The sequence below is a fragment of the Bos indicus x Bos taurus genome, chromosome 4 (assembly GCF_003369695.1).
Source record: "Bos indicus x Bos taurus breed Angus x Brahman F1 hybrid chromosome 4, Bos_hybrid_MaternalHap_v2.0, whole genome shotgun sequence".
Taxonomy (NCBI): Eukaryota; Metazoa; Chordata; class Mammalia; order Artiodactyla; family Bovidae; genus Bos; species Bos indicus x Bos taurus.
This window is the reverse complement of record NC_040079.1, coordinates 63096574-64250006: the sequence shown is the minus strand read 5'-3', so window position 1 is coordinate 64250006 and position 1153433 is coordinate 63096574. Positions and strand designations below refer to the sequence as shown.

The 1153433-nt window shown below is 39.7% G+C and overlaps 6 protein-coding genes, 3 long non-coding RNA genes and 2 pseudogenes across 16 annotated transcripts; 6 read left to right on the top strand and 5 right to left on the bottom strand.

Moving 5' to 3' along the window:
- Window positions 1-19565: 19565 nt before the first annotated feature.
- On the top strand, window positions 19566-97593 carry BMT2 (base methyltransferase of 25S rRNA 2 homolog). Its single transcript, XM_027539568.1, has 5 exons — window positions 19566-19829; window positions 37379-37520; window positions 52364-52534; window positions 83542-83656; window positions 94357-97593. Exons 1-5 carry the CDS (start codon window positions 19670-19672, stop codon window positions 94984-94986), a joined length of 1218 nt encoding a protein of 405 aa, XP_027395369.1. The 5' UTR covers window positions 19566-19669; the 3' UTR covers window positions 94987-97593.
- A 14637-nt stretch (window positions 97594-112230) lies between these two features.
- Window positions 112231-173906, top strand: TMEM168 (transmembrane protein 168). 4 transcript variants are annotated; one of them, XM_027539565.1, is made up of 6 exons: window positions 112512-112842; window positions 114526-114571; window positions 117109-118362; window positions 160273-160415; window positions 162451-162725; window positions 168962-173906. In XM_027539565.1, the coding sequence occupies exons 3-6, from the start codon at window positions 117235-117237 to the stop codon at window positions 169507-169509; spliced, it is 2094 nt and encodes a 697-aa protein (XP_027395366.1). In that variant the 5' UTR covers window positions 112512-112842; window positions 114526-114571; window positions 117109-117234; the 3' UTR covers window positions 169510-173906. The 4 variants fall into 4 exon arrangements, with proteins under 4 accessions (XP_027395367.1, XP_027395368.1, XP_027395365.1 ...); XM_027539566.1 differs by lacking the exons at window positions 112512-112842; window positions 114526-114571 and adding an exon at window positions 112231-112314; XM_027539567.1 differs by lacking the exon at window positions 114526-114571 and having other exon boundaries at window positions 112487-112842; window positions 162688-162725.
- Window positions 173907-199675: 25769 nt separating this feature from the next.
- LOC113891884 lies at window positions 199676-202386 on the top strand (annotated as a pseudogene).
- A 101232-nt stretch (window positions 202387-303618) lies between these two features.
- Window positions 303619-304633, top strand: LOC113891883 (annotated as a pseudogene).
- A 28864-nt stretch (window positions 304634-333497) lies between these two features.
- LOC113891482 lies at window positions 333498-398461 on the bottom strand. The gene is made up of 3 exons (XR_003510772.1): window positions 397687-398461; window positions 334352-334553; window positions 333498-334022 (listed from the first exon to the last, which is right to left on the bottom strand). It is a non-coding gene; the product is annotated as an uncharacterized LOC113891482 (long non-coding RNA).
- A 3729-nt stretch (window positions 398462-402190) lies between these two features.
- LSMEM1 (leucine rich single-pass membrane protein 1) lies at window positions 402191-413234 on the bottom strand. Of its 2 annotated transcripts, none has more exons than XM_027539563.1 (4): window positions 412577-413234; window positions 408818-408949; window positions 406898-407026; window positions 402191-402778 (listed from the first exon to the last, which is right to left on the bottom strand). In XM_027539563.1, the coding sequence occupies exons 2-4, from the start codon at window positions 408942-408944 to the stop codon at window positions 402648-402650; spliced, it is 387 nt and encodes a 128-aa protein (XP_027395364.1). In that variant the 5' UTR covers window positions 408945-408949; window positions 412577-413234; the 3' UTR covers window positions 402191-402647. The 2 variants fall into 2 exon arrangements, with proteins under 2 accessions (XP_027395364.1, XP_027395363.1); XM_027539562.1 differs by having other exon boundaries at window positions 412303-413233.
- On the top strand, window positions 411714-431603 carry LOC113891481. Its single transcript, XR_003510771.1, has 3 exons — window positions 411714-411852; window positions 431131-431312; window positions 431386-431603. It is a non-coding gene; the product is annotated as an uncharacterized LOC113891481 (long non-coding RNA).
- On the bottom strand, window positions 417081-440904 carry IFRD1 (interferon related developmental regulator 1). 2 transcript variants are annotated; one of them, XM_027539559.1, is made up of 12 exons: window positions 440421-440904; window positions 435640-435744; window positions 435413-435497; window positions 434563-434687; window positions 432517-432674; window positions 429719-429769; window positions 429457-429635; window positions 429260-429368; window positions 424701-424835; window positions 420625-420753; window positions 420079-420174; window positions 417081-417839 (listed from the first exon to the last, which is right to left on the bottom strand). In XM_027539559.1, exons 1-12 carry the CDS (start codon window positions 440509-440511, stop codon window positions 417750-417752), a joined length of 1353 nt encoding a protein of 450 aa, XP_027395360.1. In that variant the 5' UTR covers window positions 440512-440904; the 3' UTR covers window positions 417081-417749. The 2 variants fall into 2 exon arrangements, with proteins under 2 accessions (XP_027395360.1, XP_027395362.1); XM_027539561.1 differs by lacking the exon at window positions 440421-440904 and adding an exon at window positions 439442-439556.
- Window positions 440905-538867: 97963 nt separating this feature from the next.
- On the bottom strand, window positions 538868-673342 carry ZNF277 (zinc finger protein 277). The gene is made up of 12 exons (XM_027539558.1): window positions 673178-673342; window positions 600169-600370; window positions 592072-592160; window positions 591744-591826; window positions 564050-564141; window positions 557687-557797; window positions 554803-554935; window positions 546290-546357; window positions 543851-543947; window positions 542246-542288; window positions 540682-540856; window positions 538868-539242 (listed from the first exon to the last, which is right to left on the bottom strand). The coding sequence occupies exons 1-12, from the start codon at window positions 673263-673265 to the stop codon at window positions 539056-539058; spliced, it is 1368 nt and encodes a 455-aa protein (XP_027395359.1). The 5' UTR covers window positions 673266-673342; the 3' UTR covers window positions 538868-539055.
- Window positions 673343-673530: 188 nt separating this feature from the next.
- DOCK4 (dedicator of cytokinesis 4) lies at window positions 673531-1151265 on the top strand. 3 transcript variants are annotated; one of them, XM_027539557.1, is made up of 53 exons: window positions 673531-673903; window positions 871681-871764; window positions 874139-874179; window positions 876138-876193; window positions 880926-881022; window positions 887403-887551; window positions 891481-891565; window positions 898325-898476; window positions 923645-923726; window positions 924474-924534; window positions 928540-928672; window positions 933020-933108; window positions 956412-956537; window positions 965945-966069; window positions 967042-967204; window positions 971507-971613; window positions 992711-992867; window positions 998741-998838; window positions 998946-999029; window positions 999248-999348; window positions 1001594-1001675; window positions 1003118-1003288; window positions 1008409-1008601; window positions 1019013-1019140; window positions 1022169-1022303; window positions 1032617-1032715; window positions 1052349-1052443; window positions 1063960-1064035; window positions 1066175-1066275; window positions 1066983-1067041; window positions 1079303-1079451; window positions 1081169-1081254; window positions 1086317-1086343; window positions 1086486-1086581; window positions 1087443-1087503; window positions 1091639-1091732; window positions 1100869-1101017; window positions 1103241-1103327; window positions 1105189-1105293; window positions 1113964-1114105; window positions 1115702-1115868; window positions 1119339-1119425; window positions 1129624-1129800; window positions 1130752-1130835; window positions 1136096-1136215; window positions 1136564-1136685; window positions 1137015-1137081; window positions 1138142-1138223; window positions 1138356-1138465; window positions 1140999-1141071; window positions 1142797-1142910; window positions 1145572-1145633; window positions 1148644-1151265. In XM_027539557.1, the coding sequence occupies exons 1-53, from the start codon at window positions 673867-673869 to the stop codon at window positions 1149082-1149084; spliced, it is 5868 nt and encodes a 1955-aa protein (XP_027395358.1). In that variant the 5' UTR covers window positions 673531-673866; the 3' UTR covers window positions 1149085-1151265. The 3 variants fall into 3 exon arrangements, with proteins under 3 accessions (XP_027395358.1, XP_027395356.1, XP_027395357.1); XM_027539555.1 differs by having other exon boundaries at window positions 673533-673903; window positions 1137015-1137135; XM_027539556.1 differs by lacking the exon at window positions 1086317-1086343 and having other exon boundaries at window positions 673534-673903; window positions 1137015-1137135.
- Window positions 810930-816715, bottom strand: LOC113891478. The gene is made up of 4 exons (XR_003510770.1): window positions 813677-816715; window positions 812827-813167; window positions 811394-811440; window positions 810930-811108 (listed from the first exon to the last, which is right to left on the bottom strand). It is a non-coding gene; the product is annotated as an uncharacterized LOC113891478 (long non-coding RNA).
- Window positions 1151266-1153433: the final 2168 nt, after the last annotated feature.

Here is a 1153433-nt window from a genome sequence, read left to right as displayed (position 1 = left end):
CACAGGAAGTTTATTCTCAGCTGGAAGAAACCTCTCAGTATTCTCATATTGTGACTTTTATCCTTTACCCCCAGAAGAATAATACAGAGGCATTACAACACAATCTAGAGGAAATACACTTTGATACATTTTTCCTATTGCTTAGTAGTATTCCGTTGTATAAACAGATCATAATTAGTTTATTAAACTCTTGTTGGCCATTTGAATTGTTTCTGCTATTAATATATGTGTTTGTAAGCATTTGTATGGATATGTTTCCATTCACTTGGTTAATTATATTTCCATTCTCTTGATTAATTACTTAGAAATAGAAATACTAAGTCACAGGATGTGTATATTTTACTTTATAAGAAGCTGCCAAAACTTTTTTCAAAGTGGCTCTATCATTTAACACTCCCACCAGTAATATTCCAAAAGGATGGTCTATATTCTTGTTGACATTTGGTTGTCATCTTTTAAATTTTAGCAATTTGGGGATATGAATGTTATTTCATTGTGTTTTTAATTTGCATTTTCCTGATGACTAATGAAATTGATCACTTTTCATATGCTTCTGGTACTTTTTAGTTATAGAATTTCCATTTGGTTCTTTTATATCATTTCACTTCTCTGCTGAGATTTGCTTATCCATTCACTCATTTTGATTATCTGTTTCCTAAACCACGAGCATCTTCATAATTATTTCTTTAAAGTACTTGAAAGCTAATTTTAATGTCCAGATCAACTTGGGATCTCTTTCTATTGATTCTTTTTTCATTTGACTAGGGATTATACCCTTTGTTTCTTGGTGTGTCTATTCCTTTTTGATTGCACACTGGATATTGTGGGTGATACATTGTAAAGACTCTAGATTTCACTGTATTTCTCTGAGAACTGTTAATTTTTGTGTAACTAGACAGTTAAGTAACTGGCTTATATGCATGAATTTGTAGAGGCTTGATTTGAAAGAAGCCAGACACAAAGGTACATTTACAGTATGATTCCTTTTATAAGAAGCTGAAGGAACAGGAAAAATATTCCTAAAATGACACATCAAAGGAATGTGAGTACATTCAGACATCAGTTGTATATGGGAAGTGAAGACTGACTGGAAGGGGCACAATGTAATTTCTTAGAATGATGAAAACATTCTGTACTTTATTTGAATTGATGTTTACATGGCTGCATCCATCTACTGTAACTCACCAAAGTGTATGTATATTTTTCTCAATAAAAATGGGTGTCAGAAAGTATCTGGAGACTACATGTTCACTTGCAAAATTTAAAGTCCTCAACACCAATAGAGAACATGGACCTGTTGCATCTAATTATCGTCTATGAATAATTATCACTGAATATAGTTTTCCATGCAATAAATAGAAATAGTAAATATAGAAAGCAATGAGGGGAAAAAAAGGAACAAGAAATTTTCCAGTCTTACAAAACGATGCTTACTTAGGAAAAGGAAACTCCAGATATTTTCTGTTCCTTGTTCAGATTCTTTTTGCCTTCATGATTCAAATTTACATTCTAAGTGGGAGAGATTCAAATCATTCCACTCCTCTAGAGTGGATTCTGTGTCTAGCTAAGGAGAATAATTCATTAAAATATGGTGCTTTATCTTGCATATTTGTTTTATCCTGAAATACTTTAAGTTAAAAAGCAAGTAGTAAAAAAAAAAGCAAATATTGACACATTGAAAGTAATGTGTCAATTTTTTCTGATAGAAAAAAATGCCACTAGAGGTATATGGTCAGTGGGGGGAAAAAAGCGATAAGGAGTATTCATCCTAAAGCAATGGTTCTTAACTCCTGCTGTACATTAGAATACTAATTTAAAATACTAAATACCAAGGCTTAAGACTCACTAATTGAAGCAGAATCCTTGAGTTATTATTCTCATTGAAATAAAAACTTCATGAGGGAAAAGTTGTTTTTTGTTTTTTTCTTTCTTTTTTTTTTTTATTCTTATATCCCCAGATCTTAGAACAGTGCCTGGCACTATTATGCTCTCAATATTTGATGTACGGATGAAGGATACACTAGTTATTATAAACCAAGGACAATCGGTATTTTTCTTAATGGCAGGATTCTTCTAGATGATATAGAGCACAGAAATGGAAAGCAGTTATTTTATTAAAAATTATCTGGTGATTTGTACTCATTTTAGCTAAAAATTACTAAGCATTTACTGAGCATTTCCTATGTGTCAGGAATTATGCTCAGAGTACAGTATACAAATGTGAATAAGGCACGGTCCTGCATTTGAGAAATTCCCAGCCTTTTGGGATTAGTGGTAAAGAGAAAGTCTAGCACAATAATGTTCATCCATTTATTCATTAATTCAATATACTGGTTAAGCACTTACTATGTGCCATGAATATATGTGCCAGGATATGCTGTGGCAAACAAGCAAATATGATAATTCTCTTCCCATTTACTGGAAGAGAAAGATAATAAACAGGGGGAAATATATACTTGGTGATAAATATCATGAAGAAAATGATAATGATGCTGCAATAGGGAATTTGGTCAGGTAAAAGGCACTGTTTTATACTTGATGGTCAGGAAATACTTTTCTAGGGAGAAGCTTTAATGATGAGAAGAAGCCAAAAATTCAAAATGCATAGAGAATTTCTAGCAGAGGAAATATGTTCAAAATACTTGAGGTTGGAAAGAGTTTGACATGTTCGAGGGCCTGAAAGAATCCAATGGCTAGAGCATAAATGGAAAGTAGAACAAGTTAAAAGTGAAATAATAGATGTTGTTATTAAATTCACAGCCTGGTAGGTCATGGTAGAAAGTTTGAATTTTATTCTAAGGGCAATATGAATCTATAAAATGGTTTTAAACAATAAATGGCATGATATAACTTATATGTTTAAAAGATGAAAAGAATTTCTTTTTCCAAATGTAAAATAGATTGGAAGGTGGACAAAAATAGAGGCTTCTTGAAGATTAGTTAGGAAGTTTTTACATAAGTCCAGGTGAGAAATTATAAGGGCAGTGAATTAGAGAGGTTTCAGGGCAGATGGATAAAAGTGAGCTGCTATGAATATATCTGAAGAGAGGTTTGACAGGAGTTGGTGATAAATTAAAAAGTGAGCAAGCAAAAGGAAGAATCAGTAATGACCAAAGGTTTCAGATTTACAAGAATGGGAGGATTGAGGAAATAACTATATAGATAGGGAAGAATAGATCAACTCCAACATTTAAAGCTTAGGTAGAAAAGGAACCCAGGGGGAATAAGGAATAACTAGAGAGGGAACAGAGAGTTCTACAGCATGAGGGATCTCAGAATCTAAAATTCTACCTAAAAGAGGGGAGTATTTCAAGAAGGAAGAAGTGATTAAAAATGTTCAATGGGGCTAAGGGCAGAGAACTATCCACTGGATATTATAAAACAAAAGTTGTTGGTGATCTTGACTAAAGCAATTTCAGTAGAACTTTTGAAACAAAATTCAGATGAAAGAGGTGTTGTGCTCAGTTGTGTGTGACCACATGGACTGTTGCCCACTAGGCTCCTCTCTGTCCACTGAATTTTCCAGGCAAGAATACTGGAATGGGTTGCCATTTCCTACTCCAGGGGATCTTCCCAACCCAGGGATCAAACCTGCATCTCTGTGTCTCCTGCCTTGGCAGGTGGATTCCTTATCACTGTGCCACCAGGGAAGCCCTGAAGAGTAAATAGGAAGTGAGGTAATGAAGGGGCTTCCCTGGTAGCCTAGCTAGGGAAGGGGCTTCCCCTGGCTCAGATGGTAAAGAATCTGCCTGCAATGCAGGAGACCCGGGTTCAATATCTGCGTTGGGAAGATCCCCAGGAGAAGGGAATGGCTGCGCATTCTGGTATTCTTGCCTGGGAAATCCCATGGAGAGGGGAGCCCAGTGGGCTACAGTCCACAGGGTCCCAAGGAGTTAGATATGACTAAGTGACTAACACTAACTAGCTAAGGCAATAAAAGAAACAGGAGTAGATAACATTTTCAAGAAGTTTAGTTTTGAAGGGAAGCATAAAAATGGAATGAAAGTTGGAAGAAAATATTGAATCAAGAGGAGATATGAGAGCATATTTGTATGGTGATGGGGATGTCCTAGTTCAGACAAAGAGATTGATGGTTCAGAGAAAGAGGGAGTATTAAAGGGGAAGTCTGAGAAGGGAACATGGTAATTGAGGAAATCCTTGAGAGAATTATGGCCTGTGGAATCTAAGTTGGACAAGGAAGGGAGTGAGGAGAGTAGAGATTGCAGTATGGTAAAGCGAAACAAATCAACAACAAAAAAGAAAACTAGAAAGAGCAATGAATATCTGTCCCTCTGAGAAGGAAGTATACTTGGAAAAGGAAGAGGACAATCCCATGGAGACATAAGATTGAACCAATGTTGTATTATCTTCTGAGGCTATAATGGAGAGTGGAGGCAGTGAAAAGAGATGAAACTTGAAAGCTAGTTTTTGGAGAGTACTGCATGCCTGCCAAAGAATTAGAACTTAATTTGTTGACAATCATAATTATTAAGACTCTTTGAGTTGCAAATAACAGATATACACTTGGGTGATGTCTATAATGAAAGGGGTTGTAAAAATAAAGATACAAATATCTTACAGAATTCAAGAGTGGAAAAGCAGTAACAGCCCGGGAAGGGCTGAAATTTAGCATGTATATCATCACTCATTTCTCCTTTTCTTTCCTAGTTTCTTTCTTCTCCATTTTACATATTAGAGCATGGTGACTCCATTGCTCATAAGTACAACCTTTTTACAGGAGGGAGAGAGATTGAGCCAGTGCAGGTATCTACTCCTCCTGTTTCAGTCAACTATGGCTAAAGTATGGGGTGTCATTCAATAAATATAGTTTCTCACAGCCCATTCTTGTGGATCAATAGCTGAGCTCATATAAGATAATGTTTTTAGAAGTTAAGTAGGCAGCCCTCAAGTCATCAAGATATGTGAAGATTTTTTTAATATTGAAGTAATATGATCAAACCCATCATTTAAAAAGATAACTCTGGCAGCAATATAAAGAATATATAGAAACAGAGACAAGTTAGATTCAGAGGTAAGTCCAGTTAAGAAAATACCAAGAAAAATGCCAAGCAAAAAAATAAAATGAATCTGACTTGGGATAGCAATAGTAGCAATGGAAAGGCATGTATGGAACCTTAAGAGGCAGAATGGATCAAACTTTAATATAAGTAGTGAGGAAAGGTGAAAAATAAAAGATTACTCCAAGATTTCTAGCTTGAACAATAGGGTAAATATGATTGCTGATAACTGAGACAAAAAAACAAACAAACAAACAAAAGTCAAACAATAACAACAACAAAAAACAGGTTTTGAAAGGGTGATATGAAACCTGAAGAGTTATAGTTAATCCAATGATACATCCAAAATTCAAGAAAGGGTTGAAAAATCAGTATTTGAGAGATACAAAGACAATATTTGAAACACCAGAACTGCATGATATCACTCAGGAAGATCATGTAAAGTGAGAAAAGATAGCGGTTCCTTTGGAAAACTCCAGCAGAAGAGATGAAACTAGGAGAAAAAGAAAGAGGAGGCAGAAACATAACGGAAAAAAATAAGACATAACTGTGTCTGAGACGTCAAGAAAGAGCTTTACAGGAAAGAAAAATGATCAACAACGTCAAATTCTGCTGGAAGGAGAAATAGGCTGCGAGCTGAAAAGAGGCTAATGTATTTGGCGATCACATGACTGCTAACCTCTCTCAGAGCAATTTCAGTAGACTGGTGGGGGTGGAATCCAGATTGCAGTGGGTTGAGAAGTGACTGAGAGAAGAGGAAGTGGAAGCAGTGCTTATGACCTGCTCTTTCCAAAAGTCATCTATAAACTAGAATATATATCAGTATAGAATGATTTATTCTATTAATACTTATTTTATCACTATACTGGGTTGAATGAAAACTAAATAATTGACAAAGGTACAATTGAACCATGAACTCCTTTCTCCCAAATTTCTAGAGATCACTTTATCTTTAAATAAATTAATTCTGTGGCCTTTTAGAGAGGTAGATCCAATGATATTATATCTCATCTTTATTTTTACTGGTTTTCATGCCATCCTCTTTAATGATTTCTCCCATCATCATTCTTTTTTACTCCATCTCAGCTCTCAGACACATGACCTTTTTGTCGATCTCATTAAAGCTTGTGCTCATTTTCTCAAGTTTCCTATCAATCGGGGTAATTGCTTCCTACACAAAACCCAGTCTCCTATTAACTGGCTCATTACTTTGAGTTAAAGGTTCAGAAACTTCTTCAAACTGAAATCACTGCAGTGTCCTGTAAAGAAACTACTTTTGAAGATGCTGACACATCTATAAGCCAAGACATTTTTTGGATTGAATTCATTGTTTTATAGATCCAACTTATTCTTTGTCAAGTTCTTATATTCACTGGTTTTCCTTCCTTATCGTAACAGTACATTTTTTACTCTCCAAGTCATAACAGTTACAAACATATGGAGTAGTAGAGGACAGACGGTTAAGTGTCTGCCTACAATGAGGGAGACCGGGGTTCGCTCCCTGGGTCGGGAAGATTTCCTGGAGAAGGAAGTATTTTTGCCACTCCAGTATTCTTGCCTGGAAAATCCCATCGATGGAGAAGCCTGATTACAGTCTACAGGCTACAGTCCATGGGGTCGCAGAGTTGGACACGACTGAGCGACTTCACTACTACTGCTGCTGCTGCTGCTGCGGCTAAGTCGCGTCAGTTGTGTCCGACTCTGTGCGACCCCATAGACAGCAGCCCAACAGGCTCCTCTGTCCCTGGGATTCTCCAGGCAAGAATACTGTGGGTTGCCATTTCCTTCTCCAGTGCATGAAAGTGAAAAGTGAAACTGAAGTCGCTCAGTCGTGTCCGACTCTTAGTGACCCCATGGACTACAGCCTACCAGGCTCCTCCGTCCATGGGATTCTCCAGGCAAGAGTACTGGAGTGGGGTGCCATTGCCTTCTCCTACTAGAGGACAAAACCAGTACAGCTCTGCCTGATGGTACCTTTGCCTGTGGTTCAGAAAAGGTATCCTATTAATATTCCTCTGTCTAGTTGAAGACAATTGGGTTAGTAAACATTTCTCCTCATTATTTGCAGGCTAACTAGTTTTATATTTGCATTTTCTAGGCTTATTTCACTGATGCTGAACATCCTAATAACCGTTGGTTCTTTGGATCAGTGAGAAAGACCAAGAGACATGAAGTGAAAAAAGAAAGATAGAAAAAAAATGTAATAAAATAAATGATCCAAGCCCATTATATCTAATAATTAAAAATATTCTTTAGTAGTACAAGTAAACATCTCATCAAATAGAATTTTTTACACAGCATCTATGTAAGTTCATCTATGTATACTACATCACTTTGAGCAGTATAATCTCTCCTAGAAAGAACTAAGAACTAAGATGCCCCAGGATTCAGCTGCCCTTGCTATCAAATCATTATTTAGTATATATTATATGGTGGGCACTGTGATATAGAGATACAGACCTTGGTTTGTTTTCAAGAACTATCCAGTGTGTTGAGGAGAAAGAATATGTTATCCATAGGAAAGAAAATAATAATATAAGACAGTATATTTTCAATGACAAATGAATATTACAGATTATAAGAGCTACCAGGTTTCAAAAGGAAAGGTTTACCATACCAATATGAAATAATTAGAAAAGGTTTCATAAAGGAGAGTGCTTCTTGTGTAAGATATGGGAGGCAGTATAAGACATAGGTTAGCAAAAAGGCATGGGGAAGGCCTTATAGGCAGAGAAGTTAGCTTAAACAATGATCCAGAGGAGATGTAGAACTACTCAAGATTATGTTAGACCAATCAACCCTGAAGAAGGCCTGGAAGTGTCTTTTATGCTCTAGAGGAAGTAGCAACCAAGAAATAAGTCTAACTACCCTGAGTCTGGGGCTTCCCAGTGGGGCTAGTGGTAAAGAACCCGCCTGCCAATGCAGGAGACATAAGAGTCGTGGGTCTATCCCTAAGTTAGAAAGATCCCTTGGAGGAGGGAATGGCAACCCACTCCAGTATTCTTGCCTGGAAAATCCCATAGACAGAGGAGCCTGGCAAGCTATAGTCCATAGGATCACAAACATGACTGAAGTGACTTAGCACACACGTTTGCACCCTGAACCTATGATGCTGTGAGAAGCCCCAGGTGAAACAGCACCAATTTGCCAGGAACATGTGTGAGGTCATCTTGGAAGTAGGTTTTCTCCCAGTAGTTGAGCTATCTGCTTGATACCATCCCTCAGCCCTGCCTAAATTTTGGAATTTTGAGCAAAAATTTATTAATACTCAATACTCAATCATTAAATTTTAGAATGAACCACCACCTCTTTTCTTGTTATGAGTTAAAATTATAACAAGCAAAATGGCTTTACTATTATTCACTTTCCCATCTTTGTCTTCTCCATCACATAGCATTTAGTCTTTATCCTCAAAATCCATATCATATGATGACTGGTTAATTTGTTTTTTAAAAAGGTCAAAATGTTCCTTCTAATGGTATTTATCTTTTAATAAAGGAAGATAGGAATTAGGAATATCTTTAAGATGCAAAGGCTGGAAAGGATGTAGAGTGGAAACGTAATAAGAAAGAAAAGGAGAAGTATAAAATCACCATATAAAAGCCCCAAGCGTCCAATTTAAACTATATTGCTTTAGATTATCTAGGTCACAATTTTTCTTTGCTTAATTTCTCTACTTCAAAGTGCTATGTCACTGACTATAGGTTTTTTTTTCAATTGAGCGAAGTTAATTACTATGACTGTTTTATAAACCTCAAATGACAATTTTTTATAGGCTAAAATCAACTTAGATAAATATTTTAAAATAATTAACAAACAAAAGATTTACCCCATCAATGCTTTTCCTAAAACATGTAAAGTGAACGAAAGGGTAAAACAAAAATGTATCATACTTCTCTTCAACTAGTCTGCCACTAGTTATCTTTAACTAGACTGATACTTTAATGGGAATTTTTTTTTTTTCCATTTAGGAAAACATATTCTAAAATTAACTAGCGCATATTTTAATTCAACAGAAAAATCCAGTCTCTATCACCATTGACTTCTAGGAATTAATCCAAATCATGAATTTAAAATGCTGCCTGTCATTTTCTATCTTAAAGTCATGGGCACTGTTAAGAGACATATTCAAGAATTATTTGATATCTCTTTCAATTTTATATATCTTCTCATTTAATGGATATGCCAAGCCCTTTCTATTTTTACACTAAATTTATCTAGGCAGCAACATAACTAGTTTGTATCAAATTTACACTTGCTTTATTTTATAAATAGCACATAAATAAGAATTCCACTGGTTTGCATCCTCTAACTAGTAACTGCAAACTTTATGAAAATACAATCTCTCTTTTTTTGCAACTGAAGACACAATATCTAGCAGAATGTCTGGCATATAATAGGTGCCACGTATAGGTGGCTCAGACGATAAAGCATCTGTCTACAATGCGGGAGACGTGGGTTCGATCCCTGGGTCGGGAAGATTCTCCGGAGAAGGAAATGGCAACCCACTCCAGTGCTCTTGCCCAGAAAATCCCATGGACGGAGGAGCCTGGTGTCCATGGGGTCGCAAAGAGTCGGACACGACTGAGCGACTTCACTTTCACTTTCATATTATTTTTAACAGAATATACAATAGAGAACATACATTTAAAGTGTATAGTGTGATAAATGTTTACATCTGTATAGACTCATAAAACTATCACCAAAATCAGGATAATAAACATATCCATTATCCTCAAAAGTTTCTTTATGCTCCCTTTTAATCCCTCCTATCATGACTACTGATCCACTTTCTGTCACTATGGATTAGTTTGCATTTTCTAGATTCCTATGTAAGTGAAACCATAAAGTATGTTTTGTTTTCTCTCTAGCTTCTTTCACTCAGCTTAATTATTTTGAGATTAATTTGTGCTGTGTGAATCAATAGTTATTTCTTGTTACTGCTGACTAGTATTCTATTGTATGGCTAAATCATAGCTTGTTTATCCATTCATCTGTTGAGAGACATTTGTTTCATTTGGGACTCTTGCACATTAACCTTCTGTGAACATTCATGTATGTCTTTATAAAGATATATGCTTTCATTTCTCTTGGGTAAATACTTAGGAGTGGTATGGCTGGATCATATGGTAGGTGTATGTATAGTTTTTTAAAGTGAAGTTGCTCAGTCATGTCCGACTCTTTGCGACCCCATGGACGGTAGCCTACCAGGCTCCACGGTCCATCAGATTTTCCAGGCAAGATTACTAGAGTGGGATGCCATTTCCTTCTCCAGGGGATCTTCCCAACCCAGGGATCAAACCTGGGTCTCCTGAATTGCAGACAGATGCTTTACTGTCTGAGCCACTAGGGAAGCCCCAAGTTATATCGCTCAGTTGTGCCCTACTCTTTGCAACCCCGTGGACTGTAGCCTACCAGGATCCTCTGTCTACAGGATTTTCCAAGCAAGTGTACTGGAGGGGGTTACTATTTCCTTCTCCAGGGGATCCTCCCGACTCAGGAATCGAACCCGGGTTTCCTGTACTGTAAGCAGACGTTTTACTGTCTGAGTCACAGAGAGTGTCAAACCATTTCCAAAAGTAATCACATCATTTAACATTTGCACCTGCATTGTGTGAGAATTCTCCTTCCTCTATGTTCAAGCCAAAAATTGGCATGGGCAAACTTATAAAATTTAGTCATTAGCATTGATGTGTAGTGGTAGCTCTCTGATTTTAATTTGCTTTCCCCTGATGACCAATCAAGATTGCTGGGAGAAATATCAATAACCTCAGATATGCAGATGACACCACCCTTATGGCAGAAAGTGAAGAAGAACTAAACATCATCTTGAGGAAAAAGAAAGAGGAGAGTGAAAAAGTTGGCTTAAAGCTCAACATTCAGAAAACTAAGATCACGGCATCTGGTCCCATCACTTCATGGCAAATAGATGGGGAAACAGTGGAAACAGGGGCTGACTTTATTTTGGGGGGCTGCATAATCACTGCAGATGGTGACTGCAGCCATGAAATTAAAAGACACTTACTCTTTAGAAGGAAAATTATAACCAACCTAGATAGCATATTAAAAAGCAGAGACATTACTTTGCCAACAAAGGTCCGTCTAGTCAAGGCTATGGTTTTTCCAGTGGTCATGTATAGATGTGAGAGTTGGACTATAAAGAAGCTGAGTGCCAAAGAATTGATGCTTTTGAACTGTGGTGTTGGAGAAGACTCTTGAGACTCCCCTGGACTGCAAGGAGGTCCAACCAGTCCATTCTAGAGGAGATCAGTCCTGGGTGTTCATTGGAAGGACTGATGTTAAAGCTGAACTCCAATATTTTGGCCACCTCATTCAAAGAGCTGACTCATTTGAAAAGATGCTGACACTGAGAAAGATTGAAGGCAGGTGGAGAAGGGGACGACAGAGGATGAGATGGTTGGATGGCGTCACCGACTCAATGGACATGAGTTTGGGTAGACTCTGGGAGTTGGTGATGGACAGGGAGGCCTGGCGTGCAGCAGTCCACAGGGTCGCAAAGAGCTGGACACGACTGAGCGACTAAACTGAACTGAATGACCAATGATATTGAGTACTTTTCCATGAACTTTTTGCCAATTATTAGCCCAATTCAAGGTCATAAAGATTTTTATCTAAAAGTTTTGGTGTTAGGTTTTATATTTAGGTCTGTTTTCTATTTTGAGTTAATTTTTATAAATGGTATGAGGTAGGGATTGAAGGACATTGTTTTGCACATGGATGTCCAATTTTTCTAGTAACATTTGTCAAAAACACTATCCTTTCTCCACCAAGTGAGCTTTGCAACTTTGTGGAAAAATCAGTTATCTGTACATGTATGTGTCTATTTCTGAATGTTCTTTCCTGTTTCATTGATCTGTTTGTTTCTCTTTAAGCCAATACAGACTCTTGATTATTTTGGCCATATACTAAGTCTTGAGATCTCCAACTTTGTTCTCCATTTTCAAAGTTGTTTTGAACCTTCTGGTTTTTGCTGGGGTTTTTCCCCCCATATGAACTTTAGAATCACTTGTCAGTTTCTACCAAAAGAATGACTTGGATTTTGATTGGGGTTTCCTTGAATCTTTACATCAATTTAGGGAAAATTGACATCCTAACAATACTGAGACTTTTGACCTATGGCTGAATACATCTTTACTGAATAAAAGAAGAATTTTTGAAGTTCAGTTTTAGAATAAAGAATTTTCAGAACTCTAGGTAAATTAGAAATATCATTTTTATTAAAATTTTATGGCTGGAACTTTTGATTTGGCTTTCAAAAAAAATTCTAATTGTATTTTTAAAATTATGGGGAAATACAGTTGACTTTGGGAAATGTATTGTGGTTGCTTCCTTCTTTGACATATAACATCTTGTAATTTCAAATCTAGTATGAGATCTGTGTATGAGATCTATGTATGAGATCTGTGTTTTCTAAAGACCTTTCCTTTAGGACAAGAAAAATGAAAGATGATTCAGTGACAAGCTATTAAAATCTAGAGGGAGACTGATGCACATTCAATAAAGGAAAGTCTAAATCTAGTTTCCAGCATCCAGGAAAATTTTATCAAGTCCCTTAAAAACAAATGATACCTATCACATTTATTTGCTTTTGTAATTCTTTAACCATTCAAAACATTTTCAGTTTATGATTTTCTTTTATTCAGACAACTGTGAAGTAAGAACAAGTCACCGTCATTGGCAGTAGAGGAAGGTAAGGAACCCAATAGAGAACAGATCACCAAAAGTCACAGTGACGGCTAGTGAAAACTGCCTTCAGGTCAACTAATTCTCTTCTGAGATGTTTCCTCACTAGACATTTCTATACAAAAAACAGGGCTCACTCCAGCTGTTCAAATAGACAAGGCACTTCTTTAAGGATGTCAGTTGTCCCCTCAATCTCCAGAAGGACCAGTGAGGAAGACTTACAGACCACCCAGCCTGGATCTACACCTAAGTCAGACCCAGCAACTAATGTCCTAGGTCAGATCTCACTGTCAGCTACTAATGTGTTAGCTCTCACCTCACTGTTTTTTGGCTTAAAGAGCAAATGTTGGACAGTAGAAGATAGGACTTCAGTTGCTATTATCCTAAAAGACCCACACCAGCACAGTCTCCCTAAAGAAATCAAAAGTTTCCCTGTAGCTTCTGCTTCATTGTTCTGCTCTTTTCTGAACAGACAGCTCATTCCAGAGAATATGATTAGCAGAGTCTGGTCATTGCTTTAGGCCTGCATTCATAATAGTGGAAATTCCCCAGACATAAAAATGATGTTTAAAAGGCACTGAGTAGCCTCAACATGGCAAGGTACATCTCACAAAGCATTCTTAAAATCAATGTGAGTCATAGAATTACAGTGGTTTGGGGTTGAAAGAGATCTTTTAAATTGCCAGTGTTTTCTAAATTTTAAGCCATGACTCATTAAAACACCATAAAAATCAATGGAGTGTGCTCCAAAGTTTTTTTTTTTTTAAACTTTGGAGCAACTAAATAGACATTTCTCCAAAGAAGACATACAGATGGCTAACAAACACATGAAAAGATGCTCAACATCACTCATTATCAGAGAAATGCAAATCAAAACCACTATGAGGTACCATTTCATGCCAGTCAGAATGGCTGCGATCCAAAAGTCTACAAGCAATAAATGCTGGAGAGGGTGTAGAGAAAAGGGAACCCTCTTACACTGTTGGTGGGAATGCAAACTAGTACAGCCACTATGGAGAACAGTGTGGAGATTCCTTAAAAAACTGGAAGTAGAACTGCCTTATGATCCAGCAATCCCACTGCTGGACATACACACTGAGGAAACCAGAATTGAAAGAGACACGTGTACCCCAATGTTCATCACAGCACTGTTTATAATAGCCAGGACATGGAAGCAACCTAGATGCCCATCAGCAGATGAATGGATAAGAAAGCTGTGGTACATATACACAATGGAGTATTACTCAGCCATTAAAAAGAATACATTTGAATCAGTTCTAATGAGGTGGATGCAATTGGAACCTATTATACAGAGTGAAGTAAGCCAGAAAGAAAAACACCAATACAGTATACTAACACATATATATGGAATTTAGAAAGATGGTAACAATAACCCTGTGTACGAGACAGCAAAAGAGTCACTGATGTATAGATCAGTCTTATGGACTCTGTGGGAGAGGGAGAGGGAGAGGGTGGGGAGATTTGGGAGAATGGCATTGAAACATGTATAATATCATGTATGAAACGAGTCGCCAGTCCAGGTTCGATGCACGGTACTGGATGCTTGGGGCTGGTGCACTGGGACAACCCAGAGGGAGGGTATGGGGAGGGAGGAGGGAGGAGGGAGGAGGGTTCAGGATGGGGAGCACGGGTATACCTGTGGTGGATTCATTTTGATGTTTGGCAAAACTAATACAATATTGTAAAGTTTAAAAATAAAATAAAATTAAAAAAAGAAAAAAAAATAGAATTGTAAATATCACCATGGATTGCACTTAGGGAAGGTAAGTATTGTCTGGTGATAAAACATTTGTCCTAATTATATATGTGTGTCTCTATATATGTATATGTACAATATAGATATACATATGTGTAATATATATTTGTATATACAATATATATTTATATATGCACATTTTACATCAGGACTTGGGATGTGTGTGTGTGTGTGTGTGTGTATATATATATATGGGATATATGTACATACATATACATATATCCCAAGCCCCGATGTAAGATGCATTTTTTACTATGAGTCATGGTGAACACAAAAACTTGAAAAACACTAGTCTAATCCAACCTCTTCATTTACATTAAAAGGAGAAAAAATAAGGCTCAGAAAATCAAGCACCTTGCTCTGGTAGTTAACGTAAAGGCGGAATCAAGATTCAGAAAATCTCTCAGTCCTACTCTTATTATAAGGACAACATCCATCACCTGGAAGAATACTTCCCATTTCCTAGGTGAATCTCCTCCTACATTAGCCTTGCTGTGGTAATGAAATGAACTTTATAATTAGTATCTCACAAAAATATTGTAAACTTCATAGTTGCATTTGTGAGGCAATAGTTAATGGTTACCACTTGCTGTAATTCGGAGAAGGCAATGGCACCCCACTCCGGTACTCTTGCCTGGAAAATCCCATGGATGGAGGAGCCCGGTAGGCTGCAGTTCATGGGGTCGCTAAGAGTCGGACATGACTGAGCGACTTCACTTTCATTTTCACTTTCATGCGTTGGAGAAGGAAATGGCAACTCACTCCAGTGTTCTTGCCTGGAGAATCCCAGAGACGGGGGAGCCTGTTGGGCTGCCGTCTATGGGGTCGCAGAGAGTCGGACACGACTGAAGTGACTTAGCATGCATGCACTTGCTGTAATTAATTCTAGTCAACACATTCTACATATTAACTATGGAAAGACAGTTAATCTGTGTTATTTTAAAGATTTTTATGTTGGCAGATATGTTAATTATAGGGAAGACATTGTACCAGTAACTATAAACAAATATTTAAAGAAAATAATTTTATTTTCAATAAATAGAAAGAAATCTAAAGTAATGATCTGTCATGCTGAAGGGAAATACACCACTGAAATTTTTTTCTTGCCAGTTCAGTTCTCAGCTATGTTTGTTTCTATCAAAAACATTAAATACATTTTCCAAAAAAAAAGTTTCTATAATTTGAAATGAAATATGAAAAGCAAAAGCTTTTCAACGGTTTCTCTAAATGTGCCAAATTAATGATACATCTACATTTTGAAAGCTTGAATTACTAGAAGAAAAGTACTTAAACTTCATGGATATTTTTATATTAATAGGTAAAAGCTATAAAAATAATATGTAAATATTTTTAATAATATAGCTTTTTATTTTTCTTGTCTTTATTTTAACTGAATTGCTAAAAATTCTATTTCTAAATAGCCATGAGCTGAATATTTGCCCAGCTTGGAATATCTCTTTCTTCAATAATAACAAGTCTTTTGCACTATTGTACACCATTGTGTATTTTGTAACTATAAATTTAATACTAATACTTCTATTATACATTAAAACCTAAATGCTTTTAAGATTTTAATGATAAAGAGGGTCAAAGAGGAATAAAAAATACCAATGATTAATGCTTTCGATAAAGAACCCTAATTTCTATTGTGCAACCTTCTCCCTCCTACAGGAAAACTCAATAAATGCAGCAATGAAAAGTACACTTTTGCAAAGTATGCCCAGAATCTTTATATTTGCTAGCTCAGTGCCACCACCCAGATTTTGATGTGGTTTTTTCAAGTTTACTTTTCATCATCATTAATACGTTTTGAATTCATTCTGAAAATAGAATGCACTTTATTTTTACATGTTGACTCTTCTCATTGTCTATGGGAATTTAGTTTCCTTACAAAGAAGACATACTGTTCATTGGGTTCTCAAGGCAAGAGAACCCCCTTTATTTTGGGGGGCTCCAAAATCACTGCAGATGGTGACTGCAGCCATGAAATTAAAAGACACTTACTCCTTGGAAGGAAAGTTATGACCAACCTAGATAGCATATTCAAAAGCAGAGACATTACTTTGCCAACAAAGGTCCGTCTAGTCAAGGCTATGGTTTTTCCAGTAGTCATGTATGGATGTGACAGTTGGATTGTAAAGAAAGCTGAGTGCCGAAGAATTCATGCTTTTGAACTGTGACGTTGGAGAAGACTCTTGAGAGTCCCTTGGACTGCAAGGAGATCCAACCAGTCCATCCTAAAGGAGATCAGTCCTGGGTGTTCATTGGAAGGGCTGACGTTTAAGCTGAACCTCCAATACTTTAGCCACCTAATGTGAAGAACTGACTCATTGGAAAAGACCCTGATGCTGGGAAAGATTGAAGGCAGGAGGAGAAGGGGATGACAGAGGATGAGATGGTTGAATGGCATCACCAATTCAATGTACATGAGTTTGAGTAAACTCCAGGAATTAGTGATGGACAGGGAGGCCTGGCATGCCACAGTCCATGGGGTCACAAAGAGTCCGACATGACTGAGCAACTGAACTGAACTGAACAAAGAAAACAAGTTATTTTTCTTGCCAAGGATATTTTCCTATACTCAGTTCAATTCAGTCACTCAGTCGTGTCTGACTCTCTACAGTCCGTGAGGTCGAAAAGAGTCAGACACAACTGAGTGCACATACACACACAAAAATTCATGTGCTAGTAGTAGCATGGAGGGAAAAATTCTTTTAACTACAATTCAGTACAAATGAAATTTAATACTCTCTTTATGACTGTGTGTGTGTTAGTCACTCACTCATGTCCGACTCTTGACAACCCCATGAATTGTAGCCCGCCAAGCTCCTCTGTCCATGGAATTTTCCAGGCAAGAATATTGGAGTGGGTTGCCATTCCCTTCTCCAGGGGAGAAGGGATTGAACCAACCCAGGGATTGAACCTGGGTCTCCTGCATTGCAGGAAGATTCTTTGTGGTCTGATCCACCAGGGAAGCCAATTCAGTACAAATGAAATTTGATGCTGTCTTTACTATGATTATAACTTTCCAATATTTGCACCTCTTTCTGCCTTCAATAAATATTAAAATATGGAAAGAGCGAAACGATGCTGTCTTCTCAAGTTCCTCTTTTTCCCAAATGAAATCTCCTCCCACTCCAAATAAGATCCCATGCTGCTGCTGCTAAGTCGCTTCAGTCGTGTCTGACTCTTAGCGATCCCATGGACTGCAGCCTACCAGGCTCCTCTGTCCATGGGATTTTCCAGGCAAGAGTACTGGAGTGGGTTGCCACTGCCTTCTCCATAAGATCCTATATTCTCATTTTATTTGGAGAAGGGCATGACAACCCACTTCACTATTCTTGCCTGGAGAATCCCATGGACAGAGAAGCCTGGTGGGCTATGGTCCCCAGGTTCTCAAATCAAAGACTCTGACACAACTGAATCAACTTAGTACGCACGCATTCTCATTTTATTAGGCATGTCTGTGTAATTTCTCCTCATAACTACAATTAGTTCTTATGAAGTTTATCTGTGTTTGATGTGCTTCTTCACTGAGGGTAGGGACATATCTTTCATCTTAAATTTCACCAATCTTCTGCCTTCACTTCCACACTCTCCCTCCTCCTATGTTCTGGAGACTGTATAATGCTACCTTTTTCAAGATCTCATTATTCAGAAGGTGGCATACAAAATGGTTACACAATGCAGGCCTCATTTATATTTATAAAATTACTGATCAGATTGTTATTGCAACAATTTCCAAACATCATGTAACCAACTGCAGTGCGGTGGGTGGGGTGGGAACACTATAGCCTAACACAATTCATTAAGGGACCTCAGCTGGTTGAATCTCTGAAACTCCAGCAGCCTCAGTACCACTTGAAAGCTAATGTGTTCCTCCTTTCTAGGACAGAACTCAATAACCATATTCCCCATAAGCTTCTCATGAGAAGAGAGAAGAGGAAGGAGGTAGAACAGGTTGCCAAATCCACTTTGGCACTCTGCCTAGATTAACCCAACCATTTAAAAGGCAGCAAGTTACCCATGCCAACATTAAAAGTGCTCAGAGTTCTGATGCGAATTCTGATGCGAATTAGACCAAAGCAGGCTTTCTCTGACACCCAGGCCACCACAGACGTTCTCAAGGGCATCTGTTATGGATTCTCTAGCTTTCCTTTCCCCTCTTTCATCTTATATTGCTTTTTATTGCCCCTCTCCTTTCCCCAGTTCCCATGTTTTTCTGCCCAACCCTAGCACTAGAGGCATCACTCACTGCTGGCTCTTGAATTAAACAGTGCTTGGGCTTCCCAGGTGGCACAGTGGTAAAAAATACGCCTGCCAATACCAAAGACTTAGGTTCGATCCCTGGGTCGGGAAGATCCCCTGAGGTAGGAAATGCAACCCACTTCAGCATTCTTGCCTGGAAAATTCCATGGACAGAGGAGCCTGACGGGCTACAGCCCATAGCGTTGCAAGGAGCCGGGCACAACTCAGGACGCACACACTTGGTAGCCAGACCTCTTTCTGTGCCTACCAAAGCATCCATGCCTGGGTTCCTTAAAATGTAAAATTCTCGTGCTCCCAAGTCATCTCCTAAGCGCTTCTCAGGGCCACGCAGATAAAGGGAACCTACAACTGACAAGGTGAGGCTGAGGCTCAGATACAGGACCCTGACTGCATCACACCAGAATGTAACTCTCAAGAGGGGAAATGGCTAGAAGACATGAGAAAGCTGGGCGGTAGAAAGATGCCCAACCTAAGCAAACTCAGTCGCGCAAGCGCATGGCTTGCAGCGCGTCTCCCGTGGCCTCATCACAGCGCCTGCGCACAGGATCCCTGGAGCGGCGGGGAAGGGAGAGAAGCTGTCGGGCCTAGAGCTCCCACTGCCTCAGCAACCTCAGCCTGCAAACCCCGCCTCCTTCAGCTGCTCGCCTTCCCAAACAAGCGGGTGTGGCCTAGCGCTCTCCGTCTATTGGCCTTTGGCCTTTTCCGTTTCCGCCCAGCCCTCCAGAGTCCACCAATCAGCTTGTGCATTTGAGTAAGTGGCCACCTCCTAGGCAGCCGCTCTGATTCCTCTGCCTCCTCCCGCTGCTGCCTCCGCTGCTGCCTCCTCCTTCCCCACCTCCTCCGTCAGGCGGGCGTCTGCGGGGGCCCGAGGGGCGGCGGCGGCGGCGGCGGCAGCAGCGATATGGAGCCGGGGCCCGGCGGCCGAAGCGCTGCTCGCGGGCACGGGGCCGGACCCGCGAGCACTCCGCCGCCTAGGGAGCAGGAGCGGAAGCTGGAGCAGGAGAAGCTCTCCGGGGTGGTAAAAAGCGTCCACCGGCGGCTCCGCAAGAAGTACCGGGAAGGTAAACAGCGAACGGAGCGGGGGGAAGGGGAGGCCTCGTCGCCCCCGGCCCCTTGTCAACCTCTCCCCTCCCCCAAGGGGCCACCATTACAACCTGAAGGAGCTGCACGTCAGCCCCTGCCAGGGCCGCTCTCCCAGGCCAGGACGCCCCCTTCTCGGTCGAGTCCTCGGTTCGGCTTCAGGCGCCCTCCTCCCGCCCCCTTTTCTTCGAGGGCCCTTCAGGAGAGTTCCAGGCCTGTGAAGGAGCCGAGTCCCCACCTCCCCCATTCCCTGTCCCCAGCCTGGGTGCTGAGATTGTTGTCACCACACACAAGCACCCAGACCCTCAACACAGGAGGTGGAGGTCGATCGTTACGAGAGACTAGAAGCTAAAACACGAAGTCAGGTAGAAATCCATTCGAGAAAGATGGACTGGAAGAAGCGCAAGTTGACCACCCTGCGCTTTGATCAGCCTGTTTGATTTGTTGCCGCGTTTGACCCCCTTACTACCTCATTCCTGCGGGTTTAGCCCGGGCCGGAGCTTCCTCGCATTGGCTTCCAGGGCTGCGAAGTCAGCAGGCCTTTTAGCTGACTGGATTTCACCTAAGGGGGAGGGGCTCCATCCTTGCCACCCCCCGCCCCCCCATCCCGTTCTTTAAATGCTGGATCTTAGTGTTTATTTAGGCGGGAGAGAAAGAGATCTGGGGCAGATTCTTAAAATATTCTTTAGATATGAATAGTATGTAACGACTAAGCCTCCAAAGGGTACCCCGCGAAACAGGCCATCGCTGGGAACCCCTCTTACGGAAGATCTTGAGCAAAGGAGAAGCCATAGTAGCTTTTGCTTGGGCCTGAGAAGTGTTTATAGTTGGGATCTACAGTTATATTTGGTGTTTTAAAATACAAGCTTTTTTACAGAACTATTTTATAAGAAACTGACAGTGAAAATTCCCAGTTTTTTCATATGCTCAGGAGACATTTCTTCTAAAGATCAAAACGAGGGATAATTTTCTTGGTTTCTTCTGGCTTTAGCTTAATTGCACATTGAGAAGTCAGCAGTCTTCTAGTGGTTGTCTTATACTTGGTTAAGCTTGGATTAGAAGCAAACTTATGACAGTGGGAAGGAACAGATAGCTAAGATAATGTTACTTTTGAGTTACAAACACTTTTCAATTACTCTGGAAGAGTAAAACTAAGTATCTTTTGTTCTTTTGAATGTAGGTGATGTGTTTCATTTTTCAAACTTTAAAGTTTTTTTCCCCTTGACAACTCAAGGCTCGATTTTTTAATAGCTGCTTAAATAGTAATCCTAAAAAATAGCCTATAGTTATTGTTTAATAGTTAGCAATAGAGACTTATCAGGCATATTGAGACATTGAAATTTGTTTTTTTAAAGAATGCTTTAACCCCAACCCACAATTTATTCAATAATAAGTAGTTACTATAGCAACGATTGCATCATTCTTGATATTCAGAGAATGCACTTACATAATGGCATTCAATAGGTTCTTGTGTTGTTTGGAAAAATGAGGAAATAAATGGACACACTTTATTGTGTATTTTGTGCAAACTTAAGTACCTCTTTTTAAAGAAAAAAATGGATAGCATATAATTCCATTTCCATTTTTACCTTTTTAAAATAATTTGATTATTCGTTATTAATTCATTCAAAAATTAGGTGTCATCGTGTCTTCAAGTGCTGTTTGTTCTCTCTTAGTTCCCGCATGTTGAAGCATGTGTTTAAGCCTGAATATTAACCAAGAGAACACTTGTTTATAATGAGAATTAGTATTTGGAAGTTACCAGAGCTAGGATAGATACATGTAGTTCATAAGTGAATGATACAGTTTGCTTTAGGGCAGGTAAAGTCCTGGCAGTCTGTAAGCATATGACTGAGACTGTTTTTTAGGTGTTTTTTTTTTAAATTTTATTTTATTTTTAAACTTTACATAATTGTATTAGTTTTGCCAAATATCAAAATGAATCCGCCACAGGTATACATGTGTTCCCCATCCTGAACCCTCCTCCCTCCTCCCTCCCCATACCATCCCTCTGGGTCGTCCCAGTGCACTAGCCCCAAGCATCCAGTATCCTGCATCGAACCTGGACCTGGACTGGCATCTCGTTGAATTCCACCAATGATCTAGACTTTTCTGGGTTTTAATGATATACAAAGCCCCATCAGTGAACTAGCAAAGTAAAAGGTCCTAAAAAGCATGCCCTTTCTATCTTTATTTCTGACATGTAGGTCAAGACTTGTGATTTGACAAAAATCTGTGAAAATGCCACCTGAAAAAGTCTGATTTTTCACATAATAATACCAAAGAAGTAGTGCTTTATTAATTTAGTGCTTTACTTTGAGGTCTTACTGTCATTATAGTGTCATTTGCAGGTCTTCTCTGGTTATAAAATAATAATACAAATGGTGCTGTGTCAGGTTACAAAGGCCTATTTAATCAGTAACATGCCTGTACTGTAATACCAATAATTATGGAAACTGTACTCCTTTTATAACAATATTCCTATCAGAAAATACAGTGAAAATTCCAGCATAGAATCTTTGAATGTTAAACTAGAAGGAACTTTAGTGATTCCCAAACATGAATAAACAGTAAACTCATATGGGTACCTTTTAGAAAATTACTCCATTCCACCTCAGATGTACAATTTCAGAACCCCTGTCAATGGTGCTTGGAAATTTGTCAGCCAGATTTTCAAGTGATAATCTAAATGACTTCCTTTGTTTTTACACATGAGTGAGCTGAGTCCTAAAAAATAGTAAAATAACTTGCTTGAAATTTGGATAGTTCATCATTAGCACCAAACATATTTTATGAGATTTTAACAGATTTTATGAGATTAATGTTCCCCCCCGTCCCCCGCCCAGTTCAAAGCCTAATGGTGTCTCCAAATGTTCTTAAAGTGGGAGGGAAAATGAGAAGCGTGAAGTAGCCCTAAAATTTGTGTTGGGTAAAAGGATGTAAATTGATGAGAATGGGGCAGTCCCTGGAGTAATAGGTATGATTTGCTGAGTTAGAGCTATGTGAAGCGTGGGTTTCTTCTGGAGTGACGACATCAGAGAAGAAAATAAATTGGGGTAGAATGAAAGAAGAGGCAAAACATTCACTAGATAGTAAAAGACAGGAGTGGGACCTGGATAATGAGTGTAGTGTTGGATAATACAGTTTTCCCTTTCCTTATCTTTGATAGTGGAATTGAAAATCAAGCAGGAATAATACTGAAAATAAGGTTGGTAGAAAAAAGTTTCTCTCCACCTTTCCTAGTGCATTTCTGCAAACTGATGCTTGTTGTGGCAATGAGCAGGCTTGTGGTCGGGGGTCCTGGATAAGATTGTGAAGACTAGCACTTAAGTTTAACGCACTCTTTTCTTTTAACACTTTTCCTCTCTCTGCTCCATTTTACTGCCTGTCCTCTGTCAGCACTTAGAGATCCTTTGCCTATTTGTATAAGAGTAAAGTGAGAATTGGAGATAAAGGTCAGTGTTGCAGGCAGTGCTGATATCTGAAGTAGTTACCGAAAGGAAATGGTGAGGAAATGTTTAGCAATGGAGATGAGAAGGAGTGTTTCTAGTGTCAGTCATTTATAGATAAAGGATTGAGTTTATATAAATGGAAACCTTTATTTTTTTAACCTATTTTGTGAATGTCTTTAGCAGTTTTCATCAATTTAATTGTCTCTGAATTTACTTTTTCTGCATGCCAAAGCGGGTTAAAACAGTTTGTCACATAGATCCGGGCAGGTTATCAGTCAGAAAAATATTAAAATGCATGTTAACCTGTTAACAATGATCTTCTCAAGACATAGGATAATGGGTGATCTTTATTATACTTTTCTACATTTAAAAAAATCAGTGTTACTAGTAGCAGTGATAATATTTTAAAAGTAGTTAGAATAAATTGGATAGGTTACTGATACTGAAACAGAAAAGAAGAACACAGAATAGGTTGATTTTGTAGACTAAGTCAGGAAAATGTGTTACAAAGGTTAACAGCTGTGAGCAGCATTTTAAGAGTCAGCTACTAAATAGCCTAGTATAGATGTTCAATTCTTATTGATTATTCAAATTATTCTCCTTGTTTAAGACAAAGGATACTGCAACAGCAGTTTAGGATAAGCTGCTCATTTGTGATTGATTTTTCCTTAGCATACAGCTAAAACAAGAGAATTGTAGGGGGAAGGGAAAAACCTTTGATTTAGAAATAATTTTAAACTAAAATCAAAAGGTCTAAAAGTGAAAGAATAAATGTATTATTAGCATTTTTTCATGAAACAAAGTTTTGAAATTACTTTTAAAATTAGAATAACAGACTGTGTTTTTAGTTGCACTTTCCTAATTTTTTTCTCCTTTGGGGGCTTTCAATACTGCTTTAAGTTACTGACCAACTCTTTGACCCCAAGACACTTTAACAGATTCCCTTTGTTTTACTTTTTTTTTTTTTTAATCAAGTGATGTTTAACTCTTTTTTTCTTTACATGTTCTTTTCTGATTCTGATACAGAATCTGAAAGCACTGTTTTTTATCGATGGAATCTTTGCTCAATCACCAAATGAGTAAGTTGAAAACTGTCCACAGAAAGGAGAGTCTCCTAGTTGCGTTAGGAGAGTTTGAACTGCATTTCTAGCAGGGAAAGAAAAATGAAAAAAATATAATAATCAGTCACTTCATGGGAAATAGATGGGGAGACAGTGAAAACAGTGTCAGACTTTATTTTTGGGGCTCCAAAATCACTGCAGATGGTGATTGCAGCCATGAAATTAAAAGACGCTTACTCCTTGGAAGGAAAGTTATGACCAACCTAGATAGCATATTCAAAAGCAGAGACATTACTTTGCCAACAAAGGTCCGTCTAGTCAAGGCTATGGTTTTTCCCGTGGTCATGTATGGATGTGAGAGTTGGACTGGGAAGAAAGCTGAGTGCAGAAGAATTGATGCTTTTGAACTGTGGTGTTGGAGAAGACTCTTGAGAGTCCCTTGGACTGCAAGGAGATCCAACCAGTCCATCCTAAAGGAGATCAGCCCTGGGATTTCTTTGGAAGGAATGATGCTAAAGCTGAAACTCCAGTACTTTGGCCACCTCATGTGAAGAGTTGACTCATTGGAAAAGACTCTGATGCTGGGAGGGATTGGGGGCAGGAGGAGAAGGGGACGACAGAGGATGAGATGGCTGGATGGCATCACTGACTCGATGAATGTTAGTCTCAGTAAACTCCGGGAGTGGTGATGGACAGTGAGGCCTGGAGTGCTGCGCTTCATGAGGTCGAAAAGATTCGGACACGACTGAGCGACTGAACTGAATTGAACTGAACACTGGAAGATAAAGGGAACTTAGATAAACTCAGTGAGGGACACATAGTAACTATTGATTTTGTTATTTTTAGTCACCTTGTAGTAAGGTATCTTTTTAGGAAATTTTTACATTTTAAAATGTAAAAACCAACAGTATTGGTATAGATCCTTTGATTTTGGGGGAAAAAAATGTAACAACAAATCACTGCAGATGGTGATTGCAGCCATGAAATTAAAAGACGCTTACTCCTTGGAAGGAAAGTTATGACCAACCTAGATAGCATATTCAAAAGCATATGGGTATCAACCTTGATTCCACATTAGTATTGCCTGTGGAACTTTATGGAGCACAGGCATCTGTATTATTCTAAAACTCTGTAGATTATACAGTGGGCAAAGGAGTTGAACACCTAGCTAAAGTACAATAGATTGAAGTAGGAAGGAATCTAGATGAAAGTAAATCAGCTAGGAGACTTACACCAATCTATTTTTTAAAGGTTAATAATAGTATAAGTAAAAGTAGTGTTCATGAGAATAGAGAAGGATAAGTCAAATACTTTTTGAAAGTCAGAGTGAACAGTTTTAGTGAAAGTAAAGAGTCGATGATGCCAAGATTTCTTGCCTGGAAAGATATAAGTAGCCATTTCCAGCCAGTTTGTTGAGATGGGGGCATGGAGGAAAGAGTAGTTAGGCACGTTGGCTTGTCATATGGTAATGGTAATGATTTAATTCAGATGTATCTCTTGGTAGTAAAGGATTGGAAGCCCTCTTTTAAAGTTTTGAGGGCAGATGAACAGCCCAATGGAGTGATGATAATGTATAACGGAGGATAGACTCTTGGAAGATACCAGTAGTATCTTACTGGTTTTACATAAGTAAGTAAGTATGCTCCTTTATGCTCCCAAGATACCATTACCTTTCCTTTATTGTAGTTACCACTTGTGTGCGTGCTCAGTTGTGTCCAACTCTTTTGCGACCCCATGGACTGTAGCCTACCAGGCTCCTCTGTCCATGGGATTTCCTGGGCAAGAATACTGGAGCAGGTTGCCATTTCCTCCTCCAGGGGAATCTTCCCGACCCAGGGATCAAACCCACGTCTCCTGCATCTCCTTGCATTGGCAGGTGGATTGTTTACCACTGAACCACTTGGGAAGCCGGTAGTTATCACTTACCAGGTCAGTTATCTGTCTTTCCCACTAAATTTAGTTCCTTGAGTAGGAGTCTGCCTTTTTATCTTTATGTCCCTAGTATCTAGCACCTTGCCTTGTAGATAAGGCACACACACAAAAGAAGGAAGCTGATATAGAATATGTCCATGTGGTTTGAATCTAATCTTTTATATTCATAATTTTTAAATTTTAATTTTCAGTACAAATTTTTTGTAATGAATTTATGGTCATATCTTAAGTGAGTATATTAGATTAATTTAGCCTTTTGAAATGGTCCATATTATCATTATTAACATCAGTCCACTTTTTAAATTAAAATTGTCAGTAGGGAGTATAGGTAAAAAAATTTTTTTCTCAAAAAATGTGAACTAATAAGGACATTGTGTGTGGTGTAAGTGTCTGTGTGTGTGTTGGTATGATAATAATTTTGTATATGTCTTTGTATTTATTTATATACTCTAACTTTACACACAAAATTTTTCAACCCCAATACTCATTTCCTAAATTTTTGAGGTGAAGTTTGTGCTGGTTTTAAAATCTAAACATCTGAGAACCACTGATGTCAACTGTACTAATTTATTGTGCTTTATGTGTAGAATCACTGATGCTCATTGCACAGGTTATTTTAGAACCCCATGCCTTTACAGGGACATCTGAGTATTACTTATTCTCATTTATACAGAGATTTCTCTATTTATATGGAAGTTCCTATTCCCAGTTACATAAAAATTAAGTCCCAGAAGATTCTCCATAAGTCCTTTGTTTACACTAAACGGGATCTGTGTGGTGATATGCATTTAGGTAAAGTTGTTTCACAAGGGAATAACAGGTACTGATTCTAACTTTTCTTGATTCTTTCCATCTCTTGTATAGGGTGTATTCAGTGTTTACAGTTTGAATTAACTTTTCATCATAAATATGTTTGTAATAAGAAACAGAAAATGCACCATGGGTCAAATTATATTTATAAATGTGAATTTTTATCCATGCAGTTTTTTGTTTTTGAATTAGATTTGGCTCTTCAGTTTGCCCCAAGCCTCAGTTGCTCTATATATTATTTCACCAGGCTTTTGAGTTTACAGTCTTTCCATAAACCCTTGGTTTTAAGCCATGACTGCACAGTGGATTCATCTGGGGAGCAGTAAAATAAATGACCAGTTCCCACTTCAGACCAATTAAATGAAACGTCTAGGTGAAACCATTGTGTAGCCAGAGTTGAAATCGCTGCCAGGAATCTAACAAATAATGCAGTTGCAGAGGCTAAATCACTACCACCCAGAGACTAAGTAATTGCATTTGACTGACAAAAGACCATTTGTTTGTGGCTAGTAGAGTCAGTGTACTTTGCTTTAGTGCAAAGCTTTGTTCATATCCATGAAAGTTCATAAATTAGAAACTCATTATGAGAAGCAAGGTGGTACAGTGGTGAGGAGCATGGACTTTGGCACTTGACTGCCAGGTTTGATGTGTACCTTTGAGAGGGTTACTTAATCTTTCTGTACTTCAGTTTCCTTGTCTGTAAAGTAAAATACCTGTCAAAATGGGTTGGTATTAGAATTAAATGAGCTAATATTTGTAAGGTACTTAAACAGTATCTGGCATATAGAAAGCATTATTTGTGTTAAATACATACTTTTAAAGATAAAAGGTATAATTGTAACTACCACCTGGATGCATTTAAGGGTACTGAAGATTGAATGGTTCCTGGAATTTCTATCTAGACTGTTCTATAGTGTCTTTCTTCTTCAGTAATAGGATTGCTGAAGCTTTTGTTCTTTATCTTTTTTTTTATTTTTGCCCCCTTTGCTTCCTATATTTCTGTTAATAACATTGTATATGAAAGATCCAACCTTTTGAGCACATTAGAATATTGGATTTTTTCCCTCATCAGAGAAATGACTAGTAGCAGCACGTTAAGTGTAATATGCAAGTTTTTCAGGTGGTTCCTTTGTTTGATTCTCAGGAACGCGTCAACATCAAACATCTTAGATGTTTTTGTGCCATCTTTAGGTTTGATCCAACATCCGCTGGATCATAGAAAAAGCAAGAGAGTTCCAGAAAAACATCTATTTCTGCTTTATTGACTATGCCAAAGCCTTTGACTATGTGGATCACAATAAACTGTGGAAAATTCTTCAAGAGATGGGAATACCAGACCACCTGATGTGCCTCTTGAGAAATTTGTATGCAGGTCAGGAAGCAACAGTTAGAACTGGACATGGAACAACAGACTGGTTCCAAATAGGAAAAGGAGTTCGTCAAGGCTGTATATTGTCACCCTGTTTATTTAACTTATATGCAGAGTACATCATGAGAAACGCTGGACTGGAAGAAACACAAACTGGAATCAAGATTTCTGGGAGAAATATCAATAACCTCAGATATGCAGATGACACCACCCTTATGGCAGAAAGTGAAGAGGAACTCAGAAGCCTCTTGATGAAAGTGAAAGTGGAGAGTGGAAAAGTTGGCTTAAAGCTCAACATTCAGAAAACGAAGATCCTGGCATCTGGTCCCACCACTTCATGGGAAATAGATGGGGAAACAGTGGAAACAGTGTCAGACTTTATTTTTCTGGGCTCCAAAATCACTACAGATGGTGACTACAGCCATGAAATTAAAAGACGCTTACTCCTTGGAAGGAAAGTTATGACCAACCTAGATAGCATATTCAAAAGCAGACATTACTTTGCCAACAAAGGTTCATCTAGTCAAGGCTATGGTTTTTCCTGTGGTCATGTATGGATGTGAGAGTTGGACTGTGAAGAAGGTTGAGCGCCGAAGAATTGATGCTTTTGAACTGTGGTGTTGGAGAAGACTCTTGAGAATCCCTTGGACTGCAAGGAGATCCAACCAGTCCATTCTGAAGGAGATCAGCCCTGGGATTACTTTGGAAGGAATGATGCTAAAGCTGAAACTCCAGTACTTTGGCCACCTCATGGGAAGAGTTGACTCGTTGGAAAAGACTCTGATGCTTGGAGGGATTGGGGACAAGAGGAGAAGGAGACGACAGAGGATGAGATGGCTGGATGGCATCACTGACTTGATGGACGTGAGTCAGAGTGAACTCCGGGAGTTGTTGATGGACAGGGAGGCCTGGCGTGCTGCGATTCATGGGGTTGCAAAGAGTCGGACACGACTGAGCGACTGAACTAACTGAACTGATGACATATTTAATAACTGAAAGGTTGCACCTTTTGACCTTTTTCACCTATTTTGCCTACTCCCCAACCCCCTGCCCTTAGGAACTACCAGTCAGTTCTCTGCATCTATGAGCTTGATTTTTTTTTTTTTTCCCTTCTTATATTCCATGGAACTCTGTCTTTTAATCCATTAATGAATGTACTGTTTTTTCCTAGTTACTATCTTTTCATTGGAAGTAACTTATATTGAATATTCTTTAGTTGTGGCATAGGCTTATGAAGGTGAATTTAGTCAATAATTACAGTTTAATCCTGAGAGTAGGACCAAGTTTCAGAATAATTTGATTCATTGATTTTCATGCTGAATTTGGTTTCACAACTTTAAGTTGCCATCACTTGTGTTTTGAATTATCAGTTTTTTAACTAGGGTTTTTAAAAGTCTAAATGTAAAGAAAGAATATAATAAATAGTCCTGTTAATGCAAACTTTATTTTAGAATTTTATGACAATCACGGGACTTTAAAGATTTGGCAGAGCTTTAACTTGATCTTAAAATGATGTATTTGAACAAATGAATACTGATGTCTTCTCTACATTTATTATTTTAGTCTGACTAGAAAATGTTTATTAACAATTAATGTCAGGTTAGGCTGCAGAACATCTAAATATAATTTTTGAATTGCCCAGATTTCTCTGTGCAATTCTTCCCTTTTCTTCCCTTCCCTTCCCTCCCACCTTCTCTCTCTCTCTCTCTTTTTAACTAAGATTTTTATAGATGCCTGTAAGAAATAAGTAAGAAAATAGGTTATTAATCACAATGATTTTGAGTTGTCACAAGTGCCAGTATATAAAAATCATTATTAGGCTAATTATTAATTAATCGAAAGCACTGATTGATTGAACTTAAATACTTAAGCATTTCTTGTTGAGTAGATCTTTGATGCAGAACTCAGGAAGTTCTTCATTCTTCATTTACCTTTTGATAAAGAAATATTATCATTTTAAATAAGATCATCTTTTAAGTCCAGTTGACATATTAACTAAAAGGTAGCAATAATAACAAAAAATCCTCAGAACTGAGTTTCAGCATACTTTTCTGCATATGTAGCTCACTGGTCAACCTTAACTTTTTTTGACTTTTAGAACACAAATCATAAATTATTTTGAAAATATAGTGCTTAAAAGGTAAATAGCATCATTTTGAATGGTGTAAAAACAAACAATGGGCTGTTGTGAAAAACATGGGATTGTCCCATTCTGTTTTTAATAAATTAATTTATTTTAAAAATAAGTTTCAAACAACTAATCTCAAAAATATACAAGCAACTCCTGCAGCTCAATTCCAGATAAATAAACGACCCAATCAATAAATGGGCCAAAGAACTAAATAGACATTTCTCCAAAGAAGACATACAGATGGCTAACAAACACATGAAAAGATGCTCAACATCACTCATTATCAGAGAAATGCAAATCAAAACCACAATGAGGTACCATTTCATGCCAGTCAGAATGGCTGCTATCCAAAAGTCTACAAGCAATAAATGCTGGAGAGGATGTGGAGAAAAGGGAACCTTCTTACACTGTTGGTGGGAATGCAAACCAGGACAGCCACTATGGAGAACAGTGTGGAGAGTCCTTAAAAAACTGGAAATAGAACTGTCATATGACCCAGCAATCCCACTGCTGGGCATACACACTGAGGAAACCAGAATTGAAAGAGACACGTATACCCCAATGTTTATCACAGCACTGTTTATAATAGCCAGGACATGGAAGCAACCTAGATGTCCATCAGCAGATGAATGGATAAGAAAGCTGTGGTACATATACACAATGGAGTATTACTCAGCCATTAAAAAGAATACATTTGAATCAGTTCTAATGAGGTGGATGAAACTGGAGCCTATTATACAGAGTGAAGTAAGCCAGAGAGAAAAACACCAATACAGTATACTAACGCATATATATGGAATTTAGAAAGATGGTAACAACAACCCTGTATGCAAGACAGCAAAAGAGACATAGATGTATAGAATAGCCTTTTGGACTCTGTGGGGGGAGGGGGGATGATTTGGGAGAATGGCATTAAAACATGTACAACATCATATAAGAAACGAATCGCCAGTCCAGGTTCGATGCAGGATACAGGAAGTTTGGGGCTGGTGCACTGGGATGACCCGGAGGGATGGTATGGGGAGGGAGGTGGGAGGGAGGTTCAGGATGGGGAACACGTGTACACCCGTGGCAGATGCATGTTTTTGTATGGTAAAACTGATACAATATTGTAAAGTAAAATAATAATAATAAATAAATAAATAAAAATAAGTTTTCATGGGTATTCTGGAAAGTGGAATTTTCTAGTAACTGAAGGCTAACTATGTTTTTTGTTCAACTTTGTAGCCTCCAGACATGCAACATAGTGTTATAACTGGTAGTTTGGGTTTGGTAACTTGAATAAATACATGATTTAAAACTTCTGGGTCCGGAATGGCTTATGTGAACCATAGGGAATATGTCAGGTTTATATCTCTATGAGAACAGATACCACATTTTATTACATGTCTTCTCCCTTTTGTTTGATGCCAGTGCTTGCTCATTAACTTTATTATTCTCTGTAGTATTTAACATAGAGTACTTTTTCAGCAAATCTGTTAAAGAAAATGAAAAGTATGTATAATTGCATTTAGTCTTGGTTATATATTAAATGTACTAACTATTAATCATGTTATTCTCAGTATCAGCATACTTGGAGAATCTGGAGACTCTTAAATGTTAGTGAAAACATTAAATTGAAGTTTGCAAACAGTTTGAGTTTATAGGCTTAACAGACAAATTTGAATCCTTCCTCAAAATTTTAGTAGAGCAAATGTTAATTGTAAGCCTTAAAACTTCATAAAAAATTGTCAGCATTTAAAGAGAATTTTGAATATAGTTTCACAGTATACAATGACATAGTAAGGACTCAGAGAATTTATAGTAGATGCCTTTGGTGGCTCATGCGTGTAACATAACATTGGTCTCGGGTGTGATGGTCAGATACTGTGAGCTCAGAGGGACTAGCCGCGACAGAATCCCTATTTAAATGCTGCTTTCTTTTCTGCTTTTCGGCTTTTTCCAAAACTGCTGGAGCCCACTGAGGGCATGCCCTTTTTCAGTGCCTTAGTGTAGAGTAGAAGTACAGATTGTTAGCAACTCTTAATTAATGGGGGATAGTAACTGTAAAATAAATGCTCTAGCCTCCCATCCTTTGGGTGCACAATTCCTGAGGCACACTCTATGCTTCTGTGTTGTCCACAGCAGCAGCCTCAACAGTGCATCCTTGTATTAGCATTTTCTCCTCTCTCAACTTGTTTTCCGCAACTCCCTCACTCCTGTCTCCTAGGGCTCCCTTAGTTGTACCTTTTGTAAAATCTAAACTAAGTCTTGAAAAAAGGAAATCTTTTTAAGTTAAAAATCAGTTCAGTTCAGTCCAGTCGCTCAGTCGTGTCCGACTCTTTGCGACCGCATGAATCGCAGCACGCCAGGCCTCCCTGTCCATCACCAACTCCTGGAGTTCACTCAGACTCACGTGCATCCAGTCAGTGATGGCATCCAGCCATCTCATCCTCTGTCGTCCCCTTCTCCTCCTGCCCCCAATCCCTCCCAGCATCAGAGTCTTTTCCAATGAGTCAACTCTTCCCATGAGGTGGCCAAAGTACTGGAGTTTCAGCTTTAGCATCATTCCTTCTAAAGAAATCCCAGGGCTGATCTCCTTCAGAATGGACTGGTTGGATCTCCTTGCAGTCCAAGGGACTCTCAAGAGTCTTCTCCAACACCACAGTTCAAAAGCATCAATTCTTCTGCACTCAGCCTTCTTCACAGTCCAACTCTCACATCCATACATGACCACAGGAAAAACCATAGCCTTGACTAGACGGACCTTTGTTGGCAAAGTAATGTCTCAGCTTTTAAATATGCTATCTAGGTTAAACAGGTTTTCCCAAACATATATGATCATAGAACCTTTGTTCGAATGGACTTCTGTTACCAGAAAATATAGTAAGTTTACGTATTTACTTGTAATATGTACATTACATAGGACAGTGAAGCTTACATGTTCAAACAAAGGGTCTTTTAGAATTGATAATTGTTGTTTAGTTGATAAGTCAAGTCTGACTCTTTGGAACCCATGGCAGCATGCCAGGCTTCCCTATTCTTCACCATCTCCCGAGTTTGCTCAAACTTATGTCCATTGAGTCAGTGATGCTATCTAACCATCTCATCCTCTGCTGCTCCCTTCTCCTTTTGCCTTCAATCTTTCCCAGCATCAGAGGCTTTTCCAACGAATTGGCTCATCGTATCAGGTGGCCAAAGTATTGGAGCTTCAGCTTTAGCATCAGTCTTTTCAATGAGTATTCAGGGTTGATTTCCTTTAGGACTGACTGGTTGGATCTCCTTGCAGTCCAAGGGACTCTCAAGAGTCTTCTCCAACACCACAGTTCAAAACCATCAATTCTTCAGTGCTCAGCCTTCTTTATGGTCCAGCTCTCACATCCATACATAACTACTGGAAAAACCATAGCTTTGACTATATGGACCTTTGTCGGCAAAGCGACATCTTTACTTTTAAATATGCTATCTGGCGTTGTCATAGCTTTCCTTCCAAGAAACAAGCATTTTCTAATTTCATGGCTACAGTCACTACCTGCAGTGATTTTGGAGCCCAAGAAGAGAATTTCTGTCACTGCTTCCACTTTTTCCCCTTCTATTTGCTGTGAAGTGATGGGACCAGATGCCATGATCTTACTTTTTGAATGTTGAGTTTTAAGTTCTTTTTTACTCTCTTCTTTCACCCTCATCAAGAGGCTCTTTAGTTCCTCTTCATTTTCTGCCATTAGAGTGGTATCATCTGCATATCTGAGGTGGTTGACATTTCTCCCAGGAATCTTGATTCCAGCTTATAACTTGTCCAGCCCAGCATTTCGCATGATGTACTCTGCCTGTGAGTTAAATAAACGGTGAGAATATACAGCCTTGCTGTACTCCTTTCCCAGTTTTGAAACAGTCAGTTGTTCCATGTCCAGTTCTAAGTGTTGCTTCTTGATCCACATACAGATTTCTCAGGAGACAGGTAAAATGGTCTGGTATTCCCATCTCTTGAAGAATTTTCCACAGTTTGTTGTAATCCACACAATCAAAGGCTTTCATGCAGTCCATGAAGCAAAAGTAGATGTTTTTCTGGAATTCCCTTGCTTTATGATCCAGTGAATGTTGGCAATTTGACCTCTGGTACCTCTGCCTTTTCTAAATCTGGCTTTTACATCTGAAAGTTCTCAGTTCAAGTACTGTGAGAGCCTAACTTGAAGGATTTTGAACATAACCTTACTAGCATGGGAAGTGAACATAATTGTCCAGTGGGTTGTACATTCTTTAGCACTACCCTTCTTTGGGATTGGGGTGAAAACTGACCTTTTCCAGTCCTGTGGCCACTGCTGGGTTTTCCAAATTTGCTGACATTGAGTGCAATACTCTTAACAGCATCATCTTTTAGGATTTGAAATAGCTCAGCTGGAATTTCATCACCTCCACTAGCTTTGTTCATAGTAATGTTTCGTAAGGTCTGCTTGACTCTACACTCCAGGATGTCTGGCTCTAGGTGAGTTGACCACACCATCTTGATTATTCAGGTCACTAAGACCTTTTTTGTACAGTTCTGTGTATTCTTGCCACCTCTTCTTAATCTCTCCTGGATCTGTTAAGTCCTTACTGTTTCTGTCTTTTATCGTGCCCATCCTTGCATGAACTGTTCCTTTGATACCTCCAGTTTTCTTGAAAAGATCTCTAGTCTTTCCCATTCTGTTGTTTTCCTCTGTTTCTTTGCATTTTTCATTGAAGAGGGCTTTATTATCTCTTCTTGCTGTTCTGTGGAACTCTGCATTCAGTTGGATATATCTTTCTCTTCTCCCTTGCTTTTTGCTTCTCTTTCTCTTCAGCTATTTGTAAGGCTGCCTCAGACAACCACTTTGCCCTTTAGCATTTCTTTTTCTTTGGTATGGTTTTGGTCACTGTCTCCTATACAGTGTTATGAACCTCTGTCCATAGTTCTTCAGGCACTCTGTCTATCAGATCTAATCCCTTGAATCTATTTGTCACCTCCACTGTATAATCATAAGGGATTTGATTTAGGCCATATCTGAATGGCCTAATGGTTTTCCCCACTTTCTTTAGTTTAAGCCTGAATTCTACTATAAGGAGCTAATTATCTGAGCCACAGTCAGCTCCAGGTCTTTTTTTGCTGACTATACAGAGCTTCTCCAGCTTCGGCTGCAAAGAATGTAATCAGTCTGGTTTCAGTATTGTCCATTTGGTGATGTCCACATGTCGAGTCGTCTCTTGTATTATTGAAAAAGAATTGACAATATCCATTTCAAGTAACGATGAAGCATCTTGAAAATGATTCTGTACCTTAATGAACCATTTGGCATTAAATCTGATGAGTAAAGTCAGGAATAGTTTTATGAACATAATAGATAAATTGAAGAATCATTAATCAGTGTATTTGTTTCAAAGACTTTACTTCCTGTAGTCCTACTTAGAGACTTAATAAATAAGTACATCTGAAAGATGTTACTAAAACTGGAGAGTTTTTCTTGGAGAATCTAGAAAAATTTGTTTGCCTGCTTGTTTCTAATGGCCAGTTTTTGCCAGTTTGCTATATAACAAATTGAGGGCCCTGTTACTACACAAGTATTGTTTCTAATAGCCATTTATTGCCAGTCTGCTATATAACAAATGAGAGCCCTATTACTATACAAGTATTAGTGATTAATGAAAATATTACTGTATAAGAACATAATCACACACAGAAAAGAGACAGCTTTTCATCCTTTGTGGGTTTAAAAGGAGTATTCAGACCAAGTTTGAGACTGATACACATTCATCTTAACTGAGCAGTGTGTGTGTGAGGGTATGTTTGTACCCTTAATTGCTTTTTCTTGTATTGGTCAAACTAGAAGGATAATAGTTTGGTTTTCAACTCTGTACATGCTGAGCTGGGTGCTTAAAGTAACCAATAAAGGTTTGCAAATTTTTAATAGATAAGTACTGTTAAATTTGAGTTGTTATAATTCCTTTTCTATTTAAAAAAACCCCAAGTCTTACTGAAACTGATTGTCTCACCTGGGAAAAGAACGTAATATAATTATCACCCCCCAAATTTGGTTGTCATATTTATGTTTCTAAGTTTATTGTGTCACTAAACAATTGCCTGTACTTGAGCACATGGCGAGAGAACCTAAATTATGTCTAAGAGCATTGATTGAAGCCACATTGATAATTTTTGTTTACTTTTTTACCATTGTCATTGTTTTAATGTTATTTATTTGGCTGTGGCATTTTCATACCTTTGTTAGAACTCACATTGATTTTTCAAATTTCATGTTAAATGTGATCACTAATTTAATTAAAAAGAAAAAAGGTAGTAGATGGAAGTAATGCTGTGGCCAGATAATGTAGTCACCTTACAATTTTTATTCATCTTATATAGACTCAAAACTTTGGAGAGGTTTCCAGGGTAATTTCTCTAGCAACATTTTGCCCTAGGATTATAATTTTTTAAAGTGTAGTATTCCTAGAGCAAATCTAAGTATATCAATGCAAACATTTAACTTGCATGCTAATATATGTTGCCATCTCACCTATCAACCTTTTTTAATACAGGACACTGATAAATATGTAGAGATCTAGCGTCACAAATCTGTTTAAAATGGTAAATTTTATTTGCTTATCAAACCATCATGGTTAAAATGTTGAATCTATTTGCATAAAAGAGCTTCAAAATTTATAAAGTTTAAACTTCATGAAATTTTGCTTCATAACTTTGTTTACACATCTTTAATAATTTTACATTATGCTGAAACTTAAGAGCTTGACATATTTTAAGTAAACTTTTTTTTTTCCTTGTTTTTAGTGGGAGATTTTGATAAGATCTGGAGAGAACATTGTGAGGATGAGGAAACTCTTTGTGAATATGCTGTTGCAATGAAAAATTTGGCAGATAATCATTGGGCAAAAACTTGTGAGGGCGAAGGTCGTATTGAATGGTGTTGTAGGTGAGTGTTTCTATGAACTAACATTTTTGGTTTCTGATGTCTCATTTAAATTCTTAAGTCTAAGTAATGCTGTATATGATTCATTGTACCAAAATAGAAATTTTTAGAACAGATGATGTCTTAGTTTCTCCCCCTTGCCTTACTTTATCTAGGTTTATTTCATTCATCTTTTTTAATCAAATTGTTTTTCTTTGATAAAACTTAAAATTTTTTGTTTCAACTTTTTAGAAGTATACCTTTAAGTACATTTAATATATTTAAGCATTGGTAGATTTAAAATATGAGATTTAATTAGCACTTGGGTCATTCATAAGTTATAGCATAGAAATTTCTTTAGATAATTATATTTGAATTCAAGTAAAAATTAATATTTTCCATTCTTTAAAGCTGAAAACATCTGTAAAAGTTTCCAATTTCTGAATTTTTATATGTGATTCAGGATATTCCAACTTTTATATTGACTTTGGATAATGTTTATTTTCTCATAGCAAAGCTTCTAATGTTACAAACATCAGAAAATGGAACACTGCTGATCATTTCTCTCAAGGGGTAAAATTATGAGAACATATTTGTATGTTGACTGAATTATGAATTCTCAAAAGCAAAACATTATCTGTCTGCTTGGACAATAAGTTTATGGTAACTTTAGGTTTATATTTCAATCCAATTATTTTTTATTCAAAGTTTTTGTTTTAATATCATTTAAAAATTACATAATTCCTATTTCATCCATTCAACAGATAGCCCAGATAAAAATATGTATTTTACTTAGTTCTTTTATTTATTCATTTAATAAATAATTTAAATGTTTGTCCATGTGTATCAGTCACATCAGAGGCACTGTAAGTACATCAACTAAACAGATAACATGCTTGCTGTCATGGAACTTAAATGCTAGTGGGAGTTAGAAGCAAGAAACAATTCATAAACTAAATATATACAGGTCAGAGAGTGGTAAGTGCTATGAGAAAAGTAAAGCAAAAAAAAAAAAGTAAATAAAATAAAGTAAATAGAAAAGAAGGCCTCACTGAAGTGATGTGTAAAAGACATGAAGGAAGTGAGAGAGCAAGCCTGAACAAGTCCAGAGGCCTTGAGACAGGAGCTCGCTGGCATGTTTCAGAAATAGCAAGGAGACCAGGGTGGCTACAGCAAAATGAAAAGGGGAGAGTGGTAGAACATAAGATAACAAATAGCTAGATTTTGTAGGATCTTGTGGACCATTATAAAGTCAGTGACCTTTATGCTGCATGAGATCAAAAGTCATTAAATGTTTTAAGAAGAAGTAACTGAACTGAACAGATTCTTATTAACATTTAGAAATGTGTCAAGAATTTTTTAAGAATTAATTGTAGTGTTAAGACAGACTATAGAAAAGGCAAGGATGATGGTAAGGAAACCAGTTAGGAAGCTACTACAATAATCAAGGCACAAAGTCACAGTGAAACAGTTTTCTTGGAGAGGGAGAGTGAGGACAGATGGTGTAGTAGGATCAATGTTCACACAAGTGTAATGACTTCAGAGAGGAGCAGGGGCGATGCTGATATATACATTGTGGTGATCATGATGATGTGTAAGAAAGGAGCTGGAAATATGAGGTAGGTGAGGAACAGTGAAAAGATTGGTATTATCAATAGATTGTGGAGCCAAAGAATTATGGAGTTGGGGAACTAAAGGAAGGAGCCAGAATCATAAGAAATGAGATGCTTGGAATTAGAATGTTTGGGGTTTTTTTTTTTTTTTTTTTTTTTTGCCTCTTCTAGAGCAGAAATTGGTTATAAATCTGACTGTTCTACGGACTATACATTTTCTCCTTCAAGCTAAGAAGCGCAATTTGAGACATGTCATTTCCCTTGTGACACAAAGTAATAATGTAATCCAATCAGGAAATCAGTACTATTGCTACTGAAGACCATCAACTCTTTGCTCTTAGCAGCACTGTTTTTAAATTAGTATTCCAGTACTTCAGGCCAGCTTTTAGACTTTATTTCAAATACCACTTTGATATGTGGTATTCTCACAGGAGCATTTACTTGTACCTTCCACTTGAATAATGAATCTGCCTCACACTTCACTCTTCCTTCTTTTTCCTCAGATTTCTGTTTTTATCAATAGTTACTGTATCTCCATGTGTTCTGAAAGAGGTCATTTTTAGGTCAAACTGCTAAAAGCAAACATTAATAAGAATTTAGATCAAACTGCCAAAAAAGAACAGTGGCAAAATATACTAAAAAGATTTTACTATGGGAAGTAAACACAAGAGAGGTTATAGTGGCTTTACCTTAAACTTAAAACTTGGGAGTGAAAAAAGACTTCAAACAATAAAGAATTTTGAAATGAGTTATCCATAATTCTAACTAGGGTTATATGTATTTTCTTTCCCTACTGACGATTCTAAGAGGGGAGTGTCAGTCTGAAAGCTAAGATGAACTTTAAGAGGGATTTGATAAAAGTTTGCTTCCAGTATTTATACTTAAAACTTAAGAGGAATTTGATATGTGAAATAAGACTTACTAACATTACCCTGCTGAGATTTTTGTTGACTGTTTAGCTTGAAGAAATTTATACATAAGATTTCCTTCTAAAAATGAGTAAAATTTTATTTGTAATATGAAGTATTTAAGTTGGAAACAAAGTATGATATAAAGCTATAATTGTATGTTTAATAAAAGAATTTCCCTTTTCTAACTCTCCATACAGAGGAAACTATAAACACACCATTTCCTGAACCATTTGAAAGTAAATTGCAGATAACATGCTATTTCATCTCCATTTTCTACATAACCATAATACTGTAAATACATTAAGACAATCATCAGTGATTTCCTAATTTCCTAAAATATCTAGTTCATAAATACAGATTTTTTGTATTATCCCCAAAACATTCTTTATAATATTTTCCCTAAATCAAGGCTCATGTATTGGTGGTTAGATTTTTTTTAGGTTCTTGTTTTTGTTTTCCCTAGCATTGAATTTTTAAAGAAATGTCAGTTGATTTGTAAAATATACCACATTCTGTATTTTTTTATTGTTGGTTCAAAATGATTACTGGCATTTTTCAAATATTCTACATATCCTTACCAATTTTTCTTTTTGGCTTTTTATTCTATTTTATTATTACCAAGAGAGATATTTTCAAGACTTCTTTTGATTCTTCTATAATAATTTGGCTATTCTTTAAAGATCTCATTTTTCTGTTAAAGTTCTCCATGTTTTCATCTCATCAGTTAATATTTTCCTCCATATAATTTAATTTATAATAGTTATTTTAAGTCCTTGTCTGCTTATTCCAACATAAAGTTAATTTGTGGGTCTGTTTCTTTTGGCCATTTTTTCTTTCGGTCAGGAATCATTTTTTCTTGCTTCGTTGTATGTCTTGTATATAAAAATATATACACTAGCCTAGTATTTAGAAGAGACTAGGGTAAATATTTAAATATTATTTACCCAGAGAAGGCATGCTTTTTTCTGATAGGCAGCTGAGATGAGAGATTGAACACTTTGAACTCATCAGGAGTTAAGCTGAGTTGAAACTGGATTACCTCATTAGATAGTTTCCGTTCACTTCTGGCTTTAAATGCCACGAGAGTGAGTCCTGTCATGTGTATATTCCAGGTGCCATCGTCTAGCAGGACTCTGGGACGCACACCCATGGAAGTGGAGTGAAGTGAAAGTTGCTCAGTCATGTCTGACTCTTTGCAACCCCATAGACTATATAGTCCATGGAATTCTCCAGGCCAGAATACTGGAGTGGGTAGCCTTTGCCTTCTCCAGGTGATCTTCCCAACCCAGGGATCGAACCCAGGTCTCCCTCATTACAGGCGGATTCTTTTTTTTTTTTTTTTAATTTTATTTTTTAACTTTACAATATGGTATTGGTTTTGCCATATATTGAATCCGCCACAGTTATACATGTGTTCCCCATCCTGAACCCTCCTCCCTCCTCCCTCCCCATACCATCCCTCTGGGTCATCCCATTGCACCAGCCCCAAGCATCCAGTATCGTGCATCAAACCTGGACTGGCGACTCGTTTCATATTATTCTTTACCAGCTGAGCCACAAGGGAAGCCCAAGAATACTGGAGTGGGTAGCCTCTCTCTTCTCCAGGGGATCTTCCTGACCCAGGAATCGAACCAGGGTCTCCTATATTGCAGATGGATTCTTTACCGACTGAGCTATCAGGGAAGACGCCCATGGAAGAGTGCAGAGAATTGTGCCTTTTTAGTCCCACTCCAAATCTCCAGTGAGTCCCCTCTCTCCCCCACCTTTTTCTTACTTGCAAAAAGACCTAAGGGGGAAAGCAGGAGAATGGGGAGAACAATCTCTGCATTTGAGTTTCTTAAAGTTTCCAGTCTGTCACATCATTCTAAGCTGCCATTGAAAGCTTGGCTGCTTTTCCTTTAAGCAAACAAAATTCCTCTACTTTGGAAGGCTTGATCCTTTACCACTCACCCACCCTTTCTGCAGATGCTCTAAGTGCCTCTGATCCCTTCACCTAGGAGGGCTTGTCACCTTTTGACATTTAGTTCCATTAGATCTCTTTGCATCCTCAGTTCTCTTGGTTTCTTTTTAATACATTATTTTTTAGATTGTATAGGTTCCCCCCACCCCTGCTTAGTTATAGTACAACCAGGGGCCTCTTGCGACTGTCTGTATCCTAATCCAAAACTAGCTTTGTGTCTTTGTTATGAATTTATTTGATTATTTTCTCATGGTTCCATTAAAATATTTCCTCAATCTCCTTTATTTCTTTTAAAGTGAAAGTTGAGTCTAAAATGTTGATTCAGGTCTCAGATTATTGTCAAAATATTTATTAGGTGGACTGCATACTTCATATTGCATCATGATAGCAAGTTCTTATTCAGGTTATTCCACAGTTAGAGATGCTAAATTTTGCCATTGGGTTAAGGTGGTAACTACTAGATCCTTCCATTGTAAACTTATGTTTTCCTGTTGTAATTAGCAAGTAATGTGTAGATTGGCATTTTTGGCCTGTGGATCAATCCTGTCTCTCAACAGTCTTTCAAGTAACCGGTTTATTTTGTTTATTAAATAAATTACTCCATTTGGGTTGCAAAATGATTTTTTTTTAATCATATCATTCCTTGCATTTATTACCGGTCATTCTTCTGTAAATAAAAAAACCTTCCTTTATGAAGAGGGAATGATTATAGAAAGGCTAGGTAAAAATAAACATATACTTGTAATTCTTTCTGTTTAATTACCAGTTTTCAATAATAGTTGATTGCAATTGTAACAAGTGAGTTTTTTGTGACTTTGTTTGGTTTGGTTTTTGGTAGATTTTGTTTGTTTTTGGAATATTATTGTAGCCTCTTGGATTGTTATTTATTTGCTTTTTCCATCAGTCTTTGATTTGTCTGTGAATGTGTATGTTTAAATTATTCCATATTTAGCTACTGGGAGCCTCTTCAAAGCTGGCTTCTGTGTATTGACATTACCTTTGAGCAGTATCTTGGTAGCTATGACAAGATAAATCTTTACTTTCCCAGTCAAGACCTAGAATCAAGGAGCCTTAATTTCTTGTAGGGGAAAACAGTAATTAGAAATTAAGATCTGGGCACGCGATGTACTACTGGTGTGTCCTTTCTTCTAGAATTTTTCAGTGAACATAGTTAAAATATATATAGTCTTAAATTCATAACTGATATTTTCTATTCAAATGTAACATTATAGGTTTTTTGCCTAACTTCTTTGTTTTATGTTTTATCTTATTTCTTCTGTTACACTGAAGGACTTAGTTCTGAATAATATTAATATGTTTGCTTTGTTCTATAGTTCACATAAAATGGTATCAAAATTACAGTACCAGTTTTACTTCTAACAATAAGCTGAGTGAAGTTTAAGATTTCTTTGCAGTTAGTTCTTTTGTCTTTAGAACATAGCTCACTAAAAGAATACTGTGTTTGAAAGTTACTTTAAAGAGTTCTTTTGTTTATGGTTATATTACCAATTTACTATGCAGTTAGTTTCCCTTTGTTTTATGGGGTTTTTTCTTATTTTCTTTTAACTTGGGGAAATATAAGACATGTACATGGTCCAAAAGTCAAAACTTAACAAAAAAAGGTATACTCAGAAGAAGCTCCCTTCCATTTTCTTTGTTTCTTTTTTCTCCGTTTTGCAGAAATTAGCAAATTCATACAATGTGTATACATGGATCCACCCTATCTTATTTCTGCAAATGGTACATGTCATGCACTCTCTTTTGTACCTTTCATTTTTACTTAATAGCATGTCATGGAGATCACTCTATTTGATATTGTATTCAGGATTCTCCAGAGAATCGGCTCGTGTTTGTGAAGGCTGACAAGTCCCAAGATCTGCAGGATGAGTTGACATGCCAGAGACCTAGGAGAACCAAACCAATGATATAATTCCAATTCTAAGGCCACCAGGCTCAAGATCCAGGAAGAGCTGCTGTTTCAGTTTGAGTCTGAAGGCAAGAAAAATTCAGTGTTCCAGCCCAAAGGCAGTTTGGCAAGAAGAATCTCATACTCTGGGGAGGGTCAATGCTTTTTCTTTATATAGACCTTTTAGTGATTGGATACAGCTAACCTCATTAAGAAGAACAAATCTGCTTTACTCAGTCTACCCATTTAATCTTAGTCTTATCTAGAAACATCCTTGCAGAAACACCCAGAATGTTTGACAGATATTTAGGCACCTGGTAGTCCAGTCAAGTTGACACATAAATTGACTATCACCAGTATATAGATATCTTACTCATCTTATGTTACAAGCTTTTTCTGTTACAAATAGTAACAGCTATAATGAATAACCTTGTGTATATTCATTTTGCATTTTTGACATTGTATCTTTGTAGATGTGGAATTGCAGAGTAAAAGAGTAAATACATATGTGATTTTGTTGGATATTGCCACATCACCCTCCACAGAAGTTATATCATTTAATTCCACCAGCAAAGATGAGAATACCTCAGTGATGTGTTTAAAGTTCCCTGTTTTAGTTGTGTCTGTTTCTCCATGCATTTCATGGAGTTTCTGCTTTGTAAAGATGGCTGCTATGATACATAGCACATTGCTTCATTGGGAATTGTGACCTTCAGCATTATAAACTATCTTTTAAAATTCATTTAATGCTTTTTTGCCTCCAGCCTTTTCACCAACATCTTGGAAGTCATAGATGAAGCTCATGCTTTCAAAATATCTTATAATTATGATATTATATGAGTTATTACATTCCAAAAGCTTTTTTTTTTGTAGTTTTGTTACAAGATGCATAGTTTGGCTAAATATAAAACCTTTGATTCACTTTGTTTCCTTCTGTTTTGAAGAAAATGTTGGGCTATTTAGTCTCCTTTTGTATCTTTTTTCTCTCTTTCTCCCCACCTCCACTATCCCCCGTCCTTTCCCCTTCACTGTATTGAACCATTTGCAAGTCAGTTGCAGAAATCACAATACTTTCGTTCCTGAATACTTCAGTGGATATTATTGCACTTACTTGTTACCCATGTGGTCTTCTTTAGGAAAAATACTCTAGGGTTTGGGTTGTTCGGGATTTTTTCTTTTTTGGTGTTTTATGACATCTTGTAAAGTCATTATAGACTGGCCCTCAGTTTGGATTTGTATGGTTGTTTCTTTGTAATTAGGTTCAAATTAAGCTTATTAGTAGTAAGAATATCACATAGGTGACATTGTATCCTTCTCAAGGTACTGTCAGGCAAATGATATCTTTTCTGTGTTCATTTTTTTTTTCCCTTTCAAATAGTCTTGATTTTGTTTTCTAGCAGTTTAGGTTCACAGCAAAATTGAACAGAAAGTTCAGGTAGTTCCCATGTATACCCTGCCCCACATATGGGCAGGCACACCGCTATCAACAGTCCACATGTAGTGCTACCTTTGTTACAGTTGATGAGCCCACACTGACACATCATTATAATCCAAAGTTCATAGTTTATATTAGGGTTCACTTTTGGTGTTATATATTTATGGGTTTTGACAAAAATGTGATCAGTATCTACCATTACAGTATCATACAGAATAATTTCATTGCCCTAAAAATCCTCTGTGCTTCAGCTCTTAATTCATTCTACTCCCATTCTCCTCCTCCCCAAACAACTACTTAGTTTTTTGTTTTTTTTTTTTTTACCGTCTCCATAGTTCTGCCTTCTCTACAATGTATATATTTGGAATTACAGTATTTAACCTTTTCATATTGACATCTTTCATTTAATAATATGCATTTACGGTTCCACTGTGTCTTTGTTGGCTTGATAGCTTATTTTTTTTTAGTGGTGAATAGTATTTCCATTGTCTAGGTGAACCACAGCTTATTTATCCATTCAGCTACTGAAGGATATTGAAGAGACAGAGGAACTAGAGGACAATTGCCAACATTCGGTGATCATGGAGAAAGCAAGGGAGTTCCAGAAAAACATCTACTTCTACTTCATTGACTACACTAAAAGCCCTTGTATGGATCACAGCAAACTATGGAAAATTCTTAAAGCGGTGGGAATACCAGGCCACCTTACCTGTCTCCTGAGAAACCTGTTTGCAGGTCAAGGAGCAACAGTGAGAACCGGACATGAAACAACAGACTGGTTCAAAATTGGAAAAGGAGCACCACAAGGCTGTAGTTGCCATTCTGCTTATTTAACTCCTGTGCAGAGTACGTCATGTGATGTACTGATGTGTGGGCTGAATCAACAAGCTGAAATCAAGATTGCTAGGAGAAGTATCAGCAACCTCAGATATACAGATGGTACCACGTTAATGGCAGAAAGTGAAGAGGAACTAAAGAATCTCTTAATGAGAGTAAAGAAGGAGAGTGAAAAAGCTGGCTTGAAACTCCGTATTCAAAAAACTAAGATCACTATAGACAGGGACTGCAGCCATGAAATTAAAAGATGCTTATTCCTTGGAAGAAAAGCTATGACAAACCTAGACAGTGTATTAAAAAGCAGAGACATCACTTTGCTGACACAGGTTGGGATAGAAAAAGCTGTGGTTTTTCTGGTAGTCATACATGGATACGAGAGTTGGTCCATAAAGAAGGCTGAGCACTAAAGAATTGTTGCTTTCAAATTGTGGTGTTGGAGAAGATTCTTGAATACCTTGTATTTCAGGGCAATCAAACCAGGGAATCCTAAAGAAAATCAATCCTTAATATTCATTGGAAGGACTGTTGCCAAAGCTCCAATACTTTGACCACCTGATGCAAGGAGCCAACTCATTGAAAAAGACCCTGATACTGGGAAAAATTGAAGGCAAAGGGAGAAGGGGCTGATAGAAGATGAGATGGTAGCATCACTGACTTAATGGACGTGAATTTGAACAAACTCTGCGAGATAGTGGAGGACAGAGGAGCCTGGCATGCCATAGTCCATGGGGTTGCGGTCATACAAGACTTAGGAACTGAACCTCAACAACTGAAGGGTATCTTGTTTGCTTGCCTATGTTGGCAGTTATGAATAAATGCTATAAACACCCATGTGCAGGGTGATGTGTGGAAATAAGTGTTCCTTTTTTGGTAAATACCACAAAACTTGATTGTTTGATTATATAGGAAGAATATATTTAGTTTTGTAAGAAGCTACCAACTATCTTCCAAAGTAACTGTACCATTTTGCATTCCCACTAGCAATGAATGAGAGTTTTGTTCCACATCTTCACCAGTGTTCAGTGTTGTTAGTGTTCTGGATTTTGGTCATTATAATAATGTATTGTAGTATCTCATTGCTATTTTAATTTGCATTTATTTCTCCAATGATATATGACATTGAGCATCTTAAGCTTATTTGAAATTTATATACCTTCTTTACTGTGGTGTCCATTTAGGTGTTTTGCCCATTTTTTAATCAGGTTGTTTATGTTCTTAATGTTGAGTTTCAAGAATTCTTTATATATTTTGGATAATAGTCCTTTATTAGATATATCTTTTGTAGATATTTTCTTCTAATCTATGACTTGTCTTCTCAGTCTCTTGACATTGTCTTCTGCAGAGCAGAAGTTTTTTTTATTTTAGTTAAGTCTAGCTTCTCAGTTTTTCCTTTTATAGATTGTGACTTGCATTTGACTTTTTAGATACAACATCCAAAGTCATCTAGATTTTCTTCTGGAAACTTTTGAAACTCTAAAGAGTTTTATGGTTTTGTGTTTTACATTAAAGTATGTAATCCATATAGAGTTGATTTTGTGAAGGTTGTATTGTCTGTGTCTAGGTTCATTTTTGGTATTCAGTATCCAGTTAAAGCCTCTCGATGAAGGTGAAAGAGGAGAGTGAAAAAGTTGGCTTAAAACTCAGCATTCAGAAAACGAAGATCATGGCATCTGGTCCCATCACTTCATGGGAAATAGATGGGGAAACAGTGTCAGACTTTATTTTTGGGGGCTCCAAAATCACTACAGATGGTGACTGCAGCCATGAAATTAAAAGACACTCCTTGAAAGAAAAGTTATGACCAACCTAGATAGCATACTGAAAAGTAGAGACATTACTTTGCCAACAAAGGTCCGTCTAGTCAAGGCTATGGTTTTTCCAGTGGTCACGTATGGATGTGAGAGTTGGACTGTGAAGAAAGCTGAGTGCCGAAGAATTGATGTTTTTGAACTGTGGTGTTGGAGAAGACTCTTGAGAGTCCCTTGGACTGCAAGGAGATCCAACCAGTCCATTCTGAAGGAGATCAGCCCTGGGATTTCTTTAGAAGGAATGATGCTAAAGCTGAAACTTCAGTACTTTGGCCACCTCATGGGAAGAGTTGACTCACTGGAAAAGACTCTGATGCTGGGAGGGATTGGGGGCAGGAGAAGAAGGGGATGACAGAGGATGAGATGGCTGGATGGCATCACTGACTCGATGGACGTGAGTCTGAGTGAACTCCGGGAGTTGGTGATGGACAGGGAGGCCTGGCGTGCTTCGATTCATCGGGTTGCAAAGAGTCGGACATGACTGAGCGACTGAACTGAACTGATCGAGTTTCAGCATTATTTGTTTAAAAGACTATCTTTACTTCACTGTATTGCCTTTGCTCCTCTGTCAGAGATCAGTTAAATGCATTTACATATACCTATATCTGGGCTCTCTATTCTGTCCACATTGATCTATTGTCTATTGTTTTGCCAACAGTATACTGTCCCTGATCACTACTAATAGTATGGTAATAGCTTTATATTATGTCTTGAAATCAGAATGTGTCAGTCCTCCAGCTTTACTCTCCCTCATCACCGTGTTGGCTGTCCTGGATCTTCTGCCCATCTGTGTAAACTCTAGAAACCATTTCTTTTGTCAATACGGTATTTTGCTCTGTTTCTGATTGGGATTGTGTTGAATGTATAAATTTGAGAAGAACTAACATAGTGATAGTATTGAGTCTTCCTATTCATATTCATGGAATGTCTGGCTATTTATTTAGTTCTTCTTTATCCTCAGCTTTTTAGTTAATCTCCAATTTGAAATGTTTTTCATATCTGCAATTGTTTGATTATATATAATTAATATTGAAGTATTATGTTACAATTTTCTTCTCTTTTATAGCTGTTTTTATTTTTATGTTTTTAAGAATTTTCATCTACTGAAAAGTTTCGATTTGTCTTTCCTTCTAATAGAAACTTGTATGGTTGCTGGGTTTATTGGACATTTTTTTATGTGTTTTGACTATTATGTTGGAGTGTCTCTAGACATATAGGTAGGGGTTTGGGTGACTTACTTGGTTTCTTAATTCCATAGAACCTTGTTTGATTGCTTTTGGCTGATACATGAATTTTTTAATGGGTATAACTTATGTCGGTATGCTCTTTATTCTTCATTGCTTCATTCCTTCCATTTATCAGCACACCTCCAGATACCCCCTTTTTTCATGGTGCTTCCTTTCTCCCTCAGAAATAATACCTTCTCAAGGCTTTCACCTTTGGCGACAGCCCTTCTCATATACCTTTCAAACTGTTTCTTTTTGGCCTTCCTGTGGCTAATGCTTTATTTCACTGCATTCTGCATTCTTAAGGTTTCTCCACTCAGAGTTGGACTGTCTTGGTAGTAAACCTTAGCTGGTTTTATCTGTTTTTTTTTTTTTTTTTTGCCACCTTAGAGACCCCACCATACCTTCCTCTTTTACAAGGTCCTCATCTGACTCTGTACTTGGATAATTTCAAAGCCAACTCAGTTGGCCTCAGATTTTTGTCTCCAAATTACATGTATAATTAGGTACTATTCCTGTTTCCTAGTTATGCCATAGGTATGAGCTGTGTGTGCTCTTATCCTAATGATTTGTGTATTTTTTGGAACTTGTGCCTGGAGATGTGTACTCACATAGGATTGCTGTGAGTATCTGGAATCCTAGCCCTTTAAGTATTCTGCAGTCCAGCTTCTAGGTAATTATGAGATTGAGCCATATAAATTTGGTTCAGTTTTGCACTATTGAATACCAGCAATTCTGTATGGTTCCACCTAATAGAAGGGTAAGCGATCTTTTTACTCTTGTGTATATGATAAAGGTATTATTTTTAGTATTAATTCCAAGGTTTTAAGGCTGTATTTAATTAACCCTACAGAGGTTTAATTAACATACAATAAAATACATCCATTTTAGTGTACAGTTCAGTGAGTACTGATAGTTGTTTACACTTATGTACCACCACCATGTCAAGACATAAAACTTTCCATCACTCTAAAAAGCTCTAATGTATACCGTTGTAGTCAGCCTTACCCCCCACTCCAAGAAACCAGTAAACCACTTCTGTCATTAGGTTAGATTTCTAAAGGCCACATTCCTACATTGGCCTGTCAGTCTTTCATGATCTCAGGTTTGCTTCTCTCCAAGTGTCACCTGGCTATCATTCCTCTCTTTGGCCTCAGGGCCTTTTCATTTATGAGTCCATCAATGTGTTTTCTGCCTGGGACTTTAAATTTCACATGCCTTGAAGTTATGTCTGTCTCTGCAGGATCCATGATGCTTTTCTCTTCCTTGACTTTGCTCATGCTGTTCTCTACCAGGAAAGGACTTTCCTCCTTAACTAATGTTCTCCCTAGCCTGATTTATTCCTACTCATCTTTCTAAAATCAGATTTTATACTACTGATTTTAGACTGGATGATATTTATAAATTGTATTTTCTTTATTATATAAATGTCTCCTTCACTAGTTTGAGCACCTTGAAAGCAGCAATGTCCTCTTCAATTTGCTTTCCCATCACCTGTGTACCTGGCACATGATAGGTAGTTAATAAATGTTTGATTAATGATAAATGAGTTTCAACTCTTGTATATAATTTGAGTTAAAATTAAATCTCCATAGGATCAGTTAAAGACATCTTTAATAGATATTTAGGCAAACTGAAATTGAGCTAATAGTATTTTTTAAGTGTGAGGAGAAATGGGCATTGTTTGCTTACACACCATAGTTGTACTTGCAAAAATTAGTTTTAAAGTACTTTTTCAGTTCTTCTCTAGCCATGTGTTTATGGAACTGTATCAGTCAGTGTCTGTGGAGAAAAATAGTCCATCTTTGTTCAAAGAATGAGCTATATGGAATAATAATGATTTGAAGTGAAGTGAAATGAAGTCTCTCAGTCATGTCCAACTCTTTGCAACCCCATGGACTGTAGCCTACCAGGCTTCTCCGTCCATAGGATTTTCCAGGCAAGAATACTGGAGTGGGTTGCCATTTCCTTCTCCAGGAGATCTTCCCAACCCAGGGATTGATCCTGGGTCTCCAGCATTGTAGGCAGACGCTTTACCGTCTGAGCCACCTTTAAGATCTGTAAAGAAAGATTTGTTTAGCTTCCATTCACATTCACTTTAAACTTTGATAAGTATATCAGTTAATTGTTTACTTGTGTGTCTCCTGTCATATAATAAGCTCAAGGGCCAGAGGTAGATCACAGCAGTCTTTTTTCTTATAAGTTAAGCTAGTGAATATCTTGAGTTGATTCTGTGCTTCATATTTATTGCCCTGTTACATACCCAGGCATGGTACCCTACTATATTCATCCTAAAATTGTATTGTGTATTAGTCACTCAGTTGTGTCCAACTCTTTACAACCCCTTGGATAGTAGCCCACCCTGCTCCTCTGTCCATGGGATTCTCCAAGCAAGAATACTGGAGTGGGTTGCCATTTCCTTCTATAAAATTGTAATAGGTATGAAGAAAATCGTTTAATATTTAATGTTAATACCAGTCATTAGTGTCTGATTCTAGATGACAACCTGATGTGGTTTTATATTTTCCAACATATCTTGAAAAATCTGCATTTTAATATTCATTTATATTATAAAAATTGGGACAAACAGTAATGGTCTCTTGATGGGTAGGAATAATTTCCAGGTATTATAAAAATCACTATTATATTCAAACCTTTGTTCTTTCTGAATGTATACCTTTATAATATGATACTGTTTTTACCTGAACTAGATTTTTATGCTCTTCTTTCTATGTTGGCAACCTGATTTTGTGCCTTTGTTTTTATAAACTAGGAGGGATCTGAAAAACAGCTGTGCTACCAGCAGAGCTGGCTCAGAATTAAACAGTGACTACTGTTCTTCTTGAATGTGTCACTGAATAGCAGAGTTATCTAAGCTTTTCTGGAGGAACTTATGTTTTAGCTAAGAATAAAGTTCAGCAAAACATATAGGTATTGTGCTTCTGAAAAAAAACTTCTAATTTATTAAACATAATCCATGATCTTGCTTTGTTGTATGGTAAAAAATTTGAAAGTGCTACAGGTACTCAAACTTACCCTCTATGTGACATTTAAAAAATATGAAACTATAATTTGAAAATTTCCCATTTTTATTAATAAAGGGTAATATTTGTCCATTTTTATTTTATATCCATACTGTTGTTTAAAATATAACTTTATTTTGCATTGTAGTGTGTGCAGAGAATATTTCCAAAATGGTGGGAAGAGAAAAGCACTTGAAAAAGATGAGAAAAGAGCTATACTCGGCACTAAGACCACTCCAGCCTTAAATACGCATGAATCTTCTAAACTTGAAGGTCATTTAACCAACCTCAGCTTTACAAACCCTGAATTTATAACTGAGTAAGTATATCTGTGTTAATAATGTAAAATAATGGTTTACAACAGGTAGTGGGCAGTTTGCTTCTCTGGTAGTGTTAGTTTGAGAAATGTAAATTTGTAATACTATTACATAGGAAAGTAGCATAAACTTTTAAGGGACATCTGGGAAACTAATAGTTCCATAGCATAGATTGGTCTTACTAAAAATGAGAAAGAATCATTCATTAAATGTTATAATAATTATATTTATGGTAATACAAAATATGAAAACAGCAAAATCCAATTAAATTAAATTTAAAGTGGCTGTCCACTAACAAAGAAAGCACAAATAAAGAATTGATAGAAGATGATGATGATGATGATGATGATGATCAGGCTTCTGTGGTGGTTCAGCTGGTAAAGAATCTGCCTGCAATGCAGGAGACCCAGGTTCGATTCCTGGGTTGGGAAGATGCCCTGGAGAAGGGAATGTCTACCCACTCCAGTATTCTTGCCTGGAGAAGTCCATGGACAGAAGAGCTTGGCAGTCCATGGAGTTACAAAGAGTTGGACATGATTGAGTGACTAACACGTAGATTACTAATAGAATTAATTGCCATTATTTTATTGTCAATATAAAAACCTGCCTGCTGGTAATACATATGCATATAGGCACAAATTTTATTTAATAAATACATGAGTATTTTCCCAGTTTTATTGAGATATAATCGACATATAGGGGCTTCCGTGGTGGCTCAATGGTAAAGAATCCACCTGCAACGCAGGAGAAATGTGGGTTCAACCCCTGGGTCTGGGAGATCCCATGGAAAAGGAAAAAGCAACCAACTCCAGTATTTTTGCCTGGGAAATCTCACAGACAAAGGAGCCTGGCAGGCTATAGTCCATGATGTTGCAAGAGTCAGACATGACTTAGCGACTAAACCACCACCACCAGTCGACATACAACATTGTTTAAGACATACAACAAAATGATTTAATATGTATATAATGTAAAAAGATTACCACAGTGAGTTTAGTTAACCATACCTCACCTAATTACCCTTTTTTCCTTATGAGAACTTTTATTAATATCAGTTATCAAATATTCAATATAGTATTGTTAACTATAGTCACCACACTGGACATTATATCTCCAGAACTTAATTGAAAATACCTTTCACCCAATCTCCTATCTTCAAATCCTTAGCTCTGACAATCACAAATCCGATTTCTGTTCCTATCAGTTTGATTTTCTTTGATTCTACATAGAAGATCATATAGTATTTGTCTTTTCATGTCTGACTTCAGTTAGTGTAATGACCAAGGTCCATCTGTATTCTCGAAAATGGCAAGATTTCCCCCTTTCTTATGACTAAATAGTATTTCACTGTGTGTTCAGTGCAATTAATTACTAATAGTATTAAAATTATTTTTATATTGTAGTATCAGAATAAGTTGGTGGAATCAAGTAATATTTTATTACTCCCTTAAAATAATTCTAGAAACATTCCTGACAGACAGTGAAGGCTAACCATGGAAATTAAACTAAACTCTTAAAACAGTTACACACCTGTGATTATCAACATAACATTTCCTTTGGTTATTTTGATTTTGTACCATGTTGAAATATCTAGTTGGGTATTTTTTTTTTTTGCTTAGTCACTCTGTCTTGTCTGATTATTTGTGATCCCATGGACTGTAGCCCACCAGGCTCCTCTGTCCGTGGGGATTCTCCAGACAAGAATACTGGAGTGGGTTGCCATGCCCTCCTCCAGGGGATCTTCTCAACTCAGGGATTGGACCCAGGTCTCCCACACTGCAGGTGGATTCTTTACTATCTGAGCCACCAGGAAAGCCCAGTTAGGTATAAACAATTTCACTAAAAAATTAAAATATGTTTGATTAATTCTGTAGGAAAAGATCTTTACCTTTATTCAAAGGTTACTACAAAGCTTATAAAGCATAATGAGTTGCTAAACAGCTTATACCTCAAGTATTCATTCTTAAGTATTTTAAAAATATTGACCAGTGTAAGAAATTATAGGGACTTCATTCATGGTCCAGTGGTTAAGTCTTTGCGCTTCCAACACAAGGGACATGGGTTCAATCCCTGGTTGGGGAACTAAGATCCCACATTCCACATGATGTGGCGAAAAAAAAAGAGAAATGATATAGTTACACAACTACCAAAAAACCAGGTACATATGGAAAATATGAATCTTAGCATTTTTATATGGTTCTTTATTACAGGCTCTGTTTCATTGTTGAGATAACCCTGTTTGTTACATCATTGTCATATTTTCCTTTAATTCTTTAAACATGGTTTCTTTGAATTTTTTGAGCATTTCTATAATAGCTGATTTGAGGTCTTGGCTAAATACAACATTTGGACTCACTCAGAATCTTTCTATTTACTGCCGTTATTCTAGAATTTGGATTACACTTTCCTGTTTTTCCTGCATGTCTCATCACTTTTTGTTGAAAACTGTCCAGTGTATTTTTGGTCATTTGTTTTGGAACTCTTGTTTGGATTTTTCCCTCAAGGAAGATGGGTAGTGATGGTTTTTTTAGTAGTCTGCCTGTACTTAGTTTGTGGGATCTGTTTCCCTGGTAGTTTGTACATTATTATTTTTAATTTTTTAGGCTGGTTTGCTAGGGTTGCAACTGTGTCTAGACAGATTAGGGGTCAATGATAAGTCAGAAGTTGTGCTCAAATACCTCTCTAAACCTGTGAGGCCTCCACCCTTTGCCAGTGGATGTGTGTTGATTTGGGAGTACATTTAAAATTAAGGCAGTGTTCAAGTCTGCCTCACCTTCTGCTTTCTGTCAGGCCCTCATGGGTCTCCAGTACATGTTCATTTAGCCTCCCAATCAGCCAAGGCTATGTGAAGAGTTTCTGTAGCCCTTCTGTGTCTCTCTCATTTCCGGAATCTTTGCGGAATTTCTAAATTTCTGACCAGCCTTCCAGTCTACAGTTCAGGCCAACCAAAACTGCAACCTGAAGCTAGCATAGCTGCTTACATTCCCTGTTTGTTCCTTACCGAGTTTGCTACTTAATTTTGTGTGTGTTTTTCACTGTTTACTCAAAATCCCTTTAACCCTTTCCAGAAGTGAAGTTGCTTTTTTTCACAGCCAGCCCTATCCTCAAAGAATTTCCATACCAGCTGAGAAAAGGGTGAAGGTAATGAGGGTGGCTTCAGGCAAAGGCACCACAAATCCCCACTGTTGTTAACCAAGATTCAGCTAGTTTTCATGAATTAACACTTAGCAACATGCTTGTGTATGTTCGAGCCCTCAAATGGTTGTTTTTTAAGATTGTGTTCTTTGTTATAGTTGTTTCTTGAAGAGTGTATTTGCCAGCCTCTCCCTTGCTATAGTCAAATTTCAGTCTCTGGTTTAATTTTAAAGGAAAAAGAGTAGTTTTAAGTACTTAAAAGAAATATGATTGTTTATATGTTATTGTTTAACTATTAATGTCATTGTTTAACTATCAGTGGTTTAAATATTGAAGTTAAGCATTGAAACATCTTAGCCTAAGATGGCTAGGTTTAGATTTTCTTCATTCTAGAAACTATTTCATACAGCATCTGGCCCCAGTATGTTCAAGTATACTTATTCTTCCTATTCCTCTTACTCTTACTGCAGCTTGTATTCTAGTACTATGGAACTATGTAAATTTCCTTAGTGGTATATGCTTGGTCTCACTGGCAGTTGCAAGTGCAGTATATCCTTTTTCTGATCAACTATTGGTATATTACATTAGGATATATTTGAAATATCTTCCCTTTCAGAATTTAACTTGAACATCTCAAAAGAATTGATACTCTGGTACCAATAGCAAACCTTTTTATAGCTCTATTACAGTACTTCTCAAGTTGTATTAAAGTAATTATTGTATATTTTTCTGACTACAAATTAAATAAGATAACAGTGTGAAAATGTGGAAAAATTATTACCTAATTCTGGTTACATTTAGGTATATTTCTTTCCAGTCCTTTTAATAGGCCTCATTTCTTACACAATAGAGACCATATAATATAAAAATTTTTATGTAAACTGCTCTTGCTATGCTATTGAAACAATCATTCTGCATTATACTTTATCATAAATAATCTACCACTGTATGCATCTAAATATAAAGTGATCCCCAGTACAAAATAATGCTCAGTTTTCCCAAAGAGAATCTCTGCTCTCTTGTACATAACACTTGCAGAGAGGTAAATGAAATAGTCAAAGGTCAGATGTTTACTCTATTTATAGATATTATATAGGTGATATGTGTTTATTGCTATCTGAATCTGTTTAACTTGTGATTTTGCATAGCAAGCGTAGATGTGCTCAGTCATGTCTAATTCTTTGTGACTCCATGGATTATAGCCAGGCTCCTCTGTCCATGGAATTTTCATGGCAAGAATACTGGAATGGGTTGGGATTTCCTCCTCCAAGGAGGAAATTTCCCCACCTAGGGATTGAACCCGAATCCCTTGAATCTCCTGCATTAGTAGGTGGATTCTTTATCACTGTGCTACTTGCAAATGTAGATAGCAAAGATTATCTTTTTCCTGGTCTTATCCCAAAATAAAGTCATTTTGATTTCTGGGTTCAGATAAGTTCTCACAGCAAAAATACCTTTGGTCTTTTTTCACTTACATTTTATGAAGACCAAAAATTTTTTATTGCTGCTGCTGCTAAGTTGCGTCAGTCGTGTCCTACTCTGTGCCACCCTGTAGACGGCAGCCCAACAGGCTCCTCTGTCCCTGGGATTATCCAGGCAAGAATACTGGAGTGGGTTGCCATTTCCTTCTCCAGTGCATGAAAGTGAAAAGTGAAAATGAGGAGTCACTTTTAAAATAGCATCTATAGCTCAGAATTGAGATGTTACTTTTTGAGTTTTATCCCAAGCCCCAATTACTGCCATTCTTTCTAATAGTAAAATAGCTGTGTCCCAACCCTCCTTCATCTTGTACATATATACTTGTAAATGATATGAAATAAGTACTTTGATGCCTTTTAAAAAGTTTGATTTTTTTTTTCAAAACATTTACCAAATAAACCATATTCTGGGCTGTAAAACACACCTTAACAAATTTAGAAAGATTTGAGTTATAGAAGATATTCTCTCAAACCACAATAGAATTAAACTATAAATCAATAACAATGAGAGCTCAGTTCAGTTCAGTCACTCAGTCGTGTCTGACTCTTTGCGACCCCATAAATCACAGCACTCCAGGCCTCCCTGTCTGTCACCAACTCCCGGAGTTCACTCAGACTCAAGTCCATCGAGTCAGTGATGCCATCCAGCCATCTCATCCTCTGTTGTCCCCTTCTCCTCCTGCCCCCAATCCCTCCCAGCATCAGAGTCTTTTCCAATGAGTCAACTCTTGCGCATGAGGTGGCCAAAGTACTGGAGTTTCAGCTTTAGCATCATTCCTTCCAAAGAAATCCCAGGGCTGATCTCCTTTAGAATGGACTGGTTGGATCTCCTTGCAGTCCAAGGGACTCTCAAGAGTCTTCTCCAACACCACAGTTCAAAAGCATCAATTCTTCTGCGCTCAGCTTTCTTCCCAGTCCAACTCTCACATCCATACATGACCACGGGAAAAACCATAGCCTTGACTAGATGGACCTTTGTTGGCAAAGTAATGTCTCTGCTTTTCAGTATGCTATCTAGGTTGGTCATAACTGTTCTTCCAAGGAGTAAGTGTCTTTTAATTTCATGGCTGCAGTCACCATCTGCAGTGATTTTGGAGCCCAAAACAATAAAGTCTGACACTGTTTCCACTGTTTCCCCATCTATTTGCCATAAAGTGATGGGACCAGATGCCATGATCTTCGTTTTCTGAATGCTGAGTTTTAAGCCAACTTTTTCACTCTCCTCTTTCACCTTCATCAAGAGGCTTTTTAGTTCCTCTTCACTTTCTGCCATAAGGGTGGTGTCATCTGCATACCTGAAGTTATTGATATTTCTCCTGGCAATCTTGATTCCAGCTTGTGCTTCTTCCAGTCCAGCGTTCCTCATGATGTACTCTGCATATAAGTTAAATAAGCAGGGTGACAATATACAGCCTTGATGAACTCCTTTTCCTATTTGAAACCAATCTGTTTTTCCATGTCTAGTTCTAACTGTTGCTTCCTGACCTGCATACAAATTTCTCAAGAGGCAGGTCAGATGGTCTGGTATTCCAGACAATGAGAGCTAAAGGGCCCAAAATGTTTGTAGACTCTCTAATTAGCATATGTGTCACATAAAAAGTCACAGTAGAAATTTTTAAATATTGATACTTTGGACTAAATGAAAATGCATCTTATCACAATTGAAGAGCTATAGTGAAAGCAAGCTTAGAGGGAAATTTTTAACATTGAATGCATATATTAGAAAAGAAGAACGATGTAAAATCAGTAATATAAGCTTCTACCGTAGGAAACTAGGAAAACAAAACCAAATTAGATCTAAAGTAAAAGGAAAAGAAATATTGAAAATTAGAATAGAAATTAATGAAATCTGAAAACAGGGAAACCACAGAGAAAATCAGTGGAACCAAAAGCTGGTTCTTTGAAGGGCAGTAAAACTGATAAACCTCTGGTCAAACTACCAAGAAAAAAAAGATAAATTACTAATATTAAAAATGAAAGAAAACAATGACTATTGATACCATGGACAGTAAAAGGATAATATAGGAATATTATAAATAACTATGCCCACAAATTTGATAACTTAGATGAAATGGATATGACTGTGTGTATAAAAATGATGACCAAAATTCTTTTTGGAGGGCTTCTTAAACTAAATGTGCTTCCTTGGTAAGATATAAAGCATTCCCCCCAGATTCTGTTAAACTCAGTTTATAAGATTTTTATTATAGTTTGTATATTATGCCCTCAATAGAAAGTAAATTAAAGATTTACTATCTAAAACAGTTTATTATCTTAGTAATTAGAATTGAATCTAATTTGATCTAATAAAAATATAAAGCTAGTTAGACTTATGTAGAATTACAGAAAAGTAATTTAGAAAATAGGGTCTTTGGTGTTTTAACTAACAATTTACCATTCTCTAATGAGTTATTGCTGCAGCTGCTGCTAAGTTGCTTCAGTCGTGTCCAACTCTGTGCGACCCCATAGACAGCAGCCCACCAGGCTCCCCCGTCCCTGGGATTCTCCAGGCAAGAACACCGGAGTGGATTGCCATGTCCTTCTCCAGTGCATGAAAGTGAAAAGTGAAAGGGAAGTTGCTCATTCGTGTCTGACCCTCAGCGATCCCATGGACTGCAGCCTTCCAGGCTCCTCCATCCATGGGATTTTCCACTGGAGTGGGGTGCCATTGCCTTCTCTGAATGAGTTACCTAAAGCCTAGTAAAACTCATCCTAAAATATCAGTGAATGTTATTCACTTTATGGGGGTGACAGAGACATGTCCTATTAACCTGTTTTATGGTTCTTAATGATAATTTAGTGGTTATTAACAACCTCTTCCATTTCTCCTTTTCATCTTTTTAAAAAAAAGTCTTCATCTTAATACATGTACTATATAAGGACATGTCCTTGTATCAGTCCATTTCTTGTCCATTCTTAATATTAGATTGGTGTAAAAGTAATTGTGGTTTTGCATTGTTGAACTTTGCTGTGTGATACTGGAATACATTCTTAAATAAATGTGGTTATATGTCATTTTAATTCACATTTCTCACTTTATGTTTTTTTGCTAATGATTTATTACTTGCTGTTTATTTTACATTTATTTTAGACTAGGGAAATGATGTTAGACAAAAAGCAAATTCCAGTGATTTTCTTATTAGAGTTCAAAATGGGTTGTAAAGCAGTGGAGACAACTCACAACATCAACAGCACATTTGGCCCAGGAACTGCTAACGAACAAACGTACAGTGCAGTGGTGGTTCAAGAAGTTTTGCAAAGGAGATGACAGCCTTGAAGATGAGACGCGAAGTGGTCATCTACTGGAAATTGACAACAACCAATTGAGAGAATCATCGAAGCAACTACATGAGAAGTTGCCGAAGAACTCAGCGTCAACCTTTCTACAGTCATTCCTCATTTGAAGCAAATTGGAAATGTGAAAAAGCTTGATAAGTGACTGCAATCCAAAAAAGTTGTCATTTTGAAGTGTCATCTTCTCTTATTTTGTGCAGCAACAATGATTGGATTGTGACATGCAATGAAAAGTGGATTTTATACAACAACCCGGCAACAACCAGCTCAGTCGTCAGACCGAGAAGCTGCTCCAAATCCCTTCCTAAAGCTAAACTTGCACCAAAAAAAAAATCAGCGTCACTGTGTAGTGGTCTCCTGCCCATGTGACTCACTACAGTTTTCTGAATCCCAGTGAAGCAATTACATCTGAGAAGTGTGTTCAGCAAATGAATGAGATGCATCAAAAACTGCAAAGCTTGCAGCCAACTTTGGTCAACAAAAAGGGCCCCATTCTTCTCCATGACCATGCCCAACCACCTGACAACAACCAGCGCTTCAAAAGTTGAACAAATCGGGCTATGAAGTTTTGCCTCATCCTCCATATTCACCTGACTTCTCGTCAGCTGACTATCACTTCTTCAAACATCTCAACAACTTTTTGCAGGGAACATGCTTCCAGAACCAGCAGAATGCTTTCCAAGAGTTCATTGAATCCCAGAGTACAGATTTTTATGTTGTAGGAATAAACTTATTTCTCATTGGCAAAAATTAGTTGACTGTAATTGTTCCTATTTTGATTAGTAAAGATGTGTTTGAGTCTAGTTATAATGATCTAAAATTCACAGTCCAAAAGCACAATTACTTTTTCATCCAAAAGCACAGTTACTTTTTCACAACCTAATAGCAGCGCATAGCCTTTTTTCCCTTTTAAATGTGGTTCCTGTGTTCTCTACTCTTCATTTTCATATCATCCCCTGGCAGCTTAATTTACTTCCATGATTTTGGTTACCCATGTATATGCTGATGATACCAAATCTGTATTTCCAGTTCAGAGCTCTGATCTGATCTTCACATATCTAGGTGCCTGCTAAACTTCTCTGGTTGTATTTTTGCCTGTGAGATACCTTTATATCGTGAGCAAGCTAACATTCTCCCCTTTTCTACTGAATCACCCAAATTTGTTCCTCTTCCAGTATTCCCTGGTTCATTAAATGTGTTTGTATGCCTAAACTAGAAACTTGAAGATTTTTTACTTGACTCCTTCTCTATCTCAAGACTTCCCTCATAGCTCAGCTGGTAAAGATTCTGCCTGCAATGCAGAAGACCCTGGTTCGATTCCTGGGTAGGGAAAATCCCCTGGAGGAGGGCAGGGCAAGCCACTCTGGCATTCTTGCCTGGAGAATCTGCATGGACAGAGGAGCCTGGTGGGCTGCATTCCATGGGGTCCCAAAGAGTTGTACATGACTGAGTGACTAAGCACAGCACAGTGCAAGTTTAACAGTTCTCTGTATCAATGAGTTACTTCAATGCAGTTATTTACCTATTGTTGACAAAGCCTGTGAGATACCTTTGTATCATGAGCAAGCTAATATTTTCCCCTTTACTACTGAATTTGTTCCTCTTCCAGTGTTCCCTTTTTCATTAAATGCGTCTGTATGCCAAAGCTCGAAACTTAAAGATTTATTCTTGACTCCTTCCCTATCTCACTTCGCACATCTAGTTTATCACCAAGTCCTATTATTGTTTCCAAGTTATCAATATCATTTCAGTCTGTCTAGCCCTCTGTGTCCTCTTCTCCCACCAGGGCAATTACAATAGACTCCTATTTCCAGTTTTACTGAAGTTCATTATCCACAGTTCAACCTGAGAATTTTATCTGAAACATAAACCTGATGCTCACTTGGCAAACTCTCCTAACCATTCAGGGATTTTCTTTTGCTCTGAGATAGAATGCAGGTTCCTTGGCATAACATAAAAAATCCTTCATTATCCTTCATTATTGACCTTTGCATCCCTCATTTCCTTGGTACCTTTTCTTTTTAACTATATGACTCAATAATACTGATCTTCCTTTTATTCATAATAAATTCTAGCTTCTGCCTGGTGTTTTTCCTTCTGCCTAGAATATCCCTCTCACAAGCCAGCATTTAACCCCTTCAACCTGCATAATTTCCTTTTAATCCTTATATAGTCTTAAACATTCAACACTCTGAGGAAGAACTTCCTTTACTCCTAGGTTCGGTATCATCAACAAAGCTACATACTTCTCTAACTAACAGCAGATCTCAAAGTATGATCCATGGATCTCTAGGAGTCTCTGAAGCCCTTTTGGGGAGGTCTGTGAGTTCAAAGTATTTCATGTTAATATTAAAATAGTATTTGCCTTTTTTACTATGTTGCTGTTTGTACTGATAGTTCAGAAGAAGTGGTAGATAAAATTACTGGCATCTAAGCACGATCAAGGCAGTGAAACCAAGTTATATTAATAGTCATTGTATTCTTCATCATGAACCCACTTTTTTTTTTTTTAAAAAGGCCAGTTTCAATTTAAGATTGTTGGTGATGAGACAATAAAAATTATAAATCATATTCAACGTAACTCTTGAGTAATTATCTATTATGTCATATGGGAAGTACACAAAAGGCAAACCGAAACATCATGGCATGATTAGCTATTATCTGTTTAGCCAGATTTGCAACAACAACAACAAAAAATGTTAAACAATGTCACTTTTCTCATTAACATTTTTATTTTGGAAAGTAGAATTTTTTTTCAAAAATACTATGTATGTTAACCTATGATGATTTTTATTTTGCTGTTTTTTAAATAAAAAATTTTTTTCTCAGCTTGTTTTATGCAGTAAACATCAATTTATATAACCTGTATGAACAAAAGTTCTTTGAGATCTTTTTTTTAAGAGTGGAAAGGGATTCTGAGACCAAAAAGTTAGAAAACCCCTGCTCCAACACGTTGTATTTTTCTTATTCTGTTTATGGTTTATCTTTCCTCTTAGACCACTTTGTAAACCCTGTGAAGGTAAGGTCCACATCTGCCTTGCACCTCAGCTCCTAGCATAGTGCCAACACATACAAGGTCCTCAATAGATACTTGTTAAGTTAAATAAGTTCAACAGGATATATTTATTATTATTATCTTGCATATCATTGAAAATGTGAGTCTCAGGCTAAGAAAAAATTTTAAAAATCAAAAAATATATATAGAAATATAATCTGCATCTGGGATTATTTTGATTGTTGGAAGTATGTGATAGCATCTGGATATACAGAATATCACCTGAATTAGTCTGGAGAAAAACTGTATAGTAGAAGGAGAGAAGGAAAGAGAGAAACCTCAGTTATGGAACTTTAGGTAGTGCTTATGTATAATAGGAATGAAAAGGAAACTATAATGAACATAATAGTTCAGTATGGATTATCCAATTAAAGATAATCATTAATTGGACACAGATTGAGAAGATGTTCTTAAGAGAACCATGGTAGCAAGTGAAAAGATTAAGATAGGATAATGTCTTTTGGGAAATTCAGGAGTTTCCCCAAATGACTACAACACATGTATTATTTTGTATTTGTTAAGTCTATAATTTTTTTATTATCTTGAATCACCTAAGTAGAATATAACTGAATTTATTTTTAATGCTAATACAACAGCATTCACTAAATTAGAGAATGGAGAGATGCTGGCAATTGGCTAAAGTTAAGGAACAGAAGGCATATGTATATATATAGAATTGAGTGGGTTGAAGAGTAAATTGTGTTGTTTTTGCTGCAGTTTTAAATCATCACCCCCTTCTTATCTCCAGGAAAATCACTTTCTTAATAAAAATCCCCTCTATAGTACTTCTCCAGAAGACATGCTTTACTTGAAAGCTTTGTTCTTATCCCTCTTCCTTTTGTAGATAAGTCTTTCTGGTCCAAAATTTTAAAAATCACTCATTACACTCAGAGAATGGATTTTTCGTTAGTTAATGCCATTTTTTCTAGTTAACTAGAATAACTTGCTCTTTTGGTATTGAATCTTAGAAAACATTTACCAACTTTTTTTCATTTAATAATTTTATATGGAGTGTTGGAGGGTGATGGTACTTATGTTTTCTTTGACATTTTTAAATCACTTGCATTTTGATAAGTGTAACTCATTCTTTGTCGTAGCATTTTGATATGAAAGTGTCAAAATATTGCTGTGGTAAGTCATGGTTAAGGATAGTACTCTGCAGATTTTAACTTTTAAACATATAATAGTGATTTTCAGAGATTTCGGATAAAGTAAAGTACATTTCATGATACGGTATATTGAACATAGTTGGAGTCTTCATTGTCGTATTTAGAAGCATCATAGCCAGTTATCAAGAGGGAAAGTCGGTTGAGACAAATTTTAACTGGTGGAATGTTTAACCTTCAATTTGCACTGTAATTTTTATTTTGTTACACACAGTCCCAAAGTCTGTATTTGAAAGGCAAAACTAGTGACCACTAGGGTGAAGTATAAAGTAGCCCCAGCAACCAGAACATTTAAGCAGGTATATTTTCAGTCATTCAAAAAAGTAATATTTACTAAATGCTACTGTATTTCTAACTCTATGCTAGATACATGGAAAAGTAAGGTTTTAAAAAACATAGCATAATACCAAGGGAGGTAAATGTATGTAAAAGTAGTAGGTGGCTTAGTTTACTTCTTCAGCTTCATATTTCTATATTTATTACTCTTGGTTGTTTACTTGGTAGTTAAAAAGTATAGGGTGTTCCCAGAGCAAAGCCATTGTTTTTCATGTCTTATTTTTAAATATTAACAGTATTAAGTCACCAAAGTAGTTGGCTTATTTGCATTTTAATTTAAATTCAGTTCTTTTTTGCTGAGTATAAGAAAAACAGATATTGTGCTTTTCAGAATCAGTATACCCTGTTTTATGATTTATCCGAGGAGGAGTGTTAATTTTTTTTTTCAAAGTTTTGGTACATCAAAATACACAAGAGCAAGGGAAAAGAGGTGGGACAGATTTAATTTCACTTAGATTGTCAGTGTGCTCAATGGCATTGGACCTGTAGACACTTATAAACTCTTTGAGGGCAGGTAATTGCTTTTCAAAAGAGTCGAGTGAATTCATATGAGAAAGTTGGAAAGTTGTAAGAGATCTTTCATTCCCATTCCCTTAAAAAATAATATTATTATACCTCATGTTTTAATCAGCATTGGTGATAATATATTTCCAGTATGTTTTACATGTTCTTTAATAATTTAAAATTGAGTACACAGTTTAAATTTAGCTTTTCTGTTTTTTGCATACCCAGTAAGTATGAAACTGGGAGGTTGAAAATTCATGGCTTTAAGCAGGTTTAATGAATTTTATCTTTGTCCCCATTGTACTAAGATGGATAACTAAGCTCCTTATCACAGTATTATTTTAATTTTTCAGTTATTTTCATGAAGACAATAGTGCAATAAGTGGTATAACTGATAATGGCATGTGCAGGGGAAAACATGAATCCCAGTTTTTAAATACCTTCGTATGTGTTATTTAACAGTTTCCCTACTTTGTTTATACTCTCATTCTTTTGAGAAAGTATAGCTGTAATATTGTTTGAAAGCATATTTAAGAGGGGGAAACAAAAGTATGGGTAAATTGGAAGACTGCTGTTAATTAAGTGAAACAAAGGAAATATAAAATTTTTCTGAGATCTAGTACTTAGGCCTAGATAGGATTTATGGTGAAGAAGAGGGTTAGTGTCTTTGACTTTCTAAACCTTCTACCATGAAGCTTATGGGGAAGCTGCTGTTTAAAAGAGATAAAATAGCTGAAACCCTGTAATCAATAAACAACTGCCTTGAGTTTCAGCCCACTCCTGCCTGACCACTTCTGTTTCACCAGGCAATAGATATTGTAGTCACAGGCTGCTGGTCACTGGAGGGCATGGCTTTTCCCTGATTCTCACCCATTTCCTTGCTTCACTTGGCCCATGGAAACTGCCTACCCATGGATCTGCCATAGACAGAGCTGGAATCTTTAGATTAGTCCCAGTATTACACGGAGTTCTGAATATTTTCTTGCACCAAATTTAATAACACATTGTTACTATGCTTATTCTTACTATACTGATAATAGCCAAATTAGTCATATTGAGAACAGTATATGGAGGAGTGAACAGATAACCTCAGTTCCCAAATCATATATTATTTATGATGTTTTTTGAAGTGGTAGTCAAGAGTTGGACACGACTGAGCAACTGAACTGAATTGAATTCTCATGTAGTACTATATATTTATTATATTGTGTGTATTTCCCATTCTCAGTTCAGCTGTACTTATAGAAAGGCATGTAAAAATAATTCATGATATTTTATTAATAGAGCAGTTACCTAAATTATATTCCTTCTGTGTAAATTTAAGGTTAGTAACTTTGCCTTATAACTATATCATCAGATCAGATCAGATCAGTCGCTCAGTTGTGTCTGACTCTTTGCGACCCCGTGAATCGCAGCACGCCAGGCCTCCCTGTCCATCACCCACTCCCGGGGTTCACTCAGACTCACATCCATCGAGTCAGTGATGCCATCCAGCCATCTCATCCTCTGTCGTCCCCTTCTCCTCCTGCCCCCGATCTCTCCCAGCATCAGAATCTTTTCCAATGAGTCAACTCTTCGCATGAGGTGGCCAAAGTACTGGAGTTTCAGCCTCAGCATCATTCCCTCCAAAGAAATCCCAGGGCTGATCTCCTTCAGAATGGACTGGTTGGATCTCCTTGCAGTCCAAGGGACTCTCAAGAGTCTTCTCCAACACCACAGTTCAAAAGCATCAATTCTTCGGCACTCAGCCTTCTTCACAGTCCAACTCTCACATCCATACATGACCACAGGAAAAACCATAGCCTTGACTAGACGAACCTTTGTTGCCAAGTAATGTCTCTGCTTTTGAATATGCTATCTAGGTTGGTCATAACTTTCCTTCCAAGGAGTAAGCGTCTTTTAATTTCATGGCTGCAGTCACCATCTGTAGTGATTTTGGAGCCCAGAAAAATAAAGTCTGGCACTGTTTCCACTGTTTCTCCATCTATTTCCCATGAAGTGATGGGGCCAGATGCCATGATCTTCATTTTCTGAATGTTGAGCTTAAAGCCACCTTTTCCACTCTCCACTTTCACTTTCATCAAGAGGCTTTTGAGTTCCTCTTCACTTTCTGCCATAAGGGTGGTGTCATCTGCATATCTGAGGTTATTGATATTTCTCCCGGCAATCTTAATTCCAGCTTGTGCTTCTTCCAGCCCAGCGTTTCTCATGATGTACTCTGCATATAAGTTAAATAAGCAGGGTGACAATATACAGCCTTGATGTACCCCTTTTCCTATTTGGAACCAGTCTGTTGTTCCATGTCCAGTTCTAACTGTTGCTTCCTGACCTACATATAGGTTTCTCAAGAGGCAGGTCAGGTGGTCTGGTATTCCCATCTCTTTCAGAATTTTCCTCAGTTGATTGTGATCCACACAGTCAAAGGCTTTGGCATAGTCAATAAAGCAGAAATAGATGTTTTTCTGGAACTCTTGCTTTTTCGATGATCCAGCAGATGTTGGCAATTTGATCTGTGGTTCCTCTGCCTTTTCTAAAACCAGCTTGAACATCTGGAAGTTCATGGTTCACGTAGTGCTGAAGCCTGGCTTGGAGAATTTTGAAATACCTGGCATACAGTAATTAGTATATATTTGAATAAGTGAAAGAAAAATATGGAAACAATTGAGTAATATGATATAGAAAGTATGAGAGTAATTGCTTTACATCTGGAGAATATTTTAAAATTAAGAGTGTGGTCTTAACATGACCATAGATGTAATATGAACCTCCGATGGAAGCCTTCTTTGAAATATATAAGTTGTTGAAGAACCTTAGCCAGCTGGATTCTTTTCTACCTCAGTTTGCCAATGCAGTGGTTTTTAGCCTTCAAAGAAACATTGTTACCTATGTTAACTTTAATCTAAACCAGTAGCAGTAGAGGTCATAGCATAGAGCTTTTAAACTATAAATGTGAGTGTAGAGTAGTAAGGTATTTCAGAATGACATTGTCTTCCTCACACAATCTCTAAGCCTTTAGGCAATGTTTATTTGCATTAAGGACTGCTAAGAGGGGAAACCTGTTCTTCCCAGAATCTGGGTATTTTTATGCATTAGCTCTAGATTGAATACATATTCCCAAAGGTAGAAATAGTTTTGAAAACCCAAGAAAGTCTGTATATTTTACAGAATTCACAGTAAATTAATCTACTCTATCGTAAAATCAGAAGAGAACTTGTGTCTGTGTCTAAAAACCAGGTTTTCTTTAGGCTTTAATAATAGTTGAGAACTTTAAGAAAGGATTAGAGAATTGCAAAAGAATTAAGTTAATCACTTTAGTAACTTGCCCGAGGGTCATTATAACAATCTTCCTAACCATTACAATTTTCTAAACCGTGTACTAGTGAGTACTTCAGGAGGACAGATGTTCAAATTCTGTTATTCTCTGCTTTAACTCAGGGGCTTAACACAGTAACCTTGCACATAAATTGAAAAGAAAGTGCTAGTCACTCAGTCATGTCCGACTGTTTGCAATCCCAGGGACTGTCATCTGCCAGGCTGCTTTGTCCACAGGATTTCCCAGGCAAGAATACTGGAGTGAGTTGCCATTTCTTTTTCCAGGGCATCTTCCCAACTCACATAAAGTGAAAGTGAAAAGTGAAGTTGCTCAGCCATGTCTGACTCTTTGCAACCCCATGGACTACAGCCTACCAGGCTCCTCTGTCCATGGGATTTTCCAGGCAAGAGTACTGCAATGAGTTGCAAACACAGTAAATCAATGAATGAATGAATTCTCTTAAAAGAGACTATAAAATGAATTTTAACCAAAGCCCCAGATAATGCCAATCTCCTGATTAAGTTAACTGTGACTTTAGAACAAAGAAAACTTAATTGAGCTTAGAAATGGGAAATTAGTAGTACTTTGTTTCCTTTATTTTCTTTTTATCCCTACAATATCTTTTCAGTTCTGTGTACTATTGAGTACTTTGATGTTGGCCCACAGTATCTAGAGTAGGATAAATACAACATTATGGGTGATCCCGATGAGAAAAAGGATTAAAATGTTAGAAGCAGACTAAGAAAAGGCTTTAAAAGGGTGGGGCTCAGGTGGTGGAGGGGTTGTGTGTGATACTTTTATCTTGAGAAAACAGTGAGAATCTGATATCTCTATCTACTCTTTGGCTTCTTACCCTGGTTAATAAAAGACAATGTATCTAGTTTTAACCCACTTGAGTTTAACCACTCTGAACAAAGATGAGATCAGTTCAAGTAATTGCCATGGAAGGAGGCCTTCATACACAAAAATGAAAAAGAGGAAATAAAGGGGAGAATTTTTCAAAGCATAGTAGATAAGAAACATTAAGAAAACAGAAGAGTCTGTTACATAATAACAAAATGTGACACAGAGAAAAGACAACTATCTTAGAGAAAAACAAATAATTCTAGAAACAGGCAATTTTTTTTGTAGGAATAGAGTCCTATATATCTATAAAAATGATGAACAGTCATGATGAATATCTCTCATGTCAAGAAAAGGTATTAAGTTATTTTTAAGAAGACAGGTAAGAGTATAGTAACTCTTAAAAAATTCCCATTACATATAAAATGTATTCTTACTCAAGCACTAGACCCTTGCCTTTAAAGAATCATTACCTGTCATAAAATTTTGAGTTGTTAAAAAATGCTGAAATGTAGGTTAATCACTTAGGACAAGGTCATGAGTGAATATAAATCTGCATTTCAGTTAACTTTATTTATAATTTTGAATTTTTCTAATCTTGCCCAATCTGATTTAGTAATTTTTTTTGCTTCAATCTAGCTGAAAATGTTTTTACTAGAAATAGAAGCGTCAGATCTGTTATGTTGTGTTGTTTCTAACTCCCTTGTATTCGCATTTTTAGAGTATCTTAAACCTTTAAGTTTCTTTGCCAGGAATCTTGATAGGCTTCTCTTTCATGAGGTTTAGTTTGATTAAGACCAATAATTCAGTCTATCTATTGACTTACGTGGGAGCAAGGAAACTCAATATGTTGTGGTATGCTGCTAGGGAACAGTTAGTAGGGATATGCCACTGGTGTTCCTCTGTGTTTTGAAACTCCTTCTCATCTCTTGGGTAGCCCTACATGAAAATAGGAATCTTGACCACCAGATGCATGGGATTCTGTTGGGAAGTGTGTATTAGTGTTCTCCAGAGGAATAGAACTAATATAGTGTGTGGGAATGTATACAGAGAGACAGACAGATGTATTTTAAGGAATTGGCTCACATGATTGTAGGGGTTGGCAGGTCTAAAATCTGCAAGATGTTGCATCTTGAGTCTAAAAGTAGTCTGAAGGAGGCAAAAATCCCTCTCCCTCCAGCGATCTCAGTCTTTTTCTGGTAATGTTACTGATCAGTTGACCAAGACAGGAGGATTATCTGGGTGGGTTTAATCTAATTACATGAGCCCTTAAAAACAAATAACTTTTTCCAAATGCAACAGAAGATAAGGGGGACGGAGGGTCTCAGGAGGATTTGAAGCATAAGAAGAATAAACGTGCTACTGTTGGCATTGAAAATGGGGTTGGCCATGAGCCATGGTATACAGGTAGCCTCTAGAAGTTGAGCAGTCAGCAAAAAAACAGTCCTGCATCCACATGGAACTGGTTTCTGCCAACAACCTGAATAAGCCTAGAAGTGGATTCTCCCCTCACAAAACTCTTAAATAAGAGCCTAGTTCTGCTGAAACCTTGATTTCAGCTTTATCACACCCAGAGCAGAGTACCAGCCAAGCATGCCTGAACTTCTACAAAATTAGGTTGTATTTTAAATTAACTTTGTGGTAGTTTATTACATAATAATAGAAAACTAATACATGTGATTAGCTTGTTTTTAGAATGCGGACCTACATTTATAGTAAATATTCCATAGCATGTTTATTTTATGCATGGACAACTATTAAGTTGTATCCACACTGGTACTTCCTTCTGTGGGAGACAGCATAATTGTTAAAAGCTCAGACTACGAGTCAGATTTTACTTCCATCTGAAATCACTTAACTAGCAAATGACCTTCAATATGTATTTAACTTCTCTAAGCCTCATTCCCCTCATCTGTAAAATGAGAGTAATAGTACCTACTCATAAAAATTTTACGTTGCTGATATAGTGGCCATTGTTATATGATGACAGTGATCACCATGATGGCAACACAAAAAATGTTGTCAATAAGGGCAGCAATCTGGGCATTCATGTGAAGCCATGGCTGAGATCTTTTCACTTATTTCTTCATAAGCCTGCTGTGATCTCTGTATATGGATTTTCTGGGTTATCCTTTCAGTTTTTTCCATATGTTTTGCTTAAAAACTAGATATCCATGCCTTTCTCATGAATTCTTTATCTCCAGTCTCAAAATTTTGTTTTTCCCAAGAAATTCTGTAAAATGAGTAAAGTGAAAGTGAAGTCGCTCAGTCATGTCTGGACTCTTTGCGACCCCGTGGACTGTGGCCTACCAGGCTCTTCCATCCATGGGATTTTCCAGGCAAGAATACTGGAGTGGGTTGCCATTTCCTTCTCCAGGAGATCTTCCCAACCTAGGGCTTGAACCCGGGTCTCCCGCATTGTAGGCAGACGCTTTACCAATCTGAGCCACCAGGGAAGTCAAAAATGAGTAAGATATAATTTTAAAACGGGTTTGTCAACAAAACAGATTTGGACATTAAAGTTGAGTTTTTTTAATTAGAGAGCTATTATATGGTTACATGCCTGTAGCTCTTCAAAAAAAAAGAGACTATATTTTCATTTGCCCTATCGACAAAGAAGCATCTTCTAAGACTATTTTGTGAAATGCACTTTGGGAAAAACTATCCCTTCAGATATAAATCATTAACTCCCTGAGCTAACACTTTTCTTTATTAAAGCCTGACTTCATCTACATAGTTCAGATTGTTTAGCCTATAAACAACCTTTACTCACACACTTAATCTCCTTCTAGTATATTTTTTTTGTTACTATCTAAATGTGAAGGAGAAGCTATTGTCTGGTTTTACATATTGCCATCAAAATCAGTAATGGTTGAGAATCATTTCAAGGATTTATGATATATATAGAAATGAAACAGACTATATGAAATGCTAAGAACAAGTTGCTAAATGCTGGACTTCCCTGGTAGCTTAGATTGTAAAGAATCTGCCTGCAATGTGGGAGACCCAGGTTCAATCCTGGCTTTGGGTATTCTCTAAATGTTAATAAATGATAATAAACCACACCATCAATCAGAATCAGAAGTTTTCTGTTTTAACAATTTTTTCTGCTTTTCCTTGAAGAAATGATTAAGACAGGAAGATGGGTGGAACTAAATGATTTTTAATGTGATCCAGGGTATCTAGTAATAAATTTTACACACTTATTTGTTATCTATCACCCCTAAAAGTTGGATTGTAAAAAAATTTCTCATATATATGACTGTCATGAATTCAGAGTGACAGTGGTATTTTATATACTAACTCTCAATAGTGCATTTTCTTCTTTTCTTTCTCCTGAAGAAGATACTATATGGAAATCCAATTTCCCATTCCTCTATATCAAACCAGTAGGGTAATAAGTAAGGCCTGGATTATTGATTTCAACATTTTAGCCATAGAATATTTTCTTCAGAGGAAACATTTTGTGGTACAGGCAAAAGGTATAGAAGTTGTCACCACCCAATATCTCCCACGTCTGCCTTTGTTGGCCCTTGAATGGACTCTGGAAAATACCGATGGCTTTGAAGACAGCACTTTGAAAACCTGCTTAAAACTGTATACTTGGGTAAATATTGCCAGGTTTTCTTATGTAACAAGCAAAACATTTTACTTAGAGTTTATAGCTCCCTCTTAAAATGTCTTGAGGTGTTCAAGATTCTGTTGTTGACACTGGCAACATGCCAGACAGAAAATTTTGTCGGAAATAAAATCCAGTATTTTCCTTATTAAGCTCCTTAACCAACAAGATGGGAATTGAGGGGGAGGGAATAAAGAAATATGATCTTTTACTATAATTGTTTTGAAAAAGAGAACAAAGGCAATATTAAGTAAAACCCAACATAGAAAATTTAAATAGAAAGTTATCATTTGAACACCTAGGCAGACAGGAGTAAAGAAATACAGATGGGAATTGAGGGGGAGGGAATAAAGAAATATGATCTTTTACTATAACTGGTTTAGAAAAGAGAACAAAGGCAGTATTGAGTAAAAATCAACATAGGAAAGAAATTTAAATAGAAAGTTATTGTATGAATAGCCTATACATTTTTACATGCAAGATTTTTACTTAACATTTTTGAGAAACTGTAAGTGAACTTGAAGACTGAATTCTTAAATTTTAAAATGTTTCTAAATAATACAGTTTTAAGGTTCTCTGCATAAATCTATCTAAAGCAAAGTGAAAATTCACTGAGGAATGTAAATGAACATTTGAAAGAGGCGATAAAATGTAGAGAAACCATAACAAGCTTTCTAACCAAACTTTGTCTTTTAATAAGTATGTTTTATCACTTTACAGAATGTAAATGTAGAGGATTCCGATATATTGAAATTAGGAACCAGTCTAACTGTATTTCAATTAGCTGTCCTGTAGAAAACCAGTTGTTTCCTGACTGATCAGACTGTTAATCTGTTCTATAGATTTTCCTGGTAAGAAAATCTAATATCTTCTAAATATTTACCTTACCAACATTAATAAATTCAGCCATTTCTTTTTTTTTTTTAATTTTATTTTATTTTTAAACTTTACAATATTGTATTAGTTTTGCCAAATATCGAAATGAATCCGCCACAGGTATACCTGTGTTCCCCATCCTGAACCCTCCTCCCTCCTCCCTCCCCATTGTTTCTCATAAGGCATAATGACTTTGTTTTTCCTCAGTCTCTTTGGAATCACATTTGGCATGTCTAAAAAAGGCTTGCTTTCTTACAGCCTAGTGCACATTTAGAAAAATGTGTTCAAATGCCTCAGAGTAGTCTCCAGAGAACACTAACACGTTCCAGCAGTATTGCCGTAGACCACAAAATTGATTACAACTGTTTAATGAAGTTACAGAGCCTATATCACATTTCTTTTCAACATTCTTAATGGTGGCAAATTGTATATTGTGGTTGAATTTGATGTTTATTTTCAGAGGGATGTTTCAGTAGAAAGTGATATAGCTTTAATAAGTCCTAGGTTTCAATGGAAAGAGAGAAAGCATGAAAAGTATAATCTGAGAAAGGCTATCTGAAAGTCATAGGTGTCTTGGGAGGGAATTTAAAGAGCACATCCTAACAAAGAATGCTAAACTCAGAGAGGCGTTCACAGATGCTATTTATTAATCTAACCCATATCCTGACTGTGTATATAAATACTGAGTACTCAAAACTGAAATTAAAAATCAGATTAGATCAGATCAGATCAGTCGCTCAGTCATGTCTGACTCTTTGTGACCCCATGAATCGAAGCACACCAGGCCTCCCTGTCCATCACCAACTCCTGGAGTTCACCCAGACTCACGTCCATCGAGTCAGTGATGCCATCCAGCCATCTCATCCTCTGTCGTCCCCTTCTCCTCCTGCCCCCAATCCCTCCCAGCATCAGAGTCTTTTCCAATGAGTCAACTCTTCGCATGAGGTGGCCAGAGTATTGGAGTTTCAGCTTTAGCATTCCTTCCAAAGAAATCCCAGGGCTGATCTCCTTCAGAATGGACTGGTTGGATCTCCTTGCAGTCCAAGGGACTCTCAAGAGTCTTCTCCAACACCACAGTTCAAAAGCATCAATTCTTCTGCACTCAGCCTTCTTCACAGTCCAACTCTCACATCCATACATGACCACAGGAAAAACCATAGCCTTGACTAGACGAACCTTTGTTGGCAAAGTAATGTCTCTGCTTTTGAATATGCTATCTAGGTTGGTCATAACTTTCCTTCCAAGGAGTAAGCGTCTTTTAATTTCATGGCTGCAGTCACCATCTGTAGTGATTTTGGAGCCCAGAAAAATAAAGTCTGGCACTGTTTCCACTGTTTCCCCATCTATTTCCAATGAAGTGATGGGATCGGATGCCATGATCTTCGTTTTCTGAATGTTGAGCTTTAAGCCAACTTTTTCACTCTCCACTTTCACTTTCATCAAGAGGCTTTTGAGTTCCTCTTCACTTTCTGCCATAAGGGTGCTGTCATCTGCATATCTGAGGTTATTGATATTTCTCCCGGCAATCTTGATTCCAGCTTGTGTTTCTTCCAGCCCAGCGTTTCTCATGATGTACTCTGCATATAAGTTAAATAAGCAGGGTGACAATATACAGACTTGACATACTCCTTTTCCTATTTGGAACCAGTCTGTTGTTCCATGTCCAGTTCTAACTGTTGCTTCCTGACCTGCATACAGATTTCTCAAGAGGCAGATCAGGTGGTCTGGTATTCCCATCTCTTTCAGAATTTTCCACAGTTTATTGTGATCCACACAGTCAAAGGCTTTGGCATTATCAATAAAGCAGAAATAGATGTTTTTCTGGAACTCTCTTGCTTTTTCCATGATCCAGCAGATGTTGGCAATTTGATCTGTGGTTCCTCTGCCTTTTCTAAAACCAGCTTGAACATCAGGAAGTTCACGGTTCACGTATTGCTGAAGCCTGGCTTGGAGAATTTTGAGCATTACTTTACTAGCATGTGAGATGAGTGCAATTGTGTGGTAGTTTGAGCATTTTTTGGCATTGCCTTTCTTTGGGATCGGAATGAAAACTGACCTTTTCCAGTCCTGTGGCCACTGCTGAGTTTTCCAAATTTGCTGGCATAATGAGTGAACATAGCTGCAAATATGTATGTGTGTGGGGGTGGGTGTACACGCTGTTTATCTTCATTACTCAAAAATTCCGTATCTTCAAATTCACCTAATCAATAAAATTTAATTCCAAAATCAGTACACCCTTGGTATTTTCAGTCTCATTTGTGGACATGCTCAGTGTGGCGAAAAATTTAAGTCATCTGACATACACCTCCTAGCTGAAGTTGAGCAAGGCAAGCTCTTCCTTATTGTTCAATTCTCAAGTATAAAAATGTCCCATTTTCAGTCTATTTAGAGTACATTTTTTGCACTTTTTATTGATTTTACTTTTTAAGTGACCCCTAAGCATAAACAAAGTGTATCTAAAAACAAGAAGGCTGTATTACACCTTACAGAGAAAGTACTGTATTAGATATGCCTCCCTTCCTGCTACTGCTGCTAAGTCGCTTCAGTTGTGTCCGACTCTGTGCGACCCCATAGACGGCAGCCCACCAGGCTCCCCCGTCCCTGGGATTCTCCAGGCAAGAACACTGGAGTGGGTTGCCATTTCCTTCTCCAATGCAGAAAAGTGAAAAGTTAAAGTGAAATCGCTCAGTCATGTCCGACTCTTAGTGACCCCGTGGACTGCAGCCTACCAGGGTCCTCCATCCATGGGATTTTCCAGGCAAGAGTACTGGAGTGGGGTGCCATTGCCTTCTCCATGCCTCCCTTAGGCATGAGTTATAATGGTGTTGGTTGTGAGTTCAGTGTTGATGCATTGTAATATATATTAAATAAGTTACTTTTAAACAGAAATACACATAAATCCAAGTTATATGTTGATCTGATAATTAAAGTATTGTAATCAGAGGCATAATTTTCTGTTTCCCTTAGGAGCATGGTTCAGTGATTGTGATGACTTTATAGACCAGAACCACCACAGATAGAACCAGTTATATATACATATATAAAACAAATAATGTATAAAAAGGATAGTTTATCAAAACCAAATCAGATTATTCCCAATAATGCAGGCTTGATTTAACACTACAGAATTGAGTGTACTGTATCACGTAAACAAATTAAAGTCATATCTCAGTAGCTGAGTAGAGTGCATTTCATAAAATCCAACAGAATTCTGTGAAATTTTTTTTTACAAAAGGAAGTAGCAAAGTATAAGAAGAGCTTCTTCAGCTTTATCAAGGTTTCTATATAAAACCTGCCACAGTCATTGTGTTTAATAGTGAATTATATATTAATTGTGAACTTACACTTAATGTCTCTCCTGAGACTGAAAACAAAATAGTAACTGCTTGTATTAGTCCTGTTTAGTACTGTATTAAGAGGCCTGAAGTTTGAGCAAACACTGGGAGATAGTGAAGGACAGGGAAGCCTGGTGTGCTCTAGTCCGTGGGGTCACAAAGAGTCAGACACGACTTAGCAGCTGAACAGCAGAAGTCCTGGGAAAAGCAGTGAGGCAAAAAATAGACGGATGGGTGGGTGGGTGGATGGATAGACAAGAAAAGAAATAAGAAATGTTGTTTTTCACAGATTTCATATAACTATGTACTTAGACTAGAATACTCAAAATAATATACAGATTAGCAATTGAAATAACAGAAACTTAGTCAAGCTGCTGGATACAAATCATTATACAAAATGAGTTGCATTTCTGTAACCAACAATGAAAAACTAAATTTTTTTAAAAAATAAAGAGGGTTTATCCATAGGGAAAAAAGTGATGCTAACAAGAAATTTCTTAAGCTAACAAGAAATATAAATCCAATAAAATACACATGGAACCTTTAAGAGAAATCGTTAAAGCTATTTGGAGACAATGAAAGAAACCTAAGTAGATGGAGAATAATAGCATGTCCATGCATTGGAAGACTTGATATTGTAAAGATGTTAATTCTTCCCAAATGATCTTTAGACTCAGTGCCATTCTCATCAAAATCACAATGGGATGTGTTGTGTAAAAGGTACTACCACACAGCAATGAATCTGAATTAAATTATAGAAACACAGATGACCTTCACAAATTTATATTAAGTGAAAGAATAAAGTCACAAAAGCAAATGTGTAGTGTGAAACTTTATTACTCAGAAAACATTCATGGTGGGAAAACTATAAAAGGAAACCAAGGGAATGTTTATCACTAAAATCAGGACAGTGGCTGCCTTTACAGAATGGGTAGGGGATGTTGTCAGGGAGGATTGTGTTTCTAGGATGCAGAGTGTTATTTCTTGACCTGGGTAGTATTTATTTGGATGTTCTGTTCACTGTGTGATTAGTATTTAAACTGTAAATATATGTTTGATGTAACAAAAAAAAAAATTGCAGAGCTAAACCAAAGAAATTTGAAATGGATTAAGTGTATTACTGAGAGCAACAACCTTAGATATGCAGTTGATACCATGCTAATGTCAGGAAGTGAAGAGCAACTAAAGAGCCTCTAGATGACGGTGAAAGAGGAGAGTGAAAAAGCTGGCTTAAAACTCAACATTCAAAAAACTTAAGAACATGACATCTACTCCCATCACTTCATGGCAAATAGAAGGGGAAAAAATAGAAGCAGTGACGGTTTTTTTTTCCCTTGGGTTCCAAAATCACTGCAAAAGATGACTGTAGCCATGAAATTAAAACACACTTGCTGTATGGAAGGAAAGCTTTGACAAACCTAGACAGCATATTAAAAAGCAAAGACATCATTTTGCCAGCAAAGATCTGTACAATCAAAGCTATGGTTTTTCCAGTAGTCAGGTACAGATTTGAGAGTTGGACCATAAAGAAGGCTGAGCACTGAAGAATTGATGTTTTCAAATTGTGGTGTTGGAGAAGACTCTTGAGAGTCCCTTGGACAGCAAGGAGATCAAACTAGTCAGTGCTAAAGGAAATCATCCCTGAATATTCATTGGAAGGACTGAAGCTAAAGCTGAAGCTCCAATTCTTGGGCCACCTAATGCGAAGAGACAACTCATTGGAAAAGACCCTGATGCTGGGAAAGATTGAAAGCGAAAGGAGAAAAGGGCAGCAAAGGATGAGATGGTTATATAGCATCACCAACTCAATGGACATGAATTGGAGCAAACTCTAGGAGATAGTGAAGGACAGGGAAGCCTGGCGTGCTGCAGTCCATGGGGTTGCAAAGAGTCAGACATGACTTAACGACTGAACAACAATGTTATTAAGTTATTCCATTATATTGCTGCTGCTAAGTCACTTCAGTCGTGTCCGACTCTGTGCGACCCCAGAGATGGTAGCCCACCAGGCTCCCCTGTCCCTGGGATTCTCCAGGCAAGAACACTGGAGTGGGTTGCCATTTCCTTCTCCAGTGCATGAAAGTAAAAAATGAAAGTGAAGTGGCTTAGTCATGTCGGACTCCTAGCGACCCCATGGGCTGTAGCCCACCAGGCTCCTCCAGCCATGGGATTTTCCAGGCAAGAGTACTGGAGTGGGATGCCATTGCCTTCTCCGATTCCATTATATTAAATTATATTAAAAAGTGTCTCTTTGCAGCTACATGAACTGTAGCCTACCAGGCTACTCTGTCTATGGAATTTTTCAAACAAGAATTCTGGATTGGATTGCCATTTCCTTCTCCTGGGGATCTAGGGATTGAACCCACATCTCCTGTGTCGGCAGGCAGGTCCTTTACCACTAGCACCATCCACTATCTGGGAAGAGCCGCTGGGTGGGCAAGAGACAAACTGGAGAACAATTATACCAAAGAAGTTCTCACATTGCTTCAAAAGTTCTAGGCTCCACAGCAGACTTCCCAACCTGGGGATTTGGCAAAAAAGACTGAGAATCCCCAAGGAATTTGACTTTGAAGGCCAGTGGGATTTGATTACAGAACTTCTACAGGACTGGGGAAACAGAGACTCTTGGAGGGCACAAACAAAACCTTGTGTGCACCAGGACCCAGGAGAAAGGAGCAGTAACCCCACAAGAGACCGATCCAGACTTGCCTGTGCGTGTCCAGGAGTCTCTGGCAGAGACGTGGGTTGACCATGGCCTATTGCAGTGTCAGGGGCACTGACCACAACTGGGAGCCACCAGGGAAACCCTTCTTGTGGCTCAGCTGGTAAAGAAACTGCCTGCAATGCATGAGACCTGGATTCAATCCCTGGTTGGGAAGATCCCCTGGAGAAGGGAAAGTCTACCCACTCCAGTATTCTGGCCTGGAGAATTCCATGGACTGTATAGTCCATGGGGTCACAAAGAGTAGGATACAACTGAGTGACTTTCATTTTCATATTGAATGTTGAATCAACTTAAATGATTCAGAATACTCTATTCAGGTAGAAAGTTTATAAGAAGCACCTTTTAAAAGACTATTACAAATTTTGTTCTACCCAGTTTACTAGATCTATCGGAATAGTGTGAGGCAAATTCTGCTTTTACTACATTTAGGAAGGTCATTAGTGGACAAACCACATAGGATTTTATAATATAACAGGATGTTAATAGCTAACAATATCTACCACTTTTTTGAGCATTTACCAAGTACCACATACTAGGTCAAACATTATAAATGCATTATCTCATTTAATCCTGGAAACAACTCTTAAGTGCGGCTATCATTGTTGTCTCCATATCACACAGGTAAAGGACTGTGTGATATGGAGACATGAATCACATTTTAAGTCTCTCTGATTCCAGAACTCCTGTTCTTAACCATAGCCCCATGTAAGGATTAGAATGGCAATCTAGTGATGTATTTAACATTACATATTGTTACAGGTTCTCATTTAGTATAACTGGTTATGATTTGAGTATTCATATTTGTTAATTTAGTAAATGTCAACTATATGCAAAGCATTTCCATGGTTTCAATCTACTCAGTCTTTTGCCCCATTTGAAAGCTTGCAACCTATACCACAGAAGTTCGCTTGTCGCCTTCTTCCTTGGAGCTAGGGTATTGTGATATTTAAAGTTACACTAAATTTAATTCAGCTTTACAGATGATTGGTATATGTGTCACTTGGACTACACAATAATCGACTTCTTGATTTTGCTGCAGTACAGAAAATTACCGCTTGAGCCCAAGGAGCAACTCTTTTTGCTGAGAGTGCTAATTCTTTTATTTCTTTATACCCTCATAACCCCCTCTTTAGATGAATTTTTAAATAAAATTTTATTGACAAAAATATTTTAATTTGTTCATATTGTTTTTACAGTACTATAACCTGCCGTGTCCTGTACAGGACTGATTCTATGTATAGTTCATTTATGATCAGGTGGTGATTCTGGTCATTTCTATAAAATGTTAGGACATCAGGCTATTGGTTAAAAACATACCCCTATTTATTGCATTCCTTTATGAAAAAAAATCTGTATATTATTTTGACTTACAGTGCCTTTTCTAGGAGCTTAACTTAGTATAGTTTAACACTTCTCTAATGGATCGTATGGCAGAATACTAGCCAAGGTATAAGGAACAGAAGCTGGGCAGATTTTTTTGTGCCCTATAGACTTTAAAGAACCCAGGATTCCATTTATTTACTCAGTTATTTCACTATATTTCTTTCCTTTATGTTTCCAGTATCTACTCATAATTTATTCAGAAAAAATTTCTAAATATCAGTGAAAATGCCTGTCTGAAGTTGATTTTTATTATTGCTTTACCATCTGAAAACTAGACCAACAAAATTCCACTGTTTTCCTTCATCCTTATTTGCTGCTTGTAGAAGGCTGTATACTGTCACCCTGCTTGTTGGGTGGGAAATAGATGGGGAAACAGTGAAAACAGTGTCAGACTTTATTTTTCTGGGCTCCAAAATCACTGCAGATGGTGACTGCAGCCATGAAATTAAAAGACACTTACTCCTTGGAAGGAGAGTTATGACCAACCTAGATAGCATATTCAAAAGCAGAGACATTACCTTTGCCAACAAAGGTCCATCTAGTCAAGGCTATGGTTTTTCCTGTGGTCATGTATGGATGTGAGAATTGGACTGTGAAGAAGGCTGAGCGCCGAAGAATTGATGCTTTTGAACTGTGGTGTTGGAGAAGACCCTTGAGAGTCCCTTGGACTGCAAGGGGATCCAACCAGTCCATTCTGAAGGAGATCAGCCCTGGGTGTTCTTTGGAAGGAATGATGCTAAAGCTGAAACTCCAGTACTTTGGCCACCTCATGGGAAGAGTTGACTCATTGGAAAAGACTCTGATGCTAGGAGGGATTGGGGGCAGGAGGAGAAGGGGACGACAGAGGATGAGATGGCTGGATGGCATCACTGACTCGATGGATGTGAGTTTGAATGAACTCCGGGAGTTGGTGATGGACAGGGAGGCTTGGCGTGCTGCAACTTATGGGGTCTCAAAGAGTCAGACACTACTGAGCGACTGAACTGAACTGAGATCCATATTGGGCTTCCCTTGTGGCTCAGCTGGTAAAGAAGCACCTGCAATGTGGGAGACCTGGGTTTGATCCCTGGGTTGGGAAGATTCCCTGGAGAAGGGAAAGGCTATCCACTCCAGTATTCTGGCCTAGAGAATTCCATGGACTGCCCATGGGGTCACAAAGAGTTGGACACAACTGAGCGACTTTAACTTCACTTCACTTCTTCAGATCCATATTAGCTGCATTTTACTAACTTTAATGATCATGTATAGTTTGGTTACCTTCTTTTTTCCTACTACTTTTGTAAATAAGACATGCTCCTACACAAAATAAAATTTTTTCATTACTTAAAAAATACTATTCTATAACAGCTTTTCTCTTTGGTCCTTAAGTCATTGACATCACTATATTGGCAACTGAGAATTAATTCGTGAATGGATTCTTTCATCTATAGTTTTCAAAATGCCATCTAGGAATCTGAGAGCCTTCCAGGGTCTCTTTGGGGAGGAAATTATTTTCATAATACTAAAATGTCATTTGCCTTTTCTACTTTCAGTCTCTCTTGAATCTAGTGTTGAGTTTTTAGAAATTTCATGGCATGTGATATTACAACAGCTTGAATGAAAAGCAGATAAAGAGAATCCATTCGTCTTCTATTAAGCCAGACATTAAAGAGACTTGAAAAAATGTAAAACAATAACTCACTTTTACTACCTTTCTAATTTAAATTTTCATTATGAATTAATGTTTTTAAACCACTGAGTTTTAGTTTCAAACATGGTATTATTGGTAGATATAACTTGCATAAACGAAAGAGTTCTTCAAGGCTGTCAGTAACTTTTAAACATGTAAAGGGATCCTGAGACCAAAAAGCCAATAGTCTATATATCTTTTTTATTCTCAAACGTTTGAATTTTTCTTATATTTTATTTCATATTATAAAAAGCATACTGAAAATAATCTATTTTTAGGTTGCTACAAACCTCAGGAAAGATCAGATTACTTGACGTTGGCAGCTGCTTTAACCCATTTCTGAAGTTTGAAGAATTTCTAACTGTTGGCATAGACATTGTACCTGCTGTAGAGGTATGCATAGTTCTGTTTGTTTTGTTCTGAGACTTGAACATTTTACATGTATATATACAAAGGAAGCACTATCTTTACATTCCTGAAATAGAAAATATATTTCCTGTGTACAAGTTGATAAGAGGCTCTTTCTAGTCAAAAATAAATGTATAGTCTATGAAAATTTGAGCATTTCTTTAATATTAATTTGACCAATACCATATTTGTCATTTTGTTTCTTGTTTATCATCTGTCATTGGAGTCAAGAAATTGTAGTAGGTTGCAAAGTTCCCAGATAGTTGTAATGTTTCAGCTTTTTATTTACTTTGATTTTTTTAATGCATCTCTTTCTGAAATGTACTGTGATGTAGAGCTAATATGGAATAGTAAAGAGCAGGGTCTTGGAGACTGCCAAATTTGTACTTAGTAGATAAAACTACTTTAACTTTACAAAGAATGTTTCCTCTGCTTTTAAAATTATATTTATTTCCCTCAGTGACATAAATTCATCACTTTTGCAGTTTTAACTTTTGATATGGCACCAGGCACAAAAAATTTACTAATTTTTATTGCTATGAAGAGATTATGTGTAAACAGTATAAACTCTTAGGGTCAGAGATTTTTTTTATCCCCACTGTTATGCTCCCAGGATCTAGAAGAGTGCCTGGCTTATTAAGTACTCAATAAGTACTTTAATAAGAGAAAGAAATCTTACTTTCAACCTCACTTTGACTGTCTGAGCCTCAGTTTTCTCATCCGTTCAGTGAGGTTTGTAATGGACCATACCTATAAGATTGTCATGTTTACTTGAGAAAAAGTACTTAAAGCACCTAAGAAAGGGCCTGTTTATATAGTAAGTGCTACAGAAACGTTTGCTGTTATAATTGAAAAATTCCTGCCTGAAGTGTCAACTTTTAAATAAATTTATTCTTTAATTTTAATGAGCTTGACAATCTTTATGACTAACACTGACAAGAAAATGCTAAAAACCTTTACTATTGTCTCTGCTTTATAAAGGTAGACAAATACTTTGCAGAGAATTCCTGTGCCATCAGAAGCTATAGTCTTATTTTATTTTCTTTTAAATATTTACTTATATATTTGGCTATGCCAGGTCTTAGTTGTGGCACACAGGATCTAGTTCCCTGGGCCCCCTGTATTGGAAGCACAGAATCTTGGCCACTGGACCACAGAGGAAGTCTCAGAGCTATAGTTTAAAGTGCAGGTGGATTTGCACATGGATTCTCTCCCCTTCTTTCCTTAAGATACACATTAGAGATATCCGTCAGCGACTGCTAAGACATGATGACCATTTAATTTAAACTTCAAGCTTAAATTTTATTCTTAAAATATTAAATTGTTTATAGATAGGGCTATAAATTTTCAACTGTAAAGCCATTAAGGAAGGCAGAAGAACATAAGTTTAGTAGTAGAATCAGACTTTTATAGTTCCCAGAACCCTATAACTAATTTTAAAACAAAAGGAAGAGACTTATACTTCCAAGCAAGATGCAGTGACAGGGACCAGTCTGATCCTCTTTCCTCCTACCTGCAGCAACTAAAATGTTGACAAAATATTCAGAAAAATATACAAGAGACATATATCAGGTAATGAAGGACAGTGATCCCCAAGAGATGGAAAAACAAATGAGGCATACAGTTTTACCAGCACGTAGCCTTCAGAGAGTTTCCAGTATGTGGCACAAATGGGATCCCAAGCAGAGCACAGCTGATAACCCTGAATTATGGAGGCAGAGGTGAAAGGCCTGGGATAGCAAGACAGCTAGGGTTCATGGACAAAGTACCAAAGATGTGAGAGCTGCACAAAGAGAAAATTCCAGAGGTCTGCAAAGATTTCTTCTTGTGTACTCAACTGAGTACTTACCAGTACATTTCTGTGAGAAAACTATATGAACCTGGTGGGAGTACCACTTCAAAGGTCTAAGGGTTATATTGTCTGGTGCACTCACACAGGCTGGAAAGTAGTACCTGTTCCCCCTAGCCACACTGAAAACCTCAAGAATCAGAGTGCCTTGGGTAGAGTACACAAAACTGCCTTACCTGAGTGGTGGTGGTGGTTTAGTCGTTAGGTTGTGTCCGACTCTTGCGACCCCATGGACTGTAGCCTGTCCATTGGATTCTCAAGGCAAGAATACTGGAGTGGGTTGCCATTTCCTTCTCCAGGGGGTCTTCCTGACCCAGGAATCGAACCCAGGTCTCCTGCATTGCAGGCAGATTCTTTACCAACTGAGCTACAAGGGAAGCCCAGTAGTGGAAAATAATTAATAATTGCCTCTGTAGTGAAGAATAATTAACCTTCGACTGAAGGCTGCTCTAGTCCCATGAAACAAATCTGGAAACAAGAGCCAAAAAAATCAAACTGTTTCCAGATAATTTAACTATTAATACATCCCAGAACAAAGTTAGAATATTTATAGCAGTACAGAGTAATCCAGTACACAGCAAAGTAAAATTCACCATACCTGACATCCAATAAAAAAGTAATCAGCCAAGTAAAGAAGCAAGAAAATAGGACCCACAATGAGATCAGTCTTCCAACAGAAAGCAACTGTGAACTGCCACAGGTGTTAAAATTAGGAAATAAGGACATTAAGATGGGAATGTTATAACTATATTCTATATGTATAAAAAGTAGAGCCATGAAAGATAATTAAAAATAGCCAAATATAACTTCCAAAGATGGATACTATGGTGTATGATATGAAACGTGTACTAATGGGATTAATAGTACATTAGATATTACAGAAGTTAAACTGAGGACATAACAATTGAAACTACCCAAAATTAAACAGACTTTTTTTTTTTAATGGAAGAGCATCAGCAAACAGTGAGTCAATTTCAAGTGGCCAAATATAAGCACAATTGGAGTTCCTTCAAAAAGGGGGAGAAGAGAATAAAAGAAATAAAATAATGGTCAGAATTCTTCCAAATTTGATAGAAGCTAATAGTAGAGCTGGCCTTGCGCATCCCAGGGGAATAGTTCTAGGACACCCCACCACCACCACAGATGTCAAAATCTGGGTGCTCAAGCCCTTAGACTCAGGTCTTCCCTGGGTTCTATGTCCACAGATACAGAGAACTGACTGTATATTTCTTAAAAATCAACCCATGTCTAATTGGACCTGTGCAATGAAAACTCATGGTGTGTGTTCAAGAGTCAACTGTAGGAGTTTATAATCTGTATAAAAATGTGTGATAACACTAGCACAAGAGGGGAAAAAGGGAAATATACTATATGTATAGTAATAGGTTTTTCTTCTACATATTAAGTGATAAGATATTATGTGAAGGTAAAGATGTAAGATATTATGATAGGTAAAAGATGTAGACTATAAATTCTAAAGCAACTAATAAAATAAAGAGTTACAGCTAATAAATTAGCAAAGGAGATAAAATAGGATCATAAAGAAATTTATTTAATCCAAAAGATGGCATATAGAGAAGAAAGGAAACAATGAACAGATGGGGAACATAGAAAATAAATAGCAAGATTATACCTTTAAACTTAAGTTTCCCAATAATCACATTAAATAGACATGGTTTAAATACCCAATTAAAAGGTAGAAATTGTCAGACTAGATAAAAAAAAACAGGACTCAAATACATGTTGCCTGTAGGAAATGCACTTCAATTACACACAAGTAGGATGGCCAAAAGACTTAGAATGGCACTATTAAAATCAGACAAAGTAGACGTTAGAGTAAAATATATCACTAGTAATAAAGATGCTTATTTCATCATCATAAAAAGATCAGTTCATCAGGAGTACAAAACAGTCTTCAACATTTATGCATCTAATAAAAGCTTCAAAATACATAAGCCAAAAGCTGATAAAGTAGCAATTACAGACATTTATAAAATTATAGTTGAAGATTTAATCAACTTTCTCTCAATAACTGATGGAATAATTAGAACATCAGTGAAAGAAGAACTCACCAAGAAAATTAGATATTTGGAATGAAGATAAATGAAAACATAAGCTATCAAAAACATAGGTATGCATAGGATGCCTCTAAAATCACTAAAGTGTGCTTAGAGAGACTCCCCTGGCAGTCCAGCAGTTAAGACTCCATGATTCCAATCCAGGGAGCATGGGTTCAATCCCTGGTCAGACAACTGACCCCACATGCCATGTGGTGCAGCCAAAACAATAATTTAAAAATAAAGTAATACTGTACTTAAAGGAAATTATACAATACTAAACACCTTTATTATAAAATAAGAAAGGTCTCAAAACAATGACATCAATTTTCAACTAGCAAAAACCAAAAAAGCCCATACTAAATCCAAAATACAAGAAAGAAAATAGTAAGATTATACCAGAAATCAATGAAATAAAAAACTTTCAGAAATATAGTAGGGAAAAAATTGAAAGCAAATGCTACTTGAGAAGAACAATAAAACTGATTAAGTCACTAAGCATACCAATTAGGAAATAAAGAGAAACGTGACATCTTACATATTTTACTGGTATTAAAAGAAAGGATAATAAATATTGCAAAAACATTTGTGCCAATAAATTCCACAAGTTAAATGGACAAATTCATTGGAAGATACATACTACCAGAGCTCACTCATAAAGAAATAGATAACCTTAATAGCTCAAAATGTATTAAATAAATTTTAATTGGCAGTTAAAAACTTCCACATAAAGAAGATTCCAGGCTCAAATGACTTCACTTCTCAACGTATTCCAAGAGGCCATTACCCCAGTACCAAAACCAGAGACATTACAGAACAACAAAAACCTATAGTTCATATCCATCATGAACATAAACACAAAAGTTCTCCACAAAATTTTAGCATATTGAAGCCAACGATATTTCAAAAAAGATAATACATTATGGCAAAGTTTGATATATTCCAGGAGGGTAAGATTGGTTTAATGTTCAAAAAAAATGCTCAATCTCTAACATCTATACAAAATCTACTCAAAATGGATTCAGTTCAGTTCAGTTTAGTCGCTCAGTTGTGTCTGACTCTTTGCCCCATTAATCACAGCATGCCAGGCCTCCTTGTCTATCACCAACTCCCGGAGTTCACTCAAACTTACATCCATTGAGTCAGTGATGCCATCCAGCCATCTCATCCTCTGTCGTCCCCTTTTCCTCTTGCCCCAATCCCTCCCAGCATCAGAGTCTTTTCCAGTGAGTCAACTCTTCGCATGAGGTGGCCAAAGTACTGGAGTTTCAGCTTTAGCATCATTCCTTCCAAAGAACACCCAGGGCTGATCTCCTTTAGAATGAATTGACTGGTTGGATCTCCTTGCAGTCAAAGGGACTCTCAAGAGTCTTCTCCAACACCACAGTTCAAAAGCATCAATTCTTCGGCGCTCAGCTTTCTTCACAGTCCAACTCTCACATCCAGACCTAAATATAAGACCAGATATTATAAAACTCCTAGAGAAAAACATAGGCAGAACACTCTCTGACATATATCACAACAATATTTTTTAATCCATCTCCTAGAATAATGGAAATAGAAACAAAAGTAAACAAAAGGGAGCTAATTAAGCTTAAAAGCTTCTGCACAGCAAAGGAAACCATAAGTGAAACAAAAGAGAACCTACTGACTTGGAGAAAATGGAAACAATTCTACTGATAAGGGATTAATTTCCAAAATACACAAATAGTTCATGCAACTTTATATATATTTTTAAAAACCCAATCAGAAAATGAGCGGAAGACCTAAATAGACATTGTTCCAAAGAAGACATACTGATGGCCAACAAGCACATGAGAAGATGCTCAGTACCACTAATTATTAGAGAAATGCAAATCAAAACTACAATGAGGTATCACCTCCCACCAGTCAGAATGGCCATTATTAAAAAGTCTACAAGGAATAAATGCTGGAGAGGGTGTGAAAAAAAGGGAACCCACCTACTCTGTTGGAGGTTCCTTAAGAAACTAAGACTAGAGTTACTATATGATCCTGCAGTCCCACTCATGGGCATGTATTTGGAAAAAACTCCAATTAGAAAACATACATGCACCCCAATGTTCATAACAGTATTATTTACAATTGCAAAGATATAGAAGCAACCTAAGTGTCCATCAACAAGATGAATGCATAAAGAAGATGTGATATATATGCACAATGGGAATATTTCTTAGCCATAACAAAGAATGAAATAATGCCATTTGTAGCAACATGGATGGACCTAGAGATATCAGATTAAGTGAAGCAGTGAGACAGAGAAAGACAAATATTATATGTTATCACTTCTATATAGAATCTAAAAGATAAATGAATGTATATAGTAAAACACAGACAAACTCACAGATACAGAAAACAAACTTGTGGTTACCAGTGGGGAAGAGGGAAAGGAACAAGGGCAAGATAGGAGTATATGATGAAGAAATATAAACTACTATATATAAAATTGATAAGCAACAAGACTATATTGTACAACACTCTGGAATATAACTATTATTTTGTAATAACTTTTAATGGGATATAGTCTATAAAAATACTGAATCACTATGCTAAACACCTGAAACTATTAATAATAAAATATTGTAAATCAACAATACTACAATAAAAAAAAAGACATCATTAAGAGAATGAAAAGACATAACCTGAGAGAAAAATTTTCAAGCAATATATCTGATTAAGACCTTGGATCTATATTAAAGAACTCTCAAATTTCAATAAGAAAATAGGTTTTTAACAACCCAGTTATTTTTCAGCATACAAAAAGTTGAACAGATACTTCACCAAAAGAAAATACCCAGGTAAACATCACTACTTATTCAGTTCAGTTCAGTTCAGTCGCTCACTCGTGTCCGACTCTTTGTGACCCCGTGAATCACAGCACGCCAGGCTTCCCTGTCCATCACCAACTCCCGGAGTTCACTCAGACTCACATCCATCGAGTCAGTGATGCCATCCAGCCATCTCATCCTCTGTCGTCCCTTTCTCCTCCTGCCCCCAATCCCTCCCAGCATCAGAGTCTTTTCCAATGAGTCAACTCTTCGCATGAGGTGGCCAAAGTATTGGAGTTTCAGCTTTAGCATCATTCCTTCCAAAGAAATCCCAGGGCTGATCTCCTTCAGAATGGACTGGTTGGATCTCCTTGCAGTCCAAGGAACTCTCAAGAGTCTTCTCCAACACCACAGTTCAAAAGCATCAATTCTTTGGCGCTCAGCCTTCTTCACAGTCCAACTCTCACATCCATACATGACCACTGGAAAAACCATAGTCTTGACTAGACGGACCTTTGTTGGCAAAGTAATGTCTCTGCTTTTCAATATGCTATCTAGATTGGTCATAACTTTCCTTCCAAGGAGTAAGCGTCTTTTAATTTCATGGCTGCAATCACCATCGGCAGTGGTTTTGGAGCCCCAAAAAATAAAGTCTGACACTGTTTCCACTGTTTCCCCATCTATTTCCCATGAAGTGATGGGTCCGGATGCCATGATCTTCATTTTCTGAATGTTGAGCTTTAAGCCAACTTTTCCACTCTCCACTTTCACTTTCATCAAGAGGCTTTTGAGTTCCTCTTCACTTTCTGCCATAAGGGTGGTGTCATCTGCATATCTGAGGTTATTGATATTTCTCCCGGCAATCTTGATTCCAGCTTGTGTTTCTTCCAGTCCAGAGTTTCTCATGATGTACTCTGCATATAAGTTAAATAAGCAGGGTGACAATATACAGCCTTGACGTACTCCTTTTCCTATTTGGAACCAGTCTGTCGTTCCATGTCCAGTTCTAACTGTTGCTTCCTGACCTGCATACAGATTTCTCAAGAGGCAGGTCAGGTGGTCTGGCATTCCCATCTCTTGAAGAATTTTCCACAGTTTATTGTGATCCACACAGTCAAAGGCTTTGGCATAGTCAATAAAGCAGAAATAGATGTTTTTCTGGAACTCTCTTGCTTTTTACATGATCCAGCGGATGTTGGCAATTTGATCTGTAGTTCCTCTGCCTTTTCTAAAACCAGCTTGAACATCTGGAAGTTCATGGTTCACATATTGCTGAAGCCTGGCTTGGAGAATTTTGAGCATTATTTTACTAGCCTGTGAGATGAGTGCAATTGTGTGGTAGTTTGAGCATTCTTTGGCATTGCCTTTCTTTGGGATTGGAATGAAAACTGACCTTTTCCAGTCCTGTGGCCACTGCTGAGTTTTCCAAATTCGCTGGCATATTGAGTGCAGCACTTTTCACAGCATCATCTTTCGGGATTTGAAAGAGCTCAACTGGAATTCCATCACCTCCACTAGCTTTGTTCATAGTGATGCTTTCTAAGGCCCACTTGACTTCACATTTCAGGATGTCTAGCTCTAGGTCAGTGATCACACCATTGTGATTATCTGAGTTGTGAAGATCTTTTTTGTACAGTTCTTCTGTGTTTTCTTGCCACCTGTTCTTAATCACTTCTGCTTCTGTTAGGTCCATACCATTTCCGTCCTTTATTGAGCCCATCTTTGCATGAAATGTTCCTTTGGTATCTCTAATTTTCTTGAAGAGATCTCTAGTCTTTCCCATTCTGTTGTTTTCCTCTATTTCTTTGCATTGATGGCTGAGAAAGCCTTTCTTATCTCTTCTTGCTATTCTTTGGAACTCTGCATTCAGATCCTTATGTCTTTCCTTTTCTCCTTTGCTTTTCGCTTCTCTTTTTTCTTTTGTAAGGCCTCCCCAGACAGCCATTTTGCTTTTTTGCATTTCTTTTCCATGGGGACGGTCTTGATCCCTGTCTTCCTGTACAATGTCACAAACCTCATTCCATAGTTCATCAGGCACTCTTATCTATCAGATCTAGTTCCTTAAATCTATTTCTCACTTCCACTGTATAATCATAAGGGATTTGATTTAGGTCATACCTGAATGGTCTAGTGGTTTTCCCTACTTTCTTCAATTTAAGTCGGAATTTGGTAATAAGGAGTTCATGATCTGTCAGCTCTTCACTACTTATTGGGAAGAGCCAAATTCAAACCTCAGTATACTACTACACACCTATGACTATGATAAAATTTAAAAGTGTATGAGGAGTGTTGAGGAGTAGGTGGAGAAACTGGAACTCCCATAAACTCCTGGTAGAAATGTAAAATTCAGTGTAAGCACTTTTGAAAATAGTTCTGGAGTTTCTTTAAAAGTTAAACATGCACATGCTATATGATCCAGCCACTACTTTCTTCGATATTTGCCAGGACAATTGAAACATGTCCATTCAAAGACAAAACATGTCTGTTCAAAGACAGGCATGCTCATAGCAGGTCTAGTTGTTACTTCCAAAAATTAGAAACAACCAAGTTATCTATGAAAGGTATATTGAAAAACAAACCATGGTATATCTTTTATATAGTATCATACCTCAGCTATTTAAAAGCAGTAAACTGTCAATACATGCAAAAAAAAAAAAAAAAAAGAATGAATCCCAAAATAATTGTGCTGTATGAAGGAAGCCAGGCAAAATAAGAGTACATTATTCTATACTATTCCACTTATGTTAAATTCTAGAAAATACACACTTGATCTATAGTGATAGAAATCACATCAGTGATTGCCTAGCGATGGGAAAGAACAGGGAGTATAAAAGGAAGGGCTATGTAAGGGGCACAAGAAAACTTTAGGGAGTGTTGGATCTGTTCTTAATTTGATTACAGTAGTGGTTTCGTAAGTGTATAAACATTAAAACTTATTAAAAACGTACACTTTAAATGTGTTGGATATTACTTTAGGTTGTACGTCAATTATACTTCAATAAAGCTATCCCTGTCTCCCCTCCAAAGGAACAAAAGAAGAAAAACAATAGTTTTCCATATAATAGAACTTTATGTATTGCTTTTCTTGATACATAGTCCAGATACTAATGTGACCAGCTTGTCTATACACTAACGAGGGACTAAGGTATTAGCTCATGTATTTGATAATTAACTAACTATTGTTTTATATAAGGATAGCTACTTTTATCTAATTTTAAAACTGCATTCTTATTCTTGATTATTTTCATACAATTTTAATATTCAGCAAATGATGCAGTGCTGTTTCTTGTAGTGTACTTCACGGTCACTTGACTCAGTTAATTAAATTTAATTTGTAGTTTATTTCAATAGATATATTATTAAAACTACTTTTGAGATGGTTAAAGTTAAGGATTGAAAAGATGCTTTACATGACTTTAAAAAGATTTGGTATTTTGCTTTTGTACAAATTTATAAATCCACTTTCATTGTCCTCTGACTTCTTTGGTTCATCTTCATTTCATAGTATTTCTTGTTTAAAATTATTTTTATACTAGCCTGTTTTAGGTAACTATAAATATAAATATGTATAAGTAGGTATGTATAAGTATGTATAGTATGTATGTATAAGTATGTATAAGTAGGTAACTATAAATATAAGTATGACTAACTGTAGAAATAAATCGTCCCTGTAAGTTCTTACCCAAGTTAAATTTCAAACAAAGCCTTAATATTTTAAAAAATATGTATTTAAAAAGTATTTTTTAATTGTTTCTCAGAAATACATTTTTTTAAATGATGACTAGAAATTCTCTAGGCTTTATTACTCTGAGATTTTTCTGAGTAAAATTTTGGTTGAATAACTCTGTGTAAGTGGAATAATTTAGAAGTGAAAGGTACATACTTAAAGCTTGAATTAAATAGAAATGCTGTGAAACAGTTTGGTTTAAAATTTGTGTAGTTCGATGCAAGTAATCTTAAAATTCTCAGTCTGCCTTGTTTTCCCTTTTGCAGAGTGTATATAAATGTGACTTCTTGAACTTGCAGCTTCAGCAACCACTCCAGCTTGCACAAGATGCTATAGATGCCTTTTTGAAGCAGCTGAAAAACCCTATTGATTCTCTTCCTGGAGAACTTTTCCACGTGGTTGTTTTCTCTCTTCTTCTTTCTTATTTTCCATCACCTTACCAGCGATGGATTTGCTGCAAGAAAGCCCATGAACTGTTAGTGTTAAATGGTTTATTGCTTATCATCACACCTGATTCCTCCCATCAGAACCGTCATGCTATGATGATGAAAAGCTGGAAGATTGCTATAGAGTCCCTGGGCTTTAAACGTTTCAAGTATTCAAAATTTTCACATATGCATCTGATGGCATTTAGAAAAACCTCCCTAAAAACCACAAGTGACTTGGTTAGTAGGAACTACCCAGGGATGTTATATATTCCTCAAGATTTCAACAGTATAGAAGATGAGGAATATTCTAACCCTTCCTGCTACGTTCGATCAGATATAGAAGATGAACAACTAGCATATGGTTTCACAGAGCTCCCTGATGCTCCATATGACTCAGATTCTGGAGAAAGTCAAGCCAGCTCTATTCCTTTCTATGAGCTAGAAGACCCTATATTACTTTTAAGTTAATATAAAAGCAAAAGACCCTTTCAATCCAGATTCCTAAACTTAATTGCTTACACTAATCAGAAATACTAACATGAACTCAGTACTTAAAACCTGGTTTGCATAGAAGAAATGCAAAGGTTTACAGAGTTTGCTATTTTTTTCTACTTCTGGATTTTAAAATTTATTCTTATAGAGAAAGCTTAATGTTTCATGCAGAGTGACTCCTGTCCTAGCAGAAACCACTGTTACTTAGCATTTAGCACTAAGATATTATAGAAAGGTACCTTTTTCTCTTTAGTGCTATTGTGAAAAATGAAGCATAATTTGCTATGTATTTTTATTTTCATCTTCTCAGTGTTGACTTAAACCATTGCAATGAGAAACTAAAATCTGTATGTAGAAAGCTGTAGATTGCACTTTGATGACTCACAAGTTAAATGTGACAGAGATAGATTGGTTTAGTAGTTTTGTGATGCACTTATCTTATTCTTTTTTTTCTAACTAAATTGTTACCTGTTATAGAAAGCCATTTTGGCTTTGTCTGATGATTCAACATTCCCTAGACCTTTTGGAATTGATGATGATTCTTTTTCTTTCTTGCTCATTTGGCAACATCAGACATTGGGGATCTATTTCCCCCAACGTACATATTCTAATTTGATTAGCACAGTACAGTAAACACCATTGCCAAAATAGAGTTTCCATGTCCTTCTTGTTGATTTGGGCATTGGTGGTGAGTATATTTAACTGTGAGAATTCACTTTTACTTTTTTTAAATTTAGGTTTCATTACAAAATTTTCTATTTAAGCAAGGAACAATATAATACTCGATACTGACCTAACACACCTTTGTGAAAGGGTTTGCACTTGTAAGAGAGCTTATGTTCTACCTAGACCAACCTTAATAGGGTCTTCACCTTTCCATTAAGGAGGTGCTGCACTACAAGTCTGGAAACTATATAGAAAATTTTTAAATTAACCCTCTGCTGGTAATCTCATAAAATGGTTTTGACCTTTCGGTATTCTAGTTTCTATCTAAAGCCCTAGCAGAAATTTGTCTTTGAATATATAAACATTAGTTGGCTGTGGGAATTTTCCCTTTCCACATTGATAAATGCCTTTCTGTGTTTCTGAATCAGAAGCAAATGATTAAGGAGAAATATATGTCCAACAAGACAAGATCAGTTTAAATGTTTAAATGGCTAAGAACATTTAGTCCACATTGTCTTGTCAGCCAGCAATTGTCATGTAAACTATCATTTTTAAGAGTGCCACTGTGTGGATTTTTTTTTTCAAGTGGTTATTACATTAAAATTACCTCATACTGAGGTTTTTGCACTGAAATATCACAGTTTCAGATTTCATGGTTAATGTTGTGTGTGTGTGTTTTTAAAGGAAACTTGCATTTTCAATAGTTGATCCTAAATTCATAAACTGCACTTCTTTACTCTGGTAAAAGTGTTTTTGTGCTTATTGTGAATTGCTGTAGTTAACTTTGAATGTCAAACTTTATTTAGAAATACAAAATTTACCCTGTAAGATATAAATGGCTGAGTGTGTGTACCCAATATTACAAATTAAATTTCAAATTCTAAATTAATGAAAGTAACAAGATTGTAATTAACCTAAAAGTCAGTTGAGTAAATGCAATAAATATTGGTTGCTCAAATGTGCCAGAAGTAACTTGAAGTTTTGCATTTACTTTCAATAACTAAGATTACTTAATTATAAAGAAAAATTAAGACTTTCTTTCCAGTTAAGCACTACAGGTCAAATCTTGTAGCTCACCCAAAAGAAGGAGGGGGAAAAAAAAAAATTACTGTGTTCAGGGTAACATAGAAATGTGTGTTGGTAGTACCCCCTTTAGCATACAGTCATTTTCTGTGATTGGGCTAAATGCCATCCTAAGGGCAAAGGAAACAACATACAAAACAAAAGTCCTTTGAAAGTAAATGAAAACCGTACTTTTGAGAGGCTGGTATAAGTATTTGACCTTGGATTTAGCCTTTGTGTTACAGCTAAAATGTTGGTGCTATAAAATCTTCTGATTGTTTACAGATGTTGATTCTGCTTATGCTCCAAAGTGTGCATGGTGTATTTTAAATAGTACTTTAAAGAAATATCTCTTTATAAAAACCTATACTCTGATTTAGTATAAGTTTGTTTGGATATATAAATCTCATTTGTTATTGTAAATTCATCTTCAAAATTAGGTTGGCGCAGGATTTAAACTAATATGTATTAATATCCACCAAAGCCAATTTAACATATAAATGTTAAAATGTAAGCATTCCTGTGGCTCGGAGCCAGATTCTCTACATAAGGACAAGAGAAGTCCATAGAGCCTTCTAATACCGTATGGGTACTCTTGAAAATGATTTCATTTGGATATAAAGTTAAGGGGCCTCCTGTCACATTCACAACAGTATTCTCCAAAACAATTTGATGTTTCAAAAACAAATGATCATTTGCTTGGTTTCTTCAGGATTATGACTAGATCAAGTGGTTTATACGGTAGTTGCCAAGTGGTGGGAGGTGGCTTACCTGAAAATGTATGTTTGTGTTTGTTGTATTTTTTCACATTTTGTGAACAAAGCACATTTATTAAAAATTTTAAATTTTCTAATATTCATTGTCTATTATTTACAAATTGAAAGTTTTGTGGTCTTGACCTAATCTCACTAAGTGATTTTAGAATTAGGGAGCAATTTAAAACTTAAATGACTTCGAATTTTCTAGCTGGTTTCATCTAGTCCAGTCCCTTAATTTCATAAATTCATTCACTGAGATTCAGAGAGCTCAAGTGACCTCCCTATTGTCATACTATTTACCAACGAGCGAGGACAACCACCAACATAAATTCTTGTTCATTATTTGTCAACTATATCATATCCTACTTTCCTTGAAAATTACATCCAAGATAAATTACCTAAGTATGAGTTATTTTAGGGCAGCAGATGGGTTTCTCACGATGTGAAGGAATTCTTTATTCTCGGAAGAAACATTTGAATTCTACCATGTACAATATGCTGGGGAAATAGCAGGGTGTGGTATGTTCACAGCCCCCTGCTTTCATGGAACGTGATCTAATGAAGATGACAAGCATTCTACATGGAGTTAATATCAGTATCTAGGAATGATTGCCTACTGCTCCTATACCTTTGCCCCTGCTTAACTCCATTAATTTGTTTCATAAAAATTGAAAAGTTTAAAAAAAAAAGTTGTAAGACAAAAACTGTTTAGCAAATCACAAACATATTGTAGATAAAAGGGATATATTGTTCATCCCTCTAGAAGAGTGCAAACTAAAATTCTGATTGTAAAAGGCAAGAAAAAAATAGAACTGAGCTTTTGCTCCATTTTCCCACACTTTTCTGAGCACAGGGCTGCAATGGTGTTCCTCTTCAAGAGTTTACATACTAGGTAAGAGAAATGTAGACAAGATTTGGGTCCTTCTTAGTGTTGGAAATTATTAGCAAATGACTCAGATGGTAAAGACTCTGCCTGCAGTGCAGCAGATCTGGTTTGATCCCTGGGTTGGGAAGACCCCCTGGAGAGGGGAATGGCAACACATTCTAGTATTCTTGCCTGGAGAATGCTATGGACAAAGGAGCCTGGTGGCTACAGTCCAAGGGTCGCAAAGAGTTGGACACGACTGAGCAAATAACTTTACTTAAAGGTGAAAAACATTCTTCTAAATTACTGGTCCAAAAAAGCATAGTACAAACGTTTATTACAAAGAATGTTGGTATCATGATAATTTTATTCTTCCTCAAAACCAGAATGTCCATAACAGTTTAAAAATTCAAATCCATGATCCACTAAACACAAAGCTCCCAAGATTGTTAGTGGTGGCCCATGTGGTTGCAAAGAGTCAGATGAGACTGAGCACTCACACACATAACACAAATTACATAATACCCAACAAACTACCATGCTACAATAGCTAATATTTTAGTTAAGGACCTCTAGATGTTACCAAAGGAGAAAAGTAATTAGGTTTTCTAAACCCTATTTTGTCTTCAGTTCAGTCACTCAAGTCATGTCCGACTCTTCGCAGCCCTATGGACTGCAGCACGCCAGGCCTCCCTGTCTATCACCAACTCCTGGAGTTTACTCAAACTCATGTCCATTAAGTCGGTGATGCCAGTGAGCAATCTCATCCTCTGTTGTCCCCTTCTCCTCCCTCCTTCAATCTTATCAGGGTCTTTTCAAATGAGTCAGTTATTTGCATCAGGTGGCCACAGTATTGGAGTTTCAGCTTCAGCATCAGTCCTTCCAATGAATATTCAGGACTGATTTCCTTTAGGATGGACTGTTTCCCCATCTATATGCCATGAGGTGATAGGACCAGATGTCATGATCTTAGTTTTCTGAATGTTGAGTTTTAAGCCAACTTTTTTCACTCTCCTCTTTCATCAAGAGGCTCTTTAGTTCTTCACTTTCTGCCATAAGGGTGGTGTCATCTGCATATCTGAGGTTACTGATATTTCTCCCAGCAATCTTGATTCCAGTTTGTGCTTCATCCAGCCCAGCGTTTCTCATGATGTAATCTGCATGAAAGTTAAATAAGCAGGGTGACAATATACAGCCTTGAAGTACTCCTTTACCAATTGGGAACCAGTCTGTTGTTCCATGTCCAGTTCTAACTGTTGCTTCCTGACCTGCATACAAATTTCTCAAGAGGCAGGTCAGGTGGTCTAGTATTCCCATCTCTTGATGGACTTTCCAGTTTGTTGTGATCTACACAGTAAAAGGCTTTGACACAGTCAATAAAGCAGATGTTTTTCTGGAACTCTCTTGCTTTTTACATGATCCAGCGGATGTTGGCAATCTGATCTCTGGTTCCTCTGCCAATTCTAAACCCAATTTTCTAAACCCAATTTCTAAACCCAATGAACTGAACCTTGTTCAAGTTCACGATTCACATACTGTTGAAGCCTGGCTTAGACAATTTTGAGCATTACTAGTGTGTGAGATGAGTGCAATTGTGCAATAGTTTGAGCATTCTTTGGTATTGCCTTTCTTTGGGATTGGGATGAAAACTGACCTTTTCCAGTCCTGTGGCCACTGCTGAGTTTTCCAAATTTGCTGGCATATTGAGTGCAGCACTTTCACAGCATCATCTTAGGATTTACAATAGCTCAACTGGAATTCCATCACCTCCACTAGCTTTGTTCGTAGTGATGTTTCCTAAGGCCCACTTGACTTCGCATTCTAGGATGTCTGGCTCTAGATGAGGGATCACAACATTCTGATTATCTGGGTCATGAAGATCTTTTTTGCATAGTTCTGTGTATTCTTGCCATCTGTTCTTAATATCTTCTGCTTCTGTTAGGTCCATACTATTTCTGTCCTTTATTGTGCCCATCTTTTCATGAAGTGTTCCCTTTGTATCTCTAATTTTCTTGAAGAGATCTGTAGTCTTTCCCATTCTATTGTTTTCCTCTGTTTCTTTGCATTGATCATGGAGGAAGGCTTTCTTATCTCTCCTTGCTATTCTTTGGAACTCTGCATTCAGATGGGTATATCTTGCCTTTTCTCCTTTGCCTTTCACTCCTCTTCTTTTCACAGCTATTCGTAAGGCCTCCTCAGACAACCATTTTGCCTTTCTGCATTTCTTTTTCTTGGGGATGGTCTTGATCCCTGCCTTCTGTACAACGTCACAAACCTCTGTCCATAGTTCTTCAGGCACTCTGTCTACCAGATCTAATTCCTTGAATTATTTTGTCTTAGAGAAATTCAAACCATTAACACTTGGATTCAATTTATTTTAAAGTCAGATTTAAATGTGTGTTTCATCCCAGATTTGTTTCAGAATGAGCTTGGTAGTTTAGTATGTATTTTTCAAATAAGAATTTTGTTACAGGTGGAACTACTGAGTAGTAATTTTGAGTCTATATAAGCAGTGTTCAACTGTGAATTTTATTTTTAAACATAACACCTTTGGTCAATTAATAGAAAGCTATTCCACTTTTTGCAATAATATAAAACATTTATTATTAATGTCACTGATTGTCTTTAATTGAATATATTGGTAACTGTTTTCCATAGTGTGTGTGTGTGTGTGTGTGTGTGTGTGTGTGTGTGTGTGTGAAAGAGAATCACTCAGCAGTGTCTGACTATATGTAACCCTAGGGTCTGTAGCCCACCAGGCTCCTCTGTCCATGGAATTCTCCAGACAAGAATACTGGAGTGGGTTGCCATTCCATTCTCCAGGAAATTTTCCCAACCCAGGGACTGAACCTGGGTCTCCTGCATTGCAGGCAGACTCTTTACTATCTGAACTACCAGGGAAGCATTATATTTTAACAATTTCTAAGATTGGGCCTATCAGCAGTACCAAAAATGAAACCTGTTTTTGATATTAAAATAAAATATGAAGAATTAGGCTATAAGCTTATATGCAGAGTACATCATGCGAGCCGGGCTGGATGAAGCACAAGCTAGAATCAGGATTGCAGGGAGAAATATCAATTACCTCAGATATGCAGATGACACCACCCTTATAGCAGAAAGTGAAGTGGAATATAAGAGCCTCTGGATAAAGGTGAAAGAGAAGAGTGAAAAAGCTGGCTTAAAACCCAACATTCAAAAAAACTTAAGATCATGGCAAATAGATGGAGAAACAATGGAAACAGTGATACTTTATTTTCTTGGGCTCCAAAATCACTGCAGATTGTGACTGAAGCCATGAAATTAAAAGATGCTTGCTCCTTGGAAGAAAAGCAATGACAAACCTAGACAGCATATTAAAAAGCAGAGATGTTACTCTGCCTACAAAGGTCCATAGTCAAAGGTATGGTTTTTCCAGTAGTCATGTACGAATGTGAGAGATGGACAATAAAAAAGGCTGAGAACCAAAGAATTGATGCCTTCAAACTGCAGTGCTGGAGAAGACTCTTAAAATTCCCTTGGACTGCATGCAGAACAAACCAGTCAATCCTAAAGGAAATCTACCCTGAATATTCATTGGAAAGACTGATGCTCCAGTACTTTGGCCACCTGATGCAAAGAGCCAACTTATTGGAAAGACCCTGATGCTGGGAAAGATTGAAGGCAGGAAGAGAAGGAGATGACAAAAGATGAGATGGTTGGATAGCATCCCTGACTCAAGGGACTTAAGTTTGAGCAAACGCTGGGAAATGGCGAAAGACAGGGAAGCCTGGTGTGCTACAGTCCACGGGATCGCAAAGAGTCGGACACGACTGAGCCACTGAACAGTAACAGGTGACTTGCAGAACCATCTCTTGAATTTGTCGTTAATAATTAGAAGACTGTAAAACATAAATTTGTTTTTATTGTTGGATTCTAATGCCCATGTAAACCATAATAGTAGTAGGAAACATTACTCAAAAGACAAAACAATGCCTGAATGTGTTTCTTGGCTCTGGGCCTATTTACAACTCTTCACAAAGAGCCAGGATAATACACATACATCTTTGAATTGCATGTATATCTAACCTGTTGAAGGGGCAGTCACAACCAAGTAAATCAGTATAGTCTACTTACGACATTTTTTCCATATACCTTTGAGCTGGTGTGGGGAGAATCAGATATTGAGGCGAATGACTTGTCACAGAGATATATTCCACTTGAGGCTATTATAGATCTCCATAAGTTATTTACATTTATACCCTAGACCTACAAATCTTTCTTACAGTTAACTAATGCCACTTTAGCTATTCCCATTCTCTTCTTCCAAGGAAAAAGAATACAAACATGGCCATGGCCATTATTAATTTAGTTCTCCTTCAAACTCCTGTCCCCTGTTTGGATGTGAGTTTGCCCACACATGCTAAAACATGTAGGAAAGATGAAGTAATTCAGAAATAATAATAGTTTTTAAATCACCCCAGGCCTTTTCACTAGGAATCTAGGAGATAACATGTTTCCCAAAGCAGGCCTAGAAGTAAAAATTCATGATTGCTGGAAAGAAGAGAAGTAAGCAGGCTAAATCCCTGGAGCCTGCCTATAAGTATAAGCCTGCTTAGGAAACAGACTTGAGCCAGAGGGTCTAATGGCTTGACTGTAAAAAGGAACTTACATGTTTTTTTAGTTTCATTGAAATATGAGTATAGATCAAAGTACCAGAGTGCAGGTTACTTGGAAAGTAGGAAGTCAGGAATTTGAAAGTTAAGAAGATAAAACCTTGATCGCAAAAGATCAGGAGCTTGTGTAAGCAGAAATATCAAGGTAGGAGGGACCCCAGTGACCTGGAGAATGATGCCAACTGGAATGAGCTACAGAATAGGAGCTAGACTGTCAAACCATCTCCTTAGCCTTGCTTGATTCATCAATTGAAGCTTCATTACTACACTATTACACTAGACTAGGTACTGTAAGGAATAAATATCTGTGCTCTTTAGGACTGAAAATATAACTGAAGAAAAGAAATTCATTAGCACTAATATAAAGCAAGAAAAACTTTAAAGAAAAATTTTACAATTGAAGAATAGCATATCCTGGCCCTGTTGCATCTAGTGGTACATAGCAATGAAATCTGTTCATGAAATTGTGGCACACGGTTCATAACCAGTTTAGATGCAATTTATCTAAATATGGGTATCTCTCATCATGGAAGTACCAAATGTAAGTGATGCCCGTCCCTGCATTATTTCCAAAATATCAAAGAAGCGGCTTCCTTTGTGGCTCAATGGTAAAGAATTTATCTGCCAATGCAAGAGACAAAGTTTTGATCCCCGATCCGGGAAGATCCCACATGTCGCAGAGCAACTAAGACTGTGCGCCACAACTACTGAAGCCCGCAATCCCTACAGCCTGTGCTCTGCAACGAGAAGCCACCGAGGAGAAGCTCACACGCGGGAACTAGAGAGTAGCCCCCGCTTGTCGAAACTAGAGAGAAAGACCATGCAGCAATGATGACCCAGCACAGCCAAAAATAAAATAACTTTTCTTAAATGTCAAAGGAAAATTAGCAAAACAAACAAACAAAAAAAATATTTCAAAGACAATACATTCTGCAGCTGAAAATGTAGTTCATTGGCAGCGGTAGCACAGAATGATTCCTTTCTGGCAAGAAAATCAGCAGTATTAGTTAAGAGTCCTAAAAACATTCATATTCTTTAACCCATCTAGGAATCTATCAAAATAATAATCAGAAATGTAATAATATCACAAATGCAATGAGCTTAAGTGCTCACCACTATAGTATTTTCAATAGTAAAAAGCAAATGCATCCTCAACTTTTAAATTAAGGAAAATTTTCACTAAATCATGGTTCAGCACATGATCAAAAATCTATCATCATTGATACAGTAGACAGGGCTTCCCTGGTGGCTCAGTGGTAAAAAATTTGCCTGCAATGCAGGAGAGGCAGGAGATGCAAAGTTAGTTAAGTTAGCTAAGCTCTGGAAAAGACTGCTTCTTGTCATCTATTATTTTTCCTCCCTTATTTCTCAGAAAGACAACTCTGGTTTTTGGATGGGGTTGTGGCCACTCAAAAACATGGCACATTTCCCAGACTCTATAAATGCTAAATACTGGTCAGTGTGACGTAAGCGGAAGTGTCTTATACAGCTTCTAAGAAGTGTCATTAAAGTAGGGGTGAGGGGGAATACTCTTGCCTCTTGTACTTCCTTCTTCCTGTTGATGAGAATTCAGAAGTGACAGATGGAAATTAAGCAGCCATCTGCCCTGAACAGAAGGGCAACAAGGGGGAAGGGATCAGGAACTTTAACACTGAGGAGCACCACATCTGCTCTGGAACACCTACTTCTAGAAATAAACTTCCATGAAGTCATTTATGAGCTTTCTGATACATACATCTGAACATAATCTGAAAATCTGGGGTCTATGCTTTGGGTTTCTGATTCAGTTGACCTGGGGGGGTAGGTCCTGATAATCTGCATTTCTAACACTTGGAGAATCACTACACTAACGGAACTAATAACTCAGTGGTGCTCAACCCTTGCTTCATGTTAGAATCACTGGGGAGGTGAAAGGGAGGGTTTTTTAAAACACACACAGTCTACCTGGGACTCAGTGCAGAGGAGACTCTAATTGATCTGGACTGTATGGGTGTGTAGGCTAAAGATCTTCCAGATGATTATAGTAAGTGTACTAGGACTAAACACTGTAATCCTTTCCCTGCTTACTCTGAACAGCAACAATGAGACTGTGTTTCCTGTAGAGAAGAATGGTAGAAAGTTGTACTTGATGGCCTAGGACTTGAAGCCCAAAGACTGAGGTTTAAGTCCCTGCCCTGGGACAGTGTAGTTTCTCTGGACCTTGGATACTTTATCTATAAAATGGTGATGAAAATCTTTACATCATTGTGTTTTTGTAAAGATTTGATTATATGTTTGAGGTGAAATAATTGTGATCTCAAAGTATTACATAGAAATAAAAAGGAATCAGGCTGAGAAGATTGCTTATGGAGAACCTAAGTTGATTTAGCCCTAGAACAGGATTGAAGAATTGAAAGTAGGAGAAAAATGAGAGAAAACTTACATATAATAGGATAATTATTATCCTAAATAATAGGAGCCATCTGTGACCCCCTTTCTACACAGGACTGAAATGGTAAGATCATCCATTCCCCCTGCCATGGGTGCTGCCCCCTCCTCTTTTTTTTTTAAATTATGCTTCTATTTTCAACAGGTGTTCTTAATCTGAAGTAACTCCTCTGGTGAAATTCCTGGCCTGGAGCACACAGATCTTGCCTGCAGAGAAGCAAGTGTTGGAAGAATGGATGTCCCAGTTAGGATCATTACACTGTCATCAGCAACTGCAGCTTGAATTCTGTCACTGAAATAGTTCCCAGGTGGCTGTTTCATATCCAGGTGTTTGGCTATCCATGTGGCTGATGGCCAAGAACTCACCCTAATACTTCTAGTTCTCAGATAAATGGCACCAGGCAAGGGGTTGGGGCTTAGAACATACCCCTCAAGGCCTCCAGTGCCATATTAGGAAGTTTGGACTTAATTTTTCTAGTTTGTATAACTCACTGATTTTAATACAAGAAGTGACACAGAGTGTCTGCAGAGTATATCTGTCAGGGGCCTCGTGTGGTGGGTTAGGCTATGGTAAGGCTGACAAGGAAGTGACCAGCATAGAAGTTACTAAAGTAATTCAGGGTCAATGCCTCACCTCAGATAGTGGCAGTGCAAGTTGCTCAGATCAGATCAGTCACTTAGTCGTGTCCAACTCTTTGCAACCCCATGAATCGCAGCACGCCAGGCCTGCCTGTCCATCACCAACTCCCAGAGTTCACTCAGACTCACATCCATCGAGTCAGTGATGCCATCCAGCCATCTCATCCTCTGTCGTCCCCTTCTCCTCCTGCCCCCAATCCCTCCCAGCATCAGAGTCTTTTCCAATGAGTCAACTTTTCCCATGAGGTGGCCAAAGTACTGGAGTTTCAGCTTTAGCATCATTCCTTCCAAAGAAATCCCAGGGCTGATCTCCTTCAGAATGGACTGGTTGGATCTCCTTGCAGTCCAAGGGATTCTCAAGAGTCTTCTCCAACACCACAGTTCAAAAGCATCAATTCTTCGGCGCTCAGCCTTCTTCACAGTCCAACTCTCACATCCATACATGACCACTGGAAAAACCATAGCCTTGACTAGACGGACCTTTGTTGGCAAAGTAATGTCTCTGCTTTTGAATATGCGATCTAGGTTGGTCATAACTTTCCTTCCAAGGAGTAAGCGTCTTTTAATTTCATGGCTGCAGTCACCATCTGTAGTGATTTTGGAGCCCAGAAAAATAAAGTCTGACACTGTTTCCACTGTTTCCCCATCTATTTCCCATGAAGTGATGGGACCGGATGCCATGATCTTCATTTTCTGAATGTTGAGCTTTAAGCCAACTTTTTCACTCTCCACTTTCACTTTCATCAAGAGGCTTTTGAGTTCCTCTTCACTTTCTGCCACAAGGGTGCTGTATCTGCATATCTGAGGTTATTGATATTTCTCCCGGCAATCTTGATTCCAGCTTGTGTTTCTTCCAGTCCAGTTTCTCATGATGTACTCTGCATATAAGTTAAATAAGCAGGGTGACAATATACAGCCTTGATGAATTCCTTTTCCTATTTGGAACCAGTCTGTTGTTCCATGTCCAGTTCTAACTGTTGCTTCCTGACCTGCATACAAATTTCTCAAGAGGCAGATCAGGTGTTCTGGTATTCCCATCTCTTTCAGAATTTTCCACAGTTTTTTGTGATCCACATAGTCAAAGGCTTTGGCATAGTCAATAAAGCAGAAATAGGTGTTTTTCTGGAACTCTCTTGCTTTTTCCATGATCCAGCACATGTTGGCAATTTGATCTGTGGTTCCTCTGCCTTTTCTAAAACCAGCTTGAACATCAGGAAGTTCACGGTTCACATATTGCTGAAGCCTGGCTTGGAGAATTTTCAGCATTACTTTACTAGCGTGTGAGATGAGTGCAATTGTGTGGTAGTTTGAGCATTCTTTGGCATTGCCTTTCTTTGGGATTGGAATGAAAACTGACCTTTTCCAGTCCTGTGGCCACTGCTGAGTTTTCCAAATTTGCTGGCATATTGAGTGCAGCACTTTCACAGCATCATCTTTCGGGATTCGAAAGAGCTCAACTGGAATTCCATCACCTCCACTAGCTTTGTTCGTAGTGATGCTTTCTAAGGCCTACTTGACTTCACATTCCAGGATGTCTGGCTCTAGGTCAGTGATCATACCATCGTGATTATCTGGGTCGTGAAGATCTTTTTTGTACAGTTCTTCTGTGTATTCTTGCCATCTGTTCTTAATATCTTCTGCTTCTCTTAGGTTCATCCATTTCTGTCCTTTATTGAGCCCATCTTTGCATGAAATGTTCCTTTGTTATCTCTGATTTTCTTGAAGAGATCCCTAGTCTTTCCCATTTGTTGTTTTCCTCTATTTCTTTGCATTGATGGCTGAAGAAGGCTTTCTTATCTCTTCTTGCTATTCTTTGGAACTCTGCATTCAGATGCTTATGTCTTTCCTTTTCTCCTTTGCTTTTCACTTCTCTTCTTTTCACAGCTATTTGTAAGGCCTCCCCAGACAGCCATTTTGCTTTTTTGCATTTCTTTTCTATGGGAATGGTCTTGATCCGTGTCTCCTGTACAATGTCACGAACCTCATTCCATAGTTCATCAGGCACTCTATCTATCAGATCTAGGCCCTTAAATCTATTTCTCACTTCCACTGTATAATCATAAGGGATTTGATTTAGGTCATACCTGAATGGTCTAGTGGTTTTCCCTACTTTCTTCAGTTTAAGTCTGAATTTGGCAATAAGGAGTTCATGATCTGAGCCATAGTCAGCTTACGGTCTTGTTTTTGCTGACTGTATAGAGCTTCTCCATCTTTGGCCGCAAAGAATATAATCAATCTGATTTCGGTGTTGACCATCTGGTAATGTCCATGTATAGAGTCTTCTCTTGTGTTGTTGGAAGAGGGTGTTTGTTATGACCAGTGCATTTTCTTGGCAAAACTCTATTAGTCTTTGCCCTGCTTCATTCTGTATTCCAAGGCCAAATTTGCCTGTTACTCCAGGTGTTTCTTGACTTTCCACTTTTGCATTCCAGTCCCCTATAATGAAAAGGACATCTTTTTTGGGTGTTAGTTCTAAAAGGTCTTGTAGGTCTTCATAGAACCTTTCAACTTCAGTGTTACTGGTTGGGGCATAGACTTGGATTACTGTGATATTGAATGGTTTGCCTTGGAAACGAACAGAGATCATTCTGTCGTTTTTGAGATTGCATCCAAGTACTGCATTCGGACTCTTTTGTTGACCATGATGGCTACTCCATTTCTTCTGAGGGATTCCTGCCCACAGTAGTAGATATAATGGTCATCTGAGTTAAATTCACCCATTCCAGTCCATTTCAGTTCTCTGATTCCTAGAATGTCGACATTCACTCTTGCCATCTCTTGTTTGACCACTTCCAATTTGCCTTGATTCATGGACCTGACATTCCAGGTTCCTATGCAATATTGCTCTTTACAGCATCGGACCTTGCTTCTATCACCAGTCACATTCACAGCTGGGTATTGTTTTTGCTTTGGCTCCATCCCTTCATTCTTTCTGGAGTTATTTCTCCACTGATCTCCAGTAGCATATTGGGCACCTACTGACCTGGGTAGTTTCTCTTTCAGTATCCTATTGTTTTGCCTTTTCATACTGTTCATGGGGTTCTCAAGGCAAGAATACTGAAGTGGTTTGCCATTCCCTTCTCCAGTGGACCACATTCTGTCAGATCTCTCCACCATGACCCGCCCATCTTGGGTTGCCCCATGGGCATGGCTTAGTTTCATTGAGTTAGACAAGGCTGTGGTCCTAGTGTGATTAGATTGACTAGTTTTCTGTGAGTATGGTTTCATTGTGTTTGCCCTTGGATGCCCTCTTGCAACACCTACCATCTTACTTGGGTTTCTCTTACCTTGGGCGTGGGGTATCTCTTCACGGCTGCTCCAGCAAAGCACAGCCATTGCTCCTTACCTTGGATGAGGGGTATCTCCTCACCACCGCCCTTCCTGACCTTCAACGTGGGATAGGAAATGATAAATGCAAGAAATATGGTGAATGAATATAAGCAGCACTTGGCCTTCACAATGATCAGGTCCTTTTAGTAAATGCTGGCAGATTTCAAAAACTGAAGATGAGTGAGACGTACTTATCTCCTCCCTCAGCCCTACATAGGGTTCTACAATGAAAGCAAGTCTCAGACAGAATGCTGCTGCTGCTACTGCTGCTAAGTCACTTCAGTCGCATCTGACTCTGTGCGACCCCATAGACAGCAGCCCGCCAGGCTCCCCCGTCCCTGGGATTCTCCAGGCAAGAACACTGAAGTGGGTTGCCATTTCCTTCTCCAATGCAAGAAAGTGAAAAGTGAGAGTGAAGTTGCTCAGTCGTGTCCGATTCTTCGCTACCCCATGGACTGCAGCCTACCAGGCTCCTCCGTCCATGGGATTTTCCAGGTAAGAGTTCTGGAGTGGTGTGCCATTGCCTTCTCTGCTCAGACAGAATAGTACTACACAAATATTTAGCAACAAGCAGCCACACAAAATAACAGCACACAGACAATATTTTGTGACAAAGTACAAAACAGAAGTCTAGACTCCAAAGGAGCCACTCTGATGGATGTCCCTCTGCTAGACTCAACAGACATACCACATTTATGCAAAGACAGAAGTGCCTGTATAAAAGTCACATATCCTGACTACCAGTTATTTCCACAATGAAAAATTCTAATCTTTTATTCTAATTAACATACCTCTAGTGAAGATCTCTGGTTCCAAACAGGAAAAGGAGTTCATCAAGGCTGTGTATTGTCACTCTGTTTATTTAACTTATATGCATGAGAAACGCTGGACTGGAAGAAACACAAGCTGGAATCAAGACTGCCGGGAGAAATATCAATCACCTCAGATATGCAGATGACACCACCCTTATGGCAGAAAGTGAAGAGGAACTCAAAAACCTCTTGATCAAAGTGAAAGGGGAGAGTGAAAAAGTTGGCTTAAAGCTCAACATTCAGAAAATGAAGATCATGGCATCCGGTCCCATCACTTCATGGGAAATAGATGGGGAAACAGTGTCAGACTTTATTTTTTGGGGCTCCAAAATCACTGCAGATGGTGACTGCAGCCATGAAATTAAAAGACTCTCACTCCTTGGAAGGAAAGTTATGACCAACCTAGATAGCATATTCAAAAGCAGAGACATTACTTTGCCAACAAAGGTCCGTCTAGTCAAGGCTATGGTTTTTCCAGTGGTCATGTATGGATGTGAGAGTTGGACTGTGAAGAAGGCTGAGCGCTGAAGAATTGATGTTTTTGAACTGTGGTGTTGGAGAAGACTCTTGAGAATCCCTTGGACTGCAAGGAGATCCAACCAGTCCATTCTGAAGGAGATCAGCCCTGGGGTTTCTTTGGAAGGAATGATGCTAAAGCTGAAATTCCAGTACTTTGGCCACCTCATGCGAAGAGGTAACTCATTGGAAAAGACTCTGATGCTGGGAGGGATTGGGGGCAGGAGGAGAAGGGGACGACAGAGGATGAGATGGCTGGATGGCATCACTGACTCGATGGATGTGAGTCTCAGTGAACTCTCGGAGTTGGTGGTGGACAGGGAGGCCTGGCGTGCTTCGATTCATGGGGTCGCAAAGAGTCGGACACGACTGAGTGACTGATCTGATCTGATCTGAGTGAAGATCTACTTACTGATATTGTAGGCACTCGGGGAAGGCAGTGGCAACCCAATCCAGTACTCTTGCCTGGAAAATCCCATGGACGGACGAGCCTGGTAGGCTGCAGTCCATGGGGTCGCTAAGAGTCGGACACGACTGAGCGACTTCACTTTCACTTTTCACTTGCATGCATTGGAGAAGGAAATGGCAACCCACTCCAGCGTTCTTTCCTGGAGAATCCCAGGGACGGCGGAGCCTGGTGGGCTGCCAGGGGGTCGCACAGTGTCAGACACGACTGACGCGACTTAGCAGCAGCAGCAGCAGCAGCATTGTAGGCACTTGTGCATCCAACTTTGAAGTTCTGATTAATCTTTCAAATGCTAATTACCCACCCTGGAGTGTGCTGATTAAAGTTAAATAGGTACCCACTCCCTGGAGAAGCCTTTGAACAGAGGAGCCTGGCAGGCTACAGTCCGTGGTGTCGCAAGAGTCGGACACGAATTTAGCGACTAAACCGCCACCACCAAGAGCTATAAAACAGTAGAAAATAATGGTAGAGACAGAAGACTGGCAAACAGGAAGTGCTTCTTGGAGAGGGAGGCTGGAATTCCTACTTTTTGAGTACCTTATGATTCCAAGGGGGGGAAAAAAGTTTCCCTGAATATTCACAATATTTTTTAGATGAGAAACCGAGGTCGCACATACGAATAGGAGAAACCAGAGTGCAAATCATCAGCTCCACAACTGTTGTGAAACGCTCCCTCTGAGTACTATCCCCTTACGTTTATTTAGCGAGTTCAGTTACAAAAGAGAATCAGCCGTGCACTCAGGACCCTCGGGCTGTGGGGCGGGTGAACGTGTAAGAGACTGGGGGAGAAAGGGAATGGAGCAGGCTAGGACTGGGGAGCTCAGCGTTGCTGGCGGAATAAAGACCTAGGCGGTGGACTAAAGGGAGGCTTTAATTAGAAAATGAAGCCACAAGGGCTTTGAAGGCGAGACTAAGGAGCCTGGGCTTTTAGCTGGTCAGTGGACACAAATTCATATATTATGCGATATATACTAAAGAGCAGCAACGCCTCCTACAGTAGTTACTGTCCTTGGGTAGCCAGTCTGCCGGTCCTGCCCCAGTTTCGGTCTAACCCGAGGCGGCGGCCTAGATGCTTGATGGACACGGCCGATCCTTCGTGCTCTTCCAGGTACCAGTTCCCCGCCCATTCTATGTCTGAGAAGGCAACGGCTTGTGCCCCAGGTGAAGCCGTTTGCGTTCGCGCAGTGCGGAGAGCACCTGGGTCCGCGGCGGTGCGGCGGCTTTGGGCGGGGCCAGGGGCCGGCTGCCGGGTCTCGCGGAGGAAGCGCGTAGCGCGGCTTGACCCCGGCGGCGTTCCGTACCGTCGCGAATCCGGCGGCGGGAATATGGCGGCCGCAGCCGGGCCAGTAACGGAGAAAGTTTCCGACGAGACTGGCCTGTGTTAGTGCGTGTGGCGTGGGGCCCTCGACTCCCCCGGAGTGCCGTGTCCCCTCTCCGAATCGCAAGCTCAGCCGCAAGGGCCCTTCCTTTCCCCTGCTGGCCCAACGGCCGACTCCGAGGGCTGAGAGAGCATTGGTAGTAGCGGCCGAGTCCGGGACAAGGGGTCACCGGCGGGGTGGCGAGACCTGAGTACAGCGTGCAGAGCTCGGCGTGTTGCGGGCCCCGAGCTCCGCTCAGCCGGCCTCACGGGAAGGAGGTAGGAATACCTGCCTGGGGAGAAGTTGATGGTGTGGGGTGGAGGATGGAAGGCAGGGCGCCTCTCCGTATCCCCCAGCGGTTCCCCCACTCAGCTGGGTGCCCACTTGTGGTTCCCAACAGCCGGGCTGCTGCTTAGGCCTCCTCCTAGGAGAAGGCAGAATGGAACAAGAATTGCTATTGCTGCCGTATTGCTGAAGGGTTTAATATTCGAGGTACCTTTCTCCTCATGTGGGATGGGTCCGAAGAAGAGTTCTCATGAATTCATAGAACCGAAGCACTGGAATTCCCCGACCCTGGCTGCTCTGTAGATTCTTTCAGCTTTTGACACTTCCCCTAGACTGGACGTAAGTAGTGTCTGAGTCAGAAGATGATGCACGTGATAGTGTTTCTTAAGGTCGGTGAACCATTCCCTAGCAGAACGTAAAAGAGAACTTGCCGGTTTGGAGGAATTTGGATGAGTTGAGTGAAGGCTGGAGTAAGGCTGAGCGAGAAACAAGCCAAACATTCATGGTATCTCCCTTAGCTCTATGACTTCGTAGTTGTGGGTTATTAGACAACTTGTTTATTCTCTTTGTATATTAATATGCTTCCTATAACTGATTGACATTGTTATTAAATGCAGTTACTTCTGTATCAGTCTTCATTTCTTCAGGTATTTGTTGAATATCTGTTTGGAGTCAAACTTTCTGTTAAACCCTGGGTGTACAGTTTTGAAGACAAACTTTGAGAGACCTTGTGATCTAGTGGGGAATGCAGATACTAAACAGTTGATGATCAATATTTTTCCTATTATACAGAAAGTACGTGGATCATACAAATGAGTCAAGGTGATTGCCCAAAGAAATGATTTAAGCTGAGACCTGAAGAGTAGGAATAAGCCAGGTGTGAGGACCTGTGGTGGGGTCTGGAGGAGAGAAAGGAGTACACCTGGGTTGGGAATAGCATCAGTGTAGTTCCGAATTGAAAGATCCCTGTGGCTAGAATACAAAGAATGGTCAGAGATGTGGCGGGAGAGTTATTCACATCCAACGAGGAAAGCCTCCTAAGGCATTTTAAGAAGTTCAGACTTTATTGCTTAGAGTGATGGGAAGCCTTTGGAGGCTTTTACATAACAGAATGATGTGACAAGTTTTGGCTTTAAAAAGGATACTTCTTGGAGAAGGGCAGGAGTGGATACAAGGAGACATTCAACCATGAGATGATGGTGGCCAAAATTGGGGTTGTGATCTTGAGGATGGAAAGAAGTAGAAACATTTAAGAAGTGTCTAAGAAGAAGAGTGGGCAGGACTTGGTGACCATTAAATATATGTGGTGAAAGGAGGGTTAGAATAGTATATAGGATGCTATAAAACAGACCTGACAATTATTAACTTTTCCTGTATTCAGTGGACTCTTCTGTGCTCCTTTTTTATCTGCCTCTCAAGTAATTCCCACTGAATCATGTGTGCTGGCAGACCCAATGAAAAGGATTGCACTGCTCTGTTGTTTTACTCACTTGATTGACGATGTTTGTCTTTTGAAGAAGGTCAAAATGGGGAAAGACTTTCGTGAATTAGCCATTAAAAAAAATAATATTCGGCCATGTTGATTTTGGCCCATAACAGGGTAACTGCATATATTCCATGCTATGAATGTACTATACTTTATTAATTACATGTTTTCCTTTACTTTTTTTTCTAAGCTTTCACCTCAGTGCAGGACAGAGCTAGTGCTTTCATTTCTGTCAGGTAGGTTAATACATATTAATACACATTTACGTGTATAGTGAGAGAAGGGCCTAGGCTTGGGTTTGAACATCCAAAGGATAGATTCAGAATGAAGAACCTGCAAGGTGACAGGAGAGATCAGTGAATTAGGAAGAAATTCTGAAGACTGGTCTTTGGAAGCTAAAGGAAGGGCAGGTTTCAGAAGGTGAAAGTGAAAGTGAAGTCGCTCAGTCCTGTCCTACTCTTTGCGACCCCATGGACTGTAGCCTACCAGGCTTTTCAGTCCATGGGATTTTCCAGGCAGCAGTACTGGAGTGGGTTGCCATTTCCTTCTCCAGGGGATCTTCCCGACCAAGGGATCGAACCCAGATCTCCCACATTGTAGGAAGACACTTTACCCTCTGAGCCACCAGGGAAGCCCTGGGAGTCAAAAATGTCAAAGCTTTGATGAATGTGCAAGATAATGAGTGTAAAGTACTTATGGGATTTAGGAATTTAGGTTATTTTAAGAACTTGGCAGAGCAGTTTGTTGTTGTGTGGTGGAAACCGTGGCTTAGTTCGTGTGAGAAGTAAAGCAATCAAATATTGGGTGTCAAGGGGACAGATGACTGAACTTGTAGGAGGAGATGGGGATTACTGAGTTTTAGTTTCGTTTCTGTATGTGTATATATATATATATTTTTTTTGGTATCATTTTTTAAAAGAGCTTTGCAAATGTTTAAGCACCAGTGGATAAGAGAAGAGTAGTAGGAGTTGGAAGAGAGGAGAGGGTGTGAAGTTCTGGAAGAGACCGTGAGAAAGAGTCACATGCATGGCTAAAAGATGTAGCCTTCGATCGGGCAGAGGGCCTTCTTTTCTTAAATCAGGAGATGGTAGATATAGGTGAGTTTGTGGTGCTGGAAACTCAGGTAAGCTCCCTTTTGATGACTTCATTGGAGACAAAGTCATCTGGTAAGAATTTGGTCAGAAGTGGATGTCAGAGATTTGAGAATCAGGAAGAGAGGCTTGCCTAGCCCCAGAGAATGAGAGTGTTGACTAAAGAAACACATGTCTGTCTCATGAGTTGAGTTGCAACCATTTAGTCTAGTGTGTGATTTTTTTTTTATCTCCAACACTGTTCAGTCATTTGAACCCAGACTGTACCATCAACCCTTAGAGGACATGTATTCCAGCATATTTGTTGAATGATTATATAGCACGTATAAGTGATGTTTTTTAAAATGCAGTGCATTCTAGATAGTGTCAGTTTCTCATACTTAAATAAAAAGATAAAACCTAAATATACCAAAGGAAGATATTTTCTTTAGTGGTATGTGGCATCTTAAGGAATGATTGAAAATATAATTGAGGAAAATCATAATTCTTAGTTAATTAAATAAACTTAGCTGTAAAAAATATACTTGTTGAACTTGTAAGTTGGTAATAGTACTTTGAACCTCCCAGAGACCCTAAAGTTGTCATCCAGTGTCATTCTTCTGCAGCCATATGGGTAATTCAGGGTTAATTCAGGTTATCTCATATTTCTCTTGGCTCTTTTAGTGTCCTGCGAAAGCAGAAATAAGCTGATTGCAAAGTAGTTGCTTTTTGAGTTTTTAATCTTGTTGAGTTCTCAGTGGATATTCAGTGTGACCATAAACCTTTGCATGTATCATATCTTCTGAAATAGCATACTAGAAAATTACCTAGTAGATAGTTAAATCATTTTGTTTGATGGTGTCATGTTTGAAGTGCAACCTGAAGGGATCCTTAAGATTGAAATAATTATCTGAGTCCTTTAACAAATAATTGTTGTGGTAAGTTTCCAAAAATAAAATCATAGTTTTTAAAATTTACAATAAATATAGGTCAACATTTCAGTTTTACAGTTTTGACTAGAAAGGTCCAGAGTTGGTTTACTACAGAGATTGTATGTTTGATCATCAAAGTAACTTAATAGAGGTAAAAGTACAGGGAGAATGATGGATCAACTTTAGTGACTGAGTAACTTTAATACAGTTAAACTTCTAATAAGTTTATTAGTGAAACAGTGTTGAGACTAAGGTTTTATAGCATTTTAGAAGTAACTGGTAAAAAGATGTAGAGGATTTTAGGCAGGTGGTAATGGTTGCTATTATTGGATACTGGTGCTTTTCAAGTTAGAGGTAATAATGACGTCCCTCATTTTATTTGAGTTGACTAGCTTTCCACTATTCCAGACCCATCTGCTACATTTAAGCCGAATTGAATATCTCATCATTGCACATTGTTGAAAAACTGGATATTGGAATAAAAATGGGTTAGGTGAATTCCTTACCATCTCTGGAAAAATTTTTGTTGATGGCAACCTAGTCATACAATCCTAGAATAGGATAAGTAGAACAAATCTCCATTTTTGTTTGGATAAACTGAAGAGTTTTTAAGCCAGAGACAGTTACCATTTAGATACACGCAAGTCAGATTTTAAACTGGGTATCCAAACAGTTTATTGCTCACTTAGTCTTTATTTTTTAATAAGAAAGATATATGTGAAGGGTAAATTACATAAAACTAACAGTGAAATATTTTTTCTTCTGTTTTAGATCACTGTAAACAGAGTCCACCAGAGAAAGTGCTGAAATAGGAGTTACAGATACATTGGATTTACTGGATGAAATACAAGCAGTTAATTTTCATAACGTGGGGAGAAAGCCCAGACTGACAGATTAATGTGTAAATCACTGCGTTACTGCTTTAGTCATTGTCTCTATTTAGCAATGACAAGACTGGAAGAAGTAAACAGAGAAGTGAACATGCATTCTTCAGTCCGTTACCTTGGCTATTTAGCCAGAATCAATTTGTTGGTTGCTATATGCTTAGGTCTTTATGTAAGGTGGGAAAAAACAGCAAATTCCTTAATTTTGGTCATTTTTATTCTTGGTCTTTTTGTTCTCGGAATTGCCAGCATACTCTATTATTATTTTTCAATGGAAACAGCAAGTTTAAGTCTCTCCAATCTTTGGTTTGGATTCTTGCTTGGCTTCCTGTGTTTTCTTGATAATTCATCCTTTAAAAATGATGTCAAAGAAGAATCAACCAAATATTTGCTTCTAACTTCCATAGTGTTAAGGATATTATGCTCTTTGGTGGAGAGAATGTCTGGTTATGTCCGCCATCGGCCCACCTTACTAACCACAGTTGAATTTCTGGAACTTGTTGGATTTGCCATCGCCAGCACAACTATGTTGGTGGAAAAGTCTCTGAGTGTCATTTTACTTGTTGTAGCTTTGGCCATGCTGATTATCGACCTGAGAATGAAGTCTTTTCTAGCTCTTCCAAACTTAGTTATTTTTGCAGTCTTGCTGTTTTTCTCCTCATTGGAAACTCCCAAAAATCCAGTTGCCTTTGCATGTTTTTTTATTTGCCTGATAACTGATCCTTTCCTTGACATTTATTTTAGTGGACTTTCAGTGACTGAAAGATGGAAACCCTTTTTGTACCGCGGAAGAATTTGCAGAAGACTTTCAGTTGTTTTCACTGGGATGATTGAGCTGACATTTTTCATTCTTTCAGCATTTAAACTTAGAGACACTCATCTCTGGTATTTTGTAATACCAGGCTTTTCCATTTTTGGAATTTTCTGGATGATTTGCCATATTATTTTTCTTTTAACTCTTTGGGGATTCCATACCAAATTAAATGACTGCCATAAAGTATGTTTTACCCACAGAGTAGATAACAATAGCCTTGACAGAATCATGGCATCCAAAGGAATGCGTCATTTTTGCTTAATTTCAGAGCAGTTAGTTTTTTTCAGCCTTCTTGCAACAGCAATTTTGGGAGCAGTTTCCTGGCAGGTAAGTTTTCAGTTTGTTTATTATGTCACTGCCTGTGATATGTGAGTAAATGTTTGCTTCAGGAGTTGAATTATTAGAACTGAAAGGTCAATCTCATAATTTCAGAAGTAGATGTCGAGGGCGGGGCACTTATTTCGTTTTGTTTCTGGAATTGAGTACTGAATGAATATTGACAGGATAATTTCATTTGCTTTCTAGCAAGAGGTACGAAAATATTAGGAATACTCAGCACGTGACATGCCTCCTATCTTCTGACTGTTGATTAATGAAACACTTCATGGGTTAAAGATTCTTAGAATATTAACATTTGAAGGGTGTTTAGAGATTGTTCTTTAATTTTTTCACTTTACACATGAGGAAACCAAAAGTCAGAAAACATATCCAGAGCCACTGGTACTAGCCAGAACGAGGTTGCCTAGCTTCTGTCTAGTCCTTCGGTCTCCTCATTTTCCTAAAGGTTTTATATAGAAGTTGATTAGATATGTAATAACATTGTTTTTTTAAAAGGATTTATTTATTTATCTGGCTGCGCCAGGTCTTAGTTGTGGCATGTTGGAACTTCCGTCTTCGTTGAGACATGCAGAATCTTTAGTTGTGGCATTTGAACTCTTAGTTGCGGCATGTGGGATCTAGTTTTCTGACCAGGGATCGAACCCAGGCCACCTGCTTTGGGAGGGAACACAGAGCCTTAGCCCCTGAACCTCCAGGGAAGTCCTCATATCAAATTCTTAATTTCAGATTAGAGCCTCCTAAGAAAGGAAAAATTAGTTTTACAATACATTTGCCTACAATATGTTTTTAAAATATATTTTGTAGACAAAGACATTCAAACTAAATGTTTGGAGTTTATATCTGTAGTTTATATCAGCCTTCCGTTCCCTGAACATTTATTGACTGTACTATATAACGGGTCATTGGAGGAGGAAATGGCAACCCACTCCAGTATTCTTGCCTGGAAAATCCCATAGCATACTGAGGCTGAAGATCTCAAGATGATTGAAAAATTCCTCTGTCATTAAAGAAGGCACAGTCTCTAATGGGAGGCAGAAGAGGCAGGCATGTAAACCAGTAATTATTATTACACTTTGAAAAGTACTATAATTTGAGTATATCAGGTTGGGATGTAGGGCAAAAATGAAGGTGAATTTTGCTTGGTGCAGTTCTCTGCTTTGCACTAGTTAGTTGCAACAGAGTGATTTCTAGATACGAGCGTTTGAAGAAAAGATGTGGAGACTTGCCTGGCTGGGCAGGTGCATTATATTAGTCATTGTGGGCTAGGGCACAGAACCCGTGTGGGAGTCAATCAGAGGATTTTAAAAACAAACAAACAAACTATTTGCCAGTGCTCAGGACTATCAGAATGATGCTGATGGGTGAGAACTCACCAAGAGTTCTCCTTCCGCTTCCCCTTCTCTGTCCTTCCTGCTTGCTCCTTTCCCACCCCTACTTTTTTTTCATTTCCAAATCAGCCTCATTCGTTTTTGACACCTTTCCAGATCATCAAATCATGTTAACCAAATATTTTGTAAGTCACTAAATTTTTCTTTTCTTATACAAGTTGTCTTAAGCATGGTTTGTGTACTGCAGGAGGCATATAGAAGCTTTCCATTGAGTATGTCAGCAAAGATAATTTTAAGACAGTCAGTTTCCAGATTCTTACCTTCCATTCTCCTTTCTTAAAGTTGATCTACTTGAGAATGCCCCTAAATGTAGATGTGGAGTGGTGATGTATTGTGGTTTTAATTTGCATTTAATCAAATTTAAATGCATTTAAACCATCTCTAATGACTGATGATGTGAGTATCTTTTAATGTGTGTGTTAGTCATTCATTTACCTTTGCTGATGTATCTGTTTGAATCTTTTTTTGATCTAAATTGGGTTTTGTGTCTTATGACTGAATTTTAAGGGTTTGTTTTATATTCTTACTAGAAGCCTTTTATCAGGTATATGATTTGGAAGTGGGTCAGGAAGATCCCTGGAGAAGGCGATGGCACCCCACTTCAGTACTCTTGCCTGGAAAATCTCATGGACAGAGGAGCCTGGTAGGCTACAGTCCATGGGGTCGCAAAGAGTCGGACATGACTGAGTGACTTCACTTTCACTTTTCTCCTGCTGTGTGGCTTCTCTCTTTTAAAAAAATTTTTTATTAATTTATTTCTTTTCTATTTGGCTGCAGTGGGTCTTTGTTACTTTGCATTTATTGCTTTGCATGGACTTTCTCAGTTGTGGTGAGTGGGGGCCACCCTTTGTTGCAGTGCTTGGGCCTTTCATTGCGGTGGCCTCTCTTACTGCAGAGCACAGGCCCTAGGCACACAGGCTCAGTAGTTGGGGCTCGTGGGCTCCAGAGCACAGGCTCAGCAACTGTGGTGCGTGGGCTTAGCTGCTCCATGCCATGTGGGACCTTCCTGATCAGTGATTGAGCCTGTGTCCTCTGAGTGATTCTCAGGTGGATTCTTATCCAGTGTGCCACCAGGGAAGTCTTTTTTTCTTTTTTTAAATGATATCTTTTGAAGAATGCAAACTTTTAACTTTACGAATCCAATTTGTCAACTTTTTCTTTTATGTACTGCAGTTTTTAGGATCATAGCCAAGGAAGTGTTGCTCAGGCCTGGGTCACAAAGATTTTTCTCCTATTGTTTTCTTTAGTTTTATCATTTTAGCTTTTAGGTTTAGGTTGTGTGATCCATTTTGAGTTAAGTTTTGTTATTGTATGAGGTGAGGAATTTTTTTTTCTTAACATGGCTTTCTAATTGTTCCAGCACCATTTGCTGAAAAGACTAGGCTTTCTCTTGTTGAATTGCCGTGGCATCTTTGTCCAAAAACAGTTTCTCAGCTCTCTTTTTTGTTCCATTGTTCTATGTATCTTATCCTTAAAGCAGTACTATGCTGTTTCACAAGACATTTTCTAATTTTCCTTGAAATTTCTTCTTTGATCTATGTTAAAGTTAAAAGTTTGTTGTGTGATATTGTAATCTTTGGGGGATTTCCCACATTTTTTCTATTCAGTTCAGTTCAGTCACTCAGTCGTGTCCGACTCTTTGCAACCCCACGAACCGCAGCACTCCAGGCCTCCCTGTCCATCACCAACTCCCGAAGTCCACCCAAACCCACGTCCATTGAGTCAGAGATGCCATCCAACCATCTCATCTTCTGTGGTCCCCTTCTCCTCCTGCCCCCAATTTTTCCCAGCATCAGGGTCTGTTTAGATGAGTCAGTTCTTCACATCAGGTGGCCAAAGTATTGGAGTTTCAGCTTCAACATCAGTCCTTCCAATGAACACCAGGACTGATTTTTTTCTATTATTGATTTTTCACATAAGTCCAGGTGACTGGAGAACACAGTTTCTATGATTTTAGTGTTTTGCTAAAACTTGTTTTGTAGTCTGTCATGTGTTATATTCTGAAGAATGTGTGTGTGTGCTTAGTCGCTAGGTTGGGTCTGACTCTTGCAACCCCATGGACTGTAGCCCGCCCTGCTCCTGTGTCCATGGGAATTTCCCAGGCAAGAATACTTGAGTGGGGTTGCCATTTCCTTCTCCAGGGGATCTTCCCAGCCCAGAGATCAAACCCGCATGTCCTTTGTCTCCTGCATTGCAGGCAGATTCTTTACCCGCTAAGCCATCAGGGAAGCTCCCTTCTGGAGAGTACATCATGTTTAATTAAAAAGAATAAGTGGCTGCTGTTGTTGATTGAAGCATTCTATAAATATCAGCTAGGTTAAGTTGGTTGGTGGTGGTGTTCATGTATTTCTGACTTTGCTGATTTTCTCTTTAATTCTGAGAGAGTGATACTGAAAACACTGAAAATTCTGAGAGAGTGATACTGAAAATCTCTGTTAAATTACTAGATTGTGTATTTCTCAATTTTGTCATTTTCTTGCCTTAAGTATTTTGGGGCTCTGTTTTTTCTAGGTGTATATACATCTTTAATTATACTTTCTTATGTATTGACCTTTTTATCTTCATGGTAAGCAGCATAGTTGAATAGTTAAAAAAGAGAGCTAATAGCTTGCAAAATGTAACATTATCTAACTTTTTACAGAATTTGCCAACTCTTGTTTTAGGCCAGTGCTTCTCAAACTTTGATACACATAGGAATCATATGGAGATCTTGTTAAAGTTCTAAAGACTAGAATTAAGTAATTTGGGAGGAGAGCCTAAAACTCTGTAGACCTTCTAAAAATCTTAAAAATGATGCAGATAGAAGTAAACCCATTGAGTAGCAAGGTATTAATTTAGCTATTCAAGACTAATGTGTATCTATCAAAATTGGTATTTATTCCTTTTGGCTGCGCTGGGTCTTACTTGCTAAGCATGGCCTTTCTCTAGTTGCTGCAAGCGGGGGCTGCTCTCTAGTGCCATGCACTGGCTTCTCATTGTGGTGGCTTCTCTTGTTGCAGAGAATGGGTTCTAGGGCATGTGGGTTTCAGTAGTTATGGTACGCTGGCTTAGTTGCCCTCTGGCATGTGGAATCCTCCCAGACGAGGGATCGAAGTGTGTCCCCTGCATTGATGGGCGGACTGTCCACTACTGGACCACCAGGGAAGGCCTCCATCAGAGTTTGGTATGCATTAGTTGCTATTTGAAAACTTCTGGCCGTGATGCAGGCATTGTGTTTTTGATGCAGTTAATTTTTTAAAAATTGAAGTATAGTTGATTTACAGTGTTGTTAGTTTCAGGTGTACAGCAAAGATATTCAGTTTATACACACACACACAATCTTTTTCAGATTCGTTTCCCGTAAAGGTTATTACAGAATGCTGACTAGAGTTCTCTATGCTATATAGTAGATCCTTGTTGTTTAACTATTTTTTCTGTAGTGGTTTATGTATGTTACTCCCATATATAATTTATCCCTCCCTCCCTACCTTTCCCCTTTGGTAACCATAAGTTTGTTTCCTAGGTCTGTGAGTCTGTTTCTGTATTGTAAATAAGTTCATTCCATAATTTTTTAATATTCCACATATAAGTGATACCATATTTGTCTTTCTCGGATTTACTTCCCTTAATGTGATAATCTCTGTGTCCATCCATGTTGCTGCAAGCGGCATTATTCAGTTTCTTTTTATGGCTGAGTAGTATTCCATTGTGTATATATGTGCCATATTTTCTTTATCCATTCATCTGTCGATGGACATTTAGGTTGGTTCCATGTCATGGTTACTGTAAATAGTGCTGCAGTGAACGTTGGGGTACATATATCTTATCAAGTTATAATTTTCTCTGGATTTATCTCCAGGAGTGGAGTTTCTGAATCATATGGTAGTTCTCTTTTCGGTTTTTTTAGACCATCATCAGTAAGTCTACAATAATAAATACTGGAGAGGGTGTGGGAAAAGTGAACCCTCTTACACTATTGGGTAAATTGTACAGCCACTATGGAGAACAGTATGATACAATTAATGTTTTAAATTTAATTTTAATTTAATCTTTTGTGCTCTACCCAGTGGTCTATGAGATTATCTTAAGTTCTTTGAATTCAGTTCAGTTCAGTTGCTCAGTAATGTCCGACTCTTTGTGACCCCGTGGACTGCAACACACCAGGCCTCCCTGTACATCACCAACTCCTGGAGTTTACACAAACTCAGGTCCATTGAGTCGGTGATGCCATCCAGCCATCTCATCCTCTGTCATCCCCTTCTCTTCCTGCCTTCAATCTTTCCCAGCATCGGGGTCTTTTCCAATGAGTCAGCTCTTCGCATCAGGTGGCCAATGTATTGGAGTTTCAGCTTCAACATCAGTCCTTCCAATGAACACCCAGGACTGATCTCCTTTAGGATGTACTGGCTGGATCTCCTTGCTGTCCAAGGGACTCTTAAGAGTCATGTCCAACACCACACTTCAAAAACATCAGTTCTTCGGCTCTCAGATTTCTTTATAGTCCAGCTCTCACATCCATACATGACTACTGGAAAAACCATAGACTTGACTAGACAGACCTTTGTTGGCAAAGTCATGTCTCTGCATATTAAAAAAATATGCTGTCTAGGTTGGTCATAACTTTGCTTCCAAGAAGTAAGCATCTTTTAATTTCATGGCTGCAATCACCATCTGCAGTGATTCTGGAGTCCCCCCCAAAAAAGTCAGCCACTGTTTCCCCTTCTATTTGCCATGAAGTGATGGGGCCAGATGCCATGATCTTAGTTTTCTGAATGTTGAGCTTTAAGCCAACTTTTTCACTCTCCTCTCTCACTTTCATCAAGAGTCTCTTTAGTTCTTCTTTACTTTCTGCCATAAGAGTGGTGTCATCTGCCTATCTGAGGTGATTGATATTTCTTCTAGCAATCTTGATTCCAGCTTGTGCTTCATCCAGCCCAGCATTCTTCATGATATACTCTGCATATAAGTTAAATAAGCAGAGTGACAATATACAGCCTTGACGTACTCCTTTTCCTATTTGGAACCAGTCTGTTGTTCCATGTCCAGTTCTGACTGTTGCTTCCTGACCTGCGTATAGATTTCTCAAGAGGCAGGTCAGGTGGTCTGGTATTCCCATCTCTTGAAGGACTTTTAACAGTCTATTGTGATCCACACAGTCAAAGGCTTTGGCATAGTCAATAAAGCAGAAATAGATGTTTTTCTGGAACTCTCTTGCTTTTTCCATGATCCAGCGGATGTTGGCAATTTGATCTCTGGTTCCTCTGCCTTTTCTAAAACCAGCTTGAACATCTAGAAGTTCACAGTTCACATACTGCTGAAGCTTGGTGTGGAGTATTTTGAGCATTACTGTGCTAGTGTGTGAGATGAGTGCAATTGTGCGGTAGTTTGAGCATTTTTTGGCATTGCCTTTCTTTGGGATTGGAATGAAAACTGACCTTTTCCAGTCCTGTGGCCACTGCTGAGTTTTCCAAATTTGCTGGCATATTGAGTGCAGCACGTTCACAGCATCATCTTTCAGGATTTGAAATAGCTCAACTGGAATTCCATCACCTCCACTAGCTTTGGTCCTAGTGATGCTTCTTAAGGCCTACTTGACTTCACATTCCAGGATGTTTGGCTCTAGGTGAGTGATCACATCATCCTGGTTATCTGGATCATAAAGATCTTTTTTGTAGAGTTCTGTGTATTCTTGACACCTCATCTTAATATCTTCTGCTTCTCTTAGGCCCATACCATTTCGTCCTTTATGGTGTCTGTCTTTGCATGAAATGTTCCCATGGTATCTCTAATTTTCTTCAAGAGATCTCTAGACTTTCCCATTCTATTGTTTCCTCTATTTCTTTGCACTGATCACTGAGGAAGGCTTTCTTATCTCTCCTTGCTATTCTTTGGAACTCTTCGTTCAAATGAGTATATCTTTCCTTTTCTCCTTTGCTTTTCACTTCTCTTCTTTTCTCAGCTATTTGTAAGGCCTCCCCAGACAGCCATTTTGCTTTTTTGTATTTCTTTTTCTTGGGGATGGTCTTTCTCCCTGTCTCCTGTACAGTGTCACAAACCTCCATCCATAGTTCATCAGGCACTCTGTCTATCAGGTCTAGTCCCTTAAATCTATTTCTCACTTCCACTGTATATTCATACGGGATTTGATTTAGGTCATACCTGAATGGTCTAGTGGTTTTCCCCACTTTGTTCAATTTAAGTCTGAATTTGGCAATAAGGAGTTCATGATCTGAGCCACAGTCAGCTCCTGGTCTTGTTTTTGTTGACTGTATAGAGCTTCTCCATCTTTGGCTGCAAAGAATATAATCAATCTGATTTTGGTGTTGACCGTCTGGTGATGTCCATGTATAGAGTCTTCTCTTGTGTTGTTGAAAGAGGGTGTTTGTTATGACCAGTGCATTTTCTTGGCAAAACTCTATTAGTCTTTGCCCTGCTTCATTCCGTATTCCAAGGCCAAATTTGCCTGTTACTCCAGGTATTTCTTGACTTCCTACTTTTGCATTCCAGTCCCCTATAATGAAAAGGGCATCTTTTTGGGTGTTAGTTCTAAAAGGTCTTGTAGGTCTTCATAGAACCATTCAACTTCAGCTTCTTCAGCATTACTGGTCGGGGCATAGACTTGGATTACTGTGATATTGAATGGTTTGCCTTGGAAACAAACCGAGATCATTCTGTCATTTTTGAGATTGCATCCAAGTACTGCATTTTGGACTCTTTTGTAGACTATGATGGCTACTCCATTTCTTCTAAAGGATTCTTGCCCACAGTAGTAGGTACAGTGATCGTCTGAGTTAAATTCACCCATTCCAGTCCATTTTAGTTTGCTGATTCCTAAAATGTCAATGTTCACTGTTGTCTACTCCTGTTGACCACTTTCAATTTGCCTTGATTCATGGACCTAACATTCCAAGTTCCTATGCAATATTGCTCTTTACATCATGGGACCTTGCTTCCATCACCAGTCACGTCCACAACTAGGTGTTGTTTTTGCTTTGGCTCTGTCTCTTCATTCTTTCTGGAGTTATTTCTCCACTGATCTCCAGTAGCATATTGGGCCCCTACTGACCTGGGGAGTTCATCTTTCAGTGTCCTATCTTTTTGCCTTTTCATACTGTTCATGGGGTTCTCAAGGCAAGAATACTAAAGTGGTTTGCCATTCCCTTCTCCAGTGGACCACGTTCTGTCAGACCTCTCCACCATGACCGGCCATCTTGGGTGGCCCCACACGGCACGGCTTAGTTTCATTGAGTTAGACAAGGCTGTGGTCCGTGTGATTGGATTGGCTAGTTTTCTGTGATCCTGGTTTCAGTCTGTCTGCCCTCTGATGCCCTCTCTCAGCGCCTACTGTCTTACTGGGGTTTCTCTTACCTTGGACGTGGGGTATCTCTTCACGGCTGCTCCAGCAAAGGGTAGCCGCTGCTCCTTACTTTGGCGGTGGGGTATCTCCTCACAGCTTCCTCTCCTGACCTTGGACGTGGGGTATCTCCTCTCAGCTGCTCGCTGCTCTTCTTTCAATTAGATTTTTCTCAAACTGCTTTTGCTTAACATTCCTAAATGATATAGATACAAATTAACTTAAAAGTTACTCCGTCATGTCCGACTCTGTGACCCCATAAACTGTAGTATGCCAGGCTCCTCTGTCCATGGAATTCTCCAGGCTAGAATCCTGGAGTGGGTATGTCTTTCGCTTCTCCAGGGTATCTTCCCAACGCAGGGATCTAACCCAGGTCTCCCGCATTACAGGCAAATTCTTTACCATCTGAGCCACCAGGGAAGCTTTTTAATAATATAATCTAAACCCATTTTTTTCATATTTCTGTGAGAGTAATACTAAAGTGTCTAATTTTCCCCTCTGTCCCATTAAAATATCCTTCAGTGGATAGATTTCCACTGAAAAACAGTTCCACTGATTGAGTGGCGGCAGTCCAGGTAAAAATGAGAAACTAAAGTCTTTAGATCAGTCAGCCAGCCACAGGTAGGATGAATGAAAGCAGAGATAACACTAAAATCTGGAAGACTACCTAGGATCAAGAGATAAGGACCTGGACTAAGGTGACAGAGAAAAATTGCTGTGGTAAGGATATGACTGATAGAAGTATCAAGGGAAAAACAGATCTTGTTTAAAAGTGAAACTTAAAGAGAATTTGAAATAAGCTGATGAAATGTAGAGATGAGTGTTCTGACGGTGGGTAGTCAATGTTTAAAAAATGTTGACAGAATGAAGGGAGCAGATTGGAATGTAGAGTAATCAGTTTTATTGAGTTGATGCCCTAGTGGGCATTTGTTATTAACAAAACATTTTAGAGTAGGTGGTTTTTTTTTAAGTGTATTTTTAGACAGTCAAATCTATCTCATTTTACTACCAGAATAGTAAAACCAAACAGACATAAACATGAGACTAATCTCGTGGAACACAATTGTGACTTAATTCCCCAAATGGACTTAGCCATTTTTTTCTCATTTTAAGGTTTTTTGCATGTTAGTAGTTTGGGGTTATTTTATTTTTATCCAACTTAATAGCAAAAATTTTTTAATAAGGAAAATTTGCATAGAGTAATATTTACCCTTTTTCGTGTACAATTCTGTGATTTTGACAAGTGCACATAGTTTTATGACCAGTACAATCAAATATGGAGCAGTTCCATCACCCCAAAATTCCCTCCTGCCCCTCTCTAGTTAGTCCCTCTCCACCCATCAGTGCTTGGCAACGGAACTGTTTTATGTCTAGAGTGCCATATACACGAAATCATATAGTGCATATCTGTTTGAGTCTGGCTTCTTTCACTTAACATAATTCATATGAGATTTAGCTATATTGTTTTATATCAGTTCATCCCTTATTATGGCTGAGCAGTATTCCATTATGTGGAAGTCTCACACTCAATTGAGGGACACTGAAATTAGTTTTTGGTATTTTCAAGTAGAGCTGCTGTAAACATTCAGACAGGGTTTTGTGTTAACATGGGTTTTTATTTTACCTGTGTGGGTTGTATGATAAACATATGAGTCATGTTTAACTTTATAAGAAAATGTCAAACTGTTTTCCAAAGTTGCTGTACCATTTTGTGTTCTCACTTGCAGTATATGGGATTTCTCTCTTTGCTTTTGTTTTTGAACCATTGTGATAGGTATGTAATGGTAACTCATTGTGGTTTTCTTTTCTATTTCCCTAGTAGTTAATGATGTTGAGTATCTTTTCATGCTATTGCTTGTCATGAAAATTTCAGATCTCTTGGCTACTTTTAAAATTGGGTTATTTGTTTTCTTAATGTGTTGAGATCTAAGTCCCTTATTAGATATTTGACTTGCAAATATTTGCTCCCAGTGTTTGACCTTTTTTCTTGTTTTTTGAAGAGCAGAAGTTCTTAATTTTGCTACAGTCTTAATTTATCATTTTTTTCTTTTATGGATTATCTTTTGATGTCATATGTGAGAAATCTTTGACCTCGTTTGAGTAGAATCTCTGACTGATCCCACGTGGATAGCTTTATTTTTTGTTAGCTTTACTGAATTTAATGAAACATTTTCAGAATGAAGACAGTAATATCATTCCAAGTCATTTACATTTAAAAGCTGGAATTTTACCATTAACCTCTGTTGTGTTTTTTCATAATCTCATTGCACTTTTAAAATGCAACATTACAGCTGTTGTTTCCTGCAGTTCATCTTATGTTCATTGAATGTGCTATTTGCATTCCACTTTTGTACTTTTTTCCTTAAATAAGTCATTAAGAAGTATTCATACTTAACAAAAGCAAAATGGCTGTCTGGGGAGGCCTTACAAATAGCTGTGAAAAGAAGAGAAGCGAAAAGCAAAGGAGAAAAGGAAAGACATAAGCATCTGAATGCAGAGTTCCAAAGAATAGCAAGAAGAGATAAGAAAGCCTTCTTCAGCCATCAATGCAAAGAAATAGAGGAAAACAACAAATGGGAAAGACTAGGGATCTCTTCAAGAAAATCAGAGATACCAAAGGAACATTTCATGCAAAGATGAGCTCGATAAAGGACAGAAATGGTATGGACCTAACAGAAGCAGAAGTTATTAAGAAGAGGTGGCAAGAATACACAGAAGAACTGTACAAAAAAGATCTTTACGACCCAGATAATCACAATGGTGTGATCACTGACCTAGAGCCAGACATCCTGGAATGTGAAGTCAAGTAGGCCTTAGAAAGCATCACTACGAACAAAGCTAGTGGAGGTGATGGAATTCCAGTTGAGCTATTCCAAATCCTGAAAGATGATGCTGTGAACGTGCTGCACTCAATATGCCAGCAAATTTGGAAAACTCAGCAGTGGCCACAGGACTGGAAAAGGTCAGTTTTCATTCCAGTCCCAAAGAAAGGCAATGCCAAAGAATGCTCAAACTACCACACAATTGCACTCATCTCACACGCTAGTAAAGTAATGCTCAAAATTCTCCAAGCCAGGCTTCAGCAATATGTGAACTGTGAAATTCCAGATGTTCAAGCTGGTCTTAGAAAAGGCAGAGGAACCACAGATCAAATTGCCAACATCCTCTGGATCATGGAAAAAGCAAGAGAGTTCCAGAAAAACATCTATTTCTTCTGTATTGACTATGCCAAAGCCTTTGACTATGTGGATCACAAGAAACTGTGGAAAATTCTGAAAGAGATGGGAATACCAGAACACCTGATCTGCCTCTTGAGAAATTTGTATGCAGGTCAGGAAGCAACAGTTAGAACTGGACATGGAACAACAGACTGGTTCCAAATAGGAAAAGGAGTTCATCAAGGCTGTATATTGTCATCCTGTTTATTTAACTTATATGCAGAGTACATCATGAGAAACGCTGGACTGGAAGAAGCACAAGCTGGAATCAAGATTTCTGGGAGAAATCTCAATAAACTCAGATATGCAGATGACACCACCCTTATGGCAGAAAGTGAAGAGGAACTCAAAAGCCTCTTGATGAAAGTGAAAGTGGAGAGTGAAAAAGTTGGCTTAAAGCTCAACATTCAGAAAACGAAGATCATGGCATCCGGTCCCACCACTTCATGGGAAATAGATGGGGAAACAGTGGAAACAGTGGAAATAAAAAAACTTTATTTTTCTGGGCTCCAAAATCACTACAGATGGTGACTGCAGCCATGAAATTAAAAGACGCTTACTCTTTGGAAGGAAAGTCATAACCAACCTAGATAGCATGTTCAAAAGCAGAGACATTACTTTGCCAACAGAGGTTAGTCTAGTCAAGGCTGTGGTTTTTCCTGTGGTCATGTATGGATGTGAGAATTGGACTGTGAAGAAGGCTGAGCGCCAAAGAATTGATGCTTTTGAACTGTGGTGTTGGAGAAGACTCTTGAGAGTCCCTTGGACTGCAAGGAGATCCAACTAGTCCATTCTGAAGATCAGCCCTGGGATTTCTTTGGAAGGAATGATGCTAAAGCCGAAACTCCAGTACTTTGGCCACCTCATGTGAATAGTTGACTCATTGGAAAAGACTCTGATGCTGGGAGGGATTGGGGGCAGGAGGAGAAGGGGACGACAGAGGATGAGATGGCTGGATGGCATCACTGACTCGATGGACGTGAGTCTGAGTGAACTCCAGGAGTTGGTGATGGACAGGGAGGCCTGGCACGCTGCGATTCATGGGGTCGCAGAGTTGGACACAACTGAGCGACTGATCTGATCTGATCTGATCTGATATTTAACACAATACCATAGCCTTTTGATGATAGTTTTATTGCTCAGCCATAGCTTTTCTAAAATCAATACTTGACAGTTCACATAAGGAAAAAAGGGAGGAAAGTGTCCAGATTCCCAAGGAAGCATATTCCCCACAGCCTACTGTTTTGTTGAGCGATTTTCTCTGAAATCTTTCACATGAGATTTTATATGCCTTTCCTTGCCACCCACTGTCATTTGCAGAGTCCATGGGTTTTGAGGCAACTTTTTGGGGGAGCCCTTTGACCCAAACCAGAAAAACCATAATCACAGTTAATTTCTCTGCAGGGGAAGCTCTAGCAATCACTGGGTTTGACAGATGTAACAAGATCAGTTTCACACTCTAGAAAGGGAGGGATTCCACGGATGCAGCACAGTTTCAATTCTAGCAAGATGGCTAGACAGCCGTATCATTTCACTTGGCACCGGGAGCAGAGAGTTTTCAAATTTGTTGCCAAAACTAGAAGTTTACATTTCACAATTTTTTGTTTGTCTCATTTCTCTTCCTAAAGTTTTGAGATATTTAGGTCTCAATTAGAGGCTCACTAACTCTTTTTTTTAGCTTAAACTTATACTTTTATTTTGATGTTTTATCTTTTCTGCAGAACACTATGAAAGAGGAATAGATGCTTTTGTATCCTAAAACAATAGCAATAATCTGAGTATAATTTTATTCATGGAATAAGAACATGAATTTGTCCTTTACTGTGATTTTTCCAGCTTTTAAAAATTAAAATAATGACTAGAGATATTTTCATTTTAATAATAAGACTTATTTATTAGCTGTTTATTTTTTCTCATGTGCTATCCACTGTTCTCTGTACTTTGAATATATTTAATCCTCATGTTGCTTTAAGATAGTTGTTGTTCAGTTGCTAAGTCGGTTGTGACACTTTGGGACCCCATGAACTTCAGCATGCCAGGCTCCCCTGTTCTGCACTATCTATCAGAGTTGGCTCAAATTCCTGTTCATTGAGTCAGTAATGCTATCTAAATACTTTTTCCTTTGGCCTTCAGTCTTTCCCAGCATCAGTTTTTTCCGATAATTTGGATCTTCACATCAAGTGGCCAAAGTATTGAAGCTTCAGCTTCAGCATTAGTCCTTCCATTGAATTTTCAGGGTTGGTTTCTTTTAGAATTGACTGGTTTGATATCCTTGGCAGTACAAGGGACTCTCAAGAGTCTTGTGCAGCACCACAAGCATCAATTCTTCACTGAAAAAGCATCAGTTCTTCAGCACTCAGCCTTTTTTCATGTATCCTGCTGCTAAGTCGCTTCAGTCGTGTCTGATTCTGTGCGACCCCATAGACGGCAGCCCACCAGGCTCCCCTGTCCCTGGGATTCTCCAGGCAAGAACACTGGAGTGGGTTGCCATTTCCTTCTCCAATGCATGAAAGTGAAAAGTGAAAGTGAAGTCGCTCAGTTGTGTCCGACTCTTCGTGACCCCATGGACTGCAGCCCACCAGGGTCCTCCATCCATGGGATTTTCCAGGCAAGCGTACTGGAGTGGGATGCCATTGCCTTCTCATGTATAGATGTGTCCAACTCTCAATCTGTACATGACTGCTGGAAAAACTATAGCTTTGAATGTATGGATTTTGATGGCAAAGTGATATTTCTGCTTTTTATTATTGCCTATGTTTGTCATAGCGTACCATCCAAGGAGCAAGCATCAAAAATTTCATGGCTGCAGTCACCATCCACAGTGATTTTGGAGCCCAAGAAAATATAGTCTGTTACTGCTTCCACTTTTTCCCTGTCTGTTAATATTTGCCATGCAGTGATGGGATTGAATGTCACAATCTTAGTTTTTTGTATGTTGAGTTTTAAGCCAACTTTTTCACTCTCCTCTTTAACTTTTATCAATAAGCTCTTTAGTTTCTCTTCACTTTCTGCCATTAAAGTGGTATCATCTACATATGTGAGGTTGTTGATTTCTCTCCCAGCAGTCTTGATTCCCAGAGAAGGCAATGGCAACCCACTCTAGTACTCTTACCTGGAAAATCCCATGGATGGAGGAGCCTGATAGGCTGCAGTCCATGGGGTCACGAAGAGTCGGACACAACTGAGCGACTTCACTTTCACTTTTCACTTTCATGCATTGGAGAAGGAAATGGCAACCCACTCCAGTGTTCTTGCCTGGAGAATCCCAGGGACCGCAGAGCCTGGTGGGCTGCCATCTATGGGGTCGCACAGAGCTGGACATGACTGAAGCGATTTAGCATCAGCAGCAGTCTTGATTCCAGCTTGTGATTCACCCAGCCCTGCATTGTGCATGATGTATTCTGCATAGAAGTTAAATAAGCAGGGTGACAATTCACACCCTTGTACTCCTTTCCCAATTTTGAACCAGTCTGTTGTTCTATGTCTGGTTCTAACTGTTCTTCCTGACCTGCATACAGGTTTCTCAGGAGGCAAGTAAAGTGCTCTGGTATTCCCATCTCTTTAAGAATATTCCAGTTTGTTTTGATCCACACAGTCAAAAGCTTTAGCGTAGTCTGTGAAGCAGAAGTAGATGTTTTTCTGGAATTCTCTTGCTTTTTCTGTGTTCCAATGGATGTTGGCAGTTTGATCTCAGATTCCTCTGCCTTTACTAAATCCAGCTTGTACATCTGAAAGTTCTTGGTTCATGTCCTGCTAAAGTCTAGCTTACAGAATATTGAGCATAACCTTACTGGCGTGGAGATGCGCACAATTGTGCAGTAGTTTGAACATTCATTGGCATTGCCCTTATTTGGGATTGGAATGAAAACTGACCTTTTCCAGTCCTGTGGCCACTGCTGAGTTTTCTAAATTTGCTGGCATATTGAGTGCACCACTTTAACAGGATTTGAAATAGCTCAGCTGCAATTCCATCACCTCCACTAACTTTTTAAAAAATATTTATTTTTAATTGATGATTGTTTTACAATATTGGTTTGATTTCTGTCATACATCAACATGAGTAAACCATAGGTGTACATATATCCCCTCCCTTTTGAATATCCCTCCCACCTCCCGCCCATTCCGACCCATCTGGGTTATTAGAGAGCTCCAGTTTGAGTTCTCTGAGTCATACAGCAAATTCCCATTAGCTCTGTATTTACATAAGTTAGTGTATATGCATCCATGCTACTCTCTCCATCTATTTCACCCTCTCCCTCTTCTCCCCCATGCTTGTGCATAAGTATGTTCTCTATGTCTGTGTCTCCATTGCTATTGCTATTGCTAAGTCACTTCAGTCGTGTCCAACTCTGTGCGACCCCATAGACGGCAGCCCACCAGGCTTCCCCATCCCTGGGATTCTCCAGGCAAGAACACTGGAGTGGGTTGCCGTTTCCTTCTCCAATGCATGAAAGTGAAAAGTGAAAGTGAAGTTGCTCAGTCATGTTCGACCCTCAGCGACCCCATGGACTGCAGCCTTCCAGGCTCCTCCATCCATGGGATTTTCCAGGCAAGAGTACTGGAGTGAGGTGCCATTGCCTTCTCCGATTGCTGCTCTGCAAACATTGGTCAGTACCATTATTCTAGATTCCATATATATGTCTTAATACACGATATTTTCTTTCTGACTTCACTCTGTATAATAGGCTCTAGGTTAATCCACTTCATTAGAACTGACTCAAATGTGTTCATTTTTATGGCTGAGTAGTATTCCATTTGTGTGTGTGTGTGTGTGTGTGTGTGTGTGTGTGTGTGTGTGTGTGTGTGTGTGTGTGTATACCATAGCTTCTTTATCCATTCATCTGTTGATGAACATCTAGGTTGCCTCCATGCCATGGCTATTGTAAATAGTTCTACAGTGAACACTGGGGTACATGTGTCTTTTTCAGTTTTGGTTTCTTCAGGGTATATGCCTAGAAATGGTATTGCTGGGTCATATGGTGGTTTTATTCCTAGTTGTTTTTTTTTTTAAGGAATCTCCATACTGTCTTCCATAGTGGATGTATCATTTTGTATTCCCACCAGCGGTGTAGGAGGATCCCTTTTCTCCAAACCCTCTCCAGACTGTTGTTTGTGGATTTTTTGATTACAGCCATTCTGTCTGGTGTGAGGTGATACCTTATTGTAGTTTTGATTTGCATTTCTCTAATAAGCAGTGATGTTGAGCATCTCTTCATGTGCTTATTAGCCATCTGTATGTCTTCCTTGGAGAAATGTCTGTCTAGGTCTTTTGCATACTTTTGGGTTGGGTTGTTTGTTTTTCTAGTATTGAGTTGTATGAGCTGCTTGTGTATTTTGGAAATTAATCCTTTGTCAGTTGTTTCATTTGCTATTATTTTCTCCCATTCTGAGGGTTGTCTTTTCACCTCATTTATAGTTTCCTTTCCTATGCAAAAGCATTTAAGTTTAATTAAGCCCCATGTATTTATTTTTGTTTTTATTTCCATTCTAGGAGGTGAATCATAAAGTATCTTACTATGATTTATGTCATACAGTATTCTGCCTGTGTTTTCTTCTAAGAGTTTTGTAGTTTCTGGTCTTACATTTTAGGTCTTTAGTCTATTTCGAGCTTATCTTTGTGTATTGTATTAGGCAGTATTCTGATTTCATTCTTTTGCACATAGTTGTCCTGTTCTTCCAGCACCACTTATTGAAGAGATTTTTTCCCAGTGTGTATTCTTCCCTCCTTTCTCAAAGATCAGGTGCCCATATGTGCATGGGTTTATCTCTGGGCTTTTATCTCATTCCATTGGTCTATACTTCTGTTTTTGTTCCAGTACCATACTGTCTTGATGACTCTAGCTTTGTAGTATAGTTTGAAATCAGGTAAGTTGATTCCTTCAGCTCTGTTCTTTCTCCAGATTGCTTTGGCTACTTGGAGTCTTTTGCATTTCCATACAAATTGTGAAATTTTTTGTTCTAGTTCTGTGAAAAATGCCATTGGTAATTTGGTAGGGATTGCAGTCATTTTCACAATATTGGTTCTTCCAACCCAGGAGCGTGGTATATCTCTCCATCTGTTTATGTCATCTTTGACTTCTTTCATCAGTGTCCTGTAGTTTTCTATATACAGCTGTTTTGTCTCCTTAGGTAGGGTTTATGCTCAGGTATTTTATTCTTTTAGTTGCAGTGGTAAATGGGATTGATTCCTTAATTTCTCTTTCTGATTCTTCATTGTTAGTATATAGGAATGCAAGTGATTTCTGTGAGTTGATTTTGTATCCTGCCACTTTACTAGATTCACAGATTAGTTCAAGTAATTTTCTGATAGTGTCTTTAGGGTTTTCTGTGTACAGTGTTCCACTAGCTTTTGTTAGTAGTAATGCTTCTTAAGGCCCTCTTTACACTCCAGGATGTGTGTCTCTAGGTGAGTGACCAAACCATCATGGTTATATGGGTCATTAAGACCTTTTTTGTATAGTTCTTTTGTGAAATTGTGCACCTTCTTAATCTCTTCTGCTTCTGTTAGGTCCATACCATTTCTGTCCTTTATTGTGCCGGTCTTTGCATGAAATGTTCCCTCTTGGTATCTCTTAATTTTCTTGAAGCAATCTCTAGTCTTTCCCACTCTATTGTTTTCCTTTATTTCTTTGCATTGTTCACTTAAGAAGGCTTTCTTATCTCTCCTTGCTATTCTTTGGAACTGTGTATTCAGTTTGGTATATCTTTCCTTTTCTCCTTTTTCTTTCTCTTCTCTTTCTCTTTCTTCTCAGCTATTTGTAAGGCCTCAGACAACCATTTTACCTTGTTACCAGTCTTTTTCTTGGGAGTGGTTTTGGTCACCACCTCCTGTGCAACTTTACTAACCTCTGTCCATACATAGTTCTTCAGGCACTCTATCAGATCTAATCCCTTGAATCTGTTACTTCCACTGTATAATCATAAGGGATTTGATTTAGGTCATACCTGAATGGCCTAATGGTTTTCCCTACTTTCTTCAATTTAAGTCTGAATTTTGGAATAAGCAGCTCATGATCTGAGCCACAGTCAGCTCCGGGTCTTGATTTTGTTGGCTGTATAGAACTTTTCAATATTCAATTGCAAAGAATGTAATCAGTCTGATTCCTATATTGACCATCTGGTGATGTCCATGTGTAGAGTCATCTCTTGCGTTGTTGGAAGTTTGCTATGACCAGTGGGTTCTCTTGGCAATACTCTTAACCTTTCCCCTGCTTCATTTTGTATTCAAACAAACTTTCCTGTTACTCCAGGTTCTCTTGACATTCCACTTTTGCATTACAATCCCCAGTGATGAAAAGAATATCTTTCTTTGGTGTTAGTTCTAGAAGGTCTTGAAGTCTTCATAGAACTGTTCAACTTGGGCTTCTTTGGCATTAGTGGTTGGGGATAGATTTGGATTTCTGTAATGTTGAATGGTTTGCCTTGAAAACAAACTGAGATTATTCTATCATTTTTGAGATCGCACTCAAATACTGCATTTTCGACTCTTCTGTTGACTATGAGGGCAATTCCATTTCTTCTCATCTGAATTAAATTCCCCCATTCCCATCCACTTTAGTTCACTGATTCCTAAGACAGGAATCTGGAATGTTTAGGTCCGTGAATCAGGGTAAGTTGGACATGGTCAAGCAGAAGATGGCAAGAGAGAACATCTGAGATAGATATCATTATTATTCCCATTTTGTAGAAAAGAAACATGCTTAGAGATTAGGATATCCAGGCAATCTGCCTTCACAGCTTTCAGTGTCAACCACTTTACTTAGTTCCATGTATCTTTAGAATTAAAAATGAGCAGATAATTTAATGTAACTTCTGTTTTACCCATTGGGAGAAGTAAGATTCAGCACACTGTCCAAGTTTGATTCCCATACCAGTGTTTTGCCTTTCTCAAGATTGTGGTCTACAAAAATTTCTGTTTTTGACATCTCTTGCGGCTACTCAAAAAAAAATTTTTTTGCTAATGTATCTACTAGGGCCTTAACTCAGTCTGCTAAATAGTAAATTTAGTTGAAAAGGTTATTGTCATTTAAATTTCTGTTTTGCTCATAAAGATCTCATTGCAATTAAAAAAATTTTTAATTACAGGTACCATTTTACTGTGCTAGATGTATTTCACCTATTTCTGATCTGTGGAATAAGCTCATAAAATATCCCTCTTTTATATATTCAGACTGAAAACCTTAATTAATTTGTTCATGTACACACAGATGGTGAGTAAGTTAGGAATGAACCAAAGTCTTAACTCCAAACCTTGAGTCCTTTCCAGTATACCCTATTGCCTCTACGTAAAGAAATCCCTGCTTTAAAACTGTTAAGTAGCTTTCTAATGTTGCTGAGGTTTCTAAACTAAGCAGAGTTTGGAGGTTGCCTGCTGTGCTGCCATGCTCAGTTGCTTCAGTCATGTGACCCCTTTATGACCCCATGGACTGCAGCCTGCCAGGCTCCTCTGTCCATGGGATTTTCCTGGCAGGAATACTGAAAGTTGCCTATTATTTCTTAAATATGGCTATCTTAAATTGAAGAACATTATCTCTGTTTACATACTGTTTTGTAGCATACATTTATATATTTTGTTTCTTAATTAGACTTGTATATATAACATTTCCCAAACCTGGCTTACTTGATGTGACTTGTAAACAAATATTTATACCAAACAACAGTCATATGTCTTATGTAAATGCCATGTTTTTAAAAATGAAATTCCAACATTGAATAAATAGATTTTGTTCCTATTAGCTGAGAAATTTTTAGGATATAAAGATATTGTATCTTTTGACCATGACTTGAAAGCCCAGATGAATAGAGAATAATTAGTAACTACTTGTACTGAAAGGATATTACTTAAAGTTGTTTACTGGTTTGCTGTTTTTCTCAGCTTGTATCTGCTTTGAAATTTGGACCATGTCTTCATATTTGATAGTGAGCTTAGGGTGGTTTGTGGAAGCAAAGGAAGATGAATAGCCATACTTACTAGTTTTGGTCAAGTAATTTGTTACAGGGAGTTGTTTAAAATATAAGGTGTACTCCAAAGTCACAAATGACTCTCAGGTTGAGGCTATAGTATAAAGGGTTGCAAGCCAGTGAAATTGAAACTTTCTGAATGTGGCAAGTGGATAAAACATCCTAAATTTATTTTGGCCCTTCAGACGTATTTGAAATCTGTTGCTAACTTTTATCTGTAAATGTTATCTTTTTAAAAAATTAATTTTGTTTAATTGAAGTATAGTTGATTTATAGTGTCATGATTTTTAGCAGAGTGACTCAGTTATACATGTACAGACATTCTTTTTAAAATATTCTTTTCCATTATCGTTTATCACAGGATATTGAATACAGTTCCTGTGCTATACAGTAGGATGTTGTTGTTTATACTTTTCCTATGTATAAGAGTTTACATCTGCTAATCCCAAACTTCCTGTCCTTCTCTCCTCTCCCACCCACCTCTCCCTTGGCAACTACAAATCTGTTCTGTATGTCTGTGAGTCTCTTTCTGTTTTGTAGATAGGTTCGTTTGTGCCATATTTTAGATTCCACATGTAAGTGATATCATATGGTATTTGTCTTTCTCTTTCTGACTTGTGTCACTCATTGTGATATCTCTACTTGCACCAATGTTACTGCAAATGGCATTATTTCATTCTTTTTTATAGCTGAGTAGTACCTCATTATGTGTAAGTATGTACTACATCTTTGTCAGTTCATCCGTCAGTGACATTTAGATTGTTTCCATGTTTTGGCTATTATGAATAGTGCTGCTATGAACATAAGGGGTGCATGTATCTTTTTGAATTATATTTTTGTCTGGGTATATGCCCAGGTGTGAGATGGCTGGATCATATGGTAATATTACTTTTGTGAGGAACCTCTACACTATTTTCCATAGTAGGTGCACTAGTTTACATTCTCACTCACAGAGTAGGAGGGTTCCCTTTTTCCACATCCTCTCACATTTGTTATTGGTAGACTTTCTAATAATGCTAGTCACTCTGACTGGTATGAGGTGGTACCAGGACCTCATTCTAGTTTTAATTTTTTATTTCTCTAATAATTAGTGATGTTGAGCATCTTTTAATGTGCCTACTGGTCATCTGTATGTCTTCTCTGGAGAAATGTCTGTTGAGTTCTGCCCATTTTTTGATTGGTTTGCGATTTTTATTGTTGAGTTGTATATTTTAGAGATTAAGCCCTTGTCTGGCGCATCATTTGCAAATATTTTCTCCCGTTCTATAGGTTGTCTTTTTTTTTTTTTTATGGTTTCCTTTGCTGTGCAAAAGCTTGGGGGTTAGGTCCCATGTGTTTATTTTTGTTTTTATTTCTATTGCCTTGGGAGGCTGACCTAAGAAAATACTGGCACATTTTATGTCAGGGAATGTTTTGCCTATGCTTTTTTTCTAAGGAATTTTATGGTGTCATGTGTTACGTTTAAGTCTTTAAGCCATTTTGAGATTACTTTTGTGCATGGTATGATGATGTGTTCTAATTGCATTGATTTACATGCAGCTGTCCAACTTTCCCAGTGCCATTTGCTGAAGAGACTTTTTCCTGTTTTATATTCTTGCATCCTTTGTCAAAGAATAATTGACCATAGGTGTACGAGTTATTTCTGGACTCTCTGATCTGTTCCATTGATCCGCATGACTGGTTTTGTACCAATACTACACTGTTTTAATTACTGTGCTTTTGTAGTATTGTCTGAAATCTGGGAGAGTTATACCTCCTGCTTCCCCACCTCTGCCCCACCAAAGATTGCTCTAGTATTTCTGGGTCTTCCGTGTTTCCATGTAAATTTTCAGATTCTTTGTTCTCGTTGTATGAAAAAAATGTCATGGGTAATTTGATGAGGATTGCCTTAAATCTATAGATTGCTTTGGGTAGTATTGTCATTTTAACAATATTAATTCTTCCAATCCAAGAGCATGTTTATTTTGGAAATTAATTCCCTGTTGGTCACGTTGTTGTTCAATCACTAAGTCATGTCTGACTCTTTGCAACCCCATGGACCGCAGCATGCCAGGCTCCCCTGTCTTGCACTGTCTCCAAGAGTTTGCTCAAATTCATGTCCATTGAGTCAGTGATGCTGTCTAACCACCTCATCTTCTATTGTCCCCTTCTTTCTCTGCCCTCAGTCTTTCCCAGCATCAGGGTCTTTTCCAGTGAGTCAGCTTGTCACATCAGGTGACCAAGATATTGGAGCTTCAGCTTCAGCATCAGTCCTTCCAGTGAATATTCAGGGTTGATTTCCTTTAGGATTGACTAGTTGATCTCTTTGTAGTCCAAGGGACTCTCTCAAGAGTTTTCTCTAGCACCACAGTTGAAAGCATCAGTTCTTCAGCACTCAGCCTTCTTTATGGTCCAACTTTCACATCTGTACATGACTACTGGAAAAACTACGTTGGTCACGTAGTTTGCAGATATTTTCTCCTAGGTTGTCATTTTGTTTTGTTTATGGTTTCCCTCGCTGTGCAAAACTTTTAAGTCTAATTGGATACCATTTGTTTATCTATGTTTTTCTTTTCATTACTCTTAAGAAGTGTATCTAAAAAATATTGCTGTGATTTATATCAAAGAGAGTTCTGCCTACATTTTCCTATAGGAGTTTTATAGTTTCCAGACTAACATTTAAATCTTTAATCCATTTGGGGCACCCTTGTTCCAGATTTTAGCAAGAAGCCTTGATTTTTTTCTATTTAAAAAAATCTTTTACATTATTTCCTCCTCCTTGCTGACTTTAGGTTTTGTTTCTTCTTGTTTTTCTAATTCTTTTTGGTCATAGGTTAGGTTGTTCATTTGAGGTTTTTCTTGTTTTTTGATGAAGGTTTGTATTCCTATGAACTTCCCTCTAAGAACTGCTCTTGCTGTGTCCCATAGTTTTTTTTTTTTTTTTTTTTTTAATGGTTGTGTTTTCATTGTTTTGTCTCAAGGTATTTTTTAATTTCCATTTTGATTTCCTTGTTGACTTATTGTTTTTTTAGTAACTTTTTATTTAGTCTCCATGTAATTGCTTTTTCCTCATTTTTTCCCCTATGATTGATTTCTAGTTTTGTATCATTGTGGTCAGAGAAAATGCTTGAAGTAGTTTCTTTGCTCTTAAATTTATCAAGGTTAGTTTTGTGCCCTAGTATGTGGTCAGTCCTAGAGAAAGTTCCATGTGCGCTTAAAAAGAACATATATTCTATTTCCTTTGGATGAATGTCAGTCTAACGGTTCTATTTTATCATTTAGGATCTCTGTTGCCTTATTAATTCTTTGACTAGAAGATGTGAGTGGGGTGTTAAGTCTTCTGCTATCATTGTGTTCCCCTCAATTTCTCCCTTTATGTCCAGTATTGTTGTTGTTGTTTAGTCGCTAAGCTGTGTCCAGCTCTTCTGAGACCCCTGCCAGGGCGTATCCTGCCAAGCGTCTCTGTCCATGGGATGTCCCAGGCAATAATACTATAGTGGGTTCCTATTTCCTTCTCCAGGGGATCTTCTCCACCCAACCTGTGTCTCCTGCTTGGCAGGCAGATTCTTTACCACTGAGCCACCTGGGAAGCCTTAAAAAAATGTATTTGTTTTATGTCTTTGGGTGCTCCTGTATTAGTGCATAACAATTGGTGAGTGTAATATCTGCTCTTGTATTGATCCTTTTATCATTATATAGTGTCCTCCTTTATCTTCCTTTATCGTCTTTGCTTTAAAATCTATTTTGTCTGATATGAGTTTTGTAATTCCCATTTTCTTGTCATTTCTGTTTGCATGAAATATTTTTTTCCATCCCCTCACTTTCAATCTTTGTGTGTCCTTTACACTAAAGAGGGTCTCTTGTAGGCAGCAATATTGTTGGCTTTTGTTTTATTTTTTTTACCCAGTCTGCCACTTTGTGTCTTTTCATTGCAGCATTCAGTCCATTGACATTTAAGGTAATTATTGATACATATGCTTCCCTGGTGGCTCAGCTGGTAAAGAATCTGCCTGCCTTGCAGGAGACCTGGGTTTGATCCCTGGGTTGGGATGATCCCTTGGAGAAGGGAACAGCTGCCCACTCCAGTATTCTGGCCTGGAGAATTCCATGGACTGGATAGTCCATGGGGTCGCAAAGAGGTGGACACAACTGAGCGACTTACACTTTCATAGTGACTTTCTTTCATTGATACATATGTATTTATTGCCATCTCAAACCTTGTTTCCCAGGTGATTCTTTTTGTTTCTTTTCCTTTTTGTTTTTCTTCTTGTGGTTTGATGATTTGCTTTCATCTTATGATTGTGTTCCTCTTCTTTTAGGTTTTTGTGAAACTGTTGTTATGTTTTTGATTTGTGGTTGCCCTCATTTTCAAGTATGTTAACGCTTTCCTATATTTTCTTGCTTTATAATGCTAGTGAGTATATAGCATTATGTTGAGGTAAATCCCTCTATACCCACTTTCTGGAGAGTTTTTATCATAAATCGGTGTTGAATATTGTCAAATGCTTTTTCTGCATCTGTTGTGAAGATCATATGGTTTTTATTTGTCAGTTTGTTGATGTGGTGTATCACTGAATCCTTGCATTCCTGGGATAAATCCCACTTGATCATGATGTATAGCCCTGTTAATGTACTGTTGCATTTGGTTTGCTAGAATTTGCCTCTGTGTTCATCAGTGATGCCGACTGTAATTTTCTTTTTTTGTGGTATCTTTGTCTGGTTTTTCTGTCACGGTGATGGTCACCTTGTAGAATGAGCTTGGGAATGTTCCTTCCTCTGCAGTTTTTTGAGAAGTCTTTCAGAAGAATAGGTGTTAACTCTTCTCTAATTGTTTGATAGTTTTCATTTGTGAAGCCATCTGATCCTGTACTTTTGTTAGTTTGAAGTTTTTTAATCATTGTTTCAGTTTCAGTACTAATGATTTTTCTGTTGTTATTGTTGTAGTTCAATCATTTAGTCATGTCGGACTCTTTGCAACCCCATGGGCTGCAGCATGCCAGGCTCTCCTGTCCTGCTCTGTCTCCCAAAGTTTGCTCAAATTCATGTACAATGAGTCAATGATGTCATCCAACCATCTAATCCATTGTTGCCCCTTTTCCTCTTGCCCCCAGTCTTTACCAGCATCAGGGTCTTTTCCAGTGAGTTGGCTCTTTGCATCACGTGACCAGAGTATTGGAGGTCCAGCTTTAGTATCAGTCTTTCCAATGAATAGTTAGGGTTGATTTCCTTTAGGATCGACTGGTTTGATCTCCTTGCAATCCAAGGGACTCTCAGCAGTATTCTCCAACACCACAGCTTGAGCATCAATTCTTCAGCGCTCAGCCTTCTTTATGGTCCAGCTCTCACATCCATATATGACTACTGGAAAAAAAAGTACCTTTGACTATACAGACCTTTTGTTGGCAAAGTGACATCTCTGCTTTTTAACATTGTCTAGTTTTGTCATAGCTTTTCTTCCAAGGAGCAAGCCTCCTTTAATTTCATGGCTGCAGTCACCATCTGCAGTGGTTTTGGGGCCCAAGAAAATAAAGTCTTGTCATTGTTTCCATTGTTTCCCTATCTATTTGTCATGAAGTGGCAGGTGCCTTGCTCTTCATTTTTTTAATGTTGAGTTTTAAGCCAGCTTTTTCACTCCCTTATTTCACCCTCATCAAGAGACTCTTTAGTTCTTCTTTGCTTTCTGGCATTAGGATGGTGTCATCTGCACATGTGAGGTTATTGATATTTCTCCCAGCAATCTTGATTCCAGCTTGTGCTTCATCTAGCCCTGCATTTTGCCTGATATAATATCAGATCAGATCAGATCAGATCAGTTGCTCAGTCGTGTCCAACTCTCTGTGACCCCATGAATCGCAGCATGCTAGGCCTCTCTGTCCATCACCAACTCCCGGAGTTCACTGAGACTCACGTCCATCGAGTCAGTGATGCCATCCAGCCATCTCATCCTCTGTCGTCCCCTTCTCCTCTTGCCCCTAATCCCTCCCAGCACCAGAGTCTTTTCCAATGAGTCAACTCTTCGCATGAGGTGGCCAAAGGACTGGAGTTTCAGCTTTAGCATCATTCCTTCCAAAGAAATCCCAGGGCTGATCTCCTTCAGAATAGACCGGCTGGATCTCCTTGCAGTCCAAGGGACTCTCAAGAGTCTTCTCCAACACCACAGTTCAAAAGCATCAATTCTTCAGCACTCAGCCTTCTCACATCCTCAATCCAAGTCTCACATCCATACATGACCACAGGAAAAACCATAGCCTTGACTAGACGATCCTTTGTTGGCAAAGTAATGTCTCTGCTTTTGAATATGCTATCTAGGTTGGTCATAACTTTCCTTCCAAGGAGTAAGCGTCTTTTAATTTCATGGCTGCAGTCACCATCTGCAGTGATATTGGAGTCCAGAAAAATAAAGTCTGACACTGTTTCCACTGTTTCCCCATCTATTTCCCATGAAGTGATGGGACTGGATGCCATGATCTTCATTTTCTGAATGTTGAGCTTTAAGCCAACTTTTTCACTCTCCTCTTTCACTTTCATCAAGAGGCTTTTGAGTTCCTCTTCACTTTCTGCCATAAGGGTGGTGTCATCTGCATATCTGAGGTGATTGATATTTCTCCCTGCAATCTTGATTCCAGCTTGTGTTTCTTCCAGTCCAGCATTTCTCATAGAAGTTAAATAAGCAGGGTGACAATACACAGCCTTGATGTACTCCTTTTCCTATTTGGAACTAGTCTGTTGCTCCATGTCCAGTTCTAACTGTTGCTTCCTGACCTGCATACAAATTTCTCAAGAGGCAGATCACATATAAGTTAAATAAGCAGGGGGACAGTACACAGCCTTGACGTACTCCTTTCCCAATTTTGAACCAGTCCGTTGTTCCATGTTCATTTCTAACTGTTGCTTCTTGACCTGTATACTGGTTTCTCAGGAGGCAGGTGAAATGGTCTGGTATTCCCATCTCTTTAAGAGTTTTCCACAAACAGTCAAAGGCTTTAGCATACTCAATGAAGCAGAAGTAGATGTTTTTCTAGAATTCCCTTTCTTTTTCTATGATCCAACGGATGTTTGCAATTTGATCTCTGGTTCCTGTGCCTTTTGCAAACCCAGCTTGTATATCTGGAAGCTCTCCATTCACATACTGGTGAAGCTGAACCTGAAGGATTTTGAGCATTACCTTTCTAGCATGTGAAATGAGTACAGTTGTGCAGTAGTTTAAACATCCTTTTGCACTGCCCTTCTTTGGGATTGGAATGAAAACTGAAAAGTGGCCTCTTCGACTCCTGTGGCCACTGCTGAGTTCTCCAAATTTGCTGGCATATTGAGTGCAGCACTTTTAACAGCATCGTCTTTTAGGATTTTAGCTCAGCTGGAATTCCTTCACCTCCACTAGCTTTGTTTGTAGTAATGGTTCCTGAGGCCCGCTTGACTTCACAGTCCAGGATGTCTGGCTCTAGGTGAGGGATGGCACTGTCTTACTTATCTAGGTTCTTAAGATCTTTTTTGTATAGTTCTCCTGTGTATTCTTGCCACCTCTTCTTAATCTCTTCTGCTTCTGTTAGGTCCTTATTGTTCTCTCCTTTATTGTACCCATCTTTGCATGAAATGTTCTCTTGATATCTCGGATTTTCTTGAAGTGATCTCTAGTCCTTTGCATTCTATTGTTTTCCTCTATTTCTTTGTGTTGTTTACTTAGGAAGGCTTCCTTATCTCTCCTTGCTATTCTTTGGAACTCTAAATTCAGATGGATATGTCTTTCCTTTTCTCCTTTGCCTTTAGCTTCTCTTCTTTTCTCAGCTATTTGTAAGGCCGCCTCAGTTCAGTCGCTCAGTTGTGTCCAACTCTGTGACCCCGTGGACTGCAGCACACCAGGCTTCCCTGTCCATCACCCAACTCCCAGAGCTTGCTCAAACTCATGTCCATCCAGTGGGTGATGCCATCCAACCATCTCATCCTCTGTCATCCCCTTCTCTTCCTGCCTTCAATCTTTCCTAGCATCAGGGTCTTTTCCAGTGAGTCAGCTCTTTGCATCAGGTGGCCAAAGTATTGGAGCTTAAGCATCAATCCTTCCAGTGAATATTCAGGACTAATTTCCTTTAGGACTGACTGGTTTGATCTCCTTGCAGTCTAAGGGACTCTCAAGAGTTTTCTCCAACACCACAGTTCAAAAACATAAGTTCTTTGGCATTCAGCTTTTTTATGGCCCAACTCTCACACCCACACATGACTACTGGAAAAATATAGCTTTGACTAGATGGACCTTTGTTGGCAAATGTCTCTGCTTTTTAATATGCTGTCTAGGTTTGTCATAGCTTTTCATCCAAGGAGCAAGCTTCTTAATTTCATGGCCTCAGTCACCATCTACAGTGGTTTCCTTGCATTTCTTTTTCTTGGGAATGCTTTTGGCCACTGCCTCCTGTACAACAGTTCTTCAGGCACTCTTATCTTTCAGATCTAATCCCTTGAATCTATTTGTCACTTCCACTGTATAATTGTAAGGGATTTGATTCAGGTCATACCTGAATAGCCTAGTGGTTTTCCCTATTTTCTTCAATTTAGTCTGAATTTTTTAGTAAGGATTTCATGATGTGAGCTGCAGTCAGTTGCTGGTCTTGTTTTTGGTGACTAGAGCTTCTCCATCTTCAGCTGCAAAGAATGTAATCAGTCTGATTTCTGTATTGACCTTCTGTTGATGTCCATGTGTAGAGTCGTCTTTGATTCAGTCCTTGGCAATTGTACCTTTCTATGAATTTGTCTACTTCCAGATTGTCCATTTTATTGGCATGTGTTGTTTGCATTGTTTTTAGTAATCTCTTATGATCGTTTGTATTTCTTTAGTGTCAGTTGTTACTTTCCCATTTCTAATTTTACTGATTTGAGCCTTTTCCCCTTTTTTTGTCATGAGCCTGGCTAAAAGTTTATCATTTTTTTCCTTCTGTTTCAGAGAACCAGGTTTTAGTCATTGTTTCATTTATTTCTGCTCTGATATTTAGGTTTTCTTCAACTAACTTCGGGTTTTGTCTGTTCTTGCTTTAGTTGCCTTAGATGTAAAATTAGCTTGTTTATTTGAGAATTTTCTTGATTCCTGTGGTCAGATTGTATCACTGTAAACTTCATTCTGAGAATTGCTTTTGCTATATTCCCTAGGTTCTGGGTGGTCATGCTTTCATTGTCATTTGTCCCTGGGCATTTTTTGATATTGTCTTCTTTCTTCAGTGATCTGTTGGTTGTTTAGTAGCATATTGTTTAGCCTCCACATGTTTGTGTTTTTTTACCTCTTCATCTTGTCTAATCTCATAGCATTGTGTTTGGAAAAGATGCTTGGTATGATTTCAGTGTTCTTAAATTTACCTATGCTTGCTTTGTGACAGGCTCAGCATGTGATCAATTCTGGAGAGAAAGTTCCATGTGCATTTGAGAAGAATGTGTGCTCTGTTATTTTTGGATGAAATGATCTGTAAATATCAATTAAATCATTTGGTGTGATGTGTCATTTAAAGCCTGTATTCCCTTTGTGGATGATCTGCCCACTGATGAAAGTGGGATGTTTAAGTCCTCCACTATTACTGTGTTACTGTCAATTTCTCTTTTAATGACCATTAGCATTTGCTTTATATGTTGAGCTGCTCGTTTGTTGGGTACACTTATATTTGCAATTGTTGTATCTTCTTGAATTGGTCCTTGGATCATTATGTAATGTCCTTCTTTGTCTCTTGTAACAGTCTTTATTTTAAAGTCTATAACGATGTTACTACTCCAACTTTGATTTCCATTTACGTGGAATACCTTTGTCCATCTCATGAATTTCAGTCTGTATGTGTTCCTTGTAGCATGTCTCTTGTATGTAGCATGTCTCTTGTATGTAGCATGTATCTTGTGTTCCATGACTCTTGTAGCATATATTTGGGTCTTGTTTTGTATCCATTAGTGGGATTGTGTCAAGGGGTGTGTTTAGAGGTGACTGTGAGCTTAGTACAGCTCTTGGCAGCCTGTCTGTCAATCCATGGGGCTGTGTTACTATCCTGCTGGTTGTTTGGCTGGAGGCATTCCAGCACTGGAGCCTGTAGACTGTTGGGTTCAGACCAGGTTTTGATGCTAAACTGGCAGCCTCTGGGAGAGCCTATGCTGATCAGTATTCTATGGGGCCTCTGCCACCAGTGTTCTTGCCCCCTGCCTCTTTGAACAACAGCTGGCCCCCACATCCCTAGTAGATCCTCCAAGACTTGCACGTAGGTCCAGCCCATGCTCCTGTGGAGTTACTGCTTTGTACTCGGTCCCAGTATACATGGATTCTTATTGAACCTTCTAAGAATGGAATCTCTGTTTCCCCACTCCTGTGGAGCTCCTGCATTGAAGCCCCACTGGCCTTCAAGGCCAAATGCTCTGGGTGTTCCTCATCCCAGTGTCAGACCCTTAGACTGGGGAGCCTGACATGGGGCTCAGGATTTTCAGTCTTGTGGGAGAACTTCTGCAATATAATTATTCCAGTTTGTGGATTGTCTACTCACTGGGTATGGGATTTAATTATGTCACAAAAGCACCCCTCATATCTTATTTGTGGGTTTTTCTTTGACTGTGATTGTTGTTGTTGTTCAGTCATTCAGTTATATCTGACTCTTTGCTACCCCATGGACTACAGCACGCCAGGCTTCCCTGTCCTTCACTGTTTCCCTGAGTTTGCTCAAATTCTTGTCCGTTGAGTCGATAATACCATCCAACCACCTCATCTTCTGTCATTCCCTTCTCCTCCTGCCTTCGGTCTTTCCCAACATCCCCACATCAGGGTGTTTTGCAGTGAGTCAGCTCTTTACATCAGGTGCCAAAGTATTGGAGCTTCAGCATCAGTCCTTCCAGTGAATATTCAGGGTTGATTTCCTTTAGAATTAACTGATTTGATCTCCTTGCAGTCCAAGGAATTCTCAAGAGTCTTCTCCAGCACCACAGTTCACAAGAATCAATTCTTTGGTGCTCAGCCTTCCTTATGGTCCAAGTCTCACATCTTTACATGACTACTGGAAAAACCATAGCTTTGACTATACAGACCTTTGTTCGCAAAGTGATGTCTCTGCTTTTTAATATGCCGTCTAGGAGAAGGCAATGGCACCCCACTCCAGTACTCTTGCCTGGAAAATCCCATGGACGGAGGAGCCTGGTAGGCTGCAGTCCATGGGGTCGCTAAGAGTTGGATACGACTGAGCGACTTCACTTTCACTTTTCACTTTCACTTTTCACTTTAATGCATTGGAGAAGGAAATGCCAACCCACTCCAGTGTTCTTGCCTGGAGAATCCCAGGGACAGGGAGGCCTGGTGGGCTGCCATCTGTGGGGTCGCACAGAGTCAGACATGACTGAAGTGACTTAGCAGCAGCAGCAGGAAAAGGTCAATTTTCATTCCAATCCCAAAGAAAGGCAGTGCCAAAGAATATTCAGACTACTAAACAATTGCACTCATTTCACATGCTAGCAAAATAATGCTCAAAATTCTCCAAACTAGGCTTCAACAGTACTGAAGTATATGTACTGAAAACTGCCAGATGTTCAAGTTGGATTTAGAAAAGGCAGATGATCCAGAGATCAAATTGCCAAAGTCCACTGGGTCGTAGAAAAAGCAAGAGAATTCCAGAAATACATCTACTTCTGCTGCATTGACTAAGCTAAAGCCTTTGACTGTGTGGATCACAACATGGACTACAGCATGCCAGGCTTTCTTGTCCTTCACAATCTCTGAGTTGTCTCTGCTTTTTAATATGCTGTCTAGGTTTGTCAGAGCTTTTCTTCCAAGGAGCAAGAATCTGGCTGCAGTCACCATCTGCAGTGGTTTTGGAGACCTAGAAAATAAAGTTTGTCACTGTTTCCCCATCTATTTGCCATGAAGTGATGGGACCAGATGCCATGATCTGAGTTTTTTGAATGTTGAGTTTTAAGTTAGTTTTTTTGCTCTCCTCTTTCACCTTCATCAAGAGGCTCTTTAGTTCCTCTTTGCTTTCTGCCATTAGGATGGTGTCATCTGCATATCTGAGGTTATTGATATTTTTCCCAGCAGTCTTGATTCCAGCTTGTGATTCATCCAGCCCAGTATTTTGCATGATGAACTCTACATAGAAGTTAGATAAGCAGGGTGACAATATACAGCCTTCTTGTACTCCTTTCCCAATTTTGAACCAGTCTGTTGCTCCGTGTCCATTTCTGTTGCTTCTTGACCTACATGCAGGTTTCTCAGGAGACAGGTACAGTGGTCTGGTATTCCCATCTCTTTAAGAATTTCCCACAGTTTGTTGTGATCCAAACAAAGGCTTTAGCATAGTCAATGAAGCAGAAGTAGATATTTTTCTGGAATTCTCTTGCTTTTTCTTTGATCCAACAGATGTTGGCATTTTGACCCTGATTCCTCTGCCTTTTCTAAACCCAGCTTGTACATCTGGACGTTCTCCGTTAACATACTGTTGAAGCCTAGCTTGGAGGATTTTGAACATTACCTTGCTAGCATGTGAAATGAGTATGGTTATGCAGTAGTTTGAATATTCTTTGGGATTTTCCTTCTTTGGGATTGGAATGAAAACCTTTTGTACTCCTGTGGCCACTGCTGAGTTTTCCAAATTTGCTGGCATATTGAGTGCAGCACTTTCACAGCATCATCTTTTAGGATTTGAAATAGCTCAGCTGGAATTCCGTCACCTCCACTAGCTTTGTTCATAGTAATGCTTCCTAAGACCCACTTGAGTTCACACTCCAGAATATTTGGCTCTAGATGTGTGATCACACCTTTGTGTTTATCTGAGTCATTAAGATCTTTTTTTGTATAGTTGTCCTGTGTATTCTCGGAGAAGGCAATGGCACCCCACTCCAGCACTCTTGCCTGGAAAATCCCATGGACGGAGGAGCCTGGTAGGCCGCAGTCCATGGGGTCGCTAAGAGTCGGACACAACTGAAGCGACTTAGCAGTAGCAGCCTGTGTATTCTTGCCACTTATTGTTAATATCTTCTGCTTCTGTTAGGTCCCATACTCTTTCTGTCCTTTATTGTGCCCATCTTTGCATTAAATATTCTCTTGGTATCTCTAATTTTCTTGAATCGATTTCTAGTCCTTCCCATTCTATTGTTTTCCTGTTTCTTTGCATTCTTCACTTAAGATGGTTTTCTTAGCTTTCCTTGCTATTCTTTGTAACTCTGCATTCATATGGGTTTATCTTTCCTTTTCTCCTTTGCCTTTGTTTCTCTTCTTTTCTTAGCTATTTGTAAGGCCTCGTCAGACAATGGTTTTGCCTTGTTGCATTTTTTCTTGGGGGTGATTTCAGTCACTGCCTCATTTATGCTGTTGCAAACCTCTATCCATAGGTCTTCTGGCACTCATATATCAGATCTAATCCCTTGCATCTATTTGTCACTTCTACTATATAATCATAAGGGATCTGATTTAGCTTATAACTGAATGGCCTAGTGGTTTTCCCTATTTTCTTCAGTTTAAGCCTGAATTTTGCAATATGGATCTGAGCCATGATCTGAGCCACAGTAAGCTCCTGATCTTGTTTTTGCTAACTGTATAGAGCTCCTCCACCTAGGCTGCAAAGAATATAATCAGTCTAATTTCAGTATTGACCATCTGGTGATGTCCATGTGTAGAGTCTTCTGTTGTGTTGTTGGAAGAGGGTGTTTGCTATGACCCATGCATTCTCTTGGCAGAGCTCTGTTAGCCTGTGCCCTGCTTCATTTTGTACTCCAAGACTAAACTTGCCTGTTATTCCACGTATCTCTTGACTTCCGGCTTTTGCATTCCAGTCTTCTATGATGAAAAGGACATCTTTTGTGTGTGTGTATGTGTGTTCTAGCAAGTCTTGTAGGTCATCATAGAACCGTTCAACTTCAGCTTCTTCAGCATTAGTGGTTGGGGCATAAACTTGGATTACTGTAATATTGATTGGTTTGCCTTGGAAACGAACTGAGATTTTCCTGTCATTTTTGAGAGTGCACGCAGTACTGCATTATGAACTCATTTGTTGACTGTGCAGGCTACTCCATTTCTTCTAATGGATTTTTGCCCACAGTAGTAGATATAATAGTCATCTGAATGAAATTCACCCATTTCCATCCATTTTAGTACAATGATTGCTAAATTGTCGATGTTCACTCTTGCCATCTCCTGTTGGCAAGTTGACTACTTCCAATTCACCTTGATTCATGGACCTAACATTCCAGGTTCCTATGCACTATTGTTCTTTACTTTCACCACCAGACATATCCACCACTGGGCTTCGTTTCTGGTTTGGCTCAGCCTCTTCATTCCTTCTGGAGCTATTCTTCTACTCTTCTCTGGTAGCATATTGGACACCTACTGACCTGGGGGGTTTATCTTTCAGTGCCATATCTTTTTGCCTTTTCATACTGTTCTTGGGGTTCTCAAGATAAGAATGCTGAAGTGATTTGCCATTCCCTCCTCCAGTGGACCACGTTTTGTCAGACCTCTCCATCAGTCTTGGGTGGTCCTACACTGTATGGCTCATAGTTTGATTAAGTTAACAAAGCTGTGATCCATGTGATCATTTTGTTTGGTTTTCTGGGATTTTGGTTTTCATTCTGTCTGCCCTCTGATAGATGTGGGTAAAAGGCCTGTGCAAACTTCCTGATGGGAGGGACTTGCTGTGGAGAAAACTGGATCTTCCTCTGGTGGGCAAGGCCCTGCTCAGTAAGTCTTTAATCCAGTTTTCTGCTCATAGGTGGGGCTGTGCTCCCTGCCTGTAAGTGAAAGTGAAGTCGCTCAGTTGTGTCCGATTCTTTGCGACCCGTGGACTGTAGCCCACCAAGCTCCTCCGTCCATGGGATTCTTCAGGCAAGAATACTGGAGTGGATTGCCATTTCCTTCTCCAGGGGATCTTCCCGACCCAGGGATCGAACCCAGGTCTCCCACATTGTAGGCAGACGCTTTAACCTCTGCACCACCAGAGAAGCCCTTAAATACAAGAATACAGTCTCTCAGAAAACCTCCTATAGAGACAGAGAACTTCAGATCCAAGTACTAACATCAAAGATTTCAAAGGAGGAAAGGAAGCCAGGTTGAAAGAAGGGGGAGGAGGCGGGAGAGCGGGGGTGAAAGGGGTGGCCTTATAGACGTCTCCTGCCACCTACAGATATCCAGGCACTTTTCCCTGCCTGTAGTTTGGCCTTAATCTGTGGTAGGGGTAATGGTGGTAATGGCGACCTCCTTTAGAAGGCTTAGGCCACACGGTGCGCCTCCCAGGACTGCTGCCATCAGTGTCCCTGACCCCGCGGCAGGCCTCAGTCAACCCACATCTCCAGCAGAGACTCCTGGACACGCACAGGCAAGTCTGGATTGGTCTCTTGTGGGGTTACTGCTCCTTTCTCCTGGGTCCTGGTGCACACAAGGTTTTGTTTGTGCCCTCCAAGAGTCTGTGTTTCCCCAGTCCTGTGGAAGTTCTGTAATCAAATCCCACTGGCCTTCAAAGTCAAATTCCTTGAGGATTCTCAGTCCCTTTGCTGAACCCCAGGTTGGGAAGTCTGTTGTGGAACCTAGAACTTTTATAGCAGCACAAGAACTTCTTTGGTATAATTGTTCTCTAGTTTGTGTATTGCCTACCTGGCAGCTCTTCCCAGGTGGGGGATTAAGGTTAAGTGGTTAAGGATCTGCCTGCCAATGCAAGAGACTTAAGAGATGTGGATTCAGTCCCTGGGTTGGGAATTTTCCCTGGAGGAGGAAATGGCAACCCACTCCAGTATTCTTGCCTGAAGAATCCCATGAACAGAGAAGTCTGGAGGGCTACAGTCCATAGGGTAACAAAGAGTTGGATATGACAGAAGTGACTTAGCATGCAGTGGCAGCCTCCTCCAAAGGATTTATGCCACACACCACACCTCCTAGGACTGCTGCTGTCAGTGTCCCTGACCCCACAGCAGGCCACTGCTGACCCATGCCTCCACAGGAGACCCTCAGACACAGGCAGGTCTGGCTCAGTCTCTTGTGGGGATTGCTGTTCCTTTCCCTGCACCTTGATGCACACAAGGTTTGCTTTTTGCCCTCCAGGCCTCTCTGACGGGTATGAAGGTTGATTTTAAACATGATTGCACCCCTCCTGCTGTCTTGCTGCAACTTCTCCTTTGCCCTTGGATGTGGAGTATCTTTTTTTGGTGGGTTCTAACATTCTCCTGTCGATGATTGTTCAGCAGCTAGTTGTGATTTTGGTGTTCTTGGAGGAGAAGATGAGTGCACGTCCTTCTACTCCACCATCTTTTTGACTTGATTTTAAAATACCTTTTATGGTAGGTTCCAGTGTTTTTGTCGGAGAAGGCAATGGCACCCCACTCCAGTACTCTTGCCTGGAAAATCCCATGGATGGAGGAGCCTGGTGGGCTGCCATCTATGGGGTCGCTAAGAGTCGGACACGACTGAGTGACTTCACTTTCCCTTTTCACTTTCATGCATTGGAGAAGGAAATGACAACCCACTCCAGTGTTCTTGCCTGGAGAATCCCAGAGATGGGGGAGCCTGGTGGGCTGCCATCTATGGGGTCGCACAGAGTCAGACATGACTGAAGCAACTTAGCAGTGTTTTTGTAGATGATTGTTCAGCAGTTGTGATTTTGGTGTTTTCATGAGACGTGAAAGTGAAAGTGTTAGTCGCTCAGTCGTGCCCAACTCTTTGCAACCCTGTGGTCTGTTGCTTGCTAGACTTCTCTGTCCGTGATGTTCTCCAGGCATGAATACTGGAGTGGATAGCCATTCCCTTCTCCAGGGGATCTTTCCAACCCAGGAATCAGGCCCTGGCCTTGTACATTGCAGGCAGGATCTTTATCATCTGAGACACCAAGGAAGCCCCTTCATGAGAAGAGGTGAGCTCATGTCTTTCTACTCTGCCATCTTTTCCAGAGTCAAGGGGCTGCTTTAGTTTGGATGCTGTCTGTCTCTTTCCTCAGTGCATGCTGGCAGTTATCCCTTGATATGTGGTGTGGGGGTTCAGAGGTCCTTGTGCACACATGAGGGGGCAGTCTTCGACACCTGCTCTTGGGTCTCTTGGGGGTGGCAGCTGTCTGCACACTCCTGGGACAGCAGGGGCAGGGCTTGGCACTGCTCTGGGTCTCCTGTGGGCAGATGCTGTCCACACTCCCAGAAGAGTGGTGGCAGTCCTTGGCACCTGCTGTTAGGTCTTGGAGTGGCAGTTCATAGCCACTTCTGGGGCCTAGGATGGCCGCAATGACTTGCGCCTGCCCCCAGAACTCCTGTGGGCATTGTCCTGTTGCTGAATGGTCACAGGGAAAGGAGCTCTTACGGTGCTCTCAGCCCTCTTCCCATGCACCCCCTCAACAATGGCACTTGGTATCTCTCATCAGCCCCAGCTTCTTCTGAGTACCTGCTCTGTTGCTACCGTGCAGCCTCTTCAGGCTGTCTCCATGCAGCCAACCCTGGTCCTCTCCCTGGGTCTGACCTCTGAAGCCTGTACTTTAGTGCGTAGCCCCCAGGTTCACTAACATATGAGCATCTTAGGCGGGGGAGTGCAGGGTGGCAGTGCCAACCTTCTGTTCACGTTACTCTGTTTTGCCCTACTCAAACGCTGTGCTCTATGCCTAGCCTCTGAAGCTCCGCTCCATATAGGCTGATCTCCCTGCCAGTGGGGGACTGCCCAGGGTGTGGGAAACTTGCCTCCATGGCTCCTCCCTGGGTGCAGGCTTCGTCTGTTTCTTTTTTCCTTTTGTCCTACCCAGTTACATGGAGGTTTTTTTGCCCTTTGAGAATGAGGTCTTCTGCTGGCTTTCGGTAGATGTTCTGTGTCGGTCATTCCACTCATAGATGTGTTTTTAGTGTTTTTGTTGGGGAAGGTGAGCTTCCTGTCCTACTCCTCCACCATTTTTACCCCCCCGCCAACCGGTAATTATTTTAAGTAAATGGCTGACATAATTTGAACGTACAGTGATCCTTAGGTATCTACAATGGATTGATTCCAGTACCTCCTCTGAATACCAAAATTTGCAGTTGCTGGAGTCCCTTACATTTATGGTGTAGTACAGTTAGCCGTCTGTATCTAAAAGTTCCCCATCCACTTTTATGTGGATAAGGGTTTAATTGATCAAAGTATTTCCCATTATAATGGAACAATATATGCAATAGAAGGTATAGAAATTGAAAAGAAAATGATGAAATCATCAATATTTGTAGATACCTATTAAACCTAAGAGTTAAACAAGTAATGTTTAAAAACAGCCATTGAAATTGCTATAGTAATAGTTGTGAGAATTGTTGCATCCAAATTGTAAGCTATGTCATAAAAGAGTGATTTTCTCACTGATATAGTTAGTAACCTAAGTATAAAAAGTATGTAAATTCTCTTGGACGTAAGTTGTATAAGAAGAAGTTGGTGTTTATAGTAGAAATGTATTTTTTAATAAATACATTACATCCTCTAATGAATTTGCATCCTGATACTGTATCCTGTTAGTGATACAACCTGGATTAAGATATATAAACTGTTAATGCCCACAGCTCCCTAGAAGAAACAGAAATCCTCTTGGAGAAGGTATAATTATCCTAGGTCTGAAATTAGTCATATAGTATTTTTTTTTGCATACAGTGTTCAACTCATAAATATAACCAGATTCTCTCTCTCTCCCCCTCTCTCTCTCACTCACTCACATGGCATCAAGAGCAAGGAGCAACAGAACCAGCAGACAATAAGCAGACCAAAATGTCTTGGTTTATTGGAATTATCAAACACAGAAAGCCATCATACATATTTAGCAAGTTGAAAAACAAAAGCAAAGATAGTAAATAATAGTGGGAAGCTAGAAGCTATTAATATAAAAAAGCGACAAGGCAGATTTGAAAAATAACTGGACAGGCTTTTTTTTTTTTCTTTTTAGACATGTTTTTGAATCAGAAAATAAAATACCTGAAATTCACTCAGTGTACAAGTTTAACAGATTAGACAAATGAGAAGTGAGATTAGTGAGCTGGAAAATATAGTTCAGAGAAGGCTATGAAAGTAGAAGCTTGAAGAGGAAAAAGAGGAAATACTGTACAGAAGGATAAGACTCATAGAAGATACAGAGAAATCTCATTTGTGTTTTACTGGAGTCCCAGAAAGAAAGGAGGAAATGTGGGCAAAAGTAGATAGGCCAATGGAACATAAGAGTGAAAAAGCAGGTATCAGAATGCCTGATTTATGACAAAAATAGTACAGAAATGTGGAATGGTTGAGATTTTCAGTAATTGGTAAATAGTTGAGTGCTCATATAAAAAACTTGAACTGTTCTTATAACAATCAACTATATTTGGATTATGGACCTAAAAGCAAAGTGCAAAAAAAACAAAACCTTTAGAGGATAATGTAAAATACCTTCTTGACCTTTAGGTAGATGGAGAAGATTTAGCAAGACACAACATTAGTACATTACACTTATATTGATAGCAAAACAAAACTGTGAATCATTAATAGACAGCCCCATGGCAAAATATTTCACCAAAGTTGAACTCAAATGATCAAAGATATTTAATATAATCATCAGAGAACTCAGTACTTACTCTGGTTTTGTTTATCACAGAGGAAAAATATAAGGAATCTAAATACACAAATAGGAAATCATCTAATTAAAATTTCATAAATATAATAGTAATGCCATTTGGTATTTACAAATGATTTAGAATTACATTAATAAGCTTATAGTATATTGGACAGTTTGCAGAACATTATATATCATCCCACTTTGGTAAAAGACTAAATATTTGTGATTACATATATTGCATGAAGTTTGAACATATTTTAAATAGTTAGCTGTGTATGGTAATGGTACTCAGAATGAATCTAATCATATCTTTTTCTATTGTTTCTAAATTGAGCATGTACTGTATTATTTATGTAATTGATAACACAGAATATACCAAAAGTGGGCTTCCCTGGTAGCAGTAAAGAATCCACTTGCAATGCAGGAGACTGCCTGCAATGCAGGAGACATGGGTTCAATCCTTGGGTGGGGAAGATCCCCTGCAGAAGGAAATGGCAACCCACTCCAGTATTCTTACCTGGGAAATCCCATGGACAGAGGAGCCTGGGCGAGCTCCAGTCCATGGGGTCTTGAGAGTCAGACATGACTTAGCGACACCACCACCACCAGTGTACCAAAAATAGGGCATTATATCCATTTTTCCATTATGGGATTCAACTTTTTTTTTTACTAAAATTCTGACCAAATGAACCACTTGTTAGTGTTGGAAAATGTGTATTCATTCATGCACATACACGCCTAACTGTGCAATACGTGCAGTAGCAGCACAGAGAATGTGAAATACCATCCTTATTGTAAGAATGCAGGTTGGTATTGAGTGACTCATCCTTTCATTTTCTTTTCATTTAAATGTGTCCTTTTTTATTTTAATTGCAAATACTACCTAAATCTGCCTTCTCTTAATACTTTGCCTGCCTCCCTTTTTCCATTGTTTTTAGGCTGCTTAAATGTCCTTAATGTACAGATAAATATATTTTAGTTTTGATTTAGTTACAAAGAGTCTAGATATTTTCAAAGGAAAGCTGTATTATAAGTTTAAGAATGGAATTCATTTTTATAGTTTTAAGGAGTTTACATTTTAAATTTTTCTAAAAGACCCTTTCTACACTCTGATAAATGAGTGTGTTATTTGAAAAATGATTTAAAGCATGTGGTAGTAACAGGAAAGGATTTGTTTTCTGGCTTTTTTCTCTGTCATATTAAAGATGTTACATATATGTATATTATATATGTTTTTAGTTTGGGATATTATTTGACAAACTTTAAAAATACAATATGCATATTATGTTTGTTTTACCATGGTGTCCAGGAGCTTATAGATAAATTTAGGCTCTATTGTTTATCCATGTGTTCTTACTTGTGTCTTTCAGCTTATAATGGATTTTAGATCTTTAATTATCCTTTTAATTCTTTTTGGAAGTAGGGGCAAAAAATGAATAAATATGGATTTATAAATATATATGAATACACATATACATAAGTTTAATCCCACATGGTATGGTAAACATACTGTTTTAAATTTTTTTTAGCCAACAAATGGGATCTTCTTGAGCATGTTTCTGATTGTTTTGCCTTTGGAATCTATGGCTCATGGCCTCTTCCATGAACTGGGTAGCTGTTTAGGAGGAACATCTGTTGGATATGCTATTGTGATTCCCACCAACTTTTGCAGGTACAGTAACCTAGTGTAATTAGTCATAGCACCTTGACTCTTAACATTCTTCTAGTATTTGTATGAATATAAGATGATAGCTCATTTTTTCAAAGCTATAACAGTCTCAAAATATAATACTCTTGCATTTTTTTCATTTATCCCAAATGTTTAAAAACCTTTACTTTGAGTAGTAATCTTAAGGGTTCATTAAAGTTTTGTTTTTGGTAAACGTGATTAGAGTATGTTCTAGCTAAAAATCATAAAAATATAAGTAGATTTTCTTTGTAAAGTTATTCCATTTTCTTAGGAATATCTTGTTTAAGGAAATGTGAAACCACATGGTGAAGTGTAATAGAATGTACACGGGACCTGAGCATCCTAAATTCTAGTTCTGTGTTCCTTTAGGCAAATCATAACGTCTCTGAACCTCAGTGTCTTAATTTAAATTGCAGAGAGAGGAATGTCATGAAGAGGTAGTGAGAATATGAATGTAAAAATACTATCTATTTGAAAATGTAGTAAAAATACCAGGAATTCAGAGACATTCGCAATAAAATCAAATATCTCATGGCAGTTTTATTAAAATAATTTTGACTCCAATATGTGGCTAATCTGTTTCAATTTATAATCATTACTAAATTTTAGTTTTTCTTTTATAGTTTAAGTACCTTTGAAGTAGGAAAAAAAAAATACTTCCTTGCCAGTAATGAATTATGCTGACAAAGTAGGCATCATATTTTCCTTGGCAGAGGTAGGAGAAAACTGAACATAAAGTTTTTATTGGATTTTAAATATTTGACATAAAACCACAAAGTTGACTATTTGTAGTAAATATTTTCCTCCATATTAAAGATTTGATAAATAAGGTGAAGATTCTTATGAGAAGTAAAAGAAATATATTTCAAAAGATACCATAAAGTAAGATGTGACAACTCTCTAGGAAGAATATGTGAAAGTAGTAATTTGCATAGATTTTTATTGTAATTTTTGATTATGCATTGTTTACTCTTTTACCGTTTTGTGGCTGTTAAATGATAAAATATGGGACAAAATGTTTTGTTTTTTAATGAAGCTTTTGTAGAATTATTAGAATAGTATGGATAAATACACGGAGCAAATGTAGTTTTCAAAATTCCTATTTAGAAATCCAGTTTCTGGGTAGGAGTGATGATTTTTTTTCTCCCTGAATATTCATTTGATCCTGCTAGTTTTAAGAACTGGTTTATCATCTTTACCAACGTACCATTTTACATGTATTCCAGGATCAAGCCTGTCTTCAGTTAGTGTTCAGTAGTATAAGGCAATGACCTAAATTATAATCATTGTTTTAAAATGTCATTTATTAAAAGGTAAGTTGTTCTGTCATTTGTGTACCTCAAGTTAGTAAAACTTGAACACTTTATAATGACTATTTTTCAATATGGAAATTAATTTAAAATACTGTTTCCATACTGTGTTTTTTCTCAAGAAAAAAAGTGCTTTCATTATTGTCCCCAATCCAGTGTTCTTGAAACATTTTGGGGATAAAGTTAGTTAGTACAGTCTTGCTTTTTAAAGTCTTGTTTAATATCTCATTTGGTAAGAAGATGCCAAATTCTTGGTAAAAAAATGAAGAGTAGTACAATCCACATTTGGAGATATCCTCCCAGCTTTCAGTTTTATTTATTTTTTACATGGAGGATAATTGGTTTACAATGTTGTGTTGGTATCTGCTGTACAACACCGTGAGTCAATCATCAGTATACATATATTTCTTTCCTCTAGAACCTCCCTCTGTGACAGCCTCCCATCCCACCCCTCTAGGTTGTCACAGAGCACCAGATCTTAATGATAAGAGGTATAATTTTTAGAAACTAGGCTTTAATTTTCCAAGCATAATTCTTAGCACTGTGGAAAATTTAGAAAAGGTGGGTTTTTTAAAAAAAGATTATGCCATTTAGTTATTAATAACTTAGGAGTCTTAGATAAATTATTATAAATGAAAAATAGGAATGTGACATAGAATGAACACTTCATGAACACCAAAATGATGGGTTTTTTCCTCCTTTTTCAGTCCTGATGGTCAGCCAACACTTCTTCCACCAGAACATGTACAGGAGTTAAATTTGAGGTCTACTGGCATGCTCAATGCTATCCAAAGATTTTTTGCATATCATATGATTGAGACCTATGGGTGTGACTATTCTACAAGTGGACTGTCTTTTGATACTCTACATTCCAAACTGAAAGCTTTCCTTGAACTTCGGACTGTGGATGGGCCTAGGCATGATACATATGTTTTATATTACAGTGGGCACACCCATGGTACAGGAGAGTGGGCTCTTGCAGGTAAGTCCACCTCTGGCAATTTCACTATTGTGAAGATACACCTATTTGTGGAAATCTGTCCTTTACACTGAAACAATGTTTCCAAATTCTCAATTTTCCACTTTATAGTTTACCAAGTATACATATGACTGTTTTGTTTACCTTTTCTCTGGCATACTTCTTTAGCATAATTTTAGTGACCTCTAAAGGTTTCGAAAATTACGTTTTGTGTTGATTGGAAGAAAAAAAAAATCTGACTGCTTGATGTGAGACTTATAGTTTCTCTTTAAACTATTTTCAGAATTATTAAATAGTTACATTTTTCAGAAGCCGATTAACTTATTTGACTACTACTTCTAAGTCTTTAAGATTATAGATGCTGATTTCAATAGTTCTGCACATGTTCAATTGTATTTGTTAGAAAGCATACCATAATTTTAAGCAGCAGGTGATGTGATGTGGTTGGAGTAGTGTTTAGGTCAGGAGACCTTAGCTCTGTCCTAATTTGCCCCAGCAATGCTGCTGTTTGAGGCAGATAACGCTCTCCATTTCAGTTCTCTCATCTGAAAATAGAAGGGGTAATGTTTAACCTCCTTGCCAAGGGAGAAATGAGATTTAGATGTAAATTTGTTTGTTGGTCTTCCCAACTAGAGAGGAGACTCTGTAAATTGAAGGCTTTGTTTTATGAGATAACTTGCTTACTGCTGGAAGAGAGTCTGGCAAATAGTAGGAGATCCTTAAGTAGTAGATGGATAAAATCATTGAATGAATCATGACAAAATGGGTAATTTTCTTATTTTAGATTAGGAATAATTCATTTAGACTTAATGATACCCTTTTTTTTCTAAAAATTTTTTAGATGTTTTATACCATGAGCCCAATAAAATAGTCATAAAATATAAGTAGAAAAAGGTATTCACAGAAAAATATAAAGAGAAGTATTATGGAAGGACAGAGATAGAGTGCCAATATAAGAATTCCAGAAGAAAGCAAATAAACTCAAGGTTAAAGTACACATGATTTCAAACCATCATGGTCTCACTAATTTAGTGCCAGATTGGTTTACAGGGTTTTATTATAAATAGACTTTTGTAATTTTGTGGTCTAACAAATACTGAATAAGTCAATGGCTATCTAGAAGGAGTAAAGTCAAACTAATAAGGGATTGAACCCAGGTCTCCTGCATTGCAGGTAGATTGTTTACCATCTGAACCACTAGGGAAGCCCCAATACTGAGCATGTTTGAAGCATAGCTACTGTGCTTGGTACTTTATACATATTATTAAATTTAATCTTCACTTGAAATTCTTTGAGATACTGTCACCTGTATTTTTCAAAGGATGAAATGAAAGCTAAAAGTGGTTACATAACTTACCTATGGTCATACTATTCCTAAGTGCTGGAACCACGATTCAAGTCCGAATTTGTCTGACACCTAAAATCACCCCACCCCGCCACTGTACTATGTTGTTGCCAAAGGTAAAAACCACAAAGGCACAGAAATGGCATGTTCTAGTTCAGAAGGTAACTTTTGTTAGCATGGTTCACCCATTTTTGAAATACTGTAATATGAAAGAAACTAGTCAACTTAAAACTACTTCAGCATAAGGTTATAAAATCATTTACTCAACTTGTGACTTTTTGATAACACAACATATAAAATAACTTTTAAACATTTACAGCATGCTATTTCAAATTCAGGTAAAGGATAGCATTCTGTGTACTTCAGAGCCCAAGAGAAAAAGTTTTAATCAATTCAAACATTTTTACAGAAATATATTTCAAACCTAAAAGCAGGGATTGATTATTTGAAAACTGCTACTGAAATGCTTATAATACCTCAAATGCAAGGGGATGGGCATAATTTTGGTGGCCATGCATATATCCTTCATTATTTTTTATAAGAAAGTAACTTCATTTTTTAAAATTTCTATTTCATTCAATTACTGCATGAATTATAGTTTTTTCCTAAGCATATGATTGTAGTAAAGAGAAATAATGAATTCTACCCAGTGACTTGACTTTTGAATAGTTAGTAAAGCATACTGTCTCTACATAAATAACAAACATGTTTCATTGGAACAATAAGAAAAATGATTGATATTAGATCAGCAGTGGTGGCTATTATCTTAGACTTAACCTGGAAAATTTTTCATTATTGGTGATACTAGATGTGTGGGTTGGAGTGTCAGGTTGAAATAAGAAGGCTGAGAGGCAGTGGGGAGAACATGCTAACTGACAAGCTTATCCCAAACAAGTCCAAACAAACCATATCTGGGTATGGGCTTTGAGATCATTGCTATATCTAGACTTTTTAAAATACTGTTTCTTTTTATATGCTAAATATTAAACATACAAAGCTTAGAGAATGCTTTAGTGAAGAATAAAGCAGCCAGGGACAAATTATAGCTTCACAGTGAAATGCAGCTTTTCCATTACAAGACAAATACTTCATTTCCAAAGGTTAAATTGGTTAATACTTAAAGAATTCCACTGAAGAAAAAGAATCTAATCCATACTCTTCTCTGACACTGTGCTTTCATTTGATTATCTGTGTGTATATTTTCTTTTCTCTTTTTATTGGAGTATAATTGCCTTACCGTGTTGTTAGTTTCTACTGTACAGCAAAGCAGATCAGTTCTAAGTATACCTCTATCCCTTCTCTTTTGGATTTCCTTTCCATTTAGGTTGGGCTTCCCTAGTGGCTCAGCTGGTAAAGAATCCGCCTGCAATGTAGGAGACCCGGGTTTGATCCCTGGGTTGGGAAGATCTGGAGAAGGGATACCCTTTCCAGTATTCTGACCTGGAGAATTCCATGGACTGTATAGTCTATGGGGTCACAAAGAGTCAGACACGACTGTGTGACTTTCACTTCACTTCCCATTTAGGTCACCACAGAGCACTGAGTAGAGTTTCCTCAGCATACAGCTGGTTCTCATTAGTTATCTGCTTTATGCACAGTAGTTTTGATATGTCAATCCCAGTCTCCCAGTCCATCCCACTCACCCCTATGTCCCCCCTTGGTATCCATACATTTTTTTCCTCTTTGTTTGTGTCTCTATTTCTGCTTTGCAAATAAATTTATCCTTACCATTTTCCTGGATTCCACATACATGCATTAATACATAGTTTTGTTTTTCTGACTTAATTCACTTTGTATGACAGTCTCTAGGTCTAATAACTTTAAATGCAAGCTTATGTTTACATGAAGTATTTATTACTTAATATAAACATTTTCCCCAAAGTTTGTATTTTTCTTAACTCTTAAAAATTTATCTCAAATATTTTTTAAAAGATGGCTTTGGAAATAAACTCTAGATGTTCAGTTTACTGATATTTATAGTCATTTTTTCTTAGAAAATGTAATAGACACCAAGATGAATAGCAGTAGCATAAATGTCAGTGTTCTTATGTTTTCCTTCACTGTGAATTGAGAATAATTTATGAAGATACTTTAAAGTAGGGTTATAGTTTAGGTAAATAAATGTCTAGTAGTTACCTTCTACAATATTATGCATTAAAAAATATTATAAAGATGGCATAAGTAGACCATTACAGAATTCTGCTATCAGCCAAGAAGATTTGTTCCTGTATGTGTAATTTTCTCTGTGAGACACTGTATTGTAAAAGTAAAACAGTGGAGAAAGCATATGTTTACAGGACTTACCTTCCCCAAGAGGGGCAGGCTTTGCCCCATAACTCAGCAACCATGTCCTCCCCACTGGCCTGAGGCGCCTGGCCCATTTGCAGGTTAAACCGGGCCCAGAGAATGGATCCTGTTTCCAACCAGTTCCTTCCCTTGGCCTGCCTGAAACGGCCCCAGATGTTGATTCTTTCTCAGAAATGTTATTGAACACCCCTGCTCTGAAGAAAATGCTTTCTATTCCAGTCTAAGTGACAAAGAACTCTAAGCTCTGCGTGCATGCTAAGTCTGAGAATTTATTAATAAATAGTTTTCTTTAAAAAAATTTTTTTCTTAAAACCTTTAGATAGGAAGCATCAGGATTAGATTTTACTTGAGGTTAAGAGTAGGTCCAGAACTCACTGTGAGAAAAAATCTGTGTGTGCTCCTTAACCCATATCTTTACTCACAGTACTTCTTAGAATATGTAGTCTTTTTACACTTACAGGACTTCATAATGTGGAACCTAGTATCTTTGCCTCTTTGCTTGAGGGTAAAAAACAACTTGGTAATGACAAGAGAGACAAATTAAACAATCTATTTAACCTATAAAGCAGTTTATCACAGATAAAGTCTTTAAAAACAGTCTCAATTACTTAAACAGCATCAGATAAATGTTACTGAGATAAATGTAAGTACTTTACATCTGGGCCAAAAGCCAAATTTGACATAGAACCTTTTCATAGGAGAAAGCAGAGCAAAACAAGACAAGAGAATTAGTATAAAGGGCTTTAATGCTGCTTTAAATTTCTTGCCAATATCTAAAGAGCATGTGTATAAGAATTAGTGTAGCATGTGCTACAGAATCTTTATTGAAATAGTTGTAGAAGGCAAGTTAGACAATGTTTTATGGCAGATGGAATTTGTATAATAACCCTTATATCTATGTTGTCCTCTCCAGAGAAGTTTAATAAAAGTGGAAATAATGAAAAGTGAGCTTGATCCTTTTAAAAAGGTACCTTAGAGAGGTCTCTGTGAAGCAATACATTAGTAATACGTGAAAAACAGATTTTACATTGTCACAGTCTGGTGAATAAAAGAATATTTATCATTCATAAAGGATGTGATATATACTCTGTTTTTATGGATCATATCACTGATAGAATCCAAATTCTAAAAGATTTTCTGTCTCTCTAGTATTGTCATTTTGATAGTTTAGCAAAGAAGATGGTTGCTCTTGGTAGAATACCTATTCTGGGGCTAGGTTGTTGGAGCTTGTATTAGTAAATTGTAACATATTACAACTTTCTTCTAATTATAAAAATAACTGTAAAAATTTTGGAAGATACAAAAAAGTATAACAAAACCCACCTGAAATACCAATACCCAGAAGATAACTATTGCTCTTATTTTTGTAGATACACTTGTATGTCATGCTTTTTCTCCTAATATCATAGATATTTTGTCATTAAAATTTCTTTATAAATATGATTTATGATAAAACTCTCTCATAAGGTTATAATTATTTCCATTCCCTCAGTTTCATATTGTACACTATCTGAGGTAGCAGTGGGAAGATGATCTTTATATGTAATTTTTGTCCACATCCCTGCCCTTTCTTAGGATAAATTCCTGGAATTGGAAGGATTGGATTAGTGTACCATTTGAGACAGAGGCAGAACTAGAGTGAGGTGAGAATGGCAGATGCCTAGGGCACAAAATTTAATGGAGTACTAAAAATTAAATGATCAAATTTTAATACAGTGTTATTTAAAATTTTAATGCAAAAAAAAAAAAAAACCATACAATATGAACAAAATGTATAATGAGTAGCTGTAAGACAGCTTTCTTGGTCAGAAATATTTTTACCTTAGACATTTCTGGTATATGTTTTTTTTAATCCTTTGTTGTTTTGGGGTATAAAACGGATTTAAAAATAAACCAGTTCCAAACTCTTGTTACTAGGAGGGAGAGTCTTTTTTATGTAGTAGGTACCATATATGAGGATAAGTTAACAGTTTATCAGAGATGTAAAACAGGGGTAAGCAAACTTTTTCTGTAAGGATCAGGTATTTTTGACTTGGTAGGCCATAAAATCCCTCTTGCAACTATACTTAGCTTTTTGTAGAATAAACGCAGTCATAGACATTTATAGAAACATGAAATTTAAATTTCCTGTAATTTTTACATTACAAACTTCTCAAAAAATTTTTTTACACCATTTAAAAATGTAAAATCAGTTCTTATCTCTCAGGCCATGCAAAACTTGTGGCAGGCTAGATATGACAAGTCATAATTTGCTGCCCAATGTAGAATATTAGCTTTGCTGTATAATTTCTTTTTACCAAATTTACCTTTATTAAATAATTTTCTTATTTTATCATAGCATATCTCTTTAATGTAAAAAACAGGATGATTGGATTTTTTAGTTTTTTTGGTTTGGTTTTTACTTGAAGTTGAAAGTCTATTTTCTGTTTCTGAAAATTCTTCTGAAAAGATACTTTGAAAAGAAGGCACCCTCTTTTTTTCTTACATATTTAACTTTAAAAACTTAAAGACAGTACACTCAAGACAAGAGAGTATTGTTAGTAAGACACTTAAATTCTTGCTCTACTGAACTTTCTTTTGTTCACAGGTGGCGACATACTACGCCTTGACACACTTTTAGAATGGTGGCGAGAAAAGAATGGTTCCTTCTGTTCCCGACTTATTATCATATTAGACAGTGAGAATTCCACTCCTTGGGTGAAAGAAGTAAGAAAAATCAACGACCAGTATATTGCAGTGCAAGGAGCAGAGATGACAAAGACGATAGATATCGAAGAAGCTGACCCACCTCAGCTGGGTGACTTCACAAAAGACTGGGTAGAGTATAACTGCAACACCACTAATAACATCTGCTGGACTGAAAAGGGACGCACAGTGAAAGCAATATATGGCGTGTCAAAACGGTGGAGTGACTACACACTACACCTGCCAACAGGAAGCGATGTGGCCAAGCACTGGATGCTCTACTTTCCTCGTATTACATACCCACTAGTGCATCTGGCAAACTGGTTGTGTGGTCTGAACCTTTTTTGGATCTGCAAGACTTGTTTTAGATGCTTGAAAAGATTAAAAATGAGTTGGTTTCTTCCTGCTGTGCTGGATACAGGACAAGGCTTCAAACTCGTCAAATCTTAATTTGGAACCCAAAGTGGAATATTATTGAGAGTTTATTCTACCACTTATCACTAACTTGCCATTTTTTGTATATTGTATTTTTATTTGTAAAAAATATCTTGCTACTTCTGTAGCTGATCTTATTTTGTCTTTTCTCAAGTAATTATGGTATGTGTAAGGAGTTGGGAGTAAGCATTTTATACTAAAAGTAGTCAAAATGTTGACTTTGTCAATGCATAAGAGATGTTAAAAAATAATAACAATGCACTTTGAGGAATGTTTGCGTATGCCTCTGATTAGAAAGAAGACTTGTCCCAGCCCTGCAGTGGCCAATGAAGAATTATCAATGCCTTATTTTCTAGGCATAGAGAATGTAAACCAGACAATTTGTTTACTGTTATAAGAAAACTACCAGTTTGCTTACAGAAGATTATTTTTGTGAATAATAGGTTTGAGTTCAAAACCATTTGAAGAATTTCAGACTCACACTCAGAAAAGGGAAAAGGAAGAAGTCTGCTTAAAATGAGTATGTAAAATTTGCTTATCGTACATCACATTTAGACACTTGGCTGTGACCTGTTACCAGTATCGCAGAGAAGCCCAAAGCACTGTTTAGGTACAAACATTCTTCATATAGGTAACTGTAAGAAGCTAGAGCCTACAACTTGCTCCTCCATGCCTTGCTGGGAGCCTCTGAAAGCACTGGCAATTTTAAGAGTCTTTCTCAGGGTAACAATGTTTTCTTAATAAAAATGTTTTCAGCTACAAATTCCTCCCAAATAAATTGTCTTCCCTTTCAAAATGTAATTTTATGAAAGAAATGTAGCCATTTGTCATTGATTTAGGCTATTTTCAGTATTGAGAAATAATTTTGATCTCTGTAGAGTTAATGCTCTGTCATGAAAACAATTTTTCAGATCTCCATTAGTGGTAACACTTTTTTCTATTTGAGGTCAAAGGATTGGAAACGGTCATTTTTTTTTTTCTTGTATACCTGTAATGTATTATGTAAAAAAGTATTCATACTGGTAATTTCAGTTAAGCATAATGGTGTGGTTATAATTTTTAAAACTTCAGTGTTTTATCTAATTAAAGCAGGCATAGATCAGGCTATCTCCTAAAAGGTAATTTACCTCCTATTCCTTTCTAATAATCCTAACATTCTAAGTTTTCATCTCTGAGAAATAACATGAAAGGAATAGATTTAAATTGGAGGATACTCTAATCTTTGCTGTTTAAACGGTGTAATCTCTCACCATAAAAGCCATTTTTTCCAGCCTCAGAGAGAAGAAATAATGCCTCTACCATTTTCTACCTGTGACTTGAAAGTAGCAATTCTAGTTAGGAAGAAGTCACTTAGCGTCAGGGAACTTGTATACCACTATCTATGCAGCGTTGTTATATAGTCTGATTATTTCTGTGTTTTGAGTATGATTTTCCTAATGCTATGAATAAAATTTTGTCAAAAATTAATTTTTCACATAATTTGCAAACAATAGTTATTGAATATTTTACTATATTAAAAGGGATAGTCAAAAATATGCAAGTATTATTAGAGTTTATGGTTAGTAGGTCAGTTTGAAATTTTCTAATATTTGGTTACATATATATATCAACATCATCCAAATGAAATAGTGTAGTGTTTCACTCCTACTCAGAAATAGCGTAGCAGACAAGCCAACTGTTAAAACTATGAGCTTACAGCTACAAAAGTTTAATCAACATCAAGTAAAAACATCTTTTAAATTCCAAGCCAGTGTTGAGCAAATGAGCTTTAACTAAAGCGTATCCCTTTACTCTGAGAAAGCCAAATATAAAAGTATATCCTGTGTTGTTTATAAAGTGAAACTAAGATTTTACTAAAAATCACATTCAAAAGGTAGCAGACATTTTTACGTCACAAAGCTAATGCTTTGATATATATTTTCTATAAAGTACAACTGAAAAAGGTCTGGGCTAAAAATGGGATTTGAGCCTACTTACTCACTTTGATGAAACAAAGTAACAGTTTGGAGAAGGAATATTACAGGAAAGATAATTGCTTACTTTTACCTAAGGATTCAAAAACAGATGTGACAGTGAGACTAATTTTCTTGTGGCCTCTGTTTAGGAAGGAGTTATTTAAAGTGATAGAAATTATGAAAGGGCAAAATTTTACCATGCCACTAAAAGAAATAGATAACGTGGAGATGTTTTTCAGCATACTGTTGACTTGTTTCCTTGTGTGGTACCTTGTTAAAAACCACAAAAAAAAGGTCTAAAAACATCTTTAAAAAAAAAGCTATTATTTCATTCAAAATTTTGTTTAATTTGCTGTGACTAAACTCTTCTGGGACATTTGGATTTATCTTTTTTTGTATAGCTTTCTATCTCCCTCTTCTTAATATGAAATTCTAGAGAGAAGACCTTTTTCAGGAAACAATTTTTATGAAGTGTTTTCATAAGTTATACACTTTTTAAAAGCTATGTTGCTAATTAAAATGCATTTATATTTAAGGCATTGGTGGGTAGAATTTTTTTGAATTAGAATCTTCATTAAAGCCTATTTGTAGCTGTACATTTTGTTTGTAACTTTTGGCTTAAATATGTTTACTGTTTGGGGTACTGAATTTTTTATAGGTATTCTTTCACATTTAGAGCCTAATCTCTTTCAAGGCAATGTTCTACATTACCTTTCCACAGGTGATGTGTTAATATTATATATGTCATAAGAAAATGACTTAATTTTAAGCATGTGAATAAGTATATTTGATAGCAAATGCTCAAAGGAGTTAAATCTGTGAGCACTTTTTAACATCTATATTGGAAGATACTAGACTGTCATCTCTTTTCAAGCAAAGGCTTACACATCTTGATATTTCTCATACAGTTTACCCAGAAGAGTGCCTTGCTTATTATAGGAGGTATTTTAAAAATATGTTTAACTGAGTGAATGAATTTAGATTCCTAAGGAGAAATTGGAATAATCTGATTGTAAATTATTACATTTCCTTAACAGTTTTACTTTAAGTGGGTATTATTTCAAGATCCTCATTGTTAACAATTACCAAAGACAATTACAGCATCGGTGAAAGGAAAACAAATGTCACATTTGTAGTTAAAGAGCAATAAGGATCAAGATTAGCGAAGGAAAAACTTTAAGATAGGTTTGATTGAAAACATACCTGATTATCACCAAAAAGTAGCTCTTTCAAGGTTGAGTCCCTTTTCATTATGTCCTCCAGTACGATTGAATCTTCCATTGATATCCCATTAGAAACATAGATAGATTGGAGATTTATCACAAATGGAAATTATTAGAAGTCTGATGAACAAAGAAAGCATTTGCCTGTGCCTATCAGTAACTACTAGATTGTAAAATCAGGAAAAAAAAAAAAAAGGGGCCTCTGAACATAAGCAGTTTCATGACAAGCTAAGAAAACTAAAATCATCTCATCTTTGGCATATCCGCAATAGTTGGAACACATAGTTATAAAGTATGAAAGAATGAAATTTAACCAGCAATTATTTTGAGCAGCTATTTTTGTTGATAAACATTTACATTTATGTTTTTTAGGAACTATTACTTAGACCAAAGCTGATTCAAAACTGAACACTGTAGGCTGATTGCAAAGCTTTTTTAATAATATGTAAAAACCCTTTTGATTGATTTAAAAATTGAATTGGCCAGTCATCTTGTGTGATGACCTCACAATATTTTTTTTTTTAACTATGAGCTTAATTTAGAGCAAGTGGACAAGTTTAGTAAACTTTTGTTGTTGCTGTTTGGTCTGGACCTAGAACTCTTGATCAATTTTAAATCGGTGTGGCAGGGTAAGTGAGGAACATGGCATATCTCCTTATGCAATGTTTACTCCATGTGAATTAAAAATATTTTTATATTAAAACATACCAACATACTGAGCAATATTTGGTTAATTCTTAGTGTAAATCACAAGACTTGAAAGCAGTTTTAATCTTGCACTAGGTTCTTTGGGCGCAACTTTCAATGTTAATGGTATTCCATACAGAATATTAAAAAAAAAAATCCTTTGTCATATCTTGGAAACGCAAACAACACAGTGGATTTTCTTTAAATAAATAATTTTGTTTGAATACTGATGGAATTTCAGGTGGGTACCATCTTAATGCAACTTTAAAATAGGTATTTCTAGGTTCTTTGGAATCCTAATGCATATTGATTTCTTGTTCTACACAATTAGGTATTGTGGGGTGGGGATTTTGATTTATAGTCTATTATACATCCACATGCATTCATGCCCATTCTCACCTATTTCTCTCCTTCCTAATCAGAAGAGACACTGCTATGTTTTTTTCCAAAACCTAACCTCTGGCTTCTTTTCCCCCTTTCCACGTAAAATTCATCAGTAACAATAAAACTAATTCATCAGTAACAATAAAAATGTCAATGCCTATCATCTATTGAATGTTTATTATGTTCTGGTCACTGTGCTAAGCACTTCCATATACATGATTTTATCAAATTCTCACAACCACTTTTTATGATGGGTATACTTTTATGAATAAAAGGAAGCTGAGGAAATGAACTTAAGTAACTCTCCCCAAATGACACAGCTATGGCTGGCTAAGAAACTGCGTCTCAAACTGAGCTTTAAGCCAGATTTTATACTGTGGGACTCCCACATACCAAAACAAGGTTTTACGCAGGTATAAATACCTACATGCCCTTGGAGAACTATTTGCATATTTTGTCAAGGGGGTAAACACCTGACTATAAGCACATAGGGCTTTCCTGGTGGTTCAGCAGTAAAGAACCTGCCTGCAAAGCAGGAGACATGGATTCGATCCCTGGGTCAAGAAGATCCCCTGAAGAAGGAAATGGTAACTCAAATCCAGTATTCTTGCCTAGGAAATCCCATGGACAGAGGAGGCTGGCAGGCTCCAGTCCATGGGATCACAGGAATTGGACACAACTTAGCGACTACACCATCACCACTGTAAGAATGTAAGTATAGGGAAGATAGGCAATTAGTCGATACAAAGACCTTCAGTTATTAACTATGCTAATTAATACCAACTCCATTTCTCGGCTTCTTAATTTTCCAGCAGTCTCTGATGCTGAAGCCTTTTTGGAGTTGTACTGGGCTGCTCAGACACACCTCCCCAGGGGCATCTTCTGCCAGGCTGCTAAGCTACTACTTGCTTTTCTCTGCCACCCAGTTCATACTCTTATATCCATTCTGTCTTCTGGAGGTGTGCTGAAATCTCTGGTCTGGCAATCAGTTCAGTTCAGTTGCTCAGTCGTGTCCAACTCTTTGCGTGTCCAACCCCATGAATCGCAGCACGCCAGGCCTCCCTGTCCATCACCAACTCCCGGAGTTCACCCAGACTCACGTCCATCGAGTCAGTGATGCCATCCAGCCATCTCATCCTCTGTCGTCCCCTTTTCCTCCTGCCCCCAATCCCTCCCAGCATCAGGGTTTTTTTTCCAGTGAGTCAACTCTTCACATGAGGTGGCCAAAGTATTGGAGTTTGAGCTTTAGCATCAGTCCTTCCAATGAACACCCAGGACTGATCTCCTTTAGGATGGACTGGTTGGATCTCCTTGCAGTCCAAGGGACTCTCAAGAGTCTTCTCCAACACCACAGTTCAAAAGCATCGATTCTTTGGCGGCGCTCATCTTTAGATCCCCCCTATTCCCCACATCTTGATGGTATGTGTTAGAATTGGAGCTGCCATGGACTGGGAGATTTTGCCGTTGGAGATTTTGCAGGAAAGAGGAAACCAGCCAAACTTTTGACAACACTATGGGCTTGTGAGATGGGTTTGCAAGGGCAGTAACTGCTTGCATAATCCTTCCCCCTTTCCCTGGAATTTTGTCAAGGAAGTGGCAGTGGAGGAGGGCCTTGTAAGCGAAGAGAATTCATGCAGCTTTGCCCATCACACTTAATTGCCATGGTTGGAATCGAATTTGAATGCAAACTATGTAAAATAGACATTTTCAAACACTTTTTAGTTCAAACACTAAAAAGATGAAATCACTGGCTATCTCAGCAGATGAGGCTTGGGAGTTTACGAACTGAGCTAACTGAAGGTGAACTCAATCTAATTAAACCTTTGGCTCAGCTCTGACTCAGTTCAACTTGTGGGAGATTCTGAAGGGTAAGTCCTTCACACTAACCACCTAGAATCTTTGTGACCCTATAGACTATACAGTCCATGGAATTCTCCAGGCCAGAATACTGGAGTAGGTAGCTGTTCTCTTCTCCAGGGGATCTTCCCAACCCAGGTCTCCCACATTGCAGGCAGATTCTTTACCAGCTGAGCCATAAGGGAAGCCCAAGAATACTGGAGTGGGTAGCCTATCCCTTCTCTTCAGCGAATATCTTCCTGACCTAGGAATCGAACCAGGGTCTCCTGCATTGCAGGCGGAACCTAGAATGAAAGGCATGCTATGTCTGCACAGACACCAATTACACTTTACACTGTTCTTATATACATAATACAGACCAAAAAAGGGAAGGAACTGAATCCTTTATCAAGAGTAAGCAGTCAAGACAGACTTGTAGATTACTCACACACATGAATTTTCAAGCCAAATAGATGATACTAGGACTACTAATAAATATACCAGAAAATTTTAAATCACTGGATGGTACTTGGGGGGGGTGGGGGTCAGTCCCTAGCAGGAGGTGTCAGAATGTATAGCAGGAACCACAAAGAGGACCAATGTGGCATAGGCTAAGGAGGGCATCCACACCAGGGACTGAGAGAGATGATGGGAGATTGGTTACATAAGGATTTATCAAATATGAAAATATTTTTAAGATGATGGGAGGAGATTCTCCTGTTAAAGGAAATTGCAAACATGGAGAGAACTAGAATTGTCAAAGTTGTTGGAGAGAGGAAGTATTAGATATAGAAATTAATGTAGAGGTAATATGTGTAAGGAAATTTGTGTTTTTATATGTATAGGCCCTAGCTTTGTTTACTATGAAGGTGTGCAATTACTAGTGCCCGCATAGCAATGCACACACATAGATCCCAAATCTGAATGTTATTCTGAGTATTATTCTCCACTGAAAAGGATCCAAGGCTCTCTGGAGAAATAACTAATTACTTCTGCTGGAGCAGAAAAAGAACATGATGAGCCTGGAATATATTAGTTCCAGAGGGCTTGGACGACTTGAGCATTAGGGATTTAAGTGCTCATACTGATATATATATATATATATAACATAGTATATGAAGTCACTCAGTTGCATCCGACTCTTTGCGACCCCATGGACTGTAGTCTACCAGGCTCCTCCGTCCGTCCATGGGATTTACATATACATATATATGAATATCGGAGAAGGCAATGGCACCCCACTCCAGTACTCTTGCCTGGAAAATCCCATGGACAGAGGAGCCTGGTAGGCTGCAGTCCATGGGGTCGCTAAGAGTCAGACACGACTGAATGACTTCACTTTCACTTTTCACTTTCATGCATGGGAGAAGGAAATGGCAACCCACTCCAGTGTTCTTGCCTGGAGAATCCCAGGGACAGGGGAGCCTGGTAGGCTGCCGTCTATGGGGTCACACAGAGTCGGACACGACTGAAGTGACTTAGCATAGCATAGCATATATGAATATCTATGTGTGTGTGTATATATATATACACACACACATACATATGTATTTCATGACTAGTGAAGAGGATAATACAGTTCTATGAAAGACCTACAAAACCTTCTAGAACTAACACCCAAAAAAGATGTCCTTTTCATTATAGGGGACTGGAATGCAAAAGTAGGAAATCGAAACACCTGGAGTAACAGGCAAATTTGACCTTGGAGTACAGAATGAAGCAGGGCAATGGCTAAAAGAGTTCTGCCAAGAGAATGGTCATAGCAAACACCCTCTTCCAACAACACAATGGTCATAGCAAACACCCTCTTCCAACAACACAAGAGAAGACTCTACACATGGACATCACCAGATGGTCAACACCGAAATCAGACTGATTATATTCTTTGCAGCCAAAGATGGAGAAGCTCTATACAGTCAGCAAAAACAAGACCAGGAGTTGACTGTGGCTCAGATCATGAGCTCCTTATTGCCAAATTCAGACTTAAATTGAAGAAAGTAGGGAAAACCACTAGACCATTCAGGTATGACCTAAATCAAATACTTTATGACTATACAGTGGAAGTGAGAAATAGATTTAAGGGACTAGATCTGATAGACAGAGTGCCTGATGAACTATAGATGGAGGTTCGTGACATTGTACAGGAGACAGGAATCAAGACCATCCCCAAGAAAAAGAAATGCAAAAAAGCAAAATGGCTGTCTGAGGAGGTCTTACAAATAGCTGTGAAAAGACGGGAAGCAAAAGAGAAAAGGAAAGATATAGCCATTTGAATGCAGAGTTCCAAAGAATAGCAAGGAGAGATAAGAAAGTCTTCTTCAGCCATCAATGCAAAGAAATAGAGGAAAACAACAGAATAGGAAAGACTAGAGATCTCTTCAAGAAAATCAGAGATACCAAGGGAACATTTCATGCAAAGATAGGCTCGATAAAGGACAGAAATGGTATGGACCTAACAGAAGCAGAAGATATTAAGAAGAAGTGGCAAGAATACACAGAAGAACTGTACAAAAAAGATCTTCACGACCCAGATAATCATGATGGTGTGATCACTTACCTAGAGCCAGACATCCTGGAATATGAAGTCAAGTGGGCCTTAGGAAGCATCCCTACGAACAAAGCTAATGGAGGTGATGAAATTCCAGTTGAGCTGTTTCAAATCCTGAAAGATGACGCTGTGAAAGTGCTGCACTCAATATGCCAGCAAATTTGGAAAACTCAGCAGTGGCCACAGGACTGGAAAAGGTCAGTTTTCATTCTAATCCCAAAGAAAGGCAATGCCAAAGAATGCTCAAACTACCACACAATTGCACTCATCTCACACGCTAGTAAAGTAATGCTTAAAATTCTCCAAGCCAGGCTTCAGCAATACATGAACTGTGAACTTCCTAATGTTCAAGCTGGTTTTAGAAAAGGCAGAGGAACCAGAGATCAAATTGCCAACATCCGCTGGATCATTGAAAAAGCAAGAGAGTTCCAGAAAAACATCTATTTCTTCTGTATTGACTATGCCAAAGCCTTTGACTGTGTGGATCACAATAAACTGTGGAAAATTCTGAAAGAGATGGGAATACCAGAACACCTGACCTGCCTCTTGAGAAACCCATATGCAGGTCAGAAAGCAACAGTTAGAACTGGAGATGGAATAACAGACTGGTTCCAAATAGGAAAAGGAGTACGTCAAGGCTGTATATTGTCACCCTGCTTATTTAACTTATATGCAGAGTACATCATGAGAAATGCTGGGCTGGAAGAAGCACAGGCTGGCATCAAGATTGCTGGGAGAAATATCAATAACCTCAGATATGCAGATGACACCACCCTTATGGCAGAAAGTGAATAAGAACTAAAGAGCCTCTTGATAAAAGTGAAAGAGGAGAATGAAAAAGTTGGCTTAAAGCTCAACATTCAGAAAACTAAGATCATGGCATCCATCCTATCACTTCATGGCAGATAAGTGGGGAAACAGTGGAAACAGTGGCTGACTTTATTTTTCTGGGATCCAAAATCACTGCAGATGGTGATTGCAGCAATGAAATTAAAAGACGCTTACCCCTTGGAAGGAAAGTTATGACCAACCTAGGTAGCATATTAAAAAGCAGAGACAGTACTTTGCCAACAAAGGTCCGTCTAGTCAAGGCTATGGTTTTGCCAGTGGTCATGTATAGATGTGAGAGTTGGACTGTGAAGAAAGCTGAGCACCAAAGAATTGATGCTTTTGAACTGTGGTGTTGGAGAAGACTCTTGAGAGTCCCTTGGACTGCAAGGAGATCCAACTAGTCCATTCTAAAGGAGATCAGTCCTGGGTGTTCATTGGAAGGAATGGTGCTAAAGCTGATTTCCAATACTTTGGCCACTTGATGTGAAGAGCTGACTCATTGGAAAAGAACCTGATGCTGGGAAAGATTGAGGGCAGGAAGAGAAGGGGATGACAGAGGATGAGATTGTTGGATGGCATCATCGACTCGATGGACATGGGTTGGGTAGACTCCAGGAGTTGGTGATGTACAGGGAGGCCTGGCGTGCTGCGGTTCATGGGGTCGCAAAGAGTCGGACATGACTGAGCGACTGAACTGAACTGAACTGAACCGAACCGATGAGGATATTGTATTAAAATAAGGTATATATTAAAAAGCCAATAGAGGAGATAAAATAGAATACTAAATATATGTATGTGCACGCATGCACACACACACACACACACACATATTTGATTCTAAAGAAAGTAGGAAAGAAAGAACAGAGAACCATTAGGAAAAATAGAAAACAAATAGATAGCAAATTTAAAATGAACCTTATTGATAAGTATTGTTGTTTAGCTGCTAAATTTTATCTGACTCTGGGACTCCATGGACTAGAGCCCTAGCCCACCAGGCTCCTCTGTCTGTGGGATTTTCCAGGCAACAATACTGGAGTGGGATGCCATTTCCTTCTCTAGGGGATCTTCCCAACCCAGGGATGGAACCTGCATTGATAGGTGGATTCTTTATCCCTAAGCCACCAGGGCTTTCCCATTGATAAGTATATTGAATGTAAATAAACTAATGGCTTCAATTAAAAGAGATTTGGGTTTCCCTGTGGTCCAGTGCTTGAGTCCATCTTGCAATGCAGGGGACACTGTTCAATTCCTGTGCCACAACTACTGAGCCTGTGTTCTAGAGCTCACATGCCACAACTACTAAAACCCTCTGGGCAAGAGTCAGTGCTCTGCAACAAGAGAAGCCACTGCAATGAGAAGCCATGATAAAGAGTAGCCCCAGCTCACTGCAACTAGAGAAAGCTCAGCACAGTTAACATTTTGGCTTAACATAACAAAAACTTAAGTTTTTGTTGCAGTAGGCTCACTGCAGGATATTTAACAGCATCTGTGACCTCTACTCACTAGATACCAGAAACACCATTCCTTTCCCTTCAGTTGTGACAACAAAAATTTTCTCCAGGTATTTCCAAATGTGCCCTGAGGGACAAAATCACCCCTGATTGACAATGTTAACCACCCCAACACTCGAATCATAGGTGTCCCAGAAGAAGAAAGGGCATGAGAAAATACTTGAGGAGATAATAGCTGAAAACTTCCCTAAAATGGGGAAGGAAATAGCCACCCAAGTTCAAGAAACCCAGAGAGCCCCAAAGCAGGATAAACCCAAGGCAAAACGCCCCAAAACACATATTAATAAAACTAATGAAGATCAAACACAAAGAGCAAATATTAAAAGCAGCAAGGGAAATGCAACAAATAACACACAAGGGGCTCCCCATAAGGATAACAGCTGATCTTTCAATAGAAACTCTTCAGGCCAGAAGGGAATGGCAGGACATACTTAAAGGGAAAAACCTACAACCCAGATTACTGTACCCAGCAAGGATCTCATTCAGATATGAAGGAGAAATCCAAACCTTTACAGACAAGCAAAAGCTGAGAGAATACAGCACCACCAAACCAGTTTTTCAACAAACACTGAAGGATTGTCTCTAGACACAAAACACAGAAAGGTTTACAAAATCGAACCCAAAACACCAAAGTAAATGGCAATTGGATCATACTTATCAATATTTACCTTAAATGTAAATGCGTTGAATGCCTCAACCAAAAGACAAAGACTGGCTGAATGGATACAAAAACACGACCCCCGTATATGCTGTTTACAACAGACCCATCTCAAACCGAGGGACACATACAGACTGAAAGTGAAGGGCTGCTACTGCTAAGTCACTTCAGTCGTGTCCGACTCTGTGTGACCCCATAGACGGCAGCCCACCAGGCTCCCCCGTCCCTGGGATTCTCCAGGCAAGAACACTGGAGTGGGTTTCCATTTCCTTCTCCAATGCATGAAAGTGAAAAGTGAAAGTGAAGTTGCTCAGTTGTGTCCTAGCGACCCCATGGACTACAGCCTACCAGGCTCCTCCATCCATGGGGTTTTCCAGGCAAGAGTACTGGAGTGGGGTGCCATTGCTTCTCCAAAGTGAAGGGCTAGAAAAAGATATTTCATGCAAATGGAGACCAAAGGAAAGCAGGAGTAGCAATACTCATATCAGATAAAATAGACTTTGAAATAAAGACCATGAAAAGAGACAAAGAAGGACACTACATAATGATCAAAGGATCAATCCAAGAAGAAGATATAACAATTCTAAATATATATGTACCCAAATATATAGGAGCACCTCAATGCATAAGGCAAATGCTAACAAGTATGAAAGGAGAAATAAACAGTATCTTCAATAATAGCAGGAGACTTTAATACCCCACTCACGCCTATGGATAGATCAACCAAACAGAAAATTAGCAAGGAAACACAAGAGATAAATGATACAATGGACCAGTTAGACCTAATTGATATCTATAGGACATTTCACCACAGAACAATGAATTTCATCTTTTTCTCAAGTGCACATGTAACATTCTCCAGGATAGATCACATCCTGGGTCATAAATCTAGCTTTGGTAAATTCAAAAAAATTGAAATCATTTCAAGCATCTTTTCTGATCACAGTGTGGTAAGATTAGATGTCAACTACAGGAAAAAAGCTATTAAAAATACAAACATATGGAGGCTAAACAACACACTTTTGAATAACCAACAAATTGTGTAAGAAACCACAAAGGAAATCAAAATATGCATAGAAACAAATGAAAATGAAAATACAACCCAAAACCTATGGGATATAGTAAAAGCAGTGCTGAGGAAGGTTCATAGAAATACAAGCTTACCTAAAGAAACAAGAGAAAAATCAAATAAATAACCTAACTTTACACCTAAAGCAACTAGGAAAAGAAGAAATGAACCCCAGGGTTAGTTCCCTGGTGGCTCAGACAGTAAAGTATCTGTCTGCAATGCAGGAGACCCAGGTTCAATCCCTCAGTCAGGAAGATACCCTGGAGAAGGAAATGGCAACCCACTCCAGTATTCTTACCTGGAAAATTCCATGGATGGAGGAGCCTGGTGGGCTATAGTCCATGGGGTCACAAAGAGTTGGACATGACTGAGCGACTTCACTTTCACTTTCAGGGTTAGTAAAAGGAAAGAAATCATAAAAATTAGGGCAGAAATAAATGAAAAAGAAACAAAGAAGACTATAGCAAAAATCAACAAAACTAAAAGCTGGTTCTTTAAGAAGATAGATAAAATAGATAAACCATTAGCCAGACTCATCAAGAAAAAAAGGGAGAAGAATCAAATCAATAAAATTAGAAATGAAAATGAAGAAATCACAACACAGAAATACAGACACAGAAATACTAAGGATCATAAGAGACTACTATCAGCAACTATATGCCAATAAAATGGACAACTTGGAATAACTGGATGAATTCTTAGAAAAGTATAACCTTCCAAAACTGAACCAGAAAGAAATAGAAAATCTTAACTGACCCATCACAAGCACAGAAATTAAACTGTAATAAAAAAAATCTCCCAAGAAACAAAAGCCCAGGACCAGATGGCTTCATAGGTGAATGCTACCAAAAATATAGAGAAGAGCTAACACCTATCCTACTCATACTCTTCCAGAAAATTTCAGAGGAAGGTAAACTGCCAAACTCATTCTATGAGGCCACCATCACCCTAATACCAAAACCAGACAAAGATACCACAAAAAAGAAAACTACAGGCCAATGTCACTGATGAACATAGATGCAAAAATCCTCAACAAAATTCTAGCAAACAGAATCCAACAACATATTAAAAAGATCATACATCATGACCAAGTGGGCTTTATCCCAGGGATGGAAATCTTCAATCTTTGCAAATCAATCAATGCAATACACACTAACAAATTGAAAAATAAAAACTGTATGATTATCTCAATGGATGCAGAGAAAGCCTTTGACAAAATTCAACACCCATTTATGATAAAAAGTTCCAGAAAGCAGGCATAGAAGGAACATACCTCAACATAATCAAAGCCATCTATGTTAAATCCACAGCAAACATTATCCTCAATGGCAAAAAACTGAAAGCATTTCCCCTAAAGTCAGGAACAAAACAAGGGTGCCCACTCTCACCATTACTATTCAACATAGTTTTGGAAGTTTTAGCCACAGCAGTCAGAGAAAAAAAAGAAATAAAAGGAATCCAGATTGGAAAAGAAGAAGTAAAACTCTCACTGTTTGCAGATGACATGATCCTCTACACAGAAAACCTTGAAGACACCACCAGAAAATTACTAGAGCTCATCAATGAATACAGTAAAGTTGCAGGATATAAAATTAATACACAGAAATTCCTTGCATTCCTATGCACTAACAATGAGAAAACAGAAAGAAAAATTAAGGAAACAATTCCATTCACCGATTCACCATTGCAATAAAAATAATAAAATACTTAGGAATAAATTTACCTAAAGAAACAAAAGACCTATATATAGAAAACTATAAAACACTGATGAAAGAAATCAAAGAGGACACAAACAGATGGAGAAATATACCATGCTCATGGATTGGAAGAATCAATATAGTGAAAATGAGTATACTACTCAACTACTACTACTACTACCAAGTCGCTTCAGTCATGTCCGACTCTGTGCGACCCCATAGATGGCAGCCCACCAGGCTCCTCCAATCCCTGGGATTCTCCAGGCAAGAACACTGGAGTGGGTTGCCATTTCCTTCTCCAATGCATGAAAGTGAAAAGTGAAAGTGAAGTCGCTCGGTCATGTCCGACTCTTCGTGACCCCATGGACTGCAGCCCACCAGGCTCCTCCATCCATGGGATTTTCCAGGCAAGAGTACTGGAGTGGGGTGCCATTGCCTTCTATAAATTCAATGCAATCTCTATCCTGCTACCAATGGTATTTTTCACAGAACTAGAACAAATAATTTCACAATTTGTATGGAAACATAAAAAACCTCAAATAGTCAAAGCAATCTTGAGAAAGAAGAATGGAATTGGAGGAATCAACCTGCCTGACTTCAGACTATACTACAAAACTACAGTCATCAAGACAGTATGGTACTGGCACAAAGACAGACATATAGATCAATGGAACAAAATAAAAAGCCCAGAGATAAATCCACACATCTATGGACACCTTATTTTTGACAAAGGAGGCAAAAATACACAATGGAGAAAAGACAATCTCTTTAACAAGCGTGCTGGGAAAACTGGTCAACCACCACCAAGAATGAAACTAGAACACACTTTCTAACACCATACACAAAAATAAACTAAAAATGGATTAAAGATCTAAATGTAAGACCAGAAACTAAAAAACTCCTAGAGGAAGACCTATGCAAAACACTATCTGACATAAATCACAGCAACATCCTCTATGACCCCACCTCCCAGAAATTAATGGAAGTAAAAGCAAAAATAAACAAATGGGACCTAATTAAACTTAAAAGCTTTTGCACAATGAAGGAAACTATAAGCAAGGAAAAAATACAGCATTCAGAATGGGAGAAAATAATAGCAAATGAAGCAACTGAAAAAGAATCTCAAAAATATGCAAGCAACTCCTGCAGCTCAATACCAGAAAAATAAACAACCCAATCAAAAAATGGGCCAAAGAACTAAACAGACATTTCTCCAAAGAAGACATACAAATGGCTAACAAACACATGAAAAGATGCTCAATATCACTCATTATCAAAGAAATGCAAATCAAAACTACAATGAGGTACCATCTCACACCGTTCAGAATGGCTGCTATCAAAAGTCTACACACAATAAATGCTGGAGAGTGTGCGGAGAAAAGGGAACCCTCTTACATTGTTAGTAGGAATGCAAACTAGTACAGTCACTATGGAGAACAGTGTGGAGATTCCTTAAAAAACTGAAAACAGAACTGCCATATGACCCAGCAAGCCCACTGCTAGGCATACACACCAAGGAAACCAGAACTGAAAGAGATACATGTACCCCAATGTTCATCACAGCACTGTTTACAATAGCTAGGACATGGAAGCAACCTAAATGTCCATCAGCAGATGAATGGATAAGAAAGATGTGGTACAAAAATACAATGGAATATTACTCAGCTATCAAAAAGAATGCATTTGAGTCAGTTCTAATGAGGTGGATGAAAATGGAGCCTTTATACAGAGTACAGTAAGTCAGAATGAAAAACACCAATACAGTATATTAACACATATATATGGAATTTAGAAAGATGGTAACAACAACCCTATATATGAGACAGCAAAGAGACACAGATATAAAGAAAAGACTTTTGGACTCTGTGGGAGAAGGTGAAAGTGGGATGATTTGAGAGAACAGCATTGAAACATGTATATTACCATATGTGAAATACATGACCAGTCCAAGTTCGATGCATAAAACAGGGCACTCAAAGCTGGTGCACTGGGACAACCCAATGGGATGTCCCAGAGGGATGTGGGAGGGGGGTTTGGGACCGGGGGACATGTACACCTGTGGCTGATTCATGTCAATATATGGCAAAAACTACCACAATATTGTAAAGTAATTAGCCTCCAATTAAAATTAATTCATTAATTAAAAAAAATCACCCCTGATTGAGAACTACCTGACTAGATGAAAACCAAGATCCAACAATATGCTGCACATTCTTAAAGGGAAAGGATGCAAATACTAATTATAAGAAAACTGGTATGATTATATTAATACCAGATAATGCAGATTTGAAGATGAAGGGCATTTGCAGAAGTAGAAATAGTTCATAATGATAAAGAGAATCTACCTATTAAAAGGACATAAATGTTCATGCACCTAATAACAGAGCCTCAAAATACATGAAGTATAGATGGACAGACTATAAGAAAATCTATAGTCATATTTGGAGACTGAAACACTGCTCTTTAATTAATTGGTAGCGTAACTAGATGAAGATCAGGAAGGTTATATAAGATTTGAACAATGCATTTAACTAACTTGACCTAAATGATACTTCTAGTATTCTAGAACTGTTCTTAGTATTCTAGAGTATATTCAATAACTGCAGAGTATACATTCTTTTCAAGTGTACTTGGAATGTTTACCAAGATAGACCATATGCTGGGCCAAAATGTAGGTCTCATTAAATTACAAATGATTGCAATCAAACAAAATATTTTCTATGACAACATAAATAAATAATGAAAAGGCATCTACAGAAGTCTTCAAAGTTTTAGAAAAATACCATATTTCTAAGTAACTGCTGGGTCAAAACCAAATCACAGGATAATTTTAAAGTATTTAAAATTAAACTTCAAAGTTCTTCAAAACAGTTTGTTTTCATACCCCTCTTTCTCAGGACCAACTGGTTTTAGATAGTCCCCCCCAAAAAAGCTTCATTACAATCATTCAATTGCTTTTGAATCCTTGGGCAGTCACCCTTTGTTTTTAATCTCACACCTGTAGGAATGGAAAACCTAAAAAAAAGTAGTAAATGTTAAACTCACAGTTTATTATTCAGAGATAGGTGTAAAATAAATACAGATTTCCATCTTCCCTTATTTTATAAGCCCAGAAATCATTTTTAGTGTAGAGGATATTAGGGTTGCATAAAATTATGGTTATAATTAGCTTTTTGCAAGTCATGTTTTTGCAACTAGGAATGATGTAATAATGTTAACTATGTTGTGAAAAGGAATTATTTTAGTGTTAGATTTTGATCAAGCTAAAATTTAAAAAAAATATCTAGACATGTGAGTGAAATTGCAGGAGAAAAAAAGAAAAATCTAAAGCAACCAGTATTTTTTAAAGGATAGGTTATCTTCAAAGAAGCAAAATGTATACTAATAACATTATTGGAGAAGGCAATGGCAACCCACTCCGGTACTCTTGCCTGGGAAATCCCATGGACGGAGGAGCCTGGTGGGCTACAGTCCATGGGGTCTCCAAGAGTCAGACACGACTGAATGACTTCACTTTCACTTTTCACTTTCATGCATTGGAGAAGGAAATGGCAGCCTACTCCAGTATTCTTGCCTGGAGAATCCCAAGGACGGAGGAGCCTGGTGGGCTGCCATCTATGGGGTTGCACAGAATCGGACACAACTGATGTGACTTAGCAGTAGCAGCAGCAATAACATTATTTAAGCAACAGCAACAAGAATAATCAACGGGCAATAGAATTACACAATCAATATGCAGAAAGAAAATAATGACCAACATAGGAAGTCTACACCCAGGACTTCCTATGACAGAGTGGATAAGAATCCACGCAGCAATGCAGGGAACATGGGTTTGATCCCTGGTCCAGGAAGAGTCCACCTGGAGCTACTAAGCCTATGTATCATAATTAATGAGCCTGTGCTGCAGAGTTGAGGAACCACTGTTACTGAGCCTGAATGCTGCAACTATTGAAGCATGTTCACCTACAGCCTGTCCTCCTCAACAGAAGAAGCCACTATGGTGAGAAACCTGTGCACTGCAATGAAAACCCAGCAGAACCAAAACTAAATAGAATTTTTTTTTTAAAGTCTACACCCAGCACAAATATCCTTCAGAAACGAACATGAAATAAAGACATTGTTAGGCAGCAACCCAATGGACATGAATTTGAGCAGACTCCAGGAGATAGAGGAGGACAGAGAAGCCTGGTGTGCTGTAGTCCATGGGGTCGCAAAGAGTTGGACACTGAACAAGGTAAAAATTTAGAGAATTTGCTACCAGTAGACCTTCAGTTAGGAATTAAGTATATTCTTTGGGCAGAAGCAAATGATACTGGTTAGAAGGTTAGCTATGCAGGAAGCAAAGAATTCCCAAGAGAACCATAAATACATGGTAAATCTAAATGAATATTGACTATGTAAAGTAATAATAACCTGTGGTTTAAAGTATCATGACAGTCGCTCAGTCATGTTCGACTCTTTGCGACCCCGTGGACCGTAGCCTGCCAGGCTCCTCTGTCCATGGGATTCTCCAGGCAAGAATACTGGAGTGGGTTGCCATTCCCTCTCCAAGGGTTTAAAGTATAGAGAGTATTAAAAGCATAGGTAAATAACAGCATAATGATTGTATTTTCCTGTTGGAGTGTTAAAAGTACTAATTAACTTATAATTTCTAGGATTAAAAAATACCTAACTTTCAGACTAACAGAGTAAAAACTAGAATTAAAACTTGTGACTTTCATAAAAAAAGGAAAAAAGAGGTGAAAAAAGAACACAGAAAGGGCAGGATAAATAGAAGTCATGTAAGATGATAGATTTAAATCCACATTTACTGTTTTAAGACTTAGAGCACAGTACATGGGAGTCTGACAGAAAAGAGTAACTGACTTAATCACTTTGTCCTAGTGAAAATGAAAGTCATTCAGCCATGTCGAACTCTTTGGAATTCTCCAGGCCAGAATACTGGGAGTTGGTAGCCTTTTCCTTCTTCAGGGGATCTTCCCAACCCAGGGATTGAACCCAGGTACCCCACCTCGCAGACAGATTCTTTACCAGCTGAGTCACCAGGGAAGCCCAAGAATACTAGAGTGGGTAGCCTATCCCTCCTCCAGTGGATCTTCCTGACCCAGGAATTAAACGGGGGTCTCTGGCATTGCAGGTGGATTCTTTACCAACTGAGCTACTAGGGAAGCTAAGAAGTCCTCTTTAGTAAGTTCCCAAAAATGGCAGTTTAAAAATGCTACTTCATGAACACTTTAGGTATCAGAGCAGCAACAAGGCACTCTGCATCCATTCTATCTTTTTATCCTCACAATGAACTCCCTACTTGGAGGTGAGGATTGCCAGAGGGTGCTCAGTCAGAAAGCGACCAAACAGGATTCAAAACAGCTCAAACTCATCCCAACCTGAGCATACATCCCACCATGACACAATTCCTACCATTTTATAAGTCTAGTTTGGTCATGTTGTTTAAATATATCTTAAGCTTTTAACTGCTCAGAAGAAACAGATGGACAAACGTTTTGCAACAAACCCAACTTTTAAAAATTAAAATTCCTAAGATTCCTCTAAGTTAAATAAACAGATTTTTAAGACAAACATACCAAACTTAGCCTATAGTCATGTGCACAGCTACTCATATTCAAAGCAAGCATTTACAGAGATGCTATGCATCCTATATTTTTCCATTTTGTGGCCCACACTGCATATGCATTTCAGTTTCTACTTGGATATCCATTTAATTCTGCCAAGAATATGCATTCATTTCTTGTTAAAAGTAGAGTTTTCATTTCTGAAATGATTTATACGGGAGGACAATGTAATTACATTAGAAGACATTTTAATTTGCAAATTCATTTCCAGTCAAGATTTGTGCAAAATAAAATCTAATTTATGCCAAAGAATATCAAACATGCTAATCAATTTTTTTAATGACTTCCCAAGAAGAAACTGGTGTTGGTTATGATTTTTTACACAGCACTGTTATCTTCCAACCATATTGCTTTTTAAAAGTATTCAATTTATTTTTATGCTCTTTCAGTAATGAGGATTGTGTTATCTATTTACCACAAAATGAGAACTTTGTTGCTCAAATGATAAAAAAAGGAAGATTTTGATTGTTTTCTTTCAAGTCACTTGTTTCCAGGTACATTCACTTTTATTTCTGTCACTTTTTTTTTTTCCTACTGCTTAATCCCTAGTGCCTTCTATACTAATCTGTTAATTTTATATTATTCATACTGTTCATGGAAGAATTGATGCTTTTGAACTTAGTGTTGGAGAAGATTCCTGAGAGTCCCTTGGACTCCAGGGAGATCAAACCAGTCAATCCTAAAGGAAATCAGTCCTGAATATTCATTGGAAGGACTATGCTAAAGATGAAACTCTAATACTTTGGCCACCTGATGTGAAGAACTGACTCACTGGAAAAGACCCTGATGCTGGGAAAGATTGAAGGCAGGAGGAGAAAGGGAAGACAGAGGATGAGATGGTTGGATGGCATCACCGACTCGATGGACATGAGTTTGAGCAAGCTCCGGGAGTTGATGATGTATAGGGAAGCCTGGCGTGCTGCAGTCCATGGGGTTGTGAAGAGTCGGACATGATTGAGCGACTGAACTGAACTGACATATTATTCAATATAATGCTGAAGTGACTATAGCTTGTCCCAAGACCATTACAAGAGAACAAGTTGGAGAAAGAAAAATTGTCACTAGAAAAGATAAATGGATGACACACTGGACCTTAGCTCTGTTTCTAATGGAAATTCTCACGCAGCAGATGAAAAGTTACCAGGAAACATGAACTGCCTCATTAACTTTACGTCCTAGTTCTATCAGCAATTGATTTTTAATGCCTATGTTCATCATTTATGAGCTCTTGCCAGTGTTTATACACACTTACAATTAAGCTTTATAAGGTGAACTAGTCACATGGTGATGCTCACTGCATCATCAGTGAGAATAATTAAAGAATAATTCACAAAGAGGAAACAGAGCTGCTGGGCCAGTACTATTTTGTGATGCAAATTACTAATGATTAAATGCCGAATGTGGAAGCTATAATTGCCACTGTATTTGAATTGACCTTAAAAATCACCAACATATCATGAAGATACTTTTGGAAAATCAAGGTAACATTGCTTTCTTTTTTTTCATATTTCCACAGCATCTTTCAGCCAACATTTCTGACAATACTGCAGTGAGGCCATCTGCATCACCAACGTATTTGTCACGGACCGAAAGATAACAGATTTGGAAATTGTTGCACATCAAAACAAAGCAGATTAGAATGAGCCAAAAACATTAGTTTTCCAAATGGTTTTAAAATGTCAATTCCATAGTCTCAGTAAATAATCCATTGAGCTTTTTAGAGTTGTTTGGAATAGCTCTTTTTTGCTTTTAATAGAGAGCCATATTTTTTAAAAGTAGAAAACTAGGTTTCAAACATGCTTTTGATAGTTTGTTTATAGTTGGAAGTGTGACAAAACTGTTAAGGCTAGCTTTGCCATTACTGCAACTGAGTTAAAAATAAATGTCCAGAAACCAGATTGATTTGGGAGATATTTTTTACTTTACCCCTAGAGGATAGCTAACATAGCCAACCTCTGTTGTAAGCCTTGGTATATGTTAACTCATTGATTTCTTTCAACAATCATGTGAAGGAGGTACTGTTGTTACCAATATTTCAGGAAAGAGAAAATGAGGCAGAGGGCTATGATAAATCACTAGGATCCTTCAGTAGGAAACAGAAGGATCCCATCTAGGTGGTCTGGCTGAGAAATCTAATTTCTAACCAATGTGCTGTCTCTCTTCAATTGTTCAAATTGAGGGCAAAAAGTTTTCTATCATCAAAGGCACAGAAGCACATTTGGAGGAATTCTAGTATATGCAGGAAGTCTTGAAGAATCTTTACAATGGAACCAATCATTAATTCAATTAGTGGATCCCGTCAGTGGGTTCTTCCCTAATAGAAGACTGAACTGCAGACTTTCAGCCTCTGACATTTAAAGTCTTGCTCAGTGCTCTACTATATGTCATTTAATCCTCACAACTTTATAGACTGCAGTGCATTTATTATCTTAATTTAAACCCATATGATGTGGATTTTGTGAAAATGAATGCAGAGAATACCACAAATATTCTGAAAATGCCAAGGGTTTAATATAGTTCTACACCCCTTTTATATATTTGTAAAAAGTTTTGCTATAAAAATTTGAGACCAAAAATATCAAAGTTATTCTGATAGTCTGTTCTATAATGAGTTTTCCTAACTAATGTATAGTGGATTTACAATATTGAGTTAGTCTCAGATGTACCGCAAAGTGAATAGGGGTGTGTGTGTGTGTGTGTATTTAGATTCTTTTCCAGTATAGGATATTATATCAAATATCAAATATAGTTCCCTATTTTATACAATAAATCCTTGTTTATCTATTTCATATATAGTGGTATGTATCTGTTAATCCCATACTCCTAATTTGTCCCTTCTCCATCCCTTTACCCTTTGGTAAGTTTGTGTCCTTATGCCTATGAGACTATTTCTGCTTTGTGATATCACGTGTATTATTTTTTAGATTCCACACATAAGTGATATCATGCAATATTTGTCTTTCTCTGTCTGGCTTTCTTCAGTATGATAATCTCTAGTTTTTCTAACATAAATAAGTTAATACTGGAGACGTATGAGGCAATGATGTTAAAATAATGTGGAAATAATATTGGCTGTTTCATAGACTGTTTTTCTAAGTCCAAGGGATTCAAAACTGCAGAAACAGGAAAAGAAAAGGAAAAGCCCTCAGATGGGCTGGTGACCTGGCAACATGAGCCTTTGGGCTGTATTTTAGAAAAACCAACAATGAAAGCCTGTTCACAGGGCTCTCTCTCCCCAGAGAGGCGCCCCAGCCTGGGGCAGTTCTTGGCTGCTTGGTAGGCCCACTACCTCCTGTGAGTACTAAGAGTGCAGCCCCATAAGCTCTGATTTCCATGTCCTTTGGCTCTATCTCAGCTAACATTAGCCCTCACCTGATAAAATTTTGTCCTCATTCCTATTCTATTGTTTTGGGCAATCTAATATTCTTTGTCACATATTCCAGCTACTCTGTGGAGAAGGAAATGGCAACCCACTCCAGTATTATTGCCTGGAGAAGCCCATGGACAGAGGAGTCTGGCGGGTTACAGTCCATGGGGTTGCAAAGACTCAAACACGACCGAAGCGACTGAGCAGGCACCAGCTACTCTGAGCTGCTTGCCTTGATGGGCCATTTTAATCCCCAGCTATGAATGAGGATATGTGAGGAGCGGGGAGGCGGGGGGTGGCGGTGGTGGCTGTTAGTGCTCTGGTTATCATTATGCATTATAATGCAAAACAATAATCATAAACAATCAGATGAAAATATTTTAAAAATATTTTCAGATATTACAATTCTTTACCTTCATGTTTGCATTTTCCCACCAGGTTCTAAACCTGCTGTGTGAGAGGGGGAGAATATCAAAGTCACCAAGGAAAAATTTTATATAACCCGTATCTTTCTACCCTTCCCTTTTTCAAGACTGTTATGTTGAAAACTACCATTCTTAACAGGGGAGTGGAGGGGATGAGGTATAACCTACATTTCCCTAATGCCTCAAAACTTTTAAACTCAAGAGTTTCAGGATCCTTAGGAATTTATAGACTTTTTTTTTGATGGCAGGGAGGACAGTTCTATGTTTAAATGTACTTATGTAACAAGCTTTCCAAAGGGTAAAAGCGTTCTGTTTTATGTTAAGTACTATCATGTAAGATGTATCAGTATATATTTTTTGCAGCAATTTTAATGATTCTTTCATATCTAGACTGATAAAGATTCTGTTAGTTTTAGAAATATCAGTTAAAGGGAAAAACACTAAAAACTCCTCCTAATTCTCTGAAGATTTCAGAGTAAAATTATTTCTATCTGGCTTTTAATTTAAAGAAATCTTGGTCTTTTACTTTAAATATGTATGTACTTTGTCATTTTCTGTATCTCCCAAGAGACTTTTCTGTCCTGAAATCAGAAGGCATCCCTTTAGGTTGGTGGCCCTCAGGTGAATGAGAAATGCAATTGAGATTGAAGAAATGATGAATCTGCTCAAACTATCTCCTCTTCCTTCCATCATGTCCAGCTGTCTAGCTTGAAATATTCACTGTTAAAACTGCACAGCCCCATACCCAGGTTAGACAATTTGGAATTGTTGAGAATCTCTTTCATTAGTTGGCACTACTGATTTTATTAAATAAATTTAATACATTTTGCTTATGTACAATTTATACTCCACAAATCTTCAACATATTTGAGATGATCAACAGTAAAACTATATCCATTATGGAAATAAAAAGTAATTCTTCCCCTCTTTCCTACTTATCCTTCCCAACAATAAAAAAGTGAAAGTCAACTTTGAATTCAACATTTGTTAAAATTATAGGAAAAACAATAAGCCAAAATAATATTTGATTATTTCCTATCAGAATATTCTGATAACCTTAGGCAAAGGGGAAACTGGATAGGTAGGGAAAAGGTTTTGTTTAGGATTAAGAAAATGTGCCAGTTAGTAGGTTTTTGTCTCCCCTTCTAACTGTGTTATGTGATGCTGGAGTGGGGACTTTGCAAACCTCTTTGCCAACTGGCTCCCTATTAAGCTCTGCCAATTATGGGTGTGTGTGTGTGTGTGAGAGAGAGAGAGAGGTTTTAAGTACATCTAACATCTTTTCCTTGTTTTTCCAGTTCTAAGGGAGGCAGCTGCTACCTCATTTTTCTCTTTTTTTGCCTTTTCAGTCACCAAATTAACTTTACACCTAATTGATAATTACTTACACTCTATTTTCTGTTAAATAAATAGTCTGACTTAGTCTCATGACTAGATCTTAATGGATACAATGATGGACACCAGGTCATATCTCATGTCTCCTAATATGTTTACTTACATGGAGCAGCATGCCTCCTAAGATAGTCACACACTCCTCCTGAGCTCTTAATTCAAGTCTTCCCATGAGATCAAGCTTTGTTAAATATAATGTTTCTTTTAACAAAGAAGCATGTAAAGCATTGTTTTATTCCATTTTTAATTTTTGGTAAAATTCTTATCATTCAGATTGTCATTTGCTTCCTTTGGATGTGTAAATGGACTATGTTAGTCAGACCCATGACTGCATGAATTACACATGAGTAGAAAAGCTCCATTAGCTCCTCCCAAGGGCTAATTTTTCTATTTGAAAATGGTAAATAAAGTGAGGATGGTGGTCCTAGAAGGTTAAAAACTAAACCCAGTTAGAAGTCTGGTTTATTTAATGCTATCAGAATATTTAAAAAAAAATTAAAGTTGGTAGAAAGACTGCTAGTTCTATACAGAAAGATATTATATTGAAAGTCAGCAATTATTTTCTGCACAAAGTTTAATTTTCAACTTTCTGACAATCCACCATTGCCTTCTCAACATCACCGTTGTCATGGGAAAGTAAAGTTCACTTTTTCTTTCACAGATTAGTCCATTCATAATGCACAATAACCAAGGCTCAGGGGTTTTCAGGACTATAAGGAAACATATGGCCAAGACAGTTAAAAAAAAAACAGACAATATAAAAACCAAGATCACGAAGCAGGAAGGACCTGAATTTTGAGTTTAATAAGAAAGTAGGAGTCAAATTTACTTAGGATTACCTTAACAGTGAAGCACAGAAGACAGAGGAATAGCATATTTAAAGTACAGGAAGAAAAAACTATCAACCAAGAAATCTAAACGCAGCAAACTTTGAAAGAACTTAGATCCGCCTAACAAGAAATACTAAATAAAGTCCTTCAGACTAATAAGAAATGACTCAGGATGGTAACTTGAATCCACAGGAAGAAATAAAGAGCACCAGAAATGATAAATATGTGAATAATTATAAACAGTATAAATATTCTTATTTTTCTTATAATTACTCTAAGAGATAAAACATTGTATAAAACAATAATTATATTGTTGGGTTTACTATATAAATGGATAATATATAGCACAAAAAAGAGGGAGGCTACCTTAGAGTAAAGCTGCTATTTTACCAGAATTAGGTCTGTTTTAACCTGATGTACATTGTGATAAATTTTGATGTAAAAATAATACCTAGCATAATCACTAACAAAATAACTAAAAAAATATACTTAAAAATTTGGCAGAGGAATTAAAATAATACAGTTTGACACAAAAGAAGGCTGTAGAGAAGGAACAGATAAACACAAAATGTGACTCATACAACTTAATAGAAAGAAAATTAAACCATCTGATTTAAAAATGGGCAGAGAATCTGAATTTAAATTTTTCCAAAGACATACAAATGGCCAACATGTACATGAAAAGATGCTCAACATCACTAATCAGGGAAATTCAAATTGAAACCCACAATGAGATAGTACCTCATACCTGTTAGAATGGCTATCATCAGAATGACAAGAAACAACAAGTGTTGGTGAAAAAAAGGGAATACTCGTGCACTGTTGGTGTGACATATATTGGTGCAGCCTTATGGAAAACAGTCAGGAAGATTCTCAAAATGTTAAAAATAGAACTACCATATATGATCCAGCAATTTCACTTCTGGATATTTATCTAAAGGAAACAAAAACACTAACTTGAAAAGATACACGCAGCACTATGTTCACTGCAGTATTACTTACAACAGCCAAGATACGGAAGCAACCTACGTATCCATCACAGATGAATGAACACAGGCGATGTGCTACACACACATATGGAATATTATTTGACCATAAAAAGAAGGAAATCTTGCTATTCATAACAACCGGGATGAACCTTAAGAGCCTTTTACTAAGTGCAGTAGGTCAAAGACAACTACTATATGGTTTTACTTACATGTGGAACACTAGAAACAAAACCAAACACGAAGCTCACAGCTAGAGAGAATAGGTTGATGTTGCCAGAGGTGGGATTAGAGGTAGACAAAATAGGCGAAGGGGGTCAAAAGATAAAAACTTCCAGTTATAAAATAAATAAGTCATGCTGATGTAGTGTACAACAAGGTGACTAGAATTAATAATACTCTTGCATATCTCAAAGTTGCTAAGAGAGTAGATCTTTAAATTTCTCATTACACATACACAAAAAATTTGTAACAATGGTGACAAATGTTAACTATTAACTTACTGTGATCATTTTGCAATATAATTATCAAATCATTGCACTGTACACCTGAAATTAATAAAGTGTTAAGTCAATTACATCTCAACTTTCTAACAATATAAGACATCTAGAAGATAATAGCAAAATGCAGACATTTTCAGTGAAATAAATACTTGCATTAATGTGATTATACTCTAATTGAAAGGTGGATATGGTCAGACTGGATTAAAAAAGCAATTATCCAATTATATGCTGTCTATGGAGACACAATACAGAGTCCAAGGCACAACTGGTCAAAAATAAAAGGATATTAATATACTTGGAGTGGCTACATTAAGATTAATGGACTTTAAGTCAAGAAATATTACTAAAGACAGAGGGACATTTCATAATGATGAATCAAATATCATGAAAATAAATCAGTTTTAGTCTACACTTAGCGAACAAAGGATAGACAATTAAATAACTATAACTAGAGATTTTAATGCCCCACTTTCAATATTGGATAGAACCAGACATAAAATCAAAATGGACATAGATAAATTGAACACAATTCATTTAATCTAATGTGTAGATTGTGGTAAGTTAAGATGCATATAGCCACCCACATTCTATCCAAAAGAGAATATATTGGGTTAGCCAAAAAGTTCATTTGAGTTTCTCCATACAACAAACCCACACAAAACTCAAAAAACCATATAGCTAATATAATTCTTTCTGGTGAAAACTAGTGCTTTCTCCCTGATTCAGGAAGTTAAGGATATCTATACTCTCATTACTTCTACTTCAGTGTTGTACTGGTGGTTTAGCCAACTTAATAATAAGAGAAATCAAGGTAATGTAGATTAGAAAGAAAGATATAAAACTTTAATATTTGAACATGGCATGATGTTATGTGCACAAAACCCTATAGAATCAAAAAAAACTACTTAAACTAATAAATCAGTTTAGCAAGTTTTCAGGATATAAAATACACAAAATTACATTATATATCTATGAAAACAATGAACAATCTGAAAATGAAATTAACAATTTCATTCACAATAGCTTCAAAAAGAATAAAATAGTTATGAACAAACAGCAGAAGAGACACACACTTTATCTCATGAACTTTGCTGAAAGTAAAGACCTAACTGAAAGGAGAGATATAACACATTCATGGATTGGAAGACTCAATATTGTTAGGATGGCAATTCTCCCCAAATTGATCTATAGAAGCAAGGTCAGCCTTATCAAAAACTCAGCAAGTTTTTTGGTAGAAATGGGTGAGTCAATACTGAACTTTATATGGAAATACAAAGAACCCAGAACAGTCAAAATTTTTAAAGAACAAAAGTTAGAGACCTTACACTTTTTTTTTCAAAACTCCCAACTAAAGCTATAATCAAGACATTGCAGTGTTGACTTAAGAATAGACATGTAGATAAATGTAACAGGAGAGTCTAGAAAGAAACCTTTATACTTATGGTCAATCAGTTTTCAACAGAATGCCAAGGAATTCAATAGGAAGAAGAAAGTCTTTTCAGAAAATGGTACTAAAATAACTGAATATCCATATGAAAATAAAAACCTCAGATCTTAACATTATAACATTCAGAAAAATAAACTCAAAATGGATCACAGATCTAGATATATGAGCTAAAAACATGAAACTTCTAGAAGAAAACAGGAGAAAATCTTCGTGATACTGGGCTAGATTTCTTAGGAATCCTTTTTGTTCCAAAATCATGATCAATAAAATAGAAAATTAATAAATTGGAAAGACCTCATAAAATTAAAAACTTTTGCTCTTCAAAAAGCACCATTAATAAAAAGTCACAAACTAGTAGAATACATTTTCAAGTTATATGCCTGATATCCATAATAGATTAAAAAAAAAAAACACTTAAAACTCCATCATAAGAATTCAAGTAACCCAATTTAAAAATGAGCAACAGATTTGAAAAGCATTTCACTAAGAAAAATATATGAATGGCTAATAAGCCCATGAAAGGGTGCTTGATATCATTAATCATTAGTAGTGTAAGTTGTTCAGTCGTATCCAACTCTTTGCGACCCCACGGACTGTAGCCCGCCAGTCTCCTCTGTCCATGGGATTTTCCAGGCAAGAATACTGGAGTGGATTGCCATTCCTTTCTCCAGAGGATCTTCTTGACCCAGGGATCGAACCTTGGTCTCCTGCACTGCAGGAGAACTCTTTACCATTTGAGCTACAGGGAAGACCTCACTAATCATTAGAGAAATGCAAATTAAAATCATAGCGAAATACCATTTCAAACTCATCAGAGTGGTGTAATGTAAAAGACTGTCAATATGAAATGTTAGCAAGTATGAGAAGAATCTGGAACCCTCATACATTGCTGGTAAGAATGTAAAATGGTAAACATTTTGGCAGTCACTTCAAAAGTTAAATATTAGCTTACTATGATTATAGTTAACTTACAACTCTCTGGGGCTTTCCTGGTGGCTCAGTCAGTAAAGAATCTGCCTGCAATGCAGGAAACTTGGGTTTAATCCCTGGATCAGGAAGATCCCCTGGAGAAGGGAATGGCGACCCACTCCAATATTTTTGCCTGCAAAATCCCATGGACAGAGGAGGTGGGCAGGCTACAGTCTATGACGTTGCAAGAGTTGGACACAATTTAGTGACTAATCCACCACCACCACCACCACCACAACTATCTAGCAATTTCACACTTTGACAACTACCCAAGAAAATGAAAATGTATGTCCATATAAAGACTTGTACATGAATATTCACAGCAGCATTAGTCATCATAGCCAAGGACTGGAAATAATCCAAATGTCCACTGGCAAGTGGAGGGATAAACAAAGACACAGAATATTTTCAACATGACAAGGATTACTAGGTTGCCCTTCTTTAATAACACTCAATTCCCTTCCTCACTGTACCTCCCACTCTACTCCCTGTCCTGCCCATGATCCCTGACAACTACTAAGTTCTCCTCAATTTGTATAATTCTGTCATTTCAAGAACGTTATATAATGAAATCATACAGATGGTAGCTAACCTTTTGGATTGACTCTTTTCACTCATCACAATACCCTGGAGATTCATTCCAATTGTTGCATGTATCAATAATCCATTTCTTTCTTATTACTGAGTAGTAGTCAAGGATATGAATTCCAGTTTCTTTAGTCATTCACCCATTGAGGAAAGTCTGATCTGTTTTTAGTTGTTGGCTATTTCAAATAAAGCTGTCATAGACATTCATTTACATGTTTTTACATGAGGACAAGTCTTTATTTTTTCTGGGATGAACACCCAAGAGTATAACAGCTGGGTGTTATAGCAGTTGCATGTTTAGTTTAAGAAACTGCCAAACTGTTTTCCCGAGTATCTAGGAACTATCTTTTTCAAAGTTCTAGGCTGAGAACGAGAGCAGATCAAACCTACTGAATGGGTTTGGCGAGGCCAGGCTATGGAGAAGATAAATGAGTTAAAGCCAAAGGTGACGAGGCCCTGAGTGCTGGCAACAAGGATGATGCACCACAGTGCTGCCCTCAAACAGTGAGTTGGGTCCCCAGACCGTGTGCTCTCCAGCAATCGCTCTGTGTCCTTCACCAAGAAAGGTGATCATCAGAAGGCTACAAGGATGGTGACAAAACTGTTGACTTAAAACCTGACTGGGGCAAGGGCTCTATTCCCCAAAAGCCGTAGCTCTTGAGTTTTTAAACTCATTCAAAAACCACCACTCAAACCTATGACAAGAGTTTAAACATGAAGCAAGTAATCCTCAATCCTCAGCTCAAAGATGGTTTACAGAATATGGAGCCCTGGTCAGCAGAGAGGAAAGTCAAGAATCCTTTCATCATGTCTGATCTATACCAGAAGTTGGATAGTGATTCCAGGACAAGGACACTGCTCATGGATCCTACCTACCAGGAACTGATAGGGCAACACACAACAGGCCATCTGACCCGGGCTAAAACTGCAAGATCCGTAGGTCATGACTATCCTTAGTGTCTCCTCCAAGGTGATCTGGGCAGTATGGATGAGGAGAAAGAACCTGAGACACCTCCACCACCACCATCTTCTCCCAAAAAGGAGACCAAGCCAGAGCCAATGGAAGAAAATCTTCCAGAGAATAAGAAGCAGGCACTGGAGGAAAAAGAGTTGGGGAAGCATGCCTGTAAGAGAAAGAAAAAAAAAAAAAAACAACAACTTTGACTCAGCCTTAAATATTAGGACAGAGCCAACACCAAGACCCCACCAACATGACTCACACGACCAATCAAGGAGCAAGGTACTCCACAAAGGATGACCAGAGTGAAAGTCAGGAGATTTGTGAGAAGGCCTTTGAAGAGCAGCTAAACAAGCGAGAAAAGTATCACCAACAGATCGCCAAACCTTACACTCAAATTGGAAGAGCCTACTCCAAGGAAGGAAAGTACACGGATGCCATCCATTTCTACAAGTCTCTGGCAGAGCACCAAACCCCGGACTGCATAAACCCAGAACAAAGGTAATGAATATATGCAGAAAGGGGACTATCCCCAGGCCAGAAACCATCAAATAGGAATCTGAGAGACACCAAATTGTACAGCAAGTGAACTGCCTGCTCCATCGAACTCCTGGAGTTTCAGCTGCACACAAGGACTGTGAGAAATATATCCAGTTAGAAATGACTCTCACCAAGGGTTATCCATGGAAAGCAGCTGCCCTAAGAATCAACAAAGGACTATACAAAAGCCATGGATGTCCACTATAAGGCACTAGGCCTGGACTCCAACTGTAAGCAGGTAGCTGACAGTCACCATGGCTACACGGTGTTACAGAACCACCAACACAACAGCCTTGAAGACGTGAAGAGATAGGCCATGGCCAAGGTGCAGTAGATGAGTGACCTGGCCATGTGGCTTAACTTGGAACAGATGCTGAAGAACCCTGGCACTCAGCAGACACTTAAAGAATCCTGCAATAATGTGGAAGCTCCAGAAGCTGATGGAGGTGGGTCTGATTGCAATCGGGTGATGACTCACTCATCTCCTTCCCTTCACCCTCACATAGAAAAAGGAGCCAGAACTGTGGCAAGCAGCATGGAGCAGAAGGGACAGAAGGGACAGACAGGGAAAGGAGAACAACTTATCTCTCTATGTTTATAGAGACCAATGTGGAAGACAGAGATTTGTACTCCAGTTATTCATGTAGCCTCTCAGCCCTTCTTGCACTAACACTGTCTCTCTTGCTGCCCCCAGATTTCATGTCTCCCACCCATGCTCCTCAGTCACTGTCCAAGCTGCTCTGCCATAGTTGGTGATTGATGGGGTTGGGGTGTGGCGGTGGGCAGGGAGTGAAAGCGTTAGCCGCTTACTTGTGTCCTTGACTCTTTGTGACCCCATGGACTATAGCCCACCAGGCTCCTCTGTCCAAGGAGTTCTTCAGGCAAGAATACTGGAGTGGGTAGCCATTCCCTTCTCTAAGGGATCTTCCCAACCCAGGGATCAAACCTGGGTCTCCTGCATTGCAGGCAGATTCTTTTACCATCAAAGCCACCCACCAGGCAAAGGGGGAGGCTGTTCTTTCCAACCTCAGGTCCCAACTGTCTTCACACTATAAACTCTATGACCCCTTTACCAACAGAACCAGCCAGTCAGGCCTGGTTACACATTTTTTAAAAAAAAGCAGGAAAGAAAAAGTCGTTCTGTTTATTGTTAATACCAGACAAGAGAAAGACAAAATATATCTTTGTTCAAGCTTAGGTCTTTTACAGGAAATAGGAAACCAGAAGTCTATTCAGATCTTATCATAGCTTAATTAATGAAAGAAGGTGCATTATGATCAAGGTTGTCTTTGGGGGAAAAAAAAAAAGCAACTGATTAACAAAAGCAACTTAAAACTTCACAACTGTTTTTAATGTTGACCTAGGAGCTCCATGTTAGTAGAGCTTTCATGGTCTACTGATGTAATTTTTGGCAACGAGCAGACTCTGAATGTTTTACTCAACATTTTGGGATTAAAACACAGGAAACATTCTTACCATGTTCCCAAATGTATAACCTATTTATTTTGATTTATTTTCATAAAAGAACAAGCTCTCAGAATTATAGACACATGTTCTCATCCCCAAAACAAAATAAACCACGTCTTTGAGGCTGAAAAAGAAAACTTTCAGAAGATTTTTGAATAATTTAAAAGATTCTGAGCCTTGAGACATAATATTCTGATCATGAAATCATTACTGCACAGCAAGTAATGATTCTCTTGAAATCTGAAGTCAACAGGAGATCTGTGCAAGAGTCAATCACGTTCTACAGTATAGGACCACTCTCAAACTTAAAGCTTTTCAGTTTATGAAATATTTATGCACTCTAAACTGGATTGAAAAATCTTCACGGGCATCTACCCGTGGGCAAACTATTCAGTGTTTTCTGCCTTTTCCACATACCAGCTGCCTAAAGTCCTACCCTCCCCAGTCAAGTATTTTATATTACTCTCTGCTGCTGCTGCTGCTGCTAAGTCGCTTCAGTCGTGTCCAACTCTGTGCAACCCCATAGATGGCAGCCCACCAGGCTCCGCCATCCCTGGGATTCTCCTAAACAACTGTATTCCACCACATCTGAATATCTGAATGCAGATCATAGTTTCCAAAATACCTGGTGCAGGAAGGTCCCTATAAGTCCTATTTATAATCACTATGCGGTCTGCAGTTCCTTTCATAAATACAAAAGTCACTTCTCATCCTTCATGACATTTCCCTTCTCATTCTATCCAGGCTGGGGCTGCTACAATGTATGTCGTGTTCCTATCGGTTATGCACTATCAACACTCATTTTCCCCTGCAGCATTTTGTATTTATTCACTATTCTTATCTGGAAAATAAAATTTTTATTTAAATTAGTTTTTATAATTACTCTAGTACAATTCCTTCCTTTCCCATAATAACCTCTTATTAGTGTTGTAATACTGGCTTATAGAAGCCTTTCCTTACATTGAATAAATATAACACATATTCAATGAGTGCCTACTATCCCACTGTGACTGTCACTGGAAAATCTGTGGCGGAAAAGATGGATAAAGTTCCTACCTTAATGGAGCTACAGCCTAATGGTAAAGATAGACATTAAACAGATCATCGCATAAGTAATTACAATGCTGGCAAGCATATGAAAAAAAATGCTACAAATGTACATATAAAGGGACAAGTAGTTGGCAGGAATTGTAGACTAGCAAAAAATGATGCTTAACCTGAGATCTGATAATAATTTGGAGTTAACAGAGACAAAGGGAAGAAGTGTGTCACTAGAGTACAAAGGATTTTGGCATAATTAGGAACTCATAGAATGTCACTGTGTCTGGAACTTAGAGCATAAAGGGGAGAAAGCTACAGAGGAAGCTGGGGCCAGGTCATGCTGAGTCTGGTAGGCTCTGAATTTTATTCAAATTGTATTTGAAATATTTTTAAGTAAGGGACTGCTATGATCAGCCTGCACTTTTAAAGGACCACTCTTGGAAAATAAAGTAACCATTTGGCTTAGTGATGGGGAGAACAAAAGTGGATGGAGGAGGACTATTAGGAATCTTTTATAGGTGCCTAGAAGAGAAATGATGGCTTTCTTGGATAATTGCGTTGGCACTGAAGAGGAAAAACACCTTAAATGTAGAACTAATGAGATGTGATTTTTAGCCAGTGCAACTGAATGACTTAGACATGTTTAAAGTATATGATTTCTGTCTAGAAAGTTTTTTCTTATTTTTTTAATTTACTTTTTTAATTGAAGGATAATTGCTTTACAGAATTTTGTGTTTTTCTGTCATACGTCAATAAGAATCAGCCATAGGTACACCCATATCCCCTCTGTTTGGGGGGATAAATAAAAGTTCTAGTATGATAGATTCTTTTTTGCTTTTTTGTTCACTGCTGCAACCCATGCCTCCAGAGATATTCATGTTGGAGGTGTTGAACAGGCAGTGAGATCCAATTGCAGTTCAGAAGAGAGATTTGGGTTGGTATTAAAAATGTGACAATCAGCAGGATGTAGCATGGATCCTATCAGAAGCCAGGACAATATGGAGCTCCTCTAGAGGAAGGCTGAAGGGTGGGAAAGTCAAGATGAAGGACTGTGCCCAGCTCACTTGCCAAAGCATTTAATCTTTCTCATCATATTCTCTGTGAGGCCCAGTCCCCTAGTATCTCCCATTACTGTCTTCAGTTTGGACCAGCCCCACAGGAACACTAAGCCCTTCATCTCCCTCTCTTCACTCCTCCTTTCAAGAGCAGTGGATGGAAGGAAATGTAGGAAAATGGGTTATAGTATAAAATGGAACATGATGCCGAATTATTGATGGAAGATACAGATTTAATGCTTGACCCTTTCCAGCTATCAGCTGGGCCCAAGTCAGACTGGTAGGGTACATTTTTTAGCCAAGAAGTCATTTCTATGCTCTTTATAACTCAGCATACATTTCATACTTAATTTGTCCTTAATAAAATAATAGTTAATAAAATGAGATCTTTTCATAGTATGACAGTTGCTAAAGCGGCAAATTTTATAAATACCAAACTGGTTAGAACCAGTTTCATTTTTAGAATTACTCGACTTATAGAACAATTAATTCAAAAGTGTAATTTGTTTATTCTATCTTCTGTGCTTAACAGAATGTAAATTGCATTAGGTAACCAGCGCAAATTGTCACCAAAATGGAGAAGCCAGAAGTCACTGAGAGTTATGTTAAAAAACAAAAACAACACCTGAACACTCTGCTCTGTGTCCAGAATAATTAAACATTACTTCTTTCATAAGCAAGTTGAAATGACTTCTTTTCAAAAGAGGAGATTAAATGTACATTCTGCTTAAGATACTTTTCTCAATGCATGACCCTCCAAACATCTCTAGTTAATGAAGTTCATTGAAAAAATAGGGCTATCATCATAACTGATTTTATATCATTAGATGAAAAGAGTTCAAATTTTTAAATCCCTGGTCCAGGAAGATCAAAGCCATGGAGCAGCTAAGCCCCTGTGCACCACAACTATTGAGCCCGTGTGCCACACCTACTGAAGCCTGTACACACCTAAAGCCCGTGCTCCACAGTAAGAGAATCCACACAATGAGAGGCCTGTGCACTGCAATGAAGAGTCCACATTCCCCATAACTAGAGAAAGCACTGGAGACCCACCACAGCCAAAATTAAAAAACAAATAAGTAAAAAATTTAAAAAAAAAACCTGTTAGTCTAATGAAAGTGTGGTTAGTCCAGTGACGCGCAAACAGGTCATTCTATAAAATGGGAATAATGATGCCTGCCTCAAAAGACTGCTGTGAGAAATAAATTAACATTTGGAAAGCATTCAGAACAGCCTCTGTGATACACAGAAGCCAAATTATTTTTGGCTGCTATTGCTGCTGTGACTACTTACAGATATAGCTCCTGTTTATCTGCATTAAAAAGATCCTCAGGGTGGGGGCTATAGTAATGTTGAAATTACAGTGATTATTACAGCAGGCCCCCTAATCCTTGGGGGTAAATTCTAAGACCCCCAGAAGATATCTGAAACTGCAGACAGTACTGAACTCTCTCTATATTTTTTCCTATACACATATATCTATGATAAAGTTTAACTTATAAATCAGGCACAGTAAGAGATTAATAATAATAGCTAATAGAATAATTACTACACTGTAATAATGGTTAATAGAACAACTATTATACACTGTAATAAAAGTTACATGAATGTGATCACTCTTTCTTTCAAAACATCTTGTACACATTTAATACCTGTTCCATCTTAACAAAGCATGTAACATGCATTATGACTGTAATACGTGGTTTGAGGTACACCAACAAAACTAGCATGAATTCCTTTTTCCTTTTTCACAAAATCACAGATAAAAGGTCTTTGAAACCTTGGTATACATTTTTTTTTCTTTAGTTGAAGACTTGTATCTTTTCAATTAAAGGAAGAACTTTTTGGCTTCTCTTTGGCACATTCAAGTTGCCAGCATCACTACTCTTGGACACTGGGGCCATTATTAAGTAAAATAAAGGTTACTTGAACACAAGCACTGAAATACCGTGACTCAATCTGATAACCAAGATTGTGCTAAATGACTACTGGGCAGGATATGCTAGACAAAAGGGTGATTCACGTCCCATGTGGGATGGGGCAGGTTGATGAGAGAGAATTGCATGCATCTTAAAATTTATGAATTGTTTATTTCTGGAATTTCCCATGTAATATTTTTTCACTGATCTCACACGCTATAGCACTCATCTCACACATTAGCAAAGTAATGCTCAAAATTCTCCAAGCCAGGCTTCAACAGTATGTGAAACTTGAACTTCCAGATGTTCAAGCTGCATTTAGAAAAAGCAGAGGAACCAGAGATCAAAATGCTAACATCCTCTGGATCATCGAAAAGCAAGAGAGTTCCAGAAAAACATCTATTTCTGCTTTATTGACTGTTCCAAAACCTTTGAAAACTGTGTGGATCACAAAAAAACTATGGAAAAGAGATGGGAATATCAGACCACCTGACATTCCTTCTGAGAAATCTTTATGCAGGTTAAGAAGCAATAGTCAGAACCAGACATGCAACAACAGACTGGTTCCAAATTGGGAAAGGAGTATGTCAAGGCTATATATTGTCACCCTGATTATTTAACTTATATGCAGAGTACATCATGCAAAATGCCAGGCTGGATAAAGCACAAGCTGGAATCAAGATTGCCAGGAGAAATATCAATAACCTCAGATACGCTGATGACACCACCTTATGGCAGAAAGTGAAGAGGAACTAAAGAGCCTCTTGGTGAAAATCAAAGAGGAGAGTAAAAAAGTTGGCTTAAAGCTCAACATTCAGAAAACGAAGATCATGGCATCTGGTCCCACCACTTCATGGCAAATAGATGGGGAAACAATGGAAATAGTGAGAGACTTGATTTTGGGGGGCTCCAAAATCACCGCAGATGTTGACTGCAGCCATGAAATTAAAAGACGCTTGCTCCTTGGAAGGAAAGTATGACCAACCTAGACAGCATATTAAAAAGCAGAGACATTCCTTTTGCCTACAAAGGTCTGTCTAGTCAAAGCTATGGTTTTTCCAGTAGTCATGTATGGATATGAGAGTTGGACTAAAAAGAAAGCTGAGCACTAAAGAATTGATGCTTTTGAACTGTGGTGTTGGAGAAGACTCTTGACAGTCCCTTGGACTGCAAGGAGATCCAACCAGTCCATTCTGAAGGAAATCAGTCCTGAATATCCATTGGAAAGACTGATGCTGAAACTTCAATACTTTGGCCACCTGATGTGAAGAACTGACTGACTGGAGAAGACCCTGATGCTGGGAAAGATTGAAGGTGGGAAGAGAAGGGGTTGACAGAGGATGAGATGGTTGGATGGCATCACCAACTGAATGAACATGAATTTGAGCAAGCTCTGGGACTTGGTGATGGACAGGGAAGCCTGGCATGCTGCAGTCCGTGGCGTCTGCATGATTGAGTGACTGAACTGAACTGAATACTTTTGGACCATGATTGACCATGGGTAACTGAAATCATACAAAGCAAAACTGTGGCTAAACAAGGACTACTGTACTTTCAAAAATAGGTTACATTGGTTCCTAAGCAGGGATTCTATATATAAATAAAATAATTTTTAAGACACTAGAAGAGCCACCATTCAAAAAACTTCTTTAAAAAAACTTCTTTAAGCACGTAATTGCTTTTTGGGGAAGATCACTAAGAAAGTAAATTTTCCTTCCACTACCACATTCCCCTAGCAGCCATGCCAGTTTGCCTGAGACAGCCTAACTGAGAACTATTTCCAGGAACCAGTGCTGGAAGGGAGTTCGTTGCAAGAGCTGACAAGGCAGATGACCTTGGCTAATACACATCTCAATTCTGAAAATCGTTGATTTACTTTTTCCATTATCAGTCATTCTTACTTTTCCTAACAGTCAGATGCTAGTTCCCTGTCTCCTGTTCTACACTTTGTAATTCCCTACACCTACTCAGAGTCTGTCCTGACCCTCAGTTTGTCTTGGCTCTTCTCAATGCTTCCTGGAATATCAGAACAGGCCGATCACTGGATTCACCTCTGCATGGTTCTGACTCCCTCTCTCAAATCTACAGTCTTTACGGAGGCCCTGTGGCAGTTTCTCTGGTCCTGCCTTCCTGTAGGCCTGTTTGGGACTGTCTGCACCTTAGTATTGGGTTGACCAAAAAGTTCCATCAAGTTTTTTTTCATGTTTGCAAAGTTCAAATGAACTTTTTGGCTGACTCAATATAAAAGATGATTGAGGAAATTGCTGCATACCTACAGGCTCCTTTATCTTTGAAGAGTTGTGAGTTCTCCTGAACTCTTTTCTTGCTTTCTGTTCTGTATCCTCCTCCCCCGAATGAACATTTTATAAGAAATAGAAGGAAGGATAAGCATGCTAGTGGGTAGATGGGTACCAATCATTGTGACCCATTTCAAAACTCTTTTCTCTCCTTCCTCCTACCCTATAACACAATCTGCAGCAAAAAAGCTGGGTTACTTTCCTTCTGAGTTCCCATGATGAAGTTGGGAGGGGATCTGTCCAGAGTTGACTGACCAAGCTTTTTCATTTTGGCTCTTCAGAAGGAATCAAGAAGAAAATCCAGCTGATGTGGCAAAATCCCCCAACATGCCCACCAGTGGAAACACCGAGAAGCACAGCTCTTCCTGGCTTACTGCAAACACAGACCAGAACAAGTTAGAGCCACAGACCACTTCCCATACGAGCTCTACTCACTCCAAGGAGATGATCCAAACTTAAGGGTTATTGGTGCTTCTGAATTCACACAGACTGTTGAGCCACGTCTCAAGAAGCAAGTGGAGGGCTTTCTTGCTCTTCCATTGCCTGTGAGCCTGCAGCAGGTAAAACCCACTCCACTAGAGAGGACCTACCACTAATTTTCTAAAGTGAACCAATCCCTGGAACAACATTCGGAAATAAATAGGAATGAATCACTGACACACACATGAATGTGTGATAATCATGCTGATAATCATGCTGAGTGGAAGCCAGGAAACTTAAGAGCACTCACTGTGTTTATACTTAAATCAAGTTCCACACAATGTAAACTAAGCTACAGTGACAGGAAATACATCAGTGGTTACACAAGGACTACTTGAGGTTACTTGAGGGAGGGAACCCACAAGCAGGAAGGGAGAAAAGGATAACAACATGGCAGAAGGAAACTTTCGTGGGTGATGGATATCTTCATTATCCTGACTTTGGTACTGATTTCATGAGTGTATACACATGTCAAAACTTACTAAATTGTAAACTTAAAATATGTACTACTTATTGCAGGTTAATTATATCTTGATAAAACTTTAAAAAGTGTGCCTCCACCTCCAACTATTAATATGGTAAATCTATTACTAAATATAAAAAGCTAAATCAACTCTGCATTCATGGAAATAAATCTCATGTGGTTATGACACATGAGTTTCATAATGTAGTATTGCATTCTGTTTGCCAATATTCTTTTTTGCATTCTCCCTCTTTTTATTATATCTTTTATTTCTTTAGGTAGCTATTTTATTGTCAATATTGGAAAGTACCATTATCTGAATTTCATGTGCTCTAAACTACTGTTTGTTGTGTTTGCAGACTTGCACTCAAACAAACATGAATTTGCTTTCTTGGACTTCCCTTGAGATCCAGTGGTTAAGAACCTGGCTGCCAATGCAGGGGACATGGGTTACGTCCGAGGACCAGGAAGATCCCACATGCCAAGGAGCAACTAAGCCCAAATGCCACAACCACTGAAGCCCATATGCTCTGGAGCCCACGAGCGGCAGCTACTGAGCCCACACACTGCTCCAGGACGGGCTGGCTTTTATTTACTTACAGCCTTGATTTCAGCTCACAGTTTTTTCTTTTGCTCTTCAGAATTTACTTCCTTGCAAACTCAGTCATTTTTAAACTATATATTCATTGTTCGGGATCTATGTGCATTTCAGCAGGGTAGCTTTTCAGAATATCTGACCCATAATACTGCCAAAAATGGACCCCCACTATGAGACTCTCTTTTTTTATTAAATTGGAGCTCTGTGTTACATAGAATTTGGTCAGAAAGCAATCAGTATGTGAGTAGAAGTTTCATTCACCTTTCGTAGGCTATGCCTTTGGACTTTTTAACTTTAGGGTTTTGTGGGTAATCTTTCCACAGTTTTCTAAACTGTCGATTGTGGCCACTGGGGACAGGAGACACAAATAACAAATGCTGAGAGCTGGACTGTGAAGAAGGCTGAGCGCCGAAGAATTGATGCTTTTGAACTGTGGTGTTGGAGAAGACTCTTGAGAGTCCCTTGGACTGCAAGGAGATCCAACCAGTCCATTCTGAAGGAGATCAGCCCTGAGATGTCTTTGGAAGGAATGATGCTAAAGCTGAAACTCCAGTACTTTGGCCACCTCATGCAAAGAGTTGACTCATTGGAAAAGACTCTGATGCTGGGAGGGATTGGGGGCAGGAAGAGAAGGGGATGACAGAGGATGAGATGGCTGGATGGCATCGCTGACTCGATGGACGTGAGTTTGGGTAAACTCCGGGAGTTGGTGATGGACAGGGAGGCCTGGCGTGCTGCGATTCATGGAGTCGCAAAGAGTCGGACACAACTGAGCAACTGATCTGATCTGATGGTGCTCTATAGCATGTTATCAAGAATGAGAGTTGTGAATTTCTCAGTTCTATGATTCTCTTCTCTTAGCTTAGACAGCCAGAGATCATTAGGCTTTGCATGTTTTATTAATCACACACTCACTGTATCACAACCAGTGACCGCAATCATTACAGCACAGAAACAAAGAACCATCTCAGAAGACCACGCAGTCTGGCTGGCTTTCTCACAATACAACATAACCTTTTCTTTAGCATCGGTATGAGCTCAAGGAAATGTGGAATATTCCTATGAAGTTGAACCACATGAACCAAGTCAACGTGTCACAATGATTGCAGATCAGGTGTGAGAAGCAACCTAAAGGATTCACACATCAATCAAAGTTTGCATTTCCCACCTGTGGTGGACAACCCACACCAGAAAGAGGGCGAAGACCAGCCCTGGTGCTTGGGATATTGGGCTGTTACTAGGTACCAATATTAAGAGCCATACCTGTCCTAATTTTTTTTTTAGCCATTCTCAGTTTACATTTTATGGGAATCAAGTGGAAATTCCCACATTATTACTTTCTCTGACTGTTGTTTTCAGGCTAGATCTCACCAAAGATGGAAAATTCCCACCTGAAAAAGAAGGGATTAAAACTACAGAGTGGGCATGGCGCTCAGTCAGTCCTGAGTTGGTGCTCAAAGGCCCTGCCATCGCCCAGTCTCTCTGGTTGTTTCTGGCACACTATCTCACTCCTTCCTCACCTCTTCAGCTAGTGGGTCTCAAATTGTTGTCTGCAACAAGATCACAGGGGAACTTCCTAAAAACATTTTGTTTTAAAAAGTCCTGATTTCACTTAAAAACTAGTAAGTGAATCCTGAGCATATATCCAGAGAAAACCAATATTTGAAGATACATGTACACCAATGTTCATTGCAGCACTATTTATAATAGTCAAGACATGAAAGCAACCTAAATGTCCATCAACAGATAAATGGATAAAGAAGATGTGGTGTATATATACAATGAAATATTGTTTAGTCATTAAATCATGTCCAACTCCTTTGTGACCCCATGGACTGTAGCCTACCAGGCTCCTCTGTCTATGGGATTTCCCAGGCAAGAATACAGGAGTTTGTTGCCATTTCCTTCTCCAGAGGATCTTCCTGGGATCAAACCTATGTCTCCTGCATTTCAGGCACATTCATTACCACTGAGCCACCTGGGAAGCCCAATGAAATATTACTCAGCCATTAAAAAGAACAAAATAATGCCATTTACAACAACATGGATGAAGACAAATATCATATGATACGGCTTATATGTGGAATCTAGAAAAATGATAAAAGTGAACTTATTTATAGAACAGAAAGAGACTTGTAGACATATAAAACTTATGGTTGCTAAAAGGGAAATGTAGGAGGTGGGGTGAGGGAAGAATTAGTAGGTGGGGTTAATATGTGTGCGTGCATGCTCAGTCGTGTCTGACTCTTTTCAAACCCATGGACTGTAGCCTGCCAGACTCATCTGTCCATGGATTTTTCCAGGCAGAAATACTGGAGTGGGTTGTCATTTCCTTCTCCAAGGGCTCCTCCTGACCAAGGATCAAACTCATACCTCCAGTATCTCCTGCACTGGTAGGCAGATTCCTTACAATTCCCATTGTGTCACCTGGGAAGCCTGGATTAACATATACACACACTACTACATATAGATAACCAACAAGGATGTACTGTATAGCACAGGGAGCTCAGTTAATACTTTGTAATAACTATAAGGGAAAAGAATCTGAAGAAGAGTGTGTGTGTGTGTGTGTGTGTGTAGGAGGAGATGGTTAGATAAGCATCACTGACTCAGTGGACATGAGTTTGAGCAAACTCCAGGAGAAAGTGGAGGACAGAGGAACCTGGCGGGCTACAGTCCATGGGGTTGCAGTCAGTCAGACAAGACTGAGTGAATAACACTTGCACTTTTCACTTTCAGGCACCATCTGAGCAAACTGCCACAACTACTCTAAGGTGGGCTCTTTTATTATCTCTGCTTTATAAGTGAGGAGATTGAGGCCCTAGGTATTCAATAACTTGCCCCAGATTACACAAATAGAAAATGAAATCATGATTCAAACCCTTGATCCTACCACTAGAAGAAAACAAAGCCCAGAGAAATGATGCTATTTGTGTAAAACCATGCAGTTGGCTAGTCCTGGAGGCAAAACCAAGACTTCAGTCTTCTGACTCCCCATGCAGGAGTCTGGGATCACCAGGGGTTGTGAACAGACTTAGAAAACATTTGTAGCTGTCAGCTGGACAGAGAGACTTGCTCAGAGGGCTAGGGGTAGGAAGTGTACTCAGACGGCAAAGTCAAGTACCTATGTCTTCACCTGTAGCTGGAACAATAATCTGACTGCACGTAGAATCCTTGCCTTCTGATAAAGTGGATTAAGGCTTCTCCTCACTTCCCATCAATACCAGACCAAAACTACTTCCACATGACCAGAAAGATAGTGAAGAATAAAGTACACACCAAAAAAAGACACAGTTGGGATTGTTCAAGGACATTGTTGCCATGGAAAGATGTATCCCAGGGGTGGATAGTGCAACTGCAGAGGAATAGGAGGATTTTAAGGGGATGATTTTCTGGAATTAAGAGTTCACTAATTTAGACTTACTAAATTGGAATTCATGATAATTCTGGGAAGCACTGAGCTAAAGATGATATATCAGGATATACACATTGTGATATAATAAGATGTATTTATGTTTTTATAGGATACTATTGGGAAAGGAATGCCTAAACTATTTGTGAGAATAAATTCTTCAAACTTCCAAATTGTTTGGAGCAGATGAAATGTTATGAGTAATAAACTTGACAGGGCTCTAAGGAGAGATGTCTTTAGTTCTCTGGGGACTTTGGAGAACCTTCAGATTTCTAGGCTTTCTTTCAGATACTGATTCCTTAGGCTGTCTGCAAGCCTGGGAGTTTCTCAAAGCACCAGTAGGTGTTTCAAATGCAATTGACTCAAGCACAGTTTTAGGGAATCTCTGCTAATTATACAACCATGCACCTTACCCACTTATTATTATCTATTATTATCCATTTACTTATTATTATCTATCATTTATTAACAGATACCTGAAGGACTTCCAGTCCTATAATAATTGAAATCTAGGAAGCCTTTCAAAAATGCCTTGTGAAATTTGCCATTACTAGTTTTTCAGAAACTGGACCTTTATCCTTCAACGATTTATCACGACTGCAGTTATACCAGATTAGTGAAATTTCATTTGCAACTGGCAGTCCCACACCCCACAGAAGTTATAATTATGACAATGTACCTGGAACCTGAAGACTCAGCCCCACTCCAGGCTCTCCCAACAGTCCTTAATCAGTAGAATTTAAGAAACAAATGACCGCCACTGTACCTTAGGTCTGGACATCCTAAAAATGGTCCTGGTACCATGTTCCAGCCTGATCTCCAACTCCAGTAACAGCATCTTTGTACCCAAGTCCCAGTATAGGGGTCTTTCCAGATTCTTTTTCAATTTCATCAGTGATTTGTGTGTGTGTGTTCTGACCCCAAGGGCCAAAACCCCACCAATAAGCCAGCAATGGGCCTTTTTTTAGCTTTCTGACTTGACCTCTGACCATGTACTCACATGAGATTTCCCCTGCTGGTCCAGCTGCCTTCATGGATTACCTTCCATTATCCTTTGAGGGAACTTCCTTCATCATCTCCCACCTTCTGCTGGGTCTATTTGCTATGGCCCTTCTCCAACACAGTTCAAGTTCTGATTTTGATTGTGTTTCTTAAAGCCTTGGTGCTCCCCCAAATACAGTGTTTTCTGGAATAATACTGCTGGCATACCTAAGAGACATTAAATTTCTGGTTATAATCACTTAAACAATAAACCTCTGAATCAATTTAAGAAATAAAATCCTCACATTTTTGACTACAACAAAAAAGAAGCAGACTCACAGACAGCAAACTAGTGGTTACCAATGGGGAGAAGGAAGTGGAGAGGGGCAATATAAGAGTAGGGGACTAAGTTTGTATAAATATATAAACTACTATGTATAAAATAGATAAATTATAAGGATGTATTGTAAACACAGAAAATAGAGCCAGTATAATAACTATAAATGGAGTATAACCTTTGAAAATAGTGGATCATATTTCATACATGTAAAAAATAATATTGTATATAAACTATATTTCAATAAGAAAAACCCTCATATATTTTTAACAGAATTTAAATTTTCTGTTTTTTCAGGATAGTTCTTTGTATTTTCTTCAAGTTCATGAATAATGGATCACATTTCTTGTAAGATGTCACATTACATTTGCAGCATACAAATACAGTTTCTTAAAATGGCCTCCTGTCAAATACATATGATTTCTATTTGTCTGCTGTTAATGTAATTGACTAAACACTGGATTCTACTGATTATGCTTTCCCTTGTAAGCCACTTACTTTATAGGCATAAGCAGCTGTGTTTATGCTTCTGTGATTTGGGTTTTATTATCAAGTTTTCAGCACTCAATTCAAGAGCAATAGTCAGTCTAAGCACTCAGGCACCAGCTGGCAGTTCTTTACTGATAAAGGCAGTTTTCCATCAACACTTGTGTATGTCATGTAGAAGGAGATACAAAACCACTGCAAGCACAATGATTGTGCATGGGAACAGGAAGAAGAAAACACTGTTACCTTTTCAGGAAAGAACTCATCAACAGTCAAAGACCTGAATTTAACCAAGAATGAAAATACTTCCTCTCCTGACCCTCCCTCAACAAAGAACGATGAAGAGTTTTGCTTTTTAACTCAGGAATGTGGTTATAAGTATTCAGAAAGGAGGAATTAAGAGAGGCAGGCAGCCAGAGGGGGGAGGGAGAAAGACTGACATAAAGTAGCTACCAGGAGGATGAGGCGAAAAAAAAATCCATGCAGAGAAACTGCAGGAAAAGGAGCCAAGGGAAGGACTGCGGGAACAGACTAACACACAGGAGAAATATTGTGGCAAGAAGTTGCATAGTCCTCCAGTTGGTGTTTGCTTTCCAAGCCTCTGTGACACAGGACTACAGTTAGTTATTTCGACAATGTCATGAAGAAGAATATTGGATGAAGGACTGGTTTAAAACCTGGTTGACATTTATTTTTGCCTTGTGTATTGTTGATTAGATGGTTCTCCAGGGTTTCAACTTTTTTTTGGAAAATGTTTTTTAATTGCACAAGAAATCTTCTTTTGGTAGAAGAAAAAAAAAATGATGACTAAAATCTAAGTTCAAGCTCTATCCCCGGTCCTTCCCACCCCAACCATTTTATAGATTTTGGTGAAAATTCTTTCATACCTTATATTTTACCTACATGTATGAACTTAATGTATGTGTTTTATTCAGGTTTCCATCAGATAAACAGAACTTTTTAATGTCCATGGGATTAATAGTAATAGTCATGGCCTCTCTTTCATTTTGGATAGTAATAATTTGTGTCTTGTTTCTTTTTTTCTTGGCTATCTGGCTAGAGGTTTATCAGTGTTATCTTTTCAAAGAACCAGCTTTGATTTTGTTAATTTTCTATGTTAAGTTCCTATTTTCAATTTCATTGATTTATGCTCTAATTTTTTATCATTTATTTTCTTCTTCTTGCTTTAGGTTTATATTACTATTCTTTGTCTAGTTTCTCAAGGTGGAAGCTTAGATTACTGATTATAGATCTTTCTTATCTAATATATGCATTCAAAGCTATGAAATTCCCTTTAAGCACTGCTTTTGCTGCATTTCACAATTTTGACAACTTGTGTTTTCATTTTTTATTCTGCTAAAAGAACATTTATATTTCTCTAGAGCCTTCTATAACCCACAGTATTTTTCAGAAGTCTGTTGTTTAATCTCCAAATAGTGGGGATTTCCCAGCTTTCTTTCTGTAATTAATTTTTAGTTTAATTTCATTGTGGTCTAAAAACATACTTTGCATGATTTCTATACATTCATATTTGTTGAGTTATGTTTTATCTGTATTAATTACTAGAATGTAGTCTATCTTTGAGAATGTTCCATGTGAGCTTGAGAAGAATGCATATCCTGCTGTTGTTAAATCTGATTGACAGTTGATTGACAGAAATGTTCAGTTTAACTAAAACATCTTTACTGATATTCTGCCCACTAGAACAGTCAATTATTATTGTACCCACAGTATTTAAACTGCTTTAATTCTAAATTTTGAAGTATAATAAAGAGTCAAATGGACATGTGTATGTGTATATTTAACAATAAAGAGCTTGCTACTTCTTACATTCTAGAGTGGTTACCAGCTAAAACTTTCAGCATGGAGCAAGTATAGAAAAACCAGCTGCAAAGTAATATGGAACATCTAACTAGAGTAGACGGGAAAATGTAAGAATATTTATGTAAGCACCTGTTTGGTAAACTTAATACAATGCTAGTCCCTCTGTTTTATAAATAAACTTTCCCTCTGCCTTAACATGAAAGAATTTTAATTCCATATAAACAGGGAAGCCTCTTTATAATAATACAATATGAAAATAATCTCATAATTTTAGTAACTGTGATCTTTACAACCTTGGTATAAATGCTTTCCTAGAAAATCATTTTCTAAAATATTTGTTTAAGTCATTTAAATATCCAGCACTCATGGGTAAGATGATACTTATCACCTAGTGTAAATAGCTGGATTTTTCCTGTAAACTCTAATTTCCTCTCAAAAATAAATTTGCATCTTTCGTTGGATCAAGATGGCAAACTTCCCTATGCCTTCCAACCTCCAGGAAAGAGGAAAAAAAATGTATTTCTGAAAAGAATAAATTATTAACAGCACTAGACAATAATAAAGGGATCAAAAATTCTGAAGAATACTTGAAAAACAAAAAGTAGACAAGATCAGATCTCTGGGGAAAATCAGAAACAAGAGCCCAAAACAAGACTCAAAGAGAAGGCTGCTATTGCAAGGGATTACTTTCAAGGAAGCTGCAAGTTCAAAGGACCTAGGAAGTAAAAGGAGGTCACTGGGCACATTTTAGGGTGGCCAAGTGGTAAGCTCGAGTTGGAACCCTGCCCCCTCCCTCACTTGCACTTGCTGAGTAGAGTGTGTCTTCTGGCTATGAGACTCTATTTTGAGCTTTTTGCTTTGTGTTTTTATTTTATCTTTTGGATGGAGGCTTGCATGGGAACTAGCTGATGAGTAATAGCTTGCTACAGGCTAAAATGGGAACTATCCCCTCTGGTCTCAGCAAGGCAGGGCAGTGCCCCAGTTTTACTGTTTTACTACTAGCTTTATGGCTTACCATCCCTCTGGGAAATAGACACCCAGAAGATAAACTATGGCACACCCTTTATAAAGCATTAGGTCTTGCCTTTCTCCTACAATTTACAGAAGCTGGCTAACAGAACACCAGACTAAAAGATGCGAGGACGGAGCACTTCTTCACATTTCTCATGATTCTATGTGAAGTTGCTTTGGCTAAACTAATATGTCTGGCCTCCTCAATGCCAAATCACCCACACACTTTTCCCATGACTTAAGTCTGTTGATGTCACATCTGTCCAAGAATTCAGTTCAGTTTAGTTCAGCTGCTCAGACGTGTCCAATTCTTTGCAACCCCATGGACTGCACCACGCCAGGCTTCCCTGTCCATCGCCAACTCCCGGAGTTTACTCAAACTCATGTCCATTGAGATGGTGATGCCATCCAACTATCTCATCCTCTATCGTCCCCTTCTCCTCCCACTTTCAATCTTTCCCAGCATCAGGGTCTTTTCTAATGAGTCAGCTCTTTGCATCAGGTGGCCAAAGTATTGGAATTTCAGCTTCAACATCAGTCCTTCCAATGAACATTCAGGATTGATTTCCTTTAGGATGGACTCACTGGATCTCTTTGTTGTCCAAGGGACTCTCAAGAGTCTTCTCCAACACCACAGTTCATAAGCATCAATTTGTTTCTTGTTAATACTATCCCTACGAAGCTTTTAAAACAGCACCAAAGGAGATCAATATCAGCATAAACTGAAGACAGTGCAGCAAAAAGATGTTAAGAATAGTGCTGCTTTAAATAATAGAGAGTTAACAATAGTTGGTTTTTGTCTCCTTTTAAACAAGCTTGCTCAGAGGACATACCGATCTAGACTGTCCCCAGTCTCTATAACTGAATCCCAAGGGGCCTATCAGCTCTATTACCTTCTCTATATACATGAAGGACAGTGTTATGTTTCTCTACAGAAGAAAACTAATCCGAGTGAGGCATTTCACTAGGTTTAGGACTCACCAGTCAAGAAAATGCTTAAACATCCCTGGGGGCACAGGGCTTCACTAGAGCCTTGTGTGACCTTCTACTCTCATCTAGGATACTTGGCAACCACCAAAGTGAATTAGTCATGCATGTCAGACAATTGATAGCATACCCAGTGCTATCATACCCTAAAGATCCTACTGCAATCTTATCAATCTCAAGTAGAATGAGTCCACTGATCAGAGGACAAAGTCTATTTAAGGCAAACAACAGAAGATACCAGACCAAGATTCATTTCTTTTCAGTTTAATTAATCCTAATTCTTGCCCTTGCCATTTGGCAAATTCCTTTTTCTGATTCAAGAGCCCCTATTAAGATAATCACATAATCTCCCACCTCCTCCACCACAGCAATGTATTCAGTTCAGTTCAGTTCAGTTCAGTTCAGTCGAGGAGTCGTGTCTGACTCTTTGCGACCCCATGAATCACAGCACACCAGGCCTCCCTGTCCATCACCAACTCCCGGTGTTCATTCAAACTCATGTCCATCGAGTCAGTGATGCCATCCAGCCATCTCATACTCTGTTGTCCCCTTCTCCTCCTGCCCCCAATCCCTCCCAGCATCAGAGTCTTTTCCAATGAGTCAACTCTTCACATGAGGTGGCCAAAGTATTGGAGTGTCAGCTTCAGCATCAGTCCTTCCAATGAACACCCAGGACTGATCTCCTTTACGATGGACTGGTTGGAGAGTCTTCTCCAACACCACAGTTCAAAAGCATCAATTCTTTGGTGTTTAGCTTTCTTCACAGTCCAACTCTCACATCCATACATGACTACTGGAAAAACCATAGCCTTGACTAGATGGACTTTGTGGGAAAGTAATATCTCTGTTTTTCAATATACTATCTAGGTTGGTCATAACTTTCCTTCCAAGGAGTAAGCATCTTTTAATTTCATGGCTGCAATCACCATTTGCAGTGATTTTGGAGCCCCCAAAAATAAAGTCTGACACTGTTTCCACTATTTTTATCCATCTATTTCCCATGAAGTGATGGGACCAGATGCCATGATCTTCATTTTCTGAATGTTGAGCTTTAAGCCAACTTTTTCACTCTCCACTTTCACTTTCATCAAGAGGCTTTTGAGTTCCTCTTCACTTTCTGCCATAAGGGTGCTGTCATCTGCATATCTGAGGTTATTGAGATTTCTCCCGGCAATCTTGATTTCAGCTTGTGCTTCTTCCAGTCCAGCATTTCTCATGATGTCTCTGCATATAAGTTAAACAAGCAGGGTGATAATATACAGCCTTGATGTACCCCTTTTCCTATTTGGAACCAGTCTGTTGTTCCATATCCAGTTCTAACTGTTGCTTCCTGACCTGCATATAGGTTTCTCAAGAGGCAGGTCAGGTGGTCTGATATTCCCATCTCTTTCAGAATTTTCCACAGTTTCTTGTGATCCACACAGTCAAAGGCTTTGGCATAGTCAATAGAGCAGAAATAGATGTTTTTCTGGAACTCTCTTCCTTTTTCCAATGATCCAGCGGATGTTGGCAATTTGATCTCTGGTTCCTCTGCCTTTTCTAAAACCAGCTTGAACATCTGGAAGTTCACGGTTCACATATTGCTGAAGCCTGGCTTGGAGAATTTTGAACATTACTCTACTAGCATGTGAGATGAGTGCAATTGTGCGGTAGTTTGAGCATTCTTTGGAATTGTCTTTCTTTGGGATTGGAATGAACACTGACCTTTTCTAGTCCTGTGGCCACTGCTGAGTTTCCCAATTTGGTCCACTGCAATTCTCCACATGCTTTCCCTATCTTGTTTCCATTCCTTATCAATTATCTCTTGTGGGAAAAAATGTAGTCTGAAGAGAATAAGGAGACTAATTGGGGGAAACTATAAAACTCAACATTCAGAAAACGAAGATCATGGCATCTGGTCCCATCACTTCATGGGAAATAGATGGGGAAACAGTGGAAACAGTGCCAGACTTTATTTTTGGGGGCTCCAAAATCACTGCAGATGGTGACTGCAGCCATGAAGTTAAAAGATGCTTACTCCTTGGAAGGAAAGTTATGACCAACCTAGATAGCATATTGAAAAGCAGAGACATTACTTTGCCAACAAAGGTCCATCTAGTCAAGGCTATGGTTTTTCCAGTGGTCATGTATGGATGTGAGAGTTGGACTGTGAAGAAAGCCGAGTGCCGAAGAACTGATGCTTTTGAACTGTGGTGTTGGAGAAGACTCTAGAGAGTCCCTTGGAGTGCAAGGAGATCCAACCAGTCCATTCTGAAGGAGATCAGCCCTGGGATTTCTTTGGAGGGAATGATGCTAAAGCTGAAACTCCAGTACTTTGGCCACCTCATGCGAAGAGTTGACTCATTGGAAAAGACTCTGATGCTGGGAGGGATTGGGGCAGGAGAAGGAGACGACAGAGGATAAGATGGCTGGGATGGCATCACTGACTCGATGGATGTGAGTTTGAGTGAACTCCAGGAGTTGGTGATGGACAGGGAGGCCTGGCGTGCTGCTATTCATGGGGTCGCAAAGAGTCGGACACGACTGATCGACTGAACTGAACCGAACTGATAAACCTTAGGAATTAGCAGTACAAAGGAGGAAAACAAGGTCTTATGACTAGATTTTGCACATGTTAAAGAAAAGCAATGCTCTGCAGGCTTGATAATCATCTGGTAAATTTGAAAGATTTTAATGATTATTTGTTAAGTTAAAAAAAAACCCAAAATGCTGCATTAAATAGCTTTTTACTTATTGGCTGTCCAAAATCCAAGTTCATTTCTCAAAATACATCAATTTCCTTTTAGTTCTTTTTCACATCGAATCAGCCTTTATTAAATACACCCTCTTTGCTCTGATGAGTTCTCCAGAGAAAACTGTGCTGACTTCAGAAAGGGCATTTATTCAGCCTGTAGGGACGATTCTGTGCTCTCCACTGGAGTGCTGCCTGAGGCCATGATTGTTTATGCTCTGCAGCTGTGGCTGTTACTATAGGGAGCCATATTCCAATGTCTGCAGGGTGCAAATGACTTTCACAGGAGGGTACTTGCATTAGTTTGCCAGGGCTGCCATAACAAAGTACCACAGACTGGATGGCTTGAACAATAGAAATTTATTCCTCAAAATTCTGCTGACTAGAAGTCCAAAGTCAAGGTATCTCAGGGCTGGTTTCCTCCAAGGGCTTCGCTCCTTGGCTTGTAAATGACTGTCTTCTCCATGTGCCCTCACATGCTCTTCCCTCTGTGTTTCTGCATCCCCAGTCTTCTCTTCTTATAAGGACACCAGTCATATTGGATTAGGACCTACCTATATGATCTCATTTTACTTGAATCACCTCTTAAAGATTCTAACTCCAGGACTTTCCTGCTGGTCCACTGGTTAAGTATCTGCCTGCCAATGTAGGGGAAAAGGGTTCAATCCCTGTTCCAGGAAGATTCCACATTGCCACAAGGCAACTAAGCCTGAATGCAACAACTACTGAAGCCCATGCGCCCTAGAGCTGGCGCTCCACAAGAGAAGCTACTGCAATGGGGAGCCCGGGTACAGCAACTGGAGAAAGACTGCACAGCAACAGACTCAGTGCGGCCATAAATAAATAGATGGATAAAACAAGATTCTATCTCCAAATACAGTCACATTCTGAGTTACTGGGGTCACAAATTTCAGGGGATAAGAGACACAATTCAGCTCATAACAATAGTCTTCTCCTCTTTAGTGAGTGTTCAGATAGTGAGATACGCTTCATGTTTCAAAATTTACCAGAGTCAAGCAGATCATGTATCAAAGAGTGGAAAGTTTTAGAAGAGCAATGGAGTTTGCACAAGCTGAATTCCCTTCAACATGAGCACCAAAGTGAGATAGGTTGAATACACAGCTATGAGGTAGTTTTTTAAGTTAAATATTTGGACACATACTAACTCCATACTTCTTTGTCCTTTGTGTTGGTATTAATTATAAGGTTAGCAATAGAGAACAGGTTAGCAAGAAAACGCACTATTTATTGTTCTTTGCCCCCCAACTTTTCTCATCTCTTGGGACATGAAGGCCACTCCATATGGGCTCCTTCAGCTTCCCTTCCTCTCTATTCCCAGGCATTTTGTTTCTTCATCCAGCCTGTCTCACTTCCCTCCACACTCAGAGAGCACAGACCCTTCCACCTTCCCAAGGTCAACTTCACTACATGTGTCTTTGCTTCCATGGCAAGCAGAACCTCCAAAGCCTTTTTCCTTTGATGACTCTTACCCATCTCCACTGTTTCTCCCACTCCAGGGAGAGGCCATAAGTCTCTCCTTCTCAACTGGCTATTTCTTCCACTATTCTAAAAGCAAAACAAATCTAAGTTCCCTCCAGTTGTGTGCTATCCCTCCTCCTGACTGCTGGAGGTCTCAGGGTAAGCACTCACTTGAATTCACTGGTCACTCATCTCCCTTAGTCCTGGCTCATGGACGGGCACTGTTGACAACATCTCTTGGAGAAGTTTCCTCTGTTGGTTTGTTCTGGCCCTGCTGTCCTTGTTCTTCCCATGCCCAGCTCTTGATCCGGTCCTCTTCTTGCCCTGTGGCCTCTCAGGAGGTGACTCATCTGTTCCTATGACTCTACTATAAACCAATGCTCAAATATGTACCAAATCAATATAATTCATCTTGACCCCAGCTCCTGACCCACCATGTCAACTTTTTTCACAGTAGTTCTACCTGGATGGTCAACGGGCACCTCTGACACAGTATCTGCTGCTGCTGCTAAGTCGCTTCAGTCGTGTCCAACTCTGTGCGACCCCATAGACGGCAACCCACCAGGCTCCCCCATCCCTGGGATTCTCCAGGCAAGAACACTGGAGTGGGTAGCCATTTCCTTCCCCAATGCATGAAAGTGAAAAGTGAAAATGAAGTCACTCAGTCATATCCAACTCTTAGTGACCCCATGGACTGAAGCCCACCAGGCTCCTCCATCCATGGGATTTTCCAGGCAGGAATACTGGAGTGGGGTGCCATTGCCTTCTCCTTGACACAGTATGCTGCTGCTGCTGCTAAGTCGCTTCTGTCGTGTCCGACTCTGTGCGACCCCATAGACAGCAGCCCACCAGGCTCCTCTGTCCCTGGGATTCTCCAGGCAAAATACTGGAGTAGGTTGCCGTTTCCTTCTCCAATGCATGAAAGTGAAAAGTGAAAATGAAGTCGCTCAGTCGTGCCCGACTCTTAGTGACCCCATGGACTGCAGCCTACCAGCCTAATCCTCTATCCATGGGATTCTCCAGGCAAGAGTACTGGAGTGGGTTGCCATTGCCTTCTCCCTGACACAGTATAAGCAATACCAAATCATCATTTTACCCTAATACTCACTCACTTTTTAAAATAGATAAACTGCTTTTTTTTTTTTTTAAAGAGAGAAATGTATGGGACATTTATAGTTTAAGAGACTTAAGAGATATATCAACTGTGTGGAAAATATGTTGAATCTTATTCAAAAAAGCTGGGAAACATTATAGTATAATCAGGGAAACTTGAATGCTGAGTGATAATATTATGAACTTGATGCTAAATTTTATGTGCAATTAACAGTATTGAAGACATCTCAAAACATCATTTTGAGATGCACACTAAAATATTTATGTATGAAATTATGTGACATGTAAGATTTTTCCTTTAAATCCTCTGACAGGAAAGGTACTGGGGGTTATAGATGAAACAAAATGAGGCATGAGTTGAAGCTGGTGATGTTTATGCAAGGAGTCATGCACATAATTATCTTTACTTTGGCATCCATTTAAAATTTCTCATCATAAAAAGGTTTTTAAAAAATCAAGTAAAGGTTAAAAAATGAAATTGAGTTTTAAAAATATACATCTCCTCCTCACATCCCTAGTTTTGCTAACAAATCCTCTGTCCTTCATCTTTATCATTTTGCCATCCTTCTCCTTCCCATGACCTCAAACATATAGGACCTGTATTGAGTCCATTTGCTTTCCCTCCAAAGCATACTTTGTTTCCTTCTTGTCCTCTTTTTTCTAATCACCAGCAGATGACACCACCCTTATGGCAGAAAGTGAAGAGGAACTCAAAAGCCTCTTGATGAAAGTGCAAGTGGAGAGTGAAAAAGTTGGCTTAAAGCTCAACATTCAGAAAACGAAGATCATGGCATCCTGTCCCATCACTTCATGGGAAATAGATGCGGAAACAGTGGAAACAGTGTCAGACTTTATTTTTCTGGGCTCCAAAATCACTACAGATGGTGACTGCAGCCATGAAATTAAAAGACGCTTACTCCTTGGAAGGAAAGTTATGACCAACCAGCATATTCAAAAGCAGAGACATTACTTTGCCAACAAAGGTCCATCTAGTCAAGGCTATGGTTTTTCCTGTGGTCATGTATGGACGTGAGAGTTGGACTGTGAAGAAGGCTGAGCACCAAAGAATTGATGTTTTTGAACTGTGGTGTTGGAGAAGACTCTTGAGAATCCCTTGGACTTCGAGGAGATCCAACCAGTCCATTCTGAAGGAGATCAGCCCTGGGATTTCTTTGGAAGGAATGATGTTAAAGCTGAAACTCCAGTACTTTGGCCACCTCATGCAAAGAATTGACTCATTGGAAAAGACTCTGATGCTGGGAGGAATTGGGAGCAGAAGGAGAAGGGGACGACAGAGGATGAGATGGCTGGATGGCATCACTGACTCGATGGACGTGAGTCTGAGTGAACTCTGGGAGTTGGTGATGGACAGGGAGGCCTGGCGTGCTGCGATTCATGGGGTCACAAAGAGTCAGACACGACTGAGTGAATGAACTGAACTGTCCTCTTTCTTCTAATCACCAGGTTCTAATAACCTGGGAGCACAGGTTCTCTTTTTTCTTTAATTTCTAATAACTTCCTGTCTCCCTATCCCTGATTTTCCTAAGAGCAGAGTTTATCCTAACCAGAATAAATATTATTTTAATCAGAATAAAACAATATTCTAATTCCACTTGTATTCCCAGAACATCCCCTAGGGCAGACTTATTTTGAGCAAATAGAGTGATCTCTGAGAGGGCTTGCTACCTAGAATAAAGTACAAAAGGAATTCTGACCTTGGATTTGGTAGAAGTGAGATCAAGAAGGAGGTTTGGGACTTGATTTTCCATTGGTCTTCGTAACTGAAGTTACACTTTCCTAATAATTGTTCAATAAGCAGAGATAGCTGAGTGTACTAGTTAAGAGTACCCCAGCTCCAGGACTTCAGTCCCTACTAAAAAAATAATTGTGCTTATGCCATAGGATAATTATGAGGATTAAATGAGATAATATGTATAAAATGCTTAAAATAGTACCTGGCACATAGTAAGTGGTATTTTAAAGTTGGTAAGATACAATTCCTTTGGTGAGTTAGCAAATCCTTCTGTGATTAGAAACTGCCACACCTTGTAGTTTCCAGATTATATTCTCTAATTTTGATGAAACTAACCTTCACAAAATGAATAAAGACCTTTAAATATCTGTCTGCAAAGGAAACAAGGAATAAAGATATCCAAAGTTTAAAAATAAAATAAAATTAAAAAAAAAGATATCCCTAATAATATAAATACAGGTAAACAGTAAGAAAATGCAGACCTGATTCTTCTATTCCTAATATAAGCCCTTCGTAGCCATGCTGCAATGAAGAAGCAACAATGATGAAATTAAATCTGACAGGAAGTCAGCCAAAAATAAAAAGAAGCAAAAAACAACCAAGAATACTATTTGAAATATGAAATATGAGTATATACATCCATAATTGTTATGAATGAGCCTCTACAATCTGAAACACAGAGCTGCTGTTTTGTGAGTCAACAAATGGAAGATGCATCAGAGAAGATAGTCTCAACAGTAAACAGTGTCTTAGGCTGAAAAATGTTTTGTGGGAAAACTATGTTAGTTGGAGGTGAAACTTTAACTGGAACAATTTTCAATAGATTATTCTAGGTCACTATAAACGATAGAAATGGTATGGACCTAATAGAAGCAGAAGATATTAAGAAGAGATGGCAAGAATACACAGAACTGTACAAAAAATATCTTCACGACCCAGATAATCACGATGGTGTGATCACTGACCTAGAGCCAGACATCCTGGAATGTGAAGTCAAGTGGGCCTTAGAAAGCATCACTACGAACAAAGCTGGTGGAGGTGATGGAATTCCAGTTGAGCTATTCCAAATCCTGAAAAACGATGCTGTGAAAGTGCTGCACTCAATATGCCAGCAAATTTGGAAAACTCAGCAGTGGCCACAGGACTGGAGAAGGTCAGTTTTCATTCCAATCCCAAAGAAAGGCAATGCCAAAGAATGCTCAAACTACCGCACAATTGCACTCATCTCACGTGCTAGTAAAGTAATGCTCAAAATTCTCCAAGCTAGGCTTCAGCAATACGTGAACCATGAACTTCCTGATGTTCAAGCTGGTTTTAGAAAAGGCAGAGGAACCAGAGATCAAATTGCCAACATCTGCTGGATCATGGAAAAAGCAAGAGAGTTCCAGAAAAACATCTATTTCTGCTTTATTGACTATGCCAAAGCCTTTGACTGTGTGGATCACAATCAACTGTGGAAAATTCTTCAAGAGATGGGAATACCAGACCACCTGATCTGCCTCTTGAGAAATTTGTATGCAGGTCAGGGAGCAACAGTTAGAACTGGACATGGAACAACAGACTGGTTCCAAATAGGAAAAGGAGTTCGTCAAGGCTGTATATTGTCACCCTGTTTATTTAACTTATATGAAGAGTACATCATGAGAAACGCTGGACTGGAAGAAGCAGAAGCTGGAATCAAGATTGCCGGGAGAAATCTCAATAATCTCAGATATGCAGATGACACCACCCTTATGGCAGAAAGTGAAGAGGAACTCAAAAGCCTATTGATGAAAGTGAAAGTGGAGAGTGAAAAAGTTGGCTTAAAGCTCAACATTCAGAAAACGAAGATCATGGCATCTGGTCCCACCACTTCATGGGAAATAGATAGGGAAACAGTGTCAGACTTTATTTTTCTGGGCTCCAAAGTCACTGCAGATGGTGACTGCAGCCATGAAATTAAAAGACGCTTACTCCTTAGAAGGAAAGTTATGACCAACCAGCATATTCAAAAGCAGAGACATTACTTTGCCAACAAAGGTCCGTCTAGTCAAGGCTATGGTTTTTCCTGTGGTCATGTATGGATGTGAGAGTTGGACTGTGAAGAAGGCTGAGCGCCAAAGAATTGATGCTTTTGAACTGTGGTGTTGGAGAACACTCTTGAGAGTCCCTTGGACTGCAAGGAGATCCAACCAGTCCATTCTGAAGGAGATCAGCCCTGGGATTTCTTTCTTTTTTTTTTTATTTATTTTTTAATTTTATTTTATTTTTAAACTTTACAATATTGTATTGGTTTTGCCAAATATAGAAATGAATCTGCCACAGGTATGCATGTGTTCCCCATCCTGAACCCTCCTCCCTCTTCCCTTCCCATACCATCCCTCTGGGTCATCCCACTACACCAGCCCCAAGCATCCAGTATCTTGCATCGAACCTGGACTGGCAACTCATTCCATATATGATATTATACGGATTTCTTTGGAAGGAATGATGCTAAAGCTGAAACTCCAGTACTTTGGCCACCTCATGCGAAGAGTTGACTCATTGGAAAAGACTCTGATGCTGGGAGGGATTGGGGGCAAGAGGAGAAGGGGACAACAGAGGATGAGATGGCTGGATGGCATCACTGACTCGATGGACGTGAGTCTCAGTGAACTCCAGGAGTTGGTGATGGACAGGGAGGTCTGGCGTGCTGTGATTCATGGGGTCACAAAGAGTCGGAGACGACTGAGTGACTGATCTGATCTGATCTGGTTACAGACAAAGTATTAAAGTTGGGTGTGAACAAAATGCTGAAGCATATAGCAATGCAATTAATTATATAAAGACAGAATGTTGAAATATAGTACATTCCTAATATTATAAAAAGATGAGCAGCTGATAGTAAATTTTTAAATTTCAAGCAGAGATTCACTGGTTATCTCATCCTTAAGAGAACTACCAGATTTAAAGATGCTGAATATTTCTCTTTCCCTGAGAAAAATGTGATGACTGGTGGCAGTAAGTAATATGCTATCCATCAAAAGTGTTAAAACAAATGAACACACCTAATCTGTCCTTTAAAGGTAAAAAAGAGAGAGAAAGCACCAGATTTTTGAAGGAAAGTCTTTCAAAAATAAATTGTACTATATAAACAGTACTTTGAAAACACATATTTGAAAATATTTCCATTACTATGCAATCTCTGGGGCAAAACCAATGAAATATATCACGGAGATACATTTTTATGTCTGAACACTTTAAAAGCTTTGAAACATTATCATTTGTTTTAAAATCTTTCAAGTGAAGAGTTTCATTGGGTTTGAACCCCTTTTCAAAAAAAAATATTAAAATGCAAAACATCCAACTTCATTTGCAAAAACAAGTGATAGGCATAGGGAAGGTGGCATAGTGATAGGGAACATGGAAATTTACTAGACACATTCCAGTAAGTCTACTTCATTGCTAAATAGGATTAACAGTGATTTAGTAAGTATATCCAATGAAGTACTTCTTCCATTCAGATCTAGAGCTCATTTTAGCTATTTTCCCAGCTAATTCACCATTAAAACAAGTATCAAAACAAACTAAATCAGAACCAGAAATGCTTCTTAAAAACAAAGAAGCATTTCAATCAAACTACTCTCACTAAAAATATTAGTATCATTATAATCACTTATAATACTTCTGAAAAGAACAGTGAGATACTTTGTACCACAAATAAATACAAAGTACCTTTTAAAAAGTTCATTTGAAATAATTTTATCATTCAAAAACGTATATAGTAACCTATTTATAACATGCATAATATACTAGTAAAGCATCTGTGTATGTATACACATGTGTGCATGAGTGTGATTTCCAATTAACTAAAATTAAAATCTATTTCCAGCAAGGTATTGTAAGGAGTTCCATAGACCAACTTCTATTTCACTAGTGAAACTGGTAAAAATTATTTAAAACAAACAAACAACCATTTAAAGTCATGGGAAATGGTCTGAAGGATACATAGCAAATAGAGAATTCAAAGTCCACTGAAACTTAGTAACAACAGCTGCTGCTGCTACTTCTAAGTCGCTTCAGTCCTGTCGGACTCTGTGCATCCCCATAGACGGCAGCCCACCAGGCTCCCCCGTCCCTGGGATTCTCCAGGCAAGAGTACTGGAGTGGGTTGCCATTTCCTTCTCCAATGCATGAAAGTGAAAAGTGAAAGTGAAGTCGCTCAGTCATGCCCGACTCTTAGTGACCCCATGGACTGCAGCCTACCAGGCCCCTCCATCCATGGGATTTTCCAGGCAAGAGTACTGGAGTGGGGTGCCATTGCCTTCTCCTAGTAACAACAGAGACTGTGATATTTCAACCAATGTTTACTTCTCTACTATTCTCTCCCAGCTCAGTGACACAAAAACTCCTCTGCAGACTGGTGTAGACACACAGGGCTCCCTCTCCCCTCAGGGCCCAGCTAGAGGCCATCAGCCAAGGGACGCCCAATGTCAACATTTCTCATCCTGCCCCCATACCTGTTACCAAGGCTAAGTTCTGAGTGAATGCAGCTGAGAAATAGGGCCTCTCTTCCATCCATCACCCACCAGTGGGATGCAGGCTCTGCCTTAGTTATAGCATGTTAAGAATGCTGAGGCCCACATCCCCTTTGCCATGATTCGTGGTAGCTTATATATCAGAGGTTCCAAGCCAGGACAGGCAGGCTGAAGACCTGAGGCTACTTCCATTCCCTCCACTAAGCACTCAGCTCATAGAATGAAGTATCACTCAGAGGGAAAAGCAAACTTGTCCCCACTTCCAGTTTAAGTCCTGGCTCACTTAGTGTACACCCAAGAGAAATGATAGCAAACGTCCATATAAAACCTTGATTACAAATGTTTACAGTGGCTCTACTTCCAATAACTTTTGAAAGTTATTTTTAAAAAAGAATGAGAACCATGTTCCATAAATTTGTTGCCAATGGCACACAATCAAAAGAAGTTAGAGATCACTTATTAGCTTTTTTTTTTCCATTCCAAAGCCAGGGAAAACTTAATTTTTTTTAAGTTTTAATTTTTGTCAGGACTATACTTGCACACAGTTTAAGACTCAACTAGTGTTACAAGATCAAAATACAGCCCCTAGTCACTCCATTTTCCCCTCCAGATAGGCAGCCATGTTAATCTTTTCTAGATGTCTTTTGGTCATTATCAACTTATATCCAACAATATATTAGTATTGTTATTTCTTGATTTGGGGGAAGGGTTTGTTTTAGGCATCATCTATTTTTCTGGGTTCCAAAATCACTACAGATGGTGACCTCAGCCATGAAATTAAAAGACGCTTACTCCTTGGAAGGAAAGTTATGACCAACCTAGATAGCATATTCAAAAGCAGAGACATTCCTTTGCCAACAAAGGTTCGTCTAGTCAAGGCTATGGTTTTTCCTGTGGTCGTGTATGGATGTGAGAGTTGGACTGTGAAGAAGGCTGAGCGCAGAAGAATTGATGCTTTTGAACTGTGGTGTTGGAGAAGACTCTTGAAAGTCCTTTGGACTGCAAGGAGATCCAACCAGTCCGTTCTGAAGGAGATCAGCTCTGGGATTTCTTTGGAAGGAATGATGCTAAAGCTGAAACTCCAGTACTTTGGCCACCTCATGCAAAGAGTTGACTCATTGGAAAAGACTCTGATGCTGGGAGGGATTGGGGGCAGGAGGAGAAGGGGATGACAGAGGATGAGATGGCTGGATGGCATCACTGACTCGATGGACGTGAGTCTGAGTGAACTCCGGGAGTTGATGATGGACAGGGAGGCCTGGCGTGCTGTGATTCATGGGGTCGCAAAGAGTCGGACACGACTGAGCGACTGATCTGATCTGATCTGATTGATTTCCCATTATTAAAAAAAAATGCAAATTTAGCTCCATTTCTTTCTCTTGTCCCACCAAACACATATGCCCTTTCGCCTTCCTATCCTCCCAATCTCTCCAGGGAGTGTTCACATTTACTTATTAGCTGTTTTTGGTGGATGGATATATTTAAACTATATCCTAATTCTTGACATTTATATCACTGTCTATAAGGCAGCCTCACCTACATAACTGTGGCTGTTTATGAACCAGCACAAGTTCTAGTGAAGAAGGGTGAAATCCCACAGATGGAACTGAAACCAGTGCCAATCCCATTATATATACAAAATAAACTTTCAGTTCAGTTCAGTTCGGTTGCTCAGTTGTGTCTGACTCTTTGCGACCCCAGGAACTGCAGCACGCCAGGCCTCCCTGTCCATCACCAACTCCTGGAGATTGCTCAAACTCATGTCCACTGAGTCGGTGATGCCTCCAACCATCTCATCCTCTGTCGACCTCTTCTCCTCCTGCCTTCAGTCTTTCCCAGCATCAGGGTCTTTTCCAATGAGTCAGTTTTTCACATCAGGTGGCCAAAGTATTGGAGTTTCAACTTTAGCATCAGTCCTTCCAATCAATCTTCAGGACTAATTTCCTTTAGGATGGACTGGTTGGATCTCCTTGTAGTCCAAGGGACTCTCAAGAGTCTTTTCCAGCACCACAGTTCAAGAGCATCAATTTTTCAGTGTTCAGGTTTCTTTATAGTCCAACTCTCACATCCATGCATGACCACTGGAAAAACCATAGCTTTGACTAGACAGACATTTGATGGCAAAGGAATGTCTCTGCTTTTTAATATGCTGTCTAAGTTGGTCATAGCTTTTCTTCCAAGGAGCAAGCGTCTTTTAATTTCATGGCTGCAGTCACCATCTGCATGATTTTGGAGCCCCCAAAAATAAAGTCTCTCACTGTTTCCACTGTTTCCCCATCATTTGCCATGAAGTGATGGGACCAGATGCCATGATCTTAGTTTTCTGAATGTTGAGCTTTAAGCCAACTTTTTCACTTTCCTCTTTCACTTTCATCAAGAGGCTCTTTAGTTCTTCGCTTTCTGCCATAAATGTGGTGTCATCTGCAAATCTGAGGTTATTGCTATTTGTCCCGGCAATCTTGATTCCAGCTTGTGCTTCATCCAGCCCAGCATTTCTCATGATGTACTCTGCATATAAGTTAAAAAAGCAGGATGACAATATACAGCCTGGATATACTCCTTTCCCTACATGGAACCAGTCTGTTGTTCCATGTCCAGTTCTAACTGTTGCTTCCTGACCTGCATATAGATTTCTCAAGAGGCAGGTCTGGTATTCCCATCTCTTTCAGAATTTTCCACAGTTTATTGTGATCCACACAGTCAAAGGCTTTGGCATAGTCAGTAAAGCAGAAGTAGATGTTTTTCTGCAACTCTCTTGCTTTTTTGATGATCCAGTAGATGTTGGCAGTTTGATCTCTGGTTCCTCTGCCTTTTCTAAAACCATCTTGAACATCTAGAAGTTCAAGGTTCACATACTGTTGAAGTCTGGCTTGGAGAATTTTGAGCATTACTTTGCTAGCATGTGAGATGAGTGCAATCGTGCAGTAGTTTGAGCATTCTTTGGCATTGCCTTTCTTTGGGATTGGAATGAAAACTGACCTTTTCCAGTCCTGTGGCTACTACTGAGTTTTCCAAATGTGCTGGCATATTGACTGCAGCACTTTCACAGCATCAGCTTTCAGGATTTGAAATAGCTCAACTAGAATTCCATCACCTCCACTAGCTTTGTTCATAGTGATGCTTCCTAAGGCCCACTTGACTTTGCATTCCAGGATATCTGGCTCTAGGTGAGTGATCACACCATCATGATTATCTGGGTCATGAAGATCTTTTTTGTATAGTTCTGTGTATTCTTGCTACCTCTTCTTAATATTTTCTGCTTCTGTTAGGTCCATACCATTTCTGTCCTTTATTGAGCCCATCTTTGCATGAAATGTTCCCTTGGTATCGCTAATGTTCTTGAAGAGATCTCTAGTCTTTTGCATTTTATACAAATGAACTCTAGATCTAGTCTAAACACTATGATACTTATCGTCTTCCACTCTAATTCCCTCCATTAATATCCAATCTCTTGGCCAGGCAACTATAGACCAGAGATACCGACTTGCCTAAGATCAATTTACATTTGTTGTATCATTCAATAACTGGGCTTTTTTTCCCTCTTCATCTTTTCCTTAACTTACATGCATGGTTTGTGGACATGATTAGTCTAGAGTAAAGATTGGCAAAGTTTTCCTATAAAGAGTCAGAAGTAAATAATATTTTAGGCTCTGTGATCATAAGGTCTCTGTCTCAACTAGTCAACTGCTGTTGCAGTGTGAAAGCAGCCATAGACAGCCTATTAACAAATGATGAATAGACATTGGAACACAGATTTTCAAACCAAAGTTCCAGTATATTTTAGGGTGAACACTGAAATTGGAATTTCATATTATTTTCATGTAAAAACTATTTGTGGTAATATTCTTTCAATTTTGTTCAACCATCTAAAAATATAAAAAGCTATCTTAACTCATTGACCTTATAAAAGCAGATAGTTGGCTAGGTTTGACCTATAATTTGGTGATGTCTATCTTTTACTATGATTGACTAAGATTTAACTAGGGAAATTTTCTGAAATAATTATTAAACTTTAGAAACATATTTATTTTCCCCAAATATCCTACTTAGGGATCACGGTGGGAGTAGGCAGAAACTATCAAAAGCATTGCACTTGTGGTTTTAACACTTAACACCCCTCAAATCTAACTATGTACAATTAAAATTAATTCTAGCATTGTCTGAAAACACAAACAACAAACAAACAATCCCCCAAGCTGTTTAGTAATCTGCTTGGCAAGCTTGTAAACTGAAAATTGAATTCACTCTTCAACTGAGTGAATTTTATAGTAACTGTAATCTTGAAACCTAGACAGTAGGGGAAGGAAAGATCATCCAGTCATTCTCAGAAGCCCAGCTAAGGGATTTTCTTCCTTTTCTCAAGGTCTGTCTTTTTTTCTCTCCCTGTCTGTCTCCCTCTTCCTTTCTTTGATTTATTATCATTCATAACCTTTCACTTCTCATCACTGTATTATTTTCTAATACACAGATTATAACTAAGGAATAGAAAACTGGTTTAAAAAAAGATAAAAAAGTCAACCTACCAAATCATAATTTTACTTAATTACAAGTTAATTTGATTGGATTTTCAAAACTGAACTGACACTAAATGTCATCACAGCTAGGAGCCAAACCTATCTTTTGTTTCTGTGGAGACTTCTGGCAGCTTTGCTTCTAGTTGGAAACCTTACACATTCCCATCTTTATTCAATAATCATTGGCTTTAATTGCTTGAGAATCAACATTTATCCAGTTAACATTTACACGCCCCCCCCCCCACTTTAAGTGTACATACCTAGATCTGAATACATCTTGTTAGAAGAGGAAGTATGTCTTTCTGATAGTTTTGCCACAGTGATAGTGTGAGGGACATACAGAGACCACAAAAATCTAGAAGAAAGACAATTCTAATAAGCCAAATGTAACGATTTTCTTTCCTTGCCTCAATTTTCTTTCAGTTCAGTTCAGTCGCTCAGGCGTGTCCGACTCTGTGCGACCCCATGAATCGCAGCACGCCAGGCCTCCCTGTCCATCACCATCTCCTGGAGTTCACCCAAACTCATGTCCATTGAGTCGGTGATTCCATCCAGCCATCTCATCCTCTGTCATCCCCTTCTCCTCCTGCCCCCAATCCCTCCCAGCATCAGGGTCTTTTGCAATGAGTCAACTCTTCCCATTTTCTTTACTGTTTGGCTATTTTAAACGTGATATGAACTCCACACATTTTTAACACAAAAAGAGTAAATGCTACTCATAATAGGAAAAAAAGAAAAATATTTAAACTGGAAGAAATTGTTACCTTCTCTAAACATAATCCATTATAGCAATAAGAAGGCAAATCACATTGATATACACTGGGGTGGGGCGGGAATCGGGTTATGATTCATGTTATATTTGGTCCTAAGACATGCACATTTATTTGGCATGAGCTTATCTATGCCTCTTTTCCATGGGTTTATGGAAGTGTATTCGCTTTTCTGGTACCATGATCATTTTCTATCTTTTTTCTTTTTTTCCTCTAGCTCTTTGGCACAAATTCAGAACAGAATGTACTGTAAGCACAGTGAGTCAAGGGTATAATCAATGTAACATGAGTTAGAATGATTTTTTAAAAATGTTTAATCTCTTCTGTATATTGTGATCCTTTTATGAAAATGATTAATGAGATTTTATAGTTAAATGACTCCTGGGGGAGAAAATGCAAAAAAAAAAAAAAAATAGTTTGATAGTATATGAGTTAGACTCAAGCTTCTCTAGGTTTCCAAAAAGCTAACAGGAATTTCTGAATTATGAATTTCTTCCTGAGGCAAGTCAAACTCTAACTTTAGGAATTTCTGTAAGAAAACTACAATCGTGCATTATTTCCAGTCTGAAGCCAAAATATTCTTTTGAATTTTGGCTTAAAAACTTACATAATATTTCTAAAGTCACCAAATATCAAGCTCAGGGATGTTGCACAAATTTAATGTAGACATATTTTAAGTTCTCCAAGACTGGCAAAGACACAAATGGACATACGGTTAATTGAAACTGTCTCCAACTGCTCTAGAGATTTGGGGGAAAAACCCAGTGTATGAAATGTGACCATCTAATATACAAATGCCTAGGTAATCATGCCCCACATGTGTTCTCTCTCATCCCACGTTCTGAGTCATTTATATTTTCTTGCTCTGATGCACACAGTTCACAGTTCTAATAGTGACTCATGGGAAATAAAACCATTTGATAATGGTCTAAGTTATTACTAAGAGTTCTCATATCTTTTTTTTTCTTAAGCAGGAAAACTTTTCAAACAAAATTATGCATGGAATCCCCAGAGTGGAGTGTTGATTTTTAAAAAATAAGAGCTTTGAGTGTAGATTTTTTAAAATAAGATCTTACTTTATAAAACACATGAGCAAACAAGATAGATTCTCTAAATTGGGGGTTACCCACCAAGGTCTCAGGGACAAATCTGGCTTGTCACCTATTTTTATACAGCCCACAAGAATGGTTTTTGCATTTTTAAGCTGGTGAAAGGGAAAGTGACTCAGTTGTGTCTGACTTTTTGTAATCCTGTGGACTGTAGCCTGCCACGCTCCTCTGTCCATGGAATTCTCCAGGCCAGAATACTGGAGTAGGTAGCTATTCCCTTCTCCAGGGGATCTTCCCAACCCAAGGATTGAACCCAGGTCTCCTGCATTGCAGGCAGATTCTTTACTATCTCAGCCACTAGGGAAGCCCTTTTTAAGCTGTTGAAAAGTATCAGAAGAAGAATAATCTTTTATGAGACATGAAAATATATGAGATTCAGATTACAGTGTCCGTAAATAGGGTTTTATTGAAATACAGACATGCTTATTTGTTTACTTACTGTGTATGGCTGCTTTCACATTACAACACAGATTTGAGTTCTTGTGACAAAGACATTATTATCACTCACAAAGACAAAAATATTTACCATCTGGCCCTTAACAGAAAATGTTTGCTCACCTCTTCTGTAAATGAGAACAATGTAGCTCACTTCCTAAAAACATGATTTATAGTTTACTTTCCTCTTAACATGTGGGTATGTTATCTACTCTGCCAGTTGTAAATATCCCTGGGAATTGTTCATCACATCTACCTGAGGGCAAGTTTTGTAACTAGTAAATTGGGTAGGTAATTTCTCAGCTCTCTGCTTCACCTTGTCAAGAACCTCAAAGAAATTAATGTGTCATTTCTGCCATCGAGGAGCTTTAAATCTAGTTCAAAAGAAAACAGTCTTCTGTTCTACTCTGAGTCAAGTGAGAAACAGCTCATTTCTGTGATTTTTATCAGGAAACCCTCCTACTAGGCCTGTGCTTAGAGAGCAAGTCTGGAGAAAACCAGGAGGGTATTTCCATCACAGCAAAGAATTTCAAATTCAATACTGAACTCTGCTGTTCTTAAGACCTTCACCTTCTGCTTAGCCTGCCCCTTTACCCTCTTCTGTTCCTTCCCGTTCTTAGTTCTGCTCATCTCTAGTGCAGAGCCATCAGGTACTCCTTTTCTGCCTTACCTGCTTCTCACCTAAGCCTTCAATGTTCTATCTTTCACTCCAAGCAACTTATTAAAGTTTAGCTTTTATGTTTCCTAAACAAAGATGATTCTTTTCCTAAGAGAAACTCTGAAGCCACTTGTTAAAATAATACTACTTAAAAACAAAAAAAAAGGCATTACAGCTGACAAGGGGAGGGTGGGGAGGAAAGCATCCTTGGTGAGAAAGGTTTGGAGATAGGTACAGGGTGGTAGGGAACAAGTTAAACAAGAAGAGAGTTTGGATAACAGAAGTTAAAAGGAAATAAGAGACAAGCAAGCAAGATATGGCCAAGGGTCTTGGCAAAGGTAAAACTTAGCAAACAAATGCAGAATCATTGTAAGTTTTTAAACGTATGAGTAGCATGATGAAATTAGCACTTACTGAACATGGATATTGAGGCTAGATTCAGGGGACAGGTACACTTAAGACCAAGCAGTCAGATAGAAGGATGTTGTAATAACCCAGTGGAATATGGTAAGAACCTGGACTTCAGCAGGAGCAATGGGGATGGAGAGGGGGAAAATGACTATAAAGATTTTCTAGAGAAAAAAGAAATTGATATGACATATCTTTAGGGGAAGAGAGGAGGATAAAATTTGAGCCTGGATGACTTTAAAAATGGAAGACATTATCAAATATATTATCACTTTAAAAATAAATACAGAATTTATATCTTTCCTACTTTCATAAAAAGAATCCAGTCTTCTTATAGAAAAGGCATGTACACATATACACAGGTAAATAAAATTAAGACAGAGTCTAAATTAATAGAAATAAAGGAAATTGAGGATGATGTCATCCTCTGCCTAAGTACTAAATTTAGCTCTGAACTTCCTTGCAGCTGAGGCAGGTGGCTTTGCAGCTGTAACTATCTATACTATTTTCTCCAGAAACCATTACTTGTCTGGCAGTAAATTCTGGGAAAATAATCACACTGATCTTTCCTGAGTAATGCAATAGATACAGTATTAGTAGTGGTTCCTTAAAAAGACACACACACACACACATACACAAAGCTCTTCATATGGCCAAAGCATTGATCACCAAAGGGAGAAAATCACCAAGGGAGGGCATGGTGCTGAGTCAGTTCTGTGAAGGCTTTTCTAAATGAAATGAGGCATGCATGGATCAAGTAAGGTGATACGTGAGCCTGTTCAGGACTAGGGCACGGAGCTGAGCTAGAGTGCAGATGCAAGTCTTTCTTGTACTAGAGATACACAACCTGCACTCTGGAGCAAAAAGGAGACGCTAAGACTTGACTCAGGAGTGAAGGAACGAGAGGACAAGGTCAACAGTGAAACTAGTTGGCCACAATTCTTCAAGAACCTCAGGCCATTTCTCCATCTTCTCTGGAATCTCATTAACAGAGAACAACTAGTCCATTACTTTCACAGGATCCTCACAAAGTTAACCAAAACCACCTTTCATGGCCACAGGAAATTGTCACAGATGCCTCCTTCCCAACCTGTCCCTTGGCATAGGGTGGGAAGTGAAGGAATGCTGAGGGGGCAAGCTTGGTGGGGACTCCTGGGGAAGTCACATGCTCCACCTGGAGTCTGCAGGAAAGGAGCATGGCCCATGTGAAATCTTAAGAAAGAGATATTTGGACTTTCCTGGTGATGCAATAAGGGATACGAATCTGCCTGCCAACACAGGGGACGTGGGTTCAATCCCTGGTGTGAGCAGATTCCACATGCCACTGAGCAACTAAGCCTGTACCCACAATTACTGAAGCCCGAATGCCTGGAGCCTGTTCTCTGCAACAAGAGAAGCCACCACAATGGGAAGCCCACATACCAAGGAAAACAGCCTCCACTTGCTTCAACTAGAGAATGCCAACACACAGCCGGAAGACCCAATGCAACCAAGAATAAATAAATAAAGAATTTTAAAAGAATAGGGTATTTAATAGCAACAACTTTCTCCCTTACAGTTGTTACCGTCAAAAATTTCAGAACATTTTCCTTCAACATTTTCAGAAAAACAATAAATCCTAGGCTGAACACAAAATGCATGCTCTCTAATCACCCTGTCCTTAACACACTGTAATTGCTTGCTCTCTTTTCTGTTTTTTTCACTGAACAATAAATAAGTTTCAGAGGACAAGACATGGTCATCTTACTCATCACGGCATTGCCGGCACCTATCACTGTGTTCAGTACATACTATGTTGAGTAATGTCGAATGAAAGCCTTCCCACATTTTTCTCCTTTAGCTATTTGGACTATTCTTGATCCTGACTCAAGTTCTTCCTAAAGCAAAGGGACTGTCTCTCATGCTGACTCAAGAGGCCTGAAGCTGTGTATTGGTAGTCATAATTATTAACCGCATAGAATTTTGTCCTATTATTTTTAGTAGAGTTGTTGTAACAATAAGGATATATAGCAAATTATTCTTTTCTCTTCAAAAGAGAAAAGAATTATTCTCCCCTCTACTTCCTTCTCTGTAGCTCTTCCCAAATTCACCAAAATATCCCTACCACCTCTTTGCCTCAGTAGTAAAGAAAATTAATGACAACATGGCATTTATTGGATGTTGACCATAAGACAGCCTTTGTTCTAAACACTTCATTTACAAAGAAGGAAAAAGAGACACAAAATAATTTTTAAAGTTACACTCCCCCCTCAGTTCTGATAACCAAAAATGGGGGTGGGGGTGGGTGGGCGGGGAAGTGACCCAAGCTGAAAACCATTGAAATAGACAAATGCTCAGAAATGGATAGAGACCAGAGTTGAATGTTCCCAGCCAGTGGTTCTTAAATGCATGGCCCTTAGACTTGCAGAACCAACATCACCTGGGAGCTTGTTAGAAATGCAACATTCCTTCTCCAGACACTTGAATCAGAATCTGTACTTTAACACCATCTCCAGGTGATCCATGGGCATACTGAAAGGCACTGCTCTAGTCTATGCAAGGAAATGTAGGCACTTCTGAAAACCTTTAGGTACTAAGAAGTTCTAGATAGCTGAGAGAAAGGAAGACTGATAAAGGTCTGGAGAAACAGTGAGGAGAAGAACAACATGGTGTCAGGCAAAAATTGCCTAAGGCAGATCATTAAAAACCTCCAAAAAAAATAATGTTCCATTTTTTGTTCAATTGTTTGCTGTGCTGTGAAACAATATCTGGTGGCTCAGACAGTAAAGAATCTGCCTACAGTGCAGGAGAGCAAGGTTCAATCCTGTGTCAGGAAGATCCCCTGGAGAAGGGAATGGCAACCCACTCCAGTATTCTTGCTTGGAAAATTCCATGGACAGGGGAGCCTGGCAGGGTACAGTCCATGGGGTTGCACAGAGTTGGACATGACTGAGCGACTAACATTTCCTCCTATGTCCTCTGTGTCCCCAAAGCTGCAATACTACTCTGCAATAGACAGGAGCCCTGTGTCTGTATTGAAGAAAAGCCAGCAGCTTCATGTCTATGTTGATGTGGGGAAGATGGAAGAAACCAGTTGCAGAAGGCAAGACACAGGAGACAGAGCAAGAGCTCAGAGGAAGCAGAAGTTTAAAACAAGAGGAACAGAGGCCCCCAAATCTCCAGCAACGTGTAAAGGGGCGGGGTTGCTGGTTCCAGGCATCACACTCATACTCAGTTGTGTCCAACTCTTTGTGACCCATAGACTGTAGCCCACCAGGCTCCTCTGTCCATGGGATTTCCCAGGCAAGAATACTGGGGTGATATTTCCTACTTCAGGGGGTCTTCCACACCCAGGGATCCAACCAGTGTGTCCTGCATCTCCTGCATTGCAGGCAGATTCTTTCCCACTGAGCCACTTGGGAAGTTGGTTTCATGTACGGAATGGGGATAATATCCATTTTCATGTTAAGGGAAGTAAGCCCCAAAGAGTAGGAAAGCAGGGCTGGGGACAAGCATCTGTAAATTTGCAAACTCTCTATATGTTCTATGGCTTTTGTGTCAAAATTGGTCACTTCTTGTTTCTAAGGAGATGTGTATTTCCAGAAATGAATCTCTGAGACCCCCCCAGTTTCATTTAATCTGTATTTATAACTAAAATTTCCATAGAATGAAAATCCTAAAAAATTCTGTTAACCTCAAAATAAGCAAGGGAAGAAGTAGTAGAGCAAATGACTGACAAATTTGTGCGACATCCCATGCAATGAAATGGATGCTGCAAATGGATAATGAGACCATATTCAGCATATTAGCTCTCAATAGATCAAAACAAATCTATTGGAGCAAACGTTAGTATGTCAATCAAAAATTTTAAAACATCAACTCAATTAAGACTAATTGTATTAATTAGTTTGAACAATACACACCAACATACCAGGAATCAACTGTTTCAAACAGTCGCAAGTTAAAATTTATGTTGAAGAAATGTTTGTTTTGAAATAATCTGCTTGATTTCCATTTTAGAAAACAGTTTGGTAGTTTCTTAAAAAGTTAAACATACACTTACTATATGATCCAGCTATCCTACTCCTAAGATAACTGAAAGACTACAGCCATACCAAGACTTGTACGTAAATGTTCATAGCAGCTTTATTTGTAAGAACTCAAATTAGAAAAAACCAGAAGTCCATCAACTGGAGAATGATAACCAAATTATAGATTATCTACCTAATGTAATACGATTCAGCAATAAAGAAGAAAAGAACTCTATACACTCTAACAACATGGACAAATTATTTATGCTAAGTGAAAGAACACGACCAAAAGTGTGCTTCTTGTATTATTCTAGTCATATAAAACTCTAGAAAATACAAACTCCTATGTGGTGACAGAAAGCAGACCTGTGGTTTTCTAGGGAGGAGGCCGTGGGAAGGGAATTACAAAGGGGCACTGAGGAAATTTTCAGAGTGATGGATATGTTCATTATCTTGGTTGTGCTAATGGTTTCACAAGAACACATGTATGTCAAAACTCATCAAAGTGTACATTGTAAATATATGCTGCTGCTGCTACTGCTGCTGCTAAGTTGCTTCAGTCGTGTCCGACTCTGTGTGACCCCATAGATGGCAGCCCACCAGGCTCCTCTGTCCCTGGGATTCTCCAGGCAAGAACACTTAAGTGGATTGCCATTTCCTTCTCCGATGCATGAAAGTGAAAAGTGAAAGTGAAGTCATTCAGTCGTGTCCGACTCTTAGTGACCCCACGGACTGTAGCCTACCAGGCTCCTCCGTCCATGGGATTTCCCAGGCAAGAGCGCTGGAGTGGGGTGCCATTATGTCAATTAACCCTCACTAGAGTGGTGAGAGTTTGACCATAAAGAAGGCTGAGTACCAAAGAATTGATGTTCTTGAACTGTGGTGCTGGAGAAGACTCAAGAGACCCTTGGGACAGCAAGGAGGTCAGACCAGTCAATCCTAAAGGAAATAAACCCTGAATATTCATTGGAAGGACTGATGCTAAAGCTGAAGCTCCAATACTTTAGTCACCTGATGTGAAGAGCCAACTCAGAGGAAAAGATCCTGATGCTGGGAAAGACTGAAGGTAAAAGGAGAAGGGGGTGACAGAGGAGGAAATGGTTAGACAGATATCACCGACTCAATAAACGTGAATTTGAGCAAATTCTGGGAGAGAGCGGAGGACGAAGGAGCCTGGTGTGCTGTAGTCCATGGGGTCACCAAGAGTCCAACATGACTTAGTGACTGAACAACAGCAAACTTGTGAGAAAACATCACGCCAAAAACTGTTTTTAAATGATAATCAGCCATAAATTAATCACAAAAGGAAAGAGTGCTAAACACACTTAACATTTTTCAAGCATCACTGGAATCATTCCATTTCTTCTTCAGCAGCACTGAAGCCGGGTGTACTTCTCTGTGAACAGTCCAGGGCTCAGCAGGCAGGCTACTGTAGTTCTGGATGTTAAACTGCTCTCATCGTGTCTCTATTATTAATTAAATCATGGTACTTGTGATTGTGATTTGGTCCATGTAATAAAAAGTTGGCAAAAACTCAACATTCAGAAAACTAAGATCATGGCATCTGGTCCCATCACTTCATGGCAAATAGATGGGGTAACAGTGGAAACAGTGGCAGACTTTATTTTTTTAGGCTCCAATATTACTGCAGATGGTGACTGCAGCCATGAAATTAAAAGGCGCTTGTTCCTTGGAAGAAAAGCTATGACCAACCTAGACAGCATATTAAAAAGCAGGACATTACTTTGTCAACAAAGTTCCGTCTAGTCAAGGCTATGGTTTTTCCAGTAGTCATAGATGAATGTGAAAGTTGGACCATAACAAAGGCTGTGTGCTAAAGAAGTGATGCTTTTGAACTGTGGTGTTGGAGAAGACTCTTGAGAGTCCCTTGGACTGCAAGTAGATCCAACCAATTAATCTTAAAGGAAATCAGTCCTGAATATTCGTTGGAAGGACTGATGTTGAAGCTGAAACTCCAATACTTTGGCCACCTGATGCAAAGAACTGATTCATTGGAGAAGACCCTGATGCTGGGAAAGATTGAAGGCAGGAGAAGGGTCAACAGAGGATGAGATGGTTGGATGGCATCACTGACTCAGTGGACATGAGTTTGAGTAAACTCCAGGAGTTGGTGATGGACAGGGAAGCCTGGCGTGCTTCCCAGTCCATCGGGTTGCAGAGAGTTAGACATGACTGGGCGACTGAACTGAACTGAAGCTTTTTATTCAAATAGGCTTTGGAACAGAGTTGAGCTCTGTGGTTGTGAAAAAAGCATGGATGTATCATTTTCTTTACATAAAGAGCCAGTTGAAGGCATGCTGCACTCACTGCAGGCTCATTTATCAAACAAGATAAATCTGTGAGAGTGCTTTGTCAATTATAAAATAGTAGAGAGCTGGAAATAGTTTCTGCTACTGCTTCTGCTGCTGTTGATTAATTAGGATGGTGACTGTGATTATTAATTCATTTGGTCAATACAATTAGCTAATTTATATAGAAGCCTTAAATTCCAAAGTGAACTGATGCATTAATCACAAAGTTCACATGAAACTGGTAACTTAGTAAATGAGCTAAGTGTTCCACAGGCACACCCCCAAAATGAGTGTGATCAGCGCTGTTTTCGTCTTCTCTAAAAGAGGTATTATATTTATACATATATACACAGTGTGTGGAGAGGGCCGGGGTGAACTGTGTGTATGTGGCAGCCCTGGGGATTATTAAGACTGTAAAGAAATGAGGAAGATTAAGTACAAGCTAGGCATTTTGTGTGTCAAATAATACTCTAGTCAATGAGTGTCATAAAGAGTTAACATGAGGGCATCTGTTAACTGTTTGAAATAAACATCTCAAATAGTAACTCCTCTTTTACTTCTCTGCATGTTAGAGAATATCGACTTAAAGCAAAGATACCTCACAATCTCCCATTTTACAAGTGTTTGCAGCTTCTTTTTCTGCCCCCTACATTTGACTTTCCCTGTTTCGTTCCCAACCTCCTTTCTTTAATTCCCTCTGGTCTGCCAGGCCCTTATAAGACAAAGCACAAGTTCAGTTTCTCTGCCTCATTCTCTTCCTAGACTTTTTTTTTTAATATAAATTTACTTATTTTCAATTGGAGGCTAATTACTTTACAATATTGTATTGTTTTTGCCATACATCAACATGAATCTGCCACGGGTGTACACATGTTCCCCATCCTGAACCCCACTCCCATCTCCCTCCCTGTACCATCCCTCTGGGTCATCCCACAGTGCACCAGCCCTGAGCATCCTGTATCCTGCATCAAACCTGGACTGGCCATTCGTTTCTTATATGATATTGTACATGTTTCGATGCTAGGCTTTTTCTTTTTGGTAAGGATAATATATGTCAATCAGGGCCTTACACAACTTCTTTCACATACATTTTTTTTTTTCAGAGTAGTGTCACAATGGTAAGTTTTGCTGAAGTCTAGTTTTTTGTGCTCATTTTGAGCACATCATATACACAAAGATCTTCACATGCTTATTTGCACATTTCGAAGGGTTTGAAATGAAGACAGCTTCCTACTTCTCACCCGAAGCCCACTTCTGACCTGAAGCCACTTCTTTGACTTAGGCCTCTCTCTCATTTCTGAGCCTGGAGATGGACTGGGATTATCACTCTTGGGCCTAATTTCCCTTCTCAATGCACCATATAATGGATTTTTAAAAACACAACCTCAAGAGTGCTGATTTAATTAGTAGAAGCCCATAGACCCAAATTTGTGAATCATGTAATATAATGATATAAATGTTGGTTTGCATTTTGAATAATGTGAATGTTGATGTGGAGCAAAGAGCAAATGTCTGGGAGGTCTGGTAGCAACTGGCGAGAGCCACGACACCCCCATGAGCCTCATAAAAACAAGATTCCTTTCCCATCAACTTGCTTGGATTTGCATTCTTTCTTTGGCCAACCATAGATACTACCTTGTCTGCTGGGACCTGACAACAGAAGGAACCATAACCCAGGTCCCAGGGGACCGGCAGGAGGCTAAAGCCTGATTCTATTAAAATAGACTGAATACTACCCAGCTGGAGAGACTGCAGGATGCACCTCTTACTGGGAAACCCTCCCACCCATAGGAGAAAATATGGAAACCTGTATTTTTAATGCAACGTACGTGGATATGACTGCTCTTTGCTGTAAAGCACAGACAAAAGATAAAACATGTGTCAATCTACATCCACCACGAATACAATCCACAAACCAATCCAAGTCTATCTGATTTTCCTTCAAAATATTTCATTAATTCCCATAACTGGTGTCCAGTCCAGGCCTTCCTTGGTTTTTTCATGTGCAGATTGCATAGCCGACGTTTCTTAAAGGCCTGAGATGGGACAGGCACTTTACATGCACAACTGTTAATTCTAAAAGTTACATTATACAGTAAAGCTTTTACAAATGAGGGGTGGAGGAGAGCTATTGTTTCTGCCTGCCTGGCACCCCTTTCCTTCCTCTTATAGTCCTTTGGGGCATTATTCCTACTCCACCCCACTCCCAACAATAGAACATTGATTAACCCTCCCCCCAGGCAAGTCTAGGTCAACCATGGAACTGTAATGATGGGCTGGGGATGAGCCAATGACAACGACACAACAACTAAGATAGCTTTGTGCTGGCTATAATATTCCAATATTCCAAATGGTTTCAATATTTTAAGGTATTTAATCCTCATAACAGCACTATGCCATCAGATCAGATCAGATCAATCGCTCAGTCGTGTCCGACTCTTTGCGACCCCATGAATCGCAGCACGCCAGGCCTCCCTGTCCATCACCAACTCCCAGAGTTCACTGAGACTCACGTCCATCGAGCCAGTGATGCCATCCAGCCATCTCATCCTCTGTCGTCCCCTTTTCCTCCTGCCCCCAATCCCTCCCAGCATCAGAGTCTTTTCCAATGAGTCAACTCTTCACATGAGGTGGCCAAAGTACTGGAGTTTCAGCTTTAGCATCATTCCTTCCAAAGAAATCCCAGGGCCTAGTATTTTCACGCTTTATCAAATAAGGAGACAGAAGCACACAAAGGTTAAGGAACCTGCCTAAAGTCATAAGCTCGGTTTTTTTTCTCAAAACTTAGAACTGTGGCTCTAGAAAGAGTCCTCTTCTCTTGGTGAAGAAACCAGGAAGAGCAACGGTTACCAGTTATCACATCCCCTACTTCAGAGTGAAATCTGCTTACACTTCTTCCCCAAAGAGGAAGAGAGAATCCTGGTGATTTTAAATCTCTAGTTTTATTTCTTGAGTTCCCACAGTTGCCTTAGCTTGACTGTTCAGCTTTCCTTCAGCTTTGGGAGTTAATCCAGCTTACTATACAATACCTTTTGTTTTAATACAGATTGAAGTGAGATTCAATCACTTGCCAGCAAAAGATTACTGGTTAACACCAGGAAAAGGAGGCTTAGAGAGGCTAGATGGCAGAGTTGGGAACACAGCCAGGCTTTTCTGATTTGAAAGCCCCTGTGCAGTCCGCATGATCAATCCTCAGCTGGTCTGCCCTTCGCAGAATCTCACCATGGCTGTTCCTTCCACTCACAACTGCACAGTAAGCCTTTCTTAAACAATGCTTTCATCACTCTTCAATTTCTCTAACAGTTTTCCCCATTTCCTGATGTGTCTAGTCCATACCCCTCTCCCTAGTTTCTGATGCCCTCCAAATCAGGCCTCACTTAAATTTGAATGTTCCCACCATCCCCCATCCATCAAGAACCCAGCCTAGTAATTCACACTGCTATCATTTCTTTACTCAAGTCCTTTCAAATGACTAAAATTAAACCTACTCAAGATTCAGTTCAAGTCTTGCCCTTTTCCAGGAATCGTGACCATTCTAACCATTATCAATAACCTCAGATACGCAGATGACACCAGCCTTACAGCAGAAATGAAGAGGAACTAAAAGGGCTCTTGATGAAAGTGAAAGAGGAGATGAAAAAGTTGGCTTAAAGCTCAACATTCAGAAAACGAAGATCATGGCATCTGGTCCCATCACTTCATGGGAAATAGATGGGGAAACAGTGAAAACAGTGTCAGACTTTATTTTGGGGGGCTTGAAAATCACTGCAGATGGTGATTGCAGCCATGAAATTAAAAGACGCTTACTCCTTGGAAGGAAAGTTATGACCAGCCTAGATAACATATTAAAAAGTAGAGACATTACTTTGCCAACAAAGTTCCGTCTAGTCAAGGCTATGGTTTTTCCAGTGGTCATGTATGGATGTGAGAGTTGGACTGTGAAGAAAGCTGAGTGCCAAAGAATTGATGCTTTTGAACTGTGGTGTTGGAGAAGACTCTGGAGAGTCCCTTGGACTGCAAGGAGATCCAACCAGTCCATTCTAAAGGAGATCAGTCCTGGGTGTTCATTGGAAGGACTGATGCTAAAGCTGAAACTCCAATACTTTGGCCACCTCATGCGAAGAGTTGACTCATTGGAAAAGACTTTGATGCTGGGAGGGATTGGGGACAGGAGGAGAAGGGGACAACAGAGGATGAGATGGCTGGATGGCATCACCTACTTGATGGACATGAGTTTGAGTGAACTCTGGGAGTTGGTGATGGACAGGGAGGCCTGGTGTGCTGCGATTCATGGGGTCACAAAGAGTCAGACACGACTGAGCGACTGAACTGAACTGAACCATTATTAATTTCTTTAACTGAGAGCACTGGACTATTTTGTCTGACAGAAAGTTAGTTTAACGAGGCAAGTGGGACCATTATATCCATCTTCATAACATATATACTTTTATTTCATCTGTTAGCTATTACATGAAAGTATTACTAACTGAAAGTGTAAAACAGGAGTTGTAAAAAAAGAAAAGAAACCAAATTGTAGAACTGATTCCACTTTAAATAATAGTAAAAATGATTTCCTTTAATACTTTTATCTCTCAAGTAAATGACTCAAGTTTTATTTTCTGTTAAGTGTCAAACACGCCAGGATTCAGATAAAACTCCAACTGAATGGAAAAGAACAAGGACTATGATTTTCTCCAACCATATATTTCTTAGTTGAGATGATTGTCTTTTTTGCAAGTTCAAAGCCCTTCTTCTTCTGTGTGAGGTGTTTGGCCCCCCACTGATGGTTTTGGTGAAGCTGGACTGACATTTCTGACATGTCCAAGCAACTCATTCTTGACTACACTCAGGAATATTTCAATCCAATTAAGTGGAAAATCACAAAGCTCACAGCTGCCAGGATGAACTACCATTGTTTCTAAAAATGTTATTTATATCTTCCTTCTTCTGAACCTTAGAGTATATAACTTTCTGTTTAAGTAAAAACTGCTTGAGCCCTTGACTCATCAAACTTAAGATATTCCACTTTTACTAAATAATGTCCCTACAAGCCTTGTTTGGTTTCTACTTGTAGTCCCACAACATTCAGAAATGATTTTTAAAGGTAAATCAATAAAATATTTAGACAGTATAGGAAATATTCTTATACCTTCAGGATAAGAGGCTGATTTCTTTAATAGAACACACAAAGTGCTAATAATAAAAGAAAATTGACAAATATGACTTTATTGAAAGTAAAAATATATATTCACCAAAAGACACAGTTAAGACAAAAAAAAAGGCAACCCACAGACTAGAAGGAGATATGGGTACACATATAATCACAGATCAATAAGAAACAAGCAACCCATTTTTAAAAAATGAGCGTGAGCCCTGAACCATCTCTGCAGATAAGAGGAAATCCCAGTAAACAACATACTTGGGGAAAGTGACACATTTCACTAGTAATTAAGGAAATGCAAGTTAAAATGCAATTAGATATAACTAGTTACCTACCAAAATAGTTAAAATTTAAGACTCAAAATAACATGTTTATAGGACTAGAACTCACACACAGCTCTGGTAGAGGCATAAACTGTAACCACCATTTTAAGAAACTTTCTGGCATTATCAACAACAGTTGAGACTATTCACTCTATGACACAGCGATCCACTCCTAAATATATAACTCAATAGAAATACGAGCATGAAAATTCATGGAAGCATTATTCACAACAGCCAAAACCTGGTCAAAGGCCAAATGTCCATCAGCAGTAAGATGGATAAATTATATTCTATAATGAAATACTCCATAGAAAGATAAATAAATAGATATACTTAGTAACATAGAAGAATTTCAAAAATGCCATGTGAAGCAAAAGCAATGGGGGAGGGAGTTGTGTGGTTATATTTATATAAAGTTAAAAAATCAAGCAAAACTAAAACATAAAGTTAAGGATAGTGGTTACCTTTAGAAGAGAGAATTCACTGAGATGTACAGTTATAATTGCATTTTTCAAAGTATAATGTTAAACATTTAAAAATATGTTAAGAATTATTAACAATGGCAATTAGGAAATCACTGGATTTCTCAGAACATTTTCAATAGAGTAATTTGGTTAAAAGAAAGATTTTAAGTTTTTATAAAAGGTGAAAGTGAGAAAGAAGCAGAGGCAGTTGGTAGGTAAAGGTTCAAAAGATGGAAGCTACTTAGATAGGCTGGGACCGAACCCTTTTCTGGAGTGCCTGTACCTGGACAAAGGTCTCCTGGAGCAACAGAATACAGGAAACTATAAGGGACTAAAAATAACTACATGCACGTGCAATTAGTCACAAAAGGGCCAAAACCCACTCCCACTTGTGAGATGCCAGGCACAAAAGCAGGACACATGACGCTTACACACAGCACCATCAATGAGGTGGGCAAACCACCAAAGTCTCCCTTCCAGCTTGGGCCAACTGTCTATCCCTACCCTCATAGCCCATTTAAGAACCTCCAGCCTGCCCTCCTTGGGAAGCCTGCAAGGATACCTGTCACTTGTTTTTAAGTACCTATAGCAATTGATACCTCTTACTGATTGCTATTGATTAGAGTCCAAGGACCTGAGTCAGTAATCCATTCACTAATAAGTGATTCCAATGTATGGATGTGAGAGTTGGACTGTGAAGAAAGCTGAGTGCCAAAGAATTGATGCTTTTGAACTGTGGTGTTGGAGAAGACTCTGGAGAGTCCCTTGGACTGCAAGGAGATCCAACCAGTCCATTCTAAAGGAGATCAGTCCTGGGTGTTCTTTGGAAGGACTGATGCTGAAGCTGAAACTCCAATACTTTGGCCACCTCATGCGAAGAGTTGACTCATTGGAAAAGACTCTGATGCTGGGAGGGATTGGGGGCAGGAGGAGAAGGGGACGACAGAGGATGAGATGGCCGGATGGCATCACCGACTCAACTCACATGAGTTTGAGTGAACTCCGGGAGTTGGTGATGGACAGGGAGGCCTGGCGTGCTTCGATTCATGCAAAGAGTCCGACACGACTGAGTGACTGAACTGAACTGAACTAAACTGAATGTAAACAATGGTAACCATATCTGTTTATGTGCACGTTAAATATGCTGATTATTCCATTGTTAATTTCACTTGAGTACAAATTTTCACAACATCATTCTGGTTCTTATTGTTTAACCATAGTAACCATAAACTCAATAATGAACATCCATAATTCTATTCACAGAAATAAACAATTTCAGTTTTGACAATATAAATGGGTAATTTTGAAGGAAAAATAATTTTAACTTCAAATAATATATCTGGCTTAAAAATTTGGTTTTGAAAAAGAATATTGAAATAGAATATTGAGTTTTAATCAATGTACTTAAAGTTCATCTCAAGTTGCAACAACAATCTATCTTCAGTATTCCTATTCTATTTTTCACATTCTGAGTGAGATGACTCAGCAACACCTATTGTAACTAAAACCATAATATAAATAGAGGATAAAAATACACTCACTTATAAAAGTTAATGCCGAGGTAAATGGAACAAAACAAATTTTCATTAAAGAAAGCAATTAATAAGAACTTTGCTGTGTTCATAAGTCTGATTTCCTCACTAGAATTAGCTATTCAGGCTTCCATTTTGGAACTTGCTTACTTTCTTTTTATACAACACAAAAGCCATTATCATTTAATTAAAACTATTCTATTAAATAGCTGACCTTTCACTTCAGAAGACTTTTGGTGCTAAATTTGATCCAAATTCCAAGTGAAAAGCACCCTCAGCTGAAGGCAGTGGTATGTTTGTGAGTTTCAGAAAATCAGCGAGCTGGCTCTAAACCAGCACTCTGTGCAAAAAGTTTCTCTGCCTGAGTCCACACATCTTAGGGAATGGTACCCTCTGGGAGTGATTACTGCAACACTAATACAGCATCTGCCCGCAATGCGGGAGACCCAGGTTCAATCCCCAGGTCTGGAAGATCCCCTGGAGAAGGAAATGTCAACCCACTCCAGTACTCTTGCCTAGAAAATTCCATGGGTGGAGGAGCCTGGTGGGCTACAATCCATGGGGTTGCAAAGAGTCAGGCACGACTGAGTGACTTCACTTTTGACTTTTTTTTTGAAGTCACAAACTGGACAGTGTTAAATTCCATGGTCGCAAAGCTATTCAAGAAATATTTGGAAATACTGATTAAATTTTGAATTTCGCAGAATCATAATTTATGAAGTTGTTCTCCAAATGAAAGTCTATATTATATTCATTTTGAAAATTTACCAAAAATATAAACCTAATACAAGAACAAACCTTTTTGATTGCTATAAGATTGTTAAGATTATGTCAGAGGGCTTGATCATTTTCCTAGCTATTGATACACATTGCCAGGTTTCTTCCCAAAGCAAGAGTATTGGGTTCTTTTCTGTGTGCTAGATTCTGTTTTACTTGGATATTTTTATGGAAGAGCATTTTACAGTATATTTATAATGTTAAGATGAGGCCATTGCCATAATACATTAATGTATTCATCTCTCAAATACATGAAGCCAAATGCTCTACTTCATTTTTTATCCGTCTGTTGCTTGCAACCAACAACCACTAAGTGATATACCACCCCACATGTAGAACACTTCACTTCCAGGTAGTGTACGTGCCTTTCTATCTGGACCTGAAGCCACAAAGAAATAAAGGTGAAGTAAGGTAAGACCCAGATGGAGAAGGGTGAGCAAGTAAGTATTTGGCTATGGGATTCTACTTTTCTTGTTCTACTTGCACATTTTCCCTGATACCCAGATAGGGGACTGGAAGAAACCTGTGCGGGGCAGCCTTCTACCGGCTTGCATTTCTGCAAAGATTAACAGGGCCTGATAAAGGTAGAGGCAGTATTTCACGCACTCCCTCTGCTCACAGGACTGTAGGTCAGCCCAGAATGCCTGTCCTGGTAACGTGTGGATGACCTTGGATCACACTCTTCTTCCTCTCTCAAGGAAAGCACTGAGGGCTGCCACATGCAAACAAAACAAGCTGTGAATCTCTCTCTAGTGTTACCAGAAGAAGAAAGATGATGAGAAAGTCATGCTTCCACATGTTTCTGTTTTCTAATTCCATTAGATCCCAGATCAAATATCTAAAAACCTGCACAGAGCATGGTTCCCAGCAGGCTCCTGAGGACAAATAAAGACCACCAGTGTAAAAGCGAAGCAGTACTTTGTTTCTCAAAGAAAGTGAGATTAGTAGCTTGCCAGAAAATGGAGTGAAATGGAAATGGAATGGAAAAATACTTATTTTTAAAACAATAATGCAGAATTTAAATTTCCTATTGCAAAAATCTTGATGAGGCATTGGAAATACCAACTTGAAAAGATGATGATTTAAAATGAACACAGCAAGTTTTCCTGGTGTAGTAAATAGAATGTCATTGTTAACTTTCTTCCATGGAACAGCTGTATAGGTGAAATGCATTTTAACAATTCCAGACTGTACCATGTGTGCCTACACCAAGCATACCTAGAAATTTGCATACAGCATTCATTTTCAAAGAATTAGGGAAAAATAAACTAGTAACTAAGCAGAAGACACAGCTGCTAAATTCAATGAACTAAATAGCTGGTGTGAATCTTTAAGTGCATACAAAAGGGCATTAAAAGATTCCTAACACACAAAGATACTCAGGATGTCAAATATTTGTGTTTTTTTTCCCTCACCAAAGCCCCAAAATTTTATGCAAAACTTTTATTTGAATTTCAGGCAAAATTTTAAAAGCATTTCGTTTTTAAAAAACAATCACCAATCTGTTCCTACAATCTGTAAGGGAAAAAAACACAAAAATTTGTCTGAACTTTCATCTGTGTTGTCAATAATCCCTGAATCCTGCAGGATATACTGAATTCGAAAATTTTCTACCCAATCCATCAAAACAGGTTGCAGATAATAATTTATATTTACTTTTTTTCTCACACCTGAGCATAAACCCTATGAGGGCAGAGATTATTTGTCATGATTGTACTCAAGGCCAGACACAGCAGGCAGGCATAGTACACCTCTTTAGTCAATACACACATAACTGTTCACATTGAGAAAAAAAATTACATGATGGAGGAAAAGCCTTTTTTGCAGGCCTTAGGAAGCATCACTACAAACAAAGCTATTGGAAGTGATGGAATTCCAATTGAGCTATTTCATATCCTAAAAGATGATGCTGTGAAAGTGCTGCACTCAATATGAAGGAGTCTTTGGGCCTAGAAAAGAAAACAGTGGTCTCAAAGGCCCTTGCTGAATCATCTAACTGCAGAGAAAACAAAACCGAACTTAAGGTCCCGCCGTGATGCTCCAGGCCAGTTGTATCTACCTGGACATATTTCCCCTGCCCAGAAACCTTCCATCCCCTACATCAGCCAGGGACTTATCACCCCCTGCCCAGGGGACTTATCACTCCTTGCCCAAAACCTCCCACCCCCTGTTCAACTACAAATGCCATCTCAACTAAAGAATACCCAAAACATCCCACCTAACATTTCCCTTAACATCTCCACAAACCTCCCTTTAAATATGAAGCCTCCTTGATCCCTCTCAGCCTGGTCATTAGGCTGACTGTCACCCCTCCTTGCCTGACTAAAGGTAACCTACCTCCATTGAGGTCGTCTCTCCTTTTCAGCCTCGGCTGGAACTACACCTTACATTTTCGGTGCCAAAACCCGGGAGATGGCAAGGCACTTGTGTGTGTGTCTCTCTCTCACTCTCCCTCCCTCTCATTGTTTTCCCTTTTCCCAGAGTCTGGGAGCGTGAACACCTGCCAAGCTCACTTTCTGCCAGGGCTCATAAGTGCCTTTGTAAGCGGTACAAACCTCGTCCTAAGGTTTTCTTGGTGCTTTGCCTACCCCCAGGCCTCCAGCTCTATCCCCTTTCTCTCTCTCTCTCTCTGACGACCTCAGGAACAAGGAACTCTTGCCATTCGACCACTCTACATGCAACACTCCACTCAAGCCGGCCCCTAGATTAAGGTAAGATCCAGACGGTGTTTTAGAGACACCCTAGAACTCAGTCCTCTCTGGGCCCCGGGGACCCCCGGCCTAAGGCCAATATGTAGGCGATGGTGGGGATGCTCCACCTCGACAGAGAGCTCTCTTCTTATAACTCCTATTGAGACCACGGGTGATGACTTGAACTCCCATAGGAACCTCTGCTTGCCTTTCAATTATGGGGTCTAGCCAGTCTGTCCCAAAAGAATTCCTTCTGGCCTGTGTTCTCAAAAATCTCAAACCACTCTTATTGAACTCAAAGCTAACCGCTTAAAACCACTCTGTATACAGATCTGGCCTCAATACCAATTAGACAATCAAGACTGCTGGCCTGAATTCGGCACATTTGACTTTAACATTCTTCAAAATCTCACTGACTTCCTTAAACGGAATGGCAAGTGGTCGGAGGTCCCATATGCCCAAGCCTTTTGGGCCCTTCGGAGCAGGCCCTCCCTATGCAAGGGCTGCTCCACCCAGGAGGTCCTTCTATGCACCTTGCCTCCCAAGCAAAGGGGCTCCTCTTCAACTAACCGCCAATAGCGACCTTCTGCACCCCCAGAGTTCAACCCTATGGAGGAGCCCCCTCGCTACCGCCACCCTGCCAACTCTCTCCTTCCCCCTCATCCAACTCACCTACTGACTCTGAAACCTCTCCTGACTCTCCCTCAACCCCGCTACCCCATCTCTCCGACTCCCCCTCCCCCCTTCCCTCCCCTCCCTGCCACAGAGAGGTGGCAGGACCAGAGGGCCCCACCCGAGTCCATGTGCCATTTTCATTGTCAGACATGAGCCAGATAGAAGAAAAATTAGGATCATTTTCTGAAAATCCTACCAGATACAGAAAAGAATTCCTGAGACTCTCCCAGGCCTATAACCTCACGTGGAGTGACATATGCTGCTGCTGCTGCTAAGTCACTTCAGTCGTGTCCAACTCTGTGTGACCCCATAGACGGCAGCCCACCAGGCTCTGCCATCCCTGGGATTCTCCAGGCAAGAACACTGGAGTGGGTTGCCATTTCCTTCTCCAATGAGAGAAAGTGAAAAGTGAAAGTGAAGTTGCTCAGTCGTGCCCGACTCTTTGCAACCCCATGGACTGCAGCCTACCAGGCTCCTCCATCCATGGGATTTTCCTGGCAAGAATACTGGAGTGGGGTGCCATTGCCTTCTCCAGGAGTGACGTATATTATATCCTAAATGCCACTCTCACCCCAGATGAAATGGACCGTATCTGGCAAGCAGCAAAAGCCCATGCCGATCACTTACATAACCAAGACTGGGATAGCCCAGTTGCTGATGAGGCGGTGCCTCAGTTAGATCCCCACTGGACTTACCAGCCCAGTGACACAGGTATCAGGAGATTCAATCATATGATTACCTGCCTTCTAGAAGGAATGCAGACAAATACTCATATCCATGTCAATTATGATAAAGTCAGGGAAATCACCCAAGGGGCAGACAAAAATCCAGCCTTATTCTTGGCACACCTCACAGAAGCAGTCCAGAAGTATACCAACCTAGATATCACTACTCCTGCTGGGTTACTCTACCTTCATGTTCAGTTCATCAGCCAGTCTGCCCCTGATATTAGACGTGAGCTTCGACAACTAGAAAAGGGCCCTGAGACCCTCCAAAGAGACCTTCTAGAAGTAGCCTTAAAGGTGTTCAATAATAGAGAAGAGGAGGCTAAGAGAGAAAAAGACCATGAGAGAAAAGCTAAATATGCCTTTTTGGTGGCAGCAATTAACGGAAGAGATCAGCCTGGCCCAAGTCATCCCAGACCAGGACTTAAGACCACTCCCCACTGCTCTGAACCCTGCTTCTGATGCAGCCAGTCAGGACACTGGGCAAAGGATGCCTGAACCCATGGCCCCCCACAAAAGCGTGCCCAACCTGTGGTCAATGGGGAGACTGGAAGATGGACTGTCCCCAGGGATGCCCTGGCACCCCTGGGGAGGTCCCCATCTCCCAGACCTGGAGAGTGGAATGTCCACAGGGATGCCCTAGTGCCTCTGGGGAAATCACCACTTCTCCCCAGAACCCCAGCCCAACCCTACAAAAGTTGTTCCAATAACGGGGCCTGGGTTCCAGCCCCCCAGCCTGTGTCCCGGACATGAGCTCAGAACTTAGGGTAGATGGGGTAGTGGCTGGGAAAAGGACCTCCTTTATAGCAGACTGCTGGAGCTGCTTTCTCTCTCTTAACTTCCTACTCTGGCCCAACTCAAAACTCAGAACTCACAATCAAGGGGGTCTCTGGAGTTCCCATAAGGCCAAAAATCAGCCCTCCATTACTCTGTTAATTTGGAAAATCGACCCTTATACACTCATTCCTCATAATGCCTCATAATGTCCCAATGGCACTCCTAGGGAGAGATTTGTTATCCAAATTTGTTATCCAAATTTGTTATCCAAATTTGTTATCCAAGGGTCTTTATTACCATACCCCTCTCAATGCAGTCTCTATATTCTGCATGCAGATAACACCTGGACTGTCCCTATCCCTCACCCCTGACCTTCCCTTGGATCTACCCGCCTGAGACCCCCAAGTCTGGGACATTGACCACCCATCCATAGCCAAACATCATCCCCCAGTCCACATTACCCTAAAGGACCCCTGGACTATAATCACCCAACAACAGTACTATCTCACCCTGGAGGCCCACAAGGGACTTAAGCCTATCATAGACCGTCTTCTTCAAGCCTCTATCTTAATTCCTACACATTCACCACACAACACCCCTATTCTGGCAGTAAGGAAGGGACCAAACTCTTGGAGACTGGTCCAGGATCTTCAAAAAATCAATGAGGCCATCACGCCAAGATTCCCAGTAGTCCCTAATCCTTACACCCTCCTGTATGCCATACCTCCAACTGCAACCCACTTCACGGTATTAGATCTCAAAGACGCCTTTTTCACCATCCCCCTCCACCCCCTCTCCCAACTCCTTTTCACCTTCACCTGGCAAGACCCCGAGACTCAAGTTTCCCAACAACTAACATGGACAGTTCTCCACCAGGGGTTCAGAGACAGCCCCTACTTTTTTGGACAGGCTTTACAAAAGGACCTACAGACACTTGACCTAGCCCCAAGTCATCTCCTCCAATATGTAGATGACCTCCTCCTTTGTAGCCCAACCTGAAAACTCTGCTTCCAACATACTGCCAAACTCCTTGGGGCCCTGGGATCCTGGGGTTATTGGGTGTCCCGATCCAAGGCCCAAGTAGTACAGACAAATGACACCTACCTGGGGCTCTCCACATCCCACCAACAAATAACTATTCCCCCAGATAGAATCCAGGCCTTGATTAACTGTCCACTTCCAAAAACAAAAAGGAAACTCCTGTCTATCCTCAGCCTCCTAAACTTTTTCCGTATCTGGATCCCTAACTTCTCCCTCATTGCAAAGCCGCTCTATAAGGCAACTAAAGGATGTCTGGATAAGCTTCTCTTTAACCTCTCCTTGCTGGCCAATCCTCTTCGCTAGCTCACCCAGAGCCTCCTCCAAGTGCCAACTCTCCACCTGCCAGATCACACCAGACCATTCTTTCTTTTTGCCCATTCCAACCAAGGACAGGCCCTGGGACTTCTATGTCAGCGGGCCAGAGACATCTGGGCTCCCATAGCCTATCTGTCAAGCAGCTTGACATGGTAACCAAGGGGTGGTCTCCCTGTATACAGGCCATGGCTGCTATTGTAGCCTTCGTACCCAAAGCAAATAAACTCTCTAGGCATGCCCCTTTAACAGTCTGTTCTCCACACACCTTCCGAGACTTACTATCACATCGGGCTTTCCTCTCCTTTCCCCCTTCCAGGGTACAGGTCCTACATGACTTTCTCCTCAACCCTCATCTCTCATTCTCCCCCTGCTCTCCCCTTAACCCTGCCAGCTTATTACCCATGTCCTCTACAACAGACCCTCTCCTACATAGCTGCAACCTAACAGTAGATCTTACCCAAAACCCCTTCCAACATTTAACAGATCAGCCCATCCTAGACCCAGACACCCCACACTGGTTCATTGATGGGAGCTCTCAAAAATCCCCACCCTCTGCAGCAGGATATGCCATAATCCAGGGGGTCCTTTGTCACAGTCATGAAACCCAGACAACTGAAGCTTCACCTCTGCCACATCACACCACCTCCCAACAGGCAGAACTGATAGCTCTCACCATAGCATTGACTCTGGCTAAAAATCTAAGGGTCAACATCCACACAGACTCCAAATATGCCTATAACATACTTCACTCAAACATCCTAATATGGAGAGAAAGAGGTTTCCTAACCCAAAAGGGATCCCCCATTATTAATTCAAACCTGATCCACAAGCTTCTAGAGGCAGCACTCTTACCAAACAAAGCCGCCATCCTCCACTGTAGGGGACATCAAAAGGGAAGTCTCATTTCAGCCTACAACAATGCTGCAGACCAGAAGGCAAAGGAGATAGCCGTGTCCCATCCCTCCGTCCAGTCCCCTGTCATCTTAGCCCTGACTCCATCTGACCCTCCAACTACCAGAGAAATCCTCTATCTACACTCATTTTTTCATCCCTCATCCAAGACACTCCAGCAGTTCCTCTGTAACCACTTCCCCATATCCACTGCTGACCAATAATATTTAGATAACCTTACCCGCTCCTGTCAGACATGTCAACGTACTAATCCCAATTCCAACCTTAAACCTACATCCTTTCCAACCCATCAAATGCGAGGCAGCCTCCCAGCACAGGCTTGGTAGATGGACTTTATTCATACGTCCCCGGTTCAGAGAGTCAGATACCTCCTGGTCCTTGTGGACAATTTTCCGGGATGGGTAGAAGCATTTCCCACTACAAACAAAAGAGGCCCAAATCCTCCTCACAGAAATTATCCCCAGGTTTGGCCTGACTTCATCCCTACAATCTGATAATGGCCCATAATTTACATCCTAGGTCACCCAACAACTTGTCCAATTCTTACAGGTACCCTGGAAATTTCACATTCCATATCATCCCCCGTCCTCAGGAAAGGTAGAAAGGATGAATGGAATAATCAAAGAAACTCTTACCAAACTAACCCTCAAGGTACATCTGGATTGAATTAAACTTTTGCTGATTGTTCTCCTCAAAGTGCGGGCTTTGACCAGAAAGCCCCTGGGCTCAAAGGCTGAGCCCCTTTGAGGTGATGTACGAAGGCTCATGCTCCCTCCTGGACTCCCCGCTGAACCTCCTCCCATACCAAGCTTCTTACACTCCCGTCTGCTGGCAGAACTCTGCAATGCCCTCTGGAAATACATCAACCACAACTTGCCCGCCCCTGACCCCAAAGCCTCCCTGCCCCCTTTACAAACTGGGGACATGGTCTACCTGTCTGATAATCCCCAGGGTGACCTAACCCCAAAGTGGCAGGGACCGTTCAAAATCATCCTCCTTACCCCAACTGCAGCTAAACTCGAGAAGGTCACCTCCTGGGTACACCTCTCTCGCCTAAAATGGGTCACCTCCGATCCTGTGCTGCCTTCCTTAACTGACCCCATCAGGTCTCACTCACAGGACCCACCTCCTTAAAAATCACCTGGCGACAACCTCCGTCGACCATTCAAGAAGACATGAATGACCTGGACCCTCTTCAACCTACAGCTGTTCCTGACCCAACTACTACAAGACCTCTGGACCAGTGCCCCAACAGGAAACTCCTTTGAAGACCTGACCACACTGGTGTCTCAACTGTGCTTCAGGGAACCTTCTACAACCTGACTCCAGACTAAATTGATTTCTTTACTTTCATTCTACATCCTAATGAACGCTGTTCCTCCTCAGATTCAAGCAACCACCAACTTGGGGCCTTCTGCCCCTCGTCCTGACTGGCTTCTCCCCATCTCTCTAACCATAACTGCACTCTTAATCTCAGTCCTTGCTATAGGCCTAGTAACTGTCTCCCCTCAGGACTGGTTACCTATCCTTCGTCTCTTCATCGGTATCACCTACGTTGTTAGCTGTGTTCTATTCCTAGGGTGCTATTTCCTCCGCATTATCTAATAGACTCATGATTCCCCTGTTCCTTATCCTTGCTGCACTCCCCAGCCTTCTGGCTAGTCCCTGCCCCTGCTCAGACATTTATTCCTATGTTCATTCCTCATGTTATAATATGGCTCCAAGACCATGCACCATGAACCTCAGGGTGGGGTGGGGGGCAGTCCAAATCCCTACTCACTGTTAAAGTACAAAAGAGTGTGAGTTTCATGAGCACCAGCCCTAAGCCAAATGGAAGAAACATGTTTCTATCCCATTACCCACTGGGGGTACTCAGACGGGGGCAGGGTACTAGGCAAAAATCAGGAAAAGAAATAAGAATAAGTCATAAAGAACATAATTTCCTGGTAACAGGCAACCCCTGAGTCTTATAAACACCTAGACCTCCTTTCCCAATTACGGCCTCTCCTAAAACCTGCCTCTGGCAACCAACACCTTACCCGCCTTCTCAACTCTTCTTTCCAGTTCTTCCAGTACACACAACACACATCCCAGTGTTGGATAAGCATGTCACTGTCTCCCTCACCACACATAGCAATTCCTTTATCTTCAACCTGACTGTTACAGGACAACTATACCTCCCCTTCCCAACAAAAAACCACACAACTCATTGCACCAGTCTCTGACAATGTCCTACTCTCAGCCTCTTCAAACCTAACCTGTATCAACTACACTGGTCTTATAAACTCTGCTCCCTCCTTCTGTTCCACTTGGGTTCTCTGGAACAGCACAAATAATTGCACCAATCCAGGAATCTTCATTCTCTGCGACACCTATGCATATTCATATCTCCCCCTTGACCCCCCTAGACCTTGCATCTTGGTCTTCCTGACCCCGGGCCTAACATTCCTCAAAGAAGAAGAGATAGAACAAATAGTCTACCCCCAAGAGGAACTTTCCCACAGGAAAAAACGAGCTGTCATAGCCCCGTTCCTGATTGTGACTGGCATAGCAGCAGCCCTAGGCACGGGGATTGGGGGGATCTCAACCTTGGCCCATTTTTACAAGCTGTCCCAAGAACTTAATGAGGATATGGAGTAGGTAGTGGAGTCCTTTGTTTTGGTCCAAAGACAAATTAACTAATTAGCTTCTGTGGCCCTAAAAAATAGATGAGCCCTGGATCTTCTCACCACGGAAAAGGGAGGGACCTGCCTTTTTCTAGGAGAGGACTGCTGCTATTTTGTAAATGAAACGGGCAGAGTCAAAGAACTTAGAGACAGAATTGAACACTGCAGAAAAGAGTTACAAAACCTTTACACTTCCCAAAACCTGTTCCAACTGGCCCTCCCTTGGTTGCTTTCTTTCTTGGGACCATTGGTATTTATCATTTTATTCCTCTTATTTGGACCCTGTCTCTTCAATCTCTTTCAAAGGTTTCTCCAAGAACGGATTCGGGCCATCTCTCGAGACCAGGTCAAGACCCTTGTTCTTCTCGAAAGTTTCAGCCCAACCTCAGGAAAAAGAGACCCTGGGCCCTAGGACGATCCTCCGTTCCAGACCCAGAACCATCATCTCATCCAACAGGAAGCAGCCAGAGAGATATGGTGCCCTTTTCCCCATTTTTTATGATTTCAGGGTCTGGAATGAAGGAGTCTTTGGGCCTAGAAAAGAAAACAATGGTCTCAAAGGCCCTTGCTGAATCATCTAACTGCAGAGAAAACAAAACCCAACTTTAGGTCCCGCCCTGATGCTCCAGGCCAGTTGTATCTACCTGGGACTTGTTTCCCCTGCCCAGAAACCTTCCACCTCCTACATCAGCCAGGGACTTATCACCCCCTGTTCAACTACAAATGCCATCTAAAGATTACCCAAAATGTCCCACCTGACTAATGTTTCCCTTAACGTTTCCACAAACCTCCCTTTAAATATGAAGCCTCCCTGACCACTGTTGCACTCAGCCTGGTCGTTAGGCTGACTGTCGCCCCTCCTTGCCTGAATAAAGATAACCTACCTCCGTTGAGGTCGTCTCTCCTTTTCTGCCTCGGCCCGAACTGTACATTACACAATATGCCAGCAAATTTGGAAAACCCAGCAGTGACCACAGGACTGGAAAAGGTCAGTTTTTATTTCAGTCCACAATAAAGGCAATGCCAAAGAATGCTCAAACTACCGCACAATTGAACTCATCTCACACGCTAGCAAAGTAATACTCAAAATTCTCCAAGCCAGGCTTCAACAATACATGAACTGTGAACTTCCAGATGTTCAAGCTGGTTTTAGAAAAAGCAGAGGAACCAGAGATCAAATTGCCAACATCCGCTGAATCATTGAAAAAGCAAGAGAGTTCCAGAAAAACATCTATTTCTGCTTTATTGACTATGCCAAAGCCTTTGACTGTGTGGATCACAATAAACTGTGGAAAACTCTGAAAGAGATAGGCATACCAGACCACCTGACCTGCCTCTTGAGAAATCTGTATGCAGGTCAAGAAGCAACAGATAGAACTGGACATGGAACAACAGACTGGTTCCAAATAGGAAAAGGAGTACATCAAGGCTGTATATTGTCACCCTGCATATTTAACTTATATGCAGAGTACATTATGAGAAACGCTGGGCTGGAGGAAGCACAAGTTGGAATCAAGATTGCCAGGAGAAATATCAATAATCTCAGATATGCAGATGACACCACCCTTATGGTAAAAGCAAAGAACTAAAAAGCCTCTTGATGAAAGTGAAAGAGGGGAGTGAAAAAGTTGGCTTAAAGCATAACATTCAGAAAACCATGGAGAAGGCAATGGCACCCCACTCCAGTACTCTTGCCTGGAAAATCCCATGGGCGGAGGAGCCTGGTAGGCTGAAGTCTATGGGGTCACTGAGAGTCGGACACGACTGAACGACTTCACTTTCACTTTTCACTTTCATGCATTGGAGAAGGAAATGGCAATCCACTCCAGTGTTCTTGCCTGGAGAATCCCAGGGACGGGGGAACCTGGTGGGCTGCCGTCTATGGGATCGCGCAGAGTCGGACACAACTGAAGTGACTTAGCAGACAGCATATTAAAAAGCAGAGACATTACTTTGCCAACAAAGATCCATCTAGTCAAAGCTATGGTTTTTCCAGTGGTCATGTATGGATGTGAGAGTTGGACTGTGAAGAAAGCTGAGAGTTGGACTGTGAAGAAAGCTGAGCGCTGAAGAATTGATGCTTTTGAATTGTGGTGTTGGAGAAGACTCTTGGACTGCAAGGAGATCCAACCAGTCCATTCTAAAGGAGATCAGTTCTGAGTGTTCATTAGAGGGACTGATGTTGAAGCTGAAACTCCAATACTTTGACCACCTGATGCGAAAAGCTGACTCATTTGAAAAGATCCTGATGCTGGGAAAGATTCAAAGTGGGAGAAGGGGACGACAGAGGATGAGATGGTTGGATGGCATCACCGACTCAATGGACATGGGTTTGGGTGGGCTCCAGGAGTTGGTGATGGACAGGGAGGCCTGGCATTCTGCAGTCCATGGGGTGCAGAGTTGGACATGACTGAGCAACTGAACTGATATCTCGTGGAGAGGAACTATACATAAGTATTTAACATTTAGCATACAGGGTTCATTTGAGTCAGGCCAAGTACCTAAACTGGATTTATCCCTTGTAATTCTCAGCACTTGGGTAAGATTTGAGGGGGTCCAGAGGCAGCCTTTGGTGAGAAGCTGGGTGGGCAGGAGAGACCATGGATTGGAAAGAGGACTGTTCACAGGGATGAGAAGCTGCGAGTTGTAATAGACACATCCCTACCCTGATACTTTTAGTCTAGTAGGTCCACACCACTCACTGAATATAGCTTCTAGAGACTTAAAGGATAACTGACACATCCCATCACATTCAATACACCCCTAAAACTATTGTGTAAGACCCATTCATTATTCAAAATTAGTCTGGTACTGGGCAGAGAGTGGCATATAAAGCAAGATCCTCACTCTTGGGGAACTTGTATTCTGATCATTGGTAGTTTAGTGCAGAATTGAAGAGGCCTATCCCCAAACCTGATGAAAAAAACAAACAAAAACAAAACAAAACAAAAAATAGCAAATAACAATCAGTACTGACAATTGGAAAGAATCCAAAACTCAAAACTTACCCTTGGAGAAATGTTATCTAAAACCAGATCAATTTGGAACTAAGGCGGAAAAAAATGCCAGAAATCAACATGCCTCTTGGGAAAACAGTACAGTGGGCTAAAGAAGGAAGACAACATTTTGAAGGAAAAAAAAACCCAAAACATTAATGCTACTTTGAGGGACAAGACTGGGTACATGGCAATCTGTGATAAAAACAAAGTATGCCCCAGGAGGAATTCTTCTTCGGTACAGTCAGCGGACAGAGACTTGACCTGGGCTGAGAGAATCACACAGATCCTGTTCTTTACACATTTCTACCAGGAGAAGAAAAGCAAAGATTGTATAAGCAAAAACATTTTAAGGATAATGTTCTTGATAGCACACACAAGCTTGACCAGAGGGAGGGGAGAATGGTGAGAGGAAGGCAAAGCCTGAAGCCATCGGAAGCCTGTGCATCAGATCAGAATGAGAGCCCTTCGGGGAAGACATGGGACTCAAGTCATGGGGGCGGAGGGCAATGTGTGGATGTGGAACATAATTTCAGGATAAAGGGACACGGCGGACCTGATTTAGCTGTTTAGGACTGAGTCCCCTTCCTTCCCCAGGCTCTCAGGCTTTGGTGTTGATGTATGTTTATACCAACAGAGCCCCCAAATTAAGTTGATTTAATGATAACAATGAATTTTTAAAAAGTAACTAAAATTCTTCTCATTACTGCATTTACTTGTCATAAAAATTAACCATTTTAGGACTGTTGAAGTCTGTAAAATCTAAGAAATGCATCTTAGTCGGGCATATTTTACGAACCTATTAAAGAAAAAAATGACATCTCAACTGCATTCATGTGAATTGCTAATGCTTCATTAATGATGCTCAAATGCAATGATCACTGGGTGAACAAAACTGTGGGGAATTTTTAATCTCAACAGTCATTATTGTTTTAAGTCATTTGTTTGTTTATGGTGACTAACTGTATACTTAGTATTATATAAAAGTCTATTTCTGTGGTGCAAAAAGCTGTTTTCCAATTATAAGCAATCTAATAAATGAATCTGAATAGTTTGATAATAAAGTAAGCAACCAGTAATTCATTTTTTATGCAACTCATTGCTTCACTGCAGTAATAAACACCACTGTTCAGAAATACTTGTAGAAGAAGTTTTTTAGACCCAGGATTATTAATTTTTTCAGAAAACAGCAGGTTGACTCTACTTATAACTCAATAAAACCAAAATAAGCTGCTTTATTTACTTAATTGGAACAAAGATCCCCGAAGCCAGGGTTTGTGATTAGATGATTAAAATAACTCTCCATTCCACTGCATTGTCAGAGGGTATTCATTTAATTCTGTTACTTTTGAGTACATGAAACCTGCACAAGAGAACACTGTCCCTTGTTTTTCCACATTTTCTCTTCTGGAGATTGAGAAAAACTGTTGCTGGCTTTCTATAGCCCTCAGTTATTAAATCTTTAAGCTAAGGTCAGAGCTAATGCCCCAAGTACTCATTAATTCAAACTGGAATGCTTCATGTTTGGGTAGCTTCTTATTCAGTATATTATTATCATGAGTGTGTTTGGAGGTATGTGTGTGTAAATAGAGTATTTTTAAAAAAGACTCATAATTGGAGGGTTGCTTAGATTCTGAAGATAAGTTTCAAGTATTGTGAAGTCATAGAAGAGGTCAACATTTACATATTAATGTGGAAAGATGTACTGTTAAGAAAGCAAATTGCAGAATAATATTATGGTATCTTCTATTTGGATTTGAGTATCATTAAAGACTATGACTCCTCTAGGAAAAAACCACCTGCTTACATTTTCTGGAAGGATACCCTGCAAAGTGCTACTGACAAGAGAACTGGAAATCAGGAATAGAAAGAAGGTTCACCTCTCACTGTACATCCCAGACTCCCAGTCTCTGTTTCTTCCTGCCCCTCAGTCTACGCGTTGTCAGTTCCCTTGACTTGTCCCTCCTACAGTACTCACAGCCGAAATGCTGGCAACCCGCAGAACCTCTCCTACACTCCCTTCTCTTTTCCATTCTCCAATAACGACCTCATTTAGGATGATGGCTTTCAATATCATCAAAAACTGATGAATCTCCAGTCAAAATTCCTATGCCTTACCTCTTTCTGGAAATCTTGAACCATACAGCACATTGGTCCCTTAATATAGGCACAGAGTTGATGAATGGCATCTCAAATTTAATTTGACAAAAAAAATTCTTGTTTTTATCTCTGAATCTTTTTCAGTTAAATAAAGTAAAACATTATTCCTCCATGATTAAGTCACAATCCAGGAATTCCTCTTTTCCCTATCCTTCCTATTCCTCTATCCTTCATTCCTCTTTTTCCTTTACACTGAATATTCAGTTTATCAAGGAGTCTTCTAGTGTTCTCTCTGAAACATCCCTTACCCATCCATTTCCTTCTATCTCTTTGACTACAGTCCACATATAAGCAACTCTCACATCCCACATGAACTTCTTATAGGACTACTGCTTCTTTTCTAGTTTCCCTATAATCCATTTCCCCCATGGTAGCCAGAATGATCCAAGTTGTTTTCGTTTTCCCCTTCTCTACTTAATATATGCCAATGGCTTCCCATTGCTCCTAGAACAAGTTACACTGGGTAGAAAGATCTACTGTTTGGGCTTTGCCTACCTCTGTGACCTCATCTCAGGTTGCTCCACCCCTTTCCCACTAAGTTCATTACACGGCTTTCCTTTGGTTCCTCAACGAGACCCAGTGTGCACCCACTTTCGCACTTTTTCACTAACTGTTCCTTCTGTCCAAATCTTCTTCCCCTAAATTCTCAAATGGCTTATTTTTTCCTGTAACAGAGACTGATACTCAGAAGTGGAGTGCTGCCATTATAAAAGCCTAAAATATGGTACTGGCTTAGCAGTGTGATAGCAGGAATAAAGGACACAGACACTGCAAGCGAAAAAATCTGGTGACTCTTGTTCTGCTGCTGCAAAACTTTTGGTTGCAGTATCTCCCAGGATAGGGCCTCCCAGGTAACTCAGTGGTAAAGAATCCACCTGCCAATGCAGGAGACACAGGGGATGCATGCAGGTTTGACCCCTGGGTTAGGAAGATCCTCTAGAGAAGGAAATGGCACCCCACTCCAGTGCTCTTGCCTGGAAAATCCCATGGATAGAGGAGCCTGGTGGGCTACAGTCCATGGGGTCCCAAAGAATCAGACATGACTGAGTGACTGAACATGTGTATCTGCATGCACACACACGCACACACACACACACACACTCACACACTCACACATATCTCCTGCAATAATTCGGAAGGCAAATCATATGCCTACACGTCTACATTCCAGGAAAAGAGGCTAAACAGAAAGCCAGAATATCACCATGTAGCTGCAGCTCCTTGCCACTTTCTGACAAGTTATTACAAAAGAGAAATGATATCAGGCAAGAACTGTCCAGTTTATAAGAGGTCTGGAGCTTGACAAGGTTGGAAAAACTTAACTTACGTATGCACTCTCAAATATCAGGAGCTAAGACTGTTTTCACTCATATTCTTTTTCAAAAACCTTACATAAATCCAAACAGAGGAATAAAGCAGTGATGCTCACCCGGGGACATTTTGCTTCCCCAGGGAACACTTAGCAATGTCTAGTGACACTTTTGGCTAGGACAACTGAGACAGTGATACTGGCATCTCCTAGATAGAGACCAGGGATGCTGCTAACATCTTTGAAACCACAGGACAGCCCTACACAATAAAGACTTTACTAAGGCTTCCATAAGCCTCCTGGAAGAAATCACAGGAAGTGAAGTCTTTGACATTGGTTTTGTCAATGATTTTATAAATACAATACCTAAAACACAAGTGGCAAAGCTAAAATAAATAAATGGGACCACATCAAACTAAAAAGTTTCTGCACAGCAAAAGAAACAACAAAATGAGGTTATCTCAGAGTGGGGTAAAATATTTGCAAACCACATATCTGATAAGGGCTTACTATCCAAAATATATAAAGAACTCATATAACCCAACAGCAGAAAAAACAACAAAACAGAAAAAAAAAAAAAAAAACAATTTAATTTGAAAAATGAGCAAAGGATCTGAATAGACATTTTTCCAAAGAAGACATTTAAATAACTAACAGGTCTATGAAAAGGTACTCAGTATCACTAATCTTCAGGGAAATGTGAATCAAAACTACAATGAGGTGTCACCTCACACCTGTCAGAATGGCTATTATCAAAAAGATAAGAAGCGACAAGTGTTGATGAGGCTGTGGAAAAAAGGGAAAAGTTGTGCCCTGCTGGTGGGAATGTAGATTGGCACAGCCAGAATGGAAACCAGTATGGAGGGTCCGCATTAATTAAAAACAGAACTACCGTATGATTCAGCAGTCTTGCATCTGGGTATTTATCTGAAGAAAACAGATCACTAACTCAAAAAGGTAACCACACCCCCTTGTTCACTGCAGCATTATTTACGAGTGGTAAAGAACCCGCCTGCCAATGTAGGAGACGTAAGGGATGTGGATTTGATCCCTGGGTCAGAAAGATCCCCTGGAGGAAGGCACAGCAATTCACTCCAGGATTCTTGCTGGGAGAATCCCATGGACAGAGGAGCCTGGCAGGCTACAGTCCATAGTGTCACAAAGAGTCGACACAACTGAAACAAAGAGTCGACACAACTGAAGCAACTTAGCACACACACAAGACATGGAAATAATCTAAGTGTTCACGGATGGATGAATGGATAAATAAAATGGTATATACACACACATTATATAATGGAATATTACTCAGCCATAAAGAAGAAAATTTTGCCATTTGAAACAACATAAATAAAACTTGAAGTTTTTTATGCTAAGTGAAGTAAACCACACAGAAAAAGATAAATACTATATGATACTATGTGATCTCACATAAATATGAAACCTACTTAAACAAAAGGACTAAATCTTATAATTCTTTTTTTCAGCTGAACTCCAAGTATTCCACAAGATTACTTCAGGTCATCCCAAGAGTGCCTCTCCTATAGCACCAAAAGGTAGCTTCAGATTCTGCAAAGCAGGCTTGAGGCAAAAGTAAAAGGACTATTTGCAACTTATCTCATGCTTAATTAATGGATAGATGCCAGAAATATGACAATGAAATAACAAGTGTAAAAATAAACATTTCTTTCATGCATTTCTTTCCAAGACACTTAAAAGTGTAAAGATTTAAATATCTTCTTTCACAGAGAATTAATATATTAAAAGTGTATGTTAGTATATTCTACTTTGAGAGTTGATATAATATACCTTTACATCACTTCTGTATACAGGGCCTTATTTTGTTTTATAATGTGGCTTGGGCAGTGCTATCATGATGCAATAATTTCTAAATTTCTCCCACCAAATTATAACCACTAATACAGTGCTTTTCACATCACATTTCTCATTTGAGTTAAAACGTCAGGCATCAGAAGGAATATGTATTCATTTCAAATTTGTGAGGTCAGAAGCTTTTGAAAATTATGTTTACCTTTTCATGATCTTTACACTTAAACTAATAATTTTCATCTCCAATGGACTTAGTGATAGCCCCTCTTAATATTAAGGTACAAATGTGAGAAGATTTAGCTGGAGGCCATAGTTTAAATCATAAATAGCTCTTAGTTTCTTTGCATGAATTGCACAGAAGAGCTCTAACACAATACACTTCCTGGAAAACATAAAACTCAATTTTTTTTAATGTGGTTAATCTTTAGGCTTAAAAGAAATCCAGAATCAAAACAAGTAAAAAAGACACAAGTCAGGCTAAAGTCGCACAGTTTTAAGAGCCCCAGCCCAGGAGTTCAGACATCTGGATTTTTGTTCCATGAGTTCCATTAACTGACAGGGTTGTACTAATTGTGCAGCCAAGTAGACTGTGCTCTGGAAACTCAGGAGCACCATTCATGTGGTCCAAACTTGATCATGTGAACCGTGCCCCTTAGTTTTCTCACCTGCAAAGCAAGACAACTGCAACAGGTATCTTTTAGGCTTCTGAAGTTATAGATTTGCAACCATCTTCTCCATGCATTTTCATTGATTACATATATTAGCTCTGCCCATATTTTCAGAAAAATGCATATACGATTTGGTGATAAATTATTAATAATGTCAACACAACATTTCATCAATCTATTTCACAGAAAGTGAAGCTTGTAAAGGCACATTTTATGAAGACAGTATATGGTAACAAATAAGTTATAGTTTACTGTTATTGATATAATAGTTTTTAACTTAAGGATTCCTATATTTCATTCTTCTATCCCAAGGTGCACAATTTTTACTAACTTAAAAACTAGTCAAGGAAATATATAGTGGTACATACATAAAAATGAAAGTAAAAGTGAAAGTCAGTCATGTCCGAGTCTTTGTGACCCCATGGACTATACAGTCCATGGAATTCTCCAGGCCAGAATACTGGAGTGGGTAGCCTTTCCTTTCTCCAGGGGATCTTCCCAACCTAGGGATTGAACCCAGATCCCCTGCATTGTTCATTGGGGCAGATGCTTTACCAGCTGAGCCACAAGGGAAGCCCATACATAAAAATCGGGAGAAGTAATTACAATATCTAAATAATAGCAAGCAGAGATGATAAAGGAAAGAATTTTAGGAATAGCACACTATTACTAGTCATTTATTTACTTTAAAATTGATCAGGTTAAGAATGTTCAAAGAAATAGCTTTATTAGCATCTTGTATTGCTTCTCTCTTATATCCTAAGTCAATGTAAAGAAGGTGGAAAGCAAGTGTATTTTTCCATAGTCGGTCTCTTCACATTTTATTGCCAAGGATAAACTTGAAATTAAATGCTTTTAATATTCTGATAAATATTCATTTATATGATGTTTATAGGTGGTTTCAATTTACTGAAAAGGTACTACAGGACATGCTGAAATTCTTACAGATTTATAAAGTAAGAAAAAGGGTTTTTTAAATAAAAATGAGCCAGTGAAATCTAAATGCTATTGAAGGACCTACTACCCTCATATCAGATTAGGAGGGTTGGCTTTGGACATGGCTTGAATTGGAAGTGAAGATAAGCAGATGTAAAAGAGTTAGAGAAGAAAATAGAAGATCAATCTGAAAATAAAACTGGCTTTAATAATTCTTTACTTCTTTGAATAGAAGCCTATTAAAACACTTTAGAAAGATTTGACAAATCTTGACAAGATGAAATGTAATTGTTTCCTGCTTAAAACCTAATATTTTAACTATTTTTATAGACTGGGGATGAAAATGGAGATTATTAGGGGCTTCTGCCTCCTTTGCTAATGCATTAGTTATCTATTGCTGAGTAAAAAAAATTACAATACAAAGACACTGGCCAAGGCTGGGTTCTGGCCTGGTGATTCAACTGGGGAAGGATCCATCACTCATGTGGTTGTTGGAAGTATTCACTTCCTTGCAAGTTATAGGATTTATGGAAGCTGACTTGTTTAAAAACCACAGGTGAAGAGAGAAAAAGTCAGCTAGCCAGACAGATTCTAACATAACATAACGTAACATAATCATTAGACTGACATTCCTACACACATTTGCTATACTCTATTGGTTAGAACCAAGTAAGTCACGGGTCCAGGAAAAGGAGGTAATTACACCTGGAAACAGAGGTCATGGGGGCCACCTTAGAGTCTTCTTGCCACAGTCCACCCTCTGGAATCAATAATTCACATCTCTTTCCTTAAAAAACTAGGAACAAAACCATCATATGACCCAGCAATACCACTTCTAGGCAGATACCTTGAGAAAACCAAAACTGAAAAAGACACATATACCCCAGTGTTCATTGCAGCACTATTTACAATAGCTAGGACATGGAAGCAATTTAGATGTCCATCAACAGATGAATGGATAAAGAAGCCGTGGTACATATTTATACAAAGGAATACTACTCAGCCATAAACAGGAATGCATTTGAGTCAGTTCTAATGAGGTAGATGAACCTAGAGCCTATTACACAGATTGATGTAAGTCAGAAAGAGAAAAACAAATACTGTATCTTAACATATATATGGAATCTAGAAAGATGGTACTGATGAACCTCTTTGCAGAGCAGCATTGGAGACACAGAGAACAGACTTACAGACAAGGGCAAAGGGGAGGAAGGAGAGGGTGAGACGAATGGGAAGAGCAGCATGGAAGCATATACACTAACATATGTAAAAGAGACAAATGGAAATTTGCTGTATGAACTCAAACTGGGGCTCTGTAACAACCTAGAGGGGTAGGAAAGGGTGAGAAATGAGAGGGAGGTTCAAGTAGGAGGGGAGATATGTATATCTATGGCTACTTCATGTTGATGTATGGAAGAAATCAAACCAATATATTGTTTCAATTAAAAAATAAATTTTAAAAATTCACATCTTTTCCACATGCAAAATGCATTTGTCTCTTCTCAAGATTCTCAAGAGTCTCATTGCATTATAGCATCAGCTCAAAGTCTAAAATCTCATCATCTATATTAAGAATTAGGTCCAGGTGCAGATTAGGCTCTTCGGTGTAATCTGTTAAGTATAGCTCCTATGAAACAATTACTCTCCATATTCAGACTTGGTCCTTTGTATATTCTATCAGTATTTATTCTAACTGGAATATTTGGTCCATTTCCAGCCAGCAGTGCATACATGTGTTGGTTAAGTTCCTTAATATTCAGGCATGAAAGTGACCTCTGTCAAAGTTGTCTGTCAAAATACTGGATTTTACTCTACCTACACAGGTTCTTTCTACCTCAATTTCTTAGCAGAAGAAATAGCTGGGTCCCATTTATTAGAAGACAGTATCCATGGGAGACTATAGGAAAGATACTAGGTCAGCCAAAACCTTCATCCAAGTTCTTCTGTAAGATGTTACAGAAAAATCCAAACCAAATTTTTGGCCAGCCCAATAATGCAGGATCTATGGACCTCTAACTATATTCAACTTTATTCTTGACTAAATCCATCTCTTTGGTTCCTGACCTCAAGTGCAGCACCCACCACATTCCCAATTGGGTTTCCTCATCCAGTCAATCCTAGAGGAAATCAACCCTGAATATTCTTTGGAAGGACTGTTGCTAAACAGGCTGAAGCTTCAATACTTTAGCCACCTGATGCAAAGAGCCGACTCATTGGAAAAGACCTGGATGCTGGGAAAGATTGAAGGCAAAAAGAGAAGGGAGTGGCAGAGGATCAGATGGTTAGATAGCATCACCAACTCAATGGACATGAATTTGAGCAAACTCCAGGAGATAGTAGAGGACAGAGGGGCCTGGCGTGCTACAGTTGATGGGGTCACAAAGAGTCAGACACAACTTAGTGACTGAATAACAACAGCTTTAGAATCCTTGTCAGAGATCTGCTTCCAGCTCTAGTCTGGGCCAGGTCTATGAACACTCCCCCCTCCCAGGTTTTTCCCCTCCTAAAGAGTCCAACCTATGAAAAACAGCTGCATCCTACACTGTAGGATTTATTAAATCATTTATTCACTCAACTAATGTAACTTCTGTTGCAACCTTCTCTCCTCAACCCACAGAAGTGGATTTCTCTCCAAATTAGGTTTTGGGAAATCTAGGAGGTGAAGGATAAAAACAAAGGCATCTTCATTCATCTTCCAAGGGATGAAAACCTTGGATTTCAAAGTACATCTCTCCTGACACACTAAGCATGATTTTTCTAAGTGGTACCTTCCTCAAAAATAGGAGTTCTATATTTGAATCTCTGGGATTAAGTTCTGTATTTGAACATCTGGGTTTTTCCTGAGAATATGAAGATGTTGTCTCAATGCACTTTGAAGATGCAGTGCTTTAATCAAGCTGATTGTAAATTATGAAAGTATAAAAACATTTTAGTATAGGAAACACTTGACATTTCAAAATAATGGCTTTTTGTTAATTACTGCTTCTATAGAACGAGTGTAAGGTCTCCAGTGGAAACTTAGTATCATAGAGGAAACAGGTTTACTAGCTTGAAAATTAGTATCAGCCCAATTCAGACAGAAACAATGCATCTTACCACATATTGCATTGAGAATATGCCATTCTTGAAAATCTTGGTGTGTGGAAGAAATTTCATATTTACAGCCAACATTACTGTAAAATAAGTGAAAAATATTAATATATTATGAATTAACATTTTTATTATTAAAACATTATAACAATAGTATTTAACTTATATGCAGAGTACATCATGAGAAACGATGGGCTGGAAGAAGCACAAGCTGGCATCAAGATTGGGAGGAGAAATATCAATAACCTCAGATATGCAGATAACACCACCCTTATGGCAAAAAGTGAAGAAGAACTAAAGAGCCTCGATCAAAGTGAAAGAGGAGAGTTAAAAAGTTGGCTCTATATTCTTTAAACTAAGATCATAGCATCTGGTCCCATCACTTCATGGGAAATAGATGGGGAAACAGTGGAAACAGTGGCTGACTTTATTTTTCTGGGCTCCAAAATCACTGCAGATGGTGACTGCAGCCATGAAATTAAAAGATGCATACTCCTTGGAAGGAAAGTTATGACCAACCTAGACCGCATATTAAAAAGCAGAGACATCTAGAGATGTCTAGTCAAGGCTATGGTTTTTCCAGTGGTCATGTATGGATGTGAGAGTTGGACTGTGAAGAAAGCTGAGTGCCAAAGAATTGATGCTTTTGAACTGTGGTGTTGGAGAAGACTCTTGAGAGTCCCTTGGACTGCAAGGAGATCCAACAAGTCCATCCTAAAGGAGATCAGTCCTGGGTGTTCATTGGAAGGACTGGTGTTGAAGCTGAAACTCCAATACTTTGGCCACCTGATGTGAAGAGCTAACTCATTTGAAAAGACCCTGATGCTGGGAAAGATTGAGGGCAGGAGGAAAAGGGGATGACAGAGGATGAGATGGTTGGATGGCATCACTGACTCAATGGACATGGGTTTGGGTGGACTCCAGGAGTTAGTAATGGACAGGGAGGCCTGGCATGCTGCAGTTAACAAGTTCACAAAGAGTTGGACACGATTGAGCGACTGAACCGAACTGAACTGAACAATAGTACAGAATATTCAAAAATAGATAGGGAAATAGGTAAGCCTACCATCTTAAAAAAATCACAAATTATTTAATATGTTTCCTTTCAGTCTTCTCTACATAATTGTATATAGCTATAACAATGGCCTGCATTCTATTTCATGTACTTATTTTTCACTTATTAAGGCGTTTCTATGTTGCTATGTTCATGATCATTTCTTCTAATTGCATAGTCTAACAAGTAGGTCCATTCAATTTACCTATTAAGATATTATTGTGGGTTATTTTTTCTTCCATTTTGTCTTCCTGTTATCAATAATACTATAAAGAACATCTTCCTCAACAAGTTTTTCCTTTAGCTTAATTTGGTAGAATACATTCAATAAATTGACTTGCTTGTTAAAGCATTACAAATCTGTTCATGGCTCTTGATTTCCGTTACCACGCTGCCTTCCCTGAGGGCTGTATCACTTATCTTCCCACTTGCAAGGTATAAAAAATATCATTTTCATTGTTTGTTCTCAATCATTTCCTTTGAGTAGAAAAATAACTTGTTCTGCCTTTTAATTTCATTCTATGATTACTAGCAACCACAAACCCATTTTTACAGTTTCCTTAATATTTCTACTTCATTTTGGAAAGAAATTTTATTTGTATTTGCCAATTATCCTGGGGTAAAACTTTTTTGCTTATAACTGAATGTTCTTTTCATATGTCATCATTAGCTCTGATTACAGACAATAAAATACTTTTCTCTATCATTTCTTTGGTGGTACAGTTTTTAAGAGCAATTGAATCATCAGCTAGAACTGCCAAATATAAAAATCCCTCACAACATATCTAACAATATTTTTAAACTGTAATAGATGAGCACAATCAGTTCTTTATTTTAAATCACCACCTTTATTAATCTTAACAGACTCTACAGGACTCCTCCAGAATTCCTGTTATTCCTTCAGGGCTAACTTATGCCATTATTCCATAAATGTTTCTTATAATAACACTCAGTTTTTAAAAACAATGTGAAAACCTAAGAGGTTATTAAAAAAACTTCAACATCAGTGACACATTAATATAAATCAGTTCACATCCTTAGAGATTATAATTTTTAAAAATACATTTAACAAACATAAAAATTACAGTTAACAGTAAATATGGCTCAGACAGTAAAGAATCTGCCTGCAATGCAGGAGCTCTGGGTTTGATCCCTGGGTCAGGAAGATTCCCTGGAGAAGGGAATGGCAACCCCCTCTAGTATTCTTGCCTGGAGAACCCTATGGACAGAGGAGCCTAGCAGGCTACAGTCCATGGGGTTGCAAAGAGTTGGACATGATTGAGCGACTAGTACCTTTTTTTTTTTTTTCCATACTTTCAAACACAAATGCATCACATAGAAAAATTTATGAAAATGAAAAATAAGCATTTATGTTAGGTTCATTTGCAAGCAAGTATTATCTTCATTGTCTGCCCAAGGGTGATCAATACCCATAGGAAATAGCATCACGGCAAGGTAGGAAGATGAAAAACTGAGTTCAAATTCAGCTCTGCCAGTTAGCAGGACCTGAGGGAATGCAACCTTGTCAATCCACATCTGTTTCTCATCTACAAAATAGAATAATATTCCTCTCCACTCAGCACAGGGAGCTTTGTATACCTTTTTTATCCCACATTTTTACAAGATTGCTTTCAGGCAGAAATTTTAGGTTCCACTTTACATGGAGATCTCTGACTTTTCTATTTAAACAAGGACCTCCTCTTACATTCCAGATTTCCTTTCTCCCGTTATCCATTGTTCTCCATAGCACAGCTCACCCTCTGATACACCATTTATGTTTATGATCTGCACTCTGCCACTAGAAAGTAATCTGGAGAGCCAGGATTTTGTTTTTTTAACTTCTGTATCTTCAGCCCTAGAAAAGTATACTCATAGATATTTGTTGAATAAATATACTATGATACCACTCTTGAGCCAGGTTTCTTATAGCATTTTTCTCTTTTATAATTTCTTCAAAAAATTATTTTATAGGAAAAACATATTCTAAATTATGATAAATCTATTTTTCACTTGTTATCTAATCAGTAATGAGAGAACATTTTTGACTGGGAAAACTTTAGCATTGTGCTTGAATCCCTCCTACACATATTTAAAGTGCTATTTCTTTTAAACTAGAGTGTCAAATCTATTTTTTCCAATTTATTTTAAATTGAGATTCAACATGAAATTATCAAGACATTAGATTGTGCGTTCAATAAAATCTCTGGGCATCATGTTGAGCCCTTGGTGGAATTCTCCAAGCTGGACCTCAAAGTCTAACTCAGCTTGAATCTACAGAGCTGAGAGTCTTCACATCCAATTGTACATATTATCCTGTACAAAGTTCTAAAAAAAGGCAACACGTTTTGGTCTTATAATTCTATGTGGAAAAAGAGATGCAAGAAGTTTTCTCATGTGGTTGACTAGGAATGACCTCTTTGAAAATAGCTAAATCTGTCTCCTAGCTCTGCGACGTTATTAGCTGTGTGACTTTATTTAATAAAGTATTTAATTCCCCCAAAGCCTCACTTTCCACATTTGTATGTGCCCTCCAAGAATGGAACCTCCAAGAATGGAAACCCCTAGGCCTGTAATCAAATTCTGCTGACCTTCAAAGTCAGATTCCCTGGGGATTCCCAGTTCCTTTGCCAGATCCCCAGGCTGGAATGCCTGACATGTCATTCAGAACCTTCACAATGTGGGAGAATTTTTTTTGGTAAGTTTGTTGGTTGCCCACCCGGTGGGTATGGGGTTTGATTTTATCATGATTGTGCCCCTCCTACCTTCTCATTGCGGCTTCTTCATCTTTGGACATGGGGTATCTTTTTGTGGTGGGTTCCAGCGTCCTCCTGTCGATGGTTGTCCCATAGCTAGTCGGAATTTTGTTGCTCTCACAAGAGGAGATGAGCACATGTCCTTCTACTCCACCATCTTGAACCGGAAGTCAGTTTCCTCGTTCGTAAAACAGCAAATGTAAATGACAAGCTTTACCTAGTGAGGCTGTGAGGATGCAAAAGAATCAGCAAGGAAGTAACTAGCACAGTGCCCTACACAGAGGAGAAGCTCCAAAAACCACGCCCTTTGCTCTGTTCCTTTCAGACACAAGCAGTGGGATGACTGCAGGGAACTTTCCCTCATTACCAGCTTCTTGACTTTAGGCTCATTACATTCAATACAATCACTCTGGGCTTCCACTGACCCACCTGTATTAAGTTACTGGGATTCCTGCCAGTCTCCTAGGTTTCTTGTGAGAACTGAGTGAGATTATTTACATGCAGTGCTTAGCATTTGGCCCCAAACATGCCTAGTGCTCAGGGAAAAAGTTTAGTTTTAGAAGTAATAATAATACAAATAAAATGCAAGTATAATAAAATGATGTTGAAGAACAGTCAGAAGGGCTAATTTCTCCCTAAGCTTATAATTTTCCCCTAAACTTACTTCGTGTGTCCATGCATGCTAAGTTACTTCAGTAGTGTCTGACTCTTTGTGACCCCATGCACTGGAGCCCACCAGGCTCCTCTGTCCATGGGATTTTCCAGTCAAGAATACTGGAGTGGGTTGCTATGTCCTCCTCCAGGGGATCTTCCTTACCCAGGGATCAAACCCACATCTCTTATGTCTCCTGCATTGGCAGGGGGGTTCTTTACCTCTAGCCCAACTGGGAAGCCCAAACTTACTTTATTAGACACAAATTTAATGGAAAAGAAAAATTCGGTTCTTAACAAGTCTCTCATTTAATTATTTGAGAGTGATATCTCTGTTTTAGGAATATATGTTTCAAATTCTCAACATAGAATATATATGACCATAGAATATACATGACCTCTACAAAGAACATACAGCAGCAACAAAGCAAGAAGTAGCATAAAATATTCAGAAAAATGGTTTATGGTGATGCCTGATAGGAACCAAGCAATGAGCAATGTGTTATGTTTTCTAGGCTGGAGTAGTTCATGGATTTTACATGATGCCATGGAAACTGCTGCTGGAAGTTCATGACTGTCATAAAAAGGTGCATGATACTCCTACAACTTTCACCTTATTGAAAATTCTAAGCAATAGCCCCCAGGTTCACCTTTGGTATGGAGGCTATCCTTGAGGCATTTGTTAATTGCTAGATGACTTTCTTGTGGAGATTCAGGTTCTGGAGAGCAACTGCTAAATCAAAATGGCCCTCATAGAACTGGAAGAAAAAAATGGTGTCAAAATACTTAAGGTTTTTGTGGTTTTGTTTTTGCTTTGTTGTTGTTGTTTTAAGTAGTAAGATTTTGGCTAAGTTTAAAATATAAAAGAGAAGTTCTTTCTGCCCTTTTACTGGTATCATCCATGTCAGGGAAGCAGCCTTAGGCTCCCTAGTGCCACTGAGAGAGAGAGACAGAGTGAGTATGTGTGTGTGTTAGTCACTCAGTCATGTCTGACTCTTTGTGATCCTATGGACTGTAGCCCGCCAGGCTCCTCTGTCCATGGGATTTCCCCAGGCAAGAAATCAAGAATACTAGAGTGGGTAGCCATTCCCTTCTCCAGGGAATCTTCCTGACCCAGGGATCAAACTCACATCTCTTAGGTCTCCTGCATTGGCAGGGAGGTTCTTTACCATCTGAGCCACCAGGGAAGCGCCATGCCACTGACACCAGTCCAAAGACACATAACTCAAAGCAAGCTCATGAATCTATGATGACACATTTTATATATAGATCCCTACACAGTATAGCTCCAAACTCTCACTAGTCTAGGAGTTTAGTGGTTTGAAATGGCAGACACATCCTTTTATAGTATGCACTAGCTTACAGTTCGGGAGAAGGCAATGGCAACCCACTCCAGTACTCTTGCCTGGAAAATCCCATGGATGGAGGAGCTTGGTGGGCTGCAGTCCATGGGGTCACGAAGAGTTGGCACAACTGAGCAGCTTCACTTTCACGCACTGGAGAAGGAAATGGCAATCCACTCCAGTGTTCTTGCCTAGAGCACCCCAGGGACAGGGGAGCCTGGTGAGCTGCCGTCTACGGGGTCGCAGAGTCGGACGCGACTAAAGTGATTTAGCAGCAGCAGCAGCAGCTTAAAGTTCTGTTCAGTTGCTCAGTCGTGTCCAACTCTTTGCAATCCCATGGACTGCAGCACACCAGGCCTCCCTGTCCGTCACCAACTCCCGGAGTTTACTCAAACTCATGTACATCACATCGGTGATGCCATCCAGCCATCTCATCCTCTGTTGTCCCCTTCTTCTGCCTTCAGTCTTTCCCAGCATCAGAGTCTTTTCCAATGAGTCAGTTCTTCACATCAGGTGGCCAAAGTATTGGAGTTTCAACTTCAACATCAGTCCTTCCAATGAATATTCAGGACTGATTTCCTTTAGGATGAACTGGTTGGATCTCCTTGCAGTCCAAGGGACTCTCAAGAGTCTTCTCCAACATCACAGTGCAAAAGCATCAATTCTTTGGCACTCAGCTTTCTTTATAGTCCAACTCTCACATCCATACATGACCACTGGAAAAACCATAGCTTTGACTAGATGGACCTTTGTTAGCAAAGTAATGTCTTTGCTATTTAATATGCTGTCTAGGTTGGTCATAGCTTTTCTTCCAAGGAACAAGTGTCTTTTAATTTCATGGCTGCAGTCACCATCTGCAGTGATTTTGGAGCCCAAAAAAATAAAGTCTCTCACTGTTTCCATTGCTTCCCCATCATTTGCCATGAAGTGATGAGACTGGATGCCATGATCTTAGTTTTCTGAATGTTGAGTTTTAAGCCAGCTTTTTCACTCTCATCTTTCACTTTCATCAAGAGGCTCTTGAGTTCCTCTTCACTTTCTGCCATAAGGGTGGTGTCATCTGCATTTCTGAGGTTATTGCTATTTCTCCCGGCAATCTTGATTCCAGCTTGTGCTTCATCCAGCCCAGCATTTCTCATGATGTACTCTGCATAGAAGTTAAATAAGCAGGGTGACAATATACAGCCTTGACATACTCCTCTCCTGATTTGGAACCAGACTGCTGTTCCATGTCCAGTTCTAACTGCTGCTTCTTGACATGCATACAGATTTCTTAGGAGGCAGGTAAGGTGGTCTGGTATTCCCACCTCTTTCAGAATTTTCTTCAGTGTGTTGTGATCCACACAGTCAAAGGCTTTGGCGTAGTCAATAAAGCAGAAGTAGATGTTTTTCTGGTATTCTCTTACTTTTTCAATGATCCAACGGATGATGGCAATTAGATCTCTGGTTCCTCTGGCTTTTCTAAATCCAGCTTGAACATCTGGAAGTTCACAGTTCATAAACTGTTGAAGCCTGGCTTGGAGGATTTTGAGCATTACTTTGCTAGTGTGTGAGATGAGTGCAGTTGTGTGGTAGTTTGAGCGTTCTTTGGCATCGCTTTTCTTTGAAATTAAGACACACATTTCCTCTACGTTCCTGGATACTGTGGAAGATTTTGTCAGTCAGTTACCTCCACCTGCCAATCAGGAGACGTGGGTTTGGTCCCAGCTCAAAATAATGAAAGATGTTCTTTAAAAATCTCTTCCTTTGGTCTAGGGTCTCCCTCTGTTCTGTGACACTGGCACAAGTCAAGGTACAGTCCGCTCTCTGAAACTGCAGTTTCCATGCCCACAGAGCTACACTGTGTTTACAACTATGTACACAGCATTTACATTGTATTATGTAATATAAATAATCTGCATTTATGCAGATCTGAAATATATGGGAGGTTGTTCATAGATTATAAGCAAACACTATGTCATTTTATATAAGGGATTTGAGCAGTCGAGCATATTGGTATTGGGTGGGGGACCAGTCCCCTGTGGAAATCAAGGAAGGGCTGAATAAGTTAGTCAGCAGAGAGCCTAAGGCTTTAAACTGACTCTCCCTATTGTTCCAAAGCCACTTGGAGACACATTAGAAAGAGGAGGGACCTGGATCTGGCTCAGACCTCCAGGTCCATTTCAGAAAGCATCTCAGGTGGGAGACACTCAACCACCCTGTACCTCGACTTTCCCACCAATTAGATGAAATGAACCAGGATGCACTGCTCAGGGCCTTCTCACAGCTAACTTCATACGGTTCTCTGACTTTGCTGACGCTTAAGTTCTGGGCAAGATTTGTAAGGCTTGACTCAGAAACACTTAGAGAAGCAATCCTTCACTCTTCCTGTCAAAAACGAACAATAAGATTTTAAATATCTTATTACCTTAATAAGATATCTTTTTAAATCAGATACCAGCAATGAAACAAAATAAAATTTAAAAACAAGACAAAATAAACTGTAGCAATATCCACTGCCACTGATACTTAGTATTTATAATAGTTTGTGGAAGTCACCAAATCTGTATTTCTTCATTCTCCTCCCTTTCTCTGAAAGACTTATATCCCATGCTCATCTTTTGGGAAAGTCTCTCGTGGGTGGGGTCTTAGTCCTATCCTCATTCTCCATCCCCTTTTATGATTGCTTCTGACTTCTCTTCAACTTGCCCCGTTTTAACTCTGCATTTACCATAAAATTCAACTCCTTCTCCTCTGCTCTTCTTTCTGTATATTCACTTTTCGGGGAAAAAAATTCACACTTTCTCATCTATTAACCTAAATTTTCTGTTGTAAAGATTTTTCCAATCCACATCCCTGTGCAGGTTCTGCCCTAATCACATGCATCTGTCTCTAGGACAGATATTTATATATTCTGACATCATGTCATTCTAACATGATCAAAATTAAATCAATTGTTTCCTCCTCCCTTTGCCAAGAAAAATCCAGGCTAGATCATCTCTCTAGTTCTTTCATTTTCATTAATAATACTGCTCTTCTCTCAAGTTATTAGACTCAAAAGCTTTGGCTTTTTTTTTTTTTTTTTGTATTCTGTTGTGGTTAAGGGGGAGTCAAACTACCTATGTTTAAATCTCAGCGTGGCCACTTGCTGGCTTTATGACCTCAGAAAGCTATTGAACATTTCTGTGCCTTAGTTTCCTCATTTGTAAAATGGGAATGGACAACAAATGAGAAGTGCAAGAAGTAAATTCTAAACATGCTAACATATTTAGCACATGCCTTACACCCAATGCATAAAAAAGGTAGAGATGTCTAAGTGACAGCTTAACTTTTTGAGGTATCATGAAAGGCAACCATGATCTCTGAATAATGTCCCTTATCACTGTGAGGAATAGAAAGCCAGGTTGCAAGGAATTCTAAATCTGACCAACAATCCAACAATTCAACAAGCAGGGTTTTTTCAAGTATGAATATGTATTCAAATGGTGGTCAGGCCCAAGATGGTTTGGGTAATATGTTTTAAAATAATTTTGGCTAATAACTTTTTATTTAAGCATGACAATTTCCATTTTTATTGTTTTAAAATATTTCCTTCAGATATCACTGCCAATATATACTTAGAATAACATTTGTGGAAACCAATTATTTGCAAACAGGTTGAATTTCACTGTCTGAAACTACAGCTTTAGTACAGATAAAAAAAATTCCTCTAAATATGTGCTACCTGATAAATTTAGATGGGCTTGTTATTCTTTCTTAAAACACAAGACCAACAAAATTTATGGTATTTAATAAAAGTGAGGCATTCAAAATCTCCAACTAATAATTTTTAGTTAACTAATGGCTTAGACAATGATTTGTTAAAGTTTTCTAAACCCAATTTGGTGGTAGGAGGACTGGAAGAGACTTATTGGGGAAAATGCCTTGGGGCTAATTTCTGCTTTGTTATAGCTTGTTTCACAGAGCTTTTGAAAACCAATCTTGGCTCTTAAGTACAAAAACTCCATCTCTGCTATTGAGCTCAGAATAAGTGGGTGGCTTTCTAAGGAGGAGGAGTACCACTCAGATGCTAAGAGAAGTGTGGGTTGGCAAAATTAAGGGCATCATCACAGAAGATCCCCCGATAAAGCTCTCAAAGTACACATTCAAGCACTTGGCAGAGCTTTAGTTCTACCTCTTCAATATCTTTAAGAAAAAGAAAATAAGCTAATCAGAAGAGTTATTTAAGTTTGAATATGTGAATAAATGAAAATCATCTAGAGCCAAAAAAAAAAACCACACACACACACAAAAACCAAAACCAGTGAGTGCTTGTAAAATCAGCCATCTTAGTGTCTCCGCAAGAAAGACAACAGGGTTTGATGAGACTTCTTTTCACATTCAGGTTTCAAGTCATAGTGATGAGCATGCCATGTTCAGACACTGCCATGAATCAAGTTTTTCTCAGAAGTTTTCCTTCCCCTGATCTAAGGCATTGGGTTTCAAAGTATCACAATGAATTAAGAATCTTTTTACACATTGCTTTCTTGCCTGCAAGTCACACCATCTTAGTTCCTAGTTATTCCCTCTTGTAGTCAGAAAAACAGTATTAAAAAAACCCCACACCTGCTTCTGTGATCCCCATATTAAAATTTACCTGTGTTTTAAATTCAGGCTCATGTTTAAAAGGCTTTTCTCAAGTTTTAAAAGAATGAAATTCAATAACAAGGTGCTACAGTTGGCAGCTCAGGCAGTAAAGACTCTGCCTGCAATGTGGGAGACCCAGGTTCGATCTCTGGGTCGTGAAGATCTCCTGGTGAAGGGAATGGCTGCCCATTCCAGTATTGAGAATTGCATGGACAGAGCAGCCTATGGGCTTCCCCTTCCATGGGATTGCAAAGAGTTGGACACAACTGAGTGGCTAACACTTTCATAGATATGCTAACTGCTCCAACTTCACTGCCCATTGAAATTGCACAACCTGGGTAACATCTCCAGAGATTCTAATGTACGCCAGGGCATCTGAACTTTTTATAAGCTTTTTTAATAAGTTCCCCAGATGGGTCTAATGTGCAGACCCTGTTGATAAGCACTGCTCTGGAAAATCGGTGATCTCAACACTACAAAGTTTGTATATTTATCAGCCTCATTAGGTTGTACACTCTTTGAGCAGAGTGGATAGATTAGGCTTTTCTATCTACTACTTTAGTTTTTGCTTTTTATATTCTTTGCAAAGGCAAATCCAACAGAATGAGGCTGCATAAATATTTATTTAACAAAGGCCTAATGATGACACTGATCCAGTCTCACTAGTTGTTCTGAATCACAAACAAACCCTACTTTGTATTCACAGCCAAGTACTTCTTAGAATAATAATAATAATAAACAAAACTCAGTGATGAAAATCATAATACACAGTTTACACTTTTCATTGCAGAAATTCAACTCTATTTTCAAGAATCATCTTATCACCACCCAAAATAAGACTCTTTGGTAAGAAAGTTAAAAATTACCAGTTGGGCCAAAGGAATATCAGAGTTGGGTATCTGGTATATTTCTACTTGGTTTAGAATGTCCAGCAGTTCACTGTAATATTCAAAAACCTAAAACTTGAAGGAAAAAATTTAATACATTATCTAGCTTAGTCATATTAAATTCTAGCATTTGATGGTCACCCTTATAATGACCATGGCAGAGCCTTATTTTAAGAGCAATAAGAACTTTTGGCTTCACTGTCTAGTCTTAATGTGACTAGATCAGGGTTTATTCCAAATGATATCTTTCTGATATTAATATACATAATTACTTTTCTTAAAAGAGATTGCAGCCCTCGTATTACATTTCAAGATATTATAAAGTAATTTTTCTGGTTTAAAATTGGTTTCTTCCCTGTTTAATACCTGCAGATTCTTTTGCTGTCTCCAGCTCCGTACTGCTGCATTTAAAAGGTTAACACATCCCCTAGTACAGAAATTAAAGGACCCACAACTTTTAACTCACTCAAGCTAGTCAGCTTTGCCTCCAATGAACTTCTTCCAGGAGTTATCATGATACATTGCTTCCAGTTGCTTTGTCTGGAGAATGAGTTAAAGTTCTTGCTTGGATTTGAATCCTGGCCTCACACCTTGGAAACTGCAGGTTCTTTAAGCTCTCAGCTGCCTCAGTTTCTTCATCTGTACACTAGTGACAAATACTACCTACCTCACATAGGTAATTGAAGAAGTACTATCAGTGCTAATTATCATCATTGTGCCTGGCTGTCTCTGCCATTGCTTTTCATTTTTACTTGTTTGATTGCTTGTTTAGAGGGAGTGGAGGTGAGGAACCCTACCATTTGCAACTCCATCCAGCTTACAACATGGCCACATAGGAGTAGCAGTCCATCCTTTCTAATTTGTTGGCCCCTCTGACTCAAGGACTGTAATTTTGGTGTGGCCTGGTTTGCCAAAGCAAAAGTAAGGCGCAGGGGAATTTCTGGCACTCATTTCCCAGAGACTATAAGTCACACAAACGCACATGCACACAAACTCACATGCACACATGCACACCCCTTTTTGGTGGACAATGAGGAATAAATGTAAAAGCAAGCCTGAGGCTGGGAGGCCACCTGGAAAACTAGAGCAACCATCTCTTTACATTTAGGGAGGTGGGGATGCAGCTGCAGAGACTAGTATGCTGCTGCTAAGTCACTTCAGTCGTGTCTGACTCTGTGCAACCCCACAGACGGCAGCCGACCAGGCTCCCCCGTCCCTGGGATTCTCCAGGCAAGAATACTGGATGGGGTGCCATTTCCTTCTCCAATGCAAGAAAGTGAAAAGTGAGTGAACTCACTCAGTTGTGTCTGACTCTTAGCGACCCCATGGACTGCAGCCTACCAGGCTCCTCTGCCCATGGGATTCTCCAGGCAAGAGTACTGGAGTGGGGTGCCATTGCCTTCTCCAGAGACTAGTCTAGAAACCAGAAAATGATGCACTTATAGCAGCCAAAATCTGAACAGTACATTTTACATGTTTTTGATACATCCATGTTTCTCAGGATACTGGGAACTGGGCTATAATCTCAATGATCCACAGGGCAAGGAGGGCTTTGTGGGAACTGGGACAGAAGAGCCCGGCTCAGCCTTGGCCCCTGACAGCATCTGGGACCTGGCCTTCCCACCGCAGCCCCACTAGCCCAGTGCAGTTACCTTCATCCAGGAGCACTTGCAGTCACTGATCAGAGCCCTATAGAGCCGGGAGGGCCGTGTTCTACAGCTGGGAAGGCCTCGCCCACTGCTCCGTGCTGAGGACCAGCTAGACCAGGACTTCTGACCCCCTGGGGCTGAGCCTGAGGGCAGCCAGAGCAGAGAAGACTGAGAATGCGAATGGAAGGGAGTCATTGTCACATCTCCCTCCTGGGCACCTTTATCAGCATCACAGAGGGACTCTGAGGACAACTCACTTGGGGAGAAGGGGAGGGGCAGACCCTGAGAAAGGACGGTACCCCTCTAGGAGGCCACCTAGACCCAAAAGGCAGAGCCTGCGGGGGCTACCCTAAATTCTTTGAACAAAAACTCTTTCCTTGAAGCACATCCGGACTAATATTTCCAATTATTGGCCTACTGCTGCCCCCCTTTCTATTAATAATGAGACAAATTACTGTTGTTTCCTTGTTAATTTTTACCTGTGCTTCTCACTTATATTCCTGTGCTTGGGTCCAAGAACGGCTTCTCCCTTTCTCCCTGTGAGCCTCTAGATGCAGAGCACCAGGGAAAGGCTTCTGCCCACGTTGCTAAGCCACTCCCCTTCCCCACCCCCAACACCACAGGGCGCTGGTGGAGGACGGTAGCCCCGCCCAGACCTTTGGGAACCTCTTTAATCACACTAGGATCACAACCTTGTCTAATTCAATGAAACTAAGCCATGCCCATGGGGCAACCCAAGATGGGCGGGTCATGGTGGAGAGATCTGACAGAATGTGGTCCACTGGAGAAGGGAATGGCAAACCACTTCAGTATTCTTGCCTTGAGAACCCCATGAACAGTATGAAAAGGCAAAATGATAGGATACTGAAAGAGAAACTACCCAGGTCAGTAGGTGCCCAATATGCTACTGGAGATCAGTGGAGAAATAACTCCAGAAAGAATGAAGGGATGGAGCCAAAGCAAAAACAATACCCAGCTGTGGATGTGACTGGTGATAGAAGCAAGGTCCGATGCTGTAAAGAGCAATATTGCATAGGAACCTGGAATGTCAGGTCCATGAATCAAGGCAAATTGGAAGTGGTCAAACAAGAGATGGCAAGAGTGAATGTCGACATTCTAGGAATCAGCGAACTGAAATGGACTGGAATGGGTGAATTTAACTCAGATGACCATTATATCTACTACTGTGGGCAGGAATCCCTCAGAAGAAATGGAGTGGCCATCATGGTCAACAGAAGAGTCCGAAATGCAGTACTTGGATGCAATCTCAAAAACGACAGAATGATCTTTGTTCGTTTCCAAGGCAACCCATTCAATATCACAGTAATCCAAGTCTATGCCCCAACCAGTAACACTGAAGAAGCTGAAGTTGAACAGTTCTATGAAGACCTACAAGACCTTTTAGAACTAACACCCAAAAAAGATGTCCTTTTCATTATAGGGGACAGGAATGCAAAAGTAGGAAGTCAAGAAACACCTGGAGTAACAGGCAAATTTGGCCTTGGAATACGGAATGAAGCAGGGCAAAGACTAATAGAGTTTTGCCAAGAAAATGCACTGGTCATAACAAACACCCTCTTCCAACAACACAAGAGAAGACTCTACACATGGACATCACCAGATGGTCAACACCGAAATCAGATTGATTATATTCTTTGCAGCCAAAGATGGAGAAGCTCTATACAGTCAGCAAAAACAAGACCAGGAGCTGACTGTGGCTCAGATCATGAACTCCTTATTGCCAAATTCAGACTTAAATTGAAGAAAGTGGGGAAAACCACTAGACCATTCAGGTATGACCTAAGTCAAATCCCTTATGATTATACAGTGGAAGTGAGAAATAGATTTAAGGGCCTACATCTGATAGATAGAGTGCCTGATGAACTATGGAATGAGGTTTGTGACATTGTACAGGAGACAGGGATCAAGACCATTCCCATGTAAAAGAAATGCAAAAAAACAAAATGGCTGTCTGGGGAGGCCTTACAAATAGCTGTGAAAGAAGAGAAGCGAAAAGCAAAGGAGAAAAGGAAAGATATAAACATCTGAATGCAGAGGTCCAAAGAATAGCAAGAAGAGATAAGAAAGCCTTCCTCAGCGATCAATGCAAAGAAAGAGAGGAAAACAACAGAATGGGAAAGACTAGGGATCTCTTCAAGAAAATCAGAAATACCAAGGGAACATTTCATGCAAAGATGGGCTCCATAAAGGACAGAAATGGTATGGACCTAACAGAAGCAGAAGATATTAAGAAGAGATGGCAAGAATACACAGAAGAACTGTACAAAAAAGATCTTCACGACCCAGATAATCATGATGGTGTGATCACTGACCTAGAGCCAGACATCCTGGAATGTGAAGTCAAGTGGGCCTTAGAAAGTATCACTATGAACAAAGCTAGTGGAGGTGATGGAATTCCAGTTGAGCTATTCCAAATCCAGAAAGATGATGCTGTGAAAGTGTTGCACTCAATATGCCAGCAAATTTGGAAAACTCAGCAGTGGCCACAGGACTGGAAAAGGTCAGTTTTCATTCTAATCCCAAAGAAAGGCAATGCCAAAGAATGCTCAAACTACTGCACAATCAAACTCATCTGACACGCTAGTAAAGTAATGCTCAAAATTCTCCAAGCCAGGCTTCAGCAATACATGAACTGTGAACTTCCTGATGTTCAAGCTGGCTTTAGAAAAGGCAGAGGAACCAGGGATCAAATTGCCAACATCCGCTGGATCATGGAAAAAGCAAAAGAGTTCCAGAAAAGCATCTATTTCTGCTTTATTGACTATGCCAAAGCCTTTGACTGTGTGGATCACAATCAACTGTGGAAAATTCTGAAAGAGATGGGAATACCAGACCACCTGATCTGCCTCTTGAGAAATTTGTATGCAGGTCAGGAAGCAACAGTTAGAACTGGACATGGAACAACAGACTGGTTCCAAATAGGAAAAGGAGTTCATCAAGGCTGTATATTGTCACCCTGTTTATTTAACTTATATGCAGAGTACATCATGAGAAACGATGGACTGGAAGAAACACAAGCCGGAATCAAGATTGCTGGGAGAAATATCAATAACCTCTCTGCCCCTCTTCCCGGATGGATCCCTCTTGGAAGGGTTCTCCAGGATCACCCACCCCACCCCCACCCCTTTCCTCCTCAGCCCCTAACCTGGAGCCTGTCCCGCCCCACCCTCTTTTTTTAAGTCATCTCCTATCTTCAGACCATTTGAATCATCTTGAGGACCTAATCATGTACATTGACACATGTAAATTAGGATTTTTGGTTTTGTTTCCTGTTGTTTTTTAAGGATCTCTGCAAAGCACATCTATTTAATTCAAGTTTGGTGAAGATAGCAGCAGGGGTTTTTGTGTGTTTTTTTTTTCCCCTCTTTTTTCCCCTCAATATGTTGATTTGTTTCATCTGGATTTTTTTTTTTTTTAATTCTTTATTGTCTTTCCCTCCCCACCTCCCCTCCCCATTCCAGTCTTGAGATTTTCTGGCATGTTTCTGGAGGTTTCAAAGGAAATAAATGTTTCATAGAAAAAAAAAAGGGAAGTGGAACTCAAAAGCCTCCTGATGAAAGTGAAAGTGGAGAGTGAAAAAGTTGGTTTAAAGCTCAACATTCAGAAAACAAAGATCATGGCATCCGGTCCCATCACTTCATGGGAAATAGATGGGGAAACAGTGGAAACAGTGCCAGACTTTATTTTTCTGGGCTCCAAAATCACTGCAGATGGTGACTGCAGCCATGAAATTAAAAGACACTTACTCCTTGGAAGGAAAGTTATGACCAACCTAGATAGCATATTAAAAAGCAGAGACATTACTTTGCCAACAAAGTTTCGTCTAGTCAAGGCTATGGTTTTTCCTGTGGTCATGTATGGATGTGAGAGTTGGACTGTGAAGAAGGCTGAGCGCCAAAGAATTCATGCTTTTGAACTGTGGTGTTGGAGAAGACTCTTGAGAGTCCCTTGGACTGCAAGGAGATCCAGCCAGTCCATTCTGAAGGAGATCAGCCCTGGGATTTCTTTGGAAGGAATGATGCTGAAGCTGAAACTCCAGTACTTTGGCCACCTCATGTGAAGAGTTGACTCATTGGAAAAGACTCTGACGCTGGGAGGGATTGGGGGCAGGAGGAGAAGGGACGACAGAGGATGAGATGGCTGGATGGCATCACTGACTCGATGGACGTGAGTCTGAGTGAACTCCGGGAGGTGGTGATGGACAGGGAGGCCTGGTGTGCTGCAATTCATGGGGTCACAAAGAGTCGGACACGACTGAGCAACTGAACTGAACCGAACTTGAATGGTGAGTTTGTTTCCAGCCAGAACTGTGACTGATAGACTCGTGTTTGCCTGAAATTCTTCACTGTAGTTATACAGTCTTAAAATTCACCTACAAGTGCCAAGCTTTCTATTTAAGATGCAGTTGGTCTTTTTTACCCAAATTGGATGTGTTCAGTCACATTTTTTTCTTAAAGGCTAAGACAGCCAGTTCAGAGAGAAGCTGGTGTACTGGAATCAGAGAACTTGGGTGGATAAGGGACTTGGGGAGGACAGCTCTGTCTAACACGCCAAGCAGGAATTATATTTGCTACAGATACAATGGGCAACATAGGCACCATAGGCCTGAAGGAACAGGGTTCAAAGAATCACTTTCCTACTTTACCAGGCCCTGGTGGTGTTTGGGTAATTGGCATAAAAAGCCAGGGAAAGGAATCACAGGTTATGATATAAACATTAACATGTTAATTACAGTTAAAGAGTTTCAGCCAAAAATAATCATTAAGCAAGTTAAGGACTTCCATGGTGGCACAGTGGATAAGAATTGGCTTGCCAGTGCAGGGGACACAGCTTCCATCCCTGGTCTGGGAAGATTCCACTTGCCACCGACCAACTAAGCCCAAGCACTACAACTACTGAGCCTACACTCTAGAGCTAGGGAGCCACAACCACTGAGCCCACTCGCTGCACCTACAGGAAGCCTGTGGGCTTAGCGACTGCTCGGCAACAAGAGAAGCCACTGCAAGAATAAGCCCGCACAAAGCAACAAAGACCCAATGCAGCCAAATATAAATAAATAATTTTTTTTTAAAGCAACTTAAGACTTGACCGAAATCTGCAAAGCAGGTAGGGAAGACTTCACAATCTACAGTAAAATTTAATGACCTGTCCCCACGTACCCTTTCTGTATCTCATACACACAGTATAAATGCCTCTTCAGGTCCTTTAAGCTTTTCACCCCAACTCAGACAGAACCAGACTTCTTTTGTTTTCATAATGTATATTCTTTGATCTGTTGGAACTAAAGAGAAAATGTCCTCTCTCATTATTCCTTGATAAACTTTTGTCTAAACTTTCAGTAAATGTGTCACAAAAAGAGAAAGGAAGACTGACTTTATTTTTTAATGAGACAAGGGAGTTGATTGATTTGTCTTCCTAATTTTCTATTTCTTCATGACTATTTGCTTTCCATGCTTTCTAAGGCGCAAGACACATATTCCAACCTCCTTGTTAGCGTAAGAGCAGTTTTCTTTTTCATCTGAAGAATCACACAGTGTCTGATTTTTACACTCCAGAAAACTAGAGAGGACATGATCATCTTCAGTTCCTGAAATTAAGCAGATTTATAAACATATAAGCTAAAACAGGAGACCACACTGATTTGCAGATACTTCACAAAGTTCTAGCAGAGACTGCAAATATAAAGACTTGTGGAATTACCAGTTACAGTGGCCCATGGGAACAAAATAATTTTTAATTAGATTTTAAAAATACAGTTCAGAAGGAACAGACTGACACTACATGTCTCCTGACTAGGTATAGAAGACTGATCACCCTCCCTTTGGACTGAATAAGCTCAGCAACAGGATGATCCCAGGAGAATGGCCAATAGAAGACATGCCATGCTGGATGTCCTGCCATTCCAGGCAAGTGAGAACAACAGGAAGAGAAGAGGTGAGGGGTCTCAGGAGGAACCACTCCATTCCTAATTGAAATGCACATCAACTTCCTCTCTCCTCCACTTTCAGCTGCCTCCCCCAGGGATCATTTTGGAACACAATATCATCACTGCTCCAAATCACTTTTTACTAAGCTCGTTTTCCTCTGCCAGAATCTTCTTCCTAAATACTTAGCTTTAGAACACTTACTGTATGCAACTTACAAACTTCCTTATAGTACAAGACCAGGAAAAATAGAGAAAAGCAAAGTGAACGCAAGAAAAGTAGACAGGAGAAGGAGAGGGAGAGGAGGATAAAGAAAAAGAGAATGCTGGTTTCTGGCATTGCCTTTGTCCTCCGCTAATACACAGTGCTTGTCATCTCACCATGCCCAGAATACAACATGCCTGCCAGAAAGAGGAGAGAGGAGAAGTACTCTTGAAGTAGTGGCCTATTCATGTAACCGCGACTGTCATACCCTCTGGTAGGTCCCACAATGTTTATCTTCAGCCACAAGCTTTCTCCTTGTTTCGTATCTCCACTTGTCTGTCTAGTAGATTATTTCCACTTGGATGTCTTATTGTCACTTCAAAGTAACCATTTCTGAAATCATTTTAACTGGCCTCCTTCCTAACCAGCTCCCTGTCCCTGCATTTTCATTGCTATTAATGGCACCAAAACTTTCTAAATCACTCAGTCCAATCCCCAGTGCCAACACTGATGTTCCTCCCACTTCTTACCTTTGTACCATCTATGTTTCCATTTTCCTGATACTATTTCTCTCCTCCACCCCTTGCTTTCCATTCTTAATCCTATCAACCCCTTATCATCTTGTGGGCACTTGAAGTTCTAAAGATGAACAATAAAGTCACATATTTTTCTGAGCTCATCCTGACTGAGGATATTCTGAACTGAAAGGAAAAATTACTAAAGGGAATCAACTAAAGAAGAGGTAAAAACTGTAGTAATGATAATAGTTAACATTTCTTAAGTGCTGTCAAGTACTTCTTAAAGGTCCTTTACATGGATTAACACATTTTAGACACACAATAGAAGTCTGTGAAATGGACGCCGTTTGTACCTTCCTTAAGATAGGCAGAAAAATGCAGCAGTGTTAGTGAAATGTGTATGGTGTACTGGGAGTCAGAAGACCCTGGACTGAAGGTCTCAAAGTCATTCTTTTTAAGATTTCCCCTTGAAAATAAGATTCTACCTCATAGCTGAAATAAGTAATTTGGTATCAAAAAGAAAGGGAATCTTAGAATTCTCCAAATTCTATTCTATTCTCAAGGGGTTATCTGTAAAGAAACAATGATTCAATCATTCAAAACATTCACTGAGCATCTACTGACTACCATTGGCGATGGATGGTTTTTGTGTCATTTCACAGACTTTTCATCTCTGTTGGCTCCTCCCGTATTATGTGTGAAGCTCTTCCCTTATTATGGCTAAAGCCTTACCTGCAGCAGATAAGAGGCCAGAGAAAAGAAGAGCCAAGAAAAGGTAATGAATCTTCATGGCAGCTTGGAAACAACTGCCTTAGAAAGATAAACCAATATAATGGAGATGATTCTAGAATCAGTATTCCTGTACTGAGAGATCTTTACACAAGAGCAGGACCTTACATGTCTAGGTCTCAGATTTATGGGGGCAACCCCTGTGTACTTCCTATTTCTTTAGATTATATTATGACATGCGCAAGCCCTTATTACATCTTTAGAACACTTCTTGGTCATCAGCATCCCTCCACACTGTCTCAGTGACCCACCATTAGGACCTAACTGTGGGGCCTCTTATCACTTAGCAGATCTCTAATTTGATGGTCCCCAGCAAGGCAGCACCATCTTTCTGGACACCTATTCCACTCCCTCCACACAGGAACAGTGTTTTCCCTTAGTCTATACATCTTTCCTAGTCTAATGGCCTGTTCACAAAGATCGTTATTGCCTGGAACACTCATATCATAAGGTCAGTAAGTAAACCTGAAACTTCAAGACTTTAACTCAACTTCCTCTCCTCCTAAATCCAACAAACATTGTTGAAGACTGCCATGGGCTTATGCTAATGTTTCACTTTCACTTGCTTCCAGCTAGGCCCTGGTGGTAGCCTTTGTGTTAAGCATGACACCCACAGAAAAGGGACTGTATCTTCTCTGACCCTGTGCCTATAGAGCATCTTATCACGGTAATGTTCACAGAAGTTTGCTGAACTGTTGAACTGACAGCCTAACTTTTTTCTTTTGTTACTCTTTTATTGAGTCTTCTCATCTCAATAGGGTGTATATATATATATATATATATATATATATATATATATATCAGAACTAAACCCAGTTCCTTTTTTAATTTTTTACACATACTTAAAATCTTCCCCTTCTTTTTTTCCTGAAAATATTGAGCCATCACTTGTGTATTCCTTCATCTCACCTTCTGTCCATGTTAGAATCTCTCTTTATCTCCATCCCTTCTTTTCAGAAGTGGTATCACTCCTTCCTTCAACTGTAACCTGTGTGTGTGTAAGTGGCTCAGTCGTGTCTGACTCTCTGTGACTCCATGGACTATAGAGTCCTTGAAATTCTCCTGGCCAGAATACTGGAGTGGGTAGCCTATCCCTTCTCCAGTGTATCTTCCCGACCCAGGAATGGAACCAGGGTCTCCTGCATTGCAGGCGGATTCTTTACCAACTGAGCTATCAGGGAAGCCCTTCCTTCAAAATCTATGTCATCTTCCTAGGCTCTTTCTCTCCCATCTTTTTCTACCATTTTCCTCAGGTAGAACACAGTTGCTAATAGATTGATATCATCTTGGATCACAATCACTTTAAACATTCCCAAAAATGAATGGAGAAGTTATATTTCGGCATAGATGGTTAATGTAAACCATAGCACCACATTAGAGTATGTTTGACAAAAAGAATTAATGATGAATCCTTCAAATAAGTTATGATTTTATATTTTTATCATATACCTTTCTAAAAATAATTTAAGGCAGTTTACTTAATATACACATAATAGATTAAAAATGAGCAGATTTTAAAATTAGGTTGGTTTCATAGCTAGAAATTCCTCTGAGAATTTAATAAAATACAGGCTCTCTCCATCTTGAAAAAAAAGAAATACCTCCAGACACATATCCATAAAAGTCTGTATACAATTTAAGAATTTCACAGGCTTCCCCATCTCTAGCCAATGCGTTAAGGATACACGATCCCAGGTTGAGGATCTCTGCTGTAGAAGAAACCATATAAAGAAAGAAATAAAAAGTCTAAGAGACCAAAATTTGGGACAATGCTGGGGAGTCCGAACCCAGGCCAACAAGCTAAACAGCCAGGAATCGTGAACCACAACACTGAAAAAGACTGAAGGTCAAGGAATGCCCATTATTTTGCCCTCGGGATATCAGTTCACATAACCCATTGTCAAAGTAGAAAAGTAACCCTAAAGGCAAAGGAGCAGCAAAGTTCTCTCTCCTCCTCACCACTCTGCCCCCGCTTCTCCAAATAAAGTGTACAGTAGCCCAGGGCAACAATCACAAACCTTCTAGCTAGAGATACATACTGTTCTATTTAAAATCCCCTTGTAGAGTCAAAGGGATTCCCTGGTGGCTCAGAGGTTAAAGTGTCTGCCTGCAATGCGGGAGACCTGGGTTTGATCCCTGGGTCAGGAAGACCCCTGGGGAAGGAAATGGTAACCCACTCCAGTATTCTTGCCTGGAGAATCCCATGGACGGAAAAGCCTGGTAGGCAACAGTCCACAGGGTCGCAAAGAGTCAGACACGACTGAGTGACTTCACTTTCACTTTTCTTTCACTTTTCATTCAAAGGTATGGCGAATTCCAAGGCAGGACAATTCTGAGGTCTTAAGGCAGGACAAGTCAAGTGGGATGAAACGAGTATTGGAAATTTAATAGCAAGCAGTTACCGGGGTTGGGGAGGGAGTAGTGCAGTGGTTAAGAACACAGATTCTAAAGCGGTACTACCTGGATTTGAACCATGAATTCTCCAACCATGTGACCTTGGGCAAGTCACTAACTTCTGCATGCTTCAGTTTCTTCATCCCTAAAATGGAATTCATTAAGAGGGTGTGTGCTTAGTTGCTCAGTCGTGTTCGATTCTTTGCGACCCAATGGACTGTACCCTGCCAGGCTCATCTGTCCATGGAGATTCTCCAGGCAAGAATGGCTGCTGTGCCCTCCTCCAAGGGATTGTCCCAATCCAGAGATCGAATGTTCCCGACCCAGGTCTCCCACATTGCATCTGGATTCTTTACCATCTGAGTCACCAGGCAAGCCCAATTAAGAGGTTACCCCATGTTATTTGAATCTGTTTGATTCCTGAATTAAGACAGAAAGGCAGACTCTAGCATCTACCTCGTGGGGCTATGATGTGGAGTAAACATCATTTATGCTTGGGACATACTAAATGCTATGCAAGTGTTTGTTATTCTTAGGCACTATGTTTTACCTACTGGATGAGATCTCAGCCGGCACATATCTGTCCTCCAGTGTCTGTCCAGTGCCCGGGTGCAGGAAGAGCCTACACCATGCACCTTCCCAGCTGCCTCTGTCTTACTGTTATTAATTGGGTCATGCTCACTGAGTCCGTCTCTGAAAGGCCACTAAATAAGACAAAAAACACATTCATCCTTTAAGCAGAAGACAAATGACAGCTTCTGAGGCAGAAGGCAGATGGGACCCCCAGGGTTAAGCAATTGGAGAGTCATTCTCTATTGACTGAAACTCCAAAGACAAGAATAGCAGGGCAATTAAGGGAGGAGGTTGGAGACTGCACAGACCACATATTTCTCATTCTGAAGTCTGGAGACCTCCCTGATCACACATGTGCAGAAAAGGCTCCTTGGAAGTGAAAGGAGAGTCATGTCAAGGGATAGTCTACTCAGCTGCTCTTTCAGTAGGATCCATCTTGGCTAAGAGATGCACGCACACACATGGGAGGATCCTGAGGTATACCAAATATGGACTGTGAACCAGGCAAATCAAAATACTTGACCAAACGAAACCTGGAAGAAATACTCCATAAAAGTAATCTAAACTGCTACAAGGGTGTGACTCAGGGACTCTCTCCTTGAATCTGCCCATGTGTCTATCCACACATACTGTACTCTTTGTCCTCCTAATAAATACTTCACTTGTTTCACTACTTTTTGTCTTTGTGGGAATTCTTTTCTGTAAAGCCAGAGGACTGAGGCCCTTGTCACTGACCACTGGTCTAGAGGCTAGAATCTGGTGCTTTCACCACTGTGACCCAGCCCAATCTCTCGGTCCAATCCAAGCCCTGCTCCAAGCCATTGCAGGCTGAGGCCACCTGAGATCATTTCCAGATTTTTAATAGAGGGACAAAGCAGTAAAAAACTCTCTAGTCTAGAAAGAATAGGTTAAAAAAAAAAAATTCCCTCTGTACTCAAACAAATGAATGGCTCAGACAGGAAGTCCCTTTACGGGCAGGATCTATGTCTATTCAGTTCACCAATGTATAGAATGTTGCACAGGGGCTGCCGGACACAGAGGAAACACTCAACGCAGGAGCAACCTAAGTCTCAGCAGTTTACTTCAATGCTACGATTTACATCACAGAGAAGTGAGTGGGAACTCCAGGCTGTCTTCCTCACTTTCCCAAGTCAGCTGACAAGAAAAGACAGTAAAGAGAAATCCATCTCTCTGCTCTCCTCACCCACTGACATCTCCTCTGAGGAACATTTATGAATGGCAAGATTCGCTTCAAACTCTTTGACCCTATCTTTTGGAAACTAACTCTGCCTTTTAAGTTTTGCTTTCAAATTTAAAATACATTTTGATAATACATTTCAAAATGCTATAGTTCATTCTTATTCTCTGCATGTCAACCATTTTTTCTTAGTCTTCCAGCTTTAGCAACATCATTTGCACTTTTTTTTCCTAGCTCTACAATAACATGCCTAAAGTTAAAGAAATCTATTTTTAATAATCCATATATATTTCTTGAGTTCAAAAGGTTTAGAACCAAAGAGTTGTTTTGAAATCTTAAAGTATATATAGATACATATGTGTGTATACATATACATATCTATATAGAGAGATATATATGTGTAATTTTGATGTGGAGACACTGAATAACGCTTTGAATGAAAGATTTGATGCCATGATGCAGATGAACCAAGCAGCTTAGTCAGCCCTATAGAACAGGGCTTCTGTGAAACAATACATAAAGCTACCATTTTCAGGGGATTTATTTTACTTTCAAATCCTTAAATCAGTTAAGGAAGACCCACATACATATATTTTAAAATTGAGGTTTCTGACCTAAGTAAAAATCCATCAAAAACCAATTTCTATACTGAAGAGGAAATAGAAATATTCCGTATTAAAATTTAGAACAGGGAACATCAAGTCATTCTATATTTTAGGTCTGTACTATATTCAGTTAAGGTAGAATGTAACAGATGAGAGAAAAAGGAAAAAAAAAATACAAGGAAAATATAAGAAAGTAGGTAGACAAAAAATCAGTATTCCTTACATTCTATAAAAGAACAAAAGTTGAGGGCATTCACAAGAACTACTTGAAGTCATCCCTACCTAACCTCAGAAAAATCCAACTTTTTAAAAATTATTTTTATTTTTCTAAATTTAGACTGAAAATAAACAGGCTTTACAAAATTTATAACCACTAAGTGAAAAATAAACTTTAATTAAAACATCAATTACATTATCTAGGTGGTTTTCATTTGGGTCCCACAAAAAAAAATTTCTGAATCTTTTGACAAAGAAACAGCAAAAGAAGTAGTCAATTTTCAAGAATGATGTCAATTGAAGTTCTGCCTGCTTCCCAGGTGGCTTAGCAGTAAAGAATCTGCCTGCCAATGCAGGAGTTGGAGGTTCAATCCCTGGGTCAGGAAGATCCCCTGGAGTAGGAAATGGCAACCCTCTCCAGTATTCTTGCCTGGAGAATCCCATGGATAGAGGAGCCTGGCAGTCCATAGGGTTACAGTCCATGGGGTTGCGAAGAGTCGGACATGACTGAACAACTAACACATTCACTATTACACTTTCACTGTACTCTTATAGCAATGTCTGAACTCTAATATCTCTTTCTACAGTCATTCTTCTGCTTATTTTAGTGTTATTATAGATAAAGCATTTCTTCCCTCAGATTTATCAACATGATACTGTAAATAAATTGTGACCCATTCATCAAAGGAAACCATGGAGTAGCTCAAATTTATAAATTGGAGCTACATTTATTTTGATAGGTAAAATTAAACATTATGTGTTTAGAAAAAGCAATTTGCAAAAGGATACATACAGTATTATCCAATTATATAAAGCTTAAAAACTTTATGTAAACTCTAGGTTGCTTGTGGGCACGTGTAAATGTAGCAAATAGCAAAGCATGATGAATGCGTAGCTTAGGGTAGTAGTTTTCTCTTGTGAAAGATATATGGGATTTACTAGTTGAAATATTTTGTTTCTTAAAAAGGTCTCTGAAGCAAATATTGCAAAATATTAAGATTTATCTAAGTTGTATGAGGGAATATAGACATATCCTTCTCTAAAGTCTCATTTGCTTGATGTAATTTGTAATTTTAAGGAAAAAACAAAGTAAATAAGTTAATTTCTCAAATAACTAGAAAAACAATAATAAAATATCTTCAGAGGAAAAAGGAATTCATAAAAATTAAATTTAAAAGAATGCAATAGAAAACATAAAGGAGTTAAACTGATCAATAAAATCAAACATAGCACTTTGAAAAGCTCCATAAAATAGATAATAGCTTTGAATCTTTTGTTTAGAATAAATGAAAAAAAACAAATAAATACCATTAGTAATGAGAAAAGAGATATTTCTTAGGCTGGTACAAAACTAATTGTGGTTTTACATTATTGAAATTTACTGTTTGATATTGGAATACATTCTTAAATAAATGTGGTTATATTATACATCATTTTAATGCACATTTCTCACTTTGCTTTTTTGCTAAGGACTTACTACTTGCTATTTATTTTATATTTATTTTAGACTATAGAAACCACAGTAGACAAAAAGCAAATTCGAGTGATTCTTTTATTCAAGTTCAAAATGGGTCATAAAGCAGAGCAGACAACTCACAACATCAACAACACATTTGACCCAGAAACTGCTAATGAACGTACAGTGCAGTGGTGGTTCAAGAAGTTTTGCAAAGGAAATGAGAGCCTTGAAAAAGAGCACAGCGGCCAGCAATGACGAATTGAGAGGAGAGCAATCATCAAAGCTGATCCTCTTACAACTACACAAGAAGGTGCCAAAGAACTCAATATTGACCATTCAAGGTCATTCAGCATTTGGGGCAAATTGGAGAAGGTGAAAAAGTTCGGTAAGGGAGTGCCTCATGAGCTGACTGAAAATTTTAAAAAATCACCATTTTGAAGTGCCTATTGTCTTTTCTCATTCTATGCAATAACAATGAATCATTTCTCTATCAGACTGTGACATGCAAAGAAAAGTGGATTTTATACAACAACCATTGATGACCAGCTCAGTGGTTGGACCAAGAAGAAGCTCCAAAGCACTTTCCAAAGCCAAATTTGCACCCAAAAAAGGTCATGGTCACTCTTTGGTGGTCTACTGCCCATCAGACCCATTATAACTTTCTGAATCCTGGCAAAATCATTATATCTGAGAAGCATGCTCAGCAAATCAATGAGATACACAGAAAACATCAACAGTTGCAGCTGGCATTGGTCAACAGAAAGGGCCCAATTCTCCTTCACAACAACGCCCAACCGCATGTCACACAACTGCTTCAAAAGCTGAACAAATTGAGCTATTTAGTTTTACCTCATCTGCCATATTCACCTGACCTCTCACCAACCGCCACTTCTTCAAGCATCTCGACAGCTTTTTGCAGGGAAGACACTGCCACAGCTAGCAAGAGGCAGAAAATGCTTTCCAAGAGTTGGTTGAATCCTGAAGCATGGATCTTTATGCCACAGGAATAAAGAAACTTACTTCTTGTTGGCAAAAATGTGTTGATTGTAATGGTTCCTATTTTGATTAATAAAGATGTATTTGAGCCCAGTTATAATGATTTAAAATTCACAGTCCAAAACTGTAATTACTTTTGTACCAATCTAATATAAATACAGAGGAGATTGTCTATATTACAAAAAAATACTAAATTTTCTAATATCAACTAATTTAAAAATATAGATGACATTATTTTCTAAAAATATAGATTATAAAATTGAAACAGAGAGAAGAGAAAAGTGTGACTATAGCAATAACTGCAAAAATAATTGCAACAATTTTCAAAGTTCTGTCCTAAAAATAGGCTCCAATCCCAGATGGTTTTACAAGCTTTACTAAACCTATAAAAGGCAGGTAATTACTATGTTATATAAACCCTTCCAGAGCATAGAAAGCATGAAAATCTTCCCGTATCATTCTATAACAACAGCCTAACTTTATATCAAAAATAAGGATGGCTCAAAAATAGAATGCAATAAATTATCTCATTTAAAAACACTGATGTAACAATCCTAAATAAAATGTTATCTAACAGAACCCAGCAGTTTGTTTTTAAAGTAACACATCAGAACTATCAGAGACATTAGTCATTCCTCTGAGTTGCTTGGTGTCTGACAACTAGTCCTTTATTTAGGGAATTCCCAATCTCCTATCAAAAAGGCTCCCCATGCTACATATGATATTTCCCAAATTCTCCCAAAGCTAGAGCAAGAGGTACATGACCCAGGCTTTGCTCATCTGGTACCACAACTCCAGACTTTGAGTTGGAAGCAACTGGTATGAAGAAGCAGGGACTGTTCAGAATCCATTTGTTGGGCAATAGAGGCTACATCCAAGCACAAAGATGATGGAGCCAAAGGAAGTATCAGCTGACCAGCGTAAGTGATAAAAATTGCAGCATTGTGCTCTGCAGTGTATCTTCACTGGACCAGTTCTTTGAAATAATGTAAGGCTTTCTTCTGGATCATGCAGCCCAATTCTTCTGACTTCCCAGATATTCCTTCTCTGATTGCTTTCTACAAACTGCTCTCCTGCTTAACTTAGCATGAGTTGGTTTTGTTGCTTGTAACTAAAAACATGGACTAATTTGCTGACAAAGTAGAGTTTATACCAGTAATGCAAAGATAATTTAGCATTAATAAATCTATCTATGTGATTCAAAGACAAATAGACTAAAAAAGAACGATCAATTTCACGGCCCAAGACTGTTTGATGACATTCAACATCTCTTACTAAAAATAACACAAAATAAAATGTTATCAAGCCAGAAATAGTAAGAACTTTTCCTAATTCATAAAGGATATCTACCAGAAACAAAGAACAAATATCATACCCAATGTGAACACACTGGAAGTAATTCCACTTGATGTCATGAACAGGACAAAGATGTCAACTCTTACTAGAACTATTCAACCATGTACCAGAGATCCTGCCCAATGCAATTAGGTAATTAAATAAATGAGATAAATAATAGAAAAGTGATCAAACTATCATTAGTTATAAGGAAATATGTTTGCTTACCTAGAAGATCAAGAGAAACCAAATGAAAAACTGTGAGTTTTTTAGAGGGGTTAGTAACATGTTGTTGTAGTAACACAGGCAGATGTAAAAACATCTATAAACTTGTGATATACTAGTAATAATCAATTATTTGAATATAGTAGAAAAGCTACCATTTATTTATAATAGCAAAAGAAATATAAAATATATAGAAAGACACCTATAAGACTGTTTAAAAAGTATATGAAGTATACAAAACTCAACTGAAGGACATAAAATTATATTTGAATAAATACGGTGGCCCACCTTGTTCTTGAATGGTTTTCTCCCAGGGAGTTATTATTAACTTAATTAATATAATTTTATTCAAAATCCCAACAGGATTTTTGCTGTGTATGTAACTTAAAAAGCTTATTCTAAAGTTCACTTGGAAGGAAAAAAATACTCAATCATATCCAGAAATGTTTGAAAATAAAAAGAATAAGAGAGGAACTGCCCTAACATTTATTTAAATATACTTCAGAGCCTTAATAATAAAGAATATTGAATTGGCACTGAGATATACAAACACAGATCAGTGAAACAAACTAAAGAGTCCAGAAATTGCCCTTTGGATGCTCCTTGGTACTCCATTTCCACAGTGGAATACTTGATGAAGCTGATGTTTAATATCTGTGTGGAAATGAAGAACTTTTCTGAACATAATATGACATCTGGCTATATGAGTGGGGAGAATTTCAATCTCTTCTCCCTATCAAACATAAAATTAAATATCTAAGCACAAAAGGATTTTTTTTTAATGAGAAAATTTCAAAATCTTGGTAAGACAGACACAAATGTGTCTAAATCTTTCTAAGACAGACACAAAATGCAGAAACTATCAAGAAAAAAAATCTAATAAGTTGGACAACACCAAAACAAACCTCTATATGGTATAATGTACAAAGTTTTTAAAAGGGGAGAGTGAAGACAGAGTATCAGAAAATATTCAATAACAGAGAAGGATCTGTGCTCATAACACATAAAGAGAACATACTCATAAAAAGAAAATTCCAGTTTTTCACTTGTTTCTCCATATACTTTTATATTGTTTGACTGTTTAACAAGAATTTTCTCACACATGTTTTTTAAGATTAAAAAGCTAAAAAGAAATTTTAACATAGAAAATAGCATCACTATCTATCAAGATTGTCTATTTCAGCTTTTCTACCTAAAAATATCTCAGGTTCAAGACTTCAAAGTCTATGAAAAATACTGCTCCATCTACTCAGTCGTTTAAGTTTAAAATAATATTACTTAAAAGGGGGAAATCATGCATTATATGTCTGTTCCCTGTTGCAGCATTAACAAAGACAAATAACATTGCCATAACGTCAGTCAAGATGAATTTGCAACTTGGCTGCTTTAATATTCTTAAACTAGAATTTTAAAATGCTTGATAAATGATTTGCAAATAGTAGTGCTATATCATCAAAATAATTAAGGACACCAGAAATAAATTAGCGGCCTTATCCCTTCTTAATATGACAGTTTAACTACCACAGTGACAATCTTGGTAACAAAGTCCCATAAACTTGGTGGCTCAAAATGACAGAAATTTATTCTCTTACAGTTCTGGAGGCCAGAGTCTGAAATAAAGGGGATGGGAGGATGGGTTCGTTCCGGAGTTTCTGAGGGAGAATCTGGTCCATGACTCTCCTCTAGTTCTAGTGGCTGTTGGCAATCCTTAGTATTTTTTGTCTTGACTCGTGACTACTGTCCAGTATCTGCCTTCTTCCTCATACGACCTTTTCCTCTATGTCTCTCTTCTGTTTGTGTGCCTCTGGGTCAGCTCCTTTTCTGAGGATGAATTGCACATAAAGCCCTTGGAGAGAACTTTTAACACCTATTAAGTGTTGTTGCAGGGACTAGATCTGATAGACAGAGTGCCTGATGAACTATGGACGGAGGTTCGTGACACTGTACAGGAGACAGGGATGAAGACCATCCCCAAGAAAAAGAAATGCAAAAAGGCAAAATGGCTATCTGAGGAGGCCCTACAAATAGCTGTGAAAAGAAGAGAAGCAACAGGCAAAGGAGAAAAGGAAAGATATAAGCATCTGAATGCAGAGTTCTAAAGAATATCAAGGAGAGATAAGAAAGCCTTCCTCAGTGATCAATGCAAAGAAATAGAAGAAAACAGTAGAATGGGGAAGACTAGAGATCTCTTCAAGAAAATTAGAGATACCAAGGGAACATTTCATGCAAAGATGGGCTCAATAAAGGACAGAAATGGTATGGACCTAACAGAAGCAGAAGATATTAAGAAGAGGTGGCAAGAACACACAGAAGAACTGTACAAAAAAGATCTTCACGACCCAGATAATCACAATGGTGTGATCACTCACCTAAGAGTGAGACATTCTGGAATGTGAAGTCAAGTGGGCCTTAGGAAGCACCACTAAGAACAAAGCTAGTGGAGGTGATGGAATTCTAGTTGAGATATTTCAAATCCTAAATGAAGATGCTGTGGAAGTGCTGCACTCAATATGCCAGCAAATTTGGAAAACTCAGCAGTGGCCACAGGACTGGAAAAGGTCAGTTTTCATTCCAATCCCAAAGAAAGGCAATGCCAAAGAATGCTCAAACTACCACACAATTGCACTCATCTCACATGCTAGTAAAGTAATGCTCAAAATTCTCCAAGCCAGGCTTCAGCAATACGTGAACTGTGAACTTCCAGATGTTCAAGTTGGTTTTAGAAAAGGCAGAGGAACCAGAGATCAAATTGCCAACATCTGCTGGATCATGGAAAAAGCAAGAGAGTTCCAGAAAAACATCTATTTCTGCCAAAGCCTTTGACTGTGTGGATCACAATAAACTGTGGAAAATTCTGAAATAGATGGGAATACCAGACCACCTGACCTGCCTCTTGAGAAATCTGTATGAAGGTTAAGAAGCACCAGTTAGAATTGGACATGGAACAACAGACTGGTTCCCAATCAGGAAAGGAGTACATCAAGGCTGTATATTGTCACCCTACTTATTTAACTTATATGCAGAGTACATCATGAGAAATGCTGGGCAGGAAGAAGCACAAACTGGAATCAAGATTGCCGGGAGAAATATCAATAACCTCAGATATGCAGATGACACCATCCTTAAAGTGAAGAAGAACATAAAAAAGTTGGCTTAAAGCTCAACATTCAGAAAACGAAGATCATGGCATCTGGTCCCATCACTTCATAGATGGGGAAACAGTGGAAACAGTAACTGACTTTATTTTGGGGGGCTCCAAAGTCACTGCAGACGGTGACTGCAGCCATGAAATTAAAAGACGCTTACTCCTTGGAAGGAAAGTTATAGCCAACCTAGACAGCCTATTAAAAAGTAGAGACATTCCTTTGCCAACTAAGGTCTTTTTTGTCGAGGCTATGTTTTTTCCAGTAGTCATGTTGGGCTTCCCTGGTGGCTCAGATGGTAAAGCGTCTGCCGGCATGCAGGAGACCTGGGTTCAATTCCTGGGTCAGGAAGATCCCCTGGAGAAGGAAATAGCAATCCACTCCAGCACTCTTGCCTGGAAAACTCCATGGATGGAGGCGCCTGATAGGCTACAGTCTATGGGGTCGCAAAGCACTGGACACGACTGAGCGACTTCACTTTCACTTTGTATGGGTGTGAGAGTTGAACTATAAAGAAGGCTGATTGCTGAAGAATTGATGCTTTTGCACTATGATGTTGGAGAAGACTCTTGAGAGTCACTTGGACTGCAAAGAGATCCAACCAGTCCATCCTAAAGGAGATCAGTCCTGAGTGTTCATTGGAAGGACTGATGTTGAAGCTGAAACTCCAATACTTTGGCCACCTGATGAAAAGAACTGACTCATTGGAAAAGACCCTGATGCTGGGAAAGATTGAAGACAGGAGGAGAAGGGGATTACAGACGATGAGATGGTTGGATGGCATTGCCAACTCAAAGGACATGAGTTTGAGTAAACTCCAGGAGTTAGTGATGGATAGGGAGGCCTGGTGTGCTGCAGTCCATGGGGTTGCAAAGAGCAACTGAACTGAAGGGAAGTGAACTGAAGCGTTGTTATCCTGGAAGCTCAGGTATGTTTGGATGAGCAGACCTGAGTTTTCTGAGTGCAATCTGAAAAGCCTAACAATGATAACAACAATAACAGCAACAACTATGAAAACAGCCTCCCTAGATTTTATATCATTTAGGGAACTTCTCGGGGTGCCCCACCTCTACTCCATCCACTCCTGTCTGTCCTTGAAGGAAAGCATTTTTCTTTTTCCTTCCCAAGAGAGTAGCTTGGGCTTTGGGTTGGACAATTTGGGGCTTCCCCCACTGTGGAGAAGAATGTAAAGCCTTTGACTTGAAATCTGAGACCCATCTCCACTGCCCCCCACCCCTGAGAGCTGGACCGTCTGAGGGAGAAGAGCTCCTAGCATTAAAACAGGTGGAAACAACCTACCCAAGGGAGACAAAAGCACTGAGGGAGCCGAAGGTGACACTTGTCCCCATTCCCATCAACGTGTCAATGCTTACAATTAAAAAGAACAAACTATTGGGAGAGAACATTTCTATAATGATTTAAAACTGCTACCTATCACCATTTAGAACAGGTTGAAGAACTGGATTGGGGTTGATGCCAAGGATGAAGAAACAAGAACCATCTGCAGAACCAAGGCTGCCTAGAGTCCAAGTTCAAGTTGGGGTGGATTAAGTCTATAAGTTGGAAGATGACACTAGGATCAAGGTCATGTAGAACTGGGTAACAGATCATCATCCAGAAACAACAGGAGGTACTTGATCAACTCTAGGTGCACCTGGCCTGCTGGTTCCCCCAACAGTGGAGCCAATAAAAGACCAGTCCTATGAGAAGGGTCCATCTCATGACATAGGGCTTGTATGTGTGCGTCCGTACTATGTCACTCCAGTTGTGTCCGACTCTGTGCGACTCTATGGACTATAGTCTGCAAGGCTCCTCTGTCCATGGGATTCTCTAGGCAAGAATACTGGAATGGGCTGCCATGCCCTCCTCCAGGGGATCTTACCGACCCGGGGGTGAAACCTGCATCTCTAGCATCCCCTGCAATGACAGGAGAGTTCTTTGCCACTAGAGCCATCTGGGAATCTTGCCCTAAAAAGTTTAGAAGAGGAATGGAGCTTGTAGGAGGTCACTTTTAAAAGATTAGAGAAATAAGTTTCTTCAATTATTAGTTTAGAGGTTGATTAGAGTCTTTTCCAATATTATGCACTGATATAATGGAAACAGTGAGAGACTTTATATTTTGGGGCTCCAAAATCATGCAGATGGTGACTGCAGCCATGAAATTAAAAGACACTTGCTCCTTAGAAGGAAAGCTATGACAAACCTAGAGAGCAGAGACATCACTTTGCTGACAAAGGTCTGTCTAGTCAAAGCTATGGTTTTCCCAGGAGTCATGTATGGATGTGAGAGTCGGACTATAAAGAAAGCTGAGTGCTGAAGAATTGATGCTTTTGAACTGTGGTATTGGAGAAGACTCTTGAGAGTCCCTTGGACTGTAAGGAGATCCAACCAGTCAATCCTAAAAGAAATCAGTCCTGAATATCCATTGGAAGGACTGATGCTGAAGCTGAAACTCCAATACTTTGGCCACCTGATGCGAAAAACTGACTCATTAGAAAAGACCCTGATGCTGGAAAAGATTGAAGGCAGAAGGGGACGACAGAGAATGAGATTGTTGTATGGCATCACCAACTCAATGGACATGAGTCTGAGCTAGCTCCGGGAGTTGGTGATGGGCAGGGAAGCCTGGTGTGCTGCAGTCCATGGGGTTGCCGAGAGTTGGACATGACTGAGTGCCTGAACTGAAATGAATAAAAAATAATGCTAATTATAGCCAAAGTCACTACTTTGAATTGGTTAATAAAAATGATATAAGTTCTCAAAATTAATAAGTGAACTAGAAACACATGCATATTTTTATCAAGAGTTAAGTATGCAGTTTGGGGTGAGAATGTGGGGCCATAAGATACACAATCACAGAAACATCTTTGTATGAAAGGATTCACTTTTGTTTTTGAAATGTAAAAACTGACATCTTTATTATTTCTAGTCTAATCTGCATCCTTATGTGATAATGAGCTTTCACGTAAAAGTAGTTACCATTGTGGCCAGAAACCTCCTTCTCTCTAGATGAAACATTAGTATTAATATTTTAGACTCGTTATTTTCAACTCTGTTCCTTCTGTGTGTGTCTTCCCCATTAATATTACAGCATTAAAATGATCCACAATACACTTAAACTCTTCACTCTGACTATCAAGATGACTCAGCCACCCTGTCCTGTAAATAATAAGGTTCCGACATTTACAGATTACTCCTGTCAACTAAAAAGTGGTTAAAGTGAAAATTACCCAGTCCTGGCAGACGTTCATGTGACCCAAGGTTTAGGTTTTTTCTTGGGATTTATAACCTTGACAGTTAATTTTGCAGGCCTCTTTTAGAGCCTGTCATTTAGCACAAATTGACATTTAAGCAGCTTTTTAAAGCTCTGGTATCAAAATGTTACAACAGCCTGAGTTTTTTTTTTTTCCTATTAACATCGCCTATTATTTATTATTGTAGTCAGAGAAGTGAATCATCAATTTTCCCCTTTCAACATTTTCCTAGGACTTGGAGGCAGTAGAGAAGACAGAACACCCTCAGTCAGTTTTATTTCCTTCTTCAAAGAGGAAAAATAAACCACCTAGATTAACATTAAAAACTGTACAACAGACACTACAAAGTGAAGACAAACCACCAACTGAGAGTTACAGGGCATTGACCATAAAGGCCTGCTGCTGCTGCTGCTGCTGCTGCTGCTATGTCGCTTCAGTCCTGTCTGACTCTGTGCGACCCCGGAGACAGCAGCCCACCAGGCTCCCCCATCCCTGGGATTCTCCAGGCAAGAACACTGGAGTGGGTTGCCATTTCCTTCTCCAAGGCATGAAAGTGAAAAGTGAAAGTGAAGTCGCTCAGTTGTGCCCGACTCTTAGCGACCCCATGGACTGCAGCCTACCAGGCTCCTCCGTCCATGGGATTTTCCAGGCAAGAGTACTGGAGTGGGGTGCCACTACCATTAAAAAGACAATCAATAATAAATGTTGACAAGGATGGGGAGAAAAGGAATCTTGTGCACTGTTGGTGAGAACATAAATTGGTACAGCCACTGTGGAAAACAGTATGCTCAAAAATTTTTTTAAATAACTCATATGATCTAGCAATCCCGCTCTGGGGATTTACCTGAAGGAATCAAAATACTAATTCAAAAAGATATTTTTACCTTGTGTTCATAACAGCATTGTTTACAATAGCTAAAACATGACAACAACATTAAGTGTTCATTGATGGATGAATGGGTAAAGAAAATATGATACATATGTGATATTTACACATATATACACAACAGAATACTATTCAGCCATATAAAAGAAGGAGCTCTTGTCACCTGTGACAACACGAGTGGACCTTGAGGCCATTAACTAAATGAGATAAGTCAAACAGAGAAAGACAAAAACTGTATGACCATATTTATAGTGGAATCTAAAAAATTAACAAAAAAACTCAAAAAAAAAGAAAAAAAAAAGATCACTGGTATATTTAAATGGATAGCCAAAAAGGATCAACTGTATAGCACATGGAACTCTGCTCTATGTCATGTGGCAACCTGGGTAGGAGGGAAGTTTGAGGGAGAATGGGCAGGTGTATATGTGTGGCTGAGTTCCTTCATTGTTCCCCTGTAATTATCACAATGTTGTGAAGCAGCTATACCCAAACACAAAATGAAATGTCTTAAAAAACAATAAAATATAACAATAAAAATATCCTTGTTGGAAGGGTACACATGTACATATTTATGGGTTATATGCTGCTGCTGCTGCTAAGTCGCTTCAGTCATGTCCGACTCTGTGCGACCCCAGAGACAGCAGCCCACCTGGCTCCCCTGTCCCTGGGATTCTCCAGGCAAGAACACTGGAGTGGGTTGCCATTTCCTTCTCCATAGGTTATATATAAGTACATAATTTATATATATTTTTAAAATCAGAATTGCGCTTACCAGAGGCAGGGGAAGGGAGATGAGGGAACTGGATGAAAGGTGGTTGGGAAATGGAAAATTCCAGTTATGAAATAAATAAGTACTGGATGTAATGTACACCATGACTGTAGTTAATAATACTATAAGGTATATATGAAAGTTACCAAGAGAATAAATCCAAAAGTTCTCAACACAGGAAAAATAATTTTTTTCTTTCTTTTTTTGTGTCTTTACGAGGTGATGGATGTTAACTAAATTTATATGGCAATCATTTCACAATGTGTGTAAGTCTTTATGCTATACACCTTAAACTCATATATGAATATATCAATTATATCAATAAAACAGATAAAAGGGCTACTCCAGAATATATATGCTATAGAACAACTACAAATACTTTGAAAAAAATAAACAACAGGAAAATGGGAACAGAAAGTAACAATTTAAAAAGAGAAAGAGAAGGGCTATTTAAAAGATGCCCAATCCTAATAGTCATTGAAGAAAGTCAAATTAACATAAGGAAATGCCATTCTGTGCTTGTTGAGACTGACAAAAATTTGGCAGTCTGAGAGAGGAAGGTGAACTGGTCTCTGTTCTCTTATATTCAGTCTGTCACACCACTTTCCAGCCAGTGGCTCCTGGGCTTAGAGAGTGGGGGCAGGCTGCAACTCTGGCCAGTCCTGATGGGGAGAGATGAACCACAGAACAGCTGGGGACCAACAGCAAAAGTGCTTAGAAGGAAGGGGAGACCAGACTGAGGATTCTAGACAAAGCTTGGCTTGTGGAGATCCTTGATCCCCTGGGTGAAGGCTACTGCTCTTTCTGTCCCCTGAGGAACTACAGAGGAGCCAGGCAGGTGTATGAATCTTCCTCATCCTCAAATATGGGAGAAAGACACCCTTTGCTAGCATTTTGCTTCTTTTAGGGAGATTGTATTTTATTTTATTTTTTTTTGAACTCTGGAAACAGAGTTTAGTTAACTTGAAGGGATGTGTATTTATTACAAAAGGCCACACAGCAACACCACAGAAGGACTTCAATCGCATCAGCATAGAACTCAGTCTCTTTGAAAAGAAAAGGACAAGGTCTGGTTGACGAAAAGTGAGGGAGTAGAAAGGAACTCACCACTCTCTGTCATTATATACAAAACATCATCAAAGCTGCCGCTTTGGCCTGTTACTGCAAGGTGAGGTCCCTGTATGTTTACTTTCTCATCAAGATCCTTCTTCAGAAAAATGGATCTCTTCTTGGAATCTGAAATTGCTTGAATGAAAAATATATCCACAAGGATGGGATAAGGCCATGTCATTACTTGTTCAATATCTCAAGCTGAGGAAGGTGAGTTAATTCTTGAATGAAACAACTGTAAACTTGTATCGAATTCCACTGCTTCAGTTTTAAAAAGGCAAGCTAGTTAAAAACAAGGGTATTGGAAAGATTGTGGATGGTATCTGTCTCTGATAAGGGAATAGTTAAGTGGGCAGATGAAAAACATGCGGGAGCTGCCCAACTATAGAAACTATGAAATGTCCAAGGACATTCACTACCTATTTGTGATGTTTAAAGAGCACAATTGAAATCATCTGATGAAAAACAGGTATGAGAATAAAATAAAGGCATTTGAGATATTTAAAATCATTTCTAAGTAATTCTTACATTAAAGGAGAAGTCACTAAAAATACTGGTAAAGTCAACATCAGTGAGGGTATGGTACTTTTCCTGTATGGCCGGTAGCCAAAGCAGAAATCAGCAGAAATATACGTTCTTAAGTACATTTATTAGCAAGAAAGACAGAAAATAAATGCAGTAAGGTTTCAACTCTAGCTGAAAGAAAGAGAACCAAACAAAACAAAAAATTTATGAGGGAATTTAAAAAGATATAAGCAGAAATAAATAGAAAATAACCCACAAAGGTAAGCTTAGATTAATTAAAGTTAGTCCCTTGAAAAGCCCAATAAAATTCATAAGCCTCTGATAATTCTGATGATAGAGAAATAACACCAGAAATAAGAATGGAAACATCAGATCAGATTATATCAGTCGCTCAGTCGTGTCCGACTCTTTGCGACCCCGTGAATCGCAGCACTCCAGGCCTCCCTGTCCATCACCAACTCCTGGAGTTCACTGAGACTCACGTCTATGGAGTCAGTAATGCCATCCAGCCATCTCATCCTCTGTCGTCCCCTTCTCCTCTTGCCCCCAGTCCCTCCCAGCATCAGAGTCTTTTCCAATGAGTCAAGTCTTCGCACGAGGTGGCCAAAGTACTGGAGTTTCAGCTTTACCATCATTCCTTCCAAAGAAATCCCAGGGCTGATCTCCTTCAGAATGGACTGGTTGGATCTCCTTGCAGTCCAAGGGACTCTCAAGAGTCTTCTCCAACACCACAGTTCAAAAGCGTATTATTGTGATCCACACAGTCAAAGGCTTTGGCATAGTCAATAAAGCAGAAATAGATGTTTTTCTGGAACTCTCTTGCTTTTTCCACGATCCAGCAGATGTTGGCAATTTGATCTCTGGTTCCTCTGCCTTTTCTAAAACCAGCTTGAACATCAGGAAGTTCACGGTTCACATATTGCTGAAGCCTGGCTTGGAGAATTTTGAGCATTACTTTACTAGCGTGTGAGATGAGTGCAATTGTGCAGTAGTTTGAGCATTCTTTGGCATTGCCTTTCTTTGGGATTGGAATGAAAACTGATCTTCTCCAGTCCTGTGGCCACTGCTGAGTTTTCCAAATTTGCTGGCATATTGAGTGCAGCACTTCCACAACATCATCTTTCAGGATTTGAAAGAGCTCAACTAGAATTCCATCACCTCCACTAGCTTTGTTCCTAGTGATGCTTTCTAAGGCCCACTTGACTTCACATTCCAGGATGTCTGGCTCTAGGTCAGTGATCACACCATTGTGATTATCTGGGTGGTGAAGATCTTTTTTGTACAGTTCATCTGTGTATTCTTGCCATCTCTTCTTAATATCTTCTGCTTCCGTTATGAATGAAAACATAGCCAAAGATAATACATGCAGAATTAACAAATTAAAAATTCAAGAGGAAAGAACTGTTTGGGACATAAAGATTATCAAGACCGTGTCAGAGAAGATATAAAACTGAAGAAAGAGCCATGGAAAAAATTGAAAATGTAATTTTTAAAAATCTGCCTTTTAAAAAGGCAGAGGTCCCAGACCATATTTTATGGATGATTTCTGCAAAGCCTTGAAAGAGCAGATTGCTTTTTTGTTTTATTTGAATTGTTTCAGAGCATAGAAAAAATATAAAACTTCCTTCCTTGTTCTATAGGGTTAGCATAACACCAAATTGAGAAAAAATGCCAAAAATAGCCTTTTCTAAATCTTACATAAAAGTAAAAAAAAATTTTTTTTAATTACAAAGCAAAATTAGCAGCATATAACAAGAAGAATATGTCATGACCAAGCAGGATGTTTCAGAGAATAAAAGTGTGGTTAAACTGTTAAACAATGAATGGTATGTGTATTAACTTCTGGTATAAATATCAATAGAAATACAGAGCAATTTTTTATGATCTTGCAATAGATGCTGACAAAGGAGTTTTAAAAATCCCAAACCTACTCCTGAAACAAATGTACTAATTCAGGAATAGGATGAGAATAGGATACTCTGTAAGAAATTAATAAGAATTTTGCTCCCACTCTTTTAGTCTGGTTAATTAGGAATAAAAGAACGTGTTACCCCTTCTCAAGAGGACAACCGAGCTACAGTCTAGGTTCTCCCTACCTGTAGCAAGGATGGAGCTTTTATGTTTCCAGGCTAGTAAAGGAGACATTAGCTAAACTCAAGCACTGGCTGCCCTGGAGGTATTAAGGCTGTGTGATTAGAAGATCTGGTCCCACCCTCGCACCCCGCGGTATTGAAACTAGACTATCTAAGAGATGGCAGAGAAAAGGGAGCTTTGACTTGGTGGAATTTGAAATAACAGCTTGACTGAGAACTCAAATGAGGAATACACTAGTTTTCACAGAGGTGGTGACTTGAAGGGTGCAGGATGACCTGAGCCAACTGGTATGTTGCTGTGGCTCTGAGTTGGCTGGGATCCTGTTGCTGGAGAGACAAATATCAAGGCCTTGGAGACACTGAGCCTGCAGGGCTGAGATTCCAAGTGCCTGTTGAGATCCTGTGCGCTCTGCAGCATACCGTGCATGCTCATGTGTGCTTGTGTATGCATGTGTGTGTACACACGTTTGTGTGTGTGTACACATCTGTATGTGGTGCTCTGGATTTGGCTTATCAGTTATCACAGTGAATATGCAATACTTACAACCCATTTTAAAACTATGAGAACAAACAGGAAAATTTTGTCAGATGACCAAATGTAAGATCAACATGTGAATGTGGCTTGTTTTTCTGCATGCCAGCATTAACAAATTGAAGAGTAATGGGGAAAATATTCACTCACACTAATGACAAATCCCATAAAACAACTGGGAATAAACATTACAAGACATGTGTCAACACTATGAGAAAAAAATTGCAAAACTTTATTGAAGGAAATATTTAAATGCTTGATTAAATGAAATGACATACTATGTTTCTGGATATACTGTTTTTCTAGTTGTATAAGAAGTATAAATTATTTAACCTTTCTCTGCTATTGGTAAGATGGAAATGAAAATAATATTTACTTCATTGGGTTGTTATCAGAATTAAATGAATTAATTTATGTAAAGTATAAAATAATCATTATTATTAATATAAATATGTCCATTCTCATATTCATCTAAAAGTTCAAGGCACTTCTAAATAAAATCCCAAAGAGACTTTCATGAAGCATGAAAAGATAACCCTTATTCCTCTCCATGTATATAAATGTTAAAATCATCTATGGACATTAAGAAAACTTATGATTATGATAGGCAACTTGCCATGATGGATTTCAAAGCACACTTTGAAGAACTTCAGTAATCAAAACCCTGTAGTATTTCTTAATAGAGAACTCTTTTGAGAATAAATAGTAGAATAAAATAAAGGACCTAAATGTACTCCTGTATCTATGTATGTGGGATATGATATAAGATAAATGTAACATTTGAGATCTATGGAAAATAATTGATTATTCAAAGAATTTTGTTGGAACTAATAACTATCCATTATACTTTTATCCAACATCAAACACAAAAATAATTCCAGACATAGTCCCAATTTGAATGAAAAACCACAACTACAAAAGTTTTAAAAGAAAATATAAGAGAATGAGTATCCAGCTTCAAGGAGGTATTGCCAAAAATGTTAATCAGGATTCAGTTCAACATAACAGAAATTCTTCTATCTGGCTTAAGCAGAAACAATTAAATATAGAGAACCTGAGACTTTGAAATGGGCTTCCCTGGTGGCTCCAATGGTAGATAACCTGCCTGCAATGCAGGAGACCCTGGTTGATCCCCAGGTTGAGAAGATACCCTGGAGAAGGGAGTGGCAACCCTTACAACCCAATACACACTGCTGTATTTTAAATGGGTAAAGGAGACTGGTGGACTACAGTCCATGGGGTCACAAAGAGTCAGACACAACTGAATGACTAGGCATGCACAAAGCTTTGAAATTTATCAGAAAGGATTTGTGGAACAAGATCTGATCAGAATTTTCAAAAAGATTTCCAGAACTTTACTGCAGATGTGGCCCACCACAAAATAATCAAAAACAAACTCTGCTGTGGTCAGAAAACTCATGATCAGAAGTGGGGGAATCAGCTAACTTTTAGAACACTCCATGGATAAAGAAAATATAGTACATGTATATAATGGAAAAGTACTCAGCCATTAAAAAGAATAAAATGATGCCATTTGCAGCAACATGGATGGACCTAGAGATTGTCCTACTAAGGGAAGGAAGTCCAGAGAAAGTGAAATATTGTATTAAATGCAGAATTTTTAAAGTGATAAAAATGAACTTATTTACAAAAGAGTAATAGACTCATACACTTAGAGAACAAACTAATAGTTACCTGGGGGAAAGGTAAGGGAGAAGGGAAAGTTACAGAGTTTTGGACTGACACATACACACTGCTGCTGCTGCTGCTGCTAAGTCACTTCAGTTGTGTCCGACTCTGTGCGACCCCATAGACGGCAGCCTACCAGGCTCCCCCATCCCTGAGATTCTCCAGGCAAGAACACTGGAGTGGGTTGCCATTTCCTTCTCCAATGTGTGAAAGTGAAGTCGCTCAGTCGTGTCCAACTCTTTGCGACCCCATGGACTGTAGCCCACCAGGCTCCTCTGTCCATGGGATTTCCCAGGCAAGAGTACTGGAGTGGGTTGCCATTGCCTTCTCCAACACATACACACTGCTGTATTTTAAATGGGTAACCAACAAGGACCTATTATACAGCACAGGGAACTTGGTTCAATATTATGTAACAACCTAAATGGGAAAGAATTAGAAAAAAGAATAGATACATGTATATGTATAACTGAATCACTTTGCTGTATACCTGAAACTAACACAACATTGTTAATCAACTATGCTATGCTATGCTATGCTAAGTCACTTCAGTCATATCCAACTCTGTGTGACCCCATAGATGGCAGCCCACCAGGCTCCCCTGTCCCTGGGATTCTCCAGGCAAGAACACTGGAGTGGGTTGCCATTTCCTTCTCCAATGCATGAAAGTGAAAAGGGAAGGTGAAGTTGCTCAGTCCTATCTGACTCTTCCTGACCCCATGAACTATAATCTACCAGGCTCCTCCATCCATGGGATTTTCCAGGCAAGAGTACTGGAGTGAGGTGCCATTGCCTTCTCCAAGTACTCTAAGACATGTTTATATTAGATAGGTCAACAAACAAGCATTAATATTAGGTATTTAATGCTGAATATTTACTAGTTCACATGTAGAACCCAAGTTTTGATGGATTTTATAAAATGTAGTCTTTTACATTCTACCCTTCTACTTTCTGGTCTTTAGCATGAAAAGTGTTAGTCACTCAGTTGTGCCCGACTCTTTGCCACCCCACAGATGACAGCCTGCCAGGCTCCTCTGTCCATGGGATTTTCCAGGCAAGGATACTAGAGTGGTTTGCCATTTCCTTCTCCAGGGGATCCTCCTGACCCAGGGATTGAATCCATGTCTCCTGTATTGTAGGCGGGTTCTTTACGTACCAAGCTATCAGGGAAGGCATGCTACAAAAGGGCTGGAATCTCACCAAGGGGGTTTATTTACATTTCCCAATAAGATAGACAGAAAAGTCAGAAACCATAAAGGAAAAGGTTGAGAGACAAACTACATAAAATTTTTATATAGCAGTAGAAGCCATGAACAAAGTACAATAAACAACAAAAAGCAAAATACAGGGGAGAATACTTGCAGTATAGAAAGCAGATGAATATAAATGTTCATAATGTATAATGATCTCTGCATCACTAAGAAAACAATGCAGTAGAAAATGAACAAAGCATCAGAACAAGCAATGAACAGAGAAGGAAATATACAAGAAAAATAGACAAAGAAAATATTCTTAACCCAACTAGGAAAGAGTAGAATGCATATTGGAACAAAGTAATGTGATTTTTATCAATTAGATTAGAAAAAAATTAATTGGTAATATACACAGTTGATAGAAGTATAAATTGCCTTTTTGGAGGGCTATTTTTTTTTAATAATATCTGCAAAAATTTAAATGTACATGCCATTTAACTGAACATTTTCACTTCTAAGAATCAGATTTACAGAAATCTGTTTAATGAAGCATCATTTGTGTTTGTGAAAAATGTAGATAACTTAAATGCTTTCAAAAGCATTTAAGAAAACATCTTAAATGACTTAAGTCTGGCCATTATATGAAATAACAAGTGATTGGTTTTTAATATCTTTATTTATTCATAGTATCCTGAAAATAGGCACAGGATTTCTGGAGCATGGACTGCTAATTACAATAACCACACTGTTCCTCTTTGTCCAAATTCCTCCTCTTCTTGGGATGATAGAATGAGAGCCTGACAATTGTCATCCAACATATACAAGGGACTGTACTGTAGGCGAGAAGCCCCATAAATATGGGGACACCTGCTTCCCCTACTTCTCTCTTGAGAAGGAAAGAAATTTTCTTCCCTGAAATAAGCAAACTCTCCTTGGGAACAAAAGGAAAGGGGTGATGGGCTCTTTTCCTTTGGAATATAAATACAATAAATGTCTCCAGGAGGAAGACAGGACAAATATCTCTAAGTTTACAAACTTAGAGTATTTCCATAGTTTGGAGAAGATAAGTTTATTACTCTTTGGATGGGAGCAGATGGCTCTAGGTCTAAAATTGTGGAATGTGAGAAATAAATGGATCGGGAAATGAAGACATTCTGTAGCTTGTCAATTTCCTTTGCTAAGGAAGTCAAGGCAATAAAGCAGAAATAGATGTTTTTCTGGAATTCTCTTGCTTTTTTGATGATCCATCGGATGTTGGCAATTTGATCTCTGGTTCTTCTGCCTTTTCTAAATCCAGCTTGAACATCTGGAAGTTCACGGTTCACATACTGTTGAAGCCTGGCTTGGAGAATTTTGAGCAATATTTTGCTAGCATGTGAGATGAGTGCAGTTGTGTGGTAGTTTGAGCATTCTTTGGCATTGCCTTTTTTTGGGATTGGAATGAAAACTGACCTTTTCTAGTCCTGTGGCCACTGTTGAGTTTTCCAAATTTGCTGGCATATTGAGTGCAGCACTTTTAAAGCATCATCTTTTAGGATTTGAAATAGCTCCACTGGAATTCCATCACCTCAACTAGCTTTGTTCATAGTGATACTTCCTAAGGCCCACTTGACTTCACATTCCAGGATGTCTGGCTCTAGGCGAGTGATCACACCATCATGGTTATCTGGGTCATGAAGATCTTTTTTGTATAGTTCTTCTGTGTATTCTTGCCACCTCTTCTTAATATCTTCTGCTTCTGTTAGGTCCATACTATTTCTGTCCTTTATTGTGTCCATCTCTGCTTTACTGACTACACCAAAGTCTTTGACTGTGTGGATCAAACAAACTGTGGAAAATGCTGAAAGAAATGGGAATACCAGACCACCTGACCTGCCTCCTGAGAAATCTGTATGCAGGTCAAGAAGCAACAGTTAGAACTGGACATGGAACAATGGACTGGTTCCAAATCAGGAGAGGAGTATGTCAAGGCTGTATATTGTCACCCTGCTTATTTAACTTATATGCAGAATTCATCGTGCAAAATGCTGTGCTGGATGAAGCACAAGCTAGAATCAAGACTGCTGGGAGAAATATCAATCCTCAAATATGCAGATGACACCACCCTTATGGCAGAAAGCAAAGAAAAACTAAAGAGCCTCTTGATGAAAGTGAAAGGGAAGAGGGAAAAAGTTGGCTTAAAACTCAACATTCAGAAAACTAAGATCATGGCATCCGGTCCCATCACTTCATGGCAAATAGATGGGGAAGCAATGGAAACAGTAACAGACTTTATTTGGGGGGGCTCCAAAATCACTGCAGGTGTTGACTGCAGCCATGAAATTAAAAAACATTTTTTCCTTGGAAGAAAAGCTATGACCAAACTAGACAGCATATTAAAAAGCAGAGACATTCCTTTGCCAACAAAGGTCCGTCTTGTCAAACCTATGGTTTTTCCAGTAGCCATGTATAGATGTGAGAGTTGGACTACAAGGAAAGCTGATTGCTGAAGAATTGATGCTTTTGCACTGTGGTGTTGGAGAGTATTCTTGAGAGTCCCTTGGACTGCAAGGAGATCCAACCAGTCCATCCTAAAGGAGATCAGTCCTGAGTGTTCATTGGAAGGACTTATGTTGAAGCTGAAACTCAAATACTTTGGCCACCTGATGTGAAGAACCGAGTCATTGGTAAAGACCCTGATGCTAGCAAAGATTGAAGGTGGAAGGAGAAGGGAACGACAGAGAATGTGATGGTTGGATGGCATAACTGACTCAATGGACATGAGTCTGAGTAAGCTCCAGGAGTTGTTGATGGACAGGGAAGCCTGGCATGTTGCAGTCCACGGGGTTGCAAAGAGTTGGACTTCATTGAGCAACTGAACTGAACTAGGAGGTCAAACGACACAGAAACATAAAAATATTCTTATCCTGATAATAAACAGATTAATAAAATGTAAACTAATGATATTTGTACCCAGAGTAATCAAAATATAGAATATTAAATGAAAAGTCAAGTACAAGGACAATGTATTAAGTAGGATCTCCATGTTCTTGCCTGGAGAATCCCAGGGGTGGGGGAGCCTGGTGGGCTGCTGTCTATGGGGTTGCACAGAGTCGGACACGACTGAAGCAACTTAGCAGCAGCAGCAGCAGCAGCAGCATCTATGTGAAATTGGTAAATCAAATCATTAACATGGTATATTTGGGGGGAAAGAAGACAAAAAAGGGACTTTAGCCCTAACCATATTTATTTGTTGTTGAATTTGAGTGTAGAATCAGGGGTGATTTTTAAAGTATCTTCTCTTCTATATTTTCCAGATTTCCTACAATAGCCATATATTAGTTTTATAATAAATGACATCTTTTTAACAGTCAAAAGCAGTTGTTTATTCATCACCAGTTCATTCATCTTTAAACTTCAAAAAAGCCACAAGATTAATAAATTGAATGTTATCGAGTTAGTCCAAAAGGGAAATGGTGTACTATTATTGATAGAATGTGGTTCTTCTCTTCAGCTGTTTATGGATGTTTGTCTCACGGTAACTTTTTAAAAATCACATTTGTTTAACAATGTTTATTACATATCTATTACATACTTGGCATTTTAACTGGCCCTGATGCTATGAAAAATTACAGCTCGTCCTTCCTTGAACAGCTCACAATCTATGGGTAATAGATCTGTGGTAGAATATATTGTGGTTTCCTGTGATAAACAACAATGTGTGAATTAAATGTGGTATGGACCTTGCAAGGGAGCTTCCCTCCTGCCTGAGAGATATGGGAAAGGGTTCATGGAAAGGTGATATTTGAAATAGCTCCTGAAGAAATAGCACAATGCTGCTGAAGGTAATTGCAACACCAGGTCATTAGATCTTTATCAATCCACTAAAGAGTATTAAGACTCAGCACAAGATCAATTTGCAATTTGATTTTTGAACCAAACAAAAACACAAATTTCTAACATATCAGAGATGCTTAGTCCATGACAGAGGTACTCTTAAGAGTCCCTTGGACTGCAAGGAGATCAAACCAGTCAATCCTAAAGGAAATCAACCCTGAATATTCATGGTAAGGACTGATGCTGAAGCTGAAGCTCCAATACTTTGGCCACCTGATGCAGAAAGATGACATTGGGAAAGATTCTGATGCTAGGAAAGATGGAAGGCAAAAGGAGAAGAGAGCAGCAGAGGATGAAACAGATAGCATCACTGACTCAATGGACATGAATTTGAGCAAACTCCAGGAGAAAGTGAGGGACAGGAAAGCCTGGTGCACTGCAGTCCATGGGGTTGCAAAGAGTCAGACATGACTTAGTGACTGAACAACAACAATAAGACAGAGGTCCGTTTGACTGAGCTGAGCGGGGTCTCTAGAACTGGTATTATTACAAGTTGGGGGAGTTGTCTAGGTGGATACAATTCTTAACTCTTAAAAAGTGAGTCATGTGATATAAATGTTCTGGACGATATTAAAGTAGGAAATAATTTAGGGATTAAGTTTTGAGTCTTTAGGTCCTTTGGCTCAAAGTGGAAGTTCTGGTTCCTGCAACATCCACTCTCTGTTATCCCAACAGAGACTCAAGTGAGAGGGAGTCAGATGAGCATGAAGGTTAAGTCAGTAGATCTCACAATATGGTCCTCAGATGAGAAGCATCAGCATCACCTCCAGATATGGTAAGAAAGGGAAATTCTCAATCCCCACTCCAGACTTACTGAATCAGAAACTCCAGAGATGGAGTCCAGCAACCTGTGTGTTAACAGGGTCTCTAGGTGATTCTGATGCATACTGCACACTCAATTTTGAGATCCACTATGCTAAGGTAAGCTCTCAGTCATTAGTGTACAACCAGGTATTAGATTTAATTTAACCAGCTATCTTTATTTATGGACCACTGGTGAGGAGGAAGTGTGGCAGGAAGGAGGATTTAAGAGAGATATTTTGCCATTTTTCTCAAATACATGTATAAACATAATATTTAACAGAGTGTGTTTGACTAAAAATATTCTTTTTTTTTACAGAAAGCCCTTCAAGTGGCAGAATGGGTCTTTCAGTCTCTGTTGCTCTTGGACTTCAGAGGATCAATGGAGGCTCATTCTCCCAGGATGAGTCTTTACAATGACAAAGCAGATGATCTTTGATTTGTTATGACTTGGGGAAGCCAGGAAGATGATCCTTGCCTCAAACACATGTCCAACCAGAGGCCATGTGACTAAAAGTCTACTGTCTAAGACTCATTTTTCCCCCTTAATCTAAGCATTTCCCTGAGTATCTACTCAAAATTCAAATCCCATCTGGAGCAATAATATTTCAAACTCTGACCAGTCTGATTCAATCATGAATTCACTAATGACAACATTTTCTTTTAAAATGAGAGGTTCAGGAAGTGTACACAGTAAAGTCCTGGCCCGCTGGGGAGGGTTATGATTCTGATAAGGGAAGAGGGGCACTAGTCATTGGAAATAAATTTCTACTTTTTTACCCACAATAGATGTAGATTCTTCAGAGTGTAATTCCAGCCTAAATTTAGATAAGCCCTCCACCCCTTCAATGCCTTAAATTCTCAGCTGTCAAAAGTCTAACAGGTTTAGGGTTTTAAAAATGTTTGGAATTGAGCTTCATGAGTTGCTTGTATATTTTTGAGATTAGTTGTTTATCAGTTGCTTCATTTGCTATTATTTTCTCCCATTCCGAAGGCTGGGAATCCGAAGGCATCTTTTCACCTTGCTTATAGTTTCCTTTGTTGTGCATAAGCTTTTAAGTTTAATTAGGTCCCATTTGTTTATTTTTGCTTTTATTTCCAGTATTCTGAGAGGTGGGTCATAGAGGATCCTGCTGTGATGTATGTCGGAGAGTGTTTTGCCTATGTTCTCCTCTAGGAGTTTTATAGTTTCTGGTCTTACATTTAGATCTTTAATCCATTTTGAGTTTATTTTTGTGAATGGTGTTAGAAAGTGTTCTAGTTTCAGTCTTTTACAAGTGGTTGACCAGTTTTCCCAGCACCACCTGTTAAAGAGATTGTCTTTAATCCATTGTATATTCTTGCCTCCTCTGTCAAAGATAAGGTGTCCATAGGTGCATGGATTTATCTCTGGGCTTTCTATTTTGTTCCATTAATCTATATTTCTGTCTTTGTGCCAGTACCATACTGTCTTGATGACTGTGGCTTCGTAGTAGAGCCTGAAGTCAGGCAGGTTGATTCCTCCAGGTCCATTCTTCTTTCTCAAGATTGCTTTGGCTATTCGAGGTTTTTTGTATTTCCATACAAATTGTGAAATTATTTGTTCTAGCTCTGTGAAGAATACTGTTGGTAGCTTGATAGGGATTGCATTGAATCTATAGATTGCTTTGAGTAGTATACTCGTTTTCACTATATTGATTCTTCCGATCCATGAACATGGTATATTTGTCCATCTAATAGTGTCCTCTTTGATTTCTTTCACCAGTGTTTTATAGTTTTCTATATATAGGGAGAGGGTGGGATGATTTGGGAGAAAGGCATTGAAGCATTTATAATATCATATAAGAAACTGATCACCAGTCCAGGTTCGATGCAGGATACAGGATGCTTGGGGCTGGTACACTGGGATGACCCAGAGGGATGGTACGGGGAGGGAGGTGGGAGGGGGGTTCAGGATGGGGAACATGTGTACACCCATGGCAGATTCATGTTGATGTATGTCAAAACCAATACAATATTGTAAAGTAATTAGCCTCCAATTAAAATAAATAAATTTAAATTAAAAATAAATAAATAAAATGCAGTATGCAAGTTTGGGCTAGAGAGAAAAATTCTTCATGGAGAAACTACCCTTAATAACTGGTAATATTTTATAGCTTTATAATAATAAAAATAGAAAATAATTTTTAAAAATGTTTGATGGTCTTTGAGCATTAAATGTGTTGAAGAGGAAAAAAAAAATCCACAACAGTGTATGAGAGAGAATCATTCTGGCTAACTTCACTCATTACTCCTATTATTAGTGTCAATCTAAGACCATCTAGAGTCCTTGATGAAACTAGGGAAGTCATTTATCTGGCGCCCAAATACTATTTCCTGGTAACAGCTTGTTTCACCCCAGTGAATGAAAGGTTGATTAAATTATAACCAAACATTAACAGATGCTCAAAGCCTTGACTTAACTTTTGTGAAGACGAAACTGCAGTGGGAAGACAAGTACTGTTTTTCATTAAGGTACTCACTTATACTGCTTATTTCATATATTTTGCTTTCTTCAATATTCCTACAAGATGAGGAGAAAGGATTCCCTATATTTTAGTATACAACCAATCTAAGTGGTTAATTAATAACTTAGACAGGGACTATAAACCACTTCCCCTGATGCCTAATGAAGAATAAGATGTCTCAGGATTTTCTTTCCATTCCTGGCAGCAGAGGTGCTGAAGAGATAAACAGCTAGAGCCGCTAACATAAATCATTCTCGAGGAGATACACTGTGTGACCTTTGTGGGAATCATTCACACTTGTATAACACTGAAACCCAAGGAGCTCAGAACTCTTGGGGAAAGTTGTGCATATGCATCTTATATATTTAATTTTGCCACCCCTTAAGAAAGGAAACAGACACAAAGAGTTAAAAATATATTTCCTGGATCTACATTCCCCAGCAGGGAGAAACCAAAGAAAGCCCTAATCTTGACAGTAAAGAATCTTCCTGCAATGCAGATACCCAGGTTCAATCCCTGCAGAAGGGAACGGCAACCTACTCCAGGATTCTTGCCTGGAGAATTCCATAGACAGAGGAGCCTGGAGGGCTACAGTCCACAGAGTCACAAAGAGTCAGACACGACAGAATGACTAACACTTTCACTTTTTCACTGTGACATCCTAGTTCGGTCTGTTCTTCAGCTTTTCCCTTTACCACAAAATTTTCTTAATGGCAAAGATACTCTTGGGCAATAATTCTTGATTCTCCATCCCCACTTCCACACCCAAAAATCCTGAGCCTCAAAATAAGACACTAGCACCCTCCTTGTGCTCAAAACTAAACCCTAGGAAACATCCCAGATTCATCTCTCCCTGTGCTCCACTCCTAGTCTATGAAACCAACCAAGTCCTACTTCCAATTTACACACATTGACCCAACCATTTCTCACCATCTCCACTGACACTCTCTGCCTTGCCACCAGCATCCCTCACTTGAATCCACTTCCCTTGCCCCCCACAGTCCACTCATTACATAAGAGTTTGAATCATCTAAAAATACAAATCAGATTTATGACAGTCCACTCATTACAGAAGAGTTTGAATCATCTAAAATACAAAGCAGATTTATGACTACCTTACTTCAAACTCCCCTGTAACTTCTGAGTATAATTTGATTTCAAATTCCTATCATGATCTATAAAACCCTGACTAGCTCTTTATCCTTCCTGTGTTCTCTTTGTCTTCTCAGTTAGGACACTTCAACGTCACTGATCCTCTGGGTTTCTTGGTTCCTGAAACACACTCAGCTTCTTAACTTCTAAGAATCTTTCCTGGAAAGCCCATCACCCAGATCTTTGCACAGCAGGCACCATCTCATCATTCAAGTCTCAGCACATATGTTACCACCTCAGAAGAGAATTTTCTGAAATGCTCACCCAGCCCCTGACCCAGCCATTTTATCACCTGATTTGTATATATTTTCTTTGGATCACTGACATGTATGACATGTTCCTACTTCCTAAATATCTGTCCCTCTGCACTAGACCATAAACTCCATGAAAACAGGAATCTTTGTTTCACCATGGAATTCCTAGAGCCCAGAGCAGTGCCAAGCACAGAACAAGCCTTGATATTTGTTGAATTAATGAATAGACTCTTCAGATGAAACCCACTCTATAAAGGTTTCAAGTTTATATGTAACACTAAGAACAATGAATTCAGCAAATATATTTATGTGTCTATGAAGTGTCATGCACTGTTCTAGGCATTTCATTGGAGATGACTTGCATTCATCTACTAAAGTTGAATAGAACATGATTTTGACTGTAACAATATGCTGGTTAACATCCCTTTAAAGAAAAGCCCCAGTTGGAAGATTAGGATTGACATATTCACACCACTGTATATAAATTAAATAACTAAAAGGATCTACTGCACAGCACAGAGAACTCTACTCAATACTCTGTTATGGCCTATATGGGAAAATAATCATAAAAAAAAAGAGTGCGTGTATGTATATGTATAACTAATTCACTTTGCTGTATACCTGAAACTAACACACCATTGTAAATCAACTATACTACAATAAAAATTAAAAACCAGAAAAGCCCCACCTGAGTGCATAGGCTGTACCACTCACTCGTGACATGGGTGTTGCTACCATGCATCACTAAAATGCATGGTCTTGCTATCACTTCTGGAAAAATGAATCATAGAACACCTTTCCTGAGGATGGTGGAGGAAAAGTGCCTCTGCAAGTATGCAAGAATAAGGAGACAGGGTGCAAGTCCTAGGTCTGCTATTTACAACATATGTAACTTTGGACGAGTTACTTTATCCCTCTGAAGCCCAGATATACAATTTTTAAAGATGACAGCCTTAATAACTTCCCTACCTACTTCAAAGACTTATAAACATCAGTGAAATATTGCAGCTAAGAACACTTTGCATCCTGAATACATTTGTGGCTTAGGATTATAGACATGCACCTGCTCACCTACACAAAAAGGATAACAATCAAGTATTAAATGATTTATGAATTATAGTTGCCACATCATCAATTAGCTCACATTCAATGCAAATGACTCTTCACTAGGAGAGTAGCTGAATCTTTCCAAACACATTTGTTTGTAATAGATTTCCCCAACACAGCCTCATTTCTGAAGTCTCTTCCTTGACCCGTCCTTGTACTTGAGTCTGCTACCTAAGAAGGAATCCGAAGCATTCAGTATGGTCATCATCAGTAGTAATGTCTCCTTCCTAAAAAGAAACAGCTCAGAACACAGACCAACCTGTAATGACTGCAATGACATGCTTAGTAAACTAAAACTCCCCAAACCATTTCTTCCTGAAGCTAAATTTTAGCCACCGATGATACCAGTTGAGAATAACCGACGTACTGAACCCCAAGTGTGAGAGTAACAGGCAGACAGGCCAGGATCATCCACTCTGATGGAAGAGTCTATGTGGATAATTCCTAGGCCTCTCTGGACACAGAGTAGATAATCATAATCAACGACTTTCTCTACTGGTATACATTTTCCAGCTACAGATTTGATAAAAGGGAGAGGAGAAAGTGCCACTTAAAATTCTAGTGATTTCTTGACAATTGGCCCTAGACAAACCTACATGATATTTTTAATAGTTTCTCTTGAATACCTTGCCTTGGAGGCTGTCTGCTGTTTCTCTGTCTCTCTAGTTCAAAGTCATTTGTATTTCATCAATTATTAGGTACCTATTTCATTTGATGATTTCTTGAGGCTCCTTCTTAATTATTTAAATACTCAAGAATATAAACTAAATAAGCTTGTGTGAACGTCCAGCTTAAAAAGACTTTCCACAATTTTCTCAGATGGGCAGGTTTAAGAATTTGACCATAAAAGAGCCAGAAACATTTAAGGAGGATATGACTTTGTAAAGGAAAAAATGAGAGGTAGTTCCAGTTGAGGTATCCGTCAGATCTGCTTGAGACTATAACCTAAACGTTAGGACTCATCCTTTTTTCTGTCTTACATGCCCAAGTCCACCCTCTGTAACCTCAATCCTTCTGAACCTTGCAAGGGTTAAACTGTAAGACTGACTTGTAAGTGACCAGAATGTATAAGGAGATTCCTGGTGAGAGAAGAGGGTAACTTCAGAATCAAAGATCTTGGTGCCTGCTGCTGATTGCTGTCCCATTATAGTTCTGTAGGTGGTCTCAGGGCTTGTTGGGTCTGCATCCAATCCAGAGTCTGTGTTGGGTGGCTGTTGATCTAAACATTTGTAGAGATTCCTGATTGCTATGGAGCTCAGAATTAGACATAAGCTATATGTGTGGGGTTTTGTAAGAAGGAGGCCAACAAGTTTAATTAAAATTGAAGAACCACTGACCTCCATTGTCTGTTTTCTCCTCGTTTCTGCATTCTTTCTAGTTTGACTCATTGATTGCTGCAAACTCAAGCTCAGAATATGCCCAGCTATGAAACACAACCCTCCTCTGGCCAATGTGGACTACTTTTCTCATCCCAGCCCTAAGCTCTCTTTAGCCATCTTCCCCTGGGCACTTTCCTGGTCCCATCCTTCTCCTGAGTCTCCCCCTCTTCTCTGCACATCTTGCTATAGTTTTTTATCTTAGTTCAAAGTTCAGTATGCAAATTCATAGTTCCACTATACATGATAATCTTTGACCCAGTTCTTAGGAGCCTACTCAATGTAAAAACTATTTTCTCTCACTGATTTTAAGTACATTATCCTAACAGACCCCCTTTACTTGCTCTTCTACGCTATTGAAGAGATATATATATATATATATGCACACACACATTTAACAAGAACTTAATGATACAGTGTGCTAGCTGACCTATGGAGTTATTCAGGAAAAGGACTTTTCACTAAGCATCTGTGGTTTTAAATATAAGCCAATCAAAACAGGGGTTTTGTATTAGCCATCTGTGTAGCTGTCTATAAATGAATTCTTGATACTGGGCAACAGACTTAGGAAAGAATGAGTCCTCAGGCCTGGCAGGTAACTATCAGGAAATTTCTAGGCGATTTTGGCATTAAAGTGAACCTTAAGATGACCTGAAAATCCGGTCTCTAGAGATGAGCTATTTCATTCAAAATTCAAGAGGAAGTATATCTTTAAATTTGGTAAAAGATTTTATATCCTGTACCCTAATTTCTGGCTTACATATAAGGTACAAATGATATCGTATACTGTCACAACTGATGTTTTTCCCAAAGGTACCAGCCATATTATCAGCTAATAAAAACTGAATAATATAGATTGCAGGTATAATATAGATTATATATATTTATAAATGATAATGATTGTCTTATTCAAATACTGTTCTTGTCTGTTTTAGCCAGAATTTCAAGATGGATTTTCTATCCTCTAGTTATTCAATTGAACAATAATCTTGGTACTGCTGTAATAGAATTTTTAAGTTGTAAATCCTCAAATCAATTGACCTTAACGTATAGAGGCTATATGAGTAGACCTGACCTAATCATATCAGCTGTTTTAAAGGCAGAGTTTTTTCTGGATGGTAGCATTGAGGCAAGAAAAACTTTCTGATACACAATTGCTAGCCTTGAAAATGGAGAGGCATGGTGCAAGGACCAGAGAGCAGCCTGCAAGAGCTGAGAACCCCCCAGCCAACAGCCAGCAGAGTAGTGGCAACCTCAGTCTCACAGCTGGGAGGAAGTGAATTCTGCCAACAACCTGACTGAGTGTATTCCTCCCTGAGCCTCCAGACAAGAACTGTTCCTCTGTTACTAAACCAATGTCTTGATTTTCACCTTGCGAGACCCTAAGCAGAGAACTCAGCCAAGTTCCTGCCAGACTTTTGGTTTACCTAATAAATGAGTGGTAGGCCACTCACTTCATGGTAAATTGTTCGATAGAAATAGATAGCTAATCCACTATTCTGTAAACTTACATGTCAGGCTTCTTTTATATCTTTTTCAAGTGGCTTTGTACAATATTCAATATCACATTCACGTGGAGAAACAGCAAGGCCACTAGGTGACCATCAGGAAAGGTCTGTTGACTTTTCTGAAGATCATGTGTTGAGCTAAAAAGGGCTATAACAAGAAAATGACTCACTTGGCTTTAATAACAAGCCTAAATAGAAGAATCACCAGAACCATCTAACCAAAATGATTCGAGCAATTGTTTTTAATATTTGAGTGCATATTAGGAAGTTTTAGCAGAGATCTCCACCGAAGTTAAATGCTTAATTTTACAACAACCAATTTTCCAATAAAAGTAAGTGATTGTGAAAACAAAGAGGCAGAACTATATTGGGTGATTTGATGGAAACACACAAGTAGACTCATACTTACAGACATGCAAAAGCAGGTTTTAACATTCCACTACCCAGCATATCTCAACAGTGCTCAGCAGTGCTTACCTTTCTCCAACTTTCTGCCTCCCTCTCCACAGAATAAATATGTATAGTTGGGGGATGAGGAAGTTGGTGATCCCCAGGGACCACAGAGATGGTGCATTAATCAGAACTCCACTGGGAAGGCAGTACCATGTTCCCTCCACTCAGAGTCTGGAAATAGCTCAGTATGATTCTTCGATTAAATATTAATGAAGTGAATAAGACCCTGCAATACAAAGCAGAAAAAGAAATTAAACATTTCCCCATGGGAAAGTCTACAAGTCATAAAAAATTAAAACATAAAACTAAATATTTACAAATATTATTTACAAACTTAGGGTTGTTGATGGCTCACGCCCATGGCAAGCTCACAAGTCCTTGGGGAGCTTCTAGACCTTTCAGGGATCAAGCAAACCTTGTCCTGCTTGAATGTGCACCGGAACCACCACGTGGGGGTTGGTAGGGACAGATGATAAAACATAGACTCTCAGAACCACCCCCCGCCCCGCTAAGATGCTGACTCAGAAGGTCTGGGAGGTCGGAGACCTGGCTTCGGTAAATGTAATAAGTAACCTGAAGGGATTCTGGTGGGCATCTAATCTAGGCAGCCCTGGTAGAGCCTGTTTATTCACAGTTGTTTCACAGATCTGGAGCCCTCACAGTGCAACATGCTGGCCATTGTTCTGCAGCTTATGCAAGACCTACACTGTATTTGTGAATTATTCAGGCACTTGGCAATTTTCTTTCACAGTTACAAAGGAGATCATCCTAAGCAGAACTAACTTGAGAATAAACATCAGTGAATAAAACTTTTTCCATTGCTATTTCTTTCATCCACTTATTAATTCAACAGATAATGAGAAACTATTTTATGCCAAGCACTGGAAAAGGTCCTGGAGATTTAATGATGAATAAGTAAGAAATTGGTGACACAGGCAGTAAAGAGTCTGCCTATAATTCAGGAGACCTGAGTTTGATCCCTGAGTTGGGAAGAGCCGCTGGAGAAGGGAATGGCAACCCACTCAGTATTCTTGGCTGGAGAATTCCATAGACAGAGGAGCTTGGCGGGCTATAGGCCACAGGGTTGCATAGAGCTGGACACAACTCAGTGATTAACCCTTTCACTTTCAAGTAAGAAATAGCCTCTATTCTCAGGGTGTTCACAGCATAATATCATTAGTAAGCAACATAATATATTATGGTGAATGGCAGAAGAGGAAAAATACAAGGAGTAGAAAGAGTATCCCTGGTAGTAGGAACAGTGTGTGTAAAACTTAAGAGCTAAGAAGGAGGCTTAATATGGTGGGGTGGAGTATGTTTGAGAGATTGTGTCTAGTGTGTGCGTGTGCACTGCAGGTATTAAAAGGAATAATGACAGATGAGATCAAAGAGAAAGTGGGGGCCAGTTTACTCCTCCTTAAAGGTAATCTCATCTTGGCAAAGTATATTGATAAACTCAACAAAAGCCATAATCCATGAACTCTATTCACATGAAGACAAAGCTAATAAGGTTAGATACTTTTATAAGGTGTGTTTTTAAGAGTCAAAATCGTCTAACAGCTTAACATTTCCTGATTCAGCAGTTCCTGTATAAATTCAGGAAGATGTGACTTTTTTCTATTTCCCATTTGCCTGATGGTTTTCAAGAAAGGTTGGTACAGCAGAAAGTGATCTATAAAGACAAGTACTGTACACTTCGACATACTACCAATATTGTCATTCTTGTAACTCACAATATTCATAGACTCTGGAGATTATAGTCCAGCTGTTCACCTAAGGCAAAAATCTCTTCCAAGTTTTACACATTCTTTTGGGAGGGAAGCATAATATAAAACCTCAATTCCCTTTGAGTGGATTGTTGCAAATTTAGGAAGCCAAACTCAAATAGTTCAAAATATAGCTTTTCTAGATTGGAATGGAAATTTGAGCTATAGTTCTAGAAACAAATGACTTGGGGTGGGAAAAAAGGTAGCAGATATCATCCAGTATACACAACAGAAAGAAGAGAAAATGTGAGAGTAAAAGAAGCATTTGTCAAGAAGGAAGTAATTGTAGCATTCAAAGGAAGGAACAATGCTATCTGGGCCAATAAAAGTTAAATGATCCAAATAAGTTAAGGTAGGCCATAGCTAAGTCTAGCCTGTGAGCTGGATGTATTTGACTTGCTCTTCCAGAGCAATTTCACTCTTGATGCTTCTCTTCCCTGCTTTGTGTTCCAGAGGCTGATGTGTATGAAATGTATCTATGGGCTGTGTTGCTTCCTGGCCTCCGATTGGGTCCAACCAATGGGAGACACTAGCAGATCAAAGTGAGAGAGAGAAGAGTGAGACTAGCTACATGTCCCCTTGACCATGGTGAGACTCTGTCCCTCTACCAAAGACAACACCTCTCAGACAGACTCCTACAGCTGCTTTCTCTCCCTGGGCTCCAGTAACTTCTCCTTTTCTTGCTCCTGCAGGCCTAGAGAGATGACATTTCTCTACTATTTTTAGTTCTATTGTGCTTCACCATTTCCTGCTAGTTTACTTTGACCTTGCCCTCTTTCCATACACCTTTGTAAGCAGTCCTTTTACTAAGTTCTCCTCCATTACTTGGTTTAAGTGAACCATTTATTTTTTGTCTGCATCCTGACCGATAAGCTACCATGGACTGCATGCTTCTTACATTGACAATGCAGAGTTAGCCTGACTGTTAAAACAGTAACTGTTATTGTTAACAGTTACATAGAAATTACTAAGTGTGTTTACATATATTATCTCTTTTTTTATTCTTTATTCATGACTAATAAAACTCAGACTTTACCTGCTCTGGAGTGGTAATTATACATAATGAATGTAAATGTGGATATTTACTACTGAGTCCAAGTCTAAACTATATTCTTAAGAATTTCATAGCCCAAATGTTGTATAGTCTTTTAAAGCTGAATAAATTGGAACTTCATTATATAAATTGGCTCTGTATCCTTCATTTGGGTTCCAAGTTTCTCAAATTAGCTAATACTCATTATTCAAGATTTCATTTCTACTGGAAAATTTCTAAGGGCAAATTGTCAGAAGAGGCAGCATGGTGAATCAGCATTTAATCATGAGCTGGTAGATATCTAAACCATATTTTACAATGATAATTGAATCAATTAAGAATAGAAGTCTTACAAACCAGTTGTTTGTCATACTTGGAATGGAAAGTCTGAGACTGTTAGACTTGTTGCCATATAAACTTGTTCCACTGTTGCCACATAGATACATTGAAAGTGCTAGTTGTTCAGTTGTGTCCGACTCTTTGCTGCCCCATGGACTGTAGCCTGCCAGGCTCCTCTGTCCATGGAATTCTTGTAAGAAGTATTGGAGTGAGTTGCCATTTCCTTCTCTGGGGATCTTCCCAACCCAGGATCTAACCTGGACCTTCTGCACTGCAGGCAGATTCTTTACCATCTGAACCACCAGGGAAGCCCCTATAATAGATTAATGACCATATTAACTGTTTTCCCTCTTTTCAACCACTTATTTCTTCTGTATATGGACACAACCCAAATCTCCTTACTGTATCAGTAAGCAAAATCTACAGAATCATTTAAAAAATTTAAAATTCTAAAGAGAGAAATGCAAAGAGGGACTATATCTACTGATATAATAAATCTGATAACCAACTTCATGGGATACTCAATTCCCAAAATAAGTAACTCCACAATGATTGTACACAAAATGGAGTTAAGAGATATGCAAACTGTAACCTTATATTTGAGCAGACAGTCTGTGCCTTCCTAGTGAGGATACTGTTGTTGAAGCTCTTATGGTAAATCGAGGGAGTTTGCTAGTCTTCTTTCTAAGATAAGAGAAAGTGGATGGGACAAAGTTAGAACTTAGATTACTTTTAGAAAAGTTGGACTTTCCCCAGACCCCCAACCCCTATACCCAAAAAGCCTAAATCGTTGAATGTCAAAAAATGAGATTTCTAATTTATAATAATCAAGACATATAATAATCACAACAATCTAAATGTCCATTGATAGATGAATGGATAAAAAATATGTGGTATATGTATGGGCTTCCCTGGTGGCTCAGATGGTAAAGAATCCACCAGCAATACATGAGACCTGGCTCCGATCCCTGGGTTGGGAAGACCCTCTAGAAGAGGGCATGACAACCCACCATAGTATTCTTGTCTGGAGAATCCCTACGGACAGAGGAGCCTGGCAGTCCATGGGGTCACAAAGAGTTGGACACAACTGAGCAACTAAGCACATATATATATATTGTACACATACACACACATATATATAGTAAAATACTACTCAGCCATAAAAAGGAATGAAATAATGGCATCTGCAGCAATGTGGATGGACCTGGAGATTATCACACTAAGTGAAGTAAGTCAGAAAGAGAAAGACAAATAACATACGATATCATATATACGTGGAATCTAAAATATGACATAAATGAATTTATTTATAAAACAGAAACAGACTCACAGACATAGAGAACAGACCTGTTCCAATGGGGAATAAGGGGGTGGATAAGGGATGAAGTGGGAGTTTGGGATTAGTACATGCAAATTATTATATATAGAATGGATAAATAACAAGGTCCTACTATATAACACAAGGAACTATAATCAATATCCTGTGAAAAAACATAATGGAAAAGAATATGAAAAAGAATGTATGCACATGTATAATTAATCACCTCACTATACACTAGAAATAAATATTGTGAGTCAACCATACTTCAGTAAAATAACTTTTAAATGAGATTTCTAAAATCCATGCTTACTTCTGATATATGTGTGTCAAATATAAAATAATCCCCCTGAAAAATTGCACATAAGACCCCATCTCCTTTCAGGAAAGAAACCATCATCATTAGAGGGTATATTCCAGATGTAAAAGAATGTAATCTAGGACTTGAATATATGACTTATAATACTCAGAACCTCAATTTGAATAGCTTTTCCCAAATTTAGCAAGCTGCACTTATTAAACTTTGCCCAAGATAAAGCTTTTCTAACCAAGCTCCTCCAGTTTGAGATAAAGCTTTCCTAAACAAGGATGATTTGAGCTAATAGTTCTAGAAAGAAATAATTTGAGGGTGTGGAGAAGAGGTGGAGTATCATATAATAAATACACATAATATGTACGATGGAAGAGAAAGTATGAGAGTAAAAGAAATATTTGATTTTTTAATAAGGAAGTAATTGGTGACATTCAAGGCACAACTTAGTAGGGGGTTATGTATCATACTGTCACAATGAGCAGACAGAAAGAAAACGAAGATAGTAATCACAGTCAACAAAAAGAAGAAATAAGTTTTAAAAAGGGAAAGAAATTTCTATGGTGGTTGATCTATCTACCTAACACTATAATCTGTTTCAGCAGATTTTTTCTTAATGGATTTATCATTATAAAGTATGGTCTTACAGACACGTACCTGCCCATGATTAAATTCCAATGACTTGGAAATTTTGCTTATGAAAAGGAAAGTATCTATTCTTGTACTACTCTGTACTCCTAGAACCTAGCAGTTAATGCCTGGTACACGGATACCCAGAGCTTGTATCTCAAGTCATTCACTAATTCAACCAGGGTTGGAAAGGGCTCAAGACCAAGGGAAGGTGTCTTCATGTTTGAAGGGAACTGTGTATTTTTTTAAGGCAAAGTAGATGAAGCCAAAGGAGGGAAGAAATTGATGATGTTAAAGAAAGACCTTGACTAAAGAGAGGCATGGAAAAAAAATTCTCAGTAGTGATGGTCAAAGAGGGTACATGAGCCTTCCTCACTGTTACTAGGAATTGTTTCCATGCTTCCCTTCCATACTCCCTTCAGTCTTCCTTTCCCCTCAACTTCCTAGTCCTTCCATTTCGTTTCTTCTTTTCATCTTCTCTTTGCTTCACCTCACTTCTCTCTCTCTCCCATCTAGCTGAAATATAGAAGTAAAATAAAATAATAATATTCAGTTTTATAAAATTACATTGTGTTATTATTGTTCTTAAGCTAAAAGTAGGTGAATAGAATGTTTAATATTTATCTCTCTTTTTTTTGTATGTAGCTCTAGAACAAATAGTTTTTCTATAGATAAAAGACAACATTTAAAAGAGCCTCACCATAACCTAGACTCTTGGAAAAAGAACTTGATTTTTGGTAGAGAGTGGGTGGTTTGTGACAGGAAGCATTATGATATAGTTTAAAACATGGTACCCAGGGTTAAGCAAACCGAAGTTGAAAACATACATCTACCACTTGCTAACTGTGGGATCTGAGCAAATTTCATCACCTGTGAAGTGGTGCTATTCTCTTCCTCTATAAGAGTGGCTCCAAGTTGTAAATGCAGGAATGGTTTTAGCCTAGTACCCAGCACAGAGTAAATAATAATGGTAGCCATTGACATTATTAGCTGCTTTACATTTCCTAATCTCTCTGAACAGATTAATTAAGCCAAGGAAATATTCTTCTAGACATTCATCTCTTTATGGCCCCAGTTTGCACTGGTGAATTTACCAATACCATCATTCTCATTATCCTTATCTAAGATCACAAAGAAAAGAAAAGGAAAACAAAATCAACCTAGTCTCTTGCTAAAATACACAGAATTAACTACTGATTGCAGCCAACTGCCCCAAGATGCAGCAATTTTGAAAGTAAAAGGTGCATGTGTCGATTCGACAGTTCAAGAGACAGATAAGCACATCAATTTTAATTTAACTTCCCAACTCACAAGCTGTTAGTCAAGATCATTGTTATGCCAATCATCTGGCATTAAATATTGTTATTATTTCTGATATCAAATCCACAGTAAAACACTTAGAGTGACAGTTCAGTGGAAAATTCCCAGTACTTTCCCTCTGTAGTCTAGGCTGGTAAAGTTTAATTAAAACAACCAAATTACAAACTACCTCAGAAGATTTTGTAACAAAATTGCTGGCTAGCCTTTAGGTAATAATGGTGCTTGCTACAGACGACTGCTTACTGTCACATGGGCTTTCTTAGATAGGAAAGGATTGGTCATTGATTCAGTAATAGAAGCTAAGACTTTTTATTGCCCTCATTTTTGCTTCTTTTACTGACAACGAAAGTAGGAGATTTAAAGTTTCAGTTAAGGCCAATCATGGAAAAGCAAAGGGAAGGACAGATACTTTAAAGGTCAGGTATCTGAAAATCTACTGAAGGCTAAATAATGTAAAATCTTAAAGACTTTGAATTCTATTTCAAACACTAGCAGAAAAATACAGTTTGGTCTGGGCTCAGGCAAGTCACTGAACCCTCTTGCTCCTGCAGCTTACTCCCAAGGGTTTAGAATTGGAGGAATAAGCCAGCTGGTGTTCAGGCCTGTTGAGTGAGTATGAAACAGAGCACCAAGCTTCTTACTTCAGCAACAGTGTTTTCCTGTGAGCACTCTGGAACTTTAGAGCCAGAGAAGCCTGTTAAGGCTTCAGTGTTTCCTCATTTTTTATGGCTTAGTAATATTCCATTGTATAATCCATGTGTACATATGTCTATATACATACATACACACACACCATAACTTCTTTAAACATTTATCTGTTGATGGACACTGAAGTTGTTTCCATGACTTGGCTATTGTAAATAACGCTGCTATGAACACAGAGTCACAGATGTCTTTTATGAGTTAGTGTTTTTCATTCCTTTGGATATACTCACCTAAGTGGAACTGCTGGATCACACAATAGTTTTGTTTTTAATTTTTTGAAGAACCTTCATATTATTTTCCCTAGTGTCTGTGCTAACTTGCAATCCCACCAACAGCACACAAGGGTTCCCTTTTCTCCATATCCATGCCGGCATTTGCTATGTCTTATCTTTTTGATAATAGACATTCTAATAGATACAAAATTATATCTTATTGTGGTTTTAATTTGCATTTCCCTAATGACTAGCAACTTTTGAGCATCTTTTCATGTATCAGTTGTACATCTTATTTAAAGAAATGTCTATTCATGTCCTTTGTCCATTTTTAAATTTAGTTATTTGTCTTTTTGCTGTTGAATCATATCACAAGATTTTTTAGACATAAAATCTAGCTGGGGGCTTCCCTGGTGGTTCAGTGGTAAAGAATCTACCTGCCAAAGCAGCAGATGCAGGTTCAGTCCCTGGTCCGGGTAGATCCCACATGCCACAGAGCAGCTAAGCCTGTGCACCACAATTACTGAACCTGTGCTTTAGGCACTAGGAGCCACAACTACTGAGGCCACGTGCCACGGCTATTGAAGCCCAGATGCCCCAGAGCCTGTGCTCAGCAATAAAAGAAGCCACTGCAATGAGAAGGCTGCTGCTGCTGCGTCGCTTCAGTCGTGTCCGACTCTGTGTGACCCCATAGACGGCAGCCCACCAGGCTCTGCCGTCCCTGGGATTCTCCAGGCAAGAACACTGGAGTGAATTGCCATTTCCTTCTCCAATGCATGAAAGTGAAAAGTGCAAGTGAAGTCCCTCAGTCGTGTCCGACTCCTAGCGACCCCATGGACTGCAGCCCACCAGGCCCCTCCGTCCATGGGATTCTCCAGGCAAGAGTACTGGAGTGGGGTGCCATTGCCTTCTCCTAATGAGAAGGCAGTGCACCACACCTAGAGAGTAGCCCCTGCTTGCCACAGTTAGAGAAAAGCCCACACAGTAACAAAGACCCAGCACAGCCGAAAACAAATAAATAAAATTATTTTTGAAAAGAATCTGGTTGGTTCACCATGATTTACTTGACTATTAGGTATTCCTGCATCCATATGTAAATAAGTAAATAATTGTTTTAGTACTTGCTGATCATGTACAGTTGGCTTAGAAAATACACACTAGTCAGAAAGTCCTTAATTATATATACCAAGTTAATTTAAATGTGAATTTTTAATTATATATAGTTTGAGCCACAAAAAGACTTGTAATACAATGTCTCTCCAAACTGCCAATGTTTCTAGCCATCAAAAATGTATGAAAAACTGTTTATATTTTGTTCACTCATTATTGAAAATATTCTGTGAGCATTCACAATAAGCCAGGCCCTCTGTTACATATTGGGAATTAAAGATGATCCAGTTCATATTATAGAGATAGTTTTATTCTTGTATTCCAAATTTTATTATTTTAGCTTATAATATTATATAATTTGATTTACCTTCTATTGTCCTAGGAGCAGTAAAATAAAACCTTAACTTAAAGCTTCCATTTATCTAACCTATTTTGAATCATATCAAGTCATTTGAAAATATAAGACAAAGGAAACTATTAGTTTCAGTAACTCACAAGACTCAATATCTATGTCAAAAGATTCTCTTACAATAGAATTATCATCTATTTTTATATTTATGGATTAGAGAGAGAAGAAAAACCTAGAATTGATTAACTGTAAAAAATTTACTCTAAGTGGAGGGCGCACTGGGCTTATAGCATACATTGTGGACTGGCAGGGGAGTGAAGTAGGGCTATGGTTCTTAGACAATGTTTATGAGTTCTTTAGTAAATAAATAACCAGTTGTCGTTAACATATTCATTCCTACTATTCAGATACCCCAAGTATGATTTTCCAAATGCTTTTCAAAATAGCTTACTGGACTAAGAGACTTCATTGAAGTAAGCTGTTCATTTCCTTTGCTTTCATGGTTAATGTTCATATTCAACACATTTTTCTTAATGCAAAGATAAAAATTCTGACTACAGGTCAGAATTATCATCAATTCCAATGAAATCTGTTAATGAAGTGTTTGTTTTTGTGCAGAGTACTATTCAAACCATTAATGTACATTCCAATAGTTCATGGTGACTTTTTTGTTATGCAATCAAGTGTACTCACAGGGATAACATGCCCTTGTCTATTTTACTCTGTCCCTGTGTTTATTTGCTCATTGATTTATGAAGTGCAGCACACCAAAAACGCTCTCTTAGTCATTATGGGAAATTACTAAGGTTTCTCTATAGAGTATTTTTCGTTATGCTGTAACAAGATTTCACAGAGAACTCAAATATGTAAACCAAAGATTAATTGTTTGTGTCCAAGTGATAACAAAAACTTAGTAAATCCAGTGTGAATTTCAATTAATTCAGAGAAAAAGAAACTCACTTAATGTTTGATGTTTGATTGATCATGTAGATCAGTGGTTGGTAATCTTTTGGAGGTTCAAAGACCACTTTGAGAATTTAAAGAGAGAATTCTCCCTCTCAAAAATCTAAACCAGGTAAAGAACTTACAGTGGGGAGGAAAAAAAGTGATTTTTTTCATTTATCAATCAATCAATTATTGTATGTTATTAGATAGTATCCTACAGTAGCCAATGCCTTATCACTTTCTGAGCTCCAAGGGTTTCTACCAGTACATTTCTGAAACAAGTTCCACCTGAACCACAAGTTCATAATTATAACTTGAAAATAAGTTATTGCCAAAAAGGGTTGCTTTACTCCTACTTTTACCTAAAAGTCCCCACAATTCAATATCAGTTCAGTTCAGTTCAGTCACTCAGTCGTGTCCGACTCTTCCCGACCCCATGAATCGCAGCACTCCAGGCCTCCCTGTCCATCACCAACTCCCGGAGTTCCCCCAGACTCACGTCCATCGAGTCAGTGATGCCATCCAGCCATCTCATCCTCTGTCGTCCCCTTCTCCTCCTGCCCCCAATCCCTCCCAGCATCAGAGTCTTTTCCAATGAGTCAACTCTTCGCATGAGGTGGCCAAAGTACTGGAGTTTCAGCTTCAGCATCATTCCTTCCAAAGAAATCCCAGGGCTGATCTCCTTCAGAATTGATTGGTTGGATCTCCTTGCAGTCCAAGGGACTCTCAAGAGTCTTCTCCAACACCACAGTTCAAAAGCATCAATTCTTCGGCGCTCAGCCTTCTTCACAGTCTAACTCTTACATCCAAACATGACCACTGGAAAAACCATAGCCTTGACTAGATGAACCTTTGTTGGCAAAGGAATGTCTCTGCTTTTGAATAAGCTATCTAGGTTGGTCATAACTTTCCTTCCAAGGAGTAAGCGTCTTTTAATTTCACGGCTGAGGTCACCATCTGCAGTGATTTTGGAGCCCAGAAAAATAAAGTCTGACACTGTTTCCACTGTTTTCCCATCTATTTCCCATGGAGTGATGGGACCAGATGCCATGATCTTCGTTTTCTGAATGTTGAGCTTTAAGCCAACTTTTTCACTCTCCACTTTCACTTTCATCAAGAGGCTTTTGAGTTCCTCTTCACTTTCTGCCATAAGGGTGGTGTCATCTGCATATCTGAGGTTATTGATATTTCTCCCAGCAATCTTGATTCCAGCTTGTGCTTCTTCCAGTCCAGCGTTTCTCATGATGTACTCTGCATATAAGTTAAATAAACAGGGTGACAATATACAGACTTGACGTACTCCTTTTCCTATTTGGAACCAGTCTGTTGTTCCATGTCCAGTTCTAACTGTTGCTTCCTGACCTGCATACAGATTTCTCAAGAGGCAGATCAGGTGGTCTGGTATTTCCATCTCTTTCAGAATTTTCCACAGTTTATTGTGATCCACACAGTCAAAGGCTTTGGCATAGTCAATAAAGCAGAAATAGATGTTTTTCTGGAACTCTCTTGCTTTTTCCACGATCCAGCGGATGTTGGCAATTTGATCTCTGGCTCCTCTGCCTTTTCTAAAACCAGCTTGAACATCAGGAAGTTTACGGTTCACATATTGCTGAAGCCTGGCTTGGAAAATTTTGAGCATTACTTTACTGGCGTGTGAGATGAGTGCAATTGTGCGGTAGTTTGAGCATTCTTTGGCATTGTCTTTCTTTGGGAAATTCAATATAGAAAGTACATAAAGGTAAGGTTCCCAAGATATCTTGTCACTGAGATGATAAGTATTAAGACCCTTGGGCCCTCTCAGGGTAGAGACTTCTCATCTATGATTCTATCTCTGCTCTTTTAGAACTCTTTTAGTACTCCTTTTAGTACTGCCCTTTCTGTACTCTTACACCATCATCAACTTTTCCCTCTCTCAATACATCCCTGAATATGATCCACCACACCACCCCATCTTCCCTTCCAAATGCTGCTCTTGAATTCTTCAAAATTCCTCATCGGTAAACACTGTATCTTCAATGTCTTTTCTGAACATTCCTTCTCTTTGCCTTAAATGAAACCATGTCACCTCCTAACATCATTGCTTTCTCTTCTCAAGTAGAGGCTATTTTTTCCCCTTTCACATTGCACATACAAAAGGGTTGAAAGGTAGATCATACTCCATGCTTTCCAATATAACCTCAAATCATTCCCCCTTTCTTTTTGGCTTTGAAGCTCATCCCAGCCAGCAATAATAACTGTTCTACCTTCTCAGTGCTACCATCGTCTTATCTCCAGTTACTTCTCTCCTTTTTTGACAGGATTACAACAGAGATCTTAGACTGGGATCTTCCTTATCATCACAACTTCCGTCATCATTCTTAAAGTGATGACATCATCCACACAGATCACCCATCATACATCTCAGTGTCTCAGTTTCTCAACCACCTCAATTCCAGGGATGCTGTTTTCTTCCACAGCATCTCAGTCAGCCATTCTTATGACCATATCGTGAGTCCTTCCATAATGTTTCAACATCCCACTTCTAGCTCCCACCTCCTATTTCTCTGAGCTCACTAATTCTATTAACAATCTCCTCCACTGCTACAATTTTCAGTCTTGACCTTCTGTCTGTTACTAACCTACCCATCTTCTATCTTCAACTATCTCTTTTGGTAATCATCAAGACTATCAGTCCCTGTATGCTCTTGCCTTTGACTGTACTGCCCTAACAAAACCATGGTTGAACCTGAATATCCACTTTTCCTGTATCTTGATGATGCAAAAGCACATCATTTAAATTCATGAACACTCATCTCACTTGGGCAGGCAACACATACTGGAATGTCTACAGTGTTTCCTTAGTAAGCTCACTTTTCCACTCTCTAACACAATTATTTCATATGCCCTTCCCTCTCACCTCCTACCCCACCTTCCCTTTTCATTCTTGCTTGATGACCTTGACTTACACTTCATGAGAAAACCTACATTATTAGATGGGAATGCCCTCATATCTTCACCTCCATATGTGAAACCTGCCTGTTTCAAAACCTGTTTCTCCATTCTTCTTCATGTTACAATAGAAGGTATGTCTCTCTGCCCTCAAAGATGCATCTTTCACTTGGACTCCAGTTCCCATCACATCAATCTTTCAAGTTAGACAGACTGCCCTCTCACACACCTCACAGCCTGGTGAGGATGCCTGCAGATGCATAAATCCTAAACTCCAATCCAAACACTACTATACTCCCTGAAGGATCTTCTCTGGCTCTAATTATGGAGCCACTCCAAGACACAATCCATGAGTACCAGTCATGTGGCAAATCAGGGATCCTTCCAGTGATTACCTTGTTTTCCCAACCCCAGGCTAGGTATCCATTTTTTTTAGAAATGGACAGGGAGCCCAGTGTCTCCTGTGACTCATGGGCTAAGGCACCAGTCTTTTCACCTTGGAAGGATATGTAAAGATTTTGACTAAACTTTACAATTGTTTATTCTCATTTTGTAGGGAAGCAATCTGTCCATGTACTTTCTAAAGTCTTATCAACACTTGTTACACTCAAGAATTTTAGAGTGAGTGAAGAGATTAGAGACTATTCACTTAACTCCCATTTTAAAGCCTCAGCAAAGCAAAGTGACTAGGATAAAACCACACATTAAATAGTAAAGAACACAGTATTAGCGTCACGTTCTCTTAGAAGCTATTTCTACTGTGCTATTTGTGATTGTGAGCTCCTTGAAGTAATCATACCCTAGAAGTATTATTACATGAGCATCTGACCAAAAGAATATGAAGTAGATTTACGAATTCACATAATGGATTCTATATGGACACCCAAAAGATACCCATAATTATAGTCTGGAAATCACTCACCAGTATGTAAAAGTAATAACATGCCTGGAGTGAACCAACTCATTAACTATGTTGTTTACTACTTCTCCTGAATAGCAATCTCTTTCAGGGCCTTATTGTGAAAGAAAATCCAATTCTAAAGAACTTTGGCCTTAGAAGCTGCCTTTAAACAGCTGGACATAAAGACAGCTATACCCTTAGTCTCCTTTTTGTTTTTAAGAAAACCTATGGAATTATTTAAAAATTAATTTTACTTTATAATTCATCAACCAATGACAAATTAAACAGCTATGCACTGGACATCTGCTGTTGTCCCAAAGTGTGCTAGGGGCTGTGTTTTCAGAGACACCTGTGATGTAGCTTCAGCTCTCAGTTACCCATGGTCCTACCCAGAGGCACCCATGGCACACTGGAATAGTGCAGCCATCTCAGAAGGCTAACAAATGATTTTCTATTAATAACAAAGTACTAACGTTTGTGAAATATTTACTTTAAAAGATGAGAAGGGATTCAGTTATCCCTATAATAATTTTGTATTCATTTACTGGCATCATGATATACATTCCTGTATATCATAATAGAAGGGGTGGAGTTACAATTTATCTGAATAAATCCATGGTGGGTATGCCAGTAAACGAAATGTGTCAAAATAGAAAAAATTGTTGACAAGCTCTAGACTATATTTAGTGGGAGAGGGAGACAGGCGACAGACAATGATCACAGTACAGTCTATTTGGTGCAATCATATGCACCTGGTGTAAATACAGGACACTTTGGTAAGGCAGAGAAAGAGGAAGTGTCACAGAATTGTCAAATCTATCCTGAGGAAAAAGAACAAAGCAGGAGGCACAACTTTCCCAGACTTCAGACAACACTACAAAGCTACAGTAATCAAAAGAGTGTGATATTGATGCAAAAACAGACATATGAATCAATGGAACAGAATGAAGAGCCCAGAAATAAACCCACACATCTACAGCTAATTAATCTTTTACAAAAGAAGCAAAAATATACAGTGAGGAAAAAGTCTCTTCAGCAAGGATGGTTGGGAAAGTTGGACAGCTGCATGTAAATCAATGAAGTTAGAACACACCCTCACACTGTACACAAAAATAAACTCAAAATAGCTTAAAGACTTAAATATAAGACATGACACATAAGACTTCTAAATAAGAACATAGGGAAAACTCTCTGACATAAATCATACTAATGTTTTCTTAGGTCCATGTCCCAAGGCAATAGAAATAAAATCAAAAATAAACAAATGGGACCTAATCAAACTTACAAACTTTTGCACAGTAAGGTTAACTATAACAAAATGAAAAGACAACCTACAGACTAGGAGAAAATATCTGCAAATGATGCAACAGACAAGGGCTTAATCTCCAAAACATACAAACAGCTCATATAACTCAATAACGAAAACAAACAAACAAACAATTCAACCAAGAAATGGGCAGAACTAAATAGAAATTTCTCCAAAGAAGACATACAGATGGCCAAAAGGCGCATGAAAAGATGCTCAGCATTACTAAATTAGAGAAATGCAAATCAAAACTACAATGAGGTATTACCTCACACGGGTCAGAATGGCCATCATTTAAAAGTTCACAAATAACAAATGCTGAAGAAGGTGTGGATAAAAAGGAATCCTCCTACACTGTTGGTGGGAATGTAAGTTGATACAGCCAATATGGAAAACATTATGGAGGTTCCCCCAAAAAATAAAAATAGAGTTGCCACTCGATCCAACAATCCCACTCCTGGGCATATATCTGGACAAAACTATAATTCAAAAAGATACACGCACCCCTACCTTCATAGCAGCACCATTCACAATAGCCGAGACACAGAAACAACCTAACTGTCCATTGATAGATGAATGAATAAAGAAGATGAAGTACATATAGACAAAGGAATACTACTCAGTCACAAAAAAGAACAAAATAATGTTATTTACAGCAACATGGATGGAATTAGAGATCATCATTCTAAGTGAAGTAAGTCATAAAGAGACAAATCCCATATGATATCACTTATATGTAGAATCTAAAATATGGCACAAATGAACCTATCTATGAAACAGACTCACAGACATAAAAAATAGACTGCGGTTACCAAGGGGGAAAGGGCTGGGAGAGGGATGAAGCTGGAATTTGGGCTTAGTTGGAGGGTTGGGTTTGTTTCTACAGAATGGATAAATAACAAGGTCCTACTGTATAGCACAGGGAACTATGTGATAAACCACAATGGAGAAGAACATAAAAAACATACATATGTATGCCAACAAAGGTCAGTCTGGTCAAGGCTATGGTTTTCCCAGTGGTCGTGTATGGATGTGAGCGTTGAACTGTGAAGAAAGCTGAGTGCCGAAGAATTGATGCTTTTGAACTGTGCTGTTGGAGAAGACTCTTGAGAGTCCCTTGGACTGCAAGGAGATCCAACCAGTCCATTCTAAAGATCAGCCCTGGGATTTCTTTGGAAGGAATGATGCTAAAGCTGAAACTCCAGTACCTTGGCCACCTCATGCAAAGAGTTGACTCATTGGAAAAGACTCTGATGCTGGGAGGGATTGGGAGCAGGAGGAAGAGGGGACGACAGAGGATGAGATGGCTGGATGGCATCACCAACTCGATGGACACGAGTTTGAGTGAACTCCGGGAGTTGGTGATGGACAGGGAGGCCTGGTGTGCTGCAATTCATGGGGTAGCAAAGAGTTGGACATGACTGAGTGAATGAACTGAACTGAACTGATGTATGTGCTGTGCTTAGTTGCACAGTCGTGTTCAACTCTTGCAACCCCATAGATTGTAGCCTGCCAGGCTCCTCTGTCCATGGGTTCTCCAGCCAATAGTATGGAATGGGTTGCCATTTCCTTCTCCAGGGGATCTTCCTGACCCAGGAATCGAACCCAGGTCTCCTGCATTGCAGGCAGATTCTTGACCAACTGAGCTACGAGTAAACCCTTGTATTGCTAAATCACTTTGCTATGTAACAGGAATCAGTACAATATTCTAAATCAACTATACTTCAATTTTCTAAAAAATACTTAGAATATTATTTTTTAAAAAAGAAAGAGAAAGGATCAGAGAAAACTGTGCCAGTAGAAGTTGCAGTTAGGATTAGAGGAAAATGTGCCAAGACATAACTAACATAAGATAAGGCTGATTAGGAACGCAGAACCAGGAGCTGGGTTGGGATAGCTTCGGCAGTGCCCACAGGTCTTGGTCCCATCAGTTTAAAATCAAAACACAGTCGGTAGTGCCGGCTATCTAGTTGAACTGCAGAAACCCAGCAAGGTTCACAGTCCAGTACACAGTTCTGCAGTCAACTTCCAGAGGTGCAAGTCCAAAGGGACCAGACAGGGTGCATGCACAGCATAGCCAAAAGCTTGTTGGTAGGGGCCAGAGCTCAGAGTCAGATTCATCATTTGGACAGATAATCTGGAAGGAGGCTATCTGCAGCTTCCAGAATACACAGAACCACAGAGCAGCAGGGGAAGGGTGTGAAATAAACCAAGATAGAACTCTGATCTTTCCTCTTAAGCTTCAGTCTTAGTATGTGGCAGAGATGAGCCAGCAGATGTCAAATAGAGTCAAGCAGCAAGAAGTTGTGGAGGGAAAACAAAATGGCAATATCTTTGCCAATGAAAAGCTCACAGTCTAAACAGGGAGAAAGAAACACATGAGAAACAAGCTCCAGAGATGCTGGGAGACACTTCTGTACAAGGTGCAGAGTGGAGCACAAAAGACAGAGACATCAATTCAGCCTAGGAAGGTTGGGTAGAGGTATTGAAACGGAGGTGACCAGTGAATAGACTTGGAAGAAAAATAGGCGTTTGTTTGGCAGGACTCAGAAATAAAGGGCAATTAGGAAAGACATTCCGAGCAAAGGACACAGCATAAATGAGTTAATTGAACCCTGGGAGAGGTCTGGAACATCCAGGGACTGTATGTGGATGAAGCAGAGTCAGTCAGGACTGATCACATGGTGGTGGAGCCCAGTGATGGAATATTTCTGAGGATTTCTGAGCATAAAGCCAGCCCTGCACAGAATGCAGAATTGATCAGTTTGTGCTTTACTATGTAGAACACAAAAGATTTTTAAATGTGTTTATTCTAGTAGCTTTATTGAGATACAATTCATATACCATATGATTCGTCTATTTAAAATGTACAGCTCATTGATTTTTAGCATACTCACAAATGCATGCAACTCAAAATTTTAGAATATTTTCATTATCTCAAAAAAAAAAAAAAAACCCACCCACAACTTATAGCTGTCAATCATCATACTCTATGCTCTCCACTAGTCCTGTGGTGGTTTAGTCTCTCCATCGTGTCCGACTTTTGCAACCCCATGGACTGTAGCCTGCCAAGCTCCTCCGTCCATGGGATTCTCCAGGCAAGAATAGTGGAGTGGGTTGCCATTTCCTTCTCCATCCACTAGTCCTAAGCAGCCACTAATCTTCTTTTTGTCTCTATAGATTTGCCTATTCTGGACATCTAATAAGAATGGAATCATGTAATATGTGGTCTTTTGTAATTGGCTTTTTTCACTTAGCATAATATTTTCAGGGTTCATCCTTGTTGTAACATGTATCATGTAGTTCATACTTTTTATAACTAAATAATATTTGTTATATGGATATACTATATTTTTATCATCCATTCATCCTTTGATGGATATTTGGGTTGTTCCTACCTTTTGGCTATTACGAGTAATTCAACTATAGGCATTTGTGTACAAGTTTCTTTGTGGACATAGGTTTTCATTTCTCTTGAGTATATACCCTAGTGTGGGATTGCTGGGTTATATGGTAACTCACATTTAATGATTCAAGGGAGCCAGATTAGTCCCAAAGTGATGTACCATTTTATAATCCTACCAGTGGTGTATTATTTCCCACACCCTTGTCAACACTTGCTATTATTGGTCTTTTTGATTCTAGCCATCCTACTGGTTATCAAAGAGTACCATTAAAGGTTTGTAAGTAGGGAAGAATTAAAATTTTTGATATTATGAGGATGACACTGATATCAAGATGTGAAAAGAACTAAAATAGAAGTGGGACTAGAGACAAAGGATTAACAAAGAATGAATCTGTCTCTGTCATTGGCTGCTTAGAAAAGATAACAAGTGAAAATGTTAACCATTGCTCCAACTACTTTCTCCATATTAGAGTCTTCCATTCACATTGTTTCTTCTAAGCAATTTTCATTATAATTTTAACAACTACTGCAGGAAAATGGGGGCCACTTTCTGAGAATGCACCCTATGAGAGCCTCCACTTCTCAGTTACCATAAATTCCAACTTTCCAGTCTGTTCTTCCAGTCTTTATCCACCCCCAGTGATGCTTCTGGACACAACTAGAGACATTCCAGTTTACAATGGATTAGCAAGTGCTGGCAACTGATTGGCTCTAGAAGGTGGGGAAGAGAGATCTTCCTCTAGAGACTCCCTGGTTTCTATCAGTGGTGTCTGAGGAAAGGAGCAGTTATTATCACTCAGATACAAAAATAAGACCAGGAGAGAGTGGATTGAAGTACATTGACTTCATCTCTGGGGGATAGCAAAGGAAGGCCTAGGCAGATAGCTGGATAGAAGTCCCTGAGGTAGGAGTTCAATTGCCTGTTTTAAATGTTTAAAGTATATAGACACACAGAAGCTGGTATTTGCTATTTTAAATGCCTAAAATGTGCCATCCAGCTTGCCCTTTGCTTTAGGAAATGGATTTGAAATCAGGAAATTTGCCCAGGTACTCAGTCAAAAGAAATTTGGGGGAGGTGTTCAGTTAAAAAATAATAGCTATGCATTTCTCCAGTTCTCTTCTGTTCTTTGATTGTGATGTATACCATGTCTTAAAGTCTATAACTAATTACAGATTTCCCCCAGTACCTGAATTCATTCATCCACCCAAATCAATCATTCACCAGAAACTTACTGAGTGCCAGGTTCTGTTCAGGTGCTCAAGATACAATTTGTTGAACAAAACATATCTCAGCCCCTCCATCGAGTTATTTCCACGGTTTTTGTCACTCAAAAGCTATTCATTTTTCTGGAAAAGGCAATCATCTAACATCTGGGAATCGAGCTAGATAAGAATATTTTATTTCATGCATCAAATAATTTTTTAATAATTGCTTAAACCATCTTAGAAAAAGATTTAAATTGTTGGCAGTTCTCATCGGACATCAAACTTTATGAATAGCATTGAAAAAATGGTTATGAAATTGTTTGACTCTCCAAAGGATATGCTTTTAATTTTCTAAAGTAAGATAAGAATTGAAAATCTGGTTTAAAAATGGAAATGCAGAATAAATGTTAACTGAAGACTGTAGCATTGCTTGCTCCTGGCTCAAAAAAAAGCAAAACAAAAACAAAAAAAGAGGGGTGGGTGGCAACATTGATGTTTGTAAGACTTTTATTTAATAGTACAATTTCACTGATAAAAATGACTAAAACCCTAGACTAACACATTAACACCTTTTTATTCAAACAGTAATTTTTGTTGAAGTGTCATTTACATAAAACTAACTCTGAGTGTACAGTTTGATGCATTTTGATTAATGTGATTAATACAGTGGTGTACCATTCAACACAATGAAGATATAGAGCAGCGCTATCAAACAATTTTTTGTGATGATGAAAATGTTCTGTACCTGTTCAATATGGCAGTCATTGACCACACTGGCTCTTGGGCACTTGAAATGGCTTTGGGACTGAGGAAGTGAATTAGTAACTTTCATTTTAATTAGTTTAAATCTTAAACAGCTGCATGGGATGCTGGACAACCATATTAGCGCCCACCATTTCCATCACCCCAAAAAGTTCATGTTGCTATCATCTTGCAATGTTACTTTAGTGCCCTCTACTGACAAAGTCTGGCATTACACTAACTGGCAAAAAAATGTTTAGTTTGCAGCTTCATTATTACAAAACCGGGACTGGAGGAGCAGGTTGGGAGCTGAGAGAAGAGATGACTTGTTCAATACATGCATGTTTAAATGTAATGGATTTCAATTTGTCGATTTTTTCTTCATGTTTTTTTGTGTCCTGCCTTAGAAATCTTTGGACTTCCCTTGTGGCTCAGCTGGTAAAGAATCCACCTGCAATGTGAGAGACCTGGGTTCGATCCCTGGGTTGGAAAGATTCCCTGGAGAAGGGAAAGGCTATCCACTCCAGTATTCTGGCCTGGAGAATTCCATGGACTGTATATTCCATGGGGTTGCAAAGACTCAGACACGACTGAGCAACCTTCACTTTTACAAATCTTTGACTAATGTATGGTCATAAATATTTCCTTCTATGTTTTCCTTTGGAAGCTTATAGTTTTAGCTCTTACGTTTAGGACTATCATCAACCTGTGTCAGAAATTTTATATGTATACAAGCAGCTCATGCAGTTCAATATCAGCAAAACAAGCAACCCAATAAAAAAAACTGGTCAGAAGGGGACTTGCCTGGTGGTCCAGTGGCTAAGACTCTGCACTCCCAATGCAGCAGGCCCAGGTTGATCCCTGGTCAGGGAACTAAATCCCGCGTGCCACGACTAAGTCCTGGTGCAACCAAATAAATATTTTTTTAATGGACAGAAGACCTAAATGGATATTTCTCCAAAAAAGGCATACAGAAGGCCAACAAACATGAAAAAAATGTTCAACAGCGCTCATTATTGGAGAAATGCAAATCAAAACCACAAAAAGGAATCACCTCACACTGGTCAGAATGGCCACCATCAAAAAATCTACAAACAGTAAATGCTGGAGAGGATGTAGAGAAAATGGAACCCTCTCACACAGTTGGTGGGAAGGTAAATTGATACATCCACTATGGAGAACTATGTGGAGATTTCTTTAAAAAGCTAGGAATAAGACTACCATATGATTCAGCAATCCCACTACTGGGTGTATACCCTGAGAAAACCATAACTGAAAAAGACACATGTACCCCAATGTTATTGAAACACTATTTCCAATAGCTAGCACATGGAAGCAACCTAGATGCCCATCAACAGATGAGTGGATAAAGAAGTCGTGGTACATACATACAATGGAATATTACTCAGCCATAAAAAGGAATGAATTTGAGTCAGTTCTAGTGAGGTGGATGAGCCTAGAGCCTATCATACAGAGTGAAGTCAGTCAGAAAGAGAGAAACAAGTATTGTATAATAATAACACATGGATAGGGAATCCAGAAAATGGTACTGATGAACCCATTTGCAGGGGAGGAATAGAGACTCAGACACGGAGAACAGACTGGCCACAGTGGGGGAAGGAGAGGATGAGACAAACTGAGAGGATAGCACTGAAACATACACATTAGCACATGTGAGATAGATAGCTGGTGGGAAGTTGCCATATAACCAAGGAGCTCAGCTCAGTGCTCTGCAACAACCTAGAGGGGTGGGATGGGGTCGTGGGTGGGAAGGAGCTTCAAGAGGGAGGGGACATATGTATCCTATGGCTGATTCACACTGGTGTATAGCGTAAACCAACACAACATTGTAAAGCAATTATCTTCCAATTGTAAATGAAAATTTAATAAAATGTTATGTGGTTTGAGATTAGGATGGACTCTACTATTTTTCCACATGGATATTCAATAGCTGTAGCATTTGTTGAAAGACATCTTTTCTTTCCAACACTGAATTACATTAGCATGCTTGTCAAAAGTCACTTGAATGTATACATGTATTTCTATTTATATACTATTAGAATTAAGACAGTTACTACAATGAGGTATCACCTTACACTGGTCAGAATGGCCATCATCAAAAAATCTACAAACAATAAATGCCAGAGGGGATATGAAAAAAAGGGAGCCCTCTCACGCAGTTGGTGGGAATGTATATTAATACATCCACTATGGAGAACTATGTGGAGATTTCTGTAAAAAGCTAGGAATAAAACTACCGTATGATCAAGCAATCCCAGAGAAATCTAAGAGTATACTAACAGAACTAAGAGAGTTCTATTTCTGAACTCTCTTAATTATTTCATTTTATTAGAAAACATTTGACTAGGTAATACATATACATGTAGTACAACATCCATAAAGTGCAAAAAAATCTATGGTGTAAAAAGCCTCCTTCACTCCCTAGTCCCCAGGAAGTTCTCTCTCATGTTTTCTTCTGTGACTTCCATTGTTTTATTTTTTACATTAAAGTCTTTGACTCCTCTGAAAGGTATTTGTTTCAGCCTTACTGAGATATTATTGACATATAACACACATAAATTTAAGGTGTACAATGTGATGACTGGATACAGACACATGTTGTTAAATGATCCCCAAATAAGATCAGTTAACACACCTATCACCTCAAATAATTGTGTGTGTGTGGTGATAATATTTAATGTCTAAGTCTTAACAACTTCCAAGTATATGACAGAGTATCGCTAATTATAGTCACCATGCTATTCATTAGCTCCCCCAAATCTACTCATTTTATAGCTGGAAGTTTGTACCTTTTGGCCAAGATTCCCCTTTCTCCCACTCGTCTGAACCCAACCCTGGCAACCACCATTCTACTTTTTATTTCTATAAGTTTGTCTTTTTAGAGTCCACTATGATGCTGCTGCTAAGTCGCATCAGTCGTGTCCGACTCTGTGTGACCCCATAGACGGCAGCCCACCAGGCCCCCCCGTCCCTGGGATTCTCCAGGCAAGAACACTGGAGTGGGTTGCCATTTCCTTCTCCAATTCATGACAGTGAAAAGTGAAAGTGAAGTCACTCAGTCGTGTCCGACTCTTAGAGACCACATGGACTGCAGCCCACCAGGCCCCTCAGTCCATGGGATTTTCCAGGCAAGAGTACTGGAGTGGGTTGCCATTTCCCACTCGTCTGAACCCAACTCTGGCAACCACCATTCTACTTTTTATTTCTATAAGTTTGTCTTTTTAGAGTCCACTATAAGTAATATCAATTAGTATTTGTCTTTCTCTGATTTATTTCACTTAATAAAATGTCCATAAAAACTACCCATAGTCACAAAAAAGGAGGGTTTTCTTCTTTTTTGTGGCTATTATTCCATAGTGTATGGGTGTGTGTGGGTGCATGCACAGATTGCATTTTCTTTACCCATTCATTCATCATTAGACACTTAGGTTGCTTTTATGTCTTGCCTATTTTAAGTAATGCTGCAATGAACATAGGAGTGGAGATATCTATTCAAGAGAGTAGTTTCACTTCCTTCAAATATATACCCAGAAGTGGGATTGCTGAATCATAACAGCAGCTCTATTTTTAATTTTTTGAGGAACCTCCATATTGTTTTCCACAGTAGCCACATCAACTTACATTCCCACCAACAGTGTACAAGGGTTCTCTTTTCTCCACATCCTCACCAACACCTGTTATCTCTTGTCTTGTTTATGACAGCCATTCTAACAGGTGTGAAGTAATACCTCATTGTGGTTTTGTTTGCATTTCCCTGATAATCAGTGATGTTGAACATCTTTTTGTGTGCCTGCTGGCCATTTGGAAAAATGTGTGCTGCAGCTACTGAAGCCCGCGTGCCTAGAGCCTGTGCTCCGCTAAAGAAGCCAGCCCATGCACCGCAACTAGAGAAACTCCACATAGCAACAAAGACTCAGTGCAATCAAAAATAACAATAACAAAAAGGATTATATCATCTGCAAAGAGAGACAATTTTACTTTTTCCTTTTTGATTTGGATGACTTTGAAACCTTTTTTATTTTTTAACCTCATTGTTCTGGCTAGGAGTTCCATTACTGTGTTGAATTAGAGTGGTGAGGGTGGGCCTCTTTGTCTTGTTCCTGCTATTAGTGAGAAATCTCAAACCTTTCATTGTTGAATATGATGTTAGCTTTTGGTTTGTAATAAAGCAATTCAGATTGTACACATCTCTTTTTCACTTTGTCATATCATTGCTTAATTTTGTGTTGTTTTTGTTATGTGATGACCAAAGGGAAATTTTAACTTGAAAAAAAAATACTTTCATAAAATTTACTAAACCATTACTCAGAAACAATTTCCTTTAATCAGCATTTATAGAATACCTTTTAAAAACCAGGCAACCCATTAGGTATTAGAGAAATGGATATGCTTGCTTTAATTAAAAAAATCTTTCAAATTTATCCTATGATAGACTATCTCTGAAAACACAAGAAACTGTTAACAGGTTTACCTCTGGGGAAGAGATAATTTTTATAATATACTTTTTTTTTTTTACTTTTTGAATTTTGTAGTCTATATCTGTTAATTACTCAAATAGTCCGGTTTCTAAGATCCTAAACATTCCATAAATCCTCTAGAAAATAATTGGTAACATGTAATGGGTTTATTATCGAAGAAGGTTATGGCACCCCACTCCGTACTCTTGCCTGGAAAATCCCATGGACGGAGAAGCCTGGTGGGCAGTCCATGGGGTCACTAAGAGTCAGACACGACTGAGCGACTTCACTTTCACTTTTCACTTTCATGCATTGGAGAAGGAAATGGCGACCCACGTCAGTGTTCTTGCCTGGAGAATCCCAGGGACGGCAGAGCCTGGTGGGCTGCCGTCTATGGGGTCGCACAGAGTCGGACACGACTGAAGCGTCTTAGCAGCAGCAGCAGCAGCAATGGGTTTTTATAGCTCATTAAAAGTCACTCCACATTGTAGCAAATTAACAAATTCTGACAAACTTTTGTTCATCTCAATTTTTTTCTAAAGAAAGGAGTCTGCTTACCTCAGTTTGCCAAACAGCATAGCTTATTATTGGTTATCGAGGATCTTATGACCCTGCTCTTAATTAACCATGATAGCTCCGTGGGGAAGATTCACATATACAGCACACATTTCTACTTGAAAATCAGCCTATCTGTACTTAGCACCAGCTCTTCCAAAGCTCTCAACTGAGTCCTCCTTCCCATGGTAATGTAGCATGTCAATCCCTGTGTCGATAGAGATTATGAGACTATTTTTCACCTATTCTCTGACACCACAGCACTTATCTCTGTCAATGAGAGCTGCAGCCGGGAGGAACTCAGCAAGATACTGAGGAAAGCTGAAATGAACCCTCTGTGAATACTAAATATGGTGAGACTGAGCTCTGGAAGAACAGCTGATGAACTACTGTGTCAATTGCTTAAAATTGACAGCCATCTCCAGCTCTTTATGACCCCACAGACTGAAGCTTGCCAGGCTCCTCTGTCGATGGGATTTTCCAGACCAGAATACTGGAGTGGGTTGCCATTTCCTTCTCTAGGGGATCTTTCCAACACAGGGATCAGAACCCTAGTTTCCTGCATTACAGGCAGATTCTTTACCATCTGAACCATATAAAACAATGAATTAAAATGTTCATCATACTGGGATTGTAGAATGAAAGAGAAGACGAGTAAAGTATTGCATGAGACACTGATTTGAGAGTGTATAAAGGAGTAGTCTAATTCAGGAGGGTAAATGCCAAAGGCTTACTTGGTTTGCAGTCAGTCTCAGAAAGGGGTTCAGATCTTGCTACAATGTGGAGAGGGTTGAAAGAAGACAAGACAGAGCAAAGAGACCATTTAGAGGACTGGATTAAGGCATTAAGAGTGGGATAGAAAGGACAGGCCAAATGTGTCAGACATTAAGAAGAAGGATCTAAAATATAGTTATCCAGGTAAAGTCAGTAAGACCTGAGAACTGGCTGGCAGTTAAAGAAAAGAAAAGAAAAGCAGGACTCTGGATCCAGGAAATTATGGCTCTGTATTATTAATAATTCTGGTTTAGTAATACTAGCAGAAATATCAGCTACTAGTATTATTCATTACATTGGATGGAAACAGGGAGAGGAATGACTTTCCAGGTTTCTGGGTTACATGACCAGTAAATAGACATGCCTTTCACTGTACTGGAAATACAGGTTTGGGTGAGAGGAAGCAAAGATGAAAAAGATGCTGAGTTAGAGGTGCTTGGGAGACAGCCAGTGGGAAGCATACAAATGTTGCATATGTGAAAACTAGTCAAGAGAGGGGTTGAGGTCTAGAAACATAGATTTGTGAGTGGTCACACATAATTGGTAGTTGACGCCATCAGTGTAAATGAGTAGGAGAGAACCAAGAGAAACATACAGCATGCAGGAAAGGAGGTGGGGTGGTGAGAAGGAAGTCCAGAGAGCTTGCAAGGAAACCAGAAGGAGACAATGGACAGGAGAAAAGGGAGAGTTTGAGAAAGACCTGATCAGATCAACCCAAGTGAGGTTTTGTCTAGAAATGAACAAGTATCCAAGAGCAGCCCCTGGTGTGCAGCTTCATGGAAGCCTCCATCATAGCAATGGCTCAGGATACAGATGTCCTTCTCTGCACTCATATCTTGGGTCAGCCAGAAGGCTCATGGATTCCCTGAAGCAGAGAAGAGTTGATCCCACTATTCAGCAGCTGGCCCAAAGCAGCTTCAGGTCAGTGGGCAAACTTTTAGAAAGCATGGAAGGTTGACAAACAGTCTGCCTGTTAACAAATAAGTTAGAGACTACATTTTGTTGGAAGTATAAATTTGACACCCCCAAATTCCTTTATGTTATAGTAGTAGAGCAATGTCTTATTTGTATAAGGGAAATTTCTAGATAAAGTTTACTACTTTAGGAACTAAACCTTTAATCTGAGCCATCTTTTTGTCAACCTCATGAAAATTTGCCTACCTTCTCAATACATGGTACACTAGATGTAATACAACCTTGCTTATAAACATATCATCATCATTATGATCATTATTTATTATGGGAAAAGATGGAAACAGTGAGTGGTAACAAATATTGTGCACTTACTGTATGCCTGATGCGTAATACTGAACTTCCTCAATGATCCTATACACTAGGCACCATCTCCATTCTACATAAAGAGAAACTTGAGATTCGGAAAGATTAATTTATTTAACATCAAGCATATATCTTTAGTAAGAATTGACATCTACTGTCTGATTCCAAAGCTTTCCTATTATCCTTCCCATGCTTTCCCCTCCAAGTTTTGAAAGTTGCTTTTTATAGCTATTTCTTTCTGGGGCTTTCCTCAAGGACTGTTTACCCCTTAGCTAAACAGGAAAAGTTGCTGAACTTTTACAAGATAACTTACCTTTCTCCTCCCTTGGTATCACTTTCAGCATATTAGCTTCAGCAATAATCCTTCTCTCCTCCTAGTATCTTTTTACTGAAGCTTAGGCAACTTACCAGGGAAAACCAAATTATCAATTTTATTAAATGAGTAACATAATTTAACACAATATTTAAGAATGCCTTCACATCTCTCTTGTGACTCTTAGAGACTTGTTCTTACTATCAGATTTATGAATATATCCAAGAAAGTTAAAGTTAACCAAAGTCTAAATTACTCTCTGTCCAACAAGCCCTCCTCCCAATCACCTGCCCATATGTGGGCCACAAAGATTGGTCCAGAGAAGGGCAGGTACCCAAGTCAAGCAAACAGGGCCTTTCTTGGAGATTTCCCCTGCTGGAGCTATCAGGAAAAAGACACTCTCATCACTGGAAGCTATTACAAGATGAGCTCAGAGCTTCCCACGAGTCTCTGGAGAGAGCTCACTGCTGTGGTAGAGAATGACTGCAATTATTCCTAGCTCTGCAACTGCCATGATCTTATAAACTTGTAAATCTTTCTCCTCTTTTTTCTGGGGGTGGTGGATGTGTCATGCAGGGACCTTAGTTTCCCAATCGAGTATCAAACCCACATACCCTGCAGTGGAAGCTCAGAGTCTTAAGCACTGGACCACAGGGAGGTCTTCCTCTTTATTTTTCCTAAGCTACTTAAACTTGTATTCTGTCACCCATCACTAATAGAGACTTTTGGCCAATAAATATAGGCATTAATCACGAATAGTAGTTCTCAATTTTGACTGTACATTAGAAGCATCAGGGGAGCTTTTAAGAGTCCCAGTGCCCAGGCTACATCCCAGACCAATTAAACCAGAATTTCCAGGGGTTGGAACCAGGCATCAGTATTTTTATAAAACTTCCCCTAGGGTATCCAGGGTGCAGCCTGGATAAGAATCACTGCTCTGAAACAGCTTTAATTCTAAAGTAGTCTATCAGAAACCAACAGCAAAGAATGAATCTTTGTATGGTTCTAGTACTAGGATATACTTATAGATTGGTGGAATAGAATTCAAAGTTCAGAAATATAAATTAAAAAAAATATTGGGCCAACTGATTTTTGACAAGGGTGCCAAGATCATTCAATAGGAAAATAATAGTCTTCTCAGCAAAGGATGCTGAGACAACTGGATAACCACATACACAAGAATGAAGTTGGACCCTTACCTCACACAAAATACAAAAATTAATTCAAAGTGGATCAAAACCAAAAATATGAGACCATAAACTCTTAGAAGAAAATGCAGAGGTAAATCTTCGCAACCTTGAATTATGCAGTAGATTCTTAGATATGACACCAAAAGCATAAGAAAAAGAAATGGCAACCCACTCCAGTATTCTTGCCTGGAGAATCCCATGGATGGAGGAGCCTGGGGGGCTACAGTCCATGGGGTCGCAAAGAGTTGGACATGACTGAGCAACTTCACTCATCAAGAATGTTCTTCAAAGGATACCATGAAGAAAGTGAGAAGACCCAGAAATTCCACTCCTAGGTATATACCCAAGAGAAAGAAAACATATGTCCACACCAAAAACTGTTCATAAATGTTTATAGCAGCATTATTTACAACAGCCTAAAGGCAGAAACAATTCAAACGTCTATCAAGGATGAAGGGACAAACAAAATGTGATTTATCCACAGAAACTAATATTCAGTTCAGTTCAGTTCAGTTGCTCAGTTGTGTCTGACTCTTTGCGACCCCATGAATCGCAACACGCCAGGCCTCCCTGTCCATCACCAACTCCCGGAGTTCACTCAGACTCACGTCCATCGAGTCAGTGATGCCATCCAGCCATCTCATCCTCTGTCGTCCCCTTCTCCTCTTGCCCCCAGTCCCTCCCAGCATCAGAGTCTTTTCCAATGAGTCAACTCTTCGCATGAGGTGGCCAGAGTACTGGAGTTTCAGCTTCAGCATCATTCCTTCCAAAAGAAATCCCAGGGCTGATCTCCTTCAGAATGGACTGGTTGGATCTCCTTGCAGTCCAAGGGACTCTCAAGAGTCTTCTCCAACACCACAGTTCAAAAACATCAATTCTTTGGCACTCAGCCTTCTTCACAGTCCAACTCTCACATCCATACATGACCACAGGAAAAATCATAGCCTTCACTAGACAGACCTTTGTTGGCAAAGTAATGTCTCTGCTTTTCAATATGCTATCTAGGTTGGTCATAGCTTTCCTTCCAAGGAGTAAGCGTCTTTTAATTTCATGGCTGCAGTCACCATCTGCAATGATTTTGGAGGCCAGAAAAATAAAGTCTGACACTGTTTCCACTGTTTCCCCATCTATTTCCCATGAAGTGATGGGACTGAATGCCATGATCTTCATTTTCTGAATGTTGAGCTTTAAGCCAACTTTTCACTCTCCACTTTCACTTTCATCAAGAGGCTTTTGAGTTCCTCTTCACTTTCTGCCATAAGGGTGGTGTCATCTGCATATCTGAGGTTATTGAGATTTCTCCCGGCAATCTTGATTCCAGCTTGTGCTTCTTCCAGTCCAGCATTTCTCATGATGTACTCTGCAATAAGTTAAATAAGCAGGGTGACAAAACACAGCCTTGACGTACTCCTTTTCCTATTTGGAATCAGTCTGTTGTTCCATGTCCAGTTCTAACTGTTGCTTCCTGACCTATTAGTTGTCTATAAAAAAGGATCTAAGTACTGATATATGCTACAATATGATGTATCTTGGAAACATTATGCTAAGTGAAAGAAACCAATCACAAAAGACCAAATATTATATGAATTCATTCCCATAAAATGTCCATAATGGGGAAATCTAAGAGACATAAAACATGTGAGTGATTGCTTAGGATTCCGAGAAGGACAGAAGAGAGGAAAACGGGGTGGCAATAGCTAATGGGCACAAGTTTTCTTTTTTTCAGATGATGAAAATATTCATGTCCTAAAAATCATGGCGATGGGTCCATATATCTTTGAATATACTAGAAACCATTACATTGATTATGCCATTGGGTGAATATTGCATGGCATGTGAATTGTATCTCAATAACTGCTGCTGCTGCTGCTGCTAAGTCACTTCAGTCGTGTCCGACTCTGTGCGACCCCATAGACGGCAGCCCACCAGGCTCCCCCGTCCCTGGGATTCTCCAGGCAAGAACACTGGAGTGGGTTGCTATTTCCTTCTCCAATGCATGAAAGTGAAAAGTGAAAGTGAAAGTCATTCAGTCGTGTCCGACCCTCAGCGACCCCATGGATTGCAGCCTACCAGGCTCCTCCGTCCATGGGATTTTCCAGGCAAGAGTACTGGAGTGAGCTACTAACAAAAATCTGCTATTGAGTTAAATAAAGTGTAGGACATGATTTTACACTATATCATTTATTTCAAGTTTACAAACAAAATAATTGTAATGTTTATAGATACAAATACAGTATATGTTTTTACAGTAGTTCGGGCAGAAAAACACACACATTTCAAGATAATGGCTTAGCTTTGGGAAAGAAAAAGGAGTAAAATTGCAAAGGGTGCAAAGAGGGCTTCAAATACATCTGTAATATTACATTAAGCCAAAAGCAGAATAATTATGTAAAAGCATGGTGGTTTTCTTTAAAATATTTCAATAACTCTTTCTTGTTGACTCTAGTAAAGGCCAAATTGACACAAGCAGCAATTATTCTAATTGCTAAGTCGATATTGCCAAAATCCATCTTAATAGAAAAATAAAATCTGTAAGATACCTCTGCGTGCATGTGTGCTTAGCTGCTTTTTCATGTCCGACTTTTTGCGACCCCACGCACTATAGCCCACCAGGCTCCTCTGTCCATGGGATTCTCCAGGCAAGAATACTGGAGTGAGTTGCCATGCCCTTCTCCAGGGGATCTTCCTGACCCAGGTATCGAACCCATGTCTCTTATGTCTCCTGCACTGACAGGCAGGTTCTTTACCACTAGCACCTCCTGGGAAGCCCGTAAGATATATATATACCTCTACTTGGTAAATTTTGAACAGAAATAAGGATCTGGGTTGAGGGTTAATGAGGACTCTCTGTACTTTCTATCTCTTGATCATCATAGTCTCTTCAAAACTCTTTGCTTTCTACCCTATTTTACTAAAGAGCTCTGACCAAAAATAGATGAAATATAATCTAGCAAGTGTCTGACTAATGGAGGGATTTTGCATATGATCTCATTTTCATTCAGTCTAGAATCTGACACTTTTCCTCCACAAATGACCTGGGCTACAGGCTCAGTCTGCAGGCCCTCCTCTGGGCTGGTGCTGAGCCACAGAAGCATGGCAACCAGCATGTAAAATATCCTGGCCTGGCAGCTCTAAGACCAAGAGCTAGATTGCTTTGCTAGATTCCTTGTCGCCACAATATGGGTATGATAACCCTTCCACAGTGTTTGAAATGCCTCTTGTGAACAGATCTCCTGTTATCTTAGTTCAGTAATTTCAGTGCATGGATCTGCAAGACTTCTTTCTCTCTGTCTCTGCATTTCCCAACCCCTACCCCACATTGTTTATCATGGTTTTCAGACAGATGCCACAGTGCCTTGGCAAAGGAGACTCTAAATATATTATAGATAATGCTTCAAATGTGTTTCCAATAAATAGTCCTGATTTCAGACCAAAAAAGGGGGAACAAAAGAACAATTTTCTTCTTTTTCACCTTGCTTGTTTCCCAGACAGAAACCACAAATTTACTAAATGACAAATACTTAGAAAATAATATTAGCGTTTAATGAACATGATTTAAGACTCTCCTTTAGAATGACACTGAAGTATTTTTAAGTGCTTTTTTTTTTTCATGGCCAGTTTGCATTCTGCATGCTTGAGTCCTTGCTTCTTTCAGTGATGAGGGATGTGTTGCCTGGGTCCAACCGGAAACACAGAGAAGACAGTCATGTGGGGTGATCTGATGTCATCACAAATGCAATAGAAATGAAATGCCTCCCAACCCTCCAAAAGCAATATTTCAAAATAGATCTGATTCAAGCCCACCCCTCCTCCTCCTTACTCAACAAGACTGAAAACAAATTAGGTATTTGTGGATTTTGAAGGATACCATCTCCTAGATCATACAGGAATCCCAGACCTTACAAAATCTAGAAAAATGAGGAGGGAGGTCTGATTCTCAGTCCTTGTGGGTAGTGCCTGCAGCCACTGGTTTCCATGGCAACTCCACTCCCACCATCCCAAGTTCCGCCAAGGAAACTTTCTCTACAGTCCATGGCCAAGTACTTCCTGGTAAGCCCTCTCCAGGACCTTTTTAAGGCCTTGCAGCCTCACCAGGTGACAATAGTCCTCCCACAGTCCCAGATGTTTTCCTCCAACAGAACTAGAAATGCCTCCATTTCCCTTCTCCATCAGGAAGGCAGGTAGATGGTAGACCACTGCCCACTTCAACTCTTCAACCTCTAGGATCTCGACCTTCCCACACAAAAATCTGTCTTGATTTGTCTCCAAGGTAAGTTCTCCTGCTTCACCACCCTTTGAAAAGTCTCCTCTTTCTAAGGCGCTCTGTTCCTTGGGGATTCTCCAGGCAGGAATACAGGAGTGGGTTGCCATTCCTTTCCCCAGGGGATCTTCTGGACCCAGGGATTGAACCCAGATCTCCTGCATTGGCAGGCAAGTTCCTTACCATCTAAGCCACCAAGGAAGCCCCTTTTAAGACACACATACACACACACACACAAAGATAGTTCAGTCGCCCTCTCCCTTACCACCTCAACCTCTGAGGAGCTCTCCTTATTGGGAAAATAGAAAATGGGGCAACAGGGGAATTTTCCTCTCTGCTGAGTCTACAATATGAGGCAGAGAGAGATATTTTTAAATAAATCACAGTTTCGTTTATAAGATACAGACTACCCTACATCACCTAACAGCCTGAATTTTACCTAACACTTTCACCATTAGATCCAGTTCTGATTACAGCACTGTGCACAGAAAGCCATAATTCAATCATTTACTCACTCAAAGGAGCAAGTTTGAGGATAAAGATGAAGAGTCCAATTAGGGATATGTTAAAGTTGAGGTGCTGAATGGTGATCTGAAAGTAGGCAATGAAATACAGAACATGGACATAGACATCTTATTCCAGTGTTCAGTGCTATAGGCATGGATGACAGGCTATGGATTAAAGAGAGAATGGCCTCAGACCAAGGCCTGAGACACCCACTAGCAGAGGAGACTGAGGAGGAGAAGCCTGAGAGGCATAAAGGAAAGCAGCTGTGTGGCCACAGAGGGCCAGGAAGACAGAGTTTCAAGAAGCAAAGTATAGACAGCTCTTTGAAATACAGCTAGCCAAACATTCCCTTGGGTGATTGGAGAGAGGCCTCAGGATCTATTTCTTTCCCATTAAGAGTTTAGCCACCACTATCATTCAAACCAGTTACTTTAGATTAGAGCTGAAACTTTGGAGAGCAAATGGGCCCTGAGGGAACTGAATGAGATGGATATAAAAACATTCTGGGGGACTTCCCTGGCAGTCCAGTGGTTAAGACTCTACTCTACCAATACACAGGGCATGGGTTCGACCCTGGTAGGCGAACTAAAATCCCACAGTGCAGTCAAGTTTAAAAAAAAAAGAACACTGGAGCAAGCCTGAGTGCAGTCAGTCAGTCCTGGGTGGACTTGAGTGTAATCCTCATCCACTCCACGCTGATCTTTTATCTCCCTATGTGGTAAAATGACTGGTTGTAAGAAGCTCTGCCCTTCTCTCTTCCATCTATAGACAGTTCCCTCGTTGCTTTTCCATTTTCAAAGTCAATCCTAAAGGAAATCAACCCTGAATATTCATTGGAAGGACTGATGATGAAGCTGAAGCTCCAATACTTTGGCCACCTGATGTGAAAGGCTGACATTAGAAAAGACCCAGATGCTGGGAAAGACTGAAGGCAGGAGGAGAAGGGGACAACAGATGGTTGGATGGCATCACCGATTCAATGGACACGAGTCTGAGAAAGCTCTGGGAGTTGGTGATGGACAGGAAAGCCTGGCGTGCTACAATCCATGGGGTTGCAAGGAATCAGACCCATTTGAGTGACTGAACTGAACTATGTATATTGTGTTCTGTATTCACAGTTGCGTGTGGCACACTTTTTAAATGTACATTTCTCAACTGAAGTGGTTTCAAAACTAAAATGTGCAATAGGCTTCTCAAAGCCTCACCCCACCCTTGGGCCTAAGAGGATAGGATGGAGTGAGAGTGTTTATGACACGTATTGCTTGATTTTAGGACAAATGCTTAGGATCTGCTTCTTAGGCCACCTCAAAATGCCATATACCTTCTGTCTTCCCTATACTCATTTTATGAAGACCTATATGTAGAGGAAAATATTGGAAAACTCAATTACCTCCTGAATTTGGGATGGGCTAGGCAGCCAACCTAAAGAAGAAGAAATAGCAAAACCTCACAAGAGAATACATCTAGCCATGTAAATAGTCCTATGGGGAAATGTAGTAAAATTACAAAGAAAAATGCTTCTAAAAATGACATCTTGTCTGAAAAAGCCAGTGTTATATCTCTTCAATAAAATATAAACTTCTAAAATAAAACATTATAATCACTAGTTCATCTCTGGTCTTTCAAGAAGACTATAAAAAAGTCATTTTTCTCTCTTTACACATACTAGCCCACCATCAATTTAAGTGACTTCCCCAAAATCACAATGAGGGTGCTAGAGGGTTACCACTAGAACCCAGTCCCATAAGGCTTGAAAACTGGTATAAAACAAAATTCAGTCTTGGATCCGGTACCACAGATTGTAATCTCAAAAAAAAAAAAAAAATCACTTCACTATATTTTAATGAATCCATAGTTCTTTGATACACCTCCCAAAGTCTGTTTTATGGTAAAGCTTGAGTATTTGACAATTCATTAATTCTATAATGTTTAATACTGTATTCAATAAAAATTTAGTTTCTCTTCAGACATGAAAGAGAGTAGACACTCCCTTGTGAAGATACCCATCCACATATGAGTTGCTAGGGTACATTCAAAAGAGAGCAGAAAAGAAAAAATGATATAAAAGAAAAAGTGTAGTAGTTCTAAAAGAAAAAATTTTTTTTGCTTCAATCGGTATTGATTCTAGGTGAACATTTGAGGCTGAAATTTTGCTTAAGACCTCTCAAACAGAGGCTGTTGCCACTTATGATTAATCTTAAAAAAAAATTTCTTCAACAACAACAAAAAACCAAACAACTTGATTTTAAAATAAGCAGAGGATCTAAATAGACATTTTTTAAAAGACATACAGATGGCCAACACAAAAAAACGCCCAACATCACTAATTATTAAGGAAATGCAAATCAAAACCACAATGAGATATCACCTCATACCTGTTAGAATGGCTATTATCAAAAAGACAAGAAATAACAAATGTTGGAGTGGCTGTGGAGAAAAGAAAACCTTCATACACTGTTGGTGGAACTGTAAATTGGTGCAACCACTATGGAAAATCACACAGAGATTCCTCAAAAAGTTAAAAATAGAACTCCCATATGATGCAGCTATTCCACTTCTTAGTATTTATCCTAAGAATACAAAAACACTAATTCAATAAGGTATATGCACCCATATGTTCACTGCAGCATTATTTACAATTGCCAAGTTAGGGAAGCAACCTAAGTGTCCATCAACAGAAGAACAGATAAAGATGTGATATATTTTTAGATATATATCTGTATTATACATATATACTATACATATATATAAAATGTATAATACATATGTATAATGGAATACTGCTACTGCTGCTAATTCACTTCAGTCGTGTCCAACTCTGTGCGACCCCACAGATGGCAGCCCACCAGGCTCCACTGTCCCTGGGATTCTCCAGGCAAGAACACTGGAGTGGGTTGCCATTTCCTTCTCCAATGCATGAAAGTGAAAAGTGAAAGTGAAGTCGCTCAGTCGTGTCCGACTCTTCGCAACCCCATGGACTACAGCCTACCAGGCTCCTCTGTCCATGGGATTCTCCAGGCAAGAGTACTGGAGTGGGGTGCCATTGCCCTCTCCAATGGACTACTACTCAGGCATAAAAAAGAACAAAATTTTGCCATATGCAGTAACATGAACGGACTTGGAGGGCATTATATTAAGTGAAGTAAGTCAGACAAAGACAAATACTGTATGATATCACTTATATTTGGAATCTAAAAGATACAACAAACTAGTGAATATAACAAAAAAGAAGCAGGTTCACAGATATAGAGAACAAACTAGAAGCTACTAGTGGGAAGGAGTCGGGGAGGGACAATATAGGGCTGGAGGATCAAAAGGTACAATTAATCATGTATAAAATAAGCTGCTGCAGCTACTGCTAAGTCGATTCAGTGGTGTCCGACTCTTAGCGACCCCATGGACTGCAGCCTACCAGGCTCCTCCATCCATGGGATTTTCCAGGCAAGAGTACTGGAGTGGGTGCCATTGCCTTCTCCATAAAATAAGCTATAAGGATATAAATACTATACAACATGAGGGAATACAGCAAATATTTTATAATAACTATAAATAGAGTATAACTTTCAAAATTGCAAGTCACTGTATTGCAAACCTGTAACAATAGTATATTATACAGCAACTGTTCTTCAATTAAAAAAAAAAAAATGACCTGGAATAGGTAACAGGGAAGTCATCAGAGCTCTCTATCCCTTCTTTCTGATTCTTTGTATCTGCTTTGTCCTTCCTCCCAGGGCAAATGCATTCTATCTATTTTCTAGCCCACATAAGGGTGCATGGGTCACCCAACAGATAAACCCGAAGTTCATGTATGCAATAGATTACATCATTGGCTTTGATCCTTCTCCTTACCCACCACTTATCCCTCAGGCCTCATGTCCATGCAACGCGCCTTATGACTTATAGTTCTACCAAGGGGCAGAGTATATTCATCTACATCTAAATGTTGGATTCAACCCTTGACTTACTAGGAAAGCAAAATGAAGCTGATGTTAAAGTGTGCCAGTTCCAAACCCAGGCTCTAAAAGGCCTTCCTCATTTCCTCAGGTACCTCTGAGCTCTGCTGTTGCCCTGTGTCCTGGTCCATTCGGGCTGCTCTAACAAAACACCATAAAACTAGGTGGCCACAGATTTATTTCTCACAGTTCTAGAGGCTGGAAAGTCACTCACAGAGATGAAATTCTGCTCATTCACAGAGATGAATCCCACTCTCACTTTCTGAGGAGAGCGACCACAGTAGACTCAGGTTGGGTCAAGTGCTAACCCCTATGCTAGAGGAGGTAGTCAAGACTTGGTATCAGCCTGGCTCCTGGGGGCCACCCCTGTGGACTGGGAGACAGTTCCCACATGAAGGTGAGGTGGGTGGTTATTGTGAGCAGGTACCCCAAAGGAGTCTACTTCTATTTGATGTACAAAGTGCTCCCTGCAGGTGAAAATTGTTTCCTGTGAGAAAAACTGTCTCCTGCAAGAAAGCTTTGAATTTCAGAGGCAACTTAACTTAGGAGAAAGAAAAGAAGAAAACAGCCATGTTCTTTAAAGGGGGAAGCTAGATAGCAAGAAGACTTGTTTAAATGCTGTGAATCACAGGATTGGGGTAGAATGTGATCAACAGTTCACAGGGAAATCAAGTGTGGAAGAGAAGAGACAGAAGGCAATTTCAGCGCTCAGTCTTCTGTGAATTCAGAAGTATCACTGCTCCCGACCACTCATGCAGTTGAATATCAGGCACAGATCTGTGCCCCACAGGGGAGGAAGAGCTATCTCCTAAGGAAGAAAATGGTCCAGGAGAGAAAAAAGAAGCTGACATAATCACAACCATTTCAACTTTAATGAGTACACAGGTGATGTCAGTCCCTCAGTTGAATGGGAGATTTAGATCAGTTAATAAACTGTTTAAAAAAATTATTCAAATTAGCTTCATGATAACAGGAAAAATTGATAAGTTTCTAAGTTGTTTTTGTCCTAAACACTGGATTCTTTTTCCTCTAATCATTATTTTTGAAGAGATTTGATGAGAATTTTTGAACATTTAAGTGGAGAGAAATGTTTTAAACATTTAAATGGAGAAATGTTCATAAAAATGCACATTTGCATCTAATATTTAAATAACTCTGATTTCCAAACCATTTCCCAAAATACTAACATGAGGAGAGAGATTACATTTTTCCTCTATGTCACTTCTAGAGAAGAAAAGACTGATTATGCTTTTACCTACTTATATAAAGAGAAGCAAACATCCATATATCCATATTTTTGAAATACCATGATTATTACACTCTGCTGAAATTTAAATTGAATAAATAACATTATATAATAAATCATAGCCAAATGGACTATAAATGGTTCTTAAAATAACTGATATAATTCTGAAAGCAATGTATAGTACTTGCCAAGAAGCAAAGCTTTCTGAAGGATTCTTTTTGGAAACAATTAATTAATAACAGTCACTAATGATAATGAGGGTATTAGGGAGGTACATGGTGTCCCACCAATTATATGCCAGGCAAGCAAGAAATTTTTGAACAAAGAATCTAATTTAAAGAGAGAGTTGCAAGAAAATTGAGAAGAAATAGAAAGCTGTTTCAAATATTTCACAAGAAGTCATGCTGGGACCAGAGTCAGCTACCAGACCAGCTCTTCAGTGAGTTTAGGTTTTAACAAAAATGGAAAGAAAGAGCTGGTCTTGGGTTGTGTTTTCTCCTAGGCAAAAATCTCAGAGGGAAGGAAATTCAAATGGCTTCTACCTACCATGAAGACAGCGTAGATCCTTACACTTAACCCAGACCTACTGAATCTGACCTATTTCACTGAATTTCCAATTAGATGGAGAATATGGAGGAGTTCAGTATTCTTTCCTATCCCACTTCAGAGGAATGTAGATGGAGCTCGATAGAGCAGAGAAGGAGAGCAGGCTGGGCACAGTGTGGGACTCCCCTCTCCCTGGGATGGAGAAGTAGGAGAATGACCTGCATCTGGGCTCCTCTCTGATTGATGGGCGACCCCGCCACACCAGCAGGAGGAAGAGTGGGCAGGCTGACAGAGAGGACCAGTTCCCGAGCACACGCAAAACATTTCATTATCTTCCTGAACCAGCTGGAAAGATCTAAGAACAATTTGAGTTTCCACAATTACAGACGGGAGCAAAGTTAAAGAAATACTTTTCTATCCTCTCTTATATTTTAACCCCACTTTAACCTCCAGGATGGCATGGCCCAGAAAATCATATTTTTTTAAAAAAGAATGTGATGATGTAATTGAAGATGGCTCCCATCTTGAACTAGCATGTAGCATTATCGACAGATAAAAGGAGATACAAATATACATATATACGAGTGTGTACATTTATATACACATATGTATTATGGCAGTGTTCATGTATATGCAAGTGCATATGCATACACTCTTACATACACCTTTTTATTTTTGCAGAAATGATAGATCTTGCTGATGAATTTGATGATAGTACATGTGGTAGATGGTGATGCCATTTACTGAGAAGGGGAAACCAGGAGAAGAGTCAGATTGGATCAGTGGGGAGCTATAAACATGAGCTCAGCTCATTTTCAGATGAAAATGCCAGGTAGGCAGCAGATACAGTCTGTAGAGTTCAGAGGAGAGACTGGGTGGAGATGTCAAATTGGGTGTCCCTCTGCCATTAAAGCCATAGCCCTAGATGAGCCCTCCTGTGAGGAGAGGACAGATAGAAAAGAAAAGCCATCTCAGATTTGAGCCCCAGGGAATAACGTTTCTGTGACTGCATAGACAAAGCAGAAGAATGGGAAACTAAGCTTTTTGTTTAACTCAACAGAATTCCACAGAATTGTGTTTTTCCAACTCCAGCCCATGGGATACTGAGAAAAGGGTTTTATGAACAAATCAGCGTGTGATGTGCTGCATACATAGTTCCCCTAGGAGCTTCAGAGTAGCAGAGTAACATGTGTAGATCAAAGATTCAGAAATGCCCTACAATGCAAAACTTGGTTTAATTTTATTGAACAGAGAGTTTCCTAAGTCAGAGGTCCTTGAAGTGTTGCCCCAGCCCAGCAGCAGAAGCATCACCTGAGAACTTGCTAGAAGCATCAATTCTTGTCCCACCTGAGACCCACAGAATCTCAGGCTTTGGGGTACAACCCTGCAGTCTGTGTTATCACAAGTCCACCAAAGTGGCTCTTATATATGGCCTGAGTCCTAAATATCAACCCTTTTTCTAGTTTTGGTAAATAATAGCGCTTTCCAAAGTGATTTACTAGGAAAATACTGTTATTGCCAACTCTAGCTTTTAGATTCTTAGTTTAACAAAGCTTCAAGTAAGGAATCACTGCTGATGATTAAATCTAGTATTTTACTATTTGTTTGTTGCTAAATCAACATGCTACGGAACACTTTTATCAATAAAGGTTTTACTTGCCAAGAAGTAGCAATTGTTATGAAAATACTTTTTCCATATTAAAAAAAGTAAAACCTCTTGCCTTCCTAAACAGGTCAAATTATCTAGATGCGCATTATCCGACAAGGTCGCCATTAGCCACCTGTGTCTATTTACGTTTAAAGAAATTGATTAACATAAAAATTCAGTTCCTATGTCACATTAGCCACCTTTCAAGTGCTATCCATGTGTGGCTGGTGGACAACGCAGATACAGAACATTTGTTGAACAGCAGTGACTTAGACAAGAAATAATTCCTTCTTTTTTTTTTCTTTTGCTACCAATGAATGACTCACAGTTAACAATTCAGAGAGAAGAGCAGCTGTGATGCATGAACATGATACTCACTCCTCCAGACATCAGTCTTGATGGCAAGCAGACAGTGATGAACACAGGTGAGAAAAGCCAGGATCTAGAACTTTCAGCTCAAATGTCTTCCTCATTTTCCCCACAGAGTCTTGGGAGTTTCCCACTCGAAGTCTATGAAAATTCTCCTTCTGCTGCCCAGGAAACCTCCTTACTCACGACCTAGTTCACCCACCACTCCTCCACCACTGGTGTAAATTCTGGCTGTCAATGCCATTCTTTCTACATGAGACATTCTGTCCCCTCAGCATCTTCCAAACCCCTTTCTGTGGTGGTCATACCCAGGAAATGAACCCAGGCTTTCTCAAATTAGATGTCTTCCCCTTGCCAGCCTCACTCCACCCATCAAGTGCATCCATGGAGATTTCAACTTGGAAGAAAGCAACACAATTAGAAGTCAACACCTGGGTTCTCCATGACTACCTGCTGGTGAGGATCAGGGAGGGGGGCAGGAGAGGCCATCAACTTACAGAGGCAGCAGTGGGGATGAGCTAGAGGCAGTGTGCATGCTCAGTGTCAGGACCAGCATGGCAAGAAGACGTACCCCAGAACAATGAACTGACATAGCTTACATCTTGTTCCTGGCTTAAAAAATCCCAGTCCCAGTCTCTGGCTTCTTGGAAATCCTGTGAGCTACCTTGTATCTTTTAATAAATTCCTTTTCAGTTCAAATTAGTAAGAGTGGGTTTCAGTACTTGTAAATAGCATCCAAAGCAGAAATCCCTACCAAGTGGAAAAGAATTATCTCCGTAGCATTTACCCACACACATTGATTACGTGACTTGTGTTAGACTCTGCCAGGGACTGGGGATGTATTTATAGAACTTGTTCTCAAGGTCCTTAAAATTCAGAAAAAGACAAATCAGCACACCAAGAACTTTAAAACATTGTAGGTGGCCATGAAATACAAATGTAGCCACAGGGAGGCCCAAAGGATAGGGAGGAGGAGGGCGAGTTCAGAAAATCTCCAAGGGGATGTCCCTTGAGCTGAGTCGGTAAAATATAAACAGATGGTTGACGTGATGGTTGACGTGCCAATGAGCAATAGGACAAAGGAAAAAACATTAGTGAAAACAAGGAGGTAGCCATGGTCTTCCATGTTCTGGGGGAAGAATCAAGACATGGAGTTGGTGGGAGAGGAAGAAGGCAGCAAGAGAAAAGGGTCAAGAGATCAAATCAACACATCGTACATCTTAAACTTTCACATTGTTATGTGTCAGTCATATCTCTATAAAGCCAGGTAATATTTTTTAAAGGCTGGGGAAACAGTAATAATAACAGCTAAGATCACCTGGGTGCTTATTGTGTATACTAAATAGTTTACATTGCTTTTCATTCACTCCTCACACAGCCTCAGGTGGTAGATGACTCCATTACCATTATTTTACGGACAAAAAAAATTGAGGCAAAGGATAAGCGACGTGCCCAAAGTCACTCACACCTAGGCAGCAGCAAAGGAGGCTTTCACCTTCCAATCCAGCTCAAGTCCGCACTCTTAAGCACCACTGCTACCGTCAGGCGAGTGCCAGTTCAGAGAGGATTTTACATCCCACTCTAAGGTGTTTGAACTGGGTTTTCCAGCAGCACTGAAAGATTTTAGGCAGATGAGTAATATTATCAGACTTCCATTTTAGGATAAACATAAAGTGTTTCTGGAGTGGAGAGTGAACCAATGTGAGTAATGAAGGGAGACGACTTGACTCCAGTCCCCACCATACTCACAGACATACAGACACACACACACACACCCCTCTTCCTGGGGCCTACCCACAAAACCAGGGTAACAAAAAGGAGAGATTCAGGGGACATGATTCAAAACCAAGCAGAAACAGCAGTTTTTAGCAGAACAGCTCGAAACAGACTTATGTTGGAACCATAGCTCTCAATGGAGGCGCTCTGGGACCCCAGACAAATTACTTCACCTCTCTGAGCTTTAGTTTTTCTATAGAAGTGGAGAATGGAATGTAAATCCCTTCTTCCAAACTCAGAGTGGAGTCAGATGTGTTTCCAGAAGTTAGATTTTCTGGATTACAGGACAGTAACACATTGCCTTTATCATATTTTATCCAACACAAACAGCAAGGTCTGATGCAGGCCCCTGTAATCAAATCCATGAATATTTCTGCAGCAAAACATATGAATATTCACACTGATTGGGATAAGTCAAAACTATAAATAGCTTCACATAAATTCAAGTCAGGTTTTCCTATCAAAAGATTTCAGGTCAGTTTCACATTCAAATGTGTTACTAAAAAAACTTTCAAAGATTTTGGGGTTTCAGAATTACAGATAAAAGATTATGCTCCCCTTATAATATGCTCCTCTTATTTGCTTCAGAGCTGTTTTAAGACTTAAATGGGGAAATGCATACAAAGCCCTTGGAATCTGATATTCTCCTGCCTGACAACAAGCGTGACCCAGTATCCCAGTTACAGAGCCCTAGCTTCAACTCTGCTGTCTTCAAGAGCTCCCAAAGCTGGGTACATCTTCAATCACAGCTTTAATCATGCATTCTAACCTTTACAGTCTCTGAGCCCTACCACCAGTCATAATTCTCACTTCACGTTTTTCTTGGGAGCCCTAGCAAGTCTGTGCAAGCAATCTCCAAGTTCCTAAGGTGGGTCTTAGTGACCAGCCCACCCTCATCACCCCCACACATAGACCTGTCTTTGGGGCCATTCTGGGAGGTGTGAAGCTAGGGTGAATCACACCACGGGGGACCTTCCCCTGTATGCACAATATTTTTGAAGGCAAAATATTGTTAAACTCAGCAAAGATGACCATGAAGTATAAAAGATGGGGGAAATTATCAAAAAACCACATAAATCCTCAGCAAGACGATGATTGCAAGGAAACACTTACTTACGGACTGTATACCATGGCCCAGGCATGCCGCCGCTGGTCCCCTTGATGTACCCTAAGACAGCACAGTGTCTGCCTCCTCTCTTGTCCAGCCTCCATTCTGCTCCCTTGCCTCAGAGTTTGACAAAATCATCATCACCAGCTTCCAGTTTTTAAAATCTACTTAGGACTCTCATATACATCAACTAGTTTCTCCCTCACAGTCACATGGGGTTGCTATTATTAAATCTATTTCACAGGTGAGGAAACTGACGCTGTGGGAAGGCTGGTGGTTGGAAACTATGTCTTATCCTTCTTCTCTATGGTCGTGATCTCAGTCAATCAGCCTTCTCACAGCAGATAATTTCCATAAAATTCTGGTTGTTTTGGTGGGCAGAAGCCATAGAAGGAAAAAAAAAAGGTCAAGTGATGCAAACGAAGACCTATAACACCCACAGACCAAGCCACTTTGCATGTTTGCCCGGGGATCAAGGGGCCTTCCTAGACTGGAGATCAGCCCTGACCAGAAGAATGTCAGCAGAGAACAGGAGAGATGCTGTTTTGTCATTTACATGATTATTACAAAGAACAGTGGTTCCTAAACTTTGACTGAGAATCAGCCTCACCCTGCGAGATATTTTTTTTAAAGCCCTTGAACTGTATACACTTTATTCATTTATTTTTGGCCATGCCATGCGGCAGGTGGGATCTTAGCCCCCTGACTAGGTATTGAACTCGGGCTCTTTGTGGTAGAAGCTCAGACTCCTAACCACTGGACTGCCAAGCAAGTCCCACTCTGAGAGACTTTTTTAAATCCAGATTTCCAGGCCCTGTCCACAGAGACTGTGAGACAATGAACATGAGTCAAAGGCTGGGAAACTGCCCTTTATTATGCTCCCCAGATGATTCTCATGCAGAGCCAGTCTTGGGAACCAATGACCTAGAAAATCAGAAAACACAAATGACAGGAAAAAAATCACTTTGCACATACCAAATTCTAATTTCTGGCAACTATGAACTCTGTGGCTACACTGGGAACAGAAAGAAAATGACCTTGGAATATTAATACATGCAGTTGTAATAACTCTTCACACTGGAGAATAACCTTTGGAGAAATGATACAGAGCCTTCGTGAGGGAAGCACAAATTTATAAGATGCAAAGCCTAAAATTGGGCAGAACGACATGTGAATAGCGGGCATCTAGAAGATGCTCTCCAGCAGCCTTGTGTGAAGACTTGCTGCCTGTTCCTCACCCCCTGTCTCTCCTCCAGCTCCCCACAGCCCTCCTGCTTCACTCCCCAGGTGGAAGCTGCCTTAGATTGCAGGGAAGATGCTTCAGAAATCACATGAAAAACAAAAAATTACTTCTCTGGTTAACATCCATGTGGCAATATGTTTACTGCCTCTGTTCAGCCCTGAGCAATTGCCAATGAAGCCAGAAAAGAGGGCAAGAGCTCTATTCGTCTAATTACTTCAGCAGAAGAAAAATGTGTTAATTAACCGACCTTAATAATTCATACATATCCAAACCAAGGGATCACTACATTGCATGCAAGGGCCGGCGTCTGAAGAAAGAATCATCAACAGGGTCTCAGAGACAGCCTCATTTTGGAGAGGTGATCTATTTTTTTTTCTCAAGAACAAATTTACCACCTTCAGAATGATTGAAGAACCTCTCTGCAAATTATGAGTTTGCTATAATACCTTGATTCCTCCAATTTCCACAGCTCCTCCTGGGGATGTGAAATATTTTTAGAATCACAACAGCCTAACACATTAATTGGATTTCATTATGCTGACTGCTGATTGGAACATTCTACAGGAAAGGGGAATGTGACTGTATGTGTCCTCTGCAGACTTCCAAATTCAAAAGATGAGGGAAAACAATGAGGCTGGCTTTTCTGGGGAGTTAATAGAGTCATTCAAATCACAGTTTTCTATCCAATATGCTGCTGCATAGAAACCAGCCAGGAAATTAGATCAACAGGCCTCCACTCTTAAAGTCAGTCAAAGACAGAGAAAGAATGCTGATAATTTCATTCTTAAAGACTGTGGGACCCCCCCAAGCAGGTATGCTGTTTACATGTCCCTCCATGGAGTTGTAGCAGGTAGGGGGGAGACCAATTTTTAAGGCCACAGGCAGAAAGGGGGAGATGGATCACAGGGCACCTGCAACTGGGATGAAGTCATTTTCGAAAAGCACCTATTAAACAATTACACGGACATTGCAGACATACAAGCATACATTTGGAGGCTTGGAGTCTATTTTGCAGACAATGGACAGAAACAGAGAACAAAGATGAGCAGGAGGTTTGCCAGCAGGTCAGCAAGACACAGTGGTGATGACAAAGATGCAGCTGGCAGGGGAAGAACAAATGTGCCCCTGGCAACGACTCCAGCCTATCCAGCCAAGCCCATGGCTACAGCGTACGTGCCACAGCTGAGCCCCAGAGCCAGCAGCAGAGCCAGAGGGATGCCCCTTCGGCACAGGCGACCTTGCCAGAGGCCCAGGCAGAAGCAGGAATAGGCCGAGAGGACTGCCTGGAGGCAGGACCCCTGTCCGTGGCTCCCTGGATGTTGCTAAGGGTTGAATTGTGTCCCCTTCCTCCCCCAAATCCATATGTTGACATCCTAACCCCCCAGTGCCTCAGGATATGATCTGATTTGGAACTAGGATTGTTACAAGTGCAACTAGTCCAGATGAAGTCATCCTGGTGGAGGGTGGGTCCCTGATCCCGTAGGACTGATGTCCTCATAAAAGTACACCGTGTGAAGAAACAGGCTCTGGAAGGATGCCTTGTGAAGATGTGAGTTACACTACTAGAAACGAGGAGAGAGGCCCGAACTGATCCTTCCTGAGCACCTTCAGAAAGAGCACAGGCCTGCTGACAACTTCACCCCGGAGTTCTGTTCTCTAAACTGTGAAACAGTAAGCTTCTGCTCTTCTAAGTCACCCAGGATGTGTCCTTTATGATGGCAGCCTGAGGAAACATACACTGGGCCAAGGAGGCAAGTGGGAATGGGTGAAAGGGTTCCATCCCCTGGCCCTGGAATCCTGCCACTGCGCTCCAAAACCCAGTCCTGTGATTTCACACAATTGGCCAGCTCCTTAAGCCTGTTCCTCCAACTATAAACTGTTTAAGGGTTCCCTGGTGGCTCAGTGGTAAAGAATCTGCCTACCAATGCAGGAAACACAGGTTCGATCCCCGGTTCAGGAAGATCCCACGTGCCATGGAGCACCTAAGCCTGTGCACTAACTACTGAGCCTGTGCTCTGGAGCCCACATGCTGCAACTACGGGGGCCCGCACGCCCTAGAGCCCACGTTCTGCAACAAGAGAAGCCGCAACAGTGAGAAGCCTGTGCATAACACCTAGAGAGTCGCCCCCACTCAAGAGAAAAGCTCAAGCAGCAATGACGATCCAGCACAGTCCAAAATAAACAAATAAATAAAATTATTTTTTAAACTTTGCTTAGATAGCGCCTGTCCATAGGTTTTTTATGAGGATTAAATGAGATAATCCTAGTCACATGGTTAGCCTCATGCCTGGCCCATAGTAAACATAGAATAAATGTAAGTTAGCTTCTGTTAAGGGGCTACAGAATCAGATTATCAAAGTACAGGTGACAAGGGACATCCATCTCTAATCTTTGCATCCTAGATTTTACTTTGTACACCCCATAAACTAATGCATATTTTCTACCATGACAGCTAAAATTATTTATCTGAATGGCTGATTCACAAATATCACAATTCTCTTCAAATCCCTTTTTCTATATGGCTGTTTTATTAAATCACTCTTGACTTGCAAATCCTCCATTGAACCTTCTTTCCTTTACGCATCTCCACCCACGGCCTTTCCTTCTGGGAAGATGTCTTTTCCTCCTTGCCCTGTCTGTTGACTTCGTGCACCTACGACTATCAATCTTCCCTGCTCTCTAGGTGTTCTGCCTGGAGCCAACTCCCATTGCGGGCCCTCCCCTCCTTTCTGTGAGCCTGCTCTCATCCTACCTTCTCCCCAAAAACCCATCCACATTCGATCATCATGAATGGAAATAGGAGACTGGTTACCACTCAAACCTAAACCACATCAACTACCTTCTGACTCCATCTCACCCACAACTGATAAAAATAAGCCTTTAAAAATGGAATGGGTCAGATTAACCCAGTGTCTCCTCATTGCCCCAAGGAGGAACTCCTTCTCCCCGCCCTGGATAGAAGCAGCATGTACAAGATGAGGGAGGTCTATGTGGGTGACAGTTCACAGGAGAAAGTTGCTGGGCTCCGCTGCTGCCCTGCCCTACACCAGTGTTTCTAGACACTCGCAGGGAAAGGCAGAACAGAGGACCCAATAATTCATCTGCCAACCCACAGAAGGAAGCCAAGTCACCCTCCCTTCACCATTTCATCACCAGTTCAGCCTTTGGGGGTCTCCCCCAACCCATTTCAGAAGCAGCATCCAAGATACGGGTTGGATCAAGCACCACAGTGCACAGAATTATAGTGAGGGAAGCTCTTCCACTCTACCCAGCATCTTGCTATCAATCAACAGCAGTAGATGGTTCCCATTTTTGCCTGCCAGCAACTCTCTATTTGGAGGAAGCAGTCCCTTTCTGTTCTGTATGAATCTCATGACAATCAGGCAGTGAAGCCACTCCACTGACTCTTCAGTGAAAGATCTAGCCCCAGGTGATGCCACTCACTAAGAACACAGCTGTCAGTTTCTCTCAAATAAACAAGGCTCAAAGACAGCATCCTATGGGGCTTCTTGTTGCACAAGTGGAGGCAAATAGATGCATGAAGGGAAGGTTTCAACCCATATGCCAGATAAGGCTGCACCTCTCTTCTAGGCTTTGTGATACAGATACAGTTACCAATCTGGTCTCTGCCTCACTGAGACCTATTGATTAGATTTGCATACAGGTAATTCTGGGAGAAGAGTTGAGGGGACATGGGAAGGTGGTACCCTTGGCAGAGAACTGTGAGGATATTAGTAGTGGCTGGTCAGCTGGATAGTGTGTCAGAAAGACTGGCCTCTGGAAGGGACCCCAATAGGTCTCTTCCTCCCAACTTTAGACTCTGTTAAGAGTGTGGGAAATTCTGAGAAACAGCATATACCGGGGGCTCATCTCCTTTCCACAATCGGAGAGACACATAGACAGCCCAGCCCTGCAAGGATGGAAGACAGTCAACAGCAGGGAGCTTTGCGATCTTTCAGGAGAATGAGGGACTCGATGCTTCGTTCCCTCCATCTCCCTACCCCCTTACCCAACACCCACCTCCCCAACCCCATAAGGGAAGGAGAGGAAAAGTCCCTGGGCTCCTGCAGCAGCCCAGCCTGTTACCTCTCTGAGAACTTGTATGTGTTTTCCAAGCTCCAGGAACATCTGCACAGAGCTTTGCAGAGCCCCACTAAAATTCCTGGCTTTGGCTCTTCCTTAATTTACAGCTTTGCTGCCATCATCAGGAAGGCTCCAGGCAAAAGCAATGGCAATTCAAAGACTCTGTAGTCAAGAGGGCCCAGGGGTCTTGGGAATTTTTCTCTTGGTTGAAAGCAGAAGCATACCCAGGGAAAGCTTTTTGGCTCTGTTCATCCCCAAAACATCTTTACAAAGAAAAATCAAAGGCAAATTTGGACTCGAATAAAGTAAGGGTTGTTGTGAACAGGAAGTGTTATGGGTCTGCTAGGAAAATGAACATTTATTTGGAAGTTATTGAGAGAAGCCAGTTTGAGATCTGTATACCCTGTGTTCTGCATAAAGATTAGGTTTGTTACTGGAGACATTTATGAAGAGCAATTGCCCCCAAAGTGCCTGGTAGGAGGACTATTCAGAGGTCATTTTCCTAATCTGAGACTTGCTGGGCAGGGTAAGATGTGGATACAGGTGCCCCAGAAACTCCATCACTGTCTGTCTTTGGGGCCTTGAAACCATCTGCACTTCCCACCTTAGCCACTGACCACCTCCCTTGCTGCCGGGACAGAGTTGCCAGCTCCACCACCATGGCCATTCTGAAGTCAATTAATGTTCTTGGATGTGGGACTGTGCCAGACACAAAAGCGCAATTCAGGAACATGCTCCTCTGTTCCTGTTCTCATCTCCCAACCTTATCCACTTCCTAGTTCTGTTTCTTACAAGAGCACCTCTGTTTTCTCAATCACCAGACATACTTTCCCTCCATGAACGCTATGCATAAACCCAATGCATAGTGAAGAATTAACCTCACCCAAAATAGAGGTCTGGCCTTTGTCACTGGCTCCTGGGAGCTGATCTCTAGGCCCTTGAAATGTCCTTCCTGATTTGTTGATCTGGGGCCCTCAGATAATATAATGTGCCATATGAAGGTGTTCCAGTTGATACCCTCTGCTCAGGTGCCAACATGTGAGTGAAAACACCAATGATTCCAGCCCTCAGCCATCAAGTTACCCCCAGCCATTTGAGTCTTCTTGGCTGAGGTCTCAGATATTGTAAAACAGAGAATTGATTCCACTGTGCTCTTCCCAAATTCCTGAACACCGAATTCTATGAGTGTAACAAAATGGTGGCATTGTGCCTCTAAGTTTTCATCCAGTTTGTTACCCAGCAAGTAGCTGATACACTTTCCTGGCCATCCAAGTACGGATTAGACTCCCATTCTCTGGACTCCTGTGACATCTTGCACCTTTCCAATTCTAACTTTTTGTACTCTGTTATCATTGTCAACTCACTCCTCTGTACCCCATGCTAGATATTATCTGTGAAGTCAGAGACTACCTTAGGTATCTATATCTCCTCAGCACTCTATGCAGTGTCTAACAAAAAAAAAAAGGCAATCGATAATAATTTTTCGACAAATAACCCATGAAAGAGTGCCACAAGAGCACAAGAAGACCTTCCGAAAACAGCATACAACAGGACAAAACTCCAGAACACGCACTCAGTGAGTCAGATGTATCATTTTACTGTATGAAGCGAAGTACCTCAAATCAATGAGAGGATTAACAAGAGACCAAGCCCAATTCCACTACAAAAATAACTTTCAATTTGTGAATTTTTCATGAAAGGAAAGCAAGTTCTACCCTGGAAGAAAGATCCAGATAGCAGAAAGGCCAAAAGGTCAGGAGTATGTTCTGGATGGTAAATTACACTGTGAGTTTAGACCACAAAAGGATTCAAAGAAACAATATCTAGCCAAACTTTATCTAAGGCCTAAAATTAATTATTAATCATAGAGCCTGACCAAAACTACTGAGGTGAGAACTGAATCCTGTTTTCAAGAGAGTCTTCTATGCTTCTCAAAAGATCCAAGGAGAAGGGCCAGGGTGTCACACAGGGCAATGATGATAGGATCAGGAAGATTCACTTACTGGATATGGAAAATTAAAGATTAATTATTAATTACGGAAATATAAACACTAACTCCTTGGCCAAGTAAAAACTTTAAAAACATGGAATATTATCTAACCTTATTTAATCTAATCTATGCAGTCCATGGAGAAGGCAATGGCACCCCACTCCAGTACTCTTGCCTGGAAAATCCCATGAACGGAGGAGCCTGGTAGGCTGCAGTCCATGGGGTCACTAAGAGTTGGACATGACTGAGCAACTTCACTTTCACTTTTCACTTGCATGCATTGGAGAAGGACATGGCAACCCACTCCAGTGTTCTTGCCTGGAAAATCCCAGGGACAGGGGAGTCTGGTGGGCTGCCGTCTATGGGGTCGCACAGAGTTGGACATGACTGAAGCAACTTAGCAGCAGCAGCAGCATGCAGTCCATGAAATTCTCCAGGCCAAAATATTGGAGTGGGTAGCCCTTCCCTTCTTCAGAGGATCTTCCCAACCCAAGGATCGAACCCAGGTCTCCCACATTGCAGGCAGATTCTTTACCACCTGAGCCACTAGGGAAAGCCTCATTTACTGGATATAGAAAATTAAGAGAGTTTTCTTAAGGAGACAGATGGTGACTGCAGCCATGAAATTAAAAGACACTTACTCCTTGGAAGGAAAGTTATGACCAACCTAGATAGCATATTCAAAAGCAGAGACATTACTTTGCCAACAAAGGTCCATCTAGTCAAGGCTATGGTTTTTCCTGTGGTCATGTATGGATGTGAGAGTTGGACTGTGAAGAAAGCTGAGCGCTGAAGAATTGATGCTTTTGAACTGTGGTGTTGGAGAAGACTCTTGCGAGTCCCTTGGACTGCAAGGAGATCCAACCAGTCCATTCTAAAGGAGATCATTCCTGGGTGTTCTTTGGAAGGAATGATGGTAAAGCTGAAACTCCAGTACTTTGGCCACCTCATGTGAAGAGTTGACTCATTGGAAAAGACTCTGATGCTGGGAGGGATTGGGGGCAGGAGGAGAAGGGGACGACAGAGGATGAGATGGCTGGATGGCATCACTGACTCGATGGACGTGAGTCTGAGTGAACTCTGGGAGTTGGTGATGGACAGGGAGGCCTGGCATGCTGCGATTCATGGGGTTGCAAAGAGTTGGACATGACTGAGCGACTGAACTTAACTGAAGGAGACAAGATTTTATTCAGAGAAACCGGATGGAAATATAAACCCTTAAAGTCCTTGGCCAAGCAAAAACTTTAAAAACATGGAATATTATCTAATCTTACTTCCTAATTAGTACTAGGAGTGATAGTTTAGAAGCATATTTTGTGGGATGCACAATAATTATTGTTATCAATATAATAGCATTTAAATAATCAGACAAATGATTTCCTTAGAAAGAAACTAGATAATCAATGAAAACTGTTTTGATGTAAGTAATTTTATCTTTTGAGATTTTTCTCTCTCCAGTCTTCTGAGTTTTCATTCTCAGAAGCACTAATATAAAAAAGACATTGTTAATAAAACAACCAATTCTGGCAAATGCTGGAGGGACATACTTGCTAAAAGACACTCAACCACTGGAGAGGACTGAAGTCCTGAAAACATTAAAGATGGTTAAAAAATTAAAAGACTCAAATTTTTACTGATTTTTTTAATATGTAAAACATACACATGATATAAAGTTCAACAAGTGTAATAAACCATAATGGAAAAGAATATGAAAAATATATTTATATAATATAGTTATATATATAACCCTTTATATATTACATATATTTTTATGTATATATATTTTTATGTATATATATTATGAAATATATATATAGTTTTATATATATAATGCTTCATATATTACATATATTTATATGTGCTCAGTAGTTTCAGTCATGTCCAACTCTGTGATCTTATGGCAAGGATCCTCTGTCCATGGGATTTTCCAGGCAAGAGTACTAGAGTGGGTTGCCATGCCCTCCAGGGGATCTTCCCAGCCAAGGGATCAAACCCTCATCTCCTTCGTCTAATGCACTGAAGGCAGATTCTTTACCCACTGAGCCGTTGAGGAAGCCCAGTATATTTATATATGTATATAAACGCATACATAATCTTATATATATAACTGAATCACTTTGCTGTATACCAGAGGCCAGCACAACATTATGAATCAACTATACTTCAATTTTAAAAAAAAAAAGGAAAACAATTCAATGGGTATTAAAGAGTATAAACTACAAACTAAGACACCCTAAGAGTGAACTTTAAAGTCCCAGTTTTATTCTGAAATTTTAGAATCATTTAATTGTGTTATTTTTGCTTAATTCAAGAATAGCATTAGGAGTAATTTTCTCTGTTTGTGCCAAGAAAAAAAAAATCTATTCAATCTGTGTGTAGTGTCATTATTACTGTCACTTTCTATCTTGACTCAACTCTTCTTAATTTCAAGTTACTTTCCCTCCTCTCCACATTGAGACTTAGGACCATGGCAAAATCCTACCACCTAGTGGAAAAATTCTCCATCCTTCACTCTAGATCCTTTTTAGAATTCAGAATGCATGAGCTGTTTGCCTTTGGTTACATATGTAGGTTTTAAGGGAATGAGCTGCTAAAACACCACCTTTCAGCACTGAAAGATTGTGTAAATTTTGGCCTCAGAGATTTCAGCCGTGTTACCACCTCTTAGATGGGAAGCAGTCACTGGGAAATGCGGAGATCTCCATCCACTGTGAGGGCTTTTTTCCATTTTTGTGTTTAGCATTGATGACATCACGATATAGGCACAAGCAGGTGACAGGAGGCACAAGTTTAATCTCCTGCACATGTTGAACAAGATAAACTCTCATCCACATCTGTCTCTGGGAGTCAATCAAACTCAGAAAAAATGTAACCTTCACCTTGAAGTCTGTGAAGCAGGATCCCCTTCTTTCAATAGATTTTGAGGTTGCCCGTTTACAATGAACACACAGCAGTTCTGCTTATTCATAGGTATGAATTTCCTGATGCTTCATTTAGCTTGACTACTCTATCACAGGAAATCGTGTTGAAGGCAGAAAATTTGCCACAGAAATTATAGACCGAAGATCTGGCTAAGGCAATGGAGCAGAGAGAGAGAGAAGAGGAAGGAAAAAAATGAAATTTTCCTGGGAGACCTCAGTCTGTTCCAACACGAGATCAACATGAATTGACCTTGAAAGAAAAATAAGATCTTTACACTTTTCCACAATTGCTTTCATCTTCCAGATGTTATCTTAGTTTTAGTTCATGCCATCACTGGCCCCAGCCCAAGATGACTACAGACAGGGTAGAAGAAAAAAAACTTCTGTCAATAGGGACACAAGAATAATACTGCTGGTATTCCAGCATCCTGCCTGGTATGTATTATGCTTTGTCTGCTTATCTGCTAGAATATTCTAGTGCTTGCATATCACCCAGCATTTGATTGGTTCACCTTGGGATTCCTGCACCATGAAATAGAGTGTCCTGTTTCCTCATTCATCTTGCAGTTTTATATTTCACACTCTAGAATCCATTCCCAGTTACTCAGTCTTGATCAGAAGCAGAAGTTCCATCTCTCATTTCTGAAGGCTTGTTGCCAATTTTTTCTCGGATTTCTTCACATTAACCAATGTCTTTCAAAGAAATTCCCTTTTGCCTAAGCAGAAGCATCTGACACATTGAACTAGTAAAATTCATGTGCTTTTTAAATGAATATTTTAAATAAAAATACACACAACTATATTTTTGTCTTCTGTACCTTTAAATCCCTTCATGGAAAAGCAAAATTCTTCTCCTGATCTTGCGGGGGAAATGCAAGGCAGACAGTTCGATGCGAGTACTCAACTTTAGCATCTTTTCATGTATACCTAACTTCCTAAAAAGGAGGCAAAAGAGAGCAAATTGCAGGGGACAGATTATATCTCTGATATAGGTAATAGCTTTGCAGGGGATGTCAGGAAGTCCAAAATAAAAATAAAATAGAATATATAAACCAGTAACTAAAGAGAATAGCATAAGTAATACCATAGGCTATAGATCCATAATGTCTCATTTCTAATCTCTCAGATGAGCTTTGGAGAACCACTCTAAATGTTCAGTGGTGTCTCACTCTTTGCAGCCCAATGGACTGTGGCCCACCAGGCTCCTCTGTCCATAGAATTTTACAGGCAAGAATACTGGAGCAAATGCAAGGCACCCTATGCATTTGCACAGAACCCTGGGCTTGGTTTAATGCCCTACTGTTGCCTTCTTGAAATTCTTAGTAATTTACAGACAAGGGGCCTGCCTTTCCATTTTGCACCAGACACCCACAAATTTGTTGATCCTGCAATAAATTCAGAGTGTAAAGAACTTCACCACTATTGGCAAAGTGTCTTTTTTCCCTCACGTCTGAAATAACAGACAAATCTGCAGAGAGACTAAAGTAATAACAAAGGCAATCCACTCACCTCCTTTCTCTGCAAGATTCCCTTCCTGTCTTCCCTGACAACTGAGCTTCCCATAGTTATCCCGCCTCAGGACAGCAGGCACATGTTTAAAGACAACATGACTTGACAGCCTCTGACTCAGCCTGGTCAGAGTCCACCAAGCAGTGGATTAGAGGCTGACGTTAACACTCCATGTTAATAAAGTCTTTCTTTGCTCAACTGACAACTCAAATCTTTCCATATTACACCACCTTTCTTCTTGCAGAATTCACAATCTGCCTTTGATGAGTAAAGAGCTACCACTACTAAACAGGAGAGTGGGCTTTCAAGGCCTAGGAGAACGATAGACTTATTATCCCAAAATATTATGAACAAGCAGAAAATTGTAGGAAAGACACATGTACATAAATACATCCCTAATAGCTGAGGTTTCTTTATTCATTTATTCAGAAAGTCTCCTTCTGTTGCCAGACACTGTCAGGCACTAAAGATTCATGGATGAATAAGAAAGACATTCACATTAAACCGGAAGTTGCTGGTGCCATGGTTCTTGTATCTGGAAGGATAAATCTGTAGGCAAATAAAAAAAATTAAAAAGAATAAAGCCAACACACAGAAGACAGAGGATCGAGAGAGGAGTAGGATGGCCCTGATGGTTTATGAATTCCTAGGTGCAATTGTCCCTGAGACCCAGGTTCTGTGAGTCAATAAATTTCCTTTTTGCCTTAATTGTTTTTTTTTTTTTAAGACATGGTTTCTATTGCCATGGTGATTAGAATCCTGGTAAAACTGACTATGAGCCAAGGGTTATGCTAAGTGCTTCACAAGCATGTTATTTCTCTTCAAACATACCATTAGGTTGATGATTATCATTCTCACTTTTTTTTTTTCATTCTCACTTTTATAAAGAGAACTAAGGTGGAGAGAGGTTAAGCTCCCTTCCCAAAGCCATACAGCTATCAGGAAGCAGACCTAAGATAATAATCTAGTGTGCCCAACTCCAAGTCTTTCTGGTGCCTGAAAATTTTAGGGTAAGTCTCCCTGAGGTAATAAATCCAAAAATGTTTTAGAGACTCTGTCTGAGAAGAGTCTGAATATCTGAAGAAGAGGTGTTGAGAGGGAAGGATTAGAAAATGTCCCCCCAAACAGAAGGGACACCATGAATGAAGACATTGCAGTGGAAATGACATGCTATGAGTAAGGACCCACTGCAGGATTTGGGAACTACTATAGATTTTTTACCAGGGAGAATATAGACTTACATTTTTAGAAAGATTATTCTAATGACTTTGCAGAATGAGAACTTGAAACAAACCAACCTTGAGTCTGAGAAACCAGTTAGGAAGGTGATCATTCAGACAAACAGTAATGAGCCTAAGTAGGGCACAGCTGGGGGCGGGGGTAGGGGGAGGAAAGAATGGATGTGAGAAATGATTTATTAATAGAAGGTAAAATAAAAAACCTTGATGACTAAATTGTGTATGGTAAGTAAGGAAAAGGGAGCAGAGGTGGCCCTCAAGTTCTGGTTTGCAGATGGTGATGCTCCCAGCTAAGCCAGGGGATACAAGAAGAGTAAATTTCATGGGGAAAGACGATTAGTTTTATATGGGACATGTTATCTAAGTCTGGATACTGAACAGGTAATTAGCTCTATACCTGAAGCACAGTAGAAAGATCTAGATTGAAGAAATAGATGAATACGTTCATCTATAAATTAAAAAAAAGGCATTCGATAACATAAAATGAAGTAATCCAGAAGAGCAGGAACAGCAACAGTGAAGAGGCAGGTAGAGCAAGAGGGGCACTAGGAAGAAATAGAAGAGAAATCCTAGAAGCACAGAATGAACCCAGGACAGTGCTGACCCAGAGGTCAAGGGGGTGAGGAGTTTCGCGAAGTGAATGATGAACAATGTCAAACGCAACAAAAAGATTTGTGAAGAAGTCTAAGGACTTCCCTGGTGGTCCACTGGTTAAGAATCCACCTGCTGATGCAGGAGACATGGGTTTGATCAGTGGTCTGAGAAGATTCCACATGCTGCAGGGCAGCTAAGCCCAGTACTACAACTACTGAGCCTGCGCACCCTGGAGCCTATGCTGCATGACAAGAGAACCCCCCACAATGAGAAGCCCATGAACCACAACTAGAGAGTAACTCCTGTTTGCTGCAACTAGAAAAAGTCCATGTGCAGCAACAAAGATCCAGTGCAGCCAAAAATAAATAAATTTATTGGGGAAAAAAGAACAAGTTTGAGAAATGGTCATGGGATCTAGCAATGAGGCCATCCGTTATAACCTTAACAAGGACAGTTTCAGTAGACAGGTGCAAGTGTCAGATTGCATCATGATTTGAGGAATGGATGGGAGGTTAAGAGACAGTGAGTGTAGGCTGTGTATTGAGAAGTCTAGACAAGGAGAGTAAGAACAAAAGATAGTGGCCAGGAGGGGTAAAGGGAGAAAGATCTCTGTGAATGGGTCTCAAACAGGTATCTACAGGAAAAGAATGAGCTAGTGGAAGGGGACAGATTGACTAATCAGAGCATGGTCCCAGGTTAGGAAAAGAGATTGGGATCAAAGATAGAAGTTCAGTTCACCTTGAACTGAGTCTTGAGAAGAAGCCATAGTTGGGGTGAGGTCGTATGTAGGTCTATAGAGAGAAAAGGTGGCCATCTGGAGCAATCTTCCAAATGGTATCAACCTTCTCTCTGAAGGTAGAATGACCAACCATCCCAGCCTTCCAGGGAATGGAGACTTTCCCAGGAATGATGGCCAGCCTATTGTCTGCTCAGGAGGATGCCTTCCTTCCTCTGAATTTTTCCAGCTCTTAGTCTCTGGGCCACAAAATTGGAAACTTAACCATGCCTTCTCTCTTGTTTTGCCTCTGTGTGGTAATCTTGTCTCCCCTCTTAGGGATAATTTCCAGGAGGGCAGCATGTCTGCATGGTGAAAAGACACTGGAACTTAATAAATTCTTGTTGTTTCATAGAAGATACTTCCCAACAGAGGCCTGACAATCACTTACCTTGTGTGGACCTTCCTAAAAGCGGGGTCAGAGAGGCTCCTTCCAGGGAATTTCTCCAAATCCAAAAGAACTACAAGCCCCTCACTAGAGTCAGCAGAAAATTTCTCCCTCACCTCAAACCCTACTCACCTTCTTTATGTGAATAAGAAAAGGAATGGCCACTCTCATTAACCACGTTCTTAACAAGTGCTAGGTGTCACTCTGTCCAATCTTCACGGCAACACTGTGAGGTGGGTATTTTTCTCATTTTATAGATGATGAGGCCAAGGCTCAGAAAAGGTAAGTAACTCAGCCAGTGTCACACAGCTCGTGAGCAACAGGTCCAGATTCAAAGGCAAGTCCTTCCATTCCAAAGCCTACCATCTTCCCACCATGAAGGTGGCCCCCTAGCTGGGTGGCTGTTTCTCCCAGGTGTGGCCCCCAGCTGTCCTATGTCTGATGCAACCATTCACTCTCCCTTCAGCATCACACTGTATTTTAACTCTTGCCTTCTTTCTTCCTTCAAATTGTCCTCCTTCCTCCGAAATAACCAACTGCCACCAGATGTCCCTCCTCTCCTATTAGTCCGCACCACTTGGTTCTGTTGCAAGTCGAGGCAATGCAGGCAGCCTGGAAACCCATCCTAGCTTAATCCAGTTACACAAATTCCCATTATTGAGCCATCAGTTATAGCCTGGGGATGCCCAGATGCGAACATCATGCAAAGGGTAAAGCACAAATACACAATGACAAGGCAAAATCTGAGAGGGTCACATGAAGTTCTAGGCTCAGAGGAGGTACAGCTTTCACTGAGGGCATGAGGAAACAATTATGAATGATTCCTTTGTGACTACCACAAGTATTCTGGAAAGAACCTGGGTTTTCTGTCATCTGTTCTAAATGAAGTTTAAAAATAGGTCCTGGAATGTACCTCAAAGGCTAATGTCTTTTCCATCATTATTTTTTGAGTCTGTAAGAAACTGTTTTCGAGTCCCTAAATGGATTTACAGTAATTCAGAAGTTGACCCCATCTCATCGCTATTAAAGAAGTTTGCTAAGTTGGGTGGAATCAGTGAGGAGGATGTGGAATAGAATTCTAACTTAGCCTTTTGGTGGCAATATTTGAAACCACTTTGGGGCATGGAACATTAGACATTTTTAGCATTCAAGAAACCATAATTCAATTATTAACTTGTGTTTTGATTGTTTGACCTGCCCTGTTCGTTCATCAGACAATAAATGTTCTGTAGCAGCAGTATTCCACATTCAGGAAGGATATTCCTCATGGAATAAGCTTGTTACAATCCATTTCTTTGAGGATTCATGCATGAAGAATGAATCATGTTTCACAACTCAAAAGAGGATGTGAGAGTCAGAGGAGGCCAAGAAACAAAGAGAAATTAGGATCATGACTTCTGTTTCCACAGCCCATTTATTCTTTATGTGTGGAGAAGACACAGGCAGCATTTGCCAGCTTCCATCTGGGAAAAGATGTCACAGCCTGACAGGTGGGATATGTACATCACTCCAAAGGGGCCTTTTCTACCCTTATTAACATTTACATCCTACTCCTCACGAGGCAAGTGCATGCTCAGTCATATCCAACTCTTTGCGACCCCATGGACTGTAGTCCCTCAGCCCCCTCTATCCATGGAATTTTCCACGCAAGAATACTGGAGTAGGTTGCCATTTCCTACTCCAGGGAATCTTCTTGACCCAGGGATTGAATGTGCATCTTTGTGTCTCCTGTATTAGCAGGCAGATTCTTTACCACTGTGCCACTTGGGAAGCCCCACATTCCTGGCCTAAAAGCAATTGTCTACAGAAAAATCCCTACATACTTTATTGGCAAGACCAACCTTGAAGTAAAGAAGAGAAAGAACAAAATTTAAAATTTCTCTGTTTTTGATCACTAATGTCACCTTCCTCTACGTGCAGTTTAATTTCTCTTGGATGGTGAGAAATTCAGAGGTAACACCAGTTGTATCCAAATGAACTCTTAAAAAAACAGAAAATGCAACTAAATTGGATAGGTTTTTAATCCTTGCAGTTTAAAGAGTTGCACCTCACCACCTAATAGCTGATCGAGCCCCTGTTGCAACAATTTTGCTCCTTGGGTGCTGAAGACTGAACTAATCACTGGACTCACTTCACGGCCCATCACTCATTGGTTCCAGGTGACTACTGACTATTTGGTATTGATTGTTTTTAATCCCACCAACTCCGAGTCACTTAAAGCTGTTATACCAAACAGGAGGGTGACCATTTCTAGATGTGATTCTCAGTACCCAGGAAATGTTAGTATTCTGTCCAAGAACCCATAAAACGTCTTCAGATGAAAATACACAAGATAGGAAGGTCCCATTCCAAACGGCCACGAGGCATATTCTGATGTAACTGGGGTTCAGGGCAGGGGGATTCTAAGGACCCTGAGCAGCATCACTTTTCCTAAAAACAAAACTGAAATCTGTGTCTTGAGATCAAGATTGATCACAATTTTTTCAACCTGTGAAAAAGACAAACTGCGGGAAAGTTGACCAGCCTGGCCAGACCTGTGTGTCTCATGTTCCAAGGAAGCCCCCAGGTCATGATACTTACTGCAAAGCTTCTACTGCAAAAATAATTATTATCTGCTCTCCTGGAACAGAAAGTGGAGCAGACCCCTTGTCTGGCTTCCTCCGACAGACTCCTCGCCCTTCAGCATTCCCAGGTTCTCATTCACATCTTCTGCTATTAGAATAGCCATCCATTGGCCCCCTAGACAAGTGAACAGCCCCTTAAAGTGGAGCCTCAGCCAAGCACGTTGAGAAAGGAGAGAGGAAGGGAGAGGAAAGAGAAAAGCTATGTGCAGAAAGAAATGGAGGGTTCTTCTGAAGACTTTTACAGGTCCTTGACAAGAGACTAATAGTGTTCCCTGGGGATTAAAACTAATAACCACAGATGATCAGATGTCCCCCTATTTATATACAATTTATTAGTGACTTATAAACAACAGAGCCTGAAAGACTTTATCAACTTCCTGGTTCTCACCAGCAGCAAAACACTCCCACTTTACAGACAAAATTCTCTAAAGTCAGGAATAGAGTCAAGAGAGGTGAGGACCTCACTGTAACTCATGCATAGATACAGAATCCAAACACAAGCTTATACTGAATCCATCATTTGTCCAGCCACTCTACCAAACTGCTCATCAGACTCATCACAGCAGCTTTGTAAAACCATGAATCCCCAATTCCAACCCCTGCCTGCTAAGTCAGAATCATGGAGAGTAGGATCCAAGCACCTGGGTCTAAGTCTCCCAGGTGATTGTTGGACAGCCACGGACCTGCTTTTTCCTGTCATGGTAACAGATCATGACTGGTTTCTTACACATTTTATTTGCACAACCAGATCAGAAACCCATTTGGAGGCAGGATGACACCCTAGACCTTTAAATCCTCTGCAGTGTCAGCCCACACAGGTGGGCACCATGTATACGCCCAATGCTTGTTCATTAGAGGGAATTAAGTTTGTTCTGAGTTGCTTTTCACTGTTTTTTTTTTAATCCTTTCATCATCCTGCAAAGCAAAATTATATTTCAGTAAGGTTTCCCCTATAAAAAAAATTTACTGAGAAGTTTTTATCTTCACCAAATGAGAGTAAGTAGACATATGGATTCCAATAAGAATATTTTAAATTTCCTCTTTAAAAGAAAATATATTTCCTGACTCTGTTGAAAGATAGTTCATAGTCCTAGAATTCTTTCTCCTTTTCACAGCTTCTTCCGGGCAAATTCATTTACAGAGGGGATAGATTACCAATCTTTTCTGATGATCTGTTTCTTTTGCTCATCCTCTACTGAATTTAAATGGGGTCATTATTTTAAGCGGGAATGAAATTATTTTATACACCATAACTCAGAGAGATCTTGTTTCCATTAAAATTCTCATTCTAAGACATAAAAATGGGTTATAATACAATGGTTTGTGCAGTTTAACTCCCCAAGATGCCTCAGTCCAAATGTCACACACACCAAAATTGTTCTTTTCCATCACAGACTGCTGTTAGAAAAAAAAAAGAAAAGCTATTATTTTGTGTTATTCTAACCCTCCTGGTTTTCTTGTTCTTACCCAAGAGCCTTGCTTTGGAGACTGGAGTTCACTGGTGGAGTTCTGGCCAGATGACCCTGGTCTTTCCAGGAGAGAGAAGGGCCTGTGTTCCCTAAATTGCGGCCGGCATCCACACTGTGAAGCTGGAACCTCCTCCTTCCAGGCTGTTCTACACCGCAATGGTCTCCAGGTGTCACAGCAAGGTGTGGTGTGTGGGGCTGGGCCCGGCTCACCCACAGGTGGTTGCCAATCAGAACCATCTGAGGAGCTACAGCAAGGCTCTCCCAGGGGCCTCACGATGGATGAGGCAGTGCATTGGCCCTGGGGTCAAAAGACATGGTAATCCCAGGAAGGGCATGCAGACAGAGCCCACTGCCAAAAAAAAAAAAAAAAAGTCTCTTTCTGAGCCTCTTGTGAACATATACAAAGTCCAAAAAAACATACAAAACTTTCCTTCTCTTTCCCTATCAGGACATGAGTCAGTTAAACAGTCCCTTCTATTTCTTTTTCTACTCCTTTGCCTTCCTTTCCTGTCCTGGCTCCCTCCTGCCACTGCACCTCATGGGCAAGGCATTAATCCAGGACAGACAGACAACTCCTGGCTCCACTCAGGGAGGCAAATGCAGATCCTTTTGTTCTTCAGACTAGATCATTTAGGAAACAACCAATCCTCTGTCTTATATTGACCCCCTCTTATAAACTGAAGGCTTGGAAAAAGAAGGCTGAGTGCCAAAGAATTGAGGATTTGGAACTGTGGAGCTGCAGAAGAAGTGTCCCTGTGACTGCAAGGAGATGAAACCAGTCAATCCTAAAGGAAATCAACCCTGAATATTCATTGGAAGGACTGATGCTGAAGCTCCAATACTATGACGACCTGATGCAAAGAGCCTACTCATTGGCAAAGACCCTGATGCTGGGAGAGATTGAGGGCAGGAGGAGAAGGGGATGAGATGGTTGGCTGGCATCACTGACTGAACAGACACGAATCTGAGTAAACTCCTGGACACAGTGAAGGATAGGGGAGGCTGGCATGCTGCAGTCCATTGGATCACAAAAAGCTGGACACGACTTAACACTGAACAAGAACTTGTAAATTAGCTTAAGTTGTTTTGCCAAAAAGCTCTTACTCCACTACCCCTGGTCAGATTAGATCAGGATGCGTAGCAGAAAAACATTTAGCCCTAAGTCCCCATCAGGAGATGTTAAATTTAGTTATTTCTCTTATACATCTACTACTTTTAACATTAACAATAATAATGACAATAAAAACTAGCATTTATTGAGTACTTTGTTTTTGACACTGTTGTAAGCCATTTATCATTTCAGACTCACAATAGTAACAGATTTTATAATTATCCAACTTTATTGATAAAAGAGGAAAGAGGTTAGTTTCCCCAAAGCCACAGTAAATGGTAGCACCAGGACAAATCAGACAGTTGGCTTCCCCAGCCCGTGTCTCAACCACCAAATCTGACTGCCAAGAGACTACTTGTAACCAGAAGGTATGAAGGTTGTTTTGCAAGATGAACAAGTTCTCAAGACCTAATGTCCGTTATAGTGACAACAACTTAGCAGTACTGTGTTGTATACTTGAAATTTTCTAGGAGTATAGATCTTAGATCTTTCCATACACAGCACACATTCATACAAATAGCAACTATGTAGAGGTGATGAATATGTCAATTAGCTTAATTATGTGACCATTTAACAATGTATACATAGCTCAAAACATCACTATAGACCTTAGATATATAAAAATTTATGTCAATTATACATCAAAGCTATTTTTTTAAAGGAAAAAATGTATGATTTTTTAAAATCTTCGGTTGGAGGATAATTGCTTTACAATGTTGTGTTGGTTTCTGCCATACATGAACATGAATTGGCCATAGGTATACATATGTTCCGGAGAAGGCAATGGCACCCCACTCCAGTACTCTTGCCTGGAAAATCCCATGGACAGAGGAGCCTGGTAGGCTGCAGTCCATGGGGTCGCTAAGAGTCGGACACAACTGAGTGACTTCACGTTCACTTTTCACTTTCACGCATTGGAGAAGGAAATGGCAACCCACTGCAGTGTTCTTGCCTGGAGAATCCCAGGGATGGGGGAGCCTGGTGGGCTACCGTCTATGGGGTCGAACAGAGTTGAACACAACTGACGTGATTTAGTAGTAGTATACGTATGTTCCCTCCCTCTTGACTCTCCCTCCCACCTCCCACCCCCCATCCCATCCTACCCCTCTAGGTTGTCACAGAGCACCGGGTTGAGCTCCCTGTGTCATACAGCAAATTCTCACTGGCTACCTATTTTACATATGGTAAGGTATATGTTTCGGTGCTACGCTCTCAATTTATCCCACCTGCTCCTTCCCCCACTGTGCCCACAAGTCTGTTCTCTATGTTTGTGTCTCTATTGGAAGTGTTAGTCACTCAGTCACATCTGACTCTGCAACCCCTTGGACTACAACCTGCAAGGCTCCTCTGTCCATGGAATTCTCTAGGAAAGAATACTGGAGTGGGTTGCCATCCCCTTCTCCAGGGGGTCTTCCCGACCCAGAGATTGAACCTCGATGTCCTGCATTGCAGGCAGATTCTTTACCATCTGAGCCACCAGGAAGCCCTTGTGTCTCTATTGCTGACCTACAAATAGGTTAATCATACTATTTTTTCTATATTCCATATATATGCATTATTATATGATATCTGTTTTTCTCCTTCTGACTTACTTCACTCTGTATAACAAGCTCTAGTTTTATCCACTTCACTGGAACTGATGAAAATTAATTCCTTTTTATGGCTAAGTAATATTCCATTATATATGTGACCTCTTTATCTGTTCATCTGTCAATGGACATCTAGGTTGCTGCATGATTTTATTAAATAAAAATTTTCCAAATGTTAACATTTACAATAGTGCCTTTATACATACACACACACACACTTTTATTTTCTTTTTTTTTTTCACACTTTTATTTTCTGAACCATTTTGGAATTGAAGACATAATGTCACTTTATCCTAAAATGCATCCATGTGTGTTTTCTAAAAACAAAGACTCTCATATAACTATGATATGATTATTAAATCAAGGAATTAACACTGATATAATACCATTATCTAGCCTATAGACCCTATTCAGATTATTCCAGTTGCTCCAATAATAGCTTTAATAGCAAATTTAAATCCTTGTGTTGCAAAAAAGAAGACTACATGTAGCCAGCAGTATTTTAAAACATAAAACACCATCGATAGAAGCTGTGAGTCTGTGAATCCAAATACCTGGAGCGGGGTGCCTGGAGTGCCCCAGGCTGTGTGGATGACTATGGCTCCATAGACACCATACAGGCAGGACAGTGCAGATCCAACAGGGTGGATCCAAAAAGATGGATGAAATGATTCATCAGACACTATACTACTTCACATTATAAAAATCATAAATTTCTTACCATAAAGATCATTTATTACTGAGCACAAAATATCCACCGTGTAGGTAGAAAGGGAGGAAAAAAGCATTACAAGAACAAATGAGTTCAAAGAAAAATGGCTAATTTTAGAGTTGTTGCATCAGCTCATCTGTCGTCCCTGACACAATGTTACAGCAAATCTTGACAAATAATTCTGCCACACCACATCAACAGGCCAGTAATAATTTTCCAATAAACACAAATTTCAGTTTTAAAATATCCTGCATGACATCCATTAAAAAAAAAATAACTATGCAGTACAAATGTTTTTGAGTGGGAGACAGATTCAAGAGGGAGGGGACGTACATATACCTATGGCTAATTCATGTTGATGTATGGGAGAAACCAATACAATATTGTAAAGTAATTATCCTTCAAAAAATAATTAATTAAATAAATACATTAAAAAGTTAACTTTAAAAAAAGTTGAGTGTAAAAATGAATAGGTGAAACATCTTGTGTTTTTTTCATTAATTATTTACTGTCATAAAATGTGTTTTTATGTATGTATATAACTTTAGAGTAAACTCAAATGTTTTTAATGAACCCAAAATGATAGAACAATAATACATTTCACACAACAGACTCACACAATATATAGTAAACATTTTCTAAGATTTGTGCTTTCAAACTCATATTGAAGCATGTCTAATTTCACAAACTCTGTGCCTTACCTTTTGTGCTGAAACAAGTCAGGTTCCAAATATTCCAAATATACAATTTCTCACTGCAATTTAATAAACCTATAACCTATAAACCCAGCAGATTTCTGCACAATTAATCAGCGGGTTACTGAAGGATTTTTTTTCCTGTCGGAAAGTCAAAAAGCTTATATATCTCTATATAACTACGTATCTCCTTTGTTCCCCACTTGAATGTAAACTTCTGTAGAATACAGTGGTTTGCAAAAAGCAACAGCTCAATAAACATTATTTGAACAACTCAGGCTCTCTCTTGTGGTCCCCACCCTACCATATGCACTTAACTACTATCAACAAATACCTGTAGGCAGATAGCTCTGAGTCGATCCATCCCCCATCCCTGAAGAAGTAAGAGTCAAGTATAATCACCTGAGCAGAATCTCTTTTATTGAAAAGAATCATCACCTGATCCCCTTGAATACAAACAATTCAATGAATCCCTTAGGCTTTCCCCGGAGTTCATAAAGATACACGAGGGGCCATGAACTTTACTGGCCACTGTGACCTTATTTTGGTGACAAATCTCCTTTGGTAAAAGAAGCTGCACATGCAGAGCCAAATGCCCTTTCTCGCTTACTGTTGTTTCTGCCCCATGCCTGCCACCCTTGAGCCCATGAAAGCTAAAGGGCACTCCCACAAAACGAGCCCCTTTCTGGCAGCTGCCCCTAGCCCCCCTTGCCTTGGGGTTGCTCCCATCCCTGTAATTGAAACTCAGCCTTTCAAGACCCACAAATACCCTTGGTGGTTCTTAATCCCTACACCCGCCCTGGACCGTGAGAAGCTCAGGTGTTAGCAGTTGCTCTTGGACGATTCATTTCTTTAGCTCTGTTCTGAGTCCAGCTGGTTGAGTCGCTTTACGATGATGCTGTTGATTTTCTTAAGATCATCGATGTCCTTTCCTTCAGCTGCTAGTCGTCTTGACACATCTTCCATCTTGTTTTCGGTTTGAACTTAAAAGTGAAAAACAGACAGTGTTATGCTGGTTTCCAGTGTGTTCCATCGCGACTCATCAGAGCCCATGGGGGTGTTCAGCTGCGAGCTGAGATGCCGTCTTGGCAAATCCTCTGCTCCAATAGCCCATGCAGCCCAGAGGCCCAGGAGAGAAACTGCTGAAGTCTTCTATGAAGTGAATTATTTTTATAACCCTTTTGTGCCAGACTCAACTACCTTTGGCAGCTCTGCTCAGATTTTGGCTGAGAAAGACATTGCATGAACAACCACAGGAAAACTGCCAGTGTCTGATTATCCCCGGAGAAGAGATTGTTATGTTGTCTCATTCTGAGACCCGTTCTCAGCAAAGGTTTTTCCCTCATCATTTGGGAGGTGAGATATTTTGGGTTCCAACCCATAGGTCTCCTGGTTCTAAATTACCAGTCCACAATGAATTATAATAATAATTCTCCCCAGCTACTCTGAGAGCAGAGAGACCATATTTCCAAAATAAATAGAACCCCTGGGTATTGAGTAAGCTGGGGAGTGGAGCACTCTGAGGCCTACCTGGCAGTTAAAATTTCCAAGAAAGGCAGCACAAAATCAGTATTTAATACGTGGACTCCGTATCATTTCCATTTCAGGCAAGTGTTTTCCAGGATAGCTTTCAGGAACTAACGCAGGTGGTGACACAGCACCGAGTTTACCCAGCAACTACTGCGGGGAGGCATCTGAGCTTCAGCCTCCAGCCTTGGGACAAGCTGCTGCCCAGAAGCTGCCTCCGCTCTGTGTCTGAAAATTACGTTTGGATGAACTGTGCTCTAGAACATGGGTGTGTTGGTGCAGAGCCAGACAGAAGCAATACCACTCGCTCCTGGAGAAAAGTGTGAAACAAGTAAATCCACAGCACGTGACATCCTTTCCCCTCTCTGGAATCTTCTACATGAGTCAAACGCAAAAGGGAGTAGCAGGCATGTTGGATTAAGTCTGTTCCACAATATATTAGCTCCAAATTAAATTCCAAAAGAGAAAAAGGATTCTATATGCAAAAATATTAGAGAAAAATCATATACTGACTTGCATTTTGGAAATTAACAAAAAGTAAAATAAAATACCTTGAGTATTACTAACCTAGCAATTCTCAAACTTACTAGACCATAGAACCCTTTTTTAAATGAAGGCAATACTTAATCACATCCCACAGACCTAGTATCTAACATTGCTTGGCCCCTGTAAACCTACAGAGGCAGGTAGGCATCCTGAGTAATCTACCCTTGCTGTCCAGTATTCCTCTTTAGAACAGAGATTGTGACAAAAACACAAGGTCCAATAGTTTAATCAATGTAATCAGTGTAAAATAGCCTATTTCTCTTGCATAAAAATGCCAGATATAAGTTCTCACACTTCAGTTAAAATGATACAAATCTGTACCAAATCCCAGTGAGAGCAGAAAGGTTTCCTCTTCAAAGATGACCACAGGCCAAGTTCATTTACAGGGGCCTGTGCCAACAGGATTGGAGAAGGAAATGGCAACCCACTCCAGTGTTCTTGCCTGGAGAATCCCAGGGACGGGGGAGCCTGGTGGGCTGCCGTCTATGGGGTCGCACAGAGTCGGACACGACTGAAGCGACTTAGCAGCAGCAGCAGTGCCAACAGGACTTCCCTGTTGCTTCAGATGGTAAAGAATCCACCTGCAATGCGGGAGACCTGGGTTTGATCTCTGGGTTGGGAAGATCCCCTGGAGGAGGGCATGGCAACCCACTCCAATGTTCTTGCCTAGAGAATCCCCATGGACAGAGGAGCCTGGCAGGCTATAGTTCATGGGGTCGCAAAGAATCAGACACAACTGAGTAACTAAGCATGCAAGCACGTGCCAACTCTCGTCTTAGGTTGGGCTAAAGTTTATCTGCAAACCACCAGAAGCCTCTTATTATTACTACAAAAGGCAGTGGAGCACCAGGAGTTCTGGAGGCAGATGGGCCAGAGTATGAATCCCAGTCCTGCCTCGGATTAGCTGAATAAACAGGGAGGGTTAAACTCTGGGCTTTCACCTTTCACCAGCAAAATAGAAATATTAGACACTACCTTGAAGGGTAAAGATTTAAGATAATGAATTTAATGCATCTGGCACAGAGTAATTGTCCAATAAAAAGGCATTCTTTATTCACATCTTCTTTCTGTTTCTTGATATGACTTTGCCCTCAATATAAAACCCTAGAAGCAAACATAAAATAAATCCTATTCATAGAAGAGGGTATAAGATGGTAATAAAGAACATGGTAGTTGATGTCAGGCAGGGGTGTCTCTGAGCCCTGATTAGGCACCCTTGTCTGTGGACCTTCAGCACAGTAATTAATCTCTCTAAGCTTTAGTTTCAGCATTGATAAAACCAGAAAAACAACAGGTCCCACACAATAGAAGTGTTATGAGGTAGTGAGCAGACATGAATGTTTACCACCGTGCCTGGGAGACAGTGAGAACCCAATACATCACATTTTAAATTATTATTACCCTTAGTCTTTTCCCACAAAAGAGAGCAGTCCCTCTGGGCTGCTTCCCTGTATAGCTGCTGCTGCTAAGTCACTTCAGTCGTGTCCGACTCTGTGTGACCCCATAGACGGCAGCCCACCAGGCTCCCCCGTCCCTGGGATTCTCCAGGCAAGAACACTGGAGTGGGTTGCCATTTCCTTCTCCAACGCATGAAAGTAGAAAGTGAAAGTTAAGTCGCTCAGTCGTGTCCAACCCTCAGTGACCCCATGGACTGCAGCCTTCCAGGCTCCTCCATCCACGGGATTTTCCAGGCAAGAGTACTGGAGCCCTGTATAGCAGACATACCTAAAATTTCCCACTAGTTTAACTCAGTCATTTCCCCAGACAGTGAGGCGGGATGATATTTGCAGCATCCACTTTTGAGGTATAACATTTCTGAAGAGTAATCCACACCCTCTTTCCAGCCCAGCAGGTTCAGGGCCAACCCTCCTCCATAGAATAATCAGATCCAAGGGCAGCATTATTGTCAGGATAGTTCACACTGTAGCTTCTAAGTGCAAAAGGGCATTAGCAAGGTGACAGAGAAGCAATTAAATTACATCACCACTTCATGCCAGCTCTGAAACCTAGAACAGAGATAGAGCTTTAAGCTGGATGGGAGATGAAGTTTTGGGGAGGAAAAGGGGTTAGAAGCTGTGAGAGTCATGCCCTCTGCCCACCTCCCATCACCACCACTGCTACCTCCACTAATCCTGAGTGAACTTGAATTAGAGGCATTTCAAACACATGGAATCCACTTCTCATTTAGGCTTTGTGAAGGCTACAAGGCCTGCAGGGCAGAAGAAACGAGTGTGGTGGATGCAGGCAAAAGGGTATCAAGGATGACTCCCTCCTCTCAGGCTCTTCCACTCTTAGTGGGTGTGGGAGAGAACTGAAGTAACTCCAGATGGTGGTCTACAGGGGACTGCTCAGAGAGAACACTGGGGGCTCCCCTGACGGGGCAACACGCATAAGAAGAGGGCAGCACTGAGTGGACAGCACCCCTCCCCAACCCGAGGCAGAGAAGAGAGTGGCACTGAGACTTCGGGGGATCTCTTGGCTGAGGAGCCGTGTGGGGAAGCGTGTGCCACCACTCGAAGGTGGATGTGCAGGGCCCAGGACAAGGGCAGGCGAGACACCAGCCCAGACAGTGTCATGCAGTAGACAAGCAATCACCTCACAGCCCAGCCCTGCCTCTGGGCCCTTGCACAAGCCCAGCTGATGCTTCTCACCGATTTCAGAGAAGTGAGGAAAACTGGGAGGGTGACTCAAAGTTACAGGCCAAATTCATGCAGAAACTGTGTCTTGGAATAAGAAAACCCAGAATTAACTAGGATAAGCTGCCTACCATTAGCAGCTAGGGACTCTGTGTGAGAAATTAAAGTGGTACAGAAACAATATCCAAGTCTGTGAACTTCTGCCATGGAGGGTTTCTGTGTGCCCCAGTGACCCACTCAGAGCAGCAGGGTGCCCTGGGCATCCATGCCCTCTCATCCTCCAGCAGCAGTACTGGGTGCCAGGAAGCACTGCCTGCTTATGGAGGCAAAGCTAAACAACCAGCTGTCAAGTAAGGGCAAAGCAGTGGTGAAAAGAGTGTCAATGGTACCTACCTATCAGAAATATCACAAAGGAAACCAGTGCCAGGCTGATAATCAGCACGATGATCAGCCCCACCAAAAACAGACTGTGGCTTCCATTTCCTGAATCAGTGCTGATGTCCTGGAGTTTCTCCTCTAGAGCTGATGTGAAACAAATAACAACAACAACAAAAACAGGACTCCTCAGCATACAGGCTATCAGTGAACTTCACAGTCCCCCAGTGTTAGAGATGTAAGATGATACAACATTGTAAATCAACTATATTCCAATAAAATTAAAGAGAAAAAAAAAAAGGTGTGAGTAAGGGATACACCCATTTTCACTCTGATCACTCTGAAAAGAGACTTATGCTTTAGAAATGTCTTTGAACGAGTGCTCTTTGAGAATTTTTCACCTTCTTTTATATTAGTATATTCAAAGAACAAGCCTGGTCAAGCTGTCTCTATAACCCTGGTTTGGAAAATTCTTTGACGATCATGTTAACACTGATGTAGCCGGACATGGATTTTCCTTTTGCATGGGGTGGGGGCGGGGTGGTGTAAAGAAGGATTCGGAGTGACAGAGGCTCTATTGCCCTTTTCCCTAAAGCGACCCAAGAATACAACACAGCTGGCAGCGGGTCACTAACTCTGAGTGAGTCTAAGCATTCTGAGGTATCTCCCAGAAAACTTTATTTCCTATAAAAATAACCAGCTATTCCTACATCTATTACACAACAACATCAAAATGAGCCTGATGTACTTGGTTTCTTAAAGTTGTTTTCAGGATGGACATGCTCTGAAAGCAAGATTCTCTTCAATGCTTTGCGGTTGAACTGAGAATGCAACTAAGCTTGGCTCACCCAAACCATGAACTGCCTGCATTTGGTCACTGCTTTGTAAGGCCTATTTGCTTAATAACACCCAAATTAAATTGAAAAATAAATATAGAAACTCGGGATCTTGAAGACCCTTGAACTACCTTCTGTATTTTCTCCTACTATGTATCAGCCCCACACCCTCTGCTACTTGATTACGGAGGAGATGGGGGCAGAGGTCCCATACTTTTTTATAAAGACATCCTGCCTCACACCCTCCACAGCTTTTCCTTCCTAATCACAGCCAAGGCATAAGCTGGCACTCAAACACCAACCTTTATTAAGACCAACTGTAGTAAAAAATCGGTGAAATTCTGAATGAATGAGAGAAACAAGCATTCAAAAAGGATACAGAAGAGAAATAATAGACAAAATTGGGACAGTACGAGTTTCGAGTACATGTGAAACATCAACAAGTAGATGTTTATCCCCTGAGTTGGAAGGTCAGCATTTAAACTAGAAAAGATGGGGCTCAAATAACTTGATAGAACTCATTTATAATATTTAGGGGACAAGATACACATGTAGCATTTAGTATTTAGCATATTTTTATTTCATTTTCCCCCTCTTCTTTCTAATGTGTTCATTGAGGAGATCTGTAAATTTAAAAAGATGAAGATGACTTTTCTGCCCAACAGAACATGAATGATCTTTGTTATACTAGATAAAAGTGTGGAACATTTTCTCAGCAATCTGCTATGAAGTCAGACCTGTCCGGAGAGTGGGCACACTCAGTGACCTGGCTGTGGTCACCAGAGGGCACAGAAGCAGCCAAGTGGCATGAATTAGCCTCTGGGAGGCCATCTCACAGCCTCCACTCCTTCCCAGGGAGAGAAACTCCAGAGGAAACTTCTCAGAACTTTTGAAGATTAGAGTTCGAATCCTGCTTAAGAGCCAGGAAAGCCCATAAGCCTGGCAAGTATTCAGAGAGCAAAAGCAAACATTGCCTAATACTAAATAGCAAGTCTAATGCCCACCCCACCCCCACCACACCCACAGGCCCAGCTCAGCGCTGGCTATTTTTAGGTGACCTAGAAGCCAGGACTGGCCGCCAAGCCTGGGAGGGCACACATACGGAATAGCTGCTGTGATCCGGCAGGACAGAGGTTTAGTTTGTTCAGATCATTTATGGAATCCACAACATAAAGCTTTCTATCTTCAGGAATGCTGCGAGAGCCACTGTCCTGGGAAGAACGTTTCATTGTCCCTGGAAGAAAACACTGCCGTTAAACCAGAGAGGCTGGGCGGGGAGCTGGCCTTCATATCACAGCTCACAGGAAGCTGGGTCAGCACATGAAGACTCACCCATATATATGACTGCCAGATGAAGAAGGGCTAGAAAAGTTAGCTTTTCCTTTGGGGGATGACACTGTAACTCTTCTTTTTGCTTTGCTTACCAGGGAGCTCAGAGTCAAGTGTGTGCCACAATTTTAACGCTATAATACCCTGCTTATCAGAACATGCTCCTTCCTCCTGCTCAGATTTCTCAATTTTGTCTATATTTTACCTGGTTTTTTTTTTTTTTTAATTTTGTAATTTATTTTTAAATATTTCATATTCTGGTGAGACTTCTCAAATCCTTTGTGCAAGAAGACTATGTTTAAACACATAAAAAGACAAAATTATGCCAAGCAAGCCTGTGGCCATAAAGATTCTAAAAGAAGAAAATATTGTGAGCTATTCTAATAGAATAGGCTTTTAATACAAAACTATACTTTTTATATTCTCCCTCAATATGCTAGAAGTTCATATCTTAAATGTATTCTTTAGTCATTATACACTGGCTCTGAGACCTCAAGACAAAATCTTAGCAAACTGAGATGATACAGAGAGAAATCCTGAAGCTGTTGGAGGCTAAACTTCAGGACCTCTGAGGTCTCCTCCCCCGAGCTCTCTTAGATTTTGGCCACTTACATAGTAATTCTGAAATTGTGGTTTACATTTAAGGTAATATTCTCTAATGACAGCATAAGTTAGAGCTACACTGAAAAAATCTGAACAGATCGAAAAGTTCTCATTTTAAGTTGTCTCTCTAGCACAACACAGAACTTGTGGCATTTTAATTACATGAAAAGAAGGTTTTAGGAAGACAAATTCCAATTGCTATCAAAGCTTTCTCTTTCACAGTTATCTCTTTTCATAAAATGAGTCTAATAACGATGTGTGATTTTTTGATTGAGAGAGGATTTTAGACATGCTCTCATTTAGCTCCCTGTCTTTCCACAAATGAGGAAACTGAAGTTCAGAAGGTAAATGCCCAAGATCACACGTTAGCTAGGTGCCGAGCTGGAAGCAGGCCTCTGGCTTCTGAGATCACTGCCCCTTCCCTGTGTGACCTTTCTTCTCCACCACCTTCCCTAATCCTTTGCGAAGACTCAGCTCAAACATCACCTCCAACCTGTCTTTCCTTTGTCCCCTTGCTGGATGCTGTACATTCTTCCATCATAACATCTGTACTACTTCATCATATTTATTTGCTTACTTCTTTGATTTCCTCAACTGAGCACTCTGTAGGCTAAGTACCCATTCTATTCTTCAAATGTCCAGTGCCAAGTTTAGAAGCCAATACCTAAAATATTTTATCTAGGATTTAAATCTCACTATTTCCAAAAGAATTTGAAGCTGTTAATAATAAGAACACTAACATAAAACTGAGGTTAAAATCCTCATATCCATCCGAACTTTAGTAAAAGCAATGCAATAAGCTTCATGTCTGCCTATATATGGCAACACACTATTGACTTCCTCTTAACATTTTAAAAATTTCGTTTAATACCCAGCTACCGAATAAAGAGAAATATGATTAGAGTTAGGAGAAACAAAACTCAGAAATGGTAAATGGTAATCAGTCATTTAATAAACAGATTCTAAAAATATTAAAACTCATCAATTTCCTAGCAATACCTAAAAACCTATTAGTACTTGTAAAAAAACATGCCACCAGAACCCTAGCTAAGAAAAGCAGTGAGCTTGTAAAGTTATGGACTAGTTAATTTTTACAGTCTAAAACTAAAAGGGCATTTCAGTTACTCTGAAATTTTAATTAATAAGAACAACTAACTCCCTGAATATTTTAGATAAGATACTACTGAAGCACTTTAGATATACTGAATTCCAAATATACTTTATGGAGCATTCTGAAGGGAATGACTCTGAGTGACCAGAAATTTTAAAAAAGACAGCAAGACAGCATATAGAGCAGAAGGGCCTAAGAGATCAATCAAATCTTATTCTTTCATAGATAAAACCAAAAGTGTTGACTGATGCATGGTTACAAATTTCTAAACTACTCTTTTAAAAAGGTTTTATATTTTATCATCACTTTACACTTTGCTATCCCAAACACTAATATTGAATGAAGCATAAAGGTTGTGTCACATCACAGGATCATCATTTAAACACGGCTTCTATTTTAGGCTTGGTAGCTGACACGTGCTTCATTTTTGGATCTGACTTGCCATCCTTGAGCCTTAGCTTCCCCTTTAGGAATGTAACTGCCATGCTTAAATCTCATACTGAGGCTTAATCAGCATTTACAAAGTAGAAGACTAGCTAGAAAATCATAGCCACAAAAACTGACTTAAGAGCCATGCAGCTAATAAAATCTTCAAATTACTAGCCTTGCTGTCAACTTAAGTAATTCAATGCAACATCAAATCCAAAATCACTAAGATAACAAACAACTTAGAATGAAAAGTGCTCTGAAAGGAATAATCATTTGGGTCAAGTCACAATGTAAATACTATAGATGCTATTTCAGTGCATTTTTAAATTAAGTGCAACATTCAAATGGCAAATAAAGAGCCAGTGAGAAAACCAAGTTGGGGGGTGGTTCGTGGCCGGTAAGAGTCAGCAAATGACCCTATGAGTAAATGGATACAAGATCACATGGCCCTCAGACCAGGACCCACAGCTGTTTGACACCCAGTTGTTGCTATCTTTGGCATTCCCGATGAGGGTCATCTGAGAACAACCAGCAGGGCTGGAAAAGCCAGAGTGTTACTAAATTCTGCCCTTCTCTAACTTAACCCTCCTTCTTGACTGTGCTGTGCAAATCTGCAAAGCTGTACCCGTTTCCCAGAACCTTATTAATACCTTGAGCACAAACATGTAAGTAATTTCATTTTTCTCCAATTTAGATCAATGCTAACAGCTGGTTCTTTTTGTCTTTTAAGAATTCTTTAACTGCCTACTAATAAACATTCTGACCAATGTAATTGTTTATGAAAGTCTGCTTTGCTCTTTACTTTTTTCCAAAGGTGCTTGGTATCATACCACAGAAATAACTCACATGGGTATTGCTTGCTACAAAATCAGAATTGTTAGAATAGAGCTTAATTCAAAGCTAATAGAAGCTTTATTGAGTGAGTCATGGTAATTTGTTCTTTAATTCCATTTCAGAGTCAGTGCCTCTTCACATTCAGCAAGTAATTTTTAAAATCAAGTCTAACTCATTTCTATCACAAGTTAAAAAAGCACACAGCACATGCAACAAAAGACATCTCAACCTCAAGAATCAGAATTCAGTCTCTTGAGAGTAACAGCATGCAAATTACTTACAAAAACCTTGAGCTTTGACTGCTGGGTTGCCAGGGGGGAAAAATATTCAGAAGCAACTATACGACTTTCTAGAAATTCTGTAGTTCTTTGCCTTCTTCAGCACAGGGGTGCTTCTAGAAGGCCCATAAACCCCAGCGTGAAACTGTTGGTCTATATCCAGTGTTAATTTAGCCAAGCAGTTAAGATTCCAAACATTGATTTTTTCCGATAATGTCTAAGGTTTAAATAAATATATTACTGAAACTATCCTTTAAAAAGAAAAAAAAAACCCTACCATGCCTTGATTTAATTGGTAACTGATGAGGTTCTTACTGGACCGAGATTTATGTCCTTATTTGGCTGATATGGAACCTGACACAGCTCCTGCATTCTGTCATGGGGAGTTCCGATGTATAAATATGGGGAAGCAGGCTGGAGCTGCCACTGACAGCTAACCACGCAAGACTCCAGACCAATCAGAGGACGACAGTCAACAGGAAGAGAATAAGGTTGTGACAAGTCTAACCAGGATGAGAGCAGGTCAGAGGATTCCAGGGCTTCCAGCAGCTACAAAAGGGGATGGTGCATGGGAGATTACATGGCTACTGACCCACTGTCCCCACTGCCGGTGGTAGAAGCACTTCATCTCATCAACTTTTCTGTTTTCAAAGGCTTTATTCTGTGAATTTTTAACACATCCTCCTTTCTCAGGAATGTCAGCCTCTGATGTGGTTCCCTCTCACATGTCAAGAAGCATGTGCCCTCTGGTACAGAAAAGCAGCTGTGGTGAGACAATCCCACAGGCCCACCACCCCAGACTGACTAGCCTGGCAGGATATTAATGATTAAGTGGTAAACAGATATGTAACCCTTTATAATCCTACTCTCTATTGCCATGACTAGGCAGACATTACTTTGCCAACAAAGGTCTGTCTAATCAAAGCTATGGTTTTTCCGGCAGTCCTGTATGGATGCAAGAGATGAACCATAAAGAACGCTGAGCACCAAGGAATTGATGCTTTTGAACTGTGGTGTTGGAGGAGACTCTTGAGAGTCCCTTGGACTGCAAGATCAAGCCACTCAATCCTAAAGGAAATCAGTCCTGAATATTCATTGGAAGGACTGATGCTGAAGCCGAAGCTCCAATACTTTGGCCACTTGATGTGAAGAACTGACTCACTGGAAAAGACCATGATGCTGGGAAAGTTTGAAGGCAGGAGGAGAAGGGGACAACAGAGGATGAGATGGTTGAATGGCATCACTGACTCAATGTACATTAGTTTGAGCAAGCTCCAGGAGTTGGCGATGGACAGGGAAGCCTCCCGTGCTGCAGTTCACGGGGTCACAAAGAGCTGGACACAACTGAGCAACTGAACTAACTGAACTGAGACAGACATTAATTCAGCCTTGAGCACATCAATTAGAAAATGTTTGCTCTACAAAATTATAGACCTCACTCTCCTTTTAAAAGGAATGTCACCTTTTAAAGTTTCGTCTATAACTGAGGACCAATTCATAAAGAAAGACTATAACTAGTAACTTTTTTCTCCAAAGCACATAATGCATTAAAACTTATGCAAAATTTCTTCAAAAAATAAGAATGTTTGCTATTTTAATCATCATGTTCAGCTTTAATCTCCCAACTACGCGATCTGTTTTAAACTATCTATTCTTTAAAGAAAAAAAAAAAAGCCTCATTTTGAACACTGCTGCTGCTGCTAAGTCACTTCAGTTGTGTCTGACTCTGTGCGAGCCATAGACGGCAGCCCACTAGGCTCCTCTGTCCCTGGGATTCTCCAGGCAAGCACACTGGAGTGGGTTGTCATTTCCTTCTCCAATGCACGAAAGTGAAAAGTGAAGGGGAAGTTGCTCAGTCGTGCCGGACTCTTAGTGACCCCATGGACTGCAGCCTACCAGGCTCCTCTGTCCATGGCATTTTCCAGGCAAGAGTACTGGAGTGGGGTGCCATTGCCTTCTCCGTATGAACACTGACTATGTGTTTTTCTCTCTCCTGTAAACCTAACCCTTGAAGTATGAGCCACCCCCTTTTGCCCTCAAGGATGAGGAAAATGGAAATTAATAGTTCCTCACACCAAAGTCTGGATTCAACCATATTTTACACCAGAGAGGGGGATGAGGTTTTTTTATGCTGTGTGACCAGGTAGACTTCTGGAGAACCACTTAAGAGCAAAGCAAGACAATCTACTTCATTTTATCGGCTACATATCTAAAAGGTCACATCCTGAAGAGTTTTGAGTCACAAGAAGAAAACAGGTATTTTCACAAGAACTGATCAATTGGGGGGTATTTTCAACTATTTCTGGGTTTTTCTTTCAAATATTATATCTCATTCCCAGGAAATTAAAGCATATGCTATCAAAGACTTGTCAAAGATGCCAACTAATTCAAAATGAATGACTAAACCTCAAAGAACTTACTAGGCAGGGACCATTTTAAATTCCTGAAAGCCAGCAAGGTTAACCAGTATCAAGGAATAAATTGGTCTATCATACACCATTCTTACTGCTCTGAAGAAAACTCAAGCACTTTCACATTGAATCCCCTGTTATCCTGCCTAGCAACTACCCATCAATTTCATGAAAAGGCACCCATCTATAAATTTAATACCTGCTTACCTCTTCTTCCTCCCAAAACTCCAGTAAAAAAGGCAGAATAAAAGTTATAGAGCCATAATAATAAACATAGGAGGTAACAATACTGAGCAAGATTTCAGCAAATGTATTGAATATAGGAAGGAGAGAGTAATTGGTACGTACCTTAGCAGACAGTCACAGGACCATCACTGATGAGTAAGTGATGGATCCTACAGAATTCAAGCAGGCTCAGGAACTGAAGGCAACAGTGAAGCACACAGCTAAATACAGGCAGGTAGTTTCATGTTAGCTAAAAATATAATGCAACAGCAAGATTTGAAAACTGTTATAATCTCTCCCAGAAAGAAAAGGAAGTAAGGCCAGAGGCTCCATCCAGCAACTCTAACATTTCATGGGAGTTCCAGATCATGGACAATGTACATGCGTCTATGTGGAGGATGGGAGGGTAGTGTCAAAACTTAGTATTTCCCAGATCGCCAGTCTACCAAAACACAGTACCAAACATTTTTACAGCAGAGACAGAGATTCAAAGAACAAAACAAAACAAAATAAATCAGAAAGTGAAACTGCATCAGACATTGTGGCAACACTTTTAATTAGAGTAGAGCAATGCCTTCAAAATCCCAAGTTTGGTTTTCTACCTAGAATTTTATATACCAAGCCAAAGTACCTGTTAGACACACAAAGTTTCAACATAATCAACTTCCCATACACTCATTCCCAGAAGTTTCACTCATTCCACTTTAACAGGGAAATAATCTAATAGCGAAGACATGGGGTCCAGGAGATGTGGAATCCAACTTGAGTGGAAAACAGATCCCAGGATGGAGTCTCAAGCAACAGCTGTACACTCAGATGAGAGAAAGTAGTCTAGACTGAAACAACAAAGAATTCAATATCCTTTTGGGCTTTGACCATGTGACAAAGCGATTAAAGAGTTTTACAGACTTATTGGAACTGTTCTGGAGAGTTAAATGATGTGTGTATAAAACCAAGACAAGATGTCCTATGAGAACGGTAACGTAAGCACAGGAAACCATCCAGTTCAGAAATGAATAGAAAATAAGGTGACTATAATGTAAACAATGATGATGATTTAGCAAAAAAGAAAAAAGGGGTTGGGGGGGAGAAGTAAAAAGGCAGAAATCCTTACCTATCAAATAAAGAAATAGCTGTATAAGCATTTTACTTAGAAATTTGAAACCAAAGTGCTAGGAAAAAACTAAAGGCTGAAATGAAATCCTGAGAAATGAGAAAGGAAGGAGCAGGGAACTAACTTGCTTATAAGCACTGAAGTACTACTAAAACTATATATATACACCCCTGGTGCCTCAGTGCTATCAAGAATCTGCCTGCAATGCAGGAGACCAGGGTTCATTTCCTGGGTTGGGATGATCTCCTGAGAAGGAAATGAATGGCATCTCACTCCAGTATTCTTGCCCGGGAAATCCCATGGACAGAGGAGCCTGGCAGGCTACAGTCCACTGGGTCGCCAAGAGTCAGACACAACTAGTGACTACACCACCCCCATACATTGCTTTAATAAAAATTCATTAATATTCTAAAATATGTATATAGTAAATTGAAAATTTAGAAAAAATACTACTTACAATCTCTTCTCTATGGTCCTAAACTACTTGGAATATAAAGAGGAGACAACATGCAACCCCAGGTTTGAGATTTCAAGTTTGTTTTCCATTGCATTATATCTGAGGGCTGGAACTCACCCTCCCAGCAGCAGTAACAGCTCCATGAGGCAGCGAATAGGGGACGTATCAGACCTTCCAGGAGGGGTTGAGGATGTGGCAGAGGAAGACTAGTTTAGAAAAAATACCTGTGGATTTTGATCCTTATTTTCATGCTTCTTCCACCCCTTTTATTACTGTGTACCCCATGTGCAATGTCATTTTAACATAAAGTTTCATAATAAAAAATCCTAGTGCATTGTCAAAATGCCTACCACTTTCCCATAAAGTCAAAAAAAAAGCACCTCATGGGGCAACCAAGAAACAATGGTCTTAAAAGTAGCTGGAATGTCAACGATATACGGCTACATTTTTTTCATTTACTTTCATGTTTCCAAATATACAAGAGGAAGTTCTGTTTTACTCTCCCTACCCCACTTTATCATTTTGAACTCTATACATTAATTCATAAATGTTTCTTCTATTAGAAAAGAAGCACTTTTAGTGTGAAAAGATCTTTATTTCAAAATAAAGAGCACAAGGTCTTACACAGCAGATAAAATTAGTGTTACTGCCCTCAGTGGTCAAGGTTAGCAACTTTTCTGGCTTATATTAATTCATCATGAACAACGGATGGACTGACTGGCCTGTAAGTGCAGCTGTATGGTCGCATGGTATAATTCCTTTTGTTGATCCTAGTGACAAAATTATTAGGTTCCACTTAAAATTGAAAATAACAGCAGCTTTTCCAGATCTAGCTCCCAAAATTGTATCCTGAACTCATCTGTGTAAGATCTTAAGTTAAAAACTTTGTGTATCTATATCATTATAATCAGTATTTCTGACAATCACAGCATAAGAAATTTAACTTTGGCTAACAGTTTTTCTCATCATGAAATCAAGTGAAATACCTTATGTTTGCTTTTTTCATAAATAGAAAATGACCAAACATTACAAACACTTTATGTTTAGTGATTATATATACAAAGAATATTTAATAAACAGGACTTACCATCTGCAATACTATATACATTAAATTATAATATAACCCCTACTACAAAAGCTATCTGTTGACCAAGATAAAAACTGTCTCTAGAGATTAAATACATTAGAAATTACAAAAAAAAAAAAGAGAGAAATTAGAAAGTGGTCTTCAAATGCTAAAAATCTAGAAGAATTCTCCAACATCTGCTCTCTTATCACGACATTTGCTTCGAGCTTTTGTTCGAGCTTTGAAGGCTGCAGAATTATATAAATGCTGAAATGGAAAAGAGGAAAATATGTGTGAGCCAATAAAGTTTTAGATATTCTTATAAAGTAAGAAAAAAGATTATAATGTGACTCTAATGTAAACAATGATGCTGATTTAGCAAAAAAAAAAAAAAAGGTGGGGGGAGAAGTAAAAAGGCAGAAATCCTTACCTATCAAATAAAGAAATAGCTGTATAAGCATTTTACTTAGAAATTTGAAACCAAAGTGCTAGGAAAAAACTAAAGGCTGAAATGAAATCCTGAGAAATGAGAAAGAAAGGAGCAGGGAACTAACTTGCTTATAAGCACTGAAGTACTACTAAAACTATATATATACATCCCTGGTGCCTCAGTGCTATCAAGAATCTGCCTGCAATGCAGGAGACCAGGGTTCATTTCCTGGGTTGGGATGATCTCCTGAGAAGGAAATGAATGGCATCTCACTCCAGTATTCTTGCCCGGGAAATCCCATGGACAGAGGAGCCTGGCAGGCTACAGTCCGTGGGGTTGCCACGGACTGAAAGGAAAGAAATGAACTAATTTGACTTTAGATATACTTTATATGTTTAAAAGACACAAAGAATGAGGGAGACGATTAACACATGACGGTTCTGTATGAAAAAAATAACCAAACGTAAAATGTCAAGAAAATTTTTTAGATAATAAAACCAATGTTGTCAAATATGTGTTTAATAGCTACAGGCATTCATTCAACACTGAAAATAATTAAAAATAATAGAATAATTTTGGAAGGTAATTTGGCAATACATCTCAAAAATCATAATCAAGCTCTATCGTTCCATGCAAGGACTTTATCCAAGAAATAATCCAAAAGAGAAATAAATGTAAAAATATTAGTATTTATTAGAAAGTTTTAAAATGCCCAACAATCAATTATATGTCCATCAAAGTGATTAAATATAAAGATTTTATAAACATACAATAAAACAATTCACATCCACTAGGATGGCTATAACTTAAAAGGAAAATTAAAAACAAAAAAAGGTAACAGTAAGGATGTCAAAATTTGAACTCTCATATTGCTAGTGGGAAGGTAAAATGCACTGCAGTCATTGTAGAAAACAGTTTGGTGGTTCCTTAAAAAGTTAACAGAATTACACATGACTGAGCAACTCTGCTCCTAGAAGAACTGAAAACAGGTGCACTAATAAAAACTTCTAAGTTTATGTTCAAAAAAAGCACGATTTAAAAGGATCAAAAGTGGAAACAAGCCAAATGTCCACAAACTAACAAAGAGATAAACATGTGGGGTATCCATACAATGGAGGATTATTCGGCCACAAAAAGGACTGAAGTACTGACCACCCTACAACATGGATGAACCTTGGCAACAACATGCTAAGTGGAAAAAAAAGTCACAAAAGGTCACGTTATATGGCTCTCTGTCTGTGAAATACCCACAACAGGTAAATCCATAGAGAAAGAATGCACATTAGTGATTGCTTATCAGCAGCTGAGGGGAAAGAAGAGGTGAACAGACAGTGAATATTTAATAAACCTCAGTTTCCTTTTTGAGGTGACGAAAATGTTTGGAACCTCGATAGTGGTGATGGTTGTGCAACACTGTAAGTGTATTCAATACCACTGAACTGTACACTATATTTTATGTTATGTGAATTTTACCTTAGTAAAAATAATAATAAGGATTTTTGAAATGTTATGAAATTCTCCAGGCAAGAATACTGGAGTGGGTAGCCATTCCCTTCTCCAAGGGATCTTCCCCTCCCAAGGACTGAATGCAAGTCTCCTGCATTGCAGAGAGATTCTTTATTGCTGAGCCATTGGGGAAGCCAAATAATATTAATCACTATTTAATGTTATAAACTCTCTAAGCACATTTGTTCTCCTCATCTGTAAAATGAATCTGGTACTAAGTTTAGGCTCAGTCATCAGATATGAAAGAAGTGAAAGACATCAGATATGAAAGACAAAAATACTTTTGTCAATATTTATCCTTAAATATATAAACTTCACAGAACAAAGGGAAATAAAAAATGAAAATAGTTTCTATGTTAACAGGATTATGGATAAAAATTTCTCTTCTTAACCCTCCATACTCTAAATGGACTAAAGTTTCTTCTATACTTACTAGTCCAGCTTTGTCTGAAACACCATGGAGAACTAAATAGTTTACAAACATAGCTAAATGCCTATCACCGGGCAGAATCAAAGCTTTGTCTCCACTTCTGTGCATTCAGTTCTCTTGAAAACAAAAACCAAACCTACCCTTTCAAATCGAGAAATCTTCATTGTCTTCAATGCAGCAGCATCAAGCATCACTGGGGGTCCAAGTTCAAATACATTGCGAAGGAATTCATTTGACTGAAATAAAAGAGGCAATAAGGCTCAGTATTAAACATCAGTTTTCTTTTTTTTACTACATAAACTGAATTCTGGTTAACAGAAGTTATGTGGAGTTTATAAATATGAATGTACATCACTTATTTTCTTTCTGTTTCTCATAAGACCAAACTGTTTTCCAATGCCCTGAATTCAAGAAAGCTATGTCAAACTAGTTGCTTTCCTACAAAGATGTCAATAGTGCTCCAACAGTCAAGGAGATGCCCCACCAAGCTTACACTATACAAAAACAAAAAGGACAGTTTCATATGTATTCACCTCAACTTTCAAAAATAAATTTGCTATTGTGCATAACATATACTGAAAACAGTCTGTATATTCAAACTAATTTCAAAAGCAGTGAAGTGAGGTAGATTCAAAACTACTCTCTAATTTAAAAGCAAACACACAGAAAGGATGTCACCCACTCACCTGTAAGTGGTACTGCATTCCTGATCCAAGAATCTCCTTAAAGGTGTCATATGTATGTTTTTTGACCCAGCAATCAATATACATCCTTTCAGGACCAAATTTAACAGTTTCTGTTGGAAAATCCCGTTCCTGGTCAATAGAAGAATAAAAATTTTAAGAGGAACCAAAATGATCTAAAGAGATCCTACATAAACACAATTTCTAAATACACATATACATGTTGGAATGAATAGTATGGTTTAAACCAATACCTCCATCCTTGAAATATGAATAGACTAGAAAGTGGAAGTACTATCCTACATAAAGAGTGCAGAACTTGTCTAGCTGCTGTAGACATGGCAAAACTACCTTGTTGTGAATGTTTTTTCATTTCAAAAGCACTCAACAAACTTGCTGGAAAAGTCAGATGCGTGTACTGGTTTAGGATTGGGGTAGGGAGGGTTATAGGACAAGTCAGAAAGACAAGATGCCCCCATAAGACAGTGCTGAAATTAGGGAAGCAGAAATCTAGGAAAGGAAGTGTTAACTAACAGACCAACCAAAAAGGAGGAGAAGCAACTAGAGGGTTCAGAGGGCCTTTGAAGATTCTTATTTAGAAAATGAGATAACATTTATGATTTCAGAAATGGAAGAAATGGAATAATTTTGCCAGAAGACAATTTCTAAAGTATAACCATGGGGCAAGAAGAGGTAGTGGTGGAAGTGAAATGGAAACAGGAACAAATACAGAATAGGGTTTTCCAAATGAGCAGAGAAGAAATCCAGAATACTGACAGAACTTGAGACAAAAACAAACTAGCTGCTCTATATTTTAATAAATCATGAGTAAGGAAGAGTAACCCACGTGGTGCAGTGGTAGAGAACCCACCTGCCAATGCAGGAGACTCAAGAGACATGGTTTCCACCCCTGCTGCGAAGAGCCCCTGGAAGAAATGGCAACCCACTCCAGTATCCTTGCCTGGGAAATTCTACGGACAGAATCTAGAGGGCTACAGTCCATGGGTCAGACATGACTGAGTGACTTGAGTACACAACACACCCAGGAAGGGAGGAAGTGATTTCCACAGAGACAGGAGAAACAAAGCGATGGGATCTGACTGGGCAGGACCTATCCAATTGCCTTCCCCATGTCCATTTAGTCCCCACCTCTCTCAGCAGACACAGGATCTTATGTAATAAAAAAAAATGTGAATGCTAGATTCACATGGATATGCCACTCCCTGGCTTGTGACTTTGGCAAGTAATTTAACCTGTTTGGGTCTGTTCCCTTGCCTGTAAAAGCTATCTATACGTCTACCACATAGAATTATTAGAGGTATAAGCATGTTTTGTGAAGCATATACAGTGCTTGGGCTGTTACAACAGCTCAAAACAACAACAAAACAGTATGATTCTATTATTTCAGCATTTCTTATTTCAGAAAACAGAGACACCAGGAAAGAACTCCCTATAAACTCATGTGTATCCTTACCTATTCGTCTCTCTTAAATCAGACAGGCCCTCCTCCCCAGTTCAAGACTAATCATTATTCTTTCAACGCCTCATACCACAAATCTTTCATTTTATTTTCAAAGGCTCCTTTCTCCATTGATTCCTTTTCCCATAAACTGTCTCTAGCATTTAAAACAGCAAACCCTCCTACAATCCAGTAATCAGCTCTCTTCTTCCCATCACAGCCATGTTTTTTAAGTCAAGACACACTATCTCCACTTTTTCACCTCCCATTCACTTTTCAATCCACTTCAGTCTGGTTTTTCTCCCATCATTCTACTGAAGCTGGTCTTATAAAGGTCACTGTGGTGGTGGGAGAAGACTCTTGAGAGTCCCTTGGACTGCAAGGAGATCCAACCAGTCCATCCTAAAGGAGATCAGTCCTGGGTGTTCATTGGAAGGACTGATGCTGAAGCTGAGACTCCAATACTTTGGCCATCTGATGCAAAGAGCTGACTCATTGGAAAAGACCCTGATGCTGGGAAATATTGAGGACAGAAGAAGGGGACAACAGAGGATGAGATGGTTGGATGGCATCACCGACTCAATGGACATGAGTTTGAGTGAACTTCAGGAGATGGTGATGGACAGGGAGGCCTTGTGTGCTGCGGTTCATGGGGTCGCAAAGAGTCAGACACGACTGAGTGACTGAACTGAACTGAATGACCTCCTAAGTGATAAATCTCATTGACACTTTCCATTCCCTCTCTGGACCTACCCGCAGTGTTTGGCCCTCAAAGACAGCACAGTGCAGTGCGTCCAGACTCCAGCTTTGCTACTTCCTGTTTTTTAACTATTCCTCTGGTCCCCATTTTTCCTTAAAAAGATAATTGTACTGTTTAAGACCTATACTGGGACCAAAACAACAAAACTGTATGTCAAAGTACCAACATATCAAATGTTTACCAATTTAATACACGAACTTCAAAATGGGTTTTGGATGAAAAGAAATGGCGTGGCAAAACAACCACACCCCAAATGGACCATTCTCTATAGCAACTGAACAAGATCCAACAAGGAAGCAGAGTCCCTCAAAGAAAGCTGGGTTTCAATATAAGAAAAGAGACAAGATCACTGAGCAAGGCTCTGAGATATGCAGGTAGACTGAAGCTGAGCTGCAGGAATAGGGAACCAATCAAAGGGCAAAGAAGGAACAGAAATTCTGAGATGAAGAAGAGAGGGTGGGAAAGGCCTGGGAGGGAGATCACCAGAGGACAGAATATGAGTCAAATGCAGGGCTTTCCTTTCCATTGATAGAAGAGGGGGTTGGGGGGCAGAGGGAGGAGACAAGAGGCCTGTTAAAACTGGTTCACATTGAGATTTCACATGTATCTTTCTCAGGAGAGTCAGTACTTTCTACCATGACCAGCCTGGGATGAGGGACCTGTCAACAGGGTCTGTGGGATCCTACCGGCCTTAAAATCTGTTACCCAGAGAGGACCCAAAAAGACAGAAAATCTGAAATCAGTTATAATCCAGAAAATCTACGACATGCCATTATTTTATCTTTTGGAGGCTACAGGATCTAAATACAGGAATAGTTTATTTCTAAATTCCACTCAAGAAAATCACTTATTTGGGGATTTTTACCACACTGATTGTAAGACCAACAAGATGCTTAGTATGTATGTATGTCTGTTCGAGTCAGGGTTTTTTTTTTTTCCCCTCATTTTGTTTTTTAAATAACATCCTGAGTAAACATAAAGTATTATCTGAGTTAACATAAATTATTATTATAAAGCAATTAGTATTAACATTAACCAAAAATTTAGATCACAGAGGACCTGTATACTAATTTATACCCTAGGTTTTACTTTTTTTAATGTAAATTAAAATGAAGAGAGTAGTTCTTAAGCAGACTACATAAGAATCACTGGAACACTTGAAAATTGGATCTGAGTGGGGCTTTAGTATTTTAAGTTCCCATTCTAAAATTTCATACACGTTACACTGAATGACTCTTTACTAATATTCTTGAAAGAAATTCCCTATTAACATTTATCGAAGAAACTTATCCTTAACCATGCACTATAAGCCCTAAAGGTTTCTAAATCAATTTATTTGCCAGGTAGGCTAAAGCAGGTTAGAGGTCTACAGAAAGGATTCAAGCATCAGAAAATGATATGCTGGGTTTTGTTATTTCGGCTTTCAGCACCTAGCTTTCCCAAGAAGCTCACAAAGGTCTCTGCTTAAAGGTACTAAAGGATAGGCAATAATTTACTATTTACAAAAATAATTCATTATTCATACAATACTAAGTATCTATGTGCTAATGATAAGCACCAGGTCTTGAATGATGGCAAGTACGCCAAAGTGAAGTACATTTCTATCACTATGAATCTTTTTTATCTTTTTCAACATCAACAAAAGGAAAAAAAAAACCTTTATAACATCAGAATTAATTTTTCTTTTGTTTAAAAAGAAAATTTTTTCATTTTTGTTGTTAAAAACCTGCTCAGTCTTAAAATGAATAAATGATTTAGCTCAAAGGTGAAGTTCAATCAGCAAAATCACCCAACTGACAAGTCTGGCTTAAAACAATCTAATTTCAAAAGAATTAATTATTAAAGCATTAAGAAGCCTACCTCCACCGCCCTCAGGATGTCTCTGAACACTGACCGCTGCTTTCTCTTGTCTACCTTGGCCCGGTGCTTATTTCCATCTGTAGCCAAAGTCCTAAGCATCTGAGTTAAAGACTCCATGTCTTCATAAAAAAAGTCCTGGTCAGAAAAATACTTTATTAACAGGCAAAAATTTAATCCAGAAATACTGTCTACAAGATGATACACTACTACCAAATAATGAACATTCCTCTTCTAAGTATATCCAGATACACTCAACCAACACTTACTGTGTTCCAACTGTATTCAAGACGTTACTGGGACTTCCAAGTTCAGTGACAGTCAGATACACATAAATCAATATAGTTTCTACCCTCTGGTTCCCCAGACCCCAAGGCATGTATTCCCAGAACTCCAAATTTCTTTATACCAAAAGAGCAAAGCTATTAGTAATGCTTTTTAAAGCTCCTAATTTCTAATTTACTGGCCACATTTCAAATAAGCAACCAAGTATTTATATCAGGTGCACAACTCAAGTGATTAAATTATTTCAGAAAGAAAAATATTTTAATCCCTTTTGGAGGGAAGCCACAAAATATATTACTATTTGCTATGATCTTAAGTTGACTATAGGCTTCTTTATTACAGTTTAAATGGCTATACTTTTAAGAAGTCTATTTTGGGTGTTTTTCATCTCTAATTAAATTTTACAACCACATTAAAAACTAAGCAATGATTCAGAATTATTTAGTTGACCAAAACTAAAGCAGACAGAAGGTGAGACATCTCCAGCTCTAGTTAGTAACCTTCTTTGCATTAGTGGTAACAATCATTTAACTTATTCTATTAAAACAAGAAAACTCTTATTTCGGGCATTCTTCACATAGTACTGTATATATTTATTAATTGTTCCATGTCAAAAGGTACAGATGTAATTTCTGTTAATGCCTAAAATGAAAAATATTATTACACTCATGGAAAATAAGCTTGAAATCAACATAGATATTCTTTTAAGTACACAAGTATTTTCTTATTATCAGTATTTTAGAGATTGTATATTCTTAACTGTTCTAATGAATGTTTTCTTTCATCTTCTAATTCAACTTCCTATGGCTGAATTAGCTGGAAATGACACCTGTTAACAAAACTTTCATCTAGAAAAATGGTTACCAAAACTGAAAAGTTATTATTAAAACAGTTCAATGTTATGTTGATGTCTGTATTTATATTTCACTAAATTTGATTCCATCATAACAAAATAAGAATTGTTTTACTTGTAGAAATAAGTACATTTTAGGGACTAACAGTTTCCTACTTATTTCACTGGCTATTAGTTCTTTTGTACTATTCTCAAAAAAAAAAAAAAAAAAAAAAAGTATGGAAGATTTAAACATATATATGGGAGAATACACCAAAAATTAACCAGACTATGCATTACTGTAATTTGTTCTAAGAACTGGGAATCACTGCCAGTGTTTCTCAAGAATCTTATCTCCCAGCAGACATTTTTTTAATCAGAGGAATCTGATATAAAAAGGGGATAGTTAATACCATCCACATCTCATAAGTTTATGGAAAGGCCTAAGTAACATATATTTATATATTCTAAAAATACATAAAACACAGTACATAAATATCCATTATGCTATAGTTCTTTTATGATACAGCCTGTTTCAGTATAACAATTTAAATGCTTCAAACAGGTCTAAAGATAATTATTTCATTCCAAAATAACAGCTGTGATAAGTTAAATGGTTTCAAAAGTTGAGTGGAATTAAAATGAAATGAAACCACAGAAAACTTTGAGTTCAAGTACACAAGATGAGATGCTGATGGTCACAAAAATCATGCCCTACACTAGTATTTTCTATATAGTAGTCCCCGGAGCACTGATTGTAAACCAAATGAAATAAGCTGTACTAAGTGTTAAGAAATAAACATAGGGAAGCCTAACATTAAAACAGAGTTTGATCCCGCCCCACTTCACTGCAAAGCGCTGATTACTATTTCCAGAATGGTTTTATCTGACTACTCAACTACAAAGACTTTTATTCTTTCACTCCCGCTAATTGAGGCAGAATGTCTTTGTCAGGGTATGGAGACATTTTTACATGAGCCGGTTATCCTATAAAAATCAAGAAGTGAAAAGCATGTGATTTAAGGTCTGGGAAATGTGTTTTGAGTCCCCAGATTTTATTTCCACTGTGTCTCTGTCCTGAAGCACTGCCCCTGTCAGCTTAGGTGGAAGATGGAATAGGGAGAATTAGGGACGGTCTGAGAATACTGTATTTTGGTACAATTTCCTGAATTAGTTTATCACGTGGCCCTAAGACCTATAATTTAACCCACTAAATAGTCCTTCTCTTAGTTTAAGTTGCACTAGAGAGCGCCAAAAAGGCTACTACTAGAGTCGGACACGACTGAAGCGACTTAGCAGCAGCAGCAGACTACTAGCAAGGGGGAGGTGATATGCAATTCAGCTAACAGTGCAGGAATAGCTACCACTTACACTGTACTTGGCACATGTTCCAACAACTCATGGAATGGCTACCCACTCCAGGATTTTTGCCAGGAAAATCCCAAGAACAGAGGAGCCTGGCGGGCTCCATGCAGTCCCATGCATACAGTCCAAGCTGTGGGACGTGACTGAGTGACACTTCCATGCACACTGTACTTGGCACCTGTTCCAACAACTTGTGAGGTATTAACTATTACCACCTCCACTTTAAAGGTAAGAATAGGACTTCCAAGGTGGTCCCGTGGGTAAGAATTCGCCTGCCAATGTAGGGGGGTGGCTTCAATCTCTTGTCAGTGAAGAGCCCACATGCTGCAGGGCAACTAGCTGGTGCACCACAACTGAGCCTGCGCCCCCTGCAGCCCACCTGCCACAACTAGAGAAGCCTGCCCACTGCAACGACGAGCCTACCAACCAAAACTAAGACCCAAGACAGCCAAATAAATAAATGAATATTTTTTAAAAGAAACAAACACAAAACTTACTTAACAAAAATAGCAAACAAAACACTTAAGTTCTGTTTTATAACACAGTTCATTTTTGTCTTTGACAAGGATTTGGTCAAATTAAACATGTTTGAGTGACTGCTCTTGACTATCACATATAATTTATTAAGTCAGAGAAGGTAAGATATGCAGGTGGCAATACTATTTACATTTATGCAAATTTAAACAAATTCAACATATATAATTTAAACTGCATCATTAGTTCACTTTTAGGATGCATTTCAAAGGAAAAAGAAAAGAAATGACCATTTCTAGTCAGTAGAGGAATACAAGGTTAAAAACTAGGACATCTGGCTTCTGTGCCTTGAGATTAAGAAGTTATTAACTAGTTCAATAAAATTAAATTGATTGCTAAACTTGAGTCCAATTTCTCACATATGGAGACTCATTCGCTACTGACAGTGTGAATAACTTACTTTTCATTCATACCAGCTATCTTTCAAAATAAGGAGAGTGGGTGGGGGGCAGCCAAACACAGGCCAAGAATGGAATGTGAAAAACCAAGGCAACTCAAAACATGTATTAATCTTATTTAGAATTATCCACTGTTAACTAACTTCTTTAATTGCAGAAAAGCATCATTCCAGAAAATTATCTTTCTCCTTAAATTGAAAAGCAGCTAGGAAGTAACCCAAGATTCACAATAGAGGTCACAAACCAGGGTGACCAACTGTTCCATATAGCTAGCCTAAGATAAAGGGCTTCAGGACATAGGACTTTTCAGTGCTAAACTTGGAATACCACCAGGATGGTGGATCATCTCTCGGTCACCTACCACAAACTCAAATACCTCCAAAAGCAAAATTATGGTATTTAAAAAAAAAGAAAAGAAAAAAAGCAACCATGAGTGGCCAGCGGTAGAGAACTACAAAGCACATGTCCCAGGCTAAAGGGACATGTTTATTTTCATCTTTGGCTTAGAAAGGACCTCCCTGGTGGCTCAGACAGTAAAGAATCTGCCTGCAATGTGGGAGACCAAGATTCCATCCCTGGGTAAGGAAGGTCCCCTGGAGAAGGAAATGGCAACCCTTGCCTGGAGAATCCCATGGACAGAGGAGCCTGGCAAGCTACATTCCATAGGATCACAAAGAGTCGAATAGGACTGAACAAATAACACACTTGGCTTAGAAAAGTTAAACATGATGGTAACTAAACTCATCTGACTTAATCCCAAATCTACATTGACATCGTATTTCATCCATTTGTCTGACATTTATTATAAGTGCCTGAATTACCTTAATGTGTCTCAGGTCTGAGAAATCCAAGCAGATCCAAAAGATTAAACAGGACGACTCTCCATGAGTAATAAGAGTGTACTTAAACTTCAGTTCTGTAGGCAGCAATGATTAAGTATAATGAACTACACTCAAATACTGCTCTACCAACCAACCACTATTGGTTTATGCTCTTATTAAGTATTACATCATCACTGCCAAGAAGCGGGACAACCAATCATTAGGTTCTCAAGTGGGCCATGCTCTTGAGTTACCATCCAATTCTTAATTGTGAGGGTAATGACAGAATAATGGTTCTTGTGGCATTTTCACCCATCAGATACTTACACTCTCCATTCCTCTGGCCAATTCAAACAGAAGTGCCAAAGATTCACCAGCAGCTATTCTCATGTTTACATCATCAGAAGAAAGGAGACTTGGAAGTTTATGGAAATGCCTGGAGAACAGCCAGTCATTACTATGTGAACACAACCAATTATATCAATAACTCTTGTTTTTATAAAATAAGAACAAAAAATACATACACCTCAAGCTTTTTCTTCACTTCATTGATTGGGCATATGGTCAGTAACAATGTCCACGCGAGAAGCGAGCTGATATGAAGTGCTGTATTAGGGGTGCTACAGATAACATTAGTGTCTTTCTCTTTGAGATAGGACTTGGTGAAGATATTTTCCAAACACTGCAGAGTTGAATACAGCTCCTAATGCATAAGAGCAGGAAATAAGAGTACCATCTTAAATGAGAAATGTGCAAATAACTGGATTCAAAAGGCTCTCTACTTACAGTAATGTCATCTGTGGCAATAAAACAGCAAACACCAAAGCAAGTTGCACACTAAAAAAAGCAAAAAATAAATCAGACATTAATTTTTGCCATTTTCTTATTAATTTTACATATTCCTGCTTTTATAAATTCAACGTGAAAAACTTATCAGCTACATGACTATGTTAGGTCCCAAGTATAGTATAAAAAGAAGGAAAAAACAGGGTTAAGAGTTAAGGGAAGTGGGCTTCAGCTAAAACCCAGTAAGGTCTGCTAGTAAACTTAAGAGTTCAACTTTAGCAAAGTTACTCCATTTCTCTTGGGTCTTCCTTCATTAATCCAGCAGATCATTTCAAGCCAACTCCAAAGATGCTTACTCTTTAGAAGAAAAGTTAAGATAAACCTAGACAGCATATTAAAAAGCAGAGGCATCACTTTGCCGACAAAAGTCCGTATTGTCAAAGCTATGGTTTTTCCAGCAGTTATACACAGATTTGAGAGCACAGAAGAACTGATGCCTTCAAACTGGAGAAGACTCTTGAGAGTCCCTTGGACTGCAAGGAGATCAAATCAGTGAATCCTAAAGGAAATCAACCCTGAGTATTCATTGGAAGGACTGACGCTGAAGTTGAAGCTCCAATACTTTGGCCACCTGATGCAAAGAGCCAACTCATTGGAAAAGACCCTGATACTAGGAAGGATTGAAGGCAAAAGGAGAAGAGGGTGGTAGAGGATGAAATGGTTAGATAAGATCACTGACTCAATGGACATCAATCTAAGCAAACTCTGGGAGATGGTGAAGGGAAACCTGGCGTGCTGCGGTCCATGGGGTCACAAAGAGCTGGAAACAACTGAGCGAGTGATGTCTTGTTCACAACAAGACATCCAAGATTTCCAAGGTAAAATCTACCTAATAAAACAGACTCAGTATATTTATATATAATCTACTTCTAACATTATAGGAGCCATTAATTCTCAGAACACTTGTGCTAATTATTTAAAAGCAGAATTTGAAATTTATAAGGCTTTATTACTCTTCAATTCCCTTTTCTCCATACGTTATCACTAAAATGCCCTCATGTTGTTCCAAGTACCACTAAGGTGTAAGTCTTTAAAGGCATCATTCATATGCCTCCAATTTCAGCGAGTTCTGTTTCAGTACTACGAGGACACTTGTAATATTAATCTGTTTGTTGCCACTCTTTTATTCTCATTAAGTTATTGTAAAAATTAGACACTGTTAAAATTCGAAAGTAGCTGAAGCATTATTTTCAGTAAAAGAAAATTTCAATACGTAATCCTCTCCTAAGTAAGCAGCAGAAGCCAGGACACATCTCCTAAGAGAAAAAAAGTAGGACTGCCTTCATTTAATCAAGATTCCTTCTACTAATATGCAGAAGAATGCCAGAATTTTGCTTTTTTTATATTCACAGCAAGAGTGAGAAGGATGAAGACAGTGCCTTGGATGACCACAACAATTCACACACAACCAAAACTAAGTGATCGCCCCAAATACCTAATCAACAGTGTTTTCTGTCAAACATTTCAAATGCCCCTAATACTCCTGAGCAGTTTTAAAGCTGCAAGAAACTAGCCGAAAAGGAACAACAGAAAGGTAAAGAGATTACTAACTACTGGGGGGCAGAGATTCCTATAAAGTTACCAAACTCCGACTCCTTTTCCTCTAGACTCCTCCTAGCATCTATACATACAGTTGGTAAAGCAAGGAACTCTCAGCAGAAGTGACCTGCCTCTGTCCTCCAGCTTTCCTTGTCTCACTACCACGGCTGCCACTTGAGAAGAACCTAAACGCAGGGCAGAGCTGCAAGATGGACATGCCGAGGGACCTTGCTGACCTGACTGGGCACTGATATGTACAAAAAATAAACTTTTATTAAGCCACTAAGACGTCAGGGTTTACCTGATAGAAACAGTAATGTCATTTACCTTGCGTGCATGGGTGCTAAGTTGCTTCAGTTGTGTCTGACTCTTTTCGATCCTGTGGGGTGTAGCCCACCAGGCTCCTCTGTCCATGGGAGTCTCTAGGCAAGGATACTGGAGTGGGTTGCCATGCCCTCCTCCAGGGGTTCTTCCCAACCCAGGAAAGTACCCAAGTCTCCTGCAGCTCCTGCATTGCAGGTGCATTCTTTACCACTGAGCCACCAGGAGAGCCCATCATTTACCTTAAGTAACATTAAAGAGGAGGCTAATAATTAGTATTAAAAAGTTTTAAACAAACTGGTTCTCTTGCTAGAAAAACAGCTTAAGACTCAAATTCACTAACAATAAATTCTTATGACCTATTAAGGCCCGTAAGATTCTTAACATCCAATAAGATTCAAATCCACTTCCTAAATCCACTAAGACTGCCTCATATTTTTGTAATAAAGCAAAAGATGTTTTGTGTGATCATTTAAATTGCTTATTTAGCATAACAGAAACGAACAACCAACTCCTCCACCAAAATTCACAATCTTACGTATGTAAGTGGTAAATATCAATTAGAAAATGAAAGCTTTTCCAAACCCCCCAAATCAGATGAATATTTCAAAAGTCAGCTTTCCCTACATCAACCATATCCAACCATGTAACTACAGCACTCAGCTCTTTCATAAGGACTGCTCTTTAAGTGATGTTCTATTGAGCAACAGAAAATTTAAGAAAAGAACTGTCATATTGAGTCTGCTCACTAAAAAACAAATGAGAATAAAATGATAATAAAAACCTTCTATATTTTTGAAGATGCTATTTTCCTAGATTATCACAAGGTCTGAGTATCATGCCTAGATAGATCTATAGTTTAAAAATTCTGTACTTACAGTTTGCCTGGCCTGGATACTAGCTGTTCCATCACAAATTATTTTCTTCAGGATTGGTCCAAGAGTCTTTAAAACCTCTTCACTTTCAATTCCAGGGCCCAACTGAATACAAAGAACAGATGCTAATGCTGCAGCTGCACGCTGCTCATCACCTTTACCTATAAAAGAAGTCATCAGCAATTATGACATTTTCAGTAGACTTCTTAAGGCAGCAATTTCCCAAATTTGTTCTATTTCAAAATAGCATCTACCAATTATGAAACTCAAAGTATGCTCAAGGCTTTGGCATGACCTATAAATCTAGTGAGGTTAAAGAGCTCAAGCTCTGGAAGCAGGCCACACTTGAATCCTAGATCTATCACATACTAGCCAAATGACCTTCAACCATTACTCTTATTCTCAAAACAGTTCCTCATCTGTAAAATGGAAATTAACACCTATTTTAAAGAAGAGTACTGTAACAGGTCAGCAACATAATGCATTTCAAGCTAATCTGACTTTCTAAGTCCTTCATGAACTCACAGAATAGTGCACAAATAGCCCTTGAAATAACTTGTCAAGCATTTCAGATGTACACAGCCCATGAGGTAAACTAAATCTTCAGGACTTTCCTCCACCAATATTGTTTTAAATAAGCAAGGGCTTAAAAACAGGTATTCTTGGGAATTCCCTGGTGGTACAGTGGTTAGGACTCCACATTCTCAGTGTAGAGGGCTTTTTTCGTTCGATCTTTCGTCAGGGAACTAAAGTCCCACAAGGTGCATGGCACAGCCAACTATAAATAACAAAGTCTTTAAAACTATACAAATACATTAATATAAGTGATTGAGTGAGTGAATGAAGTCACTCATTTGTGTCTGACTCTTTGCAACCCAAAAGAGTGTACTTGCCAGGCTCCTCCATCCATAGGATTTCCTAGGCAAGAACACTGAAGTGGGTTGCCATTTCCTTCTCCAGGGGATCTTCCTGACCAGGGATCAAACCTGGGTCTCCTGCACGGCAGGCAGATTCTTTACTGTCTGAGCCACCAGGGAAGCATGTTAATATAAAGGTAAGTGTAAATTAACTCTCTTGAGAACTGTATACACCAAAGGGTTTGCATAAATTTTGAATTTAAATTATTTGATAAATGTCTATGCAGGTTGTAAAGAAATTTTAATAGGTCTAGTCCAACTACCTTATAGGATACAGTTTCAATATAAATACTTTTAACAAAGCCATTGTAGTATCTCGAAGAAGTTGGCTCTGCTATCGACTATACCAATAACAAGTTATATAACTTTAGACCAGTCTCGCTTTTCCTAGGCCTTTCATTTCTCTGCACAGTGAGTGGTAGATTAGACCAAAGGTTTCCAAACACCCATTCTTGACAAAGCTTTCACCTGAGGGAAAATGAGAATAAAGACAAATGTTCTTACTTGGCAAAATAATTAAGCTGGTATCCCCAAACCTTTTGAATTCTGGCATTTTCTAAAATTGAAAGTCTCTGATAATACTAGACTTAATCTTTAAGGTCTCTCTTTATTCTCAAAAGTTCTTTCATCATAGAGATCCTAATATGAATTCTAGAATCTCTATGACAAAGTTCAAGAATTCAAATATTCCAAGGGATATTCTGAAATGATGTAACTGAAAGTATGATCAATGTTTTAAATAAGAAAATGAGGTAGATAATTATGATACTGTTTTAATTTTAGAAAAATGAAGTAGGATGGCTTTTTAAATAATACTTTTTGTTGACATTTGACACAGTTTTCAAGCCTTTGTTATGTACAAGAGAATGGCAAACACCTCTTTTAATACAACTGAAGTTGACAACCCACCCCAATCTTTCCTAATTTCAAATGCTTACTACATTTTTACATTTTGAAACTAGTTTCAAAAGCTAACAAGTTTGATTGTGATTACTAACAAGACTGATATATTCCCTGTCAGGTACAAGGTTACAAGAGGGAGCCAGACTTTTAGTGCTATTAACAAATGTTACTGCACAGAAGGCAGCAAATTCCTTTTAGGTTCTGTGACTGTGTAAAGTAAGGACATTACCTTTTTTCAGGCAGCGCTCAATGCTATCAGTTAAAGTCATTCTTCTTTCCAGAATAAATTCATAGAGCATCTTTGAAGCCAGTGCATTTTTAATACCTTCAAGGGCTGCCTGCCTTGTTTTCGCACTATTTAAAAGAAAATATAAGAGAAAGAAGATACAGCTGGAGTGTACCATCAGTCAATGAGACTTGTAAAAGCCTAATTTCCTCTAAATTTTTTCTATTTATAGACTTTTTAACATATAATTTTCATGTTCACACCACTTTTCAAATAATAATTTAATTTTCATCTACAACTCACCCTACTACATATCATAGCATTTTTCTGCTTATTCATTTAATAACCACAACATTAAATGGCCACATAGAACTTCATAGTTTCAGTGTATAAGGCATGTTCTTCTACATTACATATTCAAGTAAACACGTATTTTTTTTTTTAACAGTACAAAAGTCCAGAGATCCTGTTTGCATCTTCTGGGGTTTTTAATTCCATTTGTTTCAATTTCCTTCCAGAGTTACTGTTAAGTAAGAAAACAATCTGGCTTTAGTATTTCTCAATAGATATCCCTTCTAGTTGAAGATTAACTTTTAATTCAACAAATACACTTCAATTATCAAACACAGATATGTGCTCTTATTCTAGAACAACAACTAATCTATTAATCTAAATTCTAGTGGCATGTTCCTATCTACATTAAAAGCCCAAAAGCCCAAAAAACAAAATACCCAAAGTAAACAAATCAAGTTTTAGGAAAACATAATGCTCAAAGAAATAACTGCACATATTTTATATAAAAGGTGGCTGATCAAAATCACCCAGAATAAAAACAGCTTCCAGTAATTCCCACCTCTTATCCAGGGTCAGGTCAATGAATCCCTTCAACTTATACTCTAAGTCTTCTTGAGTTCCTTCCTCATCAAGGACTTCTGGCCCTAAGGAATAATAAAACCAACCACTGTACTTTAAACAGAAAAAAGCAGATAGGGAAAAGTAATAGAACATTTAGCTACAAGAATTCCTCGACCTAAAACATCCTTTTATCTAACGTCGCAAATCTAAACTGAAAACTCATACCATCTTCAGCAAAACTGGAAGGATCGCTGTAACCACTGCAATGGCTCATTGTTTCAATCGATGCATCCTCATCACTAAAAGGTTGAACATTTCGATGCTGGCCACCTAGTAGGTAAAAGAGAGTGGAGGTAAATGATTTTGTTGTCATATATGCAAATACTTAACTTGGGAATTTTAAAACTTACTTAAAAACAAGCCAGCAATAAAAACCCAAACTTACTAAGAGATAATTTTTTTTTAACAAAAGAACACACTTAAATATTCCTAATATAAGTCAATTCACCTACTATGTATTATTTCAGAGCACCAACTATTTACAATATACATCAACTGCAGAAATATATCAATCATCTAGTATGTGACCATTTTTGGTAAAAAAAGAAAACAAAAAACAGTATTACGGATAAAAAAACTACTTCCCAATTACTTCAAATCATGAAGACGATAAAAATAGATCAACATAAAAATAAGACAAATGTATTTTCCAATGAGAATAACATTAACTGGTGAATGGGTTAGTTTTTAGGTTACACATGTCTTAATACAAAGTGAAATTTGAGTTGTGGGATGGTAGTTTTAAGTAAGACAATTTGAATTGAGAGGATCAAAAAAGTTTAAGATAGAAGTTTTAGATGCTGACAAGTGGATCCAACATGGCACAGAAAATAATGACAGCAACTGGATGAAGTGACTGATAGATAAAGAACTACAGTGTTGGTAAGATGTGTAAGAAAATACTAAGAGCTCTGATGGACTATCTACATGATATCCAGTGCAGTGAACTACAGGATTTTTGTTCCCAAGTCATGGAGGACAGAAGAGCTGAGAAGTCTTGCGAACTAGCATACAAATAACTTAAGAGGCAGGACTATGAAATGGTCCTCAAGCACTGCACAGAGGCCCTCCATACCAGCACTCTATGGTGGACTTCACAGGGCCAAGTCCACTGGAGAAAGCATCTGTTCAAGAGTCCTCTTAACAGAGTTGTCTCATGTTTGCAAGTAAAGAATTATAGGCAAGATGCAAGCTGATAAATTGTAAGCATGGTGTGCTTAAAATTGGGAATCTGCTTTGAAGACTTTGAGCAATGTTCAAGACTTGACTTTTTTCACATGCCAATTTCAGAAATGACTACAGTATTTTAAAAACCTACTTTACTGTAGTGACTAGTGACTAAGCTGGATGATGACTTTCCTACTATGATGGATGCCCACGTTAACATTTGTTCCTAGTCACTCCCTTGGGAAGATTGATAGTGCTCTTTCAAAGTTTGTGTATTTTTGGTCAATTAAGAGTCGAATTTTAAGACCTTAAAAAGACGTTTCGGTATTTGATATAGCATAAAAAGCCTGTTAGACAAATCACGTTCAAAAGAAATGTTCTAATATACCCAAAAGTTTTAAAATATCAGTGCTATTATTAAAAAATTAAAATCTTTTTTTAAACCAGAATCTTCCTCTCAATTTCATTAATCTAAGGAATAAATCTATATTCCTAGTCACTGTCATTTCTAATTATTTTTGTTTTGTGGGAATTTCATATTAATAGAAAGATTATTCAGTTCAATTACACTGAGCACTGAGTTAAAAGAAGTCCCCAATTCCACCCTAAAAGTGACCATGAGTCACCTGATTTAACTCTGAGTTCCAATCAAAGATTGCATTAAATATCTCTTAGGTCTCTATGTTCAAGAAATCTGTATCATTTAATACACCTTAAGAAAGGCTTCGGAGAAGGCAATGGCACCCCACTCCAGTACTCTTGCCTGAAAAATCCATGGACGGAGGAGCCTAGTAGGCTGCAGTCCATGGGGTCGCTAAGAGTAGGATAGGACTGAGCTACTTCACTTTCACTTTTTACTTTCATGCATTGGAGAAGGAAATGGCAACCCACTCCAGTGTTCTTGCCTAGAGAATCCCAGGGACGGGGGAGCCTGGTGGGCCGCTGTCTATGGGGTCGCACAGAGTCGGACATGACTGAAGCGACTTGGCAGCAGCAGCAGCAGCAGCAAGAAAGGCTTCTCAAAAATTCTGAGTATAATTAAGCCTGTTGCTGTCTTTTTTATAGCTTTAAAAAATCAAAACAGAGATGAGGCTTTAGCAGATTTTTAAATCAACACAGGAAGCAAGTAGCCTTCAAATCTGCTTGCTTTCCAAAAGAGAATAAAGTGTGCCAATCAAAGAAGTGAAGTATAAAGAATAAGCAATGAACCCAAGACACCAAAACTTCCTAATCATAGTGCTTAGGAAAAAATAAACAAATAAACAAAGACCTATGACATCATATTCTATTTTTGGATCTGTCTTCATGTGTTTTCATGATCTGAAGTCATGGCAATAGTTGAGTCATCTGCTTAACTTCCACTAATATTTATCCACAAATCATCTTTTATTTTTCACATTCAGTCTATTTTTAAACTGTCAAAAAGAGTTTCCTATCCAGGTGTTATTCAGCTCCCTTCTCTAAGTTTCAATGATTTCCCAAAGTTCAAGGGGAAAGAGATTATTAAAAAAAAAAAAAAAAAACCAAGGGGAAAAAACCCTGTATGAGTATCTAATATATAGGTCACACTCACCCACCTTGTGTTCCTAATTACCATTAATGAGGTGGCCTTTTAGACACATTAAGTCCTTACTTCTTAAAGGGCTTTCTTACTAACAAGGTTTTGTTCTTTCCTAAAAATGCTCTCTTCAAAATAAGTGCTATGAAAAACACACACACTTGAACAACAGGTCAATTTTATTAGCTTCCTGGACCCCCTCCACTAACTTAAAAAGTATTTAAATGGGAAACCCAAGACGATAGACAGAAGTTGGTTATTTCTTGGTTGTACCTGTGAAGATTTCATATGAATCCCATTTCTTCTACAGATGATATTTAAAAATACCAGTAAGGTAAGAGACTTTTAAGTACAAGTTTGTGAAAATTTTCCATCTCTTCTACTCAACTATTATTTGAGTAAGTAATATTCAGGTGGAACCAACTTAACCTTTTCAAAAAGTAAATCTCACCCCCAAGCCCCAATCAGAGGCAAGCACAGCTAACAAGTTCTAGTGTAAATGTCCAAAGATAGTCCAACCATGTATAGTTTTATAAACTATCAAAGAATTGTTTTCCTGCTGCTGAAAAGTCACAAATGAGAATTTCGAAGTAAAATTTGAAAGGCAACCCCCCACTGCCTTCTGAGATTATTCTCTAAGTACCAGGAAGGAAGGAGGCTGGACAGGAAGCTTCAGAAGGCAATACATGTTCCTTAGCGAATCAAGGAGGCCATTACCATTTTCAAAATGACTTTAGCTTGCTCCATCTCTGTGTTTGTTTCAACAAAAGGTAAACTTGAAGAATTAAAATTAATACGGACTTTCTAGACAGAATTTAAATGTTTACTTCTGACGAGAAAACGAAGCAGAAAGGTAAAGAGGTATCAATTCACACAGCAACTAGATGTATTTTATATTTTGATCAAGAATGAACTTCATGAGCACCGAAAGCAAGCATTCAATCAAAATAAAGATATAAAAAGGGGGGGCTGCATCTATAATAATTCATTTCTACTGTCAATGATTAAATATTTAATACATGATAGCAAGCTTTCGTCTTGCTTTTTAAATTATCAGTTGCCAATTCTTTAAAAAAAGACTGGCCTATTTATTTGCTAAAGAACAAAGGCATATCATTCTGAGGGTTAAAGTAGCAACAGTATTCACAAATATATATGGCTAATAGATTCGATGTGATAACATCTGAGGTAATTTTAATTTCAAAGTTTCAATAAAGCAATTATTAAGTGAGATGATTTTACCGGGTTTAACACTAGCTTTCAGTATGGTGTGTCTCGTTGGAGTTTTTGCTTGAAGTCATTTTTTCTTAGCCGTATAGTTAGGACTAAAAAATCATTAATTCAGTTAAGCACCTACCCATCCAGGAAAAGTTTCGACTTTGCAAAGAGGAATCAAAAAAAAAAAAAAACTAACTAAACTTTTGGCTAACTGCAATCTGAGCTCCTCACCACTCCCGCCTATTCCGGGCTCCCAGCGGAGAACCTACAAAATACTGCACAAAGGAGCACGCAGTTTCTGCCCCCGGGAGTAGGAGCTGGCTTCGACGGGTCGCCCGAGAGCTGGGGGCTCGGGATTTGTGCGGGTGCCAGATAGAGGTAGGAGCAGAGTCTACGCTGGGACAGTGGATCCCAGCCTCTGGCGCCTCGGCCGGGCCAGGTGCACACGTGGGATGCACAGAAAGGCAGCCGAATGGGATGCCACATGGGCTCCTCTGCGTCACCCCGGCTCCACCGCGCAAGGCCCAGGCCGCGTGACGCAAGAGCCGGTCCAAACCCGCCGGACGTTTGGCATTCCCGAGAACTCCATGTTGGAGCCGAGTGGTCAAAGGTGACCAGTGACAGCATGGACACAACTCCAAGCTCGGCACCACCCTCTGTCAAAGAGAGCTCTAGAGAGCCAGTACCAGTCTCTGAAAACACTTCCTCTCCCGCCCAGCTCCCAGTCACCCCCAACCCCGACCCATTCTCAGGCGCAAGAACCCATCTGCCCCTCTCCCTGCCCCGCGGCCGGTGCCCAAGAGTTCGGTTCGCACGCCAGATCCAAATCGCGCGAGGTTCGGCTCCCAGGGCACGCTGGGAAGCGTAGTCCGCCGGCCACGCCAGGCGCCCCGCCAACGCATACGTCTAGAGGCATAGAACTACAACTCCCAGGTGCCCAAGGCAAAGCGACTCGCCAACCCGGCCGGTATCTGGGATGCCGGCGGCGGGGATACTTTCTTACCTGCTGTCGCCGCCGTCGCTGCAGCTGCCCCTGAGCCGCCGCCACCACTGCCACCGCGGTGGGAAGTGTTCCGCTTCTTATTCTTCGGCATCGTGGGACGCCCGGTGCCGCCTAAACTCTAGCTTAGCGAGGATCAGCCGATGGAGCTGCACTTTTTACTCGTGCGTCTGTGCGACGGGCGGCTGAGAGGCGAGTCCTCGGCTAACAACAGAGGCGAGAAGCGGCGCGGGTAAGAGTGGGCGATGGCGGCAGCAGAAATCCCCGTGAAGAGCTGTGATCGGAAACGATACATGTTTCTCTCTAGCGCGGGAGCTAAGGCGGGGCGGGCGAGGCCACGACGCCTTAAGTAGTAGGACCGCCGCCTGTCGTCACCATCAGTGGGCGGGACTCGAACTCTCACTAGCCAATCCCCATATGTCTCCCCACCAAAGGCCGACTTCGGGCAGGCGAACGATGCTCACCACAGATCCCATGCCGCAAGTCTTCCAGCGGCGCCCGAGGAGCCGGTCTTCGTTGTGTGCTGAATTATGGGATATGTAGTCGGCCCTGTGGAGCCGCTTCCCAGCTCCTCCCAACTGGCTTTTCTGCGCACATGCTTCCTTTCTCGTGACCCTTCCTCTGCCTGCTGGCGGCCCAGCGTTGGAATTGACGGAGGTGGCCGCCGGCGGTGAGCAATGCTGCGGGTATGCCACATGACGACAGCCAGCTTCCAAGTGGGAGCTACGCAATCCGCGTCACTGGTCTGACTCGAGACTCGCATTCTTCTCTAACATTTCCCTTGCTTGCGGCCTCTGCCCTGGCACAGAATCCCCTCTTTGGGAACATTTCCGTGGTTTTAGTAGTTGAATTAGTTTAGCGATCATCAGTATCTATAACTGAATTGTGGTTCAGGGCTATGTGCCTCTCCTCACCTTCAAAAAGATGTGCTTTAATCTACTGGGGCTTCCCAGATGGCTCAGCGGGTAAGGAATCCGCCTGCAACGCAGAAGACAGAGACTTGGGTTTGATCCCTAGGTGGGGAAGATCCCCTGGAGAAAGAAATGGTGACCAACTCCAGTATTCTTGCCTGGAAAATCCGATCGAGAGAGGACCCTGGCAGGTTACAGGCCATGGGATCACAAAGAGTGGACACCACCGAGCACAAGGCACATTGACAATCTTAGTCGTGTAGTTCTTGTATTTCTCCTATTCTAGACTAGAAAGATCTGGCGACTCAGATTTCTATGGAAGACTGTGTCCTTTGACAATTCTTCCTGCCAGTTAGGAGGTCAGTCTGGGATAAGTATTGGGTTTGGGGAATTTAACAGCTGGTAAAACAAACATGAGCTATAAATACCAATAATCTCAGCGTTTTTTTGTTTTATTTTCCAAGGTGAGTCTAAGATCTGTCTTCCTTGTTACATTTGTTACATATTTAGAACCTGTTATTGAGTTCATATAATATACTTATGACAGACTGAACTCACTGACTCACTTCAATGTAGGTGATTCATCCCCCACTCCACCTCTCTCCTGAGCTGCTTCTCTTATTTTCTTTTCAATGGCATGTAGCGCATTTGCACCTGAATGTTCCATATGCACTCAATCCAGTTTCTCGAATACTGCATTTCCCTCTCCCTGTCTTCCTTTCATGTGTTCACAGTTAATGCTCTCCTCCAATATGCCCAAATTGAAACCTGGTTTCCCTAAAACAATCAGTTTTTCCATAAAACTCCTGAATTCGTAAGCTCTTCTCCAATCACACATGACCTCAGTTGGTGCCTGGGTATTTTAAAGGATCTGATGGCATTAGGGGGAGCCTGGTGGGGAGCTGTCTGTGGGGTCGCACAGAGTCGGACACGACTGAAGCGACTTAGCAGCAGCAGCAGCATGGCATTATGCTATCTCATGCATGATAATGTTGCCAAATTTATTGATATCTCCCCTATTTTACTAATTCACATGATTTAGTAGTTGCTCAAAAACGTTTTTGGTTCCCATAACCAATATATTAAATGCCAGTCCTCTTCCCCTGGTCTGGACTCCCTCTGCAGCCCATATTTCACTGCTTCCTGGTACATGCCCTGTACTTCAACCACACTGCCCTGCTCCTCATTTCCAGTACACAGCTCTATTCTCCTACCTCCATTTGATCATTCATTGTCCAGTGTTCTTGTAATGCTCTTCCTCCCACCTTCACCTTAGAATGTTATTCATCTTTCAAGATTTAGTTCAAATTCTATTTCCTTCTGTTAGAGAAAGACAAATACATGATACCACTTCTATGTGAAATCTAAAATACAATACAAATGAACCTATTTACAAACCAGAAACAGACTCACAGACTTAGAAAACAAATTTACGGTTAGCAAAGGGGAAAGGAAGACGGATAAATTAGGAGTTTGGGATTAACATATAGACACTATTAGATATAAAATAGTCAACAAGGACTGATTGTATAGCACAGGGAACTCTACTCAATATTCTATAATAACTCTATTCAGTACTCTGAAAAAGAATAGATATATGCATATATATAACTGAATCACTTCACTATACACCTTAAACTAACAACATTGTAAATCAACTATACTCCAATACAAAATAAAATTTTTCACCTTGCTTATAATTTCCTTGTTGTGCAGAAGCTTTTAAGTTTAATTAGGTCCCATTTGTTTATTTTTGCTTTTATTTCCAGTATTCTGGGAGGTGGGTCATAGAGGATCCTGCTGTGATGTATGTCGGAGAGTGTTTTGCCTGTGTTCTCCTCTAGGAGTTTTATAGTTTCTGGTCTTACATTGAAATCTTTAATCCATTTTGAGTTTATTTTTGTGTATGGTGTTAGAAAGTGTTCTAGTTTCATTCTTTTACAAGTGGTTGACCAGTTTTCCCAGCACCACTTGTTAAAGAGATTCTCTTTAATCCATTGTATATTCTTGCCTCCTTTGTCAAAGATAAGGTGTCCATAGGTGCATGGATTTATCTCTGGGCTTTCTATTTTGTTCCATTTATCTATATTTCTGTCTTTGTGCCAGTACCATACTGTCTTGATAACTGTGGCTTTGTAGTAGAGCCTGAAGTCAGGCAGGTTGATTCCTCCAGTTCCATTCTTTCTCAAGATAGCTTTGGCTCTTCGAGGTTTTTTGTATTTCCATACAAATTGTGAAATTATTTGTTCTAGCTCTGTGAAGAATACCGTTGGTAGCTTGATAGGGATTGCATTGAATCTATAAATTGCTTTGGGTAGTATACTCATTTTCACTATATTGATTCTTCCAATCCATGAACATGGTATATTTCTCCATCTATTAGTATCCTCTTTAATTTCTTTCACCAGTGTTTTATAGTTTTCTATATATAGGTCTTTAGTTTCTTTAGGTAGATACATTCCTAAGTATTTTATTCTTTTCATTGCAATGGTGAATGGAATTGTTTCCTTAATTTCTCTTTCTATTTTCTCATTATTAGTGTATAGGAATGCAAGGGATTTCTGTGTTGATTTTATATCCTGCAACTTTACTATATTCATTGATTAGTTCTAGTAATTTTCTGGTGGAGTCTTGAGGGTTTTCTATGTAGAGGATCATGTCATCTGCAAACAGTGAGAGTTTTATTTCTTCTTTTCCAATTTGGATTCCTTTTATTTCTTTTTCTGCTCTGATTGCTGTGGCCAAAACTTCCAAAACTATGTTGAATAGTAATGGTGAAAGTGGGCACCCTTGTCTTGTTCCTGACTTTAGGGGAAATGCTTTCAATTTTTCACCATTGAGGGTAATGTTTGCTGTGGGTTTGTCATATATAGCTTTTATTATGTTGAGGTATGTTCCTTCTATTCCTGCTTTCTGGAGAGTTTTTATCATAAATGGGTGTTGAATTTTGTCAAAGGCTTTCTCTGTATCTTTTGAGATAATCATATGGTTTTTATTTTTCAATTTATTAATGTGTATTACATTGATTGATTTGCAGATATTGAAGAATCCTTGCATCCCTGGGATAAAGCCCACTTGGTCATGGTGTATGATCTTTTTAATGTGTTGTTGGATTCTGATTGCTAGAATTTTGTTAAGGATTTTTGCATCTATGTTCATCAGTGATATTGGCCTGTAGTTTTCTTTTTTTGTGGGATCTTTGTCAGGTTTTGGTATTAGGGTGATGGTGGCCTCATAGAATGAGTTTGGAAGTTTACCTTCCTCTGCAATTTTCTGGAAGAGTTTGAGCAGGATAGGTGTTAGCTCTTCTCTAAATTTTTGGTAGAATTCAGCTGTGAAGCCGTCTGGACCTGAGCTTTTGTTTGCTGGAAGATTTCTGATTATAAGCAAGGTGAAAAGACAGCCTTCAGAATGGGAGAAAATAATAGCAAATGAAGCAACTGACAAACAACTAATCTCAAAAATATACAAGCAACTCCTACAGCTCAACTCCAGAAAAATAAATGACCCAATCAAAAAATGGGCCAAAGAACTAAATAGACATTTCTCCAAAGAAGACATACAGATGGCTAACAAACACATGAAAAGATGCTCAACATCACTCATTATCAGAGAAATGCAGATCAAAACCACTATGAGGTACCATTTCACGCCAGTCAGAATGGCTGCGATCCAAAAGTCTACAAGCAATAAATGCTGGAGAGGGTGTAGAGAAAAGGGAACCCTCTTACACTGTTGGTGGGAATGCAAACTAGTACAGCCACTATGGAGAAGAGTGTGGAGATTCCTTAAAAAACTGGAAATAGAACTGCCATATGACCCAGCAATCCCACTGCTGGGCATACACACTGAGGAAACCAGAATTGAAAGAGACACGTGTACCACAATGTTCATCGCAGCACTGTTTATAATAGCCAGGACATGGAAGCAACCTAGATGTCCATCAGCAGATGAATGGATAAGAAAGCTGTGGTACATATACACAATGGAGTATTACTCAGCCATTAAAAAGAATACATTTGAATCAGTTCTAATGAGGTGGATGAAACTGGAGCCTATTATACAGAGTGAAGTAAGCCAGAAATAAAAACACCAATACACTATACTAAGGCAATGGCAACCCACTCCAGTACTCTTGCCTGGAAAATCCCATGGACAGAGAAGACTGGTAGGCTGAAGTCCATGGGGTCGCTAAGAGTCAGGCACGACTAAGTGACTTCATTTTCACTTTTCACTTTCATGCATTGGAGAAGGAAATGACAACCCACTCCAGTATTCTTGCCTGGAGAATCCCAGGGACAGAGGAGCCTAGTGGGCTGCCATCTATGGGGTCGCACAGAGTCGGACACGACTGAAGCGACTTAGCAGCAGCAGCAGCAATGCATATATATGGAATTTAGAAAAATGGTAACAATAACCCTGTGTACGAGACAGCAAAAGAGACACTGATGTATAGATCAGTCTTATGGACTCTGTGGGAGAAGGAGAGGGTGGGGAGATTTGGAAGAATGGCACTGAAACATGTATAATATCATGTATGAAACGAGTCGCCAGTCCAGGTTTGATGCATGATACTGGATGCTTGGGGCTGGTGCACTAGGATGACCCAGAGGGAGGGTATGGGGAGGGAGGAGGGAGGAGGGTTCAGGATGGGGAACACAGGTATACCTGTGGTGGATTCATTTCGATATTTGGCAAAACTAATACAATATTGTAACGTTTAAAAATAAAATAAAATTTAAAAAAAAAAAAAGAAAGAAAGATGGTAAAAATAACCCTGTATACAAGATAGCAAAAGAGACACTGGTGTGTAGAACAGTCTTTTGGACTCTATGGGAGAGGGAGAGGGTGGGATGATTTGGAAGAATGGCATTGAAACATGTATAATATCATATATGAAACGAGTCGCCAGTCCAGGTTCGATGCACGATACTGGATGCTTGGGGCTGGTGCACTGGGATGACCCAGAGGGATGGTATGGGGAGGGAGAAGGGAGGAGGGTTCAGGATGGGGAACACATGTATACCTGTGGCGGATTCATTTTGATATATGGCAAAACCAATACAATATTATAAAGTTAAAAAATAAAATTTAAAAAGAACCTAAAAAAATAAATAAAAAATAATTTTTTTTTTTTTTAAAGAATGGATAACAAGATCTGGCTGTATAGCACAGGGAACTATATTCAATATCCTGTGATAAATCATAATGGAAAAGAATATGAAAAAGTATATATATGTAAAACTGAATCACTTTGCTCTACAGCAGACATTAATGCAATATTATAAATCAACTATACTTCAATAATATTTAAAAAAGAAAAAAATTCTACTTCCTTCATGAAGCCTCCAACCAGAAATGTTTCTTTTTCCTCACAACTCTTAAAACTCTTTAAAACTGTAATGCACCTATGGCACTTATTACATCCCCACAGGCCACACATCCTATTCAAAGGGCAACATTTCAGGGTTGCTTTTACCTTGTTTAATCCTAAAGCAGCAAGTAAACCTGATAAGGATGCAAGTTGGCGGACACAGCTCCTACTGATGACTGTGCATCTGAAGCCCAGTGGCGCTGGCCCACATTGAGTGAGATGACCCCAGACTGGAGGATCATAGAACTATACCTTCCATAACCCCAGGCTCTTCATCCTTCAGAAACAACTCATTCTATTCATAAAGCAATGATTTTGCTACTCTTTGAGCCAGATCACCCAGGTTTCATGTCCCAGTTCCAAGCCTTGAAGCTTGCGCTTTGCCTGCATTTGGGGCACACCCCTTTCATCTGCATCCATTCACATCCACTTAGAGGCTTTTCTTGGGCAAGCCTAGTCATGGCCTACCACATCATATACATACTTGTTTTACATTTATTTGTAAACACATCTGTCATCTCATGAAATTAACTCCCTAAAAATGAGAACCTTTTTTTCATCATCTCTGTCTCTCATGCCATCTTTGTAATTACAGATAGTATGTGTTAAATGAATGTTTGAGAAATACCTGTTGACTAGATTTTTCTGGGTCAAGAAACGGCAGAAACATTACATACATGGAACGTCACTTTCAGTATAATGAACCCTATGAGGTATTTTTGATAAAATGATCTTACTATCTTTTTACATCCACAGTTAGTTCCAAATCAGTACAAGTACCTGAAAAATGTACCCATAGACCTTATAGAACTGTGGTCCTTAACTCTATGTATTGGTTTTGCAACATATTTGAAGAAATTATAAGACTCCAAACCATATCAAGTAAGTCGCAAAATAAATACAAATACCAGGAAGAAAGGGGAACAGAACAAAAAGGCTTTCTCCCAGCCAGACTCTGCCTCTGCAGGGACTTCAGCCTGTATCTTGACAATTACACTTTAGTAAAATATGACTCCAAGTCACACGGGAGTCTAGAAGACAAGATTTTTAGTTAAGCTCATTGATAATCAAATCTGAGGTTTTGTTGATGAGAATGAAGATCACGGATATAAGAGGAAATATCCTAATAAATAAATATTACCTATTTGTTACCAACTTGACCTTATGTATTTCTTCTTGAAATCAGAGGAAGATGAATCTTCCTAAAAAACACAATCTACCCAGTTTAACATTTCTCCTAACAGTTGTCACCATCATATTGCAAAAATAAATTTTACATTAATCTGAAAGTGTGGTCACACTTGAGATGGCTTCTAACTTCTCATATTGGGCTTCCCTGGTGGCTCAGAGGGTAAAGCATCTGTCCGCAATGCGGGAGACCCGGGTTCGAGAAGGCAATGGCAATCCACTCCAGCACTCTTGCCTGGAAAATCCCATGGACGGAGGAGCCTGATAGGCTACAGTCCATGGGGTCACAAAGAGTCGGAGACGACTGAGCGACTTTACTTTACTTACTAACTTCTCATGGGGTCTATACATTGAGGATTTGGAAGGAACATAAATAAGACTTGGTATTCAAGTCTTGGTAGGAAAGACAAACATGGAAGGATTTCTTTGACTGACTAGTCCTGGCTTTCTTGGAATTCTTTGCATAGCTTTAAGCAGAAAAAAATGCCTCCCAGATTCTCCAGCTAAGACTTGTCATCATCTGGTTCCTGCCTGTTTCTCCCAACCCACCTGTCCTCCCCTAATAACACAGACCTTTCCCTCCTGCCATATGGAACGCCTCATAGGTCTGTGAGGTCACCATGCTAACACAGGTCTGGTACTGGCCTACCTCTCTGTCTCGTCTCCTGAGCCTCTTCTCTCCCATGCCACTTCGGACACACCTCAAGTGTCTTCTTTGCCAACTGAAAACAGAGTTCACCGCCCCCCACCCCTTAAGACTTGTAACAGGCTTCCCTGGTGGCTCACACAGTAAAGAATCTGCCTGCAATGCAGGAGACCCAGTTTGATCCCTGGGCTGGGAAGATCCCCTAGAGAAGGGAATGGCTACCTGCTCCAGTATTCCTGCCTAGAGAATTCCATGGACAGAGGAGCCTGGTGAGCTATAGTCCATGGGGTCGCAAAGAGTCAGACACAACTGAGCAACTAACTTTAAGACTTGTAGCAGCTTCTCCCTCTGCCTGATATGATTATCTCATATATAATCTCATAGCTTCCTACAGTTGCCATTTAAACCTCAGCTTAAATTGATGCCTCCCTGACTATGCCTGCCTCTCTCCACATGAGAATGGAGAGGGACCCAAACCAACCCAACCCACCACCACCAACACCGCCCCCTGCCTGGCCTGCATTCTTCTCCTAAAGCACATCTCCACTACCTATTATTTTTCTAGTTCAATTACCATCATCCTTCTGCTCTACCAGAATGTTAGGATTTTGAGGAAGGAGTTTTTCTTTTATTTACTGTTTTTTTCTTCAAGTTCAGTACTGGAACTTGGTAGCTATACAATTTGTATTTACTGAATTAATAAATGGATAAATAATTCAATGTCACTGCTCTGCCTGGAACATTCTCCACAATCTGTGCTCCCTGCCACCATCCTTTAAGTCACAGATTCTGAATACCCCACACTTCATGCCATCTTATTTAAATGTCTCTCTTCTGTGTTCTATAGTACCTTCCCTATAGTAGCATTATAATTATAGGTATCGTAACCCTTGATTACTTGTCCATTTCCCATCAGTCACAAAGTCGGCATAGTTCAAATTCATTCTCTCTGAATCGGATGCTGGGGCTTTACAAACACATGTAGCACCTTTTTGCAAATTAGAAAGAGAGGCCCCGGCACCCAGCTTGATGAGTGCTAATGGACTGGAATTCACCCTCCTCACCTTAGCAGGGAACAACCTGTATACCTGTACACAGTATGCCTGGTAGACACTAATTGTTTAATTCAATGAGAGAGTCAATTTCCTCTACATCTTAGTTTCTTAAAGGCAAAGAAATTAAGGTGGGGGAAAGGATGAGACCGAACAATTACCAAAAGTCGGTTCTGTCGCTAGTACTATTTAGGGTTATTATTTTTTCTTTAAACCACTATTGAGGTATAATTGACATATAAAAAGCTGTATATGTTACACATTGCTATATTAAAAATGGATAACCAACAAGGACCTATTGTATAGCACATGGAACTCTGCTCAATGTTATGTAGCAGCCTGGATGGGAGGGGGGTTCGGGGGAAAATAGATACATGTGTATGTATGGCTGAGTTCCTTCCCTGTTCACCTGAAACGATCACAACATTGTTAACTGCCTATGCTAAGTCACTTCAGTCGTGTCTGACGCTTTGTGACCCTGTGGACAGTAGCCCACCAGGCTCCCCCGTCCCTGGGATTCTCCAGGCAAGAACACTGGAGTGGGTTGCCATTTCCTTCTCCAATGCATGAAAGTGAAAAGTAAAAGTCAAGTCGCTCAGTCGTGTCCGACTCTTAGCAACCCCATGGACTGCAGCCTACCAGGCTCCTCCGTCCATGGGATTTTCCAGGCACGAGTACTGGAGTGGGGTGCCATTGTCTTCTCCGTAACTGCTTATACTCCAATACAAATAAAAAGTCTTTTTTTTTTTTTAAGCTGTACATGTTTAATGTATACAATTTTATGAATTTGGATATAAGTATGTACCTGTGAAACCATCAGCTAATCAATGCCATAAAACATATCTATCATATCACCTCCAAAAGTTTCCTCTCACCCTTGTGTGTGTGTGTTAAGAACACTTCATTCTAGGTTCTTTTCACACATGTCATGTCATGTACTTCTTACAACACCCCCTGGAAGGAAAGATGAGTCTTTCTATTTTGTGGATGAAGAAATGGGCTTAGACAAGTTTTGAAACTTCCCCAAGGGCGTACTATTAATAAACAGTGAGTCTGTGATTGAAACCCAGGCCCACGTGACTCCAAGGCTTCCCCTGGCTGGCCTTGGTTACACAGGAACCTGACTGCACATTCCTAGGAGTCTCGGGCTGTGTGTGCAGTCCTGCTAGCACAGGTCCATCTGGACAAAAGCTTGCCTTCTTACTTTTTTATAGTGTCTCTCAGTCTCTAGAGTTTCTGACTGCCTGATGATTATTCAGTAGATTTAGATTTTTCTGATATTTCTAAGGCTGTGGCAGAATTATATTGTCAAAGAGCAATATTTTTCAATCAAGTAATTTTTAAATTTTTATTTATTTTTTAATTGAAGGATAATTGCTTTACAGAATTTTGTTGTTTTCTGTCAAACCTCAACATGAGTCAGCCATAGGTATATATATATATATCCCTTCCCTTTTGAACCTCCCTCCCCTCTCCCTTCCCATCCCACCCCTCCAGGTTGAATTTTCATTGTTATGTTTCAGGTTACATTACTTTCTTAAATGTTTGTAAGTTTTGTTTTGTTGCTAGGAATGGTGATAATGCAACATGCTAAATTTGAAGTCCCTGTTTGTTTTAAGAAAGAAAGAAAGGATACCGTGGCAAATTTAGCTAGGACTCTGAAGCCTTAAAATATATTTTATTTGCCTTTTTTCTTATTCTGGAGACATTTCTTTGTGGCTTTCAGTTCTGAAATTGCATTTCAATTTAATGAAATGTCTGGCAAATAAAGGACAGTAAGAGTAAGTTCAGTTGTCTTTTTCTAAAAAGATAATGTTGCTTATCTCTCAAAGCTATGGTATTATCCATAATACAGTGTAAGGCTGTGTTAGAGGAGTACTGTGAGCTATAAGTAACATCATATGTACAACAAGGCAGTAATTTTTATGATATCTTGTACTGGAAGAACTTTTCATGGCAACAGCACACGTATGAATTATCTTTTCTTTCAAGATAAAGATTCTGTTGGACTTTTTCATTTGGATATCCTCTGAAATTCATACCAAAAAAATCAAAATCAGCTTGCCCTCTACCAATCCCTCTATCCTTATACAACCAGTTCTCCTTCTCTGCTTTCCCTGTATGTGGTAGCACCAACCTCCTGGCCAAAATATCAGAGAATCTCCAGGTTGAAAAAGACTTGAGAGGTGATCTACTTCAAAGTCCTGTCTCATCTAGAAACACTTGGACAACATGACTAAGAATCAGATCTCTAACTCAGTCTTCCAGGGTTTCAAACCCTGGCCACACAACTTGCAATGGATTCCTGAGCAAATCATTTCACTTCACTATGCCTTCGTTTAATAATAGAAACTGTTTCAGGGGAATGGAGTGAGGAATACATGAAATGATACATGTAGAACACTTAACCCAGTGCCCAGCACATAATAAATGCTCAATAAATGTTAGCCTTTAAAATTAGCAGTATACAGCCTTGACATACTCCTTTTCCTATTTGGAACCCGGCTGTTGTTCCATGTCCAGTTCTAACTGTTGCTTCCTGAGCTGGATATAGGTTTCTCAAGAGGCAGTTCAGGTGGTCTGGTATTCCCATCTCTTTCAGAATTTTCCACAGTTTATTGTGATCCACACAGTCAAAGGCTTTGGCATAATCAATAAAGCAGAAATAGATGTTTTTCTGGAACTCTTTTGCTTTTTTGATGATCCAGCGGATGTTGGCAATTTGATCTCTGGTTCCTCTGCCTTTTCTAAAACCAGCTTGAACATCTGGAAGTTCATGCTTCATGTACTGCTGAAGCCTGGCTTGGAGAATTTTGAGCATTACTTTACTAGTGTGTGAGATGAGTGCAGTTGTGCGGTAGTTGGAGCATTCTTTGGCATTGCCTTTCTTTGGGATTGGAATGAAAACTGACCTTTTCCAGTCCTGTGGCCACTGCTGAGTTTTCCAAATTTGCTGGCATATTGAGTGCAGCACTTTCACAGCATCATCTTTTAGGATTTGAAATAGCTCAACTGGAATTCCATCACATCCACTATCTTTGTTCATAGTGATGCCTTCTAAGGCCCACTTGACTTCACATTCCAGGATGTCTGGCTCTAGGTCAGGATCACACCATCGTGATCATCTGGGTCATGAAGATCTTTTTTTGTACAGTTCTGTGTATTCTTGCCACCTCTTCTTAATGTCTTCTGCTTCTATTAGGTCCATACCATTTCTATCCTTTATCGAGCCCATCTTTGCATGAAATGTTCCCTTGGTATCTCTAATTTTCTTGAAGAGATCTCTAGTCTTTCCCATTCTGTTGTTTTCCTCTATTTCTTTGCACTGATCGCTAAGGAAGGCTTTCTTATCTCTCCTTGCTATTCTTTGGAACTCTGCATTCAGATACTTATATGTTTCCTTTTCTCCTGCTTATTTAACTTATATGCAGAGTACAACATGAGAAATGCTGGGCTGGAAGAAGCACAAGCTGGAATCAAGTTTGCCGGGAGAAATATCAATAACCTCAGATATGCAGATGACACCACCCTTATGGCAGAAAGTGAAGAGGAACTCAAAAGCCTCTTGATAAAAGTGAAAGAGGAGACTGAAAAAGTTGGCTTAAAGCTCAACATTCAGAAAATGAAGATCATGGCATCTGGTCCCATCACTTTATGGGAAATAGATGGGGAAATAGTGTCAGACTTTATTTTTTGGGGCTCCAGAATCACTGCAGATGGTGATTGCAGCCATGAAATTAAAAGATGCTTACTCCTTGGAAGGAAAGTTATGATCAACCTAGATGGCATACTGAAAAGCAGAGATATTACTTTGCCAACAAAGGTCCGTCTAGTCAAGGCTATGGTTTTTCCAGTAGTCATGTATGGATATGAGAGTTGGACTGTGAAGAAAGCTGAGTGCTGAAGAATTGATGCTTTTGAACTGTGGTGTCGGATAAGACTCTTGAGAGTCCCTTGGACTGCAAGGAGATCCAACCAGTCCATCCTAAAGGAGATTAGTCCTGAGTGTTCATTGGAAGGACTGATGCTGAAGCTGAAACTCCAATACTTTGGCCACCTCATGCGAAGAGTTGACTCATTGGAAAAGACCCTGATGCTGGGAGGGATTGGGGGCAGGAGGAGAAGGGGACGATGGAGGATGAGATGGCTGGATGGCATCACCAACTCGACGCACATGAGTTTGGGTAAACTCCGGGAGTTGTTGATGGACAGGGAGTCTTGGAGTGCTGTGATTCATGGGGTTGCAAAGAGTCGGACACGACTGAGCGACTGAACTGAACTGAAATGAAAATTAGCAAACAGACCACTATGAGAACAGTATAGAAGTTCCTTAGAAAACTAAAAATAGAGCCACTGTATGATCCTATGATCCCACTCCAGGACATATATCTGGAGAAAAACATGATCCAAAAAGATACATGCACCCCAGTATTCATTGCAACACTGTTTACAACAGCCAAGACATGGAAGCAATCTAAATATCTACTGACAGAGAATGGATGAAGAAGATGTGGTACATTTATACAATGGAATATTGCTTAGAGAATCCCAGGGATGGGGGAGACTGGTGGGCTGCCGTCTATGGGGTTGCACAGAGTCGGACACGACTAAAGAGACTTAGCAGCAGCAGCAGCATATTGCTTAGACATTGAAAAGAATGAATTAATGACATCTGTAGCAAAATTAATGGACCTAGTAATTGTCATACTGAGTGAAGTAAGTCACACAGAGAAAGAGAAATAGTGCATTACATCCCTTCCATGTGGAATCTAAAAAGAAATGATACAAATAAACTTATTTGCAAAAGAGAAACAGACTCACAGACTTAGAAAATGAACTTACGGCTGCCAGGAGGAAGGACAGAGGGGAAGGGATAGTTAGGGAGTTGGGATGAACGTGTACACAATGCGATATTTAAAGTGGATAACCAACAGGGACCTACTGTACAGCACATGGAACTCTGCTCAGTGTTATGTGGCAGCCTGAGTGGGAGGGGCATTTGGGGGAGACTGGATACATGGATATGTATGGCTGAATCCCTTTGCTGTTCACCTTAAACTATCATAACACTGTTAATCAGCTATACCCCAACACAAAAAAGTTTTTAAAACTTAGCAAGCAAATATTTATCCATCTTAAACTCTGCCAGTGCTAGGAATCACCGAACTTTTCAAGGCAGTTCATTCAAATATTGAATAGTTATCATTTTTAGAAAAGTCTCATATTCCTTCAACAAACACTCATCAAGAATCTGCTGCTACTGCTACTGCTAAGTCACTTCAGTCGTGTCTGACTCTGTGCCACCCCATAGACGGCAGCCCACCAGGCTCCCCGGTCCCTGGGATTCTCCAGGCAAGAACACTGGAGTGGGTTGCCATTTCCTTCTCCAATGCGTGAAAGTGAAAAGTGAACGTGAAGTCGCTCAGTCGTGTCCGACCCTTAGCAACCCCATGGACTGCAGCCTACCAGGCTCCTCCATCCATGGGATTTTCCAGGCAAGAGTACTGGAGTGGGGTGCCATTGCCTTCTCCACATCAAGAATCTGCTATGTACCAAATACTGTGCTAGAACCTGAGAACTAAGAGGTGAGTGAGAACAAAGTATCTGGCCTCATGGGTCCCCAATCCAGCAAGAGAGCTCAGCACCAGGTGACCGGTGGCTGTCCTGCCCTCTCTGCCCACTTGGGTCCCCCAGAGACATGATCAAGGAGCTCCGTCTTCTAAGCAACTAGTCCAACTCCCCAGGGAATTCAGTCTCTCTACTAGAGCAAATCATCTTGCCTCTGTGAGCCTCCATTTCCTTATCTGTAAGTGGGAGTAAATAATTCCAGAATACTACATCACTGGACTGTTGTAAAATAAAAGGAGATTATTATGTGGTCTTTGGAAACTGTCAGCTACTCTGTAATGATGAGATACTCTTTTGTGTTAAGTCAAAGAAAGAAGTGACTCCTCTAATGATGGGAAGGGAAGCTCTTTTGGCTTGGAGTTGACAGAGGCAGTGAGAAGAGCAACTGTACCAAGCCCCCAAATCAGGTTCATCTCTAAACACAAATGGACGGAGTCAACAAGCTATCAAGCACTGTTCCCCAAAATCTCACTAGTGCTCGCATATTTTATTGTAAGGTCACCAAGTTTTAGATCCAAACAGACCTACAGTCAAAATGCCTTTTCTACTGCTTCCTAGTTGGGTGACCTTGAATGAGATGCTTCATCTAAGCCACAGTTGAATCAGAACTGAGAGACACTGAAGGTCTGAACTAGTCTTTTAAGCAGAGGTGAAGTCATATCAAGCAGTAAAAAGTGACTCTCATCTGTGCACTACAGACATGAAAAAACATTAAAGCATTTGCAGAAAGAAAAGAATGAAGTAGGATGATAACAAGAAGTAGAGACGAGATCGAGCAGCCCAGCTCCCAGTGGTCCTCCACCTCTAGACAGCAGAACTTCCAAAGACTCAACTGAATTCCTGCTCTGGGTTCCAAGATACAACCCTGAACTGTTAAAATATAAACTCTTTCTTTTTGCTTAAGTTAGGTCTAGTCAGTTACAAGCCAGAGTAACTGAAAATTCTTCTTGGCACTCCTCCTGTTTTCTTGAGTCTAGTGTCTCTGGGAAACCCGGGAAACTGTCCAGGTAGTGGCAAGTGGGATTTGCAAAGCCTATCTTTTAGTCTCAGATGAAAAGCAGTAGGAAGTAGGAACAGATTCTCCAACACTTTGGAGGCATCTTAGCATTTTTCTAAATTATGGAGAATGAGTGAACTGCCAAATTTCATTCATCATCAGTGATATTTACTGTGAACCAATCCAGCCAAAAGAATTCTGAAAAGCTATTTTAAAAAACTTAAGCGAAACTAAACTGACCATACTAGGTTTATCACACTGAAATAATATTAAATAGTTCTAAAATTATCATTTTAATTATTTTACCAAAAATAAGAGAAAACTGGCCACTGAACACAAACTGAAAGACCAAACTTTATTAATAAGAAACACTTAATATTTTTTCATTCCATTCAAGAAAGGCTTTTGCAATTACTTTGTACGAGACATCATTGATTGCCTATCCCAAAACTAGGTGACCCTCCCGCATTCACAAAAGTCCAGTTTTGTCCAGACTGCCCACCTGCTGTGAGTAGCCAGGTGCTTCAGGAAAGGCTGAACCCGGCCTCAGCCCCAGGAGTTGGGTCATCGTTGATCCCGTGATTGATTCCTCTTACAAATGGTTGGTTTAGTCTTAGACACTTAAACATAATTCTAGTCAGTGAGGTCTAAGTGGTGAGGAGTTTTACAGAAGGATTTTCCAAGAGAAATGCAAATGCAAAGATGGTTTTCTCTTTCTTTGAATGCTGTCATTTGTGACCATGAGGGCATAGAAAGTTAACATTCCAGGAATGGCAAAAGTGAAAGTGAAAGTCGCTCAGTTGTGTCGGACTCTTTGTGACTGTACAGTCCATGGAGTTCTACAGGCCACAGTACTGGAGTGGGTAGCGTTTCCCTTCTCCAGGGGATCTTCCCAACCCAGGGATCGAACCCAGGTCTCCCCCACTGCAGGCAGATTCTTTACCAGCTGAGCCACCAGAGAAGCCCAAAAATACTGGAGTGGATAGCCTATCCCTTCTCCAGCGGATCTTCCTGACCCAGGAATCAAACCAGGGTCTCCTGCATTGCAGGCAGATTCTTTACCAACTGAGCTACCAGGGAAGCCCCAAGGAATGGCCAAAGGAAAGGATTAAAGAACCTGTGAGACTTTTTAAAAATAAGTTTATTTATTTTTAACTGAAGGATGACTGCTTCACAGTATTGTGTTGGTTTCTGCCAAACACCAACATGAATCAGCCATAGGTATACCTGTGTCCCCTCCCTCTTAAACTTCCCTCCTGTCTCCATCACTATCCCACCACTCTAGTTACAAAGCCCCCGTCTGAGTTCCCTGAGAGAACCTGTATGAGATTGTTGAATCACTCACCAAATCACTCAGCAACTGGCACCACCTACCACCCCTAGACCACCCATTATGCGAGATAATAAAGTCCCTAAATATTTCAGTCAATTTTAATAGGAGATTTCTGTGACTTGGGGCTGAAAGTATCCCAACTGATATGTTATATCTAATCATCCCCTTAAAAAGATGGTAGCATTTGGCAATTTCTAACATTCTTATATGTGTTTAAAAGTGAGTTGAATAAAAATAACCCCCCAACTCTTCCCCTACAACCCTTAAAACTCCCATATGCTTTAAGAGAGAAAATGTCTTTGAAATCCTCACTCCTGTCATCTGCTGTTTTGTTCAGAGAATGTACCAACACAGTGCCACTGCCCACTTCATGCCGCCTCCACAGAATTCTGTCCAAGAACACCCTGTTAAAACTCTTTCTTTGGAGAATTTCCTTTCCTCCACTCCCACCATTATTATGTACAAGTGTTTTATGGGCTTTTCCCCCCAGTATCCTTTTCTTTCTCCATCTTTGGCATTCCTCATTAAGAGTTTGTATTTCCCTTAATGTTCTTAATAGGGTCATTTGTTGCTATTGCTAATTGGCATCAGAATTTTTGTAACTGAAACATCTTTCAATGGGAGGAATCAATTTTTCTGTCACTGGTATCTCAGGTAGCTAACTTTCATTATGCTTAGGTTGATGATTCCTGAATCGTAGTCTTCCTTCTAAACAAGGACTGCCATGATGGGTGGGCAATGATGCCCTCTCTATATTCTAAAGAGCAAAGGACTAAAATGTACTCTACCCACATGATAATAGGGTTAATTTAATTCTAAACATATAGGTTATAACTGTAATTTCTTTCAAGATTTTTTTTTTTTTTGGCCTGATTTCAATAGCCCAGATTTTTTATATAGGGGGTATCTTCTAGTCTCAAATTATTTCCATTCATGCATCCATGCAAATTTGCCTTTTGTCTCCTAGTTCTGGTTTTCAGCATGCATTTTAAGAAGCCTCAGGCTGATCAATGAACTCTCAAAATAGGAAGCAAACCAACATCTTTTATACTTTTGTGCTCTCCATCTGCTTAAGGCAACATTCAGTAATGTTCTTTCCCTACTCTTGTTCTCTGAAGTTCTACCTCTTATATCTTAATCCACCTTCTCCCCATCCCTGGTCTTCCTCACCCAAAAGTGTGCACAGTGCTACAATACCATTTTTTTTCGCATTAGAAGCTAGAAGACCTGCCTACATGTTTTCTTTAAAATGGGGTGGCACATTTTGCCAGCTTTACTGTTTACTTTTTAGTGATATTACCCATTTGTTATATTTGCCCCAATTTTTTAGATAGAATCAATAGCTCTGATTTGACACTGCTGCTGCTGCTGCTAAGTCGCTTCAGTCGTGTCCGACTCTGTGCGACCCCATAGATGGCAGCCTACCAGGCTCCCCCATCCCTGGGATTCATTAGATACCATCAATTAACAAATTTGTTAGTTTTTAAATCTTCAAAGATGACACCCAATGTAATATCTAGCTTTGATATTTCTTCTAAATTCTAATACTGTGTATCCAGTCACTGATTTTTACTGACATTTACCGCCCCCACAAACTCCACATATTCAACAAATTAAAAATGTACACACCTACTCTGCCCCTACCTGACACCTGTTTCTCCTTTGGCATTATGAATCATGGTTAAGGGCTCCACTATCCACCTTGATATCCAAGTGAGAAGCCTACCCTCATTCTCACTGATAACTGCCAACTGTTAACCCACCTCCTAAATCACCTTCTTGCTTCTGGTCTTGCTCAGCTCCAAGTGGACAGAGTGATCTTCCATAAGAGAAATGCCATCACTATCTTCATGAAGATTTTCCAGATCCTACTTCTGTTTCTGCAGAATGGCTCATGTGGCCCCTAGTACTCTTAGAAAGCAGAGAGGTTTCTGTCATGGGGAGGCAGCGTAGCCCTTAGTGGTAAAAAGGGTATTTTCTGGAGTCAGACCATTAGGATTTGAACCCTGGCTCCACCACTTATCTGAGGCAAGTTACCAAATTTCTGTGCTTCAGTTTCTATAAAATAGCACTAAGCCTTAGTGTTTTGGGGGTTATTGGGAAAATTAAATCAGACAATACATTTTAGCACTCAGTACAAGCCTGAAACATAGTAAGTGAAAGTGAAAGTGAAAGTCCAGGCCAGAATACTTGAGTGGGTAGTCTCTCCCTTCACCAGGGTATCTTCACAACCCAGGGATTGAACCCAGGTCTCCCGCATTGCAGGCAGATTCTTTACCAGCTGAGCCACAAGGGAAACCCCAATAAATATAATAATAATGATATCATTTCAGTAAATCCATGACTTCCCTTGCACTAACTTGCTTATAGTTTTCTTTAATATATTTTGAGTTTCTTGCATCTAATTCATCCTTGTAGCACAGCACCTGGCACTGGTCTAAAAAGTAGTGGACATGCCATAAATACTTTTTGATTGAACAACCATGTTACTGCCTGGCTTGTCACCCTTCACTGGCTCCTGGCTGCCTGTAGTATAAAATCCATACTCTTTAGAATGGTTTCCAAAACCTATGAAATCTGCCTCCTACCCATGTATTCTGTCTCATCTTCTACACTCCAGCAAAACAAGATCACTCACAGTTCCCCCAATACACTTTTCCTTCAACCATGAATGTCTTCCCAATCCCTTTCCCCAAACCCAGTGAACTTTTGATATTCAAGACCCTAGTCAACTATCTTTTCTTTAAAGTCTTTCCTGACCTTCTTACAGATAGCCGGCATGTCTGAAAACACAGGCAAATACATAATAAATGGTCTGTTTATATCATAGAACCTTGTGCACCAGGACCCAGGAGAAAGGAGCAGTGACTCCACAAGAGACTGTCCCAGACTTGCCTGTGGGTGTCCGGGAGTCTCTGGCAGAGGCATGGGTCAGTGGTGGCCTGCTGCAGGGTTGGGGGCACTGAGTGTGGCAGTACATGCATGGGATCTTTTCAGGGAGGTCACCATTATCTTCATTATCTTCATCCACCATAGTTCGGCCCCAGGTAGATAGCAGGGAGGGAAAACAGCTCCACCCATCAACAGAAAATTGGATTAAAGATTTAATGAGCAGGCCCCTGGGTCTTGTCAGAACAAGACCCAGTTTCCCCCTCAGTCAGTCTCTCCCATCAGGAAGCTTCCATAAGCCTCTTATCTTTCTCCATCAGAGGGCAGACAGACTGAAAACCACAATCACAGGAAACTAACCAATCTAATCACATGGACCACAGCCTTGTCTAACTCAATGAAACTATGAGCCATGCCGTGTAGGGCCACCCAAGACAGATGGGTCATGGTGGAGAGTTCTAACAAAATGTGGTCCACTGGAGAAGGGAATGGAAAACCACTTCAGTATTCTTGCTTTGAGAACCCCATGAACAGTATGAAAAGGCAAAAAGATAGGACACTGAAAGATGAACTCCCCAGGTTGGTAGGTGCCCAATATGCTACTGGAGATCAGTGGGGAAACAACTCCAGAAAGAATGAAGAGACAGAGCCAAAGCAAAAACAACACCCAGTTGTGGATGTGACTGGTGATGGAAGCAAGTTCCAAAGATATAAAGAGTAATATTGCATAGGAACCTGGATTGTTAGGTCCATGAATCAAGGCAAATTGGAAGTGGTCAAACAGGAGATGGCAAGAGTGAACATCAACATTTTAGGAATCAGAGAACTAAAATGGACTGGAATGGGTGAATTTAACTCAGATGACCATTATATCTACTACTGTGGGCAAAATTCCCTTAGAAGAAATGGAGTAGCCATCATAGTCAACAAAAGAGTTCAAAATGCAGTACTTGGATGCAATCTCAAACACGACAGAATGATCTCTGTTCATTTCCAAGGCAAACCATTCAATATCACAGTAATCCAAGTCTATGCCCTGACCAGTAATGCTGAAGAAGCTGAAGTTGAACAGTTCTATGAAGTCCTACAAGACCTTCTAGAACTAACACATAAAAAAAGATGTCCTTTTCATTATAGGGGACTGGAATGCAAAAGCAGGAAGTCAAGAAACACCTAGAGTAACGGGCAAATTTGGCCTTGGAGTACAGAATGAAGCAGGGCAAAGGCTAATAGAGTTTTGCCAAGAGAATGCACTGGTCATAGCAAACACCCTCTTCCAACAACACAAGAGAAGACTCTACACATGGACATCACCAGATGGTCAACACTGATTTCAGATTGATTATATTCTTTGCAGCCAAAGATGGAGAAGCTCTATACAGTCAGCAAAAATAAGACTGGGAGCCGACTGTGGCTCATATCATGAACTCCTTATTGCCAAATTCAGACTTAAATTGAAGAAAGTAGGGAAAACCATAGGAGAAGGCAATAGCAACCCACTCCAGTACTCTTGCCTGGAAAATCCCATGGACGGAGGAACCTAGTAGACTGCAGTCCATGGGGTCTCGAAGAGTCAGACATGACTGATCGACTTCACTTTCACTTTTCACTTTTCACCTTCATGAATTAGAGAAGGAAATGGCAACCCACTTCAGTGTTCTTGCCTGGAGAATCCCAGGGACGGGGGAGCCTGGTGGGCTGCCGTCTATGGGGTCACACAGAGAGAGACACGACTGAAGTGACTTAGCAGCAGCAGCAGCAGCAGGAAAAACCACTAGACCATTCAGGTATGACGTAATCAAATCCCCTATGATTATAGAGTGGAAGTGAGAAAGAGATTTAAGAGACTAGATCCGATAGACAGAGTGCCTGATGAACTATGGATGGAGGTTCGTGACATTGTACAGGAGTCAGGGAGCAAGACCATCCCAAGAAAAAGAAATACAAAAAAAGAAAAATGGTTGTCTGGGGAGGCCTTACAAATAGCTTTGAAAAGAAAAGTAGCAAAAAGCAAAGGAGAAAAAGAAAGATATACCCATCTGAATGCAGAGTTCCAAAGAATAGCAAGGAGAGATAAGAAAGCCATCCTCAGCGATCAGTGCAAAGAAATAGAGGAAAACAATGGAATGGGAAACACTAGAGATCTCTTCAAGAAAATTCGAGATACCAGAGGAACATTGCATGCAGAGGTGGGCTCGAGAAAGGACAGAAATGGTATGGACCTAACAGATGCAGAAGATATTAAGAAGAGGTGGCAAGAATACACAGAAGTACTGTACAAAAAAGATCTTCATAACCCAGATAATCATGATGGTGTGATCACTCACCTAGAGCCAGACATCCTGGAATGTGAAGTCAAGTGGGCCTTAGAAAGCATCACTACGAACAAAGCTAGTGGAGGTGATGGAATTCCAGTTGAGCTATTTCAAATCCTGAAAGATGATGCTGTGAAAATGCTGCCCTCAATATGCCAGCAAATTTGGAAAACTCAGCAGTGGCCACAGGACTGGAAAAGGTCAGTTTTCATTCCAATCCCAAAGAAGGGCAATGCCAAAGAATGCTCAAACTACCACACAATTGCACTCATCTCACATGCTAGTAAAGTAATGCTCAAAATTCTCCAAGTCAGGCTTCAACAGTACATGAACCATGAACTTTCAGATGTTCAAGCTGGCTTTAGAAAAGGCAGAGGAACCAGAGATCAAATTGCCAACATCCTCTGAATCATCAAAAAAGCAAGAGAGTTGCAGAAAAAAACATCTATTTCTGCTGTATTGACTATGCCAAAGCCTTTAACTGTGTGGATCACAATAAACTGGAAAATTCTGAAAGAGATGGGAATACCAGACCACCTGATCTGCCTCTTGAGAAATCCGCATTCAGGTCAGGAAGCAACAGTTAGAACTGGACATGGAACAACAGCCAGGTTCCAAATAGGAAAAGGAGTATGTCAAGGTTGTATATTGTCACCCTGCTTATTTAACTTTTATGCAGAGTACATCATGAGAAATGCTGGACTGGAAGAAGCACAAGCTGGAATCAAGATTGCCAGGAGAAATATCAATAATCTCAGAAATGCAGATGATACCACCCTTATGGCAGAAAGTGAAGAACTAAAGAGCCTCTTTACAAAAGTGAAAGAAGAATGAAAAAATTGGATGAGATGGTCATGAGTTAAGCAAACTCCAGGAGTTGGTGATGGACAGGGAGGCCTGGCATGCTGCAGTCCAGGGGGTTGCAAAGAGTCAGACCCGACTGAGCAACTGAACTGAATTGAACTTATATTACCATTCAGGATGAAATAATATATCTTTTTTTTTTTTTAATAATATATCTTCATTTTCAGACTTCACAGCCACCCTGTAGCTAAAACTGATTCTTCCCTTCTTCGTGTTCTCACATCAACCTTTGCCTGTACTGGAAGCATGGATGACCTAGGACTCAGCACACAGAGGCTCCTATTTATCTTCGTATCCCAACCACCCAATTCTATGACTGACACAGACGACACACTCACTGAATACTTTTTGAATGAGTAAAATTTCAACAAACATATTTGGATCCTCAATGTATAAGGTAAGGAAAATAGCCACCCGCTGATTCATCGATAGTGAATATCTCCAACATAAAAATCCCCTCCTGCAGTCACGTTATCCCTGCTGTTCCAGGCAGGGAAGCACAATGCTTGCCATGTGCCCTGCTCATCTCATACTGCATTTCCTGCACCTAGCAGTCATGTCTTCTTTGAATAAATATTCCCATTTTTGACAAAGGAAAAATTTAAGAAAATGGGTCTAATCAGTCATCGTTATTTGATACCTTCAGAAAGAAAAATATTGATAGAGAGTAAAATAAATAAAGGGATTCCCAGAAGGCTCGGTATTAAAGAAATCACCTGCCAATGCAGGAGATTGAGCCCTGGCTTGGGAAGATCCCCTGGAGAAGGGGATGGCAACCCACTCCAGTATTCTTGCGTGGGAAATCACATGGACCAAGGAACCAGGTGGGCTACAGTCCGTGGGGTCGCAAAGAGTTGGACACAACAGACCACGCACGCACAAAATATATAAACATTTCAAAATCAGTGGCACATTTAAATATGAATGTTCATATTAATAAAAGCCAATTGAAACTTTATAAAAAGCTAGTTTCTAAACTGGGCTTCTTTGCTAGCTCAGTGGTAAAGTATCTGCCTGCCAATGCAGGAGGCGCAGGTTTGATCCCTGGGTTGGGAAGATCCCCTAAAGGAAGGCATGCAACCCACTTCAGTTTTCTTGCCTGAAGAATCCCATGGACAGAGGAGCCTGGCAGGCTATGGTCCATAGGGTCTTAAAGAGTTGGATGCGACTGAAGTGACTTAACACACATGTACCCCATCCACCCACAGCAGATTTCATCTGGCTTATGATAAAAATCCCAAGTCAGTCTCCTTTCAGCAAACTCTTTAATGAAATAGTTCTTAAAAATGATGTTTGGCCAGGAAAATAAACACTTAACATGACAGTTTCATGACATAGTCTGTGATGTGGAAGCCAGCCTCTGGCTAGTGATGATAACCACACTGCCAGATGGATGTTCTACAGTCTCACACTGACTGGTCTAATAAGGGAGCCATTTAGAGGCATTCTCGGCTTCAATAATGACTCATTGTCCTGGGAAACTTCCCTTTCTATGAGAATGAGCCCTGGAGTTGCTCGTAATTTCATGGTCACTATGACAACTCTGAACCTTTCAGAGACACTCTGGATCTGTGGATCTGATTTTTAGGGAGTGCTGGAGTGGGGAGGTAATACCACCATCACTTATTGAAATCTAAAGTAAAATTATTGTCATCCAATAAATTCAAATTACCCTGTTCACCATTAATCCAGCCTATAAAAGGCACCTTGCAAAGTGAGCCACAATAAGTATGTATTCATGGCACAATAGCACCCAAATCTAGGCACTTTCTCAGAGGAAGTTGTTAAATGAGAAGAGTGATTCAAAAAGAATTAAACACTTCCAAAATGGATGACTCAGTAACCAGTAAATATACATACTGTGGTGACTTCTTGAGTGTTTAGCCATAGGGAAAGTATTAGGTTTCAACTACATGTTTATATTTGCTATAATCAAATACCATAAACACATTATATTGTCAATTCTTTTTTAATCATTCAGTACCATAATATAGGTATGCTAATCTGTGGTCCAAAATGGGCTTTAGATGGTCTGTGAAATCTCTGAAATTACATGCAAAAATATTATGTAGTTGAGAATTAAAGTTGTTTCATTTTATCCCACATTACAATTTGGTTTTATGTAATAACATGGAATCAATAAAATTTTTCATTAACAGATTTTACAATGTTTTTGGTTATTACTTAATTACTAAGTTAATCTTAAATTTAATTTAGAATGTAATAAACTCCTATGGTATTTTAAAGTCTACAGTAGAAAGATAAAAAACCATCATATTAAGCACCTTCAACCCTGGGTGCTACTTTACCATTATTATTGCTCTTGCTGTGGGACCCAGGGTCACTGCAAACCCATAAACAATCTTTTCTTACTCGTACAAAATTTTAAAAGGCACCAAGATGTCCTTCCTTTTGGGAGAGAGGCAGTCTTGTGTTGGGGAGCATTGCTGGGCATGGGAAATGCAGACTAGATTTCAGTACCCTCTTTACCCAGCTGGGTACCTTTGTGTAGTACACAAATCATACAACTGTACACAGCCCTGCTGGGACCCCAGTGAAAGTGAAAATATGTTATGACCCTTCTCTACTTTCTCTACTTAAAACATCTGAACACAGACCAAGACATACTCTTACTAAAAAAAATAAATAAAATGAATTGATTTTAAGATCCACATTATTTTAGCAATTTAACATCTCTGAAAATGAATTGTTCTTACAGTACTATACCCAGTCAGCCACTCAATAAATTTTATATAATGAATACACTTACTAGGCAAAAAAGAGAAGTAAAATAATTCTAACTCCTATTTACTATGTTTTTACTTAGAATACTATGTTATTTCCTGCTTGAAATATGATACCTTGTAAATTATAAACAGAGCGCTTTTCCTTGTCCTCTGTTTTCAAGTACTCCTTAGACTAAAATAACCCCTGCTCAATCTCACAGCCCTTTGTTTATACTCTTCTTGTGGCCTTATTCCATTCTGCTTAGTGTTGTAATGCTCTTCTGTCCTGCAAACTCCTGCTGGGCAGGGCCTGTGAACCTTCTCTGCTACACAGGCAGCAGAGAGGATAGATAGAAGCAGCATGGCCCAGGAACTGTCGGTCTGCAAGATCATGAGTAAGTTATTCAGCATCTCCAAGTCCTATTTCCTCACCTGTGAAGTGGAGATAATGACACTGAACATATGAGATTGGTCTGAAGGCTTGAAAACAAATGAAGCTGTGAATGACTGGCTCTTGGGTTCTTTGTAACCGACTAACACTATTTTTTGGAGGCAGCATGAGTTTTGGGACTGCACAGATTCAAATCCCAGCTTGTCATTCGGTGTGTCCCCTAACTACAAGCCACTTCTCTAAGTTTCAGTTTCTAAGCATTGTGAATGTTAGATTTTTTTTTTTTTTTTTCTGTCTCATTGACTGATGTCTTTACCTTCTAACACAGAACCTAGCATTTGCTGAATGGACCAACGAATGAATGAAAAAATGAAGGTCATTCCTTACAACACTACTGTAAAAGTTACAAAGAATGTATATATAAAGTGCTAGTCATGGTTACAGTGCCTGGTAAAAAGTAGGCCACAATAACTGACTTTTGATTCTCAAATGGATATGAAAAAATTGGATTAAAAATGCTATGAGCAGGCTTTCCAGGTATCTCAGTGGTAAAGAATCTGCCTGCCAATGCAGGAGACACCAGTTTGATCCCTGATCCAGGAAGATCCCACATGCCTCAGAGCAGCTAAGCCTGTGTGCCACAACTGTTGAGCCTGTCCTCCAGAGCCCAGGAACCGCAAGTACGAAAGCCCTCATGCTCTAAAGCGCATGCTCCACACACCAGAAGCCACAGCAACGAGTAGCCCCACTTATCACTACTAGAGAAAAGCCCGCACACCAACGAAGACCCAGAACAGCCCAAGATAAATAAATAAAATCATTTTTTAAAATGCTATGAGCAAAAAACAATGCTATGAACATCCACACCCATGTATTTATCATGTAATTACAGGAAGAGGCAATAAGAGGACATTGTAAGAGGAGGTTGTACGACCGGCCAATGACTAATACCTTCTACTGTTAAACTAATATCTCCAAAGCAACACTGATACTGGCAGCAAGAATCATGTGTTTAATAACCATTTATGGAGCACTAAGGATGTGGAAAACACCAAACTGGATACAATATTTAGGAACAAATGCACCTATGTCAGCGACAGAACATGGCCATGCTTGCTTTCTGAGAATCTGAGATCACAGATGATGGGCATTTCCATGTCAAAAAGAGGTTCCAGGGAATTCCCTGGCAGTCCAGTGGTTGAGACTCCGCACTTCCACTGCAGAGGGAACAGGTTCCATCACTGGTTGGTGAAATAAGATTCCACATGCTGTGCCGCGCAGGTTCCCTACCACCACCACCACCCCCGCCCCACCCGCCACCTCTGCTAAAAAAGAGAGATTCCAAAAAGAGCATAATGAACAGAATCAGTCTTTTTTCCCAAATATTGCTTTCATAACTGTGACCTTTCTGCTCCTACCTATTAATATTTAGGCAAAAAGAGGTAGCCTCAATGACTTTTGTCAAAATTACAGATAGTATAGAAACACAAAATGTGGATGTCAGGACAAGGGCATTTCCTACTGCCCTGGATACTACAGTCCCATTAGTGCAAGATGAGGAATGGGTGGAGGACAGATAAATCAAAGCCTGGAGTCTAAAGATAAATCATTACACGTCATCTGTAACTTGGCTCCCGGGTGATCTCACCTAAGCATTCCAAATCAACACACATCATCCTTGTTCTCCAAGGTAGGAAAGCAGACTCCATAAACCATATCAGAGTACTACTGATCAAAGAGGAGGGGAAAGTCCAAGGCTGTTATGCTGAGTTATCAACATGAATTTCACATATCTATATATTGAGATTTTTGATTCAAAATAAATAGTAGGACATAGAGTTAAAACGTTTTATGTCTTCATATAATCGTTTCTAGGCAAAAAGATCTAAGCAGTAACCTTGAGGCCTAGACTTGAGCTTCCTTGACTCCTTGTATGCTTCTTAAGTCTTTAATGGTGGGAGCAGGTTTCTGGCCACTGCAGGGTACACAGGGCACTGGGAGGAGCAGCAACACTGCTTGAAAGATACTGAGCAGAAAACTTCCTAGGACCAAGGATGCAGGAAGGAAAGAAGGGAGGGCAGAGAGAAGGTGGGAGGAAGAGGAGAAGAAAGAACGACGAAAGAAAGAAATGAACCTAACAAGTTCCATCCATCTCAGGGAGTAATGATGTAAAACACTGAGTTGAAGGAGCTCTGAGAAATAGCCCTTCCACTCATACTGGCCTCTGGGTGATGGCGGGGGTAGGGGGCGGGGGTGGGCGGGGCAGTGGTGTCTGTATCAATTAGCTGAGAAACATGGTGCTGACCTGTATGAAACAGGATGCTGCGAGAACACTCGATTTCAGACATCAGGCTTCCAGTGCCCAGGGCCACTTCTGGGGGTACCAAGCTGCAAACAGATGAGTCTTCGACATGAGTCTTTGACTCTCTCCTTGCTCCCTTTATATAAAATACCTTCTAATTTTCTCCTCTCACTTGGGCAGTCCCCATCGGAAGAGACATAAGTGGCATGAAAGGCAGCTAGGAGTGAGTGGGTGTGTGGAAGGGAGGTGGGAAATGGCCCCATTCCTGGACATGGGTTCAGCAGGGTTTATTCTGGGCAAGCCAGAGCTCACAGACCTTGCTAGTCTTCCAAGGCCAATAAGGTCAGAGCTCATGCCACGTTTAACAAAAAGGAAGTTTATCTTTTACCAGGTTCTTCTTCCAGGTACCTCTGAGAATCCTTGAGGACTACTTGCCTGCTCCCACCTCTGCACTGGCCACTGTCTGTTCTCAGGGAGCAGCGGGAAGCCAGGCTCAGCTCTCAGCAGGTCACCTCTCCCGTCTCATAACTACCTTCCTAGGCTGCTACCAGACTTCACTTCCTGCTTAATTTACTCCAACCATCCATACACAAAGCCTCAAAGATAAGAAGGCTAGGGCTACAGAAGAGAATCACAATATAACAAACAGTATTTTCCCAAAAAAGAATTCAGCTCCCAAGTCCTGCAGCCCTAGGTTGCATCCATTCTATGTCACATAGAATCAGAATTTTTTGTTTCCTTTGGTTCAAAATTTCTATTGTGGAATTACGATGGGCAGACCCAAATCTCTTTATCTAAGAGAAGGCCCTCGACCTCTGCAGGTGCTGTCAGCTGCATCACACCTTCTATTTGTATCTGCCAAGATGAGACAGAGAGACAGAGAGAAGTAGTATGAAGATGCTGAGAAGGAGGAGATGAGAAAAATTCAGTATGTGACATCAGCACTGTGCTTCCAAGTTCAGAACTGTCTCCTAATATTAACATTCTAGCTTTATTTTATTTATGTAACATCATTTCTCCATAATAAGTTATCTCCTTACAAGAAAAACTGAAGGACTATCAGTGGGAATTTGAACCAAGCTACAATTTTTGTAACATGAGGCCATACAGTATGTTCTTTTAAGGAAGATGCTAGGCCTGCCTTATCTCTGAAGAAAAAAAAACAATGAGACTGCCCTGTTTACTGAGATTGCTAAGATAATAAATCGATATTATGAGTCCCATTTTAATGTGTTTGAGTGGAATCTGTTGAAGCAGAAGGGACATTATGGGGAAAAGGCTTAGGGAGTGAAATTAGATTTTTCATACCTGGAGTAGGAGCTGCTCAGATAGCAGAACAATCCTGCAAAGCCATTCATCAGGCAGCAATGCAGCAAAAAAAGACAACTCTTCTCTTAGATGAGAGGATGGTCCGGGACAGCTCTGTGACTGCAGTTGACAGAATGTCATATTCCAGATATTGGGACGACTGAATAACTAACGTGCAAGCCTTTATAGCCCAGAATAAGCATTCTAAAATACAAACTGTCTTTGACTTAATATTATCAAAAATCAGAATTTTAAAGTGTCATCACATATTGGCTGTACACCAGGGCCATAATATACAGTGATGTCTGCTTATACCAGAGGCTTTCTGTGGGTATGAGATAGTCCCAACACCAGTCACCACTGAAGCGCCAAGTCAGAGATCACACACATATTTAAGATAGAAAAGCCACAACTGGTATAAAAATAAAGCAAGGAGATTGCTAGTAAACAAAGTTCAACAGAATACAGTTGGCCCTTGAACACTGGGACTGAACTGTGTGGGTCCACTTATACAGGATATTTTTCAGTAGTAAACACTGCAGTACCACCCTGTCAGTGGTTGGTTGAATATGCAGATGCTGAGAAGTTGAGGATATGGAGAACTGACCATAAGTTATATATGGATTAACCCCCATGTTGTTCAAGGGCCAACTGTAATTGCAACGAAAGCAGCTCTACACTAGGTAGGTCATAAGGGGCCAAAGCCCCCTTTGGCAGACAGGGATGTTTGAAACTATAAACATTTGGAGAGCATTTCCGAGAGAGGAGGTAAAAGGTAGCCTCAAGGTAAAAATGTTAATTTGGCAAAAGGCTGTTGACAAGATGACAAAAGCTTTTGAGGAGAAGAATGATATGATGTCAATGGTTTTCTTAGGGTGATGACTTAGAAAGAACTACAGAGTGAAACCAGGTTTCATCTTTGTTTTGTTTTTCTTGAAGGAGGAATATCTATGCTCATAAAAATGCTGGAGAAGAATTAAAACTAATGATTTAAGCTTTGGTAAATCAAGACTCTGTTCCTGAAAATGAAGGAAAGGGGAGAGGACAGTACAGAGGCCTTGATATTGAAGTGGAGAGGAGGTGGGTTGGGGACGTGACACTTCCCACCAGCTCTCCAATGTCTCCTGCCCTAGGGCCCCAAGATCCAGTTTCCCATCCCTAACCCTACCCCACCACACCTCCCCTTAACATGTTCCCTGCAATCCATTCCTCCCCATTTTCTACTTTGCGAAGTAAATGGATCAGCAAAGGCTTTTGGGGACACTCTGCCTCCTGTACATGTCTTTCATTCATTTATTTATACATTCTTAATTCCATTTATAAAGATCATTTTCTACGTTCCTAGGGATGTAAGGCAAGCAAGACAAAATCCTTGCCTTCACGGAGCTTGACTTTGAAGGAAAAATGCACATTTCAACAATAACCTTCTGAAGACAATGCCCAGCCTCTTCAGCTGACCCAGTTACTTGAAGAGTGAAATTTCCAGGGAGGGTAGGAGATGGAGTGACAGTATGAGAGATGCCTCTCCAGTCACACTGAATACACATTGGTCCCTTGGTGGCTGGAAGAATAGTGATCGTCTAGGTAATAAGTCCATGGAACGCATACATGAAAAGCGAAGATAACAGAACCTGTCCATCTTGAAGACATGTTAGCAAGCTAAACAAACCTCTAGGGAGGACTTTATGTGCCCACAAAGGGGCAGTGGTTTTCCCACCCTGATTTTCCACCAGTAGCAAGTGCTTCCCTCCCTCTATCCTTCTCTTCTTGTCACATTCCTGGTCTGCTGTGTGCTTTTCATTTTCTCCACGCTCTCCTGCCCAGGATCACCCTCTGATTTGTGTTTAAGCTCAGTAAACCATTTCTAATCTCTGCCAGGCGGTAGAGGGTACAGGTGAAGAGCACAGACTTAAGTGAAAAGGCTCAAGTTGGTCTCTGAGTCCTTGAGCAATGACCATCTCTAAGTCTCAGCTTTCTTGTCTGCAAATGCAGATAATAACACCTACCTTGTGGCCTGCTTCTGAGAATTAAAAAGCGATGTTTCTGTCAAGTCTTCACAAAATGTCAGCACCTGGCAATCACAAATAAAGGTTACTTATTAGGTGACAATGTGACCAGATAAAGCAGCTGATGTCAGCCCACGCAAACCCTGACCAGTTTGGGCTATTGAGTGAAGTTTAAAAAAAAAAAGAATAAAAGAGCATTAAACATCAGGATAAATTACACAGCCCTTCTGGATCAGCCTTCTATTACGTTTGCCTAGAATGAACCAGAGGCCAGAAGGAGAATAGTCCAGTTTTAACAGCAGTCAGCCTTGCTAGGGCCTCTGAGGTTGGCCTTAATAATAGTAATTATAGGAAATGCTGAGTCATCCAGCCCCCAGGGTGAGGCGGGAACTGAAATTCTCTATGGCAGTCCTCCCTTCCAGAGCCTACTCATCCACTCTGATCTCCTGACCCACTTACAGCTGACCTTTTCTTTGTCTCAGGCCTACTTATGTTCTCATCTCTTGCCCACTGATCCAACTGGTTATTTTCCTTCCATGGGCATGAACTTCCCAACCTCAGTTCTTGAGCCACAGCCAAATGGGCAGGTGCTCTTACCTGGGATTTTCCACCTGCTAATCAGGGGAGGCTCTGGGCAGAGAAAGGTGCTTTCTTCCTGGGAACATTGCTCAGGTTCTTTTTTTTAAAAGAGCTGAATGGGGAAAGGGGGAAACAAATTTAAAAACTTGCTCATAGTGGAAATGGATGAAAATGAAGGAAAGGGAAAAAATTAGATGTGTTTTGCAGAAGACAGATGAGTGCAACTACTCATCTGTTTCTATGATGAATTTCCTAATCTGATCTGTGCAGTCTGAGGGTGCTGCCAGAGTTATGGAGGTGGCTTGTCATTTCTTCTCTGTATAAATTCTCCTATAATAAATATCAGTGTTGGTAACTAATTGACCCTTGTTTTATGCAGTAGGACTGTGAGATGAACGGTTGGTTCTGATTTTCAGGCTGCAAACCTCTGAATCAGGCTGCAAATGTCCAGAGTTAGTGAGCTGGTCAACACCCTATGAAAATAGAGCCACACAGGAAATGCATTTCAGCATCTTCACTAACCGGAGAACCTGTGTTGACAAAAATACCTGCCCTTTGAAGTTCTGAGTGTACAGCTGCCAGCCCCACACTCCCTTCTAAGCCTTCACTTCCTATTTCCTCAGTTGTGAAATGTGGAGTGGTTAGAAGTCTCATGAACAAGGTCTGAGTGGTCACAAAGGCCCCCTCTGTCCTCACTGCTCCTCTTGCAACCCTGACCACAGCCCCTGCAAGTGACAGGAGGTGGGAGTGGCCAGCAGTCCAAAGAGCAGCAGCCACCAATTCAGCCACTTCCTTCCCTCTTGGGTTCCAGTCTCTGATAAATGGCCTCAGCCACCTCCCCCCACCCAGTGATGCAAACACAGCCATCTGGTTGTGGGGATATGCACAACCTGGCCGTGACATCTTTCTCCAAACTGACCACCAAGGGTGGCTGTAGCAAGGGGGAGGGCTTCCAGCCTGGCTGCTCCATGCATGACCCTACAGAAGGGCCACTGAAGAGGATCCCTTCCCAGCAAAGAGAGAGGGTGCAGCTCTCCACAAGAGACACGCACCCCCTACTCTCCTCTCTGGCTCATGGAGGCCATGCTGTTAGCCAGCACTTGAAAAAACTTACAGGCTTCCCTGGTGGCTCACTGGTAAAGAATCTGCCTGCCAATGCAGGGGACATGGGTTTGATCCCTGGTCCGGAAAGATCCCACATGCCATGGGTCATGTACACCCACGAGCCACAACTACTGAACCTGTGCTCTAAAGCTCGGAAGCTGCAACTACTGAGCCCGTGCTGCACTACTGGAGTCCCTGCTCCCTAGAGGCCATGCTCCACAAGAGAAGCCACTGCAATGAGAAGCCTGCACATCGCAACTAGAGGATTGCCCCCATTTGCCTCAACTAGAGAAAAGCCTGCACAGCAATGAAGACCCAGCACAGCCATAAATAAAGAAATATTATTTTGGTGCAAAAGTAATCATGGTTTTGCATTGTTGAACTTTGCCATTTGCTATGAGAATACATTCTTAAATAAATGTGGTTATGTTATACATCATCATTTTAATGCACATTTTTTACTTTATGGTTTTTTGTTTTTTTTCTTTTGCTGATGACTTATTACTTCCTGTTTATTTTATATTTATTTAGACTAGGGAAATCAGTTCAGTTCAGTCGCTCAGTCATGTCTGACTCTTTGCGACCCCATGGACTGCAGCATGCCAGGCTTCCCTGTCCATCACCAACCCCCAGAGCTTACTCCAGCTCATGTCCATTGAGTCAGTGATGCCATCCAATCATCTCATTCTTTGTCATCCCCTTCTCCTCCCGCCTTCAATCTTTCCCAGCATCAGGGTCTTTTCCAGTGAGTCAGTTCTTTGCATATTGGAGTTTCAGCTTCAGCATCAGTCCTTCCAATGAATAGGAAATGATGTTAGACAAAAAGCAAATTTGAGTGATTTTCTTATTCAAGCTCAAAATGAATCATAAAGCAGCAGAGACAACTTGCAACCTCAACGCATTTGGCCCAGGAACTGTGAACAAACGTGTAGTGCAGTGGTTGTTCAAGAAGTTTTGCGAAGGAGACAAGAGCCCTGAAAATGAGGAGCGCAGTGGCTTGCCATTGGAAGTTGACAATTGAGAGGATCACTGAAGCTGATTCTGTTTAAAAATATATTATTCTGTTAAAACTATATGAAAAGTTGCTGAAGAACTCCATGTTGACCATTCTATGGTCATTTGGCATTTGGAGCAAGTTGGAAAGGTGAAAAAGCTTGATAAGTGGGTGCCTCAGGAGCTGACTGAAAATCAAAAAAAATCATCTTTTTGAAGTGTCATCTTCTTTTACAACAACAAACCATTTCTCAATCAGATTGTGACTTGTGGCAAAAAGCAATAACCAGCTAAGTGGTTGGACCAACAAGAAGCTCCAAAGCACTTCCCAAGGCCAAACTTGTACCAAAAAAAAGGTCATGGTCCCTGTTTGGTGGTCTGCTGCCTGTCTGATCCACTACAGCTTTCTGAATCCCAGCAAAACCATTGCATCTGAGAAGCATGCTCAACAGAAGGCACCAAAAACTGCAAGACCTGCAGCTGGCGTTGGTCAACAGAAAGGGCCCAATTCTTCTCCACGACGTGCCTGACTACACGTCACATAACCAATGCCTCAAAAGTTGGACGAATTGGGCTACAAAGTTTTGCCTCATCTACTGTATTCACCCAAGCTCTTGCCAACCAACTACCACTTCTTCAAACATCTTGACAACTTTTTGCAGGGAAAATGCTTCCACAATCAGCAGGAGGAAAAAAATGCTTTCCAAGAGTTCGTCGAATCCCTAAGCATAGATTTTTACACTACAGGAATAAACAAACTTATTTCTTGTTGGCAAAAATGTGTTGACTGCATTGGTTCCTAATTTGATTAATAAAGATGTGTTTGAGCCTAGTTATAATGATTTAAAATTCACAGTCCAAAACTGCAATTACATTTGCACCAACCTAGTAAAGACCTGTCATCTGCTCACTAGGTCCTAAAAGTTCTGATTTACTCCAACACTTGTGCCAAAGAGCAAGTCCTCAGTTTTCATTCTTATTCACATTTGTTTGCAGGCTGATTTTTCTTCGGGTCCTGGTCGGTGTGTTCATATCAATTCTTTTGGTTGTTAATGAAATGAACCAACATGAATTCATTTAGTTCGTTGGATTTTTTGTTGTGGATTATTGAGAAATGGGACAGAATCATGGAAAGAGAAAAAAATTTTAACTGTTAAAGGTTATAAAAATGATCATTTTATTAACATTTTCTGATTATAAAACAACGACATAATCATTTTACAAGATATGACAAGCCCAGGAAAGTTTAAAATGCCAAGATAAAAAGCACAATAATCTCAACACCCCACAGTAATAACTGTCCACATTTTGATATACTGATAGTTCCTTCCAATCCCTTTTTCCTACAATCTTTAGTGGGAATAGGAGGCCTGTTTTTATTAACAACACTCTTCAGCCAAAACAGGCACTGTGCTAGAAGACTGACATAAATATTTGCTTGCGTTTCCAGCAACTTGGAAACATAGGTGTTGCTGAAATTGTGGAAACTGAGCCCCAAGAAGATAAATTAATTCAAATCCAAGTTAGTTCAAATCACTCCCAAAGCAAAATTTTCTAAGAAGTGGACTCCAAAATGAAGCCTGCTAGTGAATTTTACAGAGAGAATGAAATGATGAGAGGAATGTAGGAAGGTTGATGCTATTCTTAGTGAGAGTTTGATCTATCGGGTTTATTATGGAATTTGACCTACTAAAAGAAATGTCTTCATTTGTATAATGCCATTTGAAAAAGAGAGACATTTCTAAATCCCAAACATTCACTGCTGGTCATTATAAGCTGACTAGAAAGAATTGGAGACATACTTCTGAAATATCTGCAAAGCAGCTCAGCTGGAAGCTTGTACACAAAAGGAGAAAGAGTAAATCGTTAGAGTTTGGGCCACAGTCACACAGCACGAAGCTGGGCAATGTCTTGGCTGCTGGGGACTGCCAGCTGCAGATAAAGCCCCAGTGATGGGGTCCTGGGCTATTGGCCAGACATGAATAGCAACAATGAGGACAGAAATATAGTTGGAGACAGAAATATGCTAAAATCATCTGGGCTCAGACAAAAATATTTATTTAGCAATTCCTGTACTAGTCTACTACTAGCTTTGGAGCATTAAAGAAAGAACATCCAAGAAACAGCTTCTTTCATTTGCAGCAGCATGGATGGACCTAGAGATTATCTTATTAAGTGAAGTCATACAGAGAAAGACGAATATCATATGATATCACTAATATGTGCAATATTACAAAATGATTTAAATGAACTTACTTACAAAACAGAAACAGACTTACAGACATAGAAAACAAACTTGTGGTTACCAAAGGGGATAGCTGGGGGGTGGGGAATAAATTAGGAGTTTTGGATTAATATATACATACTACTATATACTGTTCATGGGGTTCTCAAGGCAAGAATACTGAAGTGGTTTGCCATTCCCTTCTCCTGTGGACCACATTCTGTCAGACCTCTCCACCATGACCCGCTCATCTGGGGTTGCCCCACGGGCATGGCTTTAGTTTCATTGAGTTAGACAAGGCTGTGGTCCGTGTGATCAGATTGGCTAGTTTTCTGTGATTATGGTTTCAGTATGTCTGCCCTCTGATGCCCTCTTGCAACACCCACCATCTTACTTGGGTTTCTCTTACCTTGGACGTGGGGTATCTCTTCAGGGCTGTTCCAGCAAAGCGCAGCTGCTGCTCCTTACCTTGGAGGAGGGCCATCTCCTCACAGCCACCCCTCCTGACATTGAACGTGGAGTAGCTCCTCTCGGCCCTCCTGTGCCCCCGCAGCCACCGCTCCTTGGACGTGGGGTTGCTCCTCTTGGCTGCCACCCCTGACCTCGGGCGTGGGGTAGCTCATCTCGGCTGCCGCCCCTGACCTCGGACATGGGGTAGCTAGTCTCAGCTGCCGCCCCTGACCTGAGATGTGGGGTAGCTCCTCTAGGCCACTCCTGTGCCATCGCAGCCTGGCATTCTCAATCGCCGCCCCTGACCTTGGGTGAGGGGTAGCTCCTCTCGGCCATGCTTCTGCGCAGTCCGTCGCAGCCGGCGTGGGAATCCCTTAGAAGAAATGGAGTAGCCATCATGGTCAACCAAAGAGTCCAAAATGCAGTACTCAGATCCAATCTCAAACACGACAGAATGATCTCTGTTCATTTCCAAGGCAAATCATTCAATATCATGGTAATCCAAGCCTATGCCCCAACCAGTAACACTGAAGAAGCTGAAGTTGAACGCTTCTGTGAAGACCTACAAGACCTATTAGAACTAACACCCAAAAAAGATGTCTTTTTCATTATAGGGGACTGGAATGCAAAAATAGGAAGTGAAGAAACGCCCGGAGTAACAGGCAAATTTGGCCTTGGAGTACAGAATGAAGCATGGCAAAGGCTAATAGAGTTTTGCCAACAGAATTCACTGGTCATAGCAAACACCCTCTTCCAACAACACAAGAGAAGACTCTACACATGGACATCACCAGATGGTCAACACCGAAATCAGATTGATTATATTCTTTGCAGCCAAAGATGGAGAAGCTCTATACAGTCAGCAAAACCAAGACCAGGAGCTGACTATGGCTCAGATCATGAACTCCTTATTGCCAAATTCAGACTTAAATTGAAGAAAGTAGGGAAAACCACTAGACCATTCAGGTATGACGTAATCAAATCCCTTATGATTATACGGTGGAAGTGAGAAATAGATTTAAGGGACTAGATCTAATAGACACAGTACCTGATGAACTATGGACAGAGGCTCGTGGCATTGTACAGGAGACAGGGAGCAAGACCATCCTCATGGAAAAGAAATGCAAAAAAGCAAAATGGCTGTCTGAGGAGGCCTTATATATAGCAGTGAAAGAAGAGAAGTGAAAAGCAAAGTAGAAAAGGAAAGATATAACCATCTGAATGCAGGGTTCCAAAGAATAGCAAGAAGATATAAGAAAGCCTTCCTTAGTGATCAATGCAAAGAAATAGAGGAAAACAATAGAATGGGAAAGACTAGAGATCTCTTCAAGAAAATTAGAGATACCAAGGGAACATTTCATGCAAAGATGGGCTCGATAAAGAACAGAAATGGTATGGACCTAACAGAAGCAGAAGATATTAAGAAGAGATGGCAAGAATACACAGAAGAACTGTACAAAAAAGATCTTCACGACCCAGATAATCATGATGGTGTGATCACTGACCTAGAGCCAGACATCCTGGAATGTGACGTCAAGTGGGCCTTAGAAAGCATCACTATGAACAAAGCTAGTGGAGGTGATGGAATTCCAGTTGAGCTATTTCAAATCCTGAGAGATGATGCTGGGAAAGTGCTGCACTCAATATGGCAGCAAATTTGGAATACTCAGCAGTGGCCACGGGGCTGGTAAAGGTCAGTTTTCATTCCAATCCCAAAGAAAAGCAATGCTAAAGAATGCTCCAACTGCACTCATTGCACAATTGCAGTCGTCTGACATGCCAGTAAAGTAATGCTCAAAATTCTCCAAGTCAGGCTTCAGCAATATGTGAACCGTGAACTTCCTGATGTTCAAGCTGGTTTTAGAAAAGGTAGAGGAAGCAGAGATCAAATTGCCAGCATCCACTGGATCACTGAAAAAGCAAGAGAGTTCCAGAAAAACATCTTTTTCTGCTTTATTGATTATGCAAAGCCTTTGACTGTGTGGATCACAATAAACTGGAAAATTCTAAAACAGATGGGAATACCAGACCACCTGACCTGCCTCTTGAGAAACCTGTATGCAGGTTAAGAAGCAACAGTTAGAGTTGGACCTGGAACAACAGACTGGTTCCCAATCGGGAAAGGAGTATGTCAAGGCTGTATATTGTCACCCTGCTTATTTAACTTATATGCAGAGTACATCATGAGAAATGCTGGGCTGGAAGAAGCACAAGCTGGAATCAAGATTGCCGGGAGAAATATCAATAACCTCAGATATGCAGATGACACCACCCTTATGGCAGAAAGTGAAGAGGAACTAAAAGGCTTCTTGATGAAAGTGAAAGAGAAGAGTGAGAAGGTTGGCTTAAAGCTCAACATTCAGAAAACTAAGATCATGGCATCTAGTCCCATCACTTCATGGCAAATAGATGGGGAAACAGTGGAAACAGTGTCAGACTTTATTTTTCTGGGCTCCAAAATCACTGCAGATGGTGACTGCAGCCATGAAATTAAAAGACGCTTACTCCTTGGAAGGAAAGTTATGACCAACCTAGACAGCATATTAAAAAGCAGAGACATTTCTTTGCCAACAAAGGTCCGTCTAGTCAAGGCTATGGTTTTTCCAGTGGTCATGTATGGATGTGAGAGTTGGACTGTGAAGAAAGCTGAGCGCCAAAGAATTGATGCTTTTGAACTGTGGTGTTGGAGAAGACTCTTGAGAATCCCTTGAACTGCAAGGAGATCCGCCCAGTCCATCCTAAAAGAGATCAGTCCTGGGTGTTCATTGGAAGGACTGATGCTAAAGCTGAAACTCCAATAATTTGGCTACCTTGTGTGAAGAGTTGACTCATTGGAAAAGACTCTGATGCTGGGAGGGATTGGGGGCAGGAGGAGAAGGGGACGACAGAGGATGAGATGGCTGGATGGCATCACCGACTTGATGGACATGAGTTTGAGTGCACTCCTGGAGTTGGTGATGGACAGGGAGGCCTGGTGTGCTGCGATTCATGGGGTCGCAAAGAGTTGGACACGACTGAGTGACTGAACTGACTACTATATATAAAACAGAGGGGAAATAAGGAACTACTCTAAAACACAAGAAATTATATTCGATATCTTATCCTATAATGGAAAAGAATCCGAAAAAATACATATATATAAAGAATACATATATATATACACACACACAAACTGAATCACTTTGCTGTATACCTGAAACTAACACAACACTGTAAATTATCTATACTTCAATTTTCTATGCTTTTACTGAAAAATTTTTTAAATTCTTTGTCTTTAAAAAGTTGGAATATAGTTGATTTACAATGTTATCTTAGTTTCAGGTGTAAAGCAAAGTGAGTCAGTGATACATATAAATATATCCACTCTTTTTTAGATTCTTTTCCCATATAGGCCATTTCACAGTACTCCTAGAGTTCCCTGTGCTATACACTAGGTCTTTATTAAACTTCAAATTTTTTAAAAAAGAGAGAGAGAGAGAGAAAGAAATGGCTTCATTGCCCACAAAGTGCTTAATTCATTCAACAAATATTTATTGAGTTCTTACCATATGCCAAACAGTGTGAGCTGTTTGGATCATCAGTGAACAAAACAAATACCAACCCCCACCCAATGGAGCTGACTATTCAGTTGGAAAAGATAGAAAACAGAAAGCAACCAGTAAATTGAGGCAAGCTGTACAAATTCCACAGCTTTCCATGGTTATAGTATGAAGAGGAAGCCTTACCAGAAAAGCTCACAAGTGGACGCTCAACAAGGAAACATACATGGTGCTTCAATCAGTTATTCACATGAAATTTATTTATTTTCAATGTTAGGGTTTGCTTTTATTTTCCTCTTTCATTTTATTTTATTATTAATTTTAACATTTGTAAGCTGTTTCCACTGTTCACTATATTTAGAGAAGTGTAACCTCCTCCTCTGGAGAAGGCAATGGCACCCCACTCCGGTACTCTTGCCTGGAAAATCCCATGGACAGAGGAGCCTGGTAGGCTGCAGTCCATGGGGTCGCTAACAGTCGGACACTACTGAGCGACTTCACTTTCACTTTTCACTTTCATGCATTGGAGAAGGAAATGGCAACCCACTCCAGTGTTCTTGCCTGGAGAATCCCAGGGACGGGGGACCCTGGTGGGCTGCCGTCTATGGGGTCGCACAGAGTCAGACACGACTGAAGCGACTTAGCAGCAGCAGCAGCAACCTCCTCCTCTGTCTTATTGGTCCCTTTCTCCTGCTCCTTCTAGGAGATCATATTTACTAACTCTTTGAGAGCCAGCTACTGTTTTAATTTCTCTCTTATCTACTAATTTTGTATTTATTCCATGACCTTTGTTTTGGGCAAAAATAAGCAAACATTTTTATTTCCTTATACAAAAGGTAGGGCTCTATACCTGTTATTTACTTATCTAATCTTGGTTCTGAATCTTGCAAAAGCAAGCTCCTAAAAAGAGAGCCATTTTTTTTTAACGGCTTTTCTATTTTTTACGTAACAAGTTCTCTATTGATGGATATTTGGATTGTTTATAGTCTTTTGCAATTATAAACAAGGGCAGAATGAATAAGTCTCTGCACATAGTCATGAATTTATAGAGACTCTTAAAAATAGAACTGCTAAGTCAACAGGCAAATGCATGTGCAGCTGTATCAGTTAATTCCAAATTACTTTCCATAGAGGGTGGACCATTTTGAACTCCCAGCAATTATGAGAATGCTTGTTTCTCCACAGCCTCACCCACAGAGGGTACTATCAAACGTTTTGAGTTTTGCCAGTCAGATAGGTGAGCATTTGTATTTTAAAACAGTTATAATTTAATTTTCTGTTAATATAAGCAAGATTGAGCAGCTGTTTAGATACATAAGGGACATTTTCTGTTTGTTTGTTTTTTTTTTTTTCCTTTTTGAACAAATTGTTCATATCTTCTGTTCAGTGTGCTTTTTTTTTTTTCCAGAGTTTTCCTGAGTATTCTTATTTGGAATCAGCTTTTCTGATTCCAGTTTGGGGGAAAAGGTCACTTTTAACACAGTCATCATAAATGTTCATATTAGCTTGAGGAGAACTGGCATCTGGCACTGTGCTGCTTGATCCAAGAACGTGGTGTGTCTCCCTGTTTGTTCAACTCTACTTTTGTCCTTCACAGGAGAGCTTTGAAGTTTTCCTCCTATCTGCGCATTTCTTTGTACTCATTTGGCAAAACCACAACAGGATGCAGCTGAACTGAACGTCGTTGGAGAAAAGCCCATGATCATACTGACTGGTCTTACTTTACATTTATTACCACAAACCTCAAGCAGTACCTTTGTGCTCATGGGCAGTCACACTCCTGCCTTTCAGCCTCCTGCTCCTCTAGACAGCTATTCACACTCTGTCTTTCTCTCCTCCCCTATTCTCACTCAGCTCACCGAGAAAACCACACACAACAATAAAGAAGAAATCAAAAGAGAACTTCTGCAGCTTTCCCACAGGAAAATAATGCCAGCCACCCAAATTCAAACCTACTCATATACCCTCCTGCTGGGGAAAAAAAAGATACAGATTAATACAGAGAGAGAGAAAAGCTTGTACCTTCAGAATAACTAGGAGACAGAATAATGCAAATTTTAATTTAGATGTAAATAGGAAAGTAGAAATCCAGAGCAGCAGTCACTCAGAGTCTACCCCGGAACATCAGACTTGTGAGAACTGGATAGAAGAGAAGAGAGAGCAGCGGGGTAGCAGAACCTAAGAACCTAAATAACATCAGCTGGGGTTCACCACCAGCAGGAGAGAGGGGGGAATCAGGTCTAAGATGGTGAGCTGATTCACGCTCCTCCACTGATCTCTCCAGGGAAGGGCTGATCTTATCCAAGTGTGTGTGGTCCATCTTGACCAGTGCAAGGAGACTGGGGGATGCCCAGGAAGGCAGGTCACAGCCAGAATGAGGGTTCCTGCATCACTCCAGGCAAGTCTAGAGTATGTGTGAAGGCTTGATTTCCATGACTGAGGCCTCTTCTAAATTCAGTTGATGGGGATGAAGGCCTAGAGAATTGACAGTCACACTCGGAAAACAAGACAAACACCAAGCAATTAATAACCAAGACAGAATGATACAGCTTATATTTACACACTGATGTATCTGTTAAATTATGCAGTAGAGACGAGTCAGGAATAGTCCAGTATACAATAAGGTGCTAATCAAAGGATGCAGAGGTAAATAAGAAAGATGGCTGAGAATGCACATGTGTCCTGAGCTGGAACCATCAGGTCATGGGTATCTTGATGAGAAATGGAGCCTCAAGGTAGATTCTTACCTCTGGCATAAAAATTAAGGAGACTTTTACCAAAAGGACCTAAAAATGAAGGTCAGAGGGTGTACATTGGTGATCATAAGGTATCTGATGGACGTGTTTCCAAAAAAGGTCTCAATTTAGCCAGCAGAGGGCAAGAGAACACAGAAATTGTTCCAGAATTTATGGTTTTATAAATGTTTGGAATTGAAGGACTGTAGATAGGTATGTCTTTGCAAAAGCAAACAACAAAAATAATCACAAATGTAGCCATTTTGAAAAATAATATATTTAAAAACTGCATGTCTAAAGCAGAGATTGATTACTGTTGATGTTTCAACAAATTCTTGCTGTTTTAAAATTGAAAGTCACACTTTCTTTAAATGGTACATGCATTTCTTTATAGATCCTTAAATGCTTGACAAAAATATAAGAATATGTCTGAATAATATGACCTAACATTTTGAGAAACACTCTTGTCTGAAGATCCCATAAAGGCTCTAAAACTTCAATAAACATACATAGCAGTGATTAATATGATAAGTCTCAGAAACAGATATCTCAGAAGAACTTAATGCTATTGTCAATACAACATGTTTGGTAAAATGGGCTAACAAATGTCAAAATGTTAAATGGGTTGTTTATTAAAAACAAACCTGTTTAATCTACCAGCTAAGTAAAAATGGAGGCAGAACTAGTGAGAACTGCCCTTTCTAGTAGATAGAGAGCAAGAGCAGGCTTGGACCTCAGCAAACTCTTGAGGCCACCGGCTACATGTCTGCTCCCTCCAGGGTCCATCAGCTCTTCTCATGCTGCAAAAACAATCTTTCCTATTCAAATGAAGTTTTAAACCCACAGACTCCAGACCCACATATAGAAATTGCAGCAAAGTTCCTCCAGGTGTTTAATATGTGCCAGTGTGCCATTCACACAGTTAATTTGAGGATGGCAGGAGAGTATAAAGTCCCCCAGACTGGAAGCTTAGAAACCAGGGTTCTGGCTCTAAGGTGGAGATTAACTGGGTAAACCACCGAACCTCTCTGGTCCACATAATTTTTCATCTATGAAAGGAAAGTATGAAAGCAGGTGATCTCAAAGATCCTAACCAACTCATAGATCCTAAAATACTGTTCATTTTGTTCCTGCCTTCTGTTTCCCCATCTCAGTTAACATGTGAGCTAATAAGAGTGTAAGATACTAGTCTCTGTACAGGAAAATGTGTAATTTAAGGAAAGACTCATGAAGGCAACGGAGTAGGCAATGGCAACCCACTCCAGTACTCTTGCCTGGAAAATCCCATGGATGGAGGAGCCTGGTAGGCTGCAGTCCATGGGGTCACAAAGAGTTGGACACAACTGAGCAACTTCACTTTCACTTTTCACTTTCATGCATTGGAGAAGGAAATGGCAACCCACTCCAGTGTTCTTGCCTGGAGAATCCCAGGGACGGTGGAGCCTGGTGGGCTACTGTCTATGGGGTCACACAGAGTTGGACATGACTAAAGCGACTTAGCAGCAGCAGCAGCAGCATGAAGACAAGATCCTAAGAAAATAAATCTCTACCAATAGACTTTCAAACCTGAAAGCAAGATATAAGGACATTCATTTTATTTTATTTTATATGCTGAGTGGAGGATTTTGGTGCTGTTCAAACCACATTTCAGAAGTCAGCTTCAGCTTGGAGATACAGCCTGCTTTTACATATCCGTGAGTCTTACTGAGCCGTGATCCTTGGGGCTCTTAGGTCATTGAACAATCAATGTAGCAACGAAGACAATTAACAGAAGGTAGGTCAGCTAGTTCCAATACTCCTGTAGGCTGTGTAGTAAGGAAGCATTATCTCCTGCCCATACTTTAGACCATCTGTACTGGCTGAAACATACTCAGTGCTAATGAACAGAAGAGTCAACCAAAGGGAGCTTAAACCATAAGGAACAAGAAGTTTAGAGCTGCTTTTCCAGGGTGGTTGGCAGCTCAGTGGTTTCATCCAGAGAATTAAAACCTGCTTGTCTCCAGATGTCTGCCAGGTCCCAGGCAGCCCAGCCTCACAAACCAGCTCTATAAGCAGGGAGGGATGAAAAGGCAAATGTAGCTTTCTTCTCCTGCATCTCTTGTTCTTCTCATGGAGGAAAAATACTTCCCCCATCCCTTGACTTGCTCTTATATTTCATTGGCCAGGACCAGATCACGTTTATTTCTAACAGTTCTAGAGGCTGGGAAGTCTAAGATCACAGTACCAACTGAATGAGAAATCCTCAACAAAATACTTACAAACCTAATTCAACAGCATTATAAAAGGATCATATACCATGATCAAGTGTGGCTTATCACTAGGATGCAATGATGAATCAACAATTACAAATCAATAAATGTGCTACACCACATTAACAGAATAAAGCAGAAAAATCTTGTGATCATTTAAATCAATGCAAAAAGAACATGTAAAAAGAATTTTTATTTTATATTGGAATATAGTTGATTTGGGGATTCCCGCGTGGCTCAGTGGTAAAGAACCTGCAGGCCAATGCAGGAGACCTGGGTTTGATCCCTTCATCGGGAAAATCACCTGGAGAACAGAATGGCTACCCACTCCAGTATTCTTGCCAGGAAAATCCCATGGACAGGGGCCTGGAGGGCTATACAGTCCAGGGAGTTGCAAAGAGTCAGACACGACTGAGCATACACGCATGAAACAAACAGCCGATTTACAATATAGGTGAGAACAGTTGTTTCATAAAGGCACTAATCCCATTCACGAAGGCTGTGCCTTCATAAGCTAATTATTTGCCAGTGACTCCATTCCATATACCATCACACTGGGGATTAGGGCTTCAACATATGAATTTGGGGAGATAGAAGCATTCAGTTCCCAGCAGAGGAGTTTTAACATATTTTGTTTTCTGCTCTATTACTTAGCTTACTGGGTTTCTCTTGCCCTTTGGCTGAAAGAAAAGTCTCTGTGTTGAATAATCAGCCAAACTATTCCCAGGCAAGTGACTGGAGACACTTCCTCGGGAAGACTTTCTTGGCAGACAAAGTGCATCCTGTGTATTTCCGCAGTGGCCCAACAGAGAGCAGCATTGCACTGCTTACTCCCTCCTGGGGATGGAACCGCACCAGTTGTCAGATTAATTTCTTTCTTCTTTCTGAAACGCATAACACAGTTCATTCTGGCTCCTATCTATTCAAGAGTTTAGAGCCAGAACCTTAGACAAAGGGATTTTAATTGCATGCTGATAAAATGTCAAAACTATTGTGCATAAAGTAACTGTACAGTTTTAAAAAATAATGCATTCAGGATTACAAGAGAGATTTGCCCCTGTGAGTGAAATCCCATTTATAACCCATCAAAAAATCTGTAACCTTCAAGCAAATTCTTTGCTGTAAGCCATGAGACTGTGTCTACCTTTCAAATTGCACAGTAATACAGTACACTAAAATGAGCAGTTGGCAAATTTGGTTAACCTATTTTTAACTTGAAAGGGTGCTTTTACCTCCCTGTGAAAGCCTTAATGATGAGTAAGGGTCATTGTTTGGGAAAGTTGCTTATTTCACAGAAAACAGCTAGGGTGCCTCATGTTAAACCATGAGTAGTGTATCAGAAGGTCACCTTCTCTAACCATCTTTCTTTAAAAGGAAACACCCAAAGACAGCAAGGACATGGCGTGACCTTCATGGTCATCCAAATGAGATAAAGAAGTATTCTAGGTTAAGGCAGAGATATTCAATCAAAGCATGGTACTGCCACTGGTACCCAGAATAGTCAAGATGGGCTAAAGGATTTATAGGACAGTTGATGAGACCATTGCTAATACCTAGAAACATAGAATCATCTTCCCAAAGGGAAGTTTTTGTTTCTGTTTGAGTAAGACATTTTCTACCAGGGAGTGATTAATGAGAGGCAAGATATAAATGGTCTTACCTATTTGTCAGGCAAACATGAGTATATATACACAAAAGTACCCTATTTCTATTTGAGGTGAGGAAGTGCCCTTCAGTCACCTAGCTTACTTTTCAGTCCAACTGACTCTTTTTGATTTCAGCAAAAGAGTTCATATACATCTTGGCTCTAAAAATCCTAACGAGTCTGAAGTTACAAAACAAACAAACAAAAACCCTACAAATACCTTGCATTCTCATTTTCAAATCACAAGCCTTTTAGCAGCTGGAATTCTTTCACTTGCAGCCCTTGAAAACCTCTAACTCTTCTGTTAGACCCTCCAGGGTATGCAGACGTTGCCTCATTATTTTGGTTAATGGTGATTGCAAATGAACCCCTAGGTCACATAAGTACACTCACCACGGCTTTACAGAAACCATGTGGCATGTCCTCGTGTGGCTAATGACACTCCCCACATGCGTGTGTGTATTCCTAAGCTTGTCAGAGGTTGTAGCTGAGCAACAACTCCACTGAAGTTGTAACTGTCAATGCAAGATAAATGTTCAAATAGACTTGTCTACTGAAGTTTGGCATACTTGCAGAAAATTAGAAAAATATTAAGAGTGTAGGTCGATGACAGATTACTATGAGGAGGAGGAATACATTAGTAGGAGTTTGGGATTAAGATATCACACTACTATATATAAAATAGATAAACAACAAGAACCTGGTGTATAGCATAGGGAACTCTACTCTGTATTCTGTAATAACCTTTACAGGAAAAGAATCTGAAAAGGAATGGATATATAAATATGTATGTTATAAATGAATCACTTTGTCATACACCTGAAACTTATACAGCATCGTAAATCAACTATACTCCAATAACAAGGGGGGAGGTTGGTATAAATGTGATTTTGGTGAAGAAGGTATGTGCAACCAAGCATGTATCTCAGCAGAATGTTGTTACTAGTCATGAGAAACAGATTTCTTTTGAATGCTTTAGTGCTTTTCTAAGTATAGGAAGATGCAAGAATCCAAGTTCATAAAAAATTTCTCCTGAAAATATCTTATTACCTGGGGGCCAGTTCTGTCAGTTTTCCTATAGCACAAAGCGTTTGGATTCTTACGCAGGATTTGGGGGAGATGGGGAAATTTTTTAATAAGAGAGGCTAGTGTTTCCAATGCAGGGGGCCCGGGCTCAATCTCTGGTCAGAGAACTAGGCCCTGCATGCCGCAACTAAGAGCCCACATGTGGCAACTAAGAGCCCGTAACTTAGCACCACAGCTATGACCCAGCGCAGCCAGGATAGAGAAAAAGAAATGTGAGAGGCTTATAGTAGGTGAGTCAAGTTCTTCCTGGAACTTCAAAGCAGGAAAATGAAAATGGTTGCCTGGACACCTTAACCATCCTAAGAACAGACAAAAGTACTTACTGAATATAGTCTATAGTATAGGATTTCTCTGCAAGCTTCCTGAGCTGAAATAATCTGCCTCACTGGTTATCATTTATCTACCTGGCTCTGTCACAACACACCTGGAGTCAAGGATTTCATTCCAGAGGCCTCACTTTTAGAGGCAAGTGGCCCCAAAGCAATTTAAGAATTGTGAGAGAAGAGGGAGAAAATTCCAAACCTTGATAAATGAGCAAGTGGATGGAACCCAGGATGTTGAGCCTGGAAGAGACTGAAGAGATGCATTTTCAGAGCTGAGGCCTGTCTCATGGTGGCAGTGCTTCCAAATGGCACACTACCCTCTGTGAGGGCTGGAGGCGGTGAAATTTGTCTTAGGAACCTTTGTGCTCCCCCAAGCTGTCTTCTCAGATAGAGGGTTATCCTCAGACATAATGGATGAGGCCATTCCCTGGTGGCGAGCTCCCTCTCCCTTGAAATGTCCAGTGTTGAGGAGAGAATAATTCTTCAGACATGGAACTCAAAGGTGGGCTGAGAAGCTAGCAAGGATGGACTTGCATATCTTAAGTCTAGTCCTCCAAGGTCTGCATCTCAAGAAGGAAAAATATTCAGAATTGAATCCTGGGGGAAAATGGGAGAGATTATGGTTTCTAATCCATAGTGAGGTCGGCCAGAATGGAAGAAAGAAATCTCAGCAAATCTAACCGGGTCAAATAGAATTCGATTTAATGATTTCAAGCTACTTTCAAGGCCTGCAAATTCCCATATTCCCTGTTGCTATTACCAATTGGGAATTCCAAAGGAATATATAGATTTCTGGTCCCGTGGCTCCTTGGTTTTTGGGGGTGAATGGTGGATAGTAGCAGAGCAGAGGCCCTAGAGTGTCAGAGAGAACCATGTGTTTTTCTCATCAGCCACTCAGTCGACTTCAAGATGTCGCTATGGAGACCTGTGGAACACAATTTTGAAATACAAGAAATCCAGACCAAAACTCTTTGGCAAGTAATATCTTAAATCTCATCTAAGAACTCTTACCTCCCACTTCTTGTCCTTGTTTTTCATAGCATCTGTAGCATATGTCAAGAACAGGCATGAAAAAGAAACTCTTTTTTTTTATGCCCTTTAGAAGAATCATTTCAAAACTTCTGTGGTGGATTGATGGCAGTGATTTAAATGGACGATGCACCCTTGTTCACCTCATCTTTTGCTGCAAGGGTGATCTACTGCTATTATCACAGGATCCTCGAGCTGTTTTATTTTAGTAATTTGTAGAGGTGATAAGTTTGAACTGATCCACTCAACACTTTTCTAATGAACACATATTGCAAGGCAGCCAGCTTAGCTTAGAAGTATAATTAATCCATGGAAGGGAGCAAATACGATGGATAAAGAAACAATCATTATAAACAATACTTATTGAAAGGTTGGTAGGTGCCAGGGCCCATTCTAGTGTTTCATTCACATGTATAATTTCATTTCATCATCACCGTAGTCTAAAGGAGATAAGAGCTATCATTATCCCTCTGCTATGGATGAGGAATCCAAGGCACAGAGAGGTCAAGTGACTATTCCAAAGGCAAACAGTTTGTAAGGGCTGCCATCTGGATGCTGCACCCATTATTTTATATTCATTCGCACAGTAACATAGTAATTCAGTGCTCCCAATAAGAGCCACTTTCTGGAGACAACCAGTTTGCTCTAATATATGCAATTCTAAAATTTCCGCAAATACCTAGACTGTCTGCCAAGCATTTAGCCTTTTGAAAACAGTAACAGAGCCAGGTGGGTCTGATTTGATGCAAATCTTGAGAATGAGCTCAAGGTTTCTTATTAATATTTTTTAGCATGCACTGATTTGTTTGACACCTTAAAACAACACTTGCAAATGTGTCTTAAGAGTGGATCCGTTACACTGCTGCTAAGTGCTGCTAAGTCACTTCAGTCGTGTCTGACTCTGTGTGACCCCCAAAGACGTCAGCCCACCAGGCTCCCCCGTTCCTGGGATTCTCCAGGCAAGAACACTGGAGTGGGTTGCCATTTCCTTCTCCGTTACACTACTTTTCTCTTTAAGATAAAAAGTTCACTATATCAGTTGTGGGCTGTCATTAAGTTCAGTGTTCAATTTCTCTGAAGACAATATGTTTTTCCTGCCTTACAACATTCACTCTTCCTTCCTAGTTTCAATCTTGGCAAAATTTACACCAAATACTACCAGTCTTTTCATTCTGCCCGCCACCCCCGCCCCCACTGCCATGAGATTTGATTCCTCCCATTTTGCCCCTCCTTCTATCCATCTGACACAGCCTGGGCCAGGATAAGGGGCGCTGGCACATTTTAAATGAATTGGGACAAGTTAAAGTTAAGAATCAGATTTCTGAAACAACAAAGTGGGCATAAAAAAACAGGCCAGGCAAAGAGGTTTAGCTCTGAGAGAAATGTAAACTCCGCAGATCTTAATGTTTGTAGGAACAAAAGAAAGAAAGTCGCTCAGTCCTATCCGACTCTTAGTGACCCCATGGACTGTAGCCTACCAGGCTCTTCTGTCCATGGGATTTTCCAGGCAAGAATACTGGAGTGGGTTGCCATTTCCTTTTCCAGGGGATCTTCCTGACCCAGGGATTGAATCCAGGTCTCCCACATTGTAGGCAGATGCTTTACCATCTGAGCCACCAGGGAAGTCCACTAGGAACAAGGGCTCAGGTAAAACTAAAATTTACTTTTTATTGGGCTGGTCAAGATTTTCTCTGAGCTGTACTGGAGTCTGAGACTCTTTCTACCCAAATTTCCTTATTTTCCTCTCTCCTTTCACAGGTGTTAGATCTACTTGGTGGTCCAAAGGCTTTTCCTGCCCACTCCTGCTCCCTCTTCCCTGTGCCTTTCACAGGCATCTCCCCAAATAAATCTCTTGCACTCCCGACTCTGAATTGGCATTTGCTTCCTGCAAGACTCAAATGGGCACAATGTTCTAGTATTTAGTAACCATTTAGTCAACAGTGTAAAGAACTGGTATTGCATTTTACTCATGTTACATTTAGGCCTACATATAAACAAATTTTAAAAAATATGAATAAATACTGCAAACTATTTCTCGGCTACCGTATGCAATTGCTGTGAACTATGCTCTGGAACCACAGATTGGAACATGAGGAAAAGCAAGGACATGAGCACTCAGCACAACTGGAAAATGATATTTCCCTGTGCGAGAACCTATTACATTCAAGTTATCTGACAGGAGGTACTCAACAGTTAATCTGTTTTCTCTTTACTACACATCTCTGCTACTCGAATCCTCATGCCAAAGCAGCACTGATCTCTAACATCTACTATAATCAAACACAGACTTTCAGGACACCCAGATGCCATCACCTGTTGCCTAAAAGCACTTTGGGCACAAGTTGTGGATAAGTGTTTACCTGGGTCCTGAACAGCATGAGAGTAGATGTATGATGTTATACACAGTACTACATCAGAGCTGAGCTCTGGATCCCAGTGACAGGATATTGTGTTTTTAATAAACTTATTTTTCTGTATCTGTGAAATACAGGTGTTGAAAGCACAGGGCTCAGGACACAAAACCATCTCGCCTGGATCTAAGGATGGTGCTGACCTTTAACAATGGCATCCAAAGGACGAAAAGAGGGAGGCAGTCACAGCTGTTCCTGAGCACATAGAGAGGAAGCACCCAGGAGTCCAAAGGTCCTAGCCATACGGGGCTGCACTTGATCTTTGGCTTGCTCCAGCCGGTGGGAAAGCCAGGATAAGAGGGACTACACAAAAATGTTTGTTCAGGGAATACTTGCTGAATCAAAGAACCCAGCCAATCCAACAGTTTCCTTGACACTGTATCTTCTTCCATGTTCTTCTTAACATTCTCCTACTCTTTCAAAAACCTCCTGAATACCTTCTTCCTATGTGAACTCACTATTCAAGACACAGAGAAGCAACTACATCTTAATAATTAGTACAGGCTTTATATGTGAAAGGCAGACTAATTACAGTTCAATTAGACCTAAAATGAAGATCATGCTATACTCTAAAAGTTCTTAAAAGTAAAATTCTATATTTATTTTGGTTTCATCATAAATATTCCACTATGAGCCAAGATGGAATAACAGGGACCATATTTATTCTCTCATCTTAAATAGGTAGAAAAAATGGAAAAAATATATAAAACAACTATTTTCACACATTGGAGAACAGGCAGAGCAGATCCATGACCTCTGAAAGAAAGGAAATAAACAAGGTCAGCCCTACAATTGTACCATACTACCTGGAGGTAATTTCCAGGCTGCAGTACAGAAAAAAGTAAAAACAGGAACCCAAACAGACCACAGAAGTCTTGTTGAGCTGAAAAGCAGATATTGGCCAAGGCAAGTAGAATTTTCAAGACAAATTACCAGAAAGAAGGGAGTTGCTGAGAAAGAGAGAGCTCTGGAACTCTACAAATACCCTCAAGTATTTGGGTGAGTTCTACTGTTCTCTTGTGTGAAAGGAAATTACCCAAGGCAAGGAAAAGACCCACTGGAAATGAGAAGGCATAACAATTCCCTGTGCTTTCACAGGGCTAGGAATGGTTTTTGCTGTACAAGCCTGAGTGGAAAAGTTTTTCATACATAGGGCATTAAGAAGAATCATCAAGAGTGTACCTCCTTAGCAGGAAGGCTAAGTTATTTCCTGACTGAAAGCAAATCTGGATTTGCCCTGACAAAGCTTAAAGGCAAAAAGTTGAAAGAATCCAACTGACTCCAAGTAACTTAATTGTGTGCCAAAACAAAATCCAACACAATTTAAAATATACAGTATAACCAAACATTCAAAAATGTAAAATTCACAATGTCCAATTTCTAACCATAAATCACCATGCTTGCAAAGAAGCATGCAATATTATCTATAACCAAGAGAAATTTGTATTAAAAAACTATAGAGCCAGAAATGAAGAAAATGGTGGAATTAGCAAAGATGTTGAAACAGTTTTTATAAATGTGGTCTCCAATCAAGAAGGTAGAGGAAAACATGACCATTACAAGGAAAGAAATGGAAGATTTTAAAATGACCTAAGTGATGCTTTTAGAAATAAAAAATACAATGTCTGATTGGAACATATACTAAATGAGATTGATAACAAAAATGATGCTGCAGAAGAAAAGATAAATAAAGTTGAAGAAACAGCAGTAAAACTATCTGTGCTAGGCAGAATTCTAAAATGCTCCCAAAGATTTTGTGTCTTGTGTATGTGCATATAATATAATCCACAAGACAAGGAATATAATGGATTCCACTCTGATGATTGTTATATTCTAGGATACAGATGGGGCTTCCCAGGAGGCTCAGCGGTAAAGAATCTGCCTGCCAGTGCAGGAGATGCAGGTTCAATCCCTGGATTGGGAAGAACCCCTGGAGTAGAAAATGGCAACCCACTCCAGTATTCTCGCCTGGGGAATCCCATGCAAAGAGCAGCCTGGTGAGCTATGGGCCCTGGGGTCATAAAGAGTTACACACAGCTGAGTGACTAAGCATGAGGATACAGATTATGTTAAAAAAAAAGAGAGATCATCCAGGTGGGTCTGACCTGAGGATGAGAGGCCTTTGAAAGCATAGAGCTTCTCTGGATAGTCACAAAGAGGAAGTAAGGGATCAAAAGCAGGAGAAATATCCAAAGTACTACTGCTGACTTGACAATGGAGAAGCCTATGTGGTAAGGAGTGTGGGCAGCCTCCACTTGCAAAGACCAGCAATGAGCTGAGAAGCAGCAAGGAAATGGGGACCTCAATTCTACAGCCCCAAGAAAATGAATTTTGTCAACAACTGGTGAGCTTGGAAGAGGATGCTAGCCTCAGATGAGAACCTCATCCCCAGTTAACACCTTGATTTCAACCATGTGAGATCTTGAGCAAAGAATCCAGACATATACTATGCCAGACTTCTGACCTGCAGAACCGTGAGTTAATAAGTCAGTGTTATTTTAGGCCTCAAAGCTGGTGGTTGTTTGTTACACAGCAATAGAAAACTTATCCATGAATCGGAGATAAAAAAGATAAACATACTTGGGCACACACATAGTATCAGTGACTGTAAGCAGCATCAAGGAGTCCAATGAACGTGTAGTTGGAGTTTCAGAAGGAAGGGGGAGGAGAGATATTTGAAGATATAATGACCAAAATTTTTCCAAATTCAATGAAAACTATAATCCACAGAAGAGAAGTGAAAAGCAAAGGAGAAAAGGAAAGATATAAACATCTGAATGCAGAATTCCAAAGAATAGCAAGAAGAGATAAGAAAGCCTTCTTCAGCGATCAATGCAAAGAAATAGAGGAAAACAACAGAATGGGAAAGACTAGGGATCTCTTCAAGAAAATCAGAGATACCAAAGGAACATTTCATGCAAAGATGGGCTCGATAAAGAACAGAAATTGTATGGACCCAACAGAAGCAGAAGATATTAAGAAGAGATGGCAAGAATACACAGAAGAACTGTACAAAAAAGATCTTCACGACCCAGATAATCATGATGGTGTGATCACTGACCTAGAGCCAGACATCCTGGAATGTGACGTCAAGTGGGCCTTGGAAAGCATCACTATGAACAAAGCTAGTGGAGGTGATGGAATTCCAGTTGAGCTATTCCAAATCCTGAAAGATGACGCTGGGAAAGTGCTGCCCTCAATATGCCAGCAAATTTGGAAAACTCAGCAGTGGCCACAGGACTGGAAAAGGTCAGTTTTCATTCCAATCCCAAAGAAAGGCAATGCCAAAGAATGCTCAAACTACCGCACAATTGCATTCATCTCACACGCTAGTAAAGTAATGCTCAAAATTCTCCAAGCCAGGCTTCAGCAATATGTGGACCGTGAACTTCCTGATGTTCAAGCTGGTTTTAGAAAAGGCAGAGGAACCAGAGATTAAATTGCCAACATCCGCTGGATCATAGAAAAAGCAAGAGAGTTCCAGAAAAGCATCTATTTCTGCTTTATTGACTACGCCAAAGCCTTTGACTGTGTGGATCACAACAAACTGTGGAAAATTCTGAAAGAGATGGGAATACCAGACCACCTGATCTGCCTCTTGAGAAATTTGTATGCAGGTCAGGAAGCAACAGTTAGAACTGGACATGGAACAACAGACTGGTTCCAAATAGGAAAAGGAGTTCGTCAAGGCTGTATATTGTCACCCTGTTTATTTAACTTACATGCAGAGTACATCATGAGAAACGCTGGACTGGAAGAAACACAAGTTGGAATCAAGATTGCCAGGAGAAATATCAATAACCTCAGATATGCAGATGACACCACCCTTATGGCAGAAAGTGAAGAGGAACTCAAAAGCCTCTTGATGAAAGTGAAAGTGGAGAGTGAAAAAGTTGGCTTAAAGCTCAACATTCAGAAAACGAAGATCATGGCATCCGGTCCCATCACTTCATGGGAAATAGATGGGGAAACAGTGGAAACAGTGTCAGACTTTATTTTTCTGGGCTCCAAAATCACTACAGATGGTGACTGCAGCCATGAAATTAAAAGACGCTTACTCCTTGGAAGGAAAGTTATGACCAACCTAGATAGCATATTCAAAAGCAGAGACATTACTTTGCCAATAAAGGTTCGTCTAGTCAAGGCTATGGTTTTTCCTGTGGTCATGTATGGATGTGAGAGTTGGACTGTGAAGAAGGCTGAGTACTGAAGAATTGATGCTTTTGAACTGTGGTGTTGGAGAAGACTCTTGAGAGTCCCTTGGACTGCAAGGAGATCCAACTAGTCCATTCTGAAGGAGATCTGCCCTGGGGTTTCTTTGGAAGGAATGATGCTAAAGCTGAAACTCCAGTACTTTGGCCACCTCATGTGAAGAGTTGACTCATTGGAAAAGACTCTGATGCTGGGAGGGACTGGGGGCAAGAGGAGAAGGGGACAACAGAGGATGAGATGGCTGGATGGCATCACTGACTTGTTGGACGTGAGTTTGAGTGAACTCCGGGAGTTGGTGATGGACAGGGAGGCCTGGCGTGTTGCAATTCATGGGGTCGCAAAGAGTTGGACACAACTGAGCGACTGATCTGATCTGATCTGATAATCCACAGATCTGAACATCTCAACAAACTCCAAGCATAATATACATTTAAAAAAATGCCGGAAAAATTTCAAATACTATGTACAGAAAACAAAGATAAGAATGACAGCAAACTTTTCATCAGAAACCATGCAGGTCAGAACAGTCTGGGACAATATCTTTAAAATACTGAAAGAAAATTGTCATGCTAGAATGCTTTACTCAAAGAAAACATTAGATAAATAAAAACTGAGAAAATTCATTGCTAGAGGACCTGTATTAAAAGAAATATTAAATAAAGTCCTTCAGGCAAAAAGAAAATGATATTGGTTGATTTTATCATAATGTATCTGCTGCTAATTGATATAAGCACCTAGAGATTCAAGTCATGAATGTGTGTGCGCGCACACACACACACACGTTTTACGTTTAGAAATCTTGAGTAACATTTAGCCCAGTCATGCCAAATATACAATAACCCAAATTCTCACCATGTAAAATATACTTTCTGCTCATTAGTTTTTAAAAAATGGGAGGCATACAATAGGAATTTGCTATATGACTCAGGGAACTCAAACCTGGGCTCTGTAACAACATAGAGGGCAGGATGGGGAGGCAGGTGGGAGGGAGGTTCAAGAGGGAGGGGACATATGTATACCTAAGGCTGATTCATGTTAATGTTTGCCAGAAACCACACAATTCTGTAAAGCAATTATCCTTCAATTAAAAAAATAAATATTAAAAAATGGGAGGCATAGAAATTAGTTTACTAATTAATTTACTGAAAGAGAATTTACTAGATGAACTGTAATGAACCTATAAAAACTACTATGTAGATTTTACAGGCTCAGTGCCTCCAAGTAGATCATAAAACTTGAGCTGACATTAAGCACATTCTAGGAAATTATCAGCAGATATCTAACCTCACTTTATTAACAAATATTCAACATTAGCTACTATGTAAAAACAAAATAATTTATTAAACTGAAGACCATCTGCCAAATAATTATTTCAAAATTACAAAACTCCAATGCCATTGTTGTAAGAAGCCTCTATGATAATCCCTAATGATTCCCACTAGCTAATATTCATGCCCTTGTTTACTCCCTCCCAGTCCTATGGACTGGATTTATTGGCTCACTTCTAATGAACGAAATATGGCAGAAGGGATAACATGCTACTCTGGGGATTGAATTATAAAAGACTAGCTTCTGGTTCTCTCTCTCTCTCATTGGCCCCATGAAAAGCCAGCTTCCATGTCATGACGCAGCCCCATGGAAAGGCCCTAATGACAGGTGACTCAGGCCTGCCGATGACCACATGAGTGAGCTTTATGGTGGGCCCCAGCACTACCCCCAGCTGAGCTATTAGATGAGATCACAACCCCAGCTGACAGTTGATTGTAAACTCCTGACAGACCTGGAGGCAAGCAACCATGCTATGCTCGGATTCCTGACCCACAAGAATACTTTAAAGTCTCTTAGGATTGGGGTGACTTATTATACAACAGAAGATAACTAAGACAGTTATCAGCAGTTTCACTGTTTTATTCATAAAAAAATTCTGAAGATCCTTTCTATGTAACATATGGGGAAATCATTCTACTTGTTACTCTGTGTACAATGGTATTATCATGGATTGGTTAGCAAGTCAGCATGTGGCAAGCTATTACATGGAGATACAAAGTCAATAATAATTAGGCATCATAACCTATTCAACTATTGTCACCAGTGAGCAATGTTGTAAGAAGACAGAACTTAGCAGGAACCAAAGTAACACTGGTATTATCCAAATTTTGTTACTGTTTTATAATCTTAGAGAATTATTAGGTTCTTTTAAAAATGTTCCAGAGATATCTGTAATTGCTGATGCTAGGTTCAAATTAAACAACTTTCTACCCACACAAACGGGTAGAATTACATGATGACTCACTAATTCTCCCACTGAACAGAGCTGCACACAACCTTTTGGCCATCTGGTTAAGATAGCACCTTTGGGACTAATAACCTAGAACTCTCTGGGACCTAATAATTATATCAGACTAATACATGTTAACTCCTGCTGGCTAAATAATAACATTGGGGCTGGAGCCATGACACAAGAAGATGATTAAAATAATACTGGTGGAGCAGTCTAAAGTTGATAATGGTATTTGTCATTCATAGTTTCATTTGCTTCTTACCAAAATTCTTATGTACTAAATACTGTTTTTGTTACAAGCCTCTTTCACCATGCTACATTCTTTGCCATGTTGGCACCCCACTCCAGTACTCTTGCCTGGAAAATCCCATGGATAGAGGAGCCTGGTAGGCTGTAGTCCATGGGGTTGCTCGAGTCCGACACGCCTGAGCGACTTCACTTTCACTTTTCACTTTCATGCATTGGAGAAGGAAATGGCAACCCACTCCAGTGTTCTTGCCTGGAGAATCCCAAGGACAGGGGAGCCTGGTGGGCTGCCGTCTCTGGGGTCGCACAGAGTCGGACACGACTGAAGCGACTTAGCAGCAGCCGCAGCAGCAAGACAGGGTTTGATAACTTTAGAATTTGAAGACAATTTGCCACAGATTGTTGTTGATCCCTTAAGCCATGAAATGCCTACATAAGAAGTAAATAGACCCACTGTAATGAGAAAAATCTTGCTACCTTATTACCTTCCCAATCTACACTTGGCTGGACTTTGAAACTGTTTCTATTCCACATTGCATAAGAAAATTGTTGTTTGCTTTACTCTGACTTAAAGAGCCAAATTCTTTGAGCCAATGACTACCTTCCCTACCGTCCCCATAAACAAAATTGACCATATTTGTTATGGGAAAAGGCAGTCCAAAGACATGGTGATGAGTGCCTACTGTGGGATTTCCATCTCCTGCAGAAATTTATGGCCCCATTCACCACAGCGTCATATGCCTCCTAGAAATAGAAGCAATGGGTAGTTTATTCCTGTCTAGAAATTGATGTGTAGCCAGGGGTAACATGTGTATGCTCACATCTGCCTAAAGCGGGGTGTAAAAAGTGCCCATGAATTTAAAAATTCTACAGTCAGAACTGGCTTCAGGAGGCATGCTTTTGCAGCCAGGCTGCACTTAGCTGAAAGATGTTCACTACTATAGCTAATGTAGTAAGATATGTGGACAAGCCAAATTCATTTAAAAAATCTTCCTAAGCTGCACTAGCCATGTATTGGATCCTTGATATTATCTAATGTTTTTCATGGGTGTTTTGGATTAGAAGACATAGTACATACATGGAAGAATATTATACAATAACTATGGCTGGCAAGAGTCATCAAAAGTGGGACAATTTTTGAATGAAAATGAAAATACATTGTATAATAACATGTTTGGCAGAGACCACTAGTGGTGTCCCAATTTCCAGTCTCCATTTCCTTTTTTTAAAAAATAATTTATTTATTTATTATTTTATTTTTGGTTTCACTGGGTCTTTGTTGCTCTGCGTGGGCTCTCTCTACTTGTGGCCAGCAGGGCCACTTCTCCTTGCAGTCGCTGGCTTCTCACCATGGTGGCTTCCCCTCTTGTGGAGTACAGGCTCTAGGTGCACAGGTTTCAGTAGCGGCAGCACGCAGGCTCAGCGGGCGTGATGCGTGCTCCCTGGCATGTGGAATCTTCCCAGACCAGGGGTGGAACCTGTGTCCCCAGGGTTGGCAGGCAGATTCGTATCCACTGTACTACCAGGGAAGTCCCAGCCTACTTGATTTATATTAGAACTCTTGGTTTTAAGCTAGGCACATGGTCATTTGAAGCAAAGCTATTTCTCAGTAGCTCACCAGTAGATATGGTCATATATCCAAGTTCTGGCCAATGAGACATGTGTTGTGTGCAATATCTGAAAACCGTCCTGCTGACTAGAACGCAGACAAGACCACTGAACCACAAGTAGCCATCCTGAACCATGAGGTAGAACTTGTACTAGGAGGATGGTGGAATCACAAGATAAAGGAACCTTGATCCCTACACCATGCGTACTATCTAAAACAGCCCTGAGTTACCTCCAAACTTCGTTTACATAATAGAGTAATAAATTATCTTGTTTATATTATTACCATTTTGGATTTTCTGCCACTCACACAAGAGAATTAATCTTGTTGACAGAGCAAAAATATGTGTATTCCATTTCAATAAACTTATGTAGGTATATTTGCATAATGGTTGTATAGGTGTATATGCGTGTGTTGCATCCAGCCTCCAAGCATTCATTCTACCATTTTAATGTCATTCTGACTTCCCTTTAGTGAATTTCTTCTCTTTTGCTGTGTGATGCCACAGTGGATGGTCAAGACTTGGTGCCTCCCTCCCAGGGTGGTCCCTGGAGTCTCTGTTCATCAGGTTCTTCTTTCCACTGCCCTGTTTCAGTGAGAGGCAAGACAGAATTTCTTAAAGCTCAGTCCTAAACACTCTCCACTTCTTGACTGCACTTCCCCACAAAGGAATTTAATGTAATCCACATCAGTTTCTGTTATTTTGAAAAACAGGTGATTCACAAAGTACATCTCCAGCCTTACACCTGTGCTGTGAATTCTGTACACATCTATTTCCCTTCATGGATCACAGCCTTGTTTGTTATGGTGAAGGGATGTGTGTAACTCAATGAAGCTATGAGCCATCATGCAGGGCCATCCAAGACAGACGGGTCATAGTGAAGAGTTCTGACAAAACGTGGTCAACTGGAGGAGAAAATGGCAAACCACTCCAGTATTCTTGCCTGGAGAACCCCGTGAACTGTATGAAAAGGCAAAAAGGTATGACACTAGAAGATGAGCCCCCCAGGTTGGAAGGTGTCCAAGATGCTTCTGGGGAAGAGCAGAGGGCATTTACTAACAGCTCCAGAAAGAATGAAGCAGCTGGGCAAAAGCAGAAACAACACTCAGTTGTGGACGTGTCTGGTGGTGAAATCAAGTCTGATGCTATAAAGAACAATATTGCATAGGAACCTGGAATGTTAGATCCATGAATCAAGGTAAATTGGACGAAGTCAAGCAGGAGATGACAAGACTGAATATTGACATCTTAGGAATCAATGAACTAAAATGGATGGGAATGGGCAAATTTAACTCAGAAAGCCATTATATCCACTACTGTGGGCAATAATCCTTTAGAAGAAATGGAGTAGCCCTCACAGTCAACAAAAGAATCTGAAATGCAGTACTTGGGTGCAACCTCAGAAATGACGAAGATCTCAGTTTGTTTCCAAGGCAAACCATTCAACATCACAGTGATCCAAGTCTATGCCCCAACCACCGATCCCGAAGAAGCTGAAGTTGACTGGTTCTGTGAAGACCTGCAATATGAACTGTAGCCTGCCAGGCTCCTCGGTCCATAGGATTTTCCAGGCAAGAATACTGGAGTGGGTTACCATTTCCTTCTCTGGGGGATCTTCCCAACCCAGGGATTGAACCTGTGTCTCCTGCATTGCAGGTGGATTCTTTACGGCTGAGCCACTGGGGAAACACCACATGCTAGCAAGGTTATGCTCAAAAGTCTTCAAGCTAGGCTTCAGCAGTACAACCCAGATGTACAACCTGGGTTTAGAAAAGACAGAGGGACCAGAGATCAAATTGCTAACATTAGTTGTATCATGGAGAAAGCAAGGGAATATCAGAAAAACATCTACTTCTGCTTCATTGACTACGCTAAAGCCTTTGACTATGTGGACCACAACAAATTGTGGAAAGTTCTTAAAGAAATGGGTGTACCAGACCACCTTACCTGTCTCCTAAGAAACCTGTATGCAGGTTAAGAAGCAACAGTTAGAACCAGACATGGAACAACTGACTGGTTCCAAATTGGGAAAGGAGTGCAACAAGGCTGTACACTGTCACTCTGTTTATTTAACTTATGTGCAGAGTACATCATGTGAAATGCCAGGCTGGATGATTCACAAGCTGAAATCAAGACTGCTGGGAGAAATATCAACAACCTCTGATATGCAGATGATACCACCCTAATGGCAGAAAGTAAAGAGGAACTAAAGAGCCTCTTGATGAAGGTGCAAGAGGAGAATGAAAAAGCTGGCTTAAATCTCAACATTCAAAAAACCAAGATCATGGCATCTGGTGCCATCACTTCATGGGAAACAGATGGGGGAAAAGTGGAACCAGTAACAGATTTTATTTTATTGGTCTCCAAAATCGCTGCAGATGGTGACCAAAGCCATGAAATTAAAAACTGCTTGATCCTTGGAAGGAAAACTATGACAAACCTAGAGAATGTATTAAAAAGCAGAGACATCGTTTTGCCAACAAAAGTCCATATAATCAAAGCTATGGTTTTTCCAGTAGTCATGTACGAATATGAGAATTGAACCATAAAGAAGGCTGAGTGCCAAAGAACAGATGCTTTTGAACTGTGGTGCTAGAGAAGATGTATCAGAGTCCTTTGAACTAGAAGGAGATCAAAGCAGTCAATCCTAAAGGAAATCAACCCTGAATATTCATTGGAAGGACTGATGCTAAAGCTGAAGCCCCAATACTTTGGCCACCTGATGCGAAGACCTGACTCATTGGAAAAGACCTGGATGCTGGGAAAGATTGAAGGCAAAAGGAGAGGGGGCATAAGAGGATGAGTTGGTTAGATGGCATCACTGACTCAATGGACATGAATTTGAGCAAACACCAGCAGATCATAAAGGACAGGGAAGCCTGGTATGCTGCAGTCCACAGGATCACAAAGAGTTGAACACAACTTAGTGAATAAATAACAACATATGTATTAGCCAGGACCCTGGAAATGAGAGTATCACTCAAATTGCACCCTCAGATTGGTGCAATTTGAGTAGGTGGACAGAATATAGGAAAATTACTGGAAGTAGCACAGTATTCTGAAACAAGCAAGAGCACTACTGGACCCTAGAGAGAAAGGGCTTGGTGGCTGAGGCTGTCTGAGAAGAGCAATGACATTTGGTTCAGGGTTGCAGTCAGCCGGAAACTCTGCAGGGAAGAACCAGGAAAATAAAGACCTGCCTCACTCCTTTTCCTCCTTTGATCCTCTGCAATTTCTCCCCATTGAACCAACCCAACCTAAAGCCAAAAGCAAAGGGACTGGTTTGCTGCAGGTGAGCCTCCCAGGGCTGCAGGCAGCGTGGAGAGGAGGCTGGAGATGCAGATAGAAAAGCGGTGGCACAACCCAGGTATCCAGTTGCCTACTTCACATCTTTTGATGTCTCCAGGCACTTCAAATTCAGCATGTCCCCAACCAAGCCATGCATCTAACCCCTCTTAAGATACAGCCAGCCTGGTCTTCTTTCATCCTCCATTAGCAATATATTTATGGAAGCCAGAAACCTGGAGGTCATTCCTGACTCCTTTCCATCTCCACCCATAGTCAGTCTATCACCAAGGCCAGCTAGTTTTGAGGTTTTATTTTTTCCTTTTCTTTTCTTTTGGCTGTACCACAGGGCTTGAGGGATCTTAGTTCCCCAGTCAGGGAATAAACCCAGGGCCTGGCAGCAAAAGCTACAAGACTCACCACTGGACCTCGGGAATTCTCCTAACTAGTTTTATATGACTTAAATTTAGTGAAAGAAAAAAACCCTTTCTCATGGTACTTTGATTTTTGAGGAAAGATGGGCAAACAAGTAAGGAAGGCCAGGCCAGGACTGCCAAATCCCTGTTTTTTACAAGCCCTGTTGGGGACTTCCCTGGCCGTCCAGTGGTTAAAACTGCACTTCTACAGCAGGGGGTGTGGGTTCCATATCTGGTCAGGGAACAAAGATCCTGCATGCCACACAGTCTGGCTAAAAAAAAGTCTTGTTCTTCAGTTTCTCTTCAATCTCATGAGACTGCTATATTCTTCTGGTAGAACATCTTTTGCTTAATTTAGCAAGAGTTAGTTTTCTGCTGCTTGAACAAGGGCCTTAATGAAGAAAGCAAAATGTTTAATTAGGAAACTAACTGAAAAAGTACTTACTCCTCAAACATGTTATCACTCTTCAGAACTTTCAAGGTGTCTGAAACTTTTCTCTATTTTTAAATGTATTTTCCAAAGAGAAGCAGTAAAAGAGCATTATGTTAATTAAAAAATGTCAAGTACAGCTATGTATAATTCAATCACAGCACATGTTCCTATGTGAACAACAGGCATCTCTTGGAGGAAGGAGTAGAGGTGATTTGTATTTTCCTCTTTGAGTCTTTGGTCCCCATGTTTTTTATTCTGAGTACCTTTTATTTTTATAATTGGGTTTTACAAAGCAAATAAGTATTATCTTAAACATAAACTAAATAAATTATAGTGTATTGGTGCTGGGGAAAAGGTAAGAAAGCTCAATACTGTATACCAAGGCAAATAGCAAGAAATAGCTATTATAGAACTGTGCTAAACAACCCACTCCAGTGTTCTTGCCTGGAGAATCCCATGGACGGAGAAGCCTGGTAGGCTGCAGTCCATGGGGTCGCACAGAGTTGGACACGACTGAAGCAACTTAGCAGCAGCAGCAGCAAACACAAAACTAAGGGCTGGGTCTGAGGCAAAAGACAAGAGAGGGGTTTCTTGAATGAGAGAGAGCTACCATCAAAAGGGATTTTTTCACCAGGTTTCAAACTACTCAAGAAAGTGGTTATACTTCTGTATATTTAAGAGTTGTTTCTGAGGTTATCAACAAGAAAAAAAGTGTTTTCTTTTTCCAAATTAGGCTATGGAAATTCATTTTCAACCAGTCTAAAAGACATTAATCACACCTGAGATGCTTTCTTAGAGCATAGTATAGCAACATCCCCAAGGTGAGCCCCCAGAGGGAACTGCTGGGTTCCTCCTACAGCTAAGGAGACAAACCATCCAATGCAGACAGCGATCCATGGCAGTCTCAGCAGAAGACTCCTCTGCAGTGAGCTAATTGAGCAATAACAATCTTGTAGTAACAGTTACACAACAACAGCCATACAGCTTTCTAGAAACTACTTATTAAACCTCATGTACTTCATGTTTTCCTACCAAAATGAACAGTTTCACTAACAGGTTGATAAAGTAGAACATTTGCCTCATACAAGGAGGAAATCCTTAAAAATATGTGTGTGTGCACATATATGTGTCTGTACATACATATATATATATATACATATATATATATATATATATATATTACTATAGAATTTGGCATAATTTTATCATCCACACTAAAATGTTTAGGCATAGAGCCAAAAACCTCAGAGGATGCTTTCTTCTGGCCCAAATAAATAGCATGTGTTAGTTGCTTAGTAGTGTCCGACTCTCTGCAACCCGATAGACCGCAGCCCCAGCAGGCCCCTCTGTCCATGGGAGTCTATAGGCAAGAACACTAGAGTGGGTTGCCATTTCGTTCTCCAAAAGGAACTATAGAAAGAAAGAAAGTGAAGTTGTTCAGTCGTGTCCAACTCTCTGCGACCCCATAGACTGTAGCCTACCAGGCTCCTCCATCCATGGAATTTTCCAGGCAAGAGTACTGGAGTGTGTTGCCATTTCCTTCTCCCCAAATAAATAGTAATAATGGATAATTTAAAAGAGCTCACTATACTGGATTATAATCAGTAATATCTAAGTATGAGATCATGATGTTACGTATTTCATGCACTGTTCAATCAACTACTGTAACTATAGTTTTGGTTACATCTGTGAAATGTAACAACACTGTCTATCTCATAGGAGTGTTAGGAAGATCAAAGGCATATTAAATTTAAAGTACTCAGAACAGGGCCTAGCATACAAGAAGGTTTAATAGGACAAATGATATTTTATTAAAAGGATATATCATAACTCAATTCCCTATAAATGTTCCATGGACACATTTGGCAGACAGCTGCTCAGAGAAAGTCAGACAGGTGAGAAGGCACACACCAGCTAACCTCTGAGATGAGAGGGTGCTGCTGGCATTTAGTAGAGAAAGAACAGCAATGGTGACCATGCTACCAGAAGAAGGACACTCTTGAACAATGAAGAACTCACTCACCTCTAAGGTTACTATAGAGAAACATTGCCGTTCCTCTTAACGCTGCGATCCCACTTCCTGTCATTCTTTTCCCACAGATTTACTTGCAGACAAACAAGCAAAAATGATAAGTGTAGAAGTTTACTCAATGTAGTTTTGTTTATCATAGTAACAGTTATGAAATAAATCAAATGTCCTTATTAACATGGGACTAAATAGTAATATGCAGTACATTCAACTAATGGATGCTATACAGCTGTTTACAGAGATTGAGAAACTTCCCTGTATGCTAATATGGAAAGATTTCCAACATGTCTTCAATATTAAGTAGGAAAAGAGTGATGTACATAGCATGCGAACACTTGGGGAGCAGATAAGAAGCCATATTTACATATGATTTTATTTGTGTACAAAATACAAGAAATTAAAAAACATGGTTATGCAGGAAAGGGTTTGCAGGCAGAGGTAGGAATGAGGTGGATGGGAGAGGTAGATTTTTTCAATGTTTGCGCTTTTCTTTTTTTTTCCACTTTTAAAATTTTTTGGCTGTGCCCCACAGTAAGTGGGGTCTTAGTGTCCCATCCAGAGATGGAACACCAAGACCCCTGCATTGGAAGTGTGAAGTCTTAACCACTGGACTGCCAGGGAAGTCCCTACCCTTTACTAAAAAAAAAAAAAAAAGTTACAGTCATGAACATTGTGTTTTTTTTTTTTTTCTAAGAAATAGGGGGTGGGGTAGGTTTCCCTCAAGCATTTGTGGAATCTCGGCCAAGAGCAGAAATGGAGGCCCACAGACTCTTAAGTCAAAACACGTAGAAGTTACACAAAGAGATCAGGCTTGTTCAGGGTGGGGCCATACACCATATAGAAGCCATAAATCAAACTAACAAACTGTTAAATAAAATATGTTCTCTTCTCCTACCTTGAAAAATAAGTTTCTTAATGACAATAAAAGATAAATAAGGGTGGTCCATTGATGGTTTCGTGATGTTTGAAGAGTAATACGATAATGATGTACATAATACACAATGTGTTTTGTATTTACGTCACACTTTTTTGGCCTTCATTTCAATAAAACCACTAATGTAGTTGTAATCAAGATTTTTCATATTTTTAGTTCTATAGACAGTGTGTTAAATTAGGAAATCATTATTGAGTAATTAAAGTTTTTTCCTTAATTAGTTTCAGTTTGAGGAAACTGCCCTGCTGAGGCTGAAACACTGGAACTATCGATAATTTTTAAAGCAATACTTAGATTGGAAACACACTGAAATTTGGATATCATATTCAAGCATTATAACAGCATCTTTATTGTAAAAATTATTATGAAATATTTACATTTGTCCTATTAATGCAGAGTACATCATGTGAAATGCCAGGCTGGGTAAAGCACAACCTGGAATCAAGATTGCAGGGAGAAATATCAATAACCTCAGATACTCAGATGACACCACCTTTATGGCAGAAAGCAAAGAAGAACTAAAGAGCCTCTTGATAAAAGTGAAAGAGGAGAGTAGTTGGCTTAAAGCTCAACATTCAAAAAACTAAGATCATGGCATCTGGTCCCATCACTTTACAGCAAACAGATGGGGAAACAATGGAAACAGTGAGGGACTTTATTTTGGGGGGCTCCAAAGTCACTGCAGATGGTGACTGCAGCTGTGAAATTAAAAGATGTTTGCCCCTTAGAAGAAAAGCTATGACCAACCTAGACAGCATATTAAAAAGCAGAGACATTACTTTACCAACAAAGGTCCATCTAGTCAAAGCAATGGTTTTTCCAGTAGTCATGTGTTGGACTATAAAGGAAGCTGAGTGCTGAAAAATTGATGCTTTTGAACTGTGGTGCTGGAGAAGACTCTTGAGAGTCTCTTGGACTGCAAGGAGATCCAACCAGTCCATCCTAAAGGAAATCAGTCCTGAATATTCATTGGAAGGACTGATGTTAACGCTAAAACTCCAATACTTTTGCCACCTGACGTGAAGAACTGACTCATTTGGAAAAGACCCTGTTGCTGGGAAAGATTGAGGGTGGGAGGAGAAGAGGATGACAGAGGATGAGATGGTTGCATGGCATCACTGACTCAATGGACATGAGTTTGAGTAGGCTCCGGGAGTTGGTGATTGCCGGGAGCCGGCATATTGCATATTGAGTGCATATTGCATATTGCATATTGAGTGCAGCACTTTCCACAGCATCATCTTTCAGGACCTGGAATAGCTCAACTAGAATTCTATCACTGCTGGGAGCCAGCATGAGGAACTCCGCCCATGGCAAAGGTCATGAGAAAGGAGGCTTGGCATACGCAAAGGCGGGATCGAGCCTCAGGAGTCCCCCTGGAAATTCTCGACCATCTACTCCCAAAACCAGAGTCTGCCTACTTTCTGCTTTGTGCTCTCACCTACACCTCTGACTTTACAGGGGGCTGTCCCCCACTACCTCTCTCTGAAAAAAAGAGTTAACTTACAGCTCCAGTTAATAATTCCTGGGTGTGACAGTGTTTCAACCTACAAACTCCTTTGGAAGTCCTCTAGCCTGCCTGAATAGGTTTTTCCAGCCACATGTGATTGCTCAGAGCCTCCCAACTGTGAGAGGCATGAGATGTTCTAAACTGTCTAAACACAGATTCCTTTGAGTAGTTAAAAGATTGATTAGAAATTGTATTGGTGAAGGGTTTTTCACTTGTTGGGCCAATGTTTGCTGCTAAGTTTCCATATCCCTTACCTGCTGTGTCCCTGGCAGTGTATTGATTAATATGATTGGTGTAAGTAGTAGTTTTAATGTTTGTAACCTTGGACCTTGAGTTAATTCTTTTTCTTGTTGTAGCCCACCACACCTTTGCCCTATAGGAATGCAACTTTAATGCTTTTGGAGGGTGGTGCCTGACTAGTCACCTTTAGAGAAAAATAAGTTTTCTGAAGAAAGGGTCTTAAAATGTTAACAGGCCTCTGGGCCAGAAGATGATGCATATCACCTAAACTTTTGCATATAATAAGTTTGCAGGAAGAAAGCCTGGCTTATGGCATGACTCTACCCCTTCTCCCATTATCCTCTATGCATAACTTAAGGTATAAAAACTATGGAAAATAAAGTGCGGGCCTTGTTCACCGAAACTTGGTCTCCCCATGTCGTTCTTTCTCTCACCTTCTGGCTGAATTATTCAGCCTCTTTTCTCCACTGAATTTCCTCACTGAGCTATGCTTATTTCAGCCTCTTTTCTTCACTGAATTTTCCTACTGAGCTATCCTTATTCTATTACTCTTTATATCCTTAATTAACGTTTAATTAAGCAGTTATTTCCTGATCCTCGCCGACGCCGTCCCCACTTCGAATTCCCTGGATCCACTGGGGCTGGACCCCGGCAGGTGATGGACAGGGAAGGCTGGTGTGCTGCAGTCCATGGGATCACAAAGAGTCGGACGTGACTGAGCGACTGAACTAACTGACAGACTGATAAATCAATAGCACTCAGTTGCCCTTTTAATCATCTCTCAAAGTGATATTTATATCTATATGCGAGCTGAGTCACTTCAGTCATGCCCGACTCTTTGTGACCCTATGGACTGTAGCCTGCCAGGCTCCTCTGTCCACGGGGATTCTCCAGGCAGGAGTACTAGAGTGGGTTTCCATGCCCTCCTCCAGGGGAATCTTTGTGACCCAGGGATCAAACCCATATCTCCTGTGGTTCTTGCATTGCAGGTGGATTCTTCAATGCTGAGCCACTGGGGAAGCCCCATTTATATCTATATAGTATTTTTTAAATTCTTTTCATTTTTGGATTTTTAATGCTGAGATATTACAAAGAAAACTAGAAATAGCACACCTCCTTGGGTGCCCTACTTCAAAGGACTCAAAATCTCAGAATTTGCCCAGATCTTTCTGAAGTATGACTACCACTGGTTTCTTCTAAGTTGGGAAACTAAAGGACTTCCCTGGTGGTCTAGTGGTTAAGAATTCACCTGTCATAAAAAACTGGAAATAGAACTGCCTTATGATCCAGCAACCCCACTGCTGGGCATACACACTGAGGAAACCAGAAGGGAAAGAGACACGTGTACCCCAATGTTCATCGCAGCACTGTTTATAATAGCCAAGACGTGGAAGCAACCTAGATGTCCATCAGCAGATGAATGGATAAGAAAGCTGTGGTACATATACACAATGGAGTATTACTCAGCCATTAAAAAGAATACATTTGAATCAGTTCTAATGAGGTGGATGAAACTGGAGCCTATTATACAGAGTGAAGTAAGCCAGAAGGAAAAACATAAATACAGTATACTAACGCATATATATGGAATTTAGAAAGATGGTAACAATAACCCGGTGTAGGAGACAGCAAAAGAGACACTGATGTATAGAACAGTCTTATAGACTCTGTGGGAGAGGGAGAGGGTGGGAAGATGTGGGAGAATGGCAATGAAACATGTAAAATATCATGTAGGAAACGAGTTGCCAGTCCAGGTTCGATGCATGACGCTGGATGCTTGGGGCTGGTGCACTGGGACGGCCCAGGGGGATGGTATGGGGAGGGAGGAGGGAGGAGGGTTCGGGATGGGGAACACATGTATACCTGTGGCGGAAAAAAAAAAAAAAAAAAAAGAAACTTAAAAAAAAAAAAAAAAAAAAGAATTCACCTGTCAGTGCAGGGGACCCAGGGTTTGATCCCTAGTTGGGCAAGATTCCACATGCCTTGGGGCAACTAAGCCCGTGTACCACAGCTACCAAGCCTGAGGGCCCTAGAGCCTATGCTCTGCAGCAGGAGATGTTGCAGCAATGAGAAGCCTGCTCACTATGAGTAGAGAGAGCCCGCCTGCGGCAACAAAAACCCAGTGCAGCCAAAAATAAATAAATGATAAATAATTTTTTTTTAAAATTGGGAGACTATATACATCAAAATAAATTATGGAAAAGTGTCCATAAAACTTAAAATCTCAAGACTGATAAGATGGTAAAAAAGGAACTCTGAAGTAAATTGACACAAGTGAGGATGTGGTCAACAAAATGCAGTCAGCAATGAACCACTCTTCTTTCAAAGTATCTCAAACCACAACAGAGCTGAGGATGTAATGGCAAACAATTTCACAGAACCACCAGAAACATGTAGGAAAACCCATACCAGCCATCTAAGACAGATAGAGACAGATGCAGAATGCTAGGTGATAAAACTTTCTCTAAAGAGAGCTGTTAGGGGGAGAAAAACCCCAAGCCACAGAAGGGAAGGCAATTAATCCAATTATTTCAATAAACTTGGACTTCTTGCTACAATATTTCCAGAACATCCATGTGACTGTGATCTTGACACTACAGTCATCTATTTATAAGATATCAGCAAGGATTTGATACAAAATTATAACATCCCAAGAGTACTTTATTAATATATACAGTTAAAATTTGATACTCTGATTACTCACTAACAGGATATATCTTAAAGTAAGGGGAAATGGTTATTAAGGAGTAAGTGGAAAAGGGAAAATTAAAGGAGTTCATCTATATAGGAAGATGATTGTAAAAGGTGAGCACTGAGAGGGCTGATTATCAAGGTGGACCTATTTTTATTCATAACTCCTATGTTCACCTCTTCCAGCATGTGAAGTAGACTGTGTTGCAATGATCTGTTTATCTGCTTTCCTTACCACTATACTCTAAGCTTAAGGATAAAGTTGGTGACTACAGTATTCTTCACTGTGTTTCCAATAATTACACACAGTCTAACACACAGCAGGTACTAGTAACTGAATGGATGAATGGGTGGATGGATGGATGAATGGATGGATTGGTGGGCAGATGGATGGGTAGGTGGGTAGGTGGGTGTATAAATGGATGGGTGGATGGGTAGGGGAATGGATTAGCTCAGGTGTCTCTGGTGTTAGGGAGCTGCACAATCCTTGGCTACAGTAAATAGGAAAGTTTCTCCTCATGCCCATGGGAAACTTGGCTGCAAATGCCACAATCACAAACATCTGTCAGATACCACTAACCTCTGCAACCGTTTGCTCAAATTCCTGATGCTTACCTTCAAAAAATGTCAAATGTTGGAAGAATAATCTTAGAAATCCAAACCTAAAAACTGATATAAAATATACCACATTCTCACAACCAGCAACACCTTTCAGAGACAGCTCTGGCCAGTCAATGCAAAGCTATCTTTTTTTGACTGAAATCTTTCCTTATTTTAAAGCTTTATTGAGAAATAATTCACATACCATATGATTTACCCATTTAAAGCACACAACTCAATGGTTTTTAGTATTTTCTCAGAATTGTGCAACTGCCAAAATGAATTTTAGAACATTTTCATCACCCCAAAAGAAACCTTGTACCCGATAGCAGCCTCTTCTTATTTCTCTTTCCCTCATCTCCTGGAAACCACTTATCTCCTCTCTGTTTCCATAGATTTCCTCTTCTGGACATTTCATATAAACACAATCATGGAATATGTGGTCTTTTGTGGCTGGCTTCTTTCACTTTGCATGGTCTTCAAGGTTCATCCACACTGTAGCATGTATCCGTACTTAACTCCTTTTGATCACTGAAAAGTGTTCTAATGCATATCACATTCTGTTTATCCATTCAGCAACTGATTGACATCTGGGTTGTTTCCATTTTTTGACTATTATTAACAATGCTGCTATAAACAGTCATGTGCAATTTTTTGTGTGGACATAACATTTTCATTTCCCTTGGGTTTGACACAGAGGGGAATTTTTGGGTCATTCATTATTTCTATATTTAACCTTTTGAAGAAATGCACACTCTTTCCCAAAGCAACTATACCATTTTACATCCCATCAGCAATATATGAGGGTTCCCATTGCTCCTCACCCTCATTCACCCTTGTTTTTATCTTTTTTTTTTTTAACACAAGACACTCTTGTAAGATAGGCAGATTCTGACTCCTGGACCTTCCTATTCCCTTTTATTCCCTCTCCTTCCTAACTGGGTCTTCTGTCAAGAACCCAGTGCCTTTCCCAGGGAGTGTCTCTTTTCATTCCTACAAACTGCTGTTGCCCAAACTCTAGAGCACTGATTCCTTCGTAATTCCTCAGCCATTATGCTTTATCCTTGAAGTCTCTGAGGGGTGCCACACTCAAGAAGTGCAGATTAACAACCCCAAACATCATTTTACAATAACTCAAGTTCTGTCCTTGATTTCTCAACACCAAGAAAGGAGTTGGGGTAGACACACGGACACATGGTCCAAACCCCTCTGAAGGAAGGAAGGACTTTCTTCCCAGCTGGGAGTAGAAGGAGGAACATGTGGTGCAGTCAGCTGCAAGGAGCTGCTTCTCCTGAGTTCTCTCCCTTTCCAAGGCAGCCCACATTCTCTGACTGAGCAAATTGGAGATTTAAAGGCACATTCATTCTGGTCTGGCAGAGAACACTCGCTCCACAGTTCCTTGCCAAATTGGCCAAAGCTCTGTTGAGCCTGCATTATAGTTCAGCTTCAATCTCTGCCCAATACTGTTTCCTTCATCCTCCCTTCACAGGTGTTGATTCCTAATAAACACCTTACACCCATCTCAGCATCTGGTTCCAGAGAACCCAAGCTATGTGAATTTGTACCAGGAGTAGTCCAACAAAGTAGGCAATAAGATGCGGTTCTGGAGCAGTTATCAGCTACCTCGGGCAGGTGGTGAGGACACCAGTTACTGGTAGGAGGAACACAGCTCTGGGGTAAGGTGGTGGCCCAACTGTTAAAACTTTCACCTGTGGTGAATTGGGAGCATGTACTGGTAGAAGGGAAGGTACCAGCTAGAATGATTTATTAGGCATTTTAGATGTATGGAGAAAAGAGCAGGTACATGGATAAGAGTATTGGTGTGATTGCTAGTGATAGCTAGGAGTCAGTGATGCACTACAGAAAGATAATGAACATTGAAGTACTCAGTAAGAGGCCACTGAAAGCTAGGAATGGAAGCCAGAGGGCTTCTTGAAGTGTATATGAAGAAGCTCTCATCTCCTCTAGGAGGGTGGAGAAAGCCAAGAGCCAAATTCAAGAGGCTTTAATATCCAATCAAGGTCCCTGAGATTTTGACTTTCAGACTCCTCTGAACTTGCTGAGCCTGCAGACTTAGAGAAGCTGTTCACCTACACTATTAGTAACTATTACCCCTCCAGCTCCCCACCTCAGAAGACAATGCAGAAACCTTTCCCCCTTCAAGGCATCATGTGGCATTTGCTCAGATAACTGCAAAGGGGAATTCCTGGACATTTAAAGGACTGTTGGAACAAGATCTTCAGAGATGCTGATACCCAGAGACTTGAAGCATCACCACAGGCCCCTGGTTCAGAGAAATGATATGAAGCCTAGATAACAGATGAAATCCTAGCCAAGTCCTGGCTTGGTGGCCTACTGTGTCCATGAACCCACCCTGTGCCCTGTTCCCCTCTCACCAAATGTACAATTAGATTGACATACTTGGCAATTGGTGTAACTCCCACATCAAGTCCTTGGCCTGCAGGGTTAAGAGCTGTCATGGGAAAGGCCATGTGGAAGGCTCTTGAACCCCTTCTCCCTTCAAGACAGTGATTCTGCATCCTGGGAGAAAAAGTAGAGATTAGTGTCACTCTTAAAGATAAAAAAGATGCAGGGGTGGTGGTTCCCAAAATATCTCCATCTAATTTGCTAATCCAGGCACTGAAGAAACCAGATGGAGCCTGGAAGATACTGTAGACCAGGGGTCAATGAACTTTCTCCATAAAGATAAGGATAATAAATATTTAGATTTTGCTGGTCATAGAATTCCTGTTTGAATTACTCAATTCTACTGTTGTAGCATGAAAGCCGGAGAAGGCAATGGCACCCCACTCCAGTACTCTTGCCTGGAAAATCCCATGGATGGAAGAGCCTGGTAGGCTGCTGTCCACGGGGTTGCTAAGAGTGGGACACGACTGAGCGACTTCACTTTCACTTTTTACTTTCATGCATTGGAGAAGGAAATGGCAACCCACTCCAGTGTTCTTGCCTGGAGAATCCCAGGGATGGGGGAGCCTGGTGGGCTGGCATCTATGGGGTCGCACAGAGTCGGACATGACTGAAGCGACTTAGCAGCAGCAGCAGCAGCAGAATGAAAGCAACTATAGACAATTTGTAAATGTGGCTGGATTCCCAAAAAACACAGTAATATATTTTTTAAATAAAATAAATTTAATATACAAAACAGGCAGATGTGACTCTCAGGCTCAGGTTTGCTGACTCCTGCTAGACCACAACAAGCACGACCACATAGGAGCCTAAATTACAGCCACTATCTTTGCTCGAGAAAGTAACATGGCCTCAGGAATGACTTTTCTATCACAGCCAAGAAAGGTGATCAGCTCCCACTTGGGAAAGCCACAGGTTTTAGACCCCCCTCATTCACAAATTAATGTGCAGAGTGAGGGATGTCCTCCGCTCCTCACCCCCTTTTTTCTCTCTCCTTTCCTCTCTCCCCAGATGTGAATGCTCAGAGTTGCCGCTGCCTCCTTTCTCCTCTCTGCATCCGAACAGCTCCTTGCCCTTCTCTATCCGCCCTGCCCTTGCTCTCTCCCATTTACCTTTTCCTTATGCTCTGGGGCCCTTAGCCCCGGCATTTCAGCTGCCTCCTTTCCTCCTCTCTTGGTACTGGAATCTTGCCGTGGCTCAATCCTGCCACATAGCTTCTCCTGGAGACCCCTTCCTCCACTTTCAGAGCCTTACCCCATAGCACTTCCCAAAGTGGTGTCCTGTGGACTATCCCACAAAGTATGCAGAAGTTTCCATGAGCCACTAGGTTTGGGAAATACCAGGCTAAATAAAGTTAGGGATTTTTTGTTGTTGTTAAAAAAGGGGGGCGGGGCGTGTCAAAAACAGTTCACATTCACATCAAATGGACAATATACATTTTTAGTTTTACCCTAGAGCTATGTAAACTTCTGCCCTCTTTTGTATATATTACATAGATATATTATAGGAGATCTCTGTACTATCCTGGTATTCCTCAGAACATGACAATTACCAATTACATTACGGGCATTATGTTGATTAGGCCAGACAACCAAGAGGTGACCAACAGGCTTGGTAATACCTTCACAGATGTTCCAGGAGATGGGAGATAAAACTCTGAATATATAGGGGCCTGCTACATTTATAGCTCAGTGGTCAGGGGTATGCTGAAATCCCCTTCTAGGGGAAAGACAAATTATACATCTTTTACCATCTACCATGAAGATGGATACACAATGCCTGGTAGGCCTGTCTGGATTCTGAAGCTGTTGTTTTCTACAGCTAGTGATAGTTTCATGGCCCATGTACCGAGTGAGATGATTGGCTGCTGGATTTTGAGGACTGCAAAATGGGAAAGGGTTCTAGAGCAGGTTCAGGCTGTGATGTGAGTAGCCCTTCTGGCCACAGAGGCAAAGATGGCGGTGATTCATGGGCCAGAAGTATGGATTCTCACTTAGCAAGATAAATCTTTGTACTGGTCACCCCTTTTGAGTGGAAAGAGAAGGGCCTAAGGCTAATAATTACCATTGTTGAACAGAGACCAGCAATGAGCCAGCCCCCAATATGACACCATTCCTTGAAGAGACCAAGTGGTCAACTTACAAGGAATTGACTATACTGGGCCCCCTCAAACCTAGACAAACCAGCACTTCAAGAATATACACATATTTTGGATACAGATTTGCCTTTTCCATCTGTAGGCCTCAGCCATGACCACTATCTTAAGACCTTACAGAGTGTTTGATCCACTGGTATGAGATCCCATACAACATCACATCAGACTGTGGGACCAGGTCCCAGCAGAAGAGCAAGACTGGGCCCAGGACCATGGGCTCCTCGGGCTGCAGCACATTCCACATCTCTCAGAAGCTGCCCATACAAGAAAGCCTTGAAACGGTCGGCTGAGGGCATAGCTGAAGTATGGTCATCGGCATTACTCTGACAGGATGGGGTCCCAATCTCTAGGGTGCAAAATAATCATCAAATGAAAGACCTTTTTACGCTTTTCCCAGATGTACTGACTGGGTAATCTTCACAGTGCAGACTCCATCGTAGTCCTGCTCCTGGAGCACCTGACCTGGAATACGAATTATGTCGACCACAGCAGTGGTACATCACAGTCCCCATCCCCCTTCTCCCACCAACTTTCTTCTAAACTTTAACTGCCTCAAGTTTTCTCTTTTTAGTGCTTCCCCAAAGCACCTTCTTCCTCCTCAGGCTGCACAGTGGAAAGTGGGCCTCAGATTCAGGCCTACCTGGCAGGAACCCCTGGGGATCCAGGACTATGGACCTGCCCCTCCCCCTCATCCTCTCTCTCTTTGAAAGCATATTTCACCTCATTCACTGCCAGTCTCCAGAGGAGGGGAAGCTATGGACAATCACAGGTTATATTTTTGTCCCAATCACACATATCCTTTCAGTGACAGTGACAGCTAATTGCTTAATGAAGTAAACCCTAGAGCTATTTGCATTTTAAAAAAGTTATTAACCTCAAGAATGCCTCTATAATGAAGAATTTCAGTCAACAATGATATAATAAAGTTGAGCCCTTCCTCTACCCTTCCAAACAGACTGTTGGCTGCATGCAACCCCTTGGTTCAGTCCAAGATAACAAAAATAACAAATGACTGAGTTCTTATTATATGCTAGTCATGGGCTGGGCCTTTTACATTCCTTTAAACCCCACACCGACTTTGGGTTAGATACATAGCTGAGGCTTGGAAACCCGAGTGGTTCCCCAGGGGCACGCGGCTTGGAAACGACAGAGAGAAAATCCACTCAGCTATTTTGACTTTGAGTGCCCAGCCCACTGGAGCAGCCGGAAAGCCACTCCCAGCTGACACCCAAGCCAGGCTGCCTTAGCAACAGCTCAGCAGCACACCACAGAGATCCCCACATCCAAAAGGCATCATTCGCCATTTAGAGTCTGAAATAATATACCAGCCTGCGAACAAAATGTTTGAATGGGACATTCTTGGATCAGTAGAGAAATTTCCAAAGTTTTTTGTTAATTTCCTTACTTTAAAGCAATAATGAAGCTATCTACCTACCTATGTGAGAGCTGTGAGTTAGGAAAAGGCCCTTATTTTGGTGTGTGAGGTGTCATATAGGTGGTGGTCAGGTGCTTGTGCTCAACTGTGTCTGGCTTTTTGCAACACCATGGACCGCAGTCTGCCAGGCTCCTCTGTCCATGGAATTCTCCAGGCGCCAAGAATACTGGAGTGGGTTGCCATTTCCTACTTCAGGGATCTTCCCAACCAGGGATCAAACCCATGTCTCTTGCCTCTCCTGCATTGGCAGACGAATCCGTTACCACTGCGCCACCTGGGAAGCCCCATAGGTGATGATGGAGAGCTGCTATTTAGCCATTTTCACTTAGAAATCTGAGTCTAGATCTTAGTGAAGGTCAGCTGTAGATATGTGCTCAGAGCCAAGGAGAACGGGGGGGCCTCAGTCCTCCAAGGACCACACAGGGCTTGAGCCCCAGTTCAGGGTTTAGTTCAGTGAATGACAGCTGACAGGGTAGAGGCAGAGCACCTGTGAGCTGCCTCCCCTACAAGCTGCCTCCCCTTCAGTGCAACATTGTTATTGTCTGACTCTTTGCAACCTCATGGACTGCAGCACACCAGGCTCCCCCGTCCTTCACTATCTCCTGGAATTTGCTCAAATTCATTTCCATTGAGTCAGTGATGCTATCTAACCATCTCATCCTCTGCTGCCTCCTTCTCCCTTTGCCTTCAATCTTTCCCTGCGTCAGGGTCTTTTCCAGTGCAACACTGTCATTCTTGTGAATTTCACTGGGTTCATCCAGTGGTAGCATTTTTAGAAAAATATAGAGAAGTGGGACCTTGGGGCCCTTCACACAACATGTCAGCAAGTACAAATTCATGATATCTCCCTTGTGAAAGTGGCAGAGATGTAGGGGCAGGAGAGTGTGACTGTGACTAGGAGGATAGTCAAAATACTTCAACACTATGGGCCCAAAGAGGCCATGCAAAAGGCAAGGCAAGCAGGACACTGCAGCCTTGGGGTGGTCAGGTGGGTACTGGGCTTGTTTCCCTGCAAGATGACAGTCCCTCTTTCAGGAGGGTTGGGTCTGATAGCTCTGGCAGCAATGGTGGGAGGTGGATGGGGTGGGGGGAAATGCAGGACGACCTCAGGCAGCGGAAGACTTAGCTGGTTCAAAGGCTGTTCCGCTTTAGTGCTCACCAGGGATTCCTGCAGCCAGGGTGTCTGGAGAGGTGGAAGGGCACTCAGAGAGCTCAGATCAGTGCCTATTCACTAACCAGTTAAGGAGCATTTAATATTTTCCTGATGCTCACTGATGTACTGGGAACAACAGCCCTGGTTATGACTCATGGAGACAGGATGGCCTTCTGAAGAACACTGGAAGATCTCTGCACAGCGCTGTGACCAGAAGTCCTTGGGCTACTGATCATTTCTTCCAGGGGCCAGTCTTCTTCCAGAGTTTTCTGGACACCTGGAGACACACTGCAAATAAAATTAAATACAGAGGAAACCACATATGTTAAATGTAGTCATAAAAATACTAATGAAAGTTAAGATACAGTAATATATGTGCATCTTTATTAATGCATTCAACAACAAGATCCAGTGGTGGGTAAAGTAACTATTGAATTAGTAATGAATGTAAATGGCATTTTGAGATGTCTGTGACAGCTGGATGTTATATGAATGTACCTGTGGTTTCTATTCTCAAAAGCACTGCTAATTCTACTGTGATTTGTTGCCTATATTCACAGTGGAAGGAAGTACTAAATTTGACTTTATGACTTTAAGGTTAATGGCAATAAAGATATCATTTTTCCCATTCATATTCAGAGAGCCATTGGGGAAAGTTCAGGGACCCCAGGTTCCTAATCTCCAATTGAGACTGTAGCACAGACCCAGTCCCTGATGTTTCATGTTCTCTAAGACATCCTGAATTTGTGTGCACTAAAGTCCCGAGGTGTGCACGCCTGCGGCTGGTGCCTAAATGCTTATCAACCCACGATTCCATGGAAGGTATGAGGGGGGTACACTAGTGTCCTGATTTTCATTATGACTCAATTTCTGGGAAAACAGAAAACTCTCCCTTTATTATGTAAATTCCTTGGAAAGCTCCGGTTGCCCTGGGGTCTCCAGTATACAGCTGCAAATACCAAGGATCCAGGTACCCAGTGAGGTGACAGCTCCCTGCTGTAGTGTGTGAGTGTGAGAGCAGTCACCAACTGCCTTGGTGGTGCTTGAGACACAAGAGAAGGGAAACTCTGATAGAATCCACCTGTGATGGCATGCACAGCATGTGATGGAGAAGAATGCCTGACATTCCTTCCTTGACTGTGTTTGTAAGAGTCATACCTGTGTATAGATTGATGAATATATAATTATCTCCTGGTAAAAAATAGGGTTGAAGAAAAACCATCTCCCACACAAAGACCTTTAAATAAAAGTCAGCAGTAGTAGATTTACAATGGCATGAGTAGAGTAAGCTGGGACTAACAAATTTTGCAACATAAAATGAAACTCAAATTTGATCATTACCGTTGATGATATTTAAATTGTAGCTATTATTTCAGGGAAGAAAAAAGAAAACAGCTTCCACCCAGGACACCAAATAATGTTGCTCTCTGTGCTGTACACCTGAAACTGACACAATATTGTAAACCAACTATCCCGTAATTAAAAAATTAAAAAAAAATGTTGCTCTAAGAGAATGTCAACTCACAATTCTGGCAGCTGCTGATAAACACTCAGAAATAGTCCTGATTCTTGTTAAGCCTTTCTGAACACCAGGAGTAGTTGTAGCTGGAGGCAGTGAAAAACACATACCCAGATCTTGACCTCTGAGCTATCTGGCCAACATTTTATTTCTTGACCTCAAGGATGCTCTGAAATTACCTACACAATGAAATTCTCCTTTAGATTGTTTGTTTTAGACTCTGTGCTGTCAGATATTGAGAATGTACCCAGCAGCGTGGCATTCAAGAATACAAATACCATTTGGCCATACATACACTGAAGATTCTGTGTAAGTTATTAACAGGGCCCAAGGTTCCATAGTTGGCTTTGTGTGAGCTATGGCTTTGCCTTTAGACTTGCTGACCAGCATCCAGTAACTGCCAGTGGTGGGACAAAGACAGCTCCTTCATTTCTACTCAGAACCCTTTTGTTGTTGTTCAGTTGCTTATTTGTATTAAAAAGCAGACCCCTTACTTTGCCAACAAAGGTCTGTTTAGTCAAAGCTTTGGTTTTTCCAGTAGTCAGGTATGGATGTGAGAGTTGGACCATAAAGAAAGCTGAGTGCTGAAGAATTCATGTTTTTGAACTGTGGTGTTGGAGAAAACTCTTGAGAGTCCCTTGGACTGCAAGGAGATCCAACCAGTCAATCCTAAAGGAAATCAGTCCTGAATATTCATTGGAAGGACTGATGCTGAAGCTGAAGCTCTAATACTTGTCTGACCCACAAAGAGTCAGACACAACTGAGTGACTGAACTGGCTGACTGGCTGTCTGACTCTTTGTGACCCCATGGGCTGCAGTATGCCAGGCTTCCCATCTTTCACTATCTCCCGGAGTTTGCTCAAACTCCTGTCCATTGTGTTGATGATGTCATCCAATCATCCAACCATCTTATCCTCTGATGCCCCCTTTTCTTCTCTTGCCCTCAATCTTTCCCAGCATCCAGGTCTTTTCCAATAAGGCAGGTCTTCGGATCAGGTGGCCAAAGTATTGGAGCTTCAGCTTCAGCATCAGAGCTTCCAATGAATATTCAGGGTTGATTTCCTTTAGGATTGGCTGGTTTGATCTCCTTGTAGTTCAAAAGACTCTCAAGCATATTCTCCAGCACCACAGTTTGAAAGCATCAATTGTTTGGTGCTCAGCCTTCTTTATAGTTCAACTCTCACATCCATACACGACTACTGGAAAAACTATAGTTTTGACTATACAGACTTTTGTTGGCCAAGTGATGTCTCTGCTTTTTAATGCATTCTTTAGGTTTGTCATAGCTTTCCTTCCAAGGAGCAAGCAACTTTTAATTTCATGGCTACAGTCATCATCTGCAGTGAATCTGGAGCCCAAGAAAATAAAGTTTGTCACTGCTTCCATTTTCTTCCCCATCCTTTCGCCATGAAGGGGTGGGACTGGATGCAATTATCTTAGCTTTTTGAATGTTGAGTTTTAAGTCAGCTTTTTCACTCCTCTTTCACCTCCATCAAAACCCTGGAAGGTAGAGAAGATTCTGTCAGATTGACTCCTTGTGGCGTAATGAGACTGGAACCTGTTCTTCCTCATTTAATCCCTACCTAAGTCACATTTCTCCTTATACTTAGTCAAAACTTGGCAAACTCAGTCTAAAGAAGTAAAGGAAGGAATCTGAATTAAATGACTGACATCAATATTCAGAATATGGAGGAGGAGGCTGGGAGAAAAATGGGTAATTATAATTAGGATTCATGTTGATGAAGATGATGATAGCATATTTATTAAATGCCTCCTACATGGTAGAATCTCTATGATTTATGAGCTAACACCTGTGTGTCTTTATGCTACAACCACACTGCTTTGATTACCATAATTTTGTGATATGGTCTGAAATCAGGAAGTGTGAGATTTCCAATCTTGTTCTTTTCCAAGATTACTTTGGCTATTTGGGTTGCTTGAGATTCCATACACATTTTATGATAGAGTTTTTCCATTTATGCAAAAAATGCCATTGACATTTTGTGGGAATTAGGGGATGCACTTTAAAAATACAACCTTATTTATTTCTTGTGATACCCTTATGAGATAGGTTCTATTATTTCTGAAATGCACATAAGAAAGTGGAGGCAGTGATCTTATACCTTTTTATAAAATGTTGATACTGAGCTGTGGAAATTCAGGCAGTGCTTTAAATTTCTTTCCCACTACTAATAATGAATATTATTATCATTATCATCTATCTCCATTCTTTTACCTTATTCCTATAATCTAGTTTTGTCTGTGGGGAATCTTGATGGGAGTTAGAGATTTGGCTCCAGAGCCCCAGGTCCCCAGATAGGGCTTTGACAACTGGATTATCCCAGCAGTGAGATCACAGTCTGCCTGGAAAATCCAACTCCCACAGCTCTGACAAATTAGCATTGTATGTACTGGGATGGTTGATGCTCTTCACAGAGGACCATGCTAGGGCCATGGCTAAGCCTTACACCTAAACGTGTTGCTGTGGTAGCAGCTCTCCAGTGATTCACATGTGGTAGGAGTTCCAGAGATGGTGCCTGAAATTTATTGCCCAGGTGTACATTTCATGTGATATTAGTCAGAACCATCCTTAGGGAAGGTGTGTGTGGAGCAGCCCAAATGAATAATGATTTTTAAAACATTTTTTCTTAGGGAAGAGTTCTAACATATTCATAAGTACAGAGAGTAGTATCATGAGTGCCCATGTCTGTGAGTATTTTTATATTGATGAAATCAAGTTAGAAAGAACATCAAGGACAGCTTTGAAGAGGAAAAGAATTTGAGAAAGACAACACAAAGGAGGGAGTGATAAATGGGAGGGGCTGTGCTCAGACAAAGGCTCTTTGTAAGAAGGATGACAAAGGCCCCAGGGTGATGGTCACCACACCCTTAGGAACTTTCCTGGTGCCTCCCACAGGATTTAGGAATAAATCCATCATAACAAAAGTTAATATTTATTAAACCTTTCCTATGTGCTAAGCATGATCTTACAAACTTATGAGGCAGCCATTATTATCATGGTGCTAAGCACCAGCTTACAAACTTACAAGATAGCCATTGTTATTTGTAAGATGCCCATCTCACAAAGGAGAAAATGGCAGCTGTGAGAAGTTAAAGTTCACTTTTTAAAAGTTCTGTGGCTGATCAATGTCAGAGGCAAGATTTGAACCCAGGATCTTCTGACTCAAGAGCCTCTACTAATAATATGCTGTTTACAAAGCCTGGTTCATAGGCTTTTGGACTCAAAACCGCTAGGGCACTTGTTAAAAGTAAGTCTGCTTATTATATGTACCATGGTGAGAGCTTGCTTTTATAATTTAACCCAGGTTACTTCAATGGCTGGGGTAATAACATGCTACTGAAAGAATTTCACTAACCAAGGCATTTAAAAAACATGATTAATATTGTCATTGGTTTCAAGGGAGATTTAAATAACTATATTGTCACTTTCTGAGGGAAAGAAGAATGTACAAAGATGAAAGCTATCTTTTAAATTAATAAGCCAGATTCTCGCCAGGGCTTAAATCATTCATTGATTGTAAGGCAGGGGCATGGAGAGTTAAAAGAACTCTTTAATTAGTGCCTTGGAATTTCATTGATAACAGGAAATATTAAGTATCACACTGAAATTTCTTTTATCCCTTTGTAACAGGACTACCATGAGGCTTTCTTGGGTCCAGGTTTTGCCTGGTACATTCAAAAAGAAAACAGATCAACTCCAGAAGCCTTGACAACAAATTTTCATCAAGGAATATTCTTTTCCTAGTCTTAATGAGTTTTATTAGAGAGAATAATCTCAAAATAGAACTGATGATGGTTAAAATGTCACATTGTACAATTTGTTAGAGATTTTCAAAAAGACCAAATTGCCTTGATAAAATTTAGATCTGCAAATATTTGTTAAGGGTAATTAGATTTGATAAAAACAATGGTCACAAAAGAAAATTTACAGTGGCAGAAGCTATAATGGATGCAATTTGATAGATGTATTAAATACTTCCTGAGGTGGTACAGTGGTAAAGAATTTGCCTGCCAATGCAGGAGACATAAGAGATGGAGGTTCGATCCCTGGGTTGGGAAGACCCCCTGGAGTAGGAAATGGCAACCCACTCCAGTATTCTTACCTGAAAAATTCCAGAGAAGCCTGGCAGGCTACAGTCCATGGTGTCATAGGAGTCAGATGCAACTGAGGATGCACACACACACAACACACAACAGAAATAAACTCTTTCACTTCAGAAAATGTATTATGCCTGCATTCATAAACATAGTCCAAGGGACTGTAGTCAAAACATTCATCTGGCATGAATGGTCAGGGTCACGCTAGGGAGAGAATGCCCAGTGCCCACCAGAGGACAGTTTCTGGAACTCAGGCATATGTGTGGAGACAGCCTGGTTAATTCTGCTAAAACCCCATAGCCATATCTGGGTATTACCCACCTCTCTAGCCAGGGGCCTGCCTTCCCCTGACTTCCTCCAGTTCACCTGAGTGATTCCCCGGCCTAGGTTCCCTGGCTCACACTGTTTTCTTGCCTGGCAGGTCTTTCCCTGCCCCTAATTCCTACCCTTCCTTCCAGATGCAGGCCCAGCTCATCCTTGCTGCCTCCCACGTGGCCTCCGTCCTGCTGTGATCCAGACCTTGTCCTTCCGCACAAACTCCTCCTTCCAAACTCACCACGGACTTCCATGCTGCCAAATCCAAAGGAGACTCTCAGATTGCCTTCTTTGTCCACCACTCCCTCCTTCTGGTAGAAACCATTTCCTCCAAAGTTTCCACTACCCCTTGTATAATACAACACCATTTGGCCAATGACAATGCCCAGAAGAGCTGCAGCTGTGGGCTCTTATCAACCTGCACTCAGGGCAGCCCTCAGTCCTGAAGGAGGGAGTTGGGCAGTATCCACCACACACCCCCAAAACTCAGCAGGGTCCAAAACCAGACGCATTTGATCCTGACCATTCCGTTTTCAACCTTTCCCTCTGACTTTCACTATCCTAATTGAAGTTCTCGTCACCTTCTGATCAGATTAATTTGCTAGGCTCCTTCGTAAGCCGGACCTACTCCTGTTCATCTTTTACACAATTAGCTAGTTTTTCTTTTTTTTTTTTTAATTTATTCTTTTTTGGTATTTTTTTTTTGGAAAACTGGTAAAATATGCCTAACATGCAATTGACCATTTTGACATTTTAAATGGTATTAATTAAATTCACATGTTGTGCAACACCACCACAGTCTATTTCTAGAACTTTTCCCTTACACTGAACAGAAACTCTATAATCATCAAACAGTAACTCCCATTCCCCCTTTGCAACCCCTGGTGACCTCTAAGCTATTTTCTGTTTCCCAAGGAATGTATTTAAGGAAGACAGCTTGCATTGTTCATCAAAATATCTTCAGAGTCCTCTTCAACTCTCTCTGCACTGGACGGTCTGCCCTCTCTGACCCCTGCAGCCTCCCTCATCTTTACTGTCTTGCTGCTGTCTCTCCCCTCACCTTCTCTTTGTGCCCCACCTCCACCAGCTGTCAGCCTGAGACCTTCTCCACCCACATAGCCAGCAGCAAAGTGCAGTCCGGCTTTAGTCTCCTGGGGAGCAGCCTCTTGTATTCCATTTTAAATCCAGAAAAACTTGTTTAGTCACTCAGTCATATCTGACTCTTTGCTACCCTATGGACTGTAGCCCACCAGGCTCCTCTGTCCATGGGATTCTCCAGGCAAGAATACTGGAGTAGGTTTCCATTCTCTTTTCCAAGGGAATCCGTGTCTCCTGCGTTGGCAGGAGGATTCTTTACTGCTGAGCCACCAGGGAAGTCTAGAAAAACTTGATATCCCCACAAATCTACTGTATAATTTCCTCCAAGAGGTGACAGTGGAAGGAGACCAAATACAATATTTGCCTGTTGCACCCAAGACTATTTCCAACTCAACAGCGTGACTGTCCCCCTCTGCTTCTCTTATGGGGTCGCTGAAACTGCACTGGTCTCAGACAAGTTAGTGCAGGAATAGAAAGTGGGCTGGGCCAGGAGGTGCAGCGGGTCAAAGTGAGGGTGGAATGCTGAGGAGACACTAATGTTAAAGAGCTGGGGCAACAGCATACAGATGGAGAGAATACGAGCTGACAACACCAAAGTAGGAAAAGTGATGTCGGTTCAGTGAACAGGAGGCCCGGTTGCCTGGAGAGTAGTGGGCACAGGAGAGTGACATGAAAGGAGGGTGGAGGTGAAACTCTTGAGGGCTTTGGAGATTGTGTAAGAAGTTGAGTTGCCTCCATGTTTGATGGGAAGCTCTCTCTGTATGAAATAGAAAATCCACTTTGAGGGTTTAAATAACAAAGCGGATTTATTGACCCAAGGAACTGAAAAGTCCAGGGGATCTTGAGGTGAGGGGTCTGGTTTCATTTCTCAGGAATTCTCTTCTTCGCCCTTCTCTTGAGTCTTTGGGCTAGTTTCTCTCAAGGTTGAAAGGTGGTTTTGGCAGCAACCAAAGGAAAGGGATGGTCTAGCTTCCCTAAGCAGCATAATAGAACTCCTCACCTTCACTCTGTGTCAACCTGCACCAGTCATGGCGGGCAGGCCTTTGCTATGCCCCTCTCTGCACAACCCAATCTCTGCAGTGACGTTCTTACCCCACGCAGGAATCCCTTGAAGCTAGGGCTGGGGTCAATCCCGATGGCATGGCTGCTGGTTTGGATTTCATCTTTGTAGTCAGCAACAGAGGCATTGAAGTGAGTTGCCTTTTGTGAGAGTAAGCAATTAATGATTTTTATTTTTTGATTTGTCTTTCACTTTCTCTCCTTTTTTTTTTTTTTACTGTTTACAATTTACCACAGCATATTCTTTTGTTCTTCTAATGTTTTCAAAAATCATAATCTACATGGTTTTACTAGTTTGATTTAGTAAAACTGTGTGCTCACTGTGTATCCAAGTCAAGTGACTGAAAATATCCTCAAAAATGTTTTTTGTAGTCTAATTTTACAAGCCCAAAGGACATAGCTTCACTTGAATATTAGAACACTGTGAAATTAATATGAATTTAGCTGAATGTTTTCAGTTTGAATTAACAGGCTTGCAGTGCCATTCAATCTTGCAAATTGCTATCCTCAGGAATTGAATGTGCTTTAGCTTTTCAAAGTATCAATTATAAGGCATAAAAGTTCAACTACAGCTCCTGGTTTAATCCTTTAGCTATCCATCTTCTAAAGCTTACAGAAATAGTTGAATTAAACTTTAAGGATGTAGGGTGGCTATTTTTGCAGACTAAGCAAACAATAGCTGCAATTTTATGCCCTTGATAGAAGTGGACTGGTATGTTAATTCTACATATAAATTCATCAAAGTATTTACTCTTGTTCTCATTCAAGTCCGACTCCATCCTCTCAAAACAATTCCTACTCCTTCATTCATTAAAGAAGTTCGGGACTTGGCTTTGTCTCATTTTGAATTTCCATATATTATTTTGTCATGGATTTCTTTGTTGTGCTTTGCTCCATCTCTCTGATCTTCAGTTATCTTGACCTCTTTTTACTCCTGTTTAGGATCCAAGTTCCTGACTAGATACCTCACAACACTGTTTTGAAGGTCAATATGGAGAAGCTGTGAGGACTGCTAAGGTCTACATAAAACATTTACTTTTGTGATAATACAGCATCTGTAGTTGTAGCAGTTACTGTTCAGGCCCTTTTGTATTACAGCTTCTTCAGACTTTGGGTGAGGGTTTTCTCCAGTCTCCTGAGGGCACCAGACCTATGTGCAAGGCTCAACCTATGACCAGTGGAGCTGGTGGACAAATATCTCCAGCTTTTTGCCCCTTGGTGGTGCTGGTAGGTGGGAGGCAACTCTAACAAGTGTTCTATGCAATCTCTCAGAGGTACTCAGTAAGGCTAAGCCCTGTTCCCATAGCAGAAACTTCATTAATGCACTGTTTTGTGTTCCTTCCATTTTATCTTTCACTTCCTGAACTGGTATTTCCTGGGTTTACCTCTCAAATTGATCACCTGTCCTCAAATTCTTAAGGTCTGTTTCTGGTGGGACTTAGCCTAAGACTTTAGTTCCAAAGGCTTTTCAAAAAGTATACATGCAGCCAGCATTCTAGGGCTTTAACGCTCAGCCTTAGTCCTGAATGGAACTAAGTCTACTTTGTCACCTGATTACTGGGACTTAGTGTATTTAGTGCTAATTCTCTGAGAGGTAGTTTTCTAGTAATCCTGGCCACACCTACCATTTGCTGAGAGACTGTACCTTACAGAAGAGCCAGCTGAAACATGAGTTAAGCAGGTGGAGATGAAATATCACCATTATTGCTAATAAAGATGATATTCAAAAACATGGCTTACAGCTGTGGGCAAGTGAGTTTTTCAACATTGAACCCCAAAGCTGGGCAGTCTTATGCACAAGGTCATAGTGTTGGACAGCTGAAGGACTCCAACTGCCCTGGCAGAGCCTGCTACTCTGAAGTTTGCAGAAAGGAGGAGCAGAACAGGATGTGTTTTCTCTGCAGAGACAGATCCCAAAGAGAAAAGGAGGAGGAAGGCACTGCGTCACACATGCCGAGCTCCTATTCTCCAAATTTCCCGTTAGAAAATTCATTCCTCCCTTATAGGAATGAATGGGGCCAGAAAGAAACCCAGAATGTTATTGTAATGGATTCCTTTCCTCATAGAAACAAGATGCTAGGGGAAAGGAGTTCCCTCCTTCCAACATTCCTCAAGTTTTTATCCTCTTAGCTCCCTGGGTTTAACCATTACACTCTGGGCCGACTGAGAATGTGACTGGCTCCCCTGCAGGAGATCATCTTTTAATATGATGACAGTGTAGCCCCCCCATAAACATACCCCCCACCCTTTCCACCCAAATGGCCACTACACTTTCTTTGTGTGTTCTCCTGGTCCTGGTGGTGAAAAGTGTAGCTATTGCCCCAAAAAGGCAATTTAGTGACTGAAGTAATCATAGGCCATGCTGAGCCCAGTTGAAAGTTCCCCATTTCACTTCTCATTCTGAATTATATCTAACAGTTTGAGTGAACTTCAGGAGTCGGTGATGGACAGGGAGACCTGGTGTGCTGTGATTCATGGGGTCGTAAAGAGTCGGACACGACTGAGTGGCTGAACTGAACTGATGTTGTTTAGGACAGTCTATCAGAGGTTCTGCCAGGAGATTATATAACATTGTAAAGATGTTTTAGGAGAAAATACTCCAGTAACATGGAGAAGGCAATGGCAACACACTCCAGTACTCTTGCCTGGAAAATCCCATGGACGGAGGAGCCTGATAGGCTACGCTCCATGGGGTCTCGAAAAGTCAGGCATGACTGAGTGACTTCACTTTCACTTTTCACTTTCATGCATTGGAGAAGGCAATGGCAACCCACTCCAGTGTTCTTGCCTGGAGAATCCCAGGGACGGGGGAGCCTGGTGGGCTGCCATCTATGGGGTCGCACAGAGTCGGATACAACTGAAGTGACTTAGCATGCATGCATGCATTCCAGTAAAATACTGATGTTCCCAATTTAAATACAACCCTTCTATCATTGTGAATTTCCCAGGGAGAAATCAGAGTTCTAAGATTAGATTCTCTTTTCTGCTTGAGTTAAAGCTAAAAGGCATTAGCCTAAAATTCATCCTTCCCAGTTTCTAATTCTTCTCTGCCACCCCTCCTCCCTGCCCCCGGTTGTGCCAGGCAGCATGTAGGATCTTAGTTCCCCAATCAGGGTTCAAACCTGTGCCCTCCACAGTGGAATTGAAGTCTTAACCACTGGACTGCCAGAGAAGTCCCTAATTCTGCTCATTGTGAACCAGAGGGTTTCTTCATATATGTGGTTCTTTCAGCAGTTTGGACAGGGTCTCATTAGAACCACTAGTCTGGCTTTTTTCAGAGTCTCAGAAGTTAAACACCACATTTACATTATACCTCACTTTTTAAGGAGTATCATCAAAGCACTCAACACCAACAAAATGAAACAATAGGAAAAAAAAAATCAATACCAAGACCTTCAAGTAGTTGTCAAGACAAAGTGATGCTTCCAGAACTTTGCACTTTTCATAAATGAGATTCAGTGTCATCTTGATTTGGGCTTCACAGGATGCTAGTCCATCTGTGTAAGTATCTGAAATCCTTGATCTGTAAACAAACTGAACTGGGAGGAAGCTCCCTCAAGAAGTTAAAGCTGGCAACATATTTTGCCATTCCCATGGGAAGAATCAACAGATATTTCCCTCAGGGTGACAAATGAGACTGTAGGAGGTCAGAATACACCATCCCAATATATGTCCTCTGGCATAAGGATTATTTTGAGCTGAAGGCAACTGAGTAAAAGCAGGCACAATATGAGCTCTTTGCTGTCTCCCATCTTGTGAAAAACGGTATCACAAATTTCTATGTGAAGGTTTCCCCATCCCAGTGCCAGCCCCTCACTGTCCATACCAGAAAAAGAATGACAACTTCCAGTAATACAGGAGACAGGCTGGCCCCGTGAGTCTACACAGCCAAACCTTACTAACTAGGTTAGTTAGCTACCATTGGTTTCCCATATATTTGCCTTCCTACAGTTTGCTGCCCCTAGAAGCTCCCAAGTCCTTTCCATTTGTCTTCGCATTTCTAAGAGTATCATGCCCTACTGACTGAGCTAGCCATGCACCCTTGACACTTTTTAAATGTAACCTTTTGTTCAAATGATATAAAACCTCCAAGTTTAAGCTGTTTCTTTGTGAGTTTTCTCTTTCTGGGAAACTCCCTCATCATGTAAAACCTGTAACATCAAAGAAACTTGTAGGTCTTTTCTCATTTTAATATGTCTGTTATCAGACTATTGTGCAGACCCAGCCAGAGAACCTAAGAGGGTGAAGAAGATTTTATTTTATTCCCCATAATTTTTGCATTCTTGCAAAGTTTAGAAATAGCAGTGATGGGAAGGCCACTCATGAGTCTGTTTTGAGATCTTTCTTTCCCACCTTGACTCTTAACACCCCTTAACTTCCATTTCCCCTTTCAACACTTTGTCTCCAACATTCCCTGATCCATGGAATCTGGGCTTTAAATAATGACACAGTGGCTCCTACCATTGCCTTTTGCTGTGGAATCACTTGGGCGTGTGAAGACTGCCATGTAAGGGGAGCTTTTCCTTCATCCCCGCAGTTTGTTTCGGCTGGAAAATGTCCTCAGCAGGCTCCTGAACTAAAGCTATTGTTGACATTTCTGCAGCTTGAATTTCTAGGTGTATTAGGATTAGTTTCAGATATTTAAAAATACTGCTAAAAAATGCTAACCATCATCTGTGAGTCATAATCTTTTTGCTGGTGGAAGGTCTTACCTTGATATTGACTGCACTGACTGATTAGGGTGATGGCTGTTTAAAGTTGGGCTGGCTTGAAATAGGACAATGAAGTTTGACTCATGACTGACTCCTCCTTTCACGAATGCTTTCTCTGCAGCATAAAATGCTGTTTGCTGCTGCTAAGTCGCTTCATTTGTGTCCGACTCTGTGCGACTCCATAGATAGCATTTTATCCACAGAATTAACCTATTATATAGAATTTCCTTCAAAATTGGAGTCAATCCACTTGAGCCCTGCTGCTGCTTTATGAACTAAGTTTCTGTAATATTCTAAATCCTCTGTTGTCATTTCAACAATCTTCACAGCATTTGCACCAGGAACAGACTCCATCTCAAGACACAACTTTCACTGCTCATCCTTAAGGAGCATCTTCGCTTCCATTCATGTTTTATATGAGGTTGTGGCAGTTCAGTCACATCTTCAGGCTCCACTTCCAATTCTAGTTATCTTGCTATTTCTACCACATATGCAGTTATCTCCTCCACTGAAGTCCTGAACCCCTTAGTCATCCATGAGGATTGGAATCTTCTCTCAATCTCCTGTTAATGTTGATATTTTGACCTCTTTCCAGAAATCACAAATACTCTTAGTGGTATCTAGAATGTTGAATCCCTTCCAGAAGGATTCAACTGGCTTTGCCCAGATCCATTAGAAGAATCACTATCTTTAGCAGCTAGAGTCTTAGAAAATGCATTTATTAATAATTAGACTTGAAATGACTCTGATCTATGGGCTGCAGAATGCATACCAGGTTAGCAGACATCAAAACAACACTGATCCGGCTGCACATCTCCATCAGAGCTCTCGGGTGACCAGGTGTATTGTCAATAAACACTAATATTTTGAAAGGAATCTTTTTTTCTAGGCAGATCTAAAGAGTGGGCTCAAAATACTCAGTCAAACATGTTGTAAAACAGTTGCGCTGTCACACAGGCTTTTTGTTCCATTTACAGAGCACAGGTAGAGTAGACTTTGCATAATTCTTAACAACCCCACAATTTTCAGAATGGTAAATGTGCATCGGCTTCAACTTAAAGTCACCTGATGCATTAGCCCAAACAGGAGAGTCAGTTTGTTCTTTGAAGGCTTGAAGCCAGGCATTGACATCTGTCCTCCAGCTATGAAAGTCCTGGATGCCATCTTCTTCCAATAGAAGGCTGCTCTGCCTACACTCAAATCTGTTGTTTGGAATAGTCACCTTGGTAAATTATCTTAGCTAGATCTTCTGGATACCTTGCAGCAGCTTCTACATCAGCACTCGCTGCTTCACCTTGCACCTTGCACCTTGCACCTTGATGTGATGAAGATGGCTTCTTTCTTTAAACTTCATCAACCACCCTCTGGCAGTTTCAAACTTCTCATCTGCACGTTCCTCTCTTCTCTCAAGTTTTCAGAGAACTGAAGAGAGTTAGGGCCTTGATGTGGATCAGGCTTTAGCTTCACGGAATATTGTGGCTTGTTTGATCTTCTATCCAGACCATTAAAATTTTCTGTGTATCAGCAGTAGGGCTGTTTTGCCTTATCATGTGTTCACTGGAGTAGCACTTTTCATCTCCTTCGAGAACTTTTCCTTTGTGGTCACGATTTGGCTGTTTGGCAGGCCTAGCTTTTCTATTTCACCTTCCAAAGTGCCTTCCTCACTAAGCTTAATAATTTCTAGTTTTTGATTTAAAGTGAGAGACATGTGACTCTTACTTGAACACTTAGAGGCCACTAGAGGGCTACTCATTGGCCTATGTTCAACACTGTGTAAAAGGGAATAGGGAGGCCTGAAGAGAGAGAGAGATGGGCTGTTTTGGTGTGCTCATGGCATCCCCAAACAATGACAACAGAAACATCAAAGATCAATGATCACAGATCACCATAACAAGTACAATAATAATGAAAAAGTTTGAAATACTGTGAGCATTACCAAAATGGGAGAGACATGAAGTGAGCAAATGCTGTTGGACAAATGGAGCTGATAAACTTGATTGATGCAGGACTGCCATGAACATCAATTTGTAAAAAATGCAGTATTTGATAAATGCAATAAATGAAGTCAGTCAGTCGTGTCCGACTCTTTGCAACCCCATGGACTGTAGCCCACCAGGCTCCTCCATCCATAGGATTCTCCAGGCAAGAGTACTGGAGTGGGTTGCCATTTCCTTCTCCAGGGGATCTTCCCAACCCAGGGATCGAACCCAGGTCTTCTGCATCATAGGCAGACACTTTACTGTCTGACCCATCAGAGAAGTCTAATATAGCAAAATACAATAGAACAAGGACGCTTATACTCTGTATTGCAAGAGAGGCTGAGAAATGCAGTCTTTATTCCAGGTAGCCATGTACCCAACCAAACATTACTATTATTGTGAAGTGAAAAGGAAAGTGAAAGTCACTTAGTTGTGTCTGACTCTGTGTCCCTGCAGCTTGCCAGGCTCCTTTGTCCACGTAGCTTAGTTGTGTCCAACTCTTTCCAACTCTGTAGCTCACCAGGCTCCTCTGTGCACAGAATTCTCCAGGCAAGCAAGCATACTGGAGTGGGTTGCCATTCACTTTTCCAGGAGATCTTACTTGGATCTAACCGGGATCAAACCCAGGTCTCCCTCATTGCAGATAAGGTTGTTTACCATCTGAGCTACCAGGGAAGTATTATGACTATAAATAAATAAATACTAGAGGGAACTGGAATACCAGACTAAGAGCGGTGGTAAGGACACATACCTCTGGCAAGCCTCCTCAGCACACCAGAACTTCTCCTGCTTTTGACTGGTCCAGGCCTCCAGCAGTATTCCTCTCTGCTCTGCCTTTTCCAGCAATAGTGGATATGTCCTAGCGCTTGATTTCCTCACTACAGCTTTCTAGGAGGAACAGCTGAGTTTGTCACAGTATAACTTATTTCTTAAATTGATCCCTTTCCTTCCTTAATACATATAGGCTAATAGTATTTGTTGGATCTGATGCTTCCCTTTTATTTTTTAGAAAACTTAAGTCTCCTTTCTGGCCCAGACAGTGTTACCTTTCTCACCTAGATTTTGTCTAATGGAGTCTTCTGTTCTGAGAGATAAGTTACTAGATTCTGGTCTGCTCAAAGGCAATCATTGTTCAAAAAAACCTTGGGCACTCTCACTTTTCCAAGTTAGATATTCAGCATGGATTTTTTGACTGGGCTAATGCCAATTCAGGGTTGTATTTCATTTATCATTGTCCTGGTCACTCTCTCCTACTATGTTTCACCTTTCTTGTTGCCTTCATTTAGAGTCTTCATTTAGAGTCTTAATTCTCAAAATTTCTCAGGTGTGCTCCCTCTGGGCACAGGCAGCACTAACGCCATGTATAATTATAGTGACATCTGGAAACTCCTTTAATAATCCCATGAATAGTTTACTTGCATTGGCCTGCTGTTCTCCTCTCAAATGGTCCAGATGTTCAGGCACATTTGGCACCACTGTCCAGTCTTGAAGGCACAGTTCCCTAGGGGTTCTTTCCAAGGATGCTCTACGTAGCTCTAAGAGAGCACTCTGCCCAGTAGTGGCCTATATCTGTGCTCCGTGCTCCCTCTGGGACAGTTGGTACAGTTCACTGAGACTTTGCTTATATTCTTATTCAATTTCCTTGGAACTAAGTTAATTATTTCTGTCCTTATGTTCCAGATGGTCCCACCAAATATCTACCAATTTAAGAAATAACCTCTTAAATGAATGAAACTTCAAGTACAGTATAGTGTCCCTTCAAGTACAGGACAGACATTGAAGGTCTGTCCTTCAATTTCACTTTTCTGTTAATATCTATTGAATCTGTTCTGTAAGATCTCAACTTTATCTCCAAAAAAGGTTTCTCCTTCTAAAGCCAAATTATCCTTCATTTATTTGTTCTCATCCTGTCATTGTTCCTGTCCTGAGACTGAAGCACATTCTAGGAACACTCCAGACATTCCTTGATTTCCCAAACAAATCTGGTTTCTAGAGACCCAAGTTTCCAGGCACAGGATAATTACCTTCTTGACCTTTTTTCTTTTCTAAAAGATTTATTTATGAATTCTGTGGCTGTGCTGGGTCTTTGCTGCTGCGTGTGGGCTTTCTCTAGTTGTGGCGAGTCGGGGCTCTTCTTTATCGTGGTGCACGGGCTTCTCACTGCAGTGGCTTCTCTTGTTTCCGAGCACAGGTTCTAGGCGCTCTTGCTTAAGTAGCTGCAGGACGTGGGCTCAGTGGATGCAATTTGCAGGCTCTAGAGTGCAGGCTCAGTAGTTGCGGCCCATGGGCTTAGTTGTTCCACTGCATGTGGGACCTTCCGGGACCAGGGATTGAACTGGTGTCCCTTGCATTACATGGAGAATTCTTAACCACTGGACCACCAGAGAACCCTGACTTTTGTTTTATTTAAAACAACCTGTGTCTTTAACTTAGATAGTTTTTTCATTCAATAAGGGCTCCTATTTATTGTTTGCTGATTTTCAATGAAAAGCCTTGTTATGGGTGCCTGCACGGGGCCTTGGCCAGAGTTCATATAATTTACAATTCTAGTCAACTTTGGATCACATGGTGGGAGATTAGTCTTGAGATTCTGCACAGGTCATACCATACAACTTCAAGATTAGTCTTGGGGGAATGCCTACATAAGTTGGCATTAATAACTGAAAACTAGAACTTCAGCATGGAGACACAGATGTAGAGAATGGACTCGTAGACACAGTGGGGGAAGGAGAGGGTGGGAAAACGGAAAAAGTAGCACTGACATATTATACACGATCATGTGTAAAATGGATAGCTGGTAGGAAGCTGCTATCAGTTTGGCGCTCTGTGATGGACTAGAGGGGTGGGGGAAGGGGAGGAGGCTCATGAGAGAGGGGATATATGTATAATTATGGCTGATTTGAGTTGCTGTATGGTAGAAACCAACACAATATTGTAAAGCAATTTTCCTCCAATTAAAAAATAAATTAAAAAAGAAAACTAGAACTTCAGACTCCAGTGCTCTCGAGCACCCATGCTGTAAAGAACCCACTGGTAAAGAAATGATAGAATTAGAAAACCACCATTTTGCAAGCATTAAAAAAATATTCTAGATAATATATACCAATGGACACTAAAATGGTTTGATGGTGAACTTTATAATGGTGCATCAGACTGACGGCACTAGATGCAGGAGACTAAACACACTTTTCAACTAGGGACAATGGAAAACATACGATATTAGGAAGTCATTGTTAACTTTATTTAAATGTTATAATGGTATTGTGGTCATATACCACATATGTGGTTTATAAAAAAAATGATACTTATCTGTTAGGGAAAGTGAAGTTGTCTTGAAGTCCATTTTTAAGGAGTTTCAGTTTAGTAACTCTAAGTGGAAAGCAATAATAATAATATAGTCAGATCTTGATTATTCCAAAATAGTGTCCAGCGTGTGCATTATCCAGGACTTTGCCCACTGTTCCTCCCTTCTGTGGCTCCTCTGCTGGTCACTACATTTACAGCTGACCCAGTGTAGTACGGAAAGTACACATCTGTCAAATTTTGTGACTTGTTGGATGAAGAAAGTCTGTGGGGAAGAGACTGAAACTACTGGTTGAAATCAGGTGTATAAATAATTGGAACATGTCATTTCTTTTTGATTTATATGTCTTCCTTGTTATAGATAAATATGAGTTACAATGATTACATAATAAAACTTTAGAGCCCAAATACAAAAAGCCTTCATTTTATTTAGTTTCTACTTTACTTGTGGAAAAAAATCATGTTTTAAAAGTTTTATTTTACCAAGGACTAATCCTTTGCTGACATTCAACTTTAAAGTATCTTTCGTGTCTGTCTCACAGGAGAAAACATGAAACATTGCTTCTGTGGCAGCTTCTTCTAGTTTTTCAAGGACTCATGTAGTAGCAACTGGTTCAAAATACTGCTTTGTTTCAAAGCATGCAGTTTAGATGTATCTTCACTAATGATGGCAATATTTCCATTTTGTTCCTGAGCTGTCAGGTCACTTTCACTGTCAGACAGTGTACACAGCAGAGTGTCATTTTCATAAGTTGGAAAGTAATACCTGAAAACAACCACAAATAGACTGAATAACCAAAACTATAGATTATCTAGAAAATTTCTCAGCAGTTGAATGTACACATTACTATAATTTTGCTAAGTTTCTTTGCCAACAGTTTCAACTACATTTTGCAAAGGCTGTAAACGAGAGAACTTCTGAATTAATTTTACTTTGACCTTTATTGGCTGACATCAGTCTTACTAGTATCTTTGTTAGCTGGCATTTCAGCCTTTGCTTGATATTTAACATAACAAGATACTATCTTAAAAGGCAGCCTACTCTACTATCAGGCAGCTCTAGCTATCAATTTAATACCTCCTTGTATAAAGCTAAAAACGACATTCCTCTCATTTCTATTCAAAGGTTTCAGTTCTGCCCTAGGGATAGCAAAGTTCAAATACAGTTACTCTTTCACACACTACTCCTTCAAATATCCAATAAAAACAACTGTTTCCATGTGTGGAGTCCCTCCTCTTCCCCCAATCTAATCATCACTATTTTCTTCATTATAAATTAAAAAAATTAAAAACATCTATAGAATTTTAAGTCTATTACTCTGGTTCCTTCTCTGGACACACTCTGGAGTTAGTTCTGAAATATAAAGGTTTTGACTTGTATAAGAAGAATTATAGGAACTGGGTCTCAGGTTAGTCCAGGGCTGACTCTGCCTCTCATAAATCTGGAATTTTCTAAAGAGGAAAAACTAGAGCTTTTTGCCTAGACTCCTGGGGGGCTCTGATTTAACATTCCCTGAGAATAGAGGAATCTCTCTGGAGCTGGAACCCCACAACCTCCCAGAGGTTCCCTCAACTGAGATTATCCAGAGTGATTAGAGAACTGTCTCAGAAGGTGAGACTGGCAAAGGATACCTGGGAGTCTGAGACCATCTCAACAGGTACATACTAGAAGAACAAATGCTTGATGTTTTTAAAAGCACCAGGATGCAAAACATGCATCAAAAGCCCTAGTAGTGGTATACTGTATGACACAGTACTTTTATGTTTAGGAGTTTATCTAAATGAAATAATTATGTAAGTGTGCAAAAATGTAGGCATATGCATCTATTTAGAAGAGCAAAACATAAAAATCCTAAACATCTAGCAAATATCCATACAATGGAATATTTGGCAACCATTAAAAATGATGCAATAGATGTGTAGTGGATATAGAAGATGCTTTTAAATACTTTATTAACAAAATATAACTTAAAAATCTATATTTCTATATCTATCTATTGCTATCCATATCACTACACCATAAAATTTGAAGTAGTTGATTATATCTGTAACAGGGAGATTATTTTAAAACCAAGGTTTTTGAAGATTTTTACTTTTTACAATAGACTTGCACTTATCTTTTATTTAAGTTTAAAGGAATTAAATAAATGGATGAGATAATGGAGAAGGAGCAAAGAAATGTATGTCTGGTTGAGCAGAACTCACTGTGGTTGATCCCATATCTGTTTTTCAGGAAGCAGCGCAGTATGTTTCGCTTCTTCCATATGAGTCCTTAAGTCTGCTTTGGACCTGAACTTCTCCTGGCAGCCATAGCATCTACACTGGTGAATCTGCCTCCGAATGAAATTGACCAATTTCACTTGCTGATAGAAATTTAATCCTGAAAATGATAGTATACAGAATCATCAGACAACTGGTCAGACCCATTTTTACACTGTTGCAATTTTTTTTTTTTAAAGAACCAGTTCTCTTTATTAACCAACCTGAAGAGGCAGTGCAGATTTAAAGCATAGACAGAAAATAATAACAGCCAGTACTTATATACTGCTTATGTACCAGGCACTGCTCTAATCACTTTTCATGCATTAATACATTTAATCTCCACAACACCCTACCACATAGGTGTTACCGTATCCACATTATACATCAGGAAGCTGTCCAAGGCTGCATAGCCAGTAAGTGGTAGAGCCAGGATGTGACACCAGGCTGTTCGCTCCACAGCCCATGTTCTTGACTATTAACCTATTACATACACATATACATGTGTATAAGAGCAATAAAGTAAAGTAACACTTTCAAGAGTCTAGGAAAGTAGCTGGTGAGTTGAGGGGTGGGCATTGAGCTTTTTCGGAGAAGGCAATGGCACCCCACTCCAGTACTCTTGCCTGGAAAATCTCATGGATGGAAGAGCCTGGTAGGCTGCAGTCCATGGGGTCACTGAAGGTCAGACATGACAGAGCGACTTCACTTTCACTTTTCACTTTCCTGCATTGGAGAAGGAAATGGCAACCCACTCCAGTGTTCTTGCCTGGAGAATCCCAGGGACCAGGGAGCCTGGTGGGCTGCCATCTCTGGGGTTGTACAGAATCAGACACGACTGAAGCGACTTAGCAGCAGCAGCATTGAGCTTTTTATGGTCTTGGATATATTAGCAAGTCAGTACTTTACGTCTTCATGACACTAATTTTTCTATCATGGTGATCTACTTGGGTACATCTATAATAAACACTCGAGCTACACTACCAAGCAAGGCAGTAGGTGTCTTTCATACACTATACATTCTCTATAACATTCTGCTGAGCCAAGGCCCAATGTCACACAGCTAGTAAGTGCTGGAGCTGGACTGTGAACTCCAGTCTGACTTCAAAATCCATGCTTTTTTCCACTAGCCCCCTACACTTTACAATAGAAATTAATCATTAACTTGTAAGCCCTCCTCCAGGGGATTTTCTGGACCCAGGGATCGAAGTCACGTCTCTTATGTCTCCTGCACTGATAAGCAGGTTCTTACCACTAGTGCCACCTGGGATGCCCTGTTTTATTTGACATCATATACGTAGGGAAAAAACCTATAAATCAAAACCATATTTGAATATTATAGTTAAGACTGTGAATCACTGTTTCAGGCAGTCCCATTGAGACCATCTGTGGAGAGACACATTTTGGCTTGTACACTCTCCAATCACAACTGCAGAACACAGGCATCGTTCACGGGATAGTGTATGAAAAAAAGCAACATCATGGAAAACAATTTCCGAATCAAACTTACCAAGTTCTGACTTTATTTTGAGGAGATCAAATTCATGTGCATCCTAAAAAAAGGAATGAATGTATCTGTGAGCATATAAATTATTTAATCTTTCAGGATGGAAGTACAAACAGACGGCTTATTCACAGGAGTCTGAACACTGCAGAATTCAGTCTCAGTTCATCATCTGTTTTCAAAGTCTTCAAAATCTACATCTAATTGCTTTATAAAGCACAGTCCAAACAAGTCATGTCAATCAGTTAAAACATTTTAGTTGTTCACAGCTTGTATCTCCAGTTTTTATCATTTACTCTGTATGCACTCTGCAGTCTGACAAAAGAGTCCTCAGTCTCTAGGTAAATGTAGCCCTACTATACTCTGTGTCTGGAGTAGAATTATGACTATAGGTCCTTTGCTTCACAAGTAGATAGGTAATTTTAAATATTCTGCTTTTCCTTTTATACTGTCAAATATGGTGTTTAAACCTGCAAGTTTCTCCTCACTTATATCTTCCCACAAATTATATGTCTTTTGACTTTTACGATGCACAGGCTTATTTTTATTCTGTTCCATTTCTACAATCGCCCATCTGGGTAAATGCTTCAACTTACAAGCTTACAGAGAATAAAGACCATCTAACTCTCTATGAAGGCATTCTGTGTAGCACCACAGGCAGGATAATTAAGAATTCCATGATATGTTATCACTGAAAGTGACTCAGCAGAGGTTGAGGATCCTGCAAAGGGAATTCTTACACAGGATAGAGGGACTAAGGCACCTTTCAATTCAAAGAGACTAGGATATTATGAGATTAGGATATTTAAGACTGGAAAGTATACATACGTACTAGTGACAACCTGCTTCAGACAAAATGATTCTCCTTCCTCTTGAGTAAATGCCCATAGCCTTTTGAACACCTTCCAGGTCCTAGTTTTACTGAACTAAGAACAGTTTTTATGAATGAGAATGAAGGTGGGTCAAACAGGAGAGTCTGCTCCACTGCTTTAGAGCTGAGTGGGGGGGATGGGAGAGAGGGCATATCAGAATAATCCAGTAATATTTTTCTATTATACTCAACTCCCAATATAATAGAAGAATAGCATGCAGAAGAGAAAACACAAACTGGTAATGTCCTCAAATTTCTTCTCTTCAAATCCTGGTAACTGAGGGAGTTGTAAAACCACACCCTGTGCCCTCTCCACCTCCATCCCTCCCAAGGGCTCTGTAAAAGGCAACTTTCTCTTTTCCTGCTCTCCTTGTTCACCAGCACGGAAAGCACTGGGAAAAAGACTCAGAACCTGTCCACATCCCAGGTATTGTTAATTGTGGTTGCAGATCCAACAGGTTAAGGCAGAACTATCTCGTAAACATATCAGAGGTGGGATGGCATCAGTGGTCTGTGAAATACCAAACTAACAGTTCACCCAGGTTCAGTGAACTCCGCTTAACTGCCCCTAGTTCTGCTTCTGTTTGATGGACCCTCCCTGACTTCCATTTTGCTTACAGAACTTTAAGGAAGGGGAAAATAATCAAGAGACAAAGGTATAAGATGATGAGGTTGCAGTAACCATCAACTTCTCCCTGTCAGAACAACAAAACAATGTCAAATGAATCAAAGTATCTCACCTCCATGTGGACACATAATTTCTCAATTGTTTCTGCTTGCTTTTCACAAAATAGGCAGACAGCAGACACAGGGTGTTCTTCCCAATCAGACCAGTCACTGTGTTAAAAATAAAATGGCAAACATGGAGCTTCAAGGATATACAGAACAATGACCTGGTATTACTTTCTGCTCCCTAAGAAACCCTGCCAGTCTCTTTCAAATCTGGTATTTCTGTAAAGACTGTCATATTATATTATGACTTTTTGATACAATTTTTGAAATTCAAAGTAGCACCATGAAATTAATATAAATAGCAAACAGGTGCTGCTCTATTTTCTTATATTTGCCTCTCTTTCTGAGCAGCTATTTCACTACAAAATCAGCACCATGTCTTTCTGAGACAGCCAGTTTTAATTTGCAGAGAAGACGTATCAGGAGACGGGATGCTCTCTCGTTAACTACAGCCACTAAGTGTGCATGCTGTGAGGTGCAGTCAGTGCCCAGAGTGTGTTTCTGCATGAAAAATGGTGTATTTTAAAAAGGCAACCTTGTATCTTTCATGTGGGAAATACAGATCATTTCAAATGGGGCAAGTGTTAAATTTGATGGCAGATATCAAAAAGAATACAGGGCCTTTTTACCACTTTCTCCCTTCCTTGCATTTATTTTTTGAGATACTGTCAACTTCTTGTCACTGCTAAACCAGGAGAAGCAAAATCCCAGGAGAGACAAAAGGCTGAACAGCTTTGAGTGAGAGGAAGATGAATAACGGGGAATCCTTTTAGGTTGAAAAGAATACTTCTCGAGCTTATAATTTCAAGCAAAGAAGCTGTGAATGTTTTAAGTTAGTCATCAATGGGATGAACACAGAACAAAGTTAACCTCAATTTAGTTGTTATGTTCTCTGTTCCAACAGTAAGAAGCATGGAGAGTTCAAATATCATATCAGTTTAAGGTCTAGGGATCAATGGACTAATGAGTAAAGAATTCTGGAGTATATTTTCTCTGAATTATATATTACCTGTGTGCTCAATGATCAGCTGTAGTAGCAAAACACTATTTAGTTGGAATAACAGTTGTTTTAATTATGTCAAACTTATTTTGATATTATCATTAATTTTATTGAAGTATAGTCAATGGCACCCCACTCCAGTACTCTTGCCTGGAAAATCCCATGGATGGAGGAGCCTGGTAGGCTGCAGTCCATGGGGTCGCTGAGGGTCGGACACGACTGAGTGACTTCACTTTCACTTTTCACTTTCCTGCATTGGAGAAGGAAATGGCAACCCACTCCAGTGTTCTTGCCTGGAGAATCCCAGGGATGGTGGGGCCTGGTGGGCTGCCGTCTACGGGGTCACACAGAGTCGGACACGACTGAAGTGACAGCAGCAGCAGCATAGTTGATTTACAATGTTGTGTTAGTTTCAGGTATGTAGCAAAGTGATTCAGTTATATGTATATATTCAGTTATATATGTATATATTTGTGTATATATATATATAAAATCATTTTATAAGCATATATGTTTTTAATAAAATATTTGATAAAAAATCTGTTTTTTTTAATCAGATTCTTTTCCATTAAAGGCTATTACAAGATATTGTCTACAATCTCCCATGTTATACAGTAGAACCTTGTTGTTTATCTATTTTGTATATGGAAGTGTATATCTATTAATAGCAAACTCCTAAATTTATCACCCCCTTTCCCTTTTAGTAAAGATAAATTTGTTTTCTATGTCTGTTAGTTTATTTTTATTTTGTAAATAAATTCATTTGTGTCATAGCTTTAGATTCCACATATAAGTGATATCAAGTGATATCTGTGTTTCTCTGACTTACTTTATTTAGTATAATAATCTCTCAGTCCATCTATGTTGTTGCAAATGGCATATCATTATATCGTTCTTTTTTTATGATTGAGTAATATTCCACTGTTTGTATACTATATCTTCTCTATCCATTAATCTGTCCACGGACATTTTGGTTGCCTCCATCTTTTGGTTACTGTAAATAGTGCCGCTATGAACATTGGGGTACATGTATATTTTCAAATTAGAGTTTTCATCTTTTCCGGACATATGTGCATGAGGGGGATTGCTGGATCATATGCTAGCTCTACTTTTAGTTTTTTAAGGAACCTACATAATGTTCTCCATAGTAGCTGTACCAATTTACATTCTCATCAAAAGTGTAGTAGGGTACCCTTTTGTCCACACTTTCTTCAGAGTTTATTATTTGCAGACTTTTTGATGATGGCCATTCTGACTGGTACGAAGTATCAAAAGTTATTTTTATTTCAAGTTTTGGCTATATTACATGAAAGGACGCATGGCTTACAGAAAGGGTTCTCTTTCTTTTTATTCTATCTTTTCAGAATGGTAACTTAAAATCAAAATAAATAACTATTTTCCTTCTCTTAAAATACTGTGATTAAGTACCATCAATAATAAGTCTTACTCTTCCTGATGCTCTAGCAACTCCCGATCATCTTCTAGTTGAACTTCTTCCCACGATTTTCCAAGTTCCTTTGAAGGAAGAACAGAGGGATTAGAGATAAAGAGGGGAGGTGAAGGGGGAAGAGGGGAGAGGAAAGAGAAAGTAGACACTGAACTCAAAACAAAACAAGACAGTACCTAAATGCAAATGGTTTTAAAACAATACAAGCAGAATACAGTAAAGCTGTTATTTCAGGGTAAGAAATGATACATTCTAACTCGAAGTTTAGGATTTAGGATATATCCTAAATGGTTAGGATTTCAGATATATCCTAAATCAAACATTTGAAAAGCATGTAATAATGTTTAATAACATTTTAATATGCTTTTCTTTTTTAGAGAAGCAGAGATAACCTTTCAGTCAGATTCTTTTCTGTTAAATGTAAATTAGCATTTCTCAGCCCTGGATGTACACAGGAATCTCTTAGGGATCTTTTAGAAAAACCACTAATATCTTTTGAGAAAGACTCTCCTAGCTGGACTCTGTTTCTATTTGAGGTTCTCAAAAGTCTATTTCCCAGACAGCAGCCACAGTGAACTTTCTACAGGGTACCTCGCTGTTTGTCTGACCCCTCCCAGGGCTTCTCATACTCAAAACAAAATGCAGAGGTCTTCCCATGGCTTATAAGGCCTCTATGGTCTGCCAGGCTCCCTCTCTATCACTGTGTTCCAGCACTTTTTCTCATGCTTAGCTGGCTCTGGTCAGACCACTCTTTGGTTCCTGCTTGAACACAGCAAGCTGACTTCCACCTGGTTACTTCTACACTTGTTGGCATCGTTCACCTCACATATCCTGATGTGGTTCCATCATCCTGAACGTTACCACTGCTTTTTCTGAACACTGTCTAAAACACCCCTCTTTCAAGTTACTTTTTATTCTGCTAGGACGCTTTATTTTTCTTCAAAGCATTGATCATACCCTGAAATCATTTTGTGGATCTGTTTTCTTATTTTCTGTCTTCTGCACTAGAATGTCTATGAAGACATGGGTTTTGTTCACTGTTATATTTCCAGAGTCGGGCACACAGTGGGTACTAGAAATTATCTTTTTATTTTATTTTATTTATTTTATTTTTTAAATTTTATTTTATTTTTAAACTTTACATAATTGTATTAGTTTTGCCAAATATCCGCAGTAGGCAGTGCGTCGGTCTTATAATCTGAAATTATCTTTTTGAGTTGAACTGTAACTGAAAACATCTAAAAAATGTGATGCCAATTTAGATCTTACTTCAAAAGTTTTGTGCATGTTGAGTAAATAGTTAATGTATAAAAATCACATGGTACCAGGTAATAGTTGGTACTCAAATATATACTCAAATCCCTTTTATCTCTTACAGTTCATGGAGGAGTTCCACTTTGCAGGGCTATGTCAGACAAATTTAGTCATAGTTTCAGCAAAACTTAATGCAGTGATGAGCAGGAATGCTTTCTTTTGGCCCAACCATGTCTCTTTTCTCCCTTGAGTCATTTCTTTCTTTCTCTTGGCCTTTCTTCTCTCTCTACTCAATCTTCCCACTGTGCCGTGCAAAAGCAGACACTGCATTAAAGAGGGATACAGAGAAATTACTGGGCACTTTTCCAAGCAGTTAAACCATGGTAACTGTCAAGTCCAGCCTCACCTGATATAATACAGATATCCCTGTTTTATATCCTTTATTTAGAAAAACATTACCAGAATTTACTCTCAGTTAGAAACATTTTCTTAAGGAAGGTAATCATTTAACTAAACACAAAGGACAAGAGCCATTATGATTTAGAGAAAAAGAACATCTATCATTCATCAACTTAATGAGAGGTTTTGCAGCTGTCATTATCTATCAGCTAAATGATGCATAAACTCAGACACACAGAGATTTACCATAACGTCATTAGAGACAGTTAATTTGGACTCCATAATGGACTTCCCAGAGTCGTCATGAAGTGTCTAAGCATCATTATGAACAATAAGAATGGCCTCACCATTGCCAACAGGATTCTTATTAGATGGAATTTTTGGTGATGAATTAAATCTTTTATGCATTGGTTGGTCTCTGTGGACACAGACTGAAGGCCACTGCTGCAAGATATTACTCAAGGATGGGTCATTTGGGGTATTACCATTCAACAATACAAGCAAATGTTACTTATCAATAAATGTTTTGAGCCCAAAATGATGAAAAATATCTTTCACTGTCAAACTTCCAAAGTCAAAGCATTGCTTTACAGCTTTCTCAGTATTAAGCACAACACAGGGATTTATCTAGGCAATACAGCACTAACCATTTACCGCTTGAGAACAAAATGGAACTCTGTGTTCATTAGTATAATAGGAAACAAGTGATTTGAATGTGACTTTCCTAGAGTGCTCCGCCTTGGTACAGTTAAATGTATGATTTATTATAAGAACAAGACACAAAGAGAAAAAAAAATTTAGTCTCTGATTAAGACACTATGCCTACTAATGAATCATATCAGGAAAGAGAAGAACGCAAAAAAAAAAAACAAACCAAAGTTGGGAAGGCATGTCAGTAAAGATGTTCAGAACACCTCCTCAAACCTCTGCATCAGATGGCTTATGATCAATGAGAGGGTGGGGAAAAAGGTCCCTTTCACCCAGCACCCTTTCATCCCTAAAACTCACAGACTTACATATGCTTACACACAAAAAAATCCATCAGAAACACATACAGTGTTTTAAATGTAAATAATTACAGTAGAGAGAATCATAACAAAACTGAAAAATAGGTTAACAGCGTTCTTTTGTTGGGGCTTCCCTGATGGCTCAACAGTAAAGAATCTGTCTGCCAATGCAGGAGACGTGAGTTTGATCCCTGGGTTGGGAAGATCCCCTGGAGAAGGAAATGGCAATCCATCCCAGTATTCTTGCCTGGGAAATCCCATGGACAGAGAAGCCTGGTGGGCTACAGTCCATGCGGTCACAAAGAGTTGGACATGACTCAGCGACTAAACAACAACAATGTTTTGTTACAGATGGGTTTGTATATTTTAAAACTAAAAAAATTTAAATCAAAAAAATGATAATACCACTGCAAAAATACTTCCCTTTAGTAAAGCTCAGGCCTTGAGCCATGAGCACCTACAGAACATGTAGCTGAAGCCTTGAAGATGATGTCAAGCAGTCTGCTGCCCTCTGAGGCAAGAGTACTTGAACGTGAAACTGCCTGGGACCTTGTCCCTTCAGCTGTTCCCCCCCCAACCCCCAATCCATTGAACCTTTCTGTTTGTGAGAAAACAAAGCACAAACTCTAAGCAGATAATTTAGATTATGCAAAAGACCTTTAATATATTTTATTTGCAAGTCTATCAGTATTAAAAAACTGATATGAGTTATTAAACAGGCAAATTATTTCTCCCAAGAAAGAAGATGGAATCTATCAATTTGCTGAGCCCAAAAGGGACCCTTAACAGACTCTTTGTCCTGACCAGGGATCAGGACATCGTTTATTGATCTCCCACCTTTTATGACTCTCAGAGTGTATCTTGCCAGGAATACCCTGGATGCTTCCATTACTGCTGGTCTGAAAATTCTGTTCCGAAGTGGGACACTGTGGGTGCATGACTCAATTACCGCATAGATCTACTACAGGAGAGGTCAAAACATTAATTCTGTATACACCATTACAAAGTGTTGAAATTAATGTGCTTACACATCTGGTTCTCACACCAATCTCTAAGTTCCTTGAAAGTAGTAGCTGTTCTGCCATATTTTTCTTTCTGTTCCACCAGCATCTGGTACCTAGAAAGCACTCAAATGTTTATAGAATGTATGAAGTCAATGAAATTCCTTCTGAAAGAAAGAGGATGTGAGAAATGGATGTGCAGACACTAGCTACTAAACCAACAATTCAATCTTTTGCCCACATCCACGCACTCATATCAGCTTTTTCCCTCAGAGAAATAAATGATGAATGTCTCTCATTTCTGTTTTTCTTTTTTTCTTCCTTTTAATCCTTAAAAAAAAATAAAGCAGGAACTCTCTGGTGGTCTAGTGTTTAGGACTATGAGCTTCCACTGCTGAGGGCCTGGGTTTGATCCCTGGTTGGGGAACTAAGATTTTGCAAGCTGGGTAGCACAGCCAAAAATTTATAAAATAACAATAAAAAATTGTCCTGCTCTTTAAAGTCCTTAAGAAAAAACAATGTATTTACTGTTTAATTAAACTTTTAGAATAGTTTAGTCTTAATAATAAGTATTTTCATTAATGAAGTCTAAAAGAAAACTAAAATGAAAAACCATTGGCCCTCATTTTTCTCTAACTATACACTATTAATATTTGGAACAGTTTTAAAAAATCTATTTAGCCTATATATTTTTTATACCTTGATTTATAATATTCCAAGAACACTGTTAAGATTGATACTTCTGATAAGCACTCCTCTAACTTAAGGCACTGGTACATCTTTAGAGATGTTATTAGCTTTTTCAATTCTTTCCAAAGCTAAGTTTATATCATTTCCAAGCTATGACAAATCTAGACAGTGTATTAGAAAGCAGAGACATCACTTTGCTGACAAAGGTCCATATAGTCAAAGCTATGGATTTTCCAGTGGTCATGAGAGTTGGACCACAAAGAAGGCTGAGTGTTGAAGAATTAATAATGATTTCAAACTGTGGTGCTGGAGAAGACTTTTTAGAGTCCCTTGGACAGCAAAGAGATCAAACCAGTCAATCCTAAAGGAAATCAACCCTGAATATTCATTGGAAGGACTGATGCTGAAGCTGAAACTCCAATACTTTGGCCACCTGATGCGAAGAGCTGACTCACTGGGAAAGACTCTGATGCTGGGAAAGATTGGGGGAAGGAGGATATGGGGATGACAAAGGATGAGATGGTTGGATGGCATCACTGACTAAATGGACATGAGTTTGAGCAAATTCTGGGAGATAGTGAAGGACCGGGAAGCCTGGCATGCTGCAGTCCATGGGGTCGCAAAGAGTCGGACACAACTGAGTGACTGAGCAACAACAACAAGGCATCATAACACTTTTTAAGTTTTTTAAAACAAATCTTTCCTATGGCTTCCCTGGAAGCTCAGTGGTTAGGACTCCAAGCTTTCATTGCCGAGGGTATGGGTTCAATCCTTGGTTGGGGAACTAAGATCCCATAAGCTGTGTAGTGTGGTCAAAGAAGGAAAAAAACAAACAAAACCAAAAACTCCAGAAACAAAACACTTTATTGTTGTTGGCCTCAATGGGAAAGCATAGAGAGCTAAGATGGCTAGGGTTGTGGGTTAGAGCCCTTAAGGAACTGATTAAAGTCAGCTTTACCTTGACCATGCGTCATCTTCTACTTTGGTATAAAAGATAATAGGCAAAGGGTGTGTATGTGTGTAGATCATTAAGAATTTATCACCATTAACTGACCAAATCCCCAAACCAACCCAAAGTATAAGAGGTGGATACTGGTACTATTTCAATTGTAAAAACTGAGGAAAAATGGAAGGAAACTGATGCAGAAAGCTTTAGCTATGTGACCCTGGGAAAATCATGCAACTTCTCTATGCTCTAGTTACCTAATCTATAAAAGAGGATAATGACAAAACCTGTGTCACAGGGGTGTGGTTAAGAGTAAATGACTTAATACAAATATCTAAGACAGTACCTGGCACATCCATGCATGAGTGCTAAGTTGCTTCAGTCACATCCTACTCTTTGTGACCCTATGGGACTCAGCCCCCCAAGGCTCCTCTGTCAGTAGAATTCTCCAAGCAAGAATACTGGAGTGGGTTGCCAAGCCCTCCTCTAGGGGATTTTCCTGACCCCAGGACTGAACCTGGATCTCTTATATCTCTTGCATTTGCAAGAGAGTTCTTTACCTGTTTACTAGCACCCCTGGGAAGCCTGTACCTGGCACATAGTAGGTACTAAAAAGCTGCTAATTAAAACCAAACCAGGGAGAATGGATATGTGTACATGACGTACGGCTGAGTCTCTTTGCTGTCCACCTGAAACTATGACAACATTGTTAACCAGTTATTCCCTAATACAAAATAAAAAGTTGAACCCCCCCCACCACCAAAAGCCTTAAAAAAAAATCTATCAATATTACCCTGAAGTGATTTAATTTTCATTTTTTATGTTATTAAAGCCTTTACATTCTCTTGAAGTACTTCTTTCAAGCCACGATTCATCCCACATGAAATCTGGGCTCTCCGTGGGCAGTACAATCCGGCACACTCATCTAGAGCCAGCTGGTCCTCACGGATAATTCCAGTTTTCACAGTTGCACTATTTGATGCCCGTATTGAACTTTTCTAAAAGTGCCAGCAGAATCCGAGTGAGCAGTTTCTCTGAAGTCTCCTCTAAAAGATAAACACCTCCAGCTATATACAATGTTCTGCTAATCCTAAGCTCTTGACTATTAGCTTAAAAGAGCCCCAGAAGAAAGTACATTAAATTGCTTCCACGGCTTCCTGCAGTAGCTGAATATTTCTTAGAGCTAACACTGAAGCCCATTCCGTATTGGATTGGGCTGGGCCCTGAAGTAGCGTTTGCTCTAGGAATTAATGACTGAGTGATTTCACGAGAAGACTGAAAGACTCAAAGGGTGCCTTTACCTTTAGTTAGTTGTAAAACATTTGTAGCAAACCACGGCAACCTTTCAGAGACAATCTTTAAACACATGCTAAACTTATTTCTCAAGGGGAATTTTAATATGCTAAGGATTAGTTAGAACAGGCAAAAATTTTATCCTAAAGCCGAGACTTCCAACATAATTCAGAATATGCTTTCTGTCCAATAGATAAAATGGCTCATTATTATCAATTACACCTTTTGTGGCCAATGGACTTGGATTAAAATTCTTTCAAATTAAGAGCAAAAAACACTTTCTTTTGCTTTAGAAAGCTGTCAGAACTGGAACTCCTCATCTTTCTTTCAATTCCAAGGCAGAATTACTTAACTCCTTCTCTTGTCATGAGTAGTTTTGTTAGAGAACCACTGACTGAAACTGCCAATCCTAGACAGGCACTGTAACAACCACTTTGCATGAGTTATCATACAACAAGAGGTCCTGGGAAGTAATGCGGAACTAACAAGTTACCACCAACTGGGAGAATTCAGGAAAGGTCAAAAGGAGAGAGGAGACGCCAGTCCATATGTCCTACTAACTTCCCAGAATCCTTCCTGCTGAAATCCATTTGAGCTGAGAGATATGCGCGCCACCAGGAATAACCATGAGTCAAAATGATTGGCCACAGACAACCAGGAAACTAAACCACTTACCATAAAACCTGAAACTGTGAGCCATGTGGCACAGCAGTTCTCCTGGGTTCTCTTTGCTGCTCTCCCCCTGGTGCCCCTTCTTAATAAAGTCTCTTGCTTTGCCAGCACGAGAATCTCCTTGGACAGTTCATTTCCAAGTGTTAGACAAGAGCCCACTCTTGGGCCCCTGGAAAGGGTCTCTCTTCCCACAAGAGTTTCCTTCCTTTGCTATGTATACGTAAAATAAAGATCAGCAGACTGGGGCAGGACCGGTAGCACTCTCCAGTCAGTGTGTCAATCAAAAATCTCTTTTTAAATTTCCAAATGCACCTAAAGAGAAGGAAATTCGCCTCCAACTGAATACCTCTCCTTACACAAAAAGGACTGTAATCTCCAGAGGCCAGTAAATGGTACAGAGGTTTCTGGGCAAGGAGAGTTTACAAAGTATTTAAAATCCTTGACATGATAACCCCATCAATCCATCCTACTAGTTTTATATATATATATATATATATATATTCTTTTTTTTTGTGGGAAAGAAAGGCGAAGATATTTTAATGGGAGAAAAGGGCATGAATGAAGAGACTATAAACGATTATCTAGCACAGCACCCAGCACACCCAGACAACAATGTTTTTAGAAAAGAATATAGAAGTCCCTGCATTAATATATACAGAAGTATATAGTATACTGGAGAAGGAAATGCCAACCCACTCCAGTACTCTTGCCTGGTAAATTCCATGGATGGGGGAGCATGGTAGGGTATAGTCCATGGGGTCGCAAAGAGCTGGACACGACTGAGCGACTTCACTTTCTTTCTTTCTATAGTTCCTTTTGGAGAAGGAAATGGCAACCCACTCCAGTGTTCTTGTCTGGAGAATCCCATGGACGGAGGGGCCTGGTGGGCTACAGTCTATGGGGTTGCAAAGAGTCGGACACGACTAAGCAACTAACATACGTACATACATATAGTATACAGAATACAACAGTATATAGAATATAGAAGTCCCTGTGCTCAAGGTAACAGACAGTAAATGGGGGGCAATGTGTGGCTATCCAGATGTTTTACATTTATTTATTTGAGCAAGATCCCTATGACTTCTAGAGACACAACCTTTTTACATTATAAACACCTGGCAAATCAGAGACAAATCAAATCACATTACCTTTTGTAAACTAACCATTGCTTGAAAGTATCCCTCAACCACATTTTGATGTTTGTAGACATGCAATCAAATTTTAAATTATGAACAGAAAAGAAAGCCTTACCAAATAATTGATGACATAAAATCGGTCATATTCTCTGTTCTTAGGATTGATCCGACGATGCTGTTTTTTCCTCATATGATCTTTAAGTGTATTTTTGTCCCTGAAGGTCTTCTCACAATACAAGCACTGCAAGCTACAAGAAAGACAAAAACACCAAGATTAAATAAGACCCTTGAATAGCTGTTGCAGTAGACCTTTATTATTATTATTGGGTCTTAAAATTTACTCATTTTTTAGGTCTCATAGAGTTTTCAAATGGGATGTAATATCCTTTTTGGAATCCCTCTCACTTTATTCATTTGGCTTTAGAGGATGTATGTTGTGGTTTATTTTGTAGTTGGCTATACTGGCCAACTTGGCTATTTAGTTAAAACTATGATAAAGATATCAATTACCCAAATTGATTTTGGTGCTTTACTAATTGAATTATCTATTCTAAAAATGAAAATATGTTCTTCAAATAATTATAATGATAACTAGCACTGGTTGCTTCCACTGAGTGTAATGATTAGTCTGTGGTTTGGCATATCCTATGACCTGGTTTGCAGGGTCTAACTCCTAACTCCAGCTGTGGGACTTGGTCAAGTTACTTATTATCTCTGTTACCACTCATATTCTGATCTCTAACCTGAAGATAACACCTACATTTTAGAGAATACTTATGACAATGTATACATATAAATTCATAACCATGAGAATAATTTACACAAAATATGAACAATATATGAACACATTTAAACCATGCCTTAATTATATATATATGAATAAAATGCCTAGCATATTCATGGCACATAGTAAGCACTACTTTTACTATCTTATCATTCACATGTTCCTTCTGCTAGAGTATTTCCCCTAACTGGGAATCATTACCTAATGAGGCAGTAATGACCAATTTCAAACAGATTACTAGCAAAATGTCTTTTCTCATACTAAGCTGGACAGTTGATATTGCCTGGAACTTCTACCCAACAGTCATAAGAGTTCTACTTTCTAGTCACAAAGAATTCATGAAAACACTAAAATTATAACCGAGCAGGACACTATGGGGCATTCCCAGGACACAACCATTCCACCATGTCCTCTGCCTGCCTCTTGCCTGCAGAAAAGTTGCAGTCTTCCAGGCCTTCCCTGAGTCACAAAAGTCCATCTCAAGAATTAATGACTGACAAGATAGGAACATGTAGTGACAAAAACAGCAGTTGGGTCAGGAGAACTTGCATAAATTTGAATAGTAAATCAGCCATATGGCAGTCATGCAATTTTTAGTTCCTTCTTGAAGTTCCTGATGACCATGGGCATGTGGGCTCCAGATCTACTGGAACCTGAGGATTGATAATGTTAACCTTTGTGATACCGCCCTGTTAACTCAACATCAATCAATCTGAGAATTGTACATAAGCTGATCAAACATAGAGAACAGATTTATGGACATGGGGTGGTGGGAGGGAGAAGGAAGGAGAAGGTGAAATGTATGGAGAGAGTCACATGGAAACTTATATTATCATATGTGAAATAGAGAGCCAGGGGGAATTTTCAGTATGACTCAGGGAACTCAAACAGGGGCTCTGTGACTATCTAGAGGGGTGGGCTGGGGAAGGAGATAGGAGGGGGGTTCAAGAGGGAGGGGACATACATATACCTATGACTGATGTTTGGCAGAAACCAACAAAATTCTGTAAAGCAATTATCCTTCAATTAAAAACTAAATAAATAAAAGAATTGCTTCCCTGAAACCCATTAGGGAGTTCTGGTCTTCTGAGCATGAGCCACCTGTTTTCCTTGTGTGGCCCTTGCAATAAACCTTTCTGTGTTAAACTGATGTTTTGGTTTGCTTGGTCTCACTGTGTGTTGGGCACATGAACTTGGGTTTGACAACAAAATGACTGAAATAAGTTTTTGTTGCTATTTTTGAATTCTTTTCCATCTTTACCAAACAACATCTCAATTATTTTTTATGCCACAGAAGTAACTATATTCCTTTATAGTAAACAATTTATGGGAAATAAGTTAAGGATATTGATTACTGCTAGTCTTGCTAGAGAACACACCTGGTATTATTTTATAAATGAAGGATCATTCATTAAAAGAGTGAAGAGACTTGTTTTAATGTACTGTTGATACCAGAATTTGAATTTAGAATTTTATAATGGGTATTTCTTGCTCAATGTTATTGCTCCAAATGTTGTGGGCTGAGACACCACATTCATTAGTACTATATTTAAGTGAATAAAACTAGGGTTTGAGAGTAAAATCTTGAGCCCTTTCTTAGAAAGAAGAGTGAACAGATTTTTGAAAGACATTTTGGTGATGTACAGAATTTTATTCCCTATTTCTACAAGTTAAACAGCCAGAATATAACCTCAAGAAAAGTGGAGTGTTATGATATATAAATGTAAATTAACACTAAAGTTAAAAAAATACAAGCAGGATGCTATATTTCACCTAAAGTTGAATAATATCTAGGGATTTGACTTTACTAAATGTGTAGAATAATTATAGAGAGAAGCATAGAAATTAGGAATCCAAAGTGAAGAATAGTAGTTACTCAGGGAGATACTAATGAGGAAGGGAACAAAGGGAGACTCAAGGGACATAATCACATTCTCTTTCTTATGCTGGTAAGTATATTTTTCATACCCTATATAACATACCTTACAGTGGTATATACATTGTTTGCTACATATGACATTTATATTTAAAGGCGACTAAAAGGCAATATGATCTACACAAAATAAAGACTGTCATACAAAATGTGAACTCCTCCAACATGAGAAATGAGAAAATTCTATTTCTTTAATTACTTGTGACTATTAATTTTTAAAAATTCACAGTGGAGTCCAAGATTAAGATAGCTTTAGGTTGTGTTTCATAAAAATGTACTTACTTGTCAAGCTTTTTCTGTAATGTACACAGAAATTCATTGCAGTTTACAATGTTGTCTGGCAATCCAATGTTGAAAGCATGTTCTCTGGCCATGTGGTTCAAAAGAATAGATCTAGGAAGAAATTTGAGCAATCTGCATTATTTATAACTCATCTAGGAACAAATCAGGTCAGGAGTATCATTTATATAATGATAACAATATATATATATATATATATATATACACATATATATATATATAATGATAACCTTTGCTTAAGGTTAAACATGCGACGCACATTTGGGCTACGAAAGAGTTAATGCCTTATGAAGTTTGGTCGCTAAGTCACGTCTGACTCTTTGCTATTCCCATGGACTGTAGCCCACCAGGATCCTCTGTCCATGGGATTTTCCAGACAAGACTACCAGAGTGGGTTGCCATTTCCTTCTCCAGGGAATCTTCCCAACTCAGGGATGGAACCTGTGTCTCCTGCATTGGGAGGTGTATTTTTTACCACTGAGCCACCAGGGAAGTCTGTGTTATAGTATGCATGTAAGCATATCAGTTCTTTAAAGGGAGTCCAAATGTGTTCCACAATCTGCCACTGAGCAGGATTACACTCTACTGGTGAATTGAGTATCTGTCCTTTAAACTATTAAATAAATGTGCTTTGCCTACTCTTCCAATAAATGAGGAAGAGATAACTGCTCAAGAGAAATATATAAACAAATATAACCTAGGATCACAGACATTTAGTTAGCTTATCATTGGATGCAAAACTGGAATCCACAGTTCACATATCTAATTTCATGTAAGGGTTATGATAACTTGCATACACAATGACCATCTTTTTGGTCAGTTCATGTATAGAAGGAAAATTTTAATTTATGTAATATAATGCAACTTTTACACAGAAAAAATCTTATGTGTAAAACATATACTTTGGGCGTTTGCCACAAATTTAGTTCATAAAACAAAGGTGACAGTTTTGGGGGACTTATTAGTACACATACCAATGACAGACTATGTTCAGTGACATTACACAGTTTATTTTTTCTAACTTGTTTAGACCCATGCTGCTGCTGCTGCTAAGGCGCTTCAGTCGAGTCCGACTCTGTGCGACCCCATGGACGGCAGCCCACCAGGCTCCCCTGTCCCCAGGATTCTCCAGGCAAGAACACTGGAGTGGGTTGCCATTTGCTTCTCCAATGCGTGAAAGTGAAAAGTGAAAGTGAAGTTGCTCAGTTGTGTCCGACTCTCCGTGACCTCATGGACTGCAGCCTACTAGGCTCCTCCATCCATGGGATTTTCCAGGCAAGAGTACTGGAGCTGGCCCCAAATTGCTTTTTTTTTTTTTTTTTCTTCAGAAAGTGAAATATAGCATCCACCTTCATGAAAATATTTGACTTTTTTCTTTAGTATATAATAGACACATTTATGAATCTCATAGTTCATATGTCCATTTGTCCAACCACTTAAGTATTATAGACAAATTTGAATAAAACTAGCATGTGCTGGACTACTCCACAGTACCTTTTGGGCCTGTAAGGGGATCCCCCAGGGACAGCCCAGACAGAGCTGGACTTTTCCAGGGGTTCCAGGCATGAGGCCCAGGCTGTGGAAGGGTCCAGGCAGAAGCAGAGTTGGGGTCCTCTTGCAGGGATTGGGATGGGTGAGTGGCAGGCTGTGAGGCAGATGGTTGGAGAGCTTCCCCTAACCTCAAGCCTGTGCTGGGGCAGAGTTCAGTGCCTCTAGATCCAGACCCTATATTGTACCTGGAAGGATTCAGCAATCATTAACAGCTGGTTCAAGGCCTATGACTGGATTAGGAGGATTAAGGATTACTTCACCCTAGTCCATGTGGCATTAGGATCTTTCACTTTTAAGAGTTGTACTGAATGTACTTATGGGAGATTACTGCTCTCAATTTCTCTGGGACCTAAAGGCTTGATATCTAGGGTCCATAAGTTAGGAGATGGGAGCTAAGCCAATGCATTCTTCCTTTCTCAAATATTTCTCCCTTGTTTCACTGTAGGAATAAAGGTTTCCCTACATAGTTAAACAATGCAGTTTGCCTGAAGCAGTATCAATTGGGATAAATGAAAGGTTGGTCACAAAACTTAAATGGAAAATCTGGGGAATGAGATGATTATAGGGGATTGACTTCTAAGGATCTAGAAACACACATGTGCAGGACTGTGTGCATCCCAAAGAAATCCCTGAGAAGACCCTAATCTCTCACCGGTGGCTGACTCTGAGACTCTATACAAGCAGGAAGTGAAAGTTAAGGCAGAGCTGTAAACTGATGGAGCACTGAAGATAGGTCCCAAGCCAAACACAGAACTCCTTGGCAAAGGAAAGAAGATATGTTTTCTCAAGGCTCGCTGACATATCATTATTGAACACTGAGCTGAGTAGATATGTTCAGCAGCCATACTTGACAAACAATACATGCTTTAGAGAATTAGTTCAGGAAACTCACTAAATACACAAATAGCAACAACAAAAACTCTGTTTGCGTAGGGGACAAATTTAATTTCTGTAGTTATCACATTATTTAAAATGTTGAGTTTTCAACAAACAAATTACAAGACATGCAAAGAAAAGAAACTATGGCCTACCATATGAAAAGAAAGTAGTCAGTAGAAACTGTCACTATTTCTGAGTAAGCCCAAATGTTGGACATAACAGACAAAGATCATAAGATAAATTAGATTATAAAAATATGTGCAAAGAACTAAAGAAAACCATGACTAAATAATCAAAAAAAGGTATAAGAAGGATACCCTTACGAAAATGGGAATACTAATAAAAAGATAGAAATTCAACAAAACATACAAATTCTGGAGATGAAATGTATAGTAACTGAAATGAAAAATTCACTAGAAGGGCCCAAAAGAAAATTTGAATTGGAGAACAAAGAATCAATGAACTTGAAGATCAATTGAGATTTTTCAGTCTGCAGAACAGAAGAAGAAACAACGCCGAAAATTAAATTGAGCCTCAGAGATTATTACATCTACCAATCTATGTATAATAGGATTCCCCAAAAGCAAAAAGGATAGGGGCAGAAATAATATTTGAAGAAATAACAGCTAAAAACTCCCCAAATTTGATGGAAAACATTAACTGAAACATTGAAGAAGCCTGATAAACTTCATGTAGAATAAATTAGAGAGACCCATACCAAGAGAAAAAATGAAGATGAAATCAAGACATTGCCAGATAATAAAACCTGAGCAAATTCATTGTTAAAGGACTTGCCCAATATGAAACTAAAACAAATCCTTTGGGATAAAATAAAATAATGCTAGATAGTAATTCAAATATACATTAAAAAAATATGCACCGGTAAAGGTAGTCACATAGTCAAATATAAAAGGCAGTGTAAATGAATTTCTGTTTATAAATCTTTTCTTCCCATATCTGATGTAAAAATAACTGCATGAAACAAAAATTTTAAAGACATGTTAATGAGCTTATTATGTATAAAGATGTAATTTATGTGACAATAATAGCACAAAGGAGTGGGGGAGGAGCAAGCCATTTTGGAGCAAATTTTTCTGTGTTTTGTTGAAATTACACTGGTATTAATCTGAGTTCAACTGTTTTAAGTTAAAATGTCAGTTGTAATCTCCAGTGAATTATAGTGGATCGTGAGTAGACCACTAGAAAATAACTCAAAAAATGAGGTAAAAGTAACAAGGGAATTGAAATGGTGCCCTAGAAAATGTCTACTCACCAAAAAAGAAGGCAGTAATGGAGGAAAGAAATTTTTAAAAACTTTATTAATAAACAGAAAAATGGTATAAGTAAATCCCATCTCATCAGTAATGACACTACAATAAACATTAACACAGGATAGCAAGAATGTCCTCATTTTTCTATCCTTGACCATTATCCACGCCATATGTTTTTCTATTGTTTTTATGCCCAGGCTGGAAGAACACAAATATAATCCCCAAACATTGCTAATATCATGCATAGCTGGAATCAGGTTATATTGTTGATCTTTCATTATAAACAGACTTTTCATAAACAAGAGCAGCAGAAGGATAGGGGACATTTTATAAAAATAAGACATTGCTTTTCTTTATCATTGGTTAAAGCTGTGGCAAGTGGTGCAGTGATAAAGAATCTGCCTACCAATGGAGAAGACGCAGGAGACGCAGGTTTGATCCCTGGGTTGGGAAGATCCCCTGGAGTAGGAAATGGCAGCCCACGCCAGTATTTTTGCCTGGTAAATTCCATGGACAGAGGAGCCTGGCAGGCTACAGTCCATGGGTTTGCAAAGAGTCGGAGAAGAGTGAGCACCCACGCATGCACATGCACTCGGTTGTATGGTGCAAGATAAAGCAAACTTCTGTCTCTGCAACAGGCTGACTGCCTTTCTCTATCAAACTTTCACTCATTATATCCTGATACCCATGTATCCCTGAGTTTAATATAAGGATATATATTTCAAATCATGTCAGTATCTACATTTATCAAAAAAACTTAAGCTATAGAAAATAAAAATATTTGTAGATTTTTAATACTAGAGATTCCTAATAATAGTCACATGGCTCCTTACTGGGTTAATCATAGTCTTAATGTTAAATCAGAAATAACATGTTAAAAGGAAGTAGCAGCGCTTGGTAAACTTTTTGATAGATAGCTGGTCCTCACTGCCATCCCCATAAATCTCTTTGAAACAGACAGTGTTAAAAGCATAATGACTAGCCTTGGCATAGGTTTTCCTCTATGCTAACTGATCTATATGAGTATCAAATCTTCATAACTGGTGTTTTCAACATTGATGCTTCATCCAAACCCTTTTCTAAATTCAAACAAATAGTTACCCTCTCCTTTTCAATGTTTTTCAGACAACAATGTTGGATACTGTGCTTAGCCATTTTTTTAAACTAAAGACTGCTTTCCTTCAAGTGGGCAGCAGAATGATTGTCCACTCTATGTTGTCATTAAAACTATTCCCATTTCCTAGAGTTACAACCTCATGACTTGTATTTAATGTACACTTGTAAATATTACTGTTGTATAAAAAGAAATTTGTCTGGTCTTTGTCTTTGGTTCCAGGCACTGAACTTCAAAAACCCTTGGAATTTGTTATGCCAATAAAGTAACTTGTGGTAGGCTTCTAGAATGTTTCAGAACAGGGGTTAATTGCCATAAAGACTAAATAACTAAGTGATCAAAGTTTAGGGACCCAGAGCCACCCTGACCTCCAGAGAGGAGAGAGGGTCTGGAGACTAAGTTCCATAATTAAATTAAGTAAGTATGCTCACATAATGAAGCATGTAAAAATTCTGGATACCAAAACTCAGTGAAGATTCTTGGTTGACGTGCCAGGAGGTGATAGATTCTGATTCTTTGAGAAGGCACAGAAGTTCTGTGTTTAGGACCTATCCAGATCCAGCTCTATGTGCCTCTTAATCTGACTGTTCCTGATCTGTATCTTTTATGGCTAACACTTTTCTGAGTTTTGTGAGTCATTCTAGTGAATTAATGAACCTAAGCAAATTATTGGTGGAAATCTCTGAATTTGTAGCCAGTTGGTCAAAAGTGCAGCTGTCCAAGGGAATTTCTGAATTTGTGTGGTATCTAAAGAGAGGGCAGTCTTGTAGGGGATGATGCCCTTAAACCCACAGTGAAGTGAAGTGAAGTGAAAGTCGCTCAGTTGTGTCCAACTCTTTGCAACCCCATGGACTATATAGTCCATGGAATTCTCCAGGCGAGAATACTGGAGTGGGTAGCCTTTTCCTTCTCCAGGGGATCTTCCCAACCCAGGGATCAAACCCAGGTCTCATGCATTGCAGGCAGATTCTTTACCAGCTGAGCCACAAGGGAAGCCCAAGAATACTGCAGTGGGTAGCCTATCCCTTCTCCAGTGGAATCTGATGCTAACTCTATGTGATTAGTTTTAGAACTGAATCAGAGTATATCAGTTGGTTTTAGGCCATTTGGGGCTGGTGACAGAATTACCAATTCCCCATTTATTTTCCCCCTTAGATCTTTATCATTTTTAATGTTTAAAAATAAAACACCAAAAGCTGCTGAAGGTTTAGAGTTTACAAGTTAATACAGAAGGGCACATCTGTTGCACATGGTCTTGGCCTGTCAACGGATTTTAAAAAGCCCTACAACATTAAACAGAAATCTATTTCTGGCTTTTAAAAAAATTTATTCCCCTACTTTGCTTAGAGCAACTACATTCCATCTTTGATGTTTGGTATATTAAAAAAAAAAAATTACTGTGGATATATGAAAGGGGACTGAGCCAATGCATGTAACTTAATCTATATAAGATTAAAACACCCACTGTCAGCATTTTGATAAGTTTTCAGATGAAAAACAGTAACATTTAAATACATACACAACAGCTACCTGTTTCCGAGGAACTCCTCATTGCAAAACATACAAATGCCATGAAAGCTGTTATCATTTCGTTCTTGTTGCTGTTGCTCCAGAATTTCTTTCTGTAAAGGAAAAACAGATACATTATGTTATCTGTAATAAATGCATAGCTAGCTAGTGAAAAATGTCATGGTCTGGTTGGGAGGAAACTGGAGAGAGGCACAAAGGAAGTAAATGAACACTGATGATATTTCAAATTTCTGCATTCCTGTTCTTGTACCTAAATTCCAAGTCCATACAGTTAAATGCCGGACAACACAGTATTTGGATAGCTATGCAGGAAACAAAGTCAACAGGGTCTTACCATCCTTTCCCGACTTTGTCCTTTCTCCTATCTTTATCAGTAATTTCCCAATCTCATTCTCTTCCAAAAGTAAAAATGTGCTCCTTTCTGAAATTCTCAGTTTAGTTTGTAATCAAGTTCTGATCAATGTTTTTTACTTGATCTGTCTTTCATATTACTTCTCTCCACCAATCCCATTGCCATCACCCTGAATCCAGTCTTTAGTCAGTCATTATGAGATTACTATGAGTAAGTCTCCTAGAAGGTCTGCCTGATTTTAATCCTTTTTTCTACCATATTCACCCTCTCTTTGGCAGGTAGAAAAAACTCTTAGAATTATTTTCATGTATAATTATCTTGTTACTCTCCAATTCATATAATTTAAAATATGCACCAGTAACATCCTATTCTAGTCAAGGTGGTTCTATACATTGCTTTTCCTTGAGGTGATTTTATTTCTCTTTGCTTTTTCATTCTTATAAATATTAACTGTTCTTTAAGATCCAAGCTGATTCCTATTTCTGCCATGTAGTCAGCTCTGAATTACAGTACAATAGTTAAAGAGTTCAGACTCTGAAACATTGAATAGAACTAGATTTGAAGCCTGATGTGCTGTACCCCATGGGGTTGTTGCAAGGAGTTGGATACCACTTAGCGACTGAACAACAATTACAACTCACTTATACTTGATATTTTATTTAACCTCTATAATACTTAGTTTTCTCAATTTAAGATGAAAATACTACCTCACAGCATTGTTTACAGGATAAGATCAGAAATTTGTGTAAAGAATTCAGATTGCACACATGTATGGTCAGGCCACTCAAGATGGCTGTTCTCCTGCTCTCTGTACATCCCCTGCCTAACCAGTCCCTGCTTCACCTCTATCTTACGTACAAGACTGACCATAAAGAAGGCTGAGTGCCAAAGAATTGATGCTTTTGAACTGCGGTGTTGGAGAAGACTCTTGAGAGTCTCTTGGACTAAAAGGAGATCAAACAAGTCAAATCCTAAAGGAAATCAACACTGAATATTCATTGGAAGGACTGATGCTGAAGCTCCAACACTTTGGCCACCTGATGTGAAGAGCCCATTCATTGGAAAAGACCCTGATGTTGGGAAAGATTGAAGGCAGGAGAAGTGGGTGACAGAGGATGAGATGGTTGGATGGTATCACCGACTCAATGCACATGAGTTTGAGCAAGCTCTGGGAGGTGGTGAAGGACAGGGAAGCCTAGCGTGCTGCAGTCCATGGGGGTCGCAAAGTATGGGATATGACTGAGTGACTGAATAATAACAACACATGACACATTCCTACACACAAGCCTCAGGCCCCAGCTAGTGATTGTTCTTATCAAAGGGGCAGTGAGGGGCGTGCCCCTTTACTGGTCTCCTGGTAACTAAGGAGCTCATCTGACCTCACTTCCCCTATGATTGGTAAATTGCTTTACCATCATCTCTTTTGCTTGCTTTATTTTCTGAATGGATATGAAAACTCTGAAATTAAAAGAGAGTGTTTTATGCTGTTCTTATTTTACATCTGCATACTACTCTCCAGCTACTCTTATAACATGAAGCTCAAAATAGGAACTTCATAAAGTCCATTACTGATTCTATAAATATTTGTAGGACAGCCTAAAAAGGAGCTAGTATCTAGAAGCTTAATAAATTCCACTGGTACTTCTGGAAATCTATCATCAAACATTTAGAAATATTAATCCACTGAAGAAAAAAAAAATCAATTCAATCAACTTCTGCTTTCAGTCATGATGAAAATAATGGATACTGGACTTCCCCTTCCCCTGTAAACTATTATAAAACAAGTTGCTTCATATATTGTATCTGTTTTCAGAAAATGGATAATAGCACTGTGATGGATGAGTAAAAATAAATAATACATTGCCAGTTTTCTGTTGGGTAGTATTTTCCAAATCACAACACAGGGAAGTTAAACCCAAATGAAGGATATGTATCTACCTCAGTTGGTGGAGAAGAAAAAAGAAAAGAAGAAAAAAAAGACTGGCATTTAGCATACTTTAAAAGCAAGAGAAATTTGTGGGACAAGGTACTAGAGAGAAGAAGCTTTAGAGGAGGAGCTCAAGAAACCTAGACTGGGATTCTTTGTATCTTTGCCCAAATACTGAGCTCTGTACATATAGGGGTAATCCCTGGTGGCTCAGTGGTCAAGGATCTGCTGCAATGCAGGAGACATGGGTTTGATCCTGGGGTTGGGAAGAGCCCCTGGAGAAGGAAACAGTAACCCACTCCAGTATCCTGCCTGGGAAATTCATGAGCAGAGAAACCTGGTGGGCTACAGTCCATGGGATAGAAAGGGTTGGACACAAGTGAGCGACTAAACCACCACCACAACCCATGTATAGGACAGGACTCTGTGAGGCCTGATAGGGGAGTTCCAGGGGCTGTGAAGCTTAATGGGGATTCTAGAAGTCACAGCATTGGACTCGGTACGTTGGAACTCTTGACACACAGAATGGAGAGACCTTGCTCAACACTACAGGCACACAGCAAATATAAAAGAACACTTTTCACTTCATGAAGCTTAGGGCTTTCTGTTGGTGGCAGGTGGATAGATAAAAGCAAAAGAAACAAAGGGAGTAAAGTTGATGTATCAGAAAATTTTAATTATTGCTTTTTAAGTGAATCTTACATAAAAACTGAAAGTGACAGTAAAAGTCAAATTAAAGGAAAAGCGAACCTTGATAAACATGTATAGCTTAACTAAAAGAGAGAAAACACATCTCAGAGCCCTATATTTACAACTATGTTAGCAGCAAAACAAAAAACCAACAGATAATGCTCTTGATAAAGATCACTTTAAATACCATGCAGTAAGGCTGAGCAATACTTTCTTGGCCTGCTCGTGTTTTTGGACTATAAGACCAGTAAACATTTATTAAAATCATCATTCTGGCTTATATTTCTCAGGCTGGTGATAATATAACCTAAAGTTGGCTAAAGAAATGTCTTACTGAAAAAAAAAAAAAAGAAAAAAGAAAAGAAATGTCTTACTGAACATTTCCCTGGTTTTGATTAGCACAAACATAACACATTTCTGAGTTTAAACCACAGTGATACTAAGCCATCTACAGTTTACTCTGGCCAAATTTAAGTTTTATCAGTTGACCCTAATTGATACAACCTAAGGGTAGACACCTGAAGCTGTGTAACTTCTTCTTGCTGCTGCTGCTGCTAAGTCGCTTCAGTCGTGTTCGACTCTGTGCGACCCCATAGACGGTAGCCCACCAGGCTCCCCCGTCCCTGGGATTCTCAAGGCAAGAACACTGGAGTGGGTTGCCATTTCCTTCTCCAATGCATGAAAGTGAAGAGTGAAAGTCAAGTTGCTCAGTCGTGTCCGACTCTTAGCGACCCCATGGACTGCAGCCTACCAGGCTCCTGTGTCCATGGGATTTTCCAGGCAAGACTCCTCTTAGGAGAGCCTAATTTGCATTTTGGTGAATTAGAAGGAGCATGGAATAGACAGGGCAGTAAAGCAAGAAGCCACTTTTTAATGGCAAGTAGCTAAAACTGCTCTGTTCTATTTGCATCCTTGAGCTTCCAACCATCTCTACTAACAGAACATGAGCTCCTTTATGCACAACTTATTACAATAGAGTCTTAAAAACACAAGATAACTAAGTTTATACCCCTGGTGCAACAACAAACACACTACAAATCTGAATACTCTCTTGAAAATCAAAATAAAATTCTCAAAGGAGAGGAGTTTATAAAACATTGATTATCTCTTACTCATAAAAGACTGGAACTTCTTATGCTAATTCTTATTAGCATTTCATATAGGCTATAAAAAGGTGGCAAGAACACAGAAAAACTGTACAAAAAAGATCTTCACGACCCAGATAATTATGATGGTGTGATCACTCATCCAGAGCCAGACATTCTGGAATGTGAAGTCAAGTGAGCCTTAGGAAGCATCACTATGAACAAACCTAGTGGATGTAATGGAATTCCAGTTGAGCTACTTCAAATCCTAAAAGATGATGCTTTGAAAGTGCTGCACTCAAAATGCCAGCAAATTTGGAAAACTCACTAGTGGCCACAAGACTGGAAAACGTCAGTTTTCATTCCAATCCCAAAGAAGGGCAATGCCAAAGAATGCTCAAACTACTGCACAATTGCACTCATCTCACACGCTAGTAAAGCAATGCTCAAAATTCTCCAAGCCAAGCTTCAGCAATACATGAACCGTGAACTTCCAGATGTTCAAGCTGGTTTTAGAAAAGGCAGAGGAACCAGAGATCAAATTGCCAACATCCGCTGGATCACTGAAAAAGCAAGAGAGTTCCAGAAAAACATCTGCTGCTGCTTTATTGACTAAGCCAAAGCCTTTGACTGCGTAGATCACAATAAACTGTGGAAAACTCTGAAAGAGATGGGAATACCAACCCCCCTGACCTGCCTCCTGAGAAATCTCTATGCAGGTCAGAAAGCAATAGTTAGAACTGGACATGGAACAACAGACTGATTCCAAATAGGAAAAGGAGTACGTCAAAGCTGTATATTGTCACTGAGCTTATTTAACTTATATGCAGAGTACATCACGAGAAACGGTGGGCTGGAAGAAACACAAGCTGGAATCAAGATTGCTGGGAGAAATATCAATAACCTCAGAAATGCAGATGAAACCACACTTATGGCAGAAAGTGAAGAAGAACTAAAGAACCTCTTGATGAAAGTGAAAGAAAAGAGTGAAAAAGTTGGCTTAAAGCTCAACATTCAGAAAACAAAGATCATGGCATTCGGTCCCATCACTTCATGGCAAATAGATGGGGAAACAGTGGAAACAGTGTCAGACTTTATTTTTGGGGGCTCAAAAATCACTGCAGATGGTGAATGCAACCATGAAATAAAAGACGCTTACTCCTTGGAAGGAAAGTTATGACCAACCTAGATAGCATATTAAAAAGCAGAGACATTCCTTTGCCAACAAAGGTCCGTCTAGTCAAGGCTATGGTTTTTCCAGTGGTCATGTATGGATGTGACAGTTGGACTATAAAGAAAGCTGAGCACTGAAGAATTGATGCTTTTGAACTGTGGTGCTGGAGAAGACTCTTGAGAGTCCCTTGGACTCCAAGGAGATCCACCCAGTCCATCCTAAAGGAGATCAGTCCTGGGTTTTCATTGGAAGGACTCATGTTGAAGCTGAAACTCCAATACTTTGGCCACCTGATGCGAAGAGCTGATTCATTTGAAAAGACCCTGATGCTGGGAAATATTGAGGGCAGGAGGAGAAGGGGATGACAGAGAATGAGATAGTTGGATGGCATCACTGACTCAATGGACATGAAGTTTGGGTAAACTGTGGGAGTTGGTGATGGACAGAGGCCTGGCGTGCTGCGGTTCATGGGGTCGCCAAGAGTCAGACACAGCTGAGAGACTGAACTGAACTGAATAGGCTATAAAATGGAGAACTTTCCACAGCAATAATAAGCTGGTAAGATATTTAAGATCAGTCCAGGGTGTTCATTGGAAGGACTTATGCTAAAGCTGAAACTCCAATACTTTGGCCACCTCATGCAAAGAGTTGACTCATTGGAAAAGACCCTGATGCTGGGAGGGTTGGGGGCAGCAGGAGAAGGGGATGACAGAAGATGAGATGGCTGGATGGCATCACCGACTCAATGGACATGAGTTTGAGTGAACTCTGGGAGTTGGTGATGGACAGGGAGGCCTGGCGTGCTGTGATTCATGGGGTCGCAAACAGTTGGAGACGACTGAGCGACTGAACTGAAGATATTTATGTAAACAAATATAACAGCGTACTGTATATGTAAGTTATCCTAAAAATTGGAATTTATTATTGGTTATTAATTAAAAAATTCTAAAGTACTTTTTTAAGAATTCACAACTGATAATTTTTAGAAATAGAGTTACATAGAGAATTTTATATTGTTGTGGGAAAAGAAATTGGAGGATGAGTTTTACTTTTTTTCAATTAATTGCTTTCACTTGATACAGCATATATATTTTAATAAGTACATATTTCAAAACTTATTTTCAAATTTTTATTTATTTATTTATTTATTTTTGGCCATGCTGGGTCTTTGCTGCTGCAAGGGCTTTCCTTTAGTTGTGGTGAGTGGGCGCTACTCTTTAGTTGCAATGCGTGGGCTTCTCATTGCGGTGGCTTCTCTTGTTGAGGAGTATGGACTCTGCGGCATGTGGGCTTCAGTAGTTGTAGCATGTGGGCTCAGTGGTGCTGCTTCGGGGCTCTAGAGCACAGGCTAATAGTTGTGGCACACAGGCTTTGTTGCCCAGCAGCACGTGGGATCTTCCCAGACCAGGGATCGAAACGGTATCTCTTGCACTGGTAGGCGGATTCTCTACCACTGAGCCACCAGGATGTTCAGGTCAGTTCAGTCGCTCAGTCGTGTCTGACTCTTTGCGACCCTATGGACTGCAGCATGTCAGCCTTTCCAGTCCATCACCAACTCCTGGAGCTTGCTCAAACTCACTGTCCATCACGTTGGTGATGCCATCCAACCGTCTCATCCTCTGTTGTTCTCTTCTCTTCCTGCCTTCAATCTTTGCCAGCATCAGGGTCTTTTCCAATGAGTCAGTTCTTTGCATTAGGTGGCCAAAGTATTGGAGTTTCAGCTTCAACATCAGTCCTTCCAATGAATATTCAGAACTGATTTCCTTTAGGATGGACTAGTTTGATCTCCTTGCAGTCCAAGAGACTCTCAAATCTGCTCCAACACCAGTTCAAAAGCATCAATTTTTAGCTTTCTTTATAGTCCAACTCTCACATCCATACATGACTATCAGAAAAATCATAGCTTTGACCAGATGGACCTTTGTTAGCAAAGTAATGTTTCTGCTTTTTAATATGCTGTCTAGGTTGGTCATAGCTTTTCTTCCAAGGAGTAAGCGTCTTTTAATTTCATGGTGGCAGTCAACATCTGCAGTGATTTTGGAGCCACCCCCCAAAAAAAGTCTGACACTGTTTCCACTGTTTCTCCATCTATTTGCCATGAAGCGATGGGACCAGATGCCATGATTTTAGTTTTCTGAATGTTGAGCTTTAAGCCAACTTTTTCACTCTCCTCTTTCACTTTCAAGAGGCTCTTTAGTTCTTTACTTTCTGCCATAAGGCTGGTGTCATCTGCATATCTGAGGTTATTGATATTTCTCCCGGCAATCTTGATTCCAGCTTGTGCTTCCTCCAGCCCAGCATTTCTCATGATGTACTCTGCATATAAATTAAGTAAGCAGGGTGACAATATACAGCCTTGACGTCCTCCTTTTCCTATTTGGAACCAGTCTGTTGTTCCATGTACAGTTCTAATTGTTGCTTCCTGACCTGCATACAGATTTCTCAGGAGGCAGGTTAGGTGGTCTGGTATTTCCATCTCTTTCAGAATTTTCTGTAGTTAATTGTGATCCACACAGTCAAAGGCTTTGGCTTAGTCAATAAAGCAGAAGTAGATGTTTTTCCTGGAACTCTCGTGCTTTTTTGATGATCCAATGGATGTTGGATCTCTGGTTCCAGCAATTTGATCTCCGGTTCCTCTGTCTTTTCTAAAACCGGCTTCAACATCTGGAAGTTCACGGTTCACGTGCTGTTGAAGCCTGGCTTGGAGAATTTTGAGCATTACTTTACTACTGTGTGAGATGAGTGCAATTGTGCAGTAGTTTGAGCATTCTTTGGCACTGCCCTTCTTTGGAACTGGAATGAAAACTGACCTTTTCCAGTCCTGTGGCCACCGGTGAGTTTTCCAAATTTGCTGGCATATTGAGTGCAGTAGTTTCATAGCATCATCTTTTAGGATTGGAATGACTCAACTGGAATTCCATCACCTCCACTAGTTTTGTTCGTAGTGAGACTTCCTAAGGCCCACTTGACTTCATATTCCAGCATGTCTGGCTCTAGATGTGTGATCAGACTGTCATGGTTATTTTGGTCTTGAAGATCTTTTTTGTATAGTTTTTCTGTGTGTTCTTGTCACCTCTTCTTAATATCTTCTGCTTCTGTTAGGTCCATAATATTTCTGTCCTTTATTTTGCCCATCTTTGAATGAAATGTTCCCTTGGTATCTCTAATTTTCTTGAAGAGATCGCTAGTCTTTCCCATTGTATTGTTTTCCTCTATTTCTTTGCATTGATCACTGATCTTTACAGTGATCACCAGGATGTTGGGGACATTAAATAAATAAGTCTTTTTTAGTCTTAAGAGACAAAGCACAGCAGGCCTCTGACCTTGCTTCTAAGCTGCCTGGACACTGCCCTGATGTGAGTGTAAGCCTTGCGACACCATAGATAAGATATGGCACAAATCTCGGGACTGTTGAGCCCCTGGAGGGGGTTTGGCCAACCAAGCCCTAGGCTTACCACTCAAGTTTTACAGGATAGAGCAAATAGCATTATAATGAAACAAGAGCTGCAATTTGCTCACAGATTGATGATATTATCAGTTTGCATCCTGAGATTACAACCGGGAACCCCAAACTTTCTGAAGTCTCACCCACAGAGTGGACGCACTGCTTGGGACCCTTTCCCAACTGGGACTCCAGGTGTGCTGTAGCACAGGATTTCTGTGCTGCATCCACTTAAGTCTGGATGTTGGTCAACACCCAATTCGGTGATATATATCCTCTGTTGTTTCTATTCCCTTTTTTCTTTTAATGTTAGTATATTGAAAGTAAGCTAGATAATTCTCTAATAAATATTGGTATTATTTATTTGTATATAATGAGTGACTTATTTTGTTAAGAAATCCTTTGAACCTACGATGAAAGTGAAAACTCTCAGCAAAACACAGGGAAGCCCTTTAATAAGTATATATCTAAAAAGCATAATTACATGTTTGTCACTAAGATAACTTTTTGAGAAAAACAGGAGATGCAAGTCAAGATATGGAAATGAACTAGAATGATAAATCCAACAATTACAGAATCTAAGTATACTGAAGTAGAATGTAATTGCTTTTGTTTTATTCTTTAAATATATTAAGAAATAAAATAATGGCAACATGCTTTCCCTCTTATCCACTCTAATAAAGCCTACTCTATGAATTGTCTGTCTGTACATTATAAAACAAATAGGAAATTATTATTTCTTAATATAGGAACACCAAATATATACTGATATACTTTTAATCAAATTTTGCTGCTGCTGCTGCTGCTAAGTCGCTTCAATCGTGTCTGACTCTGTGCGACCCCATAGATGGGAGCCCACCAGGCTCCCTCATCCCTGGGATTCTCCAGGCAAGAACACTGGAGTGGGTTGCCATTTCCTTCTCCAATGCATGAAAGTGAAAAGTGAAAGTGAAGTCGCTCATTCATGTCCGACTCTTATTTTCCAGGCAAGAGTACTGGAGTGGGGTGCCATTGCCTTCTCTGTAATCAAATTTTTACTTATACATAAATCATGTGAAGATGAAAAAGAAATTATTTTAATTCCATAACTATTATGTCTATAATAGCTTTCCTCATCTTGTAATCAATTCAGCAAATTAAGGAGACAGTTATTTATTTGTTGAAATTGGCTCTGCTGACAGTTATGTCAAGAACACCAAATAGTAAACCTGGAAGCTACTCAAGTCAGGTAACTCAGTCACTGTCTCTTTTATTTATTTTTTTAATTGTGAAAAATTTCATAAGCAGGAAAGTTGAAAGACTAGTACAATGCACATCTGTATACCAAATCAGTTCAGTTCAGTTGCTCAGTTGTGTCCGAGTCTTTGCAACCCCATGAACTGCAGCATGTCAGGCCCCTCTGTCCATCACCAGTATCTATACTCAATAACTGTTCACATTTTGCCACAGCTTCTCTCTCTCTCCTCCCCTCCCACACACCATACACACATATATATTTAGCACTAAACACCTCTTGCTTTGCTGAACCATTTGAAAGCAAGAAAGCTGCAGACTTCACAACACTTCACTCCTAAATGCTTCAGCATTCTTCTAGTGAAAATAAGGGCATTCTCCTATATACAAGCACAGTGCCACTATCATTGTATCTAAGAAAATCAATAATTCCAAAGTGCCTAACACCTGGGTAATACTTAGATTTCTTCAATTGCCTCAAGTATGTCTCTTACTGTTCATCTCTTCCCCAGCTCCCACCAAGACCTTCCTAGGTTCACACATTTCACTTGTTTGTTAGGTGCTCTGCCTCCAAATCCCCCTCTCCCCACCCAGTTCCCCCACCCTATGAATCATAAACCACAAAATAACTAAACAGCCTGGTACTTCGACTCTGCTGTCTGGAAAAGGGAAGTTTTTCCCAACTCAATAATGGTCTTCTAAAGTATATGGACAATACTGTTGAATGGAAGGGCTCTGCTTCCAATGAGCTCTACTTACACAGACCTCTTGAATGGTTAGCAAAAATCTAGGTGAAAGACAGCCACGTCACCACTATGCCCCTCCACCCTTATTTCAATTGCTGCTAACTTGGTATGATGAGATAAAACAATACAGAGCTTTAAGGATTCTGTATTTCTTTCTTCTGTAGCATACATGTTGAGCACTGCTGATGAAGTATTAGTGAGGAAGAAACTGAGTGGAAGATACTTGTGACAAATAAGAACAACTTTTTTTCTTATTTTTCCCTTTTCTCCTGCCCTTCCTTCCTTTTTTCCTTTCTTCCTTTGGTAAGATTGGTATTGGTTAGGATTAATGATAGCTATGTTTGAAGTCATTTACAAACAAAAATATAATTTTTGGAGACAATCCATAGAAAGCATCACAAAGATGCTTTCTATGACATCTTTGATGGCACATCCAAGCCACCATTTTTGTGCTTTTATTTTTTCTAAAAAAGTCCCATACTAGGTAGATATACTAGATTTTATTCATGGATTTATAGAATAGAGGGATGAAGAGAATGTCACAGATGTTATCTGTTTGAACTGCTCAAAGTGGCTGATGAAATCAGATAAAATTTTCATTACATAATAGGCTTGGATAAAAATCATAGTTGTAAGAATACAACATCAACTGATGTATTAAGCAAAGAGTCATAATAACAAGCTGTATGATTGTGTAATTGGTTTTAAATGTCAAGAATGGTAGCAAAGGGGTCAGCACATAGTGTTGCATCTTTATTCATAACCTGAATAAGAGGAAACATTAATGAAACGGCAGACATAGCAGATGGCATGCAACACAGTCATAGGGGACTGACATGTAGGTAGAAAATGAAATTTGTGAGTTAGTTTGGAAATTATAAAAATCAGCCAATTTGGGAAAAAGCAATTTAGAAAATGTCCATTTAGGTTAAGTATTTGTATAAAGGAAAGAAAAAACTGATGCTTAAATGACAGATCCAATGGAAACAGCTTGTATTAACATAAGGAAGTAAAACTAAGGTTAATGTTATTCATACGATATCAAAAACATTTCATAGATACTGATATATTAGATTCGTAATAGTTTCCTGGCTGAATGGCTACACAAGTGACTATGAGAGAAAAGAGCACACTTCTAAAGTTCCCTCCCAACCAGCTCAGAGGCAGCAGCATGTCAGAACCTGCTAGCAATTCTCAGTCCAGGGGCCTAGCTGCGCTCCTCCCATACAGAACACCACAAATCTCCCTACCAAAGTTAGAACAGCGGTCCAAAGGCTCCACAGAAAGGCAGCAGAACTCCTTATTCCTCCTGCTTTCCATTTCTAGAACCATGGATTATCTCTGAGGGTATCTGGGATTATTTAATTTACACCTCCATCTTGTTTTCTTAAGTATTTCAAGTGGTTATAAAGCAACATAGCAGAAAATTAGTAAAGGAAGAAAGAAAAAATTAGGGTGGGATGGACACAAATCGAAGATAAAAAATAAAAAGAAGAAATATAAATGTATATCCACACATTCAAACCTCTAGGGGCTTCAAATTTGGCTATTGGCTTTCTTAGAAAAGGGCAACAGTTGGACAGGAGTTCATGTAACAAAGAATTTTGCTGGCTTTGTCCCCTGTTCCTAGGAGACAACCTATAAAGCCCTGGAATTCCTTGAATGTTTGGAGTGTCTTTGTTACTCCTGGTGGGCCTTTTGACGTCACCTGATAGTTCACGCTAATGAGATAGCTCCAGGATGGGGACTGCCATGTTCAAAGACCAACATGTTGTCAGTTGGCTAGGGTTTGAACCACAGGACATCAGCCTGACTTCAGGAAGGGGAGGGGAATGGGAGTTTGAGTTCAATCATGTGGTCAGTGAGTCAATCAATCAAACTTAATGGAGTTTCAGCAAAAACTCTAGACACCAAAGCTCAGGTAAGGTTTCCTGAGTGTGTATTGTTATAATATAATACTGTGTGCATTGCTATACACTGATGTATCAGAAGAGCAATACATCCCTGGGGACGATGAAAGCTTTGTGTTTGGGGTTCTCCCAGAGCTCATCCTATATATCTCTCTGGCTGGTTCTGATTTGGACTTATTTCTACAATAAAATCTGTAATCATAAATGTAGGCTTTGTGAGTTATTATAGCAAACTAAAGGCAATGGCACCCCACTCTAGTATTCTTGCCTGGAAAATCCCATGGACGGAGGAGCCTGGTAGGCTGCAGTCCATGGGGTCGCTAAGAGTCGGACATGACTGAGCGACTTCACTTTCACTTTTCACTTTCATGCATTGGAGAAGGAAATGGCAATCCACTCCAGTGTTCTTGCCTGGAGAATCCCAGGGACGGGGGAGCCTGGTGGGCTGCCGTCTCTGGGGTCACACAGAGTCGGACACGACTGAAGTGACTTAGCAGAAGCAGCAGCAATGAACCTGAGGGGGCATGGTGGGAACCTCTTGAATTTGCAGTCAGCTGGTTAGAAGTGAAGGCAGCCTACGGAGCCCGAAATTGTGGCTGCTGTTTGAAGAGAGGATAGTCTTGTGAAGTCTGGCTTAACTCTGGGAAGTCAGAAGCCATTAATAAGTATATTATGTGATAGAATGGGCAATATACTTAGAATGTGTATGTGTGTTAGTCGCTCAGTCGTGTCTGACTCTTTGTGACCCCACGGACTGTAGCCCACCAGCCTTCTCTGTCCATGGAAATCCCCAGGGAAGAATACTGGAATGGATTGCCGTTCCCTTCTCCAGAAGAACTTCCCAACCCAGAGACTGAACCCTGGTCCCCTACATCACAGGCAGGTTCTTTTACCTTTTGAGCTACAGTGAAGTCCATATACTTAGAACAAATAGACCAAACAAGATAGACTGTGTCTCATATTGATTCTCCAAAGCCAGCTCTCATGCCAAAGCATATCCCAAAACTTAGTGAGAGCAATGCTGAGGGGCAGCAATGCAGAGGGGTACAATAGATAGCTGTTTCCTTCTGACTGGAGGTTGACAGTTTAAGACTTCCTAGAAAAACTGTGACCTTCCTCAAAAAAATTTTCCCTGAACATGGCTTTTATAAATATTGGTTGATAATATTCTCAACTTTGTCCTTCCAATCAAGTAGCTTGACTGTTGTTTTTCTAAGCTCTGACTTGGATGCGCAGCCACTGGCCTTAGAAGGCAACTGGGAGACATCTGAGTTGACTCTGTCTTATAAAAGCTGCAGAGTCCTAAACATGAACAGGAGTTGACATGGGAAGTCATTTAATTCTTTGTCAAAAATGACTCAAGGAGACAGCCACACACTAGATAAGAGAGTCCCCTAAAAAATCATTTTTATTCCTCATCTCAGCCCCCAACACCAACTACTAGCCTCCAAAGTTGTACCTCATTTATCATGGTCACAATTTTTAACACAGATTAAAGTTTAAAGAAGGTGTCACCAGTTGCCCAGCCCTGATTTTGGTGGGGGGGTAAGTTGGGGGCTTGTCAGGAATGTACCCAAAGAACACCTGCCAAGGAGTGACATAATTTGTTGGCACATCCTCCAATGACAAACTTCCAGCAAAATGTATACCAAGGTACATTAAACATAGTAATTTACTAATATAATATTCACTGATAACTATGTCAAAAGGCCAAGATTAGATATTAAACAATAATAGGTTTTGGAATTTATTCATGACAACTAGTTAGTAAGGCCAATTGTCTCTTTTAGTAGACAAATACATATGTGTGCATATCTTTCCGAATTCTATGAAAAGAGGAGAAGCATCTACTTTAACCACAAGTGGCATTTAATCACTTAGAATTGATATTTTTGCACTGTGGTGTTGCAGAAGACTGTGGAGAGTCCCTTGCTGCAAGAAGATCAAACCAGTCAATCCTAAAGGAAATCAGTCCTGAACATTCATTGGAAGGACTGATGCTGAAGCTGAAACTCCAATACTTTGACCACCTGATGCAAAGAACCGACTCACTGGAAAAGACCATGATGCTGAAAAAGATTGAAGGCGGGAGGAGAAGGGGATGATAGAGGATGAGATGGTTGGATGGCACCACCGATGTGATGGACATGAGTTTGAGTAGGTTCTGGGAGTTAGTGATGGACAGGGAAGGCTGGTGTACTGCAGTCCATGGGGTCGCAAAGAGTCGACACGACTGAGCAACTGAAGTGAATTGAACTGAATCACTTAGATATTAATTAAAATAAAGCAGCAGCTGCTGTTGCTGCTAAGTCACTTCAGTCATGTCCGACTCTGTGCGACCCCATAGACGGCAGCCCACCAGGCTTCCCCGTCCCTGGGATGCTCCAGGCAAGAATACTGCAGAGGGAGGAAGAATTTCACTCTGCTTAGGGTGAAGAAAGCCACAAGAGAACATTCTTACAATGAAAGAAAGTTGGATTAAAAAAAAAAAAAAAAAAAAAAGACAAACCCCAAACAAAAACCCTGCACAACTTATTTTGACTCCAAGAAAGCTGAAGTCAAAAGGCAACCAGACAAACTGAATTCCAAAAGGTGACAAACTCTCTGACGAGAGGCAGGGATACAGGAACTATTTCACCTTTGGCAGAGCAAGAGATGAAAAGGGCAAGAAAGAAGAAAAGAGCTGAAATTTTAAAGAGCCCTGGGAGTCCTGGACATAAGGGGATCCAGCTCTTTTCCACAGGCTTCCATCAAGATCTCGGGAAAAACACTGGCAGTAGGGCAAAGACACATGAACAATGGCCCTTCCGTGGTGTGACAGTCACTCAGTCATGTTTGACTCTTTGTGCCCCCATGGATTATAGCCTGCCAGGCTCCTCTCTCCATGGAATTCTCCAGGCAAGAATACTGGAGTGGCTTGCCATTTCCTTCTCCAGGGGATCTTCCCAACCCAGGGATCAAACATGTGTCTTCTGCATTGCAGGCAGATTCTTTACCATCTGAATCACCAGGGAAGCCTACTAGTAACAGACATTTCTAAGTATAAAGACAAGTCAACTTAAAAAGTATCTGCAGATAACATGCTTGATTTTACCTTATAATCTGCAGACAATATATTAGAATATTTAATGAATCCATACACCTTTTTCAAAGGAATACCTGAAACAGAAGTAGCGATAAAGTTCTAAATGACAATCATCAATCAGATGAAATAATTTAGATGAAGCTTGTCTCTCTTGAAGAGATGAGGACTGGGCAAGTAGTCAGGAAGAAAATACAATGTGCTTTTAACTTTGTATGAAAAATAATGTTTAGTTCCCTGTTGCTTAACAGTTCTGTTTTTGTCACATACATGCTCTATTCAAATTACTGTCTGAATACTTTATTAAAACTCCGCTTCTGGCCTTTGTTTTCAAATCTGCTTGCTTCCTGGGACCTTGCTAGTTTCAGTCAGTTCTTTAGCTGCTGGCTGGGGGAGGGACCGCTGTACCACACTGATACAAAGCAGAGGTCTGCACTGCTGATGGATAGGGGCAGGGATACTAAGAAGTAAAACTAGAGTATTACTGAGTTCTTTCTGAGTGTACAAGAGTGTTTTGTGGTATAAGAGCTGGATATAAAGTCAGACCTGGAAGATCCTAACTTGGAAGTTTTTAAGCAAGTCTGACAGTGCATTTTTCTTAGAACGTTCAAGAAAGTTATAGGCATGTATTTTGGTATAAAAGGATTTAAATATAAAATAAAAAAAAACTTACAATGCTTAAAATTTACAGAGATGAAGGTATGTCTTTTTAAACTTGGGGCAGGTGTAGCCAGAAGCTGATGGAACAGCAGGGAAAGAAGGCAGATGGAGGAGATCCGCAGCACCAGCCTCAGCCCATTGTGCACATCTGGCTAAATCCAGGGCCCAGTAAAGGTCCACAGTATATTCACTTTTTGCTTACATGATGGGATTATGAAAGATCCTCACAAGAAAAATGGATAAAACATTTGGATAAAATGTTTATCCATAAAAATGGATAAAACATGAGTGTTTGGGAATCTTTGAGGAGGAGATACCTTGAAGAAGAATAAATCCTGGAACAGTTTAGAATTTGTTTATGCTTTCAGCTACTGATTAAAGTTCAGGGTAAAAAACGAAGCAGTAGATGGTCAACAAAATGGAGGCTTAAAAGAAAACTAATAAAAATTCTTTTTAGGCAGATGCAGATAAAGGTCTGTACTGTTAATACAAATGAGTCACTAGCTTTCTTCTGAAGTAACTTGTTTTCAATACCAAAACCCAGACGGCATACCAAATGAGAAAGCCCCTGATACACATATGGAACCCTGAGAAGCCTTTGCTCTTAAAGAGTGGGAACATTTGCTACTTCCAAGCACCGCACTGGGGATTCTGGATTGGCACTCCTTTGGGGAACAGACATCAAGGTATGAAGAATGGTATGTCAGCCATTGCTGGTAATAAAGAAAGCAATCAAAGAAGTCTGCTGCCTACTTCTTATTCTTCATCCCCCATACCAACCAGAGTAAATGATTTGAAAATAACATGGATAGATCTATTTTTTGGTGAAAACAGGTGACATGGACACTTCAACTGGCTAAAACACACGCCATTTATTCAGCCAAGATTTCTTAAAAGTTAACTAAACATTTGGTTTTACACTGGGCATTGCAACCTATGACTTCTTCTTGTTCATAATTTCAAATTCAGAATAGGTTTAAATTTTTCCTACCCACTGAAAAAAGACTTCAGTAAATTAACCAGTCAACATAAGTTTTTAGTATCCACACTGTAACTGGTAGCTAAATCAATGCTCCACAGAAGGCAATTTTTCTTAAATCACTCCAGTCACCCATTTGAATTACTCTAAATATCTTTATGTTCCAGAAGCATTCCAAAGGCATTCATTAACCTATAGATCCATTTTAAAAGCTTATCTCGGATACAACCATCTCCAAAATCTCTTCCTTTCCCTTCAGAAAAGCCATGAGATTTTAGAGAAGAGCAATCCAAGTAGAATAAATAGTAAGTGGTGCTGGCTGGAGCTTCCTGTATCTGAGGAACAGAGACATGGCCAGTGAGATGGGCCACAGTGAGCAAAGAGAGTGGGCGAGGGAAACAGGTACCACCCTTTGAGATCTTGGTAAGGAGGCTGGATTTTTATTTTAAATAAATTTGAAAGTATCAGCAAGTTTTAATACTAGAGTTGTGAACTGGACACGTGAGTACTCAAAGAGTTATAGTAAAAGCATATTTTTTTTTCTATCATACCCTTTATTTTATCTAACTCTCAAAATGAGAAAATTGAAGTATAAAAAGCTCAGTAACATTAATAATATAAGGATTAGGGGACAAGTACGTAACAAAGTAAAATGGAAACATGGACAAAATTTTATATATGATATTGATGTCCTGTTTCAACCACTTTCAGGACAGAATCTGCCTGTAACTTAAATATTTTAGAAACTCTCTGACCTGGGGTAAAGTAAAAAGCTACTTTTTACCAAAGAATTGCTCTCTTAAGTGTCAAAAATTGCTAGATAACCCTGGGAAAGACTAACCTGCCTGCCAGAATCTGATAATATAAGCATTAGAATTTATGTTAGCAATGTAACTCATGCAATATACTTAAAAACACATCTCTGCAGGTAAAGGCAGGAATAACTGCATTAAAACAAGGATTATCAAAGATACAATACAGTTCCTTAAATGTAAAAATCCAGTGTTCTCTGCATTTTGAGATGGTGAAAAGTTAAGTTTATGGCAACATCAAGATGTCTGAAATGATTAAGAAAATGCACGTCAATGACTAAATGAAGACAGTAAAACAAAAAAGCCAGGGAGAAATTTCTTAACTGGATGATGATACACACTCCTCCAAATCCATGAGATCTGATCTGACTAATATCTCACCTTTTTGAAAGATATCAGTACCTCCCACCCTTTTTGAAACTGCAAAGATGAAGGCAATAACCATCTGTTTGGTACACAGGACACACTGTCAGTATTTTTCTCCTACTTTGAATCTCCATGAGGTGGCTTTTGAAGAGTAGGGAAGAGACAGGATAGTGAGAACATCTTTAAAACACTAACTAGAAGAGAAAAAAAATTATACAGCTTTAACCATTTACATGGAACAGATCATCACAATGAAAAAAAAGAGAAGTTGAACTACAGAACAAAAAATTGCAAGAGTTAAACACATGAGACATAGAAAAGCCCAATTTTTTTTTCTTAATTAATTAAATCGCTTAAAAATTCAAGACTTTATTTCTTATTGTATATACTACTTGGATTAACTACATTTCTTAATGAAAATTTTGTTTAAAAGATTTTTAATTAATTTGTTACAATATTGTTTCTGTTTTCTGTTTTGGATTTTTGGCCATGAGGTATATGGGATCTTAGCTGCCTAACTAGGGAATGAACCCAGACCCTCTGCATTGGAAGGTGAAGTCATAGCCACTGGACTGCCAGGGAAGTTTCTTAATTTCTATTTGCATTAAAGATATAAGGGACTCTACCCTACCTAGGCAAGAAAAGACAGACTTTAAAAAATTGAAAGGTGCTATGGGAAACTGTGAAATATGTACTTGCCTTTACACTAAAGAAGAGAGAGGCTATCAGCATGAATCAGTATAGTATTATCTACCTAAGAAAGTATTTTACTGGCTAAACTCAGGGTCAGGTATACCCTAAGATAGAAGAAATTTAAAAAACACATTATCTTCGAGTTTTAAAAGAAAATATAAGCAGCTTTTTGCTCGTGCTAAGTCACTTCAGTCATGTCTGACTCTTCGACCTTGTGGACTGTAGCCCGCCAGGCTCCTCTGTCCATGGGATTCTCCAGGTAAGAATACAAGAGTGGGTTGCCATGCCTTCCTCCAGGGATCTTCCTGACCCAGGGACTGAACTTGAGTCTCCTGCATTGCAGGCACACTCTTTAATGCTGGGCCACTGGGGAAGGCCATAAGTAGCTAGAAATTAGAATTTCTATTTACCACTGACCTAAGATAACAAGAAATTAGATGAAAAAAAATCTTAGCAATGGAAACAGAATACTACTATTTATTTCCCTGTTCATCCATTTTTATTAATTCTAAAAACTGTCTATTTTTAAAATGTTACATTTGCTTATAGAAGGAAGTTCCAATTTGATAAAGGATCCTGGTAAAGAATGGTGCTTGGGGTTGGAAAACAGGAGCTTGAGCTCTTTCATTCCTACTTAATACAGAACAGAACTGAGGCCTTGAGCACATCTCCTCGTATCTTCAAACTTGTTTTTCCATCTAAACAGAGATTATGGTATTACTTTAGTGATCTCATAGAGCCAATGTATGTACAAATTGCCATGTAAATTTTAAGTTCTTATTGAAATTCAAAGTGGTAAACTTTAGGATTCAGTTTAGTATTGTTTCAGACTGTGCTTATATTTGTTTCCTAAATGAAAACATTAACTAAAATGAAGGTTAATATCACTCAAAGGGCACTCAAGCTAACTTCATCTCTGTTGCATTGTTAATAATAATGTTATAATCAATGGGAAACATCTTATATTTGGGAAAGTTACTCTAGATGCAATTATAAAATTTATGCTACAAAGCTAGGAATTATGCAAGAAAGGTATAAATATATTTTACTTTAAAGTCACTGATATAATTTGATCCTTTATTAAAAATCTCTGAAAGCTATAATGAAAAGTGGCACAAGGGAGAAAAATTTTAGTGGGGATATATAATTTCATTTTGCTGTTTTACTGTGGGGTGGGGGAGGTGGGATATATGAAGTAGCATTAAAAATAACCACAACAAAAAAACCGTTTCTCTCCAGAGGAACAAATTGTTATATAGATTAAATTTTTCATAAAATATTTATAGTTGTCATGAATGACCTCTCAGGCTGACATTTATAATAGCGACAAAAAAAAAAAAAAAATCCACTTTGATGCAGCTAAATGGATGTTTCCCCTCATCCCAATTTAATTAAAAGTTATATCTTGCCCTGAGAACTTATGAGTGTCATTTATCTTCTACTGTTGGCAAATGTAAAAATACTAGCATTATTTTTTTTTATGCTTAAGTGAAAAGTGTATGCCATGATTAAGTATGTCTGCCTCAGCTATTTTATCTCTCTTCCTTTAATCTAGGAGATCTGAATATATGGCACTATAGAAATACCACACCAATACTTCAGGATCAAACTTAAGTTAATACTTTATGAACAAGGCTCAGAGAAAATACAAAACTGAACCTGACAGTCTCAACCATTAAAGAGGCATCTAATCCAGTAGGGAAGAAAGGTTTTTAAATAACTATAATTGAAAAGCCAAGTAAAATACTGTTATTAATAGAGTTTAGAAAAGGATATTAATTCTGACTGGCAGCATCAGGAAGTTTTTGTGGAAAGTGTGGTATTTGAGCAATGTCTTGAGGGGTATGTTATTTACACAGGTGGGGCTGGCATTCCTGATTGATGAAGCATATTCCTGAAAGCACCTAACATACAAGTAACTGTGAGATACGAGTGTTTTCACTAGAGTGCAGTCTCTAAAAGAGTAGGGGCTGTGGCTTATCTCACCCACTGCTGTATCAACAGCATTTGGAACAGGGTCTGGTGCAAGATAAATATTAAATAAATGAATGAATAAACTGGACCCTGGGTAAATGAAACAAACAAAAAAAAAAATTGGAGAAAGATACTGGAAATGTAGTTTGAGCCCAGAAAAGCTTAAGAATATGTAGGTGAAAAAGACCACTGCAAGTTTTAGGAGGATAAAGTGATCTACTATGTGTTTTAATATTAAACTTTTAAAGGCAATGCCAATTGATTAGAGAGGTGATTCCATTTACAAGGTAACATAAAAGGTACCAGGAGCACAAAGAAAAGTATGGATACAGGACTCAGAGTTGGAACTGACAGGACTTGACAAATGACTGAGGTGTGCAAATGAGTTAAAGATAATTTCAGAAGTCTCCAAACTGAGTGACCAGGGAAATGGTGGTACCATTATGTAAGAAGAGGAAAACAAGCAAACTGCAAATTCTGGTTCAGAAAAAAACAAAGTCAGTTTTAGGCACATTAAAATTAAGGTGCCATTGATTCATATGGAAAAGTTCAACAAATTGGAAGTTAGAATTGGCATCTAGAGGTAAGCCAGCAAGAAAGCTGGAGATGAACTCAATCAATGGATATTGACTCTGACTGCCTATTTCTGTGGCAGCACCAAAATTTAAGCCATCAACATAGCAGTGGTATTTATAAGTGTGCATACAGGGACCTTGGAAAATTTACCCATTTAAAACAAAAGAGGGGAAAGGATTACTGGAAGAGATTAAGATAGAATGATGAGATCAAGGGAATATTTTTAAAGAAGGAAGCTAAAGGGAAGCAGGGGTACAAGCTATTCAAACCTTTAAGAATCTTTCCTAGTTCTGTCATTTTCCCTTCAGAGTATACATGAAAAAGTTCAAATAAATGTAAAGTAGGAGTCAAGCTCTTAAAAAAAAAACAAACAAACCTAGGAACACAGACAAATCTTATACATGTCACAAGGAACCAGTGAGGTCTAGAAGCAAATGGAAAAAGGTGGATCATTTAGACTCTATATACCTCTGTTACTTGTTCAGAAACAATTTTTTAAAAAAATGAAGTTTGTAAAAAATACTAACATGAACTTAGCAGTATAGTGAGTATTACTGAAGGATATTTAAATACAAGACATAATTCCTGCCTCAAAGAAATTACAAAGCCATTTTGAACTAAGAGCAAATCATACAAAGGTATTTACACTAAATCCTTTCTTTAGAGTTCCAAATGAGAGAGCACAGATGAACGATACCAATGCAAGTCATCACTAATGCAAATCAGGAGGGCAAATGCCGCTCTGGTTTGAGGGTCCTCTCTCACAGATTTGAGACCCTACTGACAGTGAGTTGAGATCATTCAAATATAGAATGGATTATATACCCATTACCATAAAGCAGGTTAATGGGTTTAAACTACATTTAAGTGCCTTTCAGGTATAGTATACCAATGCACACTATTTAAAGTGGTTAAAAAAGTGCTTGTCTTTTAACATCCTTACCATCATTTACTGTTACTCTTCTCAAATCTTGTTAACTTGATAGAAGTAAAAAGGTGTATTATTGCTTTGGTTGAAAGTTTTCATTTGATCATTTGGGTTTCTTTCTGCAAATGTCTGTTACTGATTTGTAGAGCTTGTTATACCTAAAAGACATCCTGTTGTCACTGCCAATTTCCAAAGTGACAGACTTTATTTTCTTGGACTCCAAAATCACTGCAGACAGTAACTGCAGCCATAGAATTAAAAGACACTTGCTCCTTGGAAGAAAAGTTATGACAAACCTAGAAAGAGTATTAAAAAGCAGAGACATCACTTTGCCAACAAAAGTCTATATAGTCAAGCTTTGGTTTTTCCAGTAGTCATGTATGGATGTGAGAGCTAGACCACAGAAAAGGTTGAATGCCAAAGAACTGATGCTTTCAAACTGTGGTGCTAGAGAGTACTCTTGAGAATCCCTTGGTCAGCAAGGGGATCAAACCAGTCAATCCTAAAGGAAATCAACACTGAATATTTATTGGAAGGATTGATGCTGAAACTGAAGTTCCAATACTTTGGCCACCTGATGCAAAGAGTCAACTCACTGAAAAGACCCTGATGCTGGGAAAGACTGACAGTAGAAGGAAAAGGGGCCAACAGTATGAGATGGTTGGATGGCATCACTGACTCAGTGGACATGAGTCTGAGTAAACTCCAGGAGACAGTGAAGGACAGGGAAGCCCGGTGTGTTGCGGTCCACGGGGTTGCAAAGAGTCAGACATGATGGAGCGACTGAACAACAACAGTATAGATCCACATGCATTTTCCTTCTTTTTCTACAACTCTTCAAATACCCAAATCAATCTCACTGTTAAGACACAATATTATTGTATTTTTTTTTTTTTTTTTTGGTCACACTGACGCTGTGAGGCATGTGGGGCCTTAGCTCCCCCACCAGGGATCAAACCCGTGCCCCCTGCATTGGGAGCATGAAGTCTTAACCACTGGAGCTCCAGGGAAGTTCCAATATTATTGTTATTTGTACTATAGGCAACATTTACGAGTGCTTTCTACCTAACAGGTACTGTGGTAAATATATTACATGCATTATCTCACTTAATCTTCACAAGCCCTATGTTCTGTCATTATCTCCATTCCTGAGATATTTGCCTTTATTTCTCTAGATTCTACACTCTCTAATGACATGAATTACACCTTGTATAAACATCTAGTTAAGTTGGAATTCAGTGAATATGCAAGTATGTATGAACTGACTTCATAATTTTTTTCCTTTTAAGCTGCCATAATGTTCACTTTCATCAAATTTACTACTTTGTCAGAGTATAAAGTTGCTAAAAAGAAGGGATATTGTGATTTGTCATCAGATCAGATCAGATCAGTTGCTCAGTAGTGTCTGACTCTTTGCGGCCCCATGAATCGCAGCACAACATGCCTCCCTGTCCATCACCAACTCCCAGAGTTTACTAAGACTCAAGTCCATCGAGTCAGTGATGCCATCCAGCTATTTCATCCTCTGTCGTCCCCTTCTCCTCCTGCCCCCAGTGTATTTGGCTTTAGTCCCCATTTCTGGTACTTAGCTCCTAAAATGCTGAGAGCCATAGAGTTTCTTGTTATGTTAATGAACTGACTTTTGGAGAACACATAGGCAATTTAAGGATGAAGGTCTACCATGTGATTTTGAAGGTTGAAACTTCATTGCCCTCAATGGCCAATGATTGATTAAATACGCCTAGTATTTAATGAGGTTTTTATAAAAACCCAAGCACTACCTGGGAAGTCTACCATAAAGGCCCAAAAGGACATGGTTCAGAGAGCCTCCAGGCTGATGAATCAGAACATGTCTACATGCTGCCTTGCACGTGTGCACGCTCAGTCGCTCAGTCATGTCCAGCATTTTGCCACCACAAGGACTCTAGCCCATTAGGCTCCTGTGTCCATGAGATTTTCCTGGCAAGAATGCAGGCATGAGTTGCCATTTTCTCCAGGGGATCTTCCTGACCCAGGGATTGAACCTACATCTCCTGAACTGCAGGCAGATTCTTCACTGAGCCACCTCGACATGCTGCCTTGGTGGGCCTCAGATTTCATGGGGACAGAGCTTCTTTGGTATCTCACCCTAAGTATCTTTTCATCTGGATGTCAGTCCACACTCATTAGCATGCTTTGTATCATTACCAGTAATCTAGTGAGTAAACTAGCTTCCTGAGTTCTGTGAATCAAAACCAAGGAAGGTGGGTGGTCGTGAGAGCCATTTTATAGAGGTTTGTAGCCAGTTGGTCAGAAGTACAGGGAACAACCTTGATTTGTGAATGGTATATGAAGTAGATATATAAAGAATGTTCAAACCACCATATAATTACAGTCATTTCACATGTCAGCAAAGTAATGCTCAAAATTCTCCAAGCTAGGCTTTAACAGTATGTGAACCAAGAACTCCCAGATGTTCAAGCTGGATTGAGAAAAGGCAGAGAGAGGAACCAGAGATCAAATTTCCAGCATCTGTTGTATCATAGAAAAAGCAAGAGAATTCCAGAAAAACAACTACTTCTGCTTCACTGACTATGCTAAAGCCTTTGACTGTATGGATCACAACAAACTGTGGAAAATTCTTCAAGAGATGGGAATACCAGACCACCTGACCTGCCTCCTGAGAAACCTGTATGCAGGTCAAGGAGCAACAGTTAGAACCAAACATGGAACAACAGACTGGTCCCAAATAGGAAAAGGAGTACGTCAAGGCCGTATATTGTCACCTTGCTTATTTAACTTAAATGCAGAGTACATCATGAGAAATGTTGGGCTGGATGAAACACAAGCTGGAATCAAGACTGCCAGGAGAAATATCAGAAAACCTCAGCTATGCAGATGACATAACCCTTATGGCAGAAAGCAAAGAAGAACTAAAGAGCCTGTTGATGAAAGTGAAAGAGGAGAGTGAAAAAGCTGGCTTAAAACTCAACATTCAAAAAATGAAGATCATGGCATCTGGTCCCATCACTTCACAGCAAATAGATGGGGAAACAATGGAAACAGTGACAGATTTTATTTTCTTGGACTCCAAAATCACTGCAGATAGTGACTGCAGCCATGAAATTAAAAGACACTTGCTTCCTGGAAGAAAAGCTATGACAAACCTAGAGAACATATTAATAAGCAGAGACATTCCTTTGCCAACAAAGATCCATCTAATCAAGGCTACGGTTTTTCCAGCAGTCATGTATGGATATGAGAGTTGGATCATAAAGAAAGCTGAGCACTGAAGAACTGATACTTTTAAACTGTGGTGTTGGAGAAGACTATAGAGTCCTTTGGACAGCAAGGAGATCAAACCAGTCAATCCTGAAGGAAATCAACCCTAAATATTCATTGGAAGGACTGATGCTGCAGCTGAAGCTCCAATACTTTGGTCACCTGATGTGAAGAGCTGATTCTTTGGAAAAGACCCTGATGCTGGGAAAGACAGAAGGCAGAAGGAGAAGAGGGCACCAGAGGAGATGGTTGGATGGCATCACTGATTCAATGGATATGAGTTTGAGCAAGATGGTGAAGGACAGGGAAGCCTGGTATGCTGCGGCCCACGGGGTCGCAAGGCGTCAACTGAGGGACTGAACAACATATGAAGTGGGTGTCAGTCTTTCAGGTCTGAGCCCTTAACCTGTGGCATCTGATGCTATCTTTGGATAGACAATGTCAGGATTGAGTTGTATTGTATCAACAGAATATCCAGCTGATGTCAGAGAATTGCTTGGTGGTGTGAGGAAAGAGCCCATATGCTGAAGCTGGTGTCAGAGTCTTAAAAGGTTATCTCAGTTTTATAGATGCACAGATTTCTGGAAACTTGAATCTATCTACAGGCATACTGTAGTAACTCAGTACTGTGTACTGAGTAACAGTAAGTGCCGAAGTAGTAGTTTAAGTTCTTATAAAAAAACCTATACATGTACTAAGATTATGACAGCTGATTATTCTTAAGACCACTGTAAGAGTGAAAAAATTCATGGAAATAAAAAATTGTGAATAAGTACTACCAAACAAAATTCATAAAATGATAGCAAATTTATCCTGATTCTGCAGGTTTCTTATATATTACAATACAGAAAGAACAGAAGTCCTCTTTCTTCATTGGGTTTGTTGCTACAGGAAAAGCATAATTTTTCTTATATATAAATCAATATCCAACAATAACATCTCTGCTTATGGGAGAAATAAACAGCTGGGATGTTTACAAAATATAATGTGCTTCAGGGGACTTTCTCAAATCATATGACTTTAGTAGACAGAAATTATTTTCCTCTTAGATCTCTTGAGGATTTAGCAGAAATACTGAAATCATAACTTTCTCTTACAACATATCTAGCCAAGTCCAAAGATACAGGGAACACTTCAGTAAATACTAAAAAAAGAAAAAAGAGCCAGTCATTTTCAAGTAATAGTTGAGATTTACTAACAAATAATGGAAAATTGGATACTTTTAAATAAAATTAGTAACTTCAAAAAATTAATCAATTTCTATTTAACTTCTGAAAATGAAAATTTTCACAATTGTATATGCTGTTATCTTTTGAAAAGATACTGAGATTTTCAAATTAGTGTACTTATTGTTAAGGCTGAAAATGAGAAAGGGTATTACCATCAAACTATATGCTTAATTCATAAAGAGGAATAAAAGAAGTGCTCTTGCATAGCACATTCCAGTGGGAGAGAAAAAGTTAATCAATTCAACTCAATTTTAGCTGAGGGCATTTTTCCATGACTGCTGAACCCTAGCATGTGTCAGGCAACTAAAATTACACTAAAATGTGTAAGCTCTGTTGTTATTTTAGAGATAATCCAGGAAGCAAAACAAAGCCAAAAATTCTCTCTGCATTTTTAACATGAAATGCTTTAATCTTCAATCAAGTGTATACTTTTTCTGTTTTAAGATCTTTATGCATTATCTCCTTTTTTGTGTATGTTTGAAAGTTTCCAAAATAAAAACAAAAAGAACAATAACAAAAATGATTCTGTATTTCCAACATACTGTTCATTGTTTAAAATAATTCTTACTACTTACCAGTCTCTGCTTTTGAAGTTCTTCTCTAAGAATTCTATCTTCTGGTAAAACATCACATAACAAAAAATAATTGTCTTGTTCTTCTGTTGAGATATGAGAAAAATAAATGAGAAATGTTATTTTTTACTTAAAAAAAAATTTTATTTCTTAAAAAAAAAAAAATCTCTTCTGGTATATAGTTCTGTTTTAGCTTCATCGAAGTTATTAGAAAATATAAACAGAAAAATTTAATTTTAGCTACTATTTTAGAGAATTACAACTAAAGAAAGATTATTCATTTGAATTTTTGGATTGCAGGGGAAAGATGGTAGTCAAGATGTACACTTACCAGATGGAGCTGTACAATTGATTCTTATCACACTACAAAAATCTGTAATGGGCTGTTCAGTGAACCTTTTCCTCCAATATAAAATGTACCTTAGAACAATCATAAAGAAAGAACAGTGAGAAGAGGCAATGAACTACTTACTTGAGAAAGAGGATTTTATAAGAACATTTAATTATCTTAAAGCAACAAATCAAATGTTGACTGAAAACTGCTAGAAAATGTGCAAATAGAAAGGCAGAAGAGCACTGTAGAACCATGAAATATTTAATGAAATAACATTACCCTGTAAGGGCATGAAAAGGATTACATTTTACCATCCGCAAATTCAATAAACAGATATACGGGAAAACTAAAATGAATTACTTTTATGTAATAATGAAGTTTTTTTTGAAAATCACATCTATGTTTATGTGAATTTAAAATGCAACAATGATTAAAAAGGCTTCATCACACATTTTCCAATAAATTGAAAGTTAGGTGTTTATCTTATACATCAAGAGATCATGATGACAATGCAACAAAAGGTCTGTCTAAATTCAATATCTATATAACAAGATAGAACAATTCCATATTGCCCATGCTGTATCTGAAAGGAGGGAAATTTAGCTTTTAGAAAAATAGCCAAGCTTACAATTCCTGTATCTAATGAGCTGAGTTAGAAGAAGGATACTGGCTAAATTTAAAAGCATTTGATGAAAGAGGGAGAAAGATAACAGGATTCAACAAACTGTTCATCTTTCCATTTACCTAAAAAGATTTACACTGACAATTGCAATCCCATTTATCAAATTACACAAAGAAGAGAATGTGATCTCCTTCATGGAGGAGAAAGGAGATGGAAAGGTTGACTATATAATTGACTATTTATCAGAATACATGGTCGATGGATAAAAAAAAGAACCTTACAACAAAGAGCCAAAATCTGTGAAAGAGATGGAACTTAGTGAAACAGATAAAGTACACAGAAAGAATACATTTAAATGGCCTGATACAGCACCAAGCGGTGTTCTGCATACAGTAGGTCCCCACTAAATGTTTTAAAGAGATAGAAGAGTATCTAAAGATTCCTCTAAGTTCTCTAAGTAGTCTCCAACCCCCAGTATTTCAGCTCTTTTTTATCCTTTCCTTAATTTCCCAAACCTACAGTCTCCTATAGAAAGGACATACATTATATATTAGAAAAAAAATGTGCTGGGAGAGAGGTCTGAGAGAAAGAGAACCATGACATGAGCTTATATAAAATATAAATGGATGACAACACCATGAATAGAATATACAAGTAAAAGAAGTAAAAGAATAACGTGTAACAACGGAACCACATGCTTTAGTTCATTCTTCTCATGTATAACCATGCTGTCAACCTGGATGGGTAAGAAGGGGGAGAACCCTTTCCTTATAAAACAGTGCTAGACCTTATTTTAAGAGATCTGAAAATGATGTATCTTAGGCTCCAGCTCACCCTCAAACCATAAATAGTATAAATAATGAATTACGACACTATGGCTAGCTTACTGGCTTCCATATAGAAGTATCAGAGCAGAAAGCCTTTCAGATCCATCAAAGTACACAAAAAGAGGAAAAGCACCTATAAAAGGCAGACATGTTGTTTCCTTTGCCATTCTGGCCAGCTTCAGCAACCTTCCACTTCCCAGTTATCCTACACAGTTACTCTCATTCTCCTCCTTTCCATTTCCCACTAGTTGCTTTTTTTCCCTCTCCAGGGGAAAGAGAAATAAAAGGGAAGAGAAGACTTAAGAGAATAAAAAGAACATTCCCAGACACTTTTCTTACTCTTCCCTTAGTATATTTTCTATTGCAGAATGGTGACATGGATGAAGGACCACAAGAGAACGTCCATTAGAGATGTCAGGAACAGAAGATAGATCGTTCTTCCAAACTGAAATACACAGTCATCTATTTTCATGATTAATCAAATTCATACAGCAGGACCAGGTGCTGAGAAAACTGACTTAAAAAAATAGAAGAGTCATGGTTTATCTGGAGCTCCCTCATAGCTACCACTAGAATACATCAAGGAGAGGTTCATCACTCTTGATTACTATTCCACTGAAGTGGGTGATATCCTCTGGGGAAAACAGAATAGTCACCAGCCCATTAGTGTACAGTTTGTTAAAAGGCAATGATAACTGCATGAAGCAGATGACTAGATAAGAGCAGATACTAGTGATGAGACTGTCCCGTGAACTGTCATTGACCAATTCTGTAACAGAGTCAACACAGTAAGAGTCTCTTACCTGCACAAATCGTAAGCTAGAAGTAGTTTAGCTTTTCAGATTAAACCTATGGTCAAACCCTCACAGTTGATGTTTTATTAACTGATTACACCAGCCCCGCAGGCAGCAGTGAATAGAGAAGCAGGGCCTTTGCCTTTAGAGATATGAGTCTGAATTGAAAGGTTTTTTAAAACCTCTGAAACTTGGCTTACTCATTTGCAAAATGGATTGCTGATAATTAAATAGGATGATACATGTAAAGCAGCACCCACCATTCTGGGTGTTTAATAAATGGCAGCTATTATTGTAAGGAAAAATAACATATTTAGATAAAACTGGAGTAATAAAGAATTTGTTTATTCCAAAGAAATCCTGGCATCCAAAACAACAACAAAAACAATGATAAGGTTTCACCAAACATGTAATGAGCAAGTTACAACAGTTGTATTAGTAGGGTCAGAAGGCACACACAGGTGCCTGAGGCGGGGGAAGAGGAGAGTGATCAAAGGATGAGAACTATGAGCAGCTACTGTTACTGAGACCCTACCTGCCCAAGGTCACACAACCGTGACCTTTCCAATTGGGATCTGTTGTCTCCAAATCTTAAGTCTTCTACAACATCATGACTCTCTTGTCACTTGAGGGCCAATCTACATAACAACCTCAGAACAAGAAAGAAGCAGGAGAAAGCCTCTAGGATTATATTAATAGTTGTAATGGATAGTTGAAGAATTTCCTCAGAGACCATGGAGAGACTCAACTTCCTTAGAGCCCATGGAAAAAGTTTTTGACAGGGCAAAACCAAAGTACAGAAATGAAGTCTGAAGGGAGGGGGAAGGTCTTCCCTTTCTGAAAAGTGTACTACCTAAAAGCAGCTCTTGATCTGAACTGCTCCTAACCTCTTGTGTAGGTACTGAAAGCTGACACCAGCTGTTTGGGGCTGTGGAATTGGAACTGCTTGACTAGGCAAGAGAGACTCTGAAATGAAGTGAAAGTCACTCAGCTGTGTCTGACTCCTTGCGACCCCATGGACTGTAGCCCGCCAGGCTCTTCTTTCCAAGACATTCTCCAGGCAAGAATACTGGAGTGAGCTGCCATTTCCTTCTCCAGGGGATCTTCTGAACCCAGGGACTGAACCCTGGTCTCCTGCACTGCAGGCAGATTCTTTACCCACTGAGCCACCAGGGAAGATCTCAAGAGAGACCCTACAGTGGCACTAATTCTTCTGAAGTCCTGATTCCAAAAGTCAATGGCTCTGAGTCTCCAAGGACTTCCATGTTCACTCCTATTCTCCACAGTCTTTTAAGAGAAGGCTCACGTCACACATTTGTTTTGTATCACTGTTTACCTCAATGTGGTAGGCACAAGGGACATGATAACTAACAGCAGCTGACTTAAAATCATGGAGAGAGCCTGTCTGACAGAACCTCAGTTATGCTCCTCAAATTGTTAAGGCTTCCCATGGGGTGAAGGGAGAGAAAATGTTGTTATATGCTCACAGTCTAGAGGCCTTTCCATTCATTAAAAGCTATTTTATTGCTCCATGAACAAGTAGTTATGAATTCTGGAAAGGATGTTTTTTAGACACCATCTTTAGAAACATCTCTGAGGTTTTGTTAGGCAGTTTTGAGGAAAAGAGAATAATGCAGGTAAGAGGTCAGTCCAATAGACACAAAGTTGTCATTTGAGTGGTCTCCTCCTGACCAAAGGTTGGGTGACACCAACATCAAATGAAAAAAGCCATGCTACAAAAGTGAAATATTATCATAAACTACCATGTAAATTAAATACATTATCATACCTTATGGTATACTAAATGAACAGCTCTGAACTACAACAAATTTTTGACCTAAGTCTAGATTTAAGATGAATCACAGTTATCACATAATAGTACTTTTAGTTTACCATAGAATTAAGAAGTGTCAGTATATCCATTTTCCTGTGGTTGGTAAAAACATTCAGATAAATTGTATTCAACCGAGACATGTCTTAAAGATAGCAGATGTTCAACACATGCATTTGTGGCATTTTTTCCTACCCACTAAGACTTATTGTTCCATGTTAAGAAATCATTTAGTACTTCATTTTTTTCCTACTTTTTTAGTTAAGCTACAGTTGCAGCCACCCAATACATAAAGGAAGCCAAGAAATAATATGTGGTATGAACCCTTTATTTGGAGGATAGTTGTCACAGCATTTCATATTTTATTAAAAAGCCATAAAAGTAATTATTTGGTCACCAGCAAATACTTTCTTTCAAAGAATTTTAATCATGTCTAACCAGAAATCTTTGTAGTAATATCATCTTCCCCGTCCAACTCCCCATTGTAACTGGTGTGATACTGACAGAAGCATAAAGATTTGAGATATAGCTGTTAATTAAGTAGCATGGAATGAGTGGAATCTAATATAGAAAGGAGCAAAGAATTAGGAGTTAACATTTTTCTTCTGGAAAAATTTTATCTACTGCATAAAGCTAGCAAATAGCTTATATAAATAGCTATGTTAATAAATGGATCAAAGGAGAGATTTTGTTTGTTTGCTCTTGGAAAGTTTTACTGTTACTTTGTTCCAATAAAGAAAATGTTAAATATATTCCACATGAAACTTTAGAGCTTATTTCTTACAAAGGATGAGGTAAATTCATCTCTTATCTATTATTTATCATCTTTATTACTTATTGTACTCAGAAGCAGCAACTCTTCTCTGAGAAGCATATATAATAATTATTACATATAATAATTATTCAACCTATAAAGCAGTTCTGAGTGAATTAATTCATGCCAATTGAACTTCTCACTGTCCCTTCCTCCCCTCAATAACTGTTAAGAAAAAGTCATATAATGCTGAAAAGATTCCAGTTTAATTCTGATCATAGTAGTCAATGCTTGTACCGTTTTGGAGAGGAATTTTTAGTTTACTTAAACAGTAGGCAGGTAATACCTAAAGGAGACTGAATATTTTAAAAGGTATTAAAGTTTATTCATATACATTCCTGGTCAGTTTGAATTAATCATGTTTTTACTTCCTGAGAATGCAACTAATTTAATTAGGACAATTGACAAGGAAAATCTAGATTTCCAAATTTAAAGTACACGCTAACTACACATTTTATTTAGAAAGCACTTCTATCAGACAAGCATCTTTTTCTTTTTAATTAAAGCATCCATTTTATTACATAGTTGCATTTAGAATGTGATTGATCTTAACATTTGATTATCAACTCTTAAGCCCTGAGACCTAGCAAATAATTTGATTTTCCTGTCCACATACAGATAAGATTGACAACAATGATAAAAAGAGAGATTGATTAGAACAAATATAGCCACTCAGCTATCTTACATTAAGTACAAAGGATAAAATACAACCTCTGATTCAGACATTCCTTGCAGATTTTAGAAAAGAAAGAAAAATTCAGCATTACTCAATTATCACTGGTTGATCATCACATTTTTCTGCAATTTCTGAGGGAGAATTTGCATTTATATCACAAAAAAGAGTAAAGAAATATAGTTTTACATCAAAGAAAAGCCAAGTGATACAAAATTTAGAAAAGCATTACTTAGCTGATACTCCTATCAATGGTTATTTGAATAAGTAAACAATTCAAAGCTCTCTAGCTTAAGAAGTGTCTAAAACAAAATCAACAGATCTGACTACATGTGGGCTGTAGTCCATGGGGTCGCTAGAGTCGGACACAACTGAGCGACTTCACTTTCACTTTTCACTTTTATGCACTGGAGAAGGAAATGGCAACCCACTCCAGTGTTCCTGCCTGGAGAATCCCAGGGACGGGGAAGCCTGGTGGGCTGCCGTCTCTGGGGTCGCACAGAGTCGGACACGACTGAAGCGACTTAGCAGCAGCAGCAACTTTGTATCATGTAAGAGAAAACTCCCAAAACACACACACACACACATACACACACACACACACACACACGTATATACATACATACATACACATACAAATATTTTAATTGAAAGCAAAGAACAATGGAGGAGAATGAGAAGCTCTGTTTTTCCACTGTAAAAGCTTGTAAAAATCAGCTTATTCTAGGAAATTCCTTGCTGGTTTAGTGGTTAGGACTGTATGCTCCCACTGCAGGGGGCCCAGGTTTGACCTCTAGTCAGGGAACTAAGATTCCCACAAGTATTTCATGGTGTGGCCAAAAAAAAAAAAAAAAAAGCTCATTCTAGGAGTTGGTGACATATATTGTTCATATAACTTTCTATGCCCCCTAAGCATACAGCCCCAAGTCTACTCAAATGCTGAGTGGCAATGCTAAGCGGATAAAAGCAGCCACCACACAGGAGGCACACAGCAGACATTCTGAATAGGTGCTATGCAGTTGAGAAGGACAAAAGGGCTACAGAATAGCTAATATTACCCCTGTGGGCACTGTGGTTATTTGTCCTTAAAAAACAAACTGCTACTCTAGAAGTTTAGAGTACTTACAATCTGAAATGAAAATTTCTCAAAACAAATTTTACAAACCATAATTAGATCTTCAGGTCAGCAACAAATGCCTATTGAAAACTTAAGCTCTAGTTGCAGAAAACTAAGACTTCAAATATATCTTTTGTAATCAAAATACACTTAAAAAGTTGGCTACTATTTATTGGGTATGAAGGATATCAGATGCTAGTTGGTGCTACACGTATCTTGTTTTTATACAAAGCTCAACAATCTTATGAGGGCTGGTGTTACCCCCATTTTATAGATAAGAAAACTGATGCTTAGAGAAGTAAGAAGCTTGCTGGGAGTTATATGGTAAGAAAGTCACTGAGTCTGCATTCAATCCTAGGCCTGCTGGGTTTCACAGTCCACTCTTAATAATACAGCTTGCTGTTTGCAAAACCCATCCTAAGAAAGAAGTCGCTTGCTAAGAATAATGTGGTCTGGCAGATACAGAATTTAGATGCAAGGATATTACAATATCTGGGTTACTCTAATGCTCTGTAGCCTAATTCTAATAGAATTAGGCTATTCTAATGTTTGAGATGCAGAACATCTCAAAATGGGACTTTACCAGATACACCAAAATGTGTGCTTTCAGTAACTATACTAAGCTAGTTAACTACCACCATATTGTTTGCAAGGTGTTTTCAACTAATAATGACCTACACATAACTACTCCATTATACCTGCTTCAGAGAAGGCATGTCTCTTAGACAGTCACTTCTGAGAATCGGTCTAGAATTAGCGAGTCTAGCTCACTTCAGGATCCAGCTATACAGGTTAGGTTCCTACATTTCTCACCATGTCCAGTGTTGGCAGTTACTCAACCACTTACACCTATCTTCTCTTCATCTTCCTCACCCTCTTCCTCTAAGCACCTCAGTCACTGATCTTAGCTGCTATCTCCTTTTATACCCCTTATATCCCTCTGGGTTGTTGAAAGACTCAGTCTTTTTCTGATTTTCAACTTTATCATAACACTTAAGATTCAAGATCCCCTTTCCCCCAAACCTCCCTTTGGGTGGCTTAAAAAAAAATTTTTTTTTTTTTTTTTTTAACCAAGTTTATTCTGGGCTGTCGGGAAGAACTCACTTAGCTGGAGAATGTGTGTATCCTGAAATATAAAAAGGACATCAATCTGATAGAGACCAACAATGCAAAAAATTTCATGAGATGTGGTAAAGGGAGTATTATCAACTCTTTAGAAAGTTGATCTGCTTCCAGAATTTGTAGAAATACAACAGTATGTAACATTTTCAAATACAACTTGCTCAAGAATGCAAATAAGCTCAAAGTTGAAAAAAGGCTAAGTTGAAACCTGAAAAAGAGTATGAATTTTCATATTTCTACAGAAATAATTAAGTTAGTAAACCTAATTCTTCTATGGATGAAAACAAAATTTACCTTTGGAAATCAGCAACCAACTTGACATCAGCTATGACAATCTTATGTTCAATAATCATGTGTTTCAGAAGTTTGTCTTGTTCAACCACAGGAAAATGTTCTTCACAGAAAATACAAGGCACAGATGGAGAACCTTCTAAGCTGGTGGTGCCACCTGGACTTTCTGGCAGAGAAAGCGGCTCCAGGATATAATCCTTAGTGTCTGGGAGAGACAAAAAGAAAGAAGAAAAAAGCTGAAATCAACTCCCTTTAGATGGATGATTTCTCGCCTCCTGCATTAAAAGGATCCTAAAGATGTTTACATAATATCTAAAAGAAAATACACAAAAACAGAGAGCAAGATACTTTATTACATGTTAAATAGCTTCTGCAACCCAGAGGCAAGGAGTATTACAAAGCAGCTCAAACTCCCCATTTGCTGGCTTGAATGGGGGAAACTCATTTGTCAGGACAGCTGTGCAACCTCATTCTTGGACACTGGCCAATGGCAGCAACTCTAGGGGGACTTGAGAGGGAGGCTGCAGCACGCTGGGTTAAGGTTCTAAGTCTCAAATGTGACCTATGGCCGAGAGTCATGACACTGGAAGGTAAATGGTATATACTGAGGCTTCAGGTGATGCCAGGACAATCTCTTTAGCTGCTTCCTGTTGCACCTGCAAACTTTTTCCTGTCTCTGATTATCTGTCATGTGAGAAGAAGGTAAGTCTCACATTGGGTTGACACAGCATGTGCTGGGTGGCCCAGGTGGCAATTTGTGATTTGATTTATGTCTATCATTTGCTTACTACACAGTTGTATATCATAACTCAAGTTCTTGTGAACAAAGAGATGAATGTCAGTCACTAGACATACATGATGAACCTTTTTCATGTCTACATTATTCCTTTCCCTAACATCACCTACAGAATCTTTAAGAGTTGAGGTGTTTAAGATCTACAGCTCTGAATTAAGGGCCTTGAATTAGAGACAGTTTTATCACGATTTCTCTTCAGTCTTCTAGACTGAACCTGTCACTGTAGGCACACTACTGAGTAGTTAGCAACCAGGTAACTAGTGGAAGGCATTTGGCATCTGAAGAAGGGCTTTAGAAAGACAGCTTTAGACTTTAGAAAGACAGCTGTTTCACAGATGGCAGTCTCTGGAATTAGGTTACTATTTAATTCTATGTTAAATTTTATTTATTTTTTATTTTACTTTACCTTATTCCTAAATGCCTTTTTAAATGAATAACTAACTGATCAGTTACTGGTACACTGCTGACCCCGGTCTCAGAACTGGATAAATGATGCAAGAGGGCAGCATTCATTCACTCACTCAGCAAAACCTAGCTGAATATCTACTGAGTGCTGGCCGTTTCCTGTTTGATGCTGCATGATATTATTCTTACCATCAAGGCTAAAGGGCAGAAAAGTTAAAAGGATAGAGAGAGAGAGGGATAGAGAGAGAAGGGGGGAAAGAGAGAGATGGGGAGATAGGGAGGGAGAGAGAAGAGGAGGCAGGGAGGGAGGGAAGTAGGGAATGTACAGCGCTTATGGGAGCATGGGACAGAGGAGTTTAAGTGAGCTTCAGGAAAGTGCCCCGTAAGGAATGTCCTCTAACACATCACTCATAATAGAGGATGCTAAATCAAACTGTTTATTTTAGTTACATAAAATTATTAAATATCAAGAAAGAGAAAACAGGGTACATATGACAATAGGGAGAATATGAAAAATGTTTCAGCACTTTAAAAGCATTATTAGTAAAACTGGCATGTTACCAATTATTACATTCATAAATTAGGTAATGAAATCAAGGATTTCTGGAATTCTATAGCTCTTTAGTTGTAGGATATATTTTTCAGTTACATGTTAAATTCTGTAGGAACTTAAACCTGCACGTGAAAAATAGGTGAGGAAAGAGACAGGGATATGCTTATGAAACTCTACATTTTACGTTCCCTAGAATAAGATAACAAAAGGCAGCATATTCTAAGTAGACAATAACCTGCCATCTAGGAAGATGCTCTTCTCCTAAATTTGACTGAAATATCTGTAAATTCACTTATCTTAACAGAAGCAAAGAAACAATATATTAATAATCACCATCAACAGCAAGAACTAACCTTACTAGATGTTTGCTATTTGTAAATTACCAGCAAAGTGTTTAGAGAACTTTCACAATCCTAACTTCCTTGTTGGATTAGTACTATCACAACCCCCATCTCTCAGATGAGAACTGAGACTTAAAAAATTAAATAATTTCCCCAAATCACAGTGTTAGTAAATGGCCTAAGCCTTACAAATAGCTACGAAAAGAAGACAAGTGAAAAGCAAAGGAGAAAAGGAAAGATATACCCATTTGAATGCAGAGTTCCAAAGAATAGCAAGGAGAGATAAGAAAGCCTTCCTCAGTGATCAGTGCAAAGAAATAGAGAAAAACAATAGAATGGGAAAGACTAGAGATCTCTTCAAGAAAACTAGAGATACCAGGGAACATTTCATGCAAACATGGGCACAATCAAGGACAGAAATAGTATGGACCCAACAGAAGCACAAGATATTAAGAAGAGGTGGCAAGAATACACAGAAGAACAGTACATGCATTCTTTACATGTATTCATAGAACTGTAACTGGTACCCCTATTCATACAGCCTTTTCAGACAGAAACCTGAGAGGCTTCCTCATGTCCTTCTCCTTTACTCCCTGTGGCCAACATTACTCAGAACTCTCAGTTTAATCTTCAGAGCCTCCTCTCTGTTCCTCCCTTCTGAGCACTGCCAACACTGCTGCCTCAGACAAGCTCTTAAACTTGAACATCTGCAATAGTCTTCCCACTGGTTAGTCTCTCCCATCTTCAGACATGACCTCTTTCCAATCCATTCTCCCCATATCAGTTTAAAACAGGAGTGGCCCTTCTTCCTGCAGGAAAAGGCCTAAATGCCTTAAGGAGTTAGGTGTAGGTTGAGAGATCAAAAAAAGATCTTAATGACCCAGATAACCACAGTGGTGTGATCACTCACCTAGAGCCAGACATCCTGGAGTGTGAAATCAAATGGGCCTTAAGAAGCATCACTATGAACAAAGCTAGTGGAGGTGATGGAATTCCAGCTGGGCTATTTCAAATCCTAAAAGATGATGCTGTGCAAGTGCTGCCCTCAATATGCCAGCAAATTTGGAAAACTCACCAGTGGCCACAGGACTGGGAAAGGTCAGTTTTCATTCCAATTCCAAAGAAAGGCAATGCCAAAGAATGCTCAAACTACCTCACAATTGCACTCATCTCAGATGCTAGTAAAGTAATGCTCAAAATTCTCCAAGTCAGGCTTCAGCAATATGTGAACCATGAACTTTCAGATGTTCAAGCTGGTTTTAAAAAAGCAGAGGAACCAGAAATCAAATTGCCATCATCTGCTGCATCAGCAAAAAAGCAAGAGAGTTCCAGAAAAAACATCTACTTCCGTTTTATTGATTGTGCCAAAACCTTTAACTGTGTGGATCACAATAAACTGTGGAAAATTCTTGAAGAGATGGGAATACCAGACCATCTGACCTGCGTCTTGAGAAATCTGTATGCAGGTCAGGAAGCACAGTTAGAACTGGACATGGAACAACAGACTGGTTCCAAATAGGAAAAGGAGTACGTCAAGGTTGTATATGGTCACTGTGCTTATTTAACTTATACGCAGAGTACATCATGAGAAACACTGGGCTGGATGAAGCACAAGCTGGAATCAAGATTGCTGGAGAAATACCAATAACCTCAGATACGCTGATGACACCATCCTTATGGGAGAAGGCAAAGAACTGAAGAACCTCTTGATGAAAGTGAAAGAGGAGAGTGAAAAAGTTGGCTTAAAGCTCAAAATTCAGAAAACTAAGATCATGGCATCCAGTCCCATCACTTCATGGCAAATAGATGGGGAAACAATGGAAACAGTGGCAGACTTTATTTTGGGGGGCTCCAAAAACACTGCAGATGGTGACTGCAGCCATGAAATTAAAAGACGCTTGTTTTTTGGAAGGAAAGCTATGACCAACCTAGACAGCATATTAAAAAGCAGAGACATTACTTTGCCAACAAAGGTCCATCTAGTCAAAGCTATGGTTTTTCCAGTAGTTACGTATGGATGTGAGAGTTGGACTATAAAGAAAGCTGAGTGCCGAAGAATTGGTGCTTTTGAACCGTGGTGTTGAAGAAGACTCTTGAGAGTCCGTTGGACTGCAAGGAGATCCCACCAATACATCCTAAAGATCAGTCCTGAGTGTTCACTGGAAGGACTGATATTGAAGCTGAAACTCCAATACTTTGGCCGCCTGATGTGAAGAGCTGACTCACTGGAAAAGACCCTGATCCTGGGAAAGATTGAAGGCAGGAGGAGAAGGGGACGACAGAGGATTAGATGGTTGGATGGCATCACCGACTCAATGGACATGAGTTTGAGTAAACTCCAGGAGTTTGTGAGGGACAGGGATGCCTGGCGTGCTGCAGTCCATGTGGTCGCAAAGAGTAAGACACGACTGAGCGACTGAACTGAACTAGTAATTTGAACCCAAATTCAAACAGTATATTCTTCTGCCTCCAACATCAAAAGGCAATTCCTCAATCTGTATTTCTTCTTTAAACTCTGTGTTCAGTTTTGAATTCATATGTATTTATAAGACATACTGAATTTACATATATTCTGCCAGTGTCCTGCAATCTCCCTCATATCACCTCCACCAGCAACTCTCAAACCTCAGCAGCCCACATACTTCAAAAACCAGTGGGTACAGTTATCACTCAGTTCAGTTCGGTTGCTCAGTCCAGTCCGACTCTTCACGGCCCCATGGCTGCAGCATGCCAGGTTTCCCTGTCCATCACCAACTCCCAGAGCTTGCTCAAACTCATGTCCCTCGAGTAGGTGATGCTACCCGACCATCTCATCCTCTGTCGTTCCCTTCTCCTTCTGCCTTCAGGCTTTCCCAGCATCAGGGTCTTTTTCAACCAGTCATCTCTACAGTTAACTACAGATAACTACAGTGGTAGTTACCTCTACCACTGTTATTATTTCCTGAGGCTTTACTGCAAACTCTCTACTATTCGTCTGTGGATCATGTGTCTTCCCTTTTGCATATGCATTCAATGCCAGTTTCTCTTTTTTTCAAACTATTGGACCTAAATGTTCACACGTACTAGAACCAATTGCTTATTGTCACTGTAAGTGTATACAGGAACAAAATCATGAGTCTTCAAATTTTATGTATGAGGAACGTGTGGTTTGAGAGACACTCCATTCTAAAGAAGATCAGTCCTGGGTGTTCTTTGGAAGGAATGATGCTAAAGCTGAAACTCCAGTACTTTGGCCACCTCATGTGAAGAGTTGACTCATTGGAAAAGACTCTGATCCTGGGAGGGACTGGGGGCAGGAGGAGAAGGGGACGACAGAGGATGAGATGGCTGGATGGCATCACTGGCTCTATGGACATGAGTTTGAGTGAACTCCGGGAGTTGGTGATGAATAGGGAGGCTGCGATTCACAGGGTCGCAAAGAGTTGGACACGACTGAGCGACTGAATTGAACTGAACTGAAGTTGTATTTGGGAAGTTGACTTACTATGTATCCAGAAAACAAAAAAATTTTAACAGAACAATTTTAGATTACAAGAGTTAATAAATTTCTTATTCTCTGATCATTTAGCATTGTGCTCTAATTCTGACAGCATTGATCATAAGGCCTAATTTGTTTGCCTTCAGATTGTTAGTCTCTGGAAGACAAGGGGAGTACTGGTCATCTTTATTTACCTGGCACATACTCTGTGTACTATTACCCTACCATGAGTACCCACCATCAAGCAGTGTATTGACTTTGTGCCAGGCACTGTTAAGCACTTTACAGGTACAGTATTGAGTCAATTAACCCCCTCAATAATCCTATGACAGAGAGTCAGTTTCTACATCTATACTACAGTTGAGGAAACTTAGTCACTGAGAGGCTAAGTGACTTGCCCTAGACAGCTAGTAAGTGGTAGAGCCAGGATTTGAATCCAAGCAGTTTGGCTCTCAAGCATTAGTAGCACTCTCAACCCATGTTGTTCTGTTGCATCTGACTCTGCGACCCCATGGACTGCAGCATGTCTAGGTTTCCCTGTCCTTCACCATCTCCTGGAGCTTGCTGAAACTCATGTCCATTGAGTCGGTGATGCCACCCAATCATCTCATCCTCTCTCATCCCCTTCTGCTCCTGCCTTCTATCTTTCCCAGCATCAGGGTCTTTTCTAATGTGTTGGCTTTTTCTATGATCCAATGGATGTTGGCAATTTGATCTCTGGTTCCCCTGCCTTTTCTAAATCCAGCTTGAACATCTGGAAGTTCTTGGTTCACATACTGTTGAAGAGTAGCTTGAAGAATTTTGAGCATGACCTTGCTAGCATGTGAAATAAGTGCAATTGTGCAACAGTTTGAACATTCCTTGGCATTGCCCTTCTTTGGGATTGGAATGAAAACTGACCTTCCCGAGTCCTGTGGCCACTGGTGAGTTTTCCAAATTTGCTGGCATATTGAGGGCAGCACTTGCACAGCATCATCTTTTAGGATTTGAAATAGCCCAGCTGGAATTCCATCACCTCCACTAGCTTTGTTCATAGTGATGCTTCTTAAGGCCCATTTGATTTCACACTCCAGGATGTCTGGCTCTAGGTGAGTGATCACACCACTGTGGTTATCTGGGTCATTAAGATCTTTTTTTGATCTCTCAACCTACACCTAACTCCTTAAGGCATTTAGGCCTTTTCCTGCAGGAAGAAGGGCCACTCCTGTTTTAAACTGATATGGGGAGAATGGATTGGAAAGAGGTCATGTCTGAAGATGGGAGAGACTAACCAGTGGGAAGACTATTGCAGATGTTCAAGTTTAAGAGCTTGTCTGAGGCAGCAGTGTTGGCAGTGCTCAGAAGGGAGGAACAGAGAGGAGGCTCTGAAGATTAAACTGAGAGTTCTGAGTAATGTTGGCCACAGGGAGTAAAGGAGAAGGACATGAGGAAGCCTCTCAGGTTTCTGTCTGAAAAGGCTGTATGAATAGGGGTACCAGTCACAATTCTATGAATACATGTAAAGAAGCAGGATTTTTATTTACTGAAAAGTGAAAGTCGCTCAGTCGTGTCCGACTCTTTGTGACCCCATGGACTATACAGTCCATGGAATTCTCCAGGCCAGAATACTGGAGTGGGTAGCCTTTCCCTTCTCTAGGGGATCTTCCCAACCCAGGGATGGAACCCAGGTCTCCCGCATTGCAGGTGGATTCTTCACCAGTTGAGCCACCAGGGAAGCCCTATTTTGTGAGAGGGATGGTAATAAGTTAAGTTTTGGATGGCTCAGGTGATCTGCTCAGAATTTTAGATACTCCCGACAGGCCTGGTGCACAAAGACAGTGCTAGTGTCTCATGTGATGCATTTGTACCATTCTTTGTGCCTGCCAGCTCCCCAGCTGCTTGACCTACTCCATCTCTCCATGCTCAACAACAGCAAATATCTCTGCTGTAATTAATTGTTTTCAGGTATATTTCTGCCACTAGGGTACTCTGTGAATTCTTCAAGGTCGATGACTAAGTCTTACTGATTTCCAGGTCTCTGTTGTAATTATACAGTGCCTGAAACATACATTACATCTGACAAGTGTTTGCTGATAGTGGACCAGAGCTTCTTACACCTTTAACTCAGTTTCTAGGTAAATTCTATTTTAGGGAACACCTGTGGCTGTCTGTCTTTAGAGGAACTTTCTCTGCCCAAGATTGAGAGTAGTCCAACTTTATTTATAGCTAGATCTTCAGTGCTGTGGCCCTTGGGGCAACAGCCCACTACTAATTAATAAATAATGATATAAAAATTACATTGAATACCAAGATCACCAAAAATACTATTGAGTGTAGTAAAAGTATTTTATCTTTAATTAGGGATTTAAAAAGTACTCTTAATTTTTCATGTAAATTAGTAATGCAAATTGTTAAAAAAAAGTAAATAGTTTATGTAAATTAGTATGATTGAAGCGAGCCCCTGAAATACTAAGCCCTGTATCAGCAGAGGCAACTCAATAAGATTTTCCAAACAGTTTATTTCCAGCAGTCACCATAAGAATCATATTTATATCTTACCAAGTGGTAAAAAGACAACAGAAGCAGAAATATATAATTCTTTGTTACAAGAACCTTAAACTCTAAAAGGCCAAAGGAAGTAAATTGTATCTAGCTCCCTTCAGCAAGCAGGCAAAGCATCTTGGAAATTCTGCTTTGGCCCCAAATTGGCTTCACACATTTGTTACAAATTAACAACAAATTATCTGCTCTAGTTCTCACTTTGAACAGCAACTCTGTTCAAATGAACTGTGAAAAATACTATCCCCAAAGAACTGCATTTTTGAGGAGATGCTATGCCGATCATAAACAATTTTATTGACTTTGGGTTAACATCCTCAAAGTGTCAAATTATTATTCTAGAATAGTGCTTCTCAAAGTTTAATGTGCACATAATCACCTGGAGATTTTGTTGATGCACCTGATTCAGAAGGTGTCATGGCCAGGGAAACGTGCCAATGAGATCTCTGGCTGCTATGACCATAATTGAAAGAAGGCCTCAGTGCTGTGCTCTGAAATCCCACTTCCACTTCCACTGAAGCAGAGCTTTCCATACAGTGCTCTCAGTAAATGACTGGAGGCAGCACAAATAGTAAGGCAGACTCATTCCTGTGAGAGATGGAACTTCTGCCTTACTAGTTCTAACACTGGCTGGAGGACTCTCCCTTGGCTTGCCAGAAAATTGCTTAGTACTGTGCTAAACTCTTAGATCCTACACAATCCTCCCTTAGCTCTTTCCTTCACACAGGTCAGACCTACTTCTCCTTTTTCCCTCTGGCGTCTTCCCTAACACATCTCTTAAGATGTCAAATCCCATCTTGGTGTGTGCTTCTTGGAGGACATGAATTAACAAAGTAGAACCAGGAGGCAGATAGGCTTAAAATCCTGCATGTCTCAGTTCCCAGATGATGTCAGCCCACTCATCCATCCATAAACCACACTTTGAGTGGCAAGGTTCTATCCAGGGAATAAAGCAGTCACGAATTTACAACATACCTAAGTGCTAGGAGGGGTAGTCCTAGACTTTACAATATATCATTACTGCCAAACAAACAGTTGGCTGCTGGTACTTTGAAGAAAAAATAAGATGACTGAAGTTTCTGTCGGCCTTAAGTCTAATGAGAGAATAAAAGCCCAAGTCAAAAAATAATTGATTACTTTTCCAGCATTCCTTTGTAAGGACCTGCAGTATATCCCACATATCATTTCCCCTTTAAGAAATCCCCGCAACCTGCTTTTGCAAACTCTAAGTAGTCATGCCCTTCGCCAGGGGATTTTCCTGACCCAGAGATTGAACCCAGGTCTCCTGCATTGCAGGCAGCTTCTTTACTATCTCAGCCACCAGGGAAGCTCCAGTATCACCACACTATTAGTGAAACTGAAAACAAAACAAGAAAAGCAGTAATTTGGTGATATACTCAATCCAGATAAAATTAGTTTAGTTCCTACTCTCATATGATCATCTAATTAATTGATCAGTTCAGTTCAGTTGAGTCGCTCAGTTGTGTCTGACTCTTTGCAACCCTACAGAATGTGGACGCCAGGCATCCCTGTCCATCACAAACTCCCGGAGTTTACTCAAACTCATGTCCATTGAGTCGGTGACGCCATCCAACCATCTCATCCTCTGTCTTCCCCTTCTCCTCCCACCTTCAATCTTTCCCAGCATCAGGGTCCTTTCCAATGAATCAGTTCTTCACATCAGGTGGTAAAAGTATTGGCGCTTCAGCATCAGTCCTTCCAATGAATATTCAGGACTGATTTCATTTAGGATGGATGGGCTGGATCTCCTTGCAGTTGAAGGGACTCTCAATAGTCTTCTCTAACATCACAGTTTAAAAGCATCAATTCTTTGGCGCTCAGCTTTCTTTATAGTTCAACTCTTACATCCACTTTGATGGACCTTTGTTGGCAAAGTAATGTCTCTGCTTTTTAATATGCTATCTAGGTTGGTTGTAACTTTTCTTTCAAGGAGTAAGCATCTTTTAATTTTATGGCTGCAGTCACCATCTGCAGTGATTTTGGAGCCCCCCCAAAATAAAGTCTGTCACTGTTTCCATTGTTTCCCCATCTATCTGCCATGAAGTGATGGGACTGGATGATATGATCTTAGTTTTCTGAATGTTGAGCTTTAAGCCAACTTTTTCACTCTCCTCTTTCACTTTCATCAAGAGGCTTTTTAGTTCTACTTCACTTTCTGCCATAAGGGTGGTGTCATCTGCATATCTGAGCTTATTGATATTTCTCCCGGCAACCTTGATTCCAGCTTGTGCTTCTTCCAGCCCAGTGTTTCTCATGATGTACTCTGTATATAAGTTAAATAAGCAGGGTGACAATATACAGCCTTGACGTCCTCCTTTTCCTATTTGGAACTAGTCTGTTGTTCCATGTCCAGTTCTAACTGTTGCTTCCTCACCTGCATATAGGTTTCTCTAGAGGCACGTCAGGTGATCTGGTATTCCCATCTCTTTCAGAATTTTCCACAGTTTATTGTAATCCACACACTCAAAGGCTTTGGCATAGTCAATAAAGCAGAAATAGATATTTATCTGGAACTCTCTTGTTTTTTCGATGATCCAGCAGATGTTGGCAATTTGATCTCTGGTTCCTCTGCTTTTTTCTAAAACCAGCTGGAACCTCTGGAAGTTCAGGGTTCACGTACTGTTGAAGCCTGGCTTGGAGAATTTTGAGCATTACTTTATTAGTGTGTGAGATGAGTGCAATTGTGTGGTAGTTTGGGCACTCTTTGGCATTGCCTTTCTTTGGGATTGGAATGAAAACTGACCTTTCCCGGTCCTGTGGCCACTGGTGAGTTCTCCAAATTTGCTGGCATATTGAGTGCAGCACTTTCACAGCATCATCTTTTAGGATTTGAAATAGCTCAACTGGAATTCCATCACCTCTACTAGCTTTGTTCATAGTGATGCTTCCTAAGGCCCACTTGATTTCGCATTCCAGGATGTCTGGTTCTAGGTGAGTGATCACACCATTGTGATTATCTGGATCATGAAGATCTTTTTTGTATAGTTCTGTGTATTCTAGCCACCTCTTCTTAATGTCTTCTGCTTCTATTAGGTCCATACCATTTCTGTCCTTTATTGTACCCATCTTTGCATGAAATGTTCCCTTGGTATCTCTAATTTTCTTGAAGAGATCTCTAGTCTTTCCCTTTCTATTGTTTTCCTATATTTCTTTGCATTGGTCACTGAGGAAGGCCTTCTTATCTGTCCTTGCTATTCTTTGGAACTCTGCATGCAAATGGGTATATCTTTCCTTTTCACCTTTGCCTTTCGCTTCTCTTCTTTTCGCAGCTATTTATAAGGCCTCCTCAGACAACCATTTTGCCTTTTTGCAGTTCTTTTTCTTGGGGATGGTCTGTCTTGATTGCTGCCTCCTGTACAATGTCATGAACCTCCGTCCATAGTTCTTCAGGCACTGTCTATCAGATCTAATCCCTTAAATCTATTTCTCACTTCCACTGTATAATCAGAACGGATTTGATAGGTCATACCTGCATGGTCTAGTGGTTTTCCCCTCTTTCTTCAATTTAAGTCTGAATTTGGCAATAAGGCATTCATGATCTGAGCCACAGTCAGCTCCTGGTCTTGTTTTTGCTGACTGTAGAGAGCTTCTCCATCTTTGGCTGCAAAGAATATAATCAATCTGATTTCAGTATTGACCATCTGGTGATGTCCCTGTGTAGAGTCTTCTCTTGTGTTGTTGGAAGAGGGTGTTTACTATTACCAGTGCATTCTCTAGGCTCAGAGGTTAAAGCGTCTGCCTGCAATGCGGAGACCTGGGTTTGATCCCTGGGTCGGGAAGATCCCCTGGAGAAGGAAATGGCAACCCACTCCAGTATTCTTGCCTGGAGAATCCCATGGATCGGGGAGCCTGGCGGGCTACAGTCCACGGGGTTGCAAAGAGTTAAACACTACTGAGCAACTTCACTTTCACTTTCTCTTGGCAAAACTTTTTTAGCCTTTGACCTGCTTTATTCTGTACTCCAAGGCCAAATTTGCCTGTTACTCCAGGTATTTCTTGACTTCCTACTTTTGCATTCCTGTCCCCTATAATGAAAAGGACATCTTTTGGGGGTGTTAGTTCCAGAAGGACATAAAAACTGGAATATTGAGATAGGTAGAGTATTTTTTTTTGCTTTTGCTGTTTTAATTCTGAAAATGCTATAAACTCCTAGTTTCCTATGTAAACATTTCCTTTACATTTCTTCTTTATAGATATTAATGTAATTTATTTGATTATAGCTTACATGCGGGCTCACTCACTCAGCTGTGTTCAACTCTTTTGCAACCTCATGGACTGTAGCCTGCCAGGCTACTGTCCAGGTAAGAATACTGGGGTGAGTTGCTATTTCCTCCTCTAGGGAATCTTTCTGACCCAGGGGTTGAACCCATGTCTCCTACATTTGCAGGCAGTTTATGAACTGTCTTAGCCACCTGGGAAGTCTTTGATTATAGTTTACTTACATATTTTAACAAGCCTGGACAATATTTTCAGGCTTGTTTTCTAAGCTTTTGATCTGAAGAAACCATGTCTTTCCAGAGGATTTAAATGCCTAATCAATTCATTGGTTATGTGTTGATTTTATTCTGAAAAAGTTAAACTCCAAGGTTTATTGATTTCTAGATTCTTGAAAGTAAAATTACACTACAAAATGGCCTTCTACTTCTAAACAAGTCAGTTCTTTGATTTCTACGAGTGGCTCCCCTGCAGATCCATTTGGAAAACTGCAAAGATGGGGTCTAGGATTTAACCATAATTAATCTATAAAGCTCAGAATAAGGGTATAATTAAGATATTTATTTAACTACCCTGGGGCTAATCATTCATTTTGTAATTAATGAGGCCCAATATTTAAAAGATCAATTTACTAAACTCCTACTAAGAGTGGGAGCGTGTGTGGGGACGGATGTAAACCGGCACTGTCGCATAGTCTCAGCAGCACACTGGGACAGCTGATGAGGCTGCGCTGGATTAGTATACACATCGATACCGGTGGAAGGTCTGATCCGTCCTCTGGTATGAAAAAGTTAAGAGCACATTCAATCCTGAAACCTAATAAATCCATACTTGAAAATTTAAGGAGCTAATTTAACAGGCAAAAAGCTATGAAAACTTTATTACAGCATCATCTATAAAGTAAAGTAATAGAAACAACCTAAATGTCATGCAAATGGAAATTGTTCCATAATACATGGCAAATCTGTGCCGCATAACACTATGAATTTGCTAACTAGCAATTATGAAAACAATGGAGAGATACTGACAAACATGTTTGATATTATCTGAAAAGAGCCTAATCCACAATGAATTGCAAACAATTTATCACACATACACAAGCATACATGTACATACATTCAAGCACAACTGCAAGGTTTGAAAGAAAATATACAAAAGAATGAGAGATTACGAATGCATTTATTTACCCCAATCTTTAACACTGAACATTTCTTAAATAAAAATATGCTATCTGATGAGTTCCTAAATGTGACTGTGACAGATAAAATTAAGAAAGAAGTAAAGCCAGCTCACTTTAACTCAGTCACTAAGTCTTGCTACCTGAGATAAAAAATTTTGATTAAACTTATCATTTAAAAATTGAATGCCTATTATGCATAAGGCATATTCTAGATACTCGAAGAAACACAAAGATCTTTAGTAAAAACCCCTACCGTGAAGAAGTTGTTAGTCTAGAAGAAAATATGAGACAACTATACAACAATTATAAGTGAAGTTGATCATATACATCAAGGGCTAAGGATAGGGATGAAAAAATAAATCTGGAGAAATAAAGGGGTGTCTTCACAGAGGATTCAAAGGTAAAGAATTTCAACAAGTACACATAGGTTGTTTAAAAGTCCAAATAGTTCAACTAGTGCTCGAGTCTCATTAAGAAAAGGCTGTAAAAGTAGGCGGATCACGTGCTGATGAACTTTAATGCCAAGCCAAAGATTTATATTTAATTTGAAAGTTGTGAGTAGATCCTGAAAGTCTTTAATTAGGGAAGCAACACAATGTACTAGGTCACAAAGCAAGTCCTAACAAAGTGAAAACAAAAGATACAAATATTTGTGGGATGCAGCAAAACAAGTATTTACAGGGAAGTTTATATTGGTAAACGTGTATGTTAAAAGGAAGATCTCACATTAACAAACTGTAATTCAAGGAACTAGTCAAAGAAGAACAAACCAAGCTTCAAGTGGACAGAAGGGAAATAAACGAGTGAAATAATGAAATAAATGAAATAGAGAATAGAGATTAAGAGAATAGGAAAAAATATAGAAAAAAGTCAACAAAATTAAGAGTTGGCGTTTTGAAAAGATAAACTCAAAATTAGGAATGAAAGAGGGAGATACTATAACTAATAACACAGAAATACAAAGGATCATTCGAGGGTACCATGAATAATTATACTCCAACAAATTGGATAACCTAGAAGAAATGAATACATTCCTAGAAACATACAATGTACCAAAACCGAATCACAAAGAAGCAGAAAATCTATAACTATAAGGACATTGAATTGGTAAGGAAAAACAAAGAAAAGCTCAGGTGTTCCTTTTGGCTTCACAGAATTCTATAAAACACTTAAAGAATTAGTGCCAATCTTCAAACTTCTCCAAATACTGAAGAGGAAGGAACATTCCAAACTCATTTTATGAGGTCAGCATTACTTTGATACCAAAGCTAGACAAAGACACTATAAGAAAACTATAGGCTAATATCCTTAATGTGTAAAGATGCAAAAATTCCCAACAAAATACTAGCAAGCCAAATTCAAGAGGACATTAAAAAGATCACGCATTATAACTGAATGGAATTTATCCTTGGGATGCAAGAATGGTTAAGCATATGAAAATCAATCAGTGTGGTATATACCACATTAACAGAACGAAAGCTCTGAATCACAGGACCATCTCAATAGACCAAAAAAAGCACTGACAGAATTCAACATCCTTTCATGATAAAAACACTCAATAAACTAGAAAAAGAAGGAGCTTATTTTTAAAAAAAAGGTGATTACCTTAACATAATAAAGGCCATATATAAAAAGCTCATAGTGAACATCATATATAATTATTGTGAAAACTGAATGCTTTCACGCTAAGATGAGGAACAAATTAAGGATGCCCACTCTTGGCATTTATATTTAATATAATACTGGAAGTCCTAGAAACTAGGTCAGAAACAAACAAGAAACAAAAATGGCATCCAAATAAGAAAAGAAGTGATGTTTGCAGATTACCTAATCTTGAATGTAGAATATTGTAAAGGTTACTCACACAGAAAACATTGCTTAGAACTAATAAACAAATTCAGCAAAGTTGCAGGACACATAATCAACATACAAAAATCAGTTGTGTTTCTTCTATATACCAGCAATGAATTTTCTGAAAACGAAATTCAAGAATTCAATTTATAATAGCATCAAAAAAGAACACAAAAGGGGCAAAAAGACTTGTACCATGTAGTAGATTAGAGGCTGCAGAAATGGCTTGATTTCTTGCTCAGATTACAACTCATGAGATGATATTAAGCTCCTTTGCAAATGTCATATGAAGGCTGTGCAGAATCCAAAATGTTGGCTGGGGCCTCATTTCCATGATACAAATTTGTACTTTCAGAACTACTGAATGGTGAACTGTGATTAAGTTTCCTTTCTCAGGCAGCTTTCTTGGCAATCGATTACTTGCCTGGTTTATACATGATTCATTCTTATCTTAATCCATTCCATAAAGAGGAATTAGTAGTGTCTACTTTAATAATGCAGTAGTAACAATAATGTGAAAGCAACAGCTGTTTGAAATATAAGTTCGTGACATTTCAGAGGGAAATAAATCCTAGGAAGAGAAAGTAAATGGATAAAAATAAATCCTTTATTAATATGATAAATGATTATTTGTAGATTTTAAGCCAGACAAGATTTCTACTGTTAAAAATGTACTTTAAAACATATATGGTTAAGTATATTCATTTCAACAGAAATATTTTCTCTAATGCTAAACTTTATTGGCAAGGAGAGATTTCAAATCCAAAAGGAGTTGGAATGAAAGATTAAAAAACCATATTCTGTGTTATTATTTTAAATGCTGCCTCATATCACTGATATCTCACATCCTCTACTGCTCTGACTGTATACCATCAAAGACACCTTGGAGTATTTCAATATAAAACTACTATAAGTTTTTATCTGATAGAAGTGCTGGGATTCCAAGTAGAATTCAAGGCTGTGTGTGTGCATGTGTGTGTAAGTAGAATTCAAGGCTCTGGTGTGTGTGTATTACATTCTAAGTAATGCAACAAATAGGAATTATGTCTTCAACTTTATCTCCCTCCCCCCAGTAGAAGGCAGTAGTAGGCAAGAGGCAGGGATTTGGGACTATAAATCTGCAAATAAAAAAGGTATTAAAAATTTCACCTCAGTTAATGGAAAACGTAGTTAACCAGGATAACCTATTTCAAACAATGCTGATGATCCTGACAGTAGACCAATATAACAGAAGACACTGATAAACAAGACTTTTTGGCATGAATGGAGAAACAAAGCTAACTGGTGAATATTCTTATTTACTGAAGCGGTAAAGAATCTGCCTGCAGTGCAGAAGCCTCAGGAGACATGCGTTCAATCCCTGGGTCAGGGAGATCCCTTGGAGATGCGCATGGCAGTCCACTCCAGTATTCTTGCCTGGAGAATCCCATGGACAGAGAAGCCTGGCTGGCTACAGTCCATAGGGTCGCAGAGTCACACCACTGAAGCGACTTAGCAGGTAGCATGCACACATGGAGGGAAAAGATGGAAAAGAAGGAAGGGTAAATTCTGACTCATAAACACCTGATGGTTATCTGCCTACCTTATGCTTTCTAAACAAGTGGTGTCCAGTGGAGATTTCACAGTGCATCCACAGAAGTTGGGTTTAACCTAGTTTAAATGATTTGATTTGACAGGCAATTACCTTGGAATTAATATTCTAGTCAATATTTTAATGAAACGGGTTGGCAACTAGAAAACTGTAAATACCTATCTGATATTTCCTTATCAAGTATAATTAGTGTTTTTGATAGAATTATACTTTTTTCTGAGTTATGGAACTAATATATTCCTATTTAAAAAATTAAAGAGCTATGTCATCTTTTAATTTTAATGTCTGGTGTCTTAATTCATCAATATAAATAATTTGTTAGTACAATAAATAGTTTTGTTTACAGAACAAGCTAAAAATATTTTTAGGCAAAGAAAAGTACATTAAGAAATAGGAACTTCTCAAAAGCACCACATACCACTGATTCAAATTCTTGTTTTAGAACATTTTACTTCTTCACTCTTATATACATATATATGTATGTATATATCAGATGTCAATTAGTTCCCTGAAAAAATTAAGTTTTTTTCTTTCACTTAATGAAATGTATTGTTAACAGTTCTACGGATGCATTTCTTTATTTGGCTTATGTCCCAAACATATTAATAATCTAGAATAAAGACAAGCAGTAGTTTCAAATCAGTATGTGTGCTGAATGGATTTTTCATGTGGAGAAAAGAACATGTTAACTGAATATGTTCTCTGCTCTTTTGACAAGCAATTTTGCTATTTTTAATACTAAATACAATGACAAACTGTAAAACTAAGAAAATCTGTTAATTCTTTTTTGATCTTTGGGTGATCTGTTAAAGGTAACAACTACTAATTTATTCTAACTCCTTTAGAAGAAAATCTATTATTAATACAGTGGACCTTGGCTATGGTAGTACTTACTACATTATTTGACACTATATAAATCAGCTGAGATTCCGTCTGACGGATTTTAATTGTAGAAATAGTAAAAGACCTCTTTATAACAGCATTCTCAGCAATAAAGCAGCTCTGTAATAATGAGGCTCTGAAGAATATGAGGATAAAAAATAATAACAGATTGCCTCTAAAGCCCTGATATTGAAATAGAAACTTTCCAAAAGTTAGGCAAAGTCTTAGCTGATAGTCACTGTATCATTCAGTTTTATAAAAATATTTTTCTAGAAAGTAATTTTTCCCTCAAGCCCACTTTCAGGCAAAAGGCCGTGCTAGATGCTGGGGAGCAAATGAAGAAGAGTGGCTGTGCCTTTAAGGAACTCGTATCTTTTCCACCAGGGAGGCTGATCATGTTCAGATACATCTCACACAACCTAGAATGTCCGAACAACCAGAGGAGAGAAAAGAACGAAGCGTAATGCCAAGGCAGCCTGTATCCACCAAGTGAAGTGCCGAAGCCCTGTATGCATTTCTTGGCTCCAGTCACATGCCAGCCTGCTTGGGTAGTTGTTTGGTCTTACTCTGAGGTCTTTAACAAATCCTTTTTCTACACCTTATTTGGAGCTGCTGCTTTTAGAACAACATACTTATGAGTAGTCTCTTAAAAAGCTTCGGCAAAACACTTGAGATTCAATCATTTTATTTCAGGACAATTAAAGGAAATAATTCTTAATTTACTTGTCCACTGACAACCGCCCTTGTATCTTCAGTGAAGTTTAATATAATCCTACCTCCACAATACAAAATAATCTTCTCTAAATGTGACTGACTACATCACAAAAATCACTTGACTTCCAATACAAAAAAAGGGGAAATAAAAAACTGCTGGACAATAAAACACACAACAGATTTTAGTCCTAGAATTTCAATATAGTACTACTTTCCCATGGTTTACATCATAATTACAAAAATTCATCCAAAAAGTGATATAAATTATGTATCTCTAAAATAGGTGGAAGGTAGTCAACATAAGGTTGTACATGTTGCAAATTACTCATGCAACAGCAAATACAGACTTTTGCCAGCAGTTAATCTGACTAGTGCTGGCTTCCTTGAGATGTCCAAATGCAACTTTACTAAAAATGATAGTACCTTAAAAAATACCTTTAGCTACTTCTATTTTCAGGTAGTGATTCTCAAACCTGACAGTACCTATAACTCACCTAGAGAGCTTTGGGAACATGCTGTTTTTCACATATACATTCTAACATAATCACTCTATGGTAACTGGGACATGTTTTATGTACATCCACAAGGTACTGTTCTAAGGAAAACCTGTTATGATCAATTCTATGGCTTCATAATTTAGTATAAGAGTAAAATGACAGACATTTTATGGAGGAAGATTAAAAAATGATTTCTGGTTTTCAGAAAAACAACATCTTTTCTATAGGTTTTAGAAGGGCTATTTTGTGATAGATAAAATTATATTTTGTAGATAATAAGCTGACTAAAGAGAAAAAGGGCTTCCCTGGAGGCTCAGACGGTAAAGAATGCGCCTGCAATGCAGGAGATGGGGGTTCTATCCCTGTGTTGGGAAGATTCCCTGGAGGAGGGCATGGCAACCCACTCCAGTATTCTTGTCTGGAGAATCCCCATGGACAGAGAAGCCAGGCAGGTTACAGCCCATGGGGTCACAAAGAGTCGGACACTACTGAGCAATGAAGCACAAGAGCACAAAGAATGTTCAAGTTGGTTTTAGAAAAGGCAGAAGAACCAGAGATCAAATTGCCAACATCCGCTGGATCATCGAAAAAGCAAGAGAGTTCCAGATAAATATCTATTTCTGCTTTATTGACTATGCCAAAGCCTTTGACTGTGTGGATCACAATAAACTGTGGAAAATTCTGGAAGAGATGGGAATACCAGACCACCTGACCTGCCTCTTGAGAAATCTGTATGCAGGTCAGGAAGCAACAGTTAGAACTGGACATGGAACAACAGACTGGTTCCAAATAGGAAAAGGAGGACGTCAAGGCTGTATATTGTCACCCTGCTTATTTAACTTATATGCAGAGTACATCATGAGAAATGCTGGACTGGAAGAAGCACAAGCTGGAATCAAGATTCCAGGGAGAAATATCAATAAGCTCAGATATGCAGATGACACCACCCTTATAGCAGAAAGTGAAGAAGAATTAAAGAGCCTCTTGATGAAAGTGAAAGAAGAGAGTGAAAAAGTTGGCTTAAAGCTCAACATTCAGAAAGCTAAGATCATGGCATCCGGTCCCATCACTTCATGGGAAATAGATGGGGAAACAGTGGAAACAGTGTCAGACTTTATTTTGGGGGACTCCAAAATCACTGCAGATGGTGACTGCAGCCATGAAATTAAAAGACGCTTACTCCTTGGAAGGAAAGTTATGACCAACCTAGATAGCATATTCAAAAGCAGAGACATTACTTTGCCAACAAAGGTCTGTCTAGTCAAGGCTATGATTTTTCCTGTGGTCACGTATGGATGTGAGATTTGGACTGTGAAGAAGGCTTATCACCGAAGAATTGATGCTTTTGAACTGTGGTGTTGGAGAAGACTCTTGAGAGTCCCTTGGACTGCAAGGAGATCCAACTAGTCCACTCTGAAGGAGATCAGCCCTGGGATTTCTTTGGAAGGAATGATGCTAAAGCTGAAACTCCAGTACTTTGGCCACCTCATGCGAAGAGTTGACTCATTGGAAAAGACTGATGGTGGGAGGGATTAGGGGCAGGAGGAGAAGGGGACGACAGAGAATGAGATGACTGTATGGCATCACTGACTCAATGGACCTGAGTCTGAGTGAACTCCGGGAGTTGGTGATGGACAGGGAGGCCTGGCGTGCTGTGATTCATGGGGTTGCAAAGAGTCGGACACGACTGAGCGACTGAACTGAACTGAACTGAACTGAACTGAATCAAATTAAAGTCATTACAATATGTTTCTTTAATATAAACCTGATCATGTGTGTGTTAGTCACTCAGTTGTGTCCAACTCTTAGCAACCCCAAAGACTGTAGCCCAACAGGCTCCTCTGTCCATGGGATTCTCCAGGCAAGAATACTGGAGTGGCTTGCCATTCCCTTCTCCAGAGGGTCTTCCTGACCAAGGGATCGAACCCTGGTTTCCTGCATTGCAGTCAGATTCTTTACCGTTTGAGCTACAGGGATGGGGGAAACTGAAGAATAATGTCAGCATAACACAGAAGTTGTATTAGTTCATGTGTATTTTTTCCCAGCAAAATAATGATTTGAAGCACTCACAGCATGCTTTCTCATTATTTAAAGAAAGTCTGAGCAATATATAACAATCTTTAACAAAACTCTTGAGAATTCTAGTTAAGTTCTTCTTTACAGCAAGCAGGGGCTTCAAGACTGCTACTCTTTCCATTAAGCCAAGCTATTCGAGGAAGCTGATAATGCAGATGAGCAAGGTGCAATGACTTTTCTTCCTGTATTAAAAAACACCTGACTGACAGAGTATTTTCAACAAATGGTATGGAACAAATGGACATTCACAGGCAAAAAACAAAAACAAAAAACCAGAAAGAATCTAGGCACAGACCTTACAACCTTGAAAAAATTTAACTTAAAATGGATCAAAGATCTAATTACAAAACACAAAATTGTAAAACTCTTAGACAACAATGCCAACTAAAGATGCCACTGGCTATCCAGCTCTATAAGAACTGAGTAATTAGCCACCATGGTTGCTAGCTTTCAACACACCCTGAAAGGAGTTCAGGGAGGAGATTAGGAAAAAGGCACTCTGTTCTGGGAAAACTGGCAGAACAGGCTTTCAGATAGTGAGATATTTTCAGGAGAAAGTTTTTTTAAATGAACCTGGATTCTTGCATCTTCCTATACTTAGAAAAGTACTAAAACCATTAACTAAGATATCTGTACCTCATGATTAGCAGCAACCTTCTACCAAGAGGAGTGCTTAGTTGCATATACTACCTTTGCCAAAATCATAAATATATGTCCTTGCTTACCTCTTTGGAAAGGTTTCTCAGAGCTGAGAGGCTGTCTTCCGGGCAACAGTCCTTAGTAAGAAACTGAATAAACCAGACTTACAGCTTTTATGTTGCTCATTTTAAAGTCAATAATAACAGAGGAGAAAACCTTGATGACCTTTATAATGCCTTTTTAGAGGCAACACTAAAGAAAGGATCCATGAAAGATAACTGATAAGCTGAACTTCATTAAAATTAAAAACTTCCAATCTGAAAAAGACAGTATCAATAAAATAAGAAGCTGAAGCTGAGCCACAGACTGGGAGAAAAGATTTGCAAAAGATATACCTGATGAAGGACTGTTATCCAAAAATATACAAAAACTCTTATAACTGAACAATAAGATAACAGCCTGATTAGAAAATGGGCTGAGGATTTTTATTACTTTTTCATTTAATTTTTTCATTGACATATAGTTAATTCACAATATTATATGAGGCCGAAGAGATTAACAGACATCAAAGAAGATATACGGAGGCAAATAAGCATGTGAAGAGATGCTCTATATCATATGGTTCCAGGTAAATGCAAATTAAAACAAGATTCCACTATACAGCTATTAGAATGGCCAAGACACTGAACACACCAAATGCTGGTGAGGATATGGAGCAGCAGAAACTCTCATTCATTGCTGGCTGGAACACCACATGCTACGGTTACTTTGGAAGACTGTGTGACAGTTTCTTACAAAACTAAACATACTTTTACCACACAAACCAGCAATTGTACTGCTGGGTGTTTATCCAAAGGAGTTGAAAACTGATGTCCACACCAAAATCTGCAGTGTTTACAGCAGCTTTAAGCACAACTGCTAAAACTTGGAAGCAACCAAGATTTCCTTCAGTAGGCAAGTGGATAAATCAATCTTCGTACAATCCAGAAAATGGAATATTATTCAGCACTAAAAAATATATGAGCTGTCAAGACATAAAAATACATGGAACAATCTTAAATGCATATGACTAAGTGAAAGGAGCCAATCTAAAAACGCTGCATAACATTTCTAATGGTTCTAACTACATGACATTTTGGAAAGGCAAAACTATGGAGACCATGAAAAGATCAGTGGTAGCTGGGATGGGGGTGGGAACAGACCATTATGTAGAACATAGGAAAAGACTCTGATGCTGGGAGGGATTGGGGGCAGGAGGAAAAGGGGACGACAGAGGATGAGATGGCTGGATGGCATCACTGACTCGATGGACATGAGTCTGAGTGAACTCTGAGAGTTGGTGATGGACAGGGAGGCCTGGAGTGCTGCGATTCATGGGGTCGCAAAGAGTTGGACACGACTGAGCAAGTGAACTGAACTGAGATGATTTTTAGAGCAGTGAAAATACTCTGTATGATATAATAATAATGGATATATGCCATTACACATTTGTCCAAACCTTTAGAATGTACAACACCAAGGGTGAACTATGTAGTCCAAAATAAACAATGGGCTTTGAGCGACCCCCATGGACTGCAGCCTATCAGGTTCCACCATCCATGGGATTTTCCAGGCAAGAATACTGGAGTGGGTTGCCATTTCCTTCTCCAGGAGATCTTCCCGACCCAGGGATTGAACTCGGGTCTCCTGCACTGTAGGCAGACGCTTTACTGTCTGAGCCACCAGGGAAGTCCCCAATGTAGATTCATACTTGGTTAAAAAAAAAAATGTACCATTCTGGTGAATAATGTTGATAACGGGAAAAGCTATTCGCGTATTGGGGTAAGGAGTATATGAGAAACCTCTGTACCTCTCGATTTTGTTGTGAATCTCAAACTGTTCTTAAAAAAAGTCTTAAAACACCTGATTGATAGATGTCTACACACTGAGTCACATATTTAATTTGATAAAATTGATCTTCATTAGGAGCAAATGTCTCCAAGGAGCTACAGTTCGAAGGAGGCAGCGTGAATTCCAGTGTTCAATGACAAAGAATTAACTGGACTGTGATTCTGAATGTAAACCCAGTGGAGACTTAACCATGCTGCTCTTTTTATTAGGACTGCTCTGGTTTACAAAGTTCTATTGGTTTTGAGTCATCTATCCTTACCCTTATCTCCAAGCCTCCACCCACAACAAAGGCTATTTGTACTGCATGCTTCAGTAGAATGCAAAGTTTTTCAGGAATGCATATAAGGTTACTACAGCAGAAGCACCTTTGTTGCTTGTACATAACGAAGTATTTTTAGGGCTTCCCTCCTGGCTCAGCTGGTAGGGCATCCACCTGCAATGCGGGAGACCTGGGTTTGATCCCTGGGTTGGGAAGATCCCCTAGGTAAGGGTAAGGCTACCAACTCCAGTATTCTGGTCTGGAGAATTCCATGGACTGTATAGTCCATGGGGTTGCAAAGAGTCGGAGATGACTGAGCGACTTTCACTATTTCACACTGGGACAGAGGAGGACATCTAGTGACAATATAGCTCAGCTTTTAGAAAAACCCTTAATAAAAGGACCCGTGGGCTAGGCAATCACATTACTCCACATAGAGAAAAAGTGCTTCTGCTATAGCACATCTCAGCTTATAGCTAGTGAGGATGTAGACTCAAAACTCCACTTGAGGGTTAAGAAAACTGTGACCTAAAAGCTTTTTTCTACTTTAAATCTTGTCTCCCTAGTAAAGTATTACAACAAGCTTTCTTGTAGAGGCCAATGCTCATTATGTCAAGTGACTGGCCGTCATAACAGTTTCTGCATCACGTTATAGCCAAGTCAACAAGGAGGCTTTGTCCTTCCCCAATGCAGTTGCAGTTTTATTCTGCAAAACAGTGACAAAATAGTACTTGTCTTACCAGGACAAGCTTTATAACCAATTTTTTACTGGAATGGATTTATTCCCCCCAAATCTAGATATAAAATTGCCATTCTGAGAGAGAAATACTAGAGAAAGGCAGCAGGCATCACTCAAGAGTCCCAGTCTGTAAGATTCAGGACACTGACACATGGAACATCAAAGAGGTGCAGTCTTAAAAGTGAAGAAACCTCTCAAGAAATCTAGATTAAAACAAAGTGCTCAAGTGACCATGCATTTGAAGTTATTAAGTGGCAAATCAATGAAACCTCACTAAATGTTTATCTAAACCACCTGAAATAGATACACAATAATTACCTTTAAAAAACTGACCGCAATTCAAAATAAGCAACCCATGGAAAGAGTTATATATACTGACAAAATTGCAGCCCACCCCTAGTTTTGGTATGATTTACTTTGATCTGAAGGTACATAATTCCACAAAATCCACTTTGGATTTTAATTTGGACATGCAAAAAAAACAAAAAAAAGAAAGTTCAGAAGCAATGATCTATAAATTACTCTTTGTAATTCCTGTGTTATAAAATCACTTCAAATTTCAAGTTTTCACCACATGATTCTATGTGGGATAAAACTCTATACAAAAACAACAGAAAAAGACAGAAAAGAAACACACTGTAAATCCTTAAGGACCATACAGATAAACTCACCTTCATACCAAATTGTCATGAGGTACCTTAGACTTCTCAGAAATCCACTCAAAACCATTCAGAATCATTTGGATGGGTCTTACATTGCGCCAGAGTTAACAAAACTTCAGCTTTCTCCATGAAAGGAGATGCTGAGCTCCACTTGCTTGAGAATTTCAATTATCAGAGGGAGCATGCAGGGAAATCTTGGGTAAGGTCTCCAATGGAACAAGCTGCCACCACTATTATTTTGAAAATGCAGTGGCCTCAGATCCCTTCGTGGAATGAGACATCAATAGTAGAGAACACCCTGTTTTCCCCTATCCTTCTCAGATCTGATGACTCAACCTCCTAGTCCTCTTCCAGTCAGCAGATATTCCCTACCAGTGAGAGGTTCACTACAAAAAAGAATGGAAAAACAGGAAAGGGGGAAAAAAAATGAAGAGATCTTTTGGAAGCAGGCAAGAGATTAAAAAACAAAAACAAAAACACTGCAAACAGCCAGCAAACCAAGTCACATGTTAGCAATTATTAAAAGGGCTGTTCATTGCCCTTGCTCTCTTCCCTCCATTCCCCAACCTCTTTTCATTCTCAGATCTGACTCTATAAAGCTTTAAAGCACGTATAAAATAAGACTTAAAACACAATAGGGAAATATTTGATTGATAAAATCAATAAAGATAAGATCAGCATCAAATTGGAAGGACTGATGCTAAAGCTGAATCTCCAAAACTTTGGCCACCTGATGCGAAGAACTGACTCCTTGGAAAAGACCCTGATGCTGGGAAAGATTGAAGGCAGGAGAAGTGGACGACAGAGAACGAGATGGTTGGATGCCATCACCAACTCTATGGACATGAGTTTGAGCAAGCTCTGGGAGTTGGTGATGGATAGGGAGGCCTGGAGTGCTGCAGTCCATGGGGTAACAAAGAGTCAGACACGACTGAGAGAATGAACTGAACTGAACAGCATCAAAAGACATGAGGTTTTCCAAGTCCCAGCACTCCACTGAATACTGAATACTGATCATGCACGATACCTACTGATTAAAACAGAAAAGGCAAAATAAGTTATTTGGGTTGTATAAAATAAGCTAATGGGATAATAATTCTGTTTAACACATCCAATATACTTACGACTATAAGAGGATATAGCAGTGGTCAAAGCAATCTATTACAGAGCAGAAAGGTGCTTCACTCTGAATTTCACTACTAGCTGTCACTTCTGCTGTGTTCCAAACGTGTACTTTACAGCGGGGGAAGGGGATATTTTTATAATAATTTGGGAAGCTTTGTAAACCACTCATCCAGATAAAAGCCATTGGGTTGAAGAAATTCTTATTAAAAAAAAAAAGCGTAGAAAGTTCAGTGATATTAAAGAGCTCTACAATTATCGAGTTCTACATTTATTAAGATAAATATACTGTTCTGGTGTATTAAGGGATTATAAGAATGAGTTCTTCAAAATCGACCATGTGTGTGACATCAATAGTTTCTGAAGAGAAGACCTAGAGCTATAAATAGCCAAGGTATATTTTACAAAACACATTATTGGCACTGCTATTTCTGGTAAGCAATTGTTTTAGGAGTACAGTAAAACTTTAGAGCTTTCAATGGGGTTTTTAGTGCTCAACAAACCTAAGCCTTATAATTATTTTCAAAAGTCAGTTTGTTATAATATGCTGGTGAGGTCTTCAAATATTTAACTGGATATTTCAAAAGTTACTGCAACTCTTACCCACTGTCCAAAAAAGTCATCATTTCTTGGTTTGTGATTTTTATAGCCAATGATAACCCTGGACCATTGTTAGTGATCCACTGGCCAGATAGTAACTATACTGTCATCTTAAGAATTAAAAAAATAAATGCAGAAATGTTGATAATAGGCAGAGTTGCCTTTCCCTGTAGTAAGATGACAATACTACTCACAGTTTCCATTTGTTTTTACCATTTAAAGGCTGACAGAGAAGAGTCAACAACATGATTGCTTCCAGTAGCTTCATTCTGCACTCTGCTCTGACAAAGCTGAGCTTTCTTCTCTACAGAGAAGCATCCAGAATTGTTCTGCAACTTTTACCTTTCCTTCTTATTCAAAACAAAATGTAAGAAAGTACTCTCAGTTATTTTATTTACTTCTTCGTTGACTGGTGTAATATTTTGATTAAAACTCTCACTAAAATAGTTTGTCATATATATTTCTAAAACAAAATTTCCAGACAACAAAATGAGTACACTGTAGAACATTTAAGCAAAACCATTCAGAAATAAGCACAATTAACATTATAATGATTTTTCTGAATATATATCTCAGCATATATCTCAGCATATAACCTTAACCCTAACCCTAATTGTAAAAATCCCCAAAATACTTTCCTCATACATGTTTTTTTTTCCATACCACTAAATAGTCTTGTATAAAATTACTTAGAATAACAAGAGTATTCTAAACCTTGGAACATAACAGTTCACAGATTTCTTGCTATTGTAAAAAAAAAACTGCAGTGAATATAAGTGTAACTAAATCCCTGTCCTTTTTAAAATAATAATTTTCTTAGGATTAATGAAAATTATTAATGAGAAGCAGAATTTCTAGGTCAAAGGGTACCAATATTTTAGTGTGGATCATTTATATCTTTTATCATGGAGTTGGTAAAGAAAGTATGCTGCTGTTAAGTCGCTTCAGTCGTGTCCGACTCTGTGCGACCCCAGAGATGGCAGCCCACCAGGCTCCTCCATCCCTGGGATTCTCCAGGCAAGAACACTGGAGTGGGTTGCCATTTCCTTCTCCAATGCATGAAAGTGAAGTCGTTCAGTCACATCTGACTCCTAGTGACCCCATGGACTGCAGCCTACCAGGCTCCTCCGTCCATGGGATTTGCCAGGCAAGAGTATTATGGTCCCTAGCTAATAAAAGGTGACATTAGGAGAGGAAATTAGACATCATACTGCTTGACTCTGAAGATAAACTTGATTCCTTTCTTTTATTCTGATATGAAGAGAGTCAGGAAAGACAGTCAACAATCTCCAGCTGTATCCTCTCTAGGGAAACATGGTCCCACAGGTAGGGCCATATTATAAGGGTGACTTATTCCTGTTTACAGATGCAGCCTTTCCTCAAATGTTTCTCTCAACTGGACTCCAGCTAGGGCCCAGAGGAAGCACCCTGCATTTTACTAAAGTCAGGGTTGCTGGTTTTTGTTTTTTTTTTTAATCTTACTAAAAAATTTGCTTAAAAAAAAATTATTTCTGCCCTTGTCCCATTCTCTCAAGCCTGAAGACAATTCTGCAATACTTTCATTGATTGTTAGCCACTAACCAAGAGCAATTACCCCTTTCAACTGATCTAGAGTTATTATAAATAATTACTTAACACGAGTTAAATCACTGAGTTTGAGTGGCTGGTATAAACAATCTTGTGTTTACGACCAGTGGTAACTGGGGTCTAAGGACCAATTATGTACCAATGCCTAGAGCATTAGTTCTTGAAGTGTGGTCCTGGACCAGGAGCATCAGCATCACCTGAAAACTTGGCTAGAAATGCAAATCACTGGGCTCCCGTCCAAGACCTACTGAATCAGAAATTCTAGGGATGGGGCCCAGAGACCTGCGTTTTAACAAGCAACCTGTTTTAATAGGTGATGCAATTTAAGAACCAAACGCCTACTGACCTGACACCACAAAATCTAGTGAAATGCTTACATTGCTTTGGAGGATACATTAAGGTGCAAGCAGGACATATAGTTTAAAAAATTAGACTAGAGAGGAAGGTGGGGAGAGCTTGCTGTGTCATAACAATGTTTGGATTAGAAAAGTAATTCAGTTTTTCTCTAAGAGTAGTTAGGACTAGAATCATCTAAAACTAAATCCACAAAAAGCCTGCTAGTGTAGAAAGCAAATGATATCTGTTTAAAGGTGAAATAAACACTGCATAAAATGCTGACAGTGTAAAGTCGTGTATTAAGCATACATAAAAATGAAAATGAACATCATGTACTATGCAACTCTGGGGAATGAGGCAAATTAGAGGTGCTGCACTGCCCCAATATGACGATCTAATGGTCTAAAGCTGGGCTTTTATAGTTTAAGGCCTTTATTCTCTTTAAGGCCAGATTGATGAAGATGATGGGTTGTTTCTATTAGGCATTAGGCTAGGAAGTTCATACACAATCTCTGATATAATTATCAGAAAATGTTCTATAAGCAAGGCAGTCTTATTATTAAGAAGTAAGAGAATCACAGTTTTAAACTCCTCCGAATGGGTCAGTGACAACTCAATCCATTACCATACTTCTGAAAATTACTTAACAGGCAGCAGCCTCATTTGGTGTCTCTACTGCTGTAGCTAAAGGTCTACCAACACCCACCTCCAGTACTGCTTCTGAGAGTCCAACAGTCTCTGATCACCATGGTTCCCCAAACCCAAAATATGATCAGCACTCTGCTTTGTCAGAAGGACTATGCCTTTCAAGACCAGCAACAATAAATCCAGCTTTTAGATTCAGAGATTAAGTAATGACCTCCTTGACCAAAGGGTTACGCAGAGGATTGGAAGCCAGGCAGTCCGATTCCAGAACCTTACCTTGGAGTCATTATACTTTCCTTGAACAAATATCCTAATATTTGGACTATAATGGAGAGAGCTCGACAACCTCTTTCCTTTCATGACCATAGAAATATTGTTATTTAAATACAACATATAGTGACTTATTATTGCTCCTTTCTATTTTTATTATCTTCTTATGGACACCGTGAATGGCAAAGTCCCTATTGAAGTTAGGCAGTACTAGTCATCAACATTTACAAGCAACAGTATCCATATTTTTAACTGAAACAAACTTAAAATAACAAGCTTTGAAGAGTTTCTAAATATGAATAATGGCATACTTTTGTAGTAATAAGACAAAATATATTTTTAAAAATAGACAATCTATATTGTTTACAAAACATTGAGAGATAATTCCATGGAACAAATTTTTTATGTCATTAAATGATGCTTTAATTAACTTATTAAGCTTTTTAATTAACTTATTAAGCTTTTAACATATTAGTGCAGAAAATAAATCACATGAAGTAACTTTTTCATAGATAAAAAATATTTAAGGCAAATAGACAAAAAGGAAAAAAACCAAAAAAATTGAAACTAAAAATATTATCTGCCATGGGAACTTTAAGTCCAAAGTACTCTTTTTAATGACAATATTCCCTATACTGTTCTCCCCTTGGCTTTCTTTCTGAGCTTTAATATAAAGCTGAAAATTCCTGGCCAGTAGCTTGACCATTTTACAATCCATAAACATGGGCAAGCAGTCTATACACATGGCTCAATAACAATCTTTTTAAATTCAATTGCTTTTTAAAAGATCTCAGTAATTTGGAAGACAGAACATTTAGAGAGATAAAATCTACTAAGGCCAGAAAACTAAAGGGGCAGATTGTAGGAAGGAGGAGAGTTATTAAATGCAGGCAGGCTGAAAGCAAGCTCCGGGAGTCAGTGATGGACAGGGAAGCCTGGTGTGCTGCAGTCTATAGGGTTGCAAAGAGTCAGATACGACTGAGCAACTGAACTCAACTGAGGCTGAAAGCAGTGTACAGGATTCATTGTAGAGAAACATAATGATTAGAGAACACCAAATTCTACAGGAAATGAATACACCCTTGGTACTCATATGCTACAAGACCCTGAACAAAAGAATAAATGTTTAGTAGAGGATAAGACTCTATTACCACAGTGCTTAAAAAACTAAGTAGATTTTAAAAATGTTTATTGCCTTGGTATAAGTCAAAGGATGTTACCTAAAAATGAAATAACTTAATTTGGAACAAAGTGTAGTTCAGGTCACCTTGCTTTAAGAAAGTCTTTTATTACAGAATATTCAAGTAATAGCAAACACAATGACACAAAAGCTTTGACTAAAGGCTTTGATATTCAAGAGGATTAAACAAATGAGCACTGGTGTCTTTTAATGGAGAGCAGATTACGAAGAAACTCATAAAAACACAATTCTAAAGGGACCATGAAGGTTAAAGAATGTAAGGATTTGGGACCAAATGTTACTGGTAAAATTCATACAAGAAGCACAAAAATAAATTAGGGGAGAGGTTAACACTAGAAAATGAGATTTTTGTTTCCACCTTCAATACAAATTATCATTCTTTTCTCTCAGAAAAAGCATGAAATCAGGGTCCAAATGAAGTACAGTTGACCCTGGAACAAGGCAGGGGTGGGGAGCACCAAGCTCCTTGCAGCTGAAAATCCGCATTAACCTTACAGCAGGCACTCCTCTGTGGTTCCACAGCAACAGCAGCCACTGTGGATCATGCAGTACTACTGTATCTACGGGAAAAAACTCCAGGTGTAAATAGATTCTCCTTGTTCAAAACCCTGCTGTTCAAGGGTTAAATATAACCACCATTCTAGATCTGAAAAGTCAAAATTACAATAAAAAAGTAGACACAGCTAGGCATATAAAATGCCATTCATTAATTCTTTACGGAATTTACCAAATTTATTTAGCATCCTCTCATTTTTTTTTTTGTTTTTAATAAGCAGAAAACCTAACTGTTGGCTCTTAGGTAAAACAGACTTTGAAAGTAAAGTGAAAGTGAAAGTCACTCAGTCGTGTCTGACTCTGCGACCCCATGAACCGTAGCCCACCAGGCTCCTCTGTCCACAGAATTCTCCAGGACAGAATACTGGAGTGGGTGGTGGTGGTTTAGTTGCTAAGTCATCTCAGACTCTTGTGATCCCATGGACTGCAGCCTGCCAGGCTCCTCTGTTCATGGGATTCTCCAGGTTAGAATACTGGAGTGGGTTGCCATTTCCTTCTCCAGAGGATCTTCCCAGCCCAGGAATCGAACCAGGGTCTCCTGAATTGCAGGCAGATTCTTTACCGGCTGAGCTTTGAGGGAAACTGTTCACTTCTCCAGGGGATCTCTGCAACCCAGGGATCCAATACTGGTCTCTGGGATTGCAGGTGGATTCTTTTTTTTTTTTTTTTTTTAATAATAGAACTATTTTATTAAATATATGAACATACTTATTTTGTACAACACACATTTCTTTCTTTCCTCTGCCCCAGGAAGCCAGTGCTCTAGAACCCCGTGTTTATAAAAACACACTTTGGCAGCTACTATGACAAGGTGAAAAAAGTGCAATTCCGAAAGTAACAACACATAACCAAAGTGGGGAACAAAAAAGGCAGAGGTGAGTGGGCCCAGTGCTGCTCATCTTCTCTCAAGAGGACTGAGCCACCAGGGAAGCCCAAAACAGACTTCATGAATTGTGAAATGAGATACAGTTGGTCTCCAGGTACATTATGACTACTTTTGAAGGAAAATGTCAAAGCTGAACCTTCATTCCAACCACCCAAGTACCTGGCTGAAGCAGACAACACCATAATATATATAGGGGAGGCCCAGCATGGAATTCAAAGACTCTAATACTGTTCCCAGAAACACTCAAAATTCATGAAGCTACTTAATGCCTCAAGTTTTATACTGGTTGGAATTATCTCAATCTGCCTGAGCAACCTTCTACGTAGGAGAAACACTGAGGCAAGTTCTGTTTAGAGACTGTTATTAGGGGTTATGGCAGCCTACCATCATGAGGCCTAATCTATTTCTCACATACGCTTCCATGGTTGTATGTGAATGATATTAACAATCCTACCAAGTCCTTGGAAGAACAGTTAAAACTAAAAGAAAAATACCGCAAATCTGTAAGAAGTAAACCTCAGATGAAGAAAAAGGCAATCATCTATGCTCTAACTATTCATCACAGAGGTTGGGATGGTACAGCAACCAGAAGGCACAACTTTCTGTTTCATAACCTTTGCTCTCTGCCTAGCCAAACCTCCTGATTTCATTCTCTTCTTGCCCTAGTTTTTGAAAACTGTTTCATTCCTTACACTCTGAAATGTAATGTGAATATTAAAATTTAACCAGCACACAATGCTGTGAAAGTGCTGCACTCAACATGCCAGTAAATTTGGAAAACTCAGCAGTGGCCACAGGACTGGAAAAGGTCAGTTTTCATTCCAATCCCAAAGAAAGGCAATGCCAAAGAATGCTCAAACTACCACACAATTGCACTCATGTCACAGGCTAGTAAAATAATGCTCAAAATTCTCCAAGCCAGGCTTCAGCAGTATGTGAACCGTGAACTTCCTGATGTTCAAGCTGGTTTTAAAAAAGGCAGAGGAGCCAGAGATCAAATTGCCAACATCCGCTGGATCATGGAAAAAGCAAGAGAGTTCCAGAAAAACATCTATTTCTGCTTATTGACTATGCCAAAGCCTTTGACTGTGTGGATCACAATCAACTGTGGAAAATTCTGAAAGAGACAGGAATACCAGATCACCTGACGTTCCTCTTGAGAAACCTATATGCAGGTCAGAAAGCAACAGTTAGAACTGCACATGGAACAACAGACTGGTTCCAAATTGGAAAAGGAGTTCGTCAAGGCTGTATATTGTCACCCTGCTTATTTAACTTACATGCAGAGTACATCATGAGAAACGTTGGGCTGGAAGAAACACAAGCTGGAATCAAGATTGCCGGGAGAAATATTAATAACCTCAGATATGCAGATGACACCACCCTTATGGCAGAAAGTGGAGAGGAACTAAAAAGCCTCTGATTAAAGTGAAAGAGGAGAGTGAAAAAGTTGGCTTAAAGCTCAACATTCAGAAAATGAAGATTATGGCATCTGGTCCCATCACTTCATGGGAAATAGATGGGGAAACAGTGTCAGACTTTATTTTTTTGGGCTCCAAAATCACTGCAGATGGTGACTGCAGCCATGAAATTAAAAGATGCTTACTCCTTGGAAGGAAAGTTATGACCAACCCAGATAGCATATTCAAAAGCAGAGACATTACTTTGCCAACAAAGGTCTGTCGAGTCAAGGCTATGGTTTTTCCAGTAATCATGTATGGATATGAGAGTTGGACTGTGAAGAAAGCTGAGTGCCGCAAGAGTTGATGCTTTTAAACTGTGGTGTTGGAGAAGACTCTTGAGAGTCCCTTGGACTGCAAGGAGATCCAACCAGTCCATCCTAAAGGAGATCACTCCTGGGTGTTCTTTGGAAGGACTGATGCTGAAGCTGAAACTCTAATACTTTGGCCACCTCATGTGAAGAGTTGACTCATTGGAAAAGACCCTGATGCTGGGAGGGATTGGGGGCAGGAGGAGAAGGGGACAACAGAGGATGAGATGGCTGGATGGCATCACCGACTCGATGGATGTGAGTCTGAGTGAACTCTGGGAGCTGGTGATGGACAGGGAGGCCTGGCGTGCTGCGATTCATAGGGTCGCAAAGAGTCGGAGACGACTGAGCGACTAAACTGAACTGAACTGAACTAAGGCTAACTGCTTCCTAGAAATAACAGCTGTGTAAAAGCAGGATTGGAAGGTTTACTAAAGAATACCTTTTGGTTTTAATTATAGGAGAAAAAAAACAAAACCTAATATCCAACAATAAGAGAATGACTAAATGAATTACAGAAACAAAGCAAGTCATCAAAAAATGTGTTTTGAGAGATTTAGTGGGATGGGGAAATACTCAGGAAAAAAACTGAACAAACCCATATTCATACTATGATTCTTAATTTTAAAAATATACATATTTTTAAACAAAAAGGACTACCAAACAAAAAATAGAAGCAAAGAAAGCTAAGCTAGAAGGGTGAAAGGAATTACTCTTGTCTTCTTCCTCTTTCTCTTTAACTACCATGCAAGCCTTTATGCCCCTATGTGCCCAAGACGAATGAATTTATCATTTGGTAATTTTTTTTAAGATTTTTTTTTCCCCTAATATATTTGTAATTTACCCTGTGTCTGAGTAATGCTTAACTCAAAGCATCTATAAAGAAAGCTGAGCACTGAACAATTGATGCTTTTGAACTGTGGTGTTGGAGAAGACTCTTGAGAGTCCCTTGGACTACAAGGAGATCCAACCAGTTCATCCTAAAGATCAGTCCTGGGTGTTCATTGGAAGGACTGATGTTGAAACTGAAACTCTAATACTTTGGCCACCTCATGGTGGCCAAAATGAGCCACCATGAGCTGGCCATTTGAGCTGGCTCATTTGAAAAGACCCTGATGCTGGGAAAGACTGAGGGCAGGAGAAGGGGACGACAGAGGAAGCGATGGCTGGATGGTATCACGGATTCAATGGACATGGGTTTGGCTGAACTCCGGGAGTTGGTGATGGACAGGGAAACCTGGCGTGCTACAGTTCATGGGGTCACAAGGAGTCGGACACGACTGAGCGACTGAACTGACTGATTGACTTGGTATCTGGGATACTGCATAGAATCCTTTAATTTCTTTTCTAGGAAGGGCATGCTAGAGGCTGAAGGCCCAAAGTGAGGACTGCTCGGTTTGTCTGAGCTCTAACTTTTGGGCATGCACTAACATATTCAAAACTTTCTCTGCCAATTTCTCTAATAAAAGCCCCGAACAACAAAATCTCTCCTAAAATGTTGTCTTTTCCTTTTTCTCTTTTTTAAAAATAAAAGTCTCACTGGAGATTGCAAACAAAACTATGAAAAGCAAGCAATTAAAAAACTTCACTAGATAGTGTCTCCAGAATTATAGTCCTTAAGTAACTTTTTTAATGGTTAATAATTTAGAAGATACACCCCCTATCAAAGTACTGGGGGAAAAATAACTTTGGGATGTATCTCTGGCTTAGTTTCTTTTATACAGATTTGAGGGTCCAGATATTCTTTACTCCTCAACTTTACTCTTGTGCTAATTAGAGTTAGGTGAGTGTTTTTTAGAAGGAAACTGATTTTCCTTCTGATATTTGGAATACAATGAAAACAAAACTCCACCATTTAGTCCTTTATAATACATGATAGAATAACAAATCTTAATTTGGCTTAATTTAGGCAAAAGCAAAAAAATTCATTGTATTTTATTTTATTGTATTTGGGGACAATTAAACAAAACCAGAACATCTGCTGGCATGCTAAATGTCTTTCTAATTAAATCTAGCAGTTGAATGAATCAATTCATTAGCAACAAGCCTGGTTTATTATCTCATTAATACAGATGGTTAATATCACGAAGGGAAGAATAGGAGAATCTCAAAAAGTACAAAAGCATTGCAAAGTGATGTGGGCATCAGGGAGAATACTACTGAAGCAAAGTGCTCAGAACTTAGCTTTTCAAACATTAAAATAAAAATCATTGTGCTAACATGGAAAGGACATTTACAAAGATATAGCTTGTTTTTCTTTTTTTTTTTTAAGGTCATAAAGGCAAGCTGGTAACATGGGGATAAAAACAGATAAAAATATTCACTGGAACTACAGAAAGAATTACTATTTTTGTGCCAAAACAGTAAAACATTATAAAAAACATTTTTAGAAGTTTAAATATAACAGCTAAATAAGAAGGCTTCCCCATTAGACAGCCAGATTTAAAAACAATACAAAGAAACAAAAAAACCCCATTCCTATTTGAAGGTATGCCCAGCTTGCACTGAGTTATCATTTAATAAAAATTAAAAATTTAATTATTTAACTATTAATGAATAGGAAAAATGATTAAATATTTCACCAATAGGTCATTTATCTGGCAAATTTAAATTCAAAACAGGAGACAGCAGTAAGAATAGGGTTGTCAGATAAAATACAGAATGCCCAGTTAAATTCAAATTTCAGATACACAATGAATACTGATTTAATATAAGTATGTTCAAATACTGCATGATATTGCCAAGTATATGCTAAGTAATGTTTGGGGTACATAATAAAAATGTTATCAGTTGGTTATCTGAAATGAAAATAAAACTGGTCAGCAACTTTTATCTTCATTTGCTTAATCTGGTAATTCTAACAAGGAAGGGAGAAAAAAAGGCTGCTGTGTATTCAAATTAGATGTTAAAACTCATGCAGTTTATTCACAGGAAGCTCAGATTCTCAGAGTCTATACACTAACAGCCTCATGCCAAACCTACCCATCTGATATATTTTACTTGATATGTACAGTATTTTAGTATCAGTTAGCTACCACCATTAAAACTGAAAGAGTACATTACACATTAAATATAATAATTTCAGATTCTGACAACACTGGGAGTCCATTTCCACATATCAGTAATTCAGATCTGGACGGTTGCTTCCTCAGGTAGGGGTGGCACGTTCCCACCTGCCATGATCTTCACCACTCCCTATTATTCCAAAATCATGCTGAAGACAGCAGTAATTTAGAGTGATATTTTCTACCCGCTTCCATCATTTCTGTTATCCAGCGGCCCCTTGAATTTCACTGAATTTGTGGCCTGGGTTCTGCTATACATACTTATTTTATACCCAGTTCTCTTCACCAAAGATCTGAAGCCACAAATTATGATATGGAGAGACGAAATGCCACTAAAGTCTATTTCTCCCACTTTAAAACTTTAAAATTGGTTCCATCCCCCAGCCCAGTGCCCAGCATACAGTAGATGCTAAGTGAGTATTCATTTGATTAATTGAATGATCATCAAAGAGGCTGAAGCAAGAATAACTATGGCAACAAAAAAACAAAACAAGGAAAGCTATTTAGAAATATCTGAATGGAATTAGTAGGTAAAAATATGAGTGTTTATTGTTGATAGCCATCAAGACATGATGTTTGCAGTCAGTGATATATGCAAGCCCTTTGGAAAAATACTCAACATAATAATCTTCAGAAATCTGGCAAAGATTCTTAAACAAAACATCATACTGTTTTCTGAGATGCTGTTGGTAAATTAAAGGGCACTACAATCTGTTACCCATGGAAAGAATTTGGAATTTCTTTTTATTTCTCAATTACAACCACATTCCCTTAGTACTTTGAATTTTGGAATAACATGGAAATGCAAAGACAGGAAAGAACAGAAGCGGTTTTCTATAAGGCTTGACCAATTCAGTCCAAGAATTATATTAATTAAACACCTCAAAAAAGCACAGAAGAAACATCCTATTCTAAATTCCCACTTTCAGATTTCACTAACGGACTGACTTCCCTGGAGATTTTCTTAAATGCCTAATATATACTTCCATTTCTCCCATCTTTCCAGATCCCTGGTATAATGTAATTTTATTTAAAGGATTTTTGTGATATCTGCATATAAGGCATGTAGGAGATAAATCTGGGGTCACTGAAACAGCTGGAGTTGGACTAGTTGAGAGAAAAGGACAAAAAAACTTCAAATTAGAATTATTTCAGAAAATCCAAAATCTGTTTGCCATGCCTATAGTAGGTAAAAATCTCTTATTCATTTCAAAAATATTTATTGAAAATCTACAGTCTAGGCACCAAGCCAAGAGAAAGGATTAGAGAGATGAAAGCATGGATCCAGCTACCAAAGTACAAGTAGAGACACAATTACAAAATGTGTGCATCTGTTATAAATAATGGTAAGTATAAGTACAGAGAAAAATACAGGGTACAAAGAGCACCTAAGTCTGTCAATCAAAGTTGAAGAAGTTCATTGTTTGAATTAAGAGCTTAAGGGCACATATGAGTAACTGAGAGAGAATATGGTGGCCATAGGCACTTCGAGGAGTAAGAAAGGCAGAGACAGGATATTCAGGGGACTATGAATATTACTATTTGTTGGATCACAGAAAAGGCAAGAGAATTTCAGAAAAACATCCATTTCTGCTTCATGGACTACACTAAAGCCTTTGATTGTGTGGATCACAACAACTGTGGAAAATTCTTAAAGAGATTGGAGTAGCAGACCACCTTACCTGCCTCCTGAGAAACGTTATGGAGGTCAAGAAGCAACAGTTAGAACCAGACATGGAACAATGGACTGGTTCAAAGTTGGGAAAGGAGTACGTCAAGGCTCTATATTGTCACCCTGTTTATTTAACTTATATGCAGATTACATCATGCAAAATGCCAGGCTGGATGAAGCATAAGCCAGAATCAAGATTGCTGGGGGAAATATAAATAACCTCAGATAATGCAGATGACACCACCCTTATGGCAGAAAGTGAAGAAGAACTAAAGAGCCTCTTGATGAAAGAAGAGAGTGAAAAACCTGGCTTAAAACTCAACAGTCAAAAAATGAAGATCATGACATCCGGTCCCATCACTTCATGGCAAATAGATGGAAAAACAATGGAAACAGTGACAGATTTTATTTTCTTGGGCTCTAAAATCATTGCAGATGGTGACTTCAGCCATGAAATTAAAAGACGCTTGCTCCTTGGAAGAAAAGCTATGAGAAACTGAGACAGCATACTAACAAGCAGAGACATTACTTTACTGATAAAAGTTTGTCTAGTCAAAGCTATGGTTTTTCCAGTAGTCATTTATGGATGTGAGAGCTGGACCATAAAAAAGGCTGAGCACTGAAGAATTGATGTTTTTGATCTGTGGTGTTGGAGAAGAGTCTTGAGAGTCCCCTAGACTGCAAGATCAAACCAGTCAATCCTAAAGGAAATCAGTCCTGAATATTCATTCACTGGAAGGACTGATGCTGAAGCTCCAATACTTTGGCTACCTGATGTGAAGAACTGACTCACTGGAGAAGACCCTGATGCTGGGAAAGATTGAAGGCAGGAGAAGGGGCAGACAGAGGATGAGATGGTTGGATGGCATCACCAACTTGATGACCATGAATCTGAGCAAGCTCCAGGAGTTTGTGATGGACAGGGAAGCCTGGCGTGCTGCAGTTGCAAAGTACTGGATGCGACTGAGCAACTGAATTGACTAATGAATATTATGAATGAATTCTGATGAATATTATTAATACTCAGGGATCTGACCCCAATATGGAAGCAATAGCAATAGTCTTGGTGAGATACAGAGAGGGTCTGAATTAGGACAGTGGTGATCAAGAGGAAGGAGCAAGTGCCACGTGCTGTTAAGAATCACTCTGTTTGTAATGTTTGGTTGGATCAACCTCTGGATTCCCAACCAGGGGAATCTTACTTATCCTGGTTTCTGAACCCTGTTTGGCTCATTTTTGTAATGCCTGACAGTCTGGCTTTTAGACTGGACCTAATCACCAACAAGTACAACTTCCTTAGGTCTCATTCCAACATCCTGGTATACAAATGGTTCAGCTCTGTGATAACCATCAGCTTAAAATACCTTAACTTTCAGAGTGCCTGTCTCCAGCTCAAATTTCTGCCTGGATATCTATATTTTGAGGTTTTTCTGCCTCTTAAAACTTTATATAACAAAATAAACTTGTTCTTTTTGCACTTCTCTGTTCCATCTGATTCCTACCTTTTGTTCTCTAAATCATGCCTCCCAAAGATTCTTGCTTTTACTGCCTGCTTTTGGTGTGTTTCTGCACATAAAGTTTGAATTAGTATAAGCAGAAAAGGCACTATTTAAGATACAGTTGACCCTGGAACAGCACGAGTTTGACCTGCACAGGTCCACTTATATGTAGATTTTTTCCATAGTAAATACTACAGCACTATGTAATCTGCAGTTGGTTGAATTTGCAGATGTAGAGTTGTGAATTTGGTTATATTCATATTTACAGCTGTGTGGAGGGTCAGAGTTCCTAACCATGGTGTTGTTCAAGGGTCAATTGTACTCCTTTCAAAAAGGCAGATGTGTGTCAGCATCTTCGCATAAGGAACAGAAACAAAAAACAAAAACCACCACATGCTTTTATGGTCTGAGCCATTACCTATTGTCATAGACTTACTGGCAATTAATTAGCTTTTTAAAATGCCTGTTAATAATGGATAAATAAGGATCACAAAACATTTATTTTCAAGAGCTAAAATCAATTACACTCTCCACTGTCATATTTTATCTTAACAAAAATTGATATTCAGCCAATGTTTCATAGTATAAACAAATTTGGGTTCTATAAGAAACGAAAAGTAAAATAATTTGTAACTGTGTTAGCAAAATCCAGCAAACTGGATGTGATGCTGTTGCCTACTACAGTTCTATTTATCCTTTACACCAGTGGTTCTCAAACTTCAGTGTGCATGCAAATCACTTGGAGGACCGGTTAAAACAGTATTAGGGGTTCCTGGTGGCTCAGTGGTAAAGAATCTACCTGCCGAAGCAGGAGACATGGGATCAATCCCTGTTCCAGGAAGATCCCACAAGCTGAGGAGCAATGAAGCCCATGTGCCACAAACTATTAAGCCTATGCTCTAGAGCCCAGGAACTGCAACTACTGAGCCCATGAGGCCCAGAACCTGTGTTCTGCAACAAGAGAAGCTGCAGCAATGAAAAGCCCCCAAACTGCAAGTAGAGTGAGGCCCTCACTTGAGACAAGCCCTCACAGCAATGAAGGTCCAGCACAGCCAAATAAATAGTAAATAAAATATTATATATAAAAACAGAGCACTGGGCTCCATCGTGAGTAGCTGATTCAAAAGGTATGGGATGTGGCAAGTGAATTTGCATTTCTAACACATGCCCAGATGCTGCTGCTGCTGGGGAAACACATTTTGAGAATCGCCGCCATACACCAACATGGGGCATGAATGTGGCAGGGAGGAAGCGGTATTCCAATTGTGGTTTATCACCTTCGAAAAATCTTCTCTAAATTAGAGGCTCCAATTCAAGCCAGAAAGTTTAGCAAGTTAAGCCTTGATCATGGGAAAGATTCCAAAATAGCAATTTCTTTTAAGCAAAGAAAATAATAAATGCAACCGTGTTTCATGGCTATTTTAACAGAGATGCTCTGTGGGAGAGAGCTTAAGATGTTGCAGTTTCATTAGCATTATCCAGTGTTGCTATGGGGACCAACTGGCGAGGAATCATCAGTACACAAGAAAATGAAAAGAGGGAATTGTTGAATTAAAAAAAAAACATTTCTGAGAAAACAGTCAAGTCATATCGCCCATTTTCCTGCACTTATGTAAATTAAGGTATAAATTCTCCTTTAATAAGGAGATCTATAAAGATTCACATACAAATCTTTCCGATTTCAGAAGATGCAGAATTCAGGGAAGGAAATAAAATCTTAAGAGGAAAGGAAAGTGGCATTATGGGGTTTACTGGGCATCGGTTAGGCATGATGACCCCAAGGCTAGGCGCTATGTGGAAAGGATGCACATTCTGCTCAGTTAGATTCACCTTTGTACAGAATGGGAAACAGAAGGCTCAGACAGGGACCACACATACTCTGTGGATGGATAAGCGGGGAGGATAGGCGGATGGGCTGCTTGCAGTTTCTCAACTAATGAAACTAAGAGGAAGAGAGGAAGAAGAACTTGAGACAGAGAGGAAGGAATAACTTGAGAATAAGAATCAATTCGGTTTCTAAACCATCTTGCACCTGCTACTAATCTTCCCTCTTCAAGTCTGCTTTCATTTCATCAGTTCCTAAGATTAAGCCCTGCTGCTGCTGCTGCGTCACTTCAGTCGTGTCCGACTCTGTGCAACCCCATAGACGGCAGCCCACTAAGCTCCTCTGTCCCAGGGATTCTCCAGGCAAGAACACTGGAGTGGGTTGCCATTTCCTTCTCCAATGCACGAAAGTGAAAAGTGAAAGTGAAGTCGCTCAGTCATGCCCAACTCTTTGCGACCCCATGGACTGTAGCCCACCAGGCTCCTCCATCCACGGGATTTTCCAGGCGAGAGTACTGAAGTGGGGTGCCATCGCCTTCTCTGAGATTAAGTCCTAGTGCCTCTGTATTTTCTTTCTCAACAAATCTCAACTTTTATGCCTGCCTTTTCAGCTTAGACCTAATGTCTACCTATTTACCTTAACCTAGTTTTTTCTCACTGTCCCTCATACTGACTATGTCTTTTTTTTTTACAACCACTTGAGGAGGAATTCCTACTTGGGATTTTCCGCTCCTTGTCAGACCCAGAGTGTATTTTCCCTTCTGTCAACTCACCCCATGTTTGTGTGCTAAATTTAATGATTTAAAAAAAAAACATTATTTATTTATTTTTGGCTGTGCTGGGTCTTTGTTGCTGCATGTACTTTTCTTTGGTTCTGGGCATCTGGGCCTACTCTCTAGCTGCAGTATGAGGCCTTCTGCAGCAGTGGCTTCTCTTGCTGCAGAGCATGGGGTCGAGGGCGCAAGGGCTTCAGTAGTTGTGGCGCATGAGCTCAGCAGTTGTGGCTCTGGGCTCTAGAGCACAGGCTCAATAGTTGTGGTGTACAGGCTTAGATGCTCTGTGGCATGTGGGATCTTCCCAAATCAGGGATCGACCCCATGTTTCCTGCACTGGCAGGCAGATTCTTCACCACTGAGCCACCAGGGAAGTCCTAAATTTAATGACTTTTAATTGTGATCCCAAATGCCTTAGATGCCAAGGAATCCCTTCAGGGATGAAAGACACCTGGAGCAGATGGCTCTTTTGGCTTCCTCCCTCTCTCTCTAACTAAAGAAGCCCAACTTTCAGAGGTTTTATATATTGGGATTTTGTGTAAGATAATTTGGAAAATAGTGCTACTGCTTAAGGATAAAGTTTGAGAAACACATCTCTCTAATGTACCAAATCATTTGTTATTCAATAAAATATTGTTACTGGCATTTTTGTTTCATGTATATATGTTTTGTCTCATAAATTATACTGGAAGCTCCTTACAATAAGCTTTTTTCCCCAGTGTGCTCAGCTCAGCAATGAGGAAAAGGAGTCCATTTTGTTGACTGACTCATTTTAAAATTCATTTTGTAAATGAACTGGTAAAATTCATACTGAGCTGACCTCTACTGAGGTGAGTGACACGATGTTTTGCCTCTCTGCAATGAATATGTCAGATTTTTAAAATCAACGCTTCACAGAAGGTAGGGTATAACGCAAAGCAAAGGACTGATAAAGACATGTTTTAAATATCAGCAGAAAAGAAGAGAGATTTTTGTGGAATGGAGGTTTTTCAATGTCTATTAAATCAAGCCACCTAAATTAGCAATTTGTGGCACTGGATCAGTTTTGGGACATATACTTACTAACTCTATTCATGCCTTTTGGGTTTACAAAAATTTTTGTACACTGATGCACAAAAATACAAATTACTACATTTTCCTAAACTACATGCACTGCTAAGACCCGTTACTTATGTTTCTCTTACCTCATTAGTTAAGGAATGTACAACAAAACATTCACTTTGGTTATTTCCTTTGGATTACGACGATATTTGAGATGCAAGAGGTTAGCTTATTGCAATTAAGGAGAAGAAAGACAAGGCTGCCAAGTGGAACACTGAGCTGAGAATAAAGTGTCTTTGTCACCATAGGGCCCTGCTGTTCTTTAAGCATTTCCTAAAAGGGAATGAAGAGAGCAGGACAGCATGGTAATACTGTTCCTGTGTCCAGTACAGGAGTAGAGCTGTGGTTTTGAGTCACTGAGAAGAGAAAAAACTCTTTCTTGGCAAAAGAGTACATTATACATACCTAAGGGCTTCCCAAGTGGCTCAGTGGTAAAGAATCCGCCTGCCAGTGCAGGAGGCACAAGAGAAACAGGTTTGATCCCTGGGTCAGGAAGATTCCCTGGAGGAGGAAATGGCAATCCACTCCAGTATTCTTGCCTGGGAAATCTCACGGACAGAGGAGCCTGGAGGGCTACAGTCCATGGGGTCACAAAGAGTCAGACATGACTGAGCACGCACACACTCTCATATGTATATATATGCCCAGAGTGTCTCTAACTGCCTGTTTCCTGAAGTCAGGTGGGATAGCAAGCCTAGAATCTAGGGACCTGCAATGTTCTCTGCCAATGACCTCAGACAAAACATTTGATACTTTCCAGCTCTGTTTCTTATCTGCAAAGTAATGATGAAGCATACTCCTCAAAAGTGTTTAGGCCTTTTCATTTAAGTACAGTGTCAATATGAATAACATCCTGACCATGAGATCCAGTAAGACACTAAAGATATTCAGCATTTCAGGTTTGCAGAATTGGTGAGTGAGTGCACAGAGAAGCAAATCAACTAAAGAGTACTTCTGAAGCACCTACACAGAATGTTTCAGGAACTGGGCTAGTTACTGGGAACAGAACAATGAATGAACATTGATTTTGTCCTTGAGGAAGTTAGAGAGGAGAGCAGGACTCTAAACAGGTAAAGCCCAAGATGGTCTACTGAGTGGTGTCTTGTGAAGGGAGGTGACAGGCAGGTATTTTGACAAGGAATGTTCACGGAGGTGAATATGATATCTTGAAGTCTTCACATGAGATGCTGTAATAGAGAAGTTCCAAGAGGAGGTTTATTTGAAGTCTATATTACTAGGCATTCAACATCAAATTTGAGATATGATAAATCTTGGTTCTTTGTTGTACAAACATAATTAAGAATTTAGTAGTCTAAATTCGTTTCTAAAATCAAAGAACTAAAATTTGAAACAGAAAACGGGGGAGAAACTTCCATGGAGACTGGCATTTTTGTTTGCTAAAACTGAGTGAAGCCTAACATTCTACTGTAAATGTCCTTTTAAACCACAGACAAACTATGATGCATAAACAATCAGGGGCCACTAATTTTATTTTCTGGCTGTGCTGGGTCTTCGCTGTGGTGTTTGGGCTTCTCTAATTGTAGCACATGGGTCTAGTTGCCCCACAGCATATGGGATCTTAGTTCCCCCACTAGGGATCAAACCAACATCCCCAGCCTGAGGGTGGATTCCTAACCACTGGACCACCAGGGAAATCCCAAGGGTCACTGATTTCCTAATGATACTTGCCCTGAACCTCCTTCCATTGTGGAAACTGCTTATCAAAGAAGGTGAGTGACTTGATGTAGGATGTTCTGGGCATGGAATTTATAAGACGTCCAAAGTTATGGGTTGAATTGTGTTCTCTCAAAAAGACACATTTAAGTCCTAGTCCCTAGTATAGTTCAGAATCTGACCTTATTTGAAAAGAGTCTTTTCAGAATTAAGTTCAAATGAGTCATTAGAGGTCATAATCCTAACATGGCAGGTATCCTTATAGAAATGGGATATTTGGACACAGAGAAAGCCACACACAAACAGAGAATACAATGTGAAGGTGATGGTACAGATGATGTACCTACAAGCAAAGGAATGAAAAGATGGCCAGTAAGACCCCATGGGCTGCAGCATGCCAGGCTTCCCTGTCCATCACCAACTCCTGGAGCTTGCTCAAACTCTTGTCTGTCGAGCTGGTGATGCCATCCAACCATCTCATCCTCTGTTGTCCCTTTCTCCTCCCGCCTTCAATCTTTCCCAGCATCAGGGACTTTTTCAATGAGTCAGTTCTTCACATCAGCTGGCTAAAGTATTGGAGCTTCAGAATCAGTCCTTTCAATGAATGAATATTCAGGACTGATTTCTTTACGATTGACTGGTTGGATCTCCTTGCAGTCCAAGGGACACTCAAGACTCTTCTCCAACACCACAGGTCAAAAGCATCAACTCTTCAGTGCTCAGCTTTCTTTATGATCCAACTCTCACACCCATAAGTGACTTTGGAAAAAACATATCTTTGACTAGAAGAACCTTTGTCAGTAAAGTAATGTCTCTTCTTTTTACTATGCTGTCGAGGTTGGTCATAGCTTTTCTTTCAAAGGGACAGAGCCTCTTAATTTGATGGCTGCAATCACTATCTGCAGTGATTTTGGAGCCCAAGAAAATAGTCTGTTATTGTTTCCATTGTTTCCCCATCTATTTGCCATGAAGTGATGGGACTGGATGCCATGACCTTAGTTTTAAGCCACCTTTTCCACTCCCCCCTTTCACTATCATCAAGAGACTCTTTAGTTCTTCTTATGGCTTTCTGTCATAAGGGTGGTGTCACATGCATATCTGAGGTTATTGATATTTCTACCTGCAACCTTGATTCTGGCTTGTGCTTCAACCAGCCCAGCATTTTATATGATGTACTCTGCATATAAGTTAAATAAGCAGGGTGACAATATACAGCCCTGACATATTCCTTTCCCAACTTGGAACCAGTCCGTTGTTCCATGTCTGGTTCTAATGTTGCTTCTTGACCTGCACAGAAATTTCTCAGGAGGCAGGTAAGGTGGTCTGGTATTCCATTCTCCTGAAAAAATTTCCCAATTGTTGTGATCTGCACAGTCAAAGGTTTTGGCGTAGTCAATAATGCAAAAGTAGATATTTTTCTGGAACTCTCTTGCTTTTCCTATGATCCAGCGGATGTTGGCAATTTGATCTCTGGTTCCTCTGCCTTTTCTAAATTCACCTTGAACATCTGGAAGTTCACAGTTCACATACTGCTGAAGCTTCGCCTGGAGAATTTTCAGCATTACTTTGCTAGTGTGTGAGACGAGTGCAACAGTTTGAGCATTCTTTGGGATTGCCTCCCTTTGGGATTGGAATGAAAACTGACCTTTCCCAGTCCTGTGGCCACTGCTGAGTTTTCCAAATTTGCTGGCATATTGAGTGTAGCACTTTCACAGCATCATCTTTTGGGATTTGAAATAGCTCAACTGGAATTCCATCACCTCCACTAGCTTTGTTCATAGTGATGCTTCCTAAGGCCTACTTGACTTGGCATTCCAGGATGTCTGGCTAAAGGTGAGTGACCACACCTTCGTGATTATCTGGGTCATGAAGATCTTTTTTGTATAGTTCTTCTGTGTATTCTTGCCACCTCTTCTTAATATCTTCTGCTTCTCTTAGGTCCATACCATTTCTGTCCTTTATTGTACCCATCTTTGCATGAAATGTTCCCTTGGTATCTCTAATTTTCTTGAAGAGATCTCTAGTCTTTCCCATTCTATTGTTTTCCTCTATTTCTTTGCACTGATTACTGAGAAAGGCTTTCTTATCTCTTTGCTATTCTTTGGAACTCTGAATTCAGATGGATATATCTTTCCTTTTCTCCTTCGCCTTTTGCTTCTCTTCTTTTCTCAGCTATTTGTAAGTCCTCTTCAGACAACCATTTTGCCTTGCTGCATTTCTTTTTCTTGGGTATGGTCTTGATCACTGCCTCCTGTACCATGTTAGAAACCTCCATCTATAGTTCTTCAGGAACTCTATCTATCAGATATAACCCACTGAATCTATTTCTTACTTCCATTGTATAATCATAAGGGATTTGATTTAGGTCATACGTGAGTGGTCTAGTGGTTTTCCCTACTTTCTTAAATTTTAGTCTGAATTTGGCATTAAGGAGTTCATGGTCTGAGCCACAGTCAGCTCCTGGTCTTATTTTTGCTGACTGTGTAGAGCTTCTCCATCTTTGGCTGCAAAGAATAGAATCAATCTGATTTCAGTATTGACCATCTGGTGGCGTCCATGTGTAGAGTCATCTCTTGTATTGTTAGAAGAGGGTGTTTGCTATAACCACTGCATTCTCTTGGCAAACTCTGTTAACCTTTGCTCTGCTTCATTTTGTACTCCAAGGCCAAAGTTATCTGTTTTTCCAGGTACCTCTTGACTTCCTACTTATGCATTCCTGTCCACTATGATAAGAATGACATCTTTTTTGGTGTTAGTTGTAGCAGGTCTTGTAGGTCATCATAGAACCATTCAACTTCAGCTTCTTTGGCACTAGTGGTTGGGGCACAGACTTGGATTACTGTGATACTGAATAGTTTACCTAGGAAACGAACAGAGGTCATTCTGTCATTTTTGAGATTGTGCCCAAGTTCTGCATTTTGGACTCTTGTTCACCATGATGGCTACTCCATTTCTTCTAAGGGATCCTTGCCCACAGTAGTAGATAAAATGGTCATCTGAGTTAAATTTGCCCATTCTGGTCCAGTTTAGTTCACTGCTTCCTAAAATGTTGATGTTCCCTCTTTCCATCTGCTTGACCACTTCCAATTTACCTTGATTCATGGACTAAACATTCTAGGTACCTATGCATTATTGTTCTTCACAGCATTAGACTTTACTTCCATCACCAGTCACATCCACCACTGAGTGTTGTTTTTGCTTTGGCTCCATCTCATTATTCTTTCTGGAGTTATTTCTCCACTCTTCTCCCACAGCATATTATGCACCTAACCGACCTGGGGAGTTCATCTTTTAGTGTCATATCTTTTTGCCTTTTCTTACTGTTCATGGGGTTCTGAAAGAAAGGGTACTGAAGTGGTTTGCCATTCCCTTCTCCAGTGGACCACATTTTGTCAGAACTCTCCACCATGACCCGTCTGTCTTGGGTGGCCCTACACGGCATGGCTCATAGTTTCATTGAATTAGGCAAGGTTGTGATCCATGTGATCAGTCTGGTTACTTCTGTGTGACTGTGGTTTTCATTCTGTCTGCCCTCTGATGGAGAAGGATAAGAGGCTTATGGAAGTTTCCTGATGGGAGAGAGTGACTGTGGGGGAATCTGGGTTTGTTTCTGAGGTGGGGGGAGGGGAGGGGAGAGGGCAGGGATGCTCAGTAAATCTTTAATCTAATTTTCTGTTGATGTGTGTGGCTGTGTTCCCTTCCTGTTGTTTGGCCAGGGGCCAAACTATGGTAGGTGTAATGACAGTAATGGAGATCTCCTTGAAAAGGATTTATGACTGCACTGTTGTATTCAGTGTCCTGACCCCGCAGCAGGCCACTGTCGACCCACACCTTCGCTGGAGACTCTTGGATAGACACAGGCAAGTCTGGCTCAGTCTCTTGTGGGGATACTGCTCCTTTCTCCCGGCTTCTGGTGCGCACAAGGTTTTGTTTGTGCCCTCCAAGAGTCTGTTTCCCCAGTTCTGTGGAAGTTCTGTAATCAAATCCACTGCCCTCCAAAGTCAAATTCCCTGGGGGTTCTCAGTCCCTCTGCTGGATCACCAGGTTGGGAAATCTGTTGTGGGTCCTAGAACCTTCCAGAACTTGAGATGACAAATTTCTCCTGTTTAAGGTATCCAGTTGGTACTGTATTATGGCAATCATAGCAAACCAACTGTGAATGGAGCATCTCCCTTGGAATGGTGTGGAAAGAACATCAGGACAAAGTCTAAGAGGTCACAACCACAAAGAGCCCAAGTTGTTCTTCACTTCCTTTCCTCTGCCTGTTCTTCCTTCTTTACTTTTCCTTCTTTCACTTTCAACCCGTGTGAAAAGGGTGGTTGAAACTTTAGCTCACAGTCTTTCTCATCTTCACCCAGCTGCACTAACCCTCAGAGCTGTGGATCCCAAACCAATGTATGAGTTAACAGCTGTTAGTGGCTTGGGGTGGTGAAGGGACAACTGAAAAGAGAAAATGAGGACCTGAAGAAACTATGAGGAAAAATGACTGGGAGAAAAGTAGCCACAAACCCATCAGAAAGCTAAGAAGAGGAGTTAAGTTCCTGAACAGAAAGTTAGTTAAAAAGAACATGATTGAGAAAAAGAATTTTTTTGAACATTGTCAACAGAAATAAATGTTCATTGGACATAATCTGAGCTCCTGTATGCCAGTAACCAGGTATTCAAAGTGAAATAAAATAACAGAATTTGTGCTTCTTTTCTTAGATTAGCAGTGTGTACAACACATTACAGTTCAACTGGTCATAACTGCCTTTTGAAAATTTTTTCTAATCACACAAATAATTATAAAATCACACACTAAATTATAAAAATTATATTTAATGCATGGAGAAAATGTAAATTAATGTTTTAAGAAACATATCAACTGATGACAAGACCATAAATTTTAATCTAGATAGTTAATACAATTAGGCATCTAACTGACTTCATAAACAAAGACATTGTCAGGTATCTTATCAGAAAGATATATTACAGAATATTTAATATTTACTTTTAAAAACCATCTGGTTAAACAAAATGTACCTCTCTATATATAAAAATTCATATCTAATAAGTTTTCTGTTTTAATTCTAAAGAAGTTAAAGTCACCTGTACCAGAATATACCAACCTGATGAAGAGAGGTATATCGTGATCTAAAATCACAACAGAAAAAAACTACTTCAAACCTCAATAGGTTACAATGAGCCTAGAAGAATGCCTGTTATGAGAAATATAGGTAACAAAGAAATATATGTTTTAATCAGGTTTAATAATGCATTCACTGTCATAGGAACTATATCTTATTTGCACAGACAGACCTCCTTTTATAGTATAAACACACACACAGAAGTCGCTCAGTCATGTCTGACTCTTTGTGACCCCATGGATTATAGCCTACCAGGCTCCTTGGTCCATGGGATTTTCCAGGCATGAATACTGGAGTGAGTTGCCATTTCCTTCTCCAGGGGATCTTCCTGACCCAGGGATCGAACCCAGGTCTCCCACATTATAGGGAGATGCTGCTTTACCATCTGAGCTACCAGGGTTTTATAGTATAAATGTTTCTAAAAGTGTCATTTGGGTTCTAGTTTAAACTATTAGACTGTGCTTAATTTTCAACATGGAAAGTGAGTGATTGTTAGTGAAAAGATATGTAGAATTTTAAGGATCAAAAAAGCTATTTACCAAAGCACTCAAACCATTTAAGCTTTTCATTCTAATATTTACTTACTTCAATTGTACAACCTGGGTGCTCCAATAATACTGACTCCCAGGAAATCCTCTTTCTTATCTATATTTTATTTACCTATTCACTACAGAAGGAAATAAGAAATTATTGACCCTACATTTTGAAAGACTAGCAGGGGGATGCAAGACTGTCTAACGGACTCAATATCTAATCAGAAGAAACTAAAGCCCAGAAAGGCTCAGACATCATCTACCCCAAATTATTACCTGGGTCTAGTGTAATTAAAGAACAGCACCTGAAAATAGCCCATTAGGAAGAGATTTCAAGAGACTGCTGCTGCTGCTGCTAAGTCGCTTCAGTCATGTCCGACTCTGTGTGACCCCATAGATGGCAGCTCACCAGGCTCCTCTGTCCCTGGGATTCTCCAGGCAAGAACACTGGAGTGGGTTGCCATTTCCTTCTCCAATGCATGAAAGTGAAAGTGAAAGGGAAGTCACTCAGTCGTGTCTTGGCGACCCCATGGACTGCAGCCTTCCAGGCTCCTCCGTCCATGGGATTTTCCAGGCAAGAGTACTGGTTCAAGAGATTATTTTATGGTAAAACAAAGGGTTACCACTGCTGGTATCTGTCATTCTTTTGATCTCGAATGCTAAAAAATCAACAGGTAAGTTAAAAAAAAATCTTGAAACAGAAAAACAAAGTTGAGTGTCTCACACTTAACTGATTTCAAAACTTTCTAAAAGGCCACAGTAATTAAGACAGGGTGGTACTAGCATAAAAAAAGATCAATACAGGTCAATGGAAGAGAACTGAGAGTTCATAAATTTATCCTCAGAATTTATAATCAACTTATTTTTGACAAGGATGCCAAGATAATTCAGTTGGGGAAACAACAGTCTTTTCAACAAATGGTGCTGGAAAGCCTGGATGTCCACATGCAAAAGGAAAAAGCTGGGCCACTTCTTTGTACCATACACAGAAATTACCTAAAAATGCTATCCATTCAAACAGAGATATTAAAATGATAACATGAAAGAATATATGTTTTGGTATAATGGGTGAACTCCAGGAGTTGGTGATGGACAGGGAGGCCTGGCGAGCTGCAATTCATGGGGTTGTGAAGAGTCGGACGCGACTGAGCGACTGAACTGAACTGAACTGAATGGTAATGCACTAAGAGTAAACAGATTTGGGGGTTCCAATGACAGCAATGCTTGCTAAAAGTATGACTTGCAATTTTTATTCAGTAACTTGCTTATCTTCTAAATGTAGCTGAAGTGATACAACGAAATCAAGCATGGAATGATGTTCCAGAAAATATGACCTGCTAACAACATGGGGAGGACTGTGGAGGACACTCAGTGCCCTGACTCTGCAAGGACAGTAGCTTCCAATAGTAAAAGGCAGGAGAAAGAAGATGAATCCAACAGTGCCTCAGCTTCAGACCTGGACATACAGGAGACACATGTCTAATCCCATCCAAGTGGCCAGTGTAATGTCAGGTGTAATGCTGATATCACTGACTGAGCATCTGAACATAAAATACTGGAGCAGAATGTATTGAAGTCACAATCCCAAAATGGGAGCTGAAATCGGAAACTGATGCTGGAAATAAAACACTAAGAAGAGAAAATGCTGGGTTACCTTTTGCACAGTGGCAAGCAGTCAACAGAACATTTCATTGAAAAGGTGAAGGTGCTATTTAAACTGGCCTTGAGGAATATGTAGGGTTATAAAGTAGAAAGGGATTCTCAGGTGGCTCAGCAGTAAAGAATCCACCTGCAAGGTAGGAGACTTGGGTTTGATTCCTGGGTTGGGAAGATCCCCTGGAGGAGGAAATGTCAACCTACTCCAGTATTTTTGCCTGGAAAATCCCATGGACAGAGGAGCTTGGTGGGCTATAGTCCATAGGGTCGCAAAAGACTCAGACACAACTTATCGACTACACAACATAAAGTAGAATGTCAGGGAAAAGAGATTCTAGGCAAAGAGACTATGAGTTAAGGTTAGACTGGTAAGAAGATGACAAAATTTCTCAAAATATGCAGCGATAACGGAAGGGAAAAGTAACCTTAGGTTTTGGAACCACCCGCCATCACTCTCAAGATTACATGGTACTCCAATGGCTACAGCCAAAAATTCAGTGTTGTGAGGATGATGGGGTAAGAAATGCATCACTAGACTCTTGCTTTGGACACTGCATAAAGCATATGATACACAACCTCTCTAACAACAAAACTGCTATTAAATTATTACTCAGATTCAGGACTCAAGGGGATCTTGAGGAGAGGATATGCCAGACAGCAAGCAGTTTCAACTCTTACCCATCCCTTACAATGCCTAGACTATCATCAACTAGCTGTGGATCATTTGTGCACACATATGTCTACACTTACAGTAACTTTAGAGAAGTGCGCTCAATTCTCAATACTTTATTTGTAATCTGGCTTTCAAATTAATTCAAAGAAGGCAAATCAACTTAAAGTAGGTACTGCAGAGGAACACTTGAAAATTCAGAACATCATCCTGCATGAATTTAAGTGTTAATCTACAAACTATTTCAGACAGGATGCTTTGTTCTTATTCTCCAAAGAAACATATCTTAATTGATTTCACAAAGTTTCTTCTATTGTCTAGTTGATACCTTGTTCCTTTTTCCTTCAGTTCATGTTGTCTTCCCCTGAGATTTTAATTCCAATTATATTGACTTGAAATCTCTATCTTGATTCCCCAGACCTCATTATTCACTTCTAAAATAATCTATCTAGTCTTTAATATACTACATTTATGGGACAAAGGCTTTGAAAACACTGTAGTTTAAGGGGAAAAAACCCTTTTTTTGGTGAAGGGGGTGTCAGTCCCTGGATACTACTCCATTTTCACTAAGAGAACTAGAGAAAATAGCAGAATATTTTAAATTGATACCAATCTTCTCTCTTAATGAAGTGGAAACTACTATCTTGTCTGTTTTTCTGAAATAGAAGATTAAACTCCTCTCCCACAAATTACTGATTTCAAGCAAATGCAACTGATATTAAGAAGGAATACATAAGATAAGCCATACACTGATCAACCAAAAGATTCTTTTAATTAGTAAAGTCTTACAGGTGACTTGATCCTAATACACGATATAAAACAGTACCATGCTGATGTTTCCTCACTTCAGAAATTTAAAAAGATGTCATTCATGTTAAACAGTAAAGAGTAAACATTAAAAACAGTAAAGAGCATTTATAGGCAGTGAAGTAATCTCTACTTCATTTAATTTGATTAATATTTCATTCATAATTTGATAATCTCAAATTATCAAAATGGAAAAACAGGGGAATGTGGAAATGGAAGCACAAAAAAGCAATATGAAAAACTGCAGTCTATCTTTAGGAACAGATGGCATTCATTAGACACTTCAGAAGTAACTGGATTTCTCTCTCTCTCTCACACACACACACACACAAAATGCAGCTTATCACTAAAAAGAAGTATTACAGTAGAAGACTAAATACCTCTGAAAGGATGACTTTGGACTTATTGGCTGTGCTAAATCAGACCTAAGGATTTGCATTAGATATGTATGTAAGTTTTCAATAAGAGAAAATTTACAGCAACAAAGTAGCATTTCCCCATTCGGGTTAATCAGACTAAACTTCACTCCAATTAACACATCAACATTTTTTTTTTTTTACATACACACACACAGGCACAATTTTAAAGATATATAATCATCTTCTCTCTCAAATGATGTGAGGTCTTGGTTGAAAATTCTTAGACAATCTGTATAAAACTCTGGAGCTTAATTAGGAATATCTGGCAAAACTTGACATGGATCAAAGCAAAAATTTCAGGGGTATATGCTCATTTTTAATTATGGAAAATATATCTACTTTTCTGAGAAAAGAAAAAATTCATATAAATAATAAAAACACAACTTCAAAAATATATTTTTATCTAGAAAATGCAATTTAAAAGTGTAGATTTCCATATGACAGAGTCTAGTGAGCGCTTCATGGGCAGGCTTTACTCTTCCATCTCTGCCTCTTAATCATCTAATGTGGGACTCACACCTGAAATGTGGTTACAAACAAGGGAGAAAAAGAAAACTCACAGCTATCCCCATGGTTGAGAAGCAGCATATTAAATTAGTGGGGCCAGGCAATGAGGAGTCCTGAATAAAAATATTCTTTCATTTTGGGATTTTTCCTATAGGCAGAGAGAAATTATAGCTGGTTTGTGACTGGAAGGTTATATGATGGTTTCAGTTCAGTCGCTCAGTTGTGTCTGACTCTGCGTCCCCATGAATCACTGCACGCCAGGCCTCCCTGTCCATCACTAACTTCTGGAGTCCACCCAAACCCATGTCCATTGAGTTGGTGATGCCATCCAGCCATCTCATCCTCTGTCGTCCTCTTCTCCTCCTGCCCCCAATCCCTCCCAGCATCAGGGTCTTTTCCAATGAGTCAAGTGTTCTCATGAGGTGGCCAAAGTATTGGAGTTTCGGCCTCAGCATCAGTCCTTCCAATGAACACCCAGGACTGGTCTCCTTTAGGATGGACTGGGTGGATCTCCTTGCAGTCCAAGGGACTCTCAAGAGTCTTCTCCAACACCACAGTTCAAAAGCATCAATTCTTCAGCGCTCAGCTTTCTTCACAGTCCAACTCTCACATCCATACATGACCACTGGAAAAACCACAGCCTTGACTAGACGGACCTCTGTTGGCAAAGTAATATCTCTGCTTTTTAATATGCTATCTAGGTTGGTCATAACTTTCCTTCCAAGGAGTATGCGTCTTTTAATTTCATGGCTGCATTCACCATCTGCAGTGATTTTGGAGCCCCCCAAAATAAAGTCTGACACTGTTTCCACTGTTTTTCCATCTATTTCCCATGAAGTGATGGGACCAGACGCCATGATCTTCGTTTTCTGAATGTTGAGCTTTAAGCCAACTTTTTCACTCTCTTCTTTCACTTTCATCAAGAGGCTTTTTAGTTCCTCTTCACTTTCTGCCATAAGGGTGGTTTCATCTGCGTTTCTGAGGTTATTGATATTTCTCCCTGCAATCTTGATGGTTTAGAGAGACTTATTTGGTGGCTCAGTGGTAAAGAATCCGCCTGCCCACGTAGGAAATGCAGGGTCAATCCTTGGATAGGGAAGATCTTCTGGAGAAGTAAATGGCAACCCACTCCAATATTCTTGCTTGAGAAATCCCAAGGACAGAGGAGCCTGGAGGGCTACAGTCTGTGGAGTCGCAACGACTAGGACACAACTGAGCAGCATGCACAAGCACATTTAGCTTGGCACCCAGTATGGACTACACGAGGAATGTGCTAGTCTCACAAGAGCCTCTGAAGTCTGTATTCATCTTTGCATTAGAACTGTTCCAAGGCTATTCCTCTCCAGAAAATCTGATTCATGTTTATCACCCTTAAAGTACTCCTCATCATGTAGGAGTTAAATCAAGTTCTTTTGCATGGCCCAGAAACTCCTTTTCAATACAGCCATTGTGCCCTTTCTAGCCTTGTCTCCTCCTCTACCATGTTATCTCAGGCTTTGATAAATATGCAGGTGTATGGGTTCTCCATGCCTTTTCTCATGCAGCTTCCACTATTAAGAAGACCCACCCCACCCGGCAAAGACCCCTGCCTATGTCACACCTCCTCGTGAAGCCTACCTGACCTCTCAGACAGGCTAAAGACGGAGGCAGGCACTGCAGCTATGCTGCCACAAGTCGAGGAATGCCCTGTGCCATCAGAGGCTGAGAGAGGCAAGGAATGGCTTCTCCTCTAGAGAAGAGGGAGTGTGACACTGCTGACATTTTGATTTTTGCCTTCTGGCCTTCAGAATTGAGACAGAATCAACTTCTGCTGCTTTAAACCACCCTGTTTGTGTGATCTGTTACAGGCAGCCCTTGAAAATGAACATAATATATATCAATGGAACTATTAGCATTAAAATTTTTCTCTCTACAAGCAGGTAATGGGATTCTCCTAGATAATTATAAAGTGTAATATGATTAAAGCTACAAAGAAGTGTGTAGCTAATTCACACTATGGTTCAAGAAAAGCTTCACATAAAAAGTGACACTTAAGCTAAGATTTGAAAAATGAGTATGAATAGCCCAGAAAGAGAAACGGAGGAGGTATATATTTATAATAAGGATTATAATATTTATGAAGTGTAACTTATGAAGGATATAACATAAAAAATGTTGCCCATAAGTATATGAAAATGTGTTTGAGTTTCCACAAGTATGTGTGTATTTCACAGAAGGGTCCAAGGATCAGCAAATATTGATAACATTCTAATAATTTTTGATATCTATAAATAAGGTGAATTCAGAATCTGATTAATATACTACCAAAAAGGCCAGCAAACACATAATTTTTAGAAGAGGTGACAAAAGAGCAATCCAGTTGTTTCACTTACACACTGCTTGCCTAAATCAGTTTACTTTGAAACCACATTTAATTTAATAGTGAGAATCCTGAGGAAATGGAGACTTGCCAGTTGGCTCTGAATACTGCTAACTAGAAGTGAATAACAATGGCCCCATGAATCATTTCTAAGCTGTTAAAAAAAAAAAACTTTCAATAAAAAATTCCTCTGCATCACACTAGCTGTGGATTTTTACATCAAAGAGATGTCTGGATTCATCATTTCATTTATAAACAGTAATTCAGAAACTCTGACATTTCTGACAATGATGCCAAACACAGGCAATGAAGAAAACTGCAACTAACCTACATTCTTGAAGTTGATGAAACTTGATAGGAGAATGTAAATTAAAATTTTATAACCTTAAATAATGCATTAAATAGCTATGGTTACCTGGTTTAATAAAAAGCATAGGCTTGAGTGCTCTGGAACAGTAGATCAGAGATTGGTTACTTAGGAACAATTTCCTTTAATATCACTCAATATTCAAATCTTAATTCAAATATACTAAGAGCAGGACACTAAAATAAACAAAAGAAAATTTGAAGAGTTCTCATATTGTGCTAAAGTGGGTAGGTTTTGTTTATACAAATATTTATTTCAATGCTTCCTGGAACGTTTTCAAAAGAATTTTGGCTTTCTGAATATGGGGGTGGGGTGGGGTGGCGGGGAGGGCGGGGAGGAATGCTCCTTAGAGGATGTCACATCTCTCTGAGATAGAACAAATAGCTGTATTTACTGTTTTTACCCTGTGTTTAACACTCTACTCTTATTTTCTTCTCCACTAAGGGCCTGAAGTAAAACAAGAAAGCTATAAAATGAACAACAATGGTTATAGCTGTTATTATAGAAACAGGGTGAACAATCTCTTCTTGAAGATGTTTACAGATGGAACTACTGAGGGTGTCTAAGCTCTCAATAAATATGATCAGTTTATGGAGGAGATGACCCCGATTAGCATTTGCCAAATCAAATTCCACGGAACACTGGGGTCTCATTAAATGTTAATAGGTGCTATTTGAGAAAAAGATAGTGCAGTTAAATATTTGGGAAACTGTAATGTAACATTTATCTCTTTAACAGCCACAAAAATTTGTAGGCTAAAAAGTCCTGAAGAATGCGTTGACGTTCTATTTAACTCAGTATTTGCACATGAAAGTCTCTTTGGTTAAAATACTTTTTCCACCTTAGAAATCAATGGAGTCCTGAAATATTATCCCTAAAAACATAGATAGCATACTAAATTCACATCAGTCCTACCTACTTCTATCACGCAGATGAACCAAAACAAGAACACAATTTTCTATGAATGTATCTCAAAGTATGATGTCAAAGAAATGAAGTTCTTTTCTGTCCATTACTTACAGGTTTAATTCATTTTAAAATTCATTTAGACTCTAAGAACATGTAAATCTATATGGTTAGATGTACTCTGAGTTTCATTAAATGAAAGTAAAACCAAACTGTGCTCTATTTATGGAAACAACAATAACAACTGATACTTAAAAATACCTTATTAACAAGTGGGAAATAGAATTTTCATCTGTTTTGTCAAAAAACTCTTAAGATGTTTCAAAAGGAAAAAGATCCAAAACAGGAATCTTTCTCTGTGGCATCAAATACCCATGTACTCTAGGGGTCATGAAAAAGAAAGGCTATTATCACCTTATACTTGAGAATTATATTACAACTGGCTGATTATTCAGGATTAATGAGCGCAGGGTTAGGAGTTCAGTGGCCAGATGGGCAACTGTAATGAGCTGCCTGGAGCTAGGGCCCCGCCGGCACTGCCAGTCAGCATGGCAGGGGCCCTACACCAACAGTTTGGCTCTGCTCCAGCAGGGACCACCTTGAGCCAGTGGCTCTAAACCAACTCAGTCTTCTTGGCTTCATCTCCATCTGGGTCTGGAATGCTAGTCACTGGGCATGTGACTAATTTCTTAGAACGAAGCCTCAACTTGTATATCTTTTTTAGTAACTGAGCCTTCAACCTGCTGTCCTGATTCTGTAAACTGCTGATTTGATACCTCACCCAGAATAAGTGTCCCTCTATACCTGTTTCTCTAAGGCTTTTTAACTGACTTGAATCCTGTCTCTCAAGTCCAGTTTTCTTGTGGGTGTGTTCCTGTTACTGGCAAAGACTCTCTTCTTGACCAAACTTTATAGTCAGGTTCCTTTGAATCTTTGTCTTGATCAGGCCATGCCAGACCTGCATAGACAGGTTTTAGCAAGAATCCTGGTAAGTCAGTCTGGACAGAATCCCCCATTCTCCATGTCTGATGGGGTTCCTCTGTCTCTACTATCCTCCAGGTGATACCTTACTACCCTGGCAGGCCCGTGGCCAAGAGTCTTGTTGAGTCTGTATAACCGGTGAAACTGTGTCCTCCTAAAATGCAGTTGCCCTGCTGAGTTTATGATTAACCTCTCTATCTGAAAATTGATTCCCTTTTGTGTCCCCTCTGACCTCAATCCTGTGCTAACTGAACACTAAACAACCAGAGTCAGGTGACTAAAATTGCTGTTGTTGATATTATCATTAACATAAAAACTCAGGTTCTTTCTCCAGGGCAAGATGAGCTAATAGACCCCCTGAGCCATGAATCACCTGGCCAGAGAACTGTAAACCAGAGACATCCTAACTCCCAAAACTATGATTAATAAATGTCACAGAAATGTCACAACTAGCTTCTTTCTTCTTCCCCTTTAAAAAACCCCTAACTCTAAGACCAAGTTGGAGCGTTTCTGAGGCTTGTTTCTCTTGCTTGGAGCCCGGAGATAAATCCTGACTTTGCTGCAAACTCCTGCTGTTAAAGAGTTTGGTTTTTTGCACCACAGGCGCATGGACCCTTTGCTCCATTACACCAGAATGGCCCTAATGTTTCCTATTAGGAATTTTCTATCACCTAACCTACCCAACCTGTTCTTTGTCTAAAAATCCCTACCTTTCTTTAAACTAAGAATTGAGTCCAGTTCTATACTGTGGTCTCTTCCCTTCCATTCCAATAGCTGCTGAATAAAATCTGTTTTTTACTACTTTACTGTCCAGCTCTGGTTTTCTTTAACACCACCAGATACCAGACTTTCTACCTGTCTGTACTCTGATGCCTGTTTTGTCATCATTATGGAGTTCTCTGCCTACCCTCTCTGGAACTTCCTTATGATAGAGCCCAAGCAAACCCCAACCTATCAAAGAAAGAATCTCCATACACAGCCTGCTTTGTCCTGGAATGTTTTTCAAATCTCAGGAATTTCCTTACAGGACTGATGGATCACCTGACTTTATTAAAGAGAGCATATAATTAAAGTCTAGTAATGGCAACCCATTCCAGTATTCTTGTCTGGAAAATTCCATGGACACAGGAACCTGGCAGGTTATAGTCCACGGGGTCGCAAAGAGCCAGACACGACTGAACACACACCCTTGAGTCTTCAGTATCTCTTTCTCTGGCACATACCAATGCCTCCTGACTCAACTTTCCCTCTTCAGTACATTGTTATCTGATTAAAGTTTGATCTTATCATTTCCTTTCCTCAAGTCTGCTGAGTAAGGATCTAACATTTGAAACCACATCATCTGCTTCAAACTGTTCAAAACTCTTTTCATTGTTCCATTTACCTAACACTTTCTCCGGGCAAAATGAAATGAGTTGTTACCTGATGCAGATGCCTTTAGTTTTTCACTGTTCCCTCCCTTTGCCTAAGCCTAGGATGCCTTGCCTTATTTCTGCATGTTCAAATCCTACTCAACTTCAAGGCCCAGCACCACCTGCTGGGTACAATCTCTTTCTTGCTCAACTCTATCCTGATCACTCTGATGGTCCTTAACACTTTCTACTTTGTAATACAGGTACTAATGCCTCATTATCTTCCCTATTAGGCCATAAAACCCTGGACTGCAAGACTTATATCTTCTTTTTATCTTTGTATTCTACAGCATCTAAAATACAGAAGCTTGCACAAAGTAGATGCTTAATACAATTTTTTGAATGAACTAAGTCTCAGTTCTATCAAAGCCCTTTCAGATTTGCATCATTTATTAAAATATGGAAAGGAGAAGGGATGGGGTAAAATGAGACATGTCATAATGATCTATCCGTAATCTCTTGGATTAAGAGACTCTAGAAGTTATCTGTTGCCTGTGGCTCTGCACCAACTTTCTAACTTGATACACTCGATTAGTAACATTAACATGTGCAACTAACGTGTATCTAATTCCTAAGGGAAAATCCAGATATATATTCTTTCTACACAGACTCTAGAATTAATGTATAATTAGGCTCCCTAGATGTTAAGTCTACCTTCTCTTTCTTTTGTGGATGTACGGATGATAAGTTCAAAGAATGCTAACATAAAGAATTCCCCCCTTTACATACCAGGAAATTTTAAATATGAGTGCAAATAACTTCTCTAAAACCACAGAACCAGTCAGAAGCAGAAGAGGGATTAAAACCCAGATCTTTTGACTCCTTGTGAACTCGCCACCAAACAATATAGTCTATGATCACTGATGCTGGAAAAATAACTCAAAGTCCCAGTAGATTACAGCATTACTTTCCTTCATGAGGATACATATTTATAAAGCTTTCAAAAGTCATCCATCAACTAGTATGTAAGCAATTCCAATAAGCTTTCAGACTCTTTTTCACTTTCCTCTTCCCTCCTCCATTTGTGAAAATTAGTTGTATGGTGCTTTAGCAAAGATAGCTTGATTGATGTTATGTTACTGTTCAGCAACAGTTCCTGCTATTAATTGCTTTATAATGGTAATTACGATTTGTGGTACAAGATTATTTTCTTTTCTAATTGGCTATTACTGGTGAATAGCAGCTTGTTACATAACAGAAAGACTGTGTTAAATAAATAATCACAATTACAATTCTGAAGTCCTTCTCTTAAAAAACAAATTGAAGTTTTGAATAAAACCACTAAAAAAATTGTTAAAGGCAGGGCCTCAGTAATTACTTGGGGGAGGGTTCATCTTTCAGTTTAGGAAAAAAAACCACGAAATAAGGACAGTGTTAGGGAAACCAGGAGATGGAGCATGCATTTCCTTTCTTTTAAAAATAACCGCGTTCAAAAGCTTTATTCTGCTCAGCTCCTCAGTCAAGGAATACAAATTGCAGATTCAAATGTTTCCAATTCTTCCCAGAGTACAATATGGAAACAGAAAGGACTTTCCAATTAGCTCTGGTAAAATATGAATGTGGAGCCCCACCTACCGCACTGAAACATCCTCAAGGATAAGGCCAGGGGTTCTTCTTCATTTGTGCCCCCATACAGCACCCAACATGGAGCTGACCAACAGTCACAACCCATTCAACAGCAAATGCCATCACACCACAGCACTGTCCCAAAGATGAGGTGATTCAAAGCTATACGTGACAGTCCCTGTCCTCAAAGGCATTATAATAAAATCAGGGATATATCTTGATTCAAACTCTAATGTTAATTAGCCTGTAATCATTTTAAAGTTCTACCTCCAGACTGCTGCAGTAGTAGCAGCAGTTGTGATAACAGGGAGGTCACATGACTTGTTAAAGGTCACACAGGTTTTAATTCACAAATACTTTGGAATCCAGCTTGTCCAATTCCAAAGACTCACAATTGCCTCTTGTGACATATCTTCATCAACATCATTCATCTCTATCTTCATAGTCTATCAAAGCTTACAGAGTGCATTCACATATAATGTCTCACTCAACCTTCCAATAATATCAGTAAGGTAATTAACCTGCAGCATTTTTATGAGATTGAGGCTCAGAGAGGTTAAATGATTTTTTCCTAAGTTCACATTGTGACAAAGCAGCAAATTCAGGATCAAAGCCCAGATTTCTAACTCTTAATCCAGGTTTTCCTTCCACATATTTTTACTCAATGTATTAATTTAAATATATTACATATAAAGAAAGCCCCGAATTATCCCATATTGGATTATATTATTAATACTTAAAATATTCTACCATTTATTGTTGAACCCCCCTAATCTCCCTCTGTACTCTTGATGAAGCAAAGGTTTAAGTCCTGTTTAATACTATAAACTTTACTTGGTTCCTGAAGATAGCACCCAATTCCAGTTGGCTATTTTACAAATAAATGACACTGGTCACAAAGACCATTGGCTGAGATGTAAAGAAAGGCAGAAGACTGATCAGTCAAATCCATCACTTCTGGAAAAAGCTGCCCTGCTCACCCTTGGGTCAATGAAGTCAATACAACACACTTGTTTCAGCAAGAGATGGCAATTCTTCAAGGCACTGTCAGTGAAATGACAATCCATTAGGTCTCATAAGTTTATTAAATAAATCCAGCAAAACTGAACCCCAGTTTGTGGCAAAGTTCCCCATGAACAGTTAATAGAGGTATTTAAAGATTCAGTGGCTGGAAGGACAGTTTAGGTACACTTCTTATTAAATGCTCATGAATTTATGTATAGAACAAAGTATGATTTTTATTTTTCTATTTTATTTTTTACAGAATCAGTTTTATTTTATAGTTTTTGGCATACATTAACTGATTCTCTTTACCTCTGCTCGCTTCCCTTTTAAATGAACTCTTTGAACCCTGGCAGAAAGTCCTTTAGGGAAAGACTTTTCCTTCAGCTCATCTTTCCGACTTGAGAGGAAAGAGTTTTCAGGTATCAAACGGTGATGAGCATCAAGAAAGTATTAATATGATTTTTATTATCAGTCTGGTCAATATCATCTTCAGTGTTTCAAGCTGGGTTTTATATGTGTATGTGTTGTGAAGGCTGGAGCTATTCTTCTGCATGAATGCAGTATCTATGTCAGTATAATAAGAAGTGTAGATTAACTCAGTGTCTGATACTACAAGGACTGACCAAATTCCTTAATAGAAACCTGGTCATAAAATGAAAAAGAGACATTAAAATTGTAGCACTCAAAATCAGCACCGGTACCACCACTGGCACACATGCTGGAGGTGTTCCTGAACCTATGACTGAAATAAAAGTCACCATTTATTGAAGACCAGGAATTATACCCATCATTTCATTAATTGTTTTACTATTCTAGCAAGACAGACATGATTAGCACCCATTGTTCATACATGAGAAACTGAAGATCAGAGGCTGTTTAACTTGCCTGTGGCTGGTTAAGTAACCAGAATTTGATCCTAAGTTGTTATGACCAACCTAGACAGCATATTAAAAAGCAGAGACATTACTCTGCCAACAAAGGTCCGTCTAGTCAAGGCTATGGTTTTTCCAGTGGTCACGTATGGATGTGAGAATTGAACTATAAAGAAAGCTGAGTGCCAAAGAATTGATGCTTTTGAACTGTGGTGTTGGAGAAAAGTCCCTTGGATTGCACGGAGATCCAACCAGTCTATCCTAAAGGAGATCAGTCCTGAGTGTTCATTGGAAGGACTGATGTTGAAGCTGAAATGCCAATACTTCGGCCACCTGATGCAAAGAACTGACTCATTTGAAAAGACCCTAATGCTGGGAAAGATTGAGGGCAGGATGGGAAGGGGACGACAGAGGATAATATGGTTAGATGGCATTACCGACTTGATGGATGTGGGTTTGGGTGGACTCCGGGAGTTGGTGATGGACATGAAGGCCTGGTGTGCTGCGGTTCGTGGGGTTGCAGAGAGTCGGACAGGACTGGACTGAACTGAACTGAACTGGCCTGATCTCTTTCCTCATACTATGTTGCCTTTCTATAGTAACATAAGCTTTAGAACAAATTTATGTTTCAGGAAAGTCTGTTTCAGACCTCATCCAGTGGAATTTAGTTACTATGAGACATCTTTCTAATAGTAATTGGACTAAAAGTTCTCTTTCAGTTACTGTGTGACCTTGTGCCAGTTGCTCTTTGCACCAGTTTCCTCCTTTGTAAATAAAAAGGGGATAATATGAATATCTATCCCAGGGATGCTGTGAGACAAAATAAGATCTCCAAAAGCATTTGAAACAGTACTTGGCACAATGACTGCTCAACAAATGTTAGCTACCATCAGCATCATCATTATTATAATATCTCCTCTTAATATCCTACAAGTTGGGTCCTATGTACATTTTAAAGGAAAACAAAGGATGTTCTAAAGAAGGCCCCTTCAAAACCTTACATCAAACCTAGCAGCTATAATTCTTTTTCTTCCTTCACACCCTCTGGCCTGTACTTTCCAGGCCATCTGTGTATGTAAGGTTATTTGAGCGTCTTGCCCATGAGTCTAAATGTGGGTGGTGTATGTGTGAAGAGCTGGGAGCTGGGTATGAGGGGGCAGCACTGGGTAGAGCTGAGAAAGGGTATAGAAGATAATACAAAAGGCCTTTAGAGCACATAGTTGCAATACCAGTACAGAGCACCAACAGACACTCTGACAAGCCCTAAGAATGCATGAGCAGCCTAAGCAGTTATCACCACTACATTCCTACGCTTCCCCTTGGTTACACCATAATGTGGATTGCTTCTAAGTGAATCAGAATAGGCAGTTTTACAGTTCAATTAGGCATATCTTTAAATTCAACTAATGTTTACTGATTTCCAACTTTATAAAAGGAAGTATATCAGTCTTTCATAAATATAAAATTCAATGAAATAATCACAAACTCTGCAAGGTAGGTATTAGAGCTATGTTTTCATAAATGTAGCAAATGTGCAATAAATCTACCACACAGCTACTAAATGTCAGAATTGAAATTTAAATACAGTTTTTCCAAGATAGGCTCTAGTCTTCCTTCCACTGTCATGTCAAATATATGAGACTGGACTTAGGCTGTAATTCTGAAAGATGACAACCTGTGGAAAACTGGGTAACAGCCACACAGATAATGGAAGACAGATTTCAAGGTCTGTGTAGTAGTTCACTCAGTTATGAGTTCAAGGTTATAAAGGACAGATCCGAAGCATTCTTTCAAAAATTTAATCATTATCTAAAAACTAACCCTTCACTTAAAAAAAGACTGAAAAACTATGCTAAAATGCTAACTGTGATTACTCTGACCAAGTTGACACTTCATGATGATATTCTACATTTTCCCATTAGTATGTATAACTTTCACAAGCACACAACATCTACACAGTTTTCTATTCTTCTTCAATTCCTCTGCTTAAAACAGCAGTCATTTTAAGCACTTTGGATGAGTTTCAAACAGATTCTAATCATCAAATTACTATAGAATGTTTACTACACACAGTTCTGATAAGCACTGGATGTATAAAAATAAAATAAGACACCTCTTACCCTCAAGAAGTTCACAGTCTACTGGTGTAGACAAAATTGCCAACAAATAATTATATGTTAAGTGTGATAATGGAGATTTGGGAAGGGAAGAAGGGTGTCTGACAATGAGGCTGGAAACGTAGATTAAGAACCCTAAATGCAATGCGTTAGAGTTACACTGAAGATGTGAAGTGAAGATCCATGAATACATTTGAGTTTTGGAAGGTGGATTAAGAACAGCAAAATCAAGAATCAGTGATATCAATATGAAGGTTCTGCAATCATCCAGGCTAGAATTCAGTTTTGGTCAAACATTTACTAAACACTGACAAGATGACAAGAACAGGGTCAAGCAGACAAAAACAAAAGACATGGTTTTGGTCCCAAAAGCAAAGTTTGGAGCTTGGGGGATATGCATTGTAGGTCCAAAGAAGCATTATCCTGATGATCATCTCCTGGGCATGCATTTGTAGGGAAAAAAGTTGACTCTATCAGAATGCTACAGTATGAAAGCACAGATTAACTGTCAGAAGAAATCACCTCCATCAGAAAAATTTCCCCAGTAACCTCCCCAAATGTGAGAAATGTTGAGTCTATTTATTATCTGTTCCCAGTTTCCCGGAAAAACATGAAGTCCCAGTCACTGTTCGAATGTTTGGAAGGTGGTGGTGTGCACAATCAGAGGATTCCCTGAAGGAAGATGGAGTCTGGCACACAGAAGGTGTGGAAGGTGTCACACCTGCCTGCACATCACAAAGCGACTCATTCCAGCAGAAATCTTGCACAATTGCTAGGGTTTCTATAAAAAGACTCCACAGTCCCTTCTGCCCCAGAATATTAAACACACAGATGGACATTTTTATTAGAATTAGAGGGAAACCTCTTAAAAGAGACAGTTTTCAAGAAATTAAAGATTTTTACAGGGAAAGACATAATTGATAACCGAACTGGCTGCTTAACAAAAAATATGAATATGCATACTTTTAACATCTGTAGTTTCACCCAAAATTTGTATCACACTTCATAGACTTTGAAAAGAATGTGGATAAAGTCACACGATACATGGGTTATCAAAGGAATTTTTAATGACAGCTTTACCTTATGACCTAAAAACCAACCATTAGTGAGACTACTGGACAGTTCTGAATCAGGGTGAAGAATTCTTTTCTGGTTCAGATAGCAAATTCACTGCTCAATATTTTCGTTGAAAATAAACTGGAATCTAAAATCTGTATGCAGGTCAGGAAGCAACAGTTAGAACTGGACATGGAACAACAGACTGGTTCTAAATAGGGAAAGGAGTACATCAAGGCTGTATATTGTCACCCTGCTTATTTAACTTATATGCAGAGTACATCATGAGAAACGCTGGACTGGAAGAAACAGAAGCTGGAATCAAGATTGCTGGGAGAAATATCAATAACCTCAGACATGCAGATGACACCACCCTTATGGCAGAAAGTGAAGAGGAACTCAAAAGCCTCTTGATGCAAGTGAAAGTGGAGAGTGAAAAAGTTGGCTTAAAGCTCAACATTCAGAAAATGAAGATTATGGCATCCGGTCCCATCACTTCATGGCAAATAGATGGGGAAACAGTGGAAACAGTGTCAGACTTTATTTTTTGGGGGCTCCAAAATCACTGCAGATGGTGACTGCAGCCATGAAATTAAAAGACACATACTCCTTGGAAGGAAAGTTATGACCAAGCTAGATAGCATATTCAAAAGCAGAGACATTACTTTGCCAACAAAGGTCCGTCTAGTCAAGGCTATGGTTTTTCCTGTGGTCATGTATGGATGTGAGAGTTGGACTGTGAAGAAGGCTGAGTGCTGAAGAATTGATGCTTTTGAACTGTGGTGTTGGAGAAGACTCTTGAGAGTCCCTTGGACTGCAAGGAGATCCAACCAGTCCATTCTGAAGGAGATCAGCCCTGGGATTTCTTTGGAAGGAATGATGCTAAAGCTGAAACTCCAGTACTTTGGCCACCTCGTGTGAAGAGTTGACTCACTGGAAAAGACTCTGATGCTGGGAGGGATTGGGGGCAGGAGGAGAAGGGGTCGATGGAGGATGAGATGGCTAGATGGCATCACTGACTCGATGGACGTGAGTTTGAGTGAACTCCGGGAGTTGGTGATGGACAGGGAGGCCTGGCATGCTTCGATTCATGGGGTCGCAAAGAGTCAGACACGACTGAGCGACTGAACTGAACTGAAAATTACGCTTTCCATCAGATACTCAATTCACTCTAATAGTCATCTAAACATTGATCCTGAATTAATGATGGTCATCACAGTTTTGTAAGGATCTGGAGAAAAGGATGCTGCTGCTAAGTCACTTCGGTCATGTCCGACTCTGTGTGACCCCATAGACGGCAGCCCACCAGGCTCCCCCATCCCTGGGAGAAAAGGATACTCATATTATTACTGGTGGGAATGTCTACTCACCATTGAAGGGGAAAATCTGACATCTATCACAATTATAAACATGTGTCACCTTTGACCTAATTTCTCAATATATATACATCCAGTGGACAAGGATACGTATGTAGAGCTGTTCACTACATTAGTGAAAAACTAAAGCTACACTTACATGTTCATTAACAGAGGAATGGTTAACATATGGTGCATTCATATCATGGAATACTACGGGCACAGTTCTTAAAAAGAATGAAGCAGCAGATGTATTGACATGGAAGAATGTCTATAATAGAATACTGGAAGAAAGAAGGTGGCAGATCTTTAAGCTTACACTGAATGATCCTTTTTTATTCAAAAGAAATCAAAACCATACAGATGCGTGTCATACATAAAATTTATTGAAAAGAATACTTACCAAACCCCCAAGAATTGTTACTTTGGGACTGAGACTGTGTATGGTGCAGGAACTTTGATTTTTTTACGTTACACACCTCTGAATGGTTTGAACTCTTGATGATTAAAAGTTTTATAATTTTAAAATGACTAATGTACTTAAAAGTCACACAATGCTTTTGAAAGGCATACCCAATTTTCTTTTTTATGAGTTACTTTGTGAGATAAATTTACCAAAGGTTCCACCTTCAAATGTTAAACAGGTAGCCTTTTGGAACTTTGAGAATCTGGAAAATCTTTAGTATGTTACTATAAGATAAGGGCTGCTGCTGCTTCAGTTGTGTCCGACCCTGTGCAACCCCAGAGACTGCAGCCCACCAGGTTCCCCCATTCCTGGGATTCTCCAGGCAAGAACACTGGAGTGGGTTGCTATTTCCTTCTCCAATGCATGAAAGTGGAAAGTGAAAGTGAAGCCGCTCAGTCATGTCTGACCCTCAGTGACCCCCATGGACCGCAGCCTACCAGGCTCCTCTGTCCATGGGATTCTCCAGGCAAGAGTACTGGAGTGGGGTGCCACTGCCTTCTCCAAAAATAAGAGTTGACTATGTGGCATATCCCCAAATGAACTGTTTAGGGTATGAATATAACACAATATTTAAGAATGGAGCTTACTAAAAATTTCTCCAAAGAGGTACTGAAATAATTTCAGAACTAGGGGTTTCATTGAAGTGAGAAGAAGTAGCACTAATTCTGTGCTAAGACAAAAATTTAAGACTAAATGTCAATTTAACCATGAAAGCACAAAGCAAGAAATTAACAAAAAAAAGAACCAATGACAAGGATGAAGAACCAAATTTAAGCCTGAAACCACATTTGTTATGTTAGGAAGTTAGACATGAGCAACAAGGGAGGCCTGGCTGAAAGGGATGCAAGCTGGAGCTCATAGATACACTACAAAATAACCAGAGACTTTTCAACTCTTGCTCATGTGCCCTAGGCACACAGAGAGTGGATACAAAATAAACAAGGGGCTTCTCCAAGTAACCTTAGGCACTTAGGATTAGGAGCCCAGTAAGGGCTCATGAACATTCTACATCTAATCATAACAGACTGAATTGTGAGAAGACGTAAACAACATAGCCTGCTATTACATAACTTAAAATTGTCAATCAGCCTTGAGTATATGCCCATTTGTATTCCCCTTCATGGACTGGTGGTGGGTACAAGTTCTACTTTGCACACACCATAGGCAAAAGGAAGAGCATGGAAGTATGAAAGTGGGACATCAAACAGGATCAACAGGAAGGAAGAGGAGAGCTCCCTTGGAGTCAGTCTGCTCCCATGTTTTAGGAGTGTCTGTCTAATAAAAGATGTCTGCTTGAGCCAAACTGAACTGTAACTTGTCTGTTATACTGTACCCTTTAGTCTATCACTCTAAGTTTTCGGTGTGACAAGACAAGAAACTAGGAAAAGAAATAAACTGACCTAACTGAAAAAACATCAACAGACTTCCCTGGCAGTCCAGTGGATAAGACTCTGCAGAGGGCAGTTTCCACTGCAGCAGACCTAGACTGGGTCCCTGGTCAAGGAACTAAGCCCCTGCAAGCTGCACGGTGTGGCCAAACAAAAAAAAAAATCAAAAGGAAAAAGACAACTAGCTATGTTAAAAATTATGTATCAGACCAAAAGAGAAGGGAGTAATGTTGGTGATACACAGACTATAAGGATACAACTATGACACACTAGACAGTGTATTAAAAAGCAGAGACATCACTTTACTGACAAAGGTCTGTCTGTGGTTTTTCCAGTAGTCATGTATGGATGTGAGCATAAAGAAGGCTGAGGGTCAAAGAATTGATACTTTCAAACTGTGGAACTGGAGAAGACCCTTGAGAGTCCCTTGGACTGCAAGCAGATCAAACCAGTCAATCCTAAAGGAAATCAACCCAAAATATTCATTGGAAGGACTGATGCTGAAGTTCCAATACTTCGGCCACCTGATGCAAAGAGCTGACTCACTGGAAAAGCCCCTAATGCTGGGAAAGACCGAGGGCATGAGGAGAAGGGGGCGACAAAGTATGAGATGGTTGGATGGCATCAATGACTCAATGGACATGTGTTTGAGCAAACTCAGGGAAACAGTTAAAGACAGGGAAGCCCCGAGTGCTGCAGTCCATGGAGATGCAAAGAGTCGGATAGGACTCATTGATAAATGGATAGATGATAGATGGATAGAACAACAAAAGAAAGGGGCTAGGGATTCTAAAGATAACCTCTTCCGCAGCTTTCAAAGTTTTATTTTCGCTCTCTATACTGGGTCAGAAGACAACCGGAAAGTCAAGCAAAGCCAAAGTAGCTGTGATGACTTTCTTTGAAGCCATGACTACAAATTACCATTTCCTTTCCTATTGCTCTAAGGACCCAGAGTTTGGGAAGATCTTCCAGGCTCTACGTTCAATCCTAGAGAACGCCCGGGGCAGTTGACAGGGGAAGAAGCTGTGAGAGTCATGCAGACTTTCCCTTCAGAGGCTGCTCCAGACAACAACTGAGAAAAATCTGTAGAGTGACCAACCAGTCTGCAAATGATAATCCGCCTGAACCCAAATAAAACCTATCTCTCGAGGCCAAACCAAGCAAACCGAGGCGAGGGTAGACTACTGGCGAGGAAAGAGGTCAGCTAATTCCAGAGTTACAATCACACACGCGCAAACCTTGCCCCACGCCCACTCGGCAGCGAGAGTAAAGGTGGGAGCTCCAAACGTAGGACAGAACCCAGGGAACTTCCGGGGCTGCGGATAAGGCCATTTCATCCCATTTTCTCTTCCCTCCCAGACAGTCTCCAGTAAGTAGCTTCCTCTCACCCCCTCCTGTCCCGCGGGGCTCCACCCGTGGCCCCTTCGCGCTCAAGTGGCTGGACGGAGCTGAGGTCTGTCCAGCAGTCAGCTGTATTCCAGGTTGGAAAGAAACGAAGACAAAAAACCATTTGCACCTCAGAGGCACCGTACTCACCCTCATAACTGACACCTCCGGCTCCACCACGGTTGCCATCACTGTCCTCCCCTTGGGTAGCAGCCCCCTGGGTCTTGGGAGCAGCCATTACTCGGCTGAGGAAAAAAAAAAAAAAAAGAGGGCCGCAGAACAGGCGCGGGACCAATGGAAACGCGATTGGAAACGAATTCCCTCTCTGACGCGGCATTTCCTCCACGCCCACTCCGCGCCGTCACGATCTGGACCAATAGAACGTGGCGAGCGGGACGTAGTCCCGCCCCTAGCCGCTAACTCCCCTCCTCCTTCCGGGATGGAGCTGTTGCAGAACTACAGTTCCCAGCGTGCTGCAGGGCGCTCGGCAGGGAGGGCTAGAAGAGGCGCTGACGGGCGGGGGTGCGCCGGAGAGTGCCCCGGCGTGTTCGCTTAGTTCAGTGAATCAGAACAATGACTGCGCCTCCGGGTTCCCCGGAGCGCGTCGGAGGACTCTGAGCAGCCACCGCCGGGAGAGCGGCGGGCGGCGCAGCCTCGGCCGCGCAGTGTCAACGCTGGGCTCGGGAGCCTCCAGCGCAGACCCTGCCCAGCGACCGCAGCCCGCGCGGAGCCGCGGGGCTCCAGCGCTGCAGCCACTACTCGGGAGCTGTGCATTGTTGTGAGCCGGAGAAGGGGCGCGGGGATTACAAAGCCTGAAGACCCCGGACCCCTGTTTAGCCATGTGGATACCTACGGAGCACGAGAAATACGGCGTGGGTGAGTCTCCGCGGGGCGAACTTTTATTCTGCTCTTGTCCTAGTCCGAGCGAGTGCGAATTTCGCGTCCTTGCCCCCGTGCCCCTCTCTCTCAGCCCGGCTGCAAATGCCTAATTCTGGCATCGCGCTGCGGGTTAGGGGCTTTGCTCAGCCACCTCCTGGAAGAGGGTTGCGCGTCGGGGTCTCGCCCCTCAACGCCGGATGGGAGCTCTCGGCACGGGCTCCCGGAGGGAGCGCCGGGACGGCTGCGGGGAGCGCGCGGCCAGCCCGCCTGCTGCGGGCTCTGCCTGCGGAGTTTGGAGTGGCTACCGGGCGTGTGTGTCAAGTTGGAAGAGGAGAACGGACGGCTTTCCTCTCCCTCCTTCTCCTTTACCTTAAAGATGGCAAGGGCTGCAACGACTTCCCAGGGTGGAGAGGGAGACAACAGTCGCGGAGAGAGAACATCCCCAAAACAGAAGGGAGGCGCAGAACCTTCCCTCTGCCTTCCACATTCCCGGAGTGCGGAATGTGGCACCGTCCTCAGAAGAGCCGCTCTGACAGTCTGGCCCGAGCCTTCCTCCTCCCTCCCATCCCGGGTTACCCGGTGTGTGTGCGCGCTCGGAGAGGCGGTGGGGCGGGGGTTAGTAAATTTTAACATCTGCGCCGCTCTGCTCTTTGGTCTTTGGAGGGGAACGGGTATTTCAGCAATGTTTTTACTTCTGACCACCCTCTCTGCTCATGGTGGGGGTGGTGCTGGAGGACAGCTGTGGAGTGTTAATGGGGAGAGAGACTCCGAAAGCTTGGGTCTTCGAGGCAACGAGACAGCTTTTAGGAAAGACTACCTTGACACTATCCTTTTCCTTTAGGAGGAAAAGGAGCAGGGTAGCGCTCGCTGTTCTGTGTAAAGGTGAACAACAAAGGACATTAATATTGACGGATGAATACAGGAGTCTCCCTTCCTTTCCCTCCTCCCATTTCAGGCGGATTACAGTTCCCGTTTTTGTTGTTTGATTTCAGCTGGGTCGCCCCTTGACAGTTACTCCTTTTAGGTTGCGACTATTAAAAAGGAAGGCTCTCTGACAAGCCTGAAGCAGCCAAATGCAATTATAACCTCTCAGAAGGTTTGACAGAGAAAGTATTATGATATAATACTTAATATATAGTATTAAGGAAACATAATATATAGTTTCCTATAATGCCCTGTCCTGGTTATTGGTTTACTTTTTTAAAAATTGGGTGTAGATCTAGTGATTTAGATGATATGTAGGTATCTGCTTATGTTCATTTTCCTGTAATTTAAAAAATCTGGAAAGCCTTTCGAGGGAGTCATAATTACAGGGGATTTCCCCCCCCCAGCTTCACCTGGGAATAGGACTTTGGAGTGTCCTGAAAGGGCTGTATGATTAAACAAAGTCATTCCCCTGTATTATATGAGCTTTCATTTTGTATTATGACTGGTCAGCAAGACAATAGTTTGCCCAGAACCCACCTTTGGGAAGGAGTTCCAGTTTTCCCTTTCTTTGAAATGTAAGGGGAGCCTTTATCAGGTGCTCAACCGGCAAGGAGAAGATGTTTCCTTCTCTTCACCTGCCTCATTTTTGGGTGTAGATTACTTATTAGGAAGAGACATTGTTTTTGCTGAAGTGTTGAGGACATGGAGTGTCCCCTTGTCACCGGCTTAGCACTCAGTGCAGGAAGCACAGACATGGCCAGCAGCACTGTCCCGCTTGGAGTTGATCCCAGATGTTGCTTTCTTCCAAGTGTTAAATTATACAGATTATGGATGGGATTTATTTTCTTGATTTCTTTATGTGCCAGGTCACAGCTGGGGTGCTGGTATCGATTAGATCCTCTCTCGTTTTTCTTTTGCAAGCTGTGGGCAGAGGATTAAAACACACTCTGGGATTTCCTGGAATGGCAAACCGGATGTTATCAGTCAAGTGTTTTGGGCTGCAGCAGACACCTCGCCTTTGGGTAGTTGTGATTTGGTTGCAGAGTAGGGGATGTAGATGGGTGAGCACACATTTGGAGAAAGGTGGGATGAGATGAGAGGTGAAAGCAGAGGGCGGGGATCTGTTGTGCTCATGTATGCAATATAATACAGGATTGTTACCATCTTATATTATTAATTTTTGAGCATTTGGCTTATGAAATGTTTAGCTGTTTTTTAGACTCCATCTGTTACATGTGTGTGTGTGGTGAAAATTTTGCAGGGATTCTTATGTGGACTTTATTTCTCACCACAGAAAGGACTATTTGTAGTTGCTTATACTGAACAACTAAAACACACATGCTCTACGTTTTTTTTTTTTTTTTTTTAATAAACTTGGTTACTGTATGTGCTTTTCTTTCTAGTTTTTTATAAAAACTCAAATTTATTTTATGGGCACAGATGTTTTGCTGATATCAGGTGTAGTAGTAAATCAATTTCCTTATTCTTTGATATAAATCTGTCTTTGTAAGTTTGAATGCTTGAAGTTTCCATGCACATTGTATATTTCTAACATACTTATCTCTCATTATTTATGAGAGAATTATGTATCTTTATATATTATTGTTTCAGTCTCAAGCAACATACTATAAACATGGATAAAATTACTTAAATTTCATACCTGTAGTAAGATGTATCAGAGATAGGAATTCCTTTTCAAACCTGATGTGTGGGCACTATCCCATCCATTTAATTGATGAATGGTCTTAAAACAATGCATACTTAGTCATATATCTAAGTGTTCTAGGGTAGTGGACAGGTATAATGATTAAACTAAAGTTCTGAGTAGTAAGGAACCTTGTCTCTTTGAAAGCGTGTTAATAGGCACAACTGTAGACATATTTTATCTTGGGAGAGCCTGTTTAGCTCTTGGTCTTAGTCAAGACAGTGCTTGCTGCCAGTTGTGTGACCTAAGGTAAGTCACTTAACACAGGGTCTCAACACACAGTTGAAGAATAGCCAAGGTTCTTCTCAGTATTAATTCTGTGGAGTTCTTCCAAACGAGTGTGTCCTTTGGTTAGGAAGATATTTCCATTGTGTTGAGATTGTAATGAGAAAGGCACTTTTGCTATGACACATCCCACATGGTTTTCAACTAAGATCACAGGTAAGCAAAAGCTACCTGGCAGGCTGCCAAAACCAAGCTGATTCAGGCTGTTTGATTCTCTCTCTCTAGGAGGAACTCCATGGGCAGTGACTAAAACATTCTTGATCACCCCCTGACAACTTTCCTCACACTATCTGCCTTCTATACATCCTCATCTGTCACAGTCCCCGTCCCCTCCTCACTTAAAGTGATGGGAATTAGTCACAGAGAAAGTTGGGGCCATTGCAGATCTGTTTCTACATTCATTTGCTCAGAAGGCATGCGTGCAGCATTCCCAGGTGAGCCCGTGAGCCTTTGTGAGCTACAAACTGAGCCTCTCAACCGGGCCAGATGTTTTACATTTGTGAACCCGGTTAGGCTTAGAGGGGTAATGTGGGCTGGATTGATCAGTGCAAAAAAATCCCTAAGGCTTACAGGAAACAAAACTCAGAACAAACTGATCTGAAGGTCACAGATATCATTTAAAAAAATGAAGTGTCATCATATCCATATCACTGAGTCTTCACAAACATTCCTGTCTTCAACTTATCCTAAAGTGGTTTTTAAAATCATCTAAGTAGGAATTCAGGCTTCCTAGTTGGCTCAGTGGTAAAGAATCTACCTGCCAAGCAGGAGATGTGGGTTTGATCCCTGGGTTGGGAAGATCCCCTGGAGAAGGAAATGGCAACCCACTCCAGTATTCTTGCCTGGAAATCCCATGGACAGAGGAGCCTGGTGGGCTACAGTCCATGGGGTCACAAAAGAGTTGGCCATGACTTAGTAACTAAACAACAGCAAAGTAGGAATTCTGTTCCTTTTAAAAGTCCTATTTTTATGGGGAGAGGTAACATCTCTTATTTCCTCAGGATCTTTACAATGTCTTTTCCTTCAGAAGCGTGCTTTATTGGTAGCCTGTGTGGAAGAGTTATGAGGGAGTGTACCTTTCGTCTTAGCTGTTTTCAATTTTGTTAGCTGGCAGTCTTGAGAGATGTTTCTTATCTTGTGGTACCATGATGTGTGCAGATAACATGTGTAGCTAGATAAAGATGTGCTGCCTGGAATTGTTTGTGGCATTTAGAGACTGGCACAGGATTCTAAACTTTCAGTGGGAAGCAAAGAGCAGTGATTTATACCTGCAAGTAAAGTATCACTGAAGGGCTGTGCAGACAGTGAGATGGCAGCTTACATTCATGATCTGACCTCCTCTGGGAATAGCCTGTAAACATATCCCCCTTTTGGTCAGTCTCATAAGTGATGATTCTTTCATAAGGCCCCACAGTGACACTGAGATACTGCCTTTCTTCTTTAGTCTTATTTTTTTCCCCAGAGGCTGTATAGTCAGAATTACAATGGAGATTATAACAATTTCAAAAAACTTAAGAATTTCCTGTCTCTAGCTCCATTTTTTTCAGCAGACTACATTTGCAGAATTATCTTTGATACAGTATGTCCAAGTTCTAGCATAGTGATTTTATGTTGTGAACTTATACAGCAGAGAAACATTAAACTAACTCTAAGGAACCCAGCCATAATGCTATAACCTTAACATATTAATGCAATGTTTTATAGTTAAAAAGATGTGAAATTATTTTATTTGAATCTACTCTCTGAAGTACAATACTTTCCATTTAAGAGATAAGGAAACAACTTCACAGAGATTAAATGACTTACAGGCATGCGTTCGAGATATTGCAGTTTTGGTTCTAGACCATTGCAATGAAGCAAATTATCACAATAGAGTGAATCACACAAATTTTTTGGTTTCCTAGTGCAAATAGGTTATGTTTACACTATATTGTAGTCTTTTAAGAGTGCAATAGTGTTACGTTTTAAAAACTAGGTATATGCCTTAATTTAAAAACAAAAACAGCAAATAAATAAATAAATAAAAAGAGAAATCGCAAGCCATCATCTGACAATGCAAGGTTGTTGCTACACACTTTCCATTTGTAACAAATGCAGTATCTGTGAAGCATAGTAAAATGAGGTACTCTTGAATTTTGATATTGTTTAACTGTCATCCATAATAGGAAATTCATTTCATTTCCTGACACCAGCACCACCCAGGACCACCCTACACATATAAGTGAAACAGTATTTACTCATACTTTCTGTGACCTCCTGTTCTTTTTCATTTAAAAATACATACATACAGCAGCCAAATCATTATGTTGTACACCTGAAACTAATAGAATGTTGTGTGTCAGGTATGCTGCAATAAAATAAATTTATTTATAAACTTAAAAAGATTGTCACTAACTTTACTTAATGACTCAGTGGGTCCTCACCGATAGTTTGAATAGCACTGCCCTAGATACCTCATTTGTGATACAGGAAGCACTGGAATTTAGGCCTTGTTGGGTTTCTAGTTAAGTTCATTCATTATGTTGTTGTTTTTTGACAAATATGTATTTGTATTTAAACTTAGACTTTAATCATACTTTTTTCTTCTAATATAAGTCAAAGTTTGTCTTTTTATATAATATTTCTCATTAACTATGGAACAAGTATCCAAAACCATCACATGCATTGCATAAATTGTTTCTTTCAGGTTATGTGTGTCTTTCTGCTAGGGTCTTTTTGACAAGGGCTGGGATCAACTGCATAATGACCAATTTTGGATTTTTATATATATATAATTTCCTTTGACAATGATCTCTGGCCACTATAGCAGAAGAATGAATCTAATGAGCTATTAATTTCTTGCCAATTGAAGGGTTACCCACACCATTCTTTTCCATCCTTTTATGTATTGCTGATCATTATTAGAAGAAACAAGGCAACTCATGTAACTTGTTTTCTTAAAAACATAAACTGGTAAGCTTATTTGGTCAGAGTACTAAAGAATAAATAAGTAATGTCCCCCAAGCTATTTTTATTTAAGCACTATAAATGTACTTAAGGAACAACTGTTTTACTCTTTGGCATTTAAAAAAAAATGTGTGCTAAGATACACTGGATATTTACTAAGTAAGAATTACCAAAAATAGTGTTAATGCCTTTTGGTGACAGAGTTGCAGTAAAACTGATATGCAGTATCCTACTGGTTATGTTAAATATTAACGTAATCCTTTTGGAAATGAAGGTGTATGTATGTGTGTGTGTGTGTATAAATATGTAAAATAGGCTTTGTGGAGCACTTGCTTTTCGCCAAGCTTTGTTCTGAGAGCTTGTCATGTGTTTTCTGTCTAATCCTCGTGACAGCTCCATAAGGGAAGGTTCAGTTTTCATTCATTTTACAGGAAACTGAGTCATAGAGAGGTTAAGTAAGTTGTCTAAGATCATGCAGGAAGTGGTGGAACTAGGATTGGAACCTCAAAAGTCTTAGAGTGTGCTTTCTTAGCCACTCTGCTGTGTTGCCTAACATGATGGTCAAAAACAGGAGTTTGAATCAGTAATTCCACCCCTCAAAGTCTGCATGAAAAAAAAAATCAATAGTGGCAAAACACTTTATGCACAGTTATTCTTTGCCATGTGGTCTGTGAAACAACATCAGTTCCAGTATAGGAATAGTTGAATCACGTTTGATTATCAGCACAGCAGAATACTTATAGTCATAAAATGAAAGACTTCCATAAATCATGCTATTTCTAAAATACATTGCAGGAGACCTCTCAGGCAGTGCAGGGGTTAAGACCTAGCCTTCCTATCCTGGGGATACAGGTTCCATCCCTGGTCAGGGAGCTAAGATCCCACATGCCTTGCAGCCAAAACATAAAACAAACAATATTGCAACAAATTCAGTAACAATTTTCAAAATGGTCAATGTTTAAGGAAAAAAAAAAGTAAAAAAAAAAAAAATACATTCCATGTACCTAGTGTCAGGTGACAAAATAAATGAAACATGGATAGTGATTGAAATTCCATAAAATGCATAGCATTATAGAGAAGATGGTAGTTAATGTGTAGCATATAGAGAAGATGTAGTCAACAATTAAGCACAGGTGAGAATTGTTAGAATATAAAGATTACCAGCAAATTCTTTTTTGAAAAATTCCTCCTGGTTGGAAATATGAGCATTATGCACCTTTAAAGCATGCACATTGTTGCTTCTGGATGATGGAGGTGACATAAAGGTGATCTAAGAAAGATTATTGCAGTAGATGAGGTTAAGAGAGAAGTTCCTGAACCAGGTGAGCAGTCCTGCATGGTGGAATGTGGATAAATCTAAGATGTTTGGAAGATGGAAAAATAGGGCGTATCATTGAATGTGAGGAGTTAGGGGAAGGAAGAAGTTTCGGATATCTTCCTGATTTCTGGCTTGGACAAGTTGGGGAACATAGATTGTTGTTGTTTAGTTGCCAAGTTGTGTCCAACTCTCTTGTGACCCCATGAACCATAACCCGCCAGGCTCCTGGGTCCATCGAGTTTCCCAGGCAAGAATACTGAAGTGGGCAACTTACCATTTCTTTCTCCAGGTTATCTTCCCGAGCCAGGCAACTTACCATTTCTTTCTCCAGGGTATCTTCCCGACCCAATGAGTCTCCTGCATTGACAGATGAGTTCTTTACCACTGATCCACCAGGGAAGCCCCAGGTGAACATAGGTGCCATTCAACAAAAGAGATGTTTTTGCAGATGGGGCTGGTTTATAGCATAGGATTAAGAATTTTGTTTGGCTTCCTAGAGTTGGCCGTCCCCATCAAACATGCAGGTGGCGATATCTTCATAGACAGGAATAGGAGAGAGGTTATAGACTAAAGAGCATGATTAGAGAGTCATTTGATTTAGGTGTGATAACTGAAGCATTCCACTTTATTAATTGTATTGATTTTGATTAAGTAGTCTGCTTGTCTAAGTTTTAAAGTGATAGAGCCTGAATTTTCCAAGAGCAGTCATCTCGAAGCACTTTATTAATACGGATATCTGGGGACTATAAAATAAGAACGATTAGCTGTCATGTCGAGTTGGTAGGAAGCTAGATTTCATGGTTTTTTCTTGCTTCCCATTGGTGCATTGCCTGGTTAAGGCATAAGTTACTTCTGTTTCTCTGACAATTCTTTCTGAAGCAAATGTCTCATGCCGGATTTTGCATGTTTGTGAGATTTCCCCAGCAGGATGTTGAAAAACAGAAACCACAAACAGTATTTCAACAAACATGATTTATATATCCCTCAAACAGCATCTAAGTGTATACACACATCTGGAAATGGGAAAATGCTCAGATACCCAAAGCACTGTATTTGTGCCTACAGACTGTGTGTGTATGTGTGTGTAATACATCTTAGGAACCACAAGGTCAGATTTAGAATTCTTAAAGTTACACCACTGTACTCCTGAAAAAAATATGTGATTTGAAGTGAGGGATTCCAGCTTAAGATAGCTTTATGTTCCTTTTTCCTAATGTAGCCTGTCATAACCTCCCACTGAAATACTGATAGATGTACACAAAGAGGCAGACATTAATGATATTAGAAATGAAGTCTGACAGAAAACCAACTGCCAAATTCAGGAGCAGTTTCTCCAAGGCAGGTGCAACTACATTGTGAAAACCAGTTGGTGGCTTCCCTCTGCTTTCCCTCCTTAACAGAGAAGCTTCAGGGACCTCAGTGACCTGGGCAGGAAGACCCATTGCCCCTCTCTACCATCACCAAGTTTGAGGCCAGGTCAATACCTTCAACATGGAGTGTGTCCTTCACCACCTGAGGTATCTCTAGTCCCTCTCATTCCATCTCATCTTTGTATGAGAGATGACCATGTGTAGAAACAGCTGGGGCAGGAAGGTGGGTGGGTGGAAAGAGTCTTTGAGGACATCGTTCTGGCTTTGACAGGTGTACTGTGGCCTTCATACAAAGTGTGATTTCATGGGCACCTATGAAGTACTGCAGCAACAAGGCATGCTGGATACTATATTGATAGTTTTGCTTGCAGTCTGTTGGGTACAGAGGAAGAAGTAATGGGATAAGAGATAATCTCATCTTAATTGCTGTAAACCATGGTGCAATTTCCTTGGTGGCTCAGACCATAAAGAATCCACTTACAATGCATGAGACCTGGGTTCAATCCCTGGGTCAGGAAGATCCTCTGGAGAAGGGAATGGCTACCCACTCCAGTACTCTTGCCCGGAGAATTCCATGGACAGAGGAGCCTGGTGGGCTACAGTCCATAGGGTTGCAAAGAGTCAGCCATGGCTGAACGACTGTACTTTCATACTTTCACACATGGTACAGGATGGAGGGCTTCCCTGGTGGCTCAGATGGTAAAGAATTTGCCTGCAATACCTGGAGAATTCCAGGGACAGAGGAACCTGGCAGGCTACAGTCTGTGGAGTTGCAAAGAGTTGGACACGACTTAGCAACCAACAGTTTTTCATGGTACAGGATGGCTTATCACTGAGAACTTGGATTGGAGCTGTGCACCTCTTCCAGGAAGGAAGACTTGTAAGTGGGCCTGAACATACTCCTTTATGTTTAGCCCTGGCTTTGGTATCGCAGGAAGGTTCAAGACTCAGGTTGCATCAGTCAGGATCACATTTGTGTTCCTATCGAAGAAGAAAAGCAACTAAATCCAGAAACAGGCATCTGTAATGAACTAAAACATGGCTGCTTCTCAGCTGGGGAAGAAGAGAGAAAGCATAACATTGACATAGAAGGCTTTGGGAAATTGCCAGTCACACATGTGTATTTGTTTTCCACCCCCATTCATGACCCCTGTGTGTGTGCCAGAAAGGGGAAGTTTGTGGGATCGAGGCTGGTGAGAACCCTTCTGGTTATGAAATTTGCATGTCTTCTTGGGTGATTTTGATAACCATTCCTCCCCCAAGTTGTGAACTGTTTTCTTAAACCAAGCAATTTATTGTTCCATTTTATGTTAGTGTTAATTGGGTATTTCTAAAATAAAGGTAATCTATTATTGTTTTGTTTTTTTTGGCTGTGCTGCACAGCATTTGGGATCTTAGTTTCCTGACGAGGATTCAAACTTGTTCCCCCTGCTTTGGAAGTGTGGAATCTTAACCACTGGACTACAGGAAAGTTATTTCTCTAAACATGTCTCCCTGAAATCTTTAAGCAGAAATGCAGAGATTAGGTGTTTTTTCCCTCCAGAATGAAAAAGATCATCTCTGCCTTGGTGACCAGGGGTGAACGTGTTCGGGCCGTGGGCATATATTTGTATGTTGTTGTTATTTAGTCGCTCAGTAGTGCCCTACTGTTTTGCCACCCACAGACTATAGCCTGCCAGGCTCCTCTGTCCTTGGGATTTCCCAGGCAAGAGTACTGGAGTGGGTTCCCGTTTCTTCCTCCAGGGGATCTTCCTCACCCAGGTATGGAACCTGTGTCTTCCTGTGTCTTTTGCACTGCAGGTGGATTCTTTACCGCTGAGCCACCTGAGAAGCCTGAATTTGTGTGAGGCAACTAAAAATAGCCCTAACGCAGGTCCTGGAGAAAACAATACTTACTATCCTGGGAAGAGGAGGAAGCCTTGGCCTTTCTCGAAGGATGTCCGGAATGGGTTGAAGATCTGGGGGGCTTCCATAATAAGCTTAGGGTTTAGCCAGGCTCTCAACGAAATAAGAAAATCCAAACATGCATAAGCAGTTCTGTAAAGAGCCAAAAGAAGAAAAATGTCTGAGAGTTTTCTCCAGAAATGTGGATAATGAATACTAACAACAAGGTATGAGGGTTCCTATAAAAACTTCGCATAAGGGTAAAAGTTAGCCCTTAGCCCCTTCCTCAATTTTTTCCCCCCAGGAAAATCATATTTGTATTAATTGCATCCTACATTTCATTTAATATTCCCATTCGTAGTTTATATAAATTGATTCAGAAAACCAACCATTTACGTTCTTGGCCCCAAGTTAGAAGAGGAAATATTATGTATAAATTATGTAAAAATATGCTAATTAGTTTTAAAATGAGAAAATTCAAGAAGTGAAGAATTGGGATACAAAGTTACATATTGCAGTGTTGTTACAACCAATTGTTACCATTGAGGGGTGGCATTTTTTTTTTAGACTTTCTACTTTTTAATAATTTAAAAGTTAACATGAATTTCTTTTGTAATCAGAAATAATTATATAAACTCTTTTATAAGCTGAGCATTATTTCCTATATAGAGTTTTCCTCTCAGGATTAAAGGTTAGATTGGTGGAAATTGAGTCTGGAAGGCCTGAATTTAGTTTGTCACTTATGTCTGAAAATTTTTCTGTTTCAAAGTGGGAAAAAAAAAGTTTCCAAGTGGCTTTCCTTGCTATAACCTGCTTGATTACTTGTGATGTCGCCACTTTGTTCATTTCCCAGTAGTCACAGAACAGTGTTATCAGATGGCTGTGGGATACAAATTTTGGAAAAGAGCCCCAATTCCTCTTTGAGAAAGAGCTTCAAACAAATTCGTCCAAGATAAAAAATACTGTTCTTTCCAAGAAGTGTTTGTTTAGAAGATGAATGTTGATGTCACTGCTCACTTACCATTGTCCTATAAACTCTCTCCAGTGAGAATGTGAGTCCTGGGATAATTTATGCAAGAGAAATTGGTCAATGTAGAGGGTCAAGAACTTGAAGAGGTTTTATTTAGCCATTATGGGGGATAATTGCTTCTTTATGGGTGTTATGGACTAGATGTTTGTTGTTCAATTGCTCAGTCGTGTCCGACTCTTTGTGACCCCATGGACTGCAGCATGCCAGGCTTCCTGTCCTTCACCGTCTCCTAGAGTTTGCTCAAACTCATGTCCATTGAGTTGGTGATGCCATCCAGCCATCCCGTCCTCTGCTGTCCCCTTCTTCTCCTACCCTCAATCTTTCCTAGCATCAGGGTCTTTTCCAGTGAGTTGGCTCTTTGCATCAGGTGGCCAAAGTATTGGAGCTTCAGCTTCAGCATCAGTCCTTCCAATAAATATTCAGGATTGATTTCCTTTAGGATTGACTGGTTTGATCTCCTTGCAGTCCAAGGGACTCTCAATAGTCTTCTCCAGCATCGCAGTTTGAAGGCATCAGTTCTTCGGCCCTCAGCCTTTTTTTATTGTCCAGCTCTCACATCCATACATGACTGCTGGAAAACCATAGCTTTGACTATACGGACCTTTGTAGGCAAAGTAATGTCTCTGCTTTTTAATATGCTGTCTAGGTTTGAATATTTGTGTCTCTCCAAAATTCTTATGTTGAAACTCTAACACCCAGACTGGTTGTATTTGAAGAAAGGATGTAATTAAGGTTGAATGAATCATGAGGGTGGAGCCCTGTTCTAATTGGATCACTGTCATTATAAAAAGAGACCCTAGAGAGCTTGCTAGCTCTCTCCAGGAATTCAAGCATGCATGTACCTAAGAAAAAGCATGTGAGGATATAGTAAGAAGGAGACTATCTGTAAACCAGAGAAAGAGCCCTCACCAGAAATTGACCAGGCTGGACCTTGATCTAGGACTTACAGCCTCCATAACTGCGAGAAAATAAATTTCTGCTCTTGAGCCACCCAGGTTATGGTATCTTACTATGGCAGCCTGAGCTAATAGAATGGCTTAGAGCAGTTTTAGGCACTGTAGGAAGAGGGAACAAAGAAAATAGAAGCAGAATCCTGGAACTCTGTATAAGACATGTCATCACCGTAGCGCTTTTCTGTGGTCTGAGATCTAACTCCCTTAGTCTGCCTTTGCAAGCACAGAGTTAATTGAGTCACTGTTTGATGATGTTTATCTACCAGTAACTCCAGGAATGTGTTTATTTGAATAATGGCATTTATGTAGAGTTGCTCATAGCATCTTAAGTCATTAAATCACCTTGGGTTGTTTCAAAGAAACCAGTAAAAGTAGGGTCTTGAAATGAGTCATTTCTCCCTGCTATAATTATTTATGAAAAACTCAGGTCAATAAGTTTAACTGTCTGGGTTAGCACTTAGAACAGGTTGTTGAAGTTTTACTATATTGAAATTTGGTTGGAGACATCACTTCAAGTGTACTTTGTTTTTGAAAGACCTGCCTGGATATAGTACATACCAAGTCCCTAAAGGGAATAAATAATATTAGGTAATTTTTTTTTTCCATTTTCTGTCCTTAAGTATGTGTTTCCTGATTGCAGATACTACATCCTGTTAAGAGTTTGTCACATTTTTTTTCTTTAGTGATGATAAATATAAAGGCATATCCTGTGACACATTGATGGACAAATTTATTGTGTGTGCCTGCTGTTTATGAGGCATTGTGCTAACTTTATGGGGCATATGAATAGGTATAGAACTGAGTCCCTGGACAAATGACGAAGCAAGAAATATTTCTTGGTTTTCTATTTAGTTTTCATAAAACATTTTTTTCAAGGTAGGTGTTATCTTTTTTTTTTTTTTATTATTTACTTGGTAATGCTCCATGCTCAGTCACTCATTCGTGTCCAACTCTTTGCGACCCCATGGACTGTAGCCTTCCAGGCTCCTCTGTCCATGGAATTTTCCATGCATGAATACTTGAGTGCCTTGCCATTTCCTATTCCAGGGGATCTTCTCAACTCAGGGATTGATCCCACGTCTCTTGCATCTTTTGCACTGGCAGGTCGATTCTTTATCACTAGGACCACCTGGGAAGCCCCAGGTGGGCTTAGTAAGGCAATGTATAAATATATCAGAGAGAAATTAGTGTGAAGCTTAAGAGATATTTTCCCTCAAGCTTTAAAAGGAAGATAAGGACTCAAAATGGTGATGCTATTCACTTGTGAGCCTTAGGAAATAGCCCCAAGGAGGGAGTGTCTCATATCCTGGATAACTCAGAACTTATCCAGAAGAATAGAAGGTTCATTTTAAGATACTCCCTACACAGTGAGTCACCAGCTGCTGAGACTGTCCAGTATAAACACCTGAGTGGAGCTGTACTTTAAATAGCTGGAAAACCTTCTTCCTCTTCCTACTGGGTAATTTCCACTTTCCCCTCCCCCCAACCTTGGACTCATTCTTGTCACCTAAACAATGTTAAGTATATTGGACAATGGGTTGTCTTTTTTTGTGATTTCCTCCTAAGACTGGGCAGAGGAAGGAAGATGGATTCAGTATTAACTAAGAGTGGGTACTGTGTCCAGCTTAGTCACTCAGTCTTGTCCGACGCTTTGTGACCCCATGGGCTGTAGCCTGCCGGGCTCCTCTGTCCATGGGATTCTCCAGGCCAGAATACCGGAGTGGGTTGCCATGTTCTTCTCCAGGGGATCTTCCCAACCCAGGGATCAAACCCAGGTCTCCTGCATTGCAGGTGGATTCTGTATCACCTGCGTTACCAGGAAGAGTGGGTAGGCAAAGGAAAATCCAGCCTCAAGATGCATGTTTTCCAGCGGTTAGGCCTGTGTGATTGGTGCCATGTATGCACACTGAAGCCTTGGCAAACCTAGAGGGGCAAGTATTTGTTCAAGGTAACTGACTGAAATTTGGGTACATAGTCCAAGTCTGAAGCCTGTGGCCTCTCGCAGAGAGGCCTGTGGTCAGAATCTGGAGGCCTAGCCCCTGGCTTTGGGTTCTGTGGACAGTGATGAAGAAATTGCTCACTATACCTTACTTGTTGTATAAGATGCTGGCTTCCATTATTATATGAAGTTAGTATCTGCATTGTCTTTTCACTTCAGCCTTAGCCTCTGGTGGTCATGGTCAGCCCCTCATGTACTGCTGTGCTGCCTGCCTGTGGGTGGGGCATGTGGAGCCCAGTTGTGCTGGAGGGGCCTTGTGGTGGGTCAGGAAATGGCTGGGTACCAGAAGGTTTGGGGAAAATATGGGGGCCAAGAGCCAAGCACCAAACAAGGCTGCATGATAGGAAGGAAGTAAAAGTGTGCATCTGTGAGTGAGGATGGACCTTGGCCAAATGTAACCAGGACCAAGGAAGAACCCTGGAGTAAAATGCAAGTTCTCAGTGATGGTGGGACTCGAAGAAAGAGAGCTAGCTGGGAGGGAGGGCTGATCAGCATTGATTGGAACAGCCATGGAAACCCTAGTCTTTGAGGCTGGTGGTTCTGATATCGGAAGCTCTTGCCTTGCATGGACCTGGGCCCCGTCCACGCTCAGAGAAGCCTCGTCCTGCTGGGCTGAGGATCAAATGCCATGAGTAAGCTGGGTGTGCTGGGTAGGCACCCCTTGTGTGGACTACTGCCATAGCCTCCTCATTTGTCGCCTACTTGTAGTCCCTTCTTTCTCTAGCACATGCCTTGCATTTTAACTGCTAATGATCTTTTCTCTAGGCCAAATTTGTTGTACTTCATTTGGAAACACAAAAACAAATACCTGTAATGTTTCCTGTGCAGTCAGGATAGAGTCCAAAGTCAAATGCACGTCAGGCCCTTCCTGAACTGACCCCCAGCCGCTGTCCAGTCCTGTACTGGGCATTTCTTTTTCCTGCACCCTGAGCTCAATGCTAGGGAACTAGGTAGAGATTTTTGGAGGTGCCGAGCTGCGTCTGGACTCTTGGTCTCTGCAGTTGGCTTGCACTCAGCCTGGCTGGTCCATCCTCCTTAGGATCTTTACCTGGAAAACCTAACTGGGGTGTCTCTTCTCTAAAAGCTCCTACATCTGACTCCTTCTGGCAGAAATGAAAACCGTTCTTTATTCCACATCTGTGAGCCCTCTCCCAGGGCTCTTGTTACTATCGTTTGAAGCCACCTACCCCTGCTACAGGCTGGGGAAGCCCTCGGTGCTGTTCTGTCCATTTGATTCCCTGGGGGGTAGCACAGAGCCACTCCAATGTTCTTGCCTGGAGAATCCCAGGGACGGCGGGGCCTGGTGGGCTGCTGTCTATGGGGTCGCACAGAGTCGGACACAACTGAAGTGACTTAGCAGCAGCAGCAGCAGCTTTTAGCAGGCTCAGTAAGTGGTGAATCAATGAATAGATGGTTTCCTAGTCCATTCAGGCTGCTCCAGCAAAATACTGCTGACTGGGTGGCTTATAAACACCAGCAATTGATTTTTCATAGTTCTCAAGCCTGGGAATCTACAGTCAGGGTGCTCACCTGGCCGGGTTCTGGCGAAGGCCCTCTTTGGGCTTGCGGACTTTTCAATGTCTCCTCACATGGTGGAAGGGATCAGGGAGCTCTCTGGGGTCTCTTTTACAAGAGCACTAATCCCATTCACGAGGACAGGGTCTTCATGACCTAAGCACCTCCCAAAGGCCTTGCCTTCTAATACCATCACATTGGGCATTAGGATTTCAACCTGTGAATGTAATGGGGACACAGTCCTTGAGACCATAGCCAGTGAGTTCCTTGGAGGAGGGAGAAAACTAAGCTCAGTTTGTTGTAGTTTCTTGTTGAGTTTATCTGTCAGGTTGTCCAGAGTGTATAAACAAGGCTCTGAGGAAAAGAGGTCAAGTAGACTAATCACGGCCTGCCCCCTACATCCTACAGGGCTGATCCAGAGGAGACAAGTAACTCCCAGAGAAGTGACAGAATTTGTCAAAGTACTTAAAATTACCTACAGAAATTCTGAAGCATGGGGCCGGCATAGTTCTGTTTGTTCTGTGACCATATAAAATTGCCATCCAAAAATCCAGATGGAGAATAAAAACCAGAAAGTTGTGAGTGCTATTTCATAAAGAAACCTACTGCTAACCACTGAACTCCATGAAGATAGGACTGGATTTTTCTTCCTGTTGTATTTTCTGTTCTTAGTGTAATAAATTGTAATTTATGATAAATTATAAAAATAAATTTAATTTGAGTCACTATGTGAGTGATAGTTGCTCAGTCATGCCTGATTCTTTGCAACCCCATGGACTGTAGCCTTCCAGGCTCCTTTGTCAATGGAATTCTCCAGGCAAGATTACTGGAGTGGGTTGCCATTTCCTTCTCCAGGGCATCTTCCTAACCCAGGGATACTGCATTGCAGGGGAGTCTTTACCATCTGAGCCATCAGAGAAACCTTTGAGTCAGTATGGACAAGTCTAAATTTTTAAGAGTGTTTATAAGTCAAGTTGTCACGGTAACATGGCTTGGATTACACTTAAATACCAGAAGATGCTCAGGCATATCTGTTTTTTACATGCTCTGGTCACCATGTTCCAGTCAATTGTAGACAATTCTCTGGTGAACTGTGTATCTTAGACATTCTTAGTGCTTCTTCCAAGTTTGGGATGCTTTTCTAACTGCTAAGTGATTCAACTTTGCAACAAAAATTTCCTACCTCTGCTTTTTCAGAATAAGAGCATCCTGAGATGCAAGGTGCAAGGCAAGCTACTATCAAAAGACAGAAACAAAACTGCTATCAAATATGCAACTAGCCATTGGCAAGAAACATCATTTTTCACTCTACTGTGCAACAGAAACAAAATATAGAGATATGTGGCATGTTGAAGAGAGAGACTACAGTTATCATTTATAACTTCCTATTTAAAATTTTTGTTTTCATGGGAACAGCCTTATTCATTAGAACTTTTTATTAGAAGCCATCTATCATGTCCCATGTGTTGTATTGCAGGATGTGCTCTGTACAAGGTGTCTGGGTTTGGGAAAGTCTCGGCTGGGAAGGAGCGACGTCCTCTTTCTGATCTGCATAGTGGAGTGATATGGGCTCATAGGAACCCTGATCAGTGTCCTCACTGACTGATTTGATGTGTGTTTGTGCATGTGTGCTCAGTCACGTCCAACCCTTTGTAGTCCCATCGACTGTAGCCCACCAGGTTCCTCTGTCTATGAAATTTTCCAAGCAGGAACACTGGAGGGGGTTGCTGTTTCCTACTCCAGGGTGTCTTCCTGACCCAGGGATCAAATCTGTGTCTCTTGTGTCTCCTGCATTGGCAGGTGGATTCATTACCAACTGCGCCACCTGGGGAACCCTGCTGAGCAGATAAATATTTGAAAATATAAACTTATTAGGATAAAATGCTGATTTTATTGATGTTAGCTGTTGAGGTTCTATTTAAGAGCTCATTTAAAGAAAAACAAACAAACAAACAGGAAAACTTTACTCTGAAAACCGAAATTTGAAAACCATTGACACAGCAGAATGCCTTGACATGAGACTGGAGTATTACAGGTAAATTTCAGTTACAACAGGCTTCATAATTCCTGTCAGAATTCTCCTGATGAGCTCACCTCTTTCTGCTTTGATTGGTGGTAGAGAGAAATCTGGTTTGGGGTTAGGAATTGTCATGGAATTATTGCATTTTCCAGAGCACTTTTGCCATGTGGCACAGTTTGCACCATTTATATTGATGTAATAAAGCTCTTCGTGTCTGAAAAACCATTTGATACCATCACACTATAAATTATGTACTTATAAGTTTGTCTTATGGAAGTAAGAGCTTAGGGTTCTAATTTTGGTTCCTTCATAATAATTGTCTGAGCTGTAGGAAAGCATTTCTCTCTTAGGGCCTCTAATATTACAGAATTGGATGAGGTGGTTTTCAAGTTTGCTTGAAATTCGTTGTAAGTTAATTTCCTTGGCCCGTCATTTGATGAGATATCAGTGGAACTGTCTGGAATATTCTGTATCTGAAATGTTTTGGTTTGTGTTTAGGTAACTGAAGGTGAAGTATATGAGATACTTACTCTTTGTAGTGGTCTCTTCTGCCAGACAATTTACTGTCTGTGCAGCCTTGTGGTTTTTTTATGCTCTTGGGCAGTTCTCTATGGAATTTGGTCCTGTGAATTTGGCAAGTGTTTATAAGTATCATATAAAAGCACTCTATTCCCCTAAGTATTTCTGTCCCTACTAAAGCATTGCCAGGTTTATTAACATACTCATTTGAATATACTAAACTCCATACTCCCTTTTTGAATTGCAGTGTACCAATTCATAGAGAGCAGATTGGTGAAGGAGGTCAGATTTGGAAATAATTTATTGCTGAAAAGCTTCTTTTCTTTTTTAGATATGAAAAAGGAACTCGGGGATGGAAATACAGTATTACACTTAGCTGTCAAAAGGAAAAGAATCATCTTAGATCTTATTCCACATTGAAATTATAGCACTCACAGATCACACTATATAAAATTGGTCAGATTCCACCGACTGGTTGCGATTACTTCCCTAATTGGAAAAAATTAGGACTATTAATCATTGTGACACAAGGCAAAATGTCATTGTGGCATGACAGTCTTATTTTCCACCTGAGAAATGGTGGCTTCTGAGGGCAGAACCAAACCCTCCTTCCCCCACTTTCTCTTCCCATTTCCTTTCTGGCCGTAGCTCTCTGCAGTAGATCAGACAAAGACTTACAAAAAGGCAGAGGGCACAGAAACAGAAGAAGAAAGCGTTCCTTTGTTTTGTATTCCACGGAAACATCTGTGAAAATGAAAATGGGGGAGGGGAGGGAAGACCTCCCAAACCAAGGAAATGTGACTGTTACACAGACATTTAAAATTACTGCATGTAGCTAATTGACATATAGACAAAGTCTTCTTAGGCATGGGGACATCAAAATGACTGAATTCTGAATTTTCCTTTTATTCCTCCTAGATGCACTCAGAAGGGCAATGTTTGAAGCAATTCGCCAGAATTTTCTTATGAGGATAATAATTTTCTTAGTATAGAAGTAATTATGGTTGTAACACATGAATTATTTTGGTATTGAGTTTTGTAATTTCTTAATGTTTTGGCATACTTAAAATTTACTTGGGCAATTGCACATTGCACATTTTAAACAGGATTTGAAAGAAAAGGGTAATTGACAAATGCTAGTTTGTCTCATGTTTAGCTTTTAAAAATATAACTTTTTTCTTTAGGCATCAATATTAACTTGTATTAGCTTTTTTAAAAAAGAGAAACAAACATAAGTATCTGTTAAAAAAAAGTGTGATTAGAGACCCTCTGCCTTCCTCCCCGCCCTCCCCCTCCTTTTTAATACAGTAATAGCATTTTTGCTGGAAGATTTCTGTTTCTCTAATGTAAGCAGCAGCTTCTATATGTCCCTGGAGTTTCTCTCCCCCTTCACAGAATTCTTGCTGTACTTTAAAGAAGGTACTAACCATTTTGGTGTCTTTAATCTCTCCAAGAGGGAAAATTATTATGACATATTTGGTGAACATCATGTTCAAATACTGCAAACTTCCTTTTTTTTTTTTGAGTGTCTCATTAAGCACCATGGGACGTTTCTTATATTTATATTTCCTCCTCAAATACTAATGTTAATTTGGTGTCAAATTGTTGATGCAACAACATTTTGTGATGATATAGTTGATTACAGGCGGTACCTTGCTGTTATAATAATAGTGAACATTGTGTCAGGCACCCTGCCCAGGTTGTCTGCATGATATTTCATTTCATGCTCCTGACAAATGCATGATGTGGATGCTGTTATTATTGTTTGTATTTTTATAAATGAGAAACTGAGGCACAGAAATGTGACAGAACCAGCCCCCGATCTCAAAAGAGGGATGGAACTGTAATATGCTGTCATGCCTTTCCCATAGTGTTAGTGTCTGTCCAGTCAGGTCTTTTTGCTCATTTGTTTTGTTTTGTGTTGGTGGTGGAAGTGTGGGACTGGAGGGTGTCAATTACCCTCAAGTCAAACTGTTGACAAAAGGCGTAGTTATTATGGCAGCATTTAATTGTACTTTTTTTTTTTTTTTTTTTGCAACAGGCAGGTCCCTTGGGATAAAGGGGTGTAGGTAGCTACTGACACAGAGCTAAGGCTAATGGTTGGACAGCTTGTGACTTTGAAATCTTTGCATTGGGTTGGGCCCTTGACCATCAGTTCCCCTTGAGAGCTCCCTTGATGTCCTAGAGAGGTTCTCCAGCCCAACTCAGCCCATCACTGTCACAGGGCTCAACAGAAGTGTGGACTGAGACTCAGACACTTGGGGAGTGTTTGCAGGAGCCTGGGGTTGGAGCGTCCCTAAGTGCGCAGGTGAGATGGCCCCTGCATCAAAGTGACCCCTTCCCTCAACTGCTGCCAATGGTGGCAGGTAATCTCCTACCTTGTGGTAGTCACCATTTGCCAGGGGATGTGTAAAAGACTAGGTACCACCTAGGAAAGGCAGTTTAGGACTGTGCTGTCATAATGCGGGAAAGGCAGATTAGGAAAGTAGAAGTGCATAACAGTGGAGACCTGCTGGACCTTTGGGTTGGGTCAGGGGGATCTGGGCAGTATGAGGGGAAACTAATTATAAATCATTGTGCAAGTATTGCGGTCAGGCTGAGTGTCTCTTTCATTTCAAGTGACTTTTACCCCAGATAGCTGTCTGAGGGTGACCCATGTTTGGATTCCCTTGTGAATTCTTTGGGCCTGATAGAATGTGACTTGACTGCTTACATCCTAACTTCCCTGTGTATAAAATAGTAATAGCCTGTTTCATTTTTGTGGGGCTTTTAACTATTTACAGTGCTTTCTCACTTGTCCTTTTAGATCCTTTTAGCCTCCTATAAGGCAGCTAGGAGAGAGCTACTCCTTTTTTAAGAATGAGATGGTGAAGGCACAGCAGATGAAGTGACCAGTGGAGCATAAATCAAATTTCATTGGTCAAGACAGCCCAGATCTACTTACTGTTCATTTGAAGAACTATCTCAGTTTATTTCTCTGAATACTTACTTTCCGCCTCTGTGTAATTTTGACCATCTACCACATGCTTTGTGCATATATGTGTCCAGACAGTAGATCCAACCAGATCTTGATGGGTGGCCACCATCTTTAGATGAAAACACCAGCGTGAAGCCTGTACTTTGCTGCTGCATCCACAGACCAACCTCAGCACCATGCTGCAAGTGATGTATATCCTGCCTGCTCTGTAGTACAGTATTATTGGTGACCTGTTTTGGAGAAGGCAGTGGCAACCCACTCCAGTACTCTTGCCTGGAAAATCCCATGGACGGAGGACCCTAGTGGGCTGCAGTCCATGGGGTCGCAAAGAGTCGGGCACGACTGAGCGACTTTACTTTCACTTTTCACTTTCATGCACTGGAGAAGGAAATGGCAACCCACTCCAGTATTCTTGCCTGGAGAATCCCAGGGACAAAGGAGCCTAGTGGGCTGCTGTCTAGGGGGTCGCACAGAGTTGGACATGACTGAAGTGACTTAGCAGTAGCAGTCATAGATTCTTTGGGCTTGCTAGGTGCCTCAGTGGTAAAGAATCCGCCTGCCCAGGTGGAAGATGCAGGAGACAGATTCGATCCCTGAGTTGGGAAGATCCCCTGGAGGAGGAGATGGCAACCCACTCCAGTATTCTTGCCTGAAAAGTCCCATGGACAGAGGAGCCTGGTGGGCTACAGTCCATGGCATTGCAAAGTGCTGGACATGACTGAGTATGCAAATGGATTCTTTATCATTTTTAAGGTCCATGTCTTTTTTTTTTTTTTTTTTAAAGCATGTTAAGGGTCCTTTTAAGGGAAACTAATGGGAAGGTTTAGCGTCTTGCTCTGTAAACACGGGTAGTAATACCATCCTTGCTTATTCATGGGGTAATTATCATGATCAGGTGAGATCATTCTTGTGAAGCTGTGTACATCATAAAGGGCTTTACAAACATTATTATGGACGAATGACCCTGTGTTCAAGATGGAAGTCCGCACTAGTTAAAGCAATTGCTTATGATACCATCCATATCTGCTTCTCTCAAGACCCTCCACAAGGCCCAAGGGGGACGTGCAGGGGTCACCCAGGTGTTTCTGAAGAAGAAAGACTTCTAAGGTCCCTTGGGAAAGACCTGGCTCACAGTTCCAGGAGCCAGTGTCCAAGGCATGTGACCATAGGAACAGAGATCTACTATCAGGAAGGAATCACCAGCTAATCTCCAGGAATCAGCTGGGTATTGATAAGAAGGGTCAGTGACATATTGCCTGGAATGAGCCAAAACAAAGATAGTAGCTTGCACCTTTTGTCTCCAAAATAAAAGAAAAAAAAAAAGAAGAAAAAGGGAGAAATGAGAGACAAGCTGGAGCACATGCTTTATTAAACCTCGAATCAGTTGGCGTTAGCCCAGATGCTAGTGTTTCCTGCATAATGCTCCTGTATGAGGCTGTGGTGGACAGTACATTGCACTGTGAAGAAATTGCCTCGAGCAGCACCCACAGAAAGTGTCCACTAATGATGCAGGGAGGGAGGGGGGGAAGGAAGGTTTGAAATAGCCTGATCCTGCCCCCAGTGTATTAGCAAGTGATGGTTACCCAATTAACTATATTCTTGGGATAGTCACTGATTTACAAGGTCTTCTTTTGCCAGGTGCTGTGCTGGTGCTGTATTAACATGGGAGAGGGGAGGGATTTTGGACCTCAGGAAATTTACTCCTCCATTCAATATGTGTTAGGTACACACACTAGGCATGTGCACTGTGCTGTGATTCCAGAGATGAACAGCGAACTCCAAGGGGCTCAAATCTGCATGGACAAGGCAGAGAAGTGATCACTGATTGTGGTCCTGGGAGAGGCAGGTATGTCCAGAGGAAGGGCCGCTTCTGTCAGGGCAGGCAAGTGTCCTGGAGAAGGTGGTATCTGAATAGAGTTGAAGGAATTGTAGGAGGTAACGAGGAAGAAGAAATATGGGAAGACTTCCCTAAATAAGGAAATGGTATAAGTAAAGGCAAGGAAGCTAAAGGTGTGTGTGGAATGACTGGGGAGCTACACATAGGCAACTTCTATATAAATTATCATCATCTTAAAACTGCAACATGTAGCTGACATGTTGCCTTATTCCAGTTTAGATCAGTGACTCTCACCTCAGCTGAATCACTCACCCACTACCCCTACTCCCAAGGGTGTTTGGAAATGTGTTGTTTTTGACAAGTATTTGAGAAGTCCTGGTGACTTTCACTGGACAGGGCCAGGGATGGTACAAGCCTTTAGAAGAAAGAACAAAGCCCTCATAGGCTTCATCTCATGAGGTCACAAGTCAGTGAATATGTCTACTGTTTCTTAAGATACAAAAGTCAAAGTCCACAGCTTGTAGGTTATTGGTAGGGTCTGGAATGCTTGTTCCGTTACTCTTTTATGTTTGAAATTTCTTATGCTGTATCTAGTTTCCATGTTTAATTGCTATTCTGATTTATAAAATTCTAATACCTTATGTTGCCAGTATCTTTGTTAAGAGCAAGCACTTATTTTCTTCCTGTTCCCAAGTGGAGAACTCCACTAATATAACAGTCTGTTCCTTCTCTGCCCCTTCTCTCCTTCCTTTCCTGCCTGGTTTGATTGGCAGTTGGTCGGCCAATGTGAGCCTGGGGACCAGGATGCCCTGGCTCAATCCTTCCTGTCCCTGGGGGATCTGCCTTCTGGTTTGTGAGCTTAGTGATGATGCTGGAGGCCTGCATGTTCCTGACCTAAACTCAATCTAGGGGAGTGTCAGCCGGGTCCTGTGTAGAGTAAGGTGGTTTGTGTACTGCATAATGGGGGCAAGTGGCATTTGGAAGCCAGCCAGTGCTCCGCTGGGCCCCGCCGGCTGTGCTGGGACCCAGGCAGTTCCTTTTGCTCATTTGAACGAGGCCATTGTGTAGTCCAGTGGTGGTCCTGTTGCACAACCCCAGAGGGCACAGTTGTGTTCTCATTGTGGTCTGTGTCTGCTGTTCTAGGTCTTGTTTGCACTGCCTTGGTAGTGAGCCAAAGGTCTACACACTCAATTGTATCCTTCCCTGTGGTCGTAAATGTCAAAAGCTGACATTTTGATCTCCATTGGTTTGACCTGCTTCCTCTGTTTCTCCAGTGGATGAAAGGGATACTGTGAGTGTGTATACATACATATACATATATCTGCTCCTTTATCTGGTCCTTTAGTTGCCTTAATGGAATGAGGTTTTGATGCTCTGTGAGATCTAAATTTTGTTTCTCTCACCTGCTTATGATTACAAGTTTAATAGTACTGAAGAATGTAAATTATGAAGCTGAAGTCTCCCTTGACCTTTTTCTCTGCTTTCCTTTTTAGAAGCTATCATTGCTAATGGTTTGGGGTGGAACATCAGATCCTTTTCTGTTCTGTTGGTGTGTATATTTTTAAAAATGTGATCACATTATTTTCTGTGGCTTAAAAAAGATCATCTCTGTTCATGTAAGTATACATTATAAATCTAGCTGTTTTATAAACTAATATATTTTAAAATTTATAATAATCATAACTATAATCCTTAAATTTGAGGCTTTATAAGCATTTTTTGTGTGTGAGAACAACCTTATGGGATGTGTGCTGTTCGTAACATTTTTTAGCTCAAGAAACTGAGGCACAGAGATCAGGTAACTTGTCTAAGATTATGCAGAACAAGGGTATAAAATTGGTATTTGAAGCCAAGTGGCATGGCTCCATAATGCATGCTCTTAAATATATTTGACAACATATGGTATCAAATTCAAAAAGTGCCAAACGTTGGTGATACAAAGGTAGAGGTTCCCATTCATTTCAACCCGGTAATCATGCTTCCTGTTACCCCATTCTTTCTTTTGTTTAGTCCCTGGAAACCACCATTCTACTCTTTGCTGTATGTGTTTGAATATTTTAGATCCAAAATATAAATGAAATCATGCAGGTATTTCTTTCTGTGTCTGACATTTCATTTAGCATAATGTCTTCTAGGTCTATCCATATTACAGTTACAAATGGCAGGGATTTCTTCCTTTTTTAAGACTGAATGTTCATTGTATGCATATATTACTTTTCCTTTCCATTCATCGCTCAATGTACATTTTAGTTGTTTTCATACCTTGGTTGTTGGGAATAATTAATTCACAATAATAATAATAGTTAATTGTGAATCTTTTTAATAGTTGCATACTGTTCCATACTGGGCTTCTCTGGTGGTTCAGACAGTAAAGAATTTGCCTGCAGTGCAGGAGACCTGGGTTTGATCCCTGGGTTTGATCCCTGGGTTGGGAAGATCCCCTGGAAAAGGGAATGGCTACCCACTCCAATATTCTTGCCTGGAGAATTCCTTGCACAAAGCAGCCTGGCAGGCTACAGTCCATGGGGTTGCAAAGATCTGGACACGACTGAGCAATTAACACTTTCACTCCACATTCGGATTGTGTGATAATTTGAACATCTTTTTGTGGTTTCCTGGACTATGTTCTTCTAAATACTACTGCCTCAAAGAGTCTGCTTTTATATTAATATGCAACTATATGCACTCATGTAGTTATACATATATGAATATCTCTGTAGAAAATATTCTTGGAAGTGTAATTGCTTTGTCAAAAGGGATGCACATTTAAAACTTTTTATAATTTATCTTGACAAATTATATTCCCCCCAACCTCTACCATTTATATTTCCACCAACCTGCTTTGCTTTTCCCATGCTGACATTGGATATTATCACTAGTATTATATTAGTCTATAAAAGTGATGTCAGTACACCAGGTGAGCAAAATCAGTAATGTTTGACTTTGGTGATCTTTTAGCTTATCCTGTCATGTAGGATTCACTTGCTCAAGAAGAGTTAAGTGTAAGTTATACAGAAACTCCCTGTGTTATTAAGAAATATCTTCCATTCTTTTAAAGTGCAGCTATTACATATCATTTTCACCTACTTTAGGAAAACCACCTTTGCAGCTTCACAGCCAGGGAATGCTTCCTAGACTAGGGCAAGGCAGTTATCGATTAGGGAGTCTGTACTTCAGCCCCCTTTGCCAGCCCCTCCCTTGAAAGCAGAGAAGCAGTGAGAAGCCACAAAGTCCTAGGTGGCACTGTGGGGACCCCAGCTACTTTAAAGAAGGATGTCATCATTGAGGCAGTGTCTCACACAAACTGGCAGGAAGCTTATACTGTCATCATGGAATTGAGAAAGCTCCGTGTCTCTCCAGCTTGTGTTTTTATCTCCGTCTCTTTTCTTCTCTGAGCGTTTTCTAAGGAAAGACCAGCGCCTTTAACTACATGCCCTCAGATTCCCTTTTGGAAATCTTTGGCTTCACAGGATCAGCTCACTTTAACTCTCAAGCCTGGAAGAGCAGAATTTTTGTCTGATCTGCTGGACGGATCCCAGATTGTGTTCTATGGGGTACTAGATTGTTTGCTGAAGAAAGAAGGGGATTTTGTGTATCAGAGTGTGCTGTGCCTCTAGGTCTCTGATCCTTTGAGTTGATTTGAGAAGGAAGAGGTTTGGTAGCCACCAGGGGGTTCAGGGTGGGCTAAGCTGAGTCCTTCCTTGCTGTGTTCTGTGCTGCCCAGCCTTGGGCTCAGTGGATGCTGTTTCTCGTCTGGTCCATTTTCTGCCTAATGAACTCCGGGTGTATCATGCTGACAGCCGCTCAGGTTGACCTTGAAGTTCTCAAATTTTAGTTTTCACTTTGAAATTTTGTTTGCTAGTCATGTTCTTTTAAATTTAGACTTTTGAACTTGCTACAGAACAAGAAACTGATACTGTGCCCCTCCCCTTTCCCTTTAAAACTGAATTGACAGCTTGTCAGTTTCCTAACTACTTACCAGAAGTACATATAATAGGAAGAGTCTAAATTGAAAGTGTTTATGCTTAAGCTAAAGTGATACCAGTGTAAGTTTAATATTCATCACACATTTCAGATACCTGTTTCATTGGCACATTCCTGATTTTGAGGCTTTTCAATAAAGCTGTCCTAATCTCCTAAATCTAGACAGTAGAACTGCCAGTTTTGTTTCCATATTTCTAATTAAGCTAGGTATCTGTAAGATGGGGAAGAAAGGGTTTCAAGGTTCCCTTGTTTGTGTCAGTTAAAAATCAAGTAGTGATTCTAGAAAAATTTCCTTGTGAAGCAGTTGTGTTCTTGAAGGGATTCTTTGAGTGCCAAGCATCTTCATTTCAGGTTTTTTATGTTTGTATCTTGGTTTAAAAGAAAGCTCTTTGTGTTGGGTGTTTTGCTGAAACTCTGTAATGAATAATGGCACATTAACACTGTATTGCTCAATATCTATAAGGGAGGGTTTTTAGAGAGTTCACATAGAATCTTTTCTCTTGTGGTCACCTCTGTGTCTATTTCTATTCCTAAATAAGCATTCTAACTTTTTGGGTACTTTTCACTTTTGAGAAGTTGGCTACAGGCACACACAATTCAATTTTTTTTTTTTTTATCATCATAGGTTCATTTTATGTCTGAAGTTGCTGCATCTTACAGGTAACCTTTATAATAAATATTGTCCTGATTTCTTGTGAATTGGTATGTGTAGTGAGATCTTACACAAACCCCTAGTTTAGTAGCCTACAGTCCTTTGCACATATATTCTGTGTTCGAACTCTTCTGTGCTTCTGAACTGAGAATGAAAGGGACCATTGAAGGGAAGTGTGATGGATAGAAATATTATTTTTATTCTTTGCCTCACTTTTTTTCAAAGCATGCAAACCAGTCATTTCCACATGACTAGCTGCTAGCAGCAACAAAATGATGGCTCTGTCTTTGTAGTTCAGGCAGCTGCTTTGTAGGCTGGGACTCTTGTGTGTGGTGTGTGTGTCTGGTGCTTGCAGACTGATAGGAGGAGAAGGTATATTCCCAATTCAGCTCTTTTCCTAGTGTTTCTCTGCACTTCCTTCTGGTAGATGTTTCTGTTTCTGGCTAAATTGTGGAGGCTAGAAGCAGAGAAATTGAAAAGTTTTGTTATGTGCATCTTTTGGCTGGGAGATCAGGGCACTGAGGCTGCTGAATTCTCTCACAGCGCCCTCATTCCCTTGCTAATATCTCGTCTTCTCCCCTCAACTGTCTTCTGGGAAAGCTCTTTATTTATTTATATTCTAGAATGACTTAGGACCATTCACTGTTAAGTAAGCAGAAAGGTACACCTTACGCTTCACTTCGTAAGTACATAGGCAAGTGGTGTGGCCAGACTCCTCCTCACAGCTTACAGCAAAAACACCGCAAGTTTTAGTACTAGCACCACTATAACACTGTGTTGATTTCATCTGTAGCTATGATAAAGAAGAAGGAGACCAGAAACAGCCTTCAGGAAGATCTTAGGAAGAGAGAATGCTTCTGGTATCAGTAAGGATTTTGAGATTGTCCTAATCCTGATAGAGGTCATTGAAAACAGTTTGTTTGTTGGGTTGACCATGGTCCCACAGCTGTTTTACCATGATTGAAAGTCCCAGGGGATGCACGTCATAGGATGTGTTGTGTACAGCTTGTGCTAAGCAGGTGACGGCTGGTGGCCAGTCATGCCCAAGAGACTGCCCATGGTGCCCCTACAGCATGAAGAACAGCATTTCTGCAAAGCAGGTGTTTTTTATTTTAAGCATACCTCATGTCATGGGCTTCCTTAGTGGCTCAGATGGTAAAGCGTCTGCCTGCAATGCAGGGGACCTGGGTTCAATCCCTGGGTCAGGAAGATCCCCTGGAGAAGGAAATGGCAACCCACTCCAGTATTCTTGCCTGGAAAATTCCATGGACGGAGGAGCCTGGTAGGCTATAGTCCACGGGGTCGCAAAGAGTTGGACACGACTGAGTGACTTCACTTCACTTCACATGTCATGTTGATTTGGATTTCCCCCAAAGGGCAACTCTTTTTTTTTTTAAACCTTATGAAAAGGCTTATTTCAAATTTCTGTGGGAAAAAATCAGTATTCCCATATTGTACTTGACATATCATCTAGGAATTGATTTTAAGAGAAATTGGTTTGCACATGTGTAGGAGTATTTTCATTAATAACAATAGCTACTGGTATAAGGAACAATTCCATTTGTCATGTACTGGGTTAAGTGCTTTTAAGTGGATTATTAGCTTGTCTACTTCTCACAATAACCTTGTGAAGTAGGTGCTGTTAATATCATTGCTATATTTCAGGAGGGGGAGCCCCGGTGCTCAGTGATAAAGAATATGCCTGTAGTGCAGGAGATGTGGGTTCATTCCCTGGGTGGGGAAGATCCCCTGGAGGAGGAAATGGCAACCCACTCCAGTATTGCCTGGAGAATCCCATGGACAGAGGAGCCTGGTGGGCTGCAGTCCATGGGGTCACAGAGTTGGATTTAATTTAATAACTGAACACACAGACACATATTTCAGGAGAGCTGTATAAGATTTGGAATGGTTGCTTGACCAAGGACACACAGGTACAGAAATTTGCACCCTGGGTTGTGTGATAACTGAGCATAAACTCGTGACAAATTCCCCAGTGTGTCCTGATTGTGGCCGATGTCTATAACTGCAAGACAGGCACCACGTTTTAGGGACAACACAGATTCCCAGTTTCTCTGCCTAACTACTTGGTCTGACTGTAATTGTGTGCCCTGGAGCTTAATTGTCTGGCTGTGAATCGTCTGACTGGAATTAGAAGTTGGTTGGCAAGAAAATTCTTTTCCCTTCCACCCTTACCCTACCTCACTGTTTCTATAACCTAGGTCCCAAAAGGATGACCTTATGGTCTTGATGCAGAGTGGTATATCACGCTTCTCACACTTAGATGATCAGCATCTGTGCAGTAATTTCATTAAACACAAACAAGTCACTAAACTTGCTTTTGTCTTAAGTGCAGCATCAGCAGTGAGCACTGTGCTTTCAGAGCAAATGCACTTGGTTAAAGAAGTAGATACTCAGGAGACAGCTTACTATAATGAGGCAGCTACAACATTGTTACTGAGCAGGACTTGGTGGTTAGAAGACTCCAGGGGGGTAAAAAGGGCTATAATTAAAATACAGTAATTGGCAGGTTTGTGCACAATACAGATTTTTCTGTTTTGATTCTGAAAAAGCCAAATCTTTCTTTCTTTGTAAGAGACTGATTTTGCATTGTTTGTATGAGGTTTTTTTCCCCTAATAAACGGAAATTGAAATTTTTGTATTGTTAGTAATGGGAGGGTAAAATGAGAGGTGAGACAGACAGAATTGGATTACTGTAGGAGGGAAGGACAAGACTCCCAACCCTGTGTTATCCATGAAATCAGAACAAAACAGAACATAGCAGGGTCAGAGGAGATCTTCAGACAGGGGTTCATGGACCTATAGACTTGTGGTGAGTATGATGTGGTGCTGAGTATGAGTGGACTTCAGGGAATCTGTTTTTAGATCTCCCCTTTCATAAATGTCCTTGTAGTACTTGTAGTCTCCTTTTCCTCCCACTCCCTTCTCAAATAAGTCTTCTGTCTCTGGCCAGTCTCTCATCTCTAGTCTTACCAGGCAGTCCTCTGACTCTGAGTTCTAGACTCCTGAATTCCAGACAAAGGGATGATTGAAGAAGTAGTGGTGTTGGTGTTGATGAAAATTAATGACTCTAATGACAGGATAACAAATACTTTTGCAATTCAGGTGGTGTCCAATCCTTTATTTTCCATAAATTGAAAAAGGACTTAATTGAGTTGTCAGTTGATCATTAAAAAAAATTTTGATGATAGATCACCCTGAGATTATTTTTGGCGTATGTCCCAGAAGCAATTCAAACTATTGAGGAAAATTATCATGACAAATTTGAATTTCCATGAAGTTATTTGTGTAAACAAGTTTTCTCAGCTTTTATATTAAAAAAGAGGAAGAGGCAGATAGGAATAAAATTTATGCTGAATTTTGTCTCATGTTAGCCATATTCATCTATGCTATGCTATGCTAAGTCACTTCAGTCGTGTCTGACTCTGTGCGACCCCAGAGACGGCAGCCCACCAGGCTCCCCAGTCCCTGGGATTCTCCAGGCAAGAACACTGGAGTGGGTTGCCACTCCAATGCATGAAAGTGAAGTCGCTCCGACTCTTAGCGACCCCATGGATTGCAGCCTAACAGGCTCCTCCATCCATGGGATTTTCCAAGCAAGAGTTCTGGAGTGGGGTGCCATTGCCTTCTCCGATATTCGTCTATAGATGCTTAATTTAACTGGAAAAAGTAACTCATCTCATTAACTGATGCATTTCTAATAACTGATTTGTATTTTAATAATCATTTATAAAATTATAATGTTTATGGTATTAGTTGTATATAACTAATAAATAATGCACATCAATTCAGGTGAAAAATGAGCCTCTTATGGTTACAGGAAATTTAGATACTCATGTTTACATTTTTATGTATGGAAATTTAAAGATCCTGTGACCATAAAATATTTATATGTAAATTTTTAAAGTTTCTTGAGATCATAAGATTTACATATATATGACATTTTCTGAAAATTTGCATATACATATTATACATCCTTAATTTGCAGAGATATTTGATAGAATGACTAATAAAATCTTCAAATGTTAGAAATATTTTATGTTAAGATAAAATTCTTTGGGGATACTGGAATGGACATATAAATTCAAAGGGAATAAGGAACAATGAAAAGTTTTGTTATACAAGAGCTTTTCAGTTTGTATATGAATAATAATAGATATCAAATGGCTCTGGTGTTTTAAGTTGGATACATTTTAAAGAATCATACTTAATTTTCAGATGCATTGTATGATGCATTGGAAATTTAATTCTTTCAAACTGTTGAAATTTCAGACGGAAAAACTTAGGTGTCAATTTAAATGTGTGCAAGGGGAAACGTTGTTGTAGTTCTTTTAGCAGACAGGCAAGCAAAAACTTTCTGGAAAACACTGAGATCTAGTAAGAACTAGGTGCCTGTCATCCTAGAATATTAATACAATATGAAAGTGACAGAGCCTTAAAATCAGGAGATGTTACACATCTCTGAAGCCCTCTGAGGTCACATGAAGAAAGGTACTGGGAGAAGCATTGTTTACTATCCTGAAGAGGTGGTGAGAACTTTAAATTAAACTAGTAATGATAATTATTATTATTGTATTATTTAAGAGCCTACCTTTATTCCTTAAAATCAAGCTGTCTTTCGTATATATATGGATATGTCTGTATGTGTCTGTGTGTGTGATTATATGGTGTGATGGTAAAGAGAAGGTTTTGGGGGTTCTTATACTGGAAGTAAAAGTCGGTGAGTTTGTGATTGTGTGCAAGGCAGCACACATGTACCTTTCTGTGATGGAATGCCCACAGCTGACCTTTAAGCAGTGATTTGGAAGAGTTTCTGTGTCTTTAAGGTCACTGGGGGAGAACAGATCAAGCTAGGAAAGGCAGAGTGTGATTCAAGGGCCATCACAGTCTCTTCCATTCAATGTGTGCACATGTGGCAGTTTCTGTTCTTAGATGATAGGGACCATCTCGGGCCATGTACTAACGTCTGATGGGATCTCACAGTCTCTCCCAGCCAACTGAAAAGTGGAGGGACTTCTGATGGTCAAGATTGAGAGTCTGCAGATGACATGGTCCTGGCCATGCTCCACACCATACCTGGCAGGCCAGAGCAGAGCAGAACAGAGTTGATGAATGGGGAGGGAATTGGTGTAGAGGAGGGGAGGTGGGGAAAGGCACAGAGGAGGGGATAGCCTGTGCTGGGAAGGCCAGAGCCGTCCTCTCTGAGATGTCCTGTGAGTTACCTGCCGTTCTTGCTCCTGGAGGCCCAGTCCCCCTGCTGTCAGCTTGCACAGATACCTGCTTGCTCTCTTCTAGACTTACTTTGGTCACGGTATTATTGGATGTAACATTTGCTTCGGTAACTTTCTTGGAGGCCATTTTCCACTTGGAATTTCTAGTGAAAATGTCTTGCTGTGGCATTGTGCTGGGCCAGCGCCTGTCCTCAGGCATTTCCAGGCTTTCTCTTGGCTGATACAGCCATGACCTGGGTCTCTGGCAGGTCTTTGTAGTGTATTCAGTGTGTGTGATAGCTTTTGGGAGCCGGTGATTCCTAAATATTGCCCGACTAATAACTATCTGGAAAGCCAGACTGGATCCCAGTGGAACCCTTTTGAACTAAGTGCTGCCTGTCTTTAAAAGAGCAGTGCAGGCTTCATAGCCTCTTCTGGTTGGCTCTGTTATTAATCTCTTTAGGAGATGATTCCTTAGGGAACCAGGATAAGAGGACCTGCTGCCTACAAAACAGATGTCTTTAGAAAGAGACCATGGAAAATAGTACAACAAGGGCTATTGTCCAGAAGTGACATTTTCCTCCTTTCCTTGACTTGAAACCGTTGTGTGGAAACATGGAAAAGTAATTATAAATTGAGGAGGGGGGACATCATGCCTTTGACTGTTTCTTTCTTACCCAGTGCACAAGGGAGATAATGCTTTTTAGCGGTTTGTTGCCTCCCTGGTTTTTGAACAGAAATCCCATAAAAATCTGACACTAAATTAATCAGGCAAATGTATAGAATGTCAGAGGGATTACATTGGATTCTGGGTAATCATTGGTTGGCCTTTGAGCTGTTGACATGCCAGATGTCTTTGGTATGGTGAAATGATAAATATCCATATGATCAGACTTGTTGTCATGAAACAGTCACAGGAGGTGATTAAGCTTCTTCTAGTTCCTTCTTTCTCGATTTTGTTTGGATCTGAGACTGTGGCTAAGGTCTGCCCATGAGAGTCCTTCAGGACAATAGGCTGTCACTTTTACCAGCACATCCATAGCAAAAAATAAGATTTTATACTTTCTGGTTGAAAATGTGGAGCTATCAAAAAGTAAAGAAAAGGAATTAAAATTTATATATATTCTCACTACCAGGACTAACTTACTGTTATTTTTTAAGGTCTATCCTTCATGTATTTTATATTTTTTATTTTTGTATTTGATATAGTCTTTCTAGTAACAGGATTGTGTAATATGTACTTTTTGGTAGTATGGTTCTTCCACTTAACAATAGAGTGCAAGCTAATGAATTTATCTCTGTTGCAGAAAATAAACACTTGAAAATGTGAATTACTGTAATTTTAGTTGATTAGTATAGTCTGGCTTTGGAAGGAGCAATTGTCCTGATTTTTACCTCTAACACTAACAGTAACTAAAAGTCACTTGTTCTCTTCATATGCTGGAAATGGCATTATCTGGCCTTTATTCGAGATTGTATGCTTCTAAAGGTTTGTTTCTGTCAGAGATAGAGGATAGATCTCAAGCGATTTTGTCAAAATTCTCTTCTTACAGGGAACTACTATAGGACAAGAAGAGAGAGGCTGGCACACTACAGTAAGCCCACAAAGAAGAGATACATTTTTCTTATTCTGGAAGTATTTCTCTTGTTTTTGAGGACCTTTCTTGTGGCTAAATGAATATTGGCTTTCTAGATGGAATATTTCCTTACACGGCTATGAAGAATCCTGAGATACACAGCACCAGAAACTTATTGGAATATTTGCTTTGAATTTCATTTGGTCAGTGGTAACAGGAATGAAGGAGGAGGAAAAAGGCATGACAGAGGATGAGATGGTTGGATATAGCATCACCTACTCAATGAATGTGAGTTTGAGCAAACTCTGGGAAACAGTGAAGGACAGGCAAGCCTGGCATGCTGCAGCCCATGGGATTGCAAAAAGTTAGACATGAAAAAAAAAAAAAAAAAGTCAGACATGACTTAGCAAACTAAGCAACAACAACAATGGGATGAATTGTGTCCCCACCCCGCACCCCCCGCCGCCAAGCTTATATGCTGAAGCCCTAATTCCCAGTACCTCAGCATGTAACTGTCTTTGGAGATAGGGCCTTGAAGGAGATGGTTAATTTAAATGAAGCCTTAGAGTGGGTAGTAATCCGGTCTGCTTGGTGTCCTTGTTAGAAAAGGAAATTGGGGTATACAGAGTGACTCCAGTAGCTTGTGTGCACAGAGGGACGATATGTGAAGATACAGCAAGAAGGTGGCTGTCTGCAAGCCAAAGAGAGAGGCCTTAGAGGAAACCAGCTCTTCCCACTAACTGCGTTGACCTTGGACTTCCAGCATTCAGAACTGTGAGAAAATAAGTTTCTGTATTTTAAGGCGTGCATACAGTCTGTGGTATTTTTTCAGGACAGCCAAGCAAATGAATAAAGCAGGGTAGTATGTGGGTGTGCATGCTAAGTTGCTTCAGTCATGTCTGACTTTTTGCAGCCCAGTGGACCCTAGCCCACCAGGTTCCTCTGTCCATGGGATTCTCCAGACATGAATACTGGAGTGGGTTGCCATGCCCTCCTCCAGGATTTCTTCCCGACCCAAGGATTGGACCCAAGTCTCTTAGGTATCTTGCCTTGGCAGGCGGGTTCTTTACCCTAGCACCACCTGGGAAGCCCATTTGGTAGTGTATTTTCCGAATATGGTAATACAGGAACATTTCTATGTGGATGTGAATGAATCACCTTAGGAGGCAGGGATCTGGGAGAGGTATACCTGGATGGATGCAGAGTTTTGATAAAGCTCCAGATCTTGGCTCTTGTGGTCTGTTCATTGTGTTTTTTGACATTATTGTGCTTTATAACTTACATCTTGTTAACATTATGTGATTTTCCATGTATCAAACAGTCTATTATTAAAGATAAAGAAAATACCTATTAAGTATAAAAAGAAAAAAAAAACACTTGTTTTTATGGATATTTAGTGAAATAAAATATGACATGGTCAGAATACTTTCTCATTGCCATCATTGACTTAGTTTTTCTTTTCAATAGCTAGTCTGTTCTCTCAAGCAAATTTAAATGGTATTCATTAGTTATTTCTTAGAGGAACTAGATTATTTTTCCTTTTAAAGGGAAAATTAATATCAGAAGTGAGCCATTCAGCTTTGCCAATGTTATATGAAATGTGGAAGCTTATGCCATTGAAGCATGATCCTAAAATAGTGGCTGTGAAGGAGGATCAGGACTGTTGGTGAAAGCTTTCTAACATTTAGAATTAGAAAGTAGAGTGTGGCAATAAGGGTATTTTTTTTTAATTTTAAATAATTTTTATTTATTTATTTTTGGCTGTGTCCCACGTGTGTGACCTTAGTTCCCTGACCAGGGATTGAACCCACACCCCCTGCAGTGGAAGGCAGAATCTTAACCACTAGACTGCGGGGAAGCCCCTGGGGGTGTGGGTATTTAGTGAAAGTGGGTCCAATCCATGTTCATGTCACTTTAGCCTTTTTTTTGGTTCTGTGACAATAGAGATTTCTCACATTGATAAATCACATTTGAAATGCATGGCAGTGGTTGAAAGGTGGAATTGACTGGAGCATTGTGCTGGAAAAACACCCTTTTTAGCACATATGGTACTGCTTCTGAGTATTCTGTCCTCTGAGGCAATAGCTGACAACATTTCTGCATGTCTCAATATCTTGATAATTATTCATAGGGAGCTGTGGGCTTTAACATTTCTTAGGTTAAAGCATTTTATCAGGCTTTCTGGATACCTAAGGTTTTCCCTTTAGCACTCTAATTAAAAATATTTCTTAAGAAAAATTTTGTAAAACATGTTAATTATCCTTTCCCTCTTAGACATTCTGAATGTAGCTTGACCTTTTGTGTAACTAATCAAGTCATGATTATTTATGAAAGCAACTCTTGTTCTGCAGTGTTTGTTCCTATAATAAATAACCCTAATACGTGATTTTTAATGTTTTCCTTGCTCTTTTACTTTACTCCTTTCCTGTTTTGTTATTGGATTATCACTTGTAATTTTCTTTGTTGCTTTTTGCAGCACTTCTTCCTTGCAGTTTGCTGTGTGATTTGCGTGTGGAGATGGAGACTGTAATAATTGAACTAATAGTGATTGTATAGTAATCAGTGGCCTTAGAGAACTAAGAACCTCTGCTAATAGACTTTGTGGCATCTAGTTGAGTTGCTCACCTGTTAAGATTAATATAACCTCTCCTGGGTGCCTGTTACAGGTAAGCCCACCCAGTGCAGGCACCTGTCAGTTCCTTACGTTTCAGCTGGTGAAGCACAGAGGTGTTCTATCTGCTTGCTGTCTTATCAGCTATGACCATTTATGCAGTTGAGAAATAAAAATTTCTGCTTTTCCCAGTCTTGATTGGTACTTTGGAATAGGGGCCAAAAGTCTCTCATCCAAGGCTATAAGGGAAAGGCCTTGAATGGTCCACACATGCATCATTTAGACTTATTTGCCTAATTCTATGTCCCTTAGCTATTGTCATATTTTTCACAAATTTCTTCGTGGAGTCAACCACAGAAGAGTTGATAATCTTCCCTCCATAGAAAGTGCTTCTTCTAAAAGATCAAATATTTGGGTCGTAAAATTCTCTCTTTAATCCTTCAGAGATTTAAATGAGCTTTTCCTAAGAGGCATCTTAATTTCAGTGTATAAAATTTCATCCTTCAAGTTGTGTTACTACTATTTTACTTAGAAAACTGTGGCTTCAGAGTGATAGTGATAACATAAATGTGTGTGTAGGTATCTTCCTACCAAGGACCACCCAGGCTGCTGGGTTCTTTTCAGATCACCATGCTTAACTTGCAGTTTTTCATGGACTTCTGACCCAAACGGGGACACAGATGTACCTGATTTTCTTCTTCAGTGGTTTACAAATAGAGCTGCAAGTAGAATTAAAAATTATTTTTTTCATCAGTCATGGTCAGCGCTTACCTTGCCTAATTCCTTGTATTACTTAACTGTGTTTATAGAGGAACATTTTGTATATGAGCTGGCAGTTTGTCCAAAACTGATGAGCTACTTTGGGGACTTTTCCTAAGACGAATCAAAGATGTTATATTTAAAACTTGATTAATACTTGATTTTTTCTTTTACTAGCAAATGCCAGATAGCTTTTCTTCCAAACAGAGATTATTTTCAAATACTCGTGAAGAGTAGAGTTTTTCTGCCAGAAAATGTAATGTGTGATGAATTCAGTGATTAAGAAGTGTGGTATGGTCTTCAGATTTTAATTTGAGTGAACCCCGATCATGACTGTATTATGCATCTTAGTCAACAGGTTTTAACATGTAGGACAGTTGTTATCTACAGTCATGGAGACTGAAGAGGACAGGAGCTGGTGAAGAATTTAGTGGCATAGAAGAAAGTCAAGATGTTTTAATTTTATAATGATGAAATGAAAAGGCTTGAACAAGCCTTAGAGATTATTTAGTCTAGTACAGTTGGCCCTTGGACCATGCGGGAGGTAGGCGTGACAACCCTCTGTGCAATAGAAAATCCAAAGGTAACTTACAATTGTTCCTCTGTATCCACCATTCCAAATTCTCTGATTTAACCAACTGCAGATCATATAGTACTGTAGTATTTACAGTTGAAAAAAATCTGCATAGAAGTGAACCTGTAAAGTCTGAATTCCCATTGTTCAGAGGTCAGTTGTATGTCTTTTTTTTTTTTTCCTGAAAAAACAATCAAGGCCTAGAGTGGGTAGTGCAATTTCTCACGTTTACGTGTGAACCAGTGATTAAGGTAACAGTACAGAGTCCTAGAGCATGTAAAATGAACCATGAACTTTATAAAGGATGATCACCAAGAGTGAGGGATGGAGAGATGGACAGTTTTGATGATTGATACCTTACATTCTCTGAGTATATATGACCCATCTCCACCAAGAGTTTTTGGTATCTTTTCTGTTCCTCTTTTAGCCATGAGCATTGTAAACCAGTGGGCTGATTTTCTAATGGGCAAATGGCATTAACAGATTCTGTGTTCATGTGTATTTTCTTGGACATCTCTTTTCTTGTCTTTCACAAGCATTTTCTTGTAAAGGAAGGACTGGCCGCTGTGCAGCTGTGCATTGGGCAGTCGCTGGTGACCTCGGCCAAGGCTGAATTCAGGCCATCCGGCTACTGGCTAGATGCGTTGCCGGTTTAGCTACTTGACCACCTGCTTCTGTTTTTCTGTTTCACTTGCAAATGTATGTTGTTTGTTCTTCTTCTGGCATAAACATCGGTTTCCAAAAAAATTCCTTGGAAGAACTTGTAAAGGGGAAGTAAAAGGTTGATCACTGTTCCTGGTTTTGTTTCCTAAAGAATAACAACGCTTAATTGAGACCCCAGCACATTGGTCCATCTATAGGCCATTTGACTGAAAGAAATTTTGTCCACTGATGAATTCTTTTGTAGTTGAGAACTATTGGAGATGTGTCTGATGGGAACCTTGAAAATTATACATCCTTGCACATATTTTTCTCTTACCCCTGCCTCAATAAATATGCAGTGGATTTCATTAATGAGAATTGAAACATTTATAATTATCAGAATTTATTCTTCCAAGCAGCTATGAGGACCTAAGACAAATTACTTTAAATATTTAATGATTTTCAGTGCTATTGCCTTTATTGAAAACAGACGAATTTTTAAAAATTGGAATATAGTTGCTATATAATATTATGCAACTTAACAGGTATACTGTACAGTGATTTATAATTTTTAAAGGTTATACTCTACTTAAAGTATTGGCTGTATTTCCTGTGTTGCAGTTTATTGTTGTAGCACATTTTATACCTAATAGCTTGTACCTCTTAATCCTGTACCCCTGTATTGCCCTTTCCCCTTACCTCTCCTCACAGGTAACCATTTGTTCGCTCTCTTTCTCTGTGAGTCTGCTTCTTTTTTGTTATATTTGCTAGTTGTATAGATTCCACATATAAGTGATATATAGTATTTGTCTTTTGCTGACTTATTTCACTCAGCATAATGTCCTTCAAGTTCATCCATGTTGTTGCAAATGGCAAAATCTCATTCTTTTTATGGCTGAGTAGTATTCCATTGTATATATGTACCACATCTTTATTAATAATCTACTGATGGACACTTGTGTTGTTTTCATATCTTGGCAATTGTAAATAATGCTGTTATGAACATTAGGAACATTATGGTTTTGAATTAGTGTTTTTATTTCTTTTTTCCAGATATATTGCCAGGAGTGGAATTGCCGGATTATATGGCAGTCCATTTTTAGTTTTTTGAGAAGCCTATACACTGTTTCGCACAGTCGTTGCACTGATTTACATCCCACCAACAGTGTGGGAGAGTTCCATTTTATCTATAGCCTCTCCATTATGTTACATTAATAATTACTCATTATTATGTATAATCTCATACTGGAATTTGTCACCCAAAGAAAGCAATCCATTTTATAGACCATATAGTGGACAATTTTTGTTTCTATTCATAGGTTGAAGTCCAAATTAATGGTCTGTTAAATATTAATATTCAGTTCAGTTCAGTCACTCAGTCATGTCCAACTCTTGGCCACCCCATGGACTGCAGCACGCCAGGCCTCCATGTCCATCACCAGCTCCTGGAGTTTACTCAAACTCATGTCCACTGAGTCAGTGATTCCATCCAACCATCTCATCCTCTGTTGTCCCCTTCTCTTCCCGCCTTCAATTTTTCCCAGCATCAGGGTTTTTTCAAATGAGTCAGCTCTTCGCATCAGGTGGCCAAAGTATTGGAGTTTCAGCTTCAACATAAGTCCTTCCAATGAATATTCAGGACTGATTTCCTTTAGGATGGACTGGTTGGATCGCCTTGCAGTCCAAGGGACTCTCAAGAGTCTTGTCCAACACCACAGTTCAAAAGCATCAATTCTTTGGCACTCAGCTTTCTTTATAGTCCAACTCTCACATCCATAAATGACTACTGGAAAAACCATAGCCTTGACTAGATGGACCTTTGTTGGCAAAGTAATGTCTCTTTTTTTGAATATGCTATCTAGGTTGGTCATAACTTTCCTTCCGAGGAGTAAGTGTCTTTTAATTTCATGGCTGCAGTCACCATCTGCAGTGATTTTGGAGCCGAGAAAAATAAAGTCTGACACTGTTTCCACTGTTTCCCCATCTATGTCCCATGAAATGATGGGACCAGATGCCATGATCTTCGTTTTCTGAATGTTGAGCTTTAAGCCAACTTTTTCACTCTCCTCTTTCACTTTCATCAAGAGGTTTTTAGTTCCTCTTCACTTTCTGCCATAAGGGTGGTGCCATCTGCATATCTGAGGTTATTGATATCTCTCCCAGCAATCTTGATTCCAGCAGTGATTTTGGAGCCCCCCAAAATAAAGTCTGCCACTTTTTCCACATTGATTTGCCATGAAGTGATGGGACTGGATGCCATGATCTTAGTTTTCTGAATGTTTAGCTTTAAGCCAACTTTTTGACTCTCATTTTCATTAAGATGCTCTTTAGTTCTTCTTCACTTTCTGCCGTAAGGGTGGTGTTATCTGCATATCTGAGGTTATTAATATTTCTCCCGGCAGTCTTGATTCCAGCTTGTGCTTCTTCCAGCCCAGTGTTTCTCATGATGTACTCAGCATATAAGTTAAATAAGCAGGGTGACAATATACAGCCTTGACGTACTCCTTTTCCTTTTTGGAACCATTCTGTTTTTCCATGTCCAGTTCTAACTGTTGCTTCTTGACCTGCTTATAGATTTCTGAGAGGCAGCTCAGATGGTCTAGTATTCTCATCTCTTTCAGAATTTTCCACAGTTTATTGTGATCCACACAGTCAAAAGCTTTGGCATAGTCAATAAAGCAGAAATAGATGTTTCTCTAGAGCTCTCTTGCTTTTTCGATGATCCAGTGGATGTTGGCAACTTGATCTCTGGTTCCTCTGCTTTTTTCTAAAACCAGCTTGAACATCTGGTAGTTCACGGTTCACATATTGCTGAAGCCTCACTTGGAGAATTTTGAGCATTACTTTACTAGCATGTGAGATGAGTGCAATTGTGCAATAGTTTGAGCATTCTTTGGCATTGCCTTTCTTTGGGATTGGAATGAAAACTGACCTTTCCCAGTCCTGTGGTCATTGCTGAGTTTTCCAAATTTGCTGGTATATTGAGGTCGGCACTTTCACAGCATCATCTTTTAGGATTTGAAATAGCTCAACTGGAGTTCCATCACCTCCACTAGCTTTGTTCGTAGTGATGCTTCCTAAGGCCCACTTGACTTTGCATTCCAGGATGTCTGGCTCTAGAAGAGTAATCACACTCACACTCATGATTATCACACTCATGATTATCTGGGTCATGAAGATCTTTCTTGTATAATTCTTCTTTGTATTCTTGCCACTTCTTCTTAATATCTTCTGCTTCTGTTAGGCCCATACCATTTCCATCCTTTATTGAGCCCATCTTTGCATGAACTCTTCCCTTGGTATCTCTAATTTTCTTGAAGAGAGCTCTAGTCTTTCCCATTCTATTGTTTTCCTCTATTTCTTTGCATTGATCACTGAGAAAGGTTTTCTTATCCCTCCTTGCTATTCTTTGGAGCTCCTTCTATATTCAAATGGATATATCTTTCCTTTTCTCCTTTGCTTTTCGCTTCTCTTCTTTTCACAGTTATTTGTAAGGCCTCCTCAGACAGCTATTTTGCGTTTTTGCATTTCTATGAATTAATCTCTAATAATTAATATTAGTATTAATTATTATTAATTAGGCAGTTTATATTGATGTTAGTGTTTAGAAAGATAAAGATTTCTTTACTTCTTTACAGATACTTCTTTGCCCTGTGAGGTTGTAATAATGTGTCTGTCACAATGGGTGATATTCTTCCAATAGTCTGTAGTGGAGCTCAAGCAGAACCTGGTTTGTATTATGGCTTTGCCACTTACTAGGTTTTTGAGCCTTCGCTTCCTCATCTGTATAAAGGAGTAATAGTATCCACCTTAGGATGGCCATGAATATTAAATGAAGTAAGACATGCAATGCCCTTAACACACTGTGGAACACACTTAATGCTATGGAAGGGTTTTGAAAATTTCAGTTGTAAATAATGAGCATAATATAAGCTCTCAGGACCATTGCAAGATTGGGTAGATGAGATATCCATCTTTGAACTTTAGATAGAACACATAGGCTTGGGGTATATGTACAAATGAAAGAATGCGTGTTTAGTACAGTTCTTGACACAGAGTGAGTAAGTGATCCAGATAGGTTAAAGAGCAATAGCTCTGATTATTGTTATTCAGTTTTTATAAAGTCTATCAGATGGGTACTATTAATATGGCAAGAATAAAATTATGTATAAAAACACTGTTTGCTTTGTAAGCGATAAAGATGAGCAGGGAAATCTTAGGATCAGATATAAACTCCTCAAGGCAAGGTCTTTGTGTGTTTTGTTCACTGTTGTCTCCTCAGAGACTAAAATGTGTCTTGCACATAATAGATGCTCAGAACATTTGAATGAATGATGAATGGGTGGATGAATGTATATTAAAGTCATTTGGAATATGTGCATGCCCAGCTTCATGCAGTCCTCATTTTGAAAATTTCTGTGACATAGTGATTAACAGTATAGATTCTTCTCCCAAGACAGTCTCATCTCAGATCCACTTACTGATTGTGAAACTTGGGGCAGTTATTCTGTATGCCTCAGTTTTCTCATCTGCGTAATGGGAAAATAATTGTACTTCCCTCACTGGTTTATTATGAGTACTAAATTAATGAATATGTGTAAAGTGCTTAGAAAAATATGCCTTGTTTCTGCTAAATTCTATGTAAATGTTTGTTAAAGAAAGTGAAGTCGCTCAGTCGTGTCTGACTCGTTGCAACCCTATGGACTGTAGCCTACCAGGCTTCTCTGTCCATGGGATTTTCCAGGCAAGAGTACTGGAGTGGGTTGCTGTTTCCTTCTCCAGGGGATCTTCTGACCCAGGGACCAAACCTGGGTCTCCCGCCCTGTAGGCAGATGCTTTACCATCTGAGCCACCAGGAAAGTCAAATAAATTATTAAATAAACAATGAAGAAGTAAGTAAAAGGAATTTCTTTGGCTACCACTAATTGTGTCCAGAATGGACACACAAGTCAGAGACTACCATCCATCAGCTGAATTTGGGTGACGTTAGCAGGATGTCCATCTAGCTCAAAAAGAAGAGCTAGACCAATTCTGGGACGTTACCCTTGGGAAGTTGAGAAATTAAGCCTAGTCTGGGCAGTGGTGTGGTGGTGTGTGTTGTGCATAGAGAAACAGTGGAATGGGGTTGGGGGGGCAGGGCAGAATAAGGAGCATGGCGCTGGGCTTTGTGAGAGTGGCTGTATTTGTGTAGCATGTACTTCCTGCCTCTCCCCACCTCCCCATCTTATTGTTTGTCTGTCTTGTAACTTGTGAAGCTCTGTCCCATGTGTGACAAAGGATGGGGTGTGATTAGTCATTCACAACTAGCTTGGCATGTCTTAATTTATTCTCCTTTAGTAAATGGTTTCTGGTCTGTGCATGGTCTGTTGTCGTGGGATGTGGCAGTAGAGGCAACTGCAAGGGAGGACAGATTCACATCTGGTCCCCACTCACTCAGGCAGTGTTATGTTGCTTAAAATGTAATAAACCCAGAAATTTGATACAAAGCAGTATTGACCTAGTTAGTGAAGTCAGGTATACCTGGATAATTCAGTAGTGCTTGAGAACATACATTACCATTTAACTGACTAGATCAATAAGAAAAGGTTAAATTATGTATACTATGGCTTACTTCCTTAAACTAAGAAGCATGCAGCTTATTTTGGGAAGTTTTCCTGTAATATCAGGTAAACTTTAAATCAGATAAAGTCTGGACATTGAATTGCAATTCTTTTAGTTGCAAGTGCTAAAAACCCATCTGGAAAATATTGATCATGTAAAGAGTCATTCAAAGGCCTGGCTGACTTGGGGCAAAGCAGTACCCAGGAGGTTAAGTGGAATGTCTTAGGGTTCTTTCTGTTGGTTTTGCTCCAGATCTACAAGGTTGGGGTTTTTAGATAAAAGAGAAAACAAACCCTTTTCCTCTCAATGTCTCTACACAAAATTAAGTGAAGGAGTGCAGATACTGTTTCGGTCTCATGCCTACTTCTTGATGTGCCACTCTGTCCAGGAGTTGTTGGCTGTGATTGATCCAGTTTGGCTCACATGCTACCAGGAGGCCTGGATACCGTGAGTGACAGTCCAGCCAGGCCAGGCCGAGTGGAGGAGGGGAGGCCGAGGGGAAGAGTGCTGGCAGGAGAGACGCTTCCACTCCAGGCAAGTGAATGGCAGAGTGTTTGTTATTCAGGAAACCACTCCTCTAGAGCTCTACTCTCTTGATGCCAGATACATAAGGTTTCACCCTATTTAGAGTTACTTACTCTCTTTGGGAACATGCAAAATAAAAATTGTGATGCAGTAAAAAAAATAAAAATAAAAAAATTAATCATCATTTTTAGCCAAACTTTATTACATATAGTATGATGGAAAATAAGCCTTTTTTCAATGCACTTTTTAACCACTAAAGTAGAAATGATGTACCCTCTTTCCACTCTCCCAATCTTAAGAGGAGAGTTGAAACCAATCTGGGAGGGCGTAGCAACTATGAGTTCAGTATACTATACTCTTTAGTTAGCATGCTCGGGATGAAGGCTTTTGTCATCCGTTTCTTACAGTCACAGAGGAAAAAATTAGTTTGGCACAAAGTCCCTCCAGTTTTGTTATGCCACATTAACCAAGATGTGTAAATGTCGTAAGTGAACTATTGATACTGCTTAAGTGGTCCAGAGAGACCCTTCCAGAGCTGAAGTTGTTATCCCCCGGAGAGCTTAACCTACCTCCTTTCCATAAATAAGGCATCCCTAACGTCACATAAATTAACCCAGTCTTTCTAGACAGTCAACATGGACTGCATTTTGTTTTACCCTAAAAGGCTTTGCTGTGTGAAATAGGAATGCAGAATTAATAAGCTGCTTTCTTGTTATACAGGTTGATGCTAAGATTAAGACAGATGCCAGGATCAAAGCAGAATCCTTTTATTTCCCTTTCTTGTCTAATTAGAATTTATTGGAAATGTAGCCCTCCATTAGATTTTCCATGCTGGGCATGAAAGATGTATTTAGCTTTCCTTCCTGTTACTGTGTGCCCAGTCGGACTGTTTTGTGCTGTTCACCACCAGGTTACGTGGTAAAGTGCAAGACACTGGTTTCTTTTGTTTAGGATTCTGCAGCAGACATATGTGTCAGTTTTCTAAACAAGTACAGCAAATTCAGTAGTCCACAGAAGTGTTTTCTTAGCCTTCTCATATGTTAAATTTTTATTAGTAGTGATAAGCATGTTACACAAATATTCTAGAAATATTTCTGTATGGGGTACTTTTGGAGACTAGCTATCACTTGGTAGACAAAACAGGAAAGAAAACAAAAGGAAATTTGACACTGGTTGGCCTTTTCTGTACATCTGCTTTCAAAGCTATTTTTTAATTGTTAAAATCCTATGACTCACTTTAGTTGGAAATTCTTTCTGCGCCCCCCCCCCCCCCCCCCCCCCGCAAATATTAGTTACATGCCTATGTCAGAGGAATCACAGGATCACAGTGGTGATTCTGATGGTGGGCCTGAGGTCCTGCTTCATAGAATCCAGAGTCCATGTTAGCCCATGAAAATATTTGCTAAACCTGCATTCTCAGGAAAAAGTTGTGAAACGCAGAAATGGGATGATAGGTCCTTTAATAGAGACCATGGCCAAGTACTAGTCATTTAGAAAGATAAGTGTATAGAATGCTAAGGTTTAACAAATTTATCGTTGTTCCCGCTGAAGGAACATCGTGTTTCCTTTTCTACGGTGTCTGCTGACCTCTCGCTGGGGAAGGAGTGGTGCCTGTTGAAGGAGACCACCTAGCACTTTCCCCAAGATTTCCAGGTAACCTCTGACTGCCGAGTGCAGATTCTTGGTGAGTTTCTAGGAGATGAAGATCTTTCAGAGAGACTGGGCAGGCTTTGTAGGCTTCCTCTATCTTAGCTGCTCCTCTTCTGTTTGTTAATAGAGATCCTCCACCTCCCTCAGGGCTGGCCTCAGAGCCTCCTCTCTAGGGAAGACTTTCCCCAGGAATCCTGTGGTGCTTGGAGCAGTCCTTGCTGTCTTGGAATTCCTGTAGCATCCGATACCATCAAGCTTGAGAGTCTGCTGCCTTGTTTGGGTCTCTCATATTTTGTGAAAGCACCTTTGCCTCCCCAGTGGTATTGTCCTTTGCATTAAATTTATAGAGTGTTTTCCAAAGAAACATTTTGTTATCTCATTTGGTATTCAAAAGCCCTTAGAGAGAGGTACCATTGGAGCCTAGTTTGCAGATGTACTGAGATCCAGAGACACGGTCCTCGAAGTCAGGTTATTTATGGAGCATTGCTCTGAGTGCAAGTGTGCTATGGTGGACAGATGGGTAGGTGTTGGGAAGTGTGATACACAATCGTTGTGTAGAAGCTTACAGTCACTCCAAGAAGAGTATGAACAGTTATCTGAAATAGTGACAGTTTAGTCTGTAGAAAGTGGGGAGGGGATTGTTTATTGGGATAAGGAAGGCTCCTGGGGAAGCAGGGGTCATACATGTGCTATATCTCAGTAGATGAGTAAGACTTCCCTAGATGCAGGGTATCATTGTCAGAGAGGAAACCGAGCAAAAGAAATATGGAAGCGAATGGCATTTTTTTTTTTTTTTTAGATTCTAAAAGATAATGCAAGTTTATTGTATAAAATTTGAAAATTTGACAGGAAACTATCAAAAACATAAAAATCACCAGAAACTCTCCCACCCAGTGTAACTCTGATAAGTTTTCTTTTAAGTCACAGACCTGAGTATGAAGCCCATCCTACCCTGGGGTGGTGTGATCTTTAATGGGCTACCTGTTATTTTTAAAACCTCTGTTTCTGCCTCTTAAAATGGGGTTGATACTTCTTGCCTTCTCCCTACTTCTCAGGGTTGCCATGTGAATTAAATTCCAGGCACAGGGTGTTGGCTTACCAAGAGCTGTTGCTCTCATTACTGTTGAAGAAGACACCCTTGGCTTACATGATTCTAGCACTGAAGCTCAGACAGGAATCCCTCACAAGTCATGATCGCGTCACCCTTTCAGGGTCTCCACCCTCCAGGTGTGTGCTGTGAGCATGTATTCTAGATTAAAAAGCAAACCAGTATTCTTATTTACCACATTGACGTAATGACTGTGCGGTAATTTCCCAGCATAAATATTCTTGTTTTTTTCTTACTTGAAGTGCCAAAAGGCGTGTTTTGATCAGAGGAAGCAGAACAATTTGGCTGGAGTGAAGAGTTTGTTTGGAGAAGCAGGAAGGAACTTAGTCGGGAGCTCAGGTTGGGATCAAATGACGGAGGACCTTGGTTGCCAGATCTAGAATCTTGCTTGGGGCAGGAATGTTTCTGAGGAAGAGAGGGTAATGTGATAAAGGCTTTGTGGTGGGAGTGCAGCAGGCAGCTTCTGGGGAGGGGGAGAAAGATGAGGGACAGCTATAGAGGCCTGCCTGACAGACCGGTGAACAAGGGTGATGGGAGCTAGGGGCAAAGAAATTCAGGTATGAGCCGGATTGTGAAGGAGAAAAATAACACAACTCCAGGCAAGTGATGGGGGTGGGGCTGTGTAATTTGTATAATGGTGTGGGCCTGGAAGGGCTCAGGTGGTGCTAATGATAAAGAACCTGCCTGCCAGTGCAGGAGACTTAACAGAAGTAGGTTCAATCCTTCCGTCCAGAAGATCCCCTGAAGGAGGACAAGGTACTCCAGTCCAGTATTCTCGCCTAGGGAATCACATGGCCAGAGAAGTCTGGCAGCTACAGTCCATAGAGTTGGATACAACTGAAGCAACTTAAAACACACAAGTGGATTTGGAAAGGTCCCAGTGCTTCTTTCCAAGGGAAGATAACATATTTCTGAGATGGATGTGTTTGTGGAGATATCCCCATAGGTAGAATACCAAAGGGATTTGGTAAGGCTGCTCCCAGAGCTAAATTTGGCTTTCTCTTTGGCTTTTGCAATCTCTATAGCAACCAGTGCAGGGCAGGCCTCCTGAATACGTGTGGACTTCAATAGTTGGGTTCTTTTAGTTGGCTTATAGTAACTTAGGGGAATCTGTGCTAAATCTTACCTTTAGTCTAAACTTTACACTGTGGTTATAGTAAATGAGAATGGAGCAGGAATACTGAAAATATTATGGAAAGAAAAGATTTTTTAAAGCACTGTCAGAAGCTAGAGAAACATCCAGTTGTAACTAAACTATTGAAATGATAAGTGAAAATAGTTTTTAGTTATTTATTACAAAAGATTCCCTAAAATCTCTCTATGGACAATTCTTTGAACTGTTCTGAGTTTATTAAAACTGATAGTTTCTTTGAAATTTTCAGTGTTTGACACTGTATGCCTTAATAAGAGAGAGATTCCTTGTATATGAATGAAGAGGATTCAGCATTTTTACCAATTGCCCAAGTAATATTTTAAAATGTAAATGCATGTTTTTAAGTATTTATCTTATATATAAAGGAATATAACTGGCAACTTGAAGGTCATTTTCTGATTCTTATAAGGACTTGAATCAAGACTTGTAAATTGGATCAAAGCAGTGTAATCCATTGTCTTCAGGACTTCCAAGGATTACAGAAAAAGCATTAAAAAAAATGAAGCTATAACCTAGCCAAATATTAAACACTAAATTCACTATTATATCTGTATTGCTGCTTCATTTGTTCACAGAGTACTTATTGAATTATTCAGTGGCAGCCACTCCAGGATTCTTGCCTGGAGAATCCCATGGACAGGGGAGCTAGGCAGGCTACGCCTCCATGGGGTCGCAAAGAGTCGGACATGATCGCACGTCCTTAGCGACATAGCATGCACGTACACCAAGCTGTAGGCTGTGGGGATGGAGAAGGAGGCAAGCATATCAGTGGTACTAGTCCCCTTATGTTTCTAGCCAGAAAGCTGGGTAACACCCCGGTAAATGGTTTCTAAGTGTGTTCCCCAGACCAGCATCATCAGCAGCACGGAAACTTGGAGGTGGGGGTCTGGAAATCTGTTTTATTTCTTAATTGAGATGTAGTTGATGTATGATATTTTATAATTTTCAATTGTGTGTGTGTGCGTACTCAAACAAGTATACAGACTAGTAGTTCACAATTTTTAAAAGGTATATCCATTTATAGTTATAAAATATTGGCTATGTTTCCTGTGGTGTACACTATACCCTTGTATCTTATTTAGTCAGCAGTCTGTTTTGGGCTTCTCGGGTGGCTCAGTGGTAAAGAACCTGCCTGCCAATGCAGGACATGTGGGTTTGATCCCTGGGTCCAGACGATCCCCTGGAGAAGGAAATGGCAACCCATTCCAGTATTTTTGCCTGGAAAATCCCACGGACAGAGGAGCAACAACAACTGTTTAAACAAGCCTTCTAGTGATTCTGAGATGAACTAAAGGTTGAAAGCCATAGGCTCTTAGGGCTTCCGTGGGGAGAAACGTATTTTGATATTATTGTTGTTCAGTCACTAAGTCGTGTCCAACTCTGCAGCATGCCGGGCTTCCTTGTCCTTCCTTGTCCCCTGGAGATTGCTCAAACTCGATGTCCAATGAGTCAGTGATGCCATCTGTCCATCTCATCCTCTGTCTGCCTCTTCTGCCCTCAGTCTTTCGTAGCATCTTTTTAATGAATCTGTTAGGGTCTAATGAGTCTTTCTAGGGTCTTTTCTGATGAGTCTGCTCTTCGCATCAGGTCACCAAAGTATTGGAGCTTCAGCTTTGGCATCAGTCCTTCCAGTGAATATTCAGGACTGATTTCCTTTAGGATGGACTGGCTGGATCTCCTTGCAGTCCAAGGGACTCTCAAGAGTCTTCTCCAACACCACAGTTCAAAAGCATCAATTCTTCGGCACTCAGTTTTCTTTATGGGCCAACTCTCACATCCATACATGACTACTGGAAAAACCATAGCCTTGACTAGACGGACCTTTGTTGGCAAAGTAATGTCTTTACTTTTTAATTACACTGTCTAGGTTTGTCATAACTTTTCTTCCTAGGAGCAAGCGTCTTTTAATTTCATGGCAGCAGTCACCATCCACAGTGATTTGGAGCCCAAGGAAATAAAATCTGCCACTGTTTCTATTTTTTCCCCATCTGTTTGCCATGAAATGATGAAACTGGATGCTGTGATCTTAGTTTTCTGAATGTTGAGTTTTAAGCCAGCTTTTTCATTCTCCTCTTTCACCTTCATCAAGGGCTCTTTGGTGTCTCTTTGCTTTCTGCCATAAGGGTGGTGTCATCTGCATATCTGAGGTTATTGATATTTCTCCTGTCAATCTTAATTCTAGCTTGTGATCCATCCAGCCTGGCATTTCATGTGATATACTCTGCATATAAGTTAAATAAGCAGGGTGACACTATACAGCCTTGATGTACTCCTTTCCCAATTTGGAACCAGTCTGTTGTTCCATGTCTGGTTCTAACTGTTGCTTCCTGATGTGCATACAGGTTTCTCAGGAGGCAGGTAAGATGGTCTGATATTTCCATCTCTTTTAAGAATTTTCCACAGTTTGTTGTGATCCACACAGTCAAAGGCTTTAGTGTAGTCAATGAAGACAAGTAGATGTTTTTCTGGAATTGTCTTGTTTTTTTATGATCCAGCAGATGTTGGCAATTTAATCTCTGATTACTCTGCCTTTTCTAAATCCAGCTTGTACATCTGAAAGTTCTCAGTTCCCATATTGTTGAAGCCTAACTTGAAGGATTTTGAGCATGACCTTGCTAGCATGTGAAATAAGCGCGGTTGTGCCATAGTTTGAACATTCTTTGGCAGTGCCATTCTTTGGGATTGGAATGAAAACTGACATTTTCCAGTCCTGTGGCCATTGCTGTTTTCTAAATTTGCTGGCATATTGAGTGTAGCACTTTAACAGCATCAACTTTTAGAATTTCAAATAGCTCAGCTGGAATTCCATTACCTTCATTAGCTTTGTTTGTAATAATGCTTCCTAAGATGTTATTAGTTTCTTTTAATTCTGTGTGTTTTATTTCATGCACTTAAAAACGTTCTGAGAAGCATTGCTTGGCCTTACCACACTAGAAAAGCAGTTTGTGGCACAGAGGAGCTTAATTAGGAATCCTATGGACTTGAATTCCTTCCTTTCTCCCTCCTCCACTTCTATCAGTTCATCAAATCCTGTGGATTCTACTATTGAGATATCTCGGAAATCTGCCCTTCTTTTCTTATCCCCACATTTGTTTGTTTAGCTTAAGGCTTATCTCTTTCTTAAACTATTGTAGTCACAACCAACATGTCCTGCCTCTCAGCAGGCTCTCCACTCACCCAGTTCATCCTCCTGACTGCAGCAAAGGGATGGGATAGTTCTTAGCTACAAATCATCACACCCTTTCAAATCAGTCACTAATTGGATAGGATCATCTCCAAATTCATGAAACTGACATGCAGGACGTTTTCATGACCTAGACAGTGTCTGCATTTCCAGGTTCCCCTCTTAGGCTTTTCAGCACATGCCTTGGACCTTAGCTTTAGCTGAAGCTACTCCCCTGGTTTTGAGAGCCCTGTGACATCTCGTAACTGTTCCTCCATCTGGAACACCCCACCCTTTCTTTGCCTATTTAACTTCTGTTTACATGTAAGTTCCATAACCAGGTATTCCTCAGCAACCCAGTCTGGGTTAGCAGCTCCATTCTCTGAGCTGTTGCCGTGGTTTTCCTCCAAATAGTTATTCCAAAAATGATTAGACCACAGAGCTAATTTAAAAAGAAAGTTTGGGACCCTATGAAGATCTTTCAAGCAGGTTACTTAGGTGTGTCGTTGCTACTGGAGGCTATTTCTTCCCCCTTAAAATGTTCCTATCTCTGGGGAGCAAGCCAGCAGCTTGTGCAGAACCTGCTATGCCATCATTCAGGGCACGGAGGAGAAGATGCTGTCGCCAGTGGTGGCCACAGGGAGGGTGTGGGCTGAACACTCTGTAATCACTCTCGTTGCCTGGTTGCCAGGCTGCTGGCGGCCAAAAAACGTTTGAGGTATTGTGGTTTGAGCTCTTGTCTTTCCCCTGTATGGTGAACTGCTTTCAAATGATGGGAAACAGAGATGATTCGGGCTCCAACACAGTGAATAACTTTAAAAGCGTTTGTGCTCCACCACCCACCCTCAAAGTTGTGCATACTCATTACTGAAATCTAGGAAGACAGGAGAGAAGTGTGAGGGGAAAATTATATGTTGTTCCAACTTTTAATGAAACTGTTATTTTTATTATTATTAATTTCTATTATTATTAATTTTATTAATATTAATTTCTTCAACTTTCCATATATATTTTTATTTAATTTAAATTTAATTTTCCATATATATTTTTAATTTAAAGAATTATGCTGTATATGGGCTCCTCCAGTGGCTCAGTAGTAAGAAATCTGCCTGGAATGCAGAAGATGTGGGTTTGTTCCCTGAGTTGGGAAGATCCGCTGGAGGAGGGCATGGCAACCCACTCCACTATTCTTGCCTGAAAAATCCCATGGACAGAGGAGCTTGGTGGGCTACAGTCCATGGGGCCACAAAGAGTCAGACACGACTGGAATGACAGCATGGCAAGACATGCTGTATGGAATTTTATAATCTTATTTATTATATTATATACCTCTCATTATAAACTCTTCATGACTGCATGAAATTCCATTGAATGAATGTGTCTCTGCTTACTTACATAATTCCACTGGAAAGGAATGCTAAAGTTGTTGTCCACATTATTCATTGTAAATAAAACCACATGGAATATTGTGAATAATGTTTGTGTGTATAAATAGGCTTTTAATAATTGCTCTTGCTGCTGCTGCTATGTTGCTTCAGTCGTGTCCAACTCTGCGACCCCAGAGATGGCAGCCCACCAGGCTCCCCCGTCCCTGGGATTCTCTAGGCAAGAACACTGGAGTGGGTTGCTATTTCCTTCTCCAATGCAAGAAAGTGAAAAGTGAAAGTGAAGTCGCTCAGTCATGTTTGACTCTTAGCGATGCCATGGACTGCAGCCTACCAGGCTCCTCCGTCCATGGGATTTTCCAGGCAAGAGTACTGGAGTGGGGTGCCATTGCCTTCTCCATTTAATAATCACTAAGATCAGGTATACAGTTAAGGATATCAGTAGTTCCTCTTGAACTCTATCCACTTTACAATCATTCAAACATTTAACACTAGAGAAATGCTGGATAGTTCATCCCTTTACACGGATATGAGGGAATTTCCAATCTGCTTCCTGTGAACACTATATCGTATAAAATAATGTTGAAACAACATTATGTGGTTTTTATCATTTCTGTTATAGAATGTTATGCTTTGTGAGATAAGAGAGGAACATGCTTTAGCTTTCCAGCTCATAAATAAAGTACATTTATAATTAACCAAATATTGAAAAATGAGTACAGTTTATAATTCTTTGTTGCTGTAAAATTTTTTGCCAAGTTAAAAAATGTTAGCCAGGTGTGATTTTCTTTTTTCTTCCTTACCTTACTTCTAAGAAGCTCAGGTTTTTTTTTTTTTTTTTTCTGACTGCTCATGAAATTCTATCTCATAATTGCCTGGTAGGTTACAAGTGTACAGTTCTTTTGGATTGAGAAGATAGGGTAGAATGGTAGGGCAGAGGGACTGTTGTTTTACAGACTGTTTTGTGTGCTAGACATAGTGGGAGGGAAGCCCTTCCCTCTCACTCATCCTGAGAAATGGATGTTGAGATCCTCACCATAGAGGTATAGGAGCTGAGACTCAATAAGGTAAACTTACAGCTTGTTACGGACCCTAGTCTGTCAGCTTCCAAAGCCCATGCTGTTTTCATTACACCCAGGTGCCTTGGGGTCTGAGTTCTGTGAAAAAACTGTGCTGAGGTTCCTGTGCGGAGAAATGTCATTGCTCTCGACTTGGGCTGTTTGTATGTTGGTCTTTAGATTTAAGTAAATTTATGTAAAATTGAAAATGTATTTTTCTGCTGCACTAGTGGAGAAGGCAGTGTACTCCACTCCAGTACTCTTGCCTGGAAAATCCCATGGATGGAGGAGCCTGGTAGGCTGCAGTCCATGGCATCGCTAAAAGTCGGACACGACTGAGCGACTTCACTTTCACTTTTCACTTTCCTGCATTGGAGAAGGAAATGGCAACCCACTCCAGTGTTCTTGCCTGGAGAATCCCAGGGATGGGGGAGCCTGGTGGGCTGCCGTCTATGGGGTCGCACAGAGTCGGACACGACTGACGTGACTTAGCAGCAGCAGCAGCAGCAGCAGTCATATTTCAAGTGTTTAGTAGTCACGTGTTGCTCGAGAGTACCACATGGGATAGTGCAGATACAGAGCATGTCCCTTGTCACAGGAAGTCCTGTTGGACAGGGCTGGCCCGGAAGCTGCTTCTGGAAGAGTTCTTTCAAATGCCCATCCACTATCTTTGTTGGTAGCATTACTAATACACCTAGAAATACTATTGGAACTCTTGAGTTCTACTTACTCTTAGCCACTCATGCACTCTCCTATCTTTTTGAACTCTGCAATCCCCATAGTCTGGGCTTTCCAGGTAGCTCTGTGGTTAAGAATCTGCCTGCAATGCACGAGATGCAGGTCTGATCCCTGGGTCAGGAAGATCCCCTGGAGGAGGAAATGGCAACCCACTTTAGTTTTCTTGCCTGGGAAATCCCATGGAGAGAGGAGCGTAGAGGGCTATGGTCCAAGGCATCACAAAAGAGTTGGACGCCACTGAGTGACTAAAGAGCAACAACAGTCCACACTGTCCACAGTCTAGAGCCTCTTGACTGGAGAGAGGAGAAGGCTTGCATAACCCATTGGTTGGTGACTGCATCAGAATCATGATACTAGTATATGTGGAATATTACCCAAAGAGCATTTGTTATCTTGAATAGGTCAGGCATAGAAGAGTAATGATTTGTTTCTTTGCCTGGTAAGTGCCAGAATGTATCTCCCATCTACAAAATATTCTTTTACATCTGTTTAATATTTCCTTACCACAAGGTCTTAATTCATTTGGAGAAGGATAAACCAGAATGGGGAGAAATTAGTCAGAATTGAAATTTAGAATATACTCTGGTCAATACCAAAATCCTTAGCATTCTCCTCAGGAAATTTTTATGGTACAGGGAAAACAGACTTTTTAAAGGACTTTTTGGGGAAGGGGATACATAAAAGGAGTTTTTAACCTTATGTGTATATATTTTATTATTATGGTTTTTTAAAGTAGTTCAGTAAAAAAGATCATTTTAATGACTGAGACAGTGTCCTATAAAAAAAAAAAATGCTTTACTGTGGATCTCTGAGAAGTCATTTAACCTTCTGAAGTTTATCAGTTTCCTTATCTGTTTCTTCATCAATAAATTGGGACAGTAATGTCTGCCTTGCTTGTCAGAATCATTGGAGTCTCAAATGAAGTGATGGTAGTCCTTGGGAATTACCGGTTCTTTCCAAATGTCAGTGTGGCATTGTGTCTTGTATCCTTTTTTTCTAAATCCTTTTTGAATCTAAAGAACATCAAGGTTTTGCACGAGGCCCAGCTCTCCTTAAGGGCACGCTTGTTTCACGTCTCTGGCATGCACTTTCAATGACAGACCTTGTTCTTGAGAGAGGGTCAATAGTGATAATGATGATGTGATGAAAAATGCTTTGTTTGGGGAGGAGGAGTCCTGATGCCATGGACTCCATGAGCTGTCTTCACTTTATGAACTTGTTCACTCTGAGCCAGCCTTCCTGGGAAATGAGAGAGTCTTTATCTCATGGAGGAATAAATACCAGTCTCCGTCTTAGCACATCTATAGCAGAGAACAGTTGTCTTGATATGTAGTAGACAGTACTCTGTGTATCAGCTGCCATCTTTATTCATGAAAGGGAGAAGTTATCTAATACTTTCACTGGTAAGGCCCAGAAGGATGTTGTGACAAATGTAGAACATCATTGTAGAATTTCACAGTATTCTGTATTTCAGAAACCCAGGGCAAAGAAAAAGGAGTTGTTCAAACAAAATCTAAGCAGAATGGAGATGTTGCTCTTAGCTGGAAAGGTAGCACGGTCTTGATTAGTGACGTTTGTAACTTTCAAACCTACAGTTTCTCTGGGTATGGTGTCATTTAAAGATTACTTATTTTTTTCCACCTAAAACAATATTAAAAATTTGCTACATCATTAGAGTATTTTGACAGGAATGTTGTCCCCTCTGTCTCAATGGTTTGTTTTTATTATTGCTAGCTTTTAAACTGAAGGCTGATTCTACTGAAATATTACTGCTTTTGGTCCCCCAAAGTACCTCGTATGATGCCTTGTACACATCACTTGTTGATTCAGTAACTGCAGTTGGTAGAAATTGGAGGGTGATCTCTTTATTTTGCGAGGACAATGTGTCCTTCACACATATCCCACATTCTATATTGGAACTGGCAATTAATTTTCCAGTTGAAATAATGTTATAAATAATGGATTTGTTCCCAGAATGGTCCACCAAACTAAATTAACCCATAATATGGTTTAGCTGAAGGAGAAACATACTGGGTTGGCCAAAAATTTCATTTGGGTTTTCCTATAACTGTTTCCAGAAAAACTTGGAAGAATTTTTTGGCCACCCCAATATTTGCTAGAATCTGGAGATGCTCCGAAAAACTCAGAGGTAAATTTTACACAGCTGACATTGATAAGTTGGTAATTGCCTATTCATATTTATAGTATAACTTACAAATGACTATCATGTCTGTTATATTTTTGGTTATTTCTGACTTCTCAGTGTAGGAATCATCTCCCTTCATAGGAGCTTTAACTTACAATCTGAAACAAATAAAAATTCAGCAACTGGTGGATGCTGATCTAAATTTAGTGTTGCCTGTTGATGTGTCCAAAGTTTTGCTAAAAACTAGCTCTATGGTTTAAATTTTTTTTTTCTGCCTTTTGATTAAATGTAATTTTGAAATGGTCTCATTTTATTGATTTACACTATTTTTCCTGTGTGGTACAGAGAATTCCTTAAAAACTCAATAAGACAGTACATAGTGGTGATTGTTCTTGCCATTTAGTCGGTTAGTCGTGTCCAGCTCTTTGCAACCCTAAAGACTGTACCCCGCCAGGCTCCTCTGTCCATGGGATTTCCCAGGCAAGAATACTGAGTGGGTTGCTATTTCCATGTCCAGGGGATCTTCCTCCCCCAGGGATTGAACCTGCGTCTCTTGCATCGGCAGGCGGATTCTTTACTGCTCAGCCACCAGGGAAGCCACATAGTGGTGGTAGCACAAGCATAACGCGAGAATTTATTGTGCCAAACCTGAAAAGGTAAATGCAATTTATTGTAAAATAATGTTCATGTATAAAGATTACTTTATATAGATATTTCCCATCTTCCATTCCAAACTGTAGTCCTTGAATTACTGTTGAAACTGACACCAGTATCCTGTGTGAACACTGATCCTATTGGTGACATATTATTGAAATGACTTAACATAAAAATTTGTTTACATTCTCTTTACATCATAGACTATACATTACTATACATTTACTCTCATAACACCTTAGTTTGAATAAATGTTAATGGTTTCATTTTTTACTATTCAAGATATGTCCTTCAGCTTGATGGATGTAAACTGTAAAAATACTCTTAAGAGTCAATCTTCTGTACGTTTTGAGTAACTGGTGAGTTTTTTTCTGGTTTAAAATCTGTGATGGGGACACTGAGACTGCGCATACCCCCATTTGTTTATTTTTAGTTGAATTGAGGAAACAGAATCTTTCCAATACTGCAGGCTAAGACTTGCAGTATGCACGGCTGTCCTGTGGGGCTCTGTGGCTTTCTCCCCATCACACCACAGAACTGTATCCTTGGGAGGCATGTGGGCCCAATTATCATCCTCATGACTATTTCACTTGATGGAAAAATCTGTAGTAAATCAAGAATATTAAGTCTGTTTGTTAATATTGAAGTCTTCAGAAGCCAGCTGTGCTAAAAGTATTTACTGCTTATATTTTTAGACGAGTTTGTTAAATGCTAATATTCTCTGTCATGGAATGGTCTAATTGTCCATTTTCTGAGATTGTTAGTTACATAGTAAATGGAAGAGTTATTTTTTTCTTGAGGTCTTCTAAACTTAAAGTTGAACATGTGCCTTTATGTAAATAGAGCATTTGTAAAAATAGCATTCATTTGTACATCTTTGAATGGATTCTAGTTTTTCCCTCTGTCTCAAATGCAACTAGGCATCAGCTTATTGCATATTAGCTGGAATTAGTTGGAGTTTGTTTTGTAATAAATCAGCAGCAGTTTTTGCTGTAGTTAAAAGTATTCTACAATCTGCATTTGTGTGTGACTGCTTTCTTCTTATCAAGCTCAATCTACAGCCACACACAAGTTCTTTTCCTCATGATCAAATTTGTGTAGGTGGTTGGGTCGTAGAAACCTTTATATTCAACCACATGTCTGCAGTTTTTTGAACTTTTCTCTTATTGAAAAAAGATATGCATTTGATAAAAGCAAAAACAGCAGAGCTCTCTGTGAGAGAAGCATTTAGAGGCCCACAATAACAGAAGCTTATGTTTGCTGAATTTAACCTCAACATAAAAGTGAGATTTGGGAAAAGATGCTCCACGACTGTGCTTAACTCAGAGGTGTGTGTTGATGAAGAGCTCCACACACAGGGGTGTCCATCTGCATCTTGAATGTGCCTGCTTTCCCATTGAACTAAAAGTTAAATCAGTCTTGCAACCGTCTCTTACCCTGGCTGTGTGAAGTTTGTGGTGAAGTGTGTATGCTACTGAGTTACTCTTTTTAAAAAAAAAAAAAAAAAAACTACTGCTAGTAAGTAATAGGGGCTTCCTTGGTGGCTCAGTGGTAAAGAATCTACCTGCCAATGCAGCAGACGGGGGTTTGATCCTTGGGTTGGGAAGATCCCCTGGAGAAGGTAATGACAACCCACTCCAGTATTCTTGCAGAGAATCCTATGGACAGAGGAACCTGGTGGTCTTCATTTCATGGCGTCCCGAAGAGTTGGACACAATTTGGTGATGAGCACAGTAAATGATGTGTCAAGTACCTAACATGCGTTATTTTATTTGCTCACTGGAGTCCTATAAGGTAGGTATTATTATTGTTGCCATTGTACCCGTGAGGAAACTGAGCCTGCAAGAAACTAACGTGGCTGCTGAGTATGGGCCACTTGCTCAGGTTCAGATGCCACAGCCCCAGGCTTCAGCTACTCAGCTGACCTGGGTGTAAGTGCAGATATTGACTGTTGTAAAACTGCTTCAGACATGGCTGTTGCATCATCTCTCCTAGGAACTGTCTCCAAGGTATAAGAAAAGTACCCAGAATTAAGTTACTCCCTGCGTAGTTGAGTGCCACTTACTTTATTCTTTAGATATAGGACTGGTTTCCCAGTCTCCACTTAATAACTCTGGAAGACCAATCTTGAAGATACGCTTTCCTAAGGTTTTCAGCATCCTCGGTCTGGCTGGTGCCAGGCGACATGTTGTAATTACGTCGTGAAGATGGTGTTAGTCTTACTAATGTCTTAGAAGGAGGTGACTAGGAATTGGCATCTGAACATATGGAAGCCCCGAGAAGGTACTGTTGGTCCCAGGGTGGACTTTGAAGGCCCTGGGGAGGTTGGGGATGGGGTTTGTTAAGTCACGCTGCTGCTGAGGGCCATGAGACATGCCAGAGCAGAGAACTTGGAGGTGTATCAGAAACTAGACTCAAGGGATGAGCAGTTGCTGAGCTGAACAGATGATGGGGAAAGTGGGGAAGGTCTGTGAGTGAAAACGAGGCTACATCAGGAGATTTCCACGTGGGAGGGGGACCAACTTGCTATTGAAATACTGGGCTTTGTTTCTTTTTTGAAGGAAATGGTTCAATACAGGACTCTATGAAGGCTGGTCTCTAAGGATGGGGTGGAGGCTGACAGTTGGGAACTCAAAAACCTGGAACTAGTGTTGATGGAGAAAAATTCTTCCTTTTCTTTGTCCCTCCCTCCCTTTTCTTTCTTCCTATACTCTGTTACAGGCTTTTATTAGATAACTGCTATAATTCTCTGCACTGTATATACAGAATACCCTTGCTGCTTATCTGTTTTATACATCATAGTGTGTATCTATTAATCCCGTACCCCTAATTTGCCCCTCCTTGCTTCCCTCTCCCTTTTGGTAGCAGCAGGTCTGTTTTCTATCCCTCTGAGTCTGTTTCTGTTTTACACATACATTCATTTGTATTTTTTTATATTCCACATATAAATGATACTCAGATTTGTCTGATTTGTTACACTAAGTATAATGTTCTCTAGGTCCATCTATGTTGCTTCAAGGACAGTATTTCATTCTTTTTTATGGCTGAGTAGTATTCCACTGTATTACTATACCACATCTTACTCTATTTGTCTGTTGTTGGGCACTTGGGTTGCTTCTATATATTGCAAATAGTGCTTCTATGAATATTGGGATGCATATATCTTTTTCAATTAGGGTTTTTGTTTTTTCCAGATATATACCCAGGAGTTGAATTGCTGGGTCCTGTGATAGTTCTGTTTTTAGTTTGAGGAATGTCCATTCTATTTTACATAATGCCTGCACCAGTTTACATTCTTACCAACAGTGCTTGAGAGCTTCCTTTTTTTCCCCCACATCCTCTCCAGCATTTGTTTTTTGTAGAATTTTTGATAATAGACATTCTGACAGGTATGAGGTGATATCTCATTGGTTTGATTTGCACTTCTCAGAAAGACTCATTCTGTTTTGAACAATTAAAAAAATGAAATTAATTTATAATGTTGTGTTATTTTCAGGTGTACAGCAAAGTGACTCAGATTTTTTTCCACTATAGGTTATTATAAGACATTGCATATGGTTCACCATATAGTAGGTCCTTGTTGTTTATTTAATCCCAGGGATGGGGGAGCCTGGTGGGCTGCCATCTATGGGGTTGCACAGAGTCGGACACAACTGAAGCGACTTAGAAGCAGCAGCAGCAGTGTATGTATGTTAATCCCAAACTCGTATTTTATTCCCTACCCACCCCCCATGCCCACCCCCACTATCCCCTCTGGTAACTAAAAGTTTGTTTTTTGTATCTATTAAAAAAGACTCATTCTTGAAATAAAGATAATTGAGAACATTGGAACTATTTACCTATAAACTACCCGATTGTTGGGTAATTTGTTCTTTGATATTTCTGCCAACTATAATAAAACATTTGCATGGTTTTATGCACTTACCACTGCAATTACAATATGCTGTGGTCATTTTGGGAGATGCTTGATTAAAAAGGTAGTCTTCCAACCTTAGGAGTAGAGATTTCTCGGGCAAGGAAGTATTTGAAAGCTTTGGATTCCCACTTAGGTTCAAATCTAGGCGTAGGCTCTTAACTAGTTTTGTTATTTTAGGCAAATTAAGAAATCGGTTGTTTGTTTTGTAAAATGGTGGACAGCAGTGCTTTTGTGAGAATTAGATAGTACATGTGGGAGCACTTGGCCCACAGTCGATGTGCAGTGAGTGTCAGCAGCTATTGCCTCTTCCTGTTCTCCCAGAAGATGCACCAAGCACATGCCACTAAACCTGACCCAGACATCTCTGGGGGCTGCCCTTAGGGCATGTTTTATGTCTTTGGGTACTTGCCAAGCAGATCTGGTGGCTTGGCCAAATTCTATTCTATTTCTGTTTTCTGTACCAATATTTTTCATCCTTCTTCCAGATACACTGAATCCAGGAAACAGGAACTTCAGAAATGATATCTTCGAATATGAGATGAACCTTCTGTTCTGAGTGTATGTGAACTTCGGTTCTCCTGTTGATGAAGGATGTTCTTTTCTTTGAGTCTTATTTTCTGCAAAATAGGAAGCTCTGTATACTTTTTATAATGTTCTTTTCTTCTAATTTTCTTTGTAAGATGTTTTCTTTTCTATAGAACCTTTGAAAGTGAAAGTTGTTCAGTCATGTCCGACTCTTTATGACCCCATGGACTGTACAGTCCATGGACTTCTCCAGGCCAGAATACTGGAGTAGGTAGCTGTTACCTTCTCCAAGGAATCTTCCCAACCCAGGGATCAAACCCAGGTCTCCCACATTGCAGGTGGATTCTTTACCAGCTGAGCCACGAGGGAAGCCCAAGAATGCTGGAGTGGGTAGCCTATCTCTTCTCCAGTGGATCCTTCTGACCCAGGAATCAAACTGGGGTCTCCTGCATTGCAGGTGTATTCTTTACCAGCTGACCTACATGGAAAGCTTTTAAGACCCTGTATTTTCATACATAGAGAAGTTATCAGACCCATGTTGGCATGTGAGTGATAACAGGAAAGTTATCATGTGCGCTCTGAATCCGTACTCTGAAAGGCCCAATTACTGAAAACATGATTGTTTTGCATTTTTTCCCTTAGTCCTGGACTTATATCAGCCTATGGGCTCAATGCTTGAGCATAGAAATAGTGATATATTCAAGTGGGAAACTAAGAATTGATAATGACAAAGGGATGGCAGTGACTCTGTCTTGCAGAGCCTGGGACTGATCCTATAGCTGCACCATCTTTTACTCCACAGATGTTAAAGAATCATAAGTCCCTGTTGACTGGCATGAAAAATTTCCATGGGGAGTCTATCCACATGCCAGAAAGAGATGTGTTAGCAAATAGCACTTCATAAAATGTGAGAAAAAGAAATAGGAAAATGTTGTTCCAGTAATCAGGGATTGAGCAAGACAAAGCCATGGAGCATAGTTGAGAATGTGGATCCTGCAGCCATACTGCCTGGGTTCAAACCGAGTTCTGCAACTTAGTAGCTGCATGTGTGCATGTGCGCTCAGTCGTTTCTGACTCTTTGCAGCCAAGGGGGCCGTAGCCCTCCAGGCTCTTCTGTCCAGTGGGATTTTCCAGCCAGGAATACTGGAGTGGGCTGCCATTTCCTCTTCCAGGGGATCTTCCCGACTCTGGGATCAAACCTGCGACTCTTGTGTCTCCTTGCTTTGGCAGGCGGATTCTTTACCACTGGGCCACTTGGGAAGCCCTAGTAGCTGTATGAATCTGAGCCAATCATTCAACCTCTGTGTACCTCAGTTTCTTCATCTGTAAGATGGGGATGTTATCTACCATCTCATAGGCTTGTCTTGAAAATTAATTGTGTTAATGTTTATGAAGTGTTTAGAATAATACCTGGCATTATATAAGCTTCTTTTAAATATTAAATACTGAAAATGATAATAATGGGTATTTGCTGAGCTGATTGGTTGGCATATTTCTGTATAAGACTAAAATATGAATAAGCATTGGTTAAATAGATTCCATGAATTCATAAAATCTATTGCCTAATACTTTGAGACTTTATGTAACATTTCACTTCTCAAATATCTTCAGCCTAAGCACAACTATTTGGCATACTCAGAATAACAAAATCACTTACAGTCTTTTTTTATTCAGTTCTAAGTCTGAGGCATTCTACCCCTCCCACTACACTGTAATGTCTGGAAACTGTATGCATCTTAAGATCCATGGATGTACTTAATATTGCACTCCCCTCGCCCCCCTCCGCATAAAGCTCTTACTTAATGTTGCAGTTAAAAAGATGCCATTGTCTTTGACTAGGAAACAGTGATACAAGAGTCCACATAGATGTGTTTATGTATCTTCAGTTGGAAAGTTCAAAATTAATGTCTAGGAATAAGGGAAATGGTGCACCTACCTGTTGAAGGAAGGACCAGCATACTCAGTGGCCAGAGTCGTCTACCTTAGTTCCCAGGAATAGCACTTTAGGGCTCCAGGGGCTCCACTGTATTCACACAACACTGGAGCTAATGTTCCATCTTTTTGTTCAGTGGTTGTGTGCCAAATTGTGGCTGAATTGGATGTGGCATTGGATTTGCATTGACATGAACTTGGAGGTCATTCTTTAAGTTAGGATTTGGGAAGAATTAACTGTGGCAGGGGCTCTTAACCAGGGAGCCCATGGATAGAATTCTGACTCTCTGAACCTGGATGGGAAAAGAAAAAAATTCTTCATTTTCTCTAATCCCCAAGTGAAATCTAGCATTTCCTTTTAAATGTGAATGTAGGCAACAAATCACAGTAGCATTTAGCTTTTGAATTATAGTACTTATGAAATATGCCACTACATCCTGATATTCAGTGTTGTAATAGAGAAGCAAGAAGGCAGCTGTATCAGAATTTGCTTTTGTAGAATAATTTTATCACTGTCTTTCAGTGCAGTTGTGTTCCTTTTTAAGTCCTATGTTTTTATGCGTTTAAAAAGATTATTCTGAGAAGTGATCTCTAGACTTCACCAGATTGCCAAAGAGTTCTAGGGCAAACAAAGGTAAGAACCCTGCTCTCTGTTGGTTCTGATTCTTTGCCATGCTTCTGTTTTTTTCTGCACCACACCCCTCTGCCTGCACTCTGGAGAGCAGAGAGACAGACTTTTGAAAAGTTCAGCATCAACTGCATCGCTAGAATCTGTTCTGTATTCTTGACTCTGGCGACGAAGCTTCTTTGGTTTTGTCTGCGGTTTACGTGTCTTAAAAGAGCAGAATTTCTTTAGCTCTTCTGCTGCTATAGGACAGTACTGTCTACAGAAATTTCTAGTGAAAGATGTTGATTCATGACAGTTCATTGGAAAGCTGGATGCTGAAAGCAAGACACAGCAAGCAGAGCACATTTAGCCCTGGGAGTGCGGAGGAGGGAGAGTGAGAGTGTGCTTGTGCAAAGGGATGGTAGGAGGCCCGAGAGGAGAGCTGGTGGGGGCTGTGAGATGAGGTGTGAAAGTAAGAAGCTGGGTGGAATGAGAAGATGGAGAGGTAATTAAACTGAGGCCTTCCAGTTGACTCCTGATAGAAGCTTCTCCTTGTCCAAATCCACATTTGCTCCTGGGAACTGTTCTGTGTAGTTAAGGGTGGATTCTTCACCTGTAACTACAAGTAGTTAAATTCAGTTTAGAGCTTCTGTGACTCAAGGCTTTTCTGTGAAGTCTCCCTTACCTCCCAGATAACTCCCTTATTTTAGTTCACATTGTTTTGCTGACGTGTTTTTGTCAGATTTTATACTGCTGCTGCTGCTGCTGCTAAGTCGCTTCAGTCATGTCTGACTCTGTGCGACCCCATAGATGGCAGCCCATCAGGCTTCCCTGTCCCTGGGATTCTCCAGGCAAGAACACTGGAGTGGGTTGCCATTTCTTTCTCCAATGCATGAGAGTGAAAAGTGAAAGTGAAGTCGCTCAATCGTGTCCGACTCTTAGCGACCCCATGACTGTAGCCTAATAGGCAAACTGATAACTTTTACTTTTGAGGGTGTTTGGAAGTGTTGGGCATGGAAATGGGTAGAAAATCATTCCAAAAGAACGTGCTTTTAGGCAGAATCTCCAGTAACAATAAGAATGTCAAGTCTTTGTGAAGCCAAAAGATAAAAGTTACAGGTCAAGTGGATGAGACCAGGATGTAAAGTGACATGCATGTACTGATTGATATATCTATAAATGGTTATGCATAAAAATTAATTCTGGGGAATTAAAAATGTTTATTCTAGTAATAGCAGAGTCCAGGTTCAGATCTCCTTGAAATTCCTGCCTTTTGTTTGGCACTCCTGAAGTTGGGGTAGCCAAAAAGGAAGGGATCAACTTTTGGCTCTTTGTTAAGGAAAGGCTTGGTAAACCCTTGTAGGATGACCAAGCTCTGGGGTCTTCTGTAGCTCTGTGTTGGAGATTTCAAAACTCCTCCTCGTGCCAGCCGTAGAAAAGGCTGATTTTACAAAATCTTTCTGGCAAAGCATTTAATATCCAACTGCTTCCCAAAGCTGAGTTCCTCTGTAATGTCACCTTGGATTCCTGCTGCAAAAACTGATGGATGTTGTTAGTGTTTGATAAATACTGCCACATTGTGACTTTAGATGTCAGATCTTCAGATTTGTTACATGGGCCACTCACTGTGGGAACCATGTTTTATCCTGTTAGAATATTGTATCTTCCAGTTATTTCACTGTCTATATTGGAAATAAACATTTGAGCATGTTCTAATGAAGTACGCAGTTTAAGAGAACTTCAGTTCAGTTCAGTCGCTCAGTCATGTCCGACTCTTTGCGACCCCATGAATCGCAGCACTCCAGGCCTCCCTGTCCATCACCAAGTCCCGGAGTTCACTCAGACTCAAGTCCATCGAGTCAGTGATGCCATCCAGCCATCTCATCCTCTGGCGTCCCCTTCTCCTCCTGCCCCCAATCCCTCCCAGCATCAGAGTCTTTTCCAATGAGTCAGCTCTTCGCATGAGGTGGCCAAAGTACTGGAGTTTCAGCTTCAGCATCATTCCCTCCAAAGAAATCCCAGGGCTGATCTCCTTCAGAATGGACTGGTTGGATCTCCTTGCAGTCCAAGGGACTCTCAAGAGTCTTCTCCAGCACCACAGTTCAAAAGCATCGATTCTTCGGTGCTCAGCCTTCTTCACAGTCCAACTCTCACATCCATACATGACCACAGGAAAAACCATAGCCTTGACTAGACAGACCTTTGTTGGCAAAGTAATGTGTCTGCTTTTGAATGATGTCAAATAATAGATTGTCTTATTTTTGCATACTTGCTCTCATGCCCCTCCCTTGCTTTGTTTTAATTTTTTGACTTGGCTGCTGTGACCTAGACTTCTGACTTTAGAGTCTAAGTCAGATGAAAATAAGCATTTCCATGCAAATCATGTTTCTAAAATCATCCCTGGAGTGCATGTGTGTCTAGTAGAATGCAGAGCTTACTAGAGAGAAGGGTGAAATTAGGTAAGCCTGAAGAAGTATAAAAATCTTGTTTAATGACTGTGTTAGTTTTTTATATAGATTAGCTGTTATTAAGTAAGGAAGGCTAAGTCTCTCTGGAATTTCTCATCCTCTGAATAGCCAGTTTTGGTACTATAAACCGAGAAGACTTCTGTTGTATCTATATAATACTGCAGTATCGCAAGCCCTGAGGCCCTTTTCCTGAAGAGCATATGCTTGCATGTAGTCGGTTTTATGTGAGCTGAACCAATCTCAGGTCTAGGATAGGAGCTTATTAGTGCATGTATATGTGCCTGTGTGTGTTGTTTAAGAGAGATTTTAAGGCCTGGGATAATGAGACATGGCCAGTTAGAGCAAAGCATTGCCTAGGGACATGGTTCCTTGATCACAGCCTGATCCTTAACACTTAGGTTTATAAAACACCCTCATTACAACCCTTGAGTAGAGTCTTCCGTTTACACCCGCCCTTTCCTGTACTGTTTTCCTGCTGCTCGTTCCCTCCCCTCTGACACCTACAACCTTGATCCCCTGCGAGGTGCCCCATCCCTGCCTTGGCTCCTACATGGCTCCTTCTCACAACATAAATATTGTTTCATCACAGAGCAAGCTGCTCTTACAGAGGCACAAGAAGAGGTCTGAATTTATAACTTACAAAGTATAGCGCTTTTTGAAATTTTAACAAGCAAAAGGTGTTTTATATTCTAGTAGGAAACAAATCTCTGATGATGAAGCTCAGGCTTTCGGAAAAGGAGGTTGTTATGGGGTGGGAACCCTCTTTTCACATCTTGGTTCTTTGTCTGTCCCGATAGTCCCAGTAGGTTCCTTGATATTGGCAAGCATCTCTCGGAGAGTGAGTGTACCGTGCTGTGCTTCAGAGAGATGGCATTCTGGAATAGGGTACGATTATGAGATTCCTCTGATGAAAAGACACGTGGTTCCAAAACCACCAGGGTATTTTCACAGCTGTGCCAGAAATCTGGGCAAATGGGCATTAGATTATGAGTTTTGGCATTGTGGTGCTGAACCACAAAACTCTGTGGCTGCTGCTCTGGCTATTGCTGACCTGGCATCTGCTAGGGCCCCCCAGTACCCCCAGACCTGACTCAGGCTGCAGCTGTGAGCTGGGTGCCTGCTGCCGCCCGCATGGGCAAGTGCGGGAAATGCCAGGTGGCCTGGCAGGTTTTAGTGTGGCCTTTGGATCCTCGCTGAGCCATATGGTGCTAAAATGTCAAACTGTTCCCAAGTGTGGGCCACGACTGAGGAGGCTAGATAGAGAAAACACCCTTCAGATAAAGGATCTGCTGAGCTTGTTTATTCCTCAGCCACTGGCTTCATCACTTGGATGCTTGAATGAACATTTATTAAGTAATCTTTGGTTGATAGTGAGCTACTTATATTTGGGGAGGGAGCAAAGTAAAATCATTTGTTTCTTATTAGCAAAGATTAAATCTCCCAGGGTTCCTGTATCTTGCATGTTATAAACTGTCAGTAGAAGAAAGTGAAATGAATGGATGATCTATCAATAGAATCGAATGGGAAGCAATAGTCTCAGACACTGAAGAAAGAGTTTGAAGGGTCTAAATCTCCCCAAAGATGATAACATCCTTAGGCTGTGGCTGCAGAGATCTTACTGGAAACTAAACATTCTCCTAGTTTCCAGTTTGGCTTCTTTCTGCTATATTTTGGCAATTGCCCTTGTTGATGGACTGACATAATGCCTCAAGAAGTTTACAATCTGTGTAGGAAGACAAAACAACATAACAGGAACTTACAGATGATCCCAATCAAAACATCCACAAGTGCTAAGTGATTGAGGCCAAAGAAAATGTGCAAGTCCGAAGGGAGAGAAGGGGAGCTGAGTGATGTGGTTCGGATGAGGTTCGTCCTGGCAGGCTTCCTAGGGGAGGCGGCTGGGCTTGGATTTGGTGTATTAGCTCTTGTCAGTTCCACACTCTGAACCTTTATGTAAACACGATTTTCTCATAGCACAAGGAATCTGCCCTCTTGGAAAGAATAAGAAGAGAAGGAAGAAATGTTTGAACTCAGAGAGTTTTTTTCCCCTTTCATACTTTAAGGGGCCTCAAACTTTTAGATGTGCCTCGAATGCATAGAATTAAATCTTAGATTCAGTTTTACCCTATGAAAAAGACAAGTCATAACATATAGAGAGGTGCTATAGCTTAAGAGGCTTTTTGACTCTAGTGAGTCTTTGCTATCTTTTCAATTTAAATAGCTTCTTCCTGTCTTGGTTCATAAATATGCAAGGAATTGCTTTGATTTTACTTAACATACTTGACCATATGTAAGCTCAGATATTTGAGGCGTTCTAAACAGCCACGTTCCCATGGTGGAGTTGTGACATTTCTGGGCTTGGGTGCTGAGGAGGCAGCCTCTTCGTGCCCACTGACTATGGAGGCCTCATCTGTGTTTGATATTTAGCATAAAGCTTTGCAGTCATATGGAAGGATTCCTTTGAGTGGCCTCAAGAAAATGTTCTTTAAAAAAACAAAGCAAAACTTTATTTTGAATTAATTTTAGAATTACAGGAGAATTGCTAAATTATACAGAATCCCCTAATGTATCTGACTCATGACCGTAGTAGATTGTCACCTCTTGTCCACAAGAAGACACATGTAAGAACGTGTTTCGTTGCCATGTGCATAATGTGAACTAGATATCTAATAACAAACAAATGGATATATAACCTGTGTTATTGTCATACAATGGAGTGTTACACAGTATAGAGAGAAATAAATGTCAAATGCATCACAGTGAGAAAATAAAAACAAGTTGCCGAAGAGTATATATACCTTATGGTGCCATTTTCTTCAGGCTTGAAAGCATGCAAAGTGGTATTACATTCCTTACTTGCATGTGAAGTAATAGTGTCAACACTGCCACATACAAGTAGATGATACAAAATTCGGATTCTGGTTTCTTCTGTAAGTGGTTAAAAAAATACTGGTGAGCTTTCTTGTGTACTTGTGGCATTTAATTTTTTAAACTAAGTGGTGGACACTCTGGGGTTACTATATTTACTACTGATTGTTTCTCGGTGACTAAAATGTTTAATTTAAAACTTGGTAAATTATAATAATACAAAAGCTCAGCCAGGCCATTCATTAGAAATGCAATAGTGATTAGCTTCCCTGAGAATGGTGTACCTTCTGAGTTGAAAGGCAGAGGAGAGAGGCATCTGTTGAATTATTGGCTTGACTACTTGGGTGAACCCTTCAATACGTCTTTAGTTTTCTGTGTCACATTTTCTCCACCTGTAAAGTTTCTATGGCTGTCTTTATGAGCCTATTATAACATCCAGAAATGAAAAGTCAGAGTTTCAAGCTCTTCAGGATGAAAACTGTAGACAAAAGGTAAGCAAAATTGTCTGTGGCTTCTGCCAGAATTGACATCCTGGCCACCCCACTTATTAATCATGTGACCATGCTTCACTTTCCTTATCTGCAAAAATAGCATAATAGTAGTACAGGACATCCAACCAGTCCATTCTAAAGGAGATCAGTCCTGGGTGTTCATTGGAAGGACTGATGCTAAAGCTGAAACTCCAGTACTTTGGCCACCTCATGAGAAGAGTTGACTCATTGGAAAAGACTCTGATGCTGGGAGGGATTGGGGGCAGGAGGAGAAGGGGACGACAGAGGATGAGATGGCTGGATGGCATCACCGACTCGATGGACATGAGTTTGAGTGAACTCCGGGAGTTGGTGATGGACAGGGAGGCCTGGCGTGCTGCGATTCATGGGGTCTCAAAGAGTCCGACACGACTGAGTGACTGAACTGAACTGAACTGAGTACCTGCTTATGACAATGTTTTCAAGACTGAATGAATTAATGTATGTAGAAACCGTAGAGCCAGTTTTCCTTCTTTCTCTTCTGGCTCACAGACTTGTTTTATTTGATCTCCGAAGGATTGGATTATAGGATGCTTTAAATTTGATTGGGGTGGGGGGGTTAACTTTTAAAAGTATGGATTTCTGGCTTCTCTTTAACAAATGGAACGTCTACTGGCACTGATTCCCCATTGCAGCCTGGCAGCACCGCCATCTCCTGTAGGTAGACGTGTCCACCGTTCAGTGTAATTCCCAGCAATTTCCTCATGTCTTCCGGGCACTAAGGCAGCCTGTGTATTGCTATCTGATGTCTACCACTCACTTCTTCCCAGTGATGTTACCTCCTTGGCCTCCCATCAACATTTGAGTTTACAATTGATTTTAATGGGTTTGCAGTGATACAGATACGGAACTGGATTATATATCAGCAATGGGGCTTTCCAGGGAACTTGAACTGGTAGGAGATTTTTATATCTGTCTTTGTATTTATGTTATCTCTCTATATATATAAGGAAACCCTTGGACGAGAATTGATGCTGCAAGTCTCGAGGCAGAATTTGTTCAGGACCTCAGTGTTTTTGTTAAGGCCTTCCTAATGGTTGGATGAGGCCCCACCCACATGATCTAGAATAACTGTCTTAAAGTCAGCATGTTATAGGTGTCACCATATCCATAAAATATCTTCAGAGCAGTTAGTTTTGATTAGATTAGTATTTGATTGGATAACTGGATACCATAGCTTAACCAAATGGACACATGAAACAAACCATCCCAGTTTATGTTTTTGGAAGCAATCTTATGATATCTATGTGGCACCTATAGCCTTTTTTCTGTTCTTTATAGTAAAGGATAGTGGTGGCATTTAGAATTTTTTTGGAGGAGCTGAACGTAAAAAACTCCGAGAACCTTGAGCTTTGCAAATAAAGCTGCTGTGTCTGAGTTGGGATCTAAGAGGCTGAATGCTGTGATCAATGATGCAGGATACTTCCTCCAGGCAGGGTGTAATGGAGATCCTGGGTTTGGCAGTACTGGCTCTGCCATTCAGGGTAGAGACTATTGCAGATGCTTAGAGGAGTTTTGGAGGAAGACAGGATGTGTAAGAACTACATTTCTACACCAGTTGTAGAGCCTCCTGTAAACCAGGTATATAGATGTGTGCTGTTCCTGCTTCAGGTCAGGTATTAATGCAGGTTCTGAATACCTGTCTCTATTGTTAGCCTCTTTGTGGCTTTGTGCATTGGAAGGCTGCCAGCAGAACTCAAAGGGAATCCTCTCAAAACCTTCTTTGTTTCCTAGAGATTTTCCGCAGCTGCTAAGGAGAAGCTGAAACACAAGGCAAAAACAATCTTCCATGTATGTTTGTCTCTGCATTACTATTTCTTGTAAAGTATCAGTCAGGATGATTCTAAGCTTAGTTTTTCATTTGTGGAGAATAGGTGAATAGGGAGTTTGAATAAAGCCTTAAGACTCTGTTTCTGTGTGTTTTGTGCTAATTTGCAACAACTTAAAATCCTGAATACTTGTTTTATTTCTGAGAAAAAATAGACTGGCTAGAAGATCCAAAAATAATCTTCAGGAATGATGCAAAAACCCCAGGAGCTCACCCTCAGAGTTGTAATCTCAAAGAGTATGTTCTGTATGGGACATACTAAGATGCTGAGGAGCAAGCATATAAGAGCTGAGATCGTGGGCTCTGGGTGCAGTCTGGACAGTGGCTGCTTGGCGTGAAGGACAGTATCTTACAGATGACCAGTAGAGGTGCCAATATTTCTCCTTTTTAGAGCTTCCTGTTCAAGGGCAGATCATAGAGCCTTGAAGTGACTGGGTTGTTGTTCCAACTAATCTTCCACTTGTATCCTTCATTAGAACGATGAAGATTAGCTTTGATTTTTTCTTAAGAGAATTCTAGCTGTATTAATTTTTATTCTTGGACAAGGTCATTAGGAAGGAAGAGCAGTGAATTTGGATTTGGGAGCTGGATGTCCAATGTCTGCTCAGGTAGTACGGTAACTTGGCAGCCTTTAGGCAGGTCACTTGGGCCGTGTCTTCCTCTACTTAACCCTGAGGAGGTTGAATGGGACAGTAACTAAAACCTAGAGATACTCTAAAAATTTTCCTTGCTCTGTAAACTGTTCCTTGGGAGAAACTTTTAAGTTTGGTTGGAGCCTTGTTGGAAACTCTCCCAGTCCCTTGATTCCTTTACTTTTCCCGTAACTAACATCCTCTCTTTATTCCGTGGTGAGCTGCATGGTCTAGCCATCAATTGCTCTCTCAGCAGTGTCTCTTCTCTCTTCAAGCCACCTGACTCTGCTATTTCTTTGTTCCTCCTCATCAATGACTTTACTATCCTTTCAGCATATCTTTATTGGTTCTCTTAATTGTATAGCTTTGATTCCACACACCCTACCCCCGAAAACTTTTAATTATCACTGTTAACCTGTAAAGCACGTACTGTTTTGTCACATCAGCCTACAGAATTATCAGCCTGCTGCTGAATTTAATTTGATAGTTTTCCCTTTCCCTCTCATTTTAGGTTAGATAAAATGAAATTGCCTTCTCCCATATTTTAAGGTTAACTTAGCTCTGTCCTTTTCCTAAGCTGGGTCTTATCCATAGGTTGTCCTTAATATTTAAAAAATGATACTTCTGATGACAGTGCTGCATAAAGAAATGATGGGAGTGCCTGCTATTGGGATTAATGGTTACTTCTATTGGGATTATTGGGATCACTGGAAGTAGAACCTCTTTTTTCTTGTGACAGACTGCCTTGCTTTGGGGGCTCATAATGGTTTTATTCAAAGGAATCACACCTTTTGGAGGTTATTTTCGTGCTTCCTACTTTACATGCAAGAGGTAGCTTCTTTGTTAATTAGAGGTAACTAGACTCCATTGCCATTTGCGGTTGTTTTCTGAATCCCTGAGGCCCTGGTTTTGAATGTGTATCAGTTGGTTACAGGAACTGCTGCTGCCGCCAGGGTAGGGTAGGCAGTTTTGGTGGAGCTGGGTATGGCCAGGAATGCTTCGAGTGGCTTCTCTCAGAATCTGGACATGTAATGAGTTTCTCTAAGCTATTTGGAGTCAGTGACCATTCATGGCCTCTTCCTGTATGGTATTCTGCCCTTGTAGTATTCATCCTTGATCTCTATGTGTGTTACCTGAATGTTTAAATTGTGACATTTCATCTGCAGATTCTCTCCTGGTCATTCTACATTGGCTCTATCAAAGGGACCGTAGCCTGTTCTCTCTATTCATTGTTGAGAGTACGGGCAGTAATTGTCCTTCTGTATCATATTCCAGCCAAACCACTGAGAGTATGTTGGTTCCTTTTTGGATAAACCATATCTTAGGAGGATGTTGGCAGGTTGGAGTAGACCAAGAAGTAGGCAAGTGTCTTAGAAACCATGTCATTTGGAGGATGATGGTAGGGAGGGAATTATTTAGTCTAGGGGTAGATGATGCTGGTGGCTAACACTGAACTGAGTGTTTATTTTGTGCCAAACAGTGTGTAAGAGATTTTATGTATGTTATTCCATGCACTGATCATATGAAAAGCCTGCAAGGCAGGTATAGCTGTTAGGCGCATTATACAGATGAGGGAACTGAAGTACTGAGTTCTATTTTTCTTTCTGCTGAAGTTCAGACTTTTTGGCTTATTAACACTGGAGATATTCTTTACTTGTATTCATCTCACCTTGCCTGCCTTTTTGTTTCTTCTCAGATCCTGTAGCTGAATCCTGTTGTCCTTCCCCATTGAAATAGGATTATGAGATACCATACATAAAAGCTCATAGCCTGGTGTTAGCATATGTACCAGACCTCTGAGGAGTGTCAGCATTCTCTTCTCATTTTTCAAATTATCCATCCATCTCTGCTTTTCAAAATCCTCTTCATCCTTCAAAACCCAATCTAAATGTGATCTGCTGCAAAAAAACCTGCCTGATCACATAAACGGGGGATAATCAGCCCCTTCTTGCCTCCTAGAGAATCTTGTTTATTTCATTGTAGTGTTATTTACAGCATTTGACCTTAACCTCTGGTTATTTGTATCTGGTATTTTGTCTACCACCTGATTATAAACTTGGAGGGGTGGGGGCACATCTCCTCCCCCACATCATCCTCCAGCAGAGGGCTTGACACATAGCTGGTGTTACATGCATATGTGAATAAGTGAATGAATTACTACAGCATTTCATAGCAGGCTTATCTTTTCATAAGTGTCTGGATTAAACTAATAAAAATTATTTTGTGTTCCCTGAGTGCATTGTACTTGTCTGTGGGAGTGGGAATTGTGCCGTGATTTTAGGCTGAGTGATTCACAAGCCAGCCTGGGATTGGAGACATGAAATAAACCACAAAGAAAAATCTACAAGCAGATAATGGCTTTTTCTGTGCTGCTATTCTTCATAGTTTCTATGTTTTTTTTTTTTAACGTATGAAAACACTTAGATGTAAAACAGGTTTTGTTTATTCTGTTCTCAGTTTCTTCAGAAGTTTGAAATTTTGCAAACTATTGATTTGAAACCACAATGAGATAAAAACTTTTGTGAGTATGTTTAATTTACAGTGACATCTTTGGAAATTGGTCAGAATAATTCCGCTTTATACCTGTGGCAATGGTGTATGACACAAGAGAAAAATATGATTACTTTTGACTGCTGTCTAACACTTGGTTTTCTCCTTTTGGCTGTAGATTTAGATGATTATTTGGGGGAAGTTGCCTGTAATTAAGATGAATGTGGAAGGGAATTTATAGGGATAGTTGATGTTTTACATTATTTTCTGTACCCGTTGGTCTTTTCAACTGGTCTTTCAGCTATTCCTGGGAAAACAACAAAATTCAGTTTTCCATTATTATGTATTGGGGGTAATCTGGGTGATTTAATTTTTTGATGAGCAGAATGATTGCAATTTTATAGAACATTTGGAAAAGAGTGTTAGAAGGTTTTTTTGTTTGTAATATTTCTGATGGTTGAATTTCTTTTTTCCATGCTCTTGAATTCCTTGCATAATAGTCTTCATGCAGCTTAATCAAGGCAGCAAGCTGTCAATGGAGAGGATATAATACTCAATGCTTGGTTGATTGCTTCCTATTGACTAAAGAGGATAGGTTGTAGAGGTAGAAAGAACTTGCTTTAGGGGATAAAATTAATAAATAAGTTAGGCTGTAATTAACGTTAGAATAAATTTAATGTCTTTTACAGTCTTTCAATTCAGAAATATTTTTTCTCAAGTACCTACTATATATATGGTACTATGTCAGGGAAGTATGTGTGCTTCCCTGGTAGCTCAGATGGTAAAGCGTCTGCCTACAATGCAAGAGACCCAGGTTTGATCCCTGGGTCGGGAAGATCCCCTGGAGAAGGAAATGGCAACCCATTCCAGTATTCATGCCTGGAAAATCCCATGGACTGAGGAGCCTGGTGGGCTATAGTCCATGGGGTCGCAAAGAGTCAGACACGACTGCGTGACTTCATTTCACTTCAGGGAAGTATAAAGAAAGAAAGACAATTAATTGCTAGATGAAGAGATGTATGGATAGATAGATAGGGATATCTTAATGCCCTAGTTCTGACAAAAACATAAAGAAAGAGAGGAAGGAAAAGCTTAAGTAGATAATAATAAGCCTTTTACTTGCATGCTTTTAGCAATTTTTAAATGACTTTAAATGTTTAGTCCATGACCTTTATCAATAAGCTTGAATCATACTTACTTGAAAAATACACTGACTTTTAATTTAGCAATGTAAAAGGATCAATTTAAAGAGCCCCAATTAGAATAATTATGCCTTCATTAAAGCAAAGTTGATTTAAAGATGTAGAAAGAGTGAATTATACAGAAAGGAATTTATTAAATATTGTATTGTTATTTAAAGTTTATTTGTGTATGTATGTTATAAGGATGAAATAAGTTTTGCAGCAATCAGGATAAATACTGATTAAGAAAATTATGGAAGTAAATTTTTTTTATCATGAAATATTACTGATATTCTGAGATGCCTGATTGAATCATAGGTCAGGCATTTTTCTTACTAAAAACATAATACACATGGAGATTTTTGAAACATACTTGATATACTTATTTTAGAGTACACTTACTTTGTTTTTCTGGTCTTAGATATTTTATTATAATTTTTTTAAGTCATTTAAAAATATTAGTAAAAACCCTTCTGTGGTTCATTGGGTCTGTCCCACAGTTCATGGGGTCAGGATGTCATGTCTTTGGAACAGATTGCTTTAAGAGATACAGGATCTTGATGGTTTGGATGGTGGATTTACACCTTCTTCCATTTGCTGGTCCATGCCTCAGGGACAGGAATGTGGTTGTAAAGCCGCAACCCATTTTATTAGTTTTCTTTATCTTGAGACTAAACTGTGAAGGATTTGAGACTTTGTCTAATTATAGCTGAAATGATTCTGAAGCATTGTAATGGAGTGAGAAATTCAGAGTAATGTGAATCCTATCAGTAGTACATTATATTTTTCAAAATGCAAGAGCAGTTTGACATCATCCAAAGTAGTGGTTTTTTATTTTAAAAACCAAGTCTTGGGTCAGCACTATAGTAAAAGTTTCACCAAATAATAGCCTGACATTATGTGATACATTCTAATATTTTCCTTTCCATTCTATTTCATTCCCTTGCATTTTATTCCATTCAAAAAGTCAATTTCACGAGCCATTTTAGGAACCGTAAATGAGACACAGCTCACAGTTCAAGAACCACTGATTCAGAGTAATAAACACCTGCTTGTATATAGTGCTTTTCCAAAAAAAGCAGTCTTTGTCCTTTATAAGTATATATTCAGGCAGCCTTTTTAGAGTATCCTTCATTCAGGCAAAGAGATGTAAGATAAAGGCCCAATTAAAAGATTAAACAAGAAAACATGGCTTATTTATTTGAGGAAGTTTGAGAAGACTCATGACATAAACATTCATGGAATGACAGGATGATGTTCTGTCTCCATCAGTCCCGGCTTCTATTCTGGTTTCTTTCTAGACATGCTTCTGTGTGTTGGAGGCTCACTGGCTTCCACAGGTACACACAGGGCTGTATCATCCTCACCCTCCTGCAACACTTCATAGAAAGGGGTATGACCTATGTCTGTATTATGGGAATTAGGTTGGAATTGTTAGGTAGGTAGAATAGGGAAAAGGAGTCCTGAATGGCGGTGGCTAAAAGACAAGGAAGGGAAAAGCCCATGAAAATAGAACAAAAGAAGGTCCGAGGACTGGAGTGAGGACCTCGGGTGGAACAAACAGCACTCCTGGCTAGCCCAATTTACATAGGGCAGGCCCAGGGGGAGGAAAAAGCATATAAAAAGAGGAGCCAGGAGTGCAGTTTGTTCTACCTGAGGTCCTCACTCCGGTCCTCGGACCCTCCTTTGTTCTATTTTCACGGGCTTTTCCCTTCCTTGTCTTTTAGCCTCCGCCATTCTGGAGTCCTTTTTCCTATTCTAACTACCTACCATTTAACAGAAAGAAGATTAAATCTCAGGGGTATATCAGTATTAGAGATGTCGATGATTCTTTTGAGATTTAAGGATATGTGGTGATTCTGGAATTTGGGATTCTAAATTCTAGGGAACCTGAATTCATGTCTGAATTCATCCATTTCCCTTCCATCCATTGTCAGTTGAAACTAGGGAATGAAATTTGGAGCTTCTGATAGAGAAAAAGGACTGGTTTGTATGGGCCTCTGTGCTTAATGAACCCTGCCAGGAGAATGGGTCTGCAAACTGTGGGACCAAGTGCCCAAAGAGCAGTGTAAACCAGGAGTAAATGTCCCTGAGACCAGAGAATAGTCTGTTTATCCTTTAATAACCTCTCTTTGTCCCATGCTCCCTCCTACTCTGTAACCAGGGATATTGAATGTAGGTGAAATAGCAAAACCAAGGGCTTTTTTTTTTTTTTCCCTCTGAAACATTTCTCCAAATGTCTTGCTGTGTGCATGCATGCCTGTGGTCTCTAGCTTCCTCCTTCAAGGTCCTTTCTGGGGAGGGATGCCATCAGTCTTTGTCCTGTTTCTAGATACCATCTCCACGTGAATGTTTGTTGATTCTATTTTTAACGTTGCATCCTTTGTGCGAGCTGCCACCAGGCTGGGATGACCAAATGTCCTGTTTTCCCCCCAGGTTTTTCCTGGTTAAGTTCCATTCTTTTGTTCATGATAGCTCAAAATCCTTTTGGGATGGTAATCTGTTCTTTGACTGTGTTGAACCGAATTTGAAGCAAAACCGAATTTGAAGCAAAACCGTGCCTTTGAAATTGTGTGGCTTAAGCCTCTTTAAGAATCCCTGTGGTTAAGACAAACTGACCACAGAGAAAATGACCCCTGGCTCTGAAGTAGGGGGCCAATTTACATGGGGTAAGGGATCCTATCTAAGTGAGAGTCTTAAACCAGACACCGCGAGAATCCACTGATTCTGAGAAACTGCCAGGTCCCCTCCCCACATCCCTTTCATCTGAGCTCTTGTGCAGGATTAATAAATACTTCTGAAATGAGATTTTTAAAGCTTTCAGCCTCACAGTGATGATGAAGGCCTGTTGTATGTGAGTTAGTCTTCGGCCTTTAGACATTGCCTATTCTCCCCACAGGACATCAGCCTCTTTCCAGGGACAGAATTTTAAAAGTATCTCCTTCTGTCCCGGAACCAGTGTATCAGTTTGAAATCATGACATTTGTTAGGACCAGCCTTAATCCTTTTCCCTTTCTTCTCTCTTTGGTCCTATTTTTTCCCTGCTGTCATCTATCTGCTATCTTCTATTGTCTCTTTCTTATTAGCTGGCATGCGGTTTGGCTCATAACAAGCACCTGATAAATGTTTATAACAAAAAAATAAGTGAATTAATAATGCATTGTACCATCTTTTAACTGTTTTTTGCATTGCACCAATGCATCCATTCAGTCAGTCACTCATTTAGTCCAAAAGCATATTGAGCAGCATTGTAGGGACTGAGAACATGAAAAGACATAAGACTCCAACTGTTAGTTGTTCAGATGAGTCCAACTATGTGACCCCATGGACTGTAGCTTGACAGGATCCTCTGTCTATGGGATTCTCCAGGCAGAAAAACTGGAGTGGGTAGCCATTCCCTTCTCCACGGAATCTTCCTGACCCAGGGATTGAACCCAAGTCTCCTGCATTGCATGCAGATTCTTTACTGTTTGAGCCACGAGGGAAGCACAAAAGGAATAAGACTGATTCCTAATTAAGTCCATGGTTAATTAGATGTGAAGATAGTTGGTTCCTTCCTTTCTTATAAGCTGGGGGGTGGGGGCTGGTGCGTTAAGTACTTCTTGTAGGTGAATGACCCATCCTGATGTTTGACCTTTAAGTGGCATCCCTGTATCCCCTAGAATTGCTTGCCTCCTTCTGCCCTCCCCAGGTAGATGGGGGATCCCACAACTTTGTGTACCCTATGCTATGGTCATTGCAGAGTGATTGATCCATTCTGGGCCAAAGCACATTTGAAAACAATCTAAAGTGCTGAACATAGAGCTGACCTCATTCAGCACAAAGCATGTATTTCATACTTGGGGTTTTAGGTTAATTCAAAGAACAGAAGACACCTCACAAACTATAAGAAACAGAATCATATTTGTTAGTTATGAGATATATTTATGAGATAGGGTGTACCATTTCTTTGATGTCATGAAGATTTTCACTGTTAATAAGCCTGCATATTTCAAAGCTAACTTGACATTGGGAGAAAAGACTCTATTTATTGTCTAAAATGCTGAAAGTCAAATGGGTTTATTTTTGGTAACTTTTACTGATGTAATGACTTGACATAAAATAAGACTCTGTTCCAGAGATTGTGAATTACTGCCCATGTGAATTCAACTTTGCAATGCCGTTAATACTTTACTGCCACAGTGAACAAAGCTGTTAAATTTAAATCAAGAATTATGGGTTCCTTGTGGCAGGATTCCTCTGAATTTTTACTCACCCCCTGAACATTTTATTTTTTTCCAGTTTACTAACTTAAAACATAGCTTATATTTATTTTTAGAGAATAAACAAGCTTTGAGAAAAGGTAAGATTGGATTAAAAATAAACATGCATGGAATATGTTAATGAGATTAGCTTTAGTGCATAATTTGGGGTGGTGATTTTGATATCTTTCCTCCTTGGCTTAATTTTACTTCCCCAAAAGAATCTACTTGCTTTGCTTAGAAGACAAACTGACAAAGCATCACATTATCATAATTATTGGGAGAATTGTTAGAATCATGATATCTTGTTTATATTAACTAGCAGAAAATACACATGTGAGGAAAAGAAGTATTATGTAGGTACCTTAAACAAAATAAAAGAGAAGTGTTAAGAGACCTCCTGTCCTCAGTGGTTTATGGTGGATATGTAACCTTGAACTTGAAAACTTTCTGCTCATAACACGGCACTATGGGCTTTTAAGACCTTGTGCCCCTTCTTTCCCACGGCTATGTTGCACGTTTGTCACGCCCTCTTCCCCCTTCCTTGCAGCCTTTTAAATCTGAGGTGTTGTCCCAGGCCTGTCACTTCCTGGAATGCTCTTTCTTTCCAGTTCTGTCAGGTGACGTTCTTCTTAACCTTCAAACTCAGCTCCAATTTCCCTTCTTGGAAGAAGTCTCTCCTGACCTTTTCAGGCAGAGTCGATTGCTTCCAAGTCTAGATGTATTCATGGCCGTGTTCATTTGGGTGAAGATTCCCAAGCATTGGACACTGAGGGAATGGCATTACTGAAAGCCAGAGCCTATGGCTATGTTGGGCTTCCCTGGTGGCTCATGCAGTAAAGAATCTTCCTGCAATTCAGGAGACCCAGGTTCGATATTTGGGTTGGGAAGATCCCCTGGAGAAGGGAATGGCTACCCACTCCAGTATTCTTGCCTGGAGAATTCCATGCACAGAGGAGCCTGGAGGGCTACAGTCCATAGGGTTGCAAAGAGTCAGACACAACTGAGTAACTAACAGTATTACTGTTATGGCTATGTTAATACGTTTGTGTTTTCATTGTCTTCCCTTATAAAAGCTGTGATGGAGAATTGGATGGTGAGTTAGTTGACATGGATTCTAGTCTCCAGGCTGCTGCTAGTATTAAGAGTTTTGGGACAATCGCAGCCTCATGAAGGGAAGAATGTTGCTCAGGCTGTTTAGAAGGTTCCATATAAGGATAAGCTAAAAAACTGCTTGGTTTTTTGTTTTTTTACTTTTATTCTGGAATTAATTATAATTATGGACTCGTTGAAAGTTACTGGTACATGAAGAGGCCTGTGTTCCCCTCCTCAGTGTTCATCCATCTCCCTCAATGATGACATCTTTTATAGCTGTCATACAGTATCGACACCAGAACATGGACATTGGCACATGCCTTGTTCAGTCTGTACATGCTGTAGTGTGTATGTATGTATGTATTTCTGTGCAGTTTAATCCTATGCGTAGATTCATGTCACCGCCTCCATAATCATGATATGAACTGTTTATCACCATAAAGGACCTTCCCTAAGCTATTCCTTTATACATTCACCGATCACTCCACTGTTCCTGGCCTCTGGTAACTACTTTTCTGTTCTCCATCTCTATAATTTAGTCATTTTGAAGATGGTATCTAATTAAAATTATACTGTATATGACTTTTTGAGATTGGCTTTTTTTTAAACTACGAATAATGCCTCAAGGTCCACACAAATTGTGCATTTTACAATAAGTTCATCCCTATTTATTGAACAGTACTGATCTGTAGTATGGTTGTATCTGAGTTTGTTTAAGCATTCATCCCTTGAAGAACAGTTGGGTTGTTTCTAGTTAGGGGCTATAATGAATAAAGGTGCAATATGTGTTCATATACAAGTTTTGGTGTGCACACAAATTTTATTTCTTTGGGATAAATGCTCAAGAGTATAGTCGCTAGGTCATATTGTAAATGCATATTTAGTTTTATAAGAAACTGTCTAACTGCTTTCCACAGTGACTCAACCGTTTTAAATTTTCACTAGCAATGTCTGAGAGGCCTCAGTTTTCAAGCTGGTAGTAATGTAACACTGAGAAAACATCTGGGTACAAGATTCTGAATCTTGTAAGACTGGAGGAAGATGGTACTGGATCTCCCCTTGCCGAGACATATTAAGAGACTACCTAAATTATGTGTTTATGGTGCTATTTGTCTAATTGGATGTTGCTTTAAATAAATGAGCCATAGTTTAGGCTTTCTTAACAAAGATACATGTGCACATACTTATTGGTTATGCAATATTGGTTTATTTTGTCGCCATTCTTCAGTGTTTTCATTAGCACACATTCAGTGAGATATGTTAGTATCAGACACCAAGGAGAACAACCTGATCTCGTGTGGATATAGATTTGGGAGTGAAGGAGATGGTGTTTAACTCACAGCTCTTCCTCCATTTTAGCTGTGATTACTTATCTGAGTTTTAGCTTCATCTTTAATTTGGAGATGATAGTACCTAATTCACTGGCCTGTTGGGAGGATTTAGCAGGATAATAGGCTGTTTTTCTGGATTATGGTAGGTGCTGTGTCTTTGAGGATTTTGGTGCCTTTTGGATTAGTTTTTACAGTGATTAGAAATAGCTAATATTTTCAGTAGCTCTAGTTTTCCAGAAGAGACAAAAATTCATTGATAATTCTTTATAATCAGAGTAGTGTGATGAGCCTTCTGTTTATTGATAACATATTGAGTATGATGCCATGCTTGATGAGTGGGGATTACCTGTCTCATTTAAACTTTACAGCAAATCCATGGCTAGGTATTCTTATAATACTTAGTTTCAGATAAGGGAAACTGAGGCATAGAGAAATTAGTGAACTTGACAAAGGTCACAGGCACATGTCTTGGGAAGCTGGAATTTGAACCTAGACAGTCTGTCTCTAGTGCGCTCATCATTAACCTGTACCTCTTTCTTGGCGTCAGCTGCTTTTTCAAATACAATTTTCTGCACCATGTTGTGTGGCTGAAGTGGCAGGTACACTCGCTGCATTCATTAGGAGCCAGCTCCACTAGGAAGTACTCTTAAGCTTTGTACAGAGGTCAGTGGAAGCAACCACACACAAGATCACCTCGCATTTCAGAAAGAAGGAATCCAACTAACCTTAGTATTTTTTAAATAGCTGGTTTGGATTTTTGAGAGGCAGGATAATTGCTCTAAATGACATGATAGAGAAGGCTTTGGGTCATCCTGTTGCGGGGGGAGGCAGGGAGGCATTGTTTCTAAAGCATATGATTTTCCCCACACACTGTAATTTAGATCATAAAGATATTGTAGAAAGTACTAGATATTACAATCACCTGAGAGTGAACTCACCCATCTCTTCATCAGGCACATAACCTTTAAAATGTATAATTCAGGCTTGTTTTTAATTTCAAACTTGGTGGAGCTGTGGGCTTTTAGGTTAATTGTTTTTACAGGGAGACCTGGTTTAACTCAGTGCTTTCGGGCTATGTTCACATAGGAAATTTCCATAAGTGAGAGCTTTTTATACTTGGGAAGTGAAACTCATTTTTTATACGAATGTTTCATCTATGTCTGTTCATTTCTTATCACTTGTTAGTACACTAATAGGTTGAAGTGGAGCCTATCTTTTAAAAGATTCAACAGGTTGTATTTCAGTTCAGTTCAGTTGCTCAGTCATGTCCACCCTGTCTATCACCAACTCCCAGAGCTTATTCAAACTCATGTCCATCGAGGTGGTTCTTATCCATCGAGTCCTCATCCATTAGAGGGCAGACAGAATGAAAACCACAGTCACAGAAAACTAACCAAACTGATCACATGGACCACAGCCTTGTCTAACTCAATGAAACTATGAGCTATGCCTTGTAGGGCCACCCAAGACAGACTGGTCATGGTGGTGGATTCTGACAAAATGTGGTCCCCTGGAGAAGGGAATGGCAAACCACTTCAGTATTCTTGCCTCGAGAACCCTATGAACAGCATGAAAAGGCAAAAAGACAAGACACTGAAAGATGAACTCCCCAGGTCAGTAGGAGCCCAATATGCTACTGGAGATCAGTGGAGAAATAACTCCAGAAAGAATGAAGAGACAGAGCCAAAGCAAAGACAATACCCAGTTGTGGATGGGACTGGTGATGGAAATAAAGCCTGATGCTGTAAAGAGCAAAATTGCTTAGGAACCTGGAAAGTTAGGTCCATTAACCAAGGCAAATTAGAAGTGGTCAAACAGGAAATGGCAAGAGTGAACATTGACATTTTAGGAATCAGTGAAATAAAATGGACTGGAATGAGTGAATTTAACTCAGGTGACCATTATATCTACTACTGTGGGCAAGAATCCCTTAGAAGAAATGGAGTAGCCATAATAGTAAGCAAGAGTCTGAAATCCAGTACTTGGATGCAGTCTCAAAAATGACAGAATGATCTCTGTTCATTTCCAAGGCAAACTATTCAGTATCACAGTAATCCAAGTCTATGCCCTGACAAGTAATGGTGAAGAAGCTGAAGTTGAAAGGTTCTATGAAGTCCTACAAGACCTTCTAGAACTAACACCCAAAAGAGATGTCCTTTTCAATATAGGGGACGGGAATGCAAAAGTTGGAAGTCAAGAGATACCTGAAGTAACAGGCACATTTGGCCTTGGAGTACAAAATGAAGCAGGTCAAAGGTTAACAGAGTTTTGCCAAGAGAATGCACTGGTTGTAGTAAACACCCTCTTCCAACAACACAAGAGAAACTCTACACATGGACATCACCAGATGGTCAATACTGAAATTAGATTGATTATATTCTTTGCAGCCAAAGATGGAGAAGCTATATACAGTGAGCAAAAACAAGACCGGGAGCTGATTGTGGCTCAAATCATGAACTCCTTATTGCCAAATTCAGACTTAAATTGAAGAAAGTAGGGAAAACCACTAGACCATTCAGGTATGACCTATCAAATCCCTTATGATTACACAGTGGAAGTGACAAATACATCCAAGGGATTACATCTGATAGACAGACTGCCTGAAGAACTATAAACGGAGGCTCGTGACATTGTACAGGAGGCAGTGATCAAGACCATCCCCAAGAAAAAGAAATGCAACGAGGCAAAATGATTTTCTGAGGAGGCCTTACAAATAGCTGAGAAAAAAAGAGAAGCGAAAGGCAAAGGAGAAAAGGAAAGATAAATCCATTTGAATGCAGAGTTCCAAAGAATAGCAAAGAGATAAGAAAGCCTTCCTCAGTGATCAATGCAAAGAAATAGAGGAAAATAATAGAATGGGAAAGACTAGAGATCTCTTCAAGAAAATTAGAGATACCAAGGGAACATTTCATGCAAAGATGGGCACAATAAAGGACAGAAATGGTATGGGCCTAACAGAAACAGAAGATATTAAGAAAAGGTGGCAAGAATACACAGAAGAACTATACAAAAAAGATCTTCATGACCCAGATAACCACGATGGTGTGATCACTGACCTAGAGCCAGATATCCTGGAATGTGAAGTCAAGTGGGCCTTAAGAAGCATCACTATGAACAAAGCTAGTAGAGGTGATGGAATTCCAGTTGAGCTGTTTTAAATCCTAGAAGATGATGCTGTGAAAATGCTGCCCTCGATATGCCAGCAAATTTGGAAAACTCAGCAGTGGCCACAGGACTGGGAAAGGTCAGTTTTCATCTCAATCCCAAAGAAAGGCAATGCCAAGGAATGCTCAAACTACTGCACAGTGGCACTCATCTCACACGCTAACCAGTAACACTCAAAATTCTCCAAGCTATTCTTCAACAGTACATGAACTGTGAACTTCCAGATGTTCAAGTTGGATTTAGGATATGCAGAGGAACCAGAGATCAAATTGCCAGCATCTGTTGGATCATCTAAAAAGCACGGGAGTTCCAGAAAAACATCTACTTCTGCTTTATTGACTACTCAAAGCCTTTGACTGTGTGGATCACCACAAACTGTAGAAAATTCTTCAAGATATGGGAATACCAGACCACCCAACCTGCCTCCTGAGAAATCTGTATGCAGGTCAAGAAGCAACAGTTAGAACTGGACATGGAAGAACAGACTGGTTCCAAATCAGGAAAGGAGTACATCAAGGTTATATTTAGGGAAGTGATTTTAATAAAAAGAATGTAAATTATACATGGAATATATCTATGAATGTATTGCCTTAATGAATGTGAATTTGTCTTTACTTTATAAACAAGGAAATTGACCAAGGGTTTATTTTTTTGAGAAACAATATTTAATGAATACCTGTTAGAGGCCAGACACCATGCTAGGTGGTTGATAATACATTATTTTATTTTAGCCTTAAAATTATTTTATGAAGTAGTTGGTGATATTATTTTCATTTTTAAAATGAGAAATGAGGTTTCCCAAGTCATGTGGCCAGCGAGTGGCTAGACCTTCCTTCTTTTATTGTTCTTTTGTTTTCAAACTATGATCTTCCCTCTGTTAAACTGGAGAAAAGAGAAATAGAGCTGGGGTTTGGATCTTGGCCAAAAGAAGGGTCACTCTGGTGGAGTGTCGTTTAATGTGACTGAAAGGTCACAGGTGGACTACAGCAGCTAATTCATTTCTTATTTAAATGAAAATGAAAAATGTGTCCAGGTTAACCACTTCTTTCACTTATCTGATTGTTACACATTAAATTACAGGGAATGTTGTGTTTTGATATCATCTAGAATGTTTTCTCCATGATCAGGAAAATGAATACCCTATTCTTATGGTAAAGTCCTGATTATAATTAGTACAGGACAGAGTAGTAGGGATGCCACTTAACTGTGGATGCCCCTTCTGTTACTTCTAGACAAATTCCTTCTATATAGATACGAGTCCTTCCATCAGAATTTAGAATATATTCTTTAGTTTTTGAAGCAGATTTTTCTTCCCTATTGGGCTTTCGTTGTGGCTCAGATAGTAAAGAATCCGCCTGCAATCTGGGAGACCTGGGTTCTATCCCTGTGTTGGGAAGATCCCCTGGAGACGGGAACGGCTACCCACCCCAGTATTCTGGCCTTTAGAATTCCATGGACTATGTAGTCCATGGAGTTGAAATGAATTGGACACCACCGAGTGACTGTCACTTCACTTCCTTCCTGTTACAGCTGATTTAGGCAAGAATGAAAATGAGTTTGTGTGACTTGAGTTCTAACAGAAGGACATAGTAAGAAGATAGTTCAAGGCCATGCTTGATTAAGAATGTACAGTTTACCATGAATATTTCTCGGGTAAATGGTGGACAATTTATTAAATAGTTGATACGGTTGGTGGAATAATGTATTAAATTATTTCCTTTTCTATATAGGGATAAGAGGTTTCCTATTTTAATAGCTAAAACTCCAGATGCTTGAATTATAGAAATGATTAATGGAAACTAAATATAGTAACTAGACCTTTATTTTGCCTTTTGGCCAAAAGTTTATTTGTGGTACTTTTTACAAAGCCCATCCCTTTAGGCCACTCTGTTGATGATGATGGTAAATTTCCTATCCCTGCCTGTGAGAGAATGGTAAGAGATCTTGCTTTTGATTTCATCATCAGAGGAATAAAGGGTTTAGATGTATTTGAGAACTTAAAGATAGCCACCAGTAAAATAAAAATAGAGTTCAACTTCCAAAATACTAAAATAGATAAAAGCAGGCAAAAACCTAGTCTTTATAATGAAGTGGAAGATAAAGTACATAGCACAGAAACACACAAAAAGAATTCAATAAAATATAAAAAATAAATGCAAACATATCTGTCGTTTCAGTAAATATATTTGGGCTAAACACTAGAAGGTGAAGACTCAGATTGGGTTTTAAAATATTCAAGTAAAGACTATTTGTAAGATACAGTCTGAAAACATAATGACTCAACTCTTAAGTAATGAAATTCATAGAACTGGAAAGTAGAATTGTGGTTTCCAGGGGGCAGAGGGTAGGAAGATTTGCTCTCTACTGGGTACAGAGTTTCAGATTTGCAGGATGAAAAGTCCTGGAGGCCTGCTTTACAACAATATGAGTATACTTCACACATTGAACTGACACTTAAAAATGGTTAAAGATGGTAATTTTCCATTGTGTTTTTTGCCACAATTAGACAAATATGACCTATCAAAATTAAAAATAAAAAGATAGGATCTGTTAGCAGTAGCAAGTAAGAGTCAAATGTGACAATACCCGACAAAACAATTTAATTAATATTATTTGCTGCATTTTTCGCACTCAAGAATGAGTGTAAATCATATACTAAAAGAAGTTGATGGAGAAACTGATTGAAGTATAGTTGTGTTGGGGAACTTTTATACTCTATATTCAGATACAAGGTAACTCTCTCTATATTAAATAAGTTCAGTTATCATTTTGAACCAGAACATCATCAGCGACTTTGATGAGAACAGTCTCAGTGGATGGATGGGATCAAAACTGCATGCCTCATGTAGAGGAATGAAAGGCAGCCATTAAGAGGGGACTCACAGACTAAAGTATCTACATATTGGTCTGTGAGTCTTCCTGCCTGGAGTTATTCTCTCCTGAAATGTGCAAATGCAATATAATTTGTGAACAGTGAAGGTCTTCAAACTGTGATGTTGTTCTCTCTTATGTTGCGGGGTGGTTGGGGGTTCCTCGACAAGGCTGATGAGATAATAGAAGTGAGAAGGCTCTGAAAGTTCAAGGGAATCGAACCTAATGCCAAGAGGTTTGTAACTGTGAGAGCATGAAACGGTCAAAAAGAACTGCTGTCCCCATGGATTTGTAGGAAATTACACTAAATATTTTATCAGTGGAGAGTATGAGTGGACCTCTTTAAGCAGTGCTAGGACTCTGTGCTCAGCCAAACCCAGAGGGGAACTCATCGAATCTAATCACAGGAGGAAGTTCTGCTCCTGCCCCCAGAAGGATGAAGACTGCTTGAAAGTTAGAGACTCTTCACTGACAGACGAGTATCATATGTCAGATATCATTATATCTATCATACATACTTATCATATATAATGTAGAAATATAATCTATCATATATAATGTAGAAATGCTATTTGAGACAGGAAGGAGGCATGAGATTTGCAGTCGGGCTGCCCTAGGTTCAAATCTCAGCTTTGCCATTTTCTACATTTGTGATGTTGGACAAGTTACTGAATCTTGCAGTGTTATTATGAGGATAGAACATACATAAAATACCTAGCATGGTGTCTGGCGTACAGTAGGGCTCAATCTGTGAGTGCTGCTAGTTCACTGATGCAGCCTTTGTAGGTTGACTGCCTGAAACCAAGGCCACAGAGGGTGGAGCTCGACACGGCACCCATGCTGTCTGACTTGAGAGCCCACGCTTTGTCACCACCCTGACTGCTTCTTCATGAAAGTGCTGTGTTTCCAAAATTCATTTAGGATGCAGTTGAATGGAGTTGGCACACACATTACTATAGATAATAATAGTAATCTGTGTTCTGATCAGTATTAGGTTCGTGGGCCAACCTTGATGTGTCTGAGGCATCCTAGTGTCAACAACACCATAGATCTTAAAACCCTAGTGAGATCCTGAAACAGTGCTGGTTTTTTCACTTTGGAGGGCTAGGGACTGTTCACTCCACAGGGCAGGCATTTCTAACCTCTCCTGCACCCCTCCACCCACTGCCTGGGCTTGGCGGTGGTTGGGAGGGGGCTTCTAGCAAAGCCTTTGGGATTCTGCCATTCATTCAGTGCCCTGTCTTCCTCTGACTTTTTTTCTCCTCTGCTTTTCTGCAATGGTTTCCACTTCTTGTCTTGAAGTGGATATTCCTGTCTCCTGTACTGGGGCCTTGATGGACTGACATTAACTCCTTGTCTGTTGTCTATGGATGTTTCTATATTGGAATGGTTGGAAACAGGCAGCTAATAAGAGTGACTAGCTCTGGCCCCAACCTGTCTCTGTGTCTCTCTCATTTGGACTGTACCAAGTGGCATGTGTGATCTTAGTTCCCTGACCAGGGATCAAACCCATGCCCCCTGCACTGGGAGCTTGGAGTCTTAACCAGTGGACCACTGGGGAATTCCGAAACAACACAACCAAATCTCCCAAAGGAAAAGATATGAGAACTCTTTTTTTTTTTTTTTTTTTAATTCTTACAATTTGTTTTTATTTCCTTAGCTGCACTTCTCTGCATGTGGAATCTTAGTTTCCTGACCAGGAGTCAAACTGCACCTCTTGCATTGGAAGCAGAGGGTTATAACCACTGGAACACCAGGGAAGTCCATTAATCTCATTTTAAGATGCACAAGGTCATTAGAAAAAGATGAAGACATATAAGAGCTATCTGTGGACACTGAACATTTAGATTTCGGAGGAAAGACACCTCTACATTGAGGGGAAAATGAAGATTCCATGCATTTACTGGGTAGACATTGAAGTAGTTGGGCTGCAGCTCCATGTACCCAGCAGATGTAGTTTGGGAAGTAGCAGGAGGGGTGGAGTAGAGGAGTGACAATTGCCAGAGCTTCCTCCCCTCCTTGCCACTTTCTGTGTTTTCCAAATAGGCCTGTTTGATTCATAGGTTGAAGACAGTCCCTGGACTGGGTTTCGAGGAGTGAGAGAAGGTAGTTTTAGCCCCAAAGGCTGTATTACAGAGAAGGGGGACGTAGGAGTGGGAATCACAGTAAGCAGTGAAGTTCTAGTGGCCACCTGACTATAAAGTCTAGGAGGACAGCTTTGGGGGCAATTATTGCTATATATATAATATAGAGCCAATGAGTATTTTTTACTCTACCTTTTTTTGTTGGCTGTGCAGCATGTGGGATCTTGGTTCCCCAACCAGGGATCAAACTTTCAGCCCCTGCAGTGGGAGCAGGAGTCTTAATCTCTGGACTACCAGGGAAGTCCTACTTTACTTTTAGGTGAAGTATTAATTAATTTCAACTAAGTGGAATATTTGGGTACAGTAAGAGGCCAAAATGGGCTTCCCAAATTAATCTGAAATCTCTGATTGTCATCTTGCATCTCTCTGATTTTCACTTGAAGTAGTTCAGTTCAGTCTTTTTCATTGTGACAATAACTTACTCAATAATTCCCATAAATTCTTTAAACTTTAAGATGGAGAAAATTGAGTATAGTATAAGTAAGCTCCATGGATTTTCAGAGAAACAATGTTTTAAATTTTGTGTCCATGATTCTGGTATCATTTATTTGTAAACAAGAAATTGGCAAGCAGAGATTTTTGTGGAAAATGGGGATGATTTGGTAAGTGCGAAGAGAGTTTTCTTACACAACAGCACCGCATCTTGTGCAGGAAATCTTGCATGGATTTTTCTGACTTTGGAGTAGAAGGCCATTGCTATTATACTTACAATGGTGTGAGAATAAGTTTCAAAGAGAGTTGAATGGAGAGAGGCTTTTAATGAGTGCATTGACATCTTTGTTTGTATATCCAGGATTGACTCAAAGGAAGATGCAGGTCATGAAAGCTTGGTCTTTGACCCAAGCTTCTACTTGGAATTAAAAGTCATCCAGTCAGTTCTGCTATAATGCAACTCTTGAATTTTAACAAATCACCATGCTACACAAAATTGCACAACAAAACCCACAGCACTTATGGGGAAAGTCGGGACCCAACATGCAAAAATGTAATCAATGACACTTTTTTTTTTAAATAAAGATAGGAACCAAATAAAAATGGGAGTATGTTTTGCACATGTTGAGCGGTTAAGACATACATAATTACTGCAAAAATATGGCACTGCAAAGACCTGAAGTTTGATTGTGAAGGTGGGCTTCAGAGAGCTACAGTGTGGGAGTCACTGTGAAGTGATGGAAGGAAGGCTGTGCGAGCTCTAATATATAACATCAATGCTTGTATATATATTTATCATATATCGTATGGAGATATGGGCTTCCCTGGTGGCTCAGCTGGTAAAGAACCTGGCTGCCAGTGCAGAAGACCAAAGAGAGACGGTTTGATCCCTGTATTGGAAAGATCCCCCAGAGAAGGAAATGGCAACCCACTCCAGTATTCTTGACTGGAGAATTCCATGGACAGAGGAGCCTGGTGGGCTACAGTCCATGGGGTCACACAGAGTCAGACTCGACTGAGCGCTCATGCACACACACATCTCACACACATATGGAGATACATAAAATACACAATTTACCTTTGAATCACGTGGAAGTTGGGGCTCCAACCTTGCACATAGTTGAAAATCCACATAGAATTTATAGTTGATCCTTTGTATCTGTGGTGTCTCTGTATCCAAGGCTCCTCATCTGTGGATTCAACTGCCAGTGGTCATGTAGTGTTGTATTTACTACTGAAAAAAGAATCTACATGTAAGTGGACCAGTACAGTTCAAACCCATGTTGTTCAAAGGTCAACTGTATATAGATAAACACACGTTGGCTTCCATACTCTATCTATATATAATCCATAGAGACAGCAAATGAGTGGTTGCCAGGGGCTGGGAGAGAAAGGGTTATGGGGAATGATTGCTAATGGAGGTGGGGTTTCCATTTGGGGTGAGGAGAACATTCTGGAACTAGAGAGTGGTGATGGTGCAACAGCATTGTGATTATACTTTGTGCTACTGAATTGCATGCTTTAAAATAGTGAAAATGGTAAACTTTATGTCTTGAATCTGTGTCCTGGGCAGAGCTCTGTGCTCGTCACTATAGGGGACACAGCAAGGAGTGCGGTGAGGTGCTGTCTCAAAGGATTGTGCAGCTTAGCAGGGAGGTGAGATAAACAGACAAGAGCTAGATTACAAGACAGAAATGAGATGCTCTACAGAGGAGATGACAACAGATGGCTTCAGGTATCCCCCAAAAGTGCACCTGTTCTTCTGGAGGAATCTGAAACGCTTTCCTTTCGGGCACTAGCATAGAAAGTGGACTCATTGGATCTCAACTGGATGTCACCTAGGAAGCTCTAAAAAGCACCTATCCTCAGGCCTGGCCCTATTCAAATTAAATCAAACCCTCTGGATCTCCTGTGGGATTCTCACATGCAGCTGAGGTGAGGACCAAAGGTTTAAGTAACAGTGGGATATTGACAGCTGCGTTCTGGGCAGAGGAAATTAAAGAAGCAAATAAATGCCCAGCTGGGAAGAACGTAAGTTTTGTTTGACTAGACAAGAGGATATAAATGCAAGAGATGGAGGAGTCAGGCAGGAAAAACAGCTTAAACAACCTCATTGGATATCTTTCATGTACATGTGGGAATCTGCAGTTAGTTTTGTTGTCAGTGGGAAGGACTCAGATGATTTTGATGTAGGAGGGAGGAATAGATATCTGTGCTTTAGATAGGTGACTGTGGCAGCATTTTGAGATAAAAATGATCTGCTGTATAACTCACTAGAGACAGGAAGACCTGTAAGGAATACATTTGAAAGGTGAAATCTGCAGGGGGACTTTTCTGGGGGAGGGTCTGCCAAGACAAAGCTATTTTCATCATACTAAGATGTTATTTGCCTTTTTAACTGGATTTGACATTTATACTGATGATGCAAAAGCCATGCCAGGAAAACTTTTGGTGCCTTAGCACAAATCAAGGCCATGGCACCGAGCTGTAGTCTTCATTTTTCTTTTTCATTTCTGTGCACCTACAGAAGAGGTTTCAGTTTCACTTAAGAATATCCTTGATGGAGCAGTAAAAATCTCAAACCTCAGGTTCACATCTTTTTAATAGTCCGTGCAGCAATAGAGGAAGCACTCCTAAAGCACTTCTGCTGCATGCAGACAATATTGATTGTCTTGAGGAGGAAAAGCATTCACACAAATGTTTGAGCTGAAGACTGTACTGGCTGCTTCCCCCCCCAGGAAACAGCCTTTTTACATGGAAGACAAATCAACATATTGTAGTCATGCAGTCTTGAGTATTTGGCAGACATCTTCTTGGAAGTGAACGACATGAGTCTGTCACTTCAAGACAGCAGTTACTGCCAATGAGACAATTTGCCCTCTTGAGCAAAAATGAGAATTTCAAAGATTTTTATCTGCCAGTGCACACCTGTGTACCAATACTTTAAAACTTTTCTGATGAGAGTTGCGATATCTTGCTATTATATGATGAGATGTATCAGCATTTGGAAGCTCTGTTTCTCTTAAGTGAACCAAGATTTTCCAGTATTAGTCATTGGGAGTGACTGTGTCAGGAGGGCTTAACTGAGATGGCTCATGTATTCATGCCTTCATTCAGAGAGCATTATGAGGTAGGTCAAATTTGCAGGATTTGGCCCTTGCATGAGGCATGATCAGTCAAAAAGCCAAAAAAACTGCACAGATGTTTTGACCTGATGGACTTAGCATTAGTCCTTTTAATGAGAAATGAGAGTCAACCAAGGGAGCTGGTGGGGAGGCGGGGAGGCTAAAGGAAAATGATATTCTGCTTTTGGCTGGATCCTGATATAAAATTGTCTTAATCTTTTATCAGATCTTTTGACATGAAGCTAAACTTAATGAAGCTTTTCTGTTTGGGGATGGCATTATGATACAGAGAAATTCATTTTCCCAAGTTTTTTTTTTTTTTTTTCCGCTTTTCTTAATAATCATGATTTTCTTTTTTGTTGCTTTTTTAAGAAGTCTTGTATGGTTCCAAAAGTTAGTGCACTTGGGGCTCCTGACCTCATTGTGAGAGCCACTGGATTTTGCCTAGCTGCCTTCTCAGTACAGCTGTTTTCACCAGGGCCCCAGTTCTTCTGGTGCTTCTGCTCACTTGGGACCTGTCTTCCTGGTCTCAGGTACTAGTCGGTGTATTTGAGAACTCAGGAGAGAGCTCTCTGAATTATAAATTGCTCAAAGTGGCCTGCACCCCACTTTGCCTCAGGAATTCCCTAATCATGTCTTCTTTCACCATAGCCTCTGACATAATTTTTTGCTTTTTGTTTTTTAATTTGCAGGCTTGGTTTTTTATTGGATATTCAATAGTTGTAATTTTTAATTTTCCTTTTGGTAATAACATCTCCGCCTTTCAAGGATCCTAGTTGTGGGAAGTCTGTGGTTTGCTGAGCATAGAATCAGCTCTCTCACAGCAATAGCCCGTTATGTCCTCGAAGACAGTGTTAAGTGCTAGGTGAAGGGTACAAGATAAGAGGTAGAAACTGGAATAGAACCAAGTTTTTCTGTGTAGGAAAATGGGAGAGATGGAAAGGTCCCTGAAAATGTCCCCAAAGGGGCACAAAAGCCAATGAGGATCAAAGACCTCTCATGGAAAGGCGATGAGACAGTAGACTGGCGGCCAGAGGCTGAAAAGAAAATTTTGAGAAGAGCTCTGCCTACAAGGCTTGGTGTGGTTGTGTGGGTATAAACACTCTGGCACCTCTCTTTGTGAAATCTTTAGCAAAATCCAGTCACTCACAGTTTACATGGAGGAATCTTCTTGATGAATGTGGAAAAATCCTTTTCCACGTTGAGGCTGAGGAGCAACATAGAGGCCCTTGGAGACTGTTCTGAGGATTATGTAAACCATGTAGACTACTCATCTTTTCTTAATGAATGAAGAAGTCTATGCTGCTGCTAAGTCACTTCAGTCGTGTCCGACTCTGCGCGACCCCATAGACAGCAGCCCACCAAGCTCCCCCGTCCCTGGGATTCTCCAGGCAAGAACACGAGTGGGTTGCCATTTCCTTCTCCAGTGCAGGAAAGTGAAAAGTGAAAGTGAAGTTGCTCAGTCGTGTCCGACTCTTAGTGACCCCATGGACGGCAGCCCACCAGGCTCCTCTGTCCATGGGCTTTTCCAGGCAAGTGTACTAGAGTGGGGTGCCATTGAAGAAGTCTATACCTAATTAAAATAGCTAGTGATCCGAGGTTAGGCAGGCAGGTCATACCCCATCCAGTACAGAAATTTCAGCCCTAACCCTTACACGTAGAAGCAGGGCCTCTGCAGCTCAGGGTCCTAGTTACAGGCATTCTGAGAGCAAAAGCCAAGGATGGTAACTGAAGTGTTATGGAGTGACAAGTCTTATGAATAAAAACTTCATAAACATAAAAAACTATTCAGTGGAAAGTTGCAAAAGATGTCTAACTATGTAAAATAGAAATTACTAGTTGGAATTAAAACAAGATAACAAATGACTAGCAAAAATGCCCCACACAGGCAGAAGTTCTATGTATAGTAACTGATGTCAATGTAAATTAATGATTTTCACCAGTTTGTATAATTACAGTGTTTTTCTCAGCCTCATGTAAACAGCTTTGAGACCAGGAGTCCCACTTATGGCCTGAGGACAGGCAGGCAGAAATACTTGGAGCTAAAGCAATCCCTTATCCCCTCCCCACATAAGGGAGTGTCTTTTTTTTTTTTTAAACTTTTTGTTTTGTGTTGGCGTATAGCTGATTAACAATATTGTGATAGTTTCAGGTGAACAGTGAAGGGACTCAGCCATAGATACATGTGTATCCATTCTCCCTGGAACCTCACAAGGGAATGTCTGCTCACACTGTTCACACCTCAAGACCTTCCTAGACCATCTGGAACCCTTGAAGTGGGTCCATTCTTCCCTAGGAAGTTTGCATCCCTTCCTCAGCGTCATCTGGCGTATCTGAATGCTGTCAAGAACTAGCTGCTGAGGCAGGACCAAGAGTCCAGATGTGAGGAGCTGAAAGGGCCAACTCTTCTTGAGCCCAGGTGATGCTACCTGTTGTGGGTGCTTTTCAGAAAAGGCTGCACCCTTTTCTCATGTGAGTCACCTGCACATCCAGCGCTCTGCTGTGTGAAGACCTGAGGGTGGGTATTGGAAGGGTGAGGAGAGCTTGGAGGAGAGCAATAGATGGGACATACGTGGGACTTCTCCTTGCTGAGGTTCAGGTGCGTTCTGAATGGGGAAGACGCAGACAGCTGCATTTCACTGTGGAAGGTGAGTTGCATGGACTCTAGCGGACAGGCTCCTCCTGCAGCATGTGAACTGCATGCACCCTCCAGCTGAATACCTGTCCGATTTCCCTGAGCATGGATTTTGGGTCTGTTGTGAGAGTGTCTAAAGGATGGGAATGGGGAGTGCCTGATTTGAAAAGGCTATAATCAGCAAGTCACCCAACCAGGGACCAGGTTGCCTCTGCAAACAGGACCTCTGTCTTCTTAGCTGAGAAATTTCTGGATGACCCCACTATGCGTGATGCTTGCCAGATTCGGCCTTTGCTCTGCTTCGTCTGCTGATGGAGGTAGCCTGAAGATCTGTCTGCCATGTCGCTCTTCCCTAGAAAGGCCCAGTGTCTGGGACCTGATACAGGGGTTGTTGCTGTTCAGCCCCTAAGTCGTGTTCAACTCTGTGCAACCTGCAGCACGCCAGGTTTCCCTGTCTTTCACTATCTCCTGGAGTTTGCTCAAACTCATATCCAATGAGTTGGTGATGCCATCCAACTATCTCATTCTCTGCTGCCGTCTTCTCCTACAGGGGTAGGAGATACAGGGGTAATAACACATAAATATTTCATATCCTATTTTATTTAGCTTCTTGAAATACAATTATCTAATCCTGTCTTTGAAGCCTCAAGCTCTGAGCTGGATGGGTGGGTAGTAGACCTGTATCACTATGAATTCAATCCGCAGAGTGAGGCATGTAGGTGGAGAGATGCATATCCCTCTGCACAATTTTATGAAATACTCTCTGCCTTAGAATTTTATTTTAATCCTAATGGATTTCTACAAATGTTAATAGTGTTTTAAGACAAGGTTTTCTGGTATTTGATTTTTTTTTAAGCCTTTATTGGAAAGAAATCTGTTAAGTTAATATATTACAGTTTGATGAAAAAAAAATGCTTCAAGAGATTTGGAGGCTCGTTTTCACATTTTGCCATCCTTTGACTTTTCTGGGCGCCCATCTGCAAATGACTTTGCTTTTGGATACAAATACTGCATTCAAAGATGATTTTTACTGCAGCTTAACAGAAAAATATTGCTATATATAGAAATGCACCTTGGTTGCTCACAAACGTGTAGCTTTTGTTCAATAACCAGCCTCCCTCTAAAGTTTCTTAACACCTGAGGACTTTCCTTTTCTTCTGAGATACAACATCCCTAAAAATCAATACAATCTTATTTTTAGTTCAGTAGTTTTACCTTGAGAGAGCAGGTAGCCCAGAAGTTTCTGTAATGAAAGCTGGTTGCATTTCTGTGAGAGTTGCATTGCCTGACTTTATATAGCATTTTCTTCAAGAGAACAGTCTTGCTTTTTATATTTTCAGCTTACCATATATATATTTTTTTTCCTTCTCTGGGTCTCATTTGGGACTATGGAGGAATTGAATTGGCCAGTGGCTTGCCACCTCAATGCTGCCTCCTCCTTAATCCTACCTGGAGGAAGGAAGCCTGATCAGCAAAGATCTTTCATCTTGTCTGTTTGGAAGCTGGCAAGGGGTCCCCTGTTGTTCACGTGTGTGTGTGTGTGTGTGTGTGTGTGTGTGTGTGTGTTTTGCTTGGGGAAATGGCCCCGAGAGGGCATTTGGGAGCCAATGCTACAGCGTTCTTGGGCATGGTGTCTGTCCATTTGCTGCACGTGAGGAGCCACAGCCTCCTGGCCATGCCAGTGCAATGTTATCATGTGGAAGGGAGGTCATTTCTTTCTCCTCAGTGAAGGAAACTTCTCTTTCTGAGAGAGATCCCTGAAGAGTAGCAAAGCACTTTCTTCTCACATCAGTTATTAGAAATGGTATAATGATTGGGTTTTTTGTTTTTTTTTCTTTCTCCTTTTCTCCTCCTCCAATAAATAAAAGTGGGCCAGATACTGGAAGAGGTTGGTTAACTTTACATCCCTGGTTCCTGGCAGCATGCAGAGAAAAGGTGGCTGGTTTTATTTGCTGCAGATTGAAATTCCCTACATTCTATGAGCTTAAATCCCTATGAAGTGGGATTATAGCATCCATATCCATGGATGCAATTTAGCAGTTGTTGGGTTTCTCCTCCCACTGGAATGCAACCGTATGGGTATTTTGATATTTGTCTGTAATAAATAGAAAGGATATGAGGAAAGGTCAGCTCCTGAAGTGGGTTTTTAGTTTGTTTTGGTACCACCGGAAACTTCTTGTGTTTGGCCAATGTTCTTCTAATGACCTGAGTCTTAACTACCCTTTTAATTATCTGAATTTCACTGGAGTCTGCAAATTAAGGGAGTATAAATAAATGTCTCATTGCCAGGAGAGTGATCTAAAAGTATCCTCAATGTGTGATAATAAATAGTTCAGTTAATGGTGTAAAGTATTACACCTTCTCATTTCTTAATTGAGGCGAAAATTTCAATTCAGGAGGAGTGCGTCTCCTTGTACTATCAAACTCAGCATGCTTCTCATGACGGGTTTGTTTAGTTCAGTCATTTTTTTTTTCTATTCAGTTTCCTAGAAAGATATGTATCACTCCAGTGTTGTGTGTGACACCTAACAGATTATGTAATGAATATGTATTTAGTCTTTGGGTTAGTATCCTTTTTTAGAGAGTAACATTTATTTTTGCAAGCTCTTCAGAATTCAGATGAGCTTGCAGTGAAATAATATCAATGTCTATCTAAGGGTGTAATCCCAGAAATGTTTGTATTACTCTAATTTTAGACTATTTGTAATAAATTTAAACTTCAAAGTTTAGTGCGTGTATGTTTTGAAAAAGAAAAACTGAGAAACTTGATTAACTTCACTGCTGTATATAAGACTCTTCTTCATATTCAGAAATAATCCTTTCTGTTGCACTTAGGGCTATATAATCGACAGTTTATTTCTTATATGTGTAGCCCTGCCTCTACCAAATTTAGGATACATTCCTCATGCTGACATTCAAAGCCCTTTGCTAAAGTCTGCCTTTAATAGGGTCTCACTTCCTTGCCCACAGGAAATTAGAATGTCACCAAACTGGGCAACTGGCGGCTTTCTAAATGGCCTCTTTGCTACCCTGGAATCATGGTTTATTCCTGGAATGACTCTTTCCCCCCCATGCTTCCCTCCCCTTTATGTTTCATAATTTTACCCATCCATCCCACGAGCTTCCATGAAGCCTCTCCTGATTCCTTTAGTTAGGTAAAAGTTCACTTTCCTCTTACGGTATGTATCATTACCTCCCCCTTCAGAGTGGCTCTGTTAGTCTGCTAGAGTGACCATAACTGAATACCACACACTGGGTGACTTAAGCTCCAGAAATTTATTTTCTCACAGTTCTGGAGGCCAGAAGTCCCAGATCAAGGGTGTCAGCAGGGTTGATTTCTCCTGAAGCCTGTTCCCCTGACTTGCAGAGTTCCCTTTGTGTCCTCACCTGGTCACTTTTGCTGTGAATGCATCTCCCTTGCATCCTGGGATGTCTTCCTCCTCTCAGAAGGACACCAGTCAGGTTGGGTAGGGTACCCCGCACATGACCTCATTTAACTTTAATTGACCTCCTGAAGGCCTTGTCTCCAAATACAGCCATATTCTAAAGTCCTGGGCTTAGAACTTCAGTATATGAATTTGGTGGTGGGGGCGGGGGGGTGGGCACAGTTCAGTCCAAAACAGTGACTCTTTATACATTACATGTTTTCTCCTCTTTCCTTTCCCTGGTTAAATTGTGAGGGATTTGAAGTCAAAGGTAGGGCCTTGTACAAATGGACTTACTGGATTTTAATATAATGCCTCATACATAATAAATAGTCAATAAGGATCTGCTGGATTTAAATTTAATTAAATAAAGTCTTCAGAAATTTAGTGTTATTATTATACTTTTATGGAAATGATCTATGGCCAAAACAGGGTTCTTAAAGTTTCTTGATGGATTTAGCTGAATGTTGCCAAGTAATTTATAAAAACTAAACATTGCCAGAATACTATGTTACTCTTCTTCCTTCAGACTTAAGTAATACTTATATACCTTCTTTCAGTCTTATAAACTCAAGGTGAAAATCGAGGTCAAGACAGAACTTAACACATCTACCTTTTAAATCCACACATGAATCTTCATTGCCTTTGGCAGTCGTTCTCTGTGTTTGATTGGCAAATGTTAAATAACGCTTGGGTGTAACAAGCCAATTCACTCAGCTCTCTGGGGCTGGTGACATCAAAGGATTCATCAGCAAGCCTAGCTACTCAGAATTAGATGTTCCTTGGGAATATTTCTGAAGTTATCATTGGTTATGTTAAGAAAGTGGTTATTCCCATTTGAAAAACCCGTAAGGTTCAAAGCATTCCTGCCGTTCTCCAATGTGTGGGGGATGTCAAATACGTCTCTGTGTGTCAGGGGAGAATCTTTGCTGCTGTGCAAGAAAATGTCTTGTTTTGCCCACAGCCTCCTCAGCACTCCACCCCTGGGGGGATGCTTTGTTTGGAAAGGTCTGGTTCAGTTTCTCAATTTGATTTGCAAGGTCCTGCTCTGCTTTCTGCTAGTCTGATCTTCTGTGTGTTTATAGAGTTGTCTTCATCAGAGGTTTGAAATATCAATCTCTGGGTGCAGATTAGAGTGTGCCCTCAGCCTTTCTGACAGCTTTTATCTGGAGGAGGGGGCTTTTAGGGTGCCTGAAGACTTGTATCCATTCACGCCCCAAGTTACCAGGTCCCTGCAGATTGCATTGCCACCTCCCTGAGCTGAACCTGAATGTCATGCTGCTCTCTTCTCTTGCTGAAGGCTGTATACATGTCTTAGTCTGATCAGGCTGCTATTACAAAAATCCCACAAATGGGATGGTTTATAAACAATAGACATTAATTGCTCACAGTTCTGGAGGCTGGGAGATCCATGATTAAGGTGCTGGCAGATTGGGTGTCTGATCAAGGCCCACTTTCTGGATAATAAAAGACCCTCTTCTCTCTGTGTCTTCACAGTGTGGAAGGAGGCAGGTGTGCTTTCTCAGACTTCTTTTATAAGGGCACTAATCCTAGTCATTGGGCTTCCCAGGTGGCGCTAGTGGCAAAGAGCCTGCCTGCCAATGCTGGAGTTGGAGAAGACATGGATTCGATCCCTGGGTTGGGAAGATTCCCCTGGAGGAGGGCATGGCAACGCACTCTAGTATTCTTGCCTGGAAAATCCATGGACAGAGGAATCTGGAAGGCTACAGTCCATGGAGTTGCAAAGAGCTGGACACGACTGAAGGGACTTAGCACTCACACATGCAATCCCAGCCATTAGGGCTTTGCTCTCATGACCTAGTCATCTCTTAATACAGTTATGCTGGGAGTTAGGATCCAAGGTATAAATTTACAGGGGACAGGGAGGGATAGCATAATCATTCAGACCAGTGAATAATCCATGAGGAGCCACCCAGTGGAATCTGCTGTGGAGTCCGTTGCCCATTATGTGCCTTCCCATCCTTCATGTAGCCATAAAGATTCTTATAAGGAATTTCTCTTAATGTTTTCAGGTTTTATGCCTTTGCTTCAAAGAAGCTTAGAACCAAATTTGAAACTTCATCATGGTTACTCAGGTCAACTCATATAATTATCATGTTTGGATTTTGATTTTGTTCTCCTGATTAAAAAAAAAATTATATTTGCATAATTATTCACTTGTAAGAAGTTTTGAAAACAATATAGAGAAGTCCCATGTACTCATTACTCAGCTTTCCTCATGCTTTATGTCTACTTTTTACTTTAGGAGAGTTTTAGATTTTCACTCTAATTTTTAAATTTGTTTCCTTAAAATGATTGCTATGTTTTTTGTTATAATTTTTCATTTTTTATTTAGAGAAAAGTTGGAAATAACTAAAAACTGGTAAATAAGGAAGATTAACAGGATCTGTCAACTGTGTGTTAACTTGAGCATGTTTCAGATCACTTTACTAGATAACAGGGATTAGGAGTTTTTCTTCCAAGATACAAACACAGAATGACATCCTCAGTATTCCTCAGTATGGTCTCTGACATGTTTCTGATGGTCTTTTCTTATTTCTTTAATGATACCAGTAGATTATTAAACTAATACTCTCTAGATAATCACCTAAAATGAGGCTTTAACCTTTTTCTTATGTCATAATTATTATTCTTGAAACTATCATCCTCCATACATTACTGATCTCATGCTTGATTGATTCCCTTTACTGCTTATTATTGATATATCACACCATTTCACATTGGGTTAATCATATAGTATCTTATATTTTTTCCAAATTTACTTTTTAGTCTATTCTTCCATTTTTCCTCTCACCTGTCCCAGATTATAAGCACTTTGAACCTTTCTGCCTTATACTTTTAATATTCTTACTATATTCTTTAGCACAAATTTAAAATACAGGAGGTCATTTGGATATTTTTCTCCTAAAAAGTGGTATTTTCTACCTGTCCATTCTACATCATGGTGTCCAATATGGGAAGGAAGGAGAAAGCAGATTCCTTCTGATGACTGATTCTCTGGATTTGTTAGCAGCCAAGGATAATTTTGAGATTTGGTGCTTGCCTTGCAATCAGAGAGCCAGGCTTCACAAGTCTTGGCTTACAATTATGTGCAAGAAGCTGTAAAGGTTCTGAGTTGGGCGTTTCCCCCTCTTCGTCTTAGAGTGCCCTCCCTCTTTAAATGATTAGTTTGCTGATGGAGAGAGCAGGGCTGGTTAATGAGGCATTCTGTTTCAGTGGTGTACTTGAAAGTAATTCAGTAATAATTGCTGCGTGTTATGATTCATATCCCAGAACACACAGTAGCAATAACACATCAGTTATGAAAGTACCATTATAAGACTGAGAGGGCATTAACCCAGCTACCCTGTTTTCTCTAATGGCCACAGTACCAGGAAAAGATTCAGACCTAGACTTTCTAAAGAGCCTTCCCTGAAGCACTGGCCTCAGAAAGGAGAATAGAGTTGCAGTTGGGGAATAGGAACTTGGGTGTATTCTCCTTGTCTTGTCCTAAAGCTCAGGCTAATAAGATGGGTCTACCTCTGAGAAGTTAGCCTTGTGTCCTGTCCCACAGGGATAAGCAGGACTGCGTCCTTGGTCTCAGATCAAGGGAACTGGGACTTTCTTAGTGGTTGAGTCAGTGGCAGTGGTTGACTCAGCTTCCATTGTAGGGGGCACAGGTTTGATCCCTGGTCAAGGAGTTAAGATCCTGAATGTGCACAGAGTGGCCAAAAAATAAAATAAGCTTCTATCTAAAAGAAAAAAGAAGAAGGGAATGATTGTTTAGGGCTGTTCTTAGGACAAGAGCACTCATGAGTTTATCCTTTTTAAAAAAAAATCCTGTAGACAGACTGTTTTTCATCAGTTTATCATACACCAAGACTAAGGGCCATAATCAAATATTCTGCAGCTCTGATTCCCTTGACTAAATAAGTCTTCTGCCCAGGTGGTGGCTCAATGGGTAAAGAATACACCTGCAACGTAGGAGACATAGGTTTAATCCCCGAGTTGGAAAGATCCCCTGGAGAAAGGCATGATGACCCACCCCAGTATTATTGCTTGGAGCAGTCCATGGTGAGAGGAGCCTGGCAGGCTACAATCCATGGGGTTGCAAACAGACACGACTGAGTGACTGAGCACACGTGCATGCCCAGTTTATGAGGTGGTCCTTTGGGCTTTCTTATTGCCTCTCAGGGGTCTGGGGCTGAGATTCAACAGGTGGGAAGGAGAAGATCTGAATTTGTGATTTTGACTTCTCTGGACTCAAGTTCCCATTCATTTTTCAGTACTTTTGCATCTTAGTCTTGTTAGAAAAATTCCACCTTGTTCTTTACTTCCCATTTGCTCCCCAAATATGGGGGGCTTGTAGCTCAGTTGGTAAAGAATCTGTCTGCAATGCAGGAGACCCTGGTTCGATTCCTGGGTCAGGAAGATGCCCTGGAGAAGGAAATGGCAACATACTGCAGTGTTCTTGCCTGGAGAATCCCATGAACAGAGGAGCCTGGCAGGCTACAGTGCATGGGGTCGCAAGAGTCGGACATGACTTAGCGACTTAAACCACCACCACCACCACCAATCTGAGAATTAGAAAAGCTAATGATGTGTTATTGTTCTATAGTAGTGTGGAGAAAATGAGTATAATTGATAAGTTTAAAAAATGGAGTGTTTCATGTAACTGGAGTTAATTTTGTTCATATTTTAAGTGACTTCTTGGTTTTCACTTGTGAACTCAGGAGTGCACAGATCGGCATTACCAGAGGCAGAGGTCTAAGCATCTGTGGGTTTGCTTCCTTCAATAAGAAACCTGTAAAAAATTTTTGAACTTGTGATTTTTACTAATAACTTAAAAGATTTTATTAGCTTAGGGAAACTAGAATTCTTAAAGGGCTAATCCACTGTGTTAATTTCCAGCATGTAGCATGTTTAAAATCCTTAAAGGCACTTTTCTAAGTGTTTAACGTATATTAACTCAGGTATTCCTCATGACATTCACTGGCTAGGTACTTTTCCTGAGGACTAGAAGATGGCTGGACTGGGATTTGAACCTTGGCAGTTTGTTCTGGAGTTTTTCTTCTTAACCACTGTGCTGTGCCTGCTTTCAGAACTTGCAATGTTTCTAGCTTCTCTTTCTTTCTCACCTACTTCTCAGTGTCTCAGCCACTTGCTCACAATCTTGCACTTACTGAGACCTGCTATTAATTAGGTGTTGTGGTTGAGTATATATCCTGTCCTCAGAAACTCAGACTGGCAGTGGGGTACAGATATATCAGTTGCAGAACGAGGAGCATTCAGAATTGGGAAGTAGAACAAGAACTGTTGGGGAGGTTGCGAGGAGAAAGACAGATCTGTTCTGTTGGGGGAGGCGGTGGAGGATGTGAGTCTGAGAAAAGACCTCAGAGCATCAGCAGCCCACTGCGTGCGCGTGCGTGCACATGCACACATACACACACAAGATTAGGAGAAATTAGTCAGTGGGCATAAAGTGTAGACGGTTCAGGAATGAACTGCAGTTCTATTTGAAGACAAAAGGAAAATGAGTATATTTACCAGTAGGTGAAAGGAAAAAAAGTTATAGCTGGAAAGTGAAGTATTGGAGTTAAAAATACCAAGGGACAGGGGTTCTGAGGGATTCATTGTGTGGAGAATCATAACAACAATAAATATCAAATTCAACTGAGAATTGCTCCAGGAAGTTGGCAGTGGGTCATGACTTTTCTAGGGCTGATTGGTAGCCTTTGAAATAAGCTGTTTTATTGGTGCCATTTGTCTTTTGACATAAAAGTACTTGATGCTAAGCAACCGCATGCAAAAATCAAGCCTTCCTACTTTATAGCACATACTTCACCCCTCTGGAGACCAGAGCTATGACATAGGTAGGGTCATCATTGTCTTAATTCAAAAGACATTTTGAGATATATTTTATAGATGAATTTCTAACTAGCATGTGAAATATATAGTAAATCAACATGATATTACATTGGGATGGGATAATGGAGCGGAATTTATACCTAGGCACTGTCTGCTCATGATAAAATTGCTTGTTAATTCTTAGTAGATTTTTTTTTTTTTTGGTGGATTGCTGACTTAATAGTTCTCATCTTTAGAAGTGATGCTGAAAGTGAAATCTTTTCACTTTGTGTGTTCCTTCATCCGATCCTTCCATAATACACACCACGTTCACTTCCCCGGAGACCCTCATACTTCTAACAAGTGCTTTACATAGTTAACAATACCTGAATTGTAACTATATCAAAACATTCTATTAAATACTTCATGCATAATATAATATTCCTTATTCACAGTTGGAAGGAGGTATGATAGCTGGCATATGTAGGTTTGAAACACGACTCATTTTCACTGCCAGAGTTTATTTTTGTTATACTATTCCGTGGAGTCTAAAAATAAAGATCTGATTGTAAAATTATAATAACCTAGAATTAAAAGGATAAAATACTATTTGGAGTCCTTGTTTGCAAATATTTATCAGTATTTAATTTTTACAATAAATCTACAGAAACAAAACCTGTTCATTATTTTTTCATTGATTCTTAAGTCTTGCCAACAGTTATGTCACTAGGAATATATTAATGTACTCAATTCCTCTAAATATATTTGTAAATGTGGGTGGGGGAGTAGTTTTATCTGCTGTTGTGTCCACATCTAGCTAGTTGTCTATTTAATTGTATCTGTTACTTTTCTTGTGCATACACTTTATGGGGTTTCTTTGTACTTGGTTGATTTGAAAGGCACGTTTTTCTGATTGCTGTGTCTATATAAGATCTGTCAACCTAAAAGAAAGTAGTGTTTACTCACAGATTCAGCCAATCAATCTATCAATTTTAATGAATACCTACCATGTGCTAGGATAGTTGCTTAGTGGTAAACAGAACTGTCACCTTCCCTGACCTCATGGAACAGACAGTGAAGTCCTGGAGACAGGCATTGAATGAGTAAACAAACAAGTAAATACAAATTATCAATTGTGTTTAGGAATACAATAAACTTTTTCTTCCTGTTAAAGAGAATAAGGGGCTATTATTAAAGAGAGGCTTGTGTGTGGAGGATCCTACTACAGACGTGGTCATCAGGGCTAATGTCTGCTATTTATGTGGACTTTCATTTGCCATTCTAGATTGTACATAGTGATAGTAAGTTTTAGAAATTTAAATTTGTTCTGCACTTTTTAGTGTTGTACAAATATTTCTTGGATTATTTAAAGTTCAGTATATGTTAATTTGGGTCTAGATTTTTTTTCACATTGTGTCATGTATATATTAAACTATTCACTGCTAAAGGAAATTATATAATTCAACTATAAAATTATATAATTTATAGAATAAGAAATAAAATCTCTTTTAGTGGTAGTTTATATTTTAGAGAATTTGAGTAGAGGAATGTGGATTATCTTTGCATTTTTTAGCACTTATGACATATAAAAAGTATTTCCTTTTTACTTTTATTTTTATTTATTTGGCTGTGCTGGGTCTTATTTGCAGCATGTGGGATCTAAGTCCCTGACCAGGGATCGAACCTGGGCCCCTGCAATGGGACTGTGAAGTCTTAGCCATTGGACCATGAAGGAAGTCCTTAGCACTTATGACTTTTAATTTTGGTATTTACTTACGTGTAAGCAGTTTCTGATCATTGTGCAGGATGAAACCATTTGAGATAAAGGCAGAAGAGAAGGAAAGCATTTCCTCAAAGAGTGTATTATTTGTATGGCATATTTAAAGCTCTGATTATATAACAAAATTTCCATGCTCTAATACACTGTGGAATCCTTTGTCACCAAAACTTTTCAGCTTCCTATGGGCAAACCTCTGGTGTCCTAACTCTGCTAGAACTGTGAGTTAGTCTGGCATTCTGACATTTAGCAGTCCCTTCTGCATCTTGGCCTAATGACAGGAATATTATTAATAATACGTTGTTCTCAATTTAGGGAATACCAGTTGGCCTTGAATTTGTAGACCCACAACTTCTTAAGAGTTCTGTTTATATGTTCACTTCTATAAATCTCCAGAAATATGTGTGGCTAAGTGTACCATGTTGATATTTTAAAAAATGTTCGAAACATTAGTTTAGTCTACAGAAGGCTTGTGAAACAACCTGAATCCTCATCCCTTTATCTAGAGCTTATTTTTCTTTTAAATTTTAAAAAAAAATTTAAATTTTAACTGGAAGATAATTGCCTTAAAATGTTGTGTTACTTTCTGCTGTAAACAACATGGTTCAGCTTGAAATAGACATATGTCCCCTCCCTCCTGTGCCTCTCTCCCACCAACCCCCGTCCCACTCATCTAGGTCATCACAGAGCACTGAGCTGCGCTTCTGTGCTTCCCACTGCTCTCTATTTTGCACATTAACCTAGAGCTTTATTTATTCATTTGGCTGCATCGGGTCGTAGTTGCAGCATTTGGGATCTAGTTCCCTGACCAGGGATAGAACCCAGGCCCTCTGCGTTGGGAACCTGGAGTCTTCGCCACTGGATCATCAGGAAAGTCCCTAACCCTAGAGCTTTTAAAACATTTTAGTATGTTTAAACTTTCCCTGAGATCTGAAAATAACCCTTTTCCTAGCCCCCAGAATCTAAAAACCCTCATTTTAATGACTTAGGACCAGTATTCTTCTACCACTTGTTTTCTTTTGATTGGCTTACTTGGGTTCTATTGAGTAAGCTGCTTCCTTTTTTTCCTTTGAATGAGAGTTGGCTTTAGCTGTGGTTACGAGGTCCTGTGTTCATTCCTATACCCTGCCTTGGTGTGTTCTGTCAGATATGTGTTGCATGTATTCTGTATTGGTGCCCTGCTTTTTATAGATAGACCCCCTTAGTGACTGAATCTTGCCCCTGAACCCCTGCTACTATGCCTCTCTTACACAGACTGTTTACTTCTCTGTTGCAACACCAGTTGACTCTCTGTTCCTATATTTCCCAGTGCTGTGCCTTGTGGTCCAAAGCTGGAACATCCAGTTGCCCATGTCATGCTGGCTTGGCTTGTGTCTTTCCGTTCTTCTCACTGGGATATTTACTAGTCAGCTACGTCTTGGTCTTTGAGTTTGGCCAGAACCATATCTCACTCACTGTAGAGCACCTCACTGACATTTAACATTGTCGTGGCTCCTGTGTGGAATTCAAAGGTATGAGAATTCATTTTGGCTGAAGAAACGTTTTTTGAGCACCAGCTGGATGTCAGGCAATGGTTTGTATTTTGACAGAGAGATTAGTGAGACCTGATCTCAACTTCTTGAGCCACATAATCAGTTGAGAGAAGAAAATAAAATTGGTTCATGATACATGATTAGTAAAGGAATGGCCTAAAAATATAGCCCACACACAATTTTATAGAATTGTAGAATTTGCTTCAGAAAGGCCTAATTATACCCATGCCTTTTCAGTTCTGGATACACCTAAATTCATGAAACCTGCTTATTCAGTGTTCTTAAGGGAATTTGTTGAAATGTTTTATTGTTTCTTAAGATTTTTTTGCTTTTATTTTTGTCCCTCTACCTCAGTAAACTTTTATGAAAGTATTTCAAATCAGCATACATGTTTTGGAAAGAATGAAACCATTCTTTGAGAGAGTTATCACTATAACCAATAGGAGAAAGAAGACTTCTATGAAATGTTTGCTGAATTCTCTGTCCATAGGATTCATAGAGTTAAACAACTTTAAGAAATGTCATGGGACACTTAATTACATATTGTCTCTTTAATAGATTAAAACTTTGGGGTTTAACTTCCTTTTGGGTCCTGTTCACCATTTCTCCTTTGATTTTCAAGTAAATCTAAATATTTCTTACAACAACTGAACAACCATTCCCTATTTCTTCCTTTTCAAGTCTTTTATTTTCTTTTAGCAACTGAATGTCTTTATCCATGTCTCCATGATTCAGCATTATCCTCTCAACTCAGTGTATTGCCTTTCTTTGACTCCAGCTTGTCCATGTTCTGTATAAAATAAAAAAGCCTAATTTAGCACTCTATCTTTGAAAGGCTGATCAATGGTAAGTAAAATAGAGAAAATTTGTTTTCAGGATTGTAAGTCATTTTATTGCTGTTCAAAAATTAGTGATACCTATGGCTGATTCATGTTGATGTTTGGCAGAAACCAACACAATTCTGTAAAGAAATTATCTTTCAATTAAATAATAAATAAATTTAAAATTAAAAAAGGAGTTAAGGGGGAAAATTTTTTTTAAATTAATGATAGTCTCTATTATAATCATTGAAATATAGCCTTAAGAGTTGATCAGTTTTCAATTTTAGAACTTTTTTGGTTGCTGTTTTTGTCATTTTCTATTAAATATAATGTATATAAGATAATTTCTATTATTATAACATATATAGTGTATATTTTTAATCCCTACATGTTTTTTTTATTTTTATAGATAGTTGTCGTATTTCTTTCTTTCAAGTTAGTCACAACCAAGCTGGTGTAATTTACAAAGCTGTATTTCAGCTCTGTTTCTCATATTCCCTTTTCATTTGTATAGCTTGCCACCGTGTCACAGAGAGAATTCCCTGTGGCTGATCCCTGAGCCCTGACCTGATATAACTGCATTTTTTCCCCTTGTGATGGCTGTTAGTTTAACCTATGATAGACCAATGTTTTTGAAGAAAGAAGTTTATTACCTTGGTGGAATTAAATAAATAATTATATTTTTGAGAGAAAGATGGCATGAATGTGCTTTTGAAAAGTCCTATTAATGTTCATTATAATATAAATATTTTCTAATCATCTGTCAATTTACATTTTTCTGCCTGCTCCAGGTAAATCAAATGGTCTTATATCTAGGCTCAGTATGTTTTTTCAAGATAGAAACTAAATTTACAGTTTCTAGATTTTAAAAATAACCATTTTCAACAGGTTTTTCCTTTTATTTTTCCTATATCATAGACAGTTACTATTTTTTTTTATAAGAATCAATAATCCTGATGGCTCAATTCCTTAATCTCATATTTCAATAGAATTTTTTAAAGGCAAGTTTTATAAAGTTAATTGCATATTAGATGGGGTTTGGGGCATTCTGTTTCTTAAAAATAAGGATCAAAATCACTGGATTTTTTGCACTAATCTTTGAAATGATATTGTAATAAGAGTTTCCTTATAGAAAGGTAATTTTTCTTATAAAGCATCTCTCATTTAAAAGAAACCACATCTTTGCTGACTGCCCACTCTACTGCAGGAATGTGTTAAAGCAGAGAAAACGGTCCTGCTTCTTAGAATTGTTGGCCCACATGAATCAATCAGGGGCACAGTCATCACTAACTTCAAAGAGATAATATTAATATAATTGTCTTTTTCCCTTTTTGAAACACATGATGACTTTTAATTCTGGCTGTAGTATTAAGTCATAGGTATTTTTGTGATGAGAATATTAATGATGGTTTGCAGACCAGCTTAAATGATATTTTTAACAGGTTCGTTGCCCAGAGAGAATTAATTATAGCATTAATAAGAATAGCGATTTGTGGGGTAATAGGAAATAGAGGGGGCATTGAGAGACAGCACACAGGACAAGAACGCCTTCATGTTTATTTGTGATCAGGTGACCATTAGACGATTTCTGGGTAATAATGTACCCACTTGTATTCTTTCAAGCGGCAGGGGAACTGTCTGCCTCTTTAAGAATTCTGTGACACCCCTCCACTGCGTTTGGGCTACTTTCTTTTCTGCTTCCTGATATAATTATCTCCATATGTGTTCAAATCTTTCATAATGACACCAGTATGTGAAATCTTCCATAATGACACCGATATGCGAAGGATAGAAAAGGTAAATCCTTTGTTGTTAAACTGGGGTCTGATTCCTTAGGGCACCTTCAGTTTCTGGGCTGGTACAGATTTCAGCATTCTGTCCCCACTTCTCCCACATGCCTGCTGAGAGCAACACCCCTCTGACATCCAGAGGTGTGTGGGGGTATAATTTACTGGTACCCAGAGCCTGCTGGCTGTGTGTGTTATTCCATCTTCTTGGGGAAGGAGGACAGTGTGGTTTCAAAACTGGAATCGTGATTATGGCTTTCTGATCTACTGCTGCCTGCCAGGCATGTTAAAAAAGAAAAGGAAGGGAAGTTTAACGCAAATCGCCATCTCTTTGAGGCCAGGCCATTTTTAGTTGTCTCACACTGCAGTAGCCTTTGGAGAAACTGTTTTTCACCTAAGTGCTTTCATATGTTGCTTTGAAGACACTGGATGCTTGGGGCTGAAGTCCTTGTGCAGGTCCAAGGACAAGCCAGAGCCCAGGTTCTTCCTGTTGAGGTGGAGACAGGCTATCGCTTCCTTGGCTAGAGGTCTCTGATCTTTAACAGCAAAAGCATGCACAAGTCAGAGCTATAGGGAGCTGTTTTGTGGGCATATAATTGAATTTTAACATCTTCATCTGTGGGAAAGTATAAGTAAACATATCTCACAGAGTTGTTGAGGGGACTGAAAAATAAAATGTGATAACTCAGAATAGTGTTTCATACGTGATAAGCCCTCAGTGAATGTTCATTTATTTCCTTGCATGTGACAGACCGCTGTAGCCCACATCTTCCATGGTAGGTGAGCATGAGGCAGAATAAGAATATTTGCAGTATGTTAGTCAGGCAAAAAATAATTCATGGCAGTCCCTGGCATCTTCATTGATTAAACAAATTTACTGCACAAGCAGCCTTGGTGAAGATGTAGGGGGTTAGAGAGCAGAGCTGAAAGTGGGCCTGACTCTATAAGGATACACCCAGAAACCTCTAGTACATCAGTCCCAACCTTTTCGGCACCAGGGACAAGTTTCGCGGGAGACAGTTTTTCTATGGGCTGGGGGAGGGGGAGATGGGTTCAGGATGATTCAAGCACTTTCCACTTATTGTGCACTTTATTTCTGTTATTATTACATCAGCTTCACCTCAGATCATCAGGCATTAGATCCCGGAAGTTGGGGACCCCTGCTTTAGCAGTTTGTTTGCGGAGTGCTCAGATTTGGTTTTTCTGTAAGTCATTGTGAGCATCCCACCTAGGATAGAATGGCTTGCTGATGTAAGCAAATGGGGAGTAGGGAGATAAGGCTGGTTAGGTTGCTCTGATGATACTCAGAAAAAGATAACAAGCTTATGAAATGGACTTTATAGGCTTAATGCTTTTCAACTCTTGATGCCTTCGGAAGGTGCAGGAAAGATCCTAGGTGTCAGTTAGGGACCACCATTCATTTCAGATCTCCGGAGCATGTACATTGTCAGCCGAAGGCTTATAGATGGGCAGAGCCTTCTCTTGGTGAAGAAAGACCTAAGGAAGATCATTGTTCTTTACAGGACTGTGGAATGTGTGGAGATTATGTTATTGACCGTATATACACAGATATTCTTAAATTCAGGTAAACCTAATTTGCAGCTCTGGATAGGGGGAGAGATGATGGATCTCTGGTTTCAAAGATCAACCTTCTAGAGCAGTCCTGTCCAATAGAATGCCAGTCACACATATTATTTTAAATGTCTTAGTAGCTACACTAAAAAGTTTAAAAAGTGATAGAAATAAAAGTGAAATTAATTCTGATACTATTTTATTTAACCCCATATGTTCAAAATATTATTTCTATATGTAAACACATAAAAATTTAGATACTCTACATTCTTTTTTTTAAGAATCAAATCTTCAAAATCTAGAGTGTCTTTTACATAGACACTGTATAATAACAAGCACTTATTGTAAGCTCTTTAAACATGTTATTTAATCAGACCTTAAATGTCACACCCTAGGTACTAGTGTTATTTCCATTTTATAGATGAGGAAATAGGCTTAGCGAGGTTAAGGAAGTTTTCTAAGGTCAGAGAGCAACTAGGTGGCAAAGCTAGGATACAGTCTCAAGCCATCCGGCTCCAAATGTGTGCTGTTAATAGGAGGTTATCCTGCCGCAGTTAACATGATCCTTCAGTGTAGGACACCGAATGAACTCTGCCATCGAAAAAGAGAGATTAATGTTGGAGACTAAAGTGGTCTAAACTGGCATCTTGAAATGTCAAACATGGAATCCTTTACCACAGCCCTGGTGTGGTCAGCTGTCTTGTCTGCACCACAAAATGTAGAACTGATAATCCGAAGAGTTTCCTCTTTGTTTTTCTGACTCTTCTTCCTTCTTGCTCTGGGTTTAGCATGCAGTGTTCCTCATTGAAATCCTGTCTGTCTTGAATTGTTTTTTCCTCTGGGGGTGGAGGCGGTGGTGGTAATGGTGGAATGTTCCAGCCTTCCTGAGCATTTTTGCTTTCCTCTCCCTGGTACTCCTGACCATGTGAACTGTGATAAATCCCCATTCTGGTCTTTGGATACTATTTAGCTCTGCATGTGCTTTGTTCAAGGACTTCCCAGGTGATGCAGTGGTAAAGAATCCACCTACCAATGCAGGAGACCCAGGTTTGATCCCCAGGTCAATAAGATCCCTTTGAGGAAGAAATGGCAACCCACTCCAGTATTCTTGCCTGGAGAATCCTATGGATAGAAGAGCCTGGTGGGCTACAGTCTGTGTAGTCGCAGAGAGTCAGAGATGACTGAGCTTCTTAGGTTGCTCGCACATACTTAATTCACAGTTAACATTTAATGAGCTGGTGCAGAATGGCCTGGGCTCAGCATAAATCCCTGTCAGAATCAGTTTGATATGACTCTGGAGTTAAGTTTTATAAAGTTGATTTAGGAAATTGCATCTGTTACCACATCCTTATTCCTGACCCTAAGGGAGAAGCTGATATTTGCCAGATTTTTAGCAACCACTATTTTAATGAGAGGAACCTATGTCTCTTCCACAGATTTCCCCCTGGACTCATGAGAAGTCAAATAGGGACTCAAATATTTATTAAGTGAATGAATTTTGATGCTCTCAGTTCTATTTCTTTTTAATTTTTGTTTCACTGACTCTTGTTTTAGGAAACACTTCTCTCAAACTTAGTTATTTAATACAAAACTATACTTTTGAAAATTATAAAAATTATAATTTTTATAATTATAAAAATTTATATAAAATTTTGAAAATTTCTCCTGCAAAATCTGTATGCAGGTCAAGAAGCAGCAGTTAGAACTGGAAATGTAACAACAGATGGTTTCAAATGGGGAAAGGAATACGTCAAGGCTGTACATTGTCACCCTGCTTATTTAACTTATATGTGGAGAAGGCAATGACAGCCCACTCTAGTTCTCTTGCCTGGAAAATCCCATGGATGGAGGAGCCTGGTAGGCTGCAGTCCATGGGGTTGCACAGAATCGGACATTATTGAAGTGACTTAGCAAGCAAGCAAGAGTACATCATGCAAAATGCCAGGCTGGATGAAGCACAAGCTGGAATCAAGATTGCTGGGAGAAATATCAATAGCCTCAGATATGCAGATGACACCACCCTTATGGCAGAAAGTGAAGAGGAACTGATGAGCCTCTTGATGAAAGTGAAAGAGGAGAGTGTAAAAGCTGGCCTAAACGTCAGCATTCAAAAAACCTAGATCATGGCATCCAGTCCCATCACTTCATGGCAAATAGATGAGGAAACAATGGGAGACTTTATTTTTGGGGGTTCCAAAATCATTGCAGATGGTGACTGCAGCCATGAAATTAAAAGATGCCTGCTCCTTGGAAGAAAAGCTATGACCAAACTAGACAGCATATTAAAAAGCAGAGACATTCCTTTGCCAACAAAGCCTGTCTAGTCGAAACTGTGGTTTTTCCAGTAGTCATGTATGGATGTGAGAGTTGAACTATAAAGAAAGCTGAGCACGGAAGAATTAATGCTTTTGAACTGTGGTGTTGGAGAAGACTCTTGAGAGTCCCTTGGACTGCAAGGAGATCCAACCAGTCCATCATAAAGGAAATCAGTCCTGAATATTCATTGGAAGGACTGATGTTGAAGCTGAAACTCCAATACTTTGGCAAGCTGATGATGCAAAGAACTGACTCCTTGGAGTAGACCCTGATGCTGGGAAAAATTGAAAGCAGGAGGAGAAGGGGATGACAGAGGATGAGATGGTTGGATGGCGTCACCGACTTGATGGACATGAGTTTGAGTAAGCTCTGGGAGTTGGTGACGGATGGGTAGCCTGGTATGCTACAGTCCATGGTGTTGCAAAGAGTTGGACATGACTGAGTGACTGAACTAAACTGATAATTTTGAAGATAAAGAATAAGACCAGAGAGGCAAGTAAACACTAAGTGAAACATGACTGACAGTCCCTAGAACTAAAAGAGTTTTAGCTGTCATGTGTTAGTTGTTTTTTTTTTTTCCTTTTATGCATTATTTTAGCATAACAATTTGAAGTAGTAGTATAATATATCTTCATGCATTTTCTGAACTTCAAGAATTAGTTACAGTTTGCTAATCTTACATCTTATATAACATGACATCATGTCCTTTTATTTTTCCTGTTTCTGGAGTACTTTAAGGCAAATCTTAGATATTATGTCATTTTACCTCAAAAGTCTTCAGTGTGTACTTCTAACTGAGGATTGTTTTTTTAAAAAGTAATTATTTCATCATACCTATTAGAATGAATATTAATACCAAGGATTAATATAAGAGTCAGCCTATGCGTGCATGCTAAGTTTTTTCAGTTTTTTCAGTTTTTTTGCATGTCTGACTCTGCAACCCCATGGACTGTAGCCTGCCAGGCTCCTCTGTCCATGGGATTCTCCAGGCAAGAATACCTCCTCCAGGGATTCTTCCCAACCCAGGGATCTTGTGTCTCTTATGTCTCTGAATTGGCAGGTGGGTTCTTCACCACTAATGCTGCCTGAGAAGGGATATGCTTTTATAGTTTCCTCCTTTACCTCTCTCTCAAATCAGGATCTGAACAGAGTCTACATTTTGAAGTGATTATTTGGTCTCTTAAGTCTTTTGTTTTATTATTGTCCTTCTTTCCCAGCTATTCTGGTTTTTCCCCCTCCTACTTTTGACTTATTGGCAAAATTGAAACAGGAAGGAAGAGGGCAGGGCATATGTCACTTTGAAAGAGTGACATAACTCAAGGACACACCATAAGCCAATTAGAATCAAATGGGTCCAAGGTGGCAGACAAGTCAACTTGAACTAGACTTTGATCCTCAGTCAACAAGCTAAATGACACACCCAGAGACACAATGATAGTTCCAAGGCACCTTCAAAAGACCAGAAAGTGGGCAGTGGCCCAATTCCTGGAAATCTGCACTCTTTCCCCAAAATAGTTGGAATAATCCTCCCACTTATTAGCCTATGAAATTACCCAGCCCATAAAAATAAAAACTTACCACACCACATTTCAGGGCCACTGCTCTAGCCCTCTGTGATGGCCCATACTCCGTGGAGAATGTTTCTCTCTGAATAAAGCCACTTCTTACCTATCACTTTGTCTCTCACTGAATTATTTCCTCGATGAGACATCAAGAACCTGAGCTTCATTAGGTTCTGAAACCAGATCTTTGATCTCAATTGGAAGACCATGGGTTTTGACTGGGCTCAAGTCCCAGCCACATTGGTTAGAGTCCCAAGCAAGCATTTGGCTGAGTTCAAGTCCCAGCACATGGGTTCAAGTCCTGATCTGAAGTAAATAATTTCACAATGAGCTCATGTATAGATTCAGATGTCCATATTGTGGACTTAGCTGGTGGCTTTCTCATGGTGTGTTAATCTTTCACTGGTTCCTCTACAACCTGTATTTGCTGTAAATTGGATATTAGGCCTAGAGATGTGATTAGATTCAGCCTTGTTTGTTTACTTTGGGAAAAATATCTCATAATTGGTGCTGTGTGCCTTTACCTTCCTTCAACAAGAACTTGCTGTCTGACTGTCCCTCCTTTATTGGCTTTACTCAGGGTTACTCAATCAGGAGGTGTCAGCTTGATTCCTTTATAAAGTTCCCCATTATCCTCTCACCTGATGAATGTTCAGTTCAGTTCAGTCGCTCAGTCATGTCCGACTCTTTGCGATCCCATGGACTGCAGCACACCAGGCCTCCCTGTCCATCACCAACTCCTGGAGTTTACCCAAACTCATGTCCATTGAGTCGGTGATGCCATTCAACCATCTCATCCTCTGTCGTCCCCTTCTCCTCCTGCCCCCAATCTTTCCCAGCATCAGGGTCTTTTCAAATGAGTCAGCTCTTCGCATCAAGTGGCCAATGTATTGGATGAATGTAGTATCCATTGATAATCATTGCCTAGATCCATTCTTTCTCTTTGAAATTAGATAATGCTGATTTTTCTAATTCTGTCATGTCTTCTACATTTATTGACTGAATTCTCATATAAAAAGGATTTCCCCCTCATCTACTGTTTGAGTACCTTGACACTACAGTTTGCACAAAAGAGACAAGATAAATGCTTGATTCTTTTTCCATGTTTATAAATTTGGAGGGTAATAAATTTGTATCCTTGCAACCTGTAGTAAAGAGAAATGAAATCTTTCCTGTAAGTATTATTATGAACTCATACATTTTTATTTATTTATTTTTGTTTTTTTTTTTGTTATGAACTCATACATTTTTAGACCTTGGTTATCTACTGCAGTCATTATTCTTTTTCCTCAAATTGCCCTGTCTTAGGCCACTTTGACCCCTGTGTCTTTTTGACACAATCTTATCAATCTTTGATCAAGAATGGATCAAATCTCATCCTGTTTACTGATTTGTAAAGGGTGCTAGAAATAACTCTGTGGGCATGTTGAGTATCTGATGACAAGTAGGCATTCGGGGGTTGAGAGGGAGCTATCAAGTACTTCTCTAGATGTCACCGTGTTAGATCTTCTTTTTGAGGAGAAAGGTTGGAAGGTAGCTTTGTGGTAAGATTTCTATGGCAGGTTCTGATGTTAAAATGAAGGTTCTGGAACTGTTTTCTCATACAACAGGGTATGAGTAAGGGCACTGGTCTGCAGTAAGACATACTGGCTCCAAATCCCCTGACCACTTCCTGGCTCTACAGCTTGGTCACGTTATTCATACTCTACATTTCTGTTTTTCCAGTTCTCTAAAGTGCTGATGGTAATAATACAGACCTCTTAGAGTGGCTGTATGATTTACTTGAAGTAATAACAGTAAAACACCCAGTACAAAGGCCTGCCATGCACAGGAAATGCCCAGTAAGTGGTTGGTAACATCAAAATGGCAGCAAGTCATATCCATGGGATTCTGGCATTACGTCTCAATTTTTTACTTCATGCTGTGCAGATGTGAAGCAGGATTTTTTGAGAAAGCAAGGGTTTTCTTTCGTTTTCACTATGCAGGCCTTGAAGTTTCCTGTGTGGTTGATTTGTTTACTCAGTCCACAGCATCATGTGACTATTTCTTACCATCAGTGTGAAATCTCAGATAGAAGTATAATAACTCTGGATCCAGGACAACAGTTCAGCAAAGCTAAGCAGACTTTATTTAAAGAAAGCGCTCGTATTCTTTTTCTGGACACACAACTCATAAGAACTATGTATTATGTTGTTAAGTAGTGGCTTGGGGATGCTTTCACATAAATGAATTTTCCATTCAGTTGAAAGTTACTCTCTTCAAATGCTAAACTTTAAAAATACTTTAATAGCTCCTGATAAAAATTTTACTAAAAATGTAACCGCCTTAAGCAGAGACAGTTGAAACATCTCTTAACCTTTTCTTTATGTTTGCATCAGACAGCTATTGCTGTGTAACAAATAATCCCACAACTCAATGGCTTAAAATAATTTTCATTCATTCTCATTTCCCCAGATACTGAGGAATTGGCTAGGGATTTTTCTAGTAGGTTATATTGCAAGCCCATCTGACCTTGCATTCTCACTGTGGATTGGGCTTGGTTATGGGGTCCAGCAGCACACCAAGGAAAGCTTTTCTTACAGTGATGGAAGAGATACAATAGAGCTAGTCCAAGGGTGCAAGCACATTTCAAGTCTCTTCTTGTATCCATCTGATTCCATTCCATTGGTCATAGTAGGTCACATACTGAACCTAACATCAGCAACACAGAGAAGTATACCTCTTTCATAAATGTGGGAAAGGAAAGAGTTTGCTAAACACCAATGTATTTGATCATACTGACCAGAGTCATTGATATGATTATCTAACATGGCTTTACTTTATGTACAATTATTATTTGTCCCTTTAGTTGCTCAGACATCAGTACTACTTTCAACCTGCTTATTTTGAACCACAGATAAACAAGTCTTTTAAGAAACCTTTTTAGGTAAGGATAAATAAATTCTGTATGAGGATTTCAGGCCTTCTCCTGGGAAGTGAAGCATTTTCATGGCTGTTTTGGGTACTTGACAAACTTTTCCTTTACTTTTCTGTACACAATTTGTCCTAAAAAGAATCCCTGATGTTGCCAGAAATTTGACTTTTGGGAGTAAGAGGTTAACTCAATATGTAAAAGTAAACTGCTAGGAAACAGAGGTTAATTCATTTTGTTATAGTAACTGGGTCATGCACTATACTAGTAACTCTAGACTTTCAGGTTCTAATCTTATATTTTCAACCAACTCACAGAACAGCAGGGGCAAATTGCCTAGTCTCTGGGTGCTTGTAAGTATAGCCAGTGGAGATGATCAAAATGAAAGCTTGAAGAATTGTGGTAGCAATCAAATAGCAAATAAAGTTATTTTCAACTATTTTAATCCTATTAGTATAAAATTCTCCTGATTTCTAATTATTTTGCCTGAGATGCATTGAAATTTACTTTACCTTAGTGCAATCAGTGGAGAAAGGCATTTTTAAAAAAATTAATGTTTTGAACCTACTTTAAAAAAGTACATTATAAAAATTAGAACATTTATTTGGAGGTATGATCAATGCTAATTATAATTAGTGCTAATTTTCAATGTGCTTAATCTGTTCACAAAGCAGACCGAAAGTACTTTAAATTCACAATCTCCATAATGAATTAAAAGTAATAGAATTTTTTACTTAAATATGTTCCACAATAAATCATATTTTCTTAATTCAAGGTTTATTTTTAACTAAATCACATGGGTAGGATTTTACCATGTTTACAAGATTGTGTATTTTTCAGGCACAAGGAAAGCACTGCCAACATCATAGTAATGTGTGATATGAAATGTCTCAGTAGTTGGTGGCTAGTATTTTTCTCTCCCTTTGAGTCCTCTCTGACTCGTGTGTGTGTGTGTGTGTGTGTGTGTGTGTGTGTGTGTGTGTGTAAAGCCTTAAATGTAGTAGTATTCTAAGTGGGAGAGGGAAGTGGAGTTGCCACTTCCACAAATGCCTCCCTGTGTATGTTAGCTAAGGGTTTAATTTAACAATACATTCTCCTTTGGCCTTTCAGTTTCTTATAGGAAGAAAAAAGAATTTTGTAATAAACTACTTTGATGCTGGACTTGATGGGAAATCCCAGCCTGCTGAGGGATTTGCAATCTTGTCATCCCTCGGTAGAGATAAGAAAAAAAAAATTTTTTTTTAAGGTAGATTTTGTACCACAGAAACCACTGCCCCTGTTTCTAGCCATTCTTCTGTCCATGACTCTCCTGTGGAATTAACCAAACCCTACCTCAAGGGTTCTTCCAGATCCACAGATGAGGATGTAGTGATGGCTGTTACAACCACCGTTGACATCATGATTTATGAGAATTTCAGGGTAAAATATCATGTATTCAGGATCCCACAAGGCATGGTTCTCTTGACATAGATTTTCTCTCATCTCAGGCATGACAAAGGTTTTTAAAAAGGTTTTCATTTTTAAATATTTTATTACTATTTCTCTTAACATTTATTGTGGGTTTATTCCATGCTGGGCACTGTGCTAAGGACTCTACATGTGTAGGAATCTCATTAATTCCCACAACTCTTTGGTAAGTATTCCTCCAACATCCATTGGATGCACCCAGGGTTTGGAGGTGCAGAAAGGATCAGCAGTTTGTCATGTAGCTGGTAAGAAGCAGACTAGGGCTCTAACTCAAGTCTATGCCCCCTTCGAGGATGCACCGATGAGCACCATGCCATGTGCCCCATTACCTGTGATCCGCTCCCTTTGGTCTTGACCTTTTGAATTATGGTACTTCACGTAGTTTTCCCTCTTTTCATTCTTGAGTCTCAAGTTTAGTTACCATCTTTCTTAGTCCTCTAAAGGGAACGACTGTTAATCGTTTAATTTAATAGACGTGTATTAAACATCAGCTGTGTGTGGAGTACTGTGTTAGGAATTTGGAGCTACAAAGATTTTGTCTTTTGTATTTTCTTCCTATTACAATTTGTAAAACATTTGAGGTGCTGATAAAATAGATACAAATAAATATCAAAGACCATGAATGTATGAAGATATAATAGCTTCCTTCAAGGGAACTACCAGGAAGAGTCCCACCTGCAGGTCATTCTTGCATGTTCTTTGTCTACCTGGTCTGTTCTGCAGGAATTCTGTGGGCACTTTCCCTCTCAGACTTCTTAGACATCTACCCTCACTTTGAGCCCTGGGTTCAAGTCATCTTGATTCATGACCATGATGAGCAGCATGTCCTAAAGATTTGTAGTGTGCAGAATAATTTGTATGGACTGTCTAGTTTGTTCCCTACAACTCTGAGAAGCAGCAGTCAAATCGAAACTGAGTCATATAAATACAGCTTGCCCACATTCTGCCCGGCTCCTCCAAACCTCACTGTTTCCTTGAATTATCCACTGGACTTGCATTCTTCTGAGTTAGGGTTCCTTCTTCCTGTTTCGCTTCTTCTTTCGTAGGCTTTTTACAGTACCCCACTCCCTTTCACATCTCAGCACTTCTGTTACTGCTCTATTGGTAGAGCCTGAGGAAGATGATAGAAGCTGTGTTCTTTGACAATGGTCATTTTCAAATATTTGGGTACATTGTTCATGTAAATATGGTTGTAGCAGAGGAAATGTGTTATCTTTGTCTAACGGAGGTGAAAACAGAAATTAACCATAAGGTCTGTATTCCTATAGCCAAGTGGGAAGTGATGTTCCTGCAAGTTGCCACAAGTAGATGGCTGATCCTACCCTCCTCTTGAGCAATTTCAGCTCGCACCGGAAATCTGAGATATGACTAAAGGATGTGTCAGGAAGGAAACTTTTCTTAAATAGTGTTAAACACAAAGTGGTAAATAAATAATGTTTCCCTATCCATGTTAGAAAACATCTAAATTGTTAAAGGATCTTCAAAAAATTTGGTAAAAACATTTTTTTTTCAGTGACTGAGTTTTGTTAACATTGACCCTTTGAAACCTTTGCCAGATTTAGCAAATAAATGTACAAATCACCCAGTTAAATTTTAATTTCAGGTATATGATGAAATTTTTTATTTAATTTTTTTTTAAGCTAAAGTGTGTTCATGGAATTTGCAGGATCTTCTTATACTAAAACGGAGAAGGCAATGGCACCCCACTCCAGTACTCTTGCCTGGAAAATCCCATGGATGGAGGAGCCTACAAGGCTGAATCCATGGGATCGCTGACTGAGCGATTTCACTTTCACTTTTCACTTTCATGCATTGGAGAAGGAAATGGCAACCCACGCCAGTATTCTTGTCTGGAGAATCCCAGGGACGGGGGAGCCTGGTGGGCTGCCGTCTATGGGGTCGCACAGAGTCGAACACGACTGAAGCGACTTAGCAGCAGCAGCAGCTTATACTAAAAACATATTTGTCATTTTTATGAAATTCATAATTATTTGAGCATTCTGTATTTTATGGGCTTCCCTTGTGGTTCAGCTGGTAAAAAATCTGCCTGCAATGTGGGAGACCTGGGTTTGATCCCTGGGTTGGGAAGATCCCCTGGAGAAGGGAACATTTACCCACTCCAGTATTCTGGCTGGACAAATTCCATGGACTGTATAGTCCCTGGGGTCATAAAGAGTTGGACATGATTGAATGACTTTCACTCTGTATTTTATATGCAAATCCAACTTTTAAAAAATGTTTAATGATCTATATTTAATTACTAGATGTTAGAGTATTGTTTGAAATGTAAATAATCTTTACAGAAGCAATTTCTCTAAATTTAGTTCTTCTGATAGAAATTTAACTTAGGTAACCAAGGAGGCATAGGCATTTATTCTTCAATATCCGCAAATCAATCAATGTAATACACCACATTAACAAATTGAAAAATAAAAACCATATCATTATCTCAGTAGATGCAGAGAAAGCCTTTGACAAAATTCAACATCCATTTATGATAAAAACTCTCCAGAAAGCAGGAATAGAAGGAACATACCTCAACATAATAAAAGCTATATATGACAAACCCACAGCAAACATTATCCTCAATGGTGAAAAATTGAAAGCATTTCCCCTAAAGTCAGGAACAAGACAAGGGTGCCCACTTTCACCATTACTATTCAACATAGTTTTGGAAGTTTTGGCCACAGCAATCAGAGCAGAAAAAGAAATAAAAGGAATCCAAATTGGAAAAGAAGAAGTAAACCTCTCACTATTTGCAGATGATATGATCCTCTACATAGAAAACCGTAAAGGCTCCACCAGAAAATTACTAGAACTAATCAATGACTATAGTAAAGTTGCACGATATAAAATCAACACACAGAAATCCCTTGCATTCCTATACACTAATAATGAGAAAACAGAAAGAGAAATTAAGGAAACAATTCCATTCACCATTGCAACAGAAAGAATAAAATACTTAGGAATATATCTACCTAAAGAAACTAAAGACCTATATATAGAAAACTATAAAACACTGGTGAAAGAAATCAAAGAGGACACTAATAGATGGAGAAATATACCATGTTCATGGATTGGAAGAATCAATATAGTGAAAATGAGTATACTACCCAAAGCAATTTATAGATTCAATGCAATCCCTATCAAGCTACCAACAGTATTCTTCACAGAGCTAGAACAAATAATTTCACCATTTGTATGGAAATACAAAAAACCTCGAATAGCCAAAGCGATCTTGAGAAAGAAGAATGGAACTGGAGGAATCAACCTACCTGACTTCAGGCTCTACTACAAAGCCACAGTTATCAAGACAGTATGGTACTGGCACAAAGACAGAAATATAGATCAATGGAACAAAATAGAAAGCCCAGAGATAAATCCACGCACATATGGACACCTTATCTTTGACAAAGGAGGCAAGAATATACAATGGATTAAAAACAATCTCTTTAATAAGTGGTGCTGGGAAAACTGGTCAACCACTTGTAAAAGAATGAAACTAGAACACTTTCTAACACCATACACAAAAATAAACTCAAAATGGATTAAAGATCTAAACATAAGACCAGAAACTATAAAACTCCTAGAGGAGAACATAGGCAAAACACTCTCTGACATACATCACAGCAGGATCCTCTATGACCCACCTCCCAGAATATCGGAAATAAAAGCAAAAATAAACAAATGGGACCTAATTAACCTTAAAAGCTTCTGCACATCAAAGGAAACTATCAGCAAGGTGAAAAGACAGCCTTCAGAATGGGAGAAAATAATAGCAAATGAAGCAACTGACAAACAACTAATCTTAAAAATATACAAGCAACTCCTCCAGCTCAACTCCAGAAAAATAAATGACCCAATCAAAAAATGGGCCAAAGAACTAAATAGACATTTCTCCAAAGAAAACATACAGATGGCTAACAAACACATGAAAAGATGCTCAACATCACTCATTATCAGAGAAATGCAAATCAAGACCACTATGAGGTACCATTTCACACCAGTCAGAATGGCTGCGATCCAAAAGCCTACAAATAATAAATGTTGGCGAGGGTGTGGAGGAAAGGGAACCCTCTTACACTGTTGGTGGGAATGCAAACTAGTACAGCCACTATGGAGAACAGTGTGGAGATTCCTTAAAAAACTGGAAATAGAACTGCCTTATGATCCAGCAATCCCACTGCTGGGCATACACACTGAGGAAACCAGAAGGGAAAGAGACATGTGTACCCCAGTGTTCATCGCAGCACTGTTTATAATAGCCAGGACATGGAAGCAACCTAGATGTCCATCAGCAGATGAATGGATAAGAAAGCAGTGGTACATATACACAATGGAATATTACTCAGCCATTAAAAAGAATTCATTTGAATCAGTTCTAATGAGATGGATCAAACTGGAGCCTATTATACAGAGTGAAGTAAGCCAGAAGGAAAAACACCAATACAGTATACTAACACATATATATGGAATTTAGAAAGATGATAACAATAACCCTGTGTACGAGACAGCAAAAGTGACGCTGATGTATGGAACAGTCTTATGGACTCTGTGGGAGAGGGAGAGGGTGGGAAGATTTGGGAGAATGGCATTGAAACATGTAAAATATCATGTATGAAACGAGATGCCAGTCCAGGTTCAATGCACGATACTGGATGCTTGGGGCTGGTGCACTGGGATGACCCAGAGGGATGGTATGGGGAGGGAGGAGGGAGGAGGGTTCAGGATGGGGAGCACATGTATACCTGTGATGGATTCATTTTGATATTTGGCAAAACTAATACAATTATGTAAAGTTTAAAAATAAAAAAAAAATAAAAAAAAAAGCTGAAGTGACTGCAACTTGATTAAATTAAATTGAAGAGATGGAATGGAATCCTCAAAACAGCAAAGCAGGATTTATGGCTAATATCCAGTCAATATTTGTTTGCCTTTAATGTTTCCCCATTGCTACTAATTCTGCCCTCTGAAGGTTATAGAAAAAAATGAAGATGATGTTATTAATGATGGCACTATATTAATGAGATGAATTATGTACAAGGTACTATTTTAGTGTTTGTTTTAGTTTATTTAATCTTTACAACAGCCTTGTGAAATAGGTGCTTTTGTGATTTCTGTCTTACAGATTGGTAACTAAAGCACAAAGATGTTAATCAAGCCTACATCTCTCTGTCAATTCTTGAATTATTTTCTCTTTTATGGTCTTTGAGTTTTTATTTACTTCTGTCATACCTTGTAGGACAATGTCTCTAGACTCCTTTCTGTTCTTCCTCAGCTCTAGGCTTGCTGCAGTTTGCCAGTGCCCTTGAATATGTTATGGCCAAAATTTTAAAGTCTAGTTTGCATGTAATATAACTTACAGGCAGAGTACAGCGGGGTTTTTAATCGCCTCTGTACAGAATGCTGGAGTTCAGATAGTGGCCCAAGCATTATGGGAGAGTGTTTGTTTTTTTGTGGCAAATGTACTTCCACATGACACCATTGCCTCAGACTGAACTTTTCGTCAGGTAAAACTTCTAGGATCTCTATCTACACAAAATGCAAGTAAGGCAAGTCTCCTTCAGTTTGTACACTTATTTGTATAATTGTTAGGAAATACTTTGTTGTACCTCATTCTTCCTGCCTGACATCATCTTTAAATTTTTTATTTACTTATTTATTTTTGGCTGTGCGGGGTCTTCATTGCTGTGTGGGCTTTTCTCTAGTCGGCGAGCCGGGGTTTCTCTCTAGTTGTGGTGCTTGTGCACACAGGCTTTGTTCTGCAGCATGTGTGATCCTCCCGCATCGGGGATCGAACCTGTATCTCCTGCATTGGCAGGCAGATTCTTTACTGCTGAGCCATCAGAGCAGCCCCTGATACCATCTTGTGTAATCCTTTGTAATATACATAATGGTAGTAATGATACGTGTTTAGAACAGAGACCCAGATTCCAAGGGAAAGGACGTGTAAGATGCATGAGCTACTCTGAGCTCTTCCTCACCTAGACCACCTGTAGTCTCTGCCTGTCTTTCCAGCCAGCTTATGTAGACATCCTATAGAGTGACATCAGTGTCTCTGTTCTGTTTGACTCTATTGTCTTTGGGGAAGAAGGTTGGAGCTGTGTTACAGAATTTTTCTCCCTTATAGTCTCACAAACTCATAATAAATCACTTTCCTTTCATAATAGCCATCAATCCGGTCTAGTCAGATATGCTATCCTGAAATCACTATGTCATTCTGTGCTCTATTTGCAGCTGTAAAGTTTCTCACAAAATAATGAAACTGTTAGTCATAGTACTTTACTCATAGTAATCAAAGTGTTGGAGAGTTAATAATAGGAAAAAGTATTTTTCTGGGCGATTATAGGCTATTTCTGTTTCACGTAAGGAAATAGGACATCTCTAGTGGTATTAGATGGGCTTCCCTAGTGGCTCAGCAGTGAAGAACCTGCCTGCCAATGAAGAAGACAAGGGTTCAATTCCTCGGTAGGGAATATCCCCTGAAGAAGGAAATGGCAACCCATTGTAGTATCCTTGCTGGGAAATTCCATGGATAGAGGAGCCTGATGGGCTATAGTTCATGGGGCTGTAAAATAGTTGGATTTGGCTGAGTGACTGAACAAGTGGTGTGAGTTGTAGCTGGTGGCAGAATATATTGAGAAAAGTAGGGTAGAATGTGAAATAAAAGGCACTTTTTGTTTAAGGAAAGTTCTAACTTAGGTGTCAGTTAATTGTCACTTAATTTAAAAAGGAGACAAAATTATTTTCATACACTGATAACCCTAAAATTCTAAAAAGAATTTGATAAATGTATATATTTTCAATTAATCCATCTACCAACACCCATTTAGTAGAGAACAATTTTATATTTTTGCCAGCTTTATCAATAAAGTGTAGCATCTATGAAAATGTTCAATAAATAAAGTAGTCAGAATTTTATTCACTTTGCCTTGTACTTGTCATGAATACCTGCTGCTGCTAAGTCGCTTTAGTCACGTCCGACTCTGTGCAACCCCACAGATGGCAGCCCACCAGGCTCCCCCGTCCCTGGGATTCTCCAGGCAAGAACACTGGAGTGGGTTACCACAGCATAATTGATGTTTATTCTTCTTCTGGGACTGCTTTGACATTTCTTTGCTACCCTTTACCCTTCAAGTTTACTGATTATAGTGTTTACTTCCCCAGAGTATTAAAATGAATAGTGTTTTATAAGAATTTGAGAAGACTTTACAGAAAATTATAAATATTACTTCACGCTTTCTAGTATCAACATTCAGCATAAAATGTTGCCATAATATTTTAGACAAATAACTGCATGTTAAAAAATATTTAGATAGCACAGCTAACTCAGTGAACATGAATTTGAGCAAGCTCCAGGAGATAGTGGAGAACAGAGGAGCCTGGTGTGCTGCAGTCCACAGCATTGCAAAGAGTCAGACATCACTTAGGGACTGAACAACACGACAACAACATATACAGAAATCCATATCTATATCTATATATCAATGATCAGTGCTCTTTCCAAGGCCGTCTGTTGCATACCATGGTTTAAAGTAAGATTTCATAATACATGGTACTGCAACTCATTATAGAATGCTTATAAATGATTTATTAGTGAAAGCCTTTTTCAAAATACTTATTCCATCATTCTTAAGTACATAGCACTACCATGTACTTTAAAATTTATAATTTTCTGTTTTGTACACAATTATTATCAAAAAGACTTGCTGTCTTCTACAAACATTAAAAAAATTTTTTTTTTCTTTTTGACTGTACCCTACAACCTGTGGGATCTTAGTTTCCCAACCAGGGATTGAACCTGGGTCCCTAGTATTTGAAGTGTGGAGTCCTAACTACTAGACTGCCAGGGAACTTCTAAAATATTTTTATACTGTAAGAAGTGAAAAATAAAGCATGTTCTAATTTGGTTTCCTTTTATGTGGTTTATTTTTCCCACTGTGTAGATGTGAATACTATTGCATTTTTGTTCTGAATGTTCATAGGGAGCCCAAATATGTTGCATTTTTTTTGGCTAGTAGGGTATTTCGCTAACTTGTAGCATTTTCCTTTTTGTATAATTTAATTTACTCTGTAATCATTCATGTTGGGGATGAGGAAAAGATTTATTCCAAAGGTTACTTTGGTCAGAAAAGTATACTATTTTTGAATTTCTAACTTCTGACTACTGACAGACATTAACCTCATCTGTTGAATATTGGTTGGCATTCAATTTCTCTTTCCTAGTCCTATTGACTTTTTTCTGCCTTTTTCTCATTTGGCATCACATTGAATAAAATTAAACATGTCTAAGTAGTCTACTTAACATAATCACCTTGACGTTTATGTTTAACAGATCTCTTGGAGAAAAGAATCTCCTACCTATACTGTTTTGTTGTATGCTATTGGAAATAATACTTGTACTTGTCAATCTTTAAGAACTAGTGTATTTAATTATATCTTGATTAAATGTAGTATTTTTTCCTGAAAAAGTGAAATTCTATGTAAAGGTTAGTTCTTCTCTACATCATACACAGAAAAATGAGGTTTAATGACAAACTGAGTGGCTCAAAGCTTAATTTCAATTTTAAATTAAAAATGAAATTTTAAAAATTTATTTTTATTTCATAAAACTCTGAACACACTTTGCTTAGAATTTAGGACTTAATTGTAACCATAAAGAAATAATAATCAAGCTTCCTAATAGGATGAGTGTTTGGGGAAATGTGAATTAAACCAGCCGCCTGGAGAGTGTCCAAATATTGCAAAACATATTTTGGAATTATCAAGTGATACTTAGAGTGGAATTCCATAAATAATCAAAGAAGCCAGATGTCTTTGATCATCAAATAATCTGTGGGAGTGTGCCAATGTGTCCTAAGCTTTCCTTATTGGTTTTTTTCTTTTAAATAACCTATTTAATATGAAAATGAGTTCCAAAAATTTTAACTATTTTTGCCAAATCCAGTTTATCGTTGTTAACTCTGGTTGTCCAGATCCTAAACTAATGAAGAATTAGATTTCAAAATATTTTAACGACCCTTGACTCTCAGACAACTCAAATCAGCAAATATTTATTGCATGCCTACTATGAGCAAGAAGTTATGCTTGTTTTCAGGGAATGCAAAAGTAAATAAATCACACTATTCAAACCGCTGAGAATTATTCTAAAAACATAATTTCACATTCCACTTGTTAAAGAGTTCTTTAAACCTATATCTGAAAATATTTTTAGTATACATATCAACAAAAGTACTTTAGGACTTTTTATTCACTGTGAAAGACTCTAGGAGAATATAGCAAAAATGTCACATGTGATTCTTTCTCTTGACAAAGTAACTTTATTATCTAACTTGAAAGTGAAAGTGAAGTCGCTCAGTCGTGTCCCACACTTTGTGACCCCATGGCCTGTAGCCTACCAGGCTTCTCGGTCCATGGGATTTTCCAGGCAAGAGTACTGGAGTGGGTTACCATTTGAGAGAATATAAAATAACAGATAATGCAAGGAAACAAGTCAATGATAATTGTATTAAAATTGTAAGTGCTATAAGAGTACAAAGAAAATTAAGAGATCGGTAGTCACTGCATTTATTTGGGTGCTTCTTTTGGACTGGAAGAATTTATTCCCATTATACCATGTGTTTGTTTTTCTAGGGAACTATTCTCCTTCCCTCCCTCCCTTCCTTAATTAAGGCAAAGTTTAGCCCCACTAATATTTGCATAATCACAAGTTTCATCATGGTTTTGTGTGTATGTAGGAGGGGGGTTGGATCTATGTGGAAGTACTTTTTGATGAAAATCTTTAGTTCAGAAATTAAAGTTGTCACACCACTTTTTGAAGTGGACTAAAATTCCATTGTTTGCTGCCAATGAGTATGGCTCAATATTTGGGATCTAGTTATATTTAATTATAGCATTTAATGAGCTGTGTCTGAATTTCCTGCTAAATTATATGCATTTTTAGAGGAGAGACTATCTTAGCATTAAGCTGTCTAACTGATCTCTGAGTTCTCTTCCTTGCTGCATTCCCCTGCGAGCTGCCCTCTACACTACCATCAGCGCTGTGCCAAACAGCAGGAAACTGCATGTGAGTCTCCAACAACTCTCGGTTGTCTCCAGCAAACATTTCTGAGCACAAGCAAAAGGTCTCTCTCCACCTTTGCCTCCTTCCCCTCCCCTGCAAAAATTCTGTGAGCAGGGCTCTGCCTTTGCTGTGTGATTGCTTCTGTTCTATCAGAATGTCCTTTCCCCCATTTTCTACTGGGTGAATTCCTTCTTGTCTTGTAAGTTTCTAGTTCAACAATTAGCTCTTCAGACTATTTCCCTGGCCCCACTGTTACAATATTTTGTTTCATAATCTGCATTTCCAGATTTATTATAGCACCTCTGGGGGTTGCATGTCAGCAGGAGTCTTACCTGAACAGAGATACTTTAATATAAAGGATTGTTAACTTGTATAACCGTGTTACCTGAGAAACTGCTGGGTGGGGTGGGGGGCTGGTGGCAAGAAGAGGTTAGGTTACTGAAACTTAGAAGCTTGAAGGAGGACCCTACTGAATTGTAGGGCCCTAAGGCAATGGCACCCCACTCCAGTACTCTTGCCTGGAAAATCCCATGGACGGAGGAGCCTGGTAGGCTGCAGTCCATGGGGTTGCTAAGAGTCGGGCATGACTGAGCCACTTCACTTCACATAGCCCATTCATTGGAAGAGACCTTGAAGCTGGGAAAGACTGAAAACAGAAGGAGAAGAGGCCAACAGAGGATGAGATGGTTGGATGGCATCACCGATTCACTGGACATGAACTTGGGCGAACTCCGGGAGATGGTGAGGGACAGAGAAGCCTGGCGTGCTACAGTCCATGGTGTCGCAAAGAGTCGGACATGTCTGAGTGACTGAACAGCAACAACAACAGAACTGAAATCGACCTGAGGTGAAGGTGGTGCCCTGGCTTGAGAGTCCCTGTGGGCTGGGATCCAGCGTGGAGCTAGCTTCTGCTGAGATCTCTGGCTGTGGCTTGTTCTGCTGATGTGTGGAATCCAGCCATCTGGATCCCAGTGCTGCTGGAGGGACTGGCCATTGCCCAGGGAAAGAAGTGTTGCCTGGATGATAATCACAGGAACTGCCAACAGACAGGAGGTCACGTGGGAACATCCACCCACCAAAAGAAGTGTGTCCCTTCTCCGTCCCCGGTCTTCTAGTCTCCCAGGATGTCCCTGTGGAAGGCAGAGGAGCCAGCATCTGGCAAAGCAGAAATGGGGTTTGCTGAACCTAGCATCCCATAACAGAGCATAGACGGGTGAACTTGGAGCTAATGGGTAATGGCTTTTAACTGACTCAAGGGATAAATAACTATTGTCATCTTTACCTGACCATGAGCTCCTTGATACAGGAGTATTACTAGTGTATCATTTACCTGTCATCCCCAAATCCCTGTAAAATCTCCATCTACTTATTTGACAGTAAAACCTAATCTAAATTGTTGATACGATATTCATACATGTTGGTGCAGAGATATTAACATTGATCCTTATCTGTTTGGGAAGGTTAGTAATACTTGATATTTAATCCAAGTTGGCGAAGTCTGGAAACATACTGAATCACGTGATATGTCTGATGCTAAGGTTTCTGATAAGTGAACCTGGATCAGAAGGGCCTAGCATCCGTATTTGGTTGCCGGGGTGTTCAGTAGAGATTCAGTGAAATGCAAATTGTTGACTGCCTGCCTGTTATTTTATTTTGCAAGCTGATAATCTGGTCATGGATAGTTTCTTTCTTTTTTTCTTTCTTTCTTTTGTAACACAGGATAATTTCTAAAGAGATAGTAAATCTGTGAGCACTTTGTACTTTCTGAGTTCATAGAACTGTTAAGGTTTATTAGAGCTTTCCAACTGGAAATGGGAGCTCTTTGGTTAGAGCCATTGAGAAAAAGACCTGAAGGTATTGTGGGTTCCCAGTCTCTATGTCATTTAGCAGGTTATGACTCAGAGATGAATTTTCCCAACAGTTTTTGGAAAAGTGAGTTCAGCAGGATGAAGGGGTATGTATTTCATATGAATTTAAGAGAGTCAAGAAAATTCCACTAAAATCTTAAACATATAAAAAGAGGAGTAATTTGGGGTTTCATCAGTCTAATCTTTTTAACTGAAAATGTCAAATAAGGCTCCTCTTTCTTTGACAAGGCTCAGATGGCAGTTTCCTTCCAGCTTTATTTCTAACAGTGTTGAATGTTGCTCCTGGTACATTTTTGTAAAGCTAGTGTACTTTTAATTTTCCATGCTAAGGGCAAGGACATGCAAGTAAGAAGGTAAGTATTTGTCAGGTAATTGTGAATAATAATAAATTCAAAGGTTAGAAAATATTTAAGAGGATTATACTTGCATTCCTTTGCAAAGATTGAAGACTGCTCTGAGAATGTAACACTTTGTCAGTTTGTATAACATTCCTATTGAAATAGAATCATTCTTGAGTTCATTCCAGTTAGAGAAGTAATAGTACTATAATTAAAAAAAGCGTTCTTGCCTTCAGGTGGTGGAGCCATAAAGATTTATAACTTAAATCTGGTAGAGTCATTGAAATTTCAAACTATCCTTAATAAGGATGTTAAAAAAATTCTTCTTTTAGTTAGCACTTATTGATCCTTCTCACATGTGTAGTACACTCTGCCAGGCAGGGGTTGTGGAAAATATTAATACAAAAGGTAGAAGTTCCTCATCCAAAAATACTTAAAACTGCTAGTTGGGAGGAAGATAAAATGAAGGAGAACTAAGTAATATGGTTAAGAAGAGGAGGAAAAAAAAAAAAAAAAAAAAGATGGTGTAAGATGCCCGTGTCAGACATGAATAAAAATGTCAGATTTTTGGGAGGAGAGTCCTACTGTGGGCTGTGGTAAAATCATATTATCACCCACGCTATTATTTTAGAAAGCAGAATAGCTTTGTAGAACAAACTGTGTTTCTGTCTGTCATGTAACCCCAAACACTGATTTGTTTGCAAGAAATTCTGTAGAATGAAGCATCTTCTGCTTCAGTGCTTAACTCTAAGCACTTTCCTGCCTAAGATAAGCAGAGGCTGCTGCTCAAAGAAAAATTCACCCAAGTGTGGACCATCCAGCTACATCCTCTCCCAACCTTCAGAGTAAAATGAACCTGTGGGCAAATGCCATCTTCGGTTTGACATCTTTCATGTTCCCTCTTCTCTGTCTGTTTGACTACTTCTTTTTTTATTGTTCAGTTGCCAAGTTGTGCCTGACTCTTTGTGGCCCCATGGACTGCAGCACACCAGGCCTCCCTGTCCCTCACCATCTCCCGGAGTTTTCCCAAGTTCATGTCCATTGAATTGGCGATACCTTCCTTTTCCAGGAAGTCTTTTTTGTGTCCCCCCAGTGAATTGGGTGCTCTTCATCTGTGCTGTGACCCCAACCATGTCTATCTTGGCACATCCTTCTCCTCCACCACCACAACTGCCAACAATAGTCATGTCTTAGTCTGGGCTGCTGTAGCAAATGACCGTAGACTGGATGGCTTAAGCAATAAGCATTTATTTCTATCAGTTCTGGAGGCTGGTAGTCTGAGATCTGGGTGCCGGCATGGTCAGGGATCTTGGAGGGGGCTTTTCTTGCTGTGTCTTCACGAGATGGAAGGAGAGATAGGTAGCGCTCTCTTCTCTTCTCAGGAGAATGGTAGGTCCTATTTTCTCCCTATTATAAATAAATATGGTTGCCATTTCCTTCTCCAATATTATTGAAGAAGGAAATGGCAACCCACTCCAGTGTTCTTGCCTGGAGGATCCCAGGGACGGGAGAGCCTGGTGGGCTGCCCTCTATGGGGTCGCACAGAGTCGGACATGACTGAAGCGACTTAGCAGCAGCAGCATAAATAAATAAGCAAACCGAGAATTGGAGAACTTAAGCCCTTTTCTCGAAATCTTCCAACAAGAGGTGGAATTGAGATTTAAAGAAGTTATTCTTACTATTGAGCCTTACCTTTTAGCAGTGACCCCATGCTGCTTCCCTCACTGGGCTGAGAGTCCCTTGAAAGCAAGAATTGTGTCTGTCGTTAATGACCAGTCATATGACTGCCAAATGAGAAGAGCAAAGGGGTGAGAGTTCTAAGTATATTTAGCCTACAGGGCCAAAGTTAACTTATTCTTCTCAGAAGAAAAGCATTGAGTCTTAGAAGAAAAGCATTGAGCCTGCATCCAGCCGGTGACCTAAGGTTATTGTTTGTTTTATTCACTGTCTGGCAGTACTCATGTCAGGCAACAGGTAATCATTTGGGTGCTCAGAATAGCCAGTCAGTGTTAATTCAAGGCTCTCACAGTACGTTTTAAGTGGCAGGCACATTTATTACTACTCGGAAGGAGGCTCATTTTGTTAACATGGAAGGATGAGAGATGAAAGTTGGGAAATCATCCTAATGAGATCATTCATTAATATTGCTCTTTTTTGTTGTTTTGAACTGTTTCACTTGGGTACTTTCATGGTACCTCGTTAAAGAAGTGATTCCCTGGTGAACCACTTGGGGGTAATCCAGGGAGACAGAGATCCCACTTCCTATCAGAGGGTCTCTGGATCCACAAGAAGGATTTGGGACCATTAATTGAATGCAAGTGTGGACACCCGCCAAGTGCAGGGCCCTGTGGGAGATGCCCAGGGATATAGAAATGAATAGGATACCACCTCTGTCTCTAGAAAGGTGAGACTCCCTCCAGCCAGTGGGGAGATTACTGAAAGTTTCAATATGGGATGGCATGCTTTTCTTTAGGTTACATAATAGGCTGATCCTTGCTCAAGACACAAGTTATCATTATTTATAATAATTTGTATTTGTAATGTGTCTGAAACAGTGCTAAACACTTTGTGTGTATTTTTTTTAATTTCATAATAAACCTATGGGACAGATATTATTATCTCTGTCTTACAGATGAGGAAACTGAGGCTTAGAGAGAGGTTAATAACTTGTCCACATTCACATACCCAGAGGGATGGAGCTGGAATTCACACCCAAAGCCAGTGCTCTAAATCACTGTATTAATTTACCTCTTCTGACCCAGAACAGTCTAGAAAAATAGAACCTTCAAAGCCATTACAGGATCCTTTAGAATCAATCATTTGATCATTTCAGTGAACGGATGAGGGATATAAGACATTCTTTCTAGTTTATAGCTGAAGAAACTGACCTCGAGGGCTTGTTTGGAGGGAAGTTACACGTCTGTTACTAACTGGTAATGCTAGGTTGTGAACACAACAGCCTAGTCTTCTTAGTACCATTCCCAGTAGCAATGAAACAAATAGGAACCACTTACTATGCAGGAACAAAGTGATCTGGTGTTTATTATATTTTCCTTCAATCCATTTTCCCTTTCCCTATTGTGTGGCCGTGCATAATTTTCTTGACTCTCTATATAATTACATACCTGCTTCGAGATGAATACTCTAAGCACAGTGAGTAATAGGCTGAGATGGAATGTGGTCACCCTGTAAAGTCATTCAGTATCTTCCACAAAAAATGTAAATAAAGACGCTGCGCCTGCCAGCAGATAGCCAGACTTCATCTGATAGGTGCTGCTGTGGCTCTCCGTGGCAGTCACATGACAAGGATGTCAGAGTTCCTGGGGATTTCAAAGGCTGGCCTTTGAAGGCATGTTTTGTACCTCTCTGCTGCTCTTGGGAGTTTCCTCTTCCGTGTAGGTGCTAGAGGCCAGTCACAGCTATCAGCTCTAGGAGGGCCAGCAGGAAACCGGTCCCTGCCTGTTTCCTGCAAGAAATGAATGCCTCTCTGCAGCAAGCAGCAGGCCCAGTGCTTTACCATGTCATTTACACATTTTTTTTCTTTCCTTTTTTTTTTTAGCCCTCCAGTTATCACTCCATGAGCATGTACGAGACTTACTTTTTTTGCCCAGTATATTTTCCTTCCCTTTACAACTTAGCTGAAGTTGAACCTCCTCTGGGAACACCTCCCCAGCTAACTCATACCCACGCTCCTGCCCCCTACCCCTCTTAGGATGCCTGGCATTGCTCTGGCCAGCCCTTTAGCGAGTCGGATGCACTGTCTCCATGGCCTTCCTCGGCAGGCCCTTGACATTGGACTGCCAGTGTGTTTTGTTTACTTGGTGTCATGGTACTTTCCAGTTCGATTCTAGGAATAGGATTATTTCTTAACTAATATGATTAGTTTTCCTGATTATAAATGTAATAGTATTCATTGTGTAGCATTTTTTAAAAGAGAGGTAAAAGGAAAGGGTATGAAATCACCCATGAACTTACCGTCTGGAAACAACCAGAGTGACCTTCTGGGCCATTTGCTTTCAGTGTCAGATGTGAATGGCCGCTGTTTATGTTTGTTCTGTCCTTGAACAGAAGCTGGACACCTGAAGTTTTATCACGTGGGAATGCCATGGACCTTTTAATGTTTTTTTTTTTTTTTTTTTGATCTTTGGCCAGAAGCTCTATTTTGTGACAGTTCAGCCCATACGAGCTGCCTTCTTGTAATTGACAGTCTCCCATCATAATTGGAGCTGTCTAACAAAACAAAACACCTGTTTTCTCACCAAGAGAGAAAGCTGTGTTACTTTTTTGGATTGAAAGAACCATAAGCAAAAGAGAGACTGGCTTAGTGTCCTTACAACCTCTCATGTCGATGGAGCTGTGCTAAGTGGTGTGGAACTGGCTTATGAAATTTTTGCTACACTTACCGGGATATTTTGCAGCTTCAAAACCTTTCATTTGCACAGAGTTCTGCATCTGCTAGAGTTCTCTGATGCAGATAATAGAATCCGCCCCAGCTGGTTTAAATGGGATTTGTTATGGGATATTAGCTGGCTTACAGACTCTCTGAAAAGATGCAGAAACACGCTCCAGGCTACATTTCCATGAACATTTCCTAGAACCACCCCACGGGACTAGCCTGACGAGCGGGCTGCCATTGCCGCCAGTGTCCGAACCACACCACCTTTGCCGCGACCCGTGAAGCTGCCACACGTGTGACTCCTGTCCTCACACCTCTGCATCACCTGTCCCAGCACTGAGGGTGTCCTGGGCCTGGGTCTTCTCTCACATAGTTCACTGCCAAATCAAATCTCACGTGTGAGTGACAGAGCCTGTTCTCATGGCTACACCTTCTGTTCACAAGGGAGGATTCACAGGATGGGGAACTGTCAAAGATAGCCCCTTCCTCTTTGGGGAAAAAACAGCAAAGAACAAGAGTTTAGATGCCCACTAATGTCCTTCTCAATAATCCTCTTTTCTGCTTACAATGGGAATTCCATGGCAGTCCAACGGTTAGGACTCCACACTTCCACTGCTGGGACCCAGGTTTGATCCCTGATCAGGGAACTAAGATCCCGTAAGCCATGTGGCGTGGCCAAAACAAACAAATCAAGATATGCTCACATTGTAATGTAAGTCTCCAATCCAACCCTGGCAAAACTGTAGAACACAAGCAGAGTCTGTATTCATTGTCTATTCATCTTTGGGAGGGTGCACGTGAGATAAAAAGAGCATCAAGTAGAAGATAAGAGGTGAAGAGATCTGAAGCATCCCATTGGTTAAAATGCTTTTCATGTTTATGATTGTATCCTGCAGGAGTGAAGGGGGATAGGAGGTTGTGGAGAAAGGCTGGCAGGTAGTAAATGTAGGCTAAGTATTCTCCAGGCCTTTCTAGAACCATAGCTTTCAGTTTCAAGTGAGTCTTTTCCAGTTTGGTCAGAGTGGAAGGTATTGTAGATGTTTTTGCTTAATGGTGATTTATTTTAAACTGGGGAATTTTTCATACTTTGTGACTTTGAGGTGGACTCTCATTATTACTGAGTTTTCTGCTTATAACTTCTCTGTCCTTGGTGGGAAGGGAGGAGGGGAGAGCATCTGTGTGGAAATGTCCAGCTGAACCTGAGTATTTGCATGAGGTCAAGATGGTGAGCGCTGTGGTCCCATCAGGGAGGACACAGTAAAACTCACAGGATGTATACTTCTGTTTATGCACACGTTTTCAAATAGAATTGTTTAATGTCAGCTCGAGCTATCACCGTTTTTGGTGCTGGGGATAGAGCAGCAATAAAGGTATATTAGCACATCTTAATGATCCTGACAATATATTCATAAAGAGGTGCTGTTTAAGGAGCTGAATATTCATTCATGTATTGACAACTGCCTTTACTTTGGTATAAAATATAGGATTTGAAAAATTAGCCTTGCTTTTATTGGAGACAGAACTGCCCCTTCAGAAAGTCTTATGAATGTTTATAATGCATTTTCCCACTTCCATGATTCCCTTATGTTCTTTTCCTCTTTGAAACTTACTTTGCTTTAAACAAAGTAAATTTCACGGGAGGAGTGGATATTCATTGAGTCTTTTTTTTAAGCTTTTTCATGCAAGTTGGACATTTACAAAAATATGAGGTTGGTAGGAGGATAGATGTCATAATTATCAACGTTATTATTGGAGAGAAATACATATCAGGAGTATCCTAACTAATATTTACTAATAATAAATACTTCCTAACTCACTGTGTGAATGAATGAATGGATGGATGGATGGATGGATGGCAAGCGGTACTCTTCAGCCAGATCTGGATTCAGATTTCTGATCTGCTCCTTCCTAGCTGTGTTATGATGATCTCTCTGAGTCTGTTTCCTTGTCTTTATACTGTACAATTTTACTTACATAGGTGTGTTTTGAGAATTAAATAAGCTAATTTATGTTAAAAAAAAAATTAGATGCTGCTGCTCTGGCTTTTGTTGAAGCACTCAGTAAACATTTCCATCACCTCCACTGTCACCACTTTATTCTTCCCTGGGAAATTCCCAGTGAAAATTATCATAACAAAGACACTGGGAAGCTCTCCAGCAAAAGAATCTCTTAACATTTAAAAAAACCGTATACACTTGTGTGTGTGTGTGTGTGTGTGTGTGTGTGTGTGTGTAACATTATTAACATCTTCCCAGAGAAGTTATTTCCACAAAATAAAATTTGGGAAAGGCTACTACAAATCACAGTTACGTTGATGATTCTTTTTAAAGCAAAACTTTGGTGTGTTTATCTTGAAGACATTTTAAGTGGCCAGAGAGAACTTAGAAAGACTTTGCTGTGTGTACTGAGCCCCGTTCAGTATCACGCAGAAGGATGGGATAGTGAATAGGGATAGTGGGATTGATTGCAGGTGATATCAAGGCTGGTGTGTAGCAGGCTCAGGGCTAAGTAAGCTCCCTTGAAGGAAAAGCCTTGTCTGCATCCTGGCTTCTGGGCATCTATCTTGAGCTACCTCATGAACCAGAAGCCTGGCACTTTGGGACAGTCTTTTCTAGTGTGGCTCTCAGTCCCTGTGACTGTGAGTGTCTCTGTGGCTTAATTCTGCCACTGCCTGTTGGTGTGACCCATGTCTGCAGTCCTCCGGGTGCTGGGGAGGCCAGCTGAGACAGCAGGCAGCTGCTTTTCAGAGGGTACACAGCGATTCCTTCTCTCCAGGGGCTGTACACATCCACCCAAAGTGGTGATTATTGGAAATGGTGATCTACGTGTGTGTGATCTTATCTTTGTAGGAAAGTCATGCACAGATGGGTTGGGGCAGTGAGCAGTTTTTAACTCCATCCTTTCCCTTTTATATTGGAAAGTATCTCTGTGTGTGAAATGAAGGAACGCAAAAGAGAGAACCAGTGGTAAAGTGGGACATAAGAGATTATCATCTCAATGACCTCATAACCTTGTGAATTCGGGCCATTCTTTTCCTTTTAGGTCGTATATTTAACCTTTAAATGGCGTAAAAATCAAGGAGGAAAACTCTTTTATTCTTTTTCTCTGGAATTCTCCTTGAAGGAGTTGGAGATGAAGTCGTCTCTCTGGTGGAGTTGGCAGTGCTCGGCACGTGTGTTTTCTCTCTGCCTAACCGTGAAACCTGCTACGAGGGCTTGATGTCAAGCCTGTGAAGCTGCTGAGTTGAATGTGGTGCTCCTTTTAGTCACCACCTTGGAAATGATCTTAATTCTTTCTGTTACAACCCAGAATTTTTCTAAGGTTTTCTCTTAAAAGTTAAATTCTTAATTTTCATTTTCAAGAAAAAAATGTATTAACTTCTTAAATACATTCTCTTTCTTCTTCTGAGTTGGCGTAGACCTTGAAAGCAGCAGTTGCGAGTGGTTGTCCGCAGTGCACTGCAGGGGAGTTTAGTATTATAAATCCAAGTGTCTGAAAAGGAGGATTTCTCAAAGTTTTGGACACAGCCATGCAAAAGTGTTCATATCCTCATCTCTGTAACTGTGTCTGCATCCCATGGCTTTCATCCTTTTTCTTTGGCTATGTCCATGTTTATCTTAAATTAATTTTTATGTTAATCAAAAAAGTCTTGCTTTAGTGGGCTATTGCTGATAAATCCAGTGTGGACACTTCTTTAAGGAAACAGGGTTGGTTAGTCAGGGCTGCATGTCTAGAATTCTCTTTGATCAATTATATCATGAGTTGATAAAATAATTGTATAACTTTTGCTGTTAAATGAAATTGAAGGTAAATGCAAGATGCTTGTTATCATCACATCTTGACTTGATATGTGAAAGAGAATAGGTTCCTAAGTTTGGTCAGGATGGTTTTCACTGAAGTGAAAAAATTCTGAAATGTAGTATAATTTTGTGACTGTGAAATTGTCACATGTATATAAGAATATTATTGTGATTTGATTTGCCTAAGAATGCCATGAGTGGTTCTGAAGAAGGTCCAACTTCTGAATCTAAATTTCAGATTCTGAAATTTAGGCCACAGTAGATAAGGAACCCCTGATGGTCTCAGGTTAGATTTTCATCTTTAACCCAAATAAGGTTTTCTTTCAGTTTTAACCTATGACTTAGGAAGAGCTTTCTCTCCTATCTGAACCAGAGCTCCTCACTCTCATTTCCCAGTTTTATAGTGGGAGCCTCAGAGATGTGGGAAAAGGAAGAGGAATCAGGCTTTGACTTTTGTCGGTGTATCCCCGTGGAGCCTACTTCCAGAGTTGGCTTTTTTCCTTTTCTCCTCTCTCCCGTTCTTCTCTCCTGCTTTACTCTGTTGTCTTTGTGCTTATTATCTGTCCCTGTTTCCTCTGAGACAGCAGACAAGCCAATAATCAAGTCTCTTGCCTGACTGAGGCTCTGAGAATTGGTTACATGAGGGCTTTGCCCAAGGGACTCAATATTGAATGTGTTCATGATTGAGTTAATGAAACAGGGATCAGGTGACAAATTTAGTTTATGGAACCCCATTCAGGACAGCAACCATTTGAAAGGGTTGGAAAGACATACCAGAGATTCTAATCAAGCAGCATGGCTTAGATGAAAGGTCACAAATGAAATTTAATGTGAATTAGGCTAGGGTAATTCATACTATGAAAATAATTTAGGCATATAACATTGTTATCACTTCATACTGCTTTTGAAACCTCCAGCAGTAGAGGAGGTGATGCTTGCTGTTCCTTATAACAGAGGTTTTAGTGATTTATTAAAAACAAAGGAATTGCCTAGACCATATATTGTAAAATAACATTTGCCATGGCAGAGGTGAAGATAGAGGAATAAAAAGGGGGAATGCAAAGATAAGGTGCTGTCACTGCTACCGGACTTATTTCTCTCCAAGGATCTATCCAAACACTGTTCAAACATTTCTGTTGAATATAATTCATACAGTATCTCCTATATTAGTGAAATTCCACTAATAGAAAATTGGTGTCTACACTCACAGGATATGTGTTTTAATTTACAAATTATACCTATGTACTATATATTCTTATTAAGCATAGCATAAAGCTCTTCCAAAAACACATAAGATAAACTGTGTTATTTATTATCAATATTATAAAGTCTTTTTAATCAGGTAACAAATTCATATAATTTTAGTGATAGCCATGCAGTTAAATATGCTTCATTATTTTTAACCTAAGCTTACTTCTTTTGATATAGATATTTGAAGGTTAGTTTATAAATACTGATTCCAGCCTGTGTTACATAATCTGATTTTGCCCTCTTATGTTCAGATCTGATTGGATCTTCAATTTCTACCTATAACATATGGCTGATTAAGCTAAATCCGTAGAAAGGTCCATTTTTACCGTTTTCTGTCTGTTTGCATGTGCTTATATTAGTGCTAACCTTAATCCATGTGTTTTTTGCAGGAATCTTTTTAAGCCACTTGCACATTTGTAAATGAGTTCAGTTCAACTGATATAATCTTATTTATAAATCTACTTAGCCAGGCCCAGGTGCATTGCAGTTTTCACCATATGCTGGGAACAAAACACTGTGTGGATTCTTTCCTCTGGGCGAATCCCCTTTTTTCATGCCACACCTCACAGTTCCAGTAGCATGTGATTTAGGGAATGCACCAGGGAAAGCTCAAATCTGAGACTTTAGGAGAGCTTCCTTTATTTTTATTTTTGGATTACATTTTTTTTAAATTGGAGGGTAATTGCTTTACAGCATTGCGTTGATTTCTGCCATGCATCAACATGAATCAGCCAAGGTATACACATGACCCCTCTCTCCTGAACCCCCCTCCCATTTCCCACCCTATCCCAGCCTTCTAGGTTGTCACAGAATACTGGGTTGAGCTTCCTGTGCCACAGAGCAAATTCCCGCTTGGTTTCTATTTTACATATAGTACTGTGTATATTTCCATACTATTCTCTCAGTTAATCCCACCTTCTTCTACCACTCTGTCCACAAGTCTGTTTTCTGTGCCTGTGTCTCCATTTCTGCCCTGCAAATAGGTTCATCAGCACCATCTTTCTAGATTCCATACACATGTGTTCGTATGCAATATTTGTCTCTCTGACTTCCTTCACTCTGTGTATAATAGGCTTTAGGTTCATCCACCTCATTAGGACTGACTCAAATGAGTTCTTTTTTTTTTAATAGCTGAGTAGTATTCTGTTGTATATATGTACCACGACTTCGTTATCCATTCATCTGTTGATGGACATCAAGGTTGCTTTCATGTCCTAGCTATTGTAAAAAAATGCTGAAACGAACATTGGGGTACATGTATCTCTTTCAGTTATGGTTTTCTCAGGGCATATGTCCAGTAGTGGGATTGTTGGGTCATATTATAATTCTCTTCCTAGTTTTTTAAGGTCCTTTATTTTTAAGGTAAAAAAATTATATATTATATATACGTATATAGCATATATACACACAGAAATCCTCATTTGTTCTCCTGTTCCCCAGTGGCTCATCTTGTGGACCTGACTCTATCAGCGGTTGTAAATTTATTATTTAAAGTAGAGCCACCTAACTTCTTCCTCCCACCAATAACGTCTTGCACAAAGGCCAATTATGTAAAAACACCCAGAGCTGCTCTTCTTGGGGCAGCACCATTGAAGGACTGGGAACTCATCTACCCTCACCTGCCTCGTTCCTTTCCCACCTGCCCCGTTCCTTTCCCACCTGCCCCTTCCTCGCTCCCAGGCAGAGCTAGCAGAGCACAGTTTGACTCATGATAATTAGGAAAGACTTCTGTCTAATCTTAGTATCAGATCTCTCTGTACTTCTCCTTTGCTGTCTCCTCGTTTTTCTCTCCTGGATCCCGAGATTCTTATCAGTGATCCCGTTTCCCTCTTTGCCTTTCTTTAGGAAGAGCTTAGCACCAGCTCCATCTTTTGTATTGAGCCTGGTATGGTGTTCAGTTCCATCTGTTGTATCTTGCAGTGTATGGAAATGCATGGGATACATTCTTGACACCAGGCCTACTCCTGGCTTTATCTTGCTTTCTTGCCTTTATTTTCCTTTGCTTCATATTTAATTTACATTGTATTTTTGCATTAAACAAGTTAAATTTTAAATTCCCATTATATTTGTGTGTGTGTCTATAGCTTAAATTACTTTAATCTCTTTTGGAATAAGTACAAGAGTTCTAAAAATATGCCCTATTTTATTGTTATTCAAAAATCAACCTTAATATATTTGGAAGGAAAGTTGTAAGTAAATGTAAGTGAATTCAAAATGCAGTGAATGATTTAGACTTGCTTTGAGAGTAGAGACAGGTAAATCTGATGTTACATAAAAAATCTTTTTTCTCTGTAAGAAATGGTACATAAATCATTTTTATTTCTTTATTTTGTAGATCTGTTGTCAAGTTCAGAGGCTATTTAGAAAAGAACATCCAGGTTCTCTTTCTAAGTTAACAGTTAATACAGTCCTGACTTCTGTGTGGTTTTTGATCAGGGGTTTCATGCTGGGATTACTTGGAGAATGAAGATTGTGTTCTCTGGAAATTGGGGTTAGTTGTGGTAGGGACAAATGGAGATTTATCAAGGTGTGTAATGATAGAGTTCGTTATTTTGAAATTGGAAAGCGATATTAAATAAGTCTTATCTGAGGAATTAAAGGTTTTGTAGTCCCAAACAGGATGCAGGAGTCATTATTTTGCTGCCCGGCCCCGAAATGGAGGTAGTTCTGAATGTCCCCTTCCTGAATACTTTAATTTGTTCATTGGTCCCATTGCAGGAGTGTTTCCTGAGAGGCCTTGAGACCTCACACACAGCGGGATCTGAGAAGCTTCCAGGCTGAGCTCCTGCACAGCTGTGGTTGGCCCCTCTAGCCACCACCTGACCAGCTCTCCTCTTCACTTGCGATTCATCTCTCATTACTCCTCTTTTCCCCAGGTGTTTGGGTCAGATTCCAGCCCGAGGGATTGACTCATGGTGTGGTGATGATGATACAGCTTACATTTCCTTTCCCTGGGACCTCTCTCCTTCAGGTTCTGACAGACATAACTGGTTTTGCAAGATCTAGTTATTGCATGCATACCATTGGGAGAGAAAGCAAGTGAAATTCTAAATAAGCCATTGAAACAAATCCCCCTATTTTATAGCATAAATTGAGTATTGTCAAGTGTTTGGAAAGAGCCTTTTTTGGTTGTTGTTACAATGTCTGTGTCACTTTGCAATTAAGCTGGATGCCCCCTTGGGTTGTACTAATTATTGGGGCCTTCTCATGAGAGAGGGCAGAGTTACTTCTTAAACTTTTGAAAAACAAGAGACTGGAGTAGGGAGGAAATAAGTCGAATAATTTTTTTCCCTTACAGAAAAACCCCTTTAAAGATATGCACATGCGTCAAGTCATAAGGTGAAGAGGGGTGTGCTTACTTGCTTTGTGATGTGGTCTGTAGCAGTGAAGTCTGAGTGTGCCACCTTGCTTGCCCTTCCCTTGAACTTCAAACCCTTGAACTTGATCTGAGGAGTAGAATATAAATAGCACCCTGGGGTCTTGCATGTGGCCAAATATTGTACTATAATTAGTAAGGTTTATGGACTGCTATTGCCTCTCCAGAATGATGGCTGGCCAGTAAGAATGAGTGCTTTTATTAGCTCCAGGTTTTGAATAGTTAAGAGAATTGAATCTCTTTTATATATGAGTCCTTGGAAATAATAATAATTGAGATGAATAAACTCTGGGTGGAGGAGACTATAGGATTTAACTGGCTTTTCTCTTGGCCTTTAAACTGTCAGTTTGGTGATATGGAAAGCAGAGTAAGGAATTGGAATCATATGTGTGTGTTCTATTAAGTGATTCTAAAACAGACGAGCCTTATATGTGGTATAAATTATGCAACTTTCATTGAGCTTTAGTTTGTAAAACTGTAACATGAGAGTGAGAAGAAGAACAAAGAGCTTAATAATATCAGAGAGGAGTGTGGAATCACTAAATGGACATACTAAACGGGAGTGGTGGGAGGGAGTAGGTGTTCAAGTCTAGTGGCTGCTGTGAGGATGCTATAGCCATTATTACTGGTAGGTGAGTGGGAAACAGCAGAACTTGTTATGTAATAGTCTGGGGCTGGGTGTAGGGCATCATGACAGAAAGTGGAGATACAGATGGTAAATTGATATGTTTGGAAACAACTCTGACCCAACACAGGCCTGATGATCCAGCACAGAAATAACGTAACTTTGTAATTGGTTTCAAAGAAATCTAGCATGGGAATCTGTAATACCATATATGCCCCAAAAGGAGGAAAAAGAGGGGGAATAGGAAAGAATGTTGAAAGTTTAAAATTCTACTGAATGCAACACATATTTATGGAGTTTTCTGTAAGAGGAGTGTTGAAATCTGGATGTTAAAAGATAGCTTAAATATATGTATTATGTATATATGTACACACACACACACATCTAAGAGGTTTCCCAGGTGGTGCTAGTGGTAAGGAACCCACTTACCAATGCAGGAGACATAGGAAATGTGAGTTCAATCCCTGGGTTGGGAAGATCCCCTTTAGGAGGGATGGCAACCCCTTTCAGTATTCTTGCCTGGAGAATCCCATGGACAGAATAGCCTGGTGGGCTATGGTCCATCGGGTCTCAAGGAGTCAGACACAACTGAAGTGACTTAGCATATACATATATACATATAGTCTTACCTGGAAAATTCCATGAACAGAGGAGCCAGGAGAGGTACAGTCCATGGGGTCACAAAGAATCAGACATGATTTAGTGACTGAGCAGGTACTTATTTATAAAAAATTACCTGTCTCATATATGTGTGTAACTGAATCACTTTGTTATAAAGCAGAAATTAACATTGTAGATCAATTATACTTGAATAAAATTAAAAGTCTGTATATATGAAAGTGAAATAGTTCAGTCGTGTCCAACTCTGTGTGACCCCCGTGGACTGTAGCCTACAAGGCTCCTCCTTCCATGGGATTCTTCAGGCTAGGATACTGGAGTGGGGTGCCATTTCCTTCTGTATATATACATAAAGATAAATATGAACATAGACCCATAAATACAGATATCAATATATAGGGAGCTATCTAGATTGACCTTTTTAAGGTTTTAATTAAAAGCAAGTCTTCTGAAAAATAAATTGGAATAACCTTGGGAAGATATAAGCATTTTCTTTTTTTGCCTTTTTGAAAAATGCCGTAATGTTTTTCAAGTGCTATCAAATCATCTCACATAATAATACAGTATCATTTGAACAACTCTAGAGGTTCTCTCCTTCATATTATAAAATTTTTATTGAAAAAATATTTGCAGCCAGGTGCAAATTAAACTTTTTATTGTTGCAAAATATCATTCTTTTCTCTGATCTTTTTCTGACCTATTAATGGCTTCTCTGAAAACGATTGTGATCATTTTTAGATCTCTTATTTCAGAAATTAACAGCAGAAGGTGTTGAGCCTACTTATTCATCTCCTAATTCCTCCTTCACTCTTCCTGGCTCCTCTTTTCCTCAATAAAAGAGGTCATTTGAAAAGAATCTGTAATTTAGTGTCCTGGATACTTCCCTACCTGAAAAGTATAATCAATGTGTATGCAGAAACTTCAAGGTGTTTTGTAATCTGGTGCCACTAAATTTTCTCTCCATCATATGAATAAATCCTGCTGCTGAAATGTTGTACCACATCCTCTCTGAGAGTTTTTTAACCTTCCACCCCCAAAGCCTTGAAGAATTCCCAACACATTCCTGAAACTTTTCATTACAATCCCTGCCCTCATTTTGCTATTCCATTGCCACAACTCCCTAAACCTTAAACCTTATTTTTTTTTTATCGTATTACCAGTTGATATTAGTGTGAGGTTAGTATTGTATGTAGTATTATATAGCACTAATATGTGTACCTGATACTGTCTTTAAAAAAAAAAAATTGAGCAATGGCTGTATTTTACTCTTAGAATTAATACCCGGGGCAGGAGGAGAAGGGGACGACAGAGGATGAGATGGCTGGATGGCATCACCGACTCAATGGACATGAGTTTGAGTAGACTCCGGGAATTGGTGATGGACAGGGAGGCCTGGTGTGCTGTGATTCATGGGGTCGCAAGGAGTTGGACATGACTGAGTGACTGAACTGAACTGAACTGAGGACATATTGCAAAGCCACAAAGAATTTTCACAAATCACTGATTCATCTGTGTATTACTGAAGCAGAAATTATTAATTGTGAAATACTGAGCTAAACATAAAACAGCCCATAGATATTTTTGGTTCAGAATTTGCATTTTAGTAATATTTGGCAATCTTAATTTGTGTTGATGAGATGAAATCTTATGTAGACTTTAAATCAGTGAAAAATCAGAGTTTATCAGCAGTTTCCTTATTGTGAAAGTTAATGGTAAAAGAGGAAATTTGCACTAGAAGCTGGAGCTCTCTGTTGTTCCTTTTTTTTTTTTTAATAACTTCCCAGTTAATTTATTTGACTTTTGTTTAAGAAAGGACTATCATGACTACTTTTGTAAGTCATTGATAATAATAGCTACTTTTCATTTTCTACATAGATAGTTGTTTGACAATGTGGAAGAAAAATTTGAATTCAATACTGAAAAGTATTTTTTTCTGCATAAGTATAATGTTCTATAACCTATGCAGATGACGTGCTAACTCACTTCAGTCATGTTGGACTCTGTGACCCCATGGACTATAGCCCACCAGGCTCCTCTGTCCATGGGATTTTCCAGGCAAGAATATTGGAGTGGGTAGCCATTTCTTACTCCGGGGGATCTTCCTGGCCCAGGGATTGAACCCAGGTTTTCTGAATTGTGGGCAGATTTTTCACTGTCTGAGCCACCAGGGAACAGTTCATTTCAAGTCAGGGAATAAATCCAGTGACTTTGGCATTTATGGGAACACAGCTACCCCCTACTAGTCCACTTGCCTCTTATCTCAGCAGGAGGCTGCCTATAAAATTTAAACAAAACAAGACTGATCCAAAGATGACCAGTACTTTAAAGACTTTTAGGAGAAAAGCCTCTTTAAATTCTGGGAGAAAATGCCAGATTTTGTTTATGATGGAGAACCTCTTATTTTAGAAGGAATGCTACAATAGATATTGCAAAAGGAAGGGAGAACAACCAATTCTGAGATCCTGCTCTTTATCAGACACGCTAAGTGTTGAGACAAATCCTCCTAAATCCTTAAAATAGGTAGGTTTGAGGTTGTCATTAGTGTAGATAAAGTAATGATGCTCATGAGGGGTTTTAATCACTTGCCCTGGATCATAAAATTAGCAGTGGTATGACTGATATTCAGATTTAAGTCTCTAAGTCTCCAAGCACAATCCTCTTTCCAGCCCATCTGACTTAGATTCATTTTGAAGATCAGTTGTTAGGTGTGTAAATATTTTGTCCCAATACTGAGGCAAAACCCTTCTGTACTTAATATCCCATGAATTATGAGGATTTCCAGTCTGACTGTTGGAAACAGGTCTTGTGTAAGTTCCAGACACTATTTCTTCTAATCCCTCAGGGTGATTCCTGACCCGCCCCACACTCATGTGGTTTCCTCACATGCCTGCACTGATCAGTCTTCTCCTAAGTACTCGAGGCAGACCTTCTGCAGACCTGTGCAGTTCTTTCTTTTTGTAACTCTATCCTCTCTGCTTCTGTAAGCTTCCTTGATCTCCCAGACCCCCAACTCTATTTCCTCAACTCAAGGAGTCTGCTGGACTCCATCCGGGCTTCCTCTCAGGGCTCTATGGCCTGGACTGTCTTTCAGGGCAGAAAACTGGGAAACCCCATGTGTGTCTTATCTCTCAGGGATCACTGTCCTTTGATGTCTCATGTCCATTGTATTAAAAACTATTGTTACATATATTTTATTCAGTTTTTTGGTTGTTTCAGGTAGAAGATTATATCTAGTTCCTATTACTCCATCTCAGTTGGAGACTGAAGTATTAGATGTAAATTTTCACTGAAGAATTTTCTTTTTTCTTTTCCCATTTGTCAGCTTTCTGGGAGACTATTTTCCTTTCCCTTGTTTTTTACTTCTTTATTCCTGGCCCTTATCCTTTATTATGGGGCTTCCCAGGTGGCATTAGTGGTAAAGAACTTGCCTGCCAATACAAGACACATAAGAGATGCGGGTTCAATAGGAGCCTGGCAGGCTACAGTCCATAGGGTCGCAAAGAGTCAGACATGACTGAAGCGACTTAGCATACATGCATGCATGCATCCTTTATTACAATGGTACAATTTCCCTGAATTGATTTTTTCTACTGTCTGAATTTTCTTAAATATCTCTAGTTGGGACAAACGAGAAACTTGGTTCTTTGGCACGAGCCCTGGGTTTGAACAAAGGCTGACTGGTATCCATTGCTCCCTGATGGATGCTCTTTTTGTTAATTCAAAGGTTGTACAGATGATGATTGCTTACATGGATTTGATTGATTATTGTCTTTTATATTGTCTTGTGTCAATTTTAAGGTATAATTGGCCAGGATTACTTTTTCACTAGTACTAATAAAAGCTCCCAGAATCTAACAAATTAGACATATATCCAGCAAAGAAACAAGCTCAAATCAGATGCAGGTTTTCTGTTGACAAGTTTGTCCGTTTTTTTTTTTTAATACAATTGTTATGCAAGAAACAGGGTACTGAGCAATGATTTCCCTAAGCAGTTGTTCAATATGCCAGGAATATAAACTTATGAATGATAAATGATAGCTAAGGGGAATTTGCTTACTTTTTGTTCCATGAAAATGTACTATTATTTTTCTTCACATCATGAAGCATAAATTTTAATATATATTTTTTGTGCCAAATGGCAGTTGACATATATTCTCTTATCTTTTAAATGATATCCTTCTTAAGGGCAGTACCTTTGATATATGTTAGGATTTTTTGTGTGTGTGGGAGGGAGTCAACAGTGCTCTCTTGAACAAAATGGCAAACTTTCACCAGCCTATCAGATTTAGGGGCATGGCTTTTAAATCTACTAGTTATTAACACGTCATGTGGTGGTGGTGGTTTAGTCACTAAGTCGTGTCTGACTCTTGCCATCCCATGGACTATATAGCCTTCCAGGTTCCTCTGTCTATGGGATTCTCTAGGAATACTGGAGTGGGTTGCCATTTCCTTCCCCAGAGAATCTTCCCCACCCAGGAATCCAACCCAGGTCTCCTGCATTGCTAGCAGATTCTTTATCGACTGAGCTATGACGGAAACCCCTTAACATGTCATAGAAAGGAGTTAATATGTTTCAGGAGGAAAATGCCCTTGCTTGTTTGACAAATATTACTGAGCAATTATTATCTTTCAGGTAAGTGCTGAGTTTTGGGTCCATATGGATAAAAAGACTTGATCCTTGTCCTCAGCCAAGGACGTTTAGTGTCAAATGATTGTTATACCACATTGTAATAATCACTTACTGGTTTGTTTGTTTGTTTAATAAGTATGTATTGAGAATCTGCTGTTTGTCAGATACTATCACAGTCTGTGTGTTCATAGCAGGAAACAATTCCCTGTCTCATGGAGGTAACAATGAGGGGTTGCTGGGATGGGGGTATTTAGTAAATGCTATGAAAGTGAATTAATGTAAAGAGATAGTTCTTAACAAAGGGAAAGGTCTATATTGTCCACTGGTTAGGAAAGTCTTTTTTGTAAAATGACATTTGAGCAGAAACCTTAAAAAAATTAACACAATCATGCAGTCATGTGAGGAAAGTGTTCTAGACAGAGGCAGTATAAAAAGTAGAAAAAGAACGTGTGCTTGATGTGGATTGTAGAATCACAGAGAGAGTGGAGTGGCCAGTGGAATGAGCAGGGGAGAATGGCGCAAAGTTCGCTCCGCCCAGAGAAGGGGTAGGGGGAGGAGCCAGATCACCTGACTTTTATTACCCTGGTGGGAAGAATGTGAGTGAGATGGGAAGGATTCAGTGTATAGGAGAGATCTGAGGAACTTGGGTGTAGAAGGAATCTGGCCGATTGCTGTCCTGTGAAGCAAGGGAAGGAGTTTTGCGGGTGGTGGGGGGCCATGAGACACTATTGAAACACTAGTCCAGGTGAGAGTACCGCAAGCTCTGGCTCAGGTGGGATTAGTTATGTTGTGAGAGTGGTCAGTTTAAGAATTCAGGATATATTTTGAAGGACGCATACTTGGGTTTGCCGAAGGGTTGGTTGTAGGGTGTGGAAAAGGAAAGGAATCAAGGATGGTTCTAATGTTTTTGGTCTTTACAGCTGATAGAATTCTGTTTAGTATAGAGTTTGAAACTAGGATGGAATGAGGGGTTTTGGAGGAGGGGGTAGGAAGAAAGAATGTGATTTTGGACCTGGTATGTTTAATACACAGGTTAGACATAAATGCAGATATCAAGTAGGTACTTGACTATATGGATGTAAAGTGAAGGGAGGAGTTGGAGCTAAGAGGTATAAATGTCTTATGGCATATTATAATGAAAGGAGAAGAAACAAAATTCATGTATATTTCTGAGCAGTAAAGAAATAATATTTAGCATTATCTAACACAGAACATATTTTTTACAAGTGAAGACTTTAAAGCTGGAAAAGTAGAATGCGATGCCCAAGGACACACAGGATGTTGGGGGCACCCATGTCAATCAACCCATCATCAGTACTATTTCCATCTCAGTGCACAGCTCACCGTCCATGTTGCGGTAGTAATAGAATAGGTGGAGCTCCACTAACATAAAAGCTGAGGATGGTAGCAGTGGTGTTGGCGGTGTTGAAGAGCGCAGATTCTGGAGCAAATTTCCTAGGGTTCTAATCCTGGATCTCTCACTCACCCTGTGTGTGACCTTAGATAAATAACCTAGTTTCTCTGCACTTCAATTTCCATATCTGTAAATGTGATCGATAACAGTACTTACCTCATAGAGTAAATGGGAGGATTAATTGACAGGGTGTGTATATATATATATATATATATATAAAGCGCTTTAAACAATATCTTTTAGATTGTTACTGCTATTCAAGTGAAGCTGCAGCAGCAGTAATAATAATAATTAATTTTAGAGTGGAAGCTAAGCACTTTCACTACAACTTCTGGGAGACCCAGAATTGGCTAGGTATCTGGGAATATTCAAATACTACATATAAACCCTATTGCAATCAGATATTCTCATATCCTTTCTATCCAAGTTTGTTCTCTTGCTGACATTTGAATCTCCTGGTGCTGGTAATTAGTTGGAAACAAACTCTGCTCTTTTGCATCATTTTGTTCTTTTAATTGACTGTATTCTGTGAGAGTGGCTTATCTGCCTCTTCATTAAACATTCATGATTCTGTGATACCTTATTCTCTCCATTGATGGCTTTTATGGATTTCTTTTTAATAGAGATCTTAATCTAGCCTTTAGCATTTTAAACAATGTCTTGGTTATCTACACTGTAACTTCTCACTGGTGTGTTTTTATGTTATCAATGCATCATTGTATATGGATCAAAACAAGTAAGCTCCTGTTTTTAAGGCTCCCATCCTTTGTGGTTAAGAATTGATTTATAGCAGTCTCTTCAATGTAGAAGAATTGATTATGATTGTTAGTGAAAGTGTTACGTTTTTCAGAGGGAATGATGAGATTATTGATTAGGTTCTTTTTGATTATAAAAGAGATTTAATGACATCATTTTGGTCAAGACATGTGAAAGTCTCTTTCTGTTTCGTTGGGTAGGTAATGATGTCTGTTTATTTTCCTCTTTTGCCTGACATGCTGATTGTCAGGTAAGGTGAGTGAATAGAGTTATTATTGCCCATGGATAATCGGTTATTCCTGTAGCAAGCAGTTGAACAGCAAAGATGTAATTTTGTGTGGCATGTGCATTATCTACTACCTTCCCGTCCCCAACCCTGATGTATTAGCTCTAATTCTTGTCATGTGATATTCAAGGAATTATCACTCAGCACATACTGGCCTAGTCTTTTCTCATATAACTATAGATTTTATTAGTCTTTGCCGTCTTGGATATGAGTTTTACCAGTCGTGTTTGCTAACTGCCTGATTCTTTCTCGTCTGTAGTCCAGTATCCTTCTTCATATATTGGCCTGATCTTCCTGTCCCAAGGCACATAAGGCATGAGAATAATATCTCCCCATCGTTGACTACTCTGGACTGCAGTGATGTCTGTTCCAGTGAGCAGAGTTGGGGAGTCACTAAAATGATAGGTTAACATCCTTGGAGATGATCACTCTTTATCACCTTGCAGCTGGTGGTTCTTTTCATTCTGTTATGGATGGGAGAACATTTACTTTGACAGCTGCACCCCTATAAACCCACAGACTGGTGCTGTTAAACCAATGCGTGTACCGCTTGACTCTCCAGAAGTAAAAAGGGTCAGTCTGGGGCCCAAGCAAATATCTTCTCTCTGCTGTCAAATCATAGAATTCTAGGGCTGGAGGGATCATGGATATCATGTCAGTTTTCTCCTTAAAGGAAACTTACAAATGGAGTGTATTTGCCAAAATAAGAGTTAATAGCAGCACAGGAACGCTAACTGAAAAGTCTCTATAGTCCTGTGTTACCCTTATGGTGAAATGAACCAACAGGCAGAGTGATAGAGTAGAAACAGTATCAGGTTTACAATTTGAAGACTGGAGGTTTTATGCCCAGGTCTGTTGTTATATAGTAGTTTTATGATTCAAAGTAATTAACTGCAATCATTTTCAAAATTGTTCATTATCCATTGAATGGTGGATTTGTTGGTGACCCTGCTTTCATCTGAAATTTGTCTGTTCATTGAGTTATATCATATTTTGATACGTAAAATTTGTTCAAGATTGTGATTGGATAGAAGGATGCTGACTAATATGGAAATACACCATGGCCTTGTTTTCTTTTCTTCCCCATTACCTTGAGGTCAGGGGAAATATATTTTTTAACTCCTATACTTGTGTATTCTTATCTACTTTGACAGCTACACCTCACGGTCTTACCTCTCCTGAGAGATAATAATTGGGCATTCTGTGACCTTCCTGTCACAATAGATGGGTACTAGAAACTCTGGAAGGATTTTTATCAGCAGTGTTCATCACTGTTTTCCTGTTAAACCCAAGGAAAATAGTTCATAAGATGCCTCAACTAATGGTTTCAACTTAGGGCTGCATCTCAGTCTGAACTGGTATGCTTATCACTGCCTTACTAAAGAATAATATTTATTGTTAAAAATGTAAAAAAAAAAAAAAAAGAAAAACAATAATTACTTCAAAGTCCATCACCCAGAGATAACTACTTTAGACATTATATGTACTTTCTGTCTTTTTAATTGCATGTTTATAGAGTCTCATGTATATAACTGTACATTCTTAATGCATGTATGTATAATTTATACATTTTTTAAAAGGAGTTACACTAAACATACTATTTTAGAATGTGATCCTTTCATTGAATGATACAATGATACAGGCAGGAAGGCCAGGGGTCTCTAAATGGAGGAAATAGGCTGCAAGTGTCTCTTAAAATTCTGTGTTGCTGTGATGACACCTGGTTCCACCTGAACTTAACTTTTCTCAAACCTTGAGCTAACCAATGCATTTTCTTATGGAAATGTTTTTCTTAAGCTAGGTTAGTGAAACTGTATGTGCTTTGGAATTTGCCTTTCTTCAAAATGATTGTTAAGCTAACTTTTTTCCTTTTCTCAAACCTTGGGCTAATAATAACTCAACAAACAAGTATTCATATCAGTTGTTTTATGGCTGGGGGATGACACACCTCATGCCATCCTATTTCAACAATGCATCTTGTGGGAGGGGGCCTGGTGAAACTCCTTCAAGCCTTGAGGTGTCTCACTGATTAATAACTTTCTAACAGACTTAAAACAGCCTCCAAAAGTAGCAGGGGAGGCACCCTCTGTCCCCCTTCTGATGTCTGTGTCAGAAACGTTCTCTGTCCCTTTTCACTTTAATAAAACTCTGCTACACAAAAGCTCTTGAGTGATCAAGCCCGGTCCCTGGTCCCGAAGAAGCTAAATCTTCGGAGATCACGAATCCAACACTGTTCACCATAAGCTATCAACATCTTGGTCAGTTTTTCATGTAGTTAAATTTCCTTCTGTATAACATCATTCTTAATGCTAGTATCCTTCTGTGTGGACATTATGAATTATTTCATCGAACCCCTATTATTGGACATTTTAAAGCAAAAGTGCAAAGTCTACCTGTGGCATCATTTCCCATATTCTTGTCATTCAGTATGAAAGCCTTTCTATTTAATATTCTAATCAGTAGATAAGATTTGATAATATAGAAGCTAGAGATTTAATCTTGATCATTTGAGAATCCTGTTGAAGGATTTCCACTTAATCACTTATTGTTCTTTCATATTGATTAAATTTTCTCTGTAAAATATTTTGACCCAATTTTAAATTGGGTCAGCATGCATATGTGGAGAGTCTTTATTTTCCCAACCAGTGAGCTACATATAAGATGGCTTGAGGCTGTGCCTGAGTCATTCACATTTTATTAATGAAAATATATGCAGAATGAAGAAGGCAGTTACCAGTGGAATACACTTGATTTGTAGTGGAGACTGAAAATTCAAATGTTTATTGGTGCCAGGCATGAGTAGATATGGCCAGGGGTAAGTACTAGGGATATTCGGAGGCTGTTTTCTCATCTAAAGAGGTCAGCTTTTATTTAAATCAAATTACATTGTTAGCATGGGAAATAAGGACTCTGATTAACTGGATTTTCTCATTTTTCAAGAAAAGCTGAAAAATAATTTATTTATGAAAGACTCCTAATTCTCAAATTTTGATAGTAGTCATAATTGTTTGAAAACACAGTGCAGGTGAAACAGGAGACATCTAATCTAGTCCACAGGTCTGTGTAGAGGTTGCCCTAGGGCAGGTTTTCAGCTCTCTGGAAATTGGGGAATCCTTCAGAAAGAGAAAGCTTTGCTTCCTATATCCATCTTTTCAGAGTTACTTTAAGGATAGATTAAAATATTCAGATGATGAAACCTCTTCAAGTGCCACTTTCTAGAAGCTTCCCAATTATCCCAAGATGAGACCTTTGCAGTTGGGAATGTCCCTGAAGCCCACAGGCACCAGACAAGAAGGGGTTGTGGAAACCAGTGATCTTAACACCCTGTTATCTGGAGTGCCTTCATGTCTAGATCTCTGCTGCCCCAGGCCGGTGCAGTTTTTTGGAAAACATGAATGACATGTGGCCAAAGTAAGATGTTGATGATAACTAGGACTGAATGGTTAGTGGAAAGAGCACACGATTGAGAGTGAGAAAACGTAGGTTTGAAGTCTCCTTTCACCCACAGATGTGAAATCCAGCAAGTCCAGTCATCTCTTTGCGAGGCTAACTAGATTTTTACTCAACAGTGACAATCAAGCCTTTTTTTAAAAAAAAGATAGGTATAATAATATAAAAGCCAGAAGATTTCAAGTAGGCAATTACTTAAGAAGAAGAAATAAAGAAAAAAAGGAACGGATAACAGCTTATAACTAGATTTATGCATTTCTAAGGCTCCCAAATGAAATCCTCTATAACCCTCAGTTTTCTTCATTGCACAGTAAGTGCTTGATAATTCAACCTTATCAGCAGGAATTGTGGCAGGGTTCCTCACACTGTGGGTAATCAGTAAATATATTTCCAGTGAAATAATAATGTAAGAGCCGGAGATAATTCTAACATCACTTATACTTAAGAGTGGAATGCATTTGAAGTCTGTGTTTAAATATGGATGATGATTCTGGGGAAGCCTGGATATTCACTAAGCCTGAAATCGTACAATATATTATGGTATATGAATGTAAACACTCCTACTTTTGTGTTCTGACTCCCTTGTTTAAATCCCTTTCCTGTTATTTACTCTGTTGTGAAGAGACTAAACAATTGCTCAGAAGCCAAGGACCCATCTAAAGTCATGTGAACACCTCTGTGTGAGTGAACTTCATGCATCAGTTCTTTGGTCCAGAAGGTAGTGACTTTGGTCCAATATGCTGGTTTTCTAATAAGTTTCTACTGAGTGAAACAGACATGATCCTCTTCATAGTCACAAAACATTAGAGCTGGTAATTAAGGAGCAAGGGTTGAAATCAGCTCTAGCTGGTTAGCTCTAGCCAAAAGTTAGGTCCTATCCATATAACCAAACAGGGTTTGACTTATACCTCTGATTGAGGATTATCCACTTCTACTTGGATTTTATATTTCTGTTACTTTGCCAGCTGGGGGAGAAGCATGGTCCTACTGGTGTTGATTTTCAGGACACATACTCAATGACGGTGTAGGGTGTACCCTGTCCTGAGTGCAGCTGAAGATCCCCAGCCAGCCATGGCACTGGTGTGACAGTTCTGCCACTTCCAAGCTGTTTGTTCTCGACCTCGCTTGACCTGTTGATCTTCAGTCCTCATTCATTTTTGTGGCAGGGTGACATTAGTATTCATCACCACCAGGCCTCTCCTTTTGCTCCTCTCTACAAAGTTTTTGAAGAATCAAAGTCCTCAGAATAGAGATGACCTGTTGATATGTTTGTTAATTATTTTTTCAGAAATATTTAGATTTCATATCCGTATCTTCCTCTGTGTGACTTTATATGGTGTCCAGTCCCCACGAAAACAGAAAACAGCTTTACAATTTTTCTAAAATAGGAGATGTGCTCATTTTCCTAAAATTCAAGAAATATAGAAAAATATAAAGAAGACAGTTACAAATCACCTCGAAGTCTTAACCTGCCAGAAATAAACTGTTGTCATTTGGGGAATGTCAGCATCTGAAAATTTATAAATAGAAGGATGAATGACTGGATATAGGTAGACGGGCACAAATAATTGTATAATAGTGTGTGTACATGTTATTTTAAAAGTTAAAGCATTATACTCAATGAAATGAAATGAGGAATTTTTGAACTTCTGATTAAGTTTCTTTATTTAAAAATCATTAATATCTAAAATAATGCCTCCAAGGTAATTCAAAGAGTTAAGAAGAACCATTAGGAGATTGGAGCCATCATAGTCTTACCACTGTGCACCATTAGAGTGGCTGAAATAAAAAATACTGAAAATACAAAGTTTATATGGGGACATGGACTTCCCTGGTGGCTCAGACAGTAAAGAATTTGCCTTGCAGTGCAGGAGACCTGGGTTCGATCCCGGGGTTGGGAGGATCCCCTGGAAAAGGGAATGGCAACCCACTCCAGTATTCTTGCCTGGAGAATTCCATGGATGGAGATCATGATGGATGGGAATGCAAAAAGTTGGACATGACTGAGCAACTAACACTTTCACTTTCATAGATACGGGGATGTGGAACAGCTGGGATTCTTTATTCTTACATTCTTAGGAATGTGACATGGTATAGACCCTATGGGAAAGTATTTCTTATAAAATTAAATATACCTCTATCTGAGGATCTGGTAATTCCACTGTAATTTTCTCCCCCAAATGAAACCCCATGTCCACAAAAAGATTCATGCAAGAATAGTCATTTCACATTCATTCATAGTTAAGATGCAACAACATGAATGACTCATAGACATTGTGTTGAGCCAAGAAGACAGACGCAAAAGAGTACATATTCTATAAACCCATTTATATGATGTCCTAGAACATGTACAACTGTTTCTCGTGATAGAAATTAGAAGAGGGGTTGCTATAAGATGAATGGAGTATAGACTAGAAAGGAAGTTTCTAGGATGATGTCAGTATCCTTTATAATAATTGGGATATTGGTTAAATGAATGTATATATTTGTCAAAACCCATCAAACTATACACCTAAGAGTTGTATACTTTATTGTATATAATTAAGTCTCAACTTAAACGTTTAAAAAAACATACTCAATTTAAACCTCTGAGCTGTTATGGATTGTCTTTCTGTTCAGAAACAAGAGGAATTAACAAACTTATTCTTCCTCCCACCTGCCCTTATGTTGCTTATATTAGTTTTGCTTTTTTCAGGCTTCACAACGTTCATACTCTGATTTGCAATCATAATGCCCTAGTTGTTTAGTCTTAGTTCTATATTTAAATAGAACCATGGGTCCTTTTGCCACAGTTTTTCCATTTCTGAATTCTTTATTTGGATTCATCTCTTGTTTATCCAGATTTTATGGTCAAGCAGTTTTTGGGGTTTGTTTATTCTAAAGGAAGAATCATGGATATCCTGTTTCTTGAGTTTTCAAATGTTTGCCATTTGCTTTTATACTTGAACTGTCAATTAGCTGGATCTAATATTCTTCAGCTTCCTCGGTTAAGACATGGCCTGTCTTTAGACACTACACTGTCTTCGACATTGAATATTACTGTGATGATGTCTGTAGTCAGCCTAGTTTTGTTTTCTTTCTCCCTCTAGTAGATGACTTGGTTTTTCGTACTTGGTATCTGAAAAATGTTTAATTCTCATATTCAATAACTGAAGCCATTGCTTGATTTTTTTTTTTTTTACTGTGTATTAATTTTCCCTGGCATAAGAATGTCCTTTTGATTTACAGTTTCAGTTCTTTATTTGAAGAGCTTTGAGGGGAGTGTGTTGTAAGGCTCTACTTTTTAAATTCTCTTTCCTGTGTGTGTTACTTCAGCAGCAACAATCGTCCTTAATTTTCTTACCTAGAGTCTCCATGTATCACCTCCTCTCTAGGTCCCTTTATTCCTTTGTTTTGCCTCATTCAGTGTGATTATCTCTAACCTTTACTCTGGGCCATTAGTTGGCTTTTCTTCTCTTCTGCTCCTTGATGTTTCTAACTGGTTTATTAAGTACATAATACTGTGGTTTTGTGTGCATTTCTGTATATCGATAATTTTTCTTTCATTTTGAACTTTTGTTCTGTCTTTGATTCTTCTAGTCTTTGAGTCCTTGTTTTATAGAATTCATAGTCTTAGGAAGTTTTTAATAGAATGCGAAACACTCACCGAGTGTTGTCTGTTTCTAGGGTTCCACATCTGTTGTTCCCATGCTGGATCCGTTTTTTGCATTTTTGTTTTAGCAGAGTTTTATAATCGTTCTTATTTCTTCTCACTCATGCATGATAGAGGCCACTCCACATCATCTGTTTGTTCTGATCAAGTAGAAGTGAATTTACTTGATCTTGTTTCTACTTTGCCTGGGACTAAATTATCTTCTAAATCCCTGCCTCCAGTTTGAGGGCTTGCTGTCAGTTTCACTGCAGTACTCATAACCCAAGGGTGGAAGAGTGAGGAGAATGCCCCTGGAGATGAGTACAGTCTTTGCTGGAGGACCTGGATCTAGTATGACTAACCATCGTGCTGTCTCCAGGACTTTCCCCAATTTCACACTGGAAGTCACATGTCCCAGGAAACCCTCTCAGTCTCAAGGAAGGTTGGTCACCCTATCTGGATCAACTTTTCTTTTCCACTAATTTTTAAATATTCTAGGCCCCTGTCCACTCCATGTAGCTGCAGCTCGTTCAGCTTGACCCCAGTTCTCCTTAGAATCCTGGGATGTGGCTAGCCTGGGGCACTTGACGACGTACAGGACTCTAGTTTCATGGATTTTTTTTTTTTTTTTTCCTTTAAGACTTCTAATTCCAAGTCAGCTTCTCACCAGTTGAGAACATTTGAGTAAGAATGTTCAGAGTTTCATCAGCTTATTCTTTTCCTCAACACCACTTCTGAGGCAGAATATGCAAACAGGACTCAGCGCCATGCTGGATGCAGCACTCAGAATCTTGCTCCATCTCTCAGCTGCACTTTTCAAAAGATGGCAGGCACATGCAGCGTTTCCTTTCCTTGTTTAGTTACTTTAAAAAGATATTTTAAAATTTCCACTTAGCCCTTTGAGGAAATAGATTCAGTAATCCTGTTTGATTCTACTGCTATTACCCAGTTCGGGCTTCTCTGGTGGTTCAGACAGTAAAGAATCTGCCTGCATTGCAGGAGACCCGGGTTCGATCCCTGGTTTAGGAAGATCCCCTGGAGAAGGTAATGGCAATCTACTTGAGTGTTCCTTGCCTGGAGAATTCCATGGACAGAGGAGCCTGGTGGTCTACAGTCCATGGGGCTACAAAGAGTCGGATACAACTGAGTGACTAACATTTTACCCAGTTCATTATATAGTAAAGCTGGTCAAATGATTCATTATTATAGATTCTCTCTTTGCTCATTCTCTTTTCCCTCACCAAAAAACAAACATGAATCTCTCTTGCTTTCTCTTTCCCATACATGTATGCAGGAGGAAATATTAGGCACTTAAATGAAAAATAGAGCTTTGAGAGAGGGCTTGTAACCAAAACCCAATCAAAAGCATACTAGATTAGCCCATGAATTGAAAATGGTCTCCTTTATTGCAGGATTTGTCCATTGAGATACTATCATTTAAGACTTCTATTTCTAGGGATTTTTCCAGACTGGGCACTATATTTAACACTGAAACATTAATGCTGATACAGGTTTTAAGTTGAGCTTACTTGTTCTCCTAAGATTATTTCTTTAAAAGTATAAAGAAGATTATCTCCCAATAGTGAAGTAGTGGTTCATATTTCCAAGGACTGTGTTACTTGGCACAATGAGTGTGTACTTTTGTAATCTAGCACTGGGTCTCTGTCCATGTTGTTGCAGAACTGCTTGAAGAAATGTGTATCCTCTAAAGTTGATCCAATAGTCGTAACTGGTAGAGTTGAAAGAGAAGCCCAATCTTGGGGACTTCTGATAAGGTCAGGAGAATAATGCTGCAGTGATACAGCCTGAAAGAGGGGAAGGTTTGAAGTTTTGAATGAAGGTGAGAAAGCATTATGGGCAAATTTCAGGAAGAATTTTAAGGCACACCTTGAAAATGCCAAACTTGTTAGTAGGACATAGCATGTGCCATCAGAATAAAAGACATTTACCTCTACCCTCCCAAAGAGGGTTTTTTTGGTCTGGCTTTCTTTTGTTTTAAGGGATGGGGTTGGGAGCATTGAAACTCCATTTATAAATTTGAAGTTTTAGGCTTTTTCATCTTCCTGTTGGGGCTTTGCTGATAGCTCAGATGGTAAAGAACTTCCCTGCAGTGCAGAAGACTCAGGTTTGATCCCTGGGTTGGGAAGATCCCCTGGAGTAGGAAATGGCAGCCCACTCCTGTATTCTTGCCTGGAGAATCCTGTGGACAGAGGAGCCTCGTGGGCTACAAGCAGATAGGATTGTGAAGAGTCGAATACGGCTAAAGCGACTTAGCACATTCAGGTTTCAAACAATAGCTAACAAGAGAAATAGTCATTTTTTAATATTTGCTTTTGTTAGCAAATTTTTTTCTAGTCTAGAAAGGTAAAGGAGTTTGGCCTATTTTTAAATTCTCTTTTATCTGTCTGTTAGGATACTGTATTTCTTTTGGAGTTATTTACTTTATATTGAACTTTTCAGAAACATTTGCAATTATTTTAATTAAAAATTAAAATTAAAAGGTAAAATATACCTTTATGTCTCATTGGATTGTTCGTTCAGATTTCTTATAGCTGAAAAAAGATACATTTAGTGATTGAAGTCAGAGGTGATTCCAGTGAGTTTTATTTTATTTACATTTGTTAGCTAAATAAATGAGTGTTTTAATACCTCCCTTTAAGGATGTTGTAATAAAAAAAAAATTCCCCTCAGAAGTTGGAATGTATTCTTCTTATGGAAAGTAAAAGTATGTTGGAGAAAATTAGTTAATACTTAAATGTTAATTTGATGCTACAAATAAAAGGCGATGCAGTAGACCCTCTATATCCATGGCTTCCACATCTGTGGATTCAACCTGCCGTGGATACAGATGGTCAGCTGGACTACCCCACTTTATAGAAGGGATTTGACATCCTCAAGTTTTGGTATTTGCAAGAAGTCCTGGGACCAGTCCCCCGCAGGTACTGGGGGATGACTGGACATTGTTTTTCCTCCCTTCCCTACCCTTCTTCCCTTTTTAGATGAGTGTGCTACACGAGGGTGAAATGAGACAAAAGTAACTAAGGTAGGGTCACAGTGCAATGGGATGAAATCTAGTCTGCCTTTCAGCCACTTCCTTATTTACTATTTTATACGGTATTCACATACCTCAGAGGAATTCAGCTGCAACACAGGATCACGTAGGGAGGAATTCAGATTAAGTCAGGTCCTTCCTCAATGCTTTGGTGCCTTGCGATGAATACCAAAACAGCAAAAAGCCATTTTTAAGAATCCAAAAAAGAGGGATTATATGTATAGCTGCTTCGCTTTGCTGTATGGTGGAAACTAACCCAACATTCTGAAGCAACTATATTCCAATAAAAATTTTTATAAAAGAACAAAGCAAGCAGTCCCAGACATGAAAGTGCCAAGGACAGTAAGTACATGAGATGTCACCCTAGTAGGACATTAAAGATTTAGTTTTATTTAATCAACTCACTTGCATAGGTCACTTCTTAATTGTATTTGATGTTTCTAGCCATTCACTTAGAATTTCAATTTTAGGTAAACAGCACTTTAAGCCTAATTAGTTAGCAAATATTTTAGTTTAAGAAGGTGTAATAGTCTTTCAGTTTCTGTTGGAGTAGATATTTTTGTACATGCTCTTCCTAAATATTTAATAATTTTAATGTTGCTGAGGTTTGGTCTGAATAACAAAATACTGACTTTCCCTCCAAGATGATGTACACGTTGTCACCCATCACACTTTGTTTGCTGTCAAAATTTTTTAAGCTTGCTGTGACCTACTTAAGGGTCTTCTGACAAGATTAAAAATTCTGGTGAGTTGCATGCTGCAGACTGCAGTGGATTCAGCAATTGTGCTCTGTGTTTTCCAGCCTTGTTCCTATGGAGATAATGGCCAGGCTTGTCATGCAAACCCACTGCCTTCTTTTTCTGGTAGACATGCTTTGTGTTTTGACTCTCGGGAAGCAATATCATTTGATATGGTTGAGTTGAGTTTCTAATGTACCCTGCATGTGTCTTTTGGTATTTTGACTGGAGACATTTTAATGATGTGTTCACCTCACTTTAATTTTGGTTTGTCAGCATTTTTACTCAGAAGTCTGTATTTTTCAAGGGTTAATCTAATGGTTTAAAAAATGTTCTTGGAGTAAAGCAGGAAATCACCCTGTAGCAATGAGATTAATTTGAAGAGGCTGGAAATGATGAACCACACATAGCAAATTCTCTTTGAAACAAAGTCAGTCCATGAGTTACAGCTCAAGAGAGGGAAAGGAGGAGGGTGAGGAGTGAAGTAAGAGGTTCCAACATGATTAAAGCTTAGAAAGCAGGACACACTCTGAAAGCTTGTAAAAAAACTGGGCCTGGTTTTCTTTTTTGAGAAGTTTGTAAGAAGATTTAATCTTTGACAAAATAAAGCTGATGTGAAGAAGGACAGATGAGAGAGAATGAAGAGAGGGAGGGAGGCAGGAAGAGAAGGACAAGGGAAGAGAACTGAAGAAGAGAATGGAATTAGGTTTCCTAAAGGAAGAAAAAAATCTCTGGCATCTAACCTTAAGGAGGCGGGAGAGTGATACTCCAGCTGCATTGAAGAGAAGCAGATGAGAAAGGGAATCCATTGACTGACTGAATGGAGGATGTCTTAGTTGAGTCAACAATGAATTGAGTTGAAGGCTAACCTTACTTGCTGGGGATCTTACTTGCTGAATCTTGTGTTCCCTCCAAACTTGTCTGGTGAAATCTAACCCCAGTATGATGGTATTTCAAGGTTGAGGCCTTTGGGAGGTAATTAGGTCATGACAGTGGAATCCTCATGAATAAGATTAGTGCCCTTATCCCCAGAGCTAGCTGACTATCTTTTCACCATGTAAGGATTCAGTGACAGGTTGGCCATCTGCAAACCAGGAAGATGATTCTAACACTCTGATCTCAGACTTTCAGCCTCCAGAACTGTGAGAAGTACATTTCTATTGCTTATAAGCCACCCAGTCCCTATGGCACTTTGGTAGAGCAGCCCAAACTGACTAAGACAGGATCTGAACCAGCTCCTGTTTCAGCATCCATGGATCCAGTATCGTGCTTTTTCATGGTTGCTGGTAGCTCTGATTTTGTAGCCTAGTTGTTGTTAGTAATGACCATGGTTGTATAGTGCCTCTGCTACTCATTCTATAGTCCTGCTCTTTCCCCCTCCACTCTATTCTGGTTTAGTGGCACTAAATGAAGGGCACCGACACATCATGGTTTACCATGATGAACTTTAAGTCATAAGAGAATACACATCAGTGACTTCTGCCTTATATTGCATCCCTCTCTGAGTATTTGCCATGGTGTATGCCCAGTACTGTTAGTTACAAAGCATCAAACCCCCAAATGAACTTAAAAAACATTCATTAAACTGAGGAATCTTAAGTGCTAACTTTTCTAACAGCAACTACTAGCTCCAGGAGGTCACTGTATCATCAGAGCTCTCTTCATCCCTCTAGCAACACTTCTGTTTCTAGCAGCTCTTTCCCAGTGGCTCTAGCCTTTCACGACTCTTAGAGCTCCAAGTCCCTAAAGAATGAAAGATATTCTTTCTCATCAGCTCTTGCTAAAGTCAGAGCAAAGAATCTGTTAATTCCAGTTCGTTGGTGGGCTGGGCGGAGTCATCCCCTTTAAACTGCAGGTGCCATGTAGAGTGATTAGAAAAAATGAGGCGCACGTGGCGCAAGTGTGTTCCCTCCAGCCATCTTGCATCTACAGTTCAGCTCAGTTCAGTCGCTCAGTCATGTCCAACTCTCTCAGTCGTGCAGACCCCATGGACTGCAGCACTCCAGGCCGCCCTGTCCATCACCAACTCCCGGAGTTTACCCAAACTCATGTCCATTGAGTCAGTGATGCCATCCAACCATCTCATCCTCTGTCGTCCCCTTCTCCTGCCCTCAGTCTTCCCAGCATCAGGGTCTTTTCCAATGAGTCAGCTCTTTGCATGAGGTGGCCAAAGTATTGGAGTTTCAGCTTCAACATCAGTCCTTCCAGTGAACACCCAGGACTGATCTCCTTTAGGACGGACTGGTTGGATCTCCTTGCAGTCCAAGGGACTCTCAAGAGTCTTCTCCAACACCACAGTTCAAAAGCATCAATTCTTCAGCACTCAGCTTTCTTTATAGTCCAACTCTCACATCCATACATGACCACTGGAAAAACCATAGCCTTGACTAGACGGACCTTTGTTGACAAAGTAATGTCTCTGCTTTTGAATATGCTGTCTAGGTTGGTCATAACTTTCCTTCCAAGGAGTAAGCGTCTTTTAATTTCATGGCTGCAGTCACCATCTGCAGTGATTTTGGAGCCCAGAAAAATAAAGTCTGACACTGTTTCCACTGTTTCCCCATCTATTTCCCATGAAGTGATGGGACCAGATGCCATGATCTTAGTTTTCTGAATGTTGAGCTTTAAGCCAACTTTTTTACTCTCCTCTTTCACTTTCATCAAGAGGTTCTTTAGTTCTTCACTTTCTGCCATAAGGATGGTGTCATCTGCATATCTGAGATTATTGATATTTCTCCCGGCAATCTTGATTCCAGCTTGTTCTTCTTCCAGCCCAGCGTTTCTCATGATGTACTCTGCGTATAAGTTCAATAAGCAGGGTGACAATATACAGCCTTGACATACTCCTTTTCCTATCTTACTGTTTCATGATTTTTGTAATTTCATTGTGGTTTAGATACACTTGGAAGTGTGAATCCATTACTTAGCTGCATTAGTTGAGGCAGCATTAGCACTGCCAAGTGTTTTCTCTGTTGTTGACTCTGGATGGCGATTGTGTTTGTACAGTGGGATATGTGTATTGCAGATGAGAAGATTTGCTGTTCACACCCAACCTGAGCTTCCAGGCCGGCCTCTTCACCATCTTGATGTGTGTTTTCCTTAGGAAATAGATACTGTAGAACTTGCTGTTGCATGCCCAACTGCTAGTTTAGGTTTAAAGGGCATCATACTTGCTTTCTATAAAACCAGGGTGCACGTACTTTGGGTTGATCACTATGAATGTGAAACCAGCATTTAAATGAGAGACACAGCACACCAGTAGCAAAGTTCTTGACTTTGCTGTCAGTACAGTTTTTCCTACAGATGTAGTGGTTTGCACACTTAACTGGTTTGCTTATATTAAGAAAGCAAATAGTTGTTTTGAACCAGGAAGTTATATTTTTCGGTGCTTTAGACATTTGGATCTTTTTTGAAATATTATGGCTATTTAATTGTCAGACATGTTTAGAGAAACAATGACTTGTGATCCTGTTTAGGTTCAACCATACCACAAATAATTTCTTCTGTAATGCTTCAGTAGTTTACCCTTGTACTTCCAAGGATTCCATGGGATCAAATTCATCCATCAGAATATCTCTTTCCATGGACACTGGCAAATAAACCACCCATTGAATACAATTACCGTCTTCATTAACACTGCTGTCTGTTAGAACTAATGAATTTCCACCTAAGTTCAAGAGTGACTGCTGGCTGACATTTTAGATTATCCAAACCCAAGTGACAAGTTTTGTCCATCACATTAGCATGGAAGTTCAAGGGTTAATAAGTGTCCTCATCCAATGTCAGTTTGACTTCGCAGGAGATGTTGCCAGCACTAACTATTTGTCCTGGGAGGAAAATGAATGGTGACATTTTAAGAATTATATTTCCCCATTCTTGACCCTTGAGGCTGCTTAGGATTTTCATTTTGACAGAGCAGATTTGTATCCAGAACTCCCTATGAAAGAAGAGGTCCTATGCTACATAATGTGAGAGGTCCAAAAGGCTCCTGTGGGTGCCCAGGAAGTCAGATGTGGTCAAATGGGAGAGTAGGTGGGTGTCCTTCAGCTGAGAGGTTATGGTTGAAGTGCCTCTGCCCCCAGGAGCAACTGGTTAGCCTTTCTGTAGTTGTGCATTCACGATTATGTTACCGGATTTGGTTTGAATCTTGTGGGTACAGTGATGGGACACAGAACTAAGGAATGAGAAGAAACATTTCTGAGCTCAGTGACAGATCCTTCAAGGGCAGCTGAAAGGAGCTGGGTGCTTAGAGAAAGGAGGAAAAACTCAGAATGTGTCCATACCTTTGTATCATAATATCGCCGGAACAGCCTGGCTCGGTATCTGATTTACATTTTGGGTAGTCAGTCGGAAAATGCTAGCTCTAGCATTATTATTTTTAAATGATTAGAGTTGTGGTATGATTCAGTGTGAAATGTGTGTTGTCCATGCTGAGAGAGAAATGGACTAAAGGAGCCTGGGGAGGCAATTAGACTCAGAGTGCTGCTGTGACTCGCTGTGCAGAGGGTCATTAGAGATGTTCATTCTTCTCCAAGTTTTCATTTCACTTGATCCAGGTTCTTGCAGAAAGCTTTCCTTCTGGGTTAAAATTGTTCCCGCTTGATTTCAGCCATGTGCTGATTCTCTAAAAGAAGAGGTTAACTAGATCTTTTAAAGGTATAATCAGGCAATTGCAATGTAGCCAAGAAATGCTGAGCCCCTACTAGTGAGATGAAATTGGTCTGTGTTAGGAACAGTGGGGTAGAAGTTTTCAGACATACACTGATTGATCCTTTGGACACACCCTCTGGCCTGGACTCTGCCAACAAAGTGCTTTTGCTCTTGGAAAAGTAGTATGTTTTCACAGCATTCTAGGAAGATGGGAATCCATTTCTTGTCTGTGCAGTCACCTATTTGGTTTTCAAGCCTAAGCAAATGAGGAGATAGCTCTGCTTGTGTACAGGAGTGGGCAGGGGAGGCTGCCTGGGTGGAGGTAACACTCTGCTGAATTTGAAATGATTTAGAATGAAACAGGCAGTGAAAAGCTGAAGGCTGTTCCCAGCACCAGGGCCCACATGAGCCAGTAAGAGTTAAGAAACAGCACCATGAGTGAGCAGAACTACAAGGAACTGATGGAAGATAAAGGATGATGAGAGAGGAGGTCCTCAAGTAAGGTAGGCAGTGGGGCCAGGCCACTGAGGATGAGAATGTTATCTTGGCAGTTACAGAGAGATCATCGAAGGGTTTTGTGAGCGAGAGACCTGATTAGCTCAGCTGGGGATAGATTACACCGTCACTGGAATGGGGGCAGGGTCTGAGGTACTGAGGCAGAAGGGAGCATAAAGATGGCCGAAAAAGGAGTGGATCGTCCTGGGAGAGTAGGTTGTCCTCTCCTTGGCTGGTCTGATAACTCAGCAGTTAGAACTGAGACAGAAAGGCCAAGACGTATTCAAAACAGCTCTAAACAGTGTGTGGCTACCATCCACAATTTAGATCAGAAGCTGGATCTGTTTTTCATCCTTGTCTTCGCCCAGGGTGTCCCTGAGCTGGTGGTGAGTTCATGTGCATAGAATAGAGCTGAATTGGAAGCTCCGTGAGAGCTTAGGGAACTCAGTGAGGGTAAGGTAGAAACAGCAGCTTTTTAAAAAACAAAAAACAACAAAAACAAAACTTGGCTGGCTCCCTTGCCCCCAGCACAGTGCCAACATATGGGTGGTGCTGAGTGAATGTCGAGGATTTGGCTGTGTCAGCATTTGGAAGACATCTGTACTATCATCAGTGAGTACTTAAGGTTGATCTTCTGTATTTCTGTTGATTAGTGCTTTCTCAGTGACCAGCTGTGTTATGCAAACCAAGTTTCTAAACTTGGAAATTTGGTTATTTTGTAAATGTGTTTAGTAGCATAAAATACTAAGGAAGGAGTTGTATCACTTTGCTAATTTTGTGAAAGATTTTGTATCACTTTGCTAATTTGACATTATGCATGGCTAAAAATACAGGTCTTGATGGCAGCACCGTTCAGAAGAGCAAAATAGATGAAAATAACCAATGTCAATGGACAGTCGAGGAAGAGGTTGTGTTTATTTTGCACAGAGACATGGCATGATCTGTCTTCAGTTTTAGAAAAATCAGTCTGGCTGCAATGTGGTGAATTCACTATTTGAAAGTCAAGGTTTTGGAAGCTGTGAGGGTTTTAGGAGACTGAATGTAATAATTCAGGTTAGAGATGATGGTGGTTATTGTTAGAGAGGGTAACAAGTGACCATACTCGTTATATGCTTTACAAGTAGAGGACAGGATTTGTTGATGGGTTGGTTAAAGGGTGTAAGAGAAGAGAGACAAGGATGACTTTTAGGTTTGAGCTTGAGCAGCTGGGAGATGGCAGTCCTATTTCCTGAGATGGATGGCTGAGAGTAGAACAGGCTTTGGAGTGTGGAGCCAGGTCATGTGGGAAGGAGAGATGAAGAGTTCAGTTTAATGGAGAAACCAAGCAGAAAGTTGAATATAATAATCTGGTATTCAAGAAGGTCCCATGTAGATAGATCAGTGTGGGAATCATTAACCTTTAGATGATGTATAAAGCCAGGAGGCCGACAAAGGTCTCTGAAAACATGTGAATTATATACTTATTAAGTTTTTAGGGCAAATTGATTATTTTTATGAAGCTTTTTTAAAATTAGAACATTGAAAGCATTGTATCCTTGATCATGTCTTCTAAAAGACAGGCACATAAGCAATCTTTTTTGAAGATGAACCAAAATTTACGTGATAAACATTTTCTTGACTCTGAAGGGCATAAGCAAAGCAGCTTAAGAGGGAAATCTATTGACCAGCACATGGCTAACAAACCAAACTAACAAAACTTTTATGTGTTGGTATCACTTGGTCTCCTGGCTAGCAGTTAGCAACACTAAATATCAAAGTTTTATTTTGTAATGACATGAAAAGAACTAGAATGTAAATTAAAGAATAAGCCTGTTTTTGAGACTTATTTTTGTTAATTCCTCAAAGGCATGTAATAAATTGACAAGTTGAGGATTTTCTTTGTAGATTTTCAAGTTGCAGACATAATGCACACAACCATCTTTCAGGGGACGGAGTACAAAATGCCCATCTCTCTCCCATTAGTATTCTAGGAAAATTCTAGTTTGATTCGAAGGACAAAGTTTAGGGGGAGAAAAAAGCCTTTGCCATTACTGATTTTAAAAATAGTAAGCACAATAACCTAAAATCTCTGTTCTTGGAATGAGAAGGCATGATGTTATCTAAATAGTTTTCCTACTGAGATTTTTGACCCATGAGAAGCAGGTGATGTATCTGGATGAGTGCGAAATGCAGCTTTGCCCCGTATCCTGGCCTGATTTTCTTCAATGCTGTTAACAACCTGAATGGGAGTCAATGCCAGATCTTTAGGTGGGAAACAGAGGCCTTTGCCATGTGCCCTGCAGAAACTTAACACCGTGTCATAGTACCTGTCAGCTTCTGGGTTACTACTTCCACATGCCTTCCTTACTTCTTGCAGTAACTCTGGAAGTCCCATTAGGATGGCTCCTTAGAAAAGGCTTCCCTGAGATTAGAAGCTGTACTTTATTTCTGGGACAATTTATGGACCTTTAACTTAGTGTGCTTATTTTTAATAGAAAATTATAGCCAGTAAATCACAGGTGGGAAATGAAGGATGTACTGGAAGTATTTTATCAAGGAAACATTCCTTGGTGTTACTGCTAGCCAGGTGATGGTAGTCATGGTGGTAGAAGGGTAGCAGTGGTCACAGCTCACAGGTACTGACTGCACATGTATACTGGTCACTGTGCTGAGTGCCTTCCCTGTTCTCCACGGACATATGACCCTGTGAGGCAGATACTGTTATCACCTCACTTTTTGAGGAAACCAAGGCACAATAAGAATGATAGCTTGATGAGGGTATTTGGGGAATAAGTAGCAGAAATGGGATTTGAGCTCATCTATCAGTTCAGTTCAATAGCTGAGTTGTGTCCAACTGTTTGCGACCCCGTGGACTGCAGCACGCTAGGCTTCCCTGTCCATTACCAGCTCCCGGAGCCTACTTAAACTCATGTCCATCACATTGGTGGTTCCATCCAACCATCTCATCCTCTGTTGTCTCCTTCTCCCACCTTCAATCTTTCCCAGCATCAGGGTCTTTTCCAATGAGTTGGTTCTTCACATCAGGTGGCCAAAGTACTGGAGTGTCAGCTTTAGCATCAGTACTTCCAATGAATATATTCAGGACTGATTTCCTTTACGACTGACTGGTTCTATTTCCTTCCAGGCCAAGGGACTCTCAAGTCGTCTCCAACACCATGGTTCAAAAGCAGCAATTCTTCAGTGCTGAGCTTTCTTTATGGTCCAACTCTCACATCCATACATGACTACTAGAAAAACCATAGCTTTGACTAGATGGACCTTTGCTGGCAAAGTGATGTCTCTGCTTTTTAATATGCTGTCTAGGTTGGTCATAGCTTTTCTTCCAAGGAGTAAGTGTCTATTAATTTCATGTCTGTAGTCACAATCTGCAGTGATTTTGGAGCCCAAACAAATAAAGTCTCTCACTGTTTCCATTGTTTCCCCATCTATTTGCTATGAAGTGATGGGACCAGATGCCATGATCTTAGTTTTCTGAATGTTGAGTTTTAAGCTAACTTTTTGACTCTCCTCTTTCACTTTCATCAAGAGCCTCTTTAGTTCTTCTTTGCTTTCTGCCATAAAGGTGGTGTCATCTGCATATCTGAGGTTATTGATATTTCTCCCGGCAATCTTGATTCCAGCTTGTGCTTCATCCAGCCCAGTGTTTCTCATGGTGTACTCTGCGTATAAGTTAAATAAGCAGGGTGACAATATACAGCCTCATCTATGCAGAAGTCCAATGGTGTTCTTCACCGTGGCTGTGATACCTGTTCTCCACTCAAGCAACAGTAATTGCAGCTGGGACATCCATCAGCCAACTGAGGTTTGAACTCTCCTACATACCACTTTCGAGCTTTGTGACCTTAAACAAATGACTTCCCTTGTCTAACCCCAGCCTTCCTCCTCTATGAGGAAGAGATAAAAGTAGCTATTGCAGAGAATTGCTGAGACGAGTCATTACAGTGCATTTGTGGATGCTGCAGGCTCAGTAGAGGGAAGGGCTACCCTTGCGGCTCAGCTGGTAAAGAATCTTCTTGCAGTGTGGAAGACTTGGGTTGGGAAGATCCCATGGAGAAGGGAAAGGCTACCCACTCCAGTATTCTGGAGAATTCCGTGGACTGTATAGTCCATAGGGTCGCAAAGAGTCAGACACAACTGAGTGACTTTCACTTTTTCCTGGTTTGGTACGGAGAGCAGTGCTCAGTCTATGGTAGATCTTTAATAAACATTTACTGATTCTAAGCTCATACCATAGCTTCCTCTGGGGGAAACCCAGGTGGGGATAAAGGAGATTGCATGTGGAGAGGGAAGGGTAAAACTTTCCATTCTAGGTGTTTCTCACATCATCATGATACAGACTAGCACCAAGGAAATTGCATTCCTGCTGTTAACATGTGGTCTTTCTCAGTTTACCTTTTTGATATTAATTAGCTTAAATAATCAAGTGAATATTTTATAAAAACCACATTTTATATGCCCTGAACATGATGTTAGGCTTTCTGAAGACTGTTCCAGATGCCCGCCCTGTAGTCTGTGGGTGGTGGGGACCAACTGGCTTATTTAAACTAGGAAATCAGGGAGAAGGTGCTTGGCAGTACACCTGTGAAGAGCTATGGTCCATTTTTGCATAGCTGTGTTTGGCAGATAGGAACAGTTCTAGAATTGTTCAAGGAAGTTTTAGACCAGAGCAGTCTGTGCAGTAAGTCAGTGAAAAGACACAGATTTTAAAGAAGCTGTGAAAAGATGCAGGGGAAGTAGCTTACTGAGTAGATGTGGGTGAATTTATGGAAATGATGATGAGATCCTTTGCAGATGATAAAAATGCTTAAGCTGCCACTCAGACTCACAGAGTTGGATCAGTGTAACTTGCCTGATGGAAGATGTTACACTTCCTCCTGAACTGCCAAGAAGCCTAGGGAGTTTTTTTTAAAATTCAGTTTATACCAGAGAACCATGTATGATATTCACACACTCCTTCTTTCTTTTTCTAATAAGCTGGTCAAAGGATTGACAGGATTGCTTTTTAACCTATTTTTCATTTGTATCTGCCCTTTTTCTTTACTGAGGTATAGGCACTTTGAAGACAGGTGTCTTGTCTTAGGTGTCTGTAAGATCCCATGTTTCTGGGGCTTACTACACCTTTATACCACATGGCCAAGAACTAACAAGTGATATTCTGAACTAACAGGATAGGTTTGCTGAAGTCCATACTCGGAAGCTCATGATACTCATTCTAGCAGCTGATTGATTTTCTTTCATGCTAAATCAAAAGGGCTGATTTCTGGGCCAAAATAATTTAGAGGAGAAAAATTACAGTGACTTTGGGTATTGGCCCTTGCCCTCTGTGTACTATCCATGTTTGGGACATGGTGATGGGTCAGGGCTGGGCCAGGGGTGGGACATGGTGATGGGCCATTTCCCATCCTCACTAAGCCTCCACCTTAGGTCTAGCAGATGCTGTGGACCCTTCAGGCCTCAGTTTGCAGACTTCATTCAATGCAGACTCTGGGTTGTTGACTCTGGATTCCTGGCAGGAATGTGATTTTGTGTTCTCAGTTGCCTGCTACTGTCCTCTGAACTGGGAGAGATCGTCTTGAGGGGAGGGAGGGAGGTTACCGTATTTAGATCCAACTCATAGCAGCTATCATTTCTGCTATACTTTGGTTAGTGTTCTTATTGTGGTACCTTTGCAAAGTACCACACAGCAGGGAACACAGACCACTTTGCTTTGCAATTTCCAGATTTCATCAGGGAATCTATTCAACCTTTTTCCCCATTCCTGGGTCCTGGATACCAAGCAGGAGCTATGCTTGTGTACAACACCCCAAATACCTTTTTCTTCCCTCTCCCCCTTCTCTGCCTTCCTAGATTGGTAGAGATTTTCTCCTTCCATATTGGGAAACCATCCTGCATCTTTCATGCTCTGTGGTTTATAGCAGAACTCTGAGATCTCTAGATTCTAATTTAGATATTTAAAGGACAGCCTTAGGAATTTAGAGTACACTTCTCCCAGTAAAGCCAGGCCCTTGTTAATGAAAGCCTTGGCAAACGGAAGCCTTGACTTTCACAACTATTGACTGGGAAATGAGCCATGTCTGTTTGGGAAGTGGAAGACCGAGCATGTCTCCTTTGTTTTGTTGTCCCCAAGAAACAATTCAGCTGCCTCGGTGGGAGGAGGGCTAAGGAGCACAGGAAATTACTGGGAAGGAAAAAAAGGAAATTACTGGGAAAGAAAAATACAAATGATAATATGTAAACATGTTGTTCGGCTAGGGAATCCAGTGTGGGCTGGTAAATCCAGGAACCACCCTCCCAGATTCCTGGATGTTGAAACTTATCAATGACAGTATTCTGTTTGAGTAGCAGGAGTGGAGAGTAGAGAGAGCAGAAATACAGAGTGAGGAAAGTTCTCTTTTTGATTATATGAGTCGATGGCAAGTTTTATTTTTTTACTTTCAATTTTATTATTTTAAAATATTTATTTATTTATATGGCTGCATTGGGTGTTAGTTGCACCTCACAGGATTTTTTTTTTTTTTTGTAGTTTCACTATGTAAACTCTTTTCATAGTTTTCCCTTTTAGCTGCCCAGCATGACATGTGGAATTTTAATTCCCCAGCCAGGGATTGAACCTGGATGCTCGATAGTTAGAGTGTGGAGGAGTCCTAACCACTGGGAAACCAGCGAATTCCCTAAGAATTTTAAACTACACTATTGTGTAGATCCTGAAAGTCTTTAGGAACTGATCTCCAGAGAGAATGTTCACCTTGAGCCAGGCTGTTGTGATTAGAAGCTACCACACCCTGTCGTTATTTCTAGCTCCCTAACCCTCCTGCCCAGCTTTTGCCCGTTCATTACATTTTTAAAGTTTTTACTTGTGGGCTACCAGTGTTTCTTTGGCATAGAAAACAAAACCCATTTCTATGCCATATGATCTTATAAGGCCCTCGGATTTGGGATACTGCAGGTTTGATCATTTAAGCCAGACTCGTTTTCCAGAAATGATTGATATGTATTCATTTTCCAAGAAACAAATGTAAATCAGACGTTTGTTTTTCATAAGGCCAGTAGGTGCAAGCTGCAGACTAAATGAAGGGCATCAGAGATGGTTTTTTGTTTCTTAACAAACAGGAGGACCTGCTGTATCTGGGGAATTGTATGAAGCTGAACTTTTTCACCTTGGGGCTTTGAGATGCATGCACATTAAGTAGCTTGACATATGTTACTTCTAGCAGGACCTCACTAGTCTTTGGGAAACTGACAGGATGATTTATTTTTTCTGCACGTGTCACGAACTAAAAAAGTTTCAATCTTATGGCAAAGAATGAAAATATTAGCTTGATGGAGGTAAGAAAAGATCCACTTTACCTATTTTGATGAGATTTTGGTTAATATGTTCTATTTGCTTACTATAAGTGTCTGTCAGAATTGGGGCAGGTGGCAGGGAGGAGATGATTGAGAAAACCTAAGACATCTGTCACACAGCTTCAAATACAGTGTAGGGAAGTTTTTCCCTGTAAGGTTTATTATTTTTAACTGTGTAGTTCTAATTGTAAATTGAAATTTCGTGGCATGAAATAATTTAGAACTACAAATTTCTCCTATATATACAAATAAACAAAAAAAGTTGACCTTGTTGTGAATGTTTTTAGGAAGAACTCACAGAAAAATGTAGAATTTCTTAAACTGGGTTTTCTTTTAGGTAGACATACTACTCTGGATTCACTGAAAATGTTTAAATGCACAAATATTTGGAACACAAAGACCTTAAAACTCAATGACTGAAAAATCTTTGAAAAAGTATCTTTTGCTAATATTTCACTCAGCTGTCAGAACTAGAGTTAAGAGAGATGGCAGGAACATTTATTTATTCATTTATACTTTTGTATTTGAATTTTATAAGAAGTTGATAGATTCAAGATTTTTAAGCATATTATTATGGGGGTCTTGATAGCCTATGAGGGTCCTGATCAGCTTTAGATCAATGTATTTATATTAGAAATAGCTAAATTATTCATTTATATAAATGAAAATGCAATATGTAGCTTTTTAACTTTAAGAATCATTACACTCACCTACATTTATTAGTAATAGTGAAACTTTCAGTAAATTGTCAGTGCTTTATAAAACATAACATATGACTATTCCCAGAAGTTCTAAAATAAGATACTTTTAATTATAGTCATGAATAAAAGAAGAAATAGCCATACTTTCTAATATGTATATTTCATGTAGATATACTTCTCTAGTAAGCTTAGGAATTTGACCTCCTCATTTTTCTTTGTTAAATGGAATTATCCTCAATTTCCCACATACCTGTGGAAGAATCCATCACATTTTCAATTTAATTTTTTTATATTGAGATTATTTTGGGGAATTAGAGTTATCTTTCAAAAAATAGAAATTTCTATGTTGTTTGAAATGTTTTTCTCTTTTTAATCTTATCATCTTTGGGCATTTGTTATTTCAGTCTGTGTTGGCTGGAATATTAAAGTCACTCACTTTGTACATAACCTCAAGGGCATTCACATTGTCAGATTTAGTTCACGAGCAGACTGAGTCACCTCCAGGGGTGCTCAGAAAAATAAAAACAAATGCAGAATTATCCTTCAAACCAAAGAATTGCAATAGATGAATTGTTCCTAATTAACATATTGTGAAACAAATGTCTGGGTTTGGCCCTAACACCAGACCTGTTGTCTGTTTTTGAAGATAGTTTGGAAAACGTATCAGATTTTCTTGGCAACTTTCATTGTAGAGGGGAGAAAGGACAAATAATTACAAAGATTTTAACCAAGCACAGGGATTTTTAATCTCTATTAAAAAAAAAAAAAAGAAGTCTGTTTAAGGGGGTAGGTAGTTTTTAAAAGTTTCTTTTCAATAGCGCATCAATTTGCTAACAAAGAGTGCAGCTTTCAATTACTGTAGACAACACTTGGGACCAATAGTTAGCTGAAATTTACAGTGAGAAGAAAGACGTGGGAAGCAACTCTTCATTAGTTCATAAAATTGGAAGAGTCAAAGATCAGAGGGCATGATCCCCAGAGAACATGACACCCTCTAAAAACCCCAAGGAAGGATTTAAAAGTTCATTTATAATTGATAAGTGCTGAGTCGGTAATGTTCAGTTTTTATCCTGGTTCCCTGATTTGGCTATTACAGTTTCATGAGTTTTGGCTTAACTTATCATTAAAATCTCAATGATAAATGGGCAGCATTTCTTTTCTTAATATCTTTTAATTTTAAAAATAGTCATTGAGGGGAAGCAGAAAGATTTCATGGAGAATTTATAAAGTAGAAATAGCAGGGTTCAGTGAATTTCCTGGATAATATAAGCCACATGAGTACCAGGTTTACAAATACCACATATATAATGATGTCATTACTCCTGTAAAGTCCTTTCAGTTCTAATACTCTGAGTCTAAAGAATGATTGGGCTGGGCTCTTGCCAGATTCCAGAGGACTTGGATGTTCACTCCTTCCTGTTTCACTGGTCAGATGGCTACTGGGTCTGCCCTGTGGATAGGGGTGGGAGAGAGGTTGAGTGAGATATTCTAATACAGCTGTGTTTCCCTGGAGAAAAGGAAATAATGAAGGAAGGCCAAGATGGATTCATAATTATAGTCTGTATTGAGGGAGCTGAGGGGTGTAGATGGATCACCAGGTCACTGCAGAGTTGAAGTATGGTGGTGCTCCCCGTGCATGGGGTTTTATAAGAGTCCAGGATGAGAATTATGGTACTGGGAAGGAATTAAGAGTATACCCTCTCTCTCCACATTAACCAGTACCTCTCCACCTCTGCACATAGTGTGTCTCCCGGATTATAAACCCCTCGCATCCCTGAAGTTTCATTGCATGTGGAATGATTGTTTCAGTTGCTTCATCAGTCAAATAGACTATTACATGGTAGCTTGAGAATCCATTCATTTTAAACAATTTTATAAAATTTTCGAAACACAAATCACTTATAAGTTAGACATTCTGGTTTGTAGTCAATGTCTTAGTTTAAGTAAGATTTTTATCATCAGTTCTAATATAGTATGCCGGAATCAATAACTTAAGGAACTGTTGGGAACCTAAGACTTTAGTTTAAAATCAGTATTATTGTACACAGTCATTAGGAGGGTGTATTAGGTCAGGATTCTCCAGAGAATACATATGTGATATTGTTTAGTCGCTCAATTGTGTCTGACCCTGTTGCAAACCCATGAACCCTTCCAGGCTCCTCTGTCCATGGAATTTTCCAGGTAAGAATTCTGGAGTGGGTAGGCGTTCTCTTCTCTAGGGGATCTTCCCGATTCAGGGATCAAACCTGTGTCTCCTGCATTGCAGACAGATTCTTTACCATTTGAGCCACCAGGGAAGCCCCTATAAGATACATACATATATACAGATACATACATATACATGTGCATATGTATATGGATATATTTATGTATGTATATGACTTCCTATAAAGAATTATCTCATGATTATAGCAGCAGAGACCCAGGAAAGCCAGTGATGTCGTTGTGAGAACTGGAGGGCCAATGACTTAAGTCCTAGGCAGGATAAGAGAAGTTTGAGGTCCCAGCTCAAACAAGCAGAGAAATCAAATTCTTCCTCCTACCTTTTTGTTGTATGCAGGCCCTCTAGCAGGTTGGGTGATGTTTACCCATCTTGGGAAAGGCAGTCTACTTTACTCAGTCCACCTATTCAAATGCTCATCTCTTCCAGAAACACCCTCACAGGCACACCCAGAAATAATGATTTATCTGGGCACCCTATGTCCCAGTCAAGTTGACACATAAAATTAGCCATCACAGAAGACTAGATTCTCTCATTGAAATAAAAGAAATTGAAGATTTTCCCACAATTCCCTATCAGTGACCTATAAGTAAAGACTGAAAAGCTTAATTCAAACCTGTGAATGATTATAGTTAGTGACAAGCCCATTCAATCTTTCTTGAAAATATTGGCTGAAATAGTTCAAAAGCTATCTTTTACCAAATGCACATATCCATTCTTTGGTTAAGAAAGAAGTACTTAAGGAGACCAAGTAGTATACTGAAAATTAAGCAAAAATGTTAATTCTGTTCATTTTCTGAAATGAATGAAATGTTATGGTTGAGATTTTTTTGATATGATGAGTAGGTCATGTCAAGAATACCTGTGGTGATAGTGGTGTTAATTCTATGCTTTCTGCTTAGGAAATCAAGGCATCGTGGCTGAAGTCAGGATATTGTGCCAGCTTCAACAAGGACCCATTATAGGTTTTACTTGCAATTGAAATAAACCAGTTGTGTCTGTATAACCCTATGAAAAAACACCAGAGTTAAATTTGCTAGGGTTCCAGGCAAGAATCATCAATGGATGCTATAAAATACAGTGAAAAAAAAAATGGTGTATTTGCACAGTCTCAAGTATGTCCTCACAAGACACTATAGTTAAGTGCAAAGAAAAAAGTAGTAACTCTACAGTGGAGAAACCATCTTAACCAAGTGATCGAGGTTAACATCACCAGCAATGAGGCACATTGCCATTGTATTCTTCTGATAAGGTACACCGAGCAGGTACACAGCATCACTTCTGTGGTATTCTTGCCAAAATTGCATATCCTACACTTAATCAGGAGGAAACATCAGACAAAACTAAATTCAGAGACTTTCTGCAAAATAATTGGACAGTATTCTGGAAAGCATCAAGGTCATAAAAGACAAAGACTGAGAACCTGTCAAATGAGAGAAGGCTAAAGAAATAAAGCAACTGAATGTAATGTGGAATCCAAGATTGAACCCTTAACCAAAGGACATTGGTTGGACAGTTGGTAAAATCTGCATACGAGCTGTAGGATAGTTAAGAATATTATATCAACATTAATTTCTTGGTTTTGGCAAGTGAAAGAAGGTGAAAGTGAAAGTCACTCACTTGTGTTCGGCTCTTTGTGACCCCACGAACTATACAGCCCATGCAATTCTCCAGGCCAGAATACTGGAGTGGGTAGCCTTTTCCTTCTCCAGGGGATCTTCCCAACCCAGGGATCAAACCCAGGTCTCCTGCATTGCAGACAGATTCTTTTACCAGCTGAGCCACAAGGGAAGCCCAAGAATACTGGAGTGGGTAGCCTATGCCTTCTCCAGGGGATCTTCCCAACCCAGGAATCAAACTGGGGTCTCCTGCATTGCAGGCAGATTCTTTACCAACTGAGCTATGAGGGAAGCCCTGGTTTTGGCAAGTGTGCTTTATTTACTATCTTAACATTTTCTGAAACTAACTGAAGCCAGAATCAATTTTATACTATTTTCATAGGTTTTTTTTTTAATTTTATTTTATTTTTAAACTTTACAATATTGTATTGGTTTTGCCCAATATCGAAATGAATCCGCCACAGGTATACATGTGTTCCCCATCCTGAACCCTCTTCCCTCCTCCCTCCCCATACCATCCCTCTGGGTTGTCCCTTTTCATAGGTTTTTTTTTTTTTATATAAATCTGCAATTTAAAAATTGAAAGTTAAGAAAATGGACAATAGACTTAATTTTTTCTCCCACACAAGAATGATAGAATTATAAATGTGCTGGTTTTGTATAAAAACAATTTTACAATTAAAAAATCACTGGAAATATAAAATTCAGTGTTGAATTTTTTAGGAACAAAAAGATGTGGAAAACATTCTTTCTCGTAACTTGTGAACTAGGTGAAGTGAAGTGAAAGTCGCTCAGTCGTGTCTGACTCTTTGTGACCCCATGGGCTCTACAGTCCATGGAATTCTCCCAGGCCAGAATACTGGAGTGGGTAGCCTTTCCCTTCTCCAGTGGATCTTCGCAACCCAAGGATCGAAGCCAGCTCTCCCTCATTGCAGGCAGATTCTTTACCATCTGAACCACAAGGGAAGCCTGAAGCAGATGTAAAGTGTTTCCTTCACCATTGTCTTTCCAGTACCAGCCACAGTGCTGGCACATAGATGGTGAATGAAGGAGTAAACTGTACACGTGGTACTTTGATCAGTATTTATTGAGTAGCCATTTGGTGGTGTTGGGAACTTAAGGGGATCTCAAACCTGGAGATGCTGGATATAGTAAGTGTTTAGTCAGTTCAGTTCAGTCGCTCAGTCATGTCCGACTCTTTGCGACCTCATGAATTGCAGCACGCCAGGCCTCCCTGTCCATCACCAACTCCCGGAGTTCACTCAGACTCATGTGCATTGAGTCGGTGATGCCATCCAGCCATCTCATCCTCTGTCGTCCCCTTCTCCTCTTGCCCCCAATCCCTCCCAGCATCAGAGTCTTTCCCAATGACTCAACTCTTCGCATGAGGTGGCCAAAGTACTGGAGTTTCAGCTTTAGCATCAGTCCTTCCAAAGGACACCCAGGACTGATCTCCTTCAGAATGGACTGGTTGGATCTCCTTGCAGTCCAAGGGACTCTCAAGAGTCTTCTCCAACACCACAGTTCAAAAGCGTCAATTCTTCGGCGCTCAGCTTTCTTCACAGTCCAGCTCTCACATCCATACATGACTACTGGAAAAAACCATAGCCTTGACTAGACGGACCTTTGTTGGCAAAATAATGTCTCTGCTTTTTAATATGCTATCTAGGTTGGTCATAACTTGTCTTCCAAGGAGTAAGCGTCTTTTAATTTCATGGCTGCACTCACCATCTGCAGTGATTTTGGAGCCCAAAAAGATAAAGTCTGACACTGTTTCCACTGTTTCCCCATCTATTTCCCATAAACTGATGGGACCAGATGCCATGATCTTCATTTTCTGAATGTTGAGCTTTAAGCCAGCTTTTTCACTCTTCTCTTTCACTTTCATCAAGAGGCTTTTTAGTTCCTCTTCACTTTCTGCCATAAGGGTGGTGTCATCTGCATATCTGAGGTTATTGATATTTCTCCCGGCAATCTTGATTCCAGCTTGTGTTTCTTCCAGTCCAGAATTTCTCATGATGTACTCTGCATAGAAGTTAAATAAGCAGGGTGACAATATACAGCCTTGACGTACTCCTTTTCCTATTTTGAACCAGTGTGTTGTTCCATGTCCAGTTCTAACTGTTGCTTCCTGACCTGCTTAGAGGTTTCTCAAGTGTTAGAGAGATGTAAATGGGAGGGGTACCATGGAGTCAAGGAGGCTGGAGGTGATTTGAAGAAAATCTGTTGGAAACAGGCAAAAGGGGATCCTGACTATAGTGAAAAGCATTTACAGCACTTGCTAAGACCCAGCTAGGAGGTTCAGTGTGACTGTTGACTCTGGTTTGTAAAGGCTGAGATTATAAAAGTATGGAGGCACCAGATTCTTAGAGAACTGTGAACTTTGTTCCTTTTCTCCATTGACCTGTTCACTGGCTTCCCATTTTCTAGAGAAATTGCTTTTGACTTGTTTTCAGTGGTCAAAACAAGTCAGAACTAGTGTTTGTTCAAAACTGGAAATTGGATTATTCATCAAAGGAGAAGAGGGAGTAATAAAGTATAAGAACATGGGATTGGTTCTCTTCTGGTGGAAGTTACATGGTTTGCAGGTAATATCCCAGTGGACCTCTTGAGAGGTGAGTATTGGGAATGGAAGTCAAATTCAAGTTGAAAAAAGAAAACCCTGTGGAAGAAAACAATGGCACCCCACTCCAGCACTCCTTCCTGGAAAATCCCATGGGCGGAGGAGCCTTATGGGCTGCAGTCCATGGGGTTGCGAAGAGTTGGACACGACTGAGCGACTTCACTTTCACTTTTCACTTTCATGCATTGGTGAAGAAAATGACAGCCCACTCCAGTGTTCTTGCCTGGAGAATCCCAGGGACGGGGGAGCCTGGTGGGCTGCCGTCTATGGGGTTGCACAGAGTCGGACATGACTGAAGCGACTTAGCAGCAGCAGCAGCAGTGGAAGAAAAAATTAGAGTGCTTTATTGTGTGAGCCAGACAAATAACCAAATGAGACAGAACTGACTGTTAAGTTGGAGAGAACATTAGAAGAGGCTGTGAGAACATATTGACCTCTCCCCATTTGGAGGTAGCTCAGCTGGTAAAGAATTCAGCTGCAATGCGGGAGACCTGGGTTCAATCCCTGGTTGGGAAAATTGCCTGGAGGAGGGCATGGCAACTTACTCCAGTATTCTTGCCTGGAGAATTGCCCTACAGTCCATGGGGTCACAAAGAGTTGGCCACAAACTGAGCGTCTAAGCACACACATTTGGGGGTGACCTGTGAGTCCCTCTGGTGCAGGGGGAGAGAGTGAGATGGCTAGATGGCTAGGCCCAGATGTACCACTTGAGTTCTTATGTGCCATTTTGTGACTTTGAGTAGCACTTGGAAAGAGAAACCAGAACAGAGCACAGAAAGATGTAACAGGGTTTTGGTTTTTTTTTCTTCCCTTATAGCAAAATATTAAGTATAAAAAAAAGTGTTGAAACTTTAGTGTATGTTTCAAAAATTCTCTTAAAGGATATAATTTTAGCATTAACTATCTCACATTGGGAAAGGAAATATATTTTATGTAACTATTTATATACATGTCTATACATTTTATATATATATATATATATATTTTAAACCAAATATTTGGTGATAGATTTAATATGTCGGCTTGGGAAATGGTATTTTACTTCTTAGTGAAAATTTTTCCCTTGGAGTGTGGGGAAAGCGGTTATTATTTTCTGTGGCATGAAGTCTGCATTGTAATTTTTACTCCTGATGCTGTCTGGTATTCCTAGGACAAATAATGCACTGTTTGGCAGAGTGTGTATTAAAAGCTGAATCTTCTTCCCTTCCTATCTCTGCTTCAGCACTTTAGGAAAATCTTTCTTAACTCTGTTACTTATTATTTTTTTTTAATCTGTCTCATTTGCCAAAGATGCTTTCCTGTTTTATCAGAAAAAGCAATAGTACCAGCCCTCTTTCCCCTCTGGAGCAGTTGAACCTGAATCTTTCTAAGTTTAACTTGTTAATAGTGGTTTCTGAGAATCTGTAATCACAAAATAAAGCAAGGGTTTTTGATTTAGTGATTGTGAATGGAAACGTTATTTTTGTCTGTTACAGATTCAGAACTAGTCTCCAAGCTTCCAGTTAACAGTGACTATGAAAAAAAGAATAGCCTGTATTTACTTACATTTATAGGATTACAAATCCAGTTCTCATACATTTGTTTGATCCTCATGACATTTCTAGGAGCTAGTCCGGGCAGGTGATATCACTCTGCCTGCAAATAGTAGGACTCAAGACTGCATGGTTCGTAAGTAGTGGAGCTAAACCCAGGTCCTTCATCTCCCTATTCAGTATTGTCCCCTTAGGGGACCTCCCTGGTGATCCAGGGGTCATGACTCTGCACTTCCAGTGCAAGGGGAACAGATTCAATCCCTGGTCAGCTCCTAAGATTACCCATGTTGTGCTCCCCTGACCCCCTCCCCCCAAAAAAAGCAGTACTGTGAGCTTTCAATATTGTCTCCTTTTCCTTGGTGCTAAGATACTTCTGAGATAATAGTTTAAACTCTGTGTTTTCCAAGATGCTCCTTTTGACTGGCAGCTGACCAAAACCATAACCTTTTCTATCATCTGAAAGTTGTTTTTAGAAGTACTGATGGGCGGATGCAGTCATCAGTTCAGAATTTTACTGTTTGACCTTCAGTTGTTCTTGTAGCCACTTAGGAAAGTGCCTTTGCAACATTAAAACCAAGGGGAAGAGTATGTTGATGACTCTTTGGGGAATAAAAACGGGTTCCTTTCCTGCCACAGTGACAGTGTCTTCAAATAAATCTTCGTGTGGAGCAGTGCCTCCTGATGTTCATTCGTTCCCTTCTTGGCCTCTTTCCTCTTCTCTATCTCTAAAATGGGAATAGAAACACCCCTATCATAGAAGATCAGAAATAATAAACAAAGAACTTAGCAAAACCACCAGATAGTATTTCAACAAGGCTGCTTTCCTTCTCCCTTGAAAATGGATCTGGCAAGAAGTCGGTTCTGAACACAGGACACTGTAAGCTTGGAGCAGGTTGGCCTCCTCAGAAAGCAGACTCTGAGATGCAGAGATGAGCTTGCAGGGTGTGTATCAGAGAGTGTTCTTGGGTGTCACACCAGTGGAAGGAACAGGGGAGAAGTAGAACTGGGCAGAGAGAGCACATGACCCGTGATGCTGGCCCAGGGACAGCCTTTGTCAGCTTCAGCTGGAGTGGCCCTTCCGAGTTGCAGCAGGAGGGCCTGGCCCTCATAGTCACTGGGCTCAGGCCACCTGGGAAGAGGACACGTCCTCGGGCAAGTCACTCTCTTCAGCTGAGGCAACCCTAGAAGGCTGCCCCTTGACTGCCCGCATGCTCTCTGCAGCTGGGAGAAAATTCCGTCCATCTCTGAAGAGGAGTCTTGGTGTGGCCGAACCCACGACCTTTATGTTTGCCTGGAGTCCAGAGGGCAGTGGTTCAAACAGAATGGAGTTCTGCAGTTGGTAGAAATGTCCTCTTAACAGTCAAGGACAGCAGTATATTTTCAAGTTGCACTTGTCAAATGTCAGAAATGAATACATTTTATTCCATGTGCTTCTGATTTTTCAAAGTCGGGCCTGAGAGAGTCCTGTGACCTGTCTGAAGGCCTGACCATGGTACCTGTGGCATAAGAATGAAGTCCTTTTGGTCGATGTGCATATGTCTGCCCCACAGGCCTGCCTGCATAGACAGAATGAAACTGATCTCAAATGCATGGCAATTATGAGGACGAGAAGATGGAGCATAGTGAGGCTTCCTTTGATTTTCCTATGGAGTTCATTTTCAGCATCAAAGCCATATTCAGGAGCAGGCATCCCAATTCCCCCTCCCACATTTCCTTTGAAATTTTTTTTCCAGTCTTTCTAGACTGCCTGCTCCCATGGCCCTGCTGTCATACTGATGGCCAGCTGGGAGTCCCTTGAAGGTAGAAATGACCCCTTTGCTCTTAACTTCATCTCATGGAGGGGGAAGATGTTAAGGGGCTACAGGACAAAGACAGTTCTGTCCTGGACTTGTGATCATACCAATGGAAATCTCCAGATGACTTCTATTTCATCTTCCCTCAAGGCCTATCCAGACAGCTCTTTAAAAAATAAGGTGGTGTCTTTGATAAGACTATTAACTTGGATTTCCCCATCATATTTTATCTTTCCCTACAGGAGAATTTTGTGCATGTGCAGAGGAGATGACCCCTTGTCCTCTTCTTCCTCTGTTTCCTATATTATGAAGTAAAATCCCTGAAAAAGAATTTAGTTCTGCTTAATCCTCTTTCCCTTTTCACTGTGTCCTCCAGCTCTTATCCAAAAAAAAAATCTTCTGACCCTTCAGAAATTCTACCTTTTCCTCCCCGCTTTTTTCCATTTGTGCGTGCCCCCAACACACACAATGATACTCATAAAGCTGATAAACCTGAATGTAGATATACATTGGTGACAAACCAGAGTGAAATATAGTATGAAATGCACGTGAACATGGAAAGAACCGGTTGTAAATGTCCTCCGAGTTCCTTTACAAAGCCCTGCTTTTGTCACTGCCTTCTCTCTGTTGCTGACATGCTTCAAGTACCAGCATTCAGAATTTTACAGCTACTCCCATAAAAATGTTTATTTAATTTCTGGTGCAGTCATAGCTCATTTCTGTTGTGAAAAACAGGAGTTTCATTTACTTTGTGTTAAATGGGATTCCATGGGATACTCTCAGAACTCGAGAACAATAGCATCCATCGTGTTCTGTGTTGTAAATAACTTCCAAGTGACCTTTCAGACCACAACCTGTTTCTGAGTTGGAAATCCTTTTATCAGAAAGATGAAGCCAAAACTTTGACTTTGAGGGATGAGTTTACTTCCTTTGTGTCACAAAGAACAAAATATTTCATTATTTTTTTTTCCCACATAATGTTCCATTCGTCTTAGATTGTCAACCCATAAAGGGCAAGGGCAGCGTTTGCTAGGCTTGACTTGAATTGTGGTGTGTAGCATCATCATCAATATTATTTTGATCATGATGATGAATATGGTATCATCTGTGATGTAGAGCTTCATGATTGTCTTCTAGTAGTTTTTATAATTTGTTTCTGTTTTTGCTTTTAAAAGTCACAACTCTGTGATTGAATTGCTCCATACTAAGTTTAAAAGTTTTAAAGTATGAATTTGTTCTTTACAAGAGCAAGCAATGTCACTGAAACTGAGAAATAAGTTCCTGCTTCACAGCACGATTTTGCTTTTCTTCACTGTCTTCATAGAAAACACTGGTGAGTTATAGATAGGATGCTTTTCAAAACCATTTAATTTTTAGTAAAGTCACAAGATACTAAACTGATATTATGTAAAGGAATAATATGTGGTAAGAGGCAACTGTTTCTGATTTTCAAGATGCGTAAGCTATACATTTAATTAACACTTTCAGCTTACACACATAATTTTAGCTAGTTTTTTTGGGGGGAGGGGCGTGGGTTGGCCATACTACGTGGCGTGCAGGATCTTAGTTCCCTGACCAAGAATCGAACCTGTGCCCCATGCATTAGAAGCATGGAGTGCTATTGGACTGCCAAGGAATTCCCCACATATAGTTTTAAAAGACTGGAACATAAGCTGTGTTTATATACATGTTTATTAATCCAAATAAATTTCTGCATAGTTGCAAATGGGCAGAGATGAAAACAATACCATACAGTAGTTTTTATGTCTGTTTAAAACTGTACTCTCAGGATCCTTAGGACTGAAACAATAGCATTGAACCTTTGTATTTCCAGCTCCATGAAGCATTCATTCTCTATGATCTTTTCTGTAGCTCTTTTTCAATTTATAAGAAAATAAACAAGGGAATCAAGACAGTATTTGGTCATGTTCAGTAAACCCAAATATTATTGGGATGCCCCTGGAAATACAGGATGAGAAGACTTTCATTTGAAGACAGAGCTACTTTATAACAACTGGGGGAAAGATGAATTTTCAACTATAGACTTGTTTCATGCAAAAATGCTTGGAGGATTTGGGGGCTTACTTGAAAAGTTATATCCAGAGTGGAATCTAAGCATTCCATATGTTTCAAGTGCATTTGATAGAAATGCAGATTGAGATTTCATGAATGCCTGAGTTTTCTTTGAATCTTTGCTTTGTGAAACCAGTTTTCATTCCTTTATGATACCCTATATGCTACCATTAGTAAACACGAGTCAATCATGTTTTCAGATCTTTTGCTCTTTGGCCTAGAACTGCCTTCCCCTTTCAATTGCATAACCTGAAGCATAAATAGAATAGCATTTATCCATCCATTCATGAGCTTAGTACATTGCAAAGTGGAATTACTTGTGTAATTCAAAGACTGGAAATGGCTAGCCATTTTAGAAGGTAAAGATCAAAGTCCTGCCTTGAACTATATCTTTAAAAAGTGTTACTCTCCAATATGATCTGTGGTTTAATATATTTTAGACGTTTTAAGTTATGAGTGGTGCCCTTGACATTCTCTGACTCTGTTAAAACTTGGGTACCATTTTTCAGTGGCTTCATTCATTCATTCTGTGTGTTTATTCATTCTCTGTTCATACACTAACATAATCCTATGCTGCTGTACGGAAGATGAATTAGAAACAATTCAAGTTTTCAAGTAGAAAGACAAAGATAAGTCAAGTGTATGTGATGCTGCTGCTGCTGCTAAGTCGCTTCAGTTGTGTCCGACTCTGTGCGACTCCATAGACGGCAGCCCACTAGGCTTCCCGTCCCTGGGATTCTCCAGGCAAGAACACTGGAGTAGGTTGCCATTTCCTTCTCCAATGCATGAAAGTGAAAAGTGAAAGGGAAGTCACTTAGTCATGTCCAACTCTTAGCGACCCCATGGACTGCAGCCTACCAGGCTCCTCCATCCATGGGATTTTCCAGGCAAGAGTACTGGAGTGGGGTGCCATTGCCTTCTCCGAGTGTATGTGATACCTTGTGCTATTTAAGATATGGTCATAGTACCCTTGGAGCATAGATAAAAGAATAATTGATTTCACTTGGGTCCAAGGATGGGGAAAGAGAAATGGTAGCATCAGGAAATTGAAAGAGTTAACCTTGGAGCTAGATCTTCAACTCAGGCTACTTCGTAGTTCCCTGTGTAGAAGAGGTGGGGAAGGCAACGGCCCCCAAGGGGGATAATATGTATAAAGGCACTGAGTTCTGCATGAAAGAGCTCGATGAGAATTTGGATATGGTAGTGTGGAGGGCATTGTGTGGAGAGGTGGTGGGATGGGAGCCTGGAAAGTAACGGGAGCGCAGGGGTAAAGGACTTTGTAGGAGATGCTGAGAGCAGACCTTCCCTTCTGCTTTATCAGACGGTGGGGACCAATGTCCATTCTTTCAGAACTCAGACAGTGACTAAAACCAAAGCAAGGCTGGTTTGGGGACAGAGTGCTTCAGTTATATATTATACCCTGTCAGTGCTGAGCCGAAAGACTTCTTCCAGACTCTCAGAATTGCAGGCTGGCAGGGACCTTTCAGTTCACCTTGTTCAACTCCTCCTTTTATAGAGGAGGCATCTGAAGCTCAGTGAGACTGAAGAACATAATAGCTCACCTTTAATAGTTATCAGATATTATATAGGTGAAGAGTGAAGTCAGAATTCACCCACATAGGCTCCTTGGGTAAGAAATGAGATGATGCACAGTTATGACCCAGACAACCTGTCATCCCAATTTTAAACATTTCCTGTGAAAGAATGAGTTTTCACAGGTAATATAGTTTGGTTCTTAGAATTTTGTGTGCCCTCTTAAAATAGAATTGCCCATAATAAAGGAACCTGACTGCCTAAAACCAGAACTCTTAACAGTAATGGCTCTGCCCTCATTCATTCCCTCAGTGATTATTTACCGAGCTCAATTTGTGTGCCAGGCTCTATAGTGAGTTATATAGACAACTGGGAACTGAAACCAACCTAGTCCTTATATGCATGGAATTTTCAGTCTGTTGCAGGAGACATCCTTCCAAAACTTGCACAAATCAGGGAGGCTGGTTAAATGGTATATGGTGCTATGAGCATTTGGAATTGGGGTGAGAGGATGTATATCAAGAAAGTCTGCTCTGAGAAGCCTTATTTAATCCTTTACTACCTTTTGCAGTTTCTTTATCATTGACCCCATTTTCCTGATGAGGTAATGGAGACTCTGAGAGATTAGTATATTGCACCGAATCACACAGCTAATAATCAAACCCACATCTCATGATACCAAGTTTGATATTCTTTTCCTACACCCAGCCTTTTTGTTTGTCTGTTTTTGGCCACTCAGCATGTGGGGTCTTAGTTCTCCAACCAGGGATGGAACTCGTGTTCCCTGCAGTTCAATCTTGAAGTCTTAACCACTGGACCGCCAGGGAAGTCCCTACACCCAGTCTGTTTGACGTCAACATTTAAGAAGAAAGTTAACTCGGATATTAATGCATATATACGAAGTATAGAAAGATGGTATTGATGGACCTATTAGCAGGGCTGCAGTAAAGATGCAGACACAGAGAAGAGACTTGTAGATGCTGTAGGGGAAGGACAGCGTGGGACGAACTGAGAGAGTAACATGGAAAATATACATTATCTTAGGTAAAATAGATAGTGAAAATTTGCTGTGTGACCGCATAGAGGGAAGGGATGGGGAGGAAGGTAGGAGGAAGTTTCAACAGGGAGGGCACATATATATACCTATGGCTGATTCATGCTGATGTATGGCGTAAACCAACACAATATTGTAAAGCAATTATCCTCCAATCGAAAATAAGTAAATTTTTAAAAAGAGGGCTAAGAAAGTTGACCTACAGTAGAAGGCTGGAAGGTATGAGAGAAGTAGTGGAAGAGAAGATGGCCTCCTGAAAGGTGATATGAAGGTAGTGACAGTGGGGAGAGAGCAGTTTCAGAGCAGTGAGGTGAAGGGCTGAGGCCTGAAGGGGCGGTGAAGAATGAAGCTAATGAGTGGTACCGCCATGTTCAAGAAGGTGATGGGGTAGGAGAGAGCCACCAGCAGCAGGGGAGGTATTTCTGGCTGCCTGGGAGTTAACATGGGCATTCGTGAGTGGTCAGAGCTATACCCAGAGCTGAGTTAGGGCACCCACACACTTAGACCTCTAAGAGAAGCATCAGTTGTGCAGGGTTGAATACTAGGGTTGTGAGAGGTTAAGGTGACTTCATGAGTGTAAAAAGGCAATTCTGAGGGTAAGTTTGCCTTGGAGTCTTATATTGTACTCAATCTACTGTCTATTTGGTTGTTGATTCCTTTTAAGAGGTCCCTGAAAGTTATTTGAAGTGCTCTGTCAGGATACAGACCTTTGATTATTTTTCAAGCAAACACTGTTGAGGCTATCAACATGAGGTCATAGGGTATTTATGGTTATAGTTAGAAAATGACATCATGGATTAGTGCTTATCTAAAATGTTTTAACTTGGTTACTGTGTAGTTATTTTTATCTGTCTCATGTACTTTGGGCTATGTTTTCTGTCCTGTGTTTTGATTGCTACTGCTAATTTTGTTTTAAGATCATAAAATGGCTTTAGACTTCTCTGAAAGCCCATTACTTATTGGCATGTTTTGATTTTTGACAGATTCATGTGTTCCTCCAGGCTTTTAAAATACATTCATAGCAGTAACAATAATTTATTTGGGGGATTGGTGTTGTTTCTAAATCTTACTGAAAGATTCAATCTGAAAGAGAGAAAATTATAAAATTCACTTCCAAAGTTGGGGGATTTTAAAAATCAGGCAGTCGAAGCATCTACTATCATTTTTTGGATGTGACTTGCAAGATGATTTCAGCATGTGAAATATTTAATAGGAAATGGGTCTTCTCTTTCTGTGTGTTGAGGTCCTTTATTTTCTAGCCTTGTCTCTCTTATGATTCAGGTGTTAATTTCTTGGGAAGAATCTCTGTCCTTCATTCTCTCTTAACCCCTCAAATTGCCTATCCAACTCTGTGCGACCCCATAGAAGGCAGCCCACCAGGCTCCCCCGTCCCTGGGATTCTCCAGGCAAGAACACTGGAGTGGGTTCCCATTTCCTTCTCCAGTACATGAAAGTGAAAAGTGAAAGTGAAGTCGCTCAGTCGTGTCCGACCCTCAGCGACCCCATGGACTGCAGCCTAGGGATGATTAATCTCTGGTATTATATCCTAGTCCTGCCCAGCCCCGCACCGTGTTTCAGAAACCAGTCAGTCTGTAAACATTAGGTAAGGCTAAACGGTGACTCCTCCCTGTGTGCCCCCTTTTCCCCCAGTTCAAATTATCTGAGAGCTAAGGCATGTGGGAATTGTCATTTTGTCCATGTGTTTAGACCCAGGGGAGAGAAGTAATCATTACCATTGATTACTACAGAGAAGAAGACTACTTTAACACCGTGTGCTGGGCTAGACCCTGAGGGCACAGTAGTGAGCAGTGAGGACATAGTCCCTTCTCTTGAGGCCCTTACAGTGTATGGAAAAGAAATATCCTGAAGACAGCATAGCAGAAAGGTCAACCAAGCTTATTAATGAGTAAGACATATAGTCCTCATTTATTATTGAACACATATTTATTGAGTCACTACCATGGGATGGGCTTCTGAATGGGGAGTGATTGTAGCAGTGAGGTAGAGGGACACTCCTGGTGCAGCTCTTCAGGCAGTATCTTTGTTTATGTATGTTATTGGTGATGTTGATATTTTGTCTACTATCGTAGTAACTATCACACCTTTGAAATTTGTATTAATAACACTTGTTTGACCAAACATTTCGCTTTGGTTTTCTTCCGAAACATGTCACATTAAAATATGACAGCCAGTTCCAACTATCAGGGTGTATTTCCTGTTCACGTTCGTTTTTCCTGGTCAATAACATGCAATAGTAAGCAGTATAACTGGCCATAACTGACATGATTATCTCTATATATTCTGTGTCGTTTCTTACAGTTATTGCCAGTTTTCGAGGAACTGTGCCATATGGTCTGTCGTTGGAAATTGGAGATACAGTTCAGATCCTGGAGAAGTGTGATGGTAAGTAGACTAGTATTGATTGTTTGCAGTTGGGTAAACGATCTCCTCTGCATTAGGCAGCTCATAAAATTTACAAATTCTTTTCATACTTCTATTAATCTCTAGGATTTTCCCCTTGGTCACAATGAACCATTTTTTACAAAACTACTTTCTTGCATGTTCAATGTTTGGCTTATGGGAAAACATTGTTTGGTATTTTTAAGCTGATTATATTTTTTCCTAATATTATTTATTTATATTCGCTAGATGCAATTGAGACTGTTGAATTTCTGAGAGTTCATGACTCAGGGCCAAACTAGAAGGCCCTTCTTGGAATGTCAAGAGTCTGGTGGGCTCCCCAGGACAGAAAGAAACAGAGAGCCAGAGCAGAAATGCTTTAACCAAGGTTGGGTAACCAGATTCCTTGGGGTGGGACTCCTGCCCTGGCCAACTCTGCTCTAGTTCTGTAACCGCTTCCTCCTCACCTCCCCCAAATTTGGACTGAAATTATTTACTCCATTTGAAATGTTAAGTGAACTTGTATGATTAATTTATATAAGAGGTACCTCATTAAATCAACCTAGTATGTTTTCAAATGCTTCTGTTCCTTGTAACAAAACATCCTTAAATGCTAGTCCTTAAAAAGATCCCAGATAAAATGACTACTCTTTTTTTTCTTAACAAAATGGCCGTATTGTAAAGTCCCATCAGCATATCCAAAGATATGGTTTTCCTCTCAATACGTTGTCCTTATTAGGAATTTATAATATGCTAAGACTCTATCATATTAAGGTTCATTATTGATAAAATTGTGTTTTCCCAAATAGAACTATTACTTTTATTTAAAGCCTGTCATTAAATGGTGGTGATACATGGACATTTATTTTGTCCAGTGTCACTGATATATTTAAAAATATAAGGTTTTTCTCTGTCATTGCCAGATATATTTTGTCTGTTTCCACTTCGTTTACAGATAAATATAAAATCTGTTATGAATGGATGAAAATATACTTCTCAGCTTATGGGAGCTGTTTTGTAATGTAAAAACCTTTCTGTATGGTGTAGTTGGACAGGGACCTCACTGTGACATTTCTGCAATTCTCAAGAAGTTTTGGTTACTGTTAAAATAATTGTTTAAGGATAGATATATTTCTTGGGTGGATGTCTTTGAGGAATCTAATAAATCCTGACATTATAGAGTTTGCAATTCTTAATTCATTCTACTCTTTCCAGGCTGATTATAAAATGATGTTTTATAAAATGTTTTTTTTAAGAAAACTTATGAGGAACAAAAATATTTAAATACAAAACTCAAATACTTCTTTCTAAAAATTCAATTAATCAAAAAGATTCAATTCAATAGAACATTGGTTTTATGATAAAATAATTTCTTCTAATAAGCAAAATGGTTACTATAGTTGAAGAAACAATAAGTTGAAAAGAATACATTTATAGGAGGCTGTATATTAGCTTCCTGGAGTGAAAAATGGTAACCCACTCAAGTATTCTTTCTTGGAAAATTCCATGGACAGAGGAGTCTGGAGGGCTACAGTCCATGGGGTCACAAAGAGTCAGACACAACTAACCAACTGAGCACACACACAGCACACGTATATTAGCTATATAAATTCATATAAATATGTATACCCTGTAATTGTTTTAAACTCTAAAAAGTTATGTTCCCCCTTAAGGACAGTGCTGTAAAACTGATTGAGTCACTTTGGAGGTTAAGTAATAGACATTCTGCAGAATAAAAATTATGGTGAGTCAGTTGGTGGGACATTGTCTGGATGAAAGCATGCCATTAATGCTCTAAGTGGATGAGACCTGGCTTCTTTCTTATGCTATCAGACTGATCCTTACCCAAGATGGTAGACAATGTGTGAGCTCAGTACAGAATTGCTGGCTAAGCACTGGTCTTTGGTGGTAGAGTCAGGGCTTTGTATTCAGGCAGAGACAGTTTGAAACTATATTAAATCTTGTGTAGATTCTTGAATTTCTTTGAGATATAGTGTGACATTTTATAAAATGGAATGAAACTAAGCTCAGAGAGGTCACTTAACTTGCCCAAGATTCAACAGCTAATACTTATTGATAGTAAAACCAGAATTTAAGCCCAGTACTCTGATTCCCAAACCTTTACTTCCATTATGCATGTTTGTATTTTTTATGTATATTTCCAATACAATTTTTAAATGATTTTATTGATAGAAGACTTAAACTTGTAGTCACTTAACTTTTATAGTCTAGCCTACTTCCAACTCCCACATGTTTATACCTAGAATATCTTCATGTAAGGTAAAATTCTGTCAGCAAAGGATACATTGATTTCTAATTATTTCTTCAAAGTCTTGTAATTATTTATTGAAATATGACCATGATTATTTCTCCACAGGCTGGTACAGAGGATTTGCCTTAAAAAACCCAAATATCAAGGTAAAAATAATTGCTTTTAACTGGAATTATGGGATTTTTAAGAAAGACAGTTATTTACTTTATTTCATTATACAATTGAAATTACAGTTGGGACTCTTAGTTGAAATACTAAACGGCAATACAGATTTTCATAATTTTGGAAATTCCTTTGAACTTGGATTATACTTAAGACACACTATTCAAATGATAATCCTGTGTAGCTCTTGAAATTTATACTGAGAGGACCTTAATAAGCTCATTATATATAAACAAAATCTTTTTGAAGTGTGAGTTTTGCAGAGAGCTAAATTAAAATTCAGGCAGCAGAAATATATATTCCAAAAGAAATAATGAATAGAGGTATTTAATCTTTGTTTTCTGTGATATCATTTGTGAAAGTTGATGTGGAGAGTGGTTTATTTTAGGTATGTTATGAGTCCCTTTAGGTGTGAGGAGGTGAAATGTGGGAGAATCAAATTATAAAGAGTCCGTCTTTCTTACCATTCCAGACAAAAACTAAGACTCATTATCAGTTATATATTTATATAAATCCTGAGGAATTATAGTAGGAAGTAATATGAGTTTTCTTTTACCTTTCCTTTGTGCAGTTTATGATGTTAACACTAATCCTTACTTCTATATTTTTCAACTTTGTTCCTATCTTCCCATCTTTACCCATGCTACCCACATTCACTAATATTTTCTTACATGCCATGTTCATTTTTTGGTTTAATTCTGGTTTTCTAAGGATTGTAGATAAGAAAGTGTGTCACTTCTCATTTCCAAAATATGTTATCTAATCTATTTTGCCTGCATTTCTGTTTAAGTATACCTTTTTTCCTGGATCATCCAACTGTGTTAATTACTTTATTTCATTTATTTTAGGTCATTCTAAAGGATAGTCTATACTTTAGCTCTCATTTAAAGTTATTTTTGGACATCTGCGGGCACATGCATATGTAACTTCAATATTTTTCATTTAGAACATACTTTAAAAAGTGTTAAGATTTTTTGCTTCTATTTCTCTTCTAAAGAACCTCAATTTCTGACTTCTTGTTAATTCCAATAATTACTCTAATTTGCTATTCCTACCATATTGAGGTAAATTTAAATTCCAAAGGAAAAAAATGGTGTTTTTTTTTTTTTAAAAACCTATGCCTATTTACTACTGTTGTATATACAGAGCTTGCTAGTTAAATTTTATGTTATCCTTGGACCCACAGTGGTGATAATGTATTCAAATGACATTTGTTTTTCCTAAATATTTAATTGAATTTTCCCTTTAATTGTACATAAAAAATCATTCAGAGAATATTGTCATTTAATGGATAATAAAATTGCTCTTTTTAAAATTTTTTTTTCAATTTCTCATTTAGAACAAAGGAACCATTTCCTTGCCCTAGCCTTTCCCTACAATAAAGAGCTTTAAGCTGGCTTGTCTTCTTTTGTTTAATTTTTGTTCCATCAGAATGGCAGCCCGGTGATGATTTGCTGCTATGTTTTCATTAAGGATCATTCTTAAACATGTAATATACGTACTGTTTCTAAATTCATAGTAGTGGTATTTTTTTAGTATGTATTTTCAAATAGACACATGAATAGTTTGAAGAGAAGAAAAAGAACTACAACCAAAATAAGCAAACTAAAACCCCTTTTTTCAAAACTGCAATATTAAAAAAATTTATTTAACATGCTTTCCATATAGAACTCTTGAAAATACAAAAAATTTCTGTTATATAGAATATATTTTTGAGTGGGATTTAATGTTTTGATTATCTCTAAAGTATCTCTAAATTTGTAAACTGATAAATATTCAAAATAAAATTACTGGTTCTAAGCTACAGTGGATTTCACCTAGAGAATGTGTTAGAGATTTCATCTTCCTGGTATTGTTATAGTTGTGTGGTGATATTTTATATATATGACTTCTGAAATTTATTCTGCTGTAATAGACATAACCTTCACATTTTCTCTTCCAGGGTATATTTCCTTCCAGCTACGTTCACTTGAAAAATGCCTGTGTAAAGAACAAAGGGTAAGAAATAAATTTTATTGATGGAGAGTTTTCACACAATCATTGCCTATTTTGGAATTTGAAAGACTTATTGTCTTGAAAAAATGAATCGATTCTTGCCATTGTTTGTGTTGTTAGATAAAAGACAGATGACATTAAGGCAGTTTGTGGAGAAAATGAAAGAACCACATCTGTATGTTGGACAGCAGTACAATCTAGGGCACTGGAGGTCTCTCATTGCCTGGAAATTGTGGAATCTACCTAATCTTAAACAAAAGGAGTTGGTTCTTCTTGGTTTCCTGTTGTGTAGGGAAGCAAGCAGTCATAGCCATCACATGCTGAGTCATATCTCAACCCAGGAATTTCCTAGATTCACTACTGATCATAAGTAGCTGAGTCTGCCATTATTTTCCTAATTGGGCTTAAAAACATATCCTTGTGTGTTATTGTTATTATTCAGTCGCTAAGTCCTGTCTGACTCTTTGAAACCCCATGAACTGCAGTGCGCCAGGCTCCTCTGTCTCCCATGATCTCCCAGAGTTTGCTCAAATTCATGTCCATTGAGTGGGTGATGTTATCCAACCATCTCATCCTCTGCCAACCCCTTCTCCTTTTGTCTTCAGTCTCTCCCAGAATCAGGGTCTTTTCCCATGAGTCGTCTCTTGACATCAGGTAGCCAAAGTATTGGAGCTTCAGCTGATGCTGAGCTTCAGCATCAGTCCTTCCAATGAATATTCAGGGTTGATTTCCCTTAAGATGGACTGGTCTGATCTCCTTGTAGTCCAAGGGACTCTCAAGAGCCTTCTCCATCACCACGATTCCAAAGCATCAGTTCTTCAGTGCTCAGTCTTCTTTATGGCCCAACTCTCACAACCATACATCACTACTGGAAAAACCACAGCTTTGACTTCTGTTGGCAAAGTGACATCTCTGCTTTTTAATATACTGTCTAAGTTTGTCACAACTTTCCTTCCAAGGATCAAGCATCTCTTAATGGGTCCAGTCACTGTCTGCAGTGATTTTGGAGCCCCCCAAAATATAATCTGTCACTGTTTCCAGTTTTTCTCCATCTATTTGCCATGAAGTGATGGGACCAGTGTTGAGTTTTAAGCCAGCATTTTCATTCTCCTCTTTCACTCTTATCAAGAAACTCTTTCGTTCCTCTTCACTTTCTTCCATTAGAATGGTATCATCTACATATCTGAGGTTGTTGATATTTCTCCTGGCAGGCTTGATTCCAGCTTGTGACTCATCCAGCCTGGCATTTTGCTTGATGTACTTTGCATATAAGTTAAACAAGCAGGGTGACAATATACATCCTTGAGGTACTCTTTTCCCCATTTTGAACCAGTCCATTGTTCTATGTCAGGTTCTAACTGTTGCTTCTTGACCTGCATATAGGTTTCTCAGGAGACAGGCACGGTGGTCGGGTATTCCCATCTCTTGAAGAATTTTCCACAGTTTGCTGTGATCCACACAGTCAAAGGCTTTAGTGTAGTCAGTGAGGCAGACAATGTTTTTCTGGAATTCTCTTGCTTTCTCTGTGATCCAGTGAATGTTGACAATTTGATCTCTGGTTCCTCTGCCTTTTCTAAACCCATCTTGTACATCTGGAAGTTCTCAATGCACATACTACTGAAGTCTAGCTTGAAGGATTTTGAATATAACCTTGCTAGCATGTAAAATAAGTGCAATTGTCTGGTAGTTTAAACATTCTTTGCCACTGCCCTTCTTTGGGTTTTGAATGAAAACTGACCATTTTTAGTCCTGTGGCCACTGCTGAGTTTTCCAAATTTGCTAACATATAAGTGCAGCACTCTAACAGCATCATCTTTTAGGATTTGAAATAGCTCAATTGGAATTCTATCATCTCTACTAGCTCTGCTTATAGTAATACTTCCTAAGGCCCACTTAACTTCACATTCCAGGATGTCTGGCTTTAGGTGAGTGACGATACCATCATGGTTATCCTAGTCATTAAGACCTTTTTTGATAGTAGTAGTAGTCAGTCAGTTCAGTTGCTCAGTCGTGTCCGACTCTTTGCGACCCCATGAACTTAAAGTATTAGATTGAAAATATATTTCTAATACTAATAATTGCCACTACTATTAACTCTTTTAATGAATGTGTGTCCTTCAGAAATGTTGTGCAGATATAACCCACCAGAAGTGAGTCAAGCAGAGTTATCAGTCCTTTTGGAGTTCTCCAACCAGTGTCTATCCAGCCCTCCTCAAGTAAACCAAGGGACCGTCCAGAAAACACATGCTTACTCTTTGTTCTGACCTTTCTGGCCTAGTGATCTGGGTCTTTCTACCCTGTCCCTTAAAGGAACCACCTGGGCCAACCCCTGCAGCCAGTCTCTTTGCTGCCTTTGCCCCAAACCCAACCCTGATCCTAAAAACCCTCCAGAGCAGAGAGCCACCCTGCCCCCATCCTACATGTAGACTGACGAAGAGAAAATAGACAGCATGCTAGCAAAGATGATGTCAAGCATCCCTCGTGTAGTTTAAGTCCTCCCTCTCTGAAAATGTGTTGTGGTGGGACATAGTTTTAATTGAAATAAGTACCTTGTTTGTTTGTCCTGGTCAGTAACTGGCAGGCATGAATATCTGGCTCCCTTGATTCTGAAGAAGTTTAAAGATGGATAAAATTGTCTCAAAATTTGGTCCTGTTAGTTTAAGACTTGGTGTGGGTTCGACACCTGACACAGGGCATGATGAGCATTATACAGCAAGAGAACCTCAGGGTAGAACCAAAGTTTATTTTCTTAAATTAAAAAAAGTTAGAATTGATGGAGACTTGAGGTTCTAGGACCGTTAACTGGAAGAAAAACTTTAACCTGAAAACATTCAAGAACATGTATTGCCAGATGATTGCTTTCCCAGAGAGCAATCTCTTTAGGCTTTTGATGTTGCCTGTCTTATTTTAAGGGGATTAGCAGACTGATGGCCCACCAGGACAAAATAACTGCAATGTACATCTCAGAATAACTCAACAGAATATAATTTCAGGGGCAGCTACTTATGCCAGACCGTTTGAATGTTGATTTTGGTATAATTAAGAGGAAACAGCTGCCTCACCAAAAATGGCAATTTTGTGCTTCTTAAAAATGTACATTTTGGTTGAGCAAACCCCAGACCAACTTCCCACAGACTAAATTGCCTTTATATTCTTTCTTGGGTCTCAGAGCAGTGCAAAACTGATGGGGGTGCGAGGTGGGGGTCCTTTAATTATAGTTTGTGAATGGTGAGGTCACTTCTTTGTAGTTTAATTCTTGCTGTGGGCATGTCAGTTTTTAAATGTTAAGTAGGTTGTTGAGTTTTCTTGGGAATTCATTGTTCCTGCCCAGACTTTGTGTTCTATCATTTTATAATGTCTGTCTCTAAATACTCATCATTTAAATTGCAACAGCTGCTTGAAAAGCAAAATAAATGCACTACCATTTGAAAATGTCAATTATGTAGACTTGATAAAAGGTTCTGTATATGTCAAAGTTCATATATTACTGTTTACTTTTATTTCTGGTTTTACATCTTCAACTATGTTTAAGCTCTAGAAAGAAGTAAAATATTCACAGGGTATTTTAGCAGCAGTATGAAATGAGGCTTTGTTGGTGAAGAAATCAAGGCAAGATTTTAATTCCCATACTTGCCGAGAAAACTTTACAAAAGACAATTATGTACACTTTGGACTTAACATCAAGAAGGAACACATAACAGTTAATAGCCTCATGATAAGAAATAAAAATTTCCCTTGATCATCTGCTGAGCACTGAATATTGTCCTTAGAAAAAGATACTCAAATGAAGAAGATAATCCCCCTCAGTATAGTCAATTAGCATTCTTTTGGGAAGTAGAATTAAAGGCACTTACCCATTTTAACCTGCACAGAAATGAAGAATTTAGAAAAAAGAAATGAGAGATGAAAAAATAAAGGTTATTATATGTCAAACATAGGATGCAGAAGACAAATTCAATCTGGTTTTTTCTCTCCATCTCCTTATATATATTCTCAACATCAGGACCACCATAGATACCCTGCTAATATTGGTATGAATATTTTCCAAGTATAGTTTCTGACACACAGAAAAGAAATAGAAGGAATATATTGCCCTAATCATGGAGAGGAGCATTCTGCAATGGATATTCAAATACCTGTGATGTCTTCTGAGATGCGTGACAACATTACTGATACCAGTAATCGTTTTTCATGGTCCTGTTTGGAAGTAATAAAAATGAGGTGTTAATGAGATCAAGTGAGTATTCAGTCAGTACCTCAGTGTCTAGTTGTTTATAATACTGAGTGAGTTTGGCTGTTTGCGGCCATCATATCACGATCATTGAATGAGCCTTTCACTTTCTTTGAGCCCAATGGCCATAGCGCTTGGAAGGCAAGAGCCATCTCACAGTCTAGATGGCCTGGTAACCTCAGGTTACATACAAGGACTTTTGGGCTTGGAGAATTTGAGTGAGTTGCTGTTCAGAGATCAAACTGTGCCTGGAGCACAACCTCGCTGGTAGTGTTGCTTCACCACACTGCTTAAACTTTGATCTAGGTGAAGTGCTTGGTCATTCTGGTGTTGTCCTGCCATAACCCACATCACATTCCTCACACAAGTTCATATTCAGATCCTGGTTTCTGTTTGCAGAACCAAAAATAACTAGGCAGCTTCCTTTCCTAGTTGGTCTTTTAGAATATTTAAAAGATTACTGTCTATGTCATTTGCATATATACTTGTTGTTCAATTTCACAGACAATTTGAAATGGTTATTCCCACTGAAGACTCTGTGATCACAGAAATGACATCAACATTAAGAGACTGGGGAACTATGTGGAAACAACTCTATGTGGTACGTAACTTTTTAATGGTATCGTTTTTTCAGTAGAGAATTGTTTCAAGAAATATCTAAACAGGGGTGAGTGTCAACTAGTATTTGAGAACCTGCTGTAAGTCACTCCCACTCCTCCGGGAATCAGGGATAGAGAGCTTAATACAACATAGTCTGACTTTTATTCCTGTGTCCATCCAGCATGGATTTTCTAAGTTCTTTTTCAAGCTGTATGAAAGTAAAAAATTACTTTCCTGGCATCTAATCAAATAGGATCATTTACATGGAACCTAGATTTAGGCTTTCTGAATAATTTTAATTGTCACAGAGAAATAAGCTTTTTTTCAATATAATTTTCATAATGGTGACATTCAATTATATTCTAATTCTCTGTACATTGCTCAGGTATACTAAAAATGATAGGCTATTTAGAATCAATGAGAAGATTCTAGAACTACAAGAGAAAGGAATGTTTCTTGGGAAAAAAAGGAGTCAGTGTTTTGGGTATATACGTATATATATGGCTTTCCAGGTGGTGCTAGTGGTAAAGAACCTGCTTGCCAGTGCAGGAGACATGAAAGTTGCAGCTTCGATCCCTGTGTCAGAAAGATCCCCTGGAGGAGGGCGTGGCAATCCACTCCAGTGTTCTTGCCTAAAGAATGCCATGGACAGAGGAGCCTGGCAGGCTACAATTCACAGGGTCACAAACAGTCGAACACGACTGAAGCAACTTAGCACGCACACGAACACGTACCTATTTACATATTATACTTACTGAGAACCTTCTGTGTTGCAAACCCTGTAAGAACTACTCTATATGTAGTATCTTATTTAAGCCTTACAACCACTCAAGGAAATAAAGACTATGATCATCCCTAGCTTACAAATGAAGAAAATGAGAGTGAAGTACTTACTGGAGGCCAAGCAGTTGAAAAATGACTATGACTAAGCTGGGATTCACATGTAAATCTAGCGCCCTCACTGAACCACTGTCTGGGGAATTGGGGGTGATGTTTGGGGAAAGATGAGTTTATTTCTTCTTTGATTTTCAAAGGAATTTAGAGAACAGCTTAGTCATTTGAAGGGATGTGCTCAAAATACAAAGGTGTACTTATCCTGACAACTCGATTTGAAATAGCCTGTCAAAGAGAAGAATCCAAATTAGTGAGGGACATGGACAAAGAATGACCATTTTTATTTTCCGCTCCATAGAAAATGCAATAGAATATTTCATTGAGGCAAGAAAATCTTTAAAAGTCACTAATAAAAACCCATTTGATGTTGGATTTCTCTGACCATGCCCTCCCGGAGCTGGTGGCTTTAGGGCTCACTACTAAAATCCACAAGATGATCTTAGATGAAACGCGGCATCTAGACTTTGCTGGGGTGCAGTAAATGCGCTGTCAGGATAACTGAACTTGGGCTCTGGGCTGGGAGAGTACAAAGGAAATGCAGATCTCCTTAGATTTTAAACATTTGTCTTGGAAAGAATAAAATCCAAGTATTATTTCACTTAATATTGCACGACATTAAGATGAAAATTAAAACTGAAATGTGCAAATCGCTGCATCCTAAATACCCACCATAAAGATAATGACAATGTAAGTGTGAACCATTAATTGAGCTAAAGCATGAGCACTTTCCCTTTTATGTAGCTGCTAGTGAGAATCAAAGTTGAATTCCTCTTGATTCTGCCTTATCTAGCTATTTTTACCTGCTTTTGAGGCTGCGAGCATCTATTTTGGGGACTACTTGATTGGCTTGAAAATCTATGTGTTGTAAGCTCTTAGAGTAACTTCCTCACCTCCTACCATCCTGAGTGATGGAGATAAATGATTATTTCAAAGTTTCTTTGAAGACTAGAATAATAGTTCTCTTAGGAACAAATACAAAATTTAACCTGGAGATACTAGATTTTTAACCTTGAGAATTTGGCTGACTTGGGTCTGTTGGACCTTTTGGTTTTTCTTTTCTTAATATAAATGTTTTTGTTAAATGTTTTGGTTCAAGTTCATGCATAAGTGTATCGGGATGCTGTCCATGGTCTTCCCTAATAGCTTTAAGGTGCCTAGCGTCTCCACTGGAAGGTGTTTGATGAGCTACTCATATGTTGTCAGTGGTAACCAGTATATGAGATATACTTTATTTTAATATAACGTAGAACATTTAGAATTAAAAAAAAAACACATGGTAGATGCTCAAGAAGTGCTATTTGCTTTTTTCAGTACATTGGTCATGGTCTAAATAATGTCCTTTAAAGTATCACTTAATAAAATAGCAGTAACAACTAAAACTGTAGGTGAAATACAGGTCATCTTCTCCCAAGTACCTTTGTGCAGGCCTTCAGCAGGGTATTGCACAGCTCTCTTCCCTGCATCTTTACCAGGTAGTTTTTATTCTCAAATCTCATCAGAGATAATCTATCTAGGGTCACAAGCTAAGTAGGAAAACCTGGCTGTAAATTGTCTGCTGCTCCAAAATTTATATTATTTCCATCTTGAGGCAAATCAAAACTTGCTCATTCTCTATAATGCTAAAATACTTATAGTTCATTTTTTGTAGATAAATGCTGCAGAAGTTTTCTGATATATTGTAAAAATGGTCATGTATTTTTCTATTTTAAGTGTTTAATATTGTACCCTGCCTCTTTCATTGAACATTAAATTAAAAGCATTTTTCATGTTTCCTGAAGAGTCTTCATAACTATCCATTTTTTTAACATCTAGTTTTTAAAGAGGCATCATTTTCTGACTAGCTATCAAAACAGTTATGTACTGTTTTCATGCATTACTGGGGAGGGTGCTGCAGTATGTCACTGTTCTGGCCACCCCTTTCTGAAAGGGAGAGCAGACCGACTGGTTTTTTTTTTTTGTGAATCCAACTTCTTCTCAGCTCAGTGTGCTCTTGAACTTAAGTGCTAGAGGTGACATTATTAGGAAATCAAGCCCATCCCTCTGGACAACATCAGAACAACTTCCCCAAAAGCAAGACAGGTGCCCTTCACATGGTGGTGGTCATGTTAAGCAGGAGTTGGCTGTCTCCCTGCCACATGAGATTTGGCTTGTATTATATCTTCCTTAGGTAAGTAATTTCTTTGACTACTTGAGTGGACTCTTCCTTCTGCCCATGGAGTTCCTCTAGTTTCTTTTGAGTTTCAATTTTTAAATTAATTTTAATTGAAGTATAGTTGATTTGCAATGTGTTAGTTTTAGGTGAAGATCAGAGTGGTTCAGTTATACATATACATATATATATATATATATATGTGTTTGTGTGTGTCTGTATATATGTATGTGTATATATGAAAGTGAAACTGTTAGTTGCTCAGTCATGTCCAACTCTTTGTAACCCCTTGGACTGTAGCCCACCAAGCTCCTCTGTCCATGGAATTCTCCAGGCAAGAATACTGGAATGGGTTGCCATCCCCTTCTCCAGGGGATCTTCCTGACCCAGGAATGGAACCCAGGTCTCCCACATTGCAGGCAGATTCTTTACCATTTGAGCCCATCAGGGAAGTTTGTGTGTATGTGTGTGTATTATTTTCAGATTATTTTTCACTATAGATTATTATAAGATACTAAACATAGTTTGTGCACTATACAGCTATAGTTCCCTATGCTGCACAGTTCCCTTATTGTTTATCTGTTTTATATATAGTAGTATGTGTCTGCTATCCCCAAACTCCTCATTTACCCACGCTTTCCCCTTTGATAACAGTGTTTGTTTTCTATGTCTGTGTCTTTCTGTTTTATAAATAAGTTCATTTGTATCATTTTTTTAGATTCAATGTATGATTGATATCATATGATATTTGTCTTCATCTGGCTTCCTTCCCTTAATATGATAATCCCTAGGTCCGTTCTCAAGTTTTTCTTGATCTCCCCTGCTTATTCTCTTATATGATCTAAACAGACTGCACCTCTCAAGATTCCCTAAAGTGAAAGTGAAAGTGAAGTCGCTCAGTCGTGTCCGACTCATCGCGACCCCGTGGACTGTAGCCCACCAGGCTCCTCTGTCCATGGGATTCTCCAGGCAAGAATACTGGAGTGGGTTGCCATTTCCTTCTCCAGGGGATCTTCCCAACCCAGGGATCAAACTTAGGTCTCCTGCATTGCAGGCAGACACTTTAACCTCTGAGCCACCAGGGAAGCCCAAAGCTCCTTGAAATCAAGGTGTTTCTTCCTTCATTCTCCAGCTGCTGGGACTACACAGGGCAGTCTCAGCCACTGTGGTTGGAACTCACATCAGGTGAAGAACACAGGCATTGACCAGTGACTTACAGTAGTATTGCATTACAGCACTCTTGTAATGACTTGTATGGGAGTGTATAACACGAGGAAAGAGTGAGAGGTCGTAGAAGAACAGGCTCAAGAGAGTGCTATAGGAGTTGAGAGCAAGATTACGTCTAGCTCAGAGAATAAGGGATGGTGTCATGGAGAATGTTTCTTGCTCAACTGGCACATTGTCTAACCTACTCAGTTCCCCAGAACACTTCTAGTCACCAAGCATCAATGAAGCAGAAGATCCATCTCCACTTTTTTTTTTTCCCTAAAGAATGTTATGACCCAGAGGGATGATATGGGGAGGGAGGTGGGACGGGGGTTCAGGATGGGGAACACGTGTACACCTGTGGCGGATGCATGTTGATGTATGGCAAAACCAATACAATATTGTAAAGTAAAAAAAAAAAAAAAAATGTTATGACTAGACAGAATTTGGTATTTTTGGCAGCTTATCTCTGTAGAGGACTTCTGGTAAATGATAATCTCAATACTTTCATACCATTATTCATATAGCCTATTAATAGTTTTCATAGAAAGTGAAAGCATAGCTTCTGCTTAAGAAAGATGAAGAGTTAATGAAAGGTGAAATACTTACCAAAGGCTTACCCTAAATATCTGTGGGTAAGAGACATACACCTAGATTTTGATAAAGATTCAGTATTTATTAAAGGATCTGGATTTAAGTTTATAAGTTTATTCTGGATCAAAAGTGTAATGATAACACCACTAGTAACACCTGATACTTACATGGTATTTATTGTGGGTCAAACATCGTTCTCAGAGTTTTAATATACAAAGTCATCAATCTTCATAACAAGCCTATGAGATAAGTCCTATGATAGCCACTCTGCAGATAGGAAAACAAGCTCCATGAGGTTGATACATTGCCACAGGTGTTTAGCCAGTGAAGGGCCAAATTAGAATGCAGAGTGAGGTAGTTCATGTTTCAAGTCTGTGCTCTTAATCACTGTCTTATCTGGCTCTCTTCACAAATGTTATCTCTAATAACCTTCCATGTGCGTGTTTCACAGATGACAAAAGCCATACTCAAAGCCTATAAAACTAGTTAAGTGGCAAAACCAAGATTTGAAGCCAGGAGTTGAACCAATCTTCTTTCCAACTAATCGTCCTCGCTTGATGAATTTCACAAGAGGTTAGCTTGAATTTACCCGAAAATTTAATAAGTTAGAAAGAAAACATTTTTTTAAAGTCTAAATACTGGCCAGATGCTAGCAGTGAAAATTTATCAATGAATGAGCGTTAGAGTCCTATATGTACCCAGCTTCTGATGGGAAACAGTAAAGCATCAAGACCAACACACAAGAAGTAATTCAAAAATAAGATTTTCCTTTGAATTGGCTTTCATTACATGCAGCCATACTTCAGAGAAGGGAGAAAAGCATGTGAGCAAGAGCTGTCAGGGACGATTTCCTGAGGCAGGTGGAAGTCAGCTGTAGCCTTGAAGGACAGTAGAATTGGAGGGAGCTAAAGAAAGAGACGGAGAAGGCGATGGCACCCCACTCCAGTACTCTTGCCTGGAAAATCCCATGGACGGGGGAGCCTGGTAGGCTGTAGTCCAGGGGGTCGCTAGGAGTCGGACACAACTGAGCGACTTCACTTTCACTTTTTACTTTCATGCATTGGAGAAGGAAATGGCAACCCGCTCCAGTGTTCTTGCTTGGAGAATCCCAGGGACAGGGGAGCCTGGTGGGCTGCCATCTATGGGGTCGCACAGAGTCGGACATGACTGAAGTGACTTAGCAGCAGCAAAGAAAGAGAGGATTTGAGGTGGAAAGGGAAGTAGAGAATGTGAAGTCAGAGATCAGGCCAAACTCAGGTGTGGAGATGTCATCAGGATCTTGTGATATGATGTGTGTTTTGGGGAGCCTGAGAAGCGAAGTTGGATTTGGATTCTTGAGCAGGAGAGCAGCATTGTGAAACAGGATGAAAGGGTGTAGGGAAGTGAGTACGTTTTAGGACCCGAGGAGAGAGTTAATGCAAAGTCTGTCTTCAGAGTGCCCAGCACATAGAGGGTAAATGGGACTCGCCCTCTGCTCTCTGTGGTTACCCCGTGTCCAGTGTCTGACTGCTGAATCTCCACATTTGCGTGTTTCCTAGAGAAATGAAGGTGATCTCTTCCACCGCCTGTGGCATATCATGAATGAAATCCTGGATCTGCGGCGGCAGGTGTTGGTGGGGCACCTCACCCATGACCGGATGAAAGACGTGAAGCGCCACATCACCGCCCGCCTGGACTGGGGCAACGAGTGAGTACCCGCCACCGCAGGGATGAGCTCTGGTGGGTGCACACGAGGGTGTGACTGCAACAGAGGTGTGAGCCACCGTGTGCTCATATCTCTGGAAAACACCAGAGGAAGCTTTTCCAGTTTTCTCCTTTGGGGGGCTTAGTGCAGACTGTCACTGATAGAGCTGACAACCGCATCTTCTAGGGCTGGTATGGGTCCCAGGATGTTGTCAGTTCTCAACTGCCCTGTGTGGTCTGACAGTGGGCACATGCTCAGGAAATACAAAATGTTCACTGGGGTCAGTCAGATATGTAACTTCCACTGAGAGTATTACTACTGTGTGCTCAGTCGTGTCTGACTCTTTGCAACCCCATGGACTGAAGCCCACCAGGCTTCCCTGTCCATGGACTTTTCCAGGCAAGAATACTGGAGTGGATTGCCATTTCCTTCTCCACATTGTTTCAAAAAGGCTTTAGGTTTGACATGCATTTTTCTTTCTAAATACATCCCTCTTTTCTGTTGTAGTAATAGATTGTTGATGTTATGTGGAGGGAGATAGCTTCTGTTAAAAGTCTTAGGGGCAGGTATCCTGGGTGGTGGTGGGGAAAGGGTGAGGGGTGGCTTTCCTTACTGCCCTGATTCTGCCTGTGCATATGTGTTAGTGTCTTTTGAGGAGCTGCTTGGGAAAACTTGATAAAAAACTGATCTTGACCAAGATTTGCTCTTAAAAAAAAAAGAAAAAAGACATAACTGACTAATCTAAAATACTAACCAAGTACTTTAAATACTAAATCTAGTAATTTAAAGCAGTGATTGAGGCTGATATTGTGCTAAATATGAATGTTAATGTATTGGTGAGAAATTAGAATAAGCCAACTTAGACTATGATGTTAGGCTTATGGGGGCTCAAGCGTAGGAAGATAAGTGGTCCCTTGGTATCCTATAAGGTCATAGCCTCCCTCTCTCCCCAAGTCCCCATTCACTGTTTGAACCTTCAGAGCATCTTCAGTTCAGTTGCTCAGTTGTGTCTGACTCTTTGCGACACCATGAACCACAGCAAGCCAGGCCTCCCTGTCCATCACCAACTCCTAGAGTTTACACAAACCCATATCCATCCAGTCGGTGATGCCATCCAGCCATCTCATCCTCTGTCGTCCCCTTCTCCTCCTGCACCCAATCCCTCCCAGCATCAGAGTCTTTTCCAATGAGTCAACTCTTCGCACGAGTTGGCCAAAGTACTGGAGTTTCAGCTTCAACATCAGTCCTTCCAATGAACTGATATCCTTTAGAATGGACTGGTTGGATCTCCCTGCAGCCCAAGAGACTCTCAAGAGTCTTCTCCAACACCAGAGTTCAAAAGCACCAATTCTTCAGCGCTCAGCTTTCTTTATAGTCCAGCTCTCACATTCATACATGACCACTGGAAAAACCATAGCCTTGACTAGATGGACCTTTATTGACAAAGTAACATCTAGTCTTTTTAATATGCTGTCTAGGTTGGTCAAAACTTTCCTTCCAAGGAGTAAGTGTTTTTTCATTTCATGGCTGCATTTACCATCTGTAGTGATTTTGGAGCCCCAAAAAATAAAGTCTGACACTCTTTCCACTGATTCCCCATCTATTTCCCATGAAGTGATGGGACCAGAATCATGATGCCATGATTCAGTTTTCCTAATGTTGAGCTTTAAGCCAACTTTTTCACTCTCCTCTTTCACTTTCATCAGCAGGCTCTTTAGTTCCTCTTCACTTTCTGCCATAAGGGTGGGGTCATCTGCGTTATCTGAGGTTATTGATGTTTCTCCCAGCAATCTTGATTCCGGCTTGTGTTTCTTCCAGTCCAGCGTTTCTCATGATGTACTCTGCATAGAAGTTAAATAAGCAGGGTGACAATATACAGCCTTGACATAGTCCTTTTCCTATTTGGAACCAGTTGTTGTTCAATGTCCAGTTCTAACTGTTGCTTTCTAACCTGCATACAGGTTTCTCAAGAGGCAGCTCAGGTGGTCTGGTATTCCTATCTGTTTCAGAATTTTCCACAATTTATTGTGATCCACACAGTTTATTGTGATCCTGTGTTGATCAGAGCATCTTAGAGCAACAGAAAAAAAGAAAAGCAGATAGGAAAGAAGAAGGCAGTAAAAGATACCACAGATGATTTTGCCTCTTACTGAATCTGGAAAAACCAATTTGAAATCAAGAGTAATGCTTCCTTTAAGTGTAGGATGTCACTTTATCAAAAGGCAGTTTTGATTCCTGCTAACATATATACTACAGGAGTGAAGTATATAACACATTTTAAACCTCTATCTTGTCCAGAGTCCTTCTGTTATTTCGCTGAGTGAGCTGTGCCATTCATCCTTTTATAGACAGTCAAGAGAGCAGCCCTAATTCATTAATCTTGGGGAGATTCATTCCTTGTGGGGAATCAAGGGCAGGGGTGGAATACAGCAAGACACTGAACTGGAAATTCTCCTCTTTTAAGATGTGAGGCAAATTCCTGAGCCCTCCTTGACTTCAGTTTCTTTGCTTGTCGCTTGTCAAAGGAATAAGTTGAGCCAGAAGAGATCTAAGGCCTCGTCCACTCCAGACCAATGTGATTCACAGCACGGAGCGCTTCCTGAGAGATGGGATATGCCAGCCATGTGCAGGGAGCCTCCAGTCTCACTGTGTGTAATGGTGTGGCCCTTTGAGGGGTAGATCTGAAGACTGTTTGACCATGACTTAGGCTGCCCATCTTTCATGTTTTGAATGTTTTTGAATGTTTTTCCTTTTTGTTTTGAAAAAAACTTGGTTGTCTGAATCATGTTGGGCCTTAGTCATCATGCCAGTCCTCCTTTAAAAGACTAGTTTGTAAATAGGAAGAAAGTTGGATGAAGTTAGCTTATCAAAAATAGCTTAGAAATACAGAGCAGGCAAGAAGATGATACTTTTTCAGTTTTAGGAAGGAAGATAATGACATAAGGAAGGGAAAAGAGGGAAAAACATTAATTATGACTGAATCATGGCTCAGTTTTGACTCATGTAAGTTCCAGCTTATGCTTTGGGCAATTCTATGGCTGATTTATGGTAAGTTGGTAAAACATGGATGTATGAAAATGAGCAATATAATTTATTTAGATCATCCTCAAATTCATGCATTTTCAGAGGTCTGATTTTGCTTTCTTTGAGTTTGACAACTTATTTAAAATGTCTTACAGTTTACAGATTGTGCATTTACTGTATTCCTTTAAATATAGTTTTCTTACTGAAAGGGAAAACAAAAGTGGAGGAAGCTTGGGAGAAGGAGGAGATAGTCATCTCATTCCCTATCAGGGCCATCAGAAGAAGTGTTCTTGCCTGAAAGCCTCAAACAGAGTTACAACAATGGCATTCTCCATTCTCCATAGAGCCCTGTGCTGTCCTCTGACTTTCCTGTGATGATGCTGGTGGAGGGAGAATCAATTCATTCTTCCTTCCTGATGCCCCAGAGCAGTTCAGTGACTGTGTTAGCATAAAACCAACCTCTGGTGCCAGGTCAAATCCTCAAGGTCAGGCTTCCCTCTCCTCAACTCTGTGTTCTAGAACAAAATGATGTCTATGTCTAGTTTCCAGGCCAGCACAACGAGGAAGTGTTTCTGTGGTAATAGTTTGCAGGGTGCTAAAGGCTCCCCACTCTGTAGAACCAAGGCCCCCAGTGGCAAAAGCACTACACCAAGAGGGCCGGCCCATCCCCACCCCATCCCTGTTTCCTCGCCTTTGTAATCTTCTGTTTCTCAAGTTATACCCAGTGTTCAGCCTCCTTACTTAGTCCGAGCACTGCAAAGGGTTAATATAAGGTAAAGAGTTTGGGTGAGAGAAGCACAAAGGGTGATGTATTGAATGTTTTTTAGAGTGATACAGTAAAGATAATTATTTTAAATATATTCTGTTGAGGTGACTTTTCTTCCAAACATTTGCAATTTGTTCTCTAGACAACTGGGACTGGACCTGGTGCCTAGGAAAGAGTATGCGATGGTGGATCCAGAGGACATCAGCATTACTGAGCTCTACCGATTGGTAGGTATAGCAATCTGTGGCTCACAGTCTCACTGCTGATTTTCTGGTTTCCATGACACTTTTCATACTTGCTTGATTTTGTAAGAACAGGATGTTCCAGGTTTAATTTGGAGCAAGTAAAGAGAATTGAGAGCTGAGGTGACCCTGCCCCAAGTACAAAACTGAGATAATTTACCTGTCTCAGAATTACCTGACATTCCTACTGAGTCCTCAACTCCCAGGTACTAGGAAGTAAAGCCAAAGAAGTTTTAGGTTCTTTTCCTAAATCTCTGTACTTTGCCTGGACTAGTGAAATGCTCACAAGTTGTATATTTATCTGTCATGTATCAAGACATTGTTGTGTTTCCAGTCAGTGCTCATCAGCGTGTTAACTCCCTTCCATCCCATCTTATCACTACATGCACAGACTCCTGAAAGGGTCTCCTCCTTGGTCTCCAAATGCTGGTCTTAGCCCCCATCTCTCCGAGACCATTTCTGAGTACTGAAGCTTATTAATAATCATAAGATATTTGGTCATATCGCCCACCACGACACCACCCATGACTTGAGTTTTTACCTAGTTACATGATAGGTTACAGTCTAGTTGTTTACTTGGCATCTAGGTTCCCTGAATGATCCATCTGTCTTGTATTTTGCCTCCTATTCTTAATATTTGTATACAGTTTACCTAATCTCTTGTTATTCCCTGGTGGGGTAATGTTTCAGTCGCTGTCATCTTTCACTCTTGCAACCCCAGGCTCTGTAGTCTGCCAGGGCTCCTCTGTCCATGGGATGTCCCAGATAAGAATACTGGAATGGGTTGCTATTTCCTCTCTATGGTCTTCCTGACCCAGGGATCAGACCTGGGTCTTATTCATTGCAGTGGGTTCTTTACCAACTGAGCCACCAGGGAAGTCCCTGTTATTCACTAAGCTCTTTTAAAACCTCAAATCAAAGAAAATTGTGGCTGGAAAGACATTCAGTCATCATCCCAGGTGTAATTTTGCTTTGCTTTAGTTACTGCTGTATCTTTCCATAATGTTCCAAGGAGGAATGACTGTGGTCAACAGTGGATTCCTTTTGGAATATCCTGCCTCTTTGGAGGTAGCTTCCCAAATTTATAACATTCTTCATAGAATCGCAGATTATTCTTGACCTGAGATTATCTGAAAAACATGAGAAAAAAATCATTCGTAAATCCAATATGCATATGTCTCATTTGATAAAGTGATTTTTAATACCACATTCAGTTTTTTTTCCTTTGTCATCAATCTGTTCAGATTATTTAATGCTCATTATGTCAGCTGGAATAAATTCTTTTTCTGTGAAGAATTTCCTTTACATTGAGCTTCTTGAGAGCGGTGTTTCATGCTGCACCCCTCTGTGATATTAGTGCTAAGTGGAGTGTCAAGTACAGAGCAAAAACACAGTTAAAGAGTGGTTGGAGGGAGGAGGGCAGAGATGATTAAAAGTAAAGTTTAAAGTCATCACTAAGTCTTAGCTTATGTGTGTGTGTGTGTGTGTATATATATATATATATATATATATATATATATGTATATATATAACAAAATCACTAGAATTTGTCAGACACATCCTCTAATGGGATATTTTTATTATAGTTTATTTAACTATTGGGCATCAAATTTTGTCTCTCACTTTTGTTTTAATTTCTCAATCAATCTGAAGTTTCTTCAGAGTGAGCACCATGTCTTACCTCCCTTTGTTACGTCTGAAATCATCTCGTACAGTGCTTTGCACTCAGTAAGCAATCACTTAATGGTTTTGAAGTCATTATGATATTATGAGAAGACCATGGCTATAGATCAAAAAAACTAGATTTGAATTTCATCTCTTCCTTCTACCAGCTCTCTGATCTTGGACTTATTGCTCAATGTTTCAGAGCTTCAGTTTCTTCATTTATTAAATGGAGAAATCATTCTTATCATGTTTGTTTGGGAGATTAAATAAGACATGCATGTGAACTGCCTTTCCTTGACAGATAACATTTGCAAAGCACCTAAGCATTCAGTCAGTCTTCATTCTTTTCTCATCTTTATTTCATCCTTGTTAGAAAGGCATGGTGGCAAGAATAATTATTACCTTACGTGCTGTGTCTTTGGGGCTTCCCTGGTAGCTCAGCTGGTAAAGAACCCACCTGCAGTGCAAGAGACCCCACTTCAATTCCTGGGTTGGGAAGATCCACTGGAGAAGGGATAGGCTACCCACTCCAGTATTCTTGGGCTTCCCTGGTGGCTCAGCTAGTAAAGAATCAGCCTGCAATGCATGAGGCTGGGATTGATCCCTGGACTGGGAAGATCTCCTGGAGAAGAGAATTCCATGGACTGTATAGGCCATGGGGTCACAGAGAGTCAGACATGACTGAGTGAATTTTACTGTGCTACTTCTTAAAATTAGATTTGACTGCGTTCAATGAAATAAATAATAGAAGCTTAGACATGATAGAAATTTATTTCTCTTTGACAGTATACAAGCCCAGGTAGCAGGTCTTGGGCTTGTTTGTGGATTCATGATGTCAGAAGCAAAAAAAGGATCCTTTATCCAGGATGCTTCATAGTACAACATGGCTGCAAGAACTCTAGCCATTACATTGCTCTCCAACAGCAGGAAGGAGAATGATTTCTTTCAGTTGACTCAGCTACTTTATGAGCCCTTTTGGAAACCCCACACAATACTTGCCATTATATTTCTTTGGCTAGGGCATGATCACATCCCCATATTTAGTTAGGGATGTCAGATATTTGATAACCAACTAACAGTATCTGACAAAAATATGTTTTATTTTCCCAAGTTTGATTTTGTATGTATGTAATTTTATCTATCTGCTTTTTACTTAATGTCATCTATAGGATGAGAAATTTATTTCGTCTCTTTGGACATTCCAATTTCTTAGTTGTGGCTGCTGGGAGTGTTATGTTGATAGGATTCTGGGGTCTCATCTGGGCTGTGATGACTGACAGATGATAAGGATTTTTTTTTTTTTTTTTGTATTTTATAGCTCAGAACTTAGTTCACAGTCTTCATTTGTCAGAAACATTGTGATTTTAAATGAAATTGGGACAGTACTCCAGGAAACCTCGAATAATTATAAACTTCAGAAGGACATGTTTTTTCTCTAAGGCAGCTTCAAGTTCCTGTTTATGTCCTGGTGCAGCAGTAATCAGGTTGTCTGTAGCACTGGCCCTTTTCTCTATGTAAACATGACTGACTGTGCTGACTTCATCTAGGAGAGTGGGCAGGCACCACCACCAAATCCCGTGTGGCTGGGGGTGGGGTAGTGATTTATTGTCACTCATGCATCAAGGATCCTGTCATGGAGGTAAAATGCGCCAACACAGGACATTGGATTAATTGTTGCTACTTCTCTTCTTTTGCTGTGTCTTTGCCATGTCATATTTGAAACACAGGTGTTTGCATCTTACTAATTCCATATTGCATCATTAGAAAAAAAAAGAAAGTCTTGTTTTCTGTTTTTTGATAGCCTTGTTAGCAGATCTTTCTCACCTAATTGTGTTCATCTAAGCAGCGAAATGTGCTAAGCCTCACAGTGTTAACATATGTCCACTTGGTTTACTGCCAATGACCAGAGCTTGATCCTTCGGTAAATAAAAGAAGACCTTATTGGCTGGATTCTCTAGTTAATTTGTGCATAAGGAGAATCTTTTTAGGAAACTTTCTTTGTTTTTGTAAGATCACGTTAGCAGCTTGCTGTGTGATCCTTAGTGGGTAGGCCAGTGGTTATCGAACATAGAGTCCATTTGGCAATGTCTGTAGACAAGTTTTGATTGTCACAATTGGGGATGGTGTGGAGCAGGGGGTCAGGAGAGGTGCTACTGGCATCTGGTGGGTACATGCCAGAAGATGGTAAGCATCCCACAAAGCTCTCACAACACAGAATACCAGCCCCAATTATCAGTAGTGCTGAAGGTGAGAACCCTGGTATATATAGACAGTTCACCCAGTAATTGATGCATTGGTGAGCATCAAAAATTTGTATCACTTTATTAAGTCTTTGAATACATCTCTTTCTTTCCCCAAAGGTCTAGTTAAAATGTAATTACATTTAGAGTAACTGCTAAGTGCCTTTATAACTGTAAATTATTTCAGAGATAGATTTGTCTATTTCAGAGACAGAGCTTTGTTTCTGTGTTTTAACTATCAAATCATAGCTCTTGAAGTATGGACTTGCCTTTTTCATTTTGCTGTTGTAATAATATCTTCACAGAGATATTTTTAGCACTTCCCCAAAGTAGTAAATTACCAAAAGATAAACAAGTCCTCATAACCTACTCAAGTTCAAATCCATCTTAGGCTTGGAAACATTATAGGTGAGGGAAGAGAGGTAATTTCAGAGACCAAATGTTTCAAGGCAGTAATTATACAAAAGATGTAACAATACATTTTTCAATCTGCTAGTATTTGCATCTCTCTTCGCGTGATCTCAATCAGTGATTCTCAGCCCTCACTGCACATTAGAATCACCTGGGGAGCTTTTAAAACTTCTCCTCTCTGGACCCCCACCCCCTGGAAATTCTAATTTAATTGTTCTGGGATAAGACCTGGACATAAGTATTTTTTAAAAGCTCTCTTGGTGATTCTAAAGTGCAGCCAAGGTTGAGAACCACTGATCTAGATATATTGGATTCTCTGCATGAGTAAGGGAGCTAATTCTTCCGTTCAGTGTTTAGTGAATGTCATGATGGATGCTGGGAACTTTGCACTGTTTGAAGTAAAGAACATACATCTCCTAGTTCTTATATCTGTTTTTCCAGCTCTAACCTTTAGTAGTCACTCATTTCTTCATAGAAGTTTGTGCTTTGTTACCCTGAACTTTTAAGTAAATCAGTAAATAAATTAGCAATTTCAGAAAATAAAAACTACTTGAGAAACTAAAGAGATGGAGTTTTATGAATGTATGATGCTTCCTTTGCCCTGTTATAAAGAATATTTAAAGTGAAAAATAGAGCAACCATCATAGAAAAAAGAATTGTGCTCTTTTTCTCTATAGGAAGCTTTTTCTGGTAATTATGGCCAACACATACCACAATGTTGACCTCCACTTTAAAAGAAAATGCACTTACTCCTCACTTTTACAGAGGCGTGTTCAGTGTACCTGTTGAGTATACAACAATTATAGATATATTAATTGCATTTTTTAAGCTACTTACTTTTCAAGTGGTTCAGATTAAATGATAAAAGCATGAAAAAAATTCTGGTGATTTTATGTTGTTGCATTTATAACTGTAAATGTAAATAGCATTTTTTGCATTCAAATCTTGGTTAGTTAATCATTAGTGTTTGAACTATACTTAGAAACATTAAAAGGTGGCTGAGGTAGACATAGAGTTTTGTACCTTAACTTCAAGCAAAGATATGACTCCTTTGGAGTTAAGCACCAAGCTTTTTCTTTCCTTCTTTCTTTTTCTCTTCCTTCCTTTCTTTCAACTGTCAAGTGATCCACAAGAAGTGCCCTCTTTAGTAGTCCGTTATGAAAGCAGTAATCGTCCCGGTCTTGGCACCTGTTCTGTTAGTACACCGCCTTTCTTTATGTCTGCCCTATGCTCTCACCCTGGGCCAGTTCTGCTCAGTGTGGTCCAAGAGCTGGCTGAATCATGAACTGTTTGTAACTGATCCAAGTAGAAAAATGGTGAGGAAATGTACAGAAGCCTTTATGACATTTTGACATTGCCATGGCATTTTGATTGTATTTTATGAAAATATCAACCTGCAGTAGATTAGAGGGGAAAACAGCCTGGTCCTTGACTGCAGGTAATTTGAGAAGCACTATCTAGATGGTTCATAATTCCTTCTCACCCTTTAGCTCTTAGTTAAAGTGTTGCTTTCCCAAGATGCCTTCTCTGACTGCTCAGACACAAGTCAGATCCTCCATTCATCATAGTTGCAGTTTTCTATCTGCGTGTGGGACAGTTTTGTTGATAGCTGTTGCCCCTAGTAGAAAAGCTCCACAAGGGCATAGGCTATTTCTGTGTTTACCCATCATCACATTCCCAGTGCTGGGCATGTTATAGACACATAACAAACATGCTAATAAATGATCATTTCCATGTTCTCACCCCTGGAACCCTGGGTGATTCCTTTCCTTCCTTAGCATGTGGGAACTCTTACTTCTGGTCCCACCTCTCATGTGTAGCCCAGGCTAGCTGTATTAAAAGAGAAACTAGAGATGGACACAGAGACTATTCCTGCCTTTAGACACTCACTGAGTTTTGTAGGTCTACCTCCCTGTATCTCCACATCAGGTTAGAAGCATTTTCATGTTCTCATGGTTGAATATCATTTGCCACTGCCTGTCTTGGAAAACTACCAAAACTTTAGTATAATTTAAAAGAACTTTTAATTATGAGAAAAGTGAAATCATAGCTACATTAACTCCCATCAGTGAAATGATCAGTTAGATTTTTAATTTAGTCTGATGTTTTAAAAGATGACCAATAATTTGTTCTCACTCTGGGAGTTGACAAGGGACCAGTAGAATCCTTTGCATTTCATGCTGTCTGTGAGTTGGTATCATGTTAATGTTAATAATTAAGAAACAAATCTTAAAGCAGGATTCTTGATGGTCTGCAGACTTCAGTAGAAGTTGAAAGAAAATTTGGAATTTAACATCCAACTGGATACCAAATCCACAGCCAAAAAAATAGCACAGGACATTATGATCACACCATAGCTAACTAGTTTGTGGGTTCTGTTGTTTCCCTCGGTCCACGCTGATCTTGTTTTTGGGTGGGTGTCATACAGATGGAGCATCGACATCGGAAGAAAGATACCCCAGTGCAGGCCAGCAGTCACCACCTCTTTGTGCAGATGAAGAGTCTCATGTGTTCCAACCTGGGAGAGGAGCTTGAGGTCATCTTTTCACTGTTTGACAGTAAAGAGAATCGGCCGATCAGGTAAATGCCTGTGGAGGTATGACTTGAATTTCTTAATGGTGGAGTGGTGGGTGTTTGCAACTGGCAAACTCTGGGATGTGTGACCTTGTACACTTTTACTCTATCAGTCTATTTTCTCATCTCTAGAACTTTATGAATTTCTAAGCTGCCTACCTTCTGGAGGTTTCCCTGAAAAGTAAATGAGATGAGGCATGAAAAGGTTTGTTTGGAAAAACTCAAAAAGGCCATAGAACCGTAATTATTATTAAATGAAAATATGTCATTGATAGCAGGTCTGTTATTTGTTTGAGTTGTTTTGTATTGATAATGCAAAAAAGACATAATATCTCTAAACCCTGAAGTTCATTTGCATCTCAAGGTTAATACATTGTATTTTTCAAATTTTCAGTAAACAGTTAAATTATTCTTACCCTGTTCACATCAAATGATATTGAGGAAAAACTAAATACTTGGAAACCTTTCCATTAGAGTTTCAGAGGTAGGAAATAATAAACAGTTTTCACATACACTTTTTTCTTTCTCTGTCTTACCTGTTGTAGTTCTCTTATGGCAAGTTTTCAGTATTTAAGAAAAACTTACAATGGATGTTTTGGTGGTTATCCAGAAGTCTTAACCTTTTTTGAGACTTCTTTATGTGTAAAAACTTTTTAATCTTAAAGTTGAGCACAATCCACACCATCTTTTACATGAAAAAAATTTAATTTGAAATTAGAATTAAAATTATACCACAAATCACACATAATGATCCAACTGTACCCCACTTTAAAAAATATTAATAAAATAAGTGTTGAAAATTTTAGGCAACAATGAGCTGCATATTATTTTATAAACACAAACTAATCCTGGAGTATTTCTTTTCTGGTAAAAAGAAAATCTTTTTTTAAGGAAATCTATGTGAAGTTTATTTTTAATGCAATTATAGCCATAAAATCTTTGAATTAGGTTATATGTTATTCATTGCCTGCTAGAAAGTATACTTTCTACTTCCTAACAGTGAACTGTGTCCATAGAGTTTAAAGGTGTTGGTTTATACAGCAAGTGCAAGATTTATGAGATGTGGAAGTAATGATGGGAATACAGTTTCAAATCTACTTTATACACTGTTGCAGGAAATGAGTCAGTGAGTTAAAAGACCCTTTCCCCTTCCCAAATCAACAACACTAAAAAGGGAAGATAAAGGCCTGAAAAAAGGATCCATGTTACAGGTTAGCACTGACTTTAGAGGTGTGAAAGATTCCTTAGAGATAATACCTGCTTACACATTGAAGTGTATTAGAAAGTTTGGTTTCCAGGTAGTGTAATTTAACCAATGGCTTTGTAACATTGTCTGTGTCATGTATGGTCTCTAAAAATATTTAATGAACCGTATGGAATGTAAAATGGAGAAAGGAGGTCATGCTTTTGCTCATTCCCGTTCAGCTAAAGTTTTTGAGGAATATACATTCCCCTTTGCCAGTAATTTCCAAATGGCACTGACCTAAGATTAATATTTTCATGTGAAGTCAAGTGGGCCTTAGAAAGCATCACTACGAACAAAGCTAGTGGAGGTGACAGAATTCCAGTTGAGCTATTTCAAATCCTGAAAGATGATGCTGTGAAAGTGCTGCACTCATTATGCCAGCAAATTTGGAAAACTCAGCAGTGGTCACAGGACTGGAAAAGGTCAGTTTTCATTCCAATCCCAAAGAAAGGCAATGCCAAAGAATGCTCAAACTACCGCACAATTGTACTCATCTCACCCGCTAGTAAAGTAATGCTTAAAATTCTCCAAGCCAGGCTTCAGCAATATGTGAACCGTGAACTACCTGATGTTCAAGCTGGTTTTAGAAAAGGCAGAGGAACCAAATTGCCAACATCTGCTGGATCATGGAAAAAGCAAGAGAATTCCAGAAAAACATCTATTTCTGCTTTATTGACTATGCCAAAGCCTTTGACTGTGTGGATCACAATAACCTGTGGACAATTCTGAAAGAGATGGGAATACCAGACCACCTGATCTGCCTCTTGAGAAATTTGCATGCAGATCAGGAAGCATCAGTTAGAACTGGACATAGAACAACAGACTGGTTCCAAATAGGAAAAGGAGTTCGTCAAGGCTGTATATTGTCACCCTGCTTATTTAACTTCTATGCAGAGTACATCATGAGAAACGCTGGGCTGGAAGAAGCACAAGCTGGAATCAAGATTGCCGGGAGAAATATCAATAACCTCAGATATACAGATGACACCACCTTATGGCAGAAAGTGAAGAGGAACTCAAAAGCCTCTTGATGAAGGTGAAAGTGGAGAGTGAAAAAGTTGGCTTAAAGCTCAACATTCAGAAAACGAAGATCATGGCATCTGGTCCCATCATTTCGTGGGAAATAGATGGGGAAAGAGTGGAAACAGTGTCAGACTTTATTTTGGGGGGCTCCCAAATCACTGCAGATGGTGATTGCAGCCATGAAATTAAAAGACACTTACTCCTTGGAAGGAAAATTATGACCAACCTAGATAGCATATTCAAAAGCAGAGACATTACTTTGCCAACAAAGGTCCATCTAGTCAAGGCTATGGTTTTTCCTGTGGTCATGTATGGATGTGAGAGTTGGACTGTGTAGAAGGCTGAGCACCGAAGAATTGGTGCTTTTGAACTGTGGTGTTGGAGAAGACTCTTGAGAGTCCCTTGGACTGCAAGGAGATCCAACCAGTCCATTCTGAAGGAGATCAGCCCTGGGATTTCTTTGGAAGGAATGATGCTAAAGCTGAAACTCCAGTACTTTGGCCACCTCATGCGAAGAGTTGACTCATTGGAAAAGACTCTGATGCTGGGAGGGATTGGGGGCAGGAGGAGAAGGGGACGACAGAGGATGAGATGGCTGGATGGCGTCACTGACTCTATGGACATGAGTCTGAGTGAACCCTGGGAGTTGGTGATGGACAGGGAGGCCTGGCGTGCTGTGATTCATGGGGTCGCAAAGAGTCGGACGCGACTGATCTGATCTGAAGATTAATATTAGCTTGTCTTTCAGTTTTGTCTTGTTATAAACATTTTGAGATTTTCTGAAATGTTCCTTCAGGCTTTGATTGATAGAGTTCCTCCTCTTTTATTCCTGTTTACTTGGTGAAAGCAAGAAAAAAACCTGGATGCAGAATTTCCAAAATACTCTTTCAGTAGTTCATAGGTTCCACCCAGCAGCTGGGCCTGTGATGTGATTGGGCTATATCTGTGCCTGACTCCCTCCTCCACCCTCCAGGCTTCCCCTCTCTCCATCTTACCCCTTCCTCCCTCTACCACTCCCATCCGGCTTCCTCTCTCTCTCTAGTCTCCATTTCCCTCTGTGACACACAGGATATAGAATGTCCCTAGGAGAAATCAAGCCTGAATCTCTCTCTCCTGCTTCCACTTGATGAATTTGGCAATGGGCTCTCAGCTGTCAAACTCTTCATCTCTATGAAGCTGATTGACAAAAGAATGAGGAAGAATGAAAATACATAATTACTAGGTGTTTGGAAGGATCTCAGATTTCTTTTCTTAACTTTCTGAGGTTTCACACGGTGGTGATTATTCTTTTAGGGAGTGTTCCAAACCTTGCTATGAGTAGCTTGGATTCATACTTACCTTTTGAAGAGACCTTGGGATGCACAGATCTGAGGACAGGCTTGATTCTTGTCTCTGCAGTTGAAAGCTGCTGCCCTGACCCTTTAACTTAACCGCTGTCTTGTTCTTCATCTTGAAACTGGTGACAAGTCTTGTTTCCTTCATTGCTCCTGGCAGAGCTGAGCATTGCAAAATAGTTGCATCTTCTCAGAAAAAGGTAGTGTAAAGCCAAAATAAGGTATTTGAGGCATTGTTGTATTTCTTCTTACGCCCAACAGTGAATACAGTGTGAGATGTGTGGGTTATTTTTTTCTCGTTAGCAGTTTTTCTCCTTTAAGTATAACAGTATATTTTTTTCATTTCTTGATTTGCATACATACAGAGATTATAACTGCTTCTCACTTCCTTGAGTTACATTTGCAGGTTTACCACGTGGCAGGCCGTAAGATAAACCCTCCAGTGTGCTCTGGCATGTAATCTTAGAAACAATGAGGTAAATAACATCACTATCACCTATAACAGATGAGGTTTAGAGAAAGCAATGGATGTGTGAGTATTTTAAGGTCAACTCATACTTTTTTTTTTAAACTTCTTACGTTCAAAAATTTCAGATGTAGTAAAAAGTAGAATAGTGTCATAAAGCTTCACAGACAGACCCACCACCAGTGACAACAGTGATCGACTCAGCACATACCTTTCCAGTCCTCCTCTTTGCTCCCAGCTTATACAGAGGCAAATCCCTGAGGTCAAATTTTCATATGTAAATATTTCAGGGTACACCTATCTGAAAAAAAAAAAAGAAAAAAACTCTAAAAAAATTCTTGTCGTTCAGTCACTAAGTCATGTCCAGGCCTTTGCAACCTCACTGACTGCAGCACAACCTCACTGACTGCAGCACAACCTCACTGACTGCAGCGCACCAGGCTTCACTGTCTTTCCCTGCCGCGGCCCCAATAAATATTCCCTTAACATCATCAAATATCTGTTTTTGGTCAGTATTTTGTTCTGCTATTGACCGATGATTATTGTTTTACTGATTCTAAATAAGGAATTTGTGATTCATGAGACCCACATAAAGTCCACCCATTGCATGGTTGATAAGTTTCACGGGTCACCTTTCATATGTAGTTTCCTTTCCCTCTCTCTCTTTTAAATTCCTTGTAATTTATTTGCTGAAGAGATCATGATTTTTCTTTCTTTTTCAGCATTTGAAGTCCAATCCAAACAATGAAATTTAGTAGGCAAAAGATGGTATAATTCAGGGAATGCTGCTGCTGCTGCTATGTCACTTAAGTCGTGTCCAACTCTGTGTGGCCCCATAGACAGCAGCCCACCAGGCTCCCCCATCCCTGGGATTCTCCTGGCAAGAACACTGGAGTGGGTTGCCATTTCCTTCTCCAATGCATGAAAGGGAAAAGTGAAAGTGAAGTCGCTCAGTTGTGTCCAACATGTACAAAGCCCGTAGAGGTTTGATTAGCAAAGAAATACGTTTATTGCTTTCATAAGGCAGACAACTGGCTAGAATTTATTCATTTAACTTCTTTCCTCTAAGAATCAAACAGCCAGCATTTTATTAAGCATGTCTGCCAGAATTTGTTTTAAATACTTGAAATATATTGTATGCACTCACTGTATAGGTGAGGAAGTCAGGCACAGAAAGGTCAGGAAACTTGCCTGAGTTTACCAAACTGGTAAGAGGTGAAGCAGAGTGGCAGGCCAGCCATGTGGCCCCAAAGTCTGCCCTCTGAACACCACGCCATCAGCCTCATCAAGGGCTTCTGGACATTTCCATCACTGAGCAAGATTTCATTAGCCAGAGTGAAAGCTCCAGAGACTGGTAGCCCTGATAATAAATTGTTACAAGTTATTGGTAATGATAACACTGAAACTAATATAAAGCCTCAGAAATATTCTATACTATAGAAATTGTTTTAGAAATTGAGTCCTTCTCAAGATACTTGAAGAATAGCAAAATAGCACTGACTCTTGCCCTGTGCCCGTGATGAAAACCTTGAGTCAGTACTTGGAGATGTCAAATGCAAAAGGAGTCAGCACGTGAAAATTACTCCCTTCTAGTTCACCATGTAGATCAGTGAAGCACATGGTATTTCCACAGCACCAGGAGGGGTATGTTCTCTGACAGAAACTTAGAACAGTTTGTCATTGATGTTGGATGATATTTAGAAAGCCCATTCGTATTTCCAAACAGTTTCTGCGTGAAGATGGCCTCCAACATTAAGCCTCTAATACATGTTGCAGACGCCTTTTACTGTACGGGAAAAGATTCAGACTTATTCTAACAGCATCTTGCTAAAGTACACCTAGCCCGTGCTTATTTTCCAGTTTTTCCTCCTCATTTGTTTAACAACATCTGCATGGTGGGTACAGCTATACACTGGACTCAGTTATAAGGAGAAATAACATACTTTTCTTGAGTGAGTTTTTCCCAGTCTTTGACATAATTTCTCACCATAGAAGATAATTTCTTAGTTTAAAAAATATTTACTAAATTAAGTTTTATATGAGTAAAATATTTTTAGAGCACATCTGTCTGGTTGAAAGTTTGTAATTTCTCAAGGCTGTAAGGGTATAGCTAGAAAAGTCGGGAATCAATTCCCTAGATAGCATCTGTAATTGTACTTTATTCAGTTCTATTCATTTCATTTAACTAACACTTACATATTGCTTACCATGTGCCAGACACTGTTCTAAGCTGTTTAAAAAATATTAACTTACGTATCCCTTGTAACAACCCCAGGAGGCAGGCACTATTAATATAGTCTTTCCTTGGTATCTGTGGGGAATTGGTTCCAGGACACCCCTCAGGTACCAAAATCCACAGATACTCAAGTCCGTTTTATATAATGGCATAGTATTTGCATATAACCTATGCACATCCTCCCATATACTCTTACTCATCTCTAGACTACTTAGAATACCTAATAAAATATAAATCCTGTTTAAATAGTTGCTTTTTTGGAAAACTTTCTGGAATTTTTTTTTCCCGAATATTTTCTGTCTACAGTTGGTTGAATCTGCAGATGTATTGCCTACAGATACAGAAAACTAACTATGTCCTCATTATTACAGATGAGGAAACTTATTAATCAAAGAGATTAATAACTTGCCAAAAGCCACACAGCTGGTATATACAGTGAGACCGTATTTTAACATGCTGTCTCATCAGGCATCATATCCCTAATCACTTTTCTATACCCATTCTCATGAACTTCAATATTAGTAGTATTCTGTTTGTTTCCAATTTTTTAATCACCGGTATGTAGCAAGGTGTCTGTTGAAGTTTTTTTGTTTTTATTTTTTTAAGGAACTGAAGTAGAAGAAGCTTGAGCTTACTAAGAATTGACAGGAAGGATCCAGTAACATAGGAAAGGGTATACTCAGAGAAGAAGGGAGGTCTGGATCAAGGTCCCTTAGGAGGTATCAGGAAACAAGCTTGAAATTGCAGGTGGGAAGACCAGTCAAGGACCACAGAAGGGGAGAAAGGGCAGAGTGTGGATGTGTATAAACTGGGGTACAGGACTGGGAATATCAGGGAGAGGGGATTTGTGTAAAGATATCAAACCTGTGGTTTGATATCACAGACAACTAAAATACCACAGACAACTAAAATAAAGTCAGTATCACAATAAAGGAAGTCACCCGGATTTTTTGGCTTCCTAGTGCATATAAAAGTTATGTTTACACTATACTATAGTTTTTTTAAGTGTACAGGATTGTTATGTCTGGAAAAAAAAGAATGTGCATATCTTAATCCAAAAATACTTTATTGCTAAAAAATGCTGACCGTTATCTGAGCCCTCATCTTTTTTGCTGGTGGACTATATTGCAAAAAAATAGAGGAAAACAACAGAATGGGAAAGACTAAAGATCTCTTCAAGAAAATTAGAGATACCAAGGGAACATTTCATGCAAAGATGGGATTGATAAAGGACAGAAATGGTATGGACCCAACAGAAGCAGAAGATATTAAGAAGAGGTGGCAAGAATACACAGAAGAACTGTACAAAAAAGATCTTCATGACCAAGATAATCACGATGGTGTGATCACTCACCTAGAGCGAGACATCCTGAAATGTGAAGTCAAGTGGGCCTTGGAAAGCATCACTATGAACAAAGCTAGTGGAGGTGATGGAATTCCAGTTGAGCTATTTCAGATCCTGAAAGATGATGCCGTGAAAGTGCTGCACTCAATATGCCAGCAAATTTGGAAAACTCAGCAGTGGCCACAGGACTGGAAAAGGTCAGTTTTCATTCCAATCCCAAAGAAAGACAATGCCAAAGAATGCTCAAACTACCACACAATTGCACTCATCTCACCTGCTAGTAAAGTAATGCTTAAAATTCTCCAAGCCAGGCTTCAGCAATACATGAACCATGAACTTCCAGATGTTCAAGCTGGTTTTAGAAAAGGCAGAGGAACCAGAGATCAAATTGCCAACATCTGCTGGATCATGGAAAAAGCAAGAGAATTCCAGAAAAACATCTATTTCTGCTTTATTGACTATGCCAAAGCCTTTGACTGTGTGGATCACAATAAACTGTGGAAAATTCTTCAAGAGATGGGAATACCAGACCACCTGACCTGCCTCTTGAGAAATCTGTATGCAGGTCAGGAAGCAACAGTTAGAACTGGACATGGACCAACACACTGGTTCCAAATAGGAATAGGAGTACGTCAAGGCTGTATATTGTCACCCTGCTTATTTAACTTCTATGCAGAGTACATCATGAGAAACGCTGGGCTGGAAGAAGCACAAGCTGGAATCAAGATTGCCGGAAGAAATATCAATAACCTCAGATAGGCAGATGACACCACCCTTATGGCAGAAAGTGAAGAGGAACTCAAAAGCCTCTTGATGAAAGTAAAGAGGAGAGTGAAAAAGTTGGCTTAAAGCTCAACATTCAGAAAACGAAGATCATGGCATCTGGTCCCATCACTTCGTGGGAAATAGATGGGGAAACAGTGGAAAGAGTGTCAGACTTTATTTTGGGGGGCTCCCAAATCACTGCAGATGGTGATTGCAGCCATGAAATTAAAAAACTTTCCTTGGAAGGAAAGTTATGACGAACCTAGTTAGCATATTAAGAAGCAAAGACATTACTTTGCCAACAAAGGTCCATCTAATCAAGGCTATGGTTTTTCCTGTGCTCATGTATGGATGTGAGAGTTGGACTGTGAAGAAAGCTGAGTGCTGAAGAATTGGTGCTTTTGAACTGTGGTGTTGGAGAAGACTCTTGCGAGTCCCTTGGACTGCAAGGAGATCCAACCAGTCCATTCTGAAAGAGATCAGCCCTGGGATTTCTTTGGAAGGAATGATGCTAAAGCTGGAGCTCCAGTACTTTGACCACCTCATGCGAAGAGTTGACTCATTGGAAAAGACTCTGATGCTGGGAGGGATTGGGAGCAGGAGGAGAAGGGGACGACAGAGGATGAGATGGCTGGATGGCATCACTGACTCGATGGACGTGAGTCTGAGTGAACTCCGGGAGTTGGTGATGGACAGGGAGGCCTGGCGTGCTGTGATTCATGGGGTCACAAAAGAGTTGGACACGACTGACCGACTGAACTGAACTATCTTGCTTTGATATTGATGGCTACTGATTGATCTGGATGGTGGTTAGTGAAGGCTTAGGTGGCTGTGGCAGTTTCTTCAGCTAAGACAGCAGTGAAATTTGCTCTATTCGTTGACTTTTTTTTACATGATTGATCTCTCTATAGCATGCAATGCTGTTTTATAGCCTTTTACCCACAGCAGAGCTTCTTTCCAAAGTGGGAGTCAACCCTTTCAAACTCCTCCTTACCAGCTACATTTATATCATACTCTAGATCCTTTGTTATCATTTCAACCAACTTCACAGCATCTTCACCAGAAGTAGATTTCATCTCAAGAAACCACTTTTGCTCATCCTTAAGAATCAACTTCTCATCCATTCAAGGTTTAAATGTGAGATTGTAAAAATAAATAAATAAATAAATGTGAGATTGTGGCAATTTAGTCACATCTTCAGGCTCCACTTCTAATTCCAGTTCTCTTGCTATTGCTACCACATGTACAATTACTGTGTCCACTGAGGTTCTGAATTCCTCAAACTCACCCATAAGGATTGGATCAACTTCTTCCAAGCTCCTGTTAATGTTATTTGGACATCTTCCCATGAAGCACAAGTGTTCTTAATGGCCTCTTGAATGATGAATCCTTTCAGAAGGCTTTCAGTTGACTTTGCCCATCTGAGCCACCAGGGAAGCCCTATTTACATATTAATATGTCAGTTAATCTACAAGAGAGTGTAAGTTACATGGGCCAGTGAAAATGACATAGTCCTTTTGTTGACTATTTCCCATATAAGTTTTGCTACTTTGGTTACTACTGTATTCTAAGTTTTAAGGCTAATCTGTTAATGTATTTCATTCTTATCAGAGAATATATTTAATATGACCTAAGTGCCACCAGGGCTTCCCTGGTGGCTCAGATGTTGAAGAATCCACCCTCAATGTAGGAGACCCAGGTTTGATCCCTGGGTTGGGAAGATCCCCTAGAGAAGGGCAATCCACTCTATTAATCTTGCCTGCAGACTCCCATGGACAGAGGAGCCTAGCAGGCTACAGTCCATGGGATTGCAGAGAGTTGGGCACAACTGAGCAACTAACATTCCTACTACTAAGTGCTGCCAATGGGTTCTCAGCTTATTATAGGTCTGCTTGTGTGTGCAAACTGCTGGCGTGGGCTTTTTTTTGAGAAAATAGCAGCAGAGTAGTGCTTCTAAAAAAGCCTTATCCTGGTGATTAAATACAAAAAGTCTTTTCATAGTAATTAAGTTCAAATAAAGTTGACTTTCTTGCTGGTGCCTTACTCACTTACTTGACTGAAGTTTTATGTTTTTTTCTACCATCACACAGTTAAACTCTCCATTTTCATTAAATGCTTCATTTCTGTATAAATTTTATATTGCCTAAACTACCTTCTTTTTCGGTATACTCAAGTCTGTCATTTAAGAAAAAGTGGTGAATATTATTGGTGAGGCACAGATTTCTTTTATTTTTAATTGGAGGATAATTGCTTTACACTATGGTATTGGTTTCTGCCATATATCAACAGCCTAGATGTAGATATGTCCCCATCTTCTTGAGCCTCCCTCCTACCTCCCACCCCACCCCTCTAGGTTGACACAGAGCACTGGTTTGAGATCCCTGAGTCATACAGCAAATTCCGCACTTGCTGTCTGTTTTACATATGGTAATATATATGTTTCCATGCTACTCTCTCAATTAGTCCCACCCCTCTCCTTCCCCAGCTATGTCCACAGGTCTTCTCTATGTCTGCGTCTGCATTGCTGCCCTGCAAATAGGTTCATCAGTACCATCTTTCTAGATTCCATATATATGTGTTGCTGCTGCTGCTGCTAAGTCTCGTCAGTCGTGTCTGACTCTGTGCAACCCCATAGATGGCAGCCCACCAGGCTCCCCCGTCCCTGGGATTCTCCAGGCAAGAACACTGGAGTGGGTTGCCATTTCCTTCTCCAATGCATGAAAGGGGAAAGTGAAAGTGAAGTCCCTCAGTCGTGTCCGACTCTTAGCGACCCCATGGTCTACAGCCCACTAGGGTCCTCCATCCATGGGATTTGCCAGGCAAGAGTACTGGAGTGGGGTGCCATTGCCTTCTCTGATATATATATATATGTGTTAATGTATGATATTTGTTTTTCTCTTTCTGACTAATTTCATTCTGCTTAATAGGCTCTAGTTTCATCCACCTCACTAGAACTGACTCAAATGCTTTCCTTTTAATGGCTGAGTAATATTCCATTATACATATATATACATACACACACACACACACACACAGCCCATAACTCTATCCATTCATCTATCTATGAACATCTAGGTTGCTTCCATGTCCTAGCTCGCAGATTTTTTTTTTTTTTTTACATGACCCAATTCTGGTCCATGAAATATATCTGAAATTCTCTCCATACTCAAGATGTATATCTTGTCTTATAGGTACCATTCTATAGTACATAAATGGTCAGACTATAGTCAGAGGACCCACCACTGTCATTCAGTAGCTCCATCAGCCTCAGCAAATGAGTTCACATCTCTTATGGCTGTTATTTGTCTGCTAAGTGAGGATAAGAATAGTACTTATCATAAAAAAATAAGAATAGTACTTATCTCATGGAATTGTTTTAGGATTACATGAGATAATGCATATACTTCTCTTAGTCTAATGCTTGACACTGGGTCATTGGTTAGTAATTATAAGCTATGATGATGACGATTTAAAACAAAACAAAAAGCTAGGAAATGCACTTTAACATAACCAGAAATGTTATGTGGTGTTTGGTCTTGAATTCTTAAAGAAGTCATATATTAATTTTTAAGGTGTATGTTATTATAGTTGCGTAAGATTTAGAGAGACTAGTAAACATGTGGAATGGCATCCAGGGATATGATTTGCTTTTAAATACTTTAGCAACAGAAAAAACAGAAAGAAAGAAAAAAGGGAGAAGGAAGAAAGGGAGAAAGAAAAAGGAGAAGAAAGAAAGAAGAACAGAGAGAAATAGGTGGAGCAGTGTGGCAGAATTGAATGGTGTAAATTTCCTGTGATGTAAGATCTGTGGGTGCTTGGTCTACCTTTTAGCATCTAGTGTGTATGATTAGTGAATTACCTCCTTAAATTATCAATTTTTTATGCATACAAACAGTAAAGCATTGAAGGCAGTCCTTTTTTTCAGTTTCTTTGAAAGATGATAGATTTATTAATCTGATCTAGTCGTTAGCCCTATACATGGTTTGGATTCCATTCTGCTTGGAATAATATTCCTGGGTTCCTATGAACTGACAATAATATTTTTGATATTGTATTTGGCAGAACTTAACAGGATGTTTTCTGAAGGTCTAGGACATTCAGTATTATAGTAACAAATATAGTAATATTGTCTTTAAAGTGTAAAGTCTGACTCATATATACAAGAAAATAGGCAACTTTTAGAAGATGAATGTTCTGTGAGAGGAAATACCTTATATGCTTAAGCAAAATCCTATGTCTATATAAGGACCAGGTTCCCAGAAACTCTGAATTAATAGAGGTTTGTCCAAAACAAGGTCCTCCTGTATAGCACAGGGAACTAAATTCAGTATACTGTGATAAAGCATAATGGAAAAGAATATGAAAATGAATGTATGTATATATATACATATATATATACATATATATATACATATATATATATAACCTAGTCACCTTGCTTGGAGAAGGCAGTGGCACTCCACTCCAGTACTCTTGCCTGGAAAATCCCATGGATGGAGGTGCCTGGTAAGCTGCAGTCCATGGGGTCGCTAAGAGTCGGACACAACTGAGTGACTTCACTTTCACTTTTCACTTTCATGCATTGGAGAAGGAAATGGCAACCCACTCCAGTGTTCTTGCCTGGAGAATCCCAGGGACGGGGGAGCCTGGTGGGCTGCTGTCTATGGGGTCACACACAGTCGGACACGACTGAGGTGACTTAGCAGCAGCAGCAGTCACTTTACTTATACAGCAGAAATTAACACATCATAAATCAATTGTATTTTAATAAAATAAATTAAAAAAATAATAATAATAGAGGTTTGTCCTCCCAAAGGTGAGGACTTTCTACAGGTACATGAATAGCGGGTTACCTCTCGCCATGTCCTTGTTCATTCATTCACTTGTCTTACAGTCATAGAAGTAGCAGTGGGATGCCAGTAGCATGAGACCCTGCTGGAGACTTACGGGTGACTTCTGGAGCAGATGGCAGAAGGGATGCAGGACACACGTGAAGAAATTTATTTTGAGAAAGAGGAAGGTTGCTGCTTCTACTAGTGTGGGAGGAAAGGAGGGCAGCGGAATGGGTTTCAGATGTTGAAATGGAAAAGAGGGCATGGGTCTGTGGCCTTGACCTTTTATAAGAAAAGTGGAGGAACAAAATGAGCAGCTGTTGGAGAGCAGAAAAGAGAAGGAAAGGGAGTTCAGGGCTGAAAGTGAATTGCACAAACAAGGTCAGTGGCCTTTGAGCAAAAATGTAATAGGAAGTGAGTTACTGATGAATACTCGCCGAGTTTAGGAAGGCCCCTGCAAGAGAGATGTCTGAAATTGGTGGTGACTCCTGGCTCCCAAGTTAGCTACTTTTTGCCAGGTGTGCTCAGGAAAGAGCTATCAGGTGGTAGAGCTGGAGCCTGACACATCACATTTGGATAAAACAGAATGGGAGTCTAGCATAATGAGGAGAGAATTAAAGAAATTACAACCATAACTTCCAGTTGGTCTCTTCAGAGGCTGACACGATCTAAAAGTCTTTCATTTTTGAGAGAAAATTAAAGAACTCAGGCTTCTTTTGAAAAGACTTAGGTACTGGGAAATTTTTTCAAGGCCTTACAGCTGTTGGAGAGAATAGTTATTTAGTCCACTCTTAGAAAAAATGCTAATATTTTTGTGTCTGTATTATAGTACATAACACAGTTAAGAGAGCACATGTGATTTTTTAATTCTTCGAGCACTGTGCTAGAATTTCTCATTTCATACCTCATTTACAACTTATTATAGTGTGATCACACAAATTCAGCATCTATGTTTTTACATAAATTAGGAGCATTTGTTGTTTGGAATGTAGAAAGAGGGTTGGTGTAGATCTCTTTTTATAGTTTTGTGTTACAAAATTAACTGGAAATTGTAACCTCTCCAAAGTAAAGCAGTAATGGAGGGGAAATTTTCTGACTGGCCATGCATGCAGGGAGCATGACTGAGAACAGAAATAGAAGAAGGCGTTCAGAGGTCCTCTTTGGATTGTGGCAACATCAACCATTCCATACGGCCCAGCGTGCTTCCTGCTGTGTCTAGACGAGCTGGCACAGATTTCTCTGTGGGTGTCTGTACATCACTGACCCCACAGTGACCTTCCCTCGGGCCTCCTGTTTAAAGGCATGAGTGCTTTCCACTCTCCCACATCTTTTCCATCATTTGATTCTTCCAGCAGGTGCATAAAAATTGAGATTGTTGTCACTTCGAAGTTAATCAGATTCTTTGGTTACATTATGTTGCATACAAAAAAATATTGCTCTAGAGGTGTAGTGATGTTAATAGGAGAGATTTTCAGAAATGGACCAGGAGGAGGATGTAAATTAAAAGAAACAAATAACTGTGTTCATGCTGCAAGAACACCCAGCATAGAAGTGATGCACTGTTTTTCTCTGTAGCATTTTAAGAGCCACACAATTCCAGTTATTTCTGAAATTGTAAATTATTATGTTATTATAAGAAAAAGTGACTGGAATTTTAAGGGGTAGAAAACTGAAAACCCATAGACTAAGTGGGTTTAGACTGACTTTCTCATCCCCTTTAGCTCCAGACACTGTGCGGCCTATTTGACTCATGGTACTTTGTGCAATGTTTTAGAAATTGATCAGATTTAACCCACATTCCTGTGTTTTAAAGGATGACCAGATTGGTATTCTTTTCACCAGGATTCTGATCAGCTGTGTCTTTCCTCCTCTGCCCTGTGTCTGCTGCCTAGAGGGAATTCAGATTAATTTAGTTTCCCTAGATTTCAACTACATCATGCTTACACAGAGCAACCCACCTTGCCAGGACTTCTTTGCTTTTCACTGACATTTGTTTCGTAAGTGATTCCACACCAACAATAGAATTGTTCATGATATGGCCCTAGTTAGTTCCTTTTTTGAGGGTAAGGATACCCTCTTGTTATCTTTCTGTTCCCGGAACCTTGCAGAATGCCCTACACAGGCTGGGCATTAATGCAGTTAATGTGTTAGTCACTCAGTCGTGCCCGACTCTTTGTGACCCAATGGACTGCAGCCCACCAGGCTCCTCCGTCCTCAGTCCATGAGATTTTCCAGGCAAGGATACTGGAGTGGGTTGCCATTGAAAGTAATTTACAAATCTCTCACTATTGTTGAGGCAAAGTATGAAAAGATCATGTCATTATTGCTTAATTTTTGCTGTTTTCCTTCCACTCCAGTGAGGATGTGCTTCTTGATAAGAGAGAGAACACAAGGTTGAGTGCATCAGAAAAGTCGATAGTTTTCTTTCATGCTCGCTTGTGTTAATCAGAACTTTGCTCTTAGATATGTCTCTATGGGAGCATCATTTGCAAAATCTGTTCTAAAAAAAAAAAGTAAATAAAAGCTGGCAGATAGTTTATAGACTGTCCTCGACTTACAGTGTTTCAATAGGGTTTTTTTGACTTTACAGTGATGAACATTAAAGCAATGAACATTCACTGGAAACTGTACTTGGGATTTTGATCTTTCCCTGGGCTAGCCATGTGAGCTATAGTACTCTGTTGAAGCTGAGTGGGTTTATCAGGACATAACCCTATAAACTGAGGAAAATCTGTGTAGCATCTTCTCCTAAGTACTTCCATTTGGAGATCTTTGACAAAAAAGCTAAACAGAGACTGCATCTTTTTATTTCTGTTGAGCATCAGAGATTACGTGCTATTGTTGAATCACTGATCTTCATTCATTCAGCAAACAACTACTGGTCTCCTTCTCAGAGCCAGGCACTGATCTGGACACTGGGGACACGTCAATGAATAAAAAATTTAAAAATTCTTGCCTTCCCAAAACTTACATTCTGTTGTTCTTTGAAAGACTATTAAGCTTGAAGTCAAGAATTATTTTTAAACGCTAGAGTTTCTCTGTGCATGGTAATCAATATGCTATTTTCATTTTACAAAAAATACTTGTGGTGTCTAGAGCAGTGCTTCCTAAACTTCCCAGTGCATTTTCCAACTTATGAACACTGAAGAGCTCTTCAGAAAATAATGTGCTTATTCTCATACACATGAATATTTGCACATCATTGTAGAGGCCTTGTAGCTCCCTGGTTAAAAAGAAAAAGCCTTTGACCTTTAGAAAGTCCTATTGCAGGCATCATCTAGTTAATAAATAGTATTTAATGATGAAGTATAGTTGATAATTTTTTTGATTGTAGTTGATGTACAACATTGTATTAGTTTCAGATGTACAGCAAATAGATTCCGTTATAGACATACATATATTTTTCTCAGATTCTTTTCCATTAAAGATTATTATAGTTCCCTGTGCTTTGTAGCAGATCTTTATTATTTATCTATTTTTATATATAGTGGTATACATCTGTTAATCCTATACTCCTAATTTATCCCTCCCCTCCCCTATTCCTTTCCCCTTTGGTGACCACCATACGTTTTCATTTTTTAAAGTTGTAATGAATATAAAGAATCTGTCAGTATCAGTGAGCTCTTGAAAGGGACATTTGATTTTGGCTTATTTCATTTTAAAACTTAGGACATATTTTTGAGATGATAGATGTATGAAAGACATTTTACTTACTGTTTTTGCAGGGCTTGAATTACTTGGATTTTCATTATTTATTCTGTTTTATAAAGGTTTCCTTTACCTTTGCAAAGAACTGCATGCTTCAACCCAGAGTAGTTATAAAGAGCTCAGGTTTGCTTTACTTTCAAGATTCCTTATTATAGATACTTTGCCTAACAAAGAACCATTGTTAGAAAGGTCAAAATAATTACTGTATATAAATCAGAGCGATTCCTCTCTCACGAAATGTCACAGTGTTTACCATAATCAAATTAATGAAAATTCCAAGAATAAGCATAAGACATTCTGCCTATAAACAGGCTTTCTTATTTCACAGTCCCTGGTTCTGTTGACCAGATCGTCTCATCACCTACTTTTAGTTACCTCTCTGAGGAACTTTTTTCTAGTGGAATTCTTAATGAGTTCTCTAGAGATAGACACAAGCAAGTATTTTCCTGAGTTGCTCAATCGCACAGTTAAGCTGTTTCTAAGGATTTAACTTGAATTCAACAATGGGATTTTTAGAACATCAACGTTTTAGAACTTATTGCCATTATGGGTTTTGTCCAATCAACAGTTGATCCAAATCTTTTCTTTCATTCATTGGTCTGTACACTGGTCTGCAGGTGGTCTGTACATCACTTATTTGTAACTTTAAACTGCATTTCTTTTTGAGTTTTACCTTCCTAAAAAGAGTTCTGATTCAACTAGCTTTATACTCTGGAAACAAAAACAAAAACAAAAACATGAAATGGTTTTAAGTCATTCTAAGTAGTAAGAAAGAATCAGCTTGGTGTTCAGCATTGGCTGTAGTTTAAAAAATTATCTTCCCTTTCATTGTTCAACTAAAGCAAAATCCTTTATTGTCCTTATAAAGCATCCCTTTAGTTGATTGCTTAGTCCTTCAACTTCAAATATTTGTCAAGTGAATCTGGGTTTGGACAGTAATATTAAAAAAGAAAACTCAGAATCTGTCTGCTCTTTACGTAAACTACTGTGGAAAACCTGGTATCAGTGATCCTTCTTGTTTCATTTCCCTTTAGTCAGTCAGAAGAGCTCATGACCCTTGTGTTGCTTTACTTTTAAAATTAGAAAGCATATTAATAGCTTTTTCTAGGAAGACTTGCTTGAGGAGTTGGTTTTATTTATTGACAAGGAAACACTTTGTTTGCATCCGTCATATGTTGGGAGACGAAAGGGGAGAAGTCATTGACCTGAACATATCAGGCATGTGTTGCCTGTTTCCTGGTGTATGTGATGGTCATAAAGGACAGTCAGCAATTCTGACTCATTAGGGCTTAAGCATTTGGGTCAAAACTGTGGCTGTTAACTGTGACTGTGCTTTTAAATATTCAAGGAGCTTTTACATCCATAGTACAGTAAGTCAAGATCCCCAGGCTGGGACCTGGGCTTTCTACAGCTCCCCAGGGGAATGTTGTGCACACCCACATTACCAGATGGCCTGGACAAGAGTCCCTTCTTCTGTGCCATGGTGAACACTGAAACTTTTGGTCCAGTGGCCACCCCAGGGCAGCTAGCGCACTTTCCCCTCACTTTGCTAGGGTATCTTGCCTGGTCAGTGGCAGGACCAGCTCCTGGTATTGTGACTATTTAGAATGCTCCTTGGGTTGTCCTTTGCCACTTGTCCTAGGAAAGAAGATAGTAACAGTTCCCTGCGCAGGTTATTGGAAGCAGCTTACAATGTTAGTCAATCAGAAAGCGTTTGAGAAAATGCAGGAGAAACAGTGAAATAGAAGCACGGAGATCAACATCTATCATATAGTATGGCCTTTTGGGGAGAGGCCCTAGAGTCAACTCAGCAGAGCCTTTCCCCTTCCTCTCCTCCTTCCATCTTCTTGCTCCGAATGTTTCCTCCTTGGTTCTTGGCGCATCTCCCTGCATGACTACTCAGTGTACAATAAATAGTAATTTTCCTCACACATAGCATAGTTACATTTAAGACAAGGAACTTGGTTCTTTCAAAGATGCTACATGGGGTATTTTTTTGGTACAGCTGTTTTATAAAATATGCATGCCTGTGTGCTAAGTTGCTTCAGTTGTATCTGACTCTGTGCAACCCCACGGACTGTAGCCTGGCAGGCACCTCTGTCCATGGGATTCTCCAGGCAAGAATACTGGAGTACGCTGCTGTGACCTCCTCCAGGGCTCTTCCCGACCCAGGGATGACACCTGTGTCTCCTGCATCGCAGGTGGATTCTTTACTGCTGAGCCACCAGGGAAGCCCTCTATAAAGTATAAGCACAACAGAACCAGATAGTTCTTTTTCCAGTTTGTGTACCAGAACACGACCATCCAAGTGTTTTCTCTCTTTTGTTACTGTTGCTTTTGGAGAACATAAATTTATTTCAGTGTTTTAACTGTCCAAAATGATTTTGAAAGTATTCTTTGCAATTTTTGTGGATTAATCAGACTTCAACCTCAATATATTATCATCATAAATTATTGTATAAAGTATATGTTGTATAACTTTCACAAACATTAAAGCACTAGGTAGCTATACATTATGTAACTTTCACAAACATTAAACCACTAGGCATTCCTAACTATAGGTACATTGCTTCTTATAAGAGGGGAGCTATAGAGTTATAAACAAAAATCCATATAGAGAAATACAAAAATGTCCTTGATGCTGGTCATCCCTAACTATGGGTACATTGCTCTATGAAATCAAATGATTGTCCTAGGAATGCTGTATTGGAGAGCCACTTGATATGATGACTCAGAAAGCTGGGAGGACCCTCCCACATCTGTCCAGAAGGCCTCCAAGACACTAGGTAGGGCCATTAGAAGGACAGCTGCTTCTGTGTGTTAGAAGGAGGCATGGGAAGATAGGAGCATCTTATCCTGCTGAGAAGAGAAGCCATTAGGGTCTTCAGATCTCTACTGTGCCGCCCACATTATTTGCATCATTGGTAAGAACTTTTCTACCAACTATGCTGTTGAAATAGACATAAACTCCCTAAACACAGATAATTTTGTGGCTTTATTTATTTTTGTCTGGCTTCATGCGTTTTTTAATAATTATTTTTTTATTTTATTGTACATATTCACAATAAAAACCCTGGGTTCACATGGTATGGTTAGACTTGCTCTTTTTGTGTCTGTTATGAGATGTGCTGTTCTTATGAAGATAGCTTTGTGGTTAAGACCTGAGACTTTGGAATCAGACCCTGGAAATTAATTTCCTGGCTCCACCCTTGACTGACCATGCAACTTTGGCCAACTTACCCATTATCTCCAAACTCCAGCTTTCTCATTTGTAAAACGGGGATGGGAGGGGCTCTTCCCTTATAGGGTGATTATGAAACTTAGAGAAAAATCTGTGTAAAGTGTATGTACACCAGGATGGGGTGTATTTTGAGTTGTACTATTTTTCCCCAGGATATCTGGGGATGAATGTGCCCACTGTTACTTCACTGTCTTGGTTTTCTCAAATCCTTTTTTAGAAGAAGGCACGTTATAAATAATAAATAATTGTGATTTTTCATTCTTTATTTCCAAAGACACAATTGAGTCTTGTTGATTTATCACACAATGATTCATAATGGCTCACACAAGGAATTCAGGTGGACACTAAATTTCTCTGGCAGTGAAATTTCCTCTGGGAGCACACAGCATTGTAAGGGGAAGTCAAATGATGATTTTTCTCTGCTAGTAATAATATCAAATCCCATTTCTTCAGTGTTGCTGAAAGTGTTCTATGTGCTAATTCATTGTTTGATGATGAAGAAGGAGGCATTCCCATTTGAAAATATGTCACCATAGATACTTCCATTACAATATAGTTGTTATAATAAAGACCTAGAATGTGCATGGTGGACAGAGTTACATGGCATGGACTAGAATCTAGAGTGGTCTTGAAGTTAATTAGGTGACTCTCACATCTGATGGTAAGGTCCCATTGATTGATATGTCCCTGGAGAATTTCATGTATTTCGCTGCCATGACGTGTAAAAGATGTTATATGGAAGACAGCGAACGTTGCTACCCAATAATTTGTATTTTTTTCCTAAAAGATTGTATTTGTTCAGTCTTTAAATACCAAGAAGGTACAAAATCATTAGCTGATATCTGGGAATGGAAATAGTAAGTATGCATATCTTATAATAGAACACTTTTTTTGCTTTGTTTTTAAACTTTTTATTTTCTTGGAGTATAGCCAATTAACAATATTGTGGTAGTTGCAGGTAGATAGCAAAGGGACTCAGCCATACATATACATGTATCCATTCTCTCCCAACCTCCCCTTCTCTTCCAGGCTGGTAATAGGACACTTTTTAAATTGACAAAAACTAATTTTGTTTTCTGATCAGAGTTGCCACTCTTTGACTCAACTGTAGAAAGTTGAAAATATCTTTGTAGGTGGCCACAAAAGTTTTTGAGAGAATTTTAGAAGATGTGCCATGGTGGAATGTCATTGACTTATTTAGTTTCTTCCCTGGCCTTAAAGGCAACATATTGGCATTCTCCAAATGTGTGTGAGTGTGTGAAAGCGTGAAAGTGTTTATCGCTCAGTCCTGTCTGACTCTTTGTGACCTCCTGTGTCAATGGGGAAACAGTGGAAACAGTGTCAGACTTTATTTTTTTGGGCTCCAAAATCACTGCAGATGGTGATTGCAGCCATGAAATTAAAAGACGCTTACTCCTTGGAAGAAAAGTTATGACCAACCTAGATAGCATATTCAAAAACAGAGACATTACTTTGCCAACAAAGGTCCATCCAGCCAAGGCTATGGTTTTTCCTGTGGTCATGTATGGATATGAGAGTTGGACTGTGAAGAAGGCTGAGTGCCGAAGAATTGATGCTTTTGAACTGTGGTGTTGGAGAAGACTCTTGAGAGTCCCTTGGACTGCAAGGAGATCCACCCAGTCCATTCTGAAGGAGATCAGCCCTGGGATTTCTTTGGAAGGAATGATGCTAAAGCTGAAACTCCAGTACTTTGGCCACCTCATACGAAGAGTTGACTCATTGGAAAAGACTCTGATGCTGGGAGGGATTAGGGGCAGGAGGAGAAGGGGACGACAGAGGATGAGATGGCTGGATGGCATCACTGACTCGATGGACGTGAGTCTGAGTGAACTCCTGGAGTTGGTGATGGACAGGGAGGCCTGGCATGCTGCGATTCATGGGGTCGCAAAGAGTCGGACACGACTGAGCAACTGAACTGAACTGAACTGTGTCCATGGGATTCTCCAGGCAAGAAAACTGGAGAGAGTTACTATGCCCTCCTCCAGGGGATATTCCCGACCCAAAAACTGAACCCACGTCTCTTGCAGATGGGTGACAGGTTCTTTAACACTAATACCACCTGGTGAGCATGTGGGTGGGTATTTATTTGTAATTCAAAGATTCTGAAATGTGTTGCTATAGTTCTTTTTTTTTTCTTCTGAAACCATTTGCCAATTAAGTGGTTGCTCTATCACCAAAGCTGAAAGAAATTGAATTTGTATACCAACAACTTGTCACCGGATGAATAAAAAAGATTTTGTTTAATTGACCATAAGAGAGTTTTTCCCCCTCTTAGAAGTCTGTGTTTTAAGAAAATTGCACATGACTTTTTTCTCCGTATTACCCATCTTCAGTCTATTTTTAGACTGAAGGCATGCTTAAGTTAAGGGATATGGCTTAGTAAATATTGATATTCTTTCTGAAACAGGATATGATATAATACTTGCATAATCAGGATTCTGTCTAGACTAGTGAAATTAAAATAGTGACCGGGCAAAAGGAATCCCTGAAATGGAATGCTTTAGAAAACGTTTCACCAAAATATTGATACAATTTGTGAATATAAAATAGTATTTTATATCAACATTAAAGTCAAGGTCTCAATATCTGGAATGCTGTATTGACTTTTGTAATTAATATTATTCTTATTTATCATTTTGACTGATCTTTCAGAAGATAAAGTGGCATTTGTTTCAAATGTTTTCGTCTGGATAAAGAGGAGTCTCGAACATAAATGCACCTCAAAAATATAGAATAGAGCATGCTGCCTATAATCAGAAAAGGGGAAAATGATCACACTGCTTTCATTTTGGGCTAAAATATAATCAATAAATACGTCAGTAGATGCTGCCCAAGAAGCAAAAACCAAATATTGGTCTTAAACTTTAAGAGTTTTGACCAACTAAAACCAAATACTTAAAATCTTTCTGAAGCTTCACATTTGTTTAGTAAAATGTATTTCCAAAATCATTTTTCTAAGAATACTTCATTAAAAAAATTACGAAGGAACACTTTCAAACCAGGGATGGCTTTGAAACCTACTAAATCAAGTTTAGCCCAGAAAGAGTATGGAGAGAGTTAGGACCAGGCTTCACTGAGTCAGTGGGTGTCCCTTACAGATGAATTTCTTCTGTATATCAATGTTCTGTAAATATGCCCAGTTATTCTATGAAGCAGAGAAAGAATTTATTTTATAGCATTCAAATGAGGGTAGGTATTATGTGGCATAGAATTCCTACTCAGTCACACATCAGCTCTGTGATCTTGGACAAAACTATTTACTATTTCTTAGTTTTCCCAACTATAAAATGACATAATAAGAGTACCAACTTCCCAAGGGCATTGTGAGAATAAAAGGGGTTAATCCATGTAAAGTCCTTAGCAGAGTGCCCATTCTCAAATAAACAATAGTATTTTCTTAAAGAAATAGTATTACCTAGTGCTATGATTATTTTAAAGTGTAATTCATGTTTCCCCAAGATGAATTTTTGTACATTTCCTTTTAGTACATCTTAAATTTGAAATAATAGTGAATATTCTTCCACTCTGAGGTGAGCTTGTAGTCCTTTGCTATGAATTATAGTAAATGACAATTGAATAAGATTAATTTAACTCTGCAGTCTTGGTAGAATCTGTCATTTCCAGCCTCTGCCTCAGAATTATATGGGAACTTTGTATGCTTCATTTGAGAATCCTTGCAGCAAGTTATATTTTCCTCATCGGATCTCATCAGCCACTGCTCTGTGGGATAACACATAGGTAATAGGTGCAGGAAGTGACCCCATAGACATGTGTATTGCTTGCCCTTTGTTGTGTGGAAGATCAGGGATAGGCATTAAAAAAGGACAGAGTGAGCCAGGTAGTTGAATCTGTTAAATATATCTGTCTTGCTTTAGATGGCAAAAGAGAATAAAAATGTTCCAAAACAGCCATAAATTTAAAACCATATGCTTCCTTAGAGATCTGATTATGGTTCTCATTTCTCCTCCTATGGGGAGAAGGGAGAGTTTGGAAGACAGTGCCATTATTTATGGCAAGAACCAAGTGATGAATATGCATGGAGACTTGGAAAGGTCTGAGCCTTCCTAATGCCTTACTCTCCCTTTCTCTGCTTGATCCCTAGACTGAAGGAAGCTACTGACCAAGGCTAGCCATTTGCTAATTTCACATTTTGGAGATTTTAGCTGTATGTTCTCTGCCTGAGGCAGCCAGCCATTTGATTCTATACTGGGCACCAGGATATTAAAATTCAGAAGCTTGTGGTAGCTGGTACATTAATGTGGGGGGCAGAGGTGATACTCATTTTATTTTTTTTTTAATATAAATATTGTAACACATTACCTTGAAATGAATTAGTGGCTGATCAACAGCATTATTTGTATTTAAATCCAGGTGTTCCTGCAATTTGAATTGCAAGTTCTGCAGGCATTGTGAGGTCTTCTATTCCTTTGTGGACCAAAGAATATTTAGGTTTCACTACCTGGTCTCTCTTTTTGTGTTTTGGATTAGGTTTATAAGAGCATAAAATACTAAGCCTTCTAATGGATTGTTAGCATTCGGAATAATGTTCATGTATGATGTGAAGTAAGTACTGTGACGCAAAGCATGAAAAATAATCTTAGGTACAAATACACAGAACATGTTAAGTCAGATTTTTTCCTTTTAGTGTCCTTGTTTCTACTTTTTAAAGTAATAGTGATGATTTCATGGATATGGAAGCTTTCTAAAAGTTAATTTTTTTGTTTGTTTGCATATGTATGTTTTCTGCTTTTGCACATTCTGCTTTGCCAGCTTTGTCAGAAGTGAAGCAAATGTTTACTGTCTTGGGTACTCTTCTAATTTATATACACAGTTTTGATATCAGTGAAAAGCCTAAAAAATTTTGAGTTTAACCTTTAGGACAAAGAGCAGCTAGAAAGGTGACGAGTCCTTAAATATTAATTAATTCTAAAAATATTCAACTTCTTTTCTCTTGTAGCGAGAGATTTTTCTTGAGGCTAAATAGAAACGGGCTTCCCAAAGCCCCAGATAAACCAGAACGACACTGCTCTCTCTTCGTGGTAAGTGGATCTTGTTTTATCAAGGAGGCAGATTCTTTCTTAAGTACTTTATCTTATTTAAGAGACGTAAGTTATTATGAGAGAACATAGTAGATTTGCTGAAACTTTGTAAATAACACATAAATTACAGTGAAAGTGGTATGAAAGTGTTAGTTGCTCAGTGGTGTCTGACTCTTTGCCCGTCAGGCTCCACTGTCCATGGGATTTCCTAGGCAAGAATACTGGAGTAGGTTGCCATTTGCTCCTCCAGGGGATCCTCCTGACACAAGGATCAAACCCGGATCTCCTGCATTGCAGGAGATTGTTTGCTGTCTGAGCCACCAGGGAAGAGTGTAAATTACAATGATGCCCTGAAATCTGAATGCCAGCTTTCACAATCACACCTTTGTCCCATCAGTGTGTATGAGAGCCTGTTCTTTATGGCTGAAGCCCAGTGTGACAGGGCTCAGAGTGGCACGTGGTATTTAGTATGTATTTAAGAAATATTTAAAGAATGAGTGAACTAGAGACTGAAAAAAGAATGGGCTTTTCTTTTTTAAGTCTTATTTGACATCTGTAGGCTTACAGTAAAGTTGATCACAGTGGTATTTTTAGAACAGGATTTGAATTATGTGCTTCTGCTCCAAAAAATCCAAGAATGCTCATATTTGTCTTTCTTCTGTTATTTGTTAAAATAATGTGCTATCCCTTCAAGTGTTTCTGCCTAAAGGATGAGTTCTACAATGACCAGACTTTGTTTTTCGGTAGGATTTGGGGAGCAGCGAGCTCAGAAAGGACATCTACATCACTGTGCACATCATCCGAATCGGTAGGTGTGACACTTGGCGTGATAGGAGCATGACGGGGAGAACTGCCCAGAGGCTTCTGTGTACTTGTGATTTATGTGCTGTCTGGGTCAAAAAGAAGTCCAAGCAAGATCTGAATCCCATATTCGCAGAATTTGGGATTCTGGTCTCCCCAGACTCTCACACCGCCATAAATAGAGTTTGTTCTCTCTCCATATAAGTCATTAGTTAGTTTGCTGCATTTCATTTAGTTTTATTGGACTTTCTAAAAATATTGGATTCATACACTTGGTATTTGTCTACTCAAATTCTAATTTCTGTTAACAGCATACATTAAACTTTTAGGAGCTGGATTTTCTACACATTTATGAAAACTGTACACCAACTGGCATTTCCCAAAGTGTGGAAGGCTGCAGAACATTATTACACAAGGTGCTATAAGAAAAAGGCTACGGAAAATTGAATGCTGTATATATATTTTTCACTTGTATAATTTTGTCAGCTTATTAAAGAGTCTTGAGAAATCCTACTGGGAAGAATAAAATTGCTTCTCTAACTTTGTTGACCCTAGCTCTCTCCAGATTTGATTTGACTGTGGAAACACTTATATAATGTTACACTTACTAACCTCTTGCAGAACACGCTTTCAGTGTTCTATGATGCCCTTGCACATCAAAACCAAAATATGGTCACTAGGTTTACGCATGTAAGACCTCTAAAAGCAGGCATTTTATGCCAGAGGAAATACATGGTGGAACCTAAGTCATTTCTCTAGGAAAGCTAACCAACTGATACTGAGAACTGGCTTCTCCTTCCTCACTAACTGTTACATGACTTGCTGAGGAAAACTTCTGCAGAATAGTGATATCTCACCATGCAGGACTGCATGGTGATTTTTTTTTTTTAATGGTTTTTTATTTTATACACACGATGACCCCATTTTGCATTGAGAGAGACTATAAAACGTTGTTTCAACAAAGATTTTCTAAGCATTTTTTTCCTCATAAAAGTCTGTTTTGAAAAACCCATTTAATTTTATCTTCTTTTCATATTTGAGGGGCAGTAGAAATAAATAAATAAGTGAACTGTCTTTGGTTTTGTTTTAATTTTCTTTTTATACATGAGTATGGGGTGTAGAAATTGGAAAGAGTCTTTTAAAACTGGCAAAGTTGTAATGCGTGTTTCTGTTTGTTTATGAGATAGAGCCTCTGTCTGTGCCCAGGATGGCAGGGGTGCAGTTTATGGAATTCTTTGTGGTTTTTAAAAAATTTATTCAAATTTGTCACAGCAATTGTTAATGTAAAATGTGATTTTGGATATCTTCATGTAAACATGGATACAATTTGAACATAATCTTCTACAAATTTGAGATAAAAAGTAAACCACTCTAGCTTTCAGAACTTTTAGAAAAGTATCTACAGGCTTTTGGTGGTAGAAAATGATCACATGTCTTGCTTGCCCATGGGCTGGGTATCTCTGTCCTTCACTCCCAGGATACAGCTGAGGAAACGACTGCATAGTATTACCCAGCACAGGGCTGCCTTTCAAATACCTGGCATTTGATTAGTGGCTGTATATTTTACTAAGCTATTTATGATCATTAAGTCATCAGAATGAATGTTGAATCCTAAATTACCTACCTTCCTTCCCTAAGCTTTGATCGAATTAATTCTATATTGACATTACTGCAAAAACTTGCCTGATGATCAGTCCAATAATAATGAAGGTAAGAAACTCAGAAAAGTTAAGATTTAATCTGCTTCAGTGAAATAAAGGAGTGGAAGATCCTTGTCTATCAGGGGCAAGTAGAAGAATTATTCTAGAAAGAGTAAGAACTTTTTCTAGACTATTCCTTGTATAGACTTAATAAGAAAAGGGCACACTGACCTGCACTGGCTGCCGAGAGCTGGAGTAACAGTACCTGGCCTGGAATTTGAGGCCTCGTCTTTGATCGGAAAAAAGGGGAGGAAATAAAGATAAATAGTTTCCCCACACTAGATTCATAAATAACTGCATGATTTCTATTTAGCAGTGATTGATTCAACTTGCAACAAAACAGATAATGGCCGTTCATAATTATAAAGGGCAGGCCTGAACAGAAATACTTATATTGCTTATTTATCAGTCCAACAAACTTAGTTGGTCTTTTACCACATTTGTTTATACCCACTACACAAGTTTTCATAATTTTAGGTATATTTATCCCTTTTTTATCATGAGCAATCATTATAGGCTTTCACCATGAAACAAAAGCATCTCATGTATTTTCTACCATAGGGAATACCCATTCCTCTTACCAGTATATTTGTAATTATTGAAACTATTTGCGTATTACTCAACCAGTAGCCCTAGCTATATAGCTAACAGCTAATATTACATCTGGACACCTCCTAATTCATGTAATTGGAGGAACAACCTTTGCCCTAATAATTGTTAGTCCTACCACAGCCTTCATTACATTTATTGTCCTTGTTTTGCTTACTATTCTTGAATTCCCAGTAGTCAGGTTTACGTATTCACCCTGCTAATAAGCCTGTACCTACATGAGCCCCTGTGCTGCCTGCATGTGCTCTCAGTTGTAGCTGACTCTGCAACCCCATGGACTGCAGCCCGCCAGGCTCCTCTGCCCATGGGAGTCTCCAGGCAAGAATACCGGACTGGGTTGCCATTTCCTCCTCCTGGGGATCTTTCCGACCCAGGGATCGTACCCACACTTCTTGCATCTCCTACATGAGCAGGTGAATTCTTTACCACTGTACCACCTGGGAAACCCTGTACCTATATGGTAATACCTAATGACTCTCCAAACCCATGCATGTCACATAGTAAACACCGGTCCCTGATCTCAGAGGAGTCCTCTCAACTCTTTTTATAGTGTTGAGTCTAGTACATGATTTCATTGTAAATCAGCATTCTTATTATCCTTAGGCCTGTTAATCAATATATTAGTAATATACCAATGAAAATGAAACATCATCCAAGAAAGTACATTTCAAGGCTGTCACACATTAATTATTCAAAAGGGACTTCAAAAGGGAAAAATCCTTTTCATTATGTCGGAAGTCCTCTTCTTTTTTTTGTTTTTTTCCTGTGGTTTTTACCACCATTAAGTGGTATTCCAGCTTCTATTTATAAATATTACTCTGAAGTTGATATATCAGAGGGGCAGTTTTCCTTTATTACAGAAGAATGAAAGCCAAATTGAATACTGCCATCCCTCTCTTTTTTTCTATTTAGCGTTGGATTTGGAAAGTACTAGAGCCATGCAGACATGCTGTAGCAGGACTTCAGTCAGATGGAAACAACGTGCAGATCTGTTCCCTAGCATCTGGAAACAGACTGGCAGACTTTTTTCATTATTTCTCCTCACGTTAGCTTGTTATGTTACAACTCCAGTGTGCTTTTTGCTTTCAGTTTTCAAAATAACCCGTTGGTAATTAAATGCAACAATAAATTAAAACAGTATCTCAACCACAGATTTTGAAATGTCTAACAATTTAAACAAGTAGAAACCATGTCAGAGTTAAAAAAGGATCCCTGGAGATCTCAGCCTGAGTACTGAGCTGGGAAAGAACATGCTCATTTGCTCACCTGTGCTTACTTGTTATACCGTCAGGTAATCTCAAATCACTTCTTTTCAGAGGTGAAATGTTTGAAATCATTTTTTGAAATATGGAGAATCTTACAAGTAGAGAATGAAATAGGCACCCCTACTGCCTTTTTGGATGTGATTCTCCTGGGGTGCCTTCATGAATGCTTCGGGAAGGGTACCCACACCTGGGCTCAGCTTCAGTCTTCATGTTTTATAGGTAACAGCCAATGGCCAGAGTTTGCACTGCGTGCCCAAGGTCACACAACTATGTGGTCTGAGGGGAGAGTTCAGAATGGAGGCGACAGTTGCTCCAAATCTGTGTCTTTACCATCACCCATTACATTTCATATGGCTTATGTTAGAGCTGTATGTGTCTCGTCTTAAGCTGGATTAATCAAATGGCTCCTTGAACTAGGTGTGCTTTTTAATTGAACAGGTCGAATGGGGGCAGGAGAAAAAAAGAATGCCTGCAGTGTCCAGTACCGGCGACCCTTTGGCTGTGCAGTTCTTAGCATTGCTGACCTGCTGACTGGAGAGACAAAAGATGACCTCATCCTGAAAGTGTATATGTAAGGAGCTTGCACATGATGTGGGCTGGGGTGGGCATGGGGGTACATGGGGATCTTATGTGGTGAATCCTGCTTTCTGTGGGTAATGGAAGAGCCAGGGATGCACAGAGTTTAAGTCATTCCTCAAAAACTTAATCATCTCTAGGCCTACTACAATTGAGCCTACAAATCGTCATTTGCCTTTCAGAGGATTATGAAATTGAGAACCAAAAAGAATAGATAGCTTACCCACTGGGTGGACCATCCCCTGCATAGAATACCTCCCAAGAATTTAAAACCTGTTATATCTTTACCCTCAGAAAGTTCATTTGTTCTTGGAAAATGGAAATAGTTTTTAACATAAACTGATTATAATTAAGAAAAAGGAAGTTCAGATTGGGTGATTCCCCTCTTACTTTATGTATTATTAGTTTATTATGTGGTGGTTTCGTCGCTAAGTCGTATCTGATGCTTTGCAACCCCATGGACTATATTCCGCCAGGGTCCTCTGTCCATGAGATTTCCCAGGCAAGAATACTGGAGTGGGTTGCCATTTCCTCCTGCAGGGGATCTTCTTAAAGATGGAACCCAGGTCTCCTGCATAGCAGGAGGATTCTTTACTGACTGAGTCACCGGGGAAGCCCATTTGTGGGCTTCCCTAACAAAGCACCATAAACAAGGAGGCTTAAGCCACAGACATTTATGGTCTCACTGTAATGGAAGCCACAGTTCCCAGATCACAGTGTTGGCTATGCTGATTCTTTCTGAGGGCTGTGAGGGGGATTCTGTTCCCTGCTTCTCTCTCCTGGTTTCTGGTGTCCTGTAGATGCATGACCTGATGTATGCCTTCATCATACATGACTTTCTCCAGGTGTGTGTATCTGTTTCTGTAACCACATTTCCCCTTTTTATATGGGCCTAGTTAGTTATACTGGGTTAGGACCCACCCTAAACAGCCTAATTTTAACTTGATTATCTGTGTAAAAACCCTATTCCCAAATAAGATCCTCAGAACGTGGTTTATGCATCTTTTGAGGGTCAGTGGCAGCAGATACAGTTCAGTTTGAACATTCCACGAAGAAAATCCACTTAATGTACTCCACACCCTAAGTTTTTAAAAAGGCACATGGTTTTCGCTTGCCCTTCCCTGAGCACCTGCCCGCAGGTCTGACAATGGAGAGATGACACGCGGTGCCATCCTCAGAGCAGATGCACTGGGAATGGGGGATCTGGGATCCGCATTCCTGATTTGAGGACCACACTGCTGAACTCCTCTGTGAGTGAGCTTGCTTTTGTTATCTGTTCCGGCTGTTGCAGTGTGTACCAATGTGGAGGGGACCCACGTGGCCCGCTACCTGTGGGATATATACCTCAGGTTGCTTTTTGATAACACCTGCAGGATTTCTTGGATTTATCCATCTTCTACCCAGAGGCCCTGGGACCTGCACCACATGTTTGCTAATCAATTGACAAAGGTTCACTTATAGCCTGTGGTTTAGGACTAGAAACTCTCTTTGTCTCTTTTAAGAGTGATAAAATCTATGACCTTGATATTAAACTTGAAAACTTTTGGTGATACTACTGGGTAGTAAAGCATGCTACTCTTTTATCCCATCAGTTCAGTCGCTCAGCCGTGTCCGACTCTTTGCGACCCCATGAATCGCAGCACACCAGGCCTCCCTGTCCATTACCAACCCCCGGAGTTCACTCAAACTCATGTCCATCGAGTCAGGGATGCCTGCCAGCCCATGGTGGAGCGTAAATCCAGTATAATCCCCTTTCTAAATTTTACTGGTGATTGTGAAACATAGTTTAATTGCAACAATACTAATGATAATAACCACCATTTACTTTGTGCTTACTGTGTGCAAGGAACCATGTTAATAAGCACTTTGCATGTGTCATGTCACTTTATTTTCATGACAAACTCATGAAGCAGATGCTGTTGGCTTTGTTTTCCACATAAGGGGACAGAGAGGCTAAATAGCACCCCAAATCACCTAACTAATCAGAACAGGAACCAGCTGTGAAGTCAGGACTGCCTAACTCAGAACCTGAGCTCTCATGTTACCAGGTCGTATGTTTCAGGGTGTTATTTCACACCACCGTCTAGTGATGTGACAATGATGCTGTTAGGTGACCTTGCTTTTTAAGAAAAACTAAAATTTCTCACAAATGCAATCTCTTTGTTTCTTTGAGTGATCTTTCTAGGTATGCATAGGAAATGTTAGATTTATCTTGTCAGTGGGAAAACTGGGGGACCTGGAGTTCCTTGCATCCCTCTTGATTATGCAACCAGCCAAGGAAGACCCATGAATTCCAGTTCTGTGGGAGATACTCATTCTCCTGAAATTAAGTTGTACTGCTCTTTGTAGTTATTGTCTGTTTTTTTCATAAATATCAAATAAGGTTTGGGTTATTCTTGATGCAAGAGAGATCCCTTAAAAATTACAGATCAGCAATTTATGAATCCATTCCAGGATGAAAGCTAGGCAGTCAAAACAGTTATTGTAGATGAAAAAGAAGCTAGAGTTTATTAAAACATTTTAGAGGAGTGACTGTTAGAAACAATTTGGAAGAAATTTCTATTTGTTAAGGGGACCAAATCCTTAGACCAAACTGGAACTGAAACAGAGAATAGCAAGAAATACCTTGTCTGAGCCTGGAAGATACTTCAGTCACATACTTTAGGAGCTTTTATTTTATTTGGAGTTTTGTAGATTAAAAGCATGAATTCTAGAGTCCCTTAACTATTTAATAGGAAGCAAGCTATCTTTCTTCCTTCCCCACTGAGCTGAACTAAGAAAACTAGGAGCAGGGGCTACTAAGTGGTAATTTGGTATCTTACAGCTGGACAAGTGGAATGGTTTTATTTCACCTTAATTTTCCAGCCTTCTCAGTGTCAGTGTGGAGAAGGCAATGGCACCCCACTCCAGTACTCCTGCCTGGAAAATCCCATGGACGGAGGAGCCTGGTAGGCTGCAGTCCATGGGGTTGCTAAGAGTCGGACATGACTGAGCGACTTCACTTTCACTTTTTACTTTCATGCATTGGAGAAGGAAATGGCAACCCACTCCAGTGTTCTTGCCTGGAGAATCCCAGAGACAGGTGGGCTGCCGTCTGTGGGGTCGCACAGAGTCGGACACGACTGAAGCGACTTAGCAGCAGTAGCAGCAGCAGCAGTGTCAGAGCTCTTATTTGCTATCCTACCATTAACTGGTTCAAAAATAACCTCCATCCAGTTCATCCTGGAAAAGCTTATGGCAGTGAAATAAATAAATATGTAAGCGCATTGTGAATTATTGGCTACAGATGAGATCACAAGGAGGAAGTCACTATAGGGTGGAATATTTTGATTGATAGTTATAGAATCTTTGATTGTCAGGACCCTTGGGAGGGAGCCTTTGTTGCTAGTGAAAGATAGTAGTGAATTTACAAACGCATTCAGATGAGGGAGGGTCTCCCCAGCCTAACTGGGGCAGTCTCAGCAGTAAGAATAGAGCAGACCCAGATATTAACAAATCATCAGGAGTAACAGTCAGAGGGATATCCATTCAGTCATTCATGTAGCCAGTATTTTCTTTAAGCACCTACAGTGTTCAAAGTACTGAGGGGAACACAGGTATCTACCAGTCCCAGATCCAGTTCTCAAGAATCTTCAGAGTCTCCTAGGTGAACTCTAGCATGAGCTGGTGAAAGACAAGAGCTGAAAGACTAAGGTACAGACGGCTGTCAGAGTGAGAGATGAAGAAACGCCTTTTGGCCTAGAAGTAGAAAGTCTGGAAGAGTTACCTTAATTACCCTTCAGTAAATCCCACCAGGTTTTTGCCAGTGCAAGTTGTGTTAACCTCAGTTGCATTTTGATGCTAGCCAACTTGGTCATGATATAATAGGTGGAGATTCAATAACGAGAAATAACATTTACTGAGCATTTACTTTATGCAGGGATTATCCTAAACCCAAGCTTGTTCAGTGTTCTAGTATATTACCCCCATTTCACAAATGAACAGATCAAGGCACAGTATAAGTAACTCACCCAAAGAACGTAGCTCAGTTAATAGTGAGGATCCAAATCCAGGGAGTCAGGATCTTAGCCTGTACTTCCTTCCACTGCATGCATTGTTCTCTGAGCTTCTCATAACCTGAATTGTTCATCTCAGCCACTTCATGAAGTAGTTGGTCATGCATTACCAGATACGGTCATTCCTGCCTATCTTGGGGCAGCTAAGCCAAGCCATGTTCTCTGTGTTGAGAACTGCAGGGAGGTTTAAGGAAGTACATTATAGTGGTTATATGAAAAGGGGCAGGTGTGTAGGAAAGTCATCTCATGCGTCATCAAAGCTTAACAGAGTGGCCATGATTTCACAGGTGTAATACAGAGAGTGAGTGGTACCAAATCCACGAGAATATCATCAAGAAGTTGAATGCGCGTTATAATTTGACTGGCTCCAATGCAGGTGAGTATATGGGTCTGTCTGACTCCCTACACTTTTCATTTCGGTTGCTTTGTTTTATTTGTCTGTAAAGAAGAAAATTTTCAGCCCTTTGTTTTTCTCTCTACTCACTCCCTAAAAGTGCTTGGTCAAAATGCTGGTATGTTTCCTTATTCTATGATAGGTTTATAGCTATAACTCTAAAAGATATATTCTTTTCTGGTTTGAGTCAAGGTAGAGTATCTGAGTTTTTTCTCTAGTCTTGGGATCTCCAGGTTGTTGCTGATTGCTGAAAACCAAATGACAAATATGCCTCGGTTCATGACAGTTGTGTGGAATGGGTTTGATGAACAGAAATTTTTGTCAATAAGGTCCAAGAAAAACATGCTTCTCTGCCTATAGCTGTAGTATTATATAGAGAAAAGCATATACATGCCATCTGGCAGGAACTGTAATATAATATAGCATTATAAAGTATACATAATACAAGTAGTTTAAATCACTGAGTGGTTTAAATCACTCAGTTGTGTCCGACTCTTTGAGACCCCATGGACTGTACAGTTCATGGAATTCTCCAGCCCAGAATACTGAAGTGGGTAACGTTTACTTTCTCCAGGGGATCTTCCCAATCCAGGAGTCGAACCAGGGTCTCCTGCATCGCAGGCAGGTTCTTTACCAGCTGAGCTACCAGAGAAGCACATATCAGGTGGTGCATACTCTTACACTAGTAATATACTAGACTTACACTATAGCATATGTAGGTTGTATAATATATTGAATGACATCTTTAAGTTTGATCAGTTATACAAAAACATGGTGAATATTATTCCTGTCCCACCTTCAAACCCACGTTGAAGCAGCATAAGCTATGAAGTTGTGTGCTTTAATTAAAGAAACTTCTAAATCAACTGGTATTTGAACTGAATGCATTGCTTTTTATGGCTGATCTTTAAAGTACCCTGAATATAGATGGTTGTGTTATAGTCCAACTTGCCTGGCAATTAAAACAATCTGAATTTAAATTTAGACCACCTTTTCTTCAGACCTGTGTACATTTCACCAGGCCAAGTGAAAATGTTAGTCACTCAGTCGTGTCCAATTCTTTGTGATCCCATGGACTGTAGCCCACCAGGCTCCTGTGTCCATGAAATTGTCCAGGCAAGATTACTAGAGTGGGTTGCCATTCCCTTCTCCAAGGGATCATCCTGATCCCGGGATCAAACATAGGTCTCTCGCACTGCAGGCAGATTCTACTGTTGCTCAGACAATAAAGAATCTGTCTACAGTGCAGGAGACCCTGCAGGGCTTGATCCCTGGGTCGGGAAGATCCCTTGGGGAAGGGAACGGTTACCCACTGCAGTATTCTTGCCTGGAGAATCCCATGAACAGAGGACCCTTTGCATATGACGATCCCACATCACCAGCCCAAAACAACCCACAAAGTAACTGCAGACAGAATCTCTGTGGTTTGGTCACTTGAGAGCCATAAATATTCGCAGCTCATTCATGTGGCAGCACTTCAGGCTGTAATGAATGGTGAGGTCAGTTTTCTCTTCAGTTTCTCAAGAGCAAAGGAGGGAACTTGGCTTCCTTTGATCCACACAAAATCCTCCATCTACCACTGAATAAAGAAAATACTTGCACTTGCTATTAAAGGTAGAGTCTCTGAAGGACCAGGAGATTTTAGTAGTGAATATAACTTGAAATAAGAAGAATACCTCAGAAACTGCTGTGTACACTTGTCTTCAATTTTTCTGTGAAAGAATTGAAATAGCATTTATTGTATAAAGACCAAGCGATTTATTTTAAATATACTTTCAGTAAGATGGTAGGCCTAGTGTTTTTTTAAAACTTTTCTTGCCAAATTCATTGACAAACTTCTAACCAAATTCATTACTTGTGACATACTTTTTGGTATTTCTTGATGCCATGGGTTATTTTTTATCATTAAATATATTTTGTACCTGTGCTGTCCACCTTGATAGGTACCAGCCACCTGTGGCTATTGAGCCTTAGACATGAGGTTGGTATAGCACTGGGATTGAAGTATGAGCATGCATGCTCAGTCGATCAGTTGTGTCCGACTCTTTGCGACCCTATGGACTGTAGCCCTCCAGGCTCCTGTGTCCATGAGATTTTTGTAGCAAGAATACTGGATTGGGTTGCCGTTTCCTTCTCCAGGGGATCTTCCTGACCCAGGGATTGAACCCGTGTCTCCTGGGTCTCCTGCACTGCAGGCGATTTCTTTACTGCTGAGCCACTGGGGATGTCATTAAAGTGTATAGTGCTTGTAAAATACATACTTGATTTTGAAGACTTGATACATATATAATGAATATGAAACAGCCCTTTAATAATTTTTATATTGATTATATGTTCAAAGGTAACATTGTGGATATATTGGTCTAAACATAATATATTACAAAAGTTAATTTTGTTTCTATTTTTTAAGTGGTTACTAGCCCCATAGGTGGCTCATATCATAGTTCTATTAGGCAGTGCTGCTCTAGACTGGATTTAAAGAATTTCCTTTTTGAGCTCTTTTGACGCCTCACATTCATTATGCCTTACTCCTTTGCTTCTGCCCACTAACTTTGGGTGGAGAAGTTTGTAGCCGTTGTGTATCTTTTTCTTTCTCTCCCAGAGTCCCATTACTTTTAATTTGCTTGCATTTGCCTCCTATGTGAATAAATAAATATAAAACTAACCCTGACCTGATTTTTCCCATGTAGTCCCTTCCCTCCTTACCATCACAGATGCAGTGTTGACTAAGCAAAGTGTGTTCATCTGTTCCAATATACTTGTTTCCAAACTCCTTGTCAACTCCCAGGTCTTTGCTCTTTGCAGTGTGCCTTACAATTCTTCTGTTGTTGGATCCTTTGAATTTATCATTGTCCTGACTGAAGTGATGCTCAGTGGGTGTTACCTGTGTGTTTACATCCATTGCACTGAAATGTAAAACTACTTGTTGCATCTTTGGAAAGAGTAAAAGAAACCATTTTACCATACAACCCTGCCTAGCAGGGTTTCTCTGCTTTGGCAGAATCAATCCTGCATTTTGCTGCCTGTCTTGATGCTGAGATTCCTAGATAGCTGAAAATATACTCTTTAGGCTTGGCTTTTGCTGCAAAGCCCTGCCTGCTCCCCTATCCTTACAGCCCACTCCTCTCCTTCCCCCTCCTTTCAAGCCTGAGTCCCAGCCAGCTGCACCAGCCAGCATCAACTCGCCTTCTATTCCTTTGGTCTCCTTCTGGTCCCTTCTAGCTCTCTCACAGCAAAGGCAAACCCAGCCCTAAGCCTTGTCACGCCAAAAGACTGCTGCAGAGAGAAAAAGCTCAGACAGACACTTTTAAAAATCAGTAAATGAACTCTTTACTCTTTCTTTCCATTTAAGATTCCACTCTTCTTGGAGAGTGGAACATTGGTCTATTGTCACTTGTCTTGAGGGAAGGCAATTATAAAAATAATGGATAAAGTTTTAGGAGCTGTTTGGCTTTATTATTGAAAGGGAGGCATCTGATAGCATACTTAAGGGGGAAACAAGAGTATAGGAAATTAAAGTTGGAAATTGGGATGCCTCATGATTAAATTATCACAGTGAAATGTTGACTTTTTCTCCTTGGACCATGGAGTAGTTGATTAAATGGAAGCAGTGCAGTCAAATGTTTTCAAGAGAATTAAATTCACTCAACAAAATGTTGTTTTAGTCCCTGCTTTCCTCCTGCTGTTCCTTGGTCATTATACTAAAAAGAGAAAAAAAGAATAACTTTGAAATTAGTTTTAGAATCAAATTCTACCACCTAATTTTCAGGCCTTTTATGCTTCATTGATGTGCTTCTATCTTTTGGAGTTGTAATCTTGTCTATTTAATAGGTAAAAGGAGTTGTCTCGATAACTGGGTTTTTTCTCCCCCTCTAACCTAAGACCTGTGTTGCTAAGGTACATTAACCACTATCTTTATTGGGTTTAGAAACTGGAAGAAAATTTCAGGTGATCCATTTAACTTTTAAAGGTAAAAATATAATTGAATTAACCTGTCTGTATGGTTAGATTTAGTTCATTGCAGCAATTCAAATTTTCCAAAGTTGTATTCTGTGAGAATTTTTAAATCCAAAAATCACATTGTGAGAATTTGAACTTCTAAAAATAGTCATTAGAATTAGCCTGGTTGAAGTGTGTTGAGCAAATGGTTATTATTAACGTCACCTCTGATAGACATTAGCAGTTGAATTCTAGGAATGTGAAATAAGACTGAGCCAATATGATTTCCTGAGACACATTCAGTTCTATTATTTGAAATAACTTGTGTAAAAATCCTTGGCTCCTGTTCAGTATGTCCTAAGAGAAAATTCAGAATACTTTAATATTATCTATGTGTTTATGAAATCCTATTTCCTGTAGTTTGTACATGTAACTTACAACTAGAAGAAATCATATTTGCTAATCAGGTCAGTTTTACAATCTGCTTTTTGCCTTAGCCAGATGAGCACTGTGATTGCGTTCCTGCCAGTTATACATTTTAACCCCCACAGAAAGTGAGACTCCTTCAGAATTACCTAGATTAGAAGTCCATTTACTTGTACAAGGAGGGCACTTTAATTCTGTGCAGGAAGTAAATGGTGTTCTTCATTTAACTGAGGTGAAAGGAGGCTTTTGAGAGAGTTAGACTGTATCTGGGGGAGTTGAGCATCCTGTCCTCACATAGACAGGTAGTTGTTTAATTCAATAGTATTGAACTGGTGTAATTCTTAAAGATTGTGTCAGTACTCCTGACTTTTGAACACTGCACTTAGAAACTTTGCTTTCTAATATTGTTTAAAGAAAACTGGTACTCATTGGCACCACCTATTGGCTAGACATATAGTATATGGCCTTTTGGCTCACTTTTAGAATTTCCTAATTATTAAACGAAGGCACCCCTGGTGGCTCCGGGGTAAAAGAATTTGCCTGTAATGCAGGAGATTTGAGAGACCTAGGTTCTATCCCTGGGTCTAAAAGATCCCTTGGAGGAGGAAATGGCAACCCACTCCACTATTCTTTCTGGGAATATTCCATGGGTAGAGGAGCCTGGCAGGATACAGTCCCTAAGTTCACAGAGAGTCAGACATTACTGAGCTCACACACACAATTATTAAATCATGCTTTATTTTTATTCTTTTTGAGTTTTTAGCTTTGAAATAATTTTACTTTCAGAAAAGTTTTAAGAATAGTGCAACAAATATGTAACTTCTCAAAGTTTAACATTTCGCGATATTTGCATTATCCTTCTCTCGCTTTACTTCTCGCCACACATGCACACACACACACAGGCACTTTATTCATATATATATATATATATATTTGTGTGTTATATATATATATATATTTGTGTGTCTCTTATATAGACTCTCTCTATAGATAGTAATTTACTATTACTGAATTGGTGTAATTCTTAAGGATTGAATTAATGCCCCTGATGTTTATACATACACACATATACATGTATATGTACATGTATATATATCACACTTACATATGTTTTTTCCCACCTGAACTGTTTCAGAACAAATTATAGGAATTGTTCCTCTTTATCTCTACTTACGCAGAACATGGCAACATAACCACAGTACAGTAATCAAAATCAGAAAGTGAACATTGATACAATAGTCTTACCTAATCTGTAGATCTTATTCAGATTTTGACAATTTTCTCAATGTCCTTTATAACAAAAGGAACTCAGGCTGTATTGCATGCAGTTGTCATATCTTTTTAGTTTCCTTTAAGCCATTTTCTTTTCATGACAGTGAAGAAAAAAGATAGAGTTCAAAATATATTAAAATATGCTTCTCTGGTGGCTTAGTTGGTAAAGAGTCTGCCTGCAGTGCAGGATGCCTGTCAGGAAGATCCCCTGGAGAAGGGTATGGCAACCCACTCCAGTATTCTTGCCTGGAGAATCCCATGGACAGAGGAGCCTGGCGGACTACAGTCCATGGGGTCACAGGAGTAGGACATGACTTAGTGACCAAACCTACCTACTGAAGGTATTTGTAAAACTTCATGTAGTACTTAGAAAAAACACAAACACAAACTCAAATTATAAGGTAATGGAAGTAGTGATTAGAGCCTTGTTTTATTCTCTAAATTATTTATATTTTGCCAATTTAGATATTTCTGTTCAGTCACTCAGTCATGTCCAAATTTGCAACCGCATGAACTGCAGCATGCCAGGCTTCCCTGTCCTTCTCTATTTTCTAGAGTTTGCTTAAACTCATGTTCATTGAATCAATGATGCCATCCAACCATCTTACCTTCTATACTGCATAGGAAAAAATACACAACATAGAAAAAAATGTAGTTTATAACAAGTATTTCAATAAATTAAATACATCAGATATTACATACACTCATTTATGCCATGCTGTATATATACTTTTAAAAAGTTGTTTTTAGCCAGTGGCTTACTGTGTGCTTTGAAAAAATTATTACAAATAAGTAGTAATAATTACAATAGAAAGCAGATAAACAACCTTTTATCCATTAACCTAATCCTGAGTGTTTGCCTTTAAAAATAAGTATGGAAGCTTTAAGGTGAAAGTTCTTGGTTAAATGTTAATTCCCCCTGAATAGTCTCATCCACTCCTACAATTATAGCTTCCACTATATGCCAATGGTCTTTGTCTTTCATTTCTGGTCAATAAATTTCTTTTCTGGTTAAGACTTGATGAAACTGAACAATTCCAGATGTTGCTTATATGCCTTAGTTTGACATTCCATGACTTATTATGTGTTACTTCAATCATATTTTCTCAATAACTGTTAGCCATGGGCTAACCACTTCTTTAAGAAAAACATAAAAGCCTGCCCAATACTTGGAAATAGCAGATCTGTGGGCTAGCAGTTAAAATCATGAGGTTTTGTACCCTTACTTCTCATACCTTTTACCTGTTAGGAAGTCAGCATCCCAATGGATAGTGTTACTATGCAGATATATCAGGGTGATGATTTTCTGAAGGTCAGCCTGTTGTTCCTCCTCCTTTAGAGTTGCATCCTTTACAACTTAAATCCTGGAGAAGGAAATGGCTACCCACTCCAGTATTCTTGCCTGGAGAATCCAATGGACAGAGGAGCCTGGTAGGCTACAGTCCACGGGTTCACAAAGAGTCAGACACGACTGAGTGACTAACACACACACACCAGACTTAAAATATGTCAACAAAAAATTAATTCATAGTAATCTAAAAGAGAAATGATGATGTTGTATGGCAGAAACAAGCACAATATTATAAAATAATGATCTTCTAATTAATAATAAATTAAAGAAACAGACTATGTCATACTACCAAAAAAATGGAAAATTTTCTTTGGGCAACCTGAGAATTGTAACCCAGGAGACCATCTCTCATAGAACTCTGAGACCTGTCTGAAGAAGTAAAGGTTGGGGGATGGAGGGAACAGTGTACATGTGATCTAGACAAAGGGGTATATGCAATCAAACATCTTGGTAGAAGGTTACTGCCACTCTTGAGGTACAGATACCTTAGTTATTGGTGCTTTTCTAAGTATGGGAAGATGCAGGAAACTGGGTTCATAAAATTTTCTCCTGAAAATAATCTGTGAGGACCAGTTCTGCCAGTCTTCCCCGAGCACAAGTACCTCATCCTGATCTTTGCCCTGTACTGTAAGTCAAGAGTTGCAGTGACTTGATTCTTATGTAACTGGATGATGGGCACCATGCTTTATTTTTTCCCTTTCAGTCTTAATTTTGAGCAAGGTTTTGGAGGCATTTTATGACCAATTTGTCCTATTGAGCTAGGAATGCTCATTCCCCGGACAGGCAAGGCCTTTGTTATTGGGCCACTCAGTGTGCTATCTCTGGACTAAGTCCTGTTCACAGTAACCAAAACTTCTCAGCCACCTGCCTTACTACTCTCTTATGGTCTAGGGAATGGTTCCTTCTTGTTGCTTGTTCTGGTATCTAGATTATACTCTTAAAATCATTGGTCTTAATGGGACTATATATTTGGTCAGTTGTTTCAAGTCTCCTAATTATTAGCTCAGTCATCCACTTGGTGATCAAGAAATAATAATCTTGTAAAATAGGGAAAATACAAGTTGTATGTGTGCTCAGTCACTTCAGTCACGTCTGACTTTGCAACCCTATGGACTGTAGTCCGCCGGGCTCCTCTGTCCATGGGATTCTCCAGGCAAGAATACAGGAGTGGGTTGCCATGCCCTCCTCCAGGGGTTCTTCCCAACTCAGGGATCGAGCCCTAGTCTCCTGTGTCTCCTGCATTGCAGGCAGATTCTTTACCCACTGAGCTACCTGGGAGGCCCAACAAATAGTATAGCTAGTAACATTAATCAGGTCATAAGTGAGTATTTACACTAAGAATTTCAATTAGGTTCAGCCCAGATTATCTGAGTGGTCTGCTCTGCACCAGTTGCTGTTTTTAAAAGAAATGGTATATTGGCACTGTACATAAAGTTGACATATAAGGTGAGTGGTTGGTACCTTACAGGATTAAGAAGGATTACAGGATTAAGAATGTTATCTTCCAAGGAGTTACATGACTGGCACCGCAAGAAGAAAAACTGATCCAATTTATGGTTGATCAGGTGCTTCTGCCATTGGGGAGGTCTGATTAATACATTATAATGCAGATGCACAAGGCACGCAGGAGGGGAGAAAGGCCCAAAAGGCAGAGAAAAATTTTATGTTTAAAATTTTCTTGTCTTGCCTTGAAATATGAATTTTTATTTCATCAGACAGTTTATACCTATTGCTGTTAGCTCCCTTATTCACAAATTGAATAATACAAGCTGAAAGTCAGAAATCAAGATATGACCCTTTAGAAAGTGGAGTGATTTTTTTTTTTTTATTGTTTACTTTATATGGCTTTGAAAGTGCATCTGAAAGAGGAGATTTGAGCTTTGCAGCATTAAAGACATAAGTGTCCAGTTTTCAGTATGGAAACATTAAAGAATATGTGTCCTTCGGGTAATGTGGCCTTGCTGGTGGGAGGCTTTTAGCAGCTCAGCATCCTCAATCATGCAGTGAACACACATTTCAGAGGGCCTGCAGTGCTGTCATGCCTCCCATTTTAATTCTTCATCTAACCTTGTCCAAGCTATGGTTTATCCAGTAGTCCTGTATGGATGTGAGAGTTGGACTATAAAGAAAGCTGAATGCCAAAGAATTGATGCTTTTGAACTGTGGTGTTGGAGAAGACTCTTGAGAGTCCCTTGGACTGCAAGGAGATACAACCAATCCATCCTAAAGGAAATCAGTCCTGAATATTCATTGGAAGGACTGATGCTGAGGCTGAAACTCCAATACTTTGGCCACCTCATGCGAAGAACTGACTCATTTGAAAAGACCCTGATGCTGGGAAAGATTGAAGGCAGGAGGAGAAGGGGGCAACAGAGGACGCGATGGTTGGATGGCATCACCGACTCAATGGACATGAGTTTGAGTTAACTTCAGGAGTTGGTGATGGACAGGGAGGCCTGGCGTGCTGCAGTCCACGGGGTCACAAAGTCAGACATGACTGAGCGACTGAACTGAACTGAGCTGAACCTGGTCCATTTCTACACTCTAATCTCCTCCTAATGCTTCTTGGTTTTCCTCAGCTGACTCACTTTCCAACAGTGTTGTCTCACTGGACACGACTCCTAGCAGACATTTGGCTTCCTTTCTTCCCTATGTTCCAGAGGCCCTGAGATTCTGTGGCTGACTTTGCTGTGTGAACACCTCGCCGGATCCTGTCAGGGTTTTACTGCTTGATGCAACCAGGATGTATCCCTGAAAGTTATGCTGCTGGTGTTTTATTTTAAAAGTTACTAACTTATAGACACAACATAGAATACTGTAGGATCCAAAGCAAAACTCAGATGATGGATTTTGTAAATCAAGCACAAAGAAGGGAATAGAAGTGAAAATTCTTGCTCTGATAATAATGAGGTCTTAGGATTTCAGAAATTAATAGATTTTACTGAAGGTGAATTTATGGAAGGATCTAATGATAATCACCTTCAGGAAGTTTTTCTGACACCAGATGATGTTAGTAATTATCATTCATGTTGAGAAATCCTGACAATTAGGTTTTACCCTTTGGCCCCTGCCTACCAAACACAAAGTATGCAAGTACTGTCAAGAAATAATGTTTTCAGAGTCTTGCCCCAGAATGGCAGCATAAGGCGCTGCATGGACTCACTCCAAACTATAACTAGTAATAATCATATTTTTAAAAAAGCATTAAAGTCTGAAAATTTTCTTGAGCACATACAGCAAATGAAGAAATACTTACTGAAGAATAAAATTTAATACTTAATTTTAAAAAGTAAAACAAAAGTAAACAAATGGGACATAATTAAACTTAAAAGCTTTTACAAACAAAGGAAACTATAAATAAGATGAAAACCCTCAGAATATGAGAAAATACTTTTAAATGAAGCAACTAACAAGAAATTAATTTTTAAAATACACAACTCATGCAGCTCAATATCAAAAAAAATAAACCCAGTTAAAAGTGAATGGAAGACCTAAGTAGACACTTCTCCAAAGGAAACATGCAGATGGCCAAAAAGCATATGAAAAGATGCTCAACATCACTAATTATTAGATAAATGCAAATCAAAATGCCAGTAAGAATGGCCATTAACAAAAAAAATCTACAAACAAAAATTGCTGGAGAGGGTATGGATTTTGAAAGGTAACCCTGTTACACTGTTGATAGGAATATAAATTGATAACATCCACTATGGAGAACAGTTGGGAGTTTCCTTAAAAAACTAAAAATAGAGTTACCATATGACCCAGCAATCCCACCCCTGGGCATATACCGGGAGAAAGCCATCATTCAAAATGATACATGCACCCCAGTGTTCACTGCAGCACTATTTACAATAGCCAGGACAAGGAAGCAACCTAAATGTCCATCAACAGAGAAATAGATAAAGAAGATGTGGTACATATACACAACAGAATATTACTCATCCATAAAAAGGAGCAAAACTGTGCCATTTGCAGAGACATGGCTGAACCTAGAGACTCTGATACAGAGTGAAGTAAATCAGAAATAGAAAAATTAATATCCTATAACATCACTTAAAAGTGGAATCCAGAAATGATACAGATGAACTTATTTGCAAAGCTAAAATAGAGATACAGATGTAGAGAACAAATGTATGAATACCAAGGAAAGAAGGGGGTGTGGGATGAATTAGGAGATTGGAATTGACATGTATACACTATTGATACTATGTATAAAATACTGGAAATACTGGAACTTACTGTAGAGCTCAGGGAACTACTCAGTGCTCTGTGGTGACCTAAATGGTAAGGAAATCCAGAAAAGCGGAGATGTAGATATACGTATAGTTTATCTATGATAAAAAGCTGATGTTCACATCCAGGAAGCTCAATGACTCATCAGTTTTACTCTGATAGATATACTATATGTATATCTCTTGGTTCAATTTGCTGTACAGCAAAAACTAATACAACATTGTAAAGCAACTATACTCCAATATGCTATGCTAAGTCACTTCAGTCGTGTCCGACTCTGTGCGACCCCATAGATGGCAGCCCACCAGGCTCCCCCATCCCTGGGATTCTCCAGGCAAGAACACTGGAGTGGGCTGCCATTTCCTTTTCCAATGCAGGAAAGTGAAAAGTGAAAGTGAAGTCACTCAGTCGTGTCCGACTCTTAGCAACCCCATGGATTGCAGCCTAACAGGCTCCTCCGTCCATGGGATTTTCCAATAAGAATTGCTTAAAAAAAAAGAATAATATTAAATCTTAGTGAGAACAGAGAGAGTTTGTGCTGCTTGTGTTACAGTCAACTTCTTCCCTTCCACCTGGCCTTACTCATCATGATGGAAGTTCTGCTCTGGGTGCTTTATGGCCAAGAGGGTAGGACTGCTTCTCCTTTCAGCTCTCAGTCAAGGGATACTGTATCTTATCAAGAAGTGAAGGCCTCCAGTGTCTCTCACCTCCATTAATTGTGGGTTGCACAGGCTACATTCCTGGCAGAAGTGGCTCAGAGGTTGGGGTCTCCCTTCTACCATCTGGCTGCCACTCTAAGGCAGAGGCTCTGTCCCAGACAGAGAGTTGAGAATAGTGAGGCATCAATTGCCCTTGCTCCAACTCACTCATTGGCTGGAGATTCCACACGAAGAGACCACAGGTTACTGCTCCAGCCTAGCTTTCGCCACATAAAGCAAGGGTGTCACTCTAAAGAATGGACTGCTGTACCCACCTCCAGTTCTGGAGCAGTGGATCAGAGATTTGGCCCAGGGAAGAGGCAGTTTATACAAAGAAGCTCTCCTGAAAGAAAATGGCTTTTATTTGAAACACTACAGAAATTTAAACCTATAGGAACTCTTGAAAACTGTAGACATTGGGTGGAAATTTTTTTTTCTCAGAGAAGACTGAAAGAAAAGGAACAGGACCTCATAAAAATTCCACCAAGCTCACTGACATATAAAACGAGAGTACCAAAAGGAAAGGAGAGAGAGAAAGGAGCAGAAAACATATTAAAAATAAATATTGACAAAAAACTTTACAGATTTGATAAAAAGCTGATGTTCACGTCCAGGAAGCTCAATGAATCCTCAGTTTTACTCTTCCTCTTTCTGATCCCGTTTTCCAGACAACACTAAGAACACTTTCTTAAAACACAAATTGAATCATGTTTCCTTTATTTAAAATTCTCCAATGACTTCTTGTTGCATTTGTGTTAAGTGTTAGTCACTCAGTCATGTCTGACTCTGAGCCCACCAGGCTCTTCTGTCCATGGGATTTCCCAGGCAAAAAGACTGGAGTGAGTAGCCATTTCCTTCTCCAGAGGATCTTCTGGACCCAGGGACTGAACCCCAGTCTCCTGCATTGCAGGTAGACTGCCATCTCAGCCACCAGGAGGCATCCCCTTGTTGCATTTAGAATAAAAGTAATTAATCATGGCTTCCATGACTGCTGCTTATCTTCTGGTCTCCCCTGCAGCCTCATTTGACTCTGCTCAGACACAGGGGCCTTCTTCCATCTTCTCCATCACCCCAAGCTCTTTTCTGTTGCAGGATCTTTACACATGCTCTTTCCTCTGTCTGAAGCACTGTCTTCCCATTTTTTGTATTGCCATTTGTTTCTCTTTCCAAGCTTGAATGTTACTCTTTCAGAAATGACTTCTAAAACCATTTATCTTTTATTATTTTTATCTCAACTTCTGGTTTGATTTCTTTATGACAGTTATCACAGTTAAAAAAGAAAAATTATGGTAGGATACTCAAGAAGTTGTTAAAAATGGATTAATTCTGGTAAACAGAACTCAGTAATTGAGGTAAGGAAGTACATTTCCTTCCATAACAGAACCTTTAGTACAGTTTGACATATGCATGTACTACGTAAAATTTTTTTAATCTAGTTAAATTTTAAAATGCCCAATTCTTTAATGACTAACAGACAGCATCTATTTCATGAATGAATCAAAGACACAGTTATCAGATGTTTGCCTTAAGTTTGTTTCTTTGGTTTCCTAGTACCAAATAGGAAAACATTAAAAATAAAAAATAATTTACTGAACTCTAAGGAGGTTGTATTATCTTCTCTAGCTTTGAGGTTTAAGGCCCTAATTTCTGTATCCAACCCTGCTTATTGGACTCAAATGGTTTCAAGTTTTTTCACATTTGTAAGTAATAATGTGAAGAACATCTCCTGTATTTCAGAATATGACTTTAAAATAAAGCTTTAGAAATGGGATTATTAAGGAAGAATATGAGATTTTTTTATGAATTTTGCCACATTAACAAGATAAACAGCAGCTTGGATGGTCATTTTGGAATAAAACCTGGGACAGGTTATTGAAGACATTAAAGACAGATGTCAGAGATTTTTGAAAAGTTTGAAACCTGTAGATTCAGGATTGCAGTATTAATTCATAAGAGTGGAAAAAAGAAGAAATTGGAGACTGAGTGGAAGAGACTGGTTTCAGATGTAGGTTTACTTTCACAGTCTCTGTGTGCTCAAAACAATCATTGAAGTTCATGCCTATCCTCTATGATAACCAATGATATTAATTTTAATCCCTCCTTAGTTCTCACCTAGACTGTTAAATTTAGCCATAATTTGTATCCTGCCAAGTCTTCTTCTGTTGTACTGCCAGAATCCTCTTTGTCATATAAAAACTTGTTCTGTATCTCATTTCCCATTTCAAGTTTTATCAGTTCATCACTTGTGATGCCAACTTGACTCCTTCCTGTGCAGTTTGTAAGGCAGGCTTTCAGTCTCTGGCCCAGCCTCTCTTTCATGTCTCCCCCTACATTCTACCTTCAACCCAATATACCCTTCTTTGGATTTTGGAATTAGTAGCCACATAGTGTTATGGTACTATAAATGTTCATACCCCAGAAATGTATGCCTTTATGACAGTATTAGAAATTGAACTAGTGATATAGCCTTCAATAATTTTACTAGGAACCAGAAGACCTCAGTGATTTCAAAACAAAACCAGGCAAAGACATTTCTTTTACCCATTCTATGTTTTTCTGTCTTTGCTCACAACTCCCTGCTGTATTTTATGTGTCTTCTCTTTACTCCATTCTAAAAAAAAAAATAAATAAAACACCTCCTTTGATAAATTATTCCCTGCCTTTTTTCATTTAGATTTTTCTATGTTATATATGATGATTTTTTTCTCAAATCTTTTAAGCTTGTTCAATTAGTCTTATCTTTCAAAATGAGTTTCTTTTAATTTTACAGTATTCTGGCTGTATTGAGATAAAAACCTAATTCATGGTTTTGTCTTTGCCACACTTTATTTTGAGAAAAAGTAAATGAAGCAAGTTTTTTGGCCTTCTCTTAGCATGTGGATGTTTTTAAATGCTGAAAATGAAAAGAAAAGACCGTTTCAGTTTGGTCATAAAACTTCATGAGATTTCTAATTGAGAAAATTAAATGACTCAGGATTAGTAGACATATGCCAACTATGTTCTTCGTTTCCTCCCCTATAGGTCACTTCAGAAATTTGTTTGTTATTAGTTTGGGTTTGTAATGTGATCTTTGGATACCCCACTTGTGATGATGTTTTTGCACTATTATCATATCTATTCTTAGCTCAGATGTTTTTAGCATATGTATTTGCAGAAGATATACTTTAATATGCTACCATTTTTCTTCTGTACTTGTATAGAAACTCAGGAGAATTAAAAAGAAAAATGTAATTGTGTGGTATCACTTACTTGTTGCATTTTTTAAGTCAGTTACTTAATCTATTATGATTTTATTTCATACTTTAATTTGGCAGATTTGTAAATTTTTTGAAGCAAAGGGCAGTCATTGAATTAAATATTTTTGAGATTGATAGTTCTTAAATACTATATAGAGTAAATTTTTGCTCATTTAATTAACTTACCCATTTACAATTTAATTGTGCATTGAAGGCACACTAGTCTATGTTCTTCACAGACTACTTGTGTTATTGGGAGACAATAGGGATTGCAAAGATTTTTAAATAAATTGGCTTTTGAAACATGGTAGACTGCCTTTTGTAACTTTCTCTTCAACTACAAACACATAAAAATGCTGAATAAATTGTAACCAAAATGTGGTAAGAAATATAAAACAAAGCTTCAAAGAAAGGAAGGGACATCTTGCTGACTTGTGTGGTGGTACTGGTGGTTCAGTTGCTAAGTTGTATCGGACTCGTGCGATCCCATGGACTGTAGCCTGCCAGGCTCCTCTGTCCATGGGATTCTCCAGGTGAGGGTTCTGGAGTGGGTTGCCATTTCCTTCTCCAGAGGATCTCCTGGACTCAGGAATCGAACCCTGGTCTCCTGCATTGCAGGCAGATTCTTTACCAACTGAGCTATAAGGGAAGCCCTGATGACTTGTATGCTGCTGCTGCTGCTAAGTTGCTTCAGTCGTGTCCGACTCTGTGCAACCCCATAGACGATGGCCCACCAGGCTCCCCTGTCCCTCAGATTCTCCAGGCAAGAACACTGGAGTGGGTTGCCATTTCCTCCTCCATGCATGAAAGTGAAAAGTGAAAGTGAAGCCGCTCAGTCGTGTCTGACCCTTAGCGACCCCATGGACTGCAGCCTACCAGGCTCCTCCGTCCATGGGATTCTCCAGGCAAGAGGACTGGAGTGGGGTGCCAGGGAGGTCCAAACTGGAGGGGTAAACACTCCAGTCGGTGCTCCCACAGGGAGGAAGGGTAGGAACATAGGTCCTGACATTTGGAAGTTTAAGTTTTAAATATTCCATGGAAGTCAAGACATGATTTGTTATATCTGCTCCCTTTCCCTCTTTGCTGATTATTTTATGATGGATGGTTGCTGTTGTCATTTTACTGTGGCCCATTTTCAGTGGGTATTGCTTTATTCACAGGAATCCCAGGAACCGTGGGAGTGAACATGATAGTGTGGAACGATTATACATTTCCTTTTTTCAGGCTCCTCCCCTGGGACTAGGTACTTACCCTAGATTTCATTGCTATGGATTTTTCCAAACTGCTGAGTTAATTTAAATTCAGTGGCTTAAGCTTAGATTTTTCTGTCTCATTGGGGAATCATCTCCTCTCATCACCTTTTTAAAACAGAGAACAGTTCTTTCAAGCCCAGTATTAGAGGACTCATTTCTAAGCATCACTTGTGTATTCCCTAAACCATGTCTCCTAGAAGTTTAGATCATAAACTATCAGGAAAAGACTAAATAAAAGGTAGAAAAATGGGTTCATAATGAAAAAGAAAATAGGAAGCAATGAACAGGGAGAGTTTTTTAATCCATTCATCAAAAAATATTAAGCATCTCTAATCTAATCTATGGAGAAGGCAATGGCACCCCACTCCAGTACTCTTGCCTGGAAAATCCCATGGACGGAGGAGCCTGGTAGGCTGCAGACTATGAGGTCTCGAAGAGTCGGACACGACTGAGCGACTTCACTTTCATTTTCCCCTTTCATGCATTGGAGAAGGAAATGGCAACCCACTCCAGTGTTCTTGCCTGGAGAATCCCAGGGACGGGGGAGCCTGGTGGGCCACCGTCTATGGGGTCGCACAGAGTAGACACGACTGAAGCGACTTAGCAGCAGCAGTAGCAATCTAATCTAAGCATCTCTAATCTAATCAAGAGGAACTAAAGAGCCTCTTGATGAAAGTGAAAAAGATAGTGAAAAAGCTGGCTTAAAACCTAACATGCAAAAAACTAAGATTACGGCATCCCTTCCCATCACTCCATGGCAAATAGATGGAGAAACAATGGAAACAGTGACAGATTTTATTTTCTTGGGCTCCAAAATCATTGTATTGTAGATGGTGACTGCAGCCATGAAATTAAAAGGCACTTGTTCCTTGGAAGAAAAGCTGTGACCAAAATAGACAGCATATTAAAAAGCAGAGACATTACTTTGCCGACAAAGGTCCGTCTAGTCAAAGCTACGGTTTTTCCACTAGTCATGTATGGATGTGAGAGTTGGACTATCAAGAAAGCTGAGCACTGAAGAACTGATGCTTTTGAACTGTGGTGTTGGAGAAGACTCTTGAGAGTCCCTTGGACTGCAAGGAGATCCAACCAGTCCATCCTAAAGGAAATCAGTCCTTAATATTCATTGGAAGAACTGATGCTGAAGCTGAGGCTCCAATACTTTGGCCACCTGATGTAAAGAATGACTCACTGGAAAAGACCCTGGTACTGGGAAAGATTGAAGACAGAAGGAGCAGGGAATGATAGAGGATGAGATGGTTGGATGGCATCACCGACTCCATGGACATGAGTTTGAGCAAGCTCTGGGAGTTGGTAATGGACAGGGAAGCTTGGCCTGCTGTAGTCCCTGGCGTCACAAAGAGTCGGACATGACTGAGCAACTGAATTGAACTGTCTTCTTGGTGCTTAGCTTTATTGGTGAGAAAGAACTAAATAGAATTTCTTAAATTATTTTAAAGACATCATTGAAAAAAAATTAGTGTACTGCTTAAATACCAAATGAGCACAACTGAAAGAGAAACAATCATGTGATTATAACAGCAGTGGTAGTTGTAGTAGCAGCTGCTAACATTTTTAAGCACTTCCTTTATAGCAGGCATTGCCCAAAGTATTTTATGGAGTTATTTTACAAATGTGAAAACCAAAGAAAGCACAGAGAAGTTAACATTGAGGCAGGGTCATGATGCTGTGTGACAGGCTTCTTAAACTGCACACTTAATCACAATGTGTATTTATCAAATATATTTGCCACAAATTTCCATGTTTGCATTATTATACATTTGCTATGTGTTATTTGGTTCATTGGTGGCAAAATGGCTGATCTAGTTTAAAATCAATTTTGCCTGCCACTTAATAAATCTTGCTGTGTTTGCCACTTTTTATGTAAAAGTGCAGAATTTCATGCATTTAAAAGAAATCGTCTCACAGAGTGAGTTAGCTTCAATTCCTAAGAAATTAGAGTTCCCAAAGAATCAAGCACATTTGGTTTAACAGATACCTCATGCAAAGAGTTGACTCATTGGAAAAGACTGATGCTGAGAGGGATTGGGGGCAGGAGAAGAAGGGGATGACAGAGGATGAGATGGCTGGATGGCATCACTGACTCGATGGACGTGAGTCTCAGTGAACTCCGGGAGTTGGTGATGGACAGGGAGGCCTGGCGTGCTGCGATTCATGGGGTCGTAAAGAGTTGGACACAACTGAGCGACTGAACTGAACTGACTAAAGCCTTTCTCTTCTGTAGTTCTGTTCCATAAGCTATTTAATCTTGAAAAAACGTTGCTTTGTGATTCTAGATTAATTATTAATTAATGACTAAGTCTTTGTTTAAAATTAGTTAAAAAATCTTTATAATTGGGTCATAAATATCTAGAGTGATTTTTTAAAGTTTAGCTTAATGCTTATTTCTTCTATTAAGAGTAACATTTTTTCCTTAGCAATTTCATTTTTGGTATTTATGTTAAGTGCCAGAAGAAAACTGATTGTGGGACATTATTGATCTACTTGTAAAATTAAAAATTTAACCGAATTTTATTTGTTGTCATAAAAATTTTCCCTGAAATTTCAAATTCCATCAGTCATAATTTTTCTTTACTGTAATATTCCTATCATGCATTTAACCCATACTGCTTCATATTCTACTTACATGTGTGTGTCTTTCCTTATTGGATAATCAGCTTCTATGGAGCAGGAACCCTATCATATATTAATACATCCTTATATCTTGCCTTTCATCTTCCTCTCAAGCTGGAAGTTATTGCCTTGCCCAAGGTGGACAGTTTAAATTGTGATAGCAATAAGTTAAAGTGTGCAATAGAATTTTAGAAGTTGCTTAAACCAACCTAGATAGCATATTCAAAAGCAGAGACATTACTTTGCCAACAAAGGTTCGTCTAGTCAAGGCTATGGTTTTTCCTGTGGTCATGTATGGATGTGAGAGTTGGACTGTGAAGAAGGCTGAGTGCCGAAGAATTGATGCTTTTGAACTGTGGTGTTGGAGAAGACTCTTGAGAGTCCCTTGGACTGCAAGGAGATCCAACCAGTCCATTCTGAAGGAGATCAGCCCTGGGATTTCTTTGGAAGGAATGATGCTAAAGCTGAAACTCCAGTACTTTGGCCACCTCATGTGAAGAGTTGACTCATTGGAAAAGACTCTGATGCTGGGAGGGATTGGGGGCAGGAGAAGGGGACGACAGAGGATGAGATGGCTGGATGGCATCACTGACTCAATGGACGTGAGTCTAAGTGAACTCCGGGAGTTGGTGATGGACAGGGAGGCCTGGCGTGCTGCGATTCACGGGGTCGCAAAGAGTCGGACATGACTGAGTGACTGATCTGATCTGATCTGAAGCCCTAGAGAGAGGGGTAAGGTGAGGATAGTAAAGTGATCTAATAAGAAAGAGAATAGGAAGAAAATACTGCTCTGTGAATATGCCTTACATCTTGAGCTACTCTTCTGAAAGGGGAGGATGAATCTTCAGGTCATCAGAATGGGTGAATATTTGATGTCTCCCCTTTATAGTAAAGAATAATTTCTTTATGTTAATACAGTATTTCTTATTATCTAGTGAGTCATTTGTCCAACCTGTTCATTGTAGTCAGCATAATTAAGAACCACTAGAAGAACAGGATCAGGAGTTTCCCTGATTGAAAAATAAATAATATTGCTATGGCTCTTGGTGGGCTGGTCCTTGTGGATTCACTATTATATCATGTTTCTTTGACTTCCCACTCTTTGAAGTTTATTTGTTATGCATTGTGATTTTTTATGGAAATCGAATAGATGATTTGGGAAGAGCCAAGTACACTGTGGTCAAGCTCTTGGCCCACGTGACCTTCCTAGTTCTTAATTCTTTGTGAGTTCTTCATACTGAAGAAATTGGGTCACTTCAACAATACCTTGCCCTCCCTGCAAATTGATATCAATTGGCCAAACAAATGAAATCATTATCCTGGGCTTTCATCTTTGTCTTTGTAAACTTTCAGACTGCTATATCTTCTAACCAAATGTTAGAATGCATCCAACTCTAGAATGTCTGGTTTTCTTTTCTCCTCCATACTATTTTGTACTATTTTTCCTCCATACAATTTATTTTCCCTCATCACTTCCTCGTTGCCTCATTGGCTCCTTTCTGTTCATTGTCTCCTACGTGGATCCTCTCTATCCTCTTGCATGCTCTCATCTCTATGACTCTGGCTGTCTGGAGAACATTGAGGCATTTTTTTGGTTCATGCTTACATCTGTGTCTTCCGTGAAAACATATTTTTTCTCTATTTCCTATGTTCAATTGTCTTTAACATTCACATTGATTGAATGCCTTTATTTTCTCATTGTCTTATCGTTTCAGCACACACACACACACACACACTCTCACACACACATAGGAGTGCTAAGTCTCGTCAGTTATGTCCAACTCTTTGCAACCCTTGAACTGTAGCCCACCAGACTCCTCTGTCCATGGGATTCTCCAGGCAGGGATAGTGGAGTGGGTTGCCATGTCCTCCTCCAGAGGATCTTCCCAGCCCAGGGATAGAACCTGCATCTCCTGTGGCTCCTGCATTGCAGGCAGATTCTTTACCACTGAGCCACCTGGGAACTATATATATATGTATAAATTCACTGATGGTTAAATGAATTCTGGCTCCAGTAGAGCCAAACAAGAATCCTGGTCACTTTCCCTTCCTCCAACCTCTATCCTGAATAGCAGGATCTGTTTTGGTTTTTTTTTCATTATTGTTTAGTTCTTTTCTCTTCTTACTTTATACATACCATATAAGGTTGCTAGTATCTCTGATCAAGTCCTTTGATGAGAATTTCTAATAAAATGAACTGCTCTTGCAAAACATCACAGGACCTCAGGGATTTAGTGCATGTAATTCTCTATTTGAAAGCATTGCTGATAGTACCCCAGAACTGCAACAGTGTTCTACCCAGCAGGAGGGACTTTTATTACATACCCTATCTGGCACACACTGCTATTGTACAAATACCAGACCCTGATGATGTTCGTGATGATGGTGACAGTGTGGGTGAATGTTTTGAAGGCAAAAGGACAGAAGTAGGAGGAGAACAGAGACACCAGTAATGAGGTGGGGGTAGTGGAGAGCATGAGTCAAGAAGAAATAGCTGCTGAGACAGATGGATTATAACATGTGTTAGTTTATCTTCGTTCGCCTGCCTCTGGGTTTTAAAAGGAGCCAACAGTACCACATCAAAGTTGTCACCATTAAACCATCCAGACTGCTCATTCTCCCCTGCTTCAGTCCATGTGGCTTTCAGAGGGCTGATGTGCCTCCATTTTATCGCCTCAGTCACCCAACTCATGTGGGGTGAGGGTGGGGAGTGAGCTAAAAGATAGTTAGGTAAAAATAAGATGAAGATTTAATTAAAGTTCCTGAGTGCCTGCCAGATTTAATGTAATTCTCAAAGCAACTTTCCAACACCAACATTCTATTAGATCCACACACCAGAGGACACGGTGATGCAGCCACATCCTGGCCTTCTTTGCTTACGTCACTGCCCCTTCGGTATGCCTCATCCTGGTTTGGTTTGCACCCCAGGAAAGGCTTCATCTTCTCTCTGGGCATAATGCTTTTCCAACAGAGCACTGCTTTTGTTGTTGCTTCTTATTGCTGAAGGGGAGTGAAAGGAAGATACTAATCTAGATGCATGGCAAATATCTTACATTTGTTTCATCCCAGCCTGATTGTTGCCAGGCTTATGGTGTATGTTGGCAATTAGCTTTGTAGTGCTGTGTGTTAGGAACTGGGAATGACAAGTGGCACAATAGTAAGGGTGTTATTGAGTGAAAAAGGTGATCAGAATGTAGATGGAGGATTTTTAGAGTACGGTTTGATCATCCTCTTGATTCCATCATCCACATTCATTTTGAGTTCAGGTTAATGATGCTTGAAAGTTTTTTTTTAAATATAAGTCACCTTTGACTGGTTTCATTTTCTATCACTAATGTAAGTGATGGACTTTTTTTTCTTTGTTTTAAAATAATAGATGGAAGAAGGAATAGGGAACTAAAAGAGAAGCAGCATGTTGAAAATAGGGAAACATTAAAAAAGATAAGACATTAATTTTTTTTTCTCTAGCTCTTGCCTGAGGTTTGGAAAAATGAGGTATGAAAAATGTGTCATTCAGTGTCTTGAATATATTCTACTGTGGTCATGTCACTATAATTGGGGTAACAAAAAAAAATAATTTTTACCGTTTTACTGACTAAATTTCCTTTTGTTTATCTAAATGGCCTGCATTTTGTTATATATGCTTGGTGGAAAATAATGTGATTATTAGTTTGTACCATATATAATATTAAGAATACAATGTTGGTTTCATTTTAATGACCTTTCTTACTTAAAAAAGAAACAGCTCTATGGATATCCTTAAAATCCTTGAATTTTAATGTCTTTAGATTTGTGCTCATCTTTATGATATTTGATAAGTAATTATTTACAGACTTTATGGAGTTTTTAAGAAATTAGAACTCCCATTTTAAGTTCAGTGTCTTCCAGGGCTGAAATGCCCCTGCCATTTGCAAGGATGAGTTTGGTGCAGGGCTGTTTCTGTCAGGCAGGGAATGGAGAAGTGGGTGTTGGGACTAGCAACCAAACTTCCTCTTCTTAGTGTTCTGTTCAAGTTTTTTCCAGCTTCTAGGGACCTTCTTTATAAGTGGATAAACTAAGGTGGTCAAGTTGGAAAAGTGTTCTCTAGATATTTGTCTTATAGACTCTGTTAATTTTGTCTGAATGTTAATCTTTAGTTTAAAACAATGATACCATAGATTTGGACTTGTTGAAACAATTTCAGTTTCTGTTCATGCTATTTCTATCCTTCTGTTTTTAATTCTGGTCTCATTTAATTTAGGTTTAGCTGTTTCTTTACAACTCTTACATGGAGACATTGAACAAATCAGAAGGGAATACTCATCAGTATTTTCTCATGGAGTATCCATCACCAGGAAGTTGGGTTTTTCTAATATTATTATGCCTGGTAAGTGACTCAGAATGAACCACATGATGAAATATGGCTATTTTGTCTCCTTTTGGCACTTGAGAAAGTTTTCAAACTGTCAGCTTCAAAGAGTTCAAATGGGCTGTGCTGAAGAATAAATTGAAATACTTAATTCTTTTTTTTTTTTAATCTTTACATTTTTTTCACATCAGGATGGATAACTTGTAGGGGCCATGCCTGCTTTTCATTATGACCATAATAAGAAGGAAAACTGAAGTTGAATTCAGAAAATATTTTACCCTTTGGTGGGAAGTATTATTGAAGTCACTTAGGGGAAATCCTTACAAGTTTTGATAAGAACATTTATTAAGCAATGGTTAGCCTTTCTTGGAGGATTTTCCACCAGAGGTATATATGTATGTACTAAGCAGCCATATGCAAATACCATATGTATTTTTAGTTCTATTTGTATATGTACATCAGATCTATATTAGCAACCAAAGGAGACTCCAAAGGAAAATCCCAAAAAGTGTTTCTGAGTGAAAATGGTAGAGATTAAGGAGATTCACACTATCAAAGTAAATGCCAAGTAATAGTCTTTCGTAGGGATCTGCATCCTACCCTACACAACCGAGCAAAAAAATAGAAAAACCAAACAGTCTCAAATTGTTGACAGTATTTTTAGAAACAAGATCCTTTAAGTCGCTGTTTAAATCCCATGTGTAAAAAGCGAACCATGAATATTGCTTCAGACGAGGCCCCTGTTACAGCTGTAAGACTTAGTGGTGGGCTTGTTATCCATAAAGACCTAACATGTTGCAGAAACTGACCGGCATTGATCGCTATGACATTTGATCTCCTGATGGAAGTCACTTACGCAGGGAGGGCTAAGAGAACGGCCTGGGAAGTTTCCTGACATGACCTGACCCAGCTTAAAGACCCACTCTGCCTGAGCATCTCCTGTTTCTATTGTCAAAAATGACTGTTTATAGCACTGTTTACTTGATGGCATGTTATCCATTGGCTCTTGGAACCATTCATTATTTCCTTCAGTTGCTATAAATAGCTAGTATTTCCTCTTCAGCAGAAAAGAAAAAAATTTCATCCCACTGGGAAGCAAATTGATGGGTAAATCTAATATAAAAAACATATTTTAGAACAGAATGCAGCCAGCTGCTGGAAGAATTCCTCAGCTTGGTCTCCGAGCAGTATCATTGAGAAATGGAAAAAATATCAAGCAACATGACACTTCACTGGCTGAATAATTGTCTGGGATGTGCTGTGCTCACGCAGCTCTTGTCTGGCTTTAATGATGGAAATGAACTTACTGTGGAATCAGGCTTGCTTCTGTCCCTTCCCTGCACCACGTGATAATGGCAGGGTTGTGCTGACCAGGGACTCAATCTTCCCAGACACATGTCTGTAGTGCCTGAGACTGCAAGAGATTTTTTTTAAAGCACTTTCTTTTTCTTCCATTTTTTTCTTCTTCTTTGGCTTCTGAGTCTTACAAATTGGATGAAGAAAGGAGAGATGTGTGTATAAACTTAAACAGCTGAAAAGAAAGCAACTTTACAACTCAATGGAATGTTTTACATTGGCAAACATAACAGTCGTTGTTTTGTTTTTCTTTATTTTCAGAATTATGACTTGCCAATTAATTTTCATTCTCTCACTCGTGGCTTTGATGAAAATTTGAGCTGAGTTTTCAATGAGAAAAACGTATATGAACAGCATTTCTGATCCCAGTGTTGTACTGACAGTCTGCTAATGTGATGGTTTTTTTTTTTTTTTCTCTAGACTTGTCCTCCAGGGTTAATTTTGTGTTCTGATAGAGGTCAGGATGGGTGAGGCATGTGTTTATACCTACAGGACCTTCATTAACTTAGTCACTGCCTTTCTGCAGAATGAATTATCTGTGGTCCGGACACTAATGGGAACATACACACAACTTTTCTTGAGGGTCACAGAATGTCATCAATGCCAAACTCTTTTTGGAATGGGAAAAACATGGAAATAGAGATTCATCTCTTGGTCTGTCTTTTACACGGGTTGATCTCTGGAATATCATCTGGTATAAAGAGGCAACCTGCCCCTCTGTTTCTGCCTTGTCACGAAGTCCTCTGTTACTAAGGGTCGGTCATTCAGCACTTTATTTCTTAGCCTTACCGAATTTCCAAAGAAGAAAATTTTCCCTCTGTGAAGCTCCATTACTGCCACCTACAAACCAAATAACCCTGCAGAAAGTTCCATGGTCTGGTCTCTGAGCTTATGAGAGGGAGGGCGCTGAAAATGTTTCAATCAGTGCTCTCCAGTAGAAATACAATACAAGCCACAAATGTACCTTTAACTTTTCCAGTAACCACTTGGAAAAAAGGTAGGAAGAAAGAGATGAAATTAATTTTAACAGTATATTTTATTTAACCCAATGCATCCAAAATATCCTTTTAATACATAGTCCATATAAAAATTTTGTAATGAGTTGTTTTACACTATTTCACCTTAAGTCTTTGAAGGCTGGTAACTGTTATACTTTACAGCACATCTCTTTTCAGCCAAGTCCCATTTCAAGGACTCAGTTGCCACGTGTAGCAGTGGTTACAGGATTGAATAGCCAAGCTCTAATGTCTTAACAGACTGTACAAGCAGAGCTTGAACCTTTGCTGAATATCAGGAAGGAGTAATTTTCCACCCCCCAGACGTTTTGGAACAAAGTCGGCTGATGTGTCAGGCATGTCATGGGCGATCAGGCCATGCCCTCCTCCCACTGTAAGGGTCCACTCTTATTCTGAGTTTATGGAGTCATCCTGGTCTCCATACTTTATCTTCCCTACCTGTACGCACTCTCCTGGAGACTCATTCTCGTGTGTGTGTGTGTGTGTGTGTGTGTGTGTGTGTGTGTGTGTGTGTTTTAGTCACTTAGTCATGTCCGACTCTTTGCGACCCCATGGACTGTGGCCCACCAGGCTCCTCTGTCCATGGATTCTCACATATCAACCAGTAAAACTATCCCTGTTTGTTGTGTGTGTGTGCTCAGTGGCTCAGTTGCATCCAACTCTTTGCGACCCCATGGACTGTAGCCCACCTGGCTCTTCTGTCCATGAGATTCTCCAGGCAAGAATACTGGAGTGGGTTGCCATTTCCTCCTCCAGGGGATCTTCCTGACCTAGGGATCAAACCCACATCTCCTGTGTCTCTTGCATTGCTAGGTGGATTCTTTACCACTGAGCCACTCTAATTAATACCTTCCAGTGCATTCAATTTTAGTACATCTTTAAAGTTCTTAATCCTACAAGGAATTATGGGGAAGTCGTAGAATGATGGGGCCATGAAGGGTTGAGATTTGGAGACTAAAAGACCTTGCTAAAAATTATTAATAGAGCCTATGTTTCAAATGGTTGCCAGCAATAGTAGCTGTGATAGTGACTTCAAGATTTACGTTTATTTTCCAAGTGTCTTCAAGAGTAAGCCTCCTTTTTGTTTTTAGGCAATAGTTCAGGTAAGTCAAACTTCTATTTGGTCAAAGTTGACTAGATAATGATTTATAAGACTTGGGAATGAAAAATGTTGTAGGTATGTTTGCCTCCCATTTAAAAAGATATATAGTTTTATTCTTTTAAATATATATATATATATATATATATATATTATTAGTATTATTTACCACTTACTGGAAGAGATATGTACATCACCAGATGGAATTGCCTCAAATAATCATTCTTTTAGAGAAAGAGGTGGGAACCTACTTGACTTGGTCTTCTCTAAAAAATATATCCTAAATCTAACTAAAATTCACCACCTCCCAGGCAAAGTCATGGACCTCTGCATCACACAGTTGCAACTGGCCTGTTTAAATCTGAACCCCCTGATCATGCCCTTACCAAGGGGACGGTGGTCTCTTAACCAATGAATGCCACAGTGACCAAGGAGAGAGAGAGGCTAAGAGTCTATAGTGTCACCCTAAGGGTGGATCCCCACCCAAGTTCACAGTGGGGGAGAGGCTGGTGCCCCCAGATTAGGAAGCTGACATGCCTCACTGCCCGTGGGTGTAGGACTTTCCCCAACTGCTACTATCAGAGATGCGTGTGTTGTCCTAGAGTGTAAAGGGCACCCTGTTCCTGCTCCTTTTTCTCTGCACTGCTGCCTGGAAAGCCCCTCATGACTGCTGTTGCTCATTTGCCAGTGTTTGTTTGATAGTCATAAAAAAAAAAATTAATTTCCTCCAATATTGTAAAATAATTAGCTTCCAATTAAAATAAATAAATTTAAATTAAAAAAATTAAAAATCTACCCCCTCAAAATTTCAACACCTCAGAGTACTCTTTTAAAATAAAACAGAAACAAGAACACCAGCTATGTTTTACTCAAGCATACTGCATGAGAGAAATCCAAAGTTAATTTTTCATCTCATGCATAAATTTTCCATGTATGTGGTTTGCTTTGATTTCAATTACCTGGGAAGCTTACCCTTGCCCCTTGCTCTGTCCCCTCCTTGAAGATGTCCTGAGGTGACGGAAGTTTAAGTGTGCATGGCATATTGTATTCATTTCCTATGACTGCTGTAACAGATCAGCACAAATGGAGTGGCTTAAAACAATGCAAATGGACTACAGTTCTGGGCGTGAGAAATTTGCACGGGTCTTTCTGGGCTAATATCCCAGTATTAGCAGGGCTGTATTTCTTCTGATGATTCTGAAGGAGAATCCATTTCCTTGCCGTTTCTAGCTCCTGGAGGTGGCCTGTACTCCTTGGCTCATGGCCCCACATCATTCAACCTCTGATTCTCTCATCGTATCTCCTTCTCTGACTCTGACTTTTTGCCTCCCTCTTATAAGGATCTTTGAAATTAAATTGAGCCCATTCTCATAATCAAAGAAAATTTTCCCATCATAAGAGTCTCAACTTAATCATGTCTGTAAAACCCCTTTTGTCATGTAAGGTAACCTATTCACAGGTTCATGGGATTAGGACCTGGACATCTTTGGGGAGGTAAGGAAGTGCCTGCTACACACACAAAGGGCCATCCGGCTCAGCTACATGTCCAGTGCATGAATTTCTTCCTCGGGTCCCGGGGGATGGTTTCCTGGCTGTACTTGAGTACTTAAATGGCCAAGATCACATCATCACATCTCATGTCATCTCTCAAAATGACTTCCTTCATGTTGAACTCGTTTCCTTTTACCTTCTATCCACTGGGTTGAGTTTTTCTGCTTGTAACCTCAACATTTCAAAGCTCAGTTAACTTCTTGTCACCCTCATCTCTCCACTGATGAGTGCCTTCTCTGTATTGTTTATGGTCTGAAGCATACATGTTCTGTCTCGTTCCTAGAAATGAAATCATTGCTTAACAACAGGTCTGGCCAATTAGGGTGGGACTAATATCTCCCTTGTTTAGGGCATTGGTTTTTTGGAGGCAAAGGCTGAATTGCGCTAGTTTATTTGATGAATGTTCTTACCTGTTGAATTACATTTTCATGGGTAAACAGAGATACTGGTAATACATTGGACATGTTTCTTAACATGTTTCTTAATCTCTGTACTTCAGTTTCCTTATCTGTAAAATGGAAATAATAGGACCTTGTTATAAGGTTTATGTGAGGATTTAATGAGATATTCTACTTACAGCACTTGGCAAAGTACCTGACTACTGTGTAACTATCTACTACTAAGCACCATCATCATAATCTAAGTTCACAAAAATCCTATAGTCATTTACATATAGTCTTTTGTTTTTAAGAAGTATGGAAGCTTTTATTTTCCAGCTTCAAAAGTGACAGTAATTGTCTAGCACAGAAGAGGCACTGGATAGTCCCTATGGCTGGGGACAGTGTTTTACTTGGTGTGATGAGCTCGTCCTCTGTGACTTTATCCAAGGCATTCATAGGACAGAATCAAGGTTTACAGAACTGATAAAAGCCTGTTGCCCATTGAGGATAAGCCACAAATCAACCCCATTGATTGTAGTTACTGAACTCTTTTTGAATTTGTTCCTACTGCTGTGGCCTTATCTTTATCTTGTCTACAGTGATATTTTGAAGGCTTCCCAGCGAAACAGGGCCTGTGAAACAGAGGAAAGTGTCAAGCACATCAAACTTACAGAGTAATAAATTTAAGAGGTGCAAGGTGTTAATAAACATTGTCAGGCAAGTAGCTTTTCATGATTGGTGCTATGACTCCATTTCATACTCACCTTATGATTTCTCTCTTAATTACCCAGGATTTGCTTTCTCAACATCATTTGGGCTTATTAGTTTCCTTTAGGTTGGCTTTCTCTAGAGTCAACCTCAAGTGTATTGACTTTAATTAACACTTGTTTCAACTTTATCCTTCGACATATTTTGGCAAAACATGGCACCTTGCAGTATTAGAACACAGCAAGCTATGGATTCCTGAGGGGGGTGGACGCATGTAGAATGTCATCCAGGAGAAATGTTCTTGTCATGTTTTCTCTTTTCAGAGAAATCTTACTTCAGTCTAAAAACTTTGCAAAATAAAAATTTTAAAAGAAGTTTGGGGGAAGATAAAGAGGGTTTCAGGGACAGTTGCAGTTAAAGAACAGAAAAGTACAATGTGTGTATAAGGTGTTTTTATTTATGAATGTGTTGTATTCTAGAAATTCTACAGAAAAGGAAACAACAAAGCAGCCTTGTCCCTGCTACTGGCTCTCCCACCCCTACCCCTGCCTTTACCACCTTCCACTTGAGTGACACAGACACGTGAGGCCCAAGGTTTATCTTGCCCTGTCTAGACTAATGTCACAGACAGGAGACAGTGGCAGGGAAAGTTGGTATCCAGATCTCCTTATTCCAGTCTTCCCGAGACCCTACATTCTTTAGGCTTATTTGAACTCAGAAGAGAGAGAAGAATCCAGCTCAGTTATAAGCTAACCCAGCTGCAGGGGTCCATTTGGGAAGCAAAGGCTTTGGAAAGACAGCCTCGCTTCCACAGATGTCTCATCCTCTTAGTGAGGGCTTCTCTCATGGGACAGCCCCTCTGCCTCAGTCAGCACCCTGTCCCCTTCTCTGTCTCACTTTGATCCATAGCTCTTAGCATTATTCAGGGTGCTCTGTGTTTTACTTCTTTGTTCAAAATCTTTTCCTACTAGACTCTAAGCTCTGCTGCAAAGGCATTTTTGCTTTGTCCTTTGCTGAGTCTGCTGGACTTAAGATAACATCTGACACATAGTAGGTGCTCACAGTCTATTTGCTAAATGAATACATGGAGAAAGAATTTCGTGGCCCTGGTGGTATTTTACTCTCCCTCCATCCCTGTTCCTCTGCAGGGCCCAGCCTGCACACAGCAAGAAACAGGTTGTCTTGCAGACCTTCCTCTCTCCACTTTGCTTAAGCCAGAATTACTGGCCCTGCCAATAGATGAATATTGGAAGTCCCCCTCCCAAGAAATACTTACTCTTCATATCCAGGACAGTTAATCCCCATGTGGTTTGGACAGGCTGATCACTCATTATGAGAAATTTCTAAGGTAAAAGCCCCTGTAGCTGCACTTCCCATTAATCAGTGTGTGTTTTATAGGCTGTGTGTCACCTCAACCACTCATCACATGTCACCTACTCCAGAAGCAAAGGAATTTTCCTACTGTTGTGTGTGGGGGGGGTGTGTTCTAAAGTACCTTGATTTTTGTATTGTTTTTTTACCTGGCAAATCTGTTCATGCGAACAGTATTGTCAAGAATTTCCCCTCAGACAGTTGTTGAAATAGCACATGTGCAGACCATTAGCACTGCAGGCCTGTTTTGAGTTGAAACTGGTGAATTTGGAAGACATAGTTTGTGAGCTTATTTATTCTGCATTGGAATTGTTAAAATAAATAGTGTTGAGAATGTATGTGTGTATGTATGAATATATATATATATATATAAATATATAGAAACTTAATGATAACTATATAGTAATTAAATGAATCAGGTTATAAAACTGTAGAGAATTTGTGAACTTTGTGGGGTAATATTTTCCTAATTTTTTAAAAAATTGAGATGGTTAAACAAGGAAACTTTCAGAGCATGCAAATGTGTGTGTTGAAATATGTTGCTTTTCTCCTGGAGTTCCAAGTTCATTGCCTTCTCAAGTTGGTTGTAGGAGCTACATGAGAGAACTAAGAAATTCATAAGACAGAGACCACTGTATCAGTTGTTTCCATTAATGTATTCCTTACATACACTTTCTAAAGAGGGTGTGAGATTTCATCTTTTTTAGAACTTATTCAGTGTCTCCCTTTTGTGGCCCATCTGTTTCCTGGTCAGGCAAGGTCATTTGCAAATGATGCTCTATTAAAAGTCCCCTTTGTGGAGGAAGGTGGCCACGCACACTGGTATTCCCCCATAGTTTTGAAAGCGAGGGTACTTTCTTATATACATTTCGGTCAGGAAGTTTGATAAATTTCCCAAATGTGGGTACATTTGTGTGGTTATTGTTCCTTCTGGTGATTTGCTTTCTTAAGGAGAGGTTTTTTTTGTTTTTTGTATTTTTTAATTAGAACAAAGCAGTATTGCTTTTGAGTGTTCAAATGTTTGGAAGCAGTGTTAAGTAAAAGTACATTCAACCTTGCTGACCTCGCCAGTATTTACCTTCAAAAACTTTCTAGTCACACGTTGTTGACTTACTTCTCATGTCCGTATCCACTTATTGCCTACCCTTAATTTAATTCTTACAGGAGAAATAAAAGCAGGTTGTCAAGCATGTTTGCCTCTCTTTGCTAGTTGGCATACAATTTCTATTTTTTTTTTCTTGCAGTAGTAAGAAAGGGGCAAAATGAAAAAGCATTCAAGTTTCATAAATAGCCAATGGAGAAAAAACAATAGATGATATATGTGTACATAGACTAGGTCAGTTTGAATCCAGGACCTTTCTCATTTGTTTTATAGCTTGGTGGCAAGAAATATTAAGCCAAATGTCTCTGTATGACTGAATTATTCTACATCTGTGTTTGTAAAGCACTAATCTGGATTCTTCCAGGGGTGAGATCATTTCGTCCATGAAATTTAGAAGATTGAAATTGTAACTGTACCCTTTGCAGTCCTATCATTTTCTTCCACTTAAGTATTTCTTCTTCTCTAAGTGCCTTGACTATAAAGTATTGAGACTAGTTGCTTTGAACCACCCCTGCTCAGCTGTCATTCTGTAATCACACCTCATAAATGAAATGAAGGAAATATTGAAAAATGGTGAAACTTAACAGCACCTTTCTACCCAGGTCCTTTATTTCCCTCCTAAATGTAAGTTTTCAGTATTGCTAATTTCAAGCTAGCAGAGGCTGGCCTTTGCTTTCCTTGGATGTTGGCAGTAAGGGTGAGGATCTTATTATAGAAGTATAAATATTGTATGTTGTATGCTCTAACACTATTTTTTATGAACTAAACTTTTCCTTGATAGAGCACTCTATTATACTTCCTACTATATATGTAATGCTGTTTCAATTTTCTCCTCCTGCTAGGTGAAATGCGGAATGATTTATATATCACTATAGAAAGGGGAGAATTTGAGAAAGGAGGAAAGAGTGTGGCCAGAAACGTGGAAGTTACGATGTTCATTGTAGAGAGTAGTGGCCAGACCCTGAAGGTACGTTAATGCTGAATTCTTTTTGGTAAAACAATTTCACATCCTTGCCTTGGGTTCATCTTTAGTGCGATCAGTTAACTTATGATTTGCAGTATTTTCAATCTTATTTTTCTTCTCCACCCCTGTGTAGTTTGTTTGTTTGTTTGTTTTTAATCATGAAAAGAGGGGAAATAAGCTTTCAGTTTGTTTAATTAATTGTGTCAAAAACATCCTCATAGCAGTTACTCCTTAAATGTAGCATTTTTATCCCATTTCATTTTTTTCCCTTTCATCTTTTATAGTTTTGGAGAGGTATACTTTTTCTTTGTGGAGCTGGGTATTTTTTTTAGTTGCTCAGTCATGTCTGACTCTTTGCGACCCCATGGACTGTAGCTCTCCAGGCTCTTCTGTCCATGGGATTCTCCAGGCAAGAATACTGGAATGGGTGGCCATCTCCTTCTCCAGGAGATCTTCCCTAGCCAGGGATTGAACCCAGGTTTCCCACATTGCAGGCATTCTTTAGTGTCTGAGCCCATATTTAATCCTACATATTTTCATTATGACCAAAATAGGACGTGGAGATTAGAGTATTGCTAATCGGGGTGATCATATCAGATTCCTTTGTGGAAGAAGTATTTCATGGGAGCCCCGGGGCTTACTGAGTTTTATAGGAAGGCACAGAAGGCTTTTGGCTGTGGCTGGTTGAGAATTTTGCTTTGTAGTTGACTCCAAGTTGGGCACGCAGTTGCTCAGCTAGCATGCGTCACCGAGGTCCACCTTTGAGCAATTAGGCCTGGGAGACCAGCCTCAGGATGAACCAAACACAGCCTGCCCGCAGAAGCAGGTGCAGAACAGCCCCGAAGAGGACTGAGGAAGTAATTTCACATTAAGTGCTGTTTTGGGAGCACACAGACACAGCAAAGCAATTGTTCTGCTCCTTCCAAAATCATCTTGAAATGAAGCTGTCTTTAACCTGCATGTTTCCTTTGTCAGGATTTTATATCCTTCGGCTCTGGAGAGCCACCGGCTAGCGAGTACCACTCCTTTGTGCTTTATCATAACAACAGCCCCAGGTGGTCTGAGCTGCTGAAACTTCCTATCCCTGTGGATAAATTCAGGGGTGCACACATCCGCTTCGAGTTTCGGCATTGTTCCAGTAAGTGGATGGAGTGTCTCCGTGGCCTTGTTATGTTGGGTACTGCTTACTAAGCTGAAACAACAGTGTGGCATAGTCTGTAGAAAGTGTGTCACAAACCAGAGACCTCCATGAGAAAGAAATGGAGGTGAATGGAATCCTGGGACGTAAATGGTGCCATTCTCAAAAAACCCATAACCTCTATGGAAAGAGATGAAAAAGAAGGAGGAAAAAAAGTAGCTGTAGAAATCTACAAGGTTTTTCTTAAGGTGATCACTTTCATAAAAATCAGTTCATCACTTTCACAGCCTAGGAAGACTATACAGAAAGAGGAGATGCGTTATTAAAGGCCTGACGGGCTTGTGTGGTCTTAGGCACCCCTGACCCATGTGCTATCTTTTCAGCCAGGAGCGGATCCAGCCCTTAGACAGCTCAAGGGAACCCTCGGGAACTTTCCTAGGCATGTGAAGTTACCAGGAAAGCCTCTGATTGGCTCAGATTCATATTTGATTTGTATATATCTATATCACTGTGCATTCTCAAACATGATTGGCACTTTACAGGAATAGCAAGGAGGCCAGAATGAGCAAGTGAGAGAGTTGGAGGTGAGAACCAGAGAGGGAGCAGCAGAACCAGATCCTCTGTTGTGTTTTAGGGCATGGGAAGGAGGACTTTGGACTTTATTTGGAGTGATAAAGAAGCATTAGAGGTTTTAGATTGACGTTAAGTCTGCCCACTGTATGGATGATAGATTGTAGGTGGGCCAGATGAGAACAGAAAAGCCATTCAGGAGTCTTTTGTAGAATTCCAAGTACGAGATTTAAGTGGTTTGATTCTTTTATACAGATTTATTGACAGATTGGATGTGAAGCGAGGAGAAAATTCAAGGTTGATCTCAAGATTTTGGCCTCAGAGTGAAGGGGTCATTTAATGAAGTGGGGAAGACAACAGGAAGAATCTGTTTGGAGAGAAAAAATCAAACATTCCATTTTAAATATGCTAAGTCTGAGAAGTCTATTAGATATTCAAGACATCAAGTAGACAGTTGAATGAGATCCAAGCTGGAGACTTAAACTTGATAATGAGAACATGTAGTTCATTGGTGTGCTGTAAATATTTAACCAGCACTCAGAGTGATGGAGAGGGGAGGAGAAGCCCTAAATTATAGCATTTGCTGATTTCCATGGGGTAAATACTCCCACCATGGTCAGTTTCAAGCTGCCAACATGACATCACTGATCTTGTAGTTGAGGGAAGATACATGTTGTCAGTTCTTATGAACCAGTACAGGTTAGCTCCAGCATATCACAGATATCTGTGGTTTTCAAAGCCATGAGACTGGATGAGATGTCTACGTAAAAAGTTTAGATAGCAAAGGGAAGTCCAAGGATGGATCCTTGGGTCATTGACACATTTAGATTTGGGGAGAGTGAGAAGTAGTCATTAAGTAGATTAAAAAGGAATAGCCAGTGAGGTTGAAGGAGAATCAAGGAAAAATGGAACCTAGGAGACTAAATGAAGAAAGCTTTTCATAAGGGGATTGATCATGTGTCAGGTGCCAGTGATAAATAAAATAAGGACCAAGAAATGATCTCCTGATTTGGCATCATGGAAGTCATTGAACCTGACAGGTGGTTCTCTTGGATTTGTGGAGTTGAAAGCTGACTGGAGTCAGAGTAAGATGGAGAGAAGGAAGGACAGGCAGTGAGTACAGACAGATCTTTTAAGAAGCTTTGCTATAAGGAATACTGGTAAGCAGAGATGTGAGATAGTTGCTATAGAACAAGTAGGTCATAGGAAGTTTTTGCTGTTGTTTGTTTTTTTAAATGGAACTTTTAAAGTATGTTTGTTTGGGAGAAATCATTCAGTAGAGAGGAAAACCTGATGATGTAGAGAGTGGGGACACCTGTAGGAGCAGTGTCCTTGAGTTGGGGAAGGAGCACAGGACCTAGGACTCAAGGATAAAAATTAGCCTTGGGTGGGAGCGTGGGCAGTTCCGGGCTAGGAGGGCAGATGCAGGTGAGTGATAGGTGGATGCGAGGGTGTGAGGGAGTTCTCTCTCCATGAGCTGAAAGTGAAAGTATCAAGGTATTGGAGGCTTCAGAGACAAGGAGAATGGATGAAATTATTGTCTAGAAAAGTAGAGGAGTGTGCTGATTAGGTAAACGAAAGTTTGCCTATCCCAGGATACTTTTGTAGTTCAGTTCATTTCAGTTCAGTCACTTAGTCGTGTCCGACTCTTTGCGACCCCATGAATCGCAGCACGCCAGGCCTCCCTGTCCATCACCATCTCCCGGAGTTCACTCAAATTCATGTCCATCGAGTCGGTGATGCCATCCAGCCATCTCATCCTCTGCCGTCCCCTTTTCCTCCTGCCCCCAATCCCTCCCAGCATCAGAGTCTTTTCCAATGAGTCAACTCTTTGCATGAGGTGGCCAAAGTACTATTAGTGTGCGTTAATTAAGCTTAGGTTAGGCATAGAATAAGCCACAAATTGGATTCTGCCAAGGTATAGTGTTATGAGTGGACATGTGGAAGGGGGAGTGTTGAGGGTATTTTCACTGAGGTGATTAGAATGATGGGCCATAGAAATGGGAGGTGGGAGTGAAGGGGTAAGTAGTGGTTAGTCGATATATTGGAGGTCCCAGGGGGCAGAATTGTTCAAGTTGAGCTACAAGAAGAAACATATTGGAAAGTCAAGAGGTGGAATCCATAGATTCATGGGTTTTATTAATAAAAGGGGATTGTACTATACATATTATACGTAATAGTCTATTTAGTTCATTAATCCTGATCTAATAGCTTAGGAAAAAAGGCTATGTACTTTAAACTTTACTTGGTATTTATTTTTATTTTATAACCAAGGGCAAATTTAGGGAAGCTATTGCTTTGTTCCTTACCTTTGCTAATTTTATGCATCTTGGAATTTTTTTTTTATCTTTCCAAATTGAATACCGAAAACCACACCAAAAAGACAGTCAAAGCAACTTAAGAAATTATTTCTAAATAAGACTTGCCCTCTAAATCACAAGTTCCATACCCAGCACACTCACTGACTTATAAATCTCTTTCCAGAGATCTTTGCTCTGACTTTTGTTTGAAGAGTGTTGGTATTTCCCCATTTTCTCTCTAGGCTTGAAATGAATGATTTAAAAAGAAAATCCTTCACTGTAATCACAATTCAGGGCTGCCCTCATGCTAGGAACCTAAGCCAGCCAGCTAGAATTACTCTGTGCACAGGGTTCCACATCCCTGTGGTTAAATGCCAGAAACAATTGGAAGGGGATAATGTATTTATTATTAGAGTCTCTTTTCCGATCCTCAGGATCTCCGTATCTGACTCCTCTAGCATGGGGCTTACTGTATCCCAAAGCTGGACTTTTCTGTCAAGTAAAACCGCCACTTCCGCAGTTGTGTGGGCAAGAATAACAGGCCAGCCCATGACGGCTGCCAGCCTGCAGCTCCTCTGCACGTCTGAATACAAGGGCAGAGTCCAGTTGAGCAAACCAGATTCTCTTTCTTACGGTCTTCATTTTTGGAGAAGCTGAAGCTGGGTGGAAAGTACTAGAATGGCACACAAGAGGTCTGGAGCAGGTAACATTGTGATAGACCTCTCAGTTTCCTTATCTGTAAACAGTTGCCAATGACCCTTGTTCTAGCCATTGTAATTCAGTTGGGTTTTCATTGGAAAACCTCATTGCCTCATTTCTGGCATACAAATACTACTGCAGTAAGCTCTTATCAACTATTGATTGCAGTTTGTGTTTGTCTGCGTGCCTGATTCCAAGGAGGTGGCTTTCAGAGGTCTCTGTTTATACATGTGGCTGTAGGGAGAGTTCATTCATTCACTCATTCATTTATGTTCCATACATTTGTTGGGAACCTACTATGTTCTTGGCATTCTTTGAGATACCAAGCATAGAGTAAAATAAAGCAGACAAGTATCTTGCCCTCTGTGGTGCTTATGAGAAGGGGTGGAGGTTGGGTTGTGAGGAGAAGAAACAGGAAATCTACAACTTCAAAAAACAAACAAACAAAACACATAATTTCAAATAGTGAATCCCTTGAAGAAAATTAGTCAAGGAATATAACTTATGGTTATGAGGCAGGACTATGGGGTTAGAGGGTGGCCACTGTAGACAGAAGTCCCATCATAAGAGCTGCTTTTCATTGTATAAAGGGTGCGGATGTGTGTGGGGGGTGGGGGGTGGGGAGTGTTCTATTTCTTCATGATCACTCATGTCCCCAATCCGTGTGTCTGAACACAGTGTGTAAGCATACACTGAAATAACTGATTCTTTTTTTTTTTTCCCCCTTCTACAGCAAAGGAGAAAGGAGAGAAGAAATTGTTTGGCTTCTCCTTTGTTCCCCTGATGCAGGAAGATGGTAGGACACTTCCAGATGGCACGCATGAGCTCATTGTGCATAAGGTAACATCAGTCAGAGGTTGGGGGCAGTTGTGAAAAACAGGGCAGAAGTACTAACTCACAGTCTTATCCTCACTCTGGAAAAGAGAAAAAACGGACTGCAAAGATACTCTTTTGGCTGATTGCTGGCAGAGAGAGTGCATTTTTGAGAGTAGTATCTCTAGATTCTGTCATATTCTGACACGTATTTTAAAGATTTTTTTTAAACTTAATTGAAATAATGGTATTTGGCTAAGTCTATAGGGTGACCTTGAAATCCTATCCATGGCTGTGATAGGATTAGATAAACCTTACAAATAAGGTTTTTAATATTTTAATATATTAATATTTTTAAAATATTCCCAGTACTTGCTTTCTTATCTGTGGACCCCAGAAGCAGATTTTGCAAGGTCACCTTTCTGTTTGTCTCATTTGCTGCTCTCACGAAGCAAGGGAGAAGTAAGTAGCTGTTCCTTGTTATGACAACTTCAGTGGTTGTTACTCTATTTTTTGCCACAAGAATTGGCATGCAAACATTTGGGGGAAAAAATATAGTGTAGTAGGCAATAAAAAGAAAATTCACCTAACAAGAGATCCTTAGGAATTATCAGAGAATACTAGTAATAATGAAATATAGAACAGAAGCAGTTGCAACTATGAAATCAAGCACTAAAGTATATGATTTTCTCTAAAATCTTTCTCCTTTGCATTTCTCCATTTCTGTAACCACACACTCTTCCAGGCTCTTGTCAGCTCTCATCTGGGCTCACTAGTCCTGCCCACCTGGGCCTTCTCTCCCTTTAGTCCATTTTCTAGTCAGCCATTGGGGTGACCTGTCTAAGGTGCAAATCTTACCAGACCCCTGCCTGACTTCAACCCATGGAAAAGCTTCCCATTGCCAACAGTGGAAATGGCAGGCTTTCAGGTATGTCGGGCTGCCTCCTCCCTTATGCCTCTGCTGCTACTGCTAAGTCGCTTCAGTTGTGTCCAACTCTGTGCGACCCCAGAGAAGGCAGCCCACCAGGCTCCCCCGTCCCTGGGATTCTCCAGGCAAGAACAACTGGAGTGGGTTGCCATTTCCTTCTCCAATGCGTGAAAGTGAAGTCTCTCAGTTGTGTCCACCCCTTAGCGACTCCATGGACTGCAGCCTACCAGGCTCCTCCATCCATGGGATTTTCCAGGCAAGAGTACTGGAGTGGATTGCCATTGCCTTCTCCGCCCTTGTGCCTCACATCATCCCATTTCCAGTCCTCTACCTAATGCCCCAGTCACTTCCTGCCTGCTGGTTCCCCCAGCTCCACTTGACATTCCTGCCGTCATGCTTCCCCTGTCTCCCAACATTTGGCTCCTCCTCATCTGCAGAGGCTCACCTGGGCCAGAACCTTGGGAAAACAGTCCCCACACCCTAGTTCCTACTCTCTGTGTTCCCAGCTGACTATGTGCCTGTCCATGAGTTCTCCAGGTATCTGCACAAATCTCTTACCATTGTCCTCATTACATTGTCAGATGGTTGTCTGATGACCCCTCACCTCACCATGGTAGGTTTAGGAGCCCTTCAGGAACAACAGCTGAGTCAGAGGGGTTCTGGCATGTGGCAGATGTGCAGTGAAGATACACTGAGTGAAGGAAGGATATGACAGAGACTTTCTTTACATTTGGATTATTGCTGGTAAAATGAGTGTTCATGCACAAGACACCGGGTAATTTTTGTTTGTGCTTTGGTATGTATGTGCATATTTCTTGAATCATTTATTTTCTGGTTGTTTGTTCAGCACATTGACTACCACAGACCATGGGGCAGACATTCTTCTAGCAACTGGGAATATAGTGGTGAATAAGACCATTAAAGTGCCTCCATTTCTGACACATACATTCTGTAGACTTCAAAAGTGACTTAAAGGAATTCGTGATGTTAAAATACAGAGAAAAAATATTTTCAAGTAGAGTAACACTGAAGCACACAGAGGAGCTAAATGGACTAGACACGTGAGATGATCTATTTATATAAATAAAGGTCGGCCCCTTTATGTGAAATGGGTAATGTAACAGGCTGTGTCTTCAGCTACAGTTTTCCAAAAGATGTAAGTGGCACTTGATGTGAATGTTTGTGATCTTGACTCTGTGTACCATTAAATCTTCACACAGAAAAGGCAGGGCTAAGGTAATTATTAACTTCCTAATAATATTTAGAAGAATAAATCACTTCTTTATGACATTTCACAAGGCTTCCCAAGTGGCACAGTGGTAAAGGATCCACCCACCAATATAGGAGACGCAAGAAACGTGGGTTTGATCCCTAGGTCGGGAAAATCCCCTGGAGGAGGAAATGGCAACCCACTCTAGTATTCTTGCCTGGAAAATCCCATGGACAGAGGAGCCTGGTGAGCTACAGTCCACGGGATTGAAGAGAGTCAGACACAACTGAGTGTACATGACATTTCACAATGTAGGCTATCTCACCTGTGGATTGGAGGGTGTTTTTGGGTGGTAGGTACTAACTTTCTAGGCAAGTCTGGGTTGACTTCCTCTAAAGAAGTATAAATAATATTAAAACTCTTAGTTGCTGATTAGAGATACCAATGTGCTTAAAATGCCAGGAGGACAGGTAGCAAGGCTTACTTCTCCGTGTGAGCATTTAGCATCCAACTGGTATTGGTTCCCAGGCATAGGCTCATTCTACTCCATTACCTGGGGTCTGTCAGGATGCCTTGGATAGAACCACCATTTTTCTCAAAAGTGGAGCTTTGAATCATCTCAAGCCCTTAAACAAATTTTCAATGAATACATAGAATTCTGATCCAGAAAGCGTAAGAAAATTTATTTAAGCATCAACAGTGTAAAGAGCAGCTCTTCCCAGTGATCTTCCTCCATCACAAAGGAGGCTCAGGATGGTATCTGTAGATCATCTCATGCGGGGCAGGCCTACGTTTCGTAGACCCATGAGGAAGCATTAGTTCCGCAGAACAACCCTAAGTAGCTGAGTCTTATGATTAGGATTATTCAGTGTTGCTTAAAGAGAACTGGAATACCTGCCAAGCATAACATCTTTTGTTTTTCATCTAGTTGATACATGGTTTTCTTTTTCATAGTACTGAGCCAAGAAGTTCAATTTCTACTTAAGGGCACTTGCGGGTTATGATTATAAAATGATATTATGAGCATAATGTTATTCTTCCTCTGCCATGATGGGCAGTCTCACAGCCTGCTGACAATTACAGGCTTGAATTTATTAATTTAAAAATTTGAATAAAAAAGGAAGCTAAGAAGAGGAATGGATTTCAAATTACTGGGTAAAAAAATAGCCCATTTAATAAGTGATGTTGAGATAATTGAGATGGCCACAATAGGTGCTGCAGGGAAAAGTTAAGCTCTGGATTCCTACCTTGCTTCTTATACCAAAGCAGATTCCAATTAAATGTAAAAAATAAAACTGTAAGAGCCTTTATAATATGAATGAACATTTTTAGAAAGTTAAGGGAAGGAGGGCCTTTCTAATGATGCCTCTTCAATGTTAGAAATTAGGTACCCCCAAAATGTATAAATTTAGCTACATAAAGTTTAAAACTGATTTATTTATAAGATCATATGGACTGTAGCCTGCTAGGCTTCTCTGTCCATGGGATTTTCCCAGAGTGGATTGCTATTTCCTTCTCCAGGGGATCTTCCCAACCCAGGGATCAAACCCAGTCTCCCACATTGCAGGCAGACTCTTTACCATCTGAGCCACCAGAGAATCCCTCATAGTAGGATATATAAAATCTACTTTCTTCCTCATGTAAGGTTCTGGTTTAGAAGATTCATTTCTGCAGTGAACTAAGAAAAAAAAAGTGGTATATTGAAAACTGTTTAATAGCCTAATTTGGGCCTAAAATTTATGAGAGAGATAATAATTTCCCTTGTGACAGTGACTGGACTTCTAAGTGTGTTTTAAGGAAATCATTGTGACAAGGTTGTTATCGGTCAGTGGTCTGACAAGAACCTGGACTCATCCTTTAGGGCAGGAGCTAAAGAATTCTGAGGGCAAAGCTCCCTTTCAGAGTCATTTTCACCTTTACATAATTGATAGTATGTTTGCAGTGGTACTCCATGGAGATAACCTCTGAAATCTACAAAAATCCAAATATTATAGCTTTAGAAAGGGAAGTGAAAGAACTTGATTAATCATCATTAAAGATTTTGTGCTTCCAGGGTCCCTTTTCACCTCTGAGGACATCAGTCATATCTCCAAGTAGTTGATGGCTAAGTCCAAAACTTGTCTTTGGAATTCCTAAGTTGATTGTAACAGCATTTAGTCTTGCTAAGTTTTGTTATTTTGCTGCATTCTGCTAGGTTTGTTGTCTTCCTTAAATTTGTAGAGATATTTTTGGCTACTCATTGCCAGCTACCTGCTGGAAAGCAAAGTTAAGAAAAGAGATTGAAATAATAAGCTTAAGAAAATTCATTTTCCAAGAGTCAAGTCTGTTACGGATAATAATATGAAGGTCCAAAAAAGGATAGGAAGTTTATTAACTGTGTACTCAAGTTTCCATTCTTAACTATTCTAGTGAGGATTTTTATTTCTTTGAAGTACATGCTGAAATACTCTTGGGTCTAGTTTGTATGTATAGATAAACAAGTAATAATATAGTCTACTTTTAAAGAAATCGGGATTTTGCAAATTCATTATGTTGATTAACACCACTATGACTCAAGTGACCCAACTCAGCCAGACTGGGGATTTACTTAGTAGAGAATCTGATTCCTTAGGGTGGGATTTATTGCTTCTGAGCAAGAGAAGGGCCAGATAGGAAATCAGCTAAATAGAGCATGATCATGTATCCTGGTTGGAAAGGGATTAGTTTAATGTATGGCCTAGATTGCAAGAGTCTTTGATGAATTCATCACTTTTGCTCCCTAGAAATTTGTTCATAAATGCTTTGTGTCTCGTTTTTTCCCTGCAATGTTTCAGTTTCCTGTTTTATACTCCAGTTCCCCACCTGGTCCCTAGAAGTCCTGCACAGCCTCTCTGCACTAGTTACCATCCTTGAGGTGAATTTCTCAGATTGAGTTACTTTCCACTTATCCTTTCCTATATGATGTTTGTATTTATAAGTAAAATGAAAAAATGACAGGAGGCTGAAAAATTTAATAGACTGATAGGTTTGCCACCCATCTTGCTGTGCAGAAAACTCTACATACTTCTCCAACAATTCTGAAAGAGACACCCCTGTAAGTGAAAGTCACTCAGTCGTGTCCAACTCTTTGCAACCCCCTGGACATCACAGTCCAAGAAATTCTCCAGGCCAGAATACTGGAGTGAGTAGCTGCCGGGGCCCAGCCCCGGTTGGATCCAGGGATTCCCTCAGGATGATGGCGTCAGCGATTAGAATAGCGATAGCTTAATTAAGTATTAATTAGAGATATAATGAGTGGTTAAATAGGGATAGCTCAGTGAGAAAATTCAGTGGAGAAAAGAGGCTGAATAACTTGGTTTACGTGGAAAACCAATAAAACTCCAAGACAAGGAGTTTGTGTCACCTACGTAGGCCGCAGGCGTCCTCCTGTTCTCCCGAAGGAGAGGAGACACTAAGGCCTCCCCGGTCAGATCTTAGAAGCCCAGGCAAAATTAGTAGGCTTGACAAGCCTCCATGCTCCAGATGGGAATTCAGCCAGGAGGTGAGGGAAAGAACGATATGGGGAGACCAAGCTTCAGTGAGCAAGGCCCATAGCTTTATTCTCTGTTATTTTCAACAGGGGCTTTTATACCCTAAGTGGCACGTAGAGGATAATAGGGGGTGTGAAATCATGCAAAGTCAGCAGTCTTTGATCCTTATGGAAATCAGGGTTTCTTTTCTGCAAACTTACAATATACAAATGGCTTAGGTGATTTACATCATCTTCTGGCCAGAAGGCCTGTTAACATTTTATGACTCTAACAAAGGTTTGTCAACCATAAGACTTATTTTCTCTAAGAGTAATTATTTTAAAGTTTGGCGCCATCCTCCGAAGGTGTTAAAGTTGCATTCCTATAGGGCAGAGGTGCAGTGGGTTTACAACAAAGGAAAGAATTTATTACCTTAAGGGTCTAAAGTTGTTAACACCAAGGCCACTACTTATTTTTTCTACATACCAACTATATTAATTAATACACTTCCAAGGATACAATACAGGGGATGTGGAAACTTGGCAGCAAGCATAGGCTCAACAATGAAATCTTCTACTAGTTCTATTCTGACAATTTCTAACTCTCCAAGAGGCTCTATACTATTTGAATATCTTAAGCTTCCTGTGCCGCTCATGTTTACAATTGTAAACAATTGTATGCATAGCTGTAGGAGTCCGGGTAAACCTGTCAGGCAAGTTAGAGAGCCATCTGAGGGGTTTGTGAACTAAAACACTCTTGTCATGCCCAGGAACTTTATTAACTGGAGCTGTAAGTTAACTCTTTTTCAGAGAGGGAGATGGTGGTGGGGGACAGCCCCCCGTAAAGTCAGAGGTGTAGGTGAGAGCACAAAGCAGTAAGGCAGGCAGACTCTGGTTTTGGGGTAGAGCTCAGGCAGGCCCAGAGGGGCACCCCTCGAGTTTTGGCTCACCTTGCCCACCAGAACTCTCCCACATAACCCTGTTATGGGTGGGGACTCCCGTGCTGGCTCCCGGCAAGTAGCCTTTCCCTTCTCCATGGGATCTTTCCAACCCAGGGATTGAACCCAGGTCTCCTGCATTGCAGGCAGATTCTTTACCAGCTGAGTCACAAGGGAACCCCACAAGGACACCCCTATAATCATGAGAAATAAATCTTAGACAAGCACAAAACATTTCTGTCCACCCTGGGCTTAGGCATAGGAGCATTGGTCACATAACCCTTGTTTTATTACAGACTATAAGAGAAATTAGGTAGCATACACCTGCAAAATTAAATAAAAATGTAAATAGCCTGGTAAATTTAGCATAAAAGTAAGCCAAACCAGACTTCCCTGTAGCTCAAATGGTAAAGAATCTGCCTGCAAGGCAGGAGACCAGGGTTTGATCCCTGGGTTGGGAAGTTCCTCTGGAGAAGGGAATGGCAATCCACTCCAGTATTCTTGCCTGGAGAATTCCATGGACAGAGAAGCCTGGCAGGCTACAGTCCGTGGAGTGGCAAAGAGTCGGACATGACTGAGCGACTAACACAGTCCAGCACAAACTAAGTCAAGCAAAGAAAAAGAAAGGAAAAAAAGCTAAGATAACTTAATAAGTGGACTTGGTCTCAGCCCTGAAGGCTACTAATGTGATGGGCAGAAAGTGCTTTCATTCTCAGTAATTAATACTATTACACAATCTTTTAAAATCTCTGCCTCTGCTGATCTCTGGCTCTCCTGCTGAGAGAGCTTCCTGTGTGGCCTCTGGAGTAGAGAAAGCTCTTCTTCTGAAGCCTCATGTTCAGTGTCCTGACTCTAGATCTCTTTAAATGGCCCAGTGCATGTAAAGATACCATTCTCCATCCTTTTGTAGAGTTTCCATGCCCTCTCTCTATAAGGCTTGTTCCATACAACATGGCAACTTTCTACCTGTCCTGGTTACTGTCTCTGTTGTTCAGTCACTAAATCATGTCCAAATCTTTGTGACCACATAGATTGAGCACACCAGGCTCCTCTGTCCTCCACTATCTCCCAGAGTTTGCTCAAATTCCATTGAGTCTGTGATGCTATCTAACCATCTCATCCTCTGTCGCCCTCTTCTCCTTTTGCCTTCAGTCTTTTCCCAGCCTCAGGGTGTTTTCCAGTGAGTTGGCTCTTCGCATCAGGTGGCCAAAGTAATGGAACTTCAGCTTTAGCAACAGTCCTTCCAGTGATTATTCAGGGTTGATTTCCTTTAGGATTGACTGGTTTGATCTCCTTGCTGTCTAAGGGACTCTCAAGAGTCTGCTCCAATACCATATTTTGAAGGCATCAATTCTTCAGCACTGAGCCTTCTTTATGGTCCACCTCTTTATGTCAGCAAAGAGATGTCTGTGCTTTTTTAATATGCTCTCTAGGTTTGTCATAGCTTTCCTTTCAGGGAGCAAGTGTCTTAATTTCATGGCTGCAGTCACTGTCCAAAGTGATTTGGAGCCCAGGAAAACCAAATCTGTCACTGCTTCCACTTTTTCCCTTTCGGTTTGCCATGAAGTGATGGCACCAGATGCCATAATCTTAGTTTTTTGAATGTTGAGTTTCAAGTCAGCTTTTTCACTCTCCTTTACCTGCATTGAGAGGATCTTTAGTTCCTCTTCACTTTCTGCCAGTGAAGTGATATCATCTGCATATCTGAGGTTATTGATATTTCTCCCAGCAGTCTTGATTGCACCTTATGATTTATCCAACTTGGCATTTCATATGATGTACTCTGCATGGAAGTTAAATAAGCAGGGTGACAATACACAGCCTCGATGTACTCCTTTCCCAGTTTTGAACCAGTCTTTTGTTCTACATCTAGTTCTAACAGTTGTGTCTTGACCTGCATACAGATTTCTCAGGAGACAGGTAAGGTGGTCTGGTATTCCCATCTCTTTAAGAATTTTTCTGCAGTTTGTTGTGATCCACACAGTCAAAGGCTTTAGCATAGTCAGTGAAGCAGAAGTAGATGTTTTTCTGCAATTACGTTGCTTTTTCTGTGATCCAACTAATGTTGGCAATTTGATCTCTGCTTCCTCTGCCTTTTCTAAATCCAGCTTGTATACCTGGAAGTTCTCAGTGCACATACTGTTGAAGCCTAGCTTGAAAGATTTTGAGCATTACTTTGCTAGTGTATGAAATGAGTGCAGTTGTACAGTAGTTTGAACATTCTTCAGCACTGCCCTTCTTTGGAACTGGAATGAAAACTGACCTTTTCCAGTCCTGTGGCCACTGCTGGGTTTTCCAAATTTGCTGATATATTGAGTGCAACACTTTAATGGCATCATCTTTTAGGATGTGAAATAGCTCAGCTGGAAATCTATCACCTCCACTAACTTGTTCAGAGTAATGCTTCCTAAGGCCTACTTGACTTCACACTCCAGGATGTCTGGCTCTAGGTGAGTGACCATACCATCAAAATTATCTGGGTCATTAAGACTTTTTTGTATAGTTCTTCTGTGTATTCTTGCCACCTCTTCTTAATTGCTTCTGCTTCTGTTAGGTCCTTGCTGTTTCTGTCCTTTATCATGCTCATCCTTGCATGACATGTTCCCTTGTTGTCTCCAATTTTCTTGAAGAGATCTCTAGTCTTTCCCATTCTATTGTTTTCTTCTATTTCTTTGCATTGTTCATTTAAGAAGTCTTTCTTATCTCTCCTTGCTATTCTCTGGAACTCTGCATTCATTTGGGCATATCTTTCCCTCTGTCCCTTGACTTTTGTTTCTCTTTTTTCCTTAGCTATTTGTAGAGCTTCCTTAGACAACCACTTTGTCTTCTTGCATGTCTTTTCCTTGGGGATGGTTTGGTCACCCACTCCTGTATGGGGTTACAAACCTCTGTCCATAGTTCCCTTCTTAATCCTCATAACAACTACTGACAAGACTTTACCACTCTGCCTGCCTCACCACTTCCCCTGTCCTTAACAGAGAAAACAGAAGCCATCAGACAGGAACTTCCTTAAATCCATGTGTTCTCTCCTTTGCCACCTGCACACTTATCTGCCTCCTTCCTTTCCTTCTTGCTTCCTGTCTCAGTGGTGGGGCAAGACTCCTTCCCTTCAAGGCTAATGCTTCCACCTGCTTCTCTCAGGATCTTCCTCTTCTCCTGGCTCCCCTTAGCTTGCTTCTCTTAGCATTCCCTCTTGTTTCCTCTCTTCTGGCAGTGTTATCAGATTTTTAACACTCTAAAGCATTTTTCTTTTATTTATTTTAATTGGAGGCTAATAACTTTACAATATTGTAGTGGGTTTTGCCATATTTTTACATGAATCAGCCATGGTTGTACACATGTCCCCCATCCTGAACCCCGCTCCCACCTCCCTCTCCATCCCATCCCTCAGGGTGATCCCAGTGCACCAGCCCTGAGCACCTTGTCTCATGCATCGAACCTGGACTGGTGATCTGTTTCACATATGATAACATACATGTTTCAATGCTATTCTCTCAAATCATCCCACCCTCGTCTTCTCCCACAGAGTCCAAAAGACTGTTCTATATATCTGTGTCTCTTTTGCTGTCTCACATATAAGGTCATTGTTACCATCTTCTAAATTCCATATATATGCATTAGTATACTGTATTGGTGTTTTTCATTCTGACTTACTTCACTCTGTATAAAGCCTCCAGTTTCATCTACCTCGTTAGAACTGATTCAGATGTATTCTTTTTAATGTGTGAGTAATATTCCATTGTGTATATGTACCAGAGCTTTCTTATCCATTCGTCTGCCGATGGACATCTAGGTTGCTTCCATGTCCTGGCTATTATCAACAGTGCTGCAATGAACATTGGGGTACACATGTCTCTTTCAATTCTGGTTTCCTCAGTGTGTATGCCCAGCAATGGGATTGCTGGGTCATATGGCAGTTCTATTTCCAGTTTTTTCCATCTGTATGTCTTCTTTGGAGAAATGTCTGTTTAGGTCTTTGTCCCATTTTTTGATTTGGTCATTTATTTTTCTGGAATTGAGCTGTAGGAGTTGCTTCTATATTTTTGAGATTAATTCTTTTTCAGTTGCTTTGTTTGCTATTATTTTCTCCCATTCTGAAGGCTGTCTTTTCACCTTGCTTATATTTTCTTTCATTGTGCAAAAGCTTTTAGGTTTAATTAGGTCCCATTTGTTTATTTTTGCTTTTATTTCCATTACTCTGGGAGGTGGGTCATAGAGGATCCTGCTGTGATTTATGTCAGAGTGTTTTGCCTATGTTTTCCTCTAGGAGTTTTATAGTTTTTGGTCTTACATTTAGATCTTTAGTCCATTTCGAGTTTATTTTTGTGAATGGTGTTAGAAAGTGTTCTAGTTTCATTCTTTTACAAGTGGTTGACTAGTTTTCCCAGCCTTTTTTCCAGTGTATATTCTTCCCTCCTTTGTCAAAGATAAGGTGTCCATATGTGCGTGATTTATCTCTGGGCTTTCTGTTTTGTTCCATTGATCTATATTTCTGTCTTTGTGCCAGTACCATGCTGTCTTGATGACTGTGGCTTTGTAGTAGAGCCTGAAGTCAGGCAGGTTGATTCCTCCAGTTCCATTCTTCTTTCTCAAGATTACTTTGGCTATTCGAGGTTTTTTTATATTTCCTTACAAATTGTGAAATTATTTGTTCTAGTTCTCTGAAAAATACTGTTGGTAGCTTGATAGGGATTGCATTGAATCTATAGATTGCTTTAGGTAGTATACTCATTTTCACTATATTGATTCTTCAAATTCATGAACATGGTATATTTCCCCATCTATTTGTGTCCTCTTTGATTTCTTTCATCAGTGTTTTATAGTTTTCTATATATAGGTCTTGTGTTTCTTTAGGTAGATTTACTCCTAAGTATTTTATTCTTCTCGTTGCAATGGTGAATGGGATTGTTTCCTTAATTTCTCTTTCTGTTTTCTCATTGTTAGTGTATAGGTATGCAAGGGATTACTGTGTGTTAATTTTATATCCTGCAACTTTACTATATTCATTGATTAGCTCTAGTAATTTTCTGGTGCAGTCTTTAGGGTTTTCTATGTAAAGGATCATGTCATCTGCAAACAGTGAGAGTTTTACTACTTCTTTTCAAATCTGGATTCCTTTTATTTATTTTTCTTCTCTGATTGCTGTGGCTAAAGCTTCCAAAACTATGTTGAATAGTAGTGGTGGGAGTGGGCACCCTTTTCTTGTTCCTGACTTTAGGGGAAATGTTTCAATTTTTCACCATTGAGAATAATGTTTGCTGTGGGTTTGTCATATATAGCTTTTATTATGTTGAGGTATGTTCTTTCTATTCCTGCTTCTGGAGGGTTTTTATCATAAATGGATGTTGAATTTTGTCAAAGACCTTTTCTGCATCTATTGAGATAATCATGTTTTTTATCTTTCAATTTGTTAATGTGCGTGGTGTATTATATTGATTGATTTGCAGATATTGAAGAATCTTTGCATCCCTGGGATAAAGCCCACTTGATCATGGTGTGTGATCTTTTTAATGTGTTGTTGGATTCTGATTGCTAGAATGTTGTTAAGGAGTTTTGCACCTCTGTTCATCAGTGATATTGGCCTGTAGTTTTCTTTTTTTGTGGCATCTTTGTCAGGTTTAGGTATTAGGGTGATGGTGGCCTCACAGAATGAGTTTGGCAGTTTACCTTCCTCTGCAATTTTCTGGAAGAGCTTGAGTAGGATAGGTGTTTACACTTCTCTAAATTTTGGGTAGAATTCAGCTGTGAAGCCATCTGGTCCTGGGCTTTTGCTTGCTGAAAGATTTCTGATTACAGTTTCGATTTCCATGCTTGTGATGCATCCGTTAAGATATTCTGTTTCTTCCTGGTTCAGTTTTGAAAAGTTATACTTTTCTAAAAATTTGTCCGTTTCTTCTAAGTTGTCCATTTTATTGGCATATAGTTGCTGATAGTAGTCTCTTATCCTTTGTATTTCTGTGTTGTCTGTTGTAATTTCTCCATTTTCATTTCTAATTTTGTTGATTTTATTCTTTTCCCTTTGTTTATTGATTAGTCTGGCTAGTGGTTTGTCAATTTTATTTATCTTTTCAAAGAACCAGCTTTTAGCTCTATTGATTTTTGCTATGGTCTCTTTTGTTTCTTTTGCATTTATTTCTACCCTAATTTTTATAATTTCTTTCCTTCTACTAGCCCTTTTTCTTTAAAGACAAACTACGTTGTAATAGCTACCACACTGTTTCTTCCTGTCCCTCATGAGCCACCTGCAGGAAAGGCTGGTCTTCACTCACTGTCTCTACTTCCCTCCATCCCATTTGTCCCTTGGGCTACTTTCTGTCCTCGAAGCTCAAATGAAGTTTTCCCCTCAAGGTCACCTACACTGGCCAACCTTCTAGACACTTCCTAAATCTTCCCTTACTTGACTTCCCTATAACGTGTAATACTATTGATTACCCTTCTTGAAAATCCCACATTTTGTGGTCTGACAGTGTTCTCCTGAGTCTGATCCTTCTACTCCTTTGAGTACTCTTCTCTCTTATCTGTATTAAAAAAAAAAATTATTTAGTAAAGTATGTTTTTGTTGCATGTGCTCAGTCACTCAGTCATGTCCAACTCTTTGTGGCCCCATTAACTATAGCCTGCCAGGCTCTTTGCATGAAATTTCCCATGCAAGAATAATGCAGTGTGTTGCCATTCCCTGCTGCAGAAGATCTTGCCACCCCAGGGATCGAACCTGCATCTCTTGTATCCCAGGGATGAACCTGTGTCTTTTGTCTCCTGCATTGGTAGATGGATTCTTACCACTAGTGCCACCTGGGAATCCCCTAGTGAAGTATAGTTAACTTAGAAACATTGTGTTGATTACTGCTGTACTGCAAAATGACTCAGCTATACACATATATCTTCTTTTTCATATTCTTTTCCCTTATGGCTTATCACAGTATGTTGAATATAGTTCCCTGTGCCATACAGTAGGACTTTGTTGTTTATCCTTCCTGTATATACTAGTGTGCATCTTATCTGCATCTTAAATGTTGGTGTTATCATGGATTTAATCTTTGGACTCTATCTGTGTCTTCTACACTCTGGAACCATCTCACCCACTTCTGTGGGTTAATTTGCTACATCTCTGCTGATGATGTCCAGATCTGGGTTTGTAGTTCAGGGCTTTTACCAGCCTACTGAGCATCTTCAGTGGGATCTGCCAGAGATACCTCTTAACTCAGCTTGTCCAAAACTGAATTTTTTTTATTCCATCTCCATCCTCTCCTGTGGTGAATTGAAACCTTCAGTTTCTCTTGACTGCTCACACTTTACCTCACCATCTAAACACTTGGTTTCATGACCAGTCACTGCCTCCTCCTTGGTGGTTCTTTAAGAAATTTAAACCAGAGACAGATATCAGAATCAGCCCGAGTTTTCCTCCTTTAAGAAGTTCAGAGTAGTCCCAAGGCTTTTTTGGTCCTAAAAAGAAAAAAAATCACATCATTTAGCCACACTCAACTACATATAGTTGTCTGACTACACCTGTATTTTTTAAAACAGTTGTTTTTTCAGTTAGATAAGCGTTTCAAAAATAGTACAGAAAATTCCCATATACCCTTCACCCAACTTCTCCTTATGTTAGCATCTTACGTAACCACAGAACATTTATTGAAACTAAATTAACCTCAGTGGAATACTGTTAACACACAACTTATTTGGATGTTGCACATTTTTCCAGTACTTTTCTTTTTCTCTTCTGGGATCTAGTCTAGAACCCACATTGCGTTTAGTTGCCGTATCGTCATTGTCTCATATATGTGTTTTTCTCCCCCAGTGTCTTTATATGTTTTGTTTCTTCTGTATAACCTGTCTTTCTGTCCCTTGCCTGGCAAGCCTCTTAGTCTTTATGACTGAAGTCAAATAGCCTTTCCCCCCACAGAGTTTTCTCTACTTCCCTGGCGGAGCTAAAATCCAGGGGTCTTTACTGCTGCTTTGTCATCAGTCTTAACAAATGAGTGCAGAGGTCAGACATGTAATGCCCTCACGTACAGGTACAGTTTTTATTTCCTTGTTACATTCTTTATACTGAATTAAAAGACTCAAATAGTAGAATTTTAATACATGTTTAATACTGACATTAAGAATGATGAGTCATGTTGAAAGGATCCCCAGAAGAAGATGTTTTTCTGCCACAGCTGTTGATAAATCTGGTTCATTTAACTGGCAGTAGTTTTAAATGGATTGTCTAACTTACTATAGTTTTTAATTTAATTCTCTACATCCTGAAACTTATGGGCCCCTTAATTTTATTAATATACTATGAATCTCTGTACCAGTTAATATCTGAAGAAATTTTTTCTTGTTTATTTCTCTCAATTATATAGCTTACATTTTTGCACCTATCACTTTTCTGGATGACTGTCTGTGGCTGACCACTGCATCTCTTTCTTGTGCTCAAGACTGGGCAAAAAGTGGCCTGGGGTGTGATGTACAATTCATTGCTCCACCAACTGATTTTAATTCTGGGCAAAGAAATAGATTGTGAGCCAGGCTATATCATCTCAAAGAAGAGGCTACTACTGTTGCCACAGAGCCTTTGTTATAACTCTTCTTTAATAATCTAGGGAGTCCATCCCTCCTGTCAGATCTGATTTCAGTCTCAAGTAAAGCAGCAGGCTGGCTTTCATCTCCCTCTTCTCTAATTTGTAATAAATTAACTTCATGCCATTTTAAAATGACTTGCACAGATCCCACCCTATCGAAGCAAACACAGAATTGTCCTTTTCTGTGACAGTGACATTGTTTTGTTCCCATTATCCAGGTGCAACCTCAGGGGGTTGTAGTCATGTGGCCTGGTCTCTCCTAGGAAGAATGGCTCAGTTAATCGTTCCCACATCTCTCTGTCTGTCTCCCCCATCTGACATAATACCAGCAAGACTTTTGCTTGTCTGTGTCTGCTGCAAGAGGAGGGGAGGATATTTCTTCTTATTCTAATATCCATGTTGCCTTTTTCCGTGCCCACACTGGATTTAATGGAAAAAAAAATCATCCCTGTGCTAAAACAAAAATAGTTGCATTATGGGTATTCCCTAGAATGCAAGTGATCCGTATTTAACTACTCATTGGTTTAGGGATGTAACTGCATTTTACTGTGGTGACAAAACCATCCATCAAAAAACACAGTGATGTAGTTTTGTGCAAAGCTGCAGTGTTTTAATATTCAGATTCACAGGCATTCAGACATCCAGCCACAACTTTTTTGCACTGATATTTCCATGCTGTACTTTACCAGCTTCATTTCTGTGACTTCCTTGATTTTTAGCCCTTCACCTGGGGGAAGATTGCTCCTACCCATTTATTCTCTCCCATCCGTACCCTTGTTCAGACTCCTCCTCACAGTCCAGACTCTTCTCCCACCTGGCAGAAGAACGCTCGAGAAATTCATGGCTGACTCTTTCTCACTCCCTGGCTTCTGCTGGTGAGCTGAGCATTTCCTCTGAAGAACTGGACAACCTTTCTGGCTTAACCCTTTGCAACATCTGCTGTGCACTACAGGCCTATCTTCTGGAACCTGTTTCTAGTCTTCACTGCTCTTCAGTCTCATTTTTTTTTCTGTTTCATCCAGTGAATGAACAAATTATCTCTGACTCATCTGTTGTGTTCCTAGGCTCCCATGGCATGCCTTCTGTGCTCCTATGTGCTTCTCCTCCCCACTGCATCCAGATCACATGATCCCTTTTGCTCCCTGGGTGGTTTCAGAACACAGACCAGCCATTTCACTGTAGGACTCATAGGCTTGTTAGGTATGAAACTATTTTAGCTCCAAAGACCACTCTAAGCTCTCTCCCAGGGTGTTTCCCACAAACATAATTTGTGTGTGTGAAAAATGAAATCTTGGGGGTGATCTTTCTTAACCATACCTACCATTCAATATGTTATCTGTTAATTTTAAATTTGTTACAGCAAAACTCAAAACCTGGTTAAAACAACAGTGGAAGAGTCATTGTAGTCACGATTGCTATTTTGTATAGTAGTTGAGAGCATGAACTTTGGTTCACATCTTGGCTCTGATTCTTACTAACATTGTAATATTGAGCAAATCACATAAGCTTCTCAGGTTATGATGTTCTGCCTCACAGGATTATTATCAGAGTAAAAAAACACATGCAGAGTGCTTAGCCTGACATTTAGTAAGCCTTTGTAAATGATGGCAAATGCATGTAAATAAATGTAAATGCAGACCATGGGGTTGCAGAGTCAGACACAACTTAGCACATGACTTAGCAACTGAACAACATCAACAGAATGATCGTTGCTTGGATTGCCTTTAAAATCTCTAGTGCTGTGTGATTTGTTGAGGATGCAAGCTGAAAACCTCAGAGGACAAGAAAAGGCAGGCTGTGAGATTTTCTCTGCAGGCCACTTAAGTTCTTTGGAAATAGATTTAAACTCTAACCCCATACCTAACATATGATTTTGACTCCTAATGGACCAAAAAAAAAAAATCTATTTTGAACACCTAGTATTAGTAAATATTATAATACAGTAAATATTAAAGCAAAAAGTTCACAGAGACCAAAGAGTTTTTATGTACTTTTCTTTACTAAATTAATAGGTAGAATTCCTGCCCATCCTCTCCACTTCCTCTCCACACCAGCACCAACATACACACAACACATAACAAAAAACACAGTGGTATTATTGGTGGAAGGAAGGTCTTAACTTCTGTGTCCAAAGTAATGTTTGTATTAACGACTGTATTTTGTGTTGAGTAAGGGTGATAGAGTTCAGCTGTAAGAAGGTATCAAGATGTAACAGCTCGAAATCAGAGAGACTCCAATGCTGAGGTCTTGCCCCTAGGCTGGGGGAGAAGTGCAGTGAACTATAATAGGTGGCACTCACCTGGCCACAGTGACTGCCCCCTGTAAAGGCAGCCACGGTGTCTATTCACAGTGCCCCCTATGGGCAGAACACGACCATCGCATCTTCAATCACAGAAGTGGTTGATCCTTGACTGCAGGTTGAGCTACAGGGGTTCAGCAAGCAGACATTCTAAGAGGTTTCCAGAAGTATTCAAGAACCAGGCAGTCATTTGTGGGGATGGGGATAAGAAAGCAATCTATAGCTTCAGGATTTCTGTACACAGATGAAGCATACCAGACCAAGGCATGCTCCAGCTTCTGGGGAAGAAACCTGGAAATAACTGGATGGTGTCTGGACTGGGGTTGTATGAAGCTTCAGTTTTAATAGGAAGGAGTGGTTCAACATACCGAATACAGGTCACGCTGGAGATGGGACCAGAGCATGTTACTGACCCTACAAACAATATCCAGGCAGAAAAAAATAGGACCAGTGTAGGGTGCTGTGCTCCAAGCCCTGATACCAGAACAAGACTGAGAAGAGGGGATGGTGACCCCAGGTTCCATAACTTTACATTGCTAAGCACTTTTTATTCAGGAAAGCATCTGAAGTGTTCACGTTATAATTATTTTTAAACTATATATGCACTCTTCTGTCTAATGAAATATCTTACCGAAGCATTTGGAGCCATAACTTGAGAAGAGAGTTTCTTGTGTTTATTGGTTCTCCTGTTACTGGGCAGATGTGCCGGGAAGAACATCTTGTAATATTCTGATTTTGTTTCTCTAAGCTTATTAGAGTTGTCTTTCTTAAAGATTTAGTATTAAAAAATGTTTGTAAATCACACAGATTAGCCTAGAATACCAAAGGGGTTCTGCGCTTAATTTCCTACCTGTTCCCAAGACACTAGCCTTAAAAATAAATATATACATTAAAAACAATAAAGTTCCTAAATTTAGTTATTTAGTTAAACTAAATACTAAGTTTAGCATAACTAAATTTATTTAGCTCAAAATAAGGTAAGCTATACTGATTCTATATCTGTTACAATATATTTTTCTCAAAATTTTAATTTAAAGTCACCTTCATTACAGAAACAGTATATAGATAAACAAAAATAAAAACACCATATTCTGATTGCTCAGATGATGTTAACTATTAGGGTATATGATGATGTTACCCCTTAGGGTATATCTTTCTGGAGGTTCTTCTGTATGAACTTTTTTTTACCCAGATGATGTTATTTATTTTAGTAGACTTTTAAAAGAGTAGCTTAGTATACAATAAAGTTGAGAGTAAAGGATAGAGACTTCCCTTCCACCCTCTGCCCTGGCATATGTGTAGCTTCCTCCATTGTCAGCATCATTCACCAGAAAGGTACATATTTATTTTAGCCAAGGTTGAATCTGCATTGACACATCATCATTACCCAAAGCCCTTAGTTTACTAGGGTTCACTCTTTTTTTATGCATAATTTTATTTTTCTTGATTTTTGGCTGTGCTGGGTCTTTGTTGCTATGCCGGCTTTTCTCTACTCACAGAGAGTGAGGGACGTTCTCTAATTGTGCTCAGGCTTCCCATCGTGGTGGCTTCTCTTGTTGCCGAGCGCAGGCTCTAGGGCGCACAGGCTTCAGTAGCTGAGGCACGTGGGCTCAGTAGTTGTGGCTCCCGGGCGCTAGAACACAGGCTCAGTTGTTGTGGCACACGGGCTTAATTGCTCCACAACATGTGGGATCTTCCCAGATCAGGGATCGAACCCATGTCTCCTGCTTTGGCAGATGGATTCTATACCACTGAGCTACCAGGGAAACCCTAGGTTTCACTCTTGTTTTTGTGTATTCTGTGGATTTGGACAAATGTATAGTGACATGTATCTATCATCATAATATCATACTGCCCTAGAAAAATCTTCCGTGGTCTGTCTGTTCATCCTTTCTCCTACTCCCAACCTCTGGAAACCACTAATTTTTTTTTTAACTGTCTTCATAGTTCTGCACTTTCTAGAATATTACATAGTTAGAATCATGGAGTTTGTAGACTTTTCAGATTGGCTTCTTTCACTTAGTGATATGCATTGTTTCCTCCATGTCTTTTCATGGCTTGGTAGCTCATTTATTTTTAGCACTGAAATGGTATTCTGGTTTCTGGATGTACCACATTTATCTATTCATGTACTGAAGAATATCTCGGTTGCTTCATTATATGTATTTTTTATTTTTTTATTGAAGTATAGTTTATTTACAATGTTGTGCCAATCTCTGCTATACAGCAAAGTAACTCAGTGATACACATGTAATAGACATGCTTTTTTTAATATTCTTTTCCATTATCGTTTATTGCAAGATATTGAATATAGTTTCCTGTGCTATACAATAGGACCTTATTATTTTTTTATTTACTTTTTCCAGTTAATGACTTTTCCAATCATTAATTTTTTTTATCTCATCTAGAACTTAGTCAATGTATCAATTCCAAAAGAAAATCCTTTTCAGCAAGTTTGTCCAAATCCAGGGCCATTATATTGTATCTGGCTCTTACATATCTCTTAAGTATTATTTAATCTAGAGTAATCCTTTTTTTTTCCCCCACAAAACTTGACTTGTGGAGTCAAAGACAGGCATCCTGCAGAAAGTGCCGCCTTCTGAGTTTGTCTGGTTGCTTCCCCATAGCATTCAGCATGTTGCTCTGTCCTTTGTATTATCTGTGAAGTGGAAGGTGAATCTGTTGGTGTCACCCATTCAGGCTCCACAGCTTTGGGAGGAATGCATTGCGAGGATGATGTGTTGTTTTTGTTGCCCTGCATCAGAGGGCCGACAGCCCAATCCCCCGACGTGCAGTTACATTTGTCCCCTTGCCGGTAGGAGGGAATCTGTGTGGTAGCGTAGAATGTTCATTTGCTCATCAACAATTTTCCTACTGATTTTAGCATTTAGTGACAACCCTTGACTAAAGAAAGAATTACACTAGGAATATGAAACTGTAGTTTTAAAACCTATAATTTCTTTTACATTTGTTGACTGACATTTTCTGTAGGGATTTCTCACCATAGTGGGATTATTATATTATCATGAAATACAGAGTCCTTTAATTGCCTGTTTTCAAAGTAAGGAGTTGTTTAATATCTACCTCAGAGGAGATGTGGGAAGAATTTAAGCACTTTTTTAAAATGCTATGGTTGTGGGATGAGGGGTGGTGGTGGGAGGGAGGCTCAAGATGGAGGGGATATATGTGTGTGTAGATATATATGTATATATATATATATATATATAGTTATGGTTGATTCGCGTTGTATGACAGAAACCAACACAACATTGTAAAGCAATTATCCTCCAGTTAAAAGATTTTTAAAATGCTATGGTCACTGCAATATGATTTCTTGAGCACTTCCAATGTATCGGGCTCTATGTAAAGGCCTCACGTAATCTAATTTGTTTGGCAGCATAGTGAGGTCATAGAGATAGAAAACGGAAATCATAAGAGGCTGAATAACTTGATACAGTTACTTGTGTGGGAAGTAAGAGAGCTAGAATTCAAACCCAAATGGGTCTGCGTCCAAAATAAGTGAGTTATTCCTCTTAGACATTTTTGTTGCATTTTACTTAAAAGCCAAATTCTGTTTGTAATGATATTTGGAATATTTCCCAGTTCTTAAAAACTAGAAATGAATATTATGCTTAATAATTCTCAAGAGGTCTCTTAACTCTCCCCCTTCCATTTTTTAAAATATTTTTTTACAGTGTGAAGAAAACACAAATCTTCAGGATACTACCCGCTACCTCAAACTTCCTTTTTCCAAGGGCATTCTCCTTGGGAATAATAATCAAGCCATGAAGGCCACAAAGGAGTCTTTTTGGATAACATCTTTTCTCTGTTCCACAAAACTCACACAAAACGGTAATGTATAATACTGCTTTATTTGAAAGCCCCTGTATTTAAGTACTCATGCGAATTTTAGTTGGATATTCTGTAAACATCAGTTTTATATTTAAGAACTTTGCACTAGAAAAATTGTTGTTGATCCTTCTGTTTGTGGTTTTTAATAAAATAAAAGTAATTGTGACCCAACAAACAGCTAAATGTGTATAGTTTAAGGACTACAGAATTATCCTGGTATTGGAACCCAATACTCAAGTCCTCAAATAAACCATCAAAACCCAGCTGCTTAAAAAAAAAAAAAAAAAAGGCAAAGTTTACCACCAACTTAATCTCTCTTGCTTCATAAACTGTGCTAATTGCAGGCTTCAGAGTAAATGCTGTTTTCTGTTTAATTAGATGGATATTACTTTTCTATTCTAGCATTACTTTTTATGTCAGTGATGGTTTAGAAAGTTATGATTAAGAAAGCAAGCTCTTCTCCTTGGCAAATTGTTCTGAAAGCATTGTCTGTAATGAAGGAAGTAAATTAAATATTTTTGAATTCTTCATGGTCACCATGTAAGGCTTCTGGAAAGCATCCTGAATGCCATATAATAAAATTAGTCTCATTCTGTTGAAGACAATCACTTTATAATAAGGTATGTCTCTTCCTTGACTTTAGGATTGGGTTACATTCTTTTGATAAGCCCGTGGTAACTTGAATAAGATAAGTAGAATATGCATTTATTACACCTAACCTACAAAGCATCATGGGGCTTCCCAGGTGGCTCAGACGGCAAAGAATCTGCCTGCAATGCTGGAGATGCAGGTTCGATCCCTGAATCAGGAAGATCCCTTGTAGCAGGAACTGACAACTCACTCCAGTATTCTTGCCTGGAGAATTCCATGGACAGAGGAACTTGGTGGGCTACAGTCCATAGGGTTGCAAAGAGTCAGACATGACTGAGCATGCACATACCACCACGACCACAAAACATCTAAGAAAAGTTCTTTCTTCTGTGTCATACAGCTTGGCCCAGCCTACACTAAACAAGCTCAGAACACTTACAGTAGCTTCCACCTGGGCAAAATTCTCTAACACAGAGCCTATTTTATAATATAATGTTGAATGTCTCGCATAACTTATTGGATACTGTACTAAGAGTGAAAAACAGAATGGTTGTATTAATAACCATATTGCTTCTTTACCTTTATGATCACTTGGCTGTCTGGCATCTGAGGCTCAATGCTCAACATTATAGGAGGCTGTTGTACTGCATGTAGCTAACCCAGGAAAATACCTGAACTCCAAAATTGAAGTATAGTTTCTAAATGATTTCATATCACTTTTGCACCCATGTAAAGTCAAAAATCTGAAGCCAAATCATAGTAAATCAGGGCTCTGTATTGTTAGGCAAAAAAAATGCTCCTGTGCTTAAACTTTTTAAAGTGTTATTGGTTCTTTCTTCTGTGTCATGTAGTAAGAAATACGTATCTTTTCTCAGAACATGGAATGAGAAAAGAAGCAAATTTTGGCGTTATTATAATGACCACTTTTAATGATACCATCCAATTTGTCAAACAGTGCTACTGTATTTATATAGGACCTTGGCAAATTATTTTTTTTACATTTATATTGGGTTTCATTTATCCCCTTCCAGAGGTATTTTTGGAGACATATTTCTAAAAATAAACTATGTAGTTTATTTTTAGTAAGTTTGATTGAAGGTAGCTATTGCCAAATTAGGTTATTACATCAGACTATCAGTATTCAATGGTTAATAATCTTACTTAAATAAAACCTTCATTGACAGAATTCCGTTATGACTAAATGGCATTTACCAAATCTCAGACATTTTTTTTTTTTTTTGTGAGAAGAGTCTAACCCCATAGAGGTTGTGAAAATAATAAAATCAACGTTTTTGACTCCCTTAGGTGTTATTTTCATTCATCCTATATGGATGAGTTGTGTGTCTCTAAAGAATCTGGTTCGTATTTAACTCTCTGCCTCCATTAGATTATTTTCAGCCAGTATTAGTTGTCAGTTACTGCTGTAGTAATTATTATAAACTTATTGGCTTAAAACAACAATAATTTATTATCTTATAATTTTGGAGGTAGAAAGTCTGCAGTCTTATTCCCTGGGCTAAAATCAAGGTGTCAGCAGGGCCACGTTCCCTCTTGAAATCTCTAGGAGGGAATCCCTTTATTTACCTTTTCTAGCTCCTAGGAAGCACCTGTAGTCCCTGGCTACAGGCCCCTTTCTCCATCTTCCAAGACAGCAACAAAGCATATTCGATCTCTCTGACTCTGATCATCTTCCATCTTTTAAGGACCCCTGTGATGAGAGTGCTCCCACCAAATCATCCAGGATAATACCCCATTTAAAAAATCTTTAACTTAATCACACCTGTAAAACTCTTTTGTCAGTTAAGATAAATCCATGGGTTAGAATATGGACATCTTTGGGGGCCATTATTCTTCCAAAGATATAAACCTAACAATACATTCTCTGCCATGAAAACATTTGGCCCTGCCTGCTTAATTATTTCTAGTTCTAGGGTTTAGGCTATTAGACAGAACTGTGAACATAAGACAGGAAAACAAATCCTGATAACTAGAAGCTGCTGCTCTGTAAAAGCAGAGAACATTTTTCAAGTAAATAAACTATTCACGAAGTCATTAAACATCTCACTATATAGAAAGCAACGCTTGACACATTATTGAAGACTAATAAGTGCTTAATTACCATTGTGACTTTGATTAACCTTGTCAATGTTGGACAGCTCAAAATGAGGCAGGAAATGAATAGTGTGTTTAAAGACACGGGACAGAGGGAGGAAGGAAGTTCTTTTTTCTGAAATTTACATGCTAGACACATGTCTCTGTGTAGAAGTAATCCACTTCCAAATTGGAATTAAATTTTTTTTGTATTCATTTTACTCGACTTGGAAAATATACAAATCCCATTTCCATTACAATTGGGCATTTAGTAAGTGATGTGGCCTCTAGGACAGTTTCCTAGAGCAGATTTGCATTTCAGGATTTCTAAAGTGTGTCTGTCTACACACATTCTGTGTCTTCCAGTGTCATTCTTAGATAGCGTAGTGAGGCTAGTGCACTGGCTGGACTGGACATCTGTGATTGCCAGATCAAGGAAATATTTTAAGTTTCTTAAAAGTAGGGATCAGAAAAGGAATCACTTTACTTGTTTGTTAGCTTCCTTGGACTGTTAAAGACAACTTTTTAAAACGTTAAGAAAAAATGAAAACAGTGCTTAAATTCAGTCTAACATTTGTGCCAATACCGACTGTTCCATATCCCCTTCTCCCTCCAGTAATGGGTGGTTTATTCAGTCTCTTCCTGAGATGGTGGTTTAAAAAAAAAAAAAAAAGTAGGGATCAGGTCATCCACCTATTTTATAGCTCTTGGCAGATCAGACATACAGTCAGTACACACTTAAATGATAGTTGAATGGAATGTATAAAATTCTCATTTTCAGTAATAGGTCCTAGCTGCAAATTGGCAACTGAGGTATCTTCAAATGGCTAAAATAAAGACCTAAGAGATGATAATTTTGACTTGATTCTGAGTACATGGCATACATGATTAATTGTGTCCAGATGGACAAAGTATAATACATTATTCTCCTTTTGGCTTCATTGGGAGCAGTCTAACGATTCCTCAGACTTCTTGCAGGAAAGATGAATAGCCCCATCCCGGACCGCTGTCATCTGCTATCCAGCTCTGCTGATGACAGTCCTATTCCTTGTCCTCTACTGATGCCACTTTGCAGCCTGTAGAGCCTCCTTCTTCCTCTGCACAGGGTCCACCCCTCACGTTGAACGCTCCTGCAAAGGCCTCATTCTAAAGGGCAGGGAGAGAGAAGGAGGGGGCAGAGCTGGATAGGAGGGGGAGTGGGAAGTAAATGGTAGCGCAAATTATAAAAGAGGGGCTGCCAGGGAAGGCGGCAGGCACCCTGAAGCTAGATGTGGGAAGTCCGAGCAGGCCAGCAAGCAGACCAGGAGAATCCTGGAGAACTTTCTTTGGTCAGCTGGTCTCACCCTGTAGAATCTCTCATCTAAATATAACCAATCATATTTTAAAATGTTTCAATCATACCTCCAGGGTGTCTGAGTTAGACGTGAATGTTCAACATTTTCAGGGTTTTCTGCTATGAAAATAATCATAAATTCCTTTTTCAATGTCAGTTTTTGAAAAATTCCCTCATTTTTCTAAGTCTAAGTCCTCCTCCTCCTCTTACCCCTATTTGTTATAGAAAAATGTTCCTATTTAGTGCTAAGTTTCCTACTTTTGGTTCCTTTGTGGTTTTTCCCTTGAAATTGGCTTTGGTGGAAGTTGCTTCTATTTCCTCTTGAGATTCTTATGTTTTTTCTCTTTATTTACTGTGTGTGTTAGATGCTCCACTGTTTCCAACTCTTTGCGACTCTATGGACTGTAGCCCACCAGGCTCCTCTGTCCATAGGATTCTACAGGCAAGGATACTGGAGTGGGTAGCCATTTCCTTCTCCAGGGGATCTTCCTGACCTAGGGATCTTTGTTTACTATGTCATGTTTTCTTTCTCATCATAACTATCTCCTTGATTATTTGTTATTGTGTTTGGTGTTTGCTTTTTTTTTTTTTTTTGGTCTTTCTTGCCTCTTGGCAAGTCCCATTCAAGTTTCTCCTGAAACAAGTGCTTTGAAGCAGAAAACCCCTCCTGGCTTCCCTCATGGCTTCTCTAGTGTCTCAGTCCCACTGGCACCAGGAGAATAGCCCTGCCAGGTTCCCCTGCCCTGGGCACGTCCTGCTTCCATGAGCCTTGTCAGTTGTTACTGCTGTCATTGGCGTCCGATGCCACTGACTCCTTGTTCCCTTTGGAGACCAGTGAAGATGGGCACCATGTGCAGGAGCTTCTGCCCAGGAAGGAGGAGGAAAGGATTTATTCCCTCACCAGTGAAGAGGTTCCCTGAGGACTCTGCTGGACACAGGGCTCACATGTCAGGTCAGAAAGAAAAGGGAATTGAAGAGCTGGGACCTGCTTTTGCCCAGAGTCTAGGGTGGAAGATGGTCACAGAGTCCAGGAATTGGCCCTGTCAGGTCCAAGGGCTCATTTGCTGGTCTGACAGTTGACTGGACTTGTCATCATTGTATGGTTTCCCAGGTGTCTCAGTGGTTAAAACCCATCTGCCAATGCAGGAGACACAGGTTTGATCCCTCGGTCAGGAAGATCTTCTGGAAGAGGGCATGACAACCCAATCCAGTATTCTTGCCTAGAGAATTCCATGGCCAGAGGAGCCTGGTGGGCTACAGTCCATAGTGTTGCAAAGAGTCGGACCCGACTGAAGCAACTTGACATGGCATGGTATGGCATCATTGCGCAGGAACCTTCTAGTCATGCCAGGTTTGGGTCACATTGTCAAGAAGACCTTCATTGCCAAATGGAATTGGTTACTTGGCAGAGTGCTATGTCTTGGGAGCAGAAAAGAGAATCAAGTGGGTTTCCAGCCCTCAAGAATCTCCCAGTTTAATTGGAGGAGGCAGAAAATTCTCCAGCCAGTACTTACCAACTGCCTGCTGTGTGCCTGCTCTGTTCCAGTGCTAGCACTAAGTTGGGGCCGAGCTCAATGAGGTTTTTTTCTCTTGGAGTTTACAGTCTTTGGGCAAATACAAGTAGCCTGAGAACTGAAGGATAAGCAAGAGTTTGTCAGTCAAGAGCACTGGGAAGGGAGAAAGAGAACACACTGTAATGAATGCCATCTTAGAGGGTTAGTTGGAGTCTGGGGGAGCCTGCAGTTTGGGTGACCAGGTGGCAACATATTTAAGAATTCACTGTTTACCAGTTAGAACACTTTCCTGTGAGAGACTGTTCTCTATCAAGGCAACTAATCTTCCTTTTCTGTTTGGACAGGTGATATGCTTGATCTTTTGAAATGGAGAACCCACCCAGACAAGATCACAGGCTGTCTCTCTAAATTAAAAGAAATTGATGGCTCCGAGATAGTAAAGGTAAATGCATCCTGTTATCCTTCTCTTAGAAATTTGTGGGATAAAGAATACTTAGAGGGGAAAGACAGAGGATATTTTATTTATGCTTTTACTTCTTTATCTAACAGTTTCTGCAAGATACACTGGATACCTTATTTGGAATTTTAGATGAAAATTCCCAAAAATATGGGTCTAAAGTGTTTGATTCATTGGTGAGTTTAAATTAACTTTATACCTTAATTTTGTCTTTAAATCTTGACTTTGATAAGACTGGTTTAGGAATGTGCACTTAATAGAATGAGCTCACTTGAAAGGAAACCTTCCCAAATCAAAAACAAACAAACAAACAAAAGAAACCTTCCCACTCCCCCTGCCAAAAAAGTCTTGGTTTGCATTCAGTTTTGTAAAACTCTGTTTTGTTTTGTTTTAGGTTCACATAATCAATTTGCTGCAAGATAGCAAATTTCATCATTTTAAACCTGTAATGGACACTTACATTGAGAGTCATTTTGCTGGGGCACTTGCATACAGGTAAGGTCCTTTATCTTATAATTGGTTTAGAAACAGTTCCTTTTGAACTTTTTAAAGCAGAACCAGCTATGTAGGAAAATTTAAAAGAGAATGTAGGAAGAAATGAAGCACAGCTACTCAAGTATCTCTTGAGACAGTATCTTCCTTTTTCACACATCTTTTTGATGGCTGAAACTTATTTTGATTTTAAAAGGTTGGGTAAGGGGGAGAACTTCCTGAGTTCTAGTCCTGAAACCTAAAATATAATGTTTTCTTTTTGCCTCTGTTTCACTTGATCTTCTGTAGTCTAAAATACCTGGTTATTTCATTTTGACAGTCAAGAGCCCCATTTAATCATCACACTCCTTGGTAATTCTAGATGTCTTTAAGAAAGAAATATAATGGGAAAACAGCCTTTGCCATCATACCATTTTAAAGTCCTTTGTTCATTCATTTGTTAATATTTATTGAGTGCCTCCTGCATGTCAGACACTAAGCTTTGTGCTGATTGTATGAAGAGCTGGCCCATGAATGCAAGGGGTTCAGTTATTAGACTCTATCCTCTGTTACCAGCTGCCATTTTAACCGCTGCTCCTTTCTTATCCACTCAGATAAGATAAGCAAGACTAAAAGTGAATGAATAATGACATGCTGTAGCTGGTACCTGCCTACATGTAGCCTAGAAGATAATAACTCCTCTCTTTCTGTCCTATGGGTGACATCTTCCTGGTCATGGGCCTGCTTAAATACAGCCCTGAAATGTACCCCAAAGTTCCATCTCCCCATTCCACTGCTGTCATTGCTATTCTGCCAGTTTTTTTTAGTTTATAATTGTTTTTTTTAAATTAGGGGATAATTGCTTTTCAATGTTGTATTAGTTTCTGCTGTACAAAGTGAATCAGCTGTATGTATACATAAATCCTCTCCCTAGCCTCCTACCACCACCCCCCATCCCACCCCAGGTCATCACAGAGCACCGAGCTGAGCTCCCTATGTTATACAGCAGCTGCCAATGCTTTTATCTTATACACTAAATACCTATGGGCATGTGCACGCAGTCGTCTATTCCCAGAAGTGCGTTAAAGGGGCATGGAATCAGGGCTTTGCCCTTTCCCCCCATCTGTGTGCTGTATAAAAGATAGTAGGTAACCAGGTAAGCATTTCATCCAGTTCCTTTGGTTGTTTGCTTCCATAGCCTGGTAAGATTTACACCTCTGATGTTTAAGTGAATGGAGTCATTTTTGCAAGACTTGACCTTCTACCGACGTGAGTTTTTCAGAGGGTGAAATGTTTGAGCAAGGATAGTTTTGCCCTTGACCTAACAGTTTGGGCTCTGGTGTGAGGGGTCACTGTTCCAAGTGATACTGTCTCTGGAAACTAGAAAACAGTGGTGTAATGTCTAAACTTCAGATTAGCCAGGAATGCAGCTAATCAGTTCTAATAAGACAAATAAGGCCCGTGGAATCTTCTTGGGCCAGAATCATGACCACTCATCCTCAAAAGTAGTGTTCCCATCAGCATATACTGACTGGAATAACCATGAATTCTCCTCGGACAGAGAAAATTTTAAAAAATTGCTGTTTTCTAGACACCAAGAACTGGCCAGTGTTAAAGGTCACGTGACTGCAATCTTGATAATTTGAGGTGTGGAGGTTAATTCCATTTTTATTTCTTAAAACAATAAAACTTCTAGAAATTACCTGGAAAAAATAAAACTTGGCTTTTCTGGAAATTACTAGGCCATGCTCTGATGGTAAGCCTCATTCTTCCCACAGGTCAGAGAATTGGCTTGTTAAGTCCATGGGGTGTGATTTGAAATGAGGAGGTGGTATCTTCATCCTTCCCCACACCTTCTTTTGCCTCCAGCTAAATATTTTATCCAAATTAGGATTTCACTGGGGAGGAAATCCTAATTAGCAGTTGTCCGAGATTGACCATGGCAGTCAGATTCAGACACTCCCCTGGCCTTTCTTCTGATATTTGTGTTCACCCGTTGGAAGCACGGCCAGAAGCAGCAGGGCTCGTGGAATATGTCCAGATTAAAAGGAATCTCGCTGGGAGGAAATGTTGTTTCTCTCTTCAGCTTCAAAAAAGGGGTAATGATGGTGATATGCAGACTTTGTAAAATTATCATAACAGTTTGACAGAAACGTGAGAACTGATGGAAAATGATGCCTCCTTGTGATAAAAATAAGCATTTGATTTGTTGGCTTCTAATTGAGAATGAGACCAACTGTACCTTCTGCACATTTCCCCTGTATTTTAGAGATCTCATCAAAGTACTCAAGTGGTATGTGGACCGAATCACAGAAGCGGAGAGACAAGAGCACATCCAGGAGGTGTTGAAGGTAATGACACGCTGTGGATAGCACATCGTAGCCCAGCAGTGCTGCTGCGTGGTGATGCCTAAGCAAATTGGTTTCCTCAACACAGGCAGTAATCACTGATGATGTATCACTGACATTCCCATTCAGTGATCTTAATCAGTTTGTGGCTGCTCCAGAGATGATGAGATTTGAAAAGAACTTTGCCAGACTCACTGGAACCTCCCTAGCATTAAATCTTTAGTCCTCCAGGCTCTGAACACTTGAAATCTAGAAGGAAGGGTGGAGAAGACAAGACTGCAGATGAGCAGTTAAGCTTAGAAGTTCCCTGTTCTTGCTTCTACCACTGACAGAGACCATCTGAGAACCATTTGTCTTACATTTTAAGGGCTTCCCTGGTAGGTCTGCTGGTAAAGAATCCATCTGCAATGGAGGAGACCCCAGTTCAATTCCTGGGTTGGGAAGATCCTCTGAAGAAGGGATAGGTTACCCACTCCAGTATTCTTGGTCTTCCCTGGTGGCTCAGACGGCAAAGAATCCACCTGCAATGTGGGAGACCTGGCTTCAATCCCTTGGTTGGGAAGATCCCCTGGAGGAGGGCATGGCAACCTAAACCAGTATTCTTGCCTGGAGGATGGTTAGCAGGAATCATAATGAGGAAACCTGAGATTTTACAGTGTCTCGTGGTTTAACACTGCCCATATCTCTGGGCCCTACAAGCTCTCTATATATGAAGATGTTGATACCTTTCTTGCAACATGTTTGTAAAGAATCTACCAATAGATTCTTTTTTAAATTAATTAATTTTAATTGGAGGGCAATTACTTTGCAATATTGTGATGGTTTTTGCCATACATCATCATGAATCGGCCACAGATATGCATGTGTCCCCCACATCCTGAGCCCCTCTCCTACCTCCTTCCCATCTGTCAATAGATTCTTAAGAGGATTGTGCAGTAACAGCCTTGGCAGCCTTTTGATTTCGTAATTGAGTACATAGTATTTGATGTCAGTAGATAAAAGTAAATAGGTGTACATTCTAAAAAACAAGCATTTTACTCATTATAAATTTGTCGTTTGGGGCTGATTGAAGGTAAAATGCAAGTGGCAAGAGAACCTACCAGCATAGCAGAATTATTTTTGAAAAACAGACCACCATATCTTTGTTAATTATATTAAAAAAAAAAAAATCATCTGAGGATCAAAAACATTTAACCTCTATAAGAATTATCTCTTTAAGAATTACATAGAATTTAAAAATTATCTATACTTTTCCTCTCATTAGGTGTTAGAGAAAAACAGCTCTTTTGCTATGAGTAAATACTATTCAAAAATCACACTGGGCCTTAGTACTTCAATCAATAATTTAAAAGTCTAATGGTGTACTATAGTTTTGTGTTGTGTCATTGTTAAATAAATACCTTTGATTTTCTTTGAAACTAACATTTTAAAAATTTTGTTTTAAGGCCCAAGAATATATTTTTAAGTATATTGTTCAGTCTCGAAGGCTGTTTTCCCTTGCCACCGGAGGACAGAATGAGGAGGAATTTCGCTGCTGTATTCAGGAACTGCTCATGTCAGTTCGTTTTTTTCTTTCACAAGAAAGCAAAGGATCTGGAGCATTATCTCAATCACAGGTAATTGTCTTTTCATCTCTGCTGAATAGAGGAAAAAATGAGTCCAATTTATTTATTTTTACCTAGCCGCCTAAGTGAATATTTTCTCCATCAGCATTTCATAGCTCCAGGTTATATTTGTAGCTTAACTGACTTGGAATAGCCTTTTAAAAAGTCCTCCAGCTTCTAGTACCAGCAGAGCAAAAGTTGGTAATGTCTTTCTTTGGACTGTTATCACCCTGAATGGGGAGCCTGTTGGTTTGCATCGGCCTCCATTCCAGTTTCTAGAACTCACGCTGATGATTGGAGACACCCTGTCAATGTCACCTGTGGGGAGGAATTTTTCTCTAGCTAGTCTGCTACTGGAAGGACTGATGCTGAAGCTCCAGTCTTTTGGCCACCTGATGTGAAGAGCTGACTCATTGGAAGAGACCCTGATTTGGGCAAGACTGAGGGCAGGAGGTGGAGAAGGAAATGGCAACCCACTCCAGTGCTCTTGCCTGGAGAATCCCAAGGGCAGGGGAGCCTAGTTGGCTGCCGTCTATGGGGTCGCACAGAGTCGGACACGACTGAAGCGACTTAGCAGCAGCAGAGGGCAGGAGGAGAAGGGGGAGACAGAGGATGAGATGGTTGGATGGCATCACTGGCTCAATGGACATGAGTTTGAGCAAACTCCAGAAGATAGTGGAGGACAGAGAAGCCTGATGTGCTGCAGTCCGTGGGGTCACAGAGAGTGTTGTTTTGAGCAACAAAAACAACAATCTGCTGCAGTTGTTTTCCCCAAGCCTTCCTTTTTTTTTTTTTTTGGTACACTGTGTGAGCAGTTCCCCAACCAGGGATGGAACCCAATCCCAGGAATGAGACTGGTGAGTCCTAACCACTGGACCGCCAGAGAATTCCCACGTGCTGTATTTTAATCCATGCACTTGAGGCTCATTGTACTGGTCTCGGCTAAACTGCATGTTGTTTTGTTTTCAGTTGGCCCTAATCATCCTGGGAGTTATTTTCTATCACCAGTGCTCAGCGGTTGCTGCCAAAGTATATTACCAGGAGTAGCTCTCATGTTTTGTTTAAGAACAGGATCTATCTACTTTTCAAATAGTGTGCTGAGAGGTCATTGTGCTGAGAGATCATTCTGAATATCTTTCTCTACACTTTCTTAATACTTCTTGTACCTGTTTAATTTTAATAACTTGATTTAAAAACCTGTCAGATGGAGAAGCAACTTCCTTATTACTCTCCCCCGGAGACTTGAGACTTACAATCACTGTGAATTTGGATACAAAATGGGATATTGGGAGATTAGATCCCTAGGAGTATTGTTGTAACTTGGTGTCTTTTGCCATTTGGAAGGCATTATATATAAAGGCAAAATACTAGAAACGTACAAGCCCCCTCCAATAACAATGCCGTGTTTTTCTGACTATTTGGGAGCTGTTCTTGTTACTTTCTTCTTTGCAGAGGTGGACTTACCTTCCATCTGGGTAAGGATGTTGTCGTTTAGTCACTAAATCATGTCCGACTCTTCTGCGACCCCACAGACTATAGCCTACTAGGCTGCTCTGTCCATGGGATTTTCCAGGCAAAAATACTGGAGTGGGTTACCATTTCCTTCTCCAGGGGATCTTCTCAACTCAGGGATCAAACCTGCGTCTCCTGAATTACAGGTGGATTCTTTTACCACTGACCCACCGGGGAAGCCCCTGGATAAGGATACAGGCTCTTTTAATATTATTTTGGCTTCTCTTGTCAATGGTATAATCACTGAACTTTAGGAGAGTTGCCATAGATCTCAATGTTAAGTTGCCAACTAATCAAACCTTACTTATCAGCTGGTGATATTTGAAAAGGATATTCCAACAGGCTAACCATATTTTCCTTTAGATCAAAATTCTCAGAAGTTCACTACTGTTATAAAAACTGTTGAAAATTTCAGTTTTCATTTTGAGATTTTTCTTTAAAAAAAAAAGAAAAACCTCTATCAAGGATACAACATACCTAATTCACAATTGAAAAGTATTCTCCTACTCTCAAGAGTAACCTTAAGTCATGGTTTCTCAAATGAGAATGTCTTGCTATGGACTCCTGAGATTTTTTTCTTCTTTAAAGTTAGAGAAACATTCTTTTACCTTCATTACGTTACACTGAATCCTAGCCGTCTCTCTGAGAGATTTGGGCTCTGAGGTACAGCCGTGATATAGAGCAGCTTCCTTTTCTATATTTAACCTCCAACTGCTCTTGATTCTCTAAATTCTACCCCTCCATCAGAATAGTGAAGCAATTGGGACTTCCCTGGACGTGAAGTGGTTAAGACTTCACCTTCCAATGCAGGGGGGTGTGGGCTGTATCCCTGGTTGGGGAAGTAAGATCCCAAAGCCTTGCGGCATGGCCAAAGAAAAATTAAAATATTAAAATATATTTTTTTAAATAGTGAAACTTTCGCACCTTCAAAGAATCATATTTGATTCTTCTTTTTTGACTGTTAGCTTTTTTTCAGGAGATAATATATAAAATGCGTACATAGTTTTTTAGTTTGATGCTAAGAGAAAATTTATATAAAGAAGTGGTTAGTTTTCTTCATTAAGCAAAGAGGAATTCTCCTTCCTCCCTCTATATTTTGGGAGGAAGGAGAATTTTAAACACTTCTTCCCATTCCAAGTCCCCCTTTGATCCCACACTTTCATAGCTGTCTCTTCTAAGATGGAAGGTGTCACTAATCTGATTGATCCAATATGTTAGGTTACTGTCACTGCACAACAAATGACCATGATGGTGTTAGATGACACCCATTTATCAGGTCAGATTCTGTAGATCAAAAGACGTGGTCGGATTTTTGGCTTAGGGTCTCCTGTAGCCAAAAGCAGGGGGTTGGCTTTGACAGCTTATCTGGAGGCTCTTGAAAGGAATTCACCTTCTAGATCTTTCAGACTTTGGACAGGAATCAGTTTCCTTATGGGTGAGAGTCCCATTTTCTTGCTGGCTGTCGACCAGAGGTGGGGAAGGAGCTGGGTGCTCTTAGCTCCTGGAGACCACTCACATTCCTTGGTGTATGGCCCCTCTGATCCTCAAAACCAGGCACAGTTTATCAAATCTTTCTCATGCTTCAGATCTCTGAGTTCCCCCACGTGTCAGAGAACACTTCTGCGTGGGAACAGCATCAGGGGACAAATTTCTTGGAGATCATCTTGGAACTCTGACTACTGTGTCCAGAGCCAAGGATAGCCATTGGTCCGGATTCTTGCTTTAAACACAAAAATCCCAGTTTCCTTGCTCCATTTTGGATTTTTTCCATGTGAGTTACAACTCAGCAAATTCTGTCTCCTGGAGGCAGAATAGGCCATCCCAGCAATCCTTCCAGTTGGATCAGTAGACAGCTGCTCTGTAGAGCTGATACTGCTGCTGCTGCTAAGTCGCTTCACTGCTAGGAGGTTCATTTGGTCATCCTGGCCTAAGCCCAGCCTGCTAATAATTCTGTCCTTGGGAGCAGGACAGAAGGCTAACTCAGGTGTCTATAGTCCATTCCAAGGACAGCTCTCTACCCTGGGAACCCCAAGAAAAGAAGAATGGTGGAAGGCATTGAGCCCTGAGACCCTGCCCCAAATTCCTATTAATTATCTTTTCTCTTTTTGTCTTGGATACCAGGAAGATCAAAACAATATCATGTTTTTATTTGCAGTAAAAATCTTTAGCTTAGATACCTGTGCAAATATCTTTCTGCCCTCATCACAAGGTCCTTTTTTATTTATCCTTTTTAATAATTGCATCTTACACTTCAGGTACAAATATCTTTTTGAAATAAAGAGGTATAAATAAAGAATTGATGCATACATTAAGGGATTTATGAGGAACATCAAGTTAGGTGACTTTTTAGTGATCAGAAAGCTGGCCTCATTTAATTTTTTTAAACTTCATCTTATGACTCAGTTCTTTGCAGAGTAAAATGAAGGTTATATAAATATAGTCTTTACCAAAAAATATCAGGTTATTAATTTTAAAAGCATTCAAGTAGATGTATAATTTTTAAAGGTCAAAGGGAGAACATAGCTGTTGACCCTAGTACCTTGAGCATTCTGATGGTTCTGACATCAGAAACAGGTCTCGGCTCTTCAACATATTTCTGCTGCTGTTATATAGGTAGATACCAAAGTCCACAAATTTGAATTTGATTCTGTGCTTGAATCATCAGCATATGTAGACTTGACCCACTTTCTGCTGGTGTCAGATCTCATTGGTAAATCCGACAGCCATTGAATCTCAGCATATTAGAAACATGTGCCTCTTCCTCCACCAGGTGGTTGATCGATTTTTCTTTCCACTGCCCTCCTTTTGTGGAATTTCAAAAGGCTGAGTTTGTTTTGATGTACAGTCTTAGCCCAATTTTTAAAGTATGCCCTTCAGGGTTTGAAGTTAGCATCTATTTTTTTTTTTCTTTAAAAAAATAATGATCAGGTTTCTTCATTTATATAAACAATATTGTTCTTAATACACACAGTTTTGGATTTTCATTAGATCTTGAAGTAACCCGAGGGATTATTCCAATGATCTTGTCATTTTACAAGTGATGAAGCTGAAACCTAGGGGATTAAAATGACTTGCCCAAGGTCACAGAATTGATTAGAAGTCAAGCCAGTCCTACATATAATCTAGGTCTTCGGATGCTTTCTGATGTCCTATGTTTTTTCTTTAATCATAAATTGAGTGTTTTAGGAAATTAATGTGTTTGGCTTCTTAAAGGTAAATGAGATTTAAATGAGCACTTCAGAAACCTTCTCCAAAAAGAATGAAACATAAATAATTACAATCCAGGTCTTGGCTGAGTATTCCTTCCATTTGATCACGCTGCCTTCTGCTGAATCTGTGGGGGTTTTGTCCATCACTTTGCTAATGTCAGTTGTTTTACAGGATTTCCCAGTTTTTACTATGTTGTACCTTTGCATGTTTTGAAAAATTGCTCTGTTTTGGTATACCTTTTTCCCCTAAATTTTGCCCTTTTAGTCTTTTTAGATTTAGGTAGAAGAAGCATTTGACATTCTATTTCCTACCATTTAAAAATATTTGTCACAGTCTTAAACTCACTGACATTTTTATAGCTGATTTTTCAGGGCATATCTGGGAATTGACTTAAATTTCTTCTTTTAAAGGCTGTGTTTCTGAGCTCCTTCCCAGCTGTGTATTCGGAGCTGTTGAAGCTCTTTGACGTCCGGGAGGTGGCCAACTTGGTCCAGGACACCCTGGGCAGTCTGCCGACCATCGTGCACGTGGATGACGCCCTGCAGGCCGTTAAACTGCAGTGCATTGGCAAGACTGTGGAGAGCCAGCTCTATACCAACCCGGGTAAGGTGTCGGGTCTCTCAGATGAAACAGTGTCTCTAGAAAGCCATGACTTACATTTTCTAGTCATAGGTCAGCAGAAGCAATTTAAAAAGGAAACTAAAGACTTCTTTCTCAGAAGCATTGTGTATTTGGATGGGAGAGTAAGTTTATCAAACAGACACAAAAGTATGGCTCTTAAAACTTTATTTCTGGAAAGAATGAAAATCCTAGTAATTAAATTGTTAATTCAGATCACAACAAGTTTTAGTGTAGGGCATGCTTTTTTCCTTGCTGTAGATTTTTTTTTCTTTTAACGTTCAACAAAATTGAAAATTTTTCTTTTCAGAGATGCTTACAGGAACCTGCTATAATCCTTGTTTGTTTATCTCATTTGTCCTTAAAAGTTTTCCATCAATTTGTTCTGAAAGTGGGCGAAAGTTTCAGTGTGTTGTCATTTTTTATATATTTTATCCTAATAGCAAGTGACTACTTGCTAAGTTGATTTTGTCATAATCTTTTTTTGGTTTAGTCGCTAAGTCGTGTCTGACTCTTGCAACCCCATGGATGGTAGCCCACCAGGCTCCTCTGTCCACGGAATTTTCCAGGCAAGAATACTGGAGTGGGTTGCCATTTCTTTCTCCAGGGGATCTTCCCAACCCAGGAATCAAACCCAGGTCTCCTGCATTGCAGGCAGATTCTTTACCGACTGAGCTATGAGGGAAGCACATTTTGTTTTCCTCTAGTTTTTTTTTTTTAATAATAAAATGCTAGTCTCATTTTCAATTTTATTTTTAAAAGTTTCTATCATTATCACTGAATCAAAAACTTTAAAAAATTATATTTTGAGAAATCTCTTTTCACATGAATACATATATGTGTGTGTTGTATTTTTGAAATAGGACTAAAATATAGTTAAGAAACCTTTTTTACATTATTTTATTGTGAAATGCTTTAAACATAGAAACAGACTATAGCATAATAAATCTCAACAATGGGAGATATTTACCTTAGATCTTTTAAGAGATTTGTCTTAAATAGAAATAGGCCCTCTTGTATATACTCATTTCCTTCATATATGTTTCCACTATCAGATTCGGTTCTATTTTCTGTGTCTTTATTCTGTAGCTATAAAAACATATCATTCTTTACCTTTTCAAAATTTTTTAATCTTCTAGTCTTTATATAATATTATATTTAATGTCATTCTGTAGAGTGCTTCTTTTTGATTAATATTGCACTTTTTAATTCTTCCATGCTATTAGATATAGCTCTTGTTCTTTTTTACTGTTATATAGTAGTCCAATGAATCTTTGTATATTGTGGTTAATTTATCTTTTCTCCTGTTGATAGACTGTTAGTATGTTTCTGATTTTTTTCTGAGATAACAATGTTTCAATGGGAAAGAGGCTTCAGCCTTCTGATTTCTCCCCATGAAAACACATCTCATCCTGGAAAGAAAGATGCTTCTTGTAGTGGTTTTCAGACTGTACCCCTCAGATCCCTAGGGTTCTGCTGCAATGATTAGGGCTTCCTTGAGGGTGAAGAATAGGCGATATGAAGTAGAAAGGATGACGGTCCCAACTAGACATCCAAATTTGACTAGAATATCAATTCTGTCAATATCAATTACCAAACTAAGAAGAGTTTATTCTCCTAACAGAGGAATTGGTGATTTTTTACCATATTTCTCTCTTACTGGCTAGATAATTCTTTGTTAGGTTAAAGTCTGACACAAAAAGAGCAACATAGATAATGAAAACCATTTCTAAATGTAAGGAAATTATTTTTGTTCGTTATTGCCCCTGGGAGATGTGTTCTGTCTGTGGACTCAGTTCCCTGTTGATTACTGATGCTCAGGAGATGGTAGAGAAATCATACTGGGTCTCTGTCAGAGGTGATGAGATTATTTATTGGGGCCAGAATAGAAGGACTAAAGAGACCCAGGGAACGTGGACCCTGAAAGGCCTGTGCTCGTGACCTAGAGGAGAGACTCGGAGCCAGTGCTGGGGATTAGTGATGTGGAAGAGGGGGAGGGGAAGCCTGCTTCACTTATTCTGTGGGACACTCCTCGTGGAGGGTAATTATGGGGAAACATCAGAGAAGGCAATGGCACCCCACTCCAGTACTCTTGCCTGGAAAATCCCATGGATGGAGGAGCCTGGTGGGCTGCAGTCCATGGGGTCGCTGAGGGTCGGACACAACTGAGCAACTTCCCTTTCACTTTTCACTTGCATGCATTGGAGAAGGAAATGGCAGCCCACTCCAGTGTTCTTGCCTGGAGAATCCCAGGGACGAGGGAGCCTGGTGGGCTGCCGTCTATGGGGTCGCACAGAGTCGGACACACTGAAATGACTTAGCAGTATAAACTTCTGAGAAACAAAGTGACTCCTGATCAATGGATCACATTGAGGCACACGCACAGATGCTAGTAAGAGGCCTGACTTCCATCAGTGCCCCCAGGAAGATGGGATTAGCTTGCTATTTAGTGACTCGCTGAGCTTCCCAGGTGGCACTAGTGGTAAAAAAAAAATTACCCAGGAATCATAACAACAACAATAAGGAAAAACCATGAATAGCATCACCAAACTATGGTGAAATCAGATTCATGTTTTAGATAAACTTTGACCTGTTAGTTTCCTGCTGGTACCACAGTGACTACCACAAACTTAGTAGATTAATGTAACTCAAATTTCTTATGTTACATTTCTATAGGGCAGAAGTCCAAAAGGCTTCTCACTGGCCTAAAATCAGGGTGTGGATGGAGCAACATTCCTTTGTATAGTGTCTGGGAAATAATTTGTTTTCTTGCCTCTGACAGCTTCTAGAGGCTACCTACATTCCTGCCTCCTTCATCTTTAAGGCCAGCAGTCTAGCATCTTCACATCTCTGACTCTGTCTAGCTGCTTTCACTTGTAAGGACCTCTATGTTTACATGGGTCCCACCTAGATAATTCAGGATAATCTCCCCAGCTCAGCATCCTTATTTTAATCATTTCTGAAAAATCTCTTTAACATAATCTATTCACATAACATATTCACAGGTTCTGAGAATTAAGATGTAGATGTCTTTGAGGGGAACAATTTATTCTGCCTACTACATAGGGGTAAAATGAACAGTTTAAAAGCAGTGTGATGGTAGCTCCATATATGAAAGGCAAAAACACTCAGGAGTCTGAATTTTATTTACTTGTTGGAAGTAAAATAAATGGAACATGAAATCCTACAGTTATATGAGTACACACATCTTGGCCAGATGGAAGTTACAAATGACACTTTGCTGATTAAAATTATAAATCTGAACAGGGGAAAATAAAATAGGGATAAGTACATTACAGGGTATCAACTGGCTATGTATTCAGCTGAAGACAAAGTATTTAATTCTTGATGGCCTTAATGACAGTTCCATTTCTCAGAACACTGAGTATGGCAGAGATAATTGCTACTCTGAGCTGAATTCTGATCAACAAAGATGAACTGGTTAGTGATAGAGAAGTGAGAAGGATCTGAGAAAGTGATTTCATTTTCTGGGGCATTCATTTTAGCCAGAAAGGCATACAGAGTACAGTCAGCCCATGCTTTAAGAAAATAGATTTCAAAATATTTTGGAGAACAAGACTGTAGATGTTACAAGCTCCTTAGGAGAGATAGAAAGTTCTGAAAGTTTTCTTTGTACTAGAATCCTATATTAGGCTTCTCCAGAGAAGTAGACCCAATAGTGTATGTGTGTGTGTGTGTGTGTGTGTGTGTGTGTAGCTTTATTGTAAGGAATTGTCTTATGTGTTTGTCGAGGCTGAGAAGTCCCAAAATCTGCAGTTAGCAAGCTGGAGATTCAAAGTTGGTGACATAGTTCCAGTCTGAGTTCCAAGGCCTAAAAACCAGGAGAGGTGTTTGTATAAACTGCAGTCTAAATCTGAAGGCAGGAGAAGGTGGATATCTCAGCTGAATGACAGGCAGAGAGAGTAAACTCTTCTTTACTCCACCTTTTCTTGTATTCAGAGCTTCAATGGATTAGGTGAGGCCCACCCATGTTGGGGAGGACAGTCTGCTTTACTTAGCCTACCAAATCACACATAATTCTCATCCAGAAATACACTGTAACACCAAAGATAGCATTTAACCAAATACCACTTAACCAATACCTCCCATGGCACAAATTGACATATAAAATTAACCAGTGCAAACCTCAAAGAGAAAAAAAGTGGAGGAGATATGCAAAGGAAGCAATATGGCTGCAGAATACTTCCAGTTGAGCTTACCTTAGAAATTAACACTCACAGAAGGCAAAGAGGGGCATACAAGGTCAACACCACAGAAGGGAACAACAAAAACGTGGTAGGAAGGTTCAGGCCATCTTGAGTTAAGGGGCAGGGGCAGCCTCAGGGCTGGAGACATTCTACAGCCAGGCAGAGTCCCGCAAAGTGAGAGTCTAGGGCAGCTGACCAGACCTGAAAGACTTCGCTCAGATTTGAAATTTAAGCAGCTTGTTGTTCCACGTCTGAATCATCCGGGGTCCAGGCAGGCTTATTTAAGGTATAAAAGTTGAGCTGCTCACTTTTCCTTTTCTCCCCACAATTCTATTCTTCCTGTTTTTTGAAGGCCAGGAAAAGGTTTCAGTGATGTTGGAGAAGACAGCTTGCCATGAGTAAAGAGCAGATTTGAAGGATGAAGGTTGAGGCAGGGGGAGGCAGAAGCATGGAGAATGGGGGCTGAGTGGCAGTTGAAGTTGTGGGAGTGAGAAGGTGGGTGTTGAGTCTTCTCAGACCACAGGGCAGGCTCTGGGGGACTGTGGTTTTGCCTCCGTTTTCACTGGGCCCCATCGCTTGGTGCTTGACTTGTTCAGCAGAGGTCTGTGGTCATTCCCGAGCTATTTGCTTGCTAAGATAAGGTCATACATGTTTTTACTTTGGGGTAATTGAGCAGTTTCTCAGGCAAACCACAGTGTAGATAATAGAGGTGAGCATAAATGCACGGAGTGTGTAGTGATGAGAAACGTGCTGGTGCCACCTCCTATTCCCACAGACTGAAAAGCCAGGCATCTCAGGGATTTCGTAAGAAAGTACCCAGAAGTCATTTTTTTTCCCTTTTGCCAGAAACTCCCCAGTTCCCTATTAGCTCGTTTGTGGACTTGATGGCCGCAATGAAAAAGTAAAGGAGAAAGGGAGGAAGGTGGACTATAAGACAGTTTTTTAAGGACATCTTTGTTGTTATTTTTAATATTTGGCTGCACTGAGTCTGTGGCATGCAAGATCTAGTTCCCTGAGCAGGGATCAAACTTGGGCCTCCTGCACTGAGACCATGGAGTCTTAGCCACTGGACCACCACAGGAGAGTCCCCATAAGACTGTTTTTAAAGTTTATTCTGGGAATGAATGCCTCTACCTGTCCATCCCACCCCCCACTTTAGGCCACAATATTAAAAAAGGATGTGTGATGGTGTATCTATTAATTTGACGACTTGAAGAATAAAATCTTACTACAGTTGATGAGTGCCTGTAGCTTTTCTTTGAACTTTAGGTAAAGCCTAGTTGAGTATTGACTTTTCTTGCACTGTAATTAAATTTCTTTCACATTAGAAAATGCCACTTGCTCACAACTTTTCTATTAACCACAGCTGACACTGTAGCAGACAGGCCTTGTAAAGATGCACGGAGTTGCAGGAACGAAGAATGCTCTTTTTCCCCTCAAAGTACAATGATAATGCCCTGCCCACCTGCCTGGTCCCCTCTCAGTGTTACTTCACTCTGCTTGGAACCGACTTTCTCCTGTTCCTTTCTGAATCAAGTTGACCCATCTTTACCCTTCAGAATTCAGTTGAACTCTCATTTTCTCAAGAAATCTCTTATCTGCCTCACCCATCCCATCATCAGTCTCATTCTTTGGCTTTTTACTTCTTGGATAACCTAACACATCTGTAATAACTGAAGAACTGGTGATTTAGTTGTTTCCAGTCTGTCTCTCCCCTCTCATCCCAGAATAAGAGCCTAAAATAACATGGGTTGTATTTATCCTGAAGACAGTTTTATCTCTAGCTTCCATAACAGTGCCTGCTGCATAATAGACACTTGATAGATGCTTCATGAATGCTATGTACTAGGTCATGACCAGGATCAGGATGGAGCAGGAATTGTTGTTCAGTCGTTCAGTCGTGTCCGACTCTTTGTAACCCCATGGACTGCAGCACACCAGGCCTCCCTGTCCATTACCAACTCCTGGAGCTTATTCAAACTCATATCCATTGAGTCAGTGATGCAATCCAACTGTCTCATCCTCTGTCATCCCCTTCTCATCCTTCCTTCAATCTTTCCCAGCATCAGGATCTTTTCAAATGAGGCAGTTCTTTGCATCAGGTGGCCAAATTATTACAGTTTCAGCTTCAGCATCAGTCCTTCCAATGAATATTCAGGACTGATTTCCTTTAGGATTCACTGGTTTAATCTCCTTGCTGTCCAAGGGACTCTCAAGAGTCTTCTCCAACACCACAGTTCAAAAGTATCAATTCTTCGGTGCTCACACATCCATATGAGTTAAATAAGCAGGGTGACAATATGCAGCCTTGTCATATACCTTTCAGAATTTTGAACCAGTCAATTGTTCTATGCCAGGTTCTAACTTGCTTCTTGACTTGTATACCCGTTTCTCAGGAGACAGATAAGGTGGTCTGGTACTCCCGTCTCTTTAAGAATTTTCCATAGTTGGTTGTGATCCACACACTCAAAGGCTTTAGCATAGTCATGAAGCAGAAGTAGATGTTTTTCTGGAACTCCCTTGCTTTCTCCATGATCTAGCGTATGCTGGTGTTTGATCTCTGGTTCCTCTGCATTCCTTAGTATTTTGCTTTAAGGGTGGGAGATTGAAACCACTCTCTAAGAAACCTGGGCCACACAGAGATCCCTAGCCCTGGGCTGTTGTCTACCTGTGTGGTACTGACTGTGTGTGCATGGCAGGAAGCCCCTAAATCATCATCAGTCCTGTCCATTTTGAGCGTTTTCTGTCCACAGTGTCTGAAGGGCTTGTTTGCAGGTTCTGTTGCTGTCTGTGACATTAACCGTTCATTTCCTGGTATCTTGGATCACAAAGGCCTAAACCAGCTCTGATTGCAGGGCTTTTTGTCCAGCGGCTCTGCTCCATTCAGAGCTGTGCCACAGCCGGACCCCTTGCCCACCTGGGGTACCATCTCCGCATCCTGAGGCTGCCATGGAGCAGCTGCTTGGGAGTCGTGCTGGCGTCCAGCCTATACTGGGACAGTTGGTGGAAAGTGGCTGGTAACCCTGCATGCCCCTACAGGACTCACAGCCCTCACTCACTGGGAGACAGAAGACTACAAAGATGATTAAAACTTTGTTGCTAGAGGAACAAAGATGAGAACTTTCCTTGAAATTAACATCGAGAAGGAAGTTTATCAGCATTTCTTAGCTGCTGTTTCCTCTTCCTAGCCCCACACCTATTGGAATTGCTAATGGGAGCTGGCTTTATCTCTTCAAGTGTGTACAGACAAAATAAAAAGTAAGACACACCATACACACCATACAGTGAGCTTTATCTGAGAATCTGAATCTGAGTATTTGACCCTTTCAAGGACAGAACCTGCATAACAGATTCTATTGTTTAGAAACTTACTGTATGTTCAAGTCTGGGTTTTGTTTTTTCTTTGAGCCTTTCTCTGTTTTCTTTTGAGCCTTCTTGATGACTCCAGGTGTTTTGTTTTAAAGGTAAGAATTAGCATTTTAACCAGTCAGCTCGTTTGGCATTTACCCCTCGATTCTATCATGTGCATTGGCTAATATTGCCCTAGTAATGGAGAAGCAGCAAATCTTCAGGCAACTCATATATTTCTTTTTACACGCACCACACACCAATTATTTGTCTGCCTTACATTTTGGCAGTAGAGATTTCCTTAACAGTTGGTTGCAAATTGAATTTTTAGAAATCAAATCCCACTGGCTGCAGGAACATATCAGACAAGCTTTATCTTCCTTTCTAATTAAGCATCACTAGGCAGTGACTCCTGTCATTTAAGCTTTCAGTTTCCTTTTCTTGGTTCTTTTTGTCAAGTAATTGTTTTATAAATAAGTATCGGGCTTCCCTGGTAGCTCAGCTGGTAAAGAATCCACCTGCAATGCAGGAGACCTTGGTTTGATTCCTGGGTTGAGAAGATCCCCAGGAGAAGGAATAGGCTACCCACTCCAGTATTCTTGGGCTTCCATGGTGACTCAGCTGGTAAAGAATCCACCTGCAATGCAGGAGACCCCGGTTCCATTCCTGGATTGGGAAGATCAGCTGGAGAAGGGAAAGGCTACCCACTCCAGTATTTCGGCTTGGAGTACAGTCCATGGGATCGCAAAGAGTCTGACAGAACAGAGTGACTTTCACTTTCAGTTTCAATGAAGTTCCCTGGTAAGGCTTCCTGTTGCAAGGAAGCCTGCAATGAGTTCTACTGAATTTTAACACTTTGTGTTCATTTTCTGAAAGTGAAGCATGACTGTGACTTATGTGGTTTGTTTTGATGGTAAACCTCAGGCCACACCTCATTGTGTTGGTAGCCCGGTGGCAGGCATTAAAAGAAATATAACTGCCAAACTCACTACTGAAAGAAATCAAGAAGACAACAAGAGAAGTCAGGCAAACACCAATAAAGGCGCTTTCCGAATTGTGAATACTTAAAATTTTTATTAGGATACAGGATCATACATTTTTTCCCTATGGATATACCTTATTATACTGGCTAGGAATCCAGTGCAGTGTTGAATTGGTGAAATTGGCCTTCCTTGCTTTATTTTTGATCTTAAAGACAAAGCATTCAATCTTTTACTATTATGTTAGCTAACAGTAGGTATTTCATCAAGGCCCTTTATCAATTTGAGAAAACTATCTATTATTCTTTAATTATCACCTTTTATCATTAATGGATGCTGAATTTTTCACATGTTTCATACATCTGCTAATATAGTGAATCACATTGATTGATTGACTTTCAAATGTTAAAACGATCGTTCATTCCCAGGATAAACCTATTTAATTACTGTATGTGTGTTATGCTAAAATTTTATAAGAATTTTTGCATCTATATTGATGAGAGATAGCAAATCTGTAGTTTTGTCTTAAAATGTCTTTGACTGATTTTGGCATAGATAATGCTGGCCTCATAAAATGAGTTAATTGTATTCCCTGTTCTATTTTCTGGGAGGATTTATGTAGACTTGATATGCTTTCTTCTACGTATTGCTTCATAGAACTCATAGAAGCCACCTGGGTCTGGAATTTTCCTTGTATGCTCCTAATAGCAAGTTGAGTTTCTTTAATAGGTATAGAGTTATTTAGCTTATCCATTTTCCCTTGAATGAGTGAGGTGGGATTATAGCTTATACAAGCTGTCTATAAGACACATGGATTTTTATAAACCAAAATTAATTCATTTGAATTGTTTCACAGATGACATCTTTTAGAAAACCAAGCAAGGTAGGCTAGGGTATTTGCAAGTGGGCACATCCTATAAATAAAATTCCCATTATGGGCCCAAGATAGGCAATAATTTTGTGTTCATGACATCACATTGAAAAATAAACCTTAAGGACAATAGGCATATTCACTGTTATGTTTTCAAAATATTGGGATATATACTGCATATAAGTCAATTTTTAGATTACTTATCACCTTACTATTTCAAATACTTATGACAAATTAGAGATCAAAAATATGAAAAAATATTCAAGAAAAGTAGAAGATAGTTTAAGATATTCATGACATGAATGTAGTCAAAGTTCCAGACAGAGTAGAGAAGAACTAGCAGTAGCAGGAAGGAAATAATACTAGAAATAATTCAAGGCAAGTTCCCAGAACTAAAGGGCATAAGTTTATAGATTTTAAGAGCCACGACAAAGTATATGATCATAAAGTTTTGAATTTCAAGGAATTCCTGAAAACTTTCAGAAAGAAAAACAAAAATAAAACAAAAATCTGATCATGGAGAAAGGGTTGGAAATCAGAATAGCAGGAAATGAAAAGTGTTAATTTAGCCAGAAATTGTGATATAACTCTTTTAAGAGGCTGAAGAGAAGAAAAAGAGAAACAAAACAAAACACTAAAAACTAAAAAACAAAACAAAAAACTAAATTCTCATCTACCATAACAGAAGTGAGTCGATGATCCATCTCAATGAAAAGTCTGGAGATAGCAAGAAAAGCATGCTATTTAGGTATTTGGTAGTAAAAACAAACAAACAAACAAAAAAAACCTGTTTCAATAAAAGAGTGAAAGGCCAGTAGTCATGGGTTGGAGAAGCGACTACTGTTTTTCAGTATTAACTTTGTAGAACGAGTACTTTTCTAACTATATGTGTTAATAATTTAGCAATTAAAATTAAAGAGTAGATAAGGATTTGCACGAGGTTTGCGTGGGCCTGTTAAATGTGACACTAATACTTCTCCTCCCTCCAGATTCCCGGTACATTCTCTTACCTGTCGTGTTACATCACCTCCACATGCACTTGCAAGAGCAGAAGGACCTGATCATGTGTGCACGGATCCTTAGCAACGTATTTTGTCTCATCAAGAAAAATAGCTCAGTAAGTAAACACAGGTCATAGGATATAGTACCCATCAGATGGCTTCTGGAAAGAAAATGTTAAGTCTTCTGAGAAAGCACACCAAAGAATCATCCTTTGAGACTCTCACTTTCATGTCCATCTATATTGGACTTTTTACTTTTCTTCTAAAGGAATTTTTTTTTAACCTTGTTGGATGGCTGTAGCCCCAAATAACCTGCGTGTCTTAAACTTGTATTTCAAGAAAGAACTGAATACCCAATGAGAAAAATTAGAAATCTCAAAGCCTCCCACATGTGTCTTTAATCTTGATAAATCCTCTGTGGCAAGAATAAATTATTGCTTGCAAAGACAGTCTGTTTCGGCCCATTCAGTGAAAGACTGGATGATGATGGTCAGAGCTTGGCCACAGGCCTTGGGCCAAGCCCTGTGCAGATAGTGAAAGCTAAAGAGAGGCCCAGGGGCCTGGTGGTATCTTGCACCAAAACCATTACTAATCACTCCATTGTCGTGGCTCTAGGAATTCCTGTCAATGTTCCTAACTCTTGAGGAATTGCAGTTTGTATTAGACGATGCAGTGTCAACAGAGAAAAATTGCATGCTTGCTTATAAATGGGGGTAACCCCCTGCATGCTCATGGTTCAGAGGTCTGGTGTGAAGTCCATGTGCGAAGGATGTCCTAGTTTAGTTCCATCAGTTTGCACCTGTTTACTATGCAGCCTCATCCGTAACAACGTTTACAAAGCAGGATTGGCAGTGAATGTTGGGATGCCTGTTTCTCTGCCTCCCACTTACTAGCATGCTATCGTTTCCCCATTTTCCTTCCCTTGGAGTTATGATCACCTTCTGAAGAGCTCTGCAGTCAGCTGGCATGTGCTCCCAGTAGAAGTCTTGGACATAGGACTCCAGTACTGTGGGAACAGTTGTTGTTATTTAGTTGCTAAATCAAGTCTTTGTGACCCCATGGACTGCAGCACACCAGGCTCCTCTGTCCTTCACCATCGACCGGAGTTTGCTCAGACTCATGTCTATTGAGTCAGTGATGCTTATCTAACAGTCTCATCCTCTGTCACCCCCTTCTCCTCCTGCCTTCGATCTTTCCCAGCATCAGGGTCTTTTCCAGTGAGTCAGCTCTTTGCATCAGGTGGCCAAAGTATTGGAGCTTCAGCTTCAACTTTAGTCCTTCCAATGAGTATTCAGGGTTGATTTCCTTTAGGTTGACTAGTTTGATCTCCTTGCTGTCCAAAGGACTCTCAAGAGTCTTCTTCAGCACCACATTTCAAAATCATTGGTTCTTTGGTGGGAACAGAGTTGGCCCTTGAGAGAAAAAGGCCAGAAACTCTGTGTCTGAAAGTATGGTGTGAGATACCTGCATAGGAGGGACCATTGGTTTTTACACACCCAGTTCATTAAAGTACAGCTATACCGTGCCTAGTGAGAATGCTTTTGCTAACTCTCATTGCTGAGAGTGAGAAGTAAGTTTAAAAGGTTACTGCAGAAAACCAAAAATGTCAGGTGTTAGTAGAGATGATTTTTTTCCCCTCCTATTTCATTGTTGAAGTTTTGGTCAATTTTTGCACTTATCTGATAAGGAAGTCAGAGCAGAAACTCTGTTCTGGGGGGAAATCTTTAGTAGTTTTCTTTCCAGTATAAGAAAGTTGATCATAAAATCCCAGCCAAAAGGGTCCTTCAAACTCATATTTTCTAAAAGTTTTCTTTGCAAAAGTAATCTTGCTACACAAGGCATTTGTCATCATGGTCCTTTGTCTGGTGCAGGTGTAATAAGAACTCAAATCCAGTACCTTTAGTCAGTGCAGAAAATTTTGCTCTCTCTCAAGTTCTGGGGCTTAGATAGTATTCATTTTGCTTTGGGAGAGCAGTCCCACCACAGCCCCTGACATTAAGTCCAGTCTGTAACTAGCATCATTCATTTAGACTGAATGCTGTTTGCTAATCTTTACATTCATGGGAAATAGATGTGGAAACAGTGTCAGACTTTATTTTTGGGGGCTCCCAAATCACTGCAGATGGTGATTGCAGCCATGAAATTAAAAGACACTTAATCCTTGAAAGGAAAGTTATGACCAACCTAGATAGCATATTCAAAAGCACAGACATTACTTTGCCAACAAAGGTCCATCTAGTCAAGGCTATGGTTTTTCCAGTGGTCATGTATGGATGTGAGAGTTGGACTGTGAAGAAAGCTGAGCACCAAAGAATTGATGCTTTTGAACTGTGGTGTTGGAGAAGACTCTTGAGAGTCCCTTGGACTGCAAGGAGATCCAACCAGTCCATTCTAAAGATCAGTCCTGGGTGTTCTTTGGAAGGAATGATGCTAAAGCTGAAACTCCAGTACTTTGGCCACCTCATGCGAACAGTTGACTTATTGGAAAAGACTGATGCTGGGAGGGATTGGGGGCAGGAGGAGAAGGGGACAACAGAGGATGAAATGGCTGGATGGCATCACCGACCTGATGGACGTGAGTTTGAGTGAACTCCGGGAGTTGGTGATGGACAGGGAGGCCTGGCGTGCTGCAATTAATGGGGTTGCAGAGTCGGACACGACTGAGCGACTGAACTGAACTGAAAAATCACTTTATAGGAATAGTCATTTACACTTAGGAGTTTTGGAAAATGACCCATGCAGCTCCGGTGATGAGAAGAGTAAATGTAAACACAATCTGAAATCAAAAGATTACAAACTCTTAAAACCAAAAGGGATGTTTAGTGAACTGTCAGGCCCAGAGAGGCAAACTTAACTCACAGAGAGACACACACCATGTTAGTGGCATAGCTGGTGTTCTGAATTAGTTTGGGGTATGTTCCAGACCATCACCCCATCTTTTTACTTGCATCCCAGGTTCCCACTGCACTGCGAAGTCACATACTCTTGGGTAAAGTGTTAACATCTCCGTGCATTTTGTTTTCTATGAAAGGTCATTCACTTAGATAAATTAGGAGAGGTCCAGGACTGACGAGCTCCAGTCCTTTGTTAGGACTCTTATTTTAGGCCACAATTTCCTGAGCACATTATTTCTTTTTCCTTTAGGAAAAATCTGTGCTGGAGGAAATAGATGTGATAGTGGCCAGCCTGCTGGACATCCTGCTGAGAACCATCTTGGAGATCACCAGTCGTCCGCAGCCATCTGGCTCCACCATGAGGCTTCAGTTCCAGGATGTCACGGTGAGGCCATGGCGCAAAACTGCAGAGTTGTGCTTGTTAAAACCTCAGTTGCTTTGAGGGTGGGTTGCTGTAAGAATCTGGGGAATCTGAACTTGGGAGATGATCTGTGTTCATTTCAAATGTATGTAAGTTTACCTTCGTTTTACCAGGGGATGGGAATAAGATGCATATTTGTTAAAAGATCTTGGATTAAGATATTTGTAATTGCAGAAAGCCCAAATTGGCCCAGTTTCCCCCCCCCACCCATTTTGCCAAATTCAAGTTAATCTGTGGCTCTATATACTCAGTCTCATTGATAACTATCCATTCTCTTTTCATTCATCAAATTGCTTGAGAAAGTTAGAACATTGAAACAGGCCAATAGCAGTCAAGGGTCCTAAGTTTTGATTGTGAATTTTTCTGTATGGCTAGTAAGGATCTTTGGAGAACGCAATGGCACCCCATTCCAGTACTCCTGCCTGTAAAATCACATGGACGGAGGAGCCTGGTAGGCTGCAGTCCATGGGGTTGCTAAGAGTCGGACATGACTAAGCGACTTCACTTTCACTTTTCACTTTCATGCATTGGAGAAGGAAATGGCAACCCACTCCAGTGTTCTTGCCTGGAGAACCCCAGGGACGGGTGGGCTGCCGTCTCTGGAGTCGCACAGAGTCGGACATGACTGAAGGGACTTAGCAGCAGTAGCAGTAAGGATCTTAATTTGGTGGCAGGTTGGTGGGGGAGGTCAGTTTCCTCAGCTATAAATTGTGGAAGTTTGACTTGGTGATTTTGAGATATCTTCAAGCTCCACTATTTTATGAATTTAATGTAGCATGAGTTATAAATATTAAGCCATAATTTATGTGATAGTTTATTTGTATATATATTTATATATGTGTGTGTAGAGAGAGAGAGATATAGATGGATGGATGGGTACATAAATTTTCACATTTGAAACTCACATTCAGTTGACCAGTGTGGGCTTTTTTTTTTTTAAGGTCTGATTCAGAACATTCTTCTAAATACCACTTGCAGAAATGGCAGTAGATGTTATAGTTTTCATGGTTATTAACCAAAATGTCAGCCTTTTGCTATTATTTTTACAAATTGTGCACTATAGAACCACTACCATAAGAATGTTTGCCTAGCTCCTGATGAAGATAATATTTTTTTTCTTTTACTTAAAGAAATAAAGGATTTCCCAGGTGTCTCAGTAGTAAAAATCCCACCTGCCAATCCAGGAGGTGCAGGTTCGATTCCTGGGTCAGGAAGATCCCCTGGAGGAGGAAACGGCAACCCATTGCAGTATTCTTGTCTGGGAAGTCCCATGGACAGAGTTGGGTACAGACCATGGTGTCACAAAAGAGTTGGGCAGGACTTAGGGACTAAACAACAAACAACAACAAAAAAGAAAGCCCACGCTGGCTGTCCTGCCAGGGTTGAATGCCTTAAGGATGGCCATTTTGTATTGCATCTTATTTTCTCTGCTTTCAGAGCTGAGATTTACCTGGTTCTTCCTGCCAAGCTCTGGGTTTGGGAAGTAAAGTTACTCAACTTCTTTTAACAAACAAAGGTTAAAGATTATATGAAAAAACTTCCTAATATATATAATAGTTGTACTGCCTTATTAAAGAAAAGAAGAATAAGCTATTAATTTCATGTGTAAAATGCCACCTACCTCATAGGGTTAGCTTTGTGTATTTGGCAACTCTTTTGTCTATAGTAAATGCTCAAAGCATGTTTTTTCTTAAAACCACTGGAGATCATTATGGGTTTGAAAGTTTGCGGGAGTTTGTTTTGAATCTTTTTGTTCTGTCTTCTCATGTTTTTCTGAAATTTTTATTTTGTGATAATTTGAGTCACATGCAGTTGTGAAAAATAATACAGATATTCCATGTTCCTTTTATCCAGTTTCCCTAATGGTAACGTCTTTCAGAACTATAGCACAGTATCACAACTAGGATATCGACAGTAATGCAGTCAAGATGCAGAATATTCCACCACCCCAAGAATCCCCTATCTTGCCCTTTTATAGCCAAACTCAATTCTCTCCCATCTTCACCTCCTTCTTAAGCCTGTCAACCGCAAAATTTGTTCTCCTTTTCTTGTTATTTTGTCATTTTAAGAATGCTGTACTTGAGTCACTTTGCTGTACAACAGAGAATTGGTACAACATTGTAAATTGACTATGATTTTTAAAAAAATTTTAAAAAGAATGTTATACAAGTAGAACCATACAGTACATAACTTTTGTGATTGGCTTTTTTTCTTTTAACTCAGCTTAATCCTCTAGAAATTCATCCAGGTCAATGTGTATGTGTATATATACATATATATAAATATATATATATCTGTTCCTTTTTCTTACTCAGTAGTTTTCATGGTGTGGATGTGCTATAGATATGCTATACCGAAAGCCATCTTGGTTGTTTCCAGAATTTGGCTGTTACTAACAAAGCTACTATAGACATTTGCATGCAAGTTTTTATATAAGCATATTTCTTCATTTCTCTAGGATAAATACTCCCAGGAGTATGGTTCCTGGATTGTATGGTAGTAACCTATTTTGGTTTTTAATAAATGGCCTTACCTATTTCCATAATGGGTGTATAACTTTACATTCTCATATATGCTGTGTATAATGAATGACCCAATTTCTCAGAACCTCATAAGCATTTAGTGTTGTCACTTTGGGGAATGGGGAAGGATGGGGACACTCTGATAGGTGGGTAGTGGTATCTTATCATGGTTTTGACTTGCATTTCCCTAATGATTAATGAGGCCAAACATCTTTTCACATACTTTTTTGCCATCTATATATTGCTTTCAGTGGAATGTCTTTTTATGTCTTTTCTCCTTTTTCTAATTGGATTGCTGTCCTTGGTTGAATATGTCATTTAAAATTTTTTATCCCACTCTGTAGCTTGTTTTTTCATCGTTTTAACAGGGTCTTTTTGTTGTAGAGCAAAAGTTTTTAATTTTGATGAAGTCCAGTTTATCAGTTTTTCCTTTGATGGATCATGCTTTTGATGTCAAGTTTAAGAACTCTTTTTGTCTAGCCCTGTATTCTGAAGGTTATCTCCTAGGTTTTTTTCTCTTTTGCTAAAAGTATTATAGTTTTATATGTCACATTAAACTCTGTGAACCATTTTGAGTTGATTTTTATATTCATTGTGTCAGATAATTTTAACATCTCTATTATCTCAGTGTTGACATCTCTTGTCGTTTTTCATTCAGTTTGAGATCTTCTTGGATTTTTGTATGATGAGTGATCTTCAGTTGAAATCTGGACATTTTTGTATTATAAGACTCTGGATCTTATTTAAACCTTCTGTTTCACATGGCTTTATGTGACACTACTTAGCAAGGAAAGGGTTAGGATGCCAACTCATGATGGGCAGTTGGAGGCAGAAATCCAGGCTCCTTACCTTGGCTTCACTGACACAGAAGAGTCACCATGAAAATACCTGCCCCCTGTTTGACTCTCCATTCTGGAGACAGATGTTGGGGTATCCCATCACAGCCTTGAAAACAGGGAAATCTGGACTCCCCATTTGACTCTTGCAGGTTTGAAAACAGCCAGATTTTTGTGATGTTGAGCTACAGGAGAAGTGACTGCTAAAAGTTTTGTCTTGTTAAACTTACCCTTTCCTGGTGCTTTGGCTTAAGAGAGCAGGCTTTCTGGGAGATGCCGAGCAGAGGCGAGGGTAGCGGGGGTAGTTAGGTAGATTGTTACAATTACTGTTATTTCAAGGAGGCCAGCTTCTTCAACTCCAGGAGCAGGATATAGGAGGCAAAAAGAAAACCCAGAGAACACAGCACCCTGTCCTTTCTTGGGTCTGAGGTCTCTAGCAGGCCTGTTCTCTTTCCACTTTCCAGAGTCATCTTGTTTGTTTTATATATAATGGAGGGGTTTTTGTTGTACTTGGCAGATGGAATTGGGAAAAGCATATATACTCCAGCTTCCCCAAAGCAGAAGAAAGTCTCCTTCATTTTGGTTTTGCTGGTGACATTTCAACTGCTTCCTGGCAATACAGCTCCAACACAGTCCTAAAATTATAATAGCCGAGCAAACAAAATCACAGGAAATGCTCCATGTGGTCAAAGACTGCCCAAGATCAAAAGCTAAAACTCTTTGTCAAACTGCTTTGTATCTATCAACAGGATTGAAGCTGTCAAATTTTTCTGGGCCATACATGACCTGTAGGTCTTCACAGCGTAATGCTGTAGTTTAGTTGCTCAGTTGTTTCCGACTCTTTGCAACCCCTTGGACTGTAGCCCTCTAGGCTCCTCTGTGCATAGGATTTCCCCAGCAAGAATACTGGAGTGGGTTGCCACTTCCTCCTCCAGGGGATCTTCCCCACCCAGGGATCGAACCTGTGTCTCCTCCTTGGCGGGTGCATTATTTACCAGTGGAAGTCCTCACAGTATAATAATCAGTGCACATTAAGAGACTTGAGAAAGCAGTGAGTGATGCTCATGGGTGGGTTTGGGCAGACAAGGGGTTTGTCCGGTTTGCTACAATTTTAGGAAAATCACATAAAGTGAAACCCTTCCCACACGTAGCTGTTTTGTGGCCCTTGCCATGTACCAAACCAAACTCTGGGTATGTGGGATGAAGTTTGCAAGAAATATGCACTTAAATAGTTTGGTATCTTGGATTTTATAGATTTTATGCTTCAAGATAGTTTTTTTTTTTTTTTTTTTTCCCGAATCCCCAAGCAGACCTGGTCTGAATCCTACTCTGCCCTGTGATTAGCTGTGCATGCTCTGGGCAAACTTCTGTTTAATTGCCTTTAAAATAGAGAAAGTAATTGTACGTATCTCAACGTGAGTTTGAGGGTTTCATCAAATCTATAGAAGTGTTTAAGCACTATCAGTACATGTTAGCCATTAGTAACTGTGGTAGCAACACCAGTCCATAATATTATTATTATTGTAGAAGTAATACCTATGTTGTTGTTGTTATTGAATGAATCAAGTTCGGCTGCTTCCCGTTTACAAGATCAATTACACATTCACAAATGGTAGAAAAGAAAGATGCCTTTAATCAAAATGCCAGCCATCTGGGGAGATGGTGAACTCAGCATTCCCCAAAACCACCTCCAAAGATTCTGCTCAGCAACAAAAGCTTTTAAAAGAAACAAGGAAGTAACCTCAGTTCATCATGGAGATAGGGTGTCAGAATCACTGCCATTCTTCAACTGTGCGCAGACTTGTCCAACCCTTGTGATCGTCCTCTAGATGTTATCTTGTTCATACAGTTCGATCACACATTTTGTTCAGATTACTGAAGGGAAAGCTAGAGAAGAGATCTGGTCATTTGTTCATTACTTATTCTTCATTTCTACTTCTTTGATCTACAGAAAGAATGGACAAGTTAGGCAAAGTATTGTGTGATTAAAAGATTTGAAAGCTGTGTTGGGCTGGGGATGAGTAGAACATGAGGGTGCCTGGTTTAAAAGTTAGTTATAGTGTATCTCTGCTAAAGTGACAAGGAAAAGGGGCTTCCTGCTGAAGGCAGTTTTCTATAAGAGCTGCTTTATTGTTGTTTATTATTGCTGTTTAGTTGCTAAGTCGTGTCCAACTCTTGACCCAACGGACTGTAGCCCTCCAGGTCCTCTGTCCTTGGGATTTCCCAGGCAAGAATACCGTAATGGGTTGCTGTTTTCTTCTCCAGGGGATTTTCCTGGCCCAGGGATTGAACCTGCATCTACTGCACTGGCAGGCAGATTTTTACTGCTGAGCCACCAGGAAAGCCCCTAAAAGAGCTACTTACTTTTTAACTAATTCTAAGGTGAGAAATAGGTCCTGATCATTGGCAAGGTTATTTCTCTGGGCGCTGAAGACCTAATTTCTTCCTCTTTCTGAATTAGAGAACAGGCTCTGTGAATAGGGAGTTTTTCCATGGCAGTCCTACCCTGAGCACCTTTCTGTCTTTACAGAAAAAGTGCCCACTATAAGTGGACATGCTGTGGGTAAAAGCCGGGCCCACCGTGTGTCATGGTGACGTGTTTCAGCTCTCTGTAAGTGCCACATCTGTCACCCTGTCTCCTGGTAACACCAACAGGGTGACTGGCTTCCACTCCTGTCACAATTCCAGATAACAGTAGCCTTATTTTTACCATCTAAATGGGTTGTACTTCTTGTTCTTCTACCAACTGCTGTTTAAGCTTTAAAATACTCTCACTAGTTGAGGGGAGTTGGGGGAGGGTAGAGCACCATTGTAATCAGTTCCTTTCAAACGTCTCGTTGTACATGGAAGCAGACTTTATAAAGAGGCATATATGGCCATTTGTTCACCCCCGCAACTATTGGACTCCAGAGTTCCTTCCAGTTGGTAAATGCATCTGTGTACATAGTTCTGTTCAGCACCATTTATAGTGAGGGTGACTCAGTTCAGCAGGAGCCATGTCTAAGACATAGCTCTACATTTGTCTAAAGTTTTTGTGTGCTATGGACTGTGTTTGAGGGAAGAAGAAGACAGAATTCTATAAGGGGAAATTCTGGGGGAAATTTGGGTATATATAACGGAAGGTTTCTTGAAGACCTTATAGCCATCTATTAACCTTATTCTCAGGTATTGGTGGAAATGGCCATTATACTCAATCTAGTTGTAATATGCATGCAACCACTGTGGCATGGAGTTCTTGCTAAAGGTGATTTGTACTTAAATTCCAACATTAATATGAATTGAACCTTGGCCGACAGTAATTTTTTATTTTTAACAAATTATGAGTCTACAGCTTTCATGCAGACACTTAAAGTCTCTTAAAATTACAGGTGAAAAATATGTCAGTGAAATATTGGACATCTCGGCCTTTTAACAGGGTTAAATGTTCCTAAACTGATGAAGTGAATAAGTAAAATGACATTGTAAGGTAGATATTGGAATTGACAACATGTCTTAAATATGCCAGGATGAGAGATTAGCATGACAAGTTGTTTGCACTGGGCCTAAACCAGATATGACAGAGATAAATAGTCAATAATATGGATTCAGAGAGAGATTCTCTTAGTACAGTGACTGTAAAGATTTAATGAAAATCTTCTCATTTTTGAGTAATTTTTATGATTTACTAAAATCATTAAAAATAATGTCACTTAAGATATATCACTATTCATAGACAGAATATATGTTGAAATAAATAGTCTAAGAATGTTAATCTCGTAGATTACATTGGAGATACATTGGAGATAGTGTGGTTAAGATGTAGAAAAACCGAAGATGAAAAATTGAATGCATTTCAACTAACTAGATTTGTGTTTTCAGGTTGAGACATAAGAGCAGCTAAAAAGTGCAGAGTATATAACAAAGTAATATATTGAGCTTAGAGGGTATTTCTGCTAGCCCATACTGGTGAGCTCTTAAATATTTGTCCTAAAAAGTGTGAAGAAATATTAATTTGTCATATCTGTGTGTTGCAAATTATTATACACATGCAAGGAGTCAACTTGCATCTCTTGGTACTGTGTGTGTGTGTGTGCACGCACGTGTGTGTGTGTGTGTGCACGTACTCAGTCTCTCAGTCATGTCTGACTCTTGCAAGCCAGTGGTCTATAGTCCACTAGGCTCCTCCATCCATGGAATTTTCCATTTAAGAATACTGGAGTGGGTTGCCATATCCTCCTCCAGGGGATCTTCCCAACCCAGGGATTAAACTGCATCTCTTGCATCACCTGCATTGGCAGGTGGATTCTTTACCACTAACATGGCCATAAAGTAGCATCCTTGGGCCTCCCATAGCCTGGTGGCTTTGACTGTCTTGACTTAGCTACTGCTATTGGTAAATGCCACTTCTCTGAGCTTTTAGTCTCAAGTTGTACATATGAGTCTATAATATTTTGCCATGAAAACTCGAAGAATCCAATTCCCAATTAAACTGCATTTCTCTTAATCCACATTCACTTACCACTGGTTACCTCTCTTATTGTGCTTATACTGTTTTAAATGTACTTCAGTTCAGTTCAGTTCAGTTGCGCAGTCGTGTCCGACTCTTTGAGACCCCATGAATTGCAGCATGCCAGGCCTCCCTGTCCATCACCAACTCCCGGAGTTTACTCAAACTCATGTCCATCGAGTCGGTGATGCCATCCAGCCATTTCATCCTCTGTCATCCCCTTCTCTTCCCACCTTCAATTTTTCCCAGCTTCAGGGTCTTTTCTAATGAGTCAGTTCTTCGTATCAGGTGGACAAAACATTGGAGTTTCAGCTTTAGCATCAGTCCTTCCAAAGAACACCCAGGACTGATCTCCTTTAGGATGGACTGGTTGTATCTTCTTGCAGTCCAAGGGACTCTCAAGAGTCTTCTCCAACACTACAGTTCAAAAGCATCAATTCTTTGGTGCTCAGCTTTCTTCACAGTCCAACTCTCACATCCATACATGACCACTGGAAAAACCATAGCCTTGACTAGACGGACCTTTGTTGGCAAAGTAATGTCTCTGCTTTTGAATATTCTATCTAGGTTGGTCATAACTTTCCTTCCAAGGAGTAAGCGTCTTTTAATTTCATGGCTGCAATCACCATCTGCAGTGATTTGGGAGCCCAAAAAAAGAAAGTCTGACACTGTTTCCACTCTTTCCCCATCTATTTGCCATGAAGTGATGGGACCAGATGCCATGATCTTCAGTTTCTGAATGTTGAGCTTTAAGCCAACTTTTTCACTCTCCTCTTTCACTTTCATCAAGAGGCTTTTTAGTTCCTCTTCACTTTCTGCCATAAGAGTGGTGTCATCTGCATATCTGAGGTTATTGATATTTCTCCGGGCAGTCTTGATTCCAGCTTGTGCTTCTTCCAGCCCTGTGTTTCTCATGATGGACTCTGCATATAAGTTAAATAAGCAGGGTGACAATATACAGCCTTGACTTACTCCTTTTCCTATTGTACTTAAAAGTAGGTAAATTCTTTGCTGAGCAAAAGTTTCATTGAAAACAAATATTTTAAGTTAGAAATGTGTCAGGAAATGCAGCAATAATGATTTTGTGTGTGTATGTGTGCTCAGTCACTCAGTTGTGTCTGACTGTTTGTGACCCCATGGACTGAAGCCCTCTGATCTCCTCTGCCCATTGGATTTTCCAGGCAAGAGTGCTGGAGTGTGTTGCCATTTCCTTCTCCAGTGGATCTTCCTAACCAAGGGATCTAACCCACCCACATCTCCTGTGTCTCCTGCTTTGGTGGGCAGATTCTTTTCCCTCTGAGTCACCAGGAAAGCCTGATAACAATTTTATAACTCCTCAAATCTGTGGATGCTATACATTTTTTTTCCTTTTCATTATTAATTTTTAAGATTTTGATTTTATAGGAGTCAGTTGCATAGCACCCAAGCACAAAAGAATCACAATTAACTTTAACTGTTCTTAGACTTGTGGTTGCTGAGGGAAGGGGGGGTAAAAGGGGAGGGATGGATTGGGAATTTGGGGTTAGTGGGTACAAACTAGTATATACAGCATGGATAAACAAATTGTCCTCCTGTATAGCACAGTGGTCTATCTTCAATATCCTGTGATAAGCCATAATGGAAAATAATATGAAAAAGGACATATATAACAATCACTTTGCTGTACAACAGAAATTGATACATTGTAAATCAACTATATTTCAATAAAATTTTAAAAAATTAACTGGTCTTAAAAGGAGATTGAAACCAACATTATGCAGTGTATGGCTTTCTCTACACCCAGCAAGTTAGCTGATAGGCCCTCTAAAGAGCTGGAGAAGATCATAGGAATTCAAATATTGAGCAGGAAGTTATAGGAAGAGCTTGGAGTATAAAAAGCTGGAAATAACTCCAATTCTGCCAATTTCTTTTTAGCCCACCAAACCTATATTTTACTTTCTTTCAATTAGTATTCCCTGTGCTGTACAGCAGAAATTAACACAACATTGTAATCAACTATACTTCAATTAAAAAAGAGAAAGAAAAATTAGCATTATATTCCCTAACCTTATAGCACTGATAAGAGGTTTAAATGATACAATGAACCAAGGCACAGTAAATGCTTAATAGTCAGAAGCCTCATTGCCTCACCTTCTTTAAGTGTATGTAGTTACTACCCTACTGACAAGCTTCCACCTAAGTTAAACACACACACACACACACACACACACTCTAAATTATAAAATGCATGTGTACCAAGTAAATGATCATCATCACAGGGAGAAATTTTGACTGTAATATCATGGTTAATTTAGATTAAGACAGTATCATGGGGTAAATTTGGATCTTAGTGGGTTTTTTCCTTCAGGTGTTCTATTTGAGAGTTGAAAGTAAGTTGTTGATGTTGTTTTATGTACTTGCTAAAAAAATATGCTTGATCTTTTTTTTCATTAGGGGGAGTTTGTTGCTTGTCTCCTGTCCCTATTACGGCAAATGACAGATAGACATTATCAGCAGCTTCTTGATAGTTTCAACACAAAAGAAGAACTAAGGGTAAGTGACATTATACGGTGTTCTTTAGTATGTCTTTTTAGTTTCTCTTTTTCTTATTTATCATCATTCAGATAAATTTTTGACCATTGCTTTATCTGATTCCATTAAATTCTATTTATCAGATTTATCCACAGATTTGCTCTTCTGTAAATTGACTCTTTAAAATTTCTGTACCCAAGCCAAGAAATTAACTCTTATTTTGGATAAGCATATAAGGTTTGAAACACCTATCATCAAAGTCCAATAAAGTAACTTAGAAATAGAGTAACAAAACTAATGAGACAAAATCAAATAGACTAAGTCTAGTAGTGGTAATGATGCCTTAATAGAAAATAAGGGAGAATATATTTTAGCTGATTTCATCCTGCTAAAGCCACAGTGAGAAGTTCTGGCTACAACATTCTGACTAGGGAGGCAGAGTTTATATTTGATATTCTCTATAGGCTGTAGTCTAATCACTATGCTATGCTACTCTGACAGTCTAACATTAAATAGGAAATATTGATGTCTGGTTTGTAAAAGTCTGATCTTTGCTAAAATTTAGGGAACATTAATGCTTCCTTCCTTTAAGGCTTCCTGGTGTGCTGCCGTCCATGGGGTCGCAAAGAGTTGTATACAGATGGCAACTAAATAACAACAATGCTTCCTTTGTTCACTAAAATCTTAGAAGTTGATTGTCCTCAGTCATAGGAATGATATGTCATTAATTATGTTTATTTCTCTACCATTGCTTCAGTTTCCAGACAGCTTTATACATACACCATCAAAATGGAAGGGTTTCTCTAGTGCTGGTGAAACCACCGTCCTTCTCAGATGGGACTTGAACCCACAATCTTTGACTTAGGAGGGGGCTCAAAACCTGTCTTTCCTATTGAATCTGCTCACCTTCTCACCTGAATTTACTGAAGCTCAGGTTCTTTTGTTTTGTCACAGAAAGAATTCAGCAAGAGGCGAAGTGATAGGCAAACAGTGAGTTCATTAGCATAAGACGCTTGTGAAAGATACAAGTGGGCCAGCAAGAGTGCAACCCCGAGAACAAAGAGGGCTCCATTTTTTGTAATCAAAGAAAAAGTGGGGAAAAGACTACCTTCTTCCTCGTTAGGGGGTAGATATAAAGGTTTTACATCATCAGTTCTGCCTTTGAACCCCGTGTGGTCTGAGACTGTCATGGCACTATTTAAGTCACATGTAGATTAGCAAAAGGGTGTTGCTGCTGCTGCTGCTAAGTCTTTTCAGTCGTGTCCGACTCTGTGTGACCCCATAGATGGCAGCCCACCAGGCTCCACTGTCCCTGGGATTCTCCAGGCAAGAACACTGGAGTGGGTTGCCATTTCCTTCTCCAATGCAGGAAAGTGAAAAGTGAAAGCGAAGCCACTCATTCGTGTCCGACTCACAGCAACCCCAGGGACTGCAGCCTATCAGGCTCCTCAGTCCATGGTATTTTCCAGGCAAGAGTACTGGAGTGGGTTGCCATTGCCTTCTCCGGCAAAAGGGTGTTAACATATACTAAAATAGAGTAATTCATCTCAGATTTTGGTATAATATCCTCTTTCAAGTAGTTTCTTTCCCCTTTCACCTGTATTCCTGTCTTGACTACATACAGAAATGCTGCTCTTCAAAGACCATTAACTTCCTGACTTCATGTAACGTATCTATTGTTTTGTGTTTTAACTATCACGACTTGTTCACAAGTCGAATGTGTCTTTCACTTGAATGCACCTGATCTTCCTTAAAGGTGGTATAGATTGTTGCTAGGTTACTGTCTTTTTTTGAGTGATTAGCCTATAACAGTCTCACAAACCCTCTTAAAATTCTGTTTGTCTTTAATCCTCTAGTGAGATTCCCAAACTATTTAATTTCCCTCCTCTGTCTCTATCACTGAGGGATGAAAAATTATAAGACAATGGATATAGTTACACTGTAAGAATTCCATGATTAAAAGCCTTCATGGTGTCAGTGGATAGGGAAAAAGTGGAAGCAGTGTCAGATTTCATTTTGGGGGGCACCAGAATCACTGCAGATAGGGACTGCAGCCATGAAATTAAAAGATGCTTGGAAGAAAAACTATGGCAAACCTAGACAGTGTATTAAAGAATAGAGAGATCACTGCTGACAAAGGTCCATATAGTCAAAGGTATGGTTTTTCCAATAGTCATGTATAGATGTGAAAGTTGGACCATAAAGAAGACTGAGCACTGAAGAATTGATGCTTCTGAACTGTGGTGCTGGAGAAGACTCTTGAGAGTCCCTTGGACAGCAGGGAGATCAAACCAGTGAATCCTAAAGGAAATCAGTCCTGAATACTCATTGGAAGGACTGGTGCTGAAGTTGAAGCTCCAAAACTTTGGCCACCTGATGTGAAGAGCCGACTCATTGGAAAAGACCCCGATGCTAGGAAAGATTGAGGGCAAGAGGAGAAGGATGCAATAGAGGATGAGATGAATGGATAGTATCACTGACTCATTGAACATGAGTTTGAGCAAACTCAGTGAAGAACAGGGAAGCGTGACGTGCTGCAGTCCATGGGGTCACAGATAGTTGGACATGACTTAGTGACCGAACAATGGTGTCTTAGAGCAGTATTTATGGTTTCAATACAGACAGTGCATAAGGATCACTTCTGTTTGACTTTTAAAAGTTGTATGATCTCAGATGAATTTTTCAGTTACCTTGGATCAGTTTACAAGCTGAGTCATATGAAACAAAGAATAGATTTGGGCAGGTGTAATCTATTTGACAGTTGATTAGCATATGTCCAAGCCTGAAAATATCATGTTTTTCATGCTTGTATTAATATTTAATCTTGAGGTTAGAATTTAAAATGGATAGATGGATCTTAGAGCTTATCTACTCTACATACAGAAATCCATGTGATTAAAAAGGAAAATAATTGTGCAGTTATGAACTATCATTACAAGTTGAATATTTAACACAGCTGAGGAATCATTAGGTTTTACGAAGTTTATAACTTTGTATTTCAAAATTCACATAGGAAAAGATTACGTATTTTCACAGAGCCTAGGAATTAAAAAAAAAAAAAAAAGTGGAAAAGCATAAGCCAAAAATGAATTGTTTAATCTAGGTATTGAGTTTTCTGCTTTAATATTCATGTTAACAATAATAAAGCAAATGAAAATAACGAGTGGAATGTTTCATGTGACTTTTCCTTCGGTCAGCCAAATACTTTTTCAGAAGACAAATGTCCCTCTTCAAAATAGTGGGCCCTAAAAACAAAACAAAACTGGACTTTAAGGTCAGGAAAATTAATTACTGATATTACTTCATCTATCCTTTAGGAAATATAGATTGAGCAGTTCAGGCATACCAAGTGCTATGAGTGTTGTTATGTAACCAGCAACAAAAAGGCCAGTTCCTGCTGGGGGTGGAATCAAACAGGTAATGGCAGTGACATAGGCAAATGAGAGTGGTGAAGACACGGAGTTAACACGCAGTGCTTCGGAGCATCTAGGAACTGCAGCCAGCCCAAACTCAAGGCTAGAGGAAAACTTGCCAAAGGAAGTCTTGGCTGAAAACTGAGTAGCAGTGTGCTGGCCATGTTTGGCTAAGACATTCAGCTCTCTCAACTATGTTGTTGCTCAGTGGCGAAGCTGTGTCTGACTCTTCGTGACCCAATGGGCTGCAGCACACCAGGCTCCTCTGTCCTTCACTCTCTCCTGGAGTTTGCTCAGATTCATGTCCATTGAGTTGGTGATGCCTATCTAAGCATCTCATCCTCTGCCGCCCCCTTCTTTCAGCTGTAATGTCACCCAGATATCCTGATATACCACATCTGCCATTCTACCATTATAATAGTTACTAGAATCTGGAATATCTTTGTTTATATATATCCCAACTCCTAGCTACTAGGTTATATAAGCTTCTTAACATCTGAAACTATTGCTGGTTTGCTGTATCCTCAAGCTCAGAGCTTGCCTAACACATTGTCGGTATTCAGGCAGCATCTGTGAATTGATGGACTGACTGTGGAGTTTAGAAGAGAGTTGTAAAACATAAGCCTCTCTGAATACATGTAGACTTTATTATGAAGACATTGGAAAACTATGGAGGGTTTTAATAAGGGACAGACGTGGTCACATTTGTATTCAGAAAGACCAATCTGGATGCACTATGGAATTATTGGATATTTGGTAAACTTGATGAGCATTTTCAATGCACTGGTGAGAGTGGAAAGCCAAGGTGTCATAGACTGAGGGATTAAAAAAAAAAAGATGTAGTGGATGTAAACTGTATTTCAAGAGGAATATAAGGTGTCTACTTAAGGAGAACTTGGGCTATTAGAGGAATATTTATCATGGAGAAAGCTTAAACATGTTGAAATATTAATAATCAGAGCTGGTAGAAAGGGAGACATAAAAACAAAAAGGTGCTAATTCACCAGGGAAAGTCCCTAAGAAAGCAGCAGGAGGGACCTAATTAATCTTGCGCCTTGCCCAATGTAAGACTGGAAGGGAAATAACTAGAGTGAAGGCAGGCTGGAGGCATTTATCTTATGAAAGGCTAATTAGTCATCTGGTTTTCATCTGTATTTTAAAAATTCAGATGCCACCTTTTAGCATATAAGTTTTTCATGTTCTCAATTTTCTTCAAAGTCAGATATCTATATTCATGCTACTGAAACCTGTTACAAGACTTTCCAAAGATGATTGCAGTGGTCCACAGTCCCTTAACTAGAGTCCTCATACCACATGTGTTGCAGAAATCAGAATGTTTGCTACTCCATAAAGCTAATGTGGCACGTGTACTGTGAGTATCACCTCTAGCATCTCCAGGAGTACTAGCAGTAGCAACTACAGTTTGACCCTTGAACAATGTGCAATTGAAAATCCACATGGAACCTATGGTCAGTCCTCTGTGTATGTGGTTCCTACCTGTGTTTCCTCTGTATCTGTAGCTCCACATACACTGATTCAACCAGCTACGATTGTGCAGTATTGGGGTATTTACTACTGAAAAGCTGAAACTCCAATCCTTTGGCCACCTGATGCAAAGAACTGACTCATTTGAAGAGACCCTGATGCTGGGAAAGACTGAAGGTGGGAGGAGAAGGGGACAACAGAGGATGAGATGGTTGGATGGCATCACCGACTCAATGGACATGAGTTTGAGCAAGTTCTGGGAGTTGGTGATGGACAGGGAAGCCTGGCGTGCTGGAATCTGTGGGCTCGCAAAGAGTCGGACCTGACTGAGTGGCTGAACAGAACTGAATTGAACTGAACTATTGAAAAAAATCTGTATAAGTGAATCTGCACAGCCCAAACCCATATTGTCAAGGGTCCACTGAATAATCAAACACCTCAGTGTTTCTGCAGCTAAACAAAATATTCACTTTAGGTGGGATACATAAAGACCTTCTAAGTAGTTTGGTTTTGCTGCCAAATGGATCCTCAAACCAAAAGTCTTAAGAGGACGGTGGGCTTTGTATTCTCATAAAGGAACTGAGGACCTCAAAAAGCAAACATTTAGTCTCATGGAACTGAATCTTATGGAAACCTGAGCAAACTTTTTGGCCAACTCAATACATACGCAGCACTCTTCTAAGAGGTTGATTAGCACTGACTCATTTAATCCTGAAAAGAACCCCATGAGGTACGCACTGCTGCTGCTGCTAAGTCGCTTCACTCGTGTGCGACTCTGTGCAACCCCATGGACTGTAGCCCAGCAGACTCTCCATCCATGGGGTTTTCCAGGCAAGAGTACTGGAGTGGGGTGCCATTGCCTTCTCCAATGCATGAAAGTGAAAAGTGAAAGGGAAGTGGCTCAGTCGTGTCCGACTCTTAGCGACCCCGTAGACTGCAGCCCACCAGGCTCCTCCATCCATGGGATTTTCCAGGCAAGAGTACTGGAGTGGGGTGCCATTGCCTTCTCCGAGGCAGGTACTATTATCACTTTATTGTATCAGTCGCTTGACTCAATAAATGTTCGTTGAGCACCTTGACTAGATGTCTGGGATATCAAGGCTAATAAAACAATCTCTATTAATGCCTTTTTGTTATTAGGGCATCTAAATCACTGTTATAAATGTGTGTGATATGTATTAATATAAACAACAGTGATGATGGCTAATAGTTACGGAGTCCCTCCTTACCTCACCCTCACCCTCACCGCCATGAGCCAGATAGAGTGCTAAACTCTTTTCTTACAGAGTCTCATTTCGTCAACCCCTGCAGTGAAGATTGATACTATTTCATTCCCAAGTAACTGGGAGGGTTAGGAATTCTATTAATGTCCCAGCTCTTGGCTTAGTCAGCAAAACTCAACTTTCCCCCATACTTTCATAACTCAAAATCTTTGATCTAAAATTATATAACCTTTTCCTTTATCACCTCTTTAAAAGAAATGAGCTAGTTCTAGTCGTGAATTGCAGGTGTCTGAAAACACCAAAGTAGCAGAGGGAGAGTTTGGGGAGATTTTTTTTTTGTTAGGTTAGAAATTGAATAAATAAGGAGTATCAGTAAGGAAAGATAAAGCCTCATTGTTGTTGTTCGGTCTCTAAGTCATGTCCAACTCTTTGCGACCCCATAAACTGTGGCATGCGAGGCTTCTCTATCACTATCTCCCTGAGTTTCCTAAAACTCATATCTATTGAGTCAATGATGCCATCCCACCATCTTATCTTCTGTTGCCCCTTTCTCCTCTTGCCCTCAATTTTTCCCAGCATCAGGGTCTTTTCCAGTGAGTCTGCTTTTTACATCAAGTGGCCAAAGTATTAGAGCTTCAGCATCAGTCCTTCCAATGAATCTTCAGGACTGATTTCCTTTAGGATTCACTGGTTTGATCTCCTTTCAGTGCAAGGGACTTTCAAGAGTCTTCTCCAACACCATAGTCCAAAACCATCAATTCTTTAGCACTCAGCTTTCTTTATGGTCCAACTCTCACATCCATACATGACTAATGGAAAACCATAGTTTTGACTATACGGACCTTTGTCAACAAAGTGATCTCTCTGCTAACTTTCTAGAGTGATTAATGAAAAATCATAGCTGATACTGGAATTAGACACTGAAAATCCCAATAACCCTACCAGTTTAAAGTAATAAAGCATATATCCTCTTTTCCTTCACACATATGTATTCTAATCCCCAGAGGTAACTACTGTTAACACAGATCAGATCAGATCAGATCAGTCGCTCAGTCGTGTCCGACTCTTTGAGACCCCATGAATCGCAGCACGCCAGGCTTCCCTGTCCATCACCAACTCCCGGAGTTTACTCAAACTCATGTCCATCGAGTTGGTGATGCCATCCAGCCATTTCATCCTCTGTCATCCCCTTCTCCTCCCACCTTCAATCTTTCCCAGCTTCAGGGTCTTTTCTAATGAGTCAGTTCTTCATATCAGGTGGACAAAGCACTGGAGTTTCAGCTTTAGTATCAGTCCTTCCAAAGAACACCCAGGACTGATCTCCTTTAGGATGGACTGGTTGTATCTTCTTGCAGTCCAAGGGACTCTCAAGAGTCTTCTCCAACACTACAGTTCAAAAGCATCAATTCTTTGGTGCTCAGCTTTCTTCACAGTCCAACTCTCACATCCATACATGACCACTGGAAAAACCATAGCCTTGACTAGACGGACCTTTGTTGGCAAAGTAATGTCTCTGCTTTTGAATATTCTATCTAGGTTGGTCATAACTTTCCTTCCAAGGAGTAAGCGTCTTTTAATTTCCTGGCTGCAGTCACCATCTGCAGTGATTTGGGAGCCCCAAAAAATAAAGTCTGACACTGTTTCCATTGTTTCCCCATCTATTTGCCATGAAGTGATGGGACCAGATGCCATGATCTTCGGTTTCTGAATGTTGAGCTTTAAGCCAACTTTTTCACTCTCCACTTTCACCTTCATCAAGAGGCTTTTTAGTTCCTCTTCACTTTCTGCCATAAGGGTGGTGTCATCTGCATATCTAAGGTTATTGATATTTCTCCCGGCAATCTTGATTCCAGCTTGTGTTTCTTCCAGTCCAGCGTTTCTCATGATGTACTCTGCATATAAGTTAAATAAACAGGGTGACAATATACAGCCTTGACGAACTCCTTTTCCTATTTGGAACCAGTCTGTTGTTTCATGTCCAGTTCTAACTGTTGCTTCCTGACCTGCATACAAATTTCTCAAGAGGCAGATCAGGTGGTCTGGTATTCCCATCTCTTTCAGAATTTTCTACAGTTTATTGTGATCCACACAGTCAAAGGCTTTGGCATAGTCAATAAAGCAGAAATAGATGCTTTTCTGGAACTCTCTTGCTTTTTCCATGATCCAACGGATGTTGGCAATTTGAACTCTGGTTCCTTTGCCTTTTCTAAAACCAGCTTGAACATCTGGAAGTCCACGGTTCACATATTGCTGAAGCCTGGCTTGGAGAATTTTGAGCATTACTTTAGTAGCGTGTGAGATGAGTGCAATCGTGCAGTAGTTTGAGCATTCTTTGGCATTGCCTTTCTTTGGGATTGGAATGAAAACTGACCTTTTCCAGTCCTGTGGCCACTGCTGAGTTTTCCAAATTTGCTGGCATATTGCATGCAGCACTTTCACAGCATCATCTTTCAGGATTTGGAATAGCTCAACTGGAATTCCATCACTTCCACTAGCTTTGTTTGTAGTGATGCTTTCTAAGGCCCACTTGACTTCACATTCCAGGATGTCTGGCTCTAGATCAGTGATCACACCATCATGATTATCTGAGTTGTGAAGATCTTTTTTGTACAGTTCTTCTGTGTATTCTTGCCACATCTTCTTAATATCTTCTGCTTCTGTTAGGTCCATACCATTTCTCTCCTTTATCGACATCCTCAGGGTGTATCTTCGTAGACTGTTTTCTTTGCTGCATCCACATGCCTATGGATCATATTATTCATATGGGTTGCACTTCTCTTCACACAATAATGTATCATGGACATTATATAGCCCACTGCATCATTCATTTTTCTGAATATCATTACATAATGTTCCACAGTTAATTATTCCCCTTTTGGTGAGCATTCAGTATGTTTATGACTTTTTCCATTAGAAAGAATCCTTCATGGGAATGTATATTGGAATGCAATTATGGAGAACAGTATAGATTCCTTACAAAACTAAAAATAGAGCTACCATATTGTCCTGTAATCTTAATCCTGGCCATGTATCTAGACAAAATTCTAATTTGAAAAGCTACATGCACTCCAATTTCATAGCCGCACTGTTTATAATAGTCAAGTTATGGAAGCAACCTAAATGTCTATCAATGGAGGAATACATAAAGTTGTGGTACGTATATACAATGCACACCTGAAAGTAACACGACATTGTAAATTACAATAAAAAGATTTAAAAAATGAAATAACTACCTTCTATCAAAAATATACATATGTATATATTAGTATAAAGAAGGGATCCTGCCATGTATATCTTAATGTCAATACATAGATCTCCATTGACTTGCACCCTTATTGCTGTAGAATGAATTTCTGGAATTTGAACTGTTGGATCATGGGATATACACATTCTAAATCTTATTTGGTGCTGAAAAATTATATACTGAGATTTTCAAATTACTGTTTTGGTTGTTTATTATTTTTTTTTCTTCTTCTTATCAGTTCAAAGAGAGATTTGGCCTAGCCATTCCCCGTTAGTCTGTAAATCAAAATGATTGTTGAAAGTATGTAGTTCTCAAATATCTGCTAAACCTCACGTGTTTGAACTCCATTCTTGCTTGGAGAGCTTGGGTGTTGGCAGAGTGACTATCGGAGTCGCTTCTAGCATCATGAACAGTAGGCTGTTTCTTCTCCCTGGTCTTCGGGCGCTTGTGTGTGAGTCATGGTCAGCTGCAGTGTGCAGGAGCGTGGCCCTTGGTGCTGCGCCTCTGTATTGTTTCTTTCCTTCTCTGGAACCTGTCATTATTTTAGAAATGAATAATAAGCAAAAACTAAGCAGTGATCAGAGTTTTTTCCTTCTGTAGTCAGTAATGTTTTATTATAACCCACCCTTTGTAATACACCCACCTTCTACCGGGGCTAAAGTTTTGTCCATATCCCTGACATTTTATGTATATAGAGAGCAGTAAAACTCCTGTTTTTTGCTGATTATGACTTTTCATATAGAGCTGTGAGGATCTTGCCCTAAGCTTGAGAGTATACATGTTCTGAAAGTTAGATACAGTACTATTATTACCTTTCAGTGTCTCCCTTATATTAGCCCAATAGCTTCCAACATTGGAGAAGGCAATGGCACCCCACTCCAGTACTCTTGCCTGGAAAGTTCCATGGACGGAGGAGCCTGGTGGGCTGCAGTCCATGGGGACGCGAAGAGTTGGACACGACTGAGCGACTTCACTTTCACTTTTCACTTTCCTGCATTGGAGAAGGAAATGGCAACCCACTCCAGTGTTCTTGCCTGGAGAATCCCAGGGACAGGGGAGCCTGGTGGGCTGCTGTCTATGGGGTTGCACAGAGTCGGACACGACTGAAGTGACTTAGCAGCAGCAGCAGCTTCCAACAGTCATATCTGATCAAGTCTCAAGCCATCTATAAAACTCTGAGGCCTTAACATTATCTGCAGGACAAAACCCAGTCTCCTGATCATCTTCCTTATTTTCAATCTTCCTTCTACCCTCACTGTCCTCCATCCCTTCCCAAACACCTTTCATTGCTGTCACTTAAGATTACTGTGATTACTTGTGTATTCATCACAAACTGTATAGATAATTTTAAATTCCTCTTTCACCTCCTGCTTTAAATCTGGCTCAGGAGTCATTTTAAAAAAAAATTTAGTTTACAGTGTGCTGGGTCTTCATTGTTATGTGGGCTTTTTCTCTACTTGCAGTGGGCGGGGCCTCCTCTCCAGCTGCGGTGTGTGGGCTACTCACTGCAGTGGCGTCTCTTGCGGAGCACGGGCTCTAGGGCATTGTGGGCTCAGTAGTTGTAGTTCCCGGGTTCTAGAGCATAGGCTGAATAGTTGCAGTTGTGGTGCATGGGCTTAGTTGCTCTGTAGCATGTGAGATCTTCCCGAATCAGAGATCAAATCCACGTCTCCTGCATTGGCAGGTGATTCTTTACCACTGAGCCACCAGGGAAGCCCCCGATGTCACTTTTTAAAAATGAAGGCTTCACAGACCACAGTCCCTCTCTGTGAGAACATGTACATTTGTTTTCTTGTATTCTTGATGACTATGAGCTCTCTGAGCATAAGGACTCTGTGTCCTAAGCATTAAATCTTTATTGAGTGAATCAACCCTCATAATAAATGTCTGATTGCTTCAGAAGCCATCTTTTTCCATGAAGTTATTTCAACTTATAGTCTTTATTTTATTACAAAAAAAATTGTATAGTTCTTGAAGATTGAGGACCATTTGGAAGTTATTTTTGCATAATCTACTTAGTAAATTTTAAGGATATAAATTTCAATGTGATAATTTTGATGAACACTCTTTAATTGAGTTCAGACCCTGAATCAACGGTGTCACATGTTTGAAATCTGTGGCATATTTTAAAAATAACATTTGACTATAGTCGAATCATGTTGTTATTGTTCAGGCACTGAGTTGTGTCTAACTCTGTTAGCCCACGGACAGCAGTGCACCAGACTCCCACGTCCTTCACTGTCTTCTGGAGAGAAATTACTCAAATTCATTTCCATTGAGTCAGTGATGCTATCTAACCATCTTATCCTCTGCCACCCTTTTCTCCTTTTGCCTTCAGTCTTTTCCAGCATCAGGGCTCTTTGCAAGAGGTGGCCAAAGCATTGGAGCTTCAGCCTCAGTCCTTCCAATGAATATTCAGGGTTGATTTCCTTTAGGATTGACTGGTTTGATCTCCCTGCTGTCCAAGGGACTCTCAAGAGTCTTCTCCAGAACCACATTTCGAAAGCATCAGTTCTTCAGTGCTCAGCCTTTTTTATGGTCCAGCTCTCACATCCGTACGTGACTACTGGAAAAGCCATAGCTTTCACTATATGGACCTTTGTCAGCAATGTGTACATAGAAGGCACTGTCCCATTTACATGAGGAGACAGTGTCCCCGGCTGTCCAGTACCTCATGAGGCCTTTTCCCCCAGATTTCTTAACTGAGGTTTCATGATCTCCAAAGGCCTGCTTCTGTGCCTCACCAATTCTGTTTCATATACAACTGATTTCTATCTTGTGTTGTTCTGATACCATCGTATATTTAAACACAAAACATTGTGTTGTATATTGTAGTCAGAAAATCTTTGTAAAACAGGAGTGTGATCTTCTTACATGTATGTATAAAGTCCCTCAGTGTCTCTACATTGTCCTCAGGGTGAATTTCCAAACTGCTTACCAGGGAAAAGGTAGGAGATTCATTTGTCTTTTTATTTGCTTATTTATCTTTGGTCCATAGTTATTGTTAGTATCCTGTTTATCCATCTTTTATGTATCCCTACCCACCTACCATTATATCTACAACTGTGGGCAAGAATCCGTTAGAAGAAATGGAGTAGCCATCATAGTCAACAAGAGAGTCCAAAATGCAGTACTTGGATGCAATCTCAGAAACGACAGAATGATCTCTGTTTGTTTCCAAGACAAACCATTCAGTAACACAGTAATCCAAGTCTATGCCCTGACCAATAATGCTGAAGAAGCTAAAGTTGAAGGCTTCTGTGAAGACCTACAAGACCTTCTAGAACTAACACCAAAAAAGATGTCCTTTTCATTATAGGGGACTGGTATGCAAAAGTAGGAAGTCAGGAAATATCTGGAGTAACAGAGTAATTTGGTCTTGGAGTACAGAATGAAGCAGGGCAAAGGCTAACAGAGTTTTGCCAAGAGAATACACTGGATATAGCAAACACCCTCTTCCAACAACACAAGAGAAGACTCTACACATGGACATCATCAGATGATCAATACTGAAATCAGATTAATTATATTCTTTGCAGCCAAAGATGGAGAAGCTCTATATAGTCAGCAAAAACAAGGCTGGGAGCTGACTGTGGCTCAGATCATGAACTCCTTATTGCCAAATTCAGACTTACATTGAAGAAAGTAGGGAAAACCACCAGACCATTGAGATCTAATGAGAGATCTAAGTCAAATCTCTTACGACTATACAGTGGAAGTGACAAGTAGATTCATTCGAGGGATTAGATCTGATAGAGTGCCTAAATAACTATGGATGGAGGAGGTTTGGAACCTTCAGCAGGAGGTAGGGATCAAGATAATCCCCAAGAAAAAGAAATGCAAAAAAGGCAAAACGATTATCTGAGGAGGGCTTACAAACAGCTATGAAAAGAAGAGAAGCAAAAGGCAAAGGAGAAAAGGAAAGATATACCCATTTGATTGCAGAGTTCCAAAGAACAGCAAGGAGATAAGAAAGCCTTCCTCAGTGATCAATGCAAAGAAATAGAGGAAAACAATAGAATGGGAAAGACTAGAGATCTCAGAAAATTAGAGATATCAAGGGAACTTTTAATGCAAAGATGGACTCAATAAAGGATGGAAATGGTATGGACCTAACAGAAGCAGAAGATACTATTAAGAGGTGGCAAGAATACACAGAAGAACTATACAAAAAAGGTCTTCAGGACCCAGATAATCATGATGGTGTGATCACTTACCTATAGCCAGACATCCTGGAATGCAAAGTCAGGTGGGCCTTAGGAAGCATCACTGCGAAAAAAGCTGTACAACGTTTTTCTTATTCCAGTTGAGCCATTTCAAATCCTAAAAGATGATGCTGTAAAAGTGCTGCACTCAATATGCCAGCAAATTTGGAAAACTCAGCAGTGGCCACAGGACTGGAAAAGGTCAGTTTTCATTCCAATCCCAAAGGTAATGCCAAAGAATGTTCAAATTACCACACAGTTGCACTTATCTGACACTCTAGTAAAGTAAGGCTCAAAATTCTCCAGGCCAGGCTTCAACAGTATGTGAACTGTGAACTTCCAGATGTTCAAGCTGGATTTAAAAAAGGCAAAGGAAGCAGAGATCAAATTGCCAACATCCACTGGATCATTGAAAAAGCACAAGAGTTCCAGAAAACCATCTACTTCTGCTTTATTGACTATGCCGAAGTCTTTGACTGCGTGGATCACATCAAACTGTGGAAAATTCTTCGAAAGATGGGAATATCAGACCACCTGACCTGCCTCCTGAGAAATCTGTATGCAGGTGAAGAAGCAACAGTTAGAATTGGACATGGAACAGCAGACTGGTTCCAAATCGGGAAAGGAGTATGTCAAGGCTGTATATTGTCACCCTGCTTATTTAACTTATATGCAGAGTACATCATGAGAAATGCTGGACTGGATGAAGCACAAGCTGAAATCAAGATTGCTGGGAGAAATGTCAATAATCTCAGATATGCAGATGACACCACCCTTATGGCAGAAAGAGAACTATAGAGCCTCCTGATGAAAGTAAAAGAGGAGAGTGAAAAAGTTGGCTTAAAACTCAGCATTCAAAAAACAAAGATCATGGCACCTGGCCCCATCACTTCATGGCAAATAGATGGGGAAACAGTGGAAACAGTGACAGATTTTATTTTTGGGGGCTCCAGTATCACTGCAGATGGTGACTGCAGCCATGAAATAAAAGATGCTTGCTCCTTGGAAGAAAAGTTATGACCAACCTAGACAGCATATTAAAAAGCAAAGGCATTCCTTCGCCAGCAAAGGTCCATCTAGCCAAAGCTATGGTTTTTCCAGTGGTCATGTATGGATGTGATAGTTGGACTATAAAGAAAGCTGAGCACCGAAGAATTGATGCTTTTGAACTGTAGTGTTGGAGAAGACTCTTGAGAGTCCCTTGGACAGGAGTGAGATCCAACCCATCTATCCTAAAGGAGATCAGTCCTGAATATTCATTGGAAGGACTGATACTGCAGCTGAAACTCCAATACTTTGTCCACCTGATACGAAGAACTGACTCATTAGAAAAGACCTTGATGCTGGGAAAGATTGAAGGCGGGAGGAGAAGGGAGCGACAGAGGATGAGATGGTTGGATGGCATTACCAACTCAATGGACATGAGTTTGAGTCAACTCTGGGAGTTGGTGATTGACAGGGAGGCCTGGCGTGCTGCAGTCCATGGGGTCGCAAAGAGTCGGACATGACTGAGCAACTGAACTGAACTGATTCACCTACCCGCCCCATTTCTGAGCACTCCCTTTTGCAGCCTGGGTGAGCTTGTGTTCTGTCTTGCCTCTGGGGCTGGGAGGTGCCCTTCCCTTGGCGTGAAATACCTGTGAAAGTGTTAGTCCCTAAGTCCTGTTAGACTCTTTGGGACCCCATGGACTGTAGCCTGCCAAGCTCCTCCGTCCATGGTATTTTCCAGGCAAGAATACTGGAGTGGGTTGCCATTTCCTTCTCTAGGGGATCTTCCTGACCCAGGGATCGAACCCAGTTCTTCTCATTGCAGGTCTGTAATGCAGGTCAATTGTAGTGACTTGCAATATGGTCACTGCAATAAATGACCATATTAATTATTTTTAGTCTCTTCTAACTACAAGAGACTTTAAATTGTTAGTCACTCAGACATGTCTAACTCTTTGAGACTCCATGGACTGTCGTCTACCATCTGAGCTATCAGGGAAGCAGTGAAATAGCTGGCCCACAGATTTATCCTAGTTTGTAGCACATCCTTAAATAGATGAGCACTCATCTCTCCCACAAAACTGAGTTTGAGGAAGGCAGAGGTCATGTTCAGCTAACTCACTATGGTGTGGCCTGTTGCAGGTACTGTGTACATATTCTTGCATGAATAAATGAAAGAATATATTTTATCCCACTAGGTGTCCCCAGCCTCTTTTACAGTGCCTAGCACATATCAAAGCACCCAATATTTATGAATGAATAAATGTTAATGATTATCTAACACCATAGCAATTACTTCTGCTTTCTTTTCTATTTGAATTTGAGACTTTTTATTGTTTGTGAAGGTTTTCACCTGAACCTTCCTCTTTGAACCTCTTGCACTGCAAAAAAGAAAAAAAAAAAAAAAACAACTATTGCTGTGAAATAACACCTCCCTATTTTTTTTTTTAATTTTGATCCCATGTTTGAATAATAACCAGCAATGCAATTAAAAAACTATGTTGTGCTATTTGAAGTTAACAAACAAAAAAGAAACTGCTGCCAGGCTGCCAATTTTAAAATAATGGCATATGAAACACTTATTTCTGTGTGCTATCCAAACCAGAGTATGATTGCAACAGTGTTCTTTTTTTAAATTTTAAAAAGAATCTGTTACTTATTGTTCATATGTGCAAAATAATTTCACTTATCTGTGCAGACATTCTTGTTTAGTGAAAAGTCCTTAGAACAGACAAGGAAATACCCTTGCATTTGGGGAGGGATGGGATGTTAAGCCTCATATTCAGGTCTTGGTGCTTTAAAATATTGGAACTGAGTTTGAAATGTAACCTGTCACAAGGCAATTGACAAGAATACTTGCTGAACCCTTGTAAGTACCACAGTGGAATGTGCTTGTGTTACCATCTACTGAAACATTAACCTACAGTTTAGAAATATAAAAAGTTTTGCATACTGCATGAATAGATGAGTGACCGTGTTAATTATTTTTAGTCTCTTCTAACTACAAGAGACTTTAAAGTGTTAGTCACTCAGTCATGTCTGACTCTTTGAGACTCCATGGACTGTCGTCTACTAGGCTCCTCTGTCCATGGAATTCTCCAGACAATAATACTAGAGTGGGTAGCCATTCCCTTCTCCAGAGGATCTTCCCAATCCAGGGATTGAACCTGGGTCATGCATTGCAGGCAGATTTTTTTTTACCCTCTGCTGCTGCTGGTAAGTTGCTTCAGTCGTGTCCAACTCTGTGCAACCCCATAGACAGCAGCCCACCAGGCTCCGCAGTCCCTGGGATTCTCCAAGCAAAAACACTGGAGTGGGCTGCCATTTCCTTCTCCAATGCATGCATGCATGCTAAGTTGCTTCAGTCATTTCCAACCCTGTGCAGCCCCATGTACAACAGCCCACCAGGCTCCCCTGTCCACCAGATTACCTAGGCAAGAATACTGAAGTGGGTTGCCATTTCCTTCTCCATTTTACCATCTGAGTCACCAGGAAAGCCCAACTCCTTGCATTATAAAGCCTCAGAGCTCAGCTCCAGAGAGGTTAAATAAATTATCTAGGTCATTGAGTTTGTTAATGGCAGAGGCAGGATTAAAATCTAGATTTTCTGATCTCAGTATAATGTTCTTTTATTTTTCATTATAAGATTTCTACAAATGAATGTGTTTGGTTCCACAAAGGTAGATGAAGCTTAGAAAGCTACTTGAGACAGTGAGAGGTTTTCTTCAGGGAAATAAAGGTTGATGTCAGTTTGTAGGCTCTGGCCCAAGGCCCCATGCTGCCACGCCTTTTATTTTATGAGATAAATGGGAATAGGAAAATAAGATGGTACAGAAACAGGTTGTATGTCGCCAATCCTACACCTGGAATAACTTAGCCTTTGTCCCCTGCACTACAAAACAGCAGTCAAAGTTGCTAGCCCTGAAGATAGATATCTTGCCTCCTGTAGCCAATTTTTCAGCCATTTTTTTTTTCCCTCTGTGCAACAGACATCCCTCTCTCCTGTTCCCTACTGTGAGGGGTGCTGCCTCCAATTTCCAGTTCTGTTTAATGATTAGAGTAGAAAAGATGAAACGTCAGCATTTTAGAACCTACAGTGGTAAAGATTTCATCTGCCAATACAGGAGATGCAACAAGAGATGTAGATTCAATCCCTGGATCAGGAAGATCCACTAGAGAAGGAAATGGTAATCCACTCCAGTTTTTTTTGCCTGGAAAAGTCCATGGAGGGAGGAGCCTTTTGGACTACAGTTCATGGGGTCACAGTCAGTCACGACTTGGCAACTGAGGGCGTGTGCACACACACACACACACACACACACACACACACAAGTGCATGTGTGCTAAGTTGCTTCAGTAGTATCTGACTCCTTGCGACCCTGTGGACTATAGTCCACCTGAATCCTCAGTCCATGGGATTCTCCAGGCAAGAATACTGGAGTGGGCTGTCATTTCATTCTCCCAACAAAAGTACTTGTAAACTATGAAAAACAAGTGACTCCCCACCTTCAGGATTTTTCTTAAATATCTATCTAAGCAAATACATCAAGACAGAAAAGTAAAGTGAGGTATAACACTTCGAAAGGTAAATGCAAACAGTTTTTGCAAGGGTTATATGTGTTCGTGTCTGCAAAACGCAGAAGAATCAACAGGAAAACTGAAAAAAGTTTTAGAAATGCATTAAAAAGAGCTTCTCACAGTTTTGGTGTGCTAATGACCCCCTATTGCAACGGAGGGCTAGAATGGAAGTTGCCCAAAATTATCTGACCTGAAGGAGAATATGTTTGGGAAACTGTGGTAATTCTGCCAACACAGGAAGGGTCTGTCTCACCATTTAAAGACAGATGACCTAGTGGGCATGTTTCCATATGGCATGGACTACACATCACTGTATGTGTGCTGATGCCAAAGAAGCTAAATTAAATCCTTGTCAAAATATTTATGGGTTTGATGAAAGCTGTTAGAATATGTAAACACACACACACAGCTCCCACGTGTTTCTAGCTTTTTAGGATCTTTCTGTCTACTGATGGTATGGGTGACAATGATAATCTTAATTTCAAGTGGCTTACATGTTTAACCTAATGTGTTGTTAGGTTTGATAAATAAAACTCATATTTGAGGTGTTTTTCTGAGCAACACCATACTGTTACCTTCAGTGAAATTGTGAAATATATTTTCCTAGCAGTAATTAAGTTCCAAAACTATCTCTAAGTTTTCTAGCTAACAAATCTAAATCATAATTAGATTGAGCCTGTCTCTTTTTGAGTAGGGCAAGCTCCATTACATTCATTACCTGCAGTGTGTTAGCTTCTTGAGTTCTTATCAAGTACAATGTACTCCAGCACTTTGGGTCTGTTTCTTACAACGTTTTAAGAAATGATGTTTCTATGTCTGACAATAGCTTTTTGTCAAGAGTGTTTCCAGGTGCTTGGCTTAAAGATACCATCTCCATAAATACCAGTGCCCCCTAGTATGGCATCTTTGTGAAGAATACCTTGACATACTCTTAGTTTCTAAGGACTTGTCACTGGGCTCAGCTTCATACACATCCCTCTCTATTTATTCTGCCTAGGACCTTCAGATTCTATAAACCTGCATGCGTCCCATTAATCCTGCATTTTTAGAATGCCCTTTAAGAAACATGGGTTTTTTCCTAAGATGCTTTTCAATGAGTATAGCTTTCTAAATTCTAACACCCACTTAAAGGAAAGCATAATTGAACTAAGACCCTTTGCAGTTCTCTTGAACTGAAAAGTTCTGAAGTTTAGGACACTATAATAGAAGAAAGAAAATACATTTCCCTGCTAATCTGTTAGTAGTTTTCTGTTTTCTTTTTCAAACCTAAATGTTTAGAGCTTGTGGAGAAAAACAAAGCGTCATTTCCACTATGCATGAGAAAGAGAAAGGAGGAACGTTTGGGAAGGGTAGCAAATCAAGTGGGCACTGAGAATGGGAAAGATGATTTTTTCTCCTGGGTAAAGTATTGAGTATGGCTCCTTTCTGTAAGTGCTTTAGAAATGGTAACAGTAGCTGTGTGTGTGTGTGAACAATTACAGTAACTCAGTAAAATGGTCTCTCTCCTCCTTACCCAAGGATTTCCTGCTGCAGATATTTACTGTGTTCCGAATATTGATACGCCCAGAGATGTTTCCAAAGGACTGGACTGTCATGCGCTTGGTGGCTAACAAGTAAGACATTTACATTGATGATAATTGCAACTCACTGATTATGGGAAGAGGAGAATATGAAATGATACATTCACTTTTATCTCAAATTTGAAACCTCCAAATCCTGGAGTTCTTTTTCTTTGTTTCTGAGTGAACTTGTTTTGTTTCTTTGCTTGCTTGCTTTTCCTAATCATTACTATTTGTTTTAAATAGGTAGTATGTTAACATAGCTCAAAAATCAAACTGTATAACAGAGTATGCCTTGAGAAGTCCCTCTCCCACCTACTTTATTTACCCCTACTCCCAGCCTGCAATAACCACTTTTATTTGTTTCTTGCATGTCCTTCCACTGTTCTTTTATGCAGAGCTTAGCAGGTAGCAGAATAAATGAACTGTCCTGCAAATCTTTCTTTTACATAAAAATCCTGGCACTCTTTCCAAATCAATATGTAGAAAGTCCCTCATTCATTTATGGTTTCTTTTTCTTTTGTAGCTGTATGATATTCCATTGACTAGATGTACCATAGGTTATTTAATACCAGCTTTGTTTCTGGGCCCTTGAGTCATTTCTGATCTTTCTTAACTCATTTGAACTCAGAGAATACACTCAGCATCTCCCGTGTGCTGAGCACTGGGAATAAGATAGGATCCCTGAGTTATGCAGGTGAAGATTGAAGTTCCTTTTACACACCTGAGTGATGTGACCAACAGAAGGCTGAAAATAGTGCTCTGAAGGAAGTTCAGGAAGAGATAGAGACATTTGGGGAGTTACTAATGTTGACAAAATTAGCTTATATTAAGCATATTGGGGGGAAAAAGTAAAATGATCTGAGGTCAATAGTTGAATGAGTAGGAACCAGGAAAGGAGAGTAAGGGATGGTCAGAATGGCCTTCTATTCCAGGAGCTATTCCTAGAGGGCACAGCGTCATGGGTTTATCTGCTTTTACACTTTTGGCCTCTATTATCTCAGAATTTGAAATAAAGGTGAAGTGGGGTTTTTTTTGTTTGTTTGTTTTTAGGAAAGTGGCTTGATCTTTATCTCCACACTTATAATTTACCCTATTTCATAAGCATCCTTTCCTCCAGTCCACATTTGCCTGCCTCTCCTTCCTCCTCTTCTCCTATCCCCTAAACCCTCATGCTCAGGGTGAAGGTTGGCTTCTTCAGGTATCTGTTCATGGGTCAAAAACACCATCTGTCCTCCCCAGGTACCCAAATAGGATGAAGGTAAGAACCCCAGGAAGATAGGATTTGATGTTGATTAGAGATGCCTAATGTGACTTCTGCTGCAGTACACATTTAGAGATGAGGAGGTGTTAAAATGCTGTGTTAAAAACTTTGTGAAGTAACAAATTGTATAATATGGCATATTATACTTTACATAAGTACAGAAACAGCTCTTCCATTTTGAAGACTAATTGAGAATCCTGAAATAGCTCTCTTTAGAATTTAACATATTTAGTTTGATATCTGTGAGTAGAATCAAATATCTCTTCATCTGGATGTCCAGATGCTACAGGTTTAAGTGGGAACCATTGGTCATGTTTCTGGCCTCATTACCAAACAGCAAATATTCTGGGTACCTGGAGAGGGTGTTGAGTGGTCCAGGGAGCCAGCACAGGAAGGGGTCTGTGCTGTTGACATCGTCATCATACAGCATCATTGTTTGGTCATCCTGCCTGCCCTGTGTACAGAGGGATATTTTGACTTGAATTAGAATTTCCAGTGGCAGACATTCAAACTGAAAGTGAATTTAACATTTTGTTCCTTTTGTATAAAGGTGGTGGTTGAGCTTCTGAAAACCATGACAGTCATGTGGCTTATGATAGGAAATGCCATCTCACTCTGCCGCCACCTAAAAATCTCAACTACATTTGGCAAGACTTTATGGTCATGTGAGTGGGGAGCAGACTTAGAAGTCAGATTCTGGAGAAGGCAATGGCACCCCACTCCAGTACTCCTGCCTGGAAAATCCCACGGACGGAGGAGCTTGGTAGGCTGCAGTCCACGGGGTCGCTAGGAATCGGGCACAACTGAGCGACTTCGCTTTCACTTTTCACTTTCATGCATTGGAGAAAGAAATGGCAACCCACTCCAGTGTTCTTGCCTGGAGAATCCCAGGGATGGGGGAGCCTGGTGGGCTGCCGTCTCTGGGGTCGCACAGAGTCGGACATGACTGAAGTGATTTAGTAGCAGCAGCAGCAGCATAATGTTCAAGATTTCCATCCCTAATGTTAGCTAAATAGGAGCATGGTTCTGTTAGAGGTGAGCTCTGTGTAATGTGTTTAAACCAAAGATTAGTCCCATAGCAAACCTAAGAAAAAGGTCATAAGACTTTGCTGAATGCAGTACCATCATTCCATTGACACCCAAGTCAGTGCTGATAGGAATCTGGCACTACTTTTCCCCTGGTGATGTCTGGCTGTGGTATATCCAACCGAATTCATAGACAGGACTCCACAGCCTGTGAACCACCTGCCAAGTTGGAATAGACCCCCTGATTTCTGCTGTTCAGTTTCCTTTCCTCTCCTCATTTAACTGTCATAGTCATTTCCCATTCAAACCATGAAAGCATGTGGGCTCTTTCTTGTGTGATAATGGTTTTTCCAGTAGTAATGTATGGATGTGAGAGTTGGACTATAAAGCTGAGCACTGAAGAATTGATGCTTTTGAACTGCGGTGTTGGTGAAGACTCTTGAGAGTCCTTGGACTGCAAGGAGATTCAACCAGTCCATCCTAAAGGAAATCAGTCCTGAATATTCATTTGAAAGACTGATGCTGAGGCTGAAACTCCAATACTTTGGCCACCTGATATGAAGAACTGACTCATTAGAAAAGATCTTGATGCTGGGAAAGATTAAAGGCGGGAGGAGAAGGGAACAACAGAGGATGAGATGGTTGGATGGCATCACCAACTCAAGGGACATGAGTCTGAGTGAACTCCAGGAGACGGCGATGGACAGGGAGGCCTGGCATACTGCGGTCCATGGGCTCGCAAAGAGTTGGACATGACTGAGCGACTGAACTGAACATTCAGAAATAAACCTTCAGCTATTTGTGTCTTATCTGTTAAAAAATATAAACATCAATAGTACTGATAGAGAAATAAATCTCTGAAAGATATTTTAAACATCTTAAAAAGATAAAGAGCCCACATCAGAAATTAAAAGGTTTTACTTTGTTAAATTATATAGAAGCAAGTTTCAGAAGCTAGATCTAGGTCCCTGAAGTTGACCACCTTTTCTTCCATGACACTAACTTTCTTAGAGAAATATTTGAGAAGTGCCCCTCAAAGAGGCATTTTCACCTAAACTTCCACTTTTACTACCCACTTGCATGCTTGATACATGTCAAATTGCTGGTAACTGGCCCAGAAGTCACCATCGCCTAGGCTTGAACTCAATTGAGTAGCTCATCCCACAAAGTATGTGTTCTTTTATATGTTGGTCCTTTCTTCCAGTGTTTTCAAGGCAGTTAAATGCTATCTTTAAACTGTGCTGTCCCAAATCCTGTAGCTTCTCTGCATTATGTGAGGTCCTACCAAAAGCCATGACTTATAAATACCTGGCTGTTAGTATGGTCTTCTGTTTTTTTCTACCTGAATGTCTCATGTTGTGTGTTCAGGCTGAATTTCCCAAGGATAAGAAAGCTGACTTCTGCTTGCCTGCAAAGCTTAATTGTGCCTGGCCACTGTAAGTTCTTGGTAGATGTTTCACATGAGGACAACTGCTCAATCTGAGAAAGAAGGAACATAAGGAAGATGAAAATTGAGTACCAAAAATACAGGACACTTTGAGACAGGCTTCTCTCCACCCTCTTCCATACACATTGCAAAATACAGTACAAAAATAAAGTCACAGCTTTATACATATTTTCAAGATTTGCTTAGTGAGGAAAGTAAAAATTCCCTAGCCCTGCAGTTAAAATTTCAGACCCTTGTTTTGTTTATCTTCTCTGCATGTTGGCTTCAAACATTTACTTTTGTGTGTGTGTGTGTGTGTGTGTGTGTATATATGTTTTCCCACCAAACACTGAATTGTTTAGCTGATTTACCTTCACCAGTTTATGTTCAAATGAGACATATATAGCAAATAAGTGATTTATGGAATCAGAGTCTTAGGGAAGGTCATCCATTCTTTCATTGACTCCTTCATTCAGTAAATATTTTCTAGTGCCTAATCTGTAAAATAAGTGTCATCATGATAAAAAGCACAGTTCTGAGAGCGGGGTTGTGAAAGGAACTTTGTTCTGGACTGGAATAGGAGGAGTTTTTATGAAGGAGTGAAACTTGAGCTGAAATCTGTAGCAGGAGTTAATAGGTAGACAGCAAAGGAAGGCTTCTTATCAGCAGGAATAGCATGCACACAGGCCCTGTGGTCAGAGTGAAGATGGCACATTCAAGGATCTGGAAGATTGTGTGGAGGAAATGTGAGGAGGGAAGGAACCAGTAAAAATGAGGTTGGAAGAAGACAAGGTCCAGATATTAGGCGGTAAAGAGACAAGGGAGAAACCAGGAAAGACCAGTTAGGAGCTTAATACAGCAATCTGGGTAAGAGACCATGATGACTTGAACAGGTGGATTGCAATGAAGGTAGTGAGAAGGTCAGTTTTTTGTTTGTTTGTTTGTTTGTTTTTTGTTTGTTGAAGGATAATTGCTTTACAGAATTTTGTTGTTTTCTGTCAAACCTCAACATGAATCAGCCATAGTTACACATATATCCCCTCCCTTTTGAAATTCCCCCCCATCTCCCTCCCCACCCCACCTCCCTGGGTTGATACAGAGCTCCTGTTTGAAAACAGAGATGACAAGACTTGCAGATGGCTGGATGTGAGCAGGAAAGAAAAAAGTTTGAAGATGGCTCTTAGAATTGTGGCCTCAACAGAAGGACAAATGGTGGTAACATTCACTTAAATGGAAAATACTGAGAGAGGAGTGGAGAGGTGAAGGATCCTTTATTGAGCAGAAATTTGAGATGCTGTTAGATACCCAAGTGGAGATGTAAGAGAAGAGGCTGGACATGCTTGTATGGAGCTCAGAGAAGTTAAGACTAGCGACATGCTAGTACGTTTGAGGTCCTTGGCATTGGGTAGTATTTGAAGTCATCAAACTGAATCAGAGCACTCTAGAGGAAACTACAGATTGAAAAGAGAAGCCTACTTAAGACTGGGCCCTGCGACATGCCCACCTTCCAAGGTCAAGATATTTGGAAGCCACCAGCAACAGAGATGGAAAAGGAGTAGCCTATGATGTAAGATGAGAACCAGAAGGACATAATATCGACCATATGAGAAAAATATTTCATAAAGCAAGGCGGTAAAGAGCTTCTGGGAGGTTGGAGGATGAAGACTTGACAATTATCCCTGGGTTTTGACAGTGGGATGCAGATACTGGTGACCTTGACAAGTGCTGTTTCAGTGGAGTGGTAGAGATGAAAGTCATTAGAGTGAATTCGAGAGCAGATGGGAATTGAAAAAATGAAAGCAATAATTATCAGCTCTTTAGAAGATTTTGCTGTAAGAAGGAGCAGAGAAATGTGGCTATATCTGGAAGGAGATATGAACGCTAAGATTCATTTCTGAATATGGAATATTATGCATGTTGGTTTACAGATATGAAGGGCACAGAAAAAAGAAATATTGATAGTGCTAAAGAAAACAGGCCTAAGTGAAGAAACAGTGTCCTTGGGTAAGCCAGTAGGGGTGAGATCAAGTACAGGATTTCTCATCGTGCCTGTCTGAGAACACCTTTCCTGAAGGTAGCGCTGTCCGCTGTCAACTTGCACTGGAAATTAGGTCAGCTGCCTAAGCATACAGTTTAGTTCTGTTGACATTGTTTTTTGTGGTGAGACGTTCTCAATGAAGGAAGCTCACCACACTTAGGATAGCACTGATAAAGTACCCACCAAGAAGCTTGGCTTTAGCTAGGAGCATTGATCCGTTGTAACAGGAAGGAAGACAAAGTATGTGACACTGACTATGAAAGGTTTTATGTTAGAGTAGATGATCTGTTGAAAGTGAAAACTTGGAAGTGTTAGTCCCTCAGTCATGTCCAACTCTTTTCAACCCTGTGGACTGCAGCCTTTCAGCCTCCTCTGTTCATGGAATTTTCCAAGCAAGAATACTGGAGAAGGTAACCATTCCCTTCTCCAGATGTTCTTCCCAACCCAGGGATTGAGCCAGGGTCTCCTGCATTGCAGGCAAATTCTTTACCATCTGAGCCACCAGGGAAGCCTGAGGTCTGCCAGGCTCCTCTGTCCATGGAATTTTCCAGGCAAGAATACTGGAGAAGGTAACCATTCCTTTCTCCAGATGTTCTTCCTAACCCAGGGATTGAGCCAGAGTCTCCTGCCTTGCAGGCAGATTCTTTATCATCTGAGCCACCAGGGAAGCCCATAGTCTGTTGAAGACCCATTGAAAAATAATTACTATTGCTTTTTGTTGACGGTGGGGTTTTTCTATTAGGGTCATTATCTTTAAAAACTTTACTGTGGCGGGGCGTGGGGAAGATAGTGATTTTTATCAAAAACTATATTGCTAAGAGAAATGTGCCATACTTCCAGAGTTAAAGCAAATATTTACAAAAGAATTGCCTGCATCTCCTGGTGAGGTGTGAGGAGTTGGTAGAATGAATACATGAGGAAAGGGAAGAATTCATTAGGATTTAAGTCTAATAGGACAAACAAACAAACAAACAAAAACTGAGGCTGTTGCCACATGAGTGATTTTGTACCAACACTGCCCAGAGGAGAAGGTCATGGGATTTCTAAAAATCCTTCCATTTCAAGAATCTTTGTTGATTCTTTTGACCTCACCCGCACTGCATACCTCCCTGACTAAAAGCAGAATCACTTCTTTTCCTGCCTTCCTGTTTTGGCTTATTCTGTGACCTCCACTTGGAGTGGCTTTCTCCATCAGCTTTGCCTGTCTTAATCTCAGTCTCGTCTTCAAAATATGCATAGAAACAGTATTGGTTCCTTTACAGTGATAAATGTACCATACCAATAATAGATGTTAATAATAAGGGAAACTGGGTATGACGTATACAGAAACTCTCTGTATTATCTTTGCAATAATCCTGTAAGCCTAAAACTGTTCTTATAAAAAGTTTATTTAAAAAAAAAAAAAGCTATAGAAAAGTATAAAAAGTTCTACAAGGCTTACACTTTAGAAATACCTAGTACAGCAAATAATTATCACAAACCATAGATTTAAATACTGGTTTGAAACTACAGTCATTCAGCAAACACTTACTGGGCTAGGCCCTTGGTGATGCAATGTTAACCATAGACAAATTTCCCAAATATCATTGCTCACCGAGTTCCAACTCTCATCCTCTTCTTTTCCATCTCTAACACCAGACCTCAAAATGAGTGATCACGTGCATCAGAATCACATGGCTGAGCCCTGGCGTGATCTTGCCAAGCCATAGCCTTTGGTGAGACCCTAAAGCCTCATGTATCTTTCAGGTACTACTCATGTACTGACATTTGAGGACCACTAGCTTAGGCCATGGATAAGGCAATGGCAATCAACTCCAGTACTCTTGCCTGGAGAATCCCAGGGACAAAGGAGCCTGGTGGGCTGCCATCTCTGGGGTCGCACAGAGTCGGACATGACTGAAGCGACTTAGCAGCAGCAGCAGCAGCAGCAGCAGCTTAGGTCAGTTTCCCTGATGGCCATCCAGGATTTTGATCTGCCCTCTTAACCCTCCAGCTTATAGGGAATTTGTCATCCTCCAAGTTTAGATCTCCTTAGTTTTTCAGTGCACAAACATTAACCTTGTTGATGCCCAATTTATCCAAAAACTGGATATTGGAATCCAAAATATTCAGTCCATTTATAATTTATGGAGATGGGCTTTTGCTTGAGCAGATTATCAGGTTAAAGTAGTTTTCAAAAGGACAGTTTATAGGATGAGGTTTCTCTAGGGGGAATGACATTGCATAAAAATACTTTCTAAATGCCAGAAATGAGGTGGCAGCTGGAAAACTTGAAGAAAGAGCTTTGCTTTCCTGTCTGCTAGTTTCTCTTTTATGTATACATTTATCATGCTGTGCCATAGATTAGGGTTGTCAAAAGTGATCCTTATGGTTGCATTACTATGGCAGACACCAGTATTTTGACCATTTGTAGTAACAGATTGCAAACCTTTCTTGGCTATTGAATTGGAGCCCTGAAATTTGAAAAGTCCACATATTCAGAAACTGACTCATGAGTAAAAGAATAAAACCAAAGGAGCCACATGGTTTTGGGTAAATTAGAACAAGTAAAGAAAAATCCTTAAACACTACAGGTTTCCACCACAGTGAAGGAGCCATAATATATATGTGCCTTTTTAGCTGATTGAGGGCCTGTATGCCAGGAAACTGTCTTAGTGCTGAGGCATAAAAAGCTCTGGGAGCTGCCTCTGTGACTTGGGCTGAATATTATAAGCATAAATGAAAAGCAATTGAAATAGTCATTTTAAGATCTTTTTAGCCCTGGGAAGTCATATTTTTGAAGGTCTTATCCCTCATCATACCACCTGCCGCATGCCAAAATGTAAAGCAGTTTTTACATTTTGTTTTTTAAAGTATTGGCCTATGTAATAAATTGCCAGGCTTCCCTGGTGACTGAGACTGTAAAGAATCTTCCTGCAATGCAAGAGACCCAGGTTCGATCCCTGGGTTGGGAAGATCCCCTGGAGAAGGAATGGCAACCCACTCCAGTATTCTTACCTGGAAAATCTCATGGACAGAGAAGTCTGGCAGGCTACAATACATGTGGTTGCACAGAGTCGAACATGACTGAGCGACTAACAAACATATGCAGTACTTTCCAAAACCCCTGAAAAGGCCTGTGCCCTGTAGTATTTATGCCTGATGATAAAGCACCCTTGGTAAGAGGATGAGATGTTCAGTGTAGAGCAAGGATGCATGTCCTGTTAAAGAGCCACGGCAGTCATTGGCCTAAAATTCTCGAAGGCAGGAGAATGTGAAGCAGTGTTGTTTGGAATGTGTTTCTGACGTGGACCTCTCCAGAGCCTTGCTCTTCAAAAGTTGGATTGTGAATCAACAGCGTGAACGTTTCCAGGAGCTTGTAAGAAATACAGAACTTTAGCCCTATCCCAAACCTGCTGAATCATGATATACATCTTAACTGATCACCAGGTACCCATGGAAGTTTGTCTAACTCTTAAAAAGGTTTGTCTAGAGCAGTGGTTCTCAGCTCTGGTGTACATAGGAATCACCTGGGAGCTTTACTGATCCTGAGGTCCACATTGCACCCCAGTCCAATTATTAAATCTCTGGGGTGTGATCCAGACATCTGTGTTTTTTAAAGCTCCCCAGTGATTCCAGTAAGCAGTCAGCTTGAGGCTCACAGGTCCTTTATAAAGCCAGAGAGACTCCTTGTTTACCAGCAAGTGCTGTTCAAGAAGCTGTGGATTTTGTTCATGTGTTTGGGATCTGGCATATAAATTACAAATGAGTAGTCTTTGCCAAGGAATCATCACACTTGGAAGATTGAGTTTGTTGGCTCCTTTCCACAGCATTGGGCCCAATAATCCAAATCTCAGATATGTCATGTTTTACTAACACTAGAGGTTACTGTTTCTGAACAACAGTCCAAGCTAGAGTTGCGGGCCAGAAGGTCGTTTTGATGTGAAACTCAAAACGTATCGTGGTTCTGTGTATGTTTCTTCATTGACTATTGAAGGAAAACATTTGTTAAGGATGCAAAATTTTCTTCTTTCAACTTAGAAGCCCAACAATGCAATAGGTGCTGGACAAGGAGCCCGTTTCTTGCCTGATAGCGTTCCATTTTCTGATAATTAAGCTTTAGTTTTATATAGCAAGATTTGAATGAAGTACTTTAGAAACTTAATCAGTTACCAGCATGGATTCCATCAGTGTCTATGGACAGTTGTCACTTTATACTGTTCTGATATATGTGATTTGTCTCTTTGATGTGGAATTCACTGTTGATATCTGCCATTTGGGCGATAGAAGAAACCATAGGACTTCTCAATCTCATAGGCTTTACTTATGCTTGACTTTCATAGGATGGGTCATTGGAAGGGGTAAATGACATATTAAAAGGCATGTGAATGTAACACAGTGCTGGCTCGTGGTAGAGCAAGTACCCAAGAAAATGGTGGCTTTCTTCTCTTTCTTCTTCTTAACACATTATTGACTGGGGGTTTTGGCAGAAACTAATGCCTGTGGCCAGCAATTTGTTATGTAAGTGAATGCTGAAACATCTCCAGTCAATAACAGGTGACAGAAGATGTATTAATATCTCTGTCAATAAGTTGTTAACTTGAGCTTCCATATTCAACTATCCATTCCTTAGCCTCATTATTCGTCTCCTGCCCCACAGGGAGACTATAATAGTGACTTTTCCAACAGATTGCAATAATGAACATTTATGTTCTTCAAAAACTATAAATATTCTTCTAATGAGTAAATATTCTTTTAATCCCTGTTTTACCAGTAGGATAACCAAGGTGTGAGGTTGATGAGGTGTTTTGTTTTGTTTCATGTTATTTTACCTAGGGTCATACAATTACATCCTTCAATTACAAGTCCTGTAATGAGAACTAGGGCCTCATCACATCACAAGCACTTCCTTATGCATGCATCTTAGGAAAGGCCAAAGAGATTTTAAATATCAATCATTTATAAATTGGTGCTTCGTTTCTGGTGGTTTGGGGAGTGACCTATCTTGTTTCAATAAATGCTGTTATCTGATGTTAAATGAGCCAATTGGAATTGCATTCAGTTTTGAACATATGTTCTTGTAGCCGTAAAAAGGAGCAGATTTTGAACAAATTGCTTAACTCAAGAGTTGACCAAGGAAGCTTACTAAATCCTTTTTTAATCTCCCTAGCAGGATACAGATGACTGTATGTGGCCTCTCTGACAGGCTTTCCCTAATTCTCCAGCCCAGAGATGCCCCTTTCTCTAAAGTGCTGTAACACTCAGTTTCACACAGCTTAGTACTAGGATATAGACAATTTCACAGTCTGTAATGGTTTCTTTAGTGGCAATCTTGTCACCATGGAGAGGGAATCTGACTCCCATAGCTCTTACATGCCCACTAACACCTAAAATAGGGGAGAGCAGAGAGAAGATGGTCAAATAAATACTCAATATAATCCATTGCTTTAGCCTGCCCATTTCGTCTTTGGGCTCTCTCTCTTTTGCTGTATTTTGTAAGTTTTTATACTTTCTTCCGTGTTAATAAAATATAGACTACTGTAAATTTATTTAAAAGTTTTTGCTTTGTTTACAAATTTAAATATTGTAAAACATCAAGACAATATAATTCTGAGTCATATGAATTTATAGATTTTTCTGCATATCATTTCAGTGATAGATTCTTTTACTTTTTTTTCTAAGTGTTCTCTTTTTATTTCTAATATGAATTATCTAATATTGTTCCACAGGCTTACTGAAGAGGTTTTCTTTTGTCTTAATTACTTTATTCTTGCCTAATAAATGGTTTTCACTAATGTGAAGTTTTCAACTTAAAATGTATTCTTTTTTATCACTAGCGTCATTATTACAACAGTTCTGTACCTGTCAGATGCACTTCGGAAGAACTTCTTAAATGAAAACTTTGATTATAAGGTCAGTATCCATTTAGATGACTATCTTGCTTGAGCTAAAAGGTTTTACATTGTCCCTCAAGAAATTTCCTCATGAATTTTCTTTCTCTTAGTAATAAGAAAATAAAGTTATTCTGGCTACCTCAAATTAATCTTGGAGCATATTAGTTTCAATTATGAATAATGTTAAGAGTTCTTCATTCTATTTGTGAATAAGTCAGGTCTATAACTATGTTCATCAACCTGGTCGAAATCATAGTGCTTAAGAGGAAAGAATGTGCTTTACTGTTACTGTAAATTTTGATTTTTTTTCTTTTTGATCCCCTGCAAGACAAAAAGAACTTAGTGCATAATGTTTTAAAGCATCTTTTAAAATAGAGTTTATGTAAAGAGCATATTTACAAAGTAAACTGGTTAGTTCCTTTAGATCTCTATCTTCTTATATTTTAGAATGAACTAGTGAAAAGGAAAAAAAATGAACAATTAGTAAGATTCTTTAGGGCAGATCTCTCTGTAAGTTTGTAATGTAATATGATATGCCTGGGTCTCTAAGAATTCTCAGTATACCATTTTTTAAATAGAGAATGAAAAATGGTAAATAAAGATGGGCAGTGCCTATCCTGGTTTCCCTTCTTAGTGGTGTTTTATGTTTTCGACATCTTAATTTCCCATTCTTTTAAAAATAACATCTTTTATACTAAACATTCAATAAAATTTCCTTATCAGAGAACTAGAAAATACAAAAAGCATAGTAGAAACCAGTGGAATTTTAATGGTTGCATAATAAATGTCTTTATACTTTATAATAAAATATCAAAATTTCATAATCACCACATTACTTTTTAATATTCAGTTTGTTTCTACTGTTTTATTCTCATAAATTGCTCTTTTTATGTATTTCTTACAAAATAAAATTTGACTTATATTCCTAGTTGTTTCTTTGGATAAATATTTATAAATGAAAATGTTGAGTTAAAGGTTGTAACAATTATATTTGATTGCCTAGGTATACACCAGTACTAGAGGAGACCATTTTGGGGGGCAATTTGATAAGGGGAGCAATTTTTTGCTTTATTTACATTTCTCACTGAGATGAAGTAAAGTCGCTCAGTCATGTCTGACTCTTTGCCACCCCATGGACTGTAGCCTGCCAGGTTCCTCTGTCCATGGGATTTTCCAGGGAAGGATACTGGAGTGGGTTGCCATTTCCTTCTCCAGGGGACCTTCCCAACCCAGGGATAGAACCCTGGTCTCTTGTATTGCAGGCAGATTCTTTACCATCTGAGCCAAGGGGAAGCCCACATTTCTCACTAGTTATGTTATTAATTATTCATTGGTTATTAATCATTAACTATATTAGTTATTGACTAATTATTGACTAAAATTCATGTTTTGTGAGGTATCTGTTCTTTTGTTCATCATAATACTTAGAGTTTTATATTCTTTTTAGTTTGTGAACACTCTTTATAAAATATATTAATTCTTTATAATGTTTCTCATATTAATCTTTAATTTTACACGATGTCAATAGAAAAGTCGTTTCTTTCCCTATGTCCTCCATGTTTTTGGTTACATTTATTTCTGGAAATTTTATTTTGATCTCTTTCTAATGCATTTTTGGTGTAAGAGAACTTAGAAGATTTGTCTGGGTGGGGAATTTTTATGTACTCTCTGAATTTAAATCAATTAGCATATCCAAAAGAGTGTATGTATCTTTCTTTCTTTCTTTTTTTTTTTTTTTTTTGAGTCCTACATTAAAAGGGGTTCCAAAATGAAATCACACTGAAATAAAGTTATCCAGCTTATGCCTCAGCCTCCTTGGAGACACACAGACATGTTATGAGAGAAATGAAGTATCTACCACTTAGCATATACCAGAGAGCCCATGAAACTTGGGATACAGCAATATAAAAATAGTATCTAGTTAGTTTGCTTCTTTGTTATAGGAAATTTCACAGATGTATAAAAGTAAAGAGAATAGTATGATGAATCCCTCATGTACCCATACCCAGATACAGCTACTATCAACTCATGGCCCATCTTCTTGCAACTCTCCCCCCATCCACTTAGCACTTTTGAAGCAAATCCAAGATATCTTGTCACTTCGCCTGTAAATATTTTTGTAACCCCATAGTATTTAAATATGTCATTCTCATTGTAGATCTGGGATTCCTACTTTTACCTTGCGGTCATTTTTATAAACCAGTTGTGTCTGCAGTTAGAGATGTTTACACCTTCCAAAAAGAAAAAGGTATTAGAAAAGTAAGTACCAGTGTATAATTGGGTAAGAATATGAGGCAAATCAAATGTTGTGCCTTTTAAAAAGTATTTCAGTTTGAGTGATTCATAAATCTGATCTCCATAACTAGAAATCAAAGTGGAGGGGCAATGACCAAGAGGACAACCAAGCAACTTTTCTGGGAATTTCACTATTTTGAGCTTATTTAGAAATCTTTGTCCTCAGTCTTTCAGGATTCAAAAATACTATAGGAGCCAAAAATTATGAGACAAATATGTTTCACTCAAGGGTTAATATGTGAATTTGAATTAGAGGCATCAAGACATGTATTAATACATTGTAAAAATTTCCAGTTATAAAATGAATGGATGTAATGTACATACAACACTGTGATTCTAGTTAATAATACTGCATTGCATATTGAAAGTGCATCTTGAAAGCTTTCATCAAAAGAAAAAACATTGTAACTAGTTATGGTATGGATATTAACTGGACTTACTGTGGTGACAATTTTGCAATATATACAAATATTCAAATTGTTATGTTGTATACCTAAAGGCAATATGATATTATGTCAGTTATACCTCAGTAAAAGATGTGTACATTAAACATTTTCAATTAAGAACATGTTGTCTTTTAATTCAGAATGACAGATTGTGTCCTAAAAAGACACAGATAACTTCTTTTTTCTGGAGCCTTTGTATCAGGTTTGATTTTTGTTCCATTTCAGATATGGTGACATGCGGGTAACAATGGGTTGTGAAATTTTCAGCATGTGGCAAAACCTAGGTAAGTGATGAAAACAGAAGCCCCCTCCTGTTTTATAGCTCATCACTGTTCTTGTAAGGAAACAAATGAAGATGGACAGTTTACCACTGACAGCATTTGAAACCAAATGTCTGAATCAATAAAGAAGTCTAGAGAGACTAAGTGACACTTTGGCATTGAATAAGGCTACAACTGATTTTTTAAATTGGTATCTATCTGAAAAATTACCTTTCTTTTGTGTGTTTCATTGAATGACAAATTTTATAATCTAGCATTATTCCAGTACGACCTGCAATGAGCTAACCTTTCAGAATTTGGAATTATAGCAACTCAGAATTTCTAGAACCCTGAATTGAGGCTGTGAATCATAACGAATTTAAAATAAGCTTCATGAAACATTGACTTGAGCATCTGTACTCTTAAAATCTTGAAACCAATGACCTATATCATAAAAACTATAGCCAAAGGATTTTAAAGCATCTGTAGTTGCTAAGAAACGATTAGATCCAGTTTTGTTAATCTGCCACAGCAGATAGAGCATATTATCCAGCAAATTGATGACACAGATCTGGTTGCATAAAAAAGAATAATATTTAGAAGAAACATTGTTTTAAAATCTCATTGGCATTGGGTTTCTTTGTAGAAAGTCATAACTTACTTAATTTGACATGTTAATATGCATGCTTATAGCTCTGCTCTGTTTAGTTGCTCAGTTGTGTCCCATTCTTTTCCACCCTTTGGACTGTAGCCCACCAGGCCCCTCTGTCCCTGAGATTTTTCAGGCAGGAATACTGGAGTGGATTGCCGTTTCCTACTCCAGGGGATCTTCCCCACCCAGGGATTGAACCCACATCTCCTGCATTGCAGGCATTCTTTACCGCTGAGCCATCCAGGAAGCCCTAAGTTCATAGCATTCATTTACTATTGTCATTCTTCCTTGTGATTTATTAAAGTGATGGACCTATTTGAATTGAATATATAATGACCTGAAAGTGTATTTTCTCTTGGACTTATCCAAACACGACTTGAAAATGGCAAAATTTGTTTTCTGTAACTGGAAATAGAACCCTTATCATTTTACTTCAATTCATGTTACAAAAGTGATTTTTGACCAAGATGCCCCTCAAATGTAGAATACATACAGGGCAATTTGAAGAAACCTTGTTATATATAATTGAGCCCAGTGTTTGATGCTAACTGATAATTTCAGGGGGAAAAAAAAAGCAAGTTACCACTTGAAAGCAACCTCCAACTATCTAAAACCAGCCAGAGAAGCCCATGAAATATGTTTGGATTCAACTGAAAAATAACCTCAAATTGTCTTATATGAAGAACACCTCCTCTCAGTCTTCATGTTCCATTGATTCTTTGTGTCTTTGCTTTTCAAAAACAGATCAAGACCCTTGGAATGTCCCTATTGCTTTTGGCATTAATTTAGCAAAGAGTTTTCCAAAGAAGGCTACACTGAAGTGCGTTTGTGGCTTAAGCTCTTGCCAGAGCTCAAATGATAAGACCTGTACAGGTTCGCTTGAGTTAACAGAATGTGAGAGAATGGCAGGCTAACATCTTCTAGATAAATCTTAGCACAGCCATGTGTGGTATTTCCACACAAAGCTTTCTCTAAGCCAGCATACCTGTGTCCTTAGGCCCATGACCTACTAAATAAAACTGGCACCTTTTGTTGCATTAAAGATGTCATTGTTTGCTTCCTAAACTTTTCTCCTCTATTTTGTCTTTAACAAAAGTATGTCTACCTCTCTGGGTTTTGTTCTCCTCAGAAACCTGAACAATGTAAAAAAAATCTCTAAAGCATGCTGATCCCCATGCATTCTGATGTCAGTGCTCTTTAGAACAGTGATCCCAGGTGGCTCAGTGATAAAGAATCCCCACTGCCAAACAGGAAATGTGGGTTCGATCCCTGGGTTGGGAAGATACCCAGGGGAAGGAAATGGCAGTCCACTCCAGTATTCTTGTCTGGAGAATCTCATGGGCAGTGGAGCCTGGTAGGCTGCAGTGCATGGGATTGCAAAGAGTCACAACTTAGCAACTAAACAACCACAAGGGCACTCAGTAAACAGCATCACCTGGAAGCTTGTAAGAAATGCAGATCCTTTGGCTCCTCTCAAGACCACTGAAACAGAGTCTCTGAGAACCCCTGAGAGGAGGCACAACAGTCTTGAGTTTTTCCAAGTTCTGCAGGAGATTCTTAGGCACTTGGCTAAAGATTGAAAAGCGCTGCTGTAGACAGCACTCTAGCCTTTCTTTGTTTTTCCAACCCTGAAGTCTGGCTCTAGCGCTCTGTTATAATCAAGTGCAAATTCCCAGCATGACGTAGTTCAAGTATGAGGTGTGTGTACACTCTCACTTCATTCCTTAGTTTCTGCATTATTTCCCTGGAGTTGTGGTCAGCCTTCCAAAACATGAGGTGAATTTTACAGGTCATTGCTGCCATACAACCACTGGAATTGGAGACTGTTTAGAAATGTGAAAACCTCTTTTCCAACGTATATTTTTACAAAAATGTTAAGAAAAATTAAGTATTCAGGGTATTATTTTAACACCCCTCATAGGGCTTAAGTCAGCATGTTACTTAAGAATATCAATATACATTAGAATTTGGAGTGCCTAAAAATGTGTAATATTGAGTGTTTTTCTTGCTAAAGGAGAATTTATTCAGATAATTAAAGGTTTTCATTTTATACCATACACAAAAATTTAAAATGGATTAAAGACTTGAATGTAAGATCTGAAACTATAAAACTCTAAAAAGAAAACATAGTCAGTACAGTCTTTTATATCAGTCTTAGCAATATCGTCCTGAGTATGTCTACTTAGGCAAGGGAAACAAAAGCAAATATAAACAAATGGGATTAAATAGAACTTAGAAATGTCTGCACAGCAAAGGAAACAATCAACAAAACAACAAACTGCATACTGAATAGGAGAAGATATTTGCAAATCATATATCCAATGCTGCTGCTGCTGCTAAGTCGCTTCAGTTGTGTCCGACTCTGTGCGACCCCAGAGACAGCAGCCCACCAGGCTCCCCCGTCCCTGGGATTCTCCAGGCAAGAACACTGGAGTGGGTTGCCATTTCCTTCTCCAATGTATGAAAGTGAAAAAATAAAGTGAAGTCGCTCAGTCGTGTCTGATTCCTAGTGACCCCATGGATTGCAGCCCACCAGGCCCCTCCATCCATGGGATTTTCCAGGCGAGCATACTGGAGTAGGGTGCCATAAGAGGTTATTATCCAAATATATGGGGCATCCCAGGTGGCACAGTGGTAAAGAATCTGCTCTGCCAATGCAGGAGACACAGGTTTGATCCCTGGGTCGGGAAGATCCCTTGGGAAAGGGGATGGCTACCCCACTGTAGTTAGTATTCTTCCTGGAGAATTCCAGGGACAGAGGAGCCTGGTGGGCTACAATCCATGGGGTCACAAAGAGTTGGAAACGACTGAGCAACTTAGCACTCATACAACTCAACCACAACAAATGATTAAAAAATGAGCAGAGAATCTGAACAGACATATTTTCAAAGGAGACGTGCAGATGGCCAGCAGGCACATGGAAAGATGTTTAACATCACTAATTATTAGGGAAATGTCAATCAAAACCACAATGAGATATCATCTCATGCCTATTAGAATGGCTGTTATCAAAAAGATAAGAAGTAATAGTACTGAACAGGATGTGAAAGAAGTGGAACCATCATATACTGTTGGTGGTAATTTTCTGTAGTGGCTGCACCAATTTACATTGATAAATTGATAAATTTGGTAAACTGTTGCAGCCACTATGGAAAAAAGTATGGAGAGTCCTCCAAAAATTAAGATTAGATCTACCATGTGACCAAGCTATTCCACTTCTGGATATCCAAAGAGTACCAGAAAATTAATTTGTACAGATATATGCACCCCTATATTCATTGCAGCATTTTTTATTGTAGCCAAGATATGGAAACAACCTAACTCTCCATTAACAGATGAATGGGTCAAGAGATTGGATATACATACAACAGAATACTACTCTGTCATAGGAAAGGTGAAATATTGTCATTTTTGACAACCCAGAGGGTATTATGGGTGTCCCTGATGGCTCAGATGGTAAAGAATACGCCTGCAATGCAGGAGACCTGGGTTCAATCTCTGCTTTGGAAAGAACCCCTCAAGAAGGGAATGGCTATCCACTCCAGTGTTCTAGCATGGAAAATTGCATGGACTGTATAGTCCATGGTGTCAACAAAGAGTCGGTCACAACTGAGTGACTTTCACTGAAACTGAAACTGAGAGGGTATTATGCTAAGTGAAATAAATCAGGCAATGACACTTACCATATGATTTCACTCATGAAGAATATTAAAAGTAAATAAATGAACAAACAAAGTGAAACAAAATAAGCATGTAGAGAATGGATTAGTGGCTACCAGATGGGAAGGGAAGTTGCTATTGTTGTTCCGTCCCTAAGTCATGTACAACTCTTTGAGACCCCATGGACTGCAGCACACCAGGCTGCCTTATCTTTCACATTCTCCTGGAGTTTGCTCAAACCCATGTCCATTGAGTCAGTGATGCCATCCAGCCATCTCATCCTCTGTCACCACCTTCTCTTCCTTCCATCAATCTTTCCCAGCATCATGGTCTTTTTCAATGAGTCAGCTCTTTGCATCAGGTGGCCAGAGTATTGGAGCTTCAGCTTCAGTGAATATTCCAATAAATATTCAGGGTTGATTTCCTTTAGGACTGAATGGTTTAATCCCCTTGCTGTCCAAGGGACCCTCAAGAGTCTTCTCCAGCATCACAGTTTGAAAGCATCAAATTCTTCGACTCTCAGCCTTCTTTATGGTCCAACTCTCACATCCGTACATAACAATTGGAAAAATTATAGCTTTGACTATATGGACCTTTGTCGGCAAAGTGATATCTCTGCTTTTTAATATGCTGTCTAGTTTTATCATTGCTTTTCTTCCACAGAGCGTCTTTTAATTTCATGGCTTCAGTCACCATCTGCAGTGATTCTGGAGCCCAAAAAAATAAAGTCTGTTACCGCTTCCACTTTTCCCCCTTTTATTAATATTTGCCATGAAGCAATGGGCCTGGATGCCATGATCTTAGTTTTTTGAATGTTGAGTTGCAAGCCAGCATTTCACTCTCCTCTTTCAACCTCATCAAGAGGCTCTTTAGTTCCTCTTCACTTTCTGCCATTTAAGTGCTATCATCTGCATATGTGAGGTTGTTGATATTTTTCTTGGCAATCTTGATTCCAGCTCATGCTTTACCTGGCCTGGCAACTTTCATGTCTGTAAGTTAAATAAGCACAGTAACAATATATAGCCTTGATGTACTCCTTTCCCAGTTTTGAACCAATTCATTGTTCCATGTTCGATTCTAAACTGTTGCTTCTTGACCTGCATACAGATTTCTCAGGAGGCAAGTAAGGTGGTCTGGTATTCCCATCTCTTTAAGAATTTTCCACAGTTTGTTGTAATCTACACAGTCAAAGGCTTTACCATAGTCAATGAAGCAGAAGTAGATATTTTCCTAGAATTTTCTGCGATGTTTATGATCCAGTGGGTGCTGGCAATTTGATCTCTAGTTCCTTTGCCTTTTCTAAATCCAGCTTGTACATCTGGAAGTTCTTGGTTCATGTACTGCTGAAGTCTAGCAGGATTTTGAACATTACCTTACTAGCATGTGAAAGGAGTGCAATTGTATAGTAGTTTGAATATTCTTTGGCATTGCCCTTTGGGATTGGAATGAAAACTGACTTTTTCCAGTCCTGTGGCCACTGCTGAGTTTTCCAAATTTGCTGATATATTGACTATAGCACTTTCACAGCATCATCATCTTTGGGGATTTTGAAATAGCTCAGCTGGAATTTCATCACCTCCACTAGCTCATTTCTTAGTAATGCTTCCTAAGGTCCACTTGACTTCACAACTCCAGGATGTCTGGCTCAAGGTGACTGACCACAACATCATGGTTATCCAGATCATTAAGACCTTTATGTACAGTTCTTCTGTGTATTCTTGCCACTTCTTAATTTCTTCTGCTTCTGTTAGATCCTTGCCATTTCTGTCCTTTATTGTGCCTATCCTTGCATGAAATGTTCCCTTGATATCTCCAATTTTCTTGAACAATTCTCTAATCTTTTCCATTCTATTGTTTTCCTCTACTTCTTGCATTGTTCACTTAGGAAGGCTTTCTTATCTCTCCTTGCTATTCTCTGGAACTCTGCATTCAGTTGTGTATATCTTTCCCTTTCTCCTTTGCCTTTCACTTCTCTTCTTTTCTCAGCTATTTAGAAGATCTCTTCAAACAACTATTTTGCCTTCTTGCAATTCTTTTCCTTTGGGATGCTTTTGGGTCACTGCCTCCTATACAGTGTTACTAACCTCTTTCTATAGTTCTTCAGGCACTTTGTCTACTAGATCTAATCTCTTGAATCTGGTTTTCAACTGCACTGTAAAATCATAAGGGATTTGATTTAGGTCATACCTGAATGGCCTCGTCGGTTTCCCTACTTCAATTTAAGCCTGAATTTGGCAATAAGGAGCTCATGACCTGAGCCACAGTCAGCTTCAGGTCTTGTTTTTGACTGTAGAGAGCTTCTCCATCTTCAGCTGCAAAGAATGTAATCAATCTCATTTCCATATTGACCATCTCGTGATGTCCACGTGTAGAGTCATCTCTTGTGTTGTTGAAAAAGGGTATTTGCTATGACCAGTGTGTTATCTTGGCAACCTCTGTTAACCTTTACCCTGCTTCATTTTGTACTCCAAGGTGAAACTTGCCTGTTACTCCAGACATCTCTTTACTTCCTACTTTTGCATTTGAGTCCCCTGTGATTAAAAGAACATCTCTTTTTTGTGTTATAGAAGATCTTAGTTCTTCATAGAACTAAGAAAAAGAACTACGGCCTCAGCTTCTTCGGCATTGGTAGTTGGGGCATAGACTTGGGTTGCTGTGATGTTTGCCTTGGAAATGAACTAAGATTATTCTGTCTTTTTTGTGATTGCTCCCAAGTACTGAATTTTCTACTCTTATGTTGACTATGAGGGCTACTCCTTTTCTAAGGGATTCTTGCCCACTAGAAGATATTATGGTCATCTGAATTAAATTCACTCATTCCCATCCATTTTAGTTTACTGATTCCTAAAATGCCATCTCCTGCTTGAATGCCATCTCACGTCCAGTTTACCTTGATTCATGGGCCTAACATTTCAGGTTCCTATCCAATACTGTTCTTTACAGCATTGGACTTTACTTTCACCACCAGACACATCCACAGCTGAGCATCATTTCCACTTTGGGCCAGGCTTTTCATTCTTTCTGAAGCTATTTCTCCACTCTTCTCCACTAGCATATTGGACATCTACTGACCTGGTGGGCTCATCTTCTAGTATCATATCATTTTGCCTTTTCATACTGTTCATGGGATTCTTGAAACAAGAATACTTGAGTGATTTGCCATTCCCTTCTCCAGTGGACCACGTTTTGTCAGAACTCTCCACCATGACATGTCTGTCTTGGGTGGACCTGCATGGCTCATAGCTTCATTAAGTTACACAAAGCTGTGATCCATATGATCATTTTGGTTAGCTTTCTGTGATTGTGGTTTTCATTCTGGAGGGTGTGGGGCTGTAGGTCTTGCTTCTTCCATCTGGCCTCTGAAGGGAGCTAGAAGAGGGTGAAATAAGTAAAGTGGTCAACCGTTCGATGATGGATGGAAACTAAATTTTTGGTAATGAGCATGCTGTAGTGTATACAGAAGTCAAAATATAGTGTTGTACACATGAAATTTATAAAATTTATAAGCCAGTGTTACCTCCATAAAAAGTGAAAGTGAGCAAAGCAGCAAATCCCCTCAAATTTATTTATTTGTACCTATACTTGCAAGAGTAGTCTACAAAGAAAGAGGTTATTCTCTGCTGCTGTGTCCCACCTTTGCCATTCATCATGCTGCAAGGTTAAGTTTTTTCTTTCTATTTTTAGTTGAACTAACATCCTTACTAAATATAAAGTGGGCTCCTCTTCCACATTTGCAAACACAGCGTCTTGTAACTGCTGTAGAAAAATCAATACTTCCCTAACAGGCTGCTATGTGTGCATAAATATACAACTCCAGCAGCCCAACTAGCAGGTGCCCTAAATACTTCAAAACAAGACCATGTGGCTGACAATTAGAGATGGGAAAAGTATACTAAATCTGTGATTTAAAAAGAAATAATCTAAGTGAAGTTTATTTTCCTGCTGCTATACATAGCTCAAGATTTTGCATGGTGGATTGGGTAAGAGTAAAATTTTCTGTGGTGGAAAACTTGTACAGTTGCACAGATTCTTTGTTTCCGAAGTGTGTTCTCAGTAAAGAAGGCTAGCCTCATACAGTCTGCACAATAATTTAAATGTGGGTATGGCTTCCCTGGTTGCTCAGTGGTAAAGAACCTGCCTGCCAATGCAGACGACACAGGGTCAGTCCCTGGGTCAGGAAGAACCCCCTGGAGAAAGTGAACATGAAAGCCACTCAGTCATGTCCACTCTGTGACTCCATGGACTATAGTCCATGGAATTCCAGGCCAGAATACTGGAATGAGTAGCCTTTCACTTCCAGGGATCGAACTAAGGTCTCCCGCATTGCATACAGATTCTTTACCAGCTGAGCCACAAGGGAAGACCAAGAATACTGGAGTGGGTAGCCTATCCCTTCTCCAGCGGATCTTCCCAAACCAGAAATTGAACCAGTGTCTCCTGCATTGCAGGCAGATTCTCTACCAACTGAGCTATCAGGAAGTCCTAGGAAATGACTCCAGTATTCTTGCTGAGAAATCCCATGGACAAAGGAGCCTAGCAGGCTACAGTTCATAGGGTCACAAAAGAGATGGACACAACTTAGCAACTAAACAACAACATGGTTTCTCTACTGTCATAGAAAATCAGGCTAGAAAATACTATATGTTTGGATTGTGATTGAAAGAAGCCAACTGTAAATTACATGTTTTAAGACAATCTGGAAATTTTTAATATAGACTGGTTTTACATTAATTTGAAGAATTACTGTCTGCCTTTTTTAAAGATGTAATAAAGGTATTGTGGTCCTGTATTTATAAAATGACCTGCCTGTGAAAGATGCTAACTGATGTTTATACAAGTAGAATGTTATGATGTCTCTGACTTGGTTTAAAATTTCCCAGTGAAAAAATAGTTGGGTTGATAAGTGAAACAAAATTAGCAAAAAAATATTGATAATTATTGAAGCTAGGTGATGGGGATGTGGGGATTTATCTTACTGTTCTTTATAATTCCTGTACATTTGATATTTTTCATAGTGAGAAAATTTTAAAAGAGAAAATCATGTTGTAAAATGTCTATAAATGGAAGAGAGGTTTTTAAAAAGATTCATGGATGCTCAAAGAAATAGTGGTAAATAAACTAAGCGCATGCTAATGATGTTCTTTGCTAGGAGGCCAAAGGATGGCAGGCTCAGGGAAGAGTAAAAATAAAAATTCTGTAATGGAGCAGTTCTGAATATCATTCCACCATAGCAGCTGTGGGAGGACTATCTGGCTGGCAGGAGTTTTCATTTTATTCTGTATTTGCTGCTTCACTCACCCCCTCACCCCATGCACACCCCAAAACTGTGCAAAGGATTGGTGTCTTACACAGTGTCAAGGAAGCAGAAAGGTCCTCTTGGTTATTAGTCACATGCCAGGATGGCCCTTGTCCTGTGTACAGAGTCCCTTCAGTCCGTGGCTCTGCAGAAGCAGAGCACCTGTGGCTAGACTCTGAAGCCCTGCAGCCATCTCCTGGGGCAGGGGCAGAGATAAGAGTAAGGCTGGCTGATCTCCAGACTTGCCAGCATTCATCTCTGCAGAAATCTCCTTTCCTCTTTTTTCTTTCTTCCCCTCGCTTGCCAGAACATCTTGAAGAAGCAGTGAGTGGGTTTAGACTTTTGCAAATGACAGGATGAGTGATTGAGTTCAGGTTGCTCTGCATTCTGCCCTGACAAAAATAACTACAGAAAGGAATTGCAAATGCTGGCTGCTAGTTACCTGCTCTAAATGTGTATGTTGGGAGGATGGGGAAAATGTGGGGAGAACACCATGAATTGATGTTTTTGGATATTCTGCCACACTGAGTTTGTTGGTCTTGGAGGTATTCATTCTTTTGGAGGAAAATATGCAAGCGCAGATTAATAAGGACATTTCTTTTGATGAATAAGGGGGAAGTGTTCTTGCTCTGAAGAGGAAAACTTAGTCCCTTGGAAAAGATAAAATATTACCCAGGTCAAGAATAAAGTTAGGAAAGCAAAAAGAATTACAAGCCACGCTTCCTCCTCACATGTAATGGATGCCTTGATATATGAGTAATTTAGAGATGATAAGAAACTGCGAAGTTACTTTCAGTGAAACATGAGAAAAAGAGGAAAGGACCATGTGGCATCACTGATGTACAGGGACTTTCAGATACAGAGGGGCCTGACAGTTGTGTCCTGTTATCATCCCATGTTGAGTAAAAAGGATGAGAGCCACTTTCTGAAGACGTCAGAAATACCCCACGGCGTTTGCAGTCACAAAAAACAGTGACTTCACAACACCTACTTGGGTTTGCCCATCCATCATTCTTTTCTTTCCAAATACTCTTCATGTTCTCCTTCCTTTAAAAATCCCTCTAACGTCAATACAAGTTTAAATTGTATGTTTGCATCCTGGATTTATGTCTGTCCAAGTCTGTGTTCACCTTCATGCCTTCTGCTACAGAAACAAAATAGAGAAAATGATAATTAATGTGAAGATATTTAACTCCAAAATTGGCAAGTAAGTCTGAACAGCAAGACTTTGTGTGTATTCAACACTTACAAAAAAAAAAAAAGATCAAAGAGGGAAAAGTTAATAAGAGGGAAATGATCCTTTTTCATGAAGCCAGCTCTCTTCTGCTCAGCCTCCCAGTATCGTATACTTTCATCCATGATGCAAAAGGCTGTGCATGTAATGTGCATACATGAAATGTACATTGTACATTTTCCATACTGTGCAGTTTATTATAAAAATAGAAACTCTCTGAGATTTAACATGGATGACTAGGGTAATAGACTGAACTCAACACATATCTGCTAGACAAAATCATCTGTGTCCACCCCACCCTCCACTTTCCTTTGCTCTGAATTATCCACAGTATACTTTTTTTTTTTTAAACTTTACAATATTGTATTGGTTTTGCCATATATAAACATGAATCTGCCACAGGTATACACGTGTTCCCCATCCTGAACCCTCCTCCCTCCTCCCTCCCTGTACCATCCTTCTGGGTCGTCCCAGTGCACCAGCCCCAAGCATCCAGTACCGTGCATCGAACCTGGACTGGCGACTCGTTTCATATATGATATTATACATGTCTCAATGCCATTGTCCCAAATCATCCCACCCTCTCCCTCTCCCACAGAGTCCACAGTATACTTTTCAGGACTTGCTAAATACCATTTTGAATTCACTATTATTACACTGTAGTCTTTTCAGAAAATTGTTCTGTTTGTTGTTGTTTGGGCCAATGTTTATGTTTTACTTAGGCTGTTATGTTTATTATGTAAAGAAGGAAGACAAATTACATAATGCAGATAGGAACTACCTTTTTCATATATAAAAGTCACCAGTAATATTATCACCCAGAGATAACCAATGTGCTTACTCTTAGGGGATATAACCTTGTAGACTATCATATATATATTCTTTTTAAATGTGTACTGTGTGGTACTTTGCTTTTACAGTTAATTATATTGAAAAACTTCATCTGTGTTTTTCTTCAACCTTATTTTTAATAATTGCATAAGAATTTTAATGTGTGAATGTGCAGTAGTATAAACAACCAATTCCTGATGATTTATATAATATTTAATTGTATCTTACGGCTTTTTGTAAACTGTGAAAAGGTAAATCCCTAGGTTTTTTTTTTTAATTAAAAATGATGCAGAAATACTAACACATGGAAATCTGTTTGTATAGCTGCTTAGAGAAATATTTTCTTGCTTGAGACAACTATAATCGATCGTGTTCTTGTGACAGAAGTTTTAAATAAGTCGTATAATAATGATTTTCTGAAATCTTATTAAAACTAAGTCTGCTGCTGCTGCTAAGTCACTTCAGTCGTGTCCGACTCTGTGTGACCCCATAGATGGCAGCCCACCAGGCTCCCCCATCCCTGGGATTCTCCAGGCAAGAACACTGGAGTGGGTTGCCATTTCCTTCTCCAAAACTAAATCTACAGAAAGGTAAATATTTCATTCATTTTAGGAGAGCACAAGCTTCATTTCATTCCTGCCCTGATTGGCCCCTTCCTGGAAGTAACCTTGATACCCCAGCCAGATCTCCGCAATGTTATGATTCCTATTTTCCATGATATGATGGACTGGGAGCAGAGGCGGAGCGGCAATTTTAAACAGGTAGGTGGATGTGCTCTCAGAGCAGTCAGAAGAGTCTCAGTTCCCTCAGAGGTGAGTGTGGTGGCTCAGAGATGCTCCGAGTTGAGGAATGAGCTCTGAACCAGATTTCAACCTAGGCTGCCTACTTCCAAGCTGAATACATAGCCTCGGACACCCTTCTGGGACTGTGTCTCCCTAAATCTCTGAGAAGCCCTGGAAAAAACATTTCATTCCCTTTCAGCTAAAAAAAAAAAAAAAAAAAAATCCTGTGATTTTCTAGGTCTGTGTTTAAGAGCTAGCAGAAACTTTATTTGCTCCCAGCTGGACACAACACAGAGGAATCAGAAGGTTAATGATTCCTAAAATCGCTGACCTCTCAATGGTCTGCACATTGTATTTGGTGAATGGCTTAGCTTTGAACATTTGATGCACAGTATGTTTTATTGCTCTTTGCTTGAAGTGCTGAGAATTAATTTAAAGGGAAAAGCAGTCAAAATTGTTGTAAAGGAAATTCCAAGAATATGAGCATAAGCCTATCATTTCTCTTTGACACAGGATCTCTTTGACACAGGCTCCAGTTTTGGAAAGACACTTGTTCTTATTCCAAAACCAGATCTCATAGCAGAAATCAACTGCCTTTGCCAGCGCAAGTCACTCCTATTGGAGACAGCAGGCCAACTGTTCACACAGTCATGGCACTCACCTGTGTGCATTCTGCTGCATTAAGCAAGCTTCTTGCTTCTCCCTATGAGCCCTTCTCGAGTCTTAGAAATGATTGTCAACTGTACGAACAAGCTGGATGCTTACACAGAACAAGCATGGCATTTCATCTGTATCAAGACCTTCATTTATTTTCAGGAGTGTCAATACGTGAATGAAAGCCTATTTAAAAATTATATTGGGGAAAACCCACTTCTCTTACCTTATCTCTTTACCCATTTATTGAAATTTGATTCAAAGGAAATAATTGTGCTCAGTCCTTTGACAAAGTCAGATATCCCTCCATACCGCTAGTTGTTAACTCTCTGGCCTTGCAGAAATTCTTCCTTTTCTGTCCCCTCTGCTGTCTCCAAAAGATGATGGGATATTTATTTCTGCCTTCCTGATACTGAAGTCCTAAAGGATATATGTTCTTAAAAATATAAATGTTTTGACTACAGTTTTCAGGAAATATGTCCTTTCTGTCTCATGCTGCTGATTGCTGACTTAGAATACCATCTGTACATGGTTAGGACAAATTCTCAACTTCAGCAAAGATTTAGTGCAACCTCAAACTGTTTTGAGAAAGAAAATAGATACAAAACACATCAAAGATTTAACTGAATGTTTGTGGATATAGTAGTTTGCTGATGTTCTTATATGTATGTATGTGTATGTGTGTGTGTGTGTGTATATATATATCATGATTTGCAAAAAACAAAAAAGACTTGCCAGTTTTTACAGCTCCTAAAAAAAGAATTCAAACATTTAAGCTGGGCTGCAGGCATTTGTGTTTGAATCAACAAATAGAAGTCTTTCGCGGCAGCACACACTACCCCACCGGGAGTTTGAAGCCATGTTCCTGCATCTAAATTGGCCCCCTAGAATTCCAAAGGGGTGTCTTCGGTTAACCACAGCTGATAAATTCACAAAATTTACTGTGGCTTTTTCCCTTGCAGAAATAAATATGTTTCCATGTGCCTAGAAAATCCTTCTTGTGAGAAGGAAAGAAAGGGAGTAACATTTGGGTCTGTTTCAGGTGGAAGCCAAGCTCATTGACAAACTGGACAGCCTGATGTCCGAAGGCAAAGGCGATGAAACCTACCGTGAGCTCTTCAACAGTATGTGAGTAACATGTGTATCTCCAGTTGATTCTTTTTGGGGAATTTGGGTGTCAGTGCTAAGCAGCTGAGAGCTGCAAAGACAGCTTGGGTCTCCCCAGAGTGCTTTGTCTTTGTGGAGTGTGAAATAAAGGATCATTGCTTAACTCTGGTGAATGGATCTTATTATGTTGATGATTAGACATATCTCCTTGTGTTAATCTCTGATTAGGACAGGTTACAAGTGTTACATAACAAATCTCACTCTTTTCATGACTAATTATTTTAAAATTGGGGCTGCAAGATAATTATTTTCAATTGGGTAGATAGTGGGAGAGGAAAACAGAATAGAGGTGTGATTGTTGTGTTTGTGTGCAATGCTTTCCAAGATGTCCTTGGCTGATTCGCTGGTAGGAAAATTAACCTAGTTTGCATCTGTTGTTCAGCGCTTGATTTAATTCAGCAATACTTATTGCTCATTCAGCATTATTAATTGCTTCCTAAATGTTTCTTACTAGAATATCACAGAAGCAAATAATTTCTAGTAGATTCTGTGATTAGGATTTGTAAGGAGGATAAAGAAGTAATGGAGTGTTATAAGGAGACTTGAGGTTTCCTTACTAAGGTAAGACTGTGATCACTGTGCCAGGATGAAGTGCCTGTACTGAGTAGTCATTCACTGTGTAAAATGGCCACAGACAACACTTAAGAAGGTTCCAGTGCTTTAGGATTTTAATTCTAGCACTTGTCTTCTCTACAGCTTTCTAAGGCTCTTAGTCATTGTCTAACCTTTTTACTTATGAAGTGTTTTTTTTTGAAGGAAGAACCAGCTCATTGTGCTTGGGAAATGTTTGCAGGTCTTTCAGAAGTGCAGAAACAATTTAGCAATATATTTTTCTATTACAAAATATGCTTTTCCTTGTATTTACAACCAAGTAAATCTAAAACTAAATACTACTGCTTTTGCACTGATAGCCAGATAGAAAACTCTGTAATTCGTTTATGATCATAAATTTAGAGCAGTAGATATATTAATATATAGGGTTGAAAAGTATTATTAATGGTTGATAGATTTAAACGTGGCTGATTTAAAATCATTCTTGATGCTTTTAAGAAAATTATATTGAAGGGAAAAACCAAGAAGGGGTATACAGATCTCTTGTGGTGGTAGTACCTGATAAAATACATTCTTTGTACTGAATCCTGAACAATGGCATTTTCTTCTGATACTGTAATTAAACTGGAACTTTTAATAATTATTCATCAAGCCCTCGTTCATTCTAGTGTACAAAGCATCTGTCTTTCATGACAGCTGGAGTTTAGCAAGAATTCTGATTAAAACCTCATCCAGTATAATAAATTACTTTTGAAAACCACTCTCAATTCCGTTACTAGTCTTTGGTTTGAACAAAGAACTAAAATGAGAAAGCACTCGGTGAAATGAATCTCTTGAGATTTGTGATTAATTATTTATAATAAATCCACAAGATTAATAAGCACTCACATAGCTCTGTAGTGCCTCTTATCTACTTTAATAAAGGCCTGATAGCATGCAATTTGGACTGCTTGTGTGTAAATATGGCCTTGAAATAGAAGATGTACCTTGACATTAAAATCAAACCAATAATTAAAATATTAAGCCTCTATAATTAGGACTATTTTAAGGTCCCTGATTCATTCACTGGAGATTTTTATTCTTTTCTTGATTGTTTAGCATATCACTAGAAATCTTACTATAAATGTTTCTCTTTAATACTTTTATGATCAGCATATTGAGAATAAATAAAATCTAAAGTGATAATTAAATGTCATTACTACCTGGGCTCAGAAAAGAAAGGGAAAATCCAACTATATTTCAGGAAACAATCAAATGCTTTTTTGGCAATAGAAATCACAAAGAATTAGGGTAATCACACTGTGTCATTGCACACATTATGAATTGGGAACACATGCCATTGTGGTACAGATTTTCATTTTTTCTCTGTAATTCATGTCTAAAACTTCTTAAAATTTGTTCAGAAGCTGAAAGTAGCTCACCGCTTCCTGAAAATGCAGTATATGCTTGCCAAAATAGCCTCCTAGAATGAAACTGTAAATTTATATAGTACAGTCCTTCCTAAGAACTCATCTTTCCCTGACCCTCATGTTATCCTCATTTTCCCATACTACATCTTTTTGAAATAAATGAGGGTCAGGGTTTATTGGTTTTGATAATGCTGAAATTGTGGATCATCGCTTCCCATGAGATACGCAGAATAAGGCATCAGAATGAAGTTCTGCTTCCCTGCATCCACTTCATTGACTCATTCAGCTTCATTTATTGAGCCTCTCCCTGTGCTTGGTGGTCTTCTGAGGCTGAGGGTGCATCAGCGACTGTGCTGCTGGAGCACACAGTCAGAGTACTGACAGCCTCGGGGGTTATAAAGGGGATTTCCGGAAGATGTAACCTCCACCTCAGTCCTCCACTGTGCTTTATTGTATGTTGCTCTAATAATTCAGTAAGGCTCCAAATCATTTCATAGAGCTTTGTACACACACACACACACACACACACACACATATATTTGAAGTGAAGAAGTGAAGTGAAAGTTGCTCAGTCGTGTCCGACTCTTTGCGACCCTGTAGACTGTAGCCCGCCAGGCTCCTCTGTCCTTGGCATTCTCCATGCAAGAATACTGGAGTAGGTTGCCATTCTCTTCTCCAGGGAATCTTCCTGACCCAGAGATCAAACCCAGGTCTCCTACATTGCAGGCAGATGCTTTACCATCTGAGCTACCTATGTATATAAAGCGTTGGCCTCCACACAATCCTATTAAGACAGAGAGAAAGGTAGACTGAGGGTCAAATTCTGCACCCTTCATTCTGTCAGAGGGGAAAAGCCTAACGAGCAAGTATATAGTCCTGCAGGATGTTATTTATGTTGCTCCTCATTGTCATGGAGTCCAATTGCCTATCATTAGCAATAAAAAGTCACCTTGGAGCCAGGAAGTGAGTAGTGGGGAGATAAATTAGGAGTTTGGGATTAACATAGACGAACTTCTATATATAAACAGCAAGGACCTATTGTATAGCACAGAGAGCTATATTCAATATCTTGTAATAATCTATAATAGAAAAGAAAAAAAGGGAGATATATATGTATATATATATATGTATCTGAATCGTTTTTCTGTACCCTTGAAACTAACAACATTGTAAGTTAACTATGTCAGTTTTTTTTAATGGTTTAAAAAAGTTATAAAGAAATGATGCATCATTTATGCTCTTGTGACATGTATGTAAAGTTAGTGCATTAGTTTATGTAGCAACCATTCATCATCTTATTGCCTTAAAAAAAAAAAAAGTAGGAAACTTTCACTGTTACTAGATGAGTTCCCTGTGTACTCAGCATGGACACACTGGCATGGTTATAGACCAAATTATAGACCAGTGTCACCCAAGTTATCTAGAAAGACTCTTCTTATCTGATAGCCTCTCCTTGTCCAGGTGTATCAAGTAAGCTTGGAAGGCCAGCTTCCCCACAGAAGGAATAATCCTGGGCAAGAAAGCAGATGAATTGGGTTCTAGGCTTGGCCCTGATAATTTGAGTCTCAGGTTAGTCAAGGCAGCAGGCTCTGCAGAGCTGTGCTTCTTTTCACAAGAGGATTCTGTAGCTCTGATTTCTGACTGCATCCAGAGGCTGTGCAAGTTAGTGAAGCTCATGCCTATAAAAGAAGTCTCCCATTTATTTTTAGAATTATTACTTAACTTGAGTTCTGTGTTTTTCAGCCTCTAAAGTATATGAGGTGTGGGCTGTCACTTGGGAAGATTTCTCCATCATCCTGCCTTGCTTTGGCAGGCAGAGTTTCATTTGCGTACTTGGTTCAATACCAATTTGGCATTTAAGCTTGAAACAGGTGCTTTTCAGAGGTTTTTTTTTTTTTTTTTTAAAGAAAACACATTTAGAACAAACTAGGGGACTTTTCCCTGGGGGATTAGTCAGGGCAGGCTCCATCCCTTCATGTGTTCCCTCTCCCTTCCTCCCCCTCCTTAGTTTAGGAAGCAGTTCAGAATAAGCCAGAAAAACAAATGATCAGGGATGCCTAGGCACCAGATGACAAGCCAAGACAGAAGACTGGGCACTGGAATGGCAATGGCAAAAAGAAGGTGGGGGGAGCAGGAAGGACAGTTGAGAGAGAACATAGCCAAAGACCAAAAAAAAAAAAAGAAAACTTTGACAAAATAGCTTCTTTTCCTACTAAGCACAGTACAGGCTAGTCTGAGATGGTACTTGTGAAAAAAAATGTCTTCTCTCTCTGTTATTCGTGAAACTAGGATAAGAGGGAAACAAGATTTTAGAAATAATCATCATTAAATTTAGGAGGACAGAGTATCCTCATGTTGTTATGCCTATGTTCTTTCTTTTTTTCTTTTGGGGAAAGTTCAATCTTAAACGGCTTTTGTCAAGTAGATGGTTAATTTGCCTAGAGGTGGGAGTGAAAGTAAAAAGAGATCCTAATGATTATGATTGTTATTGTTTTGTGTTTACATAGCAGTGCCTCTGCTCCAAGGTGCTTAAGATTAGGGGGAAAATGTAGGAGGAGAGATGCGGTTCAGTACTTGTCATCCATCTGCTGTAACAACCACATAGAAAATCCTTGGTGATTAATGACAAAATGAATGAAACTGTTGAGTGAGTGCACAGATAGTACAATATGTATTGAGTGGGCAAATGTTAAGTGAAAGGAAAAAAACGCAAAACGTCATACCGTCTGTACAAGGATTTTCCTGTAGCAGTTGCATTGCAGTAAAATTGCTTGGATGAAGATGCATTCCACTGAGAGGTAGGAAAACATTTTTGTGTGACTAAAGCAAGATCTTACTTAAAAGTAAACTTTGAGGCACTCCTGTTTTTGCTTTTCTCAGTGTTGTTTGTTGTGGGGAGGCACAAGCCTCTAATATTAGTGGAAGAGAGAAGCTAAGAAACAATGTCTTTGAGCTGTGAGGTGCTTGCATATTTTGAAAGTATGATTTATATGCATGTGTTCGTATTTGATGACTTGGATAATCTGAAAATCAATTTGCTTTGTCAATGCTTCCTGGATTAGAATTCCACTCTTTGGTCCCTATCCTAGGTAAGACATTGTTTGCATTGTGCTACTTGTGAGATGTTGCGGTGGTTGCTAAGGCATTTAAGGTACTGATGAAAGTAAAACGGTTGTCATGGTGACTGATAAAAATAAATGTTGAAAATGCCCTGGATTCTTTCTTTTCCAGTCTACTAAAGAAAATTGAGCGGGAAACATGGAGAGAAAGTGGCGTTTCCTTAATCGCCACTGTAACTCGGCTGATGGAGAGGTTGTTAGATTACAGGTAAGCCCCTGTTTCTCAGATACACAGCGCTCCAGTTAGGAAGTTGAAGAGTCAGAATACAGTTGCACTTGAGTTAATCACTCAAAGAACTGATAATCAGACCATGGAACCTTGTGCAGTAAAATAGCGGACTTTTAACTAGCTAGCTCAGTTTCTTCCTTGTTTTTTTTTTTTGTTTGTTTGTTTTTTAATGTTTTGTTCTGGGTTCTTCAGCAGTTCTTTTAAAGTTTTAATAAATTGAGAGAGTCCTGTTATTAAAGAAATCTTTTGTTCCTGTTTTTGAAACTCACCCATTAGAACCAACAGACCTATTCATCTTAGTGTGACGGTAGTGTAACAGAATTGTATAACCATGCTGCTTTCTTATAGAAGGAGAGAGGGAATGAAACTCGCACCGTTACCTTTCAGAGACATGATTTTTTAATTTTGAAGTGATCTAAGCTGTTGAAGCAGGTCATCCCACTTAAATGCATGGTATTTTAAGAAAAAAAAGCCTCATTGTTACTGCTGATGGCCAGGCTTACCAGCTCCTTTTCAGCCCAGTAAAAGGTGTGTTATGATACACCTTTTACTGTTACTTTTACTGTTTACTTTTACACCATAACTCCTCTTCCTTACCCCCTCTCTATTGAGAGAGGGCACAGCCCACCTGGAAGTGAAATCTACAGCCACGTTGGTGCTCAGGGAGGGTCTGACCAGCCCCCTCAACCCAAGCCTGTTGGGGCTCTGGCCTCGTTGATCCAAAGCAACTTGCAAATAGCCTCTAGTCTCTGACAGTTTCTTTTTTTCCCCTAAAAGAACAAACTGTGTTTGCCCTTAGGAAGGAAGTTCTGAGTTCTGACTCTTTCTTCTTGTTTTTAGGGACTGCATGAAAATGGGCGAGGTAGATGGCAAAAAGATTGGGTGCACCGTGAGCCTCCTGGTTAGTCAATGATTTCCCTTTTCCTCCTTGCATTCTAATGTTTGCTTTTTCTCAGAAATACTATGTTTTGTTTGTTTTTCTGCTGCAGTGTGTCTGTATCTGAGTGTTTCTTAGAAGAGTTTAGAAGTGTTCTTTGCTTTAGTTTGAATTAAATGCTAGAGAATTCTCAGCTCCCGAGTGTTGCAGAAAGTACCCACTGTAAGATCCCATGGTGATGCCAGCTTCTCCCTGTTGTATTGTTTTTCTGCCCTGAAGTTCTTTGTTGCTCTCCTAGGAAAAAAAGATGATGTCCCTGGAAAAAGGTCTTTTCAATTCTGTGTAAACAGTTCCTTTCTACCCTGCTTATATTTATTCTAGATTTTAATAAATATTAATGTTCCTTTCTGAACAAATGACAGTTTCCTGTTTAACGCACATATTTTCACTCTGTAGCTTCTTTGCAAATTAAAGCCATCTGTGGTTAAGATTTGGACTATAACTGGGATAACCATATAGTTTCTCATCCAAACAAGAAATTTTGGAAAACAAAAATCAATATCGTAAGGATAATAGGCTATAGCAGAACAGTTCTGGGAACACAAAGTTTACCCTGAAAGTTCTCATAACTAATTATCAAATAGAATGGTATTCTCACTACAGAGCAAAAGAAGGACTATACATTTACATTCCTTTTTCAAATTTTGGTGTAGGATAAATTGATGCTTTTAATAATTTACATTGATCACATTTAAAATACAAGAATACTCTGTGACTGCTTCTGGTTCTAAATTTGTGTATATCATGGTTCCTTTTTCTTATTTTGCAGAATAGATAACACCTCATCATCTATCCTAAGTATTTGCACAATCAATTCTAATTCTTACTCTGATCCACAAGTCTCTTATATCCATGCCTTTTTGTTCTCTATTTGCCTGCACCTTAAAATTTTGTTTTTTCCCCAACCTGATTCTGTCTTGTCTTAGCTCATTGATAACAGATTTGGTTTGTTTGTTTTGTTTATTCCCCCTCACAGTCCCTCTTCAGAGCTCAGAATTTTTACTTTCTTAGGACTATCTTTTTCCTTAATTTCTTTTCTCGCTATACTGTTCATCTCTGAGTATATGACTTTATCCTTTTTTTTAACCATACCTACCACTTCCTCCTCATTTTTGCATTTAATTGTTACATTCCACCTCTGATACCAGTTGCTAAAAATAGTGAGACCTGAGCATCTTTTGTCAGGCCACCTCTTGTTATGCAGTTTCTCTTATAATTTTTAAAATTATAAAAAATTATAATTTTTATCATCAGACCCAATAGTAACCTGCAGGCTGTCAGGCTAAGCTCATGGGGTCAGCCCATTACCTCTCCCCTTAGCACTTAATGTCTAGCCTTGAGCACAGTCATTCCCACTTCTAAATTTGCTTTCTGTGCTTTCCCCACTGTTTGCCAGCCTTTGGCCATGGTCAAGGTCCTCAGCCTGATCTTCCATGTCTCTGCTTGTACGTCAATATTTGAGGAAAAAAGCCAAGTGCTCTATCGTCTTCAGGTTTTCTCAGTCTGTCTCCTTAATCCTGGCTCTCCCCCAGCTCCAAGCCTGAAATCTCATAAATAACCTTAAAGGAAAGCCTTTACCTTTTCCTGAAGGACTCATCTTCCATTGTCTCCATCTGCTTTCACAGCGCCCTCTGTGACCTTGAGAGGTACACTCTTAAATGTAGACTCTGGGTCCATTTCCTCAACTGGTATAAACAGAAGATATCATTTCCTCAGATGAAAGACTGAATACTCTGACCTAAATGTGTTTACTCTAGTTTCCCAGTAGGAGTAAGCCAGAGACAATAAAATCAGTGGCCCCCATCAGTGTTCACATGAGACAAAGAATCTAGCTTGTTAGTTTTGCCCTGACCAAGAATAGTCCTTATAGGAAATGCTAACACTTTGAACACTGCTTTCATTTCAACTAGCACAGGAATACTTATTATTAAAGGACCGAATATATAACTCTGAAGCTAATCTTTTTAGCTTATACTCCATATGGAAAGTTTTTTGATGTTTTCTAGCTGCAATATGCTTCTCTTTAATCACTCACTTCCTCCTGGAGATTTTTCTTAACTCTTTGGAAAGATCAATTCCAGAATGTCTTCAGAGGAACTCTGACTTTCTCTACAAGCTCTGAGTTAAACGGTAGTATTAGACTGGTAAAATGTGTAATCTTTGACATGACTAAAACTAGGAAATTAATTATTGTTTTGTTCTCTCTGTCACTAGTTTTGCCAGACATACATGAAAGCGACTCATCTGCTCACTGAGAGATTTTTTCTTTCTTTCTTTTTTTTTTTAAAGACCTATTATTCATTTACAGAATGATCACTTATTTTGTTCCCAAAGAAATTTGCTTCTTACCAGAAAGCTATTGGAAAAAAAACATTGCTTAATAATGTAAAGGTCTGCTATTGAGTGGTTAGATTTATGTTTATGGTACAATAATTCTTGCTGATTAAAATTATTTTGATTATAATAAGAGAGATGTGAAGAGCATTGTTTACTAGCTTTTTAAAGAATGCTAAGATCTATAGGACACTGTAGCCTACCAACTCCTCTGTCCATGGGATTCTCCAGGCAAGAATACTGGAGTAGGGTGCTGTGCCCTCTTCTTGGAGATCTTTCCAACCCAAGAACTGAACCCAGGTCTATTATGTCTCCTGCATTGGCAGGTGGGTTCTTTACCGTTAGTGCCACCTGGGAAGCCACTCAAGATTAGTGCCACCCAAGGTATATAGGACACAAGAGGAAAGGGGAAGGATAATGGTATAAATTGGAGGAAATATTTTTTTATAATGCGTTCAACTACATGTCAGCTTCTTGAAGTTAGATGAGTCCTCATATTGAAGAATGGATACTATTAGGTAGTGGCCACAAAGTGCATTGACAGGAGACCCTCAGGCTTCATGCCCAAGTACAGTTAAGCAGCCACACTGGCTAGTTTGGTCCGTAACCGAAGCCCTCTCTAGCTAATCAACTTTAAAAATGTTTAAAATTCCTGGCCTTTCCCTGTTACTCCTTCAAGTCAACAGATTTGTCTCCCCATCACTATTCATTTTTCATTCTACACACCAAGTAGCATCTGTCAAAATAATAGCAATAGTAATGATAGTAGTTCAGATGGCTGTAAGCAGAGATTTCATAGTATCTGCAGTGATCTGCTCGCTCAAAGAGCCTTATACAGAGCCTCACAGCATCACGCTTTTGCTGGATTCCAACTTCTTACACTTTTACTCCTATGTTTACTAAGTTCAGTGAGGACTAACATACTTTCTAATATGACAAAGAAATAGATGTGGAGGCCTGTAAATAAACATTTAAAATGACAACATAATGTGTTCAGTTAAGTCAAAGTTGAGTTTTTGATGATGAATGTTCAAACATTTTAGAGAAGTTTAAATAAGATCCAGATACTTTGTTTTCATAAACCAAATATTTTCAGTAAGCATACCCTTGTAACAATAATTTGAAATAAAACCTCTTACAAATCCCTTTATGTTGTAGTCGTAAACTGGAAACCTTTAATTCACCATAAAATAATTTTAAGATGAAAGAAACTATCCTTTGACTATCAGTGATCAAATGTAATAAATAGGTTAATATCTTACATCTTTTCAATATTTTAGTTGAATTTTTAGACTAGTTCATTGGCAGTTAAACTTAACCAAAAAACGATAGACAGTAACAAAAGAAATGTGAATCAGGGGTAATAACATACCCCCAGGAGTTACCAGCCTATCTAGTTGTTGATGGGTAATTTTTAATACAGACAGTGTTGAATTAAAGATATATCACTGTGTTTTGCCCTTGACTGGCAGTCCAAAGGTTGAGACTGCCCTAACAATGCAGGGAGTGTGGGTTCTATCCTTAGTCAGGGGACTAAGATTCCACATGCCATGTGGCACAGCCAAAATAAAAGGAAAGAAATGTCAAAAAAAAATGTATATATATATGACTGTGTCCCTTACTTAATTTTGTGAGACATTTATATAGAAAAATTTGTCTATTTTCTTGGTTCAAGACATGAAACTTCAAGCCGAGTAAAGGGTACATACCTGCCAGCCTAACCGTTGAGAAGTTATCCATAGTTGTACTCTTTTTTGTCTTTTAGAACTTCTATAAGACTGAACTGAACAAGGAAGAGATGTATATACGCTACATCCACAAACTCTATGATCTGCACGTCAAAGCACAGAATTTCACAGGTAATTGTGTCTTTTGACTTGGGTTGGGGGAAGTGGGCTGGTCACTGTTATATTAAACATAATAATTCCTCTGTTTTTTAAACTAGAGCCGAAGACTCAACCATTTCTCCTTTTAAAATTGGAATTTAGAACTGGAATATATATGTTGTTTTTTCTTTACTATATCTCTGCATAGTTTTTTAGGGGTTGGTTTTGGGATTGGTTTTTGAATGGTTTATAAAATACACACCTAGATTTTCACAGTCTATTTAGAGTTAGTATTTCACCACTTCAAGTTAAATATAGGAACTTTACAACCTCCCCACTGTACATTGTAATAGTCATAAGCATATATGTATGTACATTGAAAAATTCCATCAGGTAATGTCATAATTTTTAAGTCATACCTATTTTGAAGAATTTAAGAGGATAAAAATTATCTATTATATTTACTCAGATATTTACCATTCCTGTTGCTCTTTGTTCACTCATGAAATTCTCAGTTTTCCTCTGTTAACATTTTCATTCAACCTCCAGAACTTGTTACAGTATTTCTTTTAGAACAGATCTAGTAGTGAAGAACTCTTAGTTGTCCTTCATCTTTATTTTACCTTCATCCCTGAAGGAAATGTTTGCTGGGTACAGTTGGACAGTGTCTTCGCATCAGTACTTTAAAACTTTTATTTTCTTCTGGCCTCCATTGTTTTTGGTGAGAGCTGTAGTCATTTAAATTGTTCCCTGTATGTAATGTGTAATTTTCTCTGGTTGCCTTTAAGACTTTGTCTTTGGTTTTCAGCACTTCAACTATGGTATATATATCGGCATGGTTTTTTTTTTTTTTTTTTTTTTAATCTATCCTGGTTGGGTTTGCTGAGCCTCTTGGATCTCTCAACATTTCTTTCACCAAATTTGGGAAACTTTCAGGCATTATTTATTCAAATATATTTTCTGCACTGATTCTCTGTTTTGGGACTCCAGTTTTATGGATGTTAGACCATTTGGTATTGTTCTATAATTTCCTGGGGTGCTGTTTTGGGGGTTTTTGTTTCAATTTTTTTATTCTTTCTGTTTTTCAGATTGGATAATTTCCATTTATCCATTTTCAAGTCCATTGGCTCTTTATTATTTCCATTCAACTACTGAGGCCTTCCAGTGAAGTTTTAATTTTTTTAAGTTTTTATTATTTGTCTAAGTTTATTTAGCTATTTTTAAAAGCTTCAGTAGTTTTGCAAAAATTTGTATTTTCTCCTCATTTCACGAGTGTTCACTTTTACTTCAAGTAACACGGTTATAATAGCTGTTTCATAGTATTTGCCTATAATTTCAAAAACTGAATCATCTTAGAGTTGGCATCTGTTAATTGCTTTTTCCCTTTGAGATTTATTTAGTGTTCCTGGTTCTCTGAATGTCAAGTAATTTTGGATTGTATCCCAGACATTTTGAATATTGTGAGATTCTGGGTTTTCTTAAAATACTCAAAAAATCAATCCAGCTAAGTTCAGACCTAAAGTCCTGAGTTACCTTTTGAAGGTCAGTTTAGTTTTCAAAGCCTTTGCTGCATTTTTGTGGTCTTTCCTGCTTGTGTGCCACCTGGGGAGAGCCTGGGACATGGACAGTTATCTATACTGTAGTTCATTTATCAGAATCTTTGTTATGTTGATTCTGATTCACTCTATACATGTACAGCTTAAGGGTGAGCCCAGGAAGACATACACATAATTTAAAAATTCCTTTCTCCATCTCCTTGTTCTCTCTGATCTTTCTCAGTCTTACCATCTCCCAAGGGCTCGTTTTCCTGATACTCTTGCTTAATCAGAGCCCGAGTACTCAGAGCCAAGACTTGATCCTCCACACTATGATCTACTATGTATAGTCAGCCTCCCTGGTAGAGGGAAAGCAGTGAAAGGAAATAGAGAAGTGGAAGCCACTACTGCTGCCGCCGTGAGTGCCCCTGATGCCACAGTGTGGGTTTGCAGCTTTGTTCCTGGGACTCAGAGTGGACCAGAAGAATAGAAAGGACTCCCAGAGGGTCCTTCTCCCAGTTCTCTGACTAAAGGAGCTTTTTCTGTCTGTTTTCCATTCGAAGTTACAGGAAACAGGGAAGGCTAAGCCTGGAGATACAAAAGGCAAAAAAGTAAAAACAAGGAGCTCACCACTCTGTCATCCTCCTTTAAGTACTGATTCTCCTGTTCTGTCTGCCTTCTCATTTACTTTTCAGAATTCTCCAATAGTTGCTTTATATATTCTGTCTTGGGTTTTTAGGTGAATCAGTGAGAAAAATACACTAAAATGTGCATACTACATCTTAACCAGAATGAGAACCCTTTAATTGGATTTAGAAATTACAAATCTTAGTCTTTTGGCACACTGTTCTTCCAAGGAACTCCTGAATCTTGGTTCCTCCCCCAGCTTTGAAAGAGTAAAGGAACACTTTCTGAAGTGATGCTCATGTTCCCAGGATTTAAGCATGCCTCTAGCTACGGTTCCACTATATCAGCTAAGAGCACCGCTTAAAAGTTAAAAGTTCCCAGTTCTTGACTCAGACTGGAGACCTTTATGATATCTTTGATACCTCTCATTCATGAGGTGCTGTTGGTTCTGCTTCCTAAAAATGAAAGCCATATTTTCTCTTATTGTTTCCAGTTTCACTGCCTCAATCAGGCCTTCATTATCTCTCTCTTGGACTGCTTCTTAACTATCCCGTTATTCACTAGAGCAGGGATCAGTAAACTTCAACCTGCAGCCCTGTCATTTGATTTTTTAAAGAATGTTTTATTAAAACTCCAGCCACACCCACTTAATTACATATTGTATATGGTTGCTATAGCACTCAAATGGCATAGTTGAGTAGTTGCAACAAAGACTGTATGTCCTATAAGCCTAAATTATTGACTGTCTGATCCTTTGAGAAAACTTTGTCACCCCCTTCTCTAGATGTAACTTTGTCAATTCATGTCTTCTGCAAAGTAAAGCTCAAAGTCTTTATTCAAGGCCCATCATAATTGAAACAACACCTGTCCATTCAGCCTAATGTATTCTTGTTTACCTCTAATACTGTGTTCCTTCTTCTTATCCTTCAGAGCCAGCTCCTATATCATCTTTTCCATGAAGTCTTTATCTTCCTTCTCTCTCCCTCACCAACTCGCACCCCCAGCTTTGGGCTGAATTAATGTTTTCTACTCTTTTCCCATTGCAGTTGTTTCAGATTTCCATTCAAGTACTTATCATATCATTTTATTCATAGTTATATAACAAATGTGTGTGTGTGTGTGTGTGTGTGTTGATAAGTAGGGAGGTAGGTAGGTTGAGAGATCTTTAGTTGAAGGTAAATTCCTTGAGGACAGAGATGATATTTTCTTCTTAGTCTTCTCAGTTCTTAGATTAGTGCCTAGTGAGATTTAAATAAATGCATTACTAAGAATGCATTCAGATTTTAACACCCCAAGAGCAGATTTTTCTCCTTTAATATTGTTAATTCCTTAATCACCAAGGAAGCCCCGGTATCTCTTCACACAGATGTCCTGATAGTTTTGATTAAATAAACTAAGATTTTTTTAGCTGACTTTGTTGTCTAGAAGTTTAAGTAGTCATTTGAAAGTAGTTTGTAGCTAATATTAGAAAAATGGTGAACCTGGTTTTTTTAATCTGTGAAAACAATCTAGTAGATGTGCTTTATTTTGAAGCCCATTAAAAAAAAAAAGAAGAAGAAATGAGAGAGGGAAGTGAGGACAAGCTCTTGCAGACATGTAACAGATATATTTTGGTTTTCTGAAACTCCAAATCTGTCACCTTATATTTTGAAAATGTGTAAATCTTGTTTTCTTGAATTTGTTTACTAAGCTTGAAGTTTTTATGTTCCCCAAAGTCATAAGAAATAAGTTCTTCTCCCATATAACATTTTACTCATTTCTCCTCTGTCCTCATTTTTGTGGGTCCTTGGAGAAAGTGGAATTGATGGAAAAACTTCTGTCTTTACAGGATTTGTTTCTTGTGGCTTAATCCTTTCCAGCCCTCTGTGACAATGCCCTCCATTGCACGATTCATCTCCACATTTATCCTGTGTTACTTCTTTCTGCATATTGATACCTTCCCTGTACAATTCTCAAAATGATGGAATGAGATGGCCCATATATTTAATTATGTGATGATGGCCTTTTGTTCAAAATTGTAAACACTTTTAAAAACATTGTTCGTAATTTTGGATGTGAGTCATCTTTCTCTTTTCAGTATGCAATACAGTCTTCTAAAGATACATAGGAATAAACATGCAACATATTGTAATAAAACATCTTCGATATGCTGATGTGTTCCAGAAACCTCAGTAGTCTGTTGCTGACGCCTCAGAGGCATACGTTTCCTTTAATGAAAATTTTCTGCAGTTTCCTTCACACACACCGTTTACCCCTGATATACATCTTTATCTTCCGGAATCAAATTCTGTTCCAGGTGTAACTTGTTTTCACGCCTCCCCACATCACCCTTCGGTCATCTGTCAGCTTGCTCTGCTGGCCTGCCAGTTGTTGTTCATTCACTAAGTCATGTCTGACTCTTTGTGACCCCATGGACTGAAGCACGCCAGGCTTCCCTATGTTTCATTGTCTCCTGGAGTTTGCTCAAAATTCATGTCCATTGAGTTGATGATGCCATCCAACTATCTCATCGTCTGTCCACCCCCTTCTCCTCTTGCCATCAATCTTTCCCAGCACCAGGTTCTTTCCCAGTGAGTCACCTCTTCACATCTGATGGCCAAAGTATTGAAGCTTCAGTTTCAGCATCAGTCCTTCCAGTGAATATTCAGGGCTGATTTCCTTTAGGATTGACTGGTTTGATCTCCTTGCTGTCCAAGGGACTCTCAAGAGTCTTCTCCAGCACCACAGTTTGAAAGCATTGGTTCTTTGATACTCAGCCTTCTGTATGGTCCAACTGTCACCTCCATACATGACTACTGGAAAAACCATAGCTTTGACTAAACGGACCCTTGTCAGCAAAGTGATGTCTCTGCTTTTTAACACACTGTCTAGGTTTTGGATGTCTTGGATGTCATAGCTTTTCATCCAAGGAGCAAGCATGTTTTAGTTTCATGGCTACAGTCTCCATCTGCAGTGATTTTGGAGCCCAAGAACATAAAATCTGCCACTGTTTCCACTTTTTCCCCATCTCTGTACCATGAAGTGATGGGACCAGATGCTTTGATCTTAGTTTTTTGAATGTTTAGTTTTAAGCCAGCCTTTTCCCTCTCTTTCACCTTCATCAACAGGCTCTTTAGTTTCTCTTTGCTTTCTGCCATGCAGAGATCCAGGGAATAGCAAGGAGAGATAAGAAAACCTTCTTAAGTGAACAATGCAAAGAAATAGAGGAAAACAATAAAATGGGAAAGACTAGAGATTTCCTGAAGAATATTGGAGATACCAAGGGAACATTTCATGCAAAGACGTATACAGTAAATGACAGAAACAGCAAGGACCTAACAGAAGCAGAAGAGATTAAGGTGGCAAGAATACACAGAAGAACTGAACAAAAAAGCCCGCCAGTGGTTACTACTTTTCCCGCCCTTCTCAGGGGCAGCTCACCCACACCCGACCTTCCCGCCATCCCTTGGACCTTCCCAGAGCAAACGTTACTTGAACAGCAGTTTACAGATTAGAAACACTTCATTAGTCCCCACTTTTTTCTTTTTATTTATTGTCGCAAAAGGTACATAACATAAAATTTGCCATCTTACCCATTTTTCAGTGTGCACTTCAGTGGCCATTAAGTGCATCCATGTTGTTGGGCCACCATCACCACCATCTGTCTCCAGAACCTTCTCATCCACCCAGTCTGAAACCCTGTACACATTAAACAGTAACTTCCCATTTTCCCCTCCCCTCATCTCTGGCACCACCACTCTACTTTCTCTCTGTGTAAATTTCACCTTCATCGCCTTTTCGGTCCCTCCCTGTGGGCAGCTGAGATGTGGGAAGGGGTTCCCTCTGGCCTCCCCACTCACTATTCCACCTTTACACTGTGTCATGGTTAGTCTCAAGGATATTTTTTGAAAGCTCAGGGAGATACAAGAGAAATCTGAGAGGCAAAGATGATCATTCTGGAGCTGTGTCATTAAAAGAAAATAGGAATTATTCAGCAGCTAAAGGCTTGAAGGAACAGGCTGTGAAGGACCCCAGGTGTCGGTTGGTGTGATAAGGGAGAGGAATCTTAGTTTGTTCAGGTGACAGGAGCAAGAGTGGACAGAAAAACAAAGATGCCCTTGGGGTTTTCTTAGATGCTTGGCATTAGAAGGGTATGTGGGTAATTAAAGATTAGGAAGTGATCTCAGGAGGCCTCAGGGAAAATGAGGACACTGTTCAAATACAGTACAGCTCTGATGATCTTGTTATCATCATCGTCTGTCTTGTCCCCTGCAAAGCAGTCTTCCATGGCAACCCACGTCGTGACAGATTTGGCTGCTTCTACATCCACCGATTAATCGACACCCTCCAGCAGACATTCACTCTGTCCATCTCACCCCAGGAAAGGGCCTGTCCCGTGTCCATGCAGTGGAAGGCGCCTGTGTCCCTGACAGGCAGCCGCCTCTGGATCAGGATGCATCATGTTTCATTCAGCAAAAGTGATGATGGGGTCGAGGGGCTGGAGGCTTTTTAGGGAGACAGTAGCAGGCTCACAGTAGCAGTCTCCTTACCCGTCATAAGTGGGGACATTGGGAAAATGTGAGTGGAGGGACCAGATCATGGGCAGGCTTCTGTGTCACTTTAGGAAGTCCAAATTCATTCTGTTGTTAATAGTTAGTGAGAATCATTAACTAGTTTTAATCATGGGAGTGATGTGATCACTTGCATTAAAGAAAACTTATGTTAATAACAGCTTGCACACTGAATGCTGGGGAATAAGAGACTGCTGGTGGGTGATGAAAAGTTTTGCTGCAATCATTGAAGTTACTGGGTTGAGCTCACCAAAGGTAATTAAAGAGGAAAACACAGCCAGAACCTAAGAGACAAGAGAATAGTGATGGTGACCCAGGCCCTTCTCATCACAACTATATTTTATACATTGAGATGGCCAGATCACAGTACTGGAACATGTGAGTTCCAGTACACATAGGCTCCAGTACACATAGGAGCCTTATGTGTAGTTATCCTTAAAGCAAATAAGTGAAGAAAAAGAATTACCATTTATGGATATTGTATTGAAAGTTACTACTGTGTCTTTTCAGACATGTGTGGGGATGGTAGGTAAATGGATACCTAACATAAGGGTTTTATCATTTTATTCAGTTTAGTAAGTAAGTTGGCTGTTAGAGTGTCAGGTGAAAAAAATTATAGTCTTTCATCAGGGACAGTGAATTCTGGTTCCCATTCTTGATGTATTTGGCCGTATTTATGGTTCAGGAAAAGAAGAGACCTGCAGAATGGCAAGTATCCTACTAAATACATTACCTGTCAACCATGCTTAAGCCTGTGGGTCACCATTTCTATACACATGTATAGAATGTCATCCCTTTACATGTTTCTCCAGGAAATCACCCCTACACCAAACATGTCATGACTTTAGTAACCATTACTGAAGATTTGTGGGGCCAGCCAGAGGGGGTGTCAGAGTACACAGCCCACACAGTTTGTTCTCTCTCACACACACACACACACACACACATGCACACTCCTCTTACCCAATACTTTTACCCTTTCTGGTCCTTTCTCTGTTGGCTATTAATAGATTTTAAAAGTTTTTCTTCTCTGAACTCTTCTCTAGCTTTTCCCCTTCCATATTCTGTCTGTACCCTGATACCCCCCCACACATAAACAATAAGTCCCCTACATACGAACTTTCAAAGATCTGAACGTGTGTTCCATCAATGTCAGCGTGAGTGAAATGGCAACTTGCCCTCTGTCTCCTATTGCTGATGATCCTTCAGCTCTGCCATCTCCCACCTCCTATACCTTCTTCAGTGAGTAACTCTTCTTGCCTGTTCACTCAATGCCAGCCCCCTGTGTGCCAGCTGTTGTACCATACTACTGTACTTTCAAGGTACTGCACTTTAAAGGGTTTTCTTTATTTTTTGTGTTTTTTTAATGTGTTATTTGTGTGAAAAGTATTATAAACCTATAACAGTACAGCACTATAAAGCTGATTGTGTTTGTTGGGTACCTAGGCTAACTTTGTGGACTTATGAACAAATTACACTTAAGAACACACTCGCAGAACAGAACTCATTTGTATATAGGGGACTTGCTGTATCACTTTCACATTTTTCAGCCTTTAATTAGCCAAGAGAAATGAGCTATCATTTTTTGTCTCTTAAGCATGCCCTTTTTTGCCAACAAAGATCCATATAGTCAAAGCTATGGTTTTTCCAGTAGTCATGTATGGAAGTAAGAGTTGGACCATGAAGAAGGCTGAGCATTGAAGAGCTGATGTATTTAAAGTGTGGAGTTGGAGAAGACTGTTGAGAGTCCCTTGGACAGCAAGGAGATCAAACCAGTCAATCCTAAAGGAAATCAATCCTGAATATTCATTGGAAGGACTGATGCTGAAGCTTCAGAACTTTGGCCACCTGATGTGAAGAGCTGACTCACTGGAAAATAATCTGATGCTGGGAAAAATTGATGGCAGGAGAAGGGGGTGACACAGAATGAGATGGTTGGATGGCATCACCGACTCAATGAACATGAGTGTGAGCAAACTCCAGGAGACGGTGAAGGACAGGGAAGCCTGGCGTGCTGCAGTCCATGTGGTCACAAAGGGTTGAAGAAGACTGAGTGACTGAACAACAACAAAGCATGCCCTATGGAAACTACCCATAGTCCCCTGCCAAAGGATTTACCAGTGAACCTATGTAGCAAACAAAAGCATGTCTCCCCTACATTTTGAACCAGCTACAGAGCTATCCTTAAACATTTTTATTATGCCAGTACCTATGAAAAGTAGTGGGAGAAATAGATGGGAAGGAGAGAAAGAGAAAGAGAAACAAAAGATCAAACACAAGTCTCCAGTAATTCCATCTCCCGGGGCGCTTCTCATTCATTCACCTTCCGTTGCATGTGTCCTGGACATGTGTTCTTCAGTATCGTGAAATTCAGAAAAAAAGTACTTAATCCAGCTTGTCCTGAACCAGCTGCATTGGGGTCCTGTCTCGATCATTACCTTCCCGCTTATCTTTCAGAGGCTGCCTATACGCTGTTGTTATATGATGAGCTGCTAGAATGGTCTGACCGGCCCCTCCGGGAGTTCCTGACCTACCCCATGCAAACGGAATGGCAGCGCAAGGAGCACCTGCACCTCGCCATCATCCAGAACTTTGACAGAGGCAAGGTAAGTGGCCCCAGTCACCTGTGTCCTTTCCCAAGGTGACTGTCACATCTCCTTTATTTCTAGTTCATTGATGGCCACCTCTTCAAGCAGGGGCCCTCAGATTTTCAGTGTGCATTAACTCCTGAGAGTTGACTGAAATTAAGATTCCCAGGCCCCACTCCTGCAAATTCTGATTAAGTAGGTCTGGCTTGCACCAGGGGGTTCTGCAATTTTAATAAGGACTCCAGAAAATTCCAGTGTGTATGAACTTGAACCCCATCTTGAGAGACCCTCATCTAGAGGTTTCAACATCCAGGCATTTTATTAACTGAAAAACCTCTATCACACCTCCCCTACCTCCCCAAATTGGCACATAGTAATCTGTCCCAGTCCACTTTTTCTAAGGTGAAATAAATGAAACTAAATTTATTTACAGAATTTTATGACATCCCGTCATATACTCAGAGTTGCCATGGGGTGTTGAAAACCTCCCTGAGCTAATAAAGCAATTCAGCATGTCACCTCCCTGCCACCTGCTCCCTCTTCAGGGGTTTGCAATGCTCTTGAAAAAAAACGTGAATCTGACCCCAGTTGATTTGAACACTTGGATGCTTTGGTGATACATGTCTTAGATTTAAATATATCTTTCAAAGTTCCAAGGTTAAACAGGAAATGAAAATACACCCAGTGGCTGTCATTCTTTTATAAAACATAATTGGGTACTCCTAAAAATTTGATGCAAAGGAATTGCTTCTTTCCTATCCTCTTCTATTATTTATCTAACTACACTGACATACCGTTCATTACGTTAATAGCAAAGAAATGCCTCTGTGTCCTCCTGCAGTAAACTTTCCACCTGTAAGATAAGCTGTTACAGAACCTCTCTTGGCCCATTCCCAGGAGTCTGTGCTTTATGAGGACTCGGAGACTATGGCCCATGGGTCAAACAGTTCACTGCCTGTTTCAGTTCAGCCCACAAACTAAGACTCACTTTTACATTTTTAAATGCTGAAAAGAACTAAAAAGAAGAATGGTATTTGGCCTGTGAAAATTATATGAAATTCATATTTCAGTTGTCAATAAAGTTTTATTGTAACACAGCCAAGCTCATGCGTGTCTGCGGATGTTTTCATAGTTTAATGGCAGTGGTGACAAAGGTTGTATGGCCCACAACACCTAAAGCATTTACTGTTTGGTGGGAAAATTTGCAGACACCTGAGCTAGATCAAAGAAGTTTTACATTTCTGCTGAGAGTAACCAGCTGGCTTAGACCCTTGGAGTTTACAAGTATGCTTGGGCCAACAAGGAATCCACTGAGCCAGCTGTGGATAATTGGACCTTAGGGGTCAGTGGCAGTTCCGCATATCCCAGCCCCGAGGGGCTGCTCATCCATCTCCTTGGCCATTGTGGAATTGCAGTTATTTCAGCATGATCGTTTTGTCTATTTTTTAACTATAAATTATTACTTTATTTTTTTTTCATTTTATTGAAGTGTAGTGATTTACAATGTTGTGTTAATTTCTTCTGTGCAGCGAAGTGACTCATCTATACATATATATGTTCTTTTTCATGTTCTTGTCCATTTCAGTTTGTCACAGGATATCAGATATAGTTCCCTGTGTCACACAATAGGACCTTGTTGTTTATTCATCCTATATGTACTAGTTTGCATCTGTTAATCCCAAACTCCCAATCCATCCATCCATTCCTTCCCCACCCCTGCTTGGCAACCACATGTTTTCCATGTCTGTGAGTATGTTTTTGTCTCATAGATGTGTTGATATGGGTTGTATTTTAGATTACATATAAAGTGATATCATATGGTGTTTGTCTTTCCTTGACTTACTTCACTTAGCGTGATAGTCTTTAGGTTCACCCATGTTGCTACAAATGGCATTATTTCATTCTTTTTGATGGTTGACTAATATTCTAATGTATATGTGTGTGTGTGTATACCACATCTTCAGGATAATAGTTTTGAGATGATACCAGGAAATGTTGTTTTTGCACCATATGTTAATGATTTGTAGGTTATCACTTTCAACTCTCTAAATATTTTAAATAATGAACTTGTTAATTACATGCTATTTTCATGCTTAAAATTGCAGTGGTACTATTAAGGGTAGGTTTTAAAGGTTAAGAAGTAAGGCTTGATTATCTGAGAATGGTCCCCTCTTGACCTCTGGGTGGAAATTAGTAAATGCCATGAGATTCTTAACATTTATGTTATTCATTTGTCCACAGTGTTGGGAGAATGGCATCATCTTGTGCCGGAAGATTGCAGAGCAGTACGAGAGTTACTATGATTACAGAAACCTGAGCAAGATGAGGGTAAGGTACCTGCATGCATCCTAATCAGGTTATGGAATCCTTTTTTAGATTAACTTCCCCACATGGTGCTAGGAAGTCAACTTTGTGATCGTCTTGATATGTCTTGTAGAAAGCTTTTGAAAGATACCTTTCCTCTGAAGCATACTCCTCTATTTATCCAGAGAAATAGCATGTTGACCTGTGTGATGCTTTTGATTAATATGCAAAACGTAAGCTGTTGATCTGTTCTAAACACTACATCTGAAATATAGCATTTAACCCAGGATTAATACTTTTTGTTGGAAGAGCTTGTCACTCACACACAAATCTCAGTAATATTCCATTCTTAGTCCCATAATCTGTGCAGTAAAATAGGAGAAATGGCTAGCTGACGCATTTTGAAAGATTTAGGGGCTAACTTCTGAAGGTATCAAATATTTTTAGCTTCAGAAATGTTTTTATTTGCTAAAACTGAAACCAAGGTCTTAGTACCCAAGAGCTCAAGGAGTTTAATATTCTGTGTCCCTAAACCAAATCTTTTATATTGAGGTAGCCAAAAAGTTCGCTTGGGTTTTTGTGAAGCATCATACAAAAACCCAAATGAACTTTCGCCAATTCAATACCTTTTCTTCTTGAAGGTTCAAGCAAGTCCCTCTGGTACTCCATGTCCTTATTCTTGTTAGGTCAAACATTTTGTATCATCTTGTTACATTTAAGCTCTTCAGGGCTTCTAAAACAGGATCATCAGATTATATATACACATGCACATACATATATATTTTTAAAAATTATGATATTGCCTTTTCATTCCAAGGTAGTAATATAAGAGATAATACTCATAAACCTTTAACAACCCAGTATCCCTTATACCACAAATAACTTCTTCCTCTAGCAGGAGCCAGCCCTGTACTTTGGGTGTACTATTTCATGTCAGGAGTTCATCGATATTTCTCCTAACAGGAAAACCAAGGAGGAAAAGCCTTGTTTTAACTTCAACCCATCACGCTGGCTTTGGCAGGCACTGCAGTTTCATATAAAAATGTCCCTGTGCTACTCTTTGCATCCTGTCCCTGGAACAGAAGCGAGGTTACAGTGTTTACCTGTGAGGGCCCTTGGGTGCCATAGTCACTAAGATTTTTATAAACTCAAAGCTTTGCACTTCATGCCAAGTGCTCTTTTGGGTGCTGTTACTGGGGGTGGAGAAAGGGGAGATATTTTCAATTGCAATATTAGTCTTTCTCTGGAAACCCTGGGGATGATAATACCATGAATGGGAAACCATAATCTTTATGTACTTCATGCTTCCAACCTCATCAAAGACACACTTAACAGCCTTCAGCCCCCACAACACTTGCACTATGGGCCCCGTTTGGTTTGTTGGTTTATCCCCGTTCAACCTGTACAAGGTTACATCTTCCAGATGTCCTGAATTACCATGACCTAGGAGAACTGAATGCTCAGGTGAGTACAAGAATTCTCCAGAAAGATTTTGCCTCTAAGAGTTCATGTTAATTTTTATTGTGAAGAAAATATTTTGATAGACTATGTGCATAGAAATCATTTCCTCTGGTGAGAACATGTAGTAATATACTCGATCCTTTAAAGCAGAGGTCAGGAAACTGAAGCCTATGGACCTCAAAGAATTGAGTAGTTATGACAGGGATTAGGTGACTTGTAAGGTCTGAAATATTTATTGTCTGGCCATTTACAGAGTAAGTTTGCTGATCTCTGCCTTAAAGCATAGAAAAGGAGTCAAATGTCTTTTCTGCAAAAGGAACTAAAGCGACGTTCTCTTTTTTTATAGAAGAAATATCCTCTTCTATAAAGTGGTGGAGCTAAAAGATGAGATAACATGATTAAAATGCCCCCTGTTCTTTGCTAGATGATGGAGGCCTCTTTGTATGACAAAATTATGGACCAGCAACGTCTTGAACCAGAGTTCTTCCGAGTTGGATTTTATGGGAAAAAGTTTCCATTTTTCTTAAGAGTAAGTAATATACTACTTGATTTGCTTTCATGCTTCCAATATAGATACCCCAATCAAGCAAACTAAGATACGAATGACATATTTTCCTTTTAAGGCAGGTAATAACATCATGAGATTCTCTTTTAACTTTAGTTTGCAAACATCATACTCATATAGAATGCCTTGTTTTGAATAATTTCCCAAGTTTTCAAACAATCAGTTGAATTTTTTCTTCCTACATTTCAAAGCTTATTATATTTGAGGAGCAATCTTTGACAATTACAGTTGTTTCCCTTGTATAATTGGTAGCATTACTTCTGTTCAGCCTGCAGTTTCCATAGAGTGAGTCTCAGAGAAAAATGGCGGGCGCTATAGGGCCTGGGAGTTGCAGACCGCAGAAAACACGACAGTTTCACATCTTGTGGAAACTCTGCCTCCAGGCTCCAGAGGACCATTGTTTGTCCTACCTGACTTTGAAAAGACAAATGCCACCCAGCAAAGACATTCAACTTATTGCTAGTAGAAACTATTTCTACAAAGGGAAATTTTCGAGAAAGGTACCTACCAGATAATAAAATATTTGACTCCATTCTTACCATTGTTCTCATTTGGCCAAGTCTCTTATGTGCTGAAATAACTTACATAACATTTCAGTTTGTAACATCTCATTTATACTCGCCTAAAAGCTCCGCCAGTATGCTGGCTCAGACGGTAAAGCGTCTGCCTACAATGCGGGAGACCTGGGTTCGATCCCTGGGTTGGGAAGACCCCTGGAGAAGGAAATGGCAGTCCGTTCCAGGACTATTGCCTGGAAAATCCCATGGACAGAGGGGCCTGGGAGGCTACAGTCCATGGGGTCGCAAAGAGTTGGACACACTGAGCGACTTCACTTTCACTTTCAAAAGCATTGCTAAGGACAAGAATGCACCTTTTCCAGCAACTAAAGAGGAGTGACAGGAATAATTTGTAACATTGAGTGAATTCATTACAAACTTTCAATCTTAAATATCTTCCTTTAGCTGTTGGTCGGAGAAGGCAATGGCACCCCACTCCAGTACTCTTGCCTGGAAAATCCCATGGACAGAGGAGCCTAGAAGGCTGCAGTCCATGGGATTGCTGAGGGTTGGACACGACTGAGCGACTTCACTTTGACTTTTCACTTTCATGCATTGGAGAAGGAAATGGCAACCCACTCCAGTGTTCTTGCCTGGAGAATCCCAGGGACGGGGGAGCCTGGTGGGCTGCCATCTATGGGGTCACACAGAGTCAGATAGGACTGAAGTGATTTAGCAGCAGTAGCAGCTGTTGCTACCTATGAATAGATACAGGAAGGGGGTACTTGAAGGAGGACAGAGAGGAGAAACATTTGACTTCATTGCTTCTTTAATAATCGTTAATGTATCTGCCTTTCAGAATGAAGATATATGTGTGTGTATGTGTGTGTGTATGTATGTATGTCAAAGATTCACTTAGTATCGCATAAAACAAATGCTCAAATAACAAATCAGTCATCTAACTGATTGAAATAACCATGAATTTGGGTACTACAGACCTAGGTATAAAATCTCTTTGCTGGGTTAAGGAGGATCCACATACATTGTCGGCTCTGCAGATGGACCTGCCTGCAGACAGAGGAAAGCTTGATTCCAAATCAAAACTAGTGGCAAATTCAGAACACTTGCTGAATTTGAAAGACTGTGTCTTGAAAGTGGACACACTGGTCCTGGGCTGTAATCAGCCACCTCCTGCAGAGTGCAGGGTCTGGGTCCAAGTTCTGAGGGGAAGGAGGGACATTCTGGAGCTGTGAGCAGCGCAGAGAGCTGGAGACCCCACAGTAGGGCCCAGACATGATTCTCATGCTGCAGACCACCCCTTCCTCTCTTGGCTCAAAATAATGCAATGATTCTGTTTTATGGAGTGGGCTACCTGATCCATTATGCACAGTAGATACAGTGCTTAGGGACCATAATATTCTTAGATGGTTCATAAAACTGTTTTCTTTTAAAAATCAGAAGAAAACAGTGAACTTTCAGGTTAAAATACATATTTTAACATATGTTAAACATATTTTAACATATGTTAACATATTTTAAAATGTTAAAATACATATTATAGTGTATATTATGGGTGTGAGTGCACACTGTCATGCCCGATTGTTTGCGACCCCATGGACTGTAGCCTGCCAGTCTCCTCTGTCCATGGAATTTTTCAGACAAGAATACTGGAGTAGGTTGCCATATCCTCCTCCAGGAGATCTTCTCAACCCAGGGATTGAACCTGCATCTCCTGCATTGCAGACAGATTCTTTATCTGTTGAGCCATCAGGGAATCCCATAGTGTATACTCTACACTAGATTGTTATTTAATTGTGTATATTGTACATTAGGTTATTATTGATATTATTTGTCTTTATACCAAATGAGTCATACAGTATGATTTTTAATATTTTTAATAGAGAAAGCAGCCCATAAAAGTTGTATTGTAGCCCTGATCAAATTCTGAATTCAGCTAACAAGTGTATTATAAAGTACCCTAGAACTCTATCACGTATGTGTGATTAGTGGTAATTAAAAGTGTAAAGATTTTTAAAAGTCAGAAGTAGTTTAGGAGCCATATTTTTAAAGGAAATTTGGCAAATTAGGAGATGTATCAGCTAATAAAATGAATTTTGTTAATCTATCAATTGGAATAGACCAATAAATATATCATCTTTTGAAAACAGCTTTTCTAGAAATAAATGGCATTTCCTTCTAAATGAAAGAGAAGCGTCACCCTCTATTGGTTTCTAAATGGCACTGCACCCTTTGGAATCACAGGACTAGACTTTTTAAGAGATCAGGTTCTATCTAGTCTGTTCTTTGATTTAAAAACAAATATCAACTTTAAAAATTTCCTTTCACTGTGTGATCAATTTCCAGAGAATTTTTATTTTATTTATTTTTTTTTTATTTTTTATTTTTTTTTATAATTTTAAAATTAACCTCCTCCCTCCTCCCTCCCCATACCATCCCTCTGGGTCGTCCCAGTTCACCAGCCCCAAGCATAAAGCTCAAATAAATTGATATGTTTGTGTTATTGAGGTAGCTTTTTTTACCCTTATGGAAAATGAGTTCTTTATCGACAGTGTTTAAATGCATAAAATATCTTTGAATAGTGATTTGTCTGAGGAGGATGATTGAGGTCAAGAATGGGAAAGATATTTACTTTTTATTCTATGCTTATACTATTTGGGAATTTTTTATCCCATAGGTATATATTTCCTTTTTAAAGAAAGACAATTTTAAAAATTAACTATTAACAAATTGTTGTTCAGTCACTAAGTCCTGTCCAACTGTTTGTGACCCCATGGACTGCAGCATGCTATGCTTCCCTGTCCTTCACCAACTCCTGAAGTTTGTTCAAACCCATGTCTGTTGAGTCAGTGATGTCATACAACCATCTCATTGTCTGTTGCCCCCTTCTCCTCTTGACCTCAATCTTTCCCAGCATCCAGAGCTACACAAAGACATGTACATGAGTATGCACAGCAGCATTATGCACAATTGCCTAAAAGTCCAAATGCCCATCTACTGATGAATGGATACACAAAACATGGCATAGCTATACAATAGAATATTCAGCAATAAGAAGGGAATGAAGTACTGATAAGGCTACAAAATGAGTGAAGCTTGATAATATTATGTTAAGTGAAAGAAGCCAGTTACAAACAGCCACATGTTATGTAATTCCATTTATATGAAATGTCCAGAATAGGTAAATCCATGGAAACCGAAAGTAGATTAGCCAGGTGCCAAGGGGAGGGAGAGCTGGGGAGTGACTGCTAATGGGTACAAATTTCTTTTTGCAGTAATGAAAATAATCTGAAATTATATAATGCTGATAGTTGCACAACTCTGTGAATATACCAAAAACAACTGAATTGCATACTATAAAAGGGTAAATTTTATGGCTTGTGAACTATATCTCAAAACTATGGTTTTAAAAAATAATTGATGGAAAGAAAGCTTATCTCCTTTTTATTTCTCCATAACTCAAATATTAGTCCCCAAATTTGTGTTTATTCCAAAATTATTTCTTACTACCTTTGAATGACCTTACACTTAGAGGCATTCCCCTAATTTTACAAACTGTTGTGACATATGAGCATTGCTTTAGAACTGTTTCAGTTTTCAGATACTTATTTGGGGACTTCAGTAATATGCAAGAAGATATGTATTATTTTATCAAGGAAATTTATATTTAAATTTTTTAATTTTATATTGAGTATAGTTGATTTACAATGTTGTGTTAGTTTCAGGTATACAGCAAAGCAACTCAGTTACATGTATACATGTATCTGTGGCTCAGATCATGAACTCCTTATTGCCAAATTCAGACTTAAATTGAAGAAAGTAAGGAAAAACCACTAGACCATTCAGGTATGACCTAAATCAAATCCCTTATGGTTATACAATGGAAGTGAGAAATAGATTCAAGGGATTAGATCTGATAGACAGAGTGCTTGAAGAACTATGGACAGAGGTTCGTGACATTGTACAGGAGGCAGTGATCAAGACCATCCCCAAGAAAAAGAAATGCAAAAAGGCAAGATGGTTGTCTGAGGAGGCCTTACAAATAGCTGAGAAAAGAAGAGAAGTGAAAGGCAAAGGAGAAAAGGAAAGATATACCCATTTGAATGCAGAGTTTCAAAGAATAGCAAGGAGAGAGAAGAAAGCCTTCCTCAGTGATCAGTGCAAAGAAATAGAGGAAAACAATGGAATGTGAAAGACTAGAGATCTCTTTACACCACTCCAGTACTCTTGCCTGGAAAATCCCATGGACAGAGGAGCCTGGTAGGCTGTAGTCCATGGGGTCGCTAAGAGTCGGACACGACTGAGTGACTTCACTTTTACTTTTTACTTTCATGCATTAGAGAAGGAAATGGCAACCCACTCCAGTGTTCTTGCCTGGAGAATCCCAGGGACGGCAGAGCCTAGTGGGCTGCCCGTCTATGGGGTCGCACAGAGTCAGACATGACTGAAGTGACTTAGCAGCAGCAGCAGCAGAGATCTCTTCAAGAAAATTAGAGATACCAAGGGAATATTTCATGCAAAGATGGGCTAAATAAAGGAAAGAAATGGTATGGGCCTAACTGAAACAGAAGATATTAAGAAGAGGTGGCAAGAATACACAGAAGAACTATGCAAAAAAGATCTACACAAGCCAGATAATCACAATGATGTGATCACTCACCTATAGCCAGACATCCTGGAATGCAAAGTCAAGTGGGCATTAAGAAGCATCACTACAAACAAAACTAGTGGAGGTGATGGAATTCCAGTTGAGCTGTTTCAAATCCTGAAAGATGATGCTGTGAAAGTGTTGCACTCAATATGCCAGCAAATTTGGAAAACTCAGTGGTGGCCACAGGACTGGAAAAGGTCAGTTTTCATTCCAATCCCAAAGAAAGGCAATGCCAAAGAATGCTCAAACTACCGCACAATTGCACTCATTTCACATGCTAGTAAAGTAATGTTCAAAATTCTCCAAGCCAGGCTTCAACAGTATGTGAACCATGAACATCCAGATGTTCAAGCTGGATTTAGAAAAGGCAGAGGAAGCAGAGATCAAATTGCCAACATCTGCTGGATCATCAAAAAAGCACAAGAGTTCCAGAAAAACATCTGCTGCTAAGTCACTTCAGTCATGTCCGACTCTGTGTGACCCCATAAATGGCAGAAAAACATCTACTTCTGCTTTATTGACTATGCCAAAGCCTTTGACTGTGTGGATCACAACAAACTGTGGAAAATTCTGAAAGAGATAGGAATACCAGACAACCTGACCTGCCTCTTGAGAAATCTGCATGCAGGTCAGGAAGCAACAGTTAGAACTAGACATGGAAAAACAGACTGGTTCCAAATAGGAAAAGGCGTACATCAAGGCTGTATATTGTCACCCTGCTTATTTAACTTCTATGCAGAGTACATCATGAGAAACGCTGGGCTGGAGGAAGCACAACTAGGAATCAAGATTGCTGGGAGAAATATCAATAACCTCAGATATGCAGATGACACCACCCTTATGGCAGAAAGTAAAGAACTAAAGAACCTCTTGATGAAAGTAAAACAAGGGAATCAAAAAGTTGACTTAAAACTCAGCATTCAGAAAACAAAGATCATGGCATCTGGTCCCATCACTTCATGGCAAATAGATGGGGAAACAATGGAAACAGTGACAGACTTTATTTTGGGGAGCTCCAAAATCACTGCAGATGGTGATTGCAGCCATGAAATTAAAAGATGCTTGCTCCTTGGAAGAAAAGCTATGGCTAACCTAGACAGCATATTAAAAAGCAGAGACTTTACTTTGCCAACAATCTGTCTAGTCAAAGCTATGGTTTTCCAGTAGTCATGTATGGATGAGGCTGGCAATCACAAGGCCTCTTTGGCCAGTCTTTCTCCGAGTTGGACTATAAAGAAAGCTAAGCACCAAAGAATTGATGCTTTTGAACTGTGGTGTTGGAGAAGACTCTTGAGAGTCTCTTGGACTGCAAGGAGATCCAACCAGTCCATCCTAAAGGAGATCAGTCCTGGGTGTTCATTGGAAGGACTGATGCTGAAGCTAAAACTCTAATACTTTGGCCACCTGATGTAAAGAACTGACTGTTTTGAAAAGACCCTGAAATGGGTAAGATTGAAGGCGGGAGGAGAAGGAGACGACAGAGGATGAGATGTTGGATGGCATCACTGACTCAATGGACATGAGTTTGAGTAAACTCCGGGAGTTGGTGATGGACAGGGAGGCCTGGCGTGCTGCAGTCCATGGGGTCGCAAAGAGTCGGACATGACTGAGCAACTGAACTGAACTGATACATGTATCTATTCTTTTTTAGATTTTCTTCCCATATAGGTTATTACAGAATAGTGAGTAGAGTTCCCTTTGCTATACAGTAGGTCCTTGTTGAATATATTTTGAGCAAAATAAATAACAAAGCATCAGAAGGTATGACTTCAATCAAGAAATTTTAAATATAGGATTGTTTGTGGGGAGGGCAATCCTGATTCCTAAGGAGTCTGTCTTAGCTTGTGTTTCTCAGGGGTTTATTGGTTTATTGAGTGACTTGTGAGGCATTGTGGCAGGTTCTCAGAGCTCAGTTCTGCTGCTTGGTTCCTCTGCCTGCAGCTGCTTTTTCTCAGCTGCAACCCTGAGCCCCTTTCCCAGAGTGGTTTCTAACTTCCTCACTCTGGCCCAGAGTGCTTCCTCACTGCATTTGGTGCAATCACAGAAACCTCCCAGAGCTGAGAACTGCTGAGATCATTGGGCCTTAACTCCCCAGACCACGAAGCACTTTACTCCTTAAAGATCCTCAGGGCATCTTATCCCGCAATCTTTCTTGGTCTCTGTAGCTCTTAGGAGTTTTTCTACGTACCAGGCCATGTTCAGAACAGTGGGAGCTAAGGCCTTGGACTCAGACCTGAGCTTAAATCTCATACATGTGGACAATGTATGTAATGACCTTGATCCTCAGTTCCCAGCTACAAAATGGTGGTGGGGGACACCCTCTCAAGTGTCTTTGGGTTAAATAAGGTATGTGCTGGCTGTGCTTAACAATTATAATTTCATTATCATTAGACTATCATTAAACTTCCCTGGTGGCTCATGACAGTCAAGAATCCACCTGCACTGGATTTGGGTTCGATCCCTGGGCCAGGAATACCCCCTGGGAAGGGAATGGCTACCCATTTCTGTAGTCTCACCTAAAGAATTCCAGGTGAGAATACAGGAGGCTGGCGGGCTACAGTCCATGGGGTCACATAGAGTAGGACATGACTGAGTGACTAATACTTTCACTTTAAACTGTCAGGAACAGTTGTTCCATATCGATAACCAGATCGTGAAGGTACTTGTTGAGAAGGTCCCCATTCTGCCAGCTCTGTGGCCTCCATCAAGGATAACCTTCACCGTTTTTACCTGAATGAGAGAGTCCTAACTAACAGAATATTTACATGTATTGTAAAAACAAACCAGAAACAGACAAAAATTTGTCTAACATTTAGCAAGGCCTTAAAAGTCCCCAATGTTGGCTTTAGTCAGTTAACAGAGGTCCTGGCTACAGGACGCTGAGCAGAGTCAGGGGTGGCAGGGATGCTTGCAGCAGCAGCCCTGCTGAGAGCTGGCATGCAGGCGGCTTGGCCTTCCTCTCCATGGAAGGATCTAGGTGTGAAAGGGTTAAGACCGATCTCTGTGACCTTTATAGAAAGGATGCATAAAATGTATTTTTAGGGATTGTGCTTACTTTGCTTTCTTCCAAATTGAGAATTTGCCCACTTAACTTCGTTATACAGTTTTTAAAATACTCTGTAACATGTGTTCACTAACATTTGGAGGGAACACGGTTGCTTTGTTTTGTACTTTGGTGCTCTGAGAATCAGACACTCCTTTGCACCTCATGCAGGTGAACCTGGAAGAGTGAGGCATGCTGTGTAACTTACTAGAAGCAATAGAGAATGATGCTTCTGACCTTTGCCCTGTATTCTTAATATTCGTACAAATTCTCTAGACTGTTCCAGTGTGGGTTTTTTTGGTTATATTCTATTGATGTTGGGCCTATGCTTAGTTACTGCCAGTGTTGCATATTTTGGCTTCTCTCTGTAGTGATTGCACTCAATTACACAGTCCTAATGTTTCTTTTTCTGATTTTACCTCCAGAATAAAGAGTTTGTGTGTCGAGGGCATGACTACGAAAGACTGGAGGCCTTCCAGCAGAGAATGCTGAACGAGTTCCCCCACGCCATCGCCATGCAGCATGCCAACCAACCCGACGAGACCATCTTCCAGGCAGAAGCTCAGTGTATCCATACCTAGAAAGACCAGATTCTGACTAGGTCCTGCTGGCCTTTGGCTGCAGAGTGTTTCTGTGCAGGTGCTTCAGGCACTGGCCCCTTGTCAGTAGCCCTGTTCTCATTCTCCTTCTTTCTCATCATCTTAATTTTAGCTTCGCTCCTTCCAAACAGAATTATGCTAGATATTCTCATAATGTCAGTTGAAAAGAAACCCCTTAAGGATTCTGTTAAGAGAATTATTTTTTTCCTTTTAGTTGCAGCTTTTCTATATCTCAACGCTGCTTTAAAAGCTCCTTTTTAAGGATTTCCCCTAGAATAATTTTCCTCTGGCATCCCCTGTAGAAATGGGCTTCCCAGGTGGCTCAATGGTAAAGAATCCACCTGCCACTGCATGAGATGTGGGTTCAATCCCTGAATCGGGAAGATCCCCTGGAGAAAGAAATGACAACCCACTCAAGTATTCTTGCCCAGGGAATTCCATGGACCGAGGAGCCTATTGGGTTACAGTCCATGGGGTCTCAAAGAGTCAGATGCAACTGAGTATGCCCATGTGCGCACACGCACACACACACCCTGTAGAAACTACTTCAGTTCAAGGAAATGATAGCATTATGTTTACTGGCATATATCACTTACCCACTTTTCCCTTGATATTTTTATTCTGGATGAAAGGGAAGAGGAAGAGGTAGCCCTATATCTTTCAGGGACTCTTAACCATGGCATTCCGGATAGCATTTAACAATTGTCGTGTAATCGACACTCCCATTGTGCAAACATAAACAACTCAACTGAAATTACACAGGCATTAGAGACAAAGAAACTTCACTCCAGGACTCCTTTATGAATTGTTCTTTCTTCCTGAAATTGACAATCTTAAAGAAGATCAGAAATCCCCGCCTGAAAATTACGGATACTATTCCAAAGTAGAAACTTAAATGTACCAGAAGCAAGCAATTACTTAAGGGAAAAGATTTTGCTATCTTTCTTTGAATGAGAAGAAAAGATGGTAAATTTATAAGTAAATATAATACCTCTTTAATGTAGTTTTCAAAAATACCAACTATAACTAAACACTCTGCTTATGCAATACAAGGTTTGGGAGAGTGGATACCTCAAATGTGCGAAGGCTAGAGACAAGGAACATATGAGTTACTATCAGTACCAGTTGCTGTCTTTGATTGTATAGGTATTTATACATTATTTTACAAACACATTTTAAAAGGACCATACATGCACTAAAGATAAAAGATAAAAGCCTCATAAACAAGGGTTAAAATTAATACAATCCTTAGTACCTAGGATCCAAGCCATTCAAACCTACCCCCACTCCCCAAAAAAATCTATGATAAATGAATTCATAGGAAATAGAAATTTCAAACTGGTACTTTGTCAAAATGACCTATGTGAAGCTATTTTAAGGCTTGTAGTTTGAGAAGTGATTTGCTATGAACTGAGTTCTTGGTACCTTCTTGGCAGTTTTGACTTTACCCCAGTAGAAACACTCGCTTGTTCACCATCCCTTTCTTTCTGCCATAGCTCAGGTCAAGCCACATGCCCCAGGGAGTCTGCCAAATCAGGTTCCCTCCTTGACTCTTGAATTCTAGATTTGCAGATATACGCCGTGACTCCCATCCCAGAAAGCCAGGAGGTCCTTCAGAGAGAAGGTGTTCCAGACAACATCAAAAGTTTTTATAAAGTGAATCACATCTGGAAATTCCGCTACGACAGACCGTTTCACAAAGGCACAAAAGATAAAGAGAATGAATTCAAGGTACTGAGCAATTCTTATGATACATGGTTTCCTCAAATAGCTTTTTATATCAAGATGCTTGTTAAGTATTTACTCAAGACACAGGTGATAAAACCAAAAGGTGGTCTAATTATTCTTAAACTCTACCACTTATCAGGGTGACATGAGTTGTTTTCTAACCAAGCAGATTTCTTGGCCTGGGAATTCTGACTCATTGGGTCACAGAGGAGGCCCTGAAGTTTATGATGACTCTAATGGCAGTGGTCCTCTGTCCAGTTTTTGAGATCTCAGGGTTCAGCTCAGTCCTCCATTCATTCATGTTGAACCAACTGTGGGAACCTCAGGTATTTATTCTCAGATACGGGAGACTGGCATGAGTAAAGGATACTGAAGGAACAGGTGATTCTGAGATAGAACCACTGGGGAGGCTCCTGGCCCAGTGAGAGAGACCGTGCTATCTTCTGCTGCTTTTTCTCGATAGAATGATGTGTAACTCAGACATCTGAGAGGACCAACCATAGATTCTTTGCATGGGTTGAGTTTTCCATCCTCAGTTCTGATAAGCCTTGCTAGTTCTCTCTCAGCCAGAAAGAGCAAGGTTTCTCACAGCCTTACTGGGGGAAAGGGGTGAAATTGTTCCACAGATAAATTATAATCTGCCCTTTCCTTGATAACAGTGACAAAGTGAGACCATACAAACCCCCAGTATCTCCCTCCAAGCAAAAAAATGTAAAATGAATGTAGGATCCTGGGTGACTGGGCTTAGCTTCTTTCATCACAGTGAAGTGAAAGTCTCTCAGCATGTCTGACTCTTTGTGACCCCACGGAGTATACAGTCCATGGAATTCTCCAGGCCAGAATACTAGAGTGGGTAGTCTTTCCCTTCTCCAGGGGATCTTCCCAACCCAGGGATTGAACCCAGGTCTCCCACATTGCAGGTGGATTCTTTACCAGCTGAGCCACCAGGAAAACCCCAAAATACTGGAGTGGGTAGCCTATCCCTTCTCCAGGGGATCTTCCTGACCCCGGAATCGAACCGGGGTCTCCTGCATTGCAGGTGGATTCTTTACCAAGTGAGCTATCAGGGAAGCTGGGAAATGTTCTTCTAATGCTATCAGCTGTGATTGATGTGAACTCACTTGTCACTCCTGCCTAAGTTTCAGTCCCTGATGCTCCTCACAGTAACTCCGGAATCGCTCACAGCCAAGTGATCAGAGGGAAAGCTGGGTAGTTTTGCAGTGTTATGATGAGACCAAGCAAAGCACAGTCCTTTGGTCAAGGACATTGATGGGTTAAACATCAAGGCCAGGAAACCACTGGAAAATAACGCTATGATGTTACTGAAAAGGTCCATGACCATTTTCTAATCCCTCTGGATGATTTTTCTTTCTGCCTTCCAAAACTGATTAAAGATCATTAGTGTATAATATAGTTTTCATTGCAAGTTTCCAGTAGATAGAAAGTCCAAGGTCGCCCAGAATCAGGCAGGTGACTTGCTCAGAATGGCATTCTCAATGCCCCAGACCCTGCACTAGAATGCACATTTTCTGATGCCTTCTCCATTGCTTTTTCTGCAGCACCACATTTCCTTTTGGCCATCACTTTAAATATTTATCAATGGTGTAGCAACCCTCCTTAAAAAAAATAATAAATCTGGCTCCTTTTTCCTGTGCTCACAACCCTCAGCATCTGTCTCCAAACTGCCCTTCCAGAAGCCTCATCTCTGCTGCAGCCCACTCACCCACTCTATCAGCTCTGGCAGCACGGAGCCCTCCCTTCATCTCCTGCCATGCCCTTTCACAAGCCGCTTGCATCTCTGCTTCCTGCTGCCTGCACCGCCTCCCCCGCTCTCCGCCTGGCAAACTCCTACTCACTCTTCAAAATTCCGCTCACGTGTCACCTCCTCAGTGAAGCACAATCCTCCTCCCACAGGATGCCTTGTGTGCCTGCTTCCTCCTGTTTTCCCCCAGCACCTGGACTGTTCCTCTCTCTTCTCCCTGAGCCTTTCTTCTTTTTAAAACCTGTGCTGGGTCTTCATTGCCACTCAGGCTTTTCTCTAATTGCAGCAAGCTGGGCTACTCTCTAGTTGCGGTGCTCAGGCTTCTCATTGCGGTGGCTTCTCTTGTTGCAGAACACAGTCTAGAGCATGTGGGCTCAGTAGTTGGGGTTCCCCAGCTCTGGAACACAGGCTGAATCGTTGTCACACACGTGATAAGTTGCTCCTCAGCATGTGGCATCTTCCCGGATCAGGGATCGAACCTATGTCTCCTGCATTGGCAGGCAGATTCTTTTCCACTGAGACGCCAGGGAAGCCCCCTCAGCCCTTCTTGATCTGCTTCACCCCTCGTCACCAGCAGAGTGCTCTGGCGTCCTGTCACAGGGCTGCTGCCGTATTCATCTCATTAGATCTTGGCTGGCACAGAGAAATCCTTCGATTTGTTGTTGTTGTTGAATGGCAGAGTTTCAGGAACTTTGTCAGGTTTACTACACGTAGGAATACGCTTTGTTTAACCAGGAAACATGAGGCAGAAATGCAGAAGCCTGTTGACGAAAGAGAGACCCATTGTCAACAGCAGCTCTTACCAAAGGCACCTGTGATTTCACATGTCATGGAGGTGCTCATCCTGGCCAGAGGGAGGCCCAGCTCCAAGTACAGATCCTCCTGGATCACAGCAGTGCACATGGCACAGTAACTGTAGCCATGGGGGAGTCAGACATTCTAGTGCAGGGGTCCTGGGGCTGGCAGTACAGGTGATGAGAATGTAGCTTTGAGCAGGTCACATGCCCCTTGGGCTTCCCTGGTAGCTCAGCTGGTAAAGAATCTGCCTGTAATGCAGGAGACCCTGGTTCGATTTGTGGGTCAGGAAAATCCCCTGGAAAATAGGCTACCCACTTCAGTATTCTTGCCTGGAGAATCCCCGTGGACAGAGGTGCCTGATGGGCTACAGCCCATAGGGTCACAAGGAGTCAGACAAGACTAAGCACAGTACACATGCCTTTTGGAGGGCTAATGTCTTTCATCTTTAATACAGAAAGATTAGGCTATGAGATTCCTAAAGCCCTTTCCTTCTTGAGGATTCTGTCTAACCTCATGATGATTAGCTTGATACTATATTCCATTCCAAGGAAAAATGGCTAGACCCCCTTGAGGAGTGGAGAAACTTTAAATTAGAAATTTAGAGAAAAAGGAAAGAATGTGATGACTTGTTTTTACATTTTTAAGATTATTGTCTGAAGTATATCATGTATTCTGCACAGAAAAAAGTTTCAGATTATATACAATGAAATTAACGTAAGCTTCAGCATGTCTTACTGAGATAGCTTCCTGAGTGCAAGGAGATTGCTGAAGCACTGGAATGAATACTAAAGAAAAGCTGACAAAGACTGAAAACTTGGTAAAATTGAATGGCAAACATTAGTCATTGCTTAGTAACTGGAAAGAAGGTAACTTGGGAACTTGGTAACAAATTAATTTGTTTTGTATTTCATAGAGTCTCTGGGTGGAAAGAACATCACTATACTTGGTGCAGAGTTTACCTGGAATCTCCCGCTGGTTTGAAGTGGAGAAGCGTGAAGTGGTAAGGATCAGAGCTTACTCTCAAGTATTGATACTTGCTCAGCACAGTTGTTCACCTGGAGTCAGGCCATGTATTCACTGCTTCTGCTTTGGACTCCAAGTCCCTGGAAACACTCCTAGTAATTTAGTGAAGTTTGTGATGTTGACTGCTATGATGAAAGCTGGAAAGGGACCCATTGGCCTAGCCCAGCCAGCCCGAGTGATCCCTCCAAAATAGCTCTGAATGCAGCCTGTCAACGCCTCAGGCCCTTGAGTTAGAGAAACTGGAATTCCAGCTCCCCTAACCAATCTAGCTATGAGACCTTCACTGTTTATCTTCAGTGGAAGAAAGTTATCTACATTATCTTATTTGATCACCATGTCAAAGCTACAAGGTATGTATTCATTTTTGTTTTGTTATTTGCATTTCTTTATTTTTAGATTTCACATGTAAGTGATAACAAAGAGTGTTTATCTTTCTTTGACTTATTTCACTAAGTATAATACCCTCTAGGTTCATCTACACTGTTGCAAATAATACGACTTAATTCTTTTCTATGGCTGAGTAATATTCCATTGTGTGTATGTGTGCGTATATATACGCAATTATATACCTCACCTCTATCTTCTCTATCCATTTATCTGTGGATGGGCACTTGGGTTGTTTGCATATCTTGGCTATTGTACAGAATGCTGCTACGAACATTGAGGTGCGTGTATCTTTTTGAATTAGTATTTTCTTTTTTTTTCACCATATAGCCAGGAATAGGATTGCTGGATTACATGGTAATTCTGTTTTTAGTTTTTTGAGGCACTTCCATCCTATTTTCTAAGGTGACTGAACCAATTTACATTCCCACCAACAGTGTGCTGTGGTTTTCATTTCTCCATGTCCAAGGTACATATTCTTACCCTTCTTTTCACAAGTTTTGACAAGAGGTTAAAAGCCTTTGCCACAGATCCCGTAGCAAGATACTAAAAAAGGATAAACTCAAACCCAGATTTTTCTGACTCCAAAGCTAGGTATATTTTTTTCTTCTTGCCTTATAAGCAGTGTGAGGCCAGTGTCAAGCCAAGCACAGTATCTGAAACACAGTAGGTCCATGCTGTAACAGTTCACAGCAGAAGGATGCCACTGTGCTGTTCTCCCTGAGCACCAGTGGAGCGATCAGTGGGTGTCATTGAGAATGTGGAAATCACGGCAACCAAAGAGCAGTTCAGTTCAGCTCAGTCGCTCAGTCGTGTCTGGCTCCTTGTGACCCCGTGGACTGCAGCATGCCAGGCCTCCCTGTCCATCACCAATTCCCAGAATTTACTCAAACTCACATCCGTTGAGTCGGTGATGCATCCAAACATCTCATCCTCTGTGTCCCCTTCTTCTCCCACCTTCAATCTTTCTGAGCATCAGGGTCTTTTCTAATGAGTCACTTCTTCCCATCAGGTGGCCAAACTACTGGAATTTCAGCTTTAACATCAGTCCTTCCAATGAATATTCAGGACTGATTTCCTTTAGGAGGGACTGGTTGGATCTCCTTGCAGAACCGAAGAGCCTTCGATTGTAAAACATTCCCCCTGCTGTGGGAAGGGAGAGAGCATTTTTGGAAGGCAGCCATGTCTGGAGTGAGAACCCCTCCCCAACAGTTATCAAGGCCCCAGCCCCTTGCTGTCAGCCACAGACCTATGCCCCCAAGAATCCCCCCTCCCACCCCTGGCATATCCATTATGTCAGGGGCCAGCCCTTTGCCACAGTCCTGATGGAAAAATGTGCCAATTGTGAAGATGTAATGTAGCCCCTTCCTTTTTTAGGTAACAAGCCCAAGCTGTCAGTGAATCCGTAAGAGCAGATCCCACCCAAATTGTCTTCCAAGAATGGCTTGTCCTACCTGCAGTCTCTAAGCATTGAAATGACCCTCAGTTTATTCTGTTCAATCATGCTAGGGGTTTAATGGCATTTTCATTTTGCAAGGCTAAAAAATTCATACAGCTCTCTTAACAAACTGCACTCCATTCAGCAGATTACACCAGTGTGGGTATGTTCTTGTCAAGTCTGAATCAGAGGTCCACAGAGTTGGTCGCTTCCGTGATGGACCCTGTGGCCTCCTGTGGAAGAGGCTGCTGAGTTCATTGCTCAGAAAGTCTTAATGTTTTGCTTCCTGCTGAATGGCATGGGCCCAAACCACAGGAATGTTCTTAGTCATCCTTGCTGTATTAATGATTCAGAGAGCCTTGCCAGCTACTTACTACCCAGAGAGGTAAATTCTGTGAAGTCTTACCAGTGTTCCTAACCTTAGAAATATTATACACACACTCACACAGCCTGCTAATAAAAAGCAGCATGCTGATAGTGATTAAGGGAGAGTTACTAAACACAGCCTTTCAAACAGCAGCTGCCTACTTTATTAGAATATGCAATCTTAGACTCTGTCAAACAGAACAAATCCAACTGGGCTGTTTTGTTCCTGAACACAGCCCACTTCTGACAACCTCGTGTCTTTCTCTTATTCCCGCTGCCTGGCATATCCCCACCTTCTATTAGTGTTGTTGATTTCCTGCTTTAATTGCCAGTGAGAAGGTCCTGATGATGGGGGCACTCAAGACATATGTGCCACAGTGAGTTAAAATTCCTTTTGGACCTTACCAAACTCTAAAAGATTCTGAATACCAAAAGATGTGTTTATAAGTTTGGCTCCAAAATTCAGTTAATATACCTAACCCAATCTAAGACCATTTATGATCTTTATCTCACTTAGTATGACTACTCATATACTTTACTACAGAAATATTAACACATTTGATTAAAGGAAACGTCTTTAGACCCTGCCTGAGGATGGTGTAATATACTATATGTGCTATGTTACCTTTCTGAAGTCAGAAAAATTCTGAGTTCTGAAACATCTGGTAGCAAAGATTTCAGTTGAGATAATGGGCCTTTATTCTGTAAATCATAACCCCAGAACATTATTGAACATATTATCCCATTCTTTCAAAGATGATAAGCCTCTTTGAACTACTGTTTCCTCAATAATTGTTTTTAAAAGAAAATATTTTTGATTAAAAATAAGCTTATTTAAAACATTTTAAACATGGTGAAAAAGCTATAAAATAGAGTGTACAAATAATGGTATTTCTAAGCCTTAAAGATAATGACAGTATTCTTATGTGCTGTGTGCTACGCTAAGTCGCTTCAGTCGTATCTGACTCTTTGTGATCCTATGTACTATAGCCTGCCAGGCTCTTCTGTCCATGGGATTCTCCAGGCATGAATACTGAAATAGGTTGCCATGCTCTCCTCCAGGGGATCTTCCCCACCCAGGGATCAAACTTGCATCTCCTATGACTCCTGCATTGACAGGAGGGTTCTTTACCTCTAGTGCCACCTGGGAAGCCCCAATATTATCATGTGTGTGCATAGTCGCTCAGCTGTATCTGACTGTGACCTCAGGGACTGTGGCCCTCCAGGCTCCTCTGTCCTTGGGATTTTTCAAGAATACTGGAATGGGTTGTCATTTTCCTCCACCAGGGATCAAACCCACCTGTGTCTCCTGCACTGCAGGTGAATTCTTTACCCACTGAGAGAGAATGTTATCATACTTCACATCAGATCCATCAGAAAGTTGTGTGGCTCTAGGTACTTTCCAAATTACCCAGCATCTGAGCCCTGCTCATCTCCCTTCTGATAGCGCCATCTACTGCCTGATTTCTTTTTAAAATTTAATTTATTTTAATTGGAGGCTAATTACTTTAGGATATTATGGTGGGTTTTCCCATACATCCAGTGCCTGATTTCTCTTTTTATTTATTTTAATTGGAGGCTAATTACTTTAGGACATTGTGGTGGTTTTGCCATACAGCCAGTGCCTGATTTCTTTTTTTAATTTATTTATTTTAATTGGAGGCTAATTACTTTAGGATATTATGGTGGGTTTTCCCATACATCCAGTGCCTGATTTCTCTTTTTAATTTATTTATTTTAATTGGAGGCTAATTACTTTAGGACATTGTGGTGGTTTTTGCCGTATATCCAGTGCCTGATTTCTTTTTTAAATTTATTTGTTTTAATTGGAGGCTAATTACTTTTGGACATTGTGGTGGTTTTGCTATACATCCAGTTCCTGATTTCTGTTTAAAATTTATTTATTTTAATTGGAGGCTAATTACTTTTGGACATTGTGGTGGTTTTGCCATACATCCAGTGGTGCCTGATTTCTTTTTTAAATTTATTTAATTGGAGGCTAATTACTTTTGGACATTGTGGTGGTTTTTGCCATACATCCAGTGCCTGATTTCTTTTTTTAATTTATTTTAATTGGAGGCTAATTACTCTTGGACATTGTGGTGGTCTTTGCCATACATCCAGTGCCTGATTTCTTTTTTTAATTTATTTTTTATTTTTATTTTTTTTTTTCAATTTTTATTTATTTTAAATTTTTAAAAGAAAATCCATCCTGAACCCTCCTCCCTCCTCCCTCCCCATACCATCCCTCTGGGTCGTCCCAGTGCACCAGTCCCAAGCATCCAGCATCGTGCATTGAACCTGGACTGGCAAAAAAAAAAAAAATCTGTTTTTAATTTATTTTAATTGGAGGGTAATTACTCTTGGACATTGTGGTGGTCTTTGCCATACATCCAGTGCCTGATTTCTTTTTTTAATTTATTTTAATTGGAGGGTAATTACTCTTGGACATTGTGGTGGTCTTTGCCATACATCCAGTGCCTGATTTCTTTTTTTAATTTATTTTAATTGGAGGCTAATTACTCTTGGACATTGTGGTGGTCTTTGCCATACATCCAGTGCCTGATTTCTTTTTTTAATTTATTTTAATTGGAGGCTAATTACTCTTGGACATTGTGGTGGTCTTTGCCATACATCCAGTGCCTGATTTCTTTTTTTAATTTATTTTAATTGGAGGCTAATTACTCTTGGACATTGTGGTGGTCTTTGCCATACATCCAGTGCCTGATTTCTGAGTAGTTTCCTAAGAGGTTACCTGCTTCTGCCTTTCTGGCCTCCCCCTGCTGCAGCCACTCCTGTACACAGCAGCCAGTCTCCTTTTTAAAACTAAAGTTATGTCATGTAAAAATAGAGACAAGATATAATAAACCTAGTTACCCATTATTTTACTTCAACAGTTATCAAAAAGGCCGATTTTGTGTCTACACCTCCCTCCATTCCCTTTTACACTGGATTGTTTGGAAATCAGTCCTAGACACTATATAAGAATATTTCAGTCTGTGTATTTATCAGAAACATAAATACAGTACCATTATTGTCTTTACGTTTTCCATCTAAAAATTTTAACAGTAATTCCTTGACCATAAAATATCCAATTTATTCACAATTCTCTAATTCATTTTATAGGTTTTTGTTTGTTTTTGTCATCTATTTTTTGAACCTGGACCCAGATAAGGGCCACATATTCACATTGGTTGAAATACCTCCTAGATCTCATTTGATCTATAGGTTCCCCCAAATTATTTTTTTCCTTGCAGCTTTTTTGTTGAAGAAATCAGGTTGTTTATCCTGAAGTGTTTCCTTGAGTCTGGATTTTGCAGACTATGAATCAGTGAGATCACTTAATATGTTTCTTTGTTCCTATATTTTTTGGTAAATTGACAGCTAGATCTAAAAGCTTGATAAAATGTCTTTTTGTCTTTTATTTTTTGCAAGACTACTTCTCAGGTGTTATATGCTGTGGTTGGCAAGCAGCACTGATCATTGCCCCTGTCCAGGAATCTAGTAGAGGTTACAAAAGGGTGATATTTTATCACTGTCTTCATTTATTGATTAGAATACTTTTATAAAGAGAAACATCCCTTCATCGACAATCTGATTACCCTAAGGTATGGGAAAGGAAGTCTAATACTTTTTTCTTTCCTTTGATTTACCAATTTTCAAAATAATAATTTGGTTTCCTAACACCCTATAAGGGCTTCCCAGGTGGCACCAGTGGTTAAGAACCTGCTTGTCAATGCAGAGGACATAAGAGATGTGGATTCAATCCCTGGATCAGGAAGATCCCCTGGAGGAGGGCATGGCAACCCGCTCCAGTATTCTTGCTTGGAGAATCCCGTGGACAGAGGAGCCTGGTGGGCTACAGTCCTTAGGGTCATAGAGAGTTGGACATGACTGAAGCGACTTAGCACCCACTACTACTACTACTACTAAGTCACTTCAGTCGTGTCCGACTCTGTGCAAACCCATAGACAGCAGCCCACCAGGCTCCCCATCCCTGGGATTCTCTAGGCTAGAACACTGGAGTTGGAGGCCATTTCCTTCTCCAATGCAGGAAAGTGAAAAGTGAAAGTGAAGTCGCTCAGTTGTGTCCGACTCTTAGCGACCCCATGGACTGCAGCCCACCAGGCTCCTCCGTCCATGGGATTCTCCAGGCAAGAGTACTTACAACACCCTATAAATGTGACCAAAGAGGGTTTTATTTTGATAGTTTTGTTTAGCATCATGGATTTAAACATATTTGTTTTGTTTGAATCCACAGCAATTATTACTCATTACTTTTCACATGGTTCCATTTTGCCCATTGAAAGCATTTTCAGGTTGGCTCCTCAGTCCTTTTGACAGTATCCAAGTTGTCTTTGTCACTGAGCTAATACACAGGCCAGTTGTCAAATCAAGCATAGGAATCAGCGTCAAACTTTACTGACAACTTTTAGGCAGTCAAGAGGCTGGGGTGAAGCAGAGAGATATCTGAGACCTCAAGTTTTGTCCTCCATGTCCTTCCTTCCCGTATCACTAATAATTCAGATCTGGAGACAGAGTCTCTAAGGGAAGTTCACAGAGTTCCTCATACAGAAGGCACATTTGAATCATAAAATTTAAATTGTGAAACATTCCAATTTATACTACAGAGAGTTGTCAAACTGCTCTGGGACATTCTCTAGTGAAGCATGCCTGAGGGACTCTGGGTTTATTTACTGTAAGCAATCTTGTAACTGGGGACTTCTGCTAAGGGCATTCCATAGATACCATCTCTTTCTCTTAGCAGTTAGTCTATATTGAAGCTTTAATTGACAAGAAGACAAGACCTCAGTCACCTGCTTTCTTTCCTGTTCCCCAAGGACATCCCTCCAGTAAGGAGAGTGAATTGACAGCCGGCCAGCCCAGCTGCTTTAACAAGCCTTCCTTGCTCTCTGGGTAGTGCAGACTCACTTGTGCAATCTTGCCCCAGACCTGAAAGCGACCATTTCTCCTATGACTCCTGATTCTTTACAGTGGTGGATAGTAATTAAAGATCACAATCTGGGACCAATGGAAAATAATTTATTGATAAACATTTCTACACAGTATTCTTTATGCACTACTTTAACCGTCTCCTTAGAATAATTTCACCATCATATAATCAGTAATAGTGACTCATGGATCAGCAGTGGCATGTATCAATTTATGCCCTGTCTGGAGGAGATAACTGTTCTTGGGAATAACCATTTTCCCAGAATTCTCAACACAGAGTGCTGTATATTATTTTAAAATTTCCAGATATTAGGCCAAAAGTGGTCACAGTAGGGTTGGCTTTTTTTGGCATTTGTTGAGTGCTAGTGAAGATGGTATGTTTTCGTATATTAACTCACTTTTTGGTGAATGCACTGATTATATTCTTTGTATAGTTTTCATCAGTATTTGAGATATATTGATAATTCGTCTGAAATATATGTTGGAAGTATTTCCCTAGGTTATTATTTGTCTGTATTTACTGTGTTTTATTTTGCTTACTTGTAAAATGTCTTCATATTACTAACACTTACAGGGTAAGCATGAATTTTTTAAAAACTGTGATCAAAAATACACACAAGTCACCATCATAACCGGTTTTAAATGTATAGTACAGTGGTATTAGCTGTATGCACATTGTTGTCCAATATCCATTGAGCAGCAATTTCCCTTTTCCCCCATCCCCCAGCATCTGGCAACCACTGTTCTACTTTCTGTTTCCAAGAGGTTTTGTTGCCTTTTTAACTTTCAGTTCATCAGAACTCTCAGACTTCTTTGTGAGTTAACGTTTGTAATCTCAAAACAAAAGTTTAATGTCATAAATAATTGGAAAATAAAACCCTGTTTACCGCCGCTCAGAAACGGCATATTGGCAGTAGCACCCTGCTGGCCTCGTGTGCCGCTCCCTCCCGTGTCATAGCTTTTATGGTGGCCATTCTCTTGCTTTGTTTATTACCTATATATGTCTCTTTAAACAAGTCAGTTTAGTTTACGTGGCTTTAAACTTTACAAGGCATATCCTGGAGATGGTGCAAGTTCAGCTTCAGACTACCACAATAAAGCAAGTCACACGGATTAGTTGATGTCCCAGTGTATGTAAAAGTGATGTTCACATTATACTATAGTGTATTAAGTACGTAATAGCGTTGTCTTAAAGAAGTGTATGTGAACTTTATTCCTAAAAAAATGCCACATCAGTTATAATAGTAACATCAAAGACCACTGATCACAGATCACCATGACAAATACAGTAATGAAAAAGTGTAAAATATTGTGAGAATTAAAGTGTGCACAGAGCATGAAGTGAGCAAATGCTGTTGAAAAAAATGATCCCAATAGACTGACTCAATGGAGGGTTTCAATTTATGGAAAACACAGCATCTGTGAAGCACAGTACAGCAAAGTACAATAAAAAGAGGTACACCTGTGGAATAATGTAATTCTGTATATATTCTAGCATAACTGCATCTGTCAGTATTTACAAGATTAGTCCACGTTATAACATGTGACTTGTTTTCACTGTTGTGTACTATTCCATTGTATACCTCTATACGTTTATGCATTCTTTTTTTGATGGATGTACAGGTTTTGGAGATGAGTATGAATATTTTGTACATGTTTCCTAGTACACATGTATACAGATCTTCTACTCCACTTCTCCTCAGATATAGGCCTAGGAGCAGAATTACTGGCTCACAAAATATATAGATATCTTCATCTTTAATAAATAATCCCAAAGTGATGGAACCGATTTGAACATTCAACAGCAGGAGTTAAGAGATTCAGTTCCTCACATTCTCACTTCATTTGCTACTGTCATACTTATTTTGCCATTCTGCTGAGTGCTTAGTAGTATATCAGTGTGGTATTAGTTTTCACTTCTTAGATCAAAAATGCAGTTTGACACTTTTCTTATGTCTACTGGTCATTTGGGTTTCTTCCTTCATAAAATGGCTATGTTTTTTGTCCATATTTAAGTGGGCTGTTTGCCTTTCTCTAAATGGCTTATAAGAGTTCTTTATATATTCTGGACATAGACTGATGATTTTTACATGTTACAAATATCTTCTCCTACTTTCTGGTTTATCTGTCCTCTTACATAATGTCTTTTGATAAATGTACATTCTGAATTTTGACAGAGTCAAATCATTCTAGTACTTTTGAGTGTTGGTTTAAGATGATTCAGGTGACCTTTAGAAACTATTTCCTTAACCGATAATAATTTCCCTTCCTTAATAATCCTTAAGCTTAGCTTATTATACAGACGAGAGCTTGGCAGACCTTCTCTTCAAAGAGCATGTCAATGTCAGTGCCAGTCACAGTGCTGTACCTTTGAAGAGCAGCAGCAGCATTTTCACAATGAGTCTCCCATTAAAACTCAGAATGGAAAGGTCACTATGACTCTAGTTGGCTCTCCTGGAACAAATAGATCCTGCAGCATATCTGATTATCTTATTTTCTATAACTCAGAACTGTGTGCCATCCTGTGCCACCTTATGGTGCTGTTATGTATGCATGTGGGGTCCACATGGGTATATGTCCCATCTTCCCAACTGGGCTGAAATCTCCTTGACATCAGAGGATCTGTAAATGCATTTGTTATCTCCTGTGGTACTTTGCATTAAGTATCTAGAAAGATGCTAAGAATATGAAGGGTCCTTGAATATTTAACCTTCAAAAGAAAAGAAAAAATAAATTGTAAAATACATAGGCTTGAATTTTGTTTCAAGGATTAAATTAACTGTTTTAGTGCTAATGTATAATCGGTGATTGCTGATTATTTGAACCACATTTCAGACAGTGAATATAATCACCTTCTCTTCCCAGGGCTTACAAACAGCTAATTTGTCTTCTATATCCTTGTCTGTTCTATACTGATGGCCCCTGGTAGAGATATTGAGGGGAGCACAGATAATTCAGAATGTGGATAATCTACTTTGTCTTTCTTCTTCAGTGTCACAAAAGCCAATATATATTTATGCTCATTTGTTCTCAGGTAGAAATGAGTCCTCTGGAAAATGCCATTGAAGTGCTGGAGAATAAGAATCAGCAGCTGAAGACTCTGATTAGTCAGTGTCAGACAAGACAGATGCAGAATATTAATCCCCTAACCATGTGCCTGAATGGAGTTATAGATGCTGCGGTTAATGGTGGAGTTTCCAGGTATCAAGAGGTAAGAATTTGGTATTGTTGTGTGAAAGTTTACATTTGTGATTTCTTAAGTTTTCGGAAGTCTTTTATCAAGATATGCACATACATCAGCCTGCTGACATAGGGCTACAATCAATACAACCAGATTTCTTTGCTTAATAGAGCAAATGGGGATGCACACTGACTGTGTTTCCCAGAATGTGATATTTTGAGGTTAAAAGTGTGTGTGTGTGTGTTGTCTTGAATAAAAGTAGTGAAGATATCACAATTGTTTAATAAATGGCTACCTAAACCCATTTCCCTGAGTAAAGAGTGATTCTTGGACATAAAAGAATCTAATCTTATTTGATCATTCTGAGTCTTTAGGCAATTTATTTTAGGATAGCATGTCATAAGCAGATGTTTTTCTGGAATTCCCTTGCTTTCTCTATGATCCAACAAATGTTGACAATCTGATCTCTGGTTTCTCTTCCTTTCCTAAACCCAGCTTGTAAATCTGGAGGTTCTTGATTCAAGTACTGCTGAAACTTAGCTTGAAGGATTTTTAACATAACCTTACTAGCATGGGAAGTGAGCTCAATTGTCCGGTAGTTTGAACATTGTTTAGCACAACTTGGGCAAAGTCTGGGAGACAGTGAAGGACAGGGAGGCCTGGTGTGCTGCATTCCATGGAGTCACAGAGAGTCGGACACGACTGAGCGACTGAACAACAACATGATGTCATAAAAGCTTATGGATTTAGATTTGCTATCTGTTTTACCAAAGATACAAAGTTCATGCAATCTCTGATTTCCTGTTAACAATCAACTCCTTATATTCCCTCTGACCAGCTGCCATACTTTGAATCGTTCCATCCAACCCCCAAAAGTGGTGTATAATGGAGTCATTTCTTTAAAGAAGCCTTAGAAACAATAAGTGTGTCTTCTACTTCCTTTGTAACCCTCTTGAAGTAAACTTTCCTTCTTCTTACCAGGCATTCTTTGTCAAAGAATATATCTTAAGTCACCCTGAAGATGGAGAGAAAATTGCACGGTTAAGAGAGCTGATGCTTGAGCAGGTAAGGGGGGCAGAAGTCTTCTCCCTCTTCCATGCACACATGTGCTTGCCTGCCCAGGGTCCCATCTACATGGTTTTCTCTGGGTTGGCCAAAATGTTTGTCCGTATTGTTCCATAAGCTGTGTCAAAAAACCTTTTGTGGCCAGCCCCATATGTCAGTGATCTAGCAGTCACTGGTTACAGATTCAGTTGTGATATATCCTGACTTGCTAATTTCTACTTTTTATTCCCACCTAGATACGGGGTTGGGGTGGGGAGGGACAAAAAAATTAGTAGACTATGGCAGCCCCTTATAGCAAACATGTCACCCCTTGGAACATTCTTTGAATGCTCTGTCCCCAAAGACTTGATGCCAACTTTTCACTCAAGATTTTGGGATCATATAAGTTCAGGCCAACTTAACATGAATGATTCAGTAAATGAATGAATGAGATTCGTACTTAAATGTTAGACTAAGGAAGTGGGCAATCAATAATACCCTTTGCTTTAAAACAGTATCACGCTGTGTAGACAAAGCCTGTAGATCATATGACGTAGACAGAACTAGATACAATCTCATCATCTTCAATTCTACAGAGGCACGTTGGCTTTTATTTCTTTGGTTCCATCAAATACGAAGAACTAGGGTGAATAATCTGTTGCTTTCTCTTCCCCTGTTGATAGCTCCTGGCCTGAAAATGGTTTGAAAACCATTTTCAAATATGAGATACATTATGGGAGATATTATGGTGGAGAGGCTGGGTTCAATAGGAAATGAATAGGAAACATTTTATATCTATGAAAAATGGAATACATATGATAAAATGTGACAGAAGCATCTCTTTCCATTTGATAATGCCAAATTAATAAAGCATGGACTAGGAAATGATGAGGCTGTATCTGGTTTTAGTCCATATTTTATGCTCTGTAGGCTTAGTCCACAAAATTGATACTAAAGGGAGAGAAGTGGCCGTGGACCAGGACCGTGGGTGGAAGAGTCAGTTGGACAGCTTCTGGAAAAGAGGGATTACTTGAAGCTGACCTGCAAGGAAATAGAGGAAAAGTTAAATTCTCACTGTGGCCCTAGGGTTGATGTAGATGCTTGAAATGAAGTGAGCATCTTAGGTCATCAAGTACTTAGGATTATGGAATGCCTTTAGCCTTTGTTGATTTTTAATTCTCTTGTGAGTGGTTTGTCTCACCCCAGGATTCTTACCTGCTGTATTCAGTCTGACTGAACTCTTTCCCTCGAGTTAAAATCAAAAGGGTTAGAAAGCCTCTCAATATTCCAGCAAATTTGGAAAACTCAGCAGTGGCCACAGGACTGGAAAATATCAGTTTTCATTCCAATCCCTAAGAAAGGCAATGCCAAAGAATGCTCAAACTACCGCACAATTGCACTCATCTCACACGTTAGTAAAGTAATGCTCAAAATTCTCCAAGCCAGGCTTCAACAATACATGAATGTGAACTTCCAGATGTTCAAGCTGGATTTAGAAAAGGCAGAGGAACCAGAGATCAAATTGCCAACATCCGTTGGATTATCGAAGAAGCCAAAGAGTTCCAGAAAAAGCCGAAGAATTGATGCTTTTGAACTGTGGTGTTGGAGAAGACTCTTGAAAGTCCCTGGGACTGCAAGGAGATCCAACCAGTCCATTCTGAAGGAGATCAGCCCTGGGATGATGCTTTCTTTGGAAGGAATGATGCTAAAGCTGAAACTCCGGTACTTTGGCCACCTCATGCGAAGAGTTGACTCATTGGAAAAGACTCTGATACTTGGAGGGATTGGGGACAGGAGGAGAAGGGGATGACAGAGGATGAGATGGCTGGATGGCATCACTGACTCGATGGACGTGAATCTCAGTGAACTCCAGGAGTTGGTGATGGACAGGGAGGCCTGGCGTGCTGCAATTCATGGGGTCGCAAAGAGTCAGACACGACTGAGTGATCTGATCCAGAAAAACATCTACTTCTGCTTTATTGACCATGCCAAAGCCTTTGACTATGTGGATCACAACAAACTGTGGAAAAATTTTTGAACAGATCAGAATATCAGACCACCTGATCTGCCTCTTGAGAAATCTGTATGCAGGTGAAGAAGCAACAGTTAGAACTGGACATGGAACAGACTGGTTCCAAATAGGAAAAGTGGTAAGTCAAGGTTGTATATTGTCACCTTGCTTATTTAACTTATATGCAGAGTACATCATGAGAAATGCCAGGCTGGATGAAGCACAAGCTGGAATCAAGATTGCTGGGAGAAATATCAATAACCTCAGATATGCAGATGACACCACCCTTATGGCAGAAAGTGAAGAAGAATTAAAGAGCCTCTTGATGAAAGTGAAAGAGGAGAGTGAAAAAGTCAGCTTAAAGCTCAACATTCAAAAAACAAAGATCACGGCATCTGGTCCCATCACTTCATGGCAAATAGATGGGGAAACAATGGAAATAGTGGCAGACTTTATTTTCTTGGGCTCCAAAATCACTGCAGATGGTGACTCCAGCCATGAAATGAAAAGACGTTTACTCCTTGGAAGAAAAGCTATGACCGACCTAGACAGCATATTAAAAAGCAGAGACATTACTTTGCTGACATAGGTCCATCTAGTCAAAGCTATGGTTTTCCAGTAGTCATGTATGGATGTGAGAGTTGGATTATAAAGAAAGCTGAGCACCGAAGAATTGATGCTTTTGAACTGTGGTATTGAAGAAGACTCTTGAGAGTCCCTTGGACTGCAAGGAGATCCAACCAGTCCATCCTAAAGGAGATCAGTCCTGAGTGTTCATTGGAAGGACTGATGTTGAAGCTGAAACTCTAAAACTTTGGCCACCTAGTGCGAAGAGCTGACTCATTTGAAAAGACCCTGATGCTGGGAAAGATTAAAGGCAGGAGGAGAAGGGGACGACAAAGGATGAGATGATTGGATGGCATCACCAACTCAATGGACATGAGTTTGAGTAGGCTCCGGGAGTTGGTGATGGACAGGGAGGCCTGGCGTCCTGCAGTTCATGGGGTCACAAAGAGTCAGACACAACTGAGTGACTGAACTGACTGAAGAAGTCTCTCAAGAAAAAGATTGAGGAAGCTTTGTTTTGTCTGCATCATGGGACCCTGTGGAAAGAGCTGTGGCCTAGGAAGCATTAGATCCTATCAAGCCGTGCACGTTATAGCCTTGTGACCTTGGGCGAGTTACATGTCTTTGCAGGACTGTAGGAAGCTGGGAGGGCTGGAGAGGGATGGTCCTCTGGGAAGTGGTTCAGAGATCTGTCTAGTAGACTCGGAGGTACACAGCCCCAGGGCTCCTTCCAGAAAGGACCTGTAGCCCCACCTGCTGGAAGACACCTTGGCCTCTCAGATCCTCCAGCATTGCCTCTGCTGCAGAGTGTCACCTAGCCTAATATCCCTACCTTCCTGGATGACCTGCATCCAGTAACCGGGAAGGAGAGGCCCAGCCTGGCCAGTTGCACACACAGCGCAACTGTGACAGATCATTCAAGATCCAGAGCTGCCTTGGGGTCGGCAGAGGCTTTCAGGATGCCATGCAGGTTCAGTTTCCTTTTTGGTCAAGTCCCTCTCTGCCCCTCCCTCCTACAGGCAGTGATCCCAGGGATACTCCCCAACAAACATCCCAACGTCCATGCCGAAGCCTACCTCCAGGAGAATCCAACCTGCAGCGTTACCTGGACAAAAGGCCGGGCCCTTCGCAGCCAGTGTCCAAGAGGCAGAGGACCAAGGGCCCTGCCCTTAGACTCAAATCCATCCCTCCTCCCTCCCCACAGAGACCGGGCTTGCCCTTTGTGCCTCAGACATACTTCACTTGACATTTATTTCAAGGTGTTTTTATCTTTATGCAAATATTACAGTCAAAGTTGCCACAATTCTGACCCTTAGGAAGGTACTGGATGCTCTCACCCACACCGGGCCACTCATGTCTGCCCTGAAGCTTTCAAACTTGAACCATCATGGGCTGTAAAGATAAAAGACCATCTAGTAGTGATGTGTGATTTGTTTTCCTCTCAGCCTCTGAAATGTGTCCTTTTGACCACTATAGCATGGGGCATTTTTTTAAATGTGAAGGATGTCCGCTACTCCCATCAAAGGAATTAAGCACTTTTGACCTAGCTGTACAAAGGAAATGTGAATGTTTACATTCATCTCAGTTTAGGTTCTCAGAGCAGGAAACCTTTTTTGAAAATAGGAACTGTTCTTTTTTGCATTATAATAAGTGAACAAGAATAATATTTTTAACAAAAACAAGCAGCATAGCAACTGTTACAGAATACCCTCTCATTTGTTCCTTCCTCCCTGACAGGTTCTGAAAATCTGAGGGAGGGAGGGGTAGGGACAGAGGAACCCATGGGAGAGAGAAGGGGAACATGGCCGAGAGTGCCATCCAGAAAAGAGGTCCCTTGGGGAGTGCCACGTGGTGCGTGCTAAGTCACTTCAGTCATGTCTGACTGGCTCCTCTGTCCATAGGATTCTCCAGGCAAGAATACTGGAGTGGATTGCCGTGCCCTCCTCCGGGGGATCGTCCCGACCCAGGGATTGAACCTGTGTCTCTTACATCTCCTGCATTGGCAGGCGGGTTCTTTATCACCAGGGGGAGAGCCACCTGACCCTCCTAACAGGGAGCCCCCATCCCTTGTCCCCTCCTGAGAAGTGCAGGAAGGGGCCAAAGGGGCACTTAACTGTTTAATATGGTTGTTGTTATGGATTGAAAATACATGGGAAAGAAACTTGGGGTAGTAGGACAGTTAAGTCTTTGGAATCAGACTTAAATTCAGATTCCCATTTGTCCTTTAGTACATGAAAATTTTTCTTTTTTCTTTTTTAAAATTATGTATAATTGCTTTACAGTGTTGTTAGTTACAGCAGCGTGAATCTGCCATATGTGCACATATGTCCCCTCCCTCTTGATTCTCCCTCCCAGCCATCTAGGTCATTACAGAGCACTGAGCTGAGCTCCCTGTGTTATAGAGCACTCCCCACTAGCTAGCTGTTTACACAGGGCATTATAATGTATGTCAATGCTACCCTCTCAACTCATCCCATCCTTTCCTGCCCCAACTGTGTCCACAAGTCCATTTGCTACATCTGCGCATGCAGAATTTTCTGATCCTCAGTGTCCTCCGCAGTAAACTAAGGATTGCTCCTATCTTGTCAGATGGGGAGGTTAACAGTAATGTATGCAAAATGCAGGGCACCATGCTTCAATCCCCAGCAGGCACTTAAGGTGGTACTCACTGATGCGGATTTTTTTCCTTCTATTACTCTCAAGGCACAGATTTTGGAATTTGGCTTGGCTGTGCACGAGAAGTTTGTGCCTCAGGATATGAGACCCCTTCACAAGAAGCTGGTCGACCAGTTCTTTGTGATGAAGTCCAGCTTGGGGATCCAGGTGTGTACACAAAGGGTCCACCAGGGGGCAGTCTGACTTCTACCATCTGCTTTTTGTTAGAGGGACCATGAAGTATACAATAGTGACATCTTTTGGTGTGTCTGCCAAACTGCACCAAAATTTTACCAGAGAGCCCTCAAATATTAAAATTGCATTAACTTCGGTTTGCCACACTTAACTTTCATGAAAACAAAAAAGTAAATGAGGGAAGGCTTAATGACTTACATTCCTAAGCGCCTGTATAAAGGCTTTATGACCATCAGAATGCACTAGTATAGCACAGCACCTCTTGAGTGATTGTGCCCTTACCATTACAATTCTGAAATATTTTCTTTACTACCTGTTTAGGAATTCTCTGCTTGTATACAAGCCAGTCCAGTCCATTTTCCTAATGGAAGCCCTCGTGTGTGTAGAAACTCAGCACCTGCTTCCATGAGCCCAGATGGTACCAGGGTAATTCCTCGACGCAGGTAAGTCATATTCTGAATTATCTGACAATTTAGCATTCCCACAAGATGATCCGGAATGATTCTCTCGTTCTTTATGGCACAATTTGTCAAATACGCGGTTTCTTAATGAAATAAGTAACCCTAGAGGCAGCTGCAGACATCTGCCACTGGTGAAACAGCAACAGCATGAGAAATAAACTCAGACGTTTGATCACACTGAGGCAAATGGGAGGCGACAAAATGGGATGTATATATTTTTTTTCCCTTTGGTTTTTATACCATGCCAGCATGTGATAAAGTGCAATGTAGAGACTGAGTTAACGACCATTTCTTTTTCTCCCTGAAAACAGCCCATTAAGCTACCCAGCTGTCAACCGATACTCTTCCTCCTCACTGTCCTCACAAGCGTCTGCTGAAGTAAGCAATATTACAGGGCAATCAGAAAGCTCTGATGAAGTCTTTAACATGCAGGTACTTGATCAGCTGTTTTCTTTTTGTCTGGTCCTGTTTATTCCCTTTCTGTCTCAATCATGAGTGTTTCCATTCACTCTGCTGTGCTTAGGAACAGACCTACGAGCGAGAATTTGACCTAAGGACAAACCTTTACACACCTGTATTGCTTTATTGGTCCCTGGAGTCTGCAAAGCTGATTCTCTCAAAGCTGCCCCGGCCACTCTAGGAAGACCTGAGCCAGCGGTGGGCAAGCCCGGCCAGGCCCTACGAGGGGAACTTGGAGCTCTGCCTCTGAGTCAGGTCTTCAGTCGGGTGTCCTGGAGCTTGTCACCACCGACCAGCTTCCTCTTAGCGTTGCTAAGTGTTTTGTTCTTTTCCTTAAGAAGATATGGTTTAGGGGCCCATTCTAAGATTTCTCTACTTAGTTTTTTATCATGGGAAATTTTCAACATATACCTGTTTACTAAAGAAAAATAGAGGTTTTTAGGGATTTAAGTGTCAGTGTAACTCTTGCAACAAAAATTTGTGTTTAGATACAGCTAACAGGACATTGATAATCACTAGGTAAGACTCAGCTGAAATTTTCCTCACCTCTGTCTTTGGAAAGGGGGCATAATACATATTGCCAAATTCACACTTTGAACATACGACGTTGGAGAAAAGGCACAGGCGTGTTCTCTGCCGTTTAGAGGCACTCACCTGTTTACCTGCTGGAGGCTGGGAGCCTTTCTGCTCGTGCTGTAGTCAGGGAGCCGCTGCTGACTGGTCTTTAGTCGTAGGCTGTATGGAGCTGAATTGAACACAAAGGCATTCCTTTGGCAGGTGTCAAAAAATCTCAGTTTTTAAAATTAATTCAGACAGGCATCCTTATTGGTCTGAGTTAGTGAGACTTTTCCATAATTCTTAATGGGCTTTTTTTTTTTTTTGCTACTTTGGGAAAAAAAAAAAATGATTTTGTTTCAAATGTGTCAGTTTAGTCTGCAGCCTTTAAGCCCTGTCTGATAACAGCTCTTGTGTTTTCCAGCCAAGTCCATCTACCTCAAGCTTGAGTTCTACTCACTCCGCCTCACCTAATGTGACAAGTTCTGCTCCCTCGAGTGCCAGAGGTCAGTGCCAAGGTGTGGGGTGACTGAGGGTGCCCAGAGGACCTTCCAGCCTCCCGCAGGCTCAGGCTTTCTCCTCCAAATGGTCCCAGCTCACCACCACCCTGACAAGCCTCTCTTTCCATCTCTTCCCAGCTTCTCCTTTGTTGTCCGACAAACACAAACATTCCAGAGAAAACTCTTGCCTGTCCCCAAGAGAGCGGCCATGCAGTGCCATCTATCCGACACCTGTGGAACCTTCTCAGGTAGTGTTTGTGGGATGGAAATTCTAGGAAACAAGGAAAAGTCTGGATGTTACTTATAGGGCTGCAGAAAGTCATGGTAGCTGCCAGAGACCACCAGATGGGCCGTGTTGACAAGTCCAGCTGGGTGAAGTCCACCTCGGCCCCAGGCCTGTTGTTAGGAATTTCTGTGTGAACTGTCGAATCTGATGTGGATACCTGGAGGTTGCCTGAGCAGTAAAGCTGAGAGAGAATTGGGAAATGATTTTTCCCACTTTGATCTATTGTGTTGCTGCCACTTGAACATTAAGAGAGGTCATGGGTGAATGAGTTAGGGGCGGGGTGTCTGTTTGCATGTGTCTGTAGCAGAAATTTGGAGGAACTCCTTGTACTTCATGTTAGGTCGCTTCAGTCATGTCTGATTCTTTGTGATCCCATGGACAGGAGCCCACCAGGCTCCTCTGTCTGTGGGATTCTCTAGGCAAGAATACTGGAGTGGGTTACCATGCCCTCCTCCAGGGGATCTTCCCAACCCAGGGTTTGAACCCATATCTCTTATGCCTCCTGCATTGGCAGGCAGGTTCTTTACCACTGGCACCACCTGGGTCTGCTTGCATGTGTCTGTAGCAGAAATTTGAAGGAACTTCTTACATTAGCCAAAGATCCTTGAGGAGAAGCATGGCTGCCACGGATTGCTTACCGAGGTATCCAAGAGTGAAGAGGGTGTCTTTTTGCCTCTGCTATTCTTAAATGCACTGAGGAGGGAGTGGCTAAACCCTGGGGCCTCCCCACAGCCCTCTCCACCCCACTCAGACCTGCTCTGCAGTGATCCTCTCAGCCTCAGTGACTACAGGGCCAACGTTTTGACCCTCTCGGCCCTTTAAGCACTTTGAGGCGGGGTTTCAAAGGTAAAGATTCCTACGGAGCCCTGCATTTTATCGATTATTTGTGGATAACTCAGGAGCAGAGAATAATCGTTATTTATCCTCCAGCTCATTTTCTGTTTTTCCACACCATCCTGGCAGAAGGCTGCAGTTGCATCTGAAAATGGATGAGAATGAGGGGGATTTGTCTGGATTGGTTTCTCTCTGCTGATTGTGTGATCTTCCCAAAAGTTCCAGGATACCCCATCCACACAGCACTGACATGTTGCAGAAACTGTACCCGAGTGCATTTTCCTGAACCACCTGACTGGTTTAATCTCCCCTTGTCACGACTTTCAGTTTGTTTCCTCTGCTCCTGGAGAGCAGGTCACCAGCGTGGGGGACTCTGAAAGACCTCCTGATTAGCCTTTCAAATTTTCTGCTTTTGGTAAAATTTGAAGAAGTGTGTGTTGCCAAAATTTCCATAATACACATTCCTCTGGTGTATCTACTTTTGAGGACTTGGTGCCTTTTGTTTAATATATTAGGTAGAACTATGTAAAACTGGCATTTTTGTGGGTTAAAAATTGCAACATACTAACCATTTCATATGTTTTAACCTAATCTAGGATTTAAAATGTAAAGTTCATTGACTAGAGATTTTTTGAGCTAATATTTCTTCTTTCTTACTTACATTTTATATTGCCAGTCTAGCATTTGTATTTATAAAGAGCACTGTAGCTTAACTGCTACTTACTGTTTATTTTTTCCATATTTTGTTACAAAAATTTATTTGCCAGTTATATTGGGTTGGCCAAAAAGTTCATTTGAGGATGGTATGGAAAAACCCAAATGAACTTTTTGGCCAACCCAATATTTGAAATTCTGTATAGACTTTTAATGGAGAAGGCAATGGCATCCCACTCCAGTACTCTTGCCTGGAAAATCCCATGGATGGAGGAGCCTGGTAGGCTGCAGACCATGGGGTCGCTAAGAGTTGGACAAGACTGAGCGACTTCCCTTTCACTTTTCACTTTCATGCACTGGAGAAGGAAATGGCAACCCACTCCAGTGTTCTTGCCTGGAGAATCCCAGGGACGGGGGAGCCTGGTGGTCTGCCATCTATGGGGTCTCACAGAGTCGGACACGACTAAAGTGACTTAGCAGCATAGACTTTTATTTTTTTTTTTTTCAGCATAGACTTTTAAAGCACCATTTAGAAACACTGTTTAAAACCTAAGGGTCTTCTCCTTTTATTCCCTTAAATATAATTGAGTCATTATTGAACAATAATTCAGTAATGATAAGCCAATCATCAACAATGTTAAGCCAGTAATGTTTTATATGGCTTATTTTGGCATATGAAACATTTTTTAAAAACAAAAGGTTCAGTAAGGGCTTCCCAGGTGTCACTAGAAGTAAAGAACCCACCTGCCAATGCAGGAGACACAAGAGCTGTGGGTTAGATCCCTGGGTTGGGAAGACTCCCTGGAGTAGGGAATGGTAACACACTCCAGCATTCTTGCCTGGAAAATTCCATGAACAGAAGAGCCTGATGGGTCCAGAGGGTCGCAGAGAGTCGGACACAACTGAGCACTAGCATACACCATTCAGTTATAAAATAATCATCTCGTTTTCTAGATCTCACCTGTCAGTATCTTGCACCATAAAAATAGATTCTTGTACCTTTCCAGAGGCTCCTGTTTAATCACATTGGAGATGGAGCCTTGCCACGCAGTGACCCCAATCTTTCTGCTCCTGAGAAAGGTGGGTATGAAGCCAGCATCTTCGGCAGTCGTGGAAAGTGTAACAGTGTGTTCTGGCTTCATTTCCTCCAGCCGCCCGTGTGTCCCTGTGGAAGGCAGATGTGCAGACCTTTAATGATCAGGACTGATCTTGTCTTTAGGGGATAGATGGAAGATAGTTATTTCTAATACATTCTTCACAAACTGTTTTCTTGTAGGATTTAACAGCAGAATCTGAGCAAGGTAGGGACTCCTGTTTAATGACTTTTGGTGTCATTCAGTGAGTCAGGGAGGCAATCCCTGTGCTACCTGAAACAAAGTGGCCAATTAGGCTACTTGTTCAACACAAGGAAAGTAAGCACCTTCCCAGATGGATCCTCGGTCCCACTTTGTGTCTGCCTTACCAAGCTCATTCAGTCAGCTCATCTGTTGCTTGTGGGTGACTCAGATGCTATTGAAAATTTGCAATCCAGTGCATAATGGAGTGTGCCCTGCCTCAAGGTCACATGAAAAATGAGAAACCAACATATGCATCGCAGTTAATAGCCAATTAGCATGGGTCTGTGCAACACAGCCGAGGAAGAAGAGTGGATTAAATGTGACTTCCTCAGCTAGGGGGATGAGGGCTAACAGCAAGGCACTCGTTCACCTTCCAGAGTCAGCCTCAAAAATCAGAGCAGTCCCCAAGCCAGCAAATTAACAGTCACTAATGACATATCCCTGTAAAGTGCATTTTAATTGTCCCCATTAAGATCTCGACTGCACTGTCATTTGAGTACACCAATACATTAAAACTTTCCTCGGGAGATAGGAGTCAGCAAGACTGTAGCCTAAATTACTTTAAAACACACATTTTGCTTTACAGCTACAAGTAAAATATTGATCTTTGTCTGGATAACTTAGAATTGTGATCATTTTCTCACCTCTTCTACCAAAGAAAACCCACAAAGCACCTTTTAAAGGACGAGAAGAAATGTTTTTTACGAGTGGTGGTTCCATCCAATTAAAGTGGTAATATAATCATAAAATGTTGAAATTCTGGCTATGTCCACCAGGTGGCAGTGTCTGCTCAGTGAGCAAGAGACTGGCGCTCTAAAGGCTTGATTTTGTAAACCTCCCCTCAGAGCAGCTATTTATAACCTTGTATGTCTTGCCCTTGTTCCTGAGGGGGTTGTTCCATATTTCAGCATCTTACTGAAGTGTGGAGCAGGTAGATTACAAAAAAGGAATAATACTGTCAGCATTCCAAATTATTTTTTTAGGACGTTCTCCACTGTAGCCGTTTGACTTGAGCAACAAGGGCCAACAGGATGGTGTGGTGTGGCTATTCCTTGCCAGTAATTCTGCCAGGCATTGGAGATATTAGCATCCACTGCCTTCCCCCTTTTAGGGTGCTATTTGCCCAGAAAATTCCACTAAAAATCGTTTTAAAATAGTCAAGTGACTACATCTTCCATCTGTTATCCAGCATCTAAACACATTTGTAAATCTCAAGTTTCTACACTCTTTTGTCAAGATGTGTAGTTCTGACTGCTTGAGGGAAAAAGAGAGACACGCTATCACCCAATGAAATGTCAACTATAATTGTGAGATGGGCAATTAAATAAAGGGTTCACATTTAGGAAGTTTCTTTATTATTATTTGTAATCCAGCTGATGTTTTCATTCTGGATAATTCTGACTTCTAAGATTGAGTGCTTGCAGGGTGATGTAGACCATGTGATTTTAGCTGTGTTATTCCCTTCCAGCTGTGAACCCCACCCCTAGCAGCTGGAGCCTGGACAGTGGGAAGGAAGCCAAGAACATGGCAGATGGTGGGAAGCTTATCTCTCCCCCCGTCCCTCCACGACCCACACAGACTGGTGGGTATTTGAAGCATTTAACAGTAATTTTTATAAAAATAACTTTTATTGACTACTCCGACCTGAATTCCTCAGAAAGGTAGGCATTTGGTGTGTCCAAGGTAAAAACCTTAGTAGTAGCTACAGAATTCATCTGCGGTGTCCCCTCTTTTTCCTCAACTCTTGTTACACTAAGTCGACGAGTGCACCATTCCTAAACTGTAGAACATTCTTCTCCTAGGTATCATCCTCAGAATTGGGGCGGGGCACCCTAACCTTGCTGAACCACTAGCATTTTCTCTATCCTTCATTTGAATCACCTCATTCTTATCAACCTCTGCTAACTCCAGCCACTTTCTGCAGGACTGATGCCCCAGCTTCAGGTTGTCCCTGAATAGGATTGACTAACTGTGATTTGGATAGGCTTGTGGAGAACAACTAACCAGTACCTTGCACCTACTGCTTAGACAAGACTGTATTCCAGGGTCGTCTTTCTCAAAGGCTTCATTCAAGGCTCTGCATCTACTAGGGAGGTGGTTTAAGCAGCAGACCGGCTGAATCAGAATTATCTGGGCCAAAGCTCTAGAATCTGTGTTTTACCAAACCTTTCTAAATTTTGAGAACCACTGAAAATTATTCTCAAGAAACTTCCTTTCTGAGTTTATAACAGTAATGGGCCCCCTTTCCTCTTGAACAAGCCGTTGCTAGATGACCTGCATATGAGGGCAGTTTTTAAGAGAGGCTGTTGCACTTTACTAACTGTATCCTGTTGATGGGGAGAGCTTTTTCAACACTTCGCCTATATTTAGAGTCGTTTTGAAGCTTTACAAATACAACTAGCCTAAAGGCATGAGAGAATATGACGCTGTGTTTTTCATGGATTTTTCTGGATGGATCATCCATGTTTCGTTTGCTGCATTTTAACATCTTTCTAGCTTCTTTTTTTTTTTAACCGAAGAAAGAAAAATGACTCTCTTTTTAAAATAAACTGTGCTACCCAGTTTGTTTTATACTTTACAAAGCTAGAAGTTGCCAGTAGATTTGGAAAGACATGTGAGATCTTCAAACAGAACAAGAAAAAACTGTAGCCTTACTTGATAATATGCATTGCTAGGTCAGTGTGACCATGGAAGTTTAAAACTCACCACCCAGTGCTTGGTGTTTTATTCATGATGTTTGTACATTGAAGCGACCTCCAGTTTAAACCTGGTTGTGTCCATAAAGTTGGAAGCTTGAAAAGTGTTTTCTAAGGGACAATAATATTCATGGTATTTAGGTTCCTAGGCTAATTCTACCTTGTAGGCAAGGACAGGGATAGAACTGTTTTGGGTCTTTTCTGGAGAAATATCACTCTAAACATGCAGTGGGTACAGGGGCTGCTGGGTAGTCCACAGTGATGGAGTCAGGGAATGCCTAAGTTGAGAGGAAGAGGGTCCCAGACAATAAAGATACCATTTTCCAATCAAGCTGTGCTTCTCTAGACGTCCATGCTCTTATGCTATACTTGACCCCCACAACTGATGGGGTAGGAGCACTAACTGGCAATGGAACATGGCATGTGCTGACAGCGTACCCTAGCACGCACGATGGATCTGCACAACCCTGAGGGCAGGCCCGGCCACTCTGCCTAGTCCCTTAGGCCCAGAGCACGCAGGTGGCCGTAGCGCTCCCCGATTACCCTGGCAGTGCTGCCTTCCCTTCTGCACTGATTGCTGTCATGGTCTGCCCTCGTGTCATCCTGTGTGGTCACTGCTGGCGGGATCTGTAACTGTCTCTCTTCCCTTTGGCCTTTCTGTAGTTTTCTTATGAGCTGCAAACCCCACTGTGACAGCTGGGAGGATGGCAGCTCATCACAAGGGTTGCTGCTGCAACCCCTGAGCCCACTGAAAACTCTGTAGGCAGACCTGGGAAATCTGGCTTACGCTCATGGGTTGACAGTGTCACGGTTGGCTGTAGTATATGTGGTTATGCTTTGGAGAGCTTGATTTGGTCCACAAGTGCACACACAGAGCAGTCATCACACTGGCCTTGTCCCAGATGTAGGGCTTGAAAATCTGGTGGGAGAAACAAAGAGAGGGTTCTTCTTACCTTAATGATGACGTCCATAGGGTATCACCTCCTAGAGATAAAGGAAGTCCCAAGTACAGACATTTGGGAGAAAAATGGAAAACTTCTTACCCTTTATATGGATGTGGCCAAGGGTTTTCTGTCAATTTCAGGAATATTGCGGGGGGTGGGGTGGTGAAAGGGGAGACTGATGTCAGTACATTCCCAGGGACCTATTCTGAGCTGCCTGGGTGACCTGGGTCTTTCCATTCTTGCTCAGCCCAAAGCCTGCTCCCTGGCACCTCATGTGTAAAAGCACCTTTTGAAATAGACCAAGGGGCAGAGAAGCATCTGGGCTTTGAGGAAGTGGAAAGGACGCTGGACCAGTCACCTGGTTAAACCATCATGTGTGCTCTGGTGACTTTTCCCTGATTACCCATGTCTTGGAGCTGCCATCCTTTGTGGGGAATCCATTTTGGGTGGGCACCATTTAGACTCTCCACCCACGCCCCTCCCCCTTGCCTCGATCCTTGTGCACTGGATCATCTGTACGGGTTTGTACACACAGAGGGCTTTTTCAGGTAGTCAGTTATCTGGTTTTCTGAACTGAAATGCTCTCTCTCTCTCTCTTCACAGCTTCACCAGCAAGACACACGGCGTCAGTATCCCCCTCGCCTGCTGGGCGATCTCCACTGAAGGTACAGGCTCTTGTTTAGATGGGAGCTAGAAATTGGCTCCTTGCTACTTTTTCCCGTTACATCAATGAGGTGCTTTCATCTACAAAGACCAGGCAGAGAACATAGAAGGGGGAGAGGAAGATGGGCAAGAAAACAACATTAGACTTTCCCTTTGGGGAGTCTGCCGTTTCATTTCAGATTAGCAGCCTTTTTCTCCAAATGGTGGCAATGAGAATGTACAAACTAGAGTGAGAATATACACTGAATGAGAAAGAAATGGTCCCTAGGTATCTTCTAGGACATTTTCAGCCTTATCTTTTAGTTTAAGGCACATCAAAAATAAACACTTAAATTGTAAAATAATCAAGATCTATTAAATATTCTCAAGTGCCTTTTTCATCAGTCTCACTCATTTTGAAAAGGCCAAACCAAACTTTTTCTCTTTTAAGATATTTTAGCAAGGCTTTCATTTACATTAGAGATACATACTTGATCATGAGAAACAAGACAGTAAAATGAATTTTAAAATCTCTGGGAAACAAACTGGAAAGCTTTAAAGGTCAGACATTTATTTTTATTTTATTTTTTTTAATTTTTATTTAATTTTTAAACTTAACATAATTGTATTAGTTTTGCCAAATATCAAAATGAATCCACCACAGGTATACATGTGTTCCCCATCCTGAACCCTCCTCCCTCCTCCCTCCCCATACCAAGGTCAGACATTTAATATGAAGACATAGGCTAGTTAACATCTCTTAAACATACAAAATTCCTCATGAAGGTAAAGAATAATATTTAGTCTCTATCCAAATTGAATCAGACTGGCTGCAAGGATTGTTGGTGCATTCAGAGGTAGGTGTTCAGAGCTGCTACACCAGAGGCTTAAAGATGAAGTGACTGCGACTGCGGAAAGAATGATTTGTACCTGAATGACTTAGGATTTGCATGCTGTGTTTCCTTTTTGTTGATGGACATTTCTAACTAATGTAAAAGAAAAAGAGAAATCAGCTTCTGCAAACACATAGGTGCAGATTGTGATCCTGTGCATCTGTGGTACTCAGGATTGTTGCTGGTAGAAATTGAGACTCTGGAAGGAACCCTCCCCTCCCCCGCCCCCCTTGCAGTGGAGAAAATTGCAAAAAAAAAAAATTTTTTTTAAGCGTGATTTGCATTGCTGACATTTCTGATGTCACAATTTGCTAGTGGGTGCAAATTATCTGCTGGTTTGGTTGTCATACTGCCATGCAGCTGTTAATCGTAAAGTGCAAGGGACTGTATTCACCCCGGGAGCCATAGACTGTTATCTTAATGTGATGGAAAGAAAGCAACATGGTGTTTCCGCATCGTTACATTTCCCCTTACTAGCAAAGAACCCCACATGTTGCTATGGGATTCACATATGCATTTTTAAACTTGATTTGCAAATTAGTAATCAGATAAAATTAGGAATTATTCTTTTTTAATAATAGAATCAAAGAGTTGAAAACATTCAAGTAGCCACCAAATAGTTAGCAAAGTGGTGTATACTCTTTTTTCCACAGACCTGCCTGTGTTCTTGCTGGCCGTAGGTAGCCTTGTAGCAGTGTCTACAAATCAGGCTTTGAAAAGATGAAACATTGTGTTGTAACTACAGGTGACATTAGAGGGCGTAGTGCTACCAAGTTACTGGCTTTTCTGTGCTTCAGTTCCGTTCACTCAGTTGGGTCTGACTCTGCAACCCCATGGACTACAGCACACCAGGCTTCCTTGTCCATCTACAACTCCCAAAGCTTGCTCAAACTCATGTCCATCAAGTCAGTGATGCCATCCAACCATCTCATCCTCCATCGTCCCCTTCTCTTGCTGTGCTTAGAATGCAGAAAACTCTTTTAAGAGTGTTTTTCAGCAATTAAATGAGGGAATTAACCCGTGGAGAAGACTCAGTTTACCTGCCCTATTTTGCACTTGAGGTCTAACTTTTAACAAAAAACACCAGTGAATTTGGATCTTTTAATTGGCCATTCTTGATCTGAGGCTCCTGATAAATGAAAGGATTTGTGTCTACCAGGATTCTCGTGTTTAAAAAGAGAGACCGAGGTAAAGTTAGTCTAGGATAACATTTCTTGGTTTTATAGGCCATTATGTGATAAATGAGGAGGGGGAAAACAAAAGGTCTGTGGTGAAATAAGTTTAGCAAACACTGGGCTGAACAAAGTCATTGAGGTTCCGTTATTGCCAGACTTTAATGAGCTAATAGGCTCTGAATGGACTCAAGGAGTACATAGGATGCAGTATCTCCCAGTAGAATCCTCTGTTCACAGAGCGCTGTTAGGGGAGAGGGAGAAAGAGTGGGGAGAGAGAATGTGCATGTGTCACTCAGCCGCGTCTGATTCTTTTGTCATTCCATGGACTGTAGCCTGCCAGGCTCCTCTGTCCATGGGATTTCCCAGGCAAGAGTACTGGAGTGGGTTGCCACTTCCTTCTCCAGGGGATCTTGCCCACCCGGAGATGGAACCCAGGTCTCCTGCATTGCAGGCAGATTCTTTACCCTCTGAGCCACCAGGGAAGCCCAAAGGGAAGTGCAGATTTTGCTGCCAGTGAGAAGAGACAGTTAACAAATGAGGCCTCTGTGTGATGTGGTGGTAACGGTGGGTAACGGGCGGATTCAGGCTCCATCTAAAGGGCCAGCTCCTGCTCAGCAACAAGAGATTCTCTACCGAAAGAGAAAGTGACCCCTGTTGCCAGAACTTCCAGTGCTTAAAGAAAGGCACATTTGGTGGGAAACCATCCTATTTTACAAAATTAACAACTGAGGCTTTTAAAAACACTGCAGATGAAACGTCTGGTCTCTCAGGCTACATAGCCTGAGGGCTGCCAACCCGCGGCTTAAGCTTTTGAGTCTGGCAGGAGCTCAGAAGTCTCCAGGGCAGGGCCTGCCATGCCTTCCCCAAGGGTGTAGGAGAGAGGCTTCAGACTCTGGGTTTTGATGGGGGACACAGCAGAGCTCATCACCCTTTCGCTGACACTCTGCCGTTTCCCCTCCGCACAGGGCTCTGTGCAGTCCTTCACCCCCTCTCCCGTGGAGTACCACTCCCCAGGACTCATCTCCAACTCCCCCGTGCTGTCGGGCAGCTACAGCAGTGGGATTTCGTCCCTCAGCCGGTGTAGCACGTCAGAGACCTCAGGCTTCGAAAATCAGGTGAATGAACCGTCTGCGGCGCCGCTGGGGTCGGGGCCGGGCTACGGCGGCGGGTCGGAGGAGCCGGTGCGCAAGGAGAGCAAGACGCCGCCGCCGTACAGCGTGTACGAGCGGACTCTGCGGCGCCCCGTGCCGCTACCTCACAGCCTCTCCATCCCCGTCACCGCCGAGCCGCCCGCCTTGCCCCCCAAGCCCCTGGCGGCGCGGTCGGGCCACCTGGAGAACGGGACCAGGAGGACGGACCCCGGCCCGCGGCCCAGGCCCCTGCCCCGGAAAGTCTCCCAGTTATAAGTCCCTTTTCTATTTCCCTGCCACGCATTCTTTGCCGTTTACAAGACATTAAGAGGTATGGTGAAAAGACATCTTTAGTGTAGGCACTTTAATAACTTAACTCAGATTTGTCTTTAGATGAATGGAATTTAAACTCGCTTAATAGAATGTTGCACAATATTAAAAGTTACTGATCCCCAACGCCAGATGTCCCAAGTATGGCTGAATTTCATTACACCGTTTCTCGTTTGAAAGTGATAAATAGTGATAAAGCCTTCTTTTGTATCTTTTTATGTTCACTTTTTTTTTTACATAGTTTAATCTCAACTAGTAAAATATTGTCGAACAATACGAAGCGTGATAATGTTGTATACTTTTTACTGAATACTTGATACTTCATGAAAGCTTATTAAGTCAGTGCACATCCTGAGGCAGTGGTCCTTACTTTAGAAGACTTCTGTAAATAAGGTGAGATTTCTGACTCCTTCTATCAACAGACAAATGAATGCACATCACCATAATTAAAAGTTAAAGCAGGCTAGTGAGATACACACTAAAGGAGTTGCAAGGATTGGGACTGGAAGCGGTTTTGTTCTTGAAACATACGTCTTTAAGGTTGCTTTTGACCTTGACTGCTGTCTACATTCTTTAGAAGCTACTTTACCAGTTGGTTGGTAAACCACCGTTTAGTACCCTGACACCATGATATCTACTGTATTTCTTTTCAAGGTGCAATTTACTTCCAGAGTTCCAATCAGGTTGATGAAGCAAAAGACCCCAGGAGAAATGTTTACTTGAATCTTGTGCTTCCTTAGATAATTTCCACTACCCAATTTGTCATTGAAGAAGAAATGTTCGTGTATTAAGTAGGCACAAATTAATGTGTCCCATTAACAAGAATTCAGGAATCAATACAGGACAGTATTAAATCGATAGAGTAAATGAAGAAAAAAAGTAGAGAAAATATATTAGCATGATTAAATGGCAAAAGGACTTTGAAAAGGCAAGGGCATTAACTTTCAGTCCTGCACAAAATAAATTCCTCACAACTCCATTGTTACCAGTGGGGCTTGTCTTCTGAACTAATCCTGTTATCCTTTTGTTGAAGGAGGATGGCTGTAGACTGCTCTAGCTTGAACATTATGACATAGCATCTTAGATCTAGATAGGGATGCTAATGCCACAGTCATAGGAGTGTGAAAAGAGAAAAGCACCTTGTATGTAGTAATGTATTTTGTATCTTGTTTTCTTTACTGACTGTTTATAACACTCAACTGACAATAGATATGAACTGTATTTTAAATCATACTGTTGAATATTTTCCCTCTTTTGTTGGGAAGCTCATTTTAGTTTAACTGTGTTTGTTTTTGTTGATAGCTTACCCAGAAGGCAGTGACCACTTTTTTATATTCCCTTCGAAACCATTCAGCAGGTATATGCTGTTGAGACTGGTTATAGAGGTTTTCTATAATAAATGTTCAAGTATTTTTGTACATAACTGGTTAATTTTAATAAGAGATACCATTACATGTAAAAAATTAAAAATAAAAGCAAACTGTTGTGGATGCAGTATGATTGTTATAATTATGCCAAATACTTTATGTATGGAAAAAGAATATTTGTACATATGTGCTTTTAACAATAATTCTGCCATATTGACTACAGTTTTGAATGTCAGAAAAATTAATATATGTTAAAATATTTATGTTTAGTGAAAGTATTCTTAATAGAGAAAAGGAACATGAATTTTAGCTTTGTATCTTTCAAGTTTTTCAGTTAAAAATGTCTTGAACTAGCTTTTGCTTTTGATGATAACACTTTGTGTTTGTAATCACATCCTTAAGTATATATATATATCTATATATATAGGAAGATACATATTTCTGTTGCTTTAAAGAAGTAAAGCCTTCCTTCCATTTAAATAAGGTGACATGCTTAAGATAACAAAGCTCTGATTTCCTTTTCTTCTGTAATTTAATAGATTTCTTGACTAGTGCTTGGGCACAGTGTAAATCAGTGTTATTTGCTCTTGAATCCATTTTTACAAAAAAAAAAAATTGGGGCAATGAGCAGTCGATCATGTGCGTGTATTTCTGAAGCAGCTATAGAGCAGAACATTTCAAGAGATTCTGTTAGCCCAGATGTTCATGTTGGTTGCTGCTGAACGGTAAATATTAAATAAAAGTACCTGATTAATCTTGGTATTTCTGTCTTTATTCCAGTCATAAGCATATCCTTACTTGAACAGAAGCTGTGTAAATAACTGCCAAATGTACAAAAGGAATAGTTGAGTGCTGCTTTTGCCAGCTGCACAGACTATCTGCATGCCTGCTTTCTCCCTGATGTTCGTGAAATGACAGGAAATACATTTAACACTGCAAAGTCCATGGACTACCAAATTTGCTAATAAAGCCTGGCTTTTAATTTTGTGAGCTGCATCTATGCTGTGTTAGGTTTACAACATTTATGTCACTCAGTGCTAAGCAAACCACTGGCTAAAGCCTCTGTTCCATTCAATACCAAAACTCACTTAAAGGTCATTGTCAATGTCTTCCTGATTATTTCTCAACATTAAGTGATTTTAGAGCATTTGGGGAACATTTTCATCACCACTGAATCCACAAGTGTTTCGATTCTACAAGCTTAATTACAATAAGAATAGCTTCTTTCTCTAGTAGTCTTCTCTCTGGATTGATATTGATTGTTCTACAAAATACAACAAAGAAAATAACAAGCTACACAGCTTTGCCCTTATTTGATCTTTACACATTAAAAGATAGCTCTACCAGAATGTCTTCTTAGTTATTAACTGAAATAAACCTTGTCCTCATTACATAATACCATTTTAAAAAACTTGAAAATTTGACAGTCCCCTAGTATAACTATTATTTTTACATATTCCTTTTGTCTTTTCTCTATGCACATATTGCACTTTCCCTACATTAAGTTCTGGTTCCCCAACATAATTATATAATTATGTATCCCAACATAAGTATCACAACCTGATTTATCGACAATACAGGGCTGAGTTCACTGCCCACTGAAATAACAGAGAACGTCACTTCAACAGAGCTTTGGCAGTATCTCAGAAGGGCAAGGGCAAGATCAGATTTTACTGAAATTCTGGAGTTTTGTTTAAGGTAGATCTTTGAAGGAGCAGGGCTTAAGACTAGGTACAGATCACGATATAATTATTGAGGATTGGTAAGAAACAGCAGTCTTAGGACATAACTGTTAGTTGATAATTTCTATTGACAACTTGATGAGTCTATTGACAAATTACATTGTAAAAATAAAGTTATTTACCCGGCAAAAAGACTCCTGGAAGAGTAAAGTTATACAAGCAAATGTTGGAATATGGAGGTCATGTTCGTGTAAACTGTATGGAATAGATGGTTTCAGTTTTCAACATGTATGTTTAACAGAGTCATAGTCACAGGGTGCTGGACAGACTACTCAGTTTGTTGTTGTTTAATGTTACCATACAGTAAGTATTTTCATATTTTACATGTACATAAAAAGCAAAGTATATATTCCCACCATTTACTTAGCCATTCCGCTATTACTGGACATGATATTATTTCCAGTTTTTCACCAATGCAAATAATACCATTGGCACATACAGCTTTTCCCATGTTTTAGATTAATTCCTTAACATGGAATCCAAGACTAAAATTGCAAAGGCAAGGGAAGGATGATTTTTGTTGTTATCTTGCATATTGGCAAATTATTTCTCAAAAGTATCGTAACAATTTTAATGCCACCAGCAATATTTTTCCAAGGTTGGATAGTGATGCCATTATTTTTTGCTATGTGGGAAGAAAATATTGCTGCTTTACCTAAAATTTGAGAAAATATTACTCCACTAATTAAGTATTTTACAGAATTGTGTATAAGGAAGTTGATATCTATAAAGAAAAGGAGAGAGAAGACAAAATTAGAGTAACAGGCACTAACACTTAAGTGTATCACCTACTGAAAATACTTCATCCCAGAGAAGGCACTTTAGATCCTCTATTTGTATGGAATACTAGAAAATCCCCAACATTCTGAACACAAGTACCATCTCACTTATCCAGTTTACCGCCCCGCCCCCCTGCATCATTCACAACCAGTGAAGAAGCCAAAAACCTAGAAGTGAGGATACTGAACAGCCATAATAAATGTCACCATCAGCTGAGTGAAATGTCCCAAGAAGATGAGGCTGATGAAATGCTGGATGTGTTTGAATGTGTCAGTAATGACAGGAGATGAAACTTTTGTAAGACGAGGGGTGGTTGAGAGAAGTACCTAGAAATCTATGCAAGTCAAAGGGAAAGGAAAAAACTCCAGAGAGGACAGAAAAATGTTTAAATAAGTAAATGTAATTA

Excerpts from the sequence above, each read along its gene's own strand:
- LSMEM1 (XM_027539563.1), bottom strand. The coding sequence starts at position 408,944 with ATGAAACGTTCTTCCCAGGACAGTGGCTCTCGCAGCATTCCTGAAGAT. Across the intron at positions 407,027-408,817 it reads CGGATCACAGCAGCTATTCC|CTCTAGAGGAGAAACTCCAG; the intron begins GTATGTGTGCCC and ends GTTTCACATCAG. Across the intron at positions 402,779-406,897 it reads CTTTGTGATATTTCTGATAG|TTCAAACCGAAAACAAGATG; the intron begins GTAGGTACCATT and ends TTCACTTTTAAG.
- DOCK4 (XM_027539555.1), top strand. The coding sequence starts at position 673,867 with ATGTGGATACCTACGGAGCACGAGAAATACGGCGTGG. Across the intron at positions 966,070-967,041 it reads GTAGTGGCCAGACCCTGAAG|GATTTTATATCCTTCGGCTC; the intron begins GTACGTTAATGC and ends TTCCTTTGTCAG. Across the intron at positions 1,101,018-1,103,240 it reads AGAACTTTGACAGAGGCAAG|TGTTGGGAGAATGGCATCAT; the intron begins GTAAGTGGCCCC and ends ATTTGTCCACAG.
- ZNF277 (XM_027539558.1), bottom strand. The coding sequence starts at position 673,265 with ATGGCTGCTCCCAAGACCCAGGGGGCTGCTACCCAAGGGGAGGACAGT. Across the intron at positions 592,161-600,168 it reads TTGGTTGCTGATTTCCAAAG|GTACATTTTATATTGGAGGA; the intron begins GTAAATTTTGTT and ends GATTGTTCTAAG. Across the intron at positions 557,798-564,049 it reads GAGGAGTTCCTCGGAAACAG|ATCTATTCTTTTGAACCACA; the intron begins GTAGCTGTTGTG and ends ATTTCTTCCTAG.
- TMEM168 (XM_027539566.1), top strand. The coding sequence starts at position 117,235 with ATGTGTAAATCACTGCGTTACTGCTTTAGTCATTGTCTCTATTTAGCA. Across the intron at positions 118,363-160,272 it reads TGGGAGCAGTTTCCTGGCAG|CCAACAAATGGGATCTTCTT; the intron begins GTAAGTTTTCAG and ends AATTTTTTTTAG. Across the intron at positions 160,416-162,450 it reads ATTCCCACCAACTTTTGCAG|TCCTGATGGTCAGCCAACAC; the intron begins GTACAGTAACCT and ends CTCCTTTTTCAG.
- BMT2 (XM_027539568.1), top strand. The coding sequence starts at position 19,670 with ATGGAGCCGGGGCCCGGCGGCCGAAGCGCTGCTCGCGGGCACGGGGCC. Across the intron at positions 19,830-37,378 it reads CCGCAAGAAGTACCGGGAAG|TGGGAGATTTTGATAAGATC; the intron begins GTAAACAGCGAA and ends CCTTGTTTTTAG. Across the intron at positions 37,521-52,363 it reads CGTATTGAATGGTGTTGTAG|TGTGTGCAGAGAATATTTCC; the intron begins GTGAGTGTTTCT and ends TTTGCATTGTAG.
- IFRD1 (XM_027539559.1), bottom strand. The coding sequence starts at position 440,511 with ATGCCGAAGAATAAGAAGCGGAACACTTCCCACCGCGGTGGCAGTGGT. Across the intron at positions 420,175-420,624 it reads GAATGCAGTACCACTTACAG|TCAAATGAATTCCTTCGCAA; the intron begins GTGAGTGGGTGA and ends CTTTTATTTCAG. Across the intron at positions 417,840-420,078 it reads AGATTTCTCGATTTGAAAGG|CATTTATATAATTCTGCAGC; the intron begins GTAGGTTTGGTT and ends TTTCCATTTCAG.